Source organism: Mirounga angustirostris, unplaced genomic scaffold, assembly GCF_029215605.1.
Source record: "Mirounga angustirostris isolate CCGP_5_RB_7025 unplaced genomic scaffold, mMirAng1.0.hap1 SCAF_16, whole genome shotgun sequence".
NCBI classification, from domain to species: Eukaryota; Metazoa; Chordata; class Mammalia; order Carnivora; family Phocidae; genus Mirounga; species Mirounga angustirostris.
The window spans coordinates 19,784,228-20,937,660 of NW_026991724.1; the positions used below are offsets into that span (position 1 = coordinate 19,784,228).

General features: G+C 40.5%; 1 protein-coding gene and 1 long non-coding RNA gene across 3 annotated transcripts; one reads left to right on the forward strand and one right to left on the reverse strand.

Annotated features, from left to right (window-relative positions):
• Positions 1-292,647: 292,647 nt before the first annotated feature.
• On the reverse strand, positions 292,648-624,978 carry LOC135362845 (uncharacterized). The gene is made up of 5 exons (XR_010408194.1): positions 624,465-624,978; positions 620,218-620,273; positions 619,332-619,415; positions 314,422-315,024; positions 292,648-298,305 (listed from the first exon to the last, which is right to left on the reverse strand). It is a non-coding gene; the product is annotated as an uncharacterized LOC135362845 (long non-coding RNA).
• Positions 624,979-626,512: 1,534 nt separating this feature from the next.
• Positions 626,513-815,058, forward strand: CDH11 (cadherin 11). 2 transcript variants are annotated; one of them, XM_064581191.1, is made up of 13 exons: positions 626,513-626,935; positions 687,212-687,336; positions 727,009-727,408; positions 731,613-731,907; positions 734,962-735,081; positions 735,386-735,553; positions 739,855-740,042; positions 746,208-746,461; positions 753,008-753,144; positions 753,600-753,733; positions 753,968-754,085; positions 780,752-780,830; positions 814,989-815,058. In XM_064581191.1, the coding sequence occupies exons 3-13, from the start codon at positions 727,181-727,183 to the stop codon at positions 815,041-815,043; spliced, it is 1,776 nt and encodes a 591-aa protein (XP_064437261.1). In that variant the 5' UTR covers positions 626,513-626,935; positions 687,212-687,336; positions 727,009-727,180; the 3' UTR covers positions 815,044-815,058. The 2 variants fall into 2 exon arrangements, with proteins under 2 accessions (XP_064437261.1, XP_045746955.1); XM_045890999.3 differs by lacking the exons at positions 780,752-780,830; positions 814,989-815,058 and adding exons at positions 766,994-767,245; positions 768,995-771,874 and having other exon boundaries at positions 626,515-626,935.
• Positions 815,059-1,153,433: the final 338,375 nt, after the last annotated feature.

The window sequence follows — 1,153,433 nt, forward strand, 5'->3', positions numbered from 1 at the left end:
GTTTTTCAACCGCCACCTTGGCGTCCTGCACTCAGCTAGCTGCCAATACTTGCCTGTTGATTGATTGACAGAGAGGTAGGAAGCCATCAAATGAGTTTCCTTCCTGAAGGAGTCGAAACCACCTGCCTTCAATTAGCGCCTTTCCTCCAGGCTGGAACTCTTCAGTATGACAAAAACATCAGGTTACAAAGGGATGTGGGGAATTGTCCTGGCAGTACCACGGATGTCCCAGGCTCCGAGAGACAGCTGAGCTCAGTGAGAGGCAATGTGGCTTCGGGTCCGTGTCTTCTTTATGGGGCTCCCCCGTGCCCTGAAGGGCACACTTTCCAGCTTAGAGCGACAGCAGCCGTTGCCCCAAGTGGGAACGGGGCCTTCAAACCTGCCAGTGTGACTAGTTAGGTCAAATTGAGCAAGCATTTTGTATGAGTTCCATTTTGCTTGTTTTGTTTGTTTTCAGAAGGGGGTAGGGGCAGAGGGAGAGGAAGAGAGAGAATCTTCCGCAGGCTCCATGCCCAGCGCAGAGCTCGACGCAGCGCTCGACCTTACGACCCTGAGGTCGTGACCTGAGCGGAAATCAAGACTCGGGCGCCTAACCGACTGAGCCACCCCGGCGCCCCTAACTTTTGTATTTAAAACTAAATCATTCGCATGAAATTTATAAAGGCCGGCTGCCCACTCCCAGCACACTAAGGTGGTTGAAAATTGGTTGAAAATTGTTTCCTTCAAAAGGGAGGACTGCACATTTGGAAGGTCCGAGCATCCTATCATGGCAGCCGTACGTGTGGGTGCGTGAGCACGTCCCGTGTCTGTCCTTGTGCGCGTGCGCGTGCGCTTCTGTGGGCTTGGCGCTTCGTAGCTTGGTTCGTACCTCAGGCGGCTGAGCGGTCAGTCCTTCGGCAGTGCTCTCGCCGCTGGAGCTGTGCACCGTTGTCTTTGTCTGCCAGGGCTGCCCGCCGTCGCAGAACACTGCGGACCGCGGGGCTTAACCAACAGAAATCCATGTTCTCCCGGTTCTGGAGGCTGGACGTCTGGGGATCAGAGTGTCAGCAGGGTCGATGTTTGAGGTCTGTCCCTTTGGTTTGCAGGTGGCTGCCTTCGTGTTGTGTCCTCACATGATCTTTTCTGGGTGGGTGGGTGGGTGGGTGCGCATCCCTGGTGTCTCTGCTGTGTCCTAATCTCTTCTTGTGAGAACACCAGTCATATTGGATGAGAGTCCACCCAAGTGGCCTTATTTTGACTTAATGGCCTCTTTGAAGGCCTTATCTAGAGATTAGGGCTTAACATCTACGTTTTGGGGACATAATTCAGCTCAGAACAATTGTCAAGTCCCCTTCCCCCACATGACCAAGTGCACATTGTTCAAGATTGGAGATTGAAGGCATTTGAAGAGCCTGGGGCAAAGATGCTGTTGGGGCGAAAGATGGAGACAGGCGCCTTCCTTTACTGCAGGCCTCAGGCTTCCTCCAAGTCCTTCCAGCCCGTCACCCCTCCTCCCTCGGGTGCGGTGCCGCTCTCCTGCCAGTACTCATGCTCACAGCCCTCAGAGGGCCTGTCTCTGTCGCTGAATTTTACTCTTTGGTTGATAGTGTTATCAAGGTTTTATTAGTGATGATAGATATTTGGGGATGGAGGTGAAAAACACAGAGACTCCGGGGGAGTTTAGAGCTCAGCACTTTGTTTTTCGATTTTGGTCCCTGATCCATCACCCTTTTGGTCTGTCTCCTCTCCCCTCTCTTAAAGGTACAGCCGCTGGAAGCTGAAAGGCCTCTGACAAGTAGAGGAAGGTAGAAAGGCAGCAGGGCTTCGGCCTGGACCCAGGTAACTTGCTTTGCTCAGCGCTGGCCTTGGCTCTTGCCAGGCAGCTTGTAATTCATGGTCTGTGGTCAGGAAGGGAGGGCCAGGACCCACCGCCTGCATCCCCTGCCATCTCTGGGCCCCTTCCAGGGCCTGTCATGGCTTCTCTCTGCTGGGGAGGCCTGGGGACTGCCACCTCCCAGGTAGCCCACTCCTCCAGCAACCCGGGACCAGTCTGTCTGGCATCTCTATTCTGCCCAATATTAAGCAATGCCCTGCTTCTGAAGGCCACTCAGCATGCTGCTTCTTGCCCTTTGAGGCCCCAAATAGCTATTCTCAGTGGTCATTTCCCCCTTTGGTTCTATTCTTCCACAGAGGTGATAGTTCACGTTTGAAGTCATGCCTAAGAGAAAAAACTCCAGGCCAAGAAAAGTAGGAAATGCAACCCTCTTGCCAGTGTATCTCCCCTCTCACCTTGCTTCAATATTGCTCTCCCCTTAAGATCCGCATCCCCCTCTTCCAAGAGGCCCTCCCTGACTACTCTAGGCATACCACTTTCTGAGCACTACAGAGCTCCTCACAGCCCTCTGGGACAGACCTGCTTATGCTGTATAGATTCTCTTTGGGACAGAGCCTCTGACTTTGAACTGGCCTTCAAAGAACCTAGCATGGAGCTGGGCACATACAGTCATTCAATGAGCATGTGTTGAATGAGCAGAGTGATGTGAACATCCAGTAACAAAGCTCCTCCCTCTGTCATACCTACTCAGGTGTGACCACCTTGGGGAAGGCCACCTCTAACTTGAGAGTTCGCTCCTTCCTCTGTCGAGTCTTGCACATTTGTCTAACTTTATGTGCATATCATGTGGCAATTATATTGAGTTGTTTACATCTCATTCTCCCCCCAGCCTAGCAGAATATGATCCATTCTCCTAGATATTCCTTGAACCTTGAGCTCAGTACAGCCCCATGAAGGCACCAGGACATGATGTGATAGTCGGACTGAGTTACACTTAACTAGGCAGAGAAATGATTGTGTTGCTTAAAGTATGCTGGATCTGGCTCTGGCTAATTAGAAGCAATTACTTACTTTATTCTCTCATTATTTATAGAGCAAGTGTTAGATGTCAAGGCCTGGTCCTGGGCATTACAAAGGAAATAGCTGTATATTTGTTGAGTTGAGTTACTTCCATGGACTAACCACCTTTAAAGAGCCGATCTTTCTACACCTCACTTGAACAGGATCAGGAATCATGTCTGTCCTGTGCACTGCTCAATCCCCAGTGCCTAGATCCATGATTGGCAAATAAGGCACTCCATAGTATTTGTAGAAAACAAATGAATGAATAGACTATGAGATAGATAGTATTGTACCATTTTATGGAGAAGTTAAATCATTTGTAAAAGTCCACTCAGCCATTACCTGGCAGAGTCATGATTCAGGTCTGCTCTGTTAGACTCAGGTGGACATGGTGTCTCCATGTCCTCATCCTCTCCCAGTCTTGTACAATGACAGTGTCTTCATTGTCCTCAAGTAAGGGCATAGATGCTGTCATATGAAATGGGCCATGAATGTGTACCAGAAAGAGTTCTGGGAGGACTGGAGGAGTGTGGGTTATTATTATAATTACTATTACGTATTTCTGTAAAATATCAGAGGAGGACTCAAAGAGAAGGTGGGAAGTAACTGAGCCTGGTGGAATTAGAGATGCATAACCTTCATATGATGGTCAGCAAAGGAACTTGAGTAGTGAGGCAAAGTTTGGCTTGACTACCACTTGTTTGCCCGAGGAAATAATTAAGCAACCTTGGTTGGGTCTGGATCCTGCCAAAGACTGAGCATGTCCTGTACGCTCAGATAACTCATGATCTACTCAAGGAAACAGAATCGGCTTCACAGCTTAGCTATGTGGTGGGCTGATGGTCACTATACAGCCCTGTTCTGTGGGGGTCATTTAGCAGCTCTGTGGTGTTGTCTATTTTCTGGATCTTTCTCTGGGAGAGAGTCCCAAGTTCAAGGGTGTTTATTGGCCAAGGTCTGATGACTGGAGCCTTTGTTTTTCACCAAAGTAATCAAATCTAAATGAGTGGGAACTCAGCTCCTGCTGTCAACCCAGTGCTAAGGAGAAATTAAAGCTCTTGATCTGCAATTGATCAACTATTAAAGTCACAGCGTGGGGTGTTTCTGTGCTTTGTCTGTTTTTTTGTTTTGTTTACTATTTGCTTTAGTGGTTGGAATGGCACTCCTTCATTTAAGACACATGGGAAGTGCTTCTTGATGTTTTATGCCATGGAAGGCCCAATTTGTGGGATAGATAACAGGTGCTCTTTTGGGAGCTTTAAAATGACATTGTTGTGGAATATTTATGCTAATGAACAGCTCAAGTGATCACTCCTGCGCTGATGGCTCAGGAGTAGCTGTCACTGCTTGAGGAGCAGGTTATGATGTCAGCCTCCTCAATGTTGATGTTCCCTGACCTTTTATGAAAAGGCAAGAGAGATGACAGACTCTCACTTGTTTATCCCCAATTAATCTGCTGTTTTAGATGTTTAAACACATTTATTTAATCCCACTGCAACCTCTGCAAGGAGCCATGGTTATCTCCATTCTACAAATGAGGAAATGGAAGCTCAGAGAGCTCAAGTGATTTGCCTGCGGTCACACAGCTTGTCTGGCTTGGATTTGTCTGGTTGGAAAATTGGTGTCTCTTTTCTCTGTAATACATCCCCCCCCCCCCCCCCCCCGCCAAGGCCTTAGAATTCCACTCACTGATTTTCAAGATGGCTCCGACTTTTGTGCATTTTCTGTGACAGTTGGGGAAGCTACAGGATTGAGAAAGAGTTGCGTCTGATCTCACATATGAGTGAGGTGGGCTCCCATAAGCCTCTCCTCCTCCTCTCTTGGCAGGCCTGATATATAGAGACTCCTCAGGACCCCCGGTAGCAGGGCTTGGTGGATAGTATAGGAGCAGTTATTATGTGCTGACCATTATCCTATGTACCTGATACGGGCCTACTTTTTTAACGGGCAGAACAACCCTATGTGATATATACTACTACTTCCATTCAACAGAGGATGAAACAGAGACATAAAGGTGATAAATGAGTTATCCACTATCATTTGACAAGCAGGAGACAGCACAGGGGTTTTAAGCCACTGGCATCTAACCCCAAAATTCATGGGTCACCATGTCTCCCAGTTGGGGGTAAATGGGAAAGTAAAGAAACATTCTGAGGGTATGTGAATAAATGAAGATGATAGTAAGTGAGCAGCTGTATTGGGGGAAGGAGTGGCACGGGGAGGGGGCCTTGGGGGAGGGGAGTTGGCACAGGAAGTGGCCTTCAGGGAGGGCAGAGCTAAAGCAAACCCTTGGAGTGGCTTGGTGTGGGGGGGCAGGCCAACTCCAGACTTGGAGAGGAAAATAATGAGGCCCTCTCACCCTCTGTATGTGGCATTAGAAAAGATGGAACTAAAGGTAACGGGTATCTTCTTGGAGATTCTCATGCACCCAAAGGTGAAATAAAAAAAGAATGAAACAACCATCATATTTGCCCTAAACATTCTTTTTATTTCACGTTCCCTGCCTCCCTTTCAATATCTCGAGACAGGTGGTAGTGGTGGTGGTGGTGGTGGTATTTATTTTTCTTTTGTTTTTTGATGACCTGCAGCAAAGCCAAGTCTGGTTAGAAGAAGACACATCCACTCCACTTTGAAAAGTGGGACTGAGGAAGCAGGGGAGTCTACTTTGTGTTCCATTATTGTTGATGCTTGGGACAAAGTGATTGCAGTCTGGATTGTAGTCAGTGGCAGGACAGGGAAGTTTGATAGTGTTACACAGGACGTGCCCTGGCTCTGCACTCTGGGCTTTTCATAGCAGCCAGAAAGTGATTCTTGCTAGTAAAAGAGGTTTAAAAATTCATGGGGTGGGGATAAGCCTCTGACTCTTGGTTTCCACTCGGGTAGTGATCTCAGGATCACGAGATGGAGCCCCTCAACTGGCTCCGCCCTCACTGTGTAGTACACTTGAGTTTCCCTCTCCCTTTCCCTCTGCCCTTCCTGCTCATGCTCTCTCTGTCTCTCTGTTTTAAATAAATAAATCTTAAAAAAAAAAAGAGAATTCACAGGGCTGAAGTGAAAGTGGAAGTTTTGCCTCAGGGCTCACCATCGGAACTATGGTTGCTGCACAATGCTTCTAATTCTGAGATTAGCCTACAAACACTAGGCCCTCACAGGTTGACCTGAGAACCAGCTAGCAACTAGCAAGCACACTTCAAAGGTTAGGAATATGATTCCTGAAGCCAGAATTGGACAGTCCAGTGCATACAGAGCACAGAGAAGAAGAATCATTCATTCAAAACCTATTTATTGAGGACCTCCTGGAAAGAGGGCAGATGAACCCATTCCCATTATAGCCCACATAAGGGCTAGGAGCTGGTGATCTGGACCAGAAATGAACTGCAACCTCCCCAACATTGGTTGCAGAAACTTTTTAGAGCAGCATGTTCCAAATGGGGGTCTTGTTAGAATGCACCTTCCGATTCAGAACGTCTGGGCTGGGGCCCAGGAACCTGCATTTCTCCCAAGCCCCAGGCGCCACCGCCACTGCTGTTTTCCCATCTCAGTGTAAATAGTGAAGCTTGGGCTCAAAGCTCACTGTATTTTCTATGTGGTCTATTTATTTCAGTGTGTGGACTCACATGAATCAAGTTCTCCTTCTAGAGCATGAACTTCAGCATACTCAATAAATCCATTTATCATCTCGAGGAAGAAGCTGGAGATAAAGATCCCCTCTTAGTACAGATAGAGACCTTGAGGAGGTACAGTCATCTGAGTCTTGGAATCAAGACTCCTTTGCCTGGAGTGCATTAGATTGTAAGAATTGGCCTTATTGCAGTTTGATATCCCACTTTTGCTAGATTTAGAGGGCTGCCCCTAATTGTGTTGAAAATTGAACGTGGTCCAAATTTATGACACTTTTCTCACTTAATGCTTTTAGGAAAAGCTGTCAATCCACAATTCATTTTTTGTCTCAATTAAAAAGAATCCCCTGCCCCACCCAGTCATGAGTGTCTGTTATCACAGATCTACACATACATGCTTCATCGTTTCTGGTTAAAATTTTCAGATCGGTTCACATCTCAGCAACACGTGGGCCACATTTAGTTCCCAACCCCCCAATTTAGAAGCTGGGGATGTAAACAATTCCCAGACATGGGACATTGGCTTCGTGCGCATGTGCCGTGGTTACTTCATGGTGACCAACACGCGGAAGCTTTGAGGGTGTGGGCATCAGAGTGGGGAGCTGAATCCCAAGTGGCCTCTGGAGGCCGGAAATCCATTGAAAATGAGAGGCCACGTTGTCAGCACCATTGGTAAATCTTACTGAACGAAGGAGTTAAAACCTCTGAATTAGTGCGCAGAGAGAAACAATGGAGTGCAGCCGGCTATCAGGCAAAGGATATCGTGTTTGGAAATTAGAGCTTGATGCGGGACGAGGAGCAGAAAGTGCAGGCCTTTTTCATTTGGCCAGAGATCAGCAGCTTCTGCTCACAAAAGGGTTCCTGGAGGGATACAATTTCATCGGGGAGAAAGGGGACCCACGCACAGCCGGCAGAGGCAGACGAGTTTCCGAGACAAAAGAAAAATGCAGTCTAGGGTAAATGCTATTTACTCTAAAATATGAACTACAAAGAGAGTAATTGTTTAATCATCTGGGGCCTTTAAACAATTTACTTTTTGCTGTTCTCTTCATTCTAGCTCCATTACCTCTGTGCTGCCCACCTGTTCCCCTGCCAAATGGGTATGTAACCAAGTTAATGATGCCATTATCCAAAGCTCAGGACAAAAAGAGGGGAAATTCAACCTGGGACAAGGAGCAAAAAAAGAAAAAAAAAAAGGTCCTGTTTTGTGAACTTTTTTTGCTCAAAATTTTGGAGAAAATGGAGTCAGCCCTAACACGTGGCGCAGAGCACAAAGCATGGTTTCCTGCTTCTCGCCAATGGATGTAGTAACAGTGGTGTGTGCTTGCTGGAAACCACTGGACTCTTAATTAGAGGGCCGTCGATGGTTAGATTTCTGCATAATTAAGGATTAATAATTGCCACGCATTGTGCCAGCAGCACAAAGTAGTATTTAACTTACTGTATCCGTGTTTCTTTTAAAACTCACCTGACACTTATGTTTCAGCCTTTTGCTTTTTGTGGGGCTGCTGGAAACCGTATATGCAAAACCAGTTCTTTGTTTTCTTTCTCTCTCCCTCTTAGAGCACATCTCATACAATCACTAGATGTTTCAGGATGTCCGCCTGATACATTTCAGCGGTTTGTAGGTAAGGGAAGATTCGTCCCCCCCCCAAATGGAATAAATAGCGGCCACCTTCATTAACTTGCTAAACTTCAGGAAGAGGTGATGGTCTCAGAGAGGCGTCCAGTTGGTTATCAAGCCTGAGGACACCTTCCTCCGAATGATGCAGTGGCCACGATTGGGGCCGTTTGCTGTAGTTTCTCTCCAGCACCGTGGAGCTTGTGCTCATTCATTTGTTTAGGCATTTGACCTGCACCAGGAGGCCATGGTAAGAACAAAAAGTGCCAGCCACAGAATGGACACAGCTGCTTGCCTGCTTGGCATTTACATTCTCACGTGTGAGAAATACTAACTAGAGAATCAAATGGAGAAATGCGAGATGACAACATGATGTGTTTTGAGGGAGAGTGACACGGTACTATGAGAGCTAATGGCGAGAATTGATTGGATCAGGGAGGACCTGGGAAGCTTCCAGAAGAAATGATACTAGAACTTCCATCTGCGGAGGGTTGATTCCTAGTCCTTCAGTATTTAAAGATTTATCTTTTCTGAATCCTCTACTCTGATCCTTGCAATAGATAAGCCAGGCAGAGTTCCTGTCCCCATGTCACAGATGGGGACAGTGAGGCACAGAAGGGGGCCAGAGCAGATTTCCCCCTCTCTAGAGCCCAGTGTGCCCCAGGGGTTCACGCCGTCCCTGGTATCAGTCAGCTCTGTGAACATAGTGTCTGTTACTCTCTGCCAGTTTCTGGGCTATGTTTTACGTATTAAGGCTGATCAGACTTAGCTGTGACTGGTCTCTCAGAAGTGGTAAAACTCTGAGTCACTGAAGTAAAGTATTCTGCAGCTACTCCCATCAGCTGGCCTCTTCAAGTGTGGCCATTCCTATGTCTGTGGCTTAGCGTCTGCTACAGCCTTCTGCTTTCTCCTCCTAAATCATTAGCTCCCTCTGCTTGAGGCCTGCTAGGATGGCTCCCTGTCTTTGCACGGACAGCTGCACATCTTAGCAAGATCTTCAGAGTAAGCCACTCACGCTCTTGCCGTGTCTTCTGCTTGGTCGCATGTCGCCTCTCCTCAGGCCCTTGGTGGAGGCGGGTTGAGGGGAGGAACTGGGACCTTCGGCAACCCAACACTGTAATAGAACCGACAGGTGAAGTCTGCTCGAAAGCACGCCTGGTTAGTTGGCTCATTCAGGGCTAGAATATCATTGTCCTCTGGCCTCCATGGAGACTGGGACTATGAACAAAGGGACCTGTGTGCCATCCTGGGTGGCCTCCCAACAAATGAAACAGGTGTACCCTCAGCCTGTCTCTCAGTACTGTTCTCCCCTCTTGATGTTTCTGCATGAGCTTCATAAAAAGTGGGCTGTGAATGACGTGAAGGAGGCCCTGGGGAGCCCACACTTGGCTGGATCTATGGCCCTGAGTCTGCCGGACTTGCCTCAGTAGCTGGAGGTGAATGGAGTTCTGCCTGCTCCGCGAGTCACCAGCCCCCTTTGACATTCTCCTTCTAGAATCACTGCGTGTCCTGGAAATTATGTCCAGGAGTCTGAAGAGCTGTGAGGCCCTTTGTTTTTTTTTTTTTTTTTTTTTTTTTTAAGATTTTATTATTTGCGAGAGAGAGAATGAGAGAGAGAGAGCATGAGAGGGGGGAGGGTCAGAGGGAGAAGCAGACTCCCCGCTGAGCAGGGAGCCCGATGCGGGACTCGATCCCGGGGCTCCAGGATCATGACCTGAGCCGAAGGCAGTCGCCTAACCAACTGAGCCACCCAGGCGCCCCGAGGCCCTTTGTTTTTGTAGGATGTGAACACACCATTTCAAGCAGCTACAGATGGGGCGCAGACCTGGCAATGGTACTTTCCCAGGTAGCCTAGTGCTCGCCACAAGTGACAGGCTCATTCTCGGGAGGGGTGATCAGAATAAGGAGAGTTGGGGAATCCGTGCTGCCAGGCCTTTGCTGAGGGAAGGAGAACCCCTTTAGCTCTGTGTGGGGGAGAGCAATGGAATGGAAAGATATCTTAGGAGGAAAATGTGCTCCTCTAAAGAGACCCCTTGAAGCCTCTTGCCTCTCTACCCTACCTGGCAAGAGTCTTGGCTCTCGAGGATCAGAAAACAAAAACCATTCCATTCAAGAGAGTTTGACTCAGCGGTCAACTTCTCAGGCCTTGACTAAGCTCTGCAGGTGAAGGGGAAAAAGGGCATTTTATTGCTGACATGCACCATGTCAAATACTATGTCTCAGATGCTCAGGGAGAGCCTGATCCTTGCAGTTGGTTGTGCCCATTTTGCAAATGAGCAAAGCCAGACAATTAGGAAGGAGCCCTATAATGAGGACCCTGGATTTGCCTGCCCGGGAAGCCCTCTCCTTTGTCATGAATCAGGTTCTGTCCTTAGGAGGCGATGCTTTGTGCTACGGCCTACGGAGGGCCGGAGGAAGTGGCAGTGTTGTGTGAGAAAGCCTCAGCCACAGGCAGGCTGAATCATGCTGCTGTGCGCCGTCCGTGCGGTAGGAACAAACAGGACTGACAGCCAGGAGACCAGGTGGTGGCTTCTTGGTGGGCAGATTGGAACGTAGAGGTGAGAAAAGGACTTTAATAGCAAGTGGAAGACAGGTGCTGTAGACTGAATGTTTGCACCGCCCCCCATGCCCCCTAATCTCCAATAGGATGGTATTTGGAGGGGAGACCTTTGGGAGGTGATGAGGTCATGAAGGTAGAGCCCTTGTGATGGGATCAGTGCCCTCATGAAAGGGACCCCAGAGAGCTCCCTCACCCCTTCCACCAAGGGGGTGCACCCCCAAAAAGGCAGCCGTTGATGTACTGGGGAGTAGGCTCTCACCAGACACGATTCTGCTGGTGCCTCGATGTCCGACTTCCCAGCTTCCAGAACTGTGAGGAGTAAGTGTTTGTGCTTAAGCCACTCCGTCTATGGCATTCTGCCCCAGCAGCTCGCACAGATGAAGATAACAGGTATTCCTTGAGAAGGAGCTCTCAGGGAGGATTCAGACACGGCTGAAAGACCCCTCGCAGGTGTCTGCAGGTGACCCCAGTCACGGGAAAGGGGGGATATGAAGACTTCTTGTATGGCTGCAACCTCTCTGACTTGGTGGTTTTGGCCCTCAGTACCGCTGACATTTGGGGCCGAGTGGGGGCTGTCTTGTGCTTTGTAGGACATTTAACAGTATCCCTTGTTGCTGTACCCCTATTGTGACAATCAGAAATGTCTTCAGACGTTTGCCAAATGTCCCCTGAGGGACAAAATCACCCTTGGTTCAAACCCTGCTCTAAGTCCATTTTCACGGCAACGCCAGCAGGGGACGTCACTCTCTTTCATGCTGTTGGAGAAAAACTGAGCCTAATGGTTACACTTGTACCTGGGAGTGTGTGGCTTTGACACCACCTATGTTCCAGTCTTTTACAAGACTCTGCCTGCCTGCTGAGGGGAAGAAGGGTCAGGGCAAACTCTTGGACTTGGTTGCAGTGAGATGTGATCTGTTTTCTCATGCTTTGGTACTTGCGCCTGGCCCGGGCTTGCTTATCCAAATAGGCGGAAGTGCCCTGTGTGGCAGGAGAGCAAATTGTTGGATTTTAATCCCTTTAGATATGCCTTACTCATGCTCTGGTGCAACATGCTGTGGGCTGATTCATTCATTCCCACGTCCTAGGCATGATGCTGGGTGCCGGGCAGAGAAGGGTGGACAGATCGAGCCTGATCCCTGCTCTCACAGACTTTCATTACAACTGGAGGCAGACAACCAGACAATAACCACCACACCAACAACCGCAAACCCGGACAGCCCGCTTGGATGGGAAATACTGGGATGAGAGAGCCAACCAGGTAACCTGAGGTCTGCAGAGTGGGCAGGCACCAGCCCTGACTAGAGAGGGAGTGGATGGTGCTGGAGGCAGAGGAACGGCCAATGCCAAGACCCTCAGGGAAGAAAGAGCATGGTCTGCTTTAGAAATGGGCAGAGAGGTTTGTGGGGCTGCATTTGCGGTGAGGACCACCTTTGTAACACTAGGGATTGACCCCTGGAAGTTCCAGAACAATGAAGATGTTGGTGTAGAAAACAAAATGGACCTGGGCATGTCTGGAGATCCTCACAAACTCCCCGCCAGACAGACTTTCAGGAGACACATCCGTGTCTCCATGTTTGCAGAACTTCCAAACTCACTTGGGTCATGTCCATGAGCAGGAGCGGTGGGTCTTCAGTGGCGGCCAGGGATTTCCTGTCCGTGGGCTCCCTCGAGCTGAAAGCCCTGCCTTTCCTCCCTGCAGCATGGGCCTCAAGGCTCTGCTCTGGCCTGGCCTGTGGAAGGGACCCACCTATGCCTTCGGCGCTCCTTCATTCCCTGTTCTGCTCTCTGCCCTCTCTCTGCCATTCACCTGCTCAGTGGTCTGAATATGTGTTGGCCTTAGGAGACCCCTGCGCTACGCCCACCTGCACCGCTCTCCCGGGGCAAGGCCCTGGGCACTCCCACCTCCCTTTCTTTGCTTGGCTTCCCTGACAGTCTACCCTTTTGCCATAGAGTTTGCCTGGAGCCTGGGCCTCTCTTTCATACTGGATACATTTAAAGTGTGTGTGGGAACCTGCCTCTGAGCTTGCCTGGAGCTACGCCAATCCTGGGGATCCAGGGAAAATGAAGCCACAATTCCTGCCTCCAGGAATTCATTCCCTCCTGGCTTGAGGGCTCGACCAAAGGGACCAGCATTTCCCAGACTAGGAGGCAGCCAGCGGTGTGGTGACACAAGGATGGGATTTGTGGTGCAGAAGATCTGAGCTGGTATAATGCTGGTACCAGAAGGCAGAAGCTATGGAGTCTCAGCAGGTTCCTCAACCTCCCAAGATGTGTGCTTGCCTGAACATGGCGCCCAGATGCCCGACATGGATCCCAGCCCTTCTCCTCCAGGTGTTCCTCACCCAGTGGCCACTTGTGAGCAGCTCACCCTGTGTCCCAGGTCTCTCGATGGCCTGCAGAAGGAGAGTCCTCCTTGGTTTCACTTCTCGTAGCTTGGTGCCGGAGAAGAATAGAAGCTTGGGCGTGGCAGAGTGGATTCAAACCCGGGCCTCGCGACTCAAAGCTTACGTGATTTCAGACAAGTGGCTCAGCCTTGCTAGGCCTCCATTTCCTCATATGGGAAATGGAGGTGATGGCCCCCTTCTAGGAGTAAGGGAGAAGCAATGAGAGAAGCCTTCGCCCAAGGCCTGGCACTCAGGAGGCTTCTTCAAACATTCGTTTCTGCCCCCTTCTTTCCCTCCTTCCCCCTTCCCTCCTTCTTGTCCTTCCCTCCTGAATAAATTTAGGACAGATCACTTGAGGACATATATCCTTTGTCTCCCGTGAGAACCATCCCCCTCATGTAATTGTCAGCAACAAAGTTGGAAAATAAGGATGTTTGAAGCAGTTCTCAGCACTGCAACATCTGCACCAGACAAAACTCGAAAAGCCCTCAATCCCCAGTCATGAATGCACTATAAAAACAATGTGGCAGAAATGAAAATTGTTCCATCATAATATTTCACAGTTCTTTTTGACAAAAGCCAAGCCGCCCTCATGAATACACATTTCCCAGCATCTTATGCATTATGCATCAGCCTATAGCAGGGGACCTGGGAATTGCCAGTCCCTAGTAAAGGGCCTTTGAAAGTGCCTATTTTGTAAACAAATGGAGCCCAGGCCCAGCACTTGGGCTCTTTAGGTAATTTAGGACCGACTCCAGCTGCCCAAGTGGGGCCCGGCTCTTCTCGGGGCCCTAAATGGCAGAAACATCTCCAGTGTTCACTGGATGGAGTGGGGTGCTTCAGCGGTCGGTATTCTAATCTTTAATTTCGTAGTATCCAAGATGGCCATTTGGAGGGACAGGGACAATTCCTGCTGGAGCCTGAGCCAAATGGCACTGGAATGGCAAATGAGCCCACCAAGGCCGGCTTGCTGGCTGAGCAGTCAGGCAAATTAGTCAGGACGTTGGGCTCCCCAGAGCTTCAAACAGGATTAAGCTTTGTGACAGGGGATGCTGTGGAGGGGTGGAGGGGACAAGGACACCCAGGCACAGACAGGTTGGCCTGTCTCGGTGGGCTTATGGGGGTGGGGGTGTGATTTGCTGTCCCTAAGCAGGCAAATTGGAAATGCGTGTGAAGTGTGCGTTTTTGTCAGTGACAAGGCCTTTGAACATTAACCAACCCCCAACCCCTGGGTTTCAAAGGCGGGGAGACTGAGGCCAGACGTTTTAAGTGACTTGTTCAAGGTCACACTGATTAGTGAGCGGCAGGTCTGGGACTGCTGGAAGCCCGTAGTCTGTTCCCGACACCTCCCACTGCCTCAATCATGAGTTGGCCGCGGCTGAAAGCACCAGGGGCAAAATGGTTACTGATTGCTACGATTTGAGCAAAGGGCATACTGGGATCCAGTACAACAGGCCCAGGAAAGAGTGTAATTTGGGGCTGTTTTGTATAATTTGCAATCTGTCCTCTATGGTAGCCTTATTTTAAATGGTGACCAATATATGATAGATATCTACTCGTGTACATTCTATCTGTTGCAATAACAAGGCGATGATGGATTCGTTGCTACATGTATTTATTTCATAAAAAAATCATCATCTCCCATTAGGGTGTGTACTGCAAATGGATTTAAGCTGAGGAACAAATTTTGCAAGCCATTGTTGGGTATATCCTATCCTTTTCTTCATCGCACCTCAAATTCTTACTTGTAAAATGAGGGACTCGGGATCGTGTCCCAGCTGAAACACCCCACCTGCCGCTGGTGGGTACAGGAGGCGTCGCGGTGGAGTCAGGGAGGAGAGGGGCCCACCTCATGCTGCACAGCCATCTGCAGGGCTGGGCTCCCTGATGGGGGGCAGGGGGCAGGAATCGCCCCCGGTAAGGGGAAATCCCTCATTACTGCTCCCCATGCCTGGTGCTCTCCAGCTGTAGGACCTACTAGCTGGTTGGTGCGGTTTGACTCATGAATGCAGCAGCAGCTGAAGGCTGATTAAGCTGGGAGGCAGCTTATTACTCCTCACAGACACCTGGAAGAATCTGTACAGGCCATGGCCGCTCCCCCCCTCCTTCGCTGACCCAGGGAACAGTCTGCTGGGGTGGTAGGGTGGCTGGAAGGGGGATGTCAGGATCAAGTCACCTCCGACGCTGACAGCCCACCCATGACTCTCTGAGCCTAGAATAAGTGGGGCTCAAACTGCTGTTTGGTTTTGTTAAAACACTCCCCATCCCTGGAGCTTCTGATTCAGTGGAGATGTTTATATTTGTGGTGGTGGGAGTTTTGCATTTCTAAATTCCCAAGTGATGCTGTTGGTCCAGGAACCACACTTTGAGAACCAGTGACATAGGAAAAAAAAAAAAAAAAAAGAATCTCTTCAGGTCCTTTACTTCCCTAGCCCAGCATCTTCAAACTCCTCAAAAATACTCCCAAACAGCTGTAAAAATAAACAATCTCAACTTGTACAACTGGTAGAGCAGTAAGTCAAAAGTGTTCCTGGGTACCATAAATATTTATTTGATTTCAAGCCAAGAAATAATTTCTCCTGAATTTTGAAAGTAAAATATTCAGTTTAGAAGCCTTTGAAATTCAGAAAAGTATAAAAATAAAAATACAATTAGATGGAAATGCATCATATAGAGATAACAGCTGTGAACATGCTAGCCTCCCTTCATTTTTGCCCAGTGAAGGTGTGTATGTAGGTCTTTGCACTGGTCTGATGAAGGTTTCCTAAATTGGAATCCTTGGGTTGTTAAGTAGTGTTATGAGCAACTTAACAAAAACTAGCCTTAGCCCAATAAAACCCGAAACGACAACAACAACATAAAACGTGTGTGGTGGAGGCTGATCCAAGGTCACATCTTTGGAAAATGCTCATAGTGACCAAAATTAAAAACTTGAAGTTTTCAACTGGAGGATTTATGCTCATGGACACTCAGTATACTAAAGGCACTGGGGTAAGGCTGTCTCCCAAGTAGGATTCATAATGGAATTTCTCCTCTTCTCCAAATGTCCCCCACCCACCAACCAAACTTAAAAAAAAAAAATTTTTTTTTTTTTAAGATTTTATTATTTGCGAGAGAGAGAATGAGAGACAGAGAGCATTAGAGGGAGGAGGGTCAGAGGGAGAAGCAGACTTCCTGCTGAGCAGGGAGCCCGATGCGGGACTCGATCCTGGGACTCCAGGATCATAACCTGAGCCGAAGGCAGTCGCTTAACCAACTGAGCCACCCAGGCGCCCACAACCAAACTTTTTAAGGGATCAAAGTTCTTAGCCTTCATAAAAGAAAGCCTAGAGAATTATGAGAAATTCACCCTGGCTATAAATCTCATATCACATCCTTTGAATCTCATATCACATCATTCTCTATCATTGGTCATCTTGGGTTTCCCAAAAAGAGCTGCCTTATTTTGTTGAAAATTTGATAAACAAGAAATGGTCACTTCACCCCTTTTATCACTCTCTAGACCATCAAGAGTTAGGATTCACCACCCATCCTTTCTATGGCCCATGACTTGAACTTGAGATAAGCTCTCTTCTTCTTCTTAAATGGACACTAATTCCATCATGAGGGTCCCACCTCATGACCTTATCTAAACCTAATTATCTCCCAGAGGCTGTACCTAAAATACCATTGCACTGAGGTTTATAGCTTCAACATATGAATCTGGAAGGACACAAACAGTTAGCGCAGAACAGCATCTTTATTTGTGAGCAGTTCAACTGACCTCACTGAGACTGTTCACGTTTCTAAAAGAGGGATGGGTTTTCCGTGTGTTCCACAATCTCTGTTCTGGCCATTGTGACATAGGTATGGCCCATGAGACACGTATTGCTGCCTGCCTCCCTGCTCTAGCACATTCCATTCCCTCTGCCTGGAGAGCCTCTACCTACTCTCTATTCTCCCATTTCATTTTGAGTGGCCCTTCAACACTCAATGTTATTTCCTTCTGGCAACCTGTCTCCATCAGAGCTCTTTCTACCATGTGTTCATCCATCTCCCTCTCTCCCACCTGGAGTGAGGAGCTCTCTGAGGACTGAGACCCCATGTCCCATCTCACTTTTATTCTTTAGTGCCTAGCAGTTTGCCTGGCATACTGTAGGTGCTCAATAAGTGTTTGGATCAATGAACATAACAATGTACACCACACAAAAGGAAAGAGATACAGTGGATGTATCTACTGTACAGGAAACTACCAGCAGAGAATATAAGGAAGCAATTTAAACAGCAGTAGGTTTGCCCACAAAAATTCCCACTGCAATGGCTTAATGGACCAAACCAAGAGAAAAGCCCCCTCCTGGATGACCAGCACCAAGACGGATGCTCAGAAACCAGCCAGGTTTTCTGCAAGGGTCTTGTGTTGGTTTGAACATTCCACACACACAGGTTGATCCCAGTGGAGCAGCTGTGTTTGAGAGAAGCACACTCTCTACCTACAAATCATGAAGCTAAGAGTGAGCTCCAGCAACTAATGGTGGTCTTAATTAACCCACAAAACTTTATGCATGGCCAGTATTCAACCAACCTTTTGATCCTGGACAGAAATCTATTAAAGCCTGTTGAGAGAATGAAAAGACAAAATCTGATGAACGTTTTTTACCTTGGTGGTTATAAAAGTTGGCAGTTCGATGACTCTAAGAGTGATCTATTTGCCAATAGCAATATTACATTAAGTTGAGGAAACATCATTCCCTTAAATGCAAGCTGAATGAGTGCCCTGCATAATGGCTTAAAATCAGACATGTCCAGGGCCTGTTGAGGCTGGAAAGGATTGAATTAATATTTGTGCTTGAGGAGCAAGCCATTTTCTCCAAAGGAGTGCTTTCTAAGCTTTTTTGAGTCAGGAACTAGTTTGAGAATCTGGTAAAAATGACCGAGGCTCTCCTAGAATAATGCATATGTTACCTGCACAGACCACTTTATGTTTCTCAGGGGCTCATAGATTTCTGAGATTGCCTTCTGTGAATTCTAGTCATGAATCCCTGCTCCTAGGAGGCCCTGTGGTCCAGTGCGCAGGTTTCCAACTGCAAACATGAGGCATCTTAGCAGAAACATCTTAGAAACTTTTCATAATACACATTTCCCCCATGTGATATGAGAGTGGATTTTTGCAACCTTCCAGGAAGAGAGATCTGAAGGGGTGGGGGGGATAAGACATGGACATTTTGAAAAATACCCCAGTGGTTCTCTTGTGCCCCATGCCGCCCTCCATCACGAGCAGGAGTGAATAGGCCAAGAGGAAAGAGAGCAGTGGGTTTGGATCTGAGGTTTGGCCTCAGATCATGGCTTCTTCCCTTACTAGCCTTGTGACCTTGTTTAAAGAACTGCTCCTCTCTCAAGCTCTATTTCCTCATCTGTAAATGGTTGTTGAAAAGGCTGAGCTGAAGGGCATGGAGTTTATGACACAGCTTTAGTTTCCTTTTCTTTCTTTATAGGAAAACTAAAGGTATAAACTAAGAGATTCATTACAAGGGCTGCTCAAGAAGGAAATCCCAGACACTAGATGCACTGTGTTACATTTAGTGCCCGGTACAAAGCATAGTTGATGATGGGAATTCTCCATGTTCCTAAGGGTCTGAGGTGTTGGGAGAGTGTTGCATTTCTCAAAATCTGCTGTAAGGGAATATATCACTTATAAAGGCCTCAAGGAGATTTTTCGCAGTGAAGGTTATAAGCGAATGAATATTGCCAGTATAGATGGGAGTATTTCACCATATGGTGGCTTTCCCTGGTTTAGCTTCCAAGGGCATTCTGAGTCATCAGAGAAACATACAAATGTGGGTGATGCTGTGAAACACCCCTTTTTTTTTTTTTTTAATTGGAGTGGGAGGATGATCTAGCTGGGCAGGTGCTACAGGACTCCAAAGTCTGGCATACCAGAGGGCATCCCACTTGCAAGCAGATCTGGAGGTGAGTCTCTTGGGCACTCAATGTCCCTGAGTCTCCATTTCCAATCTCTACCATGGGAATAATTCGTATCTCACAGATACAAAGATTCATTACATACATTGTGTAAAGCACCTACCCACCCGGTATTAGGTGTCCAATGAATGGTAGTTATCTTGATGCCTGTGGTAATGATAATACTCGTAGTGGTCAAATAAGACTCAGAGGTTTCAGTTGGGGAAACCAGTTCATGGAACATGGCGAAGCCTCAAGACCTAAAATGGAACAGAGCTGGGGTGGGACATGGTGAAACTGGATAAGCAGGAAGGGCATCCAAGTAGGAATGAAGCAGAGTCCAGGCTGGCCTCAGGCTTGCAACTTTCCTCTGCCCCAGCCCCGCTCAGCTGCAAAAGATGGCATTTCCCATCTATGGTGACCAGTTCATCTAGTTTAGCTAGCACTTTCCCCAACAAACAGAAAATCCACTGTGCCTAGAAATCCCTCAGCTGCTGGGAAACTAGGATGGTTGGTTGCCCTACTCCTACTTGAATTCTCCAGCCCAGGAACACTAGGTCAATCTTATCTAGGTGGCTGTGGGGTGATTCTTACTGCCCCCTCACTTATCACTGTGACATCAGCCTTGCACCCACCCCTTTCCTTGCTCCCACCACAATCTCTGGGCATGTCCAAAAGGACTGCAGCTTTAACTTGAGCTTAACACTTGGGTTCCTGCTGAGAATGTAAAGGACATGGTCTAGTTCACTGTTTATCAACAGTGTGGAGAAACATCCTGGTACACAGTAAGATGCATAGTAGTTTGTATTGAATGGAGGTCTTGCCCAGAGTTCAGTATGCTTGGTTAGGGCCCTGTGGTTCTGCTTAAATCTAACTAGCTTTCCTTTCACAAAAGTCAAGTCACACTACCCAGGTCATACTCTAATATGAGTGGACCATTCACAACTGCATAATCCTCATGCTATTTTTTTTTTTTTTTCTGTTTCTTTGAAACTCTTTCAGGATGCTCAGTCCACATTGTTGGTGAATAGCACACAACATTAGAAATGTCATTTTCCCCTTTGAGTATTTAGAAATTCCTCTCCCTGCCCCCTGCAAGTTCAGCAAACCTTGAGTCAGAGCCCATTTCAAATCATGAGAGGAACAGTGGTCAGTGGACCAATATCATGTTTTAAGTATTCTCTACTATTGTCCCCATACATCTTTATTAATTGAGACATTCCAGTATGTCGCATGTTGGCACCCCCACTCTGTCGTCTACCCTGAAGCTCATATTTGTAAGGGGCACACTCATTCTTTGTTGTGCTGTGGTGGCAAACCACGATTTATTCTTTGGAATATAGGGTCACTGCAGCCCTATTTAGTTTCAGAACTACTGAAAGAGGACAAGATGACACTCCCTTTGCTTCTGTGTCTCATTTTTAGAGGGATCTTTTACATGGATGGCTCATCCATTAAAGCACTCCCATGTTGAGAGTTGTAGGAAAAAGAGGAAATAAATTGGCCATGGTTGCTGTCCCTCTAGCCTGGAATGATGGGCAGACATGTATTCCCTCAAGATCTACCAGAGGCTGTCATCATGGTGTCAAGGGACAAGGTTTTGACTCAGACACGCCTGAATTTAGCTCTTGGTCATATACAATTGATTAGAGCTGTGATTTTATTGTTGTTGTTTTATTATTGTCATCGTCATCACAGCTGGTGCACCTCAAAGGGGGACTATTGCTAAATTAGCCAAGACAACTCTTCACTGAACAATGGAGGGCATTTCGTATCCTTGCCCTCCACCCTAAAGGCCAGTTGTGTCTCCCAGTCATAGTGGTGATCCAAGCGCTCTGCATACATTTCCAAATGCTCTCTTGATGGGTACTATCCCCACTTGAAAACCCCTTGAGGTAATTCAGAGAGGAAAGATATGGAAGGTAGAGATGAGATAGAAACTTGAGAATTCTGTGCACTGGGAGTTCTGAGCTGGTTAAGAGGAGATCTTGCTCATCCTCTTTCATGTAAAAATACACTCACACTGATGTTTCGAACAACCTCACAGCTCATTGGTTCGTGTCTAAGCTCATAAAGATTCAGTCTGTTTTACTCACTCTCCCCTGGGACCAAAGTTGCCTTCCTCTTTTTGTAAACTTCCTCTTTTGGCTCAAAATATTCTTCTCTACCTGAAATGTGCTTTCTGCCCTTCCCAACTCAACTCCTCATTCAAGGTTTAGTGCACAAGTCCTCTCTCCAGGGATCCTTTCATTGTGCACTCATCACATAGTTTCTTTTCTGTATATTTGTCATCTCCCTTTCCAGACTGTAAGGTATTTGTGGATTGAGACTGTAGAACCTGCTCGGGCCCCTTTTCAGCGCTGAGCCTGGAGTGACGTTTGCTTCTGATCTTTAGGCACTTTTGCTGGTTTTCTGGACAGAAAGACCCACTCCCTGGTGTGGGTGTGTCTTGCCTTTCCACATAGCTTTGTTGAGATTTCTGACACATGTCAGATCCCGAGAAAAGGTACTTGTTTTAACACAGCTGCTGGGCAGAGGTCATCGCTTTAGATGAGGTTTCTTTTCTTTCTTTTTTAATGAACTTAATCATTTTTAATATCTTTTCCAGAACAGAATACATTAAATGACCCTGACTTGGCTGAAAGCCTTCTCTAGAGTGCTTTGGGAGGATTAGAGGAAGTTGTTTTACAGCCTCTTATCCTGACTTGATGCCTTTTCCTTTCTCTGGGTTATCAGAGAGTGAGATTTGATCCTAATTAACAAAAGGGGAGCCATGAGCCTTGCAGTTTCTGTTCTGGGAGATAGGCAATGGCTGGCCTCTTTGGAGGAGTGAGGTTGGTGTTTCTAGTGATTTCTGCTTGTGTCTGAATGTGGGGGCTGATAGAGATGTGGCTAAGGCAGCTTTGGGAAAGCAGAGCAGACCCCAGAGAAAGGGAGGAAGCATGAGGGGCACGCAAGAGAGCAGCTCTTTCCAAAAGAGAGTCAACTCTGGCAGCGGAGACCGTCTCCAGCACGGATAGAGTCAGGATTCATGCTGGGCAGTACAAATGAAAACCCAGTGATGATATTTTTTATTGCACAAAGATCATAAAGGAACGAGAAGTGTGACAAATGAATCAGCAGTGTAATGAGAATGGAAAATAGTATAAAGTAAGTTGTTCTCCACCTGGTATTCAAATTCCTGGCTTGTTATCTTCTGGAACCAGGAGGAATTGGTTTCCACTTGGAGAAGGTCACGCAGTAAGAAGAAACCGTTTCAGACGGTCTCCACTGGATTCTACAGAGATACCCTTTGGCTCATAGTTGTTCTCTTGTTTGTTCTGGGCTAGACCTGTGATTTAATCTCCCCTCTTAGAACAAGGAACAAGCAGGGGACATACTCTTGCTCTCTCTCTCTCTCTTTTTTGTCTCTCCATAGCACCTAATTATGTGCTGGCCATGCAGTAGCTTGAGAACTTTAGAGGAGGAAGCATCCATCAGAGACACACCTATTAATATCAGAATTAATTCACTGAGAGGCTGAGGATGACTGAGACTTCCTTGGAGTTGGGTGATTGGCTATGCAGACTCAGAAACAGGCAAACCCCTGTAATCCTATCCTTGGTCTCAGACAGGGATGGTATGCCATTCAGAGACCTCAGAGAAGTAAGAAGAGGGAGTATTTATGCAGATATCACAGGCAACTGTATTCTCAAGGTTTGCCAGTTGCATCCGTGGTACAAATATGCATCTTTCTCAGAACATGGCATTAAAATATTCTGCTCAGCTGCTCTGTGCTGCAGAAATACGGTAAATAGCAGCACTATTTTTAAAGGATCATTGGGCTTCATTAAGTAAAGAGAGGCTTCTCTTTAACATGGTTTTGAGGATTCACTGTCTAAACAGCGGGCTGGAGTGTTGACATTCTGGCACAAGTTTTTCAAGTGTGTATTAATAGGCTTGGCTATTTCTGGTGCTGCCATTCCCTTCCTGGGCCTTCTTCAGCCAGTTATTTCAATCTCTGGTCCTCACTTCCTCATCTGTATGCACAGTGGGGCAAAAAACTGTTTCACTGTTTATCGTGAGGATGAAATGCAGTGTGAGAGCTACATAGCCATAGCAGTGTGCCCATGACGGTTCCGCGTGTTCGCGGACGCACGCTGCCCGCAGAGGATACGTTGGATGGATGTGGTCATCTGCATCTCTCTCTTGGTTTCTCTACATCATTAGGATCTAACAAGAGGTTTAATAATTGAAAATCAGTCAGGCTGAGGGTAAAGCACTTCAGTTCGCTTTCACCCACACCCCATCCCCACTGTACAACTCTTTTTTTTTTTTTTTAAAGATTTTATTTATTTATTTGACAGAGAAAGACACAGCGAGAGAGGGAACACAAATGAGGAGTGGGAGAGGGAGAAGCAGACTCCCTGCTGAGCAGGGAGCCCGACGTGGGACTCGATCCCGGGACTCCAGGATCATGACCTGAGCCGAAGGCAGTCGCTTAACCAACTGAGCCACCCAGGCGCCTGCCCCACTGTACAACTCTTACCAAAGATTAGAAAGTAGGCAGAATTATCTTTGCACTGAGAGGAGGAACAGGGCCTGGGTCAATGGACAGTTCTTACAATCAATCAGACATCCTGATTCAAACTCCAGATCTGCTGCTTGCTGGCCAGTAACTTATTTGCTTTAAGCCTTGTGTCTGCCATTTGTAAGGAGGGACAATAAAACCCATTTTAGAAAGCTCTTGTGAGACCCAATAAAATAATGCCTATACTCTGCCTTGCAGTGATGGGCAGGTAAGTGGATGCACACACGGGAGGGGCTCGCTCAGCGGGAACGGATGTGGTTGAGATGGGGGTGGGTCTCAGGTCACCAGCCTATCTTTTAGTCCTTTGCTTCTCTTCCAGGTGCCCCCTCCCTGCACCCCAAACCCTAAGATTGCCTTCTTACACATCTGTCATCCAAAATCTCTCAGGAGGACTGTGGATATGTCCCTTGTTGTCCTTAATGGGTTGGACTGGGTGTTCTCCCTCTTCTCAGGTGGGTATGCCTTGTATCTGTTTTGGCTTTGTGGGATCAAAGACTTTGTTCTTTGTAAGAGGAGTTTTAAACCGCTGGAGTCCTTCAATTTTTATAATTGGAATATATAGAAAAGTGCATATAATGTCAGGGTATATAGCCTGTTGCATTTTTGCAAAATTAACAAATCTATGTCATTAGCATCCAGATTACCAAACAGCTCATTATCTGCACCCTAGAAACCTCCTTCCCCATTGCCCCTTCCACTCACCCCCTATCTCCCACTAGGGTAACCTCTGTAGGCTACTCTTGCCTGCCCATGTTCTCTACAGAAATGGGATCCCGCAGCGGGTACGCTGTGTCTGGCTTCTTTCACTTGACATTACGTTTGTGAGAACCATCATTCTATTGTGTGTCATTGTAAATTGTTTATTCTCATTGGTATATAATATTCCATTGAATACGTGAATATACCGCAAATTACCTGTCCTTTCTACTGTGGATGGACATTTAGGTTGTTTACCATCCAATAGTCCTTTTTGATAGTCATGGAGCCTCTGCTCTAAGAGCTACCTGCTCACCTCCCCAGAAGCTCAGGGCAGCCAGTAGGTGGGACTTCAGGGCGGTTGCAGCAGTGACACTTTTTGCATGAGCTTTAATTTAGGACTACAGGTGCCCCCAGTAACAACCCTGTAAGGGTAATTGTACGCATGATCAAACTGTGGCTGAGAAAGTTTGGATATTTGCCCAAGGTGGCAGATCTAACAAATGCCAAAGCTGAGATTCTCATCCTGCTTTTTAACTTCTCTAAAGACTCTGCTCCTTTCATGAAATCACACCACCTCCTTGCAAGATTTGAAGAAAAGCTCATATTAACTGGAAGTTAAGGGAAAATCATTTTATTCTGAAATGTTTATAAAAGGCTTGGCCAGACCACTGCCCTTCTGGCCTGGCCACCATCTCCTCCCCTTTAAGAATAAAACAGTAGAACTCATTGCCCATGGAGAGTACACGGCACTGGGTGAGCCTTAACCAGACTCTAAGGTTAGAATCTCTATTCCTCCGCTCGTTAGCTGTGTGACCTTGGGCAAGTTACTTGCCCTTTCTGTGCATCAGCTTACTCACCTATAAAATGAGAGTAATAAAAGTTGCTACCTCACAAAATTGCTATGAGGATTAACTGGAAAATGAATGTGAAGCACTTTGCAAGGTGCCGGGCACCGAGTTGATATTTCGTGGGCACTTACTGTTATAATAAAATTCCAACACTCTGGCAGGTCTGACATTCTAAGAGCCGGGTACTGTCATTTCACCCAGCACTTTGAATCAAAGATCTTCACCAGCTCCTAAATAAACATTACATGGCTGCTACCACCGCTTCTCTTTTTGGAGATGTCTATTAAAATTATGATTCAATTGTCAGAAACAAAATATTCTTAAGATGTCTTCAACCATACCCTCAAATTATGTGACAGTGTCTGGCTTTAATACCCATCTAGATAGTTATACTGTTGACAGGTTTCGGGAGCGGCGTTTGCTCTTCCATTCCTCTCATTAACTTATGTAGCAACATCATAACTCTCTGGAAGGATTAAAAAAAAAAGGATGCTGGCATATTCCATCTGAATTCATTTCATAGACCGTCTGTGTCAGAGCATTTGCATATGAATGAGATGCCCTGCCGCTCATTAACATGGGAGCATTGCAGTGACACATTTTAGAGCCCAGGTTCAAGAGTTTGAGGCAAGAGAGGGAAGAAAGGTTGGAGACTCAGTCCATTTGCGATTTTACTGTGAAGCCTGCAGTTGAACCTCCATCCCAGTCAGGCTAGGGGCTGAACCGCCGTTCCCGCTCCCACCTTGAGGACCACAAGCCCATCATCCCCCGCGTCCTCCCCGTTTACCGATGTTCCGGCCACACTGCCGCGGTTGTCATTAGTACCTGTAGGTCTCTGTATAGATAAGCCACCCTCCCTGCCTCGCTGCCGGGCAAGTCTCAGCCATTCCACGGAATGTCATTGTTTTTCTGAACACTTGCCAATGCCTCCAGGCAAACTGAGCCACTTCCTCTCTGGGCCCGAGCACCACAGCCTCATGCCTGGAATGGCCTGTGTCCCCCATTGCATGTCTCTTTTCTGCTGGACTCTGAGGTTTGAGAAGGGACAGAGTGAACTACCTCCTTCATTCTTCCAGCCCCAGTGATCAGTAGAGAGTAGTAGGCACTCAAAAATGTTCCCTGTATGGATGAATGTAGAAAACCAGAGTAAGACATGGTGAGGCATGTTCCGAGCTTCTCCCGCCAAGGGACCTGAGTGTTTAAATGGTTACTAAATGTCAGTAACAGACGGCCAGTAACTTTTCACTGGAAAATGTCAGCTCCTGTCGACAAGACTCAGGCTCAGGGCAGGCCCTGGGGGTGCCATCCGAATTGTGTCTTCTCAAGTCACAAGCTGTGGAAAGGGGCTGTGCATGTCCCCACAGCCACCTGGCCACCCATGGCTTTTAGGTGATCTCCTTGTGGAACATAGAGGCTTGGTGGCAATTAGGGCCAGCCCTGATATGTGGCTCCTGTTAATGTCTCTTGAATCAGAAAGACATGGGTGTTGCCAGGAGGGAGGCACACCAGATGGGATGACAATCAGCACTACCAGGCTCCCAAGGGCCTATCATGACCTTGCAGTGACCCTACACCTACATCACTGCATTGACCCGAGGTGATTAAAGGCTCTGAAGTCGGACTTCGTAGGTTCCACCCCTGACTTGCCTTCCCAACAGCTCTGTGACCCTGTGCAAGTTCCAAGAGGCCTGAATTTGCATCCTGAATCTTTCCTAAAGTAGCCACCAGTCCTGTGCCTGAAGTACCTCCCTCTGCTCAGTTGAGAAACCTGCTCACTCTACAGAGACTTAAACACTTATTGTGTGCCAGGTCCTCTCGTCTGCCCCGGGTCAAAAGCCTGAGCAAAAACAGATAAAAAGTCCCTGCACATATGGAGTTCACCTTCTGGTAATGGAGGGAGATGGATAATACTCAAGACAGCTAAGTGAATTAAATATTATGTTAGAAGCGATACATGTTATAAGGAAAATGAAACCTGGTAAAGGGAGTGATGCTGTCCTCCTGGTAAGATCTTTATAGGTTTCATGAGAATTGGTTACTGCCTGGTCCTGGGACTGCCCATAGTAAATGCTCAGTGAGTGGCCTCCATGATGGTAGAGAGCAAGGGGAAGAGTGGAGAGGCTAATGAGAGCTTCTCCTTGACCTCTTCTAGAATGGCCAGCCCTAGCACTTTCTCTTTTCCTGTTGCATGATGTGGAAGGATCCAGGCTGCTGGATGTGCTGGTTCCAATATTCTGTACTTGGACCTTTGCCATCCCACCCCATTCCAGCTACTCACCATGACACCGAAGGCCTGGAATTCCTTACCCACGGCCTGACCTGAAAATTTACACTCACGGTAGACATTTGTCTCTTTTGGCTTCCCAGCATCTGAATATCCATTCAGTTGTGCTTCTGAAGGGAAATGAACAGACTGATACTTAGTCTCTGAGTTTTGAGCCTGAAACGTGGGAGTCTGACCCAGAGAGATGGACCTCCCCCTCCAGATGCTGGCAAAACCTGCTTGTCCCAAACCCCAGAGCTGAGACCCTAAAACAGCACCTGGGCGGATTCACCAGGGAAAGGACCCCTGAGGCTGGTTGGAGACACCTTGACCTGACCACGTACTTTCTTGGAAACACCACGGGAAACACCATTATTTTACTGGCATTTGAAAGTGTCATTGGGGCCCGTAGCAGCTTTGCACTTACATACAGTTCTCACTCAGGGGCTGGGGTGCGCATTGACTCTCCTGTTTCAGCCTTGACACACAGCCCCTCCTTCCATCCTCTGAGCACTGGGGGGCCAGGGTCTGCCTTTCATGCCTTGCTCAGGACCATGGAGACTGGAAGCCCAGCTGGCAACCTTGTGGGGGGCGCCTTGCTCCCCACAGATGCTTCCTCTATAGGACATCAGAGGTATCTGGTCATTGGTTTGATTTTTCTGAGACCACACGGAAGTCTGAACTGGCTCACAGAGAGTTTGCGACACTTAGCTCACAGACAGAAAGTGCTTGCAGCTAAACTCAAGCCAATGTTCTTCCATTTCGATGCTTCCTCTGAGCAGAGTCGTCAGGCAGTCAGGTCTGATGCATCTACTATGAATGTTCCCAAGATGAGGAATGTCACCACATTGCTTTACTTTTATTTTTTTCTGTTTCAAATAGAAACAGAAATTTGGGAATTTATTTGTTCTGCCTTTGTGAGCTGGTTGTTCCTTCTTGAGGTCATCTTTGGAGAATCCCTCAGAAATCCCATCGGCCTCCGCTCTTGTCTGCAGAACCGATGAGGCCCATTTCTTAGTGAGGGTCTTGCCATGTAAGGAGAGTTCCCTGGCAGTGCAGGCTGAAACGTAAACGTCAACAACCTGGATGTGGCCAAGTTGAAGAGCAATGCCGCCACGTGCCCCAGACACGGCGGTGGGGGTGGATGTGAATCATGGGTGTGCACGTCCTTGGCGTTCATGGTTCTGCCCTCGGGACTTCAGGCAGGAAGGCGTTTACTTGGCTCATTGAGGTTAAAATCATTTGTTCCCCAGCTACCGGTGGCAGACAAAATCTAAGGTCATGGAAAGGACAGACAGAGTCTAGGTAGGAGAGGCAGGTGAGGCAGGACGGGTTGGCTTTTAAACTAACACTTATTACAGAGCTCTATATGAGGTTGTGTATGGGTTCTATTATTTCCAACAACTCAGTGAGCAGTCTATTTACCTCATTCTCCAGGGAGGAGAGAGAAGCTAATGGAATTGAAGTAACTTACCCATGGTCACCCAGCTACTAAGCAGATTTACAGAACCCAGAGTCCGCCTTAGCAACCTCCTCTCTCACTCCTCTGCCACCACGCACGCCCGTCTGCTTGGCACATTATCAGTCTATCTGGGATTTACATGCAGGGTTTTAGAGCAGGACACGCCGGTGTCCACCTTGACCAAACTATCCCAGGGCACACAGCGAGAGAACAGAGGCCCAACCTGGGCCATGACCATGCACCCCGCTCGGTGGCTTATGGGGTCTCCAGATCCTTAGGAAGAAGCAACCAGAAACTGAGATCAGAGACCCTAGCAGTCCCCATATGCTTTACTGTGTATCAACCCAGGAATAAGTTGTACAGAGCAGCCGCTCTCAAAGGATGCTCCCTGAACCGCAGCATCTGGGACTTGTTAGAAATGCAAATCCTCATGCCCTACCCAGACCTACTGAATCAGAAACTCTAAGCCTGGGGCCCAGCGATCTATGTTTTAACAAGCCCTAGAGGAGGTTCTGATTCACACTAAACAGCTCTTCTGGAGTTTGTGTTCTGTCATTCTCAGCAATCCTTTGCCATTGTATGCACAGACTGAGCCTAACCAGCCCTTTCAGTGCTGTGTAGGAGAGGGCGGACCAGGTGGAGCCTGCCTGACTCTCGGAGGGCAGAGAGCCGGGTGAGCAACCCCCAGGGAGGGCATGCTTCCTGGAGGAGCCACACTTTTGCCTGGGAGTGCTCTGGGTTGCAAGAGCCAAGGCCAGAGTGCTCTTGGTTCCTGGCTCCCAGCTCCTGGCTCCTCCCCCTCCCGGAAGCCTTCTGATTTAGGAAAACTAGTCCAGACCTGGACGCATGTGATTCAGATCATTAGCACCTTGTAGTTGGGATCCTTGCCTTGTAAATCTCTTTGTTCTCTCAAAGTTCAGGGGAAGGGAGGGGCAGGAAGCCTGGAGGAGTTCTCCTTTCAGCCTGTTCTTCTGCTCCAAGCAGAACAAAGCGAGCATGTGGGGAAGGCGCTTTGATCCCAGACAATGAGAGCCTTGGATTAAGTGTTTGGAGAGACCAGACAGCTTTGGCACAAAACAGATCAGTTACTTTTCTTTTTTTTCTTTTTTCTCCAATTTTTTTTTTTTTTAAAGACCTAATTCATGTACTGGAAACAAAAAAAGTAAAATGTTTTGAAGGATGGTATTTCCGTAGCATTGTAAGTCTCAGGCATAACCTGAAACATCTGTGTCCTGGGTGCCAGCACAGGCTTGGTCACTCTACCCCTGCGTTGGCTGCCCCCCCTGATGTGTTGGGGTCACATGGTCTTCCCAAGGCATATGCTCTGCCCTAAAGCCAATAAGTGGCAGCCGGGTCTGGGGGAAACTTTAGAAGATTTGCTCATGTGTTTGACACAGTTGCTAGATGTAGGGAACGCTGAGTTTAAAAGTAAATGTAGTAAACATTCCTGTACAGAGCACCTCCTCTGTACCAAGCACCAAGTATGTTATACATACCAACTCACTGAACCTCCGCCACCACCTCTGGGGCCACGGTTTAATTATGAGAGCCATGGCAATTTTATTAATACTTATGAGCTGGGTATTAGGGTTATCCCCATCTTTCAGATGAGGAAAACTGAGGCACATAGAGGCTGGTTGCTCACTGGAGTACACACAACTAAAGAAGTGGCAGAACCAGGATGTAAACCCAGGCGGTCTGGCTCCAGGGTCTGTGCTCCTCACTGTGAGATAAGGTCCTTGTGCATGGTGAGTTCCGGTCCATCAGAGGAAAGCATGTGATTGATGGTGCAGGGAAAACCCAGCACGTTCTGTCCTCACCACTGCTGTTGTGACTCACACAGATCAACGCAGCACTGTGGGACCAGGGCTGAATGGATGGGCAGAGGGTGGTAGACCAAAGGGAGCCTGGAGCTCAGAGTGGCCAGGGGGCTGGGGAGAGGGTGGCCTTTATTTACAGAAGAGGCAGTATTTGAGCTGAATGTCTAGAACCACATTAGGTAGAGAAAGGAGAAAGGCATGTCAGATGAGGGAAACACCATGTGCATAGGCTCAGAGAGCTTGAAGAGATGCTTTTGCTTTCGAGGGTTTTAGCTCATGCCTCTCTGTACCCCCCTGAGTTTATAGAAACCCCAAAGTTTCTGCTGTTTCAGGAATGGTGTTAGAAATGATCTGTGCTGGGAGGGACCTCATATGCATCGGGTTAATGAGTAAGCTTACACCCAGACAGCAGAGGCCCATTACTGGGGTTTGACCATTTTTTGTCATTCATGGCCTCCACATAACTTTTACTCCGGACGGCCTGAACTTGTAAATATATCCCTTGTTCAGCCACAGCCCTCGTCTTGTACCCTCTTAACTTGTGGTGATTACCCCTCCAAACTCTCCCATCTCTGATGCCCAGGTCTCATTTATACTCAAATCCTGGCTCTGATGTCACTTCCTCCAGGAAGCATTCCATGCTTCGCCTAACCCTTCCTCCTTCCAATTTCCTTGTAGCCATGATGGATTCCTAATCTCCCCCATTAGGAGGCAAGCTCTTGTAGCTGAGATCCCTGTTTATTTTTTTATTTTTATTTTTTAAAGATTTTATTTATTTATATGACAGAGAGAGACACAACGAGAGAGGGAACACAAGCAGGGGGAGTGGGAGAGGAAGAAGCAGGCTTTCCGCTGAGGAGGGAGCCTGACGTGGGGCTCGATCCCAGAACCCTGGGATCATGACCCTGAGCTGAAGGCAGACACTTAACGACTGAGTCACCCAGGCGCCCCTGAGATCCCTGTTTAATTCCAAGTCCCCAGCACCGATATAATAACGACCATATTTGGAGTTACTTATTTGGGCCCCGTTCTGACTTTTTTGTTGATCGGGCAGTTGGGTTCAGGAAAATTAAGCCCTGGGAAGAAACTCCCTTGGGGAGCTCACAGAAACTTTAACTCATAGGCAGGAGGGGTCCCACATCCTGGGGCATCAGAGAAACCATTTACGGTTTCTCTGCCTCAGGTGTAACGGATAGAGAAAGGATCTCTACTTCTTCTCTCCTGTTGACAGTTCAGTACTGTTTGGATTAGTACATTCCTCTGTATCAGATGAAGCAAGACTTGGGATAGGGTCCTAAGACAACTAAAAAGGGCCTAGATTCAGCTGTATTCTTGAATTCCGAAGGCCTGATGTGCCTATGACTTTTTTCTTCTTGGTGCCAAATCAGCTCTGCTTATCGACAGCTATTTTAATGAAACCTCCTGGTACCAGCTCAGGAAGGATATTTTTATTAGATACGACTGGGCGGATTCTCATGTTGAAAGCATTTGGTGTAAAACATGAACGCATCCAGTCCTCAGATATCTTTCCAAATAATTCCTTTGAAATCGGAAAATAACCAAAGAACTTGAGATAAGAAGATGAAAAAAGGAATTAAAAAGCAGGGATGATGTGCTTGTCTTTCCCCCACAATCCTGCATGGGTGGGGCTCTGGGCATTTGCAAATCCATGCCAGCAGAGCAGATAGGACCAAGCCTGGACCATCCAGGCAGCTGGCTCTGCCCCAGCGGGGGCTTGGTCAGAGGGCCAGAGTCCTGGTCTTCTGTCTTCCCTTCCCCTCTAACTCCCCCGTAGGGGCCGGAATCATACAGAGGAGAAGATAAGCACAGGTCTGACTCACATATAGTCAACTCTGTTAATTCATGATGCCCCCCTGCATGATGGTGTCTAAGTCTCAGCATCAAGGAGAACACCGTGACCAGTGTTTATAGAAATCAACACTTCCCTTCTCCACTGAAAAATCTCAAAATCATTCACCTCTCCTAACTCTGAATATGGTGCACACAGAGGCTTAAGGCCTTGGTTCTGGGAGTCACCACCTGAATTCAGATATAGATCTTCCTCGACTTAAGGGGGGGTGGGTGGGTTACATCCTAATAAACCCACTGTAAAGTTGAAAATACTGTACGTTAAAAATGCATTTAATACACCTAACCTACCGAACATCGTAGCTTAGCCTCACCTACCTGAATCATGCTCAGAACACTTATGTCAGCCAATAGTTGGGCAAAATCATCTAACACAAAGCCTTTGTTATAATGAAGTGTTGAATATCTCGTGTAATTTATTGAACACTGTACTGAAAGCAAGAAATGGAGTGTCTGTGTGTGTACAGAATGGTTGTGTGTCGTTGTTGACCTTCGTGATCCTCTGTCTGACTGAGAGCTCCGCTCACTACTGCTGCCCAGCATCATGACTGAGTATTGTCCCACATATTGCTAGCCCAGGAAAAGATTAAAATTGGAAGTACGGTTTCTACTGAATGCATATTGCTTTCACACCATCGTAAAGTAAACAAATTCTAAATTGGAACATTCTAAGTCAGGGACCGTCTGTAGTGGCTTTACCACTTAATAGTTTGGTGACCTTGGGCAAGTTACATTACTGCCATCTCTCAGTGGCCTTATTAAAAGAGAATAAGTGATAGTACTCATCTCATAGGGTTGTTATAAGGAGATAACTCATCTAATATTTTTTACCATGCCTAGCATATAATCAACACTCAAGTCTAAGAGGGGACTCAGATTGTCCATGGGTGGCCTTATTTTCTAGATAAGTCTGTTTCAGAGCTGAATTTCACAGATCCTGAAATAGGGGCCCAAATAAACGAGTCCAATTTAACTCTGGAATCCAGAGTTGCTTAACCAGGGAGCCAGGATGGTTCCCTATTCCTGCTGAAATTCAGTCTCAACATTATTCTCACCACTTGGTACATGAAGACTGAAGCTCAGAGAAATCATTATCAGGCAGAGGACTTCAGAAGCATTTCAGAGAAGAGGTGGTGTATTTTAGAAAGGGGAAAGGTAGCCTCTGTGTTTGCATTGGATTCATTCAGTAGGGCTCACAGGAATTTGTGGTTCATCAGCCACATCTTCACCAACAGGAAGATCAAAGTGGCCTCTACACACTTGAGTTGGACGTATGGCTTTTGCTTGTCCTTGCATTGTTCCTAGAGGGGTATGGGATCTAAGACATTCTTTGAAAATGAAAACTACTTTGGGGTACAGCTCTTCCATGAGTCCCATGGGCCCTCACCCTTGGGCGGGCTACCAGTGTGGGCTGTTCATGCCTGTGGCTCCTTCACAGTCTTCCAGACTCCATCTTCCCTTACCTCTCCTGCTGTGGATATCTTCCTCTCAACCCCCTTCCTGGGCTAAGGCCTCAAGACGTGAGAATGTTACATGCCCTGGCCTGGTTGCCAGGCCCTTTCTGGGCTCCCTGTCCTGTTTCGGGTCTCTGTCTGTGCTCCATTGGTTCTTCCTGACCTGATCAGTTCCTTGGTTCTTTTGTCTCTGCCTTGTCAGCTCTTTTCTCAGACATCAGCTCAGGTGGTCCCTTATCTCCCCTGACTCCAGGCTAAACCTCTGATTTGTGTGGTCTGGACAAATGTTTTCATGCAAGTCTCCCAGCCTTGTGACCCTCAATATTCTCCTCTTCCCACTAACAGGAACATTTGGAGTTGTCACCCTTGCGTAAGAAACCCAGGAAGTCCCCCTTCTACTGAAATGCATGAATAATGGGAAATTTGTTTAATCTCTCATGCCAACATCAGTTTCTTAGTTATGTGGAGTTCTGGAGTCCTGGGCAGTTCTGTCTTTGACTGGCAATGTCTTTCCTGGCCACAGGGTAGGGTGTGGTCACTGTGTGTCACACACTTTATGTCCCATTTGTATATATGCTCTTCCTTTTAGACTTCCGGTCACTTGTCTGGAGCCCGCCATTAGGTACAGAGTGAAAATTTTCTCTTTGCTGATGAGCTGCAGAGATTTGGTACTCTTATAAGAAGATAAGAAACTTCTTGGTACTTCTTCTAAAAAACTGGGATGTTATAGTATAGAGTCAATGCTTCTACAAGATAAATGTTTCTTGAGCATCTATTGTATACCAGGCTCTAAGGCCATTTCAGTACTGTCTGTACAATCTAGAGGCTTTCTTGATTCCTAAATTCTGGATGAGACAAACTTAATCACCTCCTCTATCCATGCCTGGTTGAAGTACAAAGCCTTCCTCAGGATTTTTGAGATTTTCAAGGGACTTTGGTCTCATGACAGAAAAAAAAAGTACATATTTTTTAATTAGTAGCAAACATTATAAAATGCAGCTTTTATTTTAAAAAAGGATTGTAAAGATTTTTTTTTTCCTCCTATGCAAATGCATTTTTGGTTCTAATTCTCATTAAAAGAAAAAAAAAACCAACCCTGAGGGTAGACATTTTTAATTCCACTTTACAGATGAAAATATTGAGTAACATTTTAGGACTTATAACTATGTTTTCTCCTCTCAAGTGGCAAATAGGTGGCAGATTTGTTATTCACTCCAGATCTGTATGCCTCCAAACCCATGTTCTTTCCATTAATTTCAAATGGAGCTGGGCTTTCAGATTGAAAGACCAGTTTAATTGTGTAACTGACATACGTTTTATAATGTCATCTTTATATCATGACTATAGACGAAGATGAAGTAAGTTATTTTCTGGGAGGTAGTTTAATTTGTACAAGGCTGCTAGAATTTCCACCCCTTTAGTCAAAATTTTGACCCTGAAATTTTTTTTTTTTTTTAAGATTTGATTTATTTGACAGAGAGAGACACAGCGAGAGAGGGAACACAAGTAGGGGGAGTGGGAGAAGGAGAAGCAGGCTTCCCGCCGAGCAGGGAGCCTGATGTGGGGCTCGATCCCAGGACCCAGGGATCTTGACATGAGCCGAAGGCAGACGCTTAACGGCTGAGCCACCCAGGCACCTGACCCTGAAATTTTTACATTGCAGGAGTGATGGGACAAATAACTAAGCAGTATATTAAGGCTTTTTGCAAAACTGGAATGACTCAATGTCAACATAAGGGTCTGCAAGAAGCCTCATCTCCTGGAAATAGATGGTCTGGTATCCTAGTTAAAAATTGCTAGATTCCAGAACTTATTAGGAATCTGCTTGAAATTCTGTACTGTCCCAATTTTATCTTCAGAATTGAATTAATTAGCCAAAAAACATTTGCATGTGTAATTTGTTTTTTCTTCAGATGCTGGGTGATAATAAGCTATTCTTTTACATCATTAAGATGGAAACATTATATTTTCATGCAAAGCAGGATCTGTTATTTTTGAAGTGCCTAATACCCTTGTCTTTAAAATATTCAAAAAGTAAGTGTGTGTCAGACAGTGGGTGCCCTGGGCCTTTGGAAGTCAAACTTCAGCTCCTGCGGCTGTGGATGGTTTCATCTGTAACACAAGGAAGTTGTTCCAGACAAAAAATATTCACAGGAGTTACAACTGCATTAACATGCTCACAGAAGGCCAGTTCCTAATTTGGAATGGTGTTAGGGCAAAAGAATTGAAGGAAGAAAACCTGAGAATTGTAACTGGCATTGGTCTTTATGGTGCCATTTAAAACCAGAGTTTTATAGTTGGTTTCTGTCTTTTGACCTTGGAGGCTTGCAAACTCCTGGCCATTTGTGCAAACATATCCACCTTGTTGAATCTCATTGTCTATAAAGTTATAGTCCATGAAACTGCCTCTTCTGACATTTTTTATTAGAGGAGATTATCATGAAAATGACATTTTAAGGATGTTATTGATTTTAAAATGACAAAGGGAAGAAGTTTATCTAATTATGAGATATATATTCCCAACTGTTTGATAAATGTAAGGAAATATGATTTTATTGACTCTTCCTGGGAAACTGGTGAATTTCTTATCTGAATTTACAGAGACGAGTACCACTGATTTTTATTTTAAACATCAGAAGCAACCTAAGAAGTTACTTTATAAGAAGACATTCTTTAGTTTGCCAGTTGTCTTTCTTATATAGCTCTGACTCAATTCTACTTATCACCTACATTTTCTCCTCCATGTCAATATAATGAAAAAAAAAAACAAACAAAAACAGATAAAAACATGCCCACTCATACTTTTCTACTTTTTAAAGTTCTTAATGAAGTTACCATAATGCTGAGAGAGTTCAAAATCCTGGTGTCAGGAGGTGCATGGGATTCAAAGAATGATCTGGCGATGTTATTATGGAGAACTTATGTCTGTGTTCTGAGCCTCTATTTTCTCTCCTATAAAGTACTCATGAATACCTCTTTGGAATATAACATATAAAGCTTCTGGTGAGTCATCTAGACATGGAAGGCATCTACATCTACATAGAAGGCATCTATACATGGTGATTTTTATGTTTATCTCGGGCAGACAGTCATAAAGGTATCTGCTGTCTCTATACTTTAAGAAATTTTACATAAGACAGTAGTGACGTGTATCCTTATCATCTCCTGGGGGGATAATTGGGATCGATTGGTGTAAGTCACAGGGAAGTCACCTATCTTATTTGAGTTGCCTGGTGCTGTGGGGTTTAGGTTCCCTGCCACTAGGGATGATCAAGTGGGGTCTGGGCATCCCCACTGGTGGGTGTTGTAGAGGGGCATCAGGATGGATGGAAGACCAGACCAGATCACCCATAACTCTTTTCTTTGCCTGATGTTTTAGAATTCCCTAATTAATCAGACCTTTTACCTATAGAGATCACATCTCAAATGAGATCCCCAAGGTCAGATGTGTTGCTTTTTTGATGCCTTGTGGACTTGGCCTCCATGGATGGAGCTCATTTCGTCTCTCTTCGGTCTCTTCTGAGATTTGATTGGTCCCCACAGGTCTCCCAGGCTAGAGAACCTCCACTTAAAATTTTTCCTCTCCATTTCCATTCCCCTCCATTCTTCCCTCCCCAGACCCTCTCTCTCTGCTACATTCCCCTTTTCTCTCATCTTCAGATTTTTTGCTGCCATCAGGGCCAGAAATATCTACCCTTAGTTGGTTTCTGTTTACTCAGTTTACTTCATCTCTCAGAAAGTTAACCCTGAGAAAACATGAACATTACCTTTAGTATTGATTCTGAAAGTTACTTCATCAGCTGGCTTCATTTAAAAAGTGATACAAGGGAAACCGAATGGGCTTTGCATCCAGACCCAAATTCAAATCCTGTCTTGCTAACTATGAGATCCTGGGTGAGTCCCTTCACATTTTAGGGCTCCTCCTTTCCTCCTTTTCAAGGGTTGCTCAGATTGAAGAACTTCTTGTAAATGTCTTCTCCTAACCCTGTCACCTTTGCTTGCCCATCTTAGCATCACCTTTCTGAATGGTTGGCAGTCTTCAAAATTGTTTTTCACCTCTTCTCATCGCCTTCAGAAGCTTTTTGAGAAACTTACATGACCTGTGACATGAAAAACTTATATCAAATTCTACCTCTTCCAGAAAGTCTTCCCTACTAAACACAGTAATGAAAGATATTAATATTCTAATGAAGTGATATTAAACTAATATCTATTCTGGTTTCCTTTGTGCAAGACAGAAAAGGAAACCCACAAAACCCACTGTGGGGTGAAGGGTAAGGAAGAACCTAAATCCTTATTTTTCAAATGCCTTGCAAGCATATACATCCTTACTGCTGCCATAATTTGAAGACTTTCTGGTTTGTACATAGGTAGGTGGGTGTGTTTTTGGGTGAGAATGCTCTGAGGGGCCATCTGAATTGGTCTGTCCTCCATGAGGTGGACACTGTGAACAGGATAGCAGTACTAGGGAAGAAAGACAGAGGGTTTGGAGTCAGACAGAACAGAAGAGGCTGTTTACTAAACATAGTCTCATACTATCTGTGACCAGGGCAGTTGACTACACCAGGGGTTAGCACACTTTTCCTGTAAAGAGCCAGAGAGTAAATATTTTAGGCTTTGTGTAGAATGGTCTTGGTTGCAACCACTTGACTCTGCCATTGTAGCCTGAGGAGCCGTAGACAAGACAGAAGTGAATGAGTATGGTTGCGTTCCAAGAAAACTTTATTTACACCAACAGAAGGTGGGCTTGATTCTGGCCACAGGCAGTATTTTGTCAGCTTGTGGTCTAATTCGCTAAGCCTCAAAGTACTCATCATCAATGTTGGGGTAAGAAAGTATCATGAAGATAAAATAGGCTAATCTGAGTGAAGCCTCTGAGCATGCAGCCTGACCTATGAAAGACTCAAAAAAGTTACTTCTTTCTGTCTCTTTTTTTCTCCCAAGTGCTTCTGTACAGTGAGGAGTTAGGGAAAAAAAATGCGCATAAAGGTCCTTCCCAGCCCTGTGATTTTATGAAATTGCCCGTCAAAAAAAAAAAGAGCAAGAAAGAGAGCATGCCAGAGAGAGAAATTGTATGCGTGTTCTTTTTCTCTGCAAAGTCTGACCACAAGAAGCATTAAATCAATCAGATGACAAAGCAGAACATGAAAAATTGAGTTGGTTTGGTCCCAAGTATGCAGGAGGCCTGTGCTGTTGAGATCAGAAGCAGAAAAAAAAAAAAAAAAAAGGAAATGTTTTCTTCATGTTGTGTGCGTTGGCTATTCTGTGACTCCCACATAATTCATCATAAGAAAACTTTGAGTGCAATAAACATTTCCCCTAGTTTAGTAGCCGCTCTGATCAAGAACAAAGCCATTAACATAAATGCAGATAAATACAAGGCAAATAATGATATTCCCAATTGCTTCTGTGTCAACCAGCTCAGCCCATCAATCTTGCCTGACTAAGAAGGAACCCAGAGAATTTATAACTGTAGGTTTCTTTCTAAAGCATTTCCACCTCACAGAGGAGGAGAAGGACGAACTATCCAGAAGATCCCAGGAAACCCAATGAATACTCTCCAAAGCCGTCCGTCTTGGGTACGCTCTTGGTCGCTGCTACCCTAACCCCCTGCCGTTCTGGGGCTGGGGCTCCTCCAGTGTGGCATTTCTTCTGGTAAAGCTCGTGGCCACTTTTGTAATGTGCAGATCCCTCTCTCTACACCCCTGGAGAAGGGTGTGTCCCCGGGAGCTACTGGTGTGCCCACCCTGCCTGTGATGGGTGAGGGGAGAAGACTTGGCATGGTTCTCTGCCCTTGGTCCTGATGCCAATGCTGAATCACATTTGGTGGACCAGTTCAGTTCCAGAGTTACTCAGCCTCCAGCTCTGCTTCCTTCTCTGTAGTCACGTCATTGACTTTACTTCCAGGTTCAAGTTTAAACAGCAATATCCCTGTTCTTCTTCCCTCCATGCCCTCCTCTCACTCGGCTAACTACACCCCCCTCCCCCGTCATCTCATATACTCTCCTGGCAACAGATATTGCCCCCATTCCAATGACTCCCACATATGGATCTTCTGCCTAGGTTTCCATAAAGTACAGAGTCTTATATGGAGCTCCTAAATGCTATCACCTCCTGACTGCCCATCGGACCGCAGCGAATTGAATAAAGCAGCAGCTCATAATTCTGCCTCCCTCCTACTGAGTCTTTCTAAGTAGCACCATTCTCTACCCTGTAGCCCAAATAAGAAACTGGACAATACTGGGGCTTCCTTTTTCTCAGCCCTAATGTCTCAACATGACCTACAGATAAGAACTTCCTAAAATTCTCCCCAAAGTATTTCTTCCTGCTCTACTAGATCACACTCCCAGTGAAAGGGAGAGTGCTCATTGTCTCTGACTGGAGGAATACCTTATTTTAGTCTCCCTGCCTCTATTTCCCCCTTTCCTTTGTCCCTCTCTTCCACAGTTAATGATTTGGGGTTTTATCTGTGCTATGATGTAATAACATAAGGAGTATTTCCAATTAATGCAGACGTCCAAGCAGGGATATGTGGTTTGCAGATTGATACAGCAACTCAGGCCTGGGGAAAGAGAGGTCTCAACTAGGGAACAGAAACTTCTATTGTCAGTGTCTATGCATCAGGCTAGATGATGTGAGCCTAGAAATTAACTCCCCTAAAATCACTTTAAGGAAAAGATATAGTCGCCAGTATTACAAGGGAGAAAATACCCTTGCAACTTGTTGGTTTTAGAGGATCTCTTGGTTAGGATGTGATAATCTGGGACTTCAGTTGAAGGCTTCCCATGTATAAAAACCCTACTCTCGATCCCTATCATCCACTTCTCCAAGGTGGGAGGTACAAGGACTATTCTGATAGACCCATGGAAAAGAAACATGGTAAGACTGGATATAGACAGAATATACTTTCCTAGAATACAAGCAAAGGAGACCAGAGATTTTATCATCTGTTTTGTTCACTCATCTATCCTAGAACCTGCAGTGGTCTGTCCTAAGGGAGCCACTCAATAGATGTTTATTGACTTAATGAATTAATTCACTAGAATTCTATAAACTTGGTCTTAGAAGTACATTTCCCTAAAGAGAGCATCATCATATGACCTTGTCTTCCCATGTGTCTGTCCTCCTCTTGGATTCTGACAGCTGTGTGGACAGGACTTCCCTCCATGGACTTTTGTAGCCTGGGATGAGGGCAGCTGATGTAATACTCAGTGATGTTTGTTGAATGACTCCTGGGTCACTGAGTCCTTTATTACCATTTTTGCCTCACTTAACACAGTATATCAGTTTCCCATGCTTCTGTACATAACCTATATTATCTTCCCAGTGACACTTGGGAGTCTGCCCTGGGACCCTGGTTCTGCCAGAAACAATGCTTCCCTCTCAGCCTTCATCTTACCTATCATGGCGTTCGGGGCAGAGTACATATCCAATGCAGAAATGAGACTCCTTTCTCTTCTTGCTACTCTTGCCTATCATCTTACTCTCCATTTGCCTCATGAATTATTTCTCCGGTAGTTGCAGAATGGCAACAGCAGTTTGCAGAAAAACATTTTTAAAATTTCTCTACCTCTGCCTCTTTGCCTTGGAAAACATTTTACCTTGCATATCTCTGTGCCTCTCGGTGCCAATGTCAAAAGTGTAGAGTTAGTAAAAAGAACAAGACTGCCATGACTCAGGCAATCCAGATTTGATCCTGGGTCTATCTCTTATCGCCCATGTGAATTTTTAAAGACCATTTACTTTATCGGAGCCTGAGATTCTTTATCAGTAGAATAGAGCTAATAATCCCTAAAGTTCTGCTGACTATTCCACAAGCTGGTGTTAAGCCCTTAGTGGAAAGCCTGGCATAAATAGGTGGTCTCTACACCTTGGTTTCCTTTCCCTGGGTTCCCACACCTTTATCACCTCATCTGCACCAACACAGGTATGTCTCCTGGTTAAATGAACTGGCCACTGCTGGTGAATTTCAAACCACTACTCAGGGTGATTGCATTGGTCTAACTGTCACCTCGCCTGTCTTAAGTGGCCCCAGATAGCCTGCCAGGTGCTCTGGCCTTTGGCCGGTGACATTTGGACCTGTCTGCCTGAATGTCAGTCTTCTCTTAGGTGCTGGGCTCGCAGATGCCAATCACTGCTTGCTGTGACTGATCGGCATGCTGTAACATGTGCCTGCAGAGTTTCTCCAGACAGGAGGGGAAGAGTTGAGTTGACCCAACATCATCTGTCTGGCAGGATGCTCATTTTTCTTCTCCTGCCCACTGCTTAAGATGTGTCTTAGGGCGCCTTTGCCCTGATGTGCTCCTTCCACCCACTCTGCCTCCTCAAGGCGACTCTAAATGTCAGCCCTGACCTTAGCTTCTGTCCCAGTGACGCATTCCCTCCATCTCTTCATCCATTCATTCCTCCTTTTCTCTCTTTTTCCGTGTAAACAATTGTTGAGCATCGACCATGTGCCTCGTTCTTGGGGATTTTTAGGTACAATTCTCCAAAATCAGTGGAGAATTTCTACTTTAAGAAAGAGATGCTAACACGATCAGAGTATTCACAGATTTCGGTTGTGATCTTGTGCATTCTGCTCCAGCGGTGGGCATGGCTGAGGGTTTGGAGCCAAGTGGGTCGGGGGTTGGCCATTGCTATGCATTTGTCCAGACCAGGTACCTGATTTTGTTTCCGGGTTTCTAACCACCCCTGCATCTTTGGCAACTCAGATACATTCTTGCTTCTGTGGTTCTTGCTGCTTCTGCAGCCGGGCATCAGCAGGTGCTCTGCCAGCTATTGATCCAGGCTTCTGTTGCTCAGCTTTTCATATCAGAGCTGCATTTGGTTCAACCTGGGAGGGTCCAGCCATTAAAGTAGCACCAGGAGGTCTTCCCCCCCTCTCTGAGCTCATAGCCTTCTCCAAGGAGCTCTTGAATATTGGGCTGAGGCAATGGTCTGCCAGGTAGAATTCAACAGCATTACGGTCCGGCTGTGGTCTGCCATGTGTCTTATGCCTTCAGACTCCCTCAGAGGGACTTCCTTCCTTCCTGGCTCTGCTATAAAGAAAGAGTGAACCTTCCTCGCTCTTCTTTGCCTCGTAGTTGTGATGCCTTGTGCAGAACATTCCAGGGGCTTTCTCAGGAGTCTTCCCATGAGACACAAGGGACTCCTGCAACCTTCCTTGGATATCCCAGGATTCCAGAGATGCTTACGCAAATGAGACTCCCTCCGTGGCCCGCTTCTCTGTGCTACTGGGGAGCTTTTCTTCAAAGTAATCAACAGCTCATCTTAATTGCTTTTGTTTATGGTTCAATAAGTGCATCGCTTTTTTTGGCAACACCCGCTCACAGCAATATCTTAAATTACCCAAGCCTGCCCGCTTTCATTTATGAACTCTGGCTTGTGTCTGATGAGCACTTAGATTTTTAACCATTTATTTCCTCAGCATGACAGGGAATGAGGAACATAAAGCTGATGGGAACCGTAAAGAAAGGGGGAACACCAGAGACGAGGGAACCATAAAAGTAGCGTACAGCGTGCGAGGCTGATATAAAAGCAATGAGTTTTTAATATACACAGCATGTGTAATACATTCATATTCTTAATAAAGTCAATTTTTGTTGAATCTGTTATTTCTCAAATTTCCACCTCAGCTCAGACAAAAACAAATCTGGAGCCATTCAGAAGAAAAAAAATCACAGCACAGTAATTGCAAAGGCAGCGGCTGTCAAAAAAATTGTCTAATAAGTGCCTGTTTCGCACATTTACCCTCCCAGGAACTGAGGGTGATGTTGGGAACAGAGCTTGCCACGAACAGAATCTAAGGCAAAACTGAGTCTTTGCCCTTGATTTGAGCAATTATCTTGCTCTTTGCTACCTTTCCCCCCTCTTTTATTCCAGTTGTCATTCTGCAGGCAGCAAGACGGAGTGTGCAGTTGATGGGGACATGCGTGCTTTAGTGACATTTCAGTTTATTAATGCCCTGGGTGAACCTGTCCCTGCCACGCCACCTCTCTGTGCTTTGGTTTCCCTATTTGTTTCATGAGGGAGTTGTTTCCAAACCTGACTGATCATCAGAATAATTTATCTTAATTTTTAATTATAGCAAACCATTGCTAGTTTAAGAAAAAAAACTTCAGAGAATTAGTATTATTACTATTTTTATTTATAGGAGAATATTAGTTATCTATTGATGTGTAACAATATTATCACAAATCTAGTAGCTTTTAACAACATGCCTTTATTACCTTCATTTTATCAGGTTCTGTGGGTCAGGAGTTTATGCACAGTTCGGCTGAGTCCTCGGCTTCAGGGTCTCACAAGGCAATGATGGAGGGGTTCAGTGGGGCAGTGGTCTCTGCCGAGACTGGACTGGGGAAGGCTATGGTTCCAAGCTCATGTGGTTGTTGGGGCAGAATTCAGTTACTTTCAGCCCATTGGACTGGGGACCTCGGTTTCTTGCTGGTTGTGGGTCAGAGACCACTCTCAGTTCCTAGATAGTTGTTGGCTGGAGATTTGCCTCTGTTCCTTGTTATTTGGGTCTCCCCAACATGACCATCTGCTTCATCAAAGCCAGTAAGGGAGAGAATCTAGAAGATTGACATAACAGTCTTAAATGATACTGTCACAGAGATGACACCCATATTTGGTGTATTCTGCTGGTTAGAAGGAAGGCAGAGGTTCCACTCACACTCAAAAGGAGGGAGTTATACAGTCATGTGAATAACAGGAGGATGGGTTGTAGGGTCCACCTTCGAGTCTGCCTACCACAGAGGGTAGCGCATGATAGTTTTTTAAAAAGCAAAAAGTAAAGAAAGCTGTAGGGTCCAATTCTCCTTTTTCCAATGATTTTAACCATTTCTATTTTAAGGTTTTGGTTAGTTGTATCTATCTCCAAGGCTGCTGTAACAAATCACCACAAACCAGGTGGCCATGAAACAGAAATGTACTCTTTCACAGTTCAGCGGGCTGTGAGTATGAGATCAAGACCATGTTCCCTGTAAGGCTCTAGGGAAGAATCCTTCCTTGCCTCTGCTTAGCTTCTGGTGGCTCCCGGCAATCTCTGTTCCTTGGTCTGTAGCTATGCTGCTCCCACCTCTGCCCCTGTTGTCACGTGGGCTTCTTCCCTGTTAGGCCCTGTGTTTTCTCCCGTCTCTCTTTTTTTTTTTTCATCAAATCACCTCACATTCCTTTTAATTTTTATTTTATTTATTTATTTCGAAAGATTTTATTTATTTATTTGAGAGAGAGACAGAGAGCACGAGCAGGGGGGAGGGGCGGAAGAAGGGGGACAAGCAGACTCCTGGCTGAGCGCAGAGCCCAAAGCTGGGCTCCATGCCAGGACCCTGAGATCATGACCTGAGCCAAAATCAGATGCTTCACCGACTGAGCCACCTAGGCGCCCCTTCTCCTCCCCTTCTTATGAGAACACCAGTCCTTGGATTTAGGACCTATCCATCTCTAGTATGACCTCGTCTTAATTATATCTGCAGAGACTCTACTTCGAAATAAGGTCACTTTCAGAGGTTCTGGAGAGACATGACATTTTCATGGGACACTATTCATGCCACTAGAGTGGTTAATTTTCCCTCTGCCACCCTAACACTAAATCATATCTGTAAACCGCTATCACTACCTTCCCACTGTGGGGGATGAGCTCTCTTTGAGGTGGCAGAAAGCAGAGGCTAAGGGCTGCTCTTCTCTGATTCGGCTGGAAATCCAGGTGAGGTGCCTAGTCTCTCGCTGCCTCAAATGCCTGTGAAATGGTCATCATCATAACAATGGTATTTAACTTGTAGCGTTGTTTATAGGATTAATTGAGATAATATATGTAGAGCAATTATCACAGTGCCTGGCACATGTTAAGCACGCTGCAAAGGTCAACAGTCATTACTGAACCACACACTTCGCCTTCCTTCTCCACCACCTGCTTTTCTGACTTTATAAATATCATGTGTAGTGTTTGCTTTGGTACTTTAAATTACATTTAAATTAATAGATTAATTATTCATTATAATTATAATCAACCATAAGTAGGATATAAATTATATATAAGTATATATAGTATGTAGATAAAACATATAATTATAATAAATGAAAAAATAATTAGTAAATTTAAAAGAATTAAAATTAATTTATTAATTAAATAATTTTAAATTATATATTTATGGTTAAAACTCTTTATTGCTTCAACTGTTGGGTTTGTACAGTATCTAGATACTTCCATCTTAGGTAAAGGAATTAGCAACCCCCTTCCTCCTCCTGCAGCATCTCTCTCCTGTCTCCCGTTGTGTGAACTATATCTTTATTTTTCCCTTCTCAATTTTTATATTTATTTTATGATATTTAATTCTGTTTTTGTCTTCTATCTTTTGTCGAATCTAATTTTAATAATAGCCTTTACATCAGAATTCAACTATTCTTTCTATATTTTAATATTGCAACAACAATAATGACAGGTACTATTTGCATGCTTATTAGAAGTGAATTACCATTCTAAATACATTACATAGATTAGCTCATTTTATCTCTGTATCAGTCACATGAGGTGGGTGACATTTATAGAAGAGAGAACTGAGGCACAGAGAAGTAAAGTAACTTTTCCAAGGTCACAGAGCTAATAAGTGGCAGAGGCAAGAGTTGGAGCCCGGTCTGTGACCTCAGACCCTTGCTCAGAGCCAGTGTGTTCTGGCCTCTCAGTGCCCCTCCCGGCACTCTCCGTGGTCACGTGGCCCCTCCTGGCACTCACCGTGGTCACGTGGTCCGGCTGGACTCAAGGAAGGAAGTGCAAGGCTGCACCTCAAACTCACACCACTTGAAGGGATGCGGGAAAACATAACAACTTTCTTTCTTTACCTACACCCACTGATTTCCTGCATTTCAGTTTTTCACATCAGTTCGCGCCTTTTATGCAATTGGCCCTTGAACAACATGGGTTTGATCTGCACCGGTCCACTTATATGTGGATTTTTTCTATAAGCATGGAACAGTACTATAAATATATTCTCTCTTCCTTAAGATTTTCTTTTCTCTAACTTACTTTATTAAGAGTACAGTACATAATACATATAATGTACAAAATATGTGTTAATCGACTGTTTATATTACTGGTAAGGCTTCTGGTCAACAGTAGGCAATTAGAGGTTAAGCTTTTGGGGAGTCAAAAGTTATACTTGTATTTTCAAATGCATGGGGGGTGTTGGCACCCCTATCCCCATGTTGTTCAAGGGCAAACTGTATGTTTTTGTTTTTCCAGGGGTTTCCTTTAGTTTTTCTTACTGACAGAGAAAATACTGCCTTCACGTTCCTGTTAAGGACTTGCAGCTTCTTTGTTATACCAATGAAAGACAGAGTCTACTTCCCTCTTGGACAGGTTATTTCTGGCACCTGCTGACTTCCTGTTTCCATTTGCGCTGATTGCTTTTTGCTGTACACTTGTCATCCTGAGATTTCATTTTATTCCCCTCTGGGATTAGTTTCTATTTTTCCTTGGATTTCCCGGACTCCTTTCTATTTTTCTTGGATTTCTTTTTCATTTGGCTGAAGTATATTCTCAATTTCATTCTTGTTTTGCAGAAAATATTCTTTGCAGAAATGTTAGTATCTTTATACGTATGCTGTCTGGGTGTATAATTGAAATACCTTTTCCCTCAAAGCGGGAGAACTGATGTGAATCTGATTACTGTCCCATTGAAGAGAACACTTTTCTTTTCTTTGAGCTTTTAGGATTTTTTCTCTTTATCTTTGCTAGTTTGGATACTCACTGGGATGCTAGGTGAGAGTTTTTGGTTTATTTGTCTTCTGTAACATTCCAAAGAATCTATCATTCTGAAGACCCAAGTTCTTTTGTTTCTATGATGAGTTCTTCAGGGAGTTTTATTCTTTAAATTATACATTCTTGGGTTCCCCTCTGTTCTGGAATGGGGCTCAGGAGTTTTGATCCTTTACAAAATTTCCCCAAAACGTTATTAGTCAGTGATGGCTGTGAATCACCCAACAAGGTGGCCCCAGGGATCACTTTCCTGCCCTAGTGTTTTTCCATGGTAGTGTGCCCAGTGTAGATTTTGTGAGGTGTCCGCATTATGCTGTGCCCCTGAATTTTAGTGCTTTTACCAGAATGGTAGGGTTGGAGATGGGAAGCTGGTCCACCCCTATCTACCTCACAGCATTCATGCAAAGGTCACAAGAACTGCTTTGAAAACTCTCCAGGGTTGGAGACATGGCAGAAGTGAATTCCTCAAGGTGCTATGGCTTTTGGCTGGACTCTGTGTCAGCTGACCACATCTCTTGTAGTGGTGACCTCAGAGCCCAAGAAAATGTCCTTGGGCTCCATTTTTGCTGAAGTTTTCCTTCATATTACCTGCTCCTTGGTCCCTGAAGGTAGATGTCTGAAGATAGAGCTGTCTGTTTTAATTTCTCCTCTTGCCTCTTCTCTTCCTATTACATTTGCTGACTTAAGTATCAAATCAGGCTCGGTGTTGCTAGTTTCTAAATAGCAGTGCCTCCTCAAACTGCTCTATAAATCATTATTATTAATAACAGGGATAATAACGATTAATACTAAATAGCACTCGGGTAAAATCTTCCATTACAAAATGCTTTCAGAAATAGTACCTCTGGGCTGCTGGTTTATATAGGAAGCACAAAAACTGATTAAAAAAGATGACTGTTCTATCTAAAATGTGTTTGCTTTTCTGGGTTGAATTCATTTGTTTGAAAATTTCATAATGAAGGTGTATGCTGGAGAGGTCTGGGGTTATGGAAAGAAGCACGATGCGGAGCCCTGAAATAGTTCATTGATAACCCAAATGTTTGGAAGTATGGGGGTGACAGATCCAGCTTATGTTGGAAAAGTAGGGTCATGTGGACCCAGCAGATTCTATGCCTAAAGTAGAATAATTACAGTCACATTTCTTGGAACACTTGTAGAATCATGGCACAGCCCACGGTAGGGGCTGTTTCTAAAGAAGGATGGTGGATTTAGGCATTATTTAAATATCTCAGAGTCTCTGTTTTCTTGTCTTTTGGGTTTAAAACTGATCTCACGAGGTTGCGGTCAGCACCTACCAGTTTCTAGCTCAGAGGACTAGCATTCCAAAATCGAAGGTGGTGGTGGTGTTATTGACATTGCTTTAATGTCGTACATACGAGAGGCACTGCAGACAAAGATTATTTCAATTTTTGTAAATGTTTAAATGTAAGTATCATGTATTTGCATAAAAGTGCACACAGATAATACACATACAGTTGGATGGATTTTTCACATGGTGAACACATCTAAGTAACCAGAACTCATCCTATGGGTACCCATGTTCCCTGAATCAGTACCTTCCACAAACCCCCACCAAAGTGTAACCTGAATCATCACTTCAGACACCCATGTTCCCTGAATCAGTACCTTCCACAAACCCCCACCAAAGTGTAACCTGAATCATCACTTCAGACACCATAAATTCATTTTGCTCGATTTTGAACTTAGCACAAATGGAATGGTACAGTATACACGCTGGTTCTTTTATTTGTTTGGTGAGTGTATGGATGGTCTGGTTTGTGCATTCACTCATGTTGTGCATTCCATTGGAGATCTTCCCTTCTTACATCCACATGGTATGCTGTTGTGTCACGGATGTTGGGTAACTACCACGTGGCCGTCATGGAGAGTGCTGCTGTGAGTGTTCAGGACATTCCTTTAGGTGAACATGAAGGGGGGTAACAGTCTTCATTCTAGTAATCTAGCAGGCCAGGGTGTTTTTCCTCTCCCTCTTTCTCTTTATCCAGTCAATCTCCAAGGCCCAGCCATCACCTCCTCAATCTCTGAGATCTGACCCTGCCACCCATTGTCTGAACTATTGCAATAACTGTCTTTATTTCCCATGTTTCTCATCTCTCCCAGCTGAACTTCAGCACCACCGGAATAGTCTTCCTGAGACACACAACTGATTGTATCACTGTTCTGCTCAAAACTTTCATCCTCAGTACAGTTGAAACAAAGCAAAGCAAAACAACACAACTCTGGGCTCCTTGTATATTCAGGATCCACCTTGAATGAGCTCCTGCCAACATCTTCCTCTTCATTACCAACTTGACCTCCGTGTACTGGTGCCATATTGGATTATTCCCCTTTGCTGCTCCAGTGCTGGCCAAGGCTGGAATGACCTTCCTTCCTTTCTGCCAACATTGGATTTCTTCTCATGGTTGAAGACCAATCCAGGGCCATCATGTTCCAACAACACTTCCTGTCCCAGTCTTTGTGAAGCCTAGTCTGACATCCTAGGACTCATCATGTCCATCTGGTCAATCCAGCCTTGACCCATTAAGTAAGGATGGGCTTATGGTTTTCTTCATGACTCAGTTCCTCTTGTTTTCTTGTTCAGATAGTGTGGCTGCTTCCTGGGTACTCTAAGGAATCATCCTCATCGTCATTAAAGAAGAGGACACCCCACAATAGGCTCTTGTCCAGCAAGTTCTTCATGATTGGGGTAAGCACACCCAATTTCTTGTTTATGTTAATTATTTGAGAATTACTATTTCATGATAAGTTAAAAGTAACTTTTACTTGTGTAATTACCTCCCCCCATCACTTGAAAGGCAATTGAGTGTGCAAACTTTGCTTCCTTTCAATGAGAAACCATTTCATTTTTGACAAGACCCTAGGGTATCACTTGGAGTCTGATGGGTACCCCTGACCCAGGATTTGGTTTATGCGGCAGGGAATCATCTGCAAGGGCTGGAGTGACACAAAATCAGAGGCTACTTTAGTTCCAGTCAGTCTGATGGGACTGACATTCTCTCCTTTTCGAAGTCATTCCTGCTCCTTCCCTTGGGGCCCTAGACCCCTGAGCCAGTGCTTCTTTCTACCTGACGTGGAGCAACAGTCTGTGTATACTGGTGTCTCCTTCATTTGTCTTCCTTACCCTAGACCCTCCTAGACTGCTTCTCACCCCCAGCACATAGTAGGCCCTCACTAAACTGATTGAATGATTTTTTTTTTTTTTTAATTTCTGAATGTGCAGTTAAAAGCCATTTGCACTGGGGAGATTACTTCAATGTTTATTTTTCTTGTTTGCAAATTGAAAGGAGAAATTTTAGTTGATTCCATAAATAGATATTTATTAATGTCTAGTACATACCTACAGAAACTAAGGACATTCAAACTGGCAACCTATTTTAAGCCGAATAGGACCCATACCCTACCATTGCCTTGTGTTGAATTTCAAGTGTGATTTGTGACTGCTTCCTCTGTGTCAGGGGTTATGATGGATGCTCTGCACTTGTCTGTTTTCATCCTCATTCCTTGTGTGTATAGTTCAAGGAAAATACCAATTTTCAACAAATATACATTCAGAAAAACAAACCTTTCTCCCAAGGCTGGTGAGGAACTCAGTTGAATGGATTTTGAAGGATATGAAGAAGAGTTCCATTATAGGAAACAATTCCAACATTAGTGGGGTCTTAATCAGTAGCCCCCTCATATTAAGATAACATTAAATCATCTTATCAGACAAATATTTTTTCGACACCCGTACTAGGCACTGGGAGCATAGTGTCGAGCAAAGATCTATTTCTTTATCCTCATGGAACTTGTATGTCTCCTGGGGGAAAGCCAGACAAAACAGGAAAAAGGCAAGTAAACAAGCAAATGACTTAGAATGGTTCCAAAATGTGACAATAATAAGACCACATTTCATTGATTTTTAAGACACATTTCTTTTCACCTTTTAATATTGTTGAAATTGTGATGTCTTAAAATGGGAATGTGTGTTTAATATATTGTTTTCCCCCTGAGAAGTTATTAAATTGATGCTTTGACTTCCGATCGATGGTGTCTCAGAATGGAGGAAATATGGTAATAGTAAAAGCTCACATTTATTGAACACTAACCATGAGTCAGGTGCAAAGCAGTGCATGTTGTAGCATCGTCCCTTTTATTCTGGAGAACAACCAGGGGAAGTGTGCAGAGGCCTCTCTGCTTTCCAGGTGAGAGAAATGCATCTCAGGGAGGCAAAGCACCTGGTTGGATGTTAACACCTGCAGGGCGGTATTTAAACCCTAGTCTCTCTGACTCTGCTCTCTTACTTGCCATTGTTACTCCCTCCTCCCCTGGCCCGATACCGTCTTGAAATAGCTGGTGCAAAGGAATCAGTGCTGTTAGGATTTCCGGAGGTACTCCTAGGTTGGCTACGTGGTTTCTACACGACTAAGAGGTACACCCTGAAAAGTAATTGATTGTAAATGGGCTGCACAGAAACGTACTACAAACTACGCCCACTGATGGTGCAGTCGGTTACGTGCTGGACACCTGGTTTCAGCTCAGGGGGTGATCTCAGGGTCATGAGATCAAACCCCACATTGGGCCCCCCGCTCAGCGTGGAGTCTACTTGAATTCTCTCTCCCTCTCTCTCTGCCCAGCCCCCCTGCACCCATGCTCTCTCTCTTTCAAGTAAATAAATGAATCTTTAAGATATTTATTTATTTATTTATTTATTTATTTGAGAGAAAGAGAGAGAGACAGAGAAACAGCATGAGAGGGGAGAGGGTCAGAGGGAGAAGCAGGCTCCCCACTGAGCTGGGAGCCTGATGTGGGACTCGATCCCAGGACTCCAGGATCATGACCTGAGCCGAAGGCAGTTGCGTAACCAACTGAGCCACCCAGGCGCCCCATAAATGAATCTTTAAAAATGAAAAAGACTATGCCCACAGAGTCTGTATCCCCCAGTGAGTCTTGAAGCAAGGACTGGGGACCTATCTTGATCAGTTATCTTTCAGTCTTATCTTGCAGTCTGGTGAGTACTTAGGAAAGGGTGCAAAGCAACCTCTGTGCTACCTGGGGGTCCTTCTAGAAAGATCTTCTAGTATGAAGAGAGAAATCTCTGCATCTTACTCTAGGGAGGATAGGGCTTACAGCAAGAAGATGCTAGAGATACCTTCTAAACCAAGCCAACCCCAGAGATGTTAAGTGGCTTGCTCAGGATTCCCAAGACTAGTTGGAGAATTAGCAGTAGGTCCCTGATGGTCCAGTCCCATGGGTTTATCTCTCTCATTTGTTTATCTTTCTTTGTCCTCTCTCTGTTCCCCTTCCTCTTCCTTTCCTTCACTCTCTCCCACCCTCTCTCCCTCCTCCCTTTCTGTTCCTTTTATCTAAAGAAGGGCCTGGTAGATTGAAAAGGTATGAAATAACTTTGGTGGCAAAAGCAGTGAAGAGCAGTAGCTAAAATAGAAAGTTCTGGAATTTGGGAAAGTACGAAGGACCACTAAGATTAGCCGACGATTGATTTATGTGGCTAAATAGTTAAACCTCAAAGAGGTTTTAAAATATGAGGCTTGCGATTAATATTTATAGATCTTAGTGATGAGAAATGACCAGAAGAGAAGCCTGTTGGGTTGACTTACAGATTCAAAAATCTCCTGAGATGGTACAGGCAGGAAGGGGGAAGGCAGCGGTGCTAGTACGCTCGAAGAGGCTGGCTTTGGTTGCTAATGCAAGAGGAATCCAAAACAGGAGCTCCGGGAGAGCCTGTGTACGCACTGGAGGCCAGAGGGACCTGGAGGCAATTTCCTTGTGCATTGCATTCATCTCGCGCAGGCTGGCCCAATTTGGGTTATGCTGAGCTGGTAAATCGAAGAGAGCCCAAAAATCCAGCGCATGAACTAGTAACCTATTTAGAAAATTTGTGAAAGAATTGGAGATGTAAGGCTTTTGAATCCAGCCAGCAAGGCAGTTATGAAAGAAACACAGAGGGAGAGAAGGATGTCTGGAAAAATGGGTGCTTATCCGCTGGGCCTGGGCAGGACCCACGGGGCCGTGGCCACACGGAGTCGGCTCACTGGCTTTCCGGAGAGAAGAAATGTTTGTGGTTAAAAATCTGCACTCCATAGCTTAGTGTTCCCAGAGATGTCCCCTCCCTGTGGCATGTGAACAATTCATATGTATTTGGCTAAACTGAATTCTTCTAACTAGAACATAGCATGCTGCCTTGGAAGTTTCTCATTGCTAAATGAATGTTTAAGAGCCTGTCATTAGTTGATAAACATAGAGACAGAAGAAGAAACTCATTTTAAGAAACTCTGGCATTCTGGCCTTAAAAAGAATAAATTACAGAATGATTAGTCACTTCAAAAATGGTTTCTTCATTAAAAAAAAAAAAAAAAGGCCTCACCATGAGTGTCTTTGAAAAACAACAATAACCCCCCCAAAAATATGTATATATAAGAGAACTTTTCAAATTTATATCCTTACAAATACATTTAATATATAAATGTAGGCTACTCCCCCTAAATATATACACAGTGAACTTTGCATTACTTTTAGCTCATTCATGCATTCATTCATTCGTTCATACATTCACTCAATTCAGGCACATCCCATGAGGAAGACAGAGAAGTAAAATAGTGTCTTAGTCTCCACGTAGAAGGAATTGTCACTTCCTATTTTTTGTAAAATTCACTACATTTTATGAAAATAAAGTCTTTGCTGTGGAAGATTGAGAAAATATAAAAGGAATCACAAGGAAGGAAGAAATATGCCTGAAATCTCCCTACTCAGAAGAATGCACTGTGGGGATATTTATCCATTTCCTTCCTGTTGTTGCTGGGGGCCATGCATGTGGGTGTGAGAGGAGGAGGGGATGGAGACGGTGAACTGAACATAGCAGGGCGAGAGCTTTGCACATCATGAGTCTGGACTTTTCCCTTTGGTGGTGGGACAGCTGGCTGAATTAATGGCAAGGGAGTTGTGTACTTTGAATGTTTGCAATCTCTTTTCTTCTGCCTCCTATAGGAAAGGGGAGCTCTACCTAGTTGGAAGGATGTGTCAAAGGGCACACGAACAATATTAGCTAATGCCTACAGATCACTTGGTGTCCCCAGCCAGGCACTGTGCAAAGTACTTGATGTGGATTTCACTTAACGATGGTTTGGGTGGGGATCCTACCATGTCCCTTTTGCAGATGATCCAACTACTGATGCTTAAGGAAAATCCCATGCAGGAGCTTAGCCAGCTAGCTAACAATTGGTAAGATTAGGATGTGAACCCAAACCATCTGGCAACAGAGTCCCACTGCAGTTATCTACTGTTGCATAACCAACTACCCTGAAATTTAGCAGCTGAAAGCAGCCCCCACCTTATTACAGTCGAAAATTCAGGCCGGGCTCGGCTCGGCTCGGCTCGGCTCGGCTGGGTGTTTCTTCTGCCCCTTGTAGCACTAGCTAAGGTAAGCTGATGGTATGTACCTGGTGGCTGGGCTTGTTTGGAAGGGGGAGTCTGAAATGACTCCATTCACTTACTCATGATGGCTGGGACTATTGACCGGAGCCTTTCACGTGGCCTCTCCTGGGTGGCGGTCATCTCGGGTACCCAGACTACTTACATGGCCGCTCAGAGCTCCCCAAGGCAGTTGCAAATAGAAGCTGCCAGTGTCTTAAAGCTTGGAAAGTGGCACGGGCCACTGCTGACCTTCTTCTGTTGACCGAACAGTCACAGAATCCACCTGGAATCAAGGGGAGGGACATAGACCATCACTCTTCAACACCGTCTGTGGCCATCTTTAATCTCCACACCTCTCAGTGCTTAATCACTGAGGAGACAGTAAGAGCCTGTCTTTGAATTGCTTGATTGTCCAGCTGGGTGATTGATTAATCTGTTAATCAGATGCACAGGTGACAACTGTCATGTGGTGGACACTGGGGGAGAATAGGAAAACAGACAAGGTTTCCACCTTCAGTCACTTACACTCTAACAAAGGGAGTAATAGTCACCGAGTAACAAACAGGGAGGATCATGGGACATCAGGTGCCAGGAAGGACATGAGCTGGCTGAGGAGCGAGAGGGCTTCCTCAGGAGGCCTTGCTGAGAAAGGGTGTTTCACCTACCACTTGAGGGAGGAACAGAGGGCTCATCCTCTAGAAAGAAGAAACAGCAAGTCCCCAAACTCTGAAGTGGGAAAGGACTTCATGAACCTATGGAACCAAGAAGAAACTCATTTGCCAGGAGGCTGGTGGGAAAAGTGGGGTGTGGTCCCAGCAAACAGAGCAGTGGGTGGGAGCCTGATCACCCAAGGCCTCCTAGACCAGAGAAATTTCATTTCATTTTTTTTTTTTTTTTAATATTTTATTTATCCATTTGACAGAGAAAGACACAGCACGAGAGGGTACACAAGCAGGGGGAGAGGGAGAAGCAGGCTTCCCGCTGAGCAGGGAGCCTGATACCAGGCTGGATCCCAGGACCCTGAGATCATGACCTGAGCCGAAGGCAGACGCTTAATGACTGAGCCACGCAGGCACCCCTAAATTTCATTTCATCTTTTTTTTCTTTTTAAGATTTTATTTATTTATTTGAGAGAGAGAATGAGAAAGAGAGCATGAGAGGGGGGAGGGTCAGAGGGAGAAGCAGACTCCCCGCTGAGCAGGGAGCCCGATGTAGGGCTCGATCCTGGAACTCCAGGAGCTTGACCTGAGCTGAAGGCAGTCGCTTAACCAACTCAGCCACCCAGGCGCCCCATAAATTTCATTTCATCTTAACGGCAAGCAAAACCCATTGGGTTTTGGGCAGGGGTGTAGCTTGATCTAACTATGCTTACCCTTGTAGTGCATAGCCACTAAGTGCTGTGTGACTTTGAGCTGGACATTAACCTCTCTGGGCCTATTTTCACACTTGTAATAAAGGGGTTGAAATGATTTGCAGTGAATTTTTCACCTTTCGTGTTTTGACTCTACCTGTTCCTTGTTTACACTGACACCTGGGTTGACCCTTTCTTGATTTTGCAAGGAAAGAAGCTGCCCCTCAGACAGCCTCTGCAGCCCTGCCTTCACGAAGGTATCTGCCTGAGCCCATGTTTTAACACCAGCCCTGACCGAGACATTTCATCCTCAGTCGTGCAGATTAGAGGAAGAGGCAGAGATTAGAAACGGCAGGGTTTGCACATTCCGACGGTCCTTAACTTGATTTCAACTTCTGACCTGTAATGCTTCCCAGCTGTTTTGAAGTCACACATCCCATCTTGATTAGACTCGCCCCCAAAAGTGATCCAAACAGAAGGGGCTGCCTCAAGGACCCATCACCCTGCCTGGCTCTCAGGTTCGCAGTTCCCGGCTGAAGGCGGTCATGGCCCCCCAGCTGTTGGCTTAACACAGCCCAGCAGAAAGGGCTCACGCTCTTTCCCTCTTGCTCTCCGCACACAGAGGCCACCTTTTTAACAATCTGTTTTTACAATGTGGAGAAAGAGGTGGGAGCAGGGGACGAGCCAGAGTCTCTGCCACCCCTCTTCCATAATATACCCCAGGTGGCGGGAGTTAACTGGGAAAGCTCAAGGCTCCAATTCCAAAGTACACATTCAAATAAATGAAAACCAACTGGAGTTGAGTCGGGCCGAGGCACGAGAAGAAATTTCATCTTCGAGGTTATTTTTTCTTTTTTTTGTGCAGAATGCTAATCACGGGGTGAACTCAGAAGGAATGTGCTTTCTCAAGATGAATTTCCTAACATGGTAGAAAATGGACAGAATCCAGGAAGCAGCTCTGTCTGTTGCCTGGGGATGGACGTCTGCGTGCTGGCCATGAAGGGCGACCGCTCCATCCATCACTGGGGTTAGAGGCCAGGCGCCTGCAGCCCACGTGAGTCGGGGAGGGAGCTCAAAGTCCTCAAATGTCTCCTGATTCTCTAAGACCCACGAATTCAGAGGCCTGGGTCCCACATTTGGTTTTTCTGAAAATAAGCTTTTGGGTGATTTTTTTGTACATCGGGAGAAAATGTCCCAGGAGCTCACATTTTTTGTTCTGCATGTTTCCTAGCATCTGCTCCAATAAAGCATGTCAACATAGTTATGTCAGTTTGTGCAAATCAGTTGACAAAGATTTCCTATTATTTCATGGACTCCATTCACTTGGCCACCCTGGACATTTCCGGAGTCATTACTGGGCATCAGGTCATATGGTTGTTTGAAGATCGCGTGTATGGAAGGTAATGGAGACCACATCTCCAGCCGGAACACACCCCCTTCTCCTTTTAGAAGCCTTGACAGGTACTAGGTCACCTGGACTCTCCTACCAAGCCTGGCTCCTGAGGGCCTTCATCAGCTCCTGACTCAGCCAACTTTTCTTATCTTGGTCACCACAGACTCTCTTCTCACAGTGTTGATTCCAGCCCCTCTGAGTCGGTGGCCCTTCCCCAAGTGTGATGAGCAAGTTCTTACTCCCCTTCTTTGCCTACTCTGTTCCCTCTGGCCGCAAGATTTTCTGCATGTGCCCTCAAGCGCCTCACTCCATCAGCTCTCCAAAGTGCACGCTCCCTGGAAAGCCTTTTCTGCTTCTGATGGTACAGTGGTTTCCACCTCTGCTTTGTTCTCACTTAAAATATAGGGTTAAGCTTATCGGAAGAGGACCTCATTTTGTGTCGCATTTTCTCCACCAGACTGTGAGCCTTTAGAAGGCAGGGGTCCTGGTTCATCTCTGTTTCTCACCGTCCTTGCTCAATGCCTGTACAAAGTGCATGCAAAATAAACATTTTCTGACTGCATCAGAGTACTTAATAAATATAAAACTTTATACAAAGACCCAGGTTACAAATAGCAGCAATTTCTAGTGGATTCTATGAGGCTTTATGGAGTGTCTGCATGTCCAGGCACCGGGTGACAGCTTCTGATCTCAGGGCACAGCATGGGGCGAGGTTTTATGTTGCCCTAACACAGACGTAGACATCTCCATGACTGTGACACACCAGTCCCTTGCTTCTCCCTGACATTTTCCTCAGCTCTTTCCTGACTCTTGAGCATGCCCAAGGAGCCACATTAAGGGAAGACTTCACAGGGTGGGGAGTATCAGCCCTGGGGGGCAAGGTGACCTGTGCTTTATTACACAAATACCATAGACAAGATCCCACATCTCAGTCATCTCATTTTCTTATACCTCACACCATTCCAGAAAGGACAAAAGAGGGTGTCCTGTTTTGCACATCAAGAAATTGAGGCTTAGAGAAGTTACCATTGGCCCAAGGTCATTCCTGTACTGATTGTATGTCTAGAATTCTCTAAAGACCAACCCAGGACTCTGCTTTGAAGCCTAGACTTCTTTCACTGATCCCCGATCACCTTGTGTTCACCCCTCCCAACCCTGCCTCAAGCAAATTACCTTATAATAAACAAACATATTTAATTCACCCAGCAGGTGCATAACCATGCATTTCTTGTCATCATTATCAGATTCAACTCTATTTTCTAAGCCATCCTCTTTTTTATCATGCACTCTAGGATTTTCTGATGCATCCAAAGCTGCCCTAAGTGTTCATTCATAGAAGCCAGATTCTACCTGTAGAAGAAGGTCCAGGGGACACAGACGTGTTGGCATCAGACTCTGGTTCTCCAAGGAAATGCTTCTGCAAGGAGATTTGGAAGTTGCCTGATGCTGTGGGTGTGAGACACTCACCATCAGGAGGGAGGCCAAGGATTTAGCCAACATGTGCAGGACTCTTGGGACCTCATACCCATCATTCCTCTATTCTATTTACTGTATTCCTGTGTGGGTGGAGGGAGGTTTATTTTACTTTATTTTTTTTTGCTTTTCACTTGGATGTGACTCATCTTGTCAGCCCATTCTTTTGTGCCCATGCATACAAATTAATTCTATGGTAATTTTGATAGAAAATTTGATGAGTTGGCCAGAGAAACTTCAGTAAGAGAAATTAAATTAAAAGTAGTAATTTTAAGAGAAGAGAAAATAAAATGACAGTTTTGATCATTTCAGGCCTGGGGCATTGGATGGAGATGACACGTCAGCATTCTAATTCATTTCCTCATTTTAATTCTTTATTTAAATTACCACAGTATCTGGAAGGAGGCTTCCCCGCCCATCTTGAAACTTTCAAGGGCTGGAGGAGGCTTCGCTGCCCGGTTTGTTCACTAGATGGCGCTGCTCAGACTGGCTGCGTGGCCTGGATTCAGCTTGGCTAAGGAAGACCTCAGTGGACTCCCATTAAATACCGACTGTCTTCTGTTAATTTCCTTTAGGACAAACAGCACGCCCCTAAGATAAGAAGTAGGGGGATTCTTTGATTTGAAGCAGGAGCGATTGCTGGAGAAGTGCCTGCTAGTGGATTAGGAAAGATTCATAGAGCGCACCAGTACGTTGTAGATCATCTTGTCCATCTGTGGTTTGTGAACTTGTTTGTAGAGTAAAACACTTTACTCAGCAAAATGCTATGCAGAACCGAATAATAGGCAATGCAGGAAATAGCAGAGCTCCTGTGGTTGCTTTCTGGAACACTTGGGATTCAAGAATCATCGATCTTGTCTCTTTCTTTCCTCTGTCCCTCCCTCCCTCCTTCCTTGCTTCCTGCCTTCTTTCTCTTCCTTCTTTTCTCCTTTCCATTTTCCAGAGTTGGAAATGTTGGATGAGAAAGAACAAGATGTTCATGGCAGATCTTGGCCCCAGACGAGTCACTGAATAATCTCTCTGTGAAGCCACTGCCTTGTTTATTTAAATCCCACAAGTTCCCATTAAAGGGGTCTCCAAAGAAAATGGTTCTAAATTCCCTGAGAGACACTGTTGTGGATGGAGACATGCATTTGCTGAATCAGTGTGTTGACACTGATCATAAATTCAAACAGGACAAGAGCGACAATGATGAGTGTGTGGATTCTGGGCCAGACCCTGGACGAACTCTCTCATGCCTTTTTAAATTTTTCTACAGAAGAAAAATGTGAGGTTTGTTTTTCTATCCCTACTTTACAGATGAGGAAAATTAGATTCAGAGGCGATACTTTTTGTAGCAAGTAATATATTAAGGTGTAGGTGAGGTTCTTATGACAAAGAGACCCTAAAACACAATGTCTTAAATACAGTACAATTTGCTTCTTCCTCATGTGACAGTCCCCAGGAAAGTGATCCGAGACAGCTGGGCGTGCCTGGCTCGGTTCAGCTATGGCCGCCATCTCTCCAGCTGTTAGGGCGATCACCTTCCAAACAGCAGAGGGGCTATATAGCCAGTAAATGATGGGGCCCAGATTTGAACGAAGGCTTATGTGATTTGAAAGTCTGATGTTCACTGACCCCAGGACAAACCTCCCCCATTGCTCCGACCCTCAATCACTCGAGACCAAATATAAGAACAAACTGCCACCACCTTGGGCATCATGCTTTGCTGTGGTGGCAGCCTCCAGGTTGGCTCCCAGTGATTCATGCCCTTGTGTGGTTCCCTCTCACACTGAAGAGCGCCGACCTGTGTGGTCACCGGAATATTACGGATTTCAGAGAGAGTAACTTTTGAGGAGGCTAAGTCCCCCAAGATGTTGAACTCTCTGCTTAGCTCTTTCTTGGATCGCTAGCTCTGGGGAAGCCAACACCATTCTGTGAGGACGCCCAAGCAGCCTTATGGGGAAAGGTCCACGTAGGAAGGAACTGAGGCGTCCCACCAGCACACAGCACCAGCCTGCCAGCCACATGGGAGTGTGCCACCTGGGAAGCAGATCCTGCAGTCTCGATCAAGTCTTTGGGGAGCTGTAGCCCCAGCCCAGTCCTTGTATAACTTCCTCAGAGTTCCTGAACCAGAATCAGTTAGCAGAGCTGCACCCAGATCCCTGCCTCATGGGGAAACTATGTGAGATAATAAATGTTGATTTTTATTTTATGCCACTAGATTTCATGCTAATTTGTTATGCAGCTATAAATAACTAATCCGTTAGTATAGATGCTAGGTTAAGAGGATGCCCTTTTTCTAGCCCAAACTCCAGCCACCTCCTCAGGAAGGCCTTAATTGATTCCGTCAGGGAATTAGCTACTCCTCTTTCCTCTGGGTCCACTCTTGCGTCCCTCAAAGCCGAAATACTTATTTTTACAAGTCGCTTTCCTTCTCCAGACCCCTCGTTCCTCAATGACAATGTCTGATGTTCAGCTTCATCTTCCCTGTGGCCTGACAGTGCCAAACTAAATGTGTATTTAAGTGAATGACTGAAATCTTCTACCTATCCTTCCGCTTGTTTGTTTTATAATATTATGCACATATTTGCTTCAGATGCAGGCTCTGGAACATTGTCTTGCTTTTTACGTGAAGCCTCTCAGTTACTTCTTTGTTGTCATAACAGGCTTTTAAAAAATACTCTGTATAAATAAAAAATAAATCTCCTAAGGGCCAGAGATCATGTTGTTTTAGGAGCTTTTATAAATAGTTGGCACCTCCTTATTCTTGAAGATCAGGCCTGAAACCTCATCAAAACAAATGTCCCCTGGAGATCCCCAGAGCTGAGTTTTATTTTGTTTTGTTTTGTTTTGTTTTGTTTTAATCGCATTCTCTCTTGTCCCATTTAGAAGAGGAGAGAAGGAGGTCTGTCACGAGTTGCTCAGCTCAGGTCTTCCCTGTGCCCCTGGCCTGGGGGCTTCTACTTTCTGATGGACCCACCTGGTACATTACTGAAACCACCTCATTTCCAATCATGCATCCAGCCTTGTGGGTATCCTTTTGCAAATGCACCCAAGATGTCTCATCTAAATTTCCTTCCACTGCACTTAATTTAGAACCACTTCAGAGGGAAGTTGGAATGTATTCTGCATCCTTTTTAAACCTATATATTGTTCTCAGTCTTCAGACTCTAGGAAGTTTGGGCAATTTGTCTAAGTTACGTGGAATTGAATTTTGGTTCAACAAAGGGAGAAGTTGAAATGTTTTTGGGGGTGATTTTAGCTTAAGAAATGAAAAAAGAGGGTATTTTGTGATGGACCATGTTGTTCCCTTGTTGAGGACACCGTAGACACAATTCCTCATGTGTATCCACATTCCCATCCTGACTGAGTCTTTGGTCAGAGACTTGAGTCTGGACTGATCTATAACTTTCCTCCTCCAAGAGCTGCATTTTCATATTAAATAACATTAAGGAGCGTATTTCCTTTTTTGCCTGTTTTTCATGGTGACCTTAATTAACTCACAGGGGACGGTGATTAAGATCATGTTTATGAAACAGTCATGCATCAATGATCCTCAGAGAGAGGGGTTGTAAATTTTATCCTCCATAACTTCGCCCAACCCCAAACACTCCACACAGTGCCTCCCAAATGGGAGGTATTCAAATCTCAATTATAAACATTTTCCATGCGTACCCAGATTGAAGACTCTATTGATCCACATCATTGATTGAATAACATTGTGTTCTTTTTTTTTTTTTTTTTTTAAGGAGAAAATCAACTACATTAATTCCTGGATCAGTTGTAAGATGCATCCAGATTTTTATGACATAATGAAAACAGAAAAGAAATATTTATCATATGTTTAAGGATGTTTGATAAGTTTCTTGAGAGGTAAAAGCTCTTGATTCCTAGAGGTGATCAAGCAGAAATGTGAATGGAGGTTAATGGGCTAGAAAAAGGGCTCTAAAGGCCTGTCAATATGCCTGTTTCCAACACAAGACTGAAAGATCTTTGAGGAAAAGGATGATGTCACATCCACTGCTGGGTCCCTAGCACCTAGGTCGATGCCTAGCACCCAGAGTCACCCGATGATTATTTGTTGAATGAATCAAATATTGGAGATCAGAGGACCTCCCTGATCCCTTCCAAGTTCTACCCAGGTCCCCATTATCTCCCCACCTTGCAAGGCTGTCGTAAGCATCGAAGGAGATTATGCACCTAGAAAGTCTCGCTGCAAGTTAAATTCTCAGCAAACAGATGTCTGCTCCTTCGGCTCCTCTTCACGCTCCCCCACCTTCCATGTTCTTTGCCTACTCAGGATCCTTCAACAGAAATTACATTTTGCAGACAGATTCCCCAGGGCCTTCCCGAAGACATACTCTTTCTGGGAGAAAATGAGTTTATTGACTTTTCAGCCTCGGGAGAGCATGAGGTACAGCTCTCAGTACAGGGGGTCTGGGGTCTGCATTGGGGCTGGTGGAGGCCCTGCTCCATCAGGCTGGGCAGGGGCCAGCAGCCAGCACACAGGAGGCTCCTTCTCTCCATCTAGGCCATGCTTCAAGGTGGGGTGAGGGCGGGCTTTCCTCCCACAGGGGGCTTATGTCACCTGCTCTCTGAATGAAGTCCAGGCTCCTGGGTATGGCACTCAAGGCCTAGTCCTTTGGCCTAAGTTGTACTTTTCTCTTTGTCCTCACACTGTATCTATCACATGCCTGGTTGTGAGAGGTGCTTGATACATTCACATGGGAGATGGGAAGAAAGAATTGTTCTCTTACTGGTCCATTTTCTCACTGAAGGGTGCTAGAACCAGGGGCACTATGGTTTGAAGTCCAGCTCCAACCTTGTCTGAGCCCCCACCTTGTGTGCTCCCCCTTTCTGCCCTCGATCATCTTCCTCCAGCCGGAAAGGCCTCCATTCCCATCCTCCATCATCACTTCCAGGCTGGTGTGGCTCACAGCCTGCTGCCATCTCCTTCCTGCAACCGAGCATATTTGCCTTTCTAGAGTGAAAATTTCAGTAGCTTTGGTCATCCGTAAATGCGTCCGGATGGAGATGAACTTGGCGTGCCATGCTGGAGGTGAAGGTCATTTCCCCCAAATGCAGTAGAAGCCAAAGAAGAATTTAAAACAGGGGTTGACAATATCAGGCTTGCATGTTTGATCACTCGGGCAGCATTGTGGTGGGCAGCTTCTGTAAGGGAGAGAGGAGAGGCAGTGAGATCATGTAGGAGTTGAATCAGGTTTGGATTCATTGGCACTCAAATCCATGCCTTCTCTGGCTTCAGAGGGAAGTGGAATATTCTGTTTCTTTATTCCTTCCCTTCCTCCTTCTCCATTCCCTCTCTCAGTCTCCCTCTCTCGGTCTCCCTCAGTCTCCCTCTCTTCCTGTCTCCCTCTCTCTTTTCTACATATGCCTGCCATGGTTTCCAGACCCTGGACTCCAGTGGTGTCCCCTCATCCCTTTGCCCATGAAGCTTAAGGAAGGGAGCAGCTTCCTGCTCCTCTAAATCTCTTCCTCACCTATTTGGGCTCTCAGTTCCCCCAACCCTGGTATAACCAAATTCCTGCTTTTGGTTCCTTCTGTTTAAATACTTAGGGTGGTTTCTGCTTTTCTGTTTGGATACTGTGATAGCAGTCTATTGAAGTCATACATATAAAATATGCAAAGGCCTAAATAAGAGTAGCTGGAGGAGAGGAGAAGGTTTGGAGATCTCCTTAATTAAAATCCTACATAGACTTGTAATGCCTTGTCTTCCTGACCTAAAGAGTACCCTTTGCCATTAGGACATTCCACAATTTGGAATACTGTCCCCCAGATCGCACATACAGTTGGTCTTTTAAGACCCCCTCGGCATATCACTCAGCCTGTAGAGAATGATGCTTAGGCACGAATGCTTTACTTTGTCACCAGTTTTCATGTTTCTGTGGAAGGAAACAGACAAGGAGACAAAAGATGAAAATGGAATTGAGAAGAGACACAGAGCACAGACCTGCAAGTTAATAGAGCAAGCAATTTTCTTTATTTGTTTTCTTTGGCTAGGTATCTAACTATCTGTATGATCTTGGGTGAGTCACTTTCCTTCTGTGGGACTTATTTTCTTCATCTTAAAGAATATGATCCTAATGTATCTTCCAGGCCTGGCCAAAATTCACCATACTCTCTACCGTTCTGGGAGCTTATCATGGGACCCATCCTATTGACTTGATGAATTCTCACACTCTCAGTGACTGATCCATGATATTAAAGCCTGCATAAATGCTAATAACCTTGTTTCCCTTTGAAAAGCTATAAGAGTACAGATGGATTTTCCAGGCCCCATCTGAGCTTTGCACCCAGCAAATCAAATATCACACATTTAAATGTCCTTGGCATTCAGTGTAGACAGAAGCTTTAGCCAGACATTGCAGGGAAGGTTGGTTCATTCACCACCAAGTAGTTCAAAGTCAGACCCTCTGTTTTTGAAATGAACCAACTTGCCTCTCACCGTCTGTTTTGTAGGACCTGGAATGATACACACTCTTATTTCCATTTGCAGCCTAATCTGTTCCCAGAAATATGTACCAGAAACCAGGAAATAAATGTCATCCTTTGGCTGGTTACCCTAAGATACCACAAGCTACCTTCTTTTTATTTTCTTATTTTTTTCTATATTTTAAATTATCATAATTTTCTAGAAATATCTTCATTTAAACATATTTCTTGGTTTGGGAGAATGGAAAAGTGCACTTCTTCCCAGGCTGACACTAAAGTCTACACTGGAGATGGTGTCTCCTTTCTAATGAAGCAAGATCTCATTGGGACCTTGGTGGTACCCCTGCTATGTAAATTTTATGGAGGCATTTGTTTAGATGTTGATGGCAACTTAGCAACCCATAAAATCAGTGTATACTCTGTGGTAGACCCTTTGCTTATGTTTGGGTCTTCTGAGGTTTAAGTTACATGGCCCATTCCATTGAGGATCTCAAAGCTGATGGGAGAAATAGAGTTGTGAATAAATTATGCTATCATATTGGTGAATTTACAGTATGGAATACCTCTGTGACTCTTGCAAGTCTTCCCCTCATCTGAAGCTAAAGAGTAGCCATTAGTGGCCAATTACTGAATTGCAGGTATAGAACCACAGAGTGAGCTCTCAGGCTTTAGGACTAGAATTAGATCTTAACTTCCCCAAATCTTGGCAAAAAGAGTTATTCCACTCATTTTTCCACTGTGGGAGTTTATGCACCTGCATGTTGGAAACAGGAGTTCCCGATATTTTCAAAAGTTTGACTTGTCAACTTGAAGATATGTCTCAAAAGTCATAAAAATGGTACGTGGACCTTGTCCCAACACTAGGAAGCTCTAAATGCACTCAACACGTGAATCGTATGTTCATTGCAGTGTTATTTACAGTAGCAACAGGAGAAAAATATCACCTAATTATAAAGCGTGGATTCAGTTATGGTAGAGTGATATGATAGAATGCCATGCATTGGTGATATAGGAAAGGACTTCACGGCCAGGAAAGAAACTTATGATACATAATTTGATAAAATAGCAGGTGATGAAATGCAGTAAGGCAGTGAGACTAAATTCAAATACTTGTGTGTGTTCGGGTATATACTATGCAATGGTAGATAGAGATAGAGACATACACACAAAATGAAAGAAATGTAGAAGGTATGCATACTACTGGTATGCAAATCACACTGGTCATTTCTGGGTGGGGCTATGTCAGATAACATTTATTCTATTTTTGGATGTATGCTGCAATGTACATGGATTGCTTTTTAAAATCAGAAAATATTTAAAAAGCAATGGGACTGCTGCTGCAATGACAACTGGTGGGGGCTAGCTGGTAGAGCCATTAGAGAGATTTTGAGGCTCCAGGTTTCAGTAAGTCCTTTCAGAATGAATTCCAACGTTGACATCACTTTGGGCCACTTGAAAATGGACATTTCCAGCACTTCTGTGTATGTAAGGCTGAGAGTAGTTGTAATAAAACGATCTCCTTGGAGGACATAGGACAGTTGGTTGGGTTGGCCAGACTGACTATGGAGAGTCTTAACCAGATGGAGTTCATGGGACGGGGGCTCATGTCAGTGCTTCCATCTGCTTCAACTCCTTCTCAAGGCACTGCTGTCACAACAGGGGGATAATTAGAATAACTCTGAAGCAAGACGACCAAGAAGCTGCTCTGACACAGCCTTCAGACTTCAATACTAAATCAGGGTCATGGGTATGGGATGGCTCTCCGCTTATCTGATTCATGATGGGAGCTGTACATTGGTGGCACAGATGGGAGCTACTTACTCCCTGAGACTAGCCAGGGATATAGTGGATGCATCTCAGAACAGTGTCTGAGGAGCCCCAATCCAGAGGGAAAAATGGGAGAATTCCTCTACAAATAACAAAAACAAATTACCTGTTGTCTGGGGTTCTTTGCGGCTCATAGTATGCATAGGTTGATGTAGTCTCCTTGGCTCCCTTCCACCATGCTTATCCCTTCTTTCCATTCCCCATTTTAATTACCAATAAGGAGGAAGGAGAGGCTCATCTGAGCACAGGGGAGCCACTGAGACAGGTTTTGCTGTTGGGTGTGGTGACCGACTGTCTGTTAAAGCTCATCGTTCCCATAACCATTCTTTCACTTTGGCCTCCTCCACCAGTCTGGGTGAGGCCCATCTTCATGGCCAGTTTTCTTCTTCCTTTCCACTTTCCCTGAGTATGCAGCTGGCTGGATCATGGGACCAGAGCACCTGTTTTCGCCCCACTACCAGCTCACTGTGCCACGTGGAACAAGTCTGGCTTCCTCTGTGGCCTGCAGTTTTCTCATCTATGAACCGGAGGGATAGGCTTGGTAGTCCCCAAGTTTTTTTACACCAAGATTTCTCCACCTACGGACATTTTGGGCTGGATAATTCTTTGTCATTTGGGGGGAGGGGCTTCCTGTGCATTATAGGATGTTTAGCAGCATCCCTGGCCAGTAACACAGCCCCCTCCACTTAGGACAACCCAGAATGCCCCTGGAGGGGCGAGATGGCCCCCCGTCAAAAACCACTGCATTTCCCTTATGACTTTCCAGGTGCACTTATACCTTCTGTTTTGCAGTGTTGGAAAGTAGCATGTAATTTCCAGATATACATAGGCAGGTATCTCTAGAAAAGCCACGATTTAAAACTCGCCCTAGAACACAGCCACATGGAGAGGTCTGGCTCACCTCCAGCAGACTTCAGATACCCTGCGAGGGTGGGTTTTCCTTGTAGACACCTTTAGAGCAGCCCCTGAGAATCAAAGCCGGCAGCTGGCCACTGCCAGGGGAGTCAGGGAACCAAGCCTTGTTCTGCTTCCTGGCCCCTGAGAGCACATGGGGATTTGGGACTTGGCTCAGAGCCCACAGAGGGGAGAGGCCTGTGTGGAGGCGTGACCAGGGCAGCAATGAGAGAATGCAGGAGTGGGGTCAGGCATTTCCTTAGCTTCATTGGAAACAGATGCCTAGCTGAGGTGGAGGGCCAGGGCTCTGCTTCAGGCCAGCATGCTTGGCAGCGTCTCCTCCCCATATCCCTCAACCCCCGCTCTCTTCCTCCTCGCCCCCGCAGGCACCATCAGATGATTCTTTAAGAGAAGGGCTCTGGTTTTAAGGGAAACTATGGTTGTTTGACATAGGAACAAAATCTGCTTTCATGAGAACACAAGCATGTGTGATTTGACCATATACGTGTGATCACAGATAGTTGCGATTAAAGAACATCAGAGTAATAAGGTCCTTTTCTGGTCTGAGTTCAACATCTCCATCTGAGGTCTAAAATCAAGAATAGAGTCCAGGAATCTAGGTCGGTTAATTCCCCTGGTCTTTACCCATAAACACCCAAACCTGAAATCCTCTTTTAAGATATAAACTCATTAAGATATATTGAGTACACCTGCCATCCCCAGTCGCTGCGTATGGCAGACATTACTAATTGATCACAGAACTCTTTCCTGCTGGGCCTTAATCCTGCCTGACAATCTTGTATCTACACAACAGTCTAGGTGGCTAGTGCCAATCAGAGATGACGTACTTGCCAGTGATTTGGTCTGTCAGGGTCTTTCTAGAGATACAGTTGCCCCTCGAGCAGCATGGGTTTGAACTACTCAGGTCCACTTATATGAGAATTTTTTCCCCATAAATACAGCATAGTACTGCAAATGTATTTTCTCTTCCTCATGGTTTTCTTAGTAACATTTTCTTTCCTCTGGCTTACTTCATTGTAAGAATAGAGTATATAATACATATACAAAATATGTGTCAATGAACTGTTATGTTATCGGTAAGGCTTCTGGTCAATAGTAGGCTACTAGTAGTTCAGTTTTGGAGAGTCAAAAATTATACACTGATTTTTGACTGCAGGAGGGGTCTGTGCCCCTAGCTCAGTGTTGTTCAAAGGTCACGGTACATGGAAGTGAAAACCTAAGGATATGTGTTCATTTGAGATCATCTTTTGAGAAAGAGCCAAAGGAAGTATGTCAGGAGTATATGCTATTCCAGGGTTTCAGACTTTATTGTGTGCATGAATGATCTGGACAGGCCTGAGATTTCTGCAGGTCTCACAAGCCCCCAGGAGATGCTGATGCCGGTGGTCCACGGAGCACACATTGAGTAGCAAGTTGATTAGCCAAATGGTTATTTTACCATTTGGGAAACTATGATTCCAAGAGGCTGAAGGAAGGGGTCAGGGCTATTTCACCATCAACACGACAAGTTGCTTGGTGCAAGAATTCCATTAACCTTTTGCTCATCCTCTGAATCTCTACTGACTTTTGCCCATCTCTCTACCCCTGCACCCATTTTGCATCTACCAACCTGATTAACCTGAGGCATTTCAGAACTGATGTCCCCTGAAAATCTGGTGTTCAGACCCCGACCACAAGAAAAAACTGTCTTCACATTTTTGATCCTTCTAGAACATTCTTTAAGATCCTGCGGGAGATCACACCCTGCTGAGAATTGAACCTTAACCTAGAACAACAGAGTGGTTGGATAGTCACTGAAAGGTCTACTTCCTTTGGGCAAACCTCATTTATTTATGGAAATCCTGCTGTTGGGGGGGGAAACTAATCAGACCTTATGTGGCCAGTCATGGCTTATGAAGGGGGTGGGACCTCATTTTTTGGTAAATAACCTCTGAGTTGAGAGAAAGATTTTAAAATCCAGCCAGAGTAACAGAAAAGGGAAGAGTAGTGCGGAGGGGGCTTTTTTTTCCTCTTTAAGAGTCAGTAATTGAGACATGTCACCTTACTCTGGCATAATTATATTGTCAAATGGAAGTTGCTTCAAGTAATTAGCAACATAATTAGTCAAGCTTTTCTGCTCCCCATGTCCTCAACTAAAACAGTCCTTGTATCCAGTGCCCTTTGCAGCATGGGACAGTCCTCAACAGCTTCCTTTTCTTTTAATGAACAAAGAGAGAACAGGGCAACATATGCAGGGTCTTTTAGGGCTGCCTCAGAAAGGCTGCTTATTTGGTACTGGTTAACTAGTAAAAACTGAATTTGAGGAAAGAGAACATTAAGAAGCACATAATGTGGCTTTGGTCAGGTTGTTGTTGCTGCCATTATGGTTGTTACTGGTAATAATAGTACGAATTCCTAGAACTTGGTTGTTCTTTTCTCAGAGTTTACAGACTCATTCTCAATCTTTTCATTAAACACAAACCCTTGGAAGTTTTAGCCGATTTTGCAGAGGTTGTAAAGAAGTCTCTTGATGTACCAGACCCTCCCTGCCCAGAAAACCGGACATGTGAAGGAGGTCAAGTAGGCTCTGGTCTTCTCCAGGGGAGGAATCTACTTTCTGTCCGTCAAACACCCTTGGCATATGGTGGGCATCCAGTAAATGGTGACTCCATGAGTGGGAATTGGTATCCAGACCATGTCAACAGGGATACGCTGGGGCAAGGTACCATTTATTGTGCACTTGGCCAAGAGCTTCACTAAGGCCTTTATACACATTAACTCGCTGAATTCTTGTGGCCTTCCAACAAGGCAGGTCTTACTTTATTGAGAAGAAAGCTGAGGCTCAGTGAGGGTATGTGGCTGGTAAATTTGGACCATGCATGCTACTTGAAATCTCATTGGTCCCCCAGTCCATGGTCTAATTATCCCAGTACACTAGAACGATGAGCACCGTTTTTCACCTACAGGACTGAGGGCACGCCAACTCCTTTCCGCTTGCTAGATTCCTCTCTCCTACTCCAGGGTTCACTGGTGCTCTTGGATGTCCGTCTCGAGGTGGCTTTCTGACTGTCCGGGCTGTGGGGCCTGTGGGAGTTGTGGGGAGCTGGGGGCCTGCCACACTGTCTAGCTGAAGCACATGCGTTTAGATCGAACCCACGCTGTACGTAACCTGAGGCAAATTACTTCCTCTTCTGAGTTTCCGATTTTCAGTATGTTAAATGGGAACGAATATACAGATGGACATGGATTGATGATGCATAAAATCAGGATTCCCCGCTCAAAGGTCTTTGGGAAATTTAACCTGCTCTTGGAGATTCACATAGACGAGAGCATATGAAAGCCTTTGACAGGTCTTCCAGGAACCTGTTCTATTATCATTGTTATTACCGTTTAAAATCCAGTGCTTCTGAAAACTTTGCTCACAGAGCCTATGTTTCACATGCCATGTGAAGTTTGTCTATGATGGTCCAGATGACAAAGCACTCTCGATGTTACATCCGCTTTCGTGGTCATCAAGAATCACACACATGCTTGGGAGGCGTTCTCCCAAATGATCAGGTGATAGCATTGGGGCTTGTATTCCTAGCTCTATTTCCCAGGTGAGTGAATGGGACTCAGGCAGGTGGAGCGAGTTGTCTAAGTTCGCACGGCTTACAATGGACAAGTTGGACTCCAGTCTAGGTCGGCCAGTGCCAAGCTGGTTTTCTTGGACCACATAGACTCCCACTGTGCAGCCACAGAGGCCTTTGGTGTCTGCTTGGTTATCTCTCGATGCCAGATCTGTTGAACAAGGCCTGGGCAGACGCATGCACTTCCCTTTGTGTAATGTGGAAATCCGGAGTGCACTTCACAGCCCGACAAGCAGCTCTCCAGCGAAGGATAATGGAGCAGGAGAGAATGAACGCACTAACGAAGGCAATAATTACACGATCCAGGACTTGTTGAGCACTTTGCCGTTTTATGAGCCCTTTCACACATGGCATCCTTTTTGATCATCACAGCAACCCAGTGCAGAAGCTGGGGGGCAGTTTTTCCTCATCTGACAAGGAAGAAAACTGTGGTGCAGAGAGGTTAAGGGTAGAGCAAAAACTCACACAGGATGTCAGTGACAAGCCAGTGATCCAACACCACCTCCTCTCTCCTATTTCTAACATTTGGATTGACATCCAGGAGAGAACATGGTAGAAACAAAGCTTTCTCCTGCTGATCTGCTCTTCCTTTCCTCCTTCCTGCTCTGTCCTTCCCTCCTTCCTTCCTTCGACATGAAAATTTCAAAATACAGAAATACTCAACGAGAACAATCACCCATCATCCCACCCTCCAGAGATAACCACTGTGTATTTGCTTCTAGTAATTGTTTTATGCACATTTCCTCTTATTAAATTTTCTCAAAAGCATAATTTTAAATATCTGCAAAGAATTGCATTTTAGTTTACGTAACCCATCTTTTGTTGTTGGAAATGGAGAATGTTTTCAGATTTTCTGTAATTTAAATAATGTGCTAAACATCATTACACATAAATCTCTGTGCACTGTAAAAATATTGTCCTTGAGATAAAGTTCTTGAAATTTTAGAGTCAACGGGGTTCCAGATATTTAGCACTTTTGCTAGATATTTCAAACTGCCATCTAGAAAAATTTACCAGTTTACCAGCTCTATGAGCAACTGTTTTCCAACACTTGGTAATATAATTCTTTTTGACCTTTTAAAAGTTCACAGGCATTGTTTTAACTTCCTAGAAATCTTTATATATTAGGGAAACTAAGAAACTAACATTTATGTTGCAAATATTTTTCCCTGGGTTGACATCACCATGAGTTGAACACTGTGAGCCATGTTTTTAATTGATGAGGGAACCTACAGGGGAACAGACTTCAGCCCGGGGTTAAGAAGAAACATTTAGTGATGAATGAAAGTTGTGCAAAGAAGAGATTGGTGGCTTTGGGGCCACCCCATTTCACGGAGAGGTAAATCAAGACTCAGAGAGGTTGAGTAACTTGCCACAGGTCACACAGCAAGAGGCCTCAGAAATGAGATTTGAACCCGGGTCTGCCTGTCTCCAACTTCTGTGTTCTTTCTGCTGTGTGGCATCTTGGCATCCCAGAGAGGGTAGACGATCAAAGCAATGTTGCAGATATAAATCGTTCAGAGTCCACAGAAAACATCAGCCAAGGAAAGAGGAGAATGGAGAAAACTGAGATTGAAATCGGAGTCCTCAAATAAATACATTCAGATAAGTGAAGGCAAAGGTGCTCATTCATAAATGGGAGATGAGGTGACAGGGCCAAAAACCATTTTCCTCATCCCCACCTCCCCTGACCCCCCTCAGGACCCGGCCTTGGGTACTTCCAAAGCCCGGCTCTTGGCTTTCTCTGGGCTAAACTCTAAGATGCGATCTCTTAAGAAGACAGACATGGTGTCACGTTTTGAAAACTCCCATTTCTGCTATTTCAGATTCTCTCTCTCTCATTTCTATTTCTTTTTATTTATTTTTCTTAAACTGCTGAGCCTGATGAATTAGGGCTATTAAGAGACTCTTTGTTATTCTGTCCTGGGTTACTATTTTAAGGGCTAAAAACACTCATAAATATATGGATGCTCCGACTGTAAATGGATACATTTTAGCCAGTGAAAAATTCATTTTCTCTAATATACGTTTTTAAAGTGTCCTGCTGAAATTCTGCACAATATCTCACCATGATCTTTCACTGTTCCTCCCATTTTTATCCAATAAAAGCAGATCCATCATCAATGCGGTGCCTTTTCTCTGCACCATAAATAACAGCTGGGGAAGGGGAGCATCTCCCACAACACAGCAGCCGTGGATTTTTAACCAGTTTTGGAATTTATTGTTAAGCCTTCTTGGGATGTAAGCCAAAAGTACTTGCATGCCCATCAGTTACCTCATGGCCTTCCTGGTTTTGCACAAAGGCACTCCAAAGCCCAAGCATGGAGAAATCTGCATCTGATTTTAGCCTTACTTTCTGGATGGAAGATGGGAGATAGCAGGTTGTTATACACCCCGGCTCGTCTGGGTCAGTCCCGGTTTATGCTTCTGGTCTCAGTGAAATGACTGAGAATGACCTCTTTCACTTTCAAAAGTGCCCTGGTTTGGATGATAAATTTATATGGTCACTGTTGATTTAGGCTTAGAAACACAGTGCCCCATATTGCCTCTCATTTTTTTCCCTCATCCCCCATCAGATGTTCACTCTGTGTATTAAAACTCCTTCCCCATCCATCAACCCCTCATCACAGTTAGGAGACTTATCGTCATGGGGAACATCTCTGGGCTGGAGAAAGTGAGGAAAGAAACATGGTGTTCACTCCCACCACATGCAAGGCTCTATGCTGGAGGCTTTTCAGAAAGGTCATGCTTTCATGTGAGATCAATCCTATGAAGTGCTAGAATTCACCGGTCTCAAGATGCACGTGTTTTTCATTCATTAATATCTCAAAATTGGGCAATGCCTCACAGCTGATGTCATGAGCACTGCTGGTGGTCACGTAGCCTCCGACACAGCGCTGTCTTGGCTCCCAGGATGGGGGTCAGCAGCTTGGAAGAAAATCCTAGAAGCGGAGAGCATTTTTTTAGTCCCCAGGAATCAAATGTTTATGGAAAAGGGGTGGCAGGTTGCCAAATCTGAGGAAGTTAACAATAGTCTGAGAGTAGATGTCAGGAGGAGGCCAGCGCCGCATCACCGTAAGGCCAGACTGAACATTCAGCAAACGTGTCTCTTGTTTCTTTTAAGGATTTTTTTAAGAAAGGCTGCATCGCCAATAATCTTGATGACACGGAGGGCAATTCTTTTTTTTTTTTTTTAAAGATTTTATTTATTTGACAGAGCACAAGCAGAGGGAGAGAGAGGGAGAAGCAGGTTCCCTACTGAGCAAGGAGCCCGATATGGGACTCGATCCCAGGACCCTGGGATCAGGACCTGGGCCGAAGGCAGCCGCTTAACTGACTGAGCCACCCAGGCGTCCCACGGAGGGCAATTCTGTTTGGAAAATTACCTATCTGATGATTTTGAATCGCAAAGTGACTCTGAATGTGAACAAGGTTTAGGAATACTTTCACCCATTTAAGTCACTTACATTTTTTCCTTCTTCTATATGCCCACGTGACAAAATCTATGCCGATTCAATCTCGAAGAACATGTAAACTGTAAAATAAAAATTTCAAGAGATTAAAAACATCAGGTCCAAGTTACTTGGAAGTATCCTTTCTTTCTTAGTGACCTATAAGACAATGGGCAGCCTACAACTGACGGTTTCTAATGGTGATTAAATACGGTGGGCACGAACGAGTGAGCCCATTTCACAGGTGAGCCTAGCAAGATCATGTGGTTTGCGGTGCTGGCGTCGGGTTGGAATGACTCAAAAATTGATTTAAATAACAGTCACGGAGTTGCGACAAAGTGCCAGACAGTGTCTCTTGAAACATGTTTAGTCCCTGCCTTCACAGAGCTTCCTGTACTGGGAGCAGAGGGCGAGTGGGGGGCAAAGAGGCAGGTGATTGTGATGCATCCGGAAAGCTCTAATGGTAGCAGGAGATCAACCCTGAAGCTGGGGCTCTGGGACAGCATTCACCAGGAAGGATCCTCCACGGCCCGGCCTGGAGAGAGAAGGGATTGTTCCTAAGACCAGCGTCGTACGTGGAGGAATAGCGAGCCGGACAGCAGGACAGCAAGCCAGGGAGCTGCCCAGGTCCCACACAGCCGGGGACCGGCGAGCACCTGGGCCATCCACGCAGCCCGCTCTCCGCCCACTCTACCTTCCTTCCTTTTACCAACATGTATTCCAGGCTCACCCAAGCAGAGCAAACCACACCTTTAAAGCAATTACTGGTGATGATCAGGAGGGGCTGAAGGGATTGTTTTCTTATTTGTGTGAACCTAAAATGCCTGCTTTCTTAATTAAGCCTTAACTCTGGGTTTTGCCTCAAGCTTTTCATTTTTCCCTTGTTAACAGGTTTCAGCTTTCCTCCCTCACTGCAGGCCTTGGGCTTTGCCCAGTGGCTTTCTCTTCCTCCTAAGAAGCATCTGCTCCTGCCCCACCACGGAGGATACCTCCCTTTTTAATCCCCACTCCCCAGCTGCTTTTAACTTCATAATTACAGCCAGGAGCAATATATAATCCTTGGTGAGTCAAGAGCAAGGGAGGCGTGGGTTTCCCTCCCCGGAGCGCCTGCCTTCCTGCCCAGGGCGCATGTCCGGGGGCCTGCAAAGGGGCAACGGCCTGCCCTGAGCAGCAGAACCTGCCCTGGGTGCTCCCCGTCTGGCTCTCCTGGCCTGGTGACCTTGTGCTTTTTGCTTCTACATCTCCAGTGACAGGCCAAGCATCCCATATGCAGGAGATGCTGGATAAATGTCTCTTCAACAAATGAACGCATGAAGAATGAATGAACAAATAAGCTAGGTCTGGTATTGAGGTGAGTGCAGGGGTTTGGGGCCGGGACTTGTCAACTGTCTTCTCGCATAATGCTAGCCATTGCCTTTCACATATGGAGATGTTTCATGACCACATAGTAGCTCATTATGTTTTTGTTGGAATATCTACCCGACTGCCTCGGGCTGGACATAATTTATGCATCACTTCCTTCACAGTCTTGATAGAGTCATTTAACCCCACTTGCTGGGACTACTTTAAAAATTCGGTTCCATCCTTACCTTACCTCTCACCACTAATTAGCAATTTAGTTGTCCCAGGTGACTTTATTTGTTCATTCACTCATTCACCTGTTGAGCTCCCTGCTGGAGATCCGGTGCTGAGGCAGGCAAGCAGGGATCCTCGCCTCTTAGAACCTAGTAAGGTAGGGGGAGAGGGAAGGCAGCAACTAGGCACATGGTGATGGGGGGGGGGTTCTGTGGAAACACAGAGTGGAGGCACCTAAAACGGACTTCTCATCAGAAATGGCTTTCCAGAGGAAGGGGTATCTGAGCTAGGGGATGCATGCAGATTAGCCAACAGAAGGAAGGGCGAGAACATGTCTGGGTTATCTGTTAAAGTGCATAACTGACTGTCCCAAAACCTGGTGGCTTGACATGGCCATCATGTCGCTCGGTCTCCCTGTTCTGGGGGTGTGGAGTTTGGAGAAGTTTCGGGGATTCTTCTCTGTGTGGTGCTGAGGTCATTTGATAGCATTCAGCTGGAGGGTAGTCTGGTCCGGTGGGTTCGAGAGGGTCTCCCTGACATGCCTAGTGCCTTGGTGGGGACAGCTGGGAGCCCGCCTCTCTCTCGAGTGTCAAGGACTCTCCACGTGTACCCTCTTGTGTTGCAGCGAGGCGATCAGCCTTCATGGCTCCTCAGGGCTCCAAGGGCGAGGAGGTGGCAGTTGCCAGTCTCGTAAGGTCTGGGGTCACAAGCTGGCAAGGTGTCAGCTCCCTTGAACCCCAGTGCTCAAGGCAGGCACAAGGGCTCCCCAGATTCAGGGGGAGAGCACAGAGAACCCCCACTTAGGAAGAAGCGTCCGTGCACCTGAGGCCATCTTGAATCTGTCCTCCTGGAGAGCTGGAAAGCGGGTTCCAGGCAAAGGGAACCTGACCAAGTGGGGGAAGCGGACAGGAGCCCTCTCGTCTGGCCTGAGAACGCTGGAGCTGTGGTCGTGGACGGGGCTCCAGCACCAGCAGAAGTCTGGCACCACACGCCTTGTTGCCGTGGGTCCCGAGTCTGGACTTGATCCTGGGACAGTGGGAAGGCACTGAGGGATTTGGGGCAGGGGTGTGACCTCAGATTGAGAAAAATCTCCTCAGTGGCTGGCTGGGAGCGTGGGAAAAACTTGCAGAGGGCCTGGTTGGAGCTGCAGACGCGGGCCTGAAGGTCTGAAATGACTCCGGTGTGAGGCGGTGAGGGCCCCACAAAGGTGAGGGTGGCGGGGCAGGGCAGCCTGACCGCTGAGGGGCGGCACCGGGGGCTTGGACGCACGGGAGGACCCGTCCCTCCCCCCGGCGCTCTCTGGGTTCCCAGCCCCGCTCCCGCCCGTCCCGCTCCCGCCCGTCCCGCTCCCGCCCTCTGTGGGCCAGACGACCCCGCGCCCTGCCGCCACGCAGTGTGGACGCCGGCCCCCCGCACACACAGTGGCGCGAGCGGCTGTGTCTCCATCGCAGCGCTTCCAACAAGCGCCAGTCCGCTTCTCTTTGGTGAAAAATGGGGGCAATAATCTCACACATGGCGGATATTTAACTGTCTCCGAAGCTGTGACCTCAGCAGCTGGGAGGAAATGACGAAGTGGTGAGAAGGACAGAAATCCAATTTCTGTTGGAGAAGTTGATGAAACATTGCATTTCTCTAAACAAAGAGTTTGAGATTGAACGGATTGATTTTTTTTTGTTGTTGTTGAAGACTTCAGGGTCCCATTTTGGAATCCTCAGGTCCAGAATTGGGAGGCTTGAGGGTTTCCTTGTCCCCAGTTTGTCCCCTACATTCCTGAGAGGTGAGCCCCGCAGAACATCGAGTTTATAGCACGTGCGCTTGGATTTGAAACCACTCCACTCCCCTCCCCTCCCTTCCCCTCCCTTCCCCTCCCCTCCCCTCCCCAGCGGAGCCAGTCACCCTTCGGAACTTCAGCTTATTTTGAAAATGAGCCTAAGTAATCTCCAGGTCATACAGTTGGCATGAGCATCAAGAGCTAATGCAGACGAACACCCGACCTTCTGCATGTTCACTCAGGTCCAACCCAGTTGAACCGTGAGGGAATGGGGCTCCCCGTGGAGAAGCAACTTCTCCAAGATCCTCTCCAAGAGGTTCTGTCACCGTGACATGACTGAGACCCTCTCTGGCTCTCCAGTGACATCCAGTGGATGGGTACCACGTGGAAGCAGGTGTGAACTGGGTTCAATAACTATCTTGAAAATAGAGTTAAACAAGCATGTGTGGTAGTGAGCTCACCACCATCAGAAGTGTTCAAGCAGAGGGTGGAGTCACATGGTCAGATTCCTGGTTGGAAGAACTTGGGAGTCGTGTGTGGGATCAGAGCTGAGGACCTCTAAGGTACAGCCTGGCTCTGAGAGTCTCCGGAGCCCTAACGTGTTTCAGGAACAAATACTGAAATCACCACTGGGGGTTACTGCGGTTATTTATGGCCAACTTTTTAACCTTCCCTTGGTGGCCTAGTGGCAGGAGGAAGTGGCCCTCTGCGGGGTGGTTGGCCAGCCAGGCTCCCCAGAGCACCCCGGACCACCACAAGCGGAATCCCGTTACCTGCATCGTGGCCGGCTTCTGCGGCTGCATTAGGGCCAGGGTGACTGAGGCCGGTGGACTCTTCCCCAGCAGGGAAACCCCAGGAGATCTCGTAGTCCTGCTGTGGAGAGGGAGTGACAGAAACGAACTCCACTCGGAAATAAGTGAGCTGGCCGGACCCCAGGGCTAAACACGGGGCATACAGAAGTGGGTTAGATTTTAAGTTGAGTGTCTTGCTCTCCTGTGTCTCTGCTCTAGCTCCCGCTCCGTACGTACAGTTTTGCCTCACTTGAGGTGCTGGGCCAGCTCCTTCAGGGGTCAGAAAACTTGTCCTTAAAGAGCCAGGTCTGTATTTCCCAGCTTTGCGGTCTATTCAGTCTTTGCCACAGCTACTCCCTTGCTGTTCCGCAGAAAGCGCCTTAGACAATATGCAAATAAAGGGGCATGGCTGCCTTATTAATACAATAGACAACATATAAATATGTGGGTGTAGATACAATTTAATTGACAAGAGGCTCCAGGCTGGATTTGGCCTACAGGTGGTAGAGGACCCTTCATTTCTCCGCCTCATTGCTCCGCTTCGTCCCTTACACTAAGGCCAGTCGCTGTGAATGTTACAAACTTGCTCCTCAGAGGCTGGTGTATGAAACCCTGTCATCCTCACCATAACTAAGTCTGTGGGGATTGTTGGAAATGCAGAAGCTCAGCACCTCCTGCTCTTTTCCCCCAAGCTTCCCCCACCCATCAGAATCTGCATTTTAAACAGAATTTTCAAGTGATTCACATATCTATTCAAGTATTCTTTTCAAGTATGAAAAATACTGTTTTAAGAAAGTCTTAGGGTAGTGATGAACGCTTGTACACCTGTGTTCAAGAACTGTGTGTTGCTGTTGTGAGAGAGTTGACAGAAAATACTATACAAGTTTAGACTCTGTAAAGTGAATCTGCGCAGTGAGGGTAATTGTAAAACCGATTTCTGCAACTGTTGTGATGATGGCTAGTCTTCACAAAGTCTTTGGCATTTTCCAAACCGATCTAACAAAACTTCATGAAATTCTCACAAACTTCTCTGTATGAAAGGTCACAGATCTGCATTCAGTGGCCCTGGAGTTGTATAGTGCACTTCCTGAGCAGCTGTCCACAGCAGCTCTGCCTGTCTCAGGTTTTCTGATGTGGAAACTGAGGCCAGAAGCAAACAAACCTCAAAATCACTAACCAAGGAAATGCAAATCCAAACCACAATGAGACCTGTAAGAGAGGATAGAATCCCAAAGACAAGTGTGGCAAGGATGTGGGCAAAGAGGAACCCCTGTGCACTCTTGGTGGGAATCTAACCTGGTGCAGCCACTGTGAAAAACAGTATGGAGGTCCCTCAGAAAATTAAAAATACCCTACAATCCACTAATTCTATTACTGGGAATTTACCTGAAGGAAACAAAACCACTGATTTGAAAATGTATAAGCAACCCTATGTTTATTGCAGTATTATTTATAATAGCCAAGAGATGGGAGCAACCCAAGTGTCCATCAACAGAGAAAGATGTGGGATATACATATATACATATATAATACTTGTTTGGTATTATAGAATATTATTCAGCCATAAAAAAGGATGAGACCTTTGCCATTTGCAACAACGTGATGGACCTAGAGGGTATTATGCTAAGTGAAAAGAATCACAGGAAGACAAATACTATATGATTTCACTTATATGTGGAATCTAAAAAAACAAAAAGCAGGAACAACCCATAAATACAGACAACTGATAGTTGCCAGAGGGGAGGGGGTTGGGCAAAATGGGTGAAGGGGAGTGGGTGATGCAGGCTTTCAGTTCTGGAATGAATAAGTCCTGGGGATAAACAGCACAGCATATGGAACAGAGTCCCTGCTATTACAATAGCGGGTATGGTGACAGATGGCTGGGGTGAGCACAGCATAACACAGGTGTTGGATCAGTGTGTTGTACACCTAAAACTAATGCAACATTGTGTGGCAACTGTACTTCAACTTTCCAAAGACACCAAGGCCAGAAACCTCTGAGAAGAGGGAAGCACCAAGTCCTGTTTTGAAGAATGATCTTCAATGTGTAGAAGGGAGGGAAGAGGAAAACCGCATTTAAGTACCATTCAGCATGTCCCGAGCATTTTGGCCTTTTGATCCTCAGGATCCTGGGACAGGGATAGGTATTACGGTTACTCCCATCTTGTGCTTGAGGAGGTGACGCTGAAGGAGAAATCCGGATTCTTGCTCAGGTAGGCCCGGTTCCACAGCCTGCCCTGCCCTTCGACTCGTCCCCAGATAGGTTGTCCCCCAGAGCCTCCCCAGGTGCTCCCCACTTGTTCAGTCTGTGCTGGCGGGAAGGTCAGATGGAGAATGGCCTTCTGGTGTCCCGGGCTGGGGTGTTTTTGTTTATCTCTCTGACCTGACCGTTGCTTGGAGAGGTGTCTGCACAGAACACAGATGGGGCCTTTGGAGTCCGGTGCATGGGGCTCTGGACTCACGTCACTGAGGAGCAAGTGACCGTGGATGACAGGCTGCTTCTTTCTGAACCTGCTTTGTCTCTGGAGCGTGAAGCCATTGTAGGTGAAAGGCCTCAGATATGCTGCGGGCGGTTTCTCTCTTCCTTCTCTGGACGCTGGCCACGCTTGCGATCTCGTGTCTCCCTCAGGAGCAAGCAGACTCCTGTGGCATTTAGAGACCACCGCTAAGTCCTATTTCTGTTCATGTCCGTGCTCAGCCTGTTACACCACTGGCCTAAGAAAATCTGTGTTTCATTCCTTTTTATCTTTAGAAGATGAAGGGTGGTGGTCTCCCCATACCAAGCAAGGAGTAAGCCAAATCTCCAGTGTCTGACCCTGGGCTGGCCGGCTCTTCTGGGAGAAATCAGGCGTCTGGGGGAACAGCAGATGATGGGGAGCTCGGATCCCTGGGCTGAGGGCCCAGCACAACATGCTGTGTGAGGGCGGATACTTTGCTGCTCTTCTGGGAGCCTCAACCCTAAGCAGCCAAGATGAGGAACAGCTAGGAACAGGGACGAGGCCCTAGGGCTGGTTTATGCCCACTTACTGCGTGCCTGGGCCTGTGCTGGTCCTATCCCATGGTGTACTCACTCACATTCACTGCAAACCTGAAGTCATCCCAGTTCACAGATGTCAAGACTGAATTTCCAATGTTCCATCATGTGCGTGAGGTCCCACAATGGCTCATCGGTGAGCCTTTCTGACGCTAAGCCGGACCCTTTCTCGGTAGGAAAAGCCATGCAGCCTTGGGATTGGCAGATGGGGCTCGACAGTGAGGGGGTGGCTACTCGAGCGTTTCGGTCGCCATGCCATCGTGTAGGTGACACTGACGCACACCTGACTCGTGTGGCAAAACCCTTCGTCCGACACCTGGACTGTTTGCTTACGGTGTTGCGGAGACTCCTGCCAAAGATGAGGTCATAACAACTCGGAGTAACAAGACCATTGCTCAGGGTATCCGAAGCCTTTCATGTTCCTTCCAAAGCTCCCTGGTGTTTTATGCCATTAAAATATATTGTTGATTAATATTTGAGCATCCATGCATACATCACCTGTCTTCACCAAATCCTGTCTTTCTCCTCCATTTCCATTCCTTGCTACTCTCCAGTCTCCCTTTGCATTTCTTTTTATCTGCCCTTAGTCCTTCCGCATCTGGTCCCCATGCCCCCAATGAGAGCTGTGCGCAGTCTATATAAACATCAAGGCCAGTATGGATGGAGATGGAACAATGCCCACCTTGTCCCCTCCAGGCCCGACCCTCACTGATTCTGATGACACTCTGGAGTGTCCCTCCCGAGAGAACCACCTCTCAGGCTCGTGCTCTGCTTTTCCTCACTTTGCATTCTGCCCGCACGGGGCTCTCTTGGCACCGCTCCTTGCTATTTCATAAGGCTCCTTGCTTGGCAGGTCCGCTGAGAGATGCCGCTGCCGGAGCTGGGGGTATCCTTCTAAGACCTCTCCTTAGGTTAAATTTTGTTTTGGTCACAGGAGCTGCCAGTGACCTCAGCTCCAGAATTCCTCCCTCAGTAACCTCAGGCAAGTCTCTTAACCTCACTGCCCCTCTGCTTTTTGTCTGTAAAGATGGGGGTGATAATAGTACCAGCCTTTAGGAAATTATGATGAGGATTGGCTAAAATGGTGATTTTTTTTAAATACAATGCATCCCAAAAGCTTTAGCGCGATTTTAAGCTTCAATAACTTCAGAGGTATAAACGCTGTAAACTTAGGAAACACATCATTTGAAAGTTGAAGTATTTCCATTTTTTAAAAGTATTAATTTTAGGAATTTATACATTTTTAATTTTAATTTTTGTTTCAGTCAGTATTTGCCATGTTCAGCCAGAGGGACCAGAAAGAAAAGGAAATTTAAAGACTTATTTTGAAAAATACACAAAAGCGTGTAAATGCAAAATAAATTGAGACAAATTTCCAGGTGAGTTTTTGTGTATTGATAGCATTTGTAGCTGAAGTTATTAAAGCTTCTATGGTTCTAAGGCAGTGCTGCACAGAAAGAGCCTCTCCTTTTATTATTTCTACATAGTTCTTATTCTCCCCATCATCATTTGGTCACAGCAGTCATAAAGGAAATCCTCTGATATTCATTACTGGAGGCCAAGAACTCATGCCCTGTTTCTGTCACTCCTTTGGTGATGGTCCAGGTCCAGAGACCACCTGCCCTCCATGGAGGTTGCTACATGGGCTTGCATCCCTTGCCAAGTTTCTTTTCTTCACTCCCAACTGGCTCTCCTACCAAGCTCAGGTGAAACATGCTGGGCCTCAGCCTGGCAGGAAATGGGGTGAGAGCAGCGTTACAGAAAATTTGTGTCCATAGTCCATTGTGAACCTAAAGGTCCATTCATTCCATCCATATCCTTCCCCCAAATCCCACTCTGCCCTTGACCCTACTTACTGCTTGGACTTGAATGCTGTCACCTCCTTTATACTGTCTATGTCCCCAGCTCAGCCTCTGCCTATCCTTTCACACCTACTTATTCTGACTCTGGGTTCTGGATCCTCCACTCCAATGTAGAGTCCCTCTGAAAGCATTAACCTCTCCATGGGAACCTTGATCCTCATGATCCCCCTGATGGAATATTCTTCTCCCCCAAAGACCTCCACTCAGCAGGAACTCTTGCAAGTCCCAGAATTTTGTGTCCACAGAATATCAGGGTTGAAAGAAGAAGCTTAGGAGGAATTTTTTCTGCTTGTAGCTACTGAGATTGTCATTAGCTCATCTCCATGAAACAGGTGGGAAATGAATGAGTTTGTTCTTGAGCATTGAATGTCAGGAGTCCCCAGAATCCAGGAGTGGATAGAGATGTCTGAATCTTCCAGAAGAAGTCCAGGTGGCATTAGACCTGGGCCTGCCCGGATGGAAGCACTGGCAGGGCTGTCTGGGAGGCTGTGCAGCATGCGTGGAGAAGGGACAAGGATGGAGCCCAGGAGAAATACCAGATGTGCTTGCCTGGCAAAGATTCTGGAAGGATAGTGTCTGCAGTCACAGATGCCAAAAAGGGACAGAGATTCGGTGAAGGGGCAAAGAGTGGCTGATGCTGGACAGAGGTCAGAAGGGACACGGACTGGTGGAGGTGGCTCCTAGGAGATCATGGGAACCCTGGAAGGAGCAGTTTCAGGGGGAATGGGGGTGATGGCAGAACATCGAGTGAGAAAGTAGGGTGATGACCACAGCCAACCATGGCAGCAAGATGGGTCGCAGGAGAGTAGTAAAGCAGCCTGGGCGTGACGGTGTTGGCGAGATGGGGAAGCTTTGGAGCAGTGGATGCCAGAAGGGGTGACAGGAGTAGTAGTTTGTGGTGGTTTGGCTCTGCACACCTCTGGAATTTGTGATGGAAGCCATGACAGGCCTTCTCCTCTGGAAACATGGCCCGCATGCAGATGCCACAGCTCATGGAACAGAATGTACAGATCCTCTGAAGCCTACCCACGATCCCCCACTCCCTTGCCCCAGAAGCCAAAGAGGTCAGGGCAGGTGCTAGAGAGCCCCCCCTTCTCTGTATATGTAACACCCTCTGCCCTCTCTTTTTCATAAGGACTATCCCCATTTTACAGGTGGGGAAACTAAGTCACAGGGGCTACGTTATGGGTTGCTCTGCTTCACTCCCTTCAGCAGAGGCAGGAAGGCAACCCAGGCCTCGTGAGTCGTCTGGTCTAATTAGCCTCTAATTGAATTTCCTTTCCTTCCTCTCAGGCACCACGGTGACATTAAATTACAGGATTCAAACATATAATTTCCTAAACTTAAATGTGATTTATCTTAATAGGACTTTGTACCAGGTCACTTTATCATGCACAGTGTCAGAGACCAGATCTATTATTCACAGAGACTATTACTGAATTAGAGAATCTGGAACTAGGAGCAACTTTGAGAGGTCAGCTGGTGCTGAACTCAACTGCCCCCAACTCTGTGCAGCCCCTCACCCCGTGCAGGCGGCCTGCGCATGGACGGCTGGGCTTAAATGTGGGCAGAAAGGAGAAGCCCAATATCATGCTGCAGGTCTAGCTTAAAACCTATTGCTTTAGGAACTATGAGGATAAGGCTAACCTTGGACAAGTGTGCTTGTTTTGCCTCTGATTGTCTTGATTCTGCCTTGGCCAATAACCAAGTTGGTCTATTGTTTAGCAAAATGCTTTGGAGTTAAGGTATCTTTGAGCAGGAAGACGGTGGGTATATTATATAATTCATTAATTCATCAGTTCATTTATTCAGCCATTTAGTAGTTTATAGGGACCCAAACTTGCTGTACAGATGGAGGAAAAAAAGCCACGAGGGAAGGGATTTGCCCAAGGTCACGCTGGCCTACACCTCCTAGCAGAGCTTGGGTTCCAACCCAGAGCTTCTCAGGACCAGGTGTTGCCCTCCCACCAGCTGACATGGGCTCTTTGAAGGTGGCAGCTTGTGTGTGTGGAGGGGGTAGGTGGCTGATATTTATCTCCGTGATGAATGATGGAATTGCAGTTGGCAACTTGATCTTCAGCTGTTGAAACTTTGGGAAGAAAGAGGGTGATCAAAAGAATGTGTTCTACTAATGGAAGACTCCTTTGGAAATCCAATACACCACTCTGTCAGCTTCACGAGTCAGGGGAGGAGGAATGAAAAAGATCTGTTGTGAGCAAGCCCGCCGTTGACAAGGTGATCTACATGTGTGCATGCTGTGCCGTCTCTCCAAGCGCCAACCAGAATCCACATATGTGCTGAAGAAATCCACATACAAAGACGTGGGGCTAGCATGGCGGCTCTGGCTCGGGAGCCACGCCACTGGAGCGGAAACCCCGGATGCCAGCTTGACCACTGGACACCTGCGTGACCTGGCCGGGCACAGGCTTCAACACTCACTGTCTCGGTTTCCGGTTCTGTATAGTGGGGTGGTTGGACTTAACCCAACAGTTGGAGTGGAGACTATACACCTGGACTCCCAGTCTCCTTCCTCGTGCAACCCAGGTTACTAGCTCATAAAATGAGGGGGACAAACCCCTCTACTTTGTTTTTCCTCTTCCTGGTTTCATAGTGAGGTAGGTTCTTGTGAGTCACAAGCTGTGTGGATACCAGGGATATGGAAGGTGCCTTAGACCTGGGCGTTAAGCTCTGGACTCAGCTGAGTCGGATGCTTATCTTCCATCTGGGACACGCATGTGGGCAAACTGCCAGGAGCAGAGGAGGCGTGGGGGGTACTAGGGGCTGAGGGGCACCTGTTTGAGGGCAGTTCTGTGGGTTCTGATTGGGGTGGGGGGCTTCAGAGAGGAGGTGACATTTGAGCTGATCCTTGAAGGCTGAGGAAGTTCTGAGTTTTTAATTCAGTTTGACAAAGATGGGAAAATCCCTGGGGAAACTGCATGGACGGTGGCTCAGACGTCAGCAGGATCATGGCAGGCTCAGTGAGGGGGACTCAAAGGTGTGTGTGTGCACGCGCGTGTAGCTTGGTTAATGTAGCTAGATGAGGAAGAAGCCGGGATGGGGCTGGGGAGGGGTGGCCTCGAGCATGTGACAGCCTTTGAGCATTTCCTGCCTCAAATCAACAAGTCACTGTAGAAGAGGCAGCTAGCGAATCCACTCTGGAGTCTGGAGGGCTTCCAGAGTGTACAATGTTTAAGCTGGGAGCTGAAGGCCTGGGGAGTGCCTGACCCAGGAGGAGAGAATAGCAAGGACAGGGTCCCAGGGATTGCAGGAGGCAGGGGTAGGACAGAGGAGGGACAGACAGTCTTGTCCCTTCCAGTGGTGAGTTGAGGGTGAGGCTAGAAGTGGGGAGCGGTAGGAGATAATATGTAGGCAGAAGTTGGGGCCAAACCACTTGGTGCCTTATAAGCCCTGCAGTGGCTGGAGTACAAGGCTGGTCACAGGCAGGGGGCTGACGTGATGGGGATTCCTGTCCCAGCTGCCGTGCTGCCTGAGCTCAGGGCCTGAGGTCCCCCTGCACATCCCAGCAGTGCATTGCTGTTTGGTTGATTGGCCCTTGACTGTGCAGTCTGTTTACCTGGGCACAGAGGATGCCAGACGTTGCTGAGATTTTTAAGTGCTGGACAACCCCCCCACCCCCACCCCCTTGCTGGGCCTAATGCAGATTTGTGGCTCGTTCAACGGAATTCATTCTGCACTACAAGACTATGATATTACCCAATGTTTATGGATGGCTGAGTCTGAAATACCCATTCTAAAGCCCACTGAAGGATGAAATTCCTTGTTTCTTCCATAGATTCTCTTGTCTTCTTTTTTTCCCCCTGTGGATGAACATAAAGCATTTGTATTTTTAGTTCGAGCCTGGTCATTTTTCTAATCGCACCTACGTTAGAATGAAGGGCATTTGGGGGAGTGCGGAGATGGGTGGTTTGAAGAAGACAGTTGCAGCCTGGAAGAGGTCCTCTAAACCACCCCCCTCCCAGCCAAGGGTTCTACTGGTCATATTTCAGCCACATCTGGAAGCTGATGGCCGCAGCCCAGAATGTCTCAGCCCGGAGCCTCCTGCACTGTGATGGGCTCTCCTCGCCCACGTGTGCATCCCTGGGCAGCGCAGTCCGAGATTCACCCATGTCCGCTCAGTAATGCCATCAGAAGGGATACTGCACCCTGCTGCGTGTGGTGGGCTCTGGAACTATCTGCAGCACAGTAGTGGGACCCAGTCCTCACACAGGTCTGTTGCAGGCCTCGGACCATATGCAGGAAGGACAGAACCCTGGGTGCCACACTGGAGCCAGAGCCGGAGGGTTCAGGCTCTTTTGAGCTGGGTGGTTACAACAGACCGAGGTGCACCTGCTTTCTGTCCAGAGGCCTTCTGTTCCCTTGGTCAGGTGCCAGAGAGCCAGCGGAAGCCCATCCGCTCTGGGGCATGGGGTGCTGACCCCAGCCAGCACCTTGCATATCTGCTCATGAGGCTTCACAGGAGTCCTGGAGGGATGGCCACCGCCTCAGTGAGTCAGGCCCACTTGCCCGCTTCCAGTTCATCCTCTAATGTCGAGAGAGCAGCCCAGCGCACCTGTGACTTGTTAGTCCTGCAGTCTCCAGGCATCCTGGCCTTGCGGGGTGCTTGGGAGGTAGACACGTGTGGCTGACCATTCCTTGCTAGTGATGCAGATTTCAATCTGTCACTTAACCCCTTGAGGCTTTCCGGCTTCTGCCTTACAGTGGGGATAATGCTGGTTTTGAGGATTAACTACAAAACCCTAAGCTCTGGGGCGCCTGGGTGGCTCAGTTGGTTAAGCGACTGCCTTCGGCTCGGGTCATGATCCTGGAGTCACAGGATCGAGTCCCGCATAGGGCTCCCTGCTCGGCAGGGAGTCTGCTTCTCCCTCTGACCCTCCTCCCTCTCATGCTCTCTGTCTCTCATTCTCTCTCTCTCTCAAATAAATCTTTAAAAACAAACAAAAAAAACCAAACCTAAGCTCAGGGTGGGAGCTTTGTACCGCCATTGCTTTCCCTTTCCATCACAGAACATCCGAGAACTGCCCTGCCGCTCATGCAGCTCCCGATAATAGTAGTACCAACACCTCCACAGTGTCAGCCCTGGGCCATTCCCTTTGCCACATTGCCTCCTCGGGCCACGTTATAATGCCCATTTCACAGATGAGGAAACAGAGGCTGGAAGCGGTAATGCTACTTGCCCAGGGTCCCTAGCTAGTAAGCTGAGTATGAAGCCTGGCAGTTTGACCCCAGCATGCTTGCTTCTGGACCCTTCCCTGCACCCCCTTGCCCCCCTCAGCCAGCTCCGTGCCAGGGGCGGTGGAGGCCTCTGTTCCCACGCCTTCCAGTCTTTTTTTTTTTTTTTTAAAGATTTTATTTATTTGACAGAGAGAGACAACAGCGAGGGAGGGAGCACAAGCAGGGGGAGTGGGAGAGGGAGAAGCAGGCTTCCCGCCGAGCAGGGAGCCCGATGTGGGACTCGATCCCAGGACCCTGGGATCATGACCTGAGCCGAAGGCAGACGCTTAACGACTGAGCCACCCAGGTGCCCCGCCTTCCAGTCTTTTAGTGGGATGTTGTTACCAGCTGACACATGGCACTGGGAAGAACACACAGTTACAAATAACCATTGTTGGAGAAGGGGGACTCGTTTGACCCCACATCCTGACAAATGTCCTTCTCTCCCCAGGCTTGCGTTTCAGCTGGTGGGATATCTGCAGGCGCCCGGGATGCAGGCCTGCCTGGGACTCAGCAAACACATCCCCGGGCCTGCAGAGAAGGTGACGCCGGGCCTTCAGCAAGAAGATCCAGTGATCTTCCGCGGGAAATCCGAGGTGTTCTGGATCAAAGTCCCGCAGGCCCTGCCTGCTTTCTCCAAAGACGGGACTCCAGGCGGGGGTGCAGCTTCTATTCAACGCCCATGGGTACCAGGTACGTTCCCGTCTCCTCTCACTTCATTTTCCCGTGGAGCCGAGTAGGGAGGCTTTATAGATGAGCAAGCGGACACTCCAGGGGGTTAATGATTTTGCTCTGAGTGGCACAGATAGTAGGTACAGGAGTCTAGATTCAAGCTTCCGTCTGTCTGGACTCCAGTCTATGCTCGTCCGTCTGGTTCCAGCTGGGTGACTTCTCAGGGGGCACACGGTGTGCCCCAGGATTGAAGTAGTTGCTGTGGGCTAGGGATCGATGGCTGCCAGAGGTGCTTTCAAAACCCAGAGCAAGACCTCGACAGCAACACCCACTAGGGATCACGCACAGGTGTCTGAGGCGCGCTGCACCTCTCTTTCTCACTGCAGCCTCCCCACTGCCCTGGGCAGCGGGGGCTGTCATCGTGCCCATTTTACAAAGAAGGGGATGGAGGCCAGCGTGGAATGAGAAAGGCTGGTCAGTGAGGAATGGGGGGGCCCAGGGGAGGGGTCCCACGTGGTGTCCTGCCAGGGGGCAGGGCACGGTGAATGCATGAGGCGACTGCTGGCTGTGAGTCGGATGGGGCGGCTGAGGCAGGGGAGCGGGGACCCGTGTGGGAGCAGAGTGCACATCCCGCACAGGCCTCAGTGAGGGGGAGAAAGTGAGAGCTGCCTCTCCAGGGCACCAGTTCTCCGAGGCCCTGGTCTGGGACGCAGGGTGGGGCTGCCTTTGGAAGGAGGCAGAAGCTGTGTTCTCAGGAGGAGGCCCGGGGTCAGGGCCTACCTGGAGGAAGTGAAGTTTTAGGCCAGGTGTGGACAAGGAGGGGGGCCAACCCTCTGTGAGAGGCCAGCTCTTCTTCTGTGGGCTGGGCTGAGCCTCTCTGTTGGGTCCTTCCACCCAGCAGTGGGGGTGGGGGTGCTGGGGCTGCGGCAGCCGGCAGACAGTGCCGCCCAAGCGTCTCTCTTCTGAGAGTTCGATTTGTCCCCATGTCCTGCAGAGCAGGTGGCTGCTGACTGCTTTATAAAAGCAGGCCTCGCTTCACTGCTGGGCGCTGCGTGAACTTAAGCACCGTTACTGCTTCTAGGAGAGTGCCCCACGGGACAAGGGAAGGGGGAGGACGAGCTCGCCCTTCCCCTTCCCTATGGATGCATGGCTGAGCTCTGCTCAGATTGCCTGCTGTGAACAAGAAAGCCTCTGCCTGCCTTTTCATAAAGGGCTCTGGATTTTCCCAGCACATTATAGAATGACCTAGTGTCTCCGTCCTCAGGAGAAGAAATGCACTGGAATAAAAAGATTGGGGGTTAAATGAGAAGGAGAGAGACGGGGATGGAGAATCCAAGTGAGTGGCAGATCATTCTGGGGCCGCAGTTTTGCTGCTGCCCCCACCGTAGCCGGTGGCTCAACACCAGGGTTTGACCTAGAATCCATTTCTGAGCCATGCAAGACATAGTCTCTCTGTCCTCGTATGTATGAATAATTGCCCTGTGCCCACTCTGCCCATGGCCCTCCCATGGTCAGCAAGGGGGGTTGGCACTAGGTGAGCTGGGGTCTGGATGAGGGGCTCCGTGGAAGAGGTGGCATTGAACCTGGTCTGCTTTTCCTTTGTAAAAGGGCTTTCCCTTCCTCTAGGGTATGCCCTCTTGCCTGGTTCTGGCTCCCGTCTCTCATCACTCTAGGATTATCCTCCTCTAACCTGACCACCCTTCTACTTCTTGAGTCTTGAATCTCTCTCTCCCCCCAAATCACTCCCAGCACAACCTACAAAGTGCTCAACCACAGATACCACTCCGGCAACCTCCCAGCCTTGGATCTGTCTGCTTCCCTTTGAGGCTCCTCTCTGATGCCTCCTTCACTTCGTGGTCAATGGTCACGTAAGAACTATCCACAGTTATTTGTCCGATTGTATTCCATTTTATCCAGGGGTCATTGTTGCTTTTATCATCCCAACTCTATGGAAAGGGTTTTCCGAAAATACAAGGGACCTCCTACGTGTCACATTCTAATGATCCCTTACTTCTCATCCTAGTTGACAATATAAGATTCTGCTGACCGCTACTTTCCGCTGCAGACCCCTTTCTCCTTTGAATTTGGTGACACCTCTCTCTTCCAGTCCTTCTACTTCTCTGCCCATCCCATGGGTGTTGATGGTCTCCAAGAGGTCTTCCTCATTCCTCATCTCGCCATCTGGGTTCTGCTCGAGCAGTCTCGTGAAGCTTCGTTCGCCATCTGCCTCCCCACTGATGACCTGAAAACTTTTCTCCTGAGCTCCTCATGGAGCTTCACCATGATGTGTCTCTGCATAGGAAAGAGAATTAAATTAGAACCTCGTGGCCATATAGTTTTATTTGCCCACTTCCTAGCTTATCGTGGGAGCTTCATAAATGTCAGCTGAATCTATTGTTGATTAGTTAGTTATGCATATGGCTTTTTTTTCCCCCTCTCCTGCTAGATGAGCCAGCGCAGCTCTAGTTGTCTTCAGGTTTTGAGAAAGGTCGATGAGCAAAATATTACTTATTAAATGCACAGAGTAATTGAGATCTTGGGATCTGTAAGTGTGTTCTGTTGCAGCCTTAAAGTTAGTTGGAAAAAATCAGTTTAATATAGAATCCCATTTGTTTCCAACAAAGTCAAGAGCGTATCTTGCAGCTAATTTGCACAATTGGTGGAATCTAGTGATTCCAAGGTTCGTGAAGGTTGCAGAACCAGGCTGAAAAGACAGTCATTGTGGAAATGTCCCCAGATTTAAAATTTAAAAAACTTTTTTTTCATTGTGGTAAAACACATGTAAAATGTACTATCTTAACCATTTTTAAATGTTAAGTTCAGTGGATTCACTACATTCAGGTTGTGTAGCCATCACTCTCCTCCATCTTCAGAAATCTTTTCATCTCGCAAAGCTGAAACTCTGTACCCACTCAACAACTTCCTGCACTTCCTTTCCCCAGCCCCTGGCAACCGCCGGTCCACCCTCTGTGTCTGTGAATCTGACTCCTCTAGGTACCTACTAGAAGTAGAATCAGGTAGTATTTGTCTTTTTATGATTGGCTTATTTCACTGAGCATCATGCCCTCCAGGTTTATCTCGACTGTAGCCTGTGTTGGAATTTCCTTCCTTTTTAGGCTGATTAATATTCCATGATATGCGTATATCCTGCACCCAGGAGTTCGCTGATGAGCTTCAAGCCAGAATTGGTTTGAGGCCTTCTTTTGTGTGCTAAATGTGAGTGCCATCTCTTAAAGGAGTTTTACAGGAGGGGAACATGCGGGTTTAAAAGTAGCTTTCCCCCAAAAAACCATACCCCTCTTTAGAATCTTCTACTTTCAATTCTTTCTCCCTTACAATTCAGTAAAGTCTTCTCTTTTAATTATGCTAAAGGGAACAAAGGAAGAGATGGATGCTGGACTAAGGTCATGAGTTCAAAGCAGAATACTGTGCCCAGGGTCTGTTGTGATGGGAAGCAAATTCAGTTACCTCAAGGGAGAAATGGAAAAATGGAGGCAGAGCATGGGGCCACAGGGGCCTGACATCCCATCCACCCCCAGGGATGACTCTGGTAGTTTTGGCCTGGTCTTCCTTGTATATCCCTGAGACCATGCTCAGCTCCTGGCATGCAGGTGGGAAGGGACGCTCAAAGCACCTTACCTTGGGAACCTTGGGAACACTTCTCCTCCCTAGATCAGAGCCATGCCTTTGATAGATTGCTGTTGGGAAGAGAATGTGTTGTGTCCCAATTTCTATTTTATGATGCGTCTTTGTTCTTACAGTGTTACTTTTCTACAAAGGAATATTTGTAGAAATGCTGGATGCCATAGGAAGCTTTGAAATGAGAAAAATGGGGCTTCTGTAAGCCTATTTGGAAACCAAGATTCTGCCCAAAAGTTAAATTTATTTTGAAAGTATTTAAACTGATTTTCCCTGCCACTGGTATAATCTCTCATTCTCCCCCAGCCCCCTCCCCTCCTCTCCCCATTTCCTCCCTCCCTCCTCCCTTCCTCCTCCTCCCCGCTCCCTCTTTGTAAGTCTTTTCCTCCCCCCGCTGCCTCGCCCCCCAGCACATACTCACATATGTGCCACACAGGGAAAATGACTCTTGGCTCTTTTGCCCTTGTCCTTTGAGAACATGACCTGTGCCTGCTGGCTGTCTGGAAACCTTTCAGCCTTGCCTCCCAGTAGCCCCTGTGAGTAGCTGAATTACCATTTCTCACTCTAACCTCAAAGAGGGTTTGTTAACAAAGCCTCAGGTGCAGAGGAGGCCAAGAAAATCAGCTCAGAGGCAGGTAGAACCATGAGCACTGCAGCAGAAATATAAAATGTGTATTTTTTTTTTTCTCTGAAGAAGGATTTTAAAGGTTATCAAGTTATTCCCTTTCAATTGGGAAAGGAAGCCATTCTTACCATACTGAAAGGGCATAATCTGAATTCAGAAAAACAACGTTTTTGGTTCAAACTCCAACCCTGCTCCAGGGCCTAGTGAACTTGAGCAAATCATTTACTGTCTCTGGGCTTTAGCAGAAAGATGCTCCATTTGGTTTCAGGGAAGCCTGGATTTTTCGAGGATCTATCCGTCTTTAGCTATGTAGTCTTGGGGATGCCGTTTTGCCATCTCTTTCTCTCTCTCTTTCTCTCTCTCTTTACCTGAAAGTGGAGAATATAAAGCCCCCTCCTTTGGGGGAGACATTTGGGAGAAAGCTCTTAGTTCACTCAAGGTAGGTGAATGTCATTCCCAGAAAACGTCCACAATGAGGATAATGACAACTAAGTAGTACTTGCTGAAAATCGGGGTGCCCTTCCAATGCTTTTCTTGCAGAGTGCAATGGGCTTTTATAAAAGGAGGCTTCTAATAAAACCTAACTCCGTCTGTGTATGGCTCCACATTTGGGCTTGGCTCCCTTTATCGTAACAGGCTGCGCCATTTTGAAACTGAACAAAACCTGTTCTGTTCTGGTTTCTTCGAGAGAGTGTTTATTTACCCAGCATGTGTTGTTATATTTTCTTGTAGCGTACGTCCTTCTCCCGCATTTCAAGGTAGAAGAGCCATTACACCTAATGAGAGCTCCTTTCTAGCTGGTGTGCCACTTAAAATGTTCAAGAGTGTGTTCGAATTTTAACCTTTCAATGCATCTTTGTAATGGCATGTCACCCTTAAAAAATGAGATGTCAGCTTCCTGCTGAAAGGAATAGACACTGATTTTCAACCCGAAAACCACTACTCGTCCTTCTAGGAGCCTCATTTAGGTTGAGGATGTTATAAAATACCAAGAGATGGAAAGGCAGTATAAATGCTGCTTCTGGAATGTGTCCATTCTCATGGGATCCGTGTTGTGAATGAGGCGAATACTTAGTGGGGTGACACATTCCCATTTAAGCACCGCTCTAGGATCCTGCATCACATTGCCTTGAACTGCCTTGCTAGCAACCCTATTTTTAAAGAGGATTCAATATCACCTAAGTGAATTAATGTTGCCAGGAAAAGCATTTTGAGAATTGATGCATTAGAAATAATTGTCTTCTAGGTGCTCACAAACTTGATGGATTCCTCCTGCTCTTTTATCCCCATTGCTATGGAAGCAGTCCTTCTACTGCTTTTCATCATCATTTACCATCCTGGAACTTTATCTTGTCCAAATGGAGCCTCTCAGTGCTCCTTAAACACAACAGGCTCTACACCTGAGTGGTAAAACCCTACTCCTCTTTTAAGACCCAATTCAGAAGTCCCCTCTCTGAACTCTTCCCAGCTTTCCTCGCATAGGGATTCTTGCTTCCCTCCTTCCTCAGACATCTTCTGGAACTTTCTTTATCACTTGACAGTGGCGCTCCCCATACTGAATGGCAGTCAGCTGTGTGCTTGTGGATATGTCTCTTGGACTGTCAGCTCAGGGGTCGTGGGGCTGGGGGGCACATTTTATTCATCTTTTGTCAGCATCTGCCCACTAGTGTCCAGGATATATTTGATACTCATTCGAACTCTGATGTGGGGGAGGGAAAGGAAAAAAAAAAAAGAGTGGCTGCCAAGAGATGCCAAAGCTGGTGTAGGGTGAGAGAAGCCAGGGACGACTTCTATTCCAAAAACAAAGTGGGAAAGGACTTTTCCTCCTTTACAGTACACCCCCACCCCTTTTACAGGGGAGGAGACTGCCTGCCTACAGGCACACATGATCCAGAGCTGGCTCTGTCATTCAGCAAAGCAGCATGTCCTTCTTACTCGTGCAGGCCAGTCTTCTGTCCACAGCAGGACCTCTGAGGCATTGCCTTGAAGGAAGGAAGGGACACGAAGTAGTAGCTCCTGAAGCACAGACCAAAAATAAAGAGTAAGGCAGGCTAGAGGTTGCCTCATTTGATGCATCCAGCTCCCTCCATCCTCCATAGCTGTGGCAGACTAAGTCCTAAGAACCTGTGTGTTTCGTTGGGACTGGAAAAATGCATCAACCATGGAACCGTGTGGTAATGATATTAATGGAGCTGATGCTGCAGGCTGCTATCTCCCTTCCCTGTGGCTCACTGGCCCCATTTGGTTCCCGGCTCACCGGCCCCATTCGGTACCCATGGTTCTGTACTTCAGGAAGCTCATAGTGATAATCCATAGTGATTTAAATCCTGATGGAGGTTCTACCCCCCCCGGCTAAGGGTCAATGTAAGCATGGACATGGGTCATCATTCTGGTCAATGACACAGAAGGACCAGTCTTCTGGTAGAGTGTCCTCACTGTCAAAAAGAAACCATGTAGAGTTGCCAGATTTGGCAAAAAAAAAAAAAAAAATACAGGACATCCAGTTGTATCTGAATTTTAAATACATGACAATTTTTTAGTGTAAGTATCTTCCATGCAATATTTGGATGCCATGAAACATTCATGTGATATCTTCCTTCAGAAGCTCCACAGTCTCAGTGTTTGCCTGTGAAATGTATGATGTGGGAGCAGTCACACACAACCTATTCAGACTTCCTGGGGCTCAGGAATGACAGATTACTATTCATGAAACATGCTTGCTTTGGTCCCCCTCCTATCTTGAAGGGCTGTTTGGTCTATAACAACCATAGTGTTTATTGGTAGGTTTATTTTTTTCTAATAGCATTCTCTTCTTTACTCAGCCTCCAGTGAAGTTGGCCATAGTAGTAGATGTCCTAGATTTCTTATTTTACCCGGAGATAGGGCTGTGAACAATTACTTGAAGTTATGTAGAAACATTTGTAGAACATCTAGGATGTCCTGGGGATTGGCTTAAAGGGTGGTGAGTGGTGGGTTACTTATTCACTGCCTTGCCTAGAAAATTCACTGCAGCTTGGCTTCCTCATCTGTAATACTATAACTGACCTCACAGCCTTGTCCTGAGAATTAAAAAGGGGAAACACGCAAATAGGTGCAGCCACTTAGGAAGACAATGTGGCAATTTCTTACAAAACTGAGTATACTCTTACCATATGATTCAACAATTACCCTCCTTGTTATTTACCCAAAGGAGTAAAAAACTCATATCCACACAAAAACCTGCACACAGATGTTTATAGTCACTTTATTCATAACTGCCAAAACTTGGAAGCAACCAAGATGTTCTTCAGTAGATGAATGGATAAATAAACTGTGATACATCCAGACAGCAGACGACTACTCAAAGTAGTGCTAAAAGTGCTAAAAAGAAATGAACTATGAAGCCATGAAAAGGCATGGAAGAAGCTTAAATGCATGTTATTAAATGAGAGAAGCCATTCTGAAAAGGCTACCTGCTGTATGATTCCAGCATAGGACATTCTGGAAAAGGCAAAACTAGGAACACAGTGAAAAGATCAGTGGTTTCCATGGGTAGGGAGGGAGGAGATGAGTAGGCAGAGCATGGAGGATTTTTAGGGCAATGACACAACTCTGTATGATGCTATAATGGTGAGTACATGTCATTATATATTTGCTCAAACCCATAGAATGTACAACACCAAGAGTAAACCCTAATGTAAACTATGGACTTTGGGTGATTATGCTGTGTCATTGTAGATCCATCAATTATAACAAGTGGACTACTGTGGTAGTCCTAGATATATATATATAGGGCCAGAGGATATATGGGAAATCTCTGTACCTTCCTCTTAATTTTTCCATGAACCTAAAACTTCTCAAAAAACCTAAGTCTGTTTTTTAAAGATTTTATTTTATTTTATTTTTTTAAAGATTTTATTTATTTATTTGACAGAGATACAACGGAAGAGGGAACAGAAGCAGAGGGAGTGGGAGAGGGAGAAGTAGGCTTCCCACTGAGCAGGGAGCCCAACATGGGGCTCAATCCCAGGACCTTGAGATTGTGACCTGAGCTGAAGGCAGACGCTTAATGACTGAGCCACCCAGATGCCCCCCAAGTCTATTTTTTTAAATAAGAGGTGAACTGTAGAGTGACAAGCAAAATGACAGGACAGAATAACTGTTTTCTGAATGTTAACTTTCTTCCCCCCTTGTCTGTTGGGGCAATGGCTCTGATGAGCTGTTCTAGTCTTCTCTTGGCCACTCTTGATATGTTGACTTCTCTGGGTCTCCATCAGCCTAACGATAATAATGTTGTGAGGAACGATTAACTGACTTAGAGCCAGGAGGCCTGGATTTTTGCCCAGGCTTCCACTGCTTATTAGATAATAAAGACTGGGGAAGCAAATCCAGAGAACACAGCTACTGACGTGAAATCAGTGATGATGATGATGGTGATGGTAATAAACACTTGCATAGTTTTCATTAGCTCTCAGCCTTCCCAAGAGAAAAGATGGCCCAAGGGAGATCTATACTTGACAATGAGACAGGAGGCTCTTTACGTCATTCAATCATTCAGTGAATTGAATTCAATCATTCATACCTCATTCAATCCTATTTGGAGCACCAACATTGTGCCAAATCCCATGCTGGGCACAAGGCATCCAGATGTAAATAAGACTCAGTGTTTGAATTCAAGGAGTTTGAGTCCAGTAGGGCAGATGACTGGTAAATTCATAATGGTGATGCCATACATTAAGAGCTAACCATATGTAATAAAGTGAGGTGTGGAACCCTAGATAAGAACAGTGTAAATGAGGCTGGGTGGGAGGAGCTTGGGCAGGGGGTCTCATGGGCCTGGCTTCCTACATGTGATCAGAGTGTACTAGAATAGAGCCAAGCAAGTAAGAAGAGGAAAAAGGAGCAGACGTAGTTATCTTTAGGGTTTACTAGGCCCTGTGGAATCTGTTGTTTTACTCTAGCAATCTGATCAGACTGCTGATTCATTAGTAATATTTTGTTAAGGCAAATGTAACTGCTCTGGGTCAGGATTTGGGGCATGTGTAGTTAGTTAAGTCCTTGGACCATCTTTCTAACAGATCAAATCCAAAATTGATAGATCCCAGTAGCTTCTTAATAAAATTAATGGAAGAATTTGCAAAATAGAATAAATTTTAAAACCATATTTGCATTCAACCTAGAGTTAAAAATTAAGGTTTTAATAATTCATACTTTGATTCAATCTCAAAAGTTAGTCAATACAAAATGGAGGCATGTTCACCATGTAAACTATACCAATTAGGTTTAAAATCCACAGAATATCACATGGCATTAAATAAAAAGAAACAGGACACATTTGTGTAGACCTGTCTCTATCCCTTGTCTGCAGTTCAGAGAGAAGGGAGTGTGTATTGACTCAGGAGAGTGTGCAAAAGCTCCACCCAAGAATGTCAAAGGTAGTTGGAAGAAGTTGTCCTAACATGAAAACTTTTCTAGGTGAGGAAATTGAGACAGTTTAAGGGACCGTATTCAAGGAAATAAGGGCAAAAGACAGGACCAGCTCCCAATTCTTGTATTTAAAGAATTAGATAATTATTTTTTTTGAGAATGACTCTCTTTGCTTAAAATTATATGTACTTTCTAGAATAGGGAATTCTAAAAATTTTCATCAAGAACAAAACCTCTTAAATCTTAATGCCTTAAGAAAATTACCTTTTGTTGGTTTCATAATTCTGTGGGTTGGCTGGGCCAACTCAGCTGATCTGAGCCTGCAAGTAGATCTGTCATTAGCTGGTTCGTTGCCTGGTAACTAGCTGATGGCCTAGGATGGCCTTACTCAAATGTCTTGCATTTGATAGCATGTCACCTGCAGAGCCTTGGTTATCATTTCTGTGGTGCCTCATCCCTTCGCTGACCAGTTGGGGCTTACTCACAAGGTGATAAGCAGATATGGGCGAGACTGGCAGTGCTGGTATAAACCCAGGAGTTGGACTTTGGATGTTTTAAGACTGAAATGTCTACGGGACCTCCAAGTACAGTCCAGAGTTCAGGGGGCAAGGTCTGGGCTAAAGATACATATTTGGAAGTCATCTGTAAATCATTTAAAGCCGTGAGACTAGATGAGCTCAGCATGCGAGTGTGAGCAGAAAAGAAGTCTGAGGAGTAAGTCCTGTGGCTCACTGCCTGCTTAGATGTTGGGGAGGTGAGAAGAAAGAGGCAAAGAAACTGAGAAGAAGCAGCCAATGACCTAGGAGGAAAACCAGGGAAGAGTGATCTCCCAGAAGCTGAGTTGGGGGAAGGGGAGTGTTGAAAGAGGAAGGAGTCAAGCGCTGAAAATAGATCAAGTTGAGGATTGGGAAGAACCACTGTGTTTAGCAATGTGAAGGTCATTGGTGATGTTGACAAGAACTTGTGGATGGTGGTGGTGAAAGCCTTATTGGAGTGGTCTTAGGAGAATTAGGAAAGGAGGTGAAAGTAAATAGAGCTTCCCCCACCCCCACCAATATTGTTCTTTGAATATTTTCAAATTTGCAGAAGGGTTGAATGAAGTGTACAGTGGATGTCCATATATCGCCCCCAGATTCATAATTAACCTGTTAATAGATTTGACTTCTCATGTCTATCCGTCTATCTAATCCTATATCCATTTAGCAATCCATCCTTTTTTATGTTAAAGGAATAGAGAAATGAGGCAGAATTGAAGTGAGATGGGGGCAGAAAGCCTCTCTCTCTCTCTGTGTATGAATAATTGTACATAACGCAGTATATATTCTTATGCTGATGAGGATGACCAAGTATCAAAGTCACAGTTGATGATGCTGGTATTAATATTTGGAATGATGTCTTTGGGTAGGCAAAGGAGTATGGGCTTTGGTGCATCAGTGGAGAAATGGCTATAGGTAGGTTCATCCTAGTAATGAAAGGGTAAAAAATATGGACAATTGGATGCATGAGAATGTCCTTCAGTAGCATGAGATCCAACACCTTCGGCATTTGCTCTGGACCTGCCTTCTGTTTCCAGCTCTCTTGCGGATGTGCTAAGAAACTTGGGGAGAGTAGTGTAACCAGCCTCTCAGGTCTTCTGGGACCTCTGCTGCAAAATGAGCATAATTATGAATATCATACTTACACTACAGGGAGCTTTGGAAATTATACACTGGGGATGTAGGTTTTGTTGTTATTTTTATTATCCACATTTAGCCAGGAGAATTAGCTTTGTAGGCTGTTGCAACTCTGTCCCCTACTCTGTGCAACACCTTACCGTGTCTGGGGACTTTCAGATACTGAAGGAACAACTCGGTACTTCACAGACTTTGTTCCCCATTAAGGTCCCTTAATGTTTAGCTGATAGACCAACAGTAGCCTGCAGGGCAAGGAGCTTAAGAGCTGTCCTAGAGGACTTGAGTCCATTTCCACCTCAGAGTGGTGCCTACTCATGACACCTAAGGACAATGGTATTGGACAAAAACTGTCCCTCATTCCTTCTGTCTGCCTTTCTCTTTGTTTTGGATCACCAGAGCAGAGTCTAAGGCCCGCAACTCACTAAGGCCCTGAATTCATCTCTTTCACAGTCACCTTTTTCATTGTTCCTTAGCCTTCCACTAAGTAATAATGTATTCTTAGTTGTTATTTATCCCAATAGATGGTTCGGAATTATTTCTGTTCCATTCATTCCTGTATAGCTCTGCCTAACAGAGGACCCGGCATATAGTTTGAGGTCAATGGCATTTCCTTGATTCAATGAAGAGTTGGAACTGATAGGACAATAATACAGGTTGTAATGATGAATGACAGACTTCATAGACAGGGGGTCATATTTCACTGACCACCTACTAAGTTCCAGACTCTGCTAGGCAGAAGGATCCTGGGATGGATGAAATACAGTTCCTGACCATCAAATGGGAACAGTAACAACTGAGATTACATTATTACTTAGTCGAGGGCTAAGGATGAGTACAGAGGGTTCTAGGGTTTTGTTGCTCTGTGCCTCAGTTTGCACATCCAGTAATGAGGTAACTCTGTCTACTCAAAGGATTATGTGAGGGGAAAATGTACATCCATATCTACGCCTGTGTCTATCTCTTTGTATCAGTCTGTATCTATATTGTGTGTGTGTGAGTGAAGCCAACTGGTAGACAGTACATTTCCTAAATTAATACCAGTTCCTTTCCCTTTCTTCTCTGTTAGGAAACTATGCCTATGTGTGCTTTATTTTTACTTTTTGCTGTTTTGTCAGCAGAAGGGCAATGACTTGACCAGAAAGGATAATGAAGGCCAGGACTATAACACATGGGATTTTTTTTTAAAGACTAAATTTTCCAGGATGCACGTTTTTGATAGCTGAGGGACTCGATCACAGACTCAGATAAATATTGCCACCACCACCTTGCAGAGCGCCTCCGAAAATAGGGTGCTAATGATCTGACAAGATCCCTACCTTTTCAGAGGAGTCTCCAGGGTTTCAGACAGTTTCGGGGGGAGGGTGGTGATGAGATCTTGCAGATGACTGTTGTCTTTCATGGGACACATGGTGTGTGAGTCTGGGGTCAATTAAAACCCTGAAAATGAATGTCAAGATTCAGGGAATTTGTACCAATATTAGACTTCCTGCTTCTTGGGAGGGTGATTTTGACACTTTGAAGGATGGCTAGGGCGTTAATAATAACATCTTCAACACATTGCTTTTGTTATTTGGAGCTCATTGCTTTTTCAAGCAGTTCAAAGTCATTCACCAGCTACATGTCTTCAGTATGAGCTTAGGTATTAAATGCAAACCCTTGGGCAATATAACAGTTTAGTTGAAAATGTAAATACTCCAAGGTCACAGAATACCAAAAATAAAGACGTATTTATTTGTGCTGTCCCTGGTTCATATGCATCACGTGGCCCTAGGAAGTGCTGGTTCCAGGTAAGCATATATAGTGTGGATGTATTAAGTTGCTATGGGGACATTGTCTTTTTTGGTTTGTTAGGCTCTGTTGAAGTCATTCACTTGTCTCAGAGGTTTGTATACCTACGACCAGGGCTGCCTTGACTTCCAGGGGTGTGATTAGGAAGTAGTCTTTGAAAGACCACCAATGAGAATGTGGTCAGACCTTCATCCTGAGCTATGATTTCCTTGCCACATCTTGCTCCATCTGAGGATTTAAAATTCTGAATTGTCTAGGCCTTTCACAGACTTCTGTAATGAAAACTAAATTTTTTTTTTAAATTGGGCACTTTTGTTTCAAACCTACTCACTCCGGTTAACAGCTCAGTTTAGCATAATTTTCCTACTTAATAAGAACACATTTTAGGGCTCAATTTGGTAGGGTCTTAATAATCCCAGATAGAAGAAGTAGATATTAGGAAGTAGATATTAAAGTAGATATTAAAGATTGTTGAAAGAAGAAATAGCAGCACATGAGTTGAACGGCAGAATGAACCCAGCAATAATTCAAACACAATAGAAGGTGATTTCGTAGGATTGAAGAATCCAATTAGTTCTTAGATGTCAAACAGAATAAATAAATGAAAAATTAAATGCATACAAGACACTACGTGGTGAAATCTTAGATCGTTAAAGGAAATTCCAAAAGCTTATGGAATGAGGTACATTGGCCTTGGGTGAACTGATTACCTATAAAGGGATGTGGATCAGGTTGACACCAGAATTCTCAGCAGCAGCAATGGGTGCAACAGATAATGGAGCAATATTTTCAAATGTCAGGGAGATAATTAACTTTAAATCTGGACAGCTATATCCAGTAAAGTTTATCTCAAGTTCGAGGGTAAAATCCATACATTTTCTGATATGCAAAGATTTTAGAAAATGTGCCATATGCAGATCCCTTGAAAAGAATTATAAGCAAGGGGAAGATAAATACAAGAGGAAGAAGTAAGATAAAAGAAACAATTGTGAGCAAATAAACCAGAAAACCCCCTTATTTTGCTGTTTAAAAATTAATTTTCCAACGAAAAGATTTCAGCTAATTTCCAATGCAATGTATTTGGGCTGTAGAGAGGAGGCAGATGGAGTTTAGAGCATGCTGAGATTCTTGTTATGTGGAGAATATCGATGCTGGTTATGTCTAAAAGTGTTCAGAGTAACCTATGTTCAAGTATGTTTATCTAAAGCATAAGGTAACAATTCAAAAAACAGATCTAGAGTACAATCCTTCAAAGCACTAAATATTCAGGTCAGGTGGAACAAAGCAGAGGAACCTCAATCCAACAGACATCGGAGAGGGAACAAAGGATAAGAAGATAAGAAATACCAGAAAGAGCAGTAAATAGAGAATGAATTAATTCCTTCATCGTATTGTGATTACTCATATACTTGGGCTTATATATGTCCAAGTATTAGTAATCACAATACTATGAATGAATTTATGTCACTTGTTCAAAGACAGTGACTCCAGATTGAGAGATAAAACCCAATCATGCTCTGTACCGTTTGCCCTGGGAACACTAAATCATCGTAAAAGAAAGCTGATGGTGAAGGGATCGAATGTTCCCACAGATAGAGAGTGTATTTAGGGAAGGGGCTGAGAGTAGGACCACACACATCATCAGGGAGTATAAGAACCTTGGAATTTATCCTGAAGGGAAATGAGCAGTAATGTAAAGAATTTAGTGACTTAGTGACATTTACACTGGAGAAAGATTACTATGGCCGCTGGGAAAGCCTGGGAGACAGCTCAAGTGTGTGTGGGCGGCACTTAGGAGATATTCAAGGTATTCATGCATGAGGTGATGAGGAGCTGGACCATGGTGTACAGAGCGGGTGGGGGAAGGATGGTAGGTAATAGTGATTTTAAGAAGATAGTCTCTCTAAGACTTGGTGATGTGGGAGAGGAGAACAGCAAGATGGCACACAGGTTTCGGAAATGAATGACCGGGTGGTGTCCTCCACCAATATAGGAGCACCCAGAGAGGAAGGTACAGGGAATGGAGAGATGATGAACTTGGGCACTGGTGTACTGAGATGTTCTCTGATGGTCAGATCTCAGGATACAGATTTTGGTTGGATAGGCAAATCTTGGGGCCACTGTCTCCCTGATGGAAGGGAGTCATCATGAACTCATAAGTAGAGCTTGCACCATAGAACTGGACTTGCCCATAAGAGGTAACATTCTTTGGATCTATCATGTGAGAAGCTGGAACTCTGGCATGAGTCCTAATCTGCTGCTTTTACATTCAGTAGAGAGAACACTGAATGAAAATAACCATGTCTTCCTAAATCCAATTAGGACCGTTCAAAGCTTGACTAAGCAAAGATCAGTGTCTTGCTTCATCCCTTCCTCTGAATTCTCATGCCTGTACAGGCATGGGAATGATGTAGGTGAGAATGGGAATGGAATTGTTCTTGATGCCTTCTGGCATTAAATGAACACTAGTAGCAACACATATAGGAAAATTAAGAAGCCCCTTGTTGCTCAGTGAAGAAAAGTAGCCCCTTGGGTTAAATGGTTGCTAATTATTCTCATATCCAGTCATTAGTTGCATGTGATACCTGACTTCATACATCACAAATGACAAGCTTTTTTTGAGCTTTCCCCACTGCCCACCCCACCCCCCACATGTAAAACAAAGACACCCACAGTGGAAGTGGGGAGTGTCGCAGCGAGATGTGCTTGGAAATTCCCAAAGTCCTTGTTGGGATAGAACCGCAAATGACAAAGCAAACCACAAACGCAAAGGGTTGAGAAGTTTCTCATTTACATTCCTTAGGCTTTTGTTTTTTGTTTTTTTTTTTAAAGATTTTATTTATTTAATTATTTGAGACAGAGAGAATGAGATAGAGCACGAGAGGGAGGAGGGTCAGAGGGAGAAGCAGACTCCCTGCCGAGCAGGGAGCCCAATGCGGGACTCGATCCCGGGACTCCAGGATCATGACCTGAGCCGAAGGCAGTCGCTTAACCGACTGAGCCACCCAGGCGCCCTTTTCCTTAGGCTTTTGAAGAGTTTCCTAGATTCCTCCTTTTCTTCATGCTCAAAAGCACTTCTGGGAAACACCATGCATGGCTCACCAGCTTCCAAATCCAGTTACTTCCCAGATCAAACTGTGTTCCCAAACCTATTGAAGGGAAGTCTGGATGGAACCTAATGACCTTGTTTTCAGTCTTCGAAATTCACTGCACTTTTCTGAATCTTTACATTGCTCATTGGAAAGGCTTTCCTATGGAGGGGAATTCTGAACTCTAACTTGAAGGAGGAAGGCATTTTCCAAGAGTGGAATGGCTTTAGGTTACTCTTTCAGGAAGAACTGAGTTCACCCTTCCCTGTGCTTCCACTGTGCCAATACTTCCATTATAATTCTCCATCTGCTTTGCATTTATTTGTACAAATGTTTGTATCCCTGACACCTAGCAAAGCACCTGGTATATGGTAAGACCTTCTTAGATTTTTATGGCCTACATGAATGCAAAGAATGCAGACAAGGTAGAAAAATCAGCTTTTATCCAAACTATCAAACTATTATTATTATTTATTCTGAAGTTAATGCTTTAAAAAGTAAGGTGTAGTCCTAAAGATAATAAGAACTTGGAATCTCCTGGATAGAGCTAAGCAATCTATTCACATAAGCAGCTGATGAGTATGGATAAAAGAATGGATGCAGTTGGCAGTGGGTCAAGGAAGTAGGAAGGGAGGAAGACCTGGTCAGTGGAGCAGTGGCCCTAATTCTGTCTCTATTTTCATTGAGAAAAAAGGTTTTCCCAGTGGATTGTAGGGCTAGAGGGATGGGTCATCCTGAGAGCCTTTGCATGAGGAGTATGGATTCTTCAGAAAGATTTAAACCCAAAGGAAGGGTATTGGGCACATGAATCACCTTCAGTGTGAATGGATTGTAGTCAGACGATAGGGCACTTCTGAGAGCATCAGTGAGTTAGTCAGCTAATATTGGGTCCTTTCTTTAGTCCAGGCATGAAGGAAATCACAGCTTCTGAGAGAGATGTGGGGAGCTCAGGGCTACTCTGTTCTGTGTAAGCCCCCTCCTCAACCAACCCCTTGGTTGTCTGCAGTAACAAGAGGTGGGGCATGCTTGTCTTGTCAACATTGGTGACTTGGGACATGGTAGAGTGGTTGATGAGGAGGATGGGGCTAACATGTATTGAACTTTCTTTCTGTGCTAACTCCCACTCAAAGCACCTGATATACACAGGACCAACATTTTATCTGCCAAGGAGAGAGGCATAAACACTACCCCTTTGACCAATGAGGAAACTGAGACAGAGGTTCACTAGTGTGCCTAAGTAGAAGTGTCCCTTAGCTAGGGTGTATGAATCCCACTTCAGCGTTTTATTTGAGCAATAATACTTGAAGTTCAGAGGATGACGCTTTTTTTCCTAATAGCTCATCAGACCAAGGGCTCTGAGATGAGAACCGGGAGCCATGTTCGGGACGTGAGGTGGGTAGGGGCAGGGCGATCTGCATAGCAGTGAGGCTAAGAACAAGAACTATCGAGTCAAATAGGCAGGTGCTCTGGAGAAGTACTGAAGCCACAGACCAACAGCATAGCTGTGTTTACAAAACTCTTAGCAGGGTGTTTCTGGGAAGCTCTAAGATCTGTAGAAAGGTCCTAAAGTGGAATGGATAATTTCAGCATGAGCATAAGTAATGCACGCTTTAGATGGAGGACGTTGCTTTGCCGTTTCAGTGAGGCAATCGTGCACTAGAGCAGGGGCTTTGGAGGCAGCAAGGAACAGGGTGTTGTGTGATGGATTAAAAATTACTTTAATCAGGAAGAGCAAACCTTGTATCCCAACTTGACCTTGTATTAGCTATCTGACCTTGAATAAGTAACTATCCTTGCCGACCTCTCTTTGCTCATTTTTACAATGGGGACCATAAGACTGCCATTCCATGGTTGTAGGGAGAATTCTCTGGGATAACGCAGATAAAATGTACACAGTATTTGCCTCCCTCCACATCCTCCCCTCTTCTGGATGCAGTCATCTTGGCTGACTGCACATAAACAAGGAGTATAGTGCATACTCCAGTGGAGCCAAGAGAACTCTTTTCAGAAACACATGAGTGACACGCTCAACTCCTCCCAGGACCATCTGGGAGGGAAAGGGCAGGATGCTGGAACTTGTGCAATTTTAACTTGCTGCACAACCAGCAGAAATTCCTTTTTAAAGGGTTACTGTGGACTTATTATCCTGCAGGTTCACATGACCCTGGTACACCCAGGTTCTATTTAAATTGGAAAATAAAATACACGGAATAAATACTTACCTATAAAACACTTAGGCCTCCTTGACTGGGAAAGAATGCTGCACAGTGAGATGAGTCCCTGGGAAAAAGGAGGGAGTATCTGTTGGCCGTTTGCTGGGTCAGAGCCCAGCCTTGCTGAGTGCCTCACAGCTGCTGCCACAGGGAGAAGCAATTTGTCAACTTTATACCTTTCTGCTTTATGGTCTGGTGACTTAATAGGATTCGACCTTCCCTAGATTCCATTTCAGTTGGGTCAGACACTGCACTTTAAATTAAAACTTGGGCTCTGAGACAGGTGAAGAGGAGCTGGGAAGGTGTGTGGCCACGTGGCTAGAGGAGGGTAATGGCTTCAGATGCCCTCAGCTAGCATGATCAGTCCCTGTGCTCGTGGTACAACCCAGCCTGAGCCCCAGACTTCTCATGATGCCATCGTCATTCTCTCTTCACCCCGCACTATGGTGGACCCCAGATTTTAGGGAGCCTATCCATCCACTACCCATGGACTACCCATGGAGAGGAAGCCTTGATTTTCATGCGGTGATGGAATGGAATTCAAAGATGGGCAGAGACCTTGTCACTGCAAAGGGTTCTTAAGATGATGCTCCTTACTTGGCCAACAAGTATTTAGTATCACCATGGGTCAGTCACCATGGCAGATAGCGAAGGGGACAGAAGGAATCCAGCCATGCTGTCAAGGAGCCTGTAGTCTGGATGAGAGAAAGTCAAGGGCATACCTGACTCTAATGCAAGGCAGAAGGTGATTGGACTTGGGGGGGGGGTGGTGGTGCTATAAAACAAGGTGAGAAGGAAAGCTTTGGAGGATAGGTGGGAATCCTGGAAGGCTTTATCATGGGCATACCATTTGAACTGAGCTTTTGAATAGAAGGGCTTGGGAATGAAGGCACTGGATTAGGGAAAGGCCCATCTGAGGGGCATGGGCAGAGGGGCCCGGGTTTGGCCTTATGTGCAGGGAACAGAGCCGGGGCATTGCAGGAAGACCTGGCCTCACATTGGGTATGTGGCCAAGAGTAAAAACTTAGTAAGTTTCCTCAGAGATTACTGTGGGCCACTGTTTAAGCAATTTATATGTATAATGGATCTATAGATCTGGGCACTGATTTGAATGGATATAAATTAAACTTATTAAATCTTTACATCCCTATGAGTTGATACTATGATTCCCCCTTTATGGATAATGAAACTGAGGTTGAAAGAACAACACGTCTAAGTGACTTGTCTGATCACACAGCTGGCAAGGAACAGAGCTATGCTTCGAGCCTGGTGGTTTGGTTCTAGAGTTTGGGCTTGCACCCTCTCTGCTATTTTGATTTTGATGAAAGTTAGATTTGTAGGGTCACTTGCAGCTTGTTCAACAGAATGGGTTTCAAAGGGGAGAGGCAGTAAGGAGCAGGGAAAGAAAAGTCGGTATCTCCCAGAACTGACTCTCGCCATGAATGGGGTCCATCGTGAGCCAGTTTCTGGGCAGAGTCAGCTTGTGCAATGAGTAGTCACTCAACATGGTAAGAGAGAGTGGGGATAGCCCCTGTTCCCAAGTCACCTCTGCCCTTCTGAGTCTTTACCGTGAGCCTTTGTGGCTACAGTAGTCTCTGAGGCATGGGCTCTTTCTGTGCATTATCTCCTGCTCCTATCATGTGGTTGATACCTTTTGGCTTTTTAAATGAAGACGTCACTGAGACACCCAGCTCAGGAGGGATCATCATGAAGCATTGAGTAAAGCAGCAAGGAGATGGCTGAGGACAAGTGTTCTCTGGTGGACCTGGGGGCCTGTCATCTGCCCATTGTTCCCAGGGACATATCTCAAGGGTCAACTTCCAAAGGGCAGAAGGTCATTTTATCTTACTTGTTTAGAATTCCTGCCAGGGCTTTGGCATCTACACTTGGCCACTCACTAGGTTTTCATCTCACCCAAGAGCTACTAAAAGTAAGGGATATGAGTTTTTGGGTAAAATGGCATTGGTCAACTTTTGGGACTATCCTTCAGAAATAAAATGAAAGGATTTCATTATAAGTGGTTATGTAGCATTGCATGTATTAAACACACACACATACACGGAAACAACTAGAATGCCATCAGTCCATCAATAGGAGAAATGATTGAATAAATTGTGGTATTTTGGTGCATCTACACTATAATGTATCAGAAAGCTACTTAAGTGAATGAGAAAGATCAATGTGCATTAATCTGGAGAAATGTCCAAGAAAACACTGTCAATGAACTAAGAAGAAGCTGCAGAATAATGTATGTAATGCTCTGATTCTGTGTGTGTGTGTGTGTGTGTGTGTGTGTAAGAAAGGGAGATGAGAAAGAATAAGGAAGCCTATCTATGTTTGTGTGTCTATAAGCACAGCAAGAGAGGAGCAGAAGGATAAAAATGGTAAGATTTGTTATCTTAAGGCAATGGCTTAAAGGAAAATACATTTTAGATTCTTCATAAAGACTCTTATTTAACTTCATAAAAATTATGTATTTTATAATTGAATCTCAATAAAATAGGCATTGTTCATGGATGAAACTGAAGAAGGAAACAAAAGTGGAGTTAAATTATGGAGTACATAAAATACCAGAATATAGACTTTGGGCTTCATATTATACACAGATTTTTTAAAGGCAGTTTCCATGTGACCTGAGTATCCCTAGAATACCACAAAAATAGTTTTTTGATAAAATAATTTTTGGAAAAAAATTTTGGGAATGTTGCCTAATAGAGGACACCATGGAACTTCAATACACTTGCTTACCAACATCTTATCAAAGGCACTGAGAAGTCCTGAAATTATGATTTTTTTCCAAAGTATTAATGTAGTTTCCCAGATGTAGTTTTTCAGAAAATCTTTTTGCATTGCATGTAGCCTGCGGAACACTTAGTAAAACCCTTGAGAATAAAATCTTTGATTTTAGGTCAGTGAGAAGCTTCTGGTGGTTTTGAGGCAGAACAATAAGACCTGAGCTGATTTTTAGGGAACTGTGTAGCAAGAGGCTGATGCTTAAGAAAGGAGGGATCGGGGGCAAAGATGACCAGCTAGGCAGATGTTCCAGCAGCTGAGGGAGGAGGTGAGAGTGGTCTGAAAGGACAAAGCTGTGGAGGTAGAGAGCAAGGATGGCTAGAACTTATAAGCATAATGTTACCAGGGGTTGGCAAAAGAGGGGGCAAGGAAAGACTGAGGAAAAGGATACACACAGCTTGTATGTTTGGCTACTGGGTATCTGGTGCTGCTTTGAAATGAGGAATGCTAGAGAGGAGGAGGTGTGGAGTCCAGGAGGAGAGGATGAGCATGAGTTGGATTTGAGGAGCTGGAAGAAATGTCCATTAAGTAGTCCCATGTGCAAAATTGCAAAACACAACTCTTTGAACCACCTGAGGCTGTCTCTTGTCAGGAAGGAGGGTACTGGCCTTCTAGGACTATATTTTCATCTGATCATCCTTTTGAGTCCATAAAGTAGGATTGAGGTCCCTTCTAGAGGGACCAGTCCCTCGGAGAAAAAAACAAGTGGATCTTACGAAGTGAGACTCTGACAGCACAAAGGCTGGAGGGAAACTCTTGTCTTTTTCAGAGATTCATTCCCTTGGATTTCTGAGGGGGCAAGCATTGAGCCACGGGCTTCTGGGTGGTAGGATTTCAAAAGCACCTCATGGAGGCAAAACCAGGGCTAGAATGGAAATGCCATAAAAGGTCCAAAGATCAAGTCAAATTTTCTAAGTCGGGTGATCTGATTTTCAACTTTACCATGATCTTCTGTGATTATTTCCCTTTTGTTTTCCCTGCGGCTTTAATCCGTCTGAGTTGGAGATCCCCGCTCCATTTCAGTTGTGCTACAGAGAACGAAGAGAAGCAGCAAGTTTTCAGGAGAAACAGCGCTTCCTGAGGCCAGTGTAGACTTTGTAGCAGGAGTTGGTGAGAAGTCTCTTGAGGAGGTGGTTATCAGGGGATGAGGTTTGGGCTGTGAGGTCCAGATGCTCTTCCCATGTGGGCATCTTCCTTCTTTCAGTCTTAAAAGCAGAAGGTTTTCCATTCAAAGACTCAAGGCATGGTGGTGGTTGATGAAATGGTTCTATTACCATTGGCCCTTAACCATCTTTAGGTCATAATCCATCAACATCTCTAGGTGATGAATAAAGAAGCCTCAGGGACCCTCCCATCATGTTCCTAATGGGGGCCACCAAGATGCCCTTATCTCCCTTAATTCGTGAGAGAGATGGTAGGCAGCTAGAGGATGGGTGGGTGAGGTTTCAGGTTTTCCTTCACACCCTGTGTAGAATTATTCTGTAGCAGGAAGAAAGGCCACTGTCTAACCATTCATGCGGAAAGTGTCAAACCATCGAGACTAAGGCACGCCTCATACACCCTCAGTCTCTGCATAAACATAAAGATGTGACTGCACAGGATGGCAGAAAATAACCAGCAAGCACCTCTGCCAAGCTGTAGTCTGTCATGAAGTAGCTTTGTTACAGAGCATGATCAATAGGATTGATCTGAAGATGGGCTAGCAGGTTGCCAGTGGGCCCTGGGCTTAGGATCAGAAGGAACTGGCTGAGACATAGGGACTTCCTGGTAACTGAGTCCAAATGCAGTTAGGATCTGTGCAGAACTTTTTATTTTTTTTTCCTCCTGTGAAAAATCTGCAAATTATATAGTTTATTTGAAGTATATAGCCCTAAGTAGCCCCTGAGAGCATCTCCTCCCTGGCTCTCAATTTCAACAAGGAAAGTATGTCTGGGAATGGGAACTGGTTTTGGTCTGAGATCATACAGGTTGTTTGTGGCAGAGCCAGGCATCCTGGCTTCCTGGGGAATATCACTCAGTCATGACCTGTGTCTTCCCCAATTGAATATAAAGATGATGATGGAGTGTCTACCAACTGGGCACCCCGCTTTGTCCTGGAGAAACAAAGATGGGAATTAAATGTTCTTTGCTGGAGGCACAGATCATGCATTGGAGGAGCCAAGTTTTTTAACATTACCTCATGTGACTGGGCAATCCATGCACCAGAGCATAGATCCCATGAGGGAGGGCATTTAGTTTCTTTGGTCCACTGTTGTATCCCCAGGGCCTTCCACAGTGCTTGGTACATAGTGGGTAATACACACATAATTCCTGAGTGAATGATGATGAGAGGCTTGTGTAAGAGGCTGTGTTCTTACCACACTTGAATGTGATTCATTCTGCCAACAGAGTCACAGGGATTCAGAGAAGGCTTAAGAGAGGGTTGTTAGTGTCATGGGTTTTGGAGGATGAAGAAAAGTTCATAAGGAGTCACAGGAGCTGATTCTAGGTAGAAAAACACAGCAGCACCAGGAGTATGGATCTGGATTTCATGCCAAGGTCCAGGGATTGAGGGGTTCCCAGCTGTGTATATGGTCAGAACGCACCTGTGGGTGGACCCAGGACAGCGAGAACAGAACACAGCTACATAGCTGTAGGAAGAGACCAGGGACCACCTCATGAAAAGTCCCTTAGCCTTGCAAAGGAGACTTTATTTTTTGGCAGTGGGCAACCAAAAGGACACATCTCACTATAGTTAACCACTTTTGACCTGTGAAAAATGGTAGAAAATAAAAATCCTCGCTGGCGGCTGAGAGGTTTCTCTGAAACTGCAAGAGTTCCAGATGAGATCGTCGAGCAAGTGAAGACTAAAATGTCTGCTCGCACTCGTGGCAGATGTAGTCCGCTCTGGCGCCTCTGGTCCAATCTGGTCCCTTGGAATCCAAACAGTCCCTACATTCCCATCGTGTTTGCAGGAGGCTTAGCAAGCTCACTCCCATTAAATGCCAGATTGTAGTGAAGGGCTGGGGGAGAGGTGTGAGCTGTGGGTACAAATGATCTTTGCAGGAAGTGCAGGAAAAGAGTACGTTGCAGAAAGGAAAAGGAGGCCAGTATTCTTAAAAAGTTAAGTGGTTTTGGGACATCTGGGTGGCTCAGTCAGTTGGTGGCCAACTCCAGATTTCAGCTCAGGTCATAATCTCAGGGTTGTGGGATCGGGCTCCACGCTCGGGGGGTGGGGGGGAGTCTGCTTGGGAATCTCTCTCTCCCTCTGCCTGTCCCCCTGCTTGCTTGCTCTCAAATAAATAAACCTTTAAAAAAAAGTTAAGTAGTTTTGTTTGGGGTAGCTTTGAATGGGGGCTGAGGGGACATCTGTATTGGAGATACGTGGGCTTGGACTTAAATCCAGACTTTGTCACTTAATATCTAGGTGATTGGGTTTTTGCTTAACCTCCATGAGCCTGTTTTCTCATCTGAAAAATGTGGATAATAGAATCCTCATGTAGAATCATTGTGAAAGTAAAATGAGATGCTACTTAGTGGGTCTTGATCTGTGCCTCTTTACTCTCCTTCCTCCAAGAATGGGGCTTGACAGGGAATTCAGAGAGGGAGAGCTGCTATTCCTCGCTCTTAAAAGAGCCCATCTCCTTGGTGGGATGTAATCGACTATATCATGAGGTGGGTAATAGCCAAGGTATCAATAAGGTCTAGGTGCAGGGCACTTGGGTGCTCAGGGGAGGGAGCTGTCCATCCTTCCCACTAGTGCATAGGAAGAGTGAGGCAGGGCCGAAAGACCTTGGGGTCTGGAGGGATGCTAAGACTTTTGATATTTGGAAACTGAAAACAAAACAAAAAAAAAAATGGAGAGAACCTTTTGAGCAAAATGTATTCAAGTCTGACTGCAGTGTAGGGTATTTTGGAAGTGAGGTGGGTTGGGAAAGAGAAGGGAAACAGGCTAAGAAACTGCAAAAATATTGGGGGTAATTCTGGAAACCCTAGAGTCATGAAATAAGGGATACAGAGTTTACTGAGGTCCAGAAGGAAAAAGGAGAAAAGGAGACTCCTCCCACCCCTTCTTTCATTTTCTCCCTCAGTCTTGAGACTTGACTTTCTTGGTACCTTTGGGTTAGGTCTTCAACAGAAGATCCCTGTAAGATCTTCAGTGCTGGGTCTTCACTAGATGAGAAGAATGGACAGAGGAAGTCCTTATTCTCCCCTCCACTACTCTTTCTAGAAAATGGAAATACCTCCCTCAGTTCCCTGCTGGACGGACAGACAGACAGACAGACACACACACACACACCCACCCACCATCCTGGAATGGGTCACTGTGCCCCAGCATCAGCATGTTTGGAGTGGGTACTCTGCCATCCCCCCAAAATTTCCTTTTTTTAAGATTTTATTTGTCAGAGACAGACAGAGAGGGAACACAAGCAGGGGGAGTGTGAGAGGGAGAAGTAGGCTCCCCGCTGAGCAGGGATCCCGATGGGGGGCTCGATCCCAGGACCCCGGGATCATGACCTGAGCCAAAAGCAGATGTTTAACAACTGAGCCACCCAGGTGCCCCAACCCCCAGCAGCTCCTAAAGGCAGTTTCTCTTGTGTCCCATTCTGAGGTCTGGCCTGTGCTGTCCATCAGATTTTGCCTTCCAGAAGCCTGGGCCAGTTTCCCAGTGGAAAACCAGTGCTGACATTTAATTTCAAAGCTAAGATGCTACTTGGTAAAGTTTGCTAAGTTCTTTCGCAGCTCTTGTAGACCAAAGCTCCTTCCAAAAAAGTTGGGTGCCTGAGAATCTGAAATACCTCTCTGATAATTTTCTTAATAGTGGGGACATGTAAATAATGGGACACCATCTTTCCTGGATGAAAGAATGTTAGGATGGAAATTATACTGATCCTGTTACAGATGAGAAAAGCAAGGGTCAAATAAGGGAACAGATTCATTTCTTCAGAACATTTATTAAGTGCACTCAATGTGAACCTTGGGGGTTCAAAGATGAAAGAGGCTCATAGCAAGGAAGTCTGATCTTACGAACACATTAATCAGATCATGTCATTTTGACAACCTCCCACTTTATTTCAAACAACCTCCTTCATATGGTTAGTAAGGTCCTGTATGATCTGTCCCCTACATATGGCATCATACTTTGCTTGTGTTTCTTGTTACTCTTGTCTAGTCTGTTCTTCTTCTTCTTTTTTTTTTTTTTAGATTTTATTTGAGAGAGAGAGAGAGCACAAGTAGGCAGAACAGCAGGGAGAGGGAGAGGAAGAAGCAGGCTCTCCACCGAGCAGGGAGCCTCATGTGGGGCTCGATCCCAGGACCCTGGGATGATGACCTGAGCCGAAGGCAGCCGCTTAACCGACTGAGCCACCCAGGCACCCCGTCTAGTCTGTTCTTCTAATAGGTTCATCCATGACAAGCTTTTTCTCTTTAGGCTCTCCTCATAGGCTGTTCGTTCTTACTGAAAACTCCTTTCCTCTGCTCTTCGTACAACTGGTTACTTTTTATCCTTTAGTTTCTAGTTAAAAACATTACCTCCATAAAAGGTCTTCCATGACCACTCTAGCTATTACTCATCTACACTGTATTTTTTAATCCTTTTCTTTTATCAAAATATAATTGATATATAATGCTAGATTTCATTGAAGTACCTTATTTGTTTCTTCTGTAGGACTGAACATAATTTAAAATCATTTATTTATCCAACACCTTCCTCATGTACCAGGTTGTAAACCCTATAGTGGTAGGCAGCATGTCTGTTGTTGTTTTTTTTTTTTAATTGATGTGTAGATCCTACATCCCACATATGCTAGACATAGTGAAGATGCTGCATATGTATTTACTGAATGAATGAATATGTGCATGTGTGCATGAATAACTATGTGAATGGGGCAGAGAGCCCCCCCCCCACTATCCCATGTGGTTCCTGGGGAATCCATTGCTAAAGCCATTTCTGATAACACATTGTAACTCTGTGACAGTGGTACTCTAGCTGAGCAAAGTCCAGGGCACTCTGCCCCTAAGGTAAGAGGGATTATTTCAGAAATTCGAGAAAGCTATTCATTACCAATTCAATTTGAGCTGTTCCTTTGGAGGATGAATTTTCTAAGACTGTAGAGTGGGAATTTCAGGAAGAGAGAGTAAACATTATGCCAGATTAGATAAACAACAAATACTCTTTAGGCATTAGTATGCCCCGTGCAATATGTGGGACATGCTTATATTAAAATGTATTGTTGTTTATTTGAAATTCATACTTAACTGGGAATCTGTATTTTATCTAGTAATTCTATGTATGTACAAGCATGGACCAGTAAGAGCACAGCATGCTTGGGCTTAGGGAAAGATGAGAGGTACATGGAATTTGGGTTGTCTTGGGGAGCATGGATATCAAGCGCTAAGTCTTGGGAGCATTGCCGTGTGAAAGTATCTAAATGTTGGACCGAGGAGCATGTCATTCATTCTGTGAACAATTGTTCATAAGTAGGAGAGTAGCCAGATCAGAACTTGTCACACCTCTGAGTATAAACCCTATCTTCTTCCACCCCAGAGAAGTCGTCTCACCTGTATTAGAGCTGATCATACACATTCCACAGTAGGAATGGGAATGTGCTTTGTCTTTGCTCTGAATGTACTGTTATCTGTGGGAATAGATCTGGGTTCCAATTCTGTGTGAGCTGGGTAAGGTGCTTTCCCTCACTAGGTGTTGGCCGTTCCACCACTAAAAAGAAGGGGTTGACCAGATGTCTTTCAAGCCCTTTTGAGTTTAAAAAGCATTTAGCTCTTATTTTGAGAACCGATAAAACATTCTAGTAGTGGGGCATCTGGGTGGCTCAGTGGGTTAAGTGTCTGACTCTTGATTTTGGGTCAGATAGTGATCTCAGGGTTGTGGGATCGAGCCCCGTGTTGGACTCTGTGCTCAGACTAGAGTCTGCTTGTTCTTCTCCCTCCGCTTCTCCTCCCTCCCCCTGATTGCTCTTTCTCAAATAATTAAAATCTTTAAAAAATTATTTTAAAATATTCGAGTAGTATCCAGGGAACAAATGCAAGGCAAAGGCTTCAGTGTCTACTCTTAGTGGCTTTACCCAGTGTGATGTCTCCCCTCCTTCCTTAGATTGTATCTTGGGATGGGTTCCCTAGAAGTGGAGCCTGAGACAGGGATAATTCTTATGCAAGTGACTTATTGAAGGAGTGTTTTTAGGAAAAGGAGACTGGGGGAAGTAGAAGAGGGCAAAATAAGCTAAGGAAGGATGTTTTCTCAGCTGGAGACTTGTTTTAGCCTGATCTCATGGGGAGCTCTGGAGAGTTGTCCCATTGTGATGTAAGGGTCCCAAGCTTTAGGGGTCCAATAAATCAGTCATTCATTGACTCTGTGCTCCTTCTGTGAGGGGCATAATGTGGGAATAACATCTCAGCCCTCTCTGGTCAGTCAAGGACAATTCTCCGGAGAAAGTCTCAGCTGTGGGCTATTAGCAACCGGCATTCACAGCAGCTGGGGGATGGGTGCACTCTCTTGAAAGAGAGGATGCAGGCAGAATACTGAAGGAGTCTACTGCAGGTAAGTAGTTCTCAGAGTGCTTGGGAAGAGATGTGTAATTGGAAGTGTGACTAAATACAAGTCTAAGTGTATAAGTACAAAGACTCCTAACATATTATGTAAACTATTATAGGGCACATCTTTTTTGCCTGTGACTCAGTTTCTACATCTGTGAAGTAGAAAACTTGGATTACGTTTTCTCTATCATTGCTCCAACATTCACAGGCTCTGGAGTTCAAATGCCTTAGTTCAAACTCTAGTTCTCCCACTAATGTGCCTGTGTTTGTGCAAATGAATGTTCTTTAATTTTTAGGACTCATTGTTTACAAAAATATATTCTACTTGGTTGAGCCTCATCTGTAAAATGGGAGCATGTACCCTGCATGAATGGGAAAACGTGTATAACGTGCTGAATGTGAACCATCCTCTTCTTCCTAATCAGTCACGCGTACCTTTGTAAGAAATTTAGAGTGTGTTATCCTGGGGATTTTTTTTTTTTTTTTTTTTTTTTTTTTTACAAGCTCCATTTTTCTGACTGAGGAATGAAAGCATGTTTTCTTATTAAATGAAGCAGAGAGATCTGCAGTCAGGCTGGGTTTTTACCAGTGAAGCTCAAGGTCTTGCCAGGGTTCATGAAATCCACCACAAGACAGTCACCATTTTTCCAACCCTTGTGTTCTTTGTGATTCTTCAGAGAGTGTCATGGGAGGCTTAAGGGAGTGGGACAGACCTGGATGGAACTTGTTCTCAGCATCTTGCCTTAGGAAAACCACATGCAGATGGGCTTGTGCTGATTTGAGGAAACAGAAGGAAAAATAATTCATGGTTTCAAAACTTGACATTTTTTAGCTTCCCACCAGATATGTCATGTGTACTATATTTGCTGCACTTCTTGGCCTGACTTTCCAAGCTCAAGATTCAGGAATTATACTTGACATTTCCTCCCAATATGGGCAAGAGAGGCAAAGGGGGAGGGCACTGTGTGGGGTAGAGAAAGAATGTGTGTTTTGGAGATGTCCAGGCCAAGGTCCAAATACTGGCTCTGGTTTTGAGTTACCATGTGATTTTGCTCAGGTGTCCTTTATCTGAGCTTGACTCCCCTCATATGTGTTCATATCAGGCTGTATTAGTAGGTCATTGTGTATCATGGTAGTAGTAGGTCATAGTGTAGGTCTTTAGGTATCATGATAAGGACTTAAGTGTTCTCATGAAGTTATCATCCCTAAGAAAACCATTTACTCTTACAACAGTACATGTTAGAGGCAGAATTCAACCAGTGTCTCACTCTGAAGGGGGTTACTTACCATGCTCCTGTCTCCTCCCCTCTGTTAACTTCTTCTCTTTCCATCAAGCTTTGTGAAGCAGGTGCACAGCTTTGGTTTCCATGTCTCATGAAGTGCCTTCTATGGAGAGAATCCCAATGTGCGAGATGGAGGTGGTCTCTAAAATGACCACATGGAAAGTGAATCAGACCTCTGTTAGCATGAGCAGATCAGTGGTTCTAATGGTGGTGAGGATGAGGACCCAGAAGGTGCAAGCTATTGTCTATGAGTGACACTCCTGGGAGGATGACATACCGTGTGACAGAAGTGGGAGCCAAAGTGGAGTGCTGGACAGATTTGGACTACTCACACTTTCTACATGACCGTGAGGTGTGTCCATGGAACTTCCACAGAGGCTGGTGGGGGAAGGAGGGAAGGAGGTTTAGTTGGGACTAGGACCTGGGGAAGCGCCCCCAATGGTATGATTGGGTGCCAGCAGTTTGGGGTCCCACATAGGGTATGGGGGAGGCCATCATGCTGACCATGGGGGAAATTGGCTTCATCTAGACTAGCATCCACACACAGGGTGGGCTCAGCATCAGGGAGTTGAGTCAGAATTAACATGACACACGCTGATATTGCCCCATCACGTTTCTTTCTCCCTAGAAGCCTGGACCAGCACGAGACCCAGGATATTGCCATCCTGGGAGAGGTGGGATTGACAAGGTTCATTGTTGTCAGAGCCCACCACTGAGCTCCAGGTTCCCTAGTGAAAATGGAGTGTTGAGCAGAAAAGGCATGAATATGGGGGCCCCCAGCAGGAGTAGGAGGGGGTTCACTCCACATACAGTGGGTGCTAGCTTACTTTCCCAAAGCCTTACCAACAGAGAGGAGGCGGCTGCGTTCCCTTCTCTCTCATCATTGCCTCTCTCTCCTCTCACCATCTTCCCTGCATCCTGAAGGGAAAGGTCTGGTCTTCATCCTGATGGGATGAACCCCCCCCTTCTTCCCCAGCCCTCCTCAGGACCCTAACTCCTGCTCAGTCTTCCTGTGTAACACTGCCTGCGTCTACCCCCAGGGATGGCGCCCGTGACCCAAAACTGTCAGCTTACTCTTTCACGCTCACTTAGAGCACATTGCAGACATATCGTGCAAAGAGCTTCCATTTACGGAAGCATTAGCATGCCGTTTTTGGTCTGTGAGGGATGGCTGCACTCCCGTCTTTTATTGAGCAGGAGAAAGGAGGGCTGCAGCTCTCCCTCAGCCCCACAGGGCGCTGTGTGTTGAGCCCCACAAGGTGCATGCCCTGCTCATGATCGCCGGAGCTGGCTCTTCTCCCAGGAGTAGCTGGCAGGTCCCCCTACTGCGCACCTTCTCCTAGTCATCCCTCCAGGCTCCAAAACCCACCAGACACTGACAGTTTGGAGTGAGCCTGATGCTGCAGAGAAGTCTCTATCTCTTGGTCCACATGCCTCCCTCAACTGCTCTAAGTCTTTTAGCTCCTTTAAAATTGGAGAAAAATATTCTCCCACCCTGGGTGGAAACTGTGCCCTGTGCCCCATCCCTCTCCTTGTCTTTCCACAGTCCACGTGGCTCCGCTTGGGTCTCCAGCCCCCCATGACTGCCTGCTCAGGGTACATGCTGTGCGTATGGTGGTGGGGTCCCATTTCATCAGAATACTGGAAGTGGCCCCACATTGCTCTGCTGATGGACCTTGTCCCCTATTTCCCACTGTATCATTGCCTTCTCTAGCTGAAAAAATCCCTTTCTGAGACTGCTATGCCCTCTCTTGTTCCCCTACTTCCTTTCTTTCCACATCCACTATCCCTCCAGACACAGAGAACATCCTGAAGCTTTCTCCCCACTCTTCACTGCCATGCCCTGGCCCGTCCTGCAGTCCTCTCTTTGCTGTGATGCTCTTCCCACGGTCCTTGCCTTGAGTAATTCCCGCTCCTTGTTCACTACCCATCTCAGGTATCACCCTTTGGGAAGAGCCTCCCCGCACTCTACCTCACCTCTGTCCATCTCAGTTCGGGGACCTCCCTGTGTCCTACAATACTCTGTGGATATGTCCTCATATAGTAAGATTTGGAGATGGGCCTCACAGAGCATGTTTTAGTCCATTCAGAGAACTTTAACACTACTTTTTTAAATAGCACTGGCCGGGTAGCTAATAAACAAATGAAATGTAATGCTCATAGTTCTGGAGGCTGAGAAGTCCAAGGTGCCAGCCTGGTCGTCTTCTGGTGAGGGTCCTCTTCCTGGTTCATAACCAGTGCCTTCTTGCTGTATCCTCACATGATGAAGGGGACTAGGGATTTCTCTGGCCCTTAGAATCCCATTCATGCAGGCTTCACCCTCATGACCTAAGCACCTCTCAAACGCCCCACCTTCCCGTACGATCACATTGGGCATTAGGATTTCAATATAGGAATTTTACAAGGACAGAAACAATCCATAGCAGCCATTCTAGCTCTGCTTGAGCAAAGTCCATAAACATCTTCAGGACTCAGGCTCTCTGTCACAATCTCTGCTTCACAGATAAACTATCTCATAGGTTGGGGTATGGCCTTGATTAGGTGAGGCACATGAATGATGGATGGGCTTGACATGGTGCCCAACCCCCAATAAGCTGGACCCCACACCCCCAGATATTATTTCTAGCATCTCATATAAGAGGTTGGTTGGTTTCTCTTTCATTCAGGGAAGGGGCTGGTGATGCTGTCTCCATTACCCCAGTACCCAGTACAAGGTTTAATGGAAACTGAGTACGCAAAACAAAGGACATGAATAAAGAAGGATAGATTTTAAATCTTTCTAATTATATAGTATTGGTATGGATAGTAGCTTAAGGATCTTCATCCCTAGTCTGCTTCTTAAAACAGATTGATTTACACTATCAGTGTGAGAGTGTATGGGGGTGTTTCCCCGGCCTCATAGCACCAGCTGAGAACCCTTGTCTTTCCATCATGCAACAGACAGAGGGACAGATCCTGGAGGGGTTTAGCCCAGGGTTGGCTGCTAAGGAAGCTGGGCGTCTGCTGTTCTTGTTCAAGTGGCTGTAGTTTGGGAGTAAATGCCAGAGCTGCTGCTGGGGTCCCAGGGTGACTCAGACCTGGGGATTGATGATGGGTTTTGTCATATTTATGAATAAAGAGCAACTTCCGATTGTGGGGAGTTGCTCTGAAGCTATCAGAGTGTGTTAGTAGTCAAGTAGGCTGTGTTTGTGTGTGTGTGTTTAAAAGGCAAGAGAGAAATCCACAGCCAAGAAAATAAAGTTGAGCAGTATGCACAGTCGTGTTCCATGCAGGGTAGGTAGAGCACAAGAAACACGATTTACTGAAGATCTGCCTTTCTGGCCCATTTGTATACACACACAATCTTATTTATTCAATAAGGCCAGTCGGGAATGATCTGGAACATAGAGTGAACAGACGGGCTTGATGCGCTTCTTAGGGTCATACATTTTCGCAGCCATGGAATTATTCAGACGGGGGCTTCTCAGTAGGCACTGAGTGTGTGCCCACATGGGTGGTAAGTCTCTTTCTCTCTGAGCACCCAATTTTCAGTTTTCTGTAAAATGAAGTAAAAGGTGTTGGATTTGCCCACCTGATGGGGTTGTGAAGGTCAAACTGGGCAATGCATAAACCAGATAGCACTCAGGATTCAGAAATAGGGCCCCTTTACAGAGAAAAGTGACTGAATTATGCCTAATTGTCTTAGAAAATGATTTCAGGTGACCCAAAGAAGCAAAGCTAGCCCAAACTCAAAGGAATGAATAATCCCTAGTGCCATGATGGGCAGAGTAAAACATCAGCTAGCATTTACAGATAAGTAAATCATAGTAATAGATACGTTCCTTGTTGAGTATATCTGAGTTTCCACAAACTTTGATACTTATTTGAGAGAGAGAGAGAAAGCATGAATGGGGGGGAAGGGAGAGGGAGAAGCAGACTCCCTGTTGAGCAGGGAGCCCGATGCGGGGCTCGATACCAGGACCCCGAAATCGTGACCTGAGCCGAAGGCAGACGCTTAACTGAGCCACCCAGGCGCCCCCCAAATTTTTTGGTTTTAAACAGTCACTGATTAGATTGGTAGGGAGGGAGGTAAATATATAGGGCTAGAGTGGAACTAGAGTGAACTATAGAGTTTGGGCTAGCTTTGCTTCTTTGGGTCACCTGAAATCATATTCTAACTATTTCTCAACTCCCAGTCTTCCTTTTGACCAAAGAAAGGCTTAAAACGTTTTAAAAAGACATTAGAAGAGCCCTGTGGTCAGAGTTGAGGAGTTTGTAATAGAACTCTAGCTTGGACAATATCTTGAAGCGTCTGTGTGCACACCCAGACCTGCTTGTGCACGTGCGTGTGTATGTGTTCTGTAAAATAAAGGAGTTGGTCTGGATTCATGCTTATCCCAGCTTCAGCGATCTCAGACCTACTTCATGACATGGAGGCGGGGAGGGGGTAGCTGGGAAATTCTCTATGACTGCACGAGTGTTATGACGTGGCTAGTGGAGCAGCCTTCATATATTTTAATTATGGCAAGAAAGCTACTATTTGATAGAATGGGTGAGTACAAACATTTGGCATCTTCCTGCATGAGCACAAATGAAAAGCGATTATATTAGGACTACTATTTTTTTCCTCAAGAATGACTTCCTTTGTGTGGCAATAGGAAGCGTTCAGGAAATTATTCTTTCTGGCACTGCTGGTGTTTAAGCACCAGAATGAACCTGCTTCCAGTAATTTCAAGTAACTTTGTTTTCCAAGGTAATTAATTGAATGATTCTTGATATTTGACAATGAAAGATAACATGGGAATAGCATGAGGCAGTTTCCCCCTTTTATTTAAAGAAGACTCTGGTCTACTCCATTTCATATTAGAGCTGCCATCAATATCTGAAATGAAGGGTGAGCGGACAGAGGGGTGGTGTACCTCTTTGGGTCATTTTTCCTATGCATAAAATAATCGAGACCAGCGCTTCTCAAAGTTTAGTGTTCCTTTGAATAATCTGAAGAACTTTTTTTAAATTGCACAATATGAGCCAGTAGGTCTAGGATGAGTTCTGAGATCCCACATTTCTAACTGTCTCTCATGTAAAACCCAAGATGCTGCTTATTCACGAATCCTGTTCAGTTCCTTGTATGTCTATGTCTATATTTTTAGATCTACATGTGGGGAGGGAAAGAAAGGAAAGAAAGGAGAGGGAGAGACAGACAGAGAGGGAGAGTATGAACCATGCTGCTCTAGGATGCTAGGGCTAGGCTGAGCTATTATCCGTCAGCCAAGACCCTCTGCCCTGTGCATTAATTAAGATGGGGAGCTCTTAGTTGAATAGACTTTCACCCACAGCTGTGGCTAAAATCAGAGGGAGGTCAGGGCACCCAAAGCATCTGCTGCTTAGGACATAGGAGCATGAAACCACACCTGGCACCCACAGTGGCTAGACATGACTGTTAACTTCTGGATGCACCAGGAGTCCATAGACATGACCCTGAAATAGACCCAGCTCCAGAAATTTGACCCATGAGCAGATGCTCAGAAGTGGACACCATAAAAGCCCAGTGCAGACGCTTCAAAATCTTCACACTGATGAAGTTTTCAGAGTGATACCAGGTATTGATTTGGTGTCTATATCCTGTCACCGAGTCACCTGGATGTGCACTGGCTTCTACCCATGAGCTTGACTTGGTCAGCCTGGGAGCTGGAGCTTGGGCATGGGAGGTGGTGGATTTTGCGCACTCAGGAATCCTCATGGAATTGTGTTGAAATAACCCTCATTCCTATACCTTGAGCTCACTCGTCCGGGTTCCCAGCATAATGCGGGCTTCCTGGCTGCCTTGTCGTGTCTTAGGCTGTTAGAGGAACACTCTAAATGCATCTTTTTTCATGCTCACTTAGGAACAGCTGTTGCCCAACGATACCCCTTTTGGGATCATAGGGAGTAAAAGGAAAGGAAGGAGGGTTATGAAGTATTCTTTGACATTGCAAATATCAGTAACAAAGAACATCCTAATCAGGAAGGGGGATTCCGCTGACACAAGGCTGTGGGGACTCAGGCACTGCCAACTCCCTCATCAATTTTAGGACTCACAAAGCAAGAGCTCTGGCATTCCCCACACTTGGGTAAGGCTATCTTGTTGATGGTCGTGCAACCATAGAGGCTCGGATGATTAAACATCTCTAATGAGCCTAATAGAAGACAATGGCATCTGTTATTTACCTAGGGGGAAGTTAGGGGGAAAATGTGTGTGGGCTGGGGATCATTTATGCAGCCTTAAACTAGGGTTCAGGATGGAAGAGAGCAGAAGGTAGAACATCAGTTAGGCCTAAGCATGTGGGAATATTTCCCAATCATACACTGGACAGAATTTGTGTTGTTCAGACCAGGGTGGGAAAGAGTATAGCAGCTCACACAATGCAGGAGGGAAGGGAACCAGCATTTATGGAGCATAGACCAGGAGCGAACCCCCTGTACTTCATGTACTGTTTTTCCTAGTGTGATACAACAAACTCTAAAAAGTCATTTTTTAAAAAAATTCTATTTTATATGAAGAAATGTATGCTCAGTAACCTTTGGACTTAATTATTCTTTCAAAGCTAGAAAGTGCTGGAACTTTCAAATCTAGACCTGGCTGAAACCAAGGTCATTAATTTCCCACTTCGGATAATTTTTAAAAATGCTGTCATTATTATAGTAAGACTGGATAAAAAAAGAGGCAAATCATTACATATAAAACTTAGGCAATTATGTTCCATCTAAGTGGGTATTAATTTTGGCCCTGTGCTTTCTAGAAGGAAAGTGAAGGAGGGAAATGAGAAGTGAAAATATTTTACAGAATTGATGAAGCATGTAAACTCCAAGACAAGGTGTTTAAAGTTTGTCTGGTATTACCATCATCAGATTTAATGCATCTGACTCCTAAATCGACAAAATTATATGGTCCATTTATATACATATGGACCCTCCTTTACTCCAGCACTAATCCTCCTTTAGGGTCTACCTGGAGCTCTTCCTCTTCCAGATAGCCTTCCTGGATTGCTTCAGACTTCAGAGCATCTCCCAGTCATGGACCTCACAATTTTTTTCCAGTTTTATTGAGATGTAACTGATGTACCACGGTGTATACATTTAGTGTGTACCGCAAAAGGACTTAATTTTCATATATTGTGAAATAATTATCGTAATAAGTTTAGTTAACATCTATCACCTCATACGGATACATAAAAATTTTTTTTCTTTGCAAGGAGAACTTTTAGGCTACACTCTCAGCAACCTGAAATGATGCCATACAGCAGTGTTAAGTGTAGTAACCACGCTACAAACTACTTCTGCATCTTCTCAATGGCAGTTTATACCTTTTAACCTCCTGCATCCAATTCCCACCCCCCTCCTTTCTGCTAACCACAGATCTGATCTCTTGTTCTAGGACTTGTAAGATTCCATATGTGAGCTCATATGGAGTTTGCTTTCTCTGGCTTATTTCACTTGACATAACACCCTCAAGTTCCATCCGTGTTGTTGCAAATAGCAAGATTTCCTTACTTTTTAATGGTGAATAACGTACATATTTATCCACTCAGCCATCAATGGACGTTTAGATTTTTTTCCCCATGTCTTGGCTATTGTATAGTGGCAATGAGCATGAGGGGTGCAGTTAGATCTTTGATAAAGTGTTTTTACTTCCTTTGGCTATGTACCCAGAAGTTGGATTGCTGGGTCATACAGTAGGTCTATTTTTAATTTTTGTTCTTTTTATTTTTTTAAAATTATGTTAATCACCATACATTACATCATTAGTTTTGAACAATGTCCATACTGTGGTCCATTGTGACTGTACCAATGTACATTCCCACTAACAGTGCAAAAATGTTCCCCTTTCTCCATAGCCTTACCAGCATTGTTATCTCTTATCTTTTTGATGGTAGCCATTCTAACAGGTGTGAGGTGATATGTCCTTGTGCTTTAATGTACATTTCCCTAATGATTCCCTTGTAGGATTGAGCACCCTTGCATGTACCTCTTGGCTATCTGAATATTGTCTTTGGAAAAATGTTTATTTAGGTCCTTCACCCATTTTTAAATTGGGTTGGGGTTTTTTTGGTTGTGTGGGGTTTTTTTGTTTTTTGTTTTTTTTGCTGTTGATTTGTAGGAGTTCTTTATATATTTTGGATATTAACAACAGATACATAATTTGCAAATATTCTTTCCCATTCTCTAAGTTATCCTCATATTGTTGATTGTTTTGCTGTACAGAGCTTTTAAGTTTGATACAGTCCAACTTATTTATTTTTGAATATCCAAGAAAATCATTGTTAAGGACCCATCTCAAGGAGCTTTTTCCTTTTATCCTCTAGGAGTTTTATGGTTTCAGCCTCTCTCCCTGCTCATGCTCCCTCTCTCTCTAATAAATAAATAAAATCTTTTATTTAAAGATTTTATTTATTGGAGAGAGAATGATTGGGGGCAGGGAGGGCAGAGGGAGAAGCAGACTCCCCACTGAGCAGGAAGCCCGATGTGGAGCTTGATCGCAGGACCCTGGGATCATGATCTGAGCTGAAGGCAGATGCTTACCCGACTGAGCCACCCAGGTGCCCCCCATATATGGCTTTATTATGTTCTCTTACATTCCTTCTATACCAATTTGTTGAGAGTTTTTATCATGAAAAAATGTATTTTGTCAAAGGTTTTTTTCTGCATCTGTTCAGGTGATACGAATTTAATGTTTCATTGTGTTAACGTGGTATATCACAATTACTTATGTGCATATGTTGAACCATCCTTGCCTCCCAGAGATAAATGCCACTTGATCATGGTAAAGGATCCTATTAATGTGCTACTGAATTCACTCTGCTAGTATTTTATTGAGACTTTTCCATCTTTATTCATAAGGGATATTGGCATGCAGTTTTCTTTTAGTACCTTTACTGTCTTTGATATGTAAAATGAGTTTGGGAGTGTTCCCTCCTATTTAATTTTTTGGAAAAGTAGGACATTTGGCATTAATTTTTTTAAACCTAAGTATAGATGACATACAATATTAGTTTTGGATGTATGACATAGTGGTTCTACATTTATATACATTACGAAATGATCACATCAATAAGTCTAGCTACCATCTGTCCGCACACAAAGTAATTATGTTACTGATTATATAATACCTACACTGTCCTTTACATTCCCATGACTTATTTATAATTGGAAGTTTGTACCTCTTGCTTCACTTTACGTATATTGCTCCTTCCTTTTGCCCTCCCCACTGGCAACCACTAGCTTATTCTTTGGATTTATGAGTTTGTTTCTGTTTTGTTCATTTTTTGTTCATTTTTTAGATTCCACGTATAAATGAAATAAGGTATTTGTTTTTCGCTGTCTGACTTATTTCTCTTAGTCTATACCCTCTAGGTCCATCCATGTTGTTGCAAATGTCAAACTTTCTTTTTTGTGGCTGAGTAATATTCCATTGCATATATATTGTGTGTATATATATCCCATCTTCTTTATTCATTTGTCAGTGGATACTTAGGTTGCTGCCGTACCTTGGCTATTGTACGTAATGTTGCAATGAACATAGAGGTGCATATTATCTTTTCAAATTGTTTTAATTTCCTTTGGATAAAAACCCAGAAGTGGAATTTCTGCAACATAAAGTATATTTTTAATTTTTTGAAGAACCTCCATACTGTTTGCCACAGTGGCTGCACCAGTTTACATCCCCACCAACTGCATGAGGGTTCCCGTTTCGTACCTCCTCACCAAAACTTATTTCTTGTCTTTTTGATACTAGCTATTCTGACTGGTGTAAGTGGACATTTCATTGTGGTTTTAATACCAAATTCCCTAGTGATTAGTAATGTTGAGCATCTTTTCAAGTGGCCATCTACATATATTCTTTGGAAAAACATCTATTCAGGTCCTCTGCCCACTTTTTAAATTGGATTGCTTTTTGTGTGTGTTGAGTTGTATACATTCTCTATATTTCTGGGATATTAACTTCTTATTGGATATATTATTTGCAAATACCTTCTCCCCTTCAGTAGATTGCCTTTTTGCTTTATTAATGATCTCCTTAGCTTTGCAAAAGCTGTTTAATTTAATGTAGTTCCATTGTTTATTTTGCTTTTGTTGCCCTTGCCTGAGGAGAAGCATCCAAAACATAATGCTAAGGCTGATGTCCAAGAGTTTATTGCCTATGTCTTCTTATAGGAGTTGTATGGTTTCAGGTATTAAATTTAGGTCTTTAATCCATTTTGAGTTTTTTGGTGTGTATGGTGTGAGAAAGTGGTCCAGATCCATTTGTTTGCATGTAGCTGTCCAATTTTCCCAGCACTATTTATTGAAAATACTGTCTTTTCCCCATTGTGTACTCTTCTCCTTTGACATAGATTTACGGACTCTATAAATATGGGTTTATTTCAGGCTTTCTCTATTTTTTGCATGCGTGTCTGTTTTTATGCAAGTGTTATACTGTTTTGATTACTGTATATTTGTAGTATAGTTTGAAATCAGGGATCATAATACCTCTAAATTTGTTTTTCTTAAGATTGCTTTTGGTAGTATGGACATTTTAATAGTATAAATTCTTCCGATATTGAGCACTGTATATCTTTCCATTTATTTGTGTCATCTTCAATTTTTTTTATCAATGTCTTAAAGGTTTCAGACCACATGTCTTTCATCTTCTTATAGGCAGCCTGTATGTGGGTCTCTTTCCTGTCTTAATTGACTCAGCCACCCTATGTCTTTTAATTGGAACATTTAGTCCATTATGTTTTAAGTAATTTTTGATAGGTGTGAAAGTATTGCTGTTTTGTAAACTGTTTTCTGGTTGCTCTGGTAATTCTCTGCTCCTCTTGTGATTTGATGACTTTTAGGGTTATGTAAGGGTTTTAGTACCTCTATTACAGGTTTTTGGTTTGTGATTACCATCAGGTTTATATGTAACACCCTATGTGTATAACAGTTTAAGTTAATGGTACTTAAAATACATTCTAAAAGCACTATATTTATTCCTTATCCCCGTTTTATATTTTTGATGTCCTATTTTGTGGATCCCTTAACTAAGTATTGCAATTATACTTGATTTTACTACTTTGTCTTTTAACCTGCATATTTGATTAACAAATAACTGATATACTGCCTTTGTTGTAGGTTTGCTTTTACCAGTGATTTTTTTTTCTTTCATTATTTCCTTCTACTTGTGGCCTTTTCTTTTGAACTTAAAATGCTAAAGGGACTTCTTTTAAGGATGGATTAGTGGTAATGAACTTCTTTAACTTTTATTCATTTCTGAAGGATAACCTGGCTGGGTAGAATATTCTTATTGTAGGATTTTTCCTGTCAGCACTTTGAATCTATTGTGCCACTCCCTTTTGGCCTACAAATTTCTGCTGAAGAATCAGCTGATAATCTCAGGGGGGTTCCCAGGGAAAATGTGACTAGTTGCTTTTTTCTTGCTGATTTTAAGATTCTTTATTTTCAAAATTTGACCTTTTAATTATTAAATGCCTTGGTGTGGACCTCTTTGGGGCTCTCTGTGCTTTCTGGACCTGAATTTCCATTTCCTTCCCCAGTTTAGAGAAATGTTCAGCTATTATTTCTTCAAATGAATTTTCTTCCCCTTTATTACTGTCTTTTGCTTCCAATACTCCTATCATTTGAATGTTAGTGTGCTCATGTTGTCCCAGAAATCCCTTAAACTATCCTTTTAACATTACATTTCTTTGTTGTTGTTCAGTTTGAGTGATCTCCCCTACCATCTTCCAGATAGCTGATCTGTTTTTCTGCATCCTCTAACCTGATTCCCTTTAGTATATTTTTCATTTTGTTTATTGTATTCTTAAGCTCTGATTGGTTCTTCTTTATATATATTTTTAAATTTTATTTATTTGACAGGCAGGGAGGGAACACAAGCAGAGGGAGAGGGAGAGGAAGAAGCAGGCTTCCTGCTGAGCAGGGGGCCTGATGCGGGGCTGGATCCCAAGACCCTGGGATCATGACCTGAGCCGAAGGCAAATGCTTAACGGCTGAGCCACCCAGGCGCCCCTGGTTCTTCTTTATATTTTCTGTCTCTTTTGCAAAGTCCATCCATTCTCCTCTTGGGTTTGGTGTGCATATTCATGACCATTACTTTGAACTTTTTGGTAGATTGCATATGTCCATTTCATTTAGTCCTTTTTCTGAGATTTTTGTCTTTTCTTTGGAACACATTCCTCTCTCTCCTCAGTTTGCCTGACTCTCTATTTGTTTCTATATATTAGGTAGATCAGCTACATCTCTCATTCTTGGAAGAGTAGCTTTAGGGAAGATGGTGTCCTGTGGGGCAAGCAAGTGCAATCCCCTCCTCCCCAGCTATCAGAACTAGGCACTCCAGGGCTGGTCCCTATGTGGCTAGGCTGCAACTATTACAGGCACACTGATGGACAGGGCTGGCCGCTGGTATGGCTGACTGTGGGGGCACCAATCCTAGCTAAGGTCACTCATAGGAGTGGTGGACAGGAGCGGCTTTGGAGAGGCACCTGCCACGGAGGGTAGGCCGAGTGGTGTTAGCAAAGTAGATGGACAGTGCCAGAGATAGCACCCACCTGCGCTGGGCTAGCTAAGGAGGGAAGTAGGAAAAATAGCACCCACCAGTGCTTCTATTCCTGGAGAAATTTCCCCTCACATAAGGCTCAGGTGCTTTTCAAATTGCTGCCTCTCTACTGGGTCTCAGAGTGAGTGACTTTGTGCATGGGCCCTTTAGGTTGAAATCTTGACTTCCTAAAGCTCCCTGGCTCTTCCAGAGTTAAGTTTCACTGATGTTCAAATCCAGACATTATGGGGGTTTGTCCTCTCAGGGTAGGGGTTCCTGATGTAAGTCTTGAAGGCCTTGCTCCTTAGGTAGGATCTCTGCATTTGTGGTATCCCTCCTACTCATGGGCTGCTGCACTAGGGGTGTAAGGTCCTGCCTAGACTGCATCTCTACCAACTGCCTCTCTTGAGTTATGGAAGAGCTGTTGGGCTAGCCTTTAGCTGATTCTCAAAGAGAGCTGTTCTGTATTTAGTTGGTGTTCTGGTGTGTCCAGTGGAGCAAGGGAGATCAGGATCACTCTTTATCTTGATCCTAGCTCTTGCAGTCCTTTAAATGTTAGGTAAAAATGGATCAGTAAAGCCATCTGGTCCTAGGCTTATTTTTTGGTGGGAGATTTTTGGTTGCTCATTAACTGGTCTGTTCATAGTTTTTTTTTTTTTTCCCCTGATTCAGTCTTGGTAGGTTATTTTTCTAATTCTTGTTGGCTTATAGTTGCTGGCATATAGTTCATTAATAGCCTCTTATGATCCTTTGTACAGTCTTCTTTTCCAATCATAATTAATCTGGGTCCTCCTTTTTTCCTTCTTCTAGCTAAAGGTTTGTGAATTTTATTTACCTTTTCAAAGAACCAACTCTTGTTAATTCCTTTATTTCTGCTTTGATCTTTATTTTTTTCCTTCTGCTAACTATGGGCTTAGTTTTTTTCTAATTCCTTGAGTCATAGAGTTAGCTAGGTTTTTGATGTCTTTCTAAATGTGGATATTTACTGGTATGAACTTCTTAGGGGATGCAACAAAATCAGTTCTCTTTGATCCATTGGTGGCACAAAGGAGAAGTACTGTTAAATGTATGAATACATGGGAATTGTCCAGTTCTCCTGTTCATTTCTATCTTCTTGAAGTTGCTAAGACTTACTGCCCAATATATAATGTATCTTAGAAGATGTTCTATGTGTACGGGAGGAGAATGTGTGTTCTGTTGTCAAAGAGAATGCTCTGTATACGTCTATTGGTCCATTTGGTCTATAGTGTTTAGATTGACTCTTAGATCATCCAGAGAATGAATAACCATTATTGAGAGTATGATATTAACCATTTTTGATGGCTTTTTAATTCTCCTTTCAGTTCTGCTTTTGCTTTATTTAGGTGTTCCAATATAGGGTACATAAAATATAGGGTACATAAATAGTACAATTGTGATGTCTTCTTGTAGGATTGAGCCTTTATTATATAATGACCTCCTTTAAACTAAAAATGGTAGAAGAGAAAGTCTGTTTTGTCTGATTTATAGCTACCCCCTTTTACAAAAATTACCTTCTGCTTGAAATATCTTTTTCCATCCCTTCAGTGTGTTTTTAAAGCTACATTTAATCTTTGTAGGCAGAATATTGTTAAATCTTGATTTTTTTCTATTTAGCCATTCTGTGTCTTTTCATTGGAGATTTTAATCCACTTAAATTATGAAGGACTTACTATTGCCATTTTGTTTTCTTTTTTGTAGATCCATTGTTCCCTCCTTATCCTACTCTTTTGTGTGTTTAATGCTTTTTGGTATTAGTATGCTTTGACTTAATTATCAATTGCTTTTGTATAATTACTACAGGTTTTTTTCTTGGGGTTACTTTGAGTCTTACATGAATTTTGAGAGCACTCCTATATTTTTTTTGTTATTTTTTATTATGTTCTATATGCTGGCTAACTGAACACTCCTGTATTTTATACTTCTCCTCCTCCTCACATGTAGGTTATTGATGTTACAATTTACATATGTTTATATCTTCTATGCAAGATAATCCAAAAGATTTTATTTTTCAAATTTTAAACTAGAGTGTAAGTGAATGATGCAGCATTACCGTGTGAGAGGATATGAGTTTTACTACCTTTTGTTTCTATGCTATAAACTAGTATCTTTTCTCTTCACTGAACAATTCCCATTAATACTTCCTGTAATGGCTGTCTAGTGGTGATGAACTCACCTTTTGTTTGTTTAGAAAGTTCTCTCTCCTTCATTTTTGAGTAATTGCTTTGCTGGGTATAGAATTTGTGGTTGATATATTCAAAATATTTAAATGAAGAAACTATTATCCTATTCTCTTAGCCTGAAAGTTTCTGTTGAGAAATCTACGTATAGTCCTATGGGGGTTCTGTTTATGTAATTTTTTTTTTCTCTTGCTACTTCCAAAATTCTTGCTTGGTCTTTGGAAATATAATTAGAAGGTGGCTTGGTGCAGCCCTATTGGGGTTCAACCTATTTCAGGGCCTCAAGGATCTGGATGTCCATTTCTTTCCCAAAGTTTGGGAATTTTTCAGCCATGCTTGCTTTAAATATGCTTTGTCTCTTTCTCTCCTGGGATTTCTATAATGAGGGTATTTTTTTTCTTTTGATTGTGCCCTCTTAGCTTTAGTCACTCTTTTTGCTCTTCTGGCTGGATAATGTATTTATTTTTTTAAATTTTATTATGTCACCATACATTACATCATTGGTTTCTGATATGGTGATCCATGAACACCCAGTGCTCCATGCAGTACGTGCCCTCAATACGCATCACCAGGTTAACCAATCCCCCCTCCCCTCTAAAACCCTGTTTCTCACAGTCCACAGTCTCTCATGGTTCATCTCTCCCTCCAATTCCCCTCCTCCTGATGTCCTCCATGCTATTCCTTAATTGACTTTCTCTGCTTGACTTATTTCACTTAGCATAAATCTCCTCCAGTCCCATCCATCTTGATGTAAAAGTTGGGTATTCAACCTTTCTGATGGTTTATAATGTATTTAGTATGGTCAAGTCTGCTGTTGTAGTTCTCTATTGAATTCTTCAGTTCATTTGATTTTTTCACCTCTAGGATTTGTTTTGTATGGTTTTATTTTCTTAATTTTTAGTTTTCTTAAACCTAAAGAGGATTCTGAATTTTTTGATAGCTCTTCAGTTTCTTTAGTGTCATTTATTGGAGCTTTATTAGTTTCCCCTGGTGGTGTCATATTTACATTTTTTTTTTTTTGTGATCCTTGGTTCCTTATGTTGGTATCTGCACATTTGAGTAAAGGGTCTTGTCTTCCAGACTTGCTTTTCTGCATGTATCAGTTTGTAACATCCTTGAGCAGGTTCTTGTTTGGAAGTTGAATGAGGCAGAACTATGTACCAAGTTGTCTACTCATGGGCTGCTGTAGTTGGCATTGCAAGATGGACAACAGAGTCCAAGGAGTTCTGATTAGGGTTCCTGGTTATGTCAGGCTGGAGGCTGTATTCAGCTTGGGCTGGTCTATATATTCCCTTGCCTGGTCACACTGCAGACCAGGCCTCAGGTGCCTGGACAGATGGCCACAGTCGTGGCTCCATAAATACAAAACTGCTGGTCCTGTCCTCTGTTCAAGTACCATTGTAATTAGGGTTGCATTAGCTTCACTGCAAGGGGAGAGGCAGGGAGCCACAGAACAGGCCCCAAGGCTGCCTAGCTCCCCCAGTAAGAGTCTTGTCAGACAGACCAGTGTGTCAAACTCTGGCTAGATGGGCAGAGCCACTGGCTGGGCTCTCTGAATGCTGCTATGCCAAGACATTTTCAAGGTATCAGAACAGGCTTCCTGGGTGGGAGGGTCCAGAACTATACTCAGCCTTGGTCTGGCCTATGAATTAGCTGCTCACTGGGCCAAGGAGACCAGACTCAGGGTCCAGCAAGGCTCTCCATCTGCGGTCCCAACTCAGGCTGACCTGCCTCATTCCCTGGTCAAACTGCCCACTGTCTTCGCTGTGCCGATGAGAGAGGCTGCTCTTTAGGACTTCTACCTGGGCAGTGCAGGTAGGAACTCAGGGGTCCAAGATCTGAATGCTGGTTGTTTCAAGACCTGCAGATTCCCCCCATGATCTCCTTGAGGTGAGACCAAAGTGGAAACTCCCCAAAAGTGACCCACCATGCAGGGGGAGCTTGATGGCCATCCTGGGCTCTCTCTTTGCAATGGAGGGCTATAGGCTTAGGGGAGACCTCCCACTGTGGTACCCTGCCAGCGTGGGATGGGGTAATATGTATCTGCTTCTCTTACCCTTCTGTCTTCAGGTCTGTGGTACAGAGATGCTTCAGCCTTACCTTCATTCTAGGATTTTTTCCAGTGATGTCTTGTCATGAATAGTTTTCAGTTCTGGGGCAGGGGAGCAAAGTCAGGATCTACCTATGTCACCTTCCTGGTGATATCACTCCTAGCCCATAATAACCTATGCAGCCATTTCTGCTCTTTAAGTCTTCATTATTTCTTCCTGCCATTTTCCATCCTGTGTGGCTGGGGGTTTCCCGTTGGCAGTAAAATCTTCTCATCCTTCATGTCTCCTATTACAAGGTTTAGTAAAGATGGATGGCCCACCCACACCTGTTGGAAATTTCTGTATTCTTTCCTTCTTTGAGACCTGGTGCCAGGAAGCAAGTGTAACTTCATTAAGAACTTAGTTCATGCTCTGGAAGATTAAAACTTCACTGTGAACAAAGAATGCTACAAGGGAAGCTTGAGGAGTGAACAGGCCCTGAAAATACAAAAATCATTCAGGAGGGAGGTGGTGGATCTGGGATATGAAGAAGAAAACCTTGTTTCCTTCGTCTTGAGTCTATTAAACCCACCTTGGGTCAGGGCAGTTAGGGTTCTTTTTCCTTCTGCCTGTTTCTTCTGTTCTGTATTGTGCTTTTAAAACCTTCATCCATCAGGTCTTTACTCACATGTGAGTCCTTGCCATTTAACCTAAAATGGCACCTTCTAGTCACCCTGGATCTAAACATAACCTGTAATACTTGTTTCCATAATTAGTTAGCTTGCTTATTGTCTGAACCTCCTCTAGAATTTAAGTTCCACGATGACAAGTATTATCTCTCTGTTCACTGCAAAATTCCCTGTGCTTCAAAAGATTCTTGGCAGAATAAATGAACTAGGAAAGAGTGTTAAGTATGTGTCTGAAACTGTGGTTCCTGCGTGGTGTCAGCATGAACAGGGATCCCCAGTATTACATCATTGTTAGTTAGAAATGCAAAGCCTTACCCGTACCTTATGAGTCACGAACTCGGGGTGAAGTCCAGCACTGCATTTTAAGGTACTTGTGGTGCATGCTCAAACTTGAGAGCCACTGCCTGAGCTTCTCAATCTTCAAATTAGTCACTTGGGATATCTTATTAGAATGCATTCTGGTTGAGGGGTGTGAGGTGAGGTCAGAGAGCCTACATTTCTAACAAACTCCAGGTGGCACTCATACTGTCCAGTAACTTGCTATGAATATTCATAGTCATCCAAGGAGCTTTAAAATGTACTGATCCTGGTCCCACCCTTCCACATTCTGATTTAATTGGTCTGGAGTACAGCTGGACAGGATCTTTGTTCTAATGTTCAGTCAAGGCTGAGAACTGCCTTCAAGGGCACATGCATCCTCAGAATACTACTGTCTGTGTGGACAAGTGAGGCACTGCAGTTCCTGGTCAGAGAGCATGCGGATACCATGAGGTATAAGGCCTGGTTATTCCATGAGAACACTCAGAAAATAAAGTCTGCAGGGAGACAAATCAAGGAGAAGCAGTGGTGGAAACCAAACCCATCAGCCCACTTACTGACCTAGATGTGCAATCAATGCAGATCCAATGAGTACAAGGATGATTTTGTCCTAAAGATAAATTTCCTAGCGTTCCATGGATTATATGAGCTGGCCAGGTTAATTAAAAATCACTCTAATAATTAGTTTTGTGTGTTCAGTTTCTTTGTTATTAGCTTAGATGCTTTTCATAGAAGGCACAAAAGCTCCTAAATGAAACCTCTTTTGGCTTCTCTGAACTAGGGTTCTAAAAAAAAAAATTCCAAAATGATAAAGTATCTTTCTTAAGATTTTAGAAAGAGGAATGTGAAAGAAGACGTCATGAGTGTAACAAGACATAGAAAGTGGGTTGTAACCCTGAATCACTCACTTGTTCTGATGTCTCTTCTCCATCATTCCAGGCTACATCAAGGCTCATCAGGATTGAACAGGAAAGCTCTGGGAGGCATAACTGTACCCCTTTTCTGGAAAAGAGCCCCCACCCCAATCAAGGAGGTCAGCTAAGCCAGGACTGTGTTAAAGGATACTGTCCACCTTGATCTTAATTGTTTCCAAATGTAGATACCATGTAAACCTGGCCAATTCTCCCTCCAAAAATTGGAGTACGAGGAGGTAGACTCTTGTGGATAATGGCATTTAAATGGCATCAGTCTGGAGCAGTGCTCTGCAATAGAACAGCCACATGTGGGTACTGAGTATATGAAATGTGGCTAGAGTGAGAAACTGAATTTTTAGTTTTACTTAAAGTAGCAGTCTATTGTTTTGGACAGCATAGCTCTAGAGTCCAATTGTATGGCCTTTGGCTTCTAAGGAAATCTACAAAGCATCTTTGGGTTCTTCAAAACTGTTGCATCAATTGTTGATGAAACCCCAATGTATTTCAACTAGCCAAAGGAGCCTTAATTAAGAGATTACATTAATTAAGAGCTTCAATACGGTTATCCATCACATTAAAACCATACAGATGTGAAGATTCTAGACCTCTTCTTGTCCATGGGTATTCCCCCACAGTAGGAATCGAAGGTGGAATAACTCATTCATGCCCCTCTGATACCCTAAGCAACCTATCTTATCAGGCCACAGAGTGACTTGTAGAGGAGGTCACTCCGACAGACAGTGTGTGGGTAGCCTTGAGCCACTTCTCCCCACCATGAGTTTTGGTTTCTGCAATCATAAGACTAAGGGGGACTTTAAAGATTGTAACTGTTATCACATACAATCTTCCTAACAAGCTTGTAAGGTAGGTGTCCTGATGTCACCATCACGGCATCCTTGCTATTCCTTTGCATGTGGGGACACCAAGGATCAGAGAGATGAGGCCAGTTGATTCCGATCCCACTGTTAATAAGCAGAGGAGGCAGAATTCACAACCAAGTCTTCTGACTCTGAATTCGACACTTAGTAGAGAAGAACATCTGTATCTGCTTTAAAATTTTATGGAGACAGATGAAATACCATATGTTTAATACCTTGGAGAAAAAATGTGAGGCAAATAAAGTTTGCATTTTAAGAGAGGAGAAGGGCAAGAGTGTCATTCTTTTTTGGATTTTGAGGTGTGTTCTTGAAAGTTTTATGCTTGGATGATACCTACAGTATAAAATTAGACTAAAAATTATGGGGAAATCTAGAGAACATGCATTAAGTATAAGCCACATTATTGTTCTCACTAAATCCGTACCCCAGTGAGTTTAATACTAAATTTTAGTCTTGATATGAAGTTTGATACAAAAAGGTTAAATGACTTAGGCAAGATCACCAAAGTTGGCCAAACCAAAATACACACCTCAGATCTGCCTGACTATAGAGCTCAAGTTCTCAGTTATGATTTCCTTCTTATGCTGTAATAAAATTTCACCATAATGATTTTGTTGGTACTGTATATAGCCTCCACATTGGGGGTATCATAGTACTTCTGGCGGGGGGTCAATGTGAGGGTGATATGAGCCTCAATGATACCAGCCTCTCCTAGATACTTCTCCTCTGATGTTAACATGGAAATGCCATGGCTTTTCTTAAACGGGGCAGATACCTGCCATCACATTCTTATTAGTTCATAGCTGATTGATAGAATGCACCTCATTCATTGTGGTACTACATAACCAAGCTCAGAACCAGAAGGATGAGTTATTCTGGTCCCTAATACTGCTAATAGGTAAGCACCTATAGACTGTTGATCAGCCTTTGTCTTCCTTCCTAGAAGGCATAATTTATATAATGCAAGAGGATGAATGTGAGGTTAACAAGTATTGCATTTTCTCAAAAGTTAGAGTAACCTATACTTGAGGACTGTGGCTAAGAGCGAGCCTGTAAAATGAGATCCCCTCTAGAAGGTTCTGATACATCAGGGGCTGTGTGGGAAGTTTTAGAATAGGCAAAGCCAGTAAGCATATGTGAAATCCATGTGGAGGAGGCATGTGAGGTAGTTAGGTCAAGAACACCTGAAGTTGTTGCACTCAGCAAGTGCCTATCTATCTTGAAGATGGTTAGTCACCCAATACGGAAGTGGCATTTCAGAGTTTTTAGGTTCATGTTGACTTTAATTGCTAGTCCAGTGCTGCGGATTAGCAGTCTGGCTTTGAGTCTCACTCATCAGGGACTGGGGAGTTTCTAGCAATAGTAAGAGCTGGGGACATATGACTCCTTGGTTTATAACTAACTCCGAAGAAAGAAGCAGTCACAGGTAGGGTGACCAGAAATGTGGAAGAACTCCGATCATAGCATATTGGCAAGAATTGGAGGGCACTGAGATGATGAGCGAGGAGGAGAGATGCTGATGGAGAGAAAATATTCAATAATTAAAATGTTTAGCTTGATACAAGATTTAATGGGAAAAGGGGATTAAATGGAGATTTTACCCAGACTGTAAGTGATATGAGGACAAGGAACCCTATTTTTGCCATAATCTCCATGTGTGCCATTATGCCAATCATATCACCCAGTCCACGACCGTTGACATGAAGTAATAAAGTAACCCTTAGGCAAGGGACTTTATAGGAATCAGAATTGTGTGATAACCAACCCCAGAAGCCCTTATGTCACTAGGTATTTCCTAATCCAAGGGAACTTTGGCTCTAGATTTGGAGAGTCACATGAGTAGTAACTCAAAGCAACAACCAAAGCTACGTGTCTAGGGAGAACATGATTGTGTTGGCAGTAAGTTCTGCTAAAGGTTAAGAAGGAGAAATCCCAGGGAAGATTTCCTGGAAAAGCTGGGTAGAAAGCAGGGTTTCTATTGATAAGAATTAAACTGACAGAATCAAGGACTTCCCATAAAGGATGGAGAAAGCCCAATGTGGATACAACCATAAGGACTCAAGAAGGTGGAGAGCAAACTAGGTGTTTTGTTTATATAAACAAAAGGGAGTTAACATCTTTAAATGCTAGGCTGATGTACAACCTCCAAATCAATGTGGTGGGGAGCCTTTGAAAGTTGAATAGGGCAATGCCTTACAAATAGCTTTTTGGGGAAAATAGCCTGGAAGCTTGGAGGAACATGGACTGATCGCATGGTACCAGAGAAACTACACAGAGATGTCTTGTTCTGAGTTTGCTGTTCTTCTGCTGGGGAAAAAAAAAAAAACCCATCAGCTTCCAATGAACTGCTTTTTATTATGACACAAAAGCCATAAAGGTGGTGATGTATATAAAAGCAGTGCAGGATGTTTTTAGTGGCTTTATGAAATAAAAACAGCAGTAGATGGTTATAACCTGATGCAGGGCATTCCAATTTTAACTGTCTGAGTTTGGGAACTTGCAACAGCAATGCAATCATATTTTTATAGCTCTAGCGTGGTCTTTTCACTCAGATAACTGAACTATGAGTGGGGGAGAAGGGAAAACCGAGCAAAGGTGGAGATTTTTTTTGAATTTCAATGGTCACATCAGTTACCAGTTTGATAAAATAATCATTGTTTCCCCAAATCAGAAATGTGTATACTGGGAGATCAAGTTCCCTAACAAAATAATATAATTGGTAGAAAGTTATCATACCAGGCACTTCGACATCTGTGACTTCATTGTGCACCTATCACAATTTTCACCAATTCATAGAAGTAGATGCTGAGGTTCAGAAGAGCTAAGAAATTTGCCTGCAGTTTAGGGTATCCCTGGATGTATTCCAAGATGGGTCCTAAACCTCATGTCTCCCAGTGCCATGTGAAAATTTTCATACAGAAGCTGCCACTGAGGGTGTCAGGCTGGAATGTTTCCTTTGTTCACCCGTGGCTGGGACAAATCCTGCTCAGGCCTTTTAAAAAAGAACCCTTCTTATTAACTGTCTATAGATTATACAATCAACTGAAGAGTGGTTTGCTCAAGACACATGATTAGCTTGGTGCAGTATGTTCTTATGGCAGCAGAAATGTTGGTAGTAATGGATATTACGTGGCATGATCTGTATCATCAAGATTTTCTTTCATTTTGCCCCTTCTTCCACCCTAGCTTGGGGCGAGTAAAATGGTATGCCAACTTTAAAAAAGATCATTGTAAGGAATCAAGGACAGATGAGGTATTTGAATATTTAAGACACTTCTACAACTAATTTGTTTTACCCTCACGGCCCAAGGCAGAACCTTGGGGTCATGTCATTGTACATAAAAGGCAGCTCACATACTGAAAACTAGGTCAGGGTAATGGTTACACCTATACTCGAATGGCCTCATTCAACCCCTGCTGTATAAGCTCTTCTGTTTGCACAGATAAATACAAGAAAGGTTTTGACTCAGTAGCATTCAATTCTGTGGAGGAGAAACAGGCTGATATCTCTTAATAGGTTATGTTAATAAGGAAAATAATGTATTTTACACCAATCACCATTTTGGAGTACCTTCAGGAAGCAAAGAGGGAAATTGAGAGTCTAGGCTCCATGGTCAGCCAGGGTTTTCCTCTTGCCTCCTTGATTTACTGTGTGAATGATAATTGCATCTACTTAAAAAAGCATTGTGAGAATAGAATGACATGTGTGTGAGCTGCTAAGCTCTATGCTTGGTGCCTACCACAAGTTCAAATCATGGTAGATAAAATAGTACGAACAATAATGTACTATGTATTGAATACTTACTCGGTCCTCAATACAACCCCTTGAGGCGCGTATTATCATCTCTCATGTAAAGATGAACTAATGGAGGCATGGAGAAGTCTCACAGCCATTAAGTGGTAGATCCAGCAGAATGACTCCATCGCCTATAATCTTAACTACTATGCTATGTGGCACCTCTAGAAGTTTTATAAAAGACCACTAATAGAGTACATAGTGGGAGAGGAAGTGCCCAGTTCAACACTGAGAGTCTAAATCTTTATGCCATTGGAATCCAAGCCAGGGAATGCTTTGGGGTATAGGAGCAGGGACCACATCCCATTTTAAGCATGGTTCATGAAAGATAGAGGGTTTAAGATGGGTACAGCTGGACAGACAGGGAAACACTCAGGTACCATGACTATAAAAAGAACAATTTCAACTCTATTACACAGGACTACTCAACAGCTATCTACAACATCTCACTCATTAGGTTGTGGCCAACCGTACTTCCCAGGAACTATGCAGCATGATGCTGGTGTAGGTTTCAGGTAGACATGCGTCAGATTCAGCTCTGCCACTTCTCTGTCAGTCAGTACATGGGGTTATCACACTCCACAGCATTGCCTTGATTCTCAATGAGATGCCCTCCATAACATGCCAACATGGGGACTGCCTATAGTAGGGTTTCGGTGAGTATTGGCTGACAGAAAAGGTCTTTGCCTTGGGTTCTGGGGCCTGAGTTTACCCAGCTAAGATCCTCTGTCCATGATGCATGCCACTATCAACCATGATTTGGAATTCTTGGTCTGCACAGCTTTGAAATATCTAGACCCATGTTCAGTTCATCTAGAAAACACATCGTAAGTTACCTTTTTCTCTGTTTTGCTGACATTCTTACAATGTCTACCATGAAAGAATGTGTTGATTATTTCTGAAGGGCACATTTCCATGAGGACAACCTTTAGGTGCCTTTGGAAAGGCTCTAATATACCACTTCTCACCTGCGCATGTGACATGAGCCTCCTGAGGAGGATTGCTAGATTAAAATACCTTAAATGCATATGTAACTGGGCATCTTGCATTTTAAGTATAAGTAACATTTTTGATATACTTAAACAACAAATTTTAGAAGTATAAACAAAATTTTAGTGTATCTGAAATGCAAATTTAACTGGGTATCCTATTTTTTATGTGCTATGTCTGATAACCTGATGCTTAAGGTTCAGGGAGCCCAGTAGTGGTGGAATATCAGTTTTGGAATCAGATCTGGGAATTCAAATCCTCATTCAGTCATTTACCGGCTGTATAACCTTTTCCTTCTGAAGTAAAAGTCCTTACACTTACAGAGGTAATTATAGATGAAGACACTCAGTCACTGAAAAGGTAGAGTGAAATAACAGAGGTCAATATGATTAGTATACTTCCCAGAGCATAACAGAAACACCCCATCTGTTAACTTTCTGTGCTGTTAAAGCACTTTATTACTATTTTTTCTCCAAGGCTATCCAGTGGGAAAGTGGTAAATTTGGGCTCATAGCTCAAGTGTCCAAAATTCCACTCCAGGACTTTCTCTCATGTCCCTCTCTCTCTGGAAGCCTCTCTCAAATGACTGTTGTCCCCAATCAACAGAAAATTCAAAATGAAATTTATGCCCAATGTTTGCAATGTGGTCCACTGCCATGGCTTCAAGTAGGGTGATTAAGAGCAGGATTCATCAGGAAAGCATTTTTATCTTTTATGATTCTGTTTCTAAAGATGAAAAATTGATTTTAGGTGCAGGAATGAGGGGGTATAGTGGTAGTGGAGCCAGGATCAGTCTCACCCAGCACATGTGATGTACACGAGCACCAGTCACTGCATGTGAACTACGGACACTCTCGTGTTTGTTATTTAATGTATGAACTCAAGGTACGTGTTATGCCCATTTACAAAGGAGTGTATTGAGGCTTGGTGGAGTTATAGAATCTTTCTCCCAGTCACACATCTTTTAAGCGGTGGAGCTGGGCTTCAACCCCAAGGCTGACTCACACCAAAAGCCATTTTTTTAACACTGCCCCAGGCAACTTCTGCTTTGCCCGAACAATGACAAACAAAGCATCTGGTTGATGAACCAAGAACATGCCTCTTATGTCTCCCTCCTTCCCCTCACCCCCTGAAAGGGGAGACAGAGGTAGGGTCTTGTATAATTTTAACAGTTCCATTAGGGACAGTAGCCAGGAATACTTCACAGCTGGACATACAATACTCTAAGTGCTCAGAATTTAATTCCCTCAGCCACAAAAGACATTCATTGCCACTGCAGCCCCAGTATAGCTCGTGCCTTGTTCTAAGCCTGAGAAAATCCCTTGGGATCTTACTTTGCAGGGAGAAGAGTCATGCCACACCCTGGAGGTACTAATGACGGAAAGCAGCAGATCTGAGAGTTGCCAGTCTCATTTGTCACCATGGTATGGTCTAGAGATAGAAAGCTGGACAGGTAAGTCATCAGCATGACCAGCTAATGGCTACCTGGTGTTATGTGACCTAATGCACTGTCAGAGCACAGCATGTTCGGATACAGTCACAGCAACAGAAGAAAGCGCACTTCTCGCAATCTGAGAGTTAAGGTCCTGGGTGTACCCATTAAGTCTGTCAGTGTTGTTATCGTTGTGAACACTTATCCATTAAACAGCAAGTTCCACACACTCGAGAACTACTTAAACATAAAATGTAGCCCTGTCCCTCCTCCTCCTCCAAATTTGGCAAGAGACAGACTCTCAGACAATATGAGAAGCACTGAGAGAGAACACAGGGCACATAGAAAAGACCTCTAAGTTGAATCTTTAAGAAACAATGTTTTAGGTGGAAATACTGGAGACCATGAATATTCATCAAGATGGTGACACAGTTTCCCAGCTGTGGTCCCCCTCATAAGGCAACTCTCCACGGGCAAGACCCCACTATTAAGATCTTAAAACAAAGGATAAAGCTGAAGCATCCCCCTGCACCACAGAGACCTAGACAGAGAAAGCACTGTCCCTCCCCCCAGGCAGGTGCAGCACTCCATGGAGGGGGCCCCTCTGAGCCTACAGCACCTCCAGTGGCCTGAGAGAGGCCCAAGGTGGACACCCACCACTCCTAGCATTGTGGGTTGCTTCTCCTGAAGCCCACTGGGGCCTCACTTCCTATGAACTGTGGTGGAGTCTGCAGGACTTGAACACTGGGGATCAGAGCAATGGAAAAGAAGGGTGGGCTTATAGAAACCATGATCAGACCTTGGCACACCAAGTCCTCACTGCAGTAGCCCAACCAGACCAGAGAACTCAGCAAGCCATGGGTCTGCCAGATTCAGGACTCCAAATAACAAGCCATACTGGCCTTGAAGCTAGTTCAACCATTCCGCCTGGACAGGGAGACTAATTCATAGCCCCACCTACTTGTGGGTATAGATCCCCTACCTGTCTGACCAGGAAGCCTCTGCCCATGTGCAGAGCCAAGCCAGTGGCCCCAAATGACCAAGTTTGGTGCATAGTTATGCCTGATTTGGTCCCCAAAGAGCCCTGCCAGTCCATGGGCCTGTTCTGAGGCTCCACCTGGGCGGTGAACTAATTTTAGCCTGTCCCACAGTTGAATACTCCCTCCAGCCTTCCTGATCAGGAGGCCTAATCAGAGTTCCAGGGAATCTATGAAGCCCATCCAGCAACTCTGATTATAGTGCCACTTGAATAGAGAGTCCAGCTCTTAGTCAAAGCTGTCAGCTCAGGGAACTTGGTGCATATTTCTCCCTAATTTGGTCCCCAAGTAAGAGCTTGGGTTGCTTTTACAACAACTAATTTGAAGCACCAACAGTGCAGAATACAGCATTCAACCTGCCTAAACAGTAAACCCAACCAGAGCATAAGGGAAGCTGTATACCTCATCCTCAGCTCTCGATACAGTAGCACTTGAGCAGAGAACATATTCGCTGGTTGCCCCTAGCTGCAGAGCAAAGCCACTGGCCCATTATGACCAGGGAATTAGGTGCACAGTCCTGCCTGACATAAGCTGTGCTAACCTTAGTGCCTATTCTGCTGCCCTGTCCCAGCATGCTCCTCCTGAGTATAATACCCAATCCTGCTCATCTAGAAAGCCTGACAGGAGAATCTACGCAACTGTGGAATCCATGCAGTAGCTGCATTAGGACAAGGAATGAAGCCAACAGTCCTATGTAAATGTTCTTAGACAGTAGCACCCCCACCTCAACCTCAGAACTTGAGCAGTGCCTTGCCCAAAAAGATCCTGATGGCAACGCTACTACTCAGGGATGCTACCAGCTGACATGTCCAGAACCCCAAGCTGAGGTGATTAATGAAGGACTAGCTCTGCTAAAGCAAACTTAGGAACTTTGCTTCCTCAAATGAGCAGATACCAATGTAGATCATGAAGTCAGGTTACCATGACACCACCAAAGGAAATTAATAAAGCTACAATAACTGACCCTAAAAAAAAGCTCTACGAACTGTTACATGAATAATTCAAAATAATCCTCTTAAAGAAATTAGGAAAACAATGCATGAACAAGAAGCTGAACAAAGACAAACCATTAGGGAAAAAAACAAACATAAATCCTAGAGCTGCAGCATGCAATGACTGAACTCAAGAATTCAATAGTTTCAATATGAGACTTAACCCTACAGAGTAAAGAATCAGAGATCTAGAAGACAGGCCACTTGAAGTTATCCAGAGGAGCAAAAAGTAAAAAGGGGGAGAAAACCTACAGGACTTAAAACATCAAAAGAAACAAGATACACATTATGAGAATCCCAGAAGTTAAAAAGAGAAATGAACAGAATATATATTTAAAGCAATCATGACTAAAAATTTTCAAAGCATGGGGAGAGAAGCGGACATGCAGATTGATGAGGCCCAAAGGATCCCAAATAAGTTGAATCTGAATAGAGCAACACTGAGACACACTATAATTAAATAGTCGAAAGTCGAATTTTGAAAGCCACAAGAAAAAAAAGTTAGATATAAGGAAACCTCATAATATTATATTTCTCAATGGAAACTTTTCATGCCAGATGACAATGGGATGACCTAGTCAAAATATTCAAAGAATAAGGGTTTTCGACAAAGAATTACCTGGCAAAGCTGTCCTTTAGAAATGGAGGACAGACAACTTCCCAACAAACAAAAGCTGAGGGAGTTCATCATCACTTGACTGGCCTTAAAAGAAACGCTGAAAGGAGTTCTTTGAGTGGAAGTAAAAGGATGCTAAATAACATAGTGTACAACTCACTGGTAATGGTAAATATATAATCAAAGTTAGATTTTTTTATGATGCTGTTGGTGTGTAATTCAGTTTAAAAGTTGAAAAAATATATTAAAAATAACTACAACAATCTGTTACTGGGTAGACAATATAAAAATATGTTAATTGTAGTATCAGTAAAATGAAATATGTGGTGGGGGAGTGAAAGTAAGTGTCAGAACAAGTTGTCAGTTTAAAATGGGGTGTTGGAATTTAAGCTATCTTATATATGCCTCATAACCACAAAGTAAAAATCTGTGGTAGTTATACAAAAGATCATGATAAAGAAGGGAAAGCATACCAATTACAAAATGTCATCAAATCACAAAAGGAAACAGCAGGATAAGCAACAAGGGAAAATGATCTAGAAACAGTCAGAAAACGTTTAACAAAATGTCAGTAGTAAGTCTTTACATATGAATTACTTTAAACATAAATGGCTTAAATTTTCCAGTCAGAAGACACAGAATGGTTGAATGGATTAAAAGTCAAGATGCAATGATATGCTGCCAACACGAGAAAAACACACAAACGGAACCAAAAAGATAATTCAAGCACAGTGTAACCAAAAAACAAAAATCAGAAATGGCTCTCCGTGTATCAGACAAATACACTTTAGGCTAAAAGTGGTAAAAAGAGACAAAGTGCATCACTATTTAATGATAAAGGTGTCGATCCTTTAAAAATACTCACAATTGTTTTATCTTTATGCACCTAACATTGAAGCATCAAAAAAATATAAAGTACTACCATAATTAGATGAAAGAAACGGCAATACAATAGTTTGTTAATATCCTACTCTTAAAAATGTATAAATCGTCTAGAAAAAAAAATCTGTAGGGAAACAATCACACTATAGACAGATTTCTAACAAGTGCAGAATATACATTCTTAAGCATACACAGCACATTTTCTAGGGTAGATCTTATGTTTGGCTACAAAACAAGTCTTAGCAAATTGAAGACAATAGAAATCATACCAAGTGTCTTCTGTGAACACAATGGCATGAAACTATAATCAGTAAAAACTGAAAAATTTATAGATACATGGCAATCAAACAATACTCTTTCTGAGACAACACATCAAAGATTTAAGACAAATGAAAATAGGAATGCAACATAACAAAACTTATGGGATACAGCAAAACCAGTTCTAAGTAAGACATTTTTAGCTATAAATACTAATGTCAAATAAAGAGACCTCAAATAAACAACCTAACTTTATATATACATCCAAGAACTTCAAAGCAGAAGGAAAAAAAGGTTACAGAAGAAATAGAGAACAGGAAAACAAAAGAAGAAACTAACAAAACTAAGAGTTGGTTCTTTGAAAAGATAAGCAAAATTGACAATTCTTTAGGTAGGCTTAGCAAGGAAAAACAATGAGGACTCAACAAGAAATTGTAAATGAAAAGCTGAGACATTACAACTGATCCCTCAGTAGTTCTTATGATGGTTTGTGTTTCTATGAACATCTATCAAAGTAGACATCCTAGAAAAAAAATGGATCAATGCCTAGAAATAACAATGAAATGAATCAGAAAGAGCAAAACTTAAAAGCCAATTAGTAGCAAGGAGATTGGATCAGTGATTTTAAAAAAATCTTAGCAAAAGTCTAGGACTAAATGGCTTCACTGGTGAATTAAAGATAATTAACGCCAAACTCTCCCAAAAAATTGAAGAAGTAACGTGCCCAAACTTAATTTACAAGGCCAGCAGTACCTTGATACCAAAGACAGATGAGGACACTACAATAAAAGAAAATTAAACAAAATATTTCTCATGACTAGAGATGCAAAAATTCTCAAGAAAATACTAGCAAACTGGAAGCAGACAGCAATGGCGCCCCCAGTGAGGCTGCTGTTTATCAAAAGGAAAGATTTGTGTCATCTGCCTTCAGAAACAATCTATCTGCGTGTTCTAAAGTTTTGTTATTCAGAAAATGTCATTTATTTGGAGCAAGATGGCAGAGGAGTAGGAGACCTACATTTTGTCTGGTCCCAGGAATTCAGCTAGATAGCTATCAAACTATTCTGAACACATACAAACTCAACAGGAGATTGAAGAAAAGAATAGCAGCAACTCTCTGAACAGAAAAGCGACCACTTTCTGGAAGGTAGGACATTTGGAGAAGTGAATCTGAGGCAATATTCAGGAAGACAGACCACAGGGGAGGGAAGTCTGCTCCGCTGAGGGACGTCACTCCAGTGGCTAAGCGGGGGGTGGAACCCTCGCTGGGACACTGTGGTCTCAGAACCCTTGGGGTCACAGAAAGACAGGGGTGCCTGAGTGTGGCAGAGCTCCCACGTATCAGAGCAGGGAAGCCGGCTGCAAAGATGGAGCCAAGGAGCAGGCTTTCAGCTCGGGTTGCCATAAACTGTGATCCGTGGTACAGTCAGGCCACTGGTCTTCCAGCAGGGACCCAACAAGCAGCAGATCCGGGGAGACTCCCCTTCTTTCCCTGTGAGGAGTGGCGCAGGAGCGCACCGCAGGAATCTGCTGGGTTTGGAGACTTCAAACAGGGTCGTGTGCCAGAGATAGATATGGTCAGTGACAAGCCGAGTGAGCACAGAGTGCAGCCGGAGACCAGGAAGACAGGAGTGATTGACTGCTTTTCTCTGGGGATTCACTGATGAGTGGGACCCTGAGGGGGCTCTGCCAGGACCAGAGAGTGGGAGGCTGCCATTTGCACTCTCGTCCTCCAAAGCTGTACAGAAAGCTTACAGGGAACAAAAGCTGAGAGCAAACCCGAGCAGATTACTTAGCCCGGTCCCTGGCAAGGGCAGGGCAATTCCGCCTCCAGCAGAGACATTTGGGAATCACCACAACACGCCTCTCCCCCAGAAGATCAGCAAGAACATCCAGCCAAGACCAAGTTTACTGATCAATGAGAACTGCAAAACCCCAGTCCTAGGGGAATACAGCACATAGAATTCATGGCTTTTTCCCCATGATTCTTTAGCCTTTCAAAGTTAATTTTTTATATTTTCTTTATTTTTTTTTTAGTTGAATTTTTTTTCTTTCCTTTTTCAACCAATATCTTACCAATTCCTTTTTTAAAATCTTTTTTACCTTTTCATTTTTACAGTCATATCTCTTCATTGTATTAACCTTATTTTTTTGTGTGTGTGTATGTATATATATTATATGTAAGTTCTTTATTTACAATTTTGGGATACGGTTTCTTCTAACAGACCAAAATATACTCTAAATCTAGTGTATGACGTTGTCCTAGTCTCCCACCAGATCACATTGTCCTTTTAAAAAATTTTTTTAATTATCTTTTCAACCAACTTCTTGTACAATGCCTTTTTTAAAATCCTTTTTAATTTTCATCTTTACAGTCATATTCCATCCCTTCATCACGTTTACCCGTATTTTTGTGTATATATAATTTTTTCTTTAAAATTTTGGGAGGCAATTTCTTCTAACAGACCAAAATACACCCCAAATCTAGTGTGTGGCTCTGTTATATTCACCAGCCTGATCATATTCTTTTTTTTTTTCTTTTTTTCTTCTCCCCCCTGGTTTTGGGTCTCTTCTGATATGTTTAGTGTATATTTTTCTGAGGTCATTGTTACTCTTTTAGCATATTTTTTTAGAACTTTGTTCTCTCATCTCTTCTCCTCTGGACAAAACGACAAGATGGAAAAAATCACCTCAAAAAAAGAACAAGAGGCAGTACCTACTGTCAGGGACCTAATCAATATAGACATTAGTAAGATGTCGGAACTAGAGTTCAGAATGACAATTATAAAGATACTAGCTGGGCTTGAAAAAAGTATAGAAGATACTAGAGAATCCCTTTCTGGAAAAATAACTAAAATCTAACCAATTTGAAATCAAAAAGCCTATTAATGAGGTGAAATAAAAAATGGAGTCTCTAACTGCTAGGATAAATGAGGCAGAAGAGAGAATTAGTGAAATAGAAGACCAAATGATGGAGAATAAAGAAGCTGAAAAAAGAGGGATAAACAACTACTGGATTACAAGGGCAGAATTTGAGAGATAAGCCATACCATAAGACAAAACAACATTAGAATAATTGGGATCCCAGAAGAACGAGGGGTGGGGGGCAGAAGGTATACTGGAGCAAATTGTACCAGAGAACTTCCCTATTTTGGGGAAGGAAACAGGCATCAAAATCCAGGAGGCACAGAGAACCCCCCCCAAAATAAAAAATAGGTCAACACCCCAACATCTAAATCTCAGACACAAAGAGAAAATCCTGAAAGCAGCTCAGGGCGAGAGGTCTGTAACCTACAAGGGTAGAAACATTAGATTGGCAGAAGACCTATCCATAGAGAACTGGCTGACCAGAAAGGCCTGGCATGATATATTCAGAGCACTAAATGACAAAAATATGCAGCCAAGAATACTATATCCAGCTAGGCTGTCATTGAAAATAGAAGGAGAGATAAAAAGCTTCCAGGACAAACAAAAAGATTTTGTGAACACCAAACCAGCCCTACAAGAAATATTGAAAGGGGTCCTCTAAGCAAAGAGAGAACCTAAAAGTAACATAGACCAGAAAGGGACAGAGACAATATATAGTAACAGTCACCTTACAGGCAATACAATGGCACCAAATTCCTATCTTTCAATAGTTACCCTGAATGTAAATGGGCTAAATGCCCCAATCAAGAGACACAGGGTATCAGATTGGATAAAAAAAAAAAAAAAAGACCCATCGATACGCTGTCTGCAAGAGACTCATTTTAGACCCAAAGTCACCTCCAGATTGAAAGTGAGGGGGTGGAAAACCATTTACCATGCTAATGGACATCAAAAGAAAGCTGGGGTGGCAATCCTTGTATCAGACAAATTAGATTTTAAGCCAAAGACTGTAATTAGAGGTGAGGAAGGACACTACATCATACTTAAAGGGTCTATCCAACAAGAACAGCTAACAATTGTAAATATCTATGCCCCTAACATGGGAGCAGCCAATTATATAAGCCAGTTAACAATAAAATCAAAGAAACACATTGACAACAATAATAGTGGGGGACTTTAACACACCCCTCTATCAAATGGACAGATCATCTAAGCAAAAGATCAACAAGGAAATAAAGACTTTAAATGACACACTGGACCAAATGGACTTCACAGACATATTCAGAACATTCCATCCCAAAGCAACGGAATACACATTCTTCTCTAGTGCCCATGGAACATTCTCCAGAATCGATCACATCCTAGGTCATAAATCATGTCTCAACCGGTACCAAAAGACTGGGATCATTCCCTGCCTATTTTCAGACCACAATGCTTTGAAACTAGAACTCAATCACAAGAGGAAAGTCGGAAAGAACTCAAATACATGGAAGCTAAAAAGCATCCCACTAAAGAATGAATGGGTCAACCAGGAAATTAAAGAAGAATTTAAAAAATTCATGGAAACCAATGAAAATGAAAACACAACTGTTCAAAATCTTTGGGATGCAGCAAAGGCAGTCCTAAGAGGAAAGCAGATAGCAATACAAGCCTTTCTCAATAAACTAGAAAGGTCTCAAATACACAACCTAATCCTACACCTAAAGGAGCTCTAGAAAGAAGAGCAAATAAAGCCTAAACCCAGCAGGAGAAGAGAAATAGTAAAGATCAGAGCAGAAATCAATGAAATTGAAAGAATTAATAAGATCGATAAATCCCTGGCCAGACTTATCAAAAAGAAAAGAGAAATGACCCAAATAAATAAAATCATGAATGAAAGAGGAGAGATCACAACCAACACCAAAGAAATACAAACAATTATAAGAACATACTATGAAAAACTATATGCCAGCAAATTAGATAATCTGGAAGAAATGGATGCATTCCTAGAGATGTATCAACTACCAAAACTGAGCCAGGAAGACAGAAAACCTGAACAGACCCATAACCACTAAGGAAATTGAAACAGTCATCAAAAATCTCCCAACAAACAAAAGCCCAGGGCCAGATGCCTTCCCAGGGGAATTCTACCAAACACTTAAAGAAGAATTAATATCTATTCTTCTGAAATGATTCAAAAAATAGAAATGGAAAGAAAACTCCCAAATTAATTTTTTTTTCAAGATTTTATTTATTTATTTGAGAGAGAGAATGAGAGAGAGAGAGAAAGTACATGAGAGGGGGGAGGGTCAGAGGGAGAAGCAGACTCTGACAAGCAGGGAGCCTGATGCGGGACTCAATCCAGGGACTCCAAGATCATGACCTGAGCCGAAGGCGGTCGCTTAACCAACTGAGCCACCCAGGCGCCCCTCCCAAATTCATTTTATGAGGCCAGCATTACCTCGATCCCAAAACCAGACGAAGACCCCATCAAAAAGGAGAATTACAGACTAATTTCCCTGATGAACATGGATGCAAAATTTCTCACCAAAATACTAGCCAGTAGGATCTAACAGTACATTAAAAGGATTATTCACCACAACCAACTGGGATTTATTCCTGGGCTGGAAGGTTGGTTCAACATCCACAAATCAATCAGTGTGATACAATACATTAATAAAAGAAAGAACAAGAACCATATGATCTTCTCAATAGACCAGAAAAAGCATTTGACAAAGTACAGCATCCTTTCTTGATTAAAACTCTCTTCACAGTGTAGGAATAGAGTACATACCTCAATATCATAAAAGCCATCTATGAAAAACTCCTACAGTGAATATCATTCTCAATGGGGAACAACTGAGAGCTTTTCCCCTAAGGTCAGGAATGTGCAGGGATGTCCACTATCACTACTGCTTTTCAACATAGTATTAGAAATCCTAGCCTCAGCAACCAGACAACAGAAAAAAAGAAAAGGCATCCAAATAGACAAAGAAGAAGTGAAACTCTCACTTTTTGCAAATGATATGATACTTTATGTGGAAAGCCCAAAGACTCCACCCCAAGACTTCTAGAACTCATACAGGAATTCAGTACAGTGGCAAGATATAAAATCAATGCAGAGAAATCAGTTGCATTTCTATACACAAGACATAAGAAAGAGAAATTAAGGAGACAATCCCATTTACAATTGCACCCAAAACCATAAGACACCTAAGAATAAGTTTAACCAAAGAGGCAAAGGATCTATACTCAGAAAACTATAGAATACTAATGAAAGAAATTGAAGAAGACACAAAGAAATGGAAAAATATTCCATGCTTATGATTGGAAGAACAAATATTGTGAAAATGTCTATGCTACCTAGAGCAATCTACACATTTAATGTGATCCCTATCAAAATACCATCTACTTTTTTCAAAAAAATGGCACAAATAATCCTAAAATTTGTATGGAACCAGAAAGACCCCGCATAGCCGGAGGAATGTTGAAAAAGAAAAGCAAAGCCGGCAGCATCACAATTCCGGACTTCAAGCTCTATTACAAAGCTGTCATCATCAAGACAGTATGGTACTGGCACAAAAAACAGACACGTAGATCAATGGAACAGAATAGAGAGCCCAGAAATGGACCTTCAACTCTATGGTCAACTAATCTTTGACAAAGCTGGCAAGAATGTCCAAAGGAAAAAAAGACAGTCTCTTCAACAAATGGTGTTGGGAAAATTGGACAGCCACATGCAGAAGAATGAAACTGGACCATTTCCTTACACCACACACAAAAATAGACTCAAAATGGATGAAAGACCTAAGTGTGAGACAGGAATCCATCAAACTCCTTGAGGAGAACACAGGCAGCAACTTTTTCAACCTCAGCCACAGCAACTTCTTCCTAGAAACATTACCAAAAGCAAGGGAAGCCAGGGCAAAATTGAAGTATTGGGACTTCATCAAGATAAAAAGCTTTCGCACAGCAAAGGAAACAGTCAACAAAACCAAAAGACAACCAACAGAATGGGAGAAGATATTTGCAAAGGACATATCAGATAAAGGGTTAGTATCCAAAATCTATAAAGAACTTATCAAACTCAACACCCAGAGAACAACTAATCCAATCAAGAAATGGGCAGAAGACATGAACAGACATTTCTGCAAAGACGACATCCAAATGGCCAACAGACACATGAAAAAGTGCTCAACCTTGCTCGGCATCAGGGAAATCCGAATCAAAACCTCAATGAGATACCACCTCACACCAGTAAGAATGGCAAAAATTAACAAGTCAGGAAACGACAGATGTTGGCGAGGATGCCGAGTAAGGGGAACCCTCCTACACTGTTGGTGGGACTGCAAGCTGATGCAGCCACTCTGGAAAACAGTATGGAGGTTCCTCAAAACGTTGAAAATAGAGCTACTGTACGATCCAGCAATTGCACTACTGGGTATTTACCCCAAAGATACAAATGTAGTGATCCGAAGGGGCACGTGCACCCCGATGTTTATAGCAACAATGTCCAGAATAGCCAAACTATGGAAAGAGCCTAGATATCCATCAACAGATGAATGGATAAAGAAGAGGTGGTATATATATACAATGGAATATTATGCAGCCATCAAAAAAAAAATGAAATCTTGCCATTTGCAACGACGTAGATGGAACTAGAGGATATTATGCTTAGCGAAATAAGTCAATCAGAGAAAGACAAGTATCATATGATCTCACTGATATGAAGAATTTGAGAAACAAGACAGAGGATCATAGGGGAACAGAGGGGAAAAATGAAACAAGATGAAACCAGAGAGGGAGACTAAGCAGAAGAGACTCTTAATTTCAGGAAACCAACTGAGGGTTGCTGGAGTGGAGGGGGGTGGGAGGGCTGAGGTGGCTGGGTGATGGACATTGGGGAGGGTAGGTACTCTAGTGAGTGCTGTGAATTGTGTAAGACGGATGAATCACAGACCTGTACCCTGAAACAAATAAGACATTATATGTTAATAAAAAATTTAAAAACAAAAGAAAATACTAGCAAACTGAACACAGCAGCACATTTTAAAGAATTATACCTGTCAAACCCTGCCCACAACAGGCAAAGAGAGCCACTAAAGATGACTGGACTGAAGGCAAATGTGACTCAGCCACAATAGTAGGGCATATGGAAAACACATAGGTGACACAGCTGAAGCTCCAGGTTCAGGTGAACAGGAGACATTTCAGTGCAGGACACTATAGGACCTCTTCTTAAAAGGAGTGGCCTTATGATGAACAGGAGACATAGTTTAGCTTCCTAACACATAGAAACAGACACAGAGAGTTAAACATAATGAGGAGACAGAGGAATATGTCTCAAATAAAAGAACAAGACAAAAATCATAGCAAAAGAGCTAAATGAAATGGACATAAGTAATATGCCTGATAGAGAATTTAAAGTAATCATCATAATGATACTCACTGGACTTGAGAAAGAGGGGAGGACCTCCAATGAAACCCTCAACAAAGAGAAAACCTAAGGGGAAAAAAAAAAAATCAGAGACGAACTCAATAACCAGGATTAAAAATTAGAATAGTAGACTAGAGGAAGCAGAAGAATGGATCAGCAACCTGGAGGACAGAGTAATGAAAATCAATCAAGCTGAACAAGAAACAGAAATAGCATAATGAATGAAAATAGACTAGGGGAACTCAGCAACACCATCAAGTGTAATAACATACATAGGATCCCAGAAGGATCCAGCACACTCTAAGAGAGCAAGAAAGGAACAGAGAACTTCAAAAACAACCATAAAACAAGTAACAAAATGGCAGTAAGTACATAACTATCAATAATTACTCTGAATCTAAGTGGACTAAATGCTTTGGTCAAAAGACAGAGGGTCACAGAATGGATAAAAAAGCAAGACCCATCTATATCCTGCCTACAAGAGACTCATTTCAGCCCTAAAGACACATGCAGATTGAAAGTAAAGGGATGGAATAGCATTAATCATTCAAATGGAATTGAAAAGAAAGCCAGGGTAGCAATACTTCTATCAGACAAAATAGACTTTAAGCAAAGACTGTAAGAACAGACAAGGATGGACACTATATAATCATAAAGGGAACAGTCCAACAGGAAGATATAATAATTATAAATATTTACACACCCAATATGGAAGCACTCAAATATATAAAGCAGCTGATACCAAACATAAAGGACATAACTGTTAGTGATACAATAATAGTAGGGGACGTTAACATCTCACTTACATCAATGGATATATTATCACAACAGAAAATCAGCAAGGAAACAGGGGCTTTGTATGACACATTGGACCAGATGGATCTAACTGATATATTGAGAACATTCCATCCTAAAATAGCAGAATGCACGTTCAAGTGCACATGGAACATGCTCCAGAATAGATCACATATAAGCCCACAAAACAGGGCTCAATAAATTCAAAAGAGTTTGAAGTCACATATTTATTTTTTCCAACCACAACACTATGAAACTAGAAATCAACAACAAAAAAATTTGGAAAGAACACAAATACATGGAGGTTAAATAACATGCTACTAAACAATGAATGGGTCAACCAAGAAATCAAAGAGGAAATAAAAAAAAATAGAGCTAAATGCAAGTGAAAACACAATGGTCCAAAATCTTTGGAATGCAGCAAAAACTGTTCTAAGAGGTATGTTTATAGCAATACCGGTCTATCTCAAGAAAGCAAGACCAATCTCAAACAACCTAACCTTGCACCTAAAGGAGCTAGAAAAAGAACAAAGCCCTAGCCAGTAGAACATAATGATTAAAGCAGAAATAAATGAAATAGAAACTAAAAAAACAAAAAACAAAAAACTCAAAAACCCCATAGAACAGATGAAACCAGGAGTTGGTTCTTTGAAAAGGGCAACCGAATTGATAACCCTTTGCCAAACTCAGAGAGACACAGACACACAGAGAGACACAGAGATAGAGTAGACTCAAACAAAATCAGAAATGAAAGGTGAGAAATAACTGACACCACAGAAATACAAAGGACTATAAGAGAGTATTATGAAAAATTATATGCCAACAAATTGGACAACAGGAAGAAAAAGTAAGTGCCTAGACACATATAACCTTCCAAACTGAAGCAGGAAGAAACAGGAAATTTGAACAGACCTATTACCAGCAATGAAATTGAAATAGTAATCAAAAACACTCCCAAAAAACAAAAGTCCAGGACCAGAGAGCTTCACAGGTGAATTCTACCGAACATTTAAAGAAGAGTTAATACCTATTCTTCTCAAACTATTCCAAAAAAAAAAAAAGGAGAGAAAGGAAAGTCATTCTCTAAGGCCAGCATTACCCTGATATCAAAACCAGTACTATTGGACGTTCTAGCCGTAGCAATCCGACAATAAATAAAAGGCATCCAAATTGGTTAGGAAGATAAAACTTTCACTAGTTGCAGATGACATTATATTCTACATCAAAAACTTGGAAGAGTCCAGCAAAAAAACTACTAGAACTGATAGATTAATTTGGTAAAGTCACAGCATACAAAAATCAGTATAAATCCATGAGATATCTGTTGCATTTCCCAACACTAATAATGAAGTAGCAGAAAGAGAAATTAACAATCCCATTTACAATTGCACCAAAAATAATAAAATAACTACAAATCAACTTAACCATGGAGGTAAAAGACCTGTTCTGTGAAAACTATACAACACTGATGAAAGAAATTGAAAAGGACACAAACAACTGCAAAGATTCCATGCTCACAGGTCAGAAGAATATTGTTAAAATGTCTGTGCCACCCAAAGCCTCTGGATATTCAATGCTCCTCTTAAAATACCAACAACATTTTTCACAGAACCAGAGCAAACAATCCTAAAATTTGTTTGGAACCACAGAAGACAAAATGCCAAAGCAATAGAGAGAAAAAACTGGAGATATCATAATCCTAGGTATCAAGATATACTACAAATCTGTGGTAAACAATACACTATGGTACTGGTACAAAAACAGACACATAGATCAATGGAACAGAATAGAGAGCCCAGAAACCCACCCATGATTATATCATTAATCTTCGATGAAAGAGGCAAGAAATGCAATGGAGTAAAGATTGTTTGTTCAACAAATGGTGTTAGGAGAAATGCAAAAGAATGAAATTGGACCACTTTCTTGCACAATACACAATAATAAACTCAGAATGTATTAAGGACGTAAATGTGAGACCTGAAACCATATAAATCCTAGAAGAGAGCACAGGCAGTAATTTCTCTAACATCAGCCATAGCAACATTTTTCTAAATAGGTCTCCAGATGCAAGGGAAACAAAAGCAAAAATAAACTATCGGGACTAAATCAAAACAGAAAGCTTCTGCACAGCAGAGCATATAATCAACAAATCCACAAGACAACCTACTGAATGGGAGAAGATATTTGCAAGGGACATATCTGATAAAGGCTTGGTAATCAAAATATATAAAGAACTTTTAAAACAACACCAAAAATCCCCAAATAATACAATTAAAAAATGGACATTAGACATAGAGACATTTCTTCAAAAAAGACACACAGATGGCCAACAGACACGTGAAAAGATGCTCAATATCACTAATCATCACAGAAATGCAAATAAAAACCACAATGAGGTATCACTTCACACCTGTCAGAATGGCTAAAATTAAAAATGAGAAACAAGTGTTGGCAAAGATGTGGAGAAAAATGAATTCTCGTGCACTGTTGGTGGGAATGCAAACTGGTACAGCCACTGTGTAAAACGGTATGGAAGTTACTGAAAAAGTTAAAAGTAATTCCACTACTTGACATTTACACGAAGAATACAAAAACACCAATTAAAGATATATGCACTCCTATGTTCATTGCAGCATTATTTACAATAGCCAAATTATGGAAGCAGCCCAAGTGTCCATCAATAGATGAATGGATAAAGAAGATGTTGTATATAAATACAATGGAATATTACTCAGCCATAAGGACGGACAAAATCTTGCCATTTACAACAATATGGAAGGACTTACAGAGTATAATGTTAAGTGAAATAAATCAGAGAAGGACAAATACCACATGATTTCATTTGTATGTGCAATTTATTTTTTTTAACATTTGTTTATTTGACAGAGAGTGCGAGCACAAGCGTGGGTGGGGGGAGGCAGCAGCAGGCAGAGGGAGAGGGAGAAGCAGGCTCCCAGCTAAGCAGGCAGCCCAATGTGGGGCTGAATCCCAGGACCCTGGTATCATGACCTGAGCTGAAGGCAGACATTTAACCAACTGAGCCACCCAGGCGCCCCTGTATGTGCAATTTAAGAAACAAAACAAATGAATAAAAAAATTGACAAACCAGGGCGCCTGGGTGGCTCAGTTGGTTAAGCGACTGCCTTCGGCTCAGGTCATGATCCTGGAGTCCCGGGATCGAGTCCCGCATCGGGCTCCCTGCTCGGCAGGGAGTCTGCTTCTCCCTCTCCCTCTCCCACTCCCCCTTTGTGTTCCCTCTCTCGCTGTGTCTTTCTCTGTCAAATAAATAAATAAAATTAAAAAAAAAAAATTGACAAACCAAACAGAATGATGGTTACCAGGGGAAAGGTGGTTGGGGACATGGGTAAAATAGGTGAAGGGGATTAAGAGTACACTTACAATGATGAGCACTGAGTAATATATAGAATTGTTGAATCATTATATTGTACACTTGAAACCAATAAGACATTGTATGTTAAGTCTACTGGAATTAAAATAACATTTAAAAAATAAAAATAAGTAAAAGATTATACTCCATGATCAAGTGGGATTTGTCCCTGGGAATCAGAGATGGTTCAACCTATGTGAATATATATGGAATAACTCACATTAATAGAATGAAAGATAAAAGTCATATGATCAAGTCAATAGATGCAGAAAAAGCATTTGACAAAATACAAGTTTTTCATGATAAACTCTCAACAAATTAGGTGTAGAAGGAAAAAACTTCCACATAATAAAGGCCATACATACATGACAAGCCCACAACTACAATTATACTCAATGGTGAAAGTTGTAAAGCTTTTCTACTATGATCAAGAAGACAAGGGTGCCCACTCTTACCACTTGAGTACCACACAGTACTCAAGAAAAATAAAGATATCAGACTTAGAAGGAAGAAGTAAAATTGTCTCTATTTGCAGATACATAATTTTAGATATAGAAAATCCAGAAGACTCCCCCAATTACTGTTAAATCTAATCAACAAATTCAGTAAATTTGCAGGATACAAAATAAACATACCAAAAATCAATGTTTTTATATATTTATAATGAATTATCTGAAAAAAATCCCATTTACAATATTATCTAAATAAAATAGTTAAGCAGTAAAAGATCTCTACACTGAAAACTCTAAGACACTGATGAAAGAAACTGAGGATGACACAAATACATGCAAAGATCTTGTGTTCATGGATTAGAAAAATTATATTGTTGAAATGTCCATACTACCCAAGGCCATCTATAGATTCAGTGTAATCCCCATCAAGATTCCAAAGGCATTTTTTTACATAAGTAGAAAAAACAATCACAAAATTCTTGCGGGTACACAAAGGACCCTGAATGGCCACATCAATACTGAGAAAGAACTCAATGTTGGAGGCACCACACTTTTTGATTTCAAGGTCTATTATAAAGCTATAGCAATCAAAACAGCATGGTACTGGAATAAAAATTAACACACAGACCAATGGAACAGAATCAAGAGCCCAGATTTAAACCTATGCATATACAGTTAACCGATATTTGACAAGGGAGTCAAGAGTATTCAAAGGAGAAAAGACCATGTCTTCAATAAATGGTGCTGAGAAAGTTGGATATTCACATGTAAATTAATGAAACTAGACTCACTACACTCATCTTCTTCCACCACCAACATTAACTCAAAATATAATAAAGACTTAAATATAAGACGTGAAACCATAAAATTCTTAGAAGAAAACAGGGAAAAAGCTTCTTGACATAGATCTTGGCAATGAGTTTTGGATAGGACACTAAAAGCACTAGAATCAATAACAAAAAATAAGTTGGATTTCATCAGACTTAAAAGCTTCTGTACAGCAAGAGAAATAATCGACAACATGAAACCTATTGGATGTGAGAAAATATTTGCAGTCCTCTATCATGGTAAGAAGTTAGTATCTAAAATATATAAAGAACTAATAAAACTCAATAGCAAAAAAAAAAAAAGTGGTCAAGGGATCTGAACAATTTTCCACAAAAGATACTCAAATTGACCAACAAACTACTTCTTGAAAGACAAAGGAAGTAGGCAAAGGTCAGGACATTCAGGGACTCGTATGTCATCATTAATCATTAGGTTAATGCAAATCAAAAGGACAAGGAGATATCACCTCATTCCTGTTAGAAAGGCTATCATCAAAAAGAGGTAACAAAAATGCTGGTGAGGCTCTGGAGGAAAATGGACTCCTTGTGCACTGTTGGTAAGAATGTAAATTTGTACAGCCTTTATGGAAAACAGTATGGAGGTAAGTCCTTCAAAAGTTAAAAATGTAAAAATAGTACTGTTTTATTCAGCAGTTCCACTCTTCAGTATATAGCCAAAGGGAACAAATCACTGTGTTGAGGAGATATCTGCACTTCCATGTCTATTGCAGCATTATTTACAATAGCCAAGACATCGAAATGACCTAAGTGTCCAATGATGGACGAACGGATAAAGTACATTTGGCGCACGCGCACATGCACGCACTGGGATATTATTCAGCCATAGGAAAGAAGGAAATCCTGCCACTGGTGAGAGCATGGGTGGATTTTGAGGGCATTATGTGAAATAAGTCAAACAGAGGAAGACATACTGTATGATCTCAATTACATGTAGAATGTTAAAAAAATCATAGGAAAAATGAGATCAGATTTGTGGTTATCAGAGGCAGTGGGGAGGAATGGGAATTAGATGCATATATTCAAAACATACAAACTTCTACTTATAAGATAAATAAGTGTTGGTGATGTAATATATAATATCTATAGTTTACAATGCTGTATGGCCTATTTGAAAGTTACTAGAAGTAAGCCCCAAAGTTCTCATCACATTAAAAAAAATGTTTTGTAACTATATGAGGTAATAAATGTTAACTTATTCTGGTAATCACTTCACAATATATACATATGTCAAGTCATTATGCCATACACCTTAAAGTTACATGCTATTGAATGTAAATCCTATCAATAAAATTTGGGGTGAGGGGCAGGAATACGTGCAAAGGTCCAGAGTTGAAAGAGACATTTTAAAACCTTTTCACATTCAAGCCTTTCCTGATGGCAGAAGCCTCAACCTTATTTTGTATCAAATATAAGTACATAGGCACAGCTCACATTATACTTTCAAGTTTTCAGTTGTGGCAAAGTAACTTATTGTATAATTTAATCCATATTATTTATATAGAATTATATGAATTTAGTTATAGTTGACTTGTTTGTGGATGTTTAATTAAATATTTTGATTTCTCAGTTTTCTTTTCAGATATATAATCTGACACATTTGTTTTCCAGATCTCAAACACTTTTGACAGTATCCTTGGCCCTGAGCATCCTCTCTATAGTGTTGAGAGGATGCATCAGCTCTAAAAAGGAATGGGCCATTTTCCAGGAATTGCATGGAGTTCTTTGCCCAAGGAACAGACAGTGAATGGGGTGAGGAGGAGAGTGACTTCTTAAAAGTCAAAGGGAGGTAGGCAAGGGTCAGGACATTCAGGGGCTCGTATGTCATACTGAGAGCTTTAGTCCAAAAGAAAAGCAGAGCCATGGAAGATTTTTTAAGCAGGGAGTGATGAATATAGTTGTAGTTTAGAAAAATTAATACCAGTTGTTGGCTTGGAGGATGCACTGGAGTTAGGGGTGGTGAAGAGGCTGGTGCAAATCTCCAATTCCAGGAGTGGCAGGGAGACTTATTAGAACACAAGCGTGAAGATGGAGAGAGGCTAATAGAAAGCAAAGGAAGCCATGAGGACTAGAGAGGAGGCAGTTCCAGGGAGCAGGGTTTGGGCTGGGCTGGGTAGCAGGCTGTTGGTGTGAGCATCAGTGTGAGGTGTGAAAATCTCTAACATCCATGTTGTGAGGACATCTTATCCTTCCCAGGCTGTAACCAGAGGCTGAAGGTATCCATTAGCACCATCAACCTTTTCTTTTGGAGGAAGGAAAATGGGAGCGCCAGGAATCTGACCTATGGCCCTGGCTGGTCAAAGGCCTGCCAAATGTGCTTGTTAAAATGTCAGCAGCCATTTCATCTGTGGGAAACATCTTTCTTTCTCAGCCCCTGGCATGTGTGTACCCCAGGAGGGAGCCAAAGGGTCATGGGTGATGCCAGAGCCCTTGCTCCTTGCTGTTCTTGAGTCTGACATACGGAGGCAGGAAACTCCAGAATTGATGACCATGAGCAGCACTAACTGAGCCCAGCAGAGGAATGAATCTCTTATTTGCAGACAAGATGTCTGTCATCCATGTGAAATGGCAGAAATAACCACAAGGATGATGCTGATACCAGCTCATGTTTATTCCACCTTCACTGTGTACCTGGCATTGTGCTAAGTGCTTTATATGTGGTTTCTCATTTAATCCTCATGACTTCATAAGGGGGTTTCGGGAAGGGTGGGCAATCGGTTAGGAACAGACAGAGGTAGGATTCTTACCCAGCCACCAGTTCTAGCACCCAGTCTCACATTTCCACAGCTCTTGTCCTTTTGACTCATCTAATTCAGTGGTTCTCACCCAGGGATGATTTTAACCTGCACCCTCCAGCCCTGCAGTGGATTTTTGGCAAGATCAGAGATATTGTCAATTGTCACACTTGGAGGTAGGTTGTAGCTGCTGCCATCTAGTAGATAGAGGAAGAGATGCTACTGAACACCCTACAATGCACAGAACAGACCCTAAAACAAAGAAGTATCCAGCCCAGAATTCAATAGTTGTGGTACCCTGACCCAGTAACTGAGGCAAGGTAAACATCCAAACAATATTTGCAGTTTTGGAATGAACAGTTTCTGCCATTCTGTTCCTTTCTTCATTCCGTTGTTTATTCATCTGTTTCTTCATTCAAGAAATTGCAATCCTTTCCTCAAGGTTTTAGTACCTTCACTGATATAAACAGGTGGCTTTCTTGGCTTAGTGTACCTTCTAATTGGAAAGAAAAATCACACCCTGTTGTTTTCACCTGGTTGATAACCAAACGGAAAGAGATGACGTTCTCTCTGAAAGCAATTGTGTGTGTGTTGGTACTTTAAACAAAATTTACGGTTTGGAGTGTTAGCTGGGAAGTCTAAGGACAGTGTTGATCCCAACAGAGTGGGGGGTGGGGTGTGTGTGTGTGTGTGTGTGTGTGTTAGACACCCTAAGGAAATCAGTCTGATCCCAGAGAAAACAATTAGAACCATGTGGTTTTTCATTCACCACTGTTTTCAGAAGCACTGCCAAAACATTTGAGATAAAGACAAAGGGGTCATTCATGCCCAGCAGCCCACACTGGGGGAAACCAGAGTCCCCTGGATGGAGAAAGGCAGGCAGCCTTCTGGCTCCCACTGTTAGGGCTTTATTAGTGGGGCAGACATAATTTAGAGAATCAGTGAAGAGGCCAAACACTGCTGCTGGTCGGAGAGAATCCCCCAAGGTAGGCCCCCTCTGTGCCTCAGGAGAGCTTGGCATACAAGGACTCCCCACCTCATTAGTGTCCTTCTAAATGTGCATAGACAGAAACCCACAAAGAATTTCTGTGACTATTTAATTATGGTTGGGTCTCTTTTGTCTTAAAGCAGACTACAGTCTGCTAGTCCAATGCAGTACCATGGGGAAGCTTTACAAAGTCTCCTAATGAGTGGGCCTCCCTGTGTTTCTGTCATTCCCTGAGGGTGGGAGAATTTTGTTTGTCCCAAAAACTGACCAGCAGAAGTAGCAACCTATTCAACTTTAGAAACCTCTAAAGCTAATGAGACTCACATCAGAGCAATTCAAAACTTGACAGGTAGAAAATCCTCTTGGCATGGAAATACAGAATTCAAGAATGCAGTTCAGTAAGAGAGAAGAGGATTCCACTAGATTTAAGATGCTCTCAATATTGGGGTTTTAAGCTTATAAATAAACAAGCTATATATATAAACAATGCCTGGTACAGTATAGGAGCTTAATGTTTACCAAATGATCAATTAAATGGACCAATGAAAGTTTAATTTTGTTGTCTGAAGGCCTAAGGATACTTAAATATTTCAGCATAAATTCCCTATACTAATGCACAAATTCCTCCATGAATTTAAGTTAGGAATCAAATCTTCATTTGAAGTTGGTCTTTGGTTATAAAAAGAGTCCTTGGCTTCATGGGACCAATGGCTTTTCTTTCCTCTCTTTATGCACTTTTGTTTTATACACTTTAAACTTCGGGGAGGATATTTGGGAAATTTTAATTTTGAGATCTTAGAAAAAAAAATGTAAACCCAAGAAAACTACTGTTACTCTTTCCCTTGGAGAAGCTTACTGGGTAAGTGCTGAGTTGTAACAACTTGCATAGAAAGCTGAATATAAAATCCTAAACAAAGGGCAGTCTAAACCCAGGGCAGCATTTAAGGCAAGGAAATTTCCTTGCTCTTTTATTTAGAGCAAAGTGGCTCAGCAGGATGTATGGAAAGTGAAGTTTAATGATGTGAGGTCCAGAGGTTTGCAATTGGTCTCCTGTTCTGCCAATGACTTGGAAGGTGGCCTTGAGGAATGACCTCTGCTCTGAACCTCCATTTCCTCTTCTGCAGGATGGAAACAGTACTATCCACCTAACATAACATTGAGTATTCTTTAATACCACGTAAGATATTACCCATGTATGTTAATTTAAAGATTGTATAACTCTATAAACTATTTTATTGTCATTTTTTATGGTTATTTTATTTCAACATCTAACCTCAAACATCAGCTTTTGAGCTTAGAAAATACCTCTTCAGTAACACCTCATTATAGAAATCCTGTTACTTTTATATTAACTATATAGTAGTAAAATTTTCAACAACTATCAAAGTATCTACATGGTCCTGTTTTATTTATAGCTACAGCCAAAATTGCCGTGAAATGTAAGAAAGGATTATGGACCAAGATACTGGGGACATGAGAGTTGATGTATTTTCTTTTTTTCCCCCTTCTTCACTTTTTCCCTCTATCCCTCTCTCTCCTTCTGTATTTACATGACAACCATGTGTTATGTCTCATGATACAAAATAAATCAAACTGATTCCCTCATCTCAGTGACTTCAACATTTACTGGTGGTGAAGGTCAAGCTGAGATAGAATTGAAACAAAGTATCAAATACATCTCAGAGATGCTAAGGTGAAGTGGGAGGTCTAGGGAGGCTTCTTGGATAAAGAAATGCCTACTTTGGATTTTAAAGGGTAAGGGTTTGGAAGGAAATAAAGGGTGAGAATACAGGTTCAGGAAATTCCCTGTGGTTCCATAGAATTGAATGGAAAAGTGTTTATAAGCATCTGTTAGGGAATAAGACAAAAAAGGTAGAGAGATGCCTCATTGGGAAGGGTCTTCCCAGTCACACGAGGTATTTTGATTTCATTTGAGGGAACCATGGAAGACCTTAAAATCAGCATAGTGATGTGATCCAATAGTTATTTTGAAAAATTAATCTGTCATCCACTGGAGAGGAGATAGAAAAGGGGAGTCTAGAGGCAGGAAGACCAGTTTGGGGGCTGTTGCAATGTCCTAAGTGAAGGTCAATGGCCAAAATGTAGACCAAGGAAGGAAGGAAAGAGAAAGAGGGCATCTCAGTACTTCAGTGGTGGCATACTGGACAAGACCAAATGAATGGCTCTATGCAGGGTCAAGGGAGAGTAGAGGGCTTCCTTGTTATGCCCTACCTCGAGCTTTGCCTCATTTTGCCTCTTTTAACATTATTTTGCTAAAGTATAAAACATGTTTATATAGTTCACTTTCAGATAGCAGTTGTGTTTAGGGACCATATGTCTCCATCTGTGGGAGAACATTCCAGGTAAAGGGATAATTAGTTTGTTGGTTTGTTTTTACAGATAACATTTTAAGAAGATGAAGTTGGATAGCTTCCTTTTCTTGCTTTCTGTGTACAGAAGCAAGCTTATGTAGATCATAGCCCATCAAGGAAGGAAAGGGTTTTAAGGGCCAGTTATCCTAAAAGTTTATATACTTACTATAGTAAATAATTTGTCCTTCTTCACAAGATTCCACATTGGACAGTTTAGATAATGTGCAATAGTACCTTGATTGGAAGCCAGCTTTAGAGAGCTTACTGGCATATATTTGCATCTTTCTGTGGGTCTTGCTTTTCAGAGAGGACCTTTCTTTTGAATGTATCATTTATTGTCATTTTTCAAGATAATCCCTTCCCAGCCCCCTGCCTCTACCACAGTCACTCTCATTTGACCTCAGCCAAGAACTCCATCTTGGAGAGGTTGTATGTGTAGTTAATTCCATATTCTGGCCCTATCTTTCCAAAGATTAATGCTGTTAAGGGAAGGGACTTTTAAAGCTTGTGGAAAGGATTCCCTTTGAAGAAACCACTCTTTCCCAGCATCAAACCCAAAACCTTATTTTTCTTAGAAACATGGACCTCTGTCTCTCCCAATTATTTGGACTCTAACTCACTGTGTGATTGAAGGCATGTTAATGACTGAACTTCAATTTCCTCATTTAAGAAACTGAAATAGGGCGCCTGGGTGGCTCAGTTGGTTAAGCGATTGCCTTCGGCTCAGGTCATGATCCTGGAGCCCCGGAATCGAGTCCCGCGTCGGGCTCCCTGCTCAGCAGGGAGTCTGCTTCTCCCTCTGACCCTCCCCCCTCTCATGTGCTCTCTCTCAAATAAATAAATAAAATCTTTAAAAAAAAAAACCTGAAATAATTTCTATTGCATAGAGATGTTTTGCAGATTCAGTCTCTACTATAGGTCTTGGCAGGCATGTGTATCAGGATAGATTAGGGCCTGCTGCAGTAACAATCAAAACCTACTTCTCAATGGTTTAAAACAACAAAGAACTATTTCTTGTGCATGCTACATGGCCAATTAAGTTTCAGAGGGGTCTCTGCAGTCTGTAGTCATACAAGGATCTGATCCAATGGAGACTCCACATCTTATGACATTCACATCTCTGTACCAGGTTTCAGGATGACTCTTAATCATATTTCATTAGACAAAGTAAGTCACATGGCCATACTGAACTTCAAAGGTATGGGAAAGTATAATCCTTCCATGTCTTTGGGATGGATAGAGGATCTAGAAACACTGGTGTGGGAGGAGTCATGTTACCATCCCTGACTTCCTTCTACTTCACAAGAAGAGTAACAACTATTCATGGGCAAGACACCACTGAGAAAACACTGGAACACAGGGGTGAGGCAGAAGCATAGCTTCTTCCTGGTGATCCATGATCCATTGTTTTCCTGTAACACCCAGTACCCCATGCAGTACATGCCCTCCTTAATACCCATCACTGGGCTAGCCCATCCCCCCACCCCCCTCCCCTCTAAAACCCTCAGTTTGTTTCTGAGTCCATAGTCTCTCATGGTTTGTCTCCCCCTCCGATTTCCCCACCCCTTCATTTTTCCCTTCCTTCTCCTAATGCCCTCCATACTATTCCTTATGTTCCACAAATAAGTGAAACCATATGATAATTGACTTTCTCCGCTTCACTTATTTCACTTAGCATAAATCTCCTCCAGTCCCATCCATGTTGATGCAAAAGTTGGGTATTCATCCTTTGTATATACGGACCACATCTTCTTTATCCATTTGTCTGTTGTAGGGCATCTTGGCCCTTTCCACAGTGTGGCTATTGTGGACATTGCTGCTATGAACATTGGGGGGCATATGGCCCTTCTTTTCACTACATCTGTGTCTTTGGGTTAAATACCCAGTAGTGCAGTTGCTGGGTCATAGGGTAGCTCTATTTTTAATTTTTTGACTCACCTCCACACTGTTTTCCAAAGTTAGCACACATTTCTAATTTGATCTGCCAAAAAAGGAAACTTTTCCATAACGGGCCTGTTCAACAGCCCAACAAGGAGGGAAGCTAATTTCTAATAATACATACTACTTAATATAGCTTATAGCCCAGACTAAGCAGTTATCTAACAAGAGCCACCAGGGATCTGTGTAGCTCATCCTGAACATCAGATTACATTAACACTTCAGGAGAGCTAAGTAAGTGGACCTACTTACCTACAGAGCTAAGACAGAAAACTTGCTGCACAGGTCTACCTAATTTGATCCCCAAATTGGAGGCTTGCCAACCTTGCAGCCTGGCCTGTGTAGGGCCACTAATTCATAGCCCTGCTTACTGCTGAATATAGCTTTCAACACTCCTGAATGGTAAAATTAACCACAGCACATGGAAAGCTGCATCCTGTTGTGCTGCCTAGACTGTCAGTTGAATGGAGAGCACAGCCCATGGCTTTCCCCATCTGCAGAGAAAACCAGTGGCCCCATCTGGCCATGTTTTTCAGTGCGGTTTAGCTTGAGTTGAGAGTCCTCAGAGATGAGTTGAGGGCCTGTTCTGCGGCCCTACCATAGCAAGGAATCCAATTCATAGCTCCACCACCTGCTGAATATGGTACCCAACTGCAATGGTCCCAGAAGCCTGACCAGAGAGAGGATCCAGGCAACTTAGGAGTCCATCCTATGGACATTACCAGCTGACACAGAGAAATCCAAACTAAGCTGACCAGTGAGAACTGTCTCTGCCAAAGTCAACCTGTAAAGTCTGGAAGAGAGACCAGTTACTGAAATGTTACATTGGTATGTAAGGAATCAAGGATCATAAAAAATTCAGGTTAACATGACACCAATCAAAGGAAACTAATAAAGCCCCAATAACTGACCCTAAGAAATGGAGATTTATGATTAGTCAGGTAAAAAATTCAACATAATTCTCTTAAAGAAGTTTGGTGAACTTTATAAACATACAAACAACAAAGTAAATAGACAACACATAGACAAAACAAGAAGCTTAAAGAAACACAAACCATCAATAACACCAAACACAATTCCTAGACCTGAAGAATACAATAATTGAACTGAATCTGAGAGAGCTTCAACATCACTCCCGACCCTGCAAAAGAAAATACCACTTACCCAGAAGACAGAACATATGAAATTATCCATTGAGACGAACAAAAGGAAAAAAAAAAAGTGAAGAAAACCTAAAGGAAATATAGGATACCATCAAAAGAATATATAGAGAATGAGAATCACAGGAGAAGAGAAAGGGAAAGGGACAGAAAGTATATTTAAAGCAATAATGGATAAAAACTTCCCAAACCTGGAGAGAGAAATGGACATCCAGATCCATGAGGCCCAAAAGATTGAATTTGATAGGGCAACACTGAGAAACATTAAATTGTCAAAAGTTAAAGGATTTTGAAAACACAAAGAGAAAAGGCAACATACAAGGAAACCAAATAAGACTATGGGCATATTTCTCAACAGAAACTTTTCAGGCCAGGACAGAATGGGGTGATATATTCAAAATATTGAAACCAAGAAGATGTTAACCAAGAATTATATACCTGGCATATTTTATTTTATTTTATTTAAAGATTTTACTTATTTAAGAGAGAGAGAATGAGAGAGAGAACATGAGAGGAGAGAGGGTCAGAGGCAGAAGCAGACTCCCCACTGAGCAGGGAGCCCAATGCGGGACTCGATCCCGGGACTCCAGGATCATGACCTGAGCCGAAGGCAGTCGCTTAACCAACTGAGCCACCCAGGTGCCCCTATACCTGTCATATTTTAGAAAAGGAGAGATAACAACTTCCCTGAACAAAAGCTGAGGGAGTTTATTACCACTAGACCTGTTTACAAGAAATGCTAAAGGGAGTTCTTTCAGCAAAGGAGAAAGGATGCAAATTAATATCATAAAAATATGATGGTTGTGTTAAACTCACTGGTAATGGTAAACATATAATCAAAGTTAGATTCTATCATGTGGTAATATTGGTGTGTGATTAACGTTTAAACTATAGTTGTAATTCAAACAAATGAAGTAAAATTAACCATGACTACAGCAATCTACTATTGGATACACAATATAAAAATATGTAAACTGTAATATCAATAACCTAATATGTGAGGAGGAGGAAAAGTAAAAGTGTAAAGTTCAGGAATGCTATCAAGTGAAGTTGTTATCAGCTTAAAATAGGGTGTTCTAATTTTTAAAGTAAGGTGTTTAATTTAAGATATTTTATGTAAGCCTCATGGTAACCGCAAGGGAAAATCCAGTAGTAATTACACAAAAGAACATATTAGGATGCTCAAGCATATAGATACCAAAAGACATCAAATCACAAAAATAAAGCAGAAGGGTAAGAAAGGAACACTGGATCTATAAAACAGAAAGTAACTTTTTAAATGGAATAGTATTTATCAATTATAACTTTCAATGTAGATGGATTAAATTCTCTAGTCCGATTAAAGACATAGAATATCTGATGGATAAGAAGCATGATTCAATGATATGCTATCTACCAGAGACTTACTTTAACTTTAAAAGACACATACATACTGAGAATGAAGATATGGAAAGGTATTTCAAGCAAATAATAACCCCCCCAAAGTAAAAGTAACTATACTTTTATCAGACAAAATAGAATTTAAACTAAAAGGGTAAAAAGACAGAAAGAAGGTCATTATATAATAAAGGGGTCAATCCATCAAAAAGATATAACAGTTGTAAATACTTATAAGCACCCAAATATATATATAAAAAAAAAATAGAACTAAAAGACGAAGTAAACAGTGGAAAAAATAGTAGTTGAAGACTTTAATTACTATAGTCTCAACAATGGATACATTCCAGACAAAGAATCAGTAAGGAAACAGGATTTGAAACAATGCTGTAGATCAAAGGGACCTAACAGACATATACAGAATACTCTATCTGAACCAGCAAAATATGTAGTTTTTTTTTTTTTTTTCAAGCACACAAGAAACATTTTTTAGGGTGGACAGTATGGACTAACATTTATCCTAGACAACAAGTTAGTCCATAAAACAAGTCTTAGCAAATTGAAGAAGATTAAAATCATACCAAGTATATTCTCTGACCACAATGATATGAAAATAGAAATCATTAGCAGTAGGAAAACTGGGAAACTCATGAATAAGTGGAAATTAAGGAACACTCTTATGACCAAAGAAGAAATTAAAAGGAAATTTAAAAATTTTCTTAAAATGAATGAAAATGGAGACACAATATACCAGAACTTATGGGATGCAGCAAAAGCAGTTCTAAGAGGGAAGTTCATAGCAAAAAATCATACATTAAGAAACAAGACATCTAGTAAGCACCCTAATTCAACAGCTCAAGGAACTAGAAAAAAAAGGAACAGACCGAGCAAAAAGTTACCAGAAAGAAAGAATAAAGATTAGTGAAGAAACAAGTGAAATAGAAAACAGGAAAATAGAAAAGACTGATCAAAGTAAAAGTTGATTCTTTGAAAACTGCCAAACCTTTAGCTAGACTACTCAAGGAAAAAAAGAGAGAGGACCCGTATCAAAACTGTCAATGAAAGAGAAACATTACAACTGATACCACAGTAATACAAAGGACTGTAAGAGGCTACTATGAACAACTAGATGCCATCAAAATGGATAACTTAAAAGAAATAGATAATCCAGAAGAAATGAATAAATTCTTAGAAGCATACAACCTACCAACACTAAATCAGAAAGATACAGAAAATCTCAACAGACCAATTATTAGTAAGGAGTTTTCATCAGTTTATCAAAAATCTTCCAGGGAAGACAAACAGGACCAAATGGCTTCACTGTAAGTTTTACCAAACATTTAAAGAAGAATTAATGTCAATCCTTTTCAAGCTCTTCCCAAAAAAATTTAACAGGAGGGAATACTCTCAAACTCATTTAAGCAGTACCCTCATATAAAAGCCAGAAAACGACACTGCAAGAAGAAAAAACTACAGGCCAACATCCCTGAAATATATCCACAGAAACATTAATAAAATACTAGAAAACCAAATTCAGCAGCACATTAAAAGGGTCATTCACCATGATCAATTAAGATTTACCCCTGGGATGCAAGGATGGTTCAACATATGCAATTAAATGTGATGCACCATATTAACTGAATGAAAGATAAAAATCATATCTCAACAGATACAGGAAAAGTATGTGACAAAATTTAACATCTATTCATGAAAAAAAAAACCTATTAACAAACTAGGTATAGACAGACTATACCTCAACATGACAAAAGCCATGTATGACAAGTCCACAGCTAACATACTTAGTGGTGAGAGATTGAAAACTTTTCTTCTAACATCATGAACAAGACAAGGGTGCCCATTCTCACTACTCCTTTTAACATAATACTGGAAATTCTAGCCAAAGCCATCAGGCAAGAAATAAAAGTCAATGGAATTAGAAAGGAAGAAATAAAATTGTCCCTATTTGCAGATGACATGATTTTACATAGAGAAAATCCTAAAGACTCCACAAAACACTGTTTAGATAAAATTCAGTAAATTTGTAGGATATAAAAATAACATGCAGAAATCAGTAGTTTTATTTAAATTAAATTAGCCAACATATAGTATATGTACATCATTAGTTTCAGATGTAGAGTTCAATAATTCATTAGTTGCATATCACACCCAGTGCTCATCACATCATGTGCCCTCCTTAATGCCCATCACAGTAGCTTTTCTATACACAAAGAATTATCATAAAGAAAAAAGGTAATATCACTTACAACAGCATCAAAACCAATAAAATACTTCAGAATAAATTTAACTAAGGAGGTCAAAGTCTCTACACGGAAAACTAAGACTTTGATGAAGGAAACTAAAGAGGACTCAAATAAATGCAAAGATATCCTATGTTCAGGACTGGAATAATTTATTGTTAAAATGTATCATGTTATCCAGAGCCATCTATAGATTCAGTGTAGACCCTATCAAGATTCCCCTGGCACTTTTTTTTTTTTAGAAGTAGAAAAAACAATCCCCAAAATTACATTGAACTACAAAAGACCCCAAATAGCCAAAGCAATCATGAGAAAGAAGAAGAAAGCTGGAGGCATCACACTTCCTGATTTCAAACAATATTATAATGCTATAGCAATCAAAACAGACACATAGACAAATGGAACATAATTGAGAGCCCAGAAATAAACCCATACTTGTATGGTATATAAATACTTGACAAGGGAGCCAAGAACACTCAATGAAGAAATAAATGGTGCTGGAAAAATGGATTTTGACATGTAAAAGAAGGAATCTAGACCCTTACCTTATACCACTCACAAATTAACTCATAATGGAGTAAAGACTTAAATATAAGATCTGAAACTATAAAACTCCTGGAATAAACAGAAAATAAGCTCTGTGAGATGAATATTTGCAAGGGATTTTTGGATAGAACAGCTAAAGCATAAGCAACAAAATAAAAGTAAACAAGCAGGACTACATAAACTAAATTGTTTCTTATGCTGTGCAGAAGCTATCGAGAAATTAAAGAGACAACCTACAGAATGGGAGAAAACATTCACTAATCATATATTTGATTGTTACTATATAAAATTTATAAAGAAGTCATAATATAAGAGCAATACAACAAATTATATAATTAAAAATGGGCAAAAGATGGGGTGCCTGGGTGGCTCAGTCAGTTAAGTGACTGCCTTCGGCTCAGGTCATGATCCCAGAGTCCTGGGTTCCAGCCCCACATCAAGCTCCCTGCTCAGCAGAGAGCCTGCTTCTCCCTCTCCCTCTGCCTGCCTCTCTGCCTACTTGTGTTCTCTAGCTGTCAAATAAATAAAATCTTTAAAAAAATGAGCAAAAGACCTAAATAGACATTTTCCCAAAGAAGATTTTCAAATGGTCAACAGATACCTGAGAAGGTGCTCAGCATCACTCATTCTTGGGTAAATGCAAATCAAAACCTCAGTGACACATCACCTCATGCTTGTTAGCATAGCTATCATCAAAAAGACAAGAGATTACAAATGCTGGCAAGGATGTGAAGAAGAGGGAACCTTCATGTAGTGGAATTATAAATTGGGGCAGTTACATGGAAAACAGTATGGAGGTTCCTCCAAAAATTAAAAATAAAATTACCTTATGATCCAGCAATTTCAATTCTGGGTATATATTCATAGGAAATGATATTACTAAGTCAAAGAGATATCTGCACCTCCACCCATGTTTACTGCAACATTATTTATAATAGCAAAGACATGGAAACAACCTGTGTCCACTGATGTATGAATGGATAAATAAATTGTGGTATATATATTACACACACACAGAATACTATTCAGCCATAAAAATGGAAACCCCGCCATTTGCTATAAGAATGGATTTTGAAGGCATTGTGCCCAGTGAATTGTCAGATAAAGACAAATTTGATCTTACATATAGAATCTTATTTATAGAATTTACATGTACAATCTTACTTACATGTAGAATCTTAATAAAAATTTATAGAAAGAGATCAGATTTGTTGTTACTAGAGGCAGGGGTTGAAGTTAGGGGAATTGGATGAAAGTGTTCAAAAGGTACAAACTTCCAGTTATAAGAAAAATAAGTACTAAGAATATAATATGTCACATGATGACTATGGTTAACACTGCTGCATGGTATATCTAAAGGTGGCTAAGACAGTAGATCCTTAAAGTTCTCACTACAAGGCAAAAAATTTTTTTCTATGTATGTCAGAAGATAGATATTAACTAAACTTATTGTTTTAACTGTTTCACAATATGTGTCAATCATTATGCTGTGCACCTTAAACTTGTATAGTGCTGTATATCAATTATATCTCAATAATCCTGGAAAAAGACATTTTGTTTTATACACCAATATCTAAGCAATGTAACCACTTTCTAGTTTAAAAAAACGCATAAGTATACAAAACGAGGAATGTTTAAAATCAAGCACACATGCTTATGAAGATATCTGGAGCATGAGTGAATATGTGTATGTGTGTATGTTTGTATATGTTGTATACCTGTATGGTGTGTGTGGCTGGGGGTGTAAGGTAAGAGGAGCATAGCAAACAGTGACAACAGTTAACTCCTTTGGTTGTGTAATGCTATGCCAGTTTTCTATAAATTTTTATAGGTTAATGGGATAAATAATTGGTCTAAATATCATTTAATGATGCATTTTGAATATATATATACATTAAAGTAAGGCTCACATAAGCTGCCCTACACACAGAAAGAACTTCTTGGCTCCCAATGAAAGCTGAAACTCTTAGAAAGAAAGAAAAAATCTCAGAGCTTTCCCTGTGGTCCTGTTGGGTTTCCAGCAAAATGCTGAGCAACACTGTGGTATTAGATGCAATTAGGCAGCCCCACTGTTAGCTGTATGAGAATAGGCAAGTTTTATCACCTCTCTGACAATTATTTTCCTCAAATGCAAAACAAAAACAGTAATACCCTATTTGGTTTCACAATCTTGTACTTAATACATAAATCCCATTGAGTATCTTTTAGGCTCCCAATGACAATGAGGCTCCTTTCATTCTTGCATAGTGTTACTAGAAACTTCTTATGTTGAGCTAAACTCAGTCCTCCATTGGTCTTTAAGGACAAGGGTATCTTTCTATCTATGCCAATCCTACAAGAAGGCAGTGTACCTTCTTGGATTCTGCCCATATACTATCTGAATATTTTCATTTCATTTATTTTGCCCTGGTATACATCATAAAACCATTGAAGAACATTTTTCTTTAAATCTAGTAACTGAACTAGATGCCACAAAAGCTCTCAACCACTGTTAATAAGTCTTATATAAAATGAGGGAACAAGAAGAGGATAAGTAAAAAAAAAAAAAAGTGTGCATGTGCATGCACATGCACATATGTGCATGTACATACATGTATTAGTCTTTATTTATGTAGTTGCTCATAAGGTAGTGGTTGCTATTGATAACTCCCTCCTTATCCATTATCTCCACTAATCAGCCTTTTTTTAAAATTTTATTTTATTATATTAGTCACAATACAGTACATCATTAGTTTTTTTTTTTAATTTTATTATGTTAGTCACCATACATCATTAGTTTTTGATGTGGTGATCCATGATCCATTGTTTTCGTATAACACCCAGTACTATTAAGGAGGGCACGTACTGCAAGTACATTATTAGTTTTTGATGTGGTGATCCACGATCCATTGTTTTCGTATAACAACCAGTGCTCCATGCAGTATGTGTCCTCCTTAATACCCATCACCGGGCTAACCCATCCCCCCACCCCCCTCCCCTCTAAAACCCTCAGTTTCTCAGAGTCCATATTCTCTCATGGTTTGTCTCCCCCTCCGGATTCCCGCCCCCCTTCATTTTTCCCTTCCTTCTCCTAATGTCCTCCATGCTATTCCTTATGTTCCACAAATAAGTGACAACATATGATAATTGACTTTCTCTGCCTGACTTATTTCACTTAGCATAATCTCCTCCAGTCCCATCCATGTTGATGTAAAAGTTGGCTATTCATCTTTTCTGATGGCTGAGTAATATTCCATTGTATATATGGGCCACATCTTTATCCATTCGTCTGTTGTAAGGCATCTTGGCTCTTTCCACAGTTTGGCTATTGCGTACATTGCTACTGTGAACATTGGGGTGCATATGGCCCTTCTTCTCACTACATCTGTGTCTTTGGGGTAAATACCCAGTAGTGCAATTGCTGGGTCATAGGGTAGCTCTATTTTTAATTTTCTGAGGCACCTCCACACTGTTTTCCAAAGTGGCTGTACCAACTTGCATTCCCACCAACAGTGTAAGAGGTTTCCCCTTTCTCTACAACCTCTCCAACATTTGTTGTTTCTTGCCTTGTCAATTTTTGACGTTCTAACTGGTGTAAGGTGGTATCTCAATGTGGTTTGGATTTGGGTTTTCCTGATGGCTAATGATGATCAGTCTTTTTTTAAAAAAAAATTATTAAAATATTTTAAATGCTTTTTAAAAATAGATCTTACTTATTTTGAGAGAGAGAGAGAGAGAGAGAGTACATGAGCAAGGGTGAGGGACAAGGAGAGAGGGACAGGGAGAAGCAGACTCCCCAGAGTAGGGAGCCCAATGTGGGGCTCCATCCCAGGATTCCAGTATCATGACCTGAGTTAAGGCAGACCCTTAACTGACTGAGCAACCCAGGCGCCCCCACTAATCAATGTTCTTTATGGATCCCTTCCTATATGGTTTAAATCCTTAGTTGTTTTGCCTTCCACTTTGGTTGCTTCAGCTTTCTCTTAGCTTAGTATTGCACATGGGGATTCTAAAACCTGCCCAAGAGGATCCCCTAGGTTCCAGACATAGTCCTTTCTGACCCATTGTGCATCAGCAACTCAAATTTCTTTTTAATGATCAAGAACAAACATCTAGCTAGGATAGTAACTTCTCCCCTTGTTGGTTTAGTGGTATATATAACAAGTCTGAAATGGGCAGATGGCCACTGAGACTGCTAATTCAGTGGAACAGTGTGTCCCCTGGCAAAAAAAAACCCATTTCTCCATTGAGAACCAAAACATTCATATTACAAGAGCTCAGAGTTGTAGGGACAGGGGGCAAATATTCTATGAATGGGTATAAAAACCAGAGGAGTTTTTCCCCTCTTTTACCTCTTGATTCTCACACCTGTATTTCTGACTGTGGGAAATACACCATGTACTGGTTGCTTATTTAAAGCATATACTGCATATTTTAAGATCGAACTCCAAACTCTCAGGGTGTTGTTCCCCAGTAGGTACTGTAACTGACTCTTCAGTAGACCATTCCACCATTCCAGGATACTAGATGCTTTTGAAGGAAATGTGGTATATTATAAGATCATTGAATTGCAGGAGTATAAACCAACCACCATACTTATTTTGGTATAAAATGAGTTCTGTATTCAGAAGCATATTTTGTGTTCTTCCATGATAGCAAATAAAAGGTTCTCCTAGTCCATGGATGGTGGTTCTGATAGTACATTGTGGGCGGGAAAGACCAATCTATATCTAGAATATGTATCTATTGCAGTGAAGACAAATCACTATCTCTTCCATGCTGAAAGAATCTTGATGTAATCAAGCTGACATAAGACTGTTTCCCTAAAGAAATGATATAATTGTGATGTTACTATAGGCATCTCTCTTTATTGCCATATGAATCTTAAGATGATCATATATCTTAGCTCAATGAATCATTTGGTGGGAGTTTATCTTAAGTAAATAATCAGCTATAGGGAAGGTTCTTTATGCCCAAAGGTATCAATCACAGAATTACATATATTAGCAAAACTTGGGTAACAGCTTCTGCATCCCACAATGAGGAGCAGGGGATTAAATTATGGTACATAAAGTCAATGAGTTATTACACATCGCTTAATAACAGTATATAATAACAGTGTTAAAAATAAAGAATCCAAGGGTGCCTCGGTGGTTCAGTCATTAAGCGTCTACCTTTGGCTCAGTCATGTTCCCAGAGTCCTGGGATAGAGTCCTATGTCAGGCTTCCTGTTCGGCGAGGAGTCTGCTTCTCCCTCTCCCTCTGCCCCTCCTCCCTGCTTGTGCTCTCTCTCAAATAAATAAGTAAAATCTTTAAAATAAAAAGAAAAAAAGAATAAAGAATCAGAGTATAATATTTGTGTACACTATACAACATATTAAGATCAGGAGAAACCTGTATGTCAGAAAAAAAAGCTTGGAACAAATTCCATGTCCAATCAATCAGCAGGCCTGTTCATTTGCTCTTCCTAAATATCTCCTAAATCTGTGAACATGTCTACTTCTCCATCATTACCATCTTCCTCCTGGCCACTGTTTAATCTCATCAGGATGAAATCAAGAACCTCCTAATGGCCTCTCCTCATGCACCCTTGCTTCATTTTGATGAAGTCAGAGGGATATTTTTATATGAATTTGATTATAGAAGTTCCTGTGCTTAAAACACTTCAATGGCTTTTCATTCAATAATAAGTTCTAAAGTCTTTAATGCACCTCAAAAAGCTATATATATGATTTGGCCAGAGGAAATCTTTCTCCCTTCATCATGTTTTGCTTTATCTACCCAGCCACTGTGAGGTTCAGGGAGAGCCCTGTTTTGGGTCCAGATGCTTCTGTTAACAGGCAGGAAGCTCTTAAACCTCATTGCCGCTAACATCCAAGGTTAAGTAACAGGCTATGCGTATTTTTTAAGTCTTCCTTCCTACTACTTTGTTTTGTTTTCTTAAATATTTTTCATAGAATTAGAACCTCTGTTAATGAAAATTCAACTGATACTGAAAGAATGAATGCTCTCTAACAGTTATTTTTCATGTTTACACTAGACTAGGAAGATTTACAAAGGCAAATTATTTCAAGGGTTGGCTAATCAGAAAAGAATTTCAGGCAGAATGTCGACCACTGCACAGAAAGAAAAAGAGGAACTAAGTATCTGTGTCACCCATTTGTAATTATTTCATAATTATAAAATAAGTTGAGAAAACATTACCATAAGGCTGACAGGACTCAGAATAAATCTTCATAAAAGAACATGAAGCAGTTGCTATGATAAAAGTGAAGGAGTGAAAGAGTACCCCTCCACCCCCGCCTTTTCATGCTCTATGGGGGAGGTGCTCCCCTCTTGCTCCCTAAGGCTCATACTGTGGCCCCCTGCCCTCCATCTCCCAGGTGATCTCAACATCAGTCCCTAGGGGTGGATTCCCAGGCTTCCAGTGAAGGGACAAAATCCTCGGTGTCTCACAGTTCCTTGTCACCAATAGAATTTTTTTTTTCTTTTTAATTTTTTAATTTTTTTATTTATTTTTTAAATTTTATTCTTATGTTAATCCCCATACATTACATCATTAGTTTTAGATGAAGTGTTCCATGATTCATTGTTTGTGCACAACACTCAGTGCTCCATGCAGAATGTGCCCTCCTCAATACCCACCACCAGGCTAACCCATCCTCCCCCCCTCCCCTCTAGAACCCTCAGTTTGTTTTTCAGAGTCTATCGTCTCTCATGGTTCGTCTACCCCTCCGATTTCCCCTGCTTCATTCTTCCCCTCCCGCTACCTGCTTCTTTTTTTTTTTCTTAACATATATTGCATTATTTGTTTCAGAGGTACAGATCTGAGATTCAACAGTCTTGCACAATTCACAGCGCTTACCAGAGCACACACCCTCCCCAGTGTCCATCACCCAGTCACCCCATCCCTCCCACCCCACCCCCCACTCCAACAACACTCAGTTTGTTTCCTGCGATTAAGAGGAATTCTTAACCAATAGAATTTTTAATCCATAAAGGAAATTTTTGTCTCCTCTAGTTCTTTACTGAATTGTAAAAGAAAGCAATCCTCAGATCCTATCCCATTTATGTCATTGAAATCTATTCACAATTATTCAGAAGTGCTGGAAGTGGCCATTTATTTTCACACATCCCTGTACTGGAGTGTTATATCTGGTGGAATTTCATTTTCCTCTCCCAACTCCAATCACAGGTCTCCTGATCCATGGCTGTATCACAGATGCTTTCCCAGACAACTGATATCCAGGATAAATCTTTGCATTATAGTATCCAGCACATCACTGGACTCTTCTGCTGGTAGTGCATGGCTTACTGGACAACTGATTTCAAGGTTGTAGCCACTGACTCAGCAAAGGGACCTCAGCTTGTATAATCACATGAATACTTCCCAGGTGCCAGGAGCAAATTTAGATGGTAGCACTGTTATTATGTCCCCAGGGACATCTTCCTGAATCTCCTTGATCAGTTAAAATTGCCCTATTATAGGCTCTCATAGCCACATGCTATCATTATGCATTCATTTGTGTGTGTTGCTCTCATAGTATAAGTTTCATGAAGATGGGAATTATAGCCTTTTTTTTTTATTCTCTCACTCCCTTTATGTTTTTATTCACCATTACATCTCCCATGTCTAACCTACTGCAAGGCACATGGTAGGGGTTCAGCAAACACTTGAATAAATTAATAGGTAAAAATTACTCAAGGAGTTTTAGTTTAGGCAATAGGGCAGCTTGCACTGAACTAATCATTCCAGAGGAAGCAACATTTAAAAATTATGGATACAATACAATTTAAACAACAACAAAACTAGAGTGATCAAAGAGTGACCAAATATAGGCGTAAACCAGTAAGGACTTGATCCTTGGGGGAAACAAAGAGGAGCCATATGGGTAACATCCACATTTGTATTTCCCTTGAGGATACTCTAGTAGTTATAGACAGCTAGAGCTGAAGACACAGTGTTTGGGGCCTGTGGAATCAGAATATTGTTTTGGGATTTCCAAAAATCCTGGAATGTTGAGAAAGAAAATTCTAAGATGGAATCACAGACAGGAAATTCCAAAAATCATATATGAATTCTTTCTAATTTTAGCCTGAATCCTTACTATGCACGTTTAGATGAGACAGGATGGAGCCCAGAGGCAGTATTAACAACTTGAAGAATGAAAGAACTAAGAAGAGGTTTAATCTGCTGCCCACCATAGAGGAGTGAGAGCTTGGAGTTAGAATCCCTGTATGTGAGAGGTGCTTGATAAGAATCTTTGGCATTTCACTTTCATATCTTGGACTTTACTTCCATATCTAAGAACTAAGAGGTTTGTCCTAGGACTAAGTGCAAAACCAACATAGCAACCACCCTAACAAAACCTAAAACTAAGATGCTACAGAATCAAGGTGATCTGTAATTAATACACGCAATTGATTGGGAAAAACAAAAAAGCATCCCAGTTCCAAATGAGCCAGCAAGATTCAGTGTCTGCAACATATTACCAATGATGCCCAATACACAATAAAAAAATAGGTGTATGCAAAAACAGGTCAATGTGACCCTTGTTCTTGGGGAAACCAGTCAATAAAAGTAAACCCCCCAAATGACCATAGAATTAGCAAGAAATCACTTTAAGGTAACCAAGGCATTCTAGAAAAAAAATGGTGATGTAGGAGATACCAGCTTTCCCATACGCCCATAAAAATTATTAGCTGTCCATGAACAAACAGAAGAGCTCCAGAAGAGCTCTAGATGCCCCATCAGAAATTTTAGCAACAATATGGAACAACACAAAAAAACCCTGAGAATATTCACGAGCAGAAAAACAAGTTTATTTTCCTCACATCATCCCATCCCCAAGCCAGCACTGTTCAACTCCAAGAAGGAGATTTCCAGCTAGTGAGAGTTCCTGTCACCAGGAAAGAACGGGTTGAGAGATGAGCTTCTCTAGCCTCTCCAGGCACTGTGTGAAGGTCAAGCTTTAGTTCTTACCCCACCCCAACTGGCAAAGAGAGTCAGCTAAGAACAGGACGAAAAACAGGCTATTATTAGCAAACACACAGCAGGAATGATTGTGGTTCACAGAGACCTGCTCTTCAGACAAACTCAGCAGCTTTGCCACGGGTATTTACTATTGCTAATACTAGCTCTTCCTCATTCCCTCCCCTCTTCCTGTCCCTCCCTTAAAACTCCTTCTGCCAAAGCCTGGACCCAACACTGGTAGCTGTTCAAGATCTCTGTGGCAGGGCAAGTGTAAGCACCTTGGTTCCTTCCCACTTCTACCAGGGCCTGGGTGCTATGCTCACAGCCAGGCCAGGCTTCTGCAGCTGTGTGAGTACAGGATACTAGTATAAGCAACCTGGGCTGACCGCCACCAGCATGCCTGTGCTTGAGGTTAGCCCCTAGCCACGCACCTGCATGCCACTGCCTGATGTGCATCATTGACCCCCTCCTGCCACACACATGCATGGAAGGGACAGTGTGCAGCCACCAATCAACACACAAATATTCAGGGCCTCCCACAGATGCTTGTCAATACAATCAAGCCCTGCCTTCTGTCACTAGTCAGCAATACCACTCCTGGCTAGAGATTGCTTTAGTTCTGGCATGCCCCTAGCCCCTAGCCCTACCACTGTCATAACCGTCACTACAGTGTGCAAACCCAGGGGAAGAGAGTACAGCTATAGGTGAGCACACCAATATCCAGGTCCCCCACAGCTGCTTGCAAGTCCATGTCAGGTCTTGCCTTCTGTCAGTGGCCAGCACCACTATGCCTACCTGTAAGCTGGTCTCTCCAGCTTTGAGCCTGCATGTCCCCCAGCTTGACCCCTATCACTGGCCTCCACCACGGTATGCATACCAGGGAGTAGAGTGTAAAGTCATAGGAGGACACACGGATACCTAGGTCTTCTACAGACACCAGTGGGCCCATAATTGGCCCTGGTCCCCATCTGCAGGTGGTCTGCAGGTGACCTCCACCACTACATAGGCACCTACAGCTGAATGCGTACACACCGCTGGCTCCAGCCACCACCACTGCCTGCCCTCGTCCCTAGTTACCAGTCCTGGAGATGCTGCCTAGGAGCCCAATAGCCATGTGGCCACTGCAGACTCCCCCATGCAGTGCTTGCCAAGGATGACACAGCTGTCAGTAGTGTAGACCCCAGTGGCCTGAGCCAAAGAGACATCACACCGCACTTGAAGATGGTGCCACCATGTGCCCCAGCACTTGGCACCCTACATCACTAGACCCAGGGTCATAGCACAATACAGTGTGCCCTGAGATGAAGGACTTCCCTAACTGAAATTAGTGCATAATATGTTTCTTCAGACACACAGACAACTATCTGAGGCTGCAGGGATCATAAAGAATCAGGGAAATATGTTGACACCAAAAAATATAGTAAGCCTCCAGGACCTGGTCCCAAAGAAATGGAGATCCAGTAATTGTCTGACAAAGAAATCAAAATGATTTTTCTACAGAAACTCAGATAGCTAAAAGAAAACATCATTTAACAACATGAGGAAAATACTACTAAAACAAAATGAGAAGTTCCCAGATAAAACATTAAAAAGAACCCAAACAGAAATTTTGAAGTGAAAGATACAACAATTGAACTAAAAAATTCAATAGATGACTTCAACAGCAGACCGGAAGAAGAGAGAATCAGTAAGCTAGAAGACAGATCAATTTAAATTGTACAATTAGAAGAGCAAAAAAAAAAAAAAAAAAAAAAAAAAAGAATTGAAAGGAAGGAGGAAAGCCGAGAGGAGATACCATTAAAAGCAGTATGTCTGCATTACTGGAGTCCTGGAAGGAGAAAAGAATAGGAAGCTTCTTTGAATACATAATGGCAGAGAACTTCAAAAAGATGAGTAGAGCTTTGGACATCCAAGCTCAAGAAGGTAGTAAGTCACCTTAAAATTTCAGTCTGAAATATTCTTCTCCATTACACAGAATAAAATTGTCTAAAACCAAAGAAAGAATTTTAAAAGTAGAAGAGAAAGAAATTCTCTCATACAAGGGAACCTCCATAAAGCTGTCAGCAGATTTTACAGCAGAGATCTCACAGGCCAGGAGGGAATGAGAAGATATATTCAAAGTACTGAAAGAAACTGCCCACCAGAATACTTTACCCAGCAAAATTGTTCTTCAGACTGAAGGCAAAATACTTTCCCTATTTAACAAAAGCTAAGGAAATTCATCATCACTGAACCTGCCTTATAAGAAAAGTTGAAAGGAGTCCTTCAAGCTGAAACAAAAGGATACTAAATAGTAACACAAAAATATATACCACACTGCTAAAGGTAAACAGGATACTCTGTATGTTTACCTAATACTGTAAAATGGTAATGTGTTAACTAAACTCTAGAATAAATGTCAAAGGATGAAAGCACTAATGAAAAAGATTGTAACTTCAACAATTTTTAAATAATACACAAAAAGTAAATGTACATCCAAAATATAATAGGGGGATAAAAGGATAGAGATATGTGACCAAAGTTAAATTGTTATCAATGTAAAATAGACTATTATATCTTTACAGTGTTTATGTAAACCTCATGGGAACCATAAAGCAAAAATCTACAATAGATACACAAAAATAGAGAGAATGGAATCAAAGCATAGCACTATAGGTAATTATCAATATACAAAGAAAGTTAGCAAAAAAGGAAGAAAAATGCAACTACAAAACATCCAGAAAAACAATTAGTGAGACCTTACCTATTAGTGATTATTCTAAATATTAATGGATTTAATTCTCCAATCAAAAGGCATAGAGTGGCTGAATGTATGTAAAAAACACAAACAAAAATGGAAGACCCAATTATATGTTGCCTACCACAGACACTCACCTCAGCTCTAAGGACAGAAACAGATTCAAAGTGATTGGATAGCAAAGGTCTTCTAAGAAAGTGGACACACACACACACACACACACACACACGCATGAGTAGCTTTATTAGCATCAGATAAAATAGACTTTAAGCCAAAAATGTAACCAGAGACAAAAATGTTATATAATAAGGGGGTCAAATCATCAAGAAGATACATCACATATATATATATGCAGCATCTAAATATATTGAGCAAATACCAACAGATCTGAGAGACAGACAGTAATAAGAATAGGGGACTTTAATGCCCCACTTTTAACAAGGGATAGATTATTTAGAAGAAAATCCACTGGGAAATGTTCGATGTGAAGCACACTTTAGGCCAAATGGACCTAATACATAAAGAACATTTCATCCAACAGCAGCAAAAATACATTCTCCTCAAGCGCACAATGAATTCTCCCCAGCACAGAACACAGGATTGGTCACAAGACAGGCCTCAGTAAATTTAAGAAGGCTGAAGTCATACCAACTATCTTTTCCAACCACAGTGGTGTAAAACTAGAAATCGATTATGAAAATATATGGAAAGAATAGAAACACAAGGAAGCTAAATAACATGCTACTAATGAATGGGTCAAGCAAGATAACAAAGAGGAAATAAAATATATTGAGACAAATGAAAAAGAAGACCCAGTAATCCAAAATATTTGGGTTGCAACAAAAGCAGTTCTTAGAGGGAAGTTTAGAGCAATACAGGTCCACCTCAGAACCAAGAAAAATCTCAAATACATAACTTACCCTTACACATAAGAGGGCTAGAAAAAGAAGAACAGTCAAAGCTCAAAGCTAGTAGAAGGAAGGAAATAATAAAGATTAGAGCAAAAATAGTAAAAATAGAGACTAAAAATATGAAAATGAAATCAGAAACTGGTCTTTAGAAAAGATAAAAATATTGATAAACCTTTAGCTAGACATCAAGAAAAAGGAGAAAACTCAAAATCAGAAATGAAGGCAAAAAACAACTGACACCGCAAAAATACAAAGGTAAGAAATATTATGAAAAATTATATGCCAAATTGGACAACCTAGAAGAAATGGGTCAATTCCTACAAACATACAATCTTTCAAAATTGAATCAAGAGGAAATAAAAAATTTGAAGAAACCAATTACTAGTAATGAAGTTCATCAGTAAGTAACAAAAATACTCCCAAACAAAAGCCTAGGACCAGATGAATTCATGTGGATTCTACTAAAAACAGTTAAAGGAGGGTTAGTATCTATTCTTCTCAAACTATTCAAAAAAAAAAAAAATAGAAGAGGAAGGAAAGCTTCTAAATTCTTTTTATGCAGCCAATATTATCCTGATAACAAAACTAGATAAAAACACTACAAAACAAAACAGGTCAATATCTCTGATGAACATAGATGCCAAAGTCCTCAACAAAATATTAGCAAACTGAATTCAACAATACATTAAAAATATTCACTACAATATAAGATTTATTGGAGGAATGCAAGAGTGGTACAATAGTTGCAAAATCAATGTGATATATCACATTAAGAGGAGATAGGATAAAAGCCATTTGGTCATCTCAGTAGATGCAGAGAAAGCATTTGGCTAAATACAACATCCACTCATGATAAAAACTCTCAACAAAGTGGGTTTAGAGGGAACAAACACCAATAAAGTAAGTGCCATGTATGAAAAATCCACAGCTAACATCATACTCCATGGTGAAGAATTGAGAACTTTTCCTCTTAAGATCGGAGTAAGACAGAATGTCTACTTTCACCACTTGTATTCAACACAGTACTGAAGTTCTAGCCACAGCAATTGGACAAGAAATAAAAGGCATCCAAATTAGTAAGGAATAAGTTAATCTATCATTATTTGCAGATGATACTATACATAGAAGACCCTAAATACAACAAAAACTATTAGAACTGATAAATTCAGTGAAACTGTAGGACACAAAATTAATATACAGAAATCCACTGCATTTCTATACACTAACAAAGGAAGAAAGAAATTAAGAAAACAAAGCGTTTTAGAATCAATACCATTTACAGTTACACCCAATACAGTTAGATACCTAGGAATTAACCTAAATAAAGAGATGAAAGACCTGTATTCTGAGACCTATAAAACATCTATCAAAGAATTGAAGAGGACACAAAGAAATGGAAAATCTTTTCATGCTCATGGGTTGGAAGAATAAATATTGTTCAAATGTCCATACTACCCAAAGCAATCTACACATTCAGTGTGATCTCTATTAAATACCACCAGCATTTTTCATACAACTAGAATAAACAATCCTAAAATTTCTATGGAACCACAAAAGACCTTGAATAGCCAAAGCAACCTTGAAAAATAAAAGCAAAGCTGAAGGCATCACAATTCTGGATGTCAAGTTGTATTACAAAGCTGTGGTAATCAAAGGAGTATGGTACTAGTACAAAACAAAACCACAAGGGTCAATAGAACAGAATAGAAAACCTAGAAATGAATGCACAATTCTATGGAATTCATCTTCAACAAAGCAGGAAAGAATATCCAATGGAAAAAAGACAGTCTCTTCAACAAATTGTGTTGGGAAAACTGGACAGCAACATGCAAAAGAATGAAACTGGACCATATCCTCACACCATTTATGAAAATAAATTCCAAATGGATTAAAGACCTAAATGTGAGACCTGAAACCATCAAAATCCTAGAAGAGAGCACAGTCAGTAACTTCTTTGATGTTGGCCATAGCTACCTCTTTCTAGATATGTCTCCTGAGGTAAGGGAAACAAAAGCAAAAATAAACTATTGGGACTCCATCAACATAAAAATCTTTTGCCCAGCAAAGGCAACAATCAACAAAGCTAAAAGGCAGCCTACTGAAAGGGAGAAGATATTTGCAAAGGACATATGTGATAAAGGGTTAGTATCTAAAATATATAAGGAACTTACGAAACACACACCCCCAAAAATGAATAATCTAATTAGAAGTGGACAGAAGACATGAATAGACATTTTTCCAAAGAAGACATATAGATGGCCAACAGACACATGAAAAGATGCTCAATATCACTTATCAGGGAAATGCAAACCAAAACTACAATTAGATACTACCACATACCTGTCAGAATGGCTAACATCAACAACACAAGAAAGAGCAGGTGTTGGCAAGGATGTGGAGAAAAGGGAGCCCTCTTGCACTGTTGATGGGAATGCAAACTGGTGCAGCCACTGTGGAAAACAGTATGGAGGTTCCTCAAAAAGTTAAAAATACAACTCTCCTATGATCCAGCAATCACACTACTGGGTATTTACCCAAAGAATACAAATATACTATATCAAAGGGATCCATGCATCCCAATGTTTATAGCAGCTTTATCTACACTAACAAAGATATGGAAATAGCCCAGGCATCCACTGATTGATGAATAGATAAAGAAGTCACACACACACACACACACACAGGAAAATTATTCGGTCAGAGGAAGACTGAAATCTTGCCATTTGCAATGACACAGATGGAGCTAGAGAGTATTATGTTAATCAAAATCAGTCAGAGGAAGACAAATACCATATGACTTCACTCATATGTGGAATTTAAGCAACAGAAAAAATCAGCAAAGGTTAAAAAAAAAAAAGGGAGAGAGAGGGAGGGAGGCAAACCAAGAAACAGACTCTTAACTATAGAGAAAAAGGATGGTTACCAGAAAGATGGGGGGGATGGGTGAATAGGACATGGGGATTAAGAAGTGCACTTGTGATGTGCACTGGATGATGTATAGAAGTAGTGAATCATTATATTGTACATCTGAAACTAATATTACACTCTATGTTAACTGGAATTTAAATAAAAACTATGAAAATAAGAAAACAATCCCTTTTATATAATTGTACCAAAAAATACCCAAGAATAAACTTAACCAAGTAAGTTAGACCTGTTCTCTGAAAACTATAAAACACTGCTGAAAGCAATTGAAGATGACACAAATGGAAAGATACCCCATGCTTATGGGTTGGAAGAATATTGTTAAAATGTCCCTACTACCCAAAGCATTCTAGAGATTCAGTGCAATCTCTGACAAAATGCCAACAGCATTTTTCAGAAAACTAGAACAAACAATCCTAAAATTTGTATGGAACCACAAAAGACTCCAAAATGCCAAAGGAATCTTAAGAAGAACAAAGCTAGAGGTATCACAATTCCAGATTTCAAGATAAACTCCAAAGCTATAGTGATCAAAACAGTATGATACTGGTACAAAAACAGACATAGAGCAATAGGAAAGAATAGACAACCCAGAAATAAACCCATGCTTCTAGGGTCAATTAATCTGTGACAAAGGAGGCAAGAATATACAATGGGGGGGAAGACAGTCTCTTCAATAAATGGTGCTGGGAAAACTAGACATCCACGTGCAGAAGAATGAAACTGGACCGTTTTTTATACGATACACAAAAATAAGCTCAAAATGGGTTACAGACTTAAATGTGAGACATGAAATCATAAAAGTTCTAGAAAAAAAAAAAAACAGGCAGTAATGTCTTCGACATTGACCTCAGCAACATTTTTCTAGGTATCTCTCCCCAGGCAAGGGAATAAAGGCAAAAATTACAGGGACTATAGCAAAATAAAAAGTTTTTGCACAGTAAAGGAAACCATCAGCAAAACAAAGGTAAAACTCCTGAATAGGAGAAGATAGTGATAAATGAGATATTCAATAAGAGGTTAATATCCAAAATATGTAAAGAACTTAAACACCAAAAAAAACCTCCCCAAATAATCCAACTTAAAAACACAGAGGATCTAAATAGACATTTTCCAAAGAAAACATACAGATGGCCAACAGACACATGAAAAGATGCTCAACATCACTAATCATTAGGGAAATGCAAATCCAAACCACAATGATATATCCTCATACACCTGTCAGAATGGCTAGAATCAAAAAGAAGTAAATGTCAGTGAGGATGTGGAGTAAATGGAGCCGTGTGCACTGTTGGTGGGAATGTAAATTGGTGCAGCCACTGTGGAAAACTGTATGGAGGTTCCTCAAAAATTAAAAATAGAAATATCATGTGATCCAGTAGTTCTACTACTGGTTGCCCAGAGAAAAGGAAAACACTAATTCAAAAAGATATATGCACCCCTATGTTCATTGCAGCATTATTTCAAATAGACATGCTATGGAAGCAACTCAAGTGTCCATCAACAAATATTACCTGTCAATTATATCAATAAAGCTGGAAAAAAAAGTTGCACTTTATAAAAATAAAATAATATGAAAATGTTACAGATAGTTACAATAAAGTAATGGATAATTTCAGAAGAGATATGGAAGCTTAAGAAAGCAATCAAATAGAGATCTTAAGTGGACAAGTACAATAGCTAAAACAAAACAAAAAAATCATGGATGGGATTAACAGGCTGTGTCCAACCAAAGAAAGTAGTCATAAACTTAGACACATTAATAGTATTTATCCCAGACTAAGAACAGAGGAAAGGGAAAGCAAACTGAGGGGAAAAGACCCTGTAACTGAACCCCAGAAGAAGAAATCAAGAGTTAAAAAAAAGACACATTTGAAGTATATTGGCCAACTCAACACCCAAAGAACAAATAATCCAATCAAGAAATGTGCAGATGAACAGACATTTTTCCCAAGACGACATCCAAATAGCCAACAGACACATGAAAAAGTGCTCAACATCGCTCAGCATCAGGGAAATCCAAATCAAAACCTCAATGAGATACCACCTCACACCAGTAAGAATGGCAAAAATTAACAAGTCAGGAAACGACAGATGTTGGCGGGGATGTGGAAAAAGGGGAACCCTCCTACACTGTTGGTGGGAATGCAAGCTGGTGCAGCCACTCTGGAAAACTGTATGGAGGTTCCTCAAAAAGTTGAAAATAGAGCTACCATACAATCCAGCAATTGCACTACTGGGTATTTACCCCAAAGATACAAACGTAGTGATCCGAAGGGGTACGTGCATCGCAGTGTTTATAGCAAATGTCCACAATAGCCAAACTATGGAAAGAGCCCAGATGTCCAACAGATGAATGTATAAAGAAGATGTGGTAAATATATATGCAATGGAATATTATACAGCCATCAAAAACCCCGAAATCTTGCCATTTGCAATGACATGGATGGAACTAGAGGGTATTATGCTAAGCGAAATAAGTTAATCAGAGAAAGACATATATCATATGATCTCACTGATAGGAGGAATTCTTAATCTCAGGAAACAAACTGAGGGTTGCTGGAGTGGTGGGGGGTGGGAGGGAAGGGGTGGCTGGTGATAGACACTGGGGAGGGTATGTGCAATGATGAGCGCTGTGAATTGTGTAAGACTGATGAATCACAGACCTGTACCTCTGAAACAAATAATACATTATATGTTAAAAAAAAAAAAAAAGAAGAAGAAGAAGATAGTAGGAAGGGAAAAATGAAGGGGGGGGGGGAATCAGAGGGAGAGACGAACCATGAGAGACTGTGGACTCTGAGAAACAAACTCAGGGGTCTAGAGGGGAGGGGGATGGAGGGATGGGTTAGCCTGGTGATGGGTATTAAAGAGGACACGTATTGAATGGAGCACTGGGTATTATACACAAACAATGAATCATGGAACACTACATCAAAAATAAAATTTAAAAAATGTTATGAAGTATATTGGCCAAACTTTTTCAAATTGTCCTCAAAATCATCAATGCACAGGTCCAAGAAGCTCAGAAAATCCCAGTCAGAACAAATACAAAGAAAATCACACCTGAGCATATTGTAGTCAAACTGCTGTCAACCAAAATAAAAGAAAAGCCTTAAAAGCATTCAGTGAAGGAGAGGAGACATACAGTAGAACCCAGGGAAGAAGGAGAGCAGATTTATTATAAAGAAAGACATAAAACAAAAAACAAACAAACAAAAAACCAATGGAGACTCAGAAGATAAAGGAATGACATCTTAAAGTGTCCAGGCAGAGGGTCAAGTGTGGGGAGGTACTATTATATAGATTCCACCATGAAGTATAAAATATATTTTTAAAAATAAGGACAGTTTTCAGACAAACAATAGCTCAGAAAATATATTCAGAACAAACAAACAAACAAAAAGAAATGCTAAAGGAAATTCTTTAGGTTGGTTATGAATACCACCAATGAACAATTAATATTTAAGGGAAGCAGGAGAGCAGTAGAAATAGTAAATATTTAAAGTTTTATTTTCTTTTCTCAATTTGTATAGACTGTAATGGACTTTTTAGAGCAAAATGAACAACAAAATCAAGATTGGTAAAGTAGGGGTAAAAATATATGATGACAGCACAAAGACAGGATGGGAACACACTGTTTTAGGCTTACATGTTGTTTATTACTTATAAATGAAGTGATATGTTAATAACATATTAGATTGTTAGTAACAGTATTAGAGTAATCATAAAAAAATTTAAGAAGACTGGGGCGCCTGGGTGGCTTTGTCGATTAAGCGGCTGCCTTCGGCCCAGGTCATGATCCCAGGGTCCTGGGATCGAGCCCCGCGTCGGGCTCCCTGCTCAGCGGGAAGCCTGCTTCTCCTTCTCCCACTCCCCCTGCTTGTGTTCCCTCTCTCACTGTGTCTCTCTGTGTCAAATAAATAAATAAAATCTATTAAAAAAAAAAATTTAAGAAGACTAATACAGGAGATAGGTTTAAAAAAAATCCAAAACTTTGACTAAACCAAGAGAAGACAGAAAGGACCAAGAACTGAAGTACAGAAACAACAAATTACATGCTGCTATAATTAACCCCATCTCAATACTTCTATTAAATGCAAATGACTTCACGTTCCAATTTATAAAATAGCTTTTTTGTGATGAGGATTTTTAAGATCCACTCTCTTAGCCACTTTCCAATTTGCAATGCAGTATTATTAACTATAGCCACCATGCTGTGCATTATACCCCTATGACTTATTTCATACCTGGAGGTTTGTACCTTTTGACTCCTTTCATCCATCTTGCCTGCAACCCCTGCCTCTGGCAACAAGCTGTCTGTTCTCTATGAGCTTAGCTTTTTAAAAATAGTTTTTGATTATTTTGTAAATAATGTGGCTATGAATGTTGGGGTTCATATACCTTTCAATTAGTGTTTTCATACACATTCCAATTTTAAAGCAGGGATTGTCACACTGGATATAGAGGAAGAACCAAGTATCTGTTTTTAAAAGAAGCACTTTAAATATGAAGACATGCATGAGTGAAAGCAAAAATACAGAAAAATGATGAACAGAACCTTAATGCACTGAGGCGCCTAGGTGGTTCAGTCGGTTAAGCACGGTCATGATTTTGGAGTCCTGGGATCGAGACCCGTGTTGGGCACCCTGCTCATTGGGGAGCCTGCTTCTCCCTCTACCTTGGCCCCTCCCCTTGTTCATGTTCTCTCCCATGCTCGCTCGCTCTCAAATAAATAAAATCTTAAACAAACGATTAAAAAAACCTTAATGCCCTATGTGGGTATACATGAAGAGACTCATAATCGCCTATCAGGCAAAGTGGACCTCAAGAGAGGGAGATTGCCATAGATAAAGAACATTCTTTCATAATGACTAAAGGCTCAATTACTCAATTCCTAAAAATCTTCAAAGTGTGTATAATGAATAATGATAAAGAAAAAACAGACAAAGTGAAAGCATAGAGAAATCCAAACAAAACCAGAGATTTTTTTTTTTTTTAAGGATTTTATTTATTTATTCATGAGAGACAGAGAGAGAGAGAGAGGTAGAGGGAGAAGCAGGCTCCCAAGGAGCAGGGAGCCCGATGTGGGACTCGATCCCAGGACCCTGGGATCATGACCTGAGCCGAAGGCAGACGTTTAACCATCTGAGCCACCCAGGTGCCCAAAACCAGAGATTTTAACACCACTCAATTGTAATTGATAGAACAAGTAGACAACAATGAAGAATGTAGAAAATTTGAGGACAGTGTTAATCACCTTGAGCAGAGTGACATTTGTAGAATATATACCCAGCAACTGCAGGATGCATATTCTTTTCAAGTGCATATGGGACATTCATAAAGACAGACCATACGCTGATCCTTAAAACGCATCTCAATAAATGCCAATCAGTTGGAACCATGGAGAGTATATTCTCTGACAAGAGTAGACAAATATATGAAGTTAGTAACAGTAAGATAACTGGTAAAGCCCAAAGTTATTTGGAAGTTAGAAGAAATCACAGAGGTGGTTAAAAAATACTTTGAAGTAACTGATAATTAAAACATAACCTATCAAAATTTGTGGGCAGTAACTAAAGAAATACTTGGAAATGAATGTATAGCTTTAAAAGCTTACATTAGAAAAGAAGATAGGCTTAAAAATCAGTGATCTAAGCTTCCATAGTATGAAGTAAAAGTACAAATTAATTACAAAGTAATTTAAAAAAAAAACAAGAAATAATGGAGATCAGAAATCAGGACCTAAAAAACAGACTGATAGTGACCGATGTTGACTAAAAGAGAAAGTCAATGAAGGCAAAGTTCTCTAAAAGGATTCTTAGACCAGTTGAAAAAAGAGAAAATATAAATTACTAATATCAGTACAGTAGAGGAGAAATAAATAATGTGATGTGAGTCCTCTCAAATCATCAAACCTGGGTAGTTTGGGGACCACAAGTCTTAACATATAAACATACTCATGGCTGAGGTTTTTTGTTTTTTGTTTTTTTTTAAATAGCAAAAGGACAAAAAGCAAAATCAGCAAAGGGAAAAGTTTCATGGGGTAAATTCCAGAGTAAACCAGAGACAAACTTTTAAAAGTCTGTTCTAAGTACAGTTATACACGACATGCTTAGTTCCCCCACAATGAGTTTTGACAACACATGTGAAATGTCTAATGAACTCATTAGAGGCTCCACGTCCAAGGTTTTTACTGGGGACCGGCCATGTAGTCAGCCTCTTTCTAGAATATACCACAATTCCAGACTCCCAATAAAAAAGCAGGTATTCAGCACACACCATATTGTTTGACACTTTAGGTACAGTGAGCCAGTATTATCAGATTAGACAGTGAGGACCTTTCCGAAATCCAAGTTTTTGGCGCCAGCCAAGAGACAACATTGAAAGCAATCCTTTCAAATGATAGCCATCAGACCTGCTGTATTAACTCTTTTTAGGCACAGGTACATACCCTACAAATGTTACAAAACTAACTTTATACCAATATCAGAATGATACAGGTGAAAAACTACAGATCTTATAAATATCACAAATTGGGGCGCCTGGGTGGTTCAGTTGGTTAAGCATCTGCCTTTGCCTCAGGTCATGATCTCAGGGGTCCTGGGATTAAGCTCCATGTTGGGTTCCCTGCTCAGCAGGGAGTCTGCTTTTCCCTCTGCCCCCCTCCCCGCTCCTGTGCTCCTGTGCTCTCTCCCTCCCCCCCCCTCGGAAAGATAAATAAAATCTTTTTAAAAAAATATTACAAATCAACTCTGTGCCAATATATTTGTCAACTGAAACAAAATGGCAAATTTCTTGGAAGTAAAACATAAAACTAACACAAGAATAATTATGATAGTAATTTATCTTTTAGAGAAATTGAATTGGGGGCAAATGTACTTATAAGAAAAGTCCAGCTGAATATGTTCTTATAAATTCCATAAAACATTTAAGGAAGTTGGGGCACCTGGGCGGCTCAGTGGGTTAAGTGTCCAACTCTTGATTTCTGCTCAGGTCATGATTTCAGGGTTGTGAGAACCAGCCCCAAGGGGCGTTCCACGCTCAGCACAATCTGCTTGGGATTTTTTTTCCCCCTCTGCCCCTCCCCCCACTTGTTCGTGCATGCTCTCTCAAATAAGTAAATCTTTTTAAAAAGCCATTTAAGGAAGAAGTAACACTAATCTAACACAAATTCTTTTAGAAAACAAAAATTAGGGAATACTTCTGACCTTTTTGAGATCAATGTTACTCTGATTGACAAAACCTGAAGCATATGAGTAAATAAAATGTAGTCCAATATCCTTGGTGATTATAAATGCAAAAGTCCTTAAATAGTGTTGGAAAAATTAATCCAGAAACATATAAAAGGGGTAATGCATCATTGCAATTTGTTCCAGAATGCAAAATTGATTGATTTAGGCACGCTAAACCAATATAATTTACCACATTAACAAAATAAAGAAGAATTATATGATTACTTTAATAGATGCAGGGGAAAAGGCATTAGACAAGAATTCAATTCCATGGCATTCCTAGAGGGGAAAAAAGCTCTCAAGAATCCAAAAATGGAAGGAAACTTTTTCAGGTTAATAAAGGACATCCATGAAAAACCTACAGCCAACAGTGTGCTTTAGGTGAAATACTAAACATGTTGAACCTGAGACTGAGAACAAGATGTCTATTCTTACCACTTCTATTCAACATTATACCACATATTTTAGCCAGTGTACTAAATAGAAGGCATGAGATTAGAAATATTTTTATTGACAGGTAACATGACTCTTTATATAGGAATAAGGAAGGTATCTAATAAAACCTACTAAAATTAATGTCAATTTAGCAAGATGACAGCATACACATCAACTTACAGAGATCAATTCTATTTCTGTAGACTAGATTAGTAGTCAGTTACTAAGAAGGTCCTATGATCCTTGCCTCCCACCGTTTATTCCCTGTGTAGGCCCCACAGATTTTGGATTGCAGCTGCCTTAAGTGACCAATATAGTAAGTCCTAAGTAACAAGGCATTGCAAAGTACTGCGTAAAAGGCATTGCAGCTTTTCCCTTGGTCTTTTGGATCATTTACTGTGGAGGAAGCCAGCTACCCTGATGGGAGGATAGTCAAGCAACCCCATGGGGAGGCTCACGTGGGGAATATGATAAACACCACGTGAGTGAGCTAACTGGTAATGGGATCATCTAGTCTGGGTCAAACCTTCAGATGACTGCCATTCTATTTGATGTTTTACTGCGAACTTAGGAGAGCAAAACTTGCCATCTAATTGGCGCCAAATAGAGAAGGACCAATAGAGAAAGAATAAATGATTACTCTTAGTTTAAGCCACTAAATTGTTGAGTGGTTTATTGTACAGCAATTGATAACTAATATAATGACTGGAAAATAACTTTATAGTATCATCTACAGCAACATTCACAAACTTTAACAAACATAAACAAAATATTTGAGGATGTAGATTTGTTTTTTTAAATATAAGTTAGGCCTCTATGCTAAAAAGTATAAAACACTGTCCAGATAAAAATTAAAAAGACCTAAATAAAAGGTTTACCATGTTCACGGATTGGAAGATTTCAATATTGGTAAGATGTTAAGATGTAATTCCTTCCCAAATTTTTCTAAAGATTCAGTGTGTTTCTAATTAAAATCCTAGCAGGCCTATTTGTGCTAATTGATATGTAGCTTCTAAATTTTATATGTAAATGCAAAAGACCTAGGATAGCCAAAACCTATATTAATAAAAAAGATAGACTTATAGTGCCTGATTTTGAGACTTAATGAAAAGTTTCAGTGATGAATATTATGTACAGCTGTACTAGGACGATAGATGAATAATTTAATTAGGACAAAAAACAGAGTCCATAAATAAACTCACATCTACAGATACCACGGCAATTCAGTGTGGAAAGTCTTCAAGAAATAGTGTTGGATCAACTGGACACTTGTATGAAAAAAAAAAAAACCAAGAGGGACCTCAATCCTTACTCCTATCATTCACCAAAATTAATTTGAAATGGATCATATACCTAAGTGTAAAAGCTAATATTAGCCAACTCCTACAAAAAATATAAAAGAATACTTCATGCCATAACATAGATGAAAGTTCCTTAGATAGGACTCAAATAGTACTAATAATACAATTAAAAAAAAACAACAGACTTTAACATATGCTTTTGAAGAAAATTACCTTCAAAAAAGTGGAAGCCTAGAAAAAAATATTTGCAAAGGACTTTATCCAGAATATACAAAGAATTCCTACAGTTCAAAAATAAACAGATAAGCCAATAAGAAAATGGACAAATCGCTGGCAAAAGAAGATGTACACTTAGCCAATAAGTGTGTGAGAAGCCACATCACACGGTCATCAGAAAAGAACAAATCAAACTCACATGAGACATCGCTTTACAGACAGACATCAGTATGGCTAAAATTTAAAAGACAATATTAAGGGGTAGTAAGTATGTGGAACATGCTGGAACACTCTTACATTGCTTTTGGGAATGTAAACTTGTTCAACTATATTGAGAAACAATTTGATGGATTCTTATAAAGCTAAAAATAAACCTACCCTGCAACTCAGAAATCCTACTCTTAGGGATTTATCCAGATGAAACAAGTGCACGTCTCTAGAAAAATTTCTATCCAGGAAAGTTCATAATAGCTTTATTCATAAGAGCCAAAAGTTATCAACCCCAGAGTCCATCTACAGGTGAATGGATAAACAAACTGTGATATAATCTTATAATGGATAATGGAACACCGCCCACCAATAAAATGGAACCAACTTCTGTATACAACAGCAGTGACAAATAAAACTTAAAAGCATTCTTTTGGGTGAAAGAAGCCAGACATAAAATGACCCATACTGTATGCTTCCATTTATGTATAGCTCTAGAACAAACAAAACTAACCTGTGATGACAGAGTTCAGAACAGTGAATGCCCATGAAAGGAAGTGGGGTGGGGTGGGTGTTGGCTGAACAGAGCATGAAGAAACATTTTGGGGTGACAGAAATGTTCTATATTTTAATTGGGATGGGAGTAGCATGGATAATACACTTGTCAAAACTCAGCTGCACACTTCAAATCTCAGAATTTTGTTGTGTATAAATGATAATTCAGTCAGAAAACCTAAAAACCAAAAGCAATGTTCATCCTTCTGGAGTCACACGGGCTAAGAAACAAACTGGGTCAGGTTTTCCAAGCCAAGAATCTTGATTTGAAATCCCATGCCTATTTTTTTCCCCCCATTTGTGGTCTCCTGAGAAGCTCTCACCTTGGGAAGGGGTCACCAGTGTCTTCCTGGCCCTGTCTCTGACGGGAGGGTGCCGGCAGCCCATCCCACTGACAAGTGCCTTTCTCTCCTTCTGACTCTACATGAGGTTCTTTGATAAAAGCCTCCCTGCTGGAACAATTTCCTCCCTTATGTCCATGAGCGCTCGAAAATTTGAGGCTGATTTCTGTCAGGGGAACAATCTCCACTTAAAGGCAAAGCCACCGAGGGGCTCCTCTAATCTCAAAAGCATTTGTAGAGCTGAAAGCTGTGTTTTTATTCCCGGGTAACTTTCCCACAATCACCAAGCCTGCCTCGACATACTTTTACAGTGAGCACCGACAGGCCCCGATTTCCTTAAATATTTCTGTACCTGTTAGATGATCCGAAACCTCGGTAACAGGATGGCTTGCTGTCGTGAGTTCCCTGCTCTCCAACACAGAGGTAGGATCGACGTGTTCATACTTCCTGAATCCCCATCAGCCCTGTTGGGGATATGAGGGTTTTACAGTTTGACTGCATACCTCTTCAGCAGTCACCTCCCTTCCCAGCCTCTCCGTGAGCCTTTCCTCCTTCACAGTCACTAATCATGTTTTCTCTCTGGACTGACACCTGCCTTATTAGGAACGTGTTCCACTCAGCAGCCGCACCTGAGCACGGCCCGTGGCCTCCAACCTGCCCAGGGGCGATCTGAACCCGAGAGAGGATTAATTCAGACAGGCAGTTCAGAAAATCAGAACTGAGACTCAGGGACTTCTGAATGGTGATGTCCCTGAGGGGTACGTTATGATCCATGGATATCTTCAGTCACCTGATTTGACTGTATTGTTGGATTTTGCTAGTCTTTGTATAATAGAAAACAACAAGCCTTCTCGCTTCAAGCCCATGTGGTTTGCATTTTGGAGAGCTCCCTCCTACAGGCAGATGCATTCACACACAGTCTGGGGGAGTTTGGAACTTAGAAAACAAACTTGTGAGGAGGTCCACCTGCGTGTACTCCTTTTCTCAGCTCTGCTGATCGGTGTAGCAGGGCGGAGATTCTCAGCTGCCTGTGTTTGAAGCAAGAGTTTAGAGTACAGGAAATGCCACCTGGAGTTTGCATGGGAAGAACAGTGAGCAGGGGGAGTTGAAAGACTCCTTGCTATAATTAGAGAAACAGTGGAGCAGACGTGTCCCCCGGACGTTCTGCTACTGGGAAACCTCGAGACATTCTGGGAAACTGATTTCCTTGAACTTTTCCCAGGCTGGCAGCCCCAAGGGGTCCAGCCTGAGGCCATGGGAAGACATTAACTGTGTGGCTCAGGCAGAAAGGACACAGACTGCTATTCCTGACCCCACAGTTGGGTTCCAAGTGCAGGTCTGGTCTGGAGTCCTTGTGCTCAATGCTAGTGATCAGCAGGTGCCCAGATCTGTCTGCCACCTACCCTCAACATGGGGCTTCAGTGGTCCTTGCCTGCTGGCCACAGGCCTGACTGCTGTGGCCATCTGTGACCAGAGAGGGGAAGAGAATGGCCATTGAGACCAGAGGAACAGATTTTCCATCTATACAAAATGAAGGTATGGTGGTGAGCCACTGGGCAATACAGAGCAACATCAAAAATAAAGCACAGGCTTAGGGGTTAAACAGCATAAATTTGAATCCCAGCTCTGGCTCTTGCTAGATGTGTGGCTTTGGGAAAAACTATTGACCTCTCTGAGCCAACTGTTTCTTGCTCTGTGAACTAGAGAAAATATATCTTATATGGTTGTTGTGAGAATCCAAGTGGCTAATGGATAGAATAAAGTACTCAACACTGGGCTTGGCACAGAGTAGCCATGACTAAGTGGTAGTCATGGTTTAAGAAATTTAATTTTGGGTCATTACACCTGAGTTTGAGACCAGCTTTTATTTAACAGCTTTGCTACCTTGGGCTACTAATACAGAATCTCTCCCACTTCATTTCCTTACCTCTAAGACAAAGAAAGTAATGCCCAACTCATGAAATTGTTAGACCTCTCAGAAGCTTTCTCTGACCCCCTGCCAGCTGCAGGACTGGATGTGTTCGTTAGGGCACAGATTCTGATTCACTATGTCTGTGGTGCGGCATGAGATTCTGCATTCCTAACAAGCCCCAGGTAATATTTATGCTGCTGGGCCGCACTTTGAGTAGGAAGCATGTAAAGTTGCCATTCCTTTCTCAGGTGTGTGTGTGTGTACCTATGGGACAGGCTTCCCATCTGACTATCTTCTCATTCCCCACAAATGGGTCCACCATTGTCTAGGACTTGAAACAACTTTCCTAGGCAGAAGGTTCGGGCTGCTTCCCTCCTTCCACCTTAGGCGGCTTTAAATCAAGTCAACCCCTGTGACCTGAGATGGAGAAACCCAGCTCCATTTGCTGGGAAACCTCACTTTCTACCTTGGATCTCCTCCACTTCTATTCATTCTCAGAACTCAGTGTCCCAAGATGCCTGGGTGGCTCAGTTGGTTAAGTGTCTGCCTTCAGCTTGGGTAATGATCCCAGAGTCCCAGGACTGAGCCCCTGCATCCGACTCCCCACTCAGCGGGAGTCTGCTTCTCCTTCTGCCTCTGCCCCCCTCATGCTCATTCTCTCTCTCAAATAAATAAAATCGTAAAAAAAAAACAAACCAAAACTCAGTGTCCCTACAGTGGCCTTTCTCACAGACAGATTTCTCTTCACCTGCCCCCCATCCCCATACTGGCGTCAAGAATTCCATCCTGGTCTTTGTGCCCTGGATCCAGTGTCCACCATGGTGCCTGTTACACTCTACCCACGCACCCACAACCGACCTCCTAGGTGGTGAGTAGTCACCCACCTAACTGCATCAGACCTTTGCGTTAGGATGTGACATAGCCCTCAGCGTCTCACCCCTGTATCAGAGCCCTCTCCCACCTGTGGGGCTGGCCTAGCTCCCTTCCCCACACCACTTTCAGGCCACAAGACTCCTCTTCATAATGACCCCTGCTACATCTCAGGGTGTGGAGTTCCAAACCAGAGTCACCAAGTTGTCCACACAATGACTGGAATGGGGGAAGGACCGATGCTGTTGAAGAAAGAGGCAGAACGAAGAGAAAATTCTCTGAGGCTTCCAGAGGTGCTGGAAGTATTTAGGGGTAGATGTGGGGGAGGGCATTATAAAAGCCAGAAAAGCTTTCAAACCCTGGGTGCCGTCCAGGCCCTTCCGGCTCTGACTCCCCCCACACCCCACCCTCACACACATCCATCCGTCACGCGTACATGCACACATCAGGGTGTTACAGTGCTCCTGCCAGTTTCTCTTTTTCAATCCTCCTTGCCTCTGTCTCTCTCTCCATCCCCCTGTCCCCATGCCTGTCTCTTGCATCCTCCTTTCTCCCCTCTGTGCCTGCCTCTCAATCCCTCCACTTTCTCGGCTTCCCTTTCTCTCTTGGGCTTACTCTCGCTTGTTCTGACCGGCCCCAGCTTTCTGTCGGTCTCCAGAGTGTGGGCACAGTTTCCAGCTTCACATACCCAAACCAAACTGGAGAACAAGTGCAGGGAATGGGCCAGCTCTTTCCCTCTTCCAGAGCCTGACGATCTGGCCCCATGCCCTGGAGCTGGCCACGCTTCACTCTGACCCAGTGGGCCTCTGCTTTTTGGCAGGAGGGGAGCTGGGAGGCCCTGCCCGAGCAGCCCGCCTCTGCCTCATTCAGTGGGCACAAAGTGACACCGACAGCTAAGAGCGACACATACACATGCTCTTTCCAGATACCGGTTTCCAAACCTCACTGTAAACACAAGCCCCCTTTCGCTGCTGTCCCTCCTGAGACAGAAGAGTTCGCTTCACCTTCACCATCTACACTGACAGCCTCTTTGGAGGGGGGACCCTGTTTCTGCTGTCTTCACCTTTTTCAAATAATTTACAACAACCATGAATTATCTTTGTAATAAGAAAAGAATGTTATGAAATCAGGTCAGTGAGTGTGTTGAGTGTAGTCATCTTTGGACCCACCTCTCTGGCACTCACAGTCCGTGGCACTTCCCGACTTGGCCAACTCAGAAGCAAAAGAACATGGTAAGCAATGGGCAAATGCAGGCTTCTCCACTGAGGAAAGCCGTGCTCTGCAGAAATGGGCCCTGCTTCTCTTTTGGGCTTAGAAGGAAGAATCTGAGGTTTGTGACCAACATATTAGAAATATTCTAAAGCAAAATTAATCAGTGGGTGCTTGTCACCTTTGCAGCATCAATCACTTGGCTACTCTCCACTTCTTTCCAAGAAGCTGCTCTGTTGGGCAGGGGAGAGCAGTTAAGTGGTCCCCCCTGCCCAGTGAAACGTCAAAATCCTGTGGATTTTGCAGGTGACATCAAGAATATCAAGGGTGACCTGTCCACGGGGAGCCTTACCTTTGTTTCCTCAGTCAGTTTAGAAGAGGGGTGCAGTGTCTCTGGCATCTGCTGACCCTTTCTCTTCCACCCTTCTTCATCGCATTACAAAAACAAAATGGCCAGTCCCCTTCCATCTGCGCGCCTTAGCGGTCTATTCCGTTATCCCGCAATTAGCACAACGATGGGTGATTGGGGTGAGGGGGGAATGATATTGCTGCGAGTGACCTATTATTATCTGCAAATTACATTTTACAGGGAAATTAAATGAATTCTGTCTGAGCCCCGGGGCCAGGGAGAAAAGAAAATGCCTCATTGTTCAGTTCTGTGAGCTGGAGAGACTGCGCGTGGCGATAAAGAGACCTGTGTTTGTGCAAACAAGGCATGGGCTTCCAGTATGAAAGATGCATTTGTTACACCAAAGCTCAAAATAGGAAATATGTGTGGGCAGACACAACGGAGATGAAAGAGAAGAAAACTAATTATTACTACCACTGCGTATATGTGTTGGGGTATTTATATAATGTGTTAAACTTCCTCTGCTGGGAAAATGGTTGTCATATCAGTATGAACGAAACTTTACCCTAAAAGGGGGTATTCTAAGCTCAGTGGGATTGTGTGTTTGAAATGATCTTGTGCCCCTTCCTCTCCTCTTCACATGTCTTTTAATGAGTAGTATATTCAGAGTATCATCTTCTCTTTCTTGTTGTTATATTCTCTCAATAAGTGTGCCTTTTATTTTTCTCTGTCAGGCAGATGGCAGGTATCAATATTAACTAAAGAAGGAGTGGAGAATTAACACTGGCTAAAGTCACAGTGGTTTGGGCAAACACGAGTGTCACTGAGAAATCTGTCAAAGGTCGGAGACTCACAGAGACCTTCATGTGGACAGCACGATTGACCCTAAATCAAATGTCCTAAACTACGGAGAAAGAAATGGAGTGGCCTCATCCCGATGATCATGTTATCTCAACTGGGAAAAGAGATGCACACATTAAAACCAGCCCCACTCCAGGGGCGGAGCAAGATGGCGGAGGATTAGGAGACCTGGATTTCGTCTCCTCTCAGGAATTCAGCTGGATAGGGATCAAACCATTCTGAACACCTACAAACCCAACAGGAGATCAAAGAAAGGAATAGCAACAACTCTCTGAACAGAAAAGCGACCACTTTCTGGAAGGTAGGACGTGCGGAGTAGTGAATCCGAGGCGATATTCGGGAGGATAGACGGCGGGGGAGGGGCCTCCGTCGGCCGCTTCTGGCAAGTGATAGAGCCGCGGAGCACAAAATCGGAACTTTTAGAAGTCTGCTCCGCCAAGGAACGTCACTCTGGTGGCTAAGCGGGGGGTGGATCCCTCCAGGACAGTGTGGTCTCAGGACCCTCGGGGTCACAGAAAGACCAGGGGTGCCTGAGTGCGGCAGAGCTCCCAGGTATCGGAGCAGGGAAGCGGCTGCAGAGGCGGAGCCCAGGCGCGGGCTCTCAGCTCGGGGTCGCCATAGACCGTGATCCGCGGCCCAGTCGGGCCCCTGCTCCTCCAGCAGGGACCCCACAAGCGGCAGATCCGGGGAGACTCACCTTCCTCCCCTGGGAGGAGCCGAGCGGGGGTGCACCGCAGGGATCTGCTGGGTTTGGAGACTCCACCGCGGTCGGGTGCCAGAGATAGAAACGTGCGGTCACAGGCTGGGCGAGCACGGAGTACGGCCGGAGACCGGGGAGACGGGAGTGACTGACGGCTTTTCTCTGGGGGCTCACTGAGGAGCGGGGCCCCGAGTTCTCGGCGCCTCCGGGGCGGAGATTGGGAGGCCGCCATCTTCACTCTCCGCCTCCAAAGCTGCACGGAAAGCTCGCAGGGAACAAAAGCCCCGGAGAGCAAACCCGAGCAGATTACTTAGCGGGGAGGGGGCAGGGGCGGGCCAATTCCGCCTCCGGCAGAGACATTTGGAAACCACGGCAACAGGCCCCTCCCCAGAAGATCAGCGAGAACAGCCGGCCAAGACCAAGTTTACCGATCAATGAGAACGGCAGAACTCCAGCGCTACGGGAATACTGCACATAGAATTCACGGCTTTTTTACCATGATTCTTTAGTCTTTTAAAGTTTTTTTTTTTTAACTGTCTTTTTTATTTCTTTTTGAATTTTTCTTTTTCCCTTTTTCAACCAACATCTTATCAATCCCTTTTTTTAAAAAAAAAAAATTTTTATTTTTCATTTTTAGAGTCATATTCTATCCCTTCATAGTAGTTACCTGTATTTTTGGCTTATATATATAAGTTGTTCTCTCTTTAAAATTTTGAGATAGTTTCTTCTAACAGATTAAAATATACCCTAAATCTCTAGTATATGGTGTTTTCTATTCCCCTGCCTGATCACATCCTCTCCCTTTTTTTTTCTTTTTTTAAATCCTCTTTTTTTCAAACAACTTATCAATTCCTTTTATAAAATTTTTTATAATTTCCATTTTTACAGTCATATTCCATCCCTTCATCATATCAACCCTTATTTTTGTACATATATAAGTTTTTCTTTCTTTAAAATTTTGGGAGGCACTTTCTTCTAAAAGACCAAAATACACCCCAAATCTAGTGTGTGGCACTGATCTATATACCAGCCTGATCATATTTGATCACATTCTGTTTTTTGTTGTTGTTGTTGTTGTTTTGTTTGTTTTTGTTTTTATCTTTATCTTTTTCTTTTTCTTTTTTTTCTTTCTCTTTTTTCTCTCTTTCCCTTTCTTTTCCCACTGCTTCAGGTCTTTTCTGATTTGTTTAGAGTATATTTTCTGGGGACGTTGTTACTCTGGTAGCATTTTGTTCTCTCATTAATCTATTCTCCTCTGCACAAAATGACAAGACAGAAAAAATCACCTCAACAAAAAGAACAAGAGGTAGTACCGACTGCCAGGGACCTACTCAATACGGACATTAGTACGATGTCAGATCTAGAGTTCAGAATGATCACTTTAAAGATACTAGCTGGGCTTGAAAAAAATATGGAAGTTATTAGAGAAACCCTTTCTGGAGAAGTAAAAGAACTAAAATCCAACCAAGTAGAAATCAAAAAGGCTATTAATGAGGTGCAATCAAAAATGGGGGCGCTAAGTGCTAGAATAAATGAGGCAGAAGAGAGAATCAGTAATATAGAAGATGAAATGATGAAAAATAAAGAAGCTGAGAAAGAGAGAGATAAACAACTACTAGATCACGAGGGCAGAATTCAAGAGATAAGCGATACCATAAGACAAAACAACATTAGGATAATTGGGATCCCAGAAGAAGAAGAAAGAGAGAGAGGGGCAGAAGGTATAATGGAGCAAATTATAGCAGAGAACTTCCCTAATTTGGGGAAGGAAACAGGCATGAAAATCCAGGAAGCACAGAGAACCCCTCTCAAAATCAATAAAAATAGGTCAACACCCCGACATCTAATAGTAAAACTTACGAGTCTCATAGACAAAGAGAAAATCCTGAAAGCAGCTCGGGAGAAGAGATATGTAACCTACAAGGGGAGAAACATTAGATTGGCAACAGACCTATCCACAGAGACCTGGCAGGCCAGAAAGGACTGGCAGGATCTATTCAGAGCACTAAATGAGAAAAATATGCAGCCAAGAATACTATATCCAGCTAGGCTGTCATTGAAAATTGAAGGAGAGATAAAAAGCTTCCAGGACAAACAAAAACTAAAGGAATTTGCAAACACAAAACCAGCCCTACAGGAAATCTTGAAAGGGGTCCTCTAAGCAAAGAGAGACCCTAAAAGCAACATAGACCAGAAAGGAACACAGACAATATACGGTAACAGTCACCTTACAGGCAATACAATGGCACTAAATTCCTATCTTTAAATAGTTACCCTGAATGTAAATGGGCTAAATGCCCCAATCAAAAGACACAGGCTATCAGACTGGATTAAAAAACAAGACCCATTGATATGCTGTCTGCAAGAGACTCATTTTAGAACCAAAGACACCCCCAGATTGAAAGTGAGGGGGTGGAAAACCATTTACCATGCTAATGAACACCCAAAGAAAGCTGGGGTGGCAATCCTTATATCAGACAAATTAGATTTTAAACCAAAGACTGTAATAAGAGATGAGGAAGGACATTATATCCTACTTAAAGGATCTATCCAACAAGAAGATCTAACAATTGTAAATATCTATGCCCCTAACATGGGAGCAGCCAATTATATAAGGCAATTAATAACAAAAGCAAAGAAACACATCAACAACAATACAATAATAGTGGGGGACTTTAACACCCCCCTCACTGAAACGGACAGATCGTCTAAGCAAAAGATCAACAAGGAAATAAAGACTTTAAATGACACACTGGACCAAATGGACTTCACAGACATATTCAGAACATTCCACCCCAAAGCAACGGAATACACATTCTTCTCTAGTGCCCATGGAACATTCGCCAGAATAGATCACATCCTAGGTCATAAATCAGGTCTCAACCGGTACCAAAAGATTGGGATCATTCCCTGCCTATTTTCAGACCACAATGCTTTGAAACTAGAACTCAATCACAAGAGGAAAGTCGGAAAGAACTCAAATACATGGAGGCTAAAGAGCATCCTACTGAAGAATGAATGGGTCAACCAGGAAATTAAAGAGTTAAAAAAATACATGGAAACCAATGAAAATGAAAACACAACTATTCAAAATCTTTGGGATGCAGCAAAGGCAGTCCTAAGAGGAAAGTATATAGCAATACAAGCCTTTCTCAAGAAACAAGAAAGGTCTCAAGTACACAACCTAACCCTCCACCTAAAGGAGCTGGAGAAAGAACAGCAAATAAAGCCTAAACCCAGCAGGAGAAGAGAAATAATAAAGATCAGAGCAGAAATCAATGAAATAGAAACTAAAAGAACAGTAGAACAGATCAACGAAACTAGGAGCTGGTTCTTTGAAAGAATGAACACGATGGATAAACCCCTGGCCAGACTTATCAAAAAGAGAAGAGAAATGACCCAAATCAACAAAATCATGAATGAAAGAGGAGAGATCACAACCAACACCAAAGAAATACAAACAATTATAAGAACATATTATGAGCAACTCTATGCCAGCAAATTAGATAACCTGGAAGAAATGGAGGCATTCCTAGAGATGTATCAACTACCAAAACTGAACCAGGATGAAATAGAAAACCTGAACAGACCTATAACCACTAAGGAAATTGAAGCAGTCATCAAAAATCTCCCAAAAAACAAAAGCCCAGGGCCAGATGGCTTCCCAGGGGAATTCTACCAAACATTTCAAGAAGAATTAATACCTATTCTTCTGAAACTGTTCCAAAAAATAGAAACGGAAGGAAACTTCCAAACTCATTTTATGAGGCCAGCATTACCTTGATCCCAAAACCAGACAAAGACCCCATCAAAAAGGAGAATTACAGACCAATATCCCTGATGAACATGGATGCAAAAATTCTCACCAAAATACTAACCAATAGGCTCCAACAGTACATTAAAAGGATTATTCACCATGACCAAGTGGGATTTATCCCTGGGTGCAAGGTTGGTTCAACATCCGCAAATCAATCAATGTGATACAATACATTAACAAAGAAAGAACAAGAATCATATGATCCTCTCAATAGATGCAGAAAAAGCTTTTGACAAAGTACAGCATCCTTTCTTGATCAAAACTCTTCAGAGTATAGGGATCGAGGGTACATGCCTCAATATCATAAAAGCCATCTATGAAAAACCTACAGCGAATATCATTCTCAATGGGGAAAAACTGAGAGCTTTCCCCCTAAGGTCAGGAATGCGGCAGGGATGTCCACTATCACCACTGCTATTCAACATAGTATTGGAAGTCCTAGCCACAGGAATCAGACAACAAAAAGAAATCAAAGGCATCCAAATCGGCAAAGAAGAAGTCAAACTCTCACTCTTTGCAGATGATATGATACTTTATGTGGAAAACCCAAAAGACTCCACCCCAAAACTGCTAGAACTCATACAGGAATTCAGTAAAGTGGCAGGATATAAAATCAATGCACAGAAGTCAGTGGCATTCCTATACACCAACAACAAGACAGAAGAAAGAGAAATTAAGGAGTCGATCCCATTTACAATTGCACCCAAAACTATAAGATACCTGGGAATAAGTATAACCAAAGAGACAAAGGATCTGTACTCAGAAAACTATAAAATACTCATGAAAGAAATTGAGGAAGACACAAAGAAATGGAAAAACGTTCCATGCTCATGGATTGGAAGAACAAATATTTTGAAGATGTCAATGCTACCTAGAGCAATCTACACATTCAATGCAATCCCCATCAAAATACCATCCACTTTTTTCAAAGAAATGGAACAAATAATCCTAAAATTTGTATGGAACCAGAAAAGACCCCGCATAGCCAGAGGAATGTTGAAAAAGAAAAGCAAAGCCGGTGGCATCACAGTTCCGGACTTCCAGCTCTATTACAAAGCTGTCATCATCAAGACAGCATGGTACTGGCACAAAAACAGACACATTGATCAATGGAACAGAATAGAGAGCCCAGAAATGGACCTTCAACTCTATGGTCAACTCATCTTTGACAAAGCAGGAAAGAATGTCCAATGGAACAAAGACAATCTCTTCAACAAATGGTGTTGGGAAAATTGGATAGCCACATGCAGAAGAATGAAACTGGACCATTTCCTTACACCACACACAAAAATAGACTCCAAATGGTTGAAAGACCTCAATGTGAGACAGGAGTCCATCAAAATCCTAAAGGAGAACACAGGCAGCAACCTCTTTGACCTCAGCCGAAGCAACTTCTTCCTAGAAACATCGCCAAAGGCAAGGGAAGCAAGGGCAAAAATGAACTATTGGGACTTCATCAAGATAAAAAGCTTTTGCAAAGCAAAGGAAACAGTCAACAAAACCAAAAGACAACCGACAGAATGGAAGGTATTTGCAAATGACATATCAAATAAAGGGCTAGTATCCAAAATCTATAAAGAACTCATCCAACTCAACACCCAAAGAACAAAGAATCCAATCAAGAAATGGGCAGAAGACATGAACAGACATTTTTCCAAAGACGACATCCAAATGGCCAACAGACACATGAAAAAGTGCTCAGTATCGCTCCGCATCAGGGAAATCCAAATCAAAACCTCAATGAGATACCACCTCACACCAGTCAGAATGGCGAAAATTAACAAGTCAGGAAATGACAGATGTTGGCGGGGATGCGGAGAAAGGGGAACCCTCCTACACTGTTGGTGGGAATGCAAGCTGGTGCAGCCACTCTGGAAAACAGTATGGAGGTTCCTCAAAAAGTTGAAAATAGAGCTACCCTATGATCCAGCAATTGCACTACTGGGTATTTACCCCAAAGATACAAAAGTAGGGATCCGAAGGGGTACGTGCACCCCGATGTTTATAGCAGCAATGTCCACAATAGCCAAACTATGGAAAGAGCCAAGATCTCCATCGACAGATGAATGGGTAAAGAAGATTTTGTATATATATACAATGGAATATTATGCAGCCATCAAAAGGAATGAGATCTTGCCATTTGCAACGACGTGGATGGAACTGGAGAGTATTGAGTGAAATAAGTCAAACAGAGAAAGACATGTATCATATGATCTCACTGATATGAGGAATTTTTAATTGTAGGAAACAAACTGAGGGTTGGAGTGGGGGGTGGGGTGGGAGGGATGGGGTGACTGGGTGATAGACACTGGGGAGGGTATGTGCTCTGGTAAGCACTGTGAATTGTGCAAGACTGTTGAATCTCAGATCTGTACCTCTGAAACAAATAATGCAATGTATGTTAAGAAAAGAAAAAAAGAAGAAGAAAAAGGTAGCGGGAGGGGAAGAATGAAGCAGGGGAAATCGGAGGGGTAGACGAACCATGAGAGACGATGGCCTCTGAAAAACAAACTGAGGGTTCTAGAGGGGAGGGGGCTGGGAGGATGGGTTAGCCTGGTGGTGGGTATTGAGGAGGGCACATTCTGCATGGAGCACTGGGTGTTATGCACAAACAATGAATCATGGAACACTTCATCTAAAACTAATGATGTAATGTATGGGGATTAACATAAGAATAAAAAACAAAACAAAACAAAAAACCAACCCCACTCCTATGTGTGAAGTAATTTGCCATTAACAAGGCATTGTGTTGGGTGTTGGAGAAGATTTGATTAGGGACAATACATAGCTAAATTCTAAACGAAACATTTCTACCAAGCATCCGATAAAACCCTTCCCCGACCATTGTGAGGGCTTTGTTCTCAAGAGTATGGAGACTATCAACATTTCTCCATGTCTGTGGATCTTGCGTCTGAAATAGGAGCAGAACGACTGTGTTTGGAAACTCAACTTCAAGTCACAAGCAAGAGTGGTCAGTATCTCTGGGATAAGCCTGCAGCTGAGCCCTGCAAGATGCAGGGTGGGGGCCCTCTATATACGTTTGAACAATGACTAGTGAAAACCAGATTCATGAGCTCATCTTTTTTAGTCGAGGGGTGCCACAGACACGCTGAATAATTCGTTGTGTTTTTTTCCCTTTTGGATTTTCCAGTATGTAATGTATCATGAACAGTATAACAAATGGGGATTGGAAAGAAAAGTATAAGAAAATCTTCCCCCATCCACTGTGGAAATGATGCCACTAATGTGCATTTTGGCCATGAGGGGATTAGATCTTTTTAGGAAATTGCTAAAATGCTGTACTAAATGCTCAAGAAAGAATGCAGTTGTATTTCACATTTGCCTGTATCATAATCACCAATGGAAACTGTGAAGTATTAACATATGCACCTATCCCTCCCACCTACCCAGTCTGATTCAGGAACTCTGGCTGGGGCCAGAGAATCTTTGCATTTCACAAACTCCCCAGGTGACCTGACATGTGTTCTTCCACCAAGCTGACAGAAACACTGGCGCTGGAGTGGAATACTCAGATTCTGCCCATTTTCATGGCTTCATAGTATGAAAGCTCCCAAAACATTGAAAGCATTTCCCGTTGAAACCCAATGGGAGAGAATGGTCATGAACATTGAAAGGTAATCTATATAAAGCACCTATGTCAAAACGGATTTCTACTGTGTGCTTAACAATAATGACTTTTATTACCTCCACTCCAGTGAGAAGGGTGGAGGTTCTTGGGGGTACCGATAACGCTCATGGACAGTTTGGAAACTCTTATTATATACAATAGCAGAAATGCAAGGAGTCCAGAGTCTCACCTCACAATGTTAAGCTTAAGATGGTGAGACATGGAATGGAATGGAGCTTCTAACTTAGTAAAGCTGACAAAGAGGATCAAGACACACAGAGAATGGTGAAGAAAAGCTTCAAAAGCAAGACACTCTAGTGGCCTTTTATGAGATTTTGGGTGGCCTGTCGTACTTATTGAAAGGGCCCTAAAGAGGGTAATCATAAGTTTTGTGGACACTATGAAGACTCTAGGTGACTACACATGTAGACCATCGTGAACTCTAGAAGGATCTTAGTTTGAATCAGCCCTGATACGTGCCTTTTTTCCTTCTTATTAGTCATACTTAATTAGTAGTTAACTTCCCAGAATACTTCTAGGAAAAAAGTCTGTATGTGTTAAGTTCAAGTCAATGATGGGCTTCCAAATGAATACTAATTAAAAAAATCACAAAATGGAGCTCTATGAAGGAAGCCACTGAGTTCAAGTTCACCTTTGTAACTAGCACATTCTAGAATTAAAGTTTGCAGTTTGATATGTGAAGAAACTAATACATGAACATTATATACATATGGTTTTATAGTGTATATTATATTGATGGTTTTAAAATTCTTTCATTGATCCAACCCCACCAAATCACTTTATAATTAATTTTCTCATTTTGGCATTAAGGTTGTTGATGTTATAAGTATGTCTTTTCTGTGAACTTCATTATTTCTAAAATTTCAGAACATGCTTTTCAGCTGCTTCTAGCTATCAATTTGGGATAGGCATACAATTTGCAATGAGGTATTTCCTTACATTCTGTAACAGAATGGCAATTTTCATGTCATATAAATTTCCATGGAAGAATAAAAGGCTTAATTCTTCATTTCATTTTAAAGTAGACATTTTGGAACAGGTAAAGAACCTGGAGTGATAAGTGATAAGAGACATTTCATAATACTAGGCCCCAAATGTGGGCCAGTCTGATTCATCTTTGGATTTTCAATCCATTCTTTCATTTTTTTTAATGTTTTAGATATAATTACATACCATATAGTTCACCCATTTAAAGTGCACAAATCAATAATTTTTAGTACAGAACTGTGCAGCCATCACCACAGTCTAATTTTAGAACATATTTATCACCTTCCCAAAAATGCACACCCATCAGCAGTCTCTCTCCATTATCTCTCTAAGCCTACGACATCCATCTATTTTCTCTTTCTGTGGATTCACCTATTCTGGACATTTCATATAAATGGAACCATACAATATGTGGGGTTTTTTTTCTGACTTTACACTGAGCATAATGTTTTTAGGCTCATCTAGACTGTAGTATGTATCACAACTTCATAGCTTATTATTGTTTTTTATCAAATGATTATATCACATTTTATTTACCCTTTTTTTTTTTTTTTAACATTTGAGTTGTTTGCACTTTTGGGCTTTGTGAATATGCTGTTATGAACATCAGTGTACAAATTTTTGTCCGGATATATGTATTCACCTCTCTTAAGCATATAGCTTAGAGTGAATTTGATGAGTCCTAGGACAGCTCTATATTTAACAATGCATGGGAGGGCCAAACCTTTTTCTAAAGTGCCTGCGTCATCTTACATTCCACCAGCAGTGTAGAAGAGTTCCAATTCCTCCACCTTTTTGCCAACACTTGTTATTATCTTTTTTTTTTTTTTTTTTAAGATTTTATTTATTTATTAGAGAGAGAATGAAAGAGAGCGAGTACATGAGACGGGAGAGGGTCAGAGGGAGAAGCAGACTCCCTGCCGAGCAGGGAGCCCGATGCGGGACTCGATCCAGGGACTCCAGGATCATGACCTGAGCCGAAGGCAGTCGTTTAACCAACTGAGCCACCCAGGCGCCCTATCTTTTCTATTATAACCATTCCACTGGGTGTGAAGTGGTATTTCATTGTGGTTTTGATTTGCACTTCCCTAGTGACTAATGATATTGCACATCTTTTCATGTGATTCTTGATCATTTCTGCATCTTCTTTGGAGACAATATATATTGAGACCTTTTGCCCATTTTTTAATTGGGTTGTCTATCATTGGATCATCAGAAATTTTTATATATTCTGGATACAAGTCCTTTACCAAATATATGATTTGCAAGTATTTTCTCATATTCTGTGTCTGTCATTCTACTTTCTTGATAGTATCCTCTGATACACTTTTAAGAATTTACTGTGTATATATATATATTTTTTATTCTTATGTTAATCCCCATACATTACTGTGTATATTTTTGTATATGGTCTTAGATGGTTGTTTCCTTACAGATGGATAGCCACTTGTGCCAATGCTATTTTGAAATAATCCGTTCTTTTCCCAGGAGTTGAAATGAACCCTTGCTACCTTTGCTGCTTCTCGTAAGTGTCAGTCTTTGGTATATCACTGGTTCCATTTGTTGACATTTAATATAATACTTGTGCTTGTATGTTCGAAAGTGAAAGTACTCTATTTTTTATATTATCTTCATCAGATTTTGGTGTTTTTCTGACCGCATGTAAAACTGGTTAGTTTCCCATTTTTTTCTATGGTTGGAACTAGCTGATACAACATTTGAGTTGGCTACTTTATGAATGATGGATGAAAGTCAACTTTGTACTAGTCTGTCTTGTTGCCTTTTTCAGTGATAAATTTTAATTCCTATTATCATTTGGAGTAATATAGTACTCTATTTTTTTCCTTCCTGAGTCAATTTTGGCAGTTTATATTTTTCTAAGAAGTCATGTATTTCCTCGAAGTTTTCCAACTGATTTCATAAGATTATAGGTATGATTCCCTTCATTCTTTTAGTCTTCTGTTTGCAGTCAGGTCATCTTCCTCAGAATCTTTCATATTTCTTTCTGTCTCTGTCTTTCTCTCTTCTTAACAGAACTCCTGATCTATTTTATTGGTCTTTTAAGGAAAGATTTTGGGTTTCACTGTCATTGAAAATTTTATTAACTATAGATTTTACTAATTCCTCTTTTTTTTTCTGTTTTATTGAGTATCACATTTCTTAATTTGTTCTTATTCTTTGGTTCTGAAATGCCTTTTAAAATTTATGAGTTTAATTTTGGCTCTAATTTTCCCCTGAGTACAGTTTTGTGTTAACTTCTGTAGGTTTTGGTATGTGACAGTTTGTCTCATTACTTGATTCCTAGGTTCAGAATTCAATGATCTAGTCCTCTTTTAAAAGTAATTTTTTTTTTTTGGTAATTGTTTCCAATTTTATTGGATTGTGATTAGGAAATGTGACCTATATGATCTCTTCTCTTTTAGTTTTTTGAGATCAAGTATGTGATTCCATATATTAATGACGATAATAAATTGGCATAGTGATTTGGGGGAAGAATTTTTCAATATCCAATAATGTTGTTAGATGTGCATATTCTGTAATAGCCTATTCTATTCCACTCAGATTTATACGAAATTCATACACACACATATCCACATAAGGAGAGAGTATGTATCTATGTGCTTATATATACACACAGATATATGGGTGCACATACAAAAGAGGAAAGGGTGTATTTATATATGTGTGTGCACACATCTATGTATATATGTGTATATACAAACATATATATATATAATTTTTTAAAAAATTGGAATCAACCTTATTAACCTACAGGTAATTCTTCTTTATAATGGATTGAATAAACTGTGGTTAACTCACACAGTGGATTGCTACATAACAACAAAAAGTATTAAAATGAAAAACTAACATGGAGTACAAACAGATATAAAATGATATGCATAGCATGGAAACATTTATTTACACTTTAAATTTTCACAACACTACATATTTGTGGAAATATCCACATGTATCCACATAGAAAAACATGCATGAAAAAGTTACAAATCAACTTCCAATTTGGTCACCTTGGGAGTTAGCCACAGGTGAAGAAATGTGTGGTAGGGTTTTAGCCACACTGTATTATTTATTCCCTAAAAGAAAATTGAAGAATATAATGAAATGATAGCATCTGTTTAATCTTTGAGCAAAGTACCTGGGTGTCTGTTTATTGCCTATTTCCTTTCTTTATTAGACAGAGAAGTTGTTTGGGCTCCTCAGCATGAAGCACAGTGATGAGGAGGCACTCGATTTGGAATGGTAAGTTAGGAAGTGAAGTGCAAGTCATACTAGAGCCAGTAGAAAGAAATGACTTTTGTTAAGCCCAGATAATACAAGACTTAAGGAGATTAGGATTACTTTTAAAATTATTCCAGGGATATTTTCCTAAGGGAAAGAACTGGACTTCTTCTTTGTAGGTAGGCAAATAGAGAAACAGTGGATGGGACCTGAAAGGATGAAGGTTCTAGCCCATTACAGAAGATCTATCCAATGGCCAGAAGGGTCTGGAATTGAGACAGAGTGCAAAAGATTGCAGAAGCAATCTTCTTGTCAGAAAATGTTCAAACAAAAACAAAGCAGCCCTGTTTATAGAATGTTTTGCAGGGATCCCTAATGCTAATGAATATCATTTATTGAGTACTATGTTTTAAGCATTTTATATGTATTAATTTTTAAATTCCCAAAACAATCCTATGAAGTTGTGGCAGTTTGTCAAAATTATTGCTATGATGCTTACAAAGCACATGCCACAGTCCCTGCTACCTGATCATCTCTCAGGGAATTACATAGCAATTAGTTCTCTTAACAAGCTTGATTAGGACTCCATTTCTTGCAAAAAAAAAAAAATGTGCTAGTCAATTGAGAGGTTATCACTCAGAACAGACTCAGAGTCTTAACACATTTGCAACTCATGGTCTGTTATTTAATCTAAATTACTCTTACATGACGCAGTAAGAGCTAGAATAAGGAAGTGAGGGTAGAATAGAAGTGACTGGACCTAGGTCACATATCACTGAATGGCAACCATCAAATTTGGGTGTTGGAGAAAGGGTACTGCACTCAGAAGTGTGTAGGCTCATAGTAGAAATGTCTGGCTTTGTGTCCATGAGCTAGTACCTTTGTGTCACTAAGTCTCCATCTCCCTATCTTAGGTTCCATTTGTCTCCAAACTGTATAGCCTGTTTACTTCCAACATGGGGTCAATGAGGGTGAGTTCTCAGAAAATAGATGAACCAAACATGGACGTGGGAGATAGTTCGTTCCTTCATTTAACCCTGTTCCAAAGGTACTCTGTTGTATTAACCACCAGCACTCTCTGCAGATGTTTGCAGATTGCATCCTATGTGGCAGCCTCTTCCCAATGACAGGCATGGTTTTGAGCTATCAAACCCTGGGAATGATTTGGGTGGATAATGTCAACCGATTATGAATTTCTGGTGTGTGGCCCACAGCTATTGGTGATGAATCAAGCTGCTACACAAGGGGACTTTTGATCAAGAGCACATTTCTGCATAATGAAAAGTAAAGTAGTGCAGATTAATGGTGTCAGCATTTTAATGGGACCTGGGGAAATGGCTGGGTGATGGATTCTTTTTACAGAGAGCAGCCCCGTTTTCTGTCTCCCAGATTTGCCTCAAGGAGAGCCCAAGGGGAGCCACTGAAAGGTCACTGCATCTCTCTTTGACAGGTGTTGGCACAAGCATTTCCCCGTTGTGTCCACCTCCTCTTTGTTGCTGACCTTTCCCCCACTGAGTGTGATACTCAGAGCAAGACATGGAAAATTGTCCAGAGTTCAGGATGTCTGAAGCACCAACGTTTAACAACTTACAAAATAAGCATGTAGTCAGCAGGTAGTGTTGGGCTCACTAACATGGCCCTTGCCAAGCAAGGAAGCACTTCAAAGGTGGCCCACCTTTCTGTCTGGGTGAGGGATACCTGACCTGTCCTCTATATAACCTTTGATGCCTTAGGCAGACGGGGAGGAGGAAGACCTATAAGGATATACACAAGAACATAGCCTGTCAAGAGCAGCCAGGGCCAAGGTCAAGGCATTCCAAGAAGTTTGGGCTATTGCTATGAAAACCAGGTAGCATCTGTTAAACATCTACAGGATGCCTAGAAGATACACATGCTTTGCATTTAACATTTAAGTTAATAATGTCCCTGCATTGAAGGTATTAGTATTCCCATTTTGTGGCTGAGGACCTTGAGGCTCTGGGAGTTTGTTTGCCTCTTTTAAAATTATTAAGTTAGTAACAGTAGAATAATCATGATTATAATCATGATCAAAATTGCCAACATTTATGTAGCTCTCCTATGAGTGGGGCGGTCTTCTAAGAGCTTTTTATATATCAATTTGAATATCAAAATAATGCCACAATATTGAGCATTGTATTTTTACATTTTACAAATGAGGAGATTGAGGCACAGTAAGGTTATATAACCTGCCCAGGGTCACATAGTATGTTACAGAGGTAGGATTTGAACTCTAGCATTTGGTATTCACTGCTAGGCCTTCAGTGCCACACTGCAGATGCCATCCAGCCGTGCTAATTGGGGCACAGTCATCTTTCCCTGGTCCCCACTGCTTCCTCCCCTAACCCCTCCTCTGCCTTCAAATTACTCAAGATTACACACTGACCCCTACCATTGTGTTAGGTCTCTGTTATTTGTCTGCATATCCCTGTATTCTTCCCTTACTTGAACACTCATGAGATCTTACTGTGGTTTCTTGCATAACATTTGTCTTCCCTCAAAGACTTTAAGCTGCAGGAGAACAGGTGGTGGGCCTCCCTTGTTTAGGATGACATGCTCAAGGTCCAGTACCATGTCCATATAAAATCACATTTCCGATTGTTTGTTACCACATTTCACAAATATCTGTGGATGTAATACCAGCAATTTAGAAGGTATGTTTGGGATGGTCTAAGATAAAATATAAACTATTTGTCAAAGCTCAAATTCCCACTGGGTGTCTCCGGCAGTGGGGGGCACCATACCAAAAACAAAACAAAACAAAAAAACCCAAAATAACAACAGACCACTGCATTTCTGAGCTATAGACACTGAGATACAACAAGATGCCCCAGGAAAGCCAAATGGAAAAGAAAATTCCTTCATGCAAAGTCATATGAAATAGCAAACACACTGTGATTACAAACACAAGCTCTAAATCAAAAGGCTATATGCTTTGACTCGCAATCAAATTTCTCATCTCGACGATGCTAGATACCATGTTTAGTGGTAAGTAGCAAATATATTATTAATGACAGATTTTCTCAGTCATGGAATAAACATTTGCTGATGAATGAACAAATGATTGAATAAAGGAACGAATATAAACAAAGGTAAGTCTGCCAAGGCGATCTGTGTAAAAACTGATACTTTCCTATCATGACATGATGCTCCCTTTTACTTCCAGTGACCCTTTATGTGTACTCACTACAGTTTAAACCCCTTCCTGATGACACCCTCTAACTTCGGGCTGAATGTTATGGATCTGCATGTTAGAAAGGGAGAAAGGGCAGCTCACAGAGGTGAAGAGATTTTTTTTTTTTATATACTGCATCATTGCTGTTGCTGCTGTTATTGTTTTTACTCTTATCATTATGATGTCACATAATGATGCCTTTTGCACCTGTTACATGCTAGGGACTACAAGCCCAAAGAAAAACAAGTGCAGAAGGGATTGTAGGTTGAGAAAAGAGCACAGGGGCTCAGAGACCAGGACAGCTGAAGAGGTGAAAGCTGCGTCTGAGGAATAAGGAGGGATTCAACATTCCCGAGTCTACCGCCCAGCAACACTTAGCATATTCTCAGATCTTCAGTGCTGACCTAATTCTCAGGGCCCCATCTTACTGTGACAGGTTTTCCTGCTCATGATATCCATGACTCTACAATGTTTATAAACCCAGTGTCAGTCCCTTTGCTACTAACTTGACTTTGGTATCAAAAAACTGTTTCATTAGATATGGCTTTGTTTATTCAAAGTTCATTCCTCCTTCACATCTTCTTAATGATTTTTAGGCTCAGACTATTAATCTTCTTACCCGAGTTAAACCTTTCTCTCAATCTGTTCTTTTATAGGTATTTCCAAACTCAGACGCTTACATTCATTGCCCTCTGTGGGCTTTCTTAAGGCAATAATTAGCTAGAAACTCTGTTGTCAGAAATGCTGAAGAAAGTGTTCTAGTATTAGGTGGGACTGAGAACTTGATGCTTGCTGGGGGTATTCACCCTGCCCAGTGTTGCTGAATCAAACAATTTAATTCATTTTGGTAAAGGCACCGAATTTCTCTCTGTACTGGCCACTGTGTTAGTCCACGGAATAAGGTGTATGGAGGCCACCACCAATTGAGAAGGATGTAGTGACATAGCAGAATTGTGAATGAATGAGCACCATGGAAGAGTCTGAATGAAGAGTTGTCAAGGAAGAAGTAACTCCATCAGGGGAGACACTGGGCAAACTTTTAGAACATTAATATTGAACCAAGTATGCACTAAATTGAGAAAGGGAACAGAATACAAGAACACAGAAGGGCACAAATTTATATGTATGTTACATTGGGAGAACTCTTCCTCCTCTGCCAGTATTCTGGCTTCCTTCACTTTCTTGAATACAGCATGTTCTTTTTCAACACTGGGTCTTCTTAAGCACTCTTCCTTCTGCCTGTAACAGTGTTCCCAGCCCAACTCTGGTCACTGACTAACTTCTACCCATTTCTTTCAATTCCCTGGTTAAATGTCATGTTCTCAAGTTGGCCTATCCTGACACAGGAGAGTCAGTTAAATTCTTACATTTATGCTCTCATCACACTTTTAAAATCCTCTTTGTTAACTTGCATTATACTCAACATACTTGCTTACATGCCTGCCTTCCCCAATCCAGTGTGTTAATTAAACAAGGAGGCCACAAGACTGATGAGTCCCTAATCCATCGAGGACTAAGTAAGCAAACCAAAATCTAAGCCTGTAAATGCCTCGAAGTTACAAAATTAAAATGCTAAGGACAACCAATCACAAACAGCCGTTTTTTTACACTGTACAACTTTACACTATAGCCAATCACGTAATTTCCTTTCTTTGCTTCTGCACTTTTTCTGTACAAGTCTTTCCCCTGATTCCTGTCAGCAATGTGCTCCTAACCACTTCTGGTTTGATGCTGCCTGATCTGAATTGGTTTTTGGTCAAATAAACTCTTAAAATTTCTAATATGCCTCAGTCTATCTTTTAACAAGTGTAAATTCATGAGGGCTCAGACCACGTCTGTCTTGTTCTCCATGGATTCTCAGCACTTTCCTCAAGACCTGATACCTAGTTACCACTTCTCTATACATATTTTATGCAGTGGTGGGCTGGGGGACTCAGGGCATGGTGGAAAGTGGCTAGGAATGAGAACAACAAATTAAGAGGGAGATAAAATTATAGAGCCCTTTGACTAATGTCTTGCACTTAAGTATGCTCCCAGACACCTTCATTTTGAAAAACCAAACCAATGTGGAAGAAACACAAACACACCAGATTTTCTTCAAGCTTTGCAAGAACTTACAGGAAAGGAAGATAAAAGATGGGTAGTTGATAAACACTGACACGATGATGGTTTTCTAAGAATCTCATGGGGCATAGTGGTAGCAGCCTCAAATATGTGGTAGCCTTTAAATATTCCTGAAAGTACGGAGCAAGTTATCAATGTCTATACTCCAAAAGCAGAAAGGAAAAAGAGAGGGAAAAGTAAGGTTTTATTTGTATCTATGGTAATTGGAAGTAGACATGGTCATGTGAATCACATGCAAGGAATGTAGTATCTTGGCTACTGGTTGGTCAGTCAATACATTCATTCATTTGATGAGTATTCATCAAGCTAAGTTTACCTAGTGTTATGTTGTCATTACACTAGGCCGAGATCTTGCCCTTAAAAAATCTGCCATACAACAGAGGAGAAAGACCATCAAATACACAAATGAACCAGCAGTTTATTCACCACAATGGCAAGGAGTCTACAAAGGGAGAAGCACAGACTTGAAGGCAACCTTGGCCAGTGGGAATGCCTAACAGAAAGCATCTGAGAGATCTTATGCTTTGGCATTGACTAAGGACAGTTAGATTTTGATTATACTTACAAGGCCTCATGGGTCTATGATATGCCATTTCCCTGAAGCCTGTGCATAAATATTTACTGGGAAATTGGCAGAATCACATGACCCTTTCAACCTGCAAATGTCCCTAAACCCTACCTACAGACACCCAAAACTCAAGTGGTTTGTTTTTTCTTATCATATAATAATAAATGATACTTATTAAAGATTGAGTTGGGTCACTCCAAGTTTTAGCTTTGTTTTACTGAATTATGTGGGGGTAAATTGTGTGCTACTAAGGCACTCATGAATGTGAATTTTTAGAGGCATTTCTTAGGACGTACCCTTTATCTAAGTCAAGGACTTATACCATGACTTTCCACCTGTATTTACAAATATGACTCCTTCTTAGGCAAAGAGAAAAAAATAGGGATATGCTCAGAATATGCTCACTAAAGGTCTCAAAAACCCCAGTATGGACCTTTATTCCCGAACAAGGGGTAGGGTGCCCCTCCTCTTACAGAGAGGACCTTCAGGCCAAAAGTAGTATGAAAAAATATATGAGAGAGTGATATATTATTTTTTAATAAGAGAGTAACATTTTAATTCTAACATTTTGATTTTTGTTTTAAATTTGTTTCTTCCCAGACCTTTTCTCCCCTTGTGTTTTCTCTTGGTTTAAAAAAATAAAGAACATGAAGAGCAACAACAATGGAATGAAACATTAAAAAAAAAAAAAGACTCCTAACAAAAAGTCCAGGACCAGATGGCTTCACAAGTAAATCTACCAAAAATTTAAAGAAGAGTTAATACCTATTCTCTTCAAATTATTCCAAAAAATAGAGGAGGAAGGACAGTTTCCAAATACATTCTGTAAGACCAGCATTATCCTGACAGCAAAACCAGACAGACACCACAAAAAAGACACAAAAAGAGAAAACTACAGGCCAATATCCTTCCTGAGCACAAATGCAAAATACCTCAGCAAATATAAGCAAACCAAATTTGACAATATATTAAAAGTATCATTCACCACAATCAAATGGGACTTATTCTAGGGATACAAGGATGGTTCGATATTCACCCATTAATCAACGTGATATACCACATCAAAAAAGGAAGAATAAAAATCGTAAGATCTCAAATAGATGCAGAAAAAGCATTTGACAAAATTCAACACACATTCATGATAAAAACTCTCAACAAAGTGGGTTTAGAGAGAACGTACCTCAACATGATAAAGGCCATATATGAAAAACCCACAGATAACATCACACTCAATGGTGAAAAACTGAGAACTTTTCCTCTAAGATCAGGAACAAGACAAGGTTGTCCACTCTCACCACTTTTATTCAACATAGTACTGGAAGTTGTAGCCACAGCAATCAGGTAAGAAAAAGAAATAAAAGGCATCCAAATTGTAAGGAAGAAGTTAAATTATTACTATTTGCAGTTACCATGATACTATACATAGAAAACTCTAACGGCTTCACCAAAAACTAGAAGAATAAATGAATTCAGTACAGTTGCAGGATACAAAATTAATACACACATATCAGTTGCATTTCTATACACGAATAACAAATAACAGAGAAATTAGGAAAATAGTCCCATTTACAATTGCATCAAGAGAATAAAATATCTAGGAATAAACTTAACCTAGGAGGTGAAAGACGTGTACTCTGAAAACTATAAAACACTGATAAAAGAAATTAAAGATGACACAAATGGAAAGACAGTCCATGCTCATGGATTAGAAGAATATCGCTAAAATGTCCATACTACTCAAAGCACTCTACATATTCTATGCAATCCTGATTCTCAAAGAACTAGAACAAAATAATACTAAAATTTGTATGGAACTATAAAAGACCCTGAATAGCAAAAACAATCTTGAAAAAAAACAACAAATCCAGAGGTATCACAATTCCAAACTTCAAGATATACTACAAAGCTATAGTAATCAAAGCTGTATGGTACTGGTATGAAAATAGACACATAGATCAATAGAAGAGAATAGATGGCCCAGAAGTAAAACCATACTTATATGGTCAATTAATCTATGACAGAGGAGGCAAGAATATACAATGGGGAAAAGACAGTCTCTTCAATAAATGGTGTTGGGAAAACTGGACAGCAACATGCATAGGAATAAAACTGGACTACTTTCTTACACCATACACAAAAATAAACTCAAAATGGATTAAAGACCTAAATGTGAGACATGAAACCATAAAACGCTTAGAAAAATATAGGCAATAATTTCTTTGACACTGACCTTAGCAACATTTTTCTAGATAGGTCTCCTCAAGCAAGGGAAACAAAAGCAAAAATAAATTATTGCAAATGCACCAAAATAAAAAGCTTTTGCACGGTGAAAGAAACTGTCAACAAAATGAAAGGCAACCTACTTAATGGGAGAAGAAAGTCAAATGCTATTTTCAATAAAGGGCTAATATCCAAAATATATAAAGAACTTATATAACTCCATACCAAAAAAACCAAACCAAAACAAAAAACCAAATAATCCAACCTAAAAATGGGCAGAGGACCAGAATAGACATTTTTTCCAAAAAAGACATGCTGATATGCAACACACACATGAAAAGATGCTCTACATTACTAATCATCTGGAAAACACAAATCCAAACCACAATGAGATACCAGGTTACACATATCAGAACGGCTAAAATCAAAATGACAAGAAATAACAGGTGTTAATGAAGATGTGGAGAAAAAGGAACCCTCATGTGGGAATGCAAACTGGTGTAGCCACTGTGTTAAAAAAAAAAAAAAAAAGTCATTTCCTCAAAAAATTAAAAATAGAATACCATATGACCCAGTAATTCCAATATTGGGTATTCACCTAAAACAAAAACACAAATTCAAAAAGATATATTTATCTTTATCCCTTATATTTAGTACAGCACTATTTATAATACTCAAAATATGAAAGCAACCCAAGTGTCCAATGATAGATGAATAAATAAAGAAGGTGTGGTATACCGGTGCCTGGGTGGCTCAATCAAGCGTCTGACTCTTGATTTCAGCTCAGGTCATGATTTCAGGGATGTGAGACCGAGCCCAATGTCAGGCTTCACACCCAGCTTGGGATTCTCTCTCTCTCTCAAAAAAAAAAAAAAAAAAAAAAAAAGGTGGTAAATATATGCAATGGAATATTATTACAAAGCCATAGAAAGAATGAGATCTTGCCATTTGCAACAACCTAGATGGACCTAGTGGGTATTAGGCTACATGAAATAAGTCAGAAAGAGACAAATACCATATGATTTCCCTTATTTGCAGAATCTAAAAAACAAAAAAGCAAAAAGCAGAAACAGACCCATAAATACAGAGAACCGACTGATGGTTGCTATAGGGAAGAGGAGAGGGGGCTGGGTCAATGGGTGAAGGGGAGTGGGAAATACAGGCTTTCAGTAATGGATTGAATAAATCATGGATAAAAGTCACCACATAACTCTATGGTTTCTGGACTCAACAATCCCCTGCCAAGGGCTCATGCCATTTATTAGATCCTTGATCTAGAACCAGAGTCCTGGGTTTCACTTGTCTTATGATTTATGTTTACTTTTGGAATGGGCAGAATGCTAGCATTAGGGAGGAAGAGATGGGTGGGGATGCAGGTAGATCTAAAATGGCATGTGTTCAACCCCCATCAGGGAAGGAAGAATAAAAATCCCTGGACAGAGACTTCACCCCAGGATGTCCAAATACAGGCTGTTGACACATTTTGGACACTGTTGGAATATCTTCTGTGATGGTTAATTTTATGCATCAACTTAGCTAGACTGTGGTGCTCAGTTGTTTTGTCAAACACAGGTACGTTTTTAAAGATGTAATTAACATTTAAATCAGTGGAGTTCACATAAAGCAAATTACTCTCCATAATGTAAGCGGGCCTCATCCAATCAGCTGAAGACCTCAAGAACAAAGTGAGGTTTCCTGGTGATGAAGGAATTCTCAAGACTGCAACATCAACTCTGACCTCAATCTCTAGCCTGCTAGTCTTCCCTATAAATTTCAGATTTGTCAGCACCTACAATCACATCAGCTAATTCCTCAAAATAAATCTCTATCTATCAACCTATCTTTGGAGAGCACTGACTAATCTGATTCATGAACTTTCTTTTCAGGAAAAGTTTGTTTCATTTTGATATAAAATAAAGGGAGCCTAGACCAGCAGTCCTGGAAGGGACCTTACCCCTTTGGGCCAGTGGAATCTGGACCTAAATGATAGTTTACACTCCACTTCCTATAATGAGGGCAGATCATCCTGGCTGAGTGACAGGATCTCCTAGAATACCCTCACAGGATGAAGACCACACCTTGCTTGTAGACCACCCACAGACCCCCAGGCCTCCGACGGAGGCCTTGACTTTCTCCCTGCTTTGTCTGACCCAGGACTCCTGCCACTGGAACAACTGGGAACTTAGAGCAGAAGGAGAAGTAAGGTTTCTTCTAGCTCTGCAGTTGTAAGACTTTAACTTTGTTGAATGTTGGAATTAAAAGGGCAAAACCTCCACCCCAGACCTCTGCAGTCGCCCCACGGATTGGCTGCAGAAGGGAGCCTGGCGAGAGGTAATTAACCGCAGATCACTAACGGCTCAATGGGAAGGCCTGTGTCCAGGAATTCCTTTTGCCAGAGGTCCTGGGAGCATTTGCTGCAGAGAAACGAGTTTGCAAATAAGCACTTTTCTTTGTAAAGGCTCCCTTCCCCAGCTCCATTAGCTCCCAGCTCCGTTTTCAACTGTGAGGGCTGTCTTTTCATCTTGAACTTGACATATTCTTCTAGTTTAGCCCAGTCACATGGAGCCCTCTGGCAAGCCACTCTCTCTCCCACTGTGAATTGTTGCAAACCTCGGCTGAGAATAAAATTCGGAGTCGGCCAACTTTTCCCCCACAACCCCCCACTTTGCCTCTCTGTGCTTGACAATAGATTGCAAGATCTTTGGTTTTGTCATCAGGAAAGATGTTGGAGTCAAACAAAGAACAAAAATTCCAGACGTGCTGAGAAAATGAAAGTGTGTGTGTGCGCGTGCGCACGTTGGCATAGTCTCACCCACCACCGTCAAATGCCATTGATTAGCATTGTAACCCTTAGGAATGTATGTCATTTGGGGTTGAGTTAGTGGTTTGAGCAATGTTCCTTCCAACTTCCTGCTGGAAAATTTAACCTCTTTTTAGTCTTTAGCCAGGCAAGGAAGCTGAGCATCATTTTATGTTATCTTCGGCGTATCTCCTGAATCCAGTCCCCGCTGCCCATTTCCACTGTTCTGGCCATTCTCCTCTTTCAAGATCACCAGTGTGTCCTAACTCTTCTCTTCTCTGCTTTGCTCCCTCCAAAACATCTTCCCACCACAGCCACAGTGATCTGTCTAAAATGCACATCTGACTACGTTGTTGTTCATTTCCTGAAGAATCAAGTTTAAGTTCCTGGCAGGGCAGCCAAGATGCTCCTGGGGTTCTGGTTGTATCCCCTGGTCCCCTCAACCCCCGGATTAAGTCAGCCTCTTTCTGTGCACTATTTCATATTTTTTGTAGCTGTGTTGCCTTCTTGAAATAAGTTTTTGTTTTTTTGAGTAAACTCTGCCCCTTCCCTAAATTCCTCTGGGCCCTTATCTACTCTTTCCACCCTAGATAGAGTGAGAAGTTTCTGGAGTTGTTATGGCTTTTCTTTATTGTCAGTGTATCACCTGTATCTGCTCACCTTCCTGGCCGGCCTGAGAGTTCTCTGGGGTAGAAACTTTCTATCCCTAATAGAGTGTGCAGCACAGTGCAGAGCACATAAAATATCCTCAGTTAATGTCTCTGGAATAATGGGAAGCATAATACAACATACTGTGGGAGTGAAGCACTCTGGCTCTATAACTAGATTTGTGTGGATGTGAAACCCAGTTTTCATCACCTGAGCTTCCATCTCCTCACCTCTGAAAGAGGCACAACCCTATCAACATCAGAGCACCGATAGTCAAAATTCACTGAAATAATCCTTCAAAGTGCTCAACACATCCCTGAAATCTCCTATCACCTCACTATTTAGCATAGTTAGGAAGAACAGTTTGCTCAACTCACATGGGCAACCCTCCATCTATTTCCACCCTCTTTGTTAACAGACTCCTCCATCTCCAATCCCCACTGAAGTCATCAACTACAGGGGGAAGAAAGAGTTAAGCCTGACTCTGTTCACCGCAAATCCACGGGCACTAAATAAGGCTCCAGCGTTCAGGCTTTAAGTATGGGCTGCAGTTAACTATAAACAGCTGTTACAAGATAATAGCCTTCTACTGGTAAAATAAGGCCAGCCCCCCTCCTTCACAATGAAACCTTTCTTGCAAAGAGCATTCAGAACTGATAGATAGATCTCAGGCTGGCAGTAATCAGAATTAAAAGATGAGGGAAGGGGGAAGTTTGTCAGGCTTCCCAGATCAAGCTGTCATGTATACAGCTATTCTATTTCCGTTTCCAAAAGCCAAAACACCCCAGTGCCTCTTATCTGCAGCACATTCCCCCTGTTGTTCTAAGGGGGAAAAACAACTCTGCTCCCTTCCTGTGACGGCATTAACTCTAATAACTGGAAAAAGAGCAGACATTAGCCAAGAAGACACATGTGTTGCTCTTTATACTGCAGCCCCTTCATCCAACTAATCCTCCCTTCCTATTTTAGGAAATTGAGTATGAATCAAAGCACAGCAATGTGCATCCATATGGAATTTGGGAACTTTTAGGTCCACTGCAGAATTTAACAGAGGTGGAATTCATGTGAATTACTTCTACTCCACTGGACACAGATGAATGTCTTGGTTTGGGGAATTGATTACAGAAAATGTTTATTTCAGAAAATATCCAGAATTTAAGTCTATATCTGGTGTCAGGCACATTGTAGGTGCTTGATATTTGTGTTTTCTTTTGAGCTTGTTAAACACTTTCCATGTGTGAAGAGTGGTAAAGGAACTCCAGGAATAAATGAATTTGCTTTCAGAGAATGGGTTGATGAAGCCACAGAATCTCTGAAATGGAAACTGAGTGGGTTTACTGGTGAAAATCCTATCTATCTTCTTTTATCAAGGGAGTTTGATGAGACCTAAGGAAATTCAGTGGTTTATAGAGGGTCAACCAGCAAGTTAGCAGCAACAGGAAATGGACCAACCTGATTCCCAAGCCAGTGAGTTCGAACAGCTCACACTGAAAATTTTAAGACTGAAGCAAAGATCTCTTTGATAAACAAAATTCAGGAAGAACAGCACTGAGGATTTTAATTCTGTTTATGACTATGGTCTCAGGAGAAGTAGATTTAACTACTGATGTTTGTCTCCAGCTAGATAATACATCTTAAAGAATAGCAGGGCACAATAAGAGCTGTTTAATTAAAGAATGACATGAATTATGGACTTGGCCATTGCTGTGAAGGCATCTTTTGCATCTAGGACAGTACAATAATAATTAATACCCATGGTTTTCTATTTATGAACCAGTAAATAACAACTCAAGGTGGGTGCTTTAGTTAGTACCATTTTGTAGATTAGGAAACTATGGTATAGAAAGATTATGGCATTTGCTCATTGTCACCCAGATAAGAAGCTCTAGAGCCCAGGTTCGAAGCCTTAATTTGTGACCTAGAGCTTGATTTAACTGCTATAATGCCTTACTAAAAAGTAAATTGAAAAATCATGATGCTCTTGTGTATGATGCAATCACAGTTTCCTTTTTTGCTTTGTATCTTTAGACTGCCAAAAATGTACCATCCTGAGAAGTAACTTCATATTCCTATTTCACACCAGGGAGATCTGTTGGTTTGCAACCTTCCCAGAGCTTTCCAGGTGTAATCTGAAACCGGCCCCATACTTGGAGCGCAGGGAGAGGCAGGGCACTCCAGGTTGGTAGATGGCGGTTTTAATAAGCAAAGGGAACTTACATGCAAGGCTTGTCATGGGCAGCAGCAAAATGACTGGATCCCTGCACCTACCTGCCAAATCTTAAAAGTTCATAAAGAGGCTCTACCTGTGCCCAGTCACGTATACCAGGTAGATGTTCTCAGTACCATGTCACAATCTCAAGGCTATGTCCTTGGAACAGCCTCTGGGAGCAGGAAAGGCACATTCCAAGGACAGGAGTAGGGGATGGGGAGCCTCTGAGCACCCACGTCCGGCTCACAGGTCAATTGGCAGTCACCTCTTTTTGAGGACATTCCCCAACAAGATCAGAGACTCTGATAAGGCACATGGCTTGTTCAAGGTCACCCAGTTTGTAAGATACAGCGATTTCTAAAATCAAGTCCCATGTTTCTTTCATGACAACATTATTATCTCCTTGGATATTCTGAATCCACAAAATGTTATCTATGCTGTGTTTCTAGCAAATCATAAAAAGTTATAAGGCCTTGCTGGCATCAAAATGATCAAACCAATCAAAGAAGAAAAAGGAACAAGGTCCAGGCTTGGGTTAGGGCAAGGATGGCAAATGTATCCCAACTTCTAGTCCAATTCCTCTGAGGAATTACTCCGAGGTCCCTGGAAGGCTATACTAAGACAGATCATGAGATTACTTCTGTATTGTTCAAATTTTTAGTATATGTGCTGCCAAAGTGAGCACAGATCATGAGATTGCTTCTGATCCCAATGGGAAAACATCTTTTGATATTGAGCTAAGTTGATTCCATGCTGGAATGCATAAGGGGGACTGGGATGGCTGTGTTTTATTTACCTACCCATATCCACTTTCCCTTTTCATTCTGCTCTGTGCTTGACCTCTACAGTCTACATCCAGGGGGTCCCTCACCTACCAGCTTCCAAATGGATTGGGGCAGTGGAGAACCCATCAGGAGATTGAAAGGAGGGAGAAAAAAGACTGAAGTGGGAGCATTTATTTCCCTGGTTCCCTCACTGTGGATCACCATGGATGACTTCACCCCCTCAAAAGGGCACAGCTCCTGTAAGGAGGTCCCTGTGCTCTCAAGTCTCTCTCCAGATCCCAGTCACTGTTTCCCTACCCTTGCTTCTTTACTAGGCTTGGACTACTGTACATATGTCCTGTGGGTTTCCTACATGGTGTCATGTCTTTAGTAAATATTCTATTAAACTCTCAAGTCACTCAGTTGGAATGCACCACAACGCTGACTGACAGAATGGCCATGTTACAAGGGGATGGATTAGATACTAAGTCATGGATGAATGAGGAGTGCTTGCCTCTCTTGTGAAGGGAATCCTAAGGATGTTCTTTTTTTTTTATTTTTGTAGCATGCCATTGTAGACACTTCTCGCATCAGTCCAACCTCTTATGGCTGAAGGCAATGTTGCATAGTGACGAGGGATGAGATTTCACACCAAATGTGACAGGTCTTGATTCACATCTAGCCCTAACCCTGCCTGTCTGTCTATGTCTAAGCTTGGGCATGATGGCTAGACTCTTGAGGCCTCAGTTTCTTACCCCACAAAATTAGGATAACAACACCTACATTGCTAACTTACAAATCATGGAAAGGATGGCATTTGTAAAATTACCCTTTTATTTATAACATTTGGCTAGCTTTACATGGATCCACAGAGAAGTTTTTGGATAAGACTTTTTTTTCCATCTGTCCCAATTCAGTAAGGTAGCAGGGTTATTTCCTTCTTTCCTTATTATATGAATCTTGTTGCTTCTTTTCAAACCTTAAATGTGTGATTCCGTGGTTCTCACCTCTAGGAGTCGTCAAGACTCACAGAGCAGAAAGGTTTAACCATCAGTCTTTTATGCTCTAAAAACCTCAGCAATCCAGACCCCTAGGGGCAGATTCTCAAATTAGATGTTGAGCTTCCTGAAGACAGGGATCAATATTATTTATTTCCCTATCCCCTGTTCCTGTCACACAATTTATACACAGTAAATGTTTATTGAGTTAATGAGGTAAACTGAATAATCTTGCTTTCCACACATTTAAGGCTTACCTACTTGAAATACAGAAATATTTACTTATTCTAATCATTTTGAATAAAAAAAAATTTCAGGTATTTGTATCTAAAAAAATAATTTGGAAACATTTTTCCCAGCACAGATCATACCATTGTGCTTCAATGAACGAGCAATTTCAGGGGGAGTAGAGGCTCCTAGAGACACTGTGCCCCTGATCTAAACCTCCCCCCTGCCCCCAGTTTCCTATTTTGAACGCTTCATGCCTAATCCTTCCAGTCTCCACTCGCCTCTCTGCCAGTTGCTGTTTCGAACATGCAGTACGCCTGGAGATCAAGTAATTACTGCCATTTGGACTGTGTGTATAAAATAAGAGTGAAGAAGCCCCACGTAAGTGTGTGCAAATGAAGAGGGAATGGAGTGAACACCACCTGCTCTGTTCAGAAGTTTTACTCTTTACTTCTTAGTTTTGGAGTATTTAAAAAAATGATGTTAGATATGAGAAAACATGGATACCTAAGAAGGACCTGGGAAGACAAAAGGGAACATCTGCTTTCTTTGCCACAGAAGGCCACCGGCCGCTCTGCAGTGCTGTGATGCAACATCTGGGCCTGGCTCGCCTACTGGGAATTGTCAAGTCCGTGTATATGAAATCTCAGTCCCTCTAACGTGGATTCTCACAGGAATCAGAAATGAGGAAGCATACTCTCTGGTTTAGATGACCTTTATTTGGGGTTCTATCCCCAAAGTCATCAAGGGTGATAGAAATGGCAAGAGTCATTTTGGGGAGTGGGGAGAAAGCTGGATCCCGGAATTGATTTCCTGTCCTCACTGTGTGCTATCAGGAAATCAAGCCCTCTCTGACCCTCCACTTATCTATAAAATGGGGACGACCATATACGTGGTAAGACTTCCCAGGTGGACATGAACATGAGAAGAGGATGAACACACAGAAGCATTCTGTAAAGACATGGCTAATGTGTCCCTTCAAATGTCCCTCATGATGAGGGTGGTGATGAAGGCTCTTATCCAATGCTGGCAGTGAATCTCACACACTCTCATGAACTTCTGGGGGAGAGAGTCCTGGAACAACCATAAGGAATTTGAAATGCAAGTTTCTCTGGACTTAGGGTTTATTTCAACACCTGCCATCTGGGAGTCTGCATGTAGATCCCAAGTCAACCTTAGTTCACCTCACCCTGCCATGGAGCCCACTGAGCTGCTACTCAGTGTTTAGGGCCAGGAGAGAATCTAGCTAGCTGATCCTGCTATACTTCTTTTCATCAGCTTGGCAGCCAGGAGACTCCAAGCCAACTTTAATTCTCTCCCACTGCAGCAATTCTTTGAAGCTAAGCTCTGATAGGGTTTATCTATTCCATGGCTCTCTCTAGATTTTAATCTTTTCTACTTTAAATGCCATCAGAGACATTTTTTAAATGTCAGTTAATTCAACTTATTTTTGAGTATGTGATAGGAGTGCTATAAACAATGAATGACTGGGGAATAAATAGATGATGAAAAATGAATGAATAATTGAACTGTATAGCACAAAGAATGAACCTTAATGCACGCACATAAAAAAATCATTTAGGAAATCAGGAGAACCTCAGGAAGAAATGTAGATCGTGACAAGAGAATCCAAGTGTATTACAAATGTGTAAGACAACCTCACTGAAGGGGGCAGCGAGGAGAAGGTGCTGACTGAGGTAGCTTTGGAAATGAGTGGAGTCTAAGAATAAAGGCAAAAAGACCTACACATAAGCACTGTACTCAGGCTGATGATGTTGTTTCCCACAGGGCTACAGGTTAACAATTCTGATGCAGCTATGCGTGCACACTGGAACAAAACAATTAAGCAAATGGATGGCAGGTGATGGGAGCTAGGTTTCTCACTGTTTAAGTAGGAATTTACAGATAGGCAAGGTAAGGAGGCTAGAGCGATTCATGTAGTAATGGATTAAAGCTGGAGATAGGAGTATGAACTCATGAGTAGCTTCATATAGATACAGATGGTTACAGTAGAAATATCCATGTGTGTAATACATGAGTATATAAATTCATATATACAGGAGTTAGTATACACATACGTACAAAATACATAGTTGTTTTTTTTTTCCTAGTTGAGAAGACCTAAAAGAAACAACACCCCGGTAGCAATGTGCACAGTTAGAACCCAGATCATTGTTGCTAAACTGGGGCTTCTAGGAGAAATGGTTGACTCCAGGGCCAGGGCAGGAAATATAGAAGATAAGCCTGGACCAGAAAGAAGGAACACAAAAATTTAAAAAACTTGCATTGATGGGGTGGGGGGGTGGGGAGGGCAGTCAAAGGAGCACAGGAGTCACTTGAAAGAAATTTCAATGGCCAAAGCTGGTACGATTTAAGCAACAAAATTAAGTAGTGTTGGATTAAAACCCAAAATAGAAAAAAAATATTCATGAGTCCATGCTTTTCTAAATAAGTGATAAAATAAATGTATCAGGAAAAGAGACAAATCTCCTATGTAGAATTCCAAACAATTATGTAGATACTCTGCCCTGAAGAAGGAGGAAGCCTAACTCCAGACCCCTTCTGTTTGGTCTCTGCACAATGACTTTGTTCCAAAAATATATGTAAATGGGGAAAGCATAAGTAATTTTACAGTAGAGAAAACTGACAAATACTACCTCAGCCAGGTGATCAAGGTCAATATCAGCAGACAGAAGTCATGTGGATAGTAAGTATCTTTGATATGACAGGATAGAAATGCAACTTTACCACTGTGATCTTACTCTCAAAAACTCACAACTCTAACTCTGAAAACTATAAAAACACTGATGAAAGAAATTAAAGACAACATGAAGAAATGGAAAGGCATCCCATGCTCACGGGTTGGAAGAACAAATACTGTTCAAGGGTCTATACTACCCAAAGCAATCTACACATTCAGTGTGATCTCTATTAAATACCACCAACATTTTTCACACAACTAGAATAAACGATCCTAAAATGTGTATGAAACCACAAAAGACCTCCAACAGCTAAAACAACCTTGAAAAATAAAGGCAAAGCTGGAGGCATTACAATTCCAGACTTCAAGCTATAATACAAAGCTGTGGTAATCAAAAGAGTATGGTATTAGCACAAAAACAGACACACAGATCAGAACAAAATAGAAAACCCAGAAACAAAGCAGGAAAGAATATCCAATGGGAAAAAGAGAGTCTCTTCAACAAATGGTGTTGGGGAAACTGGACAGCAACCTGCAAAAGAATGAAATTGGACCACTTCCTTACATCATATACAGAGATAAATTCAAAATGGAATAAAGACTAAATGTGAGACCTGAAACCATTAAAATCATAGAAGAGAGCACAGTCAGAAATTTCTCTGACCTCAGCTGCAGGCAACTTTTTTTCTAGATGTGTCTCCTGAGGCAAGGGAAGCGAAAGCAAAAATAAACTATTGGGACTCCATCAAAATACAAAGCTTCTGTACAGCAAAGACAACAATCAAAACTAAAAGGCATGGGCGCCTGGGTGGCTCAGTTGGTTAAGCGACTGCCTTCGGCTCAGGTCATGATCCTGGAGTCCCTGGATCGAGTCCCGCATCGGGCTCCCTGCTCGGTGGGGAGCCTGCTTCTCCCTCTGACCCTCCCCCCTCTCATGTGCTCTCTCTCTCTCTCATTCTGTCTCAAATAAATAAATAAAATCTTAAAAAAAAAACAACAAACTAAAAGGCAACCTACAGATAGGAGAAGGTATTTGTAAAGGACATATCCAATAAAGGGTTGGTATCCAAAATATATAGAAAACTTATAAAACTCAACACTCAAAAAACAATCTAATAAAAAAATGGGGAGACTGCAGGAACAAACATCTCTTCAAAGAAGACACACAGATGGCCAACAGACACATGGAAAGATGCTCAACATCACTCATCATCAGGGAAATGCAAATCAAAACTACAATTATCTATCACCTCACACCTGTCAGAATAGCTAAAATCACCAATACGAGAAACAACAAGTGTGGCGAAGATGTGGGGGGAAAAAAGGAACCCTTTCGCACTGTTGGAATGCAAACTGGTGCAGCGACTCTGGGAAACAGTATGGAGATTCCTCAAAAAGTTAAAAATAAAACTACCCTATGATGCAGCAATTACATTACTAGGTATTTTCCCAAAGAATACAAAGACACTAATTCAAAGGGATATATGCATCCCTATTTTATAGCAGCATTATTTATAATAGCCAACATATGGAAGCAGCCCAAGTGTCCATCAGTTGATGAATGGATAAGGAAGATATGGTGTGTGTGTGTGTGTGTGTGTGTGTGTGTGTGATGGAATATTAGTTCAAAAAAGAATGAAATCTTGCCATTTCCAATAGCATGGATGGAGCTAGAGAGTATAAAGCAAAGTGAGGTCAGAAAAAGACAAACAACATATGATTTCACTCACATGTGAAATTTAAGAAACAAAACAAAAAAGGGGAAAAGAGAGAGAGAGAGAGAGACAAACCAAAACACAGACTCTTAACTATAGAGAACAAACTGATGGTTACCAGAGGGGAGGTGGGGGTTGGGGATTAAGGAGGGCACTGGTCGTGATGAGCAGTGGTCTTGTATGCAAGTGTTAAATCCTTATACTGTACACCTGAAAATGATCCAACACTCTATGTTAACTAACTGGAATTAAAACAAAGCCTTTAAAACACCCAACAACTCTAGACTGATGAGAGAACCATCAAATTCCTATGGAGAGGCACCTACAAAAGACCTGAGTAATACTCTTCAAAACTGTCAAGGTCATCAAAAAAACGAGGCAAGTCTGACAAACTGTCCCAGCCAAGAGGAGCCTAAGGAGACATGACAACAGAATGTACTATGATGTCCTGCATGGGATGCTGGAGCAGAAAGGACAATAGGTAAAAACTAAGGCAATCTGAATAAACTATCAACTTTAGTTAATATTCACGTATAAATATTGGCTCATTTATTGTAAATATAGGATACTAATCCATGATGTTAATAATAGGGAAAACCAGGTGTGGAGTATATGGAAACTTTCTGTACTCTATTTTCAGTGTTTTTGTAAATCTAAGACTGCTCTAAAAATAAAGCCTATTTCTATAAATGAATGAATAGGTAGTTATCAATTTAGCTTTACAAATTATTGAGCAGTACTATGCTTACTACATTCCAGATACTATTACATTTGGGAAGCTTGAGATTTTTTGTTGTTAATTTCAAATCCCATAGAGCTGTATGAATATTTAAAATGAGAATACATGTAAAGTGATTAGAACAGTGGCTCGAACCTAGTAGACCCTCAATGATTGCTTGTGTGGGGGGGTGATCATGATAGAAGTATGCTTGAGGTGGCCCCTCTGCTCTGGTCTGAGACTGGTCTAAGATGGGTTTTTGGATAAGGTGAGTCCTTAAGGATGAGTAACAGTTCGCTGGGTGAGGAAGGCAGGGGCAGCATTCCTGCAGCAGAACCAGCATCATCGAAGGCATGGGAGCATCACGCTGTGAGTTCAATAAGCGGGATTGCGGCTACATGTGATTTGCTTTTGCTGAAGAACATTATGGAAGGCTGGAAGGAGAGAAGGAAAATAAGGCTGGAGTGGTCAGTGATGGACATGTCACAAAAGGCAGTGGGTTGGAAGCTAAGAAGCCTGAACTTTCTTCCGCAGATGAGGGAGCCTTCGAGAATTTTAGCCCCACAGAGAGGCAATCACATTTGCATTTTGGATAGACTCATTCTGGCTGTGGTGTGGGGTGGGCCTGGAGCTCAACCAGACAGCGTGTGTGTTGCAAGGCCCGCGAGACTGAAGCCGTTTGAAAAGCACGGCATTTTCTTGGGGGCAGTTATAAACCCCTGACTTCCTAAGCTAACCACGATTTTGTGAAGTGCCTGTCTAAATATTCTCTCTTTATGTGTATTAGCTATAAAGCTAACTTTGGCACAGAAATGCATCTGTGAGGCAGAGTGAAACGTTTCCTTTACGACCGATCCTTATTCCAGCCTTCCTTGCCAGGAGAGAAGAATGTGAGCTGGGAGTGAAAACTCGGTGAGACTTCCGGAGTCGCCTTTGTGAAGCTCTCCTTCTCTTATACATGGAGCCATAGTGTTTTGTAGATCCTGAATTTTTCTATTTTTTTAAGGTTTTATTTATTTGAGAGAGAGGGAGGGAGAGAGGGAGGGAGGGAGGCAGGGAGGGAGAGAGCACAAGCAGGGAGAGCAGCAGAGGGAGAGGGAGAAGCAGACTCCCCCCTGAACAGGGAGCCCGACCCAGGATTCAATCCCAGGACCCAATCCCAGGACCCTGAGATCATGACCTGAGCCGAGGGCAGACGCTTAACCAACTGAGCCACCCAGGCGCCCTGGGCCTGGATTTTTCATTCATCTTTCCACCGTGTTTAGCATGGCTAACCCCAAGCTAACCTTGAGCAACTGGCTAATGTTCTAGTTCCTCAGCATGGCTGAGTGGGCAGCAAGCCGAGCTTGGAGTTTGGGCATCTGAGTTCTTGCCTCAGCTTGGCTATGTACCAGCTGTGGGACTTTTCTATAATCCTTTGTCACTTTGGAGCCCATTTAAAATTTTTTCTTAAATAGGAAATCTATCCCCAAATTATCACCATCACCAACATCAACCACATCAACGGCATCACCAGCCTGACTCCTCCATCCTGGGTCCTGATGAGGAATAAATGTAACCGTGTATAGCTGGGCAGCCGGCACTTGTCACCAAAAGATGATAGCATTGGAATAACCATCAAACTACATGAAACTTCGATCAAATTAGTGCTTTGATCAAATTAAGAGGCACTCTGGGAATATTTGCTGAATGGAAATCAGGCCATTTATTATGGCCTCCCTCCCCCCCCCCCCCCACTATTTAGATGCCCACTCTATGATATGGAAACGAGGCATCATAACTTGTGTCTTTCCAGGCTTGCTGGTACAAAGGAGCTTAATGAAATGTGAGCAGACTTATACCATAAGCACTGGGATGACTTTGGTTCTGTTACTATTACTGGGGACTCTAGCTATGCCCTAAAACATGCTAACGATCTCTTAGAGAGGCTTTGACTCATTAATCATTGAATCTACTGCAAAACAAGGAGATTCTTTCATGGAGCATTTATATATCTATGTAACATCACACAGATCATTGTCTTATTCCCAAGCACTAGCTTCTCTGTTGTCTATTGTTGCTCAGAGCCAAGCTGCTCTCTCCATCACAGACTCCATGTTTCGCTCCTATCACCCTCAATGACTAGATGGTAAAGCCTCCCTTCCTTCTATGTCAAATGGCCTCAGCCCCAGACTTGAATTGGCTTCTCTCTTGTCAGGGAAACCAGCTGCCTTTTCAATAAGGATATTTTCTTAAAAACAAAAACAAAACAAAAATCCCTGATACAGACTTCCAAATACAACTAAGACAACGTAGTATACACAGGATATTTTCTCTAGCCTCTCTCAAGCTATGGGGCCACATGGGACCCCTTCTGTGGTAGAAACTTATTAGATTTCTGTGCCTTAGCATTGAGCACAAGGTCTGGGGCAGAGCAGAAAACAAATATTTGCAGAGTAAATATTCTCTTTCTTAAAGTCTTGGGGCTGGACTAGAACTCAGGGATAATGTAGTGCTTTGCAGCTCCAAGTACAATCTATAGACAAGCTGCGTTGACAACACCTGGGAGCTCATTAGCCCTGCAGAACCCTACGCCTCACTTGGAACCGATTAGATCACAATATTCATTTTCACTAGATTCTGATTTGGGAGTCATTTTTTATGTTCAGTTGTTATGAACCTTAGCTGAAATTGGAATTATCTAAAGAACTTTAAAACAATTGATATTAGGATCCCATAGAGATTCTGATTTGGTCTGGGAATGTTGCCTGAATACTGAGATTTTTAAAAGCTCCCCATGTTATTCAAAAGATAAGCCAAGGCTGAGAACCATTGATCTAGTTCAACTTTCTCATGTAAAAATAGACACTTTTCCAAAGCTCGATATACACATCTGGGTATTCAATAGTGCTTTATAGAGAGTGGGGAATGAGCAACATTTAATCTACTACTTCTTCCTTTTCAACCTCTCCTTTTCCTCTTACTAAAATCATTAATCTGTCCCTGTATCACAGACTCGTATCTTTTATGCATGATGCCCAAGAGCCCTCAATACCCATTAGTTATTTCATGACACTACTCACCACCCAGAGCTGATTAGAGCAAGTATAGGCTCCAGCCAGAAGAATCAGATTCCATCTTCTAGCAATTTCAAACTGAGACCAAGAACAGCACTGACGGTCTCTGTTTCTCATTGGTCCTCAGGTAAATACAGGATCTGTGGAGCCACATATTCTACCATGGAACTGGGAGCAGAGAGGGGCTGTAAGGAAAAGAGAAGAAACCATGAATTGAGCACATTAAGGGAAGCAGGGATAGCAAGTGGAGAGAACTGATGATCAGATCTACTTAAAACTTCTAGTCCTGGTTTGCAGACCCTTCCATAGCTAAGCTCACTTGCTATTTCCATCATATTATTTCATGAAACATCACTATTGCTAATACACCATCTGTGTTTTTCCTTAAGCCAGCTCAAGTTGGGTTTAGTCTTGGCAAGCACAAAAAGTCCTAACTAATTCATTTTATTTCCCTGCCTAACTCTTATTAGCACATATGTAAGATCACCAATGAAACCCATAGTTAAGGGATGAGGTAATAAGCCATCCAACTTAAAAGGGGGGGGGGATACAGATTATCCATATGTGATGGCAATTCTCTTTCTATGGCATAGAGGGCACTGTAAAAAATTAAATGCACATGCCTGAGGTTTTGAACTGGACCCTTCCAAAAACGGTGATTGTTTAATCCTCTCAACATTATCTCCATGATACAGATAGGGACACTGGAGCTCAGAGTGGCTAGCTGACTTTCTTTTGGTTGTATAGTTGCAAAGTAGCATTGCTTGGATTGAAGTCAGTCAGACTTTGCACCCATGCTTGGGTTCCTGCAGGACTGGCTGGCAGGGAAGCATGGGGTGGGGGTGGGGGTGGGGGTGGGGGCAGAAAGCTGGTGAAATGAGCAGGGACCAAGGATGAAAGACCTTGCTTGTTGTCAATCAGGGGTCTGATAATGGGGCAGGTTAATCAGAGCACCTCAGAGATCTTCTATTTTTTTTTCCGATGAGATGATAACTTTAGAATATTTGGGGGTCAACTTAAAATGGTATCTTCTGCTTTTATTTCATGCCAGTGGGCCATGTTGTCTTACCAACAGCAGTCTTGGTACCCTCATCCAACTCCATCTGCAAACTGTAAAAATGAAACACACCTTTCTGATGTGTGCTTTCCAGTTCATCTTGGGACATATTTGAAGAGCAGCCTGGACCAGAACATTCTTTGTCCCTTGAAGTAAGGGATAGCAAATGTCCCCTACAGTTCTGATTCATTTCTTTTTCCTTTACCATTTAGGTAAAAAGTTTGCAAGATCCAAGTGTTTAACTAAAAGGTCGCATATGTGTCCAGGGTTTTAGTTGATTGTGTAAGTAGACCTTCTCAGCTGTCAGGAGAGCTCAAGCAAGGTCCACTGGCCATCGACCAAGGAATGGAGTCTTTGGGGAAGGGAGGGACTAGGATCATTCTACACTCAATCCTGGGACTTCTCTCCAGGGTGTAGGTAGTGCAGGCAAGGCTAGACTCATCTGAAGATTATTTCAGTACTTATATTCCAACCCAGTCATTGGAGGTGTAAGAAGATCTGGTCTTGATTGTATGTTTTTTTTTAATTTTTTTTTTTTAAAGATTTTATTTATCTGAGAGAGAGAATGGGAGACAGAGAGCATGAGAGGGGAAGGGTCAGAGGGAGAAGCAGACCCCCCGCCGAGCAGGGAGCCCGATGTGGAACTCGATCCCGGGACTCCAGAATCATGACCTGAGCCGAAGGCAGTTGCTTAACCAACTGAGCCACCCAGGCGCCCCTGATTGAATTCTTTAGGAATACACTAAGCTATTCATGAACCTAAAATTACAGTTAAAATGTAGCAGCCTTGTCTGAAGGAATTCTTGGTCTTTAGTTGTATCAGAGAGAACCTAAGGCACTGGTTTCTGTGCATCGTACACCACACAGGGCTGAGACTGTGTTAACACTCCCTGAACACCTACTGTGCATAAGGTAAGGTGCTACCAAACCTCTGGGCTCTCACATATACTATCCTTAATCTTGGAAGTGCCCTTCCCTCCTGTCCATTCTTACTCACTTTGCGAAAACTACATCTCCTCCTCCAGAAGCTTTTCCTGATCCCAGTTCACTTTTTATGCATTCTTTGATCTGTACATATTACCCTCTAAATATATCTCTCATACCAGTCTGTAATACAGCTGTTTTCTTGAGGGACACCCTTCCAGAGCAGGGCTCCTTGAGCAGAGAGAGCATGCTTTAACCAGTTCTGGATCCTCAGCTTCTTGCTCTGTGCTCAACAAGGAGCTCAGAGATAATTGACCCTCCATATACAACGTTATTTGGTTTCTCATTCTCAATTTGAAGATGAAGACCAAAAAGTCCGTAAGAAAACACCATTTACCCTTAGATTGTTTTATCAGGGGCTTTGGCAGACCTATGTTTAGAAATGAATGTAGCCTTCCCAAGAACATGCATTTGTATTGAAGTTTTCCAACTACCAAAATGTAAAATACACATCCACTTTGGCCTAGCAACCACCCTTGTAGGAATTTACTCCACGAACATGCTCACGAGACCTGAGTCAGGACGTGTGTGAGGATGCTGCTTAGCTAGTACCTCGAAACCACTTAGTGTGGCCGCTTCGAGGGCTAGTAGATCCTCCAGAATGTACATCTGCCTGTGATCTCATGTGAACATAATTCAAAAGGACTAAACATATCTGTATATAAGTAGGTGAAGAAAGTCATCATTATGAAGAAAGCCGAGTACTGGCATGTATATAGATTTATTCCTTTGGTTGACATTAAAGAATCATAGATGACAGCTGGATACTTATTTACAGGCTGGTATATGCCTAGCAGTAGCAAAATGACATCATTCTTAATATGCAGGGAATTTTTAATATTGTGATTCATTTAAACCTCACAACCGTGCCATGAGCCCCATTTTACAGGAGAAAATGAGGCAAAAAGAGGCAGTCTTCAAAAATCACACAGCTGGAAATGGTAGAGCTGAGCTTTAGCATCCTCATTTAACAACTTTTAAATGGGCATGTCTGGGGGCCCCTTGCCAGACCTGCTGAACCGGAATCTGGAAGCTTGGAGCTCAGCACTGGCGACTCGGTGAGCGTTCCAGGTGACGGCAACGTCCACGCAGACGAGAGAAGCACCGCTCTAAGCCACGACGCTCTGCCGGTAACACCGTTTCTGGAGGTACCACACAACTCTACCACCTGTTGCGACACTGAGCTTGGAAAGGCGGGTGGAAGACATTCACTTTAACTTTCTTACTGAACTTTTTGAATTGTCTAGACCTACCTATACTGTATTACTTCCGTTTTGATTGGTTTTAAAGGTCAACAGAAATCACTGGGTAGGGGGATGATGGGCCATTTTTATAGGTTTGGGTTTTTTTTTTTTCCTCTATACTTCTATTAAGACAATAAGAAAACCAGATTAACCAATACAGGCTATTAAAACAAAGCCCCGGTCAGAAATGCGCGGCGTTCAGCAAGCTGCCAGGAGAGCTCCTCCGGAGAGTGTGCTTGGGATCAGCCTCGGGAAAGCTGCTCCTGGCAAAACAGATGATTCTTTCACACACGCCCCCCCCCCCCCCCCCGAGGAGCTGCCCCTCCTCTCCCTGTATTGGTAGCATCCATCTCCTTCAGGCCAGGCATGGTGGCTTTTCAATCCTGAGCCCCAGTATGATCATTGCTGTAATTTCCCCGAGATAATGTGGAGGTTAATGAGGTACAGGGAGCTTGAAGTCATCCACTTTCATCTTCAGCTCAGGGAACTCGGGCTCTGAGGAGTTGGAGAAAACCAACCGAAAACAAGACTGAAAAGGATCACAGGAGAATGTGGGTGCGGACCCGAGACCAGAGGGCAAGAAGAATCATCCCAGTCCTCCGGTGATGCTCCCCTAACCTGGAGTAAGAAGAGTCTTTCTCCAGGAGGGCCAGGGGACATTCCGGCATATTCCAACTTGGTTTTGTAGTATGGTTAGTATTCCTTGGGACTTTTGGGGAAAAAAAAAATGAAAACCAATTTTATTAAAGAAGAATCCTCAATCTCTGGAAAAGACTATCTACCTTAGCAAATCCTAAAGCACCTGAGAGTATTTAAAGCTTTGTGACATCCAGCAGTGAGAAAACATGTTGAACATCGATTTCCCTAGTTATCCAGGCTAATTTGATTATGGAACAACCTTCTGGTGTGATTATAATTTGATTCACTTCTAAGAAAGCCACAGTACTGTAGTATCTTCCGGGCAGTGTAACTTGGGGATTTCTGGTAGAAACAAAGGTAGTGTCTTCAGACTAGACTGTGGAAGTTATGAATGCATCATTTGGCCAACATGGGCTGGTTGTGTATGCCTTGCCCTGGGGTAGGTATGGAGATGAAATGTACAATGTCTCCACCCTGAATGCCCTCATTATCTCCAAGGGAGAGAGGAATATCAACAAGAATGAAGCCAGGAGGACAAGGCTGTGGCAGAGGCAAGGCTTTCATATCACGAGAGCATGGGGAGGAGCTCGGGCCAGGAAAGCACCCAGAGAAGCAGGAAGTGAAGGATGAGATGGAGAAACCCCCAGAGAACAGGGCTTACGTGTGGGCTGTGGATTCAGAGGCTCAAGCTCTGCCCCCTACCAGCTCTGTAATCTTGGGCACTTCATTTACCCCTCTGCACTCTGTAAATAGAGGCAGTAAGAATCCCTTGCTTCTGGGATTGGTGCAAGGATTAAATGCACACATGCACCTATATGATGCTCCCGGTGTAGAGGACATCCCTAACATAGGGGCAGTTTCCTCAGGCAAAGAGCTGACAAGGTGCAGGTGCCAAAGGGATGGGGGGCTAGGGAAGTCCAGAAGGAACCAACCTTATCAACACCTTGATTTTGGACTTCTGGCTTCTGGAACTAAAATCAAATAAATGTCTGCCATTTTAAGCCACCCAGTATGTGGTGCTTGGTTACACAGCCCTAGAAAATAAATTGTCAGGGCTTCTCACCCTTAGCACTGCTGACATCGGGGCAGGATCGATTCTTTGCTGGAAGGCGGAGAGGACGATTCTGTGCACAGTACGACGCTCAGCAGCACCCCGGGCTTTTATCCACTGTGCCAGCAGCACCCCCCCCCCCCCCCGCCAATTGGGACAAATGTCTGCTCACTTATTGACTCGTTAATTTATTCATCTATTTGTTTATTCATTCATTGGTGCATTTGTTTATATTCAGCAATTACTTACTTAGAACTGAGTATAGACCGGGTATCTTTCTAGGCTCTGGGAATGCAACAGAAACGGTCTTTAGGTTCATGAAGGCTACAGTGGAGTGGGGAACTCAGATTGCCATCAAATAATCACAGAGCCTTACAAATTAGGGTAAATGCTCAGAATAAAAGGGCTCTGGTTCTGGGCAGACATTACAACAAAGGGGTCTAACCTGAATTGGGGGGGGGGGCTCAGGGAGGTTTGGCTGGAGGTCTGGAAACTAAAGGTTAGTAGGCACAGATGGCAGAGACAGATGAGCATTACAGGTAGAATAAGAGCACCTGCAAAGGCCCTGTTGTAGAAAGAGCCCAGGGAAGATGGGAAGGAAGACAGTGGCTGAGGGAGGTCAAGTACAGGACTCAGGCTTGGGTCTGCATCCCAGGAATTGACCTTGTTTATAGGGCACGAGGACAGAGATGTCACAGCAGGAGAGACAGAGAGGGGCCCCTGATGACGACTTCAATCATCTCTAAGGTTATATACCAGGACAACTAGCCACTGATTTCCATCCCCCCCAAAGAGTGGCCCTTTCTGCCATGTGGCTATAGGCTCCCAGCTCCACTTGGGACACAGGTAGATGTGCAGTTTCTGGAATGGGCTGTCTGGCCTTCTTTGGCTTAGCAAAGAGAGGACCAGAGGCCATCATGTCAGCTCATAAAAAATGCTCTGAAATCTATATTTAGGCCTTGTAGCTCTCTTGTACAAATAGCATATTGTCCTACAAGATGGATGCATCCAGCCCCTTCCAGGCAGTATGATTTTCCCTGGAAGGCCCTTCAGAGATGGATATGCTGCCTCGCTGCCCGCTGATTTGGGTTCATGGGGAATAGTCCTGCCTAGCAGGCATGAGGTCCAGAGCAAATTGCACCCACTTCCAGCTGCACCCTTGTCTCCACAGCATGCATCTTCAATTTTTGTATCAACACAACGGATCATGAGGCATCCCAAGCAACAGATTTTAAGCACGAAACATTGGTGTTCTTCATCCCAGGTCTATAGCTCCCTAGATGCAGCTCACTGGGGAAGTCCCCTCTATTCCTTGGATTCTCAGCTTTCTCTTCTATAAAATGGGGTGAATAATCCCTGCCCTAGATGGTCCCAAATTCTGCCTTCAGGTCAAATGAAAGTCCTGCATGTGAATGACTCTAGAAACTATGGCCCCTTTTGCAGTAAGGGAGGTCCCCAGGCTCTGGTGAAAGCATGTACCAATCACCAGGAGTCTGGAGATACAGGGTTAAATGTGGACTCCCCCCGTTACCAGCTCTGAGGCCATTTTACCACCCTGAGCCTCAATTTTCTCATCTATAGAAAGGGCATAATCATGCTATCCTATGAATGTGTGGAAAGGATGAAAAATCTACCTCTGGACGTTTCTTAGCACAATCTTGCCTCAATGCACAGTTGCAGTTACTAACATAAATGTGAGCTTTGGGAAGAACAGAAAGGAACACAGAGCAACCTCCTGGAGACTGGGAGGTTGGTGTCCAGGGACAGGTGCACTAAGACCTGACAGTCACGTGGGCAGCCTCCCGGCTTAAAGCCCCTCTGGCCCCTTTCATCTGCGGACACGCAGCACCATCTCCATCTGGTCCCACTGGGCCTTCTCTGCAGTGCCTCTTGACGGCCCTATCCTCCCCATTTTCCCTCACTGCCTGTCACAAAGGAGGTGGTATGGACTAGGCCTTCCCTCCTCTGTTCAGGGGATTTGGTCACAGCTGTGAGACCCATGTGATGTCACTTTGGGGCTGAGCCTCCCCCATCCCTGCTGGCAGAGGCCATCTCTTGCATCTCTCCACTCCCTGAGCACTCTGTCCACTCCTTTCTTACAACTTCTGTGTCCTTTTTTCCCCTCTGATCTTGTGTTACAGCTTCCCCAGCATTTGCTGGGCCCACCTACCTAGACTATGAGCTCAGTGGGAGAGCTCTCCATGTTCCTCTCAGAGCCCACGCCCCTCCAGGGTCCTGGTCAGAGTGCCCTCTCTCCTCCTCTCCCTCTTCCTCCAAGAGCATCTCATCACCTTGGCACCCTTATGTGCCCAGCACTGTTCCAGGGGCAGATTCAGAGGCATGCTGAAGAGAGGAAGCCCACTCCCTGGGAGAGACAGTTACTATACAAAATTAAATTAAACAAATAGGTAAGAACAACAGGTCCTGAGAGGCCCCATGCAAAAAAAAAAAATGTTGGTAGGGCGCCTGGGTGGCTCAGTTGGTTAAGCGACTGCCTTCGGCTCAGGTCATGATCCTGGAGTCCCGGGATCGAGTCCCGCATCGGGCTCCCTGCTCAGCGGGGAGTCTGCTTCTCCTTCGGACTCTCCCCCCTCTCATGCTCTATCTCATTCTCTCTCTCAAATAAATAAAATCTTAAGAATGTTGGCAGAATAAGCCAAGAGAGTCAGAAGAAGCTATTTTAGAAAAGGGGGAGGGTCAGGACCCACAGAGGGTGTGGAGGCTTGACAGGGCATCCTGGGTGGGGTATGGAGGCCTGCCTGTTCTCTTCCCAAATCTCAGAGTCTGCCCCTCATGCTGGGAAGTTGATCCGAGGCCACCTCTGCCTCTTCAGCAAGATTATTAGTGCCCTAGGGCTGCAGCACTAAATTATGACCGTATTGGTGGCTAAAGCAACGGAAATTTATTCTCTCAGTTCGAGAGGCCAGAAGTCTGAAATCAAGGTGTCGACAGAGTCATGGTCCCTCTGATGGCTCCAGGGGAGAACCCTGCCATGCCTCTCCAGCTTCTGGTGGATCACTTCAATCTCTGCCTTCGTTGTTGTGGGGCTTTCTCCCTGAGTCTTTGTGTCTTCTCTTCTGACTCGTCCAAGTGTCTCACAAGAACCATCACCCTTGGATTTAAGGCTCATCCAAATACTCAGGAATCATCTCATCTCGGAATCCTTAACTCATTTACATCTGCAAAGACCTTTTCCCAGGTAAGGTTGTGTTCACAGGTTCGGGGGTAATCCAGACACACGGGGGTATGGACAAATCTTTTTGGGGTCACCAGTCAAAACATTATAGCAGGTGAAGGGAAGAACCAATCCTAAAGTTGCTATCTGTTCACGCAGAGGATTCCAGCTTCTATGCATGGATTATCAGCATTTTTCTTTGAATTGAATTTACTTCCAGTTTTATTTTAAAGCATTTAAAACTTTGGTGCCGTACCACATGGGTTTCCTTATTAGGCACTGTCACTTTCTTCCTCTCCTCTGAAGGCTTGTACAGCTCCTCCTCACCGCTCCCCACGCTTGCCCCGCCTTGTGCTCACACATCCAAACAACAGCACCTGCCAGGGGAGGGGAGGGTGGCAGTCCTCCCTCCCTCGGCCCAGGCCTTTTCAGCCTCCTGCTAGATCTGGGCTCATTCAGGACTGAAGGCAAGAAAATGAAATGATTCCCAGCTGGAAAAATAACCGCGTCTGCAGGGCTGGCCCAGAACACAGGGAAGGAGCTCCAGGCCCAGGGTTCGACCTATCATTGTTTTCTTTTGTGTTTTAATACAAATCCCTCTGGTTTCTGTATCGCGCGCTCTCTCTCTCTCTCTCTCTCTCTCTCACACACACACACACACACACACACACACTACACATACAAACCATTCATGCGAGCATGAAGTAAGGTGGGAAGTATACAATGAAATGGAAAATTCTTTTTCCCTTTTCCTTTTGCCAAATGCTACTCTTACAGGTACTTTCTCCAGAAATGTATTTTCTCCAGAAAACATACCCATCCCCCCTCCAGGTGATGCATATTTGTATGCACACCTAGAGTCTGTTTTTCAGTTTTGTTTTACATTTTATCCATGTACATATTTACACGTAAATGCTTTTCATTGAGGAAAAGGGGCATCCTTTCCCATGGTCTGGCACACTGATTCTCCTTCAACAGCTTTCCTTATTGGGATATCTGGAGAGATCTTATTTTTAATAGCTACAAAGGACTCCATCCAATGGCTGGACCATCATTTGTATAACCATGCCAACTAGTTTCTGATGGAGTTACACACAAGGTTTAGCCTCCCGAGTCAGCCCAGCGTGCTTTTCCCTGTAGCTGTGCATATAGCAAATTTATCTATAAATAACATAACATCTATAACTTTATACATGTAAAATGTTATATAACATAATATACACATAATCACATTTAATTATCACAACTCTGAATGATTATAATCCTTACTTTATAGATAACGAACTGAATTTTTAACCTCTGATAGGAGGATAGGGAAATGAAGGTTCACGGAGGTGAGGAGCTTTATGCAAAGTCTAAGGAAGTGAGATTCTAAGTCCTTTATCCATTATGCAGTGCCCCCCCCCCCCTTTTTTCCCCAACCTTCTTTCAACAATTTGGCACAGACCACACCCTTTTGGTTTCCAGCCCTAGCATCCTTTCTGGCCACATTTTTCTTTTCCAAGTCGATTCTCTGTTCCTGAATACCAGTGGGAATGCAAACATCCTCACGTCTGTGTAAGTGCAGAGGGAGGGATGATGCATCAAGCCTGGCTGGCTCCTGATGGACTGTGAATCCCACACTCTATGGGGCCCACATGGGTCTGCATCACTTCCCGTGTAGCCTTCTCCTCTGGATCACTCGTGAAGGGAAAAGAAAAATAAACTTGACTCAGTGTTAGCCCGTCTTGATTCCTGGGTGGGCCTAGTAGCTGTGGGGCTCTAGTCACTTAGCTCATGGGCCTGGTTACAACTTCCTGCTCTTTGAAAAGAGCACAGGAGAAGAGCGCATTGAATGAGCTTTACAGCTGCAGTAGACGCCAACTTGTCCAAGCCCAACACTGGCCCACGATGGCCTCATTGAGTCTGTGCGATAGAATGCTGGCGGTGGACCCATGTTCTAGCCTCTAGGACTGTGTGTGCTTGGGAAAGCTCCTAACTCCCTGAGCCTCTTTTTCTTCAACTGCCAAAAGAAACGGTCAATCCCCCATTGTAGGATTGTTGGTGACTAAATGGCAATGAGAGAAGCTTCCAGAGCAGCGGTTCTCAAACTTTGCCACACATTACACATTTGACCCACCTAGAGGGCTTCACAAACCTGAATGCCTAGGCCACATTCCGGAACAATTAAATCAGAATATCTGAGACTGGGACCCAGGATTCAGTATTTATAAACCAATCAACCACCCACCCACAGCTCCCAGTGTGTAGCCAAGGATGAGAACCAGAGATTTAACCCAGTGCCTGCCCCATACATAGTCATCACTCAACGAATGCTAATAACTGCCTTCTCTTCCCTAAATCCTAAAGAAAATGTAAATCTCCAAATGCTTTTTGAGAAACCACCCATACATAAAGCCAAACAGTCAAAGGGGTGCCAAGGCAGCCATCTTAGGCAAGTTCCCTGACTCTCCATTCACTCTGAGAGCAAGGGTACAGTGTGAGGTCAGGGTTGATTTTTTGGAAGCTTCTGGAAAGTGAAGCAATGGCATTTCTGAAATTCCTGCCCTTCCTTCTTATCACAATCCCTTTATCAGCTCAGCTCTGAGCCAGTCTCTCAGTCAGGGAGGGTGTTGAGTGAGCCCCCTCTACCAGAGAGCCTCCTGGCGGGGGTGCAGGGGCACCTGTGTGCAGACCTCACACAAGACTCAAAACCCCACCAACTCCGGGTCCCCCTAAAGTCTCTATTTGCTCTCACCTCTGAAAGTCAACTAGTTGCTTTAAGTTAAAACTGAGCTTGTGATTTAAGATACTGAGAATAATCACGAATCTAGGGACACCTGTAAGGATTCATGACTAACCACTCCTCTTAGGGAAATTACTTAGACCACCAAATCCTTGAGGACCATCCTGGTCATACCTGCATCAGTTGCCATTGTCCACCCAGTATACGCCGCCACACCCCCCCCCCACTCCCCACCCCTCCATCAACAGCTCTGCCATCACAGCTCCCATATAGCCTACACGAGGGTTTCCCAAACGGTGACCCTTTGGGGTACCATCACTTCAGGGTCAGCCTAGGAACCCTGGGCTTAACATGCCCCTCAAGCAACACCTCTATTCACACAACTGAAAATGCCTTTCCTAAACTTTTCCCAGAGAATGGTGTGTGTAGCTAATCTGGGTGCCAGGAGAACAGAGCAGGAAAGGAAGCTGAGCCGCGTGCTTTGTGCTCTGGCTCCCTTATCCATCTTGTTCAGGATGACGCCCCAGTGTCTGCTCTGCAAAGGCTAGAATGCCCACCAGGAAGGCGCAGCAGAGACTTACCTGCTCCGAGCGCGGGAGGCCGCAAGCCCGCTGGGGAGGAAACCGAAAGCGGAATTGCTGTTGAAAAGGAAACGCGTTCTAGACTGAGGCCTTTTATACTGACCTGTCCTGAATTACCTGGAATGGCTTCCATCTGTGTAAAAATTGCCTAAAGGGCCAGGTTCCAATTCCTCTTTTTTCTGCGGAAGTTCTTTTTCCCCAAGTGTGGGCCCAGAACATTCGTTTCCTGGGTTGTTCTTGACGGGGGGATATCATTCCGTTGTCAGAAGAGCATGTTAATTATAAGAGACCACATTTCTCTTCTGCGCACTCATAACGCATCTTAGCCTCTTAAAGATGCTGAGAAATCCTACATTAAAAAAAAAGTATCCTTCATCTTTAGTGCAAGATTTCCCAAAATTATTTGACTAAGGAATGTTCCATCTCTTTCTCTACCTTCTCTCTTCGCGTCTGTTTTCTAGTCTAACATTAAGAGCAGACCACGGGAACAATGTTCTTCAGAGGGAACACTGGAAACACTACCCTAGGAGGAACAGTCCTTTTTTTAATGAACAAATGAATCAAACAGCTCACAGCAATGCCCCTTGCGGTATTCACGCTCCAGCACTGCCTGCAGCTGCGTTCCCACCTCTGCAGAGAAGCCTAATCTGACCGTTAACAGGCTGCCCCAGGGTCAGTGTAAAAAGGTTTCACATGACCACCTCTGGTCAGGGCGAGAAGCCCTTAAAGTAAACCCGAAGTGTTCAATTCAGGTGTTGTTCTGGCAGTGCTGGGAGTGCTCATGGGATTAATGTGGTGAGTGTCAGCCTCGGGGACAAAAGCGGGCACTGGAGGCCTGCTCTTCTGCAGACCTGCAAAACTGAGGCTATTTGATGTGGGGCACCTGCGACCAGGTGCCGGCGATGCATTTATATCGGGCATTAACTGGTTCACTTTCAGAGCTGGAGACCAGTTCCAGGATGCTCAGTGGTCTTTGTGACCTGCGGAAGACCAGGTGGATCGGAAGGTCTCTCTGTGCTGCCAGGTCCCTCGGGGAGCTGCCCCTCCCGTGCTCTTTGGGATCTCTTCCCAACTTACTGATGAGGAACTGGGGACCCAGAGAGGAGAGGTAACATGTCCAAGGTCACAGCACTCATAAGTGATGGGCTGATGTAGCCCAGCTTTAGGGCTGGATCCCACTGTGATTGCCAGTTGCCAAAACCAAGGTGTGCTCGCCACTTCTCCTTTCCATGGCCACTGAAGCCTGGGTCTGAAGCCACATATATCTTATAAAAACAAAACAACAACAAAACAATTGGTGTGTATGTGTGTGTGTGTGCATTCATGTGCCTGTTTGTTTCTGTAGGCATCCAACACATATTTGTAAATGCTGACCAAATATGTGCCACAAATATGTGGAGACACGAGAGAGAACAAGGGTGGCATCCCTCTTGTCCTCAAGGAGAGGCATCTTGGTATAATGCTAAAAAACAAAACAAAACACTATCTGAAACCAGATAGGCCTGCTTTCCATAATCAGCCCTGCTTCATTATCTTACTGAGTGACTTTGATCCTTTACCCCCTGTGCCTTACTTTTCTCAACTAAAAATTGGGCATAAATTTCAAGGTTCTTGTAAAGACTGATTTAACGTAAGCAAGGTTCCCAGCATTGTTATATCCAATGTCATTTAGTGTTTTCTGAGTAGGAAATTTGGAGGGGCTCCCCTAGAGCAAGCAGAGGAATCTCTTTTCAAAATGAGGAACTGGAGATGACAAAGGGTGGTGTTCACACAGCACCACCCAGGATGGTGCACATATGTACTGCATGTCTGTGGGTGCGAATGCCAGTGTGTATTGAAGGAAAAAAAGAGTTTCAAGCAGTACCCACACACGGCTGGCTAAAAATGTGCAGAGGGATGTACTGAATTAAAATCCTTCCAATTACTGTTTGTCACCTCCTTACAGGTTACATTAGCCTGTACTGACATGAGTGAAAGATTCCAATGGGAAAGAGGGGAAAAAGGAAAAGAATCTTTTAAGAAAAGGATCGAAACTCATTTGCAACTTCTGCCTAACACCAGGAGCAGGGTTTAAACAAAATCGCATGACCACTGGATGAAAACGATGTTGTGGTTTTCACACACACACACACACACACACACGGGACTCCACAGTCACACACATTCACTTCGGGAGCACTAAACATGCCCCGGAGGCTCCCCAAGTTCTCCATATGGATCATCCACTCAGCATCCACTGTTAATATCCCCGTTTCACAAACCAGGGAAACTGAGGTTTCCTGAGGTTCAGTCATTTGCTGAGTCAGGGCTCCAACCCTCCCAGCAATTAGGGTCAAGCTCGGGCTCACAAACCCTGGGTGTAACGTGGTGAGGGGACACCCACAAATTACAACCCAGGAAGGAGGCAGAGGTGGACTTTGGAGAAAAGGTGGCCTTGGGGTCGGAAAGCCTGGCTTCTATTCTGGCCGTGCCCCGCTGTGCCCCAGCCTGGGTCTCAGGGGTTCTCAGCCCAAGAGTTAATAGGAGGACCTTAATGGACTGTGTGTGAAAGCGGGTGCACAGCCAGATACAGACTGTGGGACGTTTCCCTTTCGTCCTTTCTTCCTAACCAAAGCGCCCCATCCTTGAGCACGAGGACTTGCTTTTACTTTCTTTGGCTTGAGAACAGCCTTTGAGTGAAGTCAACAATCCGGAGACAGGGGAGACAGCCAGGCAGAGGAAGACAAACAAAACTGACACCCAGCAAAAATGCAAAGGTATTCAAAACGCAAGCTCTAATTTCCACTCCCCTGCCTGAAGCCTGCCAGACACAAGGCTTTGAGAAAGAAAAAAAAAAAAATCTGATTTGTACTGAAAGGGGCCAAAAATAACCTTGCTTTCTCCTGCAGAAGAAAACAGAAAACTCTGCGGTTTCCTCCCATTTGGATGTCCTTTTTCGCGGGCCAGTGGTGGGCAGAGTGAACTCAGAGCCCGGGCTTGAAAGGAGACAATAGGCCAAAACCTGGAGCGTGACAAGGGGGAGAGGAGGCCAGTGAGAAGTGAAGCCCGGGTTTTGCCAGGGGCACAGTGGCATGGCCCGAGAAGGAGGCAGTCATTAGGAGGGAGGTCTTCATTTGCATATGCTAATTCCAAGCTATTTCTAACCAGTAATAGGCCTGTTTTTTTGGCCTTCCATAAAGAATCTTGTGCGTCCCTACTTTCCATCCCCAGTTCCTCTGCACTGTTTTGACTTTTTTTTTTTTTTGGCCCAAACCTCCTCCCTGGGCTCTCTGCTTCCGGGCTATTCCTATCTTCCCCACATTTTCTAAACTACAACTCTGATGTCCCTTCTTGTTTAAAAGCTTCCGGTGACACCCCATCAACCACAGAAAACTGTTTATATCAGGTCCCAAGCTGTGTTTTGTCTCTGTCTCCCTCCGCCCTCCGCCAGCCCTGGGTATGCCTCCTTTTCCCCAGCCTTTTGCTTTGTTTAGGTCAGCAAACCCCACCCACTCTTCCTTCCTGGATCCCTGCCTCTTGTACATCCTGGCCAGCATATCTCCAGTCTCCCCTGGGATGTCCCCCTCAGCCTCAGCCCCCAGTGGTTCCTTTTCTCTGCAGAAAGGACTCTTTTCAGAAATGCTCTGTCAGTGTAAGTTGTCACAGTGGCTCTGAAACCCAAGTACAATTTCCCCCAACTTAGTGATGAGGAAGCCAGGGCCCATAGAGGAGACGATAGGCTCAAGGTCACATGACTCATAAGTGATGGACTTAGCACACTCCCAGCTTGGTGAGCGGGGCTGGATCCCGCTGTGATTGACAGCTGCCAAGACCAAGCACAAGGTTTCCTCACAATGATCCTGAAACCTCTAAACTGCATGTCATTGCTTCCGAAATAATTAAGCAGCCACTCCAGGTACTGCTGCTTCTGGAGAGAGGGTTGATGTTGCTTTGTACTTTTTTGGCCTCTAAGTTTCCCCACAACGCTGAGAATCTATTTTTAGCTCGGAAATCAAGCAGTGTGTGATTATTCCTGCCAAAAAAAAATTTTTTTTTTTTCTTTTTCAAGTGCGTGCCCATTAGCTACACACAGAGGAAAATCCTGGCCAGACCAAGGAGAGCTCGAACGCAAGTATGGACAGCACAGGACAGAGAAAAGGGCCCCGTGATGAGGAGGTTCCGGGATTCCACCGGGGGAGCTGAAGTGTTTTGAAATGCTCCGACTGATGAAGACTGTGGGTGTAGTGACGATGGAAACAGGCCCACTGGGAAAGTCCAGGGGTCGGAAGTGAGCATTGCCAGGACCAAGTGTCCCCTGGGCCCCCATCTGGGTGCACAGCAGACCTCAACTCACAGAGGGCTCAGCGCTCTGGCCTCTTCCCCCAAGCAGCCAAAGTCATGGTTCTCACCAGCCCCACTCACGAGGGGGCGCCGGCCCTGAAAGCTATCTGTCCGCCCCTAGACTTGGCAAAGGTGTGGCCTCCTTCCAGACGGACATGCAGGCTGACTCAGTCCTTCACAACAGCCCTAAGAAGTGTTCATGAATTCCCGAGATAAGGAACTAAGTCCACCAGGAGATGCTCTGGAGCAGTGGTGGTCAAAATGCCTGATCAGCAGCTTCAACACCACCTGGGACCTTGTTAGAAATGCAAATTCTCAGGCCCCATCCTGGACCCGTTTAATCAGAAGCAGAGAGGGGCACAATCTGTCTCAACCAGCCTTGCAGGCGATTCTGAGGAATGTTTGAGGACCGCTGTTACAGAGAGGTATGGACGCCAGAGGCCCTCTGCTGCATCCCCACACAAAAGAAGCCCGCACAGCAGTCCCCCTCGGAGAGGCAGTGTCGCCTAAACCTCACACAATCCTATTTTCCCAAGGTTCACCCAGTCACTCAAGTGTTGCTTGCTCCAGCTTCCATGTGGCTTCAGCTCCCTCAGCCCAGGGGGCTTGCTTCTCCTGTCCAGGCTGCGATAGAGAAGACCCGAAGGTCCCTCACTAACTAGACACACAGCACCTTGTCTGGGCCAGGCTGTGTTAACCTGTAGAGAAGTGGAGGAAAGTAAGAAGGACAATAGTGCCTGCCTTTGTGGAACTCAGCGCCTGGCCAGAATAGTAGACATTATTAAAAGTGAGAGATATTGGCTGTGGGACAATATGTGGGAGTTTGTCACCCTAATGGAGAAGGAGAGGGAGCGATGTGAATGCATGGCAAGAGGACCCAGCCTGACCAAGATAAAGTTCACCTTATAAAGAGGAAAGGGAGAGAAAAGGAAAGATGGAGGGAGGGAACAAGGAAGGAAGGAAGGAAAGTATGAAGGAAGGAAGGAAGGAAGGAAAGAAAACACTTGGCTAAACTTTGGTCCCTGAAAGAACTTACAGATACCTTTCACATTTGCCTTAGATGAACATCTTGGAAAGGGTTTGCAAGCAAAACCATTTGGTGATTCAGCCTTCTTTCTGCCCAGTGGACTCTTCTTTGATGGAAAATCCATCATTCTCCTGCCACCCGGCAAATTTCCCTACAATACAACAGGATTTCCTAGGATGTGTAAAAGCCTTGGCCATCACCCCCTTGCTAGCAAGGAACCCAGAATCCTGGAGGTTTGTGTTGGAAACTGGACCTTTCCCAAGAGCAGGTGGCCACTTGGAATCCTCAGTTCAACCTCAGTGCATGTGGATCCCTGCCCCTCCTCATGCTGGCTGTAGGAGACTGGGGGAGGAGGTTGCTGACTAATACCCACGCCCTTCTTCCTTTTTCAGCATGACCCCAGATGGTCAGTGTATGGTACCTTGTATCTCAGGCGAGTCTGTAACCCTTTGGGAGTCAACAAGTCAATCTATAGTAGTCTTGACCAGTGGTTGTCCAACCATTTTGGGAAATCATTTGAGGAGCTTTTAAAATATATCCCCACTGGGATTATTTGTTTGAGATCCACTTTTGGTCAATGAGCTATGATGGCAGATGTCCTGAAGGGCTTTCTCATTCTTAATAAGAGACCCATGGAGGGAAGACAAAGCCCCTTTCTGCCTTAATACAGTGTTGTCTGCTTTGAATACCTGGGACTTTCAGTAGCCAGCTGGAGACAAGCTGACCCACTGGGGATGGTGGAACAGAAAGGTGGAAAGAACTGGGGTCATCGAGGATGTCAGTGACCCCCTAATTAACCAGCTCTGAACCATTCTACTTCTGTATTTAGTAGCCCAGTGGCTTTGGGCATATCAACTAAGTCTCATTTTCTTTATTTGTAAAATGAGGATAAAATCACTCATCTCATAGTGTTGCTGTGGAGATTGATGAATTATGAATTAAACTATCTGAAATGCTTAGCAGAGTGCTTGACACTAAAAAATGGCAGATGATTATAATAATAATAATGTTATTATTAATATTAATGATAATGCTGCTGCTGATAGTTTATCTGAGGACAAATGGCAGGCAGTTATCACCTCCTATATCCACACTTTGGATATTCTGCTTTTCATAATACACTTTAAAATTGTTAGGGTTTTACTTGTTTGTGGATTTGCCCTTTCAAATTTTAACAGTTGTCATTATAATACAATTATGCATGTTTTCCCCAATGGATCATGCCATTGATTTGTTTTGGGGGTAAATTAGGTTTTTATCATATGAATTGTTGCTGGACCAGCTCTCTTCTCCTTCCTGCTTTCCCGTTGAGTGTGTGACCCCAGGACTGGGTCCTACAAGCCAGTCCTGCAGACTGGGCTGGACTGCACTGGGTGCTGTGACTAATGTTGCCCCAGGAGATTGGCTGCCTCGTCTTCTGCCCATACCATTTTCATCAGACACACCAATGCTTACTTGCAAGGAGCATGACCGTTACATGTGAACTCTTGCAAGGTGGTCTCCAGACAACCTCATATCAGGTGTTTTCAACTCCCTCTGGCCCTCTCTCTGGTATGGGCTCAGCCAGTGAGGGTTTGGTGGTCCTTCTTGTCTATGTGCTTGGAGCATCTCAGGATGAAGAGCAGACTTCACATCATGGCCCAGATGGTGACAGCTAACACCATGTTGTAGATGTGAAAGGAAACTCTGGGGCAAACTCTCTGCGTTTGAATATGCCCATTTGTGTTTGGTGACCTTAAGTGAGTCATGTCCCCTCCTGGGTCATCAGTTTCTGCACTGTTAAAATGAGGTGGCTGGACTTTCCAGCTTCAAGATTTGAAACTGCCAGAGACATCTATTTCTCATGAAAGCATGTATTTATTTATTTTCACAGAAAGAGGTTTCTCTCAAGGTGAAGGTTCTCAGTGTTTGGATAAAGTAAGTTTTCCTCGAGTGGGCTGTGCATTTTTATAATATTCAATTGTCTTCACATCTGGATGAAAAGACCCCAAATTTTACACAGTAAAGTTTGCATCAATCTTTTATTTCTACCAGATAGCTCAAGGTTATGATGTTCTCTTGTCTTCAAAAGAAAAGAAGGCCAGATGAAACAGAATATATGAATCAGACTCAGCTTTCCCCTTCGGAGAAGTAGGAGGGAGGAGGGGAGACACTGCAGCTCCTTTTTGTTGTTGTTGTTCATAATTCATTATTATAAAGATTTATAAAGGGCCTTTTCATAAGCGCTTCACAAAGCAGATTGGAACAGAAATGTCTTATAATTTAGTTAAATCTATAAATTGCTGATGCAGGGGAAAAGTTCTCTTGCATTTGAGGAACCAAGTGTGATCGATAATATTTTCCTCGGAGATACTGAGATGCTGTCCTTGGTGAGGCCTCATTGACTCCATTCTGGGCAGCAGGAGCCGCGACTGCAAAGTAGCTGGTCTCTCTAAATCCAGCATCCTCTTGGATTGCTGCCTCTTGCCTCCACACCCCTTGCTAGGTTGCTCAGCATGCTTCCCAAATTTCATTGTAGACTCTTCCAATGCTGTTGTCTCCGTGTCACACTTCTTCCAGAAATCCTCCCTTGACTAGCCTCCTCTCACAAGTCAGGAGCCCCTTTTTCTGTGTCCCCACCCTAGGCTGAACTTGCCCTATTAGAATCACCTGTTGACTTGCTGAATCCCTCATTAGCTTGGGAGCTCTGGGAGGAAGAAGGCTTTGCCCCCCTTGCTCACCACTGCATGCCCAGTATCTCACACAAGGCCCCATATGCTTTGTAGATTCTAAATAAATGTCTTTCCAATGAACGAATAGATTTATACATTCACATCTTCACTTTTACTGGAGACCCATTCTAGAATGGCTGGACTTTCTCCTCCACTTGAAGACTTAACTCAAGTCCATATTTTCCATGAGACACCCCTAGACAAACCCACCTTCACCAACTTCACCTCACACTTACCTAGAAACAGTAGATCAGTGTGAGCTGAGGTATGTAGGGTTCACAATTATGGATTTGGGAGTGAAATTTTCTTAAGTTTTCCAGGATTCCCCTATCTGTGGGATCTTGGGCAAATGACTTAACCTCTGGATTCTTGCTTCCTCATCTATACAATGGAAATGTTAGTACCTATTCCTCAATATTGCTGTGAGGATTAAGTGAATTAATATTTGTGAAGCCCTTTGCACAGTGCCTAACTCAATCTAAGTGCTTATTGAAATGAAGTAGCCAACACCTAAAGTATAATTTGGGGCTTCTAGAATGTTCAAGCTCTGCTGTGGAGGAGCATTTGGGCTCTCTGAACTTCTCCTCAAAATGTGACATCCAGATCACCATGCTGGAGGCAGCCATGCTGAGCCTCCGCACACACCATTCTTAAAGCCTGTGCTGGCCCACTGTGTAATCGTTTGAATGCCTTTCGCCCCACGAGGGCACAAGTTCTTCCAAGCCAGGCATCATGACATTCTATTACTGTGTCCCAAAGCTTCACATGATATATGGACCAAAGCCAGCGCCCAATAAATATCTGTTGAATAAATAAGTGAGAAGAATAGAAACACATCCCACCTCAGAGTGGTATCCATTGCTCCTTGAGTGAGGTTTGAGCATCACTTCCTTCCCCTATCCTAAGATGTTTTTCATTGTAGGACTAGTCCACACACCTGGCCTTTGTCTTAGGGGTCTGCCTTAGGTCTCCAACCATGTACTAAATCACAGCTCACAAGTCTGAGGCTCTATCTGTTCCCCAACACTGGCTGCATCCTTCCTCCATCTGCAATTTGGCAAATATTTCTAGAAAACTAGTGTGCTGACTCTTTCTGTGCTGGGTGCTGTAGATATAATCATGAATGAAAAAGGTGTGGGCCTTGTCCTCATAGAGATTATACTCTATCATGGATTATCATGGGTTATAATTCCTGGAAGGAATGCATGCTCTCCCTACTGCCTCCTCTCCAGGGCAGGCTTTATGCCACTTTGGTACTAATCACATCTCAAATGCAGGGCTCTCTAAAGAATCCTGATGTTATGTTATTGTGAATATTAGCACTGGGTCAAGACCAAATTTCAGCCTCTCATGCCTCCTTGGACACTGACACTCTTCATAGATTAGTTCCCTAAACTTGACCCAACCCAATCCCACCTTCATTCACCCTCTTCTTGGTAGCTGGCAGCCAAAACCCACTCATCATGCCCTGGGCTATGAATCTCTTGCCATCCCCCAGAAAATATATCAAAGTAGCATTCAAGTTAGCCTTTCCAAAACTTCAGCTTACGTGGAACTTGGTCACACACTAGGCTAAGAGAACTTTTTAGATTTAAATATCCATCGCTCCCCCTACTATTCTATAATAATTTCCTCTTAAATTCAAACAGGGCAGTGTGATGACTCTACCCCTCTAACAAAAAAAATTAATATGGTCCAACTGGCTATAAATTTTGCATTCATTTCCTCCATATTTACAGACATTCATAAAAAATTGAGAAATCTCATGAGCTATATGGATGGGTCATTGTATAATTGCCTACAAAGAGAGAAAAAAAGTATTTAGGATATAGAAGTGAAAGAATAATATATAATTCATAATATGGAGATGAAAGGTGGGTGAACATGAAGTGGCTCTTCCCTTGAAAATGTTTAATCATTTTTAATATCAACACACCTTATTATAAAGACAACATGGCTTATCCAAATACAATCAGTAAAGTACTACAGTCTTTAATCAAAAGATTATGGAATTCTCAAATAGTCGCCAGGATAGAGCATTTTATGAATATGGTTTGAATATTAAATACAGATTTCTTAATAGTTGAGCCATTATGTAATTAAATAATATTTATATAATGACAATTGCATACTCCATAAGTGAAAGTTAGATTTAATGAGACATTTATTAGCACAAATGATTAATAATAAAGCTCTCCCTGCTGTAGGTAATTTATACACATATGATATGGCCAAAATGAAAAGCTCCTTTTAGTGCTTACCTTGTGTGCCATGTTATCTACTCCTATTCAGTTCAAATCAATTCCTTGTTAAAAAACATCAGCCCAGAACTTAAGGGCAATAATTGTGAGCAGTAAAACAATGGACAAAGGCACCTTTTTAAACATGTTGAGGTTATAGCAGATTTGTGCTAAGATTTAAATTTTATTTTGCTAGTAAATTGGTACTTTTTCCTCAATAATTTATGGAAATGTCTCAGGGACCAAAATAAGCTTAATCCTGATTTTTTTTTTTTTTTTGTGGGGGCCGGGGGTGTAAGTGCATATTTGAAAAGTAGATAAATTGGTAGTAATGTGTCATGATCTCAAATGTGACAAGTGCGGGAATATGGGATATATGCCAAGCACTTGTCAAGTGCCAAGCGCTGTGCTAGGTAATTCAATGCACAATTCCAGAGGCAGAGGAAACACGGGCTTTTTTTGGACTTGTAACTAGAACATCCCAACAGGTGACTATCATGATCCTCCAAATAAGTAGTTAGGAAAGCAAATTGGGCAGGACAGGTCTTATGGTATTTTAGGTATAATGTGTCTAAATGACCATTTGTAACTCCTTACAATGCCCCATTTACATCACAAAGCACAAACATAGGTGTGAGTTCTGGATTGACTACTTTCTACCTATGCTTCATCTTCAATAAGTCACTAAGTGCTTCATGGGTCTCAGTTTCCTCCTCAGCAAAATAAGAATATTGAAGTGTCCCTGCTACCTCCCATACTTAAGAGAAACAAATATAACATTGGTGACCACGGACTGAGTTTTCTTTACTCTTTTCCCAGACTCTAAGTAGAAAACATGCCATAATATACAATTTTATCTATGTTGTATCCTTCATACCTGCCATGGAACTTTGTGCAGAGAACACACCAAGTGGTATGAAGGCATGAATAAGTATGTTCATAGAACTCTATTTTTTTTTAAAGATTTTATTTATTTTTTAGAGAGCGAGCGAGAGAGAAACAGCATGAGAGGGGTGAGGGTCAGAGGGAGAAGCAGGCTCCCCGCTGAGCCGGGAGCCCGATGTGGGACTCGATCCCAGGACCCTGGGATCATAACCTGAGCCGAAGGCAGACGCTTAACCATCTGAGCCACCCAGGCGCCCTGTTCATAGAACTCTATTTAAATGTTATTCAATTATTTCTATTATTCCATAATAAGTGGAAAAGAGAGATGTCACAATACCTGGAGACAATGCACACATGTTGGAAACAGTGAACTCAGCATCCAGTTGCCATGACTTTGGTTCCTTCCTGAGAACGGCAACATAGCCACGCTACCTTTTCTGAAATGGATCTATTATGAGTAACAACATCCTGAGTTTGGAGTTGCCAAAATTGCTACTTTGCATTGGAAAACAGACTTCTCAGTAAAAGCAGTCTGGACTGACCCTGAGGTTTAGTTGGCTTCTCCACATTCATGGTTAAAGGGGAGGATATCAAGGGTGATTAAAACCATAAAGAAGTACTGGACAAAGTTAATAATTTAGTAAGGAAGATTTCTGAAGGTGGGATATGGAGAGTGGGGTGGTTAATAAGTATTTGCTCTTATTTTTGCTAAAATTTTAGCCATGGTTGTGGTTGAGTAGAGGGACTATGGAATTTTGTTTACTCCACTTCAGTCTAAATTTTTAGACAGTAGTATACAATGGTCACAAATGAGTTACATGCATTTTAGAAAACAATATTTCTCCTGCAATGGGCAAATCACTTAATGAGGCTTCACAATGGGCTTTCACACAGGATTTTGGGGGTTTTAATCCTACCCCCACCGATCAGTTGCTGCATAGCCTTGGAGGCAAAATTCTCGATGCCTCTCAGCCTTGGTTACTCACCTTTAAAATGAAGATGATTATAACAATCTAATATGGCTGCAGAATTTAGAGACTCAGCTCTGTTCTTAATATGGAGAAAATAATTCCAGTCCTCTGACTCTAACTTAGAGATTTTCTAAGACACAGATACTGGGATACATTCTCACTTGATATATCTTGATATCACCTCTCCCAAGGTCTTTTGGGCACATGCGAACACACACACATGCACACACACAGAGTTTTTCTGAACCTTTCCCCCAAACTAAAGTCTTTTCTTGGGCCAAGAGGCAGTCCATTCCTTGAACATCACTAATTTTTGGTCCTTGCATTTCCTAACGTGAAAAAAGTGACTTGGACACATTCTCCAGTAAGTCTTCCTATCAACACATTCCTTAGTCAGATTCTAGATCAATGGGTTCAACAGACTTAGTTCCTCATCCTCGTTATCAGCTAAAAAGAAGAAAATATGATCTTATCAAGAAAGAGGGCAGGCTGCATTCCATGAGCCACATAGAGAATGCCATATTTGGTTATTCTCTCATGGCCTCATCCTTTCAAAATATACCTTGAAAATTATGGGAGAGAAGTCTAGGTCCACAAAATCCTGTTATCTTTTCTGCCTGGGAACACAGCTGGACCACAACTCTCATGCCCCTTTTCATTTCAGTGGAGTGTGGACCTGAGCTATGATGAAAGACATGTGAGCAGAAATGGTAAATCTCAGTACAGCTCCCTGTGCAACCTGAGGGGTTCTTGCCCAGGCTGCTGGTAGGGAACAGGAGATGGCAGAACCACCAGCAAGTGAGGTCTGGGTCTCTAAATAACAGTGGTGGAAGACCACCCATCTAATGCTCACTTCTACTCCACGTGAGCAAGAAATATACTTTTTGCATATTAAGCCACTGAGGTTCTGGGGTTGTTGGTTACAGCATTCAGCCACACCATAATACAAGAGACAAACCTGGATCCTACTCAGTGATTACAGTTGATAGGCAATTTGGCAAATCCCTCCAGTGTTAAGTACATTTACAAAAGAAACCAGAGTTTCTGACAATTGCAGGTATGGATCTTGAAAGACAGAGGCGGAGTTTAGAGCTCAGAGGCTCTGCCTGAGAGGCATCTGCTCCCCGAGCAAGACTTGTGGCCCCTGGGGACTGACAAAGCTTTGGCAGACAGGAAACATCTCTGGGCCAAGCCCCCCGCTGCCCTAATCACTGCTTCCAGAAAATGAGATCACCTCCACAAGAGTATTTTTAGATCAGCCTAATTTCTAGAAAAAGCCACATCTGAGTGCCCGCACTAAATCTGCATGCTGTTACGGATGTGTTTGCTATTCATTTTCATTATTAATATTTACTACAATATGACTAGTCTCGTTACGAGCCTTTGAGTTAGAGGGTATTATAACTTCTCCAACTATCAAGCCCATGAACTTGTATTCTGTCTCTTCTCAATGATCCCACAGATTCTTGGTGTATGTGCCCTTCTTCCCTTGGGTTATGTGCCCTGTGTGATTAGTCTTTAGGATCACTTCCCTAAAAAGGTTTCACTGATTACTCTTCAGCTGGGTTCAGTCCCCTTCCTAAGACCTCATAACATCTGATGCTAATGAATGACAATTATTTCAATGAGTGTATTTTAAATATTTCAATTTGCTTCTCCCAGCCTGTGAGCAGGGATTGAGTCAATACAATTTAATTTCCGAGACTGGAGACACAGCCTGGTGTGCCCTTTTATTCATTTAAGAAAGATTCATTGAATACCTGCTCTGTGCCAGGCACTAGGTAGTCAGTGAAGAACTAACAGCTGCCAGGGTCCCAGTTCTCAAGGAGCTAACAGTCTAAAGAGGGAGACTGACAGTTAGCAAAGACTGGCTCTAATGCATGCATAATCAGTAATGAGTTAGGTGATCTAGAAGAGATGAGCATGCTCCCGTGATGATCTCTTACTTTGTCTCCCCTCAAATAGACCCTTAGACAACAGTTTGTGTACAAATTATTTAGGGAGGTAATTTCAGGGAGTTCAGTGAGAGAGTGGAGGAATGAGACAAGAAATTGAGGAAAGCCAGTAAAGGTTAGGTCAAGGAGCAAATTAATGCTCCTGCAGTGGGCAACTGCAGCTCAGCTCTGCTCGGGCCCTCTGAAAGACTGTATGGAACATGCCTGAGAATTGCCCCTCTATGGGGCAAGACAGTGATCTTAGCCAAAAATCAGATGCTTAGAAACGCAAACGGCTGGCTGGCTGGCTGAATCCTGCATGCTAGGGTCTAACTGAAAAACTGGAGGTGGCAATGAACTAATAAGGACTGAATGAGGAGTGAATGGATGATGGGTGCATGATGAAATCCAGTGGTCTGTGCAAAGAAATGCCTGTCACCTGCACTGTATTACCACTGAAAGCTGCTTGAGACTAGGAATGTGCTCATTCATGTGCTAACACTTGGAAAGAGATGCAAAACCAGCCCGATGTTCTCATGCACACAGGTGGACCCTTGAAAAAATTGCAAACTTATTCACAACCAATTACCTTCCTTTTAATGATGCTGTGTCCCATATGCTCTTCATGGTCTTCAAACAGTACTTGTGGTTCTAAGTCAACCTTCCTAGAAGTCCCAGAAATGCTGACTTGGCATGGCCGGGCTTGTAGATAGAGGCACCTTGGCAAGTAAGGAAAGGAATGCAGTGAACCTCCTGGGGCTCTCTGGATGGGGCAGAAGGGCGAGTTATTTACACAGATGTGAAAACTTACATATTTGTTTGTTTTATATCTTAAAATGGTTTCTATGCATATATTAGAGAACCATGCATTCACTTTTATTAACTCATTTATTCATTTGGTTCGTACATATTTATTGAGCATCTACTAGGTACCAGGTGGTGGCAATCCCATGGTGAGCAGGAGACACCATCTCTCCTGCTCAGAGATTTCCCTACAGAAGGCTGAAGATGTTCAGTACACAGAATTATGATATTGTAAAGAGGGAAACAGTACAGAGTCCCATGGGATGACACATGTGGGCACTTAATCTATACTGGAAAGAAACAGAAAGACTCCTTGAAGAAAGGGTGGGTAAGTAGGAAGTACCAAGTAAAGGTGGAACCAAAGAGGAGCCAGGGGGAGGAGTCCATGCCAACACTACCACAAGGTGAAAGACTTGGGCCCACTCACAATGCTGGGGAGGCAGGAACACAGAAAGGCAGAGAGAACTTGGCAGGCACAAGGCTGGAGAAATGGGTATGGGACAGATGTGCAGTGATTCCTGTACGTGATGCTTTACATATTTCAAAACTTATTCACATGCAGCCAGTTAAGTAGATTTTATAGATTAACAAACCAAGGTGCAGAGAACACTTGCATTAAAGAAATAGAAGGCACCTCTAGGAGTTTCCTGCCCTCTGTGTTCATTTCTTTCAGTGGCACACATTTACTGAGTAGCCCTTCTGTGCTAGGTCCTGGGTGGGAACTGAGGTACGAAGAGGATGCATGGCCAGGCAGACATGGAGTCCAGAGGCCACAGGGCATAGAGGCTCTTGTGTCCCAGCCTGAGATTTTAGGGGACCTTGCCATTCAGGGAGGCCATCTTTTTCCCACCCTCTGTATTCTGCATATTTGCCAACATGAGATATTGACTCAGAGACACATTAGAATCTCATCTCTACCATACACCATCAATGTGACCTAGTTATCCTAACTGAGCCTCACTGATTTCTACAAAATGGGAATATTGCGTATTCCTACCTGACATACTTGTGTGTGTTGGGGCCGGGGTGTTTATGAAAGAGATTGGCTGGCCCAATAGCTGGTGCTTCCTAAATGCTAATTAATGTCTATGTAGATGATGGATTTTCCATGAGACCACAAAGAATATAAACAGGGCTAGAAGCTATAAGCTTCAGAATGGTCTCTTGGTGTGAGGTATGGAAGGTGGTTCTCAAGGTCATACCTGAGAATGGAAAAGTCTGTTCTTAGAGGTCAGAGAGACTTCTAGCCCAGCCCTGAAGTATTTAAACAGAAATTTTAAAAACATCAGTGGGGTTGGTATGGATAGAGAGTCGGGCCATATCAGCATCTTCCAAATGCCTTTTATCCTTAAGCCAGGAAAGCTTTTGTCCTAAAGACTTTTTTGCAATAGCCAGATACATAAAAGAGAAAAACATGGCTGTTCTGGCCATATTGGGGGTGGGGGACCAGATCCCTGCTTGTCAGCACCTCTTTTCCCCCACTGCAGCTTCTCATCTTCTCACTGTAGCCCTACAGAGCTGCTAGAAAACCTCAGGTCTCCACCCCCTGCTTCCTGCGGTCTTTGGAAGTTCCAATTCAGCTCAAGCCTACATCTGGGCCAGCAGAAGCCCACCAAGAGTGGCCCCAGCTGCCTGAGTTGGGCAATGGTTTCCCCCAGTGGTTCTGCTGCATCCTGGACAGGGGTCTCACTCCAGTCAAGCATGTTCTTGCTTCCTGCTGTGCCAAGGACGCAGGTCTATCTTCCTTATGGTCCCTTAGGCCCTGCTCCCAAAGCTGTGGACCCAAGATTTTGACACCTCTGATCATCCAAGGTGGCTCACTCCAGCTGCACACCCAGAAGCTGGGCCCTGCAGACCCAAGGGAAGCCTCTTCGGTGGCAGCCGTATAGGTCTGGGAACACTTGATTTTGAGCTGGGAATTTCAGGTCAAATTGGTTCTTTCGGGGCTTTCCTGCTTTAAAATCCACTGGGTTTGTCCCCAAATGATGAAGATGGTGAAAAGGGAAACCCTGTTTCTTTCTCCCCTTCCAAGAGAGTGTCCTAGTGCCTCACAGTGCAAGAGGTCCAAAGTCTCCCCCAGAAGCTTGCTTCTGTCCCTCAGCCTTGCCTTGCTAAAGTCAGGCTCAGGTTTCCCAGAGGGAGGCAACTGAGCAGCATTTTTTTTTTTTTTTAAAGATTTTATTTATTTATTTGAGAGAGAATGAGATAGAGAGCATGAGAGGGGGAAGGGTCAGAGGGAGAAGCAGACTCCCTGCCGAGCAGGGAGCCCGATGCGGGACTCGATCCTGGGACTCCAGGATCATGACCTGAGCCGAAGGCAGTCGCTTAACTGACTGAGCCACCCAGGCGCCCTGAGCAGCATTTACAGGAATAATCAATTGATAGATGACATCCTGAGAATGACAGAGCTATGGCAACAAAAGTCAGCAACTTAGGGATATATCCTTTGGCAGGAGTTGGCAGTGGGGAGGGTCATGAGAAGGTGAAGGCTGATAGCAGACATTTTTTTTTTTTTAGGGAAGTCTATAAAGGGGCCTTGAAAAGTTCAAAATATTTGGGGTTCTCTACCATCTGAATTAAAATTTCAGCTCAGATATTTCCTACCTGTGTTAACCACTTTGTTCTGTTTCTTCACCTAAAAAAAAAAAAGGAAAAATATTTTAGCCTCCAGCATGAAGGGCTAGGAGAAGAAATACATTTTTAAAAATTCCTTCAAAGCATTTGACACATGGTAGGTGCTTTGTAAATGTAACTTTATTTTATTTAATTTTCTCTTTTGCTTGAATTTAGAATGTGCGCAGATCTGTTCTGGCCGTTCATTCACTCATTGGCTCATTCATCAGACATTACCTCTGCCTCCAATGTCCTAAACCCCGAGCTGAGAACGAAGGGTAGAAAGACATGTTTCCTGCCTGGGGCCTCAAATCTACCCTTGACTCGAGCCTCTGGTTATGATGAAAAGTCTCAGGTGTCAAGCGAAGTTCAGAGATTTTATTTCCTCTTGTAGCTTTATGACTTTCAGACTGTTCCCCCAAAATTGTGCTTAATTTTAACTTCATTAACTTCCTGTTCTGTCACAACAGTTGAACAAGGATTTCTCCATGAGCAGTATTCAAATCAGCTTTTAATGAGCTATTTAATTAAAGGCTAATTGAGGTGAATTCATTAAAGTTTTTTAAATTATGCTTATCAGGGTAGCTATGTTTTAAGATAAGTTTTAAATATTTGTTTTATATTGCATTGTTTGATCATAAAAGTATGTATAAAATTACTTTTTAAAATTACTAATTAGAATGTGCATGCATTTTTCTTCCTTAATACTTGGGTGGGGCAGTTATCAAATCAATTTAATATATGTCTAATGTTGGGCTGAGGTAATAAGTGGTTACTAGTGACTATGGTTGAAGCTGTCTTTGGGTCATGAAACATTCCCATCTCTTGACATGAGGCATTGTTGAGCTGTTTTTTGATCTAGTGTTCCAGTTGCAGTGTAAATCATTACTGCTGAGATGTAGGGTTTTTGCCAAGCCCTGGTGACTTTCGGGTTTCAGGTTGACTCTCTGGAGAATGGTACCGCATCTTCTCCATGCCCAATACTGCTCAGGAAATGAATATGTGACACATGATATGGCCTCCCCAGATATGCCAGGGCAGTCCTAATCTTCAAGGCTCCATTTATTGGGGATAAAAGTTGAGCTCAACAAACATGCACTGAGTGTCTCCCCCATTCTATGTATGGTCCCAGACCCCAAGGATACAGATGAACTGGGATCTGTGGTTTAATGGGAGAGATACACAAGGCACCAGACATGTCTACTCCACTGTGATGTTTGTCCTTCAGGGCCAGGAAAAAGCCTCATGAGAAAAGGGTGGTGTGCTAACTTGACTTGGGCCATCAGGACTGCCACCATGAGGGGTGGGACTCTAATTCTTGACAGACAAGTAGGTGTTGCCCAGCAAATAAGTGGGGAAGGCCATTATTGGCAGTAGGTGGAAGAACATGACGAGGCTGAGGATTAATGTGGTGTTCAAAAAGCACAGTATGGAGATGGGGAAGGGAGATGGGGCTAGCTAGGGAATCAGGTGATGGATAGATCACCAAGGGCAGTATATGAATCTGAAGTTTGAGCTTAAACTTTCAGGTGTTTTAAAGCCTTTGGAAACCTATCGTCTCACCACACACACACACACACACACACACACACAAATCAAAGATATTTTAAAGAAGAAAAGGGCAAGCTCAGATTGCATAATTTGTAGTCCTTGGGGAAGTGTTAATAATGTTGAGGCAAGAGTAAAAAGACTGGAGACAAGATTATAGTTTAATTGGAGATTTTTGTACTCTTTAGGCAAGAGAAGAACAGCTAATAGATTAGAGAAGGTAAAAAAAAAACAAGGGAAAATTAAGAGACACATATCACAAGGTTGTGTGATTTGCATGTAGAAAGAGAATGGTCCCAGTCAGTTCAGGCTGCTCTAACAGAACACCACAGCCTGTGTGGCTTACAAACAACAGACGATTCTTTCTCACAGTCCTGGAGGCCGACAGTCTGAGATCAGGGCAGCAGCATGGTTGTGTTTTGGCTGAGGTCCCCCTTCTAGGATGCAGACTGCCAACTTCCCATGGTATCCTCCTATGGTAGAGGGAGGGTGAGAGAGTTCTCTGGGGTCTTGTTTATAAGGGCACCAATCCCATTCATGAGAGTTCTACCCTTCTGACATAATTCCCTACCAAATGTCCCATCTCCTGATACCATCACAGTGGGGGTTAGGATTTCAACATAGGAATTTGGTGTGGGGGAGACACAAACATTCAGTCTTTAATAAGAAGCGAAATGAAAATTGGTGTCTGAGGGGAGGATGGTTCCAGCAACCAAGACAGAGACTCTTTGCCAATACATGCCTGGAACACTCTACTCAAGGCCTGCACCTCATATTAAGAGAGACAATGACCAAACTGGGCCTTGGTTAGATCAATGACCAGGCTGGTGGAGGCACTGAAATCATCTGCCCTGTGTATCTGCTACAGGAACTGGAGCCATTAAACAAGCAAACCTTGTGAACAGCTGCCACAGGAAAGGTGGGGTAGAGCTGTCTGAACATGGGGAGGACAACCAGATTTTTCTTCTTTGGGTCAAAACTAACAGTTTGAATAAATTGGCAGTAGCATGGAGGAGAGTGTTGTAAAGTGGTGGGCTCCCTGTTCCGGGGGTGGTACAAGAAGAGACCGGGGTACTTGTCCCAACTTTTCTAGAGGAAATTCTGATCGGGATGGAATAGAGATGGGTTGGTGGACTTACGTGCCATGAAGACCCCACCCAGAGCTGCAACTGAACGGTTCTGTGAATCCCTGATTGCACTAATTAATCAATCATTTGGACCTCTCTTGCAAGGACTGGCTCCCTCGCTCTGTGTGTGCACGTGTGAGGTAAAGGAAGAAAACCCACATTAAAAATACTGTGGAAAATGGTGCTTCGCTAATGTCACAAACCCAACTGAGTAAAACCACGTTCCTTTAAAAAAGCTACATTGCAATTGACGTTGGAAAGACATTCTCAAAGACAGGGGCTTGTCTAAAAAGCAGAAAGGCTGATGAACGACAATTACCAATACCAGTGTCCCCAGTAAGTGTCAGCGAGGTGGACACTGCCCCTTCTTTGCATTCTTCTCATTCAAACAATGAATGTGCAATCCCTGCTGTGTGACAGGGAGAGGGAGAACAGAGAGTTTGTCCCTTTGCATGCAGAGCAAGAGGCTCCCCCACACAAAGGCACCACACAAGGCAGAGAAGTGTCTCGTTCCTAGAGGGGACAGACACAGAAAGACAAGAGGTCTCATTTCACTGATTGTAGGGAAAAGACAGGGTTTTCATAAATGTCTATGGGGCTTGATTTATTCATTCCGTAGATTTCACTAACTCATGCATTCACTCATTCATTCATTCACTTATTCAAAGCACAGTGTTCTGTTTCCTGGCTTCATCTTTTTTTTTTTTTTTAAAGATTTTATTTATTTATTTGACAGAGAGAGAGAGAGACAGTGAGAGAGGGAACACAAGCAGGGGGAGGGGGAGAGGGAGAAGCAGGCTTCCCGCCGAGCAAGGAGCCCGATGCAGGGCTTGATCCCAGGACCCTGGGATCATGACCTGAGCTGAAGGCAGACTCTTAACCGACTGAGCCACCCAGGCACCCCTCCCGGCATCATCGTGAGACCCTCTCCTCTCCCTAACCTCACTTTCATTATCCTCTTGCTAGGCAACTGCAATAGCTCCTAACTGGTCTCCCCATACATATTTTTTGCCATGCCATGATCTCTTCTCCATACTTCTCTCAAAGCAGTGGCTATAAAAACAAATCGGCCCCGGGACTCTTTGTTTATTACCCTTCAATGGCTCTTTTACTCTTGGACTGAAAGATCCAACCCAACTGGTCTTCATCAAGTGGGAGGAACAGTATCCCCCCCCAAGTTCATACATTAAAGTCCTTAACCACAGTATCTTAGAATGTGACTGTATTTGGAAACATGGTCTTTAAAGAGGTGATGAAGCTAAAATGAGATCCTTTATTTGAGTAGGCCTTAATCCAATGGGACTGGTGTCTTTCTAAAAAGAGGAAATTTGGACACAGATGGGTATAGAAGAAAGACTATGTGAAGACACAGGGGGAAGACAGCCATCTGGAAACCAAAGAGAAAGGCGTCCCAAGAAACTAACCCTGCTGACACCCTGATCTCAGGCTTCCAGCCTCCAGAATTGTGAGAAAACAAATTTCTGTTGTTTAAGCCACCCAGGCTGTGGTACTTTGTTATGGTGGCCATAGTGGACTAACACATGAGTTTCCCAAACATGCCAAGTTCTGACATAACCGGTCCTCTTTGATGCCAGGAGTTGTCTCTCCTCTCTCGTGCAATGCCTGGGTCCTTCTTACTCCTCCAGTATCAACAGAAATGTCTCCTTGCCATAAATTCTTTCTCTGTCCCCAAATTGAATGAAGCTCCCCTTTCTCATTAGTGTCTCACAGTGCCTGTCCATTTCCTTTCTTGCTCTCCACAATTTTCTGCTAATTCAAGTCTCCCCCCATGTAGCATGAGCTCTGTGAGTCCAAAAGCCATGCTTGTTTTGTTGATTGTTGTAATCCAAGGGTTTAGCACAGTGCTTGCTCACAGAAGGCCCTCACACGGTTTGTTGAATGAATGAACGAATGAATGAAGCACTGACTGGGTAGGTCGCAATGCTCACCATTAACCTGGCATGGGGAGGAGGATGATCAAGTCAGACCTGGGCTCTGTCAGTGTGTGACGTATAATTCCACAAGTAAGATTTACATCAGATAGGTAAATATGATGAAGTATAATAATGTCGTCTTGGGAGAAGCGCTCCAGACCTCACCATCGATGTCATCTTTGGCTGTCCTTTCTGCAGCTGTTGGTGAAGAGGACACCTTTATTGAATAATTTCTGATAAGCTGCAATTGAATGAAATATTATGGTTCTTAATAAGCTGTTTTTTCACTGAGAAACAATTCAACATAAAATTGGTGTGCTTGAATTGGGCGCCCCACACTCTCCTGGTGGCGAATTTGCAGATTCTAATTCCCAGAAGTGTCACAGATGGAGGCGGCAAAAGGCGGAGGATCTATCATGCTCTAGCTGGAGCAGAGCTCAGTTAAGAGAAGGCCAGGGAGAATTTACTACCTCTGGAGGCAGATTGATTAGAAAGAACTGCCAGGCAATTTCCATTTGCATTTTTGCCGGGGTAGGTCTGGGGAAAGGGAGATGGTTCTAAATGAGAACAGCCCAATCATTTTCTCCTAAAACTTGCTCCAATTTGTCTCCTGCTCCCAGAAGTTACTACCTTGCATAATCCAGGGAGCAAGGTAATCAGCACTTTGAGTTACATCGGTTTTGCCTGTTTCCTTGATAAAATGGCAAAATTCGCCTATGAAATCCTGGAGTTCATTATGGTGTGGTTTTCCCTCCCCTTAAATCCAAGCCATTTTATCTCCGTTGGTCAAAACAGGCTCCAGAAACAGCATCTTTACTTCTTGCTTTCAATTATTCATATTCGTTTTCTGACAAAAACCCAGGGAGTGTGATCCTTGGGTGAGTTTTAGCTCAGACGTTGCCAACTGCGTACCAGAGCCGGGCCGGAATTCCCATCATTCACCACCACATGGAAAAACAGTCACCCAAGCGAGAGCCATGGCACCGTGAAAACGCAATTGTGTTGGGAGTGCATATGGACACAGAGTCTCGCAAATGCAGGCCTTAATTGAAAAATAAAATAATTACCTTTTAATACTTTTGAAATAACAGAGGGAAGCACATTTATAGGATGACTGGGAAGAAACAGCCATACGCTGTTTCTTTTTTAATAACATTGAATTGTGTTCACTGTTAAGTTTATTAAAACACAAAAGCAGAACATAGCAGGACACTGGGATACCATTCAATCGATTATTTGTGAACGGTCCTTGCTCCTGACTCTTTTCTTACAAACAAAACGAAAAACACGAACTGGAGAAAAGATTTCTGTACGTAGGGGCTTGTAGGTGTTTTAATCTGTCCCAAGGTCTAGTTACACAAGATTGTGCACTAAGGGGCTTTTGAGATCCACAGAAGGACACAAGGGCTTTAGACGTTGTGTGTTGGTCCATCTGTCTGGGAGGCGGTTTATGGATACGAGCACCGTGCTTCATCTCAGGAGGAGGTACCCCCAAGGTGCTCCAAACAAGAGACCTAAGCCTCCAGCCAGCCAGCTGATTTCCACAGTGGCTCTTTATTTTGAATGGGGGGTGGCATGAGGGGATGGGAATCATTATAACTCTGAAAGGAAGGTCTAGACTCTGTTCTGGTGCTTATCTACTCAAAAGGCATCTGGGGATCCTCCAGCTCCTCAGCATGGCCTATAGAGCCCTCCAGAAAGTGGCCACTAGGACCTGTCTACCTTCATCTCTGGACACCCCACCTGCAATTCACATCCATCTGCACCCATCTGCTTGAGTTGGTTTTGCAACTCGACGCCTTGACACAAAACGGTTCCCCCTACACTCAGGTATTGCCCTCCTCTTCTGGCAAACTCTTAATCATCCTTACAGTTTCCCCTCAGATAAAACCCCCTTTGTGAAGCCCCAAATTCAGATAATGTATCCTCTCCTCCTGACCTTGCAGCCTTCTGTTTGTATCTCTCTACATCTGTTATGGTCTCTGTGTGGGGGTCATCTCACTGCCCTAGACTATGTTGAGAGCACAGCAAGCCTCAGCTCACATTTGGCAGGTAGTAGTTGCCCAACATTATCTGTGAATACAACAGAAACAGAGGGCGACTGGGACGCCCTGCTGCCAGGAGGACCTGCTGGGGCCAGAACGGGGAGTTTTGTGGGGAGTTTTGTCACTCTTCTCATCCAGCTTGTAGGGTGTCTTAGAGAATATGGCCAAAGGACAACATGGAAAAGTCCATATTATTAATGTTTGATACATTTTTTTCCAAGTAGGCTCCATTCTCACTGTGGAGCCCAAGGCAGGTCTTGAACTTACAACCCTGAGATCAAGACCTGAGCTGAGATCCAGAGTTGGATGCTTAACTGACTGAGCCACCCTGGTGCCCCTTCTGTTTGAGTTTTAAAAATTGATATTGATTAAAAATAGTCATCAATGGAAGGATATTTTAAATAAAAAGGTAAGGTAAACTGCTCCAAGTCTCACTATCTAGAAATTAATGATTTTATCTTTCCAATGTCTATTTGCATGGACATACGTTTTTGCATGATTATTGTTACAAGTCACACACAATCACACATTTTGCTTTTCTCACTTTTTAAATTATTTATCGACTTTTCACTTCACCTAGTTCTTCAAGGTGTTTAAGACAGATGCTCGTGTTCCCCCTTCCACTGTATGAGTAAGTATCCCATTGCTGCATAGTCTTCACACTTGCCTTCCTAAAGAATGGGGCCATATGTGCATATGTAGGTTTTTGGTATTCAACTATCTTTGTTAAAATCCTCGCTTCATCACCTTCCAGGTCCTTGGCATTAATGAAGTTACTTTAAAATGGGTATACTAGTATTTGAAAAATATTATTGTTACAAAAATTTAAAAACAGAATTGTGGAAGAGTATAAGAATAATGTTCAGAACATACTAATAGATATCTTATCATGGCCATTAATACTAGCAGCAGAAGAAAATGGCAATTTACAACAAAATCTCATGCTCATCATTCATAAAATCAGGTCAACCCCCACATATGTGTTTGTTCGTTGTCATTTTTGTTTGCAGGAGGATAAAAAGAGATGGCACAGATAAAGTGCCCATGTTTCTAAAAATAATTGTTGAACAAATGTGTGGTCTTTCAATTAGAGGGTAGTGTGTGTGTGTGAAATCAGAGAGAAATGCACACACATTTTTAACCACTGCAGGACACTGCCTAAATAGATGTCTGATGATGAAGGCAACGGAGTGGTCATGACATTAAGCCAGAGGCTATTATTGGTCTAGCAGAATAGAAATGGCTCTCCATTGGTGGGTCATGGCTCTATCTGGGCTTTGTTTTTCTCATCTGTACATCAGGATGGTGGGCAAGGTGATCTCCAGAGATAATTCCAGCTCTAAGAGTTCTTCCTCTTCCCCTAAATCTGCTCTGGGCACATGGACGGATTTTCAATGAAGATTTTCTTGAGTTGTTCCTCCTATCTTCTATACCCCAGCGAATATACATTACTAAAGGGGACTACTGTCATGTAAGTATTTGATGTTCCACTGAGTTGCCATATTGAAGTAATGTGTATTTAAATATGAAAAAATGGGTCACTTTGGGAAATAATGAGTCTGCATCCCCTAAAATATTCCACTAAGCATTATGGTTCCTTTGAGTTCTTGTAAGGACGCCTAAGCTATCCCATTAGGAATTGGACTTGATAACCCTAGAGAACTTTTTGTAACCTCAGAGTGCATGAAAATGCTCCTTCCATACTCTGGAAAGATGTTCTACATGAGGAATTGCAACAATTAACTTTTAATTGCACTTAGTCATCTCCATTTTTAAGCTAAAGAGAAGGTCGGTCCTCATTGCTTCTCCCATGAAGCTGAGGCAGAGACTTGGGAACACAGACATGGCTGGTTTGTTTCTTTGCAAAAATGCAGGGTATGCAATATTCATAGATTGAATCCATACATTGGCCCCTCAGTCTGCCACTTGCTGGGATTTATGTACCAACCACCTGCCATGTAGACAACAGTGGGCCATTATGGTGCTAAAATTCAGCCCTTCTTAGAGCCAAAGTAAAGAAAGGCAACTGTGTTTATTTTAAATACATAATCAATCATAACCCTGTGAATAGCCACTTTTCTATTAATGCCTTCATATATCATCTAAAGCCCTCTTGATTCTACATAATTCTCTTCTGTCTGGTTCCTTGTCTTTCACTTTACAGTTCCATTCAGAGGGTAATATAGAACTGCTCCAAACAAATCTTGCCTCTATATTCTCTCTTTAGGTCCACTATTAGCAAGAGAATATTTTCTGTAAATAATGCAGATGAGAATGACTCATAAACTAATTTCAGCCACAAAGGATTTGTGGAGCAAGGGAAAGATGAAATGACTTTTGGGGAGTGAGCCCCCAGGCTCTGAGTGTTGACTTTGCCCTTCAGTGTCTGTGTGACCACAAGCCAATCACTGCCTTTCTGAATCACAATTTCCTCAAGTCTAAAACAGGAATGTTGTAGGGCTGCTTGCGAGGACCCAAGCAGTTGAACACAGTGGTTCGTGAGCATTACACCCATCTATTGATGTTACTTCTTATTTACTTTTGGTCAAAGCTATATTTATATTTTATTTTAAGAGGCTCATTGACTGACAGACATCTAGAGATAAGCAAACAACAGGGAGAAGAGGCTAAAACCTACAACAACAACTTAAAACAATCATTTAAAGAAAAATGGGTGATTAGCTTTGGGGGAAATCTTAGGAGTAAGAAAACGAAAAACAAAAACAAAAACAAACTACCTTCAAATACAGAAAATTGAGATGGCTTGCTTTTTCTGCTTCTGAGAGAAGTCCAAGAATGGGTGGACCACTATTGGAGGCATATTTTAAGATCCAATTGCTCATACTGTCTATTCATAGAAGAGGCTGCCTTGTAGGTTCTGAGCTTACTTTTGCTAAAGGTATGTAGACATGAGCTGTACATTTGGGGGCGGGGGTTCCAGTATGGGTACAGAGAGAGCTTTTTGGTATCAAAGAGTGTTTCTAACTCTCAAAACCTAAGTCTTTCCCATGACAGATGACAATTCCTTGGCCAAAATATTGACTATAATAAAAACCTCTCATTATTATTCATGTTACCTGGACTCTTTTGGAAAGGGGAGAAGGCCCTGTCACTATGCACCAGCCACTGGCTACTTACATTATTTCAACCTCATAACCCCTAGTGTAGGATCAGTTATCTGGTAGATGATCAGTAAATATCTGTCAGAGAATGAAGAAATGAATGAATAGCCCTCTAAAATGCCTTATTGTGCACATTTTACAAATGGGAGAAGACAGTTAATAAATAAGAAGTAGCCATTTCAAGTGGTCTTTCAAAACATGCCTTTAACTTTAGAATATCTTTGAGGAGGAGTTTTTACCAGCGAGATACAGAAGTCAAATTTCATTTCATCTTAGTGGAAAGTTCTGAGTTGCAAAATCAGCAGTTTAGAGAATCCTGCTGTTTATCAAAAGTTAGAATGTCAGCCATCAGCAGACAGGACAACTGCACTAAATGAAAATGTATGGCTTTTCATTATTAGGCCAATTTGCACAATGCAATTGGAATTGAGTAAGTTGCAACAGCTACAAGATTTGTATAAAACACTAGGATAATTTTAATGTTACAATTACCATAAATCTTCAACACTTTGTTTACAAAAGACCTCTGAAAAAGGATGCTTCCAGCAGGTGTGATGTTAATATCCTTGTATAAGTAATTTTTTAAAAAGTCACTGAGACCAGATGCTAAACTGAATGAAATCCATGAGTTCATTTTCAATTCCCATAACTAGGAGAAACTTATTGCTCTCCTGCCGATATTCTCTGTCATGCAGAAGAACAGGGTCTCCCAGATTGAACTTTTAAGCTTTTACGTTCAGAAAGGCCTCTATCCTTAGGAATCTACTCCAGTGATGATTTCAGGAATTACCCGTGAACAAACTTCAGGTTAGAACTCCCTAAACCTGTGGCTAGATTAGAAACAGAGGCAGAGTCTGTGGAACACACCATCCTTACCCCCCCACACCCAGAAATTTAGCAAATATGGGATTAAGTGCATGTGGTCTCAGATGTCACGGGATGTGAAAGTGGGACCCCTCTGACTTACCCAGAAACCATTTTCTTTCTTCAGGGACAGTTAATTTTGCATACACTTTGGGGTTAAAAAAATGAAGAAAGCAGAAGGTAGCTGATGATGAAAATTGGCTTTCATTGTTTCTCTAGTGAAGGTGTGTGCAGTAATTTGGGCACTAGATTGGAAAGTTGACAGTGAATTGAAGAAAAGTTCTTTTTTTTTTTGGTCATCTGTTAATTTACTGAGTTGTGCAAATGTGAAGTTTCTAATTGGTATGTTGAGTGCCTTTCAAAGGTCAGTGGTAAAGTCAAGAGTAAAACCCCAGTGACTCTGTCTTGTTGAATTCCACTAGGCTGAATAATCCACCACAGAAAGCTTAAATTTTTCTTAGACATCCCAAAAAAGGCATTTTGGGCATTTAACTGCTGTCCTCAGTCATTGACCTAGGAATTCTTAGCAAGGAATTAAAGAGGATTAAGGGTTTTTTTAAGTGTGGGGGTGTGGGTAATAGGTTGGGGGATGGAGGGAGTCCATTGCTTGTATTGTTTTGCTCATTTCTGTACTTTTTTGAAAGAGCTTACAGTCTATTTGGAGAGGCAGACCATACAAACAAGCCAACATGAATATACATAAAATAATATGTAATTATGAATTGTCCTATACAGTTTGTTGAATGACTATTCATGTCATTTCTTGGTATCAAAAAAGTACTTTGTATTATTTACCTAAGCACATGTGAGAAGACTCTGTGCAAGGAAATTGAGAGCTTGTGATAGATTCTTATGAACAAAGGTCTAGAGAAGAAAGCTGATCGTGCTATGAAGTGTTAATAAAGGGATTGCTAATCCTTGAAGGGGACTTCCTGCAGGAGGTGGCACTGAGTTGGACCTTAAAAGATTGGGCAAAGATGTGTAAGCAAAAAGTGAATGCAAGGAGGCCATTCTGGGAAGTGGGGGTTCCACAGGTAGATACACAGTGTTAGGAAGAGTATGGAGTGTTATGAAAGGAGGAGAAATTTGGGATGATGGTATCAAGTTGTATGGGAGAATGATGATGGAGAGTTGGAATTAGTGGGTTAGAGACATCTAACAAAATCTTAGGAATGTGAACTTTATCATCTGGGTAATGGGAAGCCCAGAACTTCCAGAAGTAGCCAAGCACCCCATTGCCTAGAAATAGTGGAGAAGGAATGACTCTGGCTTCCATATTCAACCTGGAATGGACGAGGAAGGCATTAGAAGCTGGTATCAATAATCTTCATGATTTGGTCCTGATCACCTCTGTAGCTTTATTTCTCACCGTCTCCCTGGAGTTCAAGCAAAAATGATACCAGATTTCTTTTACTGCACCATTTTTGGCCCCTGGGCCTTTACACATTCTGGAACATGCCACTGTAACACTCTCTGTTCCCTCTATATCTGGCTTTTCACTCATCCTTCAGGTTTCAGCCTAGACACTACTTCCTCCAGAAGGTATTATTGGATTCAGCAAACTTGAGTTAGGACCCTGGCACTGGGTTCCTCCAGCTTTTGGTTCTTCATCAACAGGATACGTATGTCATTCTTTGGTTACTTCTCTGCAGTCAACCTCCCCTTTCCCCTTATCATATACCCATAAATGAGCTGTGAGCTCATGAGGACAGGGGCTGTGTAAGTAAGTAAATGGGGCATTCTAGTTGGCTTATGTTCTGAGTCATGGAACTTGGTTAAAAAAGAAAAGTTAGTTTTTAAAATTTTACTTATGTATTTATTAAGATGAAAGCCATGAAAGGCCTTCTGAAGACAGAAGGTTAAAATGTGTGAAAGACAGACATGGTATGATATATGGCAGTGTGGCTGCCTTTTAAAAAATGTCACCAGCTTTCTGATCCCAAAATGGTAACAGCTGTAGGACCATGCGCTGCCCAATCCCTCCCCACCCTTGCACTTTCTGGCATTCCTGCCATTATGATGGGATTTAGAAGGGTCCTTTTCAAAGGAGGGAGATCAGGGAGAGCTTTGACAGAGGTATAAAAATAGTGTTGGAGTTGAGTGAACAGAAACCATAACCGAGCTGCTGTTGAAACATAAGACAGAGAAGGGAATGGAGCCGGCAGGGGCTCAGGTGCTGGAGGGATGCGGCTGGCACCTCTGTACCTGGGGCCACATAGAAAGTCATTAGTGCAGACCTGCTTCAGCTTGATTTTAGCTGTTGTGGGTTTAAAAGTAAATAGAGATTAACTGGAGTCTTTGGATGCTTAGGCGGCAGAAGTAGATTTTTCAGTTGGAAAATCTGCCTCAATTCCAGATGTTCAGGAGGAGAGGACATAGAAGTGTCCAAATCTGAAGGGGCCAAAGGCAGGAACTGAAGCTGAGGTAGGGAGCTAAGACATGGGGGCCAGGTTGCAGGTGAGTGGTTAGGCCTGAAGATAGGGTGCAGGGAGAGGGTGTCATCTGAAACTCATTATTGCAGTTTGCTTTTCCAGCCATATCTTTCTTTGGTCGTACACACCAGCCAATACCAAATGGCCCCAATTATTGTATTTTTCTGTCTTGCCTTACATTACCACCACCGCCAACACACACACACACACACACACACACACACACACACACACACCTTCCCTTCTATACCTGGGTCACAGTGAGGTGACCATTAAGCTTGACCAGGATGGAACAGGAAGTTCTCCCAAGTCACATTCTACTACAGTCATTAGTCAGGTTCCCAGGAAAAGCAATCAGTAGTCAACAGAGCAATCCGAGAAAGGCTGCAGGAGGTCCAGAGTAGCTAAGAGTACACAAGAAGTCCTGCCTGGGTCTTGACTCAGATTGACTGCTCTTGTCTTATGCCCTCTCCACACTGAATTTAAGAACATGGGGTCACAGGATATTACACAACTCCCAAACCAGCAGAACATAGGTTCTTCATGTACAAGACATTGGAAACATCTTGAAAAGCACCTTCCTATTCTAAAAGAAACCCTTGGCACCTAAAGAGCCTTGATATAATTGGAAACTCACCTACTCTACTTGACTTTATTTAGAATTCAATTCTATTGTATTTCAGGGTGATATATATTATACTAAAACATTTGGTTATATATGAAGAACTCCTAAGTCAAAACTCAGTATAGCATGAGGCATCTAATATGCTCCTGTGTATTCCTTGGATTACTCTTCTATCTCTTTTCTCTGAGGTCACTGAGGAAGGGACTAAGAGAGGACAATGTAAACCTTCCCACAAGATAGTTGAGCTTTGTAAGTTTATGAAAATAAGTAGGTTTTATTTTGAAAAGATGTCATTCATTCTAATGCCTGGTGTAGATGCACAAAGCAAAAGATTTTGCCAAGTAGAGACTTGTCCTGAATGCCTGGTAGATTCTCTCACCCTAGAAACATCAAATCCTTCTTCTAGTCTAAATGACCTGCTTCTCCTCTCATGGGTGGGGAGATGGAGCTCGTGATCAAGCATCAGTCAAGGCCCAGAGCTGGTGGTAACAGAATGGGAGGGAGGGTTGTAAAATGCATGATGCTGGTCATGAGAACAAGGAATGTTCCTGTGAGAAATGAGAAACTCTGGGGGCAGAGAGCAAACAAACCTAAAATCATATGGTGAAATCAGGATAAGCTCCAGAGGAAAAAAAAATATAAGAAGAATGCCTAGTCTGGTGTTGGGTATAAATAGAAGCAAAGAGATGTGGGGTTTAAGGATGCCAGTCTTCTCAATATCAGCTGTCCTTGACGTTAGCCCTCATCAGTTATTTATTGAATACATGCTTTGAACCAGGTCCACTGCTGGATGATGAGGTTATAGGACTGAACAAAGATGTCTCACTCCCTGAATGGCATTTACATCCCAACTGTGGTGCATAGGGAGGCAGAATGAAGTTGGGATTTAGTTAGGCTCAAGCCTTGGTTTTACAACTGTAGGTCACCAAGGTGTATTTGGAACTCCAAGGCATCCAGATAACCCATCACTGCTTCCATTTCAAAACTGATAAAATTTATTGGACAAGCACTTAATGGAGTCATTTTTAGTAGCTACTGTCAATTTACTAGTAATAGCCAAGTATCTCTTCTTCCTTATAGTAATTGGGTTCCCGCCCTTTGACACTCAAGGGGAGATGACATCTACAGAGGATGGGTGGTAGAACCATATAAAGCAAAGCTTTTCAGTCTGTAAATAGCAGATCAATGAAAATGAATTGTCCTTGGGAAATTTCTTAAAAGAAAAAACATGAAGATGCCCATCTTTACTTGGCTGCTTGTTTTTTCCTGTATTAATTATTCCATTCTTTGGGATGAAAATATTAAGGGATTTGTAAGCACTGAGATGCCTATGGGTTTGAAGTTACTTATTGACCTAAGGTTGTTTCTTTTAGTCAATTTTTTTTCTTTGCTGTCTTTCCATGGAGAAGAACATGCCACCAGCTAATAATGTCCAGCACAGTAGCATTAGAGTAAGGTGCCATAAGGCCTTTTGTTGGCTGCTGGCACTGTTCTTTCTCCATAGTTTCCTGTCCCTTTGGCATTTTGTTACCTTAATGACATGACAACAAGAACTGGAAAAGTGACTCCTGCTTTTGATCTAGGCAGACCTTTTCGGATTCAAGGGTATCAGTAGGAGTATGGAGTCAGCATTATAAGGTGCCCCATCTGACTTGGTATTGAACTTTCAACTGTATTATTTTATGTACACCATAGACCTTCATCCGTATGTGTCTTTATCATAAATGTCTGTCTTGAATTTCCAAATTGAAAGAATTAACTATTCAACTTAAATTAGACCATGCCCTATATATTTAAAAAATTTTTTCTATCACTTAAACTAGTAGCCATTGTTTTGGCAACCAACTATGTGTTTAGTAGACACTAAAATATGTGATATCGAAACTTCATAGCAACCCTACAGAGGCAAGTGATACGATAGCCACTTTCTGATGAGAAGAAGAAGGCTCATAGTTTTCTCAATAAATATCAAATCTGTAGTGAACAAATCCAAACCAGGCAAACCTGGAAAGTCTTTTAATCCAAGCCAACACAGGCAACTCTTGTCTTTATGTTTCAAGTTTCTGCATTCAGATGACCCAGAGCCTGCAAAGGGGTCTCATCAATTTCTTCTTGTGCCCTGGGTTTCTAGTCTGCTCTAAGTCAACACTGTGATCATGTTGATCTGTATTGGAAGCTAAGAGCTTGAGCAAGCTGGAGTCGCCATCACCGTGAATGATGGGACCAACCACCGAACTTGCCATTAATTAACTGAGCTGTTCACATTTCTCTGTGGCATAGCTTGACATTTAGGCTGAGGGTTTGTAATTCCAGTAAACAGCTCAGGATGTGATGCGTATGTGTGTCTTTGACTGTCACACAATTAAAAGCTAAACCAAGGAGGCTAAGGCTTTCATTAAAAGCCATTCGCTTTTATTTATTTAGTGTTTCAGGGACCTGGAGAGAGTACAAATCAGGAATAGGCTTCCAGGGGACAGCTTTTTACACACTAGCTGGTGATACCATTCTAACTATTAAGCGACAGACAGCCTGATAGGTTAAAAAAAATGAACCAAAGAATGTGGTCATTTGAAGAAATCAGACTTGTGGTTATTTTTCCCTTGCTATAGAAGTACCCAAGAGATCTACCAGCCCCTTCTTTGATTAATAATGCTTGCGGTGGTTGCACACTGCTCAACTTGGCATTGCATTTATCAAAATTTTCCAGGGCAGACAGGTATTGCCATGCTAGAAGAATGATTGTAATGGGCCTTTGTGCCTTGCAGGGAATATCTGGGTTCCTTGAATGCAAGAGGTGGGCATGCCAGGATGGACTCATAGTCTGGGCTCTTGTTCTTTCTTCCCCAAACAATTACAGTCCCATAAGAAGCTTTTAAGATGAAGACTTCACCTCTTATCTTCCACATGAGGTGACCCACATGGTAGATGTTCTTTAGGGGTCCCAGTCTCCTGACCTTTGCCACATGGCTTCTGCTAAAGGCCAGAAGAGAGAAAAGGTCTTCAGGAAGAGCCATCTCAAAACCATTTGTTTTCAAATGCTGGCCCAAATTGTCTCCTGTTGACTCATCTGGAGAGTGAGTTAAAAAAAAACCCCAAAAACAAAAAACAAAAAATAAAAACACATTCCTGAATGCTATCTCTAGTGTCCCTGATTCAATGCATAAAGGAGAAAAAAAAATCCACAAGTGATTCTGATGTTTAATCATTTTTGTGAAACTCCGATTTCTAAATGTCATGCTGACCTTGTCTCTTGACACCCAACCTTTGTCCCGATGGACCCTGAGCTAAAGGGTCATTCTCTGGAAACCCGAATGTGATATAGGTCTTTACGGTACTTCTATTACAAACCTGAAATATATCATCCTTGTCCTCACACAATTGCCATCGCTGACTTGGATGGCAGCCAGCTCTTCTAACTTTAATTGAAGGTTGTGCTAAAAGCTCAAAGAATGAATTTAACTTCTGCACTTGCAGTAAAATTTTGGCAGATAATATTGACCTTCATATTACCCACATTGCCCTTGCATAAATGGCCCAGAAAAGAAGTTTCACTCAGAAATCAAGTTTCTTTTTGACTCGGTTATAGAATTGGGAAGATGTCTAACGTCGCAAGAAATAGACTGTTTCCTTCTTTATCTTGGATGCCAGGGAGCTCAGAGCCTTACTTTATGCTTAATCACAGAAACACTGGAACACTAACAACTGTTTTTTTTTTTTGTTTTTTCTTTTTTACTCAATGATTTTCCTTTTCAATTCCTACTTCATCAATATCATCTGAATAAACCATCTGAAAACTTCTGGGGGAACAAATTTCGAAAATCTGAAGGTTGGAGAGTGCAGTATAACATCCATGGGAAGAGGAGTGCAGGTCTGAAGCATCCTGCTAGAAGGAAATAGGGACAATTAGGTGCTTGCATCCTTTCTTCCTCTCTTTTGTCTGCTGCAATATGTTCCCTGCCTTAAACTCCTTCTTCTGCCCTTCAAGAAAATGGTTGTGCTATTGGACAAATCCTTCCCCAGCACCCAGACCACATCATAGATCTTCTTAGATTGCGAATATTATTCACCAGCCTGAGATACGTTTCTAATATTTTCCAGGTTCACACACATAAAACTTTAAAATTATATAGGTCTATAGGTTTCTCTTATTACTTTTTATATCTAAATCCATTAATATGAAAAATTTCAAAGCCATTTTAGATTGGAAGTAATTCAGCCAGATAGGATATGAATATGAAGTCTGATTTCAGTTGGTTTAGAATTATTGAGAGGGTCCTGCATGTGGCTGTTCTGATTTCAAGAGCCTGGCTAAGCTTGAAACCATAAAGTTTTGCCTTCCACAGAACCGCCTCTCTCTGTGAATCTAAAGTGCTCACTTAAGTCGGAGTTGGACATGAGGGCCAAAGTTCTGACCTCTTCCCAAATAACCTTGCAACACAAATCCAAAATAAACAAATAAATAAAACAAAAGAAGAAGTGAAAAATAAACTCGGGAAGTAAAATTTACAGTTTTTATAAGGAAAAGCGTAGGAAGTATTTGTCACAGGCCTTAAACATGCCCAAATCTGTAGACCTAGTGATTCTATTTATTGGTTTAATTCCAATAACTTATTGGAGATATTCCAAAAAGAGAGGGAAAAACAAACTATGCACAAACATTGCTTTGTAGTGATATTTATAACATCAAGGTATTGGGAAAATATACATATTCAGTGAATTAGGAGTGGTTACAAGCTTTAACATACGCCTACTGATCGGTGTTTAAAGACAACAGTTGTATTCATTGCCACAGAGGTGCATGAGTGAATCATTTTTCATTTTTTTGATAATCATTAATATTATATTAATATTCTTGGTGCAGGAAAGGACATTTTCACTTAAATAATTTCCACCCAGAAGCAAAAGTGTCCACAGCTCAGAAATTTTAGATTGTTTATTTAATAATACTAAATTTAAGGAAATTATACTGTTGTCTTTCAATGACTTCAATTTGGCATGATCAGGAAAGGGGAAGGAACAGGGCCTGTTTTTATTTTCCAACAGTTTCTTATATCCACTTTGTGATGAAGTCTTCACAAAAACATTTCAAAATATGCTTCTTAGTTGTCACCTGCCTGAGGGTGAAAGCAGGGTCACAGCAACTTTCTAAAATGGCATTTTTTTTTCTATGTGCACTAACCTACCGTGTAGGAAAGTCGGGGTGTTCCAAGCACCCCCTACGTAATTCCTGGGAATGTTTAAATGAGGGATGTCTCTGTCTGTGGGCTCTGCCAGGTGATTTCTTCAGCTCATGTAATATCTTCCAGTGTCCTGGTTTCTGTGAGCTGAGATGTTGCTGCTGTCCTATCCTGCTGGCAAAGCCCCCAGCGGGGTGGTGCTGAGGGTGCTGGTCCTGGTGCTGAGGCACCTTTGCCCATGTCTGCTGAAGTCATGTGTTCGGAATCCACTCAAAGCCTCCTGGGGACTTCAGGAAGCCAGTGCTTTGGACTTAAGTGAAGTATTTTCTTAGAATAATCACATATATAAGAAAGGTGCATGAATCATACATTTAGAGCTCAAAGAAGTTTTGCAAAATGAAAACACCTGTGTAACCACCACTTGCATCACGAAATAGAACCTTCTAGTGCCTTTTTCTGTATGCCTTCCCAGTCACTCCCGTCACAAAGCCGACTGGTACTATTCTCATGTTGAAACCCATCAACTAGTTTGGCTTATTTTTGAACTTTGTAAAAATGAAATCACAGAACACATTAATCATTCTAATGTTGATGGACATTTAGATATTTTCAGTTTGGACTCATTATGAATCACATTGGTATAAACATTCTTTCACTTGTCCCAGCCTTTAGGTTTTACTTGCAGCAAATGCTTTCCGTAAAGCCACTCACTTTAGTAAAATGGTTTCCAATCTCCCGCTAGCACCTCCATCCAACACAAACCCACAGGTCATCATGCCAATGGCAATCATCAGAGCTTTCTAGAGCAAAGAGTACTAAATGGAGGGAGAACATCTCACTCAGCACGTACTTGAAAAGAGTCTTGGAAAAGCACCTTCTCCCTCGGGTGGGGACATGTGCAATGGATTAAAGAGTTTTTGGGTGGAGGGCACCCAGAGTGAGAGGCACTAAGCTTCCCCCAAATCTCCATTCCTTTCTGCTCCCACAGTGTCCCATGGGTGACTTCATTTTTCTCTCCTCTGGGTAGCTTTTTCTCCAGGCTCAGGGAGGTACTTTCCCACTAGAACTGGGATAAATTGAGCATAGATTCAAACTAGGGCTCTTGATCGGTATTGAAAATGGGTTCTGCTGAGGAAAAGGCTAAGAAGAGTAAGTTGATCATTTATAGTTGTGGACATTTCCTGCCATAATCCTAGGTGAGGTAGATCGGTATAGCAAAGGAATTTCCTGCTTTTGCATAAAGCCATGATTCCAATAATAATGACAGTTGAAAAGTACTGAACATTTGCTATACATCTGTGCTGTGTTGTTGTGCAAGTCCTTCACCAGCACCCAAGCCACATAATAGATGTTAACATGTATGTATCATATAGTCTCCAGTAGCTTTATGAAGTCAATACGATTATGTCCATTTTATGTTCATTTCTGTTTATGTCCATTTTCCAGAGAAGGAGCCTGAGGCTTTACAACTCTAAGTAATCTTCCCACCAAGGTCATTCAACTAGGAGGTGTAGAGCCAATAGTTGAACTTGGGTTTGTGTGACTTCAGAAGCAATGGACTTAACCTCCTTGCCACTTTGCTTTCTACTCAGGGATGCCTGTGTATTTGTTTTTTTTTCGATATGAAACGTAATGATGCCCAACACCAGGCTCCATTATAATTGGATTATAAGACACAGGACTGTCTTATATGAGAAGAGTATAGTGAATGATGTTCGCACAAGTCTGTTATGTTTATTTTTCATGGCTCTGAGTGGTTCCTCCTTGTACCTGATCTTTGTGCACAGTGGATGGCAGCATGCTTATTCGTGTTAGGGTCAGAGGAGGCAGAGTCCATATTAATGGGATCAGAGCACCTTCTCCACAAAGTCACGCCAACAGGCCTGGCCCGTGCTGACCCCACAGCATATAAAGTCAGGCTGCTAACAGGAAACCGGGTGATTTCTGACTTGCTTTCAAGTCCACTGTCATCCGGTGTCGGAAGGATCCTCATTACCATCTCAGAAACAGAGCTTCCAGGATGCAACTCTTTCTCCCTCCTGCTGATACAGGAGGTAAAATGCAAGTCTTTCTTCCCTGGGATTGATGACTGCAATTTGTCTTTCTGGGGCTTCCACCACGGCTTGGGCAGGCTTCAGCCAGGCCGGAGAAGCCCTCCCGATTGCTTCTGGACTGGCCACGCTTCAGCACCTTCCCGTTAAATACTGTATTGATTTCAGGGCCTGTTTCCTTCCGTGCAACCCAAGACCCCAGGTTGGCTGGGCTAGGAAAATGGGGAGGAAGGTGTAATGAGGAGAGCCACTCAGCAGGTCTGCACATACAACCTTAAGCTATCTGATGCTACTGATTTATTTTATTTATTTAACAAATGTAATAAGACATGATGCCTCCAGTAAAATAGAGGGTTCAGTGGGAGGAGAGATGTAGGGATGAGTCAGTGGATACAAAGAGTAAATTGATGGGAAACAGAAAAAGAGGTTGCATTAAGAAGGAACAACAAGGAATGGTTGTTCTAGCAGTTTCACTCAGATGTACTTGTCAATTGGAACTCCATTTGTCTTTGCAGAATCCCTCGGCCTCCCTCCTCTTCGGAGCCTCCGTGGTCCCTTATGCAGACTACTGAAACCCAAAAACTCACTTGTCAAGTGAATGGAACTCCATTTGTCTTTGCAGAATCCCTCGGCCTCCCTCCTCTTCGGAGCCTCCGTGGTCCCTTATGCAGACTACTGAAACCATCTCCATGCAGCCTTCCTCACGTCCTCCTCCTAACTAATGCTCCATGCAATTGCTAGGCATCCATTTTTTTTAATTGCAGTAAAATACATATACTATAAAATTTACCATTTTCACCGTTTTGAGGCATACAATTTAATGGCATTAGATGCATCCACAGTATTATGCAAGCACTATCACCACTGTCTAATTCTAGAACTTAGAACTCCAGTTCATCACTCCAAAAGGAAACCTTGCACCCACCAGCAGTCACTCCCCATTTCTTCTCTCCTCCAGCCCCTGGCAACTTCTAACCTGCCTTCTGACTCCATGGATTTGTCTATCATGGACACTTCCCATAAGTGGAGTTGTACAATACATGGCCTTTTGTGTCTGACTTTTTTCCACTTTGCATAACGTGTTCAAGGTTCATCCATTTTGTAATGTGTAGACGGCATTAGAACCCTCTTCCATAGAGGTGGGAATGTAAAATGGTAGCCACTGCGGCAGTTCCTTAAGAAGCTAAGTATTTAATTAACCCAGCAATGTCACTCTTAGGTACATACCCAAAAGAACTGAAAATTGGTATTCAAACAAAAGCTTGTCTATGAACATTCACAGTAGCGCTATTCACAATAGCCACCAGGTAGGAACAACCAAAATATCTATCAACTACTGAATGGATAAAAATTGTGTTATAACCACACAATAGGCCTCCTTCTTAGAACAAATCATGTCATTTTCTTGCTTAAACCTTTCAAGGGCTTTCCATTTCATTTCATGTTACATTGGAAGGCACCATCCATGGCTACAAGGCGCCAGGTCACCTAGTCCATTCTGCCTTTCCAACTCAGTCTTATATTATTCCTCTCCTTTCTCACCACCTTGCTATGAAATTTCATGGAAGTGCTGAGTCCTTTCTTGGCTCAGCCTTTTGTGGATACTATGTCCTGACTTTTCTGGTTCCTCAGACTCATGGACACTATCACCTCTGTTATTTTCCTATTTCCATGACCCATGGGGCAGAGGAGGGGACTGGGCCTTATCAACTGAGTCTGAGTGCAGACTTTCACATCCTGTTCCCGGACAATGAACAGTTATTGTGTTGTTGTTGTTCATTAAACCTCTTACTATGACTTTGACCTAAGTGTGTTTTACCCTTCACATCAGCTATTCCAGGGGTTCCAGAAAACTGGACTCTCTCATCCAGCAACACTGTGCAATAACTCCACTGTGGAGGAGAGGGGGGGCGTTCTGAAATACTGTCTGTGAGGAGTAGCTACTAAACATGTAACTATGCATTTGTCTATTTCAATGGCATGTATGTATGTGTGTTTGCATGTATTCATTAGCAACTACTAACTGACTGCCTGCTGCAGCTCAGACCACCTGAAATGAAATTGAGAACTTTGAGAACTTGTTAACAACGTAGGTTCCTGACACTAACCAGATGGCCATCTAAGACTCTATGGCTCATGAGGTTATGAGGCCCATGTTCCAATTTCTCTACCAGTCCCCTGGTGCTTCTCGTGCACTGCAGAGTTGGAGCATTAATGGCCTCCTGTGCACACTATCCTAGGTGGGACTGAAGAGCCCCTCACCTCCAGCATCACTTCCAGGGAATCTATTGTCCTCACCTAGGTGGGTTTTGGGGCTCCTTCTGTGTTTTCTCTCAGCCCCTACAGATAGCTCAGCTGCACCCCCTTCACTGTCAGCTGAGATACGTTCGCCTAACACATTGTCTTCACTGCACCATGAGCTCCCTGAGGGAGTTTCCTGCACGTCACTCCACACCCTCACCCTCCGTACCTTTCTCTCTGTGGCTCGGCACCTCGACAGAGCTTAGTATTGAAGTACACACCTTAGGAGATATTTGAAGACTCATGAATCAGCCAACCAGTCAATCAATACGTGATCAATAACCAAATAAAGAAGTTTGAGTATAGTGGAAGAAATGAATGTCATACATAATGTGGAGAGAGAACGATGACTTAGCAGGGGGGATTAAGAAACGGGGCAAAGACAGTACTTGGCGTGGGGCTGAGAAAAGAAGCAGAGAGAGTCAAGATGGCAAACTTGGCCACTGGGTTTGGACACATTGTCTTATCCCTTGAATAAAGCGGGTTTCCCTGGTCTGGAATAGAGCCAGTGACTGGGGCTGCTCTTAAACTCTGCTCTAAACAGTCTATTACATTGGTTAAGAGCAAAGCTCAGGACAAAGACACCCTGACTCTGAATCCTGGCTGTATCACTAGCTGTATGTTCTGGATGAGATTTTAGCATCGGAGTCCACTTGCCCATCTGTGAGATGGGAGTAGTGACAATAACTGTCTCCTGGGACTGAGTGAACTTGAAGTGAGATGAAGCTCAGCATAGTGCCTGGTGCCTCTATTGCTATGACGATCATGTCTATTCAGAGCCCTATGAGGAATGCGAAACCCCTGGATTCCACCTCTGTGCTACCTGCCACATTTTACTTTTTTCAACTTTTACTTTAATATCAAGAGGATCTCTCTCACTTTCTTTTTTTAACTTGCTGCCACAAGGGATTTGCAGATCGTCATCCATTTGTATTTATGCCTTAGGCTTACTGCTTTAATTTGGTCTTTACCTCATTTTCAAGTTTGTGTAATTATGTTCTCAGCTCCAGGTGGTGGGTTTTTTTTTTCTTTCTCTTTTTTCCCAAAGCCCCTTGTGAACAGTGCATGAGGTGAGGCAATGAACCTCTTGCTGCTGTTCCTGGAGCGATCGCAAAAGGACATCAGAGTATCTCCTGCTCTGTCTTCCTGAGACTTGTGTCCAGCAAGGAAAGTTCCTTTCACCATTAATGTTTAAACCTGGTGATTCTGCATCTGAAGGAGTTCAACTGGAATGCTTACCAGATGGTGGCTTTGTGTGTTCTGTTCTTGTTTGTATGCAGTGGAAACGAACACTGCAGGAGGAATCAAGATGGAGCAGACGCTGGCCAGCCCCACAGCCCATTGGAAAGGCAAGAAGACTCATCCAGAGGTCACACCATGACTTGGTAGCCAAACCAGGTTTCACATCTCTGGGTTCAGAATCATTGCTGTGAGAAGCCTGGTGGTATCTGATGTGGTTTGCTTGGGGTTCTGGGGAAGAGCAAAAAGAGGTTGAAAGACGTGCGTTTGAATTACAGCTCTGCCACTTTTAGACTATTATAGGCAAACCATTAAACTTTCTGAACCTTAGTATTTTTATCTATAGAAAGTAATATTTCCTACTGGATAAGGTTGTGGTGAAAATTAAATAACTTACTGTGTATGAGATTTAAATAAAATTATACGTGTAATACACTTATAGTATTGGCATGTACTTAACATTTATTAGGTGCTAATATTAATAATAAATATTAGGGTTAATATTAATCATATTAGTATTAACATTATTATTATTATTAGCACCCATAGAGGCCCCTTGAGTCTACTGTGCATTACAAATTGTGCTCTGCCTGGGTTTGAACTCTAGCTCTGCGATTCACTAACTAAAGGATCTTAAGCAAATTGCATGACCTTCCTTTCAGATTCCTCTTCTTTCAAATGGAAACAAGAATTTTTGCTTTGTTCTTGGAATTATAGCAAGGTTCAAAGAAAATGGGTTATTGAAAATGAGTTATTGAAAGCTCTGCAGCCCTGCACCTCAGTTATCTTTTAAGAACAAATGCTAGTTAGGTAAATACTGATAGGCAACCCTCAGCCAGAGCCATCCAGAGTTAACCTTCTCTGATACCGATATTGGATGAGGTTGTTTTGTTGTGGTGTCAAACGAGCAAAAAGAGCAAAAGCTGACTCTATTGTGCATGTTAAGCCAATAAAATATTATCAGCAGGTACATTTCCATTGTCAGAAACCAAGGAGAGGGAGAAAAATATTAAGATCACCTCCCTCCATACACACACACACACACACACAAAATAGTTATCCCCCAGAGAGTTGAAAAAGGTGAGACTTGTTATTAACACTGGTGTTATTGCTTCTGCTGGCAGAGGGCTGGTCTGGCACTCTGTCTCCTCCAGAGCACACTATGGGCTGGAGTTCATCCCCACTTGTGGCCCTCCATTATTGATAATGGTGAGAACCAACTGCGATAGGTGAACCGCCATTTGATTATTCCATTCTGTAAAAAGTGTCTCCCACAATCATATCAGGTGCCATGTTCTCCCACAGGGGCCCCTTCCAGTCTGTTTTTAATGAAATACCTGGGCAGAGAAATTACTTCTCTGAACACTCCTTTTCCTTTCTCTAGCGTGGTGAAATAAATGGTTTAAGGTCTGGAGGTGTAATTTACTGACTTCATTTAAATTGGACTGGAGGTGATGCTATTTACACAGCTGGTTTTGTACCGTGCCCACTCGCCTACTCCTTGCCACATCACAGAATGTGAACTCCAAGTCACCAAGTCCCATGTTCTTTATTAGGAACGGTATGTCTCCTCTAACCTTGTTGGTTTAAACATGTGTGAATAGAGTGAAAGCAGAAATGGTTAGATTGTATTGGAAAAAATCAATGAACCTGGACTCAGAACAGTGGAGTCCAAATACTTGAATACAATTACGGGGCTCAGGACTAATCACTTAAGCCCTCTGAATTCATTCATTCTCCTTCATTCATTTATTCAAGCAATGTTTATTGAACCAGACCCTCTTACAGACACAGGGGGGATGGTAGTGAATAAGAATAGCATAGTCTCTGGGCTCTCTGGATCCTCTATTAAAGTGGGGTAAGACCAACAACACACAAGTCAATAATATATAACCAAGACTGTAAAACATGCTTCCAAAGAGATAAACCAGACAGTAAGTGAGAATGACACTGAACATGACTTTAGATGAAGTGGCCAAAGTAGTGCTCTTAGAAGAGGAGGCATTTGGGCTGAGACCTGGAGAATGCTAGTGAGTCAACCACATGAAGAGCTGCTAGAACAGGCATCCTGGCAGAAAGGAGAGCAGATGCAAAGACCTGAGAGTGATGAAGCCATTGAAATATAGCCAAGGAACAGAAAGAAGCCAGGATGCTGAGTTCTGGGGAGAAGAGATAAGATAATTCTGTCTGCAGAATTTTTTTATGGGGGCAACATATATCTCTAATGGATCAGAAGTCTTCCTAGACACCCAAATTATTTTCATAGCTGAAGTCAAGTGGATTGGTCTGAATATATTTTCCCACATCAGGTAGGGTCCTACAAGGTATCCACATTGGTTATTTGTCACTGGTTTGTCATGAAGCACATGAATGCTCAGAGGGAAGGTGACAAAGCTGCTTTTAAACTCCTGGTAGGTGGTGGGTCTCATGGGGATACAAATGAGAACATGGTGCGAGACATACCGTCCTCAAAGAAAGTGGGCTATCCTACAAAGCCAACCAATCTGGATTTATGATGAGGAAATCACATCCCCTTTTATCCTCAGTGTCCTCAAATGTACAGTGGCACTAAGAAAAATGTTTTCAACATTTCCTGAAACAACCACTGAGATAATAGATCTGAGAGGGCTTTGCACACTTTACATCAGTGGTCCTCAGACTTAGATGTGCATTTGAATCAACTGGAGAGCTTGTTAAAACAGATTGCTGGGCCCCACCCCCCGTGTTTCTGATCAGGTGGGTTGAAGTGGAGCCTAAGAATTTGTATTTTTAACAAGTTCTCACATGATGCTGATGCTGCCATTCCTGAGACCACACTTTGAGAATCATGGCTTTAAAGTGTAGATAATTATAAAGAACACATGTTAAATCAAAGGAGACTACAGGGTTGTGAGAGAGCAGATGGCTTTCTAATTTTCTATCTCTCTCCTCATAGTCTCAAGCTTTTGATTGTTAGACACTTTTTTTTTTTTCAAATGAAGTTGTCTAGGCAAGCTCTGACCCCATGACCACAGTTCCCAAGCAACCTCAGTTTTATAGGCTAACAGGGCAGAGGAGCATTTAATGGAACACCACCAGCCATCCTCTGCCTGCAGCTTTCCATGTCCTAGCTTCATGAAGTCACACAAAAGCCTTCTGGAGATACCTCTACTTGATCTCTCTTGTCCAGGAGCCAGTAGAGCAAAGAGCATGACCCTGCATGTCCTAAAACTGGATTGGCATCTTGGCTCTGACATGGACAGGCTGTGTCCTTGGAGAGCTTCTGCCCTTCTGAACCTCAGTTTTACCCCTGCAAAATGGGATCAGTGGTAGCTGTAGACCTCATTATGTTGTTATGGGGAGTAGGGGCCTGGGTGCTGTTCTGACATGTAGAATGTTCAAATATTCTTATTCTCTTCTCTCTTTCTCTGTTCTCTCTCTCTATCCCTGTCTTTCTCCTCTCTCTCCCTCCTTCCCTTTCTGTTTCTTGCTCTTAATAAAGATATGAGATGAAACTATGAACTCTGTCCCCAGAAAAAAAATGGAAATACACCAACATGATATAGGATGGAGGGTGTTTTCCTATCCCCTCACATTCACCCATGAATTACAGACTGGAGACTGCTGTGTCTCCCAGTCACCTGTCCTTCTTCCCTTGCACCCTTTCCCTCTGCCTTTCTAGCTGCCTCCAGCACTGGTCTGGACGCAGTTCTTTCAGCATGTGATGTTCTACTCCATCCTCTCCCCCAACCCACCACGATGTCTTTCCCCTGAAGTTTCTTTGCCTAAAACACATTCACATGCTCTCCCTCCACTAAGTTAATCCCAGATGTCCTTAAGATTTTACTCTGGTATGGTATGTCAAATCACAGTCATGTGTGAAAGGTGTTGGGGGAACCCATGGAAAACTGGAGAAATGGCATTCCCAGAGGAAGAGACATTTGATAAGGGCTTTGATGAATAGGATTTTGCAAGGTGGACCTACAGTAGAGGAGACTCTTTCATTCAGACCAAGAATCACATGTAAAGGGAAGATGTTGAGCAAGTGTCTACATGCCCAGGGGATACAAAGGCATTCAGTAGTGGCAGGAAATTCGGGTGCCTGGGACAGGGAGGTGGGAGATGAAGCTAGATATGTATAATAAAGTGAGTGTGTCAAGTACCCTAAATCACCCTATCTTGGCTAAAACCCAATAGGTCAGGTATTAAAAACTCAAGTGCTTTCAGGGGCTGGGTGAAGAAGGTCAGTAAACAAAATAGGACTAAAATAAAATAGAAGGAAGCAGTAAGAATTAATTGGGTTAGTAAATGCAGTTTAAAAATACTCAGCTTGAAAATTAATTATGACAAACAATGTTTTAAATCTAAATTTGGCCCATAGGGAGTGGAATGTCTTAGGTCAGGTCCCTAGAAGTGGATTCTGAGATGAAGATTCATATGCAAGTGGCTTATTAAGAAGGTATTCCCAGGAGAAGCCAGTCTGGGAAAGGGGGATGACGTAGGGCAGGCCAGGGGTGGAAAAGCAGGCGTGTGTTTGCAAGGAAGACCTGTGGAAGGGAGCCTCAGGCTGCTTCTGCAGATGAGTTTTGCAGTGGAAGTGATGCCTCAGAGTAGTCCTGACCTGAGGCAAGGGGGCTTGCTTTCACATTTTCACACTTCATGCCCATGAGGGTTTGGAACCCTCCCACAGGATGGAAACCTCTAGGTACTCCCTGTGCGATAGGTGAAGAGTCTCCGTCCCTACTGTAGGGGCAAAAGCACATGGAAGCCAAGAGAAGGTCAAGTAAAAACTGCAAAAAAGATATGAGCAAACCTGAGAGGAATCCCATCAACATCCCCTAGAGGCACCCTGCTTGTAACCTCTGTCAGATAATGGGAACTACTCAAGATTTCAAAACCAGCTATGTCAAGCTCAACTCCATGTGAGAGCTTTGCTTGTGGACAGCATAGAGAATGGCTGGGAATGGACAAGAATGAGGGCAGAGTGACCCCAAGGAAGCGATGACTAGGGGCCAGAGAGTGTAGGCAGAAGAGGGCACCCTGAGCCAGAATCAACAGCACTTTGTCAGTAAAGCTGAGAGAAAGAGGAGGAACATCATACTATGCTCTCTGGTTTTTTTTTTTTTTTTAGTTATTATTATTAAAATATTTGTTTTTGAGAAGTAGAAAGACACAAAAAGTGAATTGATAAAAGATAAACATGCAAAAATGCCAATTTAGTAAGTCCCACCAAAGTTTTCATTAGGGTTGGGGATTAGGTGGAAGACACCTCCTTGATGGATGGAACATTTCTTAACTGCTGACCCCACCCTGGGCCCCTGCCTGGCTTATAGCCCTCAGTTCCAGCTTTCACATTTAACTGTGAAAAAGAAAATGTGGCCCTAACCCTACCAGGCAATGAAGAAATTTTCCTCTAGGTTTTTGGTCTCCCTTACAAGTAGGCAGGAAACACACAGTCCGGGCGGAGTTCCCATTGGTACAAGAGAAGTCACTGTCCTTCGGAAATGAATAGCAGCTGGGTATCTGGAGACCCGGCCCTGGACCCCAGGACTGTATCGAAGCTGTTGTGTCATATTTTTGGTCACGCTGTAACTCTTTAGCAGCATTATATCTCATCAGAGCTTACATAATTCTCTCAGGTGCAGGGCTCTTTTCTTACATTTAAACTAATATTTATGGGGCATAGCTTCAAGGCTAAGCACTCTGAGACCATTTCACAAAACGCTGATTCCCTTTCTTTCTGATAACTTCATTAGCTGGGGCAATTTTGCTCCTTACGAGTTAGATAAATTCAGGTGCGACCCCAATCCATGATTCTAAGACAGTCCAATTGCCTCTTCATGATTTTCATAGATTCCTTGAGAGCTATGTTCTCATTGCCAACTTTGACTCAGAGCATTGGTATTAAGCCTATTCTCTGTTACACACCGTGTCGTTATCTACTTTGATTTTCACAAAATAAAATGTAAATTAAAAGAAAAAAGTACATGTGTGTTTCTGTAGAAGATTTTGATGAGGAGAATATAATACCAACCAAGGCAACAGGTTATAACGGAATAGCAGAAATTCCTATTACTAAGCCACTACAAGAGATTTCCCACTGGCTACAGCAGCCTGGTATTTCCCTTTCCCTAGATTATTAATGTCTCTTTTCCAGCCCCTACTACCCATCTTGCTGTGATAGTCATTTCTGCTACTGGACATATATTTCTAACTCTGCCTTCTGAGCACATGGAAGGACTATGCTCTTCAACTTCCCTTGTGCTGAGTGGGCCATGAGCAAGTTGAGTTTTAATGGCCAAGTATCTTGTGACATTTCAAAACTTGAGCATTCATTCATTCATTCTTTCATTTTCTTAAGTAAGCTCTACACCCAACATGGGGCTTGAACTCACGACCCTGAGATCAGGAGATGCATGTTCTTCTGACTCAACCAGCCAGACTCTCCCAGACTTGAATATTTAAATGTCAGTACAAAATCCTCTTAACTCTTCTTCTGGAGAGTGGCTGTTCTTCAGCCTGACTGTAGCAAAACCCTCCTGTTAACTCACAATGGACACACAACATAAGAAAGAAACAACTTCTTGTTTTACATCACTGAGATTGAGGTTATTAATTACCACAAAACTACCTAGCTGTCCTGATAGACTGCCTCATTCCTGCAGTATCAGACTGCCCCTTCCCTACTTTGGGCACAAACAGAATCATACAGTATTTACTGGCCTGTCTGGTTTATTTTGCTTGACATAAAAATTTATTTATTTTTATATTTTTAAATGATTTATTTATTTTTTAATTTAATTTAATTTAATTATGTTATGTTACTCACCATACAGTACATCATTAGTTTTTGATGTAGTGTTCCATGATTCATTGTTTTCGTACAACACCCAGTGCTCCATGCAATACGTGCCCTCCTTAATATCCAACACTGGGCTAACCCGTCCCCCCACACCCCTCCCCTCTAAAACCCTCAGTGCAGTGACTTTGCTGATTTTACTCATTTAATTCTCATAGTTTATTTGTTGCCTTTTGGTTTTTCTATGTACCCAGTCATGTCATCTGTGAATAAAAAGAATTATAACTCTTACTTTTATAATATTATGTCTTGTATTTCTTTTTCTTACCTCATTTTCACTGACTGGAGCCTCAAATACAATGCTGACTAGATGAGGTAAGAGTGAATATATTTGCTTTATTTCTATGCATAGAGGGTAAAGCATTCAATATTTACTATTAAGTATTCGTTAACTATAGTTTGTCTAATGTCCTTTATCAGATTAAGCTATTTACCTCCATTCTTAATTTTCTGAGAGATTTTTTCGCTTATCATGAACAAGTATTGACTTTAACAGAAGCTTTCTCTGCATTTACTGAAATGTTCATATTTTTTTTTCTCTTTTTCTGTTAAAATGGTGAATTTAATTGACTGAATACATGGTGATTGACCTATCTATTATAACTGCTTCTTTTCCCTTCTTAATTATAGTATATTTCAACATATAGAAAAGTATAAAAAAATAACAATCAGATATTACTATGCCTATTGACCACATTTTAAACTGCTACTATTTTGCCATGTTTACCTTATTATTATTACTATTATTATTTTGCAAAGAGATAAAATATTAAGAGACACAGCTGAAGACCCAGCATTCTCATTTCATTCTCCTTCTATGGTCCTAAAATTGATGAAAAATCTTCCCATGAATGCTCTCACATTTTAATTTCATATATATGTCCCTACAACTATATTTTGGATTGTTTCATATGTTTTAACATGGAAATTAGTGCCATCTGTCTTTAACATTTTGTACCTCTGGAGGTTATTTTCGTGTATTTAGTGTGAGGCAATTATCTAAATGTATTTTATTTTGTATATGGATGACAATCTGGACACCCCCCAACTCAATGCCATTTATTAAACTGTATATCCACTGCTCACTCATTATAAAGCCAAATGTGAAATACAGTGGGCGACTGGGTGACTCAGTTGGTTAAGCATCTGCCTTTGGCTCAGGTCATGATCTTGGGGTCCTGGGATCGAGCCCCAGGGTCGGGTTCTCTGCTCAGCAGGGAGTCTGCTTGTCCCTCTCCCTCTGTTCCTCCCCCCTGCTCATGCTCACTTTTTCTCTCTCTCTCTAATAAATAAATAAATAAATAAATAAATAATTTATTTATTTATTTATTTAAAAAATGTGAAATATAGCAAGTACCCATTCATATGTGGCCATGTTTTGGGACTCTCTAATTACAGCAGTATAATACTATTGCATAGGTAGACTGACCTTTTTGTCCATTGTTGCATCGTACTACTCTAAAATAATGATCCATATTAAATTTTGTTAATTGTTTATCCTCACCTTTTTGCTTTCTCTTACCAAAATTAATATATATTAAGCTTACACAGTTCTCAAGAGGAAACCCTTTGGGATTTCGATAGTATTTGAAGGGAGTAAAGAATATGTTTTAGTATAAGAGTCACATCTGATTAATTTAAGAAAAATTGGTATATTTAAAACATTCAATTCTTCCCATTTATTATATTTATTATTATTATGGTATATTTCACCTTTTATTTAGGTCTTCACGTCCCTCTATAAGGTTTTACAAATTTCTCATAGTATTTTATATTTTTGTTTCTAATATGAATCTTTAAAAATTACATTTTATAATTTGTTTCTGTTAGTTATAAAAAACCAGGTTTTTTTTAATTTGTGTATTTTGATATTGATCTCTTACCTAACAATACTGATAAACACTCTTATTAGTTCTAATAAATTATCTGTAAATATTCATGTCCTAATATTTTCAACAAAGACAGTATCATTTGTGAACACTTTTGATTCTTCCCTTTCAGTGGCTTCCCTCCCTTCCTCCCTTTCTTCCTCCCTTCCTTCCTTCGTTCCTTCCTTTCTTCCTTCCTTCCTTCCTTCGTGGGCTAAGATATGTAGAATGTACTTGATGTAATAATGTGAATTCACATCTTGGCCCTGAGTTTAATAGAAAAGTTTCTAAATTTTCATTTACCTTTTGTCAGGTTAAAGGAATTCCCTTCCATTGCTAATTTCCTAGAAGTGTTATTTTTAAAATCAGGAATAGTGCTAAATTTTATTTAATTTTTTTCTGTATCTTTTGGAAAGATTATATAATTTTTCTCCTTGAATTATGTAATATGGTGAATTACATAAGCTTTTCTAACATTTAGCCATTGTTACATTCTTCAATGTATCCTATTTGGTCATGACAATCTAGAATTTCTTCTGCTAACATACTATGTAGGATTTTTACACCTATGTTATTGAGTAAGATCAATTTATCATTTCCCATTTAATTGTATTACCAGAGACAGAAATGTCTGCATCTTTAATGTTATCACAAATATGAGATAAAAGGTATATTGTACAACTAGATGTCCTGTGGCTAAACTGCTGATGTATTTCTAAAACTTTGATGGCTACAAATGGAGTCAGGTTTGAATTTAAAATCAGTACCGTTATTTTTAATTTTTCCTCTATTGCTCTGGAGAAGTAGGTCTGACAAAAAGATTTCCCCCTCTAAGGGATCCAGGAAAATATGGGTATAGATTCAGAGAGGAGTCAGGGAACAGTTAAGCACTTTCTTCCACCACGGGGGTCTATCTGGCTCATGCAACAGGACAGCAGGCCAGAGGCTGAGTGGAAAGACAGGGAGGAGGTATTCCCCTGTAGAAGCACGGGACCTGAAAAATCCAGAGTACACAATCTAGCTTGGAGTTTTATATCCCTTTATTATATTGTCTGCTTTAAGTCCTGAGGTCACAGGCTTATTTTCAAACAGCCTGGTTTCAGCTGTGCTATAGGGGATTAAGAGAGAGTCAACGTCTACTTCTTAGGCTCAGAGGAATAGGCAGAGCAACAGCATGAAGAAACAGCGAGAATTGGGCAACAGATGATCTGCGAGGACAGGAACAGCTGTCCAGGGAGTGCTGAAGCAAACAGTAAGACCAGAGATTGAAATGTATCAGCTGACCCAGGACTGAGCAGAAAACACTGGAGTGTCCATCAGGCCTCCAACAGAAAATCTAATTCTGTTCTCCTCCATGATGGATTAATTCTCACACAACACATGGTGGCAGAATGGCTGCCAGCACTTGAAGGCTCACATCTTTTCAAGCTCTAATTCAACAGGAAAGAGGACACCTCACCCCAGAAATCCTGAGATTGAACAGAAGGTGACATGCTGCTTCTTGAACCAATCACTGTGGCCAGGGAGTCCACCTGGGCTGATCCTGGAAACCTGGGTTTACACCTGACACTGGAGATCTGATGGAGATCATGTCAACCTAAGTACACAGACTGTGGCGTTTGACACCATGGGGGAGATAGTGTGGTATCAAAGGAAAGTCATCGACTTTTTCAAGCTGGGAATGCAGTCACTTGGATGTTAAAACAGTTTCATTGCTAAAAACATGCAATCAAGTCAACAAGTTATAAAAGTTTAGAACACGTGTTGCAAAGACATAGGTGGGATCAAGTGGTTAAAAAAATTCATGAAATAACTGAAGGCTGAGAAGAAATCATTAGGTTTAGAAGACAGAGTGACTTGCAATCCTTGAGATAAAGAATTTAAAGATTACAGAGAGAGCACATACCAGATTGAAAAGGTTGTTGAGTGATAACACACTATCACTACCCCACATTTTGTTGAATTCCTGGGGGTAATTCCAGTCTGAAAATAATTCCATTAGTGCCATGGGTTTCCTCCACCAAGGTCAGTGGTGTTTGTAGGTCTATTCGTAGATGCATACTGAAAACAACATTGCACCACTGGGACTCGGAGGAGAAAAATAAGGTCCAGCCAAACCAGCCTGAATAATAGGCTGTAGAAATAAGACCATTCTTCTGAGAATAAAGTTCTAGATGACATGTAAACAAACTGTGCTCTTCACATGTACAAATGCACTGCCTCTGCTCTGAAGTTTAACTTTTCTCTGAGTATTTGATTCAAGGTCTTAACATTCCCATGTACTTCAAAATGGGTTGTTGGGGGAAAGATTAGTGTTAAAGTCATGGGATTTTTTTTTTTTTTTTTTTTTGTGTGTGTGTGTGTGTAAGCAGCTCAATTGCTTGTGTTCCTCAGGAAACTTTATTTACCTTAAAAAAAAATTTTTTTTTCTTATTTCTCTGTCTCTGCCTCTGTCTCTCCCTTCTTGCCTTTCTTCCTATCTTTGTTGATAGTAAATTTTTCCTTTCCTCTGGGTAGGATAAATTTAAGGTTGAGCACGTGGGCTAGAGAAAGCCTGTTTGGATTTGACTTTTAGCTAGCTACATGGTAGCTGTGTGACTTCAAACAGCTGGTTTAATGGCTACTAAAATCTCTGTTTTCTCACGTGTAAAGTGGAGGTCAGACGTTCCTTGCCTCCAATGTTTTGAGGATTAAATGAGATTCATATATGAAATTCTTAGCACACTGCCTCTCATGTAAGAACTGAATTTGTATATGGTATTGTGTATAAGCTCACTCCTACTCTCTATTTTGAAAATTGTACTGACCATCAGCTTTCTGGATAAACACTGCCTTTTACTCTCAGCTTTGACATAGCTAAGTATCTCACTTGATGGCTAAGGGAGGAATTTGTGTGAGGTCAGAGAGAGAGATTTTCTCAAGTGAGATGCCATGGAGTTAACAACAGTTTATGGGGAATAAGATTCTACATGGTACCAGGGATAATGCTATTTTGTGTGGGAAAAAAACACTTGGACAACCTTTGCTTATCTGTCTGTAGTGCCATCTTTCTCTCCTTCAAACTCTTCAAACGTTACTCAACTGGGTTTGGGATCATGAAAATGGATGTGGGAACTACCATGTATTAGAAGCCAACCACGCACTAGAAGACATGCAGGGCATTTTTGTTGTCTTTCCTTTTTTGTTTTCTAATTTTATGACATCTTCATTTCCCCCCAGCTCTATGAGTTGTGTATAATCCTACTGGTTATGTATAATTAGCTTCCTTTTCTAAATAAGAAATTGCCACTTAGAGGGTTTCTCACCCAAGGTTATTGAGTTAGAAAGATATCTTAGAAATTGGAGTCTTGAGATATCTGACTGCCAAGTCTCTGCTTTCTCTACTTTAACTATTGTATTTGGTGCTGTCGCTGTTGTCATTAGTACTATTATTATCATTTTTGTAATATTTTGCCATTGTTATTGGTGGAGGTGGTGATGATTCATACTGGTACAATGTAACAGTACTATTTTTTTCAACATAATGTTGACAGACATTTCTTCGAGAAATTAAATGTTGCCATACCAACTGGCTCAACTGACAAGAATAAAAGACTGTCACATCAATGTAAATAGTATTTAAAAATCCACAAAGAAAACTGGGGTGGGAGAAATAGTTTTTAGTTTATCAAGTTATTATATAAAATACTTACAATAATGTCTCATCTTACAAAAGTATAAAAAGAACAAAGTATATTAGTGTAGCATTTATCCTCTCATTGGCAAAGAAATGGCCCTAACAAACTTTTAATGACATTTTGTTCTTTCATTCAATATTTTTTGAGAAATATGCCTGTGCTATTCCTCTCCTGGTTTCTATCCTTGCCAACATTGTGCTTTGAAACCAAACCAACCCACCCATATCCCACTCAGTCAGCAGCCAGTACAATGGCACATTGGAGCCTCAAGGACATCCAAGTTCATATCCAAGACACATGTATATTATTTATGCCCTGCCCCCAACTCTCCTAGCCCTTACTTAATTCTGTAGCCCAGTAACTCCTGAGTCCTTACTTTGTCTTCTTTCTGTATTACTCACTGGTTTTCCTTGCAACCAGTCTACATTTGAGTTTGAATTCTCTGAGTTGGCCACTGATGTTCCTTTGGACAGGGAAAACACCTTAGACCTTTCTGGTCATGCTTGGTGAAAAAAAAATTAACCCAGTTCTGGACCCTTGAACACTACCCTTAAAATACCACGTGTAGCTGTATAATAGATGCTCAGGTTAAGCTTAGACTTGCCACCCCATGCTGCCCTCACCCCCCAAATTCCTAACAGAGAATCTGATAGCTGTCTCAATTGAGGAACTTTTGTCAACAGCTGAAGAGTGAGTGCAGATATTTCTAATAATGTTTTCATATCAGTTCAACCAAAATCACAGCGGGTGGTTTGTTGTGCTGAAGCACTGAGAACATTAATTGTGGGTGTCTGTGTTCTGCTTCAGACAATTTTTATTCCTTGGAGACTCAAAGAGTACATGGACCTTTCTAAAAACATAATTTTTGTTTCTTTATTCTTTTCTACAATTGTATATAAATTATAGGTGTTTTTCATGGTTGTAAACATCCATTCCTCTCTCACTGTTCTTCAGTAGACAGGGTCTGAAAGAATGCTTACTTTTTATAAGTTAAAGAGGGCTCACATTTTATTTCCATTTCTCACTTACTGTCTGTCGTATTTCTCAGGCTACAAAGTCTGTGTGTGATGGAATGCGGTTTGTCATACTCAACAGGTAGAAGCCAGATAAATCACAAGTACAACAGTCTGATGATTAGAAATGAAGTTGTCCTGTACCTACTTTGAAAAACTCAGTTTATGCTCCTTTTTTATGTAGAGCTATTTCAAGATGAGTTTTTGACATTGGCTCTGGCAGCTGATAATCTTAAAATAGGAGTTCTCAACTGGATGGCCAAAATCTATGGGATGACAGTAAAATGTTGTTTTCCCATTATATCACAGGAACAGATTTTGAGCCATTTTTGTTTGCGGTATCAATGGAAAAGCTGACCCTGAAGGCTAGATAATGTGGTGATCTCTCAAGCTATAAAGTGAAATTATAAATAAATGGTGAAATTTAAAGGTGCTCAGTATCCAAAGACAAAGAAGCTCAAGGCTGTAAAGGGCTTCACAAAGAGGGTGATGAGTGATATCAAATGGTTCAGCAAGTTCCGGGAACATGATGACTGAGAAGAGGACATTAATTTTGGTGAGAAAAGGGTCATTTGTGATCTTTGAAAAAGGAATTTCAAGGTTGTGGTAGGAACAGATAAACAATTGCAAGTGATTGCAGAATGATTGCATACCATCTGTACTCATAGCTTCGCTGAACTCCTGGTAGGATAAGAAATAATTGTATTAGTAGGGCTACCTTGAATTCCAAGGCCAGTGATATATATGGATCTATTCATAAACCTGAACAGAAAACATCTCATAAAGATGGAAGAGGCATCATGGTCAGCCACACCACCATGGCTATGCAATTAAGAATATCGTTTTGAACCTAAAAGCTTGAAAAAACATTAACAGAAATTCTTACAAATTACACATAATTTGTCATTGAGGAGAAGTTCAGCCTTTTCTCAGGGGTATTTTATTCAAGTGCTTAGTATTTCAAGGCACTTTGAATAGATATTATTGAAAACAATGAGCTTGAAAGAAAAGAAGGGATAGAGCAGCCTAAGTATTTATACTGTTCAGGAAATGATGTCCCTGTCTTGTTTTCTCTGTATCTGCCTTTTTCTCTTCCCATTTATCACACGGAGGGAGCTCTGTGTGCCTGTTAGCAGAAACACACAGTTGAGGTTTGAGGGCCCTGGAAATAGCTTTCATGGCTCTGAACACCAAATTCACTACTTCCTAGCCAGCTGACCTTGGGCAAACTTCTAATATCTCTAAGCCTTGGTTTATCGGCACCTGCAAAATGGAATAGCAAGTGTCCTTACTTCATAGAGTGTTGTAAGTTCCTAAATGAGCTAATCTTTATAAAATGCATACCAGGTTGCATGATACATATTCAGCACCCAGTAACAGTCCCTTGAATTGCATCAAAATTCACAGTAAATCCACACTTGCATGACAAATATAAGTGGTCGAGTAGGAACCATGATAACATTATGTGTTTTTGTGGTTATTAGAATTGGGTCTAATTATTTAGGAAGACAAGGCTAGACCTAGAATTTCTGAGTTACACCTATTCTTTTATTCTGATTCATCCAATCATTTTTTGAATATCCATTTTGTGTCTCTGTGACAGACATTAACTCAACTTTTTGGTACAGAGTGTCCCTCAGACTTCCCAAGCCAAGCTCACTGCGAAGTTATAGTGACCCATAAATGACTTCTTCATGTCTCAGTTCCTTCTGTGAAGTAAGGGTAATAATAGCAGATTCTTCCTAAGATTAGTGTGAAGATGAAATGTTTCTTACATATGAGGTGCTTGGCGAAAGTGCCTAGTCATAGTATTTGTTAAATAAAATCTATTTATTATCACTGTTATTCTTGCTATTATTATTTTAAATGACTAAAATAAAATGACAAGAGCTGGTGAATACATATGCATAAAGTATCAAGCAAATAAATAGGCATAAACAATTCAGGCTCAAACATTTGAGAGACATTTCTCAGGAAATGGTATCTTTGGACCGGGATTTTAATAATGAGAAGCAATTTTCCTGGTACAAAGAGGTATTTTGGGATTAGTAATAGCAAGAGCAAAAGTATGAAGGATAGAAGAGCATGAAAGATTTGGAAGATGGAGACACACTTGATGATATGAAATAATTCTATCATCTTATTAATCCATGATACCTAGCAGACTGTTTGACATAGAGCTGTTGGATGGATGCATGGATGAATGGAGGGAGGGGCAGATGGAGGGAAGGAAGGACAGATGGAGGGATGGAGGCAGAGATGAATGGGTAGATGAACGGATGGATGGGTGGATGGATGGATGGATGAATTTTACTCTCGCCTCAAGCTCCTTGATGGTTTTGGGGGGCAAGTCTCAGATGACTTTTTCGTACCTCAGACTGGGTTAAACATCCCTTCCTAAGGCTTCCTGCACTTTTGCTCAAAAAGACCAAATATAATCGATGAGCAAACTTGATCCTACAACCCTCAAGAGGCAACTGTGTGAAGAGTGTCTTTGAATTTGTGGTAATACTACAGACCTCAAGAATCCCATAATGAATCTGGCTGTCAAATTTTAGAGGTTGCCAGAACTAATGGGAGAAGAGAACCCTACTTGCAAAGAGCCTCACCTAAGTGTGTTTTCTACCTTCTGGTAGTCAGCCAAACACTGACAATATAAAACAATGGACTCACATCCCTGTCCTTTGGTGTTGCTTTTAGCCTTAAACTGCCACCTCCATTTACGAAGGCCGTCAAGGAAAGAGCCCTCACTCTGATACATTTTGGAGCATAAGCCCTTAATTGCCTTGCACGGTGGACAGTGCTAAATGTTGCAGTTGGGTGCATTTTTTCCCCTTCTTGTTTCTTTCCCCTTTTGATCTTTTTAAAACTGCCTGTTGGATGTTTGGTGCCAAGTTAAAAAAAAAATCAATAAGCCAACACATTACAGCAGCAAGTTTAATATAGCTTACCTTCCTGGAACAGGCCTCAGGGAAAGCGAGAAGCATCACGTTAAAACGGTGCTGAGCTCACATCTCGAAAGATGCCTGGGATGGAAGAGACTTGCTCAGCAAGATTTTGATACCTCCAGATGCAAATGAGACAGCCCCTGCAGGACCAGGCTTGGTGTAAGAGCATATTGAGATACTGTGGTGAAATGATTCTCCAATAAGGTCCGATGGCCATCCTGGGAGTACAAAGATGGCACAGAATGCAAGAAGATCACAACTTCATAGTCACTGGAGGTCTGCTGGAAGGTTAAAGGCAGAACCCATGGCTTGAGTCCTGTGGAGACCTGTCTTGCTACAGAGAACAAACTGCCACAATTTTTACCATGCCATTCTTCACTTCATGAGCAACACACTGAGTTTCTGCTTTTCTTTTCTTCTTTTGAAGAAAGGGCCAAATATGTCAATCATTTTGAATAACTAAGAACAATAATGACTCCATTCATCCATTCCTTGCTTCAACAAATGTTCACTGAAGGTCAATATTGTGATCATTTTTACCACTACATGCTGGAGACATAATGGTGAGCAAACACAGCTCCCATGCTGTCTTCACAGGCTCCTGACCTGGTGGGGGAAGACACAAAAATCGGGTGATCATCCAAATCACTGTGAAATTACAACTGTGATATATGCAACAAAGAAGAAGGGTTATGGCCAACACGTGTTCAGTATTTACTCCATCAGGCTCTTAGTAGGCATTATCTTATTTAAATCTCACAACAGCACTTCCATTTGATGTGTTCATCCAAACTGTAAGTCAATATGAAATGTAGCATTCATCCCAGCCAACTTTAGAAGAAAGGAATTTTGAACATAGAAAAAGGCGTAGATATTGCAGACATCATGGACCCTGTTGCCTCCTCATCCCTGTGCTCATCACAGTAGCTCCGTATCTCAGCAGCAAGGCATGATTCGCTAGTTGTGGACTATGTGCAAACACCTGGGGATGCCACCTCCCACTTCTTGACTGGTCCCTGCCCCCTTGCCCCCCACAGTCTAATGGAGAGGGTACCTGGAGTCCAGTGAAGGAAGCGAACAAAAATGAAGCAAAGAAAACATTACTCTGTTATTCCACCTGAGTCTCTGGGACTCTACTGAATAGAAATTAGATAAGTGTGAATAAAATCCTACAACCATCATGTTTAAAAAACCCAATCACTTAAGCCCATAATCGGTTATTAATTTTTATTAAAAGGGTATGTAGATATTTATTCTGCAACAAGGTATTTACATAGTTTGAAAGGAGAAACACTTTGTAAATAAGAAGCTCCATGACTACACTGATTAGTTGGTCCAGCACTCTGTGCAATGGGTGTTTAACAAGTCATATTATAAATCATCTTTTGAAATGTTAATTAAGTGGTAAAACATTTGCTGAAAGTTAAAAGTTACCAAGGATTTAATTATAACTTTGCGGACACCATTTCCAGTTAATTATATACCCTTCTTATATTCTTGATAAACCACAAAATGCACCCTGTTAATGATCAATTGGTATTAAATTAGCTGGAATTAGTTTTATTAAATCTAAATTAGATTTTTATTTGCGATACAATAAAATAGTGCACCCAGCCCTTGCCACTGTGATTTGGGATATTTCTGTAGAGAGTGATTACCAGATGTCTAATTGGGCAATTAATAGATACAGTTTCCAAATTAACATAATTGGGGGACCTAAAAAGAAAACAAAATGACTATTCAGCCAGCCGACCATCTTTTTTGCATCCTGCCACTCAGTCAGGGATGTCAACCAACCCCTTATTCTTTCAGAAAATTGTGCTTCCCGGGGCTGGCTTCCCACCAAAAAGGGTCGTTATGACCCTTTTTGAAGTGAACAGCTTCAAAGTGCTCCGATGTGGAGACAGCAACTGCCAAGGCCACCCAGACAGGCACCTCTAACAGGCGTTTTTTTGTTTTTTTTTTCCAGTGTGTTCTGCACCCACGGGCAGGTACAGCGAGCCTGCATGGGGCTTACAGAACCACGAAGATAACCAGCTAGATAATGGGGTGTTTACACAGCTGACAGGAGTCCAAACGCACAAACTCATCTCTTTCCAAAAACAATTTGCCAGATGAGTTTAGTTTGATGTTCCAAAGCTTTTTCATTTTACTATTTAATATACCACAGAAGGGATCAAGACTTCACCTCTCCATTTCTACTATCTACTTAAATCCCTTCGTAACTGCTTTCTCAACATGTTCAGTGCATAGTCTGAAAGTGTGTCCTCTGCCATCTGTATTCTTTTAAGAGATGGTCCTGCCCCATACATGTAAGTAGGCTTCGTTCACATCCAAGCTGTAAAAAGGAGCATCAGCTGCTTTGTTCACTCTGGGTACCCAGGCTTCACTTTGATTTTGTTTGTCTAATAGTTTTCTTAAAACTCAGGATACTGTTAGTAACAACAACACACAAAAATTAATAAGCAAACAAAAATTGGTGAGAATTACTGGAAACAAATCGATAAGCTCCTTATATAATACACACACACACACACTTACATACGTATTTAAAAAAAGAAAGAGAATTCACACTACTGAGTTACATAAAGTTTATAAAGAGGTAGTGAGGAGTACATCATGTTCCATTTGTACTCATGGCCTCATCATGACACTCTGCTATTCACTTCTTCCAGGGACACTGGTGAAACTGGGCAGGATGGGCTATTACAGTTCAGTGCTGTTTTTATTGCTAGTCCCTTTCTCTTAGCTGCTTCCCAATGGTATGTTGGTCCACCCCATCCCTCACTCATTAAATGGATCTATGTTTTCAATCACTTCTCCCTTTTGGAGCTCATTCATTCATTTAGCAAACAGACATAAACTGCCTGCTTTGCCCAGCTGTGCACTTAGACATGGGCATACACAGAAGTAGACAGGTTGATCACCATCCCTATTCTCATGGGGTGCTGTCTGAGTGGGAGAAACAGACTGAAGGGATAAATATGTATAATTATAAATTACCATAAGTGCTCTACAAGGCAAGAAGAAGTGAGAGCTATATGGAAAATAACAAGGAAATCTTTAATTAGGCAGATAAGAAAGGCGTGTTTGAAAACAGGTGATTTAAGTTGAAAGCTGTGTGGAAGAAAGTGTGATACGGGCAGGAGGAACAAGATTCAAATGGGCCTTGAGGTGGTTATTGAAGAAACTTAAGTGAACCTGAAGAACAGTGTGACTGTGACATGGTGAACAAGGGGGGAGGTGGCATGAGTTGAGAATTGGAAGGGGAGAGGAAGCGGAGAGGAAGGGGCAGACAACAAAGGTGACTCAGGAACATGAAAGGAGCAGCTGGAGAATTTGAAGTTAAGCCATGGAATGACCCGATCTGCTTGGGCTTTGCAATCTTCAATCATGCTATCATGCTGATCGGTGGAGAATGCACAGGAAGAAGGCCAGAGGTGGGAAAGCTGACCGGAAGCTGTTGAAGTTCTCCAGGAGAGATGGTGGCCTGGAGTGAGGTATCGACGGTGGGAGTGGGAGAGGGGGATAATAAGAAAGAACCAAAAGGATGGGCTGGATAAGGGACTGAGGCTAGAGAAAAACTCAAGAAGTCTCCTAGGATCTGGGTTGAGCAACTGAGTTTATTTGCTCACTTAACATGTATTCCTTGGGCACTTAGTATGTGCCCGATTTTGGATGTTAGGAAGGTGGACCTGACAGCAAAGATGTCATGCTCTTGTGAAGTTAACACCCCTTGAGAGGAGAGTTGAAAGGCTATTGCAAAGAATTCCTTCTCTTTCCAATCATTCAAAATCTGGTTTTAGGAGTATAGGACTTTTATCAGCTACAATGCTGACACAATTTGCTTTGGCAATGATTGTGACTTGCTCTCTTCCAATACAAATTCAGTTTTCTCCAAAATGACTTTGCTTCTCTCCTGCTGGTATGTGAAGGATTTCGGAGACCTCTTGGCACCCTCATATTACAAATGATGACTAGGTCTAGGGTCACCTCTGTGTGACTGGGGTGGTTCCATCAAATAGCCTTCTGTCACTTCCAGCCCAAGCTGCTGAAGCCACATATAAGACTCTTCATTTGGGGCCTTGACGATCTATCATAGAAGGACTTCACAATGGATTCTACATTTTTGTTTTAAATAGTTTCTTTCTAATTATTTCAATGATATGGGCTGCGTACATAAATTCTGGAAAATAAAAAAGGAAATAGAAGTATAATCACTTAGGATTCCATTCAAGGTTTTGTAAAGTAGTTTTATAATTCTGATGGCTTCTTTATATGCATATTTCAAGGAAGTTTTGATTCTAAAAAACCTACTTTTGAATTTAACAATAACAAAATTTGTTTTTAAGGTATTTTTCATAGATATGAATTTAATTCTTTGGATATGTAAAGTTATTTTCAGCATATCACTACCATAAGTATCATTTCCAAAAAGGTCTTTATGCATGAACTTCTTGTGTTCATTTTTATGTGTATCCTGGAAGTGGAATTAATGGGTCAAAAGTTAGGAATGTTTTAAAGGCACATGATACATATTGCTAAAATGTTCCTAAAAGGGTTGTGCTAATTAACACTCCCTAGCGAAATGCAGAAAGAAGTTAAGCCAAACTCTTTCAAGCATCATTTTCTCTTCTCTCCTGTCTTTTAAATTTTTAATGTGTGTTAATTAGATGGGTGAAAAACTGCCTCTCATTTTTGCAATTGCCTCTTTTTTAATTTTTATTAGAGAGGTTGAAAATCCTCTCCCCACCCCACAAAGTGCCTGTTAATCATTTCTAATACCTCTTTTGTGAATTGTTTTGTTTATGTCCTTTACTTCTCTATTACGGGGCTTAGTTTTTCATTGGTTTTTCTTTCCTTGTTTATTTACATGAAATCTTTATATATGTGGCATCACAGAGTTCTCTTCTCCTTTACTGGCTCTGTCCTTCCTAGCCTCACCCCTGGTGAAGAGGGGTGTGTTTAAATGTCCCAGTACATCAATTTCTATAAAAATGATCAATGTAAGTGAGATAGTTTTTTTTTTTCAATGAATTAATCCACTAGTTAAGAAACTCTAAAAGTCAGAAGTTTATCCCACCAGGAACTGTAGGGAAACACATGCAGTAAGCTCTGCCATTGTTACGGATTCACTATGCCTTCCCAGGATGAGATCCAGGAGGACACTCCACTGCTTTGGAGTGCACTCTCTCCAACACCGATCATGTGAGTGAGGCAGGAAGAATAAGGAAGTTCTAGATATTTGTAGGAGGAACAAAAATAGGGAACTGAGTTTGACACCTGAGAGTCTGTGGAGATTAAGCGACTTTGTGATATACCTGTGATTTGTCATGACCACAAGCATCCTGTTGCTGCTGCTGAACTGTGGCATGCATGTGCACAACGAGTGACAATGACCCCTCCACTGGGGGCGCTAGAGGACTCCTAGTAGATGCTGACTCTATATGGAGTATCCACAAGAGAAAAATCAGACTGTGCCTGCACACAGAGGTAACAGAGCATGCATAATAAATATTATGTAGAGTTCCTAGAAAATCCCTATTTTCAGAACCCCACATGAGTATTTTTGCCCAAATTATAACCACGCATAAGAATCGGAGCCCCATATCTGCCCTGGGTGACTCAGATTCTCTGAGTTCACCCACACCTCTTCTGGAGTGTGTACTTTCGCTTGGCAATAAAACTTCTTCTGCTATGCTTTACTCTGACTCGTCTTTGAATTCTTTCTTGCATGAAGTCAAGAACCTGCTGGTGGGGCGCCTGGGTGGCTCAGTTGGTTAAGCAATTGCCTTCGGCTCAGGTCATGATCCTGGTGTCCCAGGATCGAGTCCCGCATCGGGCTCCCTGTTCAGCAGGGAGTCTGCTTCTCCCTCTGACCCTCCTCCCTCTCACTCCCTCTCATGCTCTCTGTCTCTCGTTCTCTCTCTCGCAAATAAATAAAATAAAATAAAATAAAATAAAAAAAGAACCTGCTGGTGGTTGAAGTCTCAGGCACCAAGAACTCCCCCAGCCTCCCATATCAGGAACTGATGGGGGTTCAGTCCAGGACTCACATGGAACCAGAGAACTAGAAAAGGGGGGAATGTGGCCTTAGGAACTGCACCTCCCCAAAACCAATGAAAACCAATACAAATGCAAATAAACAAATACCATCAACAAAATGCATAAACTAAGAGCTATTTTCACTTTTAAACACTAAGTCATTTAATGATTGGCTATCAGCAATTAGTGTTTTTTTCCAGAAACAGGTGAAGCTGGAATATCCTTCTAACCACTGTGCCCATACAGCTCCTTTTTGTCCATAATCAAGCAAAGAGGAGTGACTGTTGATTGCTTTTTTCTTTCTGTCTCCAGGAATTCTGCCCTTAGCTGAGTCTAAATTATAGGTGATCTCAATTGTAAGGATTCCTCTGAATTCCTTTATATACCTATCTATCTATCTGTCAACCTATTGATATATCTATTGGTTTATCTGTGATAGTTCATTTTATGTGCCAACCTGACTGTGCCATGGAGTATCCAGATATGTGGTTCAACACCACTCTGGATATGTCTGTGAGGGGTTTCTAGATGGGATTAACATTTGAATAAGTAGACTGAGTCAAGCAGATTGACCTTCCTGATGTGGATGGGCCTCATCCAATCCTTGAAAGGCCTAAATAGAACAAAAAGTCTGAGTAAGGGAGAATTCACTCTCTCAACCTATCTTCAAGCCGGGACATTGGCCTTCTCCAGCCCTTGAATTATACTTTACATCCCAGGTCTCCTAGAATCTCAGGCCTTCAGACTCAGACACCTATTGACAGGTTATTCTGTTTTGCTGATGATCTGTTCATGAAGGTATGTGCTTTGAGTGTGAGTATGTGCCATTTTTGTAATAGGCCAAGGAGTGAACCCTGACTCTTGTAAGGGTAATTGGCTGCTGCAGTGTGGCAGGGCTGGGGTCACTGGACAGAGCCACCTAATTTTGGGTCCCAACTCCATGGTTACTACGATTCCCACTAAGCCCACCATGTAACTTAAATGTATTGTTCTTCCTGTAAGGTGTAACAGTTTTCTGTTACTGCTATAACACATTATCACAAACACGATGGCTTGAAACAACACAAATTTATTATTCTAGTGTTTTATGGGTGATTAAGTCTGACTGGGCTAAAAGCAAGGTATTGATAAGGCAGTGTTCTTCTGGAGGCTTTAGTAAAAAGTCTGTTTCCTTAACTTTTCCAGCTTCTCAAAGTTGCTCACATCCTTTGGCTCATGGCTCTCCTTCTGCATCTTCAAAGACAGCAATGTTATTCTCCTCTGACAATTTCATAGTCACATCTCCCTCCCTCTGACCACAGCCATCCACCTGGATGATCCTGGATGAACTCTCCATCTCAAAGTCCTTAACCATATCTGCAGAGTCCCTTTTGCTATGTAAGGTAACATATTCACAGTTTCCTGGAATTGGGACGTGGACATCTTGGGGGGTAGGAGTGTTTTGTTCTGACTACCTGTCTTAGTTCAGGCTGCTATAACAAATGCCAGAGACTGGGTGGCTTTTAACAATGGAAATTTATTTCTCACAGCACTAGAGGCTGTAAGTCCCAGATCAGGATGCCAGGATAGTCAAGTTCTGTTGAGGGTCCTCCTTCAGGTTGCACATTGCTGATTTCTCCTTATACCCTCACATGATGGAGAGCAGAAAGAGGAGCAGCAAGCTCTCAAGTGGTTCTTAAAAGGACACTAATCCCATACATGAGGGTTCTACCCTCATGACCTCATCCAATCGTAATTACCTCCCCAAAGCCCCAGCTCCCAATACCATCACGTTGTGGGGTGTGGTTTCAATGTATGGATTTTGGAGAGACACAAACACCTGCTCCATAGCCCTACCACAGGAGGTAAACTCCATTAAGAAGGGAAAAAATGCATTCTATATTTAGGGTAGATTCTTGGTGTAAGGTCATCAACTTGTGGTCCTGAGCAAGACTTCTGATCTCCTAAGATGTTACATACTGGAGTATTAAACATGATACAGAAGAAAATGTATAGACTTGATTTAAATGCTTACAGTGAAACTCCTTTGTGTGTGGACTCAGAAGAATGGCCACACCTCCATGATTGGCCTCTCAAAGAATTCTAGACACCACTCCAGTCTTCCTTGGAGTGGGATAATAAGGCTGCTTATGCAAGGTTCCTAGTGTAGTCAGAGTCTCAAAAATATGCAGTCCCTCACTCACCCCAGAGACTTCCATTCTCCTTTGGATTCCCCTGGACGGTAGGCCAGTCTGCTCCCACATTTCTGCATCTTCCCTTTTGCCATCCCCAATTTCTTAGAGAAGGGATAACATTGAGGACTTTGATTACCCTAGCCCAATGACTAAAATTTGCACACTGAAATCTAGATTTATTTCTGTGCCTGCCTACCCAAAATCTCAAAATTGCCATGTCCGAAATCAAATTCATTGTTTTCCCCATACTACTTACCAAGCCTGAGGCCCTTTGGGGACCTATTGAGACTCTTATTACAGTTAATGGCCCCGGCAGTTACCTTTCTCTCCCACAGGTCACCTGCCTCCTTACTAGTTGTGGAATTCTTCCACTTATTCAACACCCCCCTGGTATGAGCAGCAACCCTCATCTGTTGCCTTTAGTGGCCACCTAAATGGCATCTCCATACTACCTCTCACACCTGTCAACACATTTTCCAGAAAACAGCCGGGATTATTTTTTCAAAATAAGCATCTGGTTGTGTCATCTCCTCTGATCAAAAAAAAAATTCAATTCCAGCAGGATCTGGGTCATGCTTGACCTGGGCAAGCCCTGGAGTCACCTTCAGCAAACATCCCTTCACTCAATGCTTTCAGCCATGCAGAATGTCGTGTATAGTTCACCCTGCTAAGATTTTGTTGTCCTTAAGGAAGTTTGTGATTGTGTTCTCATGAAGGTGAGGGAATCTGTCCGTTTAGGATTATAGCTTCTGCACATAGCACAGGCATGGCATGCAGAAGCCCTCAAATGTGTTATTATATATTATTTGCCTAATAAATGCATGAAGTCTATAGTTTCAACTGAGGTTGCCCTATATCACCTTCACATATATTACTGTGTATATATTACTGCAAAAGCTTAACAGGTTTCTCTCTCTCTCTCTCTCCCCACAGGGCCACCAGAATGTGCTCCCAAATGCACAAATCTGATGATGCTAATACTCTCTCTCCCTCCCTCTCTCTCTCCTATATATATATATATATATATATATATATATATATATATATGCAATGAGTATGGTTTTCTGTTACCTACTGAGAGTATCCTAACATCCCTAGACTTCATTCATAGCATTTCCTACCTGATTCCCCTCCTTTCTCCTCCACACATCCATAATGTGGCCAATCTAATCTGGTCACTGTTGCTGGGATTTGATGCTGAAACTTTCAAGCTTACCTTTCCCTCTGCTGCCCTAGTTGCCCTTCTTCCCATCTCTTCGTGTCCTGAGCTTACCCATAGGCTAAGCTCCCAAACCAGCTCTGCTAGTAGTCTGTTTTCATCCTCCCCAGTGATTCATCCTCTCTCCAGCCTGTAAATGCTCACATCTCTCTCCACCACTCACACAGGGCAGCAGGATTGAGCTGTAACATGCACACGTCCCATTCATGCATCTCTTCCAGCCAGGTAATACATGTTCACTGAGCTTCCATAGCTTCCATTATACAGCAGGCACTATGGATATAAGGATGGAGAAACATAATCCCTGCCCTCAAGGAGCTTACACTCTAGTGAGCAATAGATAAGCAAGTAGTAACTGAATGTAGTCTTCAAAGTACTATGATCAGCCCAAATTGTCTATAAACTCTAGAAGAAATAACTCCCTCATATTTTTGACATCCCCTTCACTTACATGTATCTTAGTGAAGAAGCATTGTACAAAAAATAATCAAGCCCTCAGGGGCTTGTGGTAGAAAATGTAACTCTCTCTGTGTCTAAATGCAACAAGATGTAGCAAAGACTATAGCATTTGATAAAGTCCTGCATATTAAGGTATTTCTGCATCAGGAATAGAGCCAGACCCAGTCCCTGCAGGCCCATCCCATGTCTGTCATTAACAGCCAAATGACTACACTCTTTACTCGGAATAATGAATAGCAATGCTGATTGCCAGTATGACACATGACAGCCAAAACCATCCCGAGAGGCACTTTGCGAATACTGCCTTAATGCAGTGTTGTCTTCATCAAATAATTCTTTATCAATTTCTTATGGTTTAAAAAAAAATGATGTTTGCATTAACTGCCCCTAAGGAGAGGTGTTAGCCGTGGCAGCTTTATTATGCCTTTGTCCAAGTCAACCATGATGACCCAGATCCTGCTGGAATCATTTTTAGAGAAATAACCCCAAAATACGATCAACAAATTAGATCATATATATGCATTTAAAAATATTAAATGATTTTTACAAGGCAAAAATGAGAAAAATTGCAGCAAATGTGAGAGGTTAGACCGTATCCTCATTTCTTGTATTTTCTAAATATATGCCTCCTTGGCTTAGAGTCTCCTGTTTCATCTACCTAGACTGCTCTCTCCACACTGTTTCCCAGGCAGGCACATGGCGTCCTCAGCTCGTGCCCCCGCCATGACCACACCACACTTCTCAAGCTCCTTATAGACTGTACTGCACTATCTTGTGAACTCAAAACAGGCAACGGTCAGGTCCCTTCTTTCTCTATGTCCCTGCAACATGCTGTAGGTGTGTGTCTAATGAAGGAAGAGTTCATTCCAGTTGGTTGGAAAACTAATAATTAAGTGGTAAAAGGAGAGAAGATATCAATACTCTCCACAATAGATAACACAATTTCACAGTAAACATTGGAAATACAATATTTAAAGTTATTAATAAAAATGATGATGAAAACAAACTTATCACTACTAAATAAACATGGTCTTAGAATGATAATGCCAGATGCTATAGAACTCATGGTGAAACTGGGATGGATCACCACTGCACTTAAGCATGATGGTGCATATAGTTTTATTTATGCTAGGAAAGCACTTGGAGATGAATTAGTAAATCATGGCATATAAATCCAATAGAACATTCCACAACAATTAATGATAGTTTTGAAGACTATTCTAACATGAAACTGTTTGTGAAACTGTATATTCCATAATACACAAGAGTTGCAAAGAAGACAGAAACAGTTTGATTTTGGATATCACACTATGGGTGAATTTTTAATATGTTTTATATTTATTAGTGTGTTGTACCACTTTAAGAGCATAAAAATTGATCATCTCTTTCAGGGCTATGTTCTAAAGCTCCATATTAAAATACAACATGATCTCTAGCAATTTCATTTCTGCACGGTATTGTGACTCAACACATTTTTTTTTTTAATTTTGAAAATATCCCTTTCACCTTCTCACATAAATACTGTATGTATGTGGTTATGAATCTGTGTGGTTGTGACTAGTTTATTGTATTTACGTAAAGAAGAAAAAGTTACAGGTAGATTCCAATAAAGATGGGAGATTGAAGATATACATATATTTTGTCTCCTCAAAATCCAATTAAAATGACAATAAAGGGTTTCTTTAAAAGGCATAAATAAGAAACAGAGAATGAAAGATGGGGCAACATCCACAAAATTTTGTAAACTGGAAAGCAGGTGCTTAAGTAGTAATTGGCTTGATCGTACTGAGAAAAGTGAATCAAGCTGGTAATAGGGAAATTTGAGAAGTAACCCAATTTAGACCATAGAACCCTCATATGGATCAGGATTAGACAGCACGTTTGAAAGTGAAGGTGAAGATAATAGTTTTAAGGAGCAGGACCACTGCTAAATGTGTGCCTGAGAAACAGCTGGATTTTCAGATTGCTTCCCCCACCCTGCTGACCAACTTTTTCTCCTCTGTACCAGCCTAAGACTAGAGTTTTATTCTCTATTGAATATAAAGCAAAGGTTCTGCTTTGCAAAATAAGAAACCCTATAAAATGAATGTGTATATTTGCCTTTTTTTCCAATGCAAATTTTTTAATTTAAATTCAATTAGCCACCATATAGTACATCATTAGTTTCAGATGTAGTGTTCAATAATTCATCAGTTGCCTATAACACCCAGTGCTCATCATATCACGTGCCCTCCTTAATGCCCATCACCCAATTACCCCATCCCCTCACCCACCTCCCTTCCGGCAACCCTCAGTTTGTTTCCTATAGTTAAGAGATTCTCATGGTTTTTCTCCCTCTCTGGTGACTTTCCATTCAGTTTTCCCTCCCTTCCTCTATGGTCCTCTGCACTGTTTCTAATATTCCACATATGAGTGAAACTATATGATAATTGTCTTTCTCTGGTTGACTTATTTCACTCAGCATTATACCCCCCAGTTCCATCCATGGCGATGTAAATGGTAGGTATTCAACCTTTCTGATGGCTGAGTAATATTCCATGGTATATATGAACCACATTTTATTTATATTTTCACCTTTTAGAGCCACCAAACAACGCCTGGGGTGAAAGACTGAAAGGTGAGTTGGAGCCAGAAGGCAGGAAAACCAGTTAGCCAACTTGTAAAAACTGGGTAGGAGGTCCTTTGGATAGGGAAGCGCTGGGGAGATATTTTTTGGGGAATAGAAATTACAGGCCTTAGTAAGTGATTGGTTGCAGGGGTGGGGCAGAGAGGAATAAGTCAAGGAAAATTCCCAGAGCACTGGGTGACTTCTATATGGTCTCTTCCTTTCTCTCTTTCCTTCCCAATTATTTTAATTGTCTCAATATTTTTATGATAAATCCTGGTAGCTCAAAACTTTGGAAAGGAAGTGGAAAAAGCCTGCCTCAGCAATCATTTCACCAACCTTCTTCTACTCCAAACTCCATAGCAGGAGTGAATTTTAAGGAAACTAGGGAGAGAATAGACTACCATTTTGGGTGAGGTGCTTTTAAACCAGGTGGTAGCAACTTAGGATTTCACTTATTGAATATGTAAATGCAAAGTGATTGCTTTTTCTGTGCACACTAACCACTTGTACTATGTGCTATCTGGAGCAATGATTCCATTTGTCTTTGTTATATAAGTCATTTGGAGAATAACAACTCACCCTAGCAACAAACCTGTCCTCAGTATAATTCTCCATCCAAGTTGTTGATAATTCTTGGGTAATATTGTTGGAGAACAGGGCACAGGGAGAGAGAAAGATCAAGTGAATTCTTGCTTCACCTAATCTGGGCAGCCCTTCTTTTAAGTGGCATTTACTGGTATTTGACAGTAGAATGAAGCACATTTTAATGTCATGTAACCTTTTAAAAAACACCATTGCTTATATTTTTATGTCTTTCCTGTAATTGTAGAAGGAATCAAGAAATGAAGAGATTGACCTTAACAATGGTTGAGTATGGCACCTAGACTCAGTTTATCCATTACAAAGATAACAAGCCTCATTACTGTAGCCAGTTCCTGAAAGCCACATGCAATTGAGCCTTAAAAAAAAAAATCCCTTTTCATTATGGCCAGGGAACAACTGCAGAATATCTGCATGGCTAATGCTGCCACATCTTTTTTTTAGGAGAACAGCTGGTAGCTCGATGGCTTTTTTCCCTTAAAACAAAAAAAAAAGTGCCTCTTGCTCTGAAGTTTTAGCAGAAAGCTGCTGCTTCATTGAGTCATGTCACATATTTTATGGTGCTAAACTTTGCTGTAGGAGTTGAGAAACAAAAATGAAAGAAAATTGAGGCACTATATGAATTGGTGGCAGTGAACAGAAAGTAATGGGTGGGCATAAAATGCAGCATCCACTGAGAGTGAAGGGTGCATAGTCCCCGTTGACATTCGGAACTTGAACATTAGAACAATTTCAGATGCCTGGAGGAACGATAATGCTCAGCACAGGGTTTATCGGTGGTAGTATGATGTGATCATGGGTTTCTGGTGCAATTTCAGGGGAATGGAGTGTGGAAGAGAATGAACTCAGATGAAAAGGCTTTGACTCTGAAAGAAGATCAGAAATGATGTGATAGATTCCTTAGAAATGAGAAACAAAAGTCACTATGATACTTTCCACATGGTCACAGGCATGAATGCAATAATATGCACCTGTCTTTAATACATAAGAAGAGAAATAACTCTGTCCCATGATTTTATTAAAAGGGAGACAGTACATCTAAGTAATTAATAAAAAAGTATTAATATAATTTATATATAAAGAATATTTATAAATAATCAAGAAAGAACAACCTATGATACATAAAGAAATGACAGAAATACTGAACATTACACAAGAAGAAATCCACCTAGTGAATAAACATTTAAAAGGTTTAGCCTGAGTAATAAACAAAGAGTGGTAAGTAGAACAACTATGAGGTATCATTTTGTATCCTTTATTCTGATAGAAAATGCTAACACAAAAGGTGCATTGGAATGGTCCTGCTTTTATACAGCTGATGGCAATAAATTTTTATAAATCTCTTTCTTGGAAGGAATTTGTCAAGAGCTATAAATACATTCCTATGTGGTAATCAACACCGGGGATCTTTCCTGGGTTTTATAATCCAAAATGCAGGAGAAGGTGTATGAATGGAAATTGCTAATTTGTGTGTGTGTGTGTGTGTGTGTATTTAAAGTTGGAGGCAGCCTTAATATCCAACACAGAACAGGTTAGATAAATGGTGACATATCCATTGCCTAGATGAATTACTGAACATTCTAATGATGACAACTTTGTAGCAACATGAAAAGTATTTATAATATCCAATTAGGTGGAAAATAAATAATAAGAATATTTAATAGGAACTATACAGCTAACATTTATATAGTATTCTTTATTGCCAGCCACTTTATTAAGCACTTTGCATTGACTATCCTATTGAATCTTCGTTAACAGCCCCATGAGGTCAACATCCCATTTACGGACAAGGGAACTTTGACTTAGAGGGGTTAAGTTACTTGCCTAAGGTGACAGAGGGAGAAGTAGACTGAGGTATTCTAGTCTTAGCTCTGGAGTTCTTAACCAATACTCCACATCACCCTTTCTGTGAGAACAGAAGAAAGCACTGGACAAGAACATGAAGAAATTAAAATAAGCATATTCAACTGGTGGGATTGTCACCCAAATTTCTTAGATATTAGATTTTCATTCTGGCAATACAAATCATTCTTTAAAATCCATATTTCTAATGAAAAGCAGATGGAATCAAATTACTGCATTAAATGGATGTAATGAAGGGGAATGGCACCTTGGTCTCATTCATTCTTCCCCAAGTGCTGGGGAAAAAGAAGCTCTAGCCATTGGCCTCAACCGTATGTTATAGTGGAGAAGGATGTGCCAGCTAATTACCCTACTGCAGGGATCTCAATCCCAGCACTATGGCATTTTGAACTGGAAATTTCTTTGTTGTGGGGGTGTCCTGTCCTGTGATTTGTAGGATGCCTAGCAGCATGCCAGCTTCTATCCATCAAATATCAGTAGCACATTCCCTCCAATTTGTGACAACCAAAAATGTTTCCAGACATTGTCAAATGTCTCCTTGGGGGCAAAACCATCTTTGATTGAGAAGCACTGCCCGAGGTATTCATTTCCTTTCATTTGGTCTCCTTGGTCTCCACATGGCCTTTTGATATTAATATGGTTATCTAGGGTGGTTTTTCTACTGAAAAGAGGACCTCCAATCAGCTAACACAAGGATCACCCTAGGACAATGATATTTCTATTTCTCAAAGAATGCTGACCACTAACATTTATATGGATCAGTTAGCCTATTGAAAATTTCTCACTTTTGGGGTGCCTGGGTGGCTCAGTCGTTAAACATCTGCCTTCAGCTCAGGTCCTGATCCCAGAGTCCTGGGATCGAGCCCTGCATCGGGCTCCCTGCACCATGGGAAGCCTGCTTCTCCCTCTCCCTCTCCCCCTGCTTGTGATCCTGCTCTCACTGTGTCTTTCTGTCAAATAAATAAATAAAATCTTAAAAAAAAAAAAGAAAATTTCTCACTTTTAAGTTCATTCTCCAAGGACAGCATGGGACACTACCCCAGCACTTAGAGCCTGACATCTAGTAGACCATGTTTTCACATTTACTAGGTGGGAGTAATCTTGCCTCTTTGAACCTCAATTTTATGATCTTGAAATGGGGATAATAATAATAATAGCTAGTTTGAAGAGTTGTAAGATTAGAAAAGAAAGCATACAAAATCATAAGAAATTTTAGGGTAGGGGCGCCTGGGTGGCTCAGTTGGTTAAGTGACTGCCTTCGGCTCAGGTCATGATCCTGGAGTCCCTGGATCGAGTCCCGCATCGGGCTCCCTGCTCGGCAGGGAGCCTGCTTCTGCCTCTGACCCTCCCCCCTCTCATGTGCTCTCTCTCTCTCATTCTCTCTGTCTCAAATAAATAAATAAAATCTTAAAAAAAAAAAAAAGAAATTTTAGGGTAATCCCAATGAGCTTACAAGGTACAGTGGGAGGGATACAGAGACAAATATAAAGGCAGTTCTGGGTGAGAGGATCTGAGGATTTCCCTGCTCCAGATTAGCTTTTCCCAGCAGATGTTTCCTTAGATAGCTCCTAGTACCTCTCTCAGCATTACATTCATCATGGTTTAAGTGATTTTCCATCAAGACTCTAGGTTATGAGGGCAAGGACTAGGTCATTGCAATATATATCTCTAGTATCTGGCACAATGTCTGGCTTACATTAGGCATTCAAAAGGCAATTTTTAAAATAATCAAGTGAATAAATAACGGTGGAATGTACAGAGTGTGATGAAAAGAGAAAAGAGGAGGGAGTAATTAACTCTGCCTAAATCAGGGGCAGAAAGGCAGACAAGAAAATTTGGCTACATTTGTGTTGGGTCTTGAAAGATGAGCAGAGTTTCTCCAGGCAGAACTAAATATAAAGGATGTTCTAGGCAACAGATAGTACATGAAATGGCTGGGCTGTGAAAAGTCTGTGTCCCATCTTAAATGGTTTGGAATTCAACCTGAAAACCACAGAGGAGCTCATTGAGAGGTTTAAACGTAGAACTGTCACTCTCAAATTCATAAATGTTACCATGCATTCTCTGATGATATTTTTATAAAGCTTTTTTAAATGTAGAAAAGATTAAGCATATATAAGAGTAGGAGGAACAATATAATGAACCTCCATGTATCCATCACTTAGTTTCAAAATATATTAGCTCATAGCAATCTTTATTTCATTTATATCCCTACTGACCTTCCCTGCCTGGCTAATTCTGAAGCAAGTTCCAGACAACAATTTATTTCATATGTAAATATCTCATTATGTATCTCTAAAAGAAAAGAACTATGACTTCAGCACAACTATATCATTATCAAACTCCTCTCCCCTCCTCTCCCTCTCCTTCCCTCTCTCTGCCATTCCCTAACCTATTTCTTCTTCCATTTTTGCCTCTTTCTCCAATTCTCCAATTTATTTGTTGAAGAAAACAAATCCTTTGTCTTACAGAATTTCCCACATCCTAGATTTTCTTGATTCTATCTCCATGATGTCATTGAACATGTTACTCTGTTTCTTCCATTGTCTCTAAGTTGGAAGTTTGATCCAGAGGCTTGATTAGATTCAGGCATGATTTTGTTTTTTCAAGACAACTTCACAGGTAGTGTGTAAGCCATTGGGAGGTTCTTAATGTCTGATTGTCTCTCTTTCTGTGATATTAACAACCCATTAATGATCATTTCTTGGATGTATTATTTCATTAGGGGTAAAAATTGCTAGCACTGCATCATTCCATATTCACATATTAATGGAAATATTGTACAAAGAGAAATTGTTCCTTATAGACTCCATTACCCTGAGATACACAGTTTATACAGGAAAGGCTTTATTCCTTTCCTTTATTTACCACTACTCAGAATAAATCAACTGGTTCCCTAACACCATCCAAAAGTAATCAAAGTGTAGTGTGTCTTAAATATAATTATGGCCTCATGGATGAACTCAAGTGTATTTGATATATTTCATTCCATTGCTATTATTACCCTTATTATCTTACTGCCTTTTACCAGTGAACTCAATTTGACTCCTGAGTTCTTTTGCCATGACAGATTGACTAGAAGCCTTTGAGAGTTCCCTTGTTCTGTGGTGTGATAAGATGATTCAGACTTCATCTTGTACCAAGAACCTTCTTGGTTTTTTTTGTGTGTGTTTTTTTCTTTTTTTTAATGGAAAATAGTACTTAGAGACCATACTCTATATACCTAAAGTCCTCATTGCTATTGAGTTGACCATTGTTTCTACTTCTTTGAAAATAACAGAACTAAGATATACATTGCTTTACAGGTGAAATACACTATGGATTTTAACTTAGGACTACAAAGTTTTGGGTTTTTTTTTTTTTAAGATTTTATTTATTTGAGAGAGAGAGAATGAGAGAGAGTACATGAGAGGGGGGAGGGTCAGAGGGAGAAGCAGACTCCCCGCTGAGCAGGGAGCCCAATGCGGGACTCGATCCAGGGACTCCAGGATCATGACCTGAGCTGAAGGCAGCCGCTTAACTAACTGAGCCACGCAGGTGCCCCAAAGTTTTGGGTTTTTTAAAAAAGATTTTATTTATTTATTTGAGAGAGAGAGAGAGGGGGAGAGGGATAAGCAGACTCCCCATTGAGCAGGGAGCCAGACTTGGGGCTCTATACCAGGACCCTGGGATCATGAGCTGAAGGCAGCTCATAACATACTGAGCCACCCAGGCGCCCCCAAAGTTTTTACTTAATTTCTTTAATAGTGTATCTTTATCTCCTTACTCTTACGTTGAAACTCCTGGTTCCCAGTATCACTATACACTTAATTTTCCCACGATAATGCAACAGTCTCATAATAATGATACCAACATTACCACAAAATAAGATTACCAAAAAGAATTGAAGATTTTTTGGAATTAACTTTGTATATCTTATTAGAGATGTACAATTAAACCACTGTGTTTTAAAGTTATTGAAATCATTCCTGTCTGTGCTAACATGAACAACTTAATACACCATTAATTTATTTTACTTTTCATATCACTTTTAGAAAGTCCTTTCTAAGAGTTAATTTTGTTTCATAATTATTAAGAGAGTGATATATTTCCCGAGTCAAGCCTATACAGTAAGTCATGTTCAATCCAGAATTTAGATTTATCGCTGTCCCTTCTCCCCTTCTGCAGCTTTTACAAAAAAAAATCAAATTATGTGTGTACCTGTGTATTTGTATCTCTTCCTTTTCTTATATACTACGGACCTTTTTGTCACTTTCCTTTTTCACTTGAAAGTACATTTTATATATCATATATTTCTCATATTGGCATTACACCTGCATTATATGGATATATGTTAGTGTTCAAAGTCCAATCTTTATGGCAATTTCCCCCCATCCTTTGCTATTATAAATAGTGCTGCAAGAATTGGTCTTTTGCCTATTTCTTTTATTTTTTTGTCTGTGTATCTTAGAGCGGAGTTGCTGGGTCAAAGTTAAATGGCTAAGTAATTCGGCTAGCTATTGTCAAGTTCTCCTGCATACCAGTTACACATTGTTGCATTTCCTCCAACAATGCAGGAGAATGCCTATTTCTCCATAGAGCTGCCAATAGACAATGTTATCACTTGGATCTTTGCCAGCCTGATAGGTGAGAAAAAGTATTTCATTGTGGTTTTAATCTGCATTTCTGTGCTCAAGGTTAAGGATCTTTTCACATATTTATGGGATTTTGCATTTCTTTTTTTTGTGTGTGAATTACCTGATTATATTTCTTGCCCATATTACTATAGAATTGTTATTTTTATTCTCTATTTTTAGAAGATTATTTCTCTATAAGGGATATTAATCCCACTTGTGTGATTTCAGGTACAAAAATTTTTTTCTCATTTGTCATTTGATCTGTGACTATCTTTTAAAACGGAAATCCATACATGCGTTTGCAATTTCGAAGCCAGGTTTGTATTATAGATTTCATATTGATGTGGTGTTGAAAGGCTACATAAAGTAGTCTTCTTAAATCCTGAAAAATAAGTATTCCCCAAAGAGGTTATTGCATCACATGGAGCCAGATAAATTATTTAAAACATTATTTGAGTTTTCTACCACTTGTAAGGTATTTCTAAGACAGAGAGCATAGAAAAAGCAGAATTTCATGATTCCCCAACCACAATTTTGTATGGATACCATAAAAAATATGGTGATTTACAATCTATGTTATTTTCATGTCTTTTAAATCATTAACATTTAAAACATCTGGAAAACGACTTTTGGTAACTAACCTTTTAAAAATGAACAGTCTATTTACCCATGTGTTTCAAAGGTCTTGGCACATCACAATACTTCAAAAATGTTTAAAGATAGAGCATAAAAGGGAAAAAATAAAGAGGAAAGGAAGAAAGAATAAATAAATGGAGAGTGAACAGGAACCAGAGTCAGACCCATTTTTTCATGAAACATGACATTTCCCACCAAGATGCCTGTAGCAAAGAATTCTCTAAATCCTTTCCCTAAGAAAACAGCATCACACACAAAGTCCACAGTGAAAATATCCCTAATAAGACACTATATCAAAATAAATATTTATGCTGGTGGTGTCTACAATTTCAGTACACAGGGAGGAATCACTGCTTTTTAAATTGGAGTGGATATGGATTTGAGATTGGACACAGCCATCTGTTCTTGAGAAAGTGTGTCTCCCTTTGTCTGTCAAGGACTCTGGCAGTGGATTAATTATGAGAAGGACCTTGCGGAACCTGGGAAGGTGAAAGGGAAGACAACCAATGATTCATCAAAGCTTTGCTCATGTGAGTTATACAAGAATATTATGCAGGTCGAACAGTTATAAGTGGACAGAAAGAGCTGAATTTTAAAGAGCATTAAATCTGAGAGAGACAGACTTACAAATTCCACGTAAAGTAGAAATCTATATAGATAAGACATATATAGGAATATACTTTAGTATGTAAATAAATACATAGATAGATGCAGTGAATTCCTCTTTAAAAAATCTAGCAGAAAGTTATAATATTAGAGCTCAGAGGATAGAGAAAGGAATAAGTAGTATTTATTGGGTAATACCATATGCAAAATATTTTGCAAGCTTGATCTTATTTCATGCCTTCCAAAGATCCTATGAGGGTTAGCCCATTTTATAGCTGAAGACACAAAGGCTCCAAGCAGTTAAATAATTTTCCAAAGTTTACCTAGAAGAAGTTAGGAAGCTAGAACCTAAAGCTGAGTCTTCAGCTTTTCATTATTTTTTTCCACTATACCTGCTGACTTTAAAATATATTGATGGTTTCCCACACTACTGCAATGGATTTGTGACTCAAATCCATTAGTTCTCAACAAAGAGCCACAAGACACTAAGAATCCAGACCAAGTTCTATTTTTCATTAAGTGGAGTTATGAGAATAAACAAGAAATATTGCTAACGTAAAATACAATGCACTCTTCTGCTCAGGAATGAGTTAGAAATCCAAGGAAAAACCAAACCGAGCCACAACTAATAACTAGATATTTTTTTGGCCAAAGCAACGATAGAAGGATTACTTAGTATTGATGCTCTTATTCATGGCGTTGAGGCAGAGCCTAGAGAAGTTTTGGATCTTTTATTGGAATAGTACATAATTATCCTGTAAGAGACAGATCTCTTTTGTTTGTAAGAAAAACTACTTGGGTTACCTTATCATTGACTCTGTAAGGATCTTGGAAGTATGATCTTAATATAATTGTGAAATGAAGATATAATTTGAGGACACTCCATTATGTTGTAAAGTTTCCCTCTACATTACTCAAAGTATTTTGTGAACAGTAACTAAGTTATTTAATAATTGACAGAAATCCTGTCTCCATCTATTCTCCAACAAATTACCCTATCCAATATTTTAAAAATCTTTGGACATAGATTAAACTAATAAAAGTATTTTGAACAGAAAAACTGAGTACTCCACACATGTTTTTAGATCTTTTCAAAGACTAGATCTGAGGTACAATTTTTGAGGGGATAAAAATACATCATAAGTCTAATTCTGGACTGCAAGGTTTTTACTTGACCTCTTCAATCTTGTGTCTTCATGTTTTTTCTTTCACAATGAAAATCCTGCTTGCTGACATAACTAACATTATTCCTCATTTATTTTTCCATAATACTTAACAGTGTGCATGAGAATCACAACTCCATCTTTATATTACTTGATTTTTTTAAAAACAGTAGCACAGTTCTGATCCTCAAAAGTAAGAGAATCCTACCCAGGTGTTTGTGGATAGTGTTTAGAATTTGGACTCAGGGGACCCATGTGGGGTTCCAGGCTCTCTACCACTTGCTCACTGGCTGAAGTCACTTAACCTCTGTGAACATTAGTGTTGTTACTTTCAGAATCATACCAGCCACACGCGTTTGTGTGGATTAAACAGTATCTTTCAAGTAAAAGCCGTTAGAGTGGATGTTAAGTTAGTGTAGATGCTGTTGGTGAAAAGATGCATTTGTCTAGAAGTCTTTCTACAAACTGTGTTTCTTTAAAAATGAGTGAATTAACCCTAAGCTTTACAAAGGTAACTTGGTTCAAAGCTTCATGAGGGTGGACACTGTTTCTTTTTTGCTCACCCAGAAATCATAGTGCCTGGGACATTGCCTGGCATAGCACAGGATCTCAAAGTCATAGCTTTTGAGTAAGGAGAGATGTTAATTAATCAATCAATAAGTCAGTCAGTCATCAGGTATTGACTGAGGGCATATAATGCACATGTGTGTGGAGCAGAAGGGAAATATGTGGCTGCTTCATTATTCTATTGAAAGCTCTGTGAGAACAGCTACCAGTCCAACTGCCTCCGTTCTATCACTGTAGTTCTGTAGTATTGAAAGCAGTTTCTCTTCAGTAAATATAGGTGCAGAGTGAGTGATTCCTATCATGTGTATGTGACAGCAGTAGGGAGAATGTGGATTCACATTAAAACTTTAAGAACCACTTATCTCAATCTGTGGGCATCTCAATCTTGGAGGTGCTGAGGTGGGCAAAGCTTTCACTGAAGAGCTTCACAGCCGAGGTGAGAACCAGCTACCGTGAAAACATGAGTAGACTTTTAGGGAGTGGAAAAGAATCAGGATGACTTTCTCTGAAGGGAATAAGCAAGAGCAAACACAGAGAAGTGGGTGCAAGTACGGTGTGGCTAGAAAGAGATGTACAGCCTTAGGGCCACTTCACAGCATCGCTTGGAGGGGGCTTCACCACTGCTGATGAGCTCACGCTGCTCTGGCATGGGATTGATAGATGGGTCAGCCATTAACATTCTCTCAATCTCAGCAGTTCTGGGATGTCCTAGTTGTAGCACTTATCACAGAGAGTCCTGGAAATGACAGTGTCTCTAAGATTTTTGAAACGTGAGAATTGCCATTTCAAACATTTAAATTATTTTCTGTCTCTCAGGCTTAACTTTGCATTTATCATTGTAACAGATTGTCTCTCTTTCCATGGAAATCACCTCAAGGGTCTCTTAGACACCACAACATTAAACAAAACCCCACCCAAAGACCTTAGAGAAAATGGAAACTTTGACCCACTTCAATGCAGGTGATCTAGGCAGAGAGTAAGTTCTACAAAGCTGTGTAGCTGACCATTCTATAGCTTTGGAGGAAGAAATTATGTTTTCATTACATATATATCAGTTTACTTTAGAATTATGTGTGTCCTTTGGACAATCTATTGCTAGAGATGTAAAATATTGCTACAAGGATGTGTAGGCACATGCTACCCCTTATCATTGACCCAGAAGCAGTAAAACTCAAATGGACTGGCTTTGATGTGACTCAACGAAGATTTAATCCTTTGAAATGCAAAATGCGATGTTATTTAATAGCAAATAAAGTACTGAGGTGGCACAATTCTTTTTGAATGTATTTTAATTGCAGGGAGGGATTGGTTTTCCCTGAAAGGATTAGACATTGAGATTATCAGTCTTCCTGGAAAGAGGCTGGAGGTATGATCAGAGCCAATGAGTAAGGGCATTAGGTTGGAGTGAAGGAAAATCATTTTCATCTCTCTGGTCCTCACTGCATTTGGAGCCTGGATCCCTGAAGAGCAGACACGCTCAGGATAGTACATATGTAGGAGGCCAGCTGCCCCACTGTCCAGCTCTACATGGTAGTCACAAGCAAGGCAAGGTGGCACTTCTGCCCAGACTACTGCCATTGGTTGTTGGCGTACACTGTGGTTAGCAGCATGCCCTCTGAAGTCAGATGGCTTGAGTTAAATTTGTACTTGATTCTTTGCTAGCTGGGCAAATTACTTTGCCTCTCTGTGCTTCCGTTTTTTCACTTAAGAATAATATAGCATCTGTCTATTCAATGATGGGCTACTGAGGTAATACATGTAAGTTCTCCTTACTGTGCTTTATTTCTTCTTTGTTCTCATTAGCACATACCATAATCTGTAGGTTTTATGCTTATGGTTATTTTTATTTACTCTTTCTCCCTATGGGAATGTAAGCTAGCCAAGTACAGGAGTTTTTGACTAATCATTAGTATAACATTTTTTGTATCATTCATAGTGTAGTGTCTGGCCCACAGTATGTGCTTAATAAATGTTTCTTGAATGAATAAAGAGCTTAGAAGGATGCTCAATCAGTGTAAATGGTTATTATCATGACTCTCACCCACAGTGTCTGGTAAAGTCTTGTACATTTGAGTCTGGTCTCTGGTACATGGTGGACAATACAAAGCAATCTTTTTCATGGTTGAGACACAATGTCCCTACTACCTCCACTGTGGCTTTCTCCTGCCTGTACCATGGGATGGACAACCATCAGCAATCATAGGAACCCCATATAGAATTTAATTCTGGTTTATAAATCAGCAGAGTCTGGACATTTGTTTTATATAAGGTAAGAGGGAGAAAAGAAAGCTAGTGCTACTTTACTTTTTTCTACCAAGGTTGTAGACCTTATCCCAATAGCATTATAAGGAGGTCAGGTCTACGGTGATTTATTGTCCCTTTATGGCAGATATTTTGTTTCACCCTTGAGATAATAAGATAATAAAAGAATAATAATATTAATAACAACAAAATTGTGGCTAATATTTACTGGGTACGCTTCTAAGTGCTTCAGATGCATTATCACATTTATTCCCAACAAGATGGAGTTAGGTAATGATGTAGTCATTTCAGATGAGGAAGCTGAGGCCGAGGGAAGTACATGGATATACCAGTTGTCACTGAGTGACGAGGCCACCAAGAGGAAGCACACCACATGTGACTGTGGCTCAAAAACTACAGTATTATACTGACTTTAAATCCACATGTGGTTCCAACTTATGGTGGACTTATGGGGGTGACTTGCAGGGGGTGGAGGGAAAGCACATAAATCAACATTCACAGAACAGTGCTTTAGGATGGGGGGTAAGGCACCCTGAGTGGGTGAAGCTGAACATGCCTTATAGGAAAATAAGAGTTTTTCTAGAAGTAGTGACATCTCCTAGACAGCAGGAGGGAAGCAGCAGTATTTCATAGGGCAAGAGCGTGCCCACAGAGGAAGTGAAGACGGTCCATGGCACCAAGATGAGAAAGATAATGCTGCTTCCAGGGGATGGTGACATGGACAACTGGCCTGTATTTAAGTTTTGGTTGCTTAAACTTTGGTGTGCACAGAAATCACCTTTGAAGCTACTGAAAATGCAGTTTACTCAGGCTTATTGAGTCCAGGACAGAGCTCAGAAGTCAGCATTTTAGCAAGTACTCTGAACACTTCTGATGATAATCCTGTGAATCAAATTTTGGGAAACGTGGCTATTTATGGCTTTTAAGAAAGGATAAAATAAAGAATGTGGTCATATCCCTGTTTTATAAAACCCCTTTCATGGGGCTTGAAGGATGGCCAAGAAGAGAAGAACTGAGGCAGGGTTAGCTTAGAAGGCTGATCCTAGTAATCCAGGTGTGAGAGGCAAGTGGCCCAATCTGGGCAGGTGGGAGGTGGGAGATGTCACAGAAGCAGGCTCAGAGCTATGGGCAGCTTCCCTTGTTAGGATTCCTCATTCAGTACAGTCATGACCCACTGGCTGGGGCAAGAGCAGCATGATGGTCAGTGCCTTCTGGAGGAAAACTCCATGTTAACAACAGTAATGAAATATACGCGGGGAACAAAAGGAGGCTGACAAGCAAGCATTGCATGATTCAATCAGAAATATCCTGAGAAGTAGAAATGTTCACCTTTCATGACATTTTAGCTTTCAAATAACATTCTGGAGTATTTCATAGTCATAGGTATCCTTGATTAACTCAGCAGTAAGCAATGCTAAAGTGGTGACATCACATCATCATCTCAAGGGAAGAAGTGAGTTGTATTTACAGGGAACCTACTATGGTACAAAGGAACAGAGGCAAGGGCAAAAAATGGCTCAGATTCAGCATGCCCTTTAGGGTGGGAGAGATGGAACAGAATAGCACAATTGATGATGCAACCAGGTTCTGGGAGAGGCACAGGTACAAGTCTACAGATGTCCAGAGGTAGGAGGGATGGCTCCTGGCTGAGAGGGTAATCCAGGAGGCAGTGGGCCTTGGAAGGGGGACCTGGTTGTGCATGCAGAAATGAGATGGCAAAAAGATTTTAGGTTGAGGAAAGTGCTTGAGAGCATGACTTAGGGATAGCCAAATGAGGATTGAAAACACAAGGCATAGAAGCTCATGCAAACTAAAGCTTAGGGCTCACAAATGGGTGAAGTATTGGAAACAAGTATTTATTGAGCACCTACCATGTACTGGCAGTGCTCTAAGACCTTGACTGTATTGACTCTGAATCTTACCGCAACCTTATGGGGTGGCTCTCAAGCCTGCCAGACAGAAGGGTTGAAGGGCCTTGAATATTGTACTAATGAGCTGGGATTTACTTCTTGGGCCAGTGATCTCAAACTGCTTGTGTTGCCCTAGTGTTCCACAGAGGTGTCTTGGAAGTGCTCTGGGGCCTAAAGAAGGGAATCCAAGGGGCACAGTCCCCCAACTTCTCAAGTCTAAAGTAAAATTGATCTGCTCTCACCTGTTTTATTTCCTAGGCTTCTCAGCAATATATATATATTTTTTTGGATAAAATATTACATTTGTTTTTTAAGTTTGTACATCATTTGGAGACATGGAGTGTGATGATAAAGACCGAATTTATAAGCATAAGATTAATCTGGGTGTATGTGTAGGCTGAAATAAAGAGCAAAGTCAGCTTAAAAGTTGTTTAAATAGTCCAGGCAAGAGTTAATAGAACCAAGTGCTGGGGTAATGGCAGGGGTTATGGTGGAGTGGGCTTGGGATATGCATGGATCTAGAGCTAAGGCACAGGTAGACTCCAGGTGGCTTGGAAACTGAGGGGGGAGAACAAAGAAGGAGGGAGGAGGACTAGAAGGCTCTGATGTAAGCTGAACAAGCAGGGCTCAAGGGATGAGAGGAAGAGCTCAGGTTTGGCTGTAATCAGGTTCTGTCGTATCATACTCAACATCTCTCTGTATAGAGGAGTCAACTTTCCCACTGGGAAGGACTCTGCAGTTATTTTACACCCAGCACGGTAATTCTAATCAAGTAAGACCTTGATAAATCTGTACTGATTTAATTTGACTATCCCATGACATCATCTCAAGTTCAAGTTTTAGACAGGGTGGAGACAGAAGGTGCCTTTGCTTCTGATTTGAAATAAATGGAGGGAATGAGACAAGCTTCCAGGCAGCTCTTGGGACATGGATTTATAAGGCAGAGTGATGCTGCACAGAAAGCAATGGTCTTCACAACTAGAAGGACCCAGTTTCAGATCCTGCCTTGTCCAGTTTCAGATGTACCCCTTTGGGAAAGTTTCCTTAACTGTTCGCATTTTTTTAAATGAGGGAAATAATATATGTCTTCTAAAAAATGTTGTGAGAATACATTGTGATAATTTATGTAATGCTCAGAATACTGTTTGGGTATTCAGTAGGTGCTATGCAAATATTAGCACTCCCATTTCCCACCAGACCATGTTAAAGAATTATTCCCTCTCATACCCCTGGTGTCCAAGGTCCTACAGATCAATCTCCTTAAAGAGTGCTTGTGTATTTTGAAGACACTTAGGTAAATTAATGCTAGCATCCATGATATTCTTTATTTATTTTTTTTTAATTAAGATTTTATTTATTTATTTGAGAGAGAGAGACAGAGAGAGTGAGAGAGAGAGAACACGAGCAGGGTGAGGGGCAGGAGGAGAAGCAGACTCCTGGCTGAGCAGGGAGCCCGACGCGGGGCTCGATCCCAGGACTCCAGGACCATGACCGGAGCTGAAGGCAGACGCCCAACCAACTGAGCCACCCAGGCATCCCCATGATATTCTTTAAAGTGGATGCGAAGATGATAAATCCACTAGGCCAAGCCCTGAATGAGGGTTGCATTCAGCTCAGTACTGGGAAAAGGTAAAACCTTCAATTAGAGTGAGAGAACCACCCTCTGACCCAAGGGCATGACATTTTATTATAGGTGCCATGTGGGAGGTCAGAAATCTCAGAGAACTGAGATCATTCATAAAGTGCTTTTTTTCATAAGCATTTAAGATCATTAAGTATACTTCAGATATGATTTGATTCTTCATTTTTGTTTTTTGAAGGACAGTATACATACATATAGAACTTGATTTTGAAAACACACACACACAAAATTCCAGTTTTTTGATTTAAAAACAGTAACTGTGAAGCACTTGAAGGCGAGAAGTCAAATACTGAGGATTTAATACCAATGTCATTTGTAATTTGCATAGACTACAAAAGTAATCAATCTTGTATTGTTTTAAGTTCAGTGAGTACACAGCAGTTGATGACTTTGCCCAGGATAATCCTTTTCAAATGTTATTTTCAATTCAAAAGTGCCTGCTGAATAATACTGGATTTCCCAAGTATGACAATGCTTTGCTGCCCACGGAGGGTGGGTCTTCTGCAGAGGTGAAAGAGATGATTCAGAAGCCTGGAGCACCTGGGGTACCTCCAGGTGTTGCACATGAATGGTGGAGTGGGCAGGTATCTCCTGAGAGGCCTGTATTTTGGGTTTCTCCAGGCACAGTCAAGGCCTGGCATTAACCCAGAAGGAGGGCAGGTGGGATGTGAACACATTCCTCCTGTGGTTTGTTGAAGCTGGCTTGTATTGGCTTGCCAGATTTAATTGTTATACATTCAGAAATTTGGGGAGCTAGTTGTTGAACTGCTGGTAGCTTGAAACAGAACATGGTGGGAGTACTTATACCAGGGAAATAGGCAAACTCTACAGTAAGTGGCCAGGTAAGAACCAAAACTGAGTTCTGCCTAAGCACATCCCCTCAGGACCAGTGATCATCTTGAGAAGTGAAGTGTTTATTTTCAGTGAGATGTCTCAGAATGAGCAAAGGAATCCAGGACCATTTTCTGCACATGCCTCAACTTTCCATTTCTCTTGACTCTTGAAAACCAAGGAAAGAAACAGCCCTTCCTCCTTTTGCATCTTATTTCGGGGGGATGAAACCTGCATCATCAGACTCTGCTTCCCTTTGAAGTACAGTGAGGTTCTGCATGGCCATTTTGATGAGTTATTTCTACATTTTGACAGATTTTCTCAGAATATGATCTACCTCTGAAGAGCAATAACATCCCAGATGGCATCTTCAATGAGGTATCTGAATGGCCGTTAATTCCGAATCAATATGATTACTCAGAGTGAGTTGTGTGTGTTTGCAGAGAGTGTCTGTGGGTGTTCCCAACAGTAAGCTTGCACGATTGAAAGAGCAGAGATTCTGAGATTCTTTGGGAAGGCAGCTGCAGGGTGGGAAAATGGTTAGCAGGATGGGAAGGGTAGAATGAGGGATGTGTTATCTTGTATTGTGTGGTACCCATTTAATCCCCAAAGGGATCATTATTTATTCATTCATTCACTTATTCCTTTTCTTTTGTTCAAAAAATATTTTTGAACATTAATGGTACTGTGTCATGTGCTGAGGAGGGAGTAGTGAAAAAGACAGGTGGTCTCTGCCCCTAGGGGGTGGCCAAATGGGGAAGACAGTTATCCAACCAATTATTACACTCATAATTATTTAATTTCAACTGTAATAGTTGCTCCAGTGGAGAACTATGGGATGCAACAAGGACAGATAAAAGATCCCACTTAGGCCTAGGGGGTCAAGTAGGACTTCCTGGAGGAAGTGATATTTAGCACTGATTTGAAGGAGGAGGAGTTGGCCAGATAAAGAGAGAAGGGTAAAGAGTTCCAGAAGGAGGAATATAGGTCAGAAAGGTTATAGGCATGTTCAGGGAGGGGAGAAAGTCAGTGTGGCTGGGGTGCAGTGAGAGAAGAGGAAATGTGTGATAGGAAGAAGCCAGAGCAATAGCCTGGGGGCAATCTTGCAAGGCCTGGTAGGTACCTTCTGGTGGGATGTTTATCCTAAGCTAGGAGTAACATGTTGAGGGATTTGTTTTTAAAAGACATCTTGAGCTACTGGGGAAAACCAGCAAGAAGTTGGAGAGGAAAGTGAGAAGATCCTGTATTCCTGAACTCACTCTCATCCATTCATTCAACAATTCCTAGACATTCGTTAACTTCTCTACAGTCTGCCCCCACTCCCCATCCTAAAACAACCTGTAAGGAAGAGAGTGATGCACAGAAGTAAAGGCACTGACCGAATAATAGAGGTATATGGCATTTTAGAAACAGAACTTGTAATGGTTTACTGACTCCTGATTTCTTCTTTCTCTAAGCTTCACGACACATGGATGCAGATTTTCAGCATGTTCCACAGACTGCCCCAACCTTGTTCATATACTGTGTTCGGGGGAATTAGTTATGCAATTAAAAAAATTTTATTTATTTATTTGAGACAGATAGAGGAAGCACAAGCAGAGGGAACAGCAGAGGGAGAGGGAGAAGCAGACTCCCCGCTGAGCAGGGAGCCAGATGCGAGCTCAATCCCAGGATGCCGGGATCATGATCTGAACTGAAGGCAGATGCTTAACAGACCGAGTTACCCTGGTGCCCCTGCAATTTTTAATAAAGGGATCTAGGCTGCTTTCTTCCTCACATGCCCTGCCACTTAAAATATTTCAATTTTGGTTATTGATGTAGAGAAGCAAAGGGTATCTCCTTTTAGAGGGGACAAGTAAATTTTAGCAATCCACACAATGCATGTATTCATTCAACAGTCCTGCATCAGTGCTATCCTTGGGGATCTAAAAATGAAAAGGTTGTTCCCTGTCCCTGGGGAGCTCACTGTCTAATGGCCCATTTGATAGTGATATGAAATGACATAAATGCAATGATAAAGGGAAACATGGGGTCTGGGGAAGCAGAGAGGAAGAAACCAGTAACTAAGTCTTAAGAGTCCTTCTGGAAAAACGAATGCCTGTGTTGAAGCTTAATTCAAAAGTGGGAGTTAACCATGGAAAAAGCGGTGGTAGTTAGGGGGAGGGGACCACAGCAGCTACAAGCAAGGATATAGAGGAATAGACCTCTGGTTTCTAGACCTCTATGAAGCACTAGATGAAATGCATTTAACTATGTATCTTCATATTTGCTCTTTCCCTTGAAAGTGTCAGGTTCAAAAGAGTGCAACATTTTCCTCCATGGATGTACCTTGAGGCAGTGTCCCATGACAGAAAAAGAGCAATATGTGGATCCCACAGAACTTGATTTGGTTCCCACTGCTCCCGTTAGCCATGTGACCTTGGACAAAGCACTTTAACCTTTTGGCTCCAGTTCCTTCATCCGTGAGATTGGGCAACAGTGTTTGTGAGTGTTCACTTACACGTGATTCTCTAGGTAAGGTAACAAGAAGACACCCATAGATGTTGAAATGGACTGAGGTCTTTTGATGATCCACAATCCAGCTACTATTTCTGTTATTTTTTATGACTTATTTATTTATAATAAATAAATAAATAAATATAAGAGAGAGAGAGTCTGTATGTGCAAGTGGGGAGGGGGAGAGGGAGTAAGAAACCCAAGCAGGCGCCACACTGAGTGCAGAGATCCAGGTGGCCCCTGATCTCATGACCCCGAGATAACAACTTGAGCTGAAACCAAGAGTCACACACTTAATGGACTGCACCACCCTGGCACATTTTTTAATGTATATTTTCCTTTCATGTTTCTGGCATGTAAACATAGCCTTAGAAGGGATTCAAGGCTCAAAATCAACCTTGTGAAAATTGCTTCATCTGTACAATGAAGAGCTCTGTTTAGGTGCCCTTCTACTTTTGAAACCTTACGATTGAATTCAAAGACAATCCTTGTTATAAATACTGAGTAGTGTATAGAACTGTTGAATCACTATAGTGTAGAGCTGAAACTAATATAAAACCGTATGTTAACTATACTGGAATTGAAATAAAAAACTTAATAATAATAATAATAATAATAATAATAAAAGATGATCCTAGTTAATGGAGCCACATGCTCCTTCTTCCAGCAGCAGGCTGGATCCCTATGGTCAGGAGACTTGAGAGATGCATTTACTAAGCTATTATTAACTTTTTATTGGGATCTTCTATGTAACATGGGTAACTTCCAGTTTTGCCTATACCATTTGGATTTCTATTTTCAATGAAATGAAACTTCCCCCCAAATTTTCTCTTTCTAAATATTGGATATTGACAGTAATTGCTTGCAGAAAGGTCACTCCTCTAATTGGTTTTACATAATTAATTTGGGAATATGTTTTATAAACTTGAATTTCTGACACTTGTACCCAGAACACAATTTACTTCATTTTATCCAGGAGCTATCAATTTTAAGGTATATCATTATTATATGTACAACTAAAAAAGAAAAATTGCTTCCAATTAAACTATGACACAGTAATTTCTTATCACTCTGAGTTTTTAAAAAACTCATTGAAATAGTTCCTTTAGACTTACTCAGACATAAGCTTTTGTCACATATAACTCTTGTGCATTTATTTGAAAAAAGTGAAATTAATTGATTAAGGTATTAATAAAACATCTTCACATTCAAAGTAAAAATATTCAGGTTCACTTTTCAGTTCAGAGCTATCGATATCTGGTCTTCCCCATACCAAGGCCACTGGTGATACAGCATTTCTTGAAAGAATGTGGCATTATTGCAATGGGGATTTCCTAAGCTATTGATCCTCATTCTGCAACTTTTAATACATTTGAATAGGCAATGACAACTACATCAAGACTTCTGCCTGGCAAATCAGTAGCATTTTACTTTAAAGTTAATATATGAAAGAAAGGGTGCCTGGGTGGCTCAGTCGTTAAGCGTCTGCCTTTGGCTCAGGTCATGATCCCAGGGTCCTGGGATCGAGTCCCACATCGGGCTCCCTGCTCGGCGGGAAGCCTGCTTTTCCCTCTCCCACTCCCCCTGCTTGTGTTCCTGCTCTCGCTGTCTCTCTCTCTGTCAGATAAATAAATAAAATCTTTAATATATATATATATATATGAAAGAAAAAAAGGTAAATCAAAAGTGTCTGAGAATTACTGAAAAACAGTAAAACTATGGTGTAGAATGTACCTGAGACTCATCAACTGGTCTGGAGCTTATTTTGATCAGTAGGAATCTGTATAATTGTGCAAGGATATGCCAGGAGTCATATTTTCAACTCCAGGACTAACATTTCACTTCATGAAGTTAGAAAAGGTCGATCACAACTGTTTTATTGTTTCTGTTAAAATTCCATTCTGAACCCCAAACTCTACAGCATCACTTAATGCTGATCAAATTGCACCTTGGTGACATGCCCAGTGCCATGTGACTCTTCCAAGAAAATAGGAACATTCATTTTGCAATAACAGTAACTGCAAGAGTCTATATGATACAAAGGGAAACTTTTTTCCCTCTGATTTTATATTTTATCTCATCAATTTTCCCCTTCTATTTCACTTCAAAAATTGCTGCACAAATCTCTGGTGGAACTATGTGTGTGAGAAAGGCTTTTTACTTACTTTCAGTTCCTACCATTTGTACTTCCCATTATGCACCTGACATACCAGGTAAGTGAAAGGACCTGCAGAAGGGGGCCTCTGAGAACAGCCTGGGCGTCATATAGCAGCCCCTGAAACTATAGCAACATTACCCCGTGTCTCCCTGGTGAGTTATCCATAGGTTTCTTACTAGCAAACTAACTATATTATAGCTTACTCATCTATTCTTCTATATATTCAGCAAAAATTTATGGACCAGACATAACCAGCACAGTTTCCTGGGATACAGTGGCATAAAGGAAATATCCCTGTTTTCTACAAGTTCAGAGCCTAGCAATAGGATATGAAAGATAATGGAAGAAATTCAAGCAGGCTTTAAGTGCCAAGATCAAGTTAAATATGGGGTATTAGGAGAGTGATGAAGGGGGCTGGGACACTCAGATAAGAACAAGGGAATGGAGGAAGTAACATGAAATGAAAGAATACATACTGGGTTCAGAAAAACAGTACAGAGTGGTCCCATGCACACATCGCCCAGATCCCTCCAAGGGTGGTGTCTTATAGAACCACAGTGCATTTTCAAAACCGGGAAATTGATATTGACACAATACAATAACCAGTCTACAGACCTGACTCAAAATTCACCAATTTCTGCATGCACTCATTTTGTCTGTATAAAATCAGTGCATTTTAAGCCTGAAAATTTTAGTGGAGCAATTTGCAGAGCATGTGGGAAGAAGAAAAGTTCAGAATTCAAGCAAAAGTTGCCTTCTTTCTCCAATATGCTTGTTAGTTTCCTTCTGTGTCCAGGGAGCAGAAGTGACCAAGAGTGGCAGAGATAAAAGACAGACAAATCGAGAGCAATCAATCCCAGCCTCCATCTGGGTGATGTGCCAGTCAGGAGATGAACCAGCTGTTGAGCATTGCCAATGGAATCCAGCTATATTTATTTCATCATGTGTCACTGGCGTCAGCTGACATTGAGTTTTTATTTGAATTTTGATGAAAAAGTTAATGCGGTACAGTGAAAAGGTGCTTGGGCCTTGGGGTCAGACCCACTAGTATCTTAATCTTAACTGCCACTTCCAGCTCTGTAACCATGAATAAATCACTGTATCTGAGTGGTAGCCTCTTCATCTGTGAAATGGGCATGCAAATAGCAGCCCCCCAGGAAGAGGTAAGGTTTCTGGCACAATACCTGGCAATTAGTAGGAGCTCAGCGAATGGGGAATGTGATTCTATTTATCATTAACATTCTTCTATGACTTTCACATTCTATATCTTCATGATATGACCCAATGCTTATTTTTTTTCTTTTAAATTACAGAGTGCCTGCGAGTTTGCAAAATGCTTACACATACATATTTCTTGTTTGTTCCTTTCAACAGTCTGGCAAGACTCCTAAGGATGACTTGCCTGAGGTTACACAGGTAGTAAGAGGCAGGGTCAGATCTAAGCTCCAGTCTAATGATTTCAAATTCCATGTTCTTCCTGCTGTACCCAGCCATCTCCCAGGTGCCAAAGGGGTTGTCAAGATTCTTCTGAGGAAGAGAGATGAAATAGCTCTGGATAATTTAGGGGCCAAGGAGAGAAAGCTTTCAAGTTTATAACATAGCCACAGCTAGAGTGTGAGTTTGTCCCTTCAGGGGAGTACCCAGGAGCACTTGACAGTGATACTGAGTTTTGTTTTGGTTTATGTATTTCCTGTGGCATAGAGGATATTTTTGTCCTTTCTCCTGTTCTCTGCCAAGTCATCTGTTTGGCTGCCCCTTAACTGAGGATATACGGTGTGTTTCTCTTTTCTGCTCTAACCCAGAGTGTTAGAATGAAAAGGTACCTAGATAATACATCACTCTTTAGTTTCTGTTGAGGACCTGTTGTTTCTGGGGTAATTAGCAAACAGCTTGGCAAATGTTATTGGGTAGGGGACAAATAGGAAACACACATAATTATTTCTCCTAGTTAGAGACCAGAAGCTACATTTGTCCCTTTGGGAAAGGAATATAAAACATCTCTGGTAAACATATCTTGTCAGGTAGCTGTTCTCCACCAGGGAAAATCTCCACAGCTCCTGGTACAGAAAAACCAAGAAACATAGCTAGTCCATCATCATTATTAGCCTCCACTCCATCCTGTCTTCACTCATAAAAGTGTGCTCTCTCTGCCTCATGGAGTCTGTTGGAATTGGAGCCTGGCATGGAATGTGTTCTGGGGTTTGGGCAAGGGAGGCAGATGGACTGGAGTGGTATGCTAAATCCTTGATTGCCTGTGTGACCCTGGGTAAGGTTTCCTAATCACTGACGCTCCTTCTATTCTCATTTACATAATGTGGGTTCCAATATGTCCTTTAAAGTGTTAATGTGAGGATTCAGTAAGACAATGTATATTAAATGCTTATAACAATAATCTGGCATACAGTAGGTGTTTGATAAATGTCAACCTCAACTCTTTCTTCTGATGTTTCTGTTCATTCCCTATAGGCAAGCAGTAAAAATTATGATGTCTTAAAGAGCTGATACAATCTTGCCTGATTGCCTACTTAACCCATTTTTGTAACTCTCAGGGCCCTAGCCCTCTGGGCAATGAGGTTCAAACTCTCTCTGCCTGCTAAGAGCTGGGCTGCCATCTTGGCAGGGCACTTGGAGCTTCTGCCTGGTCACTATGCCCTAAGCATTTACCTCTACCCACCACTGGATGGATGGGAGCAATTCTCCAGCTAATTTGCCAGTTACATGGAAGAGTGCTTCCCAAATCACAAGGCTGTTGAGATTAAACTGGTAATTACCACATGCAGATTTCCCAAAGTGTTCACTTGTCTGTATCCAACACTGACCGAGTATCTGGGATTTTGAGTGGCCTTTGAGCCAGATTTCAATTGTGGCAGAGGTGAATAAACATCAAGACTAGGGAGAAATTATTAACGATGACCTACTCAGCCATGGGGTGTGGAGAATGTCAGCCAGGGCTGCAGACCTTGTAATGCAGGTCTCTTCTTCCTGTGGCTGAAGCCCACTATCCTTCCATACCAAGCACAAACACCTTCCCGTCAAAGCCTTCCATGACCCCCATTCCTCAACCCAACTTAGAGTAATTGCTCCAGATCTATACACTGATAACAACCACAGGGATCTCCACACCCTGTGACAATTCTTGATGAATGTATGGGTTGTTTGCCTCTACCAGATTATTCTGCTCTATGACACAGAACTACACAACCACCACACTCCCACCTGTGTCACCTCATATGAGGAAAGCTGCCTGACTCCTTCAGAGGGAGAGTGGATTAGGAACCTTTACTTCCAACCGTCTTCTCCCTGGAACCCCCCCGCACCCCCACCAAAACACACACACATCCACACCGTGTTTCTTTCTTCTTCTTCTTTTTTTTAAAGATTTTATTTATTTATTTGAGACAGAGAGAATGAGAGACAGAGAGCATGAGAGGGAGGAGGGTCAGAGGGAGAAGCAGACTCCCTGCCGAGCAGGGAGCCCAATGCGGGACTCGATCCCGGGACTCCAGGATCATGACCTGAGCCGAAGGCAGTCGCTCAACCAACTGAGCCACCCAGGCGCCCGACACACCGTGTTTCTTGGTTAGCATTAAAGTTGGCTACAAACAGAGGGGAAAAACAATAGCAATGGCTGAACCCAAGATACAGCCTTATTTCTCTCCCAAGTGAAAGAAGTGTGAAGACTGAGAAGTCCAAAATGTCATGATGGCTCCTTCCTTTGGGGCCACAGAGGCCCAGGGTCCTACCTTTCTTGTCTATCATGCCTTCAAAGTTACTTTATGATCCAAGATTGGTACTGATGCTACAGCTGGCAAGGACAAGGTTCAGGCTGGAAGAAGGAAGACAGGCAAGAAGAGAAAATTGGAGGCATCCCCTAGCTGATTTGACTCTCTCTAAGTATGAACCAGTCTACATCATTTCTGCATACACCTCTTGGGCCAGAATATAAGCCACATGACAGCACTTGGATAAAAGTGAGGATGAGAAATATGGCCCCTTTTTTTTCCCCAAGAAGGCAATGTGCCCCACCAAAAAACTGGGGTTCTGACATTAAGGAGCTGACAGAGAATGTGCCTTGAGATGGACAACTAGCAGACACAGTATCCAGGATAAAAATTAAAAAGAAACAAAAAATAATGCAAGTGAAGGGAGCTGCATTTCCCTCTTCTAAATGCCATTTCTTCTGATGAAGCACAAATCAGATATCTCTCTCAGGGAGAGAGAAAAAGATGGGAAAAAATGAGGCCTCTTTTTCAGTTTCATGGAAACAGCCCAAAGAAATCAACCAGTAAGAAAAAATTAAGATATTAATATGTATTAATTTCCTTCTTGCCTCAGGCACCAGCACATGTTTCATCTTATTTAATTCTCGCAACATCCCCAAGAGGTAACTACTATTACTTTCATTTTGTATATGGATACTCAAGTTCAGAGAGGTTAAGTGACTTGCTCAAGGTTGCAGAGCTAGTGAGGGATGAAGCTGAAATTTAAACTAAATCCCCTTACAAACAGCTCCTGCTCTCTGTTTAACAGTAACTCTCAACACAAAAGTAGAAGAGGGAAGAAGAGGCATGACAACATCTCTGATTCAAAGAACAAAATGCCCTTGAATTTTGGTTTCAACATTTGGTGTAGAATGTTAAATGTTCATAGTTCCTTTCATGTACAGAATTTGTCTGATAGACAACATTTTCTGCATACATGAATTGTGAAAATATTTTAAATCTCAACCAAGATGCTCTATACTGATGGTTGGGGGGAGAGAGGATTGCTGAATGCACCACTTCAAAGTCTGAATGTGAATGGCCTCCTGGCCACTGACCTCATGAGATTTTTGATTTATGCTAAAGCAATGCTAATGCTTATTGAGATTTGGGCCACACTAGGCTTCTAGGATGGGGGGACAAGTAAGGGAGACAACATTGGAGCCAGAGAAGGAATCTGTGAGTGTAATCCTTCAGGGACCAAAGGGGACTTAGAGGAACTGTGGCCAGCCTCCCACATATGGCAAAATGTTCTCTAATATATCTCATGAGTAATCATCCAGCCCTTGAAAGAAGACTAAGTAAGATAGAGGGCTTGCTGTTTTCTAAGGTAAAGCATTTCATTGACAGATATCTCCTTTTATTTTTAATTTTTTAATTTTTAATTTTTATTTATTTATTTTTTTAAAGATTTTATTTATTTTTTAGAGAGCAAGCGAGAGAGAAACAGCATGAGAGGGGAGAGGGTCAGAGGGAGAAGCAGGCTCCCCGCTGAGCCGGGAGCCCGATGTGGGACTCGATCCCGGGACCCCGGGATCATGACCTGAGCCGAAGGCAGACGCTTAACCATCTGAGCCACCCAGGCGCCCTTTAATTTTTTTAAAGATTTACTTATTTATTTAGAGAGAGAGAGAGTGAGTGAGAGTAGAGGCAGAGGGAGAGGGAGAAAATCTCAAGCAGACTTCCAACTGAGCGCAGAGCCCTATGCAGGGCTCCGTCTCACGACCCTGAGATCATGACCTGATCCAAAATCAAGAGTCAGACGCTTAACTGACTGAGACACCCAGGAGCCCCTGGACATTCCCTTTTAAAATAAAGCCAAAATTCAAACTCCCGAGTTTAACAGCAAATAAGTATTGAGGGTCTTCTGTGCACTGTGCTTTTATATAAATTATCTTCAGTAACCCTAACATTGTACCTATAAGCCTATGAGGGAGGTAGAAATCATCCCTTTCCTTTGTAACCAAGTTCACAGTCTGGGTGTGGAGGACTCTCCAGAAACCACACAGCTAGGATGATCAGCCAGGTCATCCAGCTTCAAAGAGGATGTTCTTTCCTTGCATGGTCACTGCATTTTTGCCCTGGTTTTTGGCAATTGTCCTTAACCTTTGGTCCACACTTCACTGGTTCTGGCCGGATGGATGTTAATGGTACCACCATCTCTTCTACACAGGACAGAATCTGCAGACCATTCATCATTTAATTGACTTCTCCAGGATACTGGTCAGCTTTTTCAATGGTTTTCCTGACCATAGGTCCCCAAACTGAGCATACTCTGCTGGCTATGGTCGTGATGGGATGGGGTGTGTCCTCCTTGCATTTAAAGACACATATGTACTTTCTGCTAAACTTGTTCTTCAGTTAACTTCTATCACAAATGCTTTGGAGCAGCTGGGTCACTCAAGTTAACCCATCACAATGTGGACTCAATTGACAAATCCAAGTTAAAGGCCCCAACCCCATTTGCCTAGAGCTTAATCTCATGCAGTTGATAGTGAACATTCAGGATTTCTATGTGCCTTCAACAGGGCACATTCAATGAGCAAATGGAGGATCCAGTTTCAGGATAGCTCGCTCACATGGCTGGCAGGTTGGTGCTATTAGCTGAGAGCGCAGCTGGGACTGTGGGTCAGGGCCTGGGGCTCTGGTTTCTCTCAACATGTGTCTCTACATGGGCCTTACCTTCATCACAGCATGGTGGCTGGGTTCCAAGGGCGACTAACCCAAAGGAACCGGACAGAACCTGCACAGCTTTTCCTAACCAGGCTTGTACCACTTCCATCCTACTCCATTGATTAACAGTTCACAAAGCTTGACCCAGATTCAAGGGCCAAGGACATAGACCTCCACCTATCAATAACAGGTGTGTCTAAGAATTTTTGGCCCACAGACCTACCTCAGAAGGCTGTCAGCTCTAATATGTACTTTTGTGTGATCTGGAGCAAGTCATCTTCCTCCTAACCCACCTTTTCCCTTTTTGGGGTGAGAAAAAGAATAGGATCTGTGAAAAGATGTACTGCAATGCCTGCCACCATCCCTCCTCAGACTTGCAAGCTGGCTTCCTCCTGTCTACTCAGTGTCTTGTTATTATTCATTGCATGGTATCTGAATAAGTCAGTTCATTTGAAAGGATCAGTTCATTCACCCCAGTTTCTCCCAAGTTTTTAATAAAACTTTCAGACAGGTCAGAATGCTGGGGCACGCCATTTGAGGCCCCTTCTCAGACTGGCCAACCAAAACCTTCAGAGGCAGTTACTTGGTCTACTAGAAGTCCTTGTTGGCCTCTTGGAGTCTGTATCATCTTCTTAACTATTCTCTTCCAAATGTGCCATTCTTGGGGAAGTAGTGATGAAAGAATGAACAGGAACTAAACAAAGGGAATCTATACGGATAAGCAAATCTAATACTAGTTTTGTGACAATGGATTCAAACCATAATTTCAAGATGCAGGTTAAGAATTTATTTGATGGGTGGTCATATTAGGTAAGTTTAGCTAGGAAGATTTTCCAGAGAAAAAGCTTAGAAAATCCTGAACAAAAACAACAAAAAATCATTTTTTTAAACAAAAAGTCATGTTGGAGTTTCTTTTCTCAGCAGTATAATTTGATCCCAAGTCAACTTCACATCAGGCCACTTAGTCTTTACCCCAGTGTAAATGATTACCACAGAGAGTTCTCTTGATAAAACATCTGCAAAAGATCCACTTTCCTTTGTGTCTTGATATCTTGACATTATATCATTTGATACTTGAGTACTTGAAGTGGTTAGAAGTCTTCAAGGAATTATTTTATATATTTGAATAAAACTGTTAATTATTGCATTCTGTTGTGAAGGCATGAACCAGGGAAAAGATAAAAGCATCTTTCAAATTTATTGTCCCAATTAATTAATTTTTACTTATAAAATTGGAGCCTTTGCCAAGGCTCCTGGAAGCATGATAAAAGATTGACGTCATAAAGATAAGAATTTAACTGGGTCAAGCCCAGCCATCATATTATTCTTAATTAGGAATGAATCTCTCTATAATTTCTACAAAATTGGCTGAATAACAGATAACACACTAAATTGCTAATGTAATTCAAGGGGTATATGATTTGAAAAGGGGCTTCTCCTTTTTGCTGATTTTATCAGTGGTGCTCTCTGCCCTGATTCATTCAGCAGGTTGTTGTTTATTTTCCAAGTTCAGAAAAATGTCATCTTTAATTATAGATGGTGCCCAGGATATGTATTCCCCTCTGTGCCTACTTTCAGGATTGAATGTAAAGTATTGGCCTGGATAGGAAAACACGTGCTCATGTCAGAAGAGGTATCATTTCAAAAAGGTCACATCTGAAACTTGTCCAGTGAGTCAGCTTGGAACTTGTGGGCTATGTGCTGTGGTTTTCAAGAGTCAGAAAGGTCGGTCTCTCCAGGCAATTCCAGACACTGCTGAGGAATGTAGCCTTCACTGGGGAAAAGGGAGAAAGCATGTTTGAGAGATTTAATGTATATCATGTCACCACATCATGGGTGAATCCCATCAATGTAATGTTGAGAATACAGAATGTAGTATTCCACTTATATAGTTCAATAACAGGTAAAACTAGGCTATGATGATAAATGTAAAAATAGCTCTGGGGTGGACATTAGTGGGAAGAGACATAAGGAAATATTTTGGATTAATGGAAATAGTTTATGTCTTGATCTGAGTAGTGGTTGACACGTACACACACATAATTAAATATATATGTAAAATATTACAGTTGTGTATTTCTCTCTATATGGTTTACACATCAATACAATGACACACATATGCAAAGGCATGGTATGACAATAAAAATTATATATGTCAAGCAACCCTAAATTAGTGGTTTGAAGGATGCCTGGGTGGCTCAGTTGGTTAAGTGTCCGACTCTTGATATTGGCTCAGGTTGTGATCTCGCAGCCGTGAGATCAAGCCCCGTGTTGGGCTCTGTGCTCAGCATGGAGTCTGCTTCAGATTCTCTCTCCCTCCTGCTTGCATGCTCTCTTTCTCTCTCAAATAAACAAAAAAAATCTTTAAAAAATAAATAGTGGCTTGAATTCCCAATCTTAGAATAAATATTATCTCTGCTAGGTCCTGTTTGTAAAAGTGTGTTCCCTAGACTTCCACATCAGAATCAGCTGCCCTCAGCTGTTAAAATACAGATTCCTGGACCTACCCTATTCTAACCTACACACACACAATCAGTGGAAATGGAAGGTGGAACAATCTGTCTTTTCAGTAAACTTCCCATGTTATCCTCCCATCTCCAAAAAGAAATCCTTGCTGAAGTGTATTTTAAAGGAGTGATCCATGAACCCCTAACTTTGTATTTCTTGCTAGCACTGATGGGCTCATCAGAAGTATCAGTAGATTTCAAGGAGGCTCAGTTCAAAACCAGTATGTAAGGCTGGGATAAGGAGTTATGAACCCTTTTACTGAACATATGCCATGAGTCTTTGTTTACACTATCTCTTAATTTTCACAACTGTGATATGAGACTTAGAGTATGATCATCTGGTATTCAAGCGGTGCTAACTGAGGTTAAACTGGATAAGTTAGCACTCCAAGGTCATACCCAAAAAGGGAGGAGTCACCAAGATGTGGCTGACTCCACAGTTCAGACTTTTAGCCATTTTGCTTCCCCAAACATGTGAAGCATATGGTGTTCCAGGCTTTCAACTGGGAGGCTCCAGAGCAAGACAGGTCTCAAGCTAAAGAGGACCCATTCTGAGCCTTGGAGGAAGGGTGGGTGAGATTCAGATGGTTAAGGAGGGCTAAGATAGACACCAGGATGAGAAGAGGAAGCTGAGTGGCTCAATTCCATAGGAGCCAAGATTCAAGAAAGATTGGATATGTACTGGATTTTAGAGGGAAAGGAGGAATAATAAACGTGGACAGGGAGCCTGGGGCAGGCTGGGGAGCATCTTGATTGCCAAGTCATCAGGTTGCCCTTTTCCTTTGGGCTACAGGGAAATAATGAAGGTTCATGAACAGGGGCCTTAACAGATGACACCAGGTATTAAGGGAGGTCACTCTGAGGGCAGCACTAAAATTGAACTGATGAGCCACTGCCTGTGAATACTCTTGCCTTTTCTCTCCACTAGGATCTTCTCTCATCCCTATTTTTAAAAATCTCTCTCCTACCTTTTCAGCATCAGAGCCAGACCCTTTTTCAACAATATGGTTAGTGTGATCTTTCGAGAGCGAAAGTTTGTAGTGCTTGACTAAATCCTGCTTTACAGAAAGCACATTCAGCTATTCAACTATGGACTGAATTGGTATATGCATATCGCATATAATTTGATTCCGTACATTTCTTTTTATATCACTTACTTTTTTTGTTATGGAATCTTAAGGCTATCTATTATTATGTTCAGATATGTAGATAGGTGAGGTTAGCTCATTTTGCAATATATAGATGAGTTTACTCATCCATATATTCATTTTCCTATAAAGTGGCAAATACTGGAATGGGGCAATGGAAACCCAACTTTGATTTGTAGTTGGCTAGGGTAGATTTAATTTTGCCAAAACTTAGGTCAAATTTAGAATATCTTACACTGCTGAATTGCAATGTTGCACCTAAAGAGTGTGACAGGCCACACAGAGCTAGGGTAGGAGAGAGCACATCTCAGAAAGAATCATCTTCCAAGCTAAAGGAGTGACCTATGCAAAATTTGTAATTGTAAAATCTGACCTTATGAATCACACAGCATCACAGCCACTGGGAACATGAGCTTTTGCTTATGCCTGTGTCTGCCCAAATATCTCTTTTTTTTAACTCTTTCTCAGTGAAATAAATTTCAGCTTTGCACCATTTTTCTGTTCTTAAGTGCAAATGAAGTTTTTGCTCATTTGTAAACTGAGTATGGGTGGACTTCAGCATGTACACATCTCTACTTTGCCTTGCGTTCACAGCAGCTCCTCATTTCTGGAAATCACCTTTATAAACAACTCAGGAAAATTATACAACAGATCATAACCCACATGTTTATTTCTCATGACCCCATTTCTCCAGGCTGAGGTAAGGGTAACTACAGCTCTTGTCCCATCAGAAGAGTTTACTGAGCCCACAATTAGTCATAAGGTTTGTGGTGTGGCAGTGAATACACATATCTTGAATAGTGTGCTGGGTAATTTACATGCATTTTCTTAGATAGTCACCCAGCAACCCAGCACCTGTGGAAGAAAATGAGGCTCAGACATTTGTGTGACTTGCACAAGGACATAAGGGTAGTCAGTGGGGGTAATGTGAGGTGTAGAACAGGAAAAGAGAATCTGGTACTTGTAGAAATTAAGAACCGTGAAGCAAAAATGAGTGAAAACTGAAAAGCATCTAGAAGATCCAAACACATGCAAACACAGGAGCCAAGATCAGCAGCAACAAGGGTGTTTGCGAATACTCCATGAGTGGGATCAGGGGCAGCTCCATTTCTTCTCCCTCTTTGGCCGCAACCTGTCATGGATTTGTCCAGAACTCATATGATTCTACAGAAAAGTTTACTTCCAACTGCCGGTTAGATAGCATCTATCTCTCAGTGTGCACTGAATGTGACACTTGATCTCTGCTCCTTTGAAACTAGCTTTTGCTAAGTCTCTAGTTTTGGTTTGAAGACACTCAGCAGCTGAAGAGGGGCTGGGATGGAATTCCAGTTCAGTTCTTCGGAATCTACGTCTGCCTGTGCCTTCCCTAGGACATCGGACAGGAAGCAAATTTACATTTACCCATCTGTCTCCATTCTAGATAGTTTACAAACAACAGCTTTCTCCCATCCAAGTGTATACCTCACCACTGTTGTATATAGTTGTATTTCTTTTAATAAATAGAGAAATAAATGAATAAATAAGCAAAACTGAGAAAATCACATTCATGGAAACATTTTTGCATCTTAGAAAAATAAGAGGTTTGGGTAATCTTGGCCCCAAAGGACTGAAAATAAGTAGTTGCTCAACTATAATTAAGCCCCTCCAGAAGAGCAGTTTGGCGTTTGACTCAGAAGAGTAATTTAGCTTTGGGAGCTTCCCAAAGTGGTTTATACCAATGTTGCAGGATTAGTCATTTTAGGAAGATCATTGTGTAATGCCTGCAAGTTCTGCTTTGATACTTGACATCGAAGACCCCAGAGGTTCTAAGTAGAAACAAGTATTTCTACCATCATATGTGGTCCTTTTACTTTGATCACTTGTTGCATTTTATCAGTAAGGAATTTAGAAGCAAAAGGGACAACATGTGCAGAGGGATTGGTAGTAAGCAGATCTGTTAAGACAGATTCGGCTACAGTTCTTGGGACAGGCAGGGTTAGCTCAAGCATCATAAAGGTGACGATGGACTTTGATTTCTGAGTAACTTGAGTTCAAATCCCTGCACGGAACTTCACTAGTTGTGTGATATTAGACAAGCAACTCATGTCTTCAAATCTCACATGACACAAATACAGATAATAATAGAGATATTATGGCATTGCCTGTGTGAAGAATTAGGGCTAGAACAAAAGAACACACACTAGAGAAGTAATTATATACACTGACTTTTTCAGAATTAGTTCTTTTATCAGTATTGCTCACATCTCCCAGTCCATGTAATTCCTAACCTAGGACACTGGTTGGCTTAGAGCAAGCAGGAAGATCTTGGACAGGTAAGATCCTTTTCTGAAAAAGATCCTCTTCAGATGCTATTGACATTCTCCCAATAAGTACCGTTAAGTGAGCATGCAAGAAGCATGTCAAAAGTGAGCACTTGGTGATGAGTCAAGAGACATAATTCCAAATCCCAGCACTGTCACTTGTGGCACAATTTAGGGTAAGTCACCTGATCATCTGGGTCTCAGTGTCATGAAAACAAAAATGGGAAGAAGAGTGTAGTCAAAACAAACCTCAAAGTTTTCTCAGCTTTCATCGTCAGTAGTTAAAAGAATACAACCCTCAGCCATTTATTTCTTCAGGATACTGATCCTCAGCATATACATTCATCCAGCAAAATAATGAATAAATTCGATATAAATAAATACATACATAAGTAAATAAAACGAATATCCCAGACTGATGCATAATGTGCTATTTTTCCACAAAGAATAAATCGGTATCTTGATGCATTGGCATAGTGGGCTGTTTTCTGTTCCTTTTATGAAAGAATGGTTTTAAGGAGCATAAGTATATGGTCTTTGTCAAACATGTATGTCTGTATTTTCATTTAAATGTAAATGCAGCAGTGAGTCTTAGGAAACACACATACACACTCTGAAGCCTTTGCAGAGAAGCAGCAGGAACAGTGAGCTTTCAAATTGAAATTCCTTCTTAAATTATTTTTTAAGTCTCTCAAGATCACCTTGATAATTAATTTCTTTTATATTTTAAACATCCTTTTTTTTTCCCCTGCAAAGAGGGAGAAAGCACCAACATCAGTGGAAGAACTCCGATTGTCAAGACAACACAATGTGCTGCTAGCTGGGGAGACATTTGTGCAACTTACATGGAGATATAAATATATTAGTTTGGGGATTCCTACTTTCAGAGCAAATATTACATTGTCACAAATATCATACCCTCAAGCCAAGGTATGTATTAATGGCTTCATTATTAAAATTTGGTTACTGTTTCAGAACCGTAAATCCATCAGTTATGATAATTTTATAAAATGAAACCACAAATATTAATAAAAGTTTTCAGTTCAATGAAGCATCAACAATAACCAGATATAATTCTGGGAAAGTTAGGAAACAATATTTTTAAAGCTTAAGAAAATATTCGCTAATTCAAAACTTTCACTGTGTTTTCAAGCACTAGCCTGGACAATAAATTTCCCCTATTCCCCTTCCTACCAAAATGCATCATTTCTCACATCGACAAAATAAAGCCCATGTTTTCTTAGCCTAATGTTCAAGAGCTTTACCCTCTTGCCCTAGATTAACTTTCAGATTGCTTTGTGGATGCTCCTTTTCATGAGCCCTGTGTCGGTCCATCCCTTGCAGAGACTCACCCTCAAAGCCTGCCTCCCCTATAACATTACACTGTCTTCACTTAAAGCAGCACTCACCCGCCATGCCCACCCTTTCAATTGCTATTCTCAAATAGCCAAATGAAATTTTGCTTGGTTTTTGAGCTCTTTACCCATTGTCTTGCAAATAGTAGGTTTTTAATAGTATATCTATGATGAATGAGTATGTATAAAAATGTGTTTCAGGAGTCTCTGCAGGAACCATAGATTTTGTATCTCTAAGGTAGACAATAAAGGTTTTAAACACAAAAGAAGATTAAAGTCCATTAGGGAAATCTCACCAAAAGAAAATCTGGAGAACAGGCAGGCTTGCTTTATGCCAGGAAATTGTCTTTCTTTTTAATCAAATATACAGCCATTTATGCAGTTATTAAGCAGCTAGATTATGTAGAGGGAGTTGGCTGGTCCCTTCAGTTTGAAGGCCATTGGCTATAACACTTGCATCCCAGATTGAACAGGATTGCACTGGATCCACAGAAGGTAACAAGAACCTATTGTCTTTCCTAAATTGCAGAGGATTACGTCTTTCCGTTTTTTACCTCCATTCTCTCTCCATTCTCCTCTTAGTCTCATTTGTCAAGATTACACAGAACCCTTGGGCGCCTGGGTGGCTCAGTTGGTTAAGCGACTGCCTTCGGCTCAGGTCATGATCCTGGAGTCCCTGGATCGAGTCCCGCATCGGGCTCCCTGCTCGGCGGGGAGTCTGCTTCTCCCTCTGACCCTCCCCCCTCTCATGTGCTCTCTCTCATTCTCTCTCTCTCAAATAAATAAATAAAATCTTAAAAAAAAAAAAAAAGATTACACAGAACCCCAGCAGTCCTGCACACCGCATATGCCCTGGCTTCATCCTAAGTATTTCAAAGTACACTATTAAGTCAAAAAGAAAATCGAATCTTATTAACAGGATTAACTTCTGAACAAGTCTCAAAATCCGTTAGAAATAGAAGTGACGGTGTCAGCAATAAGGCTCTGAGAAATCATTTAATTAAAACTCCTTTATTTTTAAAAAGCTGATTACTTATGTGGAGAGTGGATATTCCACGGTGGGCCACAATCCCTCATGGCCTGTTTGCTGAAGACCGTTTCTTACGGTCACATACCCGATACTCTGTCTATCTGGCCCTAGCAAGTTGATTTATCCTCTGAAGAAAACACATATAAGGACCAGGCACCCAAGAGGAGGAAATGAATACCATAAACCTGACATAAAACATTTCAAGTCAAAATAAGATCTGGTAAAACTAGAGTTCTTTATAGTGGATGATGGAAACTGCGTAGCCCAGTTACAAAACCAAGCCATCCAGCTCTAAACTTGCTCAAAATAAAATGCCAAAGTCTTTCTGAAAAAGGGACCAGTTCCTTTTTGTTTACTTCCATAATTTCTACCCTTCCCACCAAATTTAAGGCAATTCACTTGTTCATTCATTTATTTTTCACATAACCTACATGGGATACATGGGAAGACCTGGAGGATACACCAACAAACAAGGCAAAGTCCCCATCCCCAGACAACAGAGGTGCTCTTTACAAATAAGTGGGTCCAATTTAATGGCCGTTTGTTAGAAGAGCGACCTCTGGATGGCCTCTGGTGGGGGTGGGATGATTGGAGAGGTGAGGTTTTCTAATTAAAGAACTTACAACCTCGCTATTGCAAATAGGCCAATGAGGTAAGAGGAGTCAATATTTTGACTTCTTGCAGGTGGGATTCCTAGAGTTCTCCTTTATGAAATGTCAATTTTGTGAAAAATGTTGGTTATTTGGTTAATAAGGTTCTAGAAGGAAAGCAGTCAAGCAGCTCCAAACTGATTTTAGTTTTTGTGTTAGATTTCCATCAGGGATATTCTGGTCATCTTGAAGGTGCCCTGAAGTACTGCCCACAGCCTCCTTACTGTAGGCTGAGCTGTTCAGTGGCGAGTGGATTCACAAAGATGAGTCCAATCCAAAGCCCCTGGCTGTTACTGTCCTCCCGAACAAGCAGCGCCTTTGGGACTATGGTCTTTGGACAGGAATAACTTCTTTTACTTTGATTTCTAGACCTAATCTGAAGAAGAAAAATGTTCCAAGGAGCCTAGGACCTAGTATATTTTTAAATAATTTTGTATTGTAATTCTCAATAACCCATTTCTGAGTTCTCTTGGAATAAATGTTAAAAAAAATTCTTCAAGCATCTATATTGCTCTTATTATTATACTGACATCTAACCTTCAACTGTGGACTGTTGTTCATTTCATGATACTATTTATACTGTAACAGTTTTCTACCTATGTGTATTTTTCATGATACCCATGGATAATAAGCTCTCTTACTTAGAACAAGATTCTACAACCTTTGATAGTAACATTTAAATATAATACAGAAAATAAATAAAGAAAAAATCTATTTAACAATGAATTGTGCTTTGGATACGTTTCAGGGAATTATTAATGTGTTGATTGTGGTAATGTGTTTCCAACTTGGGTTAAAATAGCCTATGAAAGGACTATATCTGTATATGTATAATTTCTCTTTTTCTCACATATGCCCACATACATTAACAAGTATTCATTAAGTTTCACCTTTATTACAGGAAAGTTATTTTCATAGAAGTAAAAGTTGAATCCTAATATCAATTAGCAAATTTCAAGGAACTGATTGGTCTACATTTGTTGTCAGCTTTTTCTCTCACTCTTCTTTCTTTTCTTCCCAGGAAGGATGACAATATTCAAAGGCTAGGTTTGAACTTGGTAGGAAAGGCTAATATTGACCCTGAACTGCAACTCAGCTTACCAGAGTTTTCTGTACTGAGATCTAGGGCTGGCACCCAACTGAAAATTAAGGCTCTTGCACTCTTGTCTCTCCTGTTTTCCATGTGTTCATCTTCCCTGGAGAGGGTAATGGAACAGGATGGGAGTGTAGGGATCAAGCCCAGAAATTCCTGGTCCACATGCCATCTTAACACCATCAGAGAGACTGAATCTTTACATTATTTCTCATATCTGCTTTCTTCTCTAAACCAATGTTTGCAAGTTCTCCTGGATGAGAAACAGCCCTTGATTTGGGCACAAAGCTGGTAACACAACATATCTGGTGTCAATTCCAGTTTTAGGTTTTCACTAGATACTGATCATAGTAGACCCTATGTTCTCAGCAGGACATTCAGCGGACTCAACTTTTGAAAGCAAGAGATCAGAGAGCAGGAGGTGGGATGGCTCTGGGCCATAAGTAGGAATTAGCTTCATGTGGAAAAGTGATTCTGACCTCACAAAATGGTTTGGGTGCCAACCATGCTCTCTTTTGAGTATTTCCCTTTAATTTGATCTTGCTTATTGGGTTTTGTGATGAAAGGCTTTTATTGATTAGTACTGAGCACTTGAAAGTTAAGTGGCTCTGTAGAAAATAAGGAATTAGATGATCATTATTTTTTATCTTTTCTGAAAAGTGCAATTTCTAGTTAGACGTCTGACTAAATAAAACCCAGGGTGTCTTTATACCAGAAAGTAAATGAAGACGTGAAAAGTGGAATCTCAAATGCAACATTTCAATGTGATTGGATTTAATTAAAAACTTTATATGAACCTAGGGGGAGGAAGCTAGATTTCACTGGAAGTGGGGTGGGCATCTCCTTTTATGAACTGGTCTAGGGTACAATAGGCAAGTCCTGTTGACCATCAAGGCTCCCTTCTCCTACACTCTATCAAATCCCAGCAGGTGCTTAGGCTAATACTTAGTGTCAGTCTGTTTCTGTCTCCAGGTACTCCCTATAGGTATTAGGGAACTTCCCTAAAGCAAGCCTAGCCCCACTCAGTCTCTAAGTCAATCTTCAAGAGAAGCCAAGTGAGAACTGTAAGCAGGTAAAGTTGGTACACCCCTGTCTGGGAGTCTTCAACTTGCTATGCTTGGTTAGTCTTCTTAATCTTTTACTCCCAGCCACTGGCTAATGTCTCACCAATTGTCTTTGTTGCTGACCATGGCCATGACAATGTCATTTTTAGAGTTGAGAAAATTAACTACAGCAGACCCTCTTTATCTGGACTCCAAGATGGGTAGATGGGCTGACGCTGTGGGTAAAATGGTCTCTTTGTGTTCCCATGCACAAGAATAGGCAAGGTCTCTGCTTGCCTGGAGCTTACACTTTCGATGAAAGAAGAAAACCATGAACTAAAGAGATCAATATACTAGACAAATACAGATTGTGACAAATTCTGTAACAAAAAAAAATCTATTAGGCCTTTTGACAGAATTTCAGGTGGGTTTGAGGGGCAGGTGAGAAACATCATGGTTCCTGTTCCTCAAAGTTCTCTGTCACTCTGGTAGAGTAAATGAAAAATCATGGTCTGGTCACATAGCCTGAAACAGCCCACTGAAATGACCAAAGTACTTGGAAGCCTTTTGTTTAAAAAAAATGCAAATGTTGGGCACCTGGGTGGCTCAGTTGGTTAAGCGACTGCCTTCGGCTCAGGTCATGATCCTGGAGTCCCGGGATCGAGTCCCGCATCGGGCTCCCTGCTCGGCGGGGAGCCTGCTTCTCCCTCTGACCCTCCCCCATCTTGTGCTCTCTCTCTCTGTCTCATTCTCTCCCTCAAGTAAATAAATAAAATCTTTAAAAAAAAAATGCAAATGTTGTTACTGTTCCTTGCTATATCCCTGTTAATTTCAACATAGAATTTATCTTACAAGCGGTCAAGGGAAGTTCACAACAGAGGGATATGTGCCATATTTTCTCTACTACTTTATATCTATGGGCATATAATGAGGTCTAACCTGAGAACAAATTTGGGACTAGTATTGTGCCACCCTCTACAATGAGGGAATCTTTGGGGCATTAACAATAATAGAACCACATCCCAGGTTGTGCCACTTCCTTGGATATGGTGACCTGGATATTGCTGGACCTATCTTAGTTATCTTATTGCTTGGCTAGTCTGCCGTCCCTAGCTGCTGGCTCTCTTATCTAAACAAGTTCTCACTGTATTACAACTGAACTCAGGTAATGATCCTTGGAGTCCTGGATTGTTACCTTTTAACCCTGCCTAACTTCATAGTTAAAGACATGGACTTGTAGGAGATTCTGGGAATATGGCACTGTTTTTCTCCCATTCTAATTATTTTTTAAATTTTTTTATTTATTTCAGAGACAGAGAGAGAACATGAGCAGGGGGAGAGGCAGAGGGAGAGGGAGAGAGAGAGAAACTCAACCAGACTCGGTGCTGAGCGCAGAGCCCGACACAGGGCTCCATCTCACGACGCTGAGATTGTGACCTGAGCTGAAATTAAGAGTCAGTCGCTTAACCAAGTCACCCAGGCACCCCATCTTCTCCCATTCTAATTCTGTCGGCCTAACTTGAGTCATAGAGTATCTGAAACCATGGGCAGCTGGGTATATGTGTGGTTTCTCTTGGTTCACCTTCATTCCCAGGTAATCATTTTAGAATACCTCTTCCAAAGACTGGAAGTTACTTTTCTTGGGATCAAGTATAACCCTAGAAATCTAAGGTTCAGAAAAGGTAAACGGATTAATAGTTGTTCCTCATATGTGGTCAATAAAATAGTGTGATTTAAGATTTCTGATAAATCTCAAGGTATACAGAGGAGTCCAGCCATGGCTTACTGGTCAAGGTTGTGAATGAATGGCTGTTGGAGGAGACACAAGTCCTGGGCAAGATAACTGTGAGAATCCCTGCTCAGTTGTCCCTACATGGACCCTTGGGGTGGTGCAAGGGTTGAACTGGGAAGAGATTGGAAATATTGGGAATTAATGTTTAAAGCCTCCATTCTGATTTGGACATGAACAAGGGCAGAGCTTGATTCTCTGAGCATGATAACAACAAGACAGTCAACATAATAATATCTTGCATTTCGGGCGCCTGGGTGGCTCAGTTGGTTAAGTGACTGCCTTCGGCTCAGGTCATGATCCTGGAGTCCCTGGATCAAGTCCCGCATCGGGCTCCCTGCTCGGCAGGGGTCTGCTTCTCCCTCTGGCCCTCCCCCCTCTCATGTGCTCTCTCTCATTCTCTCTCTCTCAAATAAATAAATAAAATCTTTAAAAAAAAAAATAATGTCTTGCATTTCAGTGAAAAAGAAAATAAAGTCATGGAATCTGGAGTCAACAATCTAGGTTTCAATCTAAGCCCTTCCACGAAGTGGGGAAACTGCTCAGCCTCTTTGGTCCTCACTCTGTCTGCTAAGTGGACATAAATGGGTACAGAAACCCTTGTCCTGTGAGATGACTGAGTGGTACAAGAGAACCTATGTAAAACACTCAGCACTGAGCAATCTACATGTAGTATATTCTTCTGCATGGAAATACTTATTTCCTTGGCAGGAAGTGTCCTGGTCTCAAATGCCAAGATTGAATGGGGAAGCTCAGTATACAATGAAATCTCCCTGGAGTATGTTTGAAAAGGTTCCAATGCAAACGGACACTAAGTGGCAAACAAAACGCCTTGTCAGCCTTACTTAGCCCAGAAGATGCTGGTAAGGAAGTCATTAATTACTTGCCAGTCAGCCATAAGGTGTTACAGACCCTGCTAAGTTTAAATATGCTTTATTATCTGACATCCAACATATGGCACATGGTTATGAGGTGGATGACACTAGTTTTAAAGGTCATCTTAACCCAAATGAGCAGATCTGAAATGGAGAAATTAGTTAATGCTTTCATCTGCTGATTTAGTGTGAACACATCCAACAGAGCCAAGGCACTCCAGATGGCAGGCAGCAAAAATAGCTAAGAAAGATGATGTGTGTTAACTGTTTCTTAATGACACCAGTAGTTCACCAGGGTGGGGAGAGAGAGAAGGCATCATGTCTAAGTGCTGGCTGAACTCACAAGCAAGACCGACATCTCTTTACCTGGTTCTCAGGAAATTAAATCCCACCTGTAACAATGATAATACTCTCCTTCCAGCCATATTACTAGTATCATTGCTGATTGTTTTTATTATTATTACTATTATTATTATTCATTGATTCAACTAATATTTAATAAATAATTTTATTCATGTGCCAGGCACCATTTTGTATTTTACTTATTTCTCTCAACAACTCATTGAGGTAGTTGTGGTTAAGAGTGTTGGCTTGTTTACCCAAAGAAAACAAAAACACTAATTTGAGAAGATATGTGCACCCCTATGTTTATTGTAGTGTTGTTTATAATAGCCAAGATGTGGAAGCAACCCAATTGTCCATCAATAGATGAATGGATAAAGAAGATGTGCTATGTAAATACCATGGAATATTACTCAGTCATAAAAAAGGATGAACTCTTGCCATTTGCAATAACATTGATGGACAATTCAATAGAGGGGAAACACCTGGCAATCCTTAGAACACTGACATAGTTCAAGAAGAAAAATTCAGGAGCCTAAGCAAGGTCAACCCAAAGTTATTTTCTCTTTTATCAAAAAAAGAGAAAAAAGCAAACAAAACAATTCACACTCTGAGTCAGATGCTGAAGCACAATGTTGGAAAAGCAATCTTAAATCTTTAAATCACAGTCATGACAAACAGCACCTACCAAGTCCCTACTATGTGCCAGGTATTGGGTTGAATGTTTTACCAATATTTTTCATCCTCAGTGACTTGAGTGTGGCCACTTTGCACATGAGGGAACTGGAACACAGGAATGATGACTAACATAGCCAGAGGCACATGGTTAGAAAGCAGAGGAGCCAGGCTTGAAACTCAAGCCATCAGGAGTCAGAGCCTCTGCACCCCACATTGCACCCTCCTGGCCCTGGAAGACTCCAGGCCTGAGCCTGGGTTGATGGGTTACGGCAGGAGTTCTCAAACCTAAGCATGCATCTGAGTCACATAAAAGGCTTGTTACACAAAGTTTACATGAGTTTCTGATACAACAGGTCTGGTGCAGGGGCCCAAGAACGTGCATTTCTAACACTTTCCCATGTGATGCTAATGCTGCTCGTTTGGAGGCCTCACTTTGAGAGCCACTGGTGAATTAGATTTCAGAGCCTGAGTTAGAGTCACAGACAGCTGGTTTAGGTCCCAGATCCACCACTTCTGTAGGTGGGTGACATGGAACAAATCACTTAAGCCCTGTGAACCTTGGTTTCGTCATCTGCTCAGCAGGGGTTCTAAGTCATTATAGTCTGATTGACTATATAAATCGTTATTATAAGGATGCAGTTAATGAAACCTATCTCCTAGAGCTGTTATGGAGATTGAATAAAATACCGTGTATAAAGTAACTTACTTAGTGAGTAGCCTGGAACACAATAGCTCTCACATGGTGGTAAATAAATAAACTTGTCACAAAGTTATTAATCCGTCCTGTGTACACAGCACAGAGAGAAAGAGATGAAGCCACATTTCCTGTCCGGGACAAGTAAATTTAAGGACCAAAAAATCTGAGAAGAAACAGACATAAACACAATGCACGCATATACACCGGGGCATACACATGCGTGCACACACACACATCAAATACCACAAATACAAAATAAACGGTGACTATGTCTGCCCAGGAACTGGCAAAGTGCTAAGTGAGCCTTGAAGAATGGACACAAACTTTCAGCTGGGAAAGTTATGAGACCTTCATGGAGAGAAGACAATCTCAGCTGGCTCCTAAAGTACCTAGTCATGCAATTATATCTCTTATTTTTTTTTAAGAAAAGGATTGAGTGCTGACTTTATCTCAGGCACCATGTTCGGCATTTTGTACTTAATTGCCATACCCCCCCACCCCCACCCTGATGGAGTCTGGGCATTGCTATTCGCCTTTGACAGGTGAATAAACAAGTCTGGGATGATTAAGCAATTTGCCTGAAGTCATATATGTGTGTGTGTGTGTGTGTGTGTGTGTGGTGCATGGATGTTGGGGGTGGAAGTGGGATGGGAAGGAAGGTTTGTTTCCTTGTACTTAAACCCTAGGGAGTGATCCTGTCATTCTGCCCCACGATTTCCTCTAGAGGAGTGTTGGCAGGCTGAGCTCCAAAACTTCAAATTCACAGTCTCCTCACTTTAAAGCATGTCCCCTGAGGAAGGCAGAGGAAATGTAAATGCACATACCAAAATGAGCTTGGAACATCTGAAGCAAAGCTGGGAGAGTTCCAGGGCATCTTGATGAGAAGCTGTCTGGAGCCCCAGGAAAACTGTGCCCTTTGATGACTCCCACCCCAGCTCAGGCATGAATCTCCCTTTGCAACCATCCGTGTGCTTCTCTGCTTCCTTCTTCAGAACATGTGAGCACTCTGGCAGCTTATCTAAGCAATAATGTGTAAGGAGGGTTGTGCTTCTCTCCAGATCCACACAGAACACACTTGTCCCTCTAAAAGAGAAGGTTCAGGTGGATCTCTTTTTTTTTTTGGCAAATAATATGTGGTCCAAGAGCAGTGATAATGTTCTTCACTGTGGACATGGCAACAGTTTATAGGGGTCCCCAACCTATTCACAAAAACACATCCACTAGTCATTGAAGAGAGGCAGAGCATATGGTTTGTAGGCTATTCGATACGTTTAAGAACAGTTATGTTTCACTTACTTAGATGTCAGACTTCTAGTAACTTAACCAAATTTATTCTTGAAATTAGAAATTAAGTGAGAAGGGCTTGAGATAGGCAGAAATAATGGCTTTCCAAAAGCCTTTAAACACCCCCTGCCTACCTCCCTGCCACACACACACACACACACACACACAGAGACTTTAGAACTCACTCAGCATCTATGGGCTGTAACTTTAAATGTGATTCTAATAAACCTTCTTCTATGGTTTCCAACCTATGAAACAATTATAAAGGTGCCATTTACTGCTTGGCACACTGAAGATGATGAGACAGATTACCTGCCAGTTTAAAGAAGAATCCAAATACAAAGAACTAGGAACCCTTGTCCTCCAAAACGATCACAGAAATAGCCAGCAATAAAGAAATAAGCAATGGCAGTCTGAGGCAGGAAAACTCCCTAATTGGTGTTAGTATTGGCAACAGAGAGAACTGGCAGGCTGAGGACTGAGTGGATGCAAGCCTGGCTGAGCCAGTAATTACCCTCGGGGCCTTAAGGCAACATCTCCAACTCAGGAAGTCAAAATCCACGTCCTGTGAGGTTGTGGCTTGGCATGGAATTATCAGGAGAGAAGATGAGCCACTAAGGAACCGAAGTGCAGACTGCCTTCCTTGTACAACAAAGGTGGGTTTCACAAAAGGCCACTTAATGTTTTCCCTGGCAGAAGAATGCAAATTAACCCACATCTCCCTGATCATGAACGTGGGAGAATATCCTTGCACTTGGATTGATATTAACTATTTCATTACATCTAAAAATAGCACCTTGAGGCAGGGACCAGTACTTCCTTGCGGTTACTCAGCTCTCTGTATTCTTGGGGGCTTTTTGTACATCTGAGCACTCCAGAGCAGCTCCTTCCATACAAATTTCTGTGTCCAGGATGTGGACGTCTATTCCCTGCTATGGGTAAGGGATCCAGGATATTTCATTTGTTTATTTTTGTTGCTATTTGCAACAGGGTTAGTTCTGAATGCTGGCAAAGGCAGGCTGCCCAGACCCTAGTTGGATCCAGCGGAAGAGTGAGAGGTGAGGGAAAACAATGCTCACTGCTCAGCGCAAAGGAATGGCATTCTAACCCGAGTTTGGGACCAGAGCTCCTTAAAATCCTACATTCTGAATTCAGGTATTCCATGGTTCCATAGCTCAGACACCCCCATGTGAGAGGTACCTCCAGTATCAATGCAAGGGAATGCTGAGCTAGCTTCCCTTGAAAAACTGGTTCTTGTTTTCTACTGTCTCCAAACCCCCTCTTTCCTAGTGTATTACAGAAATTGAGAATCATATTAGCAATCATGTTTCCTGTTTTGGTTTTCCCACTGGGAAGCTTAAATGAAAATCCAGCCAATACTGAGTATCTTATAAGGTCATGTGGAATGCTTATATAATGGCTATTGCTTTTGTCTGAGTATCATCTCTTTTCCTTATCTGGTAACAGACTCACTTACCCAACTCTGGAGATAGGCATTGGAATGAGACTGGTTTGGTCATAATAAAAATCCCTCTACCAAGAAAGATTTGTCCAAGGATGTCCATGTGATCTCAGCTGGGCCAATTAGAATCCTACTCCAAGATTTTTTCCCCCAGAAGTTGTAGACAAATGCACTTTCCTATGAGCCAACCCACCTCACCCCCTTTACATAGTGGAAAAATCAGGTCCCAGTGCACAAAGAAAGAGAGATTAGAAACCTATAGAGAGGGTCCTGACAGTCAGTGTTCAGCAGCTAATTCTGGTCAACCACAAGGCCATTTGCATCATTCCTCACTAATGCAGTATTATATATATAGCAATTAATTCCTCATTTTGTCCTCAGAAAATTCCAAGCTGGATTTCCTTTACTTGCCACCAGAACAGTAAGGCAGGTCCCTGTTCATGGATATTTCCCCTGTCTTTCGTATTTGCAAGTTTGTATTTTCCCGTTATCTTGGTTCCTTCAATTATTTGTCCTTTTCCTTTGTATTACATATAATTTTGTAAACTGATTCAAATTCTTTGTGAAGAGAAGCAAAGTATAAACATGTACCTAGTATCAAATAACTTCAAACACTTTTTCCCTCTGCCACAACTTCTGATAATGGTAGCCTGTGACATTGAGAAAGGTTAACCTGGTTTTTGTATTTTCTGTTTTGAAAAGCAAAGATGTATGTGATACGTTAAATAATGGTTTCCCCTTTAGAATCGTTAAAAGAAACAATTTCCAATGAGGTAGAGGCTAAGTCTTCGTTATCTGGGAAATTCACTTATGTGGAAAAGTATACTCCCTTCCTTGGTCAAACATGTTGATATCACCAGATTTAAAAAAATATTCAAAAAATGACAACTCATAGGACAATAACAACAACAACAACAACAAAAATAACTTGGTAGCTCTTTAGTGTGGGTATCTTTTTTAGAAGCAGTTCTTGAGGCTACAGAGACTTCCTAAAGCATAATAATATTTCATCCCAGACTCTAATTTCCTAGAGACCATTGTGCATAATGATTTTGTATGTATGCCTCTGTGTACTTTGCCTAGTCAAATAAATACCTCTGTGCAATGATGTCTTGATAGAGCAAAGTAAATGATAATGGGACCAGTTTCTTCAATGATCAACAGCTTAAAATACAAAACCTGATGGATTTTTTATTTTAAATTACATTCTCTTATAAAGAAGTCATCTCAAAGGTGTACTTATTCTGGGAGCAAATGCTGCAGCTGAGCCAACCCACTAATGGGCATACAGTGATTATATTGTCCCACCCCCGAGGAAACTGCTGAGCCTGGTGACAGGGGATATTTAAAGGGGTTGAAGAGGAAAGAAGGGTTATACTGGCTGTATTTGCCCAATAGATAATCTGGTTTTGGCATAAATTTCACCTTGGATTAAGTCTTCCCTCCGAAGAAAATCTAAAATGCTCCTATTTAAGCCATAGCAGTCGGAATGAAAGGGAACCCTCACCCCCAACACCACCAATGGCGGGTTCAGGTTAGCAGGACAGAGAGCAACCTCTGAACTCTCAAACAAGTACAGCCCGCAGTAGGTAGATATCTTGGGGGGATGCATAAACTGATGGAGATCCAACCCTACTGATGTAAACTGACCTCAGACTGAGGGACAGAGGATGGCATATAGTGATGTCACACACACACACACACACACACACACACACGTGCAGACTACAGCTCTTTCCAGATGTGCCAGATCTTTCCCAACCGACACAAAGGTCAAGAGTTTCTACCAGCACTTCTGGGAGAAGGAATGAGAAGCCAAGATTAAAACAACTTGTCTATTGGATCCAATAACTCTTCATTTAATTATACCTATCTTGTTCCAAATGAGAGTTAAAGATGCTTTGTCTCTACATGCATATATTCTACAAAGTTCTCAGTACAGAATATAGGATCAGTCATGCTTAACAACATAAGCCATTCAGGGGTGCCTGGGTGGCTCAGTTAGCTAAGCATCTGACTCTTGATTTCAGCTCAGGTTATGATCTCAGGGTTGTGAGACTGAGTCCTGCATTTGGGCTCCTGGAGCCCACTTAAGAATCTCTCTATCCCTCTCCCTCTGCCTCCCCCCGCCATGCACAACCTCTCTCTTTCTCAAAAACAAACAAACAAAAAAACTATACAAGCCATCCAAAACAGTATGGTGAGGAACATGACTTCTGCATTTGGACCTTCCAGTTCTGTTCTTTGCCCTCTGTGCAACCTTGAGAAGTGTCTTCACCTTCAAAAGGTTTCAAGTTCTTCATGTTTAAAATAGAGATATTAATGCTACTCATTAGAGTTGTGAGGGTTTATGAGATTATATGTATGTAAAGGGCTTGGTTCAATTCCTAGAGCATTTAAATGTTCAATAAATGCTAGCTATGATTATTTTATTATCATTATAATCATTATTAGTATTATTACCAGGATTATCATGTTCATAAATCCCTTAAAGGACTCCATCATTTTTCTAGATGTTGAATTAGAAAGGATGGAAAGAGTGAAGGTGGTAGAGAAGGAAGGAAGGACAGAAGGAAAGTCAGAAGGAAAATAGGAAGGAAGGAAGGGGGGAAAGAGAAGGAGGATGGAAGGAAACAAGAGAAAGGAACTAATGAACTAATTATCTTATTAGGACTGGGACTCTATCCTGTCAATTTTTAACAATTAAGATTTGGATGATAAGAAGAATACAAAGCATACAAGCTATCTCTTGTGTAGTCTTCTAGTTTGGACTATTTCTATTGGGGATTTTAAGCTTCAGAATATCTCTCATGGTTTCCCTCCAAGAAGTCATGCTGGTAGCACAAGTTGATGCTGATAGTAAAAGTAGAGAGACCCATACAGCCTCTGGGGCTGATTCTCACAGTGCTTTAACCACTAGTTACAAAAAGACAGAACACCGAATTCAGGTATGGCCAGGGTAATTATGTGAACTTGTTAAATGGATGGGAACGTAATGGAGAAGAGATATCTATAAAGTGATGATCACCAAGGTCAGGAGGGCAGCCAGGTAGGGAGTCATGAAGCAACCAGAATCCCTGGGGTCAGGATGAGATTCCAGCTCCAGCCAGAAAGTAGACAAGTCACCCTACAGGAAACTCTTCTATGAGGCAGGGGTTAGAGAGAAATCCCTGTCTTGAGTATGGAGTGAGATTCCATATGAATTAGGCCGTGTTTCACCTCGGCTTGCAACCCTTCAAAAACTTTCTACTGCATGTAATATGAAATCCCAACTCCTTGCTAGAGTTGGCAAGTGCCTAAGTGATCTGAATCCTACCTTCTCCCCAGCCTCATCTTCTCCCACCTGCTCCAGTTCCTCAAACATGCGAAGCTCTCTCTCATCTTGGGGTCTTTGCATTTCCTTTTTCTTCTCACTGGGAGGTACCTTTGCCCATCCCCATGTGACTGGCTTTGCCTCATATCTCAGATCTGAACTCCAATGTCATCACCCTACAGACACCCTCCACTATAGAGTAACCTTCTATCACCATATTTATTCCCTTCAGAGCACATGTTACAACAAAAAATCACTTTGTTCACATTTTTCTTTACTTATTGTGATGCGTCTCTCTCCCATGGTCACCAGGAGCATGTCTGTCTTGCTGCATTCTACACTGTTACATGCCCAGCACCAAGCCCAAGGTCTGGCAGCAGGCAGGTGCTCCATTAGTTGGATAAAGACTCTAAGGGCATCCCAGACCTCACCTGCCACTCACCCTACAAGGTCAATGCTGTAGCCTGACTGGGGCTAACCAGAACCAGCCAGGTAAGAGATGACTCTATTGGAGTCACAGTAAGCTTCTCCTCAGTTTGGCTACATGTTGCAACTTAAGAATGGATAGTTGGTAGAAAAAAAAAAAACAGAGAATGTGTACATTTGTGTTGCTCAAGAACAAAAGCATGGGGCGCCTGGGTGGCTCAATTGGTTACGCGACTGCCTTCGGCTCAGGTCATGATCCTGGAGTCCCGGGATCGAGTCCCGCATCGGGCTCCCTGCTCAGCAAGGAACCTGCTTCTCCCTCTGACCCTCCCCCCTCTCATGTACTCTCTCTCTCTCATTCTCTCTGTCTCAAAAAAAATTAAAAAAAAAGTCTTTAAAAAAAAAAAAGAACAAAAGCATGAGTCATGGCGGTATTAGTGAAAGGTGTGGCATGCAGGGTACCGGAGGAAGAATTCAGCTTCTTTTCTACCTCTAGCAAAGAAAAGAGGAACTTCTTTTCCCACATCACCACTGAGGGCCATTTTGTAGAATTCAACGAGTAGAATAAGGCCACTGGCCCCTAACTTACAGATGATGCCCAGAAGAGGATTCAGACATTTTTCTTCCATTTAGACTGCATCATTTGGGATGGTCTTTAAAAATATTTTTAGAAATACATTGATGCTGTGTGATATTGTCACACTGAATTCCTTTTGATACCACATAATACTCGCGAAAGACTTTTAAGGCTCAATTTTAATGTTTGAAATGCCAGTTTGCAAACCAGCTTCGATTCTGTTCTGATTAAAAAAAAAAAAAAAACTTATATGAGAATTCAGTATTTGAGAAATATGGCTCCCAGTCACACAGAGGAACTGTTCAGATGGAGAACATGTGGGGTGAATAATACATGCTGTGGACAAGGCAAAATATGTGAAAAACTTATATCTGTACTTTTGTTTTTGCTATGCAGTTTACACAAATCACTGCCTAAGCATTAATATTTATACTCCGGAGCATTTTTTTCTACCATGCCTATCAAACTGTCACAGAATCAGGGTAGTCAGTATATCATATAGCACAGGGGAGAGAAACTTGCCAGCTTCAGTTTCTATAAATATTTTTCTTTTGTGCTGGATTAAGATTATCCTCATGGTAGGGGTTCTTGTGGAAGTAAAGTTTGCCAACATATTTTATGATTTAAGAAAATATGGACACTTCAAGTTTGCACAAAGTTGGCATTTATGTTCTGCATTGCAGAGACCTTTCTGACCTAGCCCCTGAAGTTTTTGAGGTTTATTTTGAGGTTTATTTTTAAGCTAAAGAGAGGACCACTTTCTACAGACAGATATTTTTCTTGGCAGAAAACACAAATACCAAATTCATTCCTGGGGTATGGCTTGTTGAAAAGTGCCCCTCCTGCTTCTTAAACTTCCTAAGGAGATACCTGTTCCTGAACTGCCCCTGTTCAGAAAATTTTAGGACCACTTAACATCTACCAAACACGGGGACAGCTCTTCTGGCCTGGTGTGCAGAAGCCCACACGTTCTGACCTCAACCTTCCTTTACCAGGACGTTCATTTCTAAGTATTTCCTTTCTTTGGGGGAAGGGCTAGCGTAGCAGCAAAAGCATGAGGGTCTGAAGCCACACAGATCTGACTTCGCAGCTCAGTTTTGCTACTTAGTTTGTGACTTTGCCTATTTCAAATTTAACTGCAAAATTTGGATCATAATGGGCAGTCCATACAGCAAAGTGGTTAAGAGCTCTAGCTCCAAAAAAAGACTGAATTAAAAAACCGGCTCTTATACTTTCTTGTTATATGTGACTTAGCATAAGTGATTAAATTTTTCTAAGCTTCAGTTTTCTCCTCTGTAAGATGGGGATGAATACTAGTATCTACTTCACAGTTCGTTGTGAGGAGTATATGTATATCAGCTAGCTATTGCTGTACAACAAACTAAGAAAACTCAATGGGTTCCTCCTACACTGTTGGTGGGAATGCAAGTGGTGCAGTCACTCTGGAAAACAGTGTGGAGGCTCCTCAAAAAGTTGAAAATAGAGCTACCCTACGACCCAGCAATTGCACTACTGGGTATTTACCCCAAAGATACAAATGTAGGGATCCGAAGGGGTACATGCACCCCGATGTTTATAGCAGCAATGTCCACAACAGCCAAACTATGGAAAGAGCCAAGATGTCCACCAACACATGAATGGATAAAGAAGATGTGGTATATATATACAATGGAATATTATGCAGCCATCAAAAAACCCGAAATCTTGCCATTTGCAACAACGTGGATGGAACTAGAGGGTATTATGCTAAGCAAAATAAGTCAGTCAGAGAAAGACATGTATCATATGACCTCACTGATATGAGGAATTCTTAATCTCAGGAAACAAACACGGTTGCTGGAGTGGTGGGGGGTAGGAGGAGTGGGAGGGATGGGGCGGCTGGGTGATGGACATTGGGGAGGGTATGTGCTATGGTGAGCGCTGTGAATTGTGTAAGACTGATGAATCACAGACCTGTACCTCTGAAACAAGATAGTAAGAAGGGAAAAATGAAGCGGGGGGAATCGGAGGGGGAGACGAACCATGAGAAACTATGGACTCTGAGAAACAAACTGAGGGTTTTAGAGGGGAGGGGGGTGGGGGGATGGGTTAGCACAGTGATGGGTAATTAAGGAGGGCACGTATTGAATGGAGCACTGGGTGTTATGCGCAAACAATGAATTATGGAACACAACATCAAAAACTAATGATGTAATGTATGGTGACTAACATAATAAAATAAAATTTTAAAAAATCAATGGCTTTTTTTTCAACTCAATGTTTTAAAATAAAAAAATATTACTGCTCATGAGTCTATGGATTAGCTGGACAGTTCTGTCTTAGCTGGGCTCACTTATGCATGCATGGTTAGCTACAAGATGGGTAGGAAGCTTCGCTGATTTTGGCTGTGTTCTCTGAAATGTTTGGGAGTTACATAGCTCAATATTAGTCTCAAATGGTCTTGGCTGGAACAACTAGATTTTCTTCTGTATGGTGTCTTATTCTCTAGCAGGCTATTCTGGACTTGTTCTTGTGTTTTTGGCAGAGTTGAGAAAGAGAGAAACAGAGACAAAGATACACACATGCACACACACACACACAAAGAATGGGAGAGAAGGAGAGGTTCTAAGCCTATTGAGGCTAGGCTCAGATCTAGTATAACATCATTTCTGCCATAAAGCAAGCCCAAAGCAAGAAAGAAGGGAGTTCAAAGTTATGGAAAGGGACAGGGACGTGGGCACAGGGAGGCCAATAATTAAGGGCAACAGTATAATCAATCTAGCACTAAGTGCAAAGCTCTGACAATAAAATTGGTCCATATAGTAACTGCTTAATTAAAGTTAGCTATCATGACAGATTGGTTATTGCCCAACAATTTCACTAGATAAAAACTGAGAGAGACAACCATGAATACATTGACATCGTCTACCATGGAACAGGTTCCCACTAAATAATGGCAGTGATAGGCCCTGTGTTCTGACCACCAATACCATATCTTCTGTTTTCTTTTCAGATGTCTTTACTATGGGTGCCCTTAGGATGCCCTTTCTGTAACTTCAAGGTGTTGTTCCTGATCGTTCCCACTCCCCAGTGAGATCACCCTCCCAATGATGCTACAGAGCCATTTACCTTCACGTTGTGTCACTGGGCACCTTCCTCCTTAGATTTTGGCTTTTTTTGTTGTTGTTGATGCATCATCTCCCTGATGGTTCCTAATGGCTCCTTAAGAGCAGGGGCTGTGTTTAGGAATCATGTTCTAGGGGTGCCTGGCTGGCTCAGCTGGTACAGCATGGGATTCTTGGTCTCGGGGTTGTGAGTTCGAGTCCCACATTGGGTGTAAAGACTACTTAAAAATAAAATCTTAAAAAAAAAAAAAAGGAATCATGTTCTATTTCTTCCACACCTAAATACTCAACAAATATGGGTATTTGGGAGTTGGGGTGGAGAAGAGAAAGTGAGAGAGAAAACTAAATTGTATTTTACTTCCTAGTTTAAGGAATATTGGTTAATCTAATAGTATATTAAATATTTTTTGCACTAATAACTCCATGGCTTACTTGCAGATATAGAAAGACTTATAATAATTAAGTTCTGTACCTTATTTTCTCTACATTTGGTCTATGGTTTATGTTTAAAATTTTACCATTAGAACTTTCTTTCTTATGCTTCAGGCATTATTACTGCTTGAAATGGCTCATGTATAAATTACTTTTATGATAATTGATGCAGTGTTTCAGATGAGGTGTTTACATATACTAATTTATGCCTAATAACTCTCTTATGCAGATGTCAGCTCTTCTCTTAATCCTGCTCATTCTCGCAGTCTTAATTGTGAGTCCACTTGTACCTACAGGACTTGGCATCTGTTTACATTTCCCAGAAGTCATTACTTTATGTCCAAAGCCTTAGAGACTAATGTATTTTACTTAGCATCCCTTAGAAGGGAGGCATGTGACATTGCTTCACACCCCTCACAGGGCAGCTTTTAAAAATTCCCTTTCATTGGGTCCCTTCTCTGTTCAGGCAGCCAACTCTGCTACTCTGAGCTTCTTTTCTCCGAGGTGGTAGCCTTGCCCAAACTTCACTGTGATTTCTTTGCCTTTCACTTCTCTGCTTTTCTCCAGAGTGGAAATTAAACCAACACCAACCCTGAAGGTAGGAGTTAGGACTAGTTACAGGTGACATATTACTTTCTTGTCATCCTACAGGCCAGATTTTGAGGCTTTGCAAAACCATTCATTTCCAGACTGTCAGAGAACCTTATACTATGCATTCTGTTTTTTGGGGGTATCATGCTGGTGTTAATTCAGGGGTTTATTTTTTAATATCTATGTTAGATTTACTTTAGTCTGCCAATGTCTCCACAGGAAAGGCAGCAGATAAATACAAAGCATCATTATTAACTATCATTACATTGATGTGTAAAACATAACATTCCTGACAGTTTGGCCTGCTGGAATTAGATGACGTTTAAATATTTCAGTCCACCTCTCAGTACCTGTGATATTCTGCTCGTGCTTTTGGAAGTTTTCAGCATTTAGAACCCTAGTGAGGCAGGCAAACTATTCTGTGGATGCAGAACATGGTGGGGTGGAACCTGCATGGGCTTGTCTAGATGAAGTTTTAAATTCCACTATTCAAGCACTGGATGGAGAGGGCCTGTCTAAATAGCAGTCTCTGCAGACAAAGTGGGTTGTTTCGGTTGACCTTGTTCTCACGATGACTACCAGCATGAAATAGCTGCTGGAAAAAAAACAATTATGAACTTAGTTTGAGTAATAAAATCAATGAAGAAGAGAAGAAATAGGTGAACCATCTTCTATAAAAAGACTGCAGCTGAGGTTATATGCTGCATTGGGGTATTGCATTTGAATGGGTCATTGAGAGAACACAGCATTCCCCTGGGAGAGGTGAGGGCATTAGGATATTTGGGCTGCAGGAGAAGAGATCTGAGCAGGATGATGAAAGCAGAGAAAATGGCTGCATTCCCTCATGTGAAGGATAGGCTGGTGAAAAAGACGACAGACTTGTTCTTTTCTTTCAAAAGGCAGAACAGAACCTGTGTGAAAGTTGTTCCAGGGAAGTGAATTCTGGCTGCAGAAAAAGAAATTCCTAGAGATAAGAACAATTCAACAACAAGTACAGTTTTCTTAAAAATCCTGGGATCACTCTTTTTACTGAATGTTGAGCAGGGATGGTACTAGCCATCATCCCAGAGGTGGGCTGGGGTAATTAATGGAATTAATGAACTGGGGTAAGGGTGACCAAAGGTGATTCAGTCAGCTCAAAGATTCCATGGTCCTAGCTGGGAAAGATCTGGAGAGAGTAGAGTCCAGACCTGGGGCTTAAGGGATGATTTGGGATTTACAGGTAAAGGACATGAGAGGTGGGAGAAGGAGGAAAAAGAACAGGTTATCAGTATGAATGGGCTTTCCTATGACCACAAGGAGAGGGATGAAACCAGCTTGTGTGGAGTGTGAAGTTTATGGAGGGGACTGTGGAGGGTAAGTCTTGATGTATAACATGGGCCTACAGCATCAAGGGCATCCTTAGAATTTATTCTTGATTCTACAGGTAATAGGGAGCCCTTGACAACTTGTAAATTAGTGGATTGCGAGAGGTTGGAGAAAATAAATATTTGGTATAGAATTTAAGGATGATGATCTAAGTTGCAGGATGAACTAAAATGTGAAGTGTGACAGAAAATTCTGATGAGAAAACATTAAATTAAGCAAAATGAACTACCTCTGAGATTCATATCTCCATCCCACCAAGAGAAGTGGTCAGGACTTCTCATAATATAATTACATTAGCCCGTTTTTTCATGTCTAGACCTCACACCATGAGCTGAGGTTAGCAGAGTCCCTATTTTACTTATTACCCTATCTAGTCATTAATAAGTGCTTAATTTATGATTATTGAATAAAAATTCCAGTTGCCATATGAAAGGAGGAGAAGCTACACATCTGGCAAAGTCTAGAATAAATTTTCATTGGGAATATTTCATGGAGAAATAATCTTAGAATTATGGAAATATACCATTTGAAGAGGCTTGTGTTGGTGGTTCCAATGTTGTGATAGGACCTGCCCTCTATCCTTAACACACATTTATTTGTGCCTAAACAATTTGAACCCTCCTCTTGCCAGAAAGGATGTGAGGCACTTTGTTTTTGTTTTACAACAAAAGATATGCCTAAGATGGAACAGAAATAGAATAATAGATGATGATGCCAAAAACAATCCCCTCCCCACTTTAAAGATGGGCTCTCCCCAGCTGTAGAGCAAAGGTAGGCTGTGGTCAGAGTTGTTTGTTTAGGTCAAGTCATAAATTTCCCCTTGCAGGAAATCATAGCCAGAAAAGTGGAACTATAGTCAAATGGGCACTGGAAAATTTGTGTAGCAGGTGTATGGCGAACAAGCCAAATTTTCAAGGCAGGTGAGGTGGTTGGTGTTGAAATATCTTGTTTTACTCATGAGAATAGACATAAATGCTGTACATGAATCTGGCGTTTGCCTGCCCTGCTCTCTTTGGGCACCTTCAAGGTCAGGGAATCTCTGGTAGCCTAAGCCTTCTGCCCATTTGCCTGGCTGCATACACCAATGGTCTCCTGTGGCCCAGAGAAGCACCTCTGAAATTTAGTTGTCCTTTTCAGACACCCCCTTAGAATGTCAGATCATATACTGAGCCTCCTTTATAGTCAACATATGTTCAAAGTTGCATCTATATGAACTATAGTAAAATCTTTCAGATAATCCTAGGTAGGGGGAATATACATTGTAGAAAGAGCATGGATTTGAGGCCAGACACTCCTGAGTGTGACTTGTAATTTACCACGGTATGACCACAGAAACTTTTAATCTCTGTGACCCTCAATCACCTCATCTGATAAATAGGAATAATTTTAATACTTTAAAGCATATAAGAGCTCTAGGATAGAAGCTGATTTTTAGCAGGGTCCCAATAATTATTGACCATTTATAATTGAACATATGTACACAGCTTATGTGTGTGTGGGTGAGGGTGTGTGCATATACTTGTGTGTATTTAAATAGCATACCCATTTTTTACTCCTTTCACAAACAACGTCTTACTGACTTGGGTGACTTTCAAAGGTCATGCAAGTAGCCAGAGGCAAAATGAGAACAAAGAGCTCAGGTTCAAGATTTGGAAGCCTGTACTTTCCCATCCCACTACCCTCCTCCAGGAGCTGAATGGCAGCCAAGGCCATGAGAATCTGGACATTGGTTCTTCAGGTTTTCTTCAATGAGAGAATTACATTCACAGAATTTCTTGAAGAGTCTAAAGTGAGTAACAGTAAACCTCATCCTCAACAAGGGGAAATCTAACAAAGTCAAACGTCCAGAACTATATCTTTTATGGTGTTCTGGAGAGAATGGATCTATTTCATCACTTATGAAGTGAATTATTTTAGAGCCACAAAGGCATCAACAAGCCTGCAGGCCTTGAATGAGCAGATGTTTGGTTAATATGGACATTTTACAGCTTATGGGATCATAGTGTAGTAGGAAGAGTCAGGTCAACCTGCTATAGAATCTAAATGAGTTGAATAAATTTGGCAAAATTCCTTAACTCACCTGAGTCTCAGTTTCCTCATCAGCAAATTGGACATATAAAATCTAATTTAAAATTTGGATGCAATATGAAACAATAGGCAATACATATGAAGTAACCAATTACTAGCACATAAAAATAAAGACATTTTATTATATTACCGCCTTTGAATGATCTTGGTATGGACTTTATTGTTGACAACTTTTCTGCGTAAACTTTGAAAGGAAAGCACCAATGACAAACCCAAACCCCTCAGTATCTTTGGCATTTCTGGTTCCCACACCCAGCCAGGGCTGTGTTTGGTAATGTGGGTAAAAGTTCTTCCATTTTGTTCTTCACTTTTCAAGTTAAGAGCACAAGGGACAAACACATTAATTAATTAAAAAGCAAGAAGAAAAAGAAATAATGCCCTGGAAGCTCTAACAGGTCCAGGAGACTGAAGTATCTCCAAACCCTGGGGCTGGTGCTGTAGGAGGAAGTCATCAGCCCCATTTGTGAGTTTCCATTTGGGCTGGCTCAGTGAATGCAGCTGCTGTTCTTCTGTATCCCTAAAATCACACCAGAGTTTGACAGATTCCTTTATATCTCCTACTGAAAGTGGATTCATAAACATTGCCCCCTTGGAAGGGAATTTTAAAGATAATTCCTTTTTGTGACCATACATCAAAGCAAGGATGGCATTTCCCTTGTTTTTATGTGAACTGTTATTAGCCTACAAACTAAATCTGTGGAGGGTCTAGTGGGTAAATTAACATTTTATTTTCAGAAGGCAAAAAATTATAGCTTTGGTGGCTGTCTAGGTTCACTGCCAGGAAGGTAAATGCACTTAGGATCTCTTTTATTGTCGGGCCTGCCAGAGCTGTACAAAACTGATTATGAGGTAATACTGGGGGAATCTGGAAGACTTTGCCCTTCCTCTAATGGAGCTGAGCACTAAAAATCCAACAGCTATTCTTCTGCTTGAGATTCTGCCTGTTTCATAAAGGAAATATGAAACATCTGGACATGATCAGATAACAAATGGGTATTAGCATTTTGGGGTATCATACATGCATGATGTGACTATTCCAATTCTCTTAGCTATATAATCTGATGCAAATAGTTGCACCTCCCTGGGCCTCCCTTTCCTCTAAATGAAATGGGACTGTTGATTGCATCTTTATAATGCCTTGGAAGGTCACATGATAGTAAGATACAATTTCCCCTGCCAGTGAGAAGGTGTTATGCATTGGATTGTGTCCCCCCACCACCCCAAAATTCACATGTTGAAGTCCTAACTCCCAGTACCTCTAAATGTGATCTTATTTGGAGACAGGACCTTTACAGAGGTCATCAAGTTTTAAAATGAGGTCATTAGGGTGTCCTTATCAAAAGGGGAAATTTGGACAGAGAGACCTATAGAGGGAAGACGATGTCAAGATACAGAGAGAACACCAGGTGAGTGTGAAGACCGAATCCACAAGCCAGGGAGGGAGGCTGAGACTCAGGTGAGTTAAGTAATTTTGCCAAATTTATTTGGAAAAGACCCTTCCCTCACCACCCTGAATGGAAGGAATCCTGCCAACACCTTCATTTTGGACACGGAGCCTCCAGAACCAGGAGACAACAAATTTCTGTTGCTTAACGAACGCAATTTGTGGCACTTTGTTATGGCAGTGCTAAGACACGAACACAGAAGGGCTGATGGATCCTAGGTCTTCGGAGACAAATAACTGTGAGGGGCAGGACCTGAAGTTCAACAGGACTTTCTTTCTCCAATCAAGTTCCACTCCAGAAATGACTGGCCCTTCCACCAGACACTCGGGTTAGTATCTAATTATCTCAATAACACAGTTGTCATGGCAACTGGATATAAAGTTTACTTCCAGAATTTTAATCTAAACATGCTAAAATCTCCACAGGATACTTCCTTTGACTGAGAGTAAATTAAGCAAACCACATGCATGTACACACAACACAATGTCTCAAAAACATTTAAAAAAGGGTAAAAGAAAGGGTCTACATCCTCTGACTCATACCTCAGGATTCAAATATATGAGATATTCATTGCCATTAACCATCCATTCATTCAGCTCACATTTATTCATTCAATTGGCATTTACTGAGCAACTACTATGTGCCAAGCACAGAAGGATAATTCTTGGCAGACTAACTCTTTATGGAAGAGAAAGCTGGACATCGATGCAATGTCTGGATTGAAAAGTGACATATTTGTGATAGGATAGGGAATACTGTAGGCATCACGAGAAGGGAGTCTGTGTCTTACCCATTCATTTTCTCCTCCCCTGAGATGTAATACAGCTCCAAGCACCTCACAGAGACTTAATAAATATTTATTGAACAAATGAATGAATAAACAAAAGAAAATTCAAAAGAATGTTGAAACTGGACTGGGAATCATGAAATATTGAAATAAATATCTAGTTGGGGATGTGACACTAAAGTTAATTAATATTTATCAAGTACTTACTATGCTCCTGGCACCAAGTATCCCCCTATACACTTCTTGTTATTTTATTTAACAACAACAAAAAAAGCAAAATAAGATCAACCTGCAACATCTCCAGACAGGAGCATAATCTGGCTTCCAACGAAGCCCCATTTGGCAGGATTTTGATACTAAATCCAAAAACTGCCAACAAATGTCGCTGGCTTGAATTTACATAACTGATGATGTAAGGTATTGATTCATGTTAGTAAACCAGAAGCCTTGAACTTAAGATGTGAGTTAATTGGAATTAAACGGTGTCATCTCTTGATGAAGAGTAATGTTTTAGGCTGGCTCTGTTGGACTCTTAAAATGTGGCTACTTTCCAAGCCCCATTCAAACAAGAGGGGACTTATCTTCTGGAACTGCTGAATGTAGAGTCAGACTGAAGAAAGAGGTGTGGGATGACAGAGTCTTTTAAAAAAATGACAGCAAAGCAATGAGACCTTCCTCCCCAATGGTGATTTTTTTGGGAATAAAGGGGAAATTGCAAATGAGGTTGCTTTGAAATTCAGGCCTGTGTTGGGCTGGGCTAGAAAGTATCTGAAAAGGGCTGACTTGTTTTTAATGCACAGTATAAACATTCCCATTAGCAGCTCTCCACACATCATAAACCTGGCCTGCCGCCATGATGCATGCATGTTTCTATCCATTTATTCCTACAGTTGTTCAGTATCCCTTATCTGCTGAGGATCCTCACCAGGTCGAAAGCTCCATGAGAACAGGAATTCTAACTGGTTTGGTCACTGCTTACTTTCAGGAGCTAGAACAGTCACTGGCACGCTGATTATCAGCATCTGTGGAATAAGTGAGTGAGTGTGCATGGAGGCCTATTGTGAGAGGAGATCAGAATTTCATCCATGTTGGATCATAGGGAGACTTGAATGCTACCGTGAAGGTGCTCATGAGATACTTATTCTATAAACAAATGAATGAAAGTTTAAAAAACTTGAAACTAAACTTGGAATCATGAAGTCTACAGTGAGAAGGAAACCTTGAAGGATTCTAAATAAGGGCATTAGATGGTTTTTTCTACACCAAGAATCCTTTATTAAGTGCTGATTATATGGGTGTGGTGGTTTGCTACTTACCAATAATTTCAAGACAAATAAAATATAGTACTCTTTTGAAGAGGATTATAATCTACGGGAGAAAGAATATATTTACTCTACACCTTTAAGTATTTTGAAGACTTCTCTATAGGGAAATATCTAGCTGTGTTTTGGAATACAATGGAAAACAGGACCTGTGCTAAAAAAGAATTCTTCTGTGGCCAAATGAATATTTGCTAATAGTACAAACCACACCAAGAAACAGTTACAAGTATTGTACTCTGCACCAGGGAACAGCAAACCGTGGCACGAGGGACAAATCCAGCCTGACATCTGTTTTTGTAGGGCTGTGAGCTAAGAACAACTTCTACAGGGCGCCTGGGTGGCTCAGTCGTTAAGTATCTGCCTTCGGCTCAGGTCATGATTCCAGGGTCCTGGGATCAAGCCCCACATTGGGCTCCCTGCTCAGCGGGGAGTCTGCTTCTCCCTCCTCCACTCCCCCTGCTTGTGTTCCTGCTCTCGCTATCTCTCTCTCTGTCAAATAAATAAATAAAATCTTAAAAAAAAAAAAAGAACAACTTCTACATTTTGAAATTGTTTTTAAAAAATAAAAAAAATAAGAATAAGATTTTGTATTGTGTGAAATGTATATAAAATTCAAATATCAGCATCCATCACTACAGTCTTACTGGAATTTAGCCATACCTATTCCTTTACGTGCCATCTATGGTCACTTTCTTGAGACAAGAGCAGGGTTGAGTAGTTGCTGTAATATGGCCCACAAAGCCTAAAGAGATTTACAGTCTGGACCTGTACAGAAAAAAAGTTTGCTGACCACTGCCCTAGACTCAGTGAGTGAGGCTGAGTGGCAAGGTTGATATCTGCATGCATTTTGGTGACCGTCCCCTTAAGAGATTGCACTTCCTGAATCAGTGGTTCCCTGCAAATTAAAATGTAACTACACTGGGGAATTTCATTTCCTACTTTTTTCAAAATGAGTGCCTTGCAAATGATGATTGATTATGCCTTTGATTAAGAACTAAGGGGACATAGAGCTTAGTATGAAATGCAAAACTATTTTAGGTCCATGCAGGGTAGTTGGAAAAACAGCCGCTTCAGATCAGGAAGCCATGTTTTTATCCTGCAAGCTTGGGCAGTTCACATCCCCCATCTGTGCCCAAGACCCCTTATTTATCAAACAGGGCCTAGAAGGCAGACCTCAAGATTCTTTCCAGGACTAAAAGTCCCTAAATCTGCAAGTACAAGTCACTATTTGTACTCAGGGCTCTGCCGACTTCTAGTCGATACGCATTTTACAGAGAAAACACCCATTGACCACTAGATACGTTTGATTATTTACACATGTGTGGAGTTTCCAAGAAATGCGTGGGAATGAAACACAGGCTGGAATTTCAAATCTGCAGGAAGCATGGGAACAATCAGGGCTCTGCATTTCATCTTATAGCCTCAGGATGCATTCTGTCTCTTCATTTGGAGGTGACTGGGCTAAAGAGGGGAGGGGTGAATTTTGAAAGAGTAGGCAAAGTTGCAACCTATAGTCAGAATATCCCTGCCTTTCCCCACTCAATGCCAACTTCACTTTAGGAGCATCAATCTTCCTGCTTCACTCCATGATTAGTCTACCTCCGAGTTTAATAATAAGAATACAGGCTGCTGCTGACCAGGGCGGGATTCAGGAGCAAAACTGAACACTGGGCACATCTACATGGTTTATCTGGGCTACGAAGTGATTGATCCCTCATTGTTGTCCCTTTTAAGCCTGGATAGCTTGTGGGAATGCTGGAAAGGTGCTTACAAAACATTAATGCTTAAGTGAGTGTTCCAGTTGTTAAATCATAATACAGTGTGATTCAGCTGAAATGAAGTAATTATAGGGGGAGAGAATAAAAGTCAAATGATATAAAAACAGGTCCTTTTGGATTGTCTAAGTACTGATGTGTTCTCTGATGCATATGCATTATTCGTTTTTAATATGCCCATCACACAAAAGATTCCACTATTTTAAGGGTGGAGATTAGTGTTATTTTGGCTCAAGCTGTTATTCACAAATTTGGGCACTTACAATCTCAGAGAGGTTGTAATCATTCTAAATCATCACATCTCATGTTTTAATATTCTGATCTGAAATCTTCAATTTAATCTCCCTGCACTCTGGCCCTTTTTTTAAGCATCTTTGTTCAAATCATAGCTCTCCCATGTCCTAGCTGTGTGATCTTGAACAAATTGCTTAATGTTTCTGATCTTCAGGTTTTGCCTCTTTAAAATGAGGATGGTAATAGAAAATACCTCATATGGCTTTTGCTATCTTAAATATAGATGAAAAGCACTTAGCGCCTGACACACAGTAAGCATTTAATGTATATTAGCTGTTATTCTAAATATTTTAGGAAAATTCTACTTGTTCTTTGGGCTCAAATGTTACCCACCTGGAAATCTGTCCTTACCCTGGAGGTTCGGTGAAGAGCCCACCCATATTAGCCCCTTCTACCTCTTCTTCTTCCTACCATTGTTTGCACGGTTCATAATTATGTTTACTTTTCTCTCTTGTAAACTGTGGATTTCTTGAGAGTTGCAAAATTGTCTAATTTATTTCATCTCTGGTTTCTTTCTTAGACCAAGATACATAGCTCCAATCATACTGTTGTGAAGGGTTAAGGAAATGAAAGCCATATGCATATTGAAGCAACAAAATCATGGAACTTACTTGTGTATGGAAACTCACTATTCTTCAAACAATAAGAATTCAAAACCTTAGCAAAGCAACCGTATTGCTCCATCCTTGACTTTCAGCCTCTTCCCAGAATACTTTCCCCTCTTCCCTCTACCTGTTCTCTGTACCCCTGACCACAGTAGAAATCTTTCAGGACTCTAGCCATTGGACCTTTGCACAGGTTGCTCCCTCTGTTTGAACTGCTCATATACCACACTCATCCTTCAGATCACTGCTCAAGTCTTATCTTTGGGAGAAGCCTTAACCCACCACCCGTTAGCCAAGATCGTGTCTGCTTGAATTTGCATTTATAGAAATTTATTCCATCCTCTTTGAGATTTAATCTCAATTTTGATTATTTAGCTTTGTGATTATGTAATTAATGTCTACCATTCCTCAGTAGACTGTAAATTCCTTAGGAACAGGGATCATGCCCATTTTTGCTCTCTATCATGTATCCACGCACTGTCTCACATGCAGACAGTGCCTGACAGAAGATTCTCAGTAAATATGTTAATGAATTAATGAATGAAGATCTGGCAACCTGCATTTTAGAAGTGCATGCAAAGAATTTTAGTTGCCTGATAAGGAACTAGAATTCTTTATTCATTAGGTTCAATCAATGGCTGCCTTTTACATATGTTTATTAAAAGGCAGGGCTTTATTTTCCTCATCATTCAAGCATTAAGAAAACTACATTGCACCTTTTCTGCAAATGCTGGGAAAGACATAAATGTAGAAATAGTCAAAGGTAGACTAACATTTACCTACAAGGAGAAGTCCAGATTAATGGAGAACTGTTTTCTGAACTGCCCACTTGACCTTGCATTTTATCTCTTGTTTGTTTTTTCTTCTCTAAATCTTTTTGGCCATATATTGTTTGCTGGTTCTCCTGACATGCGTTGGTGTGAGGCATAATAATTTAGCTATGTCTGTGTCTTTTTGGGTCATAGCCCTGGTTCCTCCACATGTGATTCTAATCTATCTCTCCCTCCATACCCACTCTGCTGTCCACCTAAAATGGTATACGTTTCCTGATTTCAAGGGATACCCAGCCTGGTGAGACCCAGGTCCTGGAGCCTTCCTTTGAACACCTTTGGCAGTCACAAAAGAGAGAATCACAAGTAGCAAAATCTTCATTGCTGACTGAGTAAAGAACCCAAGTTTTCAGGGGAGGGTGGAAGAAGAGAAGTAGTATGTGCTCTGTTACCTTCTTCACCATCTATCCAAGATGGTTCCTGCACATCTGCACCCACGATCCTGTATGGATCCATCCTTTTAGACCCAGATGCATGATCCTGAAGCTAGTTACAGATGACACTCCTGCCCTAGTTCAGCCTTCCCTAAAACCACCACAATCCCCGGCCATCACCTACTCACCCAAAATTCACTATGTCTCAATTCGCAATTGTCATTTCTACCTTTTGTTCCGACATATCCATTTATTTATTTATTTTTAAAGATGTATTTATTTATTTTGGGGGGGCAGAGGGAGAGAGAGAGAATCTCAAGCAGACTCCCCACTGAGCATGGAGCCCGATTCCAGGACCCTGAGATCACGACCTGAGCTGAAACCAAGAGTCAGACGCTTAACCGACTGAGCCACCCAGGCGGCCCCCCAACATATCCATTTAAAATGAACTGCGCTATGTTCCCAGCTTTCTCAAAGTTATATAACTTAACTAATTTCATGAAAAACTGTGTAAACCTCCTCCCTCCTCAGTCCTTCTCTGCTCCTCCTCTTCCTCACTTAAATGTGTGGTCTTTTTATATATTTGATATCCTCAGAAAGATCACGATAACCTTGAATAGACTAGACTTTCTGCATCCTCTTGCACAGTTTTAGTGCAAACTGTCATCACTTTATTCATTGCAAAGAAATGGCTAATTCGTGTTCCCATCCTCTTTTCTCCCCATTCTCACCCAAGAGGCTGACAGGGTCATCTTTAATCATAAACACTTTATTTATTAACCTATAATTCAAGGCTCTTGGCAATAGGTATCTTCTGGTTTCTCCAGCTTTGCCTGCCTCATCCCTTACCATAAATTAGGCACCCAGCCATATGGAACTTTCCATCAATACCTTCCACAACCCCAGATCTTTGAAAGCACTGCTCACTTCTTCTGACGAGCTCCAGCTGCCTTTTTTCCACTGGAAAATATCTCTTCACTCACCCCTCAAGAATCAGATTAAAAATCATCTCTTCTCTGAAACCATGTCTAACTCTCCAGAAAGAATCCGTCATGGCACTGTCTATAAAACTGCAACTGTTCATATATTAAGTAGAAAAACATATTTTAAAACAATTATCTCATTGTATCTTTCTCCTTTGCTAGACTATGATATCCATGAGTATAAGATTCATGTTTTCTCATCCAAATGTCCCCTTGGTTATTAGCCCGATATCTAGCACACAATAAGCATTATCATATAGTCAGTGAATAAATAGTTTAGCTTAAAATATATGTCTTTTTACCTTTGATAACAAGCATTTGCCCCACAAAAGAAATGAGTTCTCCCTTGACACTGAAGTGGTATTTTGTTAAGCGGCAGCCAGTTGAGAGAGATGAAAAGTGGGTAACATCTGCATTTTGATGTGTCTGTAGTAAATTTTCATTTATGATGATCAAAAAGGAAGGGAGTTTAAGGAGTTTATGTTTTAAGACAGACTATAAAAATAACCTAGATTGTGAGTCTGTCACTTTAATTTTATCTTGGCTCTGACAAATATTTCACTTTAAAATGCCTGCCCCCCTAAAGAGTGCTGAGAAGCCTTCCAAATGGATCCCCCAAACTCCTTGCATTTCTAAGCCTTTGATTTGGGTTCTTAGTAAATGTGCAATGATAAAAAAAAATAATGCTCGATGATGATTTTGAGGTTCTGGAAATACTCTTTTCATCTACTTTTGGTTTTTATAGACATAATATATATTAGCATTCCAGTTCTTTAAGTTTGTTCTTTGTTTATTTCAAGAATCCAATCATTTCCATTCCATGAGAATTTATTCAGTTCCTATTCCATGTTGGGTGCTGATGATCCTGAAATACTTAAGAGAGAGGGTATCTAACCTTAAGACGTTCTAAGCCTGAGCCCAAGATTTAAAGGAATAGGTCTTAATAACAATTATAGTAGAGAGATTATGTTTACTATAACGGGAAATGATTAGACTGACCCTGTTGGAAAGGTGGGTGGCAGAGTTGACTTCAAAACATGGTGACTTTTAAGCTGGGCTTTGAAGGCTGAATAGGAGTCTGCCATTGTGTGGGTTAAGAAGCAAATCAGAGTATTTAAAAAGATGTTTTTGTAAAATAATATTGCAGTTGATTTCAATCAAGACCAGAGCATGGGTATTATAAAGTAGGGAAGACAGATAGTAGAGATGATGTGATTTCAAAAAACTTTCCCCTTCTGGCCTTTTTGCTGTTGTTTCATTGTCTTTGAGGCTGTAGGAAAAAATACTTTGTGAGGGCCGCTTTGATGTGTATGAATTATTCATCATTAAGAAGTCAAGCAGCTGACACTAGCCTTTGTTAAAGCTACTGAAGTTATTATGCCCCCCCTGGAAAAGCCGTGTGTTTTCTATTCCTTCCTGCCTGGTGCAAGGGTCATCTGCATGTGTGGGAAGGTCTTGGTCAGCTTTTCTCTGATTGATGCAAATAAGAGGACATTTTGAGGCTTCATGTCCTGTCGTTTTTCTCCATTCTCTTCTTAGGACAAAAATCATTTGTCATTGGAGACGCAGGCACACACACATACCCAAACCGCCTGGGCGTGTGGGCTGCTTGCTTCATTAAAAAGCCAGAGCTCAGTCAGATGGAAAGATACAGCCACCTCGTCCATTAGCATTCTTGCTCTGACACAGTCAGCTTGACCTGGGAGCAGCCAGAGTCAACGGGATGTCTCATTAGAGCAGATGTTGGGGCTGGGGTGTCTCCTGTCTCCTCTAGGGGAGAACGGGATCTATAATGGAAAGGCCTCCATGTATGTGGAGGACCCACTTCGTGCCGGTGTCCCCCATACTCTCTCAGTAACTCTGCATACTCACCGTGTGTCATTTCACACACAAAGCTACCACGAATCACAAAGCTAACATTTCATGTATGCTTACTGAGTCTCAGTTGCTAAATGAAATGCTTCAGATGCATTACCCCACTTAACCCTAAAAACTCTATGATATATGCATGATATTGTTGCCAACTGCAAATGAAAACAAATAAACAAACACCGAGACTAAGGCAGATTAATTTGTTCAAAGGTTAAAAAGATACTTTTTGGTGCAACCAGATTCCAGTGGGTATGCTCTTTCTACTGTCCTTCCAATTTGGGTGCTTTTATCCCACAGAAGGCTAAGAAGCATGGAATAAATTCAACTAGAAGAATGATTGTGGTGGTACTTGTTGTAGCTGTTACTATTATTGGACAAACGTGTGCTGAGGGTTTGCTACGTGCCACGTCCTAGACTATTACTCTATTTACATATCTCATTTAATTCTCTATATTAGTGCCTGTGACTAGGCACTCTGTTTCCATTTTACCAATGTAGAAATAGATGCTTAAACTGGCTAGGTAACAAATGTCAGCCAGACTTTGATCCCAAAATCTGTCTGACTTCAAATCAGAAGGAAGAAATGATACAGACTTACTTGGACAGCATGATTCATGGAGATAAGTAAACAATCTGAAAGACATTAAGGCTTATAATTGATAAAATTTGATTATATTTTGTTAAAATGGACTTCAATGTAATAGCCTTTTATTGGGTACCTACTGCTATGAGGCATTACGCTAAGACCTAAGAATATTACGATAAATATCGATCACTCTACCTTATCCTTATAAAAAAGATGCTTATAAACAAGAAAATCCACAGACACATGAACAGAAATGATGATATTACTGACGTAGTTTACTAGAGGAATAGGCAAATAAAAATACTAGCAAATACTTAGATAGCCCTTGCTATATACCACGAACGCTTCTCAGTATGAAACCTATGCATTTATTTTTTTAATCTTCTTAGATATTTGATGTGATAGGTGCTACTATCATTCCCATAATACAGATTAGGAAAACAGAGGCTCAGAAAGACAAGTTCACAGCTCTATAAGTTAACAGAGCTGGCCATACAATTGGAGAACAAAGAGCAGGTAATGACTATTTCCACCTAGCTGGGGAAAGATGGAGTCATGGTCTGGAATGAATTCTCCAGAGACTGGGAATTTAAAAGGGGTGGGAAGGGGAAGTGAAACCAGTCCCCAAGTAAAAATCAGAGAAGTACTGGTAAGAATTGGCGGTTAGTGTGAGGCGACAGTTTACTGCAAACCTTGGACTCATGTAAGTTAACATTAACTAGAGTTAGTGACGTGGTTTGAATTCTAGGTGCACAAGTTACTGGTTCTTAGACTTTTGGCATCAGTTTCATCATGTGCCAAATGTGTACACTAATACCCATCTCATAGGGTAGTGGCAGGAGTGACATGTGATAAAGCAGGGACCAGCCCCGCAGAGCCTGTCTGGGATATAGTAAGTGCTTACTGGATGTTAGTGTGGAGGACACTGTGACAGGCCACCCAATGTCCCCTTCCATGAAGGGCTGGTAGCCGCAGCAGCTTGGAGTGTTACCTGCAAAGCTCCTTCGGCTCACAGCCCCTTGAGGGATTCTTTCAGGTACAGACAGAGTGCCACCTTGGTCAAGATCATGACTCTGGGGCAGCCTGCACCCAGCGATTGACTGTTGCAAAGCTATACAGACTTGGCCACTGAGCTGACTCAGAACAACTCTGATGGGCACAAATATGGAATCATTATGTTGCACACCTGAAACTAATATCATGTTCTAGGTCAGTTATACCTCAACTAAAAACAATAACTCCTATGGGGCCATTCAAGCTCCAGGGCTCAATTTGGCATTAGCCGTGTCTGTCATTGTGCCTCAAATTTTCCTACTCTGCTGAATCCTGCTTCCTTCCCCTCTCTTCCACAGGGGTCTCCTTGGTAAACATCTTACATGCTAAATCCCCAACTGGAATCTACTTCCAAGCTATCTTTGATGTTCATATGGCCCATGTCAGCGATGGGGAACCCAAGAACAGGCAAAAACAGCACATCACGGAGCTGGGTTAGTGTCAGGATGTGTGATAAGTGCTCATTTGTTGGAAGACAGATTTTATGGGGTGCTGACTGCTTGACAATGGGGCTTGCATTTAGTGCTACAGAAGCCCACTGGACTCTTTGTTTACAGTGTTAATTGTTAATGTATTCACGATTCATCCATTTTACAGATGAGGGAAGTCAGCTTCACACAAGTGAAAAGACTTTACCAAAGTCACACAGCTTTAAGCAGTAGAGTTGTCCTTTCAGGATAAAAGCATCTCACCATGATGGCCCACGTGTATATTTTTCCTTTGTTGGAAATTCTCTGAGGCTGCATTGTATTTGTGACATCTCCACACAGAAATGGTGTTTTCTACCTTACAAGACCTTGGGAATCCAGAGAAAGTTCTTTTCCACCATCAGCATTCTATCCTGTCTCCCAGGGCTGTCAGCCAGAGATGGCCAGGTAAGTGATGGAGCCTTAAAAGGTTAATTACCATTAATCATTATGAGAAGGTGGCTTATTATCAATTCATAAATTCAGAATAAATTTATTTTGCTGACAAGCAAAATGTCCCAGTTGCCCTGTGGACCTAGTTTCCATTCTGAAAAATATTTTTTTTCTAGATTATGGTCTTTGTATAAACTGCTGTCTCTTCCAACACACTACGTGGAGAAAAGCTTAATTAAATTCATAAGTTGGTTAAATTATTCTAAACATACCAAAAGCCTTTAGAATTATGTGTGTCTGAGTATCTGTATAGACCTAGATGGATAGTCATATTATCTATAAATAAAGATGCACAGAGGCTGTTAACCAACACCTTTAAAAGTGTGTTTTATAAAAGACCAACTCATGGATGAATCTTACTATAAAAGTTCTCTAAATCATTCATGTATGATATTTCTGTAAACAAAATGCTTAAACACTCATGGTTGCAACCTGCAAAACTCAATCTCACCCGATGCTAGGTTATAATTAAGGTATTACTAAAACCATGCCTTCCCATCATCATCCAGGATTTGCTCAGTAATTATTTGCATTTTCATTAAAGGAAGTATGAAGCAAAATGAAATGATCCAAAATATTAAAAATGATAAGAATAATCAATATTCACCATTTTGGAATTCTTTTTATACATCAGATACCATGTTGTGATGGTTCATTTTATGCCAACTTGACTGGGCCACCAGGTTCCCACATATTTGGTCAAACATTATTCTGGGAGTGTCTGTGACGATGTTCTTTGATGAGGTTAACATTTACGTCAGTAGACTGAGTAAAGTAGATGCTCTCCCTAATGTGGGTGGGTCTCATCCAATCAGTTGAAGGCCAGCTAGAACAAATGTTGACCCTCCCTTGCATAAGAGAATTTTTTATATTTGACTGGCTTTGGACAGGGGCATTGGCTTTTTCCTCCCTGGGATTTGAGAGGAAACATCAGCTTTTCCTGGATCTCAAGCCTGCTGGCTTTTAGATGGATCTCCTTGGTCTCAGGTCTTAAGATTGGGACTCGAGCTACACAATCAGCTCTCTTTTGTCTCCTGCTTGCTGAATCACCCTGTAGATCATACAACTTGCCCTCCTCCAAAATCATGTTAGCCAATCCCCTATAATAAATCTCTTTAGAACATGTACACATACTACTCATAATACTAAACATTATACTAAAGATTATGCTAAATATTTTATTTAGCTCAATTTACTACTTAAATGTCATTAAGAGGAGGGTACAATATTATTCCCATTTTACAGATGATGAAACTGACATGTTTTATTGCATTCCACCCCGCCCCCCACGCCTAGCCACTCATCCATCTCAACTACCTTCTTGAACCAAACATCAGGCTGCAACCACATTTGGAATCCACCTGCTAAAACTTTCGGGACAAAAGAACTTGAGAGGAAGTTTGAGGGTAGCCATACCCATCTACTGGGAAGTATCAGCATACCACGCACTCATTGCCTGTGTCTGGCTTCCTGCTTTGGTACGCAAAGGGCAGGTCAGCAAATCTACTGAGACCTCAATATGGAGACTTTTGTGCAGTCTTCCCAGTCTTCACTGATGACTGTCTTGGTCCACCCCATCTTTTTTCTGGCTTCAGGGAGAGATAGCACCCTCTCTCCTTTTCCACAAAAGGGGACAGAATAACATCTAAGAACACTGAACTCCCCTGCAAACCCACATCCAGTCTTCCTCTTATATAATCAGGGAGGATGGGGCTGATGGGGTTGGTGGCAGACCACGCTCTCTGAACTGCTCTTTCAGGAAGCCCTGCAGGGAACAAGTAGCTAAGAAAGCTGGCATTCCTTTGCAATATACTTAGAGTACTTATTAACACCATCAGCATATAAAAAATGTTCCATCTTTTTTCTTTTATTCTTTCCCCTCCATGTCTCTTCCCTTCTTTCTCTTTCTCATCCACCTCTCTTTCTTTCTCTCACTCCATCCATTCTCTTTCTTGGTTGTCTAACAATTAATTTTAATAAAAAAATACAAAACTACAGCTCTTATGTTTCCTTTCCCTGTCCCAGACATCTGAATGGGGAGGGTCCTTCCAGCTCTGCCTTCTCCCTTCTGTTCTCTGGCCCCATAGTACCACTAGGATGGAACTCTTTCCCTCCACTGCTTACCTAACTGTGAGGGTACAACAGACACACACTTATACACTCATCCACTCAACAAAGGTTGTAAGACCATTAAGTATGTTTGCCTGAACATCCTGATGAAGACACTCAGATATGAAGTACCTGAGATTTGGGGAGTTTCAGAACATGGTATCATCAGTACTCTTGCTGATGTTGGTACCTGAAACTTTTCTTTTCTTTTTTTTTGGCATTATTCCATTATTCCAGGTGTTCTCAGAGCGCCATTCTGATTTGGTTTGGCAGAAGACCTTGTTTAAACCTGAAATAACAACAGGTGTCCTTTCCTATATAGACTCGCCTTTCAGTCTCTTTATGTCCTGTGGGGCCCCAGGTGCTGGTTTCAGAAGGAAGTTTCCTCAAGGAGTGGACAAAAGCATCATCCTTCTTGAAGGAAAATACCTTCCACAGGGAGGATGAGGATCTGGGAAGAAAATCAACAGATTTCTGTTTCCAATCCTCCCTCCATTGTTCATTCACAGTGTAACCCTAGAAAAGTCTCCTTCCCTTAGGCTGGGATTTTTAGATCTCCAAATGAGGCAAGGTGATCATCTTCTGGCTTTAAAATTCTGTGATTTCTTTCTTTCTTTTTTTTTTTAAATATTTTATTTATGTATTTGACAGAGAGAGACACAGAGAGAGAGGGAACACAAGCAGGGGGAGTGGGAGAGGGAGAAGCAGGCTTCCTGACGAGCAGGGATCCCGATGTGGGGCTCGATCCCAGGACCCTGGGATCATGACCTGAGCCGAAGGCAGATGCTCAACGACTGTGCCACCCAGGCGCCCCTAAAATTCTGTGATTTCATATACTCTTCTTCCAAGTGAAATTCAAACCCACTTTGCTCATATCCTTCTTTCATTAAGAAATGCATTTAAAGAACCTAAATTGATAACGTAAGGGAACAGAAGTATCTATACGATAGCTATTAAAAACGTTTTTAAAGATTTTTATCAACATGGGAAAATGAGCAACAGAGAATCTTAAAAGGAATATAAGAAAATATATAAAGTTTTATGTGCACTATGATACCTGTTAAGTGGGAAAAAAAAATGACAGATGAAGTCAAGACAGAGAGAGAATTTACCAAACGATTAACACCTGCTTCTGAGATGTGAGATGATGTGTGCTTTTTGTTTTCTTTACGTTTGCAGCAGTTCCCAAATTCTTCAAAATGACTGTGTATTCTCATCAGGGGGAAAAAGGTACTTTTTCTTTTCTTTTTTTTTAAGATTTTATTTATTTATTTGACAGAGAGAGACATAGAGGGAACATAAGCAGGGGGAGTGGGAAAGGGAGAAGCAGGCTCTCCGCTGAGCAGGGAGCCCGACCCGGGCTCGATCCCAGGACCCTGGGATCCCAGGATCATGACTTGAGCCGAAGGCAGACACCCTACGACTGAGCCACCCAGGCGCCCCCAAAAGGTACTTTTTTTTCAAAGAAGTTATTTTTTCATTTGAATTGGGAGTGATTTTAAATCAAATTAGAATATCACACACAAAAAAGCCTACTATTTAAGCTTTCCTGTGTCTTCCTTTTGCAATTAAGTTCATGTAATATATTCCACTCCTTAAGAAAAGCAGTGTGCCCATCATATGTGTGTATTTAGATATGTAGGTACTTATTTTAAATTTGCTTACGGAGCTGATTTCCAGATGTCCAGTGAGCTCTTGTGTGAAATCTCAACAAGCCAAGAGGATGAACTGGCATGAAGCAATGATATTAATAAGCTTGTTTTTATCCCCTCTAATGGGAGAGAAAGGCAAAACATCAGTGACCTCAATTTTTAAAATTCATTCTTCAAAACGTATTTCTCCATGTAATTGTATTACAAATGATAATTTACCCAGATTCCTCTACTCTTGGAAAACTTTCAGCAATTAGTGGTCTGGCACCTGAAAAACCTCACAGCCATCATCGACTTGCTTGTTATTTGCTACGATAATGCCCACACCTCCATTCCCACCTTTGGCCATGACTCCAATCTTAGCGTGTTTCCAGAGAAGGTGAATTGTGTTTGATAAGGACATACGTATGCAGGAGGAAATCTGAGGGAGATATTAGGGTCAAAGTAGAACCTTGCTTTGCAAGCCAATTTTTTTTATATATTTAATATATTCCTTTAAATTCATTCCTTGTGCCGGGAAAAAAGATTTTTTCAGAAGAAGCTGCTCAGGTAATAAGAAAATATAAATCTTTTGGCTGATTGTGGAGATTTTTAAATGATGCGGAGAGAGAAGCTGAGCTCAGGTTGCCAGGTAAGCTAGGACTCAGAGGTCACGATCAACTCCCACCCCCTAATTCCTCTGTAGAAGCATCGCATTTCTCCAAGCCTCATTTTGCCCATCTGTGACGGAAGCAAGATGTTTCCTCTATCACAGGGTGTGAGGAAGCTTAATGGAATCATGGTCATAAAGAGCTTTTGACAAAAGCCCCATCCTGATATAATGTGGTATCAAGACCAAGAACAATTATCCTGCCTGCAGCCTAGAAACAATTTTCTTCTTAGGCAAGTATAGACAGAATGATGCATTGTGTCTTACTCATCTTTGCATACCTGGACTGACTGCTTTGGAAAGTGGTTTTCATCCAGCATGAACTCTCTGGGATGTGAAATATCTCCCTCCAGGAGAACAATGGCAGATGATGGGCTAATCTCTGTGGCTGCCTCTTGCTCTCTCTGAGGAGGTAAATCTCACCTTTCAGGTAAATCTCAAACACCTCACTGTTTGAGAAAAGGCATATTGAGAATAGCCTCTCCTCTGAAATGGGTGATCACCCCAGGCCCCTCAGTAGGGAAACACATTTGACATGGAGTCAGTTGGGACCCACCAATGACAGCCCTATTCCCCCAGCTGGGAGGTGATGCTCGCCAACCTGCATCTCCTTCCTAACATCATCAGACCCCCATTCTCTTCCATCTTATCCTGTGCTCTGGATGACTGAAAATGAGATCAAGAAGGAGAGATGTTTTCCACTTAAACTGCCTCAACTTAATGCAAATCTATCTAAAGCTGCTTCTCTTTCCCATCAGTTTCCACATCCAACAACAATCCACAAATGGTGACTCAGTGATGAAGCCGATAGAAGTTGGAGTTATTAGAGGAGATGTGCTCATAGAGGAAGCATACTACAGATGGAGTCTCGATGGCCTAGGAAGATTTGGACTGTCAGAGAACTGTGGCACATAGCCCAGTAAAGTCGCAACGATCAGGTGTGCCTTGGGGATAGGGAAGCCTCCACATGCCTTCCTGGAATAAACGTTCCACTCACCCACTCATTTACTCTTCATTCAGTAAACATTTACTCTCTCCTTACAGTGGGTCAAAACTGCTCTAAGCATGGAGGTGGGGGGCGGTGATGTTTCAGCCACAGATTGCCTTTGACATTCTCCCAGGTTTAAACATATACTCATGGACAATTACAAACCTGAGTGTTGTGTACATGGTAGGGCAGGTGCAGGGCATAATCTGTTGCCCTAGCTTTAGAAAATCTTTTTTTTTTTAAATTTTTATTTATTTATTTGACAGAGAGACACAGTGAGAGAGGGAACACAAGCAGGGGGAGTGGGAGAGAGAGAAGCAGGCTTCCCGCTGAGCAGGGAGCCCGATGCGGGGCTCGATCCCAGGCCCCCGGGATCATGACCTGAGCCGAAGGCAGACGCTCAACGACTGAGCCACCCCAGTGCCCCTTAGAAAATCTTAACATAGGAGGTAATTGTTGAGGTGATTTTTACCATGGGGGTCCATGGTGGGGGGGGCAGTAGAAAATAACACAGAGAGTCAAGAAATAGTGTAGGAGACAGGATAGGGTACCGTGAACAGGTTTTCGAGCAAGGGGTTGATAATATTGGAGACAGGAGGTTAAGAGATTGTAAGATAGGCAGACATTTGCTGAGATAAGGATTCTTCAAAGGATACTGGATTTTCAAGGATAGAAAATTCGGGTGAGTCCCCAGTTTTGCAGAAAGCACTGACTCCCCCTCCCCCTAGATTAGTGTTTTGCTTTGGGCAAGATAATAGAAGACCAGGGAGACATAAGTATCCACAGAGGGAATGCGAATTCTTCAGAGGCTTGCTCCACACAGGATACCTTGGTATAAAACTTGCAGGCAGTGAGGCAGGAAGGTCACCTCGCTGTGTAACCCCCTGTTTGAAAAGATTATTTAGCGGCCTCCCTAGGGATCTGAATGTAATTTTGTTCAAACTTTATTTAAAAATCCACCTCTATGACGACCAATTTTTACTGGCCCCTTAGGTGATAACTTAAGACAGATTTCTCTTTAATGGTTTTATAACTATTTAAGTCTCCAGCTCATTCATCTCATTTTATTTCCCACATCCATAAAAGGAGGCTGGGGTTCTCACCAGGGAAGAGAGAGGAAATCAGGTGCCTGGAAGGGAAGGGCAGATTCCTAAAGCCTCGCTGGCTGGTTGTGACTCTTCCTAGGGCACTACCTCCTTGAGGCCCCTGAGCCTGAGCATTCTGGGCTTGTGGCTAGTCAACTCTAAATGGGTATCCTAATTCTGGTATTAAATGACAATGTGACCTTGAGAAGTCATTAAAATGCTAAGAATCAGTTTGCTTACCTGCAAAATGGAGATAAGCATTATAGATACGGGGTGTGATTCAAATGGAAACAGCCCGTGAATGTGCCCTAGGAAGGTGGGTAACTCAAAAACACAGAGTCTTTCTTGAGCACTGGTCATTACATGCCTCAAATGGCCATCATCAGCATTTCCCGTCCTACCTTCCTTTTTGGTCCACCACGTCTATTTCCTCTACTATCTACAATCATAAGAAAGAACTGGCTACTATATATTCTGGTTTCTCAAGTTTACAAAGTAAACGGATTCCAGGGAGACCAGCATTCCCCTGGCTGGGACCACACGCAATCTCCAGTTCAGGGCTGCTCCACAAACACGCCTACTTTTAGCGTTCACGTGTAGGGATTAATCTGTGTGTGATGCAAGTATATGTCATTCAATTCTGAATTCATCATCAACATGAGGTCTCTGAGGAAGCACACACCTATGTGCAGGAAAGCCAAAGGGCCAAAAGGAAGAAAAAATTAAACTTCTACATGGTTGCATGCTTTCCCGTTAGCAGAAGACACAGTACTTCTTTTCATTATTGATCAAGACACAGTCACTGTTTAGAGTTGTGGACAAACCAGTGTCCAACTGTGGGGCACATCCTCTGTTGAGAAAAAGAGACTGGAGCCAAGCTCTGAGAATTTTAGAACCTAGAAAGGTGGAAAGTGAATACAAGACACTGATTCTACTGCCAGTAAATGTAGCTCAAAGCTGAATTTTCAAACTCTTTCAACCTTAGCTAAATATAACTCAGAGGTCTGAATTACTATAAACTCACGTTACATTTATTCACAGGATGAGGGTCACATACGAAGTGCTTTTCCAAACATAAAAAAAGGTCCCAGGCCATGAATTCATTCTCTTTTCAGAATATTTCACCAATGTTCCTTTAGTTGTAAATAGCAGTGATATTTCTATTAAATTCATTTTCTCACTTGGTGGCATATCTATTCCATATGATCTCATCTACAAGGAGGCAGATTCCCACTGGACCCCTCCAAATTAGGCCATCAGGCTCCCTTGTTTATGCCTTTTAAACCCATTCATACAGGGGCAATGCTATCTCGTCCTTCAGAGAGCAGAAACTCACCAATCCACTCTGCAGAAGATAAAGAAAAATGAAGCTAATATTTCTCTTTGCTGAGCCCATATTTACTGCCCCACCACAACGAGGCTCTTTCTGCTACCCTCTCCGATGGGCACTAACGCAGAGCCTTTTGTTCCAAGTGCAGCTTAATGTGCCCACAGATAAATCTTCTGCCCTGCTCTGTATCAAAAACATCTTCCAAGTCTAGGTAAATTATTTGCCACCACTCCAGTTTTGTCTACTAATTTTTTAATGTACATGAAATATTCAGGGTGATTTGTAAGGCATGAAATACCTCTCATGAATCCATCCTGACACGCCTCTCGCTGAGAATACATTTCTAAGGGCCACCCAAGTCCATCTGGGGCAGAAGTGTTCTATCTAAATTAAAGATCTACTTGCTGAATGGATAGACTATGGAGCACTGAGTCTCCTCAGGGCTCTTTATTCTATTCTTTTGCTTCCCTCCTCTGCTGCCAATGGTGTCTGGAATCTAGGTAACTCCTCCTTTTTTTCCCCTAAAGATTATTTATTTATTTGAGAGAGAGAGTAGAGGGAGAACACCAGTGGGGGGACGGGGCAGAGGGAGAGGGAAAAGCAGACTCCCCACTGAGCAGGGAACCAGACATGGGGCTGAGGAAGGAGTCAGATGCAGGGCTTGATCCCAGGACCCTGAGATCATGACTTGAACCAAAAACAGGCACTTAACCAACTGAGCCACCCAGGCGCCTTACTTCTCCTGATACTTTCTGCCCCCTGGCATATTTCCTGGGATGGAGAAATTGGAGCTGGGGTAATTTATCAACCTCATGGACCCCCAAGACACCTTAGAAGCTGAAGGTCTTTCCCTACTCAATGGATTGGAGGTGAAAACCAAAGCATGAAAACAAAGCTCTTCGAATGTAAGAGAAGAACATGGGACTCCAAATATTTGGAGTAAGGTCATAGCTTTCAGGCATTTGAACCGGACTGATGGAAATGGCTCCTCCATTTTAATTGTCTGGTGTGATGAAAAGAACAGGACTTTTGTGTTCAGAAATTGGAGCCTGATTTCTAGATTTACCAATTATTAGTGAAAAGACCAAAGACATTTCACTTAAGCTCTGTGCACCTCTATTTGCTCTTCTAAAATTTGGGGAAATTAATGTTACTGTCATAGAGTCCTTTCAAGGTTGAAAAGAGTGTGTACCTGTGTCCAGAACACTACAAAGGCTCAACCAAGGTGAATATCCTCCCTTCCCTCTAAGTTCATTTTTGTAATGGCTCTTTCCACTACACCACCCTACTTTGCAATCAAAACAGCTTTCATGTGGGGAGCTGTTTGCCAGGCCATTCACACATAGTTTTCATATCTGATGCTCACAACAGTACACCCCAGTGGGCATTAGTATTCCCACTCAACAGAGGAAATACTGAGGTTACAGAGGTTGGGAAAATTGGCAAAAGGTACACCTTCCCCACATCATAATGCCAAGATTCTAACCCCAACAGTATCGTCCCCAAATCCATCTCTGTTCTTTCAAATACTCCTTCCCATTCTTGATCCTGCAGGGAAAAAAAAATCCCTAGACTACAACATCTCTGTTCTTTTTCTGCTACATTGTAGCACTCTCTCAGGTTGCTCTGAATGTCTAATCGATGCCTTTGGGGCTGCCCTACTGCACTTTAATTTCGTAGAGTTTTATGAGCTACGTGTCCCTCACCAATTAATTAGAGATTTCTTACATTGTTTTGAGATATTCCTTATCCCTATTTTTGCCATATGCACTCCATTCTTGCCTTCTATTTTTTTTACATATCCATTCCCGTATTTTTATTATCTTTGATGGCAGCTTAGGATTTTAATATCTGGCATTATTGGCCATTTGTTCTCTGCTTTATTTATTCATTTATTTTCTTCTCCTTCTACTTCTATTTATCACTCCAGAGCTTCCCTACTTCTTCAGATGCATTAAATTATTAACTCCATCTATTTCTTTCCTGTCTCCACCTACAATAATATGACTTCACATATTCATTCCGCTTCAACTTTATCTACTGGAAATCCAATATCTGCAGCTCCTGTGTTCCCTTAGCTGCCGTATGCTCTTATTTTTAGCCTAATTATGAGCATAATGAAGTTTTGATCATGATTTTCCAGGTTTCCCCTTCAGTGACTTGAGTCATAACCTCCCTAGTTGCCAAGTCTGGAACTTTTACCTCTTGGAAACATGAATAAAATATTAAATTAGAAATCCATCCTGTGTATCACAAATATTCTGCCACTGTTACTTTCCTTTTTCATTCTCTGCAATCTCAGCTACATTTGGTAATTAGAAATGACCCAGTTTGAAGACCCTTGTTTTTTTGTTCTGTTGTGAAAATGAATTTTCACTGTGGTTAGGTTTTTCAGTGCGCTGACCATGTTTGGTGTCACGCTCAGTATGGTATAGAATTAGAGATGAACCCTGGAAGGCTCTTCAAGTATCAATGTGAAAAAGTGGCACAGGATTATGGAATTTAAAAAGGGGAGGGGGGATTTGAGAATGATCATTTACCATCTCTGCCATTCTGAAGAAGTCCCTAACTGCTAAATCTCACTTTTGTTGCCTACTAAACTGGGACTACAGAAGTAGGTATCTACCTTTTGGAATTATGGTGGGGCACAGATGAGTCAGCATTTGTGAACAAGTCCAACAAAACTCCAGGCACATAATGTCTTCTCAAATAAATGCCAGTTAAATAGGACACTAGTGCCCCCCATACTGCTAATCCCCAACAAGTGTGGAATGCCAGCACCATGTGGCCAGCCAGTCTACATCTGACCAAGTGGCAGAAACCTCACAAACTTCTAGGTGTGCCCACTCTACCACCTGACTATACTGATTCCTAGAGTGTTCTTTTAGTTTTGGGCAGAGCCCATATCACAATTCAGGAAGTTTACTCAAAACTGTTTTCCCATAGAGAGAGCCATCATCTGGTTCCATCCAAAATTCACCCTGTCTCTTTGTCTCTTTTAGGACACTTAGGACACTTTCATTACAAGCATGAGAGTTCTTCAGATTTTTTAATAGAGTTCCCAAAGTACTTCCCCAGCAACTTCAATAATACCTCATGGTTTCTTCTTCTCAGCATCCTCTTCTCTCACCTCTGGATTGTTCAAATGTATAAGGTCTCAGATCTGACTAAATATTTCAGGAACAACTACACAATGCAGAATGGAACAGCAGTGCCATGTTTCTTGTTCTGGATGGTCTATTTCTCTCTGCAAATCCTGAGAACAAAATCACTTCTTGAGCAGTGATGCCCCATAAGAATTCATTTTAACTATGTTTTTATTCAGCTGGAATCTTCAGTTTCTTTTCCCCCATCTACAATCAGAAAGTTGAATTTTGGGATCCAGGACCAGAACCTCACATTTACCTTGGGTCCATCTGATTCATCAGTACAATCAATTGTGATTCCAAGAGATCAAAGGCCACACACAGAATTCATTGGCCCATTTTACAAATGCCTTTTTAGTACTCAATTTGAGATGCTGCTTCAGGCTCTGAGGATACATTGGTCAAGAGGACACATCTTGTCTTGCATGAATGGAACTTATAGTTCCAGCAGGGTAAATAGTCATTAAATTAATTTCAACAAAAATGGAAAAAGCGCTAGCAAGGCGGCTTGTCACAGGAGCCTGATTTAGTCTAGGGGATCTGGGAAAACTTCCTGTGGACATAATTTTGATTTCTAAGTATACAGAAATCACTTTGAGCTTTAAGGAATGAATAGGAGATTTCCATGCAATGGGAAAGATATGTGGAAAGGCCTTGAAGAAAGAGCACCAAGACAAATCAAAGGATCTACAAGGAGAACAAATATTAATGCAGGTAGGAAGAAGAGAGGCATGGCTATGGCTAGAGATAAGTCAGTGTTTTATTGCAAAGGGATGTGTAGGTCCATTAAGGATTTTGGTTGTTTTTTTAAGAGCAATGAGAAGTTACTAAGAGTTTTTAAGCAATGGGGCAGGTGGGGGACATGATTAAATTTACATCTAAAAAGGCTCATTGGGATACCACCTCACACCAGTCAGAATGGCTAAAATTAACAAGTCAGGAAACGACAGTTGTTGGCGGGGATGCGGAGAAAGGGGAACCCTCCTACACTGTTGGTGGGAATGCAAGCTGGTGCAACCACTCTGGAAAACAGTATGGAGGTTCCTCAAAAAGTTGAAAATAGAGCTACCATACAATCCAGCAATTGCACTACTGGGTATTTACCCCAAAGATAACAAATGTAGTGATCCAAAGGGGTACGTGCACCCTGATGTTTATAGCAGCAATGTCTACAATAGCCAAACTATGGAAAGAGCCAAGAGGTCCATTGACAGATGAATGGATAAAGAAGATGTGGTGTGTATATATATATATATATATATACACAATGGAATATGATGCAGGCATCAAAAGGAATGAGATCTTGCCATTTGCAACGACGTGGATGGAACTGGAGGGTATTATGCTGAGCGAAATAAGTCAATCAGAGAAAGACATGTATCATATGACCTCACTGATATGAGGAATTCTTAATCTCAGGAAACAAACTGAGGGTTGCTGGAGTGGGGGGAGGGGTGGGAAGGATGGGGTGACTGGGTGATAGACACTGGGGAGGGTATGTGCTCTGGTAAGCACTGTGAATTGTGCAAGACTGTTAAATCTCAGATCTGTACCTCTGAAACGAATAATGCAATATATGTTAAGAAAAAAAAAAGAAGATAGCAGGAGGGGAAGAATGAAGGGGGGGAAATCAGAGGGGGAGACGAACCATGAGAGATGATGGACTTGGAAAAACAAACTGAGGGTTCTAGAGGGGAGGGGGGCTGGGAGGATGGGTTAGCCTGGTGATGGGTATTAAAGAGGGCACATTCTGCATGGAGCACTGGGTGTTATATGCAAACAATGAATCATGGAACACTACATCTAAAACTAATGATGTAATGTATGGTGATGAACATAACAATAAAAAAATTTAAAAAAAAGGCTCATTGGGCAGCTAAAGTGTGAGGATATGAATTCAACTGGGAACAAGAAGGATATGTGGTAGCTGATGATGGTAGCGATAGTCAGGTTAAGTGATAATGGCACGATGGTCATGAGTGGTGGCAGTGGAGAGAAAGGGAAGTGGATAGATTCAGAAGTGCATTTCAGTTACTGGACAATATAGAACATAGTCATTGCTTTGAAAAGAGGGGAGAAAGGAAAAGGTATAAAGGATGATACCCAGGTCGCTGATCTGTACATATGTGTGGATGTTACTACTATTTACCAAGTTTGGGAAAACAGGAAGTGACAAGAGTTGCGATAGGAGAACATAAACTAAGTTTGAGTGGTGTTGAGTGTGAAGTGCTCACTAGCTATTCAAGTGGATACCTAGAGCTGGATGTTCATTCCTCTTTTTAGTTACCTTCTATCTGCAAATAAGCTACTACACTTTTGTGTCTCATCATGGGTCCTGATTTCAATGACTAGTTATGCTAGCAAAGCTACAATAGTTCTCAGGGTGCCTGGGTGGCTCAGTCGGTTCAGCATCTGCCTTGGGCTCAGGTCATGATCCCAGGGTCATGGGATCGAGCCCCACATCAGGCTCCTTGCTCAGCGGGGAGCCTGCTTCTCCCTCTCCCTCTCCCCCTTCCCCCTTGTGCTCTCACTCTTGCTCGCGCTCTCGCTCTCTCTCAAATAAATAAAATATTTTTTTAAAAAGCTACAATAGTTCTCCTGATAGTGTGTTCCTTTATGTGAATGTGTGTTTGTTTTAAGTTGATTTGCATCAATCTTGGTTTTCTCTGAGGTTTGTTTTCATGAAGTTTTCCTATAAGCAACACCAGAATCTGGTTTTCCTATATTAAATATGTCTTAAAAAATCTTATTTAATGAGTTAATGCTCAACACCAAGCTCACAGACCCTCACCTGTGAAGTTGATTTAACCAGTCAGGTATCTTGACAAAGTAACTGCCCAATTACCAGATTTTTATAATTGCTACACTGGGGGCATTAAGCCTGAAAAATATGCATGTCCATGACCTCAGTGCCTTCCATATTTTTCATCCCTCCATTTTGAGTTTGAAAAATCGGCATGAAAATTGTTTTCTGACACTTCTTTTGAACCCTTAAATTATGTATCTATGACTAATAGCGATGTCTCAGGATGTTCTCTCAGAGAGGAAATCTAGTTTGAAAATCTCTCCTTTGTTTTTCATTCTGCAATTTCCTAAAAAGATCAGTTCAAGGACATCCTTTGGCCCTCACTCTCACTACAGTACACATACGCCTACCCCACCACACTGCTAAAATGCAATTTCTTCATATCAGCAGACAGCTTATTTTTGTTCAGCATCTACGATATGTTATAAATTGAAGAAGCATCAGGAAAATGAGAGGGCCCTCCACATTGAAAGACTTCACCATAGGGCTTAAAGTGAAACCAAGGCTGCATGTTGCCAAATATCAGACGTAGGTACTATTAGTAGGCAAGGTGCCCCACAAGCTCCTGGAGGTGAAGGTTATGGCAGGAGTACCTAGCATGCTGCATCACATACGAAGTCACTCATCAAATGTATAATTGTGAATGAAGCTATACTTGGTCCCAAATATTCCTTCCTGTGCCTGATTCTTCCAGACTCTGTCCAGCCTTGCCTGCTTCTTTAAACCCTACACCTTCACTCTATAGACCTCATTCAAAAACCAGGCTCTGAGATTCTCACACTCTGTGGTCTTTTTTTTTTTAAGATTTTATTTATTTATTTGACAGAGAGAGACACAGCGAGAGAGGGAACACAAGCAGGGGGAGTGGGAGAGGGAGAAGCAGGCTTCCTGCTGAGCCGGGAGCCCGATGCGGGGCTCCATCCCAGGACCCTGGGACCATGACCTGTGCCAAAGGCAGACGCTTAACGACTGAGCCACCCAGGCGCCCCCTCTGTGGTCTTTCTCCTGAGCTTTTCCTTAACCAGTCCCGTACTTGCAATCTCAACCATGACTGCATGATCAACATGCAGTCATAATCCCCCATCCTCAGCCTGGACCTTCAGATATTTTGATTCAACCAGTCCCTTTTTCCTAACAATCTGACTTCTTTACTTTCCTGCTTTTTTAACTGAATCCCAGTAATGTGGATACTGACTTCTCAGAATGTGGCTCCCACTGTGTAGACACAACCCGCCCCCATAAACTGAGGTCTCCACAAGTTTCCCAAGCTCCAAGTGCACTGGTCACTCACTACCTGGGCACAGTTGCCCTACATCCAACCACCTGAGAGCTGAAAACCCACTTACGAAGTGCCCTATCCCAGTCCCTCCTTTGTCCCCCCTGAACTAATCGATTAGTCCTTTTATTTGGTCAGATAGTAAGTTCCCTGTCACTATACATAATAAGAGCCTGAACAACCTGTGACAGGAGTGATTCAAGCATCAACTGAAAGATCAAATTAAATTATTTTTGATGCCGCTTCTAATCTTGAACTTCTGACTATATAAAATATACCCTGTAAAATATGCAGAAGTCAAAGTTTGCCTAAGACATACTATTTTATGCAATGTGATTCAAAACTCTATTACAGGATGTGAGATGTTGAGCAAAGTTTATATAGGAGGATTTCGTCCCTTACTGAATGGAGGAACAAAGTCCTTTTTCCCAGAGGGCAGGTTTTCAGTGAGGATGGCTGCATATCTATCTGGATGCCTGAGGGATCCTTTCTATTTTGTAATGCCTATCTACCTCACAAGATGGTTTACTTAGGCACAGAGATACTGAGGTGGTGTTCTATCTACTGTGCATTCCTTCTTGTCGTGCTGAGGTTCTGTGGCTTTCTGGTTCCTATGGGATAATGTCTGAAGTCCTAGACATGGCCTTCAAAGCCCATGAGGACGTCCCTCCTCACCCAGCACTTTCAGCTCATGTGATGCCCCCATCTGGAGCATGGCTATGAGCATCCCACACTGGCTACACTTCAAGAAGTACATCAAGCTACCTCACACCTTCTTGGCTTTGCCCTCAAGGATCCTTCTGTTTTGGATTCTCTTTGCCCACCATCTCCCAGTCAAAATCCCACTCTTCCTCAACATTTAACTTGAATATCACCTCCTTTATGAAATGTTCTTTTAATCTGAATTATCTTTCTCTATAAAAGTTAGTCCTTGCATTCTCTAGTCTCCTAACAGCAATGGTCTACTCTTAGAGCTCGTCTCACTGAGTTGAGATTATGTTTGCATCTCTTTCTCTCAGTGAGCTCCATGTAATAGCAGTCCAGGTCTCCTTCATCCCTATATCTCCTTTATCCATCCCAGTTCCAGGCATTAGTAAGTACATGACAGATATAAGTTGAATGAATATATGTTAATTGATTAAAAAAATAAAATAAGCATAGTTAAATTTGTGCAAAACAACTCTCCAAATTGGTTCCTAACTGCTATAGCCATGGATAAAGATATTCAAAAGTACAGATTTCTTGCTTGTTTAACAAGACACAACTCTAAATATTCAAAGATAACTATTCCATCACTTTTCAAAATTATTTGAACTCAGGGTCCTGAAGGGCTTTTCTTTATCTCCTCAAAATCATTCTGAATTTCAAACTTACATCACCAAAACATTATGTCCTCATCACCTTCAATAGCTTCAAAGTTAATTAAGCTCTTGTAACTCTCTCACCTTTACTGATGGTGTTTCCCAGAAGTCTAAATTATAGCCCACAAATTCCAGAGAGATGACAGGACCATTTGAGACCATGGGGATAGAAGTCTAGGGTAATCTCTACCATTTCTTGTATACACTTGATGGACAAAATCTTGGCAAATGGAACAGTATTTTAATCTATATTAATCACTTTGAACTTTACATTGGCTAATGAGGCATGTCATCTGCCAGCCTCTGACAAATTCACAATATTTTGCAGAATTCTGCCAAACAGTGACATAAGGAACCACCTGAGGGCCTCTCTGGCTGTCAAACATAGCCCGACCATCCTGAGTCTCATTTACATTCTGGCTCTGTGAATTGTGCCTCTTAATTATCTACCTACTTGTCTTTTTCCCTCCTTCTCTCTCTTCAAGGCCCTCGTGACTGGCCATGGATTCCATACTGGGATGATGAAGAATGAGTTCTTAGTGATAAGTAATAGTCTAGCAATGATCAATAACAAGTTCTTCTAAAGGAGGTAATAGTGGTTTTATTTCCCCCTTTTCTAGCACTGACTGATTTGAGACAATCACAGTCCTCCAGGAGACTTATTTTCTCATTTGAAATGCTCCCTTCATGGGAGTGCTCTGATGGTTAAATGAGGTACAGCAAAGTGCAACATCTGACGTGTAGTAAGTGCTCAGTTAAGGTGAGAGCTTCATTATTGGTTTCCCAAAATATCTGTCCAGAAGGCCATCTAAAGCAAAGACCAGACTCCATTTGGAAAAAAACCTAAGATGCTGCAAATAGGAATCATCTATTCATGATTGTATTTCCAGCTTCTTAGAAGCTGCAAGACATAGAGGGAAGAGAAGAAAGGAGCTCCTGTGGATTTAAACCTACTATGTGCCAGATACTTCTCTGATCATTTTGCCTATATCTTTCCACATAAACCTCACAGTTCTCCTACAAGGTAGCTGCTATCATCCTCAATTTTCACAAGGTGAAAGCAAGGCTCTGATTGCTGAAACAGCTTATGATGTGAGATCTCAATGCTTACAAGTGCCAGATGAAAGCCCAGATGTATCTGTGTGCAAATTTGTTTTATTTTTCCAGAGAAATATGGATAATGAGTATACACTAAGGCTCTCTCTCCTGAAGTATGTTCTACATGATGTTAAAAGGAGTGACAAGGTGGGATATTTTCTGTGATTAGCTTAATTTGGGAACCATTAGATTACACAAACAACTAAAATATATTCTCCTTTGGCTGGACTTCTCAGAGCCTTGAATGAGTGACTACAGCTAACCTCAAGTCTTCTAAAGTAGGAAAGAACTACTATATGTAATCTTCTTCCATAGAACATTCTAGGACACCGTGATCTAGGGAAATGATTGGTAAGGACCTGTCTATCTGTTCTATCAAAAGGTCCAATACTTCAATATATTCTATTTAGCAAAATAACCTCTGACCAATTCTGTCCATTGGGTGCCTATACAATGCCCATTAACAAATCTTAGGAGGCAGATAGACATCCTCAGGAAATACTATAGTGGTGTTTCTTGAAGGCAGATCTACACAAACCATGCATTTTCCAGTAGTATTTTCTCCCAGTCTATTGTGCAGTACATGGCTCCTGGGTACCAGAGCCCCAGATATCCAACTGCTGTAAATCACTCAAGAAAGGTGATCATTAAATAGATTAAAAGGCATGGAAATTACCTAAATGTGGACCATTAGATTAAATGAAGCAGCTACAGTATAATGCCCTGATGGCTCCAGGAACTTTATTTAGATTATAACTGTACCAGTGTTGTGCAAATCACATGATTAAGGAGAATATTACAAATCTTACTGCTCCCCCTCCTTCCACTAAGGGTTTGCAATTGAAATTCCTCCAAGGCTTAATAAACAGTTACCTCTAAGAAGGCACTTTGAAACTGACTTTCTAGACCAATCTGCATTTCGATGTGGTTCAGAGCAAAACCTTATCTCTGTGTGGCATGTTTGCAGGAATAACAATGTTTAAATAATGTCTGAAATGGAGCATAAAAATCCTTTGTAACTCAAATGGACATATTGAGAAATCTTAAGCTTCAGCTCACATTACCTTTTTGATATTTCTTTCAAAGACTGACAGTAAGACATCATCACTTGCAGAAAGTAACTCTCCAAGAGCCCTGTGCATATTTTTTGATGTAGTTCTCGCTTGCAAACTCTCTTCATAAGTCTAATAAATGCCAATTTGGGGAGCAGGAGTGGTTAGAGTTTTAAATTTTTCATGAAATTCTATGTGAAATTGAAGTAGTCTGTCTATTTCTTTCTATCTAACCTGATCACTGAAGAAAAAGGGAATAAAAACAGCATACATGTGTATGCCTTCAAAAAATACCTCTTAATTGGAGTCATTTAGGAAGCTCTGGGTTAGATCTTTTTGGCAGAGAAAACCATCAGCCAAGGTGGGCTTTTCTCTCCTTCATGTCAAGTGCATTTTTGTTCTCTTATTAGATCATTTCATTTTATTGACGCTGAATGCAAGAAAGCAAAGGGAAGAGAAGGGAGCTCATATGGGTTGAGTGTCTATTCAGTGCCAAGTACTGAGCTTGGCATCCTCCATATTACCATAGCTAATGAATTTCATCCTCACACAACCCTTCCAGGCAGACACTGTTGACTCATTTATCAACTAATAAAACTGAAGCTTGAAGAGATTAAGTAATAGGCTATCATGGTAGGATCAGATTTTGAACCTATCTCTATCCTTAGTAGGTCCATGCTCTTCCCACCATATTCTGCTATTTTGTTGAAGGTCACACCTGTGCCAACACAAAGCACCAATAAGTAAAGTCATAAAACACTGGGACCACTGTTTTTGGTGGGAGCTTTGTTGGTAGTGTTAGAAAATGGACTTCATGACTAAGCCTGGATCCCTTTTGCAAAATGGAAGAAGAATGGGGGGACAAAGAAGAAAAAAAAAGTACTTAGGGGGGTGCCTGTGTGGCTCAGTTGTTGGGCATCTGCCTTTGGCTCAGGTCATGATCCCAGCGTCCTGGGATCGAGCCCCGTGTCAGGCTCGCTGCTCAGCGGGAAGCCTGCTTCTCCCTCTCCCACCCCCCTGCTTGTGTTCCCTCTCTTGCTGTGTCTCTCTCTGTCAAATAAATAAATAAAATCTTTTTTAAAAAAAAGTACTTAGGTATATCAGGCACTCTTCTAAGCATTTTACACACACTATCTCATTTAATCCCCATGACGATCTCATGAGATGGACACAGTTATTTATACTCTACAGATGAAAAAAACTGAGGCTTGCAGAGAGATAAACCGCTAAAAGTAACAGGAATGAGTGATAGAACTATACATAGGTCTAGGTTGCAGTGTGCTCCCCATTCTGCTCCCAAACCCCAGTGCTAAATAAACGCCAGTCTACTTTCTTTCTCTACTGATTGGCCTATTCTAGACACTTCAGATAAATGGGATCAGAAATATTTGGTCTTCTGTGACTGCATCTTTTACTTAGGATGTCTTCAAGATTAATCCTGTTGTCACATGTATCAGTACTTCATTACTTTTTATTGCCAAATAATAGTCCATTATATGGATATACCACATTGCCAAGTGGTAGTCCACTGTATGGATATAAAACATTTTTTTTTTATTTTTTTTATTCTTATGTTAATCCCCATACATTACATCATTAGTTTTAGATGAAGTGTTCCATGATTCATTGTTTGTGCATAACACCCAGTGCTCCATGCAGAATGTGCCCTCCTCAATACCCACCACCAGGCTAACCCATCCTCCCACACCCCTCCCCTCTAGAACCCTGTTTGTTTTTCAGAGTCCATCGTCTCTCATGGTTCGTCTACCCCACTGATTTCCCCCGCTTCATTCTTCCCCTCCCACTACCTTCTTCTTCTTCTTTTTTTTTTCTTAACATATATTGCACCACTTGTTTCAGAGGTACAGATCTGAGATTCAACAGTCTTGCACAATTCACAGCGCTTACCAGAGCACATACCCTCCCCAGTGTCTATCACCCAGTCACCCCATCCCTCCCACCCCACCCCCCACTCCAACAACACTCAGTTTGTTTCCTGCGATTAAGAATTCCTCATATCGGGGTGCCTGGGTGGCTCAGTTGGTTAAGCGACTGCCTTCGGCTCAGGTCATGATCCTGGAGTCCTGGGATCGAGTCCCGCATCGGGCTCCCTGCTTGGCAGGGAGTCTGCTTCTCCCTCTGACCCTCCCCCCTCTCATGTGCTCTCTCTCATTCTCTCTCTCTCAAATAAATAAATAAAATCTTTAAAAAAAAAAAAAGAATTCCTCATATCAGTGAGATCATATGATACATGTCTTTCTCTGTTTGACTTATTTCACTCAACATAATACCCTCCAGTTCCATCCACATCGTTGCAAATGGCAAGATCTCATTCCTTTTGATGGCTGCATAATATTCCATTGTATATATATACCACCTCTTCTTTATCCATTCATCTGTCGATGGACATCTTGGCTCTTTCCACAGTTTGGCTATTGTGGACATTGCTGCTATAAACATCGGGGTGCACGTACCTCTTCGGATCCCTACTTTTGTATCTTTGGGGTAAATACCCAGTAGTGCAATTGCTGGATCATAGGGTAGCTCTATTTTCAACTTTTTGAGGAACCTCCATACAGTTTTCCAGAGTGGCTGCACCAGCTTGCATTCCCACCAACAGTGTAGGAGGGTTCCCCTTTCTCCGCATCCCCGCCAACATCTGTCGTTTCCTGACTTGTTAATTTTAGCCATTCTGACTGGTGTGAGGTGGTATCTCATGGAGGTTTTGATTTGGATTTCCCTGATGCTGAGTGATATTGAGCACTTTTTCATGTGTCTGTTGGCCATTTGGATGTCTTCTTTGGAAAAATCTCTGTTCATGTCTTCTGCCCATTTCTTGATTGGATTCTTTGTTCTTTGGGTGTTGAGTTGGATGAGTTCTTTATAGATTTTGGATACTAGCCCTTTATCTGATAGGTCATTTGCAAATATCTTCTCCCATTCTGTCGGTTGTCTTTTGGTTTTGTTCACTGTTTCCTTTGCTTTGCAAAAGCTTTTTATCTTGATGAAGTCCCAATAGTTTATTTTTGCCCTTGCTTCCCTTGCCTTTGGCGATGTTTCTAGGAAGAAGTTGCTTCGGCTGAGCTCAAAGAGGTTGCTGCCTGTGTTCTCCTTTAGGATGTTGATGGACTCCTGTCTCACATTGAGGTCTTTCAACCACTTGGAGTCTATTTTTGTGTGTGGTGTAAGGAAATGGTCCAGTTTCATTCTTCTGCATGTAGCTATCCAATTTTCCCAACACCATTTGTTGAAGAGACTGTCTTTGTTCCATTGGACATTCTTTCCTGCTTTGTCAAAGATTAGTTGACCACAGAGTTGAGGGTCCATTTCTGGGCTCTCTATTCTGTTCTATTGATCTATGTGTCTGTTTTTGTGCCAGTACCATAGTGTCTTGATGATGACAGCTTTGTAAAAGAGCTGGAAGTCCGGAATTGTGATGCCGCCGGCTTTGCTTTTCTTTTTCAACATTCCTCTGGCTATGCGGGGTCTTTTCTGATTCCATACAAATTTTAGGATTATTTGTTCCATTTCTTTGAAAAAAGTGGATGGTATTTTGATGGGGATTGCATTGAATGTGTAGATTGCTCTAGGTAGCATTGACATCTTCACAATATTTGTTCTTCCAATCCATGAGCATGGAACGTTTTTCCATTTCTTTGTGTCTTCCTCCATTTCTTTCATGAGTATTTTATAGTTTTCTGAGTACATGGATATAAAACATTTTATTTATCCCATCGTCAATTGATGGATATTGGAGTTGTTTCCACTTTTTGACTATTATGAATAATACTGCTCTATGCATGTGTATATAAGTTTTGTGTGGATATATGTTCTTAGTTCTTCTAGGTATATACCTAAAAGTAGAATTGTTGGGTCATATGACAACTCTGTTTGACATTTTGAGGAACTTTCAAACTATTTCCTAAAGTGATGCACCATTTTACATTCCCATCAGGATTGTATGAAGGTTCTAATTTCTCCACATTTTAACCAACTTCATTACTGTCTTTTTGGGTTTAGCTATCCTAGTGGGTCTGAACTGGTATTTCAGTGTGATTTTGATTTGCATATCCTCATAACTAAGAATGCAGAACATCTTTTCATCTTTTCTTTCTTTACTAGGTATTTATATACCTTTATGCAGAAATGTCTATTCAAATCCTTCGGCCAATTTTTCAATGGGTTGTCTTTTTATTATTGACTCATAGTTGTCTTTTCATTTAATGGTATCTTTGTACTCCAAAAAATATTAACTTTGATGTCATCCAATTTATGTAATTTTTTCTTTTGTCACTTGTGTTTTAGTGTCATACCTAGGAAACGATGGGTAAGCCAAAGGTCATGAAACATTTGTTTTCTTCTAAGATTTTTATAGTTTTAGCTCTTTAGCTCATACTTAAGGCTTGATCCATTTTGGGTTAACTTTTGTGCATGGTGTGAAGTAGAGGTCTCACTTGATTCTTTTGCATATGGCTATCCAGTTGTCCCAGCACCATTTGTTGAAAAGAGCATGATTTTTGAGAAAACACAGTCCTGATTATTGATTTTTTTCCTTTCCCACTTAGTAGCTGTGGGAGCTTGAACAAACTGCTCAACCTGTTCCTTCATCTGTGAAGCTAGTAATAGACCTATATCTCAATATTGATGTGAAGAAGAGATAAGAATCTGAACCTCCATTTGGGTCCTTTGTACTGTCTCCAACACATAGTCATTATTAAACAAGCATCCAACATCTCACACCTCCAGAACATCTTACTGAAATCAAATGACTAACTCTAACACTATGAGTATAAATAGAGGCTGATTTCATGAGTTTGATACTACCCCTGCACCCCCACCACTCCCCTGGGAGCTAATTAGCCATTGCACATTGTTCAGCTGTTACTCAGATGGCATACATAAGGAGAAGTTATTGGATCAGATATTTGAGGGAAGACATTTTCAGTAAATAGATTCCCATGTGATAGTATTGTTATCCCCTTTTTCAGATAAAGCATTCCAACTCTCCATCCTATATATGAATCCACCATACTCTATTGACTCCACTTTTGAGGGAGATGCTGGAGAGGATTCAATGCCTTGAGCAGCATTTAAATTCTGACTTCTGTACAGTGTCTTGTCTCCAAGATCCAATCAAGTGATTCTGAGTATGTGTTTTTGTGTTGTGTTCCTTTTTCCTTTTTCTGAGAGATTCATTTTGCTTTCAAAAAATAAGTTGTATATTTTTACTTTGCTTCCAAAATGGCTAATTCTCCTGGCTATCAAAATGAATAGACCCACATCATTCTTAGACAAGATTCTCAAGTCAAGATTATTTATCACCAAGAGCAGAGAATTGTGTGCATGTTAATGCTTCTCGACCTTGAGATGGAGTGTTGGATCTAGCCTCATGACCTCTCCTGGGGACAGGGGACTTCTTCAAACTAAAAGAGGCACACTTTGGCTTGATTTATATGTGAAAGAAAATAACGCTCCATGATAACTCTTCAGTCACACAACCCTGGGCCTTTTCTCAGACTCAAACAGGTGTTTCACACACTCTACCCATTTTCTTTCTCTAATGAGGTTTCCCCATGATAGCCTGCCTACCTACTGTGTTTTGTAGCTGCCTTGACCCATTCTCACCCAGGGAAGTCTATACCTCAAACTGTGCAGAATCTCCCCAGTTTCTTTATTTTTTCTTTCTCTTGACGAAAAAAGCTCGAAGACCAATTTTTTTTTTTCAGTGTTTCACTGATGACTGACTGTCTTAAGGAAACAAATAGGGATTAACATAGAAGGCAAAGTAACAGAAGTTCTGGCATTGGACAACTTCTTTACTCATCCTGGTTCTTGGCCTTTGATAATCTAAGAGACCTAACTGGAAACTTCACTGTGCTTCTGTCCTTCCTGCTAGCTGAGGACGGAGTTCACCAAACGCCACTGTTTCTTTTCTCCTTGGAGAAGATCCTGCTGGCTGCTGGCTTTCTGCAGAGCTTCACTTTATTACTTGCTTACACACAACTTTATGCTCTATCACTACCAAACTCCTTAGATTTTTATAACACCCAACATTTTCCACTACTATGCCTTGCAAATGTGCTTGTTGCTTCCTGGAGTGCCACACCGTTCTCCTTGTTCAAAATATAAACTCATTTTATTAGCTTCTTCAAAAATGAGCTCAAAATTTAAGCATTTAAAAAAGCCTTCCCTGAGTAATCTCATCACTATATATAGCTAATTTTTCTCTTTTCTGTGCTTATCCATGCTTCTAGGACTATACTTATCACTTGGCTTGGCAATGTCTTTGTGTGTCTGTCTTCTATCTTAGACTATATTTTTTGAGAGAGCACATTCTGCTTTATTTGCTTCTTTTAAGCAGCAACTACTACTTGACACAGAGTAGTACCTAATTAATACTCAATAAATTGGTTTAAATTGAAAAGAAAGAAGTCAGGAGTTTGCGGCTCCACTTATTAAAATGTAGAGAAATAAATCTTGTGCTGAAATGAATGAAGCCTCTGAAACATTCCCACAGGTGATGCTTACCAGGCTCTAGGAAGTTACTTGTGCTATGCACACCCATTCAGTTCACCAACACACCCAGAACCTACAAACAATGTGCACTGGAACGGCATTTCATAAATCAACATTCCCATCTCTATCCATTCTTTTGGCAGAAACAAGCTCACAAGTTAATAAGAATAAAGAATAGGGAAGGAGTGTATGAGGAGAGGTGGACAGAGGAAGACACTTCATAATTTATTAAGATATGAGCCCTGGCACCTCATTTATTTTACAAAAAGAACTACTGACGTTCACATTTTTATGAGTTGGGACTTAAAACAGGATTCGTGCTTCCCCTCCACCCATCACCAGCCTTGCTGCCTGTGGACATGTTGCTGATTCACCAGTGGGTTCCCTAGAATCCCCCTTTGCTCTTTTACCTCGGGCCTCTTCATTCCCAAAGGCTGCTGCAAAAAGTCCTGAATCTATCTTCACTCAAGGGCATTGAGCTCCATCCTCCTTAATCAATACTGAGTACAAAACCAAGGAAATGGCACCGTGCATCTGCAAACTTCCTTTGAAGCCAATTGCCCCATTTAGAATGAATTAACATTTAATTGGCAAGCAATCATGACTAATAATTTTTAGATTTGTTTATTTTTCGGAGTTACATCTTTCAAAATACTGTCAATAGAACAATTACATAGGCTCTTCTCACTAGAAGTCACCTAAAGGAGTGTCTTGTTATATGCTTATAACTATTACTCAAGACAAGTCCTTCCAGCTCAGCTCTCTGCAATAATCATAATCATAATAAATACAATAAAACAAAATTGGAGATCTGAATGAAACTGGAGAAACAGTACTTTTAAGCCAAGTCTATAGAAATAGAATGTATCGGACTATCTGCCAGGAATTTTTTTTTCTCCTGCCAAATTCTAATCAGTTTATATCACCTCTCCCCCTCCCAATTTGTGTCCTGAAGGGCCAGAACAGCAGAGCTTTCAAAACAATCCCTGGGCCTCTATCGTCCTTTGCAAGAAACCCCCTGGAGTCTTTCCTTTAGATGTCAGCCGTCCATTTCATTTTTTAAAACAACATTTTTTTATATTGAGTCTGGAGACAAAAAAGACAGAACAAAGGAAAATGTCAGATGCAAAAAGATTAGACTAGATCAGCTCCAGCTTGGAAAGCACCAGAGGTTGCAGGGATTTTTCTGAAATGCTGGTCTTGAGCAAAATATCTTTACATTCCTTAGGGTTATGCTGTTCGAGTTACTCATTGCAAGGAACAATGACACTTCCTTCCTTTTCTAGACCACAGCAGCATCAACGATATGCCTATGATTTATAACAGGGCTACAAATGGTAGTTTGTACCACCTCAGCTGAAAGTCCAATCTCTGGGGTCTCAAGGATCCCAAGCCCCATCTATTGTCCTTGAAGAATTCTGAGAATCTTGGAGCATTCTATTAGGCTGAATTCAAAGATGTCCTCTACTACTATCCATTCTACTTTTGCTCTCCCTGCTCAGAGTGGTGTTGGCCACCTAACAACTCAGGTGGAAGATGGCACTCTGGTGGCTGCTGATGCCAACCTTGTTGAACCGTGCTTGTTAATGCTGATCTGGCTGTGTCTGTTCCTCACTACCATTGGAGGTTACTCTCACCAACAAGTGCCAGTACTCTTTGTTACTTCTTAGAAATTAGATAAATGACTCTGGGTCTTAATTGGAAGTCAACTAAGTCTCTATATCTTGACACACGGCCAGAGACTTTGACAAGATTTCAGCCCTGTAGGTGTTAGAGTGAATCTCAGGGTCTCAGAATACTCTTTCCAAATAGAATTTCTCCTTTCTCTTTGTTTCACTATCATAAGCCCTGATGATTTAGGTCCTAAACAGTAGTTTTAAGGGATTCTTCAACATGTCTTCAAGAAGACTCAGTAGGTGGGAATGCAAACTGGTGCAGTTACACTGGAAAACGGTATGAAGTTTCCTCAAAAAGTTAAAAATAGAACTACCCTATGACCCAGCAATTGCACTACTAGGTATTTACCCAAAGGATACAAAAATACAGATTCGAAGGGGCACCTGCACCCCGATGTTTATCACAGCATTATCAACGATAGCCAAACTATGAAAAGAGCCCAAATGTCCATCGACTGATGAATGGATAAAGAAGATGTGGTATATATACATAATGGAATATTACTCAGCCATCAAAATGAATGAAATCTTGCCATTTGCAACAACATGGATGGAGCTAGTGTGTTATGCTAAGTGAAATAAGTCAGTCAGAGAAAGACAAATACTACATGATTTCACTCATATGTGGAATTAAAGAAACAAAACAGAGGAACATAGGGGAAGGAAAACAAAAAGAGAGAGAGGGAAACAAACCATAAGGGACTCTTAACTATACATAACAAACTGAGAGTTGATGGAGGGAGGTGGGTGGGGGATGGGCTAAATGGGTAATGGGCATTCAGGATAGGACTTGTGATGAGCACTGGATGTTATATATAAGTGATGAATGACTAAATTCTATACCTGAAACCAATTTTACCATATATTTTAACTAACTAGAATTTAAATAAAAACTTGAAATTTTTTTAAAAATTAAAAAAATAAATTTAAAAAATAAATAAGCAGCTGAAAAAAAAAAAAAAAAAAGAAGACTCAGTAGGTCCTAATGAAATTTGGATTCCTTTTGGATAACCCTGGCATGTCAGAGATCCCAAGGTGCAAATAAAGATTAAAGCCCATCTCTTGGATCCTCAAGAGAGACATAAGGAAGTAGGACAAAGATGAGGAGGGGGAAGAGGAGGAGAAGAAAGAAGAAGCAGAGTAGGAGAAAGAGAAGCCATGTCTGTACTCTGCCAAAGCATTTGTAAGTTTAGCCAAGAATCTATTGTCTCACTTTTCTTTTTCTGGCTAATTAATATCAACAAATAATTCATCTGATTTTTTTTTTTTTTTTGCACAGAAATGAGTTATCTTTTGTGATTGGGTTTTCCAAAGGTTTTGTCCTGTGTAAAAAAAGTACTGCCCCTGCTCCCTTTCCCTTTTAAACATGACTTCAGCAAATATCTCCAAGTGAGCAAAATATCTCCCTGGCTCCTTTCCATATTCACTTTCCAGCATTTGCTGCATCCCTATAATCGTTACCAATAGAAACCTGGATAACCCAAACCTCTGACTGAGATGGTCCATTGAGCACTGCTTTCTCCTAAAATACTTCATTTCATTAAAAAATCACCATGTTCGGGGCACCTGGGTGGCTCAGTCGGTTAAGCGTCTGCCTTCGGCTCAGGTCATGATCCCAGGGTCCTGGGATCGAGCCCCACATCGGGCTCCCTGCTCCGCGGGAAGCCTGCTTCTCCCTCTCCCACTTCCCCTGCTTGTGTTCCCTCTCTCGCTGTGTCTCTCTTTGTCAAATAAATTAATAAAATCTTAAAAAAAAAAAATCACCATGTTCTTCTTTCCCCTAAGGAAAAACATATGATAATAAGTCAGTGTTAAGATTCCTATTAACTCCACCCACTCAGCACAGATTCCTTTCTTTTATTTCCTTCCTTCCTCCCTCCCTCCCTCCCTCCATTCCTCCATCCCTCTGCCCCTCCCTTACTCCCTTCCTTCTTTCCCTCCTTCCTTCCTTGCTTTTGGTCTTTTGGTCTTACTTTTTTTGAAAACACTTGCCGGAGAGTTCCTTTGGCCAAGTCATTCAATCCTCCGGAACTTCATCTTACTCAGATAAAAACAGCATGTATGAGGAAGTATTCAGAGTGCCACAATATTTAGTGTTTCTTTCTTTCTTTTTTTTTAAGATTTTATTTATTCATTTGACAGAGAGAGAGAAAGAATGAGAGAGAGAGAGAGAGTACAGAGAGTACAAGCAGGGGGAGCTGCAGGCAGAGGGAAAGGGAGAAGCAGGATCCCCGCTGAGCAGGAAGCCCGATGTGGGGCTCGATCTCAGGACCCCGGGATCATGACCTGAGCCAAAGGCAGACGCTTAACCAACTGAGCCACCCGGGCACCCCGAGTATTTACCGTTTCTTAAAACCATAAAGTTCCATGTTTATTTCAAATTTCTCTCTGTAACTGACCTCTTTATCACTTTAATGTAGACTCTGCTGAGGTTTTAATAACTAATTGGTACCACCCCTTCCTTTTATTTTTGGCTTTCATGAGTTTTATCCTAATGTGTCTAGGCATAATTTTATTTGACTTTATCCTGTTTGGAGTTTCCTGAGATTCTTGAACCTGCGAAGTTATGTCTTTCACCAAATTTGGGAAATTTTCAGCCATTATTTTTCAAATATTTTTTTTCTATACCCCATCTCTTTGTCCATCCCTCTGGGACACCAATGGCACAAGCATCAGGCCTTTTGTTTCATGGGTTTCTGAAACTCTGTTTCCCCCCTTCCCAATCTTTTCATCTATGTTCTTCAGTTTGCCTAATTTTATTTGTGTATCTTTCAGTTCACTGACTTTTCCTCTGTTGTCTCAATTGTGCTATTGAGTCCATCTAGTGAATTTCTAATGTCAGATGTATTTTTTTTTTCAGTTCTAAGATTTCCATTTGGTTTTGTTTTTATAGTTTTTATCTCTCCCAATCTTACTATTCATTTTAAGAGTACTGATCTTTACCTTTCTGATCATGGTAATAATATCTGCATTAAATCCTTTGACTGATAATTCCAACACCTATGCCATATCAAAAATTGTTACTTGTTTGGATTGTGTTTTCCCTTAGCAAGAGTCAGCATACTTTTTTCCTGTAAATATTGGATTACTAGCTGTTTCAGTCTTTTGTGACTTTGCCATATGATTTCTGCTGCAATGGGTTATCTGACACTGTAGCATGAAAGCCATTATAGACAATAGAGAAATTAATGAGTGCAGCTGTATTCCAATAAAACTTTACTGAGGGACATTAAAATTTGAATTACATAACATGTTCACATTTTCAAATATCCTTCTGATTTTTTTTCAACTGTTTATATATGTAAAATCTCTTCTGACCTTATAAGCCATACTAAAACAGGTGGTGGGGCAGTTCTGGATGGTGGACCATAGTGTGTCAATGCCTACTTTGAAAATTACTCACAATTTTCTGGTTCCTTTTATGTAATTCATTTCAAATTGTATCCTGGACTAGTTAAATATGTTGTGAGATTCTGACTACTGTTAAAATCTTCTGGAAAATATTGATGTTATTCTGTTTGTAGCAGGGTTGGTTAGATCACCGGTTCTGTCTTGCCTTCTGTGGGCAGAGGTTCTAATATCAGCTCAATTTCCAATCTGTGCTATGCTCTTTGGATGTACATCATCTACACATGCACCACTAAGAAGTTAGCGTGGCCATACACCATCACCAAATGTGGGTCATAGTTGATATTCTAGTTTAGTTCTCAAAGCTTCCGCTTGTACATGTGCCTCTCAGGTGAGCTTAGAATTTCTGATGCACATACACAGAATTAGGAGATCTCCTTTTCCAGCCCTCTTCTCTCCATGATTCCCCTATACTCTCCAACTCTCAAGAGCCCCTTTTCCCTGTTCCTATTTCTCTGACCAGAAAAAAAAGTGTTTTTCTCAGAATTTATCTGCTGTTGGCCATTTCCACATACCTGGGGGTAACCTCTGGGCAAAGCAGTGAGAGAAAAATACAAAGAAAAATAATAAAACAATGTGGCTTCCCCACACACATATGGCCTTCATAGCTCATGTTATCTGACAGAAATGGTTTTTCTCTTGGAGTTTAACTGCCCACACCTCCGCACTGCTGCTACCATCATGTAGCAACGCAAGCTGGCCTTTGGGCACAACCAGGAGAGAGAAAATAAAAAAAGGGGGGAGGGCGGATTATACACTCGAAAGTTTTCAAGAGAGTAAATCTTAAGCAGTATCATCACAGTAAAAATGATAATTGTGTGAAGGGATGGAGGTGTTTAACCTTACTATGGTACACATATATGTGTATCAAATCATCACATTATACACCTTAAATTTACTTATGTTATATGTCAATGGTATCTCAGCGAAACTGAGGAAAAAAGGATGAATAAAAAGTGGCTCTCAAAGTATAGACTTGTCGAATTGCTCTGTTGTACATCTGAATCTAATGTAATATTATATGTCAACTGTACTTCAATAAGGAAAAAAAAAGGTGTCTCTCCAGCTCACAGTGATCCCATACTCTCTGATTGGTTTGCAGTGGCCTTTCTTCTAACTAAAGAGAATTTCTCTCGGTTTTTGCTGTCCGTACCTGCTATGCTGTTCTGTCCTTAGGTCAATACTGGGAGAGAAAGGGGAGAAAAAAAAAATCCCCCTGCCATAGTGCTCATTCTTCAAATTCTCACTTCCTTCCCCAATCAACCTACAAGGTTTGACTTTTCAGAGACTTCAGGTAGTTGCTTTTTGCATTCAATGTATAGATTTTAGTCATAATCTGTAGGAGAGAGGGGATATAATGAACTTACTGCATCTTGGCTAAAACTGGATGTTCCACTTGCTCCTTTTAAAGAATCGGTCCAGTCTTAAATGTTCTTAATCAGCCACAACAAAACCAGATAGTTTCTGCACAATGTGCCTCCCATAATATATGTAAATCAAACCATTATGCTATACACCTTGAATTTATACAGTGAAAGAAAGGAGTGCTGTCTCTGTCCCTAGTTCCCAGCAATATGTGCTCTTCTAGAATGTCTGATAATCCCATGCCATCCTCACAGGTCCCTGTTTTCAAGGCACATACTTATATTCTGGCATTAAATCTACAAAACACAGCCTAACACACAGGATTTCTTCTAGGAACTAGGAAATGAGGAGGAAAAACTGCACTTGGCTTCATTTAGATCTCTGGAATCAAATACTTTCATTAGTCCAAATATAAACGGCATTGGAAGGCTATGTCAAAATATCCCAACTAGCACTCAGGCAGCATACCCTCGGGTTGCAGCTTTTATGGATGAGGCATTAGTTCAAAATCCCCTTTCTGCTGCATCGAATGAGCCTAATTTGCAATGTTCTTTATTGCAAAGGGACTCTGACTTAGCTAACACCATGTTTGAGAAAGGAAGGAATATTCCAATGACTTTGCTTTAGTTAAATGGCTGCGGCAGAGGAAGCTTTGGCAAGAGCCAGCTTTATCCCAGCACTGGGTGGGACACTCAATAAGCAGAATCTCATCTGGTGTATACCCAATTTGAGGAGCAGGGGTAGGTGTTAGTATTATTTCCATCCAGGGTATGGATAACTGAAGTTCAGGGAGTTAAAACAATAAGCTGAAATTACAAAAACTAATATTCATGAAACTAGACCCCATCTGACACCACTCATGAAAATTAACTCAAAATGGATTAAGACTTAAATGTTAAGGCCTGAGACTGAAACTCCTAGAAGAAAACATAGGACTAAAGCTCCTTGGTAATGATATTTTGTATATGACATAAAGCACAGCAATAAAATAAAAAATAGGTGAGACTATATCAAACCAAAAACTTCTGCACAGCAAAAGAAACCATCAACAAAGTGAAAAGTCAACCTACAGAATGGGGAAAAATCTATTTTTAAACCATGTATCTGGTAAGGGAACCATCAACAAAGTGAAAAGACAACCTACCGGATGGGGAAAAAATATTTTCAAACCATATATCTGGTAAGGGGTTAACATCCAAAATATATAAAGAACTCATAAAACTCAAGAGCAAAATAAATAAATAAATAACCCAATTAAAAAATGGGCAAAGGACTGGAACAGACATTCTTTTCATAGAAGATATTCAAAGGCCAACATAAAAAGGTGCTCAACACCACTAGTTTTTAGGGAAATGCAAATTAAAATCAAAATAAGAGATCACCTCACACGTTATGATGGCCATCATCAAAAAGACAAGAGCTAACAAATGCTGGCATGGATGTGGAGCAGAGGGAACCCATGTGGTGGGATTGTAAACTGGTACAGCCTCTATGGAAAACAGTATAGAGAAGCCTCAAAAAATTAAAAGAACTGCCAGGGCGCCTGGGTGGCTCAGTTGTTAAGCGTCTGCCTTTGGCTCAGGTCATGATCCCAGGGTCCTGGGATCGAGCCCCGCATTGGGCTCCCTGCTCAGTGGGAAGAGAAAGGGGAGAAGCTTCTCTCTCTCATTTACCCTGCTTGTGTTCTCTCTCTGGCTGTCTCTCTCTGTCAAATAAATAAATAAAATCTTTAAAAAATAAATAAAAGAACTGCCATATGATCCAGCAATTCCACTTCTGGGAATATAACCAGAGGAAATGAACCATTAACTGGAATCAGTATCTGCACCCCCATGTTCATAGCAGCATTACCTATAATACTTAAGATCTTAGGTTGTCTAAACAATCTAGGTGTCCACTGATGGATAAAAAAGTTGTGTACACACACACACACACACACACAGGCAGTGGAATATTACTCAGCAATTAAAAAAGAATAAATCCTACCATTTGCAACAACACAGATGGACCCGGAAGACATGCTAAGTGAAATAAGTCAGATAAAGAAAGACAAACACTGTATGATCTCACTTATATGTGGAGTCTAAACAAAACAAAACAAAACAACAAAACAAACAAAAACAAGAATCAACGACAAAAAAAACAAACTCATAGAAAAAGACATCAGATTTGTGGTTAGCAGAAGCAGAAGGTAGAGGAGGGGGAATTGGATACAGGTGGTCAAAACTTCCACTTACAAGTAAGTAGTAGGAATGTAATGCACAATATGATAACAATAGTTAACACTGCTGTATGATATATGTGAAGTTGTCACGAGAGTAAATCCTAAAATGTCTCATCATAAGGAAACATTTTTTTCTTTTTTCTTTTCTTTTTATTGTATCTATATGAAATGATGGATGTTAGCTGGACCTATTGTGGTAATCATGTCATAATATATGTAAATCAGACCATTATGCTATACACCTTGAATTTATACAGTGATGTATGTCAATTATTTCTCAATAAAACTAGAAAAAAATTAGTAAGGAAAAAAACCTCTAATATTCACTATCCATATGAGTTTAAAGCCCACTTCTGGTATAGATCCTGTGTCTGTTACTTTCAACATAACAAACTATTGAAAATAGATTAGATTATGAACAGCAGATTATATGCTCATGATTTTGCATTTTGGGATGAGCTTCGCTGAGCAGTTCTACTGATACTCTGCCCAGGTCATGCGTGTGTGTGCAGTTATCAGGTGGCCTAAGTGAGACTGATTACTTATAGCATAAAAAGATATTAAAGCAAGCTGATATAGAAAACAATAGGGGGCGCCTGGGTGGCTCAGATGGTTAAGCGTCTGCCTTCGGCTCAGGTCATGATCCCAGGGTCCTGGGATCGAGTCCCACATCGGGCTCCCTGCTCCTTGGGAGCCTGCTTCTCCCTCTGCCTCTCTCTCTCTCTGTCTCTCGTGAATAAATAAATAAAATCTTAAAAAAAAAAAAAGAAAGAAAACAATAGGACCCTAATACACAAATGGGAAAGGAACACAGATAATTTATAAGAGGAAACAGGTGCATAAAAAGCAAAGTTCAACAACTAGTAATCAAAAATAGTCAATGAATTGTGAACCATTTTAAACTTCTTTAAAAATAAAAACTATTTTAAAAATGATAATATCGTGAAATTATTAGGAAGTCTTACAAGAGTCACTCTTTCACAAAGTTGTAAAATCCACTTCCAAGTTAATCTGAAAAACTCCTTCCATAAAAATATGCTCATTCTTTTCCTCATAGTAATTCCATTTCTGTTAACCTTCTCTTGGAAAACAATATATGTGTAATGTATTTGCCGTGGAAAGATAACCACCTTAGAATTATTTATAAAGATGCAAACTTAGAGATTACTTTAATTCTCAGCAACAGGGGAGTGGTTAAATAGTCCTTAGTTTCATCTGCCTGATGAAAAGACAGGAAGTAATTAAAATGACATTTGAAAAGGTGATGTGATAACATGGAATAGTGTCTATGTAAAAAAAAAAATGCTATAAGAAATGGTTAGGTTACCCACATGGTGTTTTAATGCCTACATTAAACAATGCATAGCTGTAGAAGATAAATATATCAATACTTAATAATAGCTTTATTTGCATTTTTGACCCCAGTTGCTGCTTTTATTTTTAAACTCTCCTAAATTTCCATTTATGAACAAGTATTTCATTTGAGCAACAACAACACAATAAAGGTTACAAAGAAAATATAGAAATGTTAAAAAAAAAAAAAAATTAGAAGCAGCAACAGGCCCAAACGCTGTCACTTGCCTCCAGAAAGCAAACCAAGACTTAATTGTAGCAATGTGAATTTAACCTGTCAATCTGGAATTTCCCTATCAGCACTAGTGAGATAATCTGCATGACAGACCACTGCCCTTCCCTCCAAAGAAGGTGACCTTGCCTGAAATATTCCTTCCTTTTCTTTTACTAATAACTTCCTTGTCCCACCCTGTTTCTGCCTATGAAAGTCTTCCATTTTGTAGAGCTCCTTGGAGCATAGCTCCTTTCGACTTGCTAGATGGGATGCTGCCCGATTCATGAAGCATTAAATAAAGCCAATTAGATCTTTAAATTTACTCAGTTGAATTTTATTTTTTAAAAGAAGAAATTACAATGTCCCATAATAGCAAAATCTTTTGTATTTGGCACATGGGGCTTTGAGGTATTTCTTTCTGTTTATCTCTAGTTTCCCTATTTTCTTTTGTTGGTAGGTATTATATTATAATTGAATATATATAAATATTATTTATAAAAGTTAGCAGTCTGGGTGGCTCAGTTGGTTAGGTGTCTGCCTTCAATTCAGGTCATGATCTCAGGGTCCTCAATCCCTGAGTTGGGCTCCCTGCTCAGTGGGGAGTCTAATTCTCCCTTTCCCTCTGCCCCGCTCCTACTCTCTCTCTCAAATAAATAAATAAAATCTTAAAAAAACAACAGTTAGCACCTGAAGAACTGATATGCTTAATGTATCCACCAGACCTGATATGCACAAAAAAGGGAAAAGTTTGTGGAAGTGAAAAAGAAATGGCCATCTGTCAGCTTGAAATCCAGTTAGCATATCTTTAAATCAGCATGAACATGTACAATGAATACAAAAAGATCTTGTGGGAGTCATAAAAAAAGTTTTGTCTTAAAAATTGTCATTTTGAAAATTCTTATGTTGCCTTTTCATTGTTTGCAGTCCATATTTTTTCTATTATTCTAAAATTTAATATTATAAATTTTTGTTTCTTGTGTTTGGGGCCTCCAAAGAATGTTTGTTTTGCAACTGAATAAATGCCAGAATATTCTCCAATTGTTTCTTGAACTTAAATGTTACCTCAAAACTAAATCCTGAGCATCTTAACAGAGAACCCATACATTGATGGATGGGTTGATTGATGAGGTTTGCCCCAGTCTGAAGGCAAAGGTCTGGACCAGACACTCTGTGGAGGGCCCTTCAGCTCAAGGGTTGAGATCTCAGCTCAGCCAATCTTAACACTGTCAGTGAGAATCACCAACAGACATTATCCCTTTTTAAGACATCAGTTGTCACCAGGGCCAGGTAGCAGCAGACAGAAGCAGCTGATAAGTTTGGGTTTTTTTCTTTTTTTTTTCCCATTCCTGATAATGTTTTCTAGACACTCAGAAACTTCTCCTAACACACTGAAGTGACATTTTCTAAATACAAGAGAGAAGCTGTCTTTAAATGTCCACAATTTGATCTGTATCTCCAAATACTTTGGTCCCGATTTAAGCCATTTTGGGGAATGGGGGAGACTTTTAGAGCCAGTAGACCCCTTGAGGCAATAACCTAAGACCATGTTAGCACCAGTAGAGATTCTAGGTAAAGGGATTTGATTCTGGTTCATTTGGGGAATGAGTGAGTCTCAAATAGAAATAATCACATTTCCTGCATAAAGTTGCTATAAAGATTTAATATTTTATTTTTTTAATTTATTTTTTTTTAAAGATTTATTTATGTGTGTGAGAGAGAGAGTGCATGAGCAGGGGGAGGGGAAAAGGGAGAGGGAGAGAGAATCTCAAGCAGACTCCCTGCTCATCAAGGAGCCCCACGTGGGGCTTCTTCTCACGACCTTGAGCCAAAATTAAGAGCTGACCACTTAACCGACTGAGCCACCCAGGCACCCCAGGGACTTTTTTTTAATAGTAAAAGAGATATTGATACAAATTTCTTAATGAAATGCATGACAAATAATAAGTACTCAAAAAACATGAGCCATTATTAGGCAGAAACACAGCTTTGGCCTAAGAATGGATCTAGCTTTTCAGAACTTCAGGAAAATTTCCATGGAGTACAGACAACTCTAACCTCAGAGAGACAACATCCATAGTCTTAGCTTTTTTTTTTTTTTTTAATGGGTGTTTATTTTCTTATCTTGCTTACAGAACGGTAATAAAGAAAACAAGTTTAAAAATATATTGAATAATATTCGCCACAGAGTAGCCAGAATAATTTGAAAAGTAAATTTGAAAATGTCACTTTTCTGCATAAAATTCTTTGAACCTCTAAAATCCCTAGCAGATCACAAAGGGCCTTCACCTCTGGCTACGCCTCTAACATCTGGAGAAACAGCCACAGTGACAGACTTTCTAATCTCCCAAAGTCCTCTACCCTTCCAGTCTCCAGGCCTTTGTTCCTGCTGTTCCCCACCCCTGCCCCCATGGCGAGCCCTTTCCCTGTCTCTTGACTGCCTGAGTCCTATTCATTCTTCAGATTTCCTTTAAATATCACAGTGTCATGGGCTATCCCTGACCCTGTAGATTAATTTTCATCCTGCTCTGTTATTCTCTCATATAGAACACTGTCATTTTCCTCCTTTACACTTAGCACTTAGAACAAGATTTAATTATGTAATTATCCCTTTGTTAAAAGTCTGACTCCACCACTGGTCTGTCAACTTCATGGGGGCAAGACCGTGTCTGTTGTGTTCATCATCACAAGCTAGCATTCAGGGAAGTGCCCAGCATATGGAAGGCTTTCGATAAATGATGGCAAATGAATGATTTTATGGAAGGAAGGAAGGAAGGAAGGAAGGAAGGAAGGAAGGAAGGAAGGAAGGGACGGAGGGAAGGCAGGCAATATTATCACTATACTTTTAATACTGAGGATGAGGACGGGCGCCTGGGTGGCTCAGTTGGTTAAGCGACTGCCTTCGGCTCAGGTCATGATCCTGGAGTCCTGGGATCGAGTCCCGCATAGGGCTCCCTGCTCGGCAGGGAGTCTGCTTCTCCCTCTGACCCTCCTCCCTCTCATGCTCTCTGTCTCTCATTCTCTCTCTCTCAAATAAATAAATAAAATCTTAAAAAAAAAAAAATACTGAGGATGAGGACACTCTAGAAGGTAGCATTTGGGGCAGGGCCAGTCTTCCGTTTTCTCTCCTCTCAGGTTTCTGAGCTCAGGTCTTTCCTTCCTGCAGCTCCTTCACCTTTCCCTGCTTAGCCTCCTGGCAGGTGGTGTCTGGAGCTCTCTCCTCCCCACCTCCCTCCCAGCGACACACATCCTGCACCCCCCTTCCCCAATCCTTTCTACTCCCTGCCAGAAATCTCCATTCTGGCAGCCTGCTGAGTAGGATCCAATCAGCTTGCTTGGGCTATGATTTCAATTACTGACACGTGCTTCATGTCATGGCTGTTGTGTGGGTATCTACATGCTAATCCATGCGTCAATACTAACACGGTGGCTCTCTAATGGAGTTCCTGGCATCCTAGGAGACGGGGAGTGATATTCCGGGGATGGGTGGTGGGGCAGAGTGGGAAGAAAGGATTTCCTGTCCTCCTCAACTCATCTCTGGAAGACTCAGAATTTTACCAACAAGGTTAGAGGTATGGTTAAGTGGGTTAAAAAACAAACAAACATATAAAACAAACCACCAGATAATATAAACAGTGTGATCTAATTATAGTAACACAGAAAACAAATGTATGTATAGATAATTTCTGAGGGATATCTCCCTGGGAGTTTAATCAGGCTTATCTGTTAGGGGTTTAATTAGGGTTTTGATATGTATTATACATTTACATAATTACATATTTGTATATATTATACTATCAAAAAATCCTACTGTGCTTTTGAAAAAGGAAAAGAATAAGAACTTAAGGGGGGCGGAGCAAGATGGCGGAGGAGTAGGAGACCTGGATTTCGTCTCCTCTCAGGAATTCAGCTGGATAGGGATCAAACCACTCTGAACACCTACAAACTCAACAGGAGATCGAAGAAAAGAAGAGCAACAACTCTCTCATCAGAAAAGCGACCACTTTCTGGAAGGTAGGACGTGCGGAGAAGTGAATCCCAGGCGATATTCGGGAGGATAGACGGCGGGGGAGGGGCCTCCGTCGGCCGCTTCTGGCAAGTGATAGAGCCGCAGAGCACAAAATCGGAACTTTTAGAAGTCTGCTCCGCCGAGGGACGTCACTCTGGTGGCTAAGCGGGGGGTGGAACCCTCGCGGGACAGTGTGGTCTCAGGACCCTCGGGGTCACAGAAAGACTGGGGGTGCCTGAGTGCGGCAGGGCTCCCAGGTAACGGAGCAGGGAAGCCGGCTGCAGAGGCGGAGCCAAGGCGCGGGCTCTCAGCTCGGGGTGGCCATAAACCGTGATCCGCGGCCCAGTCGGGCCCCTGCTCCTCCAGCAGGGACCCAACAAGCGGCAGATCCGGGGAGACTCCCCTTCCTTCTCTGGGAGGAGCCGCACGGAGCGCACCGCAGGGATCTGCTGGGTTTGGAGACTCCAGACCGGGTCGGGTACCGGAGATAGAAACGTGTGGTCACAGGCCGGGTGAGCACGGAGTGCAGCTGCAGACCGGGGAGACGGGAGTGACTGGCGGCTTTTCTCTGGGGGCTCACTGAGGAGCGGGGCCCCGAGTTCTCGGCGCCTCCGGGGCGGAGATTGGGAGGCCGCCATTTTCACTCTCCGCCTCCAAAGCTGTACGGAAAGCTTGCAGGGAACAAAAGCCCCGGAGACCAAACCCGAGCAGATTACTTAGCCAGGAAGGGGCAAGAGCGGAGCAATTCCGCCTCCGGCAGAGACATTTGGGAACCACGGCAACAGGCCCCTCCCCCAGAAGATCAGCGAGAACAGCCGGCCAAGACCAAGTTTACCCATCAATGAGAACAGCAGAACTCCAGCGCTAATGGACTACTGCACATAGAATTCATGGCTTTTTTACCATGATTCCTTAGTCTTTTAAAGTTAATTTTTTTTTTAACTGTCTTTTTGTCTTTTTATTTCTTTTTGAATTTTTCTTTTTCCCTTTTTCAAACAACATCTTATCAATCCCTTTTTAAAAAAAAAAAACATTTCTATTTTTCATTTTTAGAGTCATATTCTATCCCTTCATAGTAGTTTCCCGTATTTTTGGCTTATATATATAAGTTGTTCTCTCTTTAAAATTTTGAGATAGTTTCTTCTAACAGATTAAAATATACCCTAAATCTCTAGTATATGGTGTTTTCTATTCCCCTGCCTGATCCATCCTCTCCCTTTTTTTTTCTTTTTCTTTTTTCTTTTTTTAAATCCTCTTCTTTCTTTTTTCAAACAACTTCTTATCAATTCCTTTTATAAAATTTTTTATAATTTCCATTTTTACAGTCATTTTCCATCCCTTCATCATATCAACCCTTATTTTTGTACATATATAAGTTTTTCTTTCTTTAAAATTTTGGGAGACACTTTCTTCTAAAAGACCAAAATACACCCCAAATCTAGTGTGTGGCACTGATCTATATACCATATAGATCATATTTGATCACATTCTGGTTTTTCTTTTGTTGTTGTTGTTTTGTTTTGTTTGTTTTTGTTTTTATCTTTATCTTTTTCTTTTTTTTTCTTTTTCTTTTTTCTCTCTTTCCCCTTCTTATCCCACTGCTTCAGGTCTTTTCTGATTTGTTTAGAGTATATTTTCTGGGGACGTGGTTACTCTGCTAGCATTTTGTTCTCTCATTAATCTATTCTCCTCTGCACAAAATGACAAGACAGAAAAAATCACCTCAACAAAAAGAACAAGAGGTAGTACCGACTGCCAGGGACCTACTCAATACGGACATTAGTACGATGTCAGATCTAGAGTTCAGAATCATCACTTTAAAGATACTAGCTGGGCTTGAAAAAAATATGGAAGTTATTAGAGAAACTCTTTCTGGAGAAGTAAAAGAGCTAAAATCCAACCAAGTAGAAATCAAAAAGGCTATTAATGAGGTGCAATCAAAAATGGGGGCGCTAAATGCTAGAATAAATGAGGCAGAAGAGAGAATCAGTAATATAGAAGATGAAATGATGGAAAATAAAGAAGCTGAGAAAAAGAGAGATAAACAACTACTGGATCATGAGGGCAGAATTCGAGAGATAAGCGATACCATAAGACGAAACAACATTAGAATAATTGGGATCCCAGAAGAAGAAGAAAGAGAGAGAGGGGCAGAAGGTATAATGGAGCAAATTATAGCAGAGAACTTCCCTAATTTGGGGAAAGAAACAGGCATGAAAATCCAGGAAGCACAGAGAACCCCTCTCAAAATCAATAAAAATAGGTCAACTCCCCGACATCTAATAGTAAAACTTACGAGTCTCACAGACAAAGAGAAAATCCTGAAAGCAGCTCGGGAGAAGAGATATGTAACCTACAATGGTAGAAACATTAGATTGGCAACAGACCTATCCACAGAGACCTGGCAGGCCAGAAAGGACTGGCAGGATATATTCAGAGCACTAAATGAGAAAAATATGCAGCCAAGAATACTCTATCCAGCTAGGCTGTCATTGAAAATTGAAGGAGAGATAAAAATCTTCCAGGACAAACAAAAACTAAAGGAATTTGCAAACACAAAACCAGCCCTACAGGAAATCTTGAAAGGGGTCCTCTAAGCAAAGAGAGACCCTAAAAGCAACATAGACCAGAAAGGAACACAGACAATATACGGTAACAGTCACCTTACAGGCAATACAATGGCACTAAATTCCTATCTTTCAATAGTTACCTTGAATGTAAATGGGCTAAATGCCCCAATCAAAAGACACAGGCTAACAGACTGGATTAAAAAACAAGATCCATCGATATGCTGTCTGCAAGAGACTCATTTTAGACCCAAAGACACCCCCAGATTGAAAGTGAGGGGGTGGAAAACCATTTACCATGCTAATGGACACCAAAAGAAAGCTGGGGTGGCAATCCTTATATCAGACAAATTAGATTTTAAACCAAAGACTGTAATAAGAGATGAGGAAGGACACTATATCCTACTTAAAGGATCTATCCAACAAGAAGATCTAACAATTGTAAATATCTATGCCCCTAACATGGGAGCAGCCAATTATATAAGGCAATTAATAACAAAAGCAAAGAAACACATCGACAACAATACAATAATAATGGGGGACTTTAACATCCCCCTCACTGAAATGGACAGATCATCTAAGCAAAAGATCAACAAGGAAATAAAGACTTTAAATGACACACTGGACCAAATGGACTTCACAGACATATTCAGAACATTCCACCCCAAAGCAACGGAATACACATTCTTCTCTAGTTCCCATGGAACATTCTCCAGAATCGATCACATCCTAGGTCATAAATCAGGTCTCAACCGGTACCAAAAGATTGGGATCATTCCCTGCCTATTTTCAGACCACAATGCTTTGAAACTAGAACTCAATCACAAGAGGAAAGTCGGAAAGAACTCAAATACATGGAGGCTAAAGAGCATCCTACTGAAGAATGAATGGGTCAACCAGGAAATTAAAGAAGAATTAAAAAAATACATGGAAACCAATGAAAATGAAAACACAACTGTTCAAAATCTTTGGGATGCAGCAAAGGCAGTCCTAAGAGGAAAGTATATAGCAATACAAGCCTTTCTCAAGAAACAAGAAAGGTCTCGAGTACACAACCTAACCCTACACCTAAAGGAGCTGGAGAAAGAACAGCAAATAAAGCCTAAACCCAGCAGGAGAAGAGAAATCATAAAGATCAGAGCAGAAATCAATGAAATAGAAACTAAAAGAACAGTAGAACAGATCAACGAAACTAGGAGCTGGTTCTTTGAAAGAATTAACAAGATTGATAAACCCCTGGCCAGACTTATCAAAAAGAGAAGAGAAATGACCCAAATCAACAAAATCATGAATGAAAGAGGAGAGATCACAACCAACACCAAAGAAATACAAACAATTATAAGAACATATTATGAGCAACTCTATGCCAGCAAATTAGATAACCTGGAAGAGATGGATGCATTCCTAGAGATGTATCAACTACCAAAACTGAACCAGGAAGAAATAGAAAACCTGAACAGACCTATAACCACTAAGGAAATTGAAGCAGTCATCAAAAATCTCCCAAAAAACAAAAGCCCAGGGCCAGATGGCTTCCCAGGGGAATTCTACCAAACATTTCAAGAAGAATTAATACCTATTCTTCTGAAACTGTTCCAAAAAATAGAAATGGAAGGAAAACTTCCAAACTCATTTTATGAGGCCAGCATTACCTTGATCCCAAAACCAGACAAAGACCCCATCAAAAAGGAGAATTACAGACCAATATCCCTGATGAACATGGATGCAAAAATCCTCACCAAAATACTAGCCAATAGGATCCAACAGTACATTAAAAGGATTATTCACCATGACCAAGTGGGATTTATCCCTGGGCTGCAAGGTTGGTTCAACATCCGCAAATCAATCAATGTGATACAGTACATTAACAAAGGAAAGAACAAGAATCATATGATCCTCTCAATAGATGCAGAAAAAGCATTTGACAAAGTACAGCATCCTTTCTTGATCAAAACTCTTCAGAGTATAGGGATAGAGGGTACATACCTCAATATCATAAAAGCCATCTATGAAAAACCTACAGCAAATATTATTCTCAATGGGGAAAAACTGAGAGCTTTCCCCCTAAGGTCAGGAACGCGGCAGGGATGTCCACTATCACCACTGCTATTCAACATAGTATTGGAAGTCCTAGCCACAGCAATCAGACAACAAAAAGAAATCAAAGGCATCCAAATTGGAAAAGAAGAAGTCAAACTCTCACTCTTTGCAGATGATATGATACTTTATGTGGAAAACCCAAAAGACTCCACCCCAAAACTGCTAGAACTCATACAGGAATTCAGTCAAGTGGCAGGATATAAAATCAATGCACAGAAGTCAGTGGCATTCCTATACACCAACAACAAGACAGAAGAAAGAGAAATTAAGGAGTCGATCCCATTTACAATTGCACCCAAAACCATAAGGTACCTAGGAATAAATCTAACCAAAGAGACAAAGGATCTGTACTCAGAAAACTATAAAATACTCATGAAAGAAATGGAGGAAGACACAAAGAAATGGAAAAACGTTCCATGCTCATGGATTGGAAGAACAAATATTGTGAAGATGTCAATGCTACCTAGAGCAATCTACACATTCAATGCAATCCCCATCAAAATACCATCCACTTTTTTCAAAGAAATGGAACAAATCATCCTAAAATTTGTATGGAACCAGAAAAGACCCCGCATAGCCAGAGGAATATTGAAAAAGAAAAGCAAAGCCGGTGGCATCACAATTCCGGACTTCAAGCTCTATTACAAAGCTGTCATCATCAAGACAGCATGGTACTGGCACAAAAACAGACACATAGATCAATGGAACAGAATAGAGAGCCCAGAAATGGACCCTCAACTCTATGGTCAACTAATCTTCGACAAAGCAGGAAAGAATGTCCAATGGAACAAAGACAGTCTCTTCAACAAATGGTGTTGGGAAAATTGGACAGCCACATGCAGAAGAATGAAACTGGACCACTTCCTTACACCACACACAAAAATAGACTCCAAATGGTTGAAAGACCTCAATGTGAGACAGGAGTCCATCAAAATCCTAAAGGAGAACACAGGCAGCAACCTCTTTGACCTCAGCCGAAGCAACTTCTTCCTAGAAACATCGCCAAAGGCAAGGGAAGCAAGGGCAAAAATGAACTATTGGGACTTCATCAAGATCAAAAGCTTTTGCAAAGCAAAGGAAACAGTTAACAAAACCAAAAGACAACCGACAGAATGGGAGAAGATATTTGCAAATGACATATCAGATAAAGGGCTAGTATCCAAAATCTATAAAGAACTCATCAAACTCAACACCCAAAGAACAAAGAATCCAATCAAGAAATGGGCAGAAGACATGAACAGACATTTTTCCAAAGAAGACATCCAAATGGCCAACAGACACATGAAAAAGTGCTCAATATCGCTCGGCATCAGGGAAATCCAAATCAAAACCTCCATGAGATACCACCTCACACCAGTCAGAATGGCTAAAATGAACAAGTCAGGAAACGACAGATGTTGGCGGGGATGCGGAGAAAGGGGAACCCTCCTACACTGTTGGTGGGAATGCAAACTGGTGCAGCCACTCTGGAAAACTGTATGGAGGTTCCTCAAAAAGTTGAAAATAGAGCTACCATATGATCCAGCAATTGCACTACTGGGTATTTACCCCAAAGATACAAAAGTAGGGATCCGAAGGGGTACATGCACCCCGATGTTTATAGCAGCAATGTCCACAATAGCCAAACTGTGGAAAGAGCCAAGATGTCCATCGACAGATGAATGGATAAAGAAGATGTGGTATATATACACAATGGAATATTATGCAGCCATCAAAAGGAATGAGATCTTGCCATTTGCAACGACGTGGATGGAACTGGAGGGTATTATGTTGAGTGAAATAAGTCAAACAGAGAAAGACATGTATCATATGATCTCACTGATATGAGGAATTCTTAATCGCAGGAAACAAACTGAGTGTTGTTGGAGTGGGGGTTGGGGTGGGAGGGATGGGGGGACTGGGTGATAGACACTGGGGAGGGTATGTGCTCTGGTAAGCGCTGTGAATTGTGCAAGACTGTTGAATCTCAGATCTGTACCTCTGAAACAAATAATGCAATATATGTTAAGGAAAAAAAAAAGAAGAAGAAGAAGGTAGCGGGAGGGGAAGAATGAAGCGGGGGAAATAGGAGGGGTAGACGAACCATGAGAGACGATGGACTCTGAAAAACAAACAGGGTTCTAGAGGGGAGGGGGGTGGGAGGATGGGTTAGCCTGGTGGTGGGTATTGAGGAGGGCACATTCTGCATGGAGCACTGGGTGTTATGCACAAACAATGAATCATGGAACACTTCATCTAAAACTAATGTTGTAATGTATGGGGATTAACATAAGAATAAAAAAAAGAAAAAAAAAGAAAAAAAAAGAAAAAAAAAAAAAAAAGAATAAGAACTTAAAAGGAACCTAAAAGAATGAAGGAAACAGGCCAAACAGTCCTATGTCCTGTTCCTCAGTAAGAGGTTTGGTTTCTTCTCTCCCCACAAACACCTTCAAAGCACCAGCAGCTCCATCTTGCCCAGAGTCCCACCCTCTATTACTCTGGTTTCTCTCTGCTTTTTTTAAATAATGCAATCACAACCCTTTGAGGACCATACTCAAATAGAGACAGTGGGGAGACTGACACGAGAATGGATCAGCATCCCAAAAACTTGGTTATTGTTCTGGATCCACTGTATGTTCATGTTGAGTTGAACTTTCTTTGAGTCAACTCCCCCTTTCTGGGCCTTGCTTCTCTGTAAACTGTACTGGCTTAGATCTTCTGATAAGAGCCCTTTAAAAGCTCAAAACATCCATGTCTCTGAGTAATGACTCCTACCTCCTATTCCAACTTTATGGGTCAGCAAATTGTTTATTCCAGAAACTTTTTAAGGCTCTACTGGACTGAAACTTTTGGCTGCTGTCCTGCCCTAGTTCCACCTGGGTGTCCTAAAAAACTGTCCAGCTATAAGTCTTAAGAGGAACTCTGGGCATCAATGGTAGTGCAAGCATACAATTTATCATCCAAATTAGTACACTGGACGTTAGTAATTATGCTTGAAGATCAGCCATCCACTGGGACTATCCTGGGTGTAGCAGGACATTGGGAAGTGTCCAGATTTCAGTCCAGGGGCCTTACTTCCTAGTCCAGACACTCACATTTCAGCTGTGTGACTTCGGTCACTAGAGTATAAGCTCCATGAAAAAAGGGGAAAGGGTTGTTCTATTCGTAATGGCATCTTCCCTTAGTACGTGTCACGAAAATATGTCTCAAAAAAGGATTAACTGGAAGAACCTGATTTTGTCAAGTGGAAAATCAGGCTAATGACATGTTGTCTTAAGTTTCATGTGGAATCTGGCACATGATCACGTAAGTATCAATTTTGGTTGCGGGTTGTTGCCTTTTTTTTTTTTTTTTACCCAGTTGTATAGATGAAAACTCTAAGGTTTAAAGAATCTAAATGGCATGTCTAAGCTCCAAGTGGACTGTGATTTTTGCCATTTTTCCTTTTCCTTTAAAAAAATCCATTCAATCTTTAAACCTCGTTTTGCTTTATATATATTCTTATTTAATTTATAAGGTCATGCTACCAGTTGCTGGGTCAATTTGGACAAGAATCCCTGTTGGCTATTGAGGTCCATGCCAGGGTTTTCACAGTTATCCCTCATACTTCTTTCCTGTTCCAAAGACATCCTTTCCTCAATTTTTTAAAAGATTTATATATTTGAGAGAGAGAGAGAGAGCATGAGCTAGAGGAGGAGAGGAAGAGGGAGAGAGAATCTGAAGCAGATTCCACGTTAAGCGTGAAGCCTGACACCCAGGGCTTGATCCCAGGACCCTGAGATCATGACCTGAGCCAAAATCAAGAGTAAGACACTTAACCAACTGCACCTCCCAGGAGCCCCCCTTTCCTCAGTTTTAAGCTCCATGAGAGACAGAGAACCTGATAGGTTTTTCCCCAGGAAACATGGCTCCAGTAACAGCTTCCTCCCTCTTACCACACACACACACACACACACACACACACACACTCCCTCAATATGTAGTGGAGAACTGTCTCTAGCAAATATTATTTTGGGCTCTAAAATAAGGCCCCTCCCCTCTCTGTGAAAAGGAAAAACTGAATAAATTTTCCTGAAAAATAAATGCAAATGTTTCCCTAAATGACATTTCTATTGTCTGAGACTTATGTGGCTTTAATGAAAGTATTTATATCAGAAAAATGAGAGAGGAAAGCATAAGGTAACCCAAATCTCTTTCTGGCTGGAAAAGCTCTCAAGTCACTGAAGATGGTTTTGCCAAAAAGGCTTGGCAAGAAACAGTGATATTTGCAAATTGTTCACTGAAACTGCTTTTATTTAGTCAATTTCATTCTGGTGTCCAATGGGTTCTCTGCACAGGGATGTGTTTCTTAGACAATGACAAGCTTTACACCAAATTGTGAGCTATAGTTGAAAACACAGTAACAGAATGTCACTCCTGATTTGTTTTCTGAGCTGGAGCTATGTGGTTAGAAATATCAAAGGGGTGATCCATGGGAGTGTAAATGTTCATTTTGGGGAGAGGAAAACTTGAAATGGCTGTGGAATTGGGCACCAAAGCAGACAAGCATGGCCAGATGTAATGTTGCTTGCTCCAGGAAAGGAAAGAGAGACAGTCTCCTGAGCCAGCTGGTGTCTGACCAGTGAGCTCCCCATCACTCCCCAGCAGTGATATTGCCTTCATCACACATGGATCCAGCTTTGCAACCAAACTCTGCATCTGAGATCCAAGGCAGGACTCCTCCCAGAGGGCAAAAATGAGCTCTTCAGAGTTTATGTTCAGTTGGCCAGAGACTGGCTTGAGACACCAAAAAGATAATAAATTCCTAGAGGAAATAGTGGGGAACAGTGTTGGGAGGAGAAGACTGGTTTTGGAGTCAAGCAGGGCAGGTTCAGAATCTTAGACGTAGCCTGGAACCATGTGGAAGCATTACCACCTCTAAAATCCTCTTTGCTCATCTGTAAAGTGGGGAGACTATTTGTCTTCCTAAGTTGTTCTGAGATGTGCTTAATGTGTATTAGGAGCCAGTGTGGGCCAGCATGCCCCTTTCTCTGGTTTAGAGAGTAGGAGCATTTCCTTAATGTCCCTCACAGGAATGTAAAGGTTCTCTACTCAGAGTGACTTCTTTAGAAAGGATGGAACATGTACCTGATAGTGGATCACATCACCAAAGGACTGTGACATTTCTTGTGGGCTAAGTATGTGCTCTGCAGGGCAAACTGGAGTGTGCCAGTGAGAAAGGGAATAATAGTTTGGCATCAGACCAATGTGGGCTTCTGAGAGGGGGGAACTTGAGCAAGCTATTCATCCTCACTAAGCTTCAGTTTGCTCATCCATAAAGTGGAGATATTATGCTATCACATTTTTATTAGAAATAATGCTTACAAAATACTTAACACATTACCATGTGTTAAGCCCTCAGTACATGACTATTATAAATATTCCAATTATAAATACTCCAGGTTTTGAGAACCCTCCAACATTCCTTCTTCATATCCTCAATATAAATACACACACACACACACACAATTTTACAATTGATTTTATATTTTAAAATTGTGAGGAGAATAAATCTTACTTTAGATTTAAGATATACAACAAATAATCTTCCAAAAACCTACATGTTCCAAGGACCTCCTTAAATTACATACCTATTTTTACAGAAGAACAAAGGAATGCAAAGGAGAAACGTATCTTGACTACATCATAAAAAGAACTATGTGACTGTTTCCAGAAATACTTAGTCACTTGCTCTTTTTGTTAAATGAGGCAATTTTCTGACAGTTACACTATTGCTATGTGTCTAATGTGGGTGTGCTCCCGTTGGTCTTTGAAACTGTCCCAAAGTGGACCCCAGTGCTGATTGAGCCATATGTGTACTGATTGATATCAACATCTTATTTATAATGATGGAAAACAGTCCCAATTGTCTAAGGTTGTACAATCCTCACTAGGGCTTTAGAAGCAAAATCTCCCCCTTAAGATATATGATGAGATTTTGTCTGAATTATAGTTAGGAAGTCATCAGAGGTGCTCTGTTTTCTTAATACTATGACATCTGCCTGTTCCATCAGGAAGATACAATCCCTAAATGTAAGACTGGCTCAGCTGCTTCTATCAGTGTAGTTTTTAAAAGCAGGGACACTTCTGTTCTTATTCCAGCTCTGCTAATTACTAGCTTTGTTACTTCAGGAACATTACACAATCTTCCTGAGCCTTACTACTCTCACTGGGAAAGCTTGAGCTAGTAATCCCAACTTCATAGAGTTTCCGTGATGGTCAAATAAGACAGTGTGTATAAAGACCTTAAGAGAGTGCCTGGTGCGTAAAGGGGTTTGATAAATGACAACCATGATTACTAGCATTAGGAGTTCCTTAAGAAATGTTCTGTTCCTTTGTAATTCTTAAATGCTGTCAGGAATAAATGATGGGACAAAGTGAAATCATTTGGTAAATTCTGCATCTAGGAAACCACTTAATGCCAGGCAAATTGGCTTGATGTTGACTGTTTGAAACAAGATTTTCAAAACTTTGAACTATTTTGAGAAGTTAACTATATCATGCATTTTTAACAATTTTAGCAGGATAGCTTTTGCCAAAGAATGACATAATTTGACCTTCTTTGAGTAAAGGATAGGGACATAAAGATAATGAAGAAAAGAAGAATGGAAGAGCTTTATACCAAAGGGACCAACCAAAAAAAAGAAGAGTTCAGTGAGGATCTTTTAAGAATTCTGTAACTTTCACAAGTCCCAGTTTTTGCCATTTTGCTAATTCATCTCCTTTCCCCATGCGTGTTAGCAATAAAGTCTACAGAAGCTCAACTTCTTGCTGTTTACTATTAGGCAAGTCATGTAATCTTTTGTTACCTCAGTTCCTTAATCTATCAACTGGGAATAAAATAATGTTTACTTATAGAGTTATTAGGAATATTAAATAAAATAATCCATAAAAATGACTTAGCAATGAGTCTTTTAAAATCATATTTGAAAAGGAGTTAAAATCAATTCATAATAGTTACATTCCTTCTTCCTTCAGATTTCTAACTTCAAAAACAAATAAATAAAAAATGAGTCCATAAGCTTAGCCAGGGAACAAGGAAAATCGGGAGGCAGTGGTGAATTTGGCCATGAATAACTGGGAAGTGGAAAAAGTGGAGGAGTCTGAGGACTGGCTCTCTGGATTTGTGAGAAGGATGCAGAGGATGAGGAAACCTCCTTGAGACAGAGAAGAGACACCTAAGCCTGACCATATAGTAAGACATAAGACCCTAAATGACCCCTCCCAATAACACAAATTCCCCAGATAGAGATGTTAGACCATTTTCTCTTCAGAATGACCATCATCCAAACCACCAAAGGGTCTTTTAACTAAACTCTTTGTGAACTCCACTGTCTTCACTACTGAACACATAGCCTTCCCAGAGGACATTCTCCCCATCATGAGCAAAACATGTGATATGCAACCTCTCAAGAAAGCACCATGTTCTGATTGACAGGGGAAGGGGGTGGTTCTTAGGAACATGCTCCAGATTGAAGAGTAATGCCCCATGAGTCTATGCCTCCACAATGTGCTCCTACATATCTGTACACACATGCAGGAAGTGCTTATCTAATGCTGGACCTTTTAGAAGAGAGTTTATTTTAAAACATGGGCTTCTGGACACGTAAATTTTACTCATCAAGCTAAATACCTCTATAAATGAGAAATGTGCTCAACATCACAATCTAATGATAACCAAATCAATTATAAGCTTTTATTCTATTTTATTTTATTTTTAAAAGATTTTATTTATTTATTTGACAGAGAGAGACATAGTGAGAGAGGGAACACAAGCAGGAGGAGTGGGAGAGGGAGAAGCAGGCTCCCCGCAGAGCAGGGAGCCCGATGCGGGACTCAATCCCAGGACCGTGGGATCATGACCTGAGCTGAAGGCAGTTGCTTAACCAACTGAGCCACCCAGGTGCCCTATAAGCTTCTATTTTAGATTGTTGTCTTAAAAAGGTGATGCCAAGGACACCTGGGTGGCTCAGTCAGTTGGGCGTCTGTCTGACTCTTGATTTTGGCTCCAGTCATGATCTTGGCATCCTGAGATTGAGCCTTGTGTTCTGCACTCAGCTCGGAGTCTGCTTGTCCCTCTCCCTCTGTTCCTTCCTCTGCTCACACTCTTTCTCTCTCTCTGAAATAAATAAATAATTTATTTATGAGAGAGAGAGAGAGAGAGAGAACATGCCTGCATGGGGGAGGGGCAGAGTGAGAGGGAGAAAGAGTCTCAAGCAGACTCTGCAATCAGTGCAGAGTCTGATGTGGGGCTCAATCCCACAACTCAGATCAGGACCTGGGCTGAAACCAAGTCAGCCATATTCAATGACTTGGTGCCAAACTGGTGCCCCCAAATAAATAAAATCTTAAAAAAAATAAAAGGGTGATGCCCTTCCTATCGTGTTGTTGAAGATGCTGACTCTCCATGTCCTCCCCTCCTCAATTCTCCCTAGGAGAATCTGATCATGTAGATCATGAGCTTTGTAAGTAGGGCGGCCAATTCATCTTGGTAGCTCTTACGATGCTTAGACTGAGGCTTCCCTCAGTAGGTATCAGTGAGTGTCTGAGTAGAAGGGAGGGAAGACCAGAAGAAGGAGGGAGGAAAATTAATGGAGGTAGTAACCTGCATACCTTAATCCTAATAGTTGCACAAATATGACTAGGGAGCCCTTCCCACTAAACTCAGTTCTATGATTATCTGCTACAAAGCCAAGCTAAGGCCTCCTGGTGACATTTAATCTTTCAAGGTGCACTGGGCATACCACCCTTACTAGGGCCATTACAGAAGGTGAAAAGCTCTTCTTTACTATATCGACAGAATTTCAGCTCATTGGAAAACACATAACCAGAATCCTAGAATCTGGTCAGAGCAGAGCCAGCATTAGAATTCAAAAGCCCCAAACCAGCAAGATGGTATTTTATGCTGCCTTATATATATGACAGTACATAGATATTATCAGGCATTTAGTAGGTGCTCTATAAACAGTGGTTGAATGAGTCTCAGAAGTAAAATTAAATCTTAGGTTGGGGAAAACTATTATGATTAAATGCTTTACCTGTGAAGAAACCAAAGCTCAAAGAGGTTAAGTATATTCCCCATGATGACGGCAACAGCATAACTAGCAAGACTCCAAGCACAGTGCGACGTTAGCCTGTCCCAGTGTGAACCAGTGAGAGGCATCCCGCCTGTAGTGGATGTTGCACAAATCAGAGAGCTAATGAAGAAGAGTCAGCGTGGAGTGGGAGAGCAATGTGTCCTTGCTTACACCCTCAAGATCATGCATACTTTGCATATTCATAAACACAGATTAATAGTCATGCCCAAATAAATATGGCTGTGTGGTGTCAGACCTCAATGCTCTTCTCCCTTCTCCGAACTCTGATTTCCTGAGTGATGCTGACCATGACACCTCATCTTTTTCCCATCTGTAAAACAGGGCAGGGGGAATCAGCGATCTTTGCAATCTCGTGGTCCACTTCAAAGGTTCTGATTCTATAAGGTGACTCCATGCTTTTATATCCTGAGATCACTATTGCCTGAACGGCTGCAGAGATAGCTAATCTTTACTCAAGACAAATATCTTATCACATTACGCAGAAGAGACGGTAGAGAGTGATGTACTATGGGTCTTTAAGTTTTATCATAAAACAACCAAAGAGTGGGATATTTAGTAAATCCTATCAATGTCTTGTCTATACCAGGAAGAACTTCTAAACGGACATGTTGCAAATTCAAAGCAAAAGATTCACGATATTGGTGAGGTGGGAGGTGAGAGAAACCCTTCTAGTAATCCAAAGTAAAACAAAATGGACTATAATTTGGGTCTGGAGGTTTTTTGTTGTTGTTGTTCTTTTCTCGCTGGGAGCTATCTGCTCTGGCTTGATGCTATTGTTTTTCCCAAGAGAGAATGCAGCTGTTGCTACATGTCTGGGGGGAAGATATCCATCACCCAGAACGTATCACAAGCTATTAATAATGTATCACTGCAAATCCACCTTGTCTCAATAAACACCCTGTCTCCAAGTACAGATAAAAGGTCCAGCAGGCAGATGTTGGAATTTATTATCCTCACATTTCCCATTTCCTATTTCTGTAAGGATGGTGTCCAGTATCAGAGTTGTCCTGTGGGGAGCGCAGAAAGAGGAAACTAACATTTGCTTAGTAATTTCTGTGTGCCAGATGATTATATCAACAGCCATGAGTAGTAGGTTTTATCAACCCCATTGTGCAGATGAAGAAACTGAGTCTTAAAGAGGAGAAGTAACTTGTCTAGGAACACACAGCTTGTCAGTACCAGAGAGGAGATAAACCTCCTCCCAGATGCCTTGAGACAAAACTCTTTCTCTATCCTCTGTAACCCAGGGTTCGGGCAGCTGCTGACTTTAGTTCTGTATAGAGTAGGTGCTCAGGCAAGCTTTGCCAAATTTAATTTTTGAGACATGACCATGGAACTGAGTGTTGAGTGGAAGAGCAATGAGGACTGCTCTCTGAAAAGGGATTCCTGCACATAAGCAGGGATTCTTTTCCTCACTCTTGGTCTTGTTTACAGTGTCTGTGATTGAGCTGAGAGAAATGTAGCCTTTCTCTATCCCTGATTATAGAACAGCAAGTTGCACTCATACTTGTCCATTTCCGTCTAGATATGTCTTCCCCGCTTGGTTGAGGAGGGGTGTTACATGTGTGTCCTTCAGCTCATATTTTAGCACTTCACAAAAGTGATGGGGGAAAATAAACAGATCAACACTTTTAACCCTCTATGCCCCAGGCCCTCCCCACCCACCACCACACGCTTTGCTCCTTTTCAAGAGAGACAAGGGAGGTGCCTGACATTCAGTTGGCCATGATTCACTGCTGGATAGGGTCATGCTGTGCAGAGAAGTAATGTGCATCTATTAGTGTTCTGTCCAGAATGAGGGGCCAGACCAGCCACCTCAACCATGCAGCTGATCTGGTAAGAGGATGAAGCATCCACTCCATAAGCCCAACTGCTATAGACCCAAAGAGCAAAGATAAAGGTAGTCCTAACTCAGACCCAAAGAGGAAAGATAAAGGCAGTCCTAACTCAGACCCAAAGAGGAAAGATAAAGGCAGTCTTAACTCCAATACTCTTTCCTAAGAAGTTCTAAACTGGGAGCCACAGAGTAATACCTGAGCTAAGAGTATAATTGATGCTATGTTTCTCCATAATTACTGCTACTGAGTGTGGGCCTTCCTAGGTCCACAAATCTAGAGTGGAAGAGGGGACATAGGCACTGAAATCCCATCCAAATTTCTAGCTACTGTCACTGGATTCTATTTCTCTTGAAGGAAGGGAAGGTGCCAGCCTTTGTATCAGAGCTATGTTAGTGATTCAAATAGAGTGTGCTGACAATTTTCATTCTCAAATCAGCTTTTTTAGGTTACACTTATAGAGATGCAAAAACTGAGGCTTGGAAAGAATTCAGGTAACTGACCCAGTTTATATAGCTGATTACGGGCAAAGTTGGGATTTGACAATGACTTAGAGACAAAATGCATCTCCTAGAATCGTGCTTCAGCTGCAGTTGTTTAGGAAAAAGCAGCATATATCCTTAGCCCTCAAGGAAATAAAAAGTGGAACTCAGATTCCCTGGGTATCTACGTGCTCTTGAAGGAAACCACTCATCCATTTCCCTTTGAAGCAGTTCCCAGAGATAGCCAGAGTGTTGTGCAAGGGAGTTCTCATAAAAATAGGCATTGCTCACCGGGCTCCATTTCCACAGCCCCAGGAGGATGAAAAACCCAACGTGGTCATAAGAAAACTGAACAATTTTACTGACAAATTAAAGGTTTGGGAAGCAGCGGTAGGAACTGGTCAGCTACAACTTCAGAGAAAAGTGCACTGAACATTTCAAAGCCGCCACTTCAATTATGGAGGGAGAAACTGAGGTCTGGGAACTGGTCCCCAAAGGGTGTGCGCCAGCATTAAATATGCGTTCTTGCACTCGGCAGGGCTTGAGGTCTTTTAAGGAGGGACTGGATAGCAGGAGAGGGAGGGATGGCAAAGAGCAAGAGTGAGAGAGAGCAGGGGTGAGGGTGGCTCTGAGAGATCTGCCAAAGAGAAGTCTTGTTTTGTTCATCAAATGGTACAGGCTAAGAATGGAATTTTAGAGATGAAGTTGACAAATTGAGGACAAGACTTAGTGAGTAACTGGCCCAAGCTCCTCAGCTTGGCAATGAAGACTGGCATCAGCTGAAAAACCGAGTAAGTAAGAAATACTGATGAAGCACATTCACACCATTTTAATGCACATTTTATATGTATAATATATAATATATACAGTCATCACAGTCTATATTCTTTTATCCATATTTTATAGAAAAGAGACATAGTTCAGAAAGTTTAAAAAAGATAATTTATAAATGGCAGAGCAATCGCCATCTTTTCCTAAGTCTTTTTTTTTTTTAAGATTTTATTTATTTATTTGAGAGACAGAGATAGTGACAGAGATAATGAGAGAGAGCATGAGTGGGGAGGAGAAGGAGAAGCAGGCTCCCCACTGAACAAGGAGGCTGACGTGGGGCTCGATCCTGGGACTCCGGTATCATGACCTGAGCTGAAGGCAGCCGCTTAACCAACTGAGCCACCCAGGCACCCCATCTTTTCCTAAGTCTTATGAACCATTCCTAAGTCTTATGAACCAAGATGCCAAGATGCATCTTCCTCCAGGAAGTCCTCCTTAATGTTTCAGGTATGGGTTAAGTGCCACCATGGCTGAGTTTCTACCCCATCCTAGTAGCTGCCAATTGTATTCTAAGGGCCTTTACATCTCTCTCTCCCCCACTAGACCTTAGGCTCCCTAAACCAGGCACTGCGAGGCTTGTTTATTGTTTCACCCCTAGCTCCCAGCACAGTCTATGTGCAGTATGAAAGTGAGGTTTTGAATGAACAATCTTGGATCTTTCTTACTCTGCAGGAAGACTATGGATGACTCTCCTTCTCACCCAGGGCCCATACTCTGGGTTTTTATGTCTATCCTCTTCCTCTTCATCCTCCTTCCTATTTCCCCATAAAACCCTGTAAGCTCCAAGTCAAGAAGATGATTATTGAGTGCATGACTTCACCACAAGGCAAAAGTAATAAAAAAGAGTACCATTCATTTTCCATCCCAGTGAAGTCTGCAGTTTGAATAACAGAAATAATTGTCATTTATTGAGATGCAAATGATAACAGCAGGGTTGATAATAATAGCTGATTTCACCCAGAATTTAGTAAGCCCCTCTCTTTTTGCAAGCATTTCCTCATTTAATTCTTAAAACGGTGATGAAACATACAAAGTATCATTATTCCTGTTTCATCGATGAGGGTCATAGTTGCTAAATCCTTAACCAAGAATACACACAATAATTTGAAAGTAGTTCTATCTAATTCCTAAGTCAATAAAGTTTCTCTTACTCTGGCTGCCTTTCAAGATATATATATATAAAGAATAATAAAAACAGTAATACATTGAGCATCTATTGTGTGCCAGCCACTATTATACACTCCATGTATATAAGTCATTTAATGAGTTAATGCACCCAGAAATAAAGTTGGTACCTCTTTATGGGTTGATGTAAAAGGAACTTACGGAACTAAGCTGATCTAGAGAAGTTAAGGCAAGCAGCTACACCTAATGACCTCTTAAGTTCCATTCCAGGATTTATAGACAGTATTCTGAAGATTTACAAGCAAAACAGCAAGGAAAACATACGGGTCTTTATGTGCAATTTTATCATATAATGAAGGCAGGGATTCCGCCATCTTTGTCTCCATGGTTCTCCACAGTGTGGCAAGTCAGGCATGTGGCCCCTCCCAAAGGAAGGCCCTGCTCCTTGTGACTGATGGGACATGTCTCAACACAATCTCTTTAGATTCATGGTGGAATGGCAATTATTTAAAATTGGCTCAGGTCTGTATACTCCACTGGATTCTTTTTTATCCCACTTTAAGTCTTTCCCTTGGGACAGCTTAAACAGCTTTATCTTTTTAATGACAAACTATCCATCAACATGACTGGAAATGAAATCAAGCTTTTGTTTAGCAACCAGTCTGTTTATTTATTTTTGAAGTTCATGAGTTTATATGTATGCTGCTCTTAATGGGCAGTGCATAAAAATGCCTCTTTTTATTTTCTTTTCATTTGCATTGTTGCTGATAATGGCTATTATCAAGCCATTAGAGGCAGAAAAGTACCGTTTTTGCCTTCCAAGATGGGCTGTATTTGTGTATGTGTGTTCTATGCAGATTGGCCAATATGTTAAACTTTCTTTTTTACTTATTCCTCTAGATACAGATGGCTCTATATCAGCCACATTATTTTTCCCACTGATGCATGGAATTATATATATATATACATATATATATAATGTATAATTACATATACATTTGTATGCACATACATGTGTATGTATATGCACAATATACATACATATATACTCACACACATATGTATATACACAAGCACATTCATACACATAAACATACACACATGCACACAGAAAATCTGCTTTTTAGATCAAAATGAAAAGTCTGTGCCAGGGATGTGAAATGAATTCTATTCCACATCAAAATCTGAAGCATTGTTATGTAAATCTATAACACCATGGTCTTGTTTTATACAAAAGGCTTGATGGACTGAGTCCCATACATAGCCCATTTAAGCTTTCATAGTTAAACTAAAATCACTGTTGAGTTGTATTTGAGAGGCCCAACCATACGAATAAAAACTAAGGAAAGTCATTCTTTATTCAGATGTTCCCAAATGTCTACTTACTGTAAAAACACAAAATAGTCAAATTTGGGAACTGACATTTTAAAAGATTTCATCGATTCTTGGGAGCAGGCTGCAGAGAGTATAGGTTATTGGATTCTTTCATTCAAGGGTCAGAAGAGGATATTCATTTTTGTTTTCATTAGCATTTTAGGTAACATGGGTAAAATGAAGTTAACTAGCATTTGTTGGATATTATCATGTCCTAGGTCTTTTACAAATACTACTTCACATTGTCCTCTATGAAGAAGGTCATTCTTTAAAATACACATTACTTCTATGAAGTATTATCTTCATTTTATTTGTTGGTGGAGCTGGGACCAAGAATGACTATTGCCAACATGGAAAGGTTACATGGGCAAGGACCCAGAGACGAAGGCCCAGTTGTTGGTAGATTAAGAAAGCTAAACTCAGTCTTGCAATGGAATTAAGGCCTGGAGAGACAGGATATATTAGAACAGTGGTTTTTGACTGGGGCCTTTTGTCCTCCCAAAGGACACTCGGCAATGTCTGGAGACACTTTTGGCTGTCACACTAGAGGGGGTGCTGCAAAACAACCTATTATGGATAGAAAGCCCTGCACAACAAAAAAGTATCTGGCCCCAAATGTCAATAGTGTGGAGACAGAGAAACCCTTCATTCTCCACTTAAGACTCCTGATGCTCTCCTGTATTTTATCACTCCTGCCATTTTTATAGATCAGCATTCTAACCAAGATCTGGGAAGCAAATATTGTGATGTTAGCATGTGTGTTGGGAAGAAGCATATGGTAGAGGGACCAAAAGCAAACTCTGACTCTGCTACCTATAACTTGTACATCTTGGGGGAATGATTTACCCTCTTGACAACTGAGTTTCCTCATGTGCACATTAGGGAAATACTAGCACAAACCCCATGAGGTTCTTGAAAGGATTAAGTGAGATACTGCATATGAAGAGTTTAGTGAGACACCAGGTACAGAGTAAATGCTCAACCACTTCGCTGTTATTTTTATTTTCCATTGCTGTTATTAGTGCTTCATCTTTTATTTCCATTTTTCTGAAGAGCACTCAGTTTTTAATACTACCTTTTCTTTTTAAAAAAAGCTTTTATCTCAAGGTTAGGTAGACCTGTTTTCACTCATGTTTGATTACAGACTGCAGTAGAATCAGAATGAGGAGGAGAGGGCCAAGCTGCAGGAGGAAGCTGTGGGCTATTTTTAAAAGAAATGCTCTTCTATGCACAACTCCACAAACACTTTCAGTATGGTGTTGTCAGTATCTTATGGACATACCCAAAGCTCCCTGAGAGTCCCTGTCCTTGCTGCATAGCCAAGCAACATCTCTATGCTAGGACTCATCTAGCATGGGGGATTGGAGCTTGGCCTTCAGCCCAGAGCTGTTGTTACCCAGCTAAGGAGAGCATCAGACAGCCCAGGGAGAGCTCACTGCAGATGTCTTGGGTGGCTTAAAATCATAGTCATCAAGCATGAAAAAGAATGGACCAGAGAGAGGAAATGGGTGAGGGTGGCAGAAGGGAGACAGAAAGCATGAACTAGGTATTATAGAACTCAAAAGGTTCATTCAAGAAATTTGCTCTTGGCCACACTGCAAATATGGAGAAGCCAAAATTAAAGCTCCAGAAATCCTTCCTCTCAAGCCTTCTGCTATTCTTCTTCAGACTACAAGGAGTCCCCTGATTAGAAAAGCTATCAACAGGAACCTGAATCCAGGTACTTACAAGAAAGGCAGATTGAGGCAATCTTGTTATTGATAAAACACTGTAAAGAATGAAATGGAATGTGTTGTTTACTGCCTAGTACAGAAAACAGAGAAATAAGAAATATCCATCAAACTCTCCCACATAGCAAATAAACTTTCTGTTGAAAGATAAGAGGGAATTCCTGTGTTAGATGTCAAATCCTTCTGTTAGTTATCTTCCACCTGTGGGTGGCTGAGTATCTATACTCCTGGGTAGGTGTGGCTTGCACTCTTGTTTGCCAATTGGGAGATGCCACTCCATCATTTGGGGCCTCATGAATGACTGGAAAATTCCTTGGGCAAACTGTCATTCTAACTAGTGTACATCTATCCCCGAAAGGAAGAGTTGAGTTATTGCAGAACTCTGAAGCATGTTTGAAAGTTATTAATGACATTATGTGAATGGTACCATTTACCATGACCATCAGCACCAACATCACCACTACCACCACCCCAAATCATTATCCTTGTCTTCCTCATCACTAACATGATGGCCACCACCACTCCCATCATCAATATTATCACTATAATCATAATTCATAAACACCCATCATCTTCATCATCATCATCATCACTACCACCAGCATCACCATCATTCTCTTAATCATCACTACCATCATCATGATCATTGTCATCATTATCACCACCACCACTATTATCTTCATTAACAACACCATCATCATGAACATCATCATGATCACCACCACCATCATTATTGCTATGTATCAGGGACTGGGTTTGTATTAAATATTGCATTTAGCACTCACAGTATGAGGCAGGTGATCTTATTCATTAAAATTCCTTTCTTTATAGCTGAGGAAACTCAGACTCATATGGGTGAAATTGTTTATCAAGGATCATAGTTAGAGGGACATTTCCCAGTACATAGCCACTTGTTAACATTGTGCCCATTCTTCTGGGACTGATGCAAAGGTTCTGTCCTTCATGAAGCCACCCCTAATCCTCACTACTTTTTAAAAGATTTTATTTATTTATTGGAGAGGGAGAGAGACCACCACTGCGGGGAGGGGCAGAGGGACAAGCAGACTCCTTGCTGAGTGCAGAGCCCAATGATGTGGGGCTTGATCCCAGGACCCCAAGATCATAACTTGAGCCAAAGTCAGACACTTAATCGACTGAACCACCCAGGCACCCCCCAAATCTTCACTATTGGTGTATCTCTAACGACAGCATAGTCTGAGTTGTATTATGTTTGTTAGTGTACAGCTAATCAGACATCCCACCTAGCCAAGAAATGAGAGGGTAGAGTCTATTATTTCCCAGCACACAGTTAGCACTTAATACATTAACTGGTTGCAATACTGGTGGCCTTTGAATAAATTTTACAAAGATTCTGAATCTTTTCCTGGATCCAAATTAAAGCACTAAAATACACATTTATCTGTCTAATAATGTAGTAGCTGAAACACTCCCAGCTTGAAAAACACAAGATAAGGAGGAAAAATTGTGTTTAACTCCAAGGCTGACCAAGTTAGATGTTTGCTGTTAAAAACAAAAACAAAAACAAAAAACTTTCCACTAGAGATAGAACTCCTGATTTAGCCTTTGTAGGAGCCTTGAGCCCAGGGCTAGGCCACTCTGTCCTACTTCACTATGAACTAACTAACTTGCAAGGTTAGAGCCCTTACCAGGTCATGGTTAATTCACTTGTTTACCAGATAGCGAGCTCCTCAACAGCAAAGACTTTTACTCACTTTTCTCTGATTCCCTATCTTAGCACAAAGCCTACCACACAATGGATGCTGGATGAATTTTTGGATGAATGAATGAATTTGTTCATTTTTTTTTTGAATTTGTTATTTATTAATTTTTCCATGCAATGGAAATGCAAGGAAGTATGTTAGGTGAGCCCCAGGGAATACCTCCAGATCTCACATGATAAAAGGGTATGAGAATTCCTTGTTTTTAGGTCTGATTCAGAGTAGTGATGGCTGAAGTAGTTTTTGCTCCTATACAGTTTTGGAGAAGATTTAAAAAAAGGCTTAATCAGGATGGCTGAGCCATTAATTTGGCATTATCTTTATCTTTGCAAGTGAGAGGCACAACTACTGCTTAGGAAAGAACCCAGAGGATACTCATTTCTTTTTCCCTTTTCTTCAATTCTGATATTGCAGAGCAAGGTCAACTCAATTAATACAATCCACACCCTCCACCCCCATTGCATTGAGAAGGAGAGGTAGGAGAAGGGAAAGGGTGGAGGGGGGAGGAGGAGGGGGAGGAGGAGATGATGATGAAGAGCCTCCATGGGAATCAGCTCTGAGTATGAGTGCTAGCAAGACAAAGGAGGGAAAGACTGGAGTTGAAGACACCCTTGCCCTCTACCTGAGGCACAAACAAGGAGGAGAACTGGTATCCATCGTCTTCCAGATAGTAGCTAATTCAACTGACCGCTTAGGCTACTCCCAGATGTGGGCCTCTCAAATCAGGTCTTCACCAGCTTTGGGGAGGAAAGGCTCAGCCACATGCAGAGGAATATGAGATTGGTAGAGAAAGGAAATCTGTAGCATCTAAAAGGCCTTCAACACACACAAACCCAAAAAGCCCAGCACACATTTAGGAGGATGGTGCCGTACAATTAAGGCTAAATTCTTGGGGAGAATTTCTTTAATGGTTTATGGCCAAAACCAGAGAACTAAACTTTCTCTTGTCTACAGAGAGAGACCAAGATAGCTGGCTCTGGAGATTTACAGACTACGAAGACAGGCCATTGTCATCTCTTCCCTGACCACTTCAGTGCCTCATGACTAGTCTCGCAACACCCACCCATTCTTATCGCCTTCCAACTCATTCCCCTCACACGAAGGAGAGAAATTCAAGACTGACTACATTATTCTCCAGCTGAAACACTTCAGTGCCTTTATAGTGCTTTTAGAGTAAATAACAGAGTATCAATAATCTTAGCAGGGTCCCGCATGACCTGGCCACTGGCCATGTCTCCAGTTTGCCCAGGCAGCTCTTCCTCTTGATCTCTGGGTTCCAGTTACATCAGCTTCTCTTTAGTTTCTCAAGCACTTCGTGGAACCCTATTCCTTCATCTACTTACTTTTGACACAAATATCATCTGTCCTTTAGATCTCAAATCTGTCTTCACTCCTCCAGGGACATTTGCTCTGAAGAACCAGCCTCAGTCAAATCTCCCTCTCTATCATACGTCCTCAAAGCAGCATGCACTTTCCCTTCATATCACTGAAATTCAGATGTATAAATTATAAGTCTACACATGTTTTTGTATCCTCTACATCTACCACATTGCTGGCAATGTGGTAAGTATTCAATATATATTTGTTAAATGAAAGTTGTGAAATGGTGGAATATTATCTCAAAGAGACAGAGACAGAAAAAGAGAATTAGGGTCACCAGTGAGGCTAGTTGGAGAATTACCATGTTAACAGTGCAAATATCTCAACTAAGAGACAAATAGTTGATCTATGTTTCTATGCATGTGTGTATGCATATACCTTATGATTCTGCCTTGGTAGCCTAGTACAATATATCCAGAAGCATCACAAAAATGTCATTAATCCCCACGTGAATATACAGGAACAAAGTCCTGTCACGAGATAGGGATTTTAGATTCTGGTTCCAAACTGGTTGTTTGACGTCTGTTTATTTATTTATCATCTCTCTGAGTTGGCTAATTCTCTTTTGTAATGATGATACATCCATCTTTTAATGACTTGAGTAAGTCCTATTGTGTGCAAAGCTAACCTAGATACCTAGTGAAAATAGAAGGCTCCATCTCAGCACTAGGGAATCTTCCAGTTTAACAGGAGATAGACAAAGATATAAATCTTTTTTTTTTTTAAAGATTTTATTTATTTATTTATTTGAGAGAGAGAGAGAGAGAGCGCGCACAAGCCTGGGGGAGGGCAGAGGGAGAGGGAGACCCCCTGCTGAGTAGGGAGCCTGACACATGGGGTTCGACATGGGGCTCGATCTCAGGACGCTGAGATCATGACTCGAGCTGAAAGTAGATGCTTAACCAACTGAGCCACCCAGGTGCTCCAATAAATCTTTACAGTAACAAGGTTAAGTACCATTTTCAAGATTTGGATAAAGGGTTTTGGGAGCAAGAGAAGGAAACAAATTCATGGCACTGCTTGGAGGAGTCAGGGATATAGCTCTCCTGACAGGGCAGCTTTGAGAATTAAGTTAAAGGATGAACTCATCTACCACAGAAGCGCTGGCGCTGGAAAAAACATAGTGGAAATCCTACTCCACCTAGCACTCACTGAAAGCAGATTTCCACTTAACTCTCTGAGACCACCTTCCTCATCCATAAAATGGAACTTAATGGCCCCTCCTTTGCCATTTTGGGGTGGAATCAAGAGATACTACACACAAATACTTCTTATCAAAAGATCCGATGCACAGTAGGTGCTCAGTAAATGGTAGCTGGACTTAATCATTTTTCCTATCCTCCATTTCAGTGACTGGCAGGTCAGGGAGCATGCTTTTTAACGGATTCATATTTCTGTGGGGAATGGTTTGCATAACTATGCTAAGGGGAAAGGTAAGACAGCTGAGTGTTGTCTTTTGATGTGTTTTTCCCAAGGCAATCCTCACAGGCTCCCACAATATCAGTTTCCTTGCAATATCAGGAAATTACAGAATGCCATGGGGGTTTTTCAGGGGAAAGCAGCAATGGTGAACCTGGGGGAGATGAGATGCATGCAGATTCCTGCCAGGGCTCACGCTGGGGTCTAGGAGAGGCAGCACAGCAGGCCTTGTTCATTACCTCTAATAGCTTGAATGGTCCAGCTTGACCCCTTTGGGAAAATGGAAAAGGGCTGAATGACATGGAGAACATGAAGTATTTTCAGGCAGAAAGAAAGGAGAGAATCAAGCAGAGATGACAAGAGTGTGAATATCAAGCATCCAAGTAAATCTGTAAATTTCTAGGCTCAGATTTCTGTGTAATGTCAGGAAGGACACGTGGGCTCTAGATGCTTCTATATTAAGAACAATCAGGCCTCAACAATCTATCAACATTCACTCACCATTCAAGACTCATCCCAGACATCTCCCCTCTAGGATAATTTCTCTGATCCTTGAGGTCAGACAAGCCCCTAATCCTACCCCTGCTGACCCACTACTGATTCTGCATCCTTTGCAGCCATCACATTGAATGAGGAGGACTCATAGGGGACCTCCATCTTTGTCTCTTGTGGCCTTTCCAAATCTGTCCACCCAGTGCAATCTCTTTCCCTGCCACTGGATAAATACAGCAAGCATCCAAACCTTGTCAGTCTTAGCCCATGAAAACAGTTCTCAGGTGAATTAAATTCCCCCCAAAGCAATCTAATTTTAGCAAGTATAATATCCAGCCCCATGCAATAATCAAACTTCGACTGTCTTTTAACGTTGGGATTTCTTCCCCCTCACCAGCTAGGCCCTAGTGCAGACGTGAGAACCATAGTTTCAGATAGGGCACAGGTGGCCAATCTCTTCTTTCTCTTCTTTCCCATGGCTAGGACCCCTTCTCCCTTAATTGCCCACTGAGGTTCCTGAGCCTTACCAGGGTGGGAGGATGGAAAGGGGCACAGCACAATTGTTATCTGATTGGTGGTCTTGTACTGGTGTGGCATGCCCGTGATATCCTATTTAAAATGGACTTTATCCAGAAGCATTTTTTGAATTCTTGAAAGACCCACAGCCTCCATTGCTGGGACTCTTTCAGCCACTTTCCCCTCTATTTTGGATGGTCTCTGACTCATTCCTCAGTCCCTAGGTACCCAGGTTCTCTCCTGGGATCCATTCAACCTTTGAGGCAGTCCCATTTGGAAGCAACCTAAGAAGATCTCATGCCAGATCTCTCTCCCTTTGTGCGTTTACATGTGGGGAACATAGGGCAGTTTTTCCAGATCATGGTAAACGCTCCTATAGCCTTTGTGAGGTCAACTTTAGGAGCTCAGGCCCCTCAATACATGGTTCAATACATTTCAATATATCTTTGCTCCACTAAAGAGCGTTTCTTTATTATTACTGTTGTTGTTATTGTTTTCAAGTCAGGTGTCAGACACCAGGCTGCCATGCCATCAAAATTTCAAGAGACAGTATATTAAATTGTCAGGGTAGTCCTGCCAAAGCCTGACACTGTCAAGTCTCCCTACTATGGAGACATGAAGGAAGGAAATGCCCTCATCCCCTTCCACTGAGGCAAGGCAGGGAGACTCACAGTAAACCAATAGCTCTCTCTCCAAAAGCTGCCTCCTTTCATTTCACATCACTTTTGGTGTAATTGAATCATTTAATAACTATCATCTCAATTTTCCAACTCTAAGATATCTCTTGTCTTGAGATCTTGGCTGAAGTTCCTATTTTGACTTTCCATTTTACCATAATCATCGATTAGTCGGAATAGCTCTGTGCCAATGGGGACTGTTTTAAGGGATTGCAGCATATGGATTTGCACTGCTTTCTTTTTTCTCAAACTGAAGAGTACAAGAATTAATTCCTTTCAATGGTAATCATATTGAAAGAAAAAAGAAAACAGGAGAGTGGGGTTTTAAATGAATAAAACTCTGCAAAGAGATTTGAGAAATACTTCTAGAAATTTGTTAAATATGCATTACAAAATATTCTAATTATTCTGTAATTGGCCAAGGCTATGGTAGTCAAGCATGTTCCATACAATCAAAGGGAAATAGATATTTGGCTGATGGACCAGACACACTCTTTAATCCTTTTAATAAGCATGCCCTCAGCAACAAAGCAACATAAATTTAAAAGCACCTCAGTAACACTGTATGGAAGGGATTGTAAAAGGAAAATAAATGTCAATTGAGTACCTGGAATAGGAAAATATCATCGATACCACCTTTACTTAGTTTTCTACCTTAAATATGAGACTTTACACATGAAACACTGCATTTTAACCCATTAGCATATTCCTCAAGCATGAATCGTGGGGGGTATCAAGGACATGACATTCATTCTTGGGAGCAGAAACTTAGTTTTCTCTGTTTTTCTGACTAAACTGGGCACTGTTATCTCTGTTTCCCCCACGCCTGGAAAAATACACTTAATAAACAGTTGTCAAAGACATGGATAAAGAGTGGATCTCTATGCTGGGCACAGAGTGATGCATACACAGAGACCCTGAACTCAAGAACCTCAGGTCTAAAGGAAAAGAGAAGCCAGGGTTTAAAAATGATGTAAAGACAAGGTAGACAAAGGTAGAAGCCTCCCTGCAAAGAGCCTGCAGGCTTATAAAGCCTTCTCATTTCTTTTGGAGTTGGTTCTTAGGATTACATGCTGGCCCTCAATCTGGGGCTTCAGTGCAGAAAGAGCACTGAGGATGATTCCTGCACCTGGCTGATGAGGGACTGAATCATTCCTGTAAGGTCTTGCTTGGGAATAGGGAAGGGATGATGGGAGAGGAGTAGTTTGTTCTCCAGCTGTCAGCTCACCGAGAAGGAGGAATACAGACAGCGGAGCAGATGCCTCTAACACCAGGACAGATGAAAATTCATCATCCACCCATTCATTCAACAAGTGTTCATTGAGCATTTACTGCATGCCAAACTGGGTTCTAGATTCTAGGGAGACAGAGTGAACAAAAGCAGACACAGTCCTTGCAATTAGCACTTTTTGGTCTGGTGGATAAAATAGGCACTAGGTGAAGAAGTACAAAAATAAAGGTAAAATTCCAACTAAGGGTGTATAAATTGCCCCCTTTGTTTGTGATCGGGGCTCAGACCTTTGGAGATCACTCTCCTCTGAGCCCGCCTGTGTTAAATAAACCTCCTATCCTCCAAGAAAAAAAAAAAAACTCCAACTAAGACACATGCTCTAAAATTAATTTTTAAACCATTAAGAGAATGGGTGGCTTTAAATTAGCCAGAGAGGGCAGGCAGGGGAAGGAGGTGAATTTCCTGATCCCAAAGTCTGAACTATTTTTAGGGTACAATTTAGCAAAATTGATAGTCTCCTGCATGGTCTCCATTTTCTTTATTTTTCTCCTCTTTATAAGATCTTCCCATCCCCATTCACCTGATCCATCTACTGGTTCTGTTTTTTTACCATTTATACCAAATGTTGTGATGGTTGTAATCTCATTTCATTGAAATGTCATGAGGTAGAAATGAGAAAGCACAGTGGATTCAGGCCTTGATTTGAAACCTAGCTCTGTCTCTTACCTCCTGTGTGCCTTTGGGGAAATTGTTAAACCACTCTGTGTCCATTTCTTTATTTAGAATCATTTTTTTATAAAAAGAATTTTATTGTGTAAGTCACATAAAAGCAACTTCAAATAGAATTCTGAAAAATAGAAAGGGAATCCACAATCTCCTCTCTCTCATGCCATGGTTATTACCCATACTTCTTTGCTTCCCATCCTCATAGGTGTGGAATGCCCTTCCATATATAACTGGAGTATTATCTTGACATACCTGGCATTTGGAATTCTATATCCAATGTTTTTGTATAATTTGCCCAATTAACATCCATGTGACTTTTGAGTCTTTCTAAAATTTGCATTTTTGTAGAGGAAAAACAATTCCAGAATCTACACGCTGAGTTACCTAGGAAATGTCCCTAGAAAGCCAAGACAGTGACCTGGCTCTGCCTGCATCCCTGAGGTACCTAGAGGTGGGAAGGCACTCTAGAGGAGGTTTCAGTTCTATAGGAAGGACACAGAGACAGACAAGAGTGCACAAAAGGGGATTTCAGCTCCAAACTGATCTAGGATTCTTTCCTGATTATGCCTTTGCTCTCTGAAGTGGTGGGAAGGGAGGGAGGATTTGCCTTTTTAAGGAAGAGGGAGGGAATAGCAAACAAAAGAGCAAGAGAGACAGAGACAGAGGTGTGGGTCAGGGGGTGGAAGTAGAGATTTAGAAGCCTGGCCACACAGCGCTGTTAGAAAATGGGGAAGGACAGCTTCTGGGCTAGGGGTGTGTGAAAAGCAGGATCTGCAGAGCTGGCCTCACTCCCTGGGATAACTGGGGCCTCATTTGGCTATTTCAGGTCTTTATCCAGTTGAGGATTGTTTTATTCATTGATAGGAAATCCCATAATTAGCTTCTCAGGTTTAATAATAATACAACTAGTATATATGTTTACTAGCATATAATATGAAAATCGAAAATTAGAGTTTAAATTAAATTTGACCTTTGAAAAACAGCAATGATTTCCTATTTCAAAAGCAATACATTATTACTAGGAACAACATGAAGAAGTCATAAACACATTAACAGAAAAATGAATTACATGTAACTATGTACACATATGTGTGAAATTTACAAATATGCAATATTTATTATTGTGTGATGGGGTACTGACAATTTTACTTGTATGTTTGTATACCGTTGATATTGTTATTATATATAGATATGATTTTATTTGCAAACTTGGGAAATGCCATATATATATATAGTTTATTTCTTCTTTTTCCACTTGACATTGTAGTGAGAGCATTTTCCTCTGACATTAAATATTCTTAGAGCATAATATCCTTAACTGATGAATTTAGATGCATTATTCTTTATTGAAACAGTTATTGAATTTTTCCCTGTTGTCAGGGATTTACATTTTTTTTTTTTTAAGATTTTATTTATTTGAGAGAGAGAGAATGAGAGACAGAGAGCATGAGAGGGAGGAGGGTCAGAGGGAGAAGCAGACTCCCTGCTGAGCAGGGAGCCTGATGTGGGACTCGATCCCGGGACTCCAGGATCATGACCTGAGCCGAAGGCAGTCGCTTAACCAACTGAGCCACCCAGGCGCCCCAGGGATTTACATTATTACCAACAGTTCTTTACTATAAGCAACACTGTGTTGAACAGTCTTGTGCATGTGACTCTGCCTGCAATTCAGTCTTTGGATAAATTCCAAACAGATTAGTCAATCAAAAAATATAGGTATTTCGAGGCTCTTGATACTTGAATGTTAAATTATTTTTTGCAAAAATTTATATTTCCATCAGAAACATATGAGTATCATCTCCTGGGACTCTTGCCCACCCTGGGTGTGTGTGTGTGTGTGCGTGTGTGTGTAAAGCATTACCAATTTGGTTCTTCCAGTAATATATCTTATCAGTGGGCTAATTCTCATTGTTCTTATGTATTTTCACCATTTGTACAGTTTTCCTTTTGTGAATTTCCTGTTAATACTCCATGCCCATTTGTGAAATATCTTCATTTATTTTCTTTTTCTGCCCATATCATTTATATTCTACCAGCTTTCAAAAGGATTGTCAAGTAACTTGCCGCAAAAGAAAAAAATGCAATCAAAACATTAAAATCAAGCCAAACAAATCACGCCTCACACATGTCAGAGGAATACTGCAGTTTAATAAACACTATCACCTGCATCCTCCTATTCAAACGTCACCAGATATCTGGGAAGTCTGGGAAGTCCAACCCTCCTTATGTTGATGTAGGAACTGTGGCTCTAAGAGAGGAAGTGCTGGTGCTGGGGCAGATAGCTATTAGCTGGCAGCAACAGAACTGTCAACTGCAGTGGTCTTAATCTCAAACTTAACGCTTTCAGTGCATTTATTCAATAGATCTTTATTGAGGACCTGCTGTACGCCAGGCACCGTTCCTGGCACTGGGGATATAGCAGGACGTGAAAGAGAGAAAGCACTGCTTTAAATTTTAGAGGAGATGGGGGACGGGCAGCAAGCAAAGATGTGTACTGTGTTAAGAGGATGAGAGCCAGGAAGAGAAATAAAGGAGGGGGGATAGAGAGTGAGGGGTTCAGGGTGGGAGATGCAGGCATTATTGCTTATTAGGTGATCTTATCTCTCCCTCCAGTGTGTGCAAGATCTTCAAGTGTTCAGAGTCTCCCGTGCAACCAGGCAAGTGCTCTTTAAATGAAGACAGCGAGAGAGCTAAGGGGCTATAGACCACCGCTACACTTCACCCCTCCCTGGTATTCAGAAGTCAGAAGTGAAATTGTGCAAATCCATCATCGACACTGTCTTCAAGGTTACCTCCAGGGGAGCTGAATGCACACCTGTAGTGGGGGGACAGAACTTCTGCGGGAGTTGTAAATGACAGAGCTGCTTCTTCAGGAAACCCAAAGGGAGCACAGCAGAAGAAGAGGAGGTGGCAGAAGAGCTTGGAGGGTTCATTGTCATTTCTTGGACACCCTCTTGGAGGGTTCATTGTCGTTTCTTGGACACAACAGATAACTTTCCTGCTCTTCCATATGAAGCAACGGTCCCTCTGCTCGAGTTTTCCTTGATTGTGCAACTCTGATTACAAACACGGTCAAGGGAATCCCAGGGCATTACTGCAAAGCTCAGGAGTCTCTGAAGGACCAGAGAGTCAGCTCCACGAAAATCCCAATTCCTAGCATGAAACTGGAGAATGAAAGCCAAAGGTGCAAGGAAAGGAATGTGCATTCATGTCACATAGCTGCGGCTGGAGTCCAGGGCGGTGTCTGGAGGCTGCGAGATGACGTTCTGAGGTGCTGATTGGTTTCATAATGACAGCTCAGTCTTGGAGGGCAGTGAAGCTAATCTCCATTGTCAAAGACGATGGTAACCCCCAGGAGACCTGAAAGGTTGTCTGGTGTTCTCGTAAGACATGAGGTAACCATCAGGTCCTTACCATGCAGACCACATAGGCAGACAGGACCTTCACTAAACCTCTCTAGGTCTGACCCACAAAAAACAAGAATTTTCTTTTAATTAAAAAAAACTAATTGCTTTTTTAATTGTGGTAAAAAAAAATAACATGAGATCCACCATCTTTAGCAAATTTTTATGTGTACAGTACAGTATTGTTAATTACAAGCACAATTTTTACAGCATTCTCTCTGGAACTTTTTTCATCTAGCACGACCGAAACTTGATATGCTTTGAACACAACTCCCTATTTCTTTCTCCCCCTCACCCCTAGCATGATTCCACTTAATATGAGGTATCTAAAGCAGCCCAACTCGTAAAAGCAGAAAGCAAATTAACCCAGGTTTTGAAGTTTCCAAGTCTTCTTTGCATGCTCAGATATTTTAAGAGACAACAAACATAACTGAACACATACTGCATGTCCAGCATTGAATAGAGCACTGCAGAAATACACATTACTGACTGGGGAGGAAGGAACAGCTTCATTGAGAACACCGTAATAGCCACCACCCTCATCCTTAGTAGTGAGCTCAAAGGTCTCCCTTAGCACACACACATATCCACAAAGATGATAACAAGTCAGGGCCCTGAGTTTGCACACTTCTTAACAAGATGGAAAGACTAAGGGCTGCATGGGCCATTGGAACCCACAGCCCATCTTGTCCCACCCAATGGCTGCCCTGCAACCTATAACTCTCAAAAGTCTATCCAGTTAGGCCTCCTATATTCAGTTAAGGCTTCTATACTGGTATATTCACTTATTTTATTCATTTGGGTATCAAATTACCATGCCAGACATTGTGCTGGGGACACAATGTCAAATAAGTCAGATGAATCTCCTGCCCTGATGAAATTTTCACTGAGATGGGAAAGCCGATATTATAGCAGTCATTTTAAAATAAGATCCATCTTGCACTCAAGAAATGCACTGAACTGTGGGAATGGTAATGTGTAATGGGAATGCTTGGGATTATGTGGGGCCCAAGAAAGGATCTCTGAGTGAGTGATATTTAATCTGCTACTCGAATGGGTTGTGTGTGTGTCTGAGAGACAGAGACAGAAAGAGAGAGACAGAGAGACAGCACATGTGTTTGAGTAAAGCCAGAACACAGCCTCTATTTCCAATGTAAACTCCCCAGCCAGGGTCCTGCTAAGCTGTTTGCTTAGCATAGGGCAGCACTGAGGCCCCTTCCTCCAGGTGTCCCTGACCTCACTCCTGTTGTGGAAATCTCACACTTAAAAACACTTGACTGCTCCAGCCAGATTGTTATCTACATCAAAGAGAAGGAAAAACTGAAAAGGATGAATGGTGGAGTAAAAAGAATGAACATGGATGTTGAGCAAACGCAGATGGTCAGTGGGGAGCTTCCCTCCAGGACTGTTCTGTTTGTTTGTGAAAAGAGATGGGGGCCGTCCACGACTACCAGCCCCCCAGTCAGCACCAAACAGGGCTGGACCCAACCTCCCCCTCTGTCCACAAAGCCCAACTCTCCTGTGTCTGCTGGGTTTTTGCTCTCTGGCACTCCACTATTCGTTTTTGTTTTTTTTTTTAAGATTTTATTTATTTATTTGAGAGAGAGAATGAGAGAGAGAGCACTTGAGAGGGGGGAGGGTCAGAAGGAGAAGAAGATTCCCCGCCGAGCAGGGAGCCTGATGCGGGACTCGATCCCGGGACTCCAGGATCATGACCTGAGCCGAAGGCAGACGCTTAACGACTGAGGCACCCAGGCGCCCCTCCACTATTCGTTTTTTAATATCAAGACGTAATACACCATAATATTATGGACCATACTAAATGGTTGCATACGTTTTCTGTTTTAGCCCTCACAGCATTTCTTATGTTGGAGATGTTACCACTATACATTACACAAGAAAAAAATCAGAGTTAGGAAAGTGAGTTCCTTATCTAATGTTCCAAGCCTTGTGAGTATCAGAACCCAGATTCAACCCTATACCCTACACTACACCAGAATGCCAAAGTTTCCAAAGGAAGATGGGAAGAAATAATCCAGAGATTTACTCTTAACACAGTGATGCATTTCTTTCCAATATTTTTTCCTTTTTGCCTAATTCTTTTTTACAAAGTTGATAGGTTTATGCACGAATAGATTTTTGCATCTTGCTTGTTTCTAAAAATTGTAATATCATGAACATATTAGCTTCAGAAACTCTTGGTAACCACAACTATAAATGGTTTTATAGTCTGCATAGTATTGATAAATAGTATGGATATGTATACCATAATTTATTCAGCCCACTAAGCTATGGGTACATGTTTGGGTTATTTCCCTTATTGTTTTTATTGCTTTGGGACTCTAAGTAATGTGGCAATAAGCTTCTTTCTATATACAATATAGTTCACTTATCAGAGTCCAAAAGTAGTAACATGTTAAATGTCTTGAAGTGATTTTGAAGCAGGACCCAATCCCCTTCTTAATAAGAACCACATCTTATGGGGCGCCTGGGTGGCTCAGTTGGTTAAGCGACTGCCTTCGGCTCAGGTCATGATCCTGGAGTCCCTGGATCGAGTCCTGCATTGGGCTCCCTGCTCGGCGGGGAGTCTGCTTCTCCCTCTGACCCTCCCCCCTCTCATGTGCTCTCTCTCTATCTCATTCTCTCTCAAATAAATAAATAAAATCTTAAAAAAAAAAAAATAAGAACCACATCTTAGTAACTGTTTCCGCAAGCAAGAAAAATACCAGTACCTAGCTTATACGTTTTATAATTGTTGGAGGATTAGCGTGCACATGTGTGTGCACGTATGTGTTTGCAAACCTGTGTGTGTGTGGGGGGGTGTGCATCTGACACATAATAAAACTGTATATTCCTAGCTGCTATGATGACAACATTGATCATGGTGATCCGAGTCAAACAGCAAGGTTCCCGGCTCTCCCTGCCTCCCCACTCTCCACTCCTCTTCTCTTAGTGCTTAATAGAGAAGATAGACATTTGTAGCAAGTGAGCACCTTTTATGCACAACGTCTGTATCAGACACTGCACAAATCAGCTTCTTGACGTCTCACCACTGCTCTGCAAGGAAGAGCTTTAGAAGAAAACGTGCTCAAAATGAAGTGATTGTTCCAAGATTATACAGCCAGGAAATCTTTTTTTTTTTTTTTAAAGATTTTATTTATTTATTTGAGAGAGAGAGAATGAGAGACAGAGAGCATGAGAGGGAGGAGGGTCAGAGGGAGAAGCAGACTCCCCGCTGAGCAGGGAGCCTGATGTGGGACTCGATTCCGGGACTCCAGGATCATGACCTGAGCCGAAGGCAGTCGCTTAACCAACTGAGCCACCCAAGCGCCCCGTACAGCCAGGAAATCTTAAGCTGAATTCAAACACAGGTATCAGAAGCCCACTTTTCTTCTACCACGTCATAGCACCCTTCTGAGAGACCCCCCCCTTAACAAACCTTTAATGTCTGAGTTTCGTGTATGAGCCTGTAGTGTATATAATATAAAGATATATTTCACTCTTTCTGTGACAAGTCTGACATAATTCTTTCTGTATGGCTTTTCCTACATATCTTTGTCACATGTCAGGGATGTTTCCTCTTAGCACCCTGCATTTTTTGGCTTTCCTACACTTCAGATGTGCCCCACCCCCACCTCACACTTCACATTTTGCTCTGCAGCCTGCTGAGCTTGGCTGTGGTTTATGGGGAGGGAGGTTAAGCCGAGAGGCGCCAGGCACTACTTCAATTACACTTTGCCTGTTCCAAGGGCTTTAATCATGACCTCTTTCTCAATGGGTCCTTTCAGAAAGGCCGGGGGGGGAGAATAGGCAATTGGAAACCCTGGTAGTAATCAGGGTCCCAGACCTCCAAATCCACTGAGAAACATAGCTGGGGCCTAAGATTCATTAAAGGAGAAAGAACACTAGGAAAGACTAGCCATTCCTGTTAGATCCATGTGTATTGGGGGCAGGGTAGAGAGTATACAGAGATCATAAACAGTAAGAGGAAAGAGTAGGTGATAATAATGAGTTTGTGGTTTTAATTAGGAGGTCTCTTGGGCCAGATGTTCACTGACAAAGAATGAAGACCCCTCCTGAGATACGTAATGAAACTTAGATCCCCTTGGCTGGGGAAGGGGGTGGGGATGCTGGGAATGGATGAATTATAGGATTTCAGGCCTACAGCCTGAAGCTTCTTGTGATGGGGGGCTGGAAGGAGGGGATGTGAGATTTTGGTGGAGGCCACTCTCTAACCCTGCCAGCTGAGGTGTTTGTACTCTCTCCTGAGCAGCCCATTCAGCAGAGCACTCCTGCTTCTGGTTAACAGAAGGAGGACAGCCAGGCGACCTGACTCCCTGCCTGGGCTGGGCTGTTTCAGGAATCTGGGTGTCTGTGCACTGTCTGGGTCTCATTGTCATGAGGAAAGATTGGGTGAAAGCATCTCAGGCATCTTCCTTGGCATTTCCAGCCATCAGGCCCCTTTCCCAAGTAGGGTGTGACACATGGTTGGCTTTCACCACATAAAGAAGGGGTGAGCTACAAGAATAATTTTGCCAACCTTCTCATTTCCCAGACATCTTCCTGTACTTTAATTTCTTTGCCGTGGGCCAGATCAATTATTGCAGTATGAGCTACCAGCTATTAAGTGCCAAACTCCTAAATGAAGAAACATGGAGATGGACAATTGCCCAGAGGGATGAATAAAGAAAAAACAGTCATTGTAACAGTAGCTAACCTCCACTGGGCACTTTCTACGCAGTTTCCACGGAGTATCCCATTAAAGCCCCAGGAGAACACTGTGAGATAGTTCTGTCCAATCTCATTTTCCAGAGAAGAAAACTGAAGCTCAGATAATTTATGGAATGTGCCCAAGCTCACACTAGTGAGTGGCGGAGGTGGGATTTGATCCCAGGCAGGATATGTCCAGAGACTGGTCTCTAAGTTCTCCTAAAAATAATTAAAGAAGAACAATATTAGAGGAAGGCAAGAATTTGGGCACAAAGAACATGGGTGCTGGAGGAAGAAAAAAATTTGGGCCAGAGGTCAGCAAACTGGTTCTGTAAAGGGTCAGATAGTAAATATTTTACACTTTGCAGGCCATATGGTCTCTGTTGCAACTACTCTACTCTGCAGTTGTAGAATAAAAGCAGCCATGGATAATATGTAAATGAATGTGTGTGGCTGTGTTCCATGAAATCTTTATTTACAAAAATAGATGGATTTGACCCATGGGATAGAGTCTGCCAATCTCTGCTCTAGGCCATCATCAGAAATTGAGACATGGAGGGGAGCCTGGGTGGCTCAGTTGGTTAAGCGACTGCCTTCGGCTCAGGTCGTGATCCCGGAGTCCCGGGATCGAGTTCCACGTCGGGCTCCCTGCTCAGCAGGGAGTCTGCTTCTCCCTCTGACCCTCCTCCCTCTCATGCTCTCTCTCATTCTCTCTCTCGCAAATAAATAACATCTTAAAAAAAAAAAAAAAAGAAATTGAGACATGGAGCGGCTTTGAGAGAACATATAATTCAATGCCCTCATTTATAGATTACTACATTGAGATTCCCAGAATCCAGGGATTGAGATGTCAGAACCAGGACTTTGTTCATCCATTAATAAGCTTGCCCAAGATTCCATGGTTGGCAAGAGGCAGATTCTGGACTTGAACCCACGTAAGTTTAATCGTGAAACCTTTATCATTGCCTACTGGATTCTGTTGATTTTATTAACTGAAATGAATGTCTGAATGGACACTTCTCTAGCATGTTCCAGTGTTGTGTAGACTTATCTATTGTGAACCATACTCTTGTCCTCTTCCTGCTAACCTTGTGACCTTAGACAGGGATTAGCTTTTCTGAGAGTCAGCATTATCCTATTGTTACCAGGTGTGTTAGGATGATCAGTGTCTCTATCCAAATAGACCTTTTTCTGATTACTGACTGCAATCTGTAGCTATGTGATGTTAGGCAATGTCACACTCTCCTAGAGATGCCAACCACTGCCCCGTACTCACATCTTCCTACTCATAACTTCTAGGGCTGCCCCCGCCACCACCCATAATCTGCAGACCAAAGCACCTCACAGGAATGACTTCATACACCCTCCTCACAGTTCACTGGACTTGATCTAAGGCAAACCATTCTAAACCAAACCAGTAAGTGTCTCTCTCCCAAAAACTTGTACTAAGGAGGCATCCTGAGAGTTGCCAGGTGAATCCTACGAATGGGGCCTAGGAGTGTAACGACCCAGCAACTCCTGATTCTGAGGTTCCTGAAGGCATACTGACCTCTATCCATGCCAAGGACTTCTGTAGTTTAATTTTTCTTCAGTTTTTGAATCTTCTACATTTTGGACCAGTTTGGTTATAATTCTACTTTTAGGAGAAAATGTGTCCTAAGACTTCCCATCTGTAATACAAAGATAACTGGTACATACTTTACAAAGTTTGTCCTGATGAGAGTTAATGTAAAGGGACCAAAAGCGTAGATCTGACGATGAGAAAAAAAATGTTAGTTCCATTCCTGCCATTTACTTTCGGAAATGGTGATTCAAAATCTGTTTTTGAGAAAGGAAGTGCAATAGCTATACTGGAATCATGGATCCATGCACACTTATGAATAGGAAGAGACTGGGAAAGCTATTCTTGACCAACCACTGGCTTGATCTGGAAAGCCTCCTGGTAACCTTATTGATAGACTCCTTTCCAGTTCATACCTAGGTAATCCCATGAGGGGATAAAAAAAGCTATTCCCCAGGATGGTGTCTGACCCTATTGCGACATGATTTTCATCGACAGATCCGGTTTAATTGTCATGTGCTACATATTGTCAACCTTTTCACTGGTAATGTGGTACACATAGCCTCCCTGCAAATTTTTTTTTTTTTTTTTTTTTTTCCTCCCTGCAATTTTTAACCACTGGTCCTCAGATTGAGTTTTGGAGTCATAGAGAAGGAAATACATGTGTGTTGCAACTAAGCTTAGCTGCTTATTGCAAGCCACATGTACCCGAGTACTAAAGGGGGAGATGCAAATATATAAATAAGCCTCATGTTGGAATGGTGAAACCATGAAGATTTACGTTATCTATTTTCAAATGTTTCAAACTTGGTCAAATGACTCTTACAATTTTAATAACGGAGATACTTTAAGATGGAAACATTTGAAGGTGGGGGTTTTTCACACCCTATCTTTCTTATGCTATTTATTCCTCAGTCAAAACATGTCCAAGTCCTGCCATTGTCTCTCATGAGATATAATTTCCGTCTTTGGATTTCATCCAGTTTATCAACATCTTTTTAAAACATGGAATTCAGAAAAAAAATGCCACAGTCAAACTGTGAGTTAACCAGGGTTATCACTTTTATTTATTTTTCTACCTCCCTTGCACTAGTCAGGAAGATATGAGAGAGTGTAGTTCTCCCAACCCGACACCCTCATCCTGTACTCCAATGGGTTGTACCAACAGATAAATAACAACTTGTAAGAACAGTAAACAGCCTTTATTTGAACAACCACCCAGAAAGTCTACTCCAATGGTACAACAGTAACTTCATCTCTTGTGACTGCACTAGGCCTCATTGTCCTCATGACCTATCTTCCTCAAATCATCTCCTTATACCTCAGTCTGTTTGATGAATCTGTAACTTAAACTTTCTCATAGGATTTGGTACTGGTTATTGCTTGGATACCAGCTAGTATCCTGGGACTTCCTGAGCTTTTTTTAACCCAAATTTCTATTTTCCTAATTTGATGCCTCCTGTGTGTGTGTGTGTGTGTGTAACACTGTGGAAGAGATTATTACTTTTTAACATCAAATTTGTCATGTTTGGTTATGAAAACTGCCAGTTTCCATGTCCTAAAGTTGTCATTTTAATGAAAGCGTAACACAACTATAAGGAAGTCACCAATCTAAAAAGGACTTCTTGGCATAAACTGGGCAAATAACAGAGATAGGGATGGCCTGGGACATTGGTGGATGAGTGCTTCTTTGTTGATTATGGCCCAGGAGGGAGAATATGTATTTGGATGGCATATTACTGAAAGGTTGGTTTCTTTAAGACCTAGGGTCACCCATGGTACCTGCTGAGAAGCCAGTATGTGAATCTTACTCAGTGGGTAAGGAACTCCAGAAGTTAAGATAGAAATTTGGGTGCCTCAAAGCATGTTGCCATGTTTTGCTCCCTTGCCTCTTTGCATCTCACCACCTGCAGCCACTGAACGGGAGGGAGTCAGGCTGAGCCATGCGAAAAACTATTTCACTGGGATTTGTTTTCATTGAAGACAGCCAAATCTCATAATGTCTAGCCCAGAAGACTCCTGAAGGGCTGTTGCCCTGTTCCTGAAACTAGTGCTTTAATTGAAAGGGATGGGAAGAGACCAGAAAATCTCCAGAGGCTAGTCTCAGGGGCTACTTCAAAGGACAGGAGCATGGTGTAGGGCCATGGTTCTCAGATTTTACTGTGCATCCAAATCCACTGGAGGACCTCTGAAGTTCAGACCCCAGGATATTCAGTAAGTCCAGGGGTCTGCCTTTATAACAAATTCTCAGGAGATGCTGATACAGCTGGTCTAAGGACTATCCTGAGAAGAACTTGTGTAAAGGGAGGAAAAGGTTCAGAATCAAGGTTGCATAAGCTCAAGTCCCACTGTTGCCACTTATAACCATCTGGCCTTAGCCACGTCATTTCGCCTCTGAGTTATAGGGTATTATTGTTGCTACTGCTGCTTATAAAATGTTGAAAACCGTCCTTATTTCAAAATATCATCTCAAGGAATTGATTAGATAACGTGTGTCAAAGCACAGTGGTACACAGAGTAACTGGTCTTCAGGTTCTTTGTATCTCTCCATACTTGCACAGGTGGGGCTCAAGGAAATGATGCTATCATTTTATTTCACAACCACTTCCCCTGACTTTTTACTTAACAGAACTTCTTAGCATGACCTTCATAAGCCCACATTGTCCACCACAGCAAAGAGCACTCAAAGCCGCTAGCCTGGCCAGTGGAGACAGGATGCCCCTGTTGTCTCGACATCTGGCCTCTCCAACACAAGCCTCTAATTTTCTGTGGCTCTCTGCTGGCCTCCCTTCAATGTGGGAGAGTGGTGTGGATAACGAGCCCCATCTGTGAGGCAGCTGGGTCCCAGAGCCCCCCCTTCTCCAGGCCTTTGAAGAATCCTTCCGCATTCTGCCTGGAGGTCTCCCATTGTGGCCAGCACCTCTGTTCTCTATTAACAGTGGGAAGAACATCAATATATTAAAAGGAAGCAAATTAATGTCCTATTCTGGGATATGCTAAAGCATACCAGGATGGAGGAGCTGCTGCAGGCAACAGTGTCTTGGACACAGACACTACTGAGGTTGCCTCCAGAATAGCACTTATTTCTCCCAACGCTACAGAGCAGGCCAGCGTGGTGGATGAAAAACCATGTGATCTGGAGTCAAATAGTGGGGTTTGAATTCAAGCTTTACCAAATGACAGTGACCCCAAGCCTTAGGGCTGGTGAAGAAGTTACATCAAGGTCCACAGAGACATTTGAGAAAGATCTCTACCCTAAATAAACTTAACATTATGTTATTTCTAAAAACAGAAAGGAATAATTCAGAAAACGAGTCTAGTTTACTTTAAGATATTAAAACCAACTGAGCCCAAGACATATAGGCTTGGGCACTTCAAAGGTGAAGCACATGAGTTAATTTTCTTTTCTAATCTTTACATTCATCTGGAAAGTGATTATCTCCAAATCCCAGTGGGGCTTACCTGAAATCCTCTCTGAAGCTTGCATCTATGGTATCCTGAGTTATTTCCATCTGAACGGTTCTGGGTGGATTTTGCCTGAATTCAAGGACTTTTGTTTGCATTCTACACCTTCAACAATTGCTGAATGGAGCAAAAACGTAAATGGTGCAGACTTTTCAGACTGTTACTGAGCTTCTGCCACTTACTATTTGAGTTTGGGTATATTACTTAATATTGCTGAGCCTCAGTTTCCCTATAAGTAAATGGGGATAATACCAATCTTTGAAAGCTGTGGTAAGGATCACTTTAAAAAAAAAAATTTCTGGTAAATAGAAGATGCTTAAAACCTACTATCTGCCAACCTCCACCTCCCAACACACACACACAGCTTTCTTGAATATGAGTTCTTTTCCAAGTATTGAATATAGGTGAGCTATTTCAAAGCTACATGATCTAATTCTTTTTTAAACAAGACAAAGTTATTTATGCTAATGCTCTATTTAGAAAGTGGTCACAGCAATGGTGTGCTGGTAAATGTTTGACAACTGGCTCTCTGGGGAGTGAACGGGTGATCTGTCACTTCTGCTGAATTCAATAGTGCGAATACTTCCACCATGGCCGATTCTGAGCGACCAAGGAGATATCATTGATCACAGTGTTGGAAAGAAATAAGCACAGCTGGCTCTTCCAAGGTCGTGAGGTTTAGCTTCAGTATACCAAAGGGTCCTGGGATGGAGAACTGACCATTTCAAGGTAGTGATGGGGAAGGGCAAGAAGGAGGTAAGAGCAGAGATAAAGAAGAATAAACAAAAAGAAAGAAAATAAAGAAAGCATGAAAAAACATGCAAAGGAAGAAACACAGACCTTCAATACCATCCCTTCCGATTCTTCCATTTCTACTTTGCAAAAAGGGAAACTGAGGACTAAAGAAGAGAAATAACCCTCCTGTGGTCACCCCTAAAATCAATGTTGGACTTGGGACAGCAAGCCAAGAGCTTAATATGTGTAATTAGAGATTGAGCATTCCAGAGGGGAGCTAGAATTAATGAGTATAACTAAACAAATAACATGATAATTTGAACCAAATAAAACATTGTCCCATAATCAAATCTACAATGTTATAATGACTTCCCCGGAGAAGCCCCATCACTCAGTCACTTCATCAATTAGGCAAAAAGAGGTGAAGACTGGTCTTCGGGATCAGCCTATTTGGGTGGAGAAGGGGCAGCCTTGACCTGCTCCTAAAGTCTCCAGCCCCTAAAGTCTGTAATTCTGTGATTGAAGGGCCTGCCATTTGGTACTTAGCTGTCACACAGGAACTGGCAGCACTAACCTGCAGCTACAAGCAATTAATATGCACAATCTTGGGAGAATTGCTGAGAAATCTGGCGGAATTACTCTGTGATTTCTCCCTCTAGCATTTGTTTTGCAAAGGGAATAATTTCTGTTGTGTTTCAGGTTTTATTCCTTGTGATGTCAACATGCATTTAGACCAGATGTTCCAACCATCTTAGGAAATTCAGAGCTGCAGATCCTTCTTTCCCAAATTGAAAAGCTCAGCATTCCAGTTAATGACACCAGACTCCTGTCCGTCATGATGGTGCACAATTATTTTGAGACTGAGAGGAATAACTTAGTTTTTGGGATCCCCAAGAGTCAGAACTCCTAGTTGACCTCAGCCTTCCCAGAATCATGATTCTGTCACTGACTAGCTAACTAATCTCTTACACCTCTCCTAAATTCTTTAAACTCCCTCTTCTCCATTTGCAAAATAATGATATTGAACTAAATTGCAAAATAGTGTAAAGTAAGAATTCCACAGCAAGAATACGAAAGTTTGAACCCTGGCTCTGCCACATAGTAGCACAGTAACCCTAGAAAATGGACTTAATATTTCCAAGTCTCAGTTTCTCATGAGCAAAAGCAACAAAAATCGTAACAACAACCAAGGAAGGATGAAGATAGTGTAGTTTTCTGAAAATTAAATGAGATAACACGCATACAGTGCTTAGCCCTTATGCCTGAGCAGAGGAAACACTTAATAAACATTGGTCTTAAAATCTTAAGTATTTAATAATGACACACAGGATTTGTGATCCCATGACATGGATGAGGACACAGATACTTGAAAGAAGTGGCTTGCCCAAAGACACACAGCTAGGATTCAAGCCCAGGTCTATCTGACTCCAAATACTGTATTCTTTGTGATAACATACGTTTTGCAAAAGTTCTCTCATAGGAAATAGAGGAGCATGTATTCTTAATAATTATTACCATTTCTCTTCCTCTCATTTTTTTATCGTTGGGAATCCCTGAACCAGATGGCAATTCAAGAAGCGAAGCAAAAACAACCTTGCAAGTTTTGGGGACAAGTTACTTGAACACCCTCCGGGCAGTAGAATTGCCAGAAGTTGGGAGTCGATTTTATCATTGTTATTTCTGTCTTTCTGGAAGGAAAAGGGCAAGAGACAGGGACTGGGGAGAATTCTCAAGCTTACGCCAGTTTCTAGTCTTCAAATGACTGATCTCATATTACAGTCAAGTATAAAAAATGGTAACAAGCACTTTGTGAAACCACTAAGCTGTGTCTTGCATAGCCGGTGAAGTTCTTGAACTGGTCTAAGCCATTTATTTATAGAGAAGAAAAAATATTCTGATGAGAACCATTTTCTAGTTTGACAATTTTATTTTAGTGTTACTTGATCTACTTTGAAGCCTCCTGGGAAATCAATGCTACATTTGACTTCTCTTCATGTCATCGTGTTAGCTATTAGATGGCTAATTCGCTTCACAAGATATGCCAATATGAGAGGCACTCGGCTCACATTTGGAGTAGAATTTCACCACTCGATGGTCAGATCTTTTATGATTAAGACAGAAGAGCAATCCAAACACAGCAGCCAATGAAAATGCCCTCCAATCACCTGCAATCACTGCTCTTGGGTTTCTAATGGAAGTGGTCCCACTTAGCACAGATCATGCAGTTCTAATTTATCCTAAAAATAAATAATGTGGTTTGGTTTGGAAGTTGAGACTATGGGAAGCCCTTCTATTCTCTCTCAGTAACAAGGGTGGAACAAATCCCAACTTTGTGGTCATGAAACACTCTTCCTGGGACAGAAATGAAGGAGAAGTTCTGTGTGCATGGAGGTGTATGCATGCTGATGTGTGCACATTTGAGACTACCACGAAAGAAGCACTTGAACAGAATATATTGGAATCCACTTTTACCCCACAGAAGTTGCCTATGAGAGAAAAGGATAAATAAATCACAAAAAAGGGGGAGAAATCCAGGTGTTCTGAAATTATGTAATTTTCATGGGACTACAGATGAATGTCTGACTTCAGTCAGCCTTGGTTATCCATTTCACTAAGTAAGAATCTCCCTGCATCCTTCCCAACTATCCACTTTAGCCATTCTAGAATAAAATGGCAAAAATGTGTACAGAAAGCATTACGGTTCTTGAATACGTTTCAAAGCAAATTTCATAAAGTCTCCTCATGGAGAATCCAAGGAAACAAAATAGGACGATCTATACCCTTCGCCCATGTCTTTATTCTTCACTCTCCCAAGCATTGTGTGGAGATGGTCTTTGGTGAGTAAGAATAAAGTGACAGAGACTGTTATGACAAAAACAAAGAGGCCATTCCCATTAAAAATAGAAAGGTGAGTCTGTCAGGGCTATTCTGGCCTAAAGTTTCTGAAAGATGTAGTTCCTTAAGCATGAATGAGGGCCCCAGGATACAGACTGAAGCATAGAATAAGACCCAGCGTAACAGTGGCAGAGTAGGCAAGAGAGTAAAATCAGAGAAAGAAGAGGAGTTTGGGATATATGTCTAGGAGGACTTGTATGGACTGAGAGGTTAATTTATGGGAAATATGAAAGGGCATATTTTGTAGACATTCTTTACCTCCTTTGTGGATAAAAAATGTATTTCAGCTATTAATTAGATTTTCACTATACTAATGAAACATGCCAGCATTGTAAAAGGCTTCCTCAGAATTTATCATGACCACTACTGGCTCAGCCACCAAACAGGTGGACACCTGGGGAAGGGGAGAGGGCAGATGGGCAGAACTAGGTCAACAAAAGTCAGGCTCCTCAGAAAGTGATGAGCAGAATAAAATTAAATATTGGTGGTGGGGAAGGGCCCTGTCCTCTGAGTGGGGGTTCCTTAGGAAGTGTTGTACTTATATTCATAAGTTGAACCCAGCCACCATTGGATAAGGAATCTGAATAGGGTGGCATTCATTCATGTATCCATCCATTCAATCACTTATTCAATTTTTGAGTGAATGAAATAGAGTGTCTACAGTAACCAGGATGTGAGATGGATGGAAGAGATGGTCCCTCACTGGTCAGGACTTGGTAACTCCTTAAGAATTAGACTGCCAACCAAACAGACCTGTATACAGGGAGAAATAAGATCAGAGTTGGAAGTTGTCACCAAGGCCAAGGAAAAAACCCAGTTACTTGTTAAAGTACATGTGAGTGAGTGTTAAGATGCTCTCTCATCCTGGCCTAGACACACAAGCAAAATGAATTACAGACTGCAAGGAAGGTAGTGACCAGTCTCATAGTATACTTTCAGTCTTAGTCAGCAGTGGTCTAAACAGTGGGTGGGACATGACCCCGAGGTGAAAGTCTTCAGCCCACCAACCTAGGCTAGCCTAGACTGGGCCACAGAGTCATTGATGAAATGATATACACTGAAGCATAAGTCCTACAAATATGTCCTCATGTCCCAAACAATTACCAGAAAAGAGGGGAAAAACAAAACAAAAAAGCCAGAGTGATGTGTTTACAAAGAGAAGCTGAGCTATTAGCCATGCTGCACTTGTTTGTGTAGGCTTCTGCGAGGGGGAGGGTAAAGGTGCAGGACTGGATGGGAGTCAGAGATGGCTAGGGGAAGAAGCTTCAGTGCTTAATTGGGAAGAAGTTCCAAAAAGGCTGTAGGCAGAAACAAAGTGTGTGACAGCGTCCACCCTGCTCTGAGTGGTGAGGCTGTGAGGAGGAGAATAAATAGATTAGTGTCATTTTAGAGGTGTTCGCTCTCTCCATTCAGCCACATAATGCAATTATTTAGTAGTTCAGGATTCTTTTAATTCTGTTTGAAGAACTTAAGAGGTTAAGGGCTTGAAATGATAAATGCATTATTAATGTTGCCTCGGAGAAACATCCAAGTCTATAATTTCTGAGGCAGGAAAAAAAAAAAAAAGACTAATAGGTTTTTACTCACTTTTTTTCCCTCCTGGTAAATTAACCTACAGGACCTGTGAGAAATGTATAAATTAGACATTATTAGAGAAAGTAATAATGGACCAAAAGCCATCATCTGAAGGCCTGGTTCATTAGCAAGAGTGATATGTGCATCCTTAGTTTTGGGGTGTCTTGTACTAAACCCTATACACCTGGGAAGAAAGGGGTTAATAGCACAGGAAGAGGAAAGGTTCTCACCAGGAAGGGTACATACATTCTTACATAAGGCCTGACATGATCCCACTAGGACACGTGATAGTTATGGAAGACTAAGTGTATAGAAATAAAGAGCCTGGGTTTGAGAATACAGACCTAGGTTCAAATCCCAGCCCAACCAACTATGAACTGTATGGCTTCACAAATCCAGAAAGGTTGAAAATAAAGGATGGAAAAGAAGGTATGTGAAAGAACCCTAATCCTAAGAAAGCTGAATTTCAGCCTGCATTAATATCAAAGTAAACTTTAAGACAAGGAGTATTACCAGAGATAAGATGTCTGAAAACCTCTTTTTGAGTTCTTTGTTGTTGTTGTTTTTCAGTGTCATGACCTTAAAATTCTTCCTCATTTGGGACATTGTATGTCTATAAAAAATCTGCATCACCCTTTATTCCTACTATAAGCTACTCTGAGTGTGACTACTCAAAGTACAGGAGAATTGTGGCTGAGAATGAGCCCTGTGTAGGATTTCCACTAGCTCCCTCCCAGTGAGTGGATGCAGAGGCCATACTGATGGGCTAAAGGAGTTTCTCACCATTAGAGACTGCTCTGATACAATTGTGGGTCTTATGAATCACCTAACCAAATTCCTTTGTTTTATTTCATAAATATTCTTCAAGCATTGTCTGTGTAATAGATATTGAAATAGGTTCCATGTATACAGAGATGAATTTGGTCAGGATCACTGTTTTCAGAAAGCCTACAATCTGCCCCATAAAATTACATTGAAACATAATATGTTTTACAACAAACTTATGGGCAAATTTGGGGGAGATTTTACTTTGGGCATTTCCAGAGTAAAACCTTCCCCAAATCAGTATGGAGAATGAAACCTCTTTTAAGGTGGTAATACCCGATGTGAATCAAACCGTGCTTTGAGCTATATCTGTGTGCTCTGCAACCTGGTTTGGGCCACTTTTGCAGGATGATTCTCAGCTACTGCCACCAGCCAATTTCATACATGGCCTCATTGTTCTTTCATTGTGTCTTACATCCTGCCCCCCTCCCTCTCAATGACCATCATAATCCCATGAATCCACCAAGGCTTAAGGCACCTGTAACTACCAGACTCTAACTTTATTTTATATGGTCTCTATCCTGCCTATATCCCCTCAACATGCACCATCTCCATGTTGATGGTTTCTACAGCAAGCAGTTGCAACTCTTTGCCCAAATATTATCTCCAGCCACCAAAGCATGCCCAGCAAGCCAGAAGTGCTAGGGAGTTAAGTGCCCAAAGAAGTAGTCCTACACCAATGGCTAACAGGATCTGGTTGGAAATATCTCAGCTTTCTTCCTCTTCAGGAATATAACACCAAAAACTATTTTACATTGTATCTGAAAGTTCTCCAGAGAGAATGAGTCCTGATTTCTCTCAGCAGTAAGCTGGGGGATTAGCCAGTCTTTATTGTCTTCTTTCCATTTCCTGAGTTATTTCTCCTCCCTTCTAACAGTGCTTCCTGAATCATCTACCAAGCCGACCACTTTCAGAACGACAATTTAAGGCTGGACTTGACTGTCAGGAAAATTAGGAGGAGGAGAAGAAGCTGGTAACGACAAAATGAGGAAGCCAGATATGCTCCTTCCAAGTCTCACCCAAGGAGGAGCTCCAAGTTTCTCTCCTTCTGGTAACAGAGATCCTCAACAAAATAACCCAAAAGTCAAGGTCTGAAGGCCAAGGACCTCCCAGGCTCCAGTGGGACCTTGAAAGTCAGAATGTCTTTGATGAGTCTGGGTACTGTGATCGTGACCAAGGTGCTCGGGACCTTGGTGATGTGGAAGCTCTTATAGAGGGAAGTCTGAATGTCTGTAAGCCTGTGTCAAGTATGTCATCTGCCATGGAATATACCCAGATTTTTCCATCAGCGTTTGTTTCTGGAGTAACTAACCTAAGATAATCTACATCTAGAGGCAGAAGCATTTATTCTTCATTTGCAGTTTACTTGAAGAAGCTTGAGCCTTTGGGTCAAACATATTTAGATTACAGTCCAATTTCTATAGTCAGGTATCTTTCTGCTGTAAATGACTACCACAACTCAAACTATTTTCAGCTAAAAAGGGGATTTATTTACTCACATACCCAGGAAGTCAAGGGGTTTCATATGGCATCAGATAGGGTTTGATGTAGCCACTCAATGATATTTCTTTTTTTTAAAATTTTATTATGTTATGTTAATCACCATACATTACATCATTAGTTTCTGATGTAGTGTTCCATGATTCATTGTTTGAGTATAACACCCAGTGCTCCATTCAGTACATGCCCTCTTTAATACCCATCACCAGGCTAACCCATCCCCCCACCCCCCTCCGCTCTAGAACCTTCAGTTTGTTTCTCAGAGTCCATAGTCTCTCATGGTTCCTCTCCCCCACTGATCTCCCCCCTTTCATTTCTCCTTCCTACTATCTTTTTTTTTTTAACATATAATGTATTATTTGTTTCAGAGGTACAGGTCTGTGATTCAACAGTCTTACACAATTCCCAGTGCTCACCATAGCACATACCCTCCCCAATGTCTATTACCCAGCCACCCCTTTCCCTCCACCCCCCACCACTCCAGCAACACTCAGTTTGTTTCCTGAGATTAAGAATTCCTCTTATCAGTGAGATCATATGATACATGTCTTTCTCTTTTTGACTTATTTCGCTCAGCATAATACCCTCCAGTTCCATCCATGTCATTGCAAATGGCAAAATTTCATTCCTTTTGATGGCTGCATAATATTCCATTGTATATATATACCACCTCTTCTTTATCCATTCATCTGTCGATGGACATCTTGGCTCTTTCCACAGTTTGGCTATTGCGGACATTGCTGCTATAAACATTGGGGTGCATGTAACCCTTTGGATCACTACATTTGTATCTTTGAGGTAAATACCCAGTAGTGCAATTGCTGGGACATAGGGTAGCTCTGGTTCAACTTTTTGAGGAACCTCCATACTGTTTTCCAGAGTGGTTGCACCAGCTTGCATTCCCACCAATAGTGTAGGAGGGTTCCCCTTTCTCTGCATCCCTGCCAACATCTGTCACTTCCTGACTTGTTCATTTTAGCCATTCTGACTGGTGTGAGGTGGTATCTCGTTGAGGTTTTGATTTGGATTTCCCTGATGCCGAGCGATATTGAGCACTTTTTCATGTGTCTGTTGGCCATTTGGATGTCTTTGGAAAAATGTCTGTTCATGTCTTTTGCGCATTTCTTGATTGGATCATTTGTTCTTTGGGTGTTGAGTTTGATAAGTTCTTTATAGATTTTGGATACGAACCCTTTATCTGATATGTCATTTGCAAATATCTTCTCCCATTCTGTTGGTTGTCTTTTGGTTTTGTTGACTGTTTCTTTTGCTATGCAAAAGCTTTTTATCTTGATGAAATCCCAATAGTTCATTTTTGCCCTTGCTTCCCTTGCCTTTGGCAATGTTTCTAGGAAGAACTTGCTGTGGCTGACTCAATGATATTTCTTATTCATCTCTTGGTTCTGATATCTTTTTGTCAGCTCCATTTCCAGCTGGACTCTATTTACAAAATAGTCAAGAAGGCACATGACCTAGCAATTCCTTAAGTGCCTAGAATCTGTAGAGGACTGTATTTGCAAAGCTTTGAATTATATGGAGGAACCCGGAGTACGGGATCCAGGCAGATGCTCTACATTTTAGGTTATGTCTGGATCACATCTCTACTCCTACAGCCTGCAGTAATGTCAGCCACACAGAAATCACATAGATTAAGGATGAGGGAGGAGAGTGTTCCAAAGGGAAAAAAATGGAGCTCTGTTACCAGAAGAAGAGAAAAGAAAAGGTGGGCACAGCAAGTTATATGAGTGACAAGATCACTTAGCCTTACTGCTTAGTGCAAAGAAGGAAGGAAAGGAGGGATATTTGAAGAAATGACTCAGGGCATTGGGCTGACTTTCTTGGTGGTAGTGATTCCTCTCGAGTCTGACTTCTGTGCCATGTCATTCTGACTACGTAGTCCCGTGTTTCACAAACTTCTCCAATTAGAGAAGTACAGAGAGTATGACATGAGTAAAGGTTTAGGAGACAGACAAAAATGAGCACAAATTCTTATTCCCGTGACTTAATAAAATGTAATATACAGCTGACTCTTGAATAATGCGGAGCTTAGGGGCACTGAACCCCTGTGAAGTAAAAAAACTGACATATAACTTTCGATTCCCCCCAAAACTTACCTGCTAATAGCCTAATGTTGACCAGAAGCCTTTCTGATGACATAAAAAGTCAGTTAACACATATTTTCTATGTTGCACATATTACATACTGTATTCTTAGAATAAAGTAAGCTAGGAAAAATGTTATTAAGAAAAGCACAAGGAAGAGAAAACACATGTACAATACTGTACTATATTGAAAAAACTCCACAGAGAAGTGGACCAGTGCAGTTTGAACTCCTGTTGTTCAAAGCTAATGAAACAGTAGCTGTCATGGGCTGAATTGCCTCCCCCCCCACAAATTCATATGTTGAAGCCCTAAGCCCCAGTACCTCAAAATGTGACTGTATTTGGAGATAAGACCTTTAAAGAGACAATTAAGTTAAAATGTGGCTATTAGGGTGGGCCCTACACCAATCTGACTGGTGCCCTTATAAAAAAAGGAAATCTGGGCATAAAAAGGGACACTAGGGGCCTGTGCACAGAGAGAAAAGACCATATGAAGACATGGTGAAAAGGTGGTCATCTGCAAGCCAAGGAGAGAGGCTGCAGAAGAAACTAAACTTGCCAACACCTTGATCTTGGACTTCTGGCCCCCAGAAGTGTGAGAAAATAGATCTCTGTTGTTTGAAACCTCCAGTCCAGGGAATGTTGTTATGGAAGCTGTAGCAAACTAATATAGTAGTACCAATTACTGAGCATTTACAGGATTGTAGTCATTGCCCTAAGTGCTTTTATAGAGAGGTCATTTAAGTCCAATGGCAGCCCCAAAAGGTGGGATTATGGGTATGAAAAGTACAGCATGGGATGGTGAGCGCTGTGAATTGTGTAAGACTGATGAATCATAGACCTGTACCTCTGAAATAAATAATACATTATATGTTAAAAAAAAAAAAAGAATTTAGTAGGAAGGGTAAAATGAAGGGGGGGTGGGAATCGGAGGGGGAGATGAACCATGAGAGACTATGGACTCTGAGAAATAAACTGAGGGGGCATGGGTTAGCCGGGTGATGGGTAATTAAGGAGGGCACGTACTGAATGGAGCACTGGGTGTTATACGCAAACAATGAATCATGGAACACTACATCAAAAACTAATGATGTAATGTATGGTGACTAACATAACATGATAAAATAAAATTTAAAAAAAAGTACAGCATGGGGAATATGGTTAATAATATGGTAATAATATTATATGGTGATAGATGGTAACTACACTCACCCTGATAAACACAGCTGAATGTATAAAATTGTCAAATCACTATGTTGTACACCTGAAACTAAAATAATATTGTATGTTAACCATACTTCAATTTAAGTAATTAATTAATTAATTAATGTAAAATAAGTGTGATTAGTTTACAGATTGTGTAGGTGGAGGAACTGACTTTTGGAAAGATTAAAGACGTATTTAAGGCCATGCTGAGAGCACATGGTTCTAATCAGACTGTATAACTGCCTACTTGAAACCTCCCCTTGAACATCTGAATATGACAAAAAAAACACTCAAGGTCCATTCACCAGCCCCAGTTTTGTCATCTGAAGTTTTCTCCACCAAACATTTATAAGCCAGACTCCAAAGAACCAGCTTTTTTCTCTTTTATTAAAGACACCCTGCCTCATCCTTCAAATCTAATCCATCATGAAGTCTTGTTTATTGGACTTCATCTTTTCACACAGTGCCTGACACAATAGATACCCAATAAGAAATTATTAACTTTGTGAAAGTAGAACTGATATGTTTAGCAACAGAAGAGATGGGCATCAGTGTACATTAGAAGAAAGGTCAAAGGTTATGCCAAGATTTTAATTCAGGAGATAAAAGGCAGTCTGCAAAAAGTTCAGTTAGATTAGCCCTGAAGAACTCATCAACCTCACAGTCATTCTCCCTCTGGTCCTATCCAGGCCTCTCTACTGTTCTCCATGCCCTGAGAATCTGCTATGGTCCAGACCATTATCTCTCACCTGGATTAGGTCAGCATCTCTCCGTATGATTTCTCTGATGCATTTTCCACTACAGCTAGAATAATCAGTTAGATTAATTCTCCTTAAAACACTCCATGGCCTCTCTTACCAGGTAAATATTTGCCATATGACCCAAGCGATCTTACTGACTCTCATTCTAACCCTAAATAAGGCACAGATGTAAACAATGGGCAAAGAACTTCATTTGGCCAACACTATAACCCCAATTGTGGCCCAGTCACAAAACCACAGATTATTCTTTTTGTGTCACACCAAGTCACTTCCCAGGAAGCCTGGTATAATATAACAGTGATATTGAGGACAGAGGTCTCTTCATCTCTGCATGGAGGAAACAGACCTAGGTAGGGCGCCTGGAAATCGCCTTGTTTCTGCTATGAACTGAACTGTGAGTTTTAAGATGAGCCAGGCCTCCAAAACTTGCCTCATCTATAATGTTAAGTTTTGTGTACTGATCTCTGTGTACTTTTCCTGCTCCACAAAGAAATTATAAAATCACTGGCCATGTTATTGAGAAAAGACAAGAAGATCTCAAGATGAACTAGAGACAGAAGAGAACAACATGCCGTAGACAATTTGAGAAAAACACTAGTACTGAAAAAGGAATGTGTGGATGGATTGCCTCAGAAACCAGTGATTAAGAAACTTGGGTTTTTCCCCACCCTCTGAGTTTTCTCTACACTTGCCCAAGGAATGACAAAAATAAGAGCTGAATTTTCTCCAGAAGCAAACGGGATAGAAACCAGGCCTCAGACACACCTCTTCCTACCAAGGCTGAGTGAGGATCTACCCAAGAGGTTGTGGCCCAGAGGGCAGGAAGTTGGGGCCAGATCCTTCCCTTTCCATTAACATGGCTGCCCTTTGGGAGGGAAAAAAGGATCACTTGCTAAAAAAGCCCTAGAATCAGATTCTATGAGCAACAAGCTATCTTGGGAAACAGCTGGAACTACACACTCATTTCTCAAATGAGAAAATCAAGGCACAGGAAAGTCAGATAACATATCCAAGTTCACAGAGCCAGGAGGAGATATTCAAACCCTGATAATTCTGACTCCAAAATCTGCCTTCTTACTGTATCACAGTAAGCACCAATGATGGGTGCCGAAAGAATGTCTGGCTGACATCTCTGTCCTTCTTAGAGTGGGTATAGATCTCATTTATTGTTGTCATAGATTTTCTCCTCATACAAAGGCAACTCTTGCTCTTTAACCCTTTGGTATTGAGGAGCTATATGGGAAATTCCAGGATCTCTTGTCCTAGCATATGAGTGAGTTATTTTTTATGTTGACACCCAGTTCCCTTTACTGTTCTGATATTGGGGCTCAAGTTTAATCATTTCCCAACTGGGAATAGCTATTTTCTCATTGGGCAGATAATGGTCATAACAGTAGGTAAGCATTTAGTATGCCGGAGAAAAAATAATCAGAAAATTTTAAAAAAGAAAGTATTTTGAGTAACTGGATGAATAAATTTTATCCATCCTGTCTCCTCTCTGGGTGTCAGTGTACCCATCTGGAACAAGGACAAGTGTGACCAGATGATGTCTAAGGATCTTTGAGTCTCCAGCCATCTTAAATCCTGTTTATGATTGAGAACAGGAAAGGAAGGGCCCCATGGCATCTCAGTAGGGTAGCCAGGAACTCAGGTGGCTGTGGATCCTTGGCAGCTCTAAGAATAAGGGACCTGACCTCTGAATTTCTAGAACATTCCCCTCTCCTTCTTTACCCAGGTTATGTGCTTTCCCTTTAGGCAAAGGGACATAGCCAAATATTCTGGACCTGAGGTAAAGAAGAAAGTCAGCCCCTGACATTCTTGCCCAATAAGCTTACAATGATAACAAAATTACCCATTATGGCTTTGTGACTATAACCTATTAATGAATAAATCAACCTTCTAAGTCTAACCTAATTAGGTACTGACACCATTATTTATCAAGTATTAGATATAAAATTTCACCTTTTTTTTACTAAATAAAAAATTTTAAGCTTAATAAACATTAATATCTTAATCACAATAGCTTGACAATCATTAATAGTTCAGTAATCATAACAATAGCTATTACTCATTAAGCACTTTACTGGATATCAGATAGTTTGTCAACTGTTTTACATATATTTTTCATTGAGTCCTTTCCAACCTTATAAATAAGGTTCTTTTATGATTCACATTTAATACATGAGGCAACTAAGGCTGACAGAGGTTAAATAATCAGCCCAGAGTTACACAGCTAGTATATACTGGAGCCAAGATTCAAACTTGAATTGACCTGACTCCAAAGACCACTCTCTAAACCATTCTGCCTTTTTAAACTACCTTAAAAGTCGCATGCCTTTAGGATTAAAAAGGTGTTCTCCTCTTTGGTATGCCTATTCTTGTTGGAATGGAATTATCTTTGAGTCTTTCCACTTGCTTTGGCCAAGCTGGGAAGCCATCACATTTCCTGATCTGTGATTTTACATATCTGTCTCTTCCAACAGTAACTAAGCAAGAGAAATACCAGCCAAGTTAGTCTCTCAAAGGGTGGAGTCAGATCACACAGGATGACAACTCCAGCAGATAGTGAGACAGAAGCTCAGAGCTTCAAGAGGCTGAGGTACAAATGAGAGGCCAGGAGGATATCAAAGGTAGGAGGGATGAGACTGGAACCTCCCAGGTCACAACATGGATCCAAATCATATAATGGATATAGTACCATGTCAATCTACACAATTCAGAGGAGAGGAAGGAGGAAGGGTGGAGGATTTCCACTTATGACTCATTGGCCAACAGTGTTACATGGTGATCCCTAGCTCCAGAAGAGGCTGAGAAATGTCTCTAGAGTAGACAAAGTCAACAGAAAGAAGGAAGCCAGAAAGAGTACTGAAGGAACCAACCTATAGTTTCCACCCCTTAACAGTTATCCTGATAAAATCCTCAAATAATGAATAATACCATGCATATTATGTCCAACCAAAAGAAAAGTCAGGAAATGGGAAGCTAAGGAAATGTGGGAAGGTATGAGTTTATCATGACTAGGGTGTATCTGAGAATGATGTAATTGTGTTGGTATATTCAAAACCTTAATACACATTACAGGATGATCCACCACTGGAGTCAGACACCTAACTCAATCACTGACAATAAGAAAGGACGTAAAACATTGTCCTGGTTTATTTCATGTTGCACTAAATGTACAAAATTCCCATATCCTACAACAGACAAAATATGGTCTGCACCAAGAACAGCAAAGGGAACTAAAGGCAATGTATACAGTGGGTTTCTTTTGTGGAAGTGAAACTGATCCAAAAGACCCATTTTATTCCATCCTCTGAGAGGTATCCTCTGATGTTGTGGAGGGTTAGTTCACCTACCTCTCAAGAGCCTAGGATAAACAGGTCTCAAAAATCACCACACTAAACTACTAAGCTACTTTCTGAAGTTCAGGCTGACTTCTTACATGCCCGGAACAGCAGATAGGTGTATTTTGGCAATGTAAAAAGAAGATTTTACAGTTAAAGTAAATAAATTGTGATCAAGCCTGTAAATTTGGTTGGAATGAATTATTTTCCCAGGTCTGGCCAGCTCTGAATGCCAACTCAAAGCTAAACACTGTTCCTTGGACCTTGCTGACCCCATTCTATGACATCTCGTGCACCCCCCCCCCCACCACCACCACACACACACACTCTCAGCGGTTTTGTCTGTATGGCCAATTAATCTCCCTAGATAATAGGTCTATGTGCCTGTTGCCTCTTCTAATTCCAACAGAAGACAAACTCAGGCTCAATAATAGAAGGAAGAACATTTTCACAGTCATAGTTGTCCCAAGTAAAATGCATTGTTTTGGGAGGTACTGGGTTCTCCATCCCTTGACATAAACATGTATTGTTAGAATACTGTAGAAAGATTATCCACATCACAAGAGGTATAGATTGTAAATCCTTTTTGTCTCTGAGGTCCTACAGTGTCCTGAAAGTTTCTATTTCCATATTCTTTGAGTCCATTTAAACTTGGAAGCAATCAGAGGTGTGTGTTCATTCATTCATTGACTTGTCCACTCATTCTTTTATTTATTCAACTAATAAACATGTGCACATAATCCACCATGGGCCATGCCATGTGGTAGGGGCTGAGAAAGCAGAGAAAAAAATTACGTGGTCTCCCTTCGTTAAAGAGGTCATAGGGATACTTGATGGTGGTATGCAGCAAGTGCTCTGATAACTAAAACCCACGCATATACACTCTGCCAGATGGAGAGGAAAGTTGCTAGTGGGAAAGCTTTCCAAAAAATTAAGTTAAGAAAAAGCATTTGTTATCTAATCTGAAATCTTCCCAGTATTTAATAAAGTTCATTGCTACTATGTTTCTACACAGTGTTTCTGTGTTTCTATAGCACAGTCATTGGGTGGTTATCCAGACATTGGGGGCCTTCCAAATGTCTAAGCAGACATCAGTCTTATTCAAAAAACACAGGTTATCAGAACTAAAAATGTTCATTGCTAGATCATCAGACATACTCCCCCATGTATCATAGTGAGAAACTGAGGCCAGAGGAAGTCCAGTAAGTTGTTCAAAGTCCCACTGTGATTTTTTGGGAGCCAAGGCTGAAATCTTGTGTCTCTCAGTCTTGTATCATAACAGCTTGATTTATTTTATGGTCTATGTTTCATTTTAGATGATGAGGATAAGCATGTATGTACTAATCACTTTGCCTCTATCAGACTACTTTCCAAAGTGCTTTAAGTGCTTGCTCTGTTGCACCTGCAAAATAAGCTTAGGAAGTAGGTGTTAGGGTCTTCATTTTACAAATACGGAAACTAAGGACCAAATAAATTACAGTTGACCTTTGATCAACAGGTTTGAATTGCATAGGTCCACTTATATTCAGATAGTTCACAGTACAATAGTGTAAATATATTTTCTTTTCCTTTTGCTTTTCTTAAGTCTCTTTTCTCTAGTTTATTGTAAGAATACAGTATGTGATATATAGGCAAAGTATATGTTAATTGTTCAGGTTATCAGTAAGACTTCTGGCCAACAGTAGGGTATTAGTAGGTAACTTTTTGGGGAGTCAAAACTTATATGCACCTAATACCCAAACTGTTCAAGGTGGAACTATAATTACTTTGTAAAGACACAGAGCTAGGAAGTGGCAGAGGAAGGATATGAACCCAGGTCTGTCTGACTCTCAAATCTCATTATCAGGCATTATACCTTATGACCTTTTTCTAGCATGCTCTGATGGAGTGCCTATTGATTTGTCCTGGACATCCAGGATAGGAGGAATCAAATACAAGTCTTAGACCTCAGCTTAAAGCAGGCTAATGTTTGTTCATGGAGTCTTAGTGAGGGGAGAACAAGGTTAGCTGATACTCAGTAGCATTCCCATCCTCTTCTCCCTGTGATGACAGCACTCTCCAGCCAACTGAAACAACACTGAGAAATGGAGCAGTGATAAGTAATCTAGGGGCATGACCCACTCCACTGGAGACATTCACAGCTGTTGCCATAACAAAAGCAGGAGCTGTGATAAGGAGCTGGGAAAATCTGTTACAAAGAAGACTACACCCAAATCAGACTGTGGACACGGACCATAATCAGCCTTGGAACTCACATAGTATGGGAGAATAGGCACAGATCCCAGGGTGCAAATTCTGTTTCCCTTTCCAAATGGTTCCTGATTCCTGATGGAGGCTTCATCTTTGTAAAGCCAGCACTCAGGGTTAGGAGGGGTAAGGAGCCCTATTGGATGTGGCCCCTGGCTGACTCTTTGACTTTAGCTCTTTTTCCTCCAATATATTCATTTTATTTTCAGCCATGAAGAACTGTATTTGTAGGTGCCAGAATATTCTGTGCCATTTCTTAGCTCTCTGGCTACTGGATATGTTTCTTTCTACCACTGTCTTTCTCCTTCCTTTCTTTAAATTTGAGAATTTCTATTCATTCTCCAAGGTTGATTCAATATGGCTCCTTATCTAGGAAGTCCTCTATCTTCCACAATCAATAACACCCCCCTCATTTCAGATGAGAAGAATTTAGTTCCTCTCAAGGGCTGTCACAGTACCTTAGGAGTATCTATATCAGAACACTTCCCATATTATATTAAAATTGTGGGTTCATGTTTTTGTCTTCCTCTGTAGACTGCTGCCTTTTGGAAAGCAGGGACTATGCTGTATTTACAAGATGTAGTAAAATAAACATTACATTCTCAATAAATACTGCATGAATGAATATATGAATATAAAAATGAATAAACTGATGAGCTCAAATTAACTTCATAAAAGAAATCCTGGTCTAGTAGATGGAGCCAAAAATAATTCATCCCCTATGTCTTTTCTATGGGCTGGATCCATGGTATCATGCATACGAAGAATAGTTCTTGTATCATCATGATTCAGAGTGTAGAAGGAGGGTCCACAGAGATGATCCAACTCTATCTTGTTCACATGGGAAACTGAGGTTTGGGAAGGTCAGATGACTCTCCAGTTACCATTCATCTCAGGGACAGAAGATTTTCAAGCAGACATCAACCCAGTCCAATGCCATCAATCAGGGTGGGTGTATTGCCACCATTTTATGAAGCAAGTATATTAACTGAGTATTTATGATGGGCCAGGCCCTGTGTTGGAGCTGGGGGTCCAGTGGGAAGCAAAACAAACAAGGTTCCTGTGCTCCAGTGTTTACAGTCTGGGTAGAAGGGGAGATAGATGAATAAACTGAAGTATACAGTGTATGAAGGAGGGTCACTGAACCTGGACTGGAGAGTCTGTTTTCTTGGAGGAAAATTCAGGCTGTGGGGAATTCATAATTTGATTAGTGTGACCCCTCTAGGATATAGTAATGACTATTTCTTTCTACTCATTTGCTAGGACCTACTAACCACCAGGCCTGTACAGTGTTTTACATGCTTTGCCTTTTTAGACCACCGACCCCAGTTTCTCCTAAAGTTAAGTTTGATTGTTCCCATTTCACAGAGGAGGAGGAGACTGAGGCCCCAAGCAGATAAGTGATAATAAAGGCCCCCAGCTAGTTAGGGGTAGAGTCAGAGATGGACCCAGGTCTGCTTCTGTCTAACTCTGCACCTCCCAGTCTACCATTGCTCACTTTAAAAATGTGCTCCAGGTGTTGAAGAATTGCCATTCACAGATTTCACCAAAATGTTTGCCTTTCCCATAATTACTGAGCATTTATCAAATGTAGAAATTGGTGCTGGGCTCCAGAAAGAGATACAAAAGGGACAAAGAAGGACTCTAATTGCTAAAGGGACAAGAGTCCTGAGAGAGAAAGAGAGGGAGAGGAAGAGGAGAAGGAGAGGGAGAACAATTAAAAGGCAGAAATATGGGGCACCTGGGTGGCTCAGTTGTTAAGTGTCTGCCTTCGGCTCAGGTCATGATCCCAGGGTCCTGGGATCAAGCCCCGCATCAGGCTCCCTGCTCCACAGGAAGCCTGCTTCTCCCTCTCCCACACCCCCTGCTTGGGTTCCCTCTCTCTCTGTCAAATAAATAAATAAAATCTTTAAAAATAAATAAATAAATAAAATAAAAGGCAGAAATACCAAGAGAAATACCTCAAAGCACTGTGGGAAATACAGAAGGAAGTGATTCACGTTTCTTAGAGAGGTCAGAGAGATGAATCCCATCATGACTGCTTGTTTGTTAATGGCCAACTTCTAGAGATTTACCTTCAGAATAATAACCAAGTCCTCCTGGTGAACACACAGTCAGGAAATACAAAAGAGAATCCAACTGGAGAGTTTTAACAAGAGTGACTGTTGGCAGCCTCTACGTGTTCAGGAGCTCTCCCCTAATCCTGAGCAGCTAAACTATTCAAGAGCTAGGTGAACTAATCACCTAGTAGCTGGGTGGGTTTCAAACTGAGCTCTACATTAGAAGCTTTTTAAGGGGGGGTTAAAAATAAAATAATAAATATTATTAAAATAATATATTATTTTATAATATTTTATTAATTTTTTATTTTTATTAATTAATTTAATTTTATTAATAATGATTAATAATTATTTAAAAATATAACAATAAAAATAAAATAAAAAATATTTTTATTTAAAAAATAGCAATACTCAGGCCACACTTCAGACCAATTAATTCAGAATTGTTGGGATAGGAGTCATAAATTGGTAGCTTTAGAAAGCATACACACTCCTCTTCCTATGATTTTAACCTGCAGCCAGTTGGGGATCCCACTGCTATGTGGAAAAAAAACACCCTGTTTTGGTAGCACTAAAGCCACAGACAGGCCTAAAAAAAAAAATCTTAAAGATAAATGAGGTAGGTAATGGCCATTGTTTGGCCAACTCGCTTTCCACAGGGCCTTTCCACAGGACCTTTGCACAACCTCTTCCTTCTGAATGGATCATCAGTTGCCATTTCCACCCATCCTTCCGCATTTATTTATTTAAATTGCAGCATAATTAGCATACAGTGTTATATTAGTTTCAGGTATACACTATAATGATTCAATAATTTCATTCATTTCTCAATGCTCATCAAGATGAGTGCACTCTTAATTCCCTTTATCTATTTCACCCATCCCCCATACCCACCTCTCTCTGGCAAACACCATCCTTCCCCACTTTTTTTAAAAGATTTTATTTATTTATTCAGAGAGAGTGAGAGAGCATGCATGCATGTGTGAGAGCTGGGTGGGGCTGGTAGGGGCAGAGAGAGAGGGAGACAGAGAACCTCAAGCAGACTCCACACTAAGCATGGAGCCTGATGCGGGGCTTGATCTAACGAACCTAAGATGATGACCTGAGCCGAAATCAAGAGTCAGACACTCAACAAACTGAGCCACCCAGGTACCCCTATCCTTCCCCATTTAATTAACTCTATTCTGCTACTTTTTGGGATCTCTTTCCCAATGGAGGCCACTAGCCAAGTTCCTTTTGTCATCTGTCCTCAAAGGACATGTTTCTTTACTTCACAGCCCTCACGTCAGCCTATAATTATACAAAAACCAAGAGGGTAAAATACTGAATGAAGTCCATCTTGCCACTAGATTGGAAACTTCCAGAAACAGGGACCATACAAATGGTGATTTCCTCTGTCCATAATCAGGACCTAGCTCAGTGACTAGAACAGAGGAAGCACTCAATAGATATTTGTTGAATGAACGAAAAGATGAATGAATGAACGAGGAAAGGAAAGGATTACACTCTAGGCCATGAAACAAAACCTGAATAAATCTAGGCATTTTTGTTTCTGTTGTTTTTTCTAGCCTCCAGTCTTTTCTTTCTGTTTTCTCAGCATTTCAACATTAAATAGCCTCTCCCATATCCACATTTCATCTTTCAAAGCCTCATTCCAAAACCACCTCCTGCATCATGCTTTCCCAAATCATCCCACAGGAAGTGAATTCCCTCTTCTCTACAAACTTGGAATTCTAATTGGAATGTTCTACTGTATGTTGTCTTGGATACATATCACCACTTTCAAGGGATTATAAGCAACTTCGAGGTGGTAACTGCCTAATTCATACTGCCCTTCCCCACTTGGTGCCCAGTGAAATGCCTGCCACACAGTAGGTATTCTATAATTATTTGCTTTAATGCCTGTGTGAATGAACGAGTATATGTCATGGGTAAATGGGCAACAGACTTCTGCATTCATTTTTCAAACTCAAGCAAAAGGACAATCACATAGATTTTTAAGCTCATATGTATTCCAAGGATTTACTCTAGGAAAAAATTACTAATCAGCCTTCTTTTCTCTTTTCCTTTTTAGACCACACTCTATTTTTTTTTCTTTTACTGGAAGAGAGAATGGAAATAAGACAGTGATTTTGGATAAGTTTGGATAATTACATTTTTCACACTGCTTAGCTGTTAGGATTGACAACTACTGATTATCCAAGGCAGTGCGTATTTTTCAAAATAATTCACAACACAAAAGTAATAATTGGATATAATTGCAAAACCAATTAATATAGTCTCAGCACATTCTTGAGTTTATGGATCTCAGTTTCCCCAACCTCAAAATAAAAGGGGTGGAATATGTCAGTGTTTCTCAGTGTTTATTTCCCTATGACACACATAACTCATTTCAAAGTTCACTCATTCATAAGGTAAATATGCATCTACTAGGGTAAGTGAAAAACATCTTCTAGAGAAGGAGACAGGCACTTGTCAAAAATCATATAAATATCTTTATTATTGCTATGTCTAAGAGATAAAAATATTTTAACAGAGTAGTGGACAGTATGGAGGTTTGAGCTAGTCAGAGAGGTCAGGAATTACTAACAAAATTGCAAAAACAAAACAAAAAAAACCCTCTTCCCAGAGTATGGGCATGTATTAGTCAGGGTTCTCCAGAGAAACAGAACCAAATGGTTGTATGAGAAAAAGAGACTTATTTTAAGGAATGGCTTATGAGATTGTGGGGGCTGGCAAGTCCAAACTCTGTAGGGCAGGCTGGCAGGCTAGAACTCAGAGAAGAAATGATGAGTTCAAAAGTAGTCTGGAGACAGAATTCTCTCTTCCTCAGGAGATCTCAGTCTTTTTTCTTAAAGCCTTCAACTGATTGGATGAGGCCCACCTCTATTATGAAGGGCAATCTGCTTTACTCAGAAGTCAACTGATTTAAATGTTAATCTCATCTAAAAAATACCTTCACAGTAACATCAAAACTGGTATTTACCAAATATCTGAGAACCACGGCCTAAGCTGACACATAAAATTAACCATTACAGAGCACACAGGAAAGAAAAAAAGAGGCCAGGGGAGCTATGGGGAATGCCTGGGGAGAGGACGGCAGGAGATGAGACCTAGCACAGACAGGGACATGGCATACAGGGCCTCATGGGCCATGTAATGGATGTCTGCTTTTTTCCTACAGGTAATGTGAAGTTTTTCAGGGGTTTGACATAGCATTTTGTCATGATCAGGCAGTGTTTTCCAAAACCAGTTCTTTGGTGAAGCTGTGAGCACAGTATTACAGAGTGTGGGGAGGCTGGTCTGGTAAGTAGAGCAAAGGAGAGGTGAGGACTATGATGGTCGTAGGGCAGATAGGGTGATGCACCATAAAGCTGGAAGCATCAGGTGATGGATTGATGGGAAGGGTGACCAACCAACAGCCCCAGTTTTAGTACTGAAAGTCCTGTGTCCTGTGAGACCTCTTAGTCCCTGGAAACTGGGATGGTTGGTCATTATAGAGGAAAATGTCAATGATGATATTTGTGTTTCTGGGTATAGAAGGATCATCCTGAATACTCCCTAATTTGCAAAGCTAAATGTTTTATGTAAAAAAGTATGTGTGATGTAACCTGCTGGACAAACTGTCCTCCAAGTTCACTTCTAGCTCTCATACTCTGCCTCCTCTAAGCCTACAGGAATGTCTGCAAAGGCAACATCTCTAAAACCAATAAACAAACAAACAAACATTCTGAGACCTGGGACCTTCAATGGACAAAACTCTTCCATCTGACACAAATTACAGCTCACCATATGATTTCATTAAACTCTATAATGACTGCCCCAGTCCAGCACCTAGCTAGTATCAGATGAGGACATTTAGAAGGGGACATGGAATCAATCTATTTCATGCACAGTTAGTGCTGTGGAAGGACCAGGTTGATAGATCTTTGTCTTCACTCAACACAGAACAACTCAATGAAGGGTTTTCTTCACCTCATATTATTCCACTTGTACTCTCTCACTTCCTCTCCCTCTGCCCCTCCTTCTCTGACTACCTTCCTGCCTCCCTCCTATCTCTCTAGATTATAATATATTTTCCCTTAAATATTTTGAGTCACTTGGAGACCACTTGCCTCTTTACCCTTAAACATTTAATGTGGATTTCTTAAGAACAATGACATTCAACACTGATATGGCACTATTATCTAATCTGCAGTCCATCTTCAAATGTCAATAATGGCCCCAATAATCTCATGTACATGCCTTCTTCACCACCCCTACCCACAATGCCTGCCACCTCCTGGATCCATAGACCTTTATATATACAATAATTTATGTACTTATTTAGCATTTATTTGTTAATTTCAAGAAAGTATTTTTTCATTATAAATCAATTGTGCTCACAGGAGAATGAGAAAATAGAGATGGAAAAGAAGCATAACTTCAGTACCTGAGCTCAAGAACAGCTTAATTCCATTCTTTTTTATAAATATTTTAGTAAATCTTTACAAGCCACTATATTGCATGCTACTGTACAAATATGATATTACATATATTGTTTATTTAGCCTCATATCTTAATTTTATCTCTCAACACTGGAATATTAACATTTCCTGTGTTGTATCAAAGCCTTTAAATAGTGTTCTTAATAATTATATGATAGCTCAGCAAATGTGTATTGCACAATTTACTTAACCATGCTCTCCATTGATGAGCATGCTCACTTTCATATTTTTATACAAATGGGACAGCATATTTATGCATAAAACTGTTTTGTATTTCTGGTGATTTCCTTAGGTTAGATTCCCAGAAGTGGAATTTCTGGATCAAGGGGCAGTTTAATGCTCCTGATATATGTTGCGAAACTGCCTTCCAAAAAGGCTGTAGCTATTTCTACGCCTGCCAAAATGCAAGGCAGTGCCTATGGAACATGTGAAAACCTACATTGGAGGACATTACAGTTAAAAGGGGTTATATGAGGGACTTCTCACGTGTCTTGCCCCAAACAGAGCACCAGAATTTGCATTTTGCCAGGTGACTTCTCAGCAATATAAGCATTATTTTAGAATAACTCCTAAAGGAAGTATTTTATAACAGCAATGGGATTCATGGACAAGTTTCATGGAGTCTTTGACTTCTCTGATTCCTGTACAACCTTTGGTTTTGGTTTTGTGCTTACATATTTGCTGATTTCCTAGGAAAATGCTCAGAGCTTCATCAGATTCTTGGGAATACCTGTGGTTAAACCATTGTTGTTTGCTGCTTATGATTCAACATTCTTCTAGTAAAAGGGTACTTATAATCTTCCTTGGGAAATGACCATTCCTCACACTTAGCCCCTTAGTTTGAGTGGAGTTGACCTCTCCTCTTAAGAGGACCCTGATTGGCATAAGGCTATTGGTGTTTTAAATATTCCTAGACCCAGTAATTGGACCAGACTGGCCATATGACCCAATGCAGGATAAGGAGATTCATGCACAGAATCCCTGTTCAGCTGTTCAGAGAGATAAGCTTGTTTTCCTAGATGGAAGCTCTGGACTTTATATGCTCATCTGACCCTTCTATGGCATTTAGAAAAGAAATTTACGCATCTTAAAAAAGGTTTTACAGGTGAGTGGGAGATTCTGGGCTCTTGATGACATCATCTTTGTCCCATGGATCAGCCCTGCCTGAATGTAAATCTACCCTGAGCCCTTCGGTTCATTAAACCAATGATTTTATATTTCACTAAGTGGGTTGGGTTGTCATTCACCCTAACTAATCTAAGATGCATGAAAGAAATAAAGTTAAGACACACTGAATTTCAACTTCCTCATTTTATATCTAGGAACATGCAGGCACAGCGAGGGTCATTGGCTTGGCTAAAGTCAACCTAGAGACAGAACTGGGATGCAGTCTCCTTCTTTCTAGTATAATACTCTTATCAAATGCCCAATTCCCCTTGCATTTTAAGAAAAGATCAATAGTTGCACAGGAAATATTTTCTAATTATTTCTGTGTTATCTACAAAGCAGAGTGGTCACTACTGAAGACTCTGTACATACAGAAAATGTACTAAACACATTACAATTATTGGAAACACAATGTTTTGAATTTTTTCAGGGTCTTTTTTTTTATAATCAGAAAGTTTTCTTTAAAAAAAGAATTAGCAATTCTTCTAACCTCTCCGAACCCAATTCAAATCATCCCCCTTTATGGGCTCACCTTGAGCTGGGGAAAGATTTTTAAAGGGAAACCCAGTAGCTTCCTATGTCTTTGGCAAGATCCAGGCATTGCTAGGCAGTTGGTTATGCATGGAGTCAGCACCTGGGGTACTCCAGGTTTGTCTTGACATCATTCAGGGGGGTTCTTATGGGACAGATTCTAGCACATGATTCAAGCCCAGGAGCTTTCCGGTTTCTGGTGCCATGACTTACTGCTGACTGTGGGAACTTTCAGGATAAGCTGGAAAACTTCACTAGTTACATAACTTAGAAGGACTTATCAGACGATGCTCCAATGACAAAGAAGTTGACTGCACGTGTCAACAAGAGGTAGCTTACATTCTCACAAACTGATAAAATTTTCACATTGGAAGAGCTGAGAAAATACTATTAATCAAGTCTCCTCATTGTTGGTATGAGCCAGGGTTCCAAAATAAAGTGAGTTCCTCAAGGGCACATGGGAAATCTGGGGTAAATCTAGGGCAATTTTGTCTTTTTGTCTAGCAGTCTTTCCAGGGAACTGGCTATTATCTCTTACTTATTCTTCTGTTAATTTGGCAAAGAGAGAATCTCCATTGGCTTCTGAAGGTGCAGCTGCACTGTCTCTGTCTTGGGTTATTGGGCTAAGAGTATTATCACCTTTTATTACAACCCTCTGAAATAAGATTTAGCCATTGAAGGTTATAAACAAGGTTTTACCCTTTATTCCTATGCCTGTGTGACCACTGTTTGGCCCCAACAGGCTACCAACCCTTTGGGGCAGACTTTTGCTAGCCCACACAACTAGTCTGCTGTGATTCATCAGCCTGGAATATAGTAGGGCTTCCCAGCCAGTGCTACCCACACTAAAGAGGCACTTTGGGGATATTCTCTACTGCTGTTCCTGGCTAAATGTCTCTATTCTGTCTTAAATTCCAGGATTGTAAATATTAGCACTATATCCCAAATGCTGTAGCTTTTGTGTCCTTCATTTGCCTAGTTATGGTTGAGAGTGGTTAAAAACACATACACAGAAAGGGAGAAGTCACAGGTGATCACTTGATGTGCAAATTTTATTTATTTAACCTTAAAGCAGCTTTGCCTAGTGATGCTCTTCCAAGGAACTAATTCTTAAATCACTGGGGTTCTAATAGCCCTGAGTTCTAGGACAGGTAATAAATTGGTATCTAAACCTCTTCTTTCCTCTGAGCTCCCTCCATCCCCATCTGACTAGGGTGGTTGCAATCATGATGGATTTCACAACTTTAAACAGCTTTTTCTAGACACTTTTCCCAAAAGAATTGATGAGACAAAAACACAGGATGTGAGAGAAAAACACAAAATAGGGTAATTTTTTAAGGGCTTTGTTGAGCTACAAAAAGCTTGAGTCCATTTCTAGACTTGTGTTGACTGACTGTTTCAATGGGTAAGAACAGGAGTCTCTCTGAGTTTCCATGTTTCTGTCTACAGTGAAGAATTTTTTCTTTTCTTTTCTTTCTCTTTCCTTTTTCTTTCTTTCTTTCTTTCCTTTTTCTTTCTTTCTTTCCTCTTTCTTTCTTTCTTTCTTTCTTTCTTTCTTTCTTTCTTTCTTTCTTTCTTTCTTTCTCTTTCTTCCTTCCTTCCTTCCTTCCTCCCTTCCTTCCTTCCTTCCTTCTTTCCTTCCTTCCTTCCTTCTTTCCTTCCTTCCTTCCTTCCTTTCGAGAGACAGAGAGAGAGAGAGACAATGAACTGGGGGTGGAGGCAGAGAGACAGAGAGTGAATCTTAAGTAGGCTCTACGTAGACTCAGTGTGGATCCCAGTGTGGGGCTTGATCTCATGACCCTGAGATCATAACCTGAGCCAAAATCAAGAGTCAGATGCTTAACCGATTGAGCCACCCAGGCACCCCTACAGTGAAGGTTCTTGATAGGCTTCTGTTAAGGTTAAAATAATTGACTTTTAGAGGCAGAAAGAACATTAATCTCCACTACCCCCAACCAAAACATAATCTTAGAAGTATTCATTTCTCAACCTAATTCCAGAGTAGCTAGGCAAAATGTGTCCTGGTAGGCGGGGGAGTGGGCGTGGTCAGCAATAGGTGAACACCAGTTCATTCCTGAGGGGCTCAAAGCAGAGATGAGGCCCTGGCATATAGGGCCAAATCTCAGTTGAGGAAGATATGAGATGGTAAAGGTTTCAGTCAAGGGATATAGGCTTCTTGGCCTAGTCACTGACCCCTCAACCTTGGGGATATGGCTCCAGATCTCTAGCCCCCTCAACAAAAATCAGCTTTTTCCCAAACCTCCAATGGTTGGGCTCATTTCTCATGTCTCTTCAGATACAGCCATATTGGGGGAATTGAATGAGACCTATACTGGCAGAGGAAGTCTTTTCCCTACAATTAAGGGAGACAGAGAGGATCCAGATTTTAGGTTCAATTGGGAAGCCAGAATCAAATAGCTCAAAGATCCAGCTTTTACACAGACCATCACACCAACAAGGCTAAAGTAAAGTGTAGATTTCAATGGTCCACAGCTAGGATGTCCAAGGGGAAGAGAGTAGGCATACCCATTTCATACCAAGAGGGAGCAACCTTTAGACATTCTTGTGTGCTGGTGATATTGTTTCTGTCATAGTCAGTGTAGTAGATGTGGATGGGTCACTGAGTTCCCAGCACCTAAGATGGGACAGACACTGATAGGACTGTCTGGGATAGTCAAGACATGGAACCTGGATAATCCCATGAAAGATGTGATCAAGCAGAACCAGCGAATAAAATCTGAAACTGACTTGGGAATAATTTAAGAGGGCAGGGAGAGATGGCACATACATGAACATAGTGTTGGTGAGCTCCAACAATTTGAAGGGAAGTTTGTTCTATTTCCCAAAATTTACCAAATGCTCAAATCCAAGCAGCATTCATGGTCAGTTGGCCAGTGTATGATTCTCTCCAATTCCAGAGGAAACTCCTTGTCTTCTACCCTTCTCAGTATGTCTGGTGCCCTTCCTTCTCAGTCAGCACTTCCAGCTCTTAAGGGTTTGATTGCCCTGTGATTAAGGAGGTTTGTTGGGATCTAACATACTGAGAAAGGGGTGTGGAGAAGGAAATAAATATTTAATGAGAATTTTGCTTCTGAGCCTTCTTCTTAGAGGGGAAAATGGAAATCAAAATCTTCACTGGAACCCCTGTTGTTGGAGGACAAAGAAATGTTCTTGCACTGCTGTGAAAATGAGCTGCTGGCACCTCAGCAAGAGGCAGCTCTGAGAGGGGAAGTCTTAATGAATCACGGAGTAAAGAGCCTTTTTCTGGAAGGAATTATCCCCAGGGCTTTGCCTAATAACATACCCAGTCCTCAGCCTGATGGATGTGGAGTGATGTCTTTGGAGTAGAAGCTCCCAGGTTATGAGGTTGAGATTTATGCAGCATATGTACCAATGCTTCCCACCCCATCAAGATGAATCAGCTTGCTGGCCCACACAGAAGAGCTTTTTGGGGGGCTTCAAACAGTGATAGACTAGAGGACAAAACTTTCCTAGAGGACAAAACTTTCCTAGAGGAAGCCTCAGAAATGGTGGGGAGTTGGATTTGTGACTTTGGATAAATCAATGAACCTCTCTGTTCTTTGAATTTCTAAGCTGATAAAATAGAGATAATACTAGTATATGCCCCATAAGGACTATTTTTGAGAATTTAATGAGATAATATTAAAAAAACTAGTATTGACCTATAATAAACACTCCATAACATTTAGCTATTTTTACTGTTGTCATTGCTGTGGTGGTGGCAGTTATCTTGGCGGAAGTTGGGGCTTGGAACTGAAGTGTTGGATAATAGCTGCCATGTGAAAAGGTGGGAATGTGGTTGATTGCAGGAACATTCCAGGTCTTTTTAGTAGTAGGAGTTGACATGTATTGATTGCTTACCATGCTCAAAGTATCTGTTATTCATTATCTCATTGAACGCTCACAGTAATCAAAGATAAAGATATCACCACCACCACTACCATGACCACCATCATTATCACCACCATCCTCATTCTGAGAGGTAGAAAGCAAACCCAGGTTTGAATGATTGCAGAGCCTGCATCTGCTCTTTCTCCCATATTCATCTCGGCTGCCTACTTCAAGCCTTCCATTTATTCCAATGTTGAGACAGGCTGAAGTTATTATTATAGCCACTTAATGCTGGCCTTCCTTCCACCATGTCCTTTTTGGGTCCACTGTCATCACTGACAGTATTTACCTGAGCTCTCCATTATGCTGTTACCCTGAGATAACCCTGACTAGGTCCATTATCATTGTCACACCAAGAGGTGTCTTATTGCCAAGAGCCCTAGCTCTCCTAGGTCTTGGGAGAACTCTGGACATCAAATCCTTCCTTGTCATTCTCCTTGCTCCTATGACCTGTCCCAGATATTAGCCTCTTCACTATGACTGTAGGTATCTTGGCATTGTATATCAAAGCCAAATTTCTACCTGGGATCTTATTCCCAATTGTATTAAATTATGCCATTACCACCTGTCTTGCTACTTGTCCCTACATACACTGCACTTGAGACCCCTGGATGGGGAATGGCCTGATAGGGCCCAAGATCACCCTGCATCATGGGCCACCATGAACAGGGCCTATTGTTGCCCCTCACTCTACAGCTTCAGACTTCAGTGTCAATCAAGCCCCACATCAAACAATAGGCCAGCTCATTTGCTTCCTCTCTGCTTTATTCAGATTTAGATGAGGAAGAAGTGATACTTACTGAGTGACAGAGAATTCACTCTTGTCTGAGGCCTGATTTTCCTCTATTTTGTCTTTGTCTGGCTTCCTTTGTTCTGTTTCAAGATGTCTCCCTGTATTCTATGTCCACATCCCCCTCACTCAGCCTGATTTTCCAAAATTTCATCACAGAAGATGGGCTCCCACTGAGTCATTTTCATGTCAGCAGGAATAACCTACTATTCTGAGTAGATGCATCCGTACTTGACCCTGGGTCAATCCCTCCATGCTGTGTCTTTGCTAGCTCCTACCACTTCACTCCTCAAATTCTGGGTCCTCATTAGCTCTCCTTCCACATTCAAAAGTTGATTTGATATGGAAAGGTGAAGTTCATTAATGTATGTTCAAGTATCTTCAAGGATTTAATCTCTTTCTCCTCCCTGTAGACATTTCTGTGCTCACATTGTTCATGGAATAACATGTTCTGGACTGTGAACTTCTTGAGGGCAGGAACACTGATGGATTCATCATTGCATCTCCTGTAACAAAGGCAGTGCCCATGACCTACTGGGATCTTGGTTCCTCATTTTACCATGGGTTCATGGAAAGGAGGCCACCTCCATAAGCTGACCTGATGATCTATTCCTAAGGTAGCCTTAAATGATTAAAAAACTTTTGGCTGTTTGGATGTTGTCTGAGTTTCACAGGTGGTCTTCAACATTAAGGGCTCTAATGAAAGGTTCCTCCCTGGTGATTTCCCTTTCCCTATGAGAACACACTCACTGTAAATAAATGAATTAATGAACAAATGAATGCCTGTAATACAGAGTCTCTGCTAAAATGGTCTGTTCAGCTTCAGGGGGACCACTGAGTGTCATCCTTTGGGGAGGAATAACAGATTGAGGGTCTTACAAGTGAACAGATGGGAAATTTGGGGGAACAGATGCAAGGCCAGGAAGGTCAGAATTAAGAGGCTCAAGGCCTCTTGACTGCTGGTGGCATTCAGGGTGGCTGCAATCATACTCCCTTGCCAGAAATTCTGCAAGGCTACAGGGCATATATCTGAGTCTCCCTCCCCTTTCTCTCTAATACTTGTTTCCAGTTCTCTGAAGGGACAGTGGGACTCAGTCCAGGTGAATCAGGAGCCTATATTGTATTCACCTTTCATTCTACTATAACAGCTGGCTGATTGCTCTGGGTTACAGGGGTTTATGGTGACCCTGTTAATTGATGCACAAAACAACCCATCAAAAGGTAAAGTGATCACACTGCTTTCTGAGACAGCAGGAAACCTTAGTCTTTGCAGCCTGCCTTCTGTTGCTTGTTCTATACCTAAGGAAATAATGCCTCCCCAGTAAACACCAGCAGGGAAACAGTTAAGCATTGTGTGGTGTATTTCACTCCAGGAGGGCAGTTCAGTGTGTGATTGAACATTCCATCATCATTTGCCATCTTCAAATTGCCCATAAGAAACCCAACATCTAGATGTGGTGTTAGAACAAAGAAGGCTGGTTACTTTGCATTGTAGGCAGTGGGCAGGAAAATTTGAGTGAACGCATTAGGATAAATGGCATGATTGGAGAGATGATAGAGAGGGAGATTTTTTATAGACAGCTTTTGTTGGTCATTTTTTCTCTTTTTAATGTACAAATGCCATATTTTGTAGGGGGAAGAGCAAAGAGTCAAGAAATGTGGTCTTGAATCCCAATTTCCTTTGATGAATACAGCATTCACCCTAGCATCTTTCTGCATGTATATGACAAAGTGGAATACACATAGCTATTCAAGAAATAATTTTCTTCCTACCTGAGGAGCTGGAGTCAAACCTTCCTTTTAGGGGAAAGGTAAATTATTTCCAGTGATTTCCAACCTTCTTCTTCTTCTTCTTCTTTTTTAAATTTATGCTATGTGCATGACCCAATGCTATGATTTTTATGGCCATTAGTTCATTTAATCCCAGCAAATAATGCCCCAAATAAGTATTATAATGCTCATTTTAAAAATGAAGAAACTGAGGCTCAGAAACTGAAATTGCTTACATTGGTCATAGTGTCAGTATATTTTGAAGCTAGTCTTCAGGACAAGGATTTTTTAACTCAAGGGTTGGGTAAGACAGAATAGGGGAGTGGTCAAGGTCATTGGTTACCTGACCAGGTTGAATTTTGCTGCTACCACATTCCATCTTGCTAATGTCAGATTTACTTTACCTCTCTAAGGCTTAGTTCTCTTACCTGGAAAATCAATATAATGAAAGCACCTTTCCCACAGAGTTTTGTGATTACTACATGAGGTAATATATGTCATGCACTAAGTAAAAGGCCTGACACAGAGTAAATACATAATAATTGGTTGTTACTGTAGTTCCCATTACACTATCAGGATACCTGCAGCCTTAGTTAGGGAAATAAACCTCTTCTCCATGAATCTTGTATTGGAGGCTCTACGTTTAGGTGACTCATAGTTAGAAGACTATGTACATTTTCCCTGAGAGATATGATAAGGCCATCACAGTAGGAAATGAGAGTAAAGGATGGTGTCCAAGGAAACTTAGGTGGAAAATGGGGAAGACTCATTGCCTTCTGCACTGGGCAATGCATGCAAGAGAGAAAAGTCAAGAACTTATCCCAAGTTGCTGGGTGAGTCAAGCTGTTGGCTGGTTTGCCCTTAACCAACATGGCTAAACAGCTGGAAGAGGGAGCAAAGGAGGCATGTCTGTAGAGACCTCTTCTCTAGAAGGGCATATATCTAAGAACCATTGTTTTGGGGAAATATTAATAAAAACTCCCCAACTAAATTTCTATTTTATTATAAATAGAGAACAATTAGCATCTGGCACCTAACTATGGCAGGAGTTGCTCTTGGAGACTCAGGAGAAAGTACCAATGGTTCAAGGAGTCTAATACATCATACACTCTGTTCCTGGAGCCATGGACTCAGTGTTCGTATTTAATACTGAACCAAAATTCACTATAAAGTTCTTAGGTATCAGTTTGCAAAAGCCCTCATATAATTAAATCAGATTCACTTTTGCCCTGCAAATTAAAGGCAGAACGAGGTCAAGGTGTAAATCGGGCTTGAGCAGAGCAGTCTTCTAATGAAAGCTACGACTGCGTCCCTGCCTCCTCTGTGTAGTGGTGAACATGAACCAAAGCCCCTTCTTCAGTTGGAAACTTAAAAATGATGCTGAAGTCTGAGCAGGCTGAAAGAATGGATGAAGAAGCACAGAACCATTTTTTCAAGTCAAAAATTTCTCAAGTGAGGGTTTTCCTAAGAGACTGTCTTGGCCATTGTTCCAGAAAGGCACTTGATTTGCATCTTGAGGGCAAATGTTGGACTTGAAGGATGGCTGGCTAACAGGCCAGGAGAATTGATTGTGTGCCAAGCATAGCAGGTGCTGGGTTCAAAGCTTCAGTGATTCAAACCTATTTATTGATCCTCTTCAAGATGCCAGGCATTGATATCCATAGTGGGATATAGGTCTTTGCTTTCATGGAACTTCTATTCTTTGCGGGGAAACACACTAGTGATTAAAATGTAGCCCTTGCCAGGGCACCTGGGTGGCTCAGTCAGTTAAGCATCTGACTCTTGGTTTTGGCTCAGGCCATGATCTCATGGGTCATGGGATCAAGCCTTGCGTCGGGCTCTGGGCTCAGCAGGACATCTGCTTGAAGAGTCTCTCTTTCTCCCTCACCCCACTCGCTCTCTCGCTCTCTCTCTCAAATAAATAAATAAATCTTTAAAAAATAAAATGTAGCCCTTGCCTTCCCTGAGCTCAAAGCTTGAGAGATGTTGAGCTTTCTAGCAAGAGCAAGGAGAGACAGCAACCACCTTGATCAAGGGCACAGGTTTTGGAATTAAACAGACATGGTTTGAGCTCTAGATCTACCAGTTATTTGCTCACTGGTCTTGGAAAACCTACCTTAATTCTCTGAGTCTGAGGGCTCTCACAAAAGGCTACCAGGAAAGGCATGTGAGCTATTCTGGGAACAAGCTGATGCATGGTATACGCTTCATATTATGTGTTGAATAAATTATAATGTCATTATTATTAACAACATAGCCTCAAGCAAGTTATTTAACCTCTCTGAACCTCAATCTCCTTTTCTGTGAAGTGGGGATAATAATCCCTCCTGCAGGGTTGTAAGAAAGATTAAATTTGGTACTTTCTGTAAGGCACCTCGCCACGACTGGAGTTCAATAAATAGCAAAGATAATTGTAAGTATTAAACAAAACACAAAATGCTATAAGCTAAATGCTCCAGAGTCAGCGTTATTTGCCTCTCTACAGACTGTGGAAAGTTTAGAAGGGGATTTTTAAAAGTCTGCAGACTAGAAAGTTCTTTAGAAAATCATCTCCCTGGGTGTCGTTAAAGATATATTTTGATGAGGATATAAACAATTCACAGACCAAGAAATTGTATTTCCCTTGTGGTAAGTGTCATCCAAAAATCAAATGGGAAAAGGATTGCAGCAGACATTCGGAACACGTCCACTCAGAGAGTAGCAAGTTGTAATAAAAATCACCATCTGAGGTTGGAACTGTTTGGGGTTTTCTTTGAGAGGATAGAAAGGACCATTTTTTGACATATATACCTGTTTCTCAGAAAAGCAATATCAAGTAACTCCCATTTCCATTTCCAAGAAAGCAAAAGAGACCCTTTAGCAGCTATCATTTATGAGTTGGAGATTTTTCATTAAATGAATCCTGTTACTGCAGACCCAGACGGGGTCAAACCTAGCAGGAGCAGAAGCCAGAACAGATTCGGGGGTCTCAGCAGCTGCCCACCCAGAGGGGCTTCTGCCATCACTGGCTCCCCCAGTTACACGGGGTGGTCTGGGGCTCCTCTCTGTATGTGGCTCTGCACGCACATCTCTCTCCCCCTGCCCTGCTTGATTCCCCTTGTCTCCAACTTTTCTACTTGTCATCTTTCTCCGTGGTCCACTTTCCCTTCTCTCTCCCCCTGGGCCTCTGGGCGCCTCTGTTTCTTTGCTTGCATCTCAGTCTCTGTCTCTGACATAGGCTCTGTATCTCTGACTGTCATTTTGTTTCTCTGTTAGCCACTCAGTTCTTCTGCCTCTCCCGGGTGTTGTCTGTCCTTTCTTTTTTCTCCTGTTTTCTTTCCCCAGGATCAGTCTCTGCCAAAGTCTTTTTCATTACATTTTTGTCTCGGCTTTTCAACCTTTCCCTTTTTCTCTTTGGCTCTACTTGTTGGTTTTGTTTTGTTCCCCATCAACCTGTTCTTTCTCTCTTTGTTTCCACCTCTCTGTCTGCATGTCTTTTAATGTCTAACTCATTCTTTCTACTTTCCTCTTTCTGTGTTTCTATTTCTGTTTCAGGCTCTTTTCTTTTTCATTCTCTCTCCCCTCATCCCTCACTCACCATATATTTTTCTTTTTTTCTCTTCCCCTGCCTCTTTCTCTGGTTCCTTATGTTTCTCAGGGTTTTACTGTGTCTCATTTTCTCTCCCCTCTCATAAAACATACATACACACACACACCAACACCACTCTTTCCCTTCCTGCGTCCTGACCTGGTAGACCCCTCCACAGAGAACAGGCTGTAAATTTAAATGGGCTCCATAACACCACTGGGTGTTGTTTGGTTTATGGTGCCTTCATGAAATCACAGACACATATTTCATTCCTGCAGCAACTTCTTTCTGGTTGAGTCAGCATCGCCCTCGGCACCCAGACTTCTGCAATGTAGCTGCCCTCCACCCACATTTCTAAAACCCCCAGCCCCAGCACTGCAGAGGACCTCCTCCCTCTGCACTGGAAGGCCTTCCACTGCTCAGTCCCTAAACCAGACCTGGCTCAGAAGGCTTCAGGGTAGCCTCGACTTAGCCAAGCCAAATTAAATTGAGGTTGAATGAGTCAATAATAATAAATAAAAAGAAGCCTTATTTTTTAAAAGGGTGGGGGTATCTGCTCTAAGAAGGTAAGCTGCCTCATAGATGGTTACTCCCTGGGAGACGGCAGTTGGATAAATGCAGGCAGGCTGGGGTCCCAGTCCTCCCACCCATTTTGTGACTCTGCCTTTCTCAATCTAGGTAACATTTTTCACTGGCACTTGGCTCTGATAGCAAGAAGGTGGGTTCTGACTTCAGAAGAAGTGGGTTGGAACCCTTTCTCCACCCCCATTATGAGCTATTAAGCCTGGACTATTTTCTTAGTTGATTTTGAATCTCAGTTTGATGAGCTGCAAAATAAATTCCAGATTCAAGCCTCCATTTATTAAGCAGACCCCACATATCAGGAGGGGTGCTTAGTACTGTTGTGCATTTTCCCTTGTAAAACCATTCTCTCCACTGACCTGTGGCCAGCTAGGATCACCGAATGCTTTCTCTGGCAGGCCCTATTTCCTCCTTCAAGCGTCAGCATTAATGTTGCCCTTTTTGCCAGGAGATCCTCACGAAATAGATCCTTCCCCTTTACACTCCATCAAAGCAATGTGTTTATTCTCTTTTTAGGGCTTTGGCAGTTTATAGTTACATATTTATGCATTTGTTTACTTATTTATGGCTCACTGGCCCTCATGAGACTATAAGCTCCATGTGGAAATGAACCATTCTCCATCACACACCCAGTGCCTCCCACAGTGACATGGAAACTGAGGCAAGAGGAAATGAATGAATTCACCCGGGGACACCCATCCTGAAACTGGTGGCAGTGGAAGGGCTCACGGGCAGTCATGTGCAAACTCCCTCCTCACCATCTTGACTGATAACTTTTGCCACCCAGAATCCATACAAGGAACAAATGAGATGTTATATATGCCAAGGGCTTTGTAAATTGTGAAGCCTTGGGAAAATGTTATTTTCTATAAATCGGGAAGGTTAAGCCAGATCACCTTTCAACATCTACAATTCCTTAAAGTAGGCAGGTGTTTATTTGAATCTTAAGCAAAAGTGAACAGAGAAACAAACTGAGGGGTGCTGGAGTGGGGGGTGGGGTGGGAGGGATGGGGTGGCTGGGTGGTAGACATTGGGGAGGGTATGTGCTATGGTGAGCGCTGTGAATTGTGCAAGACTGTTGAATCACAGACCTGTAGCTCTGAAACAAATAATACATTATATGTTAAAAAAAAGAAGAAGAAGAAGAAGATAGCAGGAAGGGAAAAATGAAGGGGGGGAAATCGGAGGGGGAGACGAACCATGAGAGACTATGGACTCTGAAAAACAAACTGAGGGTTCTAGAGAGGAGGGGGTGGGAAGATGGGTTGGCCTGGTGATGGGTATTAAGGAGGGCACGTTCTGCATGGAGCACATGCAAATAATGAATCATGGAACACTACAACAAAAACTAATGATGTAATGTATGGCAATTAACATAACATAATAATAAGAAAAAATAAATTAAAAAAAAGAATAAGAAGATAGCAGGAAGGGCAAAATGAAGGGGGGGAATCAGAGGGGGAGACAAACCATGAGAGACTATGGACTCTGAGAAATAAACTGAGGGTTCTAGAGGGGAGAGGGGTGGGGGGATGGGCTGGCCTGGTGATAGGTATTAAAGAGGGCACATACTGCATGGAGCATGGGGTGTTATGCACAAACAATGAATCATGGAACACTACATCAAAAACTAATGATGTAATGTATGGTGAATAACATAACATAATAAAAAAAATAGAAAAAAAAAGTGAACAGAGAGGACCAGTTTTTGTTACTATGGAAGTCAAGAAGCACCAATTAAATATGTTTAGCCCTAGAAACTGATGAGTTGTAAGACCCTACAGGGGCTCTACATATGTGCAGAGAGCTCTGTCCCCTTGGGGGTGCTCAGCAATGCTTTGAATTCTCTGAAATTGAGAGAAGATTTCCTGTGGCCTAGACAAGCATGCCAGGCCCTGCAGCCAGGTGACAGTGGATTTCTTCTTCCCCATTTGCATTATGTGATACTAGAGGGTATCAGGGAAAATTCTTTGACTTCCATTGTCAATAGGGTTGTAATTATTATTTGATTACTGCAATTTAAGACCCACACCAAGTGCCTTCTTTTCCCTTCAGATATTAACCAATTCTCTTTGACACCTGATAAGTCACGGGCACCTGTTTTTCTCAACTTTTTGAGATGTCTCAAGAGATTTGGGGCTGGGATTCCTTGATTTGGTGTATTATCGGGTTAATGAGGGGGTGACTTCAAGCCTTTCTTGGTTCAGACTTTGTTAGAAAGAAAAGTAACAACTACTGTATTTCTCATGCATAATATATTAGGTATATAAGGCATAATATTTTATATTAGATATATGTGGTATTATTAGAATTATAAATGTTGATGTTTACTGTATGAAATAATTTGCTTGGGGTATTGTTGTAAGGATCCCAACAGCTCTCATGATAGATGTATTATTGTTAATCCCATTTTAAAAATGAAGTCTCTGAGGCTCAAGGAGATACAGTGACTCACCCAAGGCTAGAAGGCTAATAGAAATCAAAGATGGTATCTAGGCTTGGCTGACTCTAGATGTTGAAGCTGACATTGCTATCTGCCACACTATTTCTATCTCTGTTAGATTCTGAGCTCTTCAGACTATGAAATTTCCAATTAATTATTGTTTTTTATCTTAACAGTAATCCATTCCCTTTTTTGTTTTTGGTTTTCCACTGCCACTCCATGTCACCACCTCTCAACTGTACTACTCTAACACCTCTAACTTGTCCCCCTTCTCCTCCAATCCACTTCCCTCTATTTTCTCAAAGGTTTGCTCTAGCTTCAAACTATTTTAATTCTAAATGATGCTTCCCAATCCATGCCTGTGAGCATTAAGGACTGCTCTCTTTAATGTGTATGTGGTTTTTCTCTAAGGGATTATGGCCACTCACAAGATTCCTGGTCCTCAGCTCTGCCTCAGCAGATCTCCTCTCTCCTCTGCTAATCTCACTCGGCCTTGTCATCTCCCTTCCTTGAGAACTCTCCCTTCCAGGATTCTAGGACCTGGATTTCCTCTTCCCAGGTAAAACCACTGATTCTCAGATTGTATGGGGTCTGAAATGGGTTGGGAAATACAAGGATGTTCTCCATAGCTTAACTCTAGTCTCTGTTTGAAAAGCCTCTTTGATAAGGAATTTAATACCTTCCCAAATAGTGCATTTTATCTGAACACACCAATGTATACTAACATTCACACACAGCCAGCAGTTTTTTTAATGTTCTTGGTGTGCTAGCCACTCTCCAAATACTGCATATACTTTAAATCCTGCCCCAAACCCTGCAAGTAAGTATGAATAAACCCACTTTACAGATAAGGAAACTGAGACTCAAAGAGGCAAAGTGAGTTGGCCAAGGTCCCAGGGTTATTAAGTGGCAGTGCTTGGAACCAAACCTGGGTACAACACATGATCCCCATTCTGAAATGCTTTCCAAACAAACTGTAACCTCACACTATACATCATTCCTGGGAAGGGCTCTGCATCTTTGGGCTTCCACAGCCCCTTTTGCTGACCTCAGCATGAATTGCATGGTCTTGGGTCTTGCCTCCTCAGTAAGACAAACATTCTTTGAGAACAGACCTTTTGCAGACCTGTTTGCAATAAGCACAGGACCTAACACAGTAGGTAAAAATAGGCATTTAATGATACATGCAAGACTAGCACTGAGGTCATCTTGATCCATCCATGCTACATGGATTATTTCCTTCAATCCTTGCAGTAGGTATGAGATTTCCTTTACCTTGTTGATGATGAAACTGATGCTCAGAATTCTTCCCATGGCACTAAGAGACTGCATTCGTCTCTCAGATCCCCACAGAACCTGCCTTGTACCTGTGTGACCTGGGTCAAACCAGGAAGCAACTTAGCTCTTCTTTGACATTCACTGTCAACTCTACTTGAGAACAGGATTCAGTCCATGCAATCGATGAAGACCTGGACTCGGCTGTACTGAGCAACACGACTCTAGGTTTGAGGGCAGGTCACATGTGTACATTTCCACTTTCTCTCCTACTTACCATTCCCTATTTTTTCCTCCTAACTATTGAGTTGGGCATACTGTTGCTCTACATGTGCCAAATGCCGAGTGTGTCTTTACACATATAGTTACACTTAAACACTGCAAAAATCCAGTAAGGCAAATATTACATATTTGGAAACTGAGGCTCAGATAAAAGTAAGTTGTCCAAGGTCATACAGCTAGTGCCCAATGAAACTTGATTCAAATCTGGACATGTTGACTCGTGACAATGTTAATTTCCCATGATGTTCTGTAATGCATTTCTTTTCCTCCTATCCCTGCTGCCTTACAGAAATAACATATAAATTAGGCCTGAGAAACCCCATCAGGGCTTTCTATCTCTGGTTAAGATAAGCAGAACTCCGAACCTGGATTCAAGTCTGAGTGTTGCTACTATTAGAATGTGAGCTTCCAATGAAGGCTGGTTTCCCTTGGTTCAGATTCCACGGACATAATTTAATAACTACTGTATATTAGAAAAGTCCTTATTCAATCCTTACAACAGTCCCGTGAATAGGGGTTATTATTCTTATTTTATAAATCAAATCAAATAAAAATAACTGGATGATAGTTATCAGAGTGCCTTCCCCCCAGCATTGCTGTTTCTACTAATGAGATAATAAATAGGGATGTGTTTTACACAGGGAATGGGGAGTGCAGATATTGCAGTTGTACAGAGCCCATAATTGAAAGAATGGATGTTTGTGACCTTGACTTTGTCTTTCAATGTCTTACTTAGAATGTAACCATTGTGGTGTTCTGAGAGGCAATGCAATGCTGGGACACAAATAGGACCCACGGGATGTGGATGAGTGTAGGATGGGTCCTAGGGAAGCCATTGCAGGGGACAGGACACAGACTCCAGCCACCTGAGTGCAGGAGTCTGTTGTCCTTTCTGACAATGAGATGGAGACAGTAGGGTCTGAGCTAGGACCCCTGTCTCCATTTACCCAGGTCTGGCTTGGGCAGTGATCAAAGCAATAGCTCCTGAGTCTCTGCAGAAAAAACTTGGCTTTCACTTATGCATGAGAAACCAATGAGCCGTCCTGGGGTATTTTTCTTACAGATTTCCAAGCCTGGCTATTGGCTTTCTGTCACTTCTTTCAGGCCTGATTAACAGAGTATAAAATTGAGGGTTTTTCAGCCATTCTTCAAAGAGGAGGAGTCAGTTTTCTTTGCTCTCATTTTGAAATAAGCAATTGCATTACCTCCGTCTGAATGGAGGCTGGGGATGCAAGGAGTTGGGATCAATACACGGTGTGGAGGAAGGCAGAAGCTGAAGCACCAATGGACATGGCACACCGCTCAGGTAGAGCTGCTGAGTCCCTGACCCAAAGGAATATCAGAGGGGACAGTCAGTGACTTGTCCGAGGCAAAATGGTGACACTGGTCCTGGAGGATGGGGATTATAACCATGGTGATTGCTAACATCTACTGGGCATTTACAATGTGCTGTGCTAAGTGGCATGGGTATCTCATTTAATCCTCACAAAAACCCTATGTAGTAAGCACTGTCACTGTCACTGTCCCAACTTCATAGCTGATGGAAACTGAGACTTGGAGGGGTTAGTGAGTTGCCTGAGGTAGCATGACTGGTGAGGGAGAGAGCTGCATTAAATCCCAGACTATGAAAGCCAGAGCTCCTCTCTTGATCAACACACTCTAATGCGTCCAGGGTCGAAGCCAGAGGAACTTCCTAATTGGGCCTATTAGCTTAGCCTATCATTCTGGGAGATAGATGGAGGAAATCTCAAAGACTCATTAAAAGTGTCTTCCTTTGGGGCCAAGAAGCAGTCTTTCTCGCTGATGAAGGTCTAAATTCAGAAGTCCCCACAGGGTTTAGCGTGGTGTGGGGGAAGCAGCACAGAGAGATGGAGGGCTCAATTTGTATCCCAGCTCCATTTACTACCTTGGGACTATGAATCAGTAAATTGACCTCTCAGAGCCCAATGAGGGTGGTGGTACCTATCTGTCAGCAAAGTGCCTGACCCATTATAGGTAATTAATACCTGTTAGCTCCCTTCCTCCTTTCTGGTGGCCCAGATTCCCTGGGGTCTCCGAATGTATCTATGAGTCCATCCTCTACTTTCCATTTTCCAAAAAGCTTGGCAAAACACACGCACTCATGCAAACAACCTGTGGGGGAACAGACTTGAAACTGAGGTTCGTTGCTCTGGGTTGGAACTATATCAGTGGTTATATCCTGCTGAAGAGAAACTCCACTTAGCAGACAGAAAGGCTTATGATGAGATATTTCAGCAGGAAAATGCATTCAGTTTGTAAGAAAAGTTTTCCAGCATCAAATTTACAGGAAAATATAAGATTCTTGGTGAAAAGTTTTGTGAACTCCTGCATTGGAATTCATCTCATTCATCATGGATCAGCCCTTCCCACTTTCCCCAGCTCCCACCTTCTTTGGACATGCTACCCTTCTGAAGAACGCCCAGGTGAGACACACAGTAATTACCTCACCACCTCCTTACACTGGTTTAGCCATCCTGCCTCCTTAGACCAGACACTTTAAGAAAATCCACCTATGAAGTAAATGACCTTGGAAACCTTACCATTTCTGTGATTTAAATACAAATAAATTGATCAGTTTGTCTAAAATCGTCAAAATGGTAGCAAAAGAACAGATTAACTAAGATCTGAGCATTGACTGTATTAATCTTTTGTGAAGACGGGCAAGGCAGGATTGACACAGTCTTAAAACAGTTGACCTTTGCTCCACACCAAAGCTGTTCATCACCTCATGCCTACATCTACAGAGGCAGTTCTCAACACTAAAAGCACATTAGGATCACCTGGGACGCTTTGACAAATCCCCATGTTTAAGCCTCTCACCAGATGACATAAATCACACTCTCTAGAGGTGGGACTCAGGCATCTGTATTTTTGTTTAAATTCTCAAATGACACCAATGCACTGCTAAGGTTGAAAACTGTTGTTTTATGGAAAAAACACTAGAATGATTCAGAAGAAAAATGTTTGTCCTAAACCCCTCACTCACCCCTTTCCCATGGCTCTGCCATGGAATTTCCTGCTAACACCAACTCCATAAGAACCTTGATCGAATTTTCATGTGGCTTCATTTCTGAGGTCTGGGGCATTTCAGGATGAGAGCTAGCTGGCCAATGATGTGTGTGTTCACTGACAACAATTCAACAGCTTTTCTTGGTGTGTTTGAGCTCAAAAAGTTGAAAGATAAAGACCTCACATTAAACTACGGGGTCTTGCTCTATCTCCTTCAATCTCCCCAGGCTGATAAATAATGGATAATGAAGAACAGTGCTATTACAAGCATAAAACACTTGTCATCTGCCTCCAAGACAGCACTTTCCATCTAATCTGAGGTCCAGTTCAGCATAAAATCTGTTTGGTGGTAAGGCCAGGTCCTTTTGGAGGGCTCTTTGATGCTGCCAAGTTATTCAGTGGAAAAGGGAAAGAACTCAACTCTAGAATCAATCACAGTATTGGTTTCTAAAGGCCAAAGGGCTAGGTTGGCACGGAAGGAGTTTCTCTTCTGCTGTAATAACAAGACGTGTGGAATCTACCTAGTTTTGAGGGGCAGACCAGGAAAGCTTCTCATAGAATCCCATAAATAATTGAGCTCCTTAGAGATCTACTGTTGTGTTTCTCTCTTTATATCATGCATCATAACCATCAAAGCCTATGCTTGGGGGCGCCTGGGTGGCTCAGTTGGTTGGGCGACTGCCTTCGGCTCAGGTCATGATCCTGGAGTCCCGGGATCGAGTCCCACATTGGGCTCCCTGCTCAGCAGGGAGTCTGCTTCTCCCTCTGACCCTCCACCCTCTCATGCTCTCTCTCTGTCATTAAAAAAAAAAAAAAAAAAAAGCCTATATGCTTGTTTGTCTCCTTCCAGTGGAGCTTGAACTTCACAGAGGTGGTACCATTTCTGCTCCATATCACTTGTGCCTAACACAGTACCTGGCATGTAGTAGGTACTCACATACTGGTTGAATGGATGCTGAAGGTGCAATGTGTAACACCTGCTTTACACCTGTTTCAGCACGTTTTGCTTCATTAGCTGTATATTCTGTATAACTTTCAGGGAAATTAGGTCCTCTGAAAGGTGAACAGGCAGCATGGAGTTGGAAGCCATACTTCCTCTTCATCAGAAATGTCATCTGGGAAACAGTGTAACTCCCACTTGAGCACCGACCTGTGCAGCTTTGGAGAAATCACACCCTCGGCTTTCTGAACAAAAGAGGGATTCCATTCCAACTGCCCTGATCATATTGATGTTTCAGTGAGTCAATGTACTAGAAGAGGCAGACCCATCAGTAAGCCTGGCATGTAGCAGTGGGCATTTTCTACATGGCAGCATAAGCTGATATGGGAAAACCAAGGACTCAAACACATGAAATCTCAAGTGCAGTGTGGGCTTTTGGGTCAATTACTTAGCCTCTCTGGGTCTCAGTTTCCTCCTTTTAAAAATAACCATATTTAAATTGATACTTTATTAGGACTCTTGTAAGCACAGTATTTCACAAAGTATGTTCCACAGAGAATTAACTGGTCCAATGTCTTATGGATAAAGGGTTCTATTTGAAAATAAGTTTGAGAAACACACACTCTATGCTTCTTGATCAAGTTTCAACAACAAGTATTTATGGAACATTTGCTTATGTATCACACAGGATACACCAGTGAATCAAAAAGACATAAATTCCTGCCCTCATGGGATTCATATTACTGAATGGAAGAAAATACATAGTGTGGCAGATGATGGCAAATGCTTTGATGAAGAAAAATACAGGAAAGAAAGGGGTTGGAAGGCTCTGATTGGCTGGCATGGTTGATAAGCTCACCCTTGGACGCACTGCTTTTGCAGAAATTTCATGGGCTCTGATTGGCTGCGCAGGTCATGTGAGGCTCAGGAGACAGAGTCAGCTTTCAGAAGGAGGAGGAGGACCAAATTTACAGGGAAAACACCACCACCTGCTACCACAGGCCACTAGACCCCTCCTGAAGGACCTTTTTTTTTTTTTTTTAACAAATAAGAACTCTGAGAAATGCTGCAGTGAATATACATATTATATATATATATATTATATTATATATATATATAGTGAAGATATATATATATATACGTATATATATACATGTATATATATATATCTTCACTTAACTCAATAGTTCTCCAGTCCAGTTAACCACGTGTTTTGTGTAGTATCTATTAATGCTGACAGGACACACTTTGATAAACATCTAGCTATAAACATATATGATTTCATCAATCCTCTCTGTATAGTTCATAGTATTATTAGTGAATCTAGATTCTAAATTCTTAAATTTTAAAAAACTTTCTAGACTGGAAGAACTTTATCCCCCTCTTTTTATTTCCTTTCATAAAAGTATGTGTTGGCACAAGTGTCTTTCCTCAAATGTAATGAGAAGTTTGAAGGAATTAGCTTCTAAGGGAGATATGCCTAAGTGGTTTAGCAAAGCATGTACAAAGGATAAAATGAATGAATCAGGAGCACCTAGTTTTGATGCAGGAAGAAACCTTCCATACCACCTGTTGTCCTGGTCAAATTAGTCTAGTTTAAGGAGAAACTTTTATGATGTTTTATAGAAATGTTTGCAAAATCACAGCCCTGTAAAACGTCATGTCATATTCCTTGTGACTTTGGGAAATGTCATGAAGTAAGCTATACCAGTAGGGTTCTTAATGCTTCCAATAAAAGTCTCTCATGGAGAGGGAAACAGATATTTACAATTGCTGTTAGGCCACAGGTCACAAAACATAAAGCAGCTGGTTGAATGACAGAAGCAGAAGACCCCAAACTATTCACAGCAGCTGTCCACGTCCGTGGATAAGGTCCAGAACTGACCCCATTATCAAAGTCACCAATTCACTCCAGCAAGTCATTTCACCCTCTAGGACACTGGATTCTCTCTCAGAGGACATCGGGATAACAGTAATGACTCCTGAGGTGTAGGAAAAAAGGTCAGTGAATTTGTTGACTGAGGGACCACCTACCATTCTTTTCCCTCAGACAAGTTTTTTTTTTTTTTTAAATAACTCTGGTTTTCTTTCATTTTAAAATCCAATGCACAGACATTTATAGAATATTAAAATGCAACAAGAAAAAAAAGTATGCATAATTTCTCAGCTTTGAAATAACCATTATTAAACCTCTGGTGACATGTTAACTTTTACATGCTTCTCTTTATGGTTCTGTGAAATACACAAATGAGTGCACAGTGTGTATTGTGTGTTGGCAAATAGGTAGTTCTGTGTACTGATTTATCTTAGCTTTACATTATAAATATTGCTCCACATCATCAGAAAGTCTTCTCATGTATCATTTTAATGGCTATGTAATAGTCCATGTATTAAATACACTGTAATTTATTCATTGTTCTATTATAAATAGGAGATCTTTACTGCACCCACATCCTGATGTTTCGCCACTATAAATAAAACTGATGAAAATTTTGCACACAGGACTTCAGAAAATATAATATTTAGTCCCCTAAAGAATGATGGGAATTTTAGAAGGAAACATATAGGCTAATTGCTAATTTTTCCATGTAAAAGAATTTAGAAAGCCAGTGTTTCCATAGCTATGTCTACCGTTGATGCAACACAGAAATTTGCTTTGATGTTGAGGAAGAGTTTTCTTTAAATTGTTGGAGGAAGAAAATTTCAAGAGGTTAAAAACTAGAAATTACTCTTTTTTTTCCACCAAAACATAGGAAAAAAACAACCATCAAACAAAATCATTAGGAGGGATCAAAACATTGGCATTATTGCAAGGAAAAAACTGACAGCGTTTAGAGTGCTGATCTAAAAGGCAAAAGATTTATGCAATCTGAAGAGAAACCAGAGTATTGATGTAGGCAACTGGTAGCATTCAACTATCAGAAGTCTTGAAGGCCCTCTAAGAAAAAAAAAGAGACAAGCTAAAGAAGGGGCAGGAGTAACCACTCCCTAAACAATAGGCTTCTTCACATCTTTGATCTGTTTTTCCAAAGATGTTAAGAATGTAGTTTATACCCAATGATAATGGAGATTTTGTGATACTTAGAGTGATAGAATATAATCATTCACATGTGTGTATACATGTGTACCTGTACATATATTCTTTTTCAAGTCATGGTTTTCCTCAGTAAGCTTCTATTAAGACTTTAGTAAAAACAGGAGTGCAATTATTTTTTCTACTACCCAAGTACAGCAGGTTAGCTAATCCTGCCAGTAACATACGCTTGTTTCAAAGACTAAGCTGGCATTCCTAAACAAGTACACCAACGAATCTCATGGGAAAGGTGCACTGTGCTAAACTTCTCCATGGTAGATCATTATGTTGGTTTTTCAAGCAAGTGGAACCTGTCCAATTAGCTATTTGTTCTCTGGCATGTCCCATACCTTACCAAGGAAGCAATGGCCTTTTTAGTCTCTGCATCTTCAATGAATACTACACAAATCTTTAGGCCATTCTGCATCATTCATCTGGTGGTTTAAAAGACTGTCATTGTGGAAAACATGGCACCAAAATTTTGAGGTCAGGATCACTCACCCACTGTTTCCAATTTAGCCAGAGTGGAACCAGTTAATTATCTTGGAGAAACAATTCCCAGATTTTTCTTTTTTCAGCAAGGATATTTTTCCCCTAGTGGACTGATTTTGATGGGTGGCTGAACATTTGACTGTGCACTAAAATCTAATTTTATTCCCTGCTGTTGTGGTAACGTAAGCTCTATTCCCCTGCACTGAGGATGGAAGGCGTCAGAGTGGCGACCTGGCCAATTTCCCATTGATCCTATCCTCATCAATGGGACAGAGTAGGGAGGGAGAATTGACCTACAGAAACCTTTGGCTCAGTGCCCTCAGAAGTCAGGGTGTTAGTTTTCAGGCTCTGCCAGACACCGTGGCCAAGGCCAAGGGTGCTCCATCCATTTCAATTAAAGGCTAGAGAGTTGGGAAGTAAAATAATCAATTTTGCAAGTGGAACTCAATCATCCTGTCGACACTTTATCTTTGCTCCGGATATACTTGCACAGGATATGTTTAATATGACTCTCATGGCATTATTCACTGATGACACTTCTGGTTAGAGATTGATCAAAGCTACTTTGTAAAAGTTATCAAGCTAAGGAAAAGTGGCAAAATTTTTACATATGTGTCTGTTTGTGTGTGAGTGTGTAATACAGGTGTGTATGTGGTGTACAAAATGTTTTTTTGCCAAAGAGCTTATCTATCTTTGAAAAATCTCCATGATTGAATGCCTGGCTCTTGCCAAGTCAGCTAAATTGTTATTTAATGTATATCCAATGCTTCAAATTTGTTGATTACCACATACCCCACAAAGACACAGACTTTTACTAATGCCCTTTCCTTCGATAGTGATGCTCTCAACCATTACTACCTCTCAATGCAATGCTTTGGTCATTTATTGAGTAACTAGGATATACAGGCAGTGCATTTGGAGATATCCCTACATTATCTGGTTCGATCCTTAAATGTCTGGAACAGACATAAATCCTAACAGGTAATTGTACTCAACTTATTTATGTATCCCATTCTATTGTCATTAGTTTTTATATTGTTCTTGTTGAGAAGGGATCAATTTGGTGAAAGCAAGGACTAGGTCTACCTTCACCACCCTCTAGCAGCTAGCAGTGTGTGTCTTTTGTTTAGACAATGGACAAAAGGTGGCTCAGAAAAGTGACCTCTGAGAGAAGGAAACAAATGAGGTAAGCCCTACAACTGCCTGAAGCTTACTGCTTGGAGGGTTTCCAGGCCATAGTGAAGGAAGAGGGAACTCAAAAGGAACCTTGGCCTCTCTGAGTGAAGGAGTCAGAATTGAGAGTTTGGACAGGCCAAGACAGATAGGATTTACAAGGCAGTATTCAAGAGTACTAAAGAGGAAATGAATGCATGGAGAGAGGGGCTGTACAAAGAGAGCTCTGGAGACATACAGAGGGTCCTCCTAAAGTCTCAATCTGGTTACTGATCAGTGCATGCATGTGAGGACATGTCTAGAGGCTGGGGAAAGAATCACCTGGAAATAACAGTTGTAACAAACCCCAGAGTTCACACAGGGCTAGAAATAGGTTGTGTTTTCACCAGCCAGAGTGAAAAAAAAATAATAATAATAAAAAAACCTTGAGAATACGTGTTGCATTGAGTACACAGAAAGAATATTGCCTCAGTCATGGAGTAAAGCAGCTGCACAGCAGAAATACTGCTCTGAACCTGCTTAACTAAGCTGAAAAGCAAACCTTGAAAGTATGAAACTGTTTTCAAGCAAATTATCTGTATCCCAGAACAAAGCTTAAATATATTTAAAGAAATATAAAAATATCCAGCACCAGATAAAGTAAAATTTGCAGTCCCATCCTTCCACTAAAAAATTAATAGACATGCAAAGAAGCAGAAAAAATATCATTCATAATGAAGAACAAAATCAACTCACAGAAACAGAGTTAGGGATTACACAGATGACAAAAATAGTAAAGTCATTAAAACAGGTATAATAAATATATTTCATATGTTCAAGAAGGTAAAGGAGAATATGCTCATATTAAAAAAGATGTGGAAGACATAAAAAGAAGACCCAAATTGAACTTCTAGTGGTAAAAATATATACTGTATTTGAAGTTAACATCAGATTAAACACTGAAGAAGAGGTTAATGAACTCGAAGATACACTCATAGATAGTATCCAAAATGAAACAGAAAGAGAAAAAATACTGAAACCACATAGCAACAACAGAGCTGAACTATTTCAAGGGGCATAATATACATGCAAAAGTAGCCCCTGAAAAGGGAAGACGATCATATTTAAAGAAATAGTGACCAAAATTTTTCCAAATTTGATAAGTACTTTTTAACTACAGATTTATGCCAGTACCATGCTGTCTTGGTGATCACAGCTTTGTAATATAGCTTGAAATTGGGCAACGTGATGCCCCCAGCTTTGTTCTTCTTTTTCAACATTTCCTTGGCGATTTGGGGTCTTTTCTGATTCCATACAAATTTTAGGGCTGTTTGTTCCAGCACTTTGAAAAATGTCATTGGAATTTTGATCAGGATGGCACTGAAGGTATAGATTGCTCCGGGTAGCATAGACATTTTAACAATGTTTATTCTTCTGATCCATGTTTTTCCATCTTCTTGTGTCTCCTTCAGTTTCTTTCATGAAATAAAGTTCCTAGAGTATAGATCCTTTACCTCTTTGGTTAGGTTTATTCTGAGGTATCTTATGGTTTTTGGTGCTATTGTAAATGGAATCGTTTCTCTAATTTCTCTTTCTACAGTTGTATTGTTAGTGTATAAGAAAGCAACTGATTTCTGTGCATTGATTTTGTATCCTGCCACATTACTGTATTGCTATATGAGTTCTAGTAATTTGGGGGTGGAGTCTTTTGGGTTTTCCACATGAAGTATCGTGTCATCTGAGAAAAGAGAGAGTTTGACTTCTTCTTTGCCAATTTGAATACCTTTTATTTCTTTTTGTTGTCTGATTGCTGTTGCTAGGACTTCTAGTACTATGTTGAAAGATAGTGGCGAGAGTGGGCATCCTTGATGTTTTCCTGATCTTAAGGGAAAGGCTCTCAGCTTTTCCCCACTGAGGATGATATTCACTGTGGGTTTTTCATAGACGGATTTTATGAACTTGAGGAATGTTCCCTCTATCCCTATATTCTGAAGAGTTTTAATCAGGAAAGGATGTTGTATTTTGTCAAATGCTTTTTCTGCATCAATTGAGAGGATCATATGGTTCTTCTCTCTCCTCTTATTAATGTGTTCTATCACATTGATTGATTTGTGAATGTTGAACCACCCCTGCATCCAGGGGATAAATCCCACTTGGTCGTGGTGGATGATCCTTTTAATGTATTGTTGGATCCTATTAGCTAGGATTTTGTTGAGGATTTTGGAATCCATATTCATCAGGGATATCGGTCTGAAATTCTCCTTTTTGATGGGGTCTTTGCCTGGTTTGGGGATTAAGGTAAAGCTGGCCTCATAGAATGAGTTTGGAAGTTTTCCTTCTGTTTCTATTTTTTGAAACAGCTTCAGTAGAATAGGTATTATTTCTTCTTTGAATGTTTGGTAGAATTCCCCTGGGAAGCCATCAGGCCCTGGACTCTTGTTTTTTGGGAGGTTTTTGATCACTGCTTCAATCTCATTACTGGTTATTGGCCTATTCAGGTTGTCAATTTCTTCTTGTTTCAGTCTTGGCAGCTTACAGGTTTCCAGGAAGGCATCCATTTCATCCAGATTGCTCAGTTTCCTGGCATATAGTTGTTGATAAAATTTCTAATAATTGTTTCTACTTCCTTGGTGTTAGTCGTGATCTCTCCCCTTTCGTTCATAATTTTATTAATTTGGGTCCTTTCTCTTTTCTTTTGGATAAGTCTGGCCAGTGGTTTATCAATCTTATTAATTCTTTCAAAGAACCTTCTAGTTTGTTGATCTGATCTACTGTGTTTCTGGTTTCTAATTCATTGATCTCTGCTCTAATCTTAATTATTTCACATTGAGATACCACCTTACACCAGTTAGAATGGCAAAAATGGACAGGGAAAGAAACAACAAATGTTGGAGAGGTTGTGGAGAAAGGGGAACCCTCTTACACTGTTGGTGGGAATGCAAGTTGGTACAGCCACTTTGGAAAACAGTGTGGAGGTGCCTCAAAAAATTAAAAATAGAGCTACCCTATGACCCAGCAATTGCACTACCGGGTATTTACCCCAAAGACACAGATGTAGTGAAAAGAAGGGCCATATGCACCCCAATGTTCATAGCAGCAATGTCCACAATATCCAAACTGTGGAAGGAGCCGAGATGCCCTTCAACAGATGAATGGATAAAAAAGATGTTGTCCATATACACAATGGAATATTACTCAGCCATCAGAAAGGATGAATAACCAACTTTTACATCAACATGGATGGGACTGGGGGGATTATGCTAAGTGAAATAAGTCAAGCAGAGAAAGTCAATTATCATATGGTTTCACTTATCTGTGGGACATAAGGAATAGCATGGAGGAAATTAGGAGAAGGAAGGGAAAAATGAAGGGGGGGGAATTGGAGGGAGAGATGAACCATGAGAGACTATGGATACTGAGAAAAAAACAGGGTTTTAAAGGGGAGAGGGGAGGGGGGGATTGGTTAGCCTGGTGATGGTTATTAAGGAAGGCACGTACTGCATGGAGCACTGGGTGTTAAACAAAAACAATGGATCGTGGATCACTACATCAAAAACTAATGATGTATTGTATGGTGACTAACATAACACAATAAAATCTAAAAAATTAAAAAAAATTATAAATTAGGAAGAATAAGAGATTAATAGTAATAATAACAAAACAGAGAACAATTATAACAATATGCTGTAATAAAAGTTATGTGAATGTAAAAAAAAACTACAGATTTAAGAAGTTGCACAATCCACAAATATAAAAATCACAAAGAATATTACACCAAGGCTATTGTATTCAAATTTCTTAAAGATAAAGAGAAAAATCTTTTTTTTTTTTTAAAGATTTTTATTTATTTATTTGACAGAGAGAGAGATAACTAGAGCAGGAACACAAACAGGGGGAGTGGGAGAGGGAGAGGCAGGCTTCCTGCCGAGCAGGGAGCCCGATGTGGGACTCGATCCCAGGACCCCAGGATCATGACCTGAGCCGAAGGCAGACGCTTAATGACTGAGCCACCCAGGCGCCCAAGAGAAAAATCTTAAAGCATCCACAGAGAGGGGGGAAAGGGCACTGTATCTAGAGAAGAACAAAAATAAGAATGAAAACGGAAACAGTGCAAGCTACAAAACAATGGAGTAATGCCGGGAAATTACTTGTGAATGCAGGGGAGGGAGGGTGTGTCAACTAAGAATGCTAGATCAGATGAGTATATCTTCCAAAAATGAAGGCAAAATGAAGTCACTTTCAGAGAGACAAAATCCACAATAGCCCGTCAATGGTAGATCCACAGTACATGAAATGTTAAAGGTATTCCTTCAAACAGAAGAAATGCACAGATGGACATGGGAAACCACACAAAGGGAAAAAAAACTCCTAAAATGGTGACTATATGGGTACATATAAAGGATGCTTTCACTTATTTTTAAAAATCTCTTTAAAATGTTTAATTTTTTTGAAGCAAATTTTAAAAAATTAGTATGTGGCTTATAAATATATAGCAGTTTTTATCTTATTTTATTTTTCCTTCTACAGAGAGGGAGGCAAATCATAAAAGATTCTTAATTGTAGGGAACAAACTAAGGGTTGCTGGAGGGGAGGTGGGTGTGTAACTGGGTGAAGGGCATTAAGGAGGGCACTTGATGTAATGAACACCAGGTGTTATATGCAACTGATGAATCACTAAATTCTACCCCTGAAACTAATAATACACTATATATTAACTACATGGAAACTAAATAAAAAAAAATATAGCAGTAAAATGTAAGACAATCATAACACAAAGGCAAGGAAAGGGAAAATGAAAGAATACTTTTTTAAGATAAAAGAATAGCCACTATAAAAATTAAACCAGCCACTAAAGACAAAATACAAAGGGCTATTGCCAGTAAGCAAATAAAGATAATTTGAATCTGTAAAAATATTCAGTCCAATAACTCACTGTGTTCTCCTTGTTTCTGTGCCAGTTAAAATGTCATCTCTATCTGTTTCTGCTCCAGAATACCTGGTGAACTCCTACTCATCTCCCAAGGATCAGTTTAGCTAACACCTACTCTGGTGAGCCTCCAATGACCTCTACAGTATGCATATTTTTAGAAAAATAATTATGTAATGACCTTAGTATTGTTTGTTTCCATGCTAACTCCTTACTAGACTTTAAGTTCCTAAGAACAGAGGCAATTCATTTTCATCTTCATATTCAGCAAAATAGTGTAACTCTTCCCCACAATAGGTCCTTAGTAAACATTTATTGAATGAATAGAAGAGACTATAGTCAATGCTTTTATTATTTCTAAATTACCGTATGGGTCTTGCCATCCAAAGCAGATTTAACTTGCTAGCACCTGGTGACCTCCTTAATTCTAAAATAATCTTTTGAAAGACTGACAACTCAGGTTAAATAATACTTATCCTTATTACTCCTGAGGTCATCAAATATTTCTAGTAAAATAATAAGATTAGCTCCAAGGAGAGTTCATGTATTATCTAGTTCCAAGAAAAATCCAAGATGTCTTTGAGAATTTCTACTATTAACATGATCTATGAACTCCTTTCCTGTCAATAGTCTGCAAGGTTCCACTCAAATGATTCCTTTTCATAAAGTCTTCCCAGTTTCCCAAAATAGAAATAATCTTTTGCCTCTTCTGAACTCCCTTGGCTCCTTGCATATCCATTTGACCATCAGTTATACTATTTTTGGATATAAACTAATTCTGTGTGCTTAACTCTCTTCCTAGACTATGAGCTCCTTTAATTTTATTCATCTGTCTGTCCTTCTCTGGAGCATACTGACAAATTTAGCATAAGTTCAATTACCACCTAAAAAAATGAATGAAGGATTCAGAACACAATATGCACAATTTGATAAACTTTGTCACAACTCTATGGAACAGTGGGGATCGACTGAACTAAGATTTATACAGGGAGAAACTGAGGCTTAGAGAAAAACAGCAACACGATGTCTTTGCAAAATGTTTTTTTTATCATTCACCTAAAATTCTATATCTATTTTATGAAATTTTAGAAGATACTTGAGGTTTCTTAACAAGAGGCCAAAATTCTATTTTTACTTTTGTTTTCTTCTTCAAAAATACTTTTGGAAATATTGTTAGAGATCCATACTGCTTATCAGTTCACAAGTCATTCCATTATTCCTTCACTCACCTCTTCTTTCAATATGTGTTCATTGTGGGTTATCTATGTGCAAGTCATGGTACCACCAAAGGATGAAGAGACAAAGATTGATAAAATCACAGTCTCTGCCCTGAATGTGCTTCTGGTGATAGAAAAGATGCACATAAACAAAATATTAATGGCACGCATGTACAAACTTAACGATATAGGTACAAAGAAGAGATGCCTATCTAGAAAAAAGTGAGGGGCAGAAAGGGCATGCCTGAAATAAAACCTAGGTGGGGGCAAACACAGAGGAGAGGAGGGTGTATAGTAGAACAAATACAACAGGACATTATCAAGAGACATGTATATGCAAAATGTAAGTAAAAGACAAAAAAACAACAAAATTCAACTTTATTCTGAAGACAGAGAATCACTGAAGTGTTTTAAGTGACTGACATGTTTATATTTGCATTAACAGAATGTCAGTGAATTGTATAGCGGATGTGTTGGAGAGAGAACGATTCCAATGAGAAAGATAATGAGCTTGCACTGGGATTCATTTTTCTCACCTAGAGAATGAGATGAAAGCAACAGAGGATTCCCAAGGCTAATAATCTATGATTTTCTAAATGTGGTGTCTCTCCTTTGACACGGTCTGAGGGTCAGGTATAGCACTTGCCTCTAAATCTCATCAACTCTAAAATGAGGAATTTGGACAAGGCAATCTCTGAGGTCTCCTTTCACACAAATAATCCATGATCCTAAGACCATTTTCTTTCTTTCTCTCAGGTAATAACAGAAGTGTCAGAGTGTACAAAACAATGTTCAATAATTTTGCAATTAAAAAAATACAGGAAGATTGCACTCAGATGTCTACTCATCTCCAGCAATTAGAAAGTAATTATACTGCAAGTTTTTAAAAAGTCTCCCCAAACTTGAAAGCTCAGCAGAAATTATTAATTGAAACTAAAAATAAACATGTAATCCTCTTTGTGTTCCCCTTTTCTACTACCCTAGTGTGATATCCCCAGTGAGCCCCTCCCCATTTCAGCAAGTAAGAAAATATGCAACTAGCCTTCCATTATTGATTCCTTATTAGAATCATGCGTCTTGCTTGAACAGAAAACTCTGCGGGTGACTGAGGGCTCCCAGTGCCCACCAGGTAATTAAGCCTGGGATTATGAAAGTTGGAATTGCTTACTCCTGCCCTGGAGTTCCTGGAAGACCATCACAGCTGACCCTAAATGCAAATGGTATATATATCATTTGCCAATGGGAAAGAAAATGTAAATTGGAACTCAGAAGTCCAGGCTGTGGAACAAGGCTACCTCGGGTTTTCAATCAGCAACATCTCTAAGAGTATGATCATGAGAAAACTCACAGACCTATATAAAACTCAATCACTCCTCTAAAATAGGGATAATAATGACAATACCCCTATCATTTGGTGAGTAGAAAATAAGATACTTAGCTCCCTGTTTAATACTGGAAACTACCTCCATCTGCTACTGATCCCTCTTACGCAGCTCAACTTTTCCATTTACTGTGACACTTACAACCTTCCAGTATACCATATAATGCACTTATTTATTATTTTTAGGCTTATTTATTTCTCTTTTTAAAAAAGATGTATTTATTTATTTGGGAGAGAGAAAGAGAGAGGGCTGGGAGCAAGGGCAGAGGGAGAGAGAGTCTTAGGCAGACTCCATGCTGAGTTCAGAGCTGGATGCAGGGCTTGATCCCACAACCCTGAGATCACGACCTGAGCCAAAACCAAAGTCCAGCACTTTAACTGGCTAAGCCACCCAGACATCCCTATGCTTATTTATTTCTCCACCACTATGAAGAATATGTGATCTGTGAGGGCAGAGCTCTTTGCTTTGTCTGATGATTATCCCAAATGCCCCAAATGTTTCCTGGCACAAGTAGGTCCTTGATAAACAGTTGTTTAATAATTAACTCATTCATTAACAGTGATTTTGGACATTAGCATATGATGAATGTTAGATCAATTTATTGTCATTGATATCATCATCAAAATTCTATGTAATTTGGTATTTTTTGCACTTATCAAGAATTGCCTTATTGACTCTTATTTTATTTTTCCACCATTGATAGCAGCCATCGTTACATTTGCAAGAGATGATGAAATCAGATCTGGTTCCTCTGGACTCAGCATGGTTGATTGCCTACTCTGCCAGGCACTCTGCCACATGCTGGGGAGATGGAGAGAAGGAGAGCTAATTCCCAGCCTTGGAAGCTTACAAACACAGTAGTGATTATTATCTTGCGATTAATGAACTGAATCTGAGGCCTCTAATGAATTCATTCCTTATCTAATTATATCACCTGTGATCCTCATATACACACACAGATAAATGGCCTTTCCTCTCCTTTCCCAACCCAGGAACTTCAAGGAGAACCTAGGGCAACTTCCATGGCAAGAATAAACAGGGGCTGTGAAAATCACTGGGGAGACTTCTTAAATAGGCCAGGACCTGCACCAAGAAATTCTAGCTCAGTAGGTCTGAGGTGGGGGCCAGAAATCTACATTTTTAAAGACATCTCAGGTGATCGTTTCCCAGTTGGGTTGCAGACTACACATGGAGAAATAGCAATTTAGAGGGTGTATTTCATCTGGGAAACAGTTATCAAAGCATGTGATAGTTTTGGGATTGTGTGTATAGTGCTAGGAATCATGAGTTATGTTTGCCAAGGGACAGTGGGGCTGAAATATACATCAAGGCTGTCAACAGGGGCCATGGCTAAGGAAATGACTGAGAAAAAAGGGGGAGAATCCAGGAATTCTCAAGAGACACAGGACGATCTTCCTAGGCGGACAAGCTTGCTCTCAACTTCAACTTTGGAAACAGTGGACTTGCAGCAGAGAACCATCCTGTCACCCTGCAGCTTCTTCCCTTCACTCAGTGCTTTCCAAGAAGCAGAGGCATGACCTAGGGTAAACTGAGGCAACAGCTGGTCATTGGCATGGCTTTCTCTTTGTCTGATTTTATTTTTAGTCTCTCTCTTTTTATTGATGGATTGATTGTTTAATTGACTGGTCTATTTGAGGAGCTGAGGGCAGAAATGGGCCCTTTAGAGATAGACACTAATGAGGACGAGGCAGACTTTCCTCTAAAAATTCCACATATAAAAATAATTACATAATAAAATAAAATAAAATAAAATAATACAGGTAGATAGAAGTTTATTAGTATTTGCATCTATGCTTTTGTACTGGTCCATATGCTGTTAATTCCACATTTGACTCTAAAGATGTTCGGGATTCTAGATGCTAAATATTCTTATCTAACATTTTAAAAAAAGAGAGAGAAGTATGTAAGAGAAAATGATTCTTGTATCAGGAAAGTACCCAACAGAGCCCAGTGTTCAGTGGGAAGGGAAAGGAGGCAGAGTTTATTAAGAAAGAACATAACCCTTTCATAGAGAATCAAGCAGAAGGACCCTGAACCAAGACACTGAACTGGGAGTCTCAATTTCCCTCCCCAAAACTAAATTTGCTATTACCACACTGTGTGGTCTTAGGAGACATCTGTTTATAATCCTATCAGAGTCCTTAACCCCCATCTTCTCAGGTAGAGTCTTGGAGTAGACCACAGAGCTGTGTCAGCCTCATGTGATTATACTATTAGATTAACATGTGAAGAAATCACGTGCATGAGATTTCTCCCTGCGACACATCGAATAGAGACAACTCCAGGTGTTCACATAAAATGCACATGTTTCATTTCTGAAAAGCTCTGTCAAGCCCTCCACAGCTTTGCCAGAATCAGAGCTTACTCACAGCTGTGGGATGGTTTCATTTTATTGTCTTCCTCTCTACTCCCCTTCTCCAACCCTCCATGGGCCATCAACAAAGCCTTCTTGCCATAACTTCCCTTGTGCACAAATTGGAATACTTGATGGGCCAAATGCTATTCAAGACCATGTCACTGTTTCTCCAGAAGGAGAAAGGAGTGCTGCTTCCTTCCATCTGTAGTGATGATAGTCTTCAGCCAGACCTGAATATGGTAATTGTTCAAGAGAGCAGCTACTTTTCCAGCATTTTCTACGTGACATCCACTGCAGTTGTCCATTCTCTTTTCTCACAAAGATCCTGTAATATTAGTGATTTTTGAGGAGGCAGGCTTATAAAGGAGACATTTGTGAAATTGGTGCAAACTACCCTCGATTCTTACCTCTGTGAGGCAAGGTCACAGGCTAACTTGCCCTGACAAGTATTTCTTTGTCCTATTGATCTCTGTTTTGTGATTGGTGAAAGCATTACCAATGATAAGTGCAATTCTTTTTTGTCTAGGAATGGTCTGTCTTTGTCTTTTCCCATTTTGATATGGAAGAATAATGCAACTGAAATAGCTGTTTGTTCAAGTGTTGCTGGCCCATGGGAAGTGCATTGAGTAAGGGATTCAATCATCATCATCATCCTCGGGGGGACGGTCTTAGGAATGTCTGAGTTCATCTGACACTATTTCAGTGCTTACAGGTCAGTTTCTGTCCTGTATGTCACAAGATTCCTGAATTAATTATGCCACAATAAAAAGATCAGATCACTGAGGACAGAGATCTTCAGATTATGAATGAAGGTTGCACTGTACCTCTCCCACCCATTTCAGGAATGGTCCAACTTCTTGCCACAAAATTGGAATTGCTATGTGTTGGAAGAGAGCCAAAATCAGAGAAATGTTATGCAAATCTTACACTGGGACAAAGGATTTTGGACTTTAGAAAAGTATACTCCTTTGAGTCAAGGTTAAACTACACATGGCCTGCTTCCACGTCGCTAATAGGCATCCATGAGGTTAATAAATTTGTCTGAGGTTCTGTGAGCCCAAAGCATCCCTGCTACAGAACCAAAAATATGTTTAATTATTGTTATTGATATTTTTTAATGACTTTCGTAAGTACTATGGCTGAAGTAAAAAAATAAATATACTAGAGTGATAATGGTATCATAATGATACCAAATAAAACACCTAATATGCAAGAGACTTTTGCTTAAGATAAATCTGGATCTCAACATAAATGAGAGTCATTTTACTTCTTCATGTCACCAGGGCATAGGCTGCAGTATACAAACTTGGTTGCTAAACCTTTCATTGGTCTCTGATGAATGGGGGGGAATCTTGGGGAAATTTCCATTAATACTCAGGACGGCAAATAACATCAATCAAATCTGTCCCCCAGAGGAAATATTCAAATAAAACAATTTCCGGGTAAAAAATATTTGGATTTGGTAAAACAAGAATAAAATTTTAAAATAGCATGCTATTTTGCTAGAGTGGCTGTAGCCAGAATTCAGCAATTCTCTCACTGTTGGACACACAGAAGTCCAACAGAATCAAATTAACTTTATTTTTAATCAAGATGAATAAAGCTGTAGGAATTTAGGGGCTGACTCAGTCAAAGGAAAGTTTGTTGAGGTGATGGCTGATTGAGGAATAAAAATGTTGCTGATAAGAAAATGCAGGGTCTTTCATTTGTGAAACAGCTCACCTCTTCCCTCAGGACTCATGCTGCATCTGACTTGTAGTTTTAAACCAGAAAATATATAGGAACACCCTCTTACTAAGTGAAACCTGTATGCAAATATGAGGTAGCTGCACTAGAAACAGTAGAAGCAGCAATGGTCAGCAGCAGTTGTAATATTAGGAACAGTAGTAAGAGCAGTGATAGTAACAGCAGAGGTAATGTTTCTACTGTAAAACCAGGGCCGGCAGACTGGGAGCCTACCTTCCCGTGTGCCTCTCACATTGTATAGCCTAGGAAAACTAGTTAGGAGAGGACAGAGGGCTTATATGACGTCTTCAAAGAAGTAAACAAAACACCCAGAAACAGAATTCAGATTTTGTAATTCTCAGTCTTAAAAGACGTTAAAAATAGAGCTAGCTACCCTACGACCCCGCAATTGCACTACTAGGTATTTACCCCAAAGATGCAGACATATTGAAAAGAAAGAGCACATGCACCCCAAGGCTCATTGCAGCCATGTCCACAATAGCCAAACTGTGGAAGGAGCCGAGATGCCCTTCAACAGATGAATGGATAAAGAAGATGTGATTCATATATACAGTGGAATATTACTCAGCCATCAGAAAGGATGAATATCCAACATTGTCATCAACATGGATGGGACTGGAGGAGATTATGCTGAGTGAAATAAGTCAAGCAGAGAAAGACAATTATCATATGGTTTCACTTATTTGTGGAACATAAGGAATAGCAGAGAGGACCACAGGGGAAGGGAGGGAACACTGAATGGGAAGAAATCAGAGAGGGAGACAAACCATGAGAGACTCTGGACTCTGGGAACCAAACTGACGGTTACAGAAGGGAGGGGGTGGGGGGAGGGGGTAACTGGGTGATGGGTATTAAGGAGGGCACGTGTTGTGATGAGCACTGGGTGTTATAGGCAACTAATGAATCATTGAACACTACATCAAAAACTAATGATGTACTGTATGCTGGCTAACTGAACATAATAAGAAAAAAAATAGAACATAAATCTATGATTCTCAAAGCTGTTCAAGAGGTAGAAAATCTGGAACTCATGGCAGTCTTTGCGGAGCACTGAGACATGTTACATAGCTATGCCTTCATATAAACTAAGAATATTCCCAGCAAGAAACCATGATTTGTGCTCTTTGTCTACAATGCATTCATTAAAGAGGGAGGCAGGAAGCTGCTAAGGTATCCTAAAGAACAGTTTCTGAGTCTTTACATTAATATTTTTTTCCTTAGTGGGCATTTATTTGGATTTTTTTTAAGGAGGCCATAGGAAAATGGAGGTGGAATATTTAAACAAGAATATCTTCAGAGGTTGCAGTGGGAAGGGTTATTTAAGTGTCAAAAGACTCTTATGTGTTCATACATGTTTCCAATGAAAGATACATTTCCAGCTTGGATCCAATCTTAAAATTACTCTTTAAGTAAAGTTTTGGAGCTGTTGCTGGAAGAAGAACCCAGAGACCTGAGAATCCAGAGTTCTCATATGTGAGAAAGAAATCCTTAAGACTGAGACAGGAGAGAACAGACATTTCCCAAGATGGCTTAGTGACAGCAGTCTTGTCTGCAGAGCATAGTATTTGGAGTTAGTTGGACAGTTAGGTAGTCAGGGCTGGGGTCCCCAGTGAGAAAATATGGAGTCAGGACAGCTAAAATAAAACAGCACTAACATCCTGTTTTATAGCGTAGACAGGACCACACTAGCATTCTGATCTGCAGCCTTTGCAGAAATGACTTCTGCAAAATGTCCTAAAATAAGGGAATTAACCACAAAGCATTTGTCACTATCAGAGGCAAGGGGCAGTTTAGACATAAGCCCCCAGATGTCAGCTGAGAAAGATCAACAGCACGTAGACATTAACCTAATAGGTAGACAGATACGTGAACAAAGCCCTGATTGGCACGACTCAGCACACCCTGATTGCTTAAGAGAGTTCTGCAAAAGAGCTCATAAAACCCCCTAAACTTAGAAATTCTGACGGCAACCCTCTGAGGTCCCCTCCCTCTCCAGGAGCTTTATACTATTGCTCAATAAACTTTGCTTTGCTGCCCACCACTTTTCGTCTGGCGTAACACTTCATTCTTCAAAGAGGCATGACCAAGAACTTCAGGCACTAAAGGCAGAGAAATCCTGCAACAATAGTAGAGGGCTAAAAAATAAAGGTTGTTTGAGGAAGTCAACCTTTGCAGCACCAGCTAACATGGGCTAGGATCACCTAGAATATGCAGAAGGGAATCCTCAGAAGATGGACAATCTAAGGAGATCAATCTTCAGAGTTCTGTTTTAAGCAATTCTGTGATAAAAAGGGATTACAAATTAGTATTAGATATCCCCAGAATGTCATCAGTAGTATGTTGTATATAATTATGCTTCAGTGAACAGTGTATCATACAGTGTCTGGTTCTCATTCCCGAGAATGGTTCCAGCATTCTCTGCTAATCCTCTCATCTCTATGAAATCTTTTTGAATTACAGAATTGATTGATTATCATAAACAGGGAGTTAGGTTAAGGGGACATTAACTGACCATCAAAGTCAAGATCCGTGTGTGCAGACTGATAGATTCCACACTGTCGAAACGTTTGGCAGCTCCTTCCCAAATGTGTAATAACAAGATGATACAGTACTGCTAGTAGATAGGCAATGGCAGATGCAAACATTTAAGGGGAAAAATAAAGGAATGGAACAAAGAAAAGAAATCCATTATTTTCCCCTGTAATTTTTACAGAAAAAAAACATTACTACTCTACATTAGCTCCAGGTCACAGGACCTGAGAATTGTGTGACAAAAGACCATTTGGAGACAACCTTCTAGATTTTCAAAGTATCTTTCTCCAGCCCTTCCCCTAGTCCCTTAAGCTACAGCTTCCTTTCTCCCCTCCCACCGCTCCACTACCCTACATTCTCCTCCCTTTTTAACCTTCCACTCCATAACCCACTGTCTTATAGCTGGTTAGCTCACCTGATCACCGTGGTCCAAGCTCTCAATTCCCCATCCTCCCAAGAATCAGACCTCACTAGAACAAGGTTGCTTTCATGCTTTTGAAAAAAAGCACTAGATACCTATCATCTTTAATGATAACTCCTACATTCAAGCATTTGAATAAAGATTTCCTTTGCAGCCTTGCCGAATGAGGAGAGGTACTGTTTGTGCTTTGTTTTAATGGGTATGGCAGACAGAAAGAGGAGAGGTTCCGCCAATATAAAGTGTGCTGGGGTTGCCTACAAAGACTGTCAGTGACCTTTATAGCAGACAAACAATGATATCTGGAGCAAATTTTGGTACTGTAATTCTGCCCCAGGCACGGCAGGAGTCTGCGGTAGAAGCCTCATGCTCAGAGCTAACTCTACTATTTGGCCTCGGGAAAAGTTTCCTGGCCAAGTTTAAACCCCTGGAGACTAGGAGTGTATAATTTAAGCACTAATATAACCTAAGAGGGAAAGCAACAATACTAGCGCTCCCATAATGGAAAGATCATTATTTTTAGGTTTGTATAGAAAGCAGAGCTGGCAGCTGTGAGGGAAAATGTACCCTTTGAAAAGAACCTACCATTGTTATATTTAAGCTGTTGGGATACAGCTTTTGACTCCGAGGCAATTGTCATCTGCTCAGAATTACCCCAAGAACAGTCACAGGCTTAATGACTTTGAAAGTAGCAATATGCAAACAAAGGAAGGTGAGGGGCCAGGACTGAGAAGTGTTTTATGACCCATTAGTTCTTTTGTCTGCTAAAGAATTTGTTGCCATACTAAGAGCAGATGGAGAACGATAATGCCACCTTTTAAAGAAAGAAATTTATTTATTTTTGCTCATAAATATTTACCTGTCTTTCTTTAGGCAGGATAACAGAGAGGTTAAGTACTTGGTCAAACAGACATCATTTAAAATATTAGATCTGCTACTCAAAACTGTGTGGCCATGGATAAGTTACTTACTTCTCTCAGTTTCCAGTTATTTATCTGATAATAAATGGACATAATAACAGCATGTCTCAGAGAGATGAGGCATAATGTTTCATTCACTCTACATATAGTCATTGGCAGCTACTCTATGTCTGGCAACGTGTCAGGTGCTAGGGATACAACAGAGAACAAGACAGACACAAGATCCCTGCCCTCTTAGAACCTTATGATCTAGTGAATCAGATGAGAAAATACTGTGTGTCACTGAGCACAGTGCCAGGCAAAAAGCAGAGATACTTAACTGCATGGTAGGCTTTATTCAATGGTAATGCCTCACTATAAAGTTCATTGTGCGTGGGGGTTAGGCTGATCAGCTTTGATCCCAGTTCTACTCCAGAAGAATAACTTGGCTGGGGGTAAGCCATGTAAAGTCTTGGAGTTTGTTTCTTGTCTGCAGATCGGGGGCAGTATCTACCTCCCAGGGTTGGGGTAAGCATGAAATGAGGTAACACAGTTTCTGGCATTCAGGAGAAGTTTTTGAGTCAGAAACCCGTCACACTGAGATACTGACAAACTGATAATGGCAGAAGAGGACTGAATCTCTGAGTCTGAAATCCAATGAAACAGCTGGCCAATTCTGTCCTTAGTACTACCTGATTACCCTTTATTAACAGCGGCTATATTCCATGTATCATGCTGTGGTGCAGGAGGCAGAAGCTGAAAAGCACAGCTCTCCAGCTGGGAGGCACTGGGATACAATCATGTCTGATTCCCAGGAAGGATGTCTGCCATGTTGGTGAGCAGACCTCTAGACCAGTGAGTACACTGTAAACACAGTGCTTTGTCATTCTGCAAGCACGGATATCTACCTGAAGGGACACTCATTGTCATATATGCATGCCACACTAAACAGGTGGAGGAGACCAGAAAAAATAGCATCTATGGGGATTCCACTGGGGGCAAGGCACTGGGCCAGGTGCATTAAACATCTCCCTTGATCCTTCTAACGATTTTGTGAGGGACATGCTTCTGTGCTACATTTTAAAGGTATGGAAACTAAGATTTAGAGGGTATAATTCACTTGAGCAAGATCAAATAATCAGTAAAAGACAATGCAATATGTGTACCCCCAGGTCTTACTGACTGAATTTTTTTTCCCTACTATACATTGATGCTTCTCACTGGTCATGTATAGATTAAAGTTTTCCTTGGGGGGAAAAGTAAGTTAAGGAAAGAGCAAACAATTAAATAAATTGATTCAAAGTGTCATCCAAGTGCAATGCACTATTAATGTCAAAGATCCATAAGAAACACAGAATTTTCCAGGTAGAGTAATTTACCAAAAAAAGCGAGGTCTGTTTCAGGGCCAGTATTCAAGTTACTTTTGTGTTGATTTTTGCTTGATCCCTTTACAGGATATAATTGACTGTGACCATATGCAGTAGACTTCTAAAGGACATGAGTATACACCTTGATTTTGAGTAGGAACCCAGGACATGATTCTGAAATCATTATGGTGGTTAATGAGCATATTAAAATGGTTATATCATCTGGAATATTCATAAATTGCAATATAATTGGGTCAGTTGGTAGACATTATTTAAATATGGATTCAGGGAGAGAATCAAGGTAACTAAACAATGTGTGGCCAAGGATAAGGGTCTTTTTTTTTTTTTAAAGATTTTATTTATTTATTTGACAGGGAGAGACACAGCGAGAGCAGGAACACAAGCGGGGGGAGTGGGAGAGGGAGAAGCAGGCTTCCCGCGGAGCAGGGAGCCCGATGCGGGGCTTGATTCCAGGACCCTGGGATCATGACCTGAGCCGAAGACAGACGCTTAACGACTGAGCCACCCAGGCGCCCCAAGGATAAGGGTCTTAAAAGAGCAGACTTACTTGTCCTTTGAGAGGTCAACTCACCAAATTCATGAGATTAGTCATCTCAAGTAATTTTCTTTATGACAGATTTATCTCAATTCAACAGCAAGAATAGATGTGCTTAGAAATTCAGTCAAGGCTTGCAGGATGTAAAAGAATTCTGTAGCTTGGTCAATGGTACTATTAAATCTGATGTTATGTATGTTAAAAAAAAAAAAAAAAAGGAGAAGGGTATTTCTGCATCCAGGAAGAATAATGGGAGAACAACACTTTATCAATAGTGATTCAGTATGGTCCAGAAAAACAGACACTAAATACAGCACTACCCATATTATGGACACCAGGGAGAGTTCAAGAGGTGTCTCCACCACCTTGAGATGCAAGATATCTTATCATTTTTTGATCTAATTTCTGTTCACAATGGAATAACTGCAAAGTATGATGTGGATTACTGAGAATTACTGATGTATATATTCTGATTATTTGCAAGGTACAACCTGCAAGTGTATCTTTGTAAATTAATATGTTGACCTCTGAAATCTACTTTGATCTCTTGTGATTTTGGTCAGTGTGAATTATTCCCAAATGGTCAATTACGTCTGAGTGCCTTGACATTGTTTCTGAACTAATGATACTGTGGCAAGACCCTAGGTCATGATGGTTACACACAGGGCTACAGCCCAGAGATATCTTGTCTGGACATCTGGCCAGCACCTTTAGTGTTAAGATTCTAATTTCAGCACATGTGAGCATCAAAATATCACATTTTCTTTTTTTAATGTAGAAAGTTATTCCCTAGGCCTTAAGCTGGAAGACAATGGATGTAGCTCTTTTATTTTTTTCCCCCCTTCCAATCCTGTTTGGGTGGTTCTTGCTAGGTGACATTCAGCAGTCATACTGCCTTCCTTATATTAGCAGGTACAGAAACGATTAAGACAGAAGCACCTCTCAATCTCAGATCTGTACCTCTGAAACAAATAATGCAATATATGTTAAGAAAAAAAAAAGAAGAAGAAGAAGAAGGTAGCGGGAGGGGAAGAATGAAGTGGGGGAAATCGGAGGGGTAGACGAACCATGAGAGACGATGGACTCTGAAAAACAAACAGGGTTCTGGAGGGGAGGGGGGTGGGAGGATGGGTTAGCCTGGTGGTGGGTATTGAGGAGGGCACGTTCTACATGGAGCACTGGGTGTTATGCACAAACAATGAATCATGGAACACTTCATCTAGAACTAATGATGTAATGTATGGGGATTAACATAAGAATAAAAAAAAAAGACAGAAGCACCTCTCAATAAGTACTGAGCCAGGTGGAGGGAACCATTTGTGCATTCATACTTTAATTCATTTATACTTGAATTCATCATTCATTCATATACACATTAAACAAATATACATTGAGTGTCTACTATATGCTAGGCTCTGAAGATCCTTCAGTGATCAAAACAGACAAGTTCTTTGACTTCATCATTCATTAAAGGAAGAAACAATGTGGTCCCTACTTTATACAGAGTGGCAATGAAAGGCTTCTATATTAAGGGGACATTTAAGCAAAGACCAAAAGGATGTGAAGGAATGAGCTACATGAATAAACAGAAGAGTGCTTCTGGAAGAAGGAAATACCAAATGTAAGGGTATGCTTAGCATGGTCAAGGAACAATGTGGAGTGAAGTGAACATATGTAATTAATAGTAGGAGGTAATTTCAAAGAGTTAATGGGGGCAGGATTATGCAGGGCTTTGTAGGTCATGATGAACCCTTGGTTTTTCCTTGAAGTAAAAGAGAACCCAGTAGAGGTGTTTGAATAGAGGAGAGATGTGATGTGACATTTTACAAAGATTATTCTAACTGCTGTGTGGAGAACAAGTTGTTGGAAAGCATGTGTGAACATAAAGGTACCACACAAAAACTGCATTCAATGCTGTGAGAACGATTCTAATCCAGCAATTCAGGAATAATTAGTCCATGTAGAGAAATCTGTACCTGTCTTCAGAAGCTGAGCCCATGGGCCAGGGATGACTTTTGCTCTGTTAGGGGGCTAGCCTTCAAGAGGAAAAAAAAAAATAGTGGCACATGATCTATGGAAAGAACGCCAGTAAAGCATTGCCTGGAATCTACCTGAGGCTCAATAAGTTACACATTTTTTTTTTTAAGATTTTATTTATTTATTTGAGAGAGAGAGAGAGTGAGAGAGCGAGCATGAGTAGAGGGAGGGGCAGAGGGAGAGGGAGAAAGAGACTTCCTGCTGAGCAGGGAGCCTGAAGTGAGGCTGGATCCCAGGACCCCGAGACCATGACCTGAGTTAAAGGCTTATCTGACTGAGCCACCCAAGTGGCCCTAACTTAACCACTTTTAAGCAAGGTAGGAATAAAAAAGAATAACGATTCAGTCTAATACACAAAAGAAAACTCAAATGACTCACTTCTTATCACATTCCTAACTCCACTCTAGACAGGGGACAATATAAATGTCCTCAAGTGGTAATGAAAAAAAATGGAGATCCCAAGCTGTCTTTACTAGCTGAGAAGCTGAGAAGGAGGGAAAGAAATGACAGGAATCTGGAGTGTCCTTCTGGGGCCACATTTTAATTTTTTTCCAAAGATTGAAATGGAAACCTCACTACCCCTTTGGGAGAGAAAGGCCAAAGCATTAAGGATAGTGTTGGCAGAGGCAACTGGGTCAGCTAAGATGCCAACATTTATGAATACAGTGGCCTTGGAGATGGCCTAAGAGCTGGCAGGAGCATCTGTGATGCGGAAAAAAGATGGTGAGAATGCCTCAGTACCAAAACAGTGACTCAAAGCACTACAAATACAACCAAGAAAGAGCCAGGTCAGCAAAACTGTGACTGGAGACCCCAAGGCCATTCCTTTCTGTGGTCACTGCCAGATAGTAGGCAAGGCAGAAGCTGCAGTGGAGGAGGGGAGATTAAGAGATGCAGAGGAAGGAGGTTAACAAGAGGACCAGATGCTGATGGGAATTGGTAGAAGTGGGGTTTGGAGTATAACAGAGAGGTGGTGCTGGTGGGTGTCTCAATCCCCTCTCAATGATCAGGTAATGTATCACAGGTGCATACAATTCTTCCTTCTACCCCAAGTTGGAAAAGACTACACAGGGTTGGGACTTACCTAAATGTTAAACTAACAAAAGAGATACTGGCTCCATAATCGCCCTCAGCTTTATTTTTCCATTCTAACTTGTGTTGTTCTAAAACAGATGCATGACAAGGTCTCTGTTATAATAAATGTGGCATGTATCAACTCCTACTAGGTCTGGAAAATGGGAAAGGGTAGAAGGCATTATGAATAACTCTGGCCATGAAAGGAACCATGGTCCTTAGATAAGATGCAGTGCCACGAAGGATGAACTGCGCTTGTCATTGCTGGAAAAAGTTAGAAAGCAAGGCTGGTTTCTGTAGGGTAGCAGAAACCAGAATTCTTGGGGAGGAAGAGTCTGGGAAAGGAGATGCTTGGGAGAGGAAGGGCTTTGAAAAACTCTTTCATATACCTGGTAATGGAAAAGGCTAAGCACATGTCTGGGCCAGATACAGGCTCAGAAAAAGCCTAGAAAACCCTACATTTTCACCTCTAGCTGACCTTCAGGCCCTGCATGAACAGGGAGTGAAGATTAAGGCACAGTTGTAAAAGGTCCATCTAAGCACTGGGAGTGCCCCAAGACAGAGTTAATCTGTAAGGACTGAGATTGTGTCTTTTTCTTTCTTTCTTTTCTCTCTCTCTTTCTTTCTTTTCTTTCTTTCTTTTTTTTTTTTTTTGTTCTCGTTGCTTAAGGAAACTGTCAAAACAATGACTGACTGGCAAGCAAATGGAATACAGACTTTAGTGGCCACACATGACAAATAATAAAGAATTAAAGAATTTACAAAAACAGTTGAGAAAGTCACTAGACAAAAAAACAACCACCCACAACAAGCAGCTACAATAAACCACGGGGAGGTGGAGTATCTGATTTCTAGAGTTTCTACATTTTACTATTCAAAATATCTGGTTTCAACAAAAAAACTGATGCATGCAAAGATACAAGAAACTGGGGTGCCTGGGTAGCTCAGTCATTAAGCGTCTGCCTTAGGCTCGGGTCATGATCCCAGTGTCCTGGGATCAAGCCCCGCATCGGGCTCCCTGCTCTGCAGGAGGACTGCTTCTCCCTCTCCCACTCCCCCTGCTTGTGTTTCCTCTCTCACTGTGTCTCTCTCTGTCAAATAAATAAATAAAATCTTTAAAAAAAAAAAAAGATACAAGAAACTATGGCCCATTCTCACATGAAAAATAAATTAATAGGAACTATCATATATGCGGTTTCCCAAAACCTAGTATGACCTTTTTAATAGGTAAGTGGGCAAATAAACTGTGGTAAATCTGTATGGTGTAATACTAGTCAACATTAAAAGGAAATGAACGATCAAGCCACAAAAATACATAGATGAATCTAAATATATATCACTAAAGAAGACAGTCTGAAAGGGCTATATACTATATGAATCCAATTATATTATGTTGTTTAAAAAGCAAAACCATAGAGACAGTAAAAAATCCATGTTTGCCAATGGATTGGCAAGGGGTAGGAATGAGTGGGTGAAGAACAGAATATTTTACAGTGATGAAATTCTTCTAGATGATATTATAATGGTGGATATATGACTATGCATTTGTCAAAACCAAGAGAACTTCACAGCACAGAGTGAACCTTAACATATGTAAATTTTAAAAATATCACTTAGGAGCACATAGGATCCCAGAATGAAATGCATAATGTGACAAAGAATCTAATAATTTTACAAATTTTTTGAAATAACCATGCCTCAGGGGGTGGGGAAAAAGGATGGTGATCTATGTGACTCTGGAACTGAGTAGGGTCTAGAAAATAAAGGCAAATGGAGGTGTACATAAATACTGTATTCTCATCAATAAACTTGTTTTCATGGTGGAGGGCTTATTAATTCTCATACATTATACCAACCACTGGAGTTGGACCCTTAACTAAATAATGCTGAATGGTAGCAGCCAGGTTTCTCACTATTGAGTGGGAGGTTACACAGAAGTAAAGGGAGGAGACCAGAATGATCTATGTGGTAATGGCTTATAGTTAGAGATATCAGTAAGAATTCATGTTTAACTTAATATAGATATAGGTGGTTTTATATAGAAATATTTATAGATATGTGTATATACACAGTTTTAATGTACTTACATTTCCCCTGCTCTGTCCAAGAGAGCCTAGGATTCAATGACACCCCAGTGACAATGAGCACAATGAACTCACAGATGTTGGTTTCTAATGCCATTCTCCAACTGAAGGAAACAAGTATTGTTGGTAAATGGATTATTTTAAGACAAGACCAGAAAATATACAAGAAGAACATGGGGCATCTTTAGTGCCAGAAAGTAAGGAAGTGCTAAAAATAAATATCAGTAATGGAGGTATGTCAAGGGGACACAAGGGCCAAGTGAAAGAGCTCCCAATGGCCAAAGCTGCAACAATTTGAGTAACAAAATAAAGTAGTATTGGATAAAAATTCTGAGTATGAAGTGAAAATTGATGAATTCATACTGATACAAATAAATAACTGAATAAATAAGTCAATGTGGGAAAAGAAACAAATCTTCCACACAAAAGAATTCCAAATAATTTATGTAGTTGCTCCAAACACAAGGAGATGGAACATAACTCCCCATTTATTTAGTGTGGAATCTTCCACCCAAAGGCTACAGGATGGAAAGATGGATATAAAGAATAATAACTTTTGTTTCCATGAATTTTTTTAATTCTTCTTTAATTTCCTGGTTGACCCATTCATTCTTTAGTAGGATGCTCTTTAGCCTCCATGTATTTGAGTTCTTTCCAACTTTCCTCTTGTGATTGAATTCTAGTTTCAAAGCATTATGGTCTGAAAATATACAGGGAATGATCCCAATCTTTTGGTACCAGTTGAGACCTGATTTGTGACCTAGGATGTGATCTATTCTGGAGAATGTTCCATGGAACAAATTAAAATGAAAACACAACTGTTCAAAATCTTTGGGATGCAGCAAAGGCAGTCCTAAGAGGAAAGTATATAGCAATACAAGCCTTTCTCAAGAAACAAGAAAGGTCTCAAATACACAACCTAACCCTACACCTAAAGGAGCTGGAGAAAGAACAGCAAATAAAGCCTAAACCCAGCAGGAGAAGAGAAATAATAAAGATCAGAGCAGAAATCAATGACATAGAAACCAAAAGAACAATAGAACAGATCAACCAAACTAGGAGCTGGTTCTTTGAAAGAATGAACAAGATTGATAAACCCCTGGCCAGACTTATCAAAAAGAAAAGAGAAAGGACCCAAATCAATAAAATCATAAATGAAAGAGGAGAGATCACAACCAACACCAAAGAAATACAAACAATTATAAGAACATATTATGAGCAACTATATGCCAACAAATTAGATAATCTGGAAGAGATGGATGCATTCCTAGAGATGTATCAACTACCAAAACTGAACCAGGAAGAAACAGAAAACCTGAACAGACCCATAACCACCAAGGAAATTGAAGGAGTTATCAAAAATCTCCCAACAAACAAAAGCCCAGGGCCAGATGGCTTCCCAGGGGAATTCTACCAAACATTTAAAGAAGAATTAATACCTATTCTTCTGAAAATGTTCCAAAAAATAGAAATGGAAGGAAAACTTCCAAACTTGTTTTATGAGGCCACTATTACCTTGATCCCAAAACCATACAAAGACCCCATCAAAAAGGAGAATTACAGACCAATATCCTTGATGAACATGGATGCAAAAATTCTCATGAAAATACTAACCAATAGGATCCAACAGTACATTAAAAGGATTGTTCACCATGACCAAGTAGGATTTATCCCTGGGCTGCAAGGTTGGTTCAACATCCGCAAATCAATCAATGTGATACAATACAAAAGAACAAGAACCATATGATCCTCTCAAAAGATGCAGAAAAAGCATTTGACAAAGTACAGCATCCTTTCTTGATCAAAACTCCTCAGAGTATAGGGATAGAGGGTACATACCTCAATATCAGAAAAGCCATCTATGAAAAACCTACAGCGAATATCACTCTCAATGGGGCAAAACTGAGAGCTTTCCCCCTAAGGTCAGGAATACGGCAGGGATGTCCACTATCACCACTGTTATTCAACATAGTATTAGAAGTCCTAGCCACAGCAATCAGACAACAAAAAGAAATCAAAGGCATCCAAATCCGCAAAGAAGTCAAACTCTCACTCTTTGCAGAGGATATGATACTTTATGTGGAAAACCCAAAAGACTCCACCCTAAAACTGCTAGAACTCATACAGGAATTCAGTAAAGTAGCAGGATATAAAATCAATGCACAGAAATCAGTGGCCTTCCTATACACCAACAAGAAGACAGAAGAAAGAGAAATTAAGGAGTCGATCCCATTTACAATTGCACCCAAAACCATAAGATACCTGGGAATAAATATAACCAAAGAAGCACAGAATCTGTACTCAGAAAACTATAAAATACTCAGGAAAGAAATTGAGGAAGACACAAAGAAATGGAAAAACATTCCATGCTCATGGAATGGAAGAACAAATATTGTGAAGATGTCAATGCCACCTAGAGCAATCTACACATTCAATGATATCCCTATCAAAATACCATCCACTTTTTTTTTTCTTTCAAAGAAATGGAACAAATAATCCTAAAATTTGTATGGAATCAGAAAAGACCCCGAATAGCCAGAGGAATGTTGTAAAAGAAAAGCAAAGCTGGCAGCATCACAATTCCGGACTTCCAGCTCTATTACAAAGCTGTCATCATCAAGACAATACGGTACTGGCACAAAAACAGACACATAGATCAATGGAACAGAATAGAGAACCCAGAAGTGGACCCTCAACTCTATGGTCAACTAATCTTTGACAAAGCAGTAAAGAATGTCCAATGGAAAAAAGACAGTCTCTTCAACAAATGGTGTTGGGAAAATTGGACAGCCACATGCAGAAGAATGAAACTGGACCATTTCCTTACACCACACACAAAAACAGACTCAAAATGGTTGAAAGACCTAAATGTGAGACAGGAGTCCATCAAAATTCTAAAGGAGAACACAGGCAGCAACCTCTTCAACCTCAGCCGCAGCAACTTCTTCCTAGAAACATCGCCAAAGGCAAGGGAAGGAAGGGCAAAAATGAAGTATTGGGACTTCATCAAGATAAAAAAGCTTTTGCACAGCAAAGGAAACATTCAACAAAACCAAAAGACAACCGACAGAATAGGAGAAGATATTTGCAAATGACATATCAGATAAAGGACTAGTATCCAAAATCTATAAAGAACTTATGAAACTCAACACCCAAAAACCAAATGATCCAATCAAGAAATGGGCAGAAGACATGAACAGACATTTTCCAAAGAAGACATCCAAATGGCCAACAGACACATGAAAAAGTGCTCAACATTGCTCGGCATCAGGGAAATCCAAATCAAAACTTCAATGAGATACCACCTCACACCAGTCAGAATGGCTAAAATGAACAGGTCAGGAAACGACAGATGTTGGCGGGGATGCGGAGAAAAGGGAACCCTCCTACACTGTTGGTGGGAATGCAAACTGGTGCAGCCACTCTGGAAAACAGTACAGAGGTTCCTCAAAAAGTTGAACCAGAGCTACCCTATGTCCCAGCAATTGCACTACTGGGTATTTACCCCAAAGATATAAATGTAGGGATCTGGGGCGCCTGGGTGGCTCAGTCGGTTAAGCGACTGCCTTCGGCTCAGGTCATGATCCTGGAGTCCCGGGATCGAGTCCCGCATCGGGCTCCCTGCTTGGCGGAGAGTCTGCTTCTCCCTCTGACCCTCCTCCCTCTCATGCTCTCTGTCTCTCATTCTCTCTCGCAAATAAATAAATGAAATCTTTAAAAAAAATAAAAATAAAAAAAATAAATAAATGTAGGGATCTGAACGGGTACATGCACCCTGATGTTTATAGCAGCAATGTCCACAATAGCCAAACTATGGAAAGAGCCAAGATGTCCATCGACAGATGAATGGATAAAGAAGATGTGGTATATATATATACAATGGAATATTATGCAGCCATCAAGAGGAATGAAATCTTGCCATTTGCAATGACACGGATGGAACTGGAGGGTATTATGCTGAGTGAAATAAGTCAATCATAGAAAGACATGTATCATATGACCTCACTGATATGAGGAATTCTTAATCTCAGGAAACAAACTGAGGGTTGCTGGAGTGGTGGGGGGTGGGAGGGATGGGGTGGCTGGGTGATAGACATTGGGGAGGGTATGTGCTAAGGTGAGCGCTGTGAATTGTGTAAGATTGTTGAATCAAAGATCTGTACCTCTGAAACAAATTTTTATATGTTAAAAAAAAAAAGAAAATAGCAGGACGGGAAAAATGAAGGGGGGGAATCAAAGGGGGAGACAAACTATGAGAGACTATGGACTCTGAGAAACTAACTTAGGGTTCTAGAGGGGAGGTGGGTGGGGGATGGGTTAGCCTGGTGATGTGTATTAAAGAGGGCACATACTGCATGGAGCACTGTGTGTTATACGCGAACAATGAATCATGGAACACTACATCAAAAACTAATGATGTAATGAATGGTGATTAACATAACCTAAAAAAAAAAAAAGTGAAAAAAAATATAGAAATTCCTTTGCAATTTCCCCCACTATATACATTGACAATCATCCCCCAAACATATAGCCCACTGATACATATCTGAAAGGTGTCATGACTCAGGTTTTATTAGACGGTAATAAATGACCTTTTCCAAACAATAGCTAGGCCCCTCAAGGTCCTTGAAACCTTGCTTCCAAATTCCTTAGAGACTAAGCTATCCCTAACCCCCACCCTACTTGAAAGTATATAATGGGCCACTCCTCATGACCCCAGGGCAGCTTTCTGCCCACAATCCCTGTCCGCGAGCTTTAATAAATCCACTTTTTTGCACCAAAAAAAAAAAAAACTTTACAGCACAGAAACTTGACAAGTACTACCTCAATTAACATCAACAGTAATAAGTCATTCTGAGAGCATGTATGTGGTCTTGATATCATGGGAGGAAAATGGTACTTTACATCTGTAGTCTTCCTCCCCCAAACACTAACTCCAGTCTAATCATGAGGAAGACATCAGACAATTCTCAATTGAGCAGGATTTTGTAAAGTGTCTGAATAGTACTTCTCAAAAATATCAAGATTATAAAAAACAAGGAAATTCTGAGAAACTGTCACAGCCAGGAGAAGCCTAAAGAGAAACAATAACTAGATATAGTATCCTAAGTGATCCTGGGACACATAAAAGGCATAGGTAAATAAGGAACTGTATAAAATGTGGACCTTAGTTAATGTTTCAATATTGCTTCATTAACTGTCACAAATCCACCATACTAATGCAAGATGTGCATATTAAGGAATACTGGGTGTGGCGTCTATGGGAACCTTCAGTACTATCTTCACAAATTTCTGGTACATCTAAAACAGTTCTAAAATGAAAAATTTATGTATAAAAATAACAATGACTAAAATCATTTCATATTTCCCTCAAGTGCCTTTTCCTATTTATTTTCTTTCTTTTTTTTTTTTTTAAAGATTTTATTTATTTATTTGAGAGAGAATGAGAGAGAGAGAGAGCACATGAGAGGGGGGAGGGTCAGAGGGAGAAGCAGACTCCCTGCTGAGCAAGGAGCCCGACATGGGACTCGATCCAGGGACTCCAGGATCATGACCTGAGCCGAAGGCAGTCGCTTAACCAACTGAGCCACCCAGGCGCCCTCCTATTTATTTTCTATGTACTTATATAATCTGTTTTTCAATTATTACATATATATATGCATTTACCCTTTTATTTAAAATACTGCAATTACAGCAAAAATATGTATGGATGTACCATAATTTACTTAATCTCTATTACTGTACAGTAAGGTATTTTAAAACATCTTTACTTATAACAAACATCCTCCCCATAGTAGAGTAACTCAAGGATTAGATATGGGTGGGTTTTTTTCCACTGACTTTCAAAGATGAGTATCAGCGATGTGACCATCTCAAGGGAAGACAGTAGGAAACAGTAGTATATGCTAAACACAATGCTTCTCACATTTTCACATACATAAGCTGGTCTACAAATCTTGTTAGTTAAAATGCAGATTCCAGTTCAGGAGATCCAGGGAGAGAGCTGAGGTTCTGCATTTCCAATAAGCTCCCAGATGATGCTCTTGCTGCTGGGTCAGGGACCACACTGTGAATGGCCAGGCGGTAAATAGCACTTGCCTGGCTGCATTCAGGTGAGCTGGATTGTCTGCTTTGCCATTTCTCTTTTCTCTTTCTTGTGTGACCTTCAAAAATCACATGCCTTTTGAGAAACATATGCTCCCTCTCCCTGCCCCTACGACCTTGTTCCACTTTCCTCCCTCAGCTGTTGTAATTTAGATCATGAATGTGAAAGTTCTCTGTGAACTAGGAAATACCTAGTATAAGTATGTTTGAGCTCTCTCTCTCCCACTGGAAAGCTCACTGTGGTAAAGCCCCCCACACTGCACATTGCAAAAGTGTCTCAATCACAAAAATGGCAACATTAGCAACTAAGACATGCATGAAATGGCTGCAGCACCATTAAGGTTCTTACAGCTCTCATTGTCAGGAGTCAGACCGTTTAATCCTCATTAGGACTGATACCATTAACAGAAGGAGTTAGGAGACATAAGTGGCTATAAAACCTGAGCCCTGTTTTCAAGGAAATTGACATTCTTAGCAGAGCTGGGCAGGGTACGGATTGTTAGGAATGGTGGAATCATCATTAAGCAAGAGCAAATCAATCACACTGGAGACGGTAGGCAAGCTTTGCGTTTTCCCAGAAATGGATGCTCTCAGCAGCATGTTCCCATCAGGGGCCCATGAAAGCCCTCTATCCAAAATAAACAGGCATGTTGCGGTTTGCCTTTCTTTGCCTGGGATGTGATCATCGAGTTGTCAAGTAACATGAGATCCAAGAGCTATAGATTCTATGCAAACAGATCCAGTGTAACCTCATAATAAGGAAAATATACTTTATTTCATTTACTTAATTGACTGGAAATTAATGAAATTAGGTATGATTTTATCTTACTATGAAGATTGCCAGCACTGATAGATAGATGGATGGGTGGATGGATGGATGGATGGAGGGATGAATGGATGGATAAATGGGTTAATAAATAAGTGAAAAACTAAGCAAGCAAATAAGTGAAAGAGTGAATGAATAGACATTTGACAGACCCAGTCACTTGGGACTTGGTGAATAATGTGATTACATTTTTAGCATGCCAGAAACTCCACTAAAACCTAAGGTTCTAACTAGTATATGAAGAGTGCTAAAGCTAACAGAAAGTAGGCAAATCAAATGTACCCACATGTAGATTGTGAAACTGGGAAAGAGGAGACAAAACAGCAGAATAGATTGAACAATCTGTGAGGGCAGGAACCAAGGCTATCTTATCCACGACTATATGTCTAGCAGGAAGCATAGTTCTTGACACCTAATGGGTGCTTAAGGAATATTGTTGAAAGAATGAATGCACAAGTGACTGCAGTAATTGTTCTAAAACTTTAAAGTATATGAGAATCAGGGTGCATGGGTGGCTCAGTCAGTTAAGCGTCCCACTCTTGATTTCGGCTCAGGCTCAGGTCATGATCTCAGGGTCATGAGATCAAGCCCCGAGTTGGGGTCCAAGGTGAGTGTGGAGCCTGCTTAAGATTCTTCCTCTCCTAGGGCGCCTGGGTGGCTCAGGCATTAAGCGTCTGCCTTCGGCTCAGGTCATGATCCCAGGGTCCTGGGATCGAGCCCCACATTGGGCTCCCTGCTCAGCGGGAAGCCTGCTTCTCCCTCTCCCACTCCCCCTGCTTGTGTTCCCTCTCTCACTGTGTCTCTCTCTGTCAAATAAATTTTAAAAAAACTTAAAAAAAAAAATTCTCCCTCTCCCTCTTCCTGTGCCCCTCCCCTTCCTCTTGTGCACTCTCGCTCTCATATAAATACACATAAATACTCAAATAAAAATACAGTATACGAGAATCACTTGTAGAATACACTCAAAGGCTCCATTCCCAAAAATTATGATTCTATAGGTCTGGGGTACTTACTTCTTCAGTAACTATCTTTGGATGACTTCAGATATAGGAGAACCTCACTGAGAAACCCCAACCAATTCTTTATGAAAAGTTATTTCTGAATGGTCCCAAAGAGGCACCAGATGTGCCACATTGCATTCTGATGTGGATAGTTTAATAGCTCAATATTGAAACTAGATCTTTGCTTTCAGGTTTAAGACTCTGGAATGTTAAATCTGCCAGGCCACTGGCTGAGCAGATGATTCTGTAAAGAAGATACACTGCAAACTACACTGTATGTTCAGAGATTTCTGTGTCCCACCCTTTTCCAAAATATCAATTAGTACAGATGTTCTTAACCCTGGATTAACATTAGAACCATCTGATGGGAGCGTTTGAAAAAGACCAATACCTGATATACACCATAAGCCAGCAAAGTCACAAATCTGGAAATAGGGCTTAGGAATCAGTGTGTAGACAGGTGTCCTCAAAACAACCAGCTTGAAGGCCTGCCTCATCCATATCTGCATCACTTTCAATGCAATAGCTCCTTTTATATTCTTCCCCACCACTGGTTGTTTTATTTTCTGAATTCTGCTAGATTCAAAGTAGTTTATGTCCTGAATTCTGGTTAAAAAAAAGGGAAAAGCCCACTGCATCAAAATGAACCAGAACAGAAATAAACTGGGAAAGTATTCATTTTTGGAAAATTATAGTTTCATGTCATTTACTTTTATTTAATAATTTAGTTTGGCAAGACCACAGCATGTTCCATCGTCATGGAGTTTGGATTTGAGAGATGGAAAAGTTTTGCAAAGCCAGTAAGTGACCACTGTCTTCCTAGCTTACCCCTTGAAGTGACCCCAAGGCCGGGCCCGCTATCCTTAAGTGGGAGAAGATAATTCACAAATGCATAACCTCCCTTTATTAATTAAAAATACATATGTGCTTTATATATCTTCTGCCTTGTCCCAAAACAGATTAAGGAAGTTTAAATGCAATGCAGTATGTAAAGGAAAGATACATTTGGAAATAGTCAAAGACAATGAAACAGAGACAGGGGCACATCCATGCAATGAAGTCAAACATGAATCCACATGAGGACCCATTTTCCCCAGGCTTCCTGGAGGCTCCCAGAGCCTCCCCAGCTTCTACAGCACCCTCAGCCCGTGTGGTCCTCTCCTCATGCTGAATCCATCATGCCATTTCTACCTCTCCCCAGCGACACACCACACCCATGTCCCTGCCTAACATTTGTGCCCCTGTAATATTCCTCCAGCTTCAGATGCATCAGAATCTCCTGGAGGGCTTATTAAAACCCAGATTGCTGGGCTGTTCCCCCTGAGTTTTTCATTCAGTAGGTCCAGGGTGGGGCCTGAGAATTGGCCTTTCCCACAAATTTCCAGGTGATGCTGATGCTGCTGGTCTGGGGACCACACACTGAGGCCCATTGCTCTTATGGTCATGATAACATGCACTCCTGAGATGAAGACAAACTATTTTTCCTGATGCAGAAGGCCATGTGGTTCTGGCTTCTACCTTTTTCTTTAGGTTTGTTTAGCAGCACCCTCTATTAACTCTGTAAGCTCCTACCACAGTGCCCTTCACCCAGTATCTCAAGTGAACCATACCTCCCTTTGGGGACAAGCCCTCTGCACATGCAGTTCTTTCTCACCATTAATCTCATTGCACAACCCCACCCCACCACCCTAATTGTCCTGTTAACTTATGTGTCATTTCCACAGGAAAGCCCTTAGTTTAAACCAGATTTTCTTCTTTGATGCTCCCAGAGAATCCTATTCCTTTCCTGTACAACACTTATTTCAATTGATAAGTATACATTCATGAGTATGATATATGGATTAATGTCTTTCTCCTCCTCTAGACTCCAAGCACCATGAGAGTGGGAGCCATGTTAGTTTTTTGTGCATTCAATTATCCTTAAATACTAGCACACTACTTGGGATAGAGGAAATCCATTTACTTTTAATGCAGTAAGATTTCATACACTTGCTAAAGTTGACCTCACATTTAGCTCTAACGTTTCAGCCACAATGTAAAAAAAAAATCCAACAACACATCAGTTATGCAATTCATAGTCTTCATTCACATTACCCTTGAGTTTGCAAGGAAATCAAATGTTCCAAATTATCACAGCCACCTCTGATTCTCAAACTGGGGTGGGAATTGCGCGCAACCCAAACATCCTGGTCAGCTAAAAGCAACAAAACGTGCATTGACATCATCCCACCTACAACCCCTGTCATCATGGTCTTGGCTCCTGCCCTTCACTCAGTTCCCAGAGTGGGCCAGGGGAAGACTTCCAGAGCAGGCCATGGTGGTGACAGATGGACAGAATATGATACCCTGCAGGTACACTGCTGATGGTGGATGGTCTGGCTTAACCTAGAGTTGATTTAGAGTCCTCAGAGGAATAGATGGTTTCTACATAGTCCAGGCCATATTCTAAGAATATTGTTTCTTTTGCCAAACCTTTGAAAAATATTGGACATCACCAGTGTGTTTAAGATTTTACTCCCTGGCAAGTCAGTGGAGGTTATTTTGATTGGCTTCCATTAAAGAGTAGAATCCTCTGCTTTATAAGCCAGCCCAGATGAGAAACCTGAACTTCAGACAAGCTGCCCAGGCTGCCTGAGGTAGTCAGGGTTACTTCTACAATCATTTTATTTCTCATATTCTGGCCTCCCTGATCTGCAAGCCTAAAATTTACAGGCTCTAAATTTGCTGCAGTAAACTACAATGGAGGCACAAAAATTCATGTATTAGGAAGAATGCGGGCTGAACATGGATCACAGTAACCTGAGTTCAAATCCTGCCTATGTTAATGGCTGGCTTGATTAAATTATGTACACCACTTCTAAACACTGGTTTCCTCAACTGAAAATATTAAGTGTGTTTTTAAAAGATGAAGAATAAATAAGATAATGCATGTAAAGTACCCATCTTATGAAGTATAAAGATGCTATTTTTGTTGTTTTCCATGACAACATGGATAATAGCTTAATCAGCTATTATTTTAATAAACCCAAAGCTTGACATACCACCACAAAGTGATGTCACAGGAACTTTCATTTGTGAAGTAAAACAGATTTGAGGCTAAGCCTGGCTACCAGCCTTTGTTCTCATTCCCTCTAATGCCTTGAGAAAGACCCAATAGATGCTTTTTAAAATACTAAAATAGAAAAGACGTGATTCCCCAGGGCCTAGTGGATGACGAGGCCAAGAAGGATCAGGCTGCCTATTGCTCACAGTCAGGTGGCAGCTGGGCAGGCACCTGGGGCCCACCTCAGAGGCTTTTGCTTACAGCGGAGCCCTGCAACTAAGGGTGCTCACGGACACCTTGTAATTCAGGTATTAACCTGGCTTGCTCAGCTGCCAGATCCTCTCCCTAGCGGTTTCTGCAAAGAGTTTTAAGTTTGTCAGCTCATTTTTCACTTGCAGCATCTAACTCTGGAAATGGCAAATGGTCTTGGGCTGCCCCCAACTCTGATTAGCACACACAGAACATTTTTTAACAGACTTTTCCCTTTTTAATATTGCTTGGAGCACCATAGTTAAGCAACACTCCCTGGGCATCAGGAGACATGGTTTTGAGCTGGCTCTGCCCCTGAAAGAGCATTCAAGGAGAGGGAATGGCATGTGCAAATTTGTAGAAGCAACCAAAGGACTTGGGGTATGTGGAAAGCATTCAGAAATTCAGTGTGGCTGGAGCCTTTGCAGTTCAAAGGGTGGTGATGGAGAGTAAGATCAGGCAGGCATGTTGAGAAGAGACATTAAAGAGTCCTTCTTGTTCTAGGGTTCTTCTCATAAGCCACAAGAAATCAGAATGTGTAGGATAGACATGGATGTGTTGGCACAATCAGATTATGTTTATGAAATGCCACTCTCACTCTGGCAGGCTCTGTGAGGGTGTAGAAGAGATAACGTAGACACAAGTAAACAAAACACCAGTTAGGATGTTTTGAAGTAGTTGTTGAAGTAATCCAGATTTTAAAATTTTATATACATATATTTTTTTTCCTTATGTAAACATCTTAACCACCCCTAACCATGCACATGTACACACACACACACACACACACTGTTTAAACAGAGAAATCAGTAAGGATAAAAAATAGTCATTAAATTGAGGACGTGATCCTAATGAAAAATCAACTGGATGTGGGAAGAAATTGGGGAAAGATCAGGTTTTTCCTTTGTTGACTTAGGATGACTGGCGGGTAAGGAAAATTATCATGAGGGAAGCTTTAAACAAATGCCTTTATCTGAAGGGCCTTGGCTTTACCGTTTGTAAGATTAGCAGACTGGAAGATAGAACTTTATTGGGGTAGACCTCTGCTGCAACCACAGTCACACTGAAGGGGGCCCGGTCAGCAAGCAGCAGCTGTATTTTGGAAGGAAGTTGGTGATTTCAATCTACAGCAGGAAGTTCTATATGCAAATGTTTTAAAATCAGGGTTAATGCTTCAGGGCATGTTGCATTGTTGAATCCCAGGACAAGAACTGTGCTTGATGAAATAATTCTATAACCTGGGATAGATAAACCTGGCTTCTCAGTGCGCCTGGGCTTTTTAAAGGAAAATTCAACCATTCCTCCAAAACAGTGAGTTCTCTGCAGCAAGCCTCCATGAGCTGGTTCTATGTCCTTAGATCATTTACATAAATTACCTCAGCCTTTATTTCCTTGGCTCTAAATGGGGCTACTGATACTGACCTAATCAGACTTCAGTGAGGATGGAATGAGAGAACGTTAGTAAAATGAGCACCTACACTGTTTGATATACACAAGTCACTTGAGGTTACTCCTTCCATCCTTCCGTTCAGAGGATGCAGCCTCATGTCATGGAATATCTGACGATTTGGAGTCAAATAGCCCTGTAATCTATGGGGACTACAGTTCGTAGTCTTATGAACCTCAGCAATTTAAGTTCCCTAAGCCTCAATTTTCTCATCCATAAAATGGAGCTAGGAGTCGTTACTTTCCAAGGTTAATGTAGCACAGGCAACAAGCTGTTTTCATTTACCCTTGTTCACTGTATGGTCACAACAAACTGTATCAGCTGCTACTGAATGCGCTTCAACAGGAAGTAGGGCATGATTTTGGAGGCTTGCTAAGACAATAACCAATGCAGAAGAAAAAAAAACTGGAGCATTCCCTTTAACTGAGTTAACTGGTAACGAATATGTGGGGGAGATAGAGTCCGAAGCTCTAAATCACTGGGAAAGAAGCAATGTCTAGATACTATTCTTTTTTGCACAATTTATTATATAACAGGATTATAACAATTTAATTAGCAGCAAACAATATACCTGAGCACTGATCAAACATTATATGGCAAATACTCTAGATTTTGAGAGAAATAGAAAAAGAAGAAATAGGAATACACAAACTGAGGGTTGCTGGAGTGGTGGGGGGTGGGAGGGATGGGGTGGCTGGGTGATAGACACTGGGGAGGGTATGTGCTATGGTGAGGGCTGTGAATTGTGTAAGACTGTTGAATCACAGACCTGTACCTCTGAAAAAAATAATATATTATATGTTAAGAAAAAGAAGGTAGTAGGAAGGGTAAAATGAAGGGGGGGAAACTGGAGGGGGAGATGAACCATGAGAGGCTATGGACTGTGAGAAACAAACTCAGGATTCTAGAGGGGAGGGGGTTGGGGGGATGGGTTAGCCTGGTGATGGGTATTAAAGAGGGCACGTTCTGCATGGAGCACTGGGTGTTATACGCAAACAATGAATCATGGAACACTACATCAAAAACTAATGATGTAATGTATGGTGATTAACATAACATAAAAAAGAAAAAAAGGATACATAAGCTCTCACCTGCTTCCCAGGTAACATAACCCACAAGCAAATAAGAGTAAAGAATTCAGTCAGTCTTTCAAGTAATAGTAAGCACATTTATAGCAATGCACAGAACCCACTTCTTAGCTTTCTTCCTTTTCCTTAGGTGACCAGTACTTGCCTTTGCAAGGAGTTAATTCCTCAGTTAGGAATACACCCAACAATTTTGACTAAAGAGCTAAAGCACAGAGTTAATAGAAGATTGTGCTCTCCAAGAAAAGCTCACTCAGAGTCACAAAAAGACCCTGAACATCTACAAAACATGGGCCTCCACTGAGGGAAGCAGAATGCATTTTCTATTTCTAAACAAACTTTAATATTTTTCATCTGGAGTTATTTCTATACTGTCAGCAGAAAAAAAATCTTTGCATGTGGTTGTGTATTTATGAGTGAGTTTTATCTCTAAACAGATTTGTAACTAAAAACAGAAATATCTTTTTATGGGAGACAGCTGGTGGGGAGATTAAAGATACACATGGAGAGAGAGGGGGCTCAAATTAACAAACATTCCTAGACATAGAATGTCTGCGAGTATTAGGAATCTTTTAACTTATGACCTAAAAAAATATCTAATACCCACCAGTTTCCCAGGATAGATTTCAGCTTATTTGGCATTTAAAGAAAAAAAAAAAATCTTGGTAAGCCTAATACAGAGCTATAACTCTTCAAAATCTCAAGGAATCATAGATAACCTATAAATACTATGTGAACATAAAATTCCTAAATATGCAGTTCCATTTATGGGATTCAGAAAAAAAATAAATAACCAGTCAAATCAGGCCAATTCTGGGCTTACTTTCTCCCTCTCAGAATACAAAAATGATGTGCTTCTGAAATTTTGGATTTGATCTCCAAATTTTGAGCATCTGCCACATGTTTGTGCTGGAAATGCATTGCCATTGCAATAAAACTATCCTTGGGTTTATTTTCCAAAGGGCACTGGCAAACATGAATTTTCAAACCTTTTAATTGAAGCTGGGTGAAACCCTTTGAATTTCATAAACCATCCCCCAAATTGGATTTAGGATATCAATGATCAAAACAGCTCCATTTATTTTCATCCTAGTCTAGGAATGACTTTTAAAATAAATGGCCAGAACTCAGACTGGCTTTATCTGAGGCTCTGGTCACTGTCACGGGGACAGTGACCAATCACTTCCATGTGGTGAGTTCCATGCCCCAACTCATGTGCTTTAAGCTGATTTTTCTAATTATCTGAATAAGACACCAAGGCATAGAGTTGGCTACGTTCAATGATTTTAAAAGTAAAACTGAAGTTGCAGTCATCATGGTTGGCTGATACAGGAGAAATTATGCACAATCCGTTTCCCACCCTTCTCCCAGTCTAGCTGGGTGTTTCTCAAAATTCCATTATTAAAATTGAAGTACATGTTTAATTTGTTTGAAAAGTAAATGTATGTCTCTCTCATACATGGAAAACCACTATTGACTGCTACCAGTAGAAGGTCATATAAAAACAAATACATTAAAAGTAAAACAGGGGCGCCTGGGTGGCTCAGTTGGTTAAGCGACTGCCTTCGGCTCAGGTCATGATCCTGGAGTCCCTGGATCAAGTCCTGCATCGGGCTCCCTGCTCAGCAAGGAGGCTGCTTCTCCCTCTGACCCTCCCCCCTCTCATGTGCTCTCTCTCTCGTTCTCTCTGTCTCAAATAAATAAAAAAAATAAAAAAATAAAAGTAAAACAATGTTAGAAACTGTTGCTTCCTGAAGAAGCTCAGCCTGCTGCCTATTCTTTTGTGGTGGTTGTTTAAAGGGAGGATAGCAACTCTTTTTTTTTTTTTTTTTTTTAAGTAGGCTCCAAGCCTAGTGTGGAGCTTGAACTCACGACCCTGAGATTGAGACCGGAGCTGAGATCAAGAGTCACATGCTTAAATGACTTAGCCACCCAGCTGCCCCAGGAGGATAGCAACTTTTAATAGATGTTAAAAACAAATTACCAGTGGGGTGCCTGGGTGGCTCAGTCGGTTAAGCATCTGACTTCCACTTAGGTCATGGTCTTAGGGTCCTGTGATCAAGCCCTGCATTGGGCTCTGCACTCAGCAAGGAGTCTGCTTTTCCCTCCCCCTCTGCCCCTCTGCCCACTCAAGCTCTATCTCTCTCAAATAAATAAATAAAATCTCTAAAAAAAAATTACCAATAAAGCTGTTGAATGGACTGATTGATTACAGCAAAAGTTATACTTTTGCACCTTGTAATATATACTGCCGTGGGGTAATACTCCATGAACAATCATCTTTTCTTTTTTTTTTTTTTTAGGAAGCTCCATGCCCAGAATGGAGCCCAATATGGGGCTCAAATCACAAGTCATGAGATCAAGAGCTGAGTTAAGATCAAGAGTGGGACACTTAATTGACTGAGCCACTCAGGCGCCCCGAACAATCATCTTTAATACCGTCAATGGCTTGTATTCTAAGCTTTGGGAAATCCTTCACTAGTGGACAGCTGCTCCTTCTATACAGAATTCGTATCACTTGATAAGGTACAACTCTTCAAGAGCTTAGCAGTCATTAGCACCTGGGAGTGGATAAAATTTAGGTTCTTAATTTCTTCCAGCCCACCAACACTGCCTGCTTCATCTTCATTCTAGGGCTGATGCCTTCTTTGCTCTTATATATCTCCACACTTTTATATACTATACATTGCTTCTGTGATCTAGAAAACTCTCCTCAAGGCAGCCGTTCCCCCCACAAACATGACTTTGTGGGCTTAGAAAACTTCCACTCACCCACTAGAAACTTAGCAGGACAAATTGATGACAGAGATATGTGCTACACTTTAAGGAATTTATTAATCAGGAATAATTTCCTTTTTTTTTTTTTCCATCCGCTTTGTTTTTTTCTTTTTTTGTATTATGTTAATCACCATTCATTAACATCATTAGTTTTTGATGTAGTGTTCCATGATTCATTGTTTGCGTATAACACCCAGTGCTCCATGCAGTACGTGCCCTCTTTAATACCCATCACCAGGCTAACACATCCCCCCACACTTCTCCCCTCTAGAACCCTCAGTTTGTTTCTCAGAGTCCATAGTCTCTCATGGTTCGTCTCCCCCTCCAATTTCCCCCCCTTCATTTTTCCCTTCCTGCTATCTTTTTTTTTTTTTTTTAACATATAATGTATTATTTGTTTCAGAGGTACAGGTCAAATGTAGGAATAATTTCTTTTTTTAAAGATTTTATTTATTTATTAATTTGAGAGAGACAGAGAGAGTGAGTGTGGGGAGGGGCAGAGAGAGAATCCCAAACAGATTCCACGATGAGTGCGGAGCCTGATGTGGGGCTTGATCCTAGGACCCTGAAATCATGACCTGAGCCAAAACCAACAGATGCTTAACCAACTGAGTCACCCAGGTGCCCCTAATCGGAAATATTTTCTTGCAGATATAAAGATATGAGTGATTATTTTAGCATTGTTTGAAAAAACCAAAAATGGAAGTAATGGCTATATCCATAAATCTAAGACTAGCTAAATAACCCATGCAATATAATATCTTGAAGTGATTAAATATAATGGAGCTATCTGTATTCTTGTGTGTGAAGATAGCCACCTTGTCATATAATTTGCTGAGTGTCTTCTTGCTCTTTACCTGGATTGATCAATTCATTCACTGAATCCTCAGAAAATCACTAAGGACTAGCAGTATTACCCCATATTATAGATGAGGAACTAAGGATATAGGAAGGTGAAGTCACTTGCCCAAGGTCACCCTGTTAGTGAAGAGGCATGATTTAATCCTAGGAATTTTAATGCCCTACATAGTTCTTTTAAATTTTAGACTGTATTGTAGATCTTGAAGAACATACATCAAATTGTTAACTTCATTTCCTTGGAAGGCAGTAGCATATTCAAAAGAGACATCTCTGCATCCCCAACCGAGCACATGGTGTTTATTCTCATTGCCTAATTGGCAGATGCCACTAGGCTCTAGTTAGAGGGTAGAGGAATGAAAGGGGACATTTCCATTGATGTTCTGGGTCCAAATACCAGGCTCATAGTGCTACTCTGTGAGCCCCAATGTCTGGGACAAAGACCTTCTGAAAGGACTCACTGCAGCAGAATTGTGTTTTCACAACCATATCCCTACGGATCTCACTTGGGCTTACTAGCTCCCAGTCATGATTCCTCACCACTTCCTACCTCCTTAACCTCTCGTCTTGGCAGTTCTTGTACCTAGCTGTTTTGTTTTTACCTCCTTTAAGATGTGGGGATCTTCTTAGAGTTTCCTGAATATCAGAGCTCAACTTGTCCTCACTTTTGGTGGTGGGGAGGTTTCTATTTCTAGAGTAATGTTGAGCCTGCACTATGTCCTCAATTCAGGATGGGTATCACTGAAGGTGATTACAGCCTGTGGATTTAATCTTTGGATCCCATCTGTCTTTTCAAGGTGAAGCACAGAGATACGTTCTAGGGAGCTGTTGAAATCACTGAGACAGGGGCTGGCTTATTTTTAAATACATTATAATAGGGCGCCTGGGTGGCTCAGTTGGTTAAGTGACTGCCTTCGGCTCAGGTCATGATCCTGGAGTCCCGGGATCGAGTCCCGCATTGGGCTCCCTGCTCAGCGAGGAGCCTGCTTCTCCCTCTGACCCTCCCCCCTCTCATGTGCTCTCTGTCTCTCTCATTCTCTCTGTCTCAAATAAATAAATAAAATCTTTAAAAAAAATACATTATAATAACTATTGGCAAATTTATTTTGATAATCTCTCTTTGAAAATGAAAGCTCTGGGCAGTATGACAAGCATCGTGAAGTACCACCTTCTTACTGACAATAACCTAATTATTATTATCATGGTTATTATTCCACAGAGGTTTATTCGCAAACTTTAAGTGGCAGGTATTTTTTATCTGGTTTCCTGCCAGATATCAGGTGTCCCTTTCTCTGTCTTAGTTAATAATGCCTATAAACATCAATTGGAAATGAGTCTGCCGTTCTGTGAAGATTCCCATGATACAGAGTACCAAAAGATGACTGAAAGCCAGGGGACTGATCTTATGGCAACAAGATCAGCCTCCCTGCTGGGTCAGATATGGGGCAAACATTACTATGTTCTTCACATTCAGAATCTCTCATATTCCCAAGAAAACATCAAGGTAAACATAATGATCCCATTTCAGAGATTGGGATTTTGAAGATTTGGGAGGTCATGTGATTTGACCAAGGTCATCAGTAAGTGGTAGAACCTGATTTCAGACACACACTTTCCTGACCTACCACCCCAACATAATGTCTGATTCCAATTTCCACAACCACAAATTTGATTTGGTAACCTCCCATCTTTGAAAGGAGTTCGTTTTAGAAATCTGAATGCTAAGGAAATTCTTCTTTAATTTTTGGCTTGTGGCTAGCTACCATGAAAGGGTGGGGACATATGGGTAGGAGTTTGCTTTTCTCTCTCCTAACCACAGCTATGCATTTTGGGAGCTCCTAAACATCAACACTGTGCTATATCAGCACACAGCTGTAGAATGTCTTCCAGAAAAGATGTTTATTTTCACTGACCCTTCCTCTCCCACGCTTTAGTTTTATTTTATTTTTTATGGGTTTAAGTGTGAACAATCACCATCCACATGAAATATTCCAGCTGCTTCTGGAGCTCTTTGGAGACTTAAGTCTGAAAGCCGTAGTCTGCCCTGCCCTCTTGCCCTTAACCTCTGTCTCTGAGGGAAGAACCCTAAGGACAGGAGCAAGGCTGGGAGGGAGCAAAGGACAGGGAAAATACCCAAAGATGCCTCTAGACCCTTGGCAGCTGAGAGCGGCTGCCTGTTAGGATGATCAGAAGACATGGAAAGTCCTTCCCACTCTGCTCCCGTTTATTTCCCTAGTACTAGTCCTCTTATGAATTTCAAAACTTGCTTCTAAGTGATTCTCATTTGGTCCCAAGCAAAAGGAGCCTTTTGGTTTCTGTCAGGAGCTACAACTTTCCATCTGATGAGAAGGGAATGCGAACTACTGGATACATTCCAAGTATGTGGTATTACATTATGCACTTTAATAAAACTTTTTAAAAACTGAGATAAAATCCACATAACATGAAATTCACCATTTTCACCATTTTCAAGCATTCAGTGAAGCATTTTCCAGAACACTCACAGTGTTATGCACTATCTGATTTCAGAATTTTGCCTTCCCATTGTCTCACTGAATCCCATCAACAGTACCATAAAGCAGGTTTTTGTTTACACTTGACAGATGAGGAAATGCAGTCTCAGAGACCTGATGTAACAAAGGTTACAAAGGTGTGAAGTGCTGCAACTGTGATTTACATACCAGAGTGTCTCACTTCAAAACTGAGCTGAGCCTGTTCACCAGAGACTGCTCATAACAAGGTTACTGTATACATGGAGATGTTTAAGTGCCATTAAAAGCTGTGATTTGCTTCTCATAAGAAACCCAGAAAATCAGATGGAGGAGAAACAGTTGGTGGCATTAAGCTTAAAAACCTATCAGGGAAAAATGAGATACCAGAAGATTGCAATCTGTAACTTAGGATGGGGGTAGGAGGATTATGACTTTGATGTAAACAATGCAGAGGGTACAAATGAAAAAAACAAACCAAAAAAAAAAGCCAGTAAGAGTTCCCACCAGAAAGTCTATACTTACGTTGGGTCAGTATCTCACTATCTCCATTTCAGCCATGTCTGCCAAACTCTTCTGTATACGTTACCCTTATGGATAAATGTGTTCTACGCTTTTATCCAGGTATCAGTAATTTAGCCAAGAAACTAAGCATCTTGTGGAGGGCAAGGCCAGGTGAGTATAGACGGGGAAGAATGGTTCCAAGTGTGAGGAGAGGTCATGCCAGATGTGTGATCACTTAGCATTAGGGGGGCATGAACTCAGGCAGGAAAGACAGGTAGCAGGCGAGACCCAAAGATGGAGGGCTCTGATGCCTTGCATCACAAATGCTGTGGGCAAAATTCTAGAAGAGGGGGAAACCTGAACAACCCCTGAGGCCACACCTAAACTTCTAGCCTTTGAGCAACAGGTGTTTTGGATGCTCCCTTCTCTCTCTGTGTAACATTTTTTCTCTCAGACATGCTGCCCCTTCATTGCAGAGCCTGGTCTACATGGGTTCCCAGAGTAATTCTCATATCCCCTTTACACTGTGTTGGAGGTGAGAACTGGATGTGGTCTTCTAGAAGGACTTTTATCTCCCTTTGGATCTGGAGGACTGGCTTCAAGATCAGAGGTATGATTTTCTCCTTCTCACTGCTGGTCAGGATATTCCCTGGGGTTCTTGGTCTCCAAGTTTATGTTGGTTTGGGGTCTGAGGTTTGCATCTCAGCACTCAGCCTCAACTCTGTTTCCTCAATGGTTCCACCTTTAACTACACACATATTTTTTTTTTAAGATTTTATTTATTTATTCATGAGAGATAGAGAGAGAGAGAGAGAAAGGCAGAGGCAGAGGGAGAAGCAGGCTCCCCGCAGAGCAGGGAGCCCGATGCGGGACTCGATCCCAGGACCCTGGGATCATGACCTGAGCCCAAGGCAGACGCTTAACCGACTGAGCCACCCAGGCGTCCCTACACACATATTTTTTTAATCCCTTACTCTAAAACCACTGAATATCCCAATTTGAAACAAAATATTTAAAAACATTCCCTTGAAGAATCAATATAGTAAAGATGTCAATTCTTCCAAAATTTATCTATAGGCTCAATGCAATTTCTATCAAAATCCCAGCAGATTTTTTTGTTTTTCTGGGGGGTGGGGTTTGGTTGTTTATTTGTTTGTAGATAGAGACATAGAGAAACTTACTCTAAAATTTATATGGAAAGGTAAAGGACTTAAAACAGGTAAAACAATTGTGAAAAAGAATTAAGGTCATCCTAAGTGATGTTAAGGGTAATTATATGGCCACAGTAATCCAGACAGTGTGGTATGGACAGTGGAAAAGACAGAGCAATGGAACAGAACAGAGAACCCCAATATAGACAGACCCCTATAAATATACCCAACTGATTTTTTACAAAGGAACAAAAGAATAGCCTGTTCAAAAAATAGTACTGGAGCAATTGGACATCCACAGGCAAAAACAAACAAAAACAAACAAAAACCTTGACCTAAAACTTAAAATTTGTATAAAAATAAACTCAAAACAAATCACAAATTTAAATGAAAAATCTAAAACCATAAAACTTTTAGAAAAAACAGAAAAAAATCATCAGGATCCATGACTAGATTTAGAAAAAAATGTTTAGACTTGACACTAAAAGCATAATTCTAAAAAGAAAATACAATAAATTGGACCTCATCAAGATCTTTAAAATTTGCCCTTCAAAGACCCTGATAAAAATACGAAGAGACAAGCTACTGGGGAAAAATATTTGCAAACCACGTATCTGGCAAAGGATTGATTTATAGAATATAAAGAGAATTCTTGAAACTCAAGAGAAAAAAACTAACAAAAACAATTTCAATTAGAAAATGCGCAAAAGATATGAAGATATTTCACCAAAGAGGAATGCTGATGGTGAAAAAGTACATGAAAAGATGTTCAACGTCATTAGCTAATTGGGAAATGCAAATTAAAACCACAATGAGATATCATTATACACCCATCAGAATGACTAAAATTTCCTATAAAATTAAATATGCAACTATTATATAACCCAGCAATTGCACTCTTTTATCCTAGAGAAATGAAAACTTATGTTCACACAAAACTCCACATGAATGTTCACAGAAACTCTATTCATAATAGGCAAAACCTATAAAAAACCCAAATGTTCTTCAACAGGTGAATGATTAAGCACACTGTGGTACATCTATCCCCTAAATACTATGCAGCAATGAAAAAGTAATAAACTATTGACACACATCACAACAGGATGGATCTCAGGGGAATTATACTGAGTGACAAAAGCCAATCTCAAAATGGTACATACTATGTAATTCCAATTATATAACATTCTTGAAATAACAAAATTATAGAGATGGAGAACAGATTAGTAGTTGCCAGGCTTTGGGATTGGGGTGGGGGATGGACAGGTGTAGCTATGAAGGGATAAGAAAGAAGCCTTATGATGATGGAAAATTTCTGTATCTTGATTTGATTGTGGTGGTGGTGGTCATGCAAACCTACACACAGGACAAAATTGTATATAACTATATACACACACAAAGGAGTACATATATAATTAGGAAAAACTGAATAAACTCTGTGAATTGTATCAATGACCATTTCCTTATATTGACCATTGTATATAGTTATACAAGATGCCACCATCTGGGGAAATTGGGCAAAGGATATATGGGACCTTCCCATACATTCTTTCATAACTTCCTGTGAATCCATGATTATTTCAAAATAAAAGTAAAAAAAATAAAAATTCCCTTGAGCACAGTATCCCTACAAATGATCCCATTTTCTCTTCCCATGGAAAAAAAAGCTTCCTTTTGCCTCCCATGCTTCTATCTCTCCTTAATTCTATCACTTACCATCTCATTTCCCTCCTACCAATTCATTCTAATTATTTTCCTTGGGATCTCTGGCAATGAGGTGGTCTGTTTGTCTTCCAGAGAGATCTGATCATGTTGCGCATATTCACCAAACTCTGTCCTGAAGAACACTAATTTGATTAAAGATGTATGAGTAGGAAAATGGGTAACTGAGTCTGTTATTCTAATACATTTCTAAAATGTTGAAACAACTTGCTTTACTGCTCAATTTCTAAGAGCCTTTAATAAGGTGATTTACTTCATGAGTCTCTAAGAGAAGCAATCCCCTAAGTATCTTTCCACATAAGCTTTCTTTCAAGGAGCTAATTCATGGGCCTGGTGTTCCATATGAGACCACTTTTGGAAATTTTGCTATGCAATATATATCCCCAACACCCCTATATACCCCAATGCACTTACACATCATTCTTTTTATGTACTCTTTCTATGACCTCTGTGCTTCTTCATGATTCATGCTATCTGTTCCATTAAAGTCTCTCTAAAGTCTCACTATATTTCTTCCTTGCAATTTCCCATCCTGTTTCCCAAACGATAATCTTTATTGTTTCATGAGATTCAGTATTCAGGATGCACATCTTTTTATTCTGCTTGCTCCATCTTGGTGTCAGTTTTCATGGTTTCATTTATCTTCATGGGGCAGCTTTTAAATTTGTTTCATTAGTGATATGCTGCTTCTCTAATTCCCACTCATGTATCCAACCAACAAGTGGACATCTCCATTTCAGAGCTGTGAAAAAAAACCTCCAAACCAACTTGTTCAAAGATGAACTGCAATTTCTCAGTCATGGTTGGTATAGACTGAAAGTTTGTGTCTCCCCAAAATTTCTATGTTGACTCTCTAACCCCCAATGTGATGGTATTTGGAAGTAGCATCTTTGGGAAGTAATTAGGTTTAGATGAGGGGGGGTACCTCCATGATGGGATTCATGTCCTTACAAGAAGAGGAAGACAGACCAGAGCTTTCACTCTCTCTGCCATGTAAGGACACAGCAAGACAGCAGCCATCTTTGATCCAGAAGATGAGAAATGAATGTCTGTTAATTAAGACTGCCATGGTATTTTGTTATTGTGGCCTGAGCTAAGACTCTGGTCTTCTTTTCAGTTTCCTCATTTTAGGAAAAGTCACCTCCACCAAGCCATTCATCTAAGTGAGATACCTGGAAGTGGCTCTAGATCCCTACTGCCTCCCTCTCCAAATCATAGTATTAGAACTAGCATTTACAGAGTACCAGTACTTTCCATATGAATTAGGTCATATATACCCATACCCTTAAGGAAAATATGATTTAAATGTTAAGTGCATACAAAAACAAAAGTAATGGACCTATGTCATAAACCCCTACCTGTCAAACATCAAAACCGAGAGTTTTTTTGTATCACCATTCCATCTTTAAACTCAATCTTTCCACCACCTCTAGTATCATTCTCCCCCTCTATTTCCTCTGCAGTTCCCCATGGTTTCTTTCCTAAATACCTGCAACAGTCTCCTTAGCTAGCTTTTCACCTCCAATCTTTCCCTTTTCTATTTAATATTTCACACCACCACCAGATTTTCATGATCTTCAGAAACATTTATTGGCTCCCATCAGCTACCAAATTAAGTTTATAATTTTTAACCTGAAATTTTAGAATTTTAAATGATTTACAATATGTTTCACCTTCTATCTCCATCTGTATATGTAAAATTGCACTATTTCTTTACCTTTTTTATCAAGCCATCCCCTTTCTAACTACTTATTTATATCTATGCTTTTGGTTTACACATTTATTTACTGGTGTCAGAATCTCTAGATTGGAGGCCCTGGATCCCACTCCTAGTCTTTATCTTGCTTAATCTTTTAATAAATTGTATAAAATAACCTAAAGAGCTGTTAATAACATATGTGGAGAGGAAAACAGATGGGAGAGTGTGGTAGCAAGAAGAGATTATGTGAATTCAAGTCACAGTCCACATTCAAATCTAGAAAGAGCTGTAAAAGCAAGTAGAAGGATGGATGCACTAATAAGAAGCATACATGGATAGGTAGCAGATCACAGTGTGTGTTATAGAATAAGCCTCAAATATGTGAAAAATAAATAACTTACTTAACTTCCTACATCACCCGGCCTGAGATACCAAGTGGGGAGAACTGCCTTTGCTAATCTCCTACTAATGAAGGTATAAAGGTCCTAGTGCTACCCAAGCCCTAATTTTCAGATTTCCCCTCATTTCTGCCATCCTAGGAGTAAGAATCACCTACTTACTCCACACAAAACAAAAAGACACATTGAAAAACCAAAAACCAATGACAGGATATATTGTCCTGCCTCATCAGTGGATTTCCTACAGACTTAATTTCCTTATCAGTAAACTGAAGACACTGGATAAAATAATGTGGAAGGCTCACCCTCACCTTGATATGCTGATTCTCTGGGCTTCTGGCTGTGACTCAGCTGTTAGTGAATCTTTTTGCTAGTGTAGCTTCCACTAGATCGACCTCAGAGTATCATGAATCACTTACTGCGTGGGTAGGATGGGTTTCAGTAGATCACCTGTATCTATCCAAGCTTCCCTTGGGTAGCCCACCTCTCTGCTTCATTTCTATTGCTGGTTTGGTCCCCTACGACAGAGACTAACGTTCCAGGAACTTTAGTATGGAGCTCTCTTGGGATCATCACCAGTGGAAGGATAGGGAAGGAAGCAGAATTGAATAGATGGAGAAGTCAAGTGCACTGTAGTCTCAACAAAGGATTTCAGGGACTTCATGAGAAGCTCTGAAACTTGAAAGTTGGAATAGAGAAACAGGCCTTTAAAACACTGTGTCAACCAGACCCTGGTTACAGGTTGGTCCAGGTGAGAAAGGCAGTACTCTTCAGCCAAGATACTTCCAGAAGAGGGCTGACTGATGAGAACTATCTGCCAGCGGCACTTTCAGTAACTGGGTAATAGGCTCTTTACTCCTAAAAGAGGGTCTGGATGGCCCACGATAATGATGGATTCTGTTCCCAGGTAAAACATGGTGTCTGGAAACGAATAACGCCTGGTAAAGACATAGGTAGGCTTCGTGCTGGCAGAGGCATCTTAGAGAGTGGTTGGAATTCTTGTGTCTTTCTCACTGTGGAGAGAATGGTCTGCCACTAGTTACAGCTATTTACAAATCCTTCAACATGTTCATTGTCATTGCCATAGGTAGAATCATTTATTGGCTGGCCTGTAACTTCTTTTTCCCAATCTTTTATTGCCTGGCTACTTTTATTCTCCAATTCTCAATTCACATTTTGGCCAGGAGACATCATTTTTCACTCTTCTCTGAATTAGGTACCCATTGCTCTTTTGGATGGGTTGATTAAAATAGTTTGAATCATATAAGGGTGGCTTTATGGGTAAACAATTTGATGGGATAAATGGGGAAAATGGATGGATTTATGGATGAGTGAATGGATATGCAGGTATCCTCCACCTTTTGAGAATTGGCATTATGTCATTTTAGTTTTATGAAAGTGCTACATTAGTACCTGTTCTGCTAACTGAAAGAAAATTGAAAACAGCATTCAGCATTTGCTTTGCAGCGGACTGTTATGGAAGTAGCACACCTCGAGCAGTGAGATGGCACTGCCAAGCTCTTTCCCCGGGAACCACACTCAGCATCTCGGCATCCAGCCACCAGAGCCTTGAATTGTGTCTGTGAGCATCTGTGCTTTATATCAATTTATTTTGTACATCCACTGTCAAGCTGTGTCTTAAGGTATCATAAAAGCCTAAGAGAGTTATTTTTTGGGTCTGGGAATGCTAAAACTTTTTCCATATGGATTAGTGGTAATTACTCCCTTGCTTCACGCCATCTTGGCTTATGAAGGATGTCATAGGAAATCTCTACTTTCAGATACTACGGGATACTTTCATTTGATGAAAAACAGTACTCTGGCCAATTATCATGAATTCCTTTCACTCTCCTTCGCTTGCAATATCTGGGAGAAAGAATGAGGTTGAAACTGGAACTTTGGTTGGAAAGAAGAGAAGAAAGTAAAATAAGGTACACCAGTGGCAAAGGGCATCAATCCTGCTGATGTCAAGTGCACCATGCTCAGGTACGTCTGTTTCTCGGCGTATGCAGTTCTCTTCACCTCTGATTTCCTCGCCTCTGCTCTTGTTCCATTCAAATCCCATCCAACCTTCCTGATCCAAAAGAATTCCCATATACTACTCTGTCTTTCAACAATCTACCTTATTCTCTGGACCAATTTAATACTCTCTGCCTTAAATAATAAAATTCTAGGGAAGAAAAATTCATTGATCACATATTCTGAGGGGGGGAGCATGTTATGCCTTTAAGATTATAGAAAAATGACCCAAACTCAGTTCTTCTCTTAAGAAATTTGTTTTCCTTGGGGCAGCTGGGTGGCTCAGTCAGTGAAGCATCCGACTCTTTGTTTCGGCTCAGGTCATGATCTCAGGGCCCTGGGATGAAGCCCTGCACTGAGCCCCACATCAGGCTCTGAGCTCAGCAGGGAATCTCCCCGAGGATTCTCTCCCTCTGCCCCTCCCCCACTGTCTCTAAAATAAATAAATAAATCTTTAAAAAAAAGAAGTTTGTTTTCCTTTTTTACATATTCAATAACAGTACTATAAGATATTACCGTAGAAAGTGCAAGACATGTTCACAGCAGGTGTAAAGTAAATGCTCACTAAATTTCTTAAAATAAATGAATGAATAAAAAGGCTTGCATTTTTTTTTGGATATATAATATTATCTTTAATCATGCTAAAAAGGCTTGCATTTTAATAAACCATCTGGGATGGATGGATAAAGTTAGATGAAGAAGACCAGGTTGCCTGACATGAGATCCTGAACTAGGATAATGGCAGAGAAGTCAGAGAACTAGCTGGATAGTCAAGAAAATAGTCCCCTACTTAGGGCCAAACACAGCAGCCGTATCAGGAATCTGTCATCAGAGCTTGTTGGGTCAATGAATGAATGATGACAAGGTTTGTACCCTGTCACATCCAAAGTAATAAATTCACATATCTAAAGAGTTTATTTTCTTTTTCTCACTATTTTAAGTTTTCATCTTGAATTTTCACATTTCTCCTTTTCCCTCAGTTTGTAGCAAATGCATGTATACTTCAATTTAAGTAACAGAGCATTTTTATAGTGATCTTTTCACATTTAGATAATCACTCAGTTGTTTTCCCCAAACATATTTATATTAAGACATTTTGGAAGCAAATTTGTAGTTAGCCAAATACCAAACACATATGAAAGGTGAATTTTAGCAATTTACCAATGAAATAAAACAGGTTGAAACCTGAGTTGTCAAATTGTCATTTTTGGTTCAGGAATGACCAACTGAGGAAGTACAGGCCTTCACCTAAGCTAAGTGCTATAGCATTAAGCACCTCATTTCTTGCCAATGTGTTTCATACACATAGTTTAAAATTTTGGATTTTGAAACAATTATGTCTCTTACCCTTACCCCCACCACACAAGCATACGTTCACTGGGCTCAGGTTATAAAAGACAACTCATTTCCCCCTAAAACACTTGTGTTTTTTTCATTTGTTGTGCTTTTGTTCATAGGCTTCTTCAGTGACAAATGCTTTCTGTAACACTTCTTTCCCTATTGCTTAACTCCCAGATTTCCACTGTGAGAATTAGCCATTGTCTTCTCTGTCTAGCATAGATCATATTAATACATGTTATTATTAATGTTTGGCACAAAGGATATGTTTGACAAACATCTATTGAATTAAATAAATGTAGAGATCAGAAGAGAAAATAAAAGACCAGGAAAGAAATGCATTTATAAAATTTCAATGAATGTGCACTTGAGATTTTTGCATTTCATTGTATATAAATCTTGACATGAAAAAATAATTTAAATAAATATTAAACTCTAGTTAGTAATGTGCATACTGAAGTGGTTATGGGAGGTATATAGGTATTTACCATCTGCTTGAAAATATGTAAAGAAATAGATGGATTGATGATGGACAGAGGGATGGACAGATGGACAGATATGTGATTTACAAAACAAGTAAAATGATCATGGTGGAAACTAGGTGGTTTGTATGTGGGTGGTGACTATAAAATTCATTCAACTTTGCTGTATACTTAAAAATTTTTATAACAAGATGTTGGGGATAAAAAGAAAGGTGAAAATGAAAGATTAACCAAAGAATACACAAACTAAGTAATCAGTATGATCCCTGCTGACTCTGACAATAATCAGCATTAACTCAATTTTTTTCATTAACTTATTTTTAAGCACTCACTATGGTTCACATAACAATGTTGTGCCACAAGATAGGAAGTAAAGAATCTTTGCAAAATATTTTCATGGGAGAAAGAAACCATGAAAGGTCACCCAGGTGGTCTCTGTCTTCATGCACACTTACCCAAAAATTTATGCATCAATCTGAGACGATAATACAACTCATAAGTTGAGAGACTGATGATGGCTTATGTGTGTTTTTGAGGCATGGGCAGGGACATTTTATGGAAACAACCCACCCAAGATTTGTAGTCGGATCACAGGGAGCTCTGGCCTGAAGCCATTATATCATTCATATATAGTATTTTATTTATCTGGATTTCAAGGAAATAAATTAAGGATACATTTGAGGGGTGAGAATGAAGCTCTGGAAGTCACATATATCTTTCTTCCAACTTGAGAATTTAGAACAGACTGATAAATAAAGGGCTGTGGCTTGGTTAGATCTAAGGGAAATGGAGAAAACACTGCATTATTGGGAACCCAGGTTGAAAGCCAAAGGCAGCTAGTTCCTTGGGAAGAGCACCTAATTCACAAGCTAATTCACTGACCTCATACCTTAAGTATGCTACAAACTCCCCTTAATTGCCTCCTCTGTGAAATGGAGCAATAGGTTCTATCTGTACTTTTTAAGGACTTCCTGCTGAACATGGTGAGTGTTGGTTGCTTCTGATCCCTAGTAGTTCACTAAAATCAGTAAAACTAAAAAAGGCTCAAGCCTAAAAGGGCAAGGAGAACAAAGGAGGAAATAAAAAAAAAAAAAAAAAAAAAGGAAACAAGTTTGGAAGGCAGAAAACACATGGAAGAGTGAAAACTAACTAGAATGCGGATAGCAGGGGGAGCGAATGGAAGCAAGCCACGCTGTGTCTGAGAATGTGAGCAGGTTCCAAAAATGGACGCTGCATTTGTCTCAGAAGATGGAACAAGTTGCAAGACAGAACTTAGGAGGGCTTCTTGAATGTCTTTAGGAGGTTGCTCAGATCCTCAGGTAACCTCTTTCACACTGTGGGACCAGAGAGCCACCATTCCCCAACTCCAGTAGAAGACTGTGAGGTTAATATTTAAAGAAAGGGAATCAAAAATGCCAGCCTCAGGCCACGAGACCCAGATGATAATTTAAATGAGACAACATAACAAAAAAAAGAGAGATTAAGTGATTGTCTACAGACTGACAAGTGGGGCTCCACCTCAAACCCCCTTTCTTTTTTTTTGACTTCTGTAATTCTCCTGAGTAATTTTAGGATTGTAGGAGATGTGAAGGTTCTTCACTGGGAAGACTTACCAGTTCAACATAAAGGGAAAAATAGATATATTAATAGATGGATGGATAGGTGGATGGAGGGAGGGAGGGAGGGAGGAAGGGGGGTAGAAGAGAGGGAGGAGTGAATGGAAGGAGGGAGGGGGAACACAAATAGAAATACATAAAGATTGTTTCGGAATGTGGAGAGAGGGAGAGGGAAATGGGATGTTTGACAAGGGGAAACTGGATATAAAAGAACTGGATCTCATCTTCACCCCAGGAAGTCAACCTAAAGATGAAAAAGAGACAACTTAAGCAAGAGCATATTATTTAGAAGTATAAAGGTGAATACTTCATGAAAACAACCAAGGGATTTGAGAGCATTTTTTCTGGGAAGAAGATACAAATTTGGGGAGAGTTTGGGTAAAAAATTCCTAATTTTTGTTATCTATGTTATAGAACTATGTGATTTTGTAGAAACTATGCAGATATTTCACTTTTACAAAAATCTATTTAGCATAAGCATTAGGGCTTATCAGTAACAGATTATTGCACATGGGGAGAGTGGGGTCCTAGTGGTTAAGATGTAATCACTGAGCTAGGTTGTCTGTATTCTTAGTCTGACTCTATTCCTTACAAGATGTGTGGCCTTGGGCAACTCATATACATTCTCATTGCCTTAATTCTCCCATTTGTAAAATGAAATCAACTTAATAATAAAATGCAGGATGTATATAATAGCTTTGTTTTGGGAATTAGAGAAAATAATTTTGGTGGATTAGGATAGTTTCCAGCAAGTAGGAAGTATAGTGGCATTATTGTATAGAGCCTTTTAAGAATGATGTTTACATGTAAAAAGGTATAGTAATTAATAAAAGGATACTAAGGTCTATATAGATGTTTGTTACATTTTTAAAAAATGGGATAATCCTGGAAATACAGCAACATGTAAACAATGATTTTCTGTCATGAAGTTTTCTGAACTTTCAAAATTTTCTAGAGTGAACATATCTCACTTTTATAATCAGAAATAAAACCTTGATTTTAAAATGCAAATGAGCTTTGGAAGATAAATCTGGCTGTCGTAGGGAGAAATGATGTGAAGATTAAAAGAGAAATGGTAACATCTGGCACATCCAGACAAGATATTGGCTTTGTCCAAAGGTAATATTCTGATAACAAGGTGACTTAACTGGCTTTGTCCAATCTGAGCTCCAGCTGTGGTCTGGGGTCCTGGCAAGAAATATACCCATCTCTACCAATATCTGGAGCAATTCCTTTATTTATATGTGTGCAAGAGTGATAAAATGTTTAGTCAAAAATTACTTAGGGGCTCCTGGGTGTCTCCATTGGTTGGAACATCAGGCTCTTGGTTTCAGCTCAGGTCCTGATCTCAGGGTCATGGGATCAAGCCCCACAACTGGCTGCACACTCAGCTCAGAGTTTGCTTGTCCCTCTCCTTCCCCCTCTGCCCCTCCTCCTGCTCGAATGTTCATGCACACTCTCTCTTTCTCATATAAATTAATTGATTAAATCTTTTAAAAAATTACTTAAAACATTAGTCTTAAGCACTGCTATATACCCATGTTTAACAGGTAGAAAACAATTTAAAAGTATTTATTGATTGGACAGTTAAAGACTATTGAGATAAGAACTACATACAGCTTACTATATCATTATCTAAAGTGCAATTATGTAAAACACCCTAAGAGTTGCTGATTGTATTCCTGATAGAATCTTTTCATTCCCTATTCATTAGGTAACTATTCAACCCTGTTAACAACACTGTCACGGGGCAATTGTATTTGTTGAAATTTCTTCTGGCCTTCTTTTTTAAAAATAAGTTTCACGTTAAAAATAAGCTTTATAATTTGACATCTGTATGCACTACAAGGTGATCACCACCAAGTCTAGTTACCACCCACCACCGTAGTTTACTACTCCCCCCTTCAACCATTATGCCCACCCTCCAACCACCTTCTCCTCTGGTAACCACTAGTCTGTATCTATGAATTTGATTTTATTGTTTGTTCTAATTTTTTTAGATTCCACATATGAGTGAAATTATATGGTATTTGTCCTTCTCCATCTGACTTATTTAACTTAGCCTAATACTCTCAAGGTCCATCCATGGTGTCACAAATGACAAGATTTCATTCTCTTTTATGGCTGAGTAATATTCCATTGCATAAATATACCAAATCTTTATCCATTCATATATTGATGGATATCCAGGTTGTTTCCATACCTTGGCTACTACAAATAATGCTGCAATGAACAGATGGGTACATATATCTTTCCAAACTGGTGCTTTTCTACGCTTTGGATAAATATCCAGAAGTGGAATAGCTGGGTTATATAGTTCTATTCTTAATTTTTTGAGGACTCTCCATACTGTTTTCCATTGTAGCTGCATTAATTTACAATCCCATCAGCAGTATGAGGGTCCCCTTCTCTCCACATCCTTGCCAGTACATGTTCTCATTCTTTTGACAATAGGCATTCTAACAGGTGTTAGGTGATATTCACTGTGATTTTGCTTTGTATTTCCCTAATAATCAGTGATGCTGAGCATCTTTTCATCTTCCTGTTGGCCATCTGTGTGTCTTCTATGGAGAAATGTCTATCCAGATCCTCTGTCCATTGTTCAAACATGCTGTTCGTTTTTTTGTCGTTGGGTTGTAGGAGTTCTTTATATATTTTGAATATTAACACCTCATTGGATATATGGATTGCAAATATCTTCTCCCTTTTCATTTTGATGATGGTTTCCTTTGCTGTGCAGAAGCTTTTTAGTTTGATGTAGTCCTATTAATTTTTGTTTTTGTTTCCCTTGCCTTTGGAGTCAGATCCACAAAGACATCACTAAGATCAAGGTCAAGGAGCTTACTACTTATGTTTTCTCCTAGGAATTTTATGGTTTCAGGTCTTAACATTGAAGTCTTTAATTCATTTTGAGGTAATTTTTTATGCAGTGTAAGATGGGGAAGTATATTACCTTCTGTCCCACCTCTCTAAGTGGAATGCTTTTCATTGTTCCCAACTCATGCTACATTTTAGCCCTCTGTTCTTTCTGGGACAGGCACAGTTTTCTGATGCTAATGTGAGTTATAAATGGATCTTCCATTGGTCTGAAAAATGATCTTCCTAACACATCAGTATCATCAAATAAGCCCTACATTTATAACAATTCAGGGTCTTCTGTTTAACTGTTTCTCATTCAATTACTCTAAGCAAAATTTTGATTTCCATAAGGGCTTACAAGCAAATCTGTCTTAATGTTTTAACACAAGTGTTCACACTATTTCTCACATAGTAGGTATTCCATGAATATTGGTTTAATGAGTAAATAAATGAATGGACCATATAAGATAGTCAATGTTCATTCATCTTCCAAATGAAAGGGCTGGATGAAGTAATTGCCAAGTCCTATTTTAGCTCAGGAATGCTTTAGTTACATGTCAAGTGAATCTTTTCAGAAGAATGTTGGACCCTCTGGGCTTTCCTTCAACTTGCCATCAGGTGCTTCAAAGAAAATACTTCAAACAAAAAATCAAGGGGTTTAGAACCAAATGCTTATAAACCAAAGGTATGGCAGAATGGACATAGGCCCTGAGTCAGACAGACCTGGGTTCTGATCCTGATGCTGCCAATTACTAATTGTAAAGTCCAGGATCAATTCAGACCCATTCTCTGGCTTTAGCTTGTATCATTTTCAAAAGAGAGATAGCAATGTGTGCATGATATATAGAAGGCACTCAATAAATTCTTGTTGAATAATAAACTCCACAGAAAAACTAAATGAAATAACCTATCTATATCACCTGATATAAATATTCAAGTGTTCAATTCCTCCTTCCATGCATTTTACAATCAAAAACAAGTAAATAGGATAATGGCAGGAATGATGAGTCCTCTGACATTGAAAAAAAAGGTATGCATCATGTCAAATTTTTAAAGGAATGAAACCACAAGACTTTCCTACTTTCCCACAGAATTTAAATAAAAAAGAACAAGTGAAACGAGACAAGCAATTTATTAATCCATTTCACAATGGGCCCATATTACATTGTCTTTAGGGTCCTTTAACAAACAAAAATTAATTTCTAGACCCACAAGTTGTTGGCACATGGATAGACTCCTTAATTACAGAGTCTTTGGTTTAGAAAATAATGATTGATTATTTTAAACTGCATTTCACTTAGTTATGGATGAGACCCTGAATATTTGCACAGAGAAATTATTTCAAAGTTATTATGATTAATAAGTGTTATAGACAGGATGTCTGAGTTACTGTAAAATCTGAGACAATGAAAATAATTTTCCAGAGTATCTGAAAGGGTTTTTCTGAGGTAGATGACAGGAAATTGGGAAAATGAATTGTGCTTCTAAACAATTTATTCCACAAATATTTACTTGATAATTTCTAAATACCAAACCTGTGTTGGACACGGAAGATACAAAGTTAGACGAGGTATGATTCCTGCCCCAAAGAAGATCAGAGTAGAATGGAGGAAACCAAATCCCAAACAAATAAATGCAATGTGGTGATGGAAGTGCCCTGATAGAGTTTAGAGAGTGGTATCCAATGTGCAATTTTATCTGATGTCCTAAACAAACAAACACCACCTCATAAAGATGACATGAGCTGATGCTGGAGAGATGAAGAGGGCCTTCCTGGGTAGTGAACAAGGGCAAGAAAGATGTGCCAGATTGATGAAATAGCATGAGTAAACCTATTGTTATGCTTAGAGAACACTTCCAGGGACTTGGCTATGGAGTAGAAGATACCAACCAGTGAATGGCAAGGATGAGGCTAGGGAGATAAATTGTCCAGTGGAGGTTTACAAACAAGCAAGGAAAATAATCACATCACATTTTAAAGAGACCATTCTGTGTCAATAAGAAGCCTGAAAATGGCTAAAACTGGCTCCCTGAGGCTCTTTGAGAAGCAACATGGATAAAAGGGGAAGGACAATGCTGGGGTCCAAACTGGCAGTAAAGGTAAGATGACCCTCAGGTTTCTGACTAAAGGTCCCTGGTGTGGGGTATGGAGTGAGGTCATTCATAGAGGTATGGAACTCAGAGACAGAAATATATTTGATGGGCTGGATAGATTTCAAAAAAAAATCACAGGTATCTGAACTACAGGTGTTTTTTGTTCACTTGAGATATATTCTTAACTAGATGTGATAAAGTATTTGATATAGAAAAGTCTTTGTTTTCAAAGTAGGGGTTCAGGCTCTCTCAACCCTCTTGTTATTATAATGCTAAGCAATGTGAAATGCTTGATGTTTTAACCTTGCCAATGGAATATGAGAGGAAAGCAATTCACAGTAATTTTTGTGGTGGTTGTTCTTTCTTTGAGATTCATCACATGTTGTAAGGAGGAGAGAGACTCCTACCTGATTCACAAGGCAAGGATATCAAGAAGGTATGGCCAGGGGTGAAGAAAAATATAGAAACTCATGGCTTCTCTTAAGCTTGGTTCCAAGCCCATGATTGTGTGTTTAGTTACATAGGAATAAAAATTATAGAAGAGTACAATCTAACTCCAGGGTGACTTATGTGACTTCCATCTTCTCTCTACGAGTAATCCTTGAGATGTGGTTCTGTTTGTATTTTGTCTGTCCAAATCTGTATCAAATCCCTTGGCAGGAGGAGCTCAAGGAAGCAGTGGGGATAAGAGAAATAAGATGTCGGTGGATGGCCAGCTAAGAGAGCACCAAGACAAATACCATGAAAACCAGTTTAACTTCTATGTGTATAGATAATATAAATGGGAATTGTTCCAGGAATTGAAAAAAGCAAAAATTCAGAGAACGGAATATAATGCCCTGGGCAGACAGAGTCTTATTATTTTCACTTCCAACTTTTTGGTGCAATACCCCTTAGACCAAATTCTCCTGGAGAAGCAGCCTTGTGTACTGGGACCCCTCCCCCCCCGCAAATGGGTTAGAATGCTGGCTAAACCACTTGCTACCTATACAATCTGGGGACAAATTATTAAATCTCTCTGGTTTTTACTCAATAATACGTTCATTCATTCATGGAGGCAGGGCAATACAATTGTCATGTATTAGGCAGTGATTAAATGAAAGAGTGAATTCACATTTTGTAAGTGAGGAGACTAAAATATATAGAGAGGTTACAGGGGGTTCACAGTAAAGACTTGATCCTGAGTCTACTGACAGTGACCACAAGTATTTTCCATAGGAGATGGTAAAGGAAAACATTATTCTGCTTCACAGGAACTCGATTTGGGTTCTTTGGAATCATATCAGCATTTTCCCTCTGTTCTCAGATCTATTTAGGGTTGTGGGTCTTCAAGAGTAACTTGAGCAAAAATATTTGAGTAATTTATCAACTCTCCACTTTGCTTAGGCTGTGTAGCTCTGGCCTAAGGGAGTCAAACCAGGAGCCTCGCTCACCAATGAAGCCCATCAATCATTCAATCCATCCTTGTCCCCAACCCACAGAGAAGAGCTGGAGTTGCTAAAGGGAAGTCTGCTATCATTTAGGGAACAGCCAGCACATAAATATGGTCATTCAAGATGCATGCCTTTAAAAAAGAAATTGTTTTGCAATAAAAAGAAGTAATGATTATCAGGGCAAGAACCATGAAATAGCAGATTGGAAATAAAATATGCTTTTATTAAGTCTCCATTTCTATGTGGCAGAAAGGGAAATAAAGAACAGAATACTGAGCTAGGGGCTGAGAAAATACTGCCAAGGGTGGAGTCTAGTGACTTGACTGTGGAAAAAAGACCCAGCTCTGGAGAGAGTTAAGTATGTTGGTGAAATCAGAACGGATTTTCAAGTTCTCCACTGACCTTACATGCAATGCTTCTTCATTTCCTGACTTTCAAGCTCAAGATGGACCCTTTATTTTTTATTTTTTTCTTTTTTCTAATCTCTCTTGATTTCATTTTAAGAAGTACTTAGCCATTGTCAGGCTCAAATAAATCCTCTGATTCATTAGGATTCATTGAGATTTTATAATATGGTATTTTAAATAATACCGCAATTAACATTCTTTGTGCTCTGTGTTTTTATTCTCTGATATTCTTTCTTTTGTCTCACCTCCATGTGCTGTCTTGAAGCTATCATAGTCAGTTTCATATATACGAAATTACACACACACACACACACACACACAATTTTGCTGGTAGGTTGTCCAGGCTAGATTCTGACTGCTTTTATTTTGTAGGTCACTGCAATGTCATATTCATATTGAAGTCTTTAGTAAATTGTGCTTTGTGCTAGGAGAAAAGTACAAAAATGTTAATTTTCCTTCTCTCCTATCATTAGAAAAAAAAAAACCCTCATTTTTAGCATCTTGATGAATTTATAAATCAGGCTTTAAGGTTTTATTAAGTTTCAGGTAACAGTAAATTAAAATCTCATTCACAGATGCTTCATTAATTTCATTTGTTACCAATAAAATGCATCTACATTTCTTGATACATTTGAATGTGTCCTATAAATATATATTAACAATGAATTCCCAGCAAGAAATATAACACATTGTTGTGTAAAGCGTATTATAATGACAAGTATTTTTAAAGTATGTGTTTAATACATAATTCAAATTATCAAAATGTGGGTGTATAAATCACAGCAGAGTTTAGAAATGAACTTTTCAAATTTGTATATGTAAATTTCTAGCAAGAATCTTCCTATTTTTCTTGTGAATGTGTGGGTTTGAATAATTACTTGATAGGCATCCACACATATTAATGGTTTCTAAGCATGTCATAATTAGTCTTCCTAAATGTAGTGTGGAGATATTTTTTCTTTAAACTGCCTTAGCAGCTGCAGTAAAAGTGCCCCAGCTTATGTTTACCCCATAGAATATCCTAGCTCTAGACCGAATATTCTCCTCTTGGTTCAATGAGCAGTTCAAACACTAGATAGGGTGGGTCAGTATTTTTGCTTTTCTGTGATTCAGACTGAGCGCTCAAGAACTTGGAATTAAAACTGAAGAATTGGGCGCCTGGGTGGCTCTGTTGGTTAAGCGACTGCCTTCGGCTCAGGTCATGATCCTGGAGTCCCTGGATCGAGTCCCGCATCAGGCTCCCTGCTCAGCAGGGGGTCTGCTTCTTCCTCTGCCCTCTTCCCTCTCATGCTCTCTGTCTCTCATTCTCTCTCTCAAATAAATTAAAAACAAAAAACAAAAAACTGAAGAATTAAAGAGCCAGAAACATCCAAACCATCTTCTCTCCCTGGATGCTGTTACTTCAAATATTTATCCCGAGGGTGTCAAAAATAAGAATCATCTGCAGGGAAGGGGGCTGGCACTGGCTCTGAGTAGACGACATGAGCTCAGTCTAGTCACAAAGGATTAAATTTGAACCTCTGGGTGAGTGGGATTGGCCCAATTTGAGAAGGAACATCTGACCAGCTCAAAGTATCCTACCATGAGGAAGACAGCCTAGTGGGAATGAGTTCCCTGCTACTGGAAGTACTGATGCAAAGGCAAGAAAATGACTTGACAGGGAAGGCGATTTCCTCTAGCTGGCCATGAAAGGTTCTTTCAATTGGGTCATTTTATGATTCTTCCTGAGGCCAAAGTCTTCAGAGGGAGAACAGTAACTCTCGTGGATTCTTAAATCAACAGATCAAATAGTTTTTTGGTCACCTGGGTTTTATCTTCTGTGAAAGACATGTGGAGTCTTGTACCTCAAGATCTTAGAATCTTAGAGAGTGCTTCCAGACATTTTCTGGCAAAGAGAGGTAAGTTAAAGAAACTGGTGTTGAAGGATAGAGAGTAAAAATGATTTAATTAAAATTACAAAGCAAACTAAGGTAAAGCCTTGTTATGGGTTGAACTGTGTCCCCAGAGAGTCACATGTTGAAGTCATAACCCTCAGCACCTCAGAATGTCACTTTATTTGGAAACAGGGTCACTGTAGACATAATTAGTTAAGATGAAGTCATTAGGGTGGGTCTAATCCAATTTGACTGATGTCCTTTTTAAACAAAAAAAGAAATTTTGGAGACAGAGATTTAAGTGCACACCATGAGAAGATTGAAGGTATGTTGCCACAAACTAGAGAACTACCAGAAACCAGGAAAAAGTCCTAGAATACATCCTTTCCTAGCATCTTGAGATAGAGCATGGCCTTGCCGAATCTTGATGCAGACCTAATGGTCAGACCTCTCCTTTAAAATATATCCAGTTCCCACTCAAGTCTAGAGACAGATCAAGAACAGACTTCCTTTTCACCTAAAATGATATACTTTTTTAATATTTGGAAATCTTTTTTTTAGTTTTTTTATTAACATATAATGTATTATTTGTTTCAGGGGTACAGGTCTGTGATTCATCAGTCTTACAGAATTCACAGCGCTCACCATAGTACATACCTTCCCCAATGTTCATCACCCAGCCACTCCAACCCTCCCACCCCCCTCCACTCCAGCAACTCTCAGTTTGTTTCCTGAGATTAAGAGTCTCTTATGGTTTGTCTCCCTCTCTGGTTTTGTCTTATTTCATTTTTCCCTCCCTTCCCTATGATCCTCTGTCTTGTTTCTCAAATTCCTCATATCAGTGAGATCATGATACTTATCTTTCTCTGATTGACTTATTTTGCTTAGCATAATATCCTCTAGTTCCATCCACATTGTTGCAAATGGCAAGATTTCATTTTTTTTAATGGCTGTGTAATATTCCAGTGTGTGTGTGTGTGTGTGTGTGTGTATCTTCTTTATCCATTCATCTGTTGATGGACATCTAGGCTCTTTCCATAGTTTGGCTATTGTGGACATTGCTGCTATAAACATGGGGGTGCAGGTGCCCCTTTGGATCACTACATTTGTATCTTTGGGGTAAGTACACAGTAGTGCAATTGCTGGGTCATAGGGTAGCTCTATTTTCAACTTTTTGAGGAACCTCCATACTGTTTTCCAGAGTTTGCATTCCCACCAACAGTGTGGGAAGGTTCCCTTTCTCTGCATCTTCGCCAACATCTGTCGTTTCCTGACTTGCTAATTTTAGCCATTCTGACTGCTGTGAGGTGGTATCTCATTGAGGTTTTGATTTGGATTTCCCTGATGCCGAGTGATGTTGAGCACTTTTTCATGTGTCTGTTGCCCATTTGGATGTCCTCTTTGCAGAAATGTCTGTTCATGTCTTCGGCCCAATTCTTGATTGGATTATGTGTTCTTTCGGTATTGAGTTTGATAAGTTCTTTATAGATTTTTGATACTAGCCCTTTATCTGATATGTCATTTGCAAATATCTTCTCCCATTCTGTCAGTTGTCTTTTGGTTTCGTCCACTGTTTCTGTTGCTGTGCAGAAGATTTTTATCTTGATGAAGTCCCAATAGTTCATTTTTGCCCTTGCTTCCCTTGCCTTTGGCGATGTTTCTAGGAAGAAGTTGCTGCAGCTGAGGTCCAAGAGGTTGCTGTCTGTGTTCTCCTCAAGGATTTTGATGGATTCTTGTCTCACATGTAGGTCTTTCATCCATTTTGAGTCTATTTTTGTATGTGGTGTAAGGAAATGGTCCAGTTTCATTCTTCTGCATGTGGCTGTCCAATTTTCCCAACACCATTTGTTGAAGAGACTGTCTTTTTTTCCATTGGACATTCTTTCCTGCTTTGTCAAAGATTAGTTGACCATAGAGTTGAGGGTCCATTTCTGGGTTCTCTATTCTGTCCATTGATCTATGTGTCTGTTTTTGTGCCAGTATCATACTGTCTTGATGATGACAGCTTTGTAATAGAGCTTGAAGTCCGGAATTGTGATGCTACCAGCTTTGCTTTTTTTTTTTTTTTTTTTTTTTGCAACATTCCTCTGGCTATTTGGGGTTTTTTCTGGTTCCATAGAAATTTTAGGATTATTTGTTCCATTTATTTGAAAAAAGTGAATGGTATTTTGATAGGGATTGCACTGAATGTGTAGATTGCTCTAGGTAGCACTGACATTTTCACAATATTTGTTCTTCCAATCCATGAGCATGAAACGTTTTTCCATTTCTTTGCGTCATCCTCAATTTCTTTCATGAGTATTCTATAGTCTTCTGAGTACAGATTCTTTGCCTCTTTGGTTATATTTATTCCCAGGTATCTTATGGTTTTGGGTGCAATTGTAAATGGGATCGACTCCTTAATTTCTCTTTCTTCTGTCTTGTTGTTGGTGTATAGAAATGCAATTGATTTCTGTGCATTAATTTTATATCCTGAATATCTGGACATCTCTTGAAAACAATACCGTTTATTAGTACTTTCCCAAGATATAAAGGATGAAGTATGTCTTTCCTTCTTTTCTTGCTCCATGTTGCAGACACTGCCAGGTTATGGAATATAGGCTCTCTCCATTTAGAACAACTCCTGACTTGTGGGGTGAAAAAACAATGGTGGCATCTGATACCTGGGTCCCTCTGAACTTTTATTATGTTTTGGATGATTTGCAAAACACTTTGACACTTCAGTGACCTAATCCCTTCCTATTATCAATTCCAGAAAGTAGGCAAGGGGGCTGGTATTTCTATTTTATATTAAAAATGGCCTCACTCATAGAAATATTAAGTGGACTGCTTATGATCCCACAGCAAACTAATGACACATTAGGGATGAGAGTATTGGCATTTTGTGCCACATGATTTTCATCCAGTAGATGTCTGCACATGTTTTAATCTTCTCCTCTAATTCTTCAAGATGTTTGCCTTCTTTGATACAGGACTCTCCAATACCTATTGTGTCTGCCTTGGAGAGGGTTTAATATTTTGGCCTCATTGCCCTCTGGTCTGGCTGTGCGATTCACATGGTGAATGAAATATGAGTGGAACTAACATATGCACATGAAAGCAGAAACTTCTTTTTTTTTTTTAAAGATTTATTTTATTTTAGAGAGAGGGTAGGGAGGGGCACAGGGAGAGGGAAGAAGACTCCCCACTGAGCACAGAGCCTGACACTGGGCTTGATCTCACAACCCTGAGATCATGATCTGAGCCAAAAACCGAGAGTTGGACGCCCAACCAACTGAGCCACCCAGGCGCCCCTGCAAGCAGAAACGTCTAAGTCACTGGGTGGTCATAACATGCATGGTTCCTCTGGCATAAGAGTGGCAATATTCCCTATGCAGCCATCAAAAGGAATGAGATCTTGCCATTTGCAACGATGTGGATGGAACTGGAGGGTATTATGTTGAGTGAAATAAGTCAAACAGAGAAAGACATGTATCATATGATCTCACTGATATGAGGAATTCTTAATCACAGGAAACAAACTGAGTGTTGTTGGAGTGGGGGGTGGGGTGGGAGGGATGGGGTGACTGGGTCATAGACACTGGGGAGGGTATGTGCTCTGGTAAGCGCTGTGAATTGTGCAAGACTGTTGAATCTCAGATCTGTACCTCTGAAACAAATAATGCAATATATGTTAAGAAAAAAAAAAAAGAAGAAGAAGAAGGTAGCGGGAGGGGAAGAATGAAGCGGGGGAAATCGGAGGGGTAGACGAACCATGAGAGACGATGGGCTCTGAAAAACAAACAGGGTTCTAGAGGGGAGGGGGGTGGGAGGATGGGTTAGCCTGGTGGTGGGTATTGAGGAGGGCACATTCTGCATGGAGCACTGGGTGTATGCACAAACAATGAATCATGGAACACTTCATCTAAAACTAATGATGTAATGTATGGGGATTAACATAAGAATAAAAAATATAAATATTAAAAAAAAAAAAAGAGTGGCAATATTCCCAAGAAAAACCTCTCTCAGCTTGAGGTCTGGCATAAAAGTGGTAGGGTGCAGGCCACATCCAACACAAGATGGTCATGTTGAGTGGATGAGAATAATCCTTGGTTGCAAACTACTGAGATTTGAGGGTACTTCCTTAGCATAACATAATGTGAGCTACCTGACTAACACAGACTTCAAAGAAGTTGCCTTCTCTACCCTGCCTCTGGAGGGAAGAAAAGGTTTTACTGTTACTCAAAAATCAATGTAGTAAAAATAGATATTGAGTGTATTATGCAAGCTTTTAATTTATGATGTGCTCTAATAATAATATTAATACAGATAGATTAAATCCCTGTGTGTGATAAGACCTAAAACCAATTGAGTATCTACTATGTTTCTAAGTACTTTACGCCTCATTTTCTCTAATACTCTCACATCAACCCTGAGATGTGGTGTGGCAGATGATAGAAAGGTTGATAAATTCTTCCCCTTCCTACACCACACCTTCGCAATGTAACACAGCAGGTCCCCCATATGATGTAAGAACTAGGAAGTTTTTTTTTTTTTAATCATGTTTCCTTCTTTTGAAAATGTAAGAATTAAATCTCAAAGAGAGGAGAATGTTTATTTAATATTCCTTATTGCAGGTGTGATAGGGGCAGTACTAAAACCCAATATTTTCTACATCCATGTTGCATAACCGACTACTTCAGGAGAAAGAACTTTCTAGAGAAGTACTGGGTTTGTGTTATTTCCCTCTCATCTTTAACAGTATTTATCTCAAGTTTCTCCAAGTCTGGAATGCTGAATTTCTCCCACTTTGCACAAAAAAAATTTACTTTTAAACCATTTTCATGATTGGTATCATCAGGGCCTAAATTACAGACCCATTTTATGATATGCAAACAAGAAGGAGCCCAGGACCTTAAACCAAAGTTGGAGTAGAAAAGTTTGAGACAGGATTCTAGTGAATTCTCAGTCGTAAGTGTATCTGTGAAGATAAGTATGTACGTGTGGAACTAGTTGGCCAAAAAAACCAAAAAACAAAAAAGTATACAAGGCCAGAGACAAAGGTGGAAGGTAAAATCTGGTGGAGTTCCCTGAGGACCCAGAGGGTCATCACACTCTTTTTTTTTTTTTTTTCAAAAAATCCTTTTCTGTGGATGTGGACACAGGTGCTGACCTGGCCCCGCCAGCCAGAGGTGGGAGATGTGACATCAGCAATTCAGGGGTAAGGGAAGTGCAGGGGGCTGTGGATTTGTAGTGGGGGCAATTTAAAGGTCACTAGAGAAGATGGTCTCTTGCGACATGCCTCATAGAAAACTACAAAATAATCCAAGAAGTGAGTGCAAGATATAACAATGTCATCACTGCAGCTTTGAGCACAGAGATGATGAGGAGCACCTGTCCTCACGTCTCACAGAGGGAAAAACAGTACTTGTGAAAACATGAGAGGCCTGTAAAAAAGTGCCTGGAGCAACTCCATAAGTGGTAAGACATCAATCACTGTTGATATCTTGTTGGGGGAGGGGGACATCAATGTAAAACTTGAACTATTCAAACAAGAATGAAAAGCAAACAAGAGGGAAAACCTGTAATGACCAGGAGAGGAGGAGGCAATTCAGGAGAGCAATATAAATGTCTTAGGTTTAAGAACAACATGGATGAGCATATGTGTATTCTGGCATACAGGTGAACAGGAATGCTTGTGAGGGCACGGGGCACCAGAGGATGGGGAAGGACATGCAAATATTTTAGTACCGTTCAGCCCATGGCCTGGTGTTTATCACCACTTGCCTCTGCACCCCTTCTTGCTAAAATCACAGTTCTTTCTAGACCAACCACTCTAGAAGATCTGTATGATCTCATATAATGAAAAAAAGAGGCATTTGCAGGAATCCTTTCTGCCTCCTGTGGTTTCTCATTCTAATGAAGCTCACCCACAGTCCCTAAGTAAAATCCTAATGACTGAGGCTTTTTGACTCTCTCTTTGAACATTTAAAGCTTTGCTGAACTGTCTGAAAATTCATTATATTTTATTTGACTGCCTTTTATTGTACAGAAATAAGGAGTCCCTGATGGAATTCTGGAATCAACATGTTTCAGGAATGGCACACAGCAAAGGAGAGGAGAATCTTTAAAAAAATGATGCTGTCTGGAAGGCAGTTAAGCTTTTATATACACTTCTATGTTCACACACATGTACAAGCATATGCATCCACACACTCATGTGTGTATCACTCGTGATATAGTTACATATTTCCAGGGAAGCCAACATAGCACACCTTGAAAATGAAGTCTACTCATCTTTAAAATAAAGCATGCATGTGGCAAATTACATGGGAAAAGAAAAAAAAAACATAAAAAGTCAAAAAGAAAGCAATTCAAAAGGGCGACAGAATAGAAAGTAGTGGTTAATTATGATTTATAAATTTATTAACTTGCTAAGCATTGTAATGAACCAAAGAACAAATTTAATTTTAAATAATGTTAAAGAAGCAAAGTTGCCTAGATGAAAACACAAACCAAGGAAATGTACTTCAAGACTAAGAAATCACATTTTTTAAGAAAATAGCCCAAATGTCACCTTTTAATTCAGCTTTCATCCATTTAACATGAACACAACTAGAACTAATAAAGAATAATAACGACTCAACATTTCCTAGATAATTATTAAGTATAATAATGTGGTTTTTTCTTCCTTTGACACAAGTTAGGTAATACTTGCAAAAACAAATTACCACGGCAGTTTATAGTTTTGAATTCTAATGTTCTTTGTGTACCTACTCTGTGCAAAGCATGGTCTATCAGTCTCTATATAATACATGTATAATTAAGCAGAAGAAAGCATCATATCCTCTACTTTGGAAGCAAAAAAAATCCCAGTAAAATAATATAGGTATTTTGACATTATAGAAATCACTTGCATAATATGTAACGGCAAAGGTAACTTAGTTACATTTGATTACATAATATCATACCTAAGTTGCATTATAACTTTGAACTTCCCTGTGTTTGCCCACTAGCATGTGAAACAAGAAGAAAATTATAGTAGAAAATAAGACAAAATGTACTTCTTTAGGCATATCCCACTTGCTAGTGCTCTAGCACCTGGGAAGAGATTCTTTTTCTACACCATTCACTCCAATTTTAACGTGGATTGATGATCAGAGATAAAGAGAATAATGATGTCTCTCTATATACTTCATAGTTTTAAGGGACTAAAAACTCAACATACTCTCACCCTTTATTTAAGGATGAATACTTTTGTACAAAGCACCAGAGTTTTAGGTTCATTTCCTCTTTGTTTTTTTCTGAACTTCCCAGGCAGAGCTAATCTGTGACCGCATTGAATCTAGCTCTTTCTTTTTGTTTACATAATAAATTTGGACATGTGTATATTGAGCACTTACTCTGTCAGGCACTGTGTAAAGGGTTTTATAGAGACAATCTAATTCCTCAAAAAAAAAAAAATAAAACCCCAAAAACTATTCACTGATGGAGGAACTAAGTATTAGAAACTTTAAGAAGCCTTCCTAAACTCATCAGGTTGTACTAGTGGAGCTGAGAGTGGATCTCAAGCAGCCTAACTCCATATGGTGTTCTTAAATCTCATGCTATTACTGCAGTGGGACCCATTTGGGTGGATAGCTGCTGAATTAGTCAGTTGGTTGCTTTGTCCATTGGTTTACATGCTATTCCCAATAGACTGGGAACTTCCTGAAAGTACAGATGATAATTTATTGATTTATTCTGGAAGCACCAATTACCTACTATATACTAGACACTTTTCTGCCCAATCAAGATATAAAGAGGAATAAAATAGAAAAAACACCACAGCCTATTGGAGCCTACTTTCTGGTAGGTGAAGAAAGACAAATACAACTTTATAAAAAGATAGTGTGCTTGGTATTATAAAGGGCTATGGAGAAAAATAACCCATGACATGGGATAGAGAGTATTAGTGATTAGAAGGCAGAAGACCTATCTTATAAATGGTTAAGGATGGCTTCATAATAATGTGTTACTAACTGCAGACAAAAGATAAATTATTGCAAAGACTATGAAGCACTATGAACTATGAACTATGAAGATGAACTATATAAAAGAAACCCCAAAAAGAGCAGGTGGTAGCAGGTGAGGTCAGCAATTCAAAATGAAGGAGGGCTCCATTAGATAGAACCTGAAGGCCATTTTAAAAACTTTGGTTTATGTATACAGCACCTGATACAGTTACCGTTTAATAGGTTTTACTTTATAATAAAAACAAAAAAAGACTTGACCTTGACCTTGACCAATAGGTCATTCCTTGTCTCATTGATGTAGAATCATCATCAGATAAATGAGAGGGCTGGCAATGGATTCCTCGACCTCTACAAGTATGATTTTTAAGTTTCATAAGTAAATTCATGTTAGTATAAAAATCTCTTCTTTAATGACTTAATAAAATAAGTAATTTTTAATCAAGATCAATAAAGTCCTATGAGCGAGATGACCCTAGACCAATCATTGATGAAGTATACTGTGCTCAGGACTATGGTTTATAAGAATCTGGCTATTTATGGGATAATTTAAAGTGTTATATGAGGAATTAAGCTTAACTAATTGGCATAGGTTATTACAACATTCAGAGCAAAAGTATATGTGAGGAAGAGAGAGAAGTAAAAGGAAGAGAGAAGGAGAAGGAGGAAAAGAAAAATGGTAAGAAATGATTTTCCTAAGGACAGAACCTGGACTTTGGAATCAGTCAAATCTGGGTTTAAATCCCAGTCCCTTCATTTGGACATAAGATGATGGGCTGCTACTACAAACATTCCCATCCCCCTTCTTCCTTGCTTACCTTGATCTTGTCTTTTTTTTTTTTTTTTTTAAGATTTTATTTATTTGACAGAGAGAGACACAGCGAGAGAGGGAACACAAGCAGGGGGAGTGGGAGAGGGAGAAGCAGGCTTCCCGCTGAGCAGGGAGCCCAATGCAGGGCTCGATCCCAGGACCCTGGGATCATGACCTGAGCCGAGGGCAGACGCTTAACAACTGAGCCACCCAGGCACCCCATTGATCTTGTCTTTATTACCCGCTAAATGGACATGTCCTTAGGGAGACTGAGCCCATTTCAACTTCATGATCTGAATCTTTCTTGGTCTAAGGTCATATCAGGATGGTCTCACTTATCTTGCCAATTCAAATGTTTCGGTGTGTCTAGGTATAAGATCTATATGAATCTATAGTCAGGATCTCGGAGAGCTCCTAGAAAAGTTTTCCTTGATCTTAAAGAGATATAAGACAGGAATGTTCCCTTAGTTCAGCCTCCAAACAGGGCCAGCTTCATGTGCCAAGCTGCCTTATTTGGACAAGCTACAAGTTAAGGGTAGCAAAATGTGAAACTGGTGGAAACTGAGCCCACTCGGCTGGATGATGCCGAGTCATTGAACTAAACTGTCTCGGACTTGAAACAACAGTAGCGTCATTAAGCCACTTTCGGATGGGTTTTTTGTTTGTTGCAACTGAACTAAATTCACAAGATATCTACTAAATCTCATCCACCAAATACTTAGCCCGATTAACCATACTAGAAGTGGGGGTACAATGGTAATAAAGTTTCTTAGTCTGGTTGAGCCTTAATCTGCTAATTTTAAAGTAGTATTACCAATACTGACCTTATGAACTTGTTATGGACATTAGGTTACTGCTTTTAATCTTGAGCTTTAGAAAGTTTAGGAAAATCAGCTAAAGGATTGCTATTGTACAAGTGGAAAGGTTTAGCGGATGCCTCTAGCCAATAAAAATAGTTCCAATATGAACTTCAGTAATCGAGTGATAACCTCTCTTCAGAATATTAACACAAACAAGGATGTCTATAATGTAGGTAAGTTTTAGCTTTGTTTTGCTTTTTTGCCTGAAGATTAGGCAACACCATTGCAGTGTGTCATGGAAAGAACCCAGTTTGGAATCTGTAATCCAGAGGTCTCTGTGATTTATTGCTATGTGACTTGGGAAAAGAACATAATTTCTCTTGACTCACTGAGAAAATAGAACCTATATCAGAAGAGAAAGTTCCACCTGCATTCATCACCAATTACACCCAAATCCCTGCATCTAAATCCACAAGGGCATGTGTTTGCTCTTGTTATGATGAGTGAACTCAACTTGCTTCACACACCAACTTCTCCAGTGTGCCATGGGCCCTCTCTCCCCCCAGCCAAGGACATCTCTTTTGCTGTTATCTTCTTCCTTTCTTGGATTTTCAAGTTTCCCCTATTCATTCAATCATTCCCATCATCCTACAAAAACACTGCAGTATTTCCCACCTCACCAAAAGCTTTCTCTCTATCCCCAAGTCTCCTTAAACTGCTGTCCAATATCTCTGTTTCCCTTTACAGGAGAGCTCCTAGAACAAGATGGACATTCACTGTGTTGAAGTCTTCCCTTCCCATTTCATCTTGTATCAACTCCAGTTAGGCTTTTTTTTCTCCCCCCCCCCCCCATCTTTGTTGACCATTGCTTCAGGTCATTGTAATTTATTTTTTAAAATTGTATTTTATTTACATTTATTTACACTCAATTAACATATTATTAGTTTCAGTGATTCATCACTTGTATATAACACCCACTGCTCATCACATCACGTGCCCTCCTTAATGCCCATCACCCAATTACCCCATCCATTATCTCCCTCCCCTCCAGCAACCCTCAGTTTGTTTCCTATAGTTAAGAGTCTCTTTTGGTTTTTCTCCCTCTCTGATTTCGTCTTGTTTTATTTTTCCCTCCCTTCCTCTATGCTCCTCTGTTTTGTTTCTTAAATTCCACATGAGTGAAATCATATGATAATTGTCTTTCTCTGATTGGTTTATTTCAACTTAGCATAATACCCTCTAGTTCCATCCACGTCATTGCAAATGGCAAGATTTCATTTTTTGATGGCTGAGTAATATTCCATTGTGTGTGTGTGTCTGTGTGTCTGTGTATATACATATATATATATATATATATATATATATATATATATATATATATATATATATATATATATATACACACACTACATCTTCTTTATGCATTCATCTGACAATGGACATCTGGGCTGTTTCTATAGTTTGGCTATTGTGGACATTGCTGTTATAAACATTGGGGTGCAGGTGCCAATTAGGCTTTTAATCTGACCTCTCTGTTGGAACCACTGTCAATTATTTGTCCCCAAATACAATGGCCATTTATTAGTTCTCTTTCCACATCTCACATCAACAGCCATTGACATAAACTCCCTTCATCTTTAAATACTTGGCTTTTGAGAAAATACCCACCCAGTTCTCTTCCTGCCTCATTGGTCATCACCTTTCAGTTTCCTTTTTCCCTTTCCCCTCCTCTTTTCCAGCTCTAAGTAGTACTGAAGTGCCCCACGACTGAGTCCTGGAACCCTTTTCTTAGCTAACTATCCTTAACCCTTAGGTTATCTCATTCAGCCGATGCTGAACTCATGTATTTATTTGCCTGTTTGACTAAATATCTCAAAATTAATCCATCCCCAACCAAACTCCTGATTTCTTCCCATTCCATGCCCAAAGAGGCTCTTCTACAATCTTCTTTCAATACATGGCAATTCTATCTTCCCAGTTTCTCAGTGCACAAACCTGAATGTCATGACTGAGTCTTCTCCCTTCACATCCCATTTCCAATTCATAAGCAAACACTGTCAGATTTGTCTCCGGAGTATTTTAAATCAGAACATTCCTCATTTTTCCTGCTGTCATCTCCAAGTCCAAGCTACCGATTTCTTATCTCATTTTGTTTGGGCTAACCTGCTTTCAAACTACCCCCCTCACTGCAGCCAGAATGACCCTTTTACAAAAGATCATACCACACCTTAGACCAGAATCCTCCAATAGCTTTTTATCTCTTTCAGAAGAGCCACAGTCTTGACAACTGTCTATGAGGCTTACAGGAATCCCCCTGCCACCAACTAACCCCCCACTGGCTGCCTCTCTTCATACTCCCTTCTTCCTTACTTCATTCAGATCATAGTTGCTTCCTTTTTTCCTGAAAGACTCCAAGTACCCCTAGGGTCTTTGTGTCTGGTGTTCTTTCTGCCCAAATATTTGTCCCCACTTACCCACCTGGATAGCTTCCCCACTTTGTTCAGGCCTCCACACAAATATCCTCTTTTCAAGAGACCTCCCATGATCGACATATGTGAACTAATCCCTCATCAACAGCACTGTATTCCTTTATTTTATGTAGGTTTTCCCAAAGGGTTTTCACCAACTAACATACAATGTGTTTATTTTTCACATGCCCTGTTCTTCATTATAAGGAGGACAAGGTAGCAATTTGGTTGATTTTGTTCACTCCTGTGCCTAGAACTATATCAACAATATTGTAGTCTCTCCACAATGTCTACTGGGAGAATAAATGAAAGAAGATACTAATAATCTATGGTCATACAGACTACATGCACAAATAGTTTCATCATATATTAGCAGATTTAACATTTGTATGCATTTCTGTATTATCTTTTTCTACATATTCATGTATCTTTTTCTTTCTTTCTTTCTTTTTTTTTTGACAGAGAGAGAGAGAGAGAGGAAGAGAGTGCACATAAGCCCAGGAAGTGGCAGGGAGAGGGAGAAGCAGGCTCCCTGTGGAGCAAGGAGCCCAATGTGAGACTTGATCCCAGGACCCTGGGATCATGACCTGAGCCGAAGGCAGACGCTTAATCAACTGAGCCACCCAGGCATCCCTATTTGTTTTTCTATTCATTTGTCTTACAGAGGGGAGATACTATAATATACTCCATTTTATATTCTAATTGTTTCACTTAACATGAAAGCCAAATCATCTTTTTTTTTTTTTTAAAGATTTTATTCATTTATTTGAGAGAGAATGAGCTAGAGAGAGCATGAGAGGGGGGAGGGTCAGAGGGAGAAGCAGACTCCCTGCTGAGCAGGGAGCCCGATGTGGGACTCGATCCCGGGACTCCAGGATCATGACCTGAGCCGAAGGCAGTCGCTTAACCAACTGAGCCACCCAGGTGCCCCAAGCCAAATCATCTTTACACATGATTTTGAACTTTGTGTACATGAGTCAGATTTTACTTATCTATCTGCCCATTATTGGACATTCAGGTTCTTTTCACATTTTCTTCATGCTTCTTTTTAATAAGATGAAAAGCATCCGTACCATGTAATTTTTTTACTATTTCAAATAAGGTCCTCGGGATCGGATGAAAACAGAATGGGGGTGGGGTTGAGTTCTCTGAATGAGATATCCAAGACTGGTTGTACAGCCTCCCAAAAGGGTTAAACTTACTTGTACTCCAACAGTGGTTTCCTTGGCCAGCCTTTAACTTTATGCTGATGTAAATGCATTGTCTTGGTAAACTCTTTTCTTATATTATTACTGAACTGATTGATTTCTCCATTTCTAGCCATTTCTAGAATAACATGTTTTGGTCTTATTTCTGATGCTCCAGAAATAGTGATTTAAAATAAATATATTTCTTAAAAGAGTTGGATCACCCATATTTTGACGGTCAGTGAGACTCACATTTTTCCCTACGGAAAAGGCATAATGTGGAGTACTTTGCTATTTTTAGTACCATTCTGCTTCTAAAAGAATTTAACCATTTATATCAGTCTTTCCATGTGCTGCTTTCTATCTGCTGAATCAGTTAATATGAGTGTTCATATTGGGTCATGTTATTTAAAAAAGTGACTTGCACAATAGGGTTTTTGGGCTTCGCTTTGTCCACACGTGAATGTGGGAGTCACTACGCTGTCTCGGGGGTAGCGCAGACTTTGAGTTAGTTGGACACAGATGCAAACACCAGCTCTAATACACAATAACTCTGTGACTTCAGGTAGGTTACTGAGTCGGCCTGAACCCAGCTTCCTCAGCTATAACAAAAGTAGAACGATATGTATCTCATAGGTTGTGGTCAAGATGTAATGACAGCTAAATGAGAAAGCATATAAAGTTCCTGGTAAACTGTAGAGATATTCACTCTCCTTCTCTTTCTTCAACCACCTGCAGAGTATTTCTCTTTGCCAACTATTCCAGTTTCTTGTTGTCATTATGGGGGCCCTCTCTAAAAGAAGACTATGCAAAACTACACTGTCAAACTTGAGGGGACATATGAATTGCTTTTGCCAATGAAATGTGGACAAAGTGATGAGTCGTTTCTGAGCAAGAGCAGCTTGGCCCCTCATGCTTTGCCGTATTCTAGGTCATGACAATGATAAGATCTCACCATTAGCATGGGGCCCAGAGTGAAAATGACAGAGGACGGAGCTACACCTGACCTTCAATGAACAGGCAGTACATAAGAGAGCAATTTTTTGAGTCACTGGGGTTGGGGTACATTTATTACCACAGTCTACCCTGATTACCCACCCCACCAAAAAAAAAAAAAAAAGAAAGAAAGAAAAGAAAAAAAGAAGCATCTAGTATATTCAGATGAGGGAAAAGGTAAAAAACAAACAAACAAAAAAGCTATACTTAGAACCTAAGTAAGAACAAAGCTCTTTGTGAGTTATTAAAATTATTTATAGATGCTATTTGCCCTCAAAGAGATCACAGTCCATTATTTAGCATATGTTGTTATAAATTATCTCTTTTCCATTCACATAAGGGGAGATGTTCTCTGACCTGGAAACATGAAGGAGATGTCAAAAAATGTCCTTCTGCCAAAAGGGTGTGGAATGAAGAGAGATTTTTCTCATTGTATCCACATCTTTTTCTACATATAGCCCAAAGTGACTAGCTTGCTGCAGTGTCTGTTATTGTAGAAAGACAAAAAGCAATTCCACGAGCTATTTTAGTTTTCCTAATGGAAAACCTAGATGCTACAGATGAAAGAGTTATTAGAAAAATAAGTCTTAGCTTTTCTATAAAAGCATCCGAAATGCGCGGCACGTCTCGGCCAGTCCATCAGCACTGTGAAGGTGTACATTAACAGATAGGACCTCTAATCAAAATCTATCTTATATTTAAATACCTCTTTTTCCCTAGAAAGTAGTCTAAGAAGAAAAAGAGACAGAAAAGACACTTAATGTTGAGTGAACATGTTTCAGCCCAATTTCTGATGCACCCTGTTCCCAGTGAGAAGCCTTGTGGCTGGAAGTCCCCCAGGCCACTCACCCTACTCCGTTTTCTCTCCTCCCATTCCTGCCATTACGGCTCCTCATCTCCATTCTCAAGTTCTGCTTTTGATCATGTGCTTCTCTATCCCTGATCCTTGTCATTTCTTCTTTTGTTCAAGTTTAATGGTGATAAAACACATGTAACATAAAATTTACTGTCTTAATAATTTTTAAGTGTACAGATCAGTGGTGTTAGTGTATTTACATTGTTGTGCAACCAATCTCCAGAACCTTTTCATCTTGCAAAACTGAAACTCTGTACCCATTAAATAACAACTCCCCATTCCCTCTCTCCATTCCCTGGCAATTGCCATTCTTACTTTCTGTCTCTTTGACTTTGGTGACTCTTGACATGGTGTGTAAGGGAAATCACACAGTATTTGTCTCTCTGTGACTGATTTCACTTAGTACGATGTCCTCAATTTCCATCCATATTACAGCATGTGTCAGACTTTCCTTCCTTTTTAAGACTGAATAATATTCTTCTGTGTGTATGTGTACACACACCACATTTGGCTTACCTAGTCATCAGCTGATGGACATTTGGGTTGCTTCCATCTTTTGGCTACTGTAAATAATGCCACTATGTACATGGATGTGCCATCTCTTCTTACTTTGCACTTTGTGCAGAACCTCAGCACAAGATAAAATGAGTTTTCTTTTCTACTTCCAGTTGCATTTGGGCAGGAATAAAACAGCAGAGCTGGGAGTAGAAGTAGCTGGGACATGTGTCTTGGGGATAAAGTTTAAAGGACTCCAAAAAAAATCTCAGCAATCAAGGGCCATGGTATTTCAATGTACTCTTTTTAAAATATCAAAATTAATGCAAAAAATCCATGATACACAAAGTATAAGAATTTTAAGTAAAGAAAGGAACAAGAATGGTACATCCGCAAACTGTCTACAGCCGTAATAGAATCAAAAGCAAAAGAAAAAATTAGAAACACTGATCCTGCCTTTACTTAAAATTTGCCATTATTTTCATAATGGAAATTTGCATTATTTTTTAATTATGCATCAAAACATTACTTACCTTGATTACTGAGCTCTTTGGAACCTCCTTTAGATAGTGTGACACTGGGGACAAGAGCCTCACTTTCCCCACCTTAGTCCCATCCCTGCCAAAGGGATGGGACGAGGTGCTTATGTTCCCCATTGGCTTTACAAAACCAGATCAGGCCAAGCAATCGCTCCTTTATGATTATCTTTCCAAATCTGAGAAACAGGCCAGGCTCCATAGTGTAAGTGATCATAAATCTGGCCCATGATCCCGTCAAATACATAATTTTTTGGAACACACCTTTTGGTGAAAATAAATTTTTCATGGCCAAATTAGTTTTGTAAATGATCAGAGTGAAACAGATATTACTTGGGAATGTCTAGGAATACATATGCCGGATGTGCCAACGTATACTGATGTGACATACATAGTATGAATCTCGGAGGTAGGTGGAACCTGCGGTATTTTCATATTTGAGTAAGAAAGCACCATTTTTAAGGGCAATCCAACTTGGACATCCAGGGAAATGCCTCCGCAATCTTGGGGAAGGGATCTCAATAAGCTCTCTTGGAGAAGAAGCACACAGCTTATGAAAAGGGAAATTGATAACAGGCATGCTGACACCACCTAAAGAATGGTGTCACAACAGAAAGTTGAAAATAGCTCACTTGCCACTCTGGGAAAATAAAGTTTACGTTGCATGATTTAACATCCTTCTGTTAGATAACACCCAGCTTCATGTAGAATAGAATAGGGGAAATGTGAGTTATTATTCACAACCCTTTTATAGCTGACATGCTTTCATTGACAGAAAAGCACCATTTTGCTAATTTCATTTTAACTTTCATAAGATCATCATTTAGAGCTGAAAGACAGGGTCATAGCCAGCTTTCCAACAAGGTAAGAAAAGAACTGAAAGTGATTAATTTGAAGGCATGGAAAAAGGCTTCTCTTTCAGCATTGCAGTGGTGAAATCCATTTCTCTGGGTGAGACAATGCATAGGAGTTTCCTTTTACTAGATACTGGCAGATCAGAGGTCTTAAAGACATCCCATTATAAAGAGCAGACAAAGTTTATTGGTTGCCCTCCATATGCCAGACCCTATACTAAGCACTTATGTGGTTATCATTTTTAACACGTATGACACTCTCATGAGGTAGAAACTATAATTACCCCCATTTGAGTCAAGAGGAAGTTATGTTCAGTGAGGTTAAGTCATTTGCCAAACTCACATACTTAGTAAATGACGGAGCTTGGATCAGAAGCCAGGCTGGATCAGAAGCCAGGCTGACTCAAGTTGGTCCATAACCACTAGAGGCTAGAACCTTAAAATCTTTGCCTTCAAAGTATCAGCTGACATTAAACTGGCATCCAGCTGGCAGCAAGTTCAGGTGGGAATACAACGATTCTGGCTAGGAGCAATGTAAATAATGCTATCTTGAAGGAATGAAGGAGCAACCAAGGGCAGTGGTGGCAGGACTGTCAGCATCTATACAATAGCTTCTCACTTTTCATGAGCACAGTAGTCAAAGACAAGGAAAAGTACTCCATGCCAAGGTAGAGATATCATGGTAAAGGTATTACTTCCTAGGAAATCAGAAGATTAAATCTACTTCAACTGCATCAAATCCACAAACTTCTAGGGAAAGAAACATAAAGGAGAATGATTCTCAAAATTTGTCTGTGACAAAGACATTGACTCTACTCGGAAAACCTATGTTCTCCTCCATGGTTTTCCAATCCCTTCCAAGAGGGTCATGTGATTCATTCTGACCAATGAATTTGGCAAAGATTTAAGAGCTAGAGCATGACCTTCAGCTTTTCTTGCCTCCTGCAAGGACGTAAACATCTCAATGACAAAGCCAAAGATAGAGTATCTTAGATTGTTACTGCAAAGAGGACATTTTCTGAATAATATTCCATTGTATGTATATACCACACCTTCTTTATCCATTCAGCTACTGATGGATACTTAGTTGTTTCCATATCTTGACTATTGTGACTAATGCTGCAATAAACATGGTAGTGCAGCTATCTCTTCGAGATCCTGTTTTCATTTCCTTTGGATAAATTTCCAGAAGTAGAATTGCTGAATCATATAATAGTTCTATTTTTAATTTTTTGAGGAAAACTCCATACTGTTTTCCACAGGCACAAGAGTTCTCTACATCCTCATGAAATCTAAAAAAGCCAAACTCATAGAAATGGAGAGTAGAATAGTGGTTACCAGAGGCTGGGAGGTAGGGGAAATGGGGGCGGGGGCATTGGTCAAAGGATACACACTTCCAAGTTATAAGATAAAAAAGTTCTGGAGATCTAATGATTACAGTGATTAGAGCTAATAATACTGTATTATATTCTTAAAAGTTGCTGAGAGTAGATGTTAAATGTTCTCACCACACACACACACACACACACACACACACACACACAGATCATAGGTCTACACTCCAGTCTACTAAATCAAACTTCCAAAGGTGGAGCTTGAATCTCTGTCCTTACAAAGCTAGGATATTCTAATGATCATCAGTTTTGAAAAACAGTGTCAGAAACATTGTTAGACATAATCTCACTCAGCCTTCCAATCTGTTTTCTCTCCAAAAGCATACCATTATCAGTATAAAAAGAAACAAGAGGAAATCCACAGATGCTGAAGCTAAGTCTTGGTTGTCCCAGCATTGTGCGGCAAGGAGCATGGGTTTGATGACCAACTTTGCTATTTACTACTGGTGTGACACTGGCAAATTATTTAACTCTTCTAAATTTACTTTTTTTTTCCATCTGGAAATTGTAACTAAAAATGGCAGTTTTCTTTTTTTTACAACATTTTCTATCACATTTATATTTTGTGAGTATGTGGTTAATTCAGCAACAACATTTTCTTTTTTTTTTTTTAAGATTTTATTTATTTATTTGACAGAGAGATAGAAGAGCACAAGCAGAGGGAATGGCAGAGGGAGAAGGAGAAGCAGGCTCTGCACTGAGCAGGGAGCCTGATGTGGGACTCGATCCCAGGACCCTGGGATCATGACCTGAGCTGAAGGCAGACGCTAAACCATCTGAGCCACCCAGGCGCCCACAACAACATTTTCTATCACATTTATATTTTGTGAGTATGTGGGGTTTGTTTTTTTTATAATTATTTTTTATTATTATGTTGTTAGCCAGCATATAGTACATCATTAGTTTTTGATGCAGTGTTCAATGATTCATTAGTTGCATATAATACCCAGTGCTCATCACCACATGTACCCTACTTAATACCCATCAGCTGGTTACCGCATCCCCCTCCTCCCCCGTAACCCTCAGTTTGGTTCATAGCAGCAATGACCACAATAGCCAAACTGTGGAAGGAGGCAAGAAGCCCTTCAACAGAGGAATAGATAAAGAAGATGTGGTTCATACATACAATGGAATATTACTCAGACATCAGAAAGGATGAATACCCACTATTTGCATGGATGGAACTGGAGGGGATTACGCTAAGTAAAATAAGTCAAGCAGAGAAAGACAATTATCATATGGTTTCACCCATATGTGGAACATAAGAAATAGCACAGGGGAAGGGCAAGAAAACTGAATGGGAAGAAATCAGAGAAGGAGACAAACCATGAGAGATTCTGGACTCCAGGAAGCATGGTTATCTTCTTGATTGAAGTATTAGCTACACAAATGTGTACATTTGCCAAAACTTATGAAATAATACACCTAAGATGTGTACATTATGGAATGTAAGTTTTACCGTAATAAATAGTAATAGTAACAATAAATACAGCACCTACTTAGCAGAGACATTGTGAGAATTATATCAGATAGCCACAGAGAACACTTAACATGGTATCTGGCAACTTTTGGATGTCCGGTTACTATTAGAAAATGTGTTTTATATTATTTATTATGTACCATTATCAGAATATCTTCCAAAGCTACACATACCTGAAGTATGACAGATTTGGTAAGCTGGGAGGAGAACTCAGACTATGTTAGATTGTGAATTGTGTTATCAAGGTATATTTCTTCATGTTTTAAGTGCATAAATTCTCTTTACCAAAACAATTTCATGAAACAAATTTCATACTTACTGTGTGAGTTTCTTACAGAATGTTTTGGATTCCAACCTCAGCTTATTCATGATTTATAATTTTGCAAATGGTGCATGCTCCAACACACAATATATATTTTGTTATGCCTTTGCTATAATTAATCAAGAAAAAAATGAGTATTATATTTCCTAATGACAACTTTGTGCCTGCAAAGAAAAACCCTGCCACAATGTTAATACATCTATATGGTCACCTGCATAAAAATGTACAATCCTTAATTCTAATTTTAAGCTTTAATTGCTATAGGCCATAATAATAAAGGATTTTTGTAAAAAATTACACTTCGTGTAGGCTTTCTCTTTAACGAATGCAACACAGTATAATGGTAGATGACCCACAGAAAACCACAGGATATTCCTAATATCAAGCATTGCAAATGTGTTCGGAGAGAGAGATTAAGTTGCTACAAATTTTAAGTTACTGGAACCCAAGAAAATACACTTAACAATGACAGACTTTAAGGCACAAGTTTTTGTTGTAAGAAATGTGTAAAATGTAATATAAACTCTTCCATTAAGAGGACCCCAGGAAATATCTGACTGTTTATTTTATTTATTTATTTATTTTTTAATCTGACTGTTTATTGAGCTTCTATCCTGTGCCTTGTTCTGTGCTAGAAATTCTAGGGATGATATCACTGGAAAAAGCAAGATGCCTTGCCCAAGAAATGTATACTTTGTGTAGGAAATGTTGCCTATAGTTGGGGTTTTGATAAATTGCCAGTGTCCTGTCTCTGGAACTCAGAACAAAAGCAACAAGAACAACAAGCTGAGATTAAAAACCTTAAAATAAAACAAATGATAAATATGATCATCACAAAGAGACAAATGACTCCTGAACAACAGAATCACCTGGCTATAGCAAGATTGCTTTTATTAACATATCTGAAGAAATGTATGGCTATCAAAAGCAAGAAGAGCAGGAGATGAGATAGATTTACAATGTATCCCAGCAAGGTATGGGGTGGGAGGTGGGAAAGAGAGGCCAGACATGCCTCTTTCCCCTTTGACAGGGCTAGTCCTATTACAGGAAAGGCAAAGAGGCTACAAGTGTGAGGCCACTGACAAGTTGGCTGGATCATCCCTGTGCTCTCCTTCATTTGTGAGACTTCCCAAATCAGTAAGTTAACAAGTCTTTTCAGTCAATTCCCAACACACATGCACACATGCATACACACACACACACACACACACTTCCTAGTCTTCTCATTGTTACCAACTTCATTCACACGTTTAGTTTCTTATGAGCACTTGATATAAGTTGGCTTTCCCATAAGAAGATAGAAAATACATGTTGAGTATGTACTATTTCCATATAGCTTACATTTTGTTTTTGTTTAATCCTCTTAACAGCCCCAAAAGCTAGGTATCATTACCCCATAATTACATGTAACCTAAATGTCCTCTCCTTCTTTAGTTTATAAGGTGCAGGGAAAGTACCAGACTCATAGCTCACTCAGTCCCTTTAAATACCCCACCCCACCCCCAAAATAATCCAGTGTCATAAAAGCATTATCAAACATGATAAACCTTACTGAAGGTGTTCGGCAGGAAAATAAGAGGACTTACGTTGCATCTATAGCGGGAAAAAAATCTCCATTACACTTTCCTCTTCTCCATAGTCACTTCCTAGTTTTGATATCAGTGGTACACCTGCATGTGAGATGTAGCAGCCAGGTACAATTTATATCTACCTTGACTCTGACTCCCAATTTTATACCTCTCAACAATTCAAGATGCTTAATCAAAACCAAAAAAATATGGAGCTATCCTGTCCTTGAGAAAGTAATTTGGGAACCATTCTTCTCCACCTGAACGTTTTCTTTCTGCTCACTATTCATTCCACATATTATTTATTTGTTCAGAACATATATGGGACTCCTCTTAGGAGAAATTCTGGTGAATGAAGTTGTCTTCATTGCTTTTCAAGTAATTGGGATTGTGAGCATCTGTTTTGTCCAGATCTCCTCCACTTAACATTGAGATAACTCAAGTGTTAGGAAAGTACAATAAATGTTCTGATCAATCATCTCTGGGACTCAGACAAGACTGAATTCTTGGACTTGCAAAGCTAAAGGTTAAAGTCAAAGTTAGTTTACCCCATGAAGTCATCTGAAGATCTACAGTTAGCATTTCCCCAGTGATACTGCAAACTGCTATGTGCATCTCCTCCCACTTGCATGGAAAAGAAAAGTAGACACATAGAACATGATTCTGAATCTAATTTTGTGATGCAGAGGATAGCTTCTTTAGAAGCTTGAAAGAAAACCCTAGGATCAGAGAAGTGAATACAGACCTCATAGTGGTGGTAGCTCTAGAAAGATGGTCAGCAAAAGGACGACACATGTGAGAAAATAGGCACAAGCACTTGTTATATGCTTTCCATACATTGATCCCAATGAGGCTGGCTGTTTGTCTGAATCAGCTCATCCACCATAGGTTCTTTAAGTACCTTGGGGGGAAGAAACTATCAAAATTGCTTAGTACCATTTGTCTTTGGATACATGTTTAATTTTGTTATTCTTGATACACTGATAATATCTCAAAATCTTATCTTTGATCTTCCAATCCTATTCAAGTTCTTCTTCTTACCCTACCTAAGTCCCTCTTGATTTATCTTTTTGAGAAGATGTGTATGAGCCACACACATAAATTAATCTGTTCTCATGCAATTGTGAGGCAGCTCTTCCTATGAAAGTGGCCACAGAATCCAATGGATTCATTAGAAAAAGAATTAAAAAATGAATCTGTCACTGATAATTGCAATCTATACAACCAGCAATGTACAGCTACACACACAAGAAATTAGAACATTTCAGGAGCAGAGTATCATCTTTTCCCAAAATAAATCTGACTCAAACCTAGAATTACTATATATTTTTCCCCTCCTTTGATCTCCTCTCTTCTCCTGTACTTTCCTCCTTTTTCTTCTCCCCTACCTAAAACAGAGAGACAATTGAGTTTATGGTCAGACACACAATGGTTGGAGTGTTATTATCTGGCTAACCCTGTAAAGATTGCTTCATCTCCTAGAGCCTCAGCACCCTACAACTGCAAAATGAATTTGATAACACTGCCCATTCAGGATTGCTATGCAAGTTAAGTGACATGGTGTATGCAAAATGCAAAGTGTCTAGCACAGGGACTATGCACCTGTTACACAGTAGTTACTCTCCAAAGGGCACCTATTATATGACTATTAATAGTAATTGCAACAGTACTAGTAGTTTTAACATTAATAGAAACAAACTTTTGTTCAAGGCATACGGTACTCTAACTAGACCTGTTACAATTTCTATGAAAAACTGTACTGAAAAGAGATGGTGGTGCTGTAATACCACCCCCCCCACCATTTACAGCACAAGACCCTTGTGAAATGTGAGAATATCTGTCAGATGGACATACAGTCTGGGTTCCTCTGCCTGAAATGAACCAAAGCTCTCTATTCCGAGGAGCACAACATCTAGTGGCAGAGACCTTTTCTGGCCAGAAATTCTTCCGGAGACTGAGCAGCATTCGCTCTCCCTCTCCAAAGCCTCCATCCATTAGTCTCAGTTTTGTACCCCTTGGGACCAAGCAAAATAAATCTAATCATTCTTCTTTATGACAGCACTTCAGATATATGAACAAAGTGATCATGTACCCCCAGAGCATTCTCTTCTCCAAACTATACATTCTCAAATCATTTTTCGATGTGGCTCACATTCCAGGCCCTTCAATGTCCTGATTGTCATTGTGACATCCAGGACCGAAAACTCTGAACAGTCTGTGGCAGAACACAGAGGGCAAAGAAGCACCTGTTATCTGTGCTGGGTGTTTATCAATGTGGTTGGCAGTCTCTTTGTGTTAAAACTTATCAAGTGTATGATTAAGTAAAATATCCAGATCTATGATGTGTGAATGTTTGCATAGGTAAGCTGTATATGTATTTTTGTACACATTCCTCTCCCCCCCAATACCTTCCTCCCTCCCTACCTCTTGTAGAAAAGATCCTTTTCAATAGTTTCAATCTCACAATCGCGTTATGAGAATTAGATGAGTCTACATGTAAACTACTTAGAACAGTGCCTGATCTATGTAAGCACTAAATGAATGCTAGATATTATTCTTATTTTATCCTCACATGCACTGTGACCGGCTCTAAGGATATGTATATAACTGGGGATATGTATCCCCAAATTATGTATAAAAAAATGGCTGCTACCCTTAATGAATAAGAGCCTTGGGAAGGTTTTTTTTGTTTTGTTTTGTTTTTTAATAAATGACCAGTCAAATGCTATATCTGAATTAGGCACATGGTGCACAGAACATAAAGGAAGGATATTAAATTAATACTGTTGGCAGGAGAGAGGAAAGGGCAAGGAGAATCCGGAAAATATTTCTGGAGGACAGGACACCTGAGCAGAAAGTTTTCAAAGAATATATTGGAATTAGCTGGAGCATGCATGGGAAAGCTTATTCCAAGCATACCAAGTGGGTATGCAGAGACTATGATGCTATGGGCATTTGGAGACAGAGTTTGACAGGTTTGGCATTTAGGATACAGATGCATTATAAGATGTTAAATGTCCAGTTTCTAGGAAGTGTTCATCCTATCAGACTGAATGCTTGTCAGTTTACATCTGAGAAATACCCACATGAACTGGAATGAGAAAGCTATGTGAAGACACCCACGCTCCACAATGTCTAAGTTCTACAAACTTAGACATACAGCTTATCACCTAGCATTGTAGTTTCCCAAAATGGGGGTAATAAGATTGAGCAATAATATGGGGAAGGCACCTCCCTTCTTCTAACTGATTAGGATGCTGCTGCCTTTGCTACTATGAGTATTTTCCATTTAAAACATGATATTTAAAACAGATACTGGCCAAATAAAACATGTAAGTATTCTAGGAGCCACACTGTTAACAAAAGAAAAGTAAAAAATGTTTATCATGGAAAAGCAATTACTGGGTATTGGCATGAGGGTGAGGGACAGGGTTAGGAGGAAGAGGATAGAGAGAGGACTACTATTTTCAGCAGCTTTCCTGCTTTGAAATCATACCCCCATTTAAGTGATGGTTTGGCTAATCTCTCCGCACCTTCTACCAGAATCTTTTGTAAATACACAAACTTTTAGCTGAGAAAAGATAGCCGTACTTCATTTTATACATCTGCCACATCCAAAACAGTTTTATCTGATGATTGATTATTTTGTAGCACATCTTCCCATGTTTGCTTCCGTGACTCATCTGACTTAAAGAAATTAGACTGTCTGGGTGCATTTTCCCCCTTCCACTGATGTAAGCAAAGCTATAGGAGGAGAGACTTCACGCTGTAAATACACATGGTAAATTTTGCTTCTTTTGATAAACATTTCTTAGTCAATCAAGACTTGCTTGTACTAAAGACTAAATGATGAGTATATGTCACAAAGTAGAGAACTGTTAATGCAATTTGGGCCAGTTAATGGATTTTGCTTTTTACCATTTTTCCTTGATACTCTATACCAAAATCTCTTTTGAGGAGTTGGCATGACATGTGGGATTTTTTTTTTTTCCTCTTCTCTGTCATCCCTCTTCCCAGCCATCCTTCTTAAAACATCTTCTTTGGCAGTAAAGGTTAGCCCACGTTTATTGAACACCTACCATATGCTTGTATGCTTGAGATACAGTGATGAAGTATCAATAATTATTGGTCTCTAGATATCTCTCACGGAGAGATGGGAGTGAGACAAGGAAACGGGATAATATGCTGTGGCATGATCAAATTATACACAAGATTCTCTGTGGCAGGGAAAGGTCAGGGGATATTTTCTGAAATGTTTGATCCTGTAGCTCAGTTCTGAAAAATGTAAGATAATAAGGAAGAGAAGGCAAAGGAGGGAGGAGCGGAGGGAGAAACGCATTCACTGAATATTTACTATTTTTTAGGCACTGTGAATTGTCACCTTTCTAACTTAAAACACTTCTCTGAAGTCGGTACAGACGTCATTACAACTTTATAGACGTGGAAACTGATGCTCACAGAGGTAAGATTTGCCCACAGCCAGGAAGGGTCATAACCAGGAATCAGACTTGGGCAGCTCAGTTTCCAAGCCCACTCTCTGTGCCGAGGAATTCTGCTCCCTCCCCTGAGAAGAGCAGAGAAGGAGGAAACTGGAGGGAGCAAAGGTGTGGACACTTTAGGTAGGAAAAAAAGCTGCTGAAAATCCTTGGATGCCATGAATAGCAAAGAATTGTTGACAAATGGCCCTACATGGTGACATGAGGGAATCTGACCTCTGCCCTGAGCTCTGGGGTAACGTGAATGCCTCTGTGTATCTTCTGGCCATTACCACTGCCCCATGTCCTATTTCACCTATATCTCAGGACAGGCTTCCAACTGCAAGGGGTCAATATAAATATATCCTTCGGACATAGTTTTGAAAAACTGTGCCTGGACTGACCATCATCAGTAATCATGGGCTTTTATAGAGAAACAGGAATGTAGACATCTTTTGGGCAAGCCTCCTCATTCTGGACAAAAAAGAAGTGGCTCAGAGTGAGGCAAGTATTTATCCAAAGCCAGAGTTCAGAACCCAGGCCTTCTGCTCACAGCAGAGTGATTTATATTTTTAGCTAATTAAACATCAGGTGACACTGCCTTCCTGACCCAGGAGGATATTTGTGGGCACAGGAAAGGAGAGCAGCCTCGTACCCAAAATGGGTTCATAAAACTGCAGGTTGGGGAATCTTACTTCCCACACCTGGTCTCATACTCACACACCTGGTCATCCCGCAGACTTTTAGTCAATAATAAGCATCTATATCCACTCAACTGGTTGAGTCACTCACATAAGAATGATCCTTGACATCTTTCTCTCTCTCCTCTGCCAATACCAATTCAACATAAAGTCCTGTTTCCATTTCCAAAACACACGTAGGGCATGCATCCCTCTTTGCTGCCATTGCATCTTCCAAGCCAGCAGCCCTCTCTCCTGTTTAACTGCAATGGATTGCCATGCATCCATTCTTGCTTTCACTGGCTCACAGCCAAAATATTCTTTGTCAATAAATACAATCAGATCACTCCTGCTTTTTTAAAAAAAATCACATTGCCCATTGCATTTGGGGTACAATTTCCTTGTCCTACAAAGCCCTGGATTATTCGTCTCTGTGTACTTCCTCAGAGTACATTAAGCATCAGGCTTATGAATCTTTTTTAGGTCCTCAAATGCCCCAAATCCCATCTTGCCTCAATGCTCTTACACAATCTACTCCTTCCATGCAATGTTCTCTCCCTATACTTAATCTTAACTCTTCTGCATATTTTAATTCTCAGCTGAAAAAGAATACCTTTAACGAAAGCTTCACTCACCTCCCCTTACAATCTCTCCCATATAAATCATTCCCCAAATGATATTCCCTTGCAGACTCTGAGCAATTACATCACATTTAATTATTCATTTATTAGCAAACTGTTTGACTTTGAGTAAGCCGTTCAATTCTCCGAAATTTCTCATCCTCGCCTATAAAATGGGCATACTTTGTAGAACAGTTGTAAGGACCGGAATTAAAGCACTTAATAGGCATTCAATGAATAGCTATGTTATTCTTAAATTCCATCCATAGCCCAAAACAATACTCTGTACAATGGAAAATCAATCATGGCTTAAGACCCAGAACTAAGGTGACGATCAATCAGAATAGAGAGACTTTGGGCGCCTGGGTGGCTCAGTTGGTTAAGCGACTGCCTTCGGCTCAGGTCATGATCCTGGAGTCCCTGGATCGAGTCCCGCATCGGGCTCCCTGCTCGGCAGGGAGTCTGCTTCTCCCTCTGACCCTCCCCCCTCTCATGCTCTCTCTCTCTCATTCTCTCTCTCAAATAAATAAATAAAATCTTTAAAAAAAAAAAAAAGAATAGAGAGACTTTTCTGGAATACTGTCTCCAAGAAGAAAGCTCTGGGAGCCACCTGTACATTCCAGTCTGACCTATGGAAACACCACTATTAGTTCTTAGCCATGAAAGAGGCCACTGAAAAGGGAGAGAAACATACACAACTGGGGAAAACACTGAAATACAGCTTATGCTGTGTAAGTTCATCTGTCTTAAGCTGAGGACACTAAAGAAAGATTTTTGTAAAAAGCTTTCTGCATTGGTTAACAATGGTTTCTGCCTTTTCCCTCTCAACACAGTCAATGTTCTAACGTTCATAAAAATTGGAACACAGAGCTCTCTTAAGTCCTGTTGTCCAAACCATAGACTATTTGCAAAGCAAGCCAGTACCAATCTTGAATAACATTTCCAATGGTTCTCCTAGAGCACAAACACATTTAAATGTGCCTATTCACAAGTTTAAAAAAGAATGTAAATGTATGCACATAGGAACATTGAAATAGCCTTCTGTGAGGCCATTTAATAAGCCAGTCTCTTAGTCATTACACAGCAAATAAACTAGAATTAGAAATCAGAAGCAGAACTGTCATTATGCATACCTGTAATTAATTTTAGGAAGTTCATACGTTCCAGAAAAGTTGTCTGCATACCACCATTTTGTAAATTGGATTATATTTTTAAAAGCACTAAAGGAGGTAGCTGTTTTAACTAGCATTCAAATGAAACCTTCGGTAACGTGAAGAATCATTTTTTGTAATATGAATAATTGGCATCATTAAATTCACTTTGTAAACAAGGGACACTTGTACCATGTTTAGATTCAAGCAGATGATCCATCTGCTCTTGGTTTTGGGATTCATTCATTCAGTTAGCATTTTTCAAGCATTTGCTATTCGTGTATTCATTCTACAAATATTTACTGAGTGCTTACCATATGCCTGGCACTGTATTAGATGCTGAAGATTCAGGAATGAACAAGAGAGACGATATCCTTTGCCCTCCTGAAGCTTGTACCCTAATGGGGCAAGGTGATGATAAACACAGATAAATAAAAATATACAATACAATCTCAAGTAGATACATATGTTACAAATAAGAACAGAGCAGTCTCAGGGGAAAGGGATGGACTGCAGGGGACTGGAAGGTTGGGTGTGTGCTTCTGCTGATGGAAGAGCCAGGGAAGTCCTGGTTAAACAGGCAAAATGAGGGAGCAAGCCAGGAGAAAGACCTGGGGCAGGGTGCTTCAGGCAGAAGGAACAGCAAATGCAAAGGTCCTGAATCTGGAGTATGTTTATGTTTGAACAATAGCAGAAAGTAAAATGTGGCTTGAGTGATCCAGGGAGAGGTGGGAAGATCAGCAAGGTACTCAGAAACCACCTCATGATGGACCTTCTCGCCTATGGATGGAGGTAAGCATGAGGCAACTGTTCTCAGTACCAGTAGACAAGGAATAGAAGACTCAGAATCCCCAGATTTCTGCCCACCACGGGAGGGATGGTTTTCCAAATAAATTAACACGCTTATATCTTTTTTCTTGTATCCTCCTAATTCTGCTCTTACCTCCTCTGCCTCTATTGCCCTTCCCTCCCTTCCTTCCTTTCACCATTTTATAAATATTTATTTTGTACGTATTGTCTTTCAGGCAATGTGCCTAGGGATCTGATGGATGCCCTCTGCCCTGGGCATAGAGAAAATTCTCCCTTTTCCCCACACACTTCCCATTCATATCAAAACTAGAATCTGTTCCATGAGCTTCTCCACTGGGATAACTTGTGAGTCAAACACACATAGGTTGGAATCCCAGCTCCAATACTTACCTGCTGTATTATATTAGGCAGTGCATATAATTTTCCTGTTGTCTCAATTCTCTCATCTGCAAAACAGGAATAATAATACACACTTTGATGGAATGTTTTAATAATTTCTAGTTTTATCTATAAGCCAGTGATTATTATTATTACATTACTATTTCTGCTTGTTTCTTCCTTTACAACTTGAGCCTCAAAGTTAAAGGACATAGTTATGAGGTTTGGTATGAGGCTGAAACTGTCTTCTAATCCTGTCTCCTCTAATGTTCTAGAATACTGTATTCCTGATTATAGGATATAACCCATGGGATCTGACAACCTAAGATGACCCAGCATGGAAGCAGGCTGGAAAGCCGTGCCTGTGGGAGATTGTGTTAGCGGCCTCAACTCTTCATCCTTCCCTGTATCTACACCCCTTGCCATACAACTCTGAAGTTCCTCTCACTGAAAAAGCAGATTATATTTTTCCACCCCTTATCTTTTGATCTGGCTATGTGGTATGCTTTGGCCAACAAAAGTGTGAGGTAGAAGGGACAGTTTCCAGTCCTAAGCCTGCACCCCAAGAGGCCATGCATATTTCTGCATGACATCTTGTGTAACTGCCATTGCCATGAGAATATGTCCAAACTGGTCCCAGGAGGAGGATGGGAAATACAGGGAGCTGAGCAGTTACCCTGGCCTAGCTCAGTCTGGACCAGGCAACCCCAGCCAAGCCATGGAGGAGAGCAAATAATTGTTATTTTAAGCCACTGGATGCTGGAGTCATTCATAACCTATGGAGATATTTGAATAACTGTCTTAATTTAATAAAAATATTTATTAATAAACATTATCATTTAATCAAACATATTTATTGGACTTCTCTATTTAATACACCAGGTGCTGAGGATACAGGCATAAATCAGAAGGATATCATCCCTGCCCTTGGGGAACTTACAGTTTAGGTGAGGGAGGAAAACAAAGAAATGCTACTGGTCAGAGTTGAAAAGGGTCTGTTTCAGAGAAGGGGGTTGCCTGAGATGACTGGCTGACTACCCCTAGTAGTGGAAAGGGGAACTGCATCTAAGAGATGCTCTCACTCTCATTAAGAGTAGGACTTAAAAACCCCAGAATGTCAGCTTTGGAAGGATCCCTCCCTGAACTTATCTTGGGTGAGCTCTCATTTACAGCTAGGCTCAGAGAAAGGGAATGAGTTATTCAGGGCGACTCAGGGAATCTGTGGCAAATCTAGGACAGGCCACCTGTCCCCATAGTAGACACATCTAATTCTAATATGACCTCAAATGGGTCTTACAGTGTTAGTAAACTTTGAACTGCCATAAAATTCTTGGCCAGAAGTTTTATTACTAACACTATTTAAAATAAGATAAATCTCCACAATTATTATAATTCATAATTGTAACATGACTCCTTTCTTGCTCAGGGCATTTAAGGTATGATAATAACTAGACCTCATAATTAGTAATAGTAATTAATAGCTTTCATTTATTGAGCCTCTGCTCTAAGCACAGTTTTGATGGCTTTAGATATGTAGGCACATTTAATCCCTGCAACAATCTAGGCACAGATAATAATCTCCATTTTATAGAATTGGAAACTGAATCTCATGGAGATAAAGTCTTTGTCAAGTCATACAGCTAGCTAATAAGAGGCAGAACCAGGAATCAGACACAGATCAAAGGGCTGTGGTTTTTCTACTTTGCTCTGCAGACCCAGCTGTGGCAACCTTTATCTGAAATACTGGTTCACAAATGGCATTCCTGTTCCATCTTTCTCAATGGTTTCCCTCTGCCTAGAGAAGGCACGATTGAAACCCACTGCAATGTGATAAAACCATCTTCCTGCTTGGATCTTGCCTCACTTTTTACACCTTATACCAAAGGATACCTCTGGAGCAGGAAGCTTTGAGAAGACCTGGGGGAGCCTGGAGCTTCTAAGTGGTAAGGAACTGACTCAGCAGGGCCTGGCTATCTTCAGAGTCTGAGGAGAGGCTCATCAAAGGGAGGATAGCCTGGTACCTTTGATGAAGGAACCAACAGGAAATTATTAGCCTCATGCTGACAAGGACAAAGACAAGAAAAGGGCCATTTGGGCCTCATCTCTGTCTGGACTGGAAGAGGCAGGAAGCATAAGGGGTTGTTTAATCCCGGCTCCAGAGCAACGTGAACCCTGGTTTCCTCCCTTGAAGAACAAGGTGAAGGAAAGGTGAGGCAAGTTAAGATAAACACCCAAACTTCTGGCTGCCTGGGTGAACTGAATCTTTTAATTTAAGCTGTCAGTGGGTTCTTTCTTCTCTCTCTCTTTTCCTTTTTTAATCTAAACTGTAATCACACAATACTCCACCCAAGTGCTTGATATGGATTTCTAAGACAGATCCTAACATAGTCATAAAAAAAAAAAATCCCCTCTGAAATGTGCACTTTGTACTGTGTCTATGTGTAGGTGTGTTTAAAATGTCACGAACTGGAATACCTAACTCTAGTTCCCAGGAATTAATCACTTAGAAGAGTGAAAGGGGGAAATTAACTTGCTTTAACACTTACAAGACTCTCCAAAGCAGGCGCCAAAATAGAACTTACTGAGTAGACGTATGGTTATCTTTCTATAAGAACTAAAACTCTTAAAAAAAAAAATTTTTTTTTTCTCTAAAATTGCCTTGCAAAATCCCCCCTCACCCCCAGCCAAGTTAGGGCTCAAATGCAGGTCACAGACTCTCACAGATTCCTCATAGGGAATAAAGGTGTAAAAAGTTTTTGGGGGGATGGGGGGGTGGCCTTTTTTAAAGTAACAATTCAATGAATTTTAGCTAAATGTGTAAATTTGTGCAACTACCACCACCATCTGATTTTAGAACATTTTCAACACCAAACAAAGTTCCCTCATGCCCATCTGTAGTCAATTCCTATTTATACGCTGAGCCAGGACAACCACTGATATGCTTTCTGTCTCTATAAATTTGCATTTTCTGGACATTTATATAAAAGCATCATACAATATGTGGTTTTGTATCTGGCTTTTAGCATGTTTTTAAGATTCATTCATAATGTAACATGCATCAGTATTTCTTTTCTTTTTAATGCTGAATACTACTCCATTTTGTGGATATACCACATTTGTTTATTTGGCAGTTGATGGATATATGGTTTATTTCCAAATTCTGGCTGTTAGGGATAATGCTGCTATGAACTTTCAGATACACGGCTTTGTGTGGGTATGTTTTCCACTCTCTTGAGTAGAATCAGAGGCACAGAATTGCTGGGTTGGGCAAAGGGCTATCGACCACTGTTAGACACTAGGTTTCATCTGATTCAGATATGCCATGTCAGTGGAAATCTACCAAACAATTCTTAACTTATCTTTAAAATCAGCTGATACTATCTTTCATGAGTGGGATGGTCTAAAAAAAAGTCCCAAGAAACAAATAACAACCAACCAACCAACCGGGCGCCTGGGTGGCTCAGTTGGTTGAGCGACTGCCTTCAGCTCAGGTCATGATCCCAGGGTCCTGGGATTGAGCCCCGCATCGGGCTCCCTGCTCAGCAGGAGGCCTGCTTCTCCCTCTCCCACTCCCCCTGCTTGTGTTCCCTCTCTCGCTGTGTCTGTCAAATAAATAAATAAAAATCTTTAAAAAGAAAACAAACAAAACAACAACAAAAAAACAACCAACCAACCAGCCAACCAAACAAACAAAAAAACCCCCAACTGCTCTCATTTGATGTATTCTGAACAGAAAGTGGAGGGCAAATTCCAACTAATATCAGATCACATGTGCCCAGGCTCCGTCTGTGGACATGCCTCCAAAACGGAATTAATTGAAATTTTTCTCATGGATCAAGAGATGCCCTCGCCATCACAGATGCTGGACATCTTTGCGTATGTGTAATTAGACTGACGATGGCTTCGCGGTCCCTTTTATGCCCACGCGGAAAGGATGAGACAATCCTGACAACAGTAGCGGAAAAAGCGCAAAATCCAGGTATCTCTGAAGGAGCGTGTAACTTCTCTCCGGTGTAACTTCATTCCCGGGCGAGGGGGCGCAGTGTGAGCACCCCATCACCGCCGCTACGCCCCGCCGGTGTGAGGGGCACTTGCGGCGGCCGCCTAGGACACACTGAAAGTTTTAGGGCTTAGGGCACACGGGAGTGGCAGATGGAAAGACAGCACCAAAGGGGTTGAGAAGAAGCTAGAGGATGGAGGGGCTAGGGTCAGGGCCCAAGCTGAGGAGGCGGCAGAGACTGGTACCGCGTGCGACTCACCCGCGCGCTCCGGGGAAGCGCTGGGCCCCCTTGGCCTCGCCAGTCGCTCGCACCTGGGGGAGTGAGGCGGGGGAGCGCGGCGTCCAGGGTCCAGAGGCCTCTGGGACGTGGGGGTCGGGGGGAGCAGTGGAGCAAAGGAACCGGGCAGCGGAAACCCAGCGCCCCCTCCCCCAGCCGGGGAACGCGCAGTCTGAGGCCACCGCCCCACGGAAGGCGCGGGACGCGCGCTGGTGGGGCGGGGGGCTCCCGGAGGCCGCGAGGACGGCGGGCGCGCCGAGGGGGAGGGGCGGCGTGCCGGGAGGGCCCGCCCCGCCCGCAGCCCCCGCGCACGGTGCCGCGCGCCCATCAACCCACCGAGCCTCGCGCGCTCGCAGCCCTCGGTGTGGCCGCGGCCTTTAGACCGCCTCTTCCTCCGCTGGGCGGGCTTCGGCCGCCCCTTCGCCTGGCGCGGCGTTGCGCTACCTTCCCCTTTCGTGGGCCGTCCGAGTCTTTTTCTTACTCGTCCTCGTTTTCCGTTAACTCGTCGGCTCCTCTCCTCCCCGTCGCCCCGCTCTCCCTCCGCTCCTTGCTTACCCTTCCCCTACGCGGGCCCGTCACCTCTCCCCCACTTTCCCATCCTGACCCCCGTCCCTCCTCGGGATTCCTTTTCCCCGTGTTCCCTTTGCTTCTTCATCGTCCTTCCGCCTCTTCTTTTTCCGCCACCCCCCACCCTGGAAACTTGTTCCAGACAGGGATCCCCCCCAGGTCATAGTCGTTCCCCTCCACCACCAGGCCCGCGGAGTGTGTGGGTCCCCCCACCGCCTCGGGATCCCCCCCAGGTCATAGTCGTTCCCCTCCACCTCCAGGCCCGCGGAGTGTGTGGGTCCCCCCACCGCCTCGGGATCCCCCCCAGGTCATAGTCGTTCCCCTCCACCTCCAGGCCCGCGGAGTGTGTGGGTCCCCCCACCGCCTCGGGATCCCCCCCAGGTCATAGTCGTTCCCCTCCACCTCCAGGCCCGCGGAGTGTGTGGGTCCCCCCACCGCCTCGGGATCCCCCCCAGGTCATAGTCGTTCCCCTCCACCTCCAGGCCCGCGGAGTGTGTGGGTCCCCCCACCGCCTCGGGATCCCCCCCAGGTCATAGTCGTTCCCCTCCACCTCCAGGCCCGCGGAGTGTGTGGGTCCCCCCACCGCCTCGGGATCCCCCCCAGGTCATAGTCGTTCCCCTCCACCTCCAGGCCCGCGGAGTGTGTGGGTCCCCCCACCGCCTCGGGTACTACAAACGCGCCGCCCAGTCCCGGCGCGATTCCGAGGCCCCGACCTCGGCTGCCTCTTCTTGCCGCGGCTCCGCGAGGGCAGCAAGCGGCCGGGGCTCCCTCCCTCTAGCGGGTCCTCCCCGAGGGATGAAAGAGAGGACTGAGGGAGGATGCGGGCCCTGCACCCTCGGGCCCTCTCCCCCGCAGAGCCGCACTTCCCGCAGAGCGGTGGTGGGTGTGCGGCGAGGGGGCCCTGGGGCAACAAGTGAGGCTGCCTGAGGCGGGGGCCACCGGTACCCGCCTGAGGCGGGGGCCCAGGCACCCTCGGAGGCGGGTGGCGGGCGCGAGGCCCACTCTGGCGAGACGTCCCCTGAGCCCCCCTCCGCACACGAAGCAAGGCGGGGGTGGGGGGACGGAGAGAGAACGAGAGACTTGGCTCTTCCCAAGTCCGAAGTCTCCCTCCCCAGGTTTCCCTACCCGTGCCCAAGCAGAGTTTGCGAGAAATGGGGGAGGGCGCAGGGCAGAAGCCGCCGACGTGGACGGATTTTCGGAAGGTGGGGTGGTAGAGTGAGGAAAGACAATTCCCGATTGCCTCCCCCGCTCGGGCGATGCTTTCCTCCAACCCACCATCCAGGCCTCCCGGGCAAGGGCCCAGCCTGGCCAGCTGGAGCGGATTTGGGCGAAGGAGGAAAAAGGGGCTCCCAACCCCTCCCCGGTTTCCCTCCGCCGCCCTCCCTGATTGGCTGTGCGTCCCTGGAGCCCAACTTCAGTCGCTCCAGACTCTGTCTGAGCCCCAAGGGAGCCGGAGTGCAGCGACCGGGGGCAGGCCACGAATCCAGGGGTCGGCATCTGTGGGGCACCGAGGGGGAGGGGTGCGGACACAGTCGGCCCCCGCAGCCTCCGCCAGGCCCAGCTCGCCGTGTCTCGAGTCCTCGGCTTCTCTCCGCCCCCCGCCCTTTCCTTTCCCTCCCAGCAGCGGCCTCCCTCCTCCTCCGGCCCCCCCACCCCGCCCGCCACCTCCCCCCGGTTTCTCATTCCTGCCACTAGCGCGCTCGGCGGCTCATTGCGCGGCCGCCGCCAGCCGAGGGGAGCGTCGCGAGCAGATGCCGCGGGGGCCGCTCGCAGCCGCCGCCGACTTGTGAATGGGACCCGGACTGGGGTCGGGGCTGACACCGCCGCGCTCGTCTTGTGCCAGGGACCGACGGCCCGTAGCTCGCGCCCACCCTCCAGGGCCCCAGGTGAGGCTCGCCGCCAGTCCCTTCCTCTCGACTGGATGGGGCTTCTTGGGGGGGGGGGTCTCTGGATGAGCATGTCTAGGGGTGGGGGAAGGAGGTCTGACTGGAGAAGGTTTCACTAATGCAACGCAGAAACGGGGGGAGGGCGGAGGTAAGAGAAGATTTGTTTAAAAATCAAAAAGGGAGACGGGAGCCAGCTGCGGGCGCGGGCGGCGCGGAGAGCAGAGGCGCCAGATGTGCGCTCCAACCTCTCTCCCGCTCGGGCCTCCTCTGGGGTCTGCGCGGAGGCCGCGGGAGAGGGGCTTTGCGCCGGGCTGGGGTAGAGGCTGCAGAGCTGCGCCCCGGACGCGTCGACTGCCCGCGGTCGGGTCTCGGGGGAAAGTCGCCCCCGGCGCGGGGCCGGCCCGCCCGCCGGCGCTGCACCTCTTTCCGAAAGCGGCGACGTGACCGCGCTCTGCAGGGTTCCTGCCCCTTCCTCCAGGTCCCCGCCGAATGCTCCCGGGGCTCAGCCCTCCTTGCGGGACCTCCGGGAAGCCCCGGCAAGCGGAAGGAACCCGGGTCGGGTCGGCTGTGGCCCCGCACTTTAATAGCCGGTCTTTGGGTCCGCTGACTGCGGCTGAGGGGCGGCCGACTGCGGTGCGCGCTCCAGACCTCCAGCCGGAGTCTGCTCGGGAGCTCCGGGGGCCGCCTGTTACCTCCCGCCAGCCCAAGGGGAGGTCTGCGAGCGGCTCAGACTCAGGCTCGGCTTGCCTGGGGCTTGCGAAGCCTGCCAGGGTCAACGTTAACTTTGCGAACCAAGCCGTGCCCTAAGCCTGCGCCTCCTCCCAGAGCGCGCCAAGCCTCTCCCGCTCCCCGCACGCACGGCCCTCCTCCCCTAGCTTTGCCCCGGAACGCGGGCCGGCAGGATGGGAAGGGCGGCGAGGAGAGCACCCTTTCCCCCCTCAAGCCGGACAGAGCTGTAAGGAGGGCCCGCCTCGCTCTGTGAAGAAAAGAGTCCCCAGAGAAAGTGGGGTCGGGGAGTTCCCCCCCCCCCGGTCGCACTTCCTTATCCCTTTCTCGCCAAGGCCCTGCTTTCGCGGGGGCGGGAGGGTGTGTGTGGGGGGTGGGGGGGTGGGTGCTCCACACGCCTCCCTCTCCCGAGTGAAAGGTTTTCTAGGTGCTAGAAAAAGCCCTGTTGCTTTTGCTGATAATGGAGCAAGAATTTCATGGGCCATCGCACTGCTATTAAGAAATTGCATCTTTTAATTATTTAATAATGCCATCCCTGCATGACGACGGATTGTCCCTAAGGGATGGAGATGGAGGGTTGTTCCTGAAACCCTGCTGTAGGGGGTATCGATCTGTCTAAAGTCTTCCCTCCCGTTTCCCCCTAAAGAAATCTCGTTCGGGTGGTTCTGAAATCTTTCCTTGTTTTCCTCTTCGGATCTTTCCTATCAGGTTAATATGAGGCAGGGAGTAAGTTTTCGGTTTAATCAGAGGGAAGGCAACGATAATTAATCTGGCAAGAGGATGGATCAATTCTTTATCACTTGGGCTTGCAGCAGACATCGATGGTTTTGCGGGGTGTCTGGCTTCCGGGGAATGGGAATGTAGAAGCATTCTCAGGAGCGAGGATCAACCAGCATCGCATCAGCACATTTGCCAGGCTGGGCTCCGAGCGCTAGAGCTTAACACCATGGGAGAGTTGAAGAGAAGGGGCTGACCTTCATTTCATTAATCCAGGAATTATTTTTCCTATATACGTGAGATGCAGACACCAGAACACAGAAGTAGTCCCAGCCCAACCCTAGCTGCAGGGAGCCTGGTCGTCTTCTCGCAGAACAAAGGAATAAAAGTTGCAAAACAAAGGGACAGAGTTGTGGTCAATACCAGAAGGATCCTGAGGCTCCTGGTCACTAGATTTCTTTACTCCTGAGCTCTGATTCCAAGTTTTAGAGTTGGCAAGTGGGCCCTGGAATTCGAACCTCCGTGCAAAACTGAAACCCTGCCTAGTACAAAGAAATGTAAGTAGTTTTCAAGTATAGACTAGGGAAGGGCATCTGAGAAGCCAGGAAACTTTGCTTGGGTGAGAATTATCTTTACATCTTAGTTTTGAAACATTGCAAATTAATGCATTAAAAATGTGTTGCAGCCAGGCTTTATTGTTAATACCAACTATTACTATCATTTTTGTTGTAATTTCATCATAAGCTGGCCATTTTATTACATTTTTGAAAAAAAAGGAATAACCCCCCCAACACACACACACACCCACATCCCTGGAGTGGGGGATGGGGAGGGAGAATGAAGAGGATGGAGATTGGATCATCTGTTGAGGCCCAAACATGTAGATTTACTCAAACTGGGTTTATTGCTTACTAGAAAAAAATAGGCTTTTAAAATAGTTCTAATTGAAGCATTGGACCATCTTGATAGCACTTCAGAACTTCCATTATGTTCAGCATTCTTATCAGAACACCAGACAGTAAAATTACTAGAAACCTAAATTCTATTTTCAATTAAGATGCAATCTTTTGTTAATTTGAGAATTAAAAAAAAAAAAGTCACGGCTCTATTTTTTTATGTCCCAGAACTCTTCTTTCCTCTTTGCAGGGGTGGCAGTGGATGTATATGTTTGTTTGTTTATTTGTGAGAGGAGAGGGGGTAGGGTTGGAGAGCCATGCCATGATTTGGGGGAATACAGATCAATTTCATGCTCCTTTAATGCACTTGTCTTCATAATTCATGGTTTTTCTTCCTCCTTGAATAGAATTACATGGCTGCCTTGTAAAGATTCTGGTTTTGGGGACCCTCTATGGGAAACACCATGACTTTGACCTCAAGGCTTGATTTACAATGCCAGAGCTAAACTCCCATGAGCATAGTGTGTCTCAGAACCTTGCCCATGAATGTCTGTGACTTATGAAGTTGACAGTTCACATAAACTTTGATCTGTGATATTCAGATCTATTTTCAGAACCATCCAAAGGAGATCTGCAGGTCTGATTTTAGTTTTCCTCCATTTTCAATACATTTATATAGGCAAATGTTCAAGAAGCATAACCATTTTGTTTGTTTATTTTCAATATTTTTTTTTCATTTTGATCATAGGCATACCTAATCATTAATAATGATAAAACACTGGTCTATGGAGTTTGAAAGTAGGTAACAAACATTTTCTCTTAAACTGTCAAGTTTGCAGAATGACTGTGAATTCCACAGTGTTTTTCCTAGAAAATCTGAGCACTGTGTAAATTCATATTTCAATTTAAGGGATTGAAATGTGGTTGGGATGTTCCCCCCCGCCTTATGAAATTGGTCATTGTTTCAGGAAAAGTTACCTAGTTTGTCAGGAGCCCCCATTCTAGATCTCCCAAGCATTTGGGTTGTCAACCTTTCCAATCCAATGTTATTGCCCCTAAAATATGTAAAGATCTTTGGTCTATGTGGGCTAGGGGAGAGACATCAACAGGTATGTTAAAAAGAAAAAAAACAAACGTAGAGCTAGAGAAAGTTGGACAAATTCTGGCACACCAGAAGTACTAAGAATCCATGAGGATTCCATCAGGATTACTGTGATAGCCATCCACAGCCTCTTCTATGGGCAGGAAAGACTAAAGAAAACACTCGAGGAGGATAATTAGACATCTTTCTGCTATAATTTTACCCTGACATTGAGAGCCTTGTGCATCTCTGGAAATGGGCTCCTTCGCGGAAGATTGCACTTCTGGCCACTAGAGGGCAATGGCGCCCTTCTCCAGCTTTCTGCATGGGGCCCATCTGCTTTTGAGGGCACGATGAAAAGCGGTTTTGTTAGCACCAGCCTTGTCTGGCCCTCTCAGGAGAGACCGAATTCAATCTAGCTATGGTTCAGGCTACCGCCTGAGCAGTTTGTCAGGATTAACATCTTTCTAGTCGGTGGATCCGTTACCTTCAGCCTCTTCTTCCCATCTTGGAGTTTACTAGAAAGTTGGAAAATCTTTTGTAACTTGAGATTGTCTGAGCAGGAGATGCGTGGGGGCTGGGCTGCATGATACACCAGGTCAGCGCTCAGTGAGGCTGTGATCTGGGAGAATTTCTGGACTTTTTTTTTTTTTTTTCCTGCCAGAAAGAGCATCATTTGAGACTCCGAGGGGAAGCGAATGAATAAAGAAGAGAAATAAATATTAGTGAGATTGCTGTGGTATCAGGAGGTTTTGAAGAGGTCTGCAAGACATTTCTAATTTTCAAAAAAAGGAATAGCAGCTGATCTTTGGTAAACACTTTGGGGCATGGAGTTTTAATATAACTGTAAATGTTTTACTCTTACCTTTAAACCGTTCTTTATTTATTTATTTATTTTTATTTTTTTAAGATTTTTTTTTTTTTTTTTAATTTACTTGAGACAGAGAGAATGAAAGAGAGAGAGCACATGAGAGGGGGGAGGGTCAGAGGCAGAAGCAGGCTCCCTGCCGAGCAGGGAGCCCCATGCGGGACTCGATCCAGGGACTCCAGGATCATGACCTGAGCCGAAGGCAGTCGCTTAACCAATGAGCCACCCAGGCGCCCCCTTTAAACCATTCTTGATATTGCTGTAAAAAACCCTAAATTTAGCAGAGAGTAAAATTTAATTCAAGATTGGTCCTCATGTACTGGAGTTTAATCATTTGACTTTTTTTTTTCCCTCAGTGATATGGAAATTACTGCTTATGATTAAATTGCTTATTTCGGGCTGCACAAATTTGTATTTGTTACTGTTTGATAGTGTCATTATGAAAGTTCAGAAGAATAATGTAAAAAAACCACTGATGCTATATTATAATTAAGAGGAAAGCTCTATTAAAAAAAATAAGTACTGTCTTAAGTGGATTCCTGTTTGTATTTTTTTAACTGAATACAATTGCCTCCCTGGTGAGTCAGCAGTGCAGTTCCTTGCAGCTCTGAGTGTGTTGGAATGCAAAGGCCGTTGATGAAGAAGGAATCAATGCAAATGGATTATGGGAAGGAGTATTAAGTAACTCAGCGGAAAATAAGACAAAGTGTTTTGTAAACCAATGCTCACTCACCACCGGACAGTTTATTTAACTGAAAAAAAGAAAGTGCTTTTAAATTTTAAGTGCTTGTGAATAATGCATGTTTGTTAGAACTGGAGGCAAAATTTTATTGTTATTTGGTTTAATTAGTTATCAGACTGTTGCAGAGTTCCAGAATTCTTATTGAGAGAAATCATTGTTCTCATGGTCTGTCCGGTTTAAGTTTCAGCTCAGGCAGAGAATCTGGTACCCCAGGATAGTAAGTGAGATAGGCGGATGAGAGAGAAAGGGGGAAAGAGGTAAGGGAAGGAAAAAAAAAAGTGTGAGAGAGACTAATGGTGCTGTGGCTCACGGTGGGCCAAATACTGGTGTCCCCCTCCCTTTCTCTCCACTCCTTGAGACTCATGTGAGGTCCTGAATGCAGAAAGCTGGCATAAACAGGTTTATAGTCCACAGTAAACAGTGGCCAGGGTCTTATTCTATTGCTTTCTGGCACTGAGAACGTCTCACAGGATACTGTGAACTTTTCTTGAATTTTTCTGGTTTTTTGCCGGTGAGGAAAAACCTTCATTCACTTCCTCCATGAATTCCCTTCTTTGCCAGAAATCCGCATGACGTGGTCCTCTGCACTCGCATGATTTCACTAATTAAGAATTTGTAGGAATTTCTGGAAGATACTGGCTTTCGGTGCAGTGCCTTCCACACCGATGATTACCTAACAGCAACAGGAGTGGTGGAGGCTGCTCCCTGGGTTTAGTTTAAGACACATGAGATCTCTTTTCAGCCATCATTAGGCTCCATCAGTGAGTGCGAACAGTGAGAATTTGGAGTAGCATCCCCGCCACCAGTGGTGTTTATCCTCAGTAGGAACCAGCGTGGATGCAGGCAGGGATAGACGTTCAGATATCATACAGTGCAAACCACCCCCACCACGGATCTCTGGGAAAGCGTTACCTGTGATCACATCCTAAATGTCAGGCTACTTCCATCATCCCCGAGGCTGAGGCTTGGACCTGTTATTTAGACAGCAAGAAATTAGGATGAAGAGCGTGAGACCAAGGTGTGCAAGGGCAGAATAAGATCCCTGTCTTTGTTTAACATTTTGATATTTTGTTCATCATGGACTTTCTCCATTCAACATGATTTTTAAAATATCGCATTACAGTATTATTCATCTTGATTACTGAGTTTTTTGGCAAGCCCTTATATTTTGTGTCCAAGGACAGTGCCTCACCTGACTCACCCTAATTCCAGCCCTGCCTAGTACTTTGATCCTTCTCAGCTCCAGCCCCAATGCTTAGAGGGTATGTGACTGAGATTAAGCAACATAACATCTCTAAGATGCCTCATCTGTTAAAATAGAAACCGTAATAATACTCATGTCCTAGAATTTTTGTGACGATAAAATGAGAATGGAGTGCAGTGCCTGATTCATGATAAGCACTCACTAAACACTCAGTCCTTTTGTCCTCTCAGACCTGGGATTCGGTTTTATGGAATAATAGTGGCAGGTGGCAGTTCTTCCTTATAATTACTAGGCCAAAATCCTGCACTGAACGTTCTACTTTAGATTGAGGCCTCTCCCAATTAGGGATGAATTGTTTATTAGTGCCTCCCTTTTTCTGAATTATTTCATAAGTTTAAGTGATCCATCCCTCTTCCATTTAAAATATTCAAGAGGCAGTTGAGATTTGAGATATAATTACAGCTTTTGAAAAGTACCTGCCTCCTTCTCCTACCTTTGCATTTTCTCTCTGTTCATTTTACATACGGTTTGCCGTGGTTAAGTTGCCCTGAAGTAATATCTTACTGGGAAAGTTTGCTAAGCATGTGATGTTGAGATATTCATCACAAGGTTTGCTTTCATTTAAAAGGGGCTCATTACTATTCCAGACTAGCTTAAATGATAATTAGCCCCATGATAAATCATCTCCATTTCAAGCATATTCCTCTTTGTTTTTCAGGTAAATGTAGTTTGGGAATTTAAGGGGGTTGAGCAGTGACCATTTTGACTGATGAAGAGACCACAGCTGAATAAGCTCGTGCCCTGCTTCTGGTCTTCCTCAGGTCCAGGCAAAGGCACAGTGATTTGGTACAGCATTGAAAATAATAGGAGCAGCCCTTACCACCTCACCCGCACCCCCCGCCCCAGCCCTTAATGGTTTTCCAACTGTTTTCACACTCAAGGGCACAGTCAGCCTGTGCTTTCCAAGGCTCCCGGACCTTCCGGGTTGTCCTGCTGTGGCCCTTCTGCAGCTTTCTTGTGTCATGTGTTTCTACCTCAGGCCCAAAGTCCCTCCTGAGCGCCCCTTGCAAGGAAAGGAAATATCTCCCTGTGTTTGCCTGTAAAAAGGAAGGAAGAAGAGCCAACGTGTTCATATCCTACCATGTGCAAGGTGCTGTACCTGACACCTCATTTATTCTATGCCCTCACCTTGTGGGGAGGGTATGAGCATCTCCGTTGTACAAACAGGGAAACTGACTCTTGGGAGGATTCTGGACCCTTGTCTAAGCTCCTGGGGCTTGAGGAAGGAAAGCCGGATTTCCCAGTATGTCCTGAATCCACATGCCCAGAAGCTTTCTACTGTGTGTGCAAGCTGGGGCCTCCCTAGATTTCTAGAGGAAAATAGCTGGACCGAGAACTGAGCTGACTGCTCAGACCCCGTGCCCCTATAAGATCCCAAACCTTATCTATAAAAGAAGCTTCTGAGATCTTCTGGTCTGACTATTCTTTCCACATGTTTTCTGTTTGCCACTAATCCTGCAGCTTCTTACATGTCCTGATGACAGCCTGCTAACTACCTCTCAGGGAACCCATCACACTAGCCATGACCCATTAACTCTGTTCATTAAAATTCCCCATCATAGGAGGACCTAAAATACCCCTCTTTTGTAACTTTCTCCCAATAGTTATTCTTTGTCCCTGCTCTCCATCACTTTTTCCTCCTCCTGACAGTCCTGCAAATCTTTGAAAATCAGTATCAGATAATAATTAAAATCTAGCATTTATTGAGCATTTAGCTAGTTTCAGGCACTGGGCTAAGAACATTCTATATGAGACTTACCCATAGTAACTCTATGAACTGGTAAAGATTATTGCTAGGCTCTTACAAAGAAAAACAAAAAACCTGAAAAAAACCAACAGAATTCCCCACATTCCACAACCGGTAATTGAAAAATGCAAGCCCAGAGCCTTTCATTAAAGTAGGTGACAGAGAGCTTGGACCTGCTACTTCCTAAGTAAGGAATGGACATTCCACTTTATCAAGGAGGAATCAGATGTGTGAAGTCATTAATGGAATTATCAGCTATTCCAGTCAACCTTCAGTTAGAGATGAGGGTCCAGAGACCCAGAGAGGAGCCACGACTTGCCTGAGATCACATGCTCATTTAGGGCAGATAAAGCAAGAACTGGGCAATCTTGGCTCTTAATTCAGTCTCTTACCAGTGTCTATAAGCAAAAAAATTTTTTTTTAGACTAGATTTACTGGTGTTCTGATTTTTATTTAAACCTATCACTAGCTCCATTATCTATCTATCTATCTATCTTTCTATCCACACAAAGATATAACCTGTTACATCATTAGGCAGTTAAGTTGTGACAGCTATATATAGGGCTTTCTGTGAATCTCTATTTGGAAGTCATAGTCAGCCAATCCAATGTCATTTGATACTATTTTGAAAACTGTACCATTTGACCTTGGCCTTCAGGTCTGTTACCTTATAGTCACTATCATTAATATCTCCATTCCATGTTTGCCTAGATAACAGAGTAGAGTGGCATCTCACTTTGCCACCTCTTGCAAGCTTTCACAGGGCTCGCTGGCAGGGTTTGGTTTGAACTCGATTTCAAACCCATTTCTTTGTCACCTGCTTTAATGAAAGGCTCTGGACTGGGCACACAGATATAGTCAAATCATAAGGCCTTCCCTCAGGGAGCTGTTATATCAATGGTGCAGAACATACTATGTCTGTCTGTAAAAACTCAAGGTTGCAAACAGTTAGTGCAGCAAAGGAAGTACAAATAAATGAGGCCACAGGACTGATGAGTCACAACCAGTGCAGTGATCAAGGATGGTCTGGGGAAGGAAGGCATTTGTGGGTACCATGTACTGATGATGGCTGGGCATCATTAGTGATATGGGGTGCATTTCCCCTGATGCAAATCATCTCGGCATTGAGAACTTTCCTTACCAGAAATACTTCCTTAGGTGGAGCCAAACTGTCTCTCCAGAGGTCACATTCTTTGATACAAGGCTTTGGTGCCATGCAGAACGGATGTAGTTCTTCTTCCACATTTGTTACTCAGTATTTATTGTCTTCCAGGATGCCTTCTCCGCAGGCTTAACATCTCCAGAGTGCACACCTCATTCATTTTTGCTCCAGCCCTCCACAGAAGGAAGGACTGAAGACAAAAATCTAGGCAGCTAAACACTAGACTATCCCCTCCTTTCCACACACTTCTTTTATTGCAGCCTGAGGCTACATTACATTAGCTTTTATTGCCAGTCACATCACCCAGAGGACTTATGCTCCACAGTTTGTTTATTTGTTTTTCCTTATGTGTTGCTGTTAAGTCACATTTCCCCACCTGTCCCTGTGCACATAAGACATGACAGGCACCTTTAGTGGTTGTTACCACAGGCTCTGGAGTCAGACTGCCCTGCTGCAAATTTTGGCCTTGTCACTTCTTAGCTGTGCAAATCACTTTAACCATTTCTCTCCTTCCCCATACATAAGCTGGGTTAGTAATATGTACCTTATAGGGTGGCTCTGATATTAAACACTATTAATATATAAACATGCTTAAACCAGTGCACAGAATGGGATTGCTGTTACTGTTGTCTCCGTTCTATTTCATATTGTTAGGTTCAGTCCACGGATCCAGTCTCCCAAAACATTTTTAAGTTTAAATCTTTAGTCTCTTGTCCAGAATCTCTATCACCCCTCATAGCCTCATGCTGTGAGTTGCTTTACTTAGTTACCAACCTTGCTTGGTAAAAACAAAACAACAATAGCAATAAAAATAACCAGAAAAGGAGCAGGGGCAGAATCTTATTAAACAAGACACTTCCTTTCCAGTAATTCAACAGTTTGGAATACACTATTCTACATGTCAGTCATTCCTGGGATTGCATATTTGTCATCTTGTTTGTTTGTTTGTCTGCATAGCAGTGTGACCCTCTCCTGTGTTTGGAGAACAGCTCACAATAAGTTTCTCAGTAGAGAGAAGAACCCTCTCTCTACTCCAGAAGCTTGAAGGGCCGGAGAGTTGCTTCCCTAGCCCTCCTGGAAACTAGAACACAGACTTAGCACCAACTTCCCAGTGTGCTTTAGATTTGGATTCAGTATCTTATGTATATGCAGACATGAACACACACATAAGCATAACCACTGGCCATAAAGCACTCATTCTGGCCATTGTGGCTGTGGTTGTACCAGCATCTGATTTCTGGGGCCACCGGGGTAGTAGAGTAAAGCTGTGAGTGCCCATGTCCAGCAGAGACAGCTGTGGTGCCCTCACCCACCTGTTCCATGGCCCTGAGTGTCCCAGACTCCTGACATCCCTCTCCGGTTTCCGAGCCTGCTTCTCTAGCCTTCCTGGCAGAACTGTGCTACCCTAGGTCTGTTTCTGTTGCTCTGAACTAAGAAACCCAAAAGACTTCCTTTCCCTGCATATTTTTGCAAGACTACTGTGAGAAATCTTATCTACTGCAACACTGAGTGGGGTATCTGGCTTTTGAGCTCCTTTTGAATGCTGAAGAGAATGTTGATAATTAGATGCTAGGGTGTGAGGGTAGAACAGAGGGAGCCTTTATTAAACATTGAATAGTTTAATTTGGGCAAGAAGTAGGCAAAATGTCAAGACCTAGGCTGAAGCCTACTGATATAGCTTAGTAAGATGAGGTGGGATTTCCATGGGAAGCTATGGCAGACAGCATAATAGCTAGTCATGTGGATGGCAAATGATCTGTTGGAAGGGACAGGGCAGGTTGTGTGGGCAAGTGGCCATGGATGCTGGCCAAGGAGCCAATGCAAAATTCCCAAAAATATTATCCAGAGGAAGCTAAGGCCAGATTTAGGGACAAGAATCCAAATTAGGTGGCACCTGGGTGGCTCAGTTGTTAAGCGTCTGCTTTCAGCTCAGGTCATAATCCCAGGGTGCTGGGATCAAGCCCCATGTCGTCAGGCTCCCCGCTCAGCAGGGAGCCTGCTTCTCCCCGTCCTCCCAGCTTCTGCTCTCTCTCGCTATCTCTGTCTCTCTCTCTCAAATAAATAAAATCTTAAAAAAACAAAAAAAAGAAAGAAATCAGCATTACCCTTCCAGAGAGGGAAGCCTTCGGGGCAAGCTCAGAATTTCAGAACTGTCTAATGGGCCAGGTAGTTGAACATAGAATGGCTTTGATTTTGTGGCTGATGAAGCCCCTTGCCCACACCTGACTCTGTTATTACCAAGCTGCCTGGGACTCTTGGAGGCATGCATTTCAATTTCTGTGTGATACTCCCTGACTGGTCACCATGGACACAAATCCAGACCACAAACCACAGATGACTAACTAAACAGGTGGAGCTGGGTGGGCAGCTGTGTTAGTAGGTATCAACTTTCTATTATCTATTAAAGCATGCATACTTAAAGGTTTTAAATATTTAAAAACATATTTAAAGATTTTATAAAATATTTCATTGACAATAACAGCAAAACTACATTTAAAATCCAAACCCAAGCTGAAAAATCAGGTTATTTCTGGCAACAGTTCCAATTCACAACACTTTGACCTAAAGTATCCCAATGGTGACAGGAGATTGCTCTTGAACTGGCTTACTCCCCTATATACTTCACATATAGACACGGCTGTACTATAAGATATAGTTTTCATTGTTCTATTATTCTTGGGAACCTAAGGAGCAGTATATAAATGAAGTGTCACTATAAGTATTATTATCCTAGAGTAAAAATTGCAATGTAGCAGTTAAAGCTGGGCACACTTGCCTTTGAAATAATGCATTGGTGATTCTTGTGTTTTATTCATCGCCGCTCCTACTGCAAACATCGCAAAGAATCTTCAACTTCAGCAAATCTCAGCAGTGCATTTGGGAGCATTAGTCAGGAGACTAATGCAGCCGGAGAGGATGTGTCTTTGAAGTGAGGGATGGGTCCTATGGAATTATTTCAGTTGCCCTCTCCCCATCAACCCCATTGCTGTCGTGCCCAGCATTACAAGACAGAGAAGCAACCAGTTTTCACTTAGAGAATCATGCCTTGTGTCCTTTTCTTATTGGCTGCATAACATCTCATTTCTCATGAACGGAGAAAGATCACCTGTCAGCAAGTTTGCCGCCAATTGCTGATGAGTTTTCCCTAATAGGCTGCCAGGTGATTCCCTCCCTCAAGGAGGACTAGCCTAGTACCGCCCTGACATTGCTGATAAATAGCTGTGTGGCCTTGAGCAAGCCAATTAACCTCAGTCTCCTCATCTGTAAAGTGGCCTTTGAGGTCCTTTCCAGTTTTAAAATGGTCTGGCACTCAAATCTTCCACAAATCCCTTGGCACGGTGCTTTTCGACTGTCACATCTCAGCATTCTAGAGAAAGCCACGCGAACAGAAACACCAGGAGGGGAAGGCACAGACTGGGTTTGCCTGAGCAGAACATGACAGCAAGTGATAGTGGACAGAGTATGCCTGCAGGGTAATAAGTAATAAGTTTAGGACTCTGTGGAGTACATTGAATGCCAAATTCAGGGCTTTGGACTTCAATCCCTAGGCCCTAGGGAAACTTTGAAGGGTTTGGAGTAGGGGTGTGAGGTGTGGAATGCATTATTAAATGATTTCTGGAACAGCATTGAGGATTACTGATAGAAAGAATAGAGACCCTAAACAGGGAAGCCAGCAGGAAGGGGATTACAGCAGAGATGATGAAGCAGGGACTAGGGTAGCAGCATTCTCACAATAGCTGATGTGCACTGAGCACTTACTGTATGCACACACTGTGCACAGTGCTTCCCATAAATTATCTCAGTCCAACCTCATTACAACCTCAGGGAGGTAGAGGCTATAATTATCCCCATTTATAAAACATAGAAACCAAGACTTGGGGTACTTAAGCAACTTTCCCCAGTGTTGTGCGGTTAATAAGTGGACAAGCAGGAATTTGAACAGAGATTCCATGTTCTCCAATGCTCTGTTGTAGGTACACAGAGGTAAGAGGTTTTGAGGGGTTCATGAGACTTGCTATTGATCGTCTATGAGGAGTGGGGATGGATATTTGGTGAGGTGCATATGGAGTGCCCTGATGAGTGCATTACCTCATCCCATCTTCCCAACGTCATAAACAGGAGCCCCAAGGGATCACACAGATAAATTGTTGCAAAGGATTTGAACTCAGGACTGAAAGATCTAGAAAGCATTTCCTATGGCTCTTCTAATGTTTCTAGGATTGATGGGTTCTTGGCTTTCTCCCTACCCAGGATGATTTGAAGATGACACCGGATGGTTGAAGATGCAAACACCAACATGACAAAGTCTTGTTCAGAGAGACAAAGGCCTCAAGGCCTCTGTGCTTGGCATTTCTTTATCTGATCTAATATTCTTGGAACATTTTCATTTCTATATCCCCTTGATCTATCCTTTTTACCCGTTCCTTCTTTGTTAACCAACTCACTGTGAGACAAGAGATGGAAACTTGCTTCCTTTGCCTGGACTCAAGTTTCCTCTTTGGTAGGAGAAGAGGGTTAGAATGGAAAATCGCCTTCCCACAGGAGGGATCTGGAAAGAACAGCTGAGTTCTATTTTAAAAGTCAAAAAAAAAAAAAAAAAAAAGCTCTGGGTACCCAGCTTGACCCAGAGAATACATGTACTATTCTCTTAACCCAGCTCCTGTGGTTCAGATTTTTATTTGGACAATAGAAACCAAATTGATGATAGGCTGTTGGGAACTTAGGACTTAGTTCTCAGTTCTGGCCAAGAGCCTCCAAAACCTGTCCCCTGACTCATTTAAATTAATAGTTGTAAAAACAAAGGCAAGTAAGAAAAGCTTTGTGGGTAAGAATGTGAATTGATTAAATTCATGGAAATAGCATCACTCTTCAAGGATTGCCTGTCTTTGCTTAATGTTGAAAATATCGATACCATCTCCAGTATTGTTTCCCCTATTTTTACATTTGCATGGGAAACGATTTGATTAACATTTTCTCTGAAGATGGTTTCCTTCTGAGAAAGTTACATTGATTGTATCAGCTTGGCCCACTGAGGCTGCCTTCCCAGGCAGGGCTGATTTGGATGCAAAACAGAGCTATTTGGGAAACAGTAACTTTACCTGTATTGTTGAACCTCTTTTCAAGGCTCAGTTGCGTTTGCTACAGTAGGGCATTGAGGATGCTTTTCACGTGGCACACATTGTGCTAATACAGCTTTAATTTTCATATCAAATTGGACAAGAAATGAGTTGTCAGAAATAATCAAGCCTATTACAGAGGTGCTGGGTTGGATAGTTACTGAGATGTGACTGTTACTCCGTGAAGTGACCTTGTGTTGTGGGGATCTGTAGATGGAGGTCATTGGGCAGGCTGGATCCAGTTACACCCCTTGGGGAACTCCTAGGGGCCATTCCTGGCAGTGGTTCAGTGAGTTAGGAATATTCCCTAATCTTTCACTATTACTTGGCTCTGCCTCTGTCTCATTCCCAGTGCCCTGCTGGGCTCCTTACAGAAACAAAACCAAAACAAAATGCTTTATGTAAATAGTTCAGTCTCTGTGAAATGTATGCTCTACCTTAAATAAAAGATATTGTGACTTGATGTTAGGTCCACATAAGTGGACCCAGAAATCCAACAGAGTGTGAGGAAGAACTGGGAAGAAGACATACAAGTGATTCCTTATACTGAGCATGTAGGAACTGATTTTAAGCCTTTTAGCTATCTATCCTGTTGACTTCATATTTCATAGGTGAACTTTGGAATCTATTTCCCCAGAACACTCAACAATTCTTACAGGCTCCAGGATACTACCAATCTATCAGAGTTCTCAGAGTCCACTTAGGTTCCTCTTCATGTCTTTGGGTCTTTCTTTTCAGCTGATGGGGCACAGAATGACTTGAATACTATATCCTGTCAGTGCTCTGTTGTGCCTTTCAACAATAGACATGGATGTTTCCCATGGCTTTGGCATGTGCTTTAAATTCATTGTCTCAGGGGCTCCTGGGTGGCTTAGTCGGTTAAGCAGCCGACTCTTGATTTCAGCTCAGGTCATGATCTCAGGGTCTTGGGATGGAGCCTCAAGTCCTGCTGCACGCTCAGTGGGGAGTTTGCTTGAGATTATCCCTCTCCTTCTGCCCCTCCCCCAACTTGCTCGCTTGCTCTCTCTCAAATAAATAAATCTTTAAAAAAAATCCCTTTGAAAAAATTCATTATCTCACTCAGGTCTCATGACAGCAGTGAAACCTGATCTGAGTGATTAAAAGCTCAAAAGCTGAAGGGGTTCAGACTAAAAGCTTTTGGATTCCACCGCCACCAGTTTTGAGCAGCGTGGCCAGGCATATATGAGTTCTTTCTGCTTCAGTTTCCTTATCTGCACCATTGGTATGACAAGGACATGTGCAAAGCCAAGGGAGTACTTGATAAATGCCAGCGACAACCCTGTGAGTTAGACGTGTATTGTTACTTCTCTGCAGAGAGGAAGCGAAGGTGCAGTGAGCTTGCACATCTTACTCGGGTTATATATCCAGCAGTGACAGTGTGGACTTTGTATCCAAGTTCAATGGTTCCAAACCCATTTTCTCTGCTCCGTTCCTTCCACTCAAGTTTACTAAGCTATTGTAAAACCTCCCCCCCCTTTTTTTAAAGATTTTATTTATTTTAGAAAGATAGAGGGTAAATGAGCAGGGGGAAGGGAGGGGAGCAGAGGGAGAGCGACAAGCTGATCAGAGCCCGATTGGGGCTCAATCCCACAACCTCGAGACCATGACCTGAGCCAAAATCAGGAGTCAGGTGCTCAATGGACTGAGTCCCCAGGTGCCCCAAGCCTCCCCTGGATTAGATGAGAGCTAGCTTTCAATCACTTGTGAAGGTTTCATGCTTTCCTTTTAAAGAAATTGACATAAATAGTGGTCTCTTTCCCAGGATGAATCATATTTGTGTAACTGTGAAGATGTTAAGAACTCAATTTTCTCCAACAAATCCTTTGTTTTTAAGCTTTTACATGTTTATTATCGAAATTCTAGGAGGATAGCTCTCCAAGCAAATGTTGTCCTTGAGACATGTGACACAAGTCTCAAATGTGAGCCATATATGCAATTTTTAATTTTCCAATAGTCTAGTCAAAAAAAGTAAAAAAGGAAATAGGTGACAATGTTAATGATGCAGTTTATTTAAGCCAATATATCCAAAATATTATGACAGGCAATCAATATAGAATTATTAATGTGCTATTTCTCATTCTTTTTTCATACTAAGTCTTTGAAATCTGGTGTGTGTGTATATGTGTAACACATCTCAGTTGGGACTAGGCACATTTCAAGTGCTCAGTAGCCACATGCACCTAGTTGATACTGTATAGATAGTGCAAGTCATGATTTTTCAAAGGACAATTTATACAACAATTTTTTTTAAGATTTATTTATTTATTTTAGAGAGAGGGGAGAAGGAGGGATGAAGGGAGAGAGAGAGAATCTCCAGCCGACTCTGAGCTGAGCACAGAGCGGTGCTCGATTCCAGGACCGCAAGATCATGAGCTGAGCCGAAACCAAGAGTGGGATGCTTAACTGACTGAGCCACCCAGGTGCCCCCGTCTCAGGACCTTTTAAATCACAGCTGCAGAAACCACCTTCTTAGCTTTATTGCAGCTTTCCTGAATCTCCACCCCAAAGCTGGATCTAACAGAAGGATCCATAGAAAGGGGATGACCAAAATAGGGTCATTCTTATCTACAATCAGAGATAATCATGACTTTCAAAGGTATGAGTGAGCTAACACTGACATGAGCTTTAGACCTTGCAACCTGACTTTAAGATGTGGGATACCTGTGAGTATAGGTGGCCCTGAAGCAAAATACGTTACACTAAAAATGTGTCATCCATCCATCCACTAAGCAAATATTCATGAGACACTGATAAATTAATTAGGCTGGAGATATAAGGGTGGCCACGGTAGAGAGTTTCCACTCTCGTGGACCTTATATTTTAGTTTGAGGGAGCAGAAAATAAAATATAAACAAATGAACAAAATATTTTTCAGTAGTGGTAAGTGTGATCAGTAAAACATGACAATGCTTTATGATATATTAGGAAGTAACTGACATTTGAGAATGATAGCCACCGTCTCTGCCCATCCCAGCTGAGTACTGCTGGTACAAATGAGGAAGACAATTGTGAGGATATTTACCATTATTGGGGGCCTACAAAGTGATGACCAGGAAGGGAAGAAGGAAGAAGGAAAAAAGAAAAAAAAAAGAGGAATAAAAATGACAAGGAAAGAAGGAAGGGAGAGATGGGGGAGGGAGAAAAGGAGGACAAGGTATTAGTATCATGGCTGATACTTTTCGTAAGTGATGACAGGAAATCCTAACAACTATACTGAGAGCTGGATTCCCTAAAATTGAAGGGGAGCCCCACAGAGGGGAAGGACTTTGACCAGCATCACATGTGAGTTTAGGGCTCTTCCAAGAGCAGAATCTGGGCCTCTATGTCATGGCATCTGCTTGTTCACGCTCATGTCTCCTGATGGGCGTTCATCACCTTTATTCCAGGGAAAGTCCTTCTTAGTGAGAATGTATTAGGAGAGTAGTATGCATCTCTCGGGGGTTCTGAGAAATCAGTGAATGTGTAGAACAAGCTTGTATAAGTAAATGGTTGGAATGGATAAAATTACTAGAACATAATTCCTTTGGTTAATGGATAGAAGCTTGGAGATGATGCCTAATAGAATATAGCCCACACATATCTGAGGGATTGCTTTTGGGGAGAAAGTGATCAGATTTTCACCTGTGACAAGAAAAAAAAAAGGGACTAAACATCCATCTGAAGAAGAGATATTTACATGAAATCCCTTGATAAGAGGTATAGGCTGTAAGTGGAAGGACAGGAGATGGTTTTCTCAGGGGGCATTAAACATAGCAATTTGCCTACCCATCTTGGGTCTCCCAATAGATGCCACTGTGGTGGGAGATCCCTCTCGTTGTCCTCTCACTTCAACCTCCCCCAAATTCAGTCTCTTAATTTTTCTTAAGATACTTCTCTGTCTCAGAAAAAGAGAAACTTTTTCTGATTTACCTTGGTTGGGCACCCATCTCAGCCTTTTCTGTTAAATATCGGAGATTCTTAGTGCTTTTTTCTTCAGTATTTTATTCCAGACATCTTCTCTTCTCCTATCACACTTGTTCACTGGGATGATTCACAGACTTCATAGCTTCACCTACCGTCCTAACACTGGCGAATCCCCAGAATGCATACCAAACTTAACTTAGCAAACCTTTAAATGTGATCATTTTCCTGTATTCCATATTCCAGTGATATCAGTATTATCCACCAAGGTATCCAAGCAGAGGCAAATGAAAATACAGACATAAATCTCAAGGGGCCTCATTTCTGAGACCTCACATCTAGTCTATGGCCAATTACTATTGATTTGATTTATGACTCCTCTCACAATATGGCCATTTTTCTGATTTTGCTCTTGTCCCGGTTTCATTCTTTGTCATTTCTCTTGTGACATTTAAGATTCATCCTTCTTCTCTTTCCTCCTTGCTTCCTGCCTTTGGTCAGAGCCCTCTGAACTTGTTTAGCTCCAACACTCATGGCTTCTTTAGTATTTGGCACATAGCAGGTTGCAGGGGGTACAGGTTACAGACATCTAGCTCAGAAGAGTTTAATAGGAGAAGTTTTGGGCTGTGTAAATGGGAAGTTCATGAGAGGTCTAGCTTCTGGCTGGACTAGACACAGGGCTTCACAATCTCGAGAAATCTGTCCTACATTTCCACACGGTGACCTCTTCATCTCCTTATCTCTGCTTCTCTTTTTTGAGTGTTAGTCTCAGACTGTCTTGCCACTGAAAAGTTTTCCTACGTGACATAAACAAGGACACCATGACCACTGGCAGGCTCAGAACATGTTAATACTTGAAGTTTGCAGGAGCAGGAAAGAGCTGTCTCTCTGCCTCTGTATCAGAAAATTCCAAAGAAGGACTGAGATTGCCTTGCTTGAGCCACATGCCCATTTCTGAGGCCATTTTCTATCTTCTGTGAATATGCTTAAGGACCCAACTTGGGCCATGTGTTCATCCTTGTGGTTGACAGTGGGGTTGGGACAGAACACAAAACCCCTTTAACACATAGATGCTCAAAATTGTTACTGGATAGATGGACAGATGAATGGATCAATGAAATGGTATTTGGCTTCCCTAAACCTTTACTGTGTTTTAGTCAGTTTATGGCTGCATTTGCGCTATTTACTCTCTTTGAGAGAAGAGATTCGTGTCATCTTCCAGTATGGAGTTCATTATGGTATAGCTGTCTATGTGTTGTTTCTCAGTGGCTGTGGATTCCGTGAAGCCTAAACCAGGATACCATCTCACAATTCATGGTACCCATAGATGGTTGAGTAAAAGAGTAAGTTACTGAAAGTATAAATGAGTGAATGAGAAAATAGATGGTTATAAGGCACTTCGGTAATGTTGGGAATTCTGCTCAATATATCCTTTAGAATCAAAGCTCTGAAAGTGACCTTGAAAGGCATTTGATTCATTTACATTTGATATTACATTTTACACTTTTAAACAGATTTAGGTGCTAATATTTAGAGAGATTGGAGGATTACCCCTAAAATCACATGACATGATGATGGTGGAGTCAAGAACAGGGCATCAGCACTTTTAACTTCCAGTGAGATGCACTTTCTATTACATAATTTCTTTTTTCAACTAATCCACATTAGATAAACACCTACCACAGCCCAGGCCCAATAGGAGATGCTCTAGGGGATAGTAAAAATGAAAAGACAGAGCCCCAATTCTCCAGCAGCTCCCAGATGAATGAGGGCAATTTGGTAAATGCCCAACAGCATGACTATTATATATCCAGAGAAGGAGTGTCATTCTGGCCTGCTGCCTCGATATTTTCTTGCTGAGTAGGACTTGAATAGCTCATGTAACTGGACGACCAAAGTTGTTTTACAGAGCATCCAAAGTTACGTCAACTCTAGTATGTTTGTCTGCCAGTCCCTCTCATCCAGGGAACTTAGGCAAACAAGAAGACTGTCATAACACCCGAAGACACATCGCATTTCTCAGATGCTCTGAAGAAACTACATTGGCCAGTTTGGTTCTCCTAGCTGTTGCTCTGCCCCGTCTCATGACCCTCTCTTTTCCATTTGATCTCTTTTGACAAAATTTCTTTTCTCCAATTCAGACAAGCTGAATTTTCAGGTTAGGAGGAGAAAACCGTAAGGGTTGCCATTCTTCTACCAATATTCCCGGAAATCCTCCTCTGGGTTCGGGTGGCTTACCTGCCATTTTGTGATGATTTCTAGTTAGATGATTATTCTAGCACAGCTTAGTTTACAGACTCACATTCTGAATTTCCTCTTACGATTTAAAATTTATGCCTCAATTTCACTGACCCAAAGTCCCCAGTAGTTACAAAAGGAGAGCACGTCAGGGGCTTCCTGTGGAGGGTGGGGGAGCTCGCAGCGTTTTGTTCTTTGTTATAGGGCTGATAACAGGGTCATGTTCCCTTAGTGCAAATTCATAGAACTATGCTCTTCTATATATATTCGATATTTAAATTTTTAAGAAAAATTTAAAAAGCAAAAGCAAAAAAATAATAATAATAGTAATAATTGCTCCCCTAGAGAGCAGTAGTTATCAACCTGGGATGATTTTTCCACCAGGGGACATTTTTCAGGGTCTGAGACGTATTTGGTTGTCACCACGGGGTAGGGGTGTGCTACTGGTATCTAGTGGGTAGAGGCCAGGGATGCTGCTAAACATCCTATAATAATACACAGAGCAACAGCCCCTCCCCCCAACAAATAATTATCTGGCCCAATAGTGCTGACATTCAGAAGCCCTGCCCTAGAGAATGGAGATCAATCTGAAAGATTAATTTTTGAAGGGCCATAGTAAGCACCATTCATAGAAACTTGTATGGTAGATCATATCTTTATTTCACAGTCGGGGAAACTGAGGCTCATAGAAACTAATCCATCCAGAGTCATTCATTTAAGAACCCATGAAGCTCAAACCCTTACCCTTTACACCAATATATTCTCTTGCCTATTATCACTTCTCCAGTGCAAAAAATCATAATTTGAAAACTGACACATATTTTTCTCCGTAACTAAAATGCTTTTTGTGTAGAACAACCAGATAAAGGCATTAATGAAAAGAGGCTTTACAGAGATATCATCCATATGATCTTCTGCAACAATGGCTTTATAATAAACTACTATGAATTACTTTTTCCAAGAACTTGTAAAAAAAAAATGTGCAAACTGGAAAGCATAGCGTTCTTGTTATTGAACCAGTTGAAATTTGACCTTTGGACATAAGTAAGAAGACTGTCATTCAGAGGAATTAGAATGCATTCCTGGCTGCTATCGGGAGATTGCAGAGCCTCTTCCATTCCCTTGAGTATGAAGTTGTCTGAAGTTTCCTATCTGTAAATGCTGATGTACACATCGTGTATCAGTAAGGATACACTGAGGGTAACAGAACCAGTAGGATACATGTATATTAGGAGATTTATTGGAAGTAACTGGCTCAAGCAATTGCAAGGGTTGACAAGGCAAGGTCCTTGAGGACAGGTCCTACGGGACAGGTGGGCAGGAAGGGCAGACTGGAGCCCAAGGATGGGAGCTGTAGCTACAGTCCACAGGTGGACTTTTCTCTTCCTTAGAGTAACTTCAGTTCTGTTTGGAAGGGTTTTCAGCTGGTTGAGTCAGGCCACCCAGACTATCGAGAATAATCTTTACTTAACGTAAACTGATTATAGACTTTAATGACATCTACCAAATATCTCAATTAGCGTTGGTGTAACAAACCTAGTCAAGTTTACACATAAAGCTGACCATCATGCACAGTAAGTGTAATTTTTTTCTAAGCCAGAAGTTATTTTAGATGGTGTAGTTCAGATATCAGAAAGTATAATGAGTGTGAAGTAATGTAAACTACACTATTTCTCTTAACAGCATGAGGATATGGTTGGCCCTCCCCATCTCGCTATATCTCAACTATTCTCCATATGGAGACATCTTTGTGTACAACCAATTACTTGTGATTTGGTCTTGAGACTCACTATGATGTCCCACTGAGAAGAAATACGGCAGACTGGAAAGAGCTGGGAGTACGGCAGATGTGGACTCGTACCCCAGCTCTGCTCTGTAAGAGCTCTGTGAATGTGTGTATTACTTAACTCCACTACACATAATAATAATAGACTGCTTCACATGGTCTGGGGAGATTTTCTTGAGGGACTATAGTGAATGGCAATATAGGTACATGCATGCATAAATATATATGTATATGTGACAGACATGCACACATTTGTGCTTTAGTTATTTTAGTAAGCATCCATTTATCCAACAAAATATCTACCATGCAATAAATAGCCACAGTGGTAGGTACTAGGCACGCAAAGATAAAACTCTCATAGTCCTTACCTTCAAAGTCCTAATAGTCTGGAGGAGAAGGATATAATTAAATTGGTAATTTTAATGTGTTCTGATACATGTTACAATGCGCACATTTAGAAACATTAAAAAGGCCTCTTGAATGTTGAATAACTGAAAGCAAAATTAATTAGTTAGAAGACTGTTCTTCGAATATATGCTCCTTGGATGGATGTTAGGACCAACTCTTCCTTAATAAGGAATTACTGTTTGTAAGGGTTTAACTAAAGCTCTGGGCAGAGTGCCAGGAGAAAGGTGATTGGATTCCCAGCAGTTGGCCATGTGAAGAGCTCAAACAGTATGGCCTATTTACTTGTCCATTTATTTATGGCCTTTCCGGTTCTCAGGAGGTGTTGAAGTGGCCTTCATAAATACCAGAAATGTGCTAAGATTTCAACAAAGGAAAGTTTTAAAGAAATTAGGATGAAGGGAAAGTAAGAGTAAGGTTGAAAGAACAAAGGACTTCATTGAAGAGCATACCATAATTTATGACATAGAGCATTGTTTCCTAGTAACTAAGTAACTGGAGAAACAATACAACCACCACAAAATAATAATACGGTAGTGTCCAGGTGAGACAAAACATTTCCTGACACTGAGGCCAGTAGAATTTCTCCCAAAGAACCTTATAAAGAGACCAGTGCCTTTAACAATTACCCAAGCATATGGGACGCCTGGGTGGCTCAGTCGGTTAAGCGGCTGCCTACCGCCCAGGTCATGATCCCAGGGTCCTGGGATCGAGTCCCACATCGGGCTCCTTGCTCAGCAGGGAACCTGCTTCTCCCTCTCTCTCCCTCTGCTTGTGCTCTCTCTGTCAAATAAATAAAATGTTAAAAAAAAAAAAACAATTACCCAAGCATAAACAAAATGCTACACATGCACATGGTGCATATGTATTTACATATAGATGCATGGATGTATATACAGGTGCATCTCTAGGGTTGCTTAGTTCAAATAGGGGCCCGGGTATATGAGTCCAGCTCAGTGGTCAAGATCCTTAAATAGTGACACTTCTGTGGGATTTGTAGGGTCATGTCTCAGCCCAGGCTCTCCCCTGTCTTCCTCTCCATGTTCCTTAGGTGCACTGCCGCACGGCTTTCTGCCAGAAGGAGCCAAGGTGATACGGAGTAGAAATAGAATAATATAACCCAGTGAACCAGAGCTCTGCTGAATGTTCCAGAACCACACCACTCTCAGATCCACCGAGAGCCCTGAGTTCGGGGAACCTGTCACTTGCCTCCTGTAGTAACTTCAGATAAGCCCATTCTCCTTTGTGCCCTCAGTGTTCACCTACCTGGCAGTGGGTCACTGGGCTTCTAAGAGTCTTAGGGTCTCAGAAATAAATACTGAACAGGTACAGCATCTGAGATGGGTTTTGGCCTTAGGCCTCCCATGAACCCTTGATAAAAGAGAAAGAGTTTTCTGCTGTCATTACTGGAAGTTTGATGAATCTGTTAAAAAAATACATCACATCACTACAGAAATGACAGTAACACAGGGTTCTTATTTATTTATTTCTTTCCTTCTAACTAAATTCTCTCAAGGTGAGAAGAAACCACTGTCCACTGCCAAATCACGGTTCATGGGTTTGTGCATGAATGAGAAAAGGAGTCTGTGATTTGAACTGGTACAAGAGAACTCAGGAGATGCACTTTTGGACTTGGTGAATGGATACCTGGCACCCGGTCTGGGCGTGGTCACATGGGTATGGCCATATTTCTTAGCTCCTTTGTGTCCCGGGTGTCTCTATCAGTAGGAAGAAGATAGTAATAGCTGCCCCATCTTTATTGAGGTTGATGTGCTAATGGTTGTATAAAGACACTATTAGAATTAGATAGGGGTTGGATAGTGCCAAAGACAAAGAAGAGAGATCCTGTCAGTTTGGTTCAAAGCATTGTTCTCTCTGTGGGCTCAGTGGGAGTGAGGGCCTCCTTCTCTGCTCCGGGCTTGGAGATGGCCGTCATTGGGCAGCTTGGTAGGAACCCTGGCCTGGGAATTGGGAATTGTAAATTCACATTCGGATTCTGTCATTTTACATAAACCTTGGACAAATAACCATCCCTCTTGGGGTATCTGTTTACATATATATTTTTTTAAATAACGGAGCTAAACTTGGTGACCTCTAAGAACCTTTCCAATTCTAAGGGGGTTACAGTGTACCATTTACAGTGCTGTGGAATAGAGACTTATGAGTGAATAGGACAGGCCCTGACATCTGTGAGAGCTCTGTTGGAAGAGGCAGAGAGCATCTGTGATGGGACAGTCTCAGATTGGAGTAGTTGTAAGGAAATAAACAGAGTTGTGTAATAGAAAAAGAGGTGAAATGGGTCTTTCTTGCTAAAGAGAGGTTAAATGGGTCATTCTCCCAGGAATACTTCTCTGAGGAGGTGACATTATTTGATCTTCTTTATTCTTGCGGAGTAAACAGTTAAAATGACATCTGAAAAAACAGCTTTGTCCTTTGCAAATCCATCTCAGCATTAGCAGAAGACAGAATGGATTTAGGAAAAGGTTTCCTGTCTTAAATTTTTTGTGGAATGTGTGAGGTATGAATAAAGGAAAGTTAAATAGAGAAGGATCTTTGCAACGTGAGCAGGAGATACATTTATAGTTCTGGGGCAGGGATAGGATTTGGTAAATAATTTTCAGGATATATTAGTCAATTCAATGAATGTTTATTGAGCACCTACTAGGTGCCTGACCTTAAGCAGAGAGCTGAGACTAGGGTGTTTAATCATCTAGAATCTTCCTGAAGAGAAGCCTAGCTTGGAGGGAGAAGAAGCATATAGAAATAAATATCTCTGTTCCATGGTAACAGTGGTGGTGGGAAGGATTCAGGATAATTCAGGACATTGGTATTGGGGTTGGCTTGAGGAAGTAGGAAGCAGTTCACAAAAAATGCTAAGGATGAGTGTTTAGGTGAAAAATAAACCACCAAAATTATTTTGAAATAATGATGTCATTTCTGCTGACATTTCTACTGAATATTTTACAATATTCATCTCACTTTTTTTGGAACTAATACTAAAGAAATATCTTAAAATGTTAAAATAATTACATGCATCAAGAATTCAGCATAGAAAAGAAAGACAGGAAGAAAGAACAAAGAAGAAGAAAGAAAGAAAGAAAGAAAGAAAGAAAGAAAGAAAGAAAGAAAGAAAGAGAAAGAAAGAAAAAGAGTTCTTAAATATCTAACAAGAGATTGGTTAAATAAATATGGTATATTTTTATGATGGGCTGTAATTGTCACTGGTCATATTAACAAAGAATCTGTCACTACATGGACATATGCTTAGGATAAAATGTTAAGAGGTGCAAAGTAAGCCACTGAATTATCTATTCAGTGTGATTTCAACTTTCTCCACGCATAGCAGACTATGGAAGGGTATTATTCTGAAATAGCAATAATGGAGGGATGGTATGATTAATTATTTTAGTTTAATTTTAAATTTTATTCTTTTTTGATTTTTCATTACCACACATTCACACTTGAGAAAGAAGCACATAGAAAACTACTGCAAATCTGGGGGTATTTGACGAAGAATGGAGGAGCAGTTCCTTCTAGTTCAATCTGTTTCTGATGAATTAGTTATTATTCCTCTGGAGTAGAAGTAAACCTTGAATTTAAAAATATAACTTTACATTTTGTCTTTAATTCTAAGCTTTTGTGATACTGCAATTCATTTTTACTGTCCACAGTTTTTTTTTTTCCCCTCTGCACATTTAAATGAAGCAAGACTAGAAAGCAATGTGAGTTTAGAAAACCTGCTTTTGTTGTGTATTTCTGTTGGCACTCAGGAAGAGCCATGGAAAAGGATGGAAGGTCTGTTGGAAATAAAAAGGACTTTAGCAGAGTCATTTCATGGCTGAGAGCTCTAAAGGCTTAAAGATGAGGAGTGATTTGCTCATGGTCACGTGACTGGTTTATAGGGACATTAAGCATCATCACGGTGCAGATGGGGAGAATAAGACTAAAAAGAAATTGGCTCAAGATTTGTTGTTGTTTGGGTGGTGATGGTGGTATTGGTGAGGCAGAAGGAGGAATAGGGCTCATGCTCAGTTCAAAGCTACAATGTGGTTATTGTAAGAATGTAGAACATTCAGGATACATTCTTTGAAAAGTGGAAGTTACAATGTCAGAAAGGGAATTATAAACCCGATTTTAAATCAGCTAGAACTTAAAGTCTGGGTTTTAAGCTTTGCTCTTCCATGAAAACTCAGAACATGTCAATTTTCAGAATAGAAATGTTTCTCTCCATGTCTGAATTTTAAAATTCACTGTGCATATGTTCTGCGATTTAAAAGTAACAGTCTTTACCATTTTTCTCATTCTGTTGCAAATTGCAATTGTACCATGTCATCAAAAAGTTATTTAGTGACAACTTATGGGAAGCCAAAAAGTTTCCTATAATTTGCATATATTTTCCACATTTGGAATGTTAGTGATTAAGTTTTTTTGTGTTCACTTAAAATAATATATTATTATTGAAAATAAATATAATAATAAATGCAAAATGTTGGCTCTAGCAGCATATGCTAAACACTTCCCCAGTGCAGCACAGCATATGCTTAGTTCTTCATTAAGAGATTTTAAAATAACTTGTATTTAGCAAGAATACATTATCTTTTATTCAGAATTAATTATATGCTGTTTTGTGTACCATAATTTAAAGTGCTACCCACTTCTAATATGTAATACGCAAAAGAAACTATGGTTACAATTCATTAGAATTGGCTTCTTTCCTTTGCAATTTAGTGACATAATGAATACATAGAGCTGAAATGCTATTTGTTACTTGAATCAAAAGTTACATGAAGTGCTGGTAACTAACAGTTACAAATCCTTCATTTTTTTAAATCACAGCATGCCTCAGGAGAATGGAATAAGTCATGAGAGTAATTCATGCATAATTAGTTATTTTACCATTCTTTGATAGTTTTAAGAACAAGTTTTTAGAAAGGCTATTGGAACAAGAAGGTAGAGGAACACTTAGAAATCATTTTTGTATTACGAAAACACCATGTTACTTAATTGTCTGGTATGGCCAGACAGACACTACTTTGAAAGCAAACTCTGACTTGTGTAAAGGGCTTGGTTCTAGGTGTCTGTTAAATCAGTGTAACATACCTTCTTAAAAACGAAACCCCGTCTCAAAAAATGACCTGGAGATATGTTAGTTGTCTGGTTAAGTGTCTGCAACCTTTGTTTGATCATCTTCTATCTCAACCATGTTTTTAGTGATGAGGAACATGATGCCCCGAGATGCTAAATCCTTAGCTGGAGTAATATAGCACATGACTGGGAACCTGGTGTTGGAGTCCAGCTTTCTTAGCTTAGGTAAGACTGTGATTTGGGGGGCATGCAACTTGCTTATATTGTCACTTTCAGCCTTAATTTTTACCAAGGATTTCAATAAGGGAAGTCCATTAGAATAATACGTTACCTTAACTGAGCAGAATGAAAGGACAAACACAGCCAAGGTGCATCAAAAGTGAAAATGAAAATTCTTAAATGCAGTTTCTATTTTTGAACTATATGATGACATCTTGATTTTTTCATTAAAAGTGACAGAACCTTAAATAACAATACTAATATTCATGCTGACCAGGATGGAACGAGGAGGTGAGCACTTTAATACTTTGCTGAGGGGATTATAAATCAATACCAGAGGGCATTTGGCAATGTTTTTCTTGAAACGAAACATTTACTGGCCCTTTGTCTTCTTTGTTTTACCTCTGGATATCTAGCCTTAGGAAACACTCTGAAACACAAAGATTAAATCATGAAAACATGTTTTTCCAGGTAATTTCTTACAGTATGTAAATTGTACCTCAATAAAGCTATTAAAAATGACTCATCACATTTTTTTTTATTTATTGGAGGTAAGCATAAAAACATGCTAAATGACTACCCTTTCAAGGAAATCTTTAAATAGTGACAGTTCAATCATACAACCTAAATTTGAGAAGTCACTCCTCAGATTTAGGAAGAAAGTCTCAATAATAGGGAAAAATACTTGCAGTAGAGTATTTATCATCAGGAGCATGATAAAAAATTGTGTGTAAACCACAATTTTTCCTTTGACATTTTTTTAAATGGTTAAAGTCATTAGAAGGTAATAAATCAGCATGGTAACTAATGATAAGTTATGATGGTTGATAAGATTGTCCATTCATTATCCTGTCGTTTGTTTATGTAGTCAGTCAACTTTATGTAGTTTATTTAAAACCCCTACATTTTCAAAATGTTCTTCCTTGAGGATTAATTACTACTAAAAATCAGAAAAAAAAGGCATTAATCAGTGCCAAAGTGAGGAGACCTCACACACCGATAGCTTGGCTATATGAAAGGATGACACTGCACACTTTCTAGGAGATTGAACTGCGGTCTCAAGACTGTCCTTACCTGGCAGAAGGACCCAATTAAATAGGATTGGCAAAGTTCACCAACATTTCCCTTTCTCAGTCATGGTGATTGTGGATCAGCCCTGAGAACACCGTGTGGAACGGGTTGCATCAGGAACAATCCACCTAATGCCATCGATTTACATAAACTCTAAATTTCTTCACGTTTAGCCAGCGGTGGGGTTGTTAATTTCCACCATTTTTATCCACTGTAATCAAAGTGTTAAGAGCTCAGAATTCAGAATCTGTGCACTACAGCAGCATGTGGTGAATGATTGGCATTAATAATCCAGGCCTTGCTGCTCGATACCTTCACATGGTCAGGCCCTCGGTTCCAGTCCAGGATGAAAACGTGTTTCCTGCAACTTGTTAACTCAATTACACAGTCCTCTGAATTACAGCAAACATTTTTTATACAAAGTCACTTGCATAGTCTCTATGGTAGCTGACACTTTGTAATTCCTAAGGGAAGATATGAAGAATTAGACTAAATTCCCTGGATTCTGAAAGAAAGGGAAAGTGATTAAGACATTGAAATTGCTCCAGCTACGTGGCTGTCATTGTTGGAAGGAAGCGATACTGTGTCAGGTGCAAAATGTAATAGCTCTGATTACCCAGTACCTATCTTCTGGGACATTTCCAATTCACACCTAACTCTGAAGGCTGCTCTAAATTGAAAGATTCCAGAGTATGCTGGTCTAGGATTTCCTTTCATCTTAAATGATCTCATTTTTTCTCATTTAAAATTCACTCTGAAGATCCTGAAGTCGAATATTTGACTTAGATGTTTTCATGAAAAAAAAATTTTTTTTTAATGCACTTTCTCTTACGGTCTGTTTTGGAATATCTAAGCTTATACAATTTTGTGGGATACCCAATCTCTAGACAAAACCCTGGGCTTCAAAGCCAGGGGTCGTGGGACATATTTCCTTTTATGCTCTGGGACTTGACTGTGTGTTACAAGGTTTCGTAAGAGGTGGTCTGCACACCAATCTACGTCCATGTTACCTGGGGATCTTCTTTCAAAAGAAGCATCCACAATCTTCACCTAGGCCTGTGCAGCTGCAGGTGGGCTCTGAGAAGCTGCATTTATAACAAGCTTCCAGGTGATGGTGAAGCCCTCTAAAGTTTGAGAAGTGTTGCTTTAACTTGCTTTTCTTTTCAGAAAGCCTCCACCCTCACTGTCCCATTCTTTACTTCATAACAGCTTTCTTGGCAGAGGCTCGTGAATTCGCAGCAAGAGTGAATAACCATTCTAATATACCAGAGCCAACAGGAGTCTAGACTTGACTTTCAAGCTGTGCTTGACTTTCAAGCTGTGCTCGGACCGGCGGCATCAGACATCACCTGGGGCTGTGTTAGAAATGCATTTTGGGGGAGCTACCCTGTGATTTTCTGAATCAGAAACCCTTGGGGTAGTTTTAAGAAGCCAGCCAGGTGATTCGGATGGTTTGTAAAGTTTGAGGACCGCTGGTCTGACGTGTCGGTTTTCAGTCTCCAGTGCTAGCTAGCTGCGTGCCTTCACTTACACAGTTCATTCACCTTCCTGATTTCTATAAAGGACGAGACAGTTCTTTCCTTCAGATCACGATTCCTTTTAGAGAATTTCACATACTAAGAGATCCAGAAATCCAGAAGAGATTTTAGAATCAATGTCCCAGGCAAATGATGCCTCTAAAACAGGTAATGGTCCTACTAGGGAGATAATGGTTTGGTCTCTTAAAAGCAGCATCAAAATAGCATGACAAGACCTACTGGGTTTTAACTGGATGACAGGCTCCTATGTTAAAGCTAGTTCGGTTGAATCTTGGTTTTGACATTTACCAGCTGTGTGGCTTTTGGGAAAGCTAAAGATTATCTGGGAGCCTTACTTGTCGTATGCGAGAAGGAGTATCATGATAGTTTCACATGGCGATTTTGAGCATTAAATGAGGCACTGGAAGGAAAGTGCTTTGCTGAGGGCCTGGTAACCAGCAAATGCCCAAAGAATGTTATAAGACATGTAACCATGGGTATGCATTGTAGTCTTGTGACCTTGAGTTCCCTCATTTTAAATTGAGAGTAATTGTCATGCCTAAAAGTGGTGAGTTTCAGCCATAAAATGGAACTGAGTGAATCTCTGAAGCTATAGAATCTGAGGTTTTCCTATGAAAGATGAAAGGATGGAGTCTGGCCTCTCTGTATCCCCAGCTTCCAGGACTGGTTTTGGCACTTGTTCAGCACTTGATAAATAGATTATGTAAGCAATGATTCAAGCTATTTTCAGAATCCAGTTTTACAATCTTTGGCTAATATTCCCAACAAACCCAATGAGGAAGGCCTAGTTACTTATATCATTTTATAGAAGAAACACCTCCAGCTCAGAGAGCTGGAGTAAATTGACTAAAATGGCACTGGCTTATCTGACTTCAGGGCTCCTATGCTTAATTATTCCGCTATGCTGTTTTAATTTCTGTGAGACTCCGGCTGGTAATCTGTAGCAATAAGCAACATGGAAGGGCAAGGTTAGAAATAATTTTTAAGCAACTGTGGAAAATACAGAAAAAGTAATTAGGCACTTGGATGAATCAGCAACCTTTTTTTTTTTTTTTAATTCAGTAGCTATAAGCTAATTAACTCCTAGCCAAAGTGAGGAGAGAGATGCTTTTTATTTTGTTGCTAATAGTATTTTAAACTATGTTCTTGTTAGATTTAATACAGAAAACACATAAAAACAATTGTGCAGCTGAATGTGTTCTAGTCAGGTGAACACCTTTGAACCAGCCCCTCTTGAGGAGGTAGAACCTAGCCAGACACACTGGACACCCTCCGAGTGTCTTCCTTCTGAATGAACATGAACATTTCCCTCACCTCCTCATTGCCAGTGTGTACAGCCCCAAATCCTATAATTTAGTTTTGCCTGTTTTTCTTTTCATCTTCAGAAAGACCTTTTGGGTTTTTTTAATCAATAAGTGTCCCTCACCCCTGTCACTGAGGCAATGGAATAATTTATCCTATAATAAGGGTTTCTCAACCTCAGCACTGTTGACATTTTTCTTTAATCTTTTTTTTTTTTTTAATATTTTATTTATTTACTTGACAGAGAGAGGCACAGCAAGAGAGGGAACACAAGCAGGGGGAGTGGGAGAGGGAGAAGCAGGCTCCCGGCGGAGCAGGGAGCCCGATGCGGGGCTCGATCCCAGGACCGTGGGATCATGACCTGAGCTGAAGGCAGTCGCTTAACGACTGAGCCACCCAGGTGCCCCAGCACTGTTGACATTTTGAGAAGGATTATTTTTTGTTGTGGCAGTTGTTTTGTGCATTGTAGGTTGGCTACCAGCATTCCTGGTCTCTACCCACTAGATGCCAGTAGGATCCCCCTCCCCAGTCATGACAACCAAAAATGTCTCCAGATACTCTCAAATGTCCCCAAGGGGCTAAAAGTTCCATTAACATAGAGTTTCCTTTCATCCTCTTAATTTTCTGGAACTGGATCTTGCATGAGAGTCTTAATCAGATTCAGATTCAATTTTTGTATTTGTTTTATTTATTCATTGCTAAGACTACTTCTTAGGGGGTGGCATGTACTTCCCTCTGAAGGCCCATAATGTCAGTGATTTCTCTTTCTTGTGATGTTACCCACCACTGATGCCTAGGGCCTAGATCCTTTATAAGGGGTTGCAGCGTGTTGACCTGCCAATTCTGTGAGGCCTTCACCATTGATTTGTCAGAATATCTGTATCAAGAAAAGCCTGCCTCAGCTATGATTTAGTTTCCAGTATGGTTTGAGTGGGGAAAATTCCCATTTTCCTGGCTTATCTTTAATCTAACAGCCAACTTTTCCATTCTTGCCATTTAGACACACACTCATCTCAGCTTTTAAGACCCAGCTTATCAAATGAGTCAGGACCAGTGTGGATGCCTAGATTTGAACCAGGCATCCTCGTACCTTGGAAAGAAGATCAGGCTTTGCAGTGAGACAAACCTGGACCCAAACTCTAAATCCGAAAAGTACCTGCTGGATAATTCAAGTTTTGGGGCTTCAGTGTCTTCACTGTCAAAATAGAAAAAGTAAGATCTCAAAGAGCTGTTTGTATGGATCAAGTCATTTGGAAACAGTGCTCACTGGAGACATGTTCAATACACATTTACGATGCTCTTTCCTGTTATAATAGTAGCTTCTATTAAAGGAGTACTTGCTATGTGCCATCCTCTACCATGTAGGGCCCCATGTGTGCTTTCTCATTTGATCCACCTGCAGTGTCCATACCTTGTTGCACAGGTAAAGAAAATGAGGCTTATAGAGGTTAAGTGGCCTGCCCAAATTTCCAAGCTGATGTGAGTTGACTCTGGACTTAAACTCAGACCTTCCTGATGCCAAAATCCTTTCTATTATCCACTAAGCATTCTGCCTTTGAGTGTTAAGCTTTGAATGAATGAATGACTAAATAAATGGATATGAGAAGATGATACCAGAAGTTTACTAGCAAAGAATTCTTTCCTCCCAGAGGGGCTTGTTTGTCCTGGAATTCAGTTCAATCTGGACTTTGCATTTCACATTTGATTTGAGGCAAAAAAGAGTAGAGCCATGACTTTGTTGTGATTGGGGGTGGGGGGTAGTGGAATGTCAGGTATCCATTCTGGCTTCTCTGACTAGCCAGGGGTTTGGTCTGTATATTCCTCACCTGTGCTCAGACACTGCTTGGCCCTTGTTTTTCTAACCAGCTGCTCCCCCTCTCATGATGAGGGGCTCACTAGTCTACCCTGTCCTATGGGCAGTACAGCACCCTGGGTAGGGCTCGGGTCCTTGCCCCTTTCTTTCTTCCTCTCTACATAGCTATCACTTGTTAAAGTGTGAGGGTCCTAGTTAGCACCTGGGTAGACAGAGCTCAGGTGAGTCTTCCAGCTGGCCAGATATCAGGGTGCCATTGGGAGGAATTTAACCTGGTAGAGCTCAGGAAACTGAACTTTCTTAAAAAGGTTGTGGGTCGACCAGCAGCTCTGTGGTTTACTCCAAGGGGTGGGGAAGGTGAGAGACTGTTATTTAGCGAGCTCTGACTGAAATGGGAAGCAGTAAGACTGGAGAAAGCATTGGGCACAGAACGTAGATTCGAGTGGGTTGTCAGCACCTTCTCTCTCCTTTGCTCCCCTCCCTCTCTGCATAGATTTTGTATGACATTTCCTTGAATCCATTCTTTGGCTCACTACAAGTCACATCTATATTTTTAGTGGATTTCAGAACACATCTGGAGAGTACATAGCTATTTGAAATCAATACCTTTTGTTTCAGAATATATTCAGAGTGAAGATTTTTGAGTGATAATGATGTCTTTATGGTTTGAAGAATACAAAAAAAATATTCAGGCTCCCTTTGGGGTGTTCTGGGTTTTGATACTGACAAATCACATTCCACACTGATAGAAAACCAAAGTAACCCACCGTTTGATAGGCTCTACTGCATTGCAATCAACAGCAGATCCTACGTATCTTGTGTGAAAGCCATTCTAACATTACCACTACACGGAATGGCTCATCCTTGGAATACCATTAAATTTTTATACCCATTCTCAGAATATGTGGTTTGATGGATCAATTTAAACATTTAAGAGAAATATTGAAATATAGAATATAGAGAGGTATATATATGTGGTATTACCCAATAGTAAATATATTCAATATATATAAATTATAAATATGTACATTTTAATATATAAAAGCAAATCATTTGAGAGATTACTTTAGTAAGAAAATACAATACACTACAATCTGGCAAGGATTTATTGAGTGATAATTCTATTCCGGGTACTGCCATTCCATAAAATGCTGTAGACACAAAGATGAATAAAGTAGGACACCTGTCTTAATGGAGGTCATGGTACATCAGGGAGCCAGGCAAGTGAAGAAACAATCATTAAGGAAAAAAAAAAAATCACAGAGAAAAGAATGGACAATTAAACTGCCAACTTTTGTACATCAAAAATATCATAAGTAAAATTATGACTAAAGAGCACATCTGGGAGATACTCAAAACAAATAGGACCTAAAGAAGTATTCTAGTATTTGAATAAAGAGCTCTAGTAAAGGGATGCGAAAAATACCATCACCCCATGAAGAACTCAACTGTGTTACTATTCAAATAAAGAGAAATTCAAGCAATGCTGCCTTTCACCTGTTTAAAAAAAAAAAAATCTGTGGGTAGAGGGATTGTTACCATGAGGGGACAGGGAGAATGTAATGGACATTTCATTATCATGTTGGTGGCTGTGTTAATTAAAATATCTTTTCTGGAATTAATCTGCATTATGTATATTAGAAGTTTAAAATCTCACCTCTTTGTATCCAGTAATTTTGCTTCTAAGCATCAACAGAATGAGTGGGTTCATGAACAGAGATTAATGTACAATTAAATTTGCTGCATTGTTACTTATAATAGGAATTTTTAAACTACCAAGTAGCCCAATAGTAGGGGATTGAATGGTTAAATAATTTGTTGTATATCCTCACAGGCCATTATGCTATATTAGAAGCAGGATTCCTAAAGAATGTTTAGTAGTGGCAAAGTCAGAATCAATAGAAGAAGATCTCAACTGTGTAAATATAGGAGAAAAATAGTGAAAGGAAATCCTTACTTTCTCATTTATGCATTTCATTTCCCAAAATTCTGACACCGAGTATGCATTATCTGATAATCAGAAAAATATCAATAAATAAGACCTAAGAATTGTATGGGTAATTATAATGAAATGTGAAGTCAGAATTACAAAAAGCAAAGAGAAGTTTCCAGGAGCTTGATCACTTAATTCCACTTGATGAGTCAGGCAGAGAAAGCTGGAGAGAAGAGATGGATTTTAAGGACTGAAATAAAATTTGCCTCATGGATAAGAGAAAGAAGGTCATTTCATTTCTCATTGTGCAAATGATAGAAGCATAAACATACCTGGCATGGTGAAGGAATGAGATTGATCTGGTGTGACTGGACCATGCACTCGGCAGGGCAGAGGGCTCAGTTGAATCAAGAAAGGTGAGAGACTCCAGGCTGTGAAGGGCTTTCCATTTTCAGGCCATGCTAAGGAGTTTAAGCATCAAAACCTAATCACAGAATCTGGGAGACTCACAGCTGAATGCTGATTGGAAAACACAGACACACAAATACACATAGGCACACATACATAGGGTGAGATAAATTTCACTACAAGTATCAAAGTAAAAGCATACATATAAATATATATACAAAAATATATTCAGAAAACATCTTGAGGGAAAATTGATGTTTTTCTCTATGATAAAATTCAAAGAAAACCATGGTAGGAAAAAAAATAACATATTTTAAAATACTATTTTTTTCCTTAGGGCTCATTCTTTTCTGTCCTTCAAGTCTTTTCACCCTTGAAATAATCTGCTGGAGAGGGTTTTCTGACCAACTATCCTATAACAGCTGTTCCTTCCTATTTGTTATCTATTAGTAGTCACTAATTAGATTATAAACTTCATGCAGAAGCGAGATATATTGTATATGTCATTGTATCCCCAGCTCCTAGTATACAGTGCATGCTCATTAATAGTTGCTGCCTGAATACATTTCACAATGTCCCTGTACATGGAAGGCTTTGTCCACATTCATAAAGTTGGTGATGATGTCTGAAGCTTCACATGACTGGAGCACTCCTCATTTTTCAGGAATAAGTGCAGACATATTGCACTGGGCTGATGTCACTTTTCACTGACAAGGTGGTATTCATTTTGAATCACTGTTAGGCTTAGAAGCTAAGAACAGCCAGTGACTACATTGCTTGAGGTCAGGCAGTCAGCAGCCCTGGGTTCTAGGTAAGTCCCTGCCCCCAATTCCCCAAGTGGTGTTTGTTCTGCTTGGTCCCTTCAGCTTTCTCCCCTGTGCAATGAGGAGCTGAACTCAGTCTGAGTGGCTGATTCCAGAATCCCCCCGCAGGAACCTCTATTTCTTACCTGCCTCACGACTATGCAAAGTTCAGCAGAAAGCAGCACCTGATAAATGCTTGATGACTTATTGATCAAAATGTCTGTTAGATTAGAATTATTTATATTTTGAGATTGATAACACCATTGTAAAAAGTTTCTGGAAAAAGAAACGTCAGTTTCTCCCAGTGCGATGGGAGATTTTTTTCAACTGTGTTTTAATAGGGGAATCCGTGATTTCCTTTGGGGATCCTATGCCTTTATTAGGGTAATGGCATAATACGAAGTAGCGTCTTCACTGATGCTAATATCAGGGATACTCTATCACTACTGATACATTAAATATGCCTACTGCCACCAGGAACATTAATGTATCACATGTGTCTAGCATAGGACAGTGGTTTTGAGCTCAATAAATACACACATGTTGACTCACTAGGAGGGATCTGTGGACCGTTTTTTTATACAGGAAAATAACAGAGTGAGAGCAAGAAACCGTAAAGTCGTGAGGACAAACACCATCGCAGATTTAGCTCTCCAGATTTCACTACCTGCATCAGGGAGAGTGGTTTGACTTTCACACATCATCCAGATATGTACAGGAAAGAAATGTCCAGAAGAATGAACGGATGATGCCATAATTTGCTTTCAGTCATAATGCATCCCCTGGGGGTGGGGGAGGGACAGCTAGAGCAAATGATCATAGTCCGAGGATCAGAGGATCATCATAATTGCCACCTTCTGCTTCAGAAACACTTAAACTAAACATCTTCATGTTTCCATATGAATGAATGAAGGCAACATGGGTGTTAAGCACACAGAACATACAGATGCATTTCTGGCTAATGTAAATTGAAGCAAAAGTATCTGAAAAGAGTCTGCTTTATCCTTGATAGGCAGAGGTAAGATGCTGCAAAGTCTTGAGGATGAACAGAATAGCAAACCCTATGATGTTAAAGCTCTTTTATATATACCGTCAAATATTTGTGAAACTTGATATGGCTGAGTTCTGTAGCTGTGTAATGGCTTAATATTTAATTTAAAAGGATTTCCTCCTTTAAGCATATTGTGTTGATTGTAAAACCTGTACAGTTCCTTTTAAGGTACCTCATAATTCACTTTTGCCTTGTCTTGGCTACACGGAACATGTTAGGAGACTATGTGGGTGAGACTTAGCCTTCGCTAATTTTCTTTTTTCCTTTGTCTTTTCTCAATTGCCATTGTGCTTTTGCATTAGACTACCACTTGTATAATTGGTCTAAGCAATATCCTCATTTCCATTATTAATTATTCTCTTTATGTTAAATTTTTACTTTTCTGCCTTATAATAAAAATTTTTTTTATGGAGCAAAGAAAGGAGGATACACACCTGCAATGAGCTTCTATGTGGTGCCAGGCTCTTTGCTTCATTATCTCATTTTATCCATGTGTAATCATCAATAAAGATGCTTATACCCATTTTTTTTCTCAAATAAGGAAAACTGATATTTAGAGAGATTAAGTGATTTCCAAGTGTTCAGAGGTCGGAATGGTAGAGTCGGAAGTTACACCTGCTGGCGTCTTTACTTCTTAGTGACCTTTGCATGGAGTGTTTGCTTAGGCATGAGCATCTATGGGATTTTTTTCCCCAGTCACAAATAACGCAGTACAGTGAAAAGTATACAGAACGTGCGGTTAGGCAGGTCTAGGTTCTATTTATGTCCCTGATAATTCCTTTCATGCCTGTTGCCAGGTTACTTAGACTCTTCAGTCTCAGTTGCTCCTCAAAAAAATGGGTTGCACCAGAACTCTTTTCAGGTGTCTATAGGCTTAGAAATACCACACACTCCCAGGATGGGCTGGATCAGCGAGAGCTGTTCTTGTCTCTTTTTCTCCACCTGTCCTCCGTTTTTTCAGGCTGTGAGCCATTGATGGAAGTTATTGATGGCTTCTCCAGGTGAAGCAGCAGCTCAGCGAGCCTCAGAGAGCGAGGGTTTTCTTTTTTGGTCTGCTGGCATCACCCTGTGAAAGAAAAAAGAACAAGCAAAGACAGCCATGCCTTTCAAGCTGGGATGCAGGAATTGGAAGAGGGGTTTGTAGGAGATAAATCAAAGAAAATTGTCTAGAATTGGTACAAACGAAATTTGAGCTTAACAAGTGGTGGAGTGGTGAGGCAGGATTTGTGCTCCTTTTGCTGAAACACAATTACTCTCCCTCGCAGGGGAAGGCAGCTCGTTGGCAGACTCTCAGAGGCGCCGGCACACTAACCGCATTCTGCCCGGGACCAGAGACTCCTAGCCCTTCCTGAAGGCAGAGCGCTAGGCAGCCTCAGTCAGTGCCCCTTCCTTCTTATCACACCTCCTTGACCAAAAATCAGAGGTACTGTGTGTTGAGGTCCACCCATAAAGCAGGTGCAGGGTACACGAGGTACTTGATTATCCTGGGGGGGGGAATTACAAATAAGGGTACATCCATGGAGCTTCTTATTAATGTCCAACTTCATAGGTGCTATTTTGGGACTTTGGGAAAAGTACTGCTATTGTTCTTGTATCATATATTTGTATTATGAATTATCTTACAACAGCATTTCACCCTCCTTAGTGATCTTCCTTTAAACCAACTCTCATGATAGCCCCAAGAATAAGACCTAATCATCTCCATTTTATAGAAGTGACAGCTTAGAGACAGTTTATTCAGAGAGGTTAAATAGCTGCTCCGAGGTCACACAGCTAATCCATTCAATGCCACATCGTCTACACGGGCTTGGCGGCAGCGGCCACTCGTCCAGGGACAGCATCCTGGGAGCATCGGGCTGTGTCCGTTTCATCAAAACAGATAAATCTTCAGGGATGCATTGCTTGTTCGAGGTAGATTCTCCTGAAATACTCTTTTACTATACTGTGAAAGGCAGTGATTCAAAGATCCTTGCCAAGGGATCATCATAAATCCTGTTTAGACAGAGAAATCCCTAGAGGAGGAAGGGTTCGGTGCAGTGGCCCACTGCCTGGAGCAATAGTCTCCAGAAGAGGAAAATTTGCAACAATGCTTGAATGGGAGCCGAGGGGCTTGTTTACATGGGCAGTGGCACAGACGTCCTGTAAGTAGGATTTGATGAAGAGCCCCCCCCCCGCCCCACATGGAGAGTGGGAAGAGGGCTTTCAGACAGTGGCCTCTAAGAGGCCACTGTCCATGTGGATTCCTGTGATCCTCTGCCTGAGTGGCTGTCTCTCTTTCAGAGATAAGCAGCATGCTGATGTTCTGCCCCTACCACAGTGAAAATTAAAGGCCTGGCTGATAGCCATTTTTTCAGTCCTCTTTCCCCTTCCCTTTATCACTCCGGCAGAGCAGTCTGGCAAGGCTCACCCCCACATCGTGGGGAGATGAGCAGATTACCAGCCACACGAGCTAGGATCCACCATGTGGAGGACATGGGGCTGTGGGTTGCAAGGGAGGAGAGCAGGAGGCTGCACGCGAGTGCACGTGTGTGTGTGTGTGTGTGAGTCTACAGGGATGCTTGATTCCTTTCTTAAGAATAACCCTAGGTACATGCATTTTAATAAAAAAATATTAACCATTTCTTCCACCCAAGGATAGAAGATGATTTACTAATTCCCTAATAATTTTTGCAGCATTCTGTACAATAATTAGGAAAAGCTTATAAAGAAAAATACTATTTTGAACACACACACAGATTCTGAGAAAGGCGTGGACCTGGAAATAGAAAATTACAAACAAGGGTACATCCACGGGAGCTTCTTATTAATGCTCAACTCCTCAGGTGCCTTTTTTTGGACTTCGGGAAAAGTTATTTTTAATGTATCTTACATATGTAGGTATGGATTGTCTCAGAGCAACAATCCTGTAAGGTAGACACCATTAGGATCACATTCCAGATAGAGAAACCAAGGTTCAGAGAGATGAAGTGACTTGCCTGAGGTAGCACGGCTAGTAAGTGATGGAACCTTCACCGGAACCCCAGATCCCTAAAGTCCAAAGCTCTGTGCTCTTGCTTGTCCCTTGGAGTTTTCTTGAAGGGCCATGGAAGATGGCTGATTCAGGTATATTGAACTGGTGCTGTTTTATTCCCCGAAACTTCTTCCTTTTGGAGCCTGGGTGTTTTTGCAGTGCTAACCACTGCCCAGCTCCGTCCTCTGTGATGCTCCTGCCCCTGCTCACTCAGCCAGGCAGAGGAACAAGGGAAGCAGAAAGTTAAATGAACTCCCCAAAGGGCAGTCACTAGGAGTCAATGGATGTTTGCTTTATTCTATTTGTTTGATTTAGAACAAAACAAAACAACAAATGTTCCCTGCCTCTGGGTCCAAGGACTTAGCTGCAGATTTAACAACAGCAGTTCCCATGAATAATGAAAGAATTTCCAAGGTGTCTGCAAACAACCAGGACATTAAAGGAACACACCAAAACGAAACTCAGGTGTTTGCTTTCTTCTTGCCAGTGTGGCAAGTTTCAGCAGCCCCTTGGCCATCACCTGGGCACTTATTGGAGATGCAGGATCCCAGCTCCCTTCCCTAGCCATCCTGGAGCAGAATCTGTATTTTGATAAGGTCCCCAGGTGACCTAAGAGGGGGAGCAGACTCTCTAAGGAATGTTGGGAAAGGGGAGGCCTTCCCTCCCAGCCAGAGCCAGGGCTAATATGAGGTGAGTGAGTCACTCCAGGTCCAAAATTTTAAGAGTGCCAAACGAGGCAGTCATCAGCACAAGCAATATTTGATGCGATATTTTCAAAATACTTTGTGAGGTTTTTTTGAAGATACCTGGAGATCTGCAGTCTTCTCCTTTCTGGTTCCTTGAGGGAGAAGGCTGGAGAAACTACTGGAGGAGGTCTGGGAGCTTTGGTTTCCATTTTCTCTAAATAGTCTAAATTTTCAGCAAGTGACATTACATGGAGTTGTTTCCATTTTGATCTGCCTGCCTCTATTTATATTATTGGACTTTCAACAGCTGTGATTACGCGCAAGGAATGTTGCGTTATAACCTGAACGTTTAAGCTCCAAGTTCAGTTCAGCTGCCGAACATACATCATGTTAATGATGATGCTAATGATCAAAGCAGGTAGCATTTATCGAGGGCTTGCTAGATGCTAAGTGTATTACAGACATTAACTTATTTAATTTTTACAAGAACCCTATGAGGGAGGTACTGCATTAATCTCCATTTTAGTGATGAGGAGATGGAGATGTACCCGGAAGTGAGATAACTTGTCTAAGGGTAGAAGGAGGTAGAAGTCAGATCCAGGCAACTTGCTCCCGGAGTCTACCCTCCTTACTGCTTCACAAATCTATAGTAGAATAGTGTAAAATGAATTTACATGATATTCGAAGTTCTAAAGCAAATGTATGCACACTTTTTTCTTCAACGGGTAATAGGTTGCTAAGTTTTTTAATTCTGATCATCTGCCCCTTTTACTTTTTTTATGTTAAAATGCTCTTTAAAACAATGCAGTGAGAGTTGATACATGATGGTAGTTGCCTTTTAGAAAGAAATATCCATAAAGTTTTGGCTCCCATTTTCTTTTGAACTGGGCCAGGAGGGGAGGGGAGAAGAGGCTTTCAGTTCTAGGGAAGACACACATCTCAGGGTCCTCGCTGCTGTGCTGGGAGCACCTGTGAGCGCAGGTGGGCGACGTGGGTCCCGCCCCGTCCCTGTCTTCGCTCCTGCTCCGCCTGTTATACAGCAGTCCCTGCCCTTGCCCCTCGGGCTGGAGTCTGTGTGGGGCTCATTAGCAGTGGGTGTATGTCTCACCACAGTGGCTCATTCACAGGGCTGCAGGCAGTGCCAGGGAGCGGGCCGCCCCTCTGGCTGTCCTGGGAGGCCGCTGCTCTGGGCTGTCCAGAACAAAGCAGGGCTGCAGCCTCTCACAGCCACCCCCCTCCCCCCCGTAGAGTCTGGTGTCCTCCCAGGAGATGCCCTAAGATCCAAGAAGCAAGCAGGCTTTTGGAGATGGCCTGTTGTCACCCTGGATCCTGCCTCTCAAGGAAGACTGGAGGCGGCCAACGGCTCAACAGAGCGAGCGGGCACTGGATTTAACCAGCCTGGCCTCTCCATCTATCTGCCAGCCTGAGTGCATGTGCCAACAACGCTGCCCAGCCCAGACAAGGGACGAGGATGGTGACACAGAGATCCCGGCAACGTGCTGTTGTGGGCACAGATTTAGGTCCGGCGGTGCCGTTTTATTTCTGCCTTGCCTGGGCCGTAGCGCTCCGTTCCCCGGTGCGAGTTTGCTCTTGCTGCACTTGCGCTCAGGTCCCCCTCCAGCCGATTCAGGGGTTGCTTTTAATTCCGGCTTGGTCGCTGCTGCCAGAGCCTGGCTCAGCAGCTTGGCGTGGACTGCTGAGCCTATCTTAGGAGTTTCCGAAAGTTTGTTCTGGTCTATCTGAGAGAGAGAGCGTGGACTGGGCCCCACTGCCAGATTGTGGAGGCTGGGGACACGTGCTTGGGGCACTCTTTCCATCTTCCGCCTTTGTCTCATCCTCTCCTCATTAAATCTTCCAGGTCTGTGGAGTTGACTACCAATTGGTGCCTGACCTAGTTAACAGAGAACCATGACGGTGCCCCTCGCTCATCATAATAAATAGATTGTAACAGTTCACTGTGATTCAAAGTGGCCTCTGTTATTTTAGAGTCATTTCTACCTCCTTGGACTGAGTGTGTGTGCACGTCGATGCGTGTGTGTGGAAGTTCCCTAAATGAAGGCTGACGTTTTCTGTTGCTCTGTTGGGACTTTGCTTTTGCACAACAGTCCTGTGGCTTTGCATGGAATAGTTAATGGGCTTCCTGGTTTTCCTGAATTGATCCCCTTTTATTTTCTCCTTGGGGCACTTTCTCTGGAGCCTTGGTTCTCACATCTTCTGCTCTCGGTGTCAGCTCTGTTTGCCTCTCTTCTGCCAAAGGGCACCACGGAGTTACTCAAAGGAACTTTGGAACTGTTTGTTCAATGAATGAAGAGCTCAGTTGGGACAGTTCCTGGGACAGCACATGCTTCCAACTGGTCCCTGCTACAGCATTGCTGGGCTATGACTCAGGCATCTGGTTTTGCCTCTGCTGATCTCAGAAGCCACGTGGGAGGTTGGTTTTGTTGGCATGTCCCAGAGTCCGTGACCTTTTCATCATCATTTTACCTTGCATTTTGAAAGATACTCCCCCCAAACAAGCTGTATTTTTATAAAGTAATAACCGATCTGTGTTCTCACTTTTAAATTAATCATATGTACGTAATTGCCGATCAGAGCTTCTAATCAGTATGAGTTAATCAGTGTTAACATTTATTTATTTTACTAAGCACCTTCTATGTGACTGACCTATGCCAGGTGCTGGAAACAGAAAAGTGAGCAAGATTCAGGCTTGGCAGGGGCTTCCAGTATATACTATTCTTGTTAACTCATCATTTTAGTTTGGCTATATTGAGCACCCTCTGTGTGTTTGGAGTGGTACAGAGTGCCTTGCATATATCATCTTGACTAACCTGTGAGTTAGGTTTCACAGATGTCACTTTTCAGATGAGGAAACTGATCCTTATAGAGTTGAGTCACTTGCTCTAAGACCTACATTTAATATATATATATTTTTTAAGTAGGCTCCACAGCCAGTGTGGAGCCCAGTGCAAGGCTTGAACCCATGACCTTGAGATTAAGACCTGAGCTGAGATCAATAGTCAGATGCTTAAGGAGGTTTTAAGGAAGAGATTATTGTCACAACTCCTTGCTTCCTTCCTCCTCTTTCCTTCTGGGTAGGTATTAGCTTTTGTAAGCAGGAGAGTGCCCTATGTTCTTTCCATGCTTTCCGGTTTCTGGCTTAGTTTCCCCCTGCCCCAGTTTTACTGAGATATAATTGACATATAACATAATGACTTGATATACATGTATTTTGTGAAATAATCACCACCATCAGTTTAGTTAACATCAATCGCCTCCCATAGTTACACATTTTTTTTTCCTTTTGTGATGAGAATCTCTTGTAAGATTCTCTCTTAGCACCTTTCAAATATACAATATATTCCTGCGTGAAGTCTCTGTTTATAGCTTAGTTTGAAGTCTATGAAAACGCTGAGTACAAATGAGCGTGTTGCCCCCTAGAATAATGGAACTTTGAGCTTTCTAAGACATTCAGCTTACTCGCTTCCTGATTGTTTCAATAGGGGAACTGAGGCCACGAATGGCTGAGAGATTTGCCCATGGTCCCAGTGTAAGAGCCTGGGCTTGAACTCAGGACCCCTGACGTGAAGGCCAGTTGTGTTATTTACAGCCCATTATCTTGTTCCTGGATAATTTATTCTGGGCTAGATGGCAAATCTCAAGAGATCTCCTGTGTAACGCTATCCAGGCTAGAAGTAAGAGCAGCCAAAATTAGGTGATGATGTAAGCTCATTAAGGGCAAGGGTCTAGCTTTGTTCATCACTGTGCTTCTAATCCTCAGCATGGCCCCAGGTAACTACAGGTGGTCAGTGGGTATGTCTTGGATGAAGGAACTGGAAGAGACAAAGGGGGCCTCCAGGGATAACTATCTCATGTTACCTGTTTGGCAGTTGCTGACCTCCCTTCTTGGATTCTCCCGCACTAGTGGATATTTTAGAATCAAATTGATGGTATCAATATTTCAGTTGGCACTTCAATGATTCAGTCATTTAGTATCGTAAACTATTTTCCTGTTTCGATTTTGGAATAAATTAACTGGTTCTTTTGCATCTTGAAGCAGAGTAGCTTTTTAGTGTTTGCTTTTTTGTTTTGTTTTGGGGTTTTTGTTTTCTGAGGTGGGCGGTTGTTTGGCTGTACAGGAAAGTGATGAAGGCACTCAGTTATCACAGCACAGTTCATGTTGGGTGTGTGGCTGGCTCAGGTATTTACCCTGCAAAAGAGACACTTCCAGTTGCATAAGAGTTCATGAAAGTAAAAATTTGTGTCCAGGACAGATAATTTTTAAAAAAATTATGTAAGCAATGAGGAAGAAGAAAAGGGAAAAATCACCCACGGTTCATTCACTCTGACTCATAGTCCTTATTTTTCTCCTCCCTTTGAGTATTTAACTTGGGAATATTTTTACATTATTGTAATTGGAGTAAAGATTTTCTTTCCTAATGAACGACGTTGAAATGGTCCAACATATTTTTCCACATTGCTTTACAATTCACGTAATTGTGACTTTGGGAAAGAACTGCTATCCCATGCAGGGCGTGTCCAGTCTTACACATTTTCCTATTACAACAAGGCACTTTTGACTTTACAGGAATAGAAGGATATTATTCCTACTGGGAATTTGGGTGAAGCAGAGTGGGATCATAAGAGATTGGCCATACCTAGAAGGCCCTGTGCTTAAGTCAGTTACTCCATAGGAGTCCATTTCCCACAGCTCTAGGGCCCTATTTCCCTAATGAAAAAAGAATGTTTGAGATATGCACATAGAGAAACCTGGAATTAATCAATATCAAAACTTTTTGGTTACTTTTCTATTTTTTTTGTAATTTAAATAATTAGGATGATTTACAAAGCAAGCCTCTTCCCTAACTGCGAGAAGCGTTTTCCTCATTTCTGAAACTGGGCGGTGTTGAACCGGAAGGCAGAACAATAAAAACGGTACAGATGTGAGTGCAAAGGAAAGTGAAGTTCTTCAGGAACAAACAACAGGAAAGGCAGAGAACTGTTGAAGTGGATCCGTGCGCTCACTTGGAGGTCAAACCTGTTAGGATCAGTCCTTCAATGAGGCCACCGTGTTTTAGGAGTGGAGTCGGCAGAAGGGTGCTGGTAAGAGCCGACTTGGAAGAGAAGGCTGAGAGAGCTTTCCTTAACTCTGCCTGCATCATAATTTGGCAAGGTCACTGGAGAGAATCTTCTTGAGACCACTAAAAATAGGCAGTCTCATGGATCCAACTGTGCTGTCATCTCTCCTTGCCTGCTCTTTAGTCACATCTCATTTGGGGAGCTCTCTTCATTTTCCTCACCCACCTACATCCTTTGTAACTCTGCATTCGCTTTAGATCAGCTGCCAGACCCCTGGTGCTGGGGAAGACAGCGGAGGCTTTCAGGACCTCCTGCTCACCTGGCTGCTTTACCTCGCACTTATATCCATCTTCCTTCCTTCCCTCCTTCCTCTCTTCTTTTTCTCCTTTCCTCCCTTCTTCCTTCCTCCTTCCCCTCCTTCTTCTCTCCTCTCCTCTCCTCTCCTCTCCTCTCCTCTCCTCTCCTCCTCTCCTCTCCTCTCCTCTTCCTTCCTTCCTTCCTTCCTTCCTTCCTTCCTTCCTTCCTTCCTTCCTTCCTTCCTTCCTTCCTTCCTTCCTTCTCCCTTCCTCCCTCCTTCCCTCCCTCCTCCCTCTGTTTTATCTTAACATGGCCCCCAGTTCCACACATTGCTCTCTGCAAAGAGACTGGCACATGGAAATTCTCTACGTGTCACAGCTGGGTAAGTGAGAGGAAGAATAAATGAATGCACGGTCAGATCTCCAAGAAGGCAGAGTTCCAGTGAGAGATCAGTGGGGCTGGGAAGATCTCTGCCTCCCTTGACGGCACATCCCACTGCTGATCTACTATCCTCCTTTTTCCACACTCTTGTACCCCCAGCCCTCATATATAATCCCTTCACTTCACCTGTGTGTTCTGTCACTGTCTAGCTGTCTGTAGTTGTATACATCTGTCCATATCTTAATGTGCACATCTGTTCACAAGGAGGTTCTATAAGAATTCGTAGGAGCAGTTTAACTCTTAGATTCTCTAGTTCTATTTTTCCTCTCTTGATTCCATGGATTTCATTCAGATTTTTGTAAATAAAATTGGACCCCAAACCCTAATATGTATAAAGTGGATAAAACATAGCTGTGGATTGAGTAGAAGAAACTAGGAAGAAGGTGGGGATACCAGAACCTCCCCATACTGCCCTCTCACCTACCATAGCCCTTGCCGTAGCCTCTGGGGTACCCGGAAAAACTCAGTCTTATGATTTGTGATGTCCCTCAAATTTCAAGTCTGGGTCTCTGTGGTTATGGTTTGTAGTAAATGCAGATGATTATGTAGTAGGTACTGCAGGATCTGTAACCAGTGTGAAGACAGAGTTTCTGCTTTTCACCAGCTCACAGGGATTCGGGTGGCAGACAAATGGCTGGGAAGGTGATTCCCTAGAACAACAAGGTGTCTGAGGCCTTGAGGCCTGACTGACTGATAAAGATTGGAAGCTGTAGGTGTTGCCTCTCATCCTATCAAACACTGAGTGTCAGCTCTGAGCTAGGCCTGAGAGTGCTGACTGAGGAAAAAGTCATGATCCCGTCTCTGTTTTATTAACCTTTATAAATTTCCTGTGTCCTGTATCACTAATTGTTGACTGTTTATTTTTCTGTTTGTTTTCTAACTCTACCACTGGATGAATGCTCTGCAAGAAAAGCAACCCCGTCTGTCTGCTACTCTAGTGTCTTGACCAGTATCTGGCACATAGTAGATGCGCAAGAAACACTGATTGACAGGATGAGTGGTTGATAGAGATGATGCCGTGGTGAGTTGAGAGAGAGAGAGAGAGAGAAAGAGAGAGAGAGAGAGAGAGAGTGTGTGTGTGTGTATGTGTGTGTGTGAGATGTTGGAAAAGGAAGGTGGATTATTAGGAGGAAATAACGTGGCCAGGGCCTTAAAGGACAAGGAACATTTATGAAGAAGAGAAGAACATGTATTCTGTGCAAAGGCAAAAAGTAGGAGTGAAAAGTCGGGAAGAGTGGGGCAATATGGTAAGTTGAGCATAACTGGTCATTTCCGGGAAGGAACGGCTCCAAGTGAGGCTGAAGGCCTGCTGGCTCCCTAAAGAGGGGCCTGCCCTGGGGGAAAGGCAGGTGATGATGAGGGACAGAAGTCAGAGTACAGTCGGGGGTACCTGGGTTTGCACCCTGACAAGCGGGGTGACTGGGGCATGTTACCCATCCTCTGTGTCTCAGGTTCGTCCACTTTCAAATAGAGGATATGGCCATTTGAGCACAGGACCCAGAACAAAGCAAGGCTTGGTTATTGTTAAAAGCAGAGGAGGCCAGACTCAGGAGCCCTTCAGTGTTTTGAAACCTGGAGCACAGAGCCGTGTGTGGAGGATGGGCTGGCTCCCATGTCCTCCTGGGAGAAATACGCTGCCTCCACCCTCCCCCACCTCCGTCCCTCACCTGCTGGAGACTCTGAGGGTCCTTGCTCTGCTGGTGCTGCTGTAAGCTGCCAGATGTTCTAGTTCTATTATGTTTACGCTAAGGATGTTGTTCACCGCCTAAGGCAGGGTCGGGTAATCTGGGGTTGGGGCGAGGACAATGGGATAAAGAACTGTCTAGCGTCAGTCTCTGGAATGGCTGCGATGGAGCTGAAGACCAGTTTTGCCTTCATGGGCTCTGAGTTCCTGTGCCTGGTTGTGCGTCCTTGTCCCTTTGTGTGACACAGCCCTGACAGGTATACGACTTCTCTGCTTGAGCTCTGCCTATGAACCTTCACTCAGATTGTGATACTGTGCTGTTTTTTCTCCTTTTCTCACTTTTATTATGTAAAGCAGCGCTATTCATTTCTGTAGTGCCTACATCTTTGCAGGCAGTCTTAAACTTCCTTTGGAATAAAACTGGCTCTTTGTAAAATGAGTGCCATGAATTACAGGCAGAGGTACACAGGTAGATTCTGTGCCTGTGAGTTTTCAACCTCGTTTCTTCTCCACGAAGACCTAGATTCCTAGAGAGCTACTAAACTCTGCACCCACCTCCATCACCAGGTCTGGTCCGGACTGACTTTTGTCACTTCCTTTGAATTTCATTTCTGCCCTTGCAAGAGGACGATAGTCTTTCCTCACAGTCCTGACCACACCTGCCCCAGCGCGAGGGATGGGTGAGGATGCTGCAGAGACATGCGTGGGCTCTCCTCTTCACCCACTTCCACTCAGGGCCTCGGTCTCTCCATCTGTAAAATAATCATTAAGTCATTCATGGTTGTCTTCAAAATATCGGGGAACAACCCACACAGTTATTTACTTAATATTTTCTTTTGACTCATTCTGGTTCTCTTAAATATTTTTGAAGAAGATTATATTACTATCACTGATGATGGTAAACTAGTACCTCTTGTGATAAATGGAGAGTAGCCCCCAAATTGATATAATTAAAAGAAACAGTATAATTGAATCTTTTCTGAACCTGAGACTACCTTTTCTAAAAAGACAGGTTTATTCGGGAATTACTACAAATGAAGACTTTCTCTTTGTTAAGATCTGGAATTGAAAGAGAATTGCCTATGTCCTGACTCATTGTCATTTAATGCCAAAAATCATCACAGTGATTTGTGGGGCTCCTATCGTGTCAGACATTGCACTCATTTCTTTAATATTTCTTTATATCGAGTCCTTATAACAGAAAACTGATAAATTCTTTAATCATGATGATGTTGACTAATACTTAATGAACAGTAAATTAGTGCCAGAAACAATAGCATAATTTGTGCGCATTATCTCATGTGTCCAAAGAATGTCCATTTTATAGGTAAGAGTCCTAGGTTATGGAACTGGTGAATAGTGGAACCCCAAATGGGAACGGGCCTGCCGGACCTGAATTCCACCCCCTAGCAGAGGCTCTGCTTCCCTTCATCTGTCTAACTCCCTTCCTTTGCTCTCCCTCTGTTTGCTTGCTGATGTAACCACTTGGTTTGGCCCCTAGACAGGGTGTTCTGGCTTTCTTCGAGGTGACCAGACCATCTTGTCAAGGACTATGAAACCTAGCTGTAGCTTCTTATCACCACCCCAGCAGCTACAGGGAGACCCCTGGTGTCCTCATGGTCTTCTGCACATGAAGTGTCCCCGTAAAGATGGTCTTCATCATGGCATCAGGTTGGGCCCATGAAAGACCATTAGAGAGGGAATAGTTCCTAGAGATCCTTCTAGCTCAGTGTTCCCCTGGGTGTGGTCAGAGTTCTGCAGGAGGATGGCGGCTGCTTTCAGTGAGGGAACTGATTATTCCGATTATAGAATTCTGTAGACTCAGAACAGGAAAGAAACTTAGTGACCATCAAATCCACCCCAGTACCTGATGTCAAGATTCATTTTGTAAGTTGCCAGATAAGAAATGTATTTTAAATATTTCCAGAGATGAGCAACCAACAAGTGAATAGTGTGTGTGTGTGTGTGTAACTTTACATACTTACGGTATCAGACAACCACGGATATCAAAGCCAAGAAGGTATAAAGTAAACCTGCTTCAAAATCCAGCCTAGTTTTCTTGGATGAAGTCATAAGATAGAGATTTAATAAGTGGACGTTGCAATGGCAGATGTCCCAGAGCCTCTGATTTGAGTACTATTAATAGGATATTTGCCTGTCACTTCCACACCATTGACCCAAACCCAGTCTGGGAAGATGACCCAAGTCTTCACAGCTGTTGATAATGCTGTTTTTGTCTTTATTCTTGGTTCTTATCAATGGAATTAGTAAGAGTAGACTTTATTTGTAATTATTTATTTTTAAAAAGATGAAAACAAAAGAAGGAAAGAAATGAAACTTTGAGGATGTGTGTGCATCTATGAGTCTGGGAGGTGAATTCTGGGGGAGCAGCCCAGATAAAGCTCTCTAAGGGGATGCTAAATTCTTGATATTGGCATGTGGATTTCCCCCAGATCTTCAAGAATGTCAAAATTTGTGCATACAAGTGAAGAATTTTATTCCACCAATAAAGTGCAGCAAACTATAACTGAAACATTTTAATGGCCCACTTCCCCTGCCACCCCTGAATGAATCCACTGTACTTAATGAGGTGCAATGAGGATGCACAGTGCCTGCTAGACTCACTTGCTGGCTCGTGTCAGTCCCTCTGTGGTCAAATTTGAATTTGTGCCTGAAGAAAAGTATAAGGCACCACCCGCTGTGGGTCTTCAGTGCTCTCGCAAATAGGTGAGACCTCAGGATCAAGGACACAGTTCTTCATTTACCAGCTCGATTTTTCCAAAGCTACCTGGGAGCATCTAGCGTGCACCTTTGTAACAATGGACATGGGCAAGAAATGTAATGGGCAAGAAAACATACATGCTTTTTCCTTTGTGATGCTTATGAACGTTATCAATGTGTACAGTTTATATCTTCAAAATCATTGCCTCAGAAGAGGTAAATAACAAAACGGCATTTTTTTTTTCTTAGCTTAATTTTACATTGCAAAAGGACGGCCCCACTTAATTTTGAGAAAACTTGTTTTGTTTCTTTCCAAGCATAATGGCCCCAGAGAGAATGCTCTCCTATTATATCATAAATCATTCTCATTGCTTTGGACAGTGCAGCTTGCTTTTCTTACTTTGAGAGGTGATAGCAGATGGTGACTACTTCCAGCACACAGCAAAAACTCTGCTGTGTGTGTGTGTGTGTGTGTGTGTGTGTGAATACTTCTTTGACTCTATGAATATGGTGTTTTGCAAATGAGTTGATTCCTTGGTTGTATGGAAGTTCCCCAAATTTGATAAACTGTTCAATATAAAGTCTCAGGCTTTGGGTTATATACTGTTCATCATTTCTTTGGAGGGCCCTCGTCAGGGGCTGCTCTCTGTCTTTCTCTCTCTCTCTCTGGATAGTTCAGTAGTCTGGTAAAGTGATGTAGTCACTGGTCACTTAAAAAAAAAAATCACTGGACTACTTCCCTAAATTAGTGCCCTAGTTCATGTCCGCTGAGAGCAGTTGAGTATGGCCATTGGATGAATTGCTTTGGTTTAAACTCCATGTGTCCAAATCCTGGCCTCACTGCTTTATAGCTCGGTGAATGAGGGCAGCTTTACTTCACCTTTTTTATCATCAATTTCCTAGTTATGAAATAAAGAAAATCATAGTACCTGATGTATAAGATTGTTATATATATATATACACACACACACTTAACCCAGTGACAAACTCTCAATAAATGTTAGAAATCATCTTTGCCTGCTTGGATTAAGTTGTGTCTACATAACACCTGGCTCCTGGGGGTATAGAAGAGCTGAAATAGTTCACATCATGTGTACATGACTATAACCATGCCCTTAAATCCTCAAAGATGATTAAATGCTTCACTTGGCATCTGAAGTATTTGGGAAATATCGATCACATTTTCAAACTCAGTTCTTACACAAACACATGGATTTGCCGTCAGTCAGTCAGGAAGTACCTATTGGTTACCCAGTCTTGTTAATAGCCAATTGTTTGCAAAATGATAGCCTATTTTTAGGTATAGATTTTAACTATTTTAGAAAACAAATCAAAACAGCTTTTATCTAGGCTGCAGAATTTGGGCCAAGTGAGGACATCATTACAGTCCTTAAAAAAAAAAATTAGAAACTACCTGTGCTTTGACATCAAGTAGATAAAAAGGGTAGATTTTCGTGTTTTAAAATTTTTAAAATACAGTTTTATGGTTGTTCTCCATTTAACTAGTACCATTCATCTATTTGTCCAATAAGCCGAGCTCTGTAGAGGGTTAGCCTGGTATTGACCCAGGCCAGACAAAAATGAGTATAAGATATTACATCTCATCTTTCTGTCTTCAAGAAGCTCAATGTTTCCTTGGATGCAACATTGAAAGAGGGACAGACACAATAAAAAAGAGCTCTCCTTGGGGGAGAAATTTAGAGGAAAAGAGGTGCACAGCCTGCTGGGACCGGGCTATAGCAGGCCTGACTTGGGCAGGAGGTGAGGCTGGGGTCAGACTGGGGAGAAATGCATAAGCTGTGTTAACCAGGGTAGACATCTCCTGACCTGACAGGGAACCACTTAGAGTCTTAATATTGTCATATTTCTTTAATGTAAAGATTGTTGTCCTCTAGGAAGTGTTTCCATCAAGAAAGGAGTTTCTGTTTTGCCGTGTGCATTACTGTCAAATGCTGAGATACTTGTTCATTCACAAAAGGAGACAGATAAGCAAAATAAAATAAACTGCAGGAGGAGACATAAATGTTGTTCTGAACGTTTGTGATTGCATGTGCTCTGCTTGCTTTGTTTATCCCAGCGATTCTTTCTAATACTTTACCAGTTGACCGTATGGACATCCCTGAAACCTTCCTGAAGCTGGGTTGTGTGCATTTTTATTTGCTTGCCACTTCTCCCTCCCCTCAAAAGGTTAAAATGTAAAATTGCTGGCATTCTAGGGCAAAAATAAAATATACTCTCTTGAAGAAAGCCTCTTTCTTTTCCTTCTCTTCTAAGTGTTCTCAGGTTCTATAACAATACATAAACAGACTCCATGTATATTTGTGACTTTTATGGTGGATGTGCTTAGATTTTCCCCTTATTCTGATGTTTTATTCCTTTTTTATTCAGTAGAGAAACCACTAAGGCATAGCGGGAAGGCAGAGCCTTAGGAGCCAGGAAAATCTAGGTTGGAGTTCTTATTTTACTATTAATTAGCTTTGGTACATTGGGTAAGTTATTTAACTTCTCTGAGGTTGCATTCTTTACTCTTTTAGGAGGTAGGAACCAAATAAAACAAGCACCCCCTCCCCCCCCGGGTTGTTGGCAAGACCAATGAAAAGAAAATTGCATGTAGAAGCACCAAGGCAAATGTATATGGGGGGTATGTAGTAGGTGGCCAATAAAACTGGAGTTTCCAGCATCACAGCTGTTGATATGTTAACGGAGAGAAATCGAAACGACCGACATCATTTGGGCAAGAAATAGGGATAAAATGTAGAGTAGCAGGAGGCTTGCTCATATGCTAGATGACTGTTTGTTTATTCATTTCCCAACGATATTACAAAGGCTGTGAATATTTATTTAGTTCTGCTCCCAATAGTCCTTCTAATAGGGAATTATTTGGGTACAACGAAAGACATTTGTAAATGTGGCTGATAAGACCGGCATTGGACAAGGAGTGTTTTGTTGGACACAAGAATTCTATTGTCCCCGGCTTCAGTTGTCAAGTGCTCGGAGAACCCAGAATTTATGGTGGTAGCACAATGGGCCTTTCAGGGCCCAGCGAAAGAGCTGTGAGATCCCGCTCCCCGGCTTTTCAGGGCTTCTAATCTTTTTATCGGCCCGGACAATGCCGGATTCAGCCGCTGCCTGAGCCTCCTGACTGTCCATTGGCCGCCAGGTATTGTGCGGTAATTACCATGGTGACAATGGACTCTCTCTACGCCCGTCCATTGGTGCTTTGGAAAACGGGGAAGGTTGTCACTTTGTATTAGGTGCCTCTGAAGGCATGGCTTACTTAGAAAAACTGCTAAAGAGAAATAAAGATAATCATGTTAAGAGTTTGATTTAAAGGGCCACTGTGTCAAATCCATTTGGAGCCCAGGACATCTTTTTGGATGTTTTCTTGTAATTACGGTCAGACATGGGGCGTCATCCCTGTGCAGGCGGTGAGGAGCCAGCCTTGGAGTTTTTGCAGGAAGGCATGGGTGGCGGGGAGCTGGCAGCCCTTAACACTCAGTGGGAGCAGAAGTCCAAGCTGAGCCGGTAAACTTTGAGGGATCCCTGAATTTCTTTGAGACACCGCTTCTTCATATGAAAAAGACTGGTGTGGGAAATGCTTACAGATTAATACTCACTATATGTTCTATACGATATAGGCAAAATACATGAATACGAGTTCTATATAAATGCTTGTACCTCTACCAGAGGGCTTTATGAATAGCAAATAAATTTTAAATCATGCACAGTTGAAAAAGCACAATCTATACATTTTTGTAATCACAGCTACTGATTATTGAGTGCCTACTCTGAGTGGGGTAGTGCATTTATTATCATTATTCTTCAAAGTCATCCTGCAAAATTGTTGTTATGATCCCCATTTTCTAGTGAGGAAACTGAACTCGGGAAGTTCTTGGTTGCTCAAAGTCAAACTAGCTCGGAAGAGACAAAGCATGGATTTTAAATTGAATGTTTCCTCACATTCAATAGCCTACTGCCTCCCCCGCTTTTTTTTTTTTTTTAATTTAAAATCTATAAACCTATCTTACAAAATATGTTTCACCATATGGTTTTGGAACTTTGGCGATAACAGGAAAGAGAAACACCCAGTGATGATTATTAATTGAGTGTATTCATTCCTTCAGCAATGTCAGGAACACGTTCATGTACCATAGGAAGAAGCCCCTGTTACAGGGTGCCCGCAGTCAGCTGCCTCCCTGCTGCCCCTTCTCCCGCCCAAGGAGCAAGAATACACAGCGACATCAGCAAAACGACTTGGTCTTTCCATTACAACAGAAAATCATATGGCCTTTGCTTGACTTCTTTGCCATAACACAGCAGTATAAGAAGCCTGGTATTTCATTTGTTTATTTAATAGTCATCTATTTAATCATAGTTTGTTTCAGTCAGCCCCCTACCAAAGTACTGGAAATTCCCTGTTGCATTGTTTTAGCAAAAAGTAGAAGTTTTCCAGGGTGATGTACTAGAGGGGTAGGCATGATTTTCCCCAGGAAATAGGTTTCGTTGTAGGTTCTTAAGTCTGGCAGGAGAGGAATGGATTGTTGGTGATCCAGTCCAGTCAAGCTGCTTCCCTGTTCTAAGCACTGGGCACTTATGGCTTAGCCGATTTCTTCGTCTGTAAAATGGAGCTGTCTCTGTGTCCTTGGGCTCCCCTGCTCCGCTCAGTGACAGCTCTTTCCGTTTTCACCTGCCACCCCCATGCCCCACCTGCATACACCTGCATACACCGTAAGTGTCCCAGGATCGTGTTGATGGAGTCAGTGAGGTGGGGACTGTTTTCATCGAACGTACACATACTTTCGGCCCTTACCCTCCCCCAACCCCAGAACTACATATTGTTTTTGTTGCCCTTGTGCTCTTAACAGTGATCCTAGCCCATGCCTGGTCTGGCTGAGTCCACAGTCTTGAAAAGGACCCATACATGTAGATCAATAAGCCAAGGCATTTGATTTGGAGCAGAGATCCTCAGAGAGGGACAGCCTATCTGGCTATCTCCCCCCACTATTCAAAGGGTAAGACTCCTGCCCAAGGTGTGCAGCCCATAACAACCAAGGTGGGACCCGAATTCAGCAGTGTGACTCGTGGGTCAAAGGGAAGCCTATGGACTTGCATGCACTGAGCCTTCTAAACACTCTGAGCTCAGCAAGAGATATCTGCCACAGTCATACCCCCATCCTTACCCTGGCTTTTCTCCTTGCTTTCTGTAGGCTCACTAAGGATTTCTCCATCACTGCTTCTCAGTGTTCTTTTTCCTGATTCCTCAATCTCTCTGCAGTTATATATGGCTTCATGTGTCTGCACCCCTAGGAGGCTCAGTACTGCAGGTGGCTGAGCACAGCCCTGGACGGAGCTGGGAGAAGGCAGTGACCCTGTATGGGGAGCGGGCCAGTCATGGCACGCAGGCCTTGAGAAGGAAGGGGAGACACCCTGAGAGTAGGTAGAGGGGTAGATGCCACAGTGCTGGGCTGGATTTCTGTGGCTCAGAAGGGAACACGAGATTCCAGGTCTTGCGCAGTTATGAGAGGAGAAGAGGGAAAACGACTATTCCAAGCAGGAACTCCAGTGCGGAAAGAGAAGACAAGCAGCATACATACATAGGCCTCTCAGACCCAACAAACTCTCTTCCCATTAACTCTGCTGAAAGTACAGACACAGCTAAGATTTCTTCTGTCATTGCTTTCTTTCCTAGGAAGCATGGTGCGGTTGTATATCAACATTTTCTGCAGAACCTACATCCCCTCTCTCTCAAATGTTTGCAGTCATTGGAATTCATAGACCATTCATTCACCCAGCTATTTTTGCTTTCCTTCCAAAGCTCTTAATTGTCTGTACAGGCTTTTGGTGAAAGGAGTTTTATAGGGGATAGTTTTCAGGGAGGCAAACAATGCGAGGCAAAGTGGGAGTTCAATTAGTTTTTATGGATTTGAGAAGTAACCTTTTAAAAGCACACTGGCTACAGATATAGCTGTATTCTTAACTGACTGGATACTGGGGAATGCAAAGAGAAGGAGTGCAGGCTATCAGGTCTGCGCTGCTGAATTCGGGTCCCACCTTGGTTGTTATGGGCTGCACACCTTGGGCAGGAATCTTACCCTTTGAATAGTGGGGGGAGATACCCAGATGGGCTCATGACAACCAGAGTGCTGATAGGCATTGGTGAGGCCTGTGGCAACGTCTGTTCCATTTATGGTGTGCTAGTTGTCCCCTGCTGAGTAACATACTGTCCCCAATTTAGCAGCTTATAACAATTCACTATTACTTTTTATAGTTGAGTTTAGTGAAGTCATCTGGGTGGTTTTTACTTGGGGTCTCTCACGCTGTGTTGTCAGATGGCTGGTCACATGAAGGTTTGAATGAGTCGATGTCCAAGATGGCATCTTTGCTCACCATCTGGCACCTCAGCTTGGGTGCCTAGAATAGCTAGGTATGGCTGGGCATCTCTCTCTCTATCCACTCAGCTTCTCCACATGGCTAGCTGGAGCTTCCTCACAGCATGCGGGTCTAGAGTATTCAGACTTGACATGACAGCTGACTTCTCCCAGATGAAGTTTTCCAAGAGCACAAGACACGCTCTAAGGTTTCTTATGACTCAGCTTCTGGAAATCTTAGAGTGTCCCTTTGCTAGGTTTCATTGGTGACCCAAGGACATCTCAGATTCACATAGAAGGGGTCCTGGGGCATGGATATCTGGGGGTATGGTTCATTTGGGAGGGGGGCATTTTTGGAGACTAGCTCAACATGTAATGTGGTTGCAAAGTGGGGTTCTTGGGGCACCCGGGTGGCTCAGTTGTTAGGCGTCTGCCTTCGGCTCGGGTCATGATCCCAGGGTCCTGGGATTGAGCCCCGCATCGGGCTCCCTGCTCGGCGGGAAGCCTGCTTCTCCCTCTCCCACTCCCCCTGCTTGTGTTCCCTCTCTCGCTGTGTCTCTGTCAAATAAATAAATAAAATCTTAAAAAACAAAACAAAACGAAGTGGGGTTCTTCATCAATTATGTGTTCTATGAATTGTCCATGTGACTTTTTCTCTGACTCCATGTTCATCTAGGAATAACCCCATTGCTGTTCTGTCCTCAACATCCTGGGAATAGCACACAATAGGAAATTTTCTTGTTCTTGCTTCAGTCACCAAATCAAGATGCTATGGACACATTTGAGATTTATAATTTATTTCAGCCCTTCACCAAGAAGGGTTTTTGCTTATTGCTGTTGGTTGCTGTTGTTTGGGGAAGGTGTGGTGTGTGAGGAATAGCTGTTGGATGGAACCAAGATGAGATAAGGAAAAGTATATTTGGAAACAAAAAGGAAGAATAAATAAAGTCAAAAAAGAAGTTGTTTCACTTCTTTCTTTTAAATATTTTATTTATTTTAGAGAGAGAGGGAGAAAGCAAGGAGGGGAAGGAGCAGAGGGAGAGGGACGGGGAAGGGGAAAGAATCCCAAGCAGACTCCACACTGAGCGCAGAGCCTGACATGGGGCTCAGTCTCACGACCCTGAGATCATGACTTGAGCCGAAACCAAGAGTTGGATGCTTAACTGACTGAGCTACCCAGGTGCCCCAGAGCAGTTTCACTTCTCAATGTCGGCTGGGTTGATCCTAGAAGGTAGAAACCCTAGAGATGAAGGACATTCAAGAAATCCTTTATGCCATTGTGTTACAGCTATGCCAGCCACCACCTTCCTTGGATCAGTGCCTCAGTTTTTGAAGACAACAGCTGTTCAGACACTCCATATTCCTCTCTTCATTCACTGAACAGATATACATTGAACAGCTGCTCTGGGCTAGGAAATGTGTTAAACACTTTGGGAGATATGAAGATGCATCAGACCAGAATCCAGGCAGAACACAGCCCCCACACAGAAATCCAGAGCGTGCTGTAGTGCGGGAGGGGTGGAGAGAAATGCAGTCTTGATGAAGAATTGCAGCTCTGTCAGCCCAGGGCTCAGCTCCGCTGGGGTAGGGATGACATCTCCTACCACCACCGCCACCCCTGTCTCTCTTTGCCCTTGAGACGGTCACTCCACGAGGCTCTGGCAGCACCAGAACAGTGCTCGTCCCTTGCGACGGGAAGGTACCTACTTTGGACTCAGAATGTGTGTTCTCTCGGCAACTGGCTCCAAGAGTTGACATCCCCCCTACAGGTTTGTTGCTAGTGCTGGAGCAAATGGATGTGATGTCCGTAGCATGGTGTAAGAAGCTGGATGGATGGCTGCTCTTATCTTTTGGTCAAAATACCAAAAGCACATATAGTGAGTCACATCACCTTTTGGTAGCTCTAAACCCATGGCAAGTTTTTTCCCACTTTTCACACAAGTGTGAGAATTTGTTTACATCTCTCTCTCCACACCTGGACTATTCTCCTCTAAGGAAAAAGTCTATTTATGCAACTGTGTGTGCCCAGTATCTAGGACTGTGTCATTTCATTGATTCATGTCACCTCTAGGTTAATAATGATCCTTTCACTTTTTGCAGAAATCACTGTATTTTCGGCTCAGTGGCCCCGTGACACTTGTTCCGGTTGTCATTTGTTGAGTGACCAATCAGATGGGTGGAGTGTATTATAGAAATTGGCAGCAAGTATCCAATGGGTGAAGAAGGTAAGATGGAGCTACTTTACTGTACTATGAATGTGGAAATGGAAGTGATGCCCAGCAGGCCCCTTCCTCCAACCTGCCTTTGTTTGAATCTGCACCAAATCGAAAGCAGAATCTTAGAGGGAAATTGGCCTACTTACTTAGGCTTTGAGGAATGTGATTATTCACTGTTGTTCTTGGGTTCTCTTTATTGAACACCTGATACATACTAGTACAAGGATGATCGTTTTTATTGTTGTTGTTTGGGGTTTTTTTTGGCAGGGGGAGGGATGACTGTAGAAGGTTCGGAGTAGAAAGAAGGAACTAAAAGGGATTCTTTAGCAAAGACTCAGCTAGACAGACTAAGACAATGGCCATGTTGCTTCTTCCTCCTTTTCTTCTTTTGAAGAGAATTCTATAAATATGAACAAGGTGGCTTATATCCCACGGCCAGGAGGCTGAACCTTTTAGACCTCAAAAGGCAGATCACGAGATCATAAGCCAAAAGGCTGATTTCAGCTCCCAGGCCCAGCTCTGCCATTCACTGTTGCTGTGCCCTGAGATTAATGAGCTCTTTTCTGAGCCACAGGGTAGTAGGACCTAGGGTCATTAACAGTTCTTAAGTTTTAGGATTTTATGAATCCATTTATCTCCTATCTTCTCAGCGGTAACTAGAGCTATTTTTATAGGACATCCAAATATCCAGATAGAAATATAAGAATTAATTCTATTGGCATGACTCCCTACATGTTAGGGTTCTAGATCCATCTATCCTTACGTCTATGACTCATCTCCATGAGGATGCCCACCAGGTGCCTTAAATTCAGGGACCAAATACAAGTCATGGTTTTCTCCTCTCAACCTTCACTTTGTCCTATTTAAGTGTCATATTTAAGCGTAGCAGCAAAACTCACCCAGATCAGAAACCGGGGAGGGGTACCATATGCCTTTCAATCCCTTACCTCCAAGAGCAATTTATTCTTGTTGATTCCTCCTGGTGCTACTCTGATTATCTCTGAGATATTTTTTTATTTCTCTCTCTCCCCACTGCCATCCTCCAAACATAAGCCTGGTCCTCTTTCTCCAGAGTTACTGCAATTGCTGCCTGACAAGGCATTTTGCCTCTGGGCTTACTTCATCTAGGGCATGATACATCTTCCATACAAATACTAAACAATGTCCCTACGTCCAGGTATTATGTACTTTCCTACTTAATCTTTTCAGTGTCAGAGATCTGATTCCTTAATAAGTCTCTAGGACCCCTTCAGGGATAGGGCCACTGTTTTGCTGTCTAGACTCATCTCTCAGTCATTCTCTTTGCACTCAGCCCTTACTAGACACATCCACTGTGGGATCTACTATAGGGCACACCTGTCACTTCCCCAAAGCCCCATGATCTCTCTCTCTCTTCACAAGCCAACTCTTGCTCACTTTATATCTTAGCTTGAACTCACTATCTCTAAGGATTTCTCTTCAATCTCTGAAGACTGAGCTATGGGTATCTCCTAGACAATACTTTAGTAGTCTGATATTATACCATTTACTGTGATTTTGACAGTGGGCTGTAATTGTCTGTTTAATTACCTATCTTCCCGGCTAGACCTGGAGGTTCTTGAGAGTAGGACTTATTTGGGGAGCACTGTGTTCCTAGTTGCAACCACTGTATCTGGCCCAAAGTAGATTCTCAATAAATATTTATTAAACATGAATAGAGACTTTAAGAATACTTTGAATAGAATATGAGGAAGGGGAGTTAATGTTAAGGCAGAGAAAAGTCATAATAATGACAGCTAACAGGTATCTAGTTCTTAGTACACGTCAGGCAAATAAGATATTTAAAGAAATCGTCTCCCACAATCCTTGCAAAAACCTAATGCAGTGGGTACTATAAATGTCCAAGATTTGCTAAGTAAGAAAATCGAGTCTTGGAAAAGATAAGTAACTTGCCTATGGCCGTATTGGCATAATTTTTGTCCTTGGAAATTTTTATCTTTGAGAAGTCTGATTTTAGCTAGAACTAATGGATTTTACCACTCCCCTCTTTTCTCTTACCCCTGAATAAATCTGCTCTGTTATGGACCAACCAACCAACAAACAAACAACCAGTTCCTGCCCAGGAGGCGGGACTTTTCCCCTGAATCCCATGCAAGCTTTTGTGACAAAAAATGGTCATCCCCGGGACTAGACTCGTAAACTTTGGTGATTTTCAAGGTGTTGTACACTCATATGTGAATGTGCACCTGTCTGAGGACAAAATTTCAATTTGGGGAACTCCTCAAACTCTTTCTGCCATGCTCTGGTCCATGTTTGTTAGGAATAAGCTGATGAGGGAGCAGAGCGGCACTTCCCTGCAGAGGCACCCATAAGATCTGGAGTGTCTGACTGGCTCCCCTCAAGTTAGCGTATTTTGCGCTCATTTGCTCCAAAGCCTGGCTCAGCATATGAGACGCAGCCCTCCTGTAGACGTGTCTGAGAGTGATGATCATCTCATTGCTGCCAAGCCAAATGGGTTTCTTCATTTCATCGGCCCTGTGAATTCTTCAATAGAACATGCAACTGACATTTCCTATTTTTCTAGATAATAGGGACAATTAGAATGAGGTATCAATGAAGCGGTCAGAAGCTAAATAGAAAGCACTTGAATTTAATTTATCTTCTAGGAAACATGCTAGTTTTTTTTCTACTTAGAAATTAAGAACGCTTATTTAGAAGAGTTCTGCATAGCTTTTTTCCAAGGAGAGGAAGATAAACTATTCTAATGCTTGTAACATTAAAAAACACACAGCATGGTACAGACAGAATGGCCGTTTGATCTTTCTGGCAAAGATTCTTGTTTTACAGAGAGGATTTTTCCTTCAAGAAAGGAAAGACTTGTTCATGATTATACTGTAAGGTTTTGGAAAAACAAAACAAAATTAACCAACAACTTAGGCTCCAGACTCAGATTCTTGATTCCCCCATCAGTTCACAAGAGTAGTATTTCTTTTTCTCTTTCTTTTTCTTTCTTTTTCTTTCTTTCTTTCTTTCTTTCTTTCTTTCTTTCTTTCTTTCTTTCTTTCTTTCTTTCTAGGTTTTAATTTATTTATTTGACAGAAATAGAGAGAGCACGAGAGAGAGAGAAAGCGAGCACAAGCAGGGAGAGCAGCAGGCAGAAGGAGAGGGAGAAGGAGGCTCCCCGCTGAGCAGAGAGCCTGACATGGGGCTCGATGCCAGGACCCCGGGATCGTGATCCGAGCTAAAGGCAGACGCTTAACCAACGGAGCCACGCAGGTGTTGCAAAGGCAGCATTTCTTGAAAGATCCTGTGGTATGCTGTGCACACAGCCAGAGTCAAAAGGGCACTTCCCTTTTCCTCGAGGAGCTGACCCAGTTTCACTGGGGTCCCTCCTCAATGCAGGGGAGGACTTACCTGGGGATTAGCCACAGGATAGGGCTTCTCAGCGCTGATAACTCACTGGGCTTTCATAGTAGGGCACTTGGGCACAGATAGGAATGTCTTCAAGTGAAAAGTTATTTGCGCTTATGTTCAAGAAAAGCTTCCACACATGGAGATCCTCCTGAGTGATCATCAGCAGGGGCTAGTGGTCACAGGTCACCCAGTTATCTTTCAGTTGCATAAAAATCAATCCCTAAAAAGCCACTTGGTGCGGGGGTGGGCAGCTCACCTGTGCCGAAGTATCCACCAGGCTCTGCTTTGTCCCTGACAGTTTGAAATGTCGGCAGCCCGCCTTCCAACCCCCTGTACCTGCTGGGTCTGTCTGTGAATGCACATTTCCTATTTCAGGATGTAGGCCACTGTGGAGAAAGAGGCCAAGTATCTGTCACTTAGATAAAAAAGCAGACACTCAGTCCACTCGCTGACTCCTTTGCAGATCTTCGGTGTGTACGATGTGACTATCAGCCCCGCAGTCAGCTAAGAATTACAGGAAGCTCTCATGGGCCAGGCAGCATGAGGGTCCTATCTTTGCCTGCATCAAAACTGAAGGGGAACACTTCAACCACAGTTGTGGATCTTTCATCTTGCTTTATTTAACTAATGATGGACAAAATGCAGAGGCCACTCCTGATAATAACGGTGAGAGCGGATACTTAACGAGCACACCCATGGGCAGGCACTGGGCTACGTGCTTTACATCCACGATCCTGTGGGACATCACCAGAACTTTGAGTGGTACGTGCAGTTGTCGTGATTCTTTTATAGATGAGGACCCTGAGGTTCGGAGAGGTTAAAATCAACTTGCTAAGGGACACGTGCTTAACAATGGGTAGAGCCAAGGTCGCTCCTCCTGAGCACTGACTCTTCCAGTTCCTTTGTAGCTTGCCTTCCAGTCTTAACAAACTTGGAGGGCAATTATAATTCTTTTGGTATGGCCATGTCCTAAATGTCCACTTGTGTTATAAAGGAGACCTAGCAGCTTCTGGCTAATGCATTAGAATGCAGCTGAATGTGTACACTGAGCGAGAGGTAACACATCGGGAGAAGCAAAGAGAGCCCTGGATCTGTTCACTTATCAGCCATCTCTTGAGAACTGTTCTTGTTTTAGCCATTGGACTAGGTACTGGAAATAAAACAGTGGGCCAAATGCACATGCATCTGGGGATACAACAGTGAAACTAGCCATGCCTTCGAAGGACCGCCCTTCTTGTGATGGAGCCCAGCTGGCTGTCAAATAACCATGGTGCGTAGTTAATTCTAGACAAGTCTAGGCTTCCATAGCAGCACAGAGGGGCTGATTCTGATAGAGGAAATCAGGAGAAGCTTCAGTGGGGAGGTGACCTTTGGGTTTAGACATGGAGCATGAGTAGGAGTTTACCAGGAAAAAATCAGCAAGGATTTTGCAGTACAGAAGTTCGAGAGAGAGAGAGAGAGAGAGAGAGAGAGAGCAGTACCTAAGTTCTTGAGCCAGTGTTTTGTGACTAGGTGGTTTGTTTTCTTCTTTATTATCTTTAAGTAGATAAGACAGTTAAATGGATGAAGATGGTCTGAAATTCAAAAGGTGACAAAAGGTCTACAGAGAATTCAGTCTCCTTCAGTGCCTATCATCTCATCCATGAATTTCCTTATCTGGAAGCAGCTACTATTTTTGGATTCCTATGTGACTGTCCACAGATTTTCTGGACAGTTACAATCACACATATCCAGAGAGTCACTTTCTCCACATCTGTATATGTAGAGGGTCTCTAACTATAGACACTGTTATGCACACTGTTCTAGAAAAATAAAACTTTTTCATTCGTTTTATTCGTTTATTCGTTTTACTTGCTCTCCTTTGATTTTAAACTTCTTTAAAATTAAGAAAAATTACAAACCTGCAGAAAGTTGCAAAAATACAATGGGTTCTTAGAAACCCTTCATCTGAAATCACTTTTTTTTTTAAATCATTTTCCCATGTTCTGTGCAATGATTGTACAGATTTAATCCCTAATTAAGATACAGTCTAGGGCGCCTGGGTGGCTCAGTTGGTTAAGCGACTGCCTTCGGCTCCGGTCATGATCCTGGAGTCCCTGGATCGAGTCCCGCATCGGGCTCCCTGCTCGGCAGGGAGCCTGCTTCTGCCTCTGACCCTCCCCCCTCACATGTGCTCTCTCTCTCTCATTCTCGGTCTCAAATAAATAAATAAAATCTTGAGAAAAAAAAAAATTAAAAAAAAAAAAAAGATACAGCCTAGATGTCAGTTTCCCAGAGACCTGTGTAAACTTCCTCTCTGGAGCCCTTACTTCCTGAGACAACCCAGGTACAACTTGAAACCTAGAATGTGTTCCACTCCATGTCAGTTGCTCTGAGATGCCATGAGCAGCAAATCCCCCCTCCAGGATGGAGATGTCAGGAAGGGGACTCCTTTGGGCCACTTGATGCCCACCTTGTGCTCAGCTTTGGGAAAGGTTTTGCCCTGTCTTGTTAAGTGCTCCCTCAGCAAGACGTGAGTGTCTCTCCAGCAGGTGAGAATGCTCTCTGCACTGGCCTTCTGGGCCCAGTTGTCCAGGGTGGGAACACAGTGCCCCGTTAAAATCTGATCACTTCGTTTCCGACAACCAGCCATTTAGATAGTGACTCTTCTCTTCTGTTTGTCGGCTTCAACACGGCCACCCCAAGCCTGGTGTAAGATTCCCTCCTTTCAAAGATCAAAGCCCCTGAGCACTGCTCAAGTTATCTCTGTGCTTCCTCTATGCATTACATGGCAAGGGACAGTTTGTATTCTCCGTGAGAGGGACTGTGAATACTGTGACAGGCAGGAGGTAACCCAAGAAGACAGTGTGAGATGGTTTTCCTGTCAAGGGCTCTGGGCCTAGGAGGATAGTTTTCAGGTATTCATTCATTCACTCATCAAATAATTACTGAAAGCCTTCATGGCACTCTTTCATGCTTTGTGTCAAGACCTGTGCATGCTCTTTGAAGACTGTGATGGTGATCTGTGGGGTGGCAGACATATAGACATATCACGGCGGAAGAAAGCAGGTGAACCTGAGAGTGATGGGGCAGAATCTCTAAGGACTGACTTCCTGGCCATCCACCCATTCATTCATTAAACACATATCTATTGACTGTTTGCTTTGTCCTAATTCCAACATGTGCACCTGTGAATAAGACCATCATGGTTCCTATTTTCATGGAACTCATATGCCCATCAGAGGGTGTCCCCTGACCTCCCTCTAAGTCTACCTGTTTCCTTATGTTCCATCAGGAAGGTTCCGCTGCTCCCACTGTTTCAGGACAAAAATCAAGCCATTGCCTGTCAGCCCTACCTGGCCTTATGTGGTTCCTAAGTCAGAGAATCACCATTTCCTCTGGAGGCTACTAACCCAAATTACCCTGTGCCCTGTGGGGGACTCAGAGCTCAAGGAAGTTTGAGAGAGCAGAGGAGGAAAGGTAACAAGCCATACCAAAATCTGCCACCAATTAATTTTGTCTGCTGAGGATCTAGAAGGTTGCAGCCTGACACCTGGCAGATGCCTCTATTTGGAAGCTTTAGAAAAATTGTGGAGGGGCCCAGTGAGTTCATCTTTTCAAGAGGCCCTGAATTTTAGAATCTAAGTACCATTCCAAATGCTGTTAGGTTGCCACAGCAACAGTTCTTATACATTTTTTTTTTTTTTTAAGAAAATGAACTGTGAAAAATCCGGCTATAGACTTGCAAGGAAGGGCTAGGTGAGAAGGTGCCTCTCTAAATGAGTATCTAGTAAGTTTCCCCAAGTACTGTGTTCCTGTCCAGAACAGATACTGTTTTGGACCTCTCAACACTCCCCAGTTTCCCTTCAGAATCTCCACTTGAAAAATAGACCCAGGAGGATTGTTATTCATTGTCCCTCACCCATTTACATCTGGCTTTGGGCAAAGAAAGAAAAAGGCGGTATCGCTGGTGTGGTTTTACTCTAGTCAAGGGTTGGAGCGGGACCCGCAAAGGCAGCGAGCAGCCTGTGCTCACATGGGACCGGCCGGGGCGGCTGGCACTCGGGCTCCTGGGAGCTCGTCCAGCTCTGTGCCGGCTTCCCCAGCACTTCTCCTCCAAGCTGCTGCAGGATTTCTCCAAAATCCAAAGTTGCTTAAGTCTAAAACCTTAAGCTTCAGAAGACCGTGGTCCCTCGCAGGATAAATTATAGGACGCTTTGCTTTTAAGACCACCAGGATCCAGCCTCCACTCCCTGTGTCATCCCCCTTTTACTCTCCATCCACAGTTTATTGCTGGCAGCCCTGGGACTCACTGGGATGCTTCCCTCCAGATTCCCTTGCATGGGTTTTCCTTCTCTGTCCCCATTTCTTTGGATATGCAGAGAAGAATCCTCTCCAGATGGGGTTCCCTGGCCCCCGTGAAACAGATTGTCACTTCTTTCCCCCGAGTGCCTTGGTTCCTTGGGTGTCTCAACATGCCTTCCATGGGCCCCAGTCACCTTAACCTTCAAGAGCTCCTATTACCATAAAAAAATAAATATATTTTATGATTGCTTTGGTATAAAGATGTATATAATCTTCTACCCTAAAAGGCCAATTACTTTCCCTTCTGACTTTAAAAGAAATTACAACATTGCTGAGGATGTGGAGGAAAGGGAACCCTGTGCACCCTTGGTGGGAATGTAGATTGGTGCAGCCACTGCAGAAAACAGTATGGAGGTCCCTCAAAAACTCAAAAATAGAACTACCCTGTGATCCAGCAATTCCACTCCTGGGTATTTACCCAAAGGGGACAAAAATGCTAACTTGAAAAGATATATGCACCCCCATGTTCACTGCAGCATTATTTATACTAGCCAGGGCATGAAAGCAGCCCCCATGCCCATAGACAGATGAGTGCATAAAGACAATGTGTTGTGTATATACACACACAGACACACACAATGGAAGATTACTCAACCACAAAAAAGAAGGAAATCTTGCCATTTGCACCAACACAAATGGACCCTGAGGGTAAGAGAAATATGTCAGAGAAAGACAAATACCATATGATCTCACTTATACGTAGAAGCTTAGGGGAAAAAAAAACCACAAGTAAAACCGAAATCACAGATAAGAGAACAGATTGGTGGTTGCCAGAGGCAGGGGGTGGGAGGTGGGCAAAATAGGTGAAGGTGAAGGTGATCCAAAGATAAAAGTCCCCATTATATAAAATAAGTAAATCCTGGGTGTGTAATGTACAGCATGGTGACTATAGTTAATAATACTGTATTGCATATTTGAAAGTTGCTAAGATAGCAGATCTTAAAAATTCTCATCACAAGAAAAATAATATAGCTATGTGTGGTGACAGATGTTAACCAGATTTATTGTGGTGATCCTTGTGCAAAATATAAAAATATTATATTATACACCTGAAACTAATATAACGTGATATGTCAATTATATCTCAATTAAAAAAACATGCAGACACAAAAACATTCCTGTGAGCCCCTAAAGTACTATGGACCCCAGGCACAGTGCCTAATGGAGAAGTCTGTGTGGTATTCCTTTGTGACCTCATTGCTATTTTTTTGTCTACAAGTCTGCAGGATCTTTGAGGGTGGAATTTGGATGTTTAATACTGGGTCTTCTATCACAGTGTGTGGGTTATGAGTGCACGCTTGCTGAACAGGCCTTCATAGGAGGGAGACATGGTCTCCATCCTCCTGGGCCCTCTGCTGCTGAGATTTTTGGCTGGCATTCCCAGATAAGGCAGTGCCTACTGTCCCAAGTCCATTTTGAAAAGGCACAACGTCTTCCCTTCCCACCATTGGTACAGCCCTTCCTTGTGCATCAGCCACTTTGATCCCTGTGCATGGACATTCTCCATCTCATTCTCTGGCAGAATAAACTGAGGCTCAGAGAGGTTAAGCAGAGTCTAGGAAACAGAGCTGTCTCCTGCTCAGGGTCACACCCAGTGTATGGAGGGAGCCATGATTCTGAGTCCCTTTTTCCCCTAGGACTCCTGCCATTGCTCCATCACACTACAGGCCTACCAATCCAAATTGCCACCCCTTCCTTTGCCATACCAGGACCTGTAAGAAACAGTAGATCTCAGCGTAGGTAGAATTGCTTCTGAACTCCATGCTCCTGTGCACCCCCCGCCCCCCCCCATCTTCTCTTCACTGAAGGACTGGCCGTACCAGCTAGGGGGCGTGCTCTTGGCTCAGCCCCTTCCAGACTTGCCTCACATGGCAGCATCAGCCAAGGTCGTGGCCCCTCCTGGGGTAGCCCACATCTGATTACTGGATCAGTAGGGGTTTGACCATCTCGGTTCTCCTCGAGATCATGGAGAAGGGCCATCGTAGCCCAGAGCACGACGCAAGGTTACCCGAGGCTGCTGCCAGGACCCCCTCACATCTCACCTTTTTTCTCCCTCTGTCCACTCCTGTTTCCCTTCCGTCATGTTATTCTCAAGGGTAGCCCGTAATAAGCATCCCCACGGGAAACTCCATCTCAGAGAACTTAACCTGCCAGAAACTCTATGGAATATTTTGCAGCAAGCCCTCTCGTGTCTGCATGAATACACCAGATTCATTTGTACCTTCATTGTTTTCATTGAATGTGTATTCATCGGATGCTTAGCACTGGGCTCAGCACCAAGATACTGTGGGAAGCAAGACAGAAAGGGACCTCTCATGACATGGAACTTAAATTACTTCTACTCTGAAGACAGATTTTAATCCTGTTTCTGCATTTAAATCGTGCTTCTGCCAGAGCCTTCTGGTTGCGCCTGCACTTAGGTGGAGGGCAAGAGAAATTTCCCATTGAGCCTTGCTGATTGCTTTGCAGAATAAATCCTGCTTCCAAGAGTGTGTGAATAGCCTTCTCCTTATCCACCATCAGACTCCTCTGCTCCTTTCGCTTGGCCCTTTCAGACGGCCCAGAGTGAGGTCTAGGTGAGGGGCAGGAACTTGAACAGGGGAACCGGGGCTACGGTGGCTGCCCAGAAGGAGTATTGAGAGGGAGGACAGAGGTGCACAGAAGAGGGCCTGCAGGAATCAAGGTCAGGATCAGAAGCTGAATTGAAAGATAAGATGGAGGGGAGGCAGGGCTAGATTTAATTTGCAGCAGAGTGGAGAAAGGGCTTGGAGAGTGATTGCCATTGTCCTTCCTCTTGCCTTAAAAATATTTCACGACCTTCCTCTTAATCAGAACAAAACGTAGACCCTAACTGCACCATCAGTGCCGTCCCTGACATGATCGCTCCCCACCTCTGCGCCCTCGCCTGGTCCACTCAGCCACGTATCACTATCCCTTGAACTGGCCCAGCCCCTTTACAGCCTCAGGGGCTCAGCACTTTGTGTCCACTCCATTCGGGTCTCATCCCGGGCCTGGCCCCTTGTCATCATTCAGGACCCAGCTTAAATACCCGCCCCCGGCCCCCACTGGAGACCATTCCCTACACCAGCACCTCACCTGCCACCCACGCCCACCTATTCTACCTTTCATCGTTCTGTCTAATCCTTCAAACAGCCATCACCATCTGTGAATGCTGTATTCTTTCGTAGGTTTACGTTTTTACCGTCCTTTTTCTCGATGAGATTCTAAGCACCAGTGCTTCAGAGACACGGTCTGCCTTGTCCCCCTCATATCCTCACCTTCAAGCAGTGCTGTTCACCCTAATCGCAGTTTAGTCCATATTTCTTAAGTGAAGGGCTAAGCCAATATCTAAGTTCCCAATGTTTCCCTGATGGGTTAACAGGAATATAATGGTTGTGCTGCCTGCTTTAGAGGGAGATTGGAGTGTGGGCTCCTCCACGCTGCTGAGTTGAGCAGAATTTTCAGACATATCTCTCTACCCCTCATTCTCTCTCTCTGTCCCCCTCTCCCTCTCAGTTCCTCCTGGGCCATCAGTCAGATTTGAGTGGCATCTGTTCCCAGAGCACTCCACTCTTGGGAGGCCAACAGCTGCATAATGGCTTCCCTGTCTGTGCATTAACACAGGACTTTCGGGCCTGCTCTGGCTTGCCTGACCCATCTCCCATCAGGAAAGAATGTGCATTCGTAATACTCTGGGAAATTAGGGCTGACATGTAGTTTGGTACTCAAAGTGGTTTTTCACTCAAGCAAACACAGAGGAATAATAGCTGGGCACTTAAATGCTTGAGCAGGTATCAATCAGAGAAACTTTCCAATAATCCATGTTTATAAAGCTCGTTAGTATGAATTTTTGAAATAGCACTTACTCCATGTCGTTCTTGACAAATGGGGTTTGTCGCCATTGAGGTGGTTTATTTCAATTATGCGCCAGTGTTGGAGGGAGAAGCTTTCTGACAATAGCAAGGCAGAAGACATTCTTCTTGCGCTACTATCACTATTCCCATTGCTAAACTCGACTGGACAGTTCATTAAGATGAAAAATTAATAGCACATGCTTTGGGGAGAATAATCATGGAACATGACAGCTTGCGGAGGCTTCGGCATTCAGGGAAGCAGAGAGATGACAAACGTGCTGGTCTTCAGAAGAAGTGACGATTGGCCAATCGGTCGGAAGCCATGTGTTTACCAAGCACCTACGTGTGTGTTCAGCCTTTAGCAGAGGTGCTAGGGGTAAGGAAAATGTAGAAATCACGGCCTTTGAACTCCATGAATATACCGTCTATTTGGAAAGGCTGGGGAGATTTCAGCTGTCAATCTGGGAGCCCCAGAAGGGTATACATCAAACGCCTGACACTTTGGTGCTGACTGTAAGTCCAGGAGTAATGCAGTGTGGGTCTCAGAGATTTCTTAGACCTTGAAGAATAGCAAGATGTTGATTAGCAAACTATATTCTAAATATAGTAGCTGGCTCGTGGCTATGAGTTTGCTTTTGGGGGTGATGAAAATGTTCTAGAACTAGGCAGTGGTGGATTGATGCACAACTTTGCAGATACACTAAAAAAAAACCCTGAATTGTGCATTTTCAAAGGGTTGACTTTATGATATCTGAATTTTATCTCAAGAAAACTCATTATTCTACAAATTCTACACAGCTAAATTATAGTAAATTTGTTATATGCTCAGAGAATTGGGCTTAGTTCAAACAGATAAAATGGGGCCAATTAACATCGATAGGAAGCTCGTACCCATTTTACAGATGAGGAAATGAAGAGTCAGATCAGTTCATGCTTTGCCCGTGAAGCCCCATGGATGGCAAATAATGGGGCTGGGACTTCACCTCCAGACTTTCTGGTTCCAGAGCTCAGATGCTTCCCACCCCACCTTGCTGGTGCCCAGAAAAATAGATCTTGGAATAAAGCCATAACATGAATGGCAGCAAAGATAAGACTGATTTGCCTCAGCAAAGTGCCCTCCCCATTTTCTCTCCCCTCAGTTCTTACAGTATCCCTATGAAGGATGATCAGGCATGAGTTCACCTGCAGCCGCGGAGGTTGGGTATGTCTCAGGAGAAAAGGGGGGGGCGGTGAGAGCATGGAAACCAAGCCTGTTTTCCCAGGCTGTGTAAAGAGCACTGCACCCCCCCTTTACAGGCATTCAAAGTGCTCCTGCCTCTGCTCAGGTCTCTGTCTCTCCCTGGACTCATTCTCCAATGCAAGCCGAATGTCTTAAGTGAGACCATAGTGATGTGGGATCCATGGATGTTTAGAGACAAGGCTTGGAATTAGGTATCCTATCCCTTGAGTAGAGACATGAATGCTGTTTCTTTTCTCCTCTGTAGAAGCAGCAGATGCACTTTTCTATTGTAAAGCACATGTCTAGATTAAAGCCACTTAAGTCATTATCTCCCCTGCAGTTAATAAGAGCTTTTGATGTCATTCTCAGCTTACTAGTGTAAATAATGGGTCAAATTCTCATCCTGTTAGACAGGATGGAAATCTGACTCAAGATTTGTAAATACTGCTGCATTTAATTCATTTTCACGGGGACATTTGCTTCCCCAGCAGACAGTGTGGGAATAACAGCATCCTGGGAAACAGCCTGTGGAGGAATCAGGATGCATTAACCTAAGCAGTGAGATCAAAACAAAAGCTCTGTTTGCCATCTCCCGCCAGAGCCCAAATCCCGGCAGTCCCCGCTGTTTGGCTGCATTCAGGACGCATAAATAAAATTAGATCCTCACACGGTATGGATGAACGGGGATTTACGAAAGGGAAGTCTTAGGCAGCTGACATCCTCTTTTCCCATTTCAATGACTTTTTTTTTTCCTTAGCTCTAAAGGAGTTCAAAGAACAATAAAATAATAATAGTAATAATAATAGCAATCATACTAATTAAAAGTTAATACTTCCTGCAATATATTCTTGCTTATTTCGGAGTATTTGCTCTTTTCCCTCACTGAAGGTTGGCTCAGAAGTGGGAATGCCTGGATTCTGATCTTGTTTCTGCTTGCCGCTTGCCGGGAAAGTTGACGGCTCTCGTGCTTCTTTTGGCTCATTTGTCAAATATCAGTGTCATTTCAAATGTTCCAAATGTGGGGCTGTGTAGACAGAGGTTCTCATGGATTGATGGAATCCAGGTGATAGCCAGGTTGGTTGGTTTGTTTTCTTCCTAGCGTGTGCAGGCAGTCTTACGGGGACAGCCGGCTTCCTGCTGAGCTGGCCAGAGTATCAGCTTATCAAGCGCGCAAACGCAGGCCTTCCCCTGGGCTTGCTGGCCCTGCACGCTGGTTACGTGGGCAGGGTGCTCGCTTCTCCTTGCAGAAGGACAGCAGCTGGGCAAATGCCCCACGAAGTACAGAAGGAGCACAGTTTGTGAGGCAGGAGTGGTGTCGTGGAAAGAGACAGCCCACCCTGGTCGGGATTTCAGTCCTGCCTCTACCTGTGCCCTTGAATGGAGCAGCTACTCTCTCACGCTAGTGGCTTTGTTGCTGTTGTTTTAATGGAACAGGATACTGCGACTCTCTTGACTATCTCACAGGGTTGAGGAAGGCCTTGCATTTTTTAAGTTGTGACATTGTACTAGTCCCCCTCCTTCCCCAGCACGATATGGTCCAGATATAAGAGCACGAGCCATGGAATCACCATGAAGTACCCCATTTCTGCTTCCCGTGACCTGGCTACCTGTGACTGCAGCCAGGTGATCTGACCCCAAGACGCTTCAGCTTACTCAGCTGTTAAATGGGTGTATTAGTTTGCTATTGCTATTGGAACAAACTACCACAAACTTGGTGGCTAAAAACAATACAGCTTTATTATCTGAGAGTTTTGGGGATCAGAAGTCCAGAATGGGTCCTCTGGGCTGAAATCAGGTTATTGACAGGGCTGGTTTCCTCCTGGAAGCCCTAGGGGAGAATCTTATTTCTCGTCTTTCTCAGAGTCTCAGGACCTCCTGCACCCATCCCTTAGCTAATGGCTTCTTCCTCTCTCTTCAAAACCCATCACAACACCCTCTGCTTTTCTCACCACATCCTCTCTCTTTCTTTGTCCCTCTTGCCTCCCTCTTAAAAGGACCCTGTGGTTACATGGAGCTCAGGCTAACGTGCCCATTTCAAGGTCCTTAAGGTAACCACATCTTCAGAGTCCTCTTTGCCGTACAAGTCGGACCCATGCATACCGAGAATTAGTATGTGGACATCTTTGGGGAAGGTACATTATTCCTATTCATGGGAATGTTGAAAAATCAGATGAGATAATGCACGTAAAATACCTAGCACAGGTTTCTAACTCAACAAACATTTATGCTCCTCCTTAGAAGTAGTGATAATGGCGTAAGTTTACATACCTCCAGGAGCTGGCCCGGGATTACCACAGTTGTAAGTCCCACAGTTCTGCTCTCCGGCGGGAGCGGTGTCCCTGTTTGGCAATGGCTGGAGGCTTCCACCCATCTGCGTCCGGAAAGGAAGCAGGTCTGCAGAGATAGTTTTGTCTGCAGAGCACGCCCTGAAGCAGGGCTGGCTTGGCCAAGGCAAACCTCCCTTCCAAGCCTCAGCTCTCTTATTTGTAAACGGAGGTGAGGGCCAAGGGGCTTGACTCTGGGCTTCTTACTTCCATTGAAGATGTATGAACTACAGTAATTGAGCACAGGTGAATCAAAAAAGAAAGCAAGTTGGTGTTAAGGTATGTTTACTGGCTTTTCGGGGAAAACAGCCCGTTGCAAAATAGCAGTGGTGGAAACAACTATCACCCTCTCCAGCCGTGAGCCTTCATGAGGCTTCCTAACTGTGGGTGCTTCTGGCCGAGGCCAGGCTCTGCAATAACATATCTGGGAGGCTAGCACCGGGAACATCCTGTGATGAGTGTATCAGCAGACAAGGGAGGATTTGAGCTCCGGCTTCCAAGATTCAGGTGGGGGCTGAATTCTTCCATGTAAAAGTCACGTTGTTCACGGATCAAGGATTGAAGAGGAAAAACGTGGAAAGGGGAAGAAGCCTACTATGTGTCCCACGCATCTTCCTGTCATTTAATTCCACCACTTTGCCTTGTGCAGGGGAGCATTTTATCTCCATTTTTCAAGTGAGGAAACAGAGCCTGAGAAAGATTGAATAATTTGCCTGACGCCTCACAGCTGGTAAGTGGCACGAGGAAAGGGAAATTGAATTAATACTTCAAATCTAAAGCGGAGCTTCTTGGCTGTCACAGCAGGCCCTGCCTCCCCCTGAGCGATCAGGTCTGCTCTCCACGGGACAGGGCATGTTGCAGGCCGCTGGGGCAGCCCCCGTGCCCGCCCCCACTCTCCCTAATGGGCCGAAAGCTAAGGCCACGGATACTGTGTTTCAGCTTTTTCTCCTTCACCCAAAATTTTTGCAAAAAGCATCACCATCTGCCCAGCCTTCTTCTTTTCAGGCCTGTCTTTCCATCTCAAATTCAATCTTTTCCCAGTTATTTTGGGCAGAGAGTTGAGTGATGGATGTTTGCAGAGTGACACTTAAGCATCCCAGTGATCCCTCTTGCCTTCAGAGTTCATCTCCTGAGGGGCACAGGACCCGACCTGTGATACAGACTGTCTTCACCCAGGATGCCTCTGGAGCTGTTTTGGGGGGTCTGTGTTTTGAATTATTTTAGAAATGGCAAGCGTTTGTTTGGAGAGAATATTGGAAGCTCGTCAGATTTACCCAGAGACAAGATGGGTGAGGAGATTATGCCACCAAACGTGGGTTTGTGGCTCTAATGAGTTGGATCTGCAATTCTTTTGGAACTCAGAAGATTCTCCATCAGGACTTTTGGATGCATGGGCTCAGGTGTTTGCACCGAATCAATCTCTCTAATTGCAAACCACAGTTCCTACTGAGGGGGGAGCAGAAGTACCTTAACAAGCAGGTGCAGTTTTAGATCCAGCGCTTCTAAGAGTCCCGAGCAGAAGGAAGCCAAGCCTTGAATCAAGTACACATCGCATTTTTAACCTGGGGCAAGCCACGGTGAAAGTCAAGAGGCTCTGGGAGCAGAGAAAACAAAACAAAACAAAACACCATAGAATTTTTTTTCTCTATGAGAACGTCTGTACTCATGGGGCAGTACCCCTTAAAATCAAATTATTAAAAGTTAAACCTCTAAGATTGGATGGTGGGGGGGGGGGTCTCACGAGTTGTTTGACCTTGGGTGAGTGACTTCTCAGAGCTTCAATTTCTTCATCTCTAACCCCGTTGGGCTGTGTGCCGATTGACTAAATAAAATAAAGCGTGCAGAGTGCTCGGCTCAGTGCTGAGCATGGAATAAGCGCCCAGTAATTGTGAGCCACCCTCATCATGGGCTGCTGTTAATCAGCTGTGTCCTTCTGAAGGCGAAGCATCCAACTGAAGGCTGAACTGGGGTTGATTTTGGCGCTGTCCACTCCCAAATGGAAACTGCGTTTCCCACCAGGGAATTTTTTTTTTTTTTTCCTTTCCTGGGTAGGATTTTCAGCCTAAGCCCTCCTCTCAAGATTTCAGGCTTCAGGTGCACTAGCGTCTCTGAACATTAAGGAGTATGACTTATTCCTTCATTCCCCATCAATAAAATGAGGGTAATAATAACCTTTACCTTTGTGGGCTGATGTGTAAAATGAGCTAAATTTTGTGAAAGCCCTTTGTAAATTACAAAGTGCGATAAAGTATGAATTATTATTGTGATTGCTCTATTCCAGACAGTTCATAAACAATGCAGAAAATTAAGGATGCATACTACTAGCATTCAAAAGGCACTTATGCCTTTTTAAGTATATAGCTATGAACTATCAGCAGATGGGTTTGACAATACAGTCTTCAATCTGATTTAAATACTGGTAACCGCCCACTGAGAGCGACTTTCTAGCAGGGACAGTGCAGCAGATGCTGGTAGGCGGTGGGGCACCGTGGTGAGCTCTGATCCCACCAGGCTTGTGTACCAGCCGCGGATGCCCTTTGTGACTTTGTCCTGAGTTACCAAAGGTCGTCTTACTCTTAACTCTTTCATAAAATAGAGACAGTAATACCTGTCTCACTGCGTTGTGGTGAACAGTCAGTAAGATACTGATCACAAAGCCTTGGATGCAGGGGACCTGGAAAACCTCCTAATTGCAGTCCCCTTGCCCCTGTGATGGACAGGTGTTCTCTCTTGCCCCTTGGGCCCCTCATTGAAATGCTAATGAGGGTTAGAGCCCCTGCCCTCAGCTGGGCTCCCTCCCCGCAGGCTCCCTGAGATCACCGCCACCTCAGCTCAGCAGCCCACCTCCCAGCATCTTACTGGCCCTGCTGACCTTCAGGCCTCCAAGGTCAGCTCCGGCAGGGCCAGATCTCTGCAGATTCCAGTGCCTCCTCTTGATAATCATCTGTGTGGTGGGGGTGGGGGAGTGCATGGAGTGGAAGACCACATGTTAAAGCCAGTGTGAACAGCCGGGCCATGTCCATCCCATGATAAGGGGCCTCTCTGGCCTCCAAGGGCCTTAAGTTACCAGCCGACTCCCCTTGGACAGTCCAGGTACAGCCATGTCCACATTGCTATGGGCAACAACCAGAGAAATGTAAAACTGACCTTAACACTACTCAGTTCTAGGGGCCAACGTTTTAATGCTGATAAAAGTAACCGGTAGTATTTATTGAGCGCTCACTATATGCCACACATGGTGTCCAGCAGGTCACGAGAATTATCTCATGGAATCCTCACGACAGGGCAAAGGGAAATGTGCTGTACCAGTGCCCCTGGTTTTCAGAGGAGGCCATGAGGTGAGCGAGAGCAGAGGTCAGCTTTCAACCCAGGGCTCTTGGTGGCAGCGGTAGGGCCAGCTCACTGGGACAAGTGTCCTGGAAGAAGGGTATCAGGGCGGAACTGAGAAATCACCCAGGTCAGAATGCACTCTGCCCTTCCCTACCTGTGTTAGTGTCCTGGGACTGCCAGAGCAACGAAGTGCCACAAACTGGGTGGCTTAAACAACAGAAATTGATTGAATCACAACTCTGGAGGCCAGAAGTCCAAAACCAAGGGGTAGGCAGAGTGGACTTCTTCCGAGGGCTGCGATGGAGAATCTCTGTCATACATTCCTCCCAGCTTCGGATATCCGTAGACATTCCTTGGCTTATAAGTGGTGCCCCCACCCCATGTCCAAATTTCCCCTGTTTATAAGGACATCAGTGATCCTGGAGTAGAGTCCACCCGAATGACTTCATCTTAACTTCATCATTTGCAAAAACCGTATTTCTAAATAAGGTCACTTTCACAGACTGGGGTTAGGACTTGAGCATCTTTTTTTTTTTTTTTTTTTTAAGATTTTATTTATTTATTTGAGAGAGAGAGAATGAGAGAGAGCACATGAGAGGGGGGAAGGTCAGAGGGAGAAGCAGACTCCCTGCCGAGCAGGGAGCCTGATGCGGGACTCGATCCAGGGACTCCAGGATCATGACCTGAGACGAAGGCAGTCACTTAACCAACTGAACCACCCAGGCGCCCCAGGACTTGAGCATCTTTTTGGGAGACATCATTCGATGATAATCCCGTCCCAGCTCTGCTTCCCACATGCTCAATATCATGAGACCTTCTGAAGATAAGGTGATGAACGGAACATACATGATCCCCATTGTCGTGGAGCATTGGTGATGTGCGCCTAGAGAATTTCTACCACTAGCCCCTCCTGGTACTGCAGCGAAACCTCTTATCCGCAATTCCAAATGGCTCATCTAAGGGGACAAGAGAATGTAACTTCATCACTCTGAGTAAATCTAAAGACAGCGTAATTGGAGACAAAAAGTCATCTTTGATTAACTTTATTTGCATGTGTACATCTCCAATTCATCCACTGCTTTGCAAAATGACATGTGATTTCTTGAAGTCTAAAACTGTTTTGTTATTTTTTCCCCCTAGTTTACTGATGGGTGTCATCCTAGCACTTCCCAGACCAAGTGCTGCAAGCAGGGTGATTTTACCAGGGTGCTCCACATCTTAGATGGAAGAACGATTCACCTGTGCTCTGTTTAATTAAGCCTCACTTAATGGGCAAACGTTTTCTTTAACAAGCTTGCTGTCACCTCTTCAGTTATTTAAGGCAGTTCACTTCACCTCAGGAGGAAAAAAAAGAGAGAAAGGAAAAAATTTCTCATTGGCTCGAACTCGATTGGTCTAAGGAAAAATGTGGCTGTCGAGAAGGTGCCTAATTGCCACTGTGATCGTGCACTTATTCTCTATTTAGTTTTAGGCTTCTTATTGAAACGCTAATCAGGGTTAGGTCTCACCTCTTGATGAATGATTTTGTAAAAACTTGATATTCCTCCGCTTAGCTGGGAACGTCTGCATGCAAGTGTAATGCCACTCTGACTGAATGGGGAGATAACTAATGACCTTAATTTTGCAAAGATGGCTCCGATTTGGTACATACAGTACAGATCAGGGGAATCAGAATGAAATTAATTCCCTTCTTTGCATAAGCACCTCCTTGGTTATATCAGGCACCACTTGGCCTTAGCTCTTTTTGCTGGGGGTTTGGAGAACACCTGGCACGTGTACGTGGGCTCATTTCCTATAGCTGGGGTCAAATGGAGGTTACGCCATTTTATGTGATGTGAGAACGTGAGGACTCAAGTTCTCTGATTTTGTTTCATTCGTCAAGTAGGAGTCATTATCCCTGCCTCATAAGACCGTAGGGAGTATCTTGTTCTCGCTCACGGTCTAACATTATAGGTACATAGTGAGTGTTCCTTCCTTTCTCTTTCTTCCCTGCCCCTCCCCCAGCCCCCAGCCCTTGAAAGTGAGACACAGGTTGTTGTTTGGGGTTCTTCTCCCCACCCCCCCCATGGAAGTCACACACTCATTCTGCGTCTGAGTCTTAGGCTGCTTCTCAGTTCTAAAGCTTAACACATCCTGATGGAAAATGAATAACTGAAGCAGACACCCATTTATTTTGATGGAGGGACACTGCATTTGTGGACATGTAGCTATTTCTGCATGGGCACCTGAGTTGCTCCTGGCTTTCCGACTTTGCATGCAGCGGGACAGGTATGAATCCAAGCATTGGCCCAAGAGTGAATGTTATTATTGTAAGTGCTCTGTTATTTTCGTACATGTGGTCTACCACCCGCCTACATTTCCTGCCCCACCACTTCCTCTTTCTTGAGCAGCCTTTGCACTTTCACCCTCCCAAATTCCTAGCATTACCTGAACACAGACTCCCATTTCTTGTCTTAGATGTTGGCTCCTGTTGTTTCCACTGGCTAGATTGCTGTTCCTACGCTGAACATCTCATCCACTCATATACATCCCTTCACGACCTCGTTTAGGTTTATCAAGTATGTCTTCCCTGAGCAACCATGTCCTTGGATCCTGGTTTATGTGAGTCTCCACTGAGCTCTCTCAGCAACTCATGCCCACAGCCAAGCACCTTTCATGACATGCTTACCATTTTCTGGGTTGCCTCCCAGCCTGCCACCCACCGTGCCACTCCCAGAGTTGTGAGCACCACAGCAGCATCTTCCGGTCATTGCCTCTGCTTAGCTCAGCATCGGATTCCCACCTCATGCTCTGGGTATGTTTGATGAATGCATTTTTCCCAATTTTTTGTGTGTACGTGAACAAACATCTATGAGTGCTGCATTCTTGAAATTTGCCTACTAATCGCACATGGTATGTACTCCTAATATAAATGATCCTGACTCCAAGATTTGGGTATTGGTTGTTTTCTGAGAACTAGCGTCAACTCAGGATGAAAGAGAACATTATTCCTAATTCCTCGATCAGTTAGTACTGTAGATAATCCTCTCATCCTTAGGCCTTTTACATTGTAGGTCATCTGTCAATATCCAAGGGCCTATTCCATCTTCTCAGGGGAAATCAAAGATCCTTCCTTGGTTTTCTCTGACCTCAGTTACACTGATGGTAAAAGTTCCCAAACTGTCAACATTTCCCCAAATGTGATCTCTTCTGCCCAGTGACGTTGCTTCCCTGAGGACTAGGCAAGAGCATTCTGAGTTCCCACAGAAGATATTTGGAGACAAAATGATTCTGGGGTTTCAGGAAAAAAATAACTTGAGGCTTGGAGATTGGCTTGCCTCGTCCAGTTTTTTTATTTTTACAAGTGACTTTCCACTTTATCAGACAAACATATGGGACTTCCAGTTAAATGGGGATTTCAGATAAAAAAGCAGTCATTTTGGTATAAGTGTGCCCCCCCAAATTCTATGGGACATAGTTTTACAAGAACTGTTTACAAGATAAACAGAACAAGTGCTGTTTATCTGAAATTCAAATTTAACTGGGTGTCCTGTATTTTTACTCGCGAGATCTGACACCTCTAGTTTCCACAAAAGTAAATGACGCGGCCATTATGATTTAATAGACTTGACGTGGTAGGAATGATAGGGTTGACACACACAGACTTTCTGAGTCTCAAGGGAGTATTCAGGCCTAAGTCATGTGATTAGGAGTGGAAATTTTTCTACTTTAGCACAAAGCGCTTTTTGCAAGCTTGAGATGATTATTCCTAGAAATCCATCTCATCGCAGCAAAGCAAGCGTTGCTTTAACATGGGATACAACTCAAGAGAAATGAGCCATATTAAGACAGCTTTCAGGGCACTTGCAAAGTAGTCTTGTCACTTCATCACACCACAAGCCTGCCTGCAAATGCCAGGTGAGTTCCCATTAAGGCTAGGTCCTCTCTTAAAAAATGCAGGGATTTTGTGTTGTATAGGATATTGAGAAAGTGACAAAGGAGCTGTTTTGAGGAGAACCGAAGGCACACGATGGAATAAGGGCACAAAATTTAAAGTATCCATTTAGCTAGCATAGGTGATGTCCACGTGTCTTCAATATAAACTTTCAATTCCCTATACTTACTAAGGAACTGACAGAAAATTCTGTAGCCAGTTAGAAAGAATTGCCATTATTCTGCTGTAATCTGAATTTCTCCTTTTTATCATGATTTTCTTTTCCAAGATGGCTTCACTGGGGAAAAAAAATCACATCTTTATTACATTTTGCAGGGGAAAAATGTATCTTTTTATGCACACATTTCGATCTCCATGCCAAGTTTGTGATTTGTGATTATTTGAAGACTTTGCTTCTCTTAAATATGTTCAATCAAATGTCTTTTTTTTTTCTTTTTCTTATGACCCCAGGAACATTTTTTTTTTTCTGTTTTGATTTGGGTCCCATTGGTGTTTCACTTTGAATTTTCCCAAAGCGATACCTCCATCCCCTCCTCCTGTCAAAAAACCAATATTCTGGGGCGCCTGGGTGGCTCAGTCGGTTGAGCGGCTGCCTTCAGCTCAGGTCATGATCCTGGGGTCCTGGGATCGAGCCCCACATCCGGCTCCCTGCTCGGTGGGGAGCCTGCTTCTCCCTCTCCCTCTGCCTGCCGCTCTGCCTACTTGTGCTCTCTATCTCTCTGTCAAATAAATAAATAAAAATCTTTAAACAAACAAACAAACAAACAAACAAAAACCAATATTCTGCTTACTTTATGGTGGCATCACTTTTCAGTTTGAAAAGTCATTCCTTTATTGTGTGAAAACAGAGTCACCAGGACACAGCCCTGTACCACTTAAACCTTCACTCCTCAGCAGTAAGATCTTACTGTTGACCCAGGCACTGAAGGTTGGGCATCTGTTGGAGCCCATGTGCAAACTAGTAAAATACTGACAGAAGAAAAGGATATAAATTATGTATCAACCAAAGGCTGGCTCAGTTCACTCCGAACAGAACAAAGCAGGATTTGGCAGCACCTTACCAAGACTCAGCCCTAAGTTCTGTAGGAGTATCTCCGCTGCAGAGTGAAGAAGGGAAGGGTGGTGGGGCATAAGCGTGTGTGAGTGTGTTGGGGGTGGGTAGCTAGAACAGCTCTAAGGCAGTAGAAACTATTAAGACCCCAGAGTCCTTGATCTGGGTTGGTGCAAAGAGGGTCCGCATGGAGGAAGAGCGCAGTCACTGCCAGAGATACATAGATACAGGCAGGAGGCAGGATCGTTTACTGTCTCCTCTGTGCAGATAGAAATGGGACCTCAAGCGGGAGGTAAACATGCCAGAGGCAGGGGCAGACCCCAGGGAGAAAAACCTGACATGGTCTTGTGGAACCTCAAAGCCCTCGGCAGTCCAGCTGGGCTTCTCAGCAAAGCAGCAGTCACAGGGAAGATGAGACGGGGAATGTCCCATGGAGCCTTTAGAAGAGGGCTGGAGAGGAGGCTATGGTGCCCTCCTCCCATTTCTACTGTGCAGAAATCTACCCATCTTCTATCCAGATCTAGGTCCCGTCTCTGTGAAGTGGCCATGCCATTCTGAGTATATCTTGACCCCTCTTCATGTTTATATTTATCATTGATTTTAATGAGCTAACTTGATCTGGATCTGTTAGTTATTTTCTTTTTTTTTTTTTTAAGATTTTATTTATTTATCTGAGACAGAGAGAATGAGAGAGACAGAGAGCACATGAGAGGGGGGAGGGTCAGAGGGGGAAGCAGACTCCCCGCCGAGCAGGGAGCCCGATGCGGGACTCGATCCCGGGACTCCAGGATCATGACCTGAGCCGAAGGCAGTCGCTTAACCAACTGAGCCACCCAGGCGCCCTGTTAGTTATTTTCTGAGTGTGTCCATTTGCCAAATCAGCTAGCTTTCAAATTTGGAATCTCTCCCTGACCCCTACCTTGTGAGTGCTGGGTGGGCTTGGTTAGATTGCTGGACTTTAGATCCAAAAATGTCTAGGTGTGGAATAGATGGAGGATTGGAACTAAGACCTTGGAGGTACCCAGGGCCCATAGCCTGGGATACCCAATGTCATGGTTGGATTAAGAAGCAGGAACAGGTTCTGATCCAGGAGACCAAGCCATATTTCTGTGGCCTCATGGGCAGCCATCTTTGAGATGTGAGGGTGGGCATTTCCATCATGGATGTCTTGCCAAGAAGGCAATAAGTCCTTGATGGCAAAATTCATGACATAGAGCAATCGCTTTGTTGTTCCTTGTTCATCTGCTCCTTGGTTGACTGAGGCAGCTGTGGTCTAAAAGGCCTTTCCCTTACTGAGTGGTTCTAGAGAGTACTTTCTATATTACCAATGGTACCATGGATTGCAAATTTGCCCTTCCAATAAAATCTTTTTGGAAAGAGGTACTTAGTCGATTGATGTAAGGTGCCTGAGAGCAATGGCAAAACTTATTCCTGGCTGCACAGGCTTCTATGTAGGGAGACGTGCCTGTCTGGGGAAACGTCCAGTTGGACTTAGTCACACCAGTGCTCTATAAACTGAATAAAGTTTTATATTATTTTGCTTGTTTATGTAATTTTATAAACAAACAAATGAACAAAAACAAGCTAGTGTCACCTTCTTTCCTGTTGAAAACAGGACTGAAAACAGGATTGAATCTCCTTTGCAGTGTGGGTACTGAATTGACCAGCAGTATGTCGTGGTTCGGTAACAGCCACTCTTCCTGTCAGAGAGTAATTCTGGGCCTCACCTTCATGCCCTCAGAGGAAATATTGATGTGTGGGACTTGCCTCTGCCACCGTGTAACTCCTCATTCCCTGAGCAGCATACCCTATCTTTCTAACAACAATTAGCTCATGAGATCTCACAGAGCTACCTCATGATGAGCTGGCTCCTTTGTTAGAACACATTTATTGTCTGGCTGCCTTCCCACGGTTCCCTGCACCACTTGCCTTTTATTAATCATTAGCACCTCCTTTGGAGGCTGAGGCAGTGAAGAATATAGAGCAAAATTTTGTTCTAATGTGGAAAACATTATGAGGGAGATGTTTAAAAATCATGCTTCATTCATTCAAGGACTATTCGGAAGAGTGTGGCAAGGCTGGAGAACATGAGGGGTGGGGGGAAATCTTCTAAGGAAACATCAAAGGAACTGGTGATGGTTGACCCTTGGGTGAAATACCCACTTTCTAAAACTCCCAGTAACTTATGTGTTTCTTGAGGGCAAAGAACATGTTTCACTAAATTCATAGTATTTAACTAATGCAGAAAATCCCAGTCTCCGCAAATATGTCTTAAATGGTTGCTATGTGGAATAAAATCTAGCTGAGTTCTGACCATCCATTCCTCCCACCAAAAAAAAAATTAAGACCTCCATAGGAGAATTACAGAGAAGTTCAGTATGAAAGGTAGATAGGCAAGAGCTCCCAAATGGACCATATACTTAAAGTCCCCTTTTTGGGGCTAACTGGTCATATGAGCTAAAGTGAGTGCTCTGAAAGTGAAGTGTCCCAAGCCCTTGTTTCCTAATCTGGACAATGGACACGATGACACAAAACTCCTAAGGATGCTGGAGGGAAAGAGGTGATAAAGAATGTATGTGGAGAGAAAGGGGAACCCTCCTACACTGTTGGTGGGAATGTAAGCTGGTGCAGCCACTCTGGAAAAACAGTATGGAGGTTCCTTAAGAAGTTGAAAATAGAGCTACCCTATGACCCAGCAATTGTACTACTGGGTATTTACCCCAAAGATACAAATGTAGTGATCTGAACGGGCACGTGCACTCCAATGTTTATAGCAGCAATGTCCACAATAGCCAAACTATGGGAAGAGCCAAGATGTCCATCAACAGATGAATGGATAAAGAAGATGTGGTATACACACACACACACACACACACACAATGGAATATTATGCAGCCATCAAAAAAATGTGATCTTGCCATTTGCAACAAGGTGGATGGAACTAGAGGGTATTATGCTAAGCGAAATAAGTCAATCAGAGAAAGACAATTATCATATGATCTCACTGATATGAGGAATTTGAGAAACAAGACAGAGGATCATAGGGGAAGGGAGGGAAAAATGAAACAAGATGAAACCAGAGGGGAGACAAACCATAAGAGACTCTTAATCTCAGGAAACAAACAGGGTTGCTGGAGTGGAGGGGGGTGGGAGGGATGGGGTGGCTGGGTGATGGACACTGGGAAGGGTATGTGGTATGGTGAGCGCTGTGAATTGGTTAAGACTGTTGAATCACAGACCTGTACCCCTGAAACAAATAATACATTCTGTTAATAATAAAAAAAAAGAATGTATGTGGAGCACCTAGCACAGTGCGTGCCATATACTAGGTGCTCAGGTATGCCCTCCCCCGACCCCAAGCAGAGGCTGAATGGAGAATGAGTGCTTTGCCAGGATGGGCTCCTGGTACTTCTCCAGCCAGGAAAGCCCCTGCCATCTCATGTGACAAGTTCCTGGCAGCTTTGGCCACACTTCCCATGATTGTTCCATTCCCGTCCCCTATTACGGATCATTAAAAGGCCCCGGTCTCTGCAGAGGGCCTTCTGGCCTCCATCCCTATTGAGTCTGGGGCTCTAATCTATTTTCACAGCTTTTCTTGTTGGAATCGGCCATCCCTCCTCTCGTCACCACACATACCGTCCCCCGGCCGAGGAGCTACCCCCAGGGTCCGGGTCCTCACAAGTCAGCATTACGGAATCCTTTTGGGTCCAGGAGCATACAGAAAGGGTGCCCAGGTACGAGAAAGGAACCCATTTGCAGCATCTGACAGAGTTTGTATCCCCATCAGAGAAAAGGAATGTAATCACATCTCCTTCCTGTAATGCTAACAGGTCATCTGCATTTATTTACAACCTACACTACTAAAGACTAAAAGCCAAACCTTAAAAATGACCCAAAGAAATGGAAGTTGTTGCTCGTGTCAGCATTTCATAATCTCCTACCTCACCTGTTATGCTTTTATGAAGAGCTTCCCTACCTATTCTCTCTTTCCACCCTCAAATTAACTTGGGAGCCGGGGAGGTCAGGCATCTTCCTACTATTTTTGTCATAAGAGAAAACAGACTCAGGGAGGTGAAGTGAGTTGTCAGTTGTCAGTGGCCCCACAGTTACCTGAGCTGGGGCCTCCATCCCTAACCAGGAGATCTTGGGTGCGGAAGCAGGAATTTACTAACCCGCTGATGGGCTGAGGCAGTGAGTCTGTTAGGTATCAAGATCTCAGAAGTGGTTTCTTTTCTTCCTTTATTTTTTGAATGCAGCCGAACTGCTTTTCAAGGACATATTTTGCTGAATCTGGCTGTGCTTCTGTTTGCTATGGGATGTGGGGCCAATCGGTTCAGCTGTCCCCACCCGTTGCAGCCCCTTCCCTCTTAATTTTTTGGGGCATTCTGCTGGCCGTCTTTGGAGAGCCGTTCACCCTATCCAGCCCTTCATTTCACCGATGGGAAAACGGAAGTCTAGACCACTGCACAGTGCGCAATGAGTTTGTGGCCGGCCTTGAAATGCCTAGTACAGTGTTCTTTGTATACCTTCATTCATTCAACAGACCCTTTATGCTTCAGATGAAGATGTTTTAGAGACTAAGACCAACACAGACTAATAGAACTCCTTTCTATGACAAAAATGACCACTGAGCACTTGAAATGGGACTAGTATATTGAGGAAGTAAGTTTTTAATTTTATTTAATTTAAATTAATTTAAACTTAAAAATTTGTGTCTAGGTTGCCACCATATTGGATAGTGGTTCTCACCTCAAATGTACACCAGAACCACCTGGGGAACTCAAAAAATAGTGATTCCTGGTTTTCATTGATTTTGCTTGGTGTTGAATAAGGCCTGGTAATGGGATTTTTAAGACTCCCCGGTTAAGTCAAATGTGCAATCAAGTTCTAGGGACACTAGTCTAAATGTTAAGCTTCATAAAGGACAGAGGCCATGTCAGCTACGTGCATCATTATACTCAGTTGCAAGGAATTCAGTAAGGAGTTAGGTATGTTCCCAAATCTTAGAGAACTTCATATACCTTGAGGAAGAGCAAGACATAATCAAGGACAAAAAGTATTAGAAGTGCCTTATTAAATTGCTTAAAAGGCCAATATGGTCCAAAGGAGTGGAAATGGTCACTTCTACCAGGGCAAGGGAGAAGAAGAGGCAGTCTCTACAGTAATGATTCTGGTAATAAATTATAAATAAGGTATATATTTTTTTTCCAGAAGTGCATTTGTAGCAATAGATGTTTCTGCCAGGCAAGTCAAAACTCACATCTGTAATTCACAATAGGATTAACCTGGGATTATGGAAAATCTAATTAAGTGAACCATATTATCTGAGACCCACAAAAGACACTTAACGTTGCCTTTGAAAGTTCTGCCTGTCTGAAAGTGTTCAGCATATGCTTCAGAAAATGCTCTGCACATGTACAAGGCACTTGACTGGTTTGCTGTATCCCATTACTTTTCTTTTATGCTTAACTTTTTTAAAAATCCCATTGCTTTTGATAAATGATGTTAATACATCTGAAAAGAAAGAATTGGGCTTCCAAGATTGGATTATTTGAAACTGCAATGAGATCATTATGAGGCTATTGTTGGTGTCTGCTTTCTAAAAATAAGGAGGGGGAGAAAACCTGGGGTATATGTAGAGATACCAAAAAAAAAAAAAAGCCATTAAAAAATGTGGCAGAGTTTAGTCTACTCTTAGTGTGATAGCATGATTTGGGGAGGTACGTTAGAAAGAGACCTCCAGAACAGCCCACCCACACTCTGGTAAGAATCAAGCTTCTGATAATTGAAAGCAGCTTGACTTTCTGCATTCCTCACTTCTGTTTGGAGGCTGATTACGCCAGACGGATGCATGTGGACCACAGTGGATTGGGGTCATGGGCTGGATGTCGCAGAATTCTGAAGACTTGGCAGTGGTGATTTGAGGCACTCTCTCCCCTTGTTTTAGTAATTATTTCAGAAAAAACCACATCAAGCCCTCGTCAGTTATTAAGACCACCTCAGGATAATTCCTACTCTTCTTGTTTATACTTTTAAAAAACATTCTTTGTGGAAAGTGGTTCCCTGCAGATTCCTGCGATAATATGAAGATTGTTTTCCCTCTTCCTGTTCTCCACTGACAGTCCTTAAAGAGAGCTCCCAGGTCCTTATTTATGAATGTCTTTTCCGTTATAGAATATGGACTGGTTGTTTCCATAGAAGTAGTTTGCAAGGGAGGACTGCTTTTACGCTGGGTTTGGGGAGCAAGAGGGCAAGGTAGATGCTGTATAAATTATCTTCGCTCGATGCTTTCTCTTTAATTTTTCCTCTACAGAGTGAGGACTTTAGGTTTTGTGCACTTTGTTGTTGTTGTTGTTGTTTTAATTTTTCACAAGTTGCTTGTCATTTCTATATCACCCTTTTCCTATTTGTCCACTGAAGAAAGAACAAGAGTGGAAGGTCTAAGGGAGGGTTTCTTCCAGTTCTGAGACTCTAGCGGTGAATAATGCAGCAGAATGCCCAAACTGGAAACAGAAATGGTAACGCTGATAATACCTACACTTGGAAGAACTCAGAAACCTAGCTCAGCTCTGAAACTTTTCACGTGAGCATCAGTCCCTTGGCTTCACAAGCTTAACACGTTTAAAACCAAACACATGTGCTTTATCCCCAAAGCAGCCCCTCTTCTCTTGAGGCCAGGATCCGCAGCGCCATCTTCAGACTACATCCTCATGCTCTGTCCTTCTCGGTTTGCCCAGTTCCCCAGGCCCTCCACATCTGCATGGTTTCCAGAAGGGCCCCCTTTCCTCTACCAGAGGCTTATTTTTCCTATTTAGAGCCATGTTACCTCTCTACCTGAATGACTGTAATTAATTCAGGAAGTCTCTGTTGACCACATCCCCTTCCCTCTCCAGATACTGTAGAATCCTCTACTATGCTGTCCTAGATGGTAGCCACTAGCCACATAAGGCTATTGAGCTCTTGAAATGTGGCTAGTCCAAACAGAGATGTGCTGTAAGTTTAAAATACACACTGGGTTTTGAAGTCTTAGGACCAAAATAAATAAATAAATAAATAAACAACCAGGGTGTATGTGTGTAAAATATCGCAATAATTCATATATTTATTACATTTTAAAATGACCATTTGGGGCATACTGGATTAAAGAAAATATATTGCTAAAATTAAGGTACCCATTTTTTTAAACTTTTAAAAAGGCGGCATCTAGATAACTTAAAATCATACATGTAACTCACATTATATTTCTATTGGACAACACTCGTCTGCTTTATCTCATTTCCCTCATTTATTTGTGTCATCATATTTAACAGTTCCCATTCTAAGTATTCTTTTGTTTATCTCCTCTTAATGGACAGCCTCTTAGAGGCTTCTGTAAGGTTTGCGCTTTATTGCATGTTATATGTATATGGTATGTCATACCAGGGTATCCAGGGTTTAGAGTACATATTTATGTATTCTTGTTGAAGGAACAAAACTCCTCATTTATCCTCTTGATCACCTGTAGTGTGTCAGGCCATGTCAAGGTCATACAAGTTTCTCTCCCTGCATCATCTCCTTTCATTTTAACTCTCCCTCTGAGACCAGTCCTCCTGTTTCCACATTTTCAACATGGCGGCATGGAGATTCTTGGAGGCTGGCTGAGTCATACACCTAATGAACAAGCACTAGCTCTTGAGCTCTAACCCTCTAACCCCACCTGACTGCTGAGCCCATGCTGTTAACAATTGTGTCAGAACTCCCAGTTCTCGTGCCACTTTCTCCCGTATAGCTCTGACAGCTTGGATTCCATCAATCTCTGGATCAGAGTTTTTAGTGGATTCCCATTGCCCATTAGGTGAGTTCTTATTCCTAATGTTGGGACTCAAAGCCTGTCACATTAACAGGGGTCTGCATTGCCTAGTCCCAGAGGACTCCACTGCCATTATATCTGGTGTTAAGTGCAGCCTCCTGGTGTGCATGGGGCAGTCCTGCCAGCTAGGACCTAGAATTTCTAAATTAACTGAAACCTCCATCCAGGGAAGATTGCTCTTTCTCAGCACAGCACAGACTCAAGGCTCCGGTAGACACGGAAAACCTTAATAAGCTACTGTCAGCCTCCTATTTTATGGGAAGGTGAAAGTCTCAGGAAGGAGAATTTTTTTCTAAGATTACGAAACTGTTCAATGACAGAGTCTTTGCTAGAACACAAGCATCTTGACTTTTGTTGTGAGTCTCCCTATGGCTCCAGTGTTTCTTGGATATTCAGAAATGAAGAAGGCATTTTCTATATATGAACAAATGATCTCCACAGCTATAGTACTTCACCCTTTATCAGAGGAAACACCTAACTTTTTCCTATTGATTGTTGTCTTTTACTAGGTTTGCTGTCTGTGGGTAAAAGAAAACATTCAAGTTGGCTCACTTACAGGAGACCTATTGTCATTTTATGTATGGAAACTCAGGAGCAGAAGATCAGTATGTGGGGAGTAGGGCATGGAGACAGCAGGTGGAGGGCAGCCCTTGATTGCCAAGATTTTCAGAGAATAGGGCCATGTGTTGTGCCATTTACCTGGCTTGGGGACAGAGGCCATGTTTGTTTCTGTTTGGTTACTAACTGGCTTGTCATAACCTTGATTTCACCAAATCTTTGGCCATGGAGGATGACTACTCCATCCCCCAGGGAGCCCATCACCTTCCTGTTTCAGTTCCCTCACTCACAGAGACATGGTTCCTGTTTTCTTTCATTCAAGTTCCCAAGTGGATCTTATTTACCCAGCTTGTCCTTATGAGCCAGATGACACAGGTTAAAGCAATCAGTGATCAATTTAAGATTTGGTTATTGCTGGACTAGATGCAGTTCAATCAGCCATGGCTCAAGATGAGAATGGAAGCTTCACGCGGTGGAGATTGTGGAGAGTGGAGATGGGTGTTTACTTGGTAGAAGCTGGAGTGGGCAAGGACCAGAAGACCGGAACGATATGGTACAAATTCAGCTGCAGAGATGTGCTCCCCAATTCCTCGGTGCTATGTACATAAGTCCTGCTTGCACCGATCCCATCATACGATTATTCATCTGGGTAGATGACTGTCTCCCCATTGTTCGAGTAGAGTCTACATACAGATCAGAGATACACAGCAGCCTATGGATCCCTGGGGTCCAACCCAGGCCTGGCACTGTGCAAAGTTACTGCTGAATGAAGGAACTGGCAAAGAAAGAAAGCTTTATAGGTATTTACTGCTCTGAGACAAAGGGAAATTTACATACAGGCCTTTGATACCACAAATGAAGTTACATCATGTGGAGCATCTGTTTATCATTGCCATTTCTGCCCTAATTTTCCCTCAGGTATTTTAGCTCATGTAAAAAAATTTTTTTTGAAAATAAAATCTTTCTCTCTCTACACATTCATATATACTGTTCATTCACAGTCTGAGATGACACAGCTGACATTATTTCCTGTACGTGTTGACATATTTTATTCATCTTAATGATGAACATTACAGTGAAATATTATAGTGAAATATTGCAGTGAAAAAAAGACTGTCTTAAGGATTGAGTAGAGCACAAATAATAAGTTCTTCATTGCACACATTGTATTTAATCATCTTATTAATGGAGGTTTACTTAATTATTTGAAGAGTAAGTAAATAATCACAGAATGATTCTACATGTTTGGGGTCTGGGAACTGAAGTTGGAGTCCGATGGTACTTTGTGGCCATGAGAGCCTGATAATATAAAGGCTGATTGTGTGTACTTTAAAAATGAATGAAATCTTCTAACAAAGATTATTTTCAATATTGAATACAATTTTGGAGCTGAGATGATCCTTGAAGGTGGATCATGCAATCTCCTTATATCGAAGATGAGAACACGGACTCCCAGAGTTTGGGAGTCAGGTAAAGAGAAAGCATGGGTTTTGCTGTCACATAAACTTGAATTTGAATTGCAGCCTTGCTAGTGATTTAAGATGTACCCTTGGGTGATTTACTCAACCACTCTGAGCCTCACTTTCCTTGTAGATAAGATTTGGGTGATGTTTACTTAATACAAGCTGTGGTAATACAATTGTGGTAAACAAAATTAAATAATATGTACCGAGCCCTGAGTTTACTGCCCAGCACCAGAAAGATTCAGCACCTGGTCAAGGATAATCTCTACTATCATTACCTAATGTTATGTAGCCTGTAAGTAATGGAACCAGGATTTGGACATAGGTCTGCCCAACACCAGGCAGTGAGTGATCTTTTCACTTTCAAAGCTGAACTTGCGTGGTTCTCTATTTCTCTAGAAACAGAGGATCAGACTTACACTGCAGCAGTTCTAAAATTTTCACTCTCCCCTAGAGAACGTTATGGTCATTGACAAGGGGCCCTGTTTGCTGCATACTTTGACATTTGAATTTAGTATTAGAGCGTGGAATAACAATGACCCTTTTGCGGTCTTTCCTGTGTGTTTTGCACCTGAGCAGAAGTGATTATTACCCCAAGCTTATGCTTTGCTCCAAGGGTAGAAATCAGGGAAGAAGAAATATGATTCAATAGTTTTTATAATACTTCCTCTCCCCATTCTCTGTGATTTCCACTGACATGGCATGATTCCTGTGATTTGATTTGAAACTAGAGACCAGCTCAGTGCTGAGTGATGAGATCTGAACGGGGAATAAAATATGCTTGAATTAATTTGCATAATAGAATCCGATTGGTTACAAAGCTGTGTTTGTTGAAGTGGAGAGCAGAGCCCCCGAGCTCCCCCACAAGGGGACACTGCACAGGCAGAATGGAGTTTTGAGTTCTGGTGTGGGCCTCGATAATATTCTTAATGTAATGATAACCTGTCTTTAACTGTAAATTAGCTCCCTGGAAATGAAAAGAACGGGTCAGCTTGTCTGATCCTTCCAGCTCTGTGGGGAGGAGAAAGCTGAAAAACCAAAGCCACTTGCTTTCTGCTCAGCGCTTTCGTCTTTCTTTCTCTACCCGATAACAATTTCCAGCAGGAGTCCAAATATACTTAAACACCCGTATATGTCATTTTCTTTTACAGAGACAAAAGCAGGCACAGCAAGAGGGTTTTATGCTCAAGGCGCAATAGCTTATGACGGGCTATCTGCTCTCAAGATAGAGGGGCAAGCCTTCCACTTAGAGCTGGTGGTTTTGCAAATCCATTTTCCTGTCATGTTATTACTCCTGTGACTTTCAACAACATTTATTTTTCCTTCCAAGCAATATGCTCCCACCATAAAATAAAGTCAGCCTATACGTTTTAGTGGAACCCCAATGCTTAGACATCCTGGCATACTGCTAGAAAGTGCTTTAATGGAAGGATTGTTGGAGAATTGCCTCGGGGGTCTTTATTAAAACCAATTAGAACATTGATATATTTCTCTAATTATTACCAATGTCAAGGTCTTCTTAGGAGGGCCGCCTATTAATTTTCATGTGTGTTCCCTGCAAACTCTTTACCATTGAATACATCAATCAGATCTCTGGATTTTATTTTATTTTTTTAAAGATTTTTATTTATTTATTTGACAGAGAGATACACAGCAAGAGAGGGAACACAAGCAGGGGGAGTGGGAGAGGGAGAAGCAGGCTTCCCGCCGAGCAGGGAGCCCGATGCGGGGCTTGATCCCAGGACCCCGGGACCATGACCCGAGCCGAAGGCAGACGCTTAATGCCTGAGCTACCTGGGCACCCCAGATCTCTGGATTTTAGAAGCATTTCTTAAAAAAAAAAAAAAAAAAAAAAAGAATCTCCCTGAACACATTTTTGAAACTTATACATTTAGAAATTCTGAAACAGGGCATTTAAAAATAAAAAGCAAAGATTAACTTTTGTGTAATGTGTTGTTTAAAGGCCTGAGGTTGTACTGTGCTGTTGATGGACTGATGTAATTACTTCCTGTTCGTCTTCACATTGGTCTCCACTATAAAATGCTTTATCCTCCTCTTTCTGGTTTGGTTTTAGTATTTTAGTCACCACCAGTGCCACCAAAACTTAAGTTATCATTTTAAGACTGTTATGTGTGTATCGAGATGTGTGTCTATATTTGCTCTGCCACCTTCCCTTAGAAAGGTACAGGATTGGGGCACCTGGGTGGCTCAGATGGTTAAGCATCTGCCTTCGGCTCAGGTCATGATCCCAGAGTCCTGGGATCTAGCCCCATGTCCAGCTCCTGGCTCAGTGGGGAGCCTGCTTCTCCCTCTGCCTCTTCCCCTGCTCATGCTCTCTCTCTCTCTCTCTCTCTCTCTCTCTGTATCTCTGTGTCTCAAATGAATAAATGAAATCTTAAAAAAAAAAAAAAAAAGAAAGGTACAGGATTGTAGGGGATGAGGATACATGTCTTGGAGCCAAATATCCAGGGTTCATGTCCCAGATCCTCCACTCGCTGGTTCTGTAACCACGGACAAGTTATTTAATTTTGCTATGCCTTAGACTGCCTACCTATAAAATGGGAATAGCAATAATACTATTTGTGTAGGGTTATTGTGAAAATTTGATGTCTCGACTCATGGAAAGCATTTAGAAGAGTATTAGGCAGATCATAAACCTGGATGAATATTAACTATTATTACTATTTTTATCAGTCATATTTTTAGGATATACCAAGTTCTACTGTTAGTTTACTTCTGGTGCCCTCTGGGGTACAGTATTCAGATCATAGTAACCATATCATTTCCTTATGAATTCAGACAGAAGCAAATGGCAGGAGTTGGTATTGTTCACTGATTAAGAAACAGACACCAGAGCCAGATGGCTTGGGTTCAAATTCCAGCTCTGCGATTTCCCAGAAGCATAGCCTTGCACAAATTGCTTCATTTATCTGGGCCCCAGCCTCCTCATCCTTTATAATAAGAATATTGATAGTACCTCTTCATAAGTTTGTTATAGAAATAAATAGCTGAATTACTATTTGTAAAGTTATTAGAACAATAGCTAGAAAAAGCTTTTGCTCAGTGAATTTTCATTCTGAAAGTGAGTAATTTTTTAAAATTATGTCTTAAAATTCATCTTATACATACGTGAGGCTAATCATTAAAATAACATTACATATTACATATAATCGTATAAATACTTTCAAATAATGGGTCCAATGCGTTACTTTTAAAAGCAAGATGGTTTTGCTATTTCCAAGAAAAGAAAATAGATAATTTCATCTTTTCAATAATGGGCTCATTGTTTTTGGGTCATGTGGAAACGCTTAAATTCATTACTATCAAGCTAGAATTTTTTTATCAAGGGAAAAAAGTTGTCATCTAGTTTTAACACTTCTGGTGTCAGGAATAATTGTGCTTTACAGCAAAATGGCAGCCAGAAGAAAGAGGTGCAGGAATATGAACTTTAATTAAGCCCTTTCTTTCAAATACACTTCACAGTTTATATGTAAGATTAAGTTCTCACCATGTGAATGAACACTTAATACTTGGCATGGTGCAAAATGGATAGGGATCTTGTCGCACCATATGGTCTTTGCTGTTTCTTCTTGAGATTCTTTGGTGGCTGTATCAAGTTTGAACTTGAAGTATGTGGTTCAAATCATACATTCAACTTTTACTGATGGCTTGCTTTCAAAAGCACAGGCACTGGGACCTATAATCATGTACAACATATAATCCCAATCATAAAGATGCATCCAGTTTAGTAGAGGGACAGTGTATGAATCAGAAGAAATCCCCAACAGTCTGTCACTGGAGCTCCAACCATGAATATGAAACTGGAAGCCATTTGTAGAAAATGTCACCCAACGGTTTCATTTTGGGGAGAATGTACCAATACAGGAATGATGAGGTCCCATGACAAGCTACTGGCAGATTCTTGACCATATATCTGGCTTTCTGACTTAAGCCCAGGGATCTTCCTATTGCTTCACATTGACTCTTTTTAGGATCTGACTCTGCCTGGGTCGCCCTCTGTGCTTTTTTTCACACAATCAGTTTGGATGGCAAGAAACAGCATTTGATGTATTATTAGCATGTCCGAGTCTGAGGATGAAGCTGTTGAATGACGACACTGTCTGTTTAATCTTTCTCTCTCTTCCACACAGCCTTTTCCATACCCTGAGATGTCTGTCTACACCAAATATTGGACTCCCTAGTCCTCGAAAAGAGACTAACAGAGTACATCATAGAGTGTACTGGGGGCAGTGATGGACACCTGAACTTATCTGCACATCTGTGGCCTCCATAGATACATTTTGCCATATGACAAAGGAAGCAGAAAGGCTTGGGTTGGTGAAGTCAAAGACCATCAGAAGGAAAAATGTTCTGCTCTAACAAATTAGAATTCCACCAATTCCCTTATTTTCTAGACTACTAAGACAGACGGCTGTGGTATCCCCATGTAACTCTTATTCCTCAGTTCCTCTCTTAGAGAAAGTACCTCACCATCCCTTTTTTGGCATCTCCATCTACAAGGCACCTCCTTCTACTGAGTGAGACCTGCAGGCTTGGACTGTGACACTCTAGGAAGAGAGGAAGAGACCCAGTCTGTGCCCAGTTCCTCACCCTGTATGCAGCCCCATATGAGGGCAGCAATTCTTGTCATCCCCATGGTTCAGATGAGAACACACCTAGAGGCTCAGAATGCCTGACTGATAGGCCCAACGTCACCTATATTGTAAGATACAGAATTGGTACTCCAACCCAGTTCTCTCTGGTCTCCAAATCTAGGTACATTCCACTATGCCAAGATTCATGCTTCTTCCTTTATGTTCTCCTCCCTCCACCACCACTACATTTATACCAAATAGTTAAGAATTAAATGACTTTTTTTTCTACAATGCTCAAGAAGCTCACCAGTTTCATTTAGACCCACCAGTGCTGAAATGAAGTGTCATCCTAGTGTTACCCTCTATGCCCAAAATTCTTCTGAGATTCTCTCCCGTTGGTGGTGGGCATGGTAATGGGGATTGCCTGGTTCTGGAAGCTGGAACTCTAGCTGAAGTCTGGGTCGCACACCAAGAGAAGAGGATAATTGTTTAGAAGAAATTGCAGGATGCTAAGAAAGGGGAGCAAGCAAGGGAAGTTCCATAGGGCATAATCAAGTTTCCAGCAGCAGCAAGACTCAATTTAGTGAAGAAGTCCAGGAACCCAAGGCAGAAATTAAAGACCAGAGTAACTGTAGTTAGAAACCTACAAGGGGTGTGGAAGGCCCATCCTTATACTGATGAGTAGCTGAGTCATGGCTGGGTGCCAGGAACAAAACCTGTGGACCAGTTGGTGGGGTATGCTCTTTTATTTTGCATATCGTGGTTGGAAAAAACTTGAAAAGTATCTCTTTTAAGACTGCCAGGTTAAGGAAGGATCTTCAGGTTCTTGAGTGGGCCTTTGATCAAACAAGAGTAAATCTTATTCATTAAATCATACCATAGCATTCATTGATCCACCATGAGGACTTGATCCGTTATTTCACTGACAAGCGTTTTAGTGACCATGAGAGGTTTCTTGGGATCTGTCGCAACCTCCTTTCCCTGGCAAGGGTCCATTGCTGCCTTTCTCCTCCTTACGCCATCCAGTCATGCTGACCACTGTTGGGGAGTGCTGTGCTAATGAGGAGTTCTGGGGCATGCTGTTCCCTCTGCATGGTCATTCCATTCGCTCCCTTCTGATCACAGTAACTCTCACTTCAGGGTGGAGCACAGCCATCCTGCACTCAGGGAGTCTCCCATAACTGTCCCCACTCTCTGCCATGTCCACCCTTAATCCCCATCCGTTAGATGTTCCTCTCCTGGACTCCCATGATGCCCTAAGTTTCTCTAGTATGAAAACATAACCTAGTACAATTATGATCAATAATAATAACAGATAAATATGGAGTACTTGCTGTGTACGAGACATTGTGCTAAGAGATTTAGAGGCGTTAGTCATTTAATCCCTGTGCCAACCTTGCAGTGAGTATGATTAGCATCCCCATTTCATAAATGAGCAAGCTGAGCTCAAATAGCTCTTGTCTTACCCCAAACCCGTAGTAAGGTAGTTAGTGGTAAAACGGGCACTGAGACCTTGGCGGCTGGATTCCACAGCACACACAGCACCCTCGTTCATCCTCGTATAGACCTTGAGGGTCATCTTTGTGTATGTGTTTATTCCACCGGCGCCATGGCAAGTTGCAAGAGAGAGCAGGGACTGTTTCTTGCTCCGGCCTTCCTCCAGTACCCAGAACGAAGCGCTCCTGCGGGTCCCCTGTTGATGGGGTGGGATTGAAATGAATTGGGGGCGGAACCTGCAGCTAATCTGACCTTCCTCTCTTCCTGCAGAAGCCGCCTGGGGAAGTGGGCAGCCCTGACGTGATGTGCTCAGCGAGCAGAGACATTCCATTCCAAGAGAGGTCTGCGTGACGCGTCCGGGAGGCCACGGTCGGCCAGGCCGCCACGGGGTTGGTGAAAGGGGTGACAGCCGCATTCTCCTGTGCCTACCACGTAACCAAAAATGAAGGAGCACTACTGTTTACAAGCCGCCCTGGTGTGCCTGGGTGTGCTATGCCACAGTCAGGCCTTCTCCACCGAGCGGCGGAACCACCTGCGACCCTCGTTCCACGGGCACCACGAGAAGGGCAAGGAGGGGCAGGTGCTGCAGCGCTCCAAGAGAGGCTGGGTCTGGAACCAGTTCTTCGTGATAGAGGAGTACACTGGGCCGGACCCCGTGCTCGTGGGCAGGGTAAGGCCCCTGCTCTACAGTGCTTATTTCTCCCTCTCCGCTGTCCCGGTAGTAGGATATGGCCAAGGAAGAAAATTTCTAGGAGGGGGGAAAAACACTAATGGCCCTTCAACAAGAACCATGAAATCATTGTTCAAACATCCTTTCAGCCTTTTTTTTTTTTTCCAATTCATAGACTTAATATTATACCATTAAACCCCATTTTTCATGACTGCACAATCATCTACTGAGTTGAAACCATTATTTAACCATTCTCCAGTGGAGGGCATTTCCCCTACCCCCAACATGGATGCCCCTTCCTTGTGTTCTCAGAACCCTCCCTGCTCCTTATGAGAGCTTTCCTTTTCGTATTACATGTGTCTATCATATTCTCCCTCACTGGACCGGACCGGTGTCATTCTGTGTCCCGAGGTCCTGGTACTAAGCCCAGTTTTGGGGAGGCTTTTGTAAATATTTGATGAGATGGATGTGTCTTAAGAATGGGTGGGATTTTATGCGCTTTGGCTTAGGGATGGCAACACCCAGTTAGGATGATTTGAGAGTCCTAGCAGTACTTGGACTGCATTCTCTGTGTACCCCCTCCAAAAAAGTGCAAAGTGTAGGCAGTCCAAAATACGTTAAAAAATGTATTGCCCATTATCATTTATTTTAAAATGTGTAGTCATCTTTCAGAGGATAGTGGCATTAACTACAAGGAGATAGGTGTTCACTGGCATAAGAAAGAAAGCCTACTATGCTCTAGGGAAGAGCTAGGCAAATGGTAAGCTAGGGTAAAATATTCCTGACTTAAAAGAGTTCAGAGACTAGTGGAAAAGACACACTTATTTAAGCAATTAAAACACACACACACACAAAGAATAGGATAACGAAGAGATTCAACAGAAACGATTATACATTTACATGGGAATGTTTGGGAAGGATGGAGGAAGGTTTCATAGAGAACATGGTAATAACTTGTGACCTGAAAGAGGACTTGGAGTTAATCCTGTGAAGGGGGAAAAGGCCAAGAGTAGATCCAAGGGGTGCTAATTCGTAAGCCTCCTATATTCCATTGAGTTATTTCAGTTGTTCTTTAACATGAGAACAGAAATGCATATTTATGTAATTGACATATTTGGAAGAGGTTCATATTAGCATCTCAAAAATGTTGTTGGGGGGGGTGGTTAGGAAAGTGCCTTTTCAAAGAGATGTACCAAAAGAATTTCATTCATGTAGGCTCGAAAATGGAAAGATTATACCCCAAATAGAAGTAGTCTGGGGGAAATGGGAACCCAGGGAAATAATTGGCATGTGAATTCCCTACATGAGGAGATGGGCTCTGTGCCCAGAGAGGAAGACGAGACTTCAGTCAAGGCAGGGGCTGTGCAGCTTGAACAACATGGGAAGCTGTGTGTGAATTGTTCTTAGAATATAGAACCTCAGCCTTGGGGACTTTCTCAGTGAGGAACAGTGTGTGTGTTAGGGTGCGAGACTGCAGAAGAGACAGGACTTGGAGAACCCTTTCCTTATCTCTGTGGAGCAAGCGGTTGGCATGCCCACTGAAAGGGGAACGTAGGGAAAAACATGGAGAAAAAGTAAGCAGTGAGTGGCCTTTAAAATATAGGCACATGGGATTGAGTATGAGATGTCAGATTGGATGGGGGAAGAAGAAAAAAGTGGCTGGATCCTCTGGATCTTCCTTTTGAGATAATGCGGATATATAGTTCCCCATGAATAGAGGGAATAGACTAGATGACCTTTGATTTGACAACATTCAAGGTTGAGTGCTTTATGATGCTCTGAAAAAGTAGGATTTGGCAAGCAATGGACTTTCAGGTTTCTTGTAGGAAACACAGTCTGTGTCATGCTGTGCTCTGCAGAGGGGGAAGCCATCAGTCTTTGGCGTTAGGAATTGGCTGTGTATGGCTCCGCAACTGGATCCCCTGATAGGACTGAATGGTTTCCCAAACTGCTTTTTGTGTGGAACCTAGTAAATATCATTGTCACTTGTATAGGTCATCTTTGTTGGAGAGGGAAAAAGAAGGAATTTATATCCAACTTTCAAATGTGAAAACAAAGTAGAGGAAAATAATGAGCACTATGATTTTACATTTTTTTTTTCAGTTATTTGGTTGATCATGAACTAGAATCTGTGTAATTCTCAAGAAACTTGGCCAAACTCACATATAATCCATGAAAGTCCCTGGAAACTTCCCTTCTAGACGCACCCATTAAAATAAGCATTGATTTCCTTGTTTCTCATTCACAAGACTGAGCCCCTAACTTTTGCCAGGTCTGAGACAGAGAAAATGAACAAATAAACTGTGTGGGGGGTTGGGGAGAAAGCCAGGGGAATGGCGGCAGAGATCCTGCCCTCACTGTGTAAATCAAATGAAGATTGGGGCAATTCTGTTCATCCTTTGGAGGCCATTAAGTAGCTTCATATTTTACTCCCAAACTGCCTTATTCAGGAGAAATGTATTAACTGTCATTTCATGACAATATGTAGCTGGTTATGAATAACAAGTTCTGAAAGAACTTTTTTTTTTTTAATTTTCCTGAGAAACACTGTGAACTGAAATCAAAATGGTCTTCCTGATTTGTGCCTACAGGTATCCCCCTGAACTGAAATATTTGGTGCTTCACTGAGGTGCTGCAAATCAATTAGATACTTTTTGGGAAACCGAAACAACACAAACACTTTTAAAAAGCAGTGTGTTCAACCTTGCTTTGTGATTCTGCACAAGCTCTCTGGGCCTCAGTTTCATAACAATAATAATTAAAATGGCATTAATAATAATATTAAAATGACATTTACTTATAATATCAGTATTAAAATGTCATTGATAATAAGAAAGAGCATTATTATTATCAATGCCATTTGAATAAAGCTTTTTGTTTTATACTGGGGCTTCTTAAGTAGTAGGGTAGAACCAAGGGCTTTTTAGCCCTTTGACTACCCTTAAAGCCTACGGAAATGGTAAAAACAATGTCTATCTCTTCTGACAAATGGCATAATGAGGGCAGAGGAACTCAGATTAAGATGGAAGCTTCAGACATTGAGGTGACATCAAGGGAAGGTGAGGAATTTATTACTACAGGAAAATGAGAGGTGGTCTTTGGGTGAGTTCCACGTTCTGAAACACAGAGCAGAATTAAGACACAGGATGGGTAGTCAGGACAAGTGGATCCTGCCCTGGTCCAGCCCATTGTGTATTTAGGCAAGTACCATCATTTCTCTGGGCTTTGTCAAAGGAGGAGAAAAAAACCTAAAGATATTTAAGGTTCTCTCTATTGTCTAAGAAGCTGCATATCTATCAACCCATCCTACCCACACGATGCCTATGATCAGAATGGGAGCTTCTTCCAGGCAGGCTGCAACCCCAGACCCTCATACCTGATGCGCCTCACAGAGGGTCTTACGGAAAGGTCTGATCCATGAATTTCTTGTAGTAACAGAAGCCTGGAAACAACCTTAGTGTCCTTTGGAAGAGGACAGCTAGAACAAGGTGATAACATCCATCCAGTGGGTGAGGTCGATTTTTATGTACCAGTACGGAAGGCCACCTGAATTTACTTTCACAGGAAAACAGAGGTGGAGAGTGACGTGTGCACTATAGCACTTTATTGCATAAAAATAAGCTGGGACATTTATGTATCTCACTGTACAGATATTCTAGCATATGCATAAAATATATCTTAGAGGATTCACAGGAAACTGGTAACAACTGTTGTGTGTGAGCAGAGAAATTGAAGGAGCAGGAATCAGAACTGAGAAGACTTACTTATGGCATAAATGTTTGTTTTTTTATTTTTTATGTTATGTACATATTTCTTTCAAAATAAGTCTATTAATATATGTGCATATATATCTATATTTTGTTTGGGTGATGTTTGTGTGAATATGTGCATCTATTTTGTATGTGTGCGTATTCGTGAGGGAGAGCATGAATCTTAGAATTGGAAAACCTCAGGGTTCAAGTTTGAATGCTGGGTTCACTGCACCCAGCTGCGTGCCCTTGGCCAAAGCAATTATCTTCTCTAGGATTTCATTTCTTCATGTATAGAAGCAGGGGAGCGCATCTCCCTCTCACGGTGTATGCGTGGGTCTGCATGGGTCTGCGTGAGCGTGTGTGGACACTGTCCTCCAGTAAACAGCGTGCGAGACTCTATCTCCCCAGGGCCTCCCTCACAGAATTAAAAATCTCGATTTCTCTTTTCCTAGCTTCATTCCGATATTGACTCTGGTGATGGGAACATTAAATACATTCTCTCAGGTGAAGGAGCCGGAACCATTTTTGTGATTGATGACAAGTCAGGGAACATTCATGCCACCAAGACATTGGACCGAGAGGAGAGAGCCCAGTACACGCTCATGGCACAGGCGGTGGACAGGGACACCAACCGGCCACTGGAGCCGCCATCGGAGTTCATTGTCAAGGTCCAGGACATTAATGACAACCCTCCTGAGTTCCTGCATGAGACCTACCATGCGAATGTGCCCGAGAGGTCCAACGTGGGTGCGTAGGGCAGGGGAAATGCTCGGTCTACAGGCCTGCTGTCCCTTTTTGGGGTGGGGGCAGGGGCTTGTGCCTATTCTCCTGAGTCCGGAAAGTCGAATTTATCCTGCCTCTTCTGTGGCATAATGACAAAAAAAAAGTGTTATCTGTGTAGTTGAAGTTTCAAATATTTAAAATGGACCTGAGGTTTTAAAACCGAAACTTACAAAACATAAGGAAGTGTGGCCGGGGGGGCAAGAACACAACCGCATCCAGGGAATCCTGGCTCTGGTACTCATTAGCTATGTGACTTGGATCCGGGTCTGTCTCTCGTAGCCTTAGTGTTACTTTCTGTAAAATGGAATGACCATTTCTAGTCTTGCCGGATTAGAAGCAATATAGTTCAGTCACTAGCGCACACTGATGTTTGTTGAAGTCAGAGGGATGGTAATATTTGTTGCATGTAGACATCATGCTAATTAGTGATTTCCATGGTATTACTGCACTTAATTTTTGCATTGATTCATCTTTACAATGAGGTAGGTCCTATTTGACATATCTTGCAGATGGGAAACCCAAGCTAGAAATAGGTTAACTAATTTATCCAAGGTCATCTGAGCTATTAAGTGGCTCCAGAATATACACTTAGTCATGACACTATGTCACGATCTGTTAGAATAATTTAGAAGTAGATATGTCTTTTCATCAGGGTTAAACACACACTGCATTGTTAAAGGATATTTCTCTGAAGGATTTCTTCAGATGGCCACATTTTCCTGGCAGCAACTTTTGTTTGGCTTTATAGAACACATGCAGTCGTGGGCTTTTGAGAAACATGCCTCATATTGAGAAAGGTTTGTCTTTCAGGCAGTGATCAGGGCTGTTCTGATCAGGGAATGAGTCTGGTTGTATGAATCAGAAATTTTAGAGTCTGAATGGACTTAAGAATCATCTGGGTCGGGTGCCTGGGTGGCTCAGATGGTTAAGCGTCTGCCTTCGGCTCAGGTCATGATCCCAGGGTCCTGGGATTGAGTCCCACATCGGGCTCCCGGCTCAGCAGGGGGCCTGCTTCTCCCTCTGACCCTCTCCCCTCTCATGTTGTTTCCCTCTCGCTCGCTCTCTAAAAAATAAATAAAATCTTAAAAAAAAAAAAAAGAATCATCTGGGCCAAACTGCCCATTTTACAGATGAGAAAACCAAGCAGCAAGAATAGGTACCAACCTGCTCAAAAAAGTTAAAGACAGAAGTGACCCCCAAACCCTTTCCACTTTGCATGTAGAACTGAGGATTTTTTAAAAAAAAAGTCTCTTTTTTCCTCCTCCAGATAAAGTCAGGCTCTTCTCACATTTTATGAAGGTCAGGCTTCATTTCTTGATTCTCTTCCCTGGCCATGACTGGTCCTTTAGTCTCTCAGTATTTGCCTTGGGATTTTAATGAGAAAAAAGCGGACATGAACCAAATCGTTAAATAGGGGACAGTAGCATCAGCAACTGAGCCAGAAGGAAAGGCCTGTCATCCAAATGAATTCTCCAGAGGAATTTACGTTGTCCCCACCTCAAGGAGCCCCGTGATGCTTCAGGCTAGCACCCAGACCTTCTGTCACGGCTTATAAGAGTAGAGTCTCTTGTCACAGTACTGGGGCTGTGCCCCTCACCAGCCAGCGGAACCTGGGCAACTTGTCACATCTTTCTCAGTTTTCATTTTGTCATCTATAAAGTGAGGATAATGTAAACTGTGATGAGGGTTAAGTAACATAGATGTAAAATACAAGGAGTCGTAATGGATTTAGTGGAGTTCCAGAAGGAAATGAAGCATAGAAATTTAATAATTTCCTCAGCTCAACCACAATGGTAGAGAATAGAGCCTATTCTCCTTTAGAAACCCCTACCACCTAGAATAGAGCCTGATTGTATGGGAAGAGCTCGAGAAGAGTCACTTGCATGAAATAATGAATTAGAGAAAAGTAATTAGAAAAAAGCAAGATTGACTTTTACACCATATAAAAATTACTGACAATTGTAAATTAAAGGGTTGATGGAGGCTATGTAAACGGGCTCCCTTGCCCCCCACACAGAACTTTGCCCCCCTGCCAAAAATGTCACCGAGAGACCGTGGGTTTGGTTGGTTGCTGGATGGGGGTTAGACTCCTGACCCTGGCAATAATCCACTTTGCAAAATAGATGGCAAAAGTTCCTACCCTTCACACCCAATTTCTCAAAATGCAGTTGATGTAAAAATGAGGAGCCGAGGGAGGCTGGGGGAACCCACAGAACGTGCCCGAAACAGTGCCTGGCTCAGAGGCACTAAATGCTGTTTTGCTTCCTCTGGCACCGCACCCCGTTCTGTAGTCCAGCACTCTGTGCCCTCAAGTCCTTGTGACCATCAGGGAAGAGAGGCTCTGCCAGGAGAAACGGAATCCCACCTTCCTTCATTTCCCTGGTTTCCTCTCCTTCGGACCCACCGATGTCTATGGGTGGTTTCTGTTAAATGACTACCAGACCCGTTAGAGGTGGGAAGAAGCAATTTTCATGTCACCGGGGAACAACATTCTGTACAATATTTATAGCCATAAATTAATTAAAATGTAGTATTAGGAGCTATTTTATTACATGAAAGCAACAATAAAATGATGTATTTATTGCTCTGCTACAGATGGTAGACTGCTCTCTGTCCTTTTACGAAAAGCAATTCATCATTAATTATCCTTTATTATACTCTTTGGGAGGATTTTTATTTAATTATTTGATATATTGAACATTTCAATTGCATGGGTCTTAGAATGTTTTTGCAGTAATGTTCATAGTATTATTTTAACTACTAAGCATAGCACAATGTATTAGGAATTCAGAAAGTTCATTTTTAAGCCAAGGGAGGTTTTTTTTTTTAAGGAAGGAAAAAGGGAAGGAAAAAAAAGAGGAAGAGAGGAAGATTTTACATCTCAAACCCAGAAAATCAAGCATGTTACACAATTGTGGGGCTTTTCTTTGTTTTTAATTTTAAGATGGAACTTTGTAAATTAGAATATAATTCAAAAAGCCGAGAGGGTGTTGCTAATGAATTTATTTCGTTTTTAAGGGACATCGGTCATCCAGGTGACCGCTTCAGATGCCGATGATCCTACCTATGGAAACAGCGCCAAGTTAGTATACAGCATCCTGGAAGGACAGCCCTACTTTTCAGTAGAAGCACAGACAGGTAGCGTGCAATGTCATTGTGATTCCTGAGAATAACGAGGTTATTACTTGCAGTTACAATGCAACATATAAAGCACATACAATTTTAATGCTATATTAATAATTATGACAATTTGCTGAGAAAGACATCTATCTATAGAGTGTTGCAGGTATGGCTGCTTTTTATTATAATTAGCATGTTGAAGTGACTCTTCTGTAAGGGCAGGTTCTATTTTATTCCTCTTTGCTTCCCCCGTGCCTAGAACTTTTTTGTTTTAATGTTGTTATCAATGAATATGTGTGATGTTTCCCTCCTGCCTATCCAGGTATCATCAGAACAGCCCTTCCCAACATGGACAGGGAAGCCAAGGAGGAGTACCATGTGGTGATCCAGGCCAAGGACATGGGTGGACACATGGGTGGACTCTCTGGGACAACCAAAGTGACGATCACACTGACTGATGTCAATGACAATCCACCAAAGTTTCCGCAGAGTAAGTAGGTGGGCTTGGCTTTCACATTTTAATGGGGCCACGGCCAGCCCTTCTCTGACCCGTTCCTGCTTTACTCAGCTTTCAAGAAGAGAGCTAGAAGAAGGGTGTCTCTTTATCATTCATGCAAAAAATGAAAACCAAAACAATACAACAGCTACCGAAAAAAGTGAAGGTAGAATACAGGTAGTAGAAGGAAAAGGAAACCTAAAAAGTTCTATGACCCTGGAAACAGAAAATCTATTTTGCTAGGTATTTCACTAGATACTGGTGACACAATCTAGTAATTAATTAACCTCTCTCTGTCTCAGTGTTCTCATTTCTAATCTGGAGGTAATAGTACCTGAGTAAGTTGTCTTGCTTTAAAATAGACTGCCCAAAACCTTTGTGGTTTAAAACAATAATTACTTATTTTTGTCACAAGTCTGTAATTTGGGCAAAACTTGGAGGAGACCCCTTATCTTTGTTTCCATAGCATCAAGTGAGGATGGCTTGACTGAGGCTGGAGGATCCATTTCCAAGAATGCTCACTTACATGGCTGATGAATTGGTGTTGGCTCTTGGTTTCTCTCCATGTGGGGCTCACCAAGGAATGGCTCGGATAGGTTCTGAAAGTGAGAGCCCCAAGAATATCAAGCAGAAACTGTACTGTCTCTTATGACCTAACTTCAGAAATCACATCACATCATCTCCACTGTAGTCATAAGACTGCCCAAATTTAAGGAGAGTTCTTGAAGACCAGGTTTCTCAATGGAAAGACTGTCAAAGTCATGTTGAAGGAAAAGCATGTGGGATGGGAGATATGGCTTTGGCCAGTTTTGGAGAATACAGTCTTCCGTAGATCTTAATTAATAGGATATTTTTAGAACTACATAGGCTTGTATAAAATCTTATATCTGGTGTAAGTTGTCAACAACAGTATTTTTATCTGGGGGATTGTGGTCCTTATACAAAATTGATAGGATTGCTGAGGGAAATAAAAGAAGAAATCATTTTGTAAGATTATTAATCATCATAATTACAACATCTACCATCATTTAATGAATCGTAACTATTACTGAATATCTCTACAAGAGCCTACATTTTACAGGTAAAACTGGATTCTGCGAAAGGTGCAATGAGTTGCCCAAAGAATGTAGCAAAGCCACCCCAAAAAACAAAAAATATCCAGGTAAAACTAGGCAGAAGACAGGAATAGAAGACATACCGATGGCCAATAGACACATGAAAAGTTGCTCAACATCACTTACCATCGAGGAAACGCAAATCAAAACCACAATGAACTATCCCTTTACACCTGTCAGAATGCCTAAAATGAAAAACACAAGAAACAGCAGGTACTGGTGAGGGTGTGGACAAAGGGGAACCCTCTTGCACTGTTGGTGGGAATGCAAACTGAGGCAGCCTCTGTGGAAAACAGTATGGAGTTTCCTCAAAAAGTTAAAAATAACTACCCTACAATTCAGTAACCACATTACTGGGCATTTACTCGAAATATACAAAAACACTAATTCAATGGGATACAGGCACCCCTATGTTTATAGTAGCATTATTGGCTATTACAGTAGACAAATTATGGAAGCAGCCCGAGTGTCCATCAATAGATGAATAGATCAGGAAAATGTGGCACATATATATACAATGGAATATTATTCAGCCACAAAAAGAGTGAATCTTGCCATTTGCACCAGCATGGATGAATCGAGAGAGTATAATGCTAAACGAAGTAAGTCAGAGAAAGACAAATTTACCATATGATCTCACTCACGTGGAATTTAAGAAACACAACAAACTAGCAAAAGAAAAAGAGAGAGAGAAACCAAGAAACAGACTCTTAACTATAGAGAACAAATTGATGGTCACCTGAGGGGAGGTGGGTGGGGGATGGGTGAAATCGGTGATGGGGATTAAAGAGTGCACTTGTCCTATGATCACCGAGTAATGTATGGAATTGCTGAATTGCTATATTGTGCACTTGAAACTAATATAACACTGTATGTTAACTATACTGGAATTAAAATTGAAAATCAAATTTAAAAAACAAGAATGTAGCAAAGCCAGAACTTGAACATAAATCTGTTTATGTATATATAGATATAGACAAAGGTACAGTGTGCTTGTAATGTTGCTGATGCGGCTAGTACATGGGGGATTCATCACTAGATTAGGAGAGTAGCTGGTAGAGCCTGGGAGTTTATCGTCAGAGAGATGGCACTTTTTGCAAACCTGGGAACAAGGCAGGCAAACAAATATGGTCCCAGGAAGGCACCATGGTCATTCAGAGGAATCCAAAGACAATGGTCTGCACAAGGGAGATACTGAGATAGGATTACCAGGCAATAAACAGTTCTCGTAAGGTCCCAGAAGAGCTGAAGAAAGACTGCTTTGCCCAGTCAGGTACAAGGTTCAGCACCCCCAATAAGCTTAAGGCTTATATAGCATTCTAACAGACTGCATGCTCCATTATCCACACTAAAAAAATTGTTTGGTGGTAGAAGGAAAAAACAAACAGGATTATTAGCAGGCAGCCATTAATGCCCTTGCTCACATGCGACCATATAGTAAAGTTACATTGCTTCGGCGCAGATACTAGTTTCATTGCCATGAACTCGAACGAGATTTGGAGAAAACCATAACAGGTTTCTGTAAACCATCGTGTAAATTGGTAATTATCTACAGAGACTTATCAGGGAAGACTACACCTCCCAGTTGTCCTTGACTATGCAGATTATGGTGTGATTAAGTAGAATATGGGTCAACCTGAAAGCATTCAAAGCCACATTATATAGATAAATATACAAACAGTACTGGAACTCATAAAATCCATGGAAGGGAACCTAAACCTTAGAAGAGTTTAAGTGACTTGTCCAAAACCACTCAACTTGGAAGTGGTAGAGACAAGGTTTCAACCCTTGTTTCTCTATATTGTTTCACACAGAATATTTTTAAAATGCAAAAATGCAGATAAGATCATCTCAAATCTGGCTTCTCTACTGAAAACCTTTCAGTGGCTTCCACCAAGCTTAAACAAAACCTGAAGTCTTTCCTATTTCCTGCAATGGCCTTTACACAGATGGGCCCCAGCCTACCCATGCCCTTACCTTTTACAGAAAGCTCCAGCTCTACTTGAATTCTTGCTTCTGTAGGTCTTCAGTATGTGCCCATTTCAGGGTTTTTGCCATTTGTTCTTTGCTCTGTCTGTAATTTTTATCCCCAGAGATTCACACGATTGATTGCTAACCCTTCAAGGGAGTTCAGATGCCTTCTTCTGAGGGACGTCTTCTCTGACCAACTAATTCCAAATCAATCTCGATTCTCCTTCTTTCTTCTTCTCACACAGACATATTTAACACAAGTGTACACACTCACACACACATCACACATTCATATACACACTCACAGTCATGCATGCATATGCGTACCAGACACTCATACACACCCAGACATGAATTCACACATGTACCATCCCCCTCACAAACCGTATACGCTCACACAGAGTCACACGCTGTCTCATTACCCTCTACCCCTTACGCTACTTTATTTTTCTTCTTTCTGGCAATGACATCAGAGTAGGTATACATTTGCTTTTTTTTTTTTTTCTTCTCTTCAGTGTGCCTCAGTAAGGGAAGAAACTTGACGATTTCATTCACCGCTGAGTCTCCAGGGGCTAAAGCAGCACCTGGCATTAGGTTCCCAGTAAATATTAAATAAGTATAAATGGACAGACCACACTGTGGGAAACCTTTCCAGAGAAGGCAGTGCTTATTGATCAAACGGTGAAGGAGGTGATATAAGAGGAGAGTCAACTATAGTTAGAAGAGTCATAACCTTGAAGGATAGAATTTGCTTTTGATTTAAAAAAAAAAAAATACGGAGCTGTGGAAGTTTTTTTAAAAGAGAAGGATGTGTTTCTGGGTACCTGGCAGTGCTTTGGAATTAACTTGTGGACCATCCTGAAGACAAGAAGTCTTTGCTCTTTGAACGTATAAGGATACACATGGTCCTCCATCACTGCCTGATGGGAAATGGAACAGAGTATTGTTTTCCTTTCTCTCATGTGGCCGGTGACCCCACCACATAACCCTGGACCCCAATACTGTTTCATCATCCTTTGTAGAACACATTTCTTTGACAAGCAGGCCATGTGGGATCTTCCTCTCTGTCCATTCACTTCTTTCATGTTTTCAATCAATAGAGAGTTCAATTTCAAACCCTTTGAGAAATTTATTGGGATTCAATGAAATCTAAAGTCTTACAGCTGTCAAATAAAAGGGAAAATTAAAATAGATGTCTTCTTCTTCTAGGCGTATACCAGATGTCTGTGTCAGAAGCAGCTGTCCCCGGGGAGGAAGTAGGAAGAGTAAAGGCAAAAGACCCAGACATTGGAGAAAATGGCTTAGTCACATACAATATTGTTGATGGAGACGGTATGGACTTGTTTGAGATCACGACGGACTATGAGACACAGGAAGGCGTGGTCAAACTGAAAAAGGTGAGTTAGGGTGAGGACGCAGGTATGTGAGTGGGCCGGCCAGCCCTGCCAAGGCAACACTGCAGCGAATGCAGAGTGGAAGGCTAAGCAACAAGAATATGGACAACTGGGAGCTGGCCTGACTTTGCAGTTCAGCTCCCCGTTCTGGGCCATAACAGAACTGTATGCCCTTCTGTTACTGCAGAGGGAGCTAGCAAAGGGGCTGGGGATGCCGGCCAACTGCCTGTTAGTTTTTCTGTGATTTAGCACCGTTTTCACACAGAAGGGTAGATAGGTAGATAAATCTAGAGTTTGGACAAACAGCCCTGAGCATGTAAGGGGTTCCTCCTTTGGCTCTGCCAAGCTAACTCTATTCATACTGGCTGCTCAGAGCATTTCCCATCTGAAGCATCCAAGGGCCACTGCACTGCTGGGCCCTGTGTGAAACTTGAGCCAATCCACTGCTTGATTTTCTCTCAAAATTGAGCCTGAGAAACAGCAATGATGGACTTTCCCCCACAGTCAGCTAAACTGTCCCTAAAAATGTGTCCTGGAATTAACTCACAGCAAAGAGGAGTTTATTGTTTGTCCTGGTTTTATTTTAAAAATCTAAAATTTACTCAATACTCAATATAGGCTAAATGAAGTCCGAGCATCTTACAAACATTTATTTTTCAGAAAAATCATATAAAGTAGATAATATTGTCCCGATGGGCAATGGTATCTCAATTTAATTATGAAGAGATTGGGGCTCAGACAGATTAGATAATTTGATCCTGTCATAGTCACATGGCTAGCAGCTCATGGACATGAAATTCAAACCTAGGGTATTCTGGAACAACTTTCCACTCAAAACATTTTGGAAACAGCTGGGCCAGAAAAGGATTGTAAAGGAAGCCAGATAGGATTCACTTTCAAGTGAAGAAATAGTTATGGTCTTTTCTAAAATGGTTTTCCCCCCTGATTTACCACTTGAGAAATCAACACCTCTCCATCATCAAAGTGTATGGAGCATTAAATCTGAATTGGATGATGGGATTACCTTGGTTTTAATCAAGCATTCAGTTTCAGCTTGGTTTTGTAGCATGAATATTAAGCTCCTTGGTGTGATGGGAAAGATTGGACTGTAACACTGATAAAAAATTAATTTGAAGAATCAATAAAGAGGCCAGTAGCTGGAGAACAGGCAGGAGTAGGGTTGGGGAAATTCCTGGGAGGAATCTTTTAGTTAGGGAAGCAGAGAGAGATGTGCTCTCGGAAGCTGACTTTTTGCAATACTTGCAAGCATTGTTGGGTTTGGGAGATAGTCTATGGGACACAAAACAAAGAGAAGGTAGGAGGTGACTCTTTCATAAAAGAATATGGAAGTTGAGGTGAACTTTGTATACTTGGAAAAGTCAACATTAGTGACAAAGAATTAGTGGCCGTGGCAGCCTAATCATTGACAACGGAGGGCTGGGGTAATCACTCCCTCTGGTTTTCTGCTAGAAAAGTAGCTGAGTGACTTATGTGTTAGCACAGAGTTGTCAACTTACCTTGTTAATTAATATTACTTTCCCTTCGGCTTGACACTGACATATGAACACTGACATCAGCAATTCCTGCCTCCCACCCTTTGCTGTTCAAGTAATTGGGTAGTTGGTTATGCTAAGGTTGTCACCTGTTTTCAATGTATTCAAGGTATAAACATGTACTGTGTCTCTAAGATCCTGAAACATTTAAATCACCCCATGGAACTCACACATCACAAATGAGCTCTCTGCATATGATTAATTTGCACATTTCCCCCCAGTTCAGTGTGTTTATTCCAGGCAAAGGAATCATCTTCTATAAAGCACTGAAGTCTAGGTTTAGGGCACAGTATGATGTTATTTCATTTGTAAAAGAATGTTTGCTTGAACTTGTAGCACAAAGTTCTAAATGTGCACCAGGAAAGAAAAGAATTTTGAGGGGTGAATGTAGTTGTATAAAATAATGAATCCTATGGAAGTCATTATACATGATTTAATAATATAAGAGAATATAGAGAGATCATGGACGTATTTTTCTCTTAAAAGATTCTTTAATATGGTATTTTTACTCATTTCTTAATTCATTCACCCATTTTTCTACCAAGAGTTATTGAATTCTTATTCTTTGTAAGCAGGCCCCTTGTGAGAGGCTGGACATCTAAAGTTGAAAAGACAGAGTCCTGGCTATAGGGAGGTCACAATTTAACAGGACAGTTGAGTGAAAAGACAAAATAGAGCAGGTTTTCTCAGCCTGGGCATATTAACATTTCAGGACCGACGATTCTTTGTTGCCCGGGCTGTTTTGTGCATTGTAGGATGGTGAGAAGCATCCCTGGCCTCTCCTTGCTAGATGTAAGCACACACACTACAACACCCCACCTGTTGTGATGATTTAAAAATAGCTCTAGACATTGCCTCATATCCCTGGTGGACGTAGAGCAAAATCTCTCCCCAACTGAGAACCAACTGTAATAAAGTGTGATAAAATCTATGAATACGGGTCATGAATGACTTCTTACACAAGTAAGAATTTACTCCTAGAGAAGTAGGAATTTACCAGATAGATAAGGAGAGGAAGGTCCCCCACACACAAAAAAGAGCTCCTGAGGGGCTGCTCTTGTAGAAACAGGACACATTTAAGAAACTTAGAATAAGTTCAGTCTTGAGAGTTTGAGTTGGATACCGTGGGACCAACTGAAACACTGTTGTTGGAATCCAAGGGAGAAATTACAAAGAACTGAAGAAGACAGAACAGGTTAGGGTGAAGAATTTAAGAGACATTTAGGAGGTGGGTCATTCATGTATCAAATAGCTTAGGAAGCAATAAATATTTCTTGAGTATCGCTCTGTGTCAGACACAGTAAGCGTCGGAGGTGTAATGGTGCATAAGAGAGAACCTGCCCTCAGGATATTCAGTCTTTGTGTGGTTAGCTGAAGAACCAGTGCGAAATAAAAATGAAACCTGTCGGTGGCTTGGTGGACTTGGGGAGGAAAATCCAATCTGTTCATCGCAACGCCCTTGATCAAGAAGGCTCCTATTTATGGCACAGAGATCCTGGCGCAGTTTCTGAGCTATTTCCTTTGTACCAAATAAACTTGTAAAGCAGTGTGAGAGCAGCATTAGAAGACGTTTTAAATATCCCCTATTTTATTTTTTTTTATTTTTTTTTAAAGATTTTATTTATTTACTTGAGAGAGAGAGAATGAGAGACAGAGAGCACGAGAGGGAAGAGGGTCAGAGGGAGAAGCAGACACCCCGCCGAGCAGGGAGCCCGATGTGGGACTCGATCCCGGGACTCCAGGATCATGACCTGAGCCGAAGGCAGTCGCTTAACCAACTAAGCCACCCAGGCGCCCCTCTTTTTTTTTTTTTTTAAAGATTTTATTTATTTATTTGAGAGAGAGAATGAGAGAGAGAGAGCATGAGAGGGGGGAGGGTCAGAGGGAGAAGCAGACTCCCCGCCGAGCAGGGAGCCTGATGCGGGACTCGATCCCGGGACTCCAGGATCATGACCTGAGCCGAAGGCAGTCGCTTAACCAACTGAGCCACCCAGGCTCCCCTAAATCTCCCCTATTTTAAAAACTATTTTTATGTCCGAGTATTTTTTTATATTCTTTGTCCACATATATATACGTATGGGTCTATAACATTTGACACAGTTGCAATGCTAGAGTGATCTGATTTGTTAACTTAATGTCATATCATAAACATTTTACATGCTGTTATATAATATACATAATCATTTTTAATGACTACATAACATCCCATCCTATTGATGGACCATTATTTCCTTAATAAAATCTCACAGTTGGATTTGGTGTTTTGTGTGTATGTTTCCCCTGATTAGATATAACCCTTTATTAAATCTGACAAACACCATGCATTTTTGAATATTGTTTGTTTTGGTTTTCTGTTGAATTAATCCCTCAGGGAGAATTCTCAGAGGTGGGATTAGTAAACTAAGGGGTATTAAGATTTTTATGGTTTATGTAGTGTGTTGCCTCATTTAGCTTTATTTCAACTACTCATAACATGGATATAAATGTTCATAGGGGAAACTACCTTAAATCTTTTTTTGGGAAGAGTCAAGGTATAAATTGTAGGTAAATGTGTAAAGGTCATTCGTCCATCAGCCCTGCTCCCCATTCACTCGAAACAACTAGTGTAGACGCTCACTTGTTACAGTCAATCCCGGGGAGCGGGGAAGCAAAGATCAACAAGACTCAACAGAGTCCTTTGGGATGCCCCCCACCCAACCCCCACCTAGCAGGGGTAAGAATGAAGGACTGCAGAAAGGCAGCTCAGGGAAGTTGATTTCACAAGGCAATGAGGATTGGGCTGACTACCTGAAGACTTAGTCAAATCCCACCAAACTAGGCAAGGGCATTCCAGACAAATGTTTGCAAGGATTTGGGGAGTTTTGCTTGGAATCTGAAAAGTATCGGATTGCAGTGTGACTATAATAGCCTCAGCATCAACAGTGCTGTCCATTGGGAACATGGCTCTGGGCTCTGGGTCCCTAGCCATAGTTCAAAAAGTTCTGCTCTAAAAGCATCAACAGGCTACCTGAGGTTAGAAAGTTTCTCCTTACCTGCTCTCAGAACTATCATATTCCAGTTTTTTATATTGTGTAATAATGGGAGAGATTTTTGAGAAATTGCAGCAATCTTGTACCTGCAGCCCATAAATAACTTTCCTTTCTGCTGCTCAGTAACCCAGAGAAGGACAAAGAAGCTGCTGAGTCCCAGAAGGGTGGATCGGCTATGTCGGATTTTCCTTCAGGAAGAAGAATGTTCCCTGAGTCTGGGGTGTTGGGGTGGGAAGATGATGGGAAAAACTTTGAATGTGTTTCTCCTTACTGAAACTGGAATCGTCCTTAGTTTTGAGCTTTGTAGAATTAGGTCAGGACTAAACCCTATGATTATATGCCCATTCACAATAAGTGTTTGCCAGGCAATTGACAACAGCATGGCAGGCAGATGCTAACCTTAAAAGACCCAACTCTTTCCAAACATTTTGTAGTTCAGCATCATCCTGAGTGCTAATTAGAAAGTTCTGTTTTCCTAGGCAACCGGGCTTGTTTCTCTGCCACAGTTGTACTTCTCACCTTTGGCTGATTGATTCATTTGTACCTCCTCTCATTCAGAAACAGGGAGTGTTTACCATCAATTTCTCAATAACTGCAGTCATTCAAATACTACTTTTCAATTTTTCTTGACTCTGTGTGAAATCTATACTGTTGATAATTTTTTTCTTTAAGTGGGCTTCTTTTAAACATATATGCATTCTTTTAACAGGGAAGCATTATTCTCACTGTCCTATATCACTTGCCATAAATGGAAGGTAACCTAGAAATGACTGCAGTCAAATAAAATGATGTCATTACATTCTAGCTAGACAATTTTATCACAGTCTCTCAAAAGGAGATCAGGAAACATATCATATATGTTAAAAAGTAGCACTATACTGAGGTTTACTGATGTATCCTTGACCTGTTTGGTAGTGGAAGAATTAGAAAAGGAATACTAGTGTCAGTAAGTAACTTAATAAGTAAGTTAATGTCATTCAGCAAATCCATCCACCAAAGTTACCCATGAACTACCTGAAGTCATCTTAAGGGCCACTGTTGGTCTGGGTCCCAGACTTTGGGAAGTGCTACATGGTCAGAAAATTTAAAATTAGGTTGTCAATATAATTAAGCCAGCTGTGTGTGTGTGTGTGTGTGTGTGTGTGTGAATGTGTATGAGAGGAGTCATCTAACAAGACATAACTTGTGCTGAAATTTAGGGGGTGTTTTTATTACCAAGGTTCTTAGTACTTTACAGAATGGGCTACATCATTTACTTTTGTAATGTTTTAATTCCTTTCCTTAGATGATTTTAGTGAGTGATTTGGACAGCCTTAGTGTTGTTATTATAGAATGAAGTTCATTTTCGATGATGTGGTCCTCCTGTGTCTGTTGGGGTCCTGGAATTACCCACGGAACACAGTCCAGCTTTCAGCAATTGATTTGTCTGATTTTCTGACCAAATGGCTCAGGTAATTGGATATTGAATAGACCCTGATTTTCTCCCTTTGAGGAGCTATTCACTCTGCCCTGTAAAACAATCTGGTCTTTCTCCTCCATAATTCTTTCAAGGAATTGGTTGTCAATCTTCCCTTCTTTCTTGCCAGCCCGTAGATTTTGAAACCAAAAGAGCGTACAGCTTGAAGGTAGAAGCAGCCAACGTGCACATCGACCCAAAGTTCATCAGCAACGGGCCTTTCAAGGACACCGTGACAGTGAAGATCGCAGTGGAAGACACTGACGAGCCCCCCATGTTCTTGGCCCCAAGTTACATCCATGAAGTCCAGGAAAATGCAGCTGCAGGCACGGTGGTTGGGAGAGTGCATGCCAAAGACCCAGATGCTGCCAACAGCCCCATAAGGTACAGACATTTATTTAAAAGGCCTGGATGAGGAATTTTCGAGGCAAGAAGTTTTAGGAAAGTCCTGAGGGAAGCACCTCCTTCAGTTTCAAAAAGGGTCCAAGATGATCTGGTTCAATGCAGTGTAAACAAGATTAAGATTCAGGAGATGTGAGTTTGACTCCCCCTCTGCCATGAACTTTTTGGATCGGCTCTTTCAAGCTACCTAATTTCTGTTTGTAGCAGACTTGACAACGTGTACGAGGTGAGGCAGCTCTCAGCGGGTCCTGTCTTAGGGAGCTGTGCTGAAGTAGGAATAAGGATTATGAAGTAATCATCGTAATTACAATTTATGGAACACTTTTCTATGCTCCAGTTACTCTACTACGTGTGTTAGACATAGGATCTAATGTATCCCAGCAACTTTATTTTATAGGAATTATTGTCACTTAAATTGAGGGGACATGGAGTCTCCACGGGGCAAAGTGACTTGGCCAGAGCGACACAGCCAGTGAACAGGGGGCTAGGAGAGCAAGCTCTGTCTAGCTAATGGCTACTGGGCACTTTGAAGAGATAACAAAGGGCCACGCAAACTTAGGGTGCTTTTATTATTACGGATCTATCTTTATAACTTAAAAAACTAGCTAGAAAAGTGATTCAGAACCCTGCCTTCCCCTCTCCCCAACCTGTGTTAATGACAGATGAGGCCGATGAGGAAGAGGATGGAGATGAGAAGGGAGGAAGATAGCCAGAGAAGGCTGGTCTCGCATCAGAGATGTGGATGGGACAGGAATACACAGCTGCCTGAAACCTGCCCCGGGGTTGGATTCCAGAAGCTGGTTATTTGTCCATGGTCCTTCCACTAATGCCATTTTTTAAAAAAGATTTTGTTTATTTATTTGAGAGAGAGAGCGAGAGAGCGGGGGAGGAGCAGACGGAGAGGGACAAACTCTGCGCTGAGTGGGGAGCCCCACGCAGGGTTCAATCCCATGATCCTGAGATCATGACCTGAGCCGAAATCAAGAGTCAGACGCTTAACCGACTGAGCCACCCAGGTGCCCCCGCACTGATTCCTTTCTCACCTGGACTTCTTCCTCTGCCTCCTCCTGGTCTCCCTGCCTCCAGTTTCTCACCCACCTTTCTGCTGTCCTATAGCCAGACTGAGCATTTTTAACCACACATCCAAACATCATATCAGACTTCAGACATCAATGATCAAACTGTTCCCCCTTGCAGCTCCCTCCAGAATAATCCCAACTCTCTTATTTAGTGTCTGGCTCTTCTTGGAGCCTCTCCACCCCGATTCCTGCTGTGTCCTACTCATCTCTTCCCTTCTCAGTCTACTTTCCTTTGGCATCAGACTCTGAATTGCAGCTAAACTGGGCCACTTCCTATTCTTTGAATCAAATGTACTACTCTCTGCTGATTCCTGACCTTCGCATGTTCTTCCTCCCCAGGGGAGCTCTGCTCCCCTTTCTTTCAAACTTGCTACATGATACTCATTTATCCCACCTCCACTTGGGTGTCGCCTTATCTAGAAATTCTTCCAGGGCACCCTACTGATTGATCAGATGCAGTTTCCACCTCACAGTGCTCACCACGCAAAATCACGGTGACTCCTTATGTTATGTGTTGTCCTTGGCACACACAAAAAGGGTCAGGGAATGTCTGTCAGGTTCCAGGGTTGATAAGCTATAGCCCACAGGAAAAATCCAGCCACCAGTTGCATTTTGAGGAACCTCTGTACTCTTTTTCATAATGGCTCTATCTTGAAGAGATATCTTCACTCCCATGTTCACTGATGCATTATTCCCAATAGCCAAGACATGGAAACAACTTCAGTATCCATCAATGGATGAACAGATAAAGAAAATGTGATATATATGTGTGTGTGTGTGTGTGTGTGTGTATTATAAATTAGGCTTAAAAAGACAAGGGAATCCTATCATTTGTGATAATTTAGATGAATTTGGAGGGCATTCTACTAAAAGAAATTAGTCAGACACAGAAAGACAAACATAGCATGATACTACTTATATGTGGAATCTAAAAGTCAAACTTTGGGACGCCTGGGTGGCTCAGTCAGTTAAGCGTCTGCCTTCGGCTCAGGTCATAATCCCAGGGTCCTGGGATCAAGTCCCGCATGGGGCTCCTTGCTCAGTGAGGAGCCTGCTTCTCCCTCTGCCTGTCGCTCCCACCCCTGCTTGGGCTCTCTCTCTGACAAATAAATAAATAAAATCTTTAAAAAATAATAAAATAAAAATTAAAAAGTGAAACTTCGAGAAACAGAGAGCAGAATGGTGGTTGCCAGGGTAGTTCCCACTAGGGGGTGGGGAAATGGGGAGATATTGGTCATAGCGTACAGCTTTCAGTTATGAAATGAGTAAGTTCCAGAGATCTAATGTACAGCCTGTTAGCTATTTTGAAAAATGTATTATATACTTGCAATTTGCTAAGAGAGTCCATCTTAAGTGTTCTCACCACACACACAGGAAATAGTAACCAGGAGAAGTGATAAATATATTAATTAGCTTGAGCATGGTAATCATTACATAAACTATACTTATAGCAAAACATCTTATTGTACACATTATATATAGACTTTTTATTATTTGTCAATCATACCTAAGTAAAGCTGGGGGAAAAAAGTAAACAAATCTGAGCATCAAAAAACATTTTGCCATGAACAATGGAGTTTTTCTGTTGACACCAAAGAAAATGGTGAAAGGGCAGGAGGAAGACCCAAATGAAAATGTTGTTAGTTGCCTTTAAATCCTTGAGTGTTGTCCCTTTTGGGAGAAAGGAAGAGAATTGCCCTTTAATGGGCATCTTCTTAGCCTCAGACAATGTGTTGCACTAAGTTATTTAAACTAATCCTCAGATAACCTTTGAAGCTATGACTGCTTTAGGATGCAATAGATGGAAATACTTAGCCTCAAATGGGTGACATGCACTCTTCAGAGTCACCTAGCCAGGTGAGTATAGAAGACTGGGCTTCAGTGCAGATCTGCCTTCAGTCCATTTTGAGCTTCTTACTCTAGCCAAACAGCCACCAATAAAAAAATTTCCCGGGCGCCTGGGTGGCTCAGTTGGTTAAGCGACTGCCTTCGGCTCAGGTCATGATCCTGGAGTCCCGGGATCGAGTCCCGCATCGGGCTCCCTGCTGAGCAGGGAGTCTGCTTCTCCCTCGGACCCTCCCCCCTTTCATGCTCTCTGTCTCTCATTCTCTCTGTCTCAAATAAATAAATAAAATGTTTAAAAAAAAAAAATTTCCCAAGAAGGTTTGAGTACCGTGTTCTCTCTATGCAGGAAGAAATATTACATAATGACTGAGGACTGGCGTTAACAACACCTTTAAACTACTCAGAAATGTCCATGGCATGGATTTTAAATGAGTTAGCTTTGGCCTTAGAATATCGAGGTGCATTAGCAGTGCATTGGAAGAGTGATGACGTAAAAACACTTGAGACAACTGCTCATTTCCTCTGTGCCTCTTGTCTCCAGGACCCACATCTGCGATTGGTTATTTGGGTCATGTTCTCAGCGGTAGCTGTTCTGTGCATGTAGGCAATTTCCGTGTCTATAATTATCCAAAGATGCTCAGTACGGCCCTTGAACCGCCCCTCCTCATCCACTCAGTCCCTGTTCCTCAAACAAATTATAGAACATTCAAATCTTTTTTATGTGGTTTGTCTCCTGTCCTGCTGGCTGCACTACCTAATTTCCTGATTGTTTATTTTCCCCTGTACAGGAATTCATGTCCTTGGACATGTGGGCAGGACACTATAGTGTCAACCAAACTCTTAGCTGCGTGGAAATTTTGCAGATCTTTTTTCTCAGACTCTGTAGCATGAGATACACTTTTGTTCACTGTTGGCTTCTGGAGATATTCTCTCTTCTTAGGTTCCTTGGCAGTAATCTGTTCATGCCTGAGACAGCACCACCCTGGGGTCTTCACTAGACTTTGATCCCTGTCCAGGCAGTGGGGGCTCCCTGAGACACATCCTTTTGACTTGGACCTCTCTCTCTCTGTGTCCCCTCATCTACAGCATTCCTACCCCTGCGTGACTGAATTGAGTTAATGCTCCAGATTCTCGGCCTCAGGGCTGATCTTTCTCTCTAATTCCACTCCGTACCTAACCTGCGGTCTGCTGTGAATTTTCACACGCTTGCTTTTTTCCTTCACTGGCTCACTCATTTTTTTAAAACTTATTTTTGAGTTCATACTTATTGTGACACCCTTAAAAAGAAAGAAACCTGACTCCACCTTGATTCTGTGAAACCTGAGGTAGAGCTGACTTGTTACTCTCTCAGCGTGGCAGCATATCCCTAGTGGAATTCTGAACTCTCCTTCTTGCTAAGCTGCCTTTGTTTTTGTGTTTCTCAATGTCTCCTTCTCTGACACTCAGGCAAGGAACTCTCTAGGACTCTCCCAGCCTCCTCCTGGTGCTCTCTTCATCACACAGTCTTCTGTCCCCGCTCTCACTCCTATACCAGCTCCTGTACCCTTTCACCTCATTCAGAGCCTAACCATGACTCGACCCTTCCTCTACTCTCTCTCTTGCTTAGACCATCTTGCCCATCCTACCTTATTAATCATCCCCATGGCCAATCCCATTTATTTGTTCCTCTGATCAAAAGCCTTCCATGATTTTTCACTGGCTGTAGGATGAAGGTCACACTCTGTAGACTGACATCTGAGAACGTCCATGGTCTGTCCACAGTGTGTGACAGCAATCACAAGAAAAAGAAGAGCAACTGTGACTTGTTGTACTGTTCACAGTATGTGAGGTGCTAGGTTGTATACTTTACCATGTATCATCATTTCATGTAATTCTGTAATTCTTACAAATAAGCTATAAGCTAGGTACTGTTAATATTCCCGTTTAAGAGATAAGTCAGCTGAGATTCAAAGAACCTAAATGGCTTTTCCAATATCACCGAGCTTATATGTACTGGAGCATGAACTTGTATCTGGGCCTTTACAAAACCGAAATTCATGCCCTTCGCTTCTAGAGAATAACACTTTGCATTGTTAATTATCTTTCTCCCTGTGAATGTGTCTTGTCATGTCAACTAGATAGTAAACTCCCTGATGGCAGGGGAAAAAGAAAGTCTATTATTTTTGCCTCCTTTTCATAGAGGGCTATCTGCTGAAAGCTATGTTCCTGAGCCTCTCCTGACAGTTACAAGGTGTAAATGGTTTATCTTCAGTTTCCTGACTGGGGCAGGGGATTCATCATTCCATTCCCACAGGGAGCTTCAAAGTTGAATAATATCGTGGATGAGCTCTTGTCTTTTATACTGTGAAGTGCAGCTCCATGTGGGGGACCTCTGTGGAAACAACATGATGTAGAAGTGGAAGATCTGGGTTCTAATGTTGGGTCCCCTAGGAACTAGATAATCGGCCATTTGCAAATCCCATCATTTGTAAATTGAAGAGATTAAATTCTCTGACATCCATGGTCTTTGCCACCTTTAATATATCTTGGCTTTTATGACCCTCAGTGAACGCCTTCAGACATATGTATTCTGTAAACTTTAGGAAAGCACAGCTAAGCCCCCCAAGAGCAGGAAATCACCCAATTATGAAGCCCAGTATAACCCCCAGAATTAATCTAACCACTATTGCTCTGCATTCTGGAGACAGTATGGCAGAGTGAAAAGGAAAGGGGCTTTGGAATTCAACAGACTTATTAAAAGCCAGCACTCTGTTGCTTACAACTCCAGGTACCCTGGGCAAGATATTTTACCTTACCACACCTCAATATAGGCCATTCTTCTTGTCCCATCTCCCTCTTCCCTTTGCCATAAATACGATCCAGTAATATTCTGGAAATTATTTTGTCTTTTGTTAGTAAAAAGCAAATTTTCTAGTGGACAGGAGTAGCTAAAACCTTCCAGCTATGCTATTAGGCACAGCCCGTCATGCAAGTATGGGCAGAATGCTCTACAAATGAAGGACTAAGGCTGCTTTGCATATTTCACCATGGAATTCAGAACCAAGCTCCCTGGGAACCCCTAAAACCAAATAAATAAACTAAATAAATTCATTCAAAATAGAGTTAGCATTTTTCTTTAAATAAGGAGAAAACTGATTTTTTAGGACCATAAATGATCCTTGATGATAAATTTAGATAAACTTAAAACTATTTACTATTTAATAATGCAAAAATCTAATAAAGGTTTGATACATTTGTGACTTTCTGAGTAGTTTGGGAGCAAGGCAATCCCACTTCCAAAATGCAGATAGAATTTCATAAAAATTCAGATAGTGGGTGATTGTAGTAAATACGAAGAAATATGCAACATGTCATTAGGCTTCTCAATCAGATATATGCTAAACAGCTCTTTCATTCATTGTACTGAATAAAGAATTCCAATGTGGCAAAATGATTTCTAAAAAAGATTCATGTATGAAGTTTAAAAAGTAAATTTGATTAAAAAGGAAACCTAGCTGAAGCAATTCATTGAAAAAGTTGTTTCAAATATAGCATGGAGAAAATATTCAAATATTAAGCTGCTCGGAATGTCTCTGTCTAATTGCCTCATTTGCATTCTGCTTAGGTATTCCATCGATCGTCATACTGACCTCGACAGGTTTTTCACTATTAATCCAGAGGACGGTTTTATTAAAACCACAAAACCTTTGGACAGAGAGGAAACTGCCTGGCTCAACATATCCGTTTTTGCAGCAGAAATCCGTAAGTATTCTCCTAAGGATTTTGATTCTACTTTACCAAATTTTATTCCATCAGACTCTATATATATTCTGGAAAATGACAGACACTGGGATAGAATATATTTTTTAGTCTTAAGCATATTTTTTCAAACTTTAAAATTTATTATTGGTCATCTATTGAAGATGACATATAAACACATAGAGATATTTTCATTTTATTTTTTATTTTTTTGGCAGAACTGGGTATAATTTTGGCAAGTGAGCTGATAGCCCTCAGCCGCTTGGAACTCATGGCCATCACCGAGGGATTCCCCACTTTATCCTGCCACTCAGGATTGTCTAAACCCAGAGCACAGGGCCCTAGGAGCCAAGATTTGTAGGTGCTTACTTACCTATAGACCAGTGGTTCTCAAACTTGCTCACACACTGGAATATCATGGAAGGCTTGTATTTATTGTCTGAATTCTCTTCTTTCAGACAACCGGCATCAGGAAGCCAAAGTCCCAGTGGCCATTAGGGTCCTTGACGTCAATGATAATGCTCCCAAATTCGCCGCCCCTTATGAAGGCTTCATCTGTGAGAGTGATCAGACCAAGCCACTTTCTAACCAGGTAATGATGCTGTCCTCTTCCGTGGCTATAAACGAGGCATTTGGAAACGGAGTTTGGTCTTGAGAGCTTCACGTAGAGATACTTCCCACTGCCCAAGAGGGCTTCAGAGCCCTACTTCAGCTCTGTAGCTATATTCTCTTGTTAAACCCAGGCTTCTTAGCCAGCCAGGAATTTTTGAATAAATGATGTGTCAATGTCAGCATGATTTATTTATGGACCATCTTTCTCTTTCAGCCAATTGTTACAATTAGTGCAGATGACAAGGATGACACAGCCAATGGACCAAGATTTATCTTCAGTCTACCCCCTGAAATCATTCACAATCCAAATTTCACAGTCAGAGACAACAGAGGTTCGTACCAAGGTTCCTATGCATTCAGAGAAGTAGAAATGGAGAATGAATGGCTTTTATATTGCAGAGCACAAGTGTTTTGGTGCATATGAATAAGTGAGTCTAATTTTATTTCACTCTTTTTGTTGGCTTTGATATTCATGAAGCAGTAGGAAAACCAAGTGGGGAAGCTTACAGGGTCAATGTGCAAACAACTTCATTTATCTTTTTTTAAGAGATTGATAAACCCTTGGGGGGAAGCATGGCTCTATGAATACTGATATCAAGTAAAGCATTAAAAAAGATTAGTTCAACTTTGTAAGGCAATGTAATCTTTCAACTGGCCTTCCCTTCCAAGCATGTTTTTTTTTTGTTTTGTTTTGTTTTGTTTTTTAAGATTTTATTTATTTATTTGAGAGAGCGAGAATGAGAGAGAGTACATGAGAGGGGGGAGGGTCAGAGGGAGAAGCAGGCTCCTCGCTGAGCAGGGAGCCCGATGCGGGACTCGATCCCGGGACTCCAGGATCATGACCTGAGCCGAAGGCAGTCGCTTAACCAACTGAGCCACCCAGGCGCCCTCCAAGCATGGTTTTAATGCAGTGTGGTTGGGTATAGAACTTGAAACCTAAAGGTGGTTGCAGAATTATTGCCTAAAGGGCATGAACAAAGCATCGTTTGGCAACCGTAAACATGGCAGAATTTACTATCATTCCTGCTTCTCATTTCATCAGAGAGCTTCTAGACTCACGAATTATTTGAAATAGTTGTTCTTGTTGTATAGGACCAAATTGATAGAGTCCCTTGACAAAGTTGGTAGTGAGCCAGGATCAAAAAATAAGTTTCCTGATTGTGGCCAGGCTATTTTGGTCTGCAGCTGTTCCTATAAGCTGGTGACAATGCAGGCTGTGGAAATGGGAAGACGGATGCCAGCATTTGACATAGGAATAAAAGGTGGTCCTCCTGAGTATATAGGCTTTCATTAGCCACACACTTGGTGTGCACTAGGTTATAGACTGATTGCTTTCCCAGTGACTGAGATCAGGCTTAGAGGAGCTTAAGTTAACCTAATAAGTATTATCACTTTTCCCATCTCTGTTATCACTATTATCAGTATCATAAATCCCAGCAGCTATGCTCCAGACAGCACATCCAGACCCTCCCTACACTCTCTAATTTCATTCTCTCAGCACACCATCGGTCAGGATGATTATTAGCCTTCCCATGTGAAGGTGAGGAAAAGGAGGCAGAGAACCATCAACTGACTTGTTCAGAGTCAATTAGCCACCTAGGAGTTAGACCTACGTCTTAAACCCAGGCTCTCAGAGGCTAGAGGTTACAGCCCTAACCACTGGCTCTACTGGGTTGATTAATATTAAAGTAAGGGGATTCCCTATGCTGCTTGGATTTGAGGGGATAGGATCTAACATACTTTATTATTATTTCTGAAACTCATTTGAGCATTTAATTATGGCTTTTTTAACATCAAGCACATATCAAGGGCCGCCCAGGTGGCTCAGTTGGTTAAGCATCTGCCTTCCACTCTGGTTATGATCCCAGGGTCCTGGGATCGAGCCCTGCATTGGACTCCCTGCTCAGGGGGGAGTCTGCTTCTCCCTCTCCCTCTGCCACTCCCCTGCTTGCTCTCTCCCTCTCTTTCTCAAATAAATAAAATCTTAAAAGAAATAAATCAAGCACATATCAAATGAGACTGTGGGATAAAATGTCCTAGATGCCATGACAGATTTTTCTTTCCTGATGCCTTGCTCTCCACAGTGGTCGTGCTCTTGAAAGCCTGGGTGTGAAGGTAGTTATACGAGGGACCTGTGTTTTCAAGGAACCCTATAAAACAACCTGTCCTTCACTTTGTCAGTGATTCCTATCATTTTGAAATAGAAACAGTACTTGGAGGCTTTAATTTTCTATTTCATCTAGGATTTTTCTTTTACTTGTTGGCTTTGGTTGATGGGCACCTGTGAGTGCCTTAAGCACCTTTAAGAGATAACTCTACTCAGCACTGAGATAGATGAGTAGTTCTCAACTGGGAGCTCACGTACCTCTAGTGCTACACGTGTATAATATAGGAATTTCCTTTCGTAAATGTACATTTCTCCAAAGCAGGGAGACCCTGACATGTAGTGGCCATTTATATAAGTGTTTCCAGAGCTGAAGTGAAGAAGGAAGCACACACAATGTTTTCATAATACTTTCTAAGATATGTGTACACTTTGAGTGCATGAGAATCCCTGCCTCCACTCTTGGATTTTTCTTAATCCCCAAACTCTTTTGGGATCCCACCCTAGGTTGATAGATTGCTACGCTGACAGAAACCTAGGCTTTTGTCAGTTTTATGATGAAGATACTTCTTCCGAAATATTTCAGCATACATTTAGTTTTATCAATAGCGAGGTGATTGACTCATTTGTCTGGAAAACACTGCTGTTCTCACATGCGTCTTATGCCACCCCCTCTTTTATGATCTGTCGGCTCAGATACTTGTGGTCAGCAGGTCAGAAACACCTGACACAGCAGGTGTTTCTAGGTTTTTCTCACTGTGCCAACTTTGCCCCTATCACCTGCCGTGTCTTCTTTGTTTTTATGTGTGCAATAATATTTAGTTGCTGTTAACCCTCTGAGAACATTATACGAAGACATATTGTTCTCTAGGGAGTCGTAGGTATTTTACTTTGTCACAACACTTCGGGTACGCCATCAGTATTTTCAAAGAGATTCTATTACCATGGATGAGCCAGCCCAGTACACAGTCTGTCTCCCCTGCCCTTCCCTGTAAGAGTCTAATCCTATGCGGAGCCACCACTTTTGCAGGGAATTGCTACTTTTTAAGAAAAATGACTTTATTAACTATGGCAAACAGTTAATGAAAACTCCCATGTTTAGAGCTATTACAAAACCTTAAAGCAAATACAGTCCTATAATTATCATTTAATAGAGTCTCTTTCTGCTAGCTCCTAGAAGTAATTACATATTGAAGTAGTCCAAAAGGAGTAATCACATTCCACATCCTATTAATAGCCTATTGAGTTACCGAATTTCTCGGCTGAGACTGTTTTCCATAGAAAACATGAGATAATGGTTTATATCACGCTGAGTAAAAGCATCAGGTTTCTTTCTCCTTGAGTGTTTACTTCCATTATGCCATGTAAATAATCAGGATTGCGTTTGCCTAAACTCGGCATAAGCATTACGGTTCTTTAGAAATATGAGGAGGAAAGCCATCTTAATACACCCAAGCCTTCTATTTCATTTTCCTTTACTCCATTCTGTAGCCCAGCTTCACATATGACTCAGCAGGCAGCAGGTGAGTCCATCTTGGGCTGTTAATATCAAGAATGGTGCTGTTTGGGCACCATTTGGGGACCAGAGCTGACCTGCCCTGGTTTTGAAATGCATTTACTTTGAAAATATCAGCCTTATGGCATCTCTAAAAACACAAGAAATGTGTAATGGATGAGAAAAGGGCAAAGAAAAAAATACTGAGAATAACCCTTCCCATATATCTAGCCCCTCATTAATTTATAAAACTTTGTTGTGGCCATTGTTTCACTTCATTCCTCAAATAGCTCCACGAGGTTCAGCATGAATATTTTTATCCCCATTTTCTGGATGAAGAAAGAGTATGAGACATCAGGAGCTTGAGACTTGCCCAAGGTCACACTGCCCATCAGTGAAATAACTAACAAGCTTGCGTACTTGGAGGGTTCCATCAGATGTACACACTATACTATGAATATAAGTTCATGTCTTTTCTACTTAATGCTCTAAAAAAAATCTTTGTTTACCCTGTAGTCAAATAATAACAATCTTCAGAAGAGGAAAAACCTAAAATTCAATGTATCTATCTAAGGTTCCAGGGGAAAGTGAACAGGGGACACACTGCACTTCAGGTTCAATTTAAATCACAGCCATAATAATTGTAGTAATGTATATTTTCAGAGTTTTATGATTTTCTTCTAGTACATAATTAACACATATTCTTAGTAGGAAAGTTAGAAAATACAGAGAAGCAGAAATATTATTATCAATAATAAAATAACTTGATAATATGTTGTTTAGAAATAATCACTGCTAGTTTTTATTTCTGTCCAGACTTTTTCTTGGCATATATGTATATATGCTCTCTAAAAAAGGGAATCATAAAATTCATGTCCACTTTTTTCCCACCTAATAATATGTGATACGCACTTATCAGCATCAATATGCTTTTGTTAACATTTTCTTCTGAATATCTTCCTAACCTCCCCTGTAAAGGTGCCTGATCTCAGTTGACCATTATGTAAGTACATCATTTCTACACACCTTTGCCGAATATCTAATAGTATTTTAGGATAAATTTCTAGAGTGGAATTACTGGATGAAAAGCCTTTGATACTTAATTGACAAACTGCCTATCAGAAATATGTATACTACCAGAAATATTTATAATACCATGAGTAAAATGGTATCATATGGTATCTCATTTCCTCACATTCAAGCCAACTCTAGATATTATTACTCTTTTTAAATCACTGGCAACTTGGTAAGTGAAATATAATCACATTTTAAAATGTCAATTAAGAGTTGTGTTGTGGGGTGTGTGTGTTTTAGGAAATTTCCTTTCCATTATTATTTTATTAAAAGAATGGATGTTCAGGGGAGTCTGAGTGGCTCAGTTGGTTAAGCGTCCAACTTTTGATCTCACTCAGGTCTTGATATCATGGTCATGAGTTCAAGCCCCACGTTGGTCTCCACACTGGGGATGGAGCCTACTTTAAAAAAAAAAAAAATGGATGTTCAATTTTTAGATTCTAACCAGAGGAGGAAGTATGGTTTTGTCCTTTGACCTAATGATTTGTTAAAGTAATTAAATTGATAGATCCTAATATCGAATCTCATATTTTTGATTTCCAAACCTCTTCTTCCAAACAGTGATCATTTGATAAAATATAGAGGAAGAGCAAGGGTTAGCGATTAAATGCTTGGCTTTACTCTTTACTGCTAGAAGGGGTTGTTTGTTTTATTTTATTTTATTTTATTTTTTTAAAGATTTTATTTATTTGACAGAGAGACACAGTGAGAGAGGGAACACAAGCAGAGGGAGAGGGAGAAGCAGGCTTCCCGCCGAGCAAGGAGCCTGATGTGGGGCTCGATCTCAGAACAGTCCTAACATGAATATTTGACACATAATTAATCCTGTTACTGTTTTATTTTTTAAAATTGTCAATTATTACATCAATCCTAACTCATAGACTGAGCTGCTGTTTTGAGAGAGTGTTTCCAAATCACTGGAAGGTGGGCACAGTTGGAATACATCCCAGGTTTTGAGAACCCCAGGGTTGCATGCTCTCCAACAGGCCATCTCAATTCAAGTTGGAGGCCTATCAGATCATGGGGTTATTTAGCTACAGAAACATTGCTTTGTCATTTGAGCAACAGAGGACCATTTTAGGAGCTTGCAATAAGTTCCTATTTTAACACCAACAAAAATACTTAGGATTTTCAAGTCAACAAATTGACAGAGCAGCCCTTTAAACATTATGAAGCAGCTTCCCTATTTCAGTTGACCTTCTTCACCCTTGATGTTTCTTCCATATTTTGTGTCAGCATGACTTCCATCAAAAACCAGGTAATTTCATAATTCCCCAGTTACAGCCTCCTCTTTCCATCTTCCATAATCATGGGAAAATGACCTGTCTCATTTACTTTGCTCTGCCAGGAATGGACTCCTTCTGCCTATTCTTCCTCTTTCAGGTCTCCCCATAAATGAAGTCACTGAAACGAAGCTTTCTTTGCAGGGTATCCCCAGCCATCTTGAGTGTTTCCTCCTCTGAGGAAGGAACACTGCAATAGCTTTTCTTATTTTTCTTTATCTTGCATGCTAAACACTCATTCCCTGTTTGTCTCCCACTAGAACATGAGCTCCATGGGGGCAGTGTCCCAGCACTTAAAATAGTGGGTTGACCAAATGCAAGGATTAAAATGAAAGAATGGGGGCGCCTGGGTGGCTCAGTCGTTAAGCGTCTGCCTTCGGCTCAGGTCATGATCTCGGGGTCCTGGGATCGAGCCCTGCATCGGGCTCCCTGCTCCGCAGGAAGCCTGCTTCTCCCTCTCCCACTCCCCCTACTTATGTCCCTCTCTTGCTGTGTCTCTATCAAATAAATAAATAAAATCTTTTAAAAAAATGAAAGAATGGCTGGGGAAATAGGTGATGTGCTTCAGAAATTTCAGGGATCCCTTATTATTAGGGGAAAAATGATTATGTTATGACATAAGCTTCAGGCTTAAAAAGACACCCACCTTATAATGTCGGAATGTTCTGAGGAGTCAATAGCACATAACCCACCTCTTCTTTCCATTCATTATTTATTATCCCACAAAGTTAAATTGGACATACAGGGTTTGGATCCAGGAAGAGATGACCTTGAAATGTGCTTATTTTTCATGTATATTATCTAAGATGAGCCAAGTTGCAGATCAAATGAGCTCTGATACCTGATGCATTCAGAGTTAAGCCTGAAGTGCTCAAAAAATTCAAAAACCAAACCAAAACAACAACAAGAAGTATGCATGAAAATCAGATTTGGCTGAGTAAAGGGATATCCAAGACAGATTCACCCCAATTAGGCCAATTGGCAAATATCTTTTTTTCTCCCCCACCCTGCCTTTTTTTTTTTTCCTAAGCTTAGAACATTTTTTTTTTTTTTTTATGAGCAGCATCAGATAGCATCCAAATATGCTTCTGGTTTTTTACCTTTATTATTTAAAGATAGCCAAATAGATTTCTATGGAACTTTTTTTCCCTCTTAATTGCTTCAATATGGAAGATGCTCTATTGGCAGATCAAAATGGCAGATGTCTTTTAATGTGCTGCCATTTTCTCTGTGTAAATAATTATGTTCCTTTTCTGCCTGAATTTCATTGCAGCAGTTTGTCCATTACAACACAGCTTATCTGGGAGCTTACTCCCTCCCCAGCCCAACAACAACAAAAAAAGATAGGTCATTTTGGCGGAACAGACATATTCTTTCAGGGTTTCCTCTGGTCACTGATTTAACTAACTCCTGGGATTTCTCAACTCACTAAAAGACCCTAAATGTTTATATCCCACTGAATTCCTTGGTAGTTTTCCTTGTCTTAAACTAAGAAATACTTAGGGAATATGTTTCTTTTTCCCTCCCTATCACCAAGGAGAGGATTATTCTCATACAAAAATGGAGGAAATGTTAATTTCAAGGGAAGTTGTAAATTACAACAAAGAAAAATCTATTAATACCAACCAAAGGTGCACACTTAGATGTCTTACACACACATACACATAGTTATTCCTACAATGTTATTATAATTCATGCTTTGCCAATCTCTCAGTATCAGAGGTGTTAATTAAAAGATCGTGATGATCTCCTCTTAGTGTGCAGCTCCTTAATTCAGTTGGAAGACATTATAGCTATCGGAGTCTTGGGTCAGGCAATTTTCTTCGTTAATATGTATACACAAGGTCATCTTTGAGCATAAGTAATACCAAAAATATAAATGCTACAAACTTCACAAGTTTTATTTGAAATTTCTATTATTTCAGCCCCTCAGGTTGAAGATGGCAAATAGGGCATCAAAAATTTCAATTAAGTTTTGGATAATCACAAATCTAAATGAGTATAAAAAAATCTAAATAACTAGGGGTACCTGGCTGTCTCAGTTGTTAGAGCATGTGACTCTTGACCTTGGGGTCGTGAGTTCAAGTTCCACATTGGGGATAGAGTTGACTTAAAAAAAATTCAATCGAAATAATTCAACTTTCCAGTGATATCTTTTGTAATTGTATAGCATATATACTTCTAAAAGTATTAAAGCTTAAAACTCCATTAAGACTTCTGACACATATACTATACCTATATATATATACAGATATAAATACACACTTATATTTCACATGCATGCATATATTTTTTTTCCATTATCCTGATAGAGCTATTGCCACATTTCTTGGGAAAATGGAGAGGGCCCAGAGGAAAGTAATCAAATAATGATTATTCTGCTCACAACTGCATAACTAACTCTCTTTAAGTGTGTGGGAGCTATTTAAGTGGTAGATAGACCTACTTTGTCTCACGTGTGAGCAGTAAGGGTAGAGTAGGTAAATATGGGTCAGAAGTGAACAAAATAAGAGCAAGGTTTGGCTTTAATTCTCTAGATGTTTAACAGTCTCCAGAGAGGGGCCCTTATCTGGTAAGGTTGAACAATGACAGAAGGACGTGTGGCCAAGGAAGGGCATCTTCAGAGCTTTAGTGAAGCTGCTGAGGTGACTGATTCCTTCACCATAGGTCAAGCCTTTCTCCTGACGTCATGGTGAGACCACAACGTATTAATCCTTTGCAGCAATGGTTTCTCTTTTTCAAATTTTTAACACGCAGGGTCTATGCCTGTATGCTGCCCATTTTGCAAAATCTTGTATCAGCAAAAAACAAAACAAAACAAAACAAAAACACTGCGTCCAGTGTTTTGCAAAATCTTGTATCAGCCAAAAAAACACTGCTTCCAGTGTGGGAAGATGGCACCCTGTGTGGTCTATCAATCGAGGACTGGTTACCCATCATAATTTCCCCTTTTAATGTCAGTTATATGTATACCTCCAATGGGCTACATCATCATCATGACCCTATGTTTGCATCCCTAAACTGGTACCATGGAGACCATCATTATCAGGTACCTTTACATTTTGTTAGTGTAATGACAAAGTGTGCAGGTAAAAACAGCATGTGATTAGGAGTCCAGGTTGTAGACATAAAAATTTGAAATCTGAATTTATTTTCCATTAATAGAAACACTACAATTTGTGCATGACATATACTGGTAATTAATGACCCCATTTGCAAGGTTTTGCCTTAGTGGGGGGAAAATGAAACTGGTTATGTGTCTGTGGCCAAGGATGAGAACACTGGGTATCAGGATGAAAAAGCGAGGTGCTTGAAAAACATTTTCTTAGCATGGGAAATACGTTGCCCAGGACTGAAGAGCATGAACTGTGTTCTTACCTCTGGATGATGAGCCCTTCTGCGGAGGCAGTTGCATTCCAAGCTGCGATGACATTTCCAGGAATTCACTTTCCTCTCTTTGCCAATAAGTTTCTCTTCCTCATTAGTTTATTGCTCAAAGAGGATCGCTTCCAGGAAAGAATTAATATTTACTGAGCATCTCCAAAAGTCTGTCGCTGTGCTGAGTACCTTTATGAATGAAATCATTTTACCATTTAAAATTATTAGTTTCCTGGGTGAGACTAGAGAAACAGGACATTTACTTAATATGACTAAAGTCAAGCAATTGATATGTAGACGATTCAAGATTCACACCCAGGCCTGTTTGACCCCAAATACTGAGACATTTGCCCTTTGGACGCTTTATAAAGGAGAAGGATCTGCAAAATCTCCTGATGGAAATTTAAACATTAAGAACATTTGCCTTGTTCTGCCTCATCTTATGAACCATGGAACCAGTTTGACACTTCCCTGAAAATGTGTCCTTGTGGAACCTCTTTTATCCAAAGGCCGCCCTAAACCGAGGAATGTATATGTCCAAAGTGAGGGGACCCTCTCAAAAACAGATAGGCAGTGGTTGCTAATTTGGATGAAAAGAAATCTTTAGTCAAACTTAGGATGCAAAATTGATTTCCAGAATAGCCATAATAATGGCTAGTTTGTTTGTTTTTCTAGATTTTTTTAAACGAAGTTCATGCCCATAGTGGTGGCTTTTTTTGTTAGTAGGTCAGTGATCAGAGTGGACCACAAGAAAGACCATTACAGGATGCAGCACTGACTTCTCCAAAATGGCCATCCCCCAAAAAAGCTCAGTCTCCTGTTGGTACTGGAGCCACTTGGATTTAGAGGGGAGATATCTTATTCATTCAAACATCAACCACCTAGGTGCCAAGCCAGGCTGGTTAGTCACATTTCTATTCTACCACATCTGTCTCCCCTTCTCCAGTTCACCAGCCCTGGACGATGTCAGTACTGGGTATAAAGTTTTCTGGTAGAAGGATTCCCTGAGCCCTGGGAGAACCATGCCTTTTATTATGTTATTTGATCCCTGTGAGGTGCACTTGATATCAACCAGTGTCATTTTAAAAGATGAACAAGGGGCACCTGGGTGGCTCAGTCGTTAAGCGTCTGCCTTCGGCTCAGGTCATGATCCCAGGGTCCTGGGATCGAACCCCGCATCGGGCTCCCTGCTCAGCGGGAAGCCTGCTTCTCCCTCTCCCACTCCCCCTGCCTGTGTTTCCTCTCTCACTGTGTCTCTCTCTGTCAAAAAAAAAAAAAAAAAAAAAATCCATATGTGAAACATGTTTGGCTAGAGGAACTTTTTTTAAAAGTTCTCAAGATTCTACAGGTCTGTCACTCAGAGACTGTAAATGGTTCAGTCATCTGGGTACTTTGATGAGCTTTTATGTAATTGCTTGAATGTGTCTGAGGGGACTTGCTTGTTCAGAATATGAGACATCCTACATTCACAGGTTGGTGTCCTGCTCAGATCCATGTTTCCATTAGTGTTTGATTTCAGCTACTGTCACGTGTAAGCCGGCGTGCTGTGATCTGGAGGTCCCGTTTTTTGTGGATGGCACACTGAAGAATAGATTTAAAATTATGCCTTCTACAGGTTTACAAAAACAAAACACTCAGTTTACATGCCCTCCAAACCAACACCCTTGGTGACAGGGTGTGACCCAATAGATAAACTAATGATCCACTGGGGATGTTGTTCACATCAGAGAAGTGTATTTGACCAAGCAATTTAAGTAATTTGCTTTTCTTCTTTGATTTTTAATTTTTACTTTTATTCCTAGTCGCCTTGTGACATTTCATATCATTCAAACGGGGTAAATATTGTCACCTTTAATTTGTGAAATTCTTATTTGAACTCAAAAAACCATATGAGAAGGGAAAAATAACATTTTCAAATAATTTGTTATAGATATGTACATTTTTTTGTAATCCTTAGGCATGGAACAAATGTACAGGCTGGAATAGGAGAGAAGAGTCAGGAAACTGAATTTTCAGTTAACAGTCTATTTGGCCCATTTTATTTATCTTTTTTCATGATTTTCCATAGTATATATAATTTTTTCCAGTGATAAGAGCAATTTATACTAGTCATACAATATTTAGAAAATACAGAAATGAGAGTTAGGTGTTCAGCCTGGTTTTGTTTGAGATGTTGGCAACGAAGGGCAGAGAATGTCATTGTACAGCTTGCCAAAAACCAGTGTGTACACACAACTTATCTACTGCAATAATCAGAATACCTGCTCATCCCTAAATCAGACTGAATCTACCTTTTATATTTAATAGATTTTATCTCACAGAAAATTCATTACATTTCCCTTCACCTAAAGGATATCAATTTAATCTCTCAAAAGAGATTCTAAGATATTTCTTCTTATGACAAGAGCTCATTCAGGGTACTGTCAATCCATTCAAAACCTGCTAGCTATTGGACGATCATGTTGGTCATAACATTCATATTGCTATAAGTTACTGATTGTAATCACAAACAGAGGCAAACCATACTGAGGATCTGTGTGTGTGTGTGTGTGTGTGTGTGTGAGTAATTTGATAGAACATACTAAAAACTTCACCTGTTTTATAATTGTCCCCCAGAGCATACAGCATGGAAAGAAATATTGTTGGTTGGTACAGATCTGCAGAAAACATGATGGGGAAGTAGTTGGGGGCTTAGGTGACAAAAGATTGAGAAATATATGGAAGCCAACATCTGGAATTTTGATTAAATCTTTCCCAGAATACAGTTATGCCATTTGTTCAAAAAATATTTATTGAATGTCTATTACGTGGGCAACACTGGAGAGACTGAGATGAATCCCCTAGTCTCGGAAGTTCACACTCCAGGTGAGGTCAAAGTGGTTATGTCAACGTTAATGACACAGCAGTGGGGTACTAATTTCTGTAAGAATATACAGTGCTTGGGGTCACAGAGCAGATGATGGGAGAGGTCTAGAAAGGCCTCCCCGATGTGATGACTTTGGGGTTCAATTTTGAGGCTTGAGGAGTTCACCTGTCATGCCACCAGGAACAGCTTCCTGGGGTCCTAGGGCAGTGGCTAAAAAGGCATGTGGGAAGTGTGGTGTGCTTGGGAAACAGAAGAAAGTTCTGCATGTCAGACTGATTGGGACATGTGGAACGGATGGAATGTGACCCTTGAAGGCAAAGTCTTCAGATGAGGGAAAAATCTAGTGATTCACTGTGTAGAGGTGGGCTGTGTTGTGTGGACCACAGAGAGAACTTGGAATTATTTTGAGCAGGACGCATGACATGTTTAATCAGGTGGTGGATGGTGCTTGAATTTCAAAGAAACTAGAAACCTGTTAGTGGTTTTATAAAATATTTTCTCTTCAAAGATAATATTTTCCTTTAGGACTCACAAGTGGATTTACAGTTTGGGCAAGGTTTGAGTGTGGACTGGAAATCTTTTAAACACAGACACAGAAATTGGCCAAAGGCTTGTCATGAAGTAGGAAAGTACAAGCATGAAAAAGATTTTTCTGTTTTTTTTTTTTCCTCACACCCACTTATGTATTTAATTATCTGCCATACTCACATAGGGTATGTGGTCCAAGCCCACACTTCGTTGTGGTATCTGATGAAGGGGACACCCAAACAGAAAGCAGTGTGGTGAGCTTGCCAGTGGGGGCCTTTGTATCTACGAAATAAAAAAAGAGCAATTTCTAAGTTTGGTTCCAAAATATGGAGACACTATTCTGCAATGCCAGATGACTGCGGTCTCCATAGATACCTAGATTAAAGATCCTGGTTGTTGACCCTGGTGATGAGAAAGAGCACCCTGACCTCTGCCAAGCCGAATACACGGATATTCATGCCGTGACTCCAGTGGCCCTGCCCTGAGAAGAAATGTCTCTGCTCTCCCAACAGACAACACCGCAGGGGTGTACGCCCGGCGTGGAGGCTTCAGTCGGCAGAAGCAGGATCTGTACCTCCTGCCCATCGTGATCAGCGATGGTGGCATCCCGCCCATGAGTAGCACCAACACCCTCACCATCAAGGTGTGTGGGTGCGATGTGCACGGTGCACTGCTCTCCTGCAATGCCGAGGCCTACATCCTGAACGCCGGCCTGAGCACGGGGGCGCTGATTGCCATCCTTGCCTGCATCGTCATTCTCCTGGGTAAGGGGGCTCTGCTGTCACCTGCGGGAAGGGTTCTGCAACCAGATGCCCATCCTTGAAATATGTATTTCTGGAGCGCAGGCTGGTCCCCAGAACTCTGCCGTAGCCTGTGGCTACAGCTGGAGACAAGGCAGGGGTGGGGCCTGTGCGGTGCACGTTATGGTATGGGAGAGAAGGGGGGAAACTTAACAAGCATTCGGAGCAGATTTGGGGGAAGGTTCTGATGAGCACATTGCCGACAGTGCGGGACTACACAGCAGCAGCTGTCTGGGGGTGCTGCAGGGGGACATCTGACAAGGTTTTGCAGAAGAGGAAACTAGGCAGAGGCCTGATATATGAGCAACGGTTTGCCTAAGAAGAGGAAAGAGAAGTGTTGGGGACAGAAAGAATAATCAGGAGGCCAAAGACATGGTATGAAGGACTCAAGGAACTGGACAAAGGTTGGCCTGGCCAAGCTGGATCTTGACTCCTCTGACTAGCAGAGGTAATATCTGGGTGCAAGCCTCAGCTTCTGGGGACCCTCAGGAGGCTTTTCCTACACTTACATCTCATCTCTGTAAGAACAGCGGTGTGCACACACTAATAACAACCACTGCTGGGCTTCAGGAAGAGATCACGTAGGAGAAAAATCAGCTTTCAAACCCAAGGATTTCTGACATCAAATTTATGCTTGTTCCATGATGTTTGGTTCTCCACTGAATGAGTTGAGGGGGCCCAAGTGCATAGGGAAGAGCCAGTGAGTTCAGGTCAACAAAGAGTTCCTAAGAATTTTCTGGGTATTGGGTTGCTGTGTCCAGCCCTGGGGGAGAAAGGGAGCTTCATCCTTGCAGCTCCCGGTGATGGTGGACCCAGAGGGGCTCTCAGACCCCTTGCCAGATTCAGGCACAAACATTTTCTTTAGTCTAGCCACACATGTGGGAGAGTGTTGTCATGGAATATTGTAGAAGCCTCTTGTGGAGGTGGAACATGGAGAATTAAGCACTGTCTTGGCTTTCCTTTCAAGTGTGGTTCTGCCCACTCATCCTAGGTTGTCTGAGCACGGTGGAATCGCCTCTCTCAGGAGGAACTAGAGCTGCTTCCTCTGGGGTTCAGCTGATGCTACCTTCCTATGTTTAAATAAATAGAGGAGATTTGTCTCCTGGGGGTCATTATAAACTTCCCCTCTTCTCTACAGTGGTTTGAAGAGAATCCAACCACTTTTATGATAAAATTTCTTATTAAGGTAGAGTAGGATCACTGCTCCTCCCCGTTCCCCCCAAACCCTAGCCCTCTGGGCAGGAACAAGCATCACCTCCTATAGAAAGGTAGGACCTGAGGTCTCGGAACATCCTCATTCATAAGCTTTGGAGAGATAGCTGTCTTCCTTTGGAAAAAGAAAAAGAAAATACAACGTAAGGCGGTTTTAAGAAGCTGCAGACCAGTCTATTTAGAATCTTCCTAATTCTTAGAAAGATGACTTCCAAATAATGTCAGATTCATTTTTAAAAAGCTCAAAATAGTTCCAACTTGCTGGCTTGTTTGGATATCATATTTTCCTGGCAGCGTTTTGCAGAGGAAGAGCCAGGTGGAGGGCGGTTTTACACATCTTTGGGGATTCCAGGTAAAACTCCCATTTTGTAGACTCATAGATCGGTTCCTATTCTGAGCATGAGCACATCATGCCTTGCAGTAAGCAGAGTTCTCCTCCGGGAGAAAGCTCCAGGAATACTGGGCTTAACCTGTGCTCACTTTCTTGTGCTTTCCTTGTAGTCATCGTAGTGTTGTTTGTGACCCTGAGAAGGCAAAAGAAAGAACCACTGATCGTCTTTGAGGAAGAAGATGTCCGTGAGAACATCATTACCTATGATGACGAAGGGGGTGGGGAAGAAGATACAGAAGCCTTTGATATCGCCACCCTCCAGAATCCAGATGGGATCAATGGATTTATCCCTCGCAAAGACATAAAACCCGAGTATCAGTACATGCCTAGACCTGGGCTCCGGCCAGCACCCAACAGTGTGGACGTCGATGACTTCATTAACACGAGAATACAGGAGGCAGATAATGACCCAACTGCCCCTCCTTATGATTCCATCCAAATCTACGGTTATGAAGGCAGGGGCTCGGTGGCTGGGTCCCTGAGCTCCCTAGAATCTGCCACCACAGATTCAGACTTGGACTATGACTACCTACAGAACTGGGGACCTCGTTTTAAGAAACTAGCAGACTTGTACGGTTCCAAAGACACTTTTGATGACGACTCTTAACAATAACGATACAAATTTGGCCTTAAGAACTGTGTCTGGCATTCTGAAGAATCTAGAAGATATGTAAACAGGTATTTTTTTAAATCAAGGAAAGGCTCATTTAAAACAAGCAAAGTTTTACAGAGAGGATACATTTAATAAAACTGCAAGGACATCAAAGTGGTAAATACTGTGAAGTACCTTTTCTCAAAAAAAGGCAAATATTGAAGTTGTTTATCAACTTCTCTAGAGAAAAACCACTTGGCGTACAAAATATTTAAGTGAAGGAGAAGTCTAACGGTGAACTTACAATGAAGGGAAATTGTTTATGTGTTATGAACATCTAAGTCTCTCTTTCTTCTTTTTTTTATTTGTCAAAGAAGCTTCCACAAAATTAGAAAGGACAACAGTTCTGAGCTGTAATTTCGCCTTAAACTATGGACACTCTATATGTAGTGCATTTTTAAACTTGAAATATATAATATTCAGCCAGCTTAAACCCATACAATGTATGTACAATACAATGTACAATTATGTCTCTTGAGCATCAATCTTGTTACTGCTGATTCTTGTAAATCTTTTTGCTTCTACTTTCATCTTAAACTAATACGTGCCAGATATAACTGTCTTGTTTCGGTGAGAGGCTCCCTATTTCTATGCCATTTTTAATGTATCTATTTGTACAATTTTAAAGTTCTTATTTTAGTATACATACAAATATCAGTATTCTGACATGTAAGAAATGTTACGGCATCACACTTATATTTTATGAACATTGTACTGTTGCTTTAATATGAGCTTCAATATAAGAAGCAACCTTTGAAATAAAAACAGATTCTTTTTTAATTCTGGGTTTCATTCTTAACATTGAAAAAAATTAAGTATTTCTAATGACTCATTTATATTTCTCATTTAAGATAATCGTGATCTTTTCATAACCCTATTTATGAGCTGTTGCGTGCTGCTTTTATTGTTTATTTAAAATCAAATCTGTTTTGCAAATGTTTTTTTCAGACAAGATTCTGTAACGCCATGTAAAGCTTTCTTGTACGTCCTCAGTGTTAGCGTCCTGGCTTCCCTCCGCGTACATCTTCTGAAAAAGAAGGATGCTAAAGATCTAGGTCAGTCTCTGATTTTGCAATACTTGATATATAATAGGCGTTTATCTTGCCTATCAGTAATTCAGTGGCTATGAGAGATGAATCCATGACGGAATGAAAGGATCGGAACTCGAAACTTCCAAGATGTGGGTTTTCTGCCCCATACTGAACATTTGGGAGTTGCGGGAGTGAAGAGTCAAAAATATAAATTTGCCACGTTTAGTTATCAGACATCTGGTGTTACTCTGTTTTTCCCTACTTTGATTTTGCCAGGCTATCGTAATGACTCTGACACTTGAAACTGCTTATTTTTTCCTCCTGTGATTATAACTCCTCATAAAATGATGTGGCATTTTAAATTTTGATAAAAGAAAGAGCAATTCATTTCCAAAACTCAGTTTTAAAATATGCTTTGGGCAATAAGCTCAGAATGAGGGCAGGGACCATGGTGTATTCTGAGGGTCAATTCCAGTATGCCTACTGTCTCTGGAAGTCCCATCTAGCTGCCTGGGGATTGGGACTTCCATGAAGGGCATTTCACCTGTTCCTTTGGGCCAAAGGTCAAAATGTAGCAATACTCGGGGAAAGATCACACAAAGTCATGCTACAAGTGTTTTCCCTCTTTCCCCCTAGACACAGGGCTCATGCTTTCTCCTGGATTGCAGATAATTTTTAGATTTATCTCTTTTTTATTTTTACTTTATTGTGAAAGTTTGTTTCAAGCATTTCTTGATATCCTGCTACATCCTATTTTTATGACAGTCAAAATGCATAAAAAGAAAAATGTTTTTATGAAGTGCTCACTTTCATTTTCCTTTGCATTTAAATCAAATTGTCTCAACCCTTCAGTGGAATAAATTCTGTGGACAATGTCACTTTGGAATCTTTCATTTCCATGAAGGATTGCACATTCTTAATACTTCCATAATTTCAGGTTTTGTTCATTTTTTATATAGTTTTTGTAATCCAAAGAATATTTTGCTAGATTTGCACAGATCTCCAATTGAATTTGAAATAAAGAAATAATTCAAAAGGAATATGAATAGCACTTAAACAAGAATACAGCTGTAAGTAACCCCGTCACCATGGATGATCCTTTTTGTCTAGGAATGTATTTAGATTAGATTTGACAACTACATTTTTACATTTTTATGTTTAAGTTTAAAAAAAAAGGCTGTCTAATTTTTAATAGTTAAAATATGTGTTTTCTTTTTTTTTTTCCTTTTTATCTTCTCTTTTTTACTTTAAGCCTCTATTGTTTGTAGAACCCTCTTAGAAGCTTGGAAATAAAATGTCTTTCCCAACTAGTGGAGTCCTCTTTCATTTGGAACATATTGCCTTAAAAGCAATCTTCATTTAAGTGGTTCTTCTTTATTTCGATATAGAGTAATTACTGCTTTATGACATTGATTCAGCTAAAGAAGGTACACTTTTCTGTTCTTCTTGTCCTTGAGTAGTGGCTTTTGTTTATATTCATCATTCATTCATTCATCCATTCATTCATTCAATCATTAAAATCTTATTTGGTAGACCCGGCTATCGACTTCAGGATGCACAAAGAATCTTGCTACCTTCCTTGATATCTTTTGGTCTTCCCAACCCTGTTCCAAAGTATCTATCCTGTTGTCTTGTAATAACCTATTGATCTCTGTGCCCACCCACCTTCCCAGACAGTGCAACAGGATACTTTCTCTCCCTGAAGGTTGAGGGAACAAAATATATAAGAGATACAACAGGAGATGGTGAGATGTTGATTGTGTATGAGGAGGGTAGGCCAATTGCAGCAGTTCTGAACAGATCTTGTGTTTAGCCAAATTATATCTTATATGCCAGTGTTCCTGGGGATGGTGGGGAGGAAAAGAGAGCAGATGATCTACATGGCTTGGAGAAACTTACTAAAAATACATATTCATGGTGCCCAGAGAGTATCACTCTGCACAGCAGGGGGGACCCGGTCCAAAATATTTTCAGTTGTTCCTAGGTAATTGTGAGTATAATTCACCTCTTTTTGAGAGCCTCTGTAGGACAATGGTGGTGAGTGGAAGGGAGGAGGTGAATTGGAATCTCTGAGCACAGGAGTGGCCAAATCTATGTGGCAGGCAGTATGGAGGACAGATTAGGAACAGCACCTACAGGCAGTCCAAGAGGGTTTTTATGAAAGCTAAGATAAGATATAATGAGGGCCTAAAATAATTCAGTAAATAGGGGATGGGAAGGAGGCAAGGCTTCTCCACTTCTGCACTGCCATTAGCCTGGTCTAGACCATCCTCACCTCTGACTCGGAAGGACTGAGACAAACCCATAGCCATTCTCTCTGACTTCCAACTTCTTCTCCACAAAGAAGCCAGAAAGATACTAACACACAACTCAGATCACATGAGTCCATAACCAAAACCTCTTAACTGGTTTCCAAAAGTCTTGAATAAATTCCAACTCCCTTACTTTGTTGTTTTACATGACCAGGACCCTGCTAACCTGTCCGACTGTATCTCATCCCATTCTCCTTCCAGTGCACTATGCTCCAACCACGCTGGCCATCCATCAGTTAGTTCCTCTACAGACAAAACGGGCTCCCTTTCCATTCAAAGTAGGCCATGCTTTGTTGGTTTCCTTTGTATCAGCTGCAACTCCTTGAACTTAGTTTACCTCCTGGCTTTTCCTGTGTGAATGGGTCTGACTGCCACAGCAGAGCATAGGCTCCAAGGACCAGGGATCGTGTTTTCTTAAGGTATGCCTAGTTCTTTGCATGGTGCCTGGAACACAATACGTGTGCAAGCAATAGTTCTTGAATGAATGATGGCACATCAATAAGGCAGATTATCCAGATGTGATGGCTGATTGGAGAATGCCAATATGATTTTAAGCTGCTTTATCTGAGAAATGGAGTGAATTGTGATCTTGGTGTCTGTGGTGATGAATCCAAAAGGGGAAATGAGTTTGTGGGGAAAAAAGTTGAATTAAGTTTGGGTTGTTTATAAACTGGAGGTGCTTATGTGACAGATGGGACACTGTCAGGTAGGTCATCAGAAATTGGGATTTGCTGCCAGCACCCTAAACAGGTGGGTTGAGTACGTAGAGTAGAAGTCATCACAGGGCCCTGAAAGTCTCTGGAGTGACTGTGTTTCTAAGTAGAGCTCACTGTTCTCTGCCAACTGAAAGGCATATTTCGATGGTGAAGTAAGTCCGTCCCTCTGGTGCTGACAAGTAATGCTGACTTTAGTTTTATTAATACAGATAATTAGTAAGCATAAACCTTATCCATGTATGTCAAATGCTTTGAAAAATAAGAAAGGCATATTAATTAATTCACTAATTCTTTTCTTCAATCAGTGAGGCCTTTTTTTTTTTTTTTTTTTTTTTTTTTGAGCTCTTGCTTTGTGGGAGAGCACGTACTAGGAATGAAAAACTGATCTCATTCCTGTGAGAAGGCAAAGTATGGACTCTACTGGCAGAGATGGTGAATGAGAGGCTAAGTGTCTCTCCCAAGCATCACAGGAAGTGGTTGTCAAAGCTGGATGCGAGCGGGTCCCATTTCTGCCACCTCAGTCCAGGGGTTTATCCTTTAAACTTAGGTTAAAGAGCCAACAACGTCATTCTTCATCATGAGTGATTCAGCTGAGACAGTAGTGGTAAAGGTGGGATGCACATTTCCTCCCTCCATGGGTTTGGCTTCTTACTTTGAATAGCCATTGGCCGCAGAGCTGGACAATGGGATCTAGTCAGACCTCTCATTGCCTAACCCGCCGTCTATGTCCAAAGATAGATGGGACAAGATCGCACATTGTTTCAGCTGGGGTTTGCATGTTTCTACAGTGTGAATGTTGAAAATCAAATATAAAAAAAAAACTGATTAGGCATTTTATAGTTGTTTGTATTATACTTCATACAGAAATTTGATATTTCATCCTATGGGATTAAAATTGTGTTTTTTTGTTTTTTTGTTCTTTTAAGTCAATGTCAGGCACCTCTGTCAGGTCCCAATGGCCTAAAAGTGAGAACTGAATTTTTATCTTGCAGACTAACTCAACTCTTCATTTTTTTAATGATCAGAGGCTACCATCTCCAAAGGGCCTTCTTCATTCCAGGTGTCCATACATTTTAAACATGATTTTATAGTTCTTTGTCACTTTAATCAACTAACTGCCACTACTTAGCTACTTGTCACAGGCTCACAGAGGCAATGCTCCCTTCGCACTGCTCAGAGCTCAAATCTTCTGCTCAACAGTGAAAGCAATGTACCCCTTGTTGGGTGTGGCATTCAATACACGCCTGTCTGTATATGGCTCCAACAATGACTAGCTGTGTGACTTCAGACAGTCATCTTGACCTCTCTGAACTTCATTTTCCACAAACATGCAAAGCAAATAATTTCCACATTGCCAAGTGGTGGCAAAGGATCAATGAGCTCGTTTTGAGAGTTACTACCAGTTCCTAGAACAGAGGAAACACTCAAGAGAAGGGAGTGATTTTATTGTTAGTGTCCATATTTTTTTTCCCTGTTCCAGATTTCAGGACAAGGTAAGGAAAGAATTTACCATCTCCTGCTTCCCATTTCCTCTTCAAAATCAACTTACTCTCTTGTCTCTCTCATGAGCCAAGAATAGAACATAGCTTAGCACATGGTAGTTTAGTTGAGGCAGAGAACGAGCAAGTTCCCTACCACCAAACAGAATTTTTTTAAAGTTAAACTAATTATCTGATCAATGAATTCACTTCTCTTTGATTGCAATATGTAGCATAAAACTGGCAAAGCAACATGTAAAATAGCTTCTAAATTAAATTTTATTAGAAGACAATAAGTAAATTCACATGATTATGAATTGTATTTAACTGGATAGAAACTATGTATCATATGGAATTTGAAATTTGGATGAGCTTGTCAAGAATTGCAAAAACTGACATTTCTAATATAAGGAATTTCATATTTGATATATTTTTTAAAGATTTTATTTATTTATTTGAGAGAGAGAGAATGAGAGACACAGAGCATGAGAGGGAGGAGGGTCAGAGGGAGAAGCAGACTCCCTGCCGAGCAGGGAGCCCAATGCGGGACTCGATCCAGGGACTCCAGGATCATGACCTGAGCCGAAGGCAGTCGCTTAACCAACTGAGCCACCCAGGCGCCCCATATTTGATATATTTTTGCTCATTTGTTTAAAAAAAAGGTCTCCTTTTTATAGACATAATTCTCTGAAAATATTTAGATTCGAAGACATACAATTTCATTAGAATACTTTTCTTTCATAATAACTCTGATGAGTTTAATTTAACCACAATTTTTACTTCATTTAGCACTCAGAAAATTGGAAATTATTTGATGCTATAGTAAACTTCTCCTTTTTAAGTTTTTTTTTTTTTTTCCAAACACTAACTGGCATATGGAAGAAATAGTAATGCTTGGAAGTACAATTTTCAAATAATTTTCTGTTATGAATTAGTAATGAGGTGGTCAGTTTGATGATGCTGACCCAGCAAACTAGATTAGACCTCCTGTGGGGTACCCACCTTTTCTTTTCTACATTTTGGATTTTCAGCACAGAAAAGGCACTAAGTAAATCAGGGGCAGGGATATAGTAATGGATGGATAAAGGGAAATAAATTCTTCCTTTCATGTTCTAGATTTTATAGAATTCTAAACTCCTAGAAATGGATAAGAGAATTCATCTGGGTATCCTTCCTTGCTCCCTACCCCCATGTTTTGATAGTATTATAATGATTTGGATTTAGATTTTACGTGACTTGATATTCCTCCCAGGACAGTCACCCAACACACAACTCAGATCAATTGGTCCAATGCACTGAATGGACGGCAGTGCTGTCAGGTGATGTATCTGACTTGCTAGCCCTGAAAAAATTTGCTTAATTTCTGTGGGTCTCATTTTCTTTATACGATAGGGATATGTAATCTCTGTCTGGCATGGCTCCAAGAATTCCAGAAAAGGATGACCTAGAATAGGCAATAACCTAAATGTATAAATTGCTGCACAAATGAATGATTTTATTGTTGCTGTGCTTGCTGTTACTTGGACTTTTTCCTACTGTAAACTGGATCTTTCCAGCATCTGTAAATGCTTCTGGAGTTAACCTCAGATCCAGAAGCAAATTTAAGGGACTCTGGATTCTCTTTGTAAGACCTGATCTGTTGGCCCCAGGGTAGGCTTTAAAATGGGGACTGCATCATGTTGTGCAGAGATTATGGCCCTAGGCGTTCTTCCAGCCCAGCAGCCTCAGCACCAGCATGGAAATAGTAACTCCTAGGCCCAGGCTAGGAGGGCTCCTGATCCCAGTGGTCCATTGTTTTCTAAGTGTGGAATGTGCATTTCTGAATTTCTGATGGTTGGAAGAAATGGTTTTAAAGCGACATTGAATAACAATACACTTTAAAGGGAGAAAGGTATTCCCTTTTAAATTACTAAGCAGATAATCTACACACAATTCTCCCTCTGTCTGGAATCCACTTCCCCCCAAGATGGCTCATTCCAGCCTCCTATTCCCTGTCCACCATATTGCTCATCTGTCATTCTCCTCAGAGTGACAAAGACTGTCTACTTCAACCAAACTTTAATCAGGCTCCTCTGAGTCCTCTGTCCCTATAGGCCTGAAATTGGCCATTCTTATGTCTTTGTAGAATCTGCTTTGAGCAAGAATCCTGCTAAGCTGGTGTAGTGAAAATTCCCTACCCTTAGTATCTGACTACTCTCATTCTTAATCATCCAAGTCTATCTTCAGCAAGAATCCTGTTGAGTAGGTCTAGTAAGAATCCCCCTTACTTAGATGTTTCCTCTTAGTAATTTTCTATCCACTGATCCCCATCTGCTTCTGTGATGGAAATCCCCACTTGTCCCTGTCTAAGCTGGATTTGAGTTCTTGCTCTCTCTCCAACTAGAAAATCCCATTGTAGTAGCCCTACTTGAATAAAGTGTGCCTTACCGTCTTTAACAAGTGTCATGAATAATTTTTTCTTTAACAAGAGCACATATTATTTTCTGATATTTTTATCTTTTCAATGCACTGTTTACTTTCAGTAAATGTATTTACTCTCTAGAATGTAAGCTTCATGGGGGAGCAAAGACTTTATCTTTTTTACTGTGTATCCTGGAGCCTAGAACAGAGCCTGCTATGTTGTAGATATTCAATAAATAATTGTTGGCCTCTTAGGGGTGTTGGTTAAATTTTTATTGCTCATTCTAATGGAGTAAGGGATAGCTTGAAGTTGCTTCATACAGAAATTTGATACAAGAATGACCTTCCCTGCATACCCACCATTGCTCTACTTAGATGTCACCTCCTCAGAAAGCTTTTCAGTGATCACCTTATATAAAATGACACCTAGTCCTTGTTTCTGAGTCTCTTTCTAGCTATTTATCTCATTTTTTTCCCCTTTCTTGCACTTACCACTACCCGACATTATAATGAATGCCCGTGTATTTGTTTGTGTCTCTCACCTCACTATAGTGACGGTCCCATTGAAGACAGTGGCTTTGTGCTGTTCACCTCTGTTCACCCAGAGTCCAGAACAGTGCCTGGCATATACTGGGGCTCAATAAATAATTGTTGAATGAACCAATAAATAATGATAAGCATTATCAACACTAGGCTTTTAATTTGTAGTTTTGAGTGAGATTTTTCATTCAGCTTCGTCTTTCAGTCCTATTTATTAATAGCAATGATGTCAATCAAATGAGGATCAGAAAGGATATAACCACATCACTCCTTTAATATAAGGATTTCGGATACTGCTGCTAGTAGGTGATCAGCAATTGTTAACCCCGTATGAGGGTTGCCCTCTAGCTCTTCTAGCATCTGAAAAGCTACAGCACCAAAAGCTAGGCATCCCCAGTGCCAAAGAAGAGACTCTAAATGAAGGGAATACAGCCCTATGTGAGTTGCACAAAGGGATCTTCTGGCTGTTTTTGCTCAGGGTGCCAATGTCTAAATGAAAGAAAGTGTGAAAATCCCATTCTAATGACCCACAAGGATGTGGAGAGCTTTGCCATGAAGTGAGTTTCTAGTTAATGAGATAGATTTTTGTTTTAACTATGATGGATTATTAAACCCAGACTAGTTGGCAGAAAGGAAGCTCCAATAGTTGCTAGTCATTCTGCTAAATATTTAACATCTGCTCTTACGTAATGGTGTGTAACACGCACATGATTCTCACACTCAGAGATCAAATGGTCTATTTATTGGCAGCCTACTCTGTTCTAGAAATTGGAGCCATTTAATATTCATAGTGATTCCCTTTCAATTATTCAATGTTACGGATAAAAGTCCAAATAAATAATGTACTTTAGATACCACTGATTATGTGGGACTTTTTTTTTTTTTTAATTTCCAGCAAGATGACTGAAGTCCTAAAGATCCAAATGTCTCCTAGCCATTCTTTTGTTTCTTTGTTTGCTTATTAGAAACAAGTAGAAGCAGGGCTCTCATGTGGGGTATTACTAATAAACATGGTGACCACATGTCCTGGTTCTTCCCAAGACAGTCCTAGTGTTTGTAGTTGTAGAGTAATTTTGAATAGTGCCCCCTTTCATTCTCCAAAGTGACCAATTATGGGTAATCATTTTTATGGTCCTCCTACCAATAATTTTGTCCCAGTGTGTTAACAGCATCATAGGTTTCCAATGGCCTGGAGAGACATTTCCCACAAAGGCAGAAAGGTGATTAGCTACTCTAGGAAGGAAAGAAAAAAAAAGGAACATAAACTTTGATCTTACTCATCTTAGAGAAATATTCCAGCCTATCAACTTCTCTTTGTAGGTTTAACTTTAAGGCTGATTAAAAAAAATAATAATAAACTTAACCCTCTTCCACAGAATATAGAAATTATAGGGAAAAAAAAGAATATTGTGTTCATATTATTTATACAGTTTTATACTTCCTATATTTAACATAGAAGGAGTATTCAATATCAACAATAGGCTTTTTAAAAAAACACTTAAATTGCTACACAGTATTACATTATATGGATGAATCACCACTTATCTGTACACTAAATTAGCAATATCTATTCAACACCTTACTACAACCTGGGCATTCATCACGGAAAACAGTAATAGTGAAATAGACCAAGTCCCTGCCTTCATAAGGATTAAGTTCTACTGGGGATGATCAGGCAATAATTAAGTCCTGACACAGGCATATAACTTGATAGGAAACCTGATAGGACTTGCTTTCTCCAACTAATAAATGTTCTTCTGGCTTTACTTTTGTTCTTGTTCTTGATAATATCTTGCCCTTACCCAAGACCAATTGATTCAGAGTAGAATGGTATTTACACGTCTGTATTTTTTTAAAGCAGTGCCTTATCTCGCAGTATCGGATCCAGAGGTAAAAGGAAAAATTAGTAATACCAACTGTATTTTAAAAGTTGATATTTTTTTCATCATGCATTTTTTGCATTAATTTTGATTTTCTCAACAAATTTGGGTTAGATTCTATTTATCTTGTTAATTGAGTTTTGGGTGCTCCCTTAAATTTTCCACCCAAGGCCAGTGTCTCAGGGGCAATTCCTCACCCATGGGATTCTAATGCCCTCGTTGTAAAGGCTGAGCAACCTGCTCCAGTTGGTGTAGGCCAACACATCTCAAATTTTCATGTTCATGTGAATCGACAGGGGATTTTGTTGTAAACTGACTCAGTATGGCTGGAGTGAACGGAGGTTATATGTCTGTAACAAGCTCCTAGGTGATGCTGTTGCTTCTGGTGTATAGGCCGCATCTTCATAACAAGACGTGTAAATGCCATTCTACTCTGAATCAATTGGTCTTGGGTAAGGGCAAGATATTATCAAGAACAAGAACAAAAGTAAAGCCAGAAGAACATTTATTAGTTGGAGAAAGCAAGTCCTATTCTGAAAGGTGTAAGATAGAGCACACATCATATGCACACAGAACCAAACTGAATGTATCCCACTGAAGGCAATCCCCTTCCACATGGAGTAAAGGTAAAGTGGACAAGGGAGCTCTCTGTGGTGAGTCATTTCATAACCCACAGGACTCCCCATTAAGTAAACTGAGATGTGAAAAGCCAGCAGCTCTATGTCCAACACTCCTCTGGCCATTACTATTGATCAGGGGATGATATCATTCCTGCCAGAAGGTGACCAAAACGCAGTTGCTTGGAAATACCATCGGTTGCCTGCCTTACTTTATATCCCGTTAAAATATTTCCTTCAGGTCCCCAGTCAAGCCTGCCACTTTGGGATGAAAAAGTTCCTCTCGGGCAGCTGTCCGCAAGCAGGACATCCTACCTGGAGTAAGTACCAACCAAACTCTGTTGCTTTGGTGTGATTCCTTTAGCCCAGGGTGGGTTGAGCTGCAACCACCAACTCTGACTGGGAAAGTGTACAGGTTTATATCTCAGACCACAATGTTAGTCCTGCAAGAAGTACTATTTTCTTTTTTTTTCTTATAAATCTATCTATCTCCATGGGGTATGTCCATTCTGCCAAAGTGGAGGAACTGAACCCCAGCTGTGGTTGCCCCTGAACTTCCTACTCTAGGTTGCACTGGAATCCAGAAGCCTTCTGGAAAATGGGGCAACAACCTTTGATCTCCATCTCTATGTAGTTTCAACTTACATCTTCCTTGTGCAAGCCACACTGGTCTGAGGAACTGGAGTTGTGACTTCCTAGAATATAGAAAATATCTAATGTCTAGGGTCTTACTTCCTTACTCCCCCATACCCCATCCCCTCTGACATATGCCCAATTCCTTGGGGTCATGGCAAAGGGTAATCTGTGGGTCAGCTCAGTCTGATGGACATCACACCTTTTTGTCCTAGTCAAGAGTGGAGGTGAAATGTTGAATGTATCCCTGCTTGCTGTTATTATTTCTTCATTGGGTTTAATCTTTTATACAATAGTTTGAAACAATATTTAGCTTTAGGTTATGTCTGCTTTCTCCAGGGCAAATATCCTTGAGGCCAGAAGCACAAAACATTTTGGCAGCCTCTTTAAAATATGACAGAGTGGGGCAGAAAATATAAGGAGAATCAAGTCTGATTAATATTTAGCAAAAGTATTCTACTATATCATTCTGGTGGTGGGAGGGGGCAGAAAATAAGCATGATAAATCAGCAAATGCATATATGTGTGTGTGTGTATATATATGTATATATAGTTATAGTTACAGCTAAAGTTATAAAGAGTTATGCAGTGACAAGTGGTAAAGAGAAAAAAAATAAACTAGAGAAAGTGGAAAGAAATTTTCAGGTGGAGGAGAAGATGCTCAAATTTTATATGGTCCGGCCGGGAAAAGCCTCAATGAGAAGGTGATACTTGAGAAAAACCCTGAAGGGCTGAGCAGCTAATCACACGGACATCTGGTATAAGAGTATTTCAAGTAGTGGGAACACCAAGAGCAAAGGCAACTGAATAGAGAATGGAAAATATTTATGTGAAATAGGGCAAGTAAAGGGATCATATATTTAATATCCAAACAACTCACATAAATCAATAAGATACTTATAGATACATGAGTAAAGTTTATGAACAAACTACAAAAGAGGAAATATAACTTAAAAAACAGAAAAATCACGTATATATCCCCAATTAGTAATCAAAAAATATATACTAATCTAAGGTAGAATTTAAACTGCTTTATTTCAGGGGCGCCTGGGTGGCTCAGTTGGTTAAGCGACTGCCTTCAGCTCAGGTCATGATCCTGGAGTCCCGGGATCAAGTCCCGCATCGGGCTCCCTGCTTGGCAGGGAGTCTGCTTCTCTCTCTCCCACTCCCCGTTTGTGTTTCCTCTCTCGCTGTGTCTTTCTCTGTCAAATAAATAAATAAAATCTTAAAAAAAAAAAAAAAAGAATTTTTTAAACTGCTTTATTTCAGTGAAAACAAGATTAAAAACAGAAAATGTTAAAATTATAACAGTAATACTGGCAAGAATTCACAGAAGTAAATACCTTAATGTTTTGACAATGGAAGTGTAAATTGTTATACCTTCTTTGGAAAATTAATTTGGCAAATGTCTTCGTGAACCACATTGTCATGAGCAGGCATTCTACCTCTGAAAATCTACCCAGAAATGTCACTCAAACATGGACAAATAGATGCTGTATATATTCACAAGAGTGGGCAATGGTTTCAAAAGCAAATTAAATGTCCAGCAGCACGATATGAGCTCAGTAATTGTGGCATGTTCTCTCAATGAGATAATAGGTAGCTATTAAACCTGATGATTCAAAAGTGATTTAGTAACATGGTGACATGACAGATGGTTTTGTCACGTTAAATGGGAGTGGGTGAAGTCAGTTTATAGGATTATATGTGTATATTGATTAGAGTTTAAGCTTATAAACCACTTTCACTTGTGTGCATGTTCCTGTGTTTGTAGGTGTTTTATTCTTCCTCCATGTGGAAGAAATGATGGTCTCTCCACTAGTCAGAGTTGTTTAGAAAAACTGAACCAACAGGATGTAAATACACACACATACATATAAACACACACACACAGAGAAGAGAGATTTATTGGCTTGCATGACTGTGGAGGTTTGGCAAGTCTAAAATCTGCAGGGCAGACTGGCAGGCTGGACACCCAGCAAAGAGTTTCAATTTGAATCCAAAGGCAGTCTGCTTGCAGAATTCCCTCTTCTTCTAGAAACATCAGTCTTTTTCTATTAAGTTCCTCAACTGATTGCACTAGACCCACCACATAATGGAGGGCGATGTGCCTTGCTCAAAGTCTACTGATTTCAATGTGAATCTCGGGTTGCCTGGATGACTCTGTCAGTTAAGCGGCAGACTCTTGATTTCAACTCAGGTCATGATCTCAGGGTTGACCTGCATCAAGCTCCCTGTTTGGCAGGGAGTCTGCTTGAGGATTCTCTCTCCCTCTCCCCCTGCTCACTCTTGCTCTCTCCCTCCCTCTCTAAAATAAATAAATGTTTGTTTTTTTTTTAATGTGAATCTCATCTAAAAAATACCTTCATAGACATGTCTAGAATAATGTTTGATTGAATATCTGGGAATGGTAGGTGACCTAGCCTAGTTGATATATAAAATTAACCATCACGTCCTGCAATAGCTTGAGGTATACATAATGCTTTAGGTCCATAATGCTAGAAAACAAAATGATGGTTCCAGCAGAATCCCACGGAGGACAGCGCTGGCTTGGAGAAGATGACAATCCCAGAGCCCATTCCAGTGGGCAGAGGTCAGGGTACTATGGAGGAGCCCACGTCACACGGTGGGTGGGAGAAGTGGCAGCCCCAGTTACACTATATGAAATGGCTTTTTGGAGAAAAGTGATACAAGAAGAAGGAGGACAAGACAGTGCTGTTGAGGAACCAGGAGTCCTGACTTGAGTTTCCTGCAGATGTCCAAGCCAACTGCACAGAGTTTTCATTATGGCATTACTGTCTTCTCCTTGTAATCCTTTTATTTTCCAAATGCAGACATTTATTTGTTCAAAAGAATAAAGGGGGAGATAATAGATTTCTGTCTGCCTTGGTTGTACTACAACTGTAGAATTGTTTCTAGACATGAAAACCAGTTATCAAAACAAAACAAAAACAAAAACAAAAAGAAAACACTAACAAATTGACATCTGTCTAAGTGGTAAAAGATTTTCAAACCATTTCAAAAGAATAAGGGCGAAAGGTTAGAGTCTTGTTAGATTAGAAAATAGACCTGTCTGGACATGTTTAGGACTAATAATAATCCCAAAGATTATCCTGTGGGGTGGGGTGGGGCTTCCTCTAGTGGGTTGATGGGCAGGAATAATAATAAAAAATATATATTTTCAGTGTAAGGAAGGAATGAGGACTATGGAATTTATGTCTTGGAAAACAATAACTCCTCATTACTGGTAGTATTTAAAGAGATGCTACAGAATCACTGGTGAGGAGTATTGCTTATCCATATTGTGTGCTTATCCATTTTTTTCTAGTTCTAAATACTCTTACCAAGCACAGAATGTTAAGGTTGGGTGGGGCTACTACAAGGGTAATACAGGGGATATTACAGAGCCTAACACCTATATTTCTCCTTGTAGCAATGAGTATTTTTATATAGCCCCCTTGTAAGAAAATCCAGCTTTTTTCCTCCTCTGCAAAAAAAGAACCCCATGGAACTTTAATATCAAAATATTTCATGCTTTGCCTTTTTGTTTTTCTTGTAGAATATATTTGAGTATCCAACCTTGCATTTTCAGAAGGTATTGCTCATTTTGACAAATTGCCAAAAAGGGGGGCATTTGAAAGCTAATTTCAAATTGTTTTTCCATAAGGCCTGGACCCATAACTATTCAGTGACTTCATCTCTCCATGATTTATGGGCAGAGATGAGTCAGTGCTGTTGTCCAACTAAATGATGGTCTCTCATGGATTTAATTCTCACATATTCTTTCAAAATGTGTACCTTTAAGTCTTGACATTTGTTAAATGCTAAAATCACATTACTCATTTACAATGAGAACTTTCTGAGAAAAATAAGAAACTGAAGGCAGCAGACACAAAAATCTATTTATAACACATATGAAGAAATGTTATAAACCAGTTTGGCAAGAAGGGACCTACCAGCTTCAGTTTCTGCTTTTATAGGTCAAAATAGCCAAGTATTGGCAATTTCAATATAAAAAGAATTAGGAGGAGGAGGTGGGGGAGGAGGGGAGACAAAGATGAAGAAGAAAAAGATGAGAAGAAAAACAGTAAAATTAAATGTTAATTCAATAACAAATTAAATGATACATATTTTCAAATATATAAATTGAAAATATGAGCAACAATAATGATCAAGATCTCAATTGTAATGAAAATATCCTTATGTAAAAAAAAGAACCTCAACTTGTTCTTCACACCTTACATAAAAATTAACTCAAAATGGTTAATACATCTGAATGTTAAGGCTTAAAACTATGAAATGTCAAGAAGAAAATATAGGAGAAAATACTTGTGACCTTGGGTTAGACAAATATTTTTTAGCCTGATGTATAAAGGAAAAATCTGGACAAGTTTTACTTCATCATAATTATGAACTTCTGCTCTTAATGAAAGGACAAGTTTCAGACTGGTTAAAAAATAATACTCACACTCACATATTTTGTTAAGGGACCTGTATCCAGAAAACCTAAACACCTCTTAAAATGCAATGATTGTAAACAATCAGATTTTTTTAAATGCATGAAAGATCTGAACGGATACTTTACTAGAGAAGGTGTATAGATGAAAAATAAACACGCAAAGATGCTGAACAGAATTCATCATTAGAGAAATACAAATTAAAGCCGCAATGAAAACCACTACGACAAACCTATTAGAAGAGAGAACATAAAACACACAAACAACAAAAATACCAAGCAAGTGTTGGTGAGAACATGGACCAACTGGAATTCTCATTCAGGGCTGGTTATGTGCAAAATAGTACAACTGATTTGGAAAACCTTTAAGCCATTTCTCATAGTTAGATATACCAACTCTGAAGCATTTAAACAAGTGAAATAAAACCATGTCACACGAAACCCTATATGCAAATTTTACTTTGGCTTTATTCATAATCACTAAAAACTGGAAAGAGCTTAAAATGTTCATAAACTGGGGAATTAGTAAATCAACTGTGGTACATCCAGTAACAAGAAGGAACTATTGATACACTTACCAACATGGATGAATTTTGAAATCATTGATGCTCAGTGAAAGAAGCTGGGCTCAAAAGGTTACATTCTGCATGTTTCCATTTATATAACACTCTTGCTAAGGCAAAACTATAGGGAAGTAAGCAGACCAGTGTTTACCAAGGGTCGGGGGCTGGGGGAGAACTTGACTACAGAGGGAGATGGGGGAATTTTCTTCTATGTCTTAATTACAATGGTGGTCACATGACTGTCAAGAGGAGCAGAACCATGTGGTTAAAAGTGTGAATTTCACTGCACATAACTTACACCTCAGTAAAATAAATGGGGGAAAAAATATTAGGCTACGACACTTGTCGGCCTTAGTAAACAAGAGCGTCTCTACCCTGTGAGACCCTCCCGGCAGGCTTTGTGGTCCACATCGGAAACCCCAGAAGGTGGAGACCCGGCCACTAGGCATACCTATGTGTACTTGACATCGGGTGGGCCTCCTGTCAATGCCAGACAGCTTCTCAAGCTGCCATCATGGATTCCTCAACTCCCATTAATCCCATTAAGAACAAGCCGATGACTTTAATTTGGATTCCTGATTGAACTATAAAGAGCACTCCATCTGCTTTGTAGACTAAGCAACAGACAGGCCAACACTTCCTAGAGAGGAATTCGCTTAAATGCTCAAATTGGGAAAATGGGAAACAGAAGATGCTGGTGCCAAACCTCTGGTGAGTCAGGGAGGGCTCCTTTAGGCCAAGCGTGAGACAGAACATTTTCTTGATATACCCATTTATCACTTCTAGGCCCATCTGGCATTTGTGGGGCAGGGGCTGCAGAAAGGTGACTGCATCTGTGAATACGACCACTAAACATCGTTTCCATCATCCGTTCATGCAGTTCCTCTCCAGACTTCCAGGCTTGCCCCAAGCAGTCCTGTTCACGGACTGCTTCTATAGCGGGCAGAAAGGGGTGTCTTCCAACAGGTAGCTGTGTGCTCACATCTTACTTGCTACTTTTCTTAAATTAAAAAAAATAATAATAATACATTGTTTTGGTAGGAAAGTAGAACTTGTAGTGACCTAGGGATACTAAAGAACTCTCAAGTCCAGAAAGCTGTGTGACGAAACCAGCTATCAAGCAGGTAATCCCAGCTACACGGATTCTGTCTTTGCTCGCTCAGTTTCTTTACCTCGCTCATCCTCAGAGGCAGAGCCTACATGGCCAATCTGGTTGCTTGCTGCCTTTGAGGTCCAAAGTAAGGAGGAGAGTGGGAGATAGAATACAAATGAGGCCCTTAGGATGGTACTAGGAGAAACATTGTTCAGGGACAGGCAGAGAGAGGCAGGCAAGAAGTTACACAGTGTGAAGAAAATGGACAGAAGAGAAAGTAAGACTTCACGCTTCATTGCCGTGATCCACATTCAAGATAAATCAGGAAAAAAAAAAAAGAAAAAAAACCCTGAGTTGGCTTGCAATTAATTTGGGTTACTCGACTTTCGTTGCTTTCAATTCTTTTTCTTGTTCTGCTCTAAATTTTACCAGCTCTCTGAGCTCTGGTCACAACTATGGTGGACTTTTTGCCTTAAGACTTGGTCGATAAACTTGCCTTTCCCCTATTTCTTACTCTTTCAAATAATTGACCGTTGAAACACTGGTTTTACCTTAGAAATGATTCTTCTTCTCCATATAGGTGCCATCATTGTTCTATGTGAAGAAACTTTGGAAACAGCCTCCTCAACCATCTATCTACCTACCTAGTCTATCTTCATTAATCCTTTCCCTACAAGAGTGCCCCAAAAAATCTTCCTAGAATGCAGATCTGATTAGGATTGCCGGTTGCTTAAAAGTCAACACTGCTTACAGAATGAAATAGAAACCAACCTCTAGCAAGGTATTTGAGATCTTCCATGATTTCAGTCCAGCCCCTTCCATCCTCATCTCCCACCAAGCACCAAGAAATGCTGATCTAGCAGAAGTCCTCAAACCAGATCAGGCTCCATTTATTGCTTCTCACTGTCTTTGGGCATGCAGATCCTATTGCTTGGAACATTCTCCCTGTTTACCTGATCCTCCAATTTCTGCTCCTCCTTCCTTATCACTTCAAGGCATCATCTCTTTTCTGGAATCTCTCCTCTATACTTCTTTGGCATCCTAAGATTCTGATCACCCTCTCTCCCACAGCATAAATAAAAGAGGACATTGGACTAAATTAATAGTAGAAAAATATTTATCCTAAAAGGATCATTATTATATGGAATACATTAGCTTCTCTTTGTTTTAAACCCCTCATTCCAGAATAACATCTTAGTTCTTTTAAGAAAAGGTAATTTAAAAGTTCTGCTTGAGTTTACTTTTCCTTATCAACTCTCCCCCAAAACGTTAAGTCCCCAACTCTACCCCAGTGAATTATGTAGCCACCTTATAATGAATACCACTAGCACAAATTATAACCTACTTTTTATACAAGTGTATAAATATATAATTTATATATCATAAGATATGAATTTAAAGTGTACAACTCAGTGTTTTTTAATATATTGACAGGGCTTTGTGATGATGAGCACGATTTAATTTTAGAACATTTTCAGCCCCCTTGAAAGGAGCACTGTATCCATCGGCAGTCACAATCCATTGCTCCAAGCCCCACTGCACCTCCTGCTACTGATCAATTTTCTGCCTCCATGCATTGTCCTAGTCTGAACATTTCATATAAATTACTTCATACAATATAGGGTCTTATGTGACTATCTCTTATATGTCCCATATTTCTTCATTGGAAATAGGACATTTAGATAACGTATTATAGCAATATATTGTTTCTTGCATGTCTTGTAATTTTTTGGTTGAAAATTAGACATTTTAAATAATATGTTGTAGCAACTCTGGTAACTAATCTCTCCCAGGGGGTTATTGTTGTTGCTCATTTGCTTGGTTATGAATTTGTTTTGTGACTTGGCTGAGTAATTCTGTAAAGTCTTTTCCCCAGTAGTGTGCAGTTTCCAATGTCCTGCTCAGACTCCCCCAGCCGCCCCCCCCCCCTTTTTTTTTAATCTTTAGACAGGCTGCTAGTGCTTGCCCTGGGTCGGTATTAACCATGTACTGGTCAAAAGTTGTGCATAAGCCCCCTGGGCCAGTTGTATTTTTACCCTTTTCCACTGTATGTGTGTATGGCTTGGAGGCTGCTATCAAAGTTTAAGGAACTTATGGCATTTTGCTCCATGTTCAACCAGGTACTTGTAGATGGGAGGTTCCCTCTCTCAATTCCCCTGTGAAGGTACTTCCATGGGCATGCACACAGTCTTCCAGAATGACAAGGTTGAGCATGGCTTTTTTTGTAAGCCTCGTTACCTGGAGTTGCCTCTGCATCAAAGTACATAGCCTCACATTCCAGACAGGCTTCTCTGCTCTGTGTGGATGGGTCAGTGTGTGGTTTGAAAAATTCTTTCAAGTTCTTTCCTGCTTGCTCCTGAGTGGGTTTAGCCTAACACAGGTGCACAGCCTTCCGGACTTCCAGAATTGACTCTGATCTTCCATTCTGTCGGTTTCCTGGGTTCCTTCTATTAAGCTTTTTTTTTTTTTTAAGATTTTATTTATTTATTTGAGAGAGAGAGAGCATGAGAGAGGGGAGGGCCAGAGGGAGAAGCAGACTCCCCGCTGAGCAGGGAGCCCGATGCGGGACTCGATCCCGGGACTCCAGGATCATGACCTGAGCCGAAGGCAGTCGCTTAACCAACTGAGCCACCCAGGCGCCCTCTATTAAGCTTCTGTCAGCTCTGCCAATTTGCTTCAATCATGGAACTACCAGCCACCTCTGAATTGTTTTCCACAAAGATCCCCTTTGTTTTCTGCAACACTCGTTGTCTTAGTCCTTTTGGGCTGCTTAACAAAAACAAACATTGATTTCTCAGTTCTAGAGGCTAGGAGTCTGAGCTCTGGGCGGTGCCAGCATGGTTGGGTAAGGACCCTCTTCCTGGTTCATAGCCATCACTCTCTCACTGTGTCTTCACATGGTGGAAGGGGCTAGACATTTCTCTGGATCCTAGTTTGTGAGACACTAATCCCATTCCAGAAGGTTCCATCCTCATGACCTAAGTACCCCCAAAGTACCATCACCTTTGGGGGTTAGGATTTCAACATATGAATTTTGGGAGAACACAGACATTCAGACCATATCACCCATAGGCAAGGAAGCAGAGTGTAGAGCTCTTGTCCATACTGTCTGCCCTTCCTCCAGGACACGGCACGGGAACTGGGGATGGGACCCACTTTCCCCAGAATGACACAAATGCTCTATTATTGAGCACTGTGGGAAAGTGGAAGCCCATGGTCTTCTCAGCTTGCTTCTCCCAGCCTGGAACCCCCTCTCTAGGACTGCACTGGGGTGGAGGTGATGGAGAGTAGTTGATGGAGGGTGGTGTGGACAGGAAGCATTCTTGACCCATCCACCTGAAATAGAGCTTCCCCACAGGAGTAAAGTTTAGGTAGAATACCTCTCAGTCACTATTGACTGGAATAGAGCACAAAGCCTTTATGGCATGGGGCTGGGGATAAAAACCACAAGCAGCCTGTCCCTCCCAGGTAGGCTGGTAACCCCAGACTGTGAGCCTTGGAAGGCAGAGACTCTATCTTCTTGGGGTCACTTGTCCAGAGTAGAGTGCCCGGAAGAGAGTTTCTGTTATATGGGGCTAGGGGGAAAGGAAGCCGGTCGTGGCTCAAATACCACAGACTCTTGCTTTTTGTATTGATATTTAGTAAATTTTGTTAATACACATTTCTTCATTTGAGTATGCCGTTGGGAAAATTCTACACACTTTAAGTGATTGTTTTTGTTTTTTATAATTTCCATCAATTAAATTGTTCTTTTGCTGGGGAATGAGTCCACTGAACTACTTACTCCACCATTTTAGAAGTTCTGGAAATATTTTTTTTCCATAACAAGTGCATAATATACCTAATTGGGGAATGAGTAAATGCTTTTGTCCATACATGATCTCTATTTGCTTACCTTAACACTTTGATTTTATCTATATAAACTTCTCTCTTAAGCTTAGATTCCAAATTTACTCCTCTCCCAACACATTCAGTTTCCATATATCATTCTGTTCTTTCTATGAAAATAAATATAGTTGCAAGTGTTTATTGAGTTCTTTCAAATCCTGGCTTTATTTCTCTGTAACAGATTTTTATGGGCTTAGCATATGGAAGGAGCTTGATAAATTTTAGTTTCCTCCTTTCCTTCCTCCCTCCCTCCCTTCCTTCCTTCCTCCCTTCCTTCCTCCCTCCCTTCCTTCCTCCCTTCCTTCTTTCCTTCCTCCCTCCCTCCCTTCTTTCCTTCCTTCCTTCCTTCCTCCCTCCCTTCCTTCCTCCCTTCCTTCCTCCCTTCCTTCCTTCCTTCCTTCCTTCCTTCCTTCCTTCCTTCCTGCCTTCCTCCCCTCTTTCCTCTGCATGTCTTATCTGCTACACTTTAGGTTTAGGTGCTAACCAAACCTATCTTGTCTCTCTTGCTAGACTATTTGATCTCAGGGGGTAAGGATACCTATTTTTCTTTCTCTGGATTCCCCATAGGCATGGCACTATACTTTTCAAGTGGCAGGCACGCAATACATGTCTGTTTATTGATTAATTATACAAACTGGGGGGTGCTCATGCTGGCATTCTTCCAGAGGGATTGAAGAAAGACAGAAAGCGGTAAGAAAGAGATCCCCCCATGAGATTATGTATGTTTTAGCAGCAGATACAACTGCGGAGGAGGCTACCAGCAATCTCAGTTACCTGGACTAAATGTCATGCTTGATCAGAGGTACATGAGAGGTGGAGGCAGTAAGAGACCTGGGCAACAATAAGTATATCATCATAAAATGTGGGAAGATTGAATGCACTGGCGTTACTAAACACAGATTGCAGGAGTTTATGGAAATCTTGCCACAAAACTTTCTGGGGTAGCAGAAAGGCTTACAGTGAAAGGTGTAAAGACCTTTCTAAAAGAGCTGATATTTGCACTTATGGAAACCAAACCATGGGGCTTGCCAAGAGAGAGGGGTGGGTAGGAGTAACAGCTGGATCAGAGCAGAGTTTGGATTGAACACATTGGGATGGTCTCCTGAGCACAATGCAAGGGTCAGAATCACCAGACAAGCTACAGAAATACGTACGTTTATTGTATGTTAAAATAGCCAGACTCTCCGTGCTCTGTGGGTGGGCTGGATGGAAATGACCCTGACCAGGAAGGGAGCGAGTTGGCCTTGGTGTCTGATGTTGCATGTGTATGTAGGCTGAGAAGACTCAAGCACAAGTAACATTTATGGGGACCCAAGTCTGATAATGAAGGAAAGCAAATGGAGACATCTGGGCTGTGCGCTTCTATGCACAAAACATGGCCCTGGCAAAGAGGAATATAAACCTTTCGATGAGAAGCTTTTCTTACAAATTTACTGCAAATATTATACATCAAAAAAATAATGCTTGTGCATTCAAAGTACTTAGAATATTCAGTAAAGTAGAAACAAAAGACTGAAAACAATCTGCACAGAATCTGGCTGTCAACATTTCTGCTCCCTTTCCTTTCCCCCACCCTACTTCTCTTCACTTTTAAACTATTTCATATGCAAGTTTTACCTGCTCATGATCATATTCGATGCACATTTCTACACCTGGCATCTTTCTCTTCACAATACATCAGAAGAACCATTTTAATGGCTGCATTACAGTCCATCACATGAATGTGTTATCACTTAATAATTTCTTTCATTATCTATTTAGTTTTTTTTTTATTGTTATACCAACAGGATGGGAAACTATGGTCTGATAAACATATTTCTGCAAATACATTTATGCATATTTATTTTCCCCTGTCTTAGGTTATTTCATTTGGATGGATTTCCAGAAGTGGAATTGCTAGATCATAATAACCCTGTATGAACATTTTTAAGACTCTTGATCCATTAATGCCAAGTTGCTCTGCAAGACTTCCACATCAACTTACATTTCAATGCAGTGTATGGGAGTTCTTAGAAAGATAAATATTAAGACACAGAGAGAGTATACCAGAGTTTCTAGATAAGAATTAATGGAATGAGCTGCTGGGTATCACCCAAGAGAAGAAAAGGAATAAAATCACATCAGTGATGTACAAATAGAGAATATTCCTGACATACACTTGAGTAATAAATGGTGCTTGTTCTCAGATAATCACCTTTATTCAAGAGCCACACTCTATGATACCACTTCCATGACACCTCCCCACATTACTCTAGTCAAAATGGCTATTCTCACGGATATTCCTTCAGAACTTTTTTTCTGATCCCTCTTATTGAAGTTAGCTCTGCCCACAGCACCTACTCAAGTCCAGGTTAATCACAGGTATACATACAATGTTTGCTGAATTTAATTTGTATGTTCAAATGCCATGGGAATATGAAAAGGAAGAAGGCAGGAAGCAGGATGAGCTGGGGATGCGTATGTGGGGACAGGATGAAGTTAGTGAATTAGTTTATTTTGCAAGGTTGGCTTTCTCTTTGGTCATGATAAGGAGACTATTGGCATCAAGATTTTCTGAAGCCATACGGGCACCTGGGTGGCTTAGTCGGTTAAGCGTCTGCCTTCGGGGTCCTGGGATAGAGCCCTGCATTAGCCTCCCTGCTCAGTGGGGAGTCTGCTTCTCCCTCTCCCCCTCCCCCTGCTCTGCTCTCTCTTTCTGGCTCTCTTTCAAATAAATGAAATTTTAAAATCTTTTAAAAGATAAATAAAAATAAAGATTTTCTGAAGCCATTAGGGAGGAGAGACTAAGCAAACCAGTGTAGGCTCAGGTCATCTCATGTATGGAGGCATAAGACTGAGTGAGTAACTCATACCTTGAGAAGGGTGCTGACGTCTGTGCACCATGTTAGGGTCTCATGATAGTCATAACCAGACCAAACTTCTGTAGGTAGTGCTGGCGATGGGGGTGGGTCAGTGTTTCTTAAAGGGAATAGGTACTCCAGCTATCAGTTGCCCTGGGAAGAAGTTATTCTTCTTAGGTAGGAAAGAACCAGAATGAGAAAATCTTATTTCTGTAGAGGCAATCAGCATGGTCTGTGTCCTGAGGAGGAAAAAAGGTAGGCTGTACTTCGCTCCACTATAATAAAACCTTCAGTACAACCTTCATACACATTGCTAGCCATGTCTGTGCACCCCTTTGTGGATCTCAGGGGAGGGGCTTACCCCAGGACCAGAGGAAAGGAAGCTAGAAGAGCACAAAGAGGAGTCACCATCAAGACACAGCATTGCCCAGGCAAATGGTGACTTCTTCAGCGTCACTTCCAGAGAGTGAGCTAAGGTCAATGAAATGAGCTACAGAAAAGGCCATGGGACCTGCTCTTGAGCAGACATGAAGCACCACCTTGGGGACCCATCAAGAATACCTCATGACTGCATTAGGCATGACCGGTTTCCAAACATAAAGGGTGGAAGGAGCTGTGATCACTATAACTCTTGTCACGTAGCAATACAATAGAGACAAGAAGAGCTACTCTGCTCAGGCTCCTCTCCTCCCCCCACTGCAGGACTTCCACATATGTAGACTTAGTAATTTCTCATGATTACCTTATATATCCACTGTATATTTATATATATATATAGATTATATTTCTTGTAAAGAGATGACTTACATATGGTTTATATTAAATATAGGTATTAAATTCTGGGTCAAGAAAGTCAGAATCTAGCCATCTATAAAGAAAAGTTCAAAGAAAAGAAGAATAAGAAAGCTTAAAGTGGGAGCAGTTGAGCTCTCTTTAACAAGCAAAGAAAGTAAAGTATGAAACCTATGAACTTAATTAACCAAGATGCTAAAGATACAGAGGTGCTGGAGATCTATGTACATTTACAAAATAAAGTGAAGGCATTTTATTAGAAGTTTTGTAAATACCCCTTGGATCAGGGTGATATGGTTATGGGTGATTGGATCATTTTATGTAATGCTGATTTGATACATTCACTGCTAGTGTTTAAAATTAAAGCAGGTGATCTTGGAATGGAAAGACAAAGGCCAACTTGGAAAACAAAGACTTTTCAAGATGTCAAGAAAGCTTTACAAGGTATCTTTTAGGTGTGGGGGAGGAGGTGTGGATGTGATTCACTCAGAGGAAGGAATGATCAAGCTTCAAAAATATGGGACTCATTAAAAAATTGATGAACAACATCTATTGTACACCTTATGCTGTTTAGAAAAAAGGCTTACATGTGTAATACAATATATATAATTATATATACATCATATATAATTATATATAATATATCTTTATTATATATATTATATATGTGTATATGTGTATATGTATAAAAGATATGTGTATATGTATAAAAGATATATATACATATATAAAGATATATAATATATATCTTTTTTAAGTACAAACATTATTGGGAGCAATTAATTGCCATAAAAGTATACAAAAGTATACAAAAGTATACAAAAAGTATACAGTTATTTTGAGAAGTTGCTATCATTATTAATGTAATTTAGGTAAACTATTCCCAGATGGACTATCCCTTCTTCCAGGAGCATATTCTTCATCTTTGCATGTGCAAATGCCACCAATATCTGTTATGTTCCAAACCAAGACCCCTTTTCCCTAATAAATGGTGTTTTATATTTCTAAGTCACTTAATCAAAATAATTTCTTTTAGACATATTCAGTGTCTGCTCTGGAATTCCCAACTGTAGCGTTTTTATGTTTCATGGGTGTTTGGTAAACATAGACCTAATCCATGCAGGAAAAAAAGTTTGTATTCTTCATGAATTTTAGTTTCAGTAATGTATCAGTTGTGAAAATAAGTCTCATCTGCAAATGTATACTAAAGTAGAATTACTTTGGTCCCCTTCAACTTCAATATTTGATAGCCCTGTGAATCAAACAGGAAATAAATAGCCCTGCTGGTGAGCTTTGATTGACATAGCCCGTCTATTTTGGGCAAAGTTCTGTGCTCAGCATGGGGATGGCAGAATCAATAGAACTCTAAAGCCTCAAACCCATCTTGGAGATGTTTGAATGCCCGAATGGAAATGTTGACCTTTTCTTGTTGGAAACTCACTTCCCCACTTAATGAAGTTGTAGCTGCAAAGGAAAGTGCATGGTCAGCTGGAGTCAGAAAATAGTTTCATATGGATTGGATGTTGATCATTCTTGACATCAAATTCCATACCCGGAACCTATTACTCCAGACCCTCATTAGAGGGCATAACCTTGAATGGCCTGGTCTCTAGCTCCTCTCTGAAGCAGAGCCAAGAGAAATGAGATTTCAGGAATACTCACTAAGGGGCAAGTCACCCATCCCTTCTCCATGGGATTCAGAGGTGGATCAAACAAGATGTTGAAAAGCTATCACCTGAGAGGTTGCAAAGGAAATAAAGAAAAATGATTTAAAATTCTGGCTTCCCTCCACTTCGAGGAAAAGGAAAGGTGACATGTTCTTGAACACACCAATCTTAGAAATGGATGTTGAGGACACAGTTTACCCTGGGATCGGGATCAGGTCCAGAGATTTTTCAGGGGAAACCCCGATAGCTGAGGGAAAACTAGATTCCCTTGATACCCCAGTATGAAGGGTGTGGTCCTTTTATTTTATTTTTATTTATTTATTTATTTTTTAAAAGATTTTATTTATTTATGTGAGAGAGAGTGAGAGAGAGAAAGAGCACAAGAGGGGGGAGCGGGAGATGGAGAAGCAGACTCCCTGCTGAGCAGGGAGCCCAATGTGGGACTCGATCCTGGGATTCCAGGATCATGACCTGAGCCGAAGGCAGTCGCTTAACCAACTGAGCCACCCAGGCGCCCGGGTGTGGTCCTTTTAAAGTTCCTAACTGTGAGGATACCAGAACCAGTACCAGTTTCTCTGTCTCTGGATCTGCTGAGTTTGTCACTGGTGGGAATGGTCGGCCCCTCCAATCCCTTTGTGTTGTATCTGAGCAGAAAGATAAGAACTTCTTTTCCCTGAGGTCAGAAGACTTCAACAAAGCCTAAGGTCAGAAATGGTAAGGGAATTGGATCTAGTTTAATATAAAGAGTGTCTTTCATTTGTTTGTTTTTAAATGGTCAGACCAGAGTTGACCCAGAATGAACCAAGCCATATTTGGAGGAAGAGGCATGAGCATCTCGTCCTCAGAGGTGTTCAGACATGTATGTTCAGAAAGACTTCTTCACAATGTTATCAAGATACGCCAGTAAGCAAGAACAGGCAAAACAGTGGCTAAGATGTCCATTATGGACACTTCAGTCTCCCAACTCTGAAACTTAACGTCACCAGCCATAAAATGAGGATTTAGAAATGTCCCTCCCTCAGAGAGTTCGTGAGAATTGAATGTGGTATTGTATGTGCAGCGCCTACAAGGGCCATGCCTATGGCGGGACCTTAATTAAAGTTCATCCTCTTCTCATCAACTATCCAGGTCTAACCAAAGTTTCACTGTTCCTGGAGTTGTGATTAAAATTTTAAATGTACAACATCCTCCAAGGTGTCCACCTGAAATGTCTCAGGAAAGAAAAGTTTTAATAGGTACACATGCTTACAATGGTGATACGCTGACATTTAAAAGCAGTAATACTTGAACTGAGCATAGAAAAAAGGCTGGTACCCCAACGTGACTGCCCTGCATAATCACCCGACCCTCTTCCTGTTCTCAAGGCAAGATTATGCACCCGAGCTCAGCATGGCATAGCCAGTTTTGTTTGCAGGTAAAATCGAGGTCTGCTGCCAGTCATTGATTTGCTATTGCTCTGTTTGATGAATGTCACAGTCAGGAAGTAGAAATAAAAATCTTATAACACATATAGACCTCTGGTAGGCAAAAAACTCAGTCCTAAGGGAGCGCTATCAAAATTAAGTCCTGAGTAGAGACACAAAATAATCACCTTTCCTTTGATTCCTAAGGGGCATTGGTAATATTATGAAATTTCACTATAAAGAGTTCAAGCCATTTGCTTGACATATCTTCACTCTACAAGTTAATACATATATTTCATATAATCCTAAATAAAACATCAAAAGGAAATGCCCTGCAACACAGTGAAATTACTATAAAATGTATTTGGACATATGCATGTCACGTAATGGTTTAAAGAATTAGGAGATGCTAGCTCTTTTGGATATAAAGATATATTATACAGCAGCAAAAATTAACACAGTGTGGTGCTTGTACAAAACCAGACAAATGGATCAATGAGACAGAAGGGAAAAAGTGTATGTGTACTTACCCATATGACTTCAACTTATCATTGTGTAATTGGAGGGAAGGGACCATTTTATAAATGATGTTGGTAAAACTAGCAAATCTTTGAGGGGTATAAATGTCAGTAAATCTTTTGCATTGATGTGTGATTACAGATTCCTGATGGGTAAAGGGTTTATGTATAAAATAATCCCCAAGCATAGAAAAGTAAAGTAAAATTAACACTTTATGAGGTCTTTCTGGGAGAAAATAATTGTAAATTTTGAAATGATAAGTGTTAAGGAAAAATCCAACAGTTTTATCCCCCATAAAATGAAAATTTTCTCTAGAGTAAAATAAAACAAAACAATAAAAAGTCAGATTCAGAAAAAAATTGCTTAAAATCGTCAGTGAAAGTGATGATATCTAAAATACTTGTAGAATTTATATTTTAATAAAATGATCCCAGATTATAATCGATATGTTAGTAGAGAAAAATTCTCAAGTGAGGAAGAACAAATGATAAGCAGAAATGAGGACACAGATGGAATGTTTTTATCTGCTATACAACCAAAAAAACAGAAAAAAAACCCAGAGTAATTTGGTGTTTTAAATTTGTGGTCAAATGGTAAATTGTCATGCTATGGGGGAATGGGAAAAATCAACGAAATCTTTTGGAAAGTAGTACACAAACCACCAAGAGTCATAAAAATATTCAAGCCCTTTGAAGGATTTAACTAAAGAAATAATAGTAAAGTTTTTTGATGTCAAACCATACATCTATTAAGGAATTAATGTCCAAAATATTTACAGAACTACAACTCAATAAAATAACAATAAAAAAATAAACAATCCAATTTAAAAATCTATCATCAAGACCATTTCAGACAGACAGGGTAAGATGTCATCCTCACAGAGAGGAAGCTGGGCTATCAGTTATCAAACTTCTTTTTCTTCTTGAATATGATTTATTTCTCCAATGATACAGGTATTTCTTCATTTCTTTCTTTTTTTATAGTTTCTAGTGTAGAGATCTTGCACTTATTTTTTTAAAACTTACAGTTAACTATTTCCTGTTTTCTAGTGTTATTGTAAATGTATTTTTAAAATATTTTCGTTTGTTTTGGCTAACATGTAAAAATACGTTTGATATCTTGGCATCCTATGACCTTATTAAGCCCACATATTATTTCTTTTTTTTTTTTCCAGTTATCAAACTTCTATTCTTAGCCCCATGTGATGGTGGGCTTACTATACATTATCATTTCACTTTCGCACCTGGTGGCAAGAGACAGGTATCACCATCACCATCTACAGATCATGAAACTGACTGGAGTTCCAGTTGTTTCTTCTTACCTTGATTCTGATTCCCTCTGGCTCTTGACTATCTTATCTCTCCAACCTATGGCAGATTACGGGCCCCATCAGGAGTTCATTAGTGTCTTCCTCTTCTTCCTTTATTCCAAAGCAAGATTAAGAGACGCTTAATTGTTGGGCTTAAACTATCTGCTGCTACAATTTAGTTTTTTAAGTGCCTGTTTTCTTTGAGCAAAACCACTTCCTAAAATTACTCTCTGCTTTCTAATAGCACACTTGGCATATACAAGAGAACATGCTTTTGGTTTTATTTTTGTTTGTGTGTGTGTGTATGTGTGTTGGGGGGTGGATAAGTATCCTGTGTACCTCTCGGCTGCAAAAATTACTCCACTGATCTGCCCATCCACTTGCCTCTCTCTTCCAGTAAACTGCAAAGCTTTCGGATAGATACTAAATTGTTCTGATAATTTTAACTCTAGCATCTCACTCAGTGCCTAATCTGTAAATAAATAATTATTGAATGATGAATGGAGACACTGCTTACAGTTCCAGTCCTCTGACAATAAAGTTAAAGGTCAACGTTTTCTCCCTCTGACAAACAGGTATCCTCACACAGATAAAAAGGTCTGAGACAGAGCTAGGAGGGACCTTTAAGAAATCCTATGATCAGGACCTTTGTTTTTATAGATGTCTAAGAATGATGGTGAGAAGCATCTTAAGTCACAGGGTGCACTAGAGGGATAGCTAGATAGCTACATAAATACTGTCTTTCTATATATTCATATCACCACACACATGTATCTGTTAGTGTGAACACACACATGGGCTTTTATGCATCCTTGTAGCATGTGCATATAGAGATGTGTACATGTATACATACACACACGTATATTTTTAAGCTGGTTCACATTTAAAGAATGCTCACTGGATGCTAACTTCCTCTCCCCATCTTCCCAGCCCCTCATTCGCCCACCCCGACACACACACTTTGTTAACATCTGAGGGTCACTGTTTTAGAGACTCACTGAGAATAGTAGGATAGATGCCACGGAGACCACACAGAGAGACACCGCAGTAATGGAGAGGCTGAGCGTGACAAAGCCCCAGGCTAAGGCAGCAGGGCCAGAAGGGTTCTGATGTAGGGTGGGGAGGTGGGGCATTCCAGAGGTGAAATCAAGGGGACAACGTTCTTGTGTCTCCACTTCGGGTAGTGGATCGCGCCTTGGGTTTGTCAGTGATAGCACTGTCCCAGCTTGCGGTGTACTCTTTAGTGAGAGACCAGAGGGGCCTTCCTTGGTGAGGACACATACCACGAAGAATATTGTTTCCAGCTCTTGAAAACTTGAAGCTGCAGTTTATCAAAAAGTTCTGTACTTTGAGGTGTCCCTGCATTGAGCAGATTACCACCCCCCCAAGTAAGCAGACCCAATGGCTGGTGACACAAAACAGTCCTTCCTCTGATAAATGAAATCATGCATTCCAGAACAAATCCCCAGGCGCCTTCTGCCTCAATTATCTGTGGATTCTTCCTCCTGTCTCTGGTCTCCCCTTTAACACCATCTGTCTTGTCTCTTGTTTGTCTTTGACTAGACAGAATGATCTTTAGCTCTCTTCCTGACCTTTGCAGGCCAACACACTGCCCCAGAGGAAACTCTGAGCCTTGTGTTTCACAGAGGACTTCCCTGATGTTTTTGACCTTGGCCTCTCTCCTCTAAAGCAGGGCTTTCTGACAGCCATGGCCAGGCTCTTATCTCTCCAGTCCAAGCAGGGGTGTCAGAATGTCCCAGGGAATCATTAATCAAGGGCCCCATCCTGACATCTGCTCGTTAGAAGCTCTCCAGGAGCCTTGAGTGCATCTGGAGGTCTAGGCCAACCGCACAGGGCTGCTTTCTATCCACAGACCCATCCCAGAGCAGCAAGCTGATTGATGGCAAAATGGAGAATTAAACATTTATGTGTGGAAGACCAGAAAGGCACAGGAAGAAAGAAATTTAAGTGCATGTGCCTGCTTGGGAACATCATCCATTTCCCTGAACAATGCCCATTTCTCTCATTACTATATTCCTGTAAGGAAAACTCACTTCAGTGTAACATCTGTCCCAGGTTGACAAATCATATTAGATAGTTGAGTTGTTTCTCCATCCAAACAATTGAAAAAGGCCAGTCATCTTTTTCTCTTCCTTTAAGATTTGTTCAAGTACTTTCTTCTCCGGTGTGTTTCCTGACCCCTTCTCCCACCTAGACTCCTCCACAGATCTCTTCTCCCCAGATAGTTAAGAATCAGCCACCTTGCTTCAAATAATACTCTTGAGGGTTGGGAGAAGGAGGATGATGCCCACTCTGAATGTGTGTCATGATCAAGAGGGGTCCCACTTATTCTAGGTGGGGTTGGAACAGGGAGAGGCAAAATTCATCTCAATAAAAGCAAGAACTTTCTAACAATGTCGGTAAACAGATCAAATGCACATGATATTTTTCCAACTAGAGAGTCCATCAATTTTATAAATTTGATAGAGAGGTGAGCTATTTATAGGAACTGAACGTATGAAGCTGATGTGTAGAGAAGAAGTAGAAAGGGTTCACATTTTTAGCAAGAGTGGCTCAGTAATTCTCCACAGTGGATATGGTAAGCTGGTGACATAGGCTTAGACTACAAAGGTTGAAAGGGATTTTTTGTTGATGTAACTTGATTTTTATGTATTTAAAATGTCAGAAGAGTCAGAAAACACTAAAGAGCTTAGTTCTCTTTGAATAAAGACCCCATAGGCTTAGTTTCACCGTGTGAATAGCAGAATAGGTTGAGGGATCCCAGGTGAGGAGGTGAAGTAAACGGTACTGGTCATGCACTACCCATTAGACTTGGGTCTTATACATGCTTCCTTCTGTCTTCACAACAACTCGAGAAGAAGGTGCTATTCTTATGAAGCTTTTTCTATTTTCAGGAAGCATTGTATTTTAGAACAAAGAATCTTCTTAAACATTGCTAGCTGTTTTATGACACATGCCTTCCTTTTATCTGTTCTAAAATATTTCCATTGAGCATCCTTGTCTTGATGTAGGGAGGTTTGGTTCATTCTGGCCAAAACCTCAGCGGCTTCATTGTCTGTGATCTTATCTCCTTTCATCCTTTGCCTTTTAAGATAAACTTTGCCATTCTTATCAGATATATGCATGCGCACACACACACTCAGACACCCACACTATAGAACTAATCATATTACACCATAGCTGTTGATTTATGGGTCTTCTCACTTCTTGAGAGCACCGAGCAGTCTTAATCATCCTTAGATTCCTAGATCTTAGCACAGTTCTTGGAAAAGGATATATTTAAATTGCTGAATGAATGAATTCATAAATGAATTTTAACTTTTCTCTTTGGATCTTCTGGGCAATAATTAGCTGTAGTGTCAGGCATAGATAATACTGGGTAAAGAATAACAGGATTGAAAGGCCCATCATTCCATATCAGGATGAGATGATCCTTTTGATTTTTGTTTTTGAATTTTCTTTTAAGGAAGCAATTTCAGATTAATGGAATTCCTTTCTGCCAACTGGTGCACATCATAAAATAAGCCAGAATAATTTATGAAAGTTTTCTCTCAGCTCTAACCTGTCATTTGAAACACAATCAAATATGAGGGCATTTCTTGATGATAATGAGTGTGGGTAAAGGGGGGAAACTGGGTTTCTGTAACTCAGGCTCTCTCCAGGATAAGGTAGTATCACCCTTCTCGGAAACTACATCAACAACATTATCATGGGGGTCCCCTTGAGACATACCTACTCATACATGCATTATAAAGGGTCTACTCTATCCTGCTGTCTGATGGGCTGGTGGTTAGTCATTTCAGTCTTAGTGAAAACAACTCTTTGGTGTGTGATCTCATATACAAATGGCTATTTATTCTGGGCATTCCTCTACCCCAACCCATCAAACCACATTCCTTAGAGATTTCTCATTGGGTTTTAATGTATTATCAAAGCAGAAGTTATCACGTTGGCAAAGGAATTTTCCTCTGCACGCTGCCATCTGTCATAATATGTAGTCCTTCCCTTACTATACATCAAGCTACTCAGTATGACTATATTATATCGATGTTTGTTTCTCTTAGGGAGTTCTGAAACAAATAATACATTTGGAAGATAATGTTTTTTCTCTTTTTTGAACAACTTCATGAATTTAGACATGGACAACAGGAATGACTAGGAGTTTGGTTTGTTCTCTTCTCCTGCTGGAATTTCTAATCAAAGAGACCACATTGGACATCTCTGTTTCAGAATCTCAAATGTGGTCCCATTCATATAGGGCTAATTCAAAAAGATGGTGCGCTTTGCAATCCTGATCAATCCTGGTATTTGATCTTGACTCTATCTCCGACTCAAATGGTGACAGTATATAGTATGTTCAATAAATAGTAAATGCTATTATCACTGTGGTCAGGTCAGTTTGAAGCTTGGGGACATGACCATAAGTCTCAACCACTTCATGCTCCACCTGACTTACATAATAGCCTCTCTTGGATTACCTCTGGTTGGATCCCATTATCTGCTCTTATACTGAAGCTGAGCTCTTTAAACTCATGTTTCTTATTGCAGTGCAAAAGGTGCTTTATGTTATACGACTATTGCTTGCCTCTGCAGACTCAACTTTGACTTTCCCTTCTCTAGTTTGCCCACCACCTCAGAGAGGTATCTATAGGCAGAATGATCTTAGATGATTTGCCTAAATTCTCTGAGCCTTCTTACCTATAAGATGACAATGATCATGGTACCTGCCTAAGGGCTGTTGGAAGACTATTTGAATTCATGTCCACACAGTGCTTATAAGCATTTCAAGCCTATCTATGGTGAGGAGAACCTGACTCAACAACAAGGAGTCCAGGTAGGAAGAAATTATATCAGAGACGATGAGATCCCAGACTGGAGCAATAGCAGCAAAAAAGATACCTAATGTGTATTGGCAATTTACTGTATGTCAAGTATAAGACTAAGCATTTTACCTGAATTGACAAATTGGACCTTGGGAGAACCCTGAGACACAGGTATCCCTATTCTGAAAATGAGGAGATAATGTTTCAGTGAAGTAAAAATAAAACAAAAAAACCTCTTTTTAAAAAAAGATTTATTTATTTATTTTAGAGAGAGAGTATGTGTTTATGAGTGGGGGGAGGGACAAAGGAAAAGGAGAGGAGACTCCCTGCTGAGTGGGGAGCCTGCTGTGGGGCTCAATCTCAGGACCCTGAGATCATGACCTGAGCTAAAACCAAGAGTGGGATGCTTAACCGACTGAGCCACCCAGGCACCCCTCAAAAAATCTCTTTTGATTGGAAGAGCCAGGATTTGATCCTGGTTTATGTGAAACAAAATTTTTGGAACAGAAAAGAAAGAAATATAATTTTTTTGCATTGTGTTTGCACTGTGTTCATAGCTTACAAAACATTGTCAAGCATTTTGCTTAACATGCTTCCAAAACATAGAGTAAAATCACAAAGAGCCATATTTAAAATCAGGGATAATATGATTGAAAGAGATAAAGAGCTGAAGACTAGCGGAAATTCATGCAATGAATTACCATGCACCCACTGGAAAAAAAAAAAGATGAAGCCTATTTTGACGTTGGAAAATGCGCTGTGCTTATTGATGAATTACGTGAGCAGTTTAGAGAGCATCATGCATGGTGTGACGCCATGTTTATGAAGGAGCACATAATGTTTCTATGATCAGCAAACATAACCATACTATTTAAATCTGAAAATCAAAATAAACTCCTTTCCCCAAAGTGGCCAAAACAAAACCAAACTCCTCGTATATTAGTTTCTAAGGACTGTCTACTCTCGTAGCCTGCAAAATCCATGAGGGCATTCTCTCTCACTTTGCCCAGCACCTAGCACAGGGCCTGGTGTAGAGGGCATTCTCAAAAAAAAAAAAAAAAAAGCTCGTGTTTGTCTGTGTTAATAACTGATGTGAGCATATACAATGTAATGTGTAATAGAAGCCTCTTCATTTAGACTCATCTGTCCTTGGCTTTCCCAGCTGTAAAGTGCCAGCTAATAATTTTTCATTCACTAGTCTGTAGTCTCGCAAACTTTTGCTCATCTGGTAATCTTTTACTTTCCAAGTTCCTTCTTCAAAAGAATGAACTACAGAAATTACCCACAGTCCTGAGTTCCCACCTACCCTCCATGGCAGAGAATAATAAGCCTTACGGTTACTATGTCAACACAGAGGACAGCTCTGGATGTCCCGGCATTCTGGGGCAAGGAGTGCTACATTCTGCCCTGACTTCCTGTTTGGTGACCAGAGGGCTCCTGCAGCCCCTCCCCCCAAAAGCACAGCTTTTAGTGCTCACAGCTGACTTGCCCAACCTCATCTTTTCCTAGTTGTCTGCTAAGCCTGTTTTCCTTACCCGCTCATTTTGACCCATCTCCCTTTTACTTCCAAAGAGGATGTGAAGGGACTTTATTTTCACTAGTCCTTGTGTCTGTTTTGTTCTCTGATTCACAAACCAGGAAAAAGTTCCTTCAAATATATGAGCAAAAGCAGGAGTACTAAAGGCAAAGGGATTGAGTGGAACTCGAATCTCAGTATAGAAGTGTAGCAAGAGATCACAACAGAACATTGCAAAATTAAGAAGAAAATTGTTAGTAAGATCATACACACGCCATCAAATGATTGGAGGGATGACAAAGGCTTGGAAATACTGTGGGGGTTAAGCCAAAAGAATTCATTTAATGTAAACATGTATCAGAGGAGGTCTTTTATGGGATGCTGTCAGGAACAGACTTGATAACTTAAGGATTCAGAATGAACAAAAAGAGCTGAGAGCAGGCAAAGCCATTTTTGGCAAATGCTTAGTGGCAGACACACCCTTCCCCCCAAATCTATTTTGGATATGTCAAGCTTCCTAATGCAGAGACTTACGTATCAGTGTTTAGCTTTTATATCCTATTTCATCCTTCTCCAGCTTTCAAAGGAGAAAAAAAAAACAGTATGGGGCAGGTAAATTCTGGACTAGAATTCGTCTAAGATCGTTTTTACTTTCTTTTATCTTTTCAATTCACCATCTTTAAGACCCACGTCAGTTCTGTCCTCGGCTCAGAGTTTTACAAGAAAGGCACACTCACCGGTGTTCTTGGTCCGGCTTGACTGCCTTCCTGCTCCGCTTTGCTAAGTTTGCAGATGCCAGTTTGGGGACCTTCAGAGGGAATACAAACGGCCACCAGAATTTTTAGTGATCAAAAGGAACATGTTTAAACAATCCTCAGTAGATTTACAAATTAACGAACTCCCCACATTAGAATTTCATTCCGTGAGCATTTCCTTCCCTTTAATTGCTGGCTTGCTCCTTCATTACATTGGCATTCTCAGTCACTGTGTAAATGCTGCAGCTGTTTTAGCCCGGTGTTCCTCTCTTTTGGAGTAAACCATTAACTCGCCATTTCAGTCTTCTATAAAAATGCTTATGATTGACAAAACTTTATGAAACAGTGGCAAATTGGAAGAAAATTAGTGCCACGAACAAGGAACAGCTAAGCTGTATTCGGAGAGAAATTTGTCATTGTGGGCTAACAGTGTAATTGGCTGGTTAAATATGTTATAAACAGGCTCAGCTTTATACCCCCCACCCTCCTCTTCTTTCTTTCTTCCTTCCTTCCTTCCTTCCCTCCCTCCCTCCTTTCTTTCCTTTCTCTCCCTTCCTTCCTTCCTTCCTTCCTTCCTTCCTTCCTTCCTTCCTTCCTTCCTTCCTTCCCTTCTTTCCTTTCTTTCTTGTTCCCCCATCTTAAAATTGTACAATTTCATGTCCTTCAGCATCATAAGGGTTTCCTTTTGGAAACCCTTTTGGATGGGTTTTTCAAATTTTTCCAGAAATTTGAGACATTTTTGTTTGGTTCATTTTAAATTGTGTGCTGTGAACGTAGAAGGTACTATATGATAGTGAGCTTCTTAAACATGAAGTGGCAACAAACAAACAAACAAAACCTTTAGCTTTTGGTTTCCTCCCAAGCAATTAGTGGCTCTCCTAATCAGTAGACACCATGTTAAAATAGTCAAGCAGACTAGGAATGCAGGCAGACTGGATTTTTGTTTTCTTTCTAATACTTGTTTATTCTTAATTGAGGTATAAATCACACATAGTAAATACACTTTAAGGTACAGTGGAGTGACTTCTAACACATGTGTATGTTGCTGTAATTGCCACCCGGATTAAAAGAAATCAGTTTTTTTAAAAGTAGTCTTTGAAGCATTATTTGCATTGGTTTTCATTCTTCTTCCCCATGAGTGATATACAGAAATCCCTTGTAAAATATGGTCCTTTAATTCCCTGTAAGAAACCCAGGATTCCAGATCTAAACTAAGCCTTGTCCAGAAGACCTTGGTTTTAAAACAGCAACTGGGCAAATGGATGGAGGAAATTCAGTGGGGTATGATAACTAGGATGAAAAATCAGCCATTTCCCTGGACTGAAGTCTAGGTCCAATCAGAGGTGCTGGTTTTAGTCTTTCTGCCACTACCCCTCGAGCTCTGTACACAGTTCAGTGCTCTGAAGCAGAACGTCGACATCAGACAGAGCTGATGGACACAGATCGTTTATGTACTTACTTTTTCATGTATTTATTTATTTGCATTGTGCCTGCAGCAGCCTGTCTGGTAAATGCCTGTGTAACAGCTAATTAAAATAGCTTTTAGACATATATTTCAATTAAGATGCAGTTCACTAAGCCAATCAGTTATAGGTTATTATAAAATTTCAAAGGTGACTTGAAATGCAATAGTACAAAATTAAGAAATCATAATTTACCCAAAAGGGCCACCTTGATTTTGAAGTGTTGACCATCGAACTGTGTATAATCTCCAAAAAGTATGGTAATTACATCCACTCCCTTCCCATGTCTGACTAATGCATTACAATAAATTAAAAGGGCAATTTAGAAATATGCCTCTGAAGTTGCCCCCGCATTATTAAATCAGGGACAAAGAATTATATTCTTTATTCCAACTTGCCATAATTTATACTGCCCTCGAGATAAACACAAACGGGGAATAGCTAACATCGGTTTTCAGAAAAAAAGCCTGGGTCATTATGAAGGTTTGTCCTTTCAGCTTGGCTAACATATCCCTGTATGCACCCAGATGTGGACATGTGCATTGTTCTGGTGCTTTCTTCTTCCGACAGAAGCTCATAGTGGGAGAATTTTCATTAGGCAAGAGCTGTGGATGTCATTAAAAAGGAACAAGATTACTATTGACTGTGGGAAGCAAAGGTCAGAGAGGGGCCTGCCTTTCCCATCACTGCTTTTTTTTTTTTTTTCTCATATGTATCTAATCATATCAGGTCCTGATGCGTCCTTTGTGTGTGGAATTCCTGCTTTAAATGTTGTAATACATCAAGCCAAGGTTCATCTCAAAAAATGTGCTTCGCAGGCTGTTCCAATTTTGCTGCCATAAATTTATTATTTAAAGAAAATGCTGTGACATACAATATTTTAGTATCTTAGAAACCAAGGAGGGCTATCACAGAGGCAAAGACGGGAAGGGAAGATGAGCAGTAACCGTCCGTTGTTATTGGAACGGACATCCCAGCATGGCCAGAGAGATCAAAAGTGGGAGAAGATCCAGAAATAAGGGAATAGATCAGAGGAGGCCTTTTCTTCCAGCATTGCCCTGCTTCTGGGGCATGTCCATTGCAGAGGCTCCAGGAGACAGGAGCTACACGACAAGGCCTGATATAGACACCATGTCTCCCCTTAGACTTCAGCAATGCCAGCCTTCAACTCTGGCCACACCACCTCCTTCCCCACTCTCTGCCCAGATGTGCACACCCAAAGGCCCAGGCAGTCCTTCATGCCCACTTCCCACCTTATCACCCCAACAGAGTGGGGTTATTGTCTCCAGTCACTTCCCAATCTGCAAGGAATTAAAAGCCAGGGTAGTCTGCTTGCACCAAGGCCTGGAGTGCAAGGGCACCCCTGCCCCGAGGAGTCTGCAGCCCCGAGGAGCACATGGGTGATGTCAGACCACCTGGGTCCCCATCTTCCCAGTCATGCATGAGGGGAATGGGAAAAACCTCTCTCTGTACTTTAGTGGCCTCATTTGTAAAAACATAGATCCTGCCTCCTGATGTCTCCACACATCAACAATGCAAGGCTTGCAACATGCTTGACACGGCACCTGCCACAAAATAAGGGCTCCATGTGTTAGTTCCTTCTTCTTGTCTTCCACCAGTGCATCTCCTGGGTACTCGCACCTTCTGCCTTTTTATTGTGCTACAACGCTAGACAATTTGTGGGTGCCATCAAAACTCCCCTGGCGGCAGAGACTGGTTTCTTCTGCCTCAGTCTTAAGAGCTCTGACATACAAGGGAGGCAGCTCTGCGCCCCTGTCTAGGACTCAGTATCTGATGCTCCCACTTTCTGCTGGCCTCCCTTGCAGGGGAGATTCTCCTTATGTCCCCTGAAGCTGCCTACATTGGAACACCTGGAATATTGCTAGGATATTCCAAAAACTGTTCCTTGACTGCGATCATTTGTCCATGTATTAACATAAATTTCATTTGTTTAACAAGTATTTACTGAAAGAAAACTTCCTCCGAATCCTCAGCTCGGGCTCAGGCACAATCTCCTGCCTCTTCCAATGGGTAGATATTTTTCTCCCATTTCCCCATATTCCTTCTAACTCTAGCAACTTCCTCCTCTCCCAGACTTAGTTTCTTTTATGCACAGTATATTTATGGTGGTGCCGACCCTGATGCTGACTCATGGTTAAAAGACAGATGTTCCTCCTGAGGATATAGAATACCTTTCCCCAAAATTGACCTGGCATCTGATGAAATCCTTCAACTCTGTTTATGAAGAGATGTGTGCCCTTGGCAAGTCACTTGGCCTCTCTGAGCAGCTTCATTCAAATTACAGCTAAAATAATACTGCTTCCTCTCAGGCTTTTGTGAAATATTCACAAAGGAAATATCTAGCATGAGCTAGTGTAAGCTCAACATGAGAGTATGATCAATTTCCGTGTCTTCCGTTTAGTCATGGATCCCATTTGTTTTTTCCGTTTTTTCAAATTGTGGTAAAGTACACATATAAAATTTACCATCTTAACCATTTTTTTAAATGTATAGTTCAGTGACATTGAACCATGGTTGTTATTCAACCATCACCACCACCCATCTCCACAACTGTTTTCATCTTCCCAAACTGAAAATCTATAAACAATAATTCCTCATGCTTCCCCTTCTACTTTCTGTCTCTATGAACTTGATTACTCTAGGTACCTCATATGAGTGCAGTCACACTGAATTTGGGTTCTGTTGACTGGTTGATTTCACTTAGCATAATGTCCTCGGAGGTTCATCCATGTTGTAGCACATGTCAGAATCACCTTCCTTTTTAAGGCTGAAGAATATTCCATTGTATGTATGAATGTACATACTACATCTTACTTATTCATTCTTTCATGGACACGTGGGTTGCTTTGTGATGAATGCTGCTATAAACGTGGGTGTACAAATATATCTTCTAGACCCTGCTTTCAATTCTTTTGAGTATATATCCAAAAGTGGAATTGCTAGATCATACGGTAATTTGATGTTTAGTTTTTTGAGAAACCCCATACTGGTTTTGACAATGGCTATTCCATTTTATATTCCCAACACTGGTGCAAAAGATCATTATCCCAGATCTTTGCTAACACTTGTTATTTTCTGTTTTGTTTTGCTTTGCTTGGTTTGTTTTTTGCTAGTAGCCATCCTACTGGGTATAAGGTGATATCTCATTGCAGTTTGGGATCGAATTTCCCTAATGATTTGTAATGTTGAACATCTTGTCATGTTGTTACTGGTCATTTATATATCTTCTTTGGAGAACCCATTTATTTTTATATTATTTTTATTTTTTATTTTTTTAAAGATTTTATTTATTTATTTGACAGAGACAGAGACAGTGAGAGCAGGAACACAAGCAGTGGAAGTGGGAGAGGGAGAAGCAGGCTTCCTGCTGAGCAGGGAGCCCGATGTGGGACTCGATCCCAGGACTCTGGGATCATGACCTGAGCCGAAGGAAGCCACTTAACGACTGAGCCACCCAGGCGCCCCACCCATTTATTTTTAAATGTTATTATCTGTAATCCAGTTTGGTGGAGTATTCAATGGCCCAGAGCTGAGTTTGGCCCTAGTGCTGCCACTAACCAGCTGTGTGATCTCAAGCAATGTGGGGGAATCTCTGTGAGACTCATTTTACTTTCATATAAAATAGGGATAAATATCGTACTTCCTGGAGCACCTGGGTAGCGCAGTCAGTTGGGCATCTGACTCTTGATTTCAGCTGGGTTTATGATCTCGGGGGTCGTGAGATCAAGCCTCACGTTGGGCTCTGCACTCAGAGGGGAGTCTGCTTGGAATTCTCTCTCTGCTTCTGCCCCTCTCCCCTGCTCACTCTCTTTTGCGCTCTCTCTCTCCCTCTCTCTCAAGTAAATAAATCTTTAAAAAAGAGTACTTCCCATATAGGAATGCTGTGATCTGATGACCAAAAAATGCTCATCTGAGTCTCCTCGCAATAGGAACAAGAAGGGGGCAGGACTATTGTTACATCATCAATTTCATCCCCACTATTATTATAGGAAAGTAAGTTCCTCAATTACTTTGGTTAGTCACAGCTAAATGGAGTGAAGTTGTACCTTTTTCGCCAAAGAGTGCTGGACAGCTGTCTATGTGAAGAACAGTATTCTCAGAAAGACTGAAATGACTTGCAGTGCAATTTCCATGTTTATAGGACTCTTCTTCCCACCTCTGCCATCCACCATTCTTTCCTAAAAATCCTCCAGTGCTCAGGAAAGCACACGATAGAACCTCTTTCTGCCGCCAAATGGTGTGTACTAGCTAGCTGCATGAGTGATTCTTCTGGTTTGCTGTTTGGATAGTGATTAGTTTAGATGAAGTCAGTGTCTGTAATGAACATACACTTCTGGGTGGCTCCTAAAGATGCATCATCCAGGGGTTTTTCCTATGTCCACTCAGATATACTAATACCTAAGAACCAGTATGAACTGCCTAGGAACTACTTACCATGTGCTTACTGTATGCTAGAGAGCAGGGATTCTGCATATGTCATCCCTTTGGATACTGAAAATGAAGCCGTGAATCAAATAATGTCCCCATTTTAGAGATGAGGAGACTGAACCTCATGAAGGTGATCTAACTTGATGATTTCAGCTCACACAACTTTTACAGGAGGAATTAGGATTCGAGTAGCTCTGATTGAGTCTAATCTTTTCTCTGCTCTTCTTCCTCTACGGCAGTTCAGAAAATGTTGGGGGTGGGAGGTAACTATCTGTTGTTCACTTATATATTTCATAGCAAGTGGAAGGTAAGGGGCACTCTAAGCATGGATTTTTAGGGAACCAAGAATTCAAGATTAATTCTGCTGTTTCCATGAGATGGAGGAAGGGTTATATTCCCAGTGCTAATGTTAAACTTAATAGACTGGATCATAAATGAATTAGATAGATGAATAACAAAGAGAGAGAGAGAGAGTGCTCTCTCCAATATATAGCATTATCCTCATCTGTACAGTATAAGTATTCCTCTATCTGAAAGTGTGAGTAAAATGCTCTGACATTGGAAAGGGATGTATAGAAGCTTTAAGACTCCTCCAGCGCTTACATACCTTTCCACCGCATCTATTCCCAGGTCACAGATGAGGAAGCTGAGGCCGAGAGAATGAGTTGCCTAAAGTCAGCAATTGCTCCTCTAAGGTGTCTTCACTCTGTATGGCTTAGTGGTGAGATTACGGGCCCCAGAATCCATTAGATGCTGATTCTGATCCCAATTTCTGCTTATATCTAGAGGACCTTGCTAGGCCCTGCCATCCCTGGGGACTTCAGATTTTCCATCTGGAAAACAAAAATGGCATCTGACTCACGAGGCTTTTTGACTATGAGATTTGATAGCATTTGTGAAAATGTGCTTTGCCAAGTTTGATGCATGCTTCATGCTTTTAACAAATGCTGCTTTCACTTCTTTCACCGTGGACAGTACTTCTGATAAAGTAAACCTTACTCCATTTCTCAGATTAGGATGCCCAGGCCATAGCTGCTGACAGCTTGCATGGCTTTATGCTCAATAAAGAGGCACGTAGAAGATTTATCACCCAGATGTGACAAATGGGCCCTTTCCTATTATGGTGTCAGGCCACATATTGAAATTACAACCTGTCATCTGTCCTGATGACCTTTCAGCTCTCAATCCTTGCAATTTTCTTAAATGAATAATCCACCTATAGGACACGTACCTGCCAATTTCAGCAATCAATACCATCCTTTTTGGTGGTCGTTATAGGAACTTGTTTTGTTACCCCTCAAACAGATGCTTGAGTCAGGGGAAGCAATTCATTCTGTCCAGTGCAAACAGATCTCAGTATTTTAGTTGGGAAATACAACCACCTCAGAGAATCACTTTCTCTAATGAGGAATTCTTAGTGGGAAGGATTCTATACTCAAGGGGAGTTTAAGTCAGTCATTTGCATGGTCATGAAACATTCTTTTATTTTTTAAAGACCTACAATGTTTCAGACTCAGTACTAAGCCTATAGTTGGTATTACCTAGCATGTACACACCTAGGATGTGCATGTGTCCATCGTAGGTAACATACATTATACATATAGACACATGTGTGTGTATGTTTGTGATGGGATGGTGATTTGCAGAGATGGTATGCGTATAAATAATTACTAAATGACCAAATGCATTATAGGCCAAAAGAGAGGGCTAATATGCTATGAGACTCTAGAAGAGAAAAGAAAACACCATGTCTACATTGGATATCTTAGAGATGACTTCATAGGCTGTGAAGTTTGGAAAGAATTTGGACAAATGCACATGAGGAGACGGAGGGTCCTGAAGAGAGAAGAAAAAGTATACATAAAATGTGACTGTGAAATGGGCCATGTACAGTATAAAATAAGAGTGGGGACTTGTCTCATGTACTCCTGTGTTCCTGGAACCTTGTGTCAGCATACAGTAGGTGATCATTAAAGCTTTGTTGAATGAGCTGTGGATAGACTAGACAAGATTGGGGACAACTGATATTCCAGAATAACAAAGGTTACAGATCCGATCCCAAGGAAGTTTAGAACAGGAATGGAAGATGCAGATACAGATAGAGATGTAGATGTGGACACGGATATGGACATTAGTCACACACACATTCCTCCTCTTGCTTTAACGTATGCCTGTCAGATCTGGTGAATCCTGGGCTAATGATTGACCTTAGGATTATATGGTATTTGAATAGCAAAGATTACTTGATTTCACTTAAAATATGGTGCAACATCATTCTTATATTGTAGAGAGAAAACTGCCGAGATGGTCTACCTGCTTCTGGAGGAAGAAGCTTGTTTCTGAGCTGCAAATCCGACTCCTGGAGCCCACTGGTTTGGAAGAGGCTTAATTTATTTCTGGCTGTCCTTTGAATTTGCAAAGGCCTCGGCGCTGAAAGATGCTGCAGTTCTCCGAGGCTGATCCCCTTGGAATTCATCAGCAAGCACACAGCAAGCCCCTGAAACGGCATCCCATCTGGTGTGCTCAGGATGGACGTGGCAGGGGTGAAGGGAGGCAGCACCCATGGGCATTCAGCATTTGACCTTCGTATGTTCCCATACAACTGTGCACTGGGGGCAGCCCTATCTTTGGAGTTGGTCATGTCACTGTTGAAGAAAGATCAGGAATTTGAAAGAAGGCATGATAAAAGGAGTAGACAGTACAAAGGAACAGAGAAAAAGTCTTTTGGTAGCAAGTAGAAGAAATCTGACTCCAACTAACCTGGCAGGGAGAAAGTATTTACTTTCTCACTTAATGAGAGAGTCTGAGGTGGGAGGCAAACATCTCCAATGACTTCAAGAATATTGCCATCTCTGCCTCTTTCCCTCTGCATCTCTTCTCCTTCTTCGCCTCCCTTTCTCCATGTCTTACTTAGCTTAGATGGTCTCAGCAGGCTGCCCTCAGTCCTTCCTCCCAGAGTCAGGCATCCTTCGGAGGATGACAAGAGAAGGGCAGGCCCATCCAGCTCCAGGCTTATGCTGGCTTAACTTTTGGAACCTGAAGGAAGTGGAGAGCTTACTTAGTCAATACACAATCCCAAAACGAAAACAAAAACTGAACCAAAACCAAACAAAAACAAAACAAAACAAATACACAATCCAGCCTGGTGACAGACTCATCATTGTGCAGTCATTGTGGCAGGAGGGATGGGGTGCCCTGAATGACCATATCTGGGTCACAAGTGCGCACTGGGGGGACAGGATACTGTGACTGGCAGCCAGAGCAGAACCACCATTAAGAAATGGAGGAGAGACAGGTTCCAAAAGGGATGTCCGGAATGAGAGGCTGTTAATAAAACACAAGATGAAAAGGATTTTGCCAATTTAGAAATGGGGGAAAGACTCTTTTAGGCAGTCTCACACACTGATCAGTGAAGTAAACAGCTTTTTCAGAGTCCTCATTAACTCGGTGAAGCTAGCAGGATAGAAACCGAGAAAAGAAAATAAAGCTTTGGGCATATCCTCAATAGTCCAGCATGTGTTGGAGTTGTCGGATTGTGTAACAAAGTCAAACTAAGACCCTTTGAAATGTTGCAGCCCATCCTCAATATTAACTTTTTTGTTTCTGTTTTATTTTTGAAGCCAAACTTAATGGGTACAGCTTTGGCTATAGGCATAGTCATGTGTCATTACGTAAATAATGACGATGAGGGTGCTAGTGATGATATTCTCAGGTCAAAAATATACCGTAAGTCAGATGGGCATAATCATAAGGCCTGTGCATTCTCAAACCATACGGTGACCCATGACTGGAGGTAAGGAAGTTACCTGGTAGGATCGGGGTCCAGGGAACCGACATCGCTCTTGGGAGTGACATTCAGAATATAACACTGAACATCAACTCTATGCCAAATTGTGTGCAGCTCCTCTCTATATTGCTCGCTTATTCCATCCTTCAGAACTTCCACCAGGGAGAGGCGATTTATTATCATTTCTTCATCCAGAAGAGCAGACTGAAATAAAAAGAAGATTTTCTTGTACAAGGTCAAACAGTGCCCAAGTTCAGCCCTGTTGTTGCTACAGTGCCACAAATAAACAGAAGGCCACAACAGGAACACAATGTCACCATGCTTCTTTCCAATGCAGTTAGTGTTATTAGGATGGGAAGACAGAATGCTTTAGGAACACAAAGGACGGAGCAAACAATGCTACTGGTCTTGAAGTCTGTATAAGGTTAGCTGGAAGGAGTGTGGGAAAAGGGACGTGGCACATTGGGAATGGCATTCCAAAGGCCTAAGGTTTGTAAACATCAGATATGTCCACTGGGAGCACCTGACCCACAGGCACTTGGGAAATACACACTAAAAAAATGAGTGAATGAATGAATGAATGAGTGAATGAATAAATATTTATTCATTCAGCATTTTTTATTTATAAACCTTCATTATTAATTCACATGATATAGTATGTCTGCTTGAGTCTTTGAGGAGTTGAACAAATCAATATGTTCTTCATCTCATTTCTATAAAGCTTTCCACAAGAACGAAATTAGGGGTGGGGGATCTTTTCCCTGCACTCTTCCTACTCATCCCCACCCCTAGATAGCTCTTCCTAAGGGGTTTGTAAATCTCTGCTTATGCACCCAAATCCTGCTGTCTGACAAAGAAAAACTCCCTGTGAATTATAATTTGGATTTTTTTTTTTAATATAGGGCAGTCAGAATGAAGCTTTCTGGTGGCCGCTTAATTTGGAGGGCATTATTTTTAGCCCTGCAAAGGACAAGTGGCATGAAAACAATTAGGATCTTTTGTCAAGTTAATTAAATTTTACTAAGTGTAGTAATTTCAGTGGGCTTCGTACACCAGAGGTAAAACTAATTAAAACGCAAATTCTTCCTAGTCTAATAAGGAGTTCTGACTTGGGTAGCTGAAGAATGTTGTGCATACTGAGAGATATTCAAAACTAATTTATAATGAGACGAGGGCAAACCCTTAAATGGCTCAGTTCTGTTGAAGGCTCACTTGAGAACACCAATAAGTATGTTAAATTGGAGGCGGCCACTTAAAGAAAGGAAGGCAGATTGGCAAACTTTGCTGGGCTCAGGAGAAAAATGGATCCAGCTCAGACAAGTCAGTATGGGGAAGCCCGGGAAATGAGGTATCCAGGTTTTATCTGAAAAGCACTATTTTCTCCCCAGGTTCCTTCTCTTCATTAAATTCTCCCAGGGCAGGCTGAGCTAATGGCAATTGCTTTACCCGCAGTATCCTTTTCTTGGAAAGCTACATGGCACAAGAATGTCTAGTTCACAAGGATTCAGATCAGTAGTTAATCCACACCAGGTCTCCTCCTGCACAGACAGCCCCGTGTTTCAGCTGAGGCCACTGACTAAAAAATTCACTGTACTCTAGAAATTAGCAGAGTACTAAACTGGCAATCCAAAATGGCTCAGTCTTAGTCCTTTCTTTAGTACCCACTGACACCAATTTCTACCTCCTGTCAAATGTGTGTGAATATTTGTGGTTGAGAAATTTGAAATGATTGTTGAATCACAATGGGCAACCTTCATATCAACTGTCTCATTTCACACCCTGTGGTCTGGCTCTGGCCCTGGTATCCCACCGACTTTGGCACGTGCTGCCCATACCCTTCTAATCACCAAATCTAATGGCCTTTCTTTGTTGCTACTACGCTCAACCAGATTGGATCATTTGTCACATTGACCACCCCATCCCTCCTGACCCATGCTGCTTTATTTAGTTCTGTGATGCTGTTATAAATGCAGCAGGACCTGCTGGGAATGAGCAACACTAAAGTCTCTTTCTGAGAAAGGGGCTTCCTGCCTAGTTTTGCTCAGTGGGTACACAAGGATCTGCCTGAAATGACAGGTGGGTGCCATCATATTGGGTATCTATCATGAAGCTAGAATTTTTCTTTGTCCTATATTATTTTAATATTTGCATTATGTAGGTAAGGCATGCTCATTGTAGAACACTTAGGAAGAGCAGGAAAATAAAAGGAAAAGAAAAGATGCATATAACCAAACCACAACTTTATTATTTCCTTCTTTTTTTTTTTCTATTTTCCCTTCATGGTCTTAATGCAATTCATGTACCCATGATTATCTTTATCATGTAACATTCTAGCCTGAGCATTTTTCTGTGTCACTGAAGTATTATAAGCAATTCAATAAAGTTGGAAGAACATGGGCTTTTTAATTTGGCATATCTACTTTTAAGTCCCAGCTTTACCTAGCTATGCAATGTTAGGCAAGACTTTACATTTTTTTTTTTTTTTTTTTTTTAGTCTGGGTTCCTTGTCTATAAAATAAGATTGATAATGACTATATCATAAACTTGGTAATAGGATGAAACTGGCTAATGTTTCAAACTTGTTTAGCTGTGTTTTTGTTGGTGGTATTATTATTTTGAATTAACAAATACAGTGTGTAATGGTTCATAATATGTGGATATTTCATAATTTACTTAAATTAATCTCTATTATTAAACATTTAATTTCTTCATTAGTTTTCTAATATCAATAATTCTAAAGTGACTGTCTTCATATCTTGATTAATAACATTTTCTACACACAGATGTACATGTTCCTCCCTAGAAAGTTGGTGCCAGTTTCTGCTCTTGTCAGTTGCGTATGAGAGAGTTCCTCTCCTCTAGCCCTTGTAGCTGCCTGGGTGCCTTCATCAGGAAGTTGGGGGCCCAATCTAGCACCATAGCCAGTGGTAAAGCACCGATAGCCTTACCAGACTCAGAAAACTTTACCCCAAACAGGGTTGCTTACCAGTCTATACCCTTTAAGGAAACTCCACTTCTTGTAAGATTCCACAAGCAACACTGATAAACTGCCCCCAGCTCTTCAGTAACACTTCTTTCTCCCCCCGTGAAGTGCTGAATCCATAAGGGAGATGCTCATCTGTGTAAACCCAGGTCTCGACTTACATGCACATGAACAGAGAGATTTCAGTTCATTCCCGATGTATTTAAGAAGACCTCGGCTCTGGTCCTGGAAGGATGAGAAGGCTCAACCTGAAAAAGGGCAGCCAAAAAAGAGAAAACACTTCAACCAGTGTTGAAAATATAAAGGGGTCAAATGCTCTATGCTGTGTATACATCAGCTGTTTGATTCACTGAACATGACGAAGCTGCAATGTCCCAAACACTATCCTAGTCTCTGGAGGTGCAAAATAGTCACAAAAAGTATTTTTCCTTTGAAAAAATTACCTTCTGATTGGGTGGGGATCTACAGAAATAGGCTCATTAATATTGACACTCTATGGTGACAGGTGATGTAATAGGGAGACACTGGAACACAAAGGGAAAAGGTAAGAAAGCTAATGAGATAGGGACGATTTTCACTGAAGTGGGGTCTTTAATATTGAGTGAAAATCCACCATATAGCCTGGGAAACTCAGCATTGGAGACAGTCTGGATGGCAGGCCATCTGGGGAATGGATCTCCTGCAGTTTGTGAGGCTGGATTGGACATGGTTTAGAGGAGATGGGATGGGAGATGAGGCTGAAGAAATGGGGAAATCATATTATAGGGTAGGGCCCAAAGGCCATTCTAAAGAATCTATTCTTTAGATCTAGAATGGCCTTTGGGCCCTACCCTAAATATGATTTCCCCATTTCTCCCAATAATCTCCCAATAATAGAGATTATGATTTTCTAGGGAGGAACATGTACATCTGGATTCTATCATCTATGTGTTGGAGGATCATTGTAGATATAGATCGAATTTGTTTTGTCAGTCAATGGCTTAAATCTCCTGACATGTTTCTGCAAACAATGGGGATTGCTGGGAACCTGAGAGACTCAGTTCATTCATCTTAAACTAAGGGGATGGGTGCTGCTTCCTGTCCTAACTCACAGTTTGGTAGGAGAATCATGTGACTTACCATAAAACTAGTGAAAGCCAAGCTAAGTACAAGGTAACATTTCCTTCCAAAAGTGTTACACAAAAGGATGAGTCCTATGGGGACTGCCATCATAGGCTTTTAGTAATTGCAGGGCAATAAGCTAATTACTGTGTTTTATCTTCTTCCTTCATAGAACTCCAAACTGAATGAGTAAACTTGGAAAAAATTAAATTAGGGCCACTAACAAACAAAACAACTTGTCCCTTCCCCGAAGGAAACCAATAGAAGAGACATATTTAGGGTCCTCAAAATTTGCATGTTCAAGTCTGCTTTCCTTGCTTAAATCCAGAGCTCCTTTATTTGTGCTCATGGTGCATTCCTGGGCAACTGTGAAGGAAACTAATACCATATACATCACTACAATACAAACGTTCTAACTCTGTGACTTCGGCAGGTCATTTGGCCTCTCTTAGACTCAGTTTCCTCCTCTGGCTTTGATGGTTTGGGTTCAGTACTAGGGCCCAAAATTTAATCCACTAGCCGCTTGTAGCCTTTCTAATGGGAGCACTGATGAGTGTAGTTATTTTGAATTTTATTGATCCACTGCCTCTTTTTATAACAAATATTTTATAATATTCCCTTTATTATCCTGAAATGAAATTCATAGATAGTGTAAATTATCTATATAATTTTTTTAAATCAGTGCAATGCCCTAATTGCAATACAGAAAAGAAATTAAAGAAAATAGACTATAATAAAGTAATAAGTACTTCCCATAAGTTATAATGCAAGACATGACATTCTAAGAAGGTATAATGAAGTAGCAAGACACCTACCACCATATACAAAATCACCATGAATGGGATGGCTAAAAATGCAAACTGAAACAGATGTATTATACTGGCAGCACAAATAGGGGTATTTCTGTAACTGATATGACTTTCCAAAAAAGTACGGAGCTCTTGGTAAGATTTTTTTTTGAGGTGTAATTGACTTGGTAAAACTTTAAAAAGCTATCTTCCCCAATTTACACAGAAGTTGTATTCCTGAAAAATTCAGTGCATTTTAAATGAATGAGATAAATTCCATACGCTCATATGTAAGACAGACTTGAATCTAGGTGCATATGATTATAAAGGGTTTTTAGTCTACCTAAATACGTGGTGGACTTTCAAACATCACATGGATCGCAAGGTCATTTTTGATTGTACAGGACTATTCTTGCATTGCTTCCCTGACCTCCACCCATTCAAATACTAGGATTTCCTCATCCCCATCATTATCAAAACATACACTCTGTGATACTGTCTTGGTTTGAGAGTCTTGGGTCCAAACTCTTGCTCGAATCATTACTTAGGCCATTACTTCTGAGGTTGAGTGTCCTAAATGCCATAATGTTCAGCATTCTGAAGGACCCCTAACCCACAGGAAATCGGTATGTATGTGGCTTACTATTTTGGGCTGAACTTGCCCCCTGCCCAGAACTTATATATTGTAATTCTAACCTCCAGGAACTCAGAATGTGACTGTATTTGGAGAAGGGGTCTCTAAAGAGGTAATTAAGAAAAAAAATTAATAAATATAGAGGTAGTTAAGTTAAAATGAGGTCATTAAGGGTGCCTGGGTGGCTCAGTTGGTTAAGCGACTGCCTTCGGCTCAGGTCATGATCCCAGGGTCCTGGGATCGAGTCCCACATTGGGCTCCCGGCTCAGCGGGGAGCCTGCTTCTCCCTCTGACCCTCTCCCCTCTCATGCTGTTTCTCTCTTGCTCGCTCTCTAATAAATAAATAAATAAAATCTTTAAAAAAAAATGAGGTCATTAAGGTGGGCCCTAATCCAATACAACTGCTGTCCTTAAAATTTGAAGAGACTGGGTCACAGACACAGATAGAGGGAAGACCATGTGAAGACACAGGGAGAAGACAGCAGTCTGCAAGGCAAGGAAAGAGGTCTCAGAAGAAACCAACTCTGCTGGCACTTCGATCTTGGACATCTAGTCTCCAGAATCATGGGAAATAATTTTCTATTGTTAAAGCCTATGGTATTTTGTTACAGCAGGCCTTGCAAAGTAATGTTTGCTACATTTACAACTATAATCCTGATTACTACTACTATTATAACTCTTACAAATACTACAGTGTCCCCCACCCTCACAATTAGTTATATTTATTGAACTTTGTATTATTTTTATGGTACACATCCTCCCCATAACAAGCAGACAAGCAAACTAAGCCTCTGCCTGGGTCACTCAGCTACAAGGAGGCAAAAGGGGCTATAGACCCAAACAGCCCAGATACAAAGTCCACATCCTGGCTTCTATATTGCATTTTCCCTCATTCTCAGGTGAATCATGCTAGAGGCCCATCAGATGTTTGGATCACAAGTCAGAAACCTCCTGGGCCACTATTAGGGATTACACCTGCATGTATTCTGATTGAGAGGAATTTGTTAAGAGAACTTGGCCAACTCTGCAGGCATTTCCAATGGCAGGCATTTACAAATCAGTGGTGACAGCTAAGAGGCAGTACTGTATAATGGTTAAGAACATTGATTTCTGGGTCAAGTTGCCTGGGATCAAATCCCAGTATTGGGATTTATAAGCCATACATTTTCACCTCTGTCAGACTCTTTTCTTGTGTGCAAAATCATAGTTCCTATCTCATAGGGTTACTTTGTAGCTAAACTGAGTTAATTCACATAAGAGCTTAGGACATAATGAATCATTGAACATTTTATCAAAAACTAATGATGTACTATACCTTGGCTAATTCAATTTAAATAAATAATAAATAGGGAGGGGGGAAAGATGGTGGAGGAGTAGGGGACCCTATTTCAACTGGTCCCCAGAATTGAGCTGGGTATCTACCAGACCACTCTGAGCACCCACGAAACCAGCCTGAGATGTAAGAAGATCTGGATCTCTACAAACAGAATATCGCAGGCAGTTGGTTTTGAGGTACAGAGCGGAGAGCCATGATTCTGCGGGCAGATATTGGAGGATAAATGGAGGCGGGAGGGTGCCTGGACGTGGGGATCCTACACCGCCAGTGAGTGACAGCCTCGCCCGCTGCGGACGGCGCACAGACGTGAACCGCAGGCCCCCCTCCCCAGACAGAAACCAGAGCAACAGTCGTGAGAACTGGGAGCCGCTGGCGGTTTTAGAAGCACAAAGGGCAGAGACGTGCCACGACCTGGAAGCAGGACTGGGAGCGCCGCAAAGGGGCGCAGAACCCAGGACGCTGCAGTTTATAGCAGCAGGGACAGAAACGGAGACAGTGTGGCCTGGAGAGCTCACTGAAGAACAGACTGAGGTCTCTCTACTCTGAGGCAGAGGGTTGGAAACGGTCTCTTCTGCTCTGACTCGAGGAAGAGATGCGGAAAGCCACCAGGGAAAGGCGCCACAGAACAAAAGCCCCAAAGACTGATTCCCACTGAGCCCATCCCCCGCCACAGGGGCGCAGGGCAACTCTGCCCAAACAGGGTTGCCTAAGTAACAGCATGGCAGGCCCCTCCTGCAGAAGACAGGCTGGGAAAACAAGAGGCCAGCAACCCTAAGGTCCCAAGAAAACAGGTGCATCTTGCTTGGGTTCTGGTCAATAATTTGGACTCTATACATTCCCTCAAACACCCATCAACAGAATGACTAGGAGGAGGAGCCCCCAAAACAGAAAAGACTCAGAGATTATGACTTCTGCTGCAGATTTACAAATGGATGCAGATATAACCAAGATGTCGGAGATGGAATTCAGGCTAGCAATTGTGAAGACAATGGCTAGAATGGAGAAATCAATTAATGGCAACATAGAGTCTCTAAGGGCAGAAATAAAAGGTGAATTGGCAGAACTTAAAAATGCTATAAATGAGATCCAATCCAATCTAGATCATCTAACAGCTAGGGTAACTGAGACAGAAGAGAGATTAAGCGATCTGGAAGACAGTATAATAGATAAAAAGGGAAAAGAGGAAGCCAGGGAAAAACAACTCAGAACCCATGAAAATAGAATCAGAGAAATAAGTGACACCATGAGGTGTTCCAATGTCAGAATAATTGGAATCCCGGAGGGAGTGGAGAGAGAGAGAGGGCTAGAAGATGTATTTGAGCAAATCGTAGCTGAGAACTTCCCTAATCTGGGGAATGAAACAAACATTCGAGTCCTAGAGGCAGAGAGGACCCCTCCTAAGATCAAGGAAAACAGGCCAACACCCCAGCATGTAACAGTAAAACTTGCAAATCTTAGAACCAAGGAAACCATCTTAAGGGCAGTTAGGGGGAAGAGATTCCTTACATACAGAGGGAGGAACATCAGAATAACGTCAGACCTATCCATAGAGACCTGGCAAGCCAGAAAGGCCTGGCAAGACATATTCAGGGTACTAAATGAGAAAAACATGCAGCCAAGAATACTTTATCCGGCAAGGCTTTCATTTAGAATGGGTGGAGAGATGCAGAGCTTCCACGACTGGCAGAAGTTGAAAGAATACGTGACCACTAAGCCGGCCCTGCAAGAAATATTAAGGGGGGTTCTATAAAAGGAGAAAGACCCCAAGAGTGATCTACAACAGAAATTTACAGGGACAATCTATAAAAACAACGTCTTCACAGGCAACATGATGACAATTAATTCATATCTTTCAATAATCACTCTCAACGTGAATGGCCTAAACGCGCCCATAAAACGGCACAGGGTTGCAGATTGGATAAAAAGACAGGATCCATCCATATGCTGTCTACAAGAGACTCATTTTGAACCTAAAGATACATCCAGACTGAAAGTGAAGGGATGGAGATCCATCTTCCATGCCAGCGGACCTCAAAAGAAAGCTGGGGTAGCAATTCTTATATCAGACAAATTAGATTTTAAACTAAAGTCTGTAATAAGAGACACAGAAGGACACTATATCATTCTTAAAGGGTCTATCCAACAAGAAGATCTAACAATTGTAAATATCTATGCCCCCAACATGGGAGCAGCCATCTACAGAAGCCAACTGTTAACCAAAATAAAGAGTCATATTGATAACAATACGTTAATTGTAGGAGACCTCAATACTCCACTCTCAGCAATGGACAGATTATCTAAGCAGAAAATCAACAAGGAAACAAGAGCTTTGAATGATACATTGGACCAGATGGACCTCATAGATATTTACAGAACATTCCACCCTAAAACAACCGAATACTCATTCTTCTCGAGCGCACATGGAACTTTCTCCAGAATAGACCATATACTGGGTCACAAATCAGGTCTCAACCAATACCAAAAGATTGAGATTATTCCCTGCATATTCTCAGACCACAATGCTCTAAAACTGGAACTGAATCACAAGAAAAAATTTGGCAGAAATTCAAACACTTGGAAGCTAAAGACCACTCTGCTCAAGAATGTTTGGGTCAACCAAGAAATCAAAGAACTTAAACAATTCATGGAAATCAATGAGAGCGAAAACACATCGGTCCAAAACCTATGGGATACTGCAAAGGCAGTCCTAAGGGGGAAATACATAGCCATCCAAGCCTCACTCAAAAAAATAGAAAAATCCCGAATTCAACAACTAACTCTACACCTTAAAGAACTAGAGAAAAAGCAACAAATGATGCCTAAGCCATCCATTAGAAGAGAAATAATTAAAATTAGAGCGGAAATCAATGAATTAGAAACCAGAAACACAGTAGATCAGATCAACGAAACTAGAAGTTGGTTCTTTGAAAGAATTAATAAGATTGATAAACCACTGGCCAGACTTAACCAAAAGAATAGAGAAAGCCCCAAATTAATAAAATTATGAATGAAAGGGGAGAGATCACGACTAACACCAAGGAAATAGAAACAATTATTAGAAATTATTATCAACAACTCTATGCCAATAAACTGAGCAATCTGGATGAAATGGAGGCCTTCCTGGAAACCTATAAGCTGCCAAGACTGAAACAGGAAGAAACTGACAACCTGAATAGGCCAATAACCAGTAACGAGATTGAAGCAGTGATCAAAAACCTCCCAAAATACAAGAGTCCAGGGCCTGATGGATTCCCTGGGGAATTCTACCAAACATTCAAAGAAGAAATAATACCTATTCTACTGAAGCTGTTTGAAAAAATAGAAACAGAAGGAAAACTTCCAAACTCATTCTATGAGGCCAGCATTACCTTAATCCCCAAACCAGGCAAAGACCCCATCAAAAAGAATTTCAGACCGATATCCCTGATGAATATGGATTCCAAAATCCTCAACAAAATCCTAGCTAATAGGATCCAACAATACATTAAAAGGATCATCCACCATGACCAAGTGGGATTTATCCCTGGGATGCAAGGGTGGTTCAACATTCGCAAATCAATCAATGTGATAGAACACATTAATAAGAGGAGGGAGAAGAACCATACGGTCCTCTCAATTGATGCAGAAAAAGCATTTGACAAAATACAACATCCTTTCCTGATTAAAACTCTCCAGAGCATAGGGATAGAGGGAACATTCCTCAAGCTCATAAAATCCATCTATGAAAAACCCACAGTGAATATCATCCTCAGTGGGGAAAAGCTGAGAGCCTTTCCCTTAAGATCAGGAACACGTCAAGGGTGCCCACTCTCACCACTGTTGTTCAACATAGTACTAGAAGTCCTAGCAACAGCAATCAGACAACAAAAAGAAATAAAAGGTATTCAAATTGGCAAAGAAGAAGTCAAACTCTGTCTTTTCACAGACGACATGATACTTTATGTGGAAAACCCAAAAGACTCCACCCCCAAATTACTAGAACTCATCCAGCAATTCAGTAATGTGGCAGGATACAAAATCAATGCACAGAAATCAGTTGCTTTCTTATACACTAACAACGCAACTGTAGAAAGAGAAATTAAAGAAACGATTCCATTTACAATAGCACCAAAAACCATAAGATACCTCGGAATAAACCTAACCAAAGAGGTAAAGGATCTGTACTCTAGGAACTACAAAACACTCATGAAAGAAATTGAAGAAGACACAAAAAGATGGAAAAATATTCCATGCTCATGGATCGGAAGAATAAACATTGTTAAAATGTCTATGCTACCCAGAGCAATCTATACCTTCAATGCCATCCCGATCAAAATTCCAATGACATTTTTCAAAGTGCTGGAACAAACAATCCTAAAATTTGTATGGAATCAGAAAAGAACCCAAATTGCCAAGGATGTTCAAAAAGAAAAACAAAGCTGGGGGCATCACGTTGCCCGATTTCAAGCTATATTACAAATCAGTGATCACCAAGACAGCATGGTACTGGCACAAACACAGACATACAGACCAATGGAACAGAATAGAGAACCCAGATATGGACCCTCAACTCTATGGTCAAATAATCTTTGACAAAGCAGGAAAAAACATGCAATGGAAAAAAGACAGTCTCTTCAATAAATGGTGCTGGGAAAATTGGACAGCCACATGCAGAAGGATGAAACTCGACCATTCTCTAACACCATTCACAAAGATAAACTCAAAGTGGATGAAAGACCTCAATGTGAGACAGGAATCCATCAAAATCCTAGAGGAGAACATAGGCAGTAACCTCTTCAACATCAGCCACAGCAACTTCTTTCAAGATACATCTCCAAAAGCTAGTGAAACAAAAGCAAAAATGAACTTTTGGGACTTCATCAAGATAAAAAGCTTCTGCACAACAAAGGAAACAGTCAACAAAACAAAGAGGCAACCCACAGAATGGGAGAAGATATTTGCAAATGACATTACAGATAAAGGGCTGGTAGCCAAGATCTGTAAAGAACTTCTCAAATTCAACACCCAAAAAACAAATAATCAAGTCAAAAAGTGGGCAGAAGAGATGAACAGACACTTCTCTGAAGAAGACATACAAATGGCTAACAGACACATGAAAAAATGTTCATCATCATTAGCCATCAGGGAAATCCAAATCAAAACCACACTGAGATACCACCTTACACCAGTTAGAATGGCAAAAATGGACAGGGAAAGAAACAACAAATGTTGGAGAGGTTGTGGAGAAAGGGGAACCCTCTTACACTGTTGGTGGGAATGCAAGTTGGTACAGCCACTTTGGAAAACAGTGTGGAGGTGCCTCAAAAATTTAAAAATAGAGTTACCCTATGACCCAGCAATTGCACTCCTGGGTATTTACCCCAAAGACACAGATGTCGTGAAAAGAAGGGCCATATGCACCCCAATGTTCATAGCAGCAATGTCCGCAATAGCCAAACTGTGGAAAGAGCCGAGATGCCCTTCAACAGATGAATGGATAAAGAAGATGTGGTCCATATATACAATGGAATATTACTCAGCCATCAGAAAAGATGAATACCCAACTTTTACATCAACATGGATGGGATTGGAGGAGATTATGCTAAGTGAAATAAGTCAAGCAGAGAAAGTCAATTATCATATGGATTCACTTATTTGTGGAACATAAGGAATAACATGGAGGACATTAGGAGAAGGAAGGGAAAAATGGGCGGGGGGGAATTGGAGGGAGAGATGAAACATGAGAGACTATGGACCTGAGAAATAAACAGGGTTTTAGAGGGGAGGGGGGAGGGGGGATTGGTTAGCCCAGCGATGGGTATTAAGGAGGGCACGTACTGCATGGAGCACTGGGTGTTATACGAAAACAATGGATAGTGGATCACTACATCAAAAACTAACGATGGGGGCGCCTGGGTGGCTCAGTTGGTTAAGCGACTGCCTTCGGCTCAGGTCATGATCCTGGAGTCCCGGGATCAAGTCCCACATCGGGCTCCCTGCTCAGCGGGGGGTCTGCTTCCCCCTCTGCCCTCTTCCCTCTCGTGCTCTCTGTCTCTCATTCTCTCTCTCTCAAATAAATAAATAAAATCTTAAAAAAAAACAAACAACTAATGATGTATTGTATGGTGACTAACAGAACATAATAAAATTAAAAACTACAAAAAAACCCACAAAACATTTAAAGAAAACATTTAGGTCCCAACCTACAAAAAATAGTGTCTCAAAATACTTATTTGCAAGTGAGTTGTTTGAAACTTAGAACATGTTTTCCCGCAGAAACATCTAGGTAAATCATAGTTTAGTCCCTGACTAAGCCGCAAATGTTATTTGATTTATGATATTGTTCAAATAATGTGCATTTGCAACGAAAGAAATACAGCTCAAAGCAATAATTTTGCAATACTTCATAATTTTAAAAACAAGAAGGAAAACCCCTTGGTATGGAGCAGATAGTTCTTCATGAATGCTGGTACTTAAAAGCAGGTTTTAAGGGCCGAGGATGGAGAGTTGGATGGAAGTTGCGGAGCTCAGGAGCGCACAGAGGAACGGGTGGGTGAGCGGGAAGCCGCACTGGAGCCTGGCGCCACAGCGGGAACGGGCCTCCTCCTACTGACACGGATCAAAATATCCTCTCCTATTCGGAATCAGTCGGGATAAGTTAATAAAAGCCCTACGACTTGGAAAAACACCTATACATAAAAGCCCGCGTTGCCAATGTGTTCGCACACCCCTGTCAACCTTCACAACGCGTCCTGCGGGGCACGGGGGCTGACAGCCACGGGAGCGAGAATCGCGGGCGGATCGGTAAACTACTGTTCCTGCGCACAGCGACGCGGGATTGGAAAACACACAGGCAGCTTGTCTTTATTAAAAGGTTGATACTGTACTTTGTTAGGACCTTAGGCTTTTTTTTTATTATTATTCATTTTTATTTAATTTTTTATTTTTAAAAATATAGCATTAAGATTATTTTTGAAAATAAATAATAAATAAATAATAAAATAAAATAAATAAGAGCTTAGGACAGTGTTATAAAATGGGGCCAATACAGTTACCCAGGGTTAGGGAAGACTTTACAAATGCTGTCTTAATGAGACCTTACAGCAACCAAGAGCATTTTACCTTCTGACACTCAAAGTTCAGGGAGGTTTTGTAATTTTCTCAAGGTCACACAGCTAGCAGATGGAAGATCTCTGTGACTCTTAAGTCCTCCTGCTTTCCAAATGCTCTGTTCCATTTCTCAAGTATTTCCATACTTTTTCTACATATTAAAAAGAAATAACACTGTCCCTCCCCAGCAACCCTACAAACAACCTCTATTCTTTCTGCTAAATAACATACCTATCTTTTTCATGGCAAGGTGAGATACAATATCAAGCCCTGAGATTGTGTGGTGTATGGCTATTTTTTATTTTGCTGGAGAAAATAGCAAAATGCTCATGGGTTAGTTTATTCATTCAGATCAGAAATAGATCCCTACAGCACACCATTCGATACGCTCCACAAAAATGTGTAGATGTTAATGGGGAAAATGTAATATATCACCTGGATTTTTCTTTTGCTCTGTGGTGCCAAATACCTGAAGATATTGAAACATCTATATGCTCAACAAGGAGAAAATACCTGGAAAAAGCACCGTATTTTTTACTTTCCATTCGATGCTGCAGAAGCATGTGTACATATCCAAGTCTTTAAAGAAATTAAAGCCTTTTACCTTAATCTAAAGGTCATGTTGCTGATGAAACTTGGCTGTGTTCACACCAGAGTGCAGGGAATCACTGTATTTTGGTTGCATGAAGGAACTGTCTCCCCCCGCCCCCCCAAAAGAGCTTAGGAATGTATTCACCACCAGATTAAAGCCGGCATCAATTTGAATCTTTGCTCTACTGCACTCTAAGTTCTGTGAATATTAATGGAAATTTCTTTGTTGGATGGTTGGCTGCTTAAATTCATCTGCCATTCTTCAGTTGGAGTCATTCAGGCAATTAATGTTGAGCGTGTGCCCACTCAAATAGGGGCCAGGGGTAGGTCACAGGCATGCCAGCATTGTATGTGGCTAAAGGTCAGACTGGTGAAATCCGGCACAGGAAAGATGGCAAAGCACCAGCAAGATCGATGATTGTGAGTATATTTTATTTTAGGTGCAAAGTAAAGCAGAGGCAGCTACTTTTTCAGTCTTATTTGATAACCTTCAAGTCCCAGTTCTAATAACCACCTGCCTGGGGTGGGGGTGGGGGTGGGGGTGGGGGTTCGCCTAGTGCCCCTGTGCTTCCAGCGCAGTCCAGGTGGCTCTCAGAGGCTCTTTCACTGCCTCCACAATGGGATGCGATATGTTACCATAAACACCATTGGAACAGGATAGAGTTATAAAGATCTGGGTGAGAAACCCATGCAATCGCTGTGCAGCCATATGCCAATTTCTTAAACTCTCTCTGCTTCTGCTTCCTTGTTTGTAAAATGAGAACAGTAATGGTAATCTACTTTGTAGGGGTGTTTGAGGTTTCAATGTTCTCCCAGGAGTAAAGCTCTTGGAAAAAAGGCCTGGAACAGCATAAACACTGAGCTATCAATTATTATTTTCAGAGGGAGTTGGACCAAATAAAGTACTTCTGAGAGAACGTGAGGGATAAAAATGTGATTTCAAAACAATGTCAAGATCAAAGGCTTAAAAATATTTACTTGCGGGCGCCTGGGTGGCTCAGTCGGTTAAGCGACTGCCTTCGGCTCAGGTCATGATCCCAGGGTCCTGGGATCGAGCCCCGCATCGGGCTCCCTGCTCAGCAGGAAGCCTGCTTCTCCCTCTCCCTCTCCTACTCCCCCTGCTTGTGTTCCCTCTCTCGCTGTGTCTCTCTCTGTCAAATAAATAAATAAAATCTTTTAAAAAAAAATTTACTTGCTAAGCCCAATTATCCAAATTACTTTGCCTGGTGCCAAGGTACATTTTGAGAAAATGAAGATGATCGTAGGGTCAGGCTGGGTTTGAATCCAAGTTTGGTGGTCCCCTAGTTGATTATTTTGGGGGCGATTTCTAAACTTCTCTGAACCTATTTTCTCCTTTAATATGAGGATAATAACACCTGCCCATGGTAGAAGATTTCAGTAAGAGTTAATGAAAATATATGCACTTATTCGATGATAATTTAAATAAAAGTCTCAGCTGAACCCTTCCAACCACTTTTCTCATTACTCCCTGAAATGCAGAATATGTTTGTTTGCTTGTTTGTTTAACTAATTCCCAGGACGTTCTTGTTCTTTTATGCAGCTGTATCTTCACCCATAAGGTCGGCTTTCTGTAATGCCTTTCCCTTTGCTTTGTGCCCAGCACAACCTACTCACTCTTTAATGCCCTGGTTTGCTTTTGAGAGAAGAACAGAGAAGCAAAACTATGAAGAACTCCCTGCTTTTCAGGCAGATCCAGGAGCACTATAGCCCCAGGGATGGAACAGAAATAGGGTGGGAGCAGGAAAACAGGCTGGTAGCTGAGAGGTGAGCCATCTCAGGCATGAGAAGGTTTGTCCCTGGCTAAATAACTTACAGCCCATCCATTCGCTTGACTGCCAACCATCACAAGGTGCAAATGTCCTCTTGTGATATGCACACTGATGCACCAGCTGCGGCTAATGCAAGCTGGTGCAACTTTCCTGGAGAGGCATCAAGTGTTCGTGGCATTTGGTCCATAATTCCGTTGATAAATATTGATACACAAACAAGTGGACTGATAAATGAGGACAAGATTTTCACCAAAATACCATGTTACAGACCCTAATTCACAACCCAACAAAACAAAATTCATCGGTTATGCTACATTTATGAAATGACCTTCTTTTAAGCCATTAAAAATACAGTGTCAGAACATTTAATGGCATGGTCTAATAGTCATGATGCAATCTGATGTAAGAGACGAAAGCGAAATCCTTACACCAGATGCAATCCAAATTATGTGAGGATGTGAGGATGTGTACAACTAAGGAAAGAAAAACCACCCCAGAAATGAACAGTGACTCTCTCTTGTGGAATATGGGTTTCTTTGTTTTGTTTTGTTTTTGCTTTTGTTTTTGCATTGCATGCGCTCCCTAAAATTAACTCAAACGAGCAGAAAAAGTATTTCAGATGTTATTTTGGAGTTTCTTTGCTTTAGTTCGGGTGGCTCCCTGTGGAGTGTGGGCAGACTGGGTTTCCATGTCTGCCCCAGGAGCACCATGTCCTGCTGTTTCATCTGGGTCCCAACATCCCTGCCCTGTCATCAAGGGCTGCCCTCTGTTGGACCCTGGGTGGTCATGGACACCCACCTCATCCTAGCATGGAAGGGGACCAGGTGTAACATCGGGATGCGATTCTGGCTGCAGCAAGCACACTTGCTCCCGTACTTGTGAAATGTCCAGGTTAGAGGCTGCCACTTACCAGGTGTCTGTGCGTGTCGTGCAGTGGGTGCTTTAAATACCTCAATTCATAAGACTCTGAAGCTCAGAGATAAGGCCAGCAAGACAGAAAGGCAAGCAATATGCCTAGGATGCAAAATTTAAAGAGATGCTCAGGGTCATGCTTGCCTCCTTAAATTTTGCACCCCAGGTGTCACCCTTATACCACCCTCATCTTGGGCCTGGTCAGGCAAAATAACTTGCTCAAAGTCACTGAGCTGGTAACAGGTGGAGTTTGGGATCAATTCCAAGTCCCATTGATTCTGAACTCATATCTTTCCCATTGTATCAATCTGTAGATTTAAAAAGCCCAGTATAAGTACATAGGGCACGGACGTGTGTGTGTCTATTTTTACATGTATACCACGATGCATCATTCTTCGTATTTAAAAGCAAAAAAGAAATCATATATTTACTCAAACGGCAAGCACGGCGATCAAATACGAGCTATTCCCCCATTTCAAAGGTGGGCACCGGTAGGCACATCCCAGGCTCCAGCCAGAAACTGACACACGTGGAAAGCAACCGCATGCTCAAAGAAACAGGACACACAAAGGGATCTCCCAGCGGTTCGTGGATTCTGCCATCCTCACTGGCACTCAAGACTAATGTAGTTACACAACACCTCTTCCCCCGCTGAGCTGAGTCTTCTAGTCAATTTCATCATGTGGTGGACATAGAGTTGGTTTAGGTGTAGCAGAATCACCCAGTGCCTGGGATAAGAGTGCTGACTCCCCCCTGACTGGAATGGTGTTCCAACACCTGGCAAAGTAGGACCCACTTTTTGATCCCACTTCATAGTCCCTGATACGATTTTACAGTAATGGGTTCATTTTGCCGCCTTCAAGGAATAGATGGGTTCTGTTTTACATAGATCTCCAAGTAGAGAAATACCCAAATACCCAAAGTATCTGCAGGAATAGAGAGAATAACCAAAAAACAAAACAACAAAAAAGGAAATCCCAGAGTGTTTTTTAAGTCATTCATGCATCTAGGAAACATTTCTTAAACACTCACGTGCCAGGCACTACATATAACATGACCTCATTTACTCTTTCCCACACATAGTGAGGTCATTATTGCGTACTGTCCTCCTTTTACTGATGAGGGAACGGAGACATATGGAGGTTATATGTGTCACCTGACATTACAGCCAGTCAGTATTGAAACCATGATTCAAAACTGCATCTGGTGTGCTTTTTTCTTCCTGCCTTCCAAATACTTGTAAAAGTGAATTGCATTTAATTGAATTATGGTGCTGTGCATACAACTGATTAATACATGCCGGCTGAATGAATGGTTAGTGACCGTATTTATACCTTGTATCCATAAATTTAATATATGTTGGGCTGAGGGAGATGCCTCAGTGGGAAGATGACAGTTAACAAGGTCATTTTCTGATATGGAAAATACATAAATGTGTACGTGCCTTTTGCATTTAATTTCCTCACTGCTTCTGAAATGGATATTTGCCAGACGACTGAGAGCTGTTGCTCTTTGTTATCTGAAGGTACCATATCATCTTGGTTGCATACAGTGCAGAATGAAGAGGGAAGATTAATCCCCCTGGAAATTTGCTCACATCTCCCTAGAAATGGAAAGTGCAAAGGCAGCCAGAGAGATTGCCCCTCCTGATTCTCACTTGCTCTGTGAATTCTGATAACTCACTTTGCTTATCTGATAACTGACTTTTGGTTCCCATGCCTATAAGGCAAAGGGCTAGGACTCAAGCTTTTCTAACATTATCTCCACTCCTGAAATGACAATAAGTGTCGTGGCCTTACCCAGCCTTTTGTACCATGACAGTTAGGTCTTTATTTAAAAAAAAAAAAAGGTTGTTTTTGTTTTTGTTTTTGTTTTTATCTGGCATTGCTTAATTTTATGGTGCAAATTTTCGTTGAAGATTTGGTGGACATATCATTAGCTACCTTCAGAATATCCTAACTCATTAGAGTCTTCTTTAGATTGCTTGTCTACCATGTATTCATATCATCCTTCCCCTGCCCGAGCTGCTAAAACCCTTTAATCACTGCCCACTGATCCGGGGAAATAGAGTAAATCCTCATGGTATAAAGGGCTGGTCATGGTCTGACTCTAACTATTTCTCCATCCTCAGCTCTTATTACTCATGTCACAGGGCCTTTGCACCTTCTTTGCAAAGGCCTCTTTGCCCTAGAACATGCTGATCAATACATACATTCTTCAGATCGATACTAAACTGTTCTTATTTGTTCTTAATTGCTCTTCCTGGTTCCTTAGACCTGCTTTCTCTGAACCTTTAGTCAACTTCTCACCTGACCATCTTTCTAAAATCAAGCTGTTTTTATACATATATTGTTGGGTTTGTGTTGTTTAACATTCATCGTCACTCCTGGAGACTGTGACATACTTTCTCAAGATAGCATTTCCAACGCCCAGCACTGTCCTGGGCACTTATGTGTCGCTTAGTAAAGGAATAAACAATATGCAGAACTATGAGCCAGCATGAAGTCAAGAGATCAAACTGTTGGGGCTCTTTGTGGGCAGTTGTGGGATGAAGTTGTCGCACTGGACTTGGTATGAGAAGATGAGCATCTTGTGAATTAAAGCTTTTCTACTGACCAGCAGAGTTGACCTATATGGTCAGAGTAAGTCTCTGGGTCTGACTTTCCTCCCTGAAGGACAGTTTTTACCCCTCCTCAGGTGTTTGTGGGCACTAACAAAACCGTGGACTCTTAAAACTATGAAAGCACTACAGAAATCTCAGGCATTGTTACTCTTTTTTTTTTTTTTTTAAATTTCCTAAGGATAACTATGATCCTGATTGGCTTACAAGAGCAATTCACACAGAGCACCCAGCTGGAGTAGGGATAGTGATGATCTTATTAATCTATTACGTGTTTACAAGGTTACAGAGTCGTCCCAAACCACTAGTCACATAATCATTTAGCTGTTCTCCTAAGTTCCATAAATGTTTTAATTTCCTTTGGAATTTCATTTTTAAATTTCTAGAGTGCTATGCAGTTCTGCCCCAGAAGAAAAAAAGTTCCCTTATTAATGGAAGATGGGTTGCCACATAAACTCAAAAATGGCATCCATAGTAATGTGAAGTTTCTTTGCATTTTGAAAGAATACTAAAATTTAATTATATGTCAAATCAAAACAAAGAATTTACCACTATTGCCTTGTTAACTGATTACACCATTACTGATATTAAAAGAATAAATGCCTGCATATATGCATGAATTCATCACTTTAGTTTTTCACCATGCCTAATTTGAGTGGAGAAGAAATAGGGCCCTCTCCTTCCTCCATTCCTCCCTTCCTCTCTTTCTCTCTCTCTCCCTTCTCCCCCCGCCCCTTTTTCTTTTCCTCTGTAGGCTCCATGCCCAGTGTGGAGCCCAACATGGGGCTTGAACTCACAACCCCGAGATTAAGACCTGAGCTGAGATCAAGAGTAGGACGGTTAACCAACTGAGCCACCCAGGAACCCCTGGACACTTTTGTTTTAGAAGCAAACATCATACACTCCCATACACATACATGCTCCAAAGTAATAAATGTACTGAGAAAGGTATCAAATATCCAGAAATAAGAATTATATTAACGCAATGGATTATAGTTTCCAACTTAAGAAGAGAGGAAAGGCTGACTGTTATATTTTATAGGACATTGTTTAGGTAATTAAGTTCCTTTCCATCAGATTATGGGTATATATATATCACTGATGGTTTGTATTGTATTTTTCCAAGTTTCTTTTGTTTGTTCCTTCACTGAGAAGGATTATGCCTGAAAAAGTAAGCACTGAATTTCGAAACTTGAGGTTTCACTCCCAGGTCTTCTCCTTTTCTGGGTCTACAATCACATTATTTAGTGCCACTCAAATTTGGTGGCTTCACTTGAAAAATTGGGATATAATTAGGCTCACACCTCATGAGGGTTTTGAGATGGTCACCAATGATTAAATATATTAAACACATGGCACAGTATTTGGGATACAGTAAATGTGTTGATTTCTTTCAATGAAACATGTATCACTCTCTAAAAGCGTCAGGAAATTAGAGAAAAATTTACACATTTCTTATTTTCTTGGCTCCACTTAAAATCATATAGATAGATAGATAAAGATAGATAGATAGATAGATAGATAGATAGATAGATAGATAGGATAGATATTGTGGATGACTTTTCCCTAAACTATTTTATTCCTGGCAAAAAACAATTTAATTAAAAATTAAAGTCAAAAAATTTCCCTTGGGATTCAAAGTGCTCCTGCCCTCCTCAGCATAAAATGTTGGCTTTTAGACAAGAGTATTGATAAAAAGAATTTGTTCTTACTGCTAGAACAACCCAGTCAGGGTAATTCTTCAAGAGGTGAGCTACAGCCTTTTATTCATGATTAGATATTTTGGTTTCCATGTTCCTACTTTGAAAGGTACAGGTTGGAATTAAGAGAGAAAAAAAAAAAGACCAGTTATGGCTTTAGGGACATTTTCATTTCCTTGGGATATGTTATCTGAATGCCTGTGAAGAAGACCACTGAATCTAGAATCGCTCTTCTGATCACCAACATCTTAAGACAGTAGCCATTTTAGGCTCCTCTTCTTGTAGACATCATTTCGTGCACAGCCAGCCTGGGTCACTGTGACTCTCTTTTGAGGTCCCCATGGTAGATCACTTCCTCCCACCTTTTTGGATGGGTGTGTTCTGCCTTTGGATAAGTTACTCTGTCAACCAGGTTACAATCCAGTCATGGTGTCTAGACAGCTAGACGTGTGAATCCCCATGAGCCTTCAGACAGGCATTTCAGCCTCCCTCACAGAACACCAGCTCATTTAATTTATTTTCTGGTTTGGGGAGAATCTCATGGTAGTCCTTATTAATAAACAAGGTAGTCCTTATAAATAAATCCTTATTTATCTGACTTCAATTCCTAGACTCTATTTTTTTTTTTTTTTGCTAAGGTGATGAGTATATGGGGTTCATTGTACTATTCTTTTTATTCTTATAAATGTTTGAAATTTTCCATAATAAAGGTTTTTTAACCCTCTTTGTGATCTTTAGCTCCCACCTCTCAGCCCCCCCACCCAAGTCTCAGATTCTTTGGTATCTGGTCATAATTTTACATTCTTTACAGTGCCATGTATCTCTCATATTTGTCTGTGATTGTAGGTGATTCTTTCATTCCTTTCCATATTTATAAAATTAAGCATGTTAGAGACTTTTACTTTTTCTTCCTCATTGGATACATTTGATGCTTAGTCAAGCTTACACTAAAAAAACCCATCCTCATCCTGTTCTGTCCCACAGATATCTATGAATTTATCCTTCCTTTTAGAGTATAAGCACACTTTGTTGTTGTTGGGGGAAAGGGCAAGTAAGAGTTTTTAAACAATGTCTAGGCTCTTTTCATGTCCCATGCTACCTCTTCTGAGCTCAGAGACGAAATGAAGTTGCAATGCTTCTTTACCTGGCTTTCTAACACACTGCATGGTCCCTGTGAGAAGCAGCAGGCCCTAAGGTGCCAGGTGGGGATCCTGAAATCAGTCCGTTGACTCATTAACACACACAAACACTGGCTTCCTTTTTTAATCAAACATCTACTGCCTACGTAACATTATTATTAATTCCCCCATCTTATAAATAGACCTTGAGCTTCTGAATGAGATTTTCTTAGTAGAGAATTTTCTCAGGTCTTTATATTTTTACAGTGTCAGGACGAAGGGTGTTGAGGTAGTTACATCTGGATAGAGAACTGCAGAAAATAATCAATTTCATGAACACTTTTTCAGGGCTTGGTGCAGGTGTTCTCCTTAAAATTTTGCAGAAACATTTATAGTTTTAGATTTCCATAAATAAGATACCTTTATAAAAGTTGTTTGTTTCATTTTCAACAGCATAGACATGTACCTTTTAGGTGGAAAGTAAGTTTCATCTTACATGGCCATTCTGCTTTGTTAGCAATGGTTACTAAAGCCCTGTGTTGGGAAGGATCCTGAGGCTAACCCTTGGTTGAGCAGAATAGTGCTGTACATAATCAGGGCAGGGTGACATGAATGTAGACGTAGGGAGTGTCACAAATGACCAGCCTGCTTTAGCAAATATAGTTTCACTGACTTAAATAAAATCTGAAAAATAAATCTTAAAAAAAAGGTTCAGAGAGTATTTTGTGTAATTTCTTAATTTCTCCTATTACAAACCAAGGTCCAAGACCCTTGAGTCACCAAGTCAAACGAAGTTTGAGGTAGAAATAAAATTGATGCCCACCTTTCCTCCTTTCTAGCCCCTCTACCCTCCTGTAGCCTAAGGCTAGCAAACTCATTTTTAGTCAGACCCTAAGTCTGAGTTCACATGTAAATTGCTCCTTGACAAGGAATTTTTTCAACTGCAAGATTTTTTATGGGAAATCAGTTGGTCTTATCCATAATAATAATGCTAAATATAGTACCTACCTCATAAAATTGTTACAAGGATTAAATATGTAAATTCATATAAAGTAAGAACAGTTCTGCCACAGATAGTTCTGGCTATATTATTACTACCCATCAAAAAGTGTTGGCTTAAAAAAAAAATAGTGCTGGCTTTTTGACCACAAGTGTAATAAATAGGTAACTTCCACACCCCCATTTCTGAATTAGAAGGTCTATTTGGGCCAATAATCAAACATAAGGGCAATAGTGTTTGCCTTCTTGATAAATTTCAAATCCCCTGTCTTTTCCATCCACACCCTAGTCTGGGCTTCTGCAAACTGTCTCCCTACTGAGCTTCCTACATTCATTCTTCCCACCCTCTGAGCCATCTTGTCTAATCTGTCTTGTCCACTGGATAATCACCAATGGTATGTCTAAGACACACACTGAATTACATCAATGTTTAGCATGCTCTGTTGTTTACCCATTGCTAACATTAGGAAGTGATGGGGAAAGCTCCTGACACAGGCTGTTGTCCATATTTCCTGCCTCAGGTATCCCCATATACATCTGTGTGACCAGATACAGAGAAGTCTGTAGGGTTCTTCCAATACATCAAACACTCGGTATGCAGGGACTGGAAAACCAGGTCTGGTTTCAGATCTGCATACCTGTGTCTCAGAAAGCTGAATTACCAGTAAAGTGTGGGGAGGATAACATATGCCCCAAATGTGTGCCTCTGGGGATTGCAATAATATACATGAAACAGAAGTGTACATCACACATTTACATTTAGTGGGCAAAAAAATACAAGAATAGGTGGCATAGTAAATAATGCTTGATAAGGTGTGAAAGATCTATCTAGTTTTCCTTGTTTCTTTGACCATTTATAATTCCTAGTACTTGTTGTTTCTCAGAATGTCAGACACATTGCTGTTAAGAAAACAGGAACAAGGAAAAGAGAAGCTGACTACTTGTCTGTGCCGGTTAGCCCAAAAGTACAATGACACGTTAGATATTTTTAGATGAGGAATTATATGGATTATCTAACACACTGTGTCAGAATTTGTTGTTCTCACCGAGTGATTAAGTTTAGAATGGAACATTAATTAATTTGTCCAGACATTTGTCAGTGTGCCTTAAAGAGCATAGTTTCTCTAGGTTGTACGAATGTGAGTCTTTATAAAACCAACACACACACATCTGCACACACAATCACAAAGCAATCACATCAGACATTTTCATAATCTGATTTATATTCAACTTCACAAAAATCTTTCCTTCCCAGCAAATCAGGAACTCTCAGCACTTTTGTCTCTGCATCGCCCACATCACCTGACACCTTTATTTGTTCACTGGGGCATTCTGAAAATGTGTGGTGAATTGATTTGTTCACTGATTATTTCAAACGCAACACCAGGAACAACGGGAATGAAATGGCAGTGGACGCCACTGGGTGAATCCTGCAGTTTGCAAATGCAAAATATGCCTGATTAGAGCAGGAATTCAGAAGTACACATTCCTGAGCTATTTTGTGCTGGCTAGGAAAATGTCCTTTGCACCATCTTAACGGCATACTGCTCCAAAATCTCAACCCTCCTCATCTGCTCACAACAAGGCATCACTTGTCACTTTCCTCCAGAAGGTAGAAGTGGATTTTAATGGCAGAAACAATTATAGGGAGTAAACTAATATAGCCATTATTAAACATTTATTAAGGTCCCCCTGTGCGGGAGCCACTGATGTGTTTTAAAAATAACTTTCTTACCATAATACTTGCACTATAACCTAACTTATTTTGCATTTAATTTTTTAATGTATATAGGAAATTATAACAGTTAAGTTTCTATAATTCCCATGGTGTCCAGGGCAGAGGGAAATGGAAAGACTAAAGTGGTATTCTCTTAGCCTTAAGAAGTAATGCCCCACTGGGGTCATGCTGACAATCAAATCACAGTATGACTTGTACCTCAGGCTCCTCCTAACTTTGTGGTGACAAAATATATCTAGGATTGCTCAAAGCCTGAGATATCTGGGGTTTTAGAGTGGGAGGCCCATATCAATTGGTTAAGGTGAGAGAAGTGGACAGTTGCTACCCCAAAGTCATTGAGGTTTGTTTGGTGTAGAAATTCTTATTGCTTGTAAGGAGCATACTGTAGTAACGATGACTACGTATGGTAGGTACTCTCAGGGGATATCTGTTGTTTTTGTCCCGTTCCAGTGAGAGCTGTGCTTGCCACCCAACTTGGGTCTCAAGGTTTGATCTCACATGCTCCTTCTTGCATACACACTGCCTTGCAGGATTCGCTGTCCACAGAGATGATGAGCACACATGGTGAACCTCAGAAGCAAGCAGGTACTTCCATGAAATAAGGAACCTATCTGGGGAAAGAAGGGTAGCGTTTCCTTCTGCTTCATCAATGTGAGCACAGGGGTTTGTTGCTGGCAACAACTATTTCTCCAGCTGTAGGAAGAAACCATATCTGAAGCAGGAGATAGTCAGGCTGGTAGTTAATCAGAAGTAGAGATACAGAGAGTATCTGTAATGAAGTGATGGAGAACGAGATTTGGGAGGGGAGGGAGGGAGAACAAGGAGAGGGGAAAGAGAGAGAAAGGGAGAGAAAGGGAAAGAACATGAGAAGGTGGTGCGGGTGAGGGGGATGCTGATGAGCAAGAAGTCATATTTTCATCTCCTGTGACTGAATTCATGTATACCTACAACCTTCCTGATGATGGAAGTCGGTAACTTACTTTTCTAGTTTAAGCTTGACTTCTGTTTCCACTGCTTACAACCAAGAATCTCAACAAATACAGACTTCAATGATTTTAAATTGAAAAAGCATTATTATTTAATATTATGATTTCTTTTCAAGATTTTATCTATTCATTAGAGAGAGAGAGAGACAAGAGAGCACAAGCAGGGTGACAGGCAGAGGGAGAGGGCGAGGCAGACTCCCAGCCGAATTGGGAGCCCGATGCGGGGCTCGATCCCAGGACCCGGAGATCATGACCTGCGCCGAAGGCAGACGCTTAACCATCTGAGCCACCCAGGCGCCCCTAATATTATGATTAATAAAAAATAATACCAAACCAAGTGCCAGGTACTAGGCAACTAAGTTTAACTCATGTAATGATTTCATTACCTCGCACATTAGTATTATTACTATCATCACCATGTTACAGACAAAGAAACAAGGGCTTAGAATGGTTGAAATGACTTGCCCCAAGGCACTCAGATATCAAGGAATAGATCGTCAGAACTTGAACTTGTATGGGAAAGCAAAACCTAAGTGCTGGGCTCTGCTTCTGGAAGTCTGCCAGGTTACATAAATGCCCCAGTCAGTACGGTACGGCTCTTCACAACCCTCTGAGAAGATAAAGCTCAGAACTTAAAATCTTATGGGAAAACCAAACAAGCAAGGTTGAGGAGAAATAGTTTGGATAGGTACATTTTATATGCATTTTGCACACATTACATTAAGAGTAATATTTGATGCTATGTTATAAATTCCCTTCGAGAATGAAAAAAATAAAATAATTTTCCTTCTACTGTCCTAAGCTCATTGGAGACTTTCAAGACCTTCTTTCCCCTTCATCTCAAAGAAATATACCTAAATGTGTCTTGTTTTGTCACAGGTAATATACCCAGTAAAACAGCATTTTGGGATATAGATCTTCAATCAGACAATTCATTTCTGGTTTCATGTGCCAGCTGAGGGAGTTCCGATACCCACATCACTTTCCCTTTTTATCCCCCGAGGTTGTCAAAATTAAAATCTGTTCAACTTCCTATTTTTCTACACTTCTCTATTCCCAAACTCCAGTTTTTTTATGCTAGAATTTTACTCAAATAGAACTCATGTTTGGGAAGGGATTGCACCACACTTTTTTTTTAATGTAGATAAATTTGGCTATTTCTAGGTACCAAATGGCTTATAAAAGAAAGTTTTGATGGCTGCTCAATATCCTAGTGGAGGGTAAAGGCAAGCCAGGTAGAAATTCATGGCTGGATGAGCTAAGGAGATCCTGAAGTTTCAGTCTGAGCTGAGTGAACTAGTTATCCGGGTTGACTGGACAGAGAGGTAAAGAAACAGGGTCTATTTAGTGTATGTTCTTCCTATAGCCAAGGGTAGGTATGCAAGAAGCAAAGTCAAACCAGACACACAGACACACACAGACACAGACACACACACACATTTAAAACCTTGGTTTAAATGTGACACATGCTATGTTCAATCACTTCCATTGGCAAGCAACCCACAGACAACGAGTAGCATGTGTGATAGATAAAATTGTGGTTGTAATCCACTGAGATTTGAGTTTCTTTGTGATACCAGCCAAATCCGGCTCATTAATACAAATAGCAAACGCGCTTTTCATGCTCTTACAAGTTTCTCATGCATATTGTCATTTGAGTCTCATATCAATGTTCTGAGCAAGTCAGATGGATTCTTACTCCCATTTTAGAGAATGAGAAGTTCAGGCTTAGCTGGCATGCTGAAAAGAAAAGAAAAAAACAAAAACAAAAACAAAACTTCCTCATCCAGGAAGTGGAAAAAATAGTCAGTGAAGTTCTCCTGATTCCTTTTTTTAGCTCCCTGCCCTTAATCACATCCTGCCACATAAATGAGCTCCATCCAGGCGGTTCCTAGACTTTTTGGAAGCTACATTAAGCCATCAGGATACTAAGTGCACTTACTGTGAGGAGAACATGAATTATTAAACATTATCCTAGTGACCTGGAAAGTTCATGCAAAGAGACTTCCTTACACCATGTTGAGGTTTATTCACCTAAGAAGCCTTGTCTCAAGGATGTTAGGCCAGTCTTGACATGGTGCATCTTATGTTGTGGAAGTGGGTAAGGTCCCTTTCCGCTGTCGGCCCAGCCACAGATGGGACCAGCCAGGCAGGTCAGCAAATCCCTGTTTTTAGAGTAAGAGCAGAGTCAGAGAAATGACAGGGTGGGTCCAAAACTGAGCTGGAGGGGACAAACCCAAATTTGAGCAGAGGGACACTTGGGAATAGGACTCTGTGGACTAGGGAAGAACTGAGCCTGGGTTGGGTAGGGAGATCTTTTACCAAGGAAATTAGAGGTATCTTTTCCAAATCTGGAAGAAAGGGACCAAAAAGTGTAATCTCCAATCCCATGGGCATTATGATGACTCTTCAAGCTTCAATTTTCTGGTTAAGAAAATTGTACTGTGTATTTGCATTTTAGATATTTCAGTTAAGCTATAATTCTGCTCTTTGCTTTTTTATAAAATTCAGGTTTTTTTTTTTTTTTTTTTGCATTCTGGTAATGTTACCTCAGAACAACCACTTCTCTTTCCCTCTTTCAAATGAGATACTATGAATATTTGCCAGAAATATTAAGTTAATGCCCAAGCCAGCTCTATGTCTGATTTATCTTCCACGCTGACTCCGAGTAACAGAGCCATACATTAAGGAACAAAGCTCGCTGCCGGGGTATTTATAACCTTGTCTTTTAAAACATTTGGCAGACGTTCAGACCCTCCATATGTTCACAGTATTAAACTTTACCATAAAAGGAACTTAAGAGTTACATTTGAAGAAAGCTGGTATTGTATGGTCTGAAAGTCTGGCGGTTTTAAAAAAAAATAATCAAGTCCAACTTGAAATAACAGATGTTCTGTGATCCTGCTGAAAGTTTAAATGCCACACAACAAAGTCCTGCTCTCCCTAACACTGCAGATGTCATATTTCAGGAGCATTTTCAGTGACGCAGAGCAGACACATTGAGCTTCTGAGCCTGGTTTAATAAGGATGCATTCCTGAGTGGTGAGGACTAGAAAAGAAGACTGTGGGGGGTGGGGGTGACAGCGGGCCAGCCCCCACACTGCACTTCTACCCCCTCCCAGCATCAGTAAAGCCTACAGAAGCCAGGCAGCTTCCTATGGCGACAGAATCCCTCCCATGGGGGAAGCAAATCTATAGAGATATGGGGAGTAAATACTGGAATCCATTTTTCTATTCATATATCTGCAAAGGACTTAGGTTTATTTACCTAAAAAAAATAAGAAAAAAAACACCCAATTTTTTTTTTTTCTAATACTTGGCACTGATTGAAGCCAGTGCCAGATCCTGAACAATGTTTGACGCGTCCCAGGAAAGGGTAGGGATTCCGTAACTTGACAAGGTTGGCAATGAATCGACTGCCACTGTGTTGTGAGGTCCTGAAGTATAGAGCAGCTCAGTGAAGTAGATTTATGGAGCATATACTGTGGGCTTGACTAAATGAATCCATTCAAAAGGAAGTATTTAAAATTCCTGAAAAGAAAACATGTATTGGAGATAATACTAACAAGGCAAGCAGGAGAAACCGCTACTCTGAGGATGAGCCTTCATCAGCCACATTTCAAGTTACATAGCAACACGGTCATGTCACAGAAGAACGAGATAAACCCCAAAAAGAGACTAAATGCAACTGTTTAGATTCCATAGTATTTGGATCCTAAAACAGAAGAAAGACAGTAGCGGACAAACTGGTGAAATTAAAATGAAGTCTGTAGTTTAGATAATAGTATTGTATTGATGTTAATTTATTAATTTTGATAAATGGTTGTATACATAATTAACAGTAGGGGAAACTGGGTGGAGGGTATAACAGGAACAGTCTGTACTATCCTCACAACTTTCCTGTAAATTTCAAATCATTTTGAAATTATTATTTATTTATTTATATTTTTAAAAATTTTTCTAAAGATTTTATTTTGTTGACAGATAGAGACATAGAGAGAGAGGGAACACAAGCAGGGGGAGTGGGAGAGGGAGAAGCAGGCTTCCCGCCGAGCAGGGAGCCCGATGTGGGGCTCGATCCCAGGACCCTGGGATCATGACCTGAGCCGAAGGCAGACGCTTAACGACTGAGCCACCCAGGTGCCCCTGAAATTATTATTTAAATAATTATTATTAAAATAATTTAAGATGACCTGAGGATGAATCAGGAGTTATAAAATAAACGAAAAATCTTGGAAATGAGAAAAAATGCCAATTAACTATAATGACATTCAAAATTCTAACCAAAGAAAATTATTTATTTTTTTGTCATTTTTCCAAGTTTTTTCTCCTCTTGAAGATCTTAATTACATATTCACAGGTATCTTAGACAAAATATTTTAGATCTACTTCTACTTTTTCCAGCTTTATTAAGAAACACTTAACAAATAAAACTGTAAGATATTTGAAGTGTACCACGTGCTGATCTGACACATGTCTACATTGTGTAAAGATACCCCCATCGAGTTAATTAACAAATCCCCTATTTCATATGTTTACTTTTTTTTTTTTTTTTTTGGTGAGAACATTTAAGTTCTCCTCTCCTAGAAATTTTTTTTTCTTTTTTCTAAATTTTTAAAAAGATTTTGTTTATTTATTTATTTGAAAGAGAGCAGCGGGAGGAGCAGAGTGAGAAGGACAAGGAGACTCCCCACTGAGCTCGGAGCCTGACGAAGCTTGATCCCATGACCCTGAGATCATGACCTGAGCCAAAATCAAGAGTCAGATGCTTAACCGATTGAGCCACCCAGGTGCTTCTCTTAGCAAATTTCAATTATACAATACAGTGTTGTCAACTATAGTCATCATGTTAAACATTAGATCCTGAGACCTTATTCATCTGATAAGTGAAAGTCTACCCTTTTACTAACCTTTTCCTATATCCCTCACCCCTAAACCCCTGCAACCACTTTTCTACTGTCTATTCCTATGAGTTGAGCTTTCTAAGAAAATGATTTTAAAGACAGATCATCATTCTCTGCATCTCTAGTAAACCTCATTCTAAGTATACAATTTTTCATTCATGAAGAAATGGAGATAACATTTTTGCAAGAAGCTAATGCTATGGAGAGGACATTTTGAGAATTCTTCCAATGTTATGAGATTTCCTTGCCAAAGATGATTTACCTTACCTACAAATTTATCAAACATTCACAGTTAAAACATATGTTTTCAATAAGTAAAAAGTAAATAGGGATTCTCAATTAAAGAAAAAAAGAGTTTGCAATAATGGATTTATGGCCTTGGATGGTTCTGTTTCTCAAATAGGATTCATTGTGTAAGACAGCATTATTGTCAAGTGATGATGGGAAGAAAAGGCCAGTGGAATCAGCAAGAAATGTAACTGAGTGTATTACCAGCTCTTCTTTCATTAACCAAGCAACTCTTCCTCCAAACCTGTTTTAAAACTATGATTAGCCTACAATATCACTACGGCAACACTATTTTTAGAAACTCCAAAATTTAGAAAATGATGCCATGACTAAGACATGTTCATACTAGTAAATCTATTTCTAGGATTCATTGCAGAGGAAAATCAGAGTTGTTGTTGTTTTTTTTTTTTTGTAAATAGGGATGTTTGTCATACATTATTTACAATACCACAAAAAAATGGAAATGACTTACATTCCTCCAAATAAATGATGATACATCTATCATCTCTTTGATTAAATATTATTCAATCCTTATAGTTGTGTTTCATTTTTATATAAGGATGTGGAAACATACTCAGGATCTTTTTTTTTTTTCCCTCGGAAATACTAATGTGTATATGCAAGATGACTTAAATAGAAGAAGGCAAAAAAAAAAAAGAGAGAATGTGAAATTATTCTAAGCCTTATTTTCCTCATTTGGAAAGCGGCAATAATAATGCTGATTGTCTCATGGAGTAGTTGTGAGAATTGCATGAGGAAATCCCCACAAAGTGCTTTGGAGGCCAGTCTGAGCCTGCATCTTGCCCATAACAGGTGTATGCTGATTGAGGATGATGATGATTGCCTTTTGCAAACCTCAGTGGAGCCTGCTGGCAGATGGGCTCTGGATATGTGATTTCAGGGTAAGAAACTTAGCTGGCCAGGGCTTTCAGGAAAGATTTTTGTTTAAGGTAGATGCAGGATCTCAAAGATGTAGGTGATGTTTCCCATGAACTACTCCAAAAACACTGCCTGACACTAATGTACCTGCCACTTAAACGCTTGCCCTGGGAACACCTGCTACCGCAGTGTCTGCAGCTTGAAGATCTGGGACAAGTTCATCCAGAACCCCACTACTTCCTGGAGCTTTGATCTGTCTTTGTAAAGAGAGTTAAAACGGTAAACTTCTTTGTCCCCCAAGTCTTCCATGTAACATTCCACCATTCTTTCTCTTAGCCCTCTCTTCTTCCCTTCTCCTTTCTTCCTTCTTGCCACATTTACAACTGCCTTCGGTCTGCCCTATTGTCTCTCTCTGAGTCTATGATAGTAACACTCATGGTTTTATCCCTATCCCTATTCTATTTCTGCCCCACCTAACAAATCTCCCCTTGTACTACTGGATGTAGCTTTTAAAATTCAAATTTGAGCAATTCTGTTCTTACTTTAAAAACCTTTTTTGGCTTCCTCTTTTTCACAGGGGTAAAATTGATTGGTACAGCATCAACATTTCTTCATCATTGAACCTCAATATGCTTCTCAGATGCATAAACCAATCTTGCCAGCCTATGCTTTTCTGACTGAGTACAGAAAAGCCTCCTCTTCCTTGAACACACTATTTGTTATGCCTTGTCTAAATAGCAAGCTGATCCTGTCTCTAGAAAGCTCTCGTTTTCTTTGCCTGTCTGTGAACTCTTGCTTCATCTTCCTATGTCAGAGATGTGGTCTCCTCCAGGAAGCTCTCCTTCTCTTCACTCAGAAAGATTATTTCTCCTTCCCTTTTGCCACTACTAAATTATCTCTCATCTTTTCATGTGGCATTGTGATTGATCGCTTCATGCCTATCTTTACCACTGGGCTGTGAGCTTCTTGAAAGGTTCTCTGTTTATTCCCAGGCTAAACAGGAGTATTTCATACATAATAGCCCCATAGCTGATGGTTGATGATTTGACACATACTTTTTGAATGCCTATTGTGGGTACAAAAGTCTCACCATTAATATGCATGAGAAGGTACCTCTAGGAGGTCCCAGATAAAATGCAAATATGTTACTGAAGTAGCATTCACTATATTAGTGTAGAGTATCTATCAAGTTTTAATTTAATTGGTTAATTTACCCATGGAATAGAGAGGTGTTACTGGTTTCAGACACAGATAGATATGGGTACTTAAAAAGTCATCCAAACTCTTTCTTTTGTGCTTGCTCTAATTGACTTCATTCTCACGCAAGTCTTGTCTACTTGGTGGCACATATGAAGGAATGGCCCCTGTAGATTTACATCTTCCTAGATAACAAGCCCTGAGAAAGTCCTTATTTTCAGAGAAAAAATAATGCAAAAATTATGGGTACGATTCTTACTTGATCAAACTTAGGTCATGCCTCAACCCCTAAATGAATCAATGTCTTGCTCTGATTTACTAGACAGAGATCAAGGACAAATAAAACTTATGGATGGAGAGAAGAAGAAGGGTGGTTTTCTAAAGGAAAGTTTTAATTCAAATAGGAGAGGGAGGAAGATGACAGAATATGATATATATGATATGTTAGACAAACAAAAAACCTTCACCCCTATAGAGAGGTTAACTAACACTATAAATCCATGAGGTCTCTCTTTCTCCATCAGGCTTCAAAACCCATCTCAAATACAACTTGTGTTGTGAAGTCTTCCCTAGAACCCTCAGGAAGAGTGAATCTCTTGTTCCTCAGCTCCTGATCCTACTTCCATTATTGTACATTATCATACTGTACTGTAACCGCCTGTTCACCACGGTCTTCCCCAGTGGAGTGTGCATCCCTCAGGGCAGGGCCAGCCAGTATATTCCTCTTCTGCTTGTGCATCTTCAACCCCTTATTGAAGTAGAGTAGTTTCTGCCTTTTTAGAAATGTTTGCTAATTGTAGGCAAGGAAATGCAAAGGGATACAAATTGAGAGAAAGAACAAGGAGCTGGTCAAGAAATAATACTGCCATCTCATGAAAGTGAGCCCATAAACAAGGGACACATTCTTCTAGCCACCTACTAACTCCCTCCAACCAGCATTGGTATAGTAAAGAATGTATTGGCTAGAATTCAGATAAATCTGATGAAAATCATTATTATTTATCTTTTCTAAGCCTCCAGTTTATCATCTATAAAACAGGGATTATACCATCCATAAATACAGCAATTTAAAAATAAAATTAGAAAGTGTATTTGAAAGTGAATGGTGCTGGGCCCTCAGTCTGCATTAATTTCACTTTCCTTCTCTGTAACTTCTGTATCTTATCTTTCCCTTGAAAGTCCTCTTATGTAGCCAACTACCAGGCTAACTTATTTTCTAAGCTAGGCTATCCATCCACGGCATTGTTTTGCCTGAATTCTCTATTTTGACTTTCTCATGGTTCTTGTGATTCACCTTCTTTGTGGTAACAATATTCTTTCATTTGCTTAACCTGTATATAGTGAACTTTTTTCTGCACATGCTTTTCCAGTAGGCATAATGCACACATTTCCTGCACTTTGCTAGAGGCAGAAAGTTGTGAGTGTTCTGACTACAGAAGGTTGGAATGAAATCAGGTATCAGTTCATGCAGGGATCTGACATGGGAAGGATTTAGGTAATGATGCACACAGGGAATCAAGTGCTGCCCACTGTGTTGGTAGATTACACCAAATGATATAACTCAAATCTAGATATTAACAGATTAAAAAAAAAGGTATTGGCTAAGGTAATGAGAAAATTCAGAGTGATAAAAATTGTATGATTTCTTTCTTCTCTCCCTCTCAATACCTCTCATCTCTCTTTCTTCATTCCTCCCCATCTTTTATCCATTCTTATTTGCTTTATTCTCATTCACACTGTCCATATAGGCAGAAAAATGGACCTGGTTGCTCCTTGCTTTCAATGTTCTTTTAGCTCTTTATCTCAGGAAGAGAGCTCCCTCTTTCACTTTTCCTCTCTCTTTCCCCATTGTTGCCCATTCCTTTCCCCCAAGCTTATGTCCCTCAACCGCATCTCCTTTATAGCCTCTCCCTCTTCTGCTCTCAGTTTTCTGTATTCAATGTAATGGAAGATAACCTTATAAATCACTCCTGCTTAGGTCAGTGGCTACCCCCCCTGGACAACCTCCATGCACAAGGAAAGGGATGAAGCACCATGATGGACCAGGCCTGCATGGAGGGTCCAGATGTGCAGCCAAGTCCATCAAAGGTTCCATGGAAGATAGATCTATCAGAATCCTAGGCCATGAAGAAGGGTACTGGAGAGACATTTAGCCAATGTCTGCTAACCCCTGAGAAAGCTAGTGTCCTCTATGAAGTAACTTAATCCATGGTTCTGCATAATTACATATATAATATATAATATTTTGACAATAATATATAATATAATGACAAATATATAATGACACCTTTACAGTATCATAGAGAGTAGTAAAAATCCCCAGTGCTCCATATATTCATCCTCCTCTCTCTTTCCCCTACAGCCCCTGACAACCACTGATTTTTAGTCTCTCCCTAGTTTTGCCTTTTCCAAAATGTCAGATAGTTGGAATCATGCAGTTTGTAGCCTTTCTGAATTGGCTTCTTTCACTTAGCATCAAACATTTAAGATTCCTCCATGTCTTTTTGGGGGTTGACACCTCATTTCTTCTTCTTATTGACAATATTTCACTGTATGGCTTCACCTCAGTTTCAAGACTCTGAGCCTCCAGTTCCTCATTTGAACCATAGCTCTAATACTACCTACCCCAAAGAGCATCTGAGGGGATTGAATGAACTAGCCATCATGAATTTTCTTGAGACAGAGATAAGCAGACGCAGCTGTTCAACCAACTGCTTCCTCCCTTCCCAGTTAGTTGGCTTCCACATAAACCTGGGCAGCTAACCATGCCACTGCCCAGTCCTCATAAATGCATAACCTGGGCCCATCTCAGTCCATACTCCTTCCCTCTTACTTCCAAGGTTAACCAAGAAGAATGCAAAGGGGGAAAGGGTGAGAACTAATCACAGCTGACCTATGTGAAACATGCTTGGTTTTTCTACATCTCTACTTGCTTTACAAAAAGAGATTAATGAGCTCAAGGTAAAAACCAAGTGGAGAGCTATTATTTCTATCACACAGGAGACTTTATATGCTTGTATTAATGATGCTTGTGCATCATGTATGTGAGACAAAACTTACAGAGATCCCAACTTAAACCTTGAGTCCACATGATGTTTTCAGCTAGAAGAGATCAGGATGATCCATCCCTGCCTTACCATTTTGGGAATGAGAAAACTGAAGTCCAGAGAGAAGAAGCAAGTTCATACTGCCCCTTGTGCAGAGCTGGAAGCTAAAACTCCTTGACTTGAAGACTTCATTAAAATAATACAGTAAGGGCGCCTGGGTGGCTCAGTTGGTTAAGTGACTGCCTTCAGCTCGGGTCATGATCCCAGGGTCCTGGGATCGAGCCCCGCATAGGGCTCCCTGCTCCGTGGGAAGCCTGCTTCTCCCTCTCCCACTCCCCCTGCTTGTGTTCCCTCTCTCACTGTGTCTCTCTCTGTCAAATAAATAAATAAAATCTTTAAAAATAATAATAATAATACAGTAAAACAAAACCTGTCTTTGTTTCCTTTTATGAGCTTATCTCTAAGTTTTGCTTCTATATGACTATGCTTTTTCTTAGTGCCCCTGTAGTCTCATGCCACCTCTACCTCAACTACCTGACGAATCACCTGGTGACTCTTCAGGTTTCCGTCTCTGCTTCCTGACTTCCTATCTATCTCACTTGGGTTCTCCAAGGATCAATGATGGTCAGTGCTATCTCCCCAGTATTGTGGCCCTAACACATCTGTGTGCCTCTTTCCATCAAAACTCTTGACTCCTTGAGTCCCAATTAAGATATTCTCTCTCCCCACCATTTTGCTTTAGGACAAAACCCTCTGTACTCCATCTGAGAAAATGATTTTTCACCCCTATTTCGTTTTGAAAGGGTTAACTTAAAATTATATTTTTATATTTATGTCCAATAGCATTTATATTTTTTGATTATAACTCAATGTGTTGACAAATGCATAGATACCACCATTAGTAACCACCATAGTAACCACCCGAGCGATCAGGACAGAACAATGAAGACTAACTTTTAAACAAATTCTATTTGTTCACTGACATTTATTTCATTCCTTATTTATTATTCCTAGTAGTTATCTTCCAATTGCAGCTTCTGATCGGGGTGAGAGATCAAGTGTAATTAAAATGACTTGTAATTAAAATGACATGTTAAAGTTTTCCAGTGGTTAAAGGGTTAAATTTTAATTGTCTTGGGCAGCCCAATTGCCCAAAGGTATTCTTTTTTTAGGCCATTTAAAATAGTGGAAACATTTCATGGACTCCTAATACTCTCTTCAATGGAGTCTACACTTGGATCTGAGGGCTATGAGTTGTTCTGGTCTAGAACTAGGTCGGAATGCTTTCCTTAAATCTCTTGAAGTTATTCCAGGGGATCCCCCTGTGGGGACACTCGGAAATTGTTGCAAAGTTTATAGCATGGGTCTTGGAGATATGAGGTATTATTCCTGGCACAATATTAGAGAGTCTCTTATATCAAGTCATTTTGACGGCTAAGTCGGTATTGATCTCTACATTCTCAAATATCAAAACCAAGTTGTCAGCGATAAAAAGAAAGTGGCCAGAGACCTCCCAGGAATTTCCTGCTAGGGAAAAAAAAAAAAAAGGAAAAGAAAAGAAAAATTCTTGCTCTTTGCTGTCCAAATGCTCAGCATGTTAAACCTCACTTTGAATCAGTCTCTCAGACAGATAATGAGGTGGTAACACAATACAGGACTGTAATAGAAATAGATTGAGTGAAAAAGAATTTCTCAGGATATGAGCTGAGATATGTATACAAAACCAGGCAGCAATCATTAATAAAACTCATTCTTTGGCCTCACTCTCAATCTGTCTTTCCTGTCTGGTTGGAAACTGGGATTTTTTAGAAGGGAATAACACATCAAACAACACATCTGCGTGGTTAATGAAGGTGTCAGACTGGAGTTGGGTTTTAAAATGGAAATCCTTTGGCAAACTGCAATACGGAGATAAGATACTTTTTATGGATTGCAAGAATTTAAATACTTTGAGTTGCTTTCACAGAATGTCCTTAAGTTTTAATAATATCCAGACATTCTTATTTTGCACTGAATGAATAAGTAGAAAATGTGTCCTACATTGCCATAATTATCGACAGACTGGGTATTTTGAAAATAAAATAATGTAATGGGATCATAGTTTTAAGAAAGTTTTAAAATGGAAATAAAAGGGGATATGGAGCTAATTTCATCCTACTCTTTCTTTTCACAGATGAGAAAACAAAGGTAAATTTATTCTTTCTAGATAATCAAATAATGACAAAGACTAGCAAGGGACCAGGGTATTTTGGAACCATGACTTAAAATTATGTCATAAAAGTGATATTACATGTATTAGACATGTGACCCTGGGTTAGGGGACTGAACTTCTTTTGACATCTCTGCTTTGCCCCGAATATGATAAGAAGCTTAAAGAATAGAGGAATTAAAAGTGGTTTAGATCAAAATGGAGATCAGGAAATACGACCTTAACTGACTTGGTGAGTCTGTTTTGACTGGAGAAATCAATGCTAACAACTAATGTAATTGTACCAGTAAAAGAAAAAAGGTAGCAAAGTAGATTCTAACACTATAACCAGCCTCCTCTGTACTAGATGGGCAATCTTCAGCAAGTTCAGCCTTCTCTTTAGGCTTCATTTGATATATATATATATTTACATATGCTATATATATTTATTATTTTTTAATAAAGTATATAATTTTAATTTTTAATGAAGTATATAATTTTAAACAAACTATACATATTAAATCGCACAATTTTATAAAGTAGATGAATAATTCTAATAAATATGTAAGAAATACTGATTAATGCATTTCTTACCTATTTCCATTACATATATATTAATTATATATTTTTTCATTATGTCTATATTTCATATATATACATATACATACACACATATACATATATATATACACATATATGAAAGGAGGAACCTATTGCATGCCATACAAAAAAGTGAAATAAAGTCCTATCAGATAGCCCACCTCAATGTAAAAGATAAAACAATAAAACTTTTGGGAAAAAATGAGGAAGTCTATCTCTATGAACTCAGGGTAGACAATTCTAATAATTCTTAAAAAGACATAAAAATAATAAATGATAAACTGGACTACATTAAAATTAAGAATTAGGAATTTCCATTTAAAAAATAACCTTTTAGAGAGTGAAAAGGCTATCCACACAGTCAGAGACTATATTTACAATATGTATACCTAACAATGGATGTGAATCCAAATGTAGAAAGGACTGCTATAGCAAGCAAAAGGCAGACGACCAAGTTTTTAAAATTGGGTGAAAGACTTGATCAAGCACTTCATAGAAGAGGATATCAAAATAACCAAAAAAACATAAGAAACAGTGCTTAACTAGTCATTAGGGAAATGCAGTTAAAATTGCAATGTAATACTGGTACACCTCAACCATGAGGGGTAAAATGGAAAAAGACAGATGGTATCAAATGAGGGGATAGAGGATGAGGAGCAACTGAAGACTCACACCCTGCTGGTTGGAGTTGAACTTGGTGCAATCATTTGGAAAGAAATACAACAAACAAACAAACAAGCTGAAGAAAAAAAGCATGTTTATGATCTAGCAATTTATTTTAACCCTAGGCATGTGTACATATGTGGGCCAAAAGACATGTACAAAGACATGTGCTCAAAGCAGCATTATTTGTAATAGCTCAAACCCACCCACATGTTTATGTACAATCGAAAGGATAGTTAATTTGGTTTGCCCATGCAATGGAATGCTTCACAGAAATATCGGTAACAAATTACAATAAGCCACAACAGCATGAGTGAATCTCACCAAATAATGTTAAGTAAAAAAGGCCAGTCACCCCAAAGTCACATTATTTGATTTCATTTATATAAAGTTCAAAAATGGGCAAAACAAACTGATGATGTTACAAGTCAGGATGCTGAGTATCCTCACTATGAGTAGGCTAGAAAGGGGGGGGTACAGATGACTGACTTCCGGGGTTCTGGTCCGGTTCTGTTTCCAGATAGAAATCCTGGTTATGCAGATATACTCATTCTATTGAAATTATGAATTTGTATTCTCTTCTGTATATGTTATTTCTCAAAAAAATTTGAAAAAAAAGTGATGGCATCATAGTAGAGAATTTAAGAGACAGTATTTATTAGGCTTTAGTTTACAAGGAGTAATTCTGAGGAGTTTGCAGAAACAACAGATTTTAGCGCTCTATCACCAGAGAACATTGTTGTTAGGACCAAAGCAGGGCTGATTTCAAAATAAGCAGCTTGGGTAATTCCTGCTCAGATGGGTTCTTGGACCACATTTTGAGAAATGTTGTAATAAGGAGTTTTTTCAACTTTGATATTTTGAAGCTATGTGGGCAACCAGCCAAGGTCAATCATAAAATTATGAGGGTATCTTCACTAAGATTTTTAACTTGAGAAGTTAGCATGGAAAATACACTGTCATGAGGCCAGCTATAGAATTTGCTGATTTCAAGAGAGTTGTTGTTCTTGGGATGTTTTCCACTTAATAAACAGCTTTCTAGAGATCTTGAAAGTAGAGACTAGGGAAGAGGGAGGGAATAATGGGTGTGGAACACTTGTTGTGCTCAAGGCACCACTTCCAATCTGGTAGTTGACAAGAGTGTGCCAAAGTCATTACAATATGAGCACTTTTATGGCATCTCTAGAAATGAGTTTGGGGCCCAGTGATGTATATTGCTGGGACTGTTTTCACATAAAAAAGCCCCAGTAGGGAGAAGTGGGACACTTTGTATGACTTCACTAAAGAGGCATGCTTCTAGAACATTTGTCCTTTGCAATCTCCACGATAAGAATGTTCCACAGTCCAGTGGTGGTGGAGAATACAGCATTTTGTGTAATTCTCCTGAGACAATCAGTAATAAAGCATGCAACAGATTTTGCAGTAAATCATTTAATATTATTTGTCTTGTGGAACAATTTTTTCACGTAACTCCTTAATATGCACACCATGGAAACTGCTGGTTTAATGTATATGCCAATGGAAAAAAATTCTCTGTTCTACATTGGTTCAGGACTACCATCAATGGTAGGAAATGATGGAGATGTGCAAGGCGAGAGACACAGTAAGGGGATGTGGCTACAGTAAGCTTGTGGGTGAAATTGGGAATATGTTTCCTTTGGCTGAAATTCTATCAAATCAATGAGAAAACATTACTAATGTTACTATTTTTTAAATTTTGATTTTGTATACTATTCAAGATCTCTGATGAGAACTAATATGTGTCTTGAATTAATTTTTTTTAAAGATTTTATATATTTACTCATGAGAGAGAGAGAGAGAAAGGCAGAGGGAGAAGCAGACTCCCCGCCGAGTGGGGAGCCCGATGTGGGACTCGATCCCAGGACTCCGGGACCATGACCTGAGCCAAAGGCAGACGCTTAACCATCTGAGCCACCCAGGCGCCCTTGAATTAATTTTTAAAAATAAATTTATTAAAGATGTTTAAATAAATTCAACAAATGTATGTGCATCTATACTTATCTCTACCTCTCACTACTGTGTCTCAAGACAAGAGTAAAGTTTGTTCCTTTCATGATTCATCTGTCCACTATATTTTCCATTCTATTTTTTCTTAGCCCTTGAGTGATCTTGCTTCATCAATAAAACTTTTTCCTCTATCTTAAAACTTTTTCTCCTTATGGGCTCTTTGCTATTAGCATATAAACATACACAAGCATTTTTTATTAAAAAAAAAAAAAGTCCTCTCTATTCTTCTTTCCATTCCTTTGTTCAACCCTGTGTACCCTTTCCTGCTAAACTACTTGAAAGAAATGTCCAGCCACACTGGAATCACTTCCTCACTATTCAATTCCCAACTCATTGGAGTCTGGTTAATGCCTCCATTATATCTCTGAAGCTGCTCATTAAAACTCATCAAAGCCCTCCTAGTTGGTGAATCCAATAACTAATTTTCAATTGCTATCTTAACTTGAGGTTTCTGGAACATTTAATCTTATTGATCTCTCCCTCTTATTGAAGTTCACTTTCTCTTTGGACTCAGCCACACCAGTTTTTCCTGTCTCCCTAGTTACTTGCAGGAAAGAATTAATTTTCCAGACCATAGCTTTCAATAAAGGGAAAGTGCTAGCTACTCTGTTCCTTCAAAAATAGTCTGGTGAGAGTGAGCATCAAGTACCCCCTTCCCCTGTGACTCAGTCCTTCACAGGAAGGGCCTGTAGGACTAATCCACTCACCTTGGGGGTGACTTATCTCATTTTGGAGATAGTTGAGACCCTAGATTTTGTTTATCAGAGGAAAATTTATCAGCCCAGAAAGGAAGTCCATGGCTCTTTTTCTACCCATAGATACTGACTTAATTTGTACTTCTAGTCTTCAGGTGGGAAATAGACCTGTTGTCTCTCCGCCCTTTCCTGAGGTTTTGTTTTTTTTTTCCCACCAGATAGGTATGACAGATCAAGTTTGTTAAAAATAGTGAATGTTCCGCTTTTGTTTGGGGTTACTGTCTATGATAGAGAGCTTGTAGGAGGCCTCTAAGTTTTTGGTTTTAGTCTCCATATCTGCTTTTCAAATATGTGAGTCAACGTCACATTAAGTGAAGAAAACAGAGAACACTCTAGGTAATTCAAAATGAGAACAGGTCCATGTATACAGGTTTAATGCGTTTACACAAGTGGTGAAGAGCAGAGAAGATAACTAGGACATGGGGAAAAGTAAAAAAAAAACAAGAGATTTTGGCAACGTTGGGAAGTTCCTTCTATCTGTGGGGCTGAAGGGAAAAGAGAGGACGGATGTATTAACAGAACCCAGAAGCTTAGCCTTTCTTGAAGGAACTAAAATCAGAGAGAGGGCTACCTCATTCCACAGAGAACGGAGTACTCAGTTAGAAGCTGGAACCACTGGGGATATACGAATATTTTCATAAAATGCCCCTAAACCATCCCCTTCAATCTTCCACCAGTATTATCAATTGAAAAATACACTCAGAAACTCAATGGCATGGTAGCATGCAAAACATAGTTTACAGGAGACATTCAGGGGTAGGGTTTTAGGTAAACACAACTTTTCTAAGGAGTAGTATGTTTTAGGAATTATTGGAACATAAATAATGCTGATCTATTGATCCCCACACAGGGATTTTTTTCTCTACCACTTACAATCTGGAGAGGACAAAAGGTAACTAATTTGTACTCCAAACTTCAACAGCTTCTTCCTGTCAATTTTGAGTTTGTGATTCTCTAGGTTTATACCTATTTGTTGATATTTCCAAGGCTCTCTTCATTATTTCAATAGCCATCTAAGCTGACTCCCAATATCTATTATGTCCAGCTTTGATCTATTTCCTGAATTTCAGACCTGTAAATTCAACTGCCTGATGGACTTCTTTCTAAAATATCTCACTTGCTGATAAGCTGGTCTGTTCAAGCCAACACATCCCCAGTAGAAAGTATCTTGTTCTCCAATTTGTTCCTCTTCCTTTATTGCTTATCTTAATGAATGGTGCCCACATCCTCTTTGTTGTGTAATCCAGAATTCTGGAAAGCCCTCTTATTCATCTTCTAAAGAAATCATTCAATTACTCAAAGGACTAATTATATACATGTTAAGTAACTCTCAAGCTCAGACCACACCACACTCTGATTGTCTCCTCCTATCTCTGTTGCTGGGGCTCTTTTTTAGGCTCTCATCTTCACTCATCTGTGTAACTGAAACACCTCTAACTATCCTCCTTTACTCCTGTATTTCACTCCCTTAGTCCATCTTTGATGTGAGCTATCAGCTTATCTTTTCAAAAAATTTTCTAATCATTTTACTTTCTTACTTGAAATGTTTCAAAGGTTTTCTACTACTTTTAAAGAGACAGACATCCAGCCACCTTGCTATATCATACAAATCCCTTTCCTCTGCTTTATCTAGCATTGGTTTAATTTTTCACCACTGATCCATACATGTGTTATTCCAACCTGTGTGCCAGAAATGAATGACCAAGCAAGAGGGCATTAGATAATGAGGGCACACAGATAATGGGAAGTAGATCATTTGGGCCTTTTTGGCCATGGGAAAGGTTTTAATTTTATGCTTTAAGTGAAATGAGGAACCAATGATGATTTTTGAGCATAAAATCATCACTCCAGCTGATGGATTGGGAATAGATTATATATAGTTAAGAATAGAATTAGGGAGAGCTACAATAATATAGATGACAGATAATGGTGCCCCAGACCAGGGTGATGGTATTGAATGTGGTGGGATGTGGATGGATTCCTGCTGTATTTTGAAGATGGAGCCAATATGATTACATGAAGAAGGAATGTGGGCCACACAAGAATGATGGGAATGAAGAATCATCCCAAAAATTTTGACCTGACTGAGCAATTGGTAGGTGGAGTTGTCATCACTGAGATAAGGGAGGGAATGAGATTTGATCTGAACTTGTTAAGCTTGAGATATCTGTTCAATATTTGTGTAGATATGGTAGTGATTTTGTGTAGGCTTCTTGTTCTTCAAGACTCAGCTGAATTGTCATCTCCTTTCAGAAGCTGTTAGCAGAAATAAGTCGTTTTTCTCTAGGTTCTCACTACATAAGAGGGATTCACAAATTTAAGGTTTTTAAATAAATGAATAGATGAATGAAGAAATGAATGAAAATAAAACTTTCATTCTCCATGTGTGCACTAAATGAGATAAAGCAACCAGCATAGTGTCTGAAAGAGTAACTGCTCATAGTCAAATTCTTCCTGGGGTGGCTCACATCCAATGTCTCATTGAGATGGGAATATAAAGGCTAGGCTATTTCAGCTCAGTGTGGGACAACTCTAATGGACCATTTTAACTATAGAAATTCCAATGAGATTCATCAAGGCTGACACTGAGCCAGCATTTCAGCTTGACATCTTACTCTGCCCAATCCTGCTTCCTTCCTCTCTCTTTCTCCCACATTTGTTGATGCCAAGAGCATTGCCTAACAAAAACTGTCTTCCTGGAGAAACAAACCTACAAAGTTGGTAACAGGAGTGGTCTGAGACAGTAGTTGATAAAGTGGTATTTTGGACCTAGATCACTAGCTGCCTCCCTGGTAGTGAGAACTTACTGGTGGTAAGCAGAACACAGAGTCCCTGGCATGAAGTGGTGGTCCAATTGCTAAACTTTTAGTCATGGTGAAATGGGATTGTACACTGTTCAAAAGGAATGCATTAGCTCCTGCAGTGTATTGGGCTCTGATTAAAGTAGGGGATATAATAACCATAAGGACAGGAGAAGATGGTAAGCTCCTCTTCCTAAACAAATCCAGCAAAGGCTGAGAGTGATTAATGGACAAAGGAAAGTCTGTATGAAAGCCAGAGGGCGTCCTTGGCAGTGTACAAAGAGGTCCTCAATTCCTGTAATAAGACAGCAGAGAAAGCTAAGCAACACAAGGGGACCCGGATTTATACAGCAGGTTAACTTAAAACTAGCAATACAGTAGAACAAAGATAGTCTTTTCAACAAATGGTGCTGTAACAACCAGACATCCACATGCAAAAAAAGAAAAAGAATCTGGACACTAATCTCACACCCTTTACAAAAATGAACTCAAGATGTATCATATGCCTAAATGTAAAATACAAACTGTAAACGTCCTAGGAGATAGAGAATACTTAGATGACCACGGGTATGGCAATGACTTTTTTAGATACAATACCATCCATAAAATTAATAATTGATATGCTGGACTTCATTAACATTAAAAATTTCTGCTCTATGAAAGGCAATGTCAAGAGAACAAGAAGTCAAGCCACAGTTGTAAAGGACTGTTATAAAAATATTAAAAAAAAAACTCTTAAAACTCAACAGTAAGAAAACAAACATCTGGATTAAAAAAACAGACCAAAGATCTTAAGAGACAGCTCACCAAAGAAGATACACAAAAGGCAAATAAGATTATTAAAAGATGCTCCACATCATATGTCATTAGGGACTTAAAAATTAACACAAAAAGATACCAAAACACACCTATTAGAATGGCTGATAGCACAAAATCCTGACAATACCAGATGCTGACAAGGATGTGGAGCAATGGAAACTCTCATTTATTGCTGCTGGGAATGAAAAATGGTGCAGCTACTTTGGAAGACAGTTTGGTGGTTTCTTAGAAAACTAAACAAACTCTTACTATACAATCCAGAAATCACACTCCTTGTTATTTACCCAAAGAAGTTGAAAACCTATGTTCACACAGAAGCCTGCACATGGATATTTATAGCAGCTTTATTCATAATTGCCCCAAATTGGAAGCAACGAAGATATCCTTCAGTAGGTGAGTTGATTAATAAGCTGTGGTACACCCAGAAAATGGAATATTATTCAGCACTAAAAAGGAATGAGTTATCAAGCTGTGCAAAGACATGGCGGGACCTTAAATGCATATTACGAGTGAAAGAAGCCAATTTTATAAAGCTATATGTTGTGTGTTTCTAATTATATGACATTCTGAAAAAGGTAAAACTGTGGAGGTAGTAAAAAGATGAGGGGTTGCCAGGGGTCAGAGGTGAGGAGAGATGAATTGGCAGAGTACAGAGGATTTTTAGTGACAATACTCTATATAATACTATAATGATGGATACGTGCTCTTGCACATTTGTCCAAAGCCACAGAATGTACAACACCAAAAGTGGACTCTAATGTAAACTATGCACTTTGGGTGATTATGATGTGTTGATGTAGGTTCTTCATATTCAACATTCCAATCTAGTAAGACATATTGATACTGGGGGAAGCTATGAATGTGTGGGGGCAAGGGGTATATGGAAAATATCTGTACCTTCCTCTTAATCTTGCTCTGAACCTAAAGCTTCTCTAAAAAAATAAACAAAAAACAAAAGAAAGAAAGAAAGAAAGAAAGAAAGAAAGAAAGAAAGAAAGAAAGAAAGAAAGAAAGAAAGAAAAAGAAAGAAAGAGAAACCAAGGTAGATCTGCTATGTGAAGTTCAGAACACTGGTTGGGAAAAAATTGAATAGGAACCTCTGGGCTGATGAACGAGAAAATCTCGATTACCCACATTTCCCTGAGTCATCTGCATTTGCAGAAGTGGTCCACCTCTCCCTGTTTAAAAGCTAGCACATCCTCCTCCTTTGAAGGCAATTCAGAGACCTCTCCTCCAAACAATAAAATGGTCCTTAGGGATGTTCCTTCACTCCCCTCCTGGACACTAGATCAGTAACTAGGTTAAGTTGCCTCATAGCACAGCTTTAGATATGCTGAGCCTAATAAAAGAAGCAAGAGACGATTCCCTAAAGGAACTTCAAGCATGGAACAATAGCAAAAGTTGGGTAGAATGTATAGAGTTGGATTCTGAGTTTGCTTGATCAAGGAGTTTGTTCACTTCTAGTTCCTTGTGGGGTCAGTTTTGTACATGCATGATTTCTTCCTCTTCTGAATCCTTTCCCACCCTTTCAGGGTTGTCAATTCCAAGGCATTCCCTAATCAATATCCTGCACACTAACCTCCATCTCTGAGTCACTTCCATGGAGAACACAATTTATTGCACATGTAATGAAATCTTTGTAAATGATTCCAAACAACTAACTCCAGTAGAGAATGTACACTGTCGAAATACATATTTTTGTCCAAATCACAAAAGACCTCTTAAGACCTGAGAATAGAATTGACAGCTTCAAAGTCCTGCCACTTGATCAATTCCAGGAGATTTTGATAGTCTTGTGGAGGGAAGGTGACATAAGGGATTTATATTAGAAAACTAAATCAGAAAAAAAAAAGTTTGAACATCTTCAGTTAACACAATTAGCTTTCAAATTTTATAAAAGGGGCTATTCAATTTGAAGCAGGTCAAAGAACTTGGAACTTCACTTGCTTGGTCCTCCTTTTCTTTCTTGTGGTTCCCCTGAGTCATTTTGGGAAAACCTTAAGGTTCCACAGAGCACACTTTGAAAATTGCTGGAGTAGATTCTCTCACAGCTTCAAGTCTTGTAATTTATGGATTTATGATTTAGTGGGAAGTGACTCATCAGAAAGATTTGAAACAAAAGGATATTACTTGGGTATATTTGCTTTGCCCTACATTAAAATTATCTTAATTAGTAATTCATATATTCAGCATATGAACTATGATATAATCACATGTTTAAATATGCAATCATTCCTCAACTTGATTGTAATAACTTGTCTATAATAAAAAGAAGTCCCCCTTCATTGCTATGTTGAGTAAATGTTAAATTAATCATGGACCCATGCCAAATCTGCCTTAAAAAAAAAAAGCAAATAAATTGCTTTTCCAAGACTGAATCATGCTGCCTCTCTTCCAAGAGCATTTTTGTAATTACTTCTTTGATTACCCAAGTGATAATATCAAGATGGATTCTTAACCTTTATACCAAGCCTTTGTGTGCAAATACATTGGAAGAGATGGCCAATGATTTAATACTCCATGCAACGGGGCAACCCTAGGCGCTGCCCGACTTCTATAACAGACTGAATGGAGCCTCTGATGCAAAGATGAGATAACAAAGGGAGAAATCTTGGCAGGAAAATTACTTTCCTTTGAATCCTAATGGCAATCTTGAAAAAGCTAAGATTTCACATAGAGGTTGTTTCACATGTGAAGAGATTCAAAAGTAATACAAAATTCACTGCAACATGTAGCTATATGGGAATAAAGTATATAGATGTATGCCATGTACAAGAAAATTCATTAAAATCACACTGTTTTAGAGACTTCACAAATTTTCAAATAGTTCTCAAGGGAGTTCTTTAACATCTTAGAGAAATAGAGTTATGGATTTTGGAAGGAGGGAACTTTCACCTAACTCAATCTGTCCACCTATTTGTACAGATGAGGAAACAATTTCATGAGGAAGTACTCTGCTAAGATGGATTGCCTTCCTCCAGAATGTGGTCTATCCACTGAATTAAATCCATTATTATTATGTTGTGCTCTCTATATGAAGATGACATGGGTTTGGGAGCAAGGGGTGCAAGTAGATGTACTTACTACCATCATTCTCAATGACCCACTGGGGAAGTCCGTGCTTCTCATTCCTGAAAATCAGAGCTCTACAAGAGGTCCTGGTCACCAAAGAGAGCAGATTCTCCCCGTGAGACCCAACAACTCTCATGTTGCCCTATGAGTTATGGCTCTTACCTGGGCATTTTGGGCTAATTGTGTCCAGGGACCATCAGGCAGTAAGAAAAATAATCACCTTGTCAAGGGTAACTGATCCTGATCAGCAGTTGGATGTAGGCTGCTGACACACCATGGGTGTAGGAGGGGTAGCTGTAGAACTCAGACGACTTATTTGGGTGCCTCTTGGTTTCTTCTTGCCTATTTGTGACTGATAATGGACATGAGTAATGACTCTGCCTGAGAAGGGTATAATCACCAGGAGCTCAGATTCCTATGGAATGAGGTTTAATTTAGCGGGTAGCTGAGCAAGACGGGGAATTTAGAATGGATAGTTGAGGAAGGTGAAAATGAGTACCAGTTATAGCCCTGAGATGGACTACAGCAATAAGGACTATAATTCATCTGGCTAACCTCCAACTTCTAGGCGTCTTCTCAGGAAGAGAGGCCCCCCAGATCCTTGGATATTTTTGCAGAAGATTCATGCAGCACCAGGGGTAAACTGTGGCAATTTCAGAAATGCACTGCTCAGCTTCCACTTCAAGAAAGGATTTGACAACCTTAGGTTAGGTGACAGCCCCAATGTGTTAACTCCTCCAGGGTCCTCCTCTGCTCTTGAGCTGAAATCACACTATTTTTGGAGTGTTCTCCAAGTAATGACTAAGCAAAGAGTGGTAACAATGGTATAGCCATTTCTATTCAATGTAGTTCCAGATGTTCTTTTTTGGGCTATTAGGTTTGCATCTTGGTTTAAGGCTCCTCTTGCCCAATTCTGCTTCTGCCTGTTTCAATCACATATGCTAGTTCTCAACAAAACTTTTGTGTTCCCAGCTTTGCTTCAATGTCTCCTTCCTGCCAAAGTAGCTAAGGCCAGGTCTCTCTCTGCTCCATCTTCTAGTCATCTGTAACTGGTTGAATAAATTAGGTACGGATCTACTCAGCAGAACTAATGTCCACAGAGCACACTTTGAAAATTTTTGGAGTAGGTAGTCTCTCTCACATTCTTTCCAGTCTAGTGATTTTAAGGATTTACCTAGAACTAATGTCCTAGAGCCAAGGGAAGAAGGCGCAGGAGATCTCAAACCACATCATCCTACTCTCCTGGCTCAACCACCGCTAAAGGGATAATTTATTTTCTTTTGGCTTCTCTTGCTTAAGGTTTCCATGATAGGAGACTCCAGATTAAATATGGGAAAAGCTATATGTAGCAAGATAGTAGCCCTGAAATCAAACCAGAACCAGTAATAGAAATTTTAATCAATTATTATTGAAGCAGAGTATAAAGGGGAAGAAACTGTGAGATTAGGTCAGATAATAAGGTGGACAAGGTTTAGATCCCAGAGGGTCTTATACGCTTTGCTGCAATGGCTTCCCTGCCCAAAAGGGATGACTTGGGCACGGTGGCGGGGGGGGGGGGGGGGAGGAGGGGTTATTTAGAAAGCCATTTCATTAAACCAGGGAATAAAGTATGGGTGCCTGATGACAAGAGAGTAGCAGTGAGAATAAAGAGAAAGGATGGGATATAAGAAATGCTAAAAAGGTTAATCAGCAAAATTAATGGCCAGCCAAATAGTATTTGTATGTGGTGGGAGTGAACACGGTGTGAATGAGAGACAAGAGTGTATCCCAGGTTCAGATGTGGGGTGTAAAAAAAGAGAAGGCTGACTGAGCAGACATTAAGTTGGGTTTTCATCATGTTGATTTTGAGGGTCCCCTGTTACATCCTGGTGAAGATAGCAATGGGTTGAGTGGAAAATAGCTAGGTTCTTCCAGGCTCTGATCCTCCAGAGCAACTGGTGTGTGGTATTCTTTGGGTTCACACCTGACTGTAGTTATATGTGTGGGCCTTTCCCCCACAACTGGATTGGCATTGACACTCTGTGTATATATGTGTATTCCCCATGATTTGGAACACATTTCCCAGCTTTTATTAAGAGTACCACAAAATTTGATGAAATGAAGCAGTTCACAGATGGGGGGGTAGGGGGAGGAATAAATGTGCTTCATTTATAAGGAGGCCCAAATGCCTTCTTAGAATTAAGGCCAATTTTCTGTGCATTTTAATTTAATGAACCATTCCAAATGTTAGTACATGGACAGCTGCCCCTCAATTAGATGTGCTCATACATGATTTTTGAATTGAACTAGACTTTACAGACAACTTAAAAGAAGGTTTTTTTTTTTAATCTCATTGATGGAATATTTATTTAAACGTTTTCTAATTTGCCCTTTTATCTATTTTCAGGATCTCGTGACCATCATTGCTCATCACTGTTTACCCACCTACTATTGAGCAATTCTGTTGGGGTTTACCACCACAAAGGACAGTCTATTTCACTGGGTAACTATAGTTGTTAGAAAGGTTTCCTTAGATTGCCATCCCCCTTTAATGGTGTTCCCATTTCTTCCCTCTTATATATACCCTTGTGCCACATGTTTGAAGTTAGTCCACCTTTACCCTTGAGTCATCTGCCGCCAAGGTCAAATATCTCTCATTTCTTCATTATTGTCTTTGTTAATTGAGTTCCAGTTCTCAACTTGACCTTTGTCTTTAAATTAGCTAGTCTTTATTGTTTTAATGATTAAATGTTCCTAGTTTTAATCATAAATCTCCTTCTTTAATTTTTTAATCAACTATATTGAGATACATTTCACATGAAAGTTTCCCATTTAAATGTACATTACAGGCTGCCTGGGTGGCTGCCTTTGGCTCAAGTCATGATCCCAGGGTCCTGGGATCGAGTCCCACATCTGGCTCCCTGCTCCTTGGGAGCCTGCTTCTCCCTCTGCCTCTCTCTCTCTGTCTGTCTCTCATGAATAAATAAATAAAATCTTAAAAAAAATAAATGTACATTACAATGAGTTTTGACAAGTATACACACCCATGTAAGCACAACTACAATCAAAATATGGAATATTACCATTATCCCAAAAGGTTCCCTAGGGCCCCTCTGCAGTCTAACCTCCAGCTGAGGCAATGACTGACCTGCTTTCTAATCCTGTAAGTTAGTTTTGCCTGTTTATGAACTTCATATAAAAGGAATCATTCATTATATACCCTTTTGTGCTTTGCTTTTGTTCAACATGTTTTTTCAGATTCAGATGTAACAGTTAGCAATGGTTCTTTCCATTTTATTTCTGAATAGTATTCCACTGAACTGTAGTACAACTTGTAAATAATTCACCTGTTAGTGGATATTTACAGATTTATATGGGTGGTTTCTACTTTGAGGCTCTTATGACTAGAGCTGCTATGAGTATTTATGTACAAGATTTGGTGTGAACGCATGCTTCATTTCTCTATTTATTTAAACATCTAGGACTAAAACTGCAGGGTCATCCTCTGATTTTTGAAATACAGGAATGGGGCCATTAAATTATACCTTTCCTAACTACAAGACAATCTTTCTCCTTGTAAGAGATGTCTAAAACTACTTTCATAGACATATGGTAGCAGTGCTCATATAAACATTCTGTTTACTAAAAGCACACAATCTTGAAATCAGACAGACTTGGGTGTGAGGCTCAGCTCTGTCACTGATCAGGTGTGATATTTGATGAGTTACGTAATTTCTCTAAACCTCAGTTCTTCCATCTGCAAAATGGAGAGAACAGAAATATCTGCCTCATAGTTTGTTTTGAGCACCTGGTGAGATTTGAAAAAAATAAATGGGAAGCATTTATCCCAATGCCTAACACATAGTAAATGCTAAACAGCTAAATCTATCCAATAAAGCAAGCCTCAGAATGTCTTACAAAATGGGTTGTCTACAGAACAGTGTGTGAAACATGGAGGCTGGCCTCAACACTAAAGAATGCCCCGAAGTATTAAAAACATTCTTTCTCATGGCACCATAGGTTGGGTGCCTGACTCTTGGCTTCAGCCCAGGTCATGATCTCCGGGTCATGAGATCAAGTCCCGCGTTGGGCTCCACACTTAGCACAGAGTCTGCTTGAGATTCTCTCTTTCCCTCTTCCTCTGCCCCTCCCCACACATGCATGTGCTCTTTCTCTCTCTCTCTCAAATAAATAAATAAATATTTAATGGTTAAAACATCATTTAAAACAAAAACAAAAACAAAATACCCCAAATCTTTTTCAAAAGCAAGGAGGGAGGAGGCATAGTGCATTTATGCAATGAAACATACGTGTTTACATATAAAATAAGGCTTTCTTCTCCCCCAAGAAACATTACTCCACTGGAAGTTTCCTATTTGAGTCCTAATAAAATATCTCACATTACAGAGCACTTTCTCAATTACTGTAGCTTGAACAAAGCACCGCACATTAGCCTGAAAGGATCTCAATCAATACTAGTTTGGATCGCTTAAAGAGGTCACTGGCAGAATCAGCTTTAAAAAAAAAAACAAAAAAACGCAAGGGAGTTTAACACAATTTAGCAATTATTCCTGGGGCTCTTACTCATAATTGGAGGCTTAGATGCTGTTGTAAACAAGCCTCTTAAAGATGACTTTTAAAAAGAAATACAGTAAGTAGTTACATTGTGGAGGTCAGAAATACATGCTATGAGGAAGAATGGAGAAACACAGACAACAGAAAAGCTTATAGGAGTGGTCACTAGAAACAAGTGACATCATTATACAGGGGCTTGAAATCTCTGTCCTTCAGGTAACTTTGATGAAAGGGAAAATTAAGTGCCCTGAAGAACTGGGTTAAATGACACAAAAACACTGATCTTGCAGAAGGATGAGAAGAATTTGATGCTCATTTGGATGATAAAAGAATCTGTAACTAAATTCATTCATTCAATAACTTGGGTCAATGTTTGACATCTCTTTGGATTTTCAACACTGGGAAAACAGAAGATCGACTTATATTTGGGCATACAGGCTATTGCTGACCCTACTCTAGGGAAAGTAAATGTATGAAAACTTCAGCAGGTACAAGCCTGTGAATTAGAGACCACTCAGCCTTTTTTCAAAGAGATGGGAGCTGTCTCTCTGCAGGCTATGACTTTGATCATATGGAACCCATTGCCAATTGAAGTAAGCAATGCTAGGCAGTGTGTTTTCTAGTTTAAAGAAAGTATCCATTTTGTTAACAGCAGGAGGGAGTGGGAAATTACCCATGAACAGTGCTGTATTTTTGCAGCCTGGGGCAGAAGTAGTGAATAAAGTGGGGATTAAATTGCCAGCAGCACTACTCTTTCAAGGCTTCAGAAATTATTTCAGTACTTTGATAATACCATTCAAAATGTAAACTGCTGCAAATATCGAAGGTGTCCCCCACACCCTGCTGGTGTGTGTGTGTGTGTGTGTATTTGTATATATGTTTGCATATGCATTCATATACATGTAGTTTTGACTATAGTCTTTAAGATTACAAAAACAGGAAGAGCACACTGTTGGCATAATTTAAGGCCCTTTGCATCATAATTTAGAATCATAAGCTGAAACTTTTGCCCAGATAAGAGAATTTTTAAAGTAATAAAATATCCCAAACTGGTATCTCCCAGTCAAGACTATAATGTTTTGGTGAGGTTGCTAAAATTATTGAACATTACTGCCAAAAGCAATTATAGTAGAATCTCAATTTGGGAGCCTTAAGTTAATCGTGAAAGTGTGTACCAGATACTGTGTTAGGTGAGTGACCTGCTATTGCAATTGAGAAGGTCCTTAGATGTCGTTTTTAAAATCATTAGGTATTATTCTCCTTGAATTAGAGATAAAGGACATCGATCTCAGAAAGGTGACTTAATCAAGGTTACACAGTTGTGGGGATGGAATCAAAAGTCCTATCTGTATGTATCCAAAACCCTGTATTCTTTCAATAGAATTAAGTTGAGAAACAGTGTGAGAAAGACTTTGTTTCATGACACTTTATTCTAGAGGGTAGAACAGCTTCGAGCACATAGTAAGTGCTCAATAAATATTCTTGATTAATATTTATTCAGTGAAGGAGTAGTTGGCATTGCCCCTCCAAAAGTATGTATCTCCTCTCTATTCTGTATCTTCTCAATGATGTTTCTGTCTTATTAACTAGAATACACACACCAGATGGTTTGACTTTTTAAAAAATTGATTGGTTGGGCAGCTTCTTTAACAATCATATTCAATGAAGTGTCCCTTACCTGTAGAGACAATTTGACAGTGCAGGCAGCCCAATTTAAAATAAGTTACATCTCCTAAGGAATTGTATAAAAATTAAATAAACCTTAGTGTTTGTTTCAAATTAATGCAGGTCAGTAATGTCTATAATTTCTGCTGGATAAACATAAAATCACCTAAGAGCAGAAAAAGCCCTTAGAGATCAGCTGTCAACAGCCTTCTATTGGATTATAGTAATAGCCTCCTCTCTGGTCTCCCTCAGTCCATGTTGGCCCCTCCAGTTCTCTCTTGTGGCTGTAGCCAAAGTGATTTTCTCAAAAATGCACATAAGTTAATTTCAGTTTCCTGCTTGGGACATCAGTGGCATCTCATTTCTCTTAAAATAAAATCCTTTTCTTAGCCTACAGGCTCCAAATGTCAAAGGAGATATAAGCCAGACTATGTTCCCCGTGCTCCAGCCATGATCATCAGCATCCGCACCTGCAAGCCCATGCTTCAGTGTACCCCAGGATCTTTGCACATGCTGCCCCTTCCTCTTTTGGGATATCTCGCACTTCCACCTCATCAATCCTACTTGCCCTTCAGATCTCAACTACAGGATCATGCTCTCAAATAAGATTTCTCTGACCCCCTATAGAAAATTTGGCTTCTTGGCAATGTATTGAATGGAGCACTGGGTGTTATATGCAAACAATGAATCATGGAACATTACATCAAAAACTAATGATGTAATGTATGGTGATTAACATAACGTAATAAAATAAAATAAAATAAAAAAATCTGGCTTGTTTGGTTTGCAGGCTCATAGACTCCTGTTCCTTCACTCTAATCTGCTTATCTCAGTTTGTTTTTCTACATCCACTTTCATGAGCATGGCACTCGTGTCGTCTCCCCTACTAGATGGCCGTTTCCATAAGGGCAGAGACTGGTTCTGTTCTTCACCTTTGTATCCCCAGATCAGGACTCACCACAAAGTAAGTGCTCAATAAATATTTAAGCTAATCAGTTGGTGCCAATTCTCAATCTTGTTTTCATGGCAACGTACCTTGATGGAACTCTTTGTGGAAATGCCCTGAAGTTGCCCCATGGGGACTTTGACCCAAAACAGTGCTCGTATACTGAGTTGAACCTAAACAACAATTGCACTGAAGTGGAGAACCATCCCTGAGAGGAAATCTGGGTTAAGATGGATCAGATGAGTTGTTACCCAGAGCTGCAAAAAGGCTCCCAACAAGACAATCAGTTGAAATTTTAGATGGGGAGAAAGCCATGACTGAGGCTAGAAAAGCCATGTCAAAAGTCAAGTTCTATAGCCAATGATAAAATGATGATGATAATAATAACAACAAATGAATAAATAATCTATCACCATTATCAGCAGTAGCAGGTGCCGCCACTAAACATCATGTTTCCTCATCACGCAGTTTAAAGGTCTACAATCTGAGAAGGTTAGAAATAGGTCAGGATTCGGCATGCGGGATAAGCTGGGACAGGAGATCAATTACTAAAAACACAAGTAATCTGTGTGATGTGAAATCTCAACCATTATTTTTGTAGAGGTGGCTGTGTGATAAAGACACCAGACTGACAGTACTAACACAGTTCGTTGGACTTCTCGAGATCTGGTTTTAAATCCTGTCTCTGCTCCTTACCTGTATCCCTGGACAAGTTCCTTAATATTTTTGACCCTCATTTTCATCATCTGGAAAATGGGGTTAGTACAAGTTCCAATCTTTTAAGGTCATTTAGAGAATTAAATGAAGCCATTCATGCCAAGTGCCTGACATGAGCCTAACCCATGATATGGGCTCAATAAATGGTAATTGCTATTACTAAAAAGCAATTTGGGGAAGACGCCATCTTACAAAAGATCTTAGAAAAAGGAGGATGCAACAGATGCCAAAATGGTTAGAAATAAAGAAGAAAATCAACATGTAGCATTGAGTAAATTCTTCTAATTTTTCCTTTCTGTGCTTTGGGGGAAAGAATACCATTCTCTATAACACTGTGTTGTACAGAAATACACATTAAGAATGATTGGCCCATCTCAGCAGTTTTCAAAGAATAGCTCAGGGACCTCTAGCCCTTTAAGGTGAACTTGCAAAAAAAAAAAGTCCATGGTCAAAAAAAAGTTTTCAAATAAATATTAAAGTTTTCAAATAAATATCTGAGAACTCTCACAACAAAAATCCTATCACACTCTGCTTAAATTACTTGATCACAGTACTTTTCCTTTGTTATCATAATTAGCATGCCAATGAGTGCACTTCATGAATTGTTTCTGTATCCCATTCTTTTCCATTTGACAGATGAGGGAACTGGGCCAAAGAGAGGCCAGTTATATGTTTTCCCTAAATGTTACGTTTAAATTAGAAAGAAAGAGAGAGCTGTAAATACCCAAACATATGGGAGAATAAGAAAATGCATATCATGCAAAAACATTACTGATTCACTGGGGACTTATTATTCTTACTTAACAAAAATCTATACTTTTAATTTTTAATTTGAAAGGTTGGGCATGTATATGACATTGAAATGTGAAGCAATAAAGATGTATTCTAAACCCAAACTCTCTTTAGAATTTCATCATATAATTTTGTCAAGATTAGATATGCTGAAATACTGACACAAGGTTAATGTAAAAAAAAATGTTCTTTTCCTAGTTTCTTTTTACAGTAAATCAGATGAGTGATACCCATGGGGATTTGGATATCAGAGGGCATGGCAGATTATATTTTCCAAAAATGGTTACGGCAATATTTGCAGTTCTGTATATTTTTCCAGAGCCATGCCATGCCCCATCAATAGTTGGAGAGTAGTTCTCTTTCCCTTGAATCTCAGTGGGAGTGTACTGCTCTTCCATTCAAGAGTACAGCTTCAACTTGTCTTCCTCCCAGGGGTCTTGCCATGGCTGCCATATTGTGAGGAAGCACAGACCACATGAAGAGGTGACATGCAGATGTTCCAACTAATTGTATAGATGGTCTCATTAAGAGATAAAGTCTCAGTCCACAGCCAGTACTATGATTTACTCTTAACCAGTCCCACAGAGGTATATTTGGTGCCATGTTATATGCGATTTAGATGTCATAAACTACTAGATATCATATTTGATACAGATGTTATATCAGCTAGATATGTAAGTGACGAAGCTTTTTTAGATTGATTCTAGCCCTAGCCTTCAAGGTCCTGATAATGTTGAGCAGAAACAACCCATTCCAGTTGTGAGCTGTCATAGTCTGTGAAACACATATCGATGAGTATGATAAATGATTGTTTTACACCCTTAACTTCTACAAAGTAGCCATAGCAACTGGAACAGGGGATAATTTGAAAAGGAAAAGGAGGAGAAGGAAACCAACTTTTAATCTATGCCTACTATGTTTCTTTGGAGATACTTGCAATTTATTAATCCATTCAAATTATATAAATCCTACTTCCTTCATGTCAGGCATGTTTCTAAGTGTATTTTATTTAACTATCACAGTTGTATGGGAATAGCACATTATCTCCGTTTTCAGGTAAGAAATTTTATATGTGTGCCCTTCATTTGCCAGTGTTGCTATAAATTCAGTGTCCAGTATTTGCAGGGAGGATCTCATGTTTCTTGGTCCTTCATAAACTGGTAGATTTCTTTAAAATTCCTATTCTGTTGGCAATGATTTTCATGTACTCTGCTCAGATGTATCTCTTTAATGTGCACACCATAGTAGTCACTATGTTTCCAGAGAAGACATGGTATTTCTGTTCTTTGCATCTCCCCAAACGTGCTGTTTCAACCTGAGAGATGTTGGTCATAGGGTCCAGCCATGGTTGGTACTTCTATATCATCACCTGGCATCTGCATACATAACTGACAACAAATTGAAGGAGAGATCCAAGTCACAGCCATATTTCACGCCTCAATGGCTCCATTTAATAGTACCTTGGACCTGACTTACTTGGATCTCAAGATATATAACCTTACCTTTCCCTCTGGATTATGTTCCATATGCTTATTATGATTTTCTCGCTTTCAGATTTGGCAGTCCAACCATAGAGTAGACCTCATCTCTCTAATGCCTTTACTCTTTCAGTTTGATTCAATTCATTCACTCAGTAATCATTTATGAAATGCATCCTATGTCTTGGTGTATTGGCAGAAAACAGAAGATTTCTTAACCTGTGGGTATCATTCCTTGAAGCATATGCTCTCCTGACTCACTCGTTTCAGAATGGTGCTAAGACAGACTGTGTTTTCTTTCCTGATTCAACTCAACACCCAAAGAACTAATTGAAAAATACCCTGCAACATCTTAGAACAGAAAATATGGGATTTAAGTCATTTTTCATGTCAAACTGCCTTTTATTAGCTGTGATTCCTGTAACAGTTTACTTAACATCATTCAGTCTCAAGTTCTCCATATATAAACCTGGGTGATCTCATAAAGATGATGGAAGAATTAGATGAGACCATCTGAACAACGGGTATAATTTAGTTCCTAGTGTATGTCAAGCACTTAGTTCCTGCTCAGGATGATGACGCCTGCCCTTCATGTGCAACTTCCCCTGGGTACTCAGTATTCCCAAGGGGAGTCTTGAGTCAGACATTGCTTTCTCCCATTTTTCACCCTCTTCTGGGGTCATTTTAAACTTGCCTTCAGGTCTTCCAGTTTTGCTTGGCAATACATATCCTTTTGGTGTCAGTTTCAATTTTCTTCTCCTTAGCTTTCCATGCCATTCCATAGGAGACAGATATTACAGGGTCAGTGACCTGTAAGTGAGGGCGACTCAGCAGATGGCACCTGCCCAAATGTGGGGCATACCTGAGCTGGTGCAAAGTGAGGTTAGATGAAATGGAGCCCAGGGAGAGAGGGCTAAAGTGCTCTTGGTATCAGGCATAGATAGTATAGGGTCTAAGGTCATAGATTTTGGAGACTGTGATCACATACTACTTGTATCCATTCAAATTCCACCTCTGCTGGTTACTCTTCTATTATCTTTGGCAAGCTACCCAACCTCTCCCCGCCTTGGTCTCTTCTTGTATAAAACAGGCATAAGAATCACACCATCCGAGCTTGAGAATATTGTGTAGCTTGAGTTAACGCCTGCAAAGTGCTTAGTACAGTGCCTGGCACATCCCAAGCGTCTTTACTGTTCATGTGTATTTGATGCCCTGCCATACCACTTCGGGTCCTTAACCAGCCCCACAGAGGTATATTTGGTGCCAACAGCAGATATCTATTCAGCTGTGGATTCAGCTGTGGCCATCTGGCAGGCAGTGTCTGGGAGTGCTGGAGAGCGAGATGGCTTCTGCGTGGGGATCAGCAGCATCTGCTTCTGGGAGAAAAGCTGTCCATGCCCCCTGGCATTGCTCCTCTCCTAAATTCTCCCAGAAATGGGGACGCAGCTGAGCCCCACCATTTGTGGAAGCAGCCCCACTCACTTTCTCTCTGCTTTATCTGTTTGGAGCTAGGGCCACAGCACCACTTGGCTTGACATGGGGCTGCTGGCTTGTAATGGCTTTCCCGGCAGAGTCCCTGCAGACATCACTGTCATAGTTCCTAGAGAAGAAGGGAGCCTATTGCTAAAAGACAGCCATAGAGAAAGGAATGTTATTTAAGCAGGTGTAGGTAATTTAATTTGCCTCTCTAAAAACATTCAGTGACTCCTGTGGTACGCAGAATGGCTTACAAAACGTGTCCATGCCCTAATCCATGGAACCAGAGAATATGTTACCTTAATAGCACGAGGGACTTTGTTGATATAATTAAGGTTACTTTGAATTCTGAAACAGTGAAGTAACGGGTGGCTGCGACCTAATTACGCAAGTCTTTAAAAAATGGAGAACTTTCTCTAGCTGGAGCTAGAGGTTTGTAGAAGAAGGAAAAGTCAGGGTGATTCAAAGCATGAGAGGGACTTGGCCCCTCCTGCTGGAGATGGTTGCTTGGAAAGCATGAGAAAAAATGCTGGCATCATCAAGGAGTAAAGACAAGGCCCCCCCACCGATAATACCCAGGAAATAGATATTTCACTTCTACAACCTCAAAAACTTTGATTTGGCCAACAACCTGAATGAACTTGAGGATAGATCATTCTCTGGCACCAGCAGGTAAGAACCCAGCCCAGGTGACACTGCTTTGTCCCTGCAAAACCCTAAGCAGGGTTGCCTGGGTGACTCAGTTGGTTAAGGGTTTGCCTTTGGCTCAGGTTATGGTTCCAGGGTCCTAGGATCAAGCCCCATGGCGGGCTCCCTGCTCAGAGGGGAGTCTGCTTCTCCTTCTGCCTGTCCCCCAGCTCGTGCTCATGCTCTCGCTCTCTCACTCACTCTAAATCAAACAAATAAAATCTTAGAAAAAAAAAAAAAAAACCCTAAGCAGAAGACCTAACAAGTTCACTCAGACTTGTGACTGGCAAAACTGTGGAATCATAAATCTGGGTTGTTCTAAGCTGCTAAATTTGTGGTAATTTGTTACAGCACCAATGGAAACAAATGCAACTTAAAAAAATAAATTTCACATTCTTTAAGATGGTGTTAAGAAGGCCTGTCCTGGTCTAGCTCTGATTTTCTCAGTTGCTTCATTCCATACTATTCCCTACAATGTGAAACTTCTCCCCAAATCACCACCTCTGACTGCCATTCTCTAACCCTGATTTTTAATGAGGACGTTCTTGGAATGGACAGGAAGTTCCTCACTGGACAGGACACTGTCCCCATGCATTGCAACACTTTCAGTATCCTTGACTCCTTGGGTCCTAATTACCAGTGGTGTTGCCCAGTCATTGTGACAACAACAACAACAATAAAATCTCCTGGGAGCACTCAGTTTGAGCATCACTGTAAGCAATACATAAATATTCCATGAGTATGTTTTGAACAACTACTAAACTCCAGGAAGTCTTGTAATACTGGATAATCTGAGTGAACAAAACAGAGCTCCCTTTAAGGGAGTTACACTGTGGTAGATTTAAAAAAAAAAAATATGCAGAGCAACAGATGAGCACTTTTAGCAGTTTTAAATGCTATAGAGGATGGAACAGGATGATACAGTGGGGAGCAAAGGGGTGTAGTGTGCGCTTTTTCTGGACGGATCAGCAAAGGCCTCTCCGTGGATGTTGCGTTGAGTTGAGACCTAATATTGAAAAGGAGTAGTCACCTCAAGGTTAAGAGAAAGAAAATCCCAAGTAGAAGCATGTGCAAGTTCAGAGCCCTTGGAGGCAGGGAGAGCTTGGTGTCTGTGATGGCCAGGAAGGTCCATGAAGCTGGGGCAGGGTAAACAATAAGTAGATAGGAGCATAAAGAGATGTGGGAAGCAGGTTGGGGCCAGGTCATGCATGACATTGCAGGCTATGGTGGGAAATTTGTATTTCACTCTGGTTTCAGTGGCTATCCATCAGTTTTTTGTTTTTTGTTTTGTTTTGTGTTATGCACAATGTCAAAGGTAATTGGATAAAACAGTATAATAATTTACCCGGTGTTAATGTAGTGAATCACCCTGCTTTCCCAGGCCAGTTTTTTTTTTTTTTTTTTAAGATTTTATTTATTTATTTGACAGCGAGAGAGTGCACACAGCAGGGGGAGCGGCAGGCAAAGGTAGAAGCAGGCTCCTGGCTGAGCAAGGAGCCTGATGCAGGACTCGATTCAAGGACCCTAGGATCATGAGCTGAGCCAAAGGCAGATGCTTAACCAACTGAGCCACTCAGGTGTGGTGTCCCCCAGACCAGTCTTGTCTATCCATATCCCCATTCCCTTTTTTTCACTCCAGATTACTCTGAAGCAAATTTCAGACATACTAAAATATCATCTCTAAACATTCCTGTTTTGAAATACTCTTTTTTATTTTTTTAATTTTTAAATTTTTTTAGAGAGAGCACGAGCGGGGGCAGGGGGAGAGGCAAAATAAAAATTAAAGAGAGAGAGAGAATCTTAAGCAGGCTCCATGCCCAGAGTGGAGCCCTATGTGGGGCTCAATCGCACGACCCTAAGATCATGACCTGAGCCAAAATCAAAAGTCAGATGCTTAGCCAACTGAGCCACCCAGGCGCCCCTCCTGTTTTGAAATGGTCTAAATACAACTCCTTTTTAGGCATAACATTAATGTCATTATTAAACCTCTAATGAACAAAACTTGTGTCCTGCCATCAACTCTACTGCAAGGGTTTAAGCAGGAGAATAAACTAATCTGGTTTACCCAGTAGGGACGTCAGTTTGGAATCCCTATGGAGGCTGGCGTGTGAGGCAAGGGGGCGGAGGTGGAGGTGGGGATGGGGGACAGGAGGCTGTGCAGTCCTGGAGGCCAGAAATGATCACAGATGGCCAGGGTATTAGCGGTGGGTGGTGATGGCTCAGATGTGGGCTGAGCAGGAGAAGGAGGAATTGAGGATGACTCCTGTGGTTTTTGGTGTGAGTGAGTAGATGATCGTGGTGACATCCATAGACCAGGAAGGGTGGTTTGGGGGTGGGGTATCAATAATACTATAAGTCCTAGAAACACAGGCATTTCTCCCATGTGTCATGCACATGCTTGCCTGCAATCCTCGCTCCCACCTTCTCCCACACCATCTCTTCAATTTTCCTGGGCAATCTAGGCCAAGCTCCCATGCTTTCTCTTTCTTTGAGTCCTTCTAGATTCCCCCATCTAATACTTGATGCTTTTCTGTCTATATTTAATTTTTTTTTAAAAAAAGAACTTAATAAATGCATGTGGTTAAAAAAATCTTAAGTAATGGTGAAAGGCTTGTTACAGAAACCAACGTTGTCCACATTCTGGCTCTGCTGTGCATTAGCTCTCTGACTACTCCCACTCGCTGAGCATTTCTTCTCAGCTACAAAATGAGATCATTTCTAGCCACCTTATTGGGCGGTTGGAGAATACAAGACCTAATTAATACAAGGCTTTTTCATACCTATTTGGCCCTAGTCAGAGATGATGCACCACAGCTGTCATTGTCCTAGTTCTCACTGTTGTTACTTCACATTCTCAGTGAAGCGGGAAGAGTGGCTTTCAGCTGGGATGTGCCACTTGTCCTGGGCTCCAAAGGCAATACAGTGGGCTCTGCAATCACCATGAGGATGTGCTTAGGGAAACAAACCACCAAGCTCTACACACCGTGAATGGCTCTTCAACGACATTGGGTGGAAGGCTTGAACTTAATCCACTTCAGGTCTGAATTAACAAAGAACAGCCATTACTTGAAGCTGTAGACTTTCATATTAGCCTAATTTATGTAAACAACCTGCCTCTCCTGTTCCCTGACACACACATGCCTACCCCTGCCACCCTAACACACTTGGCAGTATGGAGGTGTATTTGACCTATCCCCACAGTCATGAAGGCTTTGGTTGGCTATTATTTAAGAGTTCAAGAGAAATCTCAGAATTTTCCTATGTAGACATTTTTATCACGGCCACCCATAAATCCTAATTAGGCAGCTGGTAGCAGAGCTGCGAGAAGAAGCACGATTTCTGTTTGTTCCCAGTGTCTCAATAATGACATGCCTTCACAATGGGTTACAGATGGAAGTGATGTCTCCAAACAGGATTGTCAGCAGATGGGTGGAGAGTGGGGGTCACACGTTACTCTTTTCTCTGCTGCAAAGTTATGCAAAGGCAGAAGGCTGGGGACCAACCTACAACTGGAATTTGGGACACACAGACCACAGCCCACTTCCCTTCTCTCAGCACGGATTTCTGACTCAGATCAGATTTTGAACCAGCCTTTAATACTACTTCAGAACCCTGACAATGCCTTTGAACCTCTTCAAGCTTTCAGCATTTCTCTTAGGAAAAAAGTGAGGAGGACATTGCATCCCAGGTGCTATTTTTATAAAGATTAAGCAACAAAAGGTAAAGCACTTAGCACAGTGTCTGGAACACCATTTTGTAAATAAATGCAAATTCTCGCTATTTTTCCTTTTCTATTCCTGCTTTTCTTTGCCTATAAACGAAGGAGCCTGGTTCCAACAGAGTATTATTTGATGAGAACCCTGCTGTATGAACAAACGAAGTCACACACACACAAACACACACACACACGCACTTCTCTTTCTGAAACTAACTTTGCTATTTTGTAATTTAAAAGTTGGTCTAGAACACTAACTTCTTAGAGACACAGACTGAAACTGTCAAATGAGTACCCATGAGTCAATGTGGAAGTTAAAAATCAAAGATGGAGGCAGTGAAAAAAGACAGTAAACCATATCCTAAATTGAACATAAACTGAAAAAGAACATTCCACTAGAGCACTTTAAACTCCTACTGGACAAACACTTGACTCCTGCTTTCCTGGGGTAGTCCCCTCACCCTTTCACAGTTTGTGCAGAAGGAAGTGAAGATGCCAAGAGCCTGAAGTCACGCAGATAAAATGCTAAGACTGGGCTTGGGACCCAGGTGTGACATATTCAAGAGAGCGAGTGTTTTTCCATTATACAGAGCTGGTTCCCTTTTCATGATGTACTATTTTGTTTTAATCACCAGCATTTCCTTGGCCTGAGTCTTTTATGTTATTAATTAACTAATTAGCTCATAACTAATTCCATGAACTCTTGAGTTACAGCTAGGAGTTGGAGGCTTCCATGCCTTTCGGGAGCTCCCGGTGAAGGGGAGTGGTATGAACAAACCGATTAGATCGAGCCTGGGAGATGAGATGACCTAGTTGTGTCTGACAGGTGGGACTCTGGGGTGGTTTTAGGAAGAGGTTATGCTTTTACTGCATTCAGCCGGATGAGCTGCCAACCAATGAGCAGCAAAAGAAATAGACCTCCTTATTTTCCCATAGAGAGAATCAGACTTGGGGAAAGAAAGTTCTACAGCATGTTATCAGTCACTTTTTTTTTTTTTACAGTGGTATATTTTGGTATCAATAGTATTATTTTCCTCAATAAAATACCTGTACATTTCATGATAAAAACTTAGAGAAAGAAAAGAAATATTCTCTTAATTCGATTTCCTAGTAATAGTTACCTTTAACATTCTGGTGATTTTCTATCTACAGTTTTCTTTCTGCATATGTGTACGTATCCATGTTATCCACCTTATGTAAAATTAGACTCATTCACTAAATTTACCATGATTCTTTCTCATAGGTCTTTAATCAGTATTTAATCTCCAAAACCATGCTTTCGGATGTCCTCATTATAATGTCATTGCCATAGTTAATTAACATTCCTCACTGTGGACTGAAGAGTATGTACTTAGTTCCAGGTGGGGCTCTACTCCAAAGAGGTAAGGACCTCACCCCCATCTCCTCCTTTACCATCACATCCCCAGCACCACACTCAAGGCCTTGCACGTAGTAGGCATCCACTCACTGTTTGCTAACTGACTGTAGTTGGAGATTAACACGGTTTTATTTTTGCTTACATATTACATATGCATATACATATAGCCTCAGCCCTACAGTGAAAATTTTTCAACCCAAATCTTAGTCTGCTTTTTCTTTCTTTTTTTTTTTTAAGTTAATTTACTAGAAGTGGATTTTTTGGATCAAAGGCCAAGGTAAACTTGCAATCCTTTGCTACACGTTGCCAAATTTGCATTGCACTGAGGCTGTAAACATTTTTTCCTCCTACCACTAATGTATGACAAAGTCCTTTCCCTGTACTCCTGCCAACAGTATTATTTATTTTTTAATCCTTGCTAATTAGAGAGGTAGGAAATTGTATCTTATTTCATTGAGTAGTAAGGCTGAACATTTGCTTACGGGTTTATAGTCATTTGTAGCTCCTCAGTGAATTCTGTTCTTTTTTTTTTTTATGTGACTTTGAGTCCTGGGTTATGAATATTAATGTGAACAGAACTGTGCCTGATATATAGTTGTTTTATATAAAAAATATATTTCACTGTATATATATTTGTGTGTATATATGTATGAGTGTGTAGCTATATTTCAGTTTGTAGATACATGTTAGCTATTGAGAAAAACCAAGTTTGTGAATCACTGTGTGTAGGTATAAGTTTTAAATAAGGATACAGTGAAATAATGCATGCAAGTACAATAATCCCTGAAATGTCTATTTTCAGTTGTGAGAGAGAAATAATAGGGTGGGAGGCATACAGGATTGCATTTAAGAGCATACACTCTGGATCAAGACTTCTTGGGTTCAAATCCTGACCCCTCTACTTAGTTATAAGGCATTGGTAAATAAAACCAATTTCAGTAAATCTGTTACTTGGTCTAGGGAAAGGGTGTGGATTATGCCATCGACTTTATGCTGGTATAATGAGGATCAAAGGTTTTAGTATCTATAAATACACATAAATTGCTGACACATAAGGTGTTCAATTTTAGCTGGCTTGAAAAGGAAACAAGCAGATTAAGCATACCTAACAGTAATTATACAAAGGAGGTGCACAGCTTTGTGGGATGGAGAATATTGTCAATGGAATGGGGATTGGGCGAAAAGTAAGGTTTAGAGAAGATAGTTAAGGAAGACACCTCTGTGAAGTGGCTGGATCAAGAGAAAGGCAGGCAAACAATGGGGGAAAGGAATGGTCAGATGTAGGAAACAGTATGTGCAAATGCCCTGCAGTGGAAGGAAGTAAAAGGAGGCCAGATGGGGGGGAGGTAAATGAGCAGGAAAGTGGGGCAACATTAAATAGAAAAAGTGGTTTGAGGCCAGACTATGCAGGGCCTCATAAAAAAATTTTGATGTAATTTTATTTAGTAAAAGGATAATATTAACCCTTTTCATAAGAAAGTTCGACTTTTAGGGGAGATACATAGATGATGCTTTGAACTGAATTTATTATACATATTTGTAGCAAGATAAAGGACTGCATTTTAACACCAATACCCATGAATGTCTTTCAAGTCCTAATGACGGTACGATCTTGGTTGTGAATTCTCTTTGCAGAGAAAAACTCGAGCCACTTAGAAGCAAGCAGAAAGCCTCTCAACCCCTTATCTCCTGGGAGAGTTCTTATGCTGTATGCTGCCATTGCTCTCCCAGGTTGCAGACATCTTTTTCACATTTCCCTCTGGCACTAAGAGTTTGCACCCTGTCCACAACTTGGCCCAACTTTATTCTCCCCTCTCTTGGCATAGTTTAGTCATTGGGATGACATCTATTTTATATTTGTTGTTTTATATCTTTAGAACCCAAAGGCAGAGGCAAGAAGGCTGAGTCACCATCAAGGTTAATCATAATAGAAAAAAGACAGGACAAAACAAAAACATTGTTTGGGAACAGATGTCTGTTTGAAGAGGCTCAGCCCTACCCAGCTTTCTCTGGTAAACCCGTATTTCATTAAGCTTGGAAGGATGGCTTCTAATTTCTTCTTTAATCTCATTTGTTGTGCTGGCCAGAAAGTGGATAATATAATACTTTCATCTGTATCCCAGGATTTGAGAGAGATATTAATCAGTATATTTCTTCTTCAATCCTGGAACATCTGTGTAACAAAGATGTTAACTGATATCTACTGAAAGAGTTGCCATTCCAATAATACATCCACTAAGGTAATCAAGTAATATTGCTGATGCTTACGTTACGTTTAAAAAACCATGAGTGGCCTATGAGATATGTAGGATACATAATTTATTGACCATAATACACGTGTCATGTTAATTTTCACTGGCAATTTAGAGTCAGTTGTAAAATGTTTGAAAATATAACTTAAGAAGGCAATATTGCAAGAGCAACAGAAGGAACCCAGAATTTTCATTCAGATCCACTGGGTTTGAACCCTACTTTTGCCACTTGCTAGCTGTAAAGAATTTGAATGTCTCATTTTCCTTTATTTTCTCTCCCTGGTCTCCTCATATAATTTCAAATGAAGTTATTATCAATGCCTCATTTTGGTATTGCTCTAAATAAATATTACTGAGTTCATATGTATTGAGTGGGCATTGTTTACACATTTCTCATTCAAACCTCATAATAATCCCAGGAGGTTGGTTTCATTTTCAAGGAAGGAAACTGCTATTAGATGGCTGGCCCAAAAGAATCAGGGTTGAACTCAGGTCTGACCGTTTCCAAATTTCAGGAGTCTGCCAATCCAAAGAGCTGACTTGCATATGGAGAAGTCCTCCCATGATGCCTGCAAATTTCGTCTAGCCTTCCTCCAGGACCAGAAATCAATCTCCAGCAAACCCGGATGACTGGTTATAAACCTAGAAGAGATGTCCACTCTCAAATGCCCTCCTTCCAATAGGATACCACCACTCATAGGACCATGCTTTTTGCCATCAAAGAAGATGGACATCGAACTCAGCTTTTACCCTCTTTCTAGGTATTGCCCACACCTAAGAAACTGTGAGGTCCTGTCATGTGTCTCTGCGATATTTATAACCATTTCCCCTTTGTAGGTCTGTCACAGCTGTTAAATTCATGCTCATATAATCTCTAGTATGGATTAATATTTTCCCCTCAAGAGGATCATTGTCACTGCCATCAGGGTGACTTCTGTAATACAGAGCTGGTACATCCCCTCTTATAAGCTGGACTTACTCCACAAGTGATCCAAACTTAAACACCAAGGCCTGGCATTCTGTACTCTGGTCCCTCCTCCTCTTTTAGGTCTTCCTCCTCTCTAGCACTGTCCCCCCTGCAGGTACCAAGTGTCATAGCCTCCTGCTCCCCACTCCACTCACCATACCTGTTCAATCCATATAGCTGCATCTTCCCTTAATCTCCAAATCCTACCTGTGCTGAAAGGCATGGTCTGCATGTTGTATGCTCTGCCTTTGAAGAACAAATGGAAATTTGTCATTTTTCCTCATTACCTTTAAGTTACTAATGACGTATACACATTTTTTCTTTGATGTTATATTGCAAAGTTTCTTATGAAGAATGCTTGCCATTTCTCCAGAGATCTCTCATGGTGCTCAGCACCTGAACGTTAACGTGCAACATGTGTGTGTGCGTGTACACATACCCACATACACACGGAGTAATCCCTAAATGATGTAAGTTCTTCAAGGGCAGAGGTTCCTATTGGAGACTCTCTAGCACAAGGCCTGAACTTTTGACACCTAGGACTTACTTGCCTGGTAACTGCTTCCTAATATTCCTTTGGGGTGAGGAATCCCCCTTGGTTCACTGTAATGTCTTTATGTGGGTTTCCATCAATCAACATATCAAGCTGCATGGTTCCAGTGATTATGTGATTGGCTCAGGAATGGGTGGGTCATTCAACTAAAGTCAGTGATTCCCAGAGAGAATCTAATTCTTGTGTCTTAACAGGAAGTGACGGTAATCCCTTTCTAACCATTAGAGGAGATCGACTCCCATTGTGGATTCAACACAGGAGAAACAGAGCTGACACATGGAGAGAATTCCATTCTGATTATACCGCTTGTGCCCAGTCACATCCAAACCTGAATCCATCCAGTTCTCCCCCTCATGCTTAATTTACTTGAAAAAAATAGAGTTCTTCTCTTGGGTCAAACCAGTTTGAGTCTAGTTTTCTGTCACTTGCCACCAACTGAGTCTTATGTGTTAAGTAGGTATTGGTTAATTTGTTGGAGAGATTCTCAAGGCAGTAAACAAAGCTGCCATTGATGGCCCATGGAAGAGCCCTTAACAAGGAGCCTTTGATATTGGAGAGAGGATCTGAATATTAATGCCAGTTCTCCAGTGAGGGCAGTGAATCTTGGTTCTGACCTTGGGTAAAAGCTAAACAAACAAGACTCTATCAACTCCTCACAAGTTCCTGTCAAACAGCATTAAAAGCACAACACTGCATAGCAATTGATGTGCAGATCTTTTACAGTGTAGAACTGCTCATCAATGATATATTTAGGACACCATGGGGCAAAGGCCAGAATGAGGAATACAAGGTTAAAGGATATGGTTATTTAAATGATAGAATTAAATGGCAAATAAGAACCTAGGTGGACCTGTGACAATGAGATAGTATTTATTGTCTGTCTTTACTACCATATCTCAGCCTCAGTGTTCCCATCTATAAAATGGGAGTAATATGCTAATACTTGTAAACTTTTAGCAAGTCATTTGGCACCCTGGGCTCCCTAGTTCAATGATGCTCAAACTTTGATGATAGCCCATCCCCACTCAGAATATGCTCTGAAACACAGGTTTCAGAAAGCAATCCTTATTCTCACAATGCATAATACATGCTCATATTTTTATTCTAAGTGTGATAGTCTATTATTAAATATTCAAAATAAAGTATTCAATTATGACTTATTTTTATTTCAAGATGACCATGATCCACTAAACTGATTTCATACCCATCAATGGGTCTTGACTTGCAAACTGAAAAACTCGAGATCAACATATGGTACAAAATACATTCCAGGTAAATGCCCATTGCATCTAAGCTTTGGCTCAACATCCCTATAAAGTCTCCTACCCTAATGAACAAGGCTGCACCACAACTGACTTTAAGTCATCCTTGGTCTCAGGCTTACACCAGGGGTCGAATGAAGCACATGTTCCATACTCCCTTTCCCCTGGACACACTTCTTACTGTCACTCTGCCTCTCCAGATTTTGCTGTGTGAGAGGGCTCATCCAAAGTGCAGAAATTGCAAGGCAGTGAGAGGCTAAGAATCTCACAGTTTAGTTGGTATATGAATCCCTCAGGGAGTTCTAAAATACCTTAGGACGCTTGAAGATTATATTTTGGTAAATTTGGCAGGGGTTCTAGAGTCTGAATGTTTAACAAGCACCCAGGGGTTTTTGATGGAAAGGAAGGGACATGCAATGCTTGGATAAACACTGCCACTAAGAGAGAACACAAGGTTACCCTAAACTCCATTTGAAGCTGGAGATGTGGAATCATGCCATTCACGGCCAGCAGCAAAAATGGGAAGATTTCCTTAAAACTGAGGATCAAGGATGGGGAGGTAGAAGAAGCAGGTTGCCTCTGTCTTCAGCATAAACTGAAAGTGGAATGGGAGAGACCACACACAGAGCAGTCCCCTGTCCACACACACCCCCTCTTCCCCTTCAGCCCAGCTGGCTTACTTTGTTAAGCCAAACAGGTGGCTGTCTTTATTAAATGATAAGGGGATCTAGGGATGTGAAGAGGTGGCTGGGACGGGGGCAGTAAAAGCAATACAGCAGTCTTCAGTCTTGTTATTTTTAAATGTGGGTGTTCCATATGTCGGATCCTTGTGGGTGGCAGCTTCCCTGTATCCAGGGGAACTGTGTTCCGTATTTGCACTAGGAGGAGAGGCTTGCTGTTTCTTCATTATTTCTCTGAACTCCTGCAACTCTATTCAAGTGAGAGCCTGTTGAGCATTTGTTAGAATCATGTTTGGAGAAATCACTTGAATTGTCAGAGCAGTAACTCAGCCCCTGGAAAACAGAGAAGAGTGAACTCGGCTTTCCACTCTTCATTCTCTGATTGGGATGGTCCCATTTAACTGCAGTTTACTGTGCTATGTCTTTTGGACTGGATGGTTTCCAAGGTCCCCTCCAACACTAAAGTGTCTAGAAGTCTGTGAGTTACTGGGATACAAACATAATTTAGTTCAAAGCCTTAAGTAAGAGATTGAGGAACACCAGAAATGTGCTGGAAATAAAATTTGGCCAATGAGTCCCAAGGGTACAGGTGTCTGAGTCAGCCTGAGAAATAGCAACAGATGGAAGAAAAGAAAGTTGTGGGAGGGTGGCAAGAAACTCAGCTTGGAGCCAGGGCTGACTGAGATAAAAACCAAGTTCTCTAAGCTCTTAGCTGCATGGCCTCAAGTGAGCCACTAAACTTCTCCAACTCAGTTTTGTTATTTTTAATATGGGAATAATACAGTTCTAGGGTGAAAAATGTACATATTCCTTTGGGCTATGTGTCCATTCATGTACTCACTCATTGAGCAAAATAAGTATTTACTATGTCTTGTTTCTGAAGTAAGCATTGTTTGATCCAATGAGGGAAAGTAGGTGAGCATATTAATAAGCTTAGTAGAATATATGATATATGATATATCATATATGCCTGCACTTATATGCAAAATTTTCTTCCTCAATAGCCTTCCTTATAATGTTCCCTCATACATTCTCCTTGTCCTGAATCTCTATAGGTCTTATGGTCTCCTTTACAATAGAAGTCTATGATTTTAGTATTCCTAATCTTATGCTTTCTTTATCTCCTCCTCCTACCTCTTTTCTTTTCTTCAAAGAACCCCACTTTTCTTTGAGAAACCATTCTGCTATCACTGCAGGTAGCCCTGGTGAGGCTGTCAATCACAGCACACAACCCCACCCCACAGAGCTAGGAAAATGATCCAGGCTGTCCAGTCAGAGTACTCTATCTTTCCTGGCCATAGCAACTGGTCCAGGGAAGACACCTGACGCAGGAAGGGCCAATCATAGCCTTGTCTAAGATTTATTATATCAATTCTGGCAAAGAAAAGCTCCCTTTTCTTTGGAATATTGAGTCATAAAATTTTAGACTTAAGTATGGCATGGTTTTCCTGACACACAGAGGGATTTAGAACTCAGAAACAGAGATGTCAGAGCCTTTAAAACTTCATTCGAGCACCTGGATCCAATTCTACTTGAAGCCAAACCTGAGATTTCCCTTTTTGGCTTAACTTTGTTGGAGTTGTTTCTCTCACTTGCAAGTCAGAGTCCTGAATACTCCATCCTTCAAAATCTTATTCAGTTTATACTTTCTTATATCATCTTTGATCTCCCTAGCCAGAGGACACCGGCAGAATATATTTTCTTTCCCTTCTATTGAGATTTTCCCTTTTACTGACTGGTTTTATGGTTAATTGCATGCACGCCTGTGCCCTCCTTCTGTCTAGTATTAGAAGATCTATTTTCAAAGGAGGTAATCTTAAATATTTATCATTAATATTGTTATAATTAATAATTATGTAACAATTATTATATGCCATAACTTGTGCTAAGTGATATATATGTGCTCTTACTTAACTACTAAAACATGCTATAAGGTGAGTTTTATTACTCCCTTTTAGAGATTAAATAAAAAATAAATTCAGGGAAGGTAAGTGACATACCCAAATTCTTCCAGCAAGTGAACAGAAAACAGGTTTACAATCCATGTCTTTCTTACTCAGTAAGTTTTGTGCTTAATTGTGTGTGTGTGTGCGTGTGTGTGATTTTTGCCAATATTACAATGATCTATATTCCATAATGCTATCTTGTACCCCCTAACCTCTCCCAGTTTGGAGAGCCTAGGGTACATCTAATGCAATTAAATCAGGGAGTGAAGGATATGAAATTGATAACCAAGAGGCTAAATTACATACAAAGGGCATCCTATGGGGGCATTCATGGCAAAACATAGAGTTGAACGTAGATGGCATCGTGACCTTTATGGTCTCACAGCTTACTGTGTGGCAAAAACCCTGCAAGGCTACCAATTTCTGAAAAACAAGCCCATTTAGAGAGGAACAAGCTATGATGGATGTGCAATTCCAGCAAATGCATGATGAAGGACAGAAATATTACTATGCATGATTTTTTAATAACTACAAAAATCCCATGTACAGGATTTCTGCATGTGAAAATTGATAGCGTTGCCAATGCCGCTCATCTCTTTAAACAAGCAAACTCATCTTCCCTAGTGCTGTTATATCAGTAATAAATTGGCTCCTCAGACAGATCTGCTTGCAGGTTAGAACTGAGATTGAGTAGATAATAACTTTTTGGGTAGCAACGCCTGCCATGGCAAATAATAAAGAAATGCATGATCTGCAAAGTGCAGGGTGATCGTGTTCCAAAAATATATTTCACCTGGTCTCCAAGAAAGTTCATTAGGTATCCAGAAGCTGCAAAAAAAAATATTCAGTACATACAGGAGGTGACTCAAAAAGAATGATCTCAAATGTAGATGAATCGACAGCTATGTTGCTAAGTGCCTTTTAAAAACAAGACACAAGGGCTGGGCATTTGGGTGGGAGTATGTCTATCTCCACAAGGGGAATTACGCTGGATTTCTCTGGTGACCTTCTGTAGTGTGGTAACTTTTGTAAATATCACACTGGATGCAGATCATTTTGATGGAGCTTCAGGAAGTGGATTCTCTGTGTTGGGTGATCATTTTTCTCCCTTAGAAAAATAATCAGGTGTCAACAGTAAGCTGAGTCTACCAACATGGTGCAGACTTATATTAAACTGAATGAGGGAGGTGACAGAAAAAAAATCCCACAAAAAGGTGATAAGCTGGAATGGAAGGAAGTTTCTCTCAGGATCTGAGGTCTATATCCAAGTTCTGGGTTTAGCATTATTGGTTGTGTGGCCCAGGTCGTGTCTCTTAACTGCTCTAGACTTTAGTTATTCCTCTTTTAACATTAGGAAGTTATGCCAACTAGTGCCTTTGAATCTCTGCAAGATGGTGATGGAGATCTTGCAAGTTGGGAGGTCTCTGAGGGGAAGACAACTGGGACCATTACGATGACACTGCATTGGACTGAATTTTATTTTTATTACAGACCAGACTATGGGCTTTTTCAGTGAATATAAATATAAAAAGTACTGAGGCAATTGCAGATATTACATCTATCAAGAAATATTAGCTGCATCCCCAAAACTGACAGTTTTTCCCCTGAGTGCCCACTTGGTACCCACCATCAAGCCCTGTCCCATGCCAGGTATTAAAATATTACTGATCAGAGAAGGAGGCACATGAGCAACTTCTACCACATCAGCGTGTGAACCTGGTACTACCATTTTTGTTTCTTTGACTTCTTTCCCCATGGATCTGAGATGGGATGGATAATAGTGAGCCTAAGGCACTGCTGTGGCTCCTCAAGATGCTGACTTCTCCCCTCCACTTTGTAGGGCCAATGAAGACAGCTCTTGGATCATCATCTGAGCTCTCCCTGTGCCATTCCAAGTCCTGTCCTCTGCCTTTGTTTTGCCAGAACCCGGACCCTATACCTATTTCCTGTTAGCTCCCTGGCCCTCATGTGGATCCCAATACTGTACAACTCAATCAGAACTCTGCTTTTCCCAATTGACTTGGGGAACAGTCCAAGATATCTGTAATTTTCTTATTGATGAGCCTCTTCTTCCACATTGTGCACCCATACTCTAATTCCCTGACATTTGCATATTGGACACATAGCACACCTATTTGAATATCTGAACTCTTATCCTATGTATACAGGATGGGTTTTTAAAAGCCTGATGCCATGCAAATAGGGTTTTACACAAGAATAAACACACTTAAATTGCTAAATTTAACATTTTGTTAAATTGGCGCATTCTGAGCCCAGAGGATTTCTCCTTTGCTAGCTAAAATATGTTGATATTTTCATGAATATGAAGACTCTGGCAAACACACGCTCACAACAAAGATACATAGTACACACCAAAATAGATTTATACTGCCATTATTTTTAAGAGACTTATTAAAAGACTATTTTAAAAATTACTTTAATATTTAAAAGACAAAGCATCTTCTGGGTCATCATGCTAAGTGGCTTGAAAAGTATCCTCTGATTTTATTTTATGAAAAACTTAAATGCTCAAGATTTAGATTGTATTTTTATCCACATCTATATTGCTGAAATTAAGAAAAAAATCTCAGACACAGCCTTCATGGAAACTTAATATTCTCCTTTTATCCTTAGTTTAGAAAACTGAGGAGAGAACTCAACACCAAGTGACCTTACTCACCACACACTGAGCAGTGTGGCTGGGAGGAGGAAAAACCTAACAAATGAAACAAGACATAAAATGGGTAATTAGTGGTTCACTGGCTTGATTTTCTTTTAAAATATTTTTTTGGGATCACTTTTAATTACAAAAAGAAACGAAGAAAGAAATACACATACAGGTCATCCCCTTTAACTCTTTGTTTACAATCATAACCTTCTGCCACAGGGTAACCTCTGTTTGCAATCTAATACATGTCCTTCCAAACTACTTGCATGCATTATATAATTCAATGCATAAATAAACACATAAATAAAAATACATATAAATCATATGAATACACATAAAGTTTCTGTATGTGTGCAATGAAACATTAATTTTTGTTTCACTTAGAAATACTCATATACACATATCTCATATGCGTATATGAGATATGTGCAATATATTCTTATGGAATATAATACATATTACATTGTATGTATTTATATACAAACATACACAAAACTAAATATCTATGTATTATATATTAATACATATATAACATACATTTGCATATTGATACATACACATGTAATTTTTATGGAATATAACACGTGGCAACAATAAAAGAAAATATGATGGAAACTATATGGAAAATACCACAATTTCCTTACGGCTGTATTGTATTCAATAGAAAGTTAATACCAGAGTTTATATGACCAGCCCACTAATGATGGCAATTTAAGTTTTTCCGAACAAATAATGCTGCAATCAGCACATGAGTAGATAATTTCGTAGGTTATTTCATTTATAAGAAATTGAAATCCCGTCAAATTACCTCACATGATAAGCAGAGGAGTTAAACTGAGTATACACATTTTGAGGAATCTTATAAGAGCTGAACAATCAGGTCTCAGAAACTGTAGGGACTCTCCCCTAGGACAATTAATTCTGGAGTGAAAGCTGCTCACAGGACCTCAGGAAGCTGAACGTGTAGACCTTCCCTTTGGGGCACTTCCTTGAGCTCAGCCTCTTCTCCTCTCTCCACACATTCTTGCTCTCATGCTTTTCCTCCCACACAGCTGTTGTTCACATCCGAGTCCTCACTGTCCTAGCCAGACTTTTCAGGGGCAGCTCTCTCTCGGATAATTGCATGATTTCTGCATTTCATAGGTTGGATTTCCTAAAACAGTAGTTGACTATCTTGCTGTGTGTTGTGTGTTCATCTTCAGGCCATATCATGTACCTCTGGCTCATGCTATATTTTAGTTATTAGTGTTCACCAAAAAAGGAGAGGGAGGACAGGCTCAGTAACATGGTCTAGATAGGACTATCCTCAATTTAGGGAGGGGTGGGCAGTAAGTAGGGACATTTTCCCCATGAAAGTAGAAACTATGTCTAGTTTGCTACTTCATTCCCAGTGCCTGGGGCCAGACTTAGCTCAGGAGGGCTCCTTGATAACTAGCTGTTCACTTAGATTCCAGAGACTCGAAGGGTAGAATATGCCCCACCCTGACATGGGCCTCTTCGGCAAAAGGATTATTTTGAGAAACTGCAGACAGAGAAGTTTTGAAAACAGAGTAGAAGTTACTTTTGTGGGGGAAATTTATGTTAGAAAGGTGGCCTGTACCAGGAAGACAGTTATTACCAAAGGTGCATTTTTCACCTGAGAGACTCACTAGCATGACATGGCAACCTTTGTTTTTTGTTTTTGTTTTTAATTTTATTATGTTATGTTAATCACCATATATTACATCATTAGTTTTTGATGTAGTGTTCCATGATTCATTGTTTGCATATAACACCCAGTGCTCCATGCAGAACGTGCCCTCCTTAATACCCATCACCAGGCTAACCCATCCCCCCACCGCCCTCCCTTCTAGAACCCTCAGTTTGTGGCAACCTTTGTTTTTTACAACCATTTTCTCTTCTCATTTTCCCCTTCGAAGTCCCAGACCCTTAGAGCTTTCCTTAGTTCAATACAGTATATAAACCTCAAATATCTAGCTGCCTTTTGGGTCTCATGTCTTTGTGGGGGCCCCATATGTACATATTTACATATATTATCTTAATTACATATATACATACATTGTCTTATTATTAATCTGTCTTTTATTACAGAGGAGTCTTAGTCAAGAATCTCGAAGGGTAGAGGGAAAATTACTTTTGCTCCCCTACAGGATCATTGCATCACATTCTCCCACATACATGGTATGAAAAGTTATCAGCAATGCTGGGCTATGATCCAGTGAACTGATCAAGCTGGTACGTGCACCCTGGACTTTATATTATAATATCTAAAATGAATCCAATAACATATTCATTACACAAAGTGAGGATTAAATTAGATAATGTCTGAATTACTCTTCATAAACTATAAAGCACTATTTTGCCAATCATGTGAAGCTAGCTCTAAGAAAAAAACAAGTAAATTAACAATGAGGAAAACTTTTTACTGTCCCAGCACCATGGTTGTAGCAAGCTTCACCAAACATGATCATTCAATCATTATTCATTTAGCTAGGTGCTAAGTTTAAGGAAGTAAACAGAAGAAGCTTAATTTCTGTCTGGCCACCATTCTAGTTCTGGCAATCCAATTTGGTAATTAAGTAAGCCTAAGTGGTCTTATTATCATGATGGCCAGAGCCAAGAAGGAGAAAGTAAGAGTGACGTAAAAGTTCTGTCTCGAGTACACCATGGTACATCCTATTTGCTCAGATGTCCTGCCTCAAATGGCCTCCTCTCTGCTTGTCAATGTGTGGTCCTTCCTTGGAGACTTAGATATAAGCCTGCCTCATCGAGTACCTGGCCTAACATACAACAGGAGGTGAAAGAGGCTCACAAAAGCTTCCTGTTTGTGTATAACAGCCTTTGCATGCTGTAGTTCCCTAGAAAAACCTTAACATCTATATGAAGCCTGTTAATACATTAGATTTATGTCATACAGTTTGAGGGATTTTTGTTTATTAAACAATTTAACATTTGCCAAAAGTTTTATTGTGTGTGATATCCTCAGGAATATCTGGAGATGTGGACAAAGCCATAGATAAATAAATAAATAGCCTTGGGAAATTCATTTAAATTTACCCACAGTCCCTATTTTATGATTCCCTCAGTAACTACATGAGAATCAAGGATTAGTATTTCCATTTGGTAGATGTGGAAATAAAGCTTTGGAAAGGCTAAATAACTTACCAAAGGTCACAGAGCTAACAATAACTGGTTACCCATACTCAGTCCAGGTGACTTTCTCCTCCAACTGCTTTTTCATGGGTTGTGTCCTATGCCTTGATTAATGAGCTCTGCATTAGGTTAGCTGGAATCCTGCAAGCATCAGCTGCTAGGTAGCACCTGAGCTTTTAGAAACCCTTTCTGTTCGCTAAGCAGTGCCATTTATAACCTTCCATTAGAGGGGAACAAGAAAAAAAAAACTGTTTAAATGGCATTCTGAAAATAATACAGGGGCAATCATCTAGCTAAGCCTCATTTCCAGGCAAAATTAAGAAGTCCATGTCATAAAAGTAAAAAACTGGAAACAACCTAAATGTTCATATTAAATTCATGCCGTAGAATATGGTGTAATCAATTAAAGTGACAAGGTAGACATAATAACTGACTTGGAAAATTATAGGTGGTATTAATTATATGTAAAAAGTAAGTTCCCAAATACCTTATAGAATATAATCTCATATACATATTAAAAATGTATATAAGGATCTTAAAGGTTGACTGACAGTGGTTATAAATATTTGGGTGGTAAAGTTATACGTGATTTTTTGTTTACATATAAATGAACAGTTCTTTTTTAAATAAAACTTTTCCACTTACTCTAAGAACAAGGGAAGATCTAATCAAGCTTGAACCTAGCATGCAATCTTAGATAGAACAGATGCACAAAGGATAATTCTAATTGAGTTCCCATAATACCTGTAATAGGAGACTTGCATGCTTCTTTGTCAAACTCTTTTAAACTGATGTTAATACATTTTGTGCTGATCCCCAAACTAAATATATGAAAGGCTTATCTGATTATCCCCATGATCCTACCCTAGTCTGGTTTAGATGCCTCTGTTCCTACTTTTACCCAGACTGTTACTACATTATCACTTTTGTGCCTCCCCCAATATGGGCTTCTCTAGGAGTGATCATGTATGATCTCCTTCTGTCTCCCTGACACCTAGCTTAAGGACTCCGTGTGCAGGGAGAACCCAATCCATTCGTGAAATACAAACTGTTGTAAGTTAGCTGATGCCTGGGACAGAGATGAATAAGAAGCCTCTAAAAGCACTGCCTGGAGATCAGCATGTATGTTTCAAGTCATGGAACAAAAGTGTTGGGTAAACGTTTGAGAAGAAAAAGAAAAAAGAAAGAGGGTAGTGTATAAGTGCTACCTCGGGGTTTCAGACTGGAGAGTTTCTGCCTGAGCACGGTAGGCTCACCCCAAAGAGTGCCATCTTCAGAGAAGAACGCCTTAGTTCCCAGGCCATTTTATTTAGCTCTTCCTTTATTCATTCTATAATCACTGAACATCATACTTCAGAATAAAGGACGTTGGTTAAAAGCAAGAAGCTCTTTTGCTTTTATTTATCTGGAGTGAAGTCCTTTCTGCCCAAAGCAGGGAGAAGGTCCTTTCGAGCTGGAATTCTGATTAATTAATTCATTTTTTACTATACATTAGCTTTTCTTGTTCATGAACTTCATTTCAATAGAATTATACAGTACATGTATTTTTTTTGTGTCTGGCTTCTTGTACTGAGTACAATGTGTTTGAGATTTATCTATATTATTCTATGCTTTAGTAGTTTGTTGCTTCTTAATGCTATGAACATTCCATTGTATGAATATACCACTTTTTTTTTTTTCCCATTGATTTACCTGTTGATGTAAAACTGGGATGTTTCTAATTTGGAGTATTATCAATAAAGCTGCTATAAACTTTCTCGGACAAATCTTTTTGTGGATATGTTTTCATTTCTCTTGGATAAATACCTAGAGTTGGAATGACTGGTTGCCTGTTAAAGAGGGGGGGCACTCATGCAGTTCAATAGCAAATAAATAAATAAATAAATGAATGAATGAATGAATGAATGAATGAATAAATAAATAACCCAGTTAAAAAATGGGTAAATGACTTAAATAGACATTTTTCCAAAGAAGACCTACAAATGACCAATAGGTAAATGGAAAGGTGCTCAACATCACTAATCTTCAGGGAAATGCAATTCAGAGCCACCAAGGAAGGGACGTATGGGTGACTCAGTAGGTTAAGTGTCTGCCTTCGGCTCAGGTCATGATCCCAGGGTGCTGGGATCAATTCCCGCATCGGGTTCCTTGCTCAGCAGGGAGCCTGCTTCTCCCTCTGCCTGCCACTCCCCCTGCTTGTGTGCTCTCTCTCTCTCTCTCTCTCTCTGACAAATAAATAAAATCTTAAAAAAAAAAAAAAAGCCACCAAGGGATATCACCTCACACTGGTTGGGGTGGCTATTAACAAAAAGATATAACACATGCAGATGAGGATGCTGAGAAAAAGGAACCTTTGTGGACTGTTGGTTTACCCTGTCAGTTTACACTGATTATAAACTGATACAGCTACCATGGAAAACGTCATGGAGATTACACAAATAATTAAAAATAGAACTACCATATGATCCAGCTACTACACTTCTGGGTATATATCCAAAGGAAATCATTATCTCAAAGAGATATATGTATCCCATGTTCATAGCAGCATTATTCCCAATAGTCAAGGTATGGAAATAAGTTAAGTGTCCATTGATGGACGAGTGGTTCAAGAAAATGTCACACACACACACACACAGAGGAATATATTCAGCCTTAAAAAAGAAGGAAATCTTGCCATTTGTCACAGCATGGATGGACCCAGAGGGCATTGTGCTAAGTGAAATAAGTCAGAGAACAACAAGTACCATGTGGTATCACTTATATGTGGAATTTGGAAAAAAAAAAAAAAGCTGAAATGATAGAAACAGACTAGAATAGTGGTTGCCAGAGGCTGCGAGGTGGCGGAAAGAGAGAGCAGTTGGTAAAAGGTATGAACTTTTCAGTTATAAGGTCTGAGGAGTTAATGTATAAAATAGTATACTGTATAATTGAAATTTGCTAAAAGAATAGAACTTAAATGTTCTCAACAACAAAAAATGAAAAGGTAAATACATGAGGTGATGGATGTGTTAATTAACTTGATGGGGGAGTCAATTCACAATGTATATGTGTATCAAATCATTACATTGTGAACTTTAAATATCTTACAGTTTTGTCAATTATAACTCAATAAATCTGGACCAAAATAAAAGTGGGTGAGGATGAAGATGGGCTGAGAAGGGCTTGAGATAATTTTCTGAGGTGATGTAATATTCTGTATCTTAAAGGGGTTTGGTGCACAGGTGTATATATTTGTCAAGGCTTATAGAATGGGTACACTTAAGTCTTGTGCATTTTAATATGTGTAAATTTTATTCCAAATACAAAATACCATAAACAAATGTTGAACTTTAGTTAATGATATTATGCTGAAGTATTTGGGAGGAATTGTACTGATGTCTGAAGCTTAATTTGAAGTGCATCAAAAAATAACATAGATGGACAGATGCATAGATAGATGCTAAAACAACTACAGCAAAACAATTATAGAATTTAAGTGATGGATACCTGTGTATTCACTGTAAAATTTATTCAACTTTTTGGTATGATTGACATTTTTCATAGTGAAATAGTGGGAAATGGAAATATCATTTCTCTCTCCTGCACAAAATCCTCTACAGTCTTCCCAGCATACTCAGAATAATATCCAAAGTAGTTATTTTGGACTATAATAAGGTCCTCTACAATATGGCAACTGGCTCTCTCTCTGACTTCATCGGCTTACATTCTGATCCTCCCTAGGTTTTTTCCAGTGACAGTGGGTTCCTTCCTGTTCCTAGAGGAGATCTGTTCTGGTCTCAGAGCTCTCACACTTACTTTTACCTCTGCCTGGAATGTTCTCATCCTAGGTATTTGCATGGCCACCTGCATCCTCACCCCACCCCATACCCATCTGTGCTTGTTTGCTCAAGGGACCCTCCTCTAAGAGGTCTTGCCCACCTTGTCAATCTCTCTCCCCTGTAACTCTTGTGCTGGCTTTTTTTTCATAGCATTTAGCCCCACCCAATATAATTTATATTTACATTTTATTTTCTTTCCTTTACTGATTTGTAAACTCTGTGGGGGAGGCCTAGGACTTTACTTGTTCATCACTATCTATCATCAGCTCCTAGAACAGTGTGTTTGGCACAGATAGTCACCCACTACATACTTGTTGGCTAAATCAATGAATGGGTATTTTCCATAATGCTATTTAAAAAATTTTTTAAAGATTTATTTATTTATTTGAGAGAGAGGGAAGGGGGAGGGGCAAGGGAGAAGGGAGAGGGACAAACAGACTGCACCAAGCACGGAGCCCCATGCAGGGTTCAATCTAACAACGCTGAGATCATGATCTTAGCTCCAAAACCAAGAGTCGGCCACTTAACCGACTGAGCCACCCAGGAGCCCCTTTAGAAATATTTTAAATAAACTTTCTACTTTAAAAAAAGTTTTAGATTTATAGAAAAATTATGAAGATCTAGACTTCCCATACTCTACAACCAGTTTCCTCTACTTTTAACATCTTATGTTATGGTACATATGCTAAAATGAATGAACCAACATTGAGACATTATTATTAATTAAAATCTGTGCTAGATTTCCTTGGTTTTTATCTCATGACCTTTTTCTGTTCCAGAATCTCATCTAGGATACCACAGAACATTTAGTCATCACATCTCCTTGGGCTCCTCTTGCCTATAATAATTCATCAGTCTTTCCTTGTTTTTGGTGAGCTTGGCACTTTTGAAGACTGGTCAGGTATTTTTGCAGAATGGCCTCAACTGGGAGTCATCCAAAGTGCGAATTTATAGTTCAATGATTCAGCTTGGAAAATCCTGCTCTCTCAGGAACTCTGACTTAAACCCAATGATCCAAAACTTTTGTACTACTTTTAGAGCATGACGATGTTTTATAGGTCTCTTGTTGTTTGGTGTTGCTATAAACCTTCCAACAGGAACACATTGCTATGTCCACCTTACCAACGAGCAAACTAAGCTTTTGGAATGGTAACTGTGAAAGACCAACTATGAAAATACATCACTGAGAATTCAAATCCAGCATTCCAACTGTAGATCCAGCTCTCTCTCTGCCTCCTACATCTACCTGTTGACACCATCACAACCTGCCCTTTGCAGAAAGCTGCAAAACTATTTAAAGGTGGGTAGTATCAAGCATCCTTTTTCTCCATTGCTTTCTATCAAAATAGTAGCAATGAGTCTAACAATCCTGCTTAACCAGGAAAATGAGTGCTCTGGGATAACATCTAAGTTTAAATTGATACATCTTATCAAAATACCCTGTTCTGGGCTTGTCAGTAGGTGAAATGCTTTTAAGATATTTCATTTGAAAAGAAATGATAGTTGGGCACCTGGTCGGCTCAGTCAGTTAAGCGGCCAACTCTTGGTTTCAACTCAGGTCATGATCTCAGGGTTCTGAGATTGATCCCAGAGTTGGGCTCCCTGCTTAGCTTGGGGTTTGCTTGAGATTCTTTTCCCTCCTCCCACTCCTTCCCCCTCTGCTCCTTCCCTGCTCCCTTTTTCTCAAATAACTGAATAAATAAAATCTTTTAAAAAAATGAAAAGAACTGGTAGTGATTAGATTGATAGCACCTGAATCTGTACTGTACCTTCTCTCTATAGGGGCTCCTTGTCCACACTGAACATTGAGGACTTCCTCCATCACTGTTTACCTGAGGCATCTTGGGGTGAGAAGAGCAGTGGCCTTTACCAACCTCATTCCACCCTCCCAGAGCATGCACAATAGCCCCAAATCAGTGTTATCAGTTTCAAAAATCCTACTTCCCTTATGAATATAGACTCTAAATTGATTTGTTTTGCTCTATTAGAAAATGCTTCATTCTGCAATTTAAGGGTACTTTATTATGCTGACTCCAGAAGAAAGAAAAATATATTAGCTTGACTAACTCCTATTTCACCCTCCAGGCAGCTGTCCTTCACTCTGCCATATGGTCCCTTCGCCCTGGGCTTTGACTGTCATGTCTCTTAGAAGAATCTATTGCCCATCTTCTTCAGTTGTCTGTCTTAAGGGTGGGTCTGTGTCTGTCTTGCTCATCAGTGCATCCCCAGAGAAGAGTCCCCCCCCCCACCCATTGCACAGACCTAATAACTACATATTAAATAAAACAGACTTATATAAACTGTGGGTATTATTTATAACTTTTTGTTCTTTGTGTATAGTTGAAATCTTCCATAATTTAAAACTATTTGAAACAATTTAAAAATTCTCTTAGCACACAGGATGAAAAACCACACATACTGGTGACAAATAAGTATTTTTGAGCAAATGGATAAATGTTGTACTGTGAACAGTGCAAGAGTTTTAAGCCTAGAAAAAGGCAAATCAACACTGGGAGCCATCCCACTATGTGAACATATGCCCACAAGTATGGAAGAATCTGAAGGTCCTTTTCAAATGCACCCTTTTATTAGAGAAGAAATAGTATTGTGTGCTCTCACTCAATAATGGATACACTTGTTGGTAGTATTCCTTTTTTCTGAATAGGGAATAAAGTTAATTTTATGTGAGGATAACATGTATGTCTCCGAAGAGGCTGGTTAGAAGCCATGAATCAGAGATTTTGAATCCTTAAGTCTTATCTCCAGGAGAACATCTCCTGGATTCACTTCTTAGCTGCCAGGAGAGCCATGTTGGTCTCATTGGGGTATTTGCATGGCCATGACTGACATAAATTGAGACTTGCCTTTTAATGATATGTGGGCTAATCCTGTTACTCGTGTGTCCTTTGGATTAAAAGCCACATATTTCCTTTTTTGTAAATGATATGCAGTTGGAAAAAGTCTACTCACCTAGAACATCATCATTTAGTTGTTGGGTAATGGCCAAAGGGACCTATGATTTTGAGGAGGTACAAACAGACTCAAAGAGGCCACATTTGCAAAATTGTTTTCCACATCTAATGTATTATTCATGCTTTATCTGATCTAGGACATTTTCCTCTCTAAATCTAGAACTTCCATGGAAGCTTACCCCTCTTTAAATTCTCCTCACATTGACTTGACTGCAATATTCTATCCCAATCTCTATTTTCTTATGGCATCTGTACCAGCTGGGATACTATCTTGTGCAATATTTGTCAAATTTCAATTCCATTTTCTTCCCCTTTTGTATGGTTTGTTATTTTCTCTATTTAACTCTTTCTTCCATCTGGATCATAAGCACATTAGAATTTTACTATCCTTGAATGCAATAAATTATACATTAATACGATAGTTATGGCCTGTGAGAAGAAGTTATTTGTGATTTGCACTTAGAGAGATTTTAATCAAGTTTACCATTCTCAAAAAGTCTGTTTTGCATATAAATAAGGACCCCTAAAAATCGATCTGTTTTGCTCAATTATAAAATGCTTCATTTAGGACCCTAAGGGTAATTTATTATACTGAATCGGGAGGAAAGGAAGATGTATTGCATTATGCTTAATCTTATCAAATGGCTGCTATATTTAATGACGATGTCTGTTTATCATAATTATTATAAGTTGTCTAGGTTAATAAAATCAGAAGACCTATGTGAAATTTTCAAATGCTAAATTTATTTACATACTGCCTCAGATACCAGCTGTACCCCATGGATGTGCAGTCAACCCATGTGTTTGATTTCTGCTGAGGTTGCTAGAGAGATTTGTGTCTGCCAGACAAAGTAGACTATAAAATCAGGTCCTTAGAGACTTCTACAATTAAGTACGTAAAAGATAAAAATATAGAAGAGGAAGGAAATAGCACGTACCAGTTTTCAGGTATATGATAAGTGTTTCACAAATTCATTTCTTCCATCACTGAAGATGTCCTTTCCAAACATGGCAGACTCAACAGGAACCAAAACAAAATCCCTGATCTATTAGAATTGCATAAATGATGGTGTGTATGTGTGGAGGGACGAAGGCTGGGGGTGCTTTAACATCAGATATCTTACTCTGTCTCCAAAAGTATTTTGTGATATATGCAACTTGTTCCAAAATTAAAAGTGAGCAAACTGAGCTCCAATTGGTGAGTAAGGAGCTCCAACTCACACTGATGGAAGAGCCCTGTTTTCAACTCATCTTTCTGATTTCAACTCCAAACTTTTCCCATGATTGTCTGAATGTTTGTGTCTCCCAAAGTTCCCACGTTGAAATCCTACTGCACAAGGTGATAGTATTAGGATGAGGTCTTTGAGAGGTGATTAGGTCATGAAAGTGGAGATCTCATAAATGAGATCAATGCCCTTATACCAGTCTCCAGAGAGATTCTTTGCCTCTCCACAGTTGAAGATAAGGGGAAAAGTCTGCCATTTTGAAGAGGACCCTCATCCAACCATGCTGGCCTCCTGAGCTCAGACTTCCAGCCTCCAGAAATGTAACACATGTCTATTATTTATGAGCCACTCAGTCCATGTTCCAGCAGCCCTAATGTGTGAAGACAGGCTACTGATGACTCTAAAGGTGGAGGTGAAGGGGCAGGTGAGCAAAAGTTTTTAGGACTCAGAATTCAAAACCTATGGTTTGGTTCTTGGCTTCCCAGCTTTGTGATGCTGGATGAACCAGATTTTCCATCATTCAAAACAGATAATAATCCCTTATGTGTCTACCTCTTGGGTTTTCGTGAGGGTGAAAGTTGACAATATTACTACATATCAGAGTTAACCTGTATATCTACTCAAACTCATTACTTCTGAAAAAAAATTACTAATAGCATCATCCATGAAAATGGTAGAATCACAGTCCATTTTTGCAATGGTTAGATCACAATTACAAGACAATGCAGTCCCATCCTGTTTTTTCCTATACCTTTATCTTAGCAGACATCAACTTACAGAAAAGAAGAACTTTGTTCACTCTTAAATATTTGGAACTCCCTTTAGAGACACTGTCTTCCAATTTGCCAAGCTCTCCAGTCCCTAGAAACAATGTTGGCCTGTGCTGAGTGCTTGGCAGCTGACATTTTGACAAATAGGGGTATTAAACCATGCATCGAATTTCAGTAAGGACTTCACTTGCCATTTTTTTTTTCCAGATGTAGATGTACTTTAAAATAGAAAGGGAAAAAAATCACCATAGTAGCCTCACTTTTATGTAAATGCTATCATTGCCCAAAGTAGTTATTTGCCATAAAAAAATATAACTGGTTTTTAAACTGGAAGGAAAATTCTATGACATGTTGCTCAGAACCTTAGTAGTAAGATGATTGCTCTGGGGAGATGACCAGGCCTGGATACAGGAAGGCAATGTCTTGCTCAATTTGTATGTGGTCGTAGAACTTGCCCAGGGAAACACTATGGAATTGAAAAGAAGGGAAAGCTAAATGAGGTGTGGCCAAGGCAGGGACTTGGGGAATCTGGTCCCTTCCAAACTCTTTGTCCAATGCTTTCAATCAGAAATCTCATTCTGTAAACCCTACCTCTTTGACATTCCTCTTATAGCTTGTTCTTCTCCACTTTAACTGAAACTACCAAGTTCAGGACTTCACACAAACCTGCTTATTGCCCTCCTTGCTTTTAGTTTGTCCATTCCAATCAGCCCTTGAGCTGGGATGCCGGACCATCTTGACTATTAGCAAATATACTATAATTTGTCCATTTTCATCCATCACTGGATAGGAGAACCACCACGAAAGTTATAAAAAAATTACTGATAACCAGGGTCCATTTCTAAAGATTCCGATTTCATTAATTTGGAGTAGGGCCTATGTGCTGGTTTTGTTTTGCAGCTCTCCAAGTGATTCTGATATTAGGGCCAAGTGCCACTGATATAACCCCTGCAAACAATCCTTTAGTATCTGTCCGTTACCTTAGCATGGCCCAAGAGGACCTCCAACATAGGAACTCATCTTTTTTTCTCTTCATAGATAAGCAACAGTCTTTGCTACTTGACCATAGGTTTCTCTTCATTCTTTGACTTTATTTTTGCTGCTACCAATTCTGGGACAATTACCTTCATCCACTACGTCAACTTACACACCTTTAAATGCTAAATTATAGGAAAGCTTCTCTGACCTTCCCTGACATGTGACATCTTTCTATAGTATTGACCACTCCTCTATACTTCATTGTACTAGTATATAAATATATGTGTATACCACATAAGTGTGCATTTATTTAGGTGATATAGCCTTAAAAATCTCTCATTTTCATGTTGTTTTCTCAGTGCCCAGCACAGTGCAGAGTCAACCTTCAAAGCAATGAAAAATGGATAATTAATGAATGATTTCTGATAATTTATATTAATAATTAATTGAATGACTTAGGATAATTTAATCAGTGTCCATTCAGATAGTGAGAGATATGGAAAGAGATGGTATGATGAGTGTCCAAAAGCACTGATCTTCTCTTAGAAAGATAAAAGGTAGTGTACTAGGACTCATTTCAAAAGAAATGTGCCAAGTGTTAGCAACACCAACCATGTTAGGTCCATTTAAGATCCCTGATCAGAAGACTATGGGTTCAGTTAATGCTTCACATTGTGCAATAGAACTGTGTTTTCAACATGTATTAACCATTTCCTTTTTTTACTGACTTTGCTTCTTCCTCCTCCTCTGTAAGAGATCTCTATTGTTGCTTTCCTCCAGGATCACTGTCATGGATTTACCTTTAGAAGCCTTTTCCAATCAGGGTTCCATGAGGATAAGCTGTAATCTCTTAAGGGTAATATTCTCAAAATGTGGTTCCTGAGTCAGCAGCACTGGAATCACCAGTGTACTTACAAGAAATGCAAATTCTCAGGCCCCAACTCAGACCTACCGAATCAGAAACCCTGAGGGTAAGGCCCAGCAAGCTGTGTTTTAACAAGCCCTTTAGACAATTCTGATGGATTCTTAAGTGTAAGAACCACTGGCCTAGAATGATCACAGTCATGGGTCTAGCCCTTAGAATGACAGGTCCAGTGCAGGTGTGTCTATATGAGAAACACCTAAAAAGATTTTTAAAAATAAATGTTCCAAGGGATGCTTCTTACCTATTCACTTTTTCAGTGGATTTGGAATGGGGCTTTGCAATCTGAATTTTAGAACAGTTTCCTTTGGTTAATCTGATCTGCACTCAAGTATAGGAATAAAGGGGCTGGATGGTCTCTGAGTTCTTTGTCAAGCAAGAGATGTTGTCTTCTTTCAGTCATTACTCCTTTCCTCTCCCTTAACTTCTGCTGGAGGCAGCATCATTACAGGGAGATGAACAGATCCCAGCCCTACCCAGAGTAAGTGAATCATGTCTGGGGGAAGGGCTTAAGTACTGATATTTTTTAAAAGCTCCCCAAGTGACAACAAAGACAATATAAGTAGGAAGCCAGGCAATGTGGACACCATGCCACGCATGGACCACAGTTGCATATGAGACTTATAAGAATTTGTCCAGAGGCCATTGCTCTGCTAATCCCAAGCCATACACTTGAGACGTAGAGCAGACATACCTGCCAATCAGGCTCAGCCAATCATATTTTCCCCTGTGGGAACTCGAGGCTTAAGCACAGAGTGGACCACATCAGCGGATGCTGTAGAAGCAGAGTCTCTTTATGGCCTTATTCTGGAGAGAAGATCTGACAACTGTTGTTCCGACAGCTACCCTGGTTTATTTCCACCTACGTTTTGGTTGTTAAACTTTTCTTTTGATTCTGTGGGCTACTCTAGTATCCTCCCAAGGAGTTGTCATTTTTTTCTAGAGTAGGTTAAAATTGGTTTCTTTAGCTTGCCGCTCAAAGAATTTTTATTAACACTTTCTATCACTAATTGATGATGTGATCTTGGGCATGTCATCTCACATCTTTAGGTCTCAGCTGCCCTCAGCTGCAAAATGAGGCTAGTGGTCCAGATCCATATTTTTTAATCACTTATAGAACAAGAGTCTTTCTTAAAAAAAAATGAGTTCTGAAAAACTTGAATAAATAAAACATATGGAAGTGATGAATGGTTTCCCCAGCTCAAATCTTTACTGTTTGGTAAAACTTATTTTACTCTGAATGGAGCCTCAGCAAACATCTGAGAAGGGCTAAATTTCCTTGCGGCACAGAGGATCTTGAAGTGTCATCTTTCTATAGTTTTGTGATTCTTGATTCAGAGCCTTGAGTCCAGGGACAATGGGAGTTTTCCCTTTTAGTGCCATGTATTCGTAGATGTAAAAGGCCTTGTAATAATACTTAATGGAATGCACAAAGTGGTCAATGTCATGCAAACTCAAATGTAAAAACTGCTTGTCCAGAAGGTCTTTTAAAAGAGGACTGATGGAATAATCTAATTTTTAGTTATAGCAAATGCTATCTAAAAATAGGAATGCTATTATTCTGGAATGTTTGGTCACCTGTGGAGTGTTGTCTCTGAAGTCTTCTAGGACACAGAGTTTAAAATCCATGAGAAGGTCAAGACAGCTCTCAATTTCCAAATTAAATTGCTTGGAAACACACTTCAGTAGGAAGCTGGGCTTGGGGAGGCCTACTGTGAAAGTTAGCAAATGAAATGTAAAATGTGTGAAGTTTTCAGTTTTAGAAAAATTACCAGTTTTAAAAGATTGTGGCATTTTTGCTTTACCAAATGAAGCTCTTTTGGTGGACTTAAATATATCTCTTGCATATTCTGAGGCTTAAATTTTAAAAAAATCCTCAAAATGTGATTCCATTAAAACATGCCCCCACTGCTAAAAATTTAGAGGTCACAGTCTAAATTATTTCTTGGAGCATCTCTGCATGAAATTTCTGTATGACACTCTAAGCAGAGGCTCCACTGCAAAATAGAAAACGTATGGACATAATAGGGCTTATGAAGATCACACTATGTGTAAAAGCAGGTGCTGGGCATTCTTATAATCTTAGTCCACTAAAACCCCATGAGTCTTCCTGTCAACCCATTTCCCACCTACTATAATATCAACTTTCTCCAATCCTCTACTAGGGCAGTCCTTAGAGTATGTTGGAAAGGGTCTTCTAAGCATCTGCACCAAATAAACATGATGTTCTTTTCTTACAAATAATTGCTCTGCTGTATGCTGCAGTTTGCATTGATGTTAGTCATTTTCTATTTATCAAAACTATTTACCACCCTTGACATTGGCTACTCTGAATTCTCTGACTCCTCTTCTCCTTCTGTGAACGTTACTTCTCTGTCTTGTTACTGAATTTTCTCCTCCCTAAATGTTGATATTTGCCAGCACTGTATCTGTGCACCACTACTTTAAACATGTTCTTGCCCCTTGGTTAACTCTACCAAATGCCAAAACCCATCCCCTCTGAGATTCAGCGTCCCATATCCAACATACCATTGGACATTTCCACCTAAATTAGTGTAGGCATCACAAACTCAGTATGCTGAAAGGTGATGTTTATTAACAGCGTGATCTCCGGCATCAGAATGCCTGTCCATGAATCCCTACTCAGCACTTATTATAGATATGAACTTTGGCAAGTTTCTTACCCTCCCTGGATCTCAATTTCCTTATCTCTAAGAAGTTTTGTGGATTGAATGGAACAGCATATGAAAATAAATTTCATAGAGTTTATGATACATAATAAATCTTAAATGAAACTTAGTTATATTTAAAGATATCTCCTTTGAACCTGCTAATTCTTTTATATTGCTAATCTTTGACTTCTCACATTTGCTCACCTCCATAACATTTTACATTAAAAAAGTGTTTTCAGGGCGCCTGGGTGGCTCAGTTGGTTAAGCGACTGCCTTCGGCTCAGGTCATGATCCTGGAGTCCCTGGATCGAGTCCCGCGTCGGCCTCCCTGCTCGGCAGGGAGTCTGCTTCTCCCTCTGACCCTCCCCACTCTCATGTGCTCTCTCTCATTCTCTCTCTCTCAAATAAATAAATAAAATCTTTAAAAAAATAAAATAAAAATAAAAAAGTGTTTTCAAATCTGTTCTTTTTTCTGTCACCATTAAATTTTCCCTAGCTCATGTAATTTTTATGGTTCCATTTATCACCTCTATCTTTCTTATCTATCTTTCTATGTATCTATCATCTCTTTTCCTCTCTCACTCTCTGTGTCTTAACCTCTCAAAACAGGGGGCTTAAGGGTTAAGGGAGAGAGGAAATGAAGAGAACGGGTTGAGAGAGGGAGGAAGAGAGAGATTGAGGATAGAGATATTACTTGCCTTGAAAAATCTAGGACATATTTTTACCAAAGTTTTGTGATACTGGGTAAAATGTAGAAAAAGAAAAATCTATTAATAAGCACACCTGGACCTGGTGCCAGTACTTAAGGAGGTTGGCAAGCCAATGCTAATTGAATAGAACCATAGAACCATACTGTTGATGTGACTGTTAAAATAACCTTTCCTTCCTCTAGGGCTGTTTAATAAAAATGCAGTGTTTTTATGTACATCCTAAATGTTGCTTTATTGAGGACCTTAAAAGCAAGTTAATAACAGCATTCTTAGGGTTTAGGTGGAAGACTACAATAATGGCATATTTGAAAAGAAAAATTACCTAGTAAACCCAGTCACACACTGGAGGTGATTTTACAGATCAGATTTGGAATTCTAAGTAATCAAATGCAGGCACTGCTCAAGGTTACCCTATCTAGTAAAGTTTAATGAACACAAGGAAACATTCAAAGCAAATAACACCTTCAATATTTTAACCACCGTGGGGCTACTTTCTTATGTTTTCCTGATACATGCGTGAATCTGAAATAAACACCATTCTTTTAAAGATTAATAAGGTTGAAAATCATACTTGAAAAATGGGATGAAAAATTTAAAAAATACTAATTTTCTTATGGGCTATTTTGTTTCCCAAAATAAAAATTGGAGGCTCTGCTCACATTCTACAGCTTACACACACTTTCTTGTTCTCATACAACCAACCAAATTAGAGTCATGAAAGACTTTTCTAGGTTTCTAATTTCGTACCTTTACCTGAGTTGTATTAGTTTTAGTATAAAGTCTTTTTGGTACCTTTTAGTAACACAACCAAGTTGCTATCTAGGAATATCATTAATTGTACTTAAAAAAAATAAAATATCTTACAACAGTTGTCATAATTTTTTAGTTACCACAGATAGAATTCATGATCAATCCCTTTATGGCTATAAGTAATGCATACCGCACCTTCCAAATTGTGACCTGCATACAATAAAATGAGATTAAATGCCAAATCTAATATGTGGAACTCAACAACAATTTATGAATTTTTCGATATATTTTGCTACCTTGGAATTTAAATCAAAATAATTTCTCTCTCTCCCTCTCTTTTTTGTTATTGCCTAAACCTACAGTGCTATTTCCCAAGTGTATAGCACTAATATCGTTTTGTTAATTTTTAACCATATTATCCATTTATTTACAAAAAAGACACTTAAATCAGAACTATTGTATTTCCTTTAAATTTTAATTTATGATTTAATGTAGTGTTGCTTTATATTTTGAGAAAGGCAGAATTAAGAGGGAAGGAGATCATTAGATTGTATGTTTCACCCTCCTTGTGGAAGAATGGACAGGACTAAAGGGAGAGTTAAAATAAAATGTAAATATTATGATCAGATTCTTAAAGCCAAGAATTTATGAAGCTAAGTGGTAAAGAAAAATATGACATGCCCCACTCTGGAATAAATTTTAGTCGGATTGGGAAAAGACTCTATCCAAGAGAGACGTGGTACTTTCTAAGTGAATGACAGGTAGGACTATGTAGCAATTTTTGGCTAAACATAGGCCTTTAAAACACAGAGCTTAATTTGAAACATTTTCCATGGCTGAATATGATTATCACATGTAAAATCATTACAAAAAAATAAAATGTAATGAGGAACTAGAAGCTTTCCTGATAAGCTCAGGAACAAGGCACAAATACCTGCTCTCAGCGTATTTTTCAGCATATTGCTGGAAGTCCTAGCTAATGCAATAAGACCAGAAAAGCAAAGAAAAGATACACAGATTGGGAAGGAAGACATAAAACTGTCTTTGTTTGGAGACAACATAATCATCTATGTAGAAAATCCAAAGGATCAACAAACCCCCCTGTAACTAGTAAGTGAAAATAGCGAGGTTGTAGGATACAAACATATATAAGTTGCTTTCCTATACTCCAGCAATAAACAAATGGAGTTTGGAGTTAGAAACAAAATACCATTTACATTAGCACCCCACAAAATGAAATACTTATGTATGTACAAATCTGTCAAAATATGTTCAATATCTGTATAAGAAAAACTATAAAATTCTGATGAAAGAAATCAAAGAACTAAATAAATAGGGTGATAGTCTATGTTCATGAAGATGACTCAATATGGTCAAGGTGCCGGTTCTTCCCAACATGATCTCAGCAAAAGCTGCAGCAAGTTATTCTGTGGTTACTGATAAACTGACTCTAAAGTTCATATGGAGAGAAAGAAGACCCAGAGTATCCAACACAATACTGACACTACTCCACTTCAAGACTTACTCTAGAGCTATATTAATCAAAACAGTATGATATTGGCAAAAGAATATACATATAGATCAATGGAACAGAATAGAGAGTGCAGAAATAGAGACCCATATGAATAGAGTCAACTGACCTTTGACAAAGTAGAAAAGGTAATGCATTTTCAACAAATGGTGCTGGGACAAGACATCCACAGGCCAAAAAAAAGAAGAAGAAGAAAAGAAGAAGACGAAGAAGAAGACGAAGAAGAAGACGAAGACGAAGAAGACGAAGACAAAGAAGAAGAAGACAAAGAAGAAGAAGAAGAAGACGAAGACGAAGACGAAGAAGAAGAAGAAGAAGAAGAAGAAGAAGAAGAAGAAAAAGAAGAAGAAGGAAAGAAAGAAAGAAAGAAAGAAAGAAAGAAAGAAAGAAAGAAAGATCTAGACAAATCTAGGCCAAAAAAAAGAAGAAGAAAAGAAGAAGACGAAGAAGAAGACGAAGAAGAAGACGAAGACGAAGAAGACGAAGACGAAGAAGAAGAAGACGAAGAAGAAGACGAAGAAGACAAAGAAGAAGAAGAAGAAGAAGAAGAAGAAGAAGAAGAAGAAGAAGAAAGAAAGAAAGAAAGAAAGAAAGAAAGAAAGAAAGAAAGAAAGAAAGAAAGAAAGAAAGAAAGATCTAGACAAAATCTAGACATTGACTTTACGACCTGCTTTAGCCAGATAGGGCTGCCATGTACAGAATGGGTAGCTGCAAGTCCAAGATTAAGGTGTTGAGAGATTAACTCTCCTAAGACCTCTCTCCCTGGCCTACTGACTACTTCTTGCTGCATCTTCACATGGGCTTTTCTCTTGTGTGTACATCTCCGGTGGCTCTTCTTCTTCTCATAAGGACACTATTCCTGTTGGATTGAGGCCCCACCTTTTAACTTCATTTACCTTTAATTACCTCTTACAAGGTCCTATCTCTAAATATAGCTACATTGAGGGTTAGAGTTTCAACCTGTGAATTTTGGGAAGACACCATTCCATGCATAACATGCCCCTTCACAAAAATTAACTCAAAATGGAGGCTGATAGCAGTGGGTAGAAGAACAATGTTATCAATTAGTCTGCTAGAATAAGTGGAGGTTATCAGTCAATCATCTCCATTCATCCACCGCTTGTTAAGTATTTAAAATAAATCTTCAAAGTTGATAAGTATTTGTCAGGTCACCATGAAAGTCTGCAGGTATTTCAGGCAGAGGAAATGACATGCTTCAAGAGATGTGATTTGAAACAAGACACTACAGTTTAATAATTTTTACTCCAAATGATGTAAGTTGGATGTACAAATAATACCGATGATAATAATTATAACAATTTTATAAGTCAAATGCTTTCTATGTATCAAGCATCATAGTTTATATATATATATATTAGATATTTTATTTATTTATTTGACAGAGAGAGAGAGACAGCAAGAGAGGGAATCCAAGCAGGGGGAGTGGGAGAGGGAGAAGCAGGCTTCCCGCTGAGCGGGGAGCCCGATGCGGGGCTTGATCCCAGGACCCTGGGATCATGACCTGAGCCGAAGGCAGACGCTTAATGACTGAGCCACCCAGGTGCCCCAGTTTATATTTAATTCTCATACCAGCCCTACAATAATTATTGTATCAAGCAACTCAGAGCAAAGAGATTATAAGGCTTTCTCAAGCTCATATTGCTACCAAGCAATGTAGCTGGAATTCAACCTTGGTTCTCTCTAAATTCTGAGTCTGTGCTCTTATTATCTACATTTTGCTCCAGAGCAGCCAATGGTCAGGATGTCATGGCCCCTTCTACCTGTTGTGTGTGATTTGCCTTTTTTGTAACAGTGCAAGAGTGTCCTATTGTTCTCTGTCATACCGCTGAAGAATTAGGCTAGGGCCACTAGTTCTCAATAAAATGAACACTCCTGAACAGGGAAAACAGTATTCTAAATGAAACCTCTTCGTCAAAGGTGTCTGAAGTTACTGAGAAACGAACAGGAGAATCTCTGGCTACCTATATTGGGTGAACACAAAAATAAACTTACGTTTTAACAAGTTGCAAATAGTTGTCAATAAGCACCTAAATAACAAGTTGTAAAAGTTGTCACATTTCACAATTTAGTACTTTGCAGACTTTTTTTTTTCCTTTTAAATTAAATGATATGTTTGGTGATACTATAGACAAATGGCGTGATTTCTTTGTCACACAGATGGTTTTGAAACATCCATCCCTCTTTGTCCCAAGAAATATGTAAAAAACAAACAAAAAAAATCACCACTTCTGTTTCTCAACAGCAGGAAAACAGACCAAACTCTTCAGGTTCCAACAAGACTTGGACTTGCGAAGATAATTTTCTTGCAGTGATTGATTTAGTAGTGTCAAAGATAATATGGTTTTTATGACCACAAGAAGGCTGTAATCTAATTTTGCAGAAATTCTTATCTCATTGGCACTGTGTTATCACTCTTAATCTTAGCGTTTTCATTTGAATTAGCCTAGAAAAATTCAACGGGCTGCTTTCCTGACAGCTCAACCTTCAGATTGGTCTTCCGCACTAAATTTTCTGATTCTGACGTTATGTTTTAAATCATGTTATCATTACTCTCAACAGTCAATTAGGAGTTATTTTTGCAGACTATTATAGGCTGGAATTGCTGGGTATAATTTCTTCCACACAGTAAGAACTATTCTTTTTAACAACAGACATTGTAAACTTAATTAGAATGTCATAGCTGGCTCCATGATGAATTTCTGCAAGGGATAGTTTTCAAGTATCTAGATCTTTGTAAAAGAAGACATAACTTTTTCTTGCTCTCTTGCATATGCCATATGGTCAGCAAGCCCCAAATTATGAACTAATTTCCCAAAAGCCTACAACTGGTTAAATCTTAAATTTGGTGGTCTAAAATACCTTTTACACAATGACAACCAACAGAAGTGTGTCACCTAGCTCCATAGTGATAGTTGTAAGAGTGTGGTCTAAATAATATGTCAGGCACTCTTTCCCCTTCAAAGCTACATTTAGCTTTTGTGAACATTTCCACTGGTAGGAGAATACATTCATGGACATCAACCACTTGTCATTCTTGATTCCACTCCACCAACTTTTCAGAACAGACCACACTGACAGAAGTTTAAACAAAAAGGGGAGGAAGGCAGGTGTTTTCTTCTAAGAATTACAGTGGATTTTAGCTACCTGCTCCACCATGTGTTCTTTTTCTTCCTGACCTGATAGTTCAGGTAATATGCTGCACACCAGGAAACAGTCCTTGGAATCGCCCCATGAGCACCTGCCTTTAAATATCCGTGAAATGGTCCTTGGACCAAACTGCTCACTCCATAGCTGAAAGAAGCTGAAGAGCCAATAGTCATGCTTCTCCACTTTGAAGTCATATTCAGCATCATATGTATATGTACACAGTTAGTGAAATTTTGCCAAAAGAGCATGACCTCTCCAACACCAGTAAAACTATCATCTGATGGATGAGTTCAATTATCTATAGAAAATGACTGAAGGAACACCTGGGTGGCTCAGTCAGTTAAGCGTCTGCCTTCAGCTCAGGTCATGATCTCGGGGTCCTGGATCGAGCCAGGTGTCGGGCTCCCCACTCAATGAGGAGTCTGCTTGTCCCTCTGCCTCTCTCCTGACTCCTCCCCGTGCCCCCCCACTCTCTCAAATAAATAAATAAAATCTTTAAAAAAAAATGTACCTTAAGAAGACACACTGATGAGGCAGGAACAGCCAGGGGGTGACTCTCAAACTCTAGCCTATTTGATTTCATTCATATCTCAACTGGGAATGTGATAAGAGAAAAGGAGTGGTCAGTGCAAAAAATATAGAAATATGTGTTTAATATACGTGGAATTGGGAATGTTCTTTCTCCTCCAGCTAAAAGGAAGCCTGACAGAGGACTTTTTATCTATGAAAATGGAGGCATACATGCATGAGGGTTCTGTAGTTGAGAAGTCAATGCCTTTATACTTGCTTGACTATAAAGTGTTACAGCAAAGTGTTATGGCTCACAGAACATTATGTCATGTACTACTTTTTGTACATTTACACAGATGCAATTTTATAATAATTTGTGTAATTTTTTATGTACACCTATCATTTTCACTAGTCTGTAAATCTTAGAAGGACAAGCACCAAGGAAGATATCTATTTGTGCTAAAATTGTATCCCCGGTACATATCTCAATGTCCTAAATGAATGAATAAACAAATTAATATACCTATTGTTTATTATTTGAAATAACTACCATAATCAGAGAATTAAATTTACTAACCCAAATGCCTGCATTTAAGACCCTTGGCAATGATATTTATCACTTTTAGTTAATACGATGGAATATTATTTTCTGTCAGTGTTTTAGGTGCTTGCTTGCAGTCCTTTAGAGTCTGATTATATTTGAGTACACTACTAAGATGGTTTTATTCCAACTTTGGAGTGAGATATCCACCAATATCCCTATCTGGCTTCTTGTCTCAGCAACCACCTTGTCCCAGATGATTTTTATGCCTTTCCTTTAAAGGCAACATCATGAGTACTATCCACCTTAACTGTGACCTTTCAGAGTGACAGTTAATACCATTCAAATCACATGCAGACATCTACAAGCATCTCCCTTGGATTTCCCATGGTGAATATAAAAGTAAATATACACTACTTTCAACACTTTCCTCTGTAAGTGAATCACTGTTAAATTCTATCCAGTTTCTTTATATGATCCAATAAGGAGAAGTACTTTCCCTACATTTAAAGTACAGTACATACTTTAGTAGTATAGACTACTAATATCTAGATATTAAGTGCTTGCTAGTAAAATAAAGATACTGCAATGCATAATGCAAAATATCTCAAGAAATACATATGAGAAAAATATATTTAAGATTTAGTTAAATATAAAAGCCACAGACTAAAGGATCTGAATATCTCTTTTTCTTTCTTGCCAAATTCAATTTCAGATTCAGATTAACATTTACTCAATACCTAGTATGCACTTGAGTGAAACAATTGTACATGTGTTATTGGTTTAAAACCCAGATACTTCACAGAGGTGGAGACAAAGGCCAGAGGAATTGTGTGATTTGTGAAGGTCAAAAAATGAGTGGAAGAAACAGAATTGGAAACCAGGAACTTCTCAATCCAGGTTAGAGAATACAAATCCCTTAGCTTCCTTATCTTAGAAGTAATTGATATTAGTATCTACTCTGTTGATACAAGTGAGGAATTTGAAGGTTTATGTGATAGTTAACAAATGTACACAAAATACTTAGAACAGCACGTGGTTCCTAATCAATGCTACATGAGTAGCAGATGTTTATGCATTTGTTCATTTATTATAGTCCTGAATCTGTGAGTACATTTACCTAATGCACTGATAACTCATCTTTACTGTATTTTAATGTTTTATTTATTTTTATATTATTTTGTATTTTTTTATTTTAAATATGTGATTGTATGTTATTTGCTAGTAACCCATTTATTGTATTAATAGTAGTTGATATATAATAAAATTAAAAAAATAGTAGTTGATAAAATTAGAAACGCCTCACAAAAGTGAGAATTTCCTGAGGTGTCTTCAGTAGTTTTCAAAGAAGTTGGACTAACATGCAGTTCTTTGTTAGTTCTAAAGCTCCTACTGTACACACTTAGAAAACAGATTTTGAGAATTCTACAACTTGATCAAAAAGGCTTTTTCACTAACATAACATCAGGTTTGCCTTGAATTGGTGTGGGAATTTTTGCCATTTTTGCTTTTCACTGCAAGTTACTGTAAGTTTAATTTCTTTACTAGCAATTTATTTATTTTTTAAATTTTATTTTATTATGTTATGTTAATCACCATACATTACATCATTAGTTTTTGATGTAGTGTTCCATGATTCATTGTTTGGGTATAACACCCAGTGCTCCATTCAATACGTGCCTTCTTTAATACCCATCACTGGGCTAACCCATCCTCCCGCCCCCCTCCCCTCTAAAACCCTGTTTGTTTTTACTAGCAATTTATTGTTTCCAGTTGTCCTTAGAAGGAGAATAATGCATATTTGTGAAACATGCTTGTAATATTATTTTAACTGGACTTTAAAATGTGTACGAACTGCAGTTTAAATATATTATTATCTATACCCATTTCTACAGCAGATGCCTATAATTACCCTAAATATGCCTGTGCAGTGATTTTTTATTAATGGGCTACTTCTGAAATTTTCCTATTTAAATAATTTGTGTCATATAATCAATAAAGCTATTTTGTTATTTTAAAGGCTGAATCACTTTGTTTTGCAGTTTAGAAATATATACACAACTGCATCTTTTTTTTTTCAACTACATCTTATGATAGACATTATAAACAATGAGGGCTATTTCCCTCCAACTGTTTGTTGTAACAACAATCTTTCAAACAGGGATGAATTGGGTAAGTAGGGCTAGAGGTTTTTGCTCTACTGAGCGCACAGTGTTCAAAAAGTTTGCAGGCCACTTCTCCATCCCTTGCTAAGTTCCTAATGGTAAAAGCTGCCTACAAATCATTAGTGGTCATATTCTGAAAATGTCTGGCCCGTATTTACTGCTCAGCACTGGAATTTCTTAATAAACCCTCTCAATTTATTATTTTCTATGCAGTGCTCCCTTAGGAGTTTACAAAATACAGAGAATGTGTGCATCGGGTTTATTGTAAGCCTGTTCATCACCGTTTAATTTTATGGAGTATTTCAATCTCTTTCCTGAACCCAAATCCTACTTGGACTAGGTTTGACATTATGTTTTCATTTGAGCTTTAGATCCTTAATCTTATTACTTCCTGTTTTCCTAAAACTAGAGTGAATAAGCTACTTATAAGCACATAAGCTGAATCTGTTCAGAGCCGTTTAACTGTATTTACTCTGCTCTTTGGTTGATCCCCAGGTTCCTTGTCTTGTAAAAATTTCAGAAAAATTACAAAGTCCAAAAACACAGTCCTGATTAGGGCATGATTTGCCTGGATATCTAACTCACTGCTATTTAAGTTGATTGGTCTTCTCTGAACATCAGAGTCACACACACACACACACACACACACACACACACACACACACACAGAGGTAAGTTTGTTCCAGCTTGGTGCATTGTCATTGTTTTAGTTAATATTTGCAAGGATTCTGAGAGAAAGTGAGAAACTGTTGCCCTCATTTTATAGATAAGATGCCTTAGTTGCAAAAGGGTTAACCCACTTGTCCAAATTACACAGAGCTAATATGGAAGAGGCTGGATTCAAATCCAGATCTGATCCAGTCCAAAAGTTCATCTTTTGGGTCATTGGACACACACTGCCTTCTGTTTTGAGTGCTCCAGACATTCACAGAGTGTAAGCATGTGTATGTGCTCATAAAGAAAGCTTTTGGCTTGGCTACAGGTAGCGTTACCCTTGGCTAGGCCACCAGGTTCAGGGTGAAATTTCTGGGATTCCTGCAGTCCTGGAGGTGGTGCTTGATGGTGAGCTCTGCCCAGGTAGTGCTGTAGGGTCCTAAACCCTTGTGCTGAAGGCAAGAGCATTTCTTGTGTGCTTTCTCAGCCGCCCAATCCACAGCTGCCAAAGTTCTTTATTGCAAAGGCATTAAAGCCAATGGATTGCTCTCTGTTTCTAAAGAAACCACATTAATGTAATCTCTTTGTTTTGCAATTGCTCATTCAGTAAGCCATTGTTCATTAGACTCCTGGGAGTTTGCAACCCTGGAACAATTGTTTCTCTGCTGATCTGGTCTCATTTGTCATTTTGCAGACAGGGAAATTTATTTGCTTATAACACAACCAAAATAATTAGCTGTTTACCTGGCAAGTTGGCCATGATTATGTACGACTAATGACCATAAATGAATAAATTCAGGCTTTGTTAAAAGAAAAGGACTGTGCCATTAGGCATGACTTTGATCATTGATTTTCCTCTGGGACTGACAGTCTTAAACTAAGCATATCTATCTAAAATTACGGGCTATTTACCTGGCTTCCCATGTAGTGCCTTGGCAGAATCAGACAAACCAGGATTCTATTCCTCTGCCATTTATAACTGTGATTTTGGGCAAGTTTCTCAAACTCTGTGAAATTCAATTTCCTAACGTATAAAATGGATGTGATGACGGTTAAGTCATGGATCGTTGTGATGATCACATGAGACAATGAATACAAAGTAACTAGTACATATTAGCTTCTCAGTATATACCAAGTAGTCTCCATACTTCCTACGTTTCAATCACAAGCCCTTGGAGATGAGTGCTCCATTCTGAGATTCATCTTATTTATCTGTAGCATGTGAATAATATTTACCTTAAATGGTTCCTGTGAAAAGTACATTGGCTAACATGTTAGCAGTGTCTAACACACAGTAAGTACTTGGTAATTGTTATTTGTGTAGTTTTATATATGGGGGGCAAAAAAATCAATAGACTGGCTTAGGCTGATGTTGACAGCGATGATGGTAGTGTGGATGGTGAAATATTCCCTGAGATTATCCATGGACTTTTCCAGCCTGTTTCAGGAACCTTTATGTAACGTCTCTTTCCTCCTGCCCAAGTTAAATTATCCTACCGAAATAACCACAGGGCAGTTTTCATATTCTTTCTCATCTCCCGAAATGTATTTGACCTCTAATCCAAACTTCTTCACTACTCTTCCTTTTAGGAGCCTGTGTTGTAATTCTGCATCTCTGGTGATTACAGTCAATTCCTGATATCCGTAATTGCCTTGTTTTCTGCTCTATTGCAAATGCAGAAACATTTTCCACTCATTTCCTAACAAGATTTTTTTAAATTAAATATAGTGTTCAACAGCATAGTCTATTTTGTTTCTGTTCTATACAAATGACTATGATAATCATTATCTTGCTTTAGCAAAGAAAGAGAAGAACATTTATAAAATTCCTACTATGTGTCAGTCACTCCACCAAGGTCTTTGAAAACTATTGTCTTAATCCTATAACAAACAGGCCTGGGTTGTAAATATCATTGTCCATTTTATTTATTATATTTCTATGTTAAGTCCTCAGACTCTAAGTACACTACAGTGATGCCCATGCCCGCTACCTTTCTGAAGATGATTTGACAGAAGACAACTTAATCACACACAAGACATCTGACAATAACAGAATCACACTTTCCATGCCAGGACGTGGCCAATTATCTGCTCAATACTGACAGAAGAAAAATTTTATCTAAACCAAATTAAAAGTTAACTCTCCCTTTTTCCATTAAGGGTGGGGAAGACAAATTAGAACCTGTGACTCTAGCCAACACTAAGTAGAACCAAAGTTTATGTCCCAGGAGGAGACTGTGGATCTTTGCACTTCCCATACTGGGATTTATAAGTAGGTCCTTAACTCTGAAGCCTGAACAAATTTGGGTGAATCTGAGTCTGTTGGGAAAACCATAGCGATTTAAGATGTAACTTGCAGAATCTAGGGACTTGAATTTTAATTCTGGCTTTGCATTTTACTCTCCATGAGATTTGGGCAAGTTACTTCCCAAGTAATTTGATATGTGCCCTAGTTTTCACATCTGAAAAATGGAAAATTACACCGATCTCACCAGGGGTAAGGAGTCAATGAAAAACAACCACAATAACAACAACAAAAAACAAATACATAAGGCACTCTACCTAGTGCTGCTATGCTGTAAGCATCCCACACTTGGTATTTCTTATCAATAGCACCTGAGTAGGCCCATTTTGTTTTTCAAAAGTAAACTCTTTGTATCCCCCTCCACTCTTGCAAATGAACACTGCTTATCACTCCCTTCCCTACCTCCCCTCTCTCTCTTGTTAGAACAGAGGCAATGCAAAGGATGGTTCATAGTTGGAAATTGTATTATTTCTAAATGTCAGTCAGTGATATTTTCTCAGGAGAAATGATTCTTCCAAATACTCCCAAAAGAACATTATTTGAGAGGAAAAACAACTGAAGGATGAATTCAGAGTTTTGAATTAATATTTCTGATGATTAGACTTGTCTTCCCTCTCTGTATAACTTTGGGTGAGATTTGCAAGCAGTCAAGGCTTTTCTGGATCTGTGAGCAGGAGCCTCCTGTCCCTGATTATCTGTGGTACACTAAGTTTTACACACTTCTTAATTATTTTGTTTAAGAAGGGGTCTTCTGAGCTTTTATGAAAACATTGCAGATGTATTTGATGCATGTTTTCATCTTCAAATGGACACAACTTTGGAAAGAGGTTGTGTATTTACTTGATCCTATAGTTACCGAAGGGTGTTTACTGAGCAATCCTTAACAGCAGAGCTCTGTTGGGAGTTATGCCACTTTTGGAGGTAGCATGTATCCCTGAGCACTGGATGCCTAGTAACTGAGGAGTCACTTCAATCTGGAGCCCTCCCTCCCACTGACGGTTGATTATCTCCTTCTTTGTGCATGAAGTGACTCATTAATTCCTCTATTGTGAACTGGAAATTAACTATTTGTTTGTTTCCTATTCTCACATGGCAGGGCTGTTTCTTATTATTTATTAATAGCAAACACATTCTGAGCACTTGCTATATGGCAGAACTCCCTGAATGCTTTTCATTCTGCACCTCATGCATTTAAATCTTATATATATATAAAAAAAACTATCCCCATGTTAGAGATGAGAAAACAGAGGCAGAGCAAGCTTAAGCACATTGCTTAGGATCACACAGTAGGATATGAACTCAGGTGGTGTCCTTCTTCACCAACCCATCTTTGTGTTGCCTTTATGACCCCTGGCTATATGGAAGGTCTTCAGTGAGTACGTGCAAAATTAATATGTAAATCCAGAACTTCTCTAAGTCTTGACGGTCTCATTTATAACATGGAGATAATAACCCCATCTGTTCTGGTCATTATGAGCGTTAAATGAGTTCACGGACCTGAAGACAGCTAGTGGAGAGTCATAAACGTAACAGATGTTAAGTGTTCATCTTATAAACAAGGTACATTTTCTCTTAAGAAAGATACTAATACATTCGTGGCTCTGAATCTGTCTTTTTAGCTTATGATCACTGGACCCCACCAAAGGGGGGGCTTGAGGGGGATTTAGCATTGTGGGTTGCGTTTGGCAGTGAAATGCTCCCTACGGAAATGGAGGAGAGTGTCCCAGGGCTATTGTGGTGCCTGTGTTGGAGTATGCAGAGTGTACAGAGTAAAAGTTCTAATCTTGGAGCATCCAAGAGGCTTGGAGCCTTCAGTTGTGAGGACTGACCCAGCATGAACCTCTTTGTGGGACCGGGGATAAAGTGGTAGAGAAGGCATCATTAAGGGAACAGATATTTAGAGAGTGTCTGCTGTGTGCTGGAATCTCTCTTGTGTTGATAACAAATCTGGAATGGAGATTAATAGCCCATTTTACAGATGAGGAAACTGACTCATAGGAGACCAGTGGCTCACCCAAGAGCACATGGCTGTGAGTGGCAGAGGCAGAGCTGTAATGCAGGTTGTGCCTGAGGGTCCCACCTGCCATCTTTGCCCCTTTGGAAGGGGTTAAGTCACAGTGAAGCGAAAGCAAAGGTCAACACCTTTAATTCTTCGCTTTTTGTTCTGATTGTTTTCCAATATCTCACTGAAAAAAGAACGTCATCCCCCAAGCGAAGGCTCCAGATATAGTTTGGGGAGCATTCCTGAAAAACAGAAAGTGCCACAGTGCTTTGTGGAGAGGTGCTTGAGAAAGGGAGGGGCTTATCAGCTGACTTATTTAATAACTATTTATAGTTGCCCTCCTGTGTCAGCCACTGGGGAAGCATGCATAAGGCATTTTAGGAGCTGAGAAGAAAACTAACATAGCTTTGGATTCTGAAACACCTGGGTTTTAATCATGACTTGTGGCTTTTACTAACTTTAGCAAAATTCCTAACTTCTCTGATCCTCAGTTTTTTCTCCTACAGCTTACCTCATAGCAATATAATGAGGCCTCAATAAACCTGAGAGTAGCCGATAGAATAAATGCTGTTTTTTCCATCTTTTTTTTTTAACCAACATATAGGAAGATAGAAAATATGATGTTAACCGAGCAAGGCTCATGGATGAACATATTTTCATTTTCAACTCAGGATTCTGAATTAGGTATTAGAGAAACTGAGGAACAGAGAAGTTTAATAACAGCTAGAAGTGCCCAGGTTGCACTTTTAATTCAGGATGTAGTCCATGCATATAATCACATGGTTTTACTCCTGCTCGGGTTGATCGAGGAATTTGGGACTAACAGAGAAAGTGGAGAGGGGCCAGGAAAAGGTGGTTGAGGCAGCAATGCTTGAATTGCAATTGAAATGTTCAAGGTGTCACCATTTGGTATTGCTTGCAGAGCAATACTGTATGCACACTGTTTCAAGGAGGAGAAGGGAAGAGCTATGCTTTAAGCCAGAGCTTTTGGCAGATAATTAAAAAGACCAGAGCCAGTGTAGACCTCCAGTGGCTCAAACAGCTGGTGCCAGGAACTCACACCCAGGGTCCCATGGAGGTCCTCAGGGCCTCCCTCCTGCTCTCACTCTGTCAGCAAATTCACAAGGAACTGAGAATCTGCTTTTTTCTTGAAAGCACTCATACAATGAATATCGCAAACCTAAGTCCTCATGAAGAGAAAATGTTTCTTAGTATATTGAATGTGAATCTTTTCAATTTGCCATCTGTTTGGGGAAAGGAAAGTAGAAACATTTCTTTGGGTTTTCAGCTATTTCCTCAATACATATATCCGCCTTGTATCCAAGTCCAAATAGTTCAATGTTGAAGACTCAAGAAGATAAGTGAGGCAGGACAGGAAAAGTTGTGTTAGTGGGAATGTGAGGACTGCACTTGGAACTAGCTTAGGGATTGTTAAGAGGGATACCTTCAATTTATATCTGGGAAAACACCATAAGGAGAAGCAAGAATATGCAACATAATTCAGTTTACTTCCATTTACTAACATTTGTCGGGCGGCTTCTCTGTGGCAGATGCTATAATAGGCCCTAGGGACACAGGGGAAATTTGGGTAAGTTCTGGATTCCTAAGGCACTTTTTGATTTATTCATACAAAGTATTCATACATATAAGAATGTAATTTTATAGTCACCATCTTAGATGTGCATCAAAGCACACTGAGAACATAGAGTAGTTCCCTAAATCAAACTAGATAGAGGCCTCTAGATAGTTTCCTGATATTATCTGAGATACATTTTGAAAGATTACAAATAAAGTACAGAATTTGGAAGGGTATTATAGGAAGAGGGAACAGAATAAATAAGAACCCTATATAATGAAATAGGCTTTATGTTCAGGGACCCATAGGCAGTTCAGTATGACTGGAGTAAATTGTACAAGGTCTAGAATTTCTATTCCCTAAATAAATAAAGGGCATTTCTCCAACTTCATCAGTGCGTGAAAGAAATAACATGAGAAGAGGAATTTTTACTTAAGGAAAGCTCCTTAAAGTGAGGAAGAAAAAAACACATTTAAAGCAAGCTATTCAAGGGTGTCATTAGTATATACAAGATATATTTAGGAGGAATATCTATAAGATAAATTGGATGAGCAGGTTTTAATTTTAATATATATATTTGAATGCATATTAGAGCAATATAAAGCAGCACAAACCCTGCAATTTTATGGAAATTATTGTTTAGAACAAGACTAAAGACATTTAGTAAAAATAAGAGTTGTTTGAAATAAAATTATTAAAGCTATTGGTTGGGTAATCCAAATTGTGTTGACCTAAAGTGTGATCTATTATGTTGAAGGAGGAAAAGGAATCAATATTGGTTTGACATTTATAAAAGTATAGATATTAAGTTTAGAGTTCAAAGAGAGCTTGGAAGTAATAACAAGAAGAAGAAGGAGAAGGAGACGGAGAGGGAAAGGGAGAGGAAGAGGAAGAAGGAGGAGGAGAGAGGAGAGGTGAGGAGAGGAAGGGGAAGAAGAGGAGGAAGGGGGGAGGATGAGGATGAGAAGAAGACAACAGCGGTGGAGGAGAAGGAGAGGAAGAAGAGGAATTTGGGGGGAGGAAGTGGAGGAGAGAAGAAGAAGAAAAAAAGAGAATTTACCAATATTTGCACTCTTGCCATCATGTACAAGAGCTGAGACAAGAACATGGTTGGTGTCTCTCCATGTAGTAATGAATTCTCAGCAAAAACCAAGCAGAGCTGCACCCTTCCTTGTTTCCCAGGCAACAGCCAGCCTCCTCCATCATGCTAATGACATAATAACAAGAAAGCCATGTGTAAGTGGTGGAAACAGTAACGGAAGGTAAGCTATTCCCGTCTGGCTTGCACCACTGGAAGGGAGTGCTTGAGGAGGAGATGTGGAGGTAATTGGGCAGCAGTCTCCATGGCAAAAGTCCATGCTGTGCTCAAGAGTGGATGGGGACTGTGTGCTTTAGAATTTGGAGTCCTGACTATGGAGAAATTTCACTTACTAGTTGTTGTTATTACAAGTGATATTAATTAAAAAGAGCATATATTTACTCTGAGAAAAGGAGCTGCCATTGAGACCTTGTTAATGGAAAATGGGCTCTGGAAATAAAAGGTGTTTGCTGGACCTGACTCCAGGCCTCATCATTCTTGGGCAGACAGCTGCCTCTCCCTCTCCGACTCCAGAAAACAGTCTACCTGAAGTAGCACTAGAGCAGGAAAGTGAGGGTCTGGGTGTTTCAGGAATTTTACTCTCTCAATTTCCCAAAGCAATCAGACAAATTAAACCAAATTATGGGGAAAGAGCGATGATTTTCTCAACTTTTTCCTGGTTGGAGGTGGGGGTGGATATTGAAGTGGGTGAGTTTCCAAGGCGTTTTACAATCTGTTACCAACCTTGCATTTTACTCTTATCTGTATCTACTTCCCTAGAAAACTTATGCTTTAAATCTGCATTAACTATTCCAATTTTGTGTTGACTTCTCCTGCCCCTCACTTTCAGAATATGAACTCTTTGGGGCAAAGATTCATTGTTCATCAATCTAGTGCACAATTCTGACATGAAGCATACTTCAGTAAATGAGCATTTAATTAAGTCATTTCTTTTAAAACATTTAGAATCTTCTATGTGAAAAGACCTATTGGTGGACAATAGGGTGACTCAATAAATGCTTGACATGAGTTTATGAACTATAAAGATTCATGAAGAATGGATGCAGTTATCTATTATTAGGGAAAGAAAAGAAAGAAAAGGATAGGGAGAGAAAGCAAGAAAATAGAGCCCTGGGGGATACCATTCCCATTTAAGAAATAGTGTCTTGGAAAAGTACAGAAAAGTGGCTAGAGATTTAAAAGAAGAAAATGAAAGACAGGAGAAGAGATTGAAGGGATAGGGCATGATTAATAGTGTCAAAAACTGTATTGTGTCTTTTTCACAGGAATGTGAGCTCCCTGAAGGTGTGCAAGCTGCAGAGGATCAGGAACAACCTATGCACTGTTTACTTATCAATGTTTTTCTAGAATCTATCACAATTTCTTACATGTGAAAAGCCCTTAATAAATTAGTTCATTTATTTGTGTTTGATGACTAGCACCACACACAGTGCCTGGCATGTCATAAATGCTTTCTCATTGCTATTCATGAAGTGAGGAAGTAGTCACTTATTTTAAGAACTGTAAATGGTGTACTGACAATTACACATTCATCAGCTCCTTGAGAAATTTCAACTTCAAATATGAGTGTGGTTTCCCCCTTCCTGTTCATTTGCCTCTTGGAGAAGCTTCACTGCTCCACCAAGTGAGAGGACTCTGGGAAATACAAAAGAATAACAACTCTGGAAATTGTTTTACAGCAGCATCTTTCAAAAATGTGGTTTTTGGAAAAAGAGTCATGTGAGATACTTAAAAAAAAATCCATGGTCCATTCCATTTGAGAAACTGTAGCTACTGGGGATATGATGTGGCATAAAATTAGATATGGTCCTTACGTACATAGTGCTTAGACTCTAGTGGGAAAGACAAAACTAGTCTACTCACAAATAAAATACTAAATTGTAATCAGTTAGTATTATATAGTAAATTATAACTAGGAGGCTATGAAAAAATATGAGCAGAAATGGTCTAGTAATTCTGGATCTCTCTTGAGCATTTAATATGTACTCTGCCCTCAACAACCCTCAACGTAGAAAACCACGTTTAGCAATATATTAAAAGGATCCCTCACCACAATCAAATGGGATTTATTCCTGGGATGCAAGGGTGGTTCATTAACAAAAGGAAGGATAAAAATCATGATCATCTCAACAGATGCAGAAAAAGCATTTGATAAAATTCAAAATCTGTTTATGATAAAAATCTCAACAAAGTAAGTTTAGAGGAAATATACCTTAACATAATAAAAACCATATCTAACAAACCCACAGTTAATATCATACTGATAGTGAAAAACTGAGTTTTTCCTCTAAGATCAGGAATAAGACAAGGCTGTCCACTCTCACCACTCATATTCAATATAGTATTGGAAGTCCTAGCCAGAGCAATCAGATAAGAAAAATAAATAAAAGGCATCAAAATTGGTAAGGAAGAAGTAAAACTGTCACTATTTGAAGATGACATGAAACTATACTATACTGTGTCACAGGAAGGGAAACAAAATCAAAATAAACTATTAGGACTACACCAAAATAAAAAGCTTTTGTGGGGTGCCTGGGTGGCTCAGTCGTTAAGCATCTGCCTTCAGCTCAGGTCATGATCCCAGGGTCCTGGGATCGAGCCCTGCATCAGGCTCCCTGCTCCGCGGGAAGACTGCTTCTCCCTCTCCCACTCCCCCTGCTTGTGTTCCCTCTCTCACTGTGTCTCTCTCTCTGTCAAATAAATAAATAAAATATTAAAAAAAAAAAAAAGCTTTTGCACAGTTAAGGAAACCATCAACAAAATGAAAAGGCAACTTACTGAATGGGAGAAGATGTTTGCAAATGATATATCTGATAAGGGGTTAATACTCAAAACATATAAAGAATCTATACAGTTCAACACCAAAAACACAATCTGATAAAAAAAATAAATGGGCAGAGGACCTGAATAGACATTTTTCAAAAGCAGACATGCAGATGAACAACAAACACATGAAAAGATGCTCAACATTACTAATCATCAGGTGAGGGGATATCACCTTATACCTGTCACAATGGCCAGTACCAAAAAGACAGGAAATAACAAGTGTTGGCAAGGATGTAAAGAAAAAAGAATCCTTGTGTACTGTTGGTAAGAATGCAAAATGGTGCAGCCACTGTGGAAAACAGTATGGAAGGTCCTCAAAATATTAAAAATAGAAATACCATACAATCCAGTAATTCCATTACTGGGTATTTACCCAAAGAAAACAAAAACATTATTTCAAAAAGATATATGCACCTCTCTGTTTATTGCAGCATTATTTACAATAGCTAATATATGGAAACAGCCTAGGTGTCCATTGATAGACAGACAGATAAGGAAGAAGTGGTATATATATGCAATGGAATATTACCCAGCCATAAAAAAGAATGAGAGCTTGCCATTTGCAATAACATGGATGGATCTAGAGGGTATTACACTAAGTGAAATAAGTCAGACAGAGAAAGACAAATACCTTATGATTTCATTTACATGTGGAATCTAAAACAAAACAAAATAAGACAAAAGAACAAACAAACAAAAAAGCAGAACCAGACCCATAAATACAGAGAACAGACTGGTGGTTGCCCAAGGGGAGGAATATGGGGACTGAATAAAATGGGTGAAGGGGAGTGGGAGATGCAGGGTTCCAGTTATGGAATGAATAAGTCAAGGGGATAAAAGGTACAATATAGAGAATATAGTCAATAGTATTGTAATAGCATTGTACAAATAATAAATAAAAATAAATAAAATGCATTATAGCCCACTAAGGGCTCTGAGAACCCCTGGGATGCAGATATTCCATAAACATTTCCACTAGCTCTGCATATACACCAGCAATGTGGAACTCAGCTCTGACTTCATTTTCTCACACCTGAAGAGCCTGAAAACATACACATGTGTGAGCCCCTTTGGGGACAAATGAGCCAGAATCTGTGAAATAGGAGCCCAGCTGATTCTCATGTGTGGGGAGGGTGAAAAATTTCTTCTCAACCTTAATTGAGTTTGGCACCAGATTACCCCTGTTTAATTCACACAGAAGTAACACCCTGGACAGCTCTGCTCTCAGTGCTGGGTCTTAATATGTCCCCCTTCCCCATGCTCAGTATTCAGTGTCCTTCAGCACATTTTGTCTGCTATGACCCCATGGTGGGGACTCAGTGAATACTTGCTAAAATGAAAAAGTAGCATTTTTGGTCATTTTTAGTAAGGAAACGTATTTATTTAGACAATTTTTGAAGTTTTGGTCAGTATCATAAAATATGACACAAAAATATAGTAAAAAAGGAAAATATTATGTTTTACAGATGTCATGTCCTACAGATTATTTGCACATAGTCCAAATAATTAAATAGAAACTACTGAACGACATCAGTATTAGGTCTCATTTAAAAAGAAAAAATCTGAAACTGAATGAGTCTTACTATCATGTGTCTGTTTAATATGGTTATATTTTAAGTTTTTATTAAATCAATGGTGTATTTTACAATAAAAGCTATTTTAGGTTTTAGTAAAATGTCATTTGAATCAATAAATGTTTATTATACTGGCTGAGTACAAGATAAATAAAATCAATCGTTCTTCAGTAAAGAGCAGTAATCTGTTACCTGATAAAAACAAAAAGTTAAATCCTACCTTCACTGCTGAAAGCAAAGTAATTTTAAAGTAAACATAACAAAATATCTGTGACCTATATTTGCAAGTAAAATACATAATAGGAGTCTTGTATAAAAGGAAACACTCAATGTTTCCACAGGGGAAAGCTGAACAAGATAAAGATTGCCTTTCCAGGTTAATTTTTCAGATATAGATGTGGTTGACTAAAATGTACCAGTTCATTTATTCATTCATAAAATATTTTGAGCCCTTAATAGATGCCATATCTTTTTTTTTTAAGATTATTTATTTATTTATTTGACAGAGAGAGAGACACAGCACAAGCAGGGGGAGCGACACGCAGAAGGAGAGGGAGAAGCAGGCCCCCAGCTGAGCAGGGAGCCTGATGTGGGGCTCGATCCCAGGATGCCAGGATCATGACCTGAGCCAAAGGCAGACACTTAATGACTGAGCCACCCAGGCACCCCAAAAGATGCCATATCTTATGCTGAGTGCTGGGGATTCAGTGGGAGAAATCCAGGGGGGTCCCCACAGAGTTTAAAATTTGTAATCTTTAGTATACAATTTATGAATAAATGAGACACATAATTTTAAATACTTGTGTATTTAATTAAATGATAACAAAAATACAAGAAGCTTATTCTTCTGGGCGCCTGGGTGGCTCAGTTGGTTAAGCGACTGCCTTCGGCTCAGGTCATGATCCTGGAGTCCCGGGATCAAGTCCCGCATCGGGCTCCCTGCTCGGCAGGGAGTCTGCTTCTCCCTCTGACCCTCCCCCCTCTCATGTGCTCTCTCTCTCAAATAAATAAATAAAATCTTAAAAAAAAAAAAAGAAGCTTATTCTTCTGAAATAATCAACAAATGTGTTTATCAAATTTCATTTTGATAAAGAAATCCCCAGCAGAAATCCTTTGCTGATAGATAGCAATAAAAACTAGGGTTGTGCCTCCTTCAACCACAAGAATTTAGATAGAGCAAAGGAACAAAAGAGACCCAAGGAAAATATTTGATAACATATATAGAATTTAATATATGACGGAGTAGGATTTCATGTAATGGGGACAGGAGTAATCATTTAATGATGTGGGGAAAACTGGTCACCGGTTGAAGAATAAAAGTTAATTTTATTTATTTTTCTTAAACCAGAGAACACTCTTTTTAAAATTATTTATTTACTTATTTATTTTTCTGTTTTTTTAATTTAAATTAAATTAGCCAACATATAGTCCATCATTAGTGTTCAAAAATTCATCAGTTATTTATTTATTTCTTAAGCGATCTCTATGCTCAATGTGGGGCTCGAACACACAGCCTCTAGAATCACATGCTCTACTGACTGAGCTAGCCAAGCGCTCTTAAAAGTTAATTTATATTCACATCTTACAGCATATGCCAAAACAAACAATAAATGGATTCATTAAGTATATGTATTCATTAAGTATATGTGTATACACACATACACATACATTCATGCATAATAAAATAGAACTAGTCAGATTTTATGAAGTGTAACAACTTCTTAAGCTTTAAATCAATAGGGAAAATCAGAAAGGAAGAGATGAATTTAATAGCACAAATATTAAACATTCATGTATGGGAAAATAATATGATAAAAAATTAAAAATACAAAGCAAGAAAAACACTGACACCAAATACAACTGACATAATATGACTTTAATATCCAATGAGAAACTAACTCACACAACTTGATGAAGAAAAAAAAATAAAATCCCCAACAGAATTAGAAAGTAAAGGTAAAATTCACATGAGAGGAAATACATTTAGATGTAATAGATATATTCTGTCCAGATAATCACAGAAATGTATAATGAAGACATTAAATGCATAATCTATATATATTAATAGAAACAAGGAGAACATTACTGTGAAATATCTATACTTAAAATGTGGTGGTTTCATTGTAATTGAAAAGCCATTTGACAAGACCCATTAACCATTAACCTCTTTCACCTGACCTATGGCTTACATTCTTAAGGCACTGTTAATTCTGCTCCCAAAATATATCTTGGATCTGATCAACTCTCTTCTTTTCTTCTTCCACTGCCTTAGTTTTAAGCCACATTGACTCTTGTTTGGAAGACTGTTGTAGCATCCTCCCCGACCACCTTATTGTGACTCTTTTTTATTCTGCACCCTAAAGACAGTGGGATCATTACAAAACATAAACTGTGCTAAATTCTTCTGCATAAACTGGCTTGTTATTACATCTAGAACTAACCCCATGCTTTTAATTGTGGCCCACAAACCACAGCATAATCTAGCCCTCATTGGTCTTCAACCTCATTTCCTAATATCCCTATTTTCTCAAAATGCCCTGACTACTCTATCCTCTTTCTATTCCTTTTCCTCCTCTAGACCTCCTTTGAGTATGCTGTTCCTTCTGCGAAGAATGCCGAAGAATTCTGGCTTCTCCCCCTCCTTGACTTCTCTAACACCATGCCCATATCAAACTCCCTACTTCCCACTCCTACCCACTGCCATCCATCCTTCACATTCCTTTTCTTCTTTGCAGTACACACAACTGTGATTACTCTTGGTTTTTTTTTTTTTTTTGGTCAATCTTTTCACTAAATTCCAAGTTTCACGAGTACAGTCTATTTTGTTCTTTAAGAATCATGCACAGTGCCATGTACATAGCTAATTAGCTATTACATTTATTTATTAAAATATTTATTTATTTATTTATTATATTGCCCAAATGATAACTATTTGCAGAATGAATGAATGAATGAATGAATGAATGAAATCTCTCTGCCCTAAATACTCTCATCTGTCTACTTCCACACCAGCTTTTCATCCAGTGTAATCTTTTCAGTATGACCATTTTCCGTCTTATGATAAGCATGTCAGTGGTTGCTTACTGTGCTCATGATAAAGTGCAAATTTTTAACCAGTTTATTTTTTTCCTAGAGCTGCCATAATAAATTACATGGAAATGCTGAAAATATTTATAGCATATTTTAGTCAAAAAAGAAATGAAAATTATAACTACATTATGTATACAACTATCCAAAATGTGCATGGATATAGAGAAGGGCTCAAAGGAAATACAGAAAGATAGAAACTGTCCACAAACCAACTGAGGAAAGTAGGTAGGGTCTTTCTCCTATTTCTTCTAGTGTTGTCCAAATGTTATTTGTATAGTACAACCACTTGGGGGCAAAACCCTCATGAAATTTGAAACTCACCGATTTGAAAAATCTAACAGCACCTCTTATGGGTTTCTTAGTTAGAAGTGGAAATGCCTGGCTTTGACCTTGCCTTGGGATGATAATGATGATGAAGATGATGATGATGATTGTGATGATGATGATGATTTTCAAGAGAAAAGGAGTAGAAATAAAGTAATCCATGTGATCTGAATTTTGGAGGACCTTGCCCAAGTTCATTTACTCTACCATGTCCTCATTTTCATTTTCTATAAAATACAGGAAGTTGGATAAGAAAATTGCTTTTCTTTTTCTCCTCAAAGAATCCCACAAACATACTTAGTATTCCATAGATAACTCTTTGCTTACTGATATGTTTACTGTCTTAAGTATTCCACCCGCTGGTGAACACCTGCAGAAGTGCTTCTCAACCGTCGTTGCATTAGCTTTATTTATGTGGAGAACTTTGAAAAATGCTGATGTCCAGTCCCTCCCCACCACCACGTTTTCTGATATAACTGACTAGGGGGGAGACCAAATATCCGTATTTTAAAGTGTGCTGGCAGTCAGGGTTGAGATCCACTCTCCTGGAAAGAAATTTCTGCTTCTGCTTCTGAGCCCCAAACACTTCTCAAGGACATATGGGGTATGTGTGGGTCTGCACTGGCTTGGTTTAAACATGCAGGTGTTGAAAAGGCATGTTCCTGGAGTGGTTGTCATGAGTTTGCATTTAGGGGGGGCTGCATCATAGTTCAGGTCTCATTTATTACCCATAAGATAAACTTCTCTGACTGCCTCATCAAAAGTCAATCTCCATTTCTCTCTGTCATAGAATCCTCTCTGTCACATACCCGAAGCCATTTTGTAAGGAGGAATAACCACAATGGTGGGGTCAACAGGGAGAGGAAATACTAGGACTCTTCCTTCCTGAGAGTGAAACAAGTCAGGTCACTCACTTAAACTATCTGACAGACCCTCAGGGAACCCAGAGACAAAGATATTGGTATGACACTGCATTTCCTACCACTCTGTTAAATTTAATTCTATAAATTAATATTTGTAAGTAACAGAGAGGTATAAGATATTCAAGTAACAGAAAAAGAAGAGAAACATGTCAGAGAAATGAATGTTGCTTCTAATTAAAGAGGGTTTTTTTTTCCTTCTTCATAGACCTTAGGGGTTTTTCTCTACTGATTACATGTTACTTCAACAAACAGCAAAGTAATGGTAATAATAATATGTCTTCCTTCAGAAAAAAATGCTGATGTGAGTCACAAGTGAGTTTAGCTTTAAAGCAACTATGAAGATTGCTTTGGAGGGGGAAAGGACTCCCCTCTCCCCAGGTTCCTTTTAAAATCCAACATCAATAGTCTAACACTCCCAAATATTTGCATTTGCAATTTTATTGCTTTCACCCAATAAACTGTTTCTATAATTTCTCAGTTCTGCAGAATTTAAAATGTGTTTCTCTCTTTTAGCTGAAATCAAGTCAATTTTATTGGCTCTTAAAACTGGGTAGTTAGTTGGTTAGCAAGACTATGAAGAGGTATCAAATGACTCCAGGTTTATGGAAATAGCTTTAAATAGATTCCAAGTTTATGGAAAGATTGAACCTCAACCACGCTGACTGCAGCAGAAAGTGAAAATTAAGTCTTCCCTGAGGATGGTCGACTGTTTAATATAATTTTTAATGATGAAACATCTTTAAATTAGGAGGAGTGCAGCTATTTTGACCACAGAGGGAAATATATAATATAAAACCCTGAAAGAATGAAGAATGAAAGTGAATTGAATAAGAAAAGATGAGAAGCAAAATAGCATCTCAAATCCTAAGATGATAAAAGTCTGTCCTCCGGGGACAGGTTTTCAAAAGTGTCCTCTACAGTAACATCTATCCCCAAACAGCAGTGGTGTTTGCAAATAGGTCCGAATTACATGACTCGGTTATGGATTTAAACCAGTGTCTTATGCACTGACTAGACTCAATGCCCTTTTTTCTACCGCTGTGCCCTTGCAGTTTTGGATGAAGGGCAGCTTCACAGAATTGCAAATAATTTTCTCTTGGGTAGTGTAAGGGAGGGAATTTTTTACTTCTACCCTTACAGGTTCTTTTAGCTGGTCTATTAATTAAATTGACATGAGACAGATTAACAGGAGAAAAACAAATTTAATTTTGCACGTGCAGGAGCCCCACAAAGATGTGAGAGGCTCCACGAGAGTCTGCCAATTGAGGCTTCTATGCCCTCCTGAGTTAAGAAGGGAGTAGGAGTCTGGAGCTTCAAAGGAAAGAAAGACAATTCAAAGGAAGATGGGAAGAGTAGGTGTTTGATAAATAAATTGTTGTCGTACCATGAAGAGACAACAGGACACAGAAAGCAATTTGACTAGACATGCCCTGAGGAGCTCCCTCCATTTCACCACACCTAGCCCTTGCTCTGTAGCTATCTCTGGTGATAGCTTTCTTCCTGGACCAGTCCCCCAATCTAAATTCTTAGAGACTGTCAAGGAGGAGGTAAAAAGCTCTTCCTGAGTCTTTTGGACTTTGTCTTTGGCTTAAAATAAGCCACATGCCAAAGTGTCACATTTCGGGGAGGTATATTCTGAACCCCTTCAGTAAGAAAACAGAGAAACACATCTCCAAGGTGATAAATGTTGTAAGAAGTGTCAGAGGGGGTGAAGTTTGCAGCTTTCTCATCTTGCTTGCATGACAAAGCTGCAGACAATTAGTGTGTGTGGGTGCGCGCGCATGTGTGTGGGGGGGTTAGTTTTGCAGTTTCATCTAAATTCACTGACATCCAAAAAGCATTATATGCATATTATTTGCAATATACAGTTAAGACCTGGGTTTGCTTTTGTTCTTCCAGATCACATCTGACCTTTCCAGCAACAGCAGGTGAAAACATACTTGCTTTAAACCATAGTATTTAGAATTCTTATTTGTTTGTAAGAAAAACAGACTAGAAGGTCAGTCTCCTGACTCCTGAATTTGTGCTCTTTCCATCAAGCAGCACTTCCTAAACATGAATATGCATAGAAATCACATGGGGTCTTGTTTAAATGCTGACTCTGGTTACTCTGGTCTAGAATGAAGCCTGAGAGTCTGTCATTTCTAATAAGATCCAGTGCAGCTGGCCCAAGCACCACACTTTGAGAAGCTAAGTATTAAATCACAGTAGCCAGCCGGAGCATATTACTTAATCATACTTTGGCCTGAACATGCTGAAGTGAACTCATTTTTTCCAGGATAATTTTTCTTTCCTCTGGTGAGAGGGTCCCAATTAAGGTAAGGAGAAAATGAAGGAGTAGGGGATAAAGTTTCTCAAGTCCTTAATATGTGCTAAGAATTGTGCTAGTTTCTGCCACTGACATCTGTTCATCCATTATATCATTCAATTCTCACCGAAACAATGTGCTGTTTTCTCTTTTATAGCCACCGTGAAATATCCTCAGATAGATTAGGACCGCTTTCCCAAGGTAAATGAGAAAAATAACAGAGTAGGGGTACAACCCAGTTCTGACCTATAATCCCACCTGTGGTTTACATTACACATAGTAAAGGTGGCATCTTCACACTAATTAAAACACACCTTTGTGCCCTTTGTTTTTTAATGGTTTTTAGTAATTCCAAGACTGAAGGGATGTGACGCTTATAGCAGCTGCTTTATTTATTTATTTATTTATTTATTTTTAAAGATTTATTTATTTATTTATTTGACAGAGAGAGACAGAGATAGAGAGGAACACAAAGCAAGGGGAGTGTGAGAGGGAGAAGCAAGCTTTACCGGTGGCTGCTGATCCTGACACAGAAGTTCTCAGCTTGGAGGAGGTGCAGGGAGTTTGCAACACTGTCCTAAGATATAATTTTGGATGGATACCAAAATAACTTTTACTTTTCATCCTTCCTATGTAGAAGATGAAAATCTTTTTAAAAGCTGGAGCCCAAAGAAATGTAAATACAGCTTATTCAGGCCTGACATTTCAAAAGAGGTCACCCCCCCCCCGCCCCCAGCAGTGCCAGTCCCTTGTCTATTATCAAGTTTTCTGTCACTCGTGTTGATTAAGGTTGATAAACAGTGTAAAGCACTGGGTGTAGGCCAGAGGGCACAAAGAGAGATGTAGCTGACTTGAAAAGGACTGCATTTCCTGAGAACAGAAAAGCCCATCCTCCCTCTACACCTTTGCCTCCAAATAGGAAATACTGTCCTTTCAGAGATGGAGAAGCATCTCACAGAGTTCTGTTAGAATGCCAACTGTGGGGACAGTTAACCAAGCTAGGAATCCACTGGATGAAAGAGCAGCTGCTATAATCACCTGGCTCCCATTGTGATCCCCATTCCGTTCCCTCAGACTGGTCCTAGATGGGCTTTGAAGTCAGGGCAAGAGGCGACTGGGATGCATGAAAGCTGTTGTGATATAAAGGAAGTGTTTTCGTCAGTGGTGTCTCAGCTCTATCTGTACCAGGGTCCTGTCATACCCCAGGGTAATTCTGATATTAATTCTAAGGTGTGGGGTTTTCTTCTGCCAACAAGCAACTGTCTGACATCAGCTCAGTGTCCTACAAATCAACACAATTTTGACACTGTCTGCCTGGAGATAGCACCAGATCTCACAGGTTAAGGGCTCAGTCAGTCCCTGACCCAGGGATAACACTGTCCCCACCCCCAACCCCCAAATATACAAACCTACTTCAGACACAAGTTTAGGTTATCACCTGTGCTTCTGAATGACTGGCTATGGAACAGAGCTTCCAACAATCCCCTCCTTTGGTTCAGTTAATTTGCTCAAGAGGTTCACAGAACTCAGAAAAATATTTCACTTACTAGATTACTGGTTTATTATAAAAGGGTATTACTTAGGCACAGCCAATCAGAAGAGAAGTATAGTGTAAGGTATGGAGAAAGGGTACAAAGCTACCACGCCCTCTTTGATCATGCCACTCTCCCCCATCTCCACGTGTTCACCAACCTGGAAGCTCTCCAAACCCAGTTTCTTGGGGTTTTATGGAGGTCTCATTACACACCACAACTGATTAAATCATTGACCAATGATGAGTGATTTAACCTCCATCCCCTCTCCCCTCCCCCAAGATAACCGGTGTGGTACTGAAAATTCCAACCCTGTAATCATGTGTTTGGTTCTCCTGGCAACCAGCCCCCATCCTTAGGTGGGCTCCATAATCACTCCATGAACATAATGAAAGACACCTTTCCTGTTCTCATCACTAAGGAAATTCCAAAAGTTTTAGGAACTTGGAGCTAGAAAAGGGGACAAAGACTACATATTTCCTGTTATGAATCACAATCACACCCAGCATTGGAGACAACCCCATGGGCTATGGTATCTACCACATAGTCTTTCCTCCATCTGGAAGAATGGTGCACTTGCTTTCAGTTACGGCCCCTGCTGCCTTCTTAACCACTGTGAAGCAGGAGTATCCCAAGCAAGCCTAGGCAAGTGTCCAGGCCAGTCTTGTCCCCTGATTTGGGTAATCCACACTCTCTTTCTTCCCCACTTTCCCTTTAAAACACATAGCATTTTCTTTTCAGTATTTAGGAATAGACTTTGGATGCAAACAATTGTTTTCTGTTTTGCAAAGTCTCCAAGGCAAGGAAATAAAAAGGGAAAAGAAACTACAAGGAGGGCACACTTAAATTTGTATCTCAATAAATTAGAGCTGAAATTAATTTTCTTTTAGTTTGCTTTTTTCCCCTCAGAAACATACTGAGGAAATATGATAAAGACACTGGACCTAAACGGTCTGAGATTTGATGCCCAAAATGTTACAGAATACTGTGTGAATTTGGGCAAACCTAGGTTTCATCTACTGCAAAATAGTCTCATAATATCCTATCAGGTTGGCATAAGAATATGTCAAAAGTTCTAATGCTGAATTGTCTTACACTGCCCAATAAATCGGAGCTCTGTTGCCTATGATGTATTTCATCAAACCAGAGGATATATTCCAGAGAAACAATACTATTTATACCTACCACATTCATAAAGTTTTGAAAGGAAACTTTATACTAATGTGAAATAATCCTGAAGCTGTAACATTCTAAAGTAAGATTAACCCTCAGACTGATACACCACAATAGTAATGATTTAAAGAAAAAAAAGAAAGAAAAAGAGAAAGATTTGAGTACAGAATCATGGGTAAATTAATTTTTGAGTTCTTTCTTCTAAATATAAAAGTTTGGCTCTATCATATAAAATATGGAAAATATTTCCCAGTCATTTTTATATAATGATGAACAGAGAATATGATCATTTTTGCACAATACTCTAGATTAAATAGATGAGGTTGCTTGTCGTGGAAAGCAATGGATATGGGGGCCCAGACAGCCCCATGTCCTATCTGGCAGGATCTAGGGCTGACAGAATCAATCTTTTGGCCTATTTGCAATCCATTCAGGAATACCAAAATTCAGGAGTTGGGAAGCTCTGAGCTAAGACACAGAAAATTATTTTCATACATGTATGGAATCTGAAGCATATAGCTATACTGGGAAGTGAAGTATAAGTTAAAATAAATAATAACTTAATCAATATATCCATGGATTCATTTAATAATCATAAGTGACTTCTGATCTACTCATTAGATATATGGAAAGAAATAAGACTCGATTCCTGCTTTTGAGGGGCTATGGTTTAGAATAGGTCTAAAAGAAATAAAATGCAAGCTTGAAATGAGAGCCACATATATAATTTACAAATTTAGCAAGATAAAAAGGCAGATGATATTAATTCTAATATATATTTTAACCCAGTATATCCAAATACAGTATCATTTCAACATGTAATTAATATGAGTCATTAAGATATTTTGCATCCTTGTTTGTTTTTTATACCAAATCTTTGAAATCCAGTATCCACATCTCAGTTTGTACTAGCCATAGTTCCGGTAATGCTCAACTGTAGTGTGTAGCAAATCATATTAAACAGTTTAGGTCTAGGGCGCCTGGGTGGCTCAGTTGGTTAGGCGACTGCCTTTGGCTCAGGTCATGATCCTGGAGTCCCGGGATCGAGTCCCCATCAGGCTCCCTGCTCAGCAGGGAGTCTGCTTCTCCCTCTGACCCTCCCCCCTCTCATGCTCTCTGTCTCTCATTCTCTTTCTCGCAAATAAATAAAATCTTAAAAAAAAAAACAAATTAAAAAAAAACAAAACATTTCAGGTCTAGAAAGATAAGACAAGCGTGTAAGAAAGATAAGAGTACCAGAAAGGGGATAGAGGTGAGCGAGGAAATAAAGGAGAAAAGGGTCAAACCCACCTTGCAAGAGCATTCAGCAGTAAAATATGCAGATTTCTACCTCCTGTGATAATCTAGAATAGGCCCACTTTCCTTATTCATTTATGTAAGAAGATATTGAGTCAGAGTGTTCTTTTAATTGCCCTAGGAGTTATGAAGAAAAAAATCATTTTAAGTATATTTATTTGCTCTTTTTTGCTTTCCTTTTTGCTTTTTATAGATTGCCAAGTGCATTTTAATAATTCTGTATTAATTAAATGTACGGTATTTTTCATCAAGGAGAGGTCTGTGCCCATCACTTCCCCTACCCCCTACCCAGTGATGGGGCAGTGGCAGCTGCCCAGTGTGTATCCTTGATCCAAGTGTGTAAAATCAGGCAACAAAAATATGGGCCTCCATCAGCAAGAGGAGATCTATCTGTGGGGAAAAGCAGGTGGAGGAGAAACAGAGAGACAGAAGGAGAAAAGGAGAGAGTTTTAAAATCATTAAGCCCCAAATCCCACAGTCATTTGACTTTCAAATGATTTGGGGATGTTGCTTACTCTGGGGGAAAAAAAAAAAAAACAGTGACTTACTTATGGTCTTTAAGAAGGGACAGGCTCTAGAACGAGACTAGGCAGTAAAATAAAGCATAATTGACTAAGTGGTTCAAAGGAAGGGGAGAAATGTAATTCAATAAGTAAAAGTACTAAAGAGATATGCAAAATTCGTGGGTTTCTTATGCCTGGCATTTTAGGATAAGACTGTTCCTTATTTTAAAATTGGACTCTTTGGCAGGATTACTCAATATCAGCAGCATTGAAGTTGGCTTTAAAGCCATAATTTAAGGTGTAAATTAAGGTGACCTCAACTAGGATGAAATACCTTTAAAGAAGCTGAGTTGATAAAATATGAGCCATTTTCAGGAAATGGAAGACAATTGGGAGCTGTTGAAATGGACCAACAAAAGTGAAAAGGAGAAATAAAGAAACAAATTACAGGACAAAAGCCTGAGCACCTAATCTGAAACAAAAATGGTTTTCTATGGTTTATGATGAGTGATAAACAGAGTCCACTGTGTGACCATAAAAATATATCTTTAGCTAAGAAAATATGAGTCTCACTGTCAGCTTAATGTCAGATTTAAGTTCACAGCCTTTCTCCTTGAAAGAGTTACAAGGCTGAAGTTACCATTCTAAATGATGTGCATTTGGAAATTATGCACTATGACCGAGAGGCATTAGTTTTTAGTGCAACTTAATCATGAATTTACCTATTTCCAGTTATTGTTAAGTTACATATTTCTTAGAGTAGCTGGAGTGCTGGAGTATTAAGAGCTATAAAACTTCATTAAACTGGCATTAGACTTCTGAGAAAAACCCATAAAACTGGAAAGAAAGCCCAGCACTAGAGTTCTGCCTCCCCTGGCTCGAAGTCAACTTTGTTATAATAAAGTCGTTCTAAAGACTCAACAAGGAGCCAAGAAGGTTTATTGAGAAACCTTGTAGTGTTATAGCAGGAAATCTCTGATTCACCTAGAAGACTAATGAGCATAAAAACCATAGGAAATCTGAGATAAAGCTTCCTAAGAAACATTTTAATGGCAAATGGGGATGTTGACTCTATTGGCATATAAAGACAAAGCAAAAGCAAAAGCAAGCAAGCAAGCAAGCAAGAAAGAAAGAAAGAAAGAAAGAAAGAAAGAGAAAGAAAAAAAGAAAGAAAGAGAAAGAAAAAAAGAAAAAAAGGAATGGAGACCAAGAACCTACATTTCTGAGTGTGTATAGTTATTAGATGCTCTGCAGCCTTGTTATTCAAGTTGTGGTCCATGAGTCTCTGACACCTGTCTCATCTGAGAGCTCTTTAGAAATGCAGAATCACAACCCTCCTCCTTTGTACAAGATTCCAGGTGATTCTTAAGCACATGAGACCTTAATTAAGAATCAAAGTTTAACATCACTTTTGTTATTAAAGATTGACAATAATTCTGCCAGTTGTTACTGTAAGGGCCAAAGGCAGACTACCCCAAGATGGGCCACATAGGAATCAACACTATTTTGAGTTACAAGCAATCCAAACCCACCAGATTCAGAAAAAGCCCTTTACCTCCCCTTCCAACTGCCTGCTTTACCAAAAAGAGAGCTACTAACAGATTCGTCTTTACCTAAGAAAGTTATCTGCATAACAGGGCAACCTTTGTTTTCCAAACATCTCTCACCTTCCTGGTAATGGTCTTTCTCCCCTTTGTATCCTCAGATTCCTACCCCACTCCTTAGCTCATATAAGCATTACATTGCCTGACTGTCTTTGGAATGTCCATGTCTGTGTGGATTCCTTGTACATACCCTATTAAATTTGATTTTCTCCTGTTACTCTAAGTCATGCCAGTTTGATTCTAAGTCCAGCTAGAAGTATCTTGAAGGGCGGGCGCCTGGGTGGCTCAGTTGGTTAAGCGACTGCCTTCAGCTCAGGTCATGATCCTGGAGTCCCGGGATTAGTCCTGCATCAGGCTCCCTGCTCAGCGGGGAGTCTGCTTCTCCCTCTGACCCTCCCCCCTCTCATGTGCTCTCTCTCTCTCTCTTAAATAAATAAATAAAATCTTAAAAAAAAAAAAAAAGAAGTATCTTGAAGGGCAACGGAATTTCTTCCTCCCCAACATGACCCTCATTTCAGAGACAGGAAAATAGAAACTCTAAGAACTGCCCAAAGTTTCTCTGCTACCCAACTATAGAAAATGCAATTCTAATTTAACTCATTCAAATTCCTCTGAAAACAAAAATAAAAATAAGTAGGGAGCAAGATGGCGGAGGAGTAGGAGACCTGGATTTCGTCTCCTCTCAGGAATTCAGCTGGATAGGGATCAAACCATTCTGAACACCTACAAACCCAACAGGAGATCGAAGAAAAGAATAGCAACAACTCTCTCAACAGAAAAGCGACCATTTTCTGGAAGGTAGGATGTGCGGAGAAGTGAATCCGCGGCGATATTCGGGAGGATAGACGGCGGGGGAGGGGCCTCCGTCGGCCGCTTCTGGCAAGTGATAGAGCCGCGGAGCACAAAATCGGAACTTTTAAAAGTCTGCTCCGCTGAGGGACGTCACTCTGGTGGCTAAGCGGGGGGTGGAACCCTCCGGGACAGTGTGGTCTCAGGACCCTCGGGGTCACAGAAAGACCAGGGGTGCCTGAGTGTGGCAGAGCTCCCAGGGATTGGAGCGGGGAAGCCGGCTGCAGAGGCGGAGCCCAGGCGCGGGCCCTCAGCTCCGGGTGGCCATAAACCGTGATCCGCGGCACAGCCGGGCCCCTGCTCCTCCAGCAGGGACCCAACAAGCGGCAGATCCGGGGAGACTCACCTTCCTCCCCCGGGAGGAGCCACGCGGGAGCGCACCGCAGGGATCTGCTGGGTTTGGAGACTCCACCCGGGATCGGGTGCCAGAGATAGAAATGCGCGATCACAGGCCGGGTGAGCACGGTGTGTGGCCGGAGACCGGGGAGACTGGGTGACTGATGGCTTTTCTCTGGGGGCTCACTGAGGAGTGCGGCCCCGAGTTCTCGGCTCCTCCGGGGCGGAGATTGGGAGGCCGCCATTTTCACTCTCCGCCTCCAAAGCTGTACGGAAAGCTCGCGGGGAACAAAAGCCCCGGAGAGCAAACCCGAGCAGATTACTTAGCCGGGAGGGGGCAGGGGCGGGCCAATTCCGCCTCCGGCAGAGACATTTGGAAACCACGGCAACAGGCCCCTCCCCAGAAGATCAGCGAGAACAGCCGGCCAAGACCAAGTTTACCGATCAATGAGAACGGCAGAACTCCAGCGCTAGGGGACTACTGCACATAGAATTCATGGCTTTTTTACCATGATTCTTTAGCCTTTCAAAGTTAATTTTTTTTTCAACTGTCTTTTTTTCTTTTTTTTCTTTTTGAATTTTTCTTTTTCCCTTTTTCAACCAACATCTTATCAATCCCTTTTTTTAAAAAAAAATTTTTATTTTTCATTTTTAGAATCATATTCTATCCCTTCATAGTAGTTACCCGTATTTTTGGCTTATATATATAAGTTGTTCTCTCTTTAAAACTTTGAGATAGTTTCTTCTAACAGATTAAAATATACCCTAAATCTCTAGTATATGGTGTTTTCTATTCCCCTGCCTGATCACATCCTCTCCCTTTTTTTTTCTTTTTTCTTTTTTTAAATCCTCTTCTTTCTTTTTTCAAACAACTTCTTATCAATTCCTCTTATAAAATTTTTTATAATTTCCATCTTTACAGTCATATTCCATCCCTTCATCATATCAACCCTTATTTTTGTACATATATAAGTTTTTCTTTCTTTAAAATTTTGGGAGGCACTTTCTTCTAAAAGACCAAAATATACCCCAAATCTAGTGTGTGGCACTGATCTATATACCAGCCTGATCATATTTGATCACATTCTGTTTTTTTTGTTGTTGTTGTTGTTTTGTTTTGTTTCTTTTTGTTTTTATCTTTATCTTTTTCTTTTTTTTCTTTTTCTTTTTTCTCTCTTTCCCTTTCTTTTCCCACTGCTTCAGATCTTTTCTGATTTGTTTAGAGTATATTTTCTGGGGACGTTGTTACTCTGCTAGCATTTTGTTCTCTCATTAATCTATTCTCCTCGGCACAAAATGACAAGACGGAAAAAATCACCTCAACAAAAAGAATAAGAGGTAGTACCGACTGCCAGGGACCTACTCAATATGGACATTAGTATGATATCAGATCTAGAGTTCAGAATCATCACTTTAAAGATACTAGCTGGGCTTGAAAAAAATATGGAAGTTATTAGAGAAACCCTTTCTGGAGAAGTAAAAGAACTAAAATCCAACCAAGTAGAAATCAAAAAGGCTATTAATGAGGTGCAATCAAAAATGGGGGCGCTAATTGCTAGAATAAATGAGGCAGAAGAGAGAATCAGTAATATAGAAGATGAAATGATGGAAAATAAAGAAGCTGAGAAAAAGAGAGATAAACAACTACTGGATCATGAGGGCAGAATTCGAGAGATAAGCAATACCATAAGACGAAACAACATTAGAATAATTGGGATCCCAGAAGAAGAAGAAAGAGAGAGGGGGGCAGAAGGTATAATGGAGCAAATTATAGCAGAGAACTTCCCTAATTTGGGGAAAGAAACAGGCATGAAAATCCAGGAAGCACAGAGAACCCCTCTCAAAATCAATAAAAATAGGTCAACACCCCGACATCTAATAGTAAAACTTACGAGTCTCAGAGACAAAGAGAAAATCCTGAAAGCAGCTCGGGAGAAGAGATATGTAACCTACAAGGGTAGAAACATTAGATTGGCAACAGACCTATCCACAGAGACCTGGCAGGCCAGAAAGGACTGGCAGGATATATTCAGAGCACTAAATGAGAAAAATATGCAGCCAAGAATACTCTATCCAGCTAGGCTGTCATTGAAAATTGAAGGAGAGATAAAAAGCTTCCAGGACAAACAAAAACTAAAGGAATTTGCAAACACAAAACCAGCCCTACAGGAAATCTTGAACGGGGTCCTCTAAGCAAAGAGAGACCCTAAAAGCAACACAGACCAGAAAGGAACACAGACAATATACGGTAACAGTCACCTTACAGGCAATACAATGGCACTAAATTCCTATCTTTCAATAGTTACCCTGAATGTAAATGGGCTCAATGCCCCAATCAAAAGACACAGGCTATCAGACTGGATTAAAAAACAAGACCCATCGATATGCTGTCTGCAAGAGACTCATTTTAGAACCAAAGACACCCCCAGATTGAAAGTGAGGGGGTGGAAAACCATTTACCATGCTAATGGACACCAAAAGAAAGCTGGGGTGGCAATCCTTATATCAGACAAATTAGATTTTAAACCAAAGACTGTAATAAGAGATGAGGAAGGACATTATATCCTACTTAAAGGATCTATCCAACAAGAAGATCTAACAATTGTAAATATCTATGCCCCTAACATGGGAGCAGCCAATTATATAAGGCAATTAATAACAAAAGCAAAGAAACACATCGACAACAATACAATAATAGTGGGGGACTTTAACACCCCCCTCACTGAAATGGACAGATCGTCTAAGCAAAAGATCAACAAGGAAATAAAGACTTTAAATGACACACTGGACGAAATGGACTTCACAGACATATTCAGAACATTCCACCCCAAAGCAACAGAATACACATTCTTCTCTAGTGCCCATGGAACATTCTCCAGAATAGATCACATCCTAGGTCATAAATCAGGTCTCAACCGGTACCAGAAGATTGGGATCATTCCCTGCCTATTTTCAGACCATAATGCTTTGAAACTAGAACTCAATCACAAGAGGAAAGTCAGAAAGAACTCAAATACGTGGAGGCTAAAGAGCATCCTACTGAAGAATGAATGGGTCAACCAGGAAATTAAAGAAGAATTAAAAAAATACATGGAAACCAATGAAAATGAAAACACAACTGTTCAAAATCTTTGGGACGCAGCAAAGGCAGTCCTAAGAGAAAGTATATAGCAATACAAGCCTTTGTCAAGAAACAAGAAAGGTCTCAAGTACACAACCTAACCCTACACCTAAAGGAACTGGAGAAAGAACAGCAAATAAAGCCTAACCCAGCAGGAGAAGAGAAATAATAAAGATCAGAGCAGAAATCAATGAAATAGAAACTAAAAGAACAGTAGAACAGATCAACGAAACTAGGAGCTGGTTCTTTGAAAGAATGAACAAGATTGATAAACCCCTGGCCAGACTTATCAAAAAGAGAAGAGAAATGACCCAAATCAACAAAATCATGAATGAAAGAGGAGAGATCACAACCAACACCAAAGAAATACAAACAATTATAAGAACATATTATGAGCAACTCTATGCCAGCAAATTAGATAACCTGGAAGAAATGGAGGCATTCCTAGAGATGTATCAACTACCAAAACTGAACCAGGATGAAATAGAAAACCTGAACAGACGTATAACCACTAAGGAAATTGAAGCAGTCATCAAAAATCTCCCAAAAAACAAAATCCCAGGGCCAGATGGCTTCCCAGGGGAATTCTACCAAACATTTCAAGAAGAATTAATACCTATTCTTCTGAAACTGTTCCAAAAAATAGAAACGGAAGGAAAACTTCCAAACTCATTTTATGAGGCCAGCATTACCTTGATCCCCAAACCAGACAAAGACCCCATCAAAAAGGAGAATTACAGACCAATATCCCTGATGAACATGGATGCAAAAATTCTCACCAAAATACTAGCCAATAGGATCCAACAGTACATTAAAAGGATTATTCACCATGACCAAGTGGGATTTATCCCTGGGCTGCAAGGTTGGTTCAACATCCGCAAATCAATCAATGTGATACAATACATTAACAAAAGAACGAACAAGAATCATATGATCCTCTCAATAGATGCAGAAAAAGCTTTTGACAAAGTACAGCATCCTTTCTTGATCAAAACTCTTCAGAGTATAGGGATAGAGGGTACCTACCTCAATATCATAAAAACCATCTATGAAAAACCCACAGCGAATATCATTCTCAATGGGGAAAAACTGAGAGCTTTCCCCCTAAGTTCAGGAACGCGGCAGGGATGTCCACTATCACCACTGCTATTCAACATAATATTGGAAGTCCTAGCCACAGCAATCAGACAACAAAAAGAAATCAAAGGCATCCAAATTGGCAAAGAAGAAGTCAAACTCTCACTCTTTGCAGATGATATGATACTTTATGTGGAAAACCCCAAAAACTCCACCCCAAAACTGCTAGAACTCATACAGGAATTCAGTAAAGTGGCAGGATATAAAATCAATGCACAGAAATCAGTGGCATTCCTATACACCAACAATAAGACAGAAGAAAGAGAAATTAAGGAGTCGATCCCATTTACAATTGCACCCAAAACCGTAAGATACCTAGGAATAAATCTAACCAAAGAGACAAAGGATCTGTACTCAGAAAACTATAAAATACTCATGAAAGAAATTGAGGAAGACACAAAGAAATGGAAAAACGTTCCATGCTCATGGATTGGAAGAACAAATATTGTGAAGATGTCAATGCTACCTAGAGCAATCTACACATTCAATGCAATCCCCATCAAAATACCATCCACGTTTTTCAAAGAAATGGAACAAATCATCCTAAAATTTGTATGGAACCAGAAAAGACCCCGCATAGACAGAGGAAGGTTGAAAAAGAAAAGCAAAGCCGGCGGCATCACAATTCCGGACTTCCAGCTCTATTACAAAGCTGTCATCCTCAAGACAGCATGGTACTGGCACAAAAACAGACACATAGATCAATGGAACAGAATAGAGAGCCCAGAAATGGACCCTCAACTCTATGGTCAACTCATCTTTGACAAAGCAGGAAAGAACGTCCAATGGAACAAAGACAGTCTCTTCAACAAATGGTGTTGGGAAAATTGGATAGCCACATGCAGAAGAATGAAACTGGACCATTTCCTTACACCACACACAAAAATAGACTCCAAATGGTTGAAAGACCTCAATGTGAGACAGGAGTCCATCAAAATCCTAAAGGAGAACACAGGCAGCAACCTCTTTGACCTCAGCCGAAGCAACTTCTTCCTAGAAACATCGCCAAAGGCAAGGGAAGCAAGGGCAAAAATGAACTCTTGGGACTTCATCAAGATAAAAAGCTTTTGCAAAGCAAAGGAAACAGTCAACAAAACCAAAAGACAACCGACAGAATGGGAGAAGATATTTGCAAATGACATATCAGATAAAGGGCTAGTATCCAAAATCTATAAAGAACTCATCAAACTCAACACCCAAAGAACAAAGAATCCAATCAAGAAATGGGCAGAAGACATGAACAGACATTTTTCCAAAGAAGACATCCAAATGGCCAACAGACACATGAAAAAGTGCTCAATATCGCTCGACATCAGGGAAATCCAAATCAAAACCTCAATGAGATACCACCTCACACCAGTCAGAATGGCTAAAATTAACAAGTCAGGAAATGACAGTTGTTGGCGAGGATGTGGAGAAAGGGGAACCCTCCTACACTGTTGGTGGGAATGCAAGCTGGTGCAGCCACTCTGGAAAACTGTATGGAGGTTCCTCAGAAAGTTGAAAATAGAGCTACCCTATGATCCAGCAATTGCACTACTGGGTATTTACCCCAAAGATACAAAAGTAGGGATCCGAAGGGGTACGTGCACCCTGATGTTTATAGCAGCAATGTCCACAATAGCCAAACTGTGGAAAGAGCCAAGATGTCCATCGACAGATGAATGGATAAAGAAGAGGTGGTATATATATACAATGGAATATTATGCAGCCATCAAAAGGAATGAGATCTTGCCATTTGCAACGACGTGGATGGAACTGGAGGGTATTATGTTGAGCAAAATAAGTCAAACAGAGAAAGACATGTATCATATGATCTCACTGATATGAGGAATTCTTAATCACAGGAAACAAACTGAGGGTTGCTGGAGTGGGGGGTGGGGTGGGAGGGATGGGGTGACTGGGTGGTAGACACTGGGGAGGGTATGTGCTCTGGTAAGCACTGTGAATTGTGCAAGACTGTTGAATCTCAGATCTGTACCTCTGAAACAAATAATGCAATATATGTTAAGAAAAAAAAGAAGAAGAAGATAGCAGGAGGGGAAGAATGAAGCAGGGGAAATCGGAGGGGTAGATGAACCATGAGAGAGGATGGACTCTGAAAAACAAACAGGGTTCTAGAGGGGAGGGGGTGGGAGGATGGGTTAGCCTGGTGTTGGGTATTGAGGAGGGCACATTCTGCATGGAGCACTGGGTGTTATGCACAAACAATGAATCATGGAACACTTCATCTAAAACTAATGATGTAATGTATGGGGATTAACATAAGAATAAAAAAAAATCAAGAATTGAAAAGCAAAAAAAAAAAAAGTAGAAATGCAAATCCAACTTAAATCATTCAAATTCCTATAAAATAAATAGTCTTGTTTTGCTTTGCAATATACATATATATTACATATATTTTATAGTTATTAGTAAACTAAAACAAAGAAAAAAGATACATGAGCTTGTGTTTCATTTGTTCTAATTTGCTTTTCTCATTTGCATAGAGTGCCTGCCAGTTGCTTAATAAAGTGGTGTTGGATTATGAGTTTATTTGTGGAGTACTTGTTCTGTGTCCAGTGCTTTCTAAAATACACCCAGTCTCCCAGGATGATGGACAGACAGATGGCTTGAAATCTAAAATCGAAGTGAGACCAACACTTTGAAGAAAAAGATTGAAAAGAAAAAAAGATTTAAAATCAGCAAAAATCACCAAAAACAATTTTATTTTTACAGAGCCAAGGGGGAAAAAAATCGTCATTGTCCAAAGCAATCTGTCAGTCTAAAAATGGAGGTGGGGATATCAAAGGGAAAACAAACAAACAAACAAGACTATGATAAATTAGCTCCACCAAAATTTCAAATCTTCTTTAGGCAAGACATTGACTTGTTGATTTTCCTAAAGTAGCATGATTGCTGACAGTTAACGGAATGCAAGTCCTATTGTAGACTATCTGGATAATAGCTAGCTAACCAATCATCTCCCCTCTCCCCACCAGTCTTGCTGAAAATTCTAGCATAAAGCATGGAAGCTTGAGGTGATGACAGTAAAATGGAGCTGGTGAAGAATCAGATTATGTTGGTATGGTAGATTAATGGCAGATATGGACCCTTGTTTCTCCTCTCTTCATAAGGTATAGTCTAGTTTCCCTCACTCTGAGTCTGAGATGACCTTAGCTCTTTGTTTGACCAGTAGCAAGTGATGTTCTGGGACTCTGACACCAGGTTATAGAACTTCTGCAGCTTGCAACAGGGGCCTTTGAACTCGCAGAGAGCCCTGAGTGGCCAAGGAAAAGGCTGAACTGCCTACCACTGCCTGTGGAGGGAGGCCACATGTAGGTGCTTCGGTTGACAGTCCAAGCTAAGTCCAGCTTTCTGTCACTTCCCCCTCCTGGCCCCAAAGCACCAAATACCAGGGTGAAGGTATATTGGACCCTAGAGTCTGCTAGCTGAATACCAATAAATGGCCTTTACAATTGCCCCCCAATTTCAACTCCTGACCCACAAATTTATGAATACAAAACCATGGCTATTGTTTTAAACCAGTTACTTAGTTGGGGAGTAAATTTTGTTTTGCTTTGTTTTTGTTTTTGTTTGTTTATCTTTATGCAATAACTAGAAAATCTGGAATAACCAAATCTATTTATAAAAAAGCTTTTATTCCAGATCCAGTTTCATCATTATGTTCATAGCAAAAGAAATCAAATAAATTTGCTAAGATTTAGATTTACTTTGCAAACACATCAGGAAATTTCAGAAATGTGTGAATTGATTATATGGTAAACAACTAGTCAAAAATCCCAACCTTTGTTCATTGCCAAGTGTGCATTTAAAGTGAGAGATGATGGCCCTCCCTCCCCCAAAATGGAGCAACACAAGAAGCTACTAGTCTATGCAGATGATTTAAAGCTTCCAACACTTCCTTTAGGCACAGAGCACCTTGAGTGTTCCAAAGCAATTACTGCAAAGATAACTGCAGATGAAATGAACCAGAATGTTGGATTTATCTTCATGTACAGTTTTCCATGTAGTAAAATCTCTCCCATTTGTCTCTGCTCCTTTGACATTAGATTGATCAGTTAACTAGCTTTAGAAGCAGAAGATCAACTGGTTGACAGATTGTTCCCCTTGACTTCAAACACACCGAGGCCTACATTTTAGGCCTAATGATTTTAAATCACCCTTCTCGTTACAACAAAATGCATGATGTGACTTAATCAAATCTTTAAACAGTTTGTAAAACATGGTTTGTTTGTATATGTCAGGGGCATTAGGGTAATAAATGCATGTGGAGTGGATGCAGGTCATAATGTCTTCTAATGTGCACTACGCACGTGCAGGATTCTATTGAATTAAACAGATATCCTTGCTAACCAAGAGACCACGTAAATGGACTCAGCTATAAATTAAGCAGAGCTCATTAGCCTGCCTTTCAGGGGGAAATGCGTTCGTTTTTGTGAAACAGAGTGAAATAAGATCTCAAGGGCTCACATAATAAGAAAATGGAAGAGTCTACCTGGTAAAAGCAAAGCACCCACTGATTTAAATATGATTCATCCACCAATTCTAGCTCATGTTCAAGGAATTGAATATTAATAATCATAATAATATTATCTGTTGTGAAATATTAGTAAGGCTATCATGGGTATAATTATTATTATTAACATCAGCAATTACAGTTCTCTTTAAGTCGGTTTTCTTAAAATCATAGGAATGCAGACAACTTTTAGAATCTAATAAAAGTTAGGGACTTTTTACCAAGAAAAAGAATGGTCACATGCAGAACACTCACACTGTCAACGGGTTTATATATGTGTAAACTTCATCTAAGGACTTCCTGGGAGGGGTTTTTGGTTTCTAGGTTAAGAATCTCAGGCTATGTGCATAAACGGAGCCAGGCTTTTAATATAATGTTTCTTTCATTAATCAGCTCCACATGTTAGATGTTACTATCCTCATTTTAGTGTTGGGAAAACTGAGTCTCTAGGGGTAAATAGGTGAAGGAATTGGGTTTGAATGTCATGTTTATCTGCTTTCAAAGCCCGTGGTCTGTGGAATAATGTAATTAAATCAGGGCAGGCATCTTTGAATCACTGTTTGTTTGTTTTTTAATTTTATTTATTTATTTGACAGAGAAAGACACAGCAAGAGAGGGAACACAAGCAGGGGGAGTGGGAGAGGGAGAAGCAGGCTTCCCACCGAGCAGGGAGCCCAATGTGGGGCTCTATCCCAGGCCCCTGGGATCATGACCTGAGCCAAAGACAGACGCTTAACGACTGAGCCACCCAGGCGCCCCTGAATCACAGTTTTATGGGAAATTCTAACTCCTCCTCTTTGTTGAGATTGAGGAAAGAATGGAGATGGGTAATGCACCTCTCCTAACTCCCAGATACTGGAAAATTGATACATGTTTCAGAGAAAAAAAAAAATGAGAAAAAAAAATATACTCATTCCTATCTTAATACATATATAAGTTGTCAGTAGTCAGTAGATGATTATAACTTATCATTTATTTGTTTGTACTGGCTAAGTTTTTTCCTTTTTCTATAGATCTTATTTTTCTCATCTATAAAAAAGAAGATGCTAAATATTTTAAGCTCTGTGTAGTCATAAAACTGCCAGAGTTTTGTAAATTGGGGCACAGGAGTAGGCAAGGAAGGAAGAAAGGAGGAGGTGGAGGTGGGGAGAGAGGGGGGAGAGAGAGAGAGGGAAAGAATGCAACCTAGTTTTAGCAGGGAATACTGAGATCTATCCCAGGTTTGTGCCGTGGGCTTTCCTTCAGGCAAAACTCCCAGTCTCAGGCATTGCCAGCACCATTGCAAGATCTGTTTTTTGTTGACAAGTCTGTGTCCACTCTGAATAACAGAAATATAGTTTTGTTTTGTTTTTTTAAATATTTCTCCCTTATGCTATTGTAACTTATATCTGAACCAGGTAAACACTTTCTCCTACATTTTGCAATAACATTATTAGCACATATAAATCTATGTGGTGGGGAATTTCATGGTTAATCAGCCCCTTCTACCCTGGACTTGGGTGAGGAAGTGACAGGTAGTTCCCTTGGTGTTTTAAATGACATTTACTTTTTATACGCTCTTTTCGAAAACTAGGTTGTTGGGTTCTTTTTGTAATTACTATAATAATTATAGATATTCATGAAAAAATGAAATGCATTAGAATGAAAATCAGTTAAATAATAAAAGTCACTCTATCAATGCCTTATACCAGTTCCAGTTTCTAGAAGCACCACTGTTAAGAATATCTTGCATTGGGGTGCCTGGGTGACTCAGTCATTAGGCGTCTGCCTTCGGCTCGGGTCATGATCCCAGGGTCCTGGGATCAAGCCCCACATCGGGCTCCCTGTTCGGCGGGAAGCCTGCTTCTCCCTCTCCCACTCCCCCTGCTTGTGTTCCCTCTCTCGCTGTGTCTCTCTCTGTCAAATAAATAAATAAAATCTTTAAAAAAAAAAAAAAAAAGAATATCTTGCATATATAGGCCCATCTCTCCATCTATCTTAATTTATATATAACTAATGGTTTGTTATAAGCAAATATATCAAAAAGTAAACACATACTGTGCAACATTTAAAATTATATACTTTAAGCAAATTCCCATATTTATAAACAAAGGTTTGTTCCATTCTTTTTACTGACTGCATACAATTCCATTATAGATATTGCATTATTTATTTGGTCCACTACTGAGAATCCTTTAAAATGTTCTTCCTAGAACTTTACTATTACAACAAATACTTCAGTAAACATCCTTGTGTGATACCCTTTGTACACCTGAGTAAGTGAATGTAGTGTACAGATTTCTATAAAAGTGGCTGGGTCAAAAATGTATTCTGTCTTCAGAAATATATATACATGTATGCATTTGAACTATTGACAGATATTGCTAAATTGCCTTGCAAGTTGTTGTACCAATTTTCATTTCAACTAACCAGGTAAAGCAATGACTGTTTTCCCACTTGGTCAAAATCCAGCATTACACTGCCAGTGATATTAGTAAATTATGGCATCTTAATGATTTCTACTGTTTCTTCATATAAATTTTTAATGCATCCCCCATTCCCCTCACCTCTTAATAACTGTCAAATATCTATGTTTCTATTTTCAAGTCATTGTTTTAGAACAATGCATTACTTCTGGAGCACTGCTTCTATTTGCTGATCGTAATTTACGTAGGAAGAATTATCCTTTTAGATCTTACAATTTCCATATTACTCTCTTTCTCATCTCCCATTTATTTAGGCTGTTGCTTGCTAATATATTCATTTATATTCCATCCATTTCCAAGGCTGATTTGAAGTGGCATATGATAAAATAGCAGGCATAAAGAAAAATAGCATTGAAATGGAAGGAAAAAATATCCTTAAAAAATTAATATTGTGACTTCAGCAGTAAATCTAGTTTTGGGATTCCTAGATATCAAGGCCAAAGGAGCAGTCGATGTTTTGATGAATGCACAGCCTATAGAAACAGAAAGCATATTAGTTCATATGGAGATAAACCTTTTTTCCAATGCTCAATTATTTTTTTTAATACATTTATTTTTTTTAATATTTTATTTATTTAACTGACAGAGAGAGACAGTGAGAGAGGGAACACAAGCAGGGGGAGTGGGAGAGGGAGAAGCAGGCTTCCCACCGAGCAGGGAGCCTGATGCAGGGCTCGACCCCAGGACCCTGGGATCATGACCTGAGCCGAAGGCAGTCGCTTAACGAACTGAGCCACCCAGGCGCCCCCCCAATGCTCAATTATTTAATGAATGTTTCAGGTAGACATTAACAATAGAACACACTGTGTCCTCAAAACTTACTGGCCACATAAAGGAGAGATTTTCTTTATAGGACTGCTTAAAAAAAGAGAGAAATACAACCTGAAAATACCACTCAAAAGGCATTTCTTGTAAGACAGAAGAAGCTTAGCTATTACCATAAGATATTAACTTGAATATAAGTCATTTTATTATATTTAATGTATTCCCTAAATGCATAGGCTCACTGCTATTGTTACATTGAATTTTAGGTCTAAAGAGAAAAAGAAATGTGAAGTATGTTTAATTGTCTGAGCAAAGGAATGCTGATGATAATTATGATAAAGATAATTATGATTTATCCTCATACACATTGTAGTTGCCCCTTTTTGCCATTTGTATCTGATATCATTTTTTTTCCTCTCACAGTAACACAAGAACTTCAGGTAAACTAACTGAGAGAAATTTGGGAACATAAATAACATTTCCCAGCATTAATTCAGTCTAATCCCACCTACCAACTAAAAGACATCACCATACCAATTCATCAATCCCTGTGTTGGTATTATCTTCATGAGACAGATCTCATGTTCCCTAATCACATGGGTCTCAGTGTTCTCTGATGAATGCCTCTGCTCCTTTTTTCTCCAATATATTTATCTTTTTTTTTTTAAAGATTTTATTTATTTATTTGAGAGAGAGAATGAGCTAGAGAGAGCATGAGAGGGAGGAGGGTCAGAGGGAGAAGCAGACCCCCTGCTGAGCAGGGAGCCCGATGCGGGACTTGATCCCGGGACTCCAGGATCATGACCTGAGCTGAAGGCAGTCGCTTAACCAACTGAGCCACCCAGGCGCCCTATATTTATCTTTTGATACTTTTCTATGTGCTGGATGAAGAAAATGTTTACTTTATACTGAATGGCAACTGTAGGAAAAACTAGGAAGAGAACCCAAATAAATTGAATTCTACCATTTGACAAATAACTTTTTTTAAAAGCCACATTTAGCTGCACCCACTGTACCCATTGGAGAGAGTCTAAACTCTCCACCCCTTTGCTTTTATTTATTACTACTCCCCATGTAGCACTTCCAATCATTCTGGACTACTTGTCTTCTGAAAATACATGGCATTCCTGCCTTCTAGATTTTCTCCTGCTAGAATTTCCATTGAATGAATTATTTTTGCCTAAAGCCCTCGTATGCTGAATCAACAATTTATATTTTATATCGTATGCATCATGTCTTATAAAAATCTATTGACTTGATCATCTCTTTCAATTGATGAATATATTTATTTATGAATATACATATGTATATTTATGAATGTATCTAGTATAAGATCCTATGAGTTTAGCAAGCACTAAATTATTTCCTAATCAAATAAATTAATCTTTCTTTTTTCTTAAAGATTTATTTATCTGAGAGAGAGAGGGTGCACATGGGCAGGGGGAGAAGCAGAGGGAGAGGTAGAGAGAGAATCTCAAGTAGACTCCCCAATAAGTGCTGAGCCCGACACAGCGCTCAATCTCACAACCCATGAGATCATGGCCTGAGCCGAAACCAAGACTCAGATGCTTCACCAACTGAGCCACCCAGGAGCCCCTAAATTAATCTTTCTTAAACAAATAAATAATAGAAACTTTTCAGTCACTCATTAGGCATTTGTTCCTAACTGGTGGGAGGTTCTACAGATGCAATGATGGCTACAGACAATCCCTGCCTCAAGAAGCCTGAGTGGGAAGCTTTGTCCACATACTCAGAGCATACTGATGGAAGGTAGCAATGCTAGAATAGAGACACATTTAGGCCTCTCTGAAGTCGCCCAGGAGGGGACACATGCATCCTCATATGTGTTCAGTAAGTTTCACAGAGAAGTGATAATGAAAGATGAACAGGCATCTGAAGGTTGAACAGAGAGGGTTATACTGGACAGAAGTAATAGTGTAGCCATTCACACAGAGGGCTTAAATCCATAGTAAGAGGAGCATACACTCACAGATTTTCACACATGGAAAGGAGATAAATAATCCACGTAAACTATTAGTGGTAGATTCATATGTTACCACTCCTAGGATTACCTGCAAAAGGAAACACAACGGGATAGATTCATGTGTTACCACTCCTAGGGTTACTTGCAAAAGGAAACACAACAGGATAGATTCATGTGTTACCACTCCTAGGGTTACTTGCAAAAGGAAACACAAAAGGATAATCTAAAATAGAAATAGATCAGACACAATTATAAATTGTACAGTATTTACTAATCAGAGGCTAATGTGCTAACTTAAGAATTTATATTTGGACTGTTTACTCAAAAAAAAATAATTGAGGGGAGAACCAATTAGAGAGGCCAATGGTCAAGTAAATTTGAGAGATCCGACTGTATGGAGTTAAATGCATTTCTCACTGGACAATGAAGTATTTAGAAAATGTACTCACTTCTCTCCACCTTTACTATGGCACATTTAGCCCAACCCCTGTCTTGTAACATCTGGGTTAAGTACGATAACTTTGGAACTCATCTCCTGCCTCCCAGTCATGCGCAAGCCACACCAACTGTTCCTTCTGAAATGTCAGCCAGATTATGTCACTTTTCCTCTCAAAGCCCACCAACTGCTACCTGTCTCACACAGAATGAAGTCCAGCAATTCTTACCTTGGCCTCTAACAGTAGATAACCTGGCCTCTTGCTATGTCTCTCCCTCTCCCACATCTTTTCCCACCTCCCACTAGCCACACAGCCCTTCGTTCATTTGTAAACCTACAAACTGTATTCCCACTTCAAGACTGCTGCATTCCTCCTTTATGATACATCCATCTCTTGCTCCCTACTTCATTTTGGCCTTTGTTCAAGTATATGTTTTTCAGAGATGTTTTCTCTAACTGTCCTTTATGGAATAGTATGTTTTCTAATGCTGTGGCTCCTTGCCTGTTTTATTTATCTTGATGGCACTTGTTTACTTTCCATTTTCCCCCAATTAAAATGCAAGCTCTATGAGAGCAGGGAGTATTTCATATATAACTATCTGTTCCGTGCTTAGAACAGTGTCTTACACATGGTATGGCCTTCAGTAGATATTCACTGAGGAAATGCACAAATGCCTTTCAGAGCCCTTACACTCTTACTATGCAAAATAAAATAAATCATAAAGATCCAAGAGAAGGGTATGATACTTGGTGCTTCTCAACAATTTGGACATAGAGCAATCTTGCAGATTCCTTCACATTTACTCATCTGTTTAGCAGCTATTTACTTATCATGTCCCTACCAACTAAGCACGAAACTTACCAAGGTTTGAACACCCTCTAAGAATTACTCTTAAAGCAGGTACTGATGGAAGAGAACTATCCCTACCTTGGGACTTTCAGTGAGTCAGGTCAAAAGGAAATGAAAGTGGTCTGTAGGTCTGTCTCAGTGATCGTCTAGAATTGGGGGCTGAGGTGACTCTGGATTCTGTAATGGAGGGAGAGATAGAATAGAAAATCTGGCTGAAGCGAATGAACACACTCTCAGAAGACAGGTGATAACATTATTAAAGGAAACGATGATTAAATTGCTAAAATGGAAGCTGTGATGGATAGATAGATGTATGTACATCCTGTTATTTATATCTGTATCATTTATCTACCTACCTACCTACTTATTTTACTGGTTTTGTTCCTCTGCAGAATCTAGTCTAATAGAGAAGTTAAGCAAAGAAGAATATATAGTACAAAGGAAACCAGATAATGAATTGGATTTACAATTCTAAGTAAAAACTTTATTTAGATCTGTAACTAGTGAGCAGTTAAAAATTTCCATAAAAACTTTGGAGCCTTTAGCTTCCCCAGCCAGTTGGAATTGACTTCTGAGGGCTATGGGTTTCAATAATGGATTCATGGTCAGAGGAGATTCACTTATGAGAGAGGGGAGGACCCAAACAGTAGGAAAAAGAAGAGAAGAGAGCAACGAGGGAGAAAGTGGGGAGGGTGGGAAGATCCAGCAAATGCCATGGGGTTTTCTACTCACTTTTCTCCTGGCAACTTCTGAGCTTATGTTTCAATAAGAACTGGCAATTCTCAAAATTCTGTATTTTTTTTCTTCCTCAGGAGACTCAAATAAAATTGCAGGGTTGGGGAGAGGGGGGTTCCGTTTAGTTTCCATGGAAACATCTCTGATTCTATGGTGGCATCTCTATCATATCTTAATCAGCATGTTGTTAATAAGATAATTGGATGCTGAATTGTAAATATGAGCAATGAGAGAAAAGCAAGACTTGGTGGTGGGAGATTTGTGGGGAAGTCACTCTGCCTCAGAGGAGAGCAGGGGCCAGATGGGCCTGGATGGATTATATCCCAGGCTCATCACTGTCCTACTGCTCTGTGGAGTGCCATGCCCAGAGCAGGGGCTCTGAACTGCAACAAATCAGGGTTTGGATCTGGACTCTGCCAAATAACCCTGTGACCTTGGGACGTTCCTCATACTCTCTGGATCTTATATTTTATTTAAACTTTGAGATGAAGATAATCATGCCCACCCTTGACAATGCTCCATGACTATTAAACAGCATAAGAACAGGAGGTGCTTGGCATGGGGATGGAGCATATTTGGTATTCAATAAATGTTAATTCATCCTTCTTTTCCTAAGAGATTATTTTCTTTCACTTGTTCAATTATTAATTTATTCAACAAATATTGACTGACCAACTCTAGGATGTGCTAAGCCCGGAGGATAAAATGTTGAGGTAGAAAAAAAGGAGTAGGCAAAAATCCAGTCATTTATGACAGAATTATTTTATTATTATTATTATTATTATTATTATTATTATTATTATTATTATTGCTATTATTGGACTTGCAGTTAGTATTTCTGGAGTTGTTGAGGTTATTATGCCCTGCAGTGAGAAGACAGTCATTTCACTCTGATGATAAGAAATAGCTTCTCACATTCATGATGTTGCTTGTTTCATCTAAAATACTTTCTCCACCCTTGCTTTCCCTAAAAGTTCTCTGAGTTATTTGGAGGACTGTTATGTATACCAGTGCTTGATATTGAGATAATAGCATAGAACTAGAAAGGTATGATCTTTGTTCCCAGAGGCTAACAATCTATTGTTATAACCCTGGTCTGGCACATAGCACCTAACACAGACTCATCCACATCATTGTGTTTATTTGGGGACCACCCTTTTTTTGTTGCTCTATAATATCTCATTGCTGTGAATGCATCATGATTTACTTATTCCTTTTACTGCTGGACTATTACGAATAATGCTACTATGAGAAATTTAATACAACATCTGTATTTTGGTGATCATGCATATTAATTTTTTTGATCATATATGTAGGTATAGAAATATTCATCATAGGTCTACATATGCATGTGTTGAACTTTGGTAAGCAACTGCAACAAAGTGGTGGTATTAATTTACTCTTCAAGTCACAAGGCAAGAGGGTTCTACCTGCTCCACGTCCCAACAATACTTGGTGTCATTAGTCTGAGGTGACTGGCTTGTATTGATAGGTTATTTTGGTTCAAATTTGTATTTCCATGACAATACTTTATAATCTGTTTTCATAGTTTCTTTTATAAAGCACTTGTTCAAGTCTTTTGCTTCTAGTGAGCTGTCTTTTTTCCTTTTTGATTTGTTGGAGTTCTTTATGTATTCAGCATTCACAAATTATGCATTGGATATATGCACTAAAAATATTTTCCCACTCTGTGGCTGGCCTTTTCACAATTTTAAGGTTTCTTTAAATTTAAATTAATTGTTGCTTACTCCAAGATCAGAACACATTTGACAATGAAAAGCTATGTTATAATATTATAGGACAAAAGACAGAAACTGAATCATACTGGGCATACCAAAACATGTGTTCATTCTAACTATATTTTCCCCATTCTCTGTTAGACCAGACCAGTGAGTCTCAATCTTGGTGGCACATTAAATTACCTAAGAAGCTTTTAAAAACTATTGCTACCAGGAGCACCACCTCAGACCAGTGAATCAGGATTTCCAAGGATGTGGAAAAGGGTGAATGATTTTTTTTTTTTTTTTTTTTTTTTTTGGTTGGGGGGTTACTGTAGAGCTGCCCAGGTGATTCTGTGACCTACTATGTTTGAGAAACTACCACTCTGGCCTAGTGCTTCTCAAACTATGAGCATATGAATTCTTTGGAGTCTTGTCTAAATAAAGATTTTTATCCAGTCTTGGGTGCAAAATGGGACACTGATCTATTTAACTTCCAGGTGATGCTGATGCTTCTGGTCCACAGAACACAATCCAACAAGAAGGACTCTAGACCAGATTTTTCTACCTGGACAATACTGGACATTTTTGGTTAGATAACTCTTTTTTTGTGAAGGACTGTTCTATGCACTGTGAGTTGTTTACCAGCATTTCTGGCACTATCCATTAGATAATAATTGTATCACCCAAGATTTGACAATCAAAAGTGTCCCATGCATTGATAAAAGTCACTTGGGGAGAGGAAGATCAATCTTGGCTAAGAATAACTTGTCTAAACCTTTAAGACACAACTACAAATGGCTGAGAAACAACAGAGGACCATGGTGGATCCCAGGTTACATTACAAATTGTTGACTGGATCTAATATTATGTAAATGTTGTAATAATATTTTATTGTTATGACTATATGACAATCCTGATTCAAAAAGTCAAATCAAGTGTACCACATCTGGATTGGTTGAGCTGCTTAGATATTAGCTTATTTCCTCTAAGATGACAAAACATGGCACTTGATCTGTAGGCACTACTCCATCTGGTCCCCAGGTATAACAGGTACCTGAGGTCTAGTGGAGGAAGAGAGGTAAGGGTGAAGATAACCATTCCTTCACAAAGGTTTCAAAACAAGCATATACCCTCCCCCCGGCCCCCCAAAAATCTCTGAATATCTATTCCAAAATACAAAATGCCTCTCTTATGGGCCTAACCCGACACATAATCACCTTAAGTTATCATAGCATAACATCCCAGAAAGAAATTTTTAGTATATTTAGTAAAGTCCCATAGATTAAAAAAAACAAAAACCAAATAAACCACTGCTCTGTTTTGTGGGCTGGGGTAGACTTAACATGTACATCTTTTTCTTACCATTGAAATCCTTCATCTTGTGGATCGAAAATATCATGGCTGTTTCCATAGCCATTCTTCCTTCTCTATTTCCCTGTGACATCACAGTTGGCTCCTCATTCCTTCCACCCACTTTTGGAAAAGGGATGCTCTGGTGCACAGAGGAATAATAACCTACCTTACTTGCCTCCTTGTATTTTAATTTTCTAGGGATCAAAATTCAAGGAAGTTCCAACTGATACACACAATGGACATCTTAACGGACACAATTATTATCATTAGACATCCACTATCTTTTTTTTTTCTTTACAAGAGTGTTTCTTGCAAAAAAAAAAAAAAGTGTCTCTTGCTACATTTATTTTACTTTTTTTTTTTAAAGAAAGAGCGTGCCAGATAGAATAGAAGTAATCAGAATTCTGAATGCCGAATGGGATTCAAAATACCCATGAATAATCTCAGCTTAATATGCTCTTAGCTTTGGCTTAGATAAGAGATCCCAGCCATAAAATAGTAGAAGAAAATTGATGTAAAGAAACTGTTCAAAATGTAAAGACTATATCTTTTGCATTTGCAAGCCTTCAATTACCCTCACCCTGGTAGTTTCCAAAGATACAATCTATCTTTGAAAGATGGAGAAAAGGTCTAAAGAAAAGTCATTGCAATGAAAACAACTCTGAAGTTTCAAACACCAAATATACCAAGAACATCAATTGCTTTGTTTGAGTTTTCTCTATGTATTAGTCAATCTCATTCAAGCAAAATTATCAAGCACCCATTATATGCCATTCAACACTGAAGAGGCAGGAACATTAAGACCTTCACCATTTTTAAAAAATTTATTTATTTGAGAGAGAGAGAGTAAGCATGAATGGGGGGAAGTGCAGAGGGAGAGGGAGAAGCAGACTCCATGCTGAGCAAGGAGCCAGACTCTGGACTCGATCCCAGGATCCCGGGATCATGACTTGAGCCAAAGGCAGACGCTTAACCGACTGAGCCACCCAGGCGCCCCAAGACCTTCACCTTTTAATGTTGAAAACAAGACATGAACTTAAACGATCATTATTATTACCATCAACATCACCACCATCATCATTATCATCACCATAGTAATAATATATATTAACAGGATTTGTGCCATAAGAAATGAACAAATTCAGGACTTCAGTTGTTTTTTATTTTTTTAATTTTTAGCATTTTTGTGGGCGACAAAATTCAGGGAAAATCATTTGAAGCAGATGCTGTTTTAGAATGATGTTTGCGTATTACATAAGCACAAAAATGAGTAGAAGATATGGATATTTGGGCCCTTCAAGAATTGTAAACAAAACAAACAAACAAAAAAACCCACAATAGTTTATTTGTGCAAGTGGTGATGCCCACGGGAGGAGGTAGTCAAGAAAATTGGGTATGGCCAGAACACAACATTGTTCAAGGAACTGGGGGCTGGAGCTAGGGGTGACATAAAAAGGTGCCAAAGTGGTTTAGGCACAGTAACTTAGGTGCCTGAATGTCAGGATACATGGAGACCTTTACATGATAGTCCCCATGAATACTACCCAATCTGAAGTATAGAGATGCTCTGGAACATGTGTAAAAAGTGTCTAACTTGAAACCCAATCCGTCAGTCACTTTGGTTCTCTGAACTGCATGGTCTCACCAGAGGTCCCCCTATTAAGGCCTTGTCAGAAAACTTCTCTTGCCACTTCCCTGAGAGGCAGTGAATTAGACTCTCACATCTGACAGGAAAATAGTCCGGGGCATAGAAGGACATCAAGTAGGAGAGAACAGAAATTTGGCAGAAGCCAGGCCACCCACCAGCATGTACAAATCTCAGCAGAGCCTAGGTGATGTAATCAGGTGAGTTTAATTGAAAGACTGTTTCCCTTGGAGAAGGTCTTTGGTACAGTGGATGGAAGGGAGAACTGTCATCCTCTCTGTTCTCTCTCTCTCAATTTTGTTTTTCCTTTCCAAACAAGCAATTGAAGCCAGAGGCTATTTTTAGTCCCCTGGCTAAGGGTGAATGATAGAGTACATTAGTGCATTGGTGGGGCTGGAGGTAAACTTAAGTGGGAGCGTTGATGGTACAGCCCCATAGAGCTGGCTAGGGGCAGGAGATTGGCAGCAACATTATAGCAACAAACAAGATCTGGCCAAAATCCTCCAGGACCGTAATTTCAAGTGCTGCAGCTAGTAGACTATATAAATAGAAGGGAAGGAGCAGAGGGAGAAAACCAAGCTGTAGGGCTGATTCCTTTCTGATCTGGATGCACAGTTTCAAGGGACAGCATGGACTTTGTCAATTTCAGAGGCACAAAAGATCCCAGATGGTGGGGCCAGGCAGTCTTAGAGAGGGTGGGCATTCGATGGATTTGTATATAGTTTGTATATATAACTCTCAAGAATTTTTCAAATTAAGTTCATGTATGGAGCTGCCTTAAACCTAAGGTCACATTACCCTCTGGCCCAAGGAAATCTCACGTTTTCCTTTTCCATGGTGGAGAATAATGACAATAGCTATTCTTTTCATCAAGCATTTATTGGGGATCAGATTCCACACATATACAATATAATTTAATGCCATATATTTGTATATATGCTCATATATACTCACACATGGCATATACATGCTCATATATATATATATATTTGTATATATGCTCATATATGGCACATATGTATATGCTCATATATATATATATGATATACTTTAATATTCAAAGAAACTGCAATGTAGACATTAGCCCTAATTTGTGGATGAATAATGTGAGACTCCCAAAAGCAATGAGACTTGCCTCAGTTCCTACTATCTGTAAGGAACTGAACTAGAATTTGAACCCAAATCTGTTTGTCTATATAGCCCATGTGTTTTGCACTGCCCTGCCTGCTTATTGTGTGTGACTGGGGTAGGCCAATACCGAGGCTTTTGGTATATCAAGGTTCAGAGACATGATATGAGAGGATGATACAGGAGAGCCATGCTTTGGTAATGAAAACTGAAAACAGTTCTTTGTAAATGGTTTGCACAACAGCTGTTAAATGATAATCACTTCACATTTTTTAAAATGCATCAACCCTGAATAAAAGTGGGTTATGGAAAATGAAAATTGGTGAAATCTGATCAGTTAACTGTTGAGTCACTAACTAAATTCAGCTAACAGCATTCTGGGCATGAGCTCCAGAGGAGGATAGTGCATCCAGTAGGCCAGTAATTACGGAATAATATGATTCCTCTAATTAGAGACCCAAATTGTTCTTTGGGAAATTTATACAGGGGAGGAGGGATAAAGAAGGAGGAGCCAGAGCTTCCTGCTATCCAGTGGAGGATTTTCAGAAACACAGACCTGGAAACACTGCAAAGTGGTCCCTGACTGGCAATTAATTGTGTGAAGAGAAAACAGCCAAGAAAGATAAGTGGGGCTGGGGTGAGCTCTTATGCTGCTAAGAGAAGCATTTGAAGCCAAACTCAGGAATGGGTTGTCAGTCAAAATCTCAGGAAGAAGACCAGATGCCAATCAGTGTGGCAGGAGTGAAGCCCAAGGAGCGGGCAGTGCCCATCATCAAGGTACACAGAGATGTCTAGCTAAAACTAGAGCAGGCTAGTGAAAACAAAACAAAACAAAACAAAAAGCAAGAGTAGTGAACTGGCATGTAGGGTTTTGGCATGATTAGAGAGAGTGATGTTTGGGGAAGGTAGTTGTTTGCAGACAGCTCCTGCTGAAAGCCTGAGGTTCTGCCCTGAGGGCAAATTTTCAAAAGCCTTCACTCACTTAACTTTGCTTTGTAGCAGTTCCCCCAACTGAAAAATACATAGAAATTATATCCCCTGAATGCCCTCCCTGCTGCCTACCCCACACACAACATGTATCTAAGATATATAAAATTTTTCTTCCTATAGATTGCAGCCAGTGCTACCTTGAAATACAGTACAGAACTATTATATGCAAATCAGCATTTGTGGAATGAATGCATAAATGACTGGGGAAAAAAAGAAAGGAATCATAGGTCTGCAGCTCTGTGTGTGTATGTGGGTGCATCGGCACCTATTGAAGCAATGTCCTAATGTCCTAAAACTTATAGAAGCCAGAGGACTGACTTAGAATGGTCTCCTTTAGTTGTGTGAGTATCTGAAGATTGGGATAAAGAAGCCTACATTTCTTGAAGAAAAAGTGGGAAAACATATATTAAAGGAAATCCCTCAGTTTAAATTAATTCACAGTTATGGTGAACCTGCCCCTATTCTGGAAACAGAAAATAATAATAATGATAATAATATCACCACCAACAACAATAAAAGCAATGATAATCACAGCAGTTACTGAGTTCTTATTTTGTATCAAGTACTACGTGATACATTTAACAGTATGGCAGTTAACACAACAGTATTACAAGGCAGGTACTATTATAATCCCTCTTTACTGATGATGAAATTCACATACAGTTAAGTGATTCAAACAATGTCACTTAAACTAAATACATGATGAAGCTGGGTATTCATCCCCTTCAGTCTGACATTAGAGCCCAAATGAACTGGCGACATAATAAGGGAAATATCAAGCACAGTCTTCTGATTTCTCTATTCAGTGTGAGGACAGGATAGGCAAGATTTTTTTAAGGAAAATTCTGCCCTTCAGTGGTCTATTCTTTCTTCATCTTCTTATCTATCAGATATACCTACCCATGCTCGTTAAACCCCACTGAGCCTGTATATAGCACATCTAGATGTGAGTAAACTGTTGAATTAAGTAAATGCTTGTCACTTCAGGGCACTACCATGTCATTTGTGATCAGTATCCTTCCTCCCTCCTTGTTTCTCTGAGTGAGGTTTATATGCATAACCTAAGGTGAAACATTAGGATTAGACCCTCCATTCATAGTTACGATGTGCTTTTCTTATCATAGGAACCCTAGATGTGTGCAACTGAACAGGAATACACAATTTAAAAGACTGTACAATGTACAATTTATAAATGAATGTACAGTTATACAAATCCTGTAAAGAAGACAAGGAGGTTTCCCTCCTTGCTGACTTCATTCTGGCATTTTCAACACCTTCAACTATTAGTGGATATGGAGGAGGATTTGAAACCAATGGTAATGAATTCTAAATTTAGGCTTAAGTGGTCACTTTTGAGCTCTTTTTAGAATAGAGCGTTAATATCCCAGAAATTTTGAGTATGTGTTCAAATTAAAGTATGTCCTCTGGATGAATTTTAGTTTTAGAAATTTGGACTAATGCCTTCTTTGGTTGAACGGGGATGGTGACAAACGCTCCCAAGAAGCAGCCACCAAAAATCGCTCTATTTTGACCCTGAAAATTACAATGAATTGTTTTGCATTTTATCTTAATAAGAAAGAAAAATACCCTAAAGTTTATATTTCTTCCATATCCACCCGCCGCAGGGACTCATAAATGCCTGCTAATGAAATTAAGGAGAACTATGTGCTCAGGCATTATTAGCCCCAAGCATGGAAAAATAATTAAATTAAATACTTAATGAGAGGCATTCTATATTTTTTTAACTTGGTTCTGAAATGTTTAGGTTATGGAAACATTCTGACCTTACTCTATCTGCTTTACTTGGGCTGAAACTTTTTGCATTATATCTACTCAATAAATGTTTGATCATGGTGAAAGCCAAATACTTTTGAATATTTTAACAATAGCAGCAACAATAAAACACTTGTGGTGCATATTCCATTTTTTTGTTGTCAATACCCTTGAACTATTATCTCACAAAATAAGCAACAGTGTTTCTCTTTGTTTTATAGACAAAGGAAGCAATAGCTGCTTGGAAAATTTTGAAATCAGGGTCAAAATTTAATTTAAATCAATTTTAACGTAAGTTTTCAAGTTGCATCAGTATTTTATTAACATCTCTGTGGATTTCACAGGAGAATATTTAAGGCTTTTTGTATGAAGTCCTCCACCATCAGATTTCAACCTTCAGTTCCGTGTTTTCACTGTGCCCCACCGGCAATCACTATTCCCTAAATTTCACTTATAAGAAGAGTGAGGTAGTTACACATCAAACAGCCCATAGTCTCAATTTGATGGGTCAAAGTGTTCTGTTTGAACTTTCTGGTGTTTGAAAACTGGGATATTTTACTGAAAAAGCTAGAACTTCAACAACACTCTAAAAAAATGGCGAAGATCTGGAAACAGTAGGTTCATATTCCTACATGGCAATTACTAGGTAGACGTAAGTGATGTCTGAACTCTGTAGATGAAGCAGGAATTCTCTTGTTTGCTTCAGTCCCTACCCCTCCCTATTGTATTATCTGGGCCTTTGGCTCATTTATAATATATACTTGGCCATTATGTATATTTGAATTTGCTAATCATGTACTTTATATGTCATTGTCTTTATAGTACCCCTTGGATCCTCCTTTCTGCTCTTCTTTGTCTCTGTCTGTCTCTCTTTTTTTTCTCTCTGACAGATACTTTCTCAGCCTTTTTCAAAGGTTACAATTTTTATGGCAGGGGGAGGGGTATCTTTTTCTGATACTGATACCCTTTGCCCAGAATTGATTATACCCTCAGCTCTCTTCATTCACTCAACAAACATTCAGGGAGCATAGGCTAAATGTCAGGTAGTCTGTCAAGCATTGGAACTTAAGTGGTAGGTGGTTGCAATTGACCCACATGTATCTGAGAGGTGTTCCCAGTGTCATTTGAACACATTGCTGTTAAGGCTCTGACGAGGCTTCTAGGTGTGAAAACTAATTGATGTGATATGAGAACTAATTGAAAAGTCAGTGTGGTTCACCTAATAACTGCCATTTTCAGACAGGCGTAGGGTCATAGCATAGGTCCCCCCCTTACTGGTGCTGGGCTGTGTCCATTTGATCTGTTTTGGGAAATGAAATGTGAGAGGTACTGATGGGTATCACTTGTAGGGGAAAACATTAAAAATTGATGAATGATTTACCATACTCTCTCTTTCCCTTTGCCAAACTGACCAGCAACACTGGTGGTTCCTCCAAGGATCTAAGTCCTAGAGTAGGGTGATGTACAGCAGAGTCACCTACTCACCCATAATGGACATGAGCTCTAAACAAGAAATAAAACTCATTCTTTTAACTTCAGTGTTTCTAGTTTTTCACAGTATATCCTAGTCTGCCTCGTTCAGTGCTTCTTGAACTGGAGACCAAAAGATTCATAACATTATATATATATACATATATATATATATATACACACACATATATACACATATATATATGTATATATATACACACACATATATATACATATATATATATACAAATATATATACAACTGAATATATATACACTTACAACTAAAAAATACATTTTACAACTTGGGATAATAAAATTTCTCATTTGTTGTGATTATACCAATTGAAAACAGGTTTATTATGCTAAGGTTTTATTTTCTTAAATTAAATATTATTCACATCGGTTTCTCTGAACAAGGTGGGTCCTTAGACCTTTATTTAAATAGAAATACTTTTCCTTTTGTAAAATGATCCATGTAATATCTAAACTCAGGAGATAGTCTTCTGGAGGAAAAGTCCTCTTTAAAAATTTTTAACTCTATTTTTGAGGTAAATGTCAATGAAATATAAATGCAGAAAATCACATAAATCAGAAAGGTTAATAAATTTTCATGAAATGAGTCATTATCTTTAAGAACTGCATGGCTCTCCCCTCAAAATCTCTCTTTTATCCCATTCCAATCAGTACTCTCCCTGCTTATGGTTAAGATTAACCCCTATAGGAACTTGCAACACCATAGATTAGTTTCCCTCATTTCTAAACTTAATTTAAATGGGATCATACTGCATCTAGTCTTTCATGTTGAACTGCTTTTCCTTAATCTTCCTAAGATTCATTCATTTTGTGCTGTGTAACTGGAGTTCCTTTATCCTCGTTATTATATTGTAATCCGCTGTGTAGATATACCCTAATTTATTTATCTACAGTATTGCATGGGGACATTTAGATTGCTTTCAGCTTTTTCATACTAAAAATAGTGTTGCTACATTTTTGAAAACGCACATTTTTGTACATGTCTTTCAGTGAACACGTGAATGTTATAAACACACACTTTTGAGCATGGGGTAGAATTCCTGGATAGTTTAACTTGAGAAAATACTGCCAAGCAATTTTTCAAAGCGGTTATACCATATTACATTTCTACCAGAAATGTATAAGATTTCTGATTACTCTAAATCCTTTTCAATACTTGGTATGTCTAGCCCTTCCCCCTTTCCCCTTTTCCTTCCTCCTTCCTTCCTCTCCCTTTCCTTCCTTCCTCCCTCCCTCCTCCATCTCATTCTCTCTCTCTCTCCTATTGTTGTATATTGTGGTATTACACTGTTCTAATTTGTCTTTCCCCAGTTACTAGTGAACTTGAGTATCTGTCATATGTTTTGCCATTTGAAGAATATTCTTTGCTTTTTTCTTTTTGATTTGTTGGAGTCTTTTATGTAAGAGTCCTTTATGTATTATAAATAAGAGTTCTTTGTGAGATAGGCTTTTCAAAGCACTGAAGAATCTTACTGATTATCTTTTACTCAGATTCCTCAAGTATTAATGCTTATTACTACCAATGCTGATTCTTCTCTCCCCTTATCTCATCCAGGTAGATACTGTTGAAATAAATATCTATGAACAAGATGGGGTCTCTCCTGCCTGGGCTGCCATGCCAGCAAACTGAAACTTAAGTAATTTTAGAATTCCTGTAAATGCTCCACTGGACTAAAAACACAGTATATTCAACTCATCATATTTAAGAAAACTCTGGGCTTTCTCACCCCAAACAAAGCTGACTAGATGACCACAGACAATTAAATATTTTTGTCTCTTCCTTATTCTTTTTTTTAAATTAATTTATTTATTTGAGAGATAGAGAGATTGAGAGAGGGAGAGAATCCTCAAGCTGACTCCCTGCTGAGTCCAGAGCCCGACCTGACCCCAGGACTCTGAGATCATGACCTGAGTCAAAATCAAGAGTCGGACACTCAACCCACTGAGCCACCCAGGTGCCCCTCTCTCTTCCTTATTCTTTATCCTATAAAAGCTTCTTGCCTTCTGCCCCATTTTGCAGTTCTCCAAAAGGTGGCTGTCAGCTTCATGAAGTATTAAATAAAATTCATTTACATACACCTAAACTGTTTTCTTCAATCATTTTTAATAATAAGTAAAGTTTTTTAATAAATGTGCATTTTTAAATTTTTTTGTAGTCCAGTTTATCTTTTGTTGTTTATATGGTTAGAGCTTTTCATGTCCTGGTTAAGAAACTTTGCCCTCAAAACCACAGATGCATTCTGCTTATCCTTCTTCTGCTTCAGTTTAAAGGAAGTGTCTGACCTTATTGTTTATATTCCAGGACATTTATTAGGTGGCAATGTGGACATTAGGTAAACATGTTCATAGAATTATGGGCATCTTCATCATTCCCTTAAGGACTAAACATCTCTCTTTGATTCTATTCTTTGACTCTATGTTTTTGTTTTATTTTTTTTTGTGTGTATATGTGTGTGTGTGTGTATGTTGGTTCCTGTAATAGTTGAATATTGTTATTTTAGACTTACTAAAGTAGTAAGTTCCAAGCAGCATGTCTGGGTTTAAAGAAAGGTACCATTTAAAACTTCAAACCACAGCAAAAGAATTCTCCATACTCAGCTCAGCCTACTAAGTTTAAGGAAGGCCAGCATCAGCCTTGTGTAAATTAACACTCTGCCTGTATTTGCCTTCTTTGTGTCTGTATCTTCCCTCACACAATGGAGAGGAATTATGGACAGATTACTACAGTGTCTAGGTTTTTTTAGATCCAATACACCCAGTGTCCCTTATTAGCTTCCCACCCTCAAGCCCCCACTGATGTATGTCTTATTGATCTAGTGAACTTCCTGACAAATGAAAAAAAATCAGCAAGAAAAAGGAAAATCATGATTGGTTCAATTCACTTGGGGCTAAACTTAATGAGAGAACTCAATAGAATTGAATGAGGAAGAGGAGGAGTAAGAACATTACCTTTTGGGCACAACTGTTTATTAATAAAACATATGGAAATTAAATGAGCTAACTAAACAGTCTTTTCTATATAACATATCCCAAGAACTGTATTATCTTACACTGGGATAAAACCTTCCTACAGTATGCCCAAATATTTACTTTCACATTATGAACATTTGAACTCTTTTGACATTTTCTACAAACCTCAGAGCATTCATTTAAACCCAACTGCTCACTTCTGCCTTTTAATTTCTTCATGCTGTAATTTAACACTAGAGTTACTTTTCTGATGTATTTGGTATGAATAAATTACATTCTACAAATGTTTCAAATGTTCAATAGGCTCTACCCAGTCATCATTTATCTATGAGTACCCTTTAGAAAAGAACAAAATGATCTTCATTTTTTTGATTTGTACAATTTAAATCTAAAAACTGTGCAGTTATGTAAGTGCAAGATTAAGGACTTCTCTCATTGCAAATTTCTAATCCTCCTGCTGGGGGATTATAAACTCCCATGCTGTTATAAAGTTTCTCTGTACACCAGGGTCTTATAACTGACTGGAAGATTGAAGGCTTTTTTTTTTTTTTCAATTTAAATATGTTTGAATCATAGGACTCCATTAGAAATATACGGCTTCATTGGAATTAGAAGAAAATATACCCTTTGTTCAACATTTAATATTGCGTTTCCAATTCATATGTAATTGTTTATATGGTTTTCAGTCTCCCACAACCCAAATAAAAAAGGTTTTATATTCTACAGCTGTAAATTTCAAAAGACAACGTCAAAACATTCAGTAGAACAGAACTTTCTTATCGCTCCCGGCAGACTCTCAGCTTCAACATGGCATGGGGAGAAAAGGGCTTAATTATAGCAGTTTCCTATTACAGTAACCTACTTGGTTACCACATGTTGCAAAGTTAACAGACATGAAAAATGTGGATCTTGTTTCTGTTTATTTTTCCAAGATGTTTGGTGGGGGGAGTTTCATCAGGGGAGCAGAGTCATTGCCTTTGGGGCACCCCTTAGTGATCACTAAATTTACATTAAAATGAACCATTATGAGATTTAAACAGTCTCCATCCTGTGTGTGCCTGCATTTAGTGGGTTATTCAGTAGAGCTCAGGTCTTAGTCTAAATCAAGACTTGTCTTTGTGTATGTGTGTGTGTGTGTGCGCACGTGCACACGCGTGCATATTGGGGGATATTCTCCTGAGCCTGACTTGTGTGTACGTGGTGGTGAAAATAGGAAGCATAGAGGAGCAGCCTCTTCTCTTTCTTGTGGATTTAGTGGAAGAGGGAGGGGTCTGAGGAGGATCAGTGGGATGCAGAATGAAGGGCTAGGTATTTGGTCACTGAAAGAGCCCAGCTACTTGGGCTTGCCCCAGTACCTATAATGCATTAAAACAACCAAGCAAGCAAGAGAGAAAGAATGAAGGGTATCTTCCTACTGTGGTACTTAAGATCCAGGTCACGGATACCTGGGTCTAGATGTAGCTCTGCCATAATGGGTCATAATGTGAAACCTTAGTCAAGTCACTTCCTTTCACCGGGCCTTAGTTCAATCATGATTAAGAAATAGGGAAGAGGGGCGCCTGGGTGGCTCAGATGGTTAAGTGCCTGCCTTCAGCTCAGGTCATAATCCCAGGGTCCTGGGAATGAGCCCCATATCGGGCTCCTGGCTCAGCGGGGAGCCTGCTTCTCCCTCTCCCTCTGCCTCTAGCCCTGCTCATGCTCTCTCTCTCTCTATATCTCTGTGTCTCAAATGAATAAATAAAAAATTAAAAAAAAAACAAATGGGGAAGAAGGATGACTTTGTCTCTGACGTTCCTTGCATCAGTGTCCTGGGTACTAATATAAGGGTCTAGAAGAAGCTGGACCCCTGATAACCAGGGGTGATGGCTGAACCAGGATGCCAACAACATGACCATGAGAAAATGCTGGGTGTAAAAGGATATCACTTAGCAGGACTCCTTCCTAGAAGTAATTTTATTTTCAGTCATCTGGAAAGATGTGCTTGGTTCAGAAACCAAAAATTAGAAAACTGACACCTGAACCTAGGGGAGGGTCAAGATGACCAATGACTGAAGCAGATACAGGGCAAAGAGTGTTGTCGGTTAAAGGTACACGTTCACACACTTGAAACAGTGTTGTAGATCTGCTAACCTTGTCAAGGGGACTGACATCATATGTTGGCAAGCTAATCACCTTGGTCCCCCAGCTGTGCCTTTTATGGGCTCTGCTAAGTGAGTTGGTGACTGCAGTACCCAAGGTCAGCAACTCCACTGTCCATGTTTAATGGTGTTAGCAAAAGCATCAAGCCCAACATCGAGAAAAGCTTCCCCCAGAATTTCTGAAATGGATGTCCAGAATCCAACCACATAATAATCTGAATTGTATTCTTTTTTTTTATTGTATTTTTAACTAAAGTGAAAAATAGGAGGGAAAGGAGAGGAAGGAAGGAGTCAAATGCAATAAAGGGAAAAGCTCAAGTTGGCTTTAGAATATTTGCCTCAAATCCCAGTATCCTTTCTTTCTCCCACATTTTTTTTTAAGATTTATTTATTTACTTGAGAGAGAGAGAGAGAGCACACACAGGGGGAGGGGCAGAGGAAGAGGGAGAGAGACTCTCCAGCAAACTCCCTGCTGAGTGTGGAGCCAGGCATGGGGTTCTATCTCATGAGCCTGATACCATGACCTGACTGAAACCGAGAGTCAGATGCTTGACCAAATGAGCCATCCGGGTGCTCCTTTCTCCCACATTTCTCCTTCCTTCATTCACATGCTCATGTTTATTCTATTATTTTATCTGCTACTTGTGCCAGGCACCATCACAGGCAAAGTGAAGGCAGCTGGTAAACAAGAACAACATGTGATCAGTCCACTGGACTTACTTTTAGTGGTGGACACAAGAAAGAAAGAGGTCATTAGAAATGATCATGTGCTGGGGTGCCTGGGTGGCTCAGTCGGTTAAGTGTCTGCCTTCGGCTCAGGTCATGATCCCAGGGTCCTGGGATCGAGTTCCGCATGGGGCTCCTTGCTCAGCGGGGAGCCTGCTTCTCCCTCTGCCTGCAGCTCCCCCTGCTTGTGTTCCCTCACTCTTTCTCTCCCTCTGACAAATAAATAAAATCTTAAAAAAAATGATGCTAAAAGTAAGGTGATAGATGATCTGAGAAAGAAGTGCCAGCTCTTAGAAAACCAATGATACGAAGGAGAACTATGGGGTCTTAGAAATCCATACTCCAAATGGACTAATCTTTTCAAGGAGGTCAGGAAGCCTTCTCTAAAGAAGTATCATTTAAAAGGAGAATCGCTATATAAGTAAAAGTTAGTACCTGGTTTCCAAGTTCAACAAGATCAGAGACAAAATTGAAACGACTATTGCCTTTCATTTATTTTTTTTTTTTCAGTTCACCCATGTGTGTTTAGTTGCATAGACAGCACATGTGGAACTGGTTATTATTCCTGATGCATTTTAAATTCCTTGTTTTCTTCTCTCACAGGTGATGACCAAGGCTTTTACCTCTAAAAAAAAATCTTAAATACTCTGTCCTTCCTTAAATTCACAGACAAAAGGAAGCGAATAACATTCTTATTCTAACTGGAAATGTTCATTTGTGTAAAACATGGAAAAATGTGCAATTCTCAATTTTTGAATCTCCGATGCTAGGAGTATTTTAAATACATAATCTCCTTTGATGTTTGCATAATTGTGTAAGATATTTCTTATCATTTCCTTTTTTTTTTTTTTTAAAGATTTTATTTATTTATTTGAGAGAGAGAGAATGAGAGAGGGGAGGGTCAGAGGGAGAAGCAGACTCCCTGCCGAGCAGGGAGCCCGATGCGGGACTCGATCCCGGGACTCCAGGATCATGACCTGAGCCGAAGGCAGTCGCTTAACCAACTGAGCCACCCAGGCACCCCATCATTTCCTTTTTTTTTAATTTTCCCATTTTACAGATGGTAAAACTAAGAGAGATGAAGTCGCTAGTCCATGAACTAGTGATATACTAAACCAGGAAATTTGCAGCCAGAAAGTTCTGAAGCTGTCATCTGCATATTTAATTTCGTTCATTACATGCCTCTTCAGTTTAATCAGCTTTTGTTTTTCCTGCAGCTCAAGGAAAAGCTCAACTTGCCTAATATGGCAGAACTTTGTGAGTATTGTGTCCTTATATGACCAGTATCCAGTATGAGGAAGAAAAAATATACATAGTTTATGATGCAAATTCTCTCTCTCCATTTCATCTGGGTGAAAAGATATAGAGATAATAGATAGATATTTAGTTTAGAAGTAATTATGTTTATCATTTAGATAGATCTATATATAGATTCATTGATGTCTTTCATGGATATACATTTTTTTAATTATTATGTTCAGTTAGCCACTGTGGATATACTTTATTTATTTATTTATTTATTTATTTATTTATTTATTTATTTATTTGACAGAGAGAGACACAGCGAGAGAGGGAACACAAGCGGGGGAGTGGGGGAGGGAGAAGCAGGCCTCCCGCCGAGCGGGGAGCCCGATGTGGGGCTTGATCCCAGGACCCTGAGATCATGACCTGAGCCGAACGCAGACGCTTAAGGACTGAGCCACCCAGGCGCCCCTGGATATACATTTTTAATTTTACTACAGTACAGTTGATCTTTTTCTCCCCCCCTTTATGGCTAGAGTTTTGGTTTCAGGATGGGAATCCAGAAAAGCTGTGACTTTTGGCAAAGCACCATCTTAATGTCTCCACACTGCATCTTCCCATCTAACAATGGAATTAATTACATCACCTGTCTATCATGTAGGCTGGCGATTGATGGAATTTACATTGGTAGCATTTTCAGTGGTCATTAGACAGTAGACATTAAAAGTGAGGAATCATGTCATGGTGAACACAGAGGCTGGTATGAAAGAAGAGATCATTCGAGGGCAGGCTGAGTAGATGTGCAGATGGAGGGAGGTAGAAGAGAGAAGGCATAACATCCATCATTCTTTTTGATTTTAACCAGCTATCCTGTAGTTTTTCATAAGTCTTCCTAAACTGGAGGCATTGTAGGAGCTCTAACAGTGTGAGACCCCCAAATTATAAGCAAATTTTCTTCAAGATAAGTAGGATGAAGATAATTGATCACCTTTGAGATCTATTGGTTCCCTGACTCTCAATACCATTTATCTGCACTTCTCTTCTAAAAGTTATCTCGTCCAGTCTTTGTAACTAAGGTCTACTCTCTCATAATAGAATGTGAGTCCCTTAAAGACAGGCCAATGTAATTGTTTTCACCCTCTGCCCTTAGCACCAGGGTTTTACATGGAGGAGGTAACTAATACATGCTAGCTTACTGAATATGGAACAATTTCTTCTTTACCTACTTTTCTTTCTCTTCTCTGCTCATTGGCTCAGAGACACCATCACAAACACTTTTTTCTGCTTTCCAGCTTTCTTTGCCTCCAGGTCATCTTGACTTTGTTTATAGGTTATACCTTCAATTTTTCAGGCATTTGGCTAACCATAATGTGAGATTTGTAATAAACTCCCTTTTGGTTTAGATTTTTTACAAATCTAGCTGCATGGCCTTTGACAAACCACTCCCCTCTCTCAGCCACGGCTTTCCCATTTGCAAAAGGAGGCAGCAGGCTTGCTGATTTCTAAGAACCTTAACTCTCTAAATTCTGTGCCTTTGGGGAAACTACCCTCATTCCAGAAGTAAGTAATGTCTGAAATAAATTTCAAATGGAAAATTTTTTTGTGAGCAGGGGAGGCTTGCAGACTCCTGTGAAGTTTATCATCAGGCATGAGAGTAAGGGTATCTTCCCAAATCTGTCCCTGTGTCTGGATCTTGCTTGGCTCTAGTGGTTAATAGTCCTCTTTCTACTGATGATGACAGAGCGTCAGCTCAGTGCCATTATGTGCCAAATCACCTCTTCTCTTTCTTTCTAAAAAATGAAACAGTATTCTCAGATACATTCTAAGGTGTAAAATGCACATGCTATGTAGGCACTTCACTTCCTTTGGAAAACAAAAGTTTGGAAAGACAATAAAATGTTTTTCAGACTATACTTGTTTCATTTTTAACTTCATATGACATTCACTTCAACACAGAAAACAAAGGTTTAGCTAGAAGAAAAATAATCTCTGATCGTATGGCTTTTGGTATGGTTGGTTCCAATTCCATCACCAATCCAATGTGATATTTTAAACAATTTGTTTAACATCCCTTTGCCATATCTGCATTTATATAAAATGGAGATAATCATACTTTGTTCCTGAGAACACTGCTGCAAAGGAGCATCAGATGGGAAGGACCTGACATGAAGTCCTGTCTTTAGCATTTATTATCACCTACTTTATCAACCTATAGAGGTAACTCACTTAACTTCTCTGAAGCTTTTTAAGAGGATAGTATCTTTTCCATGGGACTGTTGTGAGAATTACAGACAGTAGCTTAGTTTCTGGCACTTAGTAGGTGTTCAACACATGGTGGTAGCAGTAATTAATGCCTTGAGATTATGTCCAGGCTAAAGGTTTATATGCATTTCTTTTCTTAAGTCCTAGATGCCGATCAGGATGATTATTGTTAAAGGGAGCATGTTTAAGGACACATGGTGGGCCCAGTTGTCCCTTCTTCTGAGGTCTGGAAGAAGATGTACAATACACATAGAAACACACTTGGCGAGGCCCTAAATTGCTTTGTTACCTTTTGAAAAATCATTTATCATTCCCTCTTTCTTTTTTCTCATCTATAATTTAAGGGGTTTCAACTAGGTAATTGCCAGTGTTTTTTCAGGCTTTACAATGTTAGGGGTGAGAGACTGAGCTTTTCTCTTTTTCCCAGGAGCAGTCAGTAAGGATTTCATGGTTTCAAATCTCAAATAAATGGGGGCGCCTGGGTGGCTCAGATGGTTAAGCGTCTGCCTTCGGCTCAGGTCATGATCCTAGGGTCCTGGGATCGAGTCCCGCATCGGGCTCCCTGCTCCTTGGGAGCCTGCTTCTCCCTCTCTCTCTCTCTCTCTCTGTCTCTCATGAATAAATAAATAAAATGAAAAAAAAAAAAGAACAAATCTCAAATAAATGGTAGCTGTGCCTGGAGGTATAAAGGGGCCACTTCAGGTGTGTTAAATCCATTGCACAGTGGGGAAACCTCTGTTTCAAGGATGCCAGCGGTGATGCCCTATTTGTAATTTTAGTACATCATGTATTTCTTGGCCAGTATATTCACCAAGCCTCAGAAATATTTATGCCATTCTTTGTTCTACTCAAAGACCAAAAGACTTAGCCTCTTAGAGCTATATGTGCATTTTTTTGTACCAAGGCTTGATAAACAACAGTGTATGCTAATAATAATCATTATGAGGATTTTTTTATGATAAAACTATATCTATGCCAAATTCTCTAGGCACCTAAGAACGCCAAACTGAATATATTGCCTAATAAAAGGGCAGCCCAGCTCTATAAATCTCAAGCATAGTGAAGAAAAATTCTCCATAACCACCATCAACTGCATAATAAATAAAGCAACTATTCACCCATGTAAAACAAAGGGAAAAAGGAGCTTTAAAAAGCACCAGCACTTTGTATCCAAGGACTTTAAAGCAGAAGCTGAAAACCTAGAAAGGCGTTATACGCTGACATGCTCTACTAGCTACTCAAAGTTAAACCAAACCTCTTCTTAGGTACTGAGTAAGCCAATGAGCCATTGACAGCCATTCTGCGGCTGAGTTAGTTAGAAGAGGACTTGTATGCTGCAGTAACACACATTCTCAAAATTTTTGTGGCTTAATCCATCAGATTCAACTTCCGACTCATGTCAAGTCCTGTGCAATTGCTAGGTTTGAGACTCTCCTTCCGCATCAACTTAGAGATCCAAGCTCGATCTTGGTTGCTTCCCTCTGGTGACTTTGACATCTTGGTGCCCTTCACTTCCATGTAAATAAGGAAGAAAGATAAGGGAACATAAAAGACTTAACATCCTTTCCTAACTACCGTGGACTAAGAATAACACAAGCCAATTCTGTGACCTCCCCCCCCCAAACAGTCCATTACCCAGAACTAGCCACAGGGCCCTAACTTTACTGTGAGAGAGACTAAAGTAAGTGTGGTTCTCTTTTATCCATAAGGGTGGATCTTGCTTATGTCTCTTACCTTGCTGCATGACCTTTAAAGCTTGCTTGCCCTCTGGGTACAGTGTACTCAAGAGTGAACACATAAAACTCTATTTTCAAATGGTAGGATTATGTCAAAGATCAAGTACTGTAATGACCACAAAAATATTGAGCCTGCCATAAGGTAGCAACCAAAGGGGAGCTTATATATACTATGAGGAGCGTGGGTCCTGGTGATATCTTTGTTCAAATTCTGACATCAACACTTACTTAAACTACTTTTTGTCAAGTTACTTAATTTTTTTTTTAAGTTTCAGATGTCCTATTATTTAAATGGAATAATGATATTTGCCCTAAAACCGTCAGAGGTGAATTATGCATTTCTTTTTAGATGATAGGTTTGGAAGTATGGTCACAATCATATACTTAGTAAGTGTAACATATTGATAGATGGATTGAGTTGAGGGTTTTAGGTCCCTGGAGATCCTTTTGAAGTCAGACAGAATGCTTTCAGGTGCAAATAACAGATGACCTAACTTAAAATAAAATTAAACAATGGGGACACTCATTATCTTCCATAATGGCCAGTCCAGAGGAAGGTTAATATGGCAGATCATTAATAACTCAAGTTTGTGTTGTGTCTCCACACTCAAATCCTTTATGCTAACTTTGTCCTCAGTCTATTACAAAGAGATTGTGGAGGTTCCAGTTGTCAATACCCGACAAAACAGTTAAGAGTACAAAGAAGGATTATTATTCACTGTTTTTCTTTCTTCAGCCTGAAGAAACACATAAATTCCACTCTCCCGTCCACTCCTTCCTAGCAGAAATTTCCCCCAAATTTATTTGCCACAATTGGGTCACCTGCCCATTCATAAATCAAACATTGGCAAAAGAAATAGGATTTCCATAATTGGCCCGAACTAAACATGTTGCATGGAATTTCGGATGTTAAAGAATTCAACCAGAATAACATCTAGGCCTATCTTATTTTCACTTCCTGCAGCAGCATTTCCTTCTAGAAGGAAAGTTTACTTCTGCTAGTGTCTGCATTGTGTTCTCTTGGAATCCAACAAAGCTGGGTGATAGCTGCTAACAGATCTTACCTGACACTAGTGTGAGAATCACAGACCAAGACTAGGCTGGCCACCTGTTCTTGTGAAAAAAACAGACATTTCAAGCAATCAGATTTTTTTTTTTCCTAATTCCTCCCTCCTGTCCCTTGCGTCATTGTTGTCATTCATTTTACTTATATGCAAACTATAATCATCAAATACATTGTGGCTGTTACTATTTTGAACAAACTGTTCTTTTTAGATCAATTAAGAAAATTGTAATTAAAAGATTTTGCCAAAACTTGGAAGCTACTGATGTGTTTTATTTATTGCTTTCCTAATACTGTTCCTTCCTTTATTTAGATATGAGTTTCTGATGGATATCATTTTCAGATTTAGATTAAAATGCTGACTCAACAAGTAGCCACATGAAGGCTTTGAAAGATGCTTATTATGTCTCTCATGTTTCATTTCCTCTCTAAAACAGGATATTAAAAGCTACCTCATAAATCTTTTGAAATGACTGAATTAAATTATGCAAACTTTCTGGCACATAGTAGGCACTCAGTAAGTTTTATAATTTGCAAAAGTGTTAATAATTAGTATCAGTGTAATGAATAATCAGAAGAAGAAAACTATTTTTGGTATCTTATTCCGTATTCCTTTCCTCCTGGTCATGTTGGGCATATATTACCCTATATCCTTCCAACAAACCTTCTGTCAATATCAATAGTTCTTATGTTTTTATCCAAATACAGCTTGAAAAATATGTTTGTCCTCATTGTTCATGGGTAAGTAAATTGGGGAAAGACCACATGATAGGAACTTAATCAACCATTTAAAATGGTATTTGTGTAACATTTTAATAAAATGGAGAACAGTATGTTACAATATTAAAAATGTGTTTCCAGGGGCGCCTGGGTGGCTCAGTCGGTTAAGCGTCTGCCTTCGGCTCAGGTCATGGTCCCAGGGTCCTGGGATCAAGCCCCGCATCAGGCTCCCTGCTCAGCAGGAAGCCTGTTTCTCCTTCTCCCACTCCCCCTGCTTGTGTTTCCTCTCTCGCTATCTCTTTCTCTGTCAAAAAATAAATAAAAATAAAAATAAATGTGTTTCCAAAGTATATATATAATATGATCTTAAGTGTGTAAAAGAAAAATATGCAGAGGAGAAAAACGTGGAGGGAAAAGCACCAAATTTAATAAACTTTGGCTCTTGTCAGAAATTCTGTTTTTTTTGTTTTGCTTTTTTCTTTAATTCCATATTATCCAAATTTTTTTTGAACATATATTATTTAAATATTTAAATAAAACTGTATTGAATATTGAATATAGAGTTATCAATATAGACAGATAGCTGTAGATATGTAGATATGGCCTTTTTTTGAGCTTATACCTGGCCTTATGTTAAACTCATTACATGGACATTATCTTATACATTTCTTGCTAGAACCCCAGGGAGGAGGTACACTTATTTCCATCATTATTTCCATATGATGAAATTGGATCTTAGATGAGGAGGTAAATGACCAAATTTACCTACTTCTCTGAAGGACCTGGTATTGGAAATCCTAGGTATTAGCCCCCAACACCCATGGTTTAGACCACTCCAAATACCTCTGCCTTATATATATATATATTAAGATTTTATTTATTTATCTGACAGATAGGGAGACAGCGAGAGAGGGAACACAAGCAGGGGGAGTGGGAGAGGGAGAAGCAGGCTTCCCGCTGAGCAGGGAGCCTGATGCAGAGCTCGATCCCAGGACCCTGGGATCATGACCTGAGCCAAAGGCAGACGCTTAATGACTGAGCCACCCAGGCGCCCCTACCTCTGCCTTTATAAAGCAGGGATGTAGCGATGAATTGCTTGTTGGGAATATTACAGAGGTAATTTAAGCACAGAGCCGGGTAACTTTAAAGGTCCCATTCAATGTAGTGATTCTTTGATTCCATGAAAGAGTTAAGTGGGTTGCATGTTTTGGATTTGCAAGTGCCCGGCAGAAATTGATGTGTCAATAGGTAATTACCTGGTTTTGGTAGAGATGAAAGTGGGGAGAATAGTACGAAAGTCATGAGAAGCAGAAAGTGGCATTTTGATCTTTCTGATTACTTTGCTGCATCATCACGGATGCTGGCTAATTCTAACGGCAAGTGTTGTGTACTCTACTTCTTGGTGGATGGCTTCCTGTTTATACAAATGTCAGTCATGAATCCACTTGCATTTCAGACTGTGGAATAATGCTTGGTAACTAAGGGTGGAAGCTGCTGTTTCTTGGAATGGGAGACATAGGTGATTCATTTAAAAGTCAAATAATTAAAGATATAAATTAAGCTGAGACAGTAAACATGAGAATTACCACTCACCAGTGCTGGGTATGTTAAGATAAATTTGTGCTGGCATTTTTGGTACCCTGGTTACTCTAGTGAGGGAGCTATAGTGAGTTGGTAGAGGGAAGTTGCCTAAATTAAATTTTTATAGCCAGAGTTAAATCTGATCTTCCACAATTCTGTGATTTTTTTTTTCTGATATGCACCAATATGATTTGACTGTGCAAATTTTCTGTTGGAAAAAGAACGCTCCCACGACAAAACCCTGTGCCACTCCTGCTTGTTTTTGTCATGTTGAAGAAATACAAATGTAAAGACTGTATTTGCGTGTCGTGGATACACACTTAGAGGACATAAAGTGGACAGAACTCAGTGTCCATAATACATATTGTGCAACATTTTATTTTTAAATGTCAATCCCAAACCATAGACACTGCCTGAACTGAAATGTGATGTGGATGTGAAGTTGAATATGACCTTGACACATTGAAATTTATCAGATAATGATATGATGGCAGCAGAAACTTGACACTTGGGACTTGGTCACTGGGGATATCCTTGGGAAGCATATGGTTAACATCATAAAGAATATTTGTTGTTTTACCTCCTCAGTATTTAACCTTTTTTCTTCCAGTAAGAACACTCAGATTCCAGAGACATTATTTTTAGTCTTCCTGGGTATAATAGGGCTGACTGATTTTTAGTGCCAGGACTTGAGCATGTAACCAGGTTTGGCCAATTAGCATCTTGTATAACTCAGGCCTTAAAGCTTCATTCAGAGATAGTGAGAGATAGCCTGGATTGGGCTAATCTGAGTCAACATTCTTAACAATATTTTTATTATTGTTTTTAAATTTTGAAGGAAGACATAATTTTCTACCTAACTCAAAGATCAGCTCGTGTCTTCAGTTTCTGAGGGTGGGGAGGTAGACAATATGTAAAGGTAACTTCTTAGGGTGAAAACAGCACGGAAGTGAACAAAGAGAGTAAAATGTTGAAGAAAAGTCTTATTCCAGATACATGGAATGAACCCCTAAATCCTGCCAAGTCTGAAATCATACTCACATCTGGACTTCTTAATTACATGAGTCAATAAAGCCCCTTTTTTATTTATTCCAGTTTGAGTTGGTTTCATTTTATCCAAACATAAGAATCTACATTAGTACTGCATTTATATATATATACATATATATATACTGCATTTATATGATACTGAGTTTATATATATATACTGCATTAGGAAATATATAAATATAGTATATAAATATATTAAATAATTAAATATAATTTATAATATTTTGTGATATACATTTATAGTAATTTAAAATATGCTTAAAATAATATAAATGTACTACATAAATAATAGGTAATAAATAATAACAGCATATATATTATATATATATATATATATATAGGGAGAGAGAGAGAGAGGAGTGGTATATGAGGGAGGGTTTTATACTATAGTTGAAAAATTATGTTGGTAAATGGCAAAATGGTGTAACTTGTACATTGCAAACAAACAAAAGAAATTCTCAGTATTCCACTGTCAAGTGGAATGGCTTGTTTTAGAATTAATAAAAGGAGCCAAGATCTCCTGTAACAGGTTACAGAAGAAACCAGGATTTGTCTCTTAAAAGAGGGTATTCAACCTGATGAGTCAAGAGCAGCTGATAAGCGCATTCAGCTGTCAGTGTTTGTGGAGTCCATGAAAGAAGAAAGTGATCACAGACCAAGGCTTGTGTTATGAACCACTGCATTTAAAAAGACAATGATGTGTTCAAGCTTATCAGAGATTTCTGTTAGAAGCATAAAAACACATTGCCACATGTGGATTGATCTACACCAGTGATGCCCTGCTAAGCTTGGGTAAATTCCAGAATTGTTCCCTAAGAAAGGAGTACCTCACAGCTTCATTACAGATTATATGTTGCATAATCATGAAAAGGCTGCAAAACCCATTCATCATAATCAAAGGATGCTTTGCTTACCACCATGAACATAGTCAACTTCAAGGGAAGATGTGCTCTCAATTATCATTGATTCTATTTCTTTTGTTAATAAATTGATAGAGAGCACTGCTTTTCTTTTCCTTGAAGAAGGGAGGTGACTTTCTTGTAGCTAGATAATTACTTGTATATATTTTTTCAAATGTGCAAAATGAAAATGTGTTTCTTTACAACTGAAACAATAGTTTAGTTGACTTAGAAATAATTGTGTATAGCAGATACACTCAAATACTTAAATATACTAAATACACATTAGTCAAAACCAGGATAAACACAACAATGGCTAGAGTGAAGTTGCATCCTTTTATTTCGAAAGTCTTTGTAGCTCAAAGGACTTGGATAGCATAATTATTTCACTACCGTTTTTTTTAAAGAAAGAGTTGTTCTGGAAAAAGAAGGAATGACCTCCACATGGAAGGTAACTATGCATTTACAACATGCAAAATCTTTCCATGGATCTTTTCATACTAGAGATATTAGTGGGGAAAAATTACAGTGAACACCAGACCTTTTCCAGGATTGATGTGATGGAAGCAGCAAATTAAGTGGTAAGTGTTCACACTGTTGTGTCCCAAGTGTTAGCATCTGGAACAGTGCCTGGCACGTAGTGGGAGCTCAACAATATTTTGTGATAGAAAGGATAAATCAAGAGCCAGTTGTTGCAAATGAAGGGAATGATAATTGAAGTTTAAGAATCTGATGTGCTCGGGTATCATCTTTTCACACAACTTGCAAAGACCGTGCTGCAGACCTGGGTGCCAGACAGAATTATCATCACTGTGCACATCCAAGCAAAGACCTGGAACCATTTAAATGTGAGTGATGATGTGCATGTGTCTATTTCAACAAGGTTCCTCATTCTTTCCAAAGTCATAGACAAAAGTTTCAACGGAAGAGTGACTGACGTAGCAAAAACAAATAAATGAAAAAAAAAAATACAGAAGGGATAGTAACTTTGACAATGTTTCATGTATTCTTAGGATTCTTTTGAAAATAAAATAAATATAAAATAAATCTTTCATTGCTTACTTATGATATAGCTAAAATTTTAACAACTAACCCCTCAAATGGTTTTTAATAAGAAATATGAGAACATATTTAAGAACAAAAGACAGGGGTGTGGGGAAGGCTGCAATGAGGTTAAGTACCACTGATGTAAACCAAGCGAGCACAGTGGTCTAAAATGTACAGAAGCTGTCAGAAACTAGACAGACCATTCACAGGCTATGTTGTGCAATCTTTTTTTACAACCTCTGACCTTGCAGAGCTGATGTGAAGGATGCAGGAGAGTCTACATTTAGCCTCTGCTCTGTTCATTGCCTTCTTCTTGTTGTTGTACCAAGACCTCAGTTAACCCTGTACTCTCATTCTCAGGATTCCTGTGGGCAAGTCGTAGCGTTCCTAATCCAACCGCAGCCACTGTGGGCTGGGCATCTGCATTTGAGAGTGAAGTTTTCAATGAGAGTAGGAGGGCTCACGTCAGGATGAAGGAAGTATGCACTTGCAGGGGAAAAAAAAATTCAAGTATTTACTTACTCTAACCTCATAGTCCTGTCTTAGCCCTAGAGAAGGATGACTATAACCCTAGTGCTAGAGCTCACAAAAATAAAGACAAACAATCACTTTTAGAGTGACCTTGATTTAAACTCCACAGCCAAGTGTAGCTGGAGGGACAAATCCTATGGGTATCTAAGCTATTTCTCCATCCTTTCCATGAGCAACACAAATGCTATAACCCTAACACACAGGGTATGGCTCAGTTTGCCCAACATCATGCTGGTGTATGGACAAGGGTGCAGTAGCTTCTTGTCTCAGCTCCTTACCCCATGAGATTCCTTTGGTCTCAGTGCACTAAGATTTAATTTAATCCTCTTTCCTAAAACTGCAGGACAGGTGGGTAGAATTGAGGTATATGAAGAAGCATCCTGTGAAATTTTTAAATTTTTTTCAGTCATTCTAAATATATTGAAATATACTGAATATATATTAAATATATTGAAAATATATTTATTTCAATAAATTAAGATTACTTTGTAAAGTTCAGATTCCTCTCAATATAGGGTATAGTGAGATCCCAGTCACTGGAGGACCCAAAGAGAACTTGGAAAAGCATTTGAATAGAATATTGTAGAAGAGGGGTCAGTAAACTAAGGGCCCTGGGCTATGGTCATCCTGCTGCCAGTTTTATCGGGACTCACCTCATCCATTCATTTACACTTGCCTTGTCTACATGTGCTTTAACTCTACAAAGCAGAGCTGAGGAGCTGCAACAGAGACTCTATGACCCAAACAACCTGTAATATTTATTATCTGTCTCTTTAAAGAAAAAATGTGCTAATACCTGCTGTAGAAGAAATTCAAGTATGCAAATTGAAACCCTGAGAGGTTAAATTTTCTGACTTAGTCTTGCTGACTTTTAAAAGAGAGAAATCTCCATTTGGAAGCAATGGAGAAGAAAATGGTTTAATTTCCAAAAATATTTTTGCAGAAACACACCCTTATAGATAAGCACTATAAAGGGAATTATAGTTTGATGGAGGATTTATGGATTACCTAATTAAAATAATCGTGAGTGGGAGGCATTAATATTCCAAGTTTAACAATTCATAATAGCTACTGCAGAGTCATTTTCATGATCATCAACAAAATATTATTACCTAGTTCTTTTTGAAATACATGGAAGAATTTCAGATTTCATCTCTATAATGTATGCATACAAAGCATGTTGATAGAGGAAGCGAGTCACTGAAAGAATACATTTTATAGGAAATAAATGATAAATCTCTGTATAATAAAGCATACTCCAGTTTTTATGGAGCCTTATTCATAGTCTTGGAATACGTTTGAAAGGTTCAGGCATGTTTTTACTGTACCTGAAGTGAAGTAAGTCTTTTAATTGCAAACATTATGTTCATTTCCATATGCTCATAACTTCGAAGATGGTGAATAGCAGACATTTTGCAAGATTTATTGGAGTGTTATTTCCTGTAGGCATTCGTTTGGTGAGTTTTTATGTGATGAATGCATTTCTAATTGGGATTATTTACATAGGCATCTGGGACCTGGCGAGGGATGGAAGAGGGGCACAGGGAGACTCAGGTTTAGTTGATTTTACATTTGATTTAACATTTTCTAGCGTGGAGCACAATTCACGTTGTGTCATTTCTACCACAGTTTTGGTGTGACACAGGTAGCTTTTATGGTTCCTTCCAGCTCTTAGTGTCCATAATTCCATACCCCAACAAAATTCATCTTAATAGCCCTCTAGATATATATGTTAAAGGGCAAAAGAAGAGAAGATAAAGAGGACACAAACCACTAGCTTAGACTGGAAATTTGTTGATTTTGTCAGTTGGATTAGAATGGGAAGGAACGTGCAAGTCTACTCTAAAGAAATGAGAATTTTTTCCAAATGCTGGCTGCGTGCCCATCCTAGTGAGGCCTCAAGATAGAATAAAGATTATTTTTAAAAGTTCATAGATAGATTTTTCTGGAAACCATTTTTGTACATTCATAATTTGGGCATCCCCCATTTAAGACAGCTATTGAGACAAGTTATTTTTCAAAATCCACTGTCAGCCTGGATATCTATCTTGCCTAAAATAGTTTAGCATTTCAGGCTCAACAGCAAAATCAAGAATAACAATAACAAAATTGTGTTCTGTGTGTCTAAGTCTGCAGTGGGGTGAATAGTTCTCACTTTGAGTCCTTTATTGGCAAATAGCTCACAGGAAAGTAACAAAATGTGTGATGGAAGGGTTGGGAGACTGGCTGGGAAGAGGCAAGGGAACAAGGGCACAAGGGCAGAGCTTGTGAAGCTGGAGCTATCCATTCTGCTTAGTGTGTTCTTAGGAAGATCTATGGTTAAGACATGACGTTGTTCAACCACTGCAGAAAGTAAGCATGTATCAAATGTTCTGTGTGCTCAGAGGAAGGAGGCATCTCCTCTCGTGACTGTGCAATTTTTAACCCTCATGCCATCCACTTTTCCAATGTCTGTGTATGGTCTAAACTGAAAAGCAGTATAAAGGCACAAATGCAGGCTTGCTCATGGATTCTTCCCTGTTGTGTGAGATCCTATGTGTTTTACTTTTTGCTACAAAAAATCTCCAAAATGTAGTGGCTTAAAAAACAACAATTTGTTATTGCTCATGATGCTGAGGTTGAGCAGAGTGGTTCTTCTCTGTTGGCTCAGGTTACTTGTGTGGTTCATTCAGCTGGGAGTCAGTAGGGCTGGAACATTCTGGACATCTCCTCCTAGGTCTGGCCCCTTGGTTGTGGCTACTAGCTGGAGAGCTTTAGCTCTTAAACATGTAGCTATCTTCCTGATCCCTCTTTATTCAGTTATCTGGATCCAAACTATTTTATGTGAAAGCAAAAGTTGGCACTGTCCAGACATCTTAAGGGCCAGTCCCATGTCTGGAGCAATGCTATTTCTGCCACATCCTAATAGTTATTTAAAGCCTTGGTAAATAGACTCAATCATTTAATGAGAAGATCTACAGGTACCTACAGCCTCTGTAATGTCTGAAGTCTTCTTTGGAGATAATCTACCACATCCTGATTAATGAAAGTGTTCAGAAAATACCAAATTGCAATATGGAAAACCATTTTCAATGTTTGTGTCTTATTCAGGGAGTGGGTGAAAAATGATTAGATATATAGATAGAATATTAAAGTAGAAACTTGGTTTTGTGGGTGTGAATAATGGCAGTGGGGAAATTACAAAAAAAACCCCAAAACTCCCTGCAGTCATAAAAGCTCCAAGAATGCTGTCGTGAAAGTATGTAAGCAGCTTTCCTTATTTCTCAGATTTGTAGGATCTCTGCAGGACTTCTCAGAGCTTTTATTATGCTAATATGCAGTGTTATCAAAATAATAAATATATTATGAAGTATTCCTAAATGGATTTGATTAGAGATTTCTTTTTTCATGGAACACTTTCTTACTTTTTAATTTTTTTAAAAAATTTTTTGAGAGGGAGTGGGGATGGTAGAGGGAGAGGGAGAGAATCTTAAGCAGGCTCCACGCCCAGTATGCAGCCTGACAAGGGTCTTGATCTTACAACCTTGAGATCATGACCTGAGACCAAATCAAGAGTCTGATGCTCAAATGACTGAGCCACCCAGGCACGCTTTTCATGGAACACTTTTAAAGAAGTAATGCTCTGTGGAAGACATTTTGGGAAATGCTGAAGTAATATGAGAGAGAGCTAGATAAATGTCCTCTGAAACCTTAGAGAGTTAAGGATAGTAAAGGAAAAGCCCACAGAGTGTAACGGGACATGAAGGAACATGCCCAGGATTTGGTGTCAGGACACCTGACTCTAATTTCCAGCCCTTCTGAGTGTGCCTGAGTAAGTGATTTCATCTCTTGAATCCTCAAATCTATAGGATAGAAATAATTGGGCTACTTTTCACACAGAATGGTTCAAGGATTCAACTGGGATATGAATTATTTTGTGTGAGGTAGTTTCCAAGTTTTTCATGATCAAAGTACTGGTTTAAAATTTTCCTACCAACCCCATGATACCAGTTTGCTTGCCAAACAATGGTCAAGGAAAGATGCGAGGGTAAACATGGTCTACTGTAGTAAGTATTTGTGCACATACTAGTTTATTTAATTTTTATAAGTAGCTACTAAGTCAAATTCTGTCTTTGGTCTCTCTGGTGGCAGCATTATCACAGGATGGTACTATGTGGCTTTGGAGGAGGGTAATTAGATCTCCCACTGGCCATCTCTTTTATCTCTTAGTTTTGTGCTCCACGGTTGTCTTCATTCCCACCACTGCTTTCTACAAAAGAGCTCAGAGGAAGAGGAGATAATAGTTACCTCAGACTACAATGATCTCGAGCCATGCTTTAGAAATGGTGTTGTAAAGAAAATGTTTTAGAACCATGAATTACTGGCACCCAGACAATTATACTTGTGAAAGTAATTTCACCTTCCATAATTCCACCAGGAAACATGGATATTCTCCTTCTGTCCTTCCCTCCCTTCCTTCCTTCTTTCCTTCCTTTCTTCCCTCCTTCCTTCCTTCCTTCTTTCCTTCCTTCCTTCCATCCATCCATCACACCTCTGTTAACCCTGAAGAATATAATCATCCTATTCTGCTCTGTAAGATTGAATGCCTTAATGTCCCGAATTAACCTGCCTCAAGACTTTGAATAGTTATGTTAGCATCATCTGCTATAACAGAATCTATCAATTTGCAGTTATTGAACATTCCCTTCTGTTGTGAAATCTAAAAGTTAAAGTCACATTTAAGCTGGATTCAGGTTATGAGATACTTCAAATCCAGCCTTGGCATATAGTAGGCATTGGGTATATTTTGTGGGGTTTGTGGATATCACTGTTGCTTACAGGACGATGTGGGGCTCTATAGTTATTTGTCCTACAATGTGGCAGGAAAAGAATCCCATGATGTAATATATTTGGGAAACATTGCATTTTTCTTGGAGAGTTATATATTATCATCTTAAAGTTTGTGACAAGTCCTAGAGCCAAGAAACGTTTATCTTTCTTTAACTTGGAATTTTCCAATGTATTTGAACATGGAATTAAAAAAAACCCCCAAAAAACAAAATACAATCTACCAATATCCACAGGCGAGGGTGAAGGGCAGTGCAGAAGGGTATTGAGAAACCTACTCTAAAGTTTCTCAGAATTCTTCAGTTTATCAAATCTATAATTACAAGTTCATAGAGTCTCTCCATGAATTTATTTTTGTTTAATATTTTCTGCAAATTCTATAACCAAGAATAATCTCTAGACTGCTTGGATCTGTTAATTGGGATATGAATTACAATTTCATATGAGGTGGTTTCCAAGTTTTTCATTATCAAAGTACTATTTTTATTATTTTTCTATTAACCTCATGATCTGATTTTATTTAGCAAACAAACTGCATTTATTAATAGCTCATCTGTTTTTTATGGTTATTAATCAGAGACATACCTTTCAATCAGGGTGCCTTGCCAACATGAGCTAACCACAGTGACTTCATATAGTTTCAACCAAAAAAAAAAAAATGGAAGTAAACTGTGATTGTATTTAAACTGTACAGAAAATCAGAAGTAGGTTTTTGTTTTAACATGAAAAATAGCTCAGAAAACCCAATTAATTTACTGCTGTTGAAATATCCAAGGATCTAGAACAGTGGTTCTCAATTTTGCACATTACAATCACCTGGAGAGATGTGAAAAAGACAATGCCAATGCCTAAGCCCCATCCCACAGTATATAAGTCTGAATCTCTGAGATAGACCTAGATTCCATTATTTTTTAAATTAAGGCCCTCCAGACTATTCTGATTTGCAACAGAGATTGAGACTCTCAACCCCTGGTATGACTAATTTGGTTAAATCATACAGGTGAGATACAGATTTTCAAAGAGACAGAGCTAATTTGTTTTTTCCCTAAAATTTATTCATTTATTTTTTAGAGAGAGAGAGAAAAAGCATGGGGGGAAGGGCAGAGGGAGAGGGAGAAAGAAAACCTCAAGCAGACTCCCTGCTAAGCACAGAGCCCAACATGGGGCTCAACGTCACAAACCTGAGATCATAACCTGAGCCAAAATTAAGAGTTTGATGCTTAACCCACTGAACCACGCTGGTGCCCTGCGAGTTACCTGTTTTGAGACAGAAAGTAAAGGTACTGCCTGAATGAATCAGCTCATTCAGGGTCACTGTTTTCTTTGAAAAGAAGGGTTCTTTGGTTTTATCTATCTCCTACATTGTTGTATAGTTTTTGTCACAAATTAAATCTTCCCAAAGCAATCATGTGGGAAGTCAGAAGATGTTAGATTTGAGAATTTGGGTAAGAATCCAGAAAGAAATTCCTCTTAACTACATTGCATATTTAATTCTCTTTACTTTTCAGTTTATTCATTTTCATTCCAATGAAAATATCTGTGTTGTAGGTTTCTGTAAGAATTAAACAATAAAATATGAGTCAAAGGACCTGGAACAGTTTAGGTACAGTCAATGCTCAATAAATGGTAGTTGATTCTGAATCATTAATTCCAACGCCTTTCTCTTATTTTTAGGATCAGTGTCAATAATGAGGTTCAAAATTAACCAAGGAAGACAGTAAGTAGAAAACTTGATTTTTCATTAGGACCCTGAAATTGTGGCAATATATTTTGATAAATATGTAATATCTCATTCTACCTACTAAATATTATCAGAGAAGTTCATTGATTACTTATTTCTGTGCTTTTTTTTCCATGAAAATATTTCCATCATTCAGTCTAAAAAAACTAACATTTCCTCCTATGGCACCTTATAATCTTGGATTGATAGAAATGACATTAATGGTTTTCCTTTTTACATTTAGTTATGAATTTGAAGAAGGACACAATGCTGGCTGAAGATGTACATGATCTAGAAAGGCTAATCAAACAGTTCCTTAGTGACACATTGATACATGTAGATCTGTAATTTTTCAACTCAGTTTGTCTTTGAGTTAATTTTTATTTTTTAAGTATCTGAAAAATTTTCAAGTCTTGAGTCAAATCACCCTATCCTTTCTCATGTTGTTTTACTGCTTAGTACCCCTGCTCCTTCACAATTAGTTACCTATATTTATCCCTTATTTTAAAAATATATTTTTGAATTTCACATTTAATAATTCAGTCCAGTTGGTATTAGTTTTAGTATATGTTCTTACACAAGAAATCATATTGATTTTTAGTATTGCTATTTAGAAAATATTTGGCATATAAAAGTAATTTTAAATCTTTTCATGATATTTATGTCATCTTATTACTATATTGAAAGTAGATTAACAAACATAATATAAAAATTCAGCATAGCCCACAGGTCCATCAAAATTCAGCCCTAACTCCTTTGATCTGCACCCCATTCCCTACATTGGCTGTTGACTCCTAGAAAGCATGCTTCTCCACTGCAGGGAACATGCAGCTGATCCTTGATCCTGCTACATCTTTCATTCACACTTTGATGCATTTACATCCACTGATGCCTCCTCTTCAACTGGTAAATTTATAAAGAAGAGGAAGGGAGAATGAATAATGTCTGTTAGACATTTCCTGTATGCCTGGAAATATTCATAATTATTCCTCTATCTCTTTATACTCATAAAGTTTTTGAGTGGAACGTTCTCCCTTTTTCACACCAGACATGTCTAAAGTTGTGAGATTTTAGGAATCTGTCCAAAGTTATACAATTGACAAGTAGCCAAAATTTGGATTTTATAATATAGATGTGTCGTAACCCAAAGCCCAATTCCTTATATTCAGTACTATTGTGCTTCTCATTTTAACAACTCAAAGCAGTCTGCTTGCTAGCTTAGACTTCTCTAGTTATCTGTACTTCAAATACATATATTACTGGGCATCACTTATTTATCATGTATTATACTGTGGGTGTCAGTATTTGTGCCCACTCATTTATGATTTTATGAACTCCTTGAGAAATCATGTAGAATTAATGTTTATGTATTCAGCAGTCAGCACAGGGCTGGACACAGAGTAGATGTAATAACAATGTATGTTGGTTGAATGAATGAATGGATATGGGTGGATGGATGGATGGATGGGTGCAATTTGATCACACAGAACTGTCTATTTTTTTATTTTGCTTTCTATTTTAGTTATATTACACCTTTCAGAATAAAATTCTATTGTAATGCATGTATCATCCAAAATGGTTTAGAGAGGCTTTTATTTTAATTGAAGATATAATATTACAGTTATATGAGTGATATCACACCTCTGCAAGAAAAAATTCTATTCTTTTTAAAAATATATACTGAAGAGTTTGCATAGAAATTGTTTCCAAGCTATAAAATTATTTACTGCTGCAGTGAAGAGAAAACAAAATCAATTTTCCTCTAAAAATTTATGAGTGGTCTAGACAGAGCGTTAGCTAATACATCTCAAGGAGATCTTTCAATAGACCTGTCCTGCTGCTGTATTTCTTTTGAACTACATTCTACATTTCCTAATCAGCTATATCCAGACATTAAAGTAAAATTTATGATAAAAATAGAAAAGTCTAAAGTCCTTGAATTCCGTTGGTTTGAATAAAAGCTTTGATGACAGAATTGTTCGTTGATTTTTCCCATTAATTGTCTTCTTTCTTTTTTTTTTCTTTTTTGTTAAGTCAGAGAAATCGAATTGGATTTTCGACATTTTATTCTGCAAAGTCTAAGGCAAGGGAAGTTTGCTGCCTAACTAGCATCAGAAACAAATTTTAAAAATCTCATTATCAGTATCCTGCATTTTCAGCACACTCATTTTAGTACATTTGAAATTAGGAAAAAGGAAAAATTTATTTTATCATCACAAGCCTCTACCATTAGAAATTTTTTTTTAAAGATTTTATTTATTTATTTGAGAGAGAGAGAGAGAGAGAGAGAGAAACAGCATGAGAGGGGAGAGGGTCAGAGGGAGAAGCAGGCTCCCCGCTGAGCTCGGAGCCTGATGTGGGACTCGATCCCAGGACTCTGGGATCATGACCTGAGCTGAAGGCAGTCGCTTAACCAACTCAGCCACCCAGGCGCCCTATCATTAGAAATTTGTTCTGGATTACATTTTGACACTAATAGGTTAAAAATGTTAGAACAAATTATTCCCATTTTTTAAATTGTGAATATGGAGAATTCACCAAAAGGAAACAAATTGTAAGTGTTGAATTAGAATCAATATATTTTGCAATTAAAAATATTCAATGATTTGGCCATTTTGTCCCAGATAAAATTAGCATTTGAATTGATAGATTCAGGAAAGCAACTTTCCTTCCCAATGTAGGGGTGGGGAGCATCATCCAATCCCTTGGATAGATAGAACAAAAAGTTGGAGGAAGAATTCACCCTTTCCTGCCTGATTGCTTGAGCTGGAACATGTATCTTGCCTGCCCTTGGTGCTCCTGGTTCTCAGGCCTTCAGACTTGGACTGAACCATACCACTGGCTTTCTTGGGTCTCCAGTTCATACAAAGACAAATGGTGGGACTTCTTGGCCTCCATAATGACGTGATCCAGTTACTCATAATGAATCTTTTCATATCTATCTATCTATTATCTATCATCTACTATCTATTTATCTATTATCTATATATCATCTATCTATTATCTATCTATCTATCTAACATCTTTCTATATCCCCCATTGTTTCTATTTTTCCAGAGAACTTTGATTAAAACAGGACCCATTCTTATGTAGAAGACCACCATGTAAAACAGATGAATGCTAAACTGCTCTGTTTGAAGCAAAGGCAGGGAATGGAGACCTGCCCAATCATCTCTGTCCCAAATACAACCCTAGAAGTCCCTAAACTCCATAGACCACAGTTTAAAACCACCCACCCATTAACTCTTAACACTTTCTACTAAAGTTGTGAACATGGGGACTGAGAGAAGTTAACAGACCAGCCTGAAATAAGGGACTTACTTATGTAACAGCTAAGTCAAGCTCCTGTAGTTTAGGTTCTAATTTGACAACTTTGAAAAGAAAAATTAAATATCATTTTCAGTGGAAATAAAAAAAAAAGTAGAAGCATGGGAATTATACAACTGTGCAGTAAGGTAAGAATTTTAGGAAGGGAAGAGAGGTCACATTTGTTCCGACCTTCTAATTCTCAGTACAGAGAACTTCCCTTAGTATGGAGAATTAAGACCGCCTCATTTTCCTTTCTCTGCCACAAAACATAGAATAATTTAATATGCTCTAAGTCATTTGTAAAAACGATTAAGGGCATAAGAGGTATATTTTAAAACCACACAGGTGAGGCACAATCTATTCCTGCCATTGCCAGCCTCAGGGCAAATGCACACATGCTTCGACAGGCTATTTTATGAAGAGAAGGCCTCCTCTTCCTCTCACTGGCTCTTCAGGATAATCTATTTTCTTCATTCTTTCATATATGTGCAGATGCCCCAGAATGGGCTTTTTGGTTTTGTTTGTTTGCTTTGCTTTTGTTTTTGGTACTTGACCAAAACCAGACATGGGGATTTATTTTGGCCTTATTGTTCACTTAAGTACTGTCAGCCTCTCTTTCAAAGTCCATGGGACCCTTCCCAATGCAGGGTTCAACTTTGCTGTATAAAAAGTGACTGCTTCCTGTTTTCAGAACCTGGTTCTCTCATACTCTGAATAGTTGGAGAGGACGAAAATTTATAACTGGATGAACTGCTGTAAGAACTCTTTATTGCCAAGACCGTGACACAACTTTTGCTTATTATACGTTGTTTCTATCTCCAGGAGAGTAACTGCTCACCATTCCCTTTTACTTCTTGCCAGTTGTCTTCTTGGAGTTTCACACTCTCTTTGATGTTAAAAAGGAAAATTTCTCTGGAGGAGGAAGATTCAAAATAGCAGCATTTGGGAAGCCATACACGTACACACACATACACACACACATACATACACACACACACAATCAGATGATGACAAATTCGTATTCCATGTTGGGAGTGAGGTGGGTAACAGCTTGTCCAATATGCAACATATTACAGAATGTGAACTTGTGAAATAGGACCAAAGAGTGGGGGAAGCAATTAGGGATCTTCCTACTAACTTTCTAGGGAAACAGGCATAATCTAGTCCTACTGTTTTCCCATTTTTTTCCCCTTTACATTTAAGGTGAATAGAAATTCCTCTCAATTTCTGGTAGTAAAATTGACAGCCATGTCTAATTTTCAGAAATGTGATTTCTCACCTCTGTTGTTGTCTTCATAGGTATTTTGGCAGAGAGGTGGGAAAGATGCCATCAAGAGCTGCTTTCCAAATGCCATTTTAAACCATCGTCATGACTCTCTTTTGATAAAGGATGGGCAGAAGAGGAATGTTCTATGTTCAGGTCCAGAGGATTTTATTTCCCTCTTATGTAAACCACTTCATGTCAGAATAAGAGTTTATATAAAATTAATGTGTTATATATACCAAGCCTAAATGACTTAATTTTGGATATATAGACATTTTCAATGATTAAATATTAGTATGTAGAAATTGAAGGGCCTCTCAGGAATGACAGAGCTCCCAACACTCCTTTATGTTTTGTCTAAAGCAGGATTTAAAGGTTTTTAATAGACTTTAGAAGGGCTAGAAATCTCCATATATACAGCCTTGCCTGCCCTGATTTATTGGTGGATTTCCTGTGGAATTTTTATGCGACACTTGATTTCCCCTGCGGGGCTTGTTAACTCCTGATTGGGTAATGTAAATTTCCAGCCAAGATTAAGCACAAACAAAGCCAAAATTCATTTATTTTAATAAGGGAAATTGAAGTTCTGAAGGTCTGGTGTTTCCTTTTTCAAATAAACCAGTCTGTCATGTAATTCTTTTAAAAATATTTGGTAGGAATTAAAAAAAACCACAAATTTTATGTTCTAATTTCTGGGTTATTCATTAAAGTTTTCAAATGAAAACTGGTCCTATGTGCAAGTATTCTGTTTGAGTCTTTTCCTTTCCTGCTCCCCTTTTCTTGGCTGACAGGTTAAACTGCTATAAGAAGTATTTCTATTTTTCCTCAGGCCTCAGTAGTTACCATCTCAAATGCCTGGCTGTACTCATTCTCAACATGGAGATGGCATTTCTGCTGTCCTTTAGCAGATGAACATGAATTTTCTATCCAGAGAGAAACCAATGATATACTTGTATTGGAAACTGTATAGGCCCCTTCCATATTTTCTCCATCATTTATGTCTCAGAAAAATGACTGTTGTAGAGAGTCTGAGAGACTTTCTTTAGAGTGGTGATGACATGTGACAGAGAGACCACTGAGAGCAGAGACATCTAGGAGAGAGACAAGATTCACTGGGAATGGAGGAGGAGAAGAAGAAAGAAATTAACATTCCAGATTTCCTGGCTTGAGTGAACTGATGACAGATTTACAGATGGGAAATACATGAAGAGGAGTAGATTGTTGGTAAAAAGTGAGAAGGTTAATAAACTAGTTTTTGGATATATTGAATTTAAGATACCTTTGGGACATCCCAGAGGTCATGCTGACATTTTGAAATATATATCAGGGGTATGGTAGAGAGTCTCAGGATATAGTTATACATTTTGGAAGAGTTTTCAGAAAAGGTTATTAAAAATTCTGGATACCAGAGTTGTAGTGTGCATTTTACCTTGTTTTCTCTTATCATCCTTACACATAAATGCCTGTATTGCTCAATATGTATTTTTGAATAAATATGTGAATTAGTTAATGAACTGAAATAATATTATTAAAGAGAGAAAGAATTATGTTTGGGTGAATGAAGACACAGTAAATATTTTAAGTGAAGAAATCTTTCAGTACTCTATCATTACTCATCTTCTTAAAATTTTCTATAGTCATTCATTCAGCAAGTTTGTTTTAAAAGTTTTAATGCCTTGTTTCCCGACAATTCTGTATCAGTCAGAAATTGCCATAATGCAGTGTAACAAACCATTTCAATGCTCATTTTGCTCTCATGACTTCACTTTGGTTGGGGTTCAGTTGGTCTAGACTGCACTCATCTGGGCTTGGCTTCAGGCTATGGGCTGAATCCAGTTTTTCTCATGTGTCTCTCATCCTCCTGAACGGCAGCTAAGCTCCTCATAGCAGAAGCATGGGAGGCAAAGCCTTACCCTCTAAGCACATTCCAAAATAGCTTGCATCTTGTCTCATACTATCTTAAAAGTCACATGACTGGATCCAAAACTAAGGGGCAGAGAAGCCCCATTCCCCATAAAGAATCATGGAAAGGGATAAATATTTTTTCAACAATAGCACTACCTACCACATTTGCCAACTTTGAAGTTTTATGGTCTTCCCAACATGTTCGGTCAGTGAATTGCCTAATGGGTATCTTTCCTTGAATGTATGATGTCATTCCTAAGGGGCACTACTTTCCATGTACTCCTGCCAAAGGCTTCTCATTACCTTATAGTTTCTGCATTTTTCATGAGGTATTGGGCTAGGAAGAAGAAAGGCTTATATACATCAAAACTTTCATAGCAATCAATCACCAAAAATTTTCAAATTTCCCTTATTTCTTTTTGGTTCTCCTTTTCTGTTCTATTTCAGCTATCCCCAGAGTACTGACTCCCTTGCTCCCTCTTCCTGATATAGCCACACAAATGAGATCTAGATTCAAGTCATCCTCTATTCAAATAAGCCTCCACGTCATTTCCACTTACCCACTAAAGTACACTTTCTTCATGTCAAACATCTATCTAAACATCGGTGGACTATTTTATTAACACAGCACATATCTATTGAGCCATCCCAAATATTGCATACATGGCCATATGCAGGGATAAAATGATAAACAAGGAGGCATTCATGCAGCTTCATGCTAGTGGGATCAGAGGGAAAATAAACATAAAAGTAATCTGAGAAATAACTAAGAAAAATCTTAGATAATGGTAAGTACAATGCATCAAACTGAAGGGGATGGTGACAGATCACAATTGGGTATCCCCTTTAGAATGGGTGCCAGGAAGTGTTCTCTGAACAGGGGACATTTGAATTAATACCTGAGTGGCAAGAAAATGTTACAAACTCAAACATCAGTGAGAAGAACATGTGTTTGGTGTGGCAGAGGGAAAAGAAATGGGTTGATAAATGAAATTGCAGAAAGAGAGGAAACCATTGAAGGTCTTGAGGTCAAGGAAACAAGATTTAGATTTCATTCTAAGAGTTATGGAAACACATTGAAGACTTTTAAAGATTGTGCCTTATGTTTTTTTAAAGGGCACTTTGGCTATATTTCGGAGAATTCATTTGTCAGAGGTAGTCAAAATTGGAAGAAGAAACCAAAATTATGTGGCCAAGGTAGCAGTACAAGCCCAAATCATCATCATCACCATCATCACCAGCACCAACATCATCATCATCATCCTTATCAAGTTTTGCTTTATATTTTGCGTTGTTTTGTTTTGTGAAGGGGTGAAATCAAGAGTTTTATGTAGCATGATATGTTTGAATCCAAGTGCTGTCAAATAGTTGAATTCAAAGATCTGGTAATCTCTCAAGAGACCAGGGCTATTCATGGCAATTTTAGCAATCAAATAAATATTGCATTATGATTTCATTTCAAGGTATGAAGACATCTTGGATTGAGTGAGGCTCAGTAACTCGTTAAGTCAGAGGTATGGAGGAAGGCTAGAACTAGTTCCTAGGAAATTAACTTCCAAATAGTGCAGAGCTCTTAATTGCCCTCCTCCTGTACTTAACCCAGTGTAGGTAGTTAATACATCCATTAAACAAAACAAAACACCAGATAAAGCAAAGAGAGCTGTCTACAAAGGCTTAACAGTTCTCCTTGAGTCTGGCCATGCACTATGAAACCAGATGGATCCCCCATACTGCTCTACCCAAATTGGCCACTCTGGGCGATCAATTCTCCCTGTGACCAAGTTGGCCTTTCTCACACCCAACTAAATGCTCCTTAAAAATCCTATTTCTGCTCTTCTCTGTTTCACTCTTTCTCCAATTTCACTCATTCTTCAGGGTGTTGAGTATGTTAGTTCATGGAACCTTTTTTTTTTTCTTAAATTTCCTTTAGCCCAGGTTGATATCTCACCATAAAATTTGACACTTCTATATTTTCTTATGTCTCTTTAATTGTCCTTGAGTTCTCAAATGGTTTTTCTTCCAAACCAGACCATATTCTCTTTGTGGATGCTCATATCCTATTTATGAAAACATATTAATGAGAAAAATGTAAGCTTTGGAATTGGAAAGATCAAAGTTCAGGTTCCAGCCCCTTGCTTTATCAGATTTGGACCTTGGGCTAATTATATAGTGTCTCTAAACTCTCAGTTTCTTTTCTTGTAAAGTAGTCCATATTGTTCTACTTCATAATGATGTTGTAGGCATGATATGAAATGTAATATGCAAAAGCTTCTCTTACAATTAAATGCATGTTGCAAATTCTCAATAAATACTGGATTCTCTTATTTTTTTCTCCTTCACATCTACCCAAGTATTGAGATCACAATAGGAGCCACCACCTGCTATGTGGACAAAAGAAGGAAAAATATAATTGGTTATGAATTTCTATGCTAAAGATTTTTGTTTGTTTGTTTTTCCATTTGCAATACCCCACTGTGACTCACTTGATTTTCTGAAATGTTCTTCTTAATCAAAATGCTGCGTGGCCTGCAATTTTGCAAACTGAAGTGGATTAAAATTAGTTTTGTTGGAGAATTTTATGACACCCCCAACCCCCACCTGGAAATAATTGGAGACACCCTAGGGCATCACAGACCTGGGCTCAGGAATCACCACTCTTCACATTGCCTCACTTGAGTTTTTATGAGAACTAAATTGACAAGAGCAGTTCATTAGGGGAACGTGATTGAATGTGCGTGGCTTGCTGATAAACTTGTAAGCACTTGGGGAATCATGAAAAATGCCTTCCTTTTTCCCAAAGAGGCTGAGCTGAAAAGGTCAAAGTGTAGGTGTGTATGTATGTGTGTTTAAGAAAAATTAATTTGAAATAAGATGCTTAGACATCCAATTCTAATTAGAAGTTAGTTAGTATCAGGACAGGCATTTAGAGACCTACTTAGTACTTCATACTTCTTCCTATCACACAAAACCTAAAAGTAAGAAAATCAAACCCCCACTATGCATTTAGTGCCCCTAGGTTGTACATAATTCGAAAGAAGAAAAAAAAGGAATGTGGAAGGAGGGAGCACCATGAGGTGTGTACTGAACTCCCAGGAATTAAGGAGGAGACTCTTCCTCAGTATTTGATTGCTGGGAGTGGGGTGAAGAAAGAGGCGTTTAGACCTGAGTTGGATAGCTGCCCATCAAGAATTCCTGAGAAAGCGCTATCTCCTTAAACCCTGCTGGCCCTTACAAAGGGTGGAGGCCTGTAGTATTTATTAACGATATATGTCTTAGAGTTGTTTACTAGAATTTGTGTTGTGTACCACTGCCTTTTTCAGGACTTGCATTTGCAAATGGATAATCTTGTTTCTCAGCATACCCAGACAAGGAAAGGACTAGTAGAATTACTCTACATTCTCTGAGCATTTAAAGGTTATTCTATGGATATGGACATGCTCATTAGCAAATGAGCTGCACACTAATTCCTCAGCCCAGAGGGCTCACAACAAGGGGAGATCTCATTAGGAAGTCCTTTGACATTCATTCCCCTCCTCTCTTTTCATCTGCTCACTTCATCCTGAGAAAAGCATGTGCCCCACCAGACCTGCCTCCTTTGGCCAGCGGCCTAAATTCATGGAAGCCAGCCACACAGGAAATGTTGATTCAGGGGAAGTAGCCTCCTTTTCAAGCCCTTAGGGGCCCTTTCAGTACTAATTACTGCAAATATCTGAGGCAGGCATCAAGTCCTGGAGCCAGTGATGGTGGGTCAAGGGCCAATGCTGCAGGGGCCTCCTCTCTTGTGTTTTCTGAAATGTTTTTGATTTTAATGTTTTCTCTCCCATATTCTCCATGAGGACCCTTATGCAAGTCAGAACATGAGACAAAATATAGTTTGAAAAATGAACTCATTGCAACAAAGGCATACAACATAACAGCTTATGGAAGAACATTACCAATAGCTAATATTTATGGATTCCTAAATCATGGGAAAGCAATCTATATTCTCTAATTTGATCCTCATGGCAATTCATAGGTGTTACTGGTATTGTTTAAGTTAAAAAAAGTTGGCTTATGATAATAAGTAACTTGTCCAAAGCCAGGAAGTAGGAAAGGTAGGTTCTAAATCCCAAGCTATCTTATGTCATAGTCTGTGCCCTTCCCACCATACTATGCTTCGAATAGATAGACGATAGATAGATAATAGATAGGCAGACAGACAGATACAGGTATGATTATAAATACAAGGATATCCATCAAGGTCTTTTTTTTTCTTTTTTGGAGACAAAACCTCATATTTCAGAATTTTAAGATGGATATTCTATTCATTCATTCATCTATTCATCATTCCATCAGTCATCAACAAATATCTTTTAACATCTACTCTTTCCTGGGAATTAATTAATTAATTATATTATTTTATTGAGGTATAATTGACATGTAACATTATATTAATGTCAAGTGTACAACATAATAATTTGATAGCTGTATACACTATGAAATGATTACCACAATAAATCTAGTTACTGTCTGTCATCATACAAAGTTACAAATTTTTTCCTTGATGAGAACTTTTAAGATTTACTGTCTTGGCAACTTTCAAGCATGTACATTACATCCCCATTACTTATTCATTTTTTAATTGGAAGTCTGTACTTCTTGACTCCATTCACGCATTTTGCCCACCCATCTAACTGCTCTCTCTTTTACTCTCTGTATCTATGTTTTGTTTGTTCATTTGTTTCATGTTTTAGATTCCACATATAAGTGAGATTATATGGTAATAGTCTTTCTTTGTCTGACTTATTTCCCTTAGTATAATACCCTCTGGTTCATCTATATTGTCACAAATGGCAAGATTTCTTTTTTATGGCTAAATAATATTCCATTGTCTATATATACCACCCCTTTAAAAAAAAAAAAAGATTGTATTTATTCATTTGAGAGAGAGAGAGCATGAGCATGGTGGGGAGGGATAGAGGGAGAAGGAGAAAGAGACTCTCCACTGAGCAGGGAGCCCACTACAGGGCTCGATCTCAGGACCCTAAGATCATGACCTGAGCTGAAGATAGATGCACTTAACTGACTGAGCCACCCAAACAGCCCACCTCATTTTTTTTTTAAATGATTTATTATCTGAGAGAGGGAAAGAGAGCATGAGCAGAGGGAGGGGCAGAGGAAGAGAGAGAATCTCAAGCAAACTCCTCAGGGCTCAATATCACAATCATGAGATCATGACCAAAGTCAAAATCAAGAGTCAGGCATTGAACCAACTGAACGAGCCATCCAGGCTCCCTTATACCACCTCATGTTTAATCCATTCATCCATTGATGTACACTTACATTGTTTCCATATCTTAGCTGTTATAAATAATGCTTTGATGATATACCTTTTTGAATTAGTGTTTTCATTTTCTGCAGATAAATACTTAGTAGTGGAATTCCTAGATAATACTGTAGTTCCATTTTCAGTTTTTTGAGGAACCTCCATACTGTTTTCCACAGTAGCTGCAATTTACATTCTCACCAACAGTGCACGAGGGTTCCTTTTTTTTCCACATCCTTGCCAACACTTGTTATTCTTTGTCTTTTTGATAATATCCATTTGAACAGGTATGAAGTGAGACCTCATTGTGGTTTTGATTTGCATTTCCCTGATGATTAGTGATGTTGAGCATCTTTTCCTGTGCCTGTTGGCCATCTGTATGTCTTTGAAAAATAACATCTATTCAGGGGCGCCTAGCTAACTTTTAGTTGGAAGAGCATGAGACTCATGATTTCAGGGTCATGAGTTCAAGCCCCATGTTGGGTTTAGAGTACTAAAATAAATAAATAAATAAATAAATAAATAAATAAATAAATAAACAAACAAACAAACTTTTAAAAAGTGGGGAAAAAAATGTCTATTCATATCCTCTTCCCATTTTTTAAATTGGATTATTTGTTTTTGTGCTATTGTCTGAATTCTTTATATATATTAATTATTAACCCTTAATCAGATACATGATTTGCAAATATTTTCTCCCATCCAATAGGTTACCTTTTCATTTTGTTGATGGCTTCCTATGCTGTGCAGAAAAAGTTGGCTTTAAAAGATACCTGTCATCCTGGGGATAGATCTTATCTACTGAAAGTCTTCCCAAAAGTCAGAATGTGGGGTTTTGGGGGTGCTTTCACGCTGGTCATTTCTACTGTGGATCAGCTCTCCTCCTGCACCTAAGGATAAATCTTATTGATAATGTTGACACCAGCTCTGAGTTGATTCTCATCTGATAATGCAAACTTTGAGAGTGATTTGTTCTTTTCTTAGTGTTCATTGCCTTTGGTCTGGTTTCCTTTTAATAAGCAAAATGTAATTAAACTTAGAGGCATTGCTTGAATTCCATTCCCCAGTGCCCTAAACTTTCTCTTTCAAATCAATTTAATCAGAGAAAATGTCGAAGTTAAAATAGATCTTGGAGGCAGAAAAAAGCATATAGTAAGAAGATTGAGTTCCAAAGTTCTGAGTGGTCTTTTGCATGGTCAAAGAGCTGACAATGTATAATGCTGGGGTGTGGGTAGAATAGAGTTGACTGAATAAAAGAATTAATGAATGGTTCTGTCCAAGACAGGAAGATGGGAGTTAAGGTTTGGAAGTTAACAGGGTATCAATTCACTCACCTGAATTTTATTGTTTGTGCAGAGACTCTGTCACACTTAGTTTTGCTGTAAATGTTATCTGTTCATTGGGGTTTTGCAACCTAGTTGTTCTGTCTGTTTTGTGTGGTATTTGGAGAATTTGAAACTTTTCTTTTTTGTTTTTTTTAAAGATTTATTTATTTGAGAGAGTGAGAATGAGAGAGAGAGAGAGTACATGAGAATGGGGAGGGTTAGAGGGAGAAGCAGGCTCCCCACTGAGCAGGGAGCCCGATGTGGGACTCGATCCCGGGACTCCAGGATCATGACCTGAGCTGAAGGCAGTTGCTTAACCAACTGAGCCACCCAGGCGCCCCTTGAAACTTATTTTCTTCCACCCCATGATTCCCACAGGGGCTTTAAGTGGTTCAGTACTCCTTGCTTTCATTGTTGATCCAGACCATTTACTTTCCCTCCTCCCTACAACCTGGGTTCCTTTGAAACACGTAAGATCAGATCATTCTACTCACTACCTCTTCATTAGCTTTCTGGTCACTTCCTCTCATTCATTAAATATTTTAGTCATTAGATCCCTATATAGCACTCACCCATTGTTCCTTATCAGAAAATTCAACAATCACATAAACCATTTATTCAACACCCTGGTTTCATGAGTCCCTGAACACATTCTTAGATTAGCCTACTAGTTACCACTTCAGAGACACATTCTCCTGGTCATATCTGAGACATTACTAATAACTACATCACTTACAAAGTCTATTTTAAATAAGAACTCTCCTGTAACTACTTTCCACCTTTCTATCTCACTATTCTATTACCCTAACCCAAAAGGTCTTGGAGGTTCTTGAAACCTCCAATTCCATTTACCACAATAATTTTTCACTGAACATGCCCTTCATGTTTTCATTATCATCCTTAAATAATTTAGAAGACACAGCCCATCTACTTCACTCCCTTGAAAATACTGGTGCTGGAATATGTTAAGAATTGTATGAAGGTTAAAAAAAAAAAAAGAATTGTATGAAGGTTAGACTATATATTGTCCACCATTTTTAGAGGGAATTCCATTTTCAAAGGTCTAAGGTGGAAGAAGTAGACAATTTTAGGAAAATAAGGATTGGTATTTTAAAGGTTAAATTATGTGAAATGAGTATTAGGTTGGGCAAGTACACAGAGGCCAGGTAACAAGAGCTTTTCAAAGCCATGACTAATAACTTGTTTCTTTGTTTTCATAGGCAATAAGAGACAATTAAAAGTTAATGAATTGGGGGTGGTATTCTGGGTTGCCTTAATTTGCTACGACTGCTGTAATAAAATACTGTAAATTGAGTGGCTTAAACAACAGGTACTCATTATCTTTCTGTTTTAGAGGTTGGGAGTCTGAGATCAAGGTGTTGGTAGGACCATGTTCCCTCTATAGGTGCTAGAGAAGGATATGTTCAAGGACTATCTCCTAGTTTGTGATAGTTTTTTAACTTGTGATAGCATAACTCCATTTGTCACATGACATTTTCCTAGTGTGTGTGTCTCTGTTTCTAAATTTCCCCTTTTTATAAGGACACCAATCATATTGGATAGGGACCAAACTTACTCCAGTATGAACACATCTTCACTTAACTAATTACATCTGCAATAATCCTAGTTCTAAATAAGGTCATGTTCTGAGGTATGGGGGGTAAGGACTTCAGCATAAGAATTTTGGAGAACACTATGCAACCCACAGTATGGATTTCATAACAATATTTTTAACATCATATGTGAACTCAAATGCCACCTCACCAAAGAGAACCCCATTTTCTCCTATTGTTAGGAAAAAAAGCCTACATGGAGCCCTCTGTAGATTTTCTTTTTCTGTAAATGACCTGGTTAAGAAATGGAACAAGGATTACAATATAATGTTCAGCCAGCAGTCACTGCTCATTAGGAAGATCCACATGGCAAGGGAGGAAGATCCAGAGCAGAACACAGAGATGGAGGTTGTACCTCTTTATTTCCATGGATGATGCTCAAAAAGGCCTCTGTTTTCATGTCTGGTAGCATTCACCAAAGTTAGGCCAAGAGAAGTCAAAGTAATTTAGATTCAATCTTCTCTCAGAAATGAAATGAACAGAAGTTTTATTAAAAGGAAATGAAGAGGAAATTGAACTTTCATATTTCATTGTGCAATTGTGATGACAAAAAACAATATTCGTGAACAGAAGTTTGAAAGATTGTTATTTATATGTCTTTTCTCCCCCCTTGCATTCACCTACATTCTACTTGCTCTTGTCAAAATAGGGGACAAGGCATTTTTTTTTTCTCTTAAGAGCTTAGTCATAGTAATAGCATGGCTAACCTAAGCTAATGTGCTCTGTGTTATTTTAAACAATTTTTACATTTTCTAAAAGAACAAATTTAAAGTGTTTAATAGTGGAAGATGAAATAAAAGTCAAAATTTATTTTTTGTGTCATTATTAGCTACAACTTAGATAAAAATATATTTTTGGCCTTTGTTATCTTTTCTTGGGGAAGAGTATATTAGAACATAGCTACAGTAAGTAAAATCATAAAGGGATTAGAAATGGCTTTAGCAAATTTCCTATTGAGAAATCAGAACATGTATTTTTAGGATTTCATTTCTATTTAGTTGTGTGATTCTATATAAAGATAGTATGACTGGAATAGGGCTTGCTATGACTGAATTATTTAAGAGAAAGGGGGTGTTGCTTCCCTCATTTGAGCCACTCTGGGCACTAAAATATTGACTTTGATGGTCAGGTGAGGCCTCAAGGTGATGAATCTGTGATACAATCTTGATGATTCCTTAATATTTAAGAGACTTTATGAATGTGTAATGGATCTATTGAGAATAGCTGACGGCATATTTAGAAATGGGCACTGGAAACTGCTTTCTCTCTATACTAAAGAATCAGCCCCTTTCTCCATGGCATTTAATGTGTCCAGAGATTTCTCTCTTGTTCCTTTTCACTATGGAGCTGGCTATAATTCTTAACCAATGGGGGATGTATGTACTGAGGAATGTAGCATCATGCTAGGCTGTGATAATAAATAACTCTAGCCATGATGGCTTAACTCAACAGATATTTCTCACTCATCCTACCAGTCCTACATAGGTGAATAGAGGGCTCTGCTCCATGCAATCTTTCAGGGATCAAGTCTGAAAGGGGCTGTACAATCTGGTAGCTGAAACTTAAGTCATCATAGCAAAGGAAGAGAGAAACTAAAGATCTGTGCATGACATTTTGCTGTCATAGCTCCCAAGTGACACACATCAGTTTTGATCACAGTGATGGGCCAGAATTAATAACATGCAGAAAGCTTAGAAATCTTGGGAATGTTTAGTGAGTTGTAACATGGGTCCAGGTTTTATTATTATATATCAGGTCCCATCTCACATGGCCCTCCATCTCTATAACCTGAGCTTTATGAACTATAGTGTTGCTGGTGACTAACTTATCTCTTACTGGTTGGCAATGCTGGGAGGGAGTGAATGGAAGCTGGACCACCATGTGGGGTAAGGTCAGAGGTTAGGGAAAGGAAAATGGGGAAGATCCTACGGTCTGAAATAGTTATGATTTGGAGAGGTTATTAAGGAGTCATATCATTTCCTTGACTTTTTCAACCAGAAGTTTATTATGTCTTCAATTCTCTGTCCTTTTTATTGTAATATTCAAAGCCCTAGGCTCTATATCTATAATAAAAAAATTAGAATACCAAGGTGGAAGAATAGACCTTTTGAGGGAAGAATCAAAGAAAGTTTAGAGAACTCTGACAGGTGATATTTATGGTCTTCTAATTGAAGTGTTTTTTCTGGTAAAGGTACTGCCTCCAGAGCGGCTCTCAAAGTTCAAAGAGGAGCTAGAAAAGAGGAAGGGATTTGCATGAAAGCAGAAGAGACTGAGGTCTTAAGTAGAAGAGCTTCTGTTCTTGGATATGATAAAAATTGAAACTGGTTAGCAGTGGAAAGTGATGGAGAAACACACATCCCTGAGAGCAGAGGTCCTGAGATTTAGAGCTGGGTGGGTCCTTTCATGTCAGCTAGTCCATCTCTTTAATTTTATTGCTAGAATGTAAATACCAGAAGAATAAATTTCATAGAATAAATTTCATAGAATGTTAATAGATATTCCTGGAAAATAGTGTTCTGTGGATAATTAAGTTTAGGAAATGCTGCTTAAACAAAGCTAAGGAGATAAGTGAGCCATAGGGCTTCTTTCAGTCTTTAGTAAGATAATGCACATAGTAACTCTCCAAGAGAGGGGATATAATAAGAAACATTTCTTCAAGATTTGACCATGGTACATGATTTTTGTCAAAATAATCTCTGGGGCAAAATGTGTGTGTAGAAATATTGACATAAAAAGTCATTTCTTCTTGAGAATTTAAACACTCATGCTCTTGTGAGAAAGGGGATGCTCCTATAATCTTTTCTCCCACTTGACTTTATCACTGTCAACAGTTCGAATTATCAGGCCCAGGAACAGTTTCCTGAGAGGTACTCTCACTGTTATCACTTCTCAGCTCTTTGCGTTCTTGGTCAGTCTTTGGGTTCACAATGGGAATTTAAACCTTGAGGAAGATGCAATGTTCAACTTAACCTCTGCTATTGTCTGCATCAAGGTCCGCCCAGTCTGTGCATGTGCATGCGAAGGGGTGTGACTGTTCTTGCTGGTGCCTGTGTAACTCAGTTACTCCTCAATTCCATTTGCCCAAGGATGGTCTGGTATTTAGGCAAAACTAAGCTGAGGGTAAGCATGCAAACACCACCCCCAGAAAGCCTTCCATTGTAGCACCTGCCCTGAAATCCTGTCTTATTTTTCCTTCCACAGTAGTGGTGGAGTCTAATCTAAAAAAATAAAATAAAAAATTGCCGCATTTGCTCTGAATGGAGCCTATGGCTTTTATCTGTTTATCTTTTTGAAATTGACCATGATGACAAAATGTAAACAAATAAACAATCACATAAGGCTTTGTATATGTGGGATGATATCTGTCTCAGTAAAAATCTCCACTTTTCAGCTCTGCCATTCCTCATTGGCACCTGCTGATCATTCATGGCCCTGACAGAAGACACTGAATGGATACAAAGGGACTGACATTTTCAAGTTAAGGATACAGAGATAAAGACTCAGAATGTACATCATATTGCTCCCAGACAGTGGTTGATTTTCTTTGATTGCTTTGAAAAATACAAAACTGCAACAGGAACTGCCATTCTGACTCGCTCACTTAGAGAATTCGTTTTTTGGGTTGTGGAAAGCATGAAAAGTTTTAGCTAAAATTAAAATTCAATAAAGGTCAGTTCTCTAGGCTATGAAAGAGAAATCAGAGCATAAGAATAGCTGAGTGGATCCCACCAAGCTGACCTATAGCAGTTAATAATAATGATTTCCAAGGCAGGGCAAGAGGAAACCAATGACTTTTGTGAACAAAATGGTGACATGGTTTGAAAAAAAAGGGGAACAAGGGAAAATGAATATCTTTTGTTAACATACTTAAATATCTTTCTTGCTGGGATCATTGCTAGAGTAATTGTCCATAGTATTTTCATTTTTATTAAAGAAGCCAAGCTTTTATTCGTGGTAAGTTACGTTATATTAATGGCATTAGGGACTTTCAAATATATTTCAGTAACACTTTTCAGAGGAATGATTTTTTAATCCATTGGAGAACTGAAATAGATCATAACATTTTTTTGCATTTACTGAAAAGTTGAAAATCTAGCTGGAATCTGAAGGTCAACACATCTTACTGAGGTCTATTTGGATCTGTTAACAAAAATCACTAAATCCTTTTACATAGCATCAAAGTAATGCAGTGCAGATAGTGGCTTTTTGTTCTGTAGTTTTGGTTTTGGTTTTGAGTGCTGGGATGTGAAACAAAAGGCATATAAGTGTGAGCACATGAGTGACAGTATGATACAAAATGAGTTTAAGTTTCCTCAATATTTCCTCGTGAATGACAATTTAACCAAAAATACATACACTATATTGAGATATAGTGGGGAATTAACAAATTAGTTATATTCTTAAGGGCATATATATTTTTAATAAATTGGAATACACTTAGCAATATTGAAAAGGATGACAATACTACTAAACCTACATTTTCTCATTTTAATCCCTTATCATAGTTCTATGAAGTGAACGTTATTCTATTCCCTCACAAATTAAAAATGTGAAGCATTATTTAAACTTTCTTTGAAAATTCACAAGAATCTACTAAGGCTTTAAATCTGCATTCTGGATAAGATTTTTCATTGCATGAGTGAGTAAAGGAATGGATACCACATATAGTGAAGCTTCCTGTTCAGACTGAAAATGGATGCTCTAATATATTTGGCATTTTGTGATGATGCAGGTTAGTTCCTGCACCCAGCAGAGTTGTGCTTGTTTAATGTTTTCTTGTCTGTAATGTGTACACAGTCGTTGGAATATTGGGTTAAGTTTCAGGTTTTTTTTGACCAAGGGTATTAAAAGCAAGCTGCTGTACAAAGCAGGAGCCCACACAGCAGAGCTGGGGGTATCCTCCTTGGGCACTCAGATTATCTAAAGCCATCAGTCAGGGGCTCACAAATCTGATTCCACATGGTGGGTTTAAGGAATCGGAGAAGCACAAATTGCTGTACCAGAACCTTTCACACTTTGGTTTTATTCACCACCCTAGTATTTAGGTGGAGCCAGAACCTTCCGCATTCCAGAGCCAAACTTAGAGTCAGCCCCACTAGGAGGGCAAGTATCCTGGAACAAGACCTCTAGCTCTTGCTTTGCAGCACCCTGGAATCCCACTGCCCTGCCTGTGGAGTCCTATACTTCCTCCCTTGGGCATCTCTCATCCCACTGGAAGATTAGACAGGGCTTGCTTTTCCCGCTTGTTTTTAATGCTAAATCCCTACTACTGCCTGGCGGGGTGCGTGGGTGGCTCAGTCATTAAGCATCTGCCTTCAGCTCAGGTCATGGTCCTAGGGGCCTGGGATCCAGCCCTGCATCAGGTTCCCTGCTCAGTGGGAGGCCTGCTTCTCCCTCTCCCACTCCCCCTGCTTGTGTTCCCTCTCTTGCTGTGTCTCTCTCTGTCAAATAAATAAATAAAATCTTAAAAAAAAAAAAAAAAGAAAGAAAAAAAGAAGAAGACTGCCTGGCTCAGAGTGAAGATTCAACTTCAATTTCAACCAAATGAAGGAATCATTGCCTCACTAGATAGAACTCTGGACACACCCAAGCTCCCTCCTCCAGAACTTACTGGGGTCTTCTGACCTTGCCATCATTCCCCTCACTCTGGCTTTTGGCTGCTTCCTACATAGCTGGAGGAAATAGAGTCCTTTTACCGTTCTCCAAGTCTGAATTTGAAATTTACAGTACTCCCACCAAGGTATATAATTTAACTTTTTCTCTGTTCTCAGACCATAATTCTTTCTTTTTCTGATTTGTGCCAGTAAGAATAATCCAAACAAATTAAATTTTTTCTTTCAAAAGAATTGTTGCAATTTTAGCTTGAAACAGTGACCAAAAGACAAAAAGAAATATATTCCCATATTTTTCATGTTTTTTTCTCCTCATAAAAGTAATATATTTGTATCATAGAAATTATAGGTAGTAGAAAGATAAACATTCCATATGAATATATCTTCCAGGGATTTTGTGCGACTGTGTTTTATATCCTTTCCTACTTTGCCAAAACACACACACACACATGAGCGTGCACACACACACACACACACAAAGTTCCCATAGGTCACTGCATAGGTCTTTTTGTAAATTGCTTGTTTGTCCCCCCCACAAAATATTTTATGGTGCAAATTTTCTCCCAAGAGCTCTGCATCATGTTATCCTAAGAGGTTGTGATGTGAACTTGCCTATTCCAAACACAAAGCAACATTGGATATAATATTACAAAAATTGATAAATGGCAGCCAGAGTGATAAATTATGAGCAGATAGGTAGAAGTAGGAACAATGACTGGGGTGGGAGAAAGCCTTGATCATGGGGCGCCCTTGAACATGGGGCACCAGAGACTTCCACAAAAGACACCACTCTCTCTTCAAGAGAGTTTAGAGTCATAATTACAGACCAGAAGAAGAAACAATTCTCTTTGCAAGAGAGTCAGCATACACAACAAACAGGAACATAGACATCAGTGCTGTGCCTAACACATTAGTCACACACAACACTGCTTTTTCTTTTTTCACAGCCCCCTCCCTATACCACAAAACTATTCTCAGTAATAGGTATGCAATGTCATGTTAATGATACTGGCTAACAAAGAAATGCAGACAATGAAAATGCCTTTCATTGAACATTTTATATGAAATCAATCCCATAAAAAATAAATTTAATAATGCATAAAGTGAAAAAAAGTAATGGATTGATAGTATTCGAGTACATTAATGTCTTTTTTTTAATGAAGAGGAGAAAAGCACTCAAAGAAATACCTCCCAGAGAGAGCTCTGTGAGGTTTACAGAACAATTTGACACAGAATGTAAAATTGACGTGACTTAAGTTTTCTGTCTGTGTCTTTACAATCACTGTTCTATCCTTATTTAGTTTCAAACCTCTGGTTTACACTCAGGAATATAAAGTACCACAGGGCTGAAGATCCAATTCCATTGAAAGAGAAACAAGTATTCCGAACCTATGAGCTCACTTTCTAAACAAATCAAGTAGCTAAGGTCATGTAATTGGAGATCTACCATATAACTGAAGTTCTCCAAATATTTTCTATTTATAACTTATAGAAATTATTAATTTAAGGATATGGCTTATGATAAAGGTAAAAAATTTACAAGAAAAAATACTTAGAGTTAACTTATATTCCCCTACATTATTTGATCAAGATAGAGAAAAAATTCTCAATTATGAAGAGAAATTGGCAAATCCATTTTTAGAGCAAACTCATATCAAATAGACACATCTTAAAATGACCAATTAAGAACCTGAATCCAGTAAGATGCTGAAACAAATAATTCATGAATACATTTCTTTCATATATCCACAAAAATTAAAAAAAAAATTAAATGCTAAGCTGCAGAGAATGTCTTAATGAACAGCAAATTAGAAATCAATAAGAGAACATCTTTAAAAGAGTGTATTTTTGGAAGTGGAAATAACTACATAAATGAAAATTAAAATTTTTTTCAATCACAATAAAACACCACATGTTAAAATTTGCATACTGCAGCTAATGCAATTTCTAGAGGGAAATATATAGCCTTAAATGGGAACCAGGGAGGAAAAAAAAAAATTAATGACAAGTATTCAACTCAAGATGGTAATTACAGAACACTAGTCTAAATTTCATATATTAAGGGAAGAGTACAGTAAGTGTATAAGAAGAATATTAGTAAACTTTTAAAAAGAAACAATAAAGAGTATCAAAAAAACCAGGAATTTGTTTCATGAACTTTCAAAATGGAAAAAAAAAAAAAAAAAGAAAGAAAGAGAACAAAACAAAGCCGGGAGGAGGGCAGTGAGCATGGGAAATAGAATCTCCACAATAATCAATATTAAGGACTTAAAAAGGGACATTGCTGCAACACTAAGACTTTTTTTGTGTGTATAAGAAAACTCCTTGTCATCGGACATTGTTTGAAAACATAATTTATTGATTACATGCTATTTGCTAGTTGCAGGTCTATCTTAGAAAACACTGAGGGCTAGTGTATCAGAAATCATTCCTCACCCATTCCCATGGTTCAGCTACAAGAGCATCTTCTCACCAGACTAAAATAAAACAAAAAGGAAAAATGGCAGCAGGTATCCATCTTTCCCTGCTTCAGCCCCAGTCCAGGCAACCTTCACACTTCACACTTCACATTTTTCATCAGAAAGGCATGACTGGTAACAAATGGGATAGTAGTAATGCATTTTGTAACACAATTAACTGCTTTGTGTTTACTTTCTCTCTCTCTCTTTCTCCCTCTGTTTATCTCTTTTTACTTGGTTTGTTTTTCAAACCATAATAATTTGGGCTGAGTTACAACTCAAGCCAAACAAATTTGTTTTGTTAAACAAAAATCAACTCTACTTGATAAAAACTAGAACTAAGCATTCTTTTATCCCTTTGGAGAAAACGTTCTCTGAAGTGGTGCTACTGTTTTAGGTGTGTTTGTTACATAATACAGTAACACCTGGTGGAAAATTCCCCATAAACATGTGGCTACCTGCTTTCGTTGTTCCTTTCCCCAACTCTGCTCCAGGTCAACCTCAGATAATCAAGAATAGAACATTAAAGAGGGCTCTAATATAAATACTTTTATAAATATTCTGCTAATAATGGATTTTTTTATTGATTCTAATTTCTTGCTGTTATAAAAATTTTATAATGGACATACATGCATAGTTATTCAGCACCTTAATATCCTCCCCCAGAAAATATTCAGAGAAGTACAACTATTAAGTCAAAGAGTGTGGTGACTTTTAAGGATTCTGATACATATTGTTTTATTAATATTCATTAAAACCTAATTTGTGCTATCAGCAATGTATGACTTCTCCATCTCATTGCAGCACATGAGCTTGAAAATTCAAGTATTCTTTTTCTTATCTAATTGATAAGTAAATATGGATCTGTTTTTTAAATTTAATTTATTTGACTTTGATTTTGCTTTTTAATGATGTACTTTTTCATCTTTTATATTTCTTTTCTTATCTATTTTCTACTCATATCATTTGCCCACTTTTGTAGCTAGGTGTTAACATTTCTCTTATTGATGGAAGCAAATTTTTATATATTGAAGGTTTGAATCTGTTGTCTTACTTGTTACTAATATTGTAAATCAGTGCTCTGCATTTTAATTTTGCGTATATTTTAATAAGTTTACCCTTGTTTTATTTACTTCGTGATTTTTTTCATTATTTTTGTGCTTTAACAAAACTTCACTGTTTTTTAAAATTTTATATATTCATTTTTAGAGGGAGGGGCAGGGCAGAGGGAGAGAATCTTTCACACAGACTCCCTACTAAGTGAGGAGTGCAATGCGGGGCTTGATCCCACAACCCATGAGATCATGACCTGAGCCGAAACCAAGAGTCAGACACTCAACGGACTGAGCCACCCAGGCACCCGAAAACTTTACTATCTTGAGATCAGTTAAGTATTCACCTATACTTCCTTCTAATTATTTTTAAGTTTTGTCTGTATACATTTAAATATTTCATCAATAGAATGTATATTTAGGTAAATTTAGTAAAATGATAGCAATAGATTAATTTTAACAATGGGTTTTATTTTTTGCATTCAAAATGATAATCAAGGTACTTTCTTTCATATACAAGATGCATCTATAGTCATTCTCACAAATAATATTTCTTGACAGCCATTTCTCATTTCCTCAAGAAGGCATGCAATTTTAAAATTTATTTTAATGATGAAGTCTTAGACTTGGCATGGTTCTACCCATTTTGAGTTAACTTGGTGGCCACAAATCTCTTAAAATGGTATATGTCACAGAAATATATTTTAAATTCAAAATTTCTTTTCTTGTTTGGAAAGGTGAACTTACGGTTATTATGAATCAGTGGGCACAGATGGACTGTTCTTGATTACTTTTTAAAATCTTTCAGGGACGTTCAACATGATTTCATGCTAAATAACACCCACTTTCAGTCCATTTCACACTGATAAATATTTCCTGATGAACAGACATTTTCCCCTTAAATTCACCTGAGAACAACTTCTTATATTCTGAGTGCTGTGGTTTGTTTAGATAACCTCATATGCATATGACCATAATGGATGATAGTGATTATGGAATTAAGGGCAAACTTTACTGGTGGAAAACTGATTGGAAAAGAAAAGTAACTGGCAACTTAAAGCCTAAGTTAACACATGAAAGAAAAAACAAACATTCAGAGGTTACTACTGGAGACAAAGAGAATGTGGGGTTCAGGCCTTCCTTAAGAATCTGTATCTTTTAGGGGCACCTGGGTGGCTCAGTCGTTAAGCATCTGCCTTTAGCTGAGGTCATGATCCCGGGGGCCTGGGATCGAGCCCCACATCTGGCTCCCTGCTCAGCGGGAAGCCTGCTTCTCCCTCTCCCACTCCCCCTGCTTGTGTTCCCTCTCTCGCTGTGTCTCTCTCTGTCAAATAAATAAAAAATCTTAAAAAAAAAAAAATCTATATCTTTCAGTGGGCCAGAAAGGATTTATGAGGTCATTTTTAGCATAGGCACTGGGGCCGGTTAGACCCGGCTAGATCCTGCCTCTGTTACCTACCAGCTGTGTAAGTGCTGAACAGTACCTTCACGTCCCAAGGACACAGTAGGCATTAGGTAATAACAATAATGAGAATTTCTGTATGCCAAATCAGTATTTTCCCATCTCACAGCTGTTATCTGTGATCATGTCTTTGATCTCCTTTTACAAATTCAGTCTACTAATATTCTGGCAAAATCTCTGTTTCCCTTGTGATATTTTTGTCTGTATCTCTTATCCTGCCATTTACTCATTCTTTTATTTGCTCATTTGATTTATTCATTAATTAACTCATTTTCTCAGCACAAATATACTGAGGATCTACTCTACTCAAGGTATTTGTGAAAATTACAGAGGAAATATTTGACTTAAAACCTGTAGTAATTATGTGTCACATCATAAGGGTTTAAATAGAGTTAAGAATTAAATAGGCTACTCTGGAACACTTGTGGAAGGCACCTCTTGCAGTCTTGATGGTCTGAGGATGCTTCCTGGAGGAAGTGGCTTTGAAAGAGAGACCTGAAGATGAATGGGAGTTAGACAGGTGGGAGTGTGTGGAGGGTCCTGGTGGTGAGAATATTATCAGAAGATGGAGAAGCATGTACAGAGACATTGTATGGGTCAGGTTTTTCCAGAGAAATAGAACCAATAGGGTATAAATATTCTACAGATAGAGAGATACATATTTTAAAGAATTAGCTCCTCTGCTTATGGGGGTTGACAAGTCTGAAATCTGCAGGGCAGGCTGGCAGGGTGGAAATTCAGGTCAGAGTTAATGCTGTAGTCTTGAATCCAAACTCTTTAAGGCAGCTGGCCAGACGTGAAAACAGGGTTTCTATGCTGTAGTGTTGAAGGGAATATTTTCTTCATTGGGCAACCTATGTCTTCACTTTTAAGGCCTTCAGCTAATTGGATAACCCATATTATAGAGGATAATCTGCTTAACAGAATGTCAACGGATTATAAAATGTTAATGCATCTAAAAAATAGCCTTCATAGGGGGCACCTGGGTGGCTCATTCGGTTAAGCATCTGACTCTTGGTTTTGGCTGGGATCATGATCTCGGGGTTGTGAGATAGAGCCCCTTATGGGGATCCATGCTCAGCCTGGGAGTCTGCTTGTCCCTCTCCCACCCCCCTGCTCGCCCATGTGCTGGTGCGTGTGCTCATGCAGTCTCTCTCTCTCAAATAAATAAATAAAATCTTTAAAAATAAATTTAAAAAATAGCCTTCATAGCAATATCTAGACTAGTGTTGGACCAAACACCTGGGTGCCATACTCTAGCCAAGATGACACATAAAATGAACTACCACAGACCCCAATAGAACATTCCAGCCTGTGGTCCTGAAAAGAAGTCTGGAGCAACTGGAGAAGAAAGAGTATGGCCAGGTATGACTAGAGTCTAAGACTATGGAGAGTCGCCTAAGATACTTAGGCATTTACTCACAATATTAGCTGTTTGGGCTTTAATATTCACTCTACCACAATGGAAGGTGGCTGAACAGTTTCAAGGAAGAGAGTTATGTGCTAGACTACACAGAAAAGGCCCTCTGGCTGCATTGTAGTCCTTCATCAGCCTGTCTTTACATATTTTTCTGTTAAACGACATAATCTGTGTGCTCTCACATACAATAACCTTGCACTTAAATGCAGTTAGACTTCAACAGTACTAAAATAAATAAATTCATTATTTTTACATGCCTATTTCCAAAGGTGTAAGATCACTTTTAACTCTTAAGTCATGGTGGGGGCAGAATGATATTTCTTCCCCCAGCCTCAGCTCCACTTGGACAGTTATTTGTCAGACTATGTTTTTCCTTTCTCTGTTTCATTACCAAATTTCTTTCTTTCTTTACTATTTTTCTTTTTTTTTTTAGGGAGAGAGCAAGCGTGAGGGGTGGGCAGGGGCAGAGAGGCGGGGGCAGAGAGGGGAGAGAGAGAATCTTAAGCAGACTCCATACCCAGGGCAGAGCCCGACACGAGGCTTGATCCCACGACCCTGAGATCATGACCTGAGCAGAAATTAAGAGTTGTATGCTAAACTGACTGAGCCACCCAGGTGCCCCTCATTACTAAATTTCTAGTTGATATTATTTTTCATGAGCCAGTGTGATTCTGACCACCTGATACCATCCCTGTGGCATTATTTAAGTTCAGCTATTTCATTGGCTGTTTCATGTTCATCTGCTAAGTGGTCATTTCAGAGGATATGGTAGTGAGTCTAGAGTTTTCTGTAAAGTTCGAACATCTTAATGAATTGTAAAAATCCTTGTCTTACTAACATGTTACATTTTTTTTTCTTAATTTCCTTTGGTGTGACAACTTATTCTAAATCAATAATTTGTGGATATAAGACACTAAGTAGCATCCATGTCAACCAACTGATGGAGATTTGCCTGCTTCAGCACTATCCTATAGAACTTTCTGCAATGAGGGAGGTATTCTATATTTGTACTATCCAATATGGTAGCCACTGGCCACTTGTAGCTACTGAGTGCTTAAAAAGTGGCTAGTAGGAATGAGGAACTGAATTTTTAATTTAATTTAAATCAATTTAAATTTGAATTTAAATAGCCATATGTTGCTAGTGGCTCTGTATTTGACTACACAGTCTTAGACCCTGTACAGGGTCCTGGCCTCACAGGGTCTCATTCTGTCAGTGCTTCTCCTTAGGAAGAAAGAGAGTCTGACGGTTCAGGGGACATTCCCACCTGGAGCCCATTCTCCTTCCCTTCTAGACCATTCTCCCAAGACCCTAGAATCTCATGTCCAGATGGGCCCAAATATACCTCTGAGGCCTGTGCTGGCTATTTTCTCAAGTCTGTCCTCTGGAGGGAAATTCTTGCCATCTGAGTAGGGGATTGGAGCTTCTGATTGTGCTCTTGGTTGTACATAGATATGGGGAGGGCCAGTAGATAAGTCGAGAGAGGCTAGGGACAAGAAGAGAAGCAGAATGGGCCAAGGATCTGTTTTTTCTGTACCACCAACCTCTGAGAATTCTAATCTGAACTTCATTTTTATGCCTCTGGTTCATAAGAGGGATGCAGGCTATGGCCACTTATGGACAGATATGTCCTGGTTTAGACTGGGTCTAAGGAGAAGAAACCCAAAAATAGTAGGAGAGAGTACTCTTAGGTGGTCTTGGACACCAAGGCTAACCTTGGACAGATATAAGAACCTCCCCTCCCCTCCAAATGAAAATGAGGGGAAAAAAAGTAGAATTCTATCCTATGAATTTCCCAACTGATGAGAAGATTGAGAGAGGAAAATGAGCAAGTCAGCAAGCATCCATTCTACCTGTGATTACATATTTGTCAAGTTGCAATATTTTATTCAACAGTAGCTAGCTAGATTTATCACTCTGAAATATTTAAAAATTAGGTACATGGGTCTCCATGTGTACTCTTGCTTCAGGTCTCACAAACTTTAGGGGTGAGCCTAGGGTCTACACTGGAAAATATATATATATATATATATTTATTTATTTAAAGACCCTATTTATTTATTTGTCAGAGAGAGAGAGACAAAGAGCAAGCACAAGCAGGGGGAGTGGCAGGCAGAGGCAGAGGGAGAAGCAGACTCCCCACTGAGCAAGGAGCCCGATGTGGGACTTGATCCCAGGACCCTGGGATTATGACCTGAGTCGAAGGCAGACACTCAACCAACTGAGCCACACAGGCGTCCCTAATTTATATTTTTTATTTTCTCTTGCTTGATTGTGAGATAATCTATTCTCCAATGACTAGTCAATACCTGACCTAGTGTAGATCCTTTATAGATGAGAGTTAAAGGAAAGAATGAATACAGTGCCACATAAAAAGGATTCATGTCCTTCTTCAGCATCTCCAGATACGAAGTAACCCTGGTTCTAGGATTATTATATTACCATTTTTTAAATCTTAAACCTTATATATTCTCACAATGATAAACTCACTTCCTCATCTATCAGCCTAACTAGTGGATGCAAGCACATCTTTCTGCATTTTTTGCAAATAACTTTATGTGAAAGAAAGGAAGGAAGAAAAAAAAAAAGAGAGAATGCCAACTGCTAGAAGCTCATATTTTCCAAGAAAATATTTTTTTAAAGATTTATTTACTTATCCTAAGAGGGGGGCAGAGGGAGAGGGAGAGAGAAACGTAAGCAGACTCCATGCTGAGCATGGAGCCTGATGTAGGGCTCCATCCCATGACCCCGAGATCATGACCTGACCCGAGAACAAGAGTCGGATCCTTAACTGACTGTGCCACCCACATGCCCCCCAAGAAAATATTTTTTTTAAAGATGAGGTTGTGCTTTGAGACTTTGAAATGGATGCTTTTCCTAATTTGATGAGAGTTCATCAGTTGGTGGGTATGTTGCTACCTGTTTGGTAAAGCCTGTTCTATTTTATGCAGTTGTTGGCTTGGTTGTGATGCAGAAGATAAGTACGTTAAAATAAATACATGGTATTAAAAACTCACTAATCAGAACAACATTCCTTCTATTTGACACCACGGATTCCTCAATCACGTGTTCTGCAATTGAGGATTGCTTATCAACTGAACCTATAGTGTGACTGAGAGATGGGCTAGTAGGGCAAATAAAACATTGTTGGAATAAATCTGAAACACAGTGTCAATTGATCCAGGTTTCTATATACAACTCCAACATGACTGGTGAAAAATAACTTGGCTCTATCTCTTTCATGCATAAAATAAATCCTTTGAAATATTTTGAATATTAGTCAAGAAAAAACAGCTATTTGTCGTATTTAATTTTCATTCTCTTTTAAGAAGAGCAGATCCTGGGAGCTAGAGGTTCTTTGCTTTATTGATCATAAAATCATTATCTTCTGGATATTGGTCATTGTCACACTTGAAGACTTTTTATGTTGTGAGTGGAAGTAAGCAATTTTGGTGATAGAAATGGGGACAGAGTTAACTTGTTCTGCAAGTGAGAAGGATGGGTGGAGGTAGGGAATTTCCTGACAAGGGGCCAGGAGTGAGAAGGCTAACTCCTGGAAGAGAATATCTAGGGATATGTAGTGGCTTAGAAGAGGGACATACAGAGAAGACAGATGTGGTTCAAAGGGTTTTCAAGTGAATCCTTGTACATTGTTGGATGAGAACCCCTTCCTTCATCTTTTTTTTATTGGCAATCTTTTTTTTTTTTTTTTTGTAATGATGCCTTGCTCATTAATATTCTTGGGCAAAGGGCATTTGGGGAGAGGTGGCTGAAAAAGGTGAATGAATTACAAGCATTCTTAAACAGGTGAAGTTCTATAAATAGAGAGTAAGTATATGTGCATGTGTTTGTGTGTATGTGTGGTCTCCTACAAGATGCCAAATTATTAACTAGTCAGGGCATTTATTAGTCTTAGTCTGGCCCTAGGTGAGCCTAAGACTGAGTTTGATGGAAGAATATATTTAACAGTGGGCATTTCTTAAAGGACGGCTGTGAGTTAGACTCTGGATTACATAATAGATACCAGTCTCCCCACTCCTAGAGTTTTAGTCTTCTGTTCATCTGACAAATATTTGTAGAGAACCCCCTTAGAAAAACCTACCTCTAGAGGAATGAATTTACCTACTATACAATAAAATTATTAACCTTTATCATTTCAGTAATGAATAACGTTACTACAGTGAGGGAAATTTTGGATTTGATATGTCATAGTTCGGTAAAAATAAACCTAAATGAAACATGTGTATATTTCTGAAGTTCAGAAACATATCCTATACAAAGGTACTAGGTTTACATTATCTAGGAAAATGATGGAATAACTAATGGCTGTCTAATTTATTCAATACTAGAATTCTAGTTGTCATTTTATATTTCAACAACCTCTTATCAAACATCATTTAGGGGTTCCTGCTGCCTCTTAGTCACCTCCAATGTGACATTTCAAACTTGATGTGTCTAAAACGGACCTTGCAACATACATGCATTTCTTCAAAAATGGCGTTTGCTTTGACTTCCTCTGTGGACTGACAACTTATGCACAAGACTCTGGAATCCTCTACAAATCTACTGTTTTTCTCTCTCTCTCCACCTTCAGTCACCAAATTTCTAATTCCTTCTTCTAAAGAGATTCATCCATCTAATTTCTTATTGCTAGCTCAGAGCTATTCAGAGTTACTTATAACTGAACTATTCAAGTCAAAGAGAATCTTAACTAGTTTTGGTGTCCTTACTCTGTTCAAGTTACAATGCTAGACGTAAGTTCCAAAATGCTCTAAACTATAGCTGTGACCCCATCATTCCCAAGTCTCTAAACTGTGATTTGCTTTCTCTTTTCTCTTAAATATAATCCCCTCTCAAACAAGCAAACAAACAACAACAAAAAACCCACAACAACATATCTGTTCTTGTATCCTACCATCTTTTTATCTGATCTCACTCTCCATTTAAACGGCCTCTTTTCAACATGGCCTACATCTATCTTCTCTCTTATCTTGACTGACAGCATAGGATGTCTTTCATCTGAAATATCCTTCTTACTATGCCCATTTCCTAAAGCTGTACTCCTTTGAGACTCAGACATACGGCATAAGTTTCAGCATATTAACCCTTTACTTCATTCATTTAATTGTTTTCAAATGCTAAATGAGTATGTACTTTGTGTAAGTGCAAATTAATTAGTATTCTAGGGTTTGTATAACAGAAATTCAAACTCCTTCAAGAGATAATTTAGATCATGTGGTTAAATTGCAATGAGAAAGAGTTGCAAGTTATTTGTAACGTCTATGCTTTTGTCTTACTCAACACCCTAGAAGATTTGAATTTCAAAAGAAAAGCAGAATATTTTTTAAAGATTTATTTATTTGAGGGAGAGAGAGAGATTGAGTTGGGAGAGGGGCAAAGGGAGAGAATCCCCAAACAGACTCCCCACTGAGTGCACAGCCCGACTCGTGGCTCCATCCCATGACCCAGGAGATCATGACATGAGTCGAAACCAAGAGCTAGATGCTCAACTGACTGAGCCACTCAAGTGTCCCCAAAAGCAGAATATTTAAAAATAAGTTAATTAAACATTTTCCTGTAAAAGTACTCAAGTATCTCAGAAAGCCCAATAACAAGATCACTGTTTAATTTCAGGAAACCTTGGATCCTAGGAAAAAACACCATCACATTTCTTCTTATTGTTACTGTACTTCATTCTCTGTGTGATCTATCTTCAAAATAAGGTGGTCAGAATGAGTTGCTATTTTCATCCATTCCAAGCATCCAGGAAAGTATCTTTGGTTCAACTCAGATTATTTGCTGATCTTTGAGCCAAAGGTTGGGGCTACTTGACACCAGGCTGGTAGGGAAAGTGGCTACTTGTAGAAAAAAGGGAGCTTTGGGCACATAATATCATAGGTGCCCACTCAGAGGTTTATAAAGGTGAAGAAGACCAAATCCTGATTCAAAAAGGTCATGATAGAATGGCAGGTAAGGTGCTTCTCTCTGGACACATTTAAAGCCATTTTCAAATCCAATAAGACATTTCATTTAATTTTAACATTTTCATGGATCTTTTTGCATTAATTTGTGACTTTACATTTTAAATATTAATCCCAATTTTAGCATTTTTGGATAGTTACATATAAAGTGAATTTCTTAACAGCCATACTTGTGGGGAAATGTAATACCAAATTAGTCTTTAATATATTTTTCAGGTAACTGAGTAGCATTGGCATGCTTGCACTCTTCTAATCTAAACTTACTACTTTCTGAGTCTTCTGAATGATTCTTAGTTTCATGGGATTGCTCCAATTAAATTTTCTAAAGCACTGTGAATATCACTGTCCAGGTAAGGGAAAGGTTTGAAACAGACTTAAAATTCTAAGGGGAACAAAGCCGGCAGCACCTCTTACAACATCTACTTCCCTTCCTCTGTTACACCTGGGCTGCTTTATTTATCGGGCAGAGTCCTTCCCTGCCAAAAATATATTTAGCACATTCACTACTCTAATTACCATAGCACAGAAAATCTTCTCAGAGAAACTTGGAGAGGGGTCCCCACGTTAAAAGCCAATTGAGGGGAAGAGTGAGTTATTACCCAGACATTTGTTGAGGAGGAATTTGTAAACTATGGTGGCCAGGAGACTGAGCACGATCTGAAGCAGCCACAGAGAAAGCACTGGGCATGGTGTCAAAAGATCAGTGGATCTGGAAAATTGTAATAATAACTGGGTGATGTTTTTAGACTCACGTTTACATTTTCTATGTTTCAGAGAAGGATAAAGTGGGATGAAAAGCATAATAACTATAAGATTTATAAGGACTTCCCAACTTCCCTTTCTGAGTCATTAAATAGTTCAGCGATATTCTCTTATTAAAACAATTTACCATTGGTCTTTTATAGACAAGTTTACTTGGAAGTAACTAATCATTATTTAGGACCCTTCACTGCATTACCTTCTGCCCTGGTCTTATTGATCATCACTTCCAGACAACATAATTGGTTATCTGTCCCAATTAATTTGAAGTTTCTTAATCTCTTAATATTTTCATAGACTATTTGAATATTCCTTACACAGGAAAAAGGAATGCAAGAATTTAGGTACTATAAAATTGTGCTGTATATTTACCAAAAACAAAAATAAATAAATTGAGACCCTTGAAGAGTTAAAAGAATTGAAATTATAGTTATAATGCTTGAGGAGACAGAATCATGTATCTCTTTTTTAAGATGCAACATCTAGGAAGTAAATTTTCAGAAAAAAATAGAATACTGTTGATTAATTTTTATTGTTGTTACTGACCATGAATGGATTAATTCATAAACTGCCCTTAACTTTTCTCTTAAGTATCATATTTATACTACCTTTAATTCATTGTAAGTTTTTCTGATTCACTTTTGATTATATTATACATTAATATGCATGTTAGATACACCTCTTTGTGATCTTTACAGACTTGTTTCTTATATCTTCAAAAACTCTTATATTGATAGTATCATTTTAAGGAATATAGAAAGATCCAGATTCTTTGTCTGTTTTTCATTTGTAACTAAATCCATGGTTTTATTCTTTTTTTCAGTTGAATTATATGCTATTTCAAACTGAAGAACTTTTCTCTGAGATCAGCTGGAAACTTTTAAAGTAGTATGAGTCTAAGATCTTGATGGTACAGATTGCTCAGACCAACTTGTCTTAGCTTTGAAGTCTCTAACCTATTCTGAGAGCTTTGACAGTTTCTATTTTCTTCCATCACATAGCCTGACATGTGACTGAAAATGATCTATTCACAAAATGACTGTCATTTCAATCTTGCATCGTGAATATAATCTGGTAAAATGCATTTTAAGGAACAATTAAAAAATTAAGTTCAAATTGAAATTCATCCCCATGGGACATCACCGCAGAAATGCCACATCTTTCCTCAGTCACGTAGATGATCAGCTAATGAGATACCTTTATACAACACTAAGCTGGTTTGTGTGCTGGCCATATCAACTCCTCACTCCTCGGGATTGGCTCTTGATATCTATGGAAAGACTTAGCTTCACTTCACAGATATTAAACATTAAAAAAAAGTATCAGAATCAAAAAACTTTCTGCAAATACAGATTTTCAGGAAAGAAAAAATTAAAATAGATTTACTATCTAATTTCATAGACAAATAAACTGAGGCCCAGGTAGACCCAAAGAGGTTATTAGTTGCCAAATACAACACGGCAATGTAGGGGTGGCACCTACAGCAGCAATAGCTTATTTCCCTTCTCAGCTGGGTATTCTTTCTACCATGACCATCTGCTGTGCATGTAAAAGCAAATGTGCCAAATGAAGAAATGAGAAAAACAATCCAGGGACAAATATTCAAGGGATTCATTCTCACTAGTATCTTTCCATTTATTTGGGGTGGGATGGGGTTGATCTCAGAGGTAAAGTAATGAGAGTTGAAATGAACTGTGTTAGATAGTCCACCGGGGGGGGGGGGAATTAAATTTTGTCAGATTAGTAATTCCAGAAAAAGGACAAATTGGGATTTCTTCGAGATTCATCAGGTTCCAAAGGTTTAAGAGGAAGACGGATTATATTCCATAACGACTAGCAAATCTATATAATAATGGTTTTAGCAATAACCAAATTACATTTAACATCTATTTAATTGCCAAACTTCAAACAGTTAACATCTACTTGGTAAAGATGCTCTAATAAAAATAGCCTACAACAGGGGCGCCTGGGTGGCTCAGTTGGTTAAGTGACTGCCTTTGGCTCAGGTCATGGTCCTGGAGTGCCGGGATCGAGTCCCACATCGGGCTCCCTGCTCGGCAGGAAGTCTGCTTCTCCCTCTGACCCTCCCCCCCTCATGCTCTCTCTCTCTCATTCTCTCTCTCTCAAATAAATAAATAAAATCTTAAAAAAAAATAGCCTACAACATTGGCAAGGAATCTGGCTTACAAAATCAAAAATATCTTGACCCAATGAGTTAATTCTAGGAATTACTACAAGTAATTGCAAAAGAAGTAATATAATATGCACATAAAATTTTACTTTGCAGTTGATTATAATCAAGAAAAATAGAAATGGCTAAAATGTCTCAGAGTACAGTACTCCTTAAATGAGTTACTATTTGTCTTTAAAAGAGAAAACAATGTAGCCATTCAGTTGGTAACTGTGAAGTCAAGAAACCATAAACAATTCTTTTTGTATAATGGTAAGCCAGAAATTATCATGGTATTTTTGATTTGTTTCATTCCAACTATTTATTTATTTGAGACAGAAAGAGAGAGAGAGAGAGAGAGAGAGAGAGAGAGAGACCATGAGCAGGGGGAGGGGCAGAGAGAGAGAATCTCAAGCAAACTCCACGCTTAGCACAGAGCCCCCATGTGGTGCTTGATCTCACAACCCTGAGATCACAACCTGACTTGAAACCAAGAGTCGGATGCTCAACTAACTGCGCCACCCAGGTGCCCCTAAAATTATCATGGTATTAAATGTGTTTTTATGTTGAGAAACATTGGGAGAAATATTTATAAATGCAAACACTGACTTTAAGATCTGGGGATTATCACTTTTCTCTTTCTCTCTCACTGTGTCTTTACATTTCTAACAATGTTAATAACTGCAATCCAAATCCCCTGACCCATTCCCACTTCAGGAGTTCAGCCCACATTCCAAAGACTTCCCCCAGTATTCTGGGAAATATCCTGAGTGCCACACAAGTCCTCTGCAAAGCATGCCCAGGCATTTTATTCCTTTTTTTCCCCATTAGATGACGTTGGCTACCCACAAAAGAATCAGAAACCATCCTTGACATTGCTACTGCTGTACTGTACCTTTCCAAGAGAACACTGACTCTCTTAATAAATAACTGCTTGTTGGCCATAAAGCTGCAAGAAGCTTAGGTGGCAAACTAGGACCTCCATCTCCTGGAGCACGGAGATCCTCTGGGTTCTGTGCAAACACTGAAAGACCTTTAGAAAGAGCCAATAGAAATCTTTCCTCCTTCATTCTTCCCCATTCTAGTCTATGGACTGTCCTCCTGGACAGTCTCCTTCCCTTATGTGTTCTTCCATTATCCATCTCAAAGTGCATAAGGGGCAAGAACCAGCACATTTTTATTCCCTGATTATCTCTAGAATCTATGGGAGAATCAGGAATTTGATAGATGCTCAACAAATGATTGTTGAATGAATGAATGAATGAATACAGATATAGTAGCTGCCAGCCTACCAGGATGTCAGTCACAATCATGATTAATGATTGAGTCAAGAGACCACCAGATCCAGGGATGTGCATTTCAGTCTTGTATGGCTGACACTTGCCATGAAAGTAGGTTGTGCATTTAGGTTGCCCATTCAGACCTATTTCTAATCACACAGGGTAACTCAATCCACAAAGCTCTGAAACACCCCAGGCTCCTCTCTGCTCCTTCATGTTTTTAAGAAGCTTGTAGTTCACTGACCTGTTGTAAGAAGAGTCTTATATTCTACTCCCCTGCTATAGGGAAATTCTCTTGGGTCCTCATCTTGCCAAGCTCTCTCTATCACATCTGTACTTTGTCACATGCTGTTCACACTTCTTACAGAAGACCCTCATCTAGCACCTAGAACACAGTAGACACTCAATAAAAAATTTAATAAGTCAGCTATAAACCTGTTGTCTGGGAAAGGGAAAATATAATTGCATGATCCCTTTCTTACATTTAGGACATTCTCACGAAAATAGGGCTTCTATTTCTTCTACAAAAATATTTCAACATCTTAATTCATGAGAAAAATTCAAAACTGTACTTTCTAGTTACCTTCCCCTTATCTTTAGAAAGATTTAAACACACTTAGAAAAAAAATGAATTAAAAAATCTTATGTAAAAGACAACCTGTTTTATCTTATAATTATTGTTGGTATAATCATAGTTCTTCCTTATATTTCCACATTTTCTTTTACATTAAAAAAGCCCTTACAAATATACTATTGCATTTGCTCTTTCATTTTTTATTCATGTATTCATCTTTAGACAGTAAATAATTATTGAACACTTAATAAATGCTGGGCACTATATTAGCAACTGGAGATTCATAGTGGACCAGACAGATGTGACCATGATGACAGGGCAAGGGCAGTGGCAACAAGCAAACATGTAAAGCTACATAAATAAATACGTCATCACAGTTGAATAAGAGCGACAAGAAAAGTTCAGGTTGCAGTGAAACACTAAGGAAGGTGTCCCTATAATCATACTCTTTTGGCTAAAACTTGAATGATGGTAAGGAGTAATCTAGATGGAGAGTGTGGTTTAAGCTCCCTACACAGAAGGAATAGACTATACAATGCCCCAGAAGTGGAAATAGGTTGGTCTGGTTTGAGAAAGAAAAAGAAACCCAGCATAGACTAAGAGATAGCAGAGCAACTAGAAGTGATGCTGGTAGGAAAAATAGACTCCAGATTATTCAGAGCCATATAACTCAAACTAATGATTTTAAATGTTATTGTCAAAGAAATGAGAAGACACAAATGCTTTTAAGCAAGCAAATGATGTCATCAGATTTGCTTTTTAGAAATGGTTCCTTTAGCCACTGTATGAAGAATAGGTTAGAAGAAGGTTCGAGAGCCAGACATGGGTGCCCACTTAGAAATCCATTGTAGAAACTCCCCTAGTAGATGATTTTACATGAAAATGGGGAGGAGGGAAAAAGTTTATTTTTATTTTGGAGGCAGACCATCTGAAACTGGCAAACTAAGAAGTACTAATCTATCTCAAAGAAATTGGTCCTCAGAAAACTATGTTGTAAAGGTTCATAAATCTGAGTATTTACCATTTGGCAGTCCTTTTAGTTAAAATTAAATTTATATTTTCAAAAACGCTTTAAGAGAAATAGTTGACTCAGTAGTGTAATTCACCAAATACATTTAGTTCTACCAAGGACATACTTGGGGCACTTCTCTCTTGGTGCTATGTTTGGTCCTGTACTTCGCTTCGGTCAAAGAAATAGCAGCATAAATGCCACCTGCCACTTCTGGGTTGAAGCTTTAAGAGAAAACCTGTTATTTTTCCTATTTTATTCCCTTCTAATAAATCTAGATGGAAGCTATGTCATCATCCTGGCTCTCAGAATGAAGACACCATGAAACAGAGTCCCAGCCAACCTAGGATAGGCATGTAGTAGGAACAAGTGATTAGCATCTGTTATCATAAGCCACTGTTATCATAAGCAACTGTAGTTGATTACTACAGCAAAACTAATACTTTGATGGTTTATATTATATTATAATATTATTATTCTCGCCTCATGTTTTACAAATTGAAGGCTCAAAATAGGTTCAACAAATCAAAGGCAGGAAATAGAAACCAACTATATCAGACACCAGACACAAGGCTTTCCCAACCATGACTACAAGAGTCTTCTCCAAATATCGCAAATATAAGAATACAGAGATGAACACAATGAACACATGAAGACCTAGATGTCAACCACATGAGTTGAAAGAAGATGAAAACCACCTGAGTTGACGGCAAACAACAGAACTTTTTCAACACTTTGAGAAGCTGCTACATGGATTGTGTGTAACTGAAAAGGGAGGAAGAAAATGCAGGTACTGAACAGGAATGATGCCTTAAAATATCTATGTTAAAGCCGGTTGTACTGAAGGATTATTAAGGCTTGGTATGCATTTGAAGATTGGAGTTAACGAAAGTGTCTGAGTGCAAGTACATAAAATTTGAGATAGAGACAATCAGATGAAGAGGTTTGTTTGGTTGTTTTTGTTTTTGTTTTTGTTTTTGTTTTTGTTTTGTATTTTGGGGCTTTTCTATGGCTTTATTTTTAGTGAAGAGAGATACAGAAAGGTGCACATAATAATGGGTTCTAGGAATAATAGCCATTGGAACCTTAAAAATACTCTAACTTTAAGACTTGTCAAAACAATTCCATCATTTCAGAAAGGAATTTTGCTACATCTTCAGTGTCAGCTATGTGACAGTAAAGTATCCAGTTTCAGTGTAAGTGGGTTTAAGTGGCTCCTGCTTGTCCCCCTTGGGTCTCCTTTCCTTAAGAGTGGTTGTTAGAGAAGATCAACATATGGCAAATTTGGCAGTAAAACATCATTAGTGAAAAACACCCACAACTGCAGAAAGTTGAAAGAATTTTTAAAAAATTACGAAGGAGCTTGAGGGCTCTGATGGTATGCACAGTTTAGAAATGTTGCTATTTTTCTGTACCCATGGGGAATGTATGCTGGTTATCTCTTCAGCAGTCCTTCTCCCACTGACCTAATGATGGTTCCCCACAGTGATGGGTTCACGGTGAACCCATGACATACAGTCATCTGATTTCCAGTTGTGAGCAGGTGAGATTGGAACTTCTCTAGCCATTTTTACACAATGAAAAGATAATAGAGCCAACTTGAAAACTAGTGAAGAGGAAAATAAAGAGAAACTGGATTTGACGATGTTATAAGAACTCCTGCACCAAGTCACATCCTCCACCTGGGCTTATCTGCTACATGAGCCAATAAAAATCCTGTTTTCCTATAAGCTTGTTTGGGTGAATTTGTTGTTATTGTTTGTGTTTGTCACTTTTTTTTTTTTTTTTGGTCACTAATGTGTGAAAGAGTCATAAATGATGAAGTACCCTCAAAGTTGATTACCTCTACGAACAATATCTTATGTTCAATTATTCAAAATCCAAACTATCAATGAAAGTCTATTTAACTCTTCTATAAACATTTTTGGAATTCCTTCCTGCTTAAGGGAATAAGAGAATGGAGTTGATGAGAATTACACACAGACCTAGCCCCCAAGAAAGTCCTCATTTATCTGGAAAAGGAAAACATATAGATAATTGCAATACAGGGATAAAAGGGCAAAAGTTAGTAGAATCCAGAAGAGCAAAGAGGTAGGGCAATTCAGTAAATCTGTGGGCACTGAAGCTGACTTGACGGACCTGATGCCTTGGCTCTGTTTCCTGGGGTCAAAAAATGCACTTCTGTGTGGGGAGTATAACCTGAGGACCTGCCCTACCATTGCAGCATATGGAATACCAGCTCCCTGAATGTTCCAAGGGGGATATTCTCTTCCGCCTAGAATCCCAGGTTCCAGGGACTGCTTCACTTCCCATTCCAAGTGTTGACCGCCCACTTTAAAGCTCTACCCTGCAGCTCCAGCTTCTGGAGACTGCCTTCCCACTTCATCACAGACAATCCTCTCTCCTGAGATGGCACTTTGTCATAGATCTCCTTTTCTCTTGTTACAGATTTCCTCAAAGACACTGCTCTTCCTGTCTTCTGGATCACATGACCCATCTCCTCTGTCCCTGGAAGATAATTTGTAGCCCCGCAAAAGGCTGCAGAGAAGCCGAGGCCAAGATAGGGCAATTCGGGACCTCTGGAGGATGTCAAGTTCTCTTAAAATAAAGGATGGTGAGCACTGTGAATTGTGTAAGATTGTTGAATCATAGACCTGTACCTCTGAAACAAATAATACATTATATGTTAAAAAAAAAAAAAAAGAAGATAGCAGGAAGGGAAGAATGAAGGGGGGGAAATCAGAGGGGGAGACGAACCATGAGAGACTATGGACTCTGAGAAACAAACTGAGGGTTCTAGAGGGGAGGGGGGTGGGGGGGGATGGGTTAGCCTGGTGATGGGTATTAAAGAGGGCACGTATCGAATGGAGCACTGGGTGTTACACGCAAACAATGAATCATGGAACACTTCATCAAAAACTAATGATGGAATGTATGGTGATTAACATAACATAATAATAAAAAAAAATGAATGGAAGTTGGAGTGAGGCAAATGTTCTAAAATTGATTGTGGTCATGGTTACACAATTCTGTGAATATACTAAAAGCCATTAAATTGTCCATTTTAAGTAGGAGATTGTATAATATGTGAATTATATCTCAATAAAGCTGTTACAGAAACTAAAAAAAAAATAAAGGTGGTATTTTAAACAAGTGAGAAATCTAATGCTTTTAGAAGGAAATTCAGGCTGGGGAAAGTGAACTAAAACCAAATGTTTAAAAGTACTCTTAGAGTTATGAGATTCTTTTTCCTGTAAACAGTATGTGCTAAAAGCTTATATATATATATATATATGCACACATACATACACACACACACACACACATTACAAAAAAGAGAGAAAAAAAGGAATAAACCTGGGAAATATAATTTTCTTTTAACAAATATTTCCAAAATTCATTAGATTTTAAATCAACTATTGTTTGATTTTGCTTGATAAATGAAACTTATTTTAAAAAATAATCATATATGAACCCACGTGTTCTCACAAAAAATGTTATTAAGAATGAAAGTGGTATTTCTGGGGCACCTGCGTGACTCAGTCAGTTAAGCATCTGTCTTCAGCTCAGGTCATGATCCCGGGATCCTGGTACTGAGTCCTGCTACTAGCTACCTGCTTAGCAGGGAGTCTGCTTTTCCCTCTCCCTCTGCTCTCCACCTCTCACTTGTGCTTTCTCTCTCTCTCTCTCTCTCTCTCTCTCTCTCAAATAAATAAATAAATAAAATCTTTTAAAAAAATGGAAGTGGTATTTCATAATTACCTATGTAAATATACTTATATTAATATTCTAGTGAGATCAAAACATTTAGTGTTAATAAAACAGTATTTTAAAGTCTATTTCATTTTATCACTTCTCTGATTGCATTTTGGAGTAAGTGTTTTTCAAAGATTTTATTTATTTGACAGAGAGAGACACAGTCAGAGAGGGAACACAAGCAGGGGCAGTGGGAGAGGGAGAAGCAGGCTTCCCGAAGAGCAGGGAGCCCGATGCGGGACTCGATCCCAGGACCCCGGGATCATGACCTGAGCCGAAGGCAGACGCTTAAAGACTGAGCCACCCAGGCGCCCTGGAGTAGGTTTTATATTGCATTTTATTTATATTATAGAATGTACCTATATACATATATTATTCATAAATAATAAGTATGCCGGTATTTTTGTTAGCATTTAAAAATATCTTGCTATTCAGTGTGAGATTAAAAAGTAAGATTAAACCACTGTGTTAGATTATAAGATCAATGAAGGCAAAAATCTTTTATGTCTTATTCCTTGTTTCATTTCTAGAGTTTAGCAGCATACCTGGCACATGGTAGGTGTCTAATAAATATTCAGTAAATGAGTAAATAAATTGAAGAAATCATCATTTTAGGTAACATTATTTTCTAATGCTATTATAAACATTACCTAGAAAATATTATTATTCCCAAATCACTGTTTTGTAGGTAATACTTTGATGCTCAGCACTTGTATTATATTTTTATTGATTTGCATGCCTATATCACTACCTAGACACTTATCTTCTGTTATTATTTGAGCATCAAAAAATTATTTAATGAATGCGTAAATGAACAAGTAAATGTACAAGCTCTACTATATTTATGCTCACATTTCTTATACAACAGAGCATCACTTTTTATAAACACCTCTGTTGCCTACTGCAAAATGTCAGAGATGTGATTTCTCTGCTGCATTTTAGCCATGCAGAGCTGTTAGATTTTCTGATTAGTTTTATATCAGAAGGTATGGATTTGGAAAGTTTAGCAGTTTGAGGGAAACTCATCACCAGAATTTGTTGAAGGGCAGAAGGAGATTTTAATCTAGCAAAAAAACCAGTAATTTATGATGTATACTTCACTGCAGTGCTCCAGAATTTCAGTCAGATTATTAGAAGTAGATATAACAAATACTTTTGGAATCCAGGGGACAAACAACAAGGCTGAGGTATTGGGTCCATTTGGTAATGGAGAATATTTGAGTAAGATGTATGGCATATATATTTTTTAATATTATTATTTATTTGCAGTGGCTCAGAGGCAAATGCACAATTCAAAGCTAGTTTTTAATGTGAAGCATTAAATTAAAAGCTTCCCTTGGGGACTTTAAATGGATGTCTAAGAGAAGAGTAACTCTCAGATATTTTATGATGATTCTGCTTGCTTTTAAATCATTTTAGATAGTGTGGAACTTTTGTAAGGCATTTTCTACTGCTCATTCAACTTGGGTAGATATTTAGTAATGTGGATTGTGTTACAGACGGTCCCTGACTTAGGATGGCTCAACTTAGAATATTTTGTATTAATGATGGTGAGAAAGTGATATGCATTCAGTAGAAACCATACTTCAAAATTTTGAATTTTGATCTTTTTCCAGGCTAGCGATATGTGGTATGATCATTTCCTGTAATGCTGGTCAGCTGCAGAAAGCCTCAGTTCCCAATTAGTCACCTGATCATGAGGTTAAACCACCAAAACACCTACAACCATTCTGCATCCATTCTGTTTTTCACTGTCTGCACCGTATTCAATAAGTTGCATGAGATATTTAACACTTTATTATAAAATAGGCTTTGTGTTAGATGATTTGCTCAACTGTGGGCTAATTTAAGTGTTCTGAGCATGTTTAAGGTAGGCTAGGCTAAGCTATACTTGGTAGGTTAGGTGTATTAAGTATATTATAGACATGATATTTTCAACTTATGATGGGTTTTTCATCATAAGTCAGGGAAGATCTGTAGTAGATTTAAAACAGTCATGAGATCCATGCTATGAGAAATTATCAATATAAATCATTTAACGTAATTGATGTTCTACTTCAGGATTATTGCTATGTTGAGCATAGCAAAAAATAAGTTCTTCAATACACTTAGGGGATTTCATATTTGGAATCTGTATGCTCTTGAGGGTAGGGGATTCTTAATTCCTCTCCTATGAAAGAAAGATTTTCCCTAAACATTTCTTTTCTATTGTTCTACCTGTTTCTCCTTCCCAAAGAGAAAAGAAATCACTCTGTTGGTAGGTAGTCACTGTGAACCTTTCTCTGATGGGCGGAGATAGTCCCAAATATCAAAGGCAGGGGATTTGGTTTACAGCTATGTTCTATCCCTCCCTGACAACTGGGAGGTAGAGATTCTGAGCTTTTCTGCTCTGCATTCCAAACATTTCAAAGTCTAGATTAATGTGTGTGTGTGTGTGTGTTTTGGGGGGATATGAGGTGGGGTATCCAGGTGATTATAAAAGTGAAAGAAGTAGGGATGCCTGGGTGACTCAGTGGGTTAACCTTCTGCCTTTGGCTCAGCTCATGATCCAGGGTCCTCGGATTGAGCCCTGCATTGGGCTCCCTGCTCAATGGGGAGTCTGTTTCTCCCTCTCCTTCTGCCTGCCGCTTCCCCTGCTTGTGCTCTCTCTCTGTCAAATAAATAAATAAAATCTTTTTTAAAAAGTGAAAGAGATATTAAAATGCCCAATGTTGAGTTTATAAGCTAAGTCTTCCAACCCAGCATTTATTGGATATAATGCTTGTATGTAGAGATCCATCTGAATGCATTCTTCGCTCACGTTAGATGTTATTGTTGTGGTCAAATGTCTTAGTTGTTGTCTAATTCAGTGAGAAAAAAGTGCCACTTATTGGTTACACCAAATTCCATCTGGCTTTCTTAACATTACCTCACACAATTTCTGTCCTGCAACTAAACCAAATTACTTGCACTGTCCATATATTTCAATCTTTCACAACCATGTTCTTTTGCATGTGTTGATATCCCATTCTCCTTTCTGTGGACTGGAAAACAATTATCTCTCAGGACTTTATGCATATTTGCTCTAGGACAGGAGTCCAGACCTGGTGGCCCACTTTTCCTTGAAAAGAGAATGGTAGGTAAACTTGAACCTAAATTTCTATGAGACCATATTCTGTAAACTATTATCACACAGGCCAACTTTGATCCACTACATGTTGTGTAAATAAAGTATTATTGGAACATAGCCACAACCTTTCAGGTATGTATTATCCATGGCTACTCTTACAGTACAAAAGCAGAGTTGAAGAGTTGTAACAGAGATGATACGGCTCACAAAGCCTATAATATTTACTATCTAGCTCTTTACAAAAAAAAAAATGTTTGCCAATCCCTACTTGAGGCAACGATTGGCTGAAATCAAAGAGCAAATATTTCCTTTATATAGAGGCAAGGTTTCTAGCTCACCATAAGCCCTGTTAGTATCTTTTGTGTTGCATTCTGAGTATTTCATTCATTTATGCTTCCAGCCTGGCTCCTATTGACATTTGACTATATGAGATTCTCCTTAAAGAAGATTTACTTGAAGATCACATCTGGGATGGGGATAATTCTAAACTATTTGTTTAGTGTTTTTTATCATTTATGTTTCTCTGCAAAATTTTCTACCTTTTCATTCATTATGGACATATTTTCTTTTACATTTAGCTTACTTATAGTAGTTCTGTAAAACCCTTATTTGCTAATTATAATGGTCAGGATAATATTAGGTTTAGACTCTGTTGATTATTTTCTTATGAAAAGAGGTTTATTTTCTTATTTCTTTATGTGTTTAGTAACTTGGGACTGCATCCTTATCATTGTGAAAGATATTTTGTAGAGGACTCTGAGGGTATTTTTTATGTTTTAGTAGACAGTTAATTTGGATTAAATCAAACTGATAAATTTATGTTTTCTGCAGGAGAGGGCAGTTAAAATTTTAGTTAAGTTATTTTAAATTTACTTTAGGGGTCATCCAGACATTTATCTTCAGCTTTTCTATCCAACTTTTGGCCACCCAGCAAGTTGTAGACTTAGGCATATTGTTGGTATTGAAAGCCATAAAAAATCAAAACTCATTAAGTGCTATTCTTTTTTTTTCTGAAGTGCCATTTGTCTTTCATTATATTCTGCTTTTATTTGCTCTCCTGTGCCTTCACTGTGTTGGCATTATTTGTTTTGTCCAGAGTTTACTGTCACTTGAAGGAAGATTGTTTTGATTGGAGCCATTTGAATATTACCATGAGTGCAACCATCAGATAATCAGTTTTGGGTTTTGGGGGTTTTTTTCCTCCCTCTTTGAGAGGCCCTGTGTTATAATTTTCTACAAACACCATCTTATTTAATCCACACAATCACAGGTGAGTTTTACTGTATCCAATTACAGCTCAAGTAACTGAAGATCAGAGAGAGAGAGACACGAGCTAAAGTTTCATAGAACATAGGATTCAGAGGGGTACCTGTGTGGCTCAGTTGATAGAGCATCCGATTCTAGGTTTCTACTCAGGTCATGATCTGATAGGTTGTGAGATCAAACCCAACTCCAATTTCTAGGCTCTGTACTCAGTGGGGAGTAGGCTTGAAGATTTTGCCCCTCCCCTGACTCGTATTTTCTCACTCTCTCTCCAAAATAAATAAATAAATCTTAAAAAAAAAAAAAAGGATCATAGGATGCAGAAACAGAATTCAAACCTAGATCTGGCTGAGTTGTGTAATCATGCTGCTTTCATTGTACCACCCACCAGGCTGTTGCTTAAAAGCTTCTTCAGTGATTTCTGGGGTAGGGAAGCTCCATCCATTAGGTGCTCTGCTCTGATGTTATGGCAAATTATTGAGAAACAACAACGAAACCAAAAATAACAAACAAAATCAAAGGTAAAAGCAAGCTCCCTGATCTACTTCTCTTTTTTATGACTTTACTGTATTGTATTTATGTTTTCCCTTCTTATTCTTCAGATCATCTTTACTTGATAAGGGTGGTATAAAAGATTCATATTTCCACTGAACTGTTTTCCCACTGCTTATCCAAATCTAATTGCTAAGAATATGAAGTGCCTACCTTTATTCGTAGGTATTAAATGTTAAATCTTCCAAAATGTGCTGAGAATGAGGCTGCCATAGGGATGTTGTCATTAATTTGTATTTTCCATTAGTAAAGAGTTAATGCATTTCTATTAGTTCCCTTCAGAAGAGAAGAATGGCCCAAGGTAGATTTTTCCCTACACTTAATCTATGTCATGGTAGCTTACATACTGCTTGCCTACCAAACCTCCCCAACATTTTTTTATCTGTAATACAGATCCACTGCACAGGGACAGCAATGTGACCCCAGGTGGACCACTTATGTACTCTTGAGAACTTGGAACTGGAATTAAAAACTCACAGGGAACTAACTGAGCAGTTGAAGAAGTAACTGCAGAATTTAGAGATTTCCAGTGTTGTCCTAATAACTTTTCTTCCTAAAAGTTGATTTTATAGCCACACTTTTGATTTTCTAAGTAACTGCAGTTTCTCTACAATATAAAGTTCCTTTTTATTCCTACAAGAAATTCCTTTTGATTTGTTTGTTACTAGTAACCAAAAGACCACATGGAATGACCTACAGGCAAAACACACATTTGAAAAGGGAGGCCACTGTGAATTATTTGTATGCAACTGATGAATCACTAAATTCTACCCCTGAACTAAATTGAATTTAAATTAAAAAAAGAAAATTAAAAAAAAAAACAAAGAAAATAATGGGAGTTTAAAAATTTTTAAATTGTTTCAATTGCCTCAGTTCCCCAGATTATGTTTTGAAGAGGAAAAGCTTAGAACAAGTAAAGGTATTATTAGCTGCCAGATTTAGCAAATAAAAATACAGAATGGCTAATTAAATCTGAATTTCAGATAAATGACAAATGATATTTTAGCATATCCCATGCATATGTGGATAGTATACATGTATACTGAAAGTACTCACTTTTGTTATCTGAAATTCAAACTTGTCAAGGTGCCCTGAATTTTACTGGGCAACACTCTAATGGCCAGTATAGCCCCATCGCCTTTCCAAAACGACCTCCAACCTACTCAGGTGGTAGACAGGGAATCAAATAATGCCTATCAATACGGTCTTGCCTCTCATGGAAACTCCGCTGATAAATAAAAAAAACTGTATCCATGAAACCTTCAAGGCAGAAGATGAAAGAACACTGAAGAAACTCTGACTAGATGTCATCAAACCACTTTGTTATGCTTTTTCCTCCCTAAGAGTCAGGAGTGAAGTTTTCTTTCTCTCTCTGTACAGTGTGATGCTACAAATAACCCTTCTGATAGTGTCCATATTTTCAATTATGGCTTTGCTTTTAGAGGATTACCTGTCAAGTTTTGTTACGGAGAAGGGATGAGAAGAAAAACTCTGGAAAGGAACTCTGTTTGGTTTTCATACCTCACCTACCTGCCTTCTGGAGAAAACACACAGATGGGGGTATACACACATACACACACATGCACTTGTAGGGAATTTTCTCAATAAGAATGAGTAAATAGAAAGAAAGCTCAATTACTACATTCAGAGGGTTATAATGATAGAGATAAAAATAAAGAAAGGTCCAAAATAAAAGGGAAGGACAGAAACAAAAGAATTACTATGAAAGGTGATACTGGGATTTTAAGAGTATGATATGCTGTAAGATGGGGTTCAAGTGTTAATTTGAAGACTAGGTTCAACAAAGTATTTACACATATCATGGGAGAGGAATAGTAGTTTAGGGGAGCCATGGAAGACAATGTAACACTCACCATTCATTAGTTCCTTCTTTATAGATATATCTATAGTGCATTATGTTATGTGCTAAATATTCCTCAGACATCTCAAGGGATTGGGGCTGTTTGCCTGAACCAACAATAAACTGGTCTAATACTTATTGACAATATTTTCCTACGTTAAAGCCTCTTTTTCTAACATTATGTGAAGAAAGATTATAAGTGGGGTGCATCCAATTGTCTCAGGGAAAGAATGTTGTTAGCCTCAGAGGGAGGGAACTCAATGAAGCTTTATATTTCCAATAAAGTTATCTGTATCCTTCCTGCCAGAAGAAACTCCAACATACGGGGCGATATATCACTGCTGCAACTTTTCTTAAAGCACAGAAGTGCAAGGGGGTGGATGAACATTCTTCTGGACTAAATTCAACATTATGGTTCCTGCAAAATTGACCATAAGTAAGACACATGGAAAGTACCCGAGGCTATAACATTGAGGAAGAATTTGCTGAGCAATGGCTGTAGATACTGCTTATGCAACTGGCATCTGCTTTAAAAATTGGATAAAGATAAAAGCTACAGAAAATTGCAGAGTCTGAAGTTTATGATGGTGTGGAGTTGAATACATTGCCCACATCAGAGTTTCACACCTAGAAGATTAAAAAGATCTGAAAAAGCATCACCCCTTTGAAATCACAAATGGCTGAGACAATGGTAAAAAAATGAAAGACAGTCAAGTTTCAGTCCTTACCTTAAAAAGTGGGGTGTAGAGAAATAAATTTGATATTTTGTGGTAGATGGAGCAGTCTTCTAAGACTTCAAGCATTTACCCACAACATGCATGCCCAAGAACAAAGGATTTACCATCTCTGATCTTTGAAGTCCTTATCTGTAAAACAAAGATAAGCCTAGAATTACCATAAAGGTAGGTGACATAATGAATAAAAAGTAGGTGACAGGTAAGCAGCTTCAGTAAATATTTGTTGTCTTCTTTAACCCATTCACGTTAGATCTGAAATATAATTGTTTTAAGGTTGTGTTAATTAACCAAGAAATACCCACCCCACCCTACAGATTGTGATTTACTAATTTCTATAAAAGGCAATGAGATTTTAAAAGCACTTCAACATCTCATGGGGCAATGTAATAACTCCTGGATGTTTGAAGAGTTGATCTTGAATAATTTTCTGATTTAGATTCCTTTCATGCTGTCCTTACATTTGATTGACAGATAAACTAGAAACATCAGTCCTTTTTGGTCACACTCATTTTTCAGTGGAAATTGAATGCCATTTGGTAAAATGAGAAGCTGCCCATAAATTTGGCACTTTGGAACATACTTTTTTTTTTCTACTTGGGAGCTTATATAATTCTTTTCCTAGAAACAAAGACTGTAAAAAGAACATAGGATTGGGTGCCTGGGTGGCTCAGTCGGTTAAGCGACTGCCTTCGGCTCAGGTCATGATCCTGGAGTCCGGGGATCGAGTCCCGCATCGGGCTCCCTGCTCGGCAGGGAGTCTGCTTCTCTCTCTGAACCTCCCTCCTCTCATGCTCTCTATCTCATTCTCTCTCTCAAATAAATAAATAAATAAATAATCTTTAAAAAAAAAAAAAAGAACATAGGATTTGGCTTACCAGTTTCACCCAGGATTTGGGGGAATATCTGTTGTTTTCCAATCATTTTTTTTTTAATTTTAAAGTTTTCTAATGCTAGATTTGATTGTAACTTCTTCCTTGTCTCCCTACTAATTTTTTAAAAGAGTTTATTTATTTATTTATTTAGAGAAAGGGTGTGAGCAGGGGGAGGGAGAGGAAGAATCTCAAGAAGACTCTGCACTGAGTGTAGAACCTGACACAGGGCTCAATCTCACAACCCTGAGATCATGACCTGAACTGAAATAAAAGGTCAGATGCTCAATCAACAGAGCCACCCAGGCGGCAGCCCATCAATTTAATAGATGAATAAATTGAAGCCAGAGAGTTGAACATGGATTCACAATGAATAATAATCTAGCTAAGAATGCAATAGGTCTTCTGGTCACCAGGTAAAAGATGTCTTCATTAGAGTATGTTGTATTTCCTTTTCTCTCTGTAAAGTTTGATGAAAATTCTCTGTATTTCCTCTTTATTATTATTTTTTAGTGCACAGATGATTTCAATGCAAAGATTGTGTCTATGTTAGATGTTCTTTCAGAGACCTCCAAATGCCCATAATTTTTCCCGTGTCTGTGCATATGTGTACACTACTCATGAATAATATAGCTATTTTTTTTTTTAAGAAAAGACTCATTTTCCTGTGTGTGTATTATCCCATGCAGTGTTATTCCTTATAAAGAGTTGTATTTGTAGTGTTGCAAAATATCCCCAGAAAAATTTGTTTATAACCTTAAGAAGAGTTCTGTAGTTAGATTCATTTAGCAGAGTTAATGCCAACTGAGAGAGTTACCACTAATACGTTTGTCATTTCTAAACTAGTTTGGAATATCCGTCCAAGTGGATTTCAGTTTTAAGAATTATGATAGTCAGAAAATAGGTTGCTTAAATGAATTAGCAATTATAATAAAGAGAAAATAGTTTTAGTATAAAATTCCATCTTTTATAGAGAATTCAGTTTAATAAATCATTTATATAGAATTTTAGTTCAAAAATAGAGTTGCTAGTATTTTTAGGTTTGTTTTTTTTTTTTTCTTTTTAATCTATCTTAGGAGGCAAATAGGACATATATTAGCATCTCCATGGAAGAGGCATCTGGGATTCAGATTAACTGAGTAACTTATCTAAAAGTACACAGGGAGATGCTGTGGGAGGTTATGGAGGGAAGAGTGTCAGAGATCAATGCTACCACCTTTCTAGATTTAGTAGTAGTTGTTTTTTTCCCCCCCATTCTTATTCCTTTGACATTGGAGTACAGTGAGAAAAAAAAAAGGGGGGGGGAGAAAGTCTTCATTTACAACACCAAGGACGTAGTCAATGACTCAAGCAGCAGTTACAGTACCCCTGTGATATATAATTCAAAAAGAAATTTGTTGTAGAAGTTAAGAAAAAGGGTAACTGATATGGCTGGAAGATCTTTTTTGTCAGAGCAGAGGGACAATTTAATGGTGGGAGTTTGGACACTAACGCTCTGACAGTAGGGACATTTTCAATGAAAAGAAGAATTAAATAAAAACAGAACAAGGATTACTTTTGAACTGAAACGTGTGAGAAAACTGAAGATGTGACAAGTTGCTTGCATGGGAGGATGAGATCCACAAGCTGTTTAGGGAGTGGAAAACCATACCGATGATATGGCTCTTTCACAGAGCTGACAGGAACCAAAAGTGACTGCAGGCATGACAAACTGTCTGTAACTTGACACAGGAAGTTGGGAACCAAAGTAGCATTTGGCCAAAAAAAAAAAAAAAATCCCACAGGAGGTTAGTCATGCAGGAGGGGGAGCGCCCCCTCAGTAGACAGTGTGAGAAACTGGACAAACATGATCTCTGAATCACACAGATCCAGGTTTCCAACCTAGCTCAATTAGTTGATAGATGGATGAAACTGGACAAGTTTTAAGACTCCATTTCCAATGGAAATTGTAACACTAGCTTCACAAGGGTTGAGGTGGGGCTGCCTGAGACAAATTCCCATCAACTTTCCTGTCACCCTGATGCTACTGGCGGCCATAAATGGTTGTTGCAATTTTTTATCATAATCCCCAACATCATCACCACCACCACTGCTACTTTCAGCATCCTCATCTTGTACAGGAGGACTCTATGAGATTGTCCCTCATTCTCCAAGATGGAAAGAAAAGTTAAATTCAGATATATAAACATGAATAACAATTTACCTCTTCACCTTTTCATTGAGAGTGTTCTTATAATTCAAGTGAACTTGCACTTAACACATTTTAACACATTTTTAATAAAATGTGATCTCATCATTAGATTTTTTTTTTGAATGTGCATCTATTTGCAACTTACAGAGTTGGCTGAAATCATGCTCACCTAATATAAAGACTAGTTGTTTTCATTTTTATTTTCAATTTCATTTTGCTGTTCTGTATCTTCACTATTCTGTATTTGTCTTCCCACCCTTACATGTTTTTTTGTTTGTTTGTTTGTTTTTTAGCAAGAGATAGAAAGCAGGGAGAGGCAGAGGGAGAATCTTAAGCAGGTTCCATGCTCAGCGTGGAGCCTGACTCAGGGCTCCATCTCAAGACCCCAAGATCATGACCTGAGCTGATATCAAGAGTAGGATGCTTATTGCACTATTGGGTATTTACCCCAAAGATACAAAAGTAGGGATCCGAAGGGCTACGTGCACCCCGATGTTTATAGCAGCAATGTCCACAATAGCCAAACTGTGGAAAGAGCCAAGATGCCCATTGACAGATGAATGGATAAAGAAGAGGTGGTATATATATACAATGGAATATTATGCAGCCATCAAAAGGAATGAGATCTTGCCATTTGCAATGACGTGGATGGAACTGGAGGGTATTATGTTGAGTGAAATAAGTCAAACAGAGAAAGACATGTATCATATGATCTCACTGATATGAGGAATTCATAGTTGTAGGAAACAAACTGAGGGTTGCTAGAGTGGGGGGTGGGGTGGGGGGGATGGGGTGACTGGGTGATAGACACTGGGGAGGGTATGTGCTCTGGTAAGCGCTGTGAATTGTGCAAGACTGTTGAATCTCAGATCTGTACTTCTGAAACAAATAATGCAATATATGTTAAGAAAAAAAAAAGAAGAAGAAGGTAGCGGGAGGGGAAGAATGAAGCAGGGGAAATCGGAGGGGTAGACGAACCATGAGAGACGATGGACTCTGAAAACAAACAGGGTTCTAGAGGGGAGGGGGGGTGGGAGGATGGGTTAGCCTGGTGGTGGGTATTGAGGAGGGCACATTCTGCATGGAGCACTGGGTGTTATGCACAAACAATGAATCATGGAACCCTTCATCTAAAACTAATGAGGTAATGTATGGGGATTAACATAAGACTAATAAAAAAAAAGAGTAGGATGCTTAACTGACTGAGCCACCCAGGCACCCCTTACATAATTATTGTTATTACTACTACTATTATTTTGCATTTGGGCTGCCAGTAGATACTAAAAATTCAAAATCTGTTTTTCTTGTCTATTAACTTTCACTTCATTTGGGCCTACTTGTTCTTCTATTTCATTCCTCCCTGGGAACTCCTCCACCCATTTGTGGGGAGCATAAAATCATTTCGAATCTTAAAAATGTTTTCTTGAATTCTGGTTGTTCCTTTTGCCTGTTTATTCTTTATGAATCCACTAGTCTGTTGAATCGCTATTAGCCAATTGATTATTTTTAAATCTATGTGTATATTTATATCTGTATTCAGGTGTAGGTCTGACTTCTGTTGATGTGTGAGTGAGTAGGGTGTTTAACCTTACAGGTTTTCACTTAAGATTAATGACTTCTGTTTGCTTTCTGTCCCACCACCATATTCAAACCATGCCCACCGCCGTCCTCTAAAATATACTCTCTTCATTTCTTCAGTGGACCTGTGGAGTTACCGCTGCTTCTCTCTTACATGTATCGCACCAGAGTCTTCCCCAGGCAGAAGGCTCACAGTAAGTTTTTGTTTCTATTTTTGGTTAAAAAATGTTTATTCTCATTTACAAAAGGTAAATGTTTGTTGCAATAGAGATCAGTCATAGTTACTATGAAAAGAGAACAAACAGAAGTATGCATTGCAAAATCAGCCTACCTAATTTCTGCCTTTGGGGAGCATTTAACTGATTTATAAAAGGCCATTTTATAGATTTTCTTGACCATAGCACTAGCATAAGAATTTTATGGGTGGATACAGCTTTCTTTCACAGCTTTTAAATGTATCCTAACTCACTTAGTTTATAAAGACAATTCAAAGAGCATTGTTTATGACTGGTGGCTTTTCCCCTGGAATGTAAAATCATCTATTTTCTCTGTAACATATTGATCATAAGCATATTGCACTGCGTGTACTAGATAAAACATTACTTTTGCATAAACAAAAAGTATATTGAATTGGGTATTCACATTTTTATCTCATGACGTAGAGATATAGGCATAGCACAATTAGGATCTTGTTCCCAGAAAAGTCTACAGGATGATGAGAATATCAGTTTAATTACCTATAACAGATCTAAAATAAATCATGAAAAGATGCTTTAAAATATGATGTCTGGTTCTCACCAGCAGAGCTTCTAATCTAATTGTTCTAGAATATAGTAGGGTTGTCAGAATTTTGAAAAATAATCCCCAAATGAGATATGGATTAAAACCTCTACCAAAAACCAAAATGAAAGGAAAGCAGAAAGAAATGAGACTGGTTGGGGTTTAGGAGTTAGGAAAAGCTTTAATGGAGAATGGTTACTTGGACAGGAGTTTGAAGGATGACTTTGATAAGAGGACAGACAGAAAAAGAATAGTCTTCCATTGAGTCCAACAAGGTTAAAATAGTCCAGTTTTTGGGTAGATTACTGTATTAATCTGACCAGGCTGCCATAACAAGATACCATAGATTGGGTGCTGTAAGCCACAGAATATCATTTTCTCAGAGTTCTAGAGGCTATAATTTTATGATCAAGATGCCAACTAATTTGTTCCAGATGAGTATTATCCCCTTGAGTTGCAGATGGCTGTCATCTTGCTGTGTGCTCACCTGACCTTTTCCTTGGTATGTGTGGAGAGAGAGAGAGACAGAGAGAAAGATGATAGAGGGAGAGAGAGAGAGAGAGTAAGTGTCTTCTTATAAGGGCACTGGTGTTTCTTCTTATGAGGGCACTAGTCCTATCAGATCAAGGCCCCATTCTTGTAACCTCATTTAACCTTAATTATGTCTTTAGTGGCCCCATCTCCAAATACAGTCACACTGGGGACAGGACTTCAATGTGTAAATTTTGGATTGACATAAACATTTGGTCATAACAATTACCAAAAAAGAATGTGTGATGACTTGTGCTTGACTCCTTCCCTTCTCTTCTCATTCTTTCTATTACTTTCACTTCCAAGATTTTTTTTCTTCTTTTCTCTCAGTTTCTGTGTTTTCTCCAAATAATCATTGAATACTTGCTCCTGTACAGGTGTTTATTTTATTTTTTCATCATGATAAGTGTACTTGTTAATTCCCATCCTCGTTTTCCCCCTTTTAAATAATGCTGCAATAGACATAGGGGTGCATGTATCCCTCTGAATTAGTGTTTGTGTATTTTTTGGATAAATACCCAGTAGTGGGATTACTGAGTTGTAAAGTTGTTCTATTTTTTTTTATTCTTATGTTAATCCCCATACATTACATCATTAGTTTTAGATGTAGTGTTCCATGATTCATTGTTTGTGCATAACACCCAGTGCTCCATGCAGAACGTGCCCTACTCAATACCCACCACCAGGCTAACCCATCCTCCCACCCCCCTCCCCTCTAGAACCCTCAGTTTGTTTTTCAGAGTCCATTGTCTCTCATGGTTCATCTACCCCTCCGATTTCCCCCACTTCATTCTTCCCCTCCTGCTACTTTCTTCTTCTTCTTCTTTTTCTTTCTTTCTTAACATATATTGCATTATTTGTTTCAGAGGTACAGATCTGAGATTCAACAGTCTTGCACAATTCACAGCGCTTACCAGAGCACATACCCTCCCCAGTGTCTATCACCCAGTCACCCCCTCCCTCCCACCCCACCCCCCACTCCAGCAACCCTCAGTTTGCTTCCTGCGATTAAGAATTCCTCATATCTGGGGCACCTGGGTGGCTCAGTCGTTAAGCATCTGCCTTCGGCTCAGGTCATGATCCCAGGGTCCTGGGATCGAGCCCCGCATCGGGCTCCCTGCTCAGCTGGAAGCCTGCTTCTCCCTCTCCCGCTCCCCCTGCTTGTGTTCCCTCTCTCGCTGTGTTTCTCTCTGTCAAATAAATAAATAAAAATCTTAAAAAAAAAAAAAAAAAAGAATTCCTCATATCAGTGAGATCATATGATACATGTCTTTCTCTGTTTGACTGATTTCGCTCAGCATAATACCCTCCAGTTCCATCCACGTCGTTGCAAATGGCAAGATCTCATTCCTTTTGATGGCTGCATAATATTCCATTGTGTATATATACCACATCTTCTTTATCCATTCATCTGTCGATGGACATCTTGGCTCTTTCCACAGTTTGGCTATTGTGGACATTGCTGCTATAAACATTGGGGTGCACGTACCCTTTCGGATCCCTACTTTTGTATCTTTGGGGTAAATACCCAGTAGTGCAATTGCCGGATCATATGGTAGCTCTATTTTCATAAAGTTGTTCTATTTTTAACCTTTTGAGGGAACGCCATACTGTTTTCCACAGTGGCTGCTCCAGTTTGCATTCCCACCAACAGTACACAAGGATTCCTTTTTCCTCCAAATCTTCACCAACACTTGTTGTTTCTTGAGTTGTTGACTTTAGCCATTGTGACAGGTGTGAAGTGGTATCTCATTGCAGTTTTGATTTGCATGATGAGTGATGTTGAACACCTTTTCATGTTGGCCATCTGTACATCTTCTTTGAAGAAATGTCTGTTCATGTGTTCTGCCCATTTTTAATTGAATTATTTGTTTTTTCCATATTGAGTCATATCAAGGTATAAGTGTTTTTTCTAGGCTCTGGGAACACTGAGATGAAAAGTTGTGATTTTACTGCACTCAAGGTGTTTACCTTGTAGTAGTGAAATACACTGAGGCACAGTCTCTAAGGCAAAGCCTCACCTGTTTCTCCTGGGAGCCCCTCTAAGCATCTCATCCACAGAGAATGGCAACTTCTTCCTTAATAGAAAAATCCAATGATTATATCATATTTTAATTATAAAGCTTGCTCACCAAATACAAACCAGTTATTTTTATTTTATTTTATTTAAGATTTTATTTATTTGAGAGAGAGTGTGTAGGGGGGGTGGACAGAGGCAAAAGAAGAGGAAGAAGCAGACTCCCCACTGAGCAGGGAGCCTGACCCAGGGCTGGATCCCAGGACCCCGAGATCATGACCTGAACCAAAGGCAGACACTTATCTGACTAAGCCACCCAGGCGCCCCTCAAACTAATCATTTTAAAGAAAAGATTCTGGTGCTTGATATGGAAAGGGACCCATATTAGGATCACTATGCTCATTAGTAATGAAGCCAAGACATGAATCTGGGCATTCTAGCATTCAAGGCAATGTAGCTTGACTACATTGTGATTAAAATAAACACACACACACACACACACACACACAACTATGGGACTTTTAAAGGTAAAAAAAAAAAAAAAAAAGAAGGCCAAAAAGAATGTTCACTAGTTAAGCACATGCTAAGTTTGAGTGACCTGGAACAGAATCCAGTATTAATTTGGGAAAAACATTTCCGTCACACTTAAATACTATTATCTGCTTTTATAAAAATCATTTCATTTCATGGTGGTGGTTAAAAAAAAAAAAAGCTGCTTCTTTTGTTTCTTCCATATCCATGAACAAAAATTGAGACCATACAGTGGGATAGGGAAGCAGAATCATTTTCAGTGGTATTTTTATTTAGTTTCTTAAATCATTGAGAAGGTTTATTCATATTAGGTCTGTGTGCTTAGGTAATTTGGGACAGCTTAACAATTCTAGCTGTCAACAGCTAGGCTCTTCGATTTCTTTGGTTAATGAGGTGACTCCTCTCATAACATGAGTAATTGGCACAACAAAGTTTTCTCCAACCATCTGAATGTATAACTTGACATCGAGTGATAAATATAGTTATTCCAGAATAAACTAAAGATTAAATCTCCCAAATCCAGGATTTCCTTTCTCATGTAAACATTTATATATATATTACATATACATATATATATATATGTATATATATATGGCAACATGGCTTTTTTTTGGCTGAATTATCCACATAATTGCCTCAATTCTTCACATCATGAGTATGAAATATTACCTTGTAATTCTTACATTAACTTGTCTTATTGCTGAACTAACATTCCAATACTTCTTAAAGTATAACGTAGCTGTGTGGCTTTAGCAGGTTAAATTAAAACGCAATTAAAAAAGTAATAATTCTCATTCTGACAGGAGCAGTGTAATGGAGATGGTACCATATGAGAACATTAAATTTTAAGGGAATTAAAAAAAAAAAAGAAAGACTCCTACTTCTCTAGCAATCCTACTGCATTAGTCTTTACCACATTGCTAAACATTACTTTAGCTTTCCACTTTAATAGTGGCAGACGCCGAGGTCTGACATGAAATAGGCTATTTCATCTGAGATGGTTTAAGCTGGCCTAAGGAGTGACAGGAGAATATAGCAAGCAGTCAGCGCTAATGACAGCATACCATTTTTATAGACTAAAGGTCCAGCAATGAATTTCAATTATAGAGTGAAAGGACGCCCAAATGCAGGTACCTGATAACAAGTCAGAAGCTCACAGTTTCTGTAAGGCTCCTGTAGAATTTCAATAAAGCTCTTAGCCCTTAGCACAGCCTTTTTTATGCCTTTTTTTTTCTTTGCCAGAAGCCAAGAGATGTAATCTTTTCTGAGCAACTCCATCTATAGCACCCTTCAGCCATCGTGTTGCAATAGCTAAATGAAGCATGCCTTTCTAACATATGGGCTTCCCCTGTGGCTCATCTTCCAATGTGTTTGGGAGTGACATAGAGAGTGGGCATAGATTTTCATCTGCAACGTTTAAATGGAGTTTTCCAAAAATGTATTATTAGCTCAGCAATAGCAGAGGCTCCACGATGACCTGATAAGGCCATTTTCCTGCCAAATATTTGAACAGGTTGAAGGAAAAAAATAATTTTAAGAGACCACACTACTCACTTGAGAAAGAACAAGTGAAGATTTATGCTCAAAAAGTAGTAAATATCACTGATTCTATTAAGTTTACTTCCTATATTACTCCAGGAAATTGTTAGGAAAGGCAAAATGAGAGCAATCAATGTATTCCATCTTTTTATGTTGAAATAAATGATAAATGGGTTGAGTTTACCATCCATTTCAGTTAATATTTTTTATTATAACATGCCCAAAAGACAACTTTAGCTTTTCTTCCCTGAACTTGCTTTTCCTGCAGTGTTTCTTAACTTGGTTGTAGGGAGCTCCTTTCAGATGCTAATGACAACTGGATTCCTTCTTGGCTCATTTTTTTTTTTTTTCTCTTAGACCCCATAAACAACCCAGCAGGAAATACTGTTGGCTCTATCTTCAAGAAATAACCAGAACAAGGGGCACCTGGGTGGTTCAGTCATTAAGCTTCTGCCTTTGGCTAAGGTCATGATCCTGGGGTCCTGGGATCGAGCCCTGCATTGGGCTCCCTGCTTCTCCCTCTCCTACTCCCCCTTCTTCTCCCACTCCCCCTGCTTCTCCCACTCCCCCCACTTCTCCCTCTCCCACTCCCCCTGCTTGTGTCCCTGCTCTCACTATCTCTCTCTCTCTGTCAAATAAATAAATAAAATCTTAAAAAAAAAAAAAAAAGAAAGAAAGAACCAGAACCAAACAATTTTCCTCACCTTCACTGTCACCACTGTGGTACCAACCACCATGTTTAGATAGATGGGTTTCTGCAATAACCACCATACAAGCCTCTCTGCTTCTACTCTTGTTCCACCCCATCTCTGCTTCTCCTTCTCTTTTCAACACAGCAAAGTATTGTCCTCTGAACATTTTATATAAATAAATAAATTTTATATAAATAAACACACACACACACACACACACTCTGCATTTACCCATCTTTCTCTTGTGTCAATTCACAGCAAGGTGAAATGGAATTCAAGGAGAACGACTCAGGACTCTATTTTCTGTTCTCCTTGAGATCCATTTCACCTTGCTATGCACTGGCACAAACTTTAGGAGAAAGATGGATAAATGTGGAGCTTATACTGTAGTTTTCTCAAGAATTTCAGTTCCTCATGTCCTGCCTCAAATGGTTATTCTCTAACATGTTCAGGCAGGTTTATTTGAAAATTGAATTGTGTCCAGCATATGCGTTAATTCCAATGGTAGGGTAAGTAGAATTCAAGTTACTCCTTCATGGCCAGCCCTGGACATTCAGTTCTTCCTGATTTTATTCTCCTAGATATTAATATTTTTTGCCTCTCTATTTCAATGGCTTTTACTGTTCACACCTCCTCTGTTCCTCTCTCATGCCAAATTTAGAAACCACGCATATTCAAGAAGTTAGTGATCAAATCTGTTTAACAGACTCCCAGTGTTTTTATTGGTTATACCTTTCCACCTTATTAACTCTAAGTTCAGAACTTTGTATTTCCTTAACAATTTATATCCTATAATAATGACAATTTATGATGAATTATAAGGGTATTGACAACAATGTGAACTTTCCTCTAAATGTATTAAAAAACAACATCAACCAAAACTGTTCTCAGTGTATCCCATCTACTGATCTGTCCTCCTTATATGAGGCCCTTGACATGCTAGGAAGAAAATAGGAAGTGTTAGAAAGTATAATATATAGGCCAGGGAGGTGTAAAATATCCACAGTCATGAATCTTGTGACCTAATATATCTGAACCTAACTCTGCATAAATATCTTCTCTTTTAAACTCATTTCAGTAATGTTCATTTATTTTCAGATAAGCACGTTCCAACACAGCACAAACAAAACAAAGCAAAAACTGATCTCTTCATCTCAATGCTGTCCTTTCCTTTTTTTTCCCGTATTTTTGAAAAATATCTTTTTATAGGATTCTGTACGCTGCCTTTTCAATGTCATCTCTGTAGATTTTAACATCTAACCCCTACTGGACGTCCAATAGCAAATTTCGACAATGAGCCTCACACTGTGTAATCAATTTGCATGCATTTATAATTCCATCAGAATATTAATGTTTTGAATATCGCTATTATTCACATTTTTTCAGGGCCCCCGGTTCCTACAGGCAAATTATAAATATGATTACTAATGGTTTTAGAAGCTATATATCTGCCATGTTTCCTATATTTGGCTTTTAAAAACTAAAAGTAGTAAATATCACTACTTATGACTCAATTGAGTCATTTATTCTCAGGCTAAATTTCTGGTATAAGAATTTTTCTCTTCTTCCCAAATTATTACATAACTCTTCCTCTTTGACACTTATGTAGAATTTGCATTGATAATGAGTTTTAATGAGAATTTAATTCATGACAGCTTTTGTGAACTAAAGTATAGGTAACAATACATAAGTACAAAAAATGAATAATTTAAAACTTTAAAATTCCAAAGCACTTGAAAATGTTGTTATGGAACCTGTTACTTGATTTTGGGCATGGCCAAACAGTAATGGTACCCATTATATGTAACTTTGACCTTTGTGCAGAAATGAAATAATCATCTGGGAATATGGTACCCAAAGTAATTATTAACTAGTTGCTCTTACCTTTCTTCCAGTTTCTGCCTGACTTGGTTATTCATATTTTCCTTTGCAATTTGTCTTGCTTTATGTCCCCTAGAAAATGGTATTTTGTTCTTTCATTTCCATAATTTCAATCTAGCTTGTACATTCCCCAAAATGCATGCTTGTAAATTGTGGTGCATATCTGCTTGCAACCTTTCAGTGTTTTTACTCTTAAATAATTTCAAAGGGACCATAAGTAACTTGTTTGTTTGTTTTCCTACTTGGTTCATTTTAAATATTCTCAGGTAAAGTGGTCTTTAGGCCTTAAACATTTTCAATAAATAAACTTAGGTATATAGGACACTTGAATGTTTGTCTCTAATGTCAAATAATTCACATTTGTCATTTTAGATGGCTATATATCACTTTAAAGAACCATAGTAAGCTGGATAAAAAGTTGTACTCTAAACAATCTGATATTTCTCTCAGAAATTTGACAAATAAATTGACAGATACAATTGGCATGACTGGTATCGCTTATATCTTAGATTTGGGAATTTGATTTCTTTTTGTCCAAGGCCTGGCAAAAATATTATGTAATAGGAGATGTGGTCTTCTACATATTTTAAACATATTTCTATGTAGATGAGCCAATATATAAGCCTCCATATTAATGGGGAATTTATGTGAAATGTTTATAGGAGAAAGGCTGGGGTTTAATGGAAAGAAACCCTGCTATCTGCTACAAAGAAAAATTGGAAGACTTGCAGGAAATTTAACATTTCATTCAAATGAAGATTTTCTGGCCTGTGGTGATTGAAAACTAAAATGTCTTAACTATTACTCTCTGACTAAAATCCTATAATTAAAATTAGAGAAATTATTCCATAGTGTTCCAATCAGGACGTACCATTCATGAACATGTCAAGGAGAACAATACTGCATTTGTTTTCATTTTAATATTTCTGAATTAAGAACCAGGCAATATGGATTTAAATTCCTATAAAACACATGAGCACGTGTGCACACACACGCACACACACGCGCGCACACACACACATTATAGATATTTGGGCACAGATATGTTCACTGCCAAGTCTCTTTTAAAAAAAGAGAAAAAAAGCTTAAAAAGTTGAAATTGATTAACCTTCAACAGTGGGTAAATGGATGGATACATCTTGTTTTTTTGACATTATGAAATATTAATTAGTAAATAAAAATAAAATTATAAATTATAAAATCTGCATTCACAGAAAATGGATATGAAATTGCAGGTTTGAAAATATGTCTATATGTTTATTTATTTATTATTTATTTTTTAAAGATTTTATTTATTTATTTGAGAGAGAGAGAATGAGAGAGAACACATGAGAGGGGATAGGGTCAGAGGGCAAAGCAGACTCCCTGCCGAGCAGGGAGGCCGATGCGGGACTCGATCCCGGGACTCCAGGATCATGAACCGAGCCGAAGGCAGTCGCTTAACCAACTGAGCCACCCAGGCGCCCTATATGTTTATTTTTAATACTTCTGTCTTCTCCTTCCAGGATTCAGATGACCTGGAGTGGGGAAGCGAGGTGGCCTCACTCAATGAGGGACAGTGTGAATACCCTGACTCCCCACTAGGCCTCCTCTGATGCCACCCCCATGGGGAGAAAAGGGTGCCTCATAACTGCCAAGGTGGGAGTGGACCTTTAGTCTCCCCCACACAGTCTCCACTGCCAACATGGGGGTGAAGGTGTCACTACTGCTAGACAAAGATGAAAATACTGGCAACATTCTCAGCTTTCTCTATCATCATCCCAGCAGAAGGGATGCATAATGCAAAATAAAACATGTCATTACTTTAGTCCTAAAATCCCTCACTTTTGTGCCTTCTTCTTTCTACCTTTCAGAATCTTTTTATCATGTGTTTTACATATAATATGCAGGGTTTTGGTTACACCTCCTGAGAGGAATAAGGAAAAGTACATCCCCCTCTTCCTAGAGTCAGAAGGTCAAGTATTTTGACTTTCCATTTGAAATGCTGAGATATCAAGCTACCTCACGTGCCCACACTGTCTGTTAACACTCATCTGATTACTCTTGCCCTTCCAAAGTCTTTCTGTTATCTTTTCATTTCTAAATGAGATGACTAGATAGCATGGGCTGTTGGTTGGAAGAAAGATTATGAGAGTTCCTGAGAGAGCAAATATTCTCCTGAATTATATTATCAAAATATTAGATCGTTTAAAAGAAGTATTAGAAAACTTACTTTTGTTTCCTATTAGGCAATAAGATATTTTATGAACTTAAAAGTATTTTTAGGCACTGCAAGCTTAAAATTGAATCTTACATGAAGATTCTGAAAATACTCCTTCAACCTCAAAACTATAATTGAGAAAACCCCGGGGGTGGGAGGAAGCCAACAATCTCTAGAACATAACATTATATGCAAAAGTTGTGAGCAGCCCATTCTTAAATCTGAGATGATTTTCAATTCAATGTAAAGACAATACAGATTAGGCAAAAAGAAAATTATCAACAATGAAGTCCTTTTCCCCAAATTTTGTTAAATTCTTCAGTATTCAATCAACATTCCAAGAGAAATAAAGTGGCTTTGTTGAGGCTGTCAGTTACTCAGGTTAAAGAATATGCAACCCTCACAAATAAAACATAACAGGATAAGGTGGATATAGAAAATGCTTTAAATCTTTATCTGTTTGGTTCTCTAGTAATTTGTACTCTACAAGTCCAGTGACAGCCAGAAAGAGGAAGGCTGCAGTTTTCTCCCCAGTTCCCAAAAGCAAGCAGGTAAAAGGGAATCTGCATCTGGTGTCCATTGCTAAAAATTATTCATCTAGATATATCTCTTCTCAATCAACAGGAGTAAACAAAAGAACAAAATCCAACAAACAAAACCTTGAAAATAAGGGAAAGGGAGATTGGTACTCGGAAGACAAATATACTTTTGTAACTGATATGCCGGGACTCAAAGTACATTTTAGGGGTGTGTCATTTTTAGGAGAATAGAAAATGAGGAGGACTTCTTGAAGTTATTATACATCATAAAGAAATAATGGCCCAGAGAAAAAGACAACAGGATCTTCTAGATTAGAAGAAAGAAGAATTAATGATGCCTGAGCCAGGTCTGCTCACCACTACACCCACTCTGCCTACAGGCTTCAGTAGGATAGGATAGGCAACCACTTAATTAAAAATGAATAACAAGGGGCGCCTGGGTGGTTCAGTTGGTTAAGTGACTGCCTTCGGCTCAGGTCATGATCCTGGAGTCCCTGGATCGAGTCCCACATCGGGCTCCCTGCTCGGCAGGGAGTCTGCTTCTCCCTCTCCCACTCCCCGTTTGTGTTCCCTCTCTCGCTGTGTCTTTCTCTGTCAAATAAATAAATAAAATCTTTAAAAAAAAAAAAAAGAATAACAAGGTATGAGAGGGCTGGAGGATGAAGGAGAGCATAAGACTTATGACAAGCTTCTACAATAGTAATGAGTCTTTGAATTCAGAAAAGGCACACTTTTGAAGAAAATTTACTATACAAACAGGAATAAATTGTGGAAAGTAAATTATTACCGTAAAGCATAAAAACAGTATTTTAATATTGAAATATTAGTGCATATTGGAGGCCATTAGAGCATAAACATCTTGACTTTATCTGGAAAGAGCACTGAAACCAATTAAATATAAGTTACCTCTAAATAATTTATTTTCGGTGAAAGTCCATATTAAACCAATTCACAAGCAAACCATTTTATTAAGATTCATCCATATGAAATTGGACACATGGAAAATAAAAATTCATATGAAAATATTCATTCAGCACATATGCATTGATTATTTTACTCTAGGTCAGACAGTGTTAGACAATGATTAATCAACAAGAGACAGGATCCAACACCTATGAGAGGCAGAGTGATGTAGGTCTAAAATCTAGGAGGCAGAAGCCTGAATTTACAATCTGGTTCTGTAATTTGCTCTGTCATTGTGACTAAGGGGAAATTATTTGTTATCTTTGTTAATTTAGTTATTAGATCCTCTTTTAAATATATTAAATACTTTAGTCTTAGTTCTTCATTTGTAAAATAGAGGTAATTTTACTTATAGTATTTGATATCATGTTTATTTATTGTATCTCTGTATCTGTACATATCTGTATATGGTAATCCATATATATGATAATCCATTTTACATGGTTACACAGGATTATACTTAATTAGCCATATATGTTGTAAAAGATTGTATAATCATCTGTAAACCAGAGACAATTATATATATATATTAATTTTCCAGATGTGGGTGTGTAGATGCATTTTGTTTGTGTTTGTGCATATATACACGTAAGAGAAAGTTTAGACTTGTATTCAGCATGGTTAAAGTGCATGGAAATATGTGATAATCATTATCATTTAAGATTGTACTAGCTTATAGGATGAATAGGATGTATAAATACACATTTTTAATATGAGGATTTTGAATTTTTATGGGTATAGACTTGGGGGGATCAGAAGGTATCACTTTGTTGGGGGGAGTATAAGATGATACCCTGGAAATACTGGAAATACTTTGGCTCAATACTGACTCTTGAGTTTTTCTAAATGGGAAAGAGGAATAAGAACATTATTAAATAAATAATGGGAATGAGATACTAGGAAAGGGTGCTAAGCTCAGTAGGACTCATAATAAGACATCCAGGAGAGAAAAATTGGACTTTCAGTCTATGATGTACATTAGCAGCAAATTGTAGATAGTTATATTCCTTTTGAAGTGATTTGAGATTTTTTATTTTATTCTGCAGAGTGATTATTTAATCAGTTAAGCACCAGTTCTTGGTGGTTTATTCTTTGTCAAGTTGATCTGACACCAATTTCTTACCTGGAAACAAATTCATGCCAAGCTTTAAAAGATACACTTAACGTTTGTCCTTACTTTTAAAACTGCATAGAACCAAAGAAGTTTATATCTAGAAAGATCTTCAGAGACCACATACACCCATAGTCTCTTAGACAATGGCTTCCTCGTTACTGGAAAACACACTTTAGTTGAATTTTTATTTTCAGCAGCCAAAATAATGTAATATTCACTTATGAAATATATGTTGAATGGATTTAAGGTTTTAAGCACTTGTTTAAAACACCTATCTCACATTTTACATGAATCATTTCAATAATTGATTGAGACAGAGAGATGCTAAAGAAATGCAGATGGTCCCCAACTTACTGTGGTTCTACTTATGATGATTGACATTGTGATGATGCAAAAGTAACATGCATTCAGTAGAAACCATACTTCGAATGTTGAATTTTGGTCTTTTCCCAGGCTAGTGATATGCTATACTATACCCTCTGGTGATTCTGGGCAGCTTTCAGTCGGCCACATGGTCAAAAAGATAAAGAACCTATTTACAACCATTCCATACCCATACAACCACTCTGTTTTTCATTTTCTGTAGTATTTAGTACATGAGATATTCAACACTGCCTCTTTATGTTAGATGATTTTACCCAACTATAGGCTAATGTAAATGTTCTAAGCAAGGTTAAGTCAAACTAGGCTAAGCTATGCTGTCTGGTAGGTTAGGTGTATTAATTGCATTTTCTTTTTCTTTTGTTTTGTTTTTGTTTTTGTTTTTTTGAGAGAGAGCATGCATGTGTGCATGAGCAGTGGTGGTGGGGGGAGGAGGGGCAGAGGGAGAGGGAGAGAGAGAAGGCTCCACACCCAGCACATAGCCCGACTCAGGTCTCCAACTCATGATTCTGAGATCATGACCTGAACCCAAATCAAGAGTCCGACTCTTAACCCACTGAGCCACCCAGGCACCCCTTAAATGCATTTTCGATTTACAATGTTTTCAACCTATGATGGACTTATTGGGACATAATTGGTTTAGTTATCTTCTTCACAGAGTGTGTGCTTTTATATATAATCATAAAGATTAAATGATAAATGGGGAATCAAGACTCTATCAAGAAATAAGTAGTTGAATCAGAAATATCTAGAGCACAAAGGGCAATGTTGGGCTGGGCCAAATTCTGATTGGTCACTACCCAGTAGAAGACCTTTGTCATCCCCTCTAGTTTCAACCCTCAGTGCACTTTGGCAATTTTTTCCTATTAGTTGTGGATAATCCACTATAATCATTGTTTAAAGTTAGTGCCAGACCTTGCAGCCTCCAATGCTGTTGTCAACGTGCTTTTTTTTTTTTTTTTTTTTCTGGAAGATCACTGGGCAGCAAGAAACGTCCACTTCTGTTTCTGGCAGTTGGGACAGACATCATGATAAATGTGAGATGCTGAAGGAGTGTGCTCAGATCACAAGAGAAATGAATTGGGGGGTACTTTAGGACTCTCTAGTCTTTATTTATTTCCCAGGCTGACAAAATGTTCCTTGAATCAACATTTTTCTTCTGTCACCCATTCTCCCTCACTTGTTCTTATTCTTGCCTGAATTCATCAGGCATTTATACATCCCTGCCAAGTAGCCAGAGCTACGTTAGATATGGGGAGTGATGATAAGTATAGTCTCTATAGTGGACTGGGGGGACACAGGAATAAGAATCAATTTCCCTGTAACTATGTAATAAATTCAGCATCACTGGCTTTTACCTTGTTACCTTAAGAATCTGTTAACTTCTCTCAAGAGAATATAACCTAAGCTTCTCTTTGAGGTACTGCTATCATATACTCCTATCCTTTGAAATCTTTGTATTTTGCCTAATTGCCGCTATGATTCTTCTTAATTGGTCTAAAAAAAAAAATAGCGGTTGTTTTCTGTGACCATCAGGAAAAGGAGTAGGAGTTTTAGAATAGTAGTCCATTCCTTCTGAATTTTAATGCCCCCAGTTTATGTTTTCTACTGTTCTCTAGTGAGCAAGGTTATCCAGCGCGAATGGACTGTAATACATTAAGCCAATGTGTGGTTAAGATGTGAGATGGAATAGAGGACGTAGAACATGAAGAATCAGGATAATTTATTTCTATGTGTGTCCTTGGACAGGTTGGAAAATTTCCCTAGATACCTGTTTCTCCATCTGTAAAATGAGAGTAACCAATGCTTTCCCTGTTTGTCCCATGGACATCAGTTAAGAAAAGCTTGTGAAAGCATGATTTAGCATTGCAACCCGTGTCTAACATGGCGAGTGTCACCGCATTTATGCTTTAAAAAATTATGTTGAATAAATGAGTGAAGAAATGCTTTGATAAGTATAAAATACTGTACAGCACACACATAACATATTATTATTACTTTATTTATTTAGAGCTTGTATATTTAGAGGTGTTCAGAAAAACTGGAAAAATGGCCTCTCATACCTTCCTTTTCAGGCTGGTAAGTGGATATTAAATCAGTTCAAGGGTAAGAATGCTATTATGCAATGAGGATTGAAGCTCTGGGATCTCATATTCATGCATGGAGGTTCCCACCCTAGCCAGGGGCATGGCACATTCATGCATCAAAATAATGGAACAATGCTGACAATAATGAAGATGAATGGCATGGTTTTAGGCATTGACAGACTTGTATTTTCAACCATGAAATGTAGGTGATCCAAAGTGTAAGCCAATGCCTCCTGAAAACTGTTCAATAATTATGTATCTAATTACATAGGAAACAACTGTATACACTTATTCAGGTATATGGAATGTTTTAAAATGTTTTCCAGATGAATTAAAGGTGTCACTCACTAGCACCTCTTGTAGTAGCAATAATTAACTGAACAAGAAAAACCTTGATGTTCATATTTCATTTCTGATTTGTTTTTTGGGGGTCAGTGAAAATTCAATCTGTTCATAAGCACCCTGCAACAATTAATTCGTTACTATCATCAAATACTTGAAGCTTAGAAAAAGTAATCTTATCAACTCTTACTTGCCAAAGAGGGATAGGATACTAGCCTGTACTATTTATTTAGTTAGTTAGTTAGTTAGTTTTAGACTGTACTATTTAAAGATAACCTGTCGGACCAACATGATTTATATAGGGAGAATCCAAATGTCCTTTATTCTTGTCCTAGGTGTATAGGCTTCTAAATAATTAACAAACAGCTCATTATACTATATATTTCCCTAATTTTAAAGGGTAATATATATTCAATGTCTAAAATGTGGAAAGTACAAAAAAGTGGAAAACTCACAATGCAGAAATCATCTCCAAATCATCACTCCCAGTAAACTACAATCACAACAGTGGTATATGCTTCCAGTTTTGTTTTTCTTCAATATGTGTGTGTGGGGTGGGGGTGGGGGGTAAAAAATGGAGGAGGGATCATATTTCAAGTATTCTTTTTAAAAACTGTTGATTCACTTAAGAATATAACTTGCATGTTTTTCCATGTCATTATGTTGTTCTGATAAATATTTCAATGTTACCATGCTATATCATTACATGGGTATACCTGCATTTTTCTTATTAAGTTATTTGCATCTTTTTACAAATATACACAACTGTGCTTAACATTCCAAGGATTCTAAGACTGGATTTATTAAGTTACATAAGTCAACTGAGCAATTTGCCATGATTTCCAATAGGAGATGTAATTGGAAGTTAATCAGATGAAGAAGGTAAGCAAAAGGCACTGCTTCTTTGATTTCCTTAGAACATCCTACAAATCTCTCAGATCTGTTCACTTTTTTCCATAAGCAAACATTTTCACCACCAATTCTAAGTTACCACTTTTAAGTGCCTAGCCTATCTTATGAACCTCCAAATTGGCTTTCTTGTAGCCATCTTCTTGAACCCTTCTCCACACAATAGCCAAAAAACCCTTAAAAATGACATTTAAAAAATACAGTTAAGTCATCACCTTGGTTAAAACTCTTTATCTGCTGCCTATGAAATATTTTCAGGATAACTCCTCATCATAGCCTATAAGACTCTGTAAGATTTGGTCCTGTTCATCTATCTTTCTAGCCTCATCACATAACTATCAACTCTTGTTGTTTCAACTTCAACCATGTCAGCCTTATTTCTGTTCTCTTTTTATTTTTTTTCCAACAAACTAATCCCTGTTTCTAGGTCTTTACACCTGCGTTCCCTCTGCCTCATTTTACCCCTGCCCCCCCAACCTCTTTGTCTACTTACTTTGTACTTATCTTTTAGAAGCCACTCCAAAATTCTCTTCCAGAAGAAGTCTTCCCTAATAATCAGTCCAGACTGGGTTGCCAATATATTCATATTCATAGCTCACTGTATTTCTACTTGTGGAACTTCTCCTATGCAACTTTGTATTATTACTTCAAGTGCATTATTATTTGATTACAAACTGTCTTCCCAATGAGACTGTGAACTCTATGATATTCATAATCTCATGAGTTTGAAGGCATTATGGTATCAACAGTGCAAATCATGGCACACTAATGGGATTATTTTATTTCAATACTATTTCCTACTGATAGAATAGATAGGTAGGTAAATAGAAATTTCTCTTATTTCTTAAGAAATGCATTTCTACTGAAAAAGCTATCAATTCCATCATTGCCATCATTTCAATAAAGGGTAGAAGGGATACAAAATATTGAAATTTAAAATGTTGAAAAATGAAACTAAGCAGTCTTAAATTAGGCAGGCAGTTGATTTCAGTGAACAAAGCAGTGAGCATGGAATAAAAACTTGTAGTTGCAGATTTGCACTCATACACCATGTGAGTTGGGGCAAACTGCAGTCTGGTTTAGCATATTTGCCCTGGGTGGGGAGAAGAAGAAGAGGAAACTAGCATTTATTGATAACCTCCTATTTGTGTCAAATTCTCCAAAGTGCTCTACATTTGTTAGACAATTTTATTTGAATTATCTTTGCCTCATCACGAACACTACCATTCTCATTCTTTTACACGTAAGAATCTGTAATTCAGTGAGGTTGACAGCTATTTCCAAATCAAATGGAGTATAAGTGATAAAACTGTTTTAAAATTATGTGTTTTTGACCTCAAAGCAGATGCTCCTTTTAATCATAAACTGTGTGTCCCTAGTTGCAAATAATAGCATCTTTCTCACAGGGTTGTCTGGAGATTTGAATGTGATTATATATGTGACCACAACAGTACTTCGCTATTAGTAGATAATTAGTCCATATCCGACGAGTAAAAATAAATGTATATTCGATGGAATAATTTGTATGTAATAAACACAAATTGCCGTAGCACACTCTTCTCACATCGAAGCTTTATTCATCACAGAGACCTTCTGCAAAGATAGATCAGTTTCTTCCCCCGTAATGCTCATAAAAACTAATTTACATCTTTTTATAAGAACACTTGGCTAGAAGTCTGAATCACTGAATACATATAGGGTAATTTTGAGAAAAAAAACTTGCATATCTAAGACATTGTTTCACACAACTAGTAATTAAGATCTACTAGCTCTTGAGAGGCAGTAACCTTGAAATACATTTTTGGCTCTGTGTATCACAAAAGCAACATTTTATGATTGTTCATAAAAACATGCATGAGCTTAGAAGTTCCCATTATTAAATGAATAAATAATGTGGCAAGTGCACAGAAAAATAACAATTTGAATAATAAAAAAGAGTTGTTTGGGTATTTCAATGATTTATTTATAATGATAACAGTTTAAATTAGATACTGGGATATTCATAATCATTGTACAAACTCTAGTTGAGTATTTTAGCTCTGTGCACTTAATATACTATACATTTTCAATGTAAGCCAATTTGTCTAATAAAATGATGAAAAAAATCTACCAGTTCAATGAAGCAGCTTTATAAAGACTGTAATTTAAGGACATTAGAATATTAAGCAATCATTTCATGCTGTTTCCTGTCTGGATGTCGAGCAGCATACACAAACCTAACAATTCCGATGCTTCAGAACAGCTCCAAAAATTTTAAAATCAAATGGAAGCTTCTTTCATCCAAACAGAATACTCCCCAGATACAAAATCAGAACAATAAAAAGTCTAATTTGCATCTCTCCTAATCAGACGTGCATTCAAAAATGCAATTAACCTAACATTGAATTCAACCTGAATGGTTATGAGTTTGTTAATATGGTGAGGGTGAGAGTTCTTTATTTATTTATTTTTTAAAATTTCTTTTACTGGTATGAACTTTTGTTATATTGATTCACATTTTTTTTTTCAAACTCCAGTTTATACCCGAACCTAAGAAGTTTAATATTTGGGCTTCCGAAACCAGGCCTCTTTTTGTGAGCTTGTTAGGCGGTGGGCTAAAATAATTTTGTCTTTGAAAGATTGTTTACATAAACAGAGGATTTTTGCCTGAGTACAACTTACCATGTAACAGAATTTACATAATCTCACCAAAAGATTATAGGGGAATCAAGGGGAAAAGATCAGTAAGTCAAGGTAAGTCTGTATTTTCCTGTACTGGATCTAGGACTCTTGGGTATGAGAACAGTTTTACTTCTAAGCCCCCTGGATTCAGTTTTGGTTGTCTTTGTTTTCATGATTCCTTAAAAACACTGAGGAAAGAATATGGGTAAGGCAACTCAAATAAAATTGGAAGGAACAAAATATTGAAAACTCAAGCATGAAAAGAATGCAATTGTATTTATTAAATCTCCTACACTTAATTATATGTTATGCATTAGCTTAGGAAGCAAATGAATGACTGCTTATGATTATTTGCATAATCACTTTAACTTAAGGTCTGTATTTAGGAGACCAGGAGCAAATTTGGGAAAGAAAGCAATGGAACAATATATCTCTGGTCATCAAGGAAGGCTTTTTGATTTTATAGATAGTAAGTGAGACAACATGGTGAAATTTATAGCAGTCTTCTTTAATATAATTCAATTCAACAAATGTTGGTGAACACTATATGTATTGTGGGGATAAATGCCCTTTAATAAGGTAGTTTCTCTTCCCCCAGGATGTTTGCAAACCAATGGAAGACTCCTAGATGAAAATTAAATTATCACACACCTTTCACTCAGCCCACTGTTTTATCCACTGTACAAAGTTACCTCTCCCAAATAAATGTGAGGAAACCATGCTTGCGATATCAAACACACTTTCCAGAGATGCAAAATGTGGTTCTCCAATACTGTCTGTGTGAATATGTCTTGAGTTATACTTTTCCATAATGGTGAGTAATATGAAAGAAATTGCCTTCATATGTAAATATCAGTTATAAATGTGCAAAAATATTCCAAGTTCATAGCAAATAAAAAAATGAACTGCAGGGGTGCCTGGGTGGCTCAGTTGGTTAAGCAACTGCCTTCGGCTCAGGTCATGATCCTGGAGTCCCTGGATTGAGTCCCGCATCGGCCTCCCTGCTTGGCAGGGAGTCTGCTTCTCCCTCTGGCCCTCCCCCCTCTCATGTGCTCTCTCTCATTCTCTCTCTCTCAAATAAATAAATAAAATCTTTAAAAAAAAAATGAACTGCAGAAAAGCACAGTATATTAGTAAGTGTGGTAGAGTTAAGAGATTCCATTTAAGAGGTACATAAAGGTATACATACAAATTTGGATTTGGATAACAAATTAATGAATAATCAATTCCACAAGGATCTTTGAACTACCAACACGATGCCCAGTGCATGAGAGCACTCAAATATTGTTGTTGTTGTTGTTTTTAAAGATTTTACTTATTTTTTAGAGAGCGAGCAAGAGAGATACAGCATGAGAGGGGAGAGGGTCAGAGGGAGAAGCAGGCTCCCCGCTGAGCCAGGAGCCCTATGTGGGACTCGATCCCAGGACCCTGAGATCATGACCTGAGCCGAAGACAGACGCCCAACCATCTGAGCCACCCAGGCGCCCAAGAGCACTCAAATATTGTTTTAAAGAGAGGACACATAAATAGGTAGAGGGATGTTTGGTTGATGGATGATGTTATTGGTCAAGATAATCAGACATTTTGAGGGAGCTATTTTTAGGACATTAGTTGAACTATCCTATTAATATTCTAATCACTCACAAAAATTTTACCAGAGTAAAGATTTAGTATTTCTGAAACCCATGTGTAGTAGACGGAAGAAATTAGAAATATCACAGTGAGGTAGCTGTCACAAGAGGGAACCTTTAATGTTAACTCTTGAACTGGATGGGAATGTGAGACCAGGCCCCAGGAAACCACAAAGAAGGGAAAGTCGTCGACTAATGGAGCCATGGTGTCCCTGCGACCTTTGCTCAAAAGATAATTCTCAGCCCTCATGTCCACTTCCTCTCACCCTACTTAGGCAGGAAGATTATCAGAATCTCTCTCATCAGAACTTTCTGACAGAAGGCATATGCAAATGTCACTCCACTCTGAGGATTTGCATAAATTGTTCATTTAATAGCATCTTCTGTGTCTGCAGAATCTAAAGTAGCACCAAAGTACAATAAGAAAACAGCTGTAAGTGCTGTATGCTCTGCTGAAAGTACTTCTTTATCTTAAAAGACTGAACTATGAGCACTAGATAGCAATGAGAATGAGATTGATGCAAGTATTCATATATTTGGTTTGCTTCAGCTCAGTTTTCTGGAAGCCTTCCATCTATTTTTTTTTTTTAAGATTTTTTTAATTTATTTATTTGACAGAGAGAGACACAGCGAGAGAGGGAACACAAGCAGGGGGAGTGGGAGAGGGAGAAGCAGGCTTCCGCGGAGCGGGGAGCCCGATGCGGGGCTCGATCCCAGGACCCTGGGATCATGACCTGAGCCGAAGGCAGACGCTTAATGACTGAGCCACCCAGGCGCCCCCTTCCATCTATTTTTGAAAGTAAAAGTAATAACATCAGGCAGAAAAACAGAATGATGTGGAGGAGAAACAAACACGGCCACAGAGAACGAACAAGAGGTAAAACAGTAATGCCACCAGAATATGAAGAAGTTACTTGAGGGCAATGACTTTTTTGTATTAGAACAAGGCCTGACAGATGTTTTTTAAATGTTGGTTGACTCAATGCACCTCCTATCAAAGGAATGCATCAATACTATTCTAGCTACAAAATACAGATAGTTAGCAACTATAGCTCCCTTTGTGTCATTCTATCTTGCTTTATTTATAATTTGAATAAATATTTATTCATTAGATTAGTGGGCAGAAAACTAAACATAGTTCACTCTTCAGGGTGCAGTACCTTCTCAACAAATATTTGGTTGTCATTAAGCATTGAATTAAAAATGTTTCATTCATTGAATACAAATTAACCAAGAATCAAACAATGTATCAGGTATTTTCTGGGCACTAAGGGTTAAAAAATGAGTAAGAGAGTAAAGCATTTTTCTCGAAGAAGCTAAAATCTGGCATTACTATTATTATTATTATTATTATTATTATTATTATTATTATTATTATTTAGAGAAAGAAAGAACTTCACTGGGGTATTCCTAAAAGCTTTTGAAAATAATTCTTTTGGTACCTGGAGTGGGAAAAGTAAAGAGTATCTGTTTTACACAATGGTGCCTGAACAATGACATAAACTACTATTGTTCAGGCACAACACCACTTACTTTTGTGAACATCTAAAATCACTTATTCAGAGCCAAAGTTAGTGAATTGTGTTTGTTGTCAAGCTAATGTGCAGTCCCAACCCAGAATGAATACAAAATAGTAAGACAGAATTTCTTGAGTCTTATAAACTGTCTGTGGGAATAATATCCAGTAACAAGTCCCTAAATATATTGAGTCATAGCTGCATTCTTAAAATATGTGTAAACTTCACTAAGGGAGTCTGGAGGATTCCGTTCTTTGCATGCACAGATTCTGACATAAATACCAGAAATATTCGTTTCTTTGTGTGCTATATGTGAAATTAGTTTTTTTTTCCTTCTTTCTTTCCTATATTTATCACAAAAGGAACATAAAAATGTATTGTGTATATCAAAAGATTGTAAGGAAAGATGATTGTTAGTGCCCTCTTTGTCCTTTATATATTCGTAAAAATACCATTTCAGTAATTTAGCTTTATGTCTTGTATATAGCTCAAGTATCATCTCTGGAGGATTCTCTTGAACATGGATGGATGTGTCTTCCATTCTTCACCTTCACTCACTTTCCATGGCATATTTTCTATCTTAACAACTCATGCATAAACACAATCACTTTAAAATAGTGATATTAGGGGGTGCCTGGGTGGCTCAGTAGGTTAAGCGTCTGCCTTCGGCTCAAGTCATGATACCAGGGTCCTGGGATTGAGCCCCTCGTAGGGCTCCCTGCTCAGCAGGAAGCCTGCTTCTCCCTCTCTCAGTCCCCCTGCTTGAGTTCCCTCTCTCACTGTGTCTCTCTCTGTCAAATAAATAAATAAAATCTTTTAAAAAAATAGTGATATTAGTTCACCTCTTTAATATCTGTCTTTGTCTCAACTAGAATGAAGTCATGAAAGTAGAAACTTTGCCTGTTTAAAGAGACTACTTTATTCCATTCCTAGATCTTAGACAGTGCTTGGCACATGGAAGATTCTTATAAATATTTGTTGAAATAATAATTTGGTAAATAAAGTTTTCCTGTGCAGCAATTTCCTTTTTCTTCATATCTGACATTTATTGGGAATTATTAGATGAATAACTATAAAATTAAAATGATGGGTCAAAATTGTATATCTTTCCATTCTAAATAAAACTATTTTCAAAACTGAAGTCAATGCCTAAGTAGAGCAGCAGAAATAACATTTAAAAAGGTATATTCTCAGGGTGCCTGGGTGGCTCAGTCCTTAAGCGTCTGTCTTTGGCTCAGGTCATGATCCCAGCATCCTGGGATCAAGCCCCACATTGGGCTCCCTGCTCAATGGGGAGCCTGTTTCTCCCTCTCCAGCACCCCCTGCTTGTGTTTCCTCTCTCGCTGTCTCTATCAAATAAATAAATAAAATCTTAAAAAATAAATAAAAAGGTATATTCTCTGAAATACCAACCCCTGCCAAATATAACACAAAAGTAGAAAGGCACAGTCCAATCTCATTTTTGAATAACAAACTAAAGAATAACTGTCAGTATTTGAATCCAGTAATATAGTAATGGAGTAATGCACCATAACCAATTGAGGTTCAATTAAAAAGTGTACGAATCATGTGATATTAGTACAAATAGAACAATTAGTTTAGTCTTTTCAATAGGCATTAAGAAGGCATTTAATAGGGGCGCCTGGGTGGCTCAGTTGGTTAAGCGACTGCCTTCGGCTCAGGTCATGATCCTGGAGTCCCGGGATCGAGTCCCACGTCGGGCTCCCTGCTCGGCAGGGAGTCTGCTTCGTCCTCTGACCCTATCCCCTCTCATGTGTTCTCTCTCTCTCATTCTCTCTCTCAAATAAATAAATAAAATCTTTAAAAAAAAAAAAGAAGGCATTTAATAAATTTCAAAGGTCGATAGTCTACCTAATCCTTCATTAAAATATTGAAACATTTCTATCACAGTTAAAAATAAAGATGTGAGTGTCCATGATAACAACCATGATTTAGTACTAGATAATAAAATTAATACCAGACAATTAGTATTAGACAATAAAATTAGTAAAAGAGAATAAAATAAGGGTGGTACAACAGTATTTCTGGAAAGTGCTTTAGGAATTTTTGGAAATAGGAAATTTTTTAATCATTTTGAATTATGTAAATTATTATGAAGAAACCATGGGCTAATGAAAAGTGTAGATAATAAGAAACTGAATTGAGATTGTTGAGTATAAAATGAGTGATAAAAATCAAAGGTTGTCTTATACAGAAATAATATCTGATTAAAAATATAAAATAGATAAAACCCTCATAATAACAAATATCATTAAACTATTAATGCTTAACTCATCAAGAATTTTCTGGGGCCTTTATGGAATGACATACAAAAAGAATCATTTAAATACATAATCTTTATAAGAATACTCAACTTAAGTCAATACATTGATATTCAAATGTACTGAGATTGCCATAAATTTCCTAAAAATATTTGAAGGAAAACATGAAAAGTATTAATCTAAATCTAAAAATTTAATTTAAAAGGCCAAGACTAACACTCTGGTTTCTCTTCAGATCGCATAAATCTTTCGCCTTTTAAAAGGCCAAGACTGTAGAACTAGTCAGAAGAAAAAAGATGAAGAAAACAAAAAGGTGATACCTCTTCCAAATATTTAAATGTATCATAATATAGCAATTAAAACTGCATGATAATAATGCAAATAGACAAATCAATAGAAGATAATAAAGCCTGAAATACATCAGTATATTTGTGAACTTAGTATATGGGAAAATGACAATTTAAATAAGGGGAAAAATACAGATTAATCATAAATAATATTGGTAAACTCATAACTCCTTGTGGGGAGAATTAGAGCCCTATGTCACTCCAGTCATCAAAATAAATTTCAGAGGCAACAGATATTTAAATAAACAAAAAGGCTAGAAAAAGGCTTAGATGATTTTTTTTTTCATTTTCTGCTCATGATGTTTTCCTCTCCATATCATGAAACCAAGAAACCATAAAGGTTAATGCTGTAAAATCTGATGATATTAACATCATTTTAAAAATATGTCATATTTCTTTATATAAAAAGAGATACAGAGAAATAAAACACATACGACAAAGGAAGCTTTACTATTTTTAGTGCAGAAAGTACACTCCACCTTCAAACACTTAAACAAAACAATAACAAATTAAACTCAATAGAAAAAAAAATAATGGGATCAATGACATGGCTAGTATATTCAAAGAACATTTATATATTCAATCAGGGAAAGATCATAAATTCAGATTTTCTCCTTCCCACTCCACCTTGCACTAAACACATTATAGCAATTAAATAAGAAGTATAGAGAAGTCTGAAAAGAATTGTAGCACTGAAAAGCAAAGTGAACATTCCCACAGAGCAGATTAGAACAGAAAGGCAAGATGGTAAGCCCACAGCTAAACTTGTGGTCCTGCTGGGCTCCTGGTGCAGAAGTCATGGCAGAGACTACTACTGGTTCCCAACATGCAGTGGGGAATAAAGTGACCTACATATACACGGTCAGACCAGAGCCAGACTTCTGGCTTCTGACCTGAGACTGGAAGAGCACATCTCTGACTGAAGGAGCGCTGATGAAGTCTGGTATCTGCTGCAGAAAGGGTTCACGTGATGCAGACAAAAAAAATGAGGATGGAGAAAGCACAGCTGCTTCCCATCCAGGAGATGAGCCAATCTATAGCTGGTGGAATGACAGAATGTCACAACACCACTATCAAAAAGGACTGGGAACACCATGACTGTGATCCAAATGGTAGTGCGGTCTTAAAATAGGAGGGTAAGGTAGGCAAGAGGAGGTCCAGATAAACCCTTAGGAGACAATAAGGAGAAAGAAAGAGAGACAGACAGACAGACAGATGGAGGGACAGAGAGGGAGAGAAAGTGAACCTCAGTCAAAATAAGCCTGCCCCCTTCAAAAAAAAATCAAAGCATACCAATGTGAATAATCACAAATATTAAGTCAACAGACAAAACAAATTCCTCAGAAAGGTGAAAATAATAGAACAATATAAAATATTTTAAAATCAATGTAATTCAGGATCTTCAATGATATAAAGGAAGAAGTAACATTGATTTAAAAAACAATTTGAAATTACAGAAGAACAGGAATAAGATGATATGAAAAAGACCCCAATAAAAGCCGATAAATGCTGGAGTAAATAAAATAAAAGGCAAAACCGATGTCAACGTAGGACACAGTTGAGGACAGAATTAATGAACTGAAAAAAAGTAGACAGAGCCCTCTATGCAGGACTGAAATTAAGGACACATGGAAGAGAGACTGAGAGGTTCCTAAAGAATTCTAATGTTCTACAAGAGAATGGAAGATATTAAAAGATGTGATATTTGAAAAGGTGATTTATTTATTTTCAGAGATGAAAAAAAACATGTATGATTGAAGTAAAACCACACTCTGAATAGCAGGAAGATGAATACAATTTAGTGTGTATCAAAAACAAGTAATAAAACCACAGATACAAAGATAAAAGTAAGTTAAAAGTAAAGACACCAGAATAAGTTGAAACTAAGGAATTTTTGAAAAAAAAAATGGAAAAGAAGACAGAGAAGGGGATGGAGAAATAAAATTTACTGCCATGACCCCTTACATTAGAGGGCTCTAAAAACTGTCACCGTTGTTTGGTAAAATTAACAACTGACTGTAAAAAATCATTATATGAATAATATTTTTAAATTTTGATTAATGAAAATTGTAGATATTAATACCTCCCCCCAAATGACTGGTTTGTTTAGAGGACAGTTAAATATATTAAGACATTTTATGTTCAAGAAAGGGATAGTTGCTGAATCACCTTAAACATTCTAGAAAATATAATCGCAAGTAGCATGTGATAAATAAAATTGTTACCAAAATAAAACTAAAATTAAAGAGCCATTTTATCTAACTTTTCAAATTTAGATAAAACAGTGTTTTATACTACAGTGTGTACATCTATGTATCTAAATACAGCCGTTTTGTTTCTTACTTATTTGTACTTCTTTCTCCTTTTTTGTTTTTTGTTTCTTTTGACACAGAGAGATAGTGAGAGAGAGAGAGAGAGCACAAGCAGGGGGAGCGGCAGGCAGGCAGAGGAGAGGGAGAAGCAGGCTCTCTGCTGAGCAAGGAGCCTGATGCGGGGCTCGATCCCAGGACCCTGGGATCATGACCTGAGCCAAAGGCAGCCGCTTAACCAACTGAGCCACCCAGGCGCTCCTCCTTTTGTCTTGATCAACTTGGCAAAAGATTGATATTTTATATGGCTCTTTAAATATGTATTTTATATATATAATATGCATATTATATATAACCAAAATTTACTCAGAAGGGAGAGAAAACACACATTTTTAAAAACAGAGAAATATATTCATGTGGTTTAGCTCACACACACACACACACCCCTCAAACAATTTATAGGTAATTTCTACAAAACATTCAAGGAAAAGGTACTCCCTATGCTCTATGAAATATTTCACAAAAAATGAAATGAAGATACTGATCTGATTTTATGGTAGTAGTAAACCTTATGAAAACCAGGAAAAGAATAATACGAACTAAGAAAATTATAGACTCATTCTTCATAGGTTAGTATTCACTTAATAAGAAAAAATAGCTCTTTAAATTTATCAGTATAAAAATATATATTGAGTTATGCACATACAAAGTTTATCCAAGGAAGAAGATTGGTTAAATATCTGAAAATATTCTGATGCAATGCATCACATCAACTAAAGGAAAAAAAAAAAAGCAAATACCGCAGATACAATATATCATTTCAATAGATAAAAACAGTATTCAATAAAATTCAACATCATTCATATTAAATTTTAGCAAAAAAGGAAGAAATGTGTATTTCCTTAAATATTTAAAATATTAAAGCCTGGCACAAATTTCCTATGTCTAAAATTTTTAGAAATATATTCATTAAATCAAGAACAAAATTTGATTAAACTTTATATAGGAGACCAAGAAAAATCACAATGTAATAGAAAGCAAATTAAAAGGAAGATGATAAGGAGAAGAAAAGAGAAAAAAGCCATTTTTTGCAATTATATAACATTTAAATAGAAATCAAGAGAATCTGCATAAAATTTATCTGTACAAATTAAAATGAATCATGTATAATATCAATGTAAAAATCAATTATATTACTATATACCAATAGCTAACCATCTAGAAAATATATATTAAAAATATTTTTCTTTGGTAATGCAAAACTAAAAAAAAATGGTAAATATAAATTAGGGCAAGATTTTACTGAGAGATTTATAAAATAATATTGAAAGTCATTAAAAAATTAACCAAATGCATAAACAAGTTCATTAATGGGATAATTTACTAGTATAATGGAAATTCTCCCCCAAAGTAATGTAATAACTGAACATAATTTCAATCAAAATCTCAATAGGTTTTTTTTCCTGAAGATGAGAGGTTGTAACTAAAGTGTACATGGAACATCAAAGGGCCAATAACATTGACAAAATTTTTTTTTAAAATATGGGTGTTTTGTGTTACGGATTTTTGCCCAATGTTGTGCCAAGATTTATTATGAAGTCATAGTATAATTCTTGTGCAAGGATAAAAAAAAAAATAGCATAAAAGTACTATCCAGAAGTCTACAATAGTAGAGTCTAGAGAAGAACTATGCACGTATGGAAAATCAATACCTAACAAGTTGGTATTACAAGTCTGTAAAGAAAGATGGATTATTTAATACATGGCACAGGGATAAAGTGGCTATCCATATGGAATAAAAAAATAAAATTAGATTCTTACCCCATCCATCACTCAAAACCGCTTCAGAGTGGGTTCAACCCAACTTTTGAAAATCAAATTCTTAAAAAATCTTTAGACATAAGTATAAGAGAATATTTGTATGACCAAATGGTACAGAAGAAATTTCTTTAACATATGCACATACACTCACACTCACACAAAATGTAAATAGATATGATAAATTAAACTTCATTAAAATAAAATCCTTCCATTCAAGGAAAGACCTTATGATCAAAGTGAAAAGACACATCACACACAGGAAAAAAGTATTATTTATGATGAATGAAACTGAAACAGATTAGTGTTGTAATGCCAAAGTAATATGAGCAGTCTCTTATAATCAGTGAGTTAATTTTAACAGACTGATGGAATATAATAATTGAGTTCAATATGTGTACATACTGTTTAGTAAATAAATTCAACTACCTACAATAAACACGAATGGGTAAATACAATTATCCACAACAGTCTTGAGTTTAGGACCTATAAAACAATAAATCACTGCCTCTTTTTCTTTTGTTTGTTTTGTTTTTGGTTAGCAGGTCAGAGCCAAATCCTTCGCAAAAAAAAAAAAAAAGAGAAAGAAAGAAAACCACAAAACAAACAAAACAATGACAACAGAGAAAAAAAAAAAAAAAGAAAACAGCCATGATAATGCTGGACAATAAGGACCAGAATATGTGTAGACCTGTAAAGGAAAGCCCTTCTAACACAACCTGCCTAATGACTATATTCTTTTCAATGGCTCTAATGTCCCTCTAACTAGTAAATATCTTCAGTCCTCTTTTTCCTTTTTATAACATGTGGTTAAAGGCTGGTTCTGTATTTTGAATTCTCAAGCAGTTCTGTCAGCAACCCAACAATTCTCTTTCTCTCAAAGCTTTTGAAGTCTTTGGCCTAAGATCCTAAATTAATTTTAATTAAAGATGAATTTAATTTATTGGGGACTGATAATTAGTTAACTTCCACCATATAAACAGGCAATCCATAGCAGATGAAAACTGAATAATAGCATATGTTAGATGATGCTTGATTTCACTAATGATCAGGGAAATGCTTATTAAAACTACAATGAGAAGCAATGCTATGCATATCAGGTTGGGATATTCAGAAACTATCAAATACATATTTTTGATTACTGACCATATATGAAAGACCTATAGAAAATGTTTGCATTTGATCGGGCTCTGTGGTGACCAGGTGCTCATATAGTCTCTAGAATTTTCTGTATGTGTATAATATGTTGCAGTGAGTATATTTTTTCTAAAGTAGTTTATATTTGTGTAATTTTTAAGGATGATGTATATATAAATAAGATTTTAAATAACATTCCTGAAATACTGGCAAATGGAAAATGAAAGTTGCTAAAATATGTAGGATATAATTGTATTTACACATGCACACACACACATACAGATATTTAAGGAAGTGAGAGGGGGCAGTGAGAGAGGGGGTAGTTACGTAGATATGACAGAGAGAGACAAGACAGATGGCCATCAGAGGGGAATACAACTGTCAAAGAGAGTGACAGGAAGAGACATACCGACAGAGAGAGAAGAATGAAGATTTTCGGTAAAGGTACTAATTGAGGTACAGTTTTTCCTGGGGATTCAGCTTTACTACTCTCATTTCTGCTTTCCTTTTTTTTTTTTTTTCCAGTTGAATAACTTTATACTAAATACACTTTTTTTTAGAACAACATTAAAGTTTTATTTAAAAAAAATAGTAACACAAATACTGATATACCCCAAAGTCTTTGAACATTTCCCACCCCACGATCAGGAAAATAGTAATTTTAGAGCACTATTTTCTAATAAACATAATAAACACATAAAACTAATGGACTGGGGCGCCTAGGTGGCTCAGTCATTAAGTGTCTGCCTTTGGCTCAGGTCATGATCCCAGGGTCCTGGGATTGAGCCCCGCATCAGGCTCCCTGCTCCACGGGAAGCCTGCTTCTCCCTCTCCCGCTCCCCCTGCTTGTGTTCCCTCTCTCGCTGTGTCTTTCTCTGTCAAATAAATAAATAAAAAATCTTTAAAAAAAACAAACCAAACCCAAACAAAAAAAACTAATGGACTTACTCACATCAGTCTCTTTTTAAAATCTATCACAAAATTCTTAAACGCTTCCCACCCCTGGATAAGTAAAATAATTATCTCTTTCCACTTCCTATTTTTCAAAGCCTTCATAAGCTTAGTTTTATTATTTTTATTTTTATTATTTTTTATTTTTTTTAAAGATTTATTTATTTATTTGAAAGAGCGAGAATGAGAGAGAGTACATGAGTGGGGGGGAGGGTCAGAGGGAGAAACAGGCTCCTCGCTGAGCAGGGAGCCCGATGCGGGACTCGATCCTGGGACTCCAGGATCATGACCTGAGCCGAAGGCAGTTGCTTAACCAACTGAACCACCCAGGCACCCTATTTTTATTTTTTTTAAAGATTTTATTTATTTTTTTGACAGAGACACAGCGAGAGAGGCTCCCGCTGAGCAGGGAGCTTTCAAAAGAAGAAATAAAGAACATGCACCAATCAAAGGATTTCATTTTTTGGAGCTTTGACTGTGATAAACTGTTGAAAATCTTTAGTCTAATTAACCATACTAACTAAATACATATATAAACTCATTTATATTTGTGTTAAAATCAGTCACTTATTCAGCCATTTACCTGTTCACAATAAACATGAAACCGGGGATTATACTGGCTTACTGCTACAGAATAACTCTGCAGCCTTTGTTGTGTTTTTCACTAAGCATAGAGCCTGTGTCATGAAGAGCAAATCTCAAGATTCATCTACTTCACCAGAACTGGAGGTTTTAAGTTGCAGATGGTAGGAATAACCATATTTAAGCTAAGTTGCAAATTATTATAGAATCTAACAATAAGTTCCCACAATAATCATAATTATTAAGAAACTTTCTCAACAGTATCACTTTATATTAATCTTTGTGTACTCCCCTAGACTATTCATTATCCAAAGCATTCATTTAACCCAACACATTGAACTAACTTCCCTGAACTGCAAGACTATATTAAGGACTAAATGAGCATCAAACATATACTTTTTTCCCCCCAAACATATACTTTATGACCTAAACTCTTCTTCTAGGACATGGGCTTTCTGGCTCACCATTAATGTGAAAGTAGAGCTTCATCTGAGGGACATCAGGATACTGGCTTGCTTTTCCTCCCACAAGACATATCTTAACTGAGGCTGAATGTGGTTTGGTAACTAATAGGAACTTAAACATGGAATGGGTTTTTGTATAATTGCTTCTTGGGTGATGATAAAAATCCAAGTGTAAAAGGATTATGTCAGACAACATATTGAGTATCAGTAACAACAGCATCCTGTTGCAGGGTTATTGGGAACTGTCTTGTTGAGAGAGTGGGAATCATCCTTGTACCAACATTAGGTATGGTGAATGTGTTCCTACTCTAGGAGATCTCACACTTACCCTAAATTTCTGAATTATTTATTAAGAAATTCCATAGATGCTCCTGGATGGCTCAGTTGGTTAAGCATCTGACTTTGGCTCAAGTCTTGATCTTGGGGTCCCGGGATTGAGCCCTGCGTCAGGCACTGTGCTCAGCAGGGAGTCTGCTTCTCTCTCTTCCTCTGCCCCTCCCCCTGCTCGTGCTGTCTCTCTCAAATAAATAAAATCTTAAAAAAAAAAAAAAAGAAATTCCATAACAAACCAGTGTTATTGCGTGTATGTGTGTGTGTGTGCATGCATATATATGTAGCAAGGAGATCTCTTCCCACCATCTTAAAGTCCTCCTGTGTAACAAAGATCAAACTGAAAAAGCAGGCATTATCATTTTCAAATGTATGTATATGGAACCTATACTCTGAGAAATAAGAGACTTATCCAAGGCCATGGAACTATGATATTTCTGATAAACCACTGCAGAAAAGATGTAAGAAACAGATAAAAACCTGCATCAGGATTGCTGAGTAATTAAAAGAATACTCATAGAAAAAAATAGCTTTCGATTAGTCTCTTAAGATAATTTTGGGACAGATCTTGTTATATATGAGAAAGCCTAGTGCAAAGGTGGGGAGAAGTCAGGGGTCATATTAAAATGTGAACATAATTCTCTCCAAAAACACATTTAAAAGGAATTAGAAAATGCAATTAAAGTGTATACATATTTTATTTTAATGATGTTAATTCACTTCCTACAAAGTTAACACATTAAACATTCTGTGATTTGGATCCTATTAAAAACTATATTACACTAAAATAAAATATTCTAAAAATTATTTTGGTGACAGAAGAATATTTAGACACAGCTAATTGAGAGAACAAATTATCCCATTTAGAACTGTGTTAAGTATAACAAAGTTGTAAATTAAATTGAGAAAAAATCTGGGCTTTTCTGATCAGCATGCTCCAAGGGAGGAAGTTAAAGTTGGACGAAGATTCAGTGTTGAAGAGGATCTTTTGAAGGAAATGAGAAAATAACCACACTGCTATCAACACTTCATAGACAGGACTGGAATCCTATAAAGGCTCACTCATTCATGTTTCTAGCATTGGAGTTGGGAAAACTCCAACCCTGAGAGCGGGAACAACTGAGGCATTTCTGTCTCCATGAAAAATGCATATACCCCACCCTAACATCCCCTAAAGTTATAATTCATCAGTATAACTCTGTCTAAAACCTCACCTCAGTATCACTTAAATCATGTATGGGTGGGGCGCCTGGGTGGCTCCATCGGTTGTGTCCGACTCTTGATTTCAGCTCAGAGCTCAGGTCATGATATCAGGGTCATGAGTTCAGGCCCCACATTGAGCTCTATGCTGGGAGTGAAGCATACTTAAAAAAAAAAAAAATGCATGGGTGACTCAGTATAATTCACCCTGGTTCTCCCTGGGTCAAAACTGCTTTCCTTCTGTGGACCTATGAAATTAGACAAGTTATCTGTTTCCAAAATATAATGGTGGGACAGGCATAAGTTAGACATTCCTACTCCAAAAGGGACAAATTAGAAGGAAGAAAGGGGTGATGGGTCCCAAATAAGTCCCAAACCAAGCATGGCAAATTCCATTTGACTTTAAGGCTTGATAAGAATCCTCTTTGGCTCTGCGGTCTACCCTCCAGGACCACCAGAATGGTGGCCCTGCTCCCTTGGCCTGTGCCCTCTAGGCCCAGGATGCCAGTGGCAGCCTTGCTGGCCTTTGAACTGCTTCTAGATTATTCTCCCTTTCCCTTGAAAGAGAATGCACATTTGCAACTAGATACCTCTGTTAGTCCATTTCCTGCCTGGAGAATACCAGAATTCTGACAGCCTTCCTTAGGATAACTCATCTCTGTCCCCTTACACCCAATATGACTGGGTTTCTGCTGATATAAAATTCTCAAAAACCTTGTAAGTCCCCAATGTGATTCATGGAGGTCCAGCCATTAAACAAGAAGATCTTCCACAGGTTTTTCCTTGATGACCTCATCTCCATTCCTGGCTTCTGCTAGAGATGCTTGATTAGATCAATGATTCATTTGCCTAATTTCTTTAGAAAATCCTTGTCCAGCCACATTCTTGGCCCTGTTTCTAGAATACACTACCTGGATAGGCTGAGAATTTTCCAAACCTTCAAGTTCTGCTTCCCTTTTGCTTACACATTTCCTCTTCCAGTCATCTCTCCTCTCAGATTTTACTATAAGCAGCAAGGAAAAACTAGGATAAACTTTCAACATTTTGCTTAAAAATATCCTCAGGTAAATATCCAAGATCATTGCTTGCAAGTTTTACATTCTACAAAACACTAGAATACAACTGGGCCATATTTCCTGACACATCGTAACAAGGATTGCCTTTACTATGCATACTTTCAACATTAGTCTCTATAAATCAATCTAGGCCTTTACTATCAAGCACCTCAAATTATCTTCCACCAATTACTCAATCCCAGAGCCATCCCACATTTTTAGTTATTTCTTAAAGAAACATCCTACTTACTAGTACCAAAATCTGTACATGGATCGATCCTCCTTCTATTAGTTTGCTAGGGCTTGCATAACAAAGTACCACTAATTGGGGGCTTAAACAACAGAATTGTATTATCTCACAGTTTTGGAGGCTAGAATTCTGAGATCAAAGTGTTAGCAGTGTTGGTTTCTTTGGAGAGCTAGGAGGGAAGAACCTCTCTACTTGGCTTGTAGATGGATATTTTCATGCTCACATGGGAATTCTGCCTATATATGTCTCTGTGCCTAACTTCCCCTTTTTATAAGGACACTAGTCATATTGGATTAGGGCCTATCCTACAAACCTCACTTAAACTTGATTATATCTATGAAGACTATCTTCAAATAAAATTACATTCTTCAGTACTGAGGGTTAAGACTTCCACATACAAATTTTGGGGGTGAGCACAATTCAGTCATAACATCCCACAATGTGTAGGATAGAAAAAAATGTGCCTGTCTAATTCAGCATCTAAGCCTTGACCCATCTGGTTTCAATGGTTAGGTTTGATGTTGTGAAATCTAACATATATTACAAAGATAGAAATACTATCTGGAGATAAATAATTTCATTCACATTTACCTCAAATTGCGGACACACACTTATTTAAGACAGTATGTATAAGATAATTTTATAATTTTTCAATTAGAAATATTGCTTGTGTTCACCATTTCTGTTAGCCTATAAACACATGCCTGTGGTTGAGCAAAAGCATTAAAATTAATCTTGCAATTCTTTATTCCATTTTTTTAAAGTTTTTATTTATTTGTGAGAGAGAGAATGAGAGAGCACACAAGTTGGGGGTAGGGACAAAGGGAGGGGAGAAGCAGATTCCCCACTGAGCAGGGAGCCTGATGTGACATGCTCGATCCCAGGACCCCAAGAACATGACCTGAGCTGAGGGCAGATGCTTAACTGATGGAGCCACCCAGGCACCCCTCCTTATTGCATTCTTAATGCTTTTGGGTAAATACATACACACTTTAGCCTGTGGAAATCCACCTTTGCCCCACTTTCTTTACTGTACACATCTTTGGAAATATGGAATGGGCAGTTAGCCTTATAAATTATTCCCCACCTCTGTCAATGATGAATGTTATTTCATGTACAAACCTATGACCACAATTTGCATCAGATGGATTACAACATGAACACACCTGTAGACTTTGTTCTTAGGCAATTTTTTCCACACTTACTTTTATGAGAAGTATTTTCCTTTTCTTGATTTCCTTTTTAATTCTGTTTCAGGATTCAGGTTAGGTATGGACTGTGCATAACTGCTGGGGTTTGCTCAATCAAAAACTGAAATGCATGGACTCACTAATACAAGAACAAAGGGGAAGAATATTTTGAAATCAGAACTATACCTAGAAATTCTCATTATATGATTGCACCTGGCTATGCACCATCAAAAGGTAGATTGGAAACATCCTTAAAAGCACTGAAGTAATACAGAATGCAATGGTATTAACTAATTTTGTCATCATTGGAAGACACTTGAGATGTGACTTTCTGCCACTCTTGTCAGTGACTAGATGAGATGTCGATCATAATATCTAAATCAGACCACTCAAGGCAATACTGAATAAAATGTTATCTCTGGAGGTGAATAAATTTTTCTTGAACTGAAAAGCTGCCACAGTTAAAATATTAGCATGAGGAATTCTGATTTGCTTTCACTCTGATGCCTCTTTTTCCCTGACCCTAAGTATTGATAATAAACGTGTTTTTGTTAAATTTTCTCAACATTTTTATAAATCCAGCCTAAAGTCAGTATGTTCATAGTAGTCTATTAGGGCTGGGAATATGGAGATTAATATAAGTGGTTGCACTAAAACCAGAAAGAATGATAGACAAAAATTCTATGTCATTTTTTTAAAAAGTAAAATAAAGTTTCCTTTATGTGAGATGATTATAATTGAGAGCTGGGGTTGTCAAGGGCTTCAGGATAGTAATCTCCCAAGTATTCAAAAAAACATTCTAACTTTGGAAAGTTGATTAGAAATATTTGAACTGTAGTATTAGCTAATGACAAAGTTTATGATGCAGATATATTGTCATCCATTAAATATTTGCATTGTAAAAGATCAAAAACATAAAGGCTTACTTGACAAATGTTCACTTAGAAGCATATGTTTTCAATATTGTGAACTTTTTGCAGAGAAGTATATGCTAATCATTTTGCTTTATAGAATTTAAAATAGTCCAACAGCATTTTGAAACAAATGTCTTACAAAAGAAATCTGTTGCTACCATGTCTAAGTTATCTCTATTTTTAAGAAAGTTAAAATATCCTGAATAGTCTTTTTCTTCTGGTGCACTATGGCAATTAAGGACATCTCTCTAAATACGCTTTGTGTGAAAAATGGGTAAAGTAATGGTGCATAATTCTTGGGGTAGGTATGAGGATTAAAATTAATTAATACATGTGAATGAGTTACTACAACACAAAGAATACAGTAAGTGCTCAAGGAAAGATAGCTGCTTGTTTTGTCACTCTTTTATTTTCCAAAAACTAAATTTTTATCTTCTAAAATTAATTTTATTTGAAGTTTTGGACAATAAGATTTATTTAATGAATCCTGTTTGAACCCCTACCTCATGGAACCTGGTGTGTGTGTGTGTGTGTGTGTGTGTTGAAATGCAGATGGAAGAAGATTCTTCATTAAAGTAAAAGGACATCCAAAAACTAACAGGTTGGAGGCAGAATAGGGGCTTTCTAACTCAAACAACATTTACTAGGTTGGGTTAATAAGAATTCGAGAGAATCAAAAGGCAGATTTTAAGCTAGTGTCAAGAAACAATAAATGAAGAATTGACCAGCATTAGGGATTCCTAGAAATGGAAATGTAATCAACATTTTAGGGGAAGAGGGATAACATAAAGTAAAAATAAGTACAAAACCTATCTGAGCTTGGGTTCCCCAAGAAATGAGTGCTGAGTTGGAGCTTTCTAGCAGGACGTTCATTCAGAACGTACCTGGAGGTACATCTGTGGGGCAGTGACAGGAGTGGGGTTAGGAAGAGGCTACATTTGAGCTGTCCTACAGCTACAGCAAAGGTCTCCACCACCCACAGCTGACAAGGCCCATCCACGCTGGCCCACCTCAGGTCAAGCAGGAAGGGCCTTTATACCCCCGTACCACTGACTATTCTTTGGATACAAACTACCCATCAGGAGGCAGTTCCCTTCAGCTAAGGGCAATTTTAAGGGAGGCATCAACACAAGAATGAATGCCTCCAATTTGAGCGGGGAGAGCTGGTGCATTCAACAGCATCCACAACACAATTAAACCAAACTGAAGTTGGATTGTATTGCCCTGTAGCTCTGAGGAGAGGAGACTGAAGCAAACGTGGGCTGGGAAGATAGCTGAGAGCTCAGATGAAGTCATCCTCAAAATATCCTTTTTCAGGTTTTTTTAAGAAAGTAAAAGTTGAGCAGATAATCTGGAAACAGCCAGGGGTTCAGAAATTCCCTTTTTGATTATAGAATCACACAATAATATCAGTATTATGAGTGGAATTTGTCAATGAAGATGTATTAATTAAACTGCTTTGAATTATATTTCTGTGTGCACAGCTGTTTCCAATTACATGATTATAGCTTACAAAGCCAACAATTGAAATCATGTTTTTTACCATCCATGGGAGAAAGCAACATACTGTATAACTATAAAAATAAGCTCTCATTCTGCAAAAACATGAAAAGTGGAATGAGGACTACAGACTCTAGCCATTGAGGGAATTCATGCAGAAATATGCCCTCTGGCATGATGCTTATTCTAAATGATATGATTTGTCTCAAGCTCCTTTTGCCAAGCAGATCTTTAAATTAACAACTGGTCAGCTTCCGAGGCATTCATTTAGGGGAGAGTGAACCTAAAAATGTGTTTCTTCATTTTATTGTCCCAAAGCTTTCAAGTCAGGTGTCCCCAAATCACTAATGATGTTGCATAAAGCAATCATTGGGAATCAATCATCTTTGCTTCCAATAATTCTTCTTGCATCTTGTGGACTTAGAGCCAAGGAGAGTAACTCTTGTGGCCCATGCAGCCAGAAGCATTCAAGGGTTAAGCACTCCAGCTCTGTGCTCAGATAGATTTGGATTTCAATCCCAGTGCTTCCACTTAGTCACTCTGATTTTTAACATTTCAGTTTAAAAAAAAAAAAACAGATTACACACATCAAAGAAAGTCACTGTGATAACATAAGATATTTTAGACAAACTTCTTAGCAGAGATCCTGTTTCATTCTCTTAATTACCATTTATTGAACACCTCATGTGTGCTGAAACAGTTTTAACTATTTACACATATTAACTAATTACACCATCAAGTCAGTTTCATGCAGTGGGTACTATTTTTTTTTTAAGATTTTATTTATTTATTTGAGAGAGAGAAAGAGAGCACGAGCAGGAGGAGGAGGCGGGGCAGAGGGAGAAGCAGACTCCCTGCTTATTAGGGAGCCCAACACGGGGCTCCATCCCAGGACCCTGAAATCATGGCCTGAGACGACATCAGATGTTTAACAGACTGAGCCACCCAGGTTCCCACAGTAGGTACTATTATTATCATTTTATGGATGAAGAACTAAGGCTTTGAGAGATTATATAAATTGCTCAAGGTGACTCTGCTAATAAGTGGCAGAGACAGGATGATCAATTAGTGATACTTAGTAATAAATAGTGGTAATAACAAACAATAAATGTTAGGCACTATGGTGACTAGTTCTATAGCACTAACACGACTTTTACCTCTGCTGTTACTAGCTCTACACAGGGCTAGGGGACTAGGAGAGAGGACAGCTTAGGTGTGGAATCATTTTACCACGTCCACTTCTGGTTGAAACCTTAGTTCCTTATGGTGATATCTCACTGAAGATGATACTTCCAGTTTTACATTATTTTTACATTTGTTGTCTAATTTGCAGGATTCAAAATCCCCAATATATACTTACGGCAAGTATTTATCTACTGTAGATGCAAAAGAGATTGAAGCATAAAAAAGGAAAGGAAATAGGATCTCAAATTTGGGGAACGGCAGATTGGAGTTAGAACTCTAATCTGATATTACTTGTTTCTACCCTCCCCCCATCACATGAGTAGATCTTAACCCCATTTGGAAAATGTATTTCAGGTGGGATAGTGTAAAATATAGTGAGCATTTCACTTTGAGGGTCCTGTGTGCTACCTCAGTGTTAAATCGTTATCCACCAGAACAGCTGAAGCTCGGGAACAAAGGGGGATCTGCTAGAATGACAGTGTCATCAAGGACAATGCAGAGAAGTTTAAAATATATAATCCAGTTTGAGCTAGGATACCAGCCTCTTCAAAAGGCAGGTACTGACTTGCCATTGAGCTGATTCTCACACAAGGAACTCTGGATAACAAATTCCAGGGTGAATGACAGTAGGAAATGAATTTTCAGAGATGGTCCAAGATTCATTCTCCCAATCAAAGGTGGGAAAATAAATTATCTTTGGGCATTTCACCAAACCAACTTACTCTAGTTCAGTTTAAAAGTTTTTGCGGATACAAACTAACTTAACTCTGCTATGGATTTAAGAGTCTAATTTTAAGACAGAGAGAAGTAAAGGGAAACGTGAAAGCATTTTTGTAAGGTAAACTTAGTATCTTAAGAATAGCATTGGATCTGGAAACATGAGTTTCTATTTTGAATTCTGGCACTAAAGCTCAATCCTTTACATCACTTTGGTGTAACAGGCTGAAAGTTTGTGTCTTCTCAAAATTTGTATGCTGAAATGTGATGGTATTTGGGAGGTTTTGGGAGAAAATTAGGTCAGAGGGTGGGGCGCTTATCAATGGGATTAGTGCTCTTAGAAGAGACAGAAAGCTTGTTCTGTCTTCTCTTCACCATGTGAAGATACAAGAAGAGAGCCTTCTGCAAACCAGGAAGAGTATCCTTGCTAGACATCAAATCTGCCAGCGCATTGACTTTGAACTTCCCAGCTTCCAGAAATGTGAGAAAGCTGCATATATATATGTATACACACACACACACACACACATACACACACACATTTTTCCCCCAGGGGAAATTATTGTTAAACATTCACCTACATACCATCTGCTGTGTCCCAGTGCCTAGTAACATGTTTACAACATGGAAGTAGGCCCAACTGCTGTTTGTTGATTGAATAAAATGAATGTATAAATGAATAGTTTCTTCTGGAGCTGTAATAAGATGACAATACTCACAAAGCCTATATGGGTTTTTTTATAAGGAGAGAGAAACAGATTGATTTATCTATATAACGTATATCATCTATCTATCTATAGTGAAGGAATATTAATCAATTTTAACCAATTTTTCTAAGGGAATATTGCAACCAATGTTCATAATTATTCTTCATTTTATTGGCCAGTAGTTACTGAAGGTCTGTTAAATGCACTTGCCTATTAGAGACCAATTTGGCACATTCACCAGCCCTAGTGAATTGGAGGGTGTGTGTGTGTGTATCTAATCTACTTCTTGTCTATAAACAGTATATGATCAACTGATGTTCAGATGGACCTCAAGGTAGATTACTTAAATTCCAAATTTCAGATTTCTTATCTATACATTTGGAAAATACTACATATCTTACTGCTAATTTTAAGAATTAAAGAAATGGATGTTTAGACAAGTACCTATATACTAATGCATTAGTTTGGGTTCTCCAGATAAACAGAACCCATAGGTATATATGTATATACAGATATTTATATATAAAGATATTTATAATATATAAAGATATTTAAGATATCCCAAGAGCTACATTTGACAAGTTGGAGACTCAAGACAGTTGATACTGTGTAAACTGCTAAGAAGCAGGAGAACCAATGGTTATAGTCCAGTCTGAAGGTCAGCAGACTCCAGACCCAGGAAAAGCCAATGTTTTGGTTTAAGTCCAAAGGTAGGAAAAAGAAAGATTGTCCCATCTCAAAAGCAGGAGGATTTCCTTTCTACTCATTTGGGAGAGTCAGACCTTTTGTTCCCATTTAGGTTTTCAATTGATTTGATGAGGCTCACCCATATTCAGGTTAGCAATCTGCTTTACTCAGTCTATTGATTCAACTGCTAATTTCATCCAAAAACATACCACCAATACTCCCAGAGTAATGTTTAACCAAATTATCTGAGCACCCAGGGGCCCAGTCAAGCTGACATATAAAATAAGTCATTACAATGAAGTCCCCAATATAGGTTGTTATTTATAATTATCATTAATACTATCATCTGTTAATATTATTAGATTGCAAGCATTTTGCTAGGCATTTTCACACATAGTATCTTTTGATGACATTAATCCTTCACATATATTATTTCAATTATTAACTCTCAAAAAGCACTGTCGTAGCATCTCATCCTTTGGCATTAATTTAAATAAAACAAAGCCTGGCCTATCACTTAAACTTGTATTCCTCTGCTATACTGCACATAGTAGGGCCATAAGAAATTCTTATGTTAAATATACTTTGGGAAAATCTAGGGCAAAGCTTAAGGGCCTTATTCAAAGAAGTAGAGTAGCACATCTATTAGAGAAAAGCATGTACTTATTTTAGTAAATGCTACTGGCATTAATTTTTCTTGCCTCTATCCTCTACAAAGTCCATGTGTTAAGATTTATTCTTCAAATAGTTAGAGGTCATTATATAAAAATGACCTCTTAATGCAAGAATAGCAACATAGTTAAAAGTTCATAGTTTGGACAGTCAGCGTTAATGTAGACTGGAGAAGTAATTTGGCAGTTTCTCCCCCTTTCCCTAGGTAGTTTGATGAATGACTGTTTCCTTTATTCTGTGTTCAGAAGTTTTATGGGCCATGGAGGGTGCAAGATCAGAGTTATTTGTGTCTGAAATCAAAAGAAGTATTATCCAGCCACATTTAAATAGACACAGTAAAAGACCTGAATGAAGCATTTTCAAATATCAAAAATTCTAATTTTCAGAGAAATTTTAATAGCGTTTGCAAATAAATCAGAGAGAAACTCTATTTGTAGTTTCAAAGTAAGGTCAAAGCTCCTAGCATTGCAAATTATTTTAGGAATTGGTATTCATTCAGAACTCCACTGAATTAAATTAAGAGTGTGCAAGATTGATTATCTAGAGCTCTAATTTGGGGAAATTTCTAGATATTTTCAAGGTCTATTGGAAACATTGAGATCATTGCCAATTTGGTTAAAAAAATCACAAATTTGGTTAAAACTTTTATATAAGTTTTATATATTCTAGGAAAAAAAGTTTGATATACACCAGACTTCTGGCAGAAACATGGAATAAGAAATGAGAAAGGGGAAGAATCCCAAGCTCTATGTCTGAGTTTCAAAATTTCTATTCATGATAGTCTAGATATTCTGGGACAATTATTATTATTTTATAAAGGTCTCTTCCATCATTAGACCACATATGCTGAAAATGGATTCACTCTGTTAATACTCTAATTTTAACAGTTGTTCTTATTCATAGCTCCCCAGTGAAAGGTGATCGATCCCTTGATTCTTTTCTCCCTAAATTTGACTTAGAAATACACGCATCCATTTTGTGTCATCTGTCATTCTTCCTTCCTTTCGACTTCTATATTCAACATATTTTTGAATACTAGTGACTTTGTCCGCTGAATTTCTCTTGAATCTACACACTTCTCTTCATCTCAAATACCACCTCCTTCTAGGTGTGGGCCACTCCAAATAACTGAATAATAATAATAATAATAATAATAATAATAATAATCTCTAAAACATTTCCCATATAGCTCCCCCTTCTTCACAGAGTACCAAAGATCTAGCTAATGTATGACATTAGCGACCCTGTCATTTCTGATTAGCACCTTCTCTGTCTATTCTATAGCTGTCAGTGTAAACCCCAAGCTTACCGAGCTGTTCTAGAAGGCCCTCTTGTGATGTCTGCTACCTCACAACTCCTCATGTTCCACTTAACTCTTCTTTTTTTTTTTTAAAGATTTTATTTATTTTATTTGAGAAAGAGAACATGAGCGAGAGAGAGAGCAGGAGCAGAGGGAAGAGGCAGAGGGAAAAGCAGACTCCCTGCTAAACAGGGAGCCTGATACAGGGCTTGATCCCAGGACCCAGAGATCATGACCTGAGCTGAAGGCAGACACTTAACCAACAGAGCCACCCAGGTGCCCCTTCACATGACTCTTCAGTCATAACAAACTTCTTCCATCTTGTGAAAGCAACTCACGTTCTCTGGTCTGTTGAACTCTGCAACATCCATCACCCAAAATCTAATCCATTCCTTGCCACCTGTTAATTTATTTGGCCTAAAGTGACCAGTTCTCTGGTGCCATATGGATTGCCACCTCCTTCCTGGAAAGCCCAGGAATTGCTCAAGTGCCTTCCATCATCATACATATCACATTGTAACTTCATCATACATACTACATTGCAACTCATACATTCCTCCTAAGGTACTGAACAGCCTACCTCCTTAGCTGTCTTCCCAGTTACTCCACAAGAACAAACTGCAACAAATTCATCATGATAAATTAAGGCTTTATCACAGATTCTGAACATAGAAGTATCTCAATAAGTATTTGTGGAATGAAGAACAATTGAGTTTCGCTATATGGAACAATTATAGAGAACAAGACTTAGAGCAATCTCTCCTTCCTCCTCTCCTTTCCTCTCTTCCCCCCACTCTGGCCCCCTAATATTTGTACTCTTCCTGAACTCTTGTGTACATTAATCCTTTCTCCTTTTCCATAATAGCAGCTTTAATGATGGATTATTTCCAATGAGTTTTGGAGATGGAGGTGGGGGAAAAGAAGAGGAGGAGGAAAAGAAAGTGGTAAAGAAAAATCCAGAACAGTAGCATGAGAAGATTTAACATTCATGAAACACTTATTAGGTACCAGGCATGCTACCACGAACTTCACCAGCATCTGTCATTTCATCCTCACATCAGCAGTATGTGAGGAGCACAGTTATCATTCTCATTTTTTTAAAGACTGATTTATTTTAAAGAGAGAGAGAACACAAGTGGGGGGTGGAGGTCAGAGGGAGAGAGAATCTCAAGCAGACTCCACACTGAGTGTGGAGCCCAACATGGGGCTCAATCTCACAACCCTGAGATCATGACCTGAGCCAAAACCAAGAGACGGACACTTAACCAACAGAGCCACCCAGGTGCCCCCACATTCTCATTTTATAGAGAAGAAAACTGAGGGACAGTAAGGGACACACCCAGGAATTAAACCTGGGCTCTCCATCTGTCTCCTAAGTACATAACTTTTAATGAAACCATACAACCTCCCCCACTATACATTAAACCACTGCTCAGGTCATTAGATGTATACTGAGCTCTTGAGTGAAATCCTCTGATCCCTTTAGACCATAAAGCCAGAACTCAAGATTTGGGGATGTTCTCTTAGAGGTGTCTCTGGAAATGCTAGAATGAATGAAAGCATATGCCTTTCTTTGTCCCATCCATTTATTTCCTCCACTTTGTCCTAGCACTTTCTTCAGTGACTATCTTTATTACCATAAGTGCATTAACAATGGAATGGAAGAAACTTCTGTCCCAGGAGCATATCCCAATAATTCCTCAGGCCAGAAACACTGGGAGTACAAATCTGGGTCCACAAAGCCCCTTCTATATCATAGGTTTCTCCCTTTGCTGCAAATCTCCTGACTCTGCTTCACTCAACATTTTGTTTTCCAAGGATCCCCAGATGTTTCTTCCTGACAGTCCATTATACTTCTAGCTGTTGAGAAATGAAAGCTGCTGTTAATGCATTTGGTGCCCTCTCCAAGAGCCGCATTGATTTTAGGTCCTACATTGCAATTCCTTTGTCTGATATGTGGGAACAAGGCTTACCCATTCATTTATCACAGGTGCTATTTCTAGTGTGTTTGAATTTTGTCTCCTGCTTTTCTGAGACCTACATAGACTAGTGCTGTACACATTACAGGTTATGTGGTAAATATCAAATGTTTACAGAATGAGTGTAAGAAACCATGTAACTTCGTATGATTCTTAGGAAGGCAACAATTGGTTATCCCTTTTCAGGTTGCTCAAATGCACCCACCTCCCTCTTACTTGCATTTACTTCTTTGTTACACAGTTAAGTGTTCCTTCTCCTTTTAAGTTAACTTGGCCTGACCTAATATTTGAGATTCAGCTCAGGATATCCCCTATTATTATGAAGCAAGACTACGTCCATACCTCTCTACCAATTCTGTTCTTACTGGGCTGTGATAGCTAATTTACTCACATGTCTGTGGTGTCTTCAATTAGCCTCTCTGCTTTTCAAAATTTAGGTGATACAGTCCCTCCCTCTTTATTATATTGTAGCTAGAACCACAACTTGTCACAATATCTTTTGTTGAGTAAACAAATAACTATTTTAAACCTTTGCTAAGTTTAAGATAAGCATATCAATTCAGTCACCTGCAAACCAATAGTTTGAACAAGATATTCTGGACATTTAGTTGTACATCATTCAGCTCTCAGTTGTGCTAAGGACCTAAGTTTGCTCATCTTTTGAATTTTGGCACATTCACTATGTTTCTTCTACAATTGTGCTTTGTTCCACACTGGGGGAAAAATAATATTAAAGGATTCTTCTCTCTCTTCTTCCTGCTCCTCTTCCCTCTCCTCTTCTTTGTCTTCTTGAACTTCTCTTTCAACTTCTATTTCTCCTTCTGCAAAGGAGGTACTATGATGAAGGGTTGGAGAGTGTAGGGATCTCACATTTGCATTTCTGAGAGCTATACTTAGAGACTGTCATATAAAGTGAGAGCTTTTATTTTCTCATCCCTAAACTGAGACTAACAATGCCTTCTTTTCACATCTTAAAGGGTTGTCGCAAAGATCAAAATATATTATTATTCATATTTATGCTCTCTGGAAATACTCAAAAGAAATAAAACCTCTACTAATACTATGTGGAAGACCTCTAGTATCTCTATCTAACTATTTATCTATCAGTCTATATTATAGTTCCCAAATAACTCTAAGTTATATCCAGATATTGGTGTCCTAAACATGAGCTACTGAATTTTTATATATTATTATCCTGTGTACATGTTTTTATTTCACCAAACTTATGGGTTCTCTGGTAAAATGCCAAGAGTTACTTCAACTTGAAATAAATTTAGCTGGCTTGCTAATTTAAATACAAATAGAGGGCATTTTAGTGGTACTGAATTATAGTATTTTAAAGTTATGGCTTTCAAATACAGCTGGTTCTCAGAATTATCAGTGGAGTTAATAAACAACAACAAAAAAAGATTTCTTATCCTTACCACAGATCCACTGGGAATCTGTACAAAATATCTCCTCTGCTGATTCTGATGATGAGTGCTTGTGTTCCTTAGAAAGCCTTATGCACCAGCAACTGTGTTTTGTACCAGAGAATTCTTCACCTAGGTTATCACAGGTGTTACCAAGGGAAGTTCTTCATTCAATGGAGCCAATTTACAGGTCTCTCAATGTTTTATCTTTTGAGTATATTGCCTAGTCTTACTTGTTAGTAGCAGAGATCTGGTCAGATATATCCAAATTCTACCACTTATTAGATGTATAATATTAGTCAAGTTACTTAACCACTTTGAGCAACTGATTGGGAATGGATAGATAGAATCAAAATGTGCCAAATTTGTCTCTTTGCAAAATAAATATAACAACAGAACTTGACTTGCTGGCTTCTAAAAATTATGAAGCATAAAATGTGCCTAGATTTTGGATACTTTCCATCATACCTCTCTCATGGGGATGTGGAGAGGAGTGAATTAGCTGATGTGTATAAAGGACTTAGAATAGTTCCTGGCATCTATAACTGCTCAATAGGAATTAATTATAGGCTGCTATTGTTATTGGATTGTACCTAACTCTTGGTTGTATGCTTTCTTTCACTTCCTGTAACATCAATTTACAATTCACTGGACCTGTCTGTCCTTACCCACTCATTCTACAAGAGTGCCCTGAACAGCACTGTGTGTGTGTGTGTGTGAATGCATGCCGAGCCTCTGTGCCTAAAATGCCCTTTCCTGTGACCTGGGATTGCCTAGTCTCTCCCCATCCTCTGCAACGACTTTCAGATGTCAGCTCAACCTCTGAACCTTTACTGATTGCTTGGCCCCTATGGAGAGCTCTTCATCTGAGCTCCCTGCTTCCCTCTGAGACACACTTTACTAACAGTGCTCATTGCAGAATATCAGCATCAGCTGTTTTCACGAACATACAGGGCTACCACATACAGCTGCTGAGGTTGTGCCCTGTATGGGATCCTATGACAAGTGAGTAGATGTTCAAATGCAGCTCTGGTTATTAGTCAATGCTCCTTGGCATGAGACTGGATCTAATTAGTTCAATAAGAAGACACAAGTTTTACAATTTACCTGCTTGAAGAGGTTGCATTTTATAACTTATCTAACCAAAAAGGTACACCATTTCCTAATTGGCACAATTGGCCCTCGTAGCCCTAATTGTATCCTCATTAGCAAGGAAGTTCCCTGAGATCTGGAATCACCATCATCTTTAAATTCATTCATTCATGCACTCACTCGTTCAATCATTGTACAAATATTTATTGAGAACCTACTTTGTGCTTGTCACTGTTCTAGACTGTGGATCCCTACATTTTGTCTCTCACATGGTAGATAATATATAAATGCTACAGTTTCTACACAGAGTTGGCTGTAATTTGTTTCCATGAATAACTGGATGAATATGAATTACTAACATGCTAGACAAAGTTGTCTTTTACTTTAATCTTTGTTTTCTAATCATTAACTACAACTTTGATTTCTGCATCCTGTACAGACAATACTCAATAATAATAAAAAAAGAAAATAGCTCATAGAAGCTAGAGCTACCAACAAGTAGGTTCATAATGTAGATTCATCCATCCATATTCAATCTTTATGTGCAACTACCATGTGCCTGGCTGGAGGTTACTCCTGAGGAATACATGGACAATTAAGTTAGGCCCCAGCTTTGTAGAGTTCAAACTTTAGCATTTTAAAGTAAGTAAACAATATACTTCTTTAAGAAATGGACTTAAGTATTAGTAAGCAATGGTAATAGGAAGTTAAAGGAGAAGAAACAATTCACACTACTCTAAATTGAATCATCTCTGAGCTGAGTTTTTTTTGTTTTTTAAATATTTTATTTATTTATTTGACAGAGAGAGACACAGTGAGAGAGGAAACACAAGCAGGGGAGTGGGAGTGGGAGAAGCAGGCTTTCCGCTGAGCAGGGAGCCCGATGCGGGGCTTGATCCCAAGACCCTGGGATCATGACCTGAGCCAAAGGCAGACACTTAACGACTGAACCACCCAGGCGACGCTCTGAGCAGAGTTTTAAAGGAAAGAAAATTTACCCTAGATAAGATTATGGAGATTGGTTATTCAATGCAAAACTTGTACAAAAGCACATAGTTAAAAATTAAACAATAACAAAATGTGTTTGGGGTGGGGCGGGTAAAAAAACATGTTTTGGCTGAAGATCAAATTTCTGTGATAACACTGAAGGAAGTCTTTTAAGGGATGTGGGGAGGACTTTGCAGAGGGGTCCAAAAATATCAAATATCTGAGGTTTCCCATCAGGCCAAAGCTAGAGAGACAGGTTAGTGTCATTGAGCAGAAGAGATTGGGGCTAGTGAATAGATACGGTGTATTCCGTTTGAGGAGAACTATCATTAACCTGGACAAGCCATGTTGGAATAATATTTTAAGAGCAGCTTTCAATCTGCTGTCTACTATGAAATTTATTAAAGACTAACAGAATATATATATATATTTTTTATATTATATATATAGAAATAAATATATAGAAATATATATATAGAAATATATATTTCTGTTTAAGCACATCCTGATCTGCAGACCTCCAGTGTATAACTTCTAAGACAAGGGTTTGTTGCCAATTTTTATCCTGAAGCACTGCATTTAAAAAATATTTCTGGGAGTGCCTGGGTAGTGCAGTCAGTTGAGTGTCCGACTCTTGGTTTCAACTCGGGTGGTGATCTCAGGGTTTTGGGAACAAGCCCCGTGTCAGACTTCACACTCAGCGTGGAGTCTGCTTGGGATTCACTCTCCCTCTCCCTCTGCCCCTCCCACTTGTGCTCTTTCTCTCTAAAATAAATAAATCCTTAAAAAAATAATTCTGGCACAGCTGGGAGTATTGTTCAGAGTATGGAACCTTGAAAACTTGCATCCAAACCTTCTGAAGTTCTTGTTAAAATGCATTATTCCTGGACCTCAACCCAGATATTTGGACTCAAAACAGTGAGAAGCTTTATGGAAAAGACTGAGCATCACTGTGTAGGGGGAAGCCTAAAAGGACAACAACCATATAGTATGCTATCTCCTCATCAGAGGACAATATGATTTTAGGCTGTGTTTTCTACCCTTACAAAATAATTTTTCCTTTCTGCCTACTGTATAAAGTGAAGTATGACTTTCCTTTTGCGAAAAATGATCGTCTCTGAAATATCGTAGATGGTGACAGTTGACCTGCTGCTTAAGTGCCAACACCACCCATTTGGAAATCAGAGATTTACTTATTGACTTAATAACTTCTTGGTAACCACTGTACACAGAGATCTCCTTATTAGTGTGTATTGTTGACCTGGACAATAATGTTTTTATTGTTCAGCTCAGGCCAGTGCAAGTTTTTAAGGTGCTCACTCCCACGATCTCCACATTAAAATGCACACACACACACACATTCTCATTAAAATTAATGACTCTTATGCTTATCCACAAAAAGGAGACTCCATCACTCATTCTGCAGCAGCTAGGGATATCATTCAATAATTTTGAGTGAAAGTATTAAGATATAAGTCCTTACTTTCCCATTTACAAAATTAATAAAATTATCAAATCCTAATTTAAAATCCTTTTACTGTCACTCATGGAACTTTCCTTTTTTGACCTATTTCATCCTTTCGCTCTGTCTACCTACTAATAAAAATTCACCACATAGAACATAATCAAAGTATGTGAAATATTTTCACAGGATCCTAGAACCCCAGAATCTTGATACTGAGCAACCATGGGCTGAAGATTCCACATCTGTCAGGTGAAATATAGGGATGCTCATCCTTATTATTGAATCAGAGCTGAGCTCAGTAGTGAAAGAGATTGTCTTACCCAAGAACATACTAACTGCAAAGCTATATACTGGGAGAATAAAGGCATAGAATCTGGTTCATTCTTGTCCAGATCTTATACTTTTGATATCAGCTGAATTACAGGCAAATCAAAATCTTGCAAAACTTATCAAACACCACAAAAATATTTGCAAAATCAAAAATATTATAATATGCATAGTTGAGCAAAATATGTTCTCTAATGCCAAAGAAACATTTTGACCCCAATGGTACCAACTTATTGCTGAAAAATGTTGAGAAAAATGCATAAACTTATCTCAAAATGAGATACCATTATTGTTTAATTTAGGGATAGTGCCAGTTTGTAGACCATCTTTTATTGACAAAGATCATATGAAAGGGCTCTCACAGCTGAAAATATGAAGGGAACATGAAGGAGAAAGCATACAATTAGGAAAAAGGTTGAGACTGTGACTATATTTTGACCATAATCAGCATGCCTCTCTTTTCACATGGTAAGCCCACTCCTAATGCCAAGAACTGAGCTCATGAATGCTTTAGGTTCCGTATAAGGAATGGCAAGGTAATAAGAAGGCAAAGCCAACTGCATTTATTCATTCAATGTTAATTGAAAGTACAGCAAACTATTCTTTAATGCTCTTGAAAAAATAATGCAGAAAATATGAGGAATATTTCATCCTGTCACGGGACTTAACTATAAGCTGGTGATTTAAATAAAATCATGAACACAAGGCTTTTTTATACAGGATTTTTTGGAACTCTATTAAATAATTAAAAATGCACATACTGAGCCAAGTATTTTAATACATGGTCTCTTTACACATAAAAGTTTTATCTTTGTCTCAGATACATGGTCCAGGCTGGTTTGTATTTTGACAGCATGACCCATAAAAAATAAAAGAACAAAAAAAAAAACAAAAAAACAAAAACCTGGATTGTATATTCATTCAACACTCATGTATTACCACTTTCTGTGTTTGAGGCTTGTGTTAAGAACTAGGATTACAGATGTCATTAAGCATGGCTCAGGTTTTCAAGAACATATGGCCTATTGAAAATAGCCAGCCAGGCAATTCATACTCTTAGGGGCTTGGGTTACTTCTACTAAGGGTTGGGTCTTTTCAGACAGAAAGTTGAACAAATACTCAGAGGGCTGCATAGAATCTCTAGTTTACAATCAAATGTTCTAGGAGTACGATGAGCGAAACGGCTGAGAAAATTCATTTTATAGCCCTTTTACCAATGAACAAATCTTACCTTCTCAGTCCTTCAGTGTAGGGTCGTAACTTGTACTAATTCATCTGATAGTCATTACTATTTTCACTCTTATTTAGAGAATACTGTTTATGTACAGGGTAGTTAGTGTACTAGGGATGTTAAATGCATTATCTTGAAGTGGATCCTCAACGCGATCCAAGCATTATTACTCTCCATATATTACAAATGAGAAAACGGAGCTCAGGGAAGTTGAGGGATATGCCTAAGGCCATGCAGGTATCAACTGACCAGGCCGTGATTCAAACTCAGAGTGCTTATCCCCAAGGTGGGGGCTCTTACCCCTTCATTAGCACTGTAGCATGGCCCTTGCTCAAAAGCCGCTCGACCTCTAGTCATATCATCATTCTGGGAGCCACACACTGACTCCATTAGATGCACGGGCTTCCTTACTCTCCAGCACAGCCCAGGCATCAACTACTATTGAAGCATCTTCTAACCTGCTTGAAGGTGGAGCTCCTTTCTGTGCGCTCTCTGCTATCATTGTACAATCATATCTGGTAGTTTTATATTTCCTTGTCATCCCCACTAGCTTTTGATTCTCTAAAAGAACTGTTCAGGGGCGCCTGGGTGGCTCAGTCGGTTAAGCGTCTGCCTTCGGCTCAGGTCATGATCCCAGGGTCCTGGGATCGAGCCCCGCATCGGGCTCCCTGCTCCATGGGAAGCTTGCTTCTCCCTCTCCCACTCCCCCTGCTTGCGTTCCCTCTCTCGCTGTGTCTCTCTCTGTCAAATAAATAAATCTTTATAAACAAACAAACAAACAAACAAACAAACTATTCAGGCCTTTCTCATCTTTTTATCCACAATCCCTAGCATAGGATCTAACTACGACGCTACAATATTACATGTTAAATAAATGCGTGGCCATGTGAGCAAATGAAGGCACACTGTTCATCCTGCCTTGCTAACTATAATTAAACCATGTAATTTTCCTGAGAAGTTATGTCTAGGAATGGGTGAGCTAACTAGAAAAATATTATACTCAAGTTTTACTGCCCTTCATGGCATTCCAATTAATGACAAAAAAAAAAAAGAAAAAAGAGTCTATGAGCAAGTTAACATTGGTTGTTACTGTTCATATACTGAAAAAAAAAGTTTTGTGGGAAATGATATAGAGCAGTGTTTCTCAAACTGGGGTTCTGAGTTAGCAGCATCTGCATCATTGGAAAAGTATGAAATATGGGGTTTTGGACCTTGGAAATCCAAAATTTGAGAAACATTGGTTTAATCATTCCCAGTTCCTTGGTGCCAGTTAGAGAAACTAACAGAAATCCTGAATTTGCCTTTTTATCACTTGTTTTATTTTATATTGCACGTCAGGGGTAAGAGGGGATGTTGCTGGTTCTAGTTCAGTTCTCTTTGAAACAGTCTCAGAGAACACTCTTAGACCCATGTCTGTGGACAGAGAACTCTCTTGGACCCATGTTTGTGGACGGAGCACTCTCTTAGACCCATGTTTGTGGACAGAGAATTCTCTTGGACCCATGTTTGTGGACAGAGAACTCTATTGGACCCATGTTTGTGGACAGAGAACTCTCTTGGACCCAGGTTTGTGGACAACTACTATAGTGACCATGTTCAGGGGATGCTCCTGGACACTCCTACCTGTGCACACAGTAGGTACTCAATAAACATCACTGACTGATCTAACAGACAAACTGGGCTGACAATACAGATCATTCAAGGAGTTTATATTCTGCCACAGTGTTAAAATGATACCTTGTCATAAGAGGAAAGGAAACATTCCAACCCTCAGATTCTAATAATGGACTCTGTCAAAGTACACCTTCTCTTTCCTCATGCAACTGCATAATCTTCTCTCTCCATTTGCTCTCAGAAAAATTCATTTACAATTATCTATTGATCATTATTAGGTGAGAAAAAACCATGTACCTCTTGTTTTTATTACTGCGGTTTTTTGTTTTTGTTTTTGTTTTTTTCAAAGAAACAAACAAGAAAACAGCCCAGAAGCACAGAAGGCAGCGTCTGGATGATGTTCTTTATAGACAGACCACATTGCTCTCATGTTTGTAGCAAGCTCTATTGTGCATTGCTGGAATGACTTCAGGGAGCACATGCTCTTTATCTGCACAAGTGAGTGCTTTTATTTTCCTGTCTTCCTCAAGGAGAAGATAGTACAATTATGGTTCAGCAATGTAAACTCAGGAGGAAGGGGCGGAGGGTGAGGAGAACAATATGAACAAAACTTTTATCCGACAAGAGCTCTCGTCTCCTTTGCCTCTTTGTTGGCCTTAACAAAATTCACACACCTGGCCACTGATGCAATCTACTCTGCCCTCTATGTACACCATGTGTAGATAGGAGGTGAGTTGGTGCCTGCAAGAGCTTTGCCTGAAACAAAGCCAATTTTCAGGGAATTTCCAACTGCAGCTCATGGCTGAAGGCAGCATTAACTCATTGCTGCTAAGACATGTTGGTGGTGGGTAATGCTCAGTTTCATTTTGGAGCATCAATATTGCAAATACCTCCTCTAGGTGTAAAACTGGCTCATGTGTATTTAATTTATTTGAAAGATAGTGCAGACTATTGATTTTTTTTCTCCTTTAAAAAAATGAAAGAGGCATACCCGTGTGTCCTTGGGCAATTAATGTAACTTACACATACCTCTCTCTGCTCATCTGTATCAGGCATAGGACCAACATGTCAAATCACAAGTGAAGAATAAGGTAGGAAGGGGAAGGAAGGAAACAGAAGGAAAAGATTCGAAGAGGCAAAGGTGAGATGCTTGGTGTTGAACGGGTAAAGCAACTAATGAGCACATACTTAAAATAAAAGATATCTAAGGGTTACAAGAGATACTTGTGTTGGGTAGTGGACCAGCACAGAGAAGTAATAAATAAGTCAACTTGATGGTCTCAGAGAAAGGGTCACAAGGGAACAAAAATTGAATTATTGCCTGGGGAAGCACAGAAGACTATGCTGCAAGAGGAGGAAGGGTGACTGCCTTGTATGAAGAGGAGAGCATTTTCAAATGGATGGAAACAAAAGAAGGTTATTGTTAGACCCTGTGCTGCATAAAAGAAAGTGACAGAAAACAAGCTTGGAAAATGAATAGCATGTAACTACAATCTTAGCCCTTTTTTCTTTTCAATGCAAACAGAATGATTAGAAAGAAATGCACCAAAACATTGACTCTTACCATGTTTACTCTTACCATACAGAGGAATTACCTCTGCATGGTAAAAGTCTAAATTGGTTTTATTTTATACTACATACTATTTTAATATTTTCCATATTTTCTGTAGTGAGCATGTTTTGTGCTATAATTAGGAAAAAATGTCCTAATTATATTACCTCTATCACACAAGGTCATGGTGCAGATTAAATGTGTCTATGGATTCGTACATCTAATGAACAGCTGCATGCCTACTATATGCAATACACTCTGGTAATTTCAAAGCGAAAGGAGAGAAAAGGGACACTGCCTGTCCTCTTGAAGCTGACTGTTTTTATAGTGGAGACGAAACACAGCCAGACTGATGAGGGAAGTCAGCTCACGTGAAAGCACAGAGTAAGACACTGGTCTTATTTCAGAACGGAGTTTACTGGGATAGTTTACTGGAGGTGAGGGTACCTGACACAGACTTGTATTTGAAGGACAGGTAAGAAAGGGCAGTGTGGGCAGAGAAGGCAGAATGTGCAGAGGCAGAACCGTGAACTGGGATCTGAGAAATCACATGTAATTCCGCTATAGTAACATAGGATGGGAAAGAATAAGTAAATCCCACTGGAGGGAATCACACAGAAACTCCAGGATCCAGCTCAAGGAACAGCTAGATTTCATTTAAAGCTGGAATAACTGGAGAAGTATTTTTTTTTTTTATTCATGAGAGACAGAGCGAGAGAGAAAGGCAGAGGGAGAAGCAGGCTCCCAAGGAGCAGGGAGCCCGATGCGGGACTCGATCCCAGGACCCCGAGATCATGACCTGAGCTGAAGGCAGACGCTTAACCATCTGAGCCACCCAGGCGCCCTTTTTTTTTTTTTTTTTTTAGATTTTTTTTTTTTTTTGGAGAAGTATTTTTTGAAAGAGTTAAGAGGAAGAGTTAGTTTACCATGGAATATGCCAGGACTGAGCTCAGTTTACCTGAATCTAGGGTAGTGTTCTTAAACTTGAACATTTATCAGAGTCATCAGGAAGGCCTGTTAAAACACAGACTGATGCATCATGCTGTACACCTTAAATATATATATATACACACATACACACACACACAGTGATTTATGTCAATTATTTCTCAAAAAAACTGGAAGAAAACCTGTAAGACTTCATATCAAAACACACACATACACACACAGCTTGCTGGACTCCACCCCTCAAGTTCCTGATTCCACAGATTTAGGGTGGGGCCTGAGAATCTCCATTTCTAAAAAGTTCCCATGTTATGCTGCTGCTGCTGGTCCAGGGACCACACTCGGAGAATCTCTGATCTAGGACATGCAAGCCATGGCATGATGCCCCACCTGCTGAACCAATGTGAAATGTGTGCCATTCTCTGTGTCCTGCTAAAATTTTGAGCTAATGTCATTTGTGACTGAACAACATATACCTGTTTCATATTTAGGCTCTTGTGTAGCTTTTTCTGTCCATGAGTGAATGTTCCAGGCTGCAGTGTAAAATCACATTACTATAGTGCTAATGGTGGATCTTGCTCTTGTTTAAAGGTGTGCAAACTCAGAAAACTCTTATTAGAGATGTGCTGTGCTGTTTCTCTATTTCCCCAAAACAGGCAAGTGGCCAATAAAAATCATGTGAGTAAAAGCTACCTATGATCAATCTTAACTTGCTTATACAGAGGAATTCAATACAAATTTGGTCTAGTTTGGAGAAAAATTAATTTTTTAGATCTCTCTAGAAAGCAAGCCAGATGTACTTTATTACGTTTGGCTTTTATTCAACATATTGCTGTGAGAATCCAAGTTTTTCTCTTCTGACACACAACTGTTGCTCCAGACTGCCCTCTGTTATATACTAATACATCATACACAAGACATACATGCATAACATGGAGTATCCAAATACCTAATTTTTCACTAGCACATGCTTATTTTACTTACAATATCACCACTGTCTGGCAGTGGTTTCCAAAGGCCCTGATCCCGTGAGGGAAGAAATCCCTATTTAACATCTAAAAATAAAGTCATTAAAAACACATCATTCCTAGTCTACAAAAGAGATGGGCTTTTTGTTCCTTTGTTTGTGTTATTTTTGTGAAAATACGTTAGAAATCATGGATCCTGATAATCAATTACAAAGCCAGGAGTTCCTTCAAAAAAAAAAAAGATATCTGGATTTTTGACTAATTGTAAAACAATATTTTTTATGGATTAATTTTCTGTACTCTTAGATACAAAAAACACAAAGGTTGCCATCAAACACTGGTATGCAAATAGAGAGTAAGGATGTATACCATTTGATTTTTACTGGATAAATATACATTCTTTCAGAGAAAAAGAGGGAATGAGAGAAATTAAAGGTTTTTAATTTATGTTTGCTTTATTTACCATTGTAGATCCAGGTCTTAGCAAACACTGGGAAAATAGTGGAAGACTGAGGGCGCCTGGGTGGCTCAGTCGGTTAAACATCTGCCTTCGGCACAGGTCATGATCCTGGAGTCCCTGGATCGAGTCCCGCATCGGGCTCCCTGCTCGGCAGGGAGTCTGCTTCGTCCTCTGACTCTATCCCCTCTCATGTGTTCTCTCTCTCTCATTCTCTCTCTCTCTCAAATAAATAAAATAAAATCTTTAAAAAAAAAATAGTGGAAGACTGAGAAATACTTGTTAGAAAAAAAAAACAAATAAATGCATGATTATAGAATTTTAGATGAATTAACTCTCATGAATTTTTATAAGGTAGCATATACTTTTTAAAAGTATTTTTCTCATTATATTTTTGGTTGCAATAGCTATTGCTTTTCTACTGTGTGCTGAATGCTGTTACTGCTACTGAGGATGTAACTGAACAAAAGCACAAGGGTCCTGACCTTCCCAGAGCTTCCAGCTTAGTGACGGAGACAGACGTGGATGCAGGATTTATCACATTTATTTACTACACTGAAATGAATGTTCCTATGGAGTGTTGGGGGTAGAGATTTAGTCAGGAAAGTCTGAGAAGGCTTTCCTGAGGAAGTGCTTCTACACAGCCATTTGAAAGAAGAGCAGGAATTAACTAGGCAAGGTGGAGGGCGAATGTAAACAAGGTAGATGAAATGGCACCTGCAAAGATCTAGTGGCAGAGCAAGCATGATCCTTCAAGGACTGATTGGCCCTCAAATTTGATATGAAGCCCACTATATTATGATATCCATTGTAAACTTAGAATGGGACATGGGCGTCCTATGCTCAGTAACTGCATACACAACTCATATAACATAAGGATGATTTCCATTGCAGCACAGGGCACCACCGTCCTTGTAAAGATACAAGTCATGCCTGGAGTCAGATGAGAAGGTGACTCATGGCTACACCAGCTCGTTCATGGTCTGGAGTTGCTGGCTAAGCTAGTGGAGTGTACAAATATAGAGAGTATTTGGGAGTTAAACCCTTAATCTTACACTTTTACATAAGAAATACTCTCATGCCATCTGATGTAAAACCCCTTCCTTAGGCAGCCTGATTTATCCCTCCAGCTAAGGAGCTAGAGTGGAAGCAATTGCTAGTGACAGCACATTGGTGAGTCCACATGGTGCTTATAATGGTCAGTGTGTAGACCTCCAGACCACTGTTATTGACCTGTTCAAAGCCATGGGTACCACTGGGAGGCTGTGCTCGCACTTCTACTCCATAAATTTAGCAGACCAAGAAGTTTATTACTACCCTGAGACAAGCTGATGATGGAATGGCTGGTTGAGTTAGTGCCTTGGCTCTTTCGATCTATTTCCAATCACTGTTGGAGGAACCAAGACTGTGTAATGTGTCCATTTTTATTCAGTTCATGTTACTAAGACTACATAATAGTGCTCCTAGAGGATAGTGTGTTGGGCTTTTAGCAAAATCTCAAAGGACTGGTAAGATTGTTCTGGTGGGAGGGGTAGGAGGATGGGGCTGGGGCATTAACTCAAGATTCTTTTGGAAAGATGCAAACCAATCAAGAGGCTTTGAGAACCTGACCCCTGGGTAGATCATGGCTGAATTTTAGATTCTGTCATTGCAGGAATTTTTAAAAAATTTTATTTATTCATTTGAGAGAGAGAGAGACAGAGGGAGTGAGCACGAGCAGGGGGAGGGGTAGAGGGAGAAGGAGAAGCAGGCTCCCCACTGAGCTAAACACGGTGCTTGATTCCAGGACCCTGGGATCATGACCTGAGTCGAAGGCAGGCGCTTAACTATCTGAGCCACCCAGGCACCCCATTGCAAGCATTTTTAAGTGGAATTTCAGTATAACACAATGTTGTCAAGGATTTAATGATATCTACCTTAATTCAAGCCAAATAATATTGACTGAAGTACAGAAGAGCGGTTAAGATTGCCCGTTCTGGCAGTAGCCTGTCTATGTCTAAATTCAAACTGCTTCACTTACTGACTGGAAAGTTTAATAATGCCCTGAACTTCAGTTTTGTTTTTTTTTTTTTTTTTAAAGATTTTATTTATTTATTTGAGAGAGAGAGAATGAGAGACAGAGAGCATGAGAGGGAGGAGGGTCAGAGGGAGAAGCAGACTCCCTGCCGAGTAGGGAGCCCGATGCGGGACTCGATCCTGGGACTCCAGGATCATGACCTGAGCTGAAGGCAGTCGCTTAACCAACTGAGCCACCCAGGCGCCCTCAGTTTTTAAACATATAAAATAAAGATAAAAACACCACATACCTCAAAGCAAGATTACAGAGACTGAATAGATTACTGCATGTAAAGTGCTAATCAAGATTTCTAGCACAGTTCTGTGTCAATCACCCTCATGATGATGAAATATGATTTGTTAAGTGGATCCTGTGAGCTGGAACTGCAATTGTCCACCACCATGCCATGATCCAGTAGTGTTTGACGTGAAGAAGGAACAAAGGTCAGAGTCACCAGTGTACTGTAAATGCCTGGCTCACCTACACCATAGAATGCAAACCATCTGAGCATTCCTTTAGGCAGACCTACCAGCATAAGAACACCTGCTAAATACCACACATTTTATAAGGGAGTTATTGATGAGCATTAGCTAGGAGAGTGACAGGATCCAGTTTTATATTGAAGAAAGACTGGTCTGATAGCATTAGGAATATAGGTTAACTTAATAGACACAGGGGCCAAGGTTCTATTGCAGAAATCATTGGGAAAAGAATTAGGCTGATCCAAGGTAATGACAGTGGGGATGGAGACAAGGAGGCATTAAAAAATACATATATTTAATGATAGAATCCTTTAGATTTTGTGGCCAACTGGATTTAGGGGCTTTGAAAGAATAATTGTTCTGAGCCCTGCTTTCAAATTTTTATTGTCCCCCCCCAGCCCAATTCCTTTTTATTTTTTCATCCTTTCCAGGTATCTCATTTGTTTCCAATACCTATGATCCTTCTCTACCCAAGACGGAGAAATATGGAGAAGGGGTTAAATGGCAGGGGTAGAGACTCTAAACTCAGAAAATCTATATGATAGGATGGTCCTCTTGTGTTCAGTGTATGTCAACCAGATAGAAGAACATCTGGTAGAGAATGGTGGACATCCTTGCCATTCCTAGAATTTTAAAATAACTAGAGCATGCAAACTTGGGTGGCTACACCAACAGTAGCCTAAAGACCAGGGCTTAGAATGGAAAGGTTGGGCTGCAGGTCATCCAGCTGAGCTGAGCAATCACGTTGGGCTTGATTCAAGAAACACATTTCTGTTTCTGTTTAACTGTAGGAAACATAATGCCAATACATTTGAAAGTGAGTTAGCATTTGTTACAAGGTCTTGACATAAAAACTAAAATATTTACCATGGTGCACAGGGCTTACAAGATTGTCCCCTGCCTAGCTCTTCAGTGTCATCTCTCACCAGTGCACCCACTCATCAATACCCTCCTGCCCCTCTGCCCATTCAGTTCTTCACCCTGCCCTCACAGCCACTCTAGGCTCCACTGATCTCTTTAATTGAATCACTTCCCCCACTGTTCCTTCATCTGGAAAGCTTCTCTTCATTATTCACATCTCATCTTGGCTTAAGGCAAGGGGTCTGCTATGGCATGCCATCCAGGTCAGCCTCCTTGGAGACTGTTTTAAGGGAATGCTAATGTTCCTATAGAATCTAGTTCTCTTCTCCAGAAGATGTGTTGGGTTGTAACTATACAGTATTTGGATGATTTTTCCAACTAGACCATACACTATACAGGAGCAGGTTCTTGGCTTGTTTTGCTCTCAAAAAAGCCTGGAACGTTCTAAATGCTCACATTGCTGAATGAAGGAATGAATGGACAAATTATTGTAACATTTAATTTTTATGTATTCTTCCCAAAGAAGATATTATCTCCATTTTTATAGATGAAGGAAGAGGGGCCCGGAAAGATGATGTTAATCTTGTCAAGTCACAGATGCTGGATTTTACTCTTACCAAGGGCATCTTTTTTTTTTTTTTTTAATTTTATTTATTTGAGAGAGAGAGCGAGCACGCAAGCACACAAGCAGGAGGAGCAGGAGAGGGAGAAGCAGACTCCCCACTGAGTAGGGAGCCCAACGCAGGGCTCAATCCCAGGACCCTGGGATCATGACCTGAGCTGAAGGCAGACGCTTAACTGACTGAGCCACCCAGGCACCACTTACCAAGGGCATCTTCCAAACCAACTTCTTTTCCATGTCTTTCTTTTGCCTTCCAAACAGACAAAGTGGACTCCACACAGAATACACGCAGAAGTTACATAGAAGTGCTCATCTTGGGAATATTTCCATTCTCAAACCTTTGACAATTGATTTTTGAAAACCACATGGCCCGGGAAAGGTTGAAACAGATCAAATGCCACAAAGAAGCAAACAAACATGGAACTGTACCGTGAATTCCTATATATGCTGCTGGTTACTATTCCCTGAGAGAAATAAAACAAAAATAACCTACCCCCAACCCTTAACTTTCATTTCTTTTTTTTTTTTTTTTAAGATTTTATTATTTATTTGAGAGAGAGAGAATGAGAGAGAGAGCATGAGAGGGAGGAGGGTCAGAGGGAGAAGCAGACTCCCTGCCGAGCAGGGAGCCCGATGCGGGACTCAGTCCCGGGACTCCAGGATCATGACCTGAGCCGAAGGCAGTCGCTTAACCAACTGAGCCACCCAGGCGCCCCTTAACTTTCATTTCTTAAACCCTTTTAAATGACTCAGAAATGCTGGAGTCAGTAAGACCTATCAAAACCTCCATAAAGAAGTGTTCCATAAGCTGATAACCAGAAGGAGTAAACAATAGGGAGGTTATAAGATGATAAGGGTTTTATACAGAAAAGTATAAGGCTGTAACATATGAAGAAAATTCATGAGTGGTGACTCTAGTTTTCTATTTAATTCATTTGTTCTTATTTTGAAAACTCATATATTGTTATATATTTATTCAATTCAAAGTTTTGGGGCTTGCCATACACCAACCTTCTGCTAGGGACCAGGGAAACAAGATGAGTAAGTCAGGGTCTCAAGGCACAGATTCTCACTGAATTGATGGGAAGAAAGCTTAATTAAAAGACTTCCAATACAAAGTGATTGCAACCATGATATGGGTACATTTTCAATATTCTGGAACTGAAGAGAAGGAAATGATGAGGCTTGCTCTTTGCAGTTTTTTAGATTTTTTTTTTTCCCCTCACAAAAAATGTTAGTATCAAAGTTAAGAATGTAACCTTTACTACACTGCTGTTTTTTAAGTGAAATCAGATTCAGTTGCCATGGTTTGAAACATCAGGTACATTTTCAGGGCATAAACTAATTGAAATGAGAGGAACCCATAGGTAAAAAGTCAGCAGTCACCTTCTTGGATTGCGATATTGAGAACCTCAAAACTGTCTGCTTAGGATATCCCCCAATTTCTGCAAGGATGGCAGTTATTTTACAAAGCACGCAAAGCAAACATGTATTAGAGATTGGATTTTTGAACATACGGGGCTTCCATAATAGAACCAGCTTATACCAATGGAGATGCTGCAGGTGAATACTGCCTTAACATTCTGGGTTAAACGGAGTGTCCCCACCAACAGAGAAATGAAGATCCATTTGTGAGGGCACCGGGGAGCAGGCCTGGTCATTCATGGAATGAGAAAATGAACGTTCCATTTGGTTGGTGCATCAGTTTTCCACCGCATAGGTCAGTGGAGATGGAAAAGAATAAAACAAGGCAGAGGCACCGGCAAATTTCCCCTGCTATTTCATGAGTGACCTCATTTGACTCTCCTCCCTGCTGTTGACATGTCTTTCCCTTTAAAATTACACATAGTGCTAAACAAATGGGTCTCTTCAGAGTCACTTAGCTGAACTAATCAGCACACCAGCCTGGTTTCAAAATGAAGGGTCCATTCCATGGGGGAGGAGGGCGATTGCTTTCTTATCCTCCATCAGAGGTAGGGGGTCACCTGTGACTCAGAAGGAATCAGGGCTCTGTTCTTTCGTTGAAGGCAAGAAATTGTACCCCTGTCACACTGAAATCTCAGCCTTCTGCCTGAAAACTCATTTCCTTTCAGTGTTTTCCTTCCCCATGCCCTTTTCCCATGCCAGCTAGAAATTGTGTTCAGCCCCCATGCACATAAGAAGTTAACAGTGGTCTCTCATGCTTCTAGGGGCAGTGTTTCTGTCAAGGGCAAATTGCTGGGTGGCAAGAAGCAGCTAGCCAGAAAGACACACTTTAATAAACCGTCATTTGGTAATTGGATCTCATTCTAATCAGTGGTGGAACGGAGCCACTCTGTTCTCCACCCACAGTAATTAGGGCTCATAAGCTAGTGATGATGGTTCGGGTGTGAGATTGAAAAAGAAAGGCAGTGCAGCAAACAATTTCCACTTTGGTTTGCAAACACTGAATTTTGCCCTATTAAAAGTTGATCTCTAAACCAAACCATCACCGTTTAATGCCTATGCAAGAGGTTCTCCATTAAAAAAAAAAACACACACACACACAAAAAACTGCTCTAACTTCCTGTAACTATAGTCTATCAGGGAGCAGATAAATTAACAGCAAACTTCAATTAGATAGATCTCTTCAGAACAATTTAGTGGATCCCAGTGCACAAGGTGACTTTAAACTGTGATCTCATTTACAACCGCAACCATCCTGAGTTTTGGAGGTGTTATCCCCATTTTATAGATAAGGAAACTAAGGCATAAAAGGTTATAACTTTGTTGTCAAAAGTCAAAATGCAGTAACTCAAAAGCAGGGACCGGAACCAGATTTTCTGGCTTCTGGCCCTTTGGGCTGAAAAACAATAACCTATAATTGTGGAGTCAATGCCCCGGCCCTTTCGTATCATAGGGATATTGTATTTTCCTCAATTCTAGAAATACTGAGGAAGAATCTCTGGAGGGGACTCTGGTGTGCACATGAGCAGTAGGAAGACTGCATGATAATAGCCTTGGGCCACGCCCCTCATATCTTTATTCATAAAGAGATGAAAATGTCTTTATTCATAGAGATGCTAGCATTAGTGATTTCCTACTTGTAACAAGTGCCTAAGTACATTTATTTTTTCCAAGTGACTGACCATAGTGAAGTTTTCAACTACATTTTGGACCTGAATGCAGATTGTCTTAATACTCTTCATCTGTGAGCATCACATGCCAGTCTCTGATTAGATTTTTATGAGACACTTTCTACATCAGACACTGTCCATGCTCCTGAGGACCTAGTTGTGCAAGAATAAGTATGATTTCACACAGGCATGGAGCACTAAGCTAACTGCTCAAACTCCTTCTGTCAAACTTCTGTCAGTTGACAGAAGAAAAGTAAGTTAAGCCCCGTAAAGGACAGGGCAACCGTAAGACCTTCAAGAGCTGTAACTAATCACAAAAGAGACACCATTAAAAAGCCAAGCTCAATATCTTTAGTGCAACATATACAAAGAAGAGACATATCCATTAAAGATTATCTGCCTCCTTTGTATTCATATTATCAAGGATTTGGAAACTTAATGAAAAAAAAAACTAAGCTCAGAATTATGTTGCTAAGATCTGGCAGCAAACATACATCTACTGAAATTTAGTTCCTATAGGGACTGTCAAAATCCTTAACAGACAAACAAGTGCTCTACAAATATTTGCCTATGTTGCCTGAAAGGTATGTTCAGAGAAGTGAGGATTCTTGGCATCGAAGAACCATGGAAACAGATCAATGACGTCAAGTGTATATTTTCCCTAGAATGTTGTAGGCACCTGATTCAAGCCAAGGGGATAAATTCAAGCTCTGATTTTGCCTAATGCAAGGGCTGCCTGGAAGTTTATTGGATAAATGACTTCTTACAAATGTTACTACACCTTGAGAATGAGTAACGGGGTATATAAGAATATGCTTAATGGAGTCTTACTTTTTCTTTTCTTTTTTTTTTTTTTAAGATTTTATTTATTTAACTCAGAGAGAATGGGAGACAGCATGAGAGGGGGAGGATCAGAGGGAGAAGCAGACTCCCCGCTGAGCAGGGAGCCTGATGTGGGACTCGATCCCGGGACTCCAGGATCATGACCTGAGCTGAAGGCAGTTGCTTAACCAACTGAGCCACCCAGGTGCCCCGAGTCTTACTTTTTCATTCAAAGATATGATTGACAGTAGTATGAAGTTATTTATCCAGAAGTAAAAATGAAGATTAATCAGAGCTAGACTATAATGCTCTGAAGATTTCTCCCAAGACACACCTTGATTCAAGGGAGAAAAATTCTTTATTATTTTTTTTCCTATTTTCTATTTTTTTCATTTTTTAACATCATCAATGAAGTTATTGGAAAGGACCTCAAATAAGAGAGATGAGATTTATAAAGAAAAAAAATGGAATTTCACCAGGGATTTTGTTTCATGTCTATAAGATAAGCTATTTTATGATTCCACAAGTTGGAATTTATTACTTAACTGAAAGTGGAGAGAGTTTGGTTTTTGTTTGTGTTTTTATAAAATAAGTATATGTTCATGGTGGAAATTTGAGAAATACAGAAAAGGATAAAGATGAAACAGGTTACCAATAATTTCATAAATCCTTGAAAACTGCTGGGATTATTTTGGGGATTCCTTTCCAAACATTGTTATATAAATACTTTGCAAACTTACGTGTATTATTAGGCATACTGTTTTAACATTTTTTATCTTTATGTCTTCTCTCTCAGCAAATGCAATGGTTAATGAAATAACAATATTCATTAGAGTAGGTTAGCCATAATTTATTTGTGTTGAGTATATCTAGTGATTTCTGATGCTTTGTTAATAGAGTAACTATTATAAATATACATTTATACAGAGATTTTCCTGCATTTCTTCTGGATAAATTCCTAGAAGACCAATAACTCAGTCAAATGGCCTTCATTTTTAAAGCTATAAATGCACATATCAAATGAATTTTTAAATCAAATATGACTTTCACTGGTAGGATCTTTCCCTTCTTCTCTATCTCTCTTCTTTTTCTTTCTTTCTTCCTTCCTTCTTTCCTTTCTTTCATCAGAATAAGCCAGAGTCATGGTTCCCCCATGAAATGACAAGGCTATCCCTTTCAGAGAGGCATATAACTATTCTGGAATATAATACTATCACTAACTGCTAAGTGTATAATTGAAACATTGCCATGGTACCATGAAGCATATTTTTCAGAGTGCTTCAATCTGGAATTGCCTTGAAATTCCATAGCAAGACAATTTCTGGTTTCACCATAAATTTCATTTAAGAATTCTCCTGGTGTTATGGTACTGTTTCTTCTCATGGCTCTTCAATTTTTCAGAGGCACAGTTTACCGAAATATAATAGCTAAGTTTGTTGCATGTTCCATACCTGGTATTGTGTTTAAGACTTCACCTGCATTAGTTCATTTAATGTCTACAATAGTGTTATGAGAAAGACACTAATATTTTGTCCTCATTTTACAGGTAAGAAAATAAAGAATCAGAACTTTCAAATAATTGTCCTGGGTCATGATGTTATTTATTATGCTAATCATTTTGTGGGCTAGGAATTTAAGCAGGGCACAGAGTAGAGAAATAGTTTATCCCTTTTCTGTAATGACTGAGTCTTCAAATGGGGTATCTTCAAAAGTTGTGATGTCTGGGACAGTTCTACTAGGGCCATATATTTAGGACCTTTGTTCTGGCTGCCAGCTAAATTCTTCATTTCTTCCCCACATCATCTTTATGAAGTCTGACACGTTCAGCGTTGCTTCTTTACTTACATATCTGACATCTGCGCTAGGATGACTATCACAGCTAGGATGCCCAAGCATATCTCTATCTTCATGTGGCCTTTCCACATGGCTAGTTCAGACTTTCTCACAGCCTAGCAACTGCAGGATATTCAGACCTCTTAAATGGTGGCTGGCTTCTCTCACAATGAAAATTCTAAGACATTTATGATGGAGCCTCGGAGGTCACACAACCTCAGTAATGCCATATTTCAGGTGTCAAAAGGGAGTCGCAGGCCTACTCTAGAAAGAGAAAAAAAAAAAAAAGAAGAGGGGGTGTAGACCCTTACTGCTTAGTGAGAGACATGCCAAATAAATCCTGGCCATTTCAATCCATTACACAAGGTTTGCTGGACTCAGGAACCTATATTTTTCAACACCATTCTTGAGTAAAGAAATGGTTGACTGTTTCTTCTTAAAGAGAATGTTCCAACACTGCCAACATTCCTTATATAGTAGCTACGTTCAAAGTGGAGTTCTGTGGAAAATTGGGGGATTGGGGAAAGATCCTTATTGCCCCAACTCAATTTTCCATTTTACTTCTCCCAAGAGGGAGAAGTATTGAGATAACATTTTCAGCTTCTCTACCCCCAATTCTCATCCTCTCTTTCTTCATCTCCCTCCTCCTCTTTCTTCCTTTTTCTCCTTCTTTCTTCTTCCTCTTCTCCTCTTCCATCTCCTCCTTCTTCCCCTTTTCCTCTAACTAGTTTTCCTAACACTAGTTTTCCTCTAAACTAGTGTTAAAAATGATACTGCATCAACTTATTTTTCTTGATTCAAATGTCACCACAGTTTTACTATTAAGTAGAAGTTAGGATATTTATCACTTAAAAAAAAAAAAAAACACCTTTATGAGAAATACATTTCTCACCTGAGATGGCCTTGGGCCTTTTTTTGTTTTCCATCTTATTATACTTATAACTAGCTGGCTATTTAGGAACATATTTAGACATTCTAAAGTATTCTTTGGGAGCAAACTCCACCTCATGAGGGTGTTTTGTTTTGTTTTTTTAAGATTTTATTTATTTGACAGAGAGAGACACAGTGAGAGAGGGAACACAAGCAGGGGGAGTAGGAAAGGGAGAAGCAGGCTTCCCACAGAGCAGGGAGCCCAATGTGGGGCTCGATCCCAGGATTCTGGAATCATGACCTGAGCCGAAGTCAGACGCTTAACGACTGAGCCACCCAGGCGCCCCTTCATGAGGGTGGTATTATAAAGATGTATTCATACCTACAAATGAGAAGGTTTTTAAAATTATTTTCTTTGTATTAATATATTTATTTTCATGAATGAAATTGTATTATAGTTTCTTTGTGTGTTTCCTACCTTTGTCAGGTTTTAGTGTCAGCCTTTTGCTAGCTTCCTAAAATGAATCTGATAGCTTTCCACTGAAAATAACTGCTTTGATTAGATTCTTTAAACATATTAAATTGACACGTTAATTTTAGTGACTCTTTAACTGATCACAAATTACCTTAGTCAGAAGGTCAATTAGTAGAAAAACAGAACCTGTAAAATATTTAAAGACACAGCTAATGGGCTGGGGAATATGTGTATAGAAACGGACAGAGGCAGTATCTCTTGCATATAAACATTTCACCAAGGGAGGTGAGTTTATATATTTGTTGTTGCTTTTTTAAGAGGGAAAAAAAGAAATCAATGCTGTTCAGTTCTGAAGGGACTTTGGCCACACAGCCGTATGTGAAGAGATAGCAAGTTAAACCAAACACCAGCTGAATACAAATACCCTATTTACCATGTATATCAGAAATTAACAGCATTTAAGAGTTTTCAGGACAATAGTATAACAGGCTGGTGCTTAATGAACTTAAGAAGAGAAGAAGAATTAAATCCAAGACCAAATTTACCCATTCAGCAAACGTTTAGAGAATGATGGTTATGAGGTCAGGCAGGAAGCTAGGCACAGGGTCATAGGCATGAAAAAAGAGTAGGTAATTATTGTGTCTTTAATAAAGTGGTACAAATGGTTATGGAGCTCTCACAAATGCAATCATTCATAATGCTTACTCACCAGCATAATTAGAATGATGATTTCCCTCATAATATGTATACAAAGGCTAAGAGAGCACTGTGATCAGAAGTGTCTCTACCTTTCTTCTTTTTTCCTCTCTTGTCTATTAAGAGACAGAGGGAGAGACAGAACAAGGAAAAGTCAAATTTAAGGTATTACACTGTAGTCTTCTTGTATACCTGAAGTGTTAACTGTTCTTCCACATTATAGTGCATCATGTTTAATAAATGAGGGTGGTAATGAAAAATCTTAATACCAAGCATGCCTATGTTATAAACTTTCTAACACCATTGTCTATACCTTGAACTCCTATATATGCTTCAAATCCAATTCAAATGTCCACCTCCTTTACTGGAAGTCTTCTGGGATCATCAAATAAAACAGAGATATTCTAGCTAACATTTATTGGTCACCTACTACAGGCCAAGTGCTCTGGTAGGTTCTCAACAAATGCCATTTCAGTTAGTCTTCATACTTCTTGACACCAAACATATGTCTCTCACTATACAGTTCAGGAAACAAAAGCAAAGAAAGGCAATTGCATTGCCCAAAGTCATCAACTAGCACAGCCTGAATTTAAGCCTATGTTTTCTTAAAAAAAAAAAATCCCTATTTATTCCATCATACAAGGAAATATTTTCTCCAAATCCCTATATAATTGTTTTGACCTGCCTTAAAGTTCTTAACACATGTTACCTTGTCTTATACATCAGCACAGGACCTGGCACGTTGAAAGCACTATTAAATTTGACTTAGATTTATTTGTATACATTAGCTAGAAACCAGGTAGATGTCACATTCAGTAAATGCCCGATGTATACATAATTGGGCACATTCATAAATGGTAAGAGACAAGGACACCTTTGAATTTATGCCTGTCAGATAGAATCAGGAATAAGAAGATTAGAGGAATAAATAAAATGTGCCCACTTCAAAAATATTTTATACCTAACGGAACACAATTTTCTCTTGCAATGTTTTCTGATGCTTGACTATGTTTGGAGAACTTATTTTCCTTTAAGGGTTTAATTTGAAAAATTCCCTCAAAGAATAGGTTACTATAGGCAAGACAGATGGGGTACTTGTCTATGAATGTGCCACTCACCTTACGGTTACTGATGGCTGTTCTATTAATCACTGGCACAGATATTTACTAGAGCATGTGGTTCATATTGGGCAATAGGACCAAATTAGACCTCTCTTACAGGAAAAAAATTCCCCATTAGGCACTGAAAGCAACCCCAGGAGATGACAATTACAAAGCTAATAGGGTCATTTATTTCTGTGTTTATATTTTAAACTGAAAGAAATACATTAACTACTAAGGGAGACCTTGAGAGAGTGTGAAGGAGCTAAAAGGAGAGTTTACTCTCTAACTGCAAGCCAAGCCATGAGCCAAACCACTAAGGTATGACCCAGGTATCACCTCATAAAGTTAAATGCAGATGAGGAGAGCTGATGAGTACAAAGCTATATAGAAGGAATAACTCTGAGTATGAGATTCACTGGAAAAGCACAAAATAGCTTCCAAGACTAGGTGTTTCTATATTACTTCAGAAATTAACAAATGTTCATGAAGAGCAAGTGCAAGACACTCAACTAGGCACCATGGGAGATAAAGATGGGAAGATAACTCAATATTCAACTCCAGAGCTGGAACAAAGGGGATACTGTGATTCAGTTTACACCACAGTAGGTATAGAGTTTTATTTGTATGCAAATAAATTAAACAAATAAATAAACACACTTCTGAATATTAACAGGAAATCCATGTATGAATTATGTAGAATCAATAGCAGGCTGAAGAGAAGAAAAAGTGTCTAAATATATAAATGACTGCTTTAAAAAAGAGAAATATTGTAAGAATGTAAAACGTTCTGAGAGAGAAATTGTAGAGGAGTGGGGAACAGAAGTCATGAGAATGTGATAGAATGAACCACATATTTCCTTTTTAGGCATCTGAAATCTCTTCGATCTTACGTAAGCATTTGCATTTTGTTTGTCTGCATTCATGAAATCATTTAGAAAGGGTCTCTGATTGGCAAGAATGTGATTGGAAAATAGGGTCCTGTGTGTAAGCTGAGGTGTTAACAGGCTTATCAATGCTGCTTGTCTCAGGGTGCTGTGACTTGCAGGCTCCTTCATAGATAGTCCTTTATGAAAGTTCTCTCAATTACTCTGGTTGAATGTGTCATCATTTTCTTGTGCAGAAACCACAAACACTGCCTCCTGATTTGGGAAGCAGTGAAAGAAAACTTTATTATCGATTTGGTTGTTTGTTTGTTTTTTGTTTGCTTGTGTGCTCCTTCTCCTAAGATGATGTACACTATCAAGTGCATATGATGTATCCATTGTATTCAATACAAGGGGCAGCTGCATGAGTGCAGCAGTTACACGAGTAACCTGTCACTGGAATTACTCTTCATTTCTATATTTGGAACCTAATAGCTGGAACCACACTTTACTGGTAGTGACTGATCAGGACTGTCTCCCAAGGGACCTGAAAGCACTTGGAGCTATTCAAGGACTCCAGGAGAAAGATTTTTCTTGTGTAGATCTCCCACTAAAATTCAACTGAGTTAGTGAAAATATTAAGATCTTCTCATTGCCAGAAATACTTTAGTTATCTAACATACTAAAACCTAAAACCTAATCCTGAATCCAGTTCTTGCTGTTTTCAAAGATATGACTGGAGACATTCACTGAAACATTATATGTGCTAGAATACTCAAGGATCTGAGCCAGGGGAGTGGTTGTTGGACATGTGAGGGTGGGGGGCCACATGGAAGACTTCTTTTGAGGAATTCTACTAGACCGACAAAGAGCCAGAGCTGACTGTAATTCTCTAGTCTTCTTGTGAATGGAATCATTGCACTGCCTATACCAAGTTTGGGCTACAAGTCTCCATTCAGCTTCCACCTGCAAATCTTGCACACCATGGACAACCATAGCATAGAAATGGATCTGTGAAAACCTAAGGGATTGGTCAGAATGAAGATCCCATACCTATGCTTGGGGGTTGAAATGAATATGGAGAACCACATATGTATGAAGAAGCATCTCCTTGCTCAAAGAGTAGAACCTAGATATCCTGATTATAGGCGATGAATCAAATACCTTATAGGTGATAGGTGCTTGGGTCACACTGACCTGGTTTATAGCACACATACAGCCTACGTATACAGAGAGACTATATAAAAAGTGCTTAGAATTGTGTTAAGAAATTATCCAGTATTCAATGGTCAGTAGCTGTTATGATTTCAGCAACACTTTTTGGTAGAGCAAAACATGTGCATTTAGTCAACTGGCAACAATTTACCCTTTCACTTGTAATGTTATATTAAGCCTAAACTTCTGTTCTATAAATCTTGAATTTTATTTTTCTCAAAAAACACTGCTAGGAGGGAGAATTTTTAAAATGTGTCTCTCTTAGGAGATGTCTATTGTTTTTCTTGATCTACCACACCATATTCCTTTGATTTTCTAAGAAGTTTGGTCAACAGGAAAGCACAATTAAGTTGAGCACTTAATATACAGACTTAGAGATCTGTTTATCTAAGGAAACGTTTAATCATTATTTTGTATTGTTCCTGCCTGATTCCTGAAGAGACAAGGGCCAGACACTGAAAATTAAAAATATAGTTTACAGTCCATTCAAAACACATTAGTATAGATTTGAAACAATGGTGCCAGACAATAGCAACTGATATCATCACTCAGAATATCTGAGGAAGATGTAGAAATTCCAATCCCTGTTTTGAGATACTTAGCATATTTCACATACTTTATTGAGGGCTCAGGATACTCTACTCAGCCAAGGAAAAGTAAAATGATAAAGGAATAAGTACTTGAAATAATCTACAAAATATTATTACTGACTACATAGGAGAAGCTAATAGAGGGAGGAAAGTATAGAATTTTACAACAGTTAAAATAAGTGAAGATAAGTACATACAATAAATACATAGTACTTATACTTACATCATTGAAACATGTTTATATTTAATAGAAAACACACGAAATGATCTCTGGATTGACATGTACTCTACTAAAAGATACCTTTAGAACCTATAATCCTCTTGACTTTTTCTTCTGAAAGACTATAATAAATGTATCAAAAGTTGTATCTTAATAATACAGATTTGGTTAAACTGGAACATCCCTTTGTGTTCTCCATGTAATAATGATTATATTGGTGTCAACCACACCTAGGAATCAAGGTGGTCTTTTAGGAAAAAAAATTACAGGAATTTTCCAGTTAGAATGGTGGAGTAAGAGGCCCTATCTGGCTTCTATTCTCACTTCATTTTAAAACTCTTCTTGACAAATCTTTTGAAATATATACCAACATTTTATCCTACTGGGGTGTGCCCACCCCATTGAAAGCAAAAGAGGGCCACTCATCTAGGAGGCCACAAATGTGGGAAGTGTTGGTTGGCAAGGTTGTGTAAACAGTTCACTTTCAACAATCCTAAAGCCACAGATGAGGTCTGTCCCTACTGAGAGAGTAAAATGAGTCCTGGTTATGACAATTCCTTTATTTCCCAAGATATAAAAAAGGGGAGGGGGAATTCGAATAAAGTATCTCTATAGGAAACTGGAAATAAAACAGCTCTTTTTATAATAAAGTGGTTATTTCCTTAATTTTATGTCACAGAGATAAATATAAACGATCAAGTATAATATTAACTGTTAATAATGGAGAAATAGAAAAGACATCATGTTTGGGGTTTATTTATATTGCTGAAGATTGTGCTAAATGCCAGAATTTATCTCACATATTCTTTTTTTAAAGATTTATTTTATCTATTTATTTATTTATTTGAGTGTGTGTGTGTGTGAGAGAGAGAGAGAGAGCAAGCGTGCATGTGTTGGAGGAGGGGGGCAGGGAGGGAGAAAGAGTCTGAAGTGGACTCTATGCTAAGTGCAGAACTGACCCAGGCTGGATCTCAAGACCAGACTGGGAGATCATGACCTGAGCCGAAACCAAGAGTTGGATGCTTAACCAACTGAGCCACCCAGGTGCCCCTCAAATATTCTCTACGATAACTCCACGTGGTAGGAATTATCACCTTTATTATATAATCAGATACTCAGGATTTAGGTAACTTCCCCAAATTTTCAGAGTCCCCTAAAGTCTTCCCTACAGTACAAAGTATATCTCAATAAGCAAATCAGAGCCAAGATTCATCTTCCATTTGTGGCCCTTTCCCAGAATGAAGGAGAGGGAAGAAACAGAAAATCATCCTTCTGGTTTCATGTGGGATCAGTTTAATTTTGAATTGCAGTAACTGGACCATCATGAAATATATAATAGAGGTTCAATACATGTTAGCTACCATCAGTAGCACTGTTATAGAGGGTTATCACAGGAGAATTTTATTTACTTGTTTGTCACATAATAGACTGGCTTCAGTATCCTTGAAAAAATAGACATCTCTGAATAAAGAATATTACAGAAGAGGGAATAAAGAATATTTATACTTACCAAAGTAAAAATATGGTGCAGTAGATACCCAACCTAATTTCTTGTTTTTCTGCATAATAGGTGCTTCATAGACGGCTTGGTTATTACGCCGTTAAAACTATATGAGGCACACAAGAATGAAAAATACCATGTTTGATCTATAAATGTATTGCTATCCAAACAAAACAAATCCTGTTTTTCTGCATAATAGGTGCTTCATAGATGGTTTGGTTATTACACAATTTAAACTATATGAGGCACACAAGAATTGAAAATACTGTGTTTGATCTATACATGTATTGCTACCCAAACAAAACAAATCCAGCATCCTTGAAAGACTAAGGAACAAGCTTTTCCCCACTTTCTACTCTTGGCAGACACAATAATCCATATTGATAATTGGTCCTTGTACGTAATGCTTACTACTTTTTAAGGTTTGAAAACTGCTTATCTTTCTGTTAACAACTAGAAACTGCCATAGGAGTTTAAGTCAGACAAAATAACCCCAAGAAAACAACTGCTTGCTGAGTAGAGAAGGTTGGTAATAGCCCCTTGCTTCCTGGAAGGAAGCATCCCCTGCAAGTGACACATTAGAGGTGCAAGACAAAGAAGTCTGATAGAAATGCTGGCTTTACCACACTACTTTTGTTCAGAAAACAAGTAGGAAGGTAGAATTTGCCATTTCAGGGCAAGAGATACAGATATAACAGTATCTTGTAGGAAGATGGAAATTGCTCAGAGGCTACAAACAAACCTGCTCTCCTTATAAGGAAAAGACTTGTCTAACTCCAACAGATATCCATATTCCCTTACCTGGACAAATACCACTTTCTAGATATGTCCCTCCCCTTAACAGAATGCAAAAGCAGAAAATAAGGCAAATTAAAAGTGAACTAACAAAAGCACAGCCATCTCATGAACCCATGAACACAAAACCCATGAAAACTTTGTGATCATGAAGACTAAGTGGCTAAGAGCTTGCTTCTGATTTTTTTTTTTTTTCCAACTGCAGGATTAAGAAGGAAAAGTTTTGTTATGTTTTAAATGCTTGGGATTTTTAATAGATATTCTATAATTTTTTTAAATTTGCTCTACTTGTCTTTGTTAAATACCTTCACCTTCTTAGAAACCTGGGTTAACCTTGGATTGATCTTTTTTTTTTTTTTTAAGATTTTATTTATTGATTTATTTGACAGAGAGAGAGATCACAAGTAGGTAGACAGGCAGGCAGAGGGAGAGGGAGAAACAGGCTCCCCGCTGAGCAGGGAGCCTGATGTGGGGCTCCATGCCAGGATGCCAGGACCACGACCTGAGCCGAAGGCAGATGCTCAACTGACTGGGCCACCCAGGTGCCCCACCTTGGATTGATCTTAATTGTTTTATAATATCAGTGCCACCCAGAATGTTTCATAATGCCATAAGTCTAGCCTACTGCTGTGCACATGCGTGTGCAAGTATGTGCATATATTCTACTAATGTATATTTTATATACAAATGCAATTCACACACATTAAGTATAAAGATGGGTAGCTTTTGACAAATGTATACACTAATGCAATTACCACCTCAATCAAGATCATGAACAGTTCTAACACTCTAGAAAATTTCTACCCCTACTCCCAGGAAATGAATTTCTTCAATATAGATTAGTTTGCCTGTTTTGAAACTTCATGTAAATGGAATCCTACAGGATAAATTCTTTTGTGTGAAAAAAATTTTTTTGTTCTGCATTGGAACTATGAGATTAATCCAATGAGTAGCTTGTCCTTTATTATTGCTGAATGGTATCCATCCAATGGCTATATCAGTTTGTTTATCCATTCACTTCAGACAGACATTTAGGATTTTAATTGTTTTGGATCATTATAAATACATCTAATATGAACATTTGTGTACAAATCTTTTTATGTTTTCATTTCTCTTGGGAAATTTTCTAGTAGAGAAACTACTATGCTAAATGTATGGTTCTTTATAAGAACGTGCCAAAGGTGTTTTTGAAAGTGGTTGTACCATTTTAGTCTCTTGACAGTATACAATATTCCAGTTGTGACACACTATTGTCTGGAATTGGTATTCCATGTCTCCTTTTATTTTGGCCACTTTGTTAGGTGTGAAATTGCATCCCATTTTGATTTTAATTTTCATTTCCTAGATGACTAATGGTATTAAGCATCTTTTTATGTACTTTTTTGACATTTGCATATTTTCCCAAGTGAAATGTCTAAGAGTTATGGTCATTTAAAATGAGTTTATGCTTCTTTCTATTATTCAGTTATGTGATTTATATTTTAGGGGTTTAAGTCCTTTTTCAGATGATGTATGTGCTAAGAATGCTGTCATCCAGTACCTGCCTTTTAATTTTTTTGATGACATGTTTTAAAAAGTAGTTTTTACTTTTAATCAAGTTGAATTTTATTTTTTAAAATTAACCGCTTTCTATGTTCCATGTTAGAAATTTTGTCTAATCCAAGGTTGAAAGATATTTCTCCAATTAAGGAGTCGATCCCATTTACAATTGCACCCAAAACCATAAGATACCTAGGAATAAATCTAACCAAAGAGGCAAAGAATCTGTACTCAGAAAACTACAGAATACTCATGAAAGAAATTGAGGAAGACACAAAGAAATGGAAACACGTTCCATGCTCATAGATTAGAAGAACAAATATTGTGAAGATGTCAATGCTACCTAGAGCAATCTACACATTTAATGCAATCCCTATCAAAATACCATCCACTTTTTTCAAAGAAATGGAACAAATAATCCTAAAATTTGTATGGAACCAGAAAAGATCCTGAATAGCCAGAGGAATGTTGCAAAAAAAAAAAGCAAAATTGGTGGCATCACAATTCCGGACTTCCAGCTCTATTACAAAGCTGTCATCATCAAGACAGTATGGTACTGGCACAAAAACAGACACAAAGATCAATAGAACAGAACAGAGAGACCAGAAATGGACCCTCAACTCTATGGTCAACTAATCTTTGACAAAGCAGGAAAGAATGTCCAATGGAAAAAAGACAGTCTCTTCATCAAATGGTGTTGGGAAAATTGGACAGCCACATGCAGAAGAATGAAACTGGACCATTTCCTTACACTGCACACAAAAATAGAGTCAAAATGGATGAAAGACCTAAATGTAAGACAGGAATCTATCAAAATCCTAGATAAGAACGGGGCAGCAACCTCTTCGACCTCAGCCTCAGCAACTTCTTCCTAGAAACATCGCAAAAGGCAAGGGAAGCAAGAGCAAAAATGAACTATTGGGACTTCATCAAGATAAAAACCTTTTGCACAGCAAAGGAAACAGTCAACAAAACCAAAAGACAACTGACAGAATGGGAGAAGATATTTGTAAATGACATATCAGATAAAGGACCAGTATCCAAAATCTATAAAGAACTCATCAAACTCAACACCTAAAGAACAAAGAATCCAATCAAGAAATGGGCAGAAGACATGAACAGACATTTTTCCAAAGAAGACATCCAAATGGCCAACAGACACATGAAAAAGTGCTCAACATCACTCGGCATCAGGGAAATCCCAATCAAATCCTCAACGAGATACCACCTCACACCAGTCAGAATGGCTAAAATTAACAAGTCAGGAAACGACAGATATTGGCGAGGATGAGGAGAAAGGGGAACCCTCCTACACTGTTGGTGGGAATGCAAGCTGGTGCAGCCATTCTAGAAAACAGTATGGAGGTTCCTCAAAAAGTTGAAAATAGAGCTACTGTATGACCCAGCAATTACACTACTGGGTATTTACCCCAAAGATACAAATGTAGGGATCCGAAGGGGTACATGCACCCCGATGTTTATAGCAGCAATGTCCACAATAGCCAACTATGAAAGAGCCAAGATGTCCATTGACAGATGAATAGATAAAGAAGATACAGTATATATACACAATTGAATATTATGCAGCCATCAAAAGAAATGAAATCTTGCCATTTGCATGACATGGATGGAGCTGGAGGGTATTATGCTGAGCAAAAGAAGTCAATCAGAGAAAGACATGTATCATATGATCTCACTGATATGAGGAATTCTTAATCTCAGGAAACAAACTGAGGGTTGCTGGAGTGGGGGGGTGGGAGGGATGGGGTGGCTGGGTGATAGACATTGGGGAGGGTATGTGCTATGGTGAGCACTGTGAATTGTGTAAGACTGATGAATCACAGATCTGTACCTCTGAAACAAATAATACATTATATGTTTAGAAAAAAAAAGATAGTAGGAAGGGAAAAATGAAGGGGGGGAATCAGAGGGGGAGACGAATCATGAGAGACTATGGACTCTGAGAAACAAACAGGGTTTTAGAGGGGTTGGGGGTGGGGGGATGGGTTAGTCCGGTGATGGGTATTAAGGAGGGCAGGTATTGAATGGAGCACTGGGTGTTATATGCAAACAATGACTCATGGAACACTAAAAAAAAAAAAAGATATTTCTCCTATGTTTCCTCTAGAGATTTTATAGTGTTATTTCCAATATTTAAGTCTATGAGCTAATTTTTATTCTGAAATTTTTTTATGAAGTCAATAAAAAAATTACATATGGATATTCAGGTTTTTTCCAGCACCGTTTGTTGAAAATACTGTTATTTAATTCCCATCAAATTACTTTGACCATTAATTGAAAAAATCAATTAATGATATATGTAGATGCCTACTTCTGGCCTCTCTATTTGGTTTCAATGATCTCTACATCAGTCCTTATGTCAATATCATTCTATGTTGACCATTAAAGCTTTAGAATAAGTCTTCAAGTCAGATAGTGTCAATCCTTGCTTTGTTTTTTTAAATATAATTATAGTTATTTTGACTATTTGATGCCCTTGATATTTCCACATAAATTTTAGAGTCTCCTTGTCAATTGCTACAAAAAGTCCTGTTGAGGTTTCAATGTGAACTGAGATGACACTACAGATCAATATGGAGAAAATTTACATCTCAATGATATTGGGTTTATTTTTAATCCATGGATATGGCATTTTACATTCTTTACTTATCTAAACAATGATGTATACTTTTTCATTGTATTCACCTTGCACATATTTTATCAAATGTATCCCTAAGTATTTCATATTTTGATAATTTGTGAAAGGTGTTTTTTTTTTTTTTTAAGATTTTATTTATTTATTTGATAGAGGACACAGCGAGAGAGGGAACACAAGCAGGGGGAGTGGGAGAGGGAGAAGCAGGTTTCCCGTGGAGCAGGGAGCCCGATGTGGGGCTCGGCCCCAGGACCCTGGGATCATGACCTGAGCTGAAGGCAGACACTTAACGACTGAGCCACCCAGGCACCCCTTGTGAAAGGTGTTTTAAAATTTTTATTTTCCAATTGTTCATTGCTAGTATACAGAAGTAAATTTTATTTTTGTATTTTAACTTTCTATCCTGTGACCAAGCCAAATCCTTTATGGATTTTACAGAATAAATCCCTTTGGATTTACAATGTAGAGAATTACATCGGTTTCATCTAAAATGTAAATAGAGTTTTACTTCTTTCTTCAAGTCTTTAAGCTATTTATAGTAATAACAATCTTTATAATTTTAGATGATGATGATGATGATGATGATGATGATGATGATGATATTGCTTAATTGCATAGCTACCATTTCCAAAGAGTAGAAGGGAATATCTTTATCTTATTTCTGGTCACAAGGGGAAATAATTTCATTTTTTTTTTTTTTTACCATTAAGAATGTTAGGTATCTGATTCATTTTTAATGACATTTTTCAGATTAAGAAAGTTTCTTTATATTTCTAGTTTGCTGATCATTTTGATGGTGTATATATATTGAATTTTATCAAGCGTTTTTAAATCTTTTAGAGGGGAGAGGGGCAGTGGGAGAGGGAAAAAGAGAATTCCTAAGCAGGCTCTGTTGCCCCCAGCATGGAGCCCTAGCAAGGAGCCCCACAAACTGCTCAAACCCACAACCCTGAGATCATGACCTGAGCCGTAATCAAGAGTCTGATGCTTAACCAACTGAGCCACCCTGGTGCCCCCATTTTTAACAATTTCTATTGATCATATTTTTCTCTTTTATTCTGAGAATACAGTATATTTTATTGATTGATTTTCAGATGTTGGGTCAATGTTGCATTTTTGGTGTAAACCCCACTTACAGTTTATATAGATATAGATGGTAGATCTATAATGTAATATATGTATATATGTATATACATACATACTTACATAGTATATGTGTGTGTGTGTGTGTGTATAGTGTTTCCAAAATATATTGCCAACATTTTGTACAGGGGTTTTGCATGTAGATTCTTGAGGGCTGTTACTTTGTAATTTTCTTTTCTTGATTTGCCACTGTCAGATTGTGTATAAGGGTAACACTGGCCTCATAAAATGAATTGGGAAGTGTCCATTCCTATTCCGCTTTCTAAAAAAGTTCAAGTAAAATTGGTACTACTTCTTCCCTCTTTGATAACCTTCAGATTCATGCAGATTTATTCGCGGGCAATTTTGTTAACAGAAATTTAATTTATTTAATAAACTTAGGACATTCAGATCTCCTATGTTTTCTGCCATCAGTTTTGGTAACTTGTTTATAAGAAATTTCTTCTTCCCTCTACCTTGCAGAATTTTTTTAGCATAAAGTGGTTCATAGCATTTCTTTACTATCACTGCATGTCTTAAGCTGATATCTTTACTTTGGTTCCTGATATGGGTAATTTGTTCTCTGTTTTTCTTGCTAGGTGCTACTTAATTTTATGGACTTGTTCAAAAATCTAGCCTTTGGCATTCCTAATTTTCATTATTAGTTTGGCTTTCTATTTCACTGGTTTTTGCTCTTCTTTCACTTCTTTTACTATTTAGGGGGTTATATTATTTTTTTAATGTGAAAGAACTGGTCATTGTTCTTAAACATTTTTTCTTTTCTAATATAGTCACGTAAAGCTATAATTTTCCCTCTCAGCACTTTTGTGGCTATAAGTCACAGATTTTGATATGCTTGTCTTTTCATTTCCGTTTTGTTCAAAATATTTAAAAACATTCATTGTATTTTCTTGTTTGACTTATGAGTCATTTAGAAATTTGTACTTAATTTGCAAATATCTATAGATTTTGGAAGTATTTAAATGTTACTGATTTCTAACTTACATTTTCATAGAGAATTCTCCATAAAATTTCAACCTTTTGAAATCTCCTGAGATTTATTTTTTGGGGAAGTATATGGTCTGTCTTGAAGGGAATTAAATGGGCCCTTGAAAAGCATATGCGTTCTGTGAAGTTTGATTGGAATGCTCTCTACATGTTGTGTTCTATAGATAATGGTGTCTAGGGGCACCTGGGTGGCTCAGTTGGGCGTCTGACTCTTGATTTCAGCTCAGATCATGATCTCAGCATCCTTGTCGTACTCCACGGGGAGTCTGCTTGAGGATTCTCTACTTCCTCTGCACCTCCCTCCACTTACTCTCTCTCAAATAAATAAATAAATCTTTTTAAAAAATAAAATAAAATATACATTATGCTGCCTAGCTCTTTCATATACTTACTGACTTTTCTTTTTGGAAACTAGTTCCATTAATTACTGAAATCAGGGTTTAAAATATCCACATATCTTTGAAAATGTATCTGTTTTCCCCTTTAGCTTAGTGAATTTTGATTACCTTTTATCAGGTAAAGAGCTATGTAGAACTGTCATGTCTTCCTGGTGAACTGACTCTTGTATCATTATGTAATTTTCCTTTCTGATGCTCAGTACTCGTTGTTATGAAGTCAAGTTTGTCTTTTATTAGTAGAGTCAAATCTTTTTTTTTTTTATGCTTTCTTTTTGCATGGTCTCTTTTTTCTTCATTTTACTTGTAATGTATCTGGGTCTTTATGTGAAAAATGCATCTCTCATAGATTGTAAACAGTTGGATCTTGTTTTGGCTTGTTTGATTTTGTCTTTTCTCAAATCTGACAATTTCTGTTCTTTTAAGGCATTTAGTCCTCTTGATTTTAAAGAAATCATTGATGTGTCAGAGTACAAGCAGACCAAATGTTTTCAATTTGTTTCTTCTGATTTGTTGTCCCTTTAATGGCTTGTTTGGGTTGATAAAAAAAAATGTTTCAGTATTCTGTTTTATTTCCTCTATTGACTTCTTAGCTAGGTCTAACAATAATGCATCTTCAACTCATTAGAGACCATTCTATCTTCTCATGCTTTACACTTCACCTGACATTTCCCTCTTCCTGCTTCACACCTCACAAATGTGATCCTTTAACAAGAATATAATTGCATTTACCTATTCAACACTCCCTTTTCCTCTGTGCAACAGTCTCATATTATTATAAACCCTAACTTACATTGTTACGCTTTTTGCTTTAAGTGATCAATTTTCTTTTAAGTAAATTATGGGAAGAAAACAATATAGTATTTTATATATACTCACTTCCTAAAAATGCCTGGATTTAATAAGAAAGATACATAAAGGAAAAAACAAACAACTTTATATATCTTTGGAGAATGTTGAGTATTTAAGTGACATAACATATAATAAGACTATAAGTGCCTGATATTTGAGAGCAGAGAAACAATAAGCTTGATTTAAGAGAAATTAAGTTATACTTCTGCCCTCAAATAATTACTATTGCAAGGTTTTTATTTATGTGGATATAGTAAAAAGAGGCTCCCCAAAAATGTGAAAGAAAGAATATATTCAAATAGGAATTTTCAAGGTTGCAAATAAAACAAAATCATGAAACTGATTTTAAAGCCCTAATAATATTTCTAAAAGCTAAACCAGATTTAAAGGGATGAGAAAAAGCAGGAAAAAAGTGATGATGTTAAGTATGTTGATGATTTTAAAATTATAATAATACTAAATTATTATTAAGAGCTTTGGGTATGCTATTTTGTGTATTAATTAAAATGTATCACACCATTTCATCCTTTCAACAACCATGTGAGATGGGTGGGTTTCTCAATATCACTCATGTGAGAAGAGGTGGGAAAGAATAAATAATTCATCCAAGATGTAGTTAGAAAGTCTGAATCAAAACAAGTCTCTGATTCCAAAGCCTGCTTGATTAGGACTAAGCTGCAGTGTCCTCCGCCTCTAATTAAATTACTCAATTTGCAGTGAAGGAAGTCAAATCTATAATCAAAAATTAATTTTAAAAATTAAATGAGTTAATGCCATTATTTCACAAAAAAATACTAAAGATAATCATCATTAATAATAAAATCAAAATCTGTAAACTTTCTTCAAACTTATGAAGAGGTAAACAGCAACCAAAGAGGTCATATAACAAAATGTATAAAAATAACAAAACCAAAAAATAACATAGTCAAAGATAAAAGCTAAGCAATGTAAACTAAAATGATAGCAGTATAGCAATTACATTTGTTTAAATAATGTAAATCACTTAAAATCTCCTAAACTCCAGGAGTCTTAGATTTGTTAAAATTATTTAGCTCAGAGTTGCTTGTAAGAGATACTGTAAAAATGTACAGGGCCTTAAAAAGTTACAGTAATTAACTGAACATAATAAAAAAATAAAACAAAAAAATTTAAAAATGACAACAAAATAATCACATTAAAAAAAGTTACAGTAAGTTTTTTAGACAACTGCAATATGAGAAAAATTCTGCAAAAGTATTTTTGCAGAAAGTCATCAAAGGACAAATGATTAAACAAGGAACATTATTTTGTAAAATTTACAGAAACCCAACAACCATATAATATTTACAAAACTTTATGTACCTAACAATAGGATTCAAGTAGATTTTAAAGTCAGAACTATTAAAGAGGTAAATTGATAGAAACAAATTTCCTAGAGATTTTAGTAAGTCTCTGTAATAGTTTTGACAGATTAATAAATTATAAAAGTGAAAGAATTATAAACATCTAAATACAAGAATAAAATAATTTATCCTTTAGGTATACTTCTGAGAAATAATATTCTTTTCCAAATAGGTTTTTGGTAATTATTTAATAATAAAGATTTGAGATCCTCTATTCATAGTATTTATATCAGGAAATTGGAAAGCCAAATAGTATAAGTAAAAAGAAAAACAGAATATATACTATAATTTAAGGAAATAGCTATTTCCATACTAAATATACTTTGACTAAAATGCATATTGTTGATGTTTATGGTAGGAAAAAAATGCAGTTCATTCTGAATAGAATAGTCTCAAAGACATCATATTTTTCATTATTGATATAGGATTCATGTCCTGCCTGTCTCCAGAATAATGAGACTTTAGCTTAAATTTTTAAACATAATCTAATATAGGATAATTGAGGATAAAATTATAATGAGGTAATCTAAAAGTAGCCGAGGTTATAAATATCATCAGTTCTGTGATATAAAGGTATTGTCTTTTCATGTTTTGTCCTTGACAGAAAAAAAAGCAAAGTAAGTTTATTGTTACCATTACTTATGGAAAATGTTAGAATGCAGTTGTTCTTATTCTCTACAAATTAATAGAAATTACGATCCCTCTTATGCTCTAAAGGTATTATAAGACACATTGGATAAGCAAATTTATGCTTTTAAATTTAATCACCAATTAAAGATCTATAAAAATCTAGGCTGAGAATCGTTTATAAATCTTCAGACTTGTCCTTTTAGGAGAATCAAAAAACTCAAATGTTTAAATTTGTATTCAACATCAATCTCAATCACTAACTGATTTAACATTATTACTATGGATTTTAACAAGTTGTATACAGGTTACATAACAGTTCAAACGCTAATGACCCAAGGTAATAACTAATTCAGGGAAATTGTGTGATTCCTCTATTCCTCCTCCATCCACTAGCAGAAATCTTTTGCAGCTTATGCTATCCATATTTAATTTCTTGATCAAAGGATGGAAACCTACATTATTAGCATTTTCTGTCATATTTAAAAGGAATCTACCATCATCTCTTCTTGTCTTAGAAATACTCATTAAGACAGATTTTATGTCTTTGTAGCTTGTGTGATCAATACAGTTCATAGGTTGATGAAAGATTATCTTTATTCCACAGATATTTTTCCAGGGCTTACTAAGGACTATAAGTAACCAGATTATACATTCCGTTCATTTTTTGGGAGCTAAAAGTCCTGGGGAGAAACCACCTGTAATCAGCCTACTACAAAATATCGTGGTTCATGATTTGATGGGTTACTGAGCAGTATGAGGGGCACAGGAGGTGTATTAGATATGGAGGTAGTGATGGGCAGTGATTTAGCATGTCATGTTGAGATCAAGTTGGCTTGTAACAGCCGGACTGCAAGGCTGTCTCTCAAATTTTTAATCTTCTCATAAACTCATATCCTTTGCATTTCTCCTTGAACCCAGACCTCCTCTCCCTGACATGAGCTAGCTATTTTACAAAGTGGGCACCATCTGACAAGGCAAGCTCAAGTGTACATATATCTCTACATATCCATCATGAGAAATGGAAAACATGGCCTTCTGATTATGGTGGATTAAAAATCTTCCTATATGAACAAATCTCTAGTTACTGAGGTTTTGCTTTCTTTTCTTCTTCTTTTCCTCCCCTCTCACCTATCCCCCGCCCTGGCCTCTGTAAACATTCATTTGGCTTTGCATTTACAGTACAATTTTGAATTAAAATCTACACTAATGAAAATTCTGTAATGTGCATTTCATTTTTTGATGAACTTTTTGCAATGTGGTGAAGGGAATCTTTCACATAAGTTGTAACTTTTTGAATATGTAGCCCATGTTCTGTTGGGTTAATAAATAAGCAAATTATATAAAATGAACTATGTAGGTACAGAGAAGGGGGCTATATGAAGTGGTAGGAATTATGGGGGGCCTGGATGGCTCAGTCAGTTAAGCGTCTGCCTTCGGCTCAGGTCATGATACCAGGGTACTGGGATAGAGCCCCATGTCAGGCTCAGCAGGGAGCCTGCTTCTCCCTCTGCTTCTACCACTCCGCTCATGCTCCCTCTCTCTCTCTCAAATAAATAAAATAAAATCTTTAAAAAATAAAAAATAAAATAAAAAATAATGAAGTGGTAGGAATTTCAATGCTGGTGGTGGTCATAGTGACTAATGTAATTTAAGGGCTTATTTTGTGCCAGACACTATAGTAAGCACTTAGAAAATATTATTTATTTACTTTCACAATAATCTTTTAAGGTAACTGCTATTTTCAATCATCCTTTACAAATAAGGAAACTAATGTAGTGAGTGGCTAAGCACATTTTCCAAGGAGCTGAATTTCAGAGCTTGCATTGACCCAGGGTCTATGTGATTCCAAGGCCTGATGATCTGACGCCCCTATAATACCACTTTTATCAAGTATTTCCCTATTGAACAAAATGGATGGGAAAAGGGAAGTGCAAACAAAATATCTGTTTCTGACAACACACCTCAGCTGCCTGGCTTATGTCATCTTGGTTACCTGTAAAACCTAAACTGAAGATGTCTCCCCACCACATCCTCAACCTCAGGGAAAAAAAAAAACTGACCTTTCCCCTGTCATTGTTCCAGCTACTGGCCCTTTCTTTCCTTTCCTGGTTTATCATTCCCTCTCCGATGCCATATCTTCTTGTTATTCACTTCTGCATCCCATTGTCCTGTGACTAAACAAACAATCTTGGCACTCTGGTCCTCAGTCTCACACTCTCCAATGACCAGAAATGTCTCTCCCTTTACCCTGGAGACAATGTTAATAATATGCAGGACTGATGGCTGGTTTCAGAGAACATAAAAATTTTTAGCACCGGTTTCCCTTGCCTTCTTTTTCTTTTTTTTTTATGAATCTGAAATCCATATTCTGAAACATTTAAAATATACCTATATCCACAGAACAAATCCAACTTGGCTTGATATGTGAATAAATGAAAGGGTGTGCCACATCTTACAATAACAAGAAAACCTGTCACTGCTGTAATCGCTCTTCGAATCTATGGAGCAAATGACCTCTTTAAGTAAAGCTGCAGATTCCCCAAAGTGAAGCATTCCCATAGGAGGGCAGACATCAAATTCCCTGAAGTGACATCTCCATAGATCTGCCAATGTGTGAGGGCGACAAGCGATTTAATTACTGAATCGGCTCTCCTTCCCCGAGGTCCCTTTGTGAAATTGTATGAAACAATTCTCTTCAAATGTATTCCTGAAATGTGTCATCACTGCACATCTTTTCATTATGTTCACATAAGCAGAGAGATGGATTCTTTTCCGAATGTATTTATTTGGGTGAGATTCTGGCAGCTTTTTTTTTTCTTTTTCTTTTTCTCTTTTTTCTTTCTTTCTTCTTTTTTTCTTTTTGATCAACTTTGATGCTAGTTCCTTTTAAAAAAAAAATGCGCCAAGTAATTTTAGAACTAAACTTACCTGCTTGTGAGTAAAAGGATGGTTATTCTTCAAAACTGAGTATCTGTTTTCCTTTAGCACTTCCTGGTGCTCTAAAGTAGAATTTTTTTAATCCTTCTTGGATCTCCCATAAATATTGTCTTACCTGCTTTCCTTATGATGGCATTTGTGTCCCAGCTGTATCTTCCAGGGCCTTTAGGTATTCTGTTCAGGACACAGTTTTTAAAAACTCTTCATGATTCTTGTTAAAATAAAGTGTCCTTGGCTTCTCATACCCTTGAAGGCATTGCTCTTTGAATGAGTAGGGTTTCTTTATTCCAGGCTTGAATTTGACTAGTCAACTGATGCTGGTAAAGTCGGGGACTACATGTCCTCACACAACCACACTTGCACACTGCTGTCCTCAAACCCGGGCGTGTGTGTGTGTGTGTGTGTGTGTGTTGTGGGGTGGGGGGTGCTGGATTGGGAGCACTCCTCCCTTTGACTATGCTGGCACAGATCCACAAATCTTACTGCAAGCAGATTTATTCTCTCATTCTTTTCCAGTCCACCCTATTATTTCAACCTTTTATTTTTTCCTCAACAGCTGCAGCTAGTTTTCTGCCTCTGTTTCTTTCATTAAAAACCTGTACTTAACAAAACCTGGGTTTCTTTGTAATTAACATGTTGCATACAATTTGGCGATATGCTGTGGTTAAGGCATGCGTCTTTTATGAAAGTTTTTTTTTTATTGTAAACTGCTTATTTTGCTAATTCCTTTTAGGAACTTAAAAAAATAACTTTCACAGCACAGCAGGTCAAAAGGAGGAGTTCTTAAGGAAATGAGTGAATGTTAAAAGGAGAGAAGGTACACGCCATTGTGTACATTCTGTACAGTTGTCTTCGTTAAGTCTCAAAGGATTTTAGGATTGGTTTTGTCTTCATTTGTCTTATTTCCTCATGGAAGTTGTCTTTATTTGGCCTGAAAAAGCTGGGGATTTCATTTCTTTTAAATTCTTAAAGCTATTTTGACAATGACCAATGGCCTCTTCAGGGTGCTTTAGACATCCCTTTCTCTGATACTTAACATGTTGTAAGGGTAGTACAACACTGGAACATCCAGAAGAATCCCACTGAGACATCCAGAGACACCCTCAAGGAATTGTCAAGGGGCTCCATTCCTAATTATTTGTAAGCTGAACAAGCATCCCTAAAGGCAAGGCGATAGAACAGTTAAGAGCTTGGACTCTGGGTCTGGGGTGCCTGGATTCAAAAACTAGTTCTACTGCTCATCCTGGGGCCTTAGGCAAGATATTTAACCTTGTTGGGTCTAGTTTTCTCATCCGTAAAATGGGAGTCATCAGAATGGAAATGTACCTCAGAAAGCTGCTATGAGGATCAAATGAGTTAAACACAGAAAAATACTTAGCACAGTGCTGGACACATTATTAGTTCCAAGTAAGTGATATTACTGCAGATTGAAGCAAACATACAATTCGCTCCCGTGTCAGGTTCTGTCTATATGGGGTACTCAAACTTGAAAAATAGCTAACAAAAGGTAGACAGAAGTGCTGCATAGAGTCAATTTATCAGTACCTCATAAAGCCTGACGCTTTCTTCCATGATCTCATCATTGTCACTGGGGAATTCTCCGGCACTTTCTGAGCCTCAGATATGAGGTGAGGAAGTGGCACAGGTTGGGCAAGGATGCTACATGCACTTGAACATTTCACTCATCCTGCTGGTCTCATCCTTAGTCCACAGACATTATTAATGGAGCAGGCATTTCTCTTCCACAGCAGACATTATTAATGGAGCAGGCATTTCTCTTGCAGGATCAGGCACTCTTTCTGCAGAGCCAGGACAGAGTCTCAGGCTCTTTTTCAACTTCCTGTCCCAGATAGCCATGTTGGCAAAACCTCTCTGTGGAAACTGGCCTAGGTTATTTTTAAGGTTCCTTCCAGCTTCAAAAGTCTATGAGTCTAAAATTATATCTAGAATTTGAAAACGCCGTTCCAGTTGATCTCATTGGAAAATTACAACACAAGAATCCACTACGATCGCCAGGGAGACTTGACTAGCACTCCTCAGATCCAAACCCTTCAAGCCTGCATTCAAGGACATCTTGGATTGAAAGTTTGCTTCTCCCTTGTTCTGCCATATGTACTTCTTCTCCCTCACATTACTTATAAACAATGAATATTTAATTTCTAGAATAATTCTGTTAATGGAGGCTTTCTGCTTCTAAGGTAGCACATTACATCTATGGATAAGCATTTCTATTAAAGCATTCTTTCTTGTATTAGACCAAATTAATTTTTTTTTAAAGATTTTATTTATTTATTTGACAGAGAGAGACACAGCGAGAGAGGGAACACAAGCAGGGGGAGTGGGAGAGGGAGAAGCAGGCTTCCCGCTGAGCAGGGAGCCCAATGCAGGGCTCGATCCCAGGACCCTGGGATCACGACCTGAGCCGAAGGCAGACGCTTAACCGACTGAGCCACCCAGGCGCCCTAGACCAAATTAATTTTTATTGCTTCTTAATCTTCCTGCCAGATTAATATCAACTATGATTGAATTTACTGAATATCTATCTATCTATCTATCTATCTATCTATCTATCTATCTATCCAGCTCTTTTTCCTGCTCTGGGTTTTCATCACCAAATAAACCATCCATAGGCCTTTGAATATTCTTCCAAAGGTACAGATGTTTTAATCCTTTACCATTTCAGTTGCCCTACTATGGGTACTACATATGGTTTGACTGGTGTCCTCTAAACTTTCCATCTCATAGTCTCTTACCTATACTTGGTAAGTATCTCCTTTCTTCTTTTTGCCTCATTCTTACATAGGCTTATTTGAAAACAAAATAATACTGTTTCTTAAAAGAACAATCTAAACTAGTCTCTGGGAACATTTACACAAAGTCAGTTGAGACTTGATGAAAGTTATCTGTAATACACGTGGGTCTAAACTAGCAAAAGTGTCTATTATGAGGGCATATTAGCATTGGACAACATGTAGGCACCTAACCTTTCTCTCAATTCCAAGGCCTTTCTGTATTCAATGCCTACTTGAAGTGAAACACTGCTGGTTTGCAATGGGGCTCCAGGACCATCTATACTCAATTCCTTCCCTCTTTTGAAAACTACCAGTAGAGGTAGCGTTATTCATAAGTGAAAAACAACAACAACAAGTGTTGTGTAGAAATATATTAATATTGATATTACTACCAGTATTCTATTACTACTTCTACTACTGGCACTCTTAACATTAAGGAAACCTTGCTCAACACCAAGGTCTATGGTAAGGGTTTTACATGGATGCTATAATTTAATTTCTAAATAATTCTGTGAAGGGTGCCTGGGTGGCTCAGTTGGTTAAGCGACTGCCTTCGGCTCAGGTCATGATCCTGCAGTCCCGGGATGGAGTCCCGCATCGGGCTCCCTGCTCGGCAGGGAGTCTGCTTCTCCCTCTGACCCTCCTCCCTCTCATTCTCTCTGTCTCAAATAAATAAATAAAATCTTTAAAAAATAATAATAATTCTGTGAAGTAACTATCATTATTCACCTCTATCATAAAACAAAACACAAAACTAGGATCCAGATGTAAAATGAGTTTGGAATTTCACCTACAGTTATTGCAGGAAGGGGGTAATATTGGGGGCATTTTTTTTGCTGAGAAGGAGACACTGTTAAAAGTCAACATTAAAAAATACTGGCAAGTAGCTCGAGGATATAATAAAGTTTGGTCTGACTTCAGAGGCTGAGCGCTGTAGAGCTTCAAGCCGCTATAGTACACTCCTTCTATACTGCTAGACTACTCAAAACTGCAAAGAGAAGAGATAAAGATAACTTTCAGGCGAATGTGCTGGGGTTATCTGGAAGCTTACGGTGCTTAATGAAGACAGTGGGCTCAGGTAGATTCAGACACTGCTTGAGTCCTTAGAGGAAGCTGAACTTTTTCATTTACTCTTTGGTCCTTTTGATGATTAACCTGTCCCCATCTTCCCACTTCATTGTAAGAAATAACTCCCTGCTCCATGTTGCCACATAAAGATCTGTGCACATGTTGTTTAGAAATCTCAAACTTAGTGGATAACCATAGCCACGTATATTCATATGTGCCTTCTGTGTAATTATACTGATTTTGTGAGAATTCGGGCTTATTCCAGGAATAGAAGAAAATCCTAGGTGCAAAGATTTATTTTCCATGCATTCATATTGCGACTTTAATGAGTTTGGAAAAAAGTTTCACTGCTTAAAAGATTTTTAACATGGTTAAACCTAGGACATTTCAAGTGGTGTCAGTAAGAAACATGCATCTTTTTCTCTCTGTGTATGTGTGTGTTTATGATTAAAGTATCAGTTTATGTGGCATTTACAGTACTTTCTAAAATTATGTCTTACCTTTCAAAATAAATCACAGGCAGGGACATTCAATGTGTTGATTGTTTTGACAATAAATATCTCTGGCCCTAATATAGGACAGTCAGTTTTCCAATGATAGGAACCTGTGAAAGAAAATTTCCAAGAAGCACTCTAAGGTTACTTAGGTTCACTGATTCTTGGACCAGACAGGCATTTCTGGTGACCTACAGTAGATTGACCCTAACAGTGAGGAAGGATTCAGCATTATTAATTTATGTTGATGATGATGTCAGGATGGCTAGGTGTTTGTCATGAAATAAATGAGAAATAAGGCCCCACAGGGACCCTACATCATACCAGTAAAAGAACCTCCTCAGTATGACTGCCAAGTTTCCACGTGAGTTTCTCATTTAGAGAAGAACGATACACTGATTTTTTTTTCACTAGTTTCTTATTAACTTCATGAATAAAACAAAGCCAAACTTTAATGATGATTTCATTGACCCAGTCCTATTTTGTCACCATTAACTGGCATTTATTGAGGCCCTATGAAAAAAACTGACTTAGACATTCTATATGACTGACAAATAGAAAAGAAATTATGATCTCTGACCTCCAGAAGAGCAAGTGTGGAAACAATGAGGTTTGTAATCTCTAAAACTCATGCTCAATGCCCAGCTCTGCCAGTACTTACTGGTCCAAGAGAGCCTCTCTGGGCCTCAGCTTACTCACTTTCACATAAGGAAAATTATGCCCATCTCACAGGGTGGCTGTGAAGATTAAGTAAAATCATCACTGTCACACATCACATGGAACAATCCATGCCTGGCACATGATAGATTCTTGATAAGAGTTCACCCACACCTCCCTTTCTTTAAAGGATTAACTTCCTACTAATTTAAGAGACAGAATAGATACAGAAAAGTACAAAATGACAGAAAATGCTGAAAAAAATCTCCATTTTAATGATTGAACCTATAACATAAGTTATATAAGGAAAGAAAGAAAAATAAAATAAAAACATCAGGATGACTCTAATGTATCAGAATCATGATCTTTGCAAACATTGAAGTCATTTCTAGAAGGATTCAAATTTTAATTTATATTTTTAAATTCAGTGAATCAAATTATTGACTTAAAAGTATAAGCTTAAAATGCTCCATATGAAAACTGAATAATGTGTGTGTATGTGTGTGTGCATGTATAAACTTTAATACCAATAATCAGTAATGCCATAGGCAGGTCTGAGACCCAAGAGGGCAGTTAACTTCCGAGCCAACTGTCAGGATCTGTGTAAATGGACTTAGCATCTTATACTGCCTTGGACCAAACAGATATCATGATGGTAACACTAGTAGTAACTCACTACTAGTGACTTACACTTTATTTTTTCCTTTCTCCTTTTGGTTTATTAATGTTAAGGAGTTTCCTCCTTTGGTATAGATTGTTGTCATCTTGACAAATGGATGATGAGGGATATTAACCTGATATCCTGCTCAAATGTTATCATTTTAAGAACAATAATAAATAGGCGCCTGGGTGGCTCAGTCGTTAAGCGTCTGCCTTCGGCTCAGGTCATGATCCCAGGGTCCTGGGATCGAGCCCTGCATTGGGCTCCCTGCTCAGCGGGAAGCCTGCTTCTCCCTCTCCCACTCCCCCTGCTTGTGTTCCCCTCTCTCGCTGTGTCTTTCTCTGTCAAATAAATAAATAAAATCTTAAAAAAAAAGAATAATAGACATAATTCTCAATTTAGTGCATAATAGCAATTCTGTTAGCAATTCATATTTTCCAAAGATGTTTGTGTATGTATATATGTAGTTCATATATTATTATTTTCATTGGTGTCATTTGACATGTAAGCAATCTAGAAATCAGAACATGAGTGTACTGGCAAAGATCTCGCAGTTAAGCCATCTCATGATATTTTCTTTAACTGTCCTGCTTTTGCTCTCTTTCAAAGATGATAATCTGCTGTGGGCCACTCATTTTTAGCTTGATTTATTCCATGACTGTTACCTGTAACAGGCATGGTTTCATCAATCATAGATTAACTCACAAGGAATTGTAATAGCTTAAAATATAATGCAGTGGTTTCAATTTGATTAGCACAAATCAGATTATAGCCTGTGAATAAAATAAGTATGTTTGGATTCCTTTAGGTATCAACTGTCAGCCCAAACTCTAAAGACAAATAAACAAAGACCCTCAAACCTTCAACCCAAAGGCACTTCTCTGCTCATTTCCTAACCTAATGGACACTAAAGGCCTTGTAATATCATTTTCATGCAAATGTCAAAGAAAAGACAATGTACTACCACACCCTTTGTTGAATTCCTACTTTGTAAAACTTCTTTTAGAAATTTCAATTATTTTTAATGTACAGGGCAAAACTATCAGAGAGGAATTGCAATCTCTCTGTGAATTCTGGATGATGATATTTAAAGGTTCACAGATAATAATAACCTTACCAAAGGATGAAGAATCAGAGGAAGAGGAATAGGTTTTAAACTCAGATCTCTAGACTTCAAAACTTAGGTATTGTCTTTCTTTTACTACCTTCTTCTATATAGTAAATCAAATATTCCTCCTATTGGCTGTCATCAGGCTACATTTTTAAATCTGTATTCATTTTTTTGGCTCATAGTCATCTGGGTGGCCTAGGCATTTTCTGTCCTTTTTACTGCTCTTCAGCAGAAGACACAATTAATAATCCACACTAAAGGGCGCCTGGGTGGCTCAGTTGGTTAAGCGACTGCCTTCGGCTCAGGTCATGATCCTGGAGTCCCTGGATCGAGTCCCACATCGGGCTCCCTGCTCAGTAGGGAGTCTGCTTCTCCCTCTGACCCTCCCCCCTCTCATGCTCTCTCTATCTCATTCTCTCTCTCAAATAAATAATAATAAAAAAAATCTTTATAAAAAAATAATAATCTACACTAAATTGTGTGACACTAGAGGGCATTACTATGTGTAAATAACATACTTAAACTCCTCTAAAAAATGAGTATTAATGTGTAAATAACATACTTAAATTCCTCTAAAAAATGAGTATTAATAAATGAAAATAAACACATCTCAGTGTAGGTCAGATCTGTGTGTATCTGTGTTTCCTAAAAAGCAGCATGACTGTATTCCTTTTTTTGTTGTTGTTGTTTCTAAAGGAAATCTTATATCTTACAAATATTCACATTTTAAGATGTATTAATTTTTTTATGTCTGACAAAATCTTATAGTTGAACATAAGGTTCATTTTGGTTTTATTTGTCATTCAGGTGATCAGACAATTCCACAAAGATGAGAAGAATATCCTAAGAAAAAGCTAGAGGCAGTTTTTAATACCGACTCCAGGCTAAATCTTAGTAAAGGATAATTTTGCTTTTTGATAGTAGAACTAGCAGTTTGGTTGAATCTCTATCTAAATAGAAATTTAATAGTGCTTATTTCATGCTCATATGGTCAGGGTTTTGGTCCAATTTGTTTGTAATGAGTTAGAGTAACTGATGTGCTAATCACTGTTAATTAAAAGTGGAGTTTCCATTTGGCTATAAAACCCATTAGAGTGCATGTTAGATGACCTGATTCACATATTTGAACCCTTAAAATGAGACGGAGGTGGTAGAAAATCTATTTGATATATTGCCAGAAGTGTCACTAAATTCCTTCAAAACAGATTTGCCCTGAAGATCAGAAGGCCTGGGTTCTATTCGTTACTCTATTGCTGTTTTTTTTTTTTTTTAAAGATTTTATTTATTTATTTGAGACAGAGAGAATGAGAGACAGCATGAGAGGGAGGAGGGTCAGAGGGAGAAGCAGACTCCCTGCCGAGCAGGAAGCCCGATGCGGGACTCGATTCCGGGACTCCAGGATCATGACCTGAGCCGAAGGCAGTCGCTTAACCAACTGAGCCACCCAGGCGCCCTCTATTGCTGTTTTGTTCTGACATTTGAGTTTTGGTTCTTGAATCCTCAGACTCAATTTTCCAAGAGCAAAGGATGGAATAGGATTACATAATGTGTAGGCCCACTTTTTTGTGATTCTGTAGCCAAGATTCAAATGTAATTCAAGGGTTTGACTCTCTGCTCAGCCACTTTCTAGCTCTGTGATCTTGGGAAAATATATAATCACTCTGATCTTCATTAAGGAGTAAGGATGACACGAGGAAAAGCATGGTACTTGCATGGCATTGGTGCTCAACTACAGGTCATGACAATGATGAATTAAAAAAGAAGATGATGATGATGGTCAAGAGATATAAGGAGGAGGCGGGGCAACAGGATAAGGAGCTGAAGAGAGGAAGAAGAGTATTCAAGAGGGAGAAAGAAAGAGATGCTAGAGTTTATGTATTTTACTTGTATTATAAAATTATGAAACTTTAATAATATAAGTAATTTCTTAAAAAGAAAAAAATCCTGGGGCGCCTGGGTGGCTCAGTCGGTTAAGCGACTGCCTTCAGCTCCAGTCATGATCCCAGGGTCCTGGGATCGAGCCCCACATTGGGCTCCCTACTCAGCGGAGAGCCTGCTTCTCCCTCTCCCTCTGCCTGCCACTCTGCCTACTTGTGCTCTCTCTCTCTGTGTCAAATAAATAAAATCTTAAAAAAAAAAAGAAAAAGAAAAAAATCCACACAAATAGGCACTGAAACATAATCTAGTGGAGCTTTTTCCAAAACCTTATTCACAAGATTCTGCTAGCAAGTGTTAAGCAAACACGTATTTCATGGTGGACTAAGATTACTTAAAGAAAATGATCTACAGTAAGTAGGGCCTCCCAGAATTTCCAGAATATTAGTATATATAGTGATTCCTCTAGACTATTTCCCTGAAATGTCTGTCCTTCCTTCCTTCTTTCCTTTCTTCCTTCCTTCCTTTGCTCTCTCCCTCCCTCCGTCCCTTCTTTCCTCCCTCACCTTTTTTGATAGGGTGTGGGGGGAGGTGGAGTTTTGGAGGTCATACAGGCCCAGTACTCTATAGAACAAACATTAGAAAATATTAGAATGATGAAAATAAGTAAAGGTTTGGATCCTAGAAACCTGATTGGATGCTCACTCCTGTCATTTAACCATGTCACTTAACCAAGCAAATCCTTGTGATTGTGAGTGGGGAAGATGATCCCTTTTTTGAAAGACTATTTTGAGAACTAGAATCAACACAGGCAATGATATTAGCAAGTGATAGAGACTCAATAAATTAATGGTAATAATATGATAGATTCCAGGTGCGCCTCCTCTTGCTGAAGCACAAAATAGAGGAAATTGTGTCTATTCTCCCATTTTCCACTTGAAATCCATTTGCTATAAAACATCAAAGACTGATTCCCATATGTGGAACACTGTGGAAATACTTTGTTGTTGTTGATTGGTTCCTTCTTGAAATAGAATGAGAGGAAAATGGAATGGAAAACTAAGGGGAGTTTGATGCCCCAAAGAGTAAGATCGAGGGGGTGGGCAGAATACACATGCTGAGGTTAATGTTATTGGAAGTTAACTGATTCTTTCTGGAGGATGGATATCATTTGCAGTAAAGCAGCTGCCAAATGTGGTAAAATATCAGGATAGCTGGATCTGTCAGTGAAACAAGCCAATGGGAACAGACCTTATCCTGCAGGGGGCATGATTAAAACCAGAGCCATTTCACAGATAATCCATTTATAAATCATGGTAATAAAATGGCCATCATGACAGCAGCTCAGTCACATTTTTTCACAAGCTCAGCTGTATCCAGGCAACCAAAACATCTGAACTCAGATGAAAAGAAAGGCAGGCTGGGGTTCCAGGAGTCGGGGAGCAAGATCCCACTGTCTGGTTCTCTTTTCCCATCAGAGAAGGTGATGTGCTGATGGCTAAAGGAGCTTTATATGACCCTGGTCACTACAGTTCACTTTATGTGCATGCCAGAATCCATGGACATCAGGAATTTAGGTGTTTCCCAACTCTTTCCTCAATCTAGCAACTGATAAATGGGGAATTCCAAGGCCCATTATATCCACGTCCAATTTTGATCCATTCCTTGCTGTGAGAGATTCAACTGATCAGCAGGAACTGGAGAGAGAGGAACATATGGCTGAAATCCAGGTATTCTCTACTCAGCTGTTTACATGTGTAATTGCAAATCAAGAGTGGCTGAGGTATTATGGAGAAGAGGTTCTAATAAGCATCATTACAATAACTATTATGCACTATAATGCTAGCAAAGTGTGTGTCTTTCCCTCTAAGGAGAGACAAGCATCGCTTTTTCTATGCAACCCATCTCTGCAAACTTCTGATGACTGAGCTGTCATGACTCAGCAGGGATTTAAATATTTAAAATAAAAATACATTTTATCAAAGCCTTTTTCTTTGTTTTTTTAAGCCCTATAATGCAAATAAATCTGTATAAATCCCATTACATGACTTGCTTTAATGGAAAAATCAAATATGGATTATTAAACATAAATTTATAGATATTTATTTCTATTTGTGTGTGCATATGCACATAAAAAAATGTTAGATGAGACTCTCTTCATCATGTCAATGAAGAATAATAATCATTACTCAGCTACATGAGATGAAGCTGAAAGTATAAAGGGCAAAGTGCTATGGTGAGGTAACTATTTAATATTAGCATTACTGCTATGAAAGACACTGCCATGGTTCCAATAGATCCTTTTACTCTCCCCCCTTTTTAAACTTTATTGAAGAATAATTGAAAAATATAATTGTATATATTTAAAGTGTACAAGGTGGTGATATGATAAACCTATACATTGTGAAATGATTAGCAAGATCAAGATAATTAACATATCCATCACCTCATATTGTTAAGTTTGTGTGGGTTTGTGTGTGTGTGTGAGAGAGAGAGATGCTTAACAGGTGATAATTCTTAATTCTTAAGATTTACTTTTATATGTAAATTCTAAGTGTACATTTCTACTTCTTGGTAGGGTAGGAAGCTTGCCCTCAGGCTGTCAGTAGTCATCTTGTCTTAATACAAGGAGAACTTCAAGTGCCTCGGGAAGCCTTCAACTAATAAATGATGAATACAGCCAGTTATCTTTCCATCCATTTCCAGGGAAGCAGTTTACATGTACACCTGTGTGTAATCCGTGCTGTCTCTAGAGCCTACCCATGGGACTGAGCCAACATTTCCCTCCCTGGGATTTTGTTTGGTGCTACATACTTGTGTGATCTCTTCGTTACCACTCCCTGCTCTCCTACTACTATTCCTGAAAACTCCTTTGTGTTAAATCTACACTGCTGTGGATCCTTTCCTTGATAGCTCCTTCTGAGAAACCCAGCTTGGATATCTGGAAAGGAGGTGGAAATTGTTAGGACCTGAGGGGAGGTGGTCCTTAAGAGAGGCTCCCAAGGACTTACTATATTTCACGTATGAGATCTAGGAATCATCCAGTAACCAGAGATATAGCCCAGGTGAAAGCATCAAAGGCTAGATGATTAGAGACCATGAGCTGGACAGAAATAACTACATTGATTACAATATTAATAATTCACAATGATAATAACATCCGGAAATGACTGAGGTTTTGGGTTAGGTGTTGTCCTAAGAGCTTTAATGCATTTTCCCCCTCATGCAGTACAGACAAAATTGAGGTGGGGCCATTACTCTGCATTTTACAGATGTGGAAACAGAGGCTTCCCAGTGTTTTGTAACTTACCTAAGGTCTTAGAGTTGTGGACCTGGATTTGTGCCTCTATGTGTCTGACTCCTGAGATTATAAGCTTAATCACTATGTTATAAAATTTGCTCACCAGCTAACGTCATCCCTGAAGAAGAAAAAAGTCAAGACCAAGTCTGATATGATCAAGCTGATGTGATAACTAGTTGTAGCAAATGGTGTATTTTAATGCATATCTCTGTGTCCCTTGCATGTCTCTTCCAGGGCCAGAAGAGTTAATGTCCACTGTAGTAGAAGAAGACTTTTGCTTTTTGCTTTCAATAAATCCACCCCCACACACCTCCCACCATCCTCCACACACCCACATACCCCCATTGCCCTACCTTCCAAACCTCAGTGGTGTTAAGCCGCATACTCAAGGCCACACGGCTGATAAAGGCAGGTTTGGCATCTAATCTGCATCTTCTGACTCCTAGCCCAGATAGATTTCTTTCCAACAATATCATGCTAATTTAGTGTCTCATACCTAAATCCTGGGCAAATTCAGAACTGGCTTAGTATTAGACAGTTATCCAAATATAAGTTTCCAGTGTAGATGCCAAAGCCAACCCTCTATAAACCTCAACTTTGTAAAGGGATGCTGAGATTCAGCTTTCCTTGTCATGTGCCTGCCAACCCTCTACCCTTTGGACTCAGCCTTGTTTTGAAATGCTAATTTAGAGTGTTTCAAGTAGGTATTAACCAAAAATTATTAATAAGTGCTTCTCAAGCTCAAGTGTAATAGGCCCTATAGAAGATACAAAATTGTTCATTCAACATATTTAAATGTGTCTTAAATGAACTAATTGCTTTTCCTGGGTGCTCTGCCAGATTTGTGGCTTTATCCGTTCTCTAAAGATTGGGAATCTGAAAGAAAAGAGGCTGTAGACCAACAGTCACTTATCTCTCGGTGCATCCGCAGACAGGGAGACTTTAACATCAATCATTTCATAGAACTAAGGTCATAAACATAGTTCCTGTCCTCCTGAATTGAGCTCCTACCACATCAAGAGGATGAAAAATAATGTGTACACAAGATGGAAATTCAAAGCCACTGTATTCCTCCATTTGTGAGGAATCACTGAGACGACCCTCATTTCCACTCTGCCACTGCATTTCCCTGACATGCAGGGTCATTTAAACATAGTTCTCGTAAGAATTTGCCTAAATGTTGCCCCTTGATTACAACCGATCATCTTCCATAGTGGGATGACCATTCACTTATTTTCTCTCAGATCTGCTCATTTTTCTCTACCTGCTCTGCTATGATAGCTGCAAATTACATTCACCAAGCAAACACCTGGTTCTGTGTAGGCAATGATGCCCTGGGAAGAAACTGGAGGATCAGGGAAGGGAAGAGGATAGCCTACTTCTCTCCTCTCTATGTTTTGGGAGGCATTGCTGATGGTGGGAATATATTTTCCATTATTGTATGCCCTCCCAGACAGGGGGCTCCTAGCACTGAGATTTCAAGCTCTCATTTGGTGGAACCATATCGTGGGCTCCAGAACATGGCATTTGTTCCTTTATTCCTGGAGTAGTAGCAACTTCTAGTTGTTGCTACTCTCCTGATTTCCTCACTATCCACCCCCCACCCTGCCCTTTTGGCTGTTTAGCTTCTCCAACGTATCTAGTGCCCCAATCACATTTTTCTATTGAACTACCTGTTGTGGGCTCATTTTCCCTGCTGTAAACTGGTTTCAGCCTCTTGCCCTTTTATCGAGTAGGTATGTGAACTGATTCTTAACCTTGATGTCTCCCCCAAATGAGCATAGCAGAGTGTCCATCCCCCCAAACACATCCAACCTTTATTTTCAGGATATTTGTGCTTCCTTTTTACATACATTTACATGGGCTTTCATTCCCTCATGCACATACATGTGACTCAATGAAAAATTTCCAAAACTTATTAATAAGACCTCATTTATTTGATAAGAATCCTTGAGGATGTAGAGTTCAGCTCTGAGCAACAAAGAGAAATAGCCAAAAGGAACAGCTGTAAGAGTCCAAGCAAGCACTTGTGAGGGTGCCTCAGGCACGAAGCCAGACTCTGCCCTTACTTTTACACACAGTTCCTGTAAACGCAGATACCTCATTTCACAGAAGACTGAAGGGGGATTCCAACAGCCACCGAAAGGCAG

What these genes read in the sequence shown, in the direction of transcription:
- CDH11 (XM_045890999.3), top strand. Translation starts at nt 727,181, where the DNA reads ATGAAGGAGCACTACTGTTTACAAGCCGCCCTGGTGTGCCTGGGTGTG. An exon ending in TCCACCAAAGTTTCCGCAGA is followed by an intron (nt 735,554 to 739,854) that starts GTAAGTAGGTGG and finishes TTCTTCTTCTAG; the next exon opens with GCGTATACCAGATGTCTGTG. An exon ending in CGTTTTTGCAGCAGAAATCC is followed by an intron (nt 753,145 to 753,599) that starts GTAAGTATTCTC and finishes CTCTTCTTTCAG; the next exon opens with ACAACCGGCATCAGGAAGCC.